The sequence below is a fragment of the Saimiri boliviensis genome, chromosome 7 (genome assembly GCF_048565385.1).
Source record: "Saimiri boliviensis isolate mSaiBol1 chromosome 7, mSaiBol1.pri, whole genome shotgun sequence".
In the NCBI taxonomy this organism is placed as follows: domain Eukaryota; kingdom Metazoa; phylum Chordata; class Mammalia; order Primates; family Cebidae; genus Saimiri; species Saimiri boliviensis.
The window spans coordinates 51,404,529-52,481,106 of NC_133455.1; the positions used below are offsets into that span (position 1 = coordinate 51,404,529).

A 1,076,578-nucleotide genomic window follows, 5' to 3' on the forward strand; every position below is an offset into this window, starting at 1 on the left:
AGAATACTTTGAACCCCTAAAGGCGGAGGTTGCAGTGAGCCAAAATCACACCACTGCACTCCAGCCTGGATGACAGTGCAAGACTCTGTCTCGAAGAATAAATAAAAATAAAAAGTTAGATAGTATTTTCATTCTAATATGTTTTCTTTATTTACATTTTATTTTATTATTTTATTAGCAGACAAACTAAAATATAGAAGGTAAGATTATATGCTATAACTTAGAAAAAATAATTCTAGGATAGTTGTTCTACATAACTGAATTAGATCATTGTCATTTTATGTCCTGAGTTTGGCTTGTACAGACAGCAAAATCATATATCTTGGTTCAAACAATTCTTCATTATTATCTTTTTTCATTTTTCCCATGAAACAATGTATAAACTAACTATTCAGCAACAGTTGATCTGTCAATGTAAACTACAGTCCAGCAATTTCATCAGCTACTTCGCTGAATGAACTGAATGAACATACATACTTCTCAAGGTGCATGTGGTCCTGATACACTTTCCAATGCAACAATTTTTGGCTCAATACTTAAAGGGATTAAAACAATGTGGGAGATTTTTTTCTTAAAGCAAATTTCAGAAAATTGAAGGGATGAAATCTCTCTTAGTTATTCAACTATCTATTCAGGTACTGAGCCACTGTGCAGTTATATTTTCTACTCTTCTAACACTCATGCACTGGCAAGACAAAATTTTCACATATTCTAATGAACCATCATTTCTCTTTTATCCCTGTCTTGTCATTTCCATTTCCCCTTATCTCTTTTTTTAAGAGGTTCTGTGTCACTTCAACCAACCCAGCTTTCCATAATATTAGATAATATTTATTGAGTGTCTATTATTTGTCAGAAACTGTTTTAAGTCTTTTACGTGTATGAACTCTTTTAATCCTGAAAATGATGATGTTACTTATGAAGGATTTTTACACTCCCTTATGTAGTAGCACACATTATTGTGAACCCTTGGGTAAGCCTACATTTTATAGCAATCTACGTTTGAAGAAGTTATTTTTATAGTTGGAATAAATCACTACAAGAATCAATATATTATTCCCTAAGATACACACACACACACACACACACACACACTCACTCACACCCCTACTATGGTATGTCTAGAGCTCTTCAACTGGTATGAATTTCCATACACAGGAGCCTCACTGTTCCTGAGTTTATACCTTCAGATTAATTTACGTACAAAGACTGCCTACCTGTCTCTGAATCACAGTTTAGAGATCCTGAAAAACATAATTTAATGTACCAGCTGAAATTAAATGTCTATGAATGACTCAGCTATACCCAAGAGGAAGAATCTCAAAATTCATAAAAAGGATAAAATATATCATAGACTTAGCAGTTTTGCTATTAGTAATAAAAGCCCCTATAAAAGGAAGCAATACTATATCAGAGCTTAGTGGGACTGGAGAGAAATGGAACATATCGAGATGGGGAGAGGCTAGACAAGGGCCGAAAAGACACTTCACAGACATTGCCCTATGGAAGTAGTCTGCCATTATACTTATTCTTTTTTTTTTTTTTCCAATATTCTTTCTATAACCAAACAAGTGAAAGAGAATGCAAATTAATAACAGCACTACTGCCAACAAAAAAACTAAGAGCTCTTATACAGATGTGCCATAATCAGTTCCCAGAACATGATATCTATAAAAATTTCTTCACATCTTTTCATAGACATTAACACGTCATATAAGTGAATTGTCTCATCAAAAGATATTCATGAGCTTCTTCCTCTAACATGTTTGATTCTTCGCTTGATTGTACTGAAGAGCACCATAGTTTCTGTTGTTAACACGAGAAAACACAATAGGTTAACTAGTTAATATCTGTAATGTCCAATGCAGATATAAACATAGAGAGAAAAGGAAAGAATAGCACTTACATTACCAACTCAAACTCCATCGCAAATCAAGAATCTGAATGAGACTTTATATTCAAGTTATTTTAGAGAAGCAAGTTGCAAAACAAACCAGTATTGTCCTAGTTTTTTTAGTTTAGTTTTTGTTTTTGTTTTTTTGTTTTGAGACAGGGTCTCAGTCTGTCCCCCAGACGGGAGTGCAGTGGCGTGATTTTGGCTCATTGCAATCTCTCCTCCCAGGCTCAAGCAATTCTCCTGTTTCAGCCTCCCAAGTAGCTGGGATTACAAGAACAAGCCATCATGCCCAGCTAATTTTTGTATTTTTAGTAGAGATGGGGTTTCACCATGTTGGCCAGGCTGGTCTCAAACTCCTGACCTCAAATGATCCACCTGCCTCAAGCCTCCCAAAGTGCTTGGATTACAAGCGTGAGCCATCGAGCCTGTCCTGTCCTTGCTGTAATTTTAACAATTCTGCATTCTGTGCAATGATATCTCATTACATCATTACACCTTTAATTTGTATTACCCTGATGACTAATGATATTGTACATGTTTTCATGTTTGTTTGTTTGTTTGTTTGTTTGTTTGTTTTGGACACCTGAACCTCCTCTTTTTTTGTAATGTCTTTGTCTTTTTCTCATTTATAAAATTGAGATCTGTCTTTCTTTATTGGCTGATTTTCTTAATCTTAATCGTATTGCCTGATTATTTATTGAATAGGATATGTATGCTGTAAATGAATTATCTGATGTATATATGTGAGGCAATTATTTTAGTCAATGGCTTATCTTTTTACTCTCATAATATTGTCTTTGGTGGAACGTATATCTTAATACCATAAAATCAGTTTATTGATGTTTTCTTTTATATGTATTTGATTCACATAAATCCTGTACATTTTCTTATAAATTTGGGTTAGGTTTGAAATCTTAAATAGTGTTTTAATTTTCTGTGGCTACACAACAAATTGCCACACGTTTAGGAAATCAAAACAACACACTCATTATCTCACAGTTTCCATAGTCAGAAATCTGGGCACAATTTACCTGTATTCTCTGTCCAGGGCTCACAAACCTTCAATCAAATTGTTGGCAGAGTCTGGGGTCTCAGTTGAGACCCACGGTCCTGCTGTTAGTGTTTGTTCCTGGAACATGTAGAACTCATGGTAACTTGCTTCTTCGCGATCAGAAGAGTCTCTGACTTCCTTCTCTGCCATCAAAACCCTCTTTAAAGGATTCAGGTTCGCCTCAGACAATCACCCTTTTGCCTAATTTAGCTTCAACTAATTTGAGATTAGTTAATTATATCTGCAAAATCGCCTCACTTTTAGCACTCAACAATGCATAATTATGTCAGTGATATCCCAACACCTTTTCCATATTCTATCAGTTAGAAGCAGGTTGAAGGCCCTGCCTGCGGTCAAGAGTAGATTATGCAAGGCTGTAAATCATTAGGGCTCATTTGAAAATTCTGCCTATAGGCTTGGCACAGTGGCTCACACCTGTAATCGCAGTGTTTTGGGAGGCCGAAGATTGCTTCAGAGCTCAGGAGCAGGTAGATTGCTGGAGCTCACCAGCCCAGGTAAAATGGTGAAAACCCGTTTCTAAAAACAAAACAAAACAAAAAACCAGAAAATTAACTGGGCATGGTAGTGCGCACCTGCAGTCCCAGGGGGTTAAATTGATCTATAGATTTAACACAATCCAAATCAAAATACCAGCAATTTTAAAGTTAAAATTCTAAAATTTATATTGTCCTTGTCAGGCTTTAGTATCAGATTTATTCTGGCCTCATAAAATGCACTGGTAAATAGTTCCTCTTCTAATATGCCCTGGAAGTATGCTTGTTTTTTTGATTGATAATTGTTTCTTCCTTATATTTTTAGAAGAATTCATCAGTGAAGGCTAGAGAGTTATTTAAAGATTCATACATATATATATATATATATATATATATATATTTTTTTTTTTTTTTTTTTTTTGAGACGGAGTTTCGCTCTTGTTGCCCAGGCTGGAGTGCAATGGCGCGATCTCGGCTCACCGCAACCTCCGCCTCCTGGGTTCAGGCAATTCTCCTGCCTCAGCCTCCCGAGTAGCTAGGATTACAGGCACACGCCGCCATGCCCAGCTAATTTTCAGTATTTTTAGTAGAGACAGGGTTTCACCATGTTGACCAGGATGGTCTCGATCTCTTGACCTCGTGATCCACCCGCCTCGGCCTCCCAAAGTGCTGGGATTACAGGCTTGAGCCACCGCGCCCGGCCTATTTATATATTTTTTAAACAGCTTTGTTGGAAGTATAACACAGAAGAAATTGCACATATTTAATGTATGCAAATTGATGAGTTTATACATATGCATGTACCCATAAAACCAACCCACACTCAACGTAATAGAATATCCATCTCTTTCAAAGTTTTCTTGTGTTCCTTTGCGTATGTGTATATGTGTGTATGTGTGTGTTGTCTATTTTGTGATAAGAACATTTAACACAAGTTCTACCATCTTAATATGAAAGATTTAAAATTAGAGATTCAGTTTCTTCAATAGATATAGGACTGCTTAGACACTTTGCTTTTTATTATATCACTTTAGGTAAATCGTATTTCTTAAGAAATTTTTCCTGTTATTTATTGTTTTCCCCCAGTATTACTTGTAATCTCTAATCTCTTTCCCAGTCGTCTGTTCTAATCTGATTAGTAATTACCTGAAAAGAGATTAGTAACCTAGAGAGGAGGTAATCACCTTTCTCTAGACTCTCAGTATTCCTATCTACCTCCCAATTACCAATGAGAAATTAAGTTAATTATGGACATAAATAATTTTGAAGATATTGAATAAATTAACGATAAATGGTTCATATATTTGACCATTTTTCATATCTTTCACAGAAGCAATCAATCATAACCAACAGTCACATAATTAAAGAGTTTTTGTTTGTCCTTTGTGTTTTTAACTAACTTCTAAGAGTTTGTTTTTATAAATTTTGCTAGTAAAATCTCGGTAACTGAAGTTAGAGAATTAGCAGAATGTTTGAAAGGATTAAAGATGCTTTTTCTCATGTTAGTCCATCCACTGTAATGTAGTCACCAATTGGTCATCTCAACATCCTTTCAACATCAGTCATCAGTGTGGTTGATTTGAATATACTTCAGAATAAAAGTAAATTGAGTTTTTCCTTGTCTTTATAATGTCAAAACATCCTAACATAACACTAAAAATTCAAATCCAGGTAACCATCCGGATTTTGGTAGCTTGTACCTAAAATATTTGGTTTTTGGTTATTTAATCCTTAATATAGTATATTTAAAGAAATTCTGAAAACACTAATATATGAGTACTAAGATGTTAGCAAATATATCTGAATTTTAGAAGAATATGGAATTTCTTACAGCATAGTTAAAAATGTTTAATGTAAATGTACAGTTTAAATATTAACAAGATATTGAAACTAATTCATAAATTGGTGAAATGGCAGGACTAAATCAGGCTTCAGGCTACCTGGTCCACTGTAACTGGTGAAGGTATTTATAATGTTGAGCCTCAATTTTCTTATCTGCAAAATGGTGTGATAGGACCAGACTAAATAAATTCCAAGATTCATTCAGATATGAATTTTTATAAGTATACAATTTATAGCTTTAGGGTAGTATTTATGAAAATAAATAATTATGCCAATTATATAATTGGAAAATTTGAAAATGTAAAATTATGTGTGATATTCAAACAACATATGCAAAGTTTAAATTATTACTGACATAATGAAAAATGTTAATGAGGAAGACTAGAATTATTTTTAAAATTATTTTTCAGTGGAACCAACAATATGATATAAAATTTTAATCATAGGATTAGTGTGGAGGTCTAAACATACTTCTTGATTTGTTAGGACTAAGGGCATATGTAGAATCATAGATGTATGTTAGGTACTTTGAACAAAGCAATGCTTTAAAATAATGATGAATATTTTAACAAGTAATCATAAAAATACCTATTCTTCAATGGTACATTCAATGATGTGTTAACCATGAAAATGAACCAGTCAGGCTCCCTTTTGTTCTCAGCCAATTTCAGAGCATGACAAGCTCACTTCAGCAAGATGATGTCTTTAGCTTAAGGATTCCCCATTAACCTAATCAAAATTTTCTTGGGACTGTGCTGCAGTTTGGGATTCTTTCAACACAATCCTTCTTCCTTCACACTCTTCTGTAGGTGTCAGACCTGAATTTTTCAGACTGAAGACTCCCCTCACCTTCTCCTACTCCTTTGTCCAATAAATCTCTTTCAGAACTAATAAGGTCTTGGTAATCTACTTCTTAAAAGATGCTACAATGTGCCAGGCACTTTCAATAACCAGCCAGGATAAGCCACACAAGAGCTGTATAGCACAAGTTAGTAGATTAGGGCGTGATGAGGTTAAGCGAGTAATTGAAGGTTATTTCATTAGCAAGTTCAGAACAGATACTCAACCAAGGTTTGTCTGATGCTAAGGCTGTGTTCTTAAATATCACACTAAACTGCTTTCTAGTGAGGTTAATATATTTTTCTAATTTTGTGCCAAAATATGTGGAAGTAACTATTTTCATTACTAATAATTTTATGGTTTTTAAAACTGTATTATTCATCTCACCTCCCCTCATATGTTACTTTCTTAATTGGTTGTGTGGTTGAATAGGTCAACAACATACAAATTAAGGAAAAATAGTTTGCAATTATATGGTTTCTACACTGAACACATAAACCATTCCATTATAAAACCATTGCTCTCAAGGCCTTCTGTAGAGCTTGTTAAACAGTTAAATAAGCTCTATCACCCTAGGTGTTTAAAAATCACTTAAAAATATTCTTGGTTTGCATGATTTTTTCTTCTTTCATTTCAGTGTTAGAAGGATCAAAGTTCACTGAATCAGAAGAGAAGGCAAGTAAGTCTATGGTATAATATTTTGATATCTGACACCTAATGTTTATGTAATACTTTTTTTTAAATTACTAAAAATCTTGGTTAGCTCTTTCTGAATTACCCATCCAAGCAACAAAAACCTGATGGGATCTTTAATTGAAAAATTATTAAGAATAAGAATTTCACTTGAAAAGACATGATTAAATTGGCAAAACTTCTTTAACATACTAGATCCTTTATCTGTCTCTGTATTATATTCATTTATCTTAACATTTCCAGTTATTTGTCATTGCTGCTGTTGTTCTAGTGGCAGGTTTTAACTAGCCAACAGTTTATTTCGTGTGGGCATACTCAGACTTCATTCTCCTATCTTTTCTTTTTCCCCATTTATTATCCTTTTGTAATATGCAAATACAGAGACAGATAGTACCAAGTGAAACTGTAACCTCTGGAAAATATTTGTGTGGTGTGTGTAAGAGAGTGAGACAGAGACAGAAAGATTAAATATTTGGAAATTTGGGCTTCTAATACTTCATTATGTCCTAGATATCTTTTACTTATTAACCAATATTTACAATTGTACTAAAATTTTTACTTACTTGAAACTAGCCTTACAAATACTTTATTGTCCTATCTAATCAACCTAAGCTATATTTGTTAAGTATTAAAAAAATGGGTTTTGGAGAGATCCAAGATGGCTGATCACTAGCAGCTCGGGATTGTAGCTCCCAGTGAAAGCGCAAAGAACGAGAGGACGCCATACCTTTACATGAATTCTTGTTGCTCACGTACCAGGAGATTCCCAGCGGAGGAGCCCCGCAGGTCGCCAGCGCGACTCTTGTGACCGGCAAGGCGGTTTTGCCGGTGCCTCGGAGCGTCGGTTCTTGGTGCAGAGTCAGAAAAGCACCATCAATCTTAACGCCGCTGATGTAGTCGGTGCAGTGGGTTGCTCAGATTTTGGCGCTGAGAATCAATAAGTCGGACGTCCACTCAGAAAACCAATTACAAAGACGGTAAATACAAAGACCACAGATGGATAAATTTATAACGAAGGGAAGAAAACAGCCAAAAAAGGCTGAGAATACCCAAGATCAGAACGCCTCTCCCTCAGCGGGGGATCACAGTTCTTCATCAGCAACGGAACAAGGCTTGATGGAAAACGAGTGTGTTCCAATTACAGAAGCAGACTTCAAAATGTGGATAATGAGAAACTTCTGTGAATTAAAAGAACTTGTTTTAAACCAATCCAAAGAAACTAAGAACTTTGAAAAAAGATTTGACGAAATGTTAACAAGAATACACAATTTAGAGAGGAATATAAGTGAATTGATGGAGCTGAAAAACACAATACGAGAACTTCGTGAAGTATGCACAAGTTTTAACAGCCGAATTGATCAAGCAGAAGAAAGGATATCAGAGGTCGAAGACCAACTCAATGAAATAAAACAAGAAGACAAGATTAGAGAAAAAAGGATAAAAAGGAACGAGCAAAGTCTCCAAGAAATATGGGACTATGTGAAAAGACCAAATCTGCGCTTGATAGGTGTACCTGAAAGTGAGGAAGAGAATGAATCCAAGCTGGAAAATACGCTTCAGGACATTATTCAGGAAAATTTTCCCAACCTAGTAAGGCAGGATAATATTCAACTCCAGGTAATACAGAGAACACCACAGAGATATTCCTCAAGAAGAGCAACTCCAAGGCACATAATCGTCAGATTCACCAGGGTTGAAATGAAGGAGAAAATACTAAGGGCAGCTAGAGAGAAAGGTCAGGTTACCCACAAAGGGAAGCCTATCAGACTTACAGCAGATCTCTCAGCAGAAACCCTACAAGCCAGAAGAGCATGGGGGCCAGTATTCAACATCCTTAAAGAAAAAACTTTCAACCCAGAATTTCACATCCAGCCAAACTAAGCTTCACAAGTGAAGGAAAAATAAAGTTTTTTGTCAATAAGCAAGCACTCAGAGATTTCATCACCACCAGGCCTGCTTTACAAGACCTTCTGAAAGAACCACTACACATAGAAAGGAACAAACAGTATCAGCCTTTCTAAAAAAATACCAAAAAAGAGCATCAATATAATGAAGAATTTACATCAACTAATGGGCAAAATAGCCAGCTAATATTAAATGGCAGTATTAAACTCACATATATTATTATTGATTCTAAATTTAAATTGACTAAATCCCCCATCCAAAGACAGACAGGCAATTTGAATAAAAAACTAAAACCTATCAGTATGCTGCATCCAGACCCATCTCACATTCAAGGATACACAAAGATTTAAAACAAGGGATGGAGAAGGATTTACCAACCAAACAGAGAGCTAAAATAAATAAATAAAAAGCAGAAGTTAAAATTAAGCAACAAAGATCAAAAGAAGCAAAGAAGGACATTATATAATGATAAAAGGATCAATGCAACAACAAGAAGAGCTAAAGATCCTAAATGTATACGCACCCAATACAGGACTACGTAGATCAGTACCACATCATATCAACTTAGAAGTTTAAACGAAATGTTCGTTGGCTCCTTGTTTGTTATTCTCTTCCTTCATTTTCTTTTATATCTCCATTATTAAGGACAATTATAGGCATACCCATATTTAGATTGCATTCTAGCCCAAGCAATAAAGCAATACTCCCATTCTCTCTCCCTCTTCCTCTTTCTCTTTCTTCCTCTTTATTCTTTTTCTTATAAAAAAATAAAAATAATAAAAGAAAAATGACACAGTGAACATGAATGTGCAGATATCTGTTCAAGATCCTGCTTTCGATTCTTTTGGATACATATCCAAAAAGGGAATGTCCGGATCACATAGTAATTCTACTTTTAATTTTTCAGAAACCACCATACTGTTTTCCGTAGGGGCTATACCATTTTATATTCCCATCAACAGTGAACAAGAGTTCCAATCCCACATCCTTGCCATCACTTGTTATTTTCTGTCAAAAAAAAAAAAAAAAAAAGAAAGCTTCATAGGCAATTTGATACATGTTCACATTGTTTTGTTTCTTAAAAAGTAACACTGAATGGATCTTTCCATTTTGAGAGAAAGCAAATAACTTTAGTAGGTGTTTGACAGAATGATTGGCACAGGAAAAAAAAAAGGGTTTTCACTTTCTGCCATTCTGTGAAGTGATAGGCAAAACAGGCAAATAAAAGTAGTCTGCCTGATTTTGTTAGTTGGTCTATTGATGATTTTGCTTTTTAGCTTTGTTTTGGGCACTACTGGAGGTGGCAGGAAGTTACTGGAGGGGTTAGTGAGGGAGTAAATGGAAAGCATGCATGCTCAGACAAGGACAGTTTTCCACAAGTGTGAGTTGAATGTGCTCAGATACGTGTTACATCTTGATAAGCATTGACAAAGTTTCGCATACCAGATGTAAAGTACTTGTGCCGAAGCTCAGCAGACGGCTGCACCTCGTGTGCATTTTGATGCTTTCTGCCTCTCTTTGCCTGGCTAGGTTCCTGCTGATGCTCACTTTAGCATGATAGATGCTTTTTCTTCTTACCAGCAAATATCCCTTGAATGGCCTCTTTCTAGATCTCAGTCACTGTTTACCCACAATTTAAAACTTGTAAACCATTGATTTTCTTATGCGAATGAAAGTATGAGTTTGCATCCAAAACCCAAAGAAGTAGAACTGTAAGAATTTAATATGAAAGTACAAGTATATGACCAGTTTTTCCTGTAAGTATCTGTTTGGTGGCCTGACATAAGAACACTTTGCTTAAATATACTACAATATTGAGATTTCTGACACCTAGGTATTCATTTCTTTTGGTCCTCCGTATTAAAAATCCATGTATTTCTCACTAGTTAGAATCATACCTGAAACTGTTGTCTGCTGCCCTGTAGAGAAGAATCAGTTGAGAACAAGACCCAGTCAGTGAGAAAAAAGAACTGCCTTGGTGAGACAAGCTATCAGGACAGTGGAAGATGGGGCCCAATATTAAATGTTAGCATTGATCTCTTCCTATAAATTCTTCACAGATTTGCTTACAGTTGATTCTGTGCAAATATTTTGTAAGTGGTGTCAAAGGAAAAACAGCAATCTTGATCAAAGTTGAAGGAGGTGTTTTTAATCCTTTGTTATAAATTATTCAAATACAGGGAAGAGTTGCATCTCCTTTCTGCTGTATTTAAATGAATTTTCAGTTAAACAAATACCTCTTATATGTGTGTAGATTTTTTTCTCCCAAATATAAGAGATGTGTACAGACCGAGGATAAAATATGAGACAATACAAAAGAAACAGAAGAAATAGACAAGGCATCTAGCTTATCTTCTGGCAAAGATAAGATTTGTGTTTTCTATTAAGCCATTGTTACAGTAGTCTCAGAATCTTTGTGAATCTAACATTAGTATCATGAAACTTGAGACCTGATAAAAACAATCTGCTCTAAACCCTTCATTGCCCAGCTGGTGAAAAAAGGTCCCTTAAATCTCAGTTTAAAGGTGATTCCAAAGCATCAACATGGTGTTGTCTCATTAATTTGTTTGAAAATCACCAATAGCAAGTAGATTCATTTTTATTTATAATTTTTTTTAGGACAGTGAACAGTGTTCAGACTAGTTGACACACTGGGATAATTTTTGAATCACTACTTTAGACACAGCACATTATGTGTTAGCAGTAATATGACATTTTGTTTAATAAATGAGTATTCTGCACAACAAAGGAAATGAGCAACAGAAAGAAAAGGTAACACATGAACTGGGAAAAATTCTTGCAAGCCACATATTTGATAAGGGGTTGATATCCTAAATTTATGAAGAACTCGTACAACTCAACAGCAGAAAAACAACCCAATTTTTAAATGGGCAAAGGATCTGAATTGACATTTCTCCAAAAAAGTTGACAAAAATAACCTAACCTACAGATATATGAAAAGGTGCTCAACATCGCTAATCAGGGAAATGCAAATTAAAACTTGTAGAATATATCACTTCACACCTACAACAATGACAATTAAAAACAAGGGATAATAAAGATTGGCAAGCTGTGAAGAAAAGGGAACTCTGGGAATGTAGATTAGTTCAGTTATAATGAAAAACAGTATGAAGGTTCCTAAAGCAATTAAAAATAAAACTGTCAGGCCGGGTGTGGTGGCTCATGCCTGTAATCCTAGCCCTTTGGGATGCTGAGACGGGTGGATATCCTGAGGTCGGGAGTTCAAGACCAGCCTGACCAACATGATGAAACCCCTTCTCTACTAAAAATATAAAATTAGCTGGGCATGGTGGTGCATGCCTGTAATTCCAGCTACTCTCCTGAGGCAGGAGAATCGCTTGAACCCGAGAGGTGAGGTCGCAGTGAGCCGAGGTTGCACCATTGCACTCTAGCCTGGGCAACAACAGAGCGAAACTCCACCTCAAAAAAAAAAAAAAAAAAAAAAAAAAGAAAGAAAGAAAATCTCTCTGGCAGGGCATGGTGGCTCACACCTGCAGTCCCAACACTTTGAGATGCCAAGACTGGAGGATAGCTTGAGCTCAGGAGTTCAAGAGTAGCCTGGGCAACACATAAAGGCCTTGTATATACTAAAAATGAAAAAAAAAAAGATTATGTAGGCATAGTGGTATATGCCTGTGGTCCCAGCTACTCAGGAAGCTGAGGTGGAAGAATCATGTGAGCCTGGGAGATAGGGGCTACAGTGAGTCTTGATCATGCCACTGCATTCCAACCTGGGTGACAGAGTCCTTGTCTCAAAAAACAAACAAACAAAAACACCTGTCATATGACCCAGTGATCTCTCTTCTTCATATATACTCAAAAGAGATGAAATTACCACCTTATATTTCACTTACGATTCATTGCAGCATTATTTGCAATAGCCAACAATCTAAATGTTCATAGATGGGGGAAACAGATACAGAAAATATGATATATATATTAAATATATATTAAATAAAATATTCAGCCTAATAAAGGAGATCCTGCCATTTGCTACAAACATGGATGGACCTGAAGCACATTATGTAAGTGAAATTAACCAGACGTGGAAAGAAAAATATTGCATAATCTAACTTAAATATGAGATAGATAGATATGGATTAGATAGATAGATATAGACATATTTTAAAATGTCAAATACACAGAGATAAAGAAGGAAATAGTGGTTACTATGAGCAGGTATGGGGGAAAAGGAAATGAAGAAATGCAGGTTAACGAATGCAAAGTAGCAGATACGTAGGATGATCAAATTTAGAGATCAAATGTACATAAAGATAGAGTTAATAAAAGTGTGTAGCATTAAGAATTGTTGTCAAATACATTGATTTTAGCAGCCCTTGTCACAAGAAAGTAACTATATGAGATGAGAGATATTAATATATCATGTATTTACTCTAGTAACTTTTATTATCCACATACGTTGTATAACATCATGTTGTCAATCTCAAGTACACATAATAAAATTTATTTTAAAAAATAAATAGATATTTTGCTTATTTTCACATTATGTTCAGGTACAAAAACAGTATTATTAGTATTAAGGGCATACCAATTAATACAAAAATATAATAAAAATTCTCCCTTAGCTAAGTGGAGTTATCATAAATAACATATACATCATTGAAATTTCCATTTGAAGGAACCGTAAACCCAGTCCTTCAAGTGAGAAATATCAGCAAACAGTTTATCTTTAGTGTTCACATTTCTTCTATTTTAAAGCATGAAACTTTACTGCATATTATTCATTTAAATTCACACTGTTTTTAATTTAATGCAGTGCTTTAACTGTTGAGTGTCCTGAAGCTCTGGTATTTTCCCATTAAATGAAATATTTTGAACAAAGAGCTGATTCTTTGAAATGTGTGTAGGTAAACAGATAACCTACAAAATGAGAGAAAGTATTTGTAAACTATACATCCAACAAAGGCCTAATATCCAGAATCTATAAGGAACTTAACAAACCAAAGAAAAGCCCATTAAAAGTGAGCAAAGAACCTGAAGGTAACTTCTCAAAAGAAGACAGACAAGCAGCCAACAAACATATTTTAAAAACGGTCAACATCACTAATCATCAGAGAAAAGCAAACCAAAATCACTATGAGATACCATCTCACACCAGTCAGAATGGCTATAATGTAAAAAAGAACAGATGCTGGCAAGGTTGTGGAGAAACTGAAACACTTATATACTGATTGTGGGAATATAAGTTAGACAGCCACTGTGGGAAGCAGTTAGAAATTTCTCAAAGAACTAAGAGTTGAAATACCATTCAACCCAGTAATCCCATTACTGGGTATATACCCGAAGGAAAATATTAATAAATCATTCTACCAAAAAGACATGCACTCATATGTTCATCATAGCACTATTCACAAAAGCAAAGACATAGAAGTAACTTAGGTGCCCATAAACGTGAACCTGGATAAAGAAAATGTGGTACATATATGCCATGGAATACCATGCAGCCATATAAAGAACAAAATTGTGTCCTTTGCAGCAACATGAACACAGCTGCAGGTAATCACTCTAAGCAAATTAACATAGGAACAGACAACCAAATGCCACATGTTCTCACTTACAAGTGGGAGCTAAACATTGGGTACACATAGACATAAAGATGGGAACAACAGACTACTGGAGTGGGGACAGGAGGAGAGGAGTTAAGAGCTGAAAAACTACATATCAGGTACTATTCTCACTGCACCTGGGTGGCAAGATCATTTGTACTGGAAATCTCAGCATGATGCAATACAGCCATGTGACAAACCTGCACACATACCCTCTGAATCTAAAATAAAAGTTGAAATTATAAACAAAATAAAATAATAAAAATAAATTTCTTTAAGCAAGTATATTAGCAATTGCTTTTTCTTCTTTAACAGATGTTTATGTATTTTGCTTATTTTTAAAATTCAGTGTTTATTATTGATCAATAAAGCTTGTTAGTCATTATAAGTGTTTTATAAGAAAATATATGCTGTTGCATTCATTAAATGAATTGTCTAAGTAAATCAAGAAAATAAAATTTAATTTTGCTGACTTAGTAGAAAATATTTTAGTGCTGTGCAACACAACGCTGAAAAAACAGATTAGTCATTTGGACTTTTACGAGTTATATTAAGTGAAATTTTCCTGTGGGAAATATTATCAGATAGAACACATACTAAGATGTTTGAAATTACTATTAGGTCTGTAAAATTAACTGATTTTTAAGAATGTTTACTTCATTAGTTGGAGACACTTTACCTTGAGCTATTTTCTCCTTTTTATCCCTACAAGTTCAGAGAGTTAGATACTATGGGAAAAATAAAGTAAATGAAAAGAATGAAATAACTGTTCTGAAAAGAAAAGATATTTATTGGAAAATAAAGCATTACAATGGAATACACATAGTAAACTATATGTTTCAGGGAAGTAGGGAAAGAGAAACGTTTTAAAGGAAAAGAAAGAGGGTTACCTTATTGTTTTAAGATCATTATCCTTGGCTACAAAAATCAATGACAAGGGTGATGCCAGTCAGAGTTTGGACAGCCAGTTGCTGGGCAGATGTCCTTGCAGAATTGTGCGCACACGCGCACGAGTGTGTGTGTGTGTGTGTGTGTGTGTGTGTGTATGTGTGTGTAGGAAGACAACAGCCTTTGTTCAAACTTACAAATTTTGCAGCCTTTTCTGATAGGTGCTGTTATCCAGCATACAAACACAAGAACACTCTTTTCACTGTCTTTCTTGAAAATAACTATTTAACAAAAATACCTGACCATTATTTTTTCAGGTTAGTTATTTTCTGGTCTTTATTTTCTATGCTCACTTAAAATTGTAAAACCACATTTGGTGAATCACTGCTTTCAACCACTTGCTCCAGTTCTACCATTTTCTTTAAATCTATTCTAATTGACTAATTTTCTAACATCTTATTTGATCATCCCGGTTGAAAGATTTTTCTCTTCTGAACTGACATAGTATTCTGATACATGGAATATATTTTTTATTATGTTATTATTTTGATCTGTATCAAATTGCCATTTGACTAGACAAAAATGCTGGTAATTTCATATTATTCAAATTAATGTATGCTAAAGTAGTTTGTGTATACTTTCAAATGTCTGATTCATTCGATTCACCCATGTACTCATTGTATGTTAGATTTTATTATATATAATTAAATACATATCATTTTCTCATCTAGTGTGTCAATTCCTGATGTAAAAGAATGTCACATTATTTTAGTTTTTAATAAGGAAGAGCACAAAAACAATTTTGTTGAAAGAATAAATGAGCAAATATGACCATAGCAGTAAAGAAGGCTTCAATTCAGTTACTACATTAACAAATAAAATTAATGTAGTTCAACCATTTTCTATTTGTAACACTTCCTAACCAGAGCTTCTACTACAAAACATAGTTAGAAAAGAGAGAAGCAATATAAAATGTTGATATATGATGTGTATTTTTAAATCCAGAAGCATATTCATTCATTCATTCAACAGTTTGTAGTTATCACCTACAAACTGTTTTAAATATATACGGCTATATATTTAAAAATTATATAGCTGTGGGAGAGACAAAAATCGTAATGTCAAATATGTATTGAGTTTTTATATGCCAAGCACCATTCTAAATGCTTTACACACTGTAACTCATTTTATCCTCACAAAAAATAAAACTACAAAATGTTAACCACAGTTAGCAAGTGGTGAAAATGGAACACAGAGAGTGTAAGTAACTTGCTCAAGGATACATACCTCAAAAATAGTAGAGATGGGCTTCAAACAATGCAATCTAATTCCAAAGTCCATTCTCATAACCCTTAACTACTAGCTAGTACTTCTTCTCAAAAAGATCTGCCTACATGATCCACTAGATTGAGATCAGAAATCATTTCTTCTTCTGCTTTTTTTTTTTTTTTTTTTTTTTTTTTGGAGAGGGGAGACAGGGTCTGGCTCTGTTACCAAGGGAGGAGTGTTGTGTTACCATCATAGCTCACTGCATCTGCCAACTCTGGCTCAAACAATACTTCCACCTCAGCCTCCCAAGTAACTGGGACTATAGGTGTGTGCCAACACATCCAAATATTTTTTTTTTCTTTCTTTTTTTTTTTTTTTTTTTTTAGAAATAGGTTCTACCAATGTTGACTAGGTTGGTCTTGAACACCTGACCTCAAATGATACCTCACTCCTCCACCACCACAGCCTCCCAATCATGCCTTGAAGTGCAGGCATAAGCAACAGTGCCCAGCCAGAATTTGTTTCTATTGTTTTCATCCCTCCATCCTGAAAACCCAGAGCCACACCAGATACATTGTACACACAGTAGTTGTTGCTGAATAAATGAATTAATGCTCACCAAAAGCACCAGAACTAATAAGATAAACTAAAACCTGTAATAAAGATATATTTTTTAAAGTATTGTGGAAGATCTCAGTGTGTAAGATTTAATTTTGATAGAATTAGGTTGAGTTTGATGAGTGAATAACATACGAATAGTGTTTGAAAGACATTAGCAACAAGAGTATCTCTCGTGTGGGAAACAGCATTGCAAAAGCTCTGAGTCTTGCAATGAGTTAGGTTCTGCTGCTGGGTAGAATATAACAGGGATGATAAAACTGTGTAAATTTCCCTGGGATGAGAATACCAAGGGTTACATATCTCAGTCTCAGGAGAATGTGTTTAATCCTATGGGCAATGGAATAGCTGCAGGCTTGCTTTCTTCCCTTCTCTCTCAGTTTGAATGCATATTTTTAAAATTTTTCAATTCATGAGTATGTGTCCCCCTTATAGCCAGTCCCCACTATATTTCAGCTAGCTTTAGCAAAAGATCAGTCACTGAAAGAATATGTTTCAGATATTAAAACAGTATAACAAATTATTAAACGAAACCTCCACAAACTCAAGGAGAGTGACTAGTAATTTAACTTAGAATAAGTTTATTTGTTAGAATACAACTAGTTTATTTGTTAAAATACAAATAAACTCTTTCAAAGGAAGAAAACAAAATGCACAGTTTCTACAACTTTGTCTCACAATGTCGAACATGGAACAAAAGGTACTAGACTTCAAAGATGCAACGAAATATGACCCATTGTCAACAAATTTTAAAATTCAACAGAAAATCCTTGGAAATGGCCAATATATTGAACATAGAAGAAAGTTTTTAAAGATGCTATAATAAATATATTTCATTGAGCTTAAAAGCAGACTGGAGGCAACAGATGGGCCCATGAACTTGAACATAGATCAACTGAAATTATACAATCTGAAGAAAGAGAAAATGATTGTAAAAAGGCGAACATAGCCTTGTGAACTAAGTGGTCAGACATACCTGTGAATGCAATTTTACAAAAAGAGGATAAGAAGAATAGGGCAGAGATAAATATTGGAGACGTTTTTCAAAATTTTCACGAATTTGGTAAAAAACAAGAAACTCATCTAACTCCACATAGAAAAATACAAAAACAGTACATCAAATCAAATTTCCAATGAATACCAATGATAAAGAGAGTATCTCAACTAGCAAGAGGGAAAATAAATATATTACATTCAAGTGAACAGCAGTATAAATTGTGTGAACTTGTTTCTCATCAGAACAAAAATGAAGAAAATAGAATTATATCGTTAACGTGCTAAAAGAAATCAGAATTCTATGTCCACTAAAAATATTCTTCAATGATAATAATAAAGTCATTTTTTTTCGGATAAGCCAAAACTGAAATAATTCACCCCAGAGATCTATACTACAAGAAATGCATGAGACTTTAGATTACAAAATGTGATTGGATAGACTGTTTTTACTGCTTTATGTATTTCTCCCATTTCACACCATAGTACCTTACACAAGGTAGGTACTCAACAAATAATTTCTCAAAATCCATATTTATAATTAATGAACAGTTTTTTACCAATGTATCTGAATGATCAATACTTCATTCTCCAACTTTACTCTCACAATTTTTGTTTTCCTAATCCAGTTCTGTTTTTTCTGAAGTTTGAAGATTTTGATTTTCTTGCACTCTATAAAAATTTTGCTCAAACTAGGTCAATATTTACCAAAGGAATGAGACTTGTGATACCTAAACAGGAATTCTGAATAACCAACACTTTTACTTGAAAGATTTACAGTTTCATTTTATTACTTCCCAAAGTGCTTATAGGATTGACTTTTGTTTAGTTACATTACACATTATCATGATATAACATTGAAATATCCCAACCTTTATATTCTAGACACAATACAATTTTAAAAGCGTCAGTGTGCATTTTGCTGGGATAGGCTTTAGATTATGGTCTGCAAGAAATAATTATGGGAAATATACTGCTGCTATGTGTTCTTTTGCCACAGCAAAAATTTATTGGTAGCTCTAAATCTTCTATTCTTTGTTTTAACTATTTTAATTTCCAAAACTAGAATACAAACTCTTTACAGATAGAATGGAATTTAGATCTTTTTGGAATCTTTTGGTACAATGTGTTCTACCTTGCAGCCGCTCAGCTGCTGGTGAATTGAAGAAAGAAATAACGAGTTTTATAACTAATAGAATCACTAGTCTAGTGCACAGTCTTTTAAATTTGTTATTCAAAAGTGGGTCCTAAAGAAATTGGATTGTTTGCCACACAATCTATTTATTTATTTATTTATTTATTTATTTATTTATTTATTTGAGACGAGTTTCGCTCTTGTTACCCAGGCCTGAGTGCAATGGCGCGATCTCGGCTCACCGCAACCTCCGCCTCCTGGGTTCGGGCAATTCTCCTGCCTCAGCCTCCTGAGTAGCTGGGATTACAGGAACGCGCCACCATGCCCAGCTAATTTTTTGTATTTTTAGTACAGACAAGGTTTCACCAGGATGGTCTCGATTTCTTGACCTCGTGATCCACCCGCCTCGGCCTCCCAAAGTGCTGGGATTACAGGTGTGTCAATCTAATTATATATGTTGTTGGTCTCATACGCAAATGCCACAAGATTTTCTGTACTTACTGACTTCCTACTCCTCATTCTTGCTTCCTGCTGCTCCCAGTATTCCATGAAACTCCATTCATCAACATCACAATGATTTCCATCTTACTGAATTAAGTGGCTTTAAAAAAAAAACTTATCATATTCCACTGGGAAGATAAGTAACCAATACCAAACCTGATATTGAAATCCTTCTTTCTTGAGCTTTCTATGATGTCACATTTGCCTAATTTTTCTCCTCGTTCATCAAGTCTAGGCATTAAACTTTATTATATGCCTTTTTGGTTATTTATTGCATCTGCTATATTTTTCCGTAATGCATTGATGATATAATAACATTTTTAAATATCAATATATTCTTGAATTACTGTGAACAGCATTGAATAACTATATGATTGTTGAAGTTTATTAGTTTATTGATATTTTTAATCACGTTCATAGACTCTTTTATTCCACGTATTCATAAGCAGTTTGCATTAATGAGAGAGAAATCTTTATTTAATCTCAGAAGTATGTTAACTTTAAAATGATAGAAAAATCTTCTATTTTTCTATTCTGTGGTAGTTTACATGACATTTGAGGTATCTAAGATATAGTTTGTGATCTCTCCATCCCCCACACCATTTTCCTTGAAGTTTTGTATGAGAGAGCAATGGGAAGATAAGTAACTAAGCCATTGGTACATTGTTTTTTTTGTTGTTGTTGTTGTTTTTTTAAACTGAGATCGTAAAATATTTATAGTGATTTAAACCTGCTATCACAGAAAGGATATTTTCTCTCTGCTAAAGTCTCTGCTCATTGAAATGTGTAAATATACTTTCTATAGCATCTCATCTCCTCTCTGCTAAAGTTAATGTTAAATTAAACGTTTTCATCAACTAATCTACTTTGAAGTTAATTAATGTTCAAGCGTCTTATGTCTATTCATTGTGTGATTAAAATTTTAAAAGTTAAATTGAGTTTATGTCTAGGGAATTGTGCTAAGAGTGATAACTGGATTACAAGACATTTTGTAGAATAATGACAAAAAAATAAAATGAATCCAAAGAAAAACGCAGCAAGCCACCTATTTGAATATCTTCAATATTTAGAAAAGTAAATCACTGAAATAGTCTCTTCCTTTTTTAAACCAAAGACTCATTAATTATTTATAAGCCTCCTGAACTTTTCTGTGACTTATTTTACAAGATTAATTCAATTAATTTGCATGGTATGATCAAATCAAAATTTGGGTCTTATACTCCTTTAGCTTTCAAATATAAAATGAAAGTCTTCCAATCAAAAAGAAAATGAGGAATAATACTAATATTTATTAATGCAAGTTAAAAAATATCTCAATAAAAAGAAGTATTATCCAGTTTCTACTTTTTATGATTTTGGCAATAGGCTTTAAATAATGATCAATACAGAAGACTCACTCTTTATCAATCTGTGGCTTTCTACATGCAAGCTTATTATTCATCATGGTTTCATAGTATCTCCTCCAGACCAAGTGCTGTGCCTCACACCTGTAATCCCAACACTTTGGGAGGGTAAGGAAGGAGGATCACTTGAGGCCAGAGGTTCAAGTCCAGCCTGAGCAGCAAGCAAGATCCTATCTGTAAAAAATAAAAATAACAAAAATTAGCCAGGTGTGGTCAGCACACCTGTAGCATTAACTACTTGGGAGGCTGAGGTGGGAAGATAGCTTGAGGCCAGATGTTTGAGGTTACAGCAAGCTGTGACCATGCCACTGCACCCCAGCCTGGGGCAACAAAGTGACACCCTGTTTCAAAAAAGTATATATATATATATATATATATATAAAATGCATATTTCAAACTATCATATATCATTACTTTTAAAGTCGCTACTTTCTGCTTGGTTAAGTTCCAACACTATATTTTGGTTGCAAGTTTCAACACACCACATTTCACAATTTTTATTCTAATCTCCCATTGCTACTTGATTAATCGTTTACAGGCACTGTGTGGAATCTGCTTCTAAGAGTAAGCTAATTATTTCTGTCAAAAGAACTACCCTGAGGTTATTGAATTAGTAACGTCTATGATGCCTATATTATGCATTTTTATGTAGTTCACCTCCAGCCACATAAACCCAGTCATCCATTTTCTTATTAATAATTTGATTGTGTATCTAAAATGTTTGATCTCTCTCTGTTTTCAGGTCTTTACTTAAATGTCACCTTCTTGGCAAGACCCTTCCTGGGCATCCTGTTTAACAGTATACCTCCAGTGTCCCCTACTCACTAGCCTGATTTATTTTAACCTATAGCATTTATCACTTTCTCATGTTTTATATTTCATTTGTTCATTTTCTGCCTCACCCCACTCAGATGTAAGTTTAATATGAGAGATATTACATGACTTTGTTAATGCTCTAACTACTGATACTAGAAGAGTTTCTGGGATGTAATAGGTTCTTAGTAAATATTTGTTGAATGACTTTTTAAAAAAATCCTCAATGATGTGGACATTATAGAAGAAGGTGTATAAAAATTTTCAGGTAAGCTTCAAGAGCACTTAACATGATTCACCAACAAAAGTAAGTTTATGAGTTTCTGGAATCCCTCATAATATGTATACAGTTCTGTAGATCACACCATTTAGCAGAATCTTGAAACAGAAAATAAGAATGAAGTCTCAGTACTTAGGATTCATGTTCACAAAGCAGATATTAAATTCAGTGAATTGATAAGGTGAACATGTGATGTATAGAGCAGCAAAATGCTAGAAGCTAGAAAACAAAATAGAATGTGCTAGTAATAGGTTGCTTCTGTTTTCCCTGAGCTCCTCTGTCTCATTCAGTCATCTTCATTCTGACTTGCTTCTCACTGCCAAGAATACTCTGCATGAAAAATATAAAGCAGTCTGTCTCTATTGATTTCCCCCTTCCCCCTCACCATCTTATGGCATGTATAATACTGTGGGAAGTAAAAACCCTAAATATAGTTGGTTGCTCTACTATTTAAAGTGCTCCTCAGTGTCTAATGAAGCAAAGTGCTCTATAACTGAATAGGTAGGGGCATCATTGCCAGAGCAGCTGGAGTCATAGCTCATTTTGGCACCAGTGACTGATGCAGGGTGAAAAAAGTAGCAATATGCCAGGTGGAGATAAGTCACTTAGATGGCTGATTACATCAAATTGCTTCCAATATAATCAGCCGGGACACATTTACAAAATTGGCATTTCAAATCATTATACGGAGGTTGAATTAATCACCTAGGTATATGGCTTAATATGAGGTGTTCAGTATGTGTTCATAGTAGGTGCTTAATACAAATGCTAATTATAATGTATGGAGGAGAAAAATAGAACAAATGAAATTGTAGCTGATTTTTTGTAAAGTTAGACTTACTTTTACATTATGACTAGAATATTGTCCTAATCAAAAACTATGCTAGCTTTAATAAATGTTTTTGATAAATCTAAAATCTGACTGTTCTAGGTTGCCATCTATTACTTCTGAGTTTTCTTAGAAATAACAGTTTTCTCAGAAATAACAGTCAGCACCTGCTTTTCATTGTGTCATTCTCCATTTAGAGTCAATCAAAATTAGATTACAACCCATTTTTAAATTTCCCTGGTTCTTCTTTGCTCTGTGTCTGCCAGCTCCTGGATCAGAATTCAGCTGTGTATGTCCTGCATACATTCCTCTTGATTAAGAGGCTCTATTGGTTGGTTGTGACAAGGTTTGACACAGTCGGTTGATCCCACAGAGTTCATTTAAACTATCTTGCCATTTTCACATTTCATTATTTAGAAAAAAATGGAATATGGGCAAGATTACAGTATAGTATACATCATTTTTTCTAACCTTCGAAATGATGACATGACAAATGGCAGTCAAAAATGTGTTTTAAATCCAAGTAGAGTGACACTGACATTAGCATAAATGTTAATTTACAGTTTAAGCAGTTCTAAGAACTAAATCATTCCTTTTCTTAGGGACTTTAAGACTGATTTCAAAATTAGAGAGTCTCTGTACAACATTGTCTCTTTAGTTAACAATGTTGTGCACTTAAAAATTTGTTAAGATGGTGAGGTTTATGTTAATTGTTCTTACCACAATTAAAAAACAAAAACTTTTTAATCTCAGTCACTGTTATTAGATTTATAGTATTATTATATTTCTATAGACTCTTCCAAGATAAAAATAGTAATGATTTTAAAAAAAGAATTGATGGAAGTGTTTTTTTGTTTGTTTGTTAGTTTGTTTTCCATTTCAAAATGATTCAAGTAGAGAAACTTCTAAAATATCACTCCTGGCGCATGTACACACACACACACACACACACACACACACACACACACAAGTGCACGCGCACGGAAAAAAAGCCACATCAAACAGTTAACCCTTGTTATTTTAGGAAAGATTATGGCTTTTAAAATTTGGCCTATTTCAAAAACGATGAGTTCACGTCCTTTGTAGGGACATGGATGAACCTGGAAACCATCATTCTCAGCAAACTGACACAAGAGCAAAAAATCAAACACCGTATATTCTCACTCATAGGTGGGTGTTGAACAATGAGAACACATGGACACAGGGAGGGGAGCACTACACACTGGGGTCCGTTGGGGGGAAATGGGGGAGGGGCGAGGGGTGGGGAGGTGGGAAGAGATAGCATGGGGAGAAATGACAGATACAGGTGAGGGGACGGAAGGCAGCAAACCACACTGCCAAGTGTGTACCTATGCAACAATCTTGCATGTTCATCACATGTACCCCAAAACCTAAAATGCAATAAAAAAAATTGGCCTATTTAAACCAGAAATACTACTTTTTGAAATGTAAAATATGTAACAATATAATTTTAATCACAAAACAAAATAAACTCTCTCTTTAAAGAAGTCAGTAGGCCCTTAGTTTTTATTGAGCACATTAGTGACACTATAAATTATTTGCCTTAAACAAGGAAATGTACTTGTTCTACTGTATTTATTTCTTGAGTGATTTTGTAGTGGAGCGTTGACTTCTTTTTCAAGTTCATATCCTACCACCCATCCTTTTTGGGAAGAATTCCCCTGATTTAAGTAATGAGAAAATTCTACCTCCTACTACAGAACTGGAAGCATCTGGATATCTCCTCTATATGACTCCCTTGGCTGCCAGGTTATGACACTTGACCCGTGAAGTGCTTCAGCTTCAACTTTGAATCTTGAAGTAGTGATGCAAAGATGCAGGTCCAATCAACTCTAGCATAGCAGTATTGAGAGAGTCTTGCAGAGGTGCAGAGAATGGTATCCTTAGCATGACCTTGGTTGTGTTCACTGATGCCTAACCTTTCAATGCATGCTTACTTTCTCAGACAGAATCTTCAGCTTTCCTATGAATTTTTTAACTGATTATTATTCATTCAGAAAAGAATTTCTGCTTAACTTCTCCAGAGTTGGTGTTGCTGCTTACTACAAAAACTCTGGTGATGAAACTGGTCTTTGAGAATAGACTGTAGGCAGTAGATACTTGAGAAATGAGGATTCTTTCCTAAAAAGTACGGAAGGAAAATAAATATCTCCTGTAATTATCAACAGTTGGAAATCTAGCTACTAAGGTAGGCAAGGCATGAAGAATTCAAGACTGTAAGACAGGTGGCTATTTATAGTCATACCAGAAAGCTTAGAAAGAGAATGAAACCCACGCTGTCCTAGCCCCTAGTCCCAAATGGCTAAATATACCAGGGATATTGAAGTGTTTAAGAATAATAAGATATAGGCCAGGCACGGTGGCTCATGCCTGTAATCCCAGCAGTTTGATAGGCCAAAAAGGGCGGATCACCTGAGGTCGGGAGTTCAAGATCAGCCTGACCAATGTGGAGAAACCCCATCTCTACTAAAAATACAAAATCGGCCAGGCGTAGTGGCACATGCCTTTAATTTCAGCTACTCGGGAGACTGAGACAGGAGAATTGCTTGAACCCGGGAGGCGGAGGTTGTGGTCTGCCAAGATCGGATCCAGCTAGGCAACAAGAGCAAAACTCTGTCTCAAAAAAAAAAAAAAAAAAAAAAAAAAAGGCCGGGTGCAGTTGGGCAGATGACGAGGTGAGGAGATCGAGACCATCCTGGTCAACATGGTGAAATCCCGTCTTTACTAAAATACCAAAAATTAGCCGGGCATGGTGGCACATGCCCGTAGTCCCAACTACTTGGGAGGCTGAGGCAGGGGAATCGCTTGAACCTGGGAGGCGGAGGTTGCAGTGAGCCAAGATCAGATCATGCCACTGCACTCCAGCCTGGTGACAGAGTGAGACTCCGTTAAAAAAGAAAGAAAGAAAAAATAATAAGATGCAAAGTCTATCATTAATAATTTTATATTGCTTGTATGTTGACATTAAAATATTTTGGATATATTTCATTAAATAAAATATAAAAGGTAATTTTTTATTTTTACTTTTTTAATTGCAGCTACTAGAAAATTTAAAATTGTGTGCAAGGCACATATTTGCAGCTCACATTGTTTCTATTAACAGCACTTTCCTAAACCATCGACGTGAGGTCCAGTCTGAAACTCTGGTACTTTATATTACTATACTTAAAAAATAAAAAATAAAGCTTAAAATATATATATTTCTCTTACAGCATTGATGCTGAACTAGCCAAACACCAAAAATTTGATTGCCAAATTATAATGTCATTGAAATCATGGTCTTGCTAATTCTCTTACATGAAATATATAGCATTAACTGAGAGAGTGAGGACACAAAAAAGATAGGTAAATGAGAGAGATTTTGGAAGATTTGAAATATCCTCATTCCTTAATCCCACTAAACTTCTATTGCTAGACAAAGAAACGCCTTCCCATTTGCTTAAAATACTGCAACTTCCTTACATGAGTGTTATCTGAAAAAATCAAGCCAGTATCTTTTATATCCAATGATGGCACATCCTTCATTGTTTCTATACTTCCAGCTGAAGTCATATCAACATGTTTTCTAAATTAAAGGCTCACAGACTCAAAGAATTTCAGAACTTTGGTTCTTATCTCTGCAAATGTGTGGAAATATTGATGAAAATAAATTCTAAAGGTATTTAACAAAGGAGGGAGTAATATTATTTAAAATTGGGCTGAAGGTATCAATATAAACATACCTCCTAGGGATTCATTATTTGGTGTGTTACCTCAAACACGGGGTCTGATTACTTGCTCCCCTAAGGTGACATTACCAGTTACCCACATTACTGTGCCTTGGGAAAGGCTGTTAATAGATTCACAATGTGAGCTGCAAATATATGCCTTGCATGTAATTTTAAATTTTCTAGCAGCCACAAAGTAAACAAATTAAATTATATTTTATATTTTATTTGATAAAATGTGTCCAAAATATCATAATTTCAACATATAAACAATGTAAAATTCTTAATGACAAATTTTACATCCTATTGTAGGATGTAATAGGAAAAAGGGATTTTCTCAGAACTTTGAAAGAATCAGTACACTGAGCCAACGTTAATTCCCATTTCCCACACTGCCATTGCAATCTGCTAGTAAGAATGAGAGTTTAGTGCAGTTAGAAGGTTGGTGGAGCTTTGGTCCAAGTCTGCCACTTGGTCAAGTCAATTGATAGGGATTTTCTTTCACAAATTCCTAAAAGGGTTCTGTTACTTTTATTTCTGCTAAAAGAAACCACAGTCCATAACTATTGCTTGTAATGGAGGGCATTCACTGGCTGATGTAAACTTACAAAACTTAGTAATGTCTTCCATTTATTGGAAAGCGTACTGTTGTTGATAATATGTAGAGCTTTAATTTCAGGTTTTTAAACTAATAACTGTATGATGTTGAGCACCTACCTTCTTCACCTATAAAAGTAAAATATTTGACTATTATTTAAATTGTCAAATATTTTAATAATATTTAAATTTATTTAATAATAAAAACTTGCTTCCAAGCTTAAAGTTTTTGATCCTTTACACCATAACTGAATCTATATGTAGCTAATGTCTCCATATTAAATTTGTTTCAACCCAATGGTTTAATACCTCCCATACCACTCTCCGATTCCTCCTCCACTCTACTTCTGTGTCAACAGAAGTCGAATTATTAATAAAGTCTTCTCTAAACCTGAGGGTATTTTTATATTTTTCTGCTCATACTTGTATCCACCAAAGTTCTAAAACATAAAGCTTCATTTACTGGTTTTCCTCCTTCAAAAAGTGTTCCCTCCTTGTCTTTTTTTTTTTTTTTTTTTCTTGTGGCTTACAGCCTTTTATTGTTAGTTTACAATTACAACAAAGCCAGCTTCTCTAATCTACAATATAACATAATCTCTAGGCAAAGGAGAAAGACAAATATAAAATGAATAGTTTTACAAATATATAACAACAAATGTGGTAAGTGCCACAAAATGTAAAAAGTGTTATGAGAACGCATGAAGCACCTGGCAGATAAGGGCCTCTGAAAGAAGGATTTTCAAAAGTGTACTAACGATGGAATCTGGATCACACTAAGACTGGTAGCTAACAGATACAGGGCGGCTTTCCAGCTGATGTGTTTAAAGCAGATCAAACTGAAGCACTGAGTAATGTGCGGTATGTCAATCTGCTGACATAAGAAGCTTTATTAATCCTCTTTTCCTCTTAAGAGTTCTGGAGCCTGAAACCTCAAAGGGCTTAGGTCCAGGTTTTCACTCCTCACCAGCCCCAATTAGGTGTTCTTATCTCTTGGGAAAGATAGTAATGAAAGGCAAATAAATGCCCTCAGGTTACTTCAAACATCAAGATATCTGCAAAACTCTGCCTTACATGTATGCAGCCTCTCCTTTTCCTGGTTAGTTCCATCTTATGTTAAACGAAGAGAATAAAAGTTTCAAACTGCAGGAAATAAACCAGAGTTTTTCTGAAGAAGCACAGAGTCCTATAAAAATCTGCTAGTCACAGAGCAGAAAGTAGATTTTCTTGTAGGCTACTGGCTTCATTTCCTTTGTCACTTTAGTTTAATTTAGGTCCTGGGCATGAGCTTGTCTTCACAAAGGTATTTATAGATAGAAGAAAAGAGAGAGAAGTTTAAATTTGAATTTTGTCAAGTGCCTTCTGAGATCAGGGCTTTTTCCAAGGAACATAAATGCATTATCTTTAGACTGGCAGCTTCCTAAACACAGTCACCTGGTGAGTGACAGGCCTGCAACAAAGAGGTGAGGTTATAATTTTTTTTTTTTTTTTTTTGAGACAGAGTTTTGCTCTTGTTACCCAGGCTGGAGTGCAATGGCGTGATCTCAGCTCACCGCAACCTCAGCCTCCTGGGTTCAGGCAATTCTCCTGCCTCAGCCTCCTGAGTAGCTGGGATTACAGGCACACGCCACCATGCCCAGCTAATTTTTTGTATTTTTAGTAGAGACGGGGTTTCACCGTGTTGACCAGGATGGTCTCGATCTCCTGACCTTGTGATCCACCCACCTCAGCCTCCCAAAGTGCTGGGATTACAGGCTTGAGCCACCGCGCCAGGTGAGGTTATAATTTTATATTGCCTTCTGCATGGACAAATCATCTACTCACCTAAGCCTCAACTTTCCAGTCTGTAAAGTGTAAGTAATAATACAATTATGGTGAAGAATGGATGAAATACATATGTGAAGTGTTTAGTACAGTATCTGATGAATATCTGCTCAATAAATGTTAGTTATTAACGTAGCCATCATCATTATTTTTTAACAGACAGCCAAAACCAGAACAGTGGTTGCAATAAGAGTGCACAAAAAGAGACAAAAAGCATATTCATGTCACACAATAAGCCTAGGAAAACATTTTAATATATGTAAGACCTATGTTCATCTGCATTATCTATTTTAATCACTTTTATTGATTGTGTAACTTTGAATTGACCCTTTAAAATTGTATTACAAAGCAGCACATTACAGTATTTAAGAGTAAGGTCTGTAGAGTGAGGATGCCTGGATGTGGATGCAGTTTCTAGCATCAAGCTATGCTATTTCAGACAAGTTCCCTCTCTAAATCTTTGGTTTTACATCCTTAAAATAGGAGTAATAATCATGCCACCTTCACTGGTTTGTTGTGAGGATCAAATAAAATAATGCACATAAAGTTCTCAGAACAAAGCCTAGCACAAGCTAGCACTCAAGAAATGCTATTTCAAAATACAGTGTGCCACTTAATGACAAGGACACATCTTGAGAAAAGCATCATTAGGCATTGACTGTGCAAAAATCATAGAGTGTAGTAGTTTGGCCTATTACTATATGCTAATATAGCCTATGGCTCCAAGGCTGCAAACCTATACAGCATTTGACTGTACTGAATACTGTGGACAATTGTAACACAATGATAAATATTTGTACATCTAAACATAGAAAGGTAATAGGCTGTATCACAACCTTAGGATGGCTACAACGTGGTAAGCAATAGGAAGTTTTCATTCCATTATAATCTTAGGGAACCACATTATATGTGCACTGTGTCATAGGTTCTACATCTTCCTCAATAATCAATCATGTTCTCTCATTACTCATCCTGTAAAGCCTGTTTAAGGATTTCGCTCAGTGTGGTAAGAGCCAACCTATTACTTCTTTGAAAAAGTGCAGGCTAAATCAAATTGTGTTGCCAAATGTCCAATTTTCAGGATTCGTTTCAGCAATGTCATGGTATTAGTCAGGGTTTGATTAGAAAAAAAATATTTAACTCTCTGATATTAGAAACAAGAATAAATTTAATACAGGGAACTCAGTGATTTAAAAATGCATAGGAAGGGCTAGAGGAGCAGCAATCATATAAAGAGCATTTGCTATTACTCCATCATAAAGATCACTCAGTTTCATCACTAGCCATGAGAGGATTAGGAAGTTACAGGAATCACAGGAAGCCCTCCACCATGCATCTCATAGCACCTGATGAATAATTTCCAGGGGATCTGGAGGAGCTGCAAAACATCACATGTGCTGAAGCCTCAGACGTCTCCCCACTGAATGAAGAATAATGCTTTCTGCTTTTCGTTGACTTTTCAGATTTTGTAACCTCTGTTTGGTGGACTTAACCAAGAAACCTGCTTGCAAGGGATACTGGGAAATGTGTTTTCTAGGTTTCTAGTCACTGTGATTTGAGGACAGCCAGTTATAGAAATAAGTGTGCATGCTGGCTGCTCTTAAAGAAATAATATGCAGCAGTTATGCCTCTGGCTATTTGGTTTCCATATAAAGCTTTCTACCTATATTTAAACTCATAAACACCAAAAAAATAGCAACGGTCTCAAGTCTAACATATTGGAATCATTTCTTATTCAGAAGAAATTTACTCTCTCTCAACACAAAGAAAAGATCACAAATTCTATATTATTTTACCCAAAGTAGCAATGTTACATATCCTTCCAGTTTAGTTGCAATCCTTTTTGATAAACTTTAGCCTAAACACTAAATTATCAGGTTATCCACTACCAAAATATTTGATATAAAAATTACGTAAATTAATATACACAAATAAATTTTTAGCAAAGCAAGCAAGAAAGCATGCCTGAGTACTATGGTGATTCCTGCCTTTAGGTATAAAGCAATAATTGATATTAATAACTTCCCTTTCTGGTAACTATTCTATGTCTTCAGCGGGCACCTAAGGTGCTGTGGTTCTTTGCTTGGTGGGATGCCCTAAACTTTAGTGATCCTTCCTGCATTCAGTCATTTGAGTTGTCCCTTAATTTCTCCCACTGTAGATGAAAGCAGTAAGAGGTTTCCATAATCTACCCCATTGTGTAGCAGTGACATTCTTTTCCCTTAATAATCAGAATCATTTACCCCAAATTGTTCAGTACACCCCTGATTTGCCTGTTAGTTCATTTATGTGACATAGTACTCTGGCAATCTCAACTTCTGGTTTCATAGAAATCAGTTGTATTCCATGGTAGAAGAATTACTCCCTTAGGAACTGGAGCCCAAAGTTGTTGGGACAGGAAGTGGGATATTAAGAGTAAGAAGATCCACTCTTATTTCTTCCATTGGCTCCAGACCCAGGTGTTCTCACTGTACCTCAAGGTATTGGGGTACCTTTTAAAATCAGCTGAGATCACACCCCTACACTGTTACTTTATCCTTTCACTAATCTCACAGCAAATGAGTTCCTTGGGCAGAAACAATATTTGGAATCCTTTGACAGTGATATGGTTTGACTCTGTGTCCCCACCCAAATCTCATGTTATAATTCCCAATGTCCAGAAAGGGACCTAGTGGGAGGTGATAAGATCATGGGTGCAGATTTATCCCTTCCTGTTCTCATGATAGTGAGTTCTCACAAGACCTGTTTGTTTAAAAATGTGTAGCATGGGTGGGCACAGTGGCTCATGCCTATAATCCCACCAGTTTGTGAGGCCAAGGCGGGCAGGTTGCTTGAGCCCAGGAGTTTGAGACCAGACTGGGCAACATAGCAAAAGCCCATTTCTACAAAAATTAGCTGGGTGTAGTAGCACCTGTCTGTAGTCCCAGCTACTGGGGAAGCTGAGGTGGAAGCATTGCTTGAGCTCAATAGATGGAGGTTGCAATGAACTGATATCACACCCCTACACTCCAGAGTGACAGAGCAAGACCCCGTCTCAACAAAAAAAAAAGTGTATAGCACTTTCCCCTTTGCTCTCTCTCTCCTGCTCCACCATGGTAAGACATGCTTGCTTCTCCTTCACCTTCTGCCATAATTGCAAGTTTCCTGAGACCTCCCAGCCATGCTTCCTGTACAGCCTGCAGAACTATGAGTCACATAAACCTCTTTTTTTCATGAATTACCCAGTGTCAGGTAGTTCTTTGTAACAGTGTGAGAACAGATTAATACAGACTGTAAGTAAAGCATTCAGTGAATCCAAAGATAATATTTCTGACAGAATATTATGGGACTGGGAAGGAAAATCCTTACCCACAGTGTTTATTTCAGTGATTTCAAATTGGTACCCTAAGTATGACATAAAAATCCAATGTAATCAGTTTGCCACCAGAAGACTGGCTGGTCCTGGGGAATGTACCATGTTGAAGACTCAGCTTTCATCTCAGCTCTTGGCAAACTCATTTCTTAGCAACTTTCCAAGCCAGGTTAACCTTGGAGAGGGTTATACTCATATGGTTTAACTCTTGCATAATTTCCATTTGATCTGCATTGAACAATTGGTTCTTGGATTTAATGAGCAAACACTGGGGTGATTGTTGAAAAAAGATTGATATTTATCAGGCATGGTGGCTCATGCCCATAATCCAGTACTTTGGGAGGCTGAGATGGGAGGACTGCTTGAAGACAGGAGTTCAAGACCAGCCTGGGCAACATGGCAAGATTTAAAAAAAAAGGGGGTCAGGCATGGTGACTCTTGTCTCTATAATCCTAGCTATTCAGGATGCTGAGGTAGGAGGATTGCTTGAGCCCAGGAGTTTGAGGCTACACTGAGCTACAATCATGCCACTGCACTTCAGCCTGGGCAGCAGAGTGAGACCCCGTCTCTAAAAACAAAAAACATTAAGACAGACTGACTTCCAACATCCACAGAGCAGGTCACCTTGTCTATGTGATTATCGAGAGACTTCTCTGCAGTATATGCCCTACTGGCAAGGCAGTGTGTATATGAGATACAAATATCTCTGCACTAAGAAATGACCCAAGAGGTGTTTTGCTGATTTCCTATTTACCTCTTCCTCTGACTTCCTTGTCACTAATCCTCAAGTCAGTTTCCTTTCATGTTTATGACTATTCAGGAAATCTACTGAGACCATTCATTAATGGGTACGTATTCATATATCTAGTCATTTCCTCTACCATTGAAGTGTACTGCTCAAGTTTCTGCCCCTACTGTCTTCTAGGAGTCCAATGAGTGGAATTGTTATGTTACAGTTGTGTAGTTCTTACTTGTTGCAAATCTATTTTTAATGTGTAAACCAGTCTTAAATTTTTTGCTTTCTACTAAAGTTGGTTATAGAAAACTTCCCATGAGATCACAGGTACAGGCTGTAGGAATGGTGGAAATGCATGTTGCCTGCAGACTGTAAAGGGGACTTTTTCTCAATGGCAGGGGTGTGTAAAGTATAGCAACTTAATTTTTACCTTGTAGAGAATGAGTTAATGTGGCATAGGCCACTGGTAACTTAGAAACTTCACCGTGGTGGCAGGTACCCAAATTTTCATGGGGAGGACTTCCCACCATCTGGCACATCATGTGTCACACCAACGCATCTGAGATATTTATTGATTCTTGCCACCAGATCCTAAAAAGTTATCATCAGTTTAGTGAACCCAAAATCCTATGGGTTGGGGAGATGATACAGTTTCCTGTAGAGAGGAAGAAAATTAAAATAACCTTGGTAGATGAAAGAAAACTGCTACTAGTAATCTCTTCTAATTGGCTTAACATCAAAGACAGGTTATAGATTTTTCATGTGTGTGAATTGGTGTTTTAAGAAAGATTTAACATTCGGTGAGAAAGAAAAATATTTTTATATCTAAAAAGCAGATTTATGAAACAAAGCAGATGAATAGAATATATAATAGGAGTATTATGCTAAAAGACACATAAAATGACAACAGGTAGCAGGATGAGATCATAGGATAGAGGAAATAAGGTGAGTTCATAGAAATAAAAATGAATTTTAGAGAAATATCATGAAAATGATGCATAAGTATAGCTAAAATAAAAAGAAGTGATGATTATATAGAATATTATGACAATCTATTCACAAGTTGCTCTATTATCACAAATTTTCTTTTTAAATTAGCAAGTATAAAAGGTAAAATATCCACTGTACTTAAAGTATTTATTACTGGTATGATAGAAAAATAACATTTTGCTACAGTACTGATGTCAAGAAAGTAATAGATCTTATTTGAAATCTAAATGTTGCCAATATTCATCTTTATCTGGATACTTAAAACTCAAATATGCCAATTCTTTATTTTTATGTTTTCTTAGTTGTATTGTTCTGAAAAAAACTTGAAATATTTCTGTTGAATAATTCAATATTATTCACTCCTAGTAATGTTTGTCATCTTCATGCACTGTTATAAATTAGAAAGATATCACTGGTTCTAAAACTATCTTTCTTCACTTAGATAAAACGTGATAAATACAAAACATATTTCCTTCCAAATTTCTTCTAATTTAACATTATTTACTAATTTCTTTAGCATCTTAAAATTTGCACTTTATTATCTTTATTGTATGGTATTACTTTATGCCTCATCTTTATTTTATTATAATGTACATGTAACAGATTTTAAAATTTTAGAATCCATTCTGAGGTCCTTGGTGAGACCTTTCAAAAAAATAGAATACATTTCCAGATTTTTAGTTTTACTAAGGCTAATTGTTAGCCATTACACATTCTTAAAATAACAATGCTAAAACTGAAAGAGAAGTATAATTAAAAATATGTATTAGCAGGGTGTGGTGACTCATGCCTGTAATTCCAACACTTTGGGAGGCCAAGGTGGATGGATCAGTTGAGCCTAGGAGTTTTGAGACTAGCCTGGGCAACATGGCAAAACCCCGTCTCTACAAATAATACAAAAATTAACTGAGCATGATGGTGAATGCCTGTGGTCCCAGCTAGTCAGGAGACTGAAGTGGGAGAATCAATGGAGATTGAGGCTGTAGAAAAACAAACTAATAAACAACAACAACAACAACCAGAAAAATGTATGTACTAGGCATTCACATTGTATTGGCACTATGTTGGTTACAGTGCAAAGCAACAATGATCATGGCCGTAGGGTAATTTATCATTTAAATCATAAACCACTCTAAATCCCTTCTCATTTCATATACCTTTAAATTTAAAATAATTGATCTCATATATTATTTTATAGTTTGTTTTTTATTTTGTATTTATAGTTTGTTTTTATTTCATAGCTTATAATAATTCTAAATAGTTGTTAACATAAAAGGTTAAATTGCTAGCATTCTCGGGGTTTTCTTTTTTTCAGATTTCAGCTCTGTTTTTTTTTTAAATTATAGCTTTTTATGAGATACAATTCACATACCATAAAATTGAGCCATTTAAAGTGTACAATTCAGTAGTTTTTAGTATATTTACCACTATCTAATTTTAGAACAGCCATTACCACCAAGTTTTAGAATATATTTATCACACCCAAAAGAAACTCCATAGTATTCACTACCCATTTCCCCTAACTCGGTCCCTAAAATGATTGCCTATTTTCTTTTCTATCATTTTACCTGTTCTGGACATGTCCCACAAATAGAATCATTCACCATATGGCCTTTTTGTCTAGTTTCATTTATTACAATGATGTTCAATATTCATTTGTATTGTAACATGTATCACTACTTGTTTTTATGGACAAATAATATTGCATAGATATATGATACTTTGCTTATCAGTTCATCAACTGATATTTGGTTTGTTTACACAACTTGACTGTTATGAATAATACTGCCATAAACACTCGCATGCAAGTTTTTGCATGGACATATGTTTTCAATTGTCTTGAGTGTATACTTAAGAGTGAAATTGCTACATCATATGGTAACTCTATAGTTAACATTTTGGGAAAATGCCAAATTTTTCCAAAATGCTTGGACCATTTTATTGTTTTTTTTTATTTTAATTTTTTTTCTTTTGAGAAGGAATTTTGCTCTTGTCACCCAGGCTGGAGATCAATGGTGCGATCTCAGCTTACCACAACCTCTGCCTCCTGGCTTCAGGCAATTCTCCTGCCCTAGCCTCCTGAGTAGCTGGAATTACAGGAACTGGCCACCACACCTGGCTAATTTTGTATTTTTAGTAGAGACAGGGTTTCACCACCTTGTCCAGGCTGGCGTGGAACTCCTGATCTCAAATGATTGCACCTCCCTAGCCTCCCAAAATGATGGGATTACAGGTGTGAACCACCACACTCTGCTGAACTTTAATCTTATCAGCAGTTTGTAAGGATTACAATTTCTCCACATACTAATCAACACTTCGAACAGATTGACTATCCCTTATCTGAAATGCTGGAGACCAGAAGTGTTTTAGATTTCGGATTTTTTCAGATTTTGAAATATTTGCATATACATAGTGAGACATCTTCAGGAGGAAACCCAAGTCACATCACAAAAATGCATTCATATGTACCTCTTGTATACATAGCCTGAAGATAATTTATACAATATTTAAAAATAATTTTATGCATGAAACTACGTTTGTGTACATTGAAACATCGGAAAGCAAAGGCATGTATCTCAGACACCCATGTAGATAAACTGTGATTGTATGGCATCACCATCATTTCTGATTCTGAATTTATATGCTACATATAAGCAATTGTTTTCTTATACTTATTCACATGTAAATACTTCATAGTAAAATTTATAACATAACATTCATACAGTGAACAAATAATGTATTCAGGGTAACTAAGCAGCACAGCAGCATTACCAGAATACCTGTCGCAGCTGTTAAAGAACAAAACAACAAACAGCAGGCTTTGAGATTCCACCTATGGTGCTGTGTTTTGATTATAAGATTATTGTAGTTTTTTTTTTTTTTTTTTTTTTTTTTTGAGACGGAGTTTCGCCCTTGTTACCCAGGCTGGAGTGCAATGGCGCGATCTCGGCTCACCACAACCTCCGCCTCCTGGGCTCAGGCAATTCTCCTGCCTCAGCCTCCTGAGTAGCTGGGATTACAGGCACGTGCCACCATGCCCAGCTAATTTTTTGCACTTTTAGTAGAGACGGGGTTTCACCATGTTGACCAGGATGGTCTCGATCTCTCGACCTCGTGATCCACCCGCCTCGGCCTCCCAAAGTGCTGGGATTACAGGCTTGAGCCACCGCGCCCGGCGCTATTGTACATTTTATTTTTAGCTGAGAACATCAGAAGCAGTTGAGGAACCAGGACGTGGGTCCTCTAGGGGTAAGGAGGCATTCTGCTGGATGGCTTTTTAGAATGTTTCTTCCAGAGTCATCTGCCTCATTAACAATAGTTTTAATCTTAGAAGTCTGTCTTTCATTTTACAAACTGGAGTTACTGTTCTGTCGTGAATGCACACTGCACTGTTTCAATACGCCTGTCATACATTTTCACCATGTTGTCTATAGGCACTTTTTTTGCAGTGTTAACATCATCTTCGTCTCTATTATCACAGTTACCTTGATTCAGAACAATTTTGGCTATTTCACTATTGGTCAATATGAACAACTGGAGCTCCATTATCAATGTTAAAAATTCTTCAATATCCACCTCTTGTAGCTTACTAATGGACTTCTAAAGGTATTTTCTTTGTATATGTAAGGTCAGACATCATTTTTCTCACTTGACATGAGCATCATCATCACTAAATGTAGCTGTAGACCAGAGACTGTGCCAGGTCTACACAACTGTGTCCTTATTCACTGTGGTCCAAGCCTTGGCAACAGGAGATATGGCATCCTTTATCCTTAATGCTTTATAAAAACCTTCCACAGCCATACTTCAGTTCACTGCTGATAACAGGCTGTTCAAGAAAGTGTTTTTATATTTAATCTAATTGATCTAAGCATACTCTGGTCACATGGCTGAATTAGGAAGTCACACTTTGGGAAAAGGACCTGGCACAAACATTACTTTGATGAGAATTTCAGCTAGAAAATGAACAGAACAGTGGTTCAGAAATAACAAAATCTTGCAGACATTATCTAGTCCAGCTTCCCCACAATCAGCTCAAGCCTCAGGTACAAAACGTCTTTCAAACTAATGAGAATAGATGTCCCTGGTGATCCAGGGACACTGTTACGCTGTTAGTGTACAGCTACACTGTTAGTGTAACAGTGGACTGATAAGACACTCACTCTTTGAAAATAGCAAAAATTTTGCCTATCACAGCAAGTTTACAAGAATGTGTGACTGCTGTGTGAGCACATCCCAGCACGGTTATTCTGTCCTTGGGATCCTTAATTCTTGTAGGGGCTGTCTTATCGCTGTAGTCAACATCATTTTGGTATAAGGAGATCAGAGCAGTGATGTGTCTTGAGCATTACAGGCTTGTTCCTGAGTCAGATTTTTTATCACTGATGACCTTGGCAAACTTGTCAATGAATTTCTCTACTGCTTTGTAATCAGCAGATGCTTTATCATCTGAAATCTTTAAAAAGGTAGTGCTGTGTCTTTTCTTAAATTTCCTCTACAAACCTGTTGAATATTCACAATTCTTTTCCATTTTCAGTTTATCACGATAGATTTTTTCTTGTTTAATGATTAGTGTATCATTACATGTGTTCACATGTCGTGGATCGACACTTCCAATATGCAATCAAGATCTTCATTTTTAGCTTTATGCATTGTTTTTCTATTTTTCATTAATGTCTGTTCATCACTTGTAACCTGGAATTTCAACAGCTTATCCTTCTCTTTCTTTAGGTCATATGGCTATGTTATATATGTCATTTCAATACCATACTCATCTGTAAGATGTTTCATACTTACACTGCTGTTCAGTTTCTCAACCAGCTTGACTTTCTGTGCTACAGATAAACATAAATACCTTCTCTTTTTCTTATCACGGTTTTCCATAGAGGTATCTTCAGGTCTTTTTGACATTTTCAACAACATCTTTATAAAACAGAGCAGAGAATATACAAAAAACCACTGTGAGTAACGCATGTAGGTCTTGGTCCCACTTGGGGAATCATAGGGAACCTGTCATTGGTTTGTTCTGCTAGCACATATGCCACTTTATTACCTTTTGTGGACATGCTTCTTAGGGAAAAGTGGGTATAGAAAAAATATACCACAGCAGAAGGCAGCTGTGAAGTTCATTTTCCTCTTGAGGATACTGAATAATCTATGTATTGTGCACTTGCATTTTGACTGCAACCAATCACATGAGGTCAGGTGTGAAATTTTTCACTGTGGTATTATGTACGTGCTCAAAAACATTTAGATTTTGAAGAATTGGTGATTTCAGATTACAGACGCCCAAACTGTATCTGTCTTTTTTATTTTAGCCATCCCAGTATATGTGATGTGGTATGTCATTGTGGTTTTGATTCAATTTCCCTCATAACTAATTTGAACCTTTTTTCATGTGTATATATTTTTATCTGTTTCTATTTTGCAGATATGTCTATTTACATCTTTTGTGTTTTAGTTGGGACTTTTACCTTTCCATTGTTGCATTATAAGTGTTCTTTAATGTTCTGGATTAAATTATTTATCAGATATATAATTTGCAAATATTTTCTCCTATTCTTTGTGTGGCCTTTTTACCTTATCAATACTGTCTTTTGAAACCAAGTTTTTATTTTGATGAGGACGGATTTGTCTACTTATTTGTGCATTTGGTGTTCTATTTAAGAAAGCATTGCCTAATCCGAAAGTCACTAAGAGTTATTCTTATGTTTTCTTCTGTTAATTTTTATAGTTTATTACATGTATGTCTCTAATCCATTTTGAATAATATTTGTATATGGTGTATGGTAGGGGTTTAACTTTATTTTTCTGCATGTGGAGATCCATTTTTTCCAGCACCATTTGTTGAAAAGACTATTCTAGTTGATATATACATTTGTTTGCATATTAATCATCTATAAAGTATGCATGTGTTTAACATAATGTGTAAACAAATATGCTGAAAGTACACATATCATTATAAATAAATTCCATGATCTGTTGACAAAAGAAACCGTTCTAGGCTAAAATTTTAATGAATGTCTTATCTTCGGTGTAATAACATACTACCAAGATTAATATAAAAGTTATTTTCCATCATTATCTCTGAGTCTTGGCAAGTTAGCACCATTTAGGGATTCTTCTATTCTGTTTTTCCTTTATCAACCAGATTGTGGCCTAGATTTACCAATGAAAGGCACTCATGTGAGAAACAGAAAGCTTAAGAGAGGCTAAAAATGTCTTATTGCTCTTGGGGCATTAGTGGAATATATGTGAGCTTCACCAGATATGAAGGTTTGAAACGGCTTCTGGGAATTCTCCCAAAAATCATCTCCCTTTGGCCTAGACGCAGCTATAAACACACACAGTGAATTCCTGTTTCCTGCAGTTGCCTGACTCTCAGAAAGCTCGCAGTGGACCTGAGAGTTACGGTGCCTTTTCTCAATCTCTGCTCTTTCAACATACCCAATGGTTTCCCAATTTTCTAGCTCCTTGTTTTAAATATTTTCCATTTTGGATCACTTAGAGAGTTTCTGTTTTTTTCTAATCAATGTGTAAATTTTATATATATGCCACATACATCTTTTTAAGTATTATAGAATCAAAATTATATCCATTCATAAAAGATATTTTGTAAAACATTAACTATTATAGGAAGCTATCCAAATTTATTTTCCTTTCTCTTACTACCATATCCCTTGTCTTGATACTGTTGTAGCTTCATCTGAGATATTTACAAAAGAGGGAAGTTTCTTCACTCTTGCTTTTTACTGATGCCACCATCTTAGGGCCTTTGACATAATGAGCTCTACTTTCTACTTCCTGAAAAAACACAGCCCATAACGTTTTCTTCTTATTTCATCAGAGTCTGTCTCCCATGTACTACGATGTGTGGGACCTTCTCTGATTCCCTCTGTGAGAACTGGGTCTTTGTAAGAGGGTATATAGAGAGAAAGATCTTGGTTCCTATTATTTACCTTGCAGAAAGAGTTCACAGAAGGTTATTTTTTGTTCTTTTTGTTTCCTGTCAGTGGTCTAATTCATTCTCTGCAATACATTTTGGTACTATAACTGAGGTATGTAGGTAAGTAGATGGATAAAGATGATGACATCTGTACACACAAAGGCTAACAATTCCCAAGAACCAACTGTGTTCTAAATACTATAGAAAGCATTTTCATAATAATAATAGCTGACTGTTTTAGTGCATGGTATGTTTAAGGCACTATGCTAAGGGATGTATAATCATTGTATTAAATCATTAAACAATTCAAATAAGGTAAGTATTGTGGTCATTTCTATTTTACTGATGGAAAAGGAATACAGATTTTTTTTAAAAGTTCAAAAATATTTGAGCAGAGTTACTATGTATTAATAGTACAACTACCTTCCAATCCCAGGTCTGTGTGGCTCTGTAAGCCATTTTTTTTTTAAATACCAGTTGATTCTGAGACCTATATTTGTGCAATATAGTTAAAGAGTCTATAGTTCCCGTCCATATATATATATATATATACACATGTATATATACATATATATATACATATATATACATATATATACATATATATACATATATATACGTATATATATACATATATATACGTATATATACGTATATATATACGTATATATACATATATATACGTATATATATACATATATACATATATATACGTATATATAAATATACGTATATATATATATATACATATATATACATATATATATATATATATACATATATATATATTTTTTTTTGAGACAGAATCTCACTGTCACCCAGGCTAGAATGCAGTGGCGTGATTTCGGCTCACTGCAACCTCCACTTCCCAGATTCAAGCAATTCTCGGGCCTCAGCCTCTCAAGTAGCTGGGACTACAAGCACCAGGCACCATGCCAGGCTAATGTTTGTACTTTTAGTAAAGGCAGGGTTTCACGATGTTGGCCAGGCTAGTCTTGAACTGCTGACCTCAAATGATGCACCCAACTTGGCCTCCCAAAGTTCTGGGGTTATAGGCATGAGCCATCACAGTTCCCTTCCATATTATTTCAATCCATCTTCCATTGCCACAGGGCATTATATTTTCATAAGCAAATAATACACAGCTACCTTTGCTCATAATTCTTCAGTAGTTCCCCATCACCTACATTATGCAATCATTATAGTTTTATGCTTGGCTCAAAAGGAACTTTGCAATTTGATCTTTTCAACCTAATGAGTCAGTTTTCTTTACTTCCTCTAAACTTCATATTATTTCAGCATGTTTTTCCCTCAGCTTACAAGGCTTATAGGATATGTAAACTCTTACTGGTTCTCAAGTTCTGCCTCAAAATCTCACATTCTCTGTAAAGTTTTATTCATTTGATTTCTCCAGGGAGATATAAACAGAACTTCACCTCTACTCTCATTACTTCTTGTGCATTTGTGTTGGCTAAATATTGCATTGAATATCAAAGAGTATAGTCCTGTCTCCAACTTTTGGTAAAGTTACTTAATTTCTCAGTTCCTCACTTGTCACTTTGGGGACAATAGCAGAACCTCTGTCATAAGTTTCTTGTGATGATTAAATAAGACTGCCTATGTAAAATATTCAACAGAATGCCTGGCATACAGGAAATGCTCATCAAAATGTTATACTTTTGTGCTTTAGTTACTAAGCATTATTCAAATATATGAAATTAACACATTGTAATTTTATTTTTTTGTTACAGCATTTCATTTTATATCATTCTACATTTTATACAATAAACTCTTTTAGATACAGCTTGTACTCATCCTGTGAATATTTTAGGCATGGCTTATAGAGGAAGATCCTGTTGATATGGTCACCAAACCCAACTTGAAAAACCTTTTAGACTAAAAAACGAAAGTAGTTTGTTATGATGATGTACATTTGAGTTTATATTTTAGTAAGTATGACTGGGAAGAAGTAAACTGAACCAGCTGAGCCTCTCTGGTGATGACAGAGAAGAACTATGTTTTCAATAGCTCAAATGCTTAAAGATAAAGGTACTGCCCCTTTTTGAGAATGGTTTGACAGAGCCACACATGCTTTTTGCCTGCTCTGTTGGCTACCATGATGAGTCAATGAATATACATCTCTTCACTGACAGGAAGAAAATGATACAATGAGAACTTACAGAATGTTGAAATACATTTCTAATTCCTGCTTCTTCTATTAGAGCAGCCCATACTCTGTACCCTGAGTGACAGCCAGCAATAAAGTGCCCTCATGTTCTTAACCTGAAAATTAGTACATGTGAATGTGCCTTGTCATTATCACCCCAAAACCTGAAAGGACCTGAGATGATAGTGGAGCCAGAACTGTGATCTGAGTAAAATCATTAGGTATTACAAATACACTATCTCTTTACCTGCAAGTTCTTAGCAATATCCTTATCCCACCTGTGTGTAAACCCAAAAGTATCTGAGACAGGTCTCAATCAATTTAGAAAGTTAATTTTGACAAAGCTGAGAACATACTCATGACGCAACCTCAAGAGGTCCTGATGACATGTCCCAAAGGTGACTGGGGTACAGCTTGCTTTTAGAGAAACATAATACATCAACCAGTACATGTAAGATTTACGTTAGTTCAATCTGGAAGGGCAGGACACCTTGAACCTGGGGGTGCTGAGGGTGAGGTCTTCCATATCATAAGTAGATTTAGAAATGTTCTGATTGGCAATTGGTTGAAAGAGTTGTTATCAATAGAAAGGAATGTCTGAGTTATAATAAAGATTTGTGGAAACCAAGGTTTTATCATGCAGATGAAACCCCTAGGCTTTGGAGAGAATAAATTGTAAATGTCTCTTATCAGATTTACTCTCTGTGTTGGTGTTAATGCTGGTTGGGTTTTCCTGAACTCCAAAAGGGAGAAGGACATAATGAGGCATGTCTGACCTCTCCTTCCCATCATGGCCTGATCTAGGTTTTTAGGTTAATTTTGGAATGCCGTTAGTTGAGAGGTGGGGTCCATTCAGATGTTTGGTCGGGGGACCTCAGCATTTTATTTGTGGCGTGCATGAGATACTGGAGGAGAGGAAAAAGGAAAGAGAAAGGAGAAATGAAAAGAAGATAAATGAAGGAAAAGGAATGGAGGTATGGAGGTGACACTGCTCCCTTTTACTGACTACACCATACCATTTTTTAAATTTTATTTTTCTGCTGCCAGTATCTCTAGATTTTCTACTAAAAAATTTTCTCTTTTTGTGTTATGACATCCTGCTGCACTCAGTTTCTATTGCAACATTTTTTTTCATACTCAGAGCTGCTGTAGCAGACATAACTAAAGCTTTATTGTATGAACAAGAAAGATACTATATTCTATTAAAGTTAAGAATACCTGTGTGACCTACACAGGTCTATTAAGTATAAGGAGCAAGGATGAGAGTCTCTTTGTCTGCTTTGAAAGAAGCATTTCAAAGGGAAGAACAAACGTTCATGCTCTCCTTCTTTGCCAAGGCAAATGGGGAGCATGTTGTTGAAATAGTGACCTTATTGATAAACTAAGGAAATTACTTTCAATTTAGAGCCTTGAGTCACCATCATGTACAGAGCTCCCAGGCTAACCCCTGGTGATGTACAACACAAGAAGTAATTATTATTTTAAAAGACTAACATTTTTGTGTTCATTACTGCAAATAACCTCCTGTATAATACTGAATATGACTATTTTGAATAATACAAACACACTTTTTCTTTAGACACATGAACCTGAAACAGACATTTGGCCTCTCAGTCCAAGAAAGAACCTATTATATCGACCTCTTTGTGATCAAAGAATACTTTTCTAGACATGTATTTCTCATCAGGCTGACTGCTTTGGCTATGCAGGTCATTGCTGCAGTGAGTTTTAGTCTGATCACACATTATTGGTCAGCTTCTCTTTCAGTATATTGACAGAAATTCTTTATCAACAACTATGCATGTGAATTACAAGAAAACGCTTTTAGGTTTCATGGCCTATATAAAAGTAATAATCTAGAACAGCAGCCCCCAACCTTTTTGGCACAAGAACCTCGTTTCAGATCTGTGGGGTTGTGGGGGCTGGTTGGGAGGTTTCAGGATGAAACTGTTCCAACTTAGATCATCAGGCATTAGTTAGATTCTGTTAAGGAGCACACAACTTAGATCCTTTGCATGGCAGTTCACAATAGCATTTGTGCATCTATGAGAATAGAATGCCCATGCTGATCTGACAAGAGGCAGAACTTGAGCAGTAATGCTTGCTGGCTCACTGCTCACCTCCTGCAAGGCAGCCGAGTTCCTAGTAGGCCATGGACTGGTACCGGTATGCAGCCTAGGGTTAGGGACCCCTGATCTAGAAGATTGTTGATTTACAGTGGATGGCAACCAATAGTAGAAAAGCCTTTATTTCTAACTATTTTAACTCTTCTCCTGATGAAAAGTAGTTTCTAATGATGGCAAAACTTTTTCCTTAGTTCAGCATCCTTCCAAAAACTAATTCTATCTCCCCAAAATAGTGCTATCAATTGCATTTTGTTTAGTTCATCATATTCTGAATTTGACTCAGTTACAGCCAAACTCCTAAAATCTGATATGCTCTAGAGTTCCATTGGCTCCAGTTTTATGGAACTAAAGATTAGCTGGAACCATTCACAGATTTTTAGGAGGCTAAGTTATTCTGCTTTTCCTTGTCTTATTTCAGGGGACACAAGGGTATGATAGGATCCGAGCTGTTACATTATTTTCCAGGGATGTGTTGACAGTTCAAAACTAAATTAAATACACCAGGCTGACAGTGGTAATTACTTTCCTGAAAAGGAAATCCTTAAAAACCTTTTTTTCTTTCTTTATTCAATAAATACTTATACTATTTCATATCTTTAATAGTTCAGGCAGTTTTATTTTCAGTTCATTTGGTTTCCTGTTTATTACCTGGTATCTCCATGATATCAGGAGATACCAGGTAATAAACAGGAAACCAAATGAACTGAAAATGTCAGGAAGTGATAATGGCAACAAGTGAAATATAATAGAAAGATGGGCTATGCAGTGCTTGGGTGGAGGGTGTCACCTTAGATTGAGTGTTCAGGGAAGACTCCTTACCTTATTAGTGTGAATTAGAAATATTAGTGGGCTTCTTCAGGTAAGTTCATACTGCAATAGGTGCCGCACAAAACAGAAACAAAAGTAGCGGAAGACAGAAAACTGCTCTCAAAGATGTTAGGGAATTTGTGGGACCAAATAGTAAGCCAAATTGACTACATACTAGCTGATCAGCTCCCTCCGGTTTTCAATGCACCCCCACCTTCCACCTCCAATATTCAAGCCTGGTCCAAATCCAATCAAAACAGTTTGCGTCAGAACAATATGAGTTCAGGAATGTGATGAATCAGGACCACCTGATTTTCTGCTTTTGGCTCTGAGTGATGCTCTGGGCATGAAAACATATAAAGCCTATTCACTGCAGATCTGAAAATGTCATCAACATTGTATTCACTAAACATCCTCATCTTACCACAGTGCTTTTATTGACAGATATGAAAAGGAGAATTTTTGTTATCAAAGCTAAATTTTAAAAAGAGTCAATGAAAAGAAGCTCAAGAGCCTTGTAGAATCAAAGACACTTTGCTCTGTGTTGACAGCAAATGAAACAGCTATTCAGAAAAACTAACAGTGTGCAGTTTAAATGGTCAACAAGCTTTAATATACAGCGAGTTTGAGCCTCTCATTGTTGGCAAGGGCAGTTCGTGAGCCTCAGCTCCCAGAAAGTTAAAAATTCTCCCTCTGTGCTTCTCACACATGCTAATACATATAACACTTCACGAGTTGGACAATGACTTGGCTGACACCTGTAATTTGAAAGAGGGAAGGAAAAGGTAACGAGGATTTATTCAGTGCTTTTGATGTGCTACTCAGGCAATGTGCTGGATACTTTACATGCATTTCCTCATTCCAGGTGCCCTTCAATTTCCAAAAGGGCATCAGTGGCTCCATGGCTGTAGATAAAGTTTATCAGTACAGGAGTGGAGTGTGCATACCCTCAGAAGAGAAGTAAATACCTGCTCCTAACGGTCTAAAGAAGCACATTGACAAGAGTCCTTTCTAGAAACTATATTCAGGAATGAAGAACCCTACATTTTCATCACAGTCAAATTATAAATACAAAACCTCTTTATTAAAAAAAAAAAGAGAGAGAGAGAGAGAAGGGAGAATGAGGAAAGAAAGCACAAAAAAAGATCCTATTACCTTGCCACCTATTTAAGAATAAAAACCCTTGTATATGTTAAGATTAGCAAAGAAAAGATAATGTAAATATTAGGAGAAGATGAAGGGAAAAGCTAACTACTGGAACATAAGTGAAAGTCTCTCTGGCATACCTCCTTAGGCTAGAACATAAATTAAACCATTCCTAAGGGTTGCCTACAAGAGCAGACAGTCTGTTAAGACAAGGTTTAGAGACTAATTTATTGTCTGTGTTTTTGTTGCCTCTTTTTGTAACTAAAATATCTTGGACTTCCCCCCACCACCCATACTTTTATTTGAACCAAGGTTATAAAAGTAATCTGAATTGTATATTAGCCGTTTTACATCCTCATGAAATCTTTCAATATGACACATTTGTAAGTGAGTGATTTTGTGAGGTATGTTTAGAATAGTAAAGCTGTACCAGGAAAAGTGAATTGCATTTTTGACATTTATCCATGAATTAATTCCTCAAGTACTTATGCATATGTAAAAATTGTTGAATTTTCTTCATCAGTTAATTATTGACCAAAATTCTATTAATATTTACTTATATTATTTAGGCATTATTTTCTTATGTGGATTATATATCAAGAAATAAAATGAACCTCTAGGGTAATTGAAAAACCTCTACATTTTACAATTATCAGATAAAATCTAAGGTGATAAATAATGCCTTTAAAACACTTGGGAAGCCATTATTTCTAAAAATAAATTGTAAACTCAGCATGATTGCATTTTGTGAGGTTTCAAAGCTATAAACCAATTTATGGTTGCCTCTATTAATTTAACCTATTGTTCCTTCACATTCCCTATTTCTAAGGAGGTGATGATAATAATAACCCCTCTGTATCTCATAGGGACTATTACGAAGATAAATTGGATAATATATGTGAACATTCTTTGAGCTACTTGAGAGTGTGTATATATATATGTGTAAATCATAGCCCACACTGTTTTTGAGGAACTGTAGAATGAACATTTTATACAATTTTTATTTTAAATACAAATAAAATTTCACTAATATGTTTTATTTAAAAAAACATTAATTTACCATACCTCTAATTTAGGTAAATCAGAATAAATACTGTCGATTTTTTTCTCTTCACTGTCCTCTTGAGTTCTTTATTTTTTAACACTCTAGTAAGTCCTCGTGGTCCAGGATTCACTGGTGTATTTTCTGAGCCATTGAGCCCAAACCCAGAAACACACCCACATGTGTTACAATTATGGACAGTTGAGTCAATGGCTGTCTGAAGTTAACAAACTGTATTCTTAGCATTAATTTCTAAAAATCATTGTATTATTATCTTCAATATTTATTGTGCTGTTTTTAATTCACCATTTTGTCCATAAGTAGAGAGGAGTGATGATGCAAGTTATCAGAAAGAACAGGTAATTCTTTGATCACTCCATCAGAATCAGCAGTTTTATATGCTAGAGATAGTTGTGGGAATTGTAAAGATGTGGCTGAAAGTGGGTTGAATTTATTTTTTTTCTATGGCTTTAGCATATTCTTAGAAGGGATTCTCATCTGGGTTCAGCTCCCAGTAGAATTGTGGTTTCATGGTTTCAAAGTCATCAATAGTCAGAAAATGAATGCAGATTAACACGGGGAACTGAATTTAATACTTATTACCCTGGAGAGATAGCACTGGGAATAGATGCTATGCCTGCTTGACTAATAGATTCTTCTTCTATTCTTCCAAGTCACCTTGTCTACAGAAATATTTTCACTTGGACAATTAAATAATCCAGATGATAACATGCATCCTTTTAAAAGACCAAAAGTATGCATTGTGTGCTTTTACTCCTAGCAACTAGAATGGTGGTGAAATGAACAAACACAGTATAAAATATGCTTATGTGAATAAATGAGCTACTTGGAAAAATATTCATTAATCACTTTAGGCATCAATTTTGAAAAATGTCCTTTGGGTATATGCCTTAATGGGATTGCTGGGTCAGATGGTATTTCTGGTTCTATATCTTTAAGGAATTGCCACATAGTCTTCCACAATGGTTGAAGTAATTTACATTCCCACCAACAGTGTAAAAGCATTCCTATTTCTCGACAACCTCACCAGCATCTTTTGTTTCTTGACTTTTTAGTAATTACCATTCTGGCTGGCATGAGATGGTGTCTCATTGCAGTTTTGATTTGCATTTCTCTAATAATCAGTGATGTCAAGATTTTTTACATGTTTGTTGGCTGCATGAATGTCTTCTTTTGAGAAGCATCTGTTCATGTCCTTTGCCCACCTTTTTAAGGGTTTTTTGATTTTTTTTTTTTTGGTACATTTTGTTTAAATTCCTTTTAAGTTCAAAGGTATATAAATCATTGTATTATAAAGATACATACACACATATGTTCATTGCAGTACTATTCACAATAGCAAAGACATGAAATCAACCCAAATTCCGTTAGTAATAAACTAAATAAAGAAAATGTGGTACATAAACACCATGGAATACTATGCGGCCATAAAAGGGAACGAGTTCATGTCCTTTTCAGGGACAAGGATGGAGCTTGAAGCCATTAACCTAAGCAAAGTAACACAGGAATGGAAACCCAAACACCACGTGTTCTCTTATAAGTGAGAGCTGAACAATGAGCACGCATGGACACAGGAAGAAGAACAACACACACTGGGGCCTTTCAAGGGGCGGGGTGGAGGGAAGGAGTGCATTAGGAAAAATAGCTAATGCATATTGGGCTTAATACCTAGGTGTTTGGTTGATGGGTGCGGCAAACCACCATGACACATGTTTACCTATGTAACAAACCTGCACGTCCTGTCCATGTACCACAAACTTAAATTTTTTTTGAAATGTCACTGTTTTTATTTTCTGAGGTCAGATAAAATTAGGAAACAGGAGCCTGGAAAGGAATTTCAGAGAAATGGTAGAATTTCAATAGTTTGCTTTGTTGGGAAAGATGGAGCATCTTATGAGGCAATTTCGTTGCACACAAATAAAGCAAGTGCTCTGCCTTTTGTTTTCTGTTCTTGAAGAAAACTGGGACACTTACTTGCTCCTTTTTAATCAGAGCTATAACAGCTCTATTTCTGAAGACTTGTTTTTTTTTTCTTTGTCAAAAATATCTCTCTCTTTCTCTCTCTCATACACACACACACACACACACACACACACACAGAGAGAGAGAGAGAGAGAGAGAGAGAGAGAGAGAGAGAGAAATGGTTCAGCAGGATGATCTGCAGTAGCAAAGTATTTGCTTTTGTAAAGATCATATATTCTTCTTTGGACAGTTACTCTGAAAATAAAAAGCAGAGCCTTTGACACTGAGGACCAGGATTATCTCAGCTTTAACCGGGAGTAAATGGTGGGTGCAGCATTTAAGACGGCTCTACATATTACAAACACTAGTCAAGCCCCAAGAAGGGCTCCTTCACATCTCTTGTCAAAACAAAGATAACTGCTGTTAGTAGGTATGGAGGCTTATGTGTTATGCTGCTGTTGAAGTTTGGACAGACTCTATTGCCAAGGGAGGAGATAATTTGAGTGGTGAAAGGAAAGAGAAAAGACAAGGTAGGTAACTTGTGGATTCCCTTTTCTTAGGCATACAGGAGTCTTGCCTAACAAGATACTATTTCTCAGGAGTGCTGAGTGTCCATTTACCTGCTTCCTGTTCCAATTTGCAGCCTTAGTAGTACTTTCAAGATGTGCAGCATTTGTGAGTCACCAATGAAGGCTAAACAACATTTTATGAGACCATTCAAATTTCTCTTAAAGTTAAATTCACGTTGGTCTGTATGTATACTCTACAATACGGTAGCTGCTAGCCAATGTGACCATTGAACACTTGAAGTGAGACTGGCCCTAAGTGCTGTAGGTGCAAAATAAATGCTGAATTCTGAAGACTTACTGTAAGAAAAAAAGAATGGCATAGATCTTAATAATATCTTATATTGAGTTTGTGTTGAAATGACATTGCTTTTAGACATGTTGACTAAAATATAATATATCATCAAAATTTTACGTCTTATTTTTATTTTTTTCATTTTTTTTTTGAAATTATGTGGCTCACATTACATATCTATGGGATAGTGCAAGAGTAGACCTAATATGGGTGAAGTATGATACCAAATCTTCACAGAGGTACTAAGCTGGACACTGAATGTTGGAAATCAAAATAGTTATATTTCATAAAAATGTTTAGTAAGATTTAATTGAAGTTTCAAAAATGATTTTTTTCCACTTGGTTGAATTAGTTAAAAAATAGTCAAGGGGAAGCTCATGAAATAGTGTTAAATGCATCTCTAAAAAATAAGTGATTATTTTTAGAATTAAAAAAAAAACAGAATCATTCTTTGTGCTACATAAGGGCTTATTTTGACCTCTTACAAAGAAATGTGGCTTCAACTATGCCAACAGTGTAAACATTTTTTGACAGATTTCATAAAATAAATACCAAATGCCACATTATAATCATTCTAAGACACACTATGGAAATATTAAGTATGTGCTGTTAAAACAAAACACACTAGAGGAATTAAGGAAAACAACAGAAAGTTCTCAAATAAGGACTGAATGGTGAAACCACCCTAAACTGAAGAAGTGCTGAGAAAAGGGTATACTTAAAGCTCTTGTCCTGTTTTGGAAGAAATTTGTGGAATTTCTGTATTTCATATGTTATCCAACTATTACACCAAACCATGATCTTGTTAAATGGAATTAGTAGTTCATACCTTGACCCAGAAAGCTTAAATTATGAAGAACCTACCTTAAGCACAGAATTCTTCCATGACAAATTTCATAGTAGGTCTGAGAATCTCATGCATTATATATAAGTATGGGATTGTGCCTTTGAAATAGTATAAAAATCGTATGGTGTTGTGGAGAAAATTTGAGGATTCAATGTTTATTAATATTTTAAATCTGCCTGTAATTTTATACAGGTGGTGCTCAAAATTGTGTATTTGCTGCATAAACTTTAATTGCAGAATATGTTTATCATGTATCAAAAATCCCCACTGGGCTTGTTATAAATAATTGGATAGGGTACTAAACACATAAAAACAATCTTTTAAATGCCAATAACAACAAAAAATAGTGAACTATGGTCTTTGAAAGACATAAAATCAGCCTTAAGTTCATACTATCTGCAGTTGTTTGGTATACATTGTTGCTTGCCATTGATAATGTCAGCAGACACTTAAAAAGGTAAGTAAATCTAAGGTTGACTACTTCAATTTTTAACAGGGTAAGATACACTATTTAAAAATTTAGGGAAAATGTTTTTTTTTTTTTTTTTTTTTTTTGAGACAGAGTTTCGCCCTTGTTACCCAGGCTGGAGTGCAATGGCGCGATCTCGGCTCACCGCAACCTCTGCCTCCTGGGGTCAGGCAATTCTCCTGCCTCAGCCTCCTGAGTAGCTGGGATTACAGGCACGTGCCACCATGCCCAGCTAATTTTTTGCACTTTTAGTAGAGACGGGGTTTCACCATGTTGACCAGGATGGTCTCGATCTCTCGACCTCGTGATCCACCCGCCTCGGCCTCCCAAAGTGCTGGGATTACAGGCTTGAGCCACCGCGCCCGGCACGGGAAAATGTTATTTTTAAACTTTTAAAATGCTTGAGAAAATTGCAACAAAACTGATTTTCTAATAAAATATGAAGAAATTAAAGAAATAAAAATATTTGTGTGATGATGAAGAAAAGGTTTCACATACAAATAAACTGAAAATGATTTCTGTAAAGCATGCTTTATAAAGCTTGCTTTACATGCTTATAAAGCATGCTTTATAAGACTATACCTTTAATTTATAAATTAAAGGTATAGTCCTAATACAGAAAGATTTGAGTCAATTAGTTCTATTTTAGATTTTCTTTATACTATTCTAGCATTGAAAAATTAGGAAGCAGAAACATGTATAGTTTTAGATTATTCATTATGAGGGTAAAAATCTTGATATAAGTAATATAAAATTGTATAATTGAATTAAATATGTGATAGTTTCTGTAAGGTGATAATTTTTCAAATGTTACTCTTATTACAATGTTTGAACATATAATTTTATAGAGCAGCTCCAAATGTAAATATTACTTTATAGCTTTATTAACAATTTCAGATACTTTTTCAAAATGAAGTTATTAAAACAAACCCTAGCACTTTGGGAGGCAGAGACGGGTGGATCACGAGGTCAAAAGATCGAGACCATCCTGGTCAACATGGTGAAACCCTGTCTCTACTAAAAATACAAAAAATTAGCTGGGCATGGTGGTGTGTGCCTGTAATCCCAGCCACTCAGGAGGCTGAGGCAGGAGAATTGCCTGAACCCAGGAGGTGGAGGTTGCGGTGAGCTGAGATTGCGCCATTGCACTCCAGCCTGGGTAACGAGAGCGAAACTCCGTCTCAAAAAAAAAAAGAAAAGAAAAGAAAAGAAAAAACAAACCCTAAGCATTTTGATGATTCAGAAAAGATTGTCTAATTTTGGCTTACTGTCAAAAGAATACAAATTATGTGAAAGCCATGATTATAACAATATATGAGTAACTTTGTTGACATGAATGCAAGAAAAACAACATATAAAATAAATACTTAAAGATTTATAAATATATATTTGTGTTTTGTTTATTAACCATACAAATACTTTACTGTTTTCAATGAAGCAGCCAAGATGGTTATAATAATTTAAATTTGGTCATTTAAAATACATTGCGACTTTAATAATGAAGAATTACTAAAGTTTAATACATATTTTTTCAATGTGTTCATTATAAAGGGATACTTGTTAAAGAAGAAGAGTATATTATACTCACGTAATAGCCTAAAATTTGGATTTCTAACTTGTACCTATTCAGTCGTATTGTATGTGAATCTACATTTGTAATGTCTCCAGGCCCAACAAATATTAGATGTAAACCTGGTGGTGATATTTGCTCAGAAGGAAGTGACCTTTTCCATTTTTATTAATCATGTGACAAAGAAAACACTGTCAAACTATAATTTTCTAAAAGATAAAAATGTAACTCAAAAAACATAAAAATAGCTCATGTTAAAACCCTTAATGAGGAATTAAACCAAAGATAAACTGGTTGAAAGGAGTACAGAAAAAAACAAAGTATGTATATTTAAAGAAAGAGAAAAAATGCCGAAATTACATTGCTAAATTAAATACAAAACTATTTAATGTGCTTCAGGACCAAAACAAGTAACCTTTAGGGTTATTTTTTTTCTGTAAGATAGAAATTATTTGCATCTTAACTAGACAAAAATCATTTGTAATTTAAGAGCCTTCTAAAGGTTAATATCTTACTGCATAGAGTCTGGTACTTTATCAATAGTAAACAGAATATCAAATGAAACTGAATAGTCTTAGAGAATTAGATAAACCCGGGACAGACCTGTTAGTGCTCTTTTAGGCCTCAAGAAGGAGATGCAGTCATCCTATTACATTCCAGATTTTAAATAATTTTTCTTACCAAGGGAAAGGAAATAAAGTCTGGGAAATTCAGTCTTAAGTTGAAGTGAGCAAGGGACTCTTCTTAACTGAGGCTCGTGTAGCAGGCCAGGGTTCTGATCATTGACAGACTTAAAAACATTCTATGTGGTAAGAGTAACCTGGCCCCAGCCACATAGAGGCGAGCCAGAAACCAGGCCAGAAGGTGCCCTGTGACTGGGACTCTTCAATAATGGGCCTGGACTGGTCCTCTCCCAAGGCAGCCTTATATCATGATAATTGTAATTTATTCTCTGTTTTGATCACCTTCCTATATCTCCAGGCGTTAGTGGAATATTGCCAAATCTTTTTTTTTTTTTTTTTTTTTTTTTTTTTTTTTTTTTGCATGAAGGCAATTTATTAACAGAAAACATTTTAAGAAGTCTTGTTCACAGACGGCGACCACGGCGACCCCCCTTCCTGCGGGTGCTTTCAGAGGGGATGGGGGCGACCTCCTCAGTCAGCCCGATCTTCATACCCAAGCGCGCAAGGGCTCTGAGGGCCGACTGGGCGCCAGGTGCAGGGGTGTTGGTCCTATTTCCTCCTGTGGCCCGGAGTTTGATGTGTAGGGCGGTGATGCCCAGCTCCTTGCCCCTCTGGGCCACATCCTGGGCAGCCAACACAGCAGCATACGGCGAGGGTTCATCTCGGTCTGCCTTCACTTTCATCCCGCCAGTCACACGGCAGATGGTTTCTTTGCGGGAAAGATCAGTGACATGGACAAAAGTGTCATTGAAGGATGAAAGACATGGCAGACACCAAATACAGTCTCGCCTTCAGCCACCTGAGGTCCAAGGCTGATGACCTGTTCTTCCTTCTTTTCATTCCCCTTTCGAGGTGCCATTTCTGCACGTCGGCTCCGGACTCCAAGTCTTGTCTTTAGCTGCGTTGTATGAAATTAAAGCAAGGATCCATTCCATGTTTAGGAGAGGCACTCACTTATGGCGTGGAGAGAAAGCGGAGAAACAGTGTTTTTCCTTACATTGAGGCCAGTGTGATAGTAGCAGCAGTCAGCAGCTTAAGGGAAGGTGACCAGGGAAGGAAATCTATATGTCCTTGGCCCAGAAGCATATATCATGAATGGTCAATAGTTATATGTACTGGTGTTTTTTCTTATTAACAACAGTTCATCGTTTGGTGCATTAAAGGTATATTTGGAGACACAGAGGTTCAGCTTGGCCAATGGGAGTGGTAAATGAAGATCAGGTCATACAAAAAATTAGAGAGGTGCTTACCAGAAATATTTCGAAGGGGACCCTGGAAAAGACTGGCTTTTCCCTTTGGAGATATGAATGAGGGCCCAGAGCACCTATGCTTGTTGAATTGTAGTACAATTGAGGTAGGAGGTGAGGCTAGAACACCAGACCAAATTGAAGACTAGATAAAACACCTCCCCATAAGACATGCCCACCGCCCTGCCATGTCGGTTCACCATTACCATGGTAGCACCCAAAACTTACCACCCCTTTCCATGGTAACGACCCCAAAACCTGAAACTTACCACCATCTTCCTAGAAATTTCTTCATAAACTACTGCTTAATTTGCCTATAATGTAAGGCAGATGCGAGTGTAAGTGCAGAACTGACTCTCCGCTGCTACTCTGGCTTCCCTGGCTGTGCAGCAGTCCTGACCAGCTGCTGATGCACTCTGATGCTTCAGTAAAAGTTCCTGTTTAATACCGCCAGGCTTGCCTTTTAATTCTTCTCTGGGTGAAGCCAAGAACACTAAGCCCCGATTTTGTGGTTTGCCTCTCTTACATCTCAATGACTGCAGGTATGAACTCTAGAATCATATGACCTGGGTTTAAATTCTAATGCCACCTTTTAATAGCTATGTCAATTTTGATCATATTACCTAGCTTCTTTATTCTTCAGTTTTCCCATCAGAAAAAGAGGAGTAAAGCCATATCTATCATACAGGGTTGTTACGAAAAGTAAATGCATGTATCTAAAATAGCATCTGTGATATTGTCTTGCTTTTTATTTTTCTCTTGGCATAGGTGCCATTTCTGACCCCCTATGTTCACTTTTGAATTGTAGGAGTGATAGTCTGTAAACTACATTTCCTTTGCTAGTTAAGTTCAGAGACCCGAAAGTAGGAGGACGAGAGATACTATTTTGCCTACCTTTGGAGATGGCCACACAGAAACAGCAGCAGTGTCGGATGAGCTTTTCAACAGCTGTGTGGCTCCCAGGTGCTCGCTAAACTGCAATACCAAGAGGAGCAGAGCCCCCAGACAAGAAGTGGCAAGGCAGGGCTACAGCCAGGAGTCATAAAAACTCCATATCCTTGAATAACCCCCTGTACTCTTTGGTTCACCCTGCCCTTCCAACCACTTTGTAACTAATTCCCTACACTAAATCCCTCTGCAGTTGACATATCCAGAGTGGTTTCTGTTTTCCTGACTGATGGACATGGCTGTTGCTATTACTAATCAGAGTACTCTTGCTATTATTGTCCTCTGAAACATTACCCAACGAACAAAAAGTCTAACAATATAACCTCCCTACCTGTTTTTCAAGTTCGCTGTTCTAATACTTTTTCCCCATAGACTTTATCATTGGCCCAGAAGTATATATAATGAACGGTCAATAGCTATATGAACTGGTGTTTCATCTAAATACTCCACTGTAGGTTTAGTTCTTTCACTGATCAATGACCTAATGGGAGGAGAGATTTAGTTCATTTGAAGCCAGTCTAAGAAAGTTCACTGGTATTTTGAAGAATAGATTTTGAACAATTATAAATGTATAATCAATAATAGGAGAGCTGTTATGTCCTACATAAAGCAAACGTGTCTCGAAATAATGTGTGATTTACCTTTAATACTTTATTTTTTTCTAGTTCTGTATTGATTACCCATGACTTATAACAGTTTGAAGGAGAAAATATATACTACACAGGTAACCTTGTTTCATAGCTGAAGCAAAGTTTATTTTCAGTAGTCGTTTTGCCTTGGTAAGTGAAACTTTGGTTAATGAATTTAGTATCCAGAACTATAAATTCACAGAAGAATTTGTGAATATGAGGACTTAAAACTGAAGAATAGTTCAAAAAATGATCCAGAAAAGACAGAACTGATATAAAGGGTATCTGGCTCAGAAATTGATGTAAATGATATAGAGATCAGTGTAAGTCACATTAGGGTTTCCTAATTTTTTGATTCTTATTCTTCTCTTCCTTTGAGGGTTTGGTTCTGTCTTTTAATTGTCATATCATCTTTTTTTATTGTCCTCCTCTTTTAGACTCTGGAGAAGACTACTGTTAAACTTGTCATCCCCGTATAGTGGCTTCTGCTGGCAAACAAAAGATTTCTCATTAAACAGTTATGCAGATTTGTAGCTTGTCGTGAACAATGTTAACTGAAAAATGTCCTTATTTTGAATGACTCTTTCCATCAGCATACTTTATCAAACGGCTTCCTTGGCTAGTTTTATTAAACTATTTTAAAAAGCCAAGGAATCTAGCTTTATTCATCTAGCTTGTGTTTATTGACAATTTATAGTACATAACTGTACAATATGTGACTAAAAATAAATAAGATCAATAAACAGGTATGACATGTAGAACTGGCATCACTGTTACAGTTGTACCACTTACAATATCTGATTAATCTACATGAGATAATCTACTATTTTCTGAAAGCTGGGAAAAATAACACAGAGAACTTCTAGAATATAATTTGAAGAGCTGTGGACTGAAAAACAGTGGAACAGAATTAAAATAGCACTAGTTTTATAATCATACCACTTAAGATCAATCCCTAACTTTTTCCTCTCTAAAGATTATTCCCCTCTCTCTCTTTCTCTTTCCTCCTCCCTAAGTCTCACCTTCATTCTCTCTTGCACTTTATCCTTCACTTACGTACTCACAAGCCACACATATACACCCTTCACTCAGGGGCAGCAAATTATGGAATGTGGACCAAACTTGGCCTATCACCTACTTCTGAAAATAGTTTTGATGAAACACAGCCACACCCATTTCTTTACATATTGTCTGTAGCTCTTTTTTACTTCAAAAGCAGTTTAGTAGTTGTAACAGTGACCATATATCTGCAAAGCCTAAAGTATTTATGTGCTCACCCTTTACAGAAAACATTTGCTGGCCTCTGCTTAAGGTTATAGTGTAAGCTCAAGAAAGATCAGTCCCCTTTCCATTAGTTTGAAAAAATACGACAGAACACTTAGTACTGTTATCTTGGTTTCTAATAACATTCTCCAGGGCTCCTTGGAAAAACAGCTGATTTTATGACTGGCACAGAAAATATACAAGATGAGCCTGGAGCATTTTGTGCAGCCAGAAAGTAAAGAAGTGCTAAGAAACAAAAACAAAACAAATAACAGAGATATGTCAACGAGGTAAAGGAGACAAATGAAAATGCTCCCAATGGCCAAGGCTAGAGCAATTCAAGTACATTAATAAATAAATAAACTAATTAAAATGGTATTGAATTATAACTTAAACTTTAAACTGATGTCCATGAGTCTATGCTGATATAAATAACTGACTGAATAAAGAAACGAGAGGGTAACAAACAAATCTCTAGTGCAGAAGAATTCCAAGTAACTTACGTAGACGCTGCCCTCAAAGAGGTGGAGAGTAGCTATCCACTCCTCAAGTGTGGGCTGTGCATTCTCATCGTCTTCCAAAGACATACCAGTGATCCTTGGAAAAATAGCTGATTTTATGAATGGGACACAAGATGAGCCTGGAACATTTTGTAGAGCCAGAAAAGAGGAAAAAAGAGTAACTTTACAGTGGAGAAACCTGACAAACACTACCTCAGCCAGGCGACCACCATTAACAACATTGTTATGTCAGACTGATAGTACGTACCCTTGATATTGTGTGATAAGACTGGTACTTTGCCTTCCTCCACAACATATGTGCTACAGGACTGATCATGAGAAAACCAATGGACAAATCTCAGCTGAGAGATATTCTACAAAATATTTGACAATCCCCAAAACTATCAAGGTTATCGAAAACTAGGAAAGTTGGAGGAACTGTCACAGCCAAGAGGAGGCTAAGCGGCCATTAACTACTAAATGTAATGTGGCTTCCTAGATGGAATCCTGGACAGAAAAAGGCTATAAGTAAAAACTAAAGAAATATGAAGAAATTATGAATTTAGTGAGTGATAATGTGCCAATATTGTTGTCATATTTATTGTAACAAAGTTATCATACTAATATATTAGTAATAGTAGAAACTAGGTATGGGATATATATGAACTCTCTGTACTATTTTTATGATTTTTTCTGTAAACCTAAAACTATTTTAAATTATAAGTTTGTTTTTATATTTGGCAGAAAACACCTGAAAAGGTACTGTATTTCACGACCATTATCTTATACATTCAGATGTAGAAATTATTTCATCATAGATCTAACAAAGCAGATTGAAATAAGTTCCAAATATATTTATTCTCTTACAGTAATATTCAGTGCTTAAGTGTTTTATTTGAAAACTTTTGAAGCTTTTGCATTTACAACTAATGGGCTCCTATCCCAGAAATGCTAGAGAAATACAAAACTCTATTTCAAGTAGAAAAGACAAAAATAGCAAGAAATAACAGTCATGCTCTGAATATAATAAAGTCATTCAGAGGTTCTATGTGATAGTAGTATAAAAAAGAAAGAAAGGCACAGTTAAAGGATAAAATCTACTGGGAACATATTTAATTCGAGTATTGTATTTTGGAAACTACCCAAAAGCAGTAAGAGAGTTAGCACGATGTCTGGGAAATTATAGTGAGCAATACAATGGCATGGCAGTTCATTTGTATATTTGGAGGAAAAAAATCAGCATAAGAAAGAAAACAATTTTTTTCTACATTTGAAAGGAAAAATAGTCTAAACTAAAAATATATTTCCTAAGAAATAGAGCTATCTCCAGGTAGCAAATATACAGCAAGGACAATTCTGTGCCAAGACTAAATCTAAAATTGGCATGCAGTTCATCCTAGACATTGCTAAACTTTGAATGGTTTAAAAAGTTAAGCAAAGAAATCTAAAACTGTCATCTGAAGCATTTTAAATCCATGACAACATACTTATTTATAAAATGACAGCTCTAAGCCAAATTAAGTCATGAGGGCAATCTTTCTAAAAGGGAAACTGATACTACAATAGAACTGTGTCAGGTCATATCAAAATAAGGTGTCATTGGCACCCTTGGCCTCTGATGCTAAAAGCAAAGTAATAAACCCCCAATCTGAACCTCAAGAAATCTCTTTTTTATATATACAAATAGAAGAAAGCACAAAGTAATAAACCCCCAATCTGAACCTCAAGAAATCTCTTTTTTATATATACAAATAGAAGAAAGCAAGTCAATCATTTAGATCAGCGGTCCCCAACCCTTTTGGCACCAAGGACTGGTTTTATGGAAGACAATTATTCCATGGATTGTATTCCACTTGTGGGATGATTTCTGGATAAAACTGTTCCACCTCAGATCACTCAGATCATTAGACATTAGTTAGATTCTCATAAGAAGCATGCCACCTATGTCCCTCACATGCACAGTTCACAATGGGGTTTGTGCTCCTATGAGAATCTAAGGCTGCCACTGATCTGACAGGGGGTGGAACTCAGGTGGTAAAGCTTTTCCACCACTTACCTCCTGCTTTGTGTCCTGGTTCCTAACAGGCCCTACCAGTTTGTGGCCTGGGGGTGAGGGACCCCTAATTTAGATGACTGATGGTATTTCCACATAAAGAAACATTTTTGTGCCTTAACGTAGAATATAGTTAACCACAGATCAATGTTATCAAAGGCTTTTCCCAATATAGTAGAAAAATATTTAAAATCCCCTTTCCTTTCCCTTGAAAATACTTTTTAAAAAACTGTTAGTCCCCAAACAACTCAAGATAATCAAGTGATTTCACTTATCTATTCCATAATGCTAGATCAGAAAATGTCTGTTATATAGAAAATATGTATTAGCTTAAAAGTGCTATATATTAATGCTGAAATATTGTGCAATTAGGAACTGAATTGTCCAAATAATTTTCAAAATGTGATTATACTGATTAAATTGAAGTATATAGATTCTTCATGTTTGCTTTAGTGTGATATCATTGTTTGGATCTTTGGGAAAAAAACAATATTTCTATCAATGAAGAGTAAAATAGTGAAGGAGAAACAAACGTAGACCAATTTCTCTGACTGCTTGATAGTTATACTGTTTAACTTCTCAGCTAAAGGGAAGGAATTGATTTTACTCATTCCATTATAGCCTTAGCACAGATCACTTATCAACATTCATTTACTTAGCAAATGTTTCTTGATTACAAAATTTGCATCAGTTATTACAATATAGCTGTGGGAATACAACTGTAAGCAAAATCAGAAAGAGTCTCTGCCTTCACAGAGCTTCTATTCTTATAGAAGAAACCATACTAATTAAATACTCACATGAACAAACATGAAATTGCTCTTGCTATAACTGCCAGGTAAAAGAGGTTAATCGTGCTATGTGATTTAGTTGGAGAATTGGAAAAATCTTCTCCTAGGGAGTCACACAAGATATAAATAAAGAGTAGGTAAAACTTTATTCAACCAAGGGCAGAGGGAAAATTTTCCAGAGAGAGGGAAGAATATATGCTAATATCTTAGGTGAAAGATAGTTTGGACCATACATGAGCTTTAAAAGTCATAGTAAGAAAGTTTATCTTTTCCTTAAGGAGGCAGAAAGGAATTTAAGAGTTTTAACCAAAAGGAAGATGACTATATTTTGCATTTTTTAAAATGTCAATGTAGTCTACAATGTGGGTAAATGATTAACAGGGCTCGTCTGGATGCAAGAAGGTTAGTTAAATGGTTATTATTATATCCTGGAGTCAGATAATAAGTAAACCATTATGTTTTCCCTGGAAATCCAAAAGGTGGATGGATTTGAGAGTTACTTTGGAAATGATATCCATTGGACTTGGTAATTGATTAAATATGGGGTAGGGGAATAAAAGAGAGAAACAGAAACAGGTGCAAAAATTAGCATCTAGGTTTCTAGCTAATGAAGTCTGATCAATATTGGGATTATTCATTGAGCTAAAATGTGGAAAAGGTGATGTAGAGTAGAATTCATCATTTTTGAGTTGTTAATAAAGCACTGAGACATTCAAGGAGAATTTGCACTTCCAGAGTAAAAAACCCTGAAAATAGGTCATAAAACAATTTTACCCATAAAAACAATGAGAAAACTGGCAGCGAGAGACAAAATCAACTGTTTAAAAACTGAAAATTAACCAAAGATCTACAATAATCACAGCTTTTATGCAAGAAAAATGACTGAATCTCAGTAAGAACAATGAATTTTGTGACATTTTAACTTGCACTACTCCCATTAACCTCTTTCCTATTCCACAGCAGCGTTGAAAACCAACAGGCTCACAACTATGTTAGTTGCCAACCAGCAGTCTACCAGCCAATGGAAGAAACAGTGCATTTGAGGCTTCCTAAAAGTGCCATCTCCTAAGAAATGTTACCATTGGACTTTCTAGCAGGTTCCATGTAAAGTGCCATTCTTACAGCCTTCACCTGACATCACTCAAAAGGCCCTCTGTGTGAGTCTTGTCTCTAGGATACTTGTGAAAACTATGGCAGTTGTTTAACATTGCAGCTGGTTGAGGGAGTGATAGCAGTTGTAGCCAGCAAGAGGCAGACTCAGAATTTTAGAAGGAAAAAAGGGAATGAGATGTCCACTGGAGGATTTGAAAAGGCCCAACATATTCTTAAAAATCTAGAAAGTCATGTTCATATGAAGGGATGTGAATGTACCTAACAATGACCTGTGAAAACCTTAATCTGTCACATTTGGCAGATGTTTATGCTCTTTCTAAACAGGAAGTAGAGACTAAGGCAGAGTTTTAAATGTGTGATGGAATATTGAAGGTGTACAAACAATACAAACAATATAGCTTGGCCAAGATTCGGAGACTTGTTGGTTCAAAGTCTCTAAGGAAATCTCTGTGTAATTATTAACTGATCATGAAGTTAACTGAGAAAAAATTTCACTGTCTGCAACAACAAAGTACAAGGACATTACAAAATTAGTCCAAAAAAATCATCAAACAAGCAATGCTCTTTGCTTTGCTAAGCATCAGTGACAAAAACAATGGCAACAGTAACAAACCCTGGGTAGTGAGGAGTTATTTATTTTCTAGAATTACAATGTTATGTTATTTTACATGTCTAGTTTTTTTAAATTAGATAAATTATAAACACACAAATAGGAAAGCAGGGCCTGAACACATAAAAAAACAGTCAGTTAAAAAGTGGCCCTAAGAAAGTCAGATGTTTGACTTACTAGACAGTGATTTCAAATCAGCTATTATAATTATGTGTGAAGAACAACAACAAAAAATCAAATAGAATATGAATGAAGAGACAGAAATTATTTAAAAGGGCCAAATAAAATTCTGGAGTTGAAAAGTACAATAACTTCTATACTAATTTTCAATAATGGATAGAACAACTAGTCAGAAAAACAAGAAAATGAAAGAGTTGAAAAACACTACAAATAAACTGGACCTAATAATCATCTACAGAACACTTAACCTAATAAAAACATAATACACACTTTTATCAAATATAAATAGAACATTCTTCAGTATAGACTATATGTTATGCCATAAAATAACTCTCGGCATATTTAAAAAAATTGGAACCACACAAAGTTTGCTTTCCAACTGTAATGAAATGGGATAACAGAAGGAAGGAAACAGAAGGAAATGTAAAATACACAAATAAAAGGAACATAAACAACACATTCCTAAGTAACCAGTGACTTAAAGAAGAAATCCAAAGGGAAATTACTTTGAGATGAATGAGAACAAAAGCACAACATACGAAAACTTACAGGATGCAGCTAACATAGTGGTTAGAGGTCCACTTATATCTGTAAGTGTCTATTTTAAAAAAAGAAAGGTCTCAAATAACCCATCTTCTCATTTTAAGAAACCAAAAAACAGAAAGTTAAACTTAAACCAAGAAGAAGGAAAAAAAAAATAGATTAAATTAGAGGCTGGGAGTGGTGGCTCATGCCTGTAATCCCAGCATTTTGGGAGGCTGAGGTGGGTGGATCACCTGAGGTCGTGAGTTTGAGACCAGCATGATCAACAAGAAGAAGCCCCATCTCTACTAAAAATACAAAATTAGCTGGGTGTGGTGGCATATGCCTACAATCCCAGCTACTCGGGAGGCTGAGTCAGGAGAATCACTTGAACCCAGGAGACAGAGGTTGTGGTGAGCCAAGATTGCACAATTACAATCCAAACTAGGCAACAAGAGCAAAACTCTGTCAAAAAACAAAAACAAACAAACAAACAAACAAACCTGATATTAGAATACAAATTAGTGAAAGAGAGAATAGAAAAACAGTCATCAAAATCAGCAAACCCAAAAATTGGTAATTTGAAAAAAAAATCAACAAAATTAATAGAAATTTTAGCTGGATTGTCTAAGAAAAAATGGGAAAAGATTTAGGTTATTATTTAATACTAAAATCAGGAATAAACAACTACCAACCTCATGGAAATAAAAAAAAAGATTAAAAAGAAATATTTCAAGAAATGGAATGCTAACAAATTAGATAACATAGATGAAATGGACAAATCCTAGAAATACAGAAACTATCAATACTAATTAAAGAAAAAAATCTGAATAGACCTAACTAGTGAAAAGATTTAATTAGTAACTAGAATATTTTCCACAAGGAAAATCCAGGCCCAAATATCTTCACTTAACTACAAATACAAAGGTATTTACCTTCAGGAATCGCAACACTTAATATTATCAAATGACAATACTTCCCAAATCGATCTATAGATTTAATGCAATTCCTATCAAAGTCTCAGCTGTCTTATTTGCAGAAACTGAGGCTCAGAAAATAATACCCTGAAATAAAGGCCTCAGCAGTGGCCTCAGAAGAATAAGTTTTTCCTTGACCTTCTCCTGCCCTCATGAGTCTCAGTCCCATCCTTCCTGAAGACTAGCCATAGAAATTAGATTGTCTCTTCCACAAAACAAACCACAAAACCTATAAATATTACTCTAATTTTTCCTCTGCTTTTCTTTGCAAAAATTGGATGCAAAGAAATTATCTGACTTACTTTGTTTGACTACATATCATAAAACTCCCATTCCAGAGAAGAATGCCCTATACTCAGAAGAAAGGAATACTTACTTAGAGAGGCCAAGGGAAGTGCAGAGAGACAGACCTTGCTGAATTTCCCCACTGCGTCTATAAAAATCAGATCAAATTCATTTTGTCCAATCACATTTCCACACAGCTGTTTATTATAGTTTGTTGAATCTAAGCATAAAAATAAACAATTTCCCCTGTATCTTTGGTTCTTTATTCTGAATGATCCCATGTATATACGTTAAGTAAATTTGTATACCTTTTCTGTTATTAATCTGCCTTTCGATAGTTGATTTTTCAGCAAAACTTCAGAGGTTTGTTGGCCCCCACAATTCTAATATTTATATTGAAATGCAAGGGATCCAGAATAGATAAAATAGTCTTGAAAAAGAATAAAGGAGGACAATGCACACTTTTCAATTTCAAAATTTACTACAAAGCCGTAATAATCAAGATGGTATGGGACTGGCATGAGAATAGAAATGTAGATAAGTGGGATAGGAACAAAATTTCAAAAATAAGCCTTTACACTTACGGTCAACTAATTTTCAACAAGGGTGCCAAGACAGTTCAATGGGAAAGAATAATTGTTCAACAAATGGTATTAGAAAAACTGGATATTCATTCTTTTGCTTCTGTAATAAATAGACAATGACAGTAACAAGTATTGGATAGGATGTGCTGAAATTGGAATCTTCTTACATTTCTGGTGAGATGTTAAAGTGGTATAGCCACTTTGGACAAAAGTTTAGCAGTTCTTTAATATATTAAACATGGAGTTCACATAAAGAATGAAGACATGCCCCTACCTCACACCATATGCAAATATTAAATGTGTATGGACACAGACCAAAATATAAGAGTTCAACCTTTAAATATTTTACAAGACAGTGTAGGGGCAAATCATTGTGACCTTGGATTAGGCAGTGCTTTTTTAGATATAAAACCAAAAGTATACACAACAAATAAAAAAATAGATAAATTGAACTACATAAAAATTAAACATTTTTTGTTTCAATGAACATCATCAAGAAAGTCAAAAGAAAACAGATTAGAAAAAATATTTGCAAATAATATATTTAAAAAGGGAATTCAAGTATATGAAGAATCCTTACAACTATAATAAAAGGCAAGTATCTATTTTTAACAAGATAAAATATTTGAATATAAATTTTTCTGAAGAAGATATATAAATAGCCAAAAAGCATAGAAAAATATACTCAACCTCATTAGCTGTTAAGAAAATACAAATTAAAACCATAGTGAGATAGCACTTCACACCTACTCCTATGGCTAAAATGAATAGACAATGACAAAAACAAGTGTTGGCTAGGTGAGAAACTGGAACACTGGGCTGGGCATGTAATCCTAGCACTTTGGGAGGCCAAGGCAGGCAGTTCACTCAAGGTCAGGAGTTTGAGACCAGTCTGGCCAACACAGTGAAACTCTCTCTACAAAAATACAAAAAATGAGCATGATGTCACATGCCTGTAGTCTCAACTACTCAGAGGCTGAGGCACAGGAATCGTTTGAACCCAGGATGCAGTGAGCCAAGATTGTGACATTGTACTCCAGCCTGGGTTACAGAGAGACTCTGTCTCAAAAAACAACAAACATCTCCCCATCCCCCGTCCCTCCCCCACTTCCCCCCAACGGACCCCAGTGTGTAGTGCTCCCCTCCCTGTGTCCATGTGTTCTCATTATTCAACACCCACTTATGAGTGAGAACATGCGGTGTTTGATTTTCTGCTCTTGTGTCAGTTTGCTGAGAATGATGGTTTCCAGGTTCATCCATGTCCCTACAAAGGACATGAACTCATCGTTTTTGATGGCTGCGTAATATTCCATGGTGTATATGTACCACATTTTCCCTATCCAGTCTATCATTGTTGGGCATTTGGGTTGGTTCCAGGTCTTTGCTATTGTAAACAGTGCTGCAATGAACATTCGTGTGCATGTGTCCTTATAGTAGAATGATTTATAATCCTTTGAATATATACCCAGTAATGGGATTGCTGGGTCAAATGGGATTTCTATTTTTAGGTCCTTGAGGAATCGCCACACTGTCTTCCACAATGGTTGAACTAATTTACACTTCCACCAACAGTGTAAATGTGTTCCTATTTGTCCACGTCCTCTCCAGCATCTGTTGTCTCCAGATTTTTTAATGATCGCCATTCTAACTGGTGTGAGATGGTATCTCAATGTGGTTTTGATTTGAATTTCTCTGATGACCAGTGCAACAATCTTGCATGTCCTTCACATGTACCCCAAAACCTAAAATGCAATAAAAAACAAACAAACAAAAAAGTGGAATTTTAGCATTAAAAAAAGAAAAAAGGAGGCCGGGCGCGGTGGCTCAAGCTTGTAATCCCAGCACTTTGGGAGGCCGAGGCGGGTGGATCACGAGGTCGAGAGATCTAGACCATCCTGGTCAACATGGTGAAACCCCGTCTCTACTAAAAATACAAAAAATTAGCTGGGCATGGTGGTGCGTGCCTGTAATCCCAGCTACTCAGGAGGCTGAGGCAGGAGAATTGCCTGAACCCAGGAGGCGGAGGTTGCGGTGAGCCGAGATCACGCCATTGCACTCCAGCCTGGGTAACAAGAGCAAAACTCCGTCTCAAAAAAAAAAAAAAAAAAAAAGAAAAAAACTAAGGTGATAATATGTTCAACATCATAAAAATAAATAAGTGTATGTAATAATATGAAATACAAAAAAACAAAAATAAAATAAAAAAACAACCAAACACACACACACACACACACACACACACACACACACACACACACAGGAAAATAAAAATAAAAGAAACTGGAACACTCATACATTGCTGGTGAGAGTGTAAAGTGGTAGTTACAGTTGGAAAACAAGTTGTACCATGAGATTCAGCAATTCCATTTTTAGGTATTTGCCCAAGAGAAGGGAACATCTATGTTCACACAGAAAGTCATGCATACGTGGAGTGTGGTAGCTCACACCTGTAATCCCACCACTTTGGGAGGCCGAGGTGGCAGTATCCCTTGAATCCATTAGTTCAAGACCAGCCTGGGCAACATAGTGAGACCTTTGTCTCTCTAGGCATGGTGGCCTTTGTGCATAGTCCCAGCTACTTAGGAGGTTGAAGTGGGGGATCACTTGAGCTCCAGACATTAAGGCTGCAGTGAGCCATGATTGTGCCACTGCACTCCAGCCTGGGTGACAGAGTGAGATCCTGTCTCAAAACAAACAAAAAAAAACAACAAAAAATACATGAATATTCTTAGCAGCATTACTTATAGTAGCAAAAAAGGTAGAAACAACCTACATACCCTCCATAAACTGAGGAATCGTTTTTAAAAATGCAAAGGAGGCTGGGCACAGTGGCTCATGCCTGTAATCCCAGCACTTTGGGATGTCGAGGCGGGTGTATCACTTGAGATCAGGTGTTTGAGGCCAGCCTGGCCGACATGGTAAAAGCCCATTTCTACCAAAAGTACAACAACAAAACGTTAACCTGGCATAGTGGCGGGTGCCTGTAATCCCATCTACTCAGGAGGCTGAGGCAGGAGAATCACTTGAACCTGGGAGGCAGAGGCTGCAGTGAACTGAGATCATGCCACTGCACTCCAGCCTGGGTGACAGAGTGAAACTCTGTCTCAAAAAATAAATAAATACATAAAATTAAATTAAAAAGGCGAAGGAATTTTGTTTGGTCATAAACAGGAATAAAGTACTGGCATATGCTACCACATGGATGAAACTTGAAAATATCACGGTAAATAAAGCAAGATGTACAAGATTACACATTGTATGATTCCATTTATATAAATGCACAAAATAGATGAATCTAGAGAGAAAATTAGTGGTTTTTAGGGGTTAGGGGAGTAGGAACAGGAAGTTACTGCTAAAGGGCACGGTATTTCTTTTTAGGATGATGAAAATATTCCAAAATTAGATACCAATTACAGTGGTAAAACTTTGTAAATATACGTAAAGCAACTCAGTTGCATACTTTAAATGGGTAAAATTTTATGGTATGTGAATTATATTTCAATAAATTTTTTTTTAAAAAAGGTTTAGGCCGGGCACAGTAGCTCATGCTTGTAATTCCATCACTTTGAGAGGCTGAGGCAATTGGATCACTTAAGCCCATGAGTTTGAGACTAGCCTGGACAACATGGTGAAATCCCATTTCTACAAAATATATGAAAAATAGTTAGGCATGGTGGCAGGAACCTGTAGTCACAGTTGAGATGTGAGGATCACTTGAGCCCCTGAGGTAAAGGATGCAGTGAGCCATGATCACGCCACTATATTGCAGCCTGGGAGACAGACTGAGACCTTGTCTCAAAATAAATAAATAAGTAAATAATAACAAAAAATTCAAGGATCGAATAATACATTTGAATTGTTTACAGGAAAGCTAATTTTGGGTGCAAGTCAGCAAATATTCTCTTAATATGTTAATAGAATGTTTCATTAATGGCATTTCAAAGTAAACTCTCTCTTAAAGAATATAAAAAATAAAGTAGGGAAGATACAGAGCTCAGGGATTATATGAAGAAATGTTTGCAGACATCTTACAGGTATGATGTAGATGTTCCTGGTTTACACTGACTTAAAGCTATCATTTTAGAAAACAAAAATTTGTTAAAAGTTACTTTAGAACAAGGCAAGAAATATTAAGATAAAAGAGCTGGGTAGGATTAAAAGCATGTGGTCTTTTGCTGTTTTCAATACTTTCTTTTCAAAGGCATTGAAATAACATAACAAAGCATAAAAACAGTGAAAACTAAAGGGAGCCATTCACAGTAATTGAAATAGCCAAATGTAAAATGCAAATAGTTTTTAAGACATTGGTTCTGGCTTTGAGAATGCTTGAAGGTTTCTCAAGAGAAGCTAAAGATAAGCATAGTTCATATAGATAAAGAAAAGAGATTTCAAAGAAAAAAAAACAACATTCCTTTCCATATACGTGGTGAATTTAAACAACTAGATAATTCTTATAGTCAATTATTTATGTCTGTGAGAAAAGCTAAAGAAACCATGTTGAGTGTGTTAATTTTTTAAATAAATACATTGTAACATAAAATAAATCTATCTCTAGCCTCATTGTCTTAATTATGGTGTCTCTATCTGCTTTGTCCATATCAGAATCTTAAAGAAGTAGTCACATATATTCAAATCCTGGCGATAAGGTAAACTGCTTACCTTTTTTAGTAAAGGTAACAATTGCCAACCTTGAATAGTAATATGGGAAATCTCAACAGGGAACAGACTGGGATGGTGATAAGTGAGTTAGCTTTTAAACAGTGAATAAAAAGCTGCTATTATCCCTGATGGGTTTCTTAATGTAGTTTTTTGAAAAAAAGAAAGTTGAGCTTTGGGATCTGGCTCATTGGAGAAAGTGATCATGTTCCTTAGCCTCTCTCTGTACTAATTCCCTTACCTGTAAATAGAAAACAATACCTTAATAAAGGTACAGGAAACATGAAATAAAATAATGTTAATAAATATCCTGTGTGTACCTGGCACATACAGTAGACCCTCAATCAATGTAGCTATCATTATTTCTGTAATTATCAAATTCTATTTTACATTACAATAATGAAAAACATCAGGGAAAAAAGTAACATTGTGTGATATTATAAAATGTTGAAATATTTATAAGTCATATGATAAGCTTTGGCCAAAACAGTTTCATGTCTTAGCAACTTGACTCATATTCAGATGAGAATGATGAAAAAATAATAATCTCTATTTAAATACAGTACAAAGGTACAGTGCTTGTGAAACAGTGTTTCCCTCATTTTCCAGTTTAAAGTAAAAAGGAAAGATTCACTTCAAAGAGATGATAAAGCAATTGGCAAAATGGGACAAATGAATGAAAAATATCAAACTCTTCCCGACCCTCTCTCCTTCACAGATGAAAAGTAAAACACAGAAAAATGGTTATCAAATGGCTATACTTGTCACTCAAATTAAAATATACATATACTTGAATGCACACAAATATTTTATATTTATGTAGAATGTACTTTGTTCTAACCATTCTGCAAAGAAATGTTAGCCGCAGAGTTGTATCAATGTCATACATTACAGCAAATATTTATTAACGTAATGTTCATTCTTCCCTGCTAGATAATAGGTATCTTAAAATCAGTGTAAGTTGTTCACCTATTCATATCTTAAGTCCACCACATAATCTCTGGCATGCTGCAATGCTGAATAAATATTGGTTAAATTAATGAGATAACTGGGCATGTTAGGAATACATCTGCCACCGCTGTTTCAGTAGGAAAGGATACAGCTTGCCCTTATTCAAGCAGAGGTAAGAACTCTGAGATGATGGTAACAAAGGGGTAAAAGTTTAAACAGGTTGCAGTAGTAAAGTTGTGTGTGTGTGTGTGTGTGTGAAAGTGGAGCTGGGGGCCTCATGGCAGAGCACCTGGAAGAACCATTCCTCTGGTGATTCAAACTGGGATTGCACATGCTGTTGAGCTGTGGCCAGGAATTATGATAGGAAAGCTTTTTGGCCAATGAGCCAAAAAGATTTGTTCAGGAGGACTAACTTGGTAGGTCTTAGCGATGAGGAGTTACACTGTCAGTATATTTAACTTCTGAGCCAGGCTTAGACTGTAACTCTCAATCTGCATTTGATGCCTAAGAGCATAAGACTCTGATTCATGTTCAGTAGGGCCTCCAAAGGCAGTGACAGACTAGAAAGATAGGAGACAGGTAGCCAAGGTAATCTTTCTATCTTTTCCAAGAGTAACACGCACATCGATCTGCTCAAGCAAGATGTAGATTAAAATCCAGTAAGCATTACCTACTGCGACATTTATCTCCTTACCTCTTCCCAGGAAACTATTTATTTATATTCATTAAGTTTACAGGCTGATTTATGAAAATAGAATGGAGTATATTCTGCAGGCAAACAAACATTTTATAATTCTTATCTATCATTTGTTCTTTATTAGGAATTTTATAGTTATCATAAAGTCAGGGGGAATAGCAAACACACCTCACTACATGCTAGACCCTATTTCAAACCATTTATACAGATGATCTCATTTGGTTATCACAACAATCTAGTCCATAGGTACAATTATAATCTGATTTTACAGATGTGAAATGGATCAAGAGATATTAAGTCATTTGGTCAAGGTCACACAGCTGCTGAGCCATAGATCTCGGATTCAGAGTCAGCACACTGATTTCAAAGCAGGGACTCTTAACCTCTAAACTATACTGTCACTGAGCAATAGCTCACTCACTCACTACCCAGAGTTTTGACTTTGTTTTGTCTTAAGTTTAGCACAGTACTTCTCTAACTTTAATGCATTTAAAAATTATGATGTAGCCGGGCGCGGTGGCTCAAGCCTGTAATCCCAGCACTTTGGGAGGCCGAGGCGGGTGGATCACGAGGTTGAGAGATCAAGACCATCCTGGTCAACATGGTGAAACCCCGTCTCTACTAAAAATACAAAAATTAGCTGGGCATGGTGGCACGTGCCTGTAATTCCAGCTACTCAGGAGGCTGAGGCAGGAGAATTGCCTCAACCCAGGAGGCGGAGGTTGCGGTGAGCTGAGATCGTACCATTGCACTCCAGCCTGGGTAACAAGAGAGCGAAACTCCGTCTCAAAAAAAAAAAAAAAAAAAAAAAAAAAATATGATTTAAAAGATAGACCTCCAAAATCAAGTTTTGTACGTAGTATAAGGGATTTCAAGGGCAATTTTTGCCTAAGTAGATAACTTGAGAGTTTAACCCTTTAGAAGTAATCTCACTGTAATTTACAAAATACCAGACAGCCTGTAAAGCAAAGGCAATGTAAGTAGAAGCCAGCCATCCCTAACAAGGTGCTTGGATATGCTAATTACAGATAACTTAGGAATGCATTTGGGCTCAGACTTTTTTAGGCAACACCGGTCGGCTTACTGTATTGCAGTTAGTATACAAAATTTAAGATATAAGATAAACAGAAATATATTTGTATTATTCATCCATTTGTCCCTTTCCTCTTTCCCTTAACTTCTTTCCGTTTATTCATTATTCATTCACCACTATGTCAGATTTGTGGACAAAACAAAACCCAAACATGGCCTTATCCATGTGCAGCTTATGGCCTTTGAGTAAGGTGCTTCCACATTTCTCAGAATTTATTTAGCTCATAGAAACGTGCCATGTATTAATCAATGGAACTGCATCTTTTGCTTAAAATTACTTAAAAATTTAACATGGAGAGAAGTATGTCTTGATTTTTATATTTTAGAACTCAGATAAAACTCTGGTACAAGGTGAAGATTATAAGAACCTAGTTTAAATTGATAAATGCACTTGTCATCATGATACTTTCCTTTTATGGCTAGATAATAGAAATAATGTGTTTAGCTCTAAAAATTTTCATCGGTGGTCAAGCTGAGGGATCAATTGCAGTTGTCTATATTCTATTTTTATACTCTAACATTTTAAATCTTCTTTAAAAGTATTCTTGAATTTTTAACATCTAAGTGTTTCAAAGATACAAATAGAATTAGGCAGTAGTTTGATAGCCAATTGTTATTGTATCCAACTGAAAACTTCTAAATCATGAGCAACACCAGAATATTACTAAATGAATTCTATAAAATATAGGGATTTCAGACCAAGAAGATACAGAAGCTCAAGAGATACCTAGCTCATTCTGAAAATAACACCTTTATAATTCCCTCAATGCAATAAGGTATTTCCCATCTGAGAAGATCTCATCTGATGGAGACAATGATGTTACCAAGTTACAGAAAGATGTTCTAATATATTTTAATTTATTTTAAATTTTAAAATGAATTTGGATTTTGTATATCTAGGAAAATGAATGAATGACTCATGGTTTCCATAGAGATAAAATAAAAATTTCTCAAAATCACCAAGAAGCCTGTGAACAAATGTAATTGTATATTCTTCTCTGCCATACAGTGTATTCACACTTATAAAAATTAAGCCAGTATTTTAAATAATTATTTTATCAAAATAGACTTTTCCCCAAAAAACTTAAATTGTTATATAAGCATTTAACAGCAATTTTAAACACATACATGATACCAAAAGCTTACTAACTTAATGTGAATGTTCATTTCACTAAAACATTCAATAAAATATGTAATCTGATGGACATTTTTTCCAGAGCTCTCTTCAGAAGGCGAAGGCACAAAGCAAAAGTAGCTTATTCCGCTTTTAAAAATGATTTTTTGCATTTAATAAACATGAAAATTTACAGTTCACAGAAATTTGTTTCATTTTTCTTTTTGCTATTAATTCCCTCAGGATTTGTGTAAATTCTTTCCAAATTTAGCAATGAAATGTCTTGGAAATTAAAAATTTGGAAAAGCAATATTATCATTGATAAAAGGAATGAAAATAAAAGCAAACATAGGTGTGGAAAATTTGAAGGTGAGCATAAAGAAAAGAATAAGTATGTAAGAAGTAAAGTTAGACCAGTAGTAAAACGCAGGTGTTATTTAATTTACATAAACATTAATTTTCTGAATCAAGAAAGAAGTAAAAAAATAGCATAGTAATTTGAAGCCTCAAATTTAAAGATAACTTCAACCTAGATTTGATGAAATGTTGGATGGTAGTACCCTTGACATGTGATTATACTGTAACTCAACTCTAAATCACATTGCAAAGATGAAGATTCATAGAGAATTGGAAAGCCAAAGTCTTGAAGCTGCACATTTGAAGTTTCAAGTTCTTTTATTACACGGAAGAAACATCTATAGTCATTGAGAGGAGTGAATCTCAAAGGGCTAGAAGACTACTAAAAAAGAAAAATGACCTGTCAGATGATAATTAAAATTACCTGCAGGCTTAGCATTGTTGGTGTACTACAATCCCAAGCATGCCACAGAGACATCTGGTAAAATACCTCTTTCCTTACAAAATCTATTTTTCAATTAGATTACTTGGTAATGTTTTTGATGGAACTATATTTTCAACTCTACATTGAAAATGAATAGATGAATGACATTTTATTTTTTAAAAGTCGATTTTATGAAATATTTTCTTCAGTAAACCAAAAAGATAGGAAGAAAAAAAATCAGACATGGGATATGAATAATAATAAGGGAAGAAAATCTAACAAGTATAGAAATGAAGGAGAATTGAAAGTCAAAAACATAAATGCTGCAATTTTATCTCCACTTTTTCTCCTGATAGATGTTGAATACAACAATTAACCTGGCACTAATCTCCACCCACTTCCCATTGACTCAGTGGGAGCTCTTGATAAAGCTGCAATTATGAGCTGCACATAACACAAAATTGTTAACCTGCTCATTTACCATCTTTCTTATTCTCTAAATATTTTATCTCATTTATTAAGTGAAACCTCCACTGACAGCAAATGTAGATACTCTGTTTCAAGAATTACATCATGTGCATACATCCCACATGATAATTGTAGATAAATCCCATGTATATGTTTAAAATTTGTCTTACACACATCTTTGTTTTATATGTCCAATTGTCTGAATCAAAATGCCAGACATTATGTACGAAAACATTATGATGCTAAAAATCTATGGGGCAATGTTATCCGCATAAAGGCCTGAGATAAGGGGGGAAACAATTCTTCCCATGTGATAATATTCTGTCATTTCTGTAGGTTCCATGATATTTCCATTTTCTGTAGGTTTTGTCTTTCATTGTAAAAGTGGGATTAATGGTAATTATAACAGAACTAACATAAATGACTCAGTATATGCACCATCATTTATATCTCCATAGCCATTCTCTCTCCTCATCTAGTTCATTGTTCTCAAAACATTTCAGCTAAATGAATATATCATCATTATTTTGGAACTCATCTAGAAATAAAGAGATCTTAATAATTCCCCCAAAGCTTCCTGGAATGAGCCTCTCATCACTGATGTAGTACCAGTATTATGTTTGTATCCTATTCAGTCAAAATCTCTCTCACTTTTTTTCATTATTTCACTGTTGTTCTTTATTTACAAGTCTGTTAATACTTAAGACACCTTGATTCTTAATTGTTACCATGTTTATTTGTCATATATATATATATATATATATATATATATATATTTTATTGCGTTTTAGGTTTTGGAGTACATGTGAAGAGCGTACGAGATTGTTGCATAGGTACATACATGGCAATGTGGTTTCCTGCCTTTCTCCCCATCCTATATCTGGTACTTCTCCCCATGTTATTCTTCCCCAATTCCACACCCCACACTATCCCTCCCCTAGTTGTCTGTGTCCTTTGTAGGGACATGGATGAAGCTGGAAACCATCATTCTCAGCAAACTGACACAAGAACAGATAATCAAACACTGCATGTTCTCACTCATGGGCAAGTGTTATCATGTTTTTATACTACCTCAGGATCAAATAAACTACTACAATTGGAATTCACAAAAGAATACAGTTATTTGGGAGTTTATATAGGAACATTTTAGGAAAAGTGTGGGACATTAAAAACATGAATTTTCAGAATTTCACACTTAGGCCACAACACACTTTTCCTTTGTATGCCATTAATTTTTCTACAGTCAGACTTACAAACCTTCAAAAAAGTAATATGTTTTTTCATTTCTGCCATAGCAAACACTGAAGAAATGGTATGGAGAGCCATCCGGCCAATGAGTCAAGCTGTAGTTTGATATGAGGGCCTGTCTCTATGACCTGTGAATGAATCTGTTCTCTTCATATTAACATAGAATATCATTAGCTGATGTGAACAATTTTGACTTTCTGTAATTATACCTCTTGAAAACTCATGATCATTTTTCTATAATAAATTTTAATACATTGTGGCAAGAAGGATCTCCTATTACCTTCCTGCTTAAAAAGCTTTAGACTGAATGAATTTTAAACTCCTTAAGGTAACTCTCAGAGCTCCCTACGGTATCTGTCATTTCCCTTTCTTGCCAGCTTCTTTCTACTTTTCACAGGTTGCCACTTTCCTTTATGCCTCCCATGTTCCAGACAAGTAGACTGCTTCAATAATAAAACACATACCATTGTTTCCTGACTCTGTCCATTTAGACATTCTATTTAGTTCAACTGAAATGTTTTTCAATCCAACCTCCACCTAAAAATTCTTCTGTTTTAAAATATCCAGCATAAATGCCACTAGGTTCATGAAGATTTCCATGTTCCATGTAATCCTTTGTTCATACGTCTTATATATGATGGTGCTTACCATGTCCTATCCTATTTTGCAGAGAATTGTGATAATTGTAAGTTCCTGTAGGGTAGGGGCCACATTTTATTTATTTTTTTCTTGTAAGTCTCCATAGAACATAGTAGATAAAACATTTTGTACAAAGTGAGCAGTTAATAACTGTCATTGAACTAATTTTCCATTTTAAAATGTATTTTAAGTGAAGATTATTTGCTAGACAGTGTGGTTCTTTTACTTGCTCTTTTACTTACATTTATTTATTTATTCAGACAGGATCTTGCTCTATTGTCCAGGTTGGAGTACAGTGATGTGATCATAGCTCACTGCAGTCTTGACTTCCTGGGTTTAAGCAATCCTTCTGCCTCAGGCCCCTACCCAAAGTAGCTGGGACTACAGGCTGCACCACCATGCCAGGCTAATTTTTGTATTTTTTTGTAGAGATGGGGTTTTGCCATGTTGTCCAGGCTGGTCTTGAACTTCTGGGCTCAAATGACCTACCTGCCTCAGCCACCCCAAGTGCTGGCATTACAGGCATGAGCCAGTGTACTGGCCTTCTAATTCTTTTATACACAAATATTTATTGGGCAACAGTTAAATACCAAGCAATGAATATGCAGTGGCAAACAAAACATTGTCTCTCTACTTGCGGAATATACAGTCTAGTGTAAGAGCACAGTGTAATATAAAGGGCACTGGACTGGTTGAAACTTGGCTTCCAGTCTGAGTCCTGTTCCTCACCAGCTAGGAATAGTGGGGCAGTTGATACAATCTCTCTGGGTCTTTTTTCCCACTGTTGGTTAAATTTGATACTCATTACCATACATTATGGCTCAAACATATTTTCATATTTTATCTTAACTCTGGAGCAACACGTTCAGATAATGCAACTTGTTCAATGATATATAGGTCAATCAGGGCTGTCTTTTTTCTTTGAGTTGTTTTCTCTCTGTGTGCACCAAAGACAGAAATAGCATTTGTGGGTGCATAGTAAGTAACATCAAACAGAAATAAAGAAGTAAAAATCAGCTTCAAATATTTTAGTAGGCCCAGCATCATATGCTAAACATTAATTGTAAAAAATATATAGAATTAGCAGTGTCTTGTTTTAGGAAAATGATGGCCATATTAAAAAATCCTGGCCAGGAAGTTTCCCAGGGTCATGAGGGTTTTCTCCATCCATGTTTATTCAGTCAGGCAGTTATGATGCAAAAGACCATCTGCTCCAAATCAGTTTAGTGCTCTATAGAGAAATTGAGGCTGCTAAGCCATAGCCAAACTATAGCATGTTATGCTTTAATTTGAGGAATACTAAAAGAAGTAATTCACAAAGCAACTTGTAGAGTCCGTATTTTGGCATTTAAGAGAATTGGGGGCCGGGCGCAGTGGCTCAAGCCTGTAATCCCAGCACTTTGGGAGGCCGAGGCAGGCGGATCACAAGCTCAAGAGATCGAAACCATCCTGGTCAACATGGGGAAACACCGTCTCTACTAAAAATACAAAAAAATTAGCTGGCATGGTGGGGCGTGCCTGTAGTCCCAGCTACTCGGGAGGCTGAGGCAGGAGGATTGCCTGAAACCAAGAGGCAGAGGTTGCAGTGAGCCGAGATCACACCATTCCAGCCATTCCAGCCTGGGTAACAAGAGTGAAACTCCATCTCAAAAAAAAAAAAAAAAAAAAAGAGAGAGAGAATTGGGAGTAGAAGAATCTATATGGCCAAGGCATTATCAATCAACTCAGGTGAAGCAGATCCTTCAAAAATTGATTAAACCTGGGCCTCAATCTACTTTTACTAACTCTATGCTCTCTCTCTCTCTCTCTCTCTCTCTCTCTCTCTCTCTATATATATATATATATATATATATATATATATATATATATCTGTGCAGTATTTTTTAATACTCTCTACCCTTCTCAGATGTACTTTGGTCTCAGTACAAGGCCTTGCTTCTTATGTCACTAAATCCAGGGTCTTTGTTCAGGTTGGCTCTTATTCTCTCAGCAGTGCTTGTGACCCATTGCCCATTTCTTTTGTATTCCCTTGCTGTGTATGCTATTAGTCTTAGTTTTCCTTCCACCTCTTGTGTCTCCCTTCCTGGATCCTTTTCCTTTATATGAACTTTAAGTGTAGGATTTTCTCTCACGACACTCTTCATTCAGTCGTCTTTGTGTAGTTTCCTGCACTCTAGTAATTTCAATTATAATTCAAATGGTTTCCAAGTTTATACCTCTAGTTCAGGACTTTTATTAGCTATGAACTCATAGTTCATCAATTATGACATAACCATTTTGATATATCAAAGGTGTCAAACTTTGGTGTCAAACTTCATAAGTTAAAAACTAACTTTATTTCCCAATATTTCCTTTAATATTTCCTACCACTATTTATCCATTCATTCATGTCAGAAGTCTAGGAGGCATTTTTAAAATATCATCTCCTTTACCACTTGCATAAAATCTTACCAAAGGCTATGGGTGTTAGCCTTCAAACAGTCCTGGGATCCATCCACTTCATTAAATTTTGATTCCATCTTTATAGTCCAAGCCACCATATTTTCTTACCTGTATTGCTGAATAGCTTCTTAAATGGTCTCTTCTAATTAATACCTGCTCCCTGCACCATGATCACTCTCCACATTGCATTCAGATAATTAAAGAAAACACAAATCTCTTTATTTCACTTATTCTGCTCTTTAAGACTACTCCCACAAGTTCCCATTTCTCTTGGGATGAAATCCAAAATCCTTCATGTGGCTTTCAAGACCAATTATTTTTACCTTAGCTTGGCAGACCCTCTGGTTCTGTTTCCTTAAGCCACACTGCCTTTCTTTCTGCTTTTCTAAAGGGCCAAGTGCTTTCATGCCTAAGGTACCCCATAGGGTACCTCATCTTGGAAGGCTCTTTACAACCCTCATCTTTCCTTGGTTAACATCTAATATTCATTCTTCACATTATGTCATAAATGGTACCACTTTGGAGATACCTTTTCTGAATCCTCAGAGTGGTTTATGTACCAGTTATAGGCTTTCTCATTGTATGATGTACTTTCCTCAATCACATTTATACCTGTTTTAATCAAGGAATAATTCCCACAAATACTGATAACTCCAGTTGGGTATTGGTGGTTTTGAAAACTGCTTAATATTTAGTGCTTAGCACAGTGTGTGGCACTTAGTATCATCTAGACATGAAATTATAGAATAAGGGAAGAATATCTTTCTCTCTCTCTCTCTCTTTCTCTCTCTCTCTCTCTCTCTCTCTCTCTCTCTCTCTTTCTCCTGAGGCAAATGTATTTCATAACCACTTCAAAATTTTTTCCTAAGCTTTAAAAAAGCACCAGTAAGATTTTTGGAGTGTTTAGAAGATGGTGCAAAAAGGAGTGTTGGAGGAAAGGAAAGAAAGATCGCAAGATGTTGGTCACTCTCCACCATGATTTGCTAAATATACACACTCACCCGCTCTGCTCCTGAGAGGCCTCCACTTGTTTTCTCCAAGACAATGAAAGCAAGAATTGTAGCTGCTATTAGTTTATGTAAGGCATAATGTTTTCAGTTTCGTTATTGTTCTACATCCATCTTTTTTATATTTTTTCTTTATTACATAATTATTTGTGATGATGTATGCCAGCAACTTATTTGCAGACTTCACTACTGACTTCAGTATAGAAGTTCAAGAATGAATACTTACGCATGCACATATATATACACACACAGCCCTAAAGGAGAAAACAAAAAGAAATTAAAATACTATTAGCCTTTAGAGACAGAAGATTTTCATGATGGTTCCCATATAACTACACATTTGACACTGATTTTATTTGCAATATAGAAGATTTTCATTATGGCTCCTATATAACTGCAGATTTAACACTGATTGTAGTTGTAATAAAGCTAAGGCCAGTAGAGAGCACTACATGCACTAGCTTTTAAAGCAGTCTTTGCATTACTAACCGCTCATAAAATTTAATGAAAAAATAGTATTTATTGTTTTAAGTTGTATTTAGCTTTTTATTCAGTTAATGATTCAACATGTCATTTTATTTTAAGTTGTATTTAGCTTTTTATTCAGTTAATGATTCAACATGTCATTTTATTTGAAAATGAAAGTACTTAAACATCTCTTTGTGTTTTCATTGTGTTCCTATATTATTCCATTTAGTGGAAATAAATGGTTCAATAAAACAATTGTGGCTCTACTGTACAGCATGACTGTAGTTGGCAATCTATATATTCTTGACATGTGTTAAGAGAGTGGATGTAAAGTGTTCTTACCACTATAATGATGATATTGTAGTTAATACACAGGTTAATTAGCTAGACGTAGTCATTCCATGATATATATACCTTTACAAAGCAGTCACAGGTATTATAATCTGGAAGCACAAAATTGAAAATGGCCACATTATTACTGGACTACACAAAATGACAAGACCATAACTGAGTGGAATTCGTGCTTATAAAGATGCTATAAACAAGACTGATTTTCATTCATAGCCCTGTTTGAGATAGCAAAAACCTAGAAACAACCTGAGAATACACCTATGAGAGAAATTTTGTGAAGTCAAGAATTATATAGATCTACATGTATTGATATGAAAATATCACTAAAATAAAATAAAGATGCAAAATATGTTGTATAGTAGAATTCTACTTAGAATTTAAAAAAGATATATGCACATATAACATACAGTATGTATATTTCATATAATATATACACACGTGGTATTAAATATACCAAAAAAAATCTTTCTTAACATTGATGACTTGTGATTGAATGGGTTTCTGCAATACCTTTTGAATTGTTTGACGTGTGCATTGTCTTATGCTTAAAATTCCAAAATGAAAACTTTTTTTAAAAAAAGAATATATAAGATATATAAAAGAGTTAATAGAATAGTTTGTTTATCTTACCTTGATAAAGATGGCAGGGATTTTCTTGCTGTCTCCACTTTGGGGGGATTTTTTTGATTTGGGGTCTAGATAAAAATTTTCATTCAGATTGGTTTACTGCAATTAATCTATGCAATATTCTGTGTAACAGGAGCCTTGAGATACTAATTTAGAATTAAAACCATGTTCAATTGTCTCATTTTCCCCCATTCTGGTTAAATCCTTAGAAGACTGCACTAAACTCACAGTTGGATTTATTAGGTGAGTAAATGCTTTAAGCAAGAAGTAAAATTAAGAAATCTTTGAAAGAGGAAGTTTCTCAGAGATACTGCATTTCAGAAAGTGGATTTGCCTTGTGTAATGGCACAGACTTGGGGAATGGCATAAGGAGATTGCAGGGTCAGCGAGGCCCACCTGAGGGGCAAGAGTGTAAGAGTCCCTCCAGGACCAGAAAGACAAGAAAACCACAGAAGCTGAGAGTAAGGAACTCAGTTTCAGAGAGCATAATTTGACCCCCCTAATTAGTTTTGAGAAAAGGGCACTTTGTGTTTTAGGCTGGGCCCAGAAAGATCATCTTTAAATATAAATTAACTAAAAATTATAATACTTTTTGCTTCAAATTAGAGCATTGGAGGATAAATGCTAGAGAGAGTTTGAAATCCTCTACTGAATGTGCTGTCCATGCTAATGGTGCATTTAGCTCTTAAACTTGCTAATTACTGACATGTATGTTTTCCAGCACACTTAGAGTAAATTCTGCAACTAGCCTCAATTACTGTACAGTGTAAGAATGTGAAAAATTTGAAGATGGCCTGTTCATCTGTTTCTTCCCAATATCCTTAATTAATTCCATAGTACCAAAATTAGAGATAAATTATGCCAGTAGAAGGAATAAGTTAAGCTATACTTAAAGGAATAGAAGTCAGATATTGAAGTGCTCATCAAGAGAAAGCCATTTAACCATGTTTTAAATAAAGCTAAAGTCCCAAACAAACAAGCCCTAGCTATCATTAATGTCCTTTCCAAGTATCAGGTGACGGTGTTGTCCCTTCACCATGTTAAGATTCCTCAGCCACATTGAGACTTTATGATAATCATCATGCCCTACCTCTTTCTTTAGTTTTTGGTGAAATTCCTTAGAAGTTCCTGATCTACTTAGCAATGTTCTGATTCAAAGTTGCAAAGAGTAGCTCTCTCTGCTCAAAGGTAAAACATTCTCCTACCTACATGCAACAAAGTAAATATTTCCAAGTTTCTTCTGGAAGGCAACATAAATTGCCTGCAGAAAGTCACCACAATCCAGACTTGCCTTTTTTGTTTCTGTATGCCTTTAACACATACAAATTTATAGTATCGTTTATTCTTGATATATCATTTTGTAGTTAATGTTATGCTTTTATTTTCTAATTATTTTGTAAACTCCATAGAAATATGAATGTCTCCTTCTAACTCCATCCCACGTCCTGTGTCTTAGTCAGTACACACATCAAGTGCAGTGCAGATTTGTTATTTTTAAAAATGTTGTATTAAATACAATGTGACTTTTTCCCTGACCACTCTAAAGTAGGCTCTTTCCCTGTTGTATATTTCATCACAGCATCCTATTTTATTTTCATCATGTACTTTGTGGTATGCTGGTAAATCGTTAGCAAGTGGCTTTCTAAAGGAAGAAAAAAAATTAGTATACAGTACCACTCCCAATGATTTAAAAACTGCCACCATGGTCAATCAGAAGATGCCAGTGTGATCTAACTGAAAGTGATGTTGAGACAAAATGCACATTATTGGGTCTCACATACAGTGTGAATAGGCTTCAGCACATTAATGTTCACGGTGCTCACCAATATCAAAGATTATCTGATTGGTTGGCTAATTTGTATTTTATCTGTTTCTTTTCATCAAAACTAAGTTCCAGGCACAGAATAGTGCCTAGCATATAGCAGGTGCTTAATTTGTCGGACAAAAGCATAACTTTTTACTCAATGTTGAATATATTTTAAATGTTTAGATGACAATGGTAATAAAGATTTTTTTTAAATTGTTAAAGTTTATGAGTTTTAATAGTTTGGAAACATCTCCTGAGCAAATGTGAGAAGAGATCCTTTCACTTTTAAAAATTAGTTTGTGTAGTATTTCATGTATTTCTAGATATTCCTAACAGATGTAAATATAAGTTTGGGATGCATAAAGAAAAAGAAAAGGCTAAGCTTTGAATTTAAATTTCATTATTAAAAGATCAGTCATAACTTCCAACTGTGAAAACAGAAAAATGTTATTTCTTTTGGAGAAAACAAAAAATAATTAGAATTTACTTTAATATTTTAGTTTCATCCTGTTTTCTAACATCCAACTCCAAATTAGTAAACTCTTTATTCTGATGCTAGTAATTCTTAATGCAGATGCTACGATGCAAATATTTTTCTTAGCAAAGATTGTATTTGAACATTTTATTATATGATTGGCACAAAGAAATTAATGAAAGTTTCATTATATTTCTGTTCACTAATTATATTATCTTCCCCCACTGAAATCTTAATAGCTCTCTTTTGGCTTGTTTTTTATATTATACTCCAAAATGAACTGCTGATTTTACCCAAATACACACTGTGCCTGCTCTCTCATCCCTGGCTTTTCTCTCCTGCTCCCTGTAAGGCCCTTCTCCCCATCTCTGTCTTTTGTAATTCTGATGTTATTCCAGGTCTAGTTTAGTCATCAATTTATTCATTCTTTGCACAATATTTAGTCACTAATTTCTCTCTTTCTTGTTTGTTTCTTTATAGGCTTTCTCTTCCTTATAGAATATAAGCCAAGAGAGAACAGAAACTTTTTCTTGTTTGCTGCAATACCCCAGTGCCTAGTATAATGCCTGGCATATAGTCAGCATATTAAGTGTTTGTTGAATGAACAGACAAATAAGTAGTTATAAAGACACATATGAAGATAAATAAATATAGTAAGACATTCTATGATGGTTTTAAAAACAAATATTTACATTTCAAAGTATTGGTTGGCACTTCATCTTAATCTAGTGCTATTTTGACAAAGCCGTGTGAATTAAGAAAGATAACATGTTATCTTGAATCAGTCAAAAACAATTTCTAACACCCAGGCTGAAAGAACTCCAGTTGAAGGTGCTATTTTCTCATATGAAACTGTGCTCATTATACTTCATTTATAATCTAACTAAACACATTTCCTTGATATGCTCATGCTCTATGCAAACCTTCTCTTGATTTTGTCATATAATTTTAAAAGATTCAATTAAGTGAAACAGACCTTAACACAGCTTTGAGTGATTTTATTAATCTGTTATTATCAAAATCAATCAAAGCTATGCTAAGGTCTGTTTGAATACTAACCTATAGGTATGTAGAATGGAACCAGAATCATACTTACTTTGTCATTTGATCTCACTTTCCTTCATCCATTCCTCCCTTTGAGTATGTCTCAAGCCAACAGACACACAAAAGAGAGAGAAAAGGGGTGTGTGTGTGTGTGTGTGTGTGTGTGTGTGTACCTGTATATATATCACATATATATAGTATACATATATAATATATATCATATATATGTATTAAATATATATAAATATATAAATATATATTTCACATATATCAAATATATTTATTGATATATTAAAATATATTCTAATATATAGGTAGATATATACATTTATATCTCTTAAAAGATATATATCTTGATATATAAATATATGTATTTATATGTTAAAGTATTTTATATACATATATATACACATTTATCTGGAATTCTGAAATAAAATCACTAAATCGTTAATAACATAGAGAGTGTGATGAGGCTGTGCATGGTAGCTCACATCTGTAATCCCAGCACTTCGGGAGGCTGAGGTGGTCGGATGACTTGAGATCAAAAGTTTGGGGCCAGCCTGACCAACATGATGAAACCCCTCCTCCACAAAAAAAACACAAAAATTATCCAGGAGTGCTGAAGGGTGCCTGTAGTCCCAGCTACTCAGGAGGCTGAGACAGAGGAATTGCTTGAACCCAGTGGGCAGAGGTTGCAGTGAGCCAAGATCATACCACTGCACTGCAACCTGGGCAACAGAGTGAGACTCCATCTCAAAAACAAAAAATGAAACACGAAACAAAACAAAAAAACAGGGCGTGATGTTTCTTAGTGGAAAGCACAGGTGATCATGAAGCCAGGTGCTGCTCTTAAGCAAGTTGAAGTTGCGTAACCTCTGTGAGCTTGTTTACTTATCTCCAAAATGGCATAAAAAAAAATACCTACTTTTCTGAGCTGGAAAGAAAGGAAAGAGAGACCCATCTAGCACCAAGTCTGGCACATAAAAAGTGCTCAATAAGTATTTATTGAATAAGTTAACTCCATCAAAATATAGTTACCACTGAACTCAATTTCTACGTATCGTTTTATGAAAGAGTAGTGATTTTGTAACCAAATAGCTAAGATAAAAGTATAATTACAAATGTTTTAACAATTCTTAGGTTAATACACAGCAAAGCAACTGGCATGTAACCAGGCAAGTATAATTGACCTTGATGAAACATTGGTTAGTACAGGAGTGACCAGGGAATTATTCATGAGATTTAAGCATAAGCACATTTACCTAAGCAAAAGAAGAGGTTAAGAAAATCTTCTTATTGTATCCCTGCATGTCTCAAAAAGAAATTCACAAATATTATAGGAGAGATATTATTTATTCATAAAAACAAATTCTAATGGACAATGAATTATTATTAATTTTCTATACCTGTGTAGATATAAACTAAAGGCAATGAACTTTCCGATACTAAAAATAAGAGATTAATATACGGTGATTTATGCTTCCCCTTAATTTTTCTTTTAATCTTTATTTAAAAACAAAACAACAACCATACAGACTCACCACAGATAAAGAATGATAGAGCAAATTTTTAAATAGAAATCTCAAGGTATAAGTCCAGAAATATGCTATGAAATTGGTCCTAAGGATACATCAGGTAACAAAAAGACAAAAAACTTGGGCTTCATTGACAACACAATCAGGGATTTATGGTGAAATAGTACAATTTATGACTTTTGGGTTGATCCATCAAGCTGCTCAAATACATATTCTGTAATAAAGGATGTTATAAAATAGCTATATTAGAAGTCAAGGGATTTGTATGTTCATTCATTCTCAGTTACTGAATGATGTTTAATAATCTTATACAAAAGCTTAGAACACACTCTGGTATCATTGAGCTCAACTCAACTTCTTTCTGTTGCTTAACTCAGGGCATGTGAATAATGGTTACAAACCAGAGTTGTTTCTTCAACCTCTGTCCTCCAAGGGCACTTCCTTTCCATAGTGTTTAGAATACTTACTGCACAGAAGTTTATGGTTTGCTAACTGTTTCCCAAGAAAGACTGGACAGAGGGGGCCATCTCATTAATCTTTGCAAGGTTAGCATCTAGTGCAGAGCTTACCACATGGTTTCATTGGATATATGCTTGCATAATTAAATTTGAATATTCTTTACCGTTTTCAAAGCACAACTTGTAGGAGTCTATCAGACCCTCACAAAGCTCAGTGAGATTGCAAGATAGAATTAGTTTCCTCATATGACAGAATCTCTATGGCATTGAATATCATTTCCACTGTATGACAAAGGAGGAAAAAGGTTCAGTGAGAGATTGTGTGACTTCCAAAGAGCATGTAACTAAGACTCAAATGTCAAGATCAGCGTTCTTTCTAAAATACTAAATAAAAAGTAGCATATCAAACTACTATTTTAGATTGTTTTTAGGGTCTATTAAGTCTATATATGGCAATCGTCTTTGACTTTTCCAATCATTGGTGAAAAGCTGCTCCTTAAAATTCAATTGTAGACTATAAAATGAAAAAGACCTTCAGAAATCACATCTGTAATCAGAAGAAAATGGCACCAATTACATGCAAATATTTTGCTATAAAACAGTAGCTGCCTTTTAGAATTTATTGCTAGCCCTAACAACTGTGCCACAGGGAACAAGATGGAGGCAGCTTTGTGATTTCCAATCCTGCACCCACAGTTGCCCCTATTCGGCTTATAGGTTTCTTTATGTTTGTTGATTTCATAATCAGGAAATGAATTCCTAATAACAAGATAGTGAAAGTAGTCTGTTTCTTGGGGCGAAGGGGTCACAACCAGTATTTGAAGGCACTGGTAATTGACTCCTGATCAACTGACTCTAACGTCAGGCTTTTAATAGCATCATCTCCTGCTGCATTACAGGCTACAGAAAATCAGAGACTAAATTGAACTCCTAAATCAAGGCGTGGCACAAGGCAATGTAACTCTTCTAACTCAATTCCTGGTATATATGTTAATACGTGATATCTCTGAACCACTGGTTAGAAAACAACATGAAAATTGATAGGTGCATATGTTTCAAACGTAGTGATATGAAACCAAAATCAGTTTGGACATTAAGAGCAAAGTTTTGTTGTTGTTGGGTGGAGGGAGGGCAGAGAGCAGGGCATGTTTACGAGGTGTGGTAGGTAAAAAATTCGGAGAAAATCTGAACATCCTACTTATTTTTGAGCTACATTTACTGAACTGGTAAAGTATTAACTTGCATGAAAAAAAAGAAAAAAGAAAACGTAGTGAGAGAAACTTACCTACTTTTTTTTAATTTTGAAACACTTTCAAGAGGTTTGCCTTTTTTTATTTTTTTCACCAGGAATATACTCAGGTCCTAAATGAACATCTACGGATAGAACGCTCGCCTTAAGTCAGTTATCTTTATATACAGTTATAGATCAACGTTCCAAAAAACTTCAACAGAAATTAACTGCAAGTGTAATTACATCCCAAACATTTCTGACAGTAGAAGCATTTTCTCTCTAAAGGGGGTGGGATTATTGGATTGGCAATTTCTCTTAATCTGAGAAAACACATCTCCTACTCCTTCCCTCATATTCCTTTCCATTCTCTCTCTTCCCCGACACACACAGGCACACACACACACAGGCACACACACACACACACACACACACACACACACACACACACACGTATATTCTGACCATTTTATTTGAGTGGAAAGTTGAAAGAGAACAGCCCGCCAGCTACACCCACCCAGCGCTCCTGGGGGTGGAATAGCAAAGTTCTAGGGCAGAGCCTTCCCTCCGATCCCCGCGACGCAGTCGCTCTCGGATACCTGCTCAGCTCCGCGCCGCAACTGAACTGCCGCCGCGGAACAGTTGCGTCTCCATCTGGCTACCAACCTACCCAAGCTTTCTTCTCCACCACCACCACCACCACCTTCCTTCCCCCTCCTCCCCCTCCTTTCCGTCTTCCCTCTCCACCCCCGCCCCCAATCTATCTCCTCCTTTTTTTCTCACTACAAGCGGTTGCTGATGCTGAAGCCGAGCGTCACTTCGGCTCCCACGGCAGACATGGCGACATTGACAGTGGTCCAGCCGCTCACCCTGGACAGAGGTAAGGAAGCGGCTCGCCCGCCAGGCCACAGTGTCCATTCTCCCCTCCGACGCCCACCCGCCCCCCGCCCCTGCCGATTCCCACCGGGACGCGGGGCGCGCTCGGGCGAGGGGAGAAGGGGAGCCAGGGCGAGCCTGGAAGGCGTTTGCGCCAGGAGCAGGACACTTTCTTCCCCTTTCCTCCCCGCCACGTCCCCGCCGCCCCTTCACACTGGACTCGCCCCGCCGAGGGGACGCCTCCTGTGGGCTCTAGGGTCCCCGCAGCCACTCCCAGCCCCTCGCCGGGTCGCCTCCGGGCCTCTGGCTTTGTTGGAGCGGCTGCGCGGGGACGGCTAGGTGCCCGGGGCTTGGGGTTGGAGAGGGGCAGGGAGCAAGCTCGCCGGCCGGAGCGAGCCCAGAGGAGACCGGCGAGGGAGCCGCCTGCCAGCCTGCGCGGCGCGGGGGCCTGGGTGGAAGGAAGTTTGTCCTGGCGCGGGAGGGCTAGGGTCCGTTCTCCCGTGGGAGTCCGGGCGGCCGCTCGGGGGGCGGGCAGGGCGCACCCCGGGGCGACCGGACGCACGGCGGCTGGGCCGCTGCAGGAGCGGAGCTGCCCTCCGCCCAAAGGGCAACGCAGAGCGCGGGGAGCCGAACCCCGGCAGCTGAGCCTCAGCAGCCGAGCCCGGCTCACCCCGGCTTCGCGTTCGAAAGCGGCGAGGGTCGCGCCTGTTCCGGCGGCCGGCAGCTCCCGGTCCGTGGCAACTCTCAGCTTCTACTGCGCCAACCTCTCTCGTCCTCTCCCAGCTCGGTGCCACCGCGGCGCCCGGGCTGCTGCGGAAGGCGCGCGGGCACAGCGCTCGTCGGGTTAAAATTCAACTTCTGACCTGCGACCCAGTACGTCCCGCTCTCTGACTTCATTTGGGAAAGTGCTGGCTTCGTCCCCAGGACCCACCCCCCGCCACAAGCTCAGGGATGGAGTCCTCTGCTGCGATCCGGGCCTCGCTGATGCACCCGTACGGGGTTATACCTGTCCCTGAGTGTGTGGGTTTCCTTCCCGGCTTCCAACGTCCAGTGATGAAGGCGCTGGAGTCCCACGGCCCTGCAGAGGAGGACACCCGCTAGTCCTTCTCCGCAGCCGCCGGATTTAGGACCCTGGGCGGCCATTTGGAAATGGTGTGCTCAGACGAAAATGATTTAGTCCCACGTACCTCTAAAAATTTTCTTTCTAGAGGATTAAACTGAACGGTGGGGCAAGCCAAAAGAGCATCCTGCTGAGAGTACAGTGACAAAGCCAGTGAACTCAGTTTGAGGTTTTTAATTTGGAGAGACTGTGGGTGACTTTAACGCAATCTGTTGGCGCCAGAACAGATGCTATGTGGTGCCCATAGCAACCTTTCTTAGGGTAAGAGTTGAAAAATAAAATGTAGCTGATTTTGTATTAGAAAATGTTGATTTGCGAGCTGGCAAAATTAATAACAGTAGTTAAAGACCTCAGAAACCAGTTGTATAATCCATGATTTTGCCCACAATATCATCATCTGCACTAAGCAGGATAAATCCATTGCCAGTAAGAACCAAACAGATGGCAAGCTATCAGAGACTATGGGCTTCCCAAGTATTTATGTTTTAATGTGATGAGCTCTTATATTGTCCCATTATAAAATCACAGTCGTTAAACATCCCAAATCAAGTGACTACGTTAGGAGCAAAAACTCCAACAAGATTGCATACCTGAGTCATTTTATATAATACTGCTACTACAAAAAAAAATTCAATGTTTGGGTTTTACCTTAGCTCTTAGGTGCCTCAGTCAGTTATTGAGAGGAGGTGCTAATTGGACTAAGATTTATTCTTAAAGTTTGTTCTTGCTCACAGCCAAACTCTACTTGTCCTTCTCAGTGTGATTACGTCCATGCAGTAGCTCAGGAGGCAAGCAGCGTTACCCTGTGAATGGGTCTGAAAAAATTCACCAGCAGCTCACACAAAATCTATAACCAAGAGATGATGGGTTATTGGCATCACCACTGAGCATAAAGTCAATGTATAAAATATTGTTCTCTGTACTTTATTAAACTATGAGTCATTAATTGGTTACCTTCATGATTAAACTGATGAAAGAAAAGTTTCTGAAAATTTTTCTTCAAAAAAGGTGCATTTTAAAAGACGCAGCCCAGTATTACATATCTGGGTCCTAGTTGCAACTCTGATATTTATTCTCAATACACCAGCCTCTTAGGACATCAGTTTCTCTCTGTGCCACATCAGGAGTTTGAATTAGATGACTCCAACACTTTGCAGCTTTAGCAGTCTATAATTCAATTAATTAGATTTAAGACTCAGTTTTTGGTCACCTACTGGGAGATTTTCCAGATCACCTCTCTCCCAGGCTGCTTTGGTACCCTTTGATGTGCTCTAAATTGACTTGCTGCTTTGGCCCCATTAAAGCATTTATCATACTCTGTTGCATTTCTCTCCCGATTGGATGGAACTCCTTGAGGGAAGAGACCATTTCTAAATTCATCTTTGAATTCTCAGTGTCTGCCATAGTCCCTGACTTACAGTACAATAAAAAATTAATGTTAAGTTAGTGTCAGTAAGCTCAGGATAGCAGTAACTTAAGCAATTTAAAATATAGTGATTTGCTAGTGAACTGAGGTGCAGTTCATAGATTCACAGTATTTTGGCTGTGCAAAGGACGATAGTGATAATACAGGCCAGAGGTTCTCAACCTAGCTTTCCCCTATACACCTGATGGATTCCCATCAGTAAGAGTACCTCACCAAAACTGTAATGTTTAACCAGGAGGAGTTGCAGCAGGTGGACAAAGGAGAGGAAGGAAAGAAGTGCTTGACAAAATCTCCCAAGGGCATCCCAGTGAATCTGAATATATAATCCATCATTTTAGAGCTGCTAGTTCTTTTTTGGTATTTTCATTTTATAAATGAAAAAGCATGGAAAAGTGGTAAGATGTTTTCAAGGTTACTCTACTATTTAGTGGAGATTTTATGTTAAAATTGAATTATTTTTGTTTGCTGCCCATTGACATCATACATGGATATAGTCTTCAGGGCAAACGTTTTAAGCAAACAAATCAAAGCTATGGATTGAAATTAAGATTTACTGCATTACAAATTTGAACGATAATCTGAAAGTAAGAAACTCAGAAGCCTGCACCTAACTTCTTGGGTCTGCTCTGGGAAGTAAGCATTTTCAAAGTCCAGGCTGGGCCCTAAAAGGATGAACAAGGTGATCTCAGATTTTCATGGCTCTGTGCCTATCCAAAAAAACTCTTTTTTACTTTGCCATTAAGACCTGAGATCAACCTTGTAAAGGCCTCTGGGTGGCTATGGTCACTGTAAATTCTTGTTGACTTTGGTCCCATCCTTGATATGCTTCACTTAATGAGTGTCTATCATAAGTCAGACCTTATTGTGGGATTGTTACACACTGGTGTGATAAAGAGACATAATTCCACTTTTTGTGGTAATTAGAACTTACTAGGAGAGGGAGATTAAAATACACACAGAGGCAATTATTAATTCATTCAGTATTCATTTATCACATATTATATGCAAGATGCTAGAGGAATACCAGAAACAAAAAGTTTCTGCTTTTATGGCCCTTACAAGTCTAATGAGAGAAATGGATGATAAGCAAGGGATTAATTAATTAATTTAACAAATAAGTATTGTGTGCCAGACTTATGCCAAACATTGTTTTATACACTGTGCCAGTGCTAATGAACAAAATAAATAAAATCTAATGGCATTTGCATGCTAATGAGAGTCACACAATGAACACATACATATACAACTACAAGTGCCAAGGAGAATAAATAAAACTGGGAAAGGGAGAGTGCCATAAATGGGGGCTGCTGTTTTAGATGTGTTAGTAAAGGAACACCCTCCTGAGTCAGTGACATTTGAGAAGAGCCCTGTAGAAATGGAGGAAGCAAAGTTGCAGATACCTGGGGGAATGTCCTTAGGAGGGGGAACTCCTGAGCACACCGTGAACATCCAGGAAGGTCAGTGGGAAAAAATGAGAGAGGGAAGAATGTGAAAAATGAGATGTATGACGTTGGTAGCCAGGGGTCGGATTATGTAACTCACAATTTCAGATTAGCTGAAAATTTGAAGTTCTCTGAAGAAAATAAACGTGATTGGAATAGAGAATAATGGAGAAGGGCCCATTTGGTTACATTGGTTGAGGAAGGCTCACCGAGAAAGCAAAATTTAAACTGTGTTTTGGTATATACATTAATAAGATCCTTAGGAAAAGCATTCTGGGAAGAGTACACATAAAAGCAGGTCCACAGTCCTTGGCTGTCATTCAGTTAATACTTCTACAATCAAGAAAGTGATCAAAAACTGAAATTACCAAGAAATAATAACACATTAATTATGCATCCTGGGGTAGAAATTTAACTATATATGCCAAGAAAATCTGTAGATCAGCTTTTTGCTTCTTTGTATTACAAGACAAAAACACCATATATTATAATTAGATTTTCAGAAATATATTGAGAACTGTAATTTATGTGTCAGTGTGCACAAATTTACATGTTGAATCCAAGTGGTCATAATAAATTTATTCATTTTCAGTCCAATATTTTATGTTAGACAGTGGTATAGAAAGTAGTATATGTAATTTGCCCTCTTGACAAAGAGAAGATACTAATAAGGAGATTAGTGTGGAATTCTTCTCTTCCAGACTTTAAAATGTTCATAGCAACTCTTCTCTACATCAGAGGTTAGTTTGCACAGATTTTAATCTGTAAAGCCAGGAATGACCTTCAGCTAAACTTAAGGGAACAAAGCAGAATGCAATCCTTGGTACTCTGACACACTGATATTAAAGAACATAGAAATACTTCGGGTATTAAAGACTGCATGGATTTAGGGACTTTCTAAAGTCCAGTAGCTCCAATTCTGCTTAGCTTTCCATCTCAAGGTCAGAGAAGATAATGCAAAAGAACTCTTTAAATTTTATTTTACTCTTTCCCTCTAGTTTTAAGCCAAATGGCTTTTGAATACTCATGGCTTATGAAAGAATAATACAAAACCAACTCTTGGAGAAAAATGAATAATTAAAACATTTCTAGTACTTTCCTTATGACATGATTAGTAGCTTCCAATCTGCATTTAAGTGCTTACATAAGATACAAGGTTGGTGTTACAATCATCTAACTTTTCTGTGAGTTAAATTCATTTTGGACAAGTTGCAAAAACGTAAATGGAAATCTTTATTTCTTGGCAACCAAAATAAATCTTAATTTAAAATATTGATTAAACAAATTCTAGTGTGCTTTCTGTTTAAAACAAATCAAACTTTTGTTCTTTAAAAAATCTGCTATAAAACCAAGAGCTTTTATTTTGTGGATTTCAACCTTATGGGGGAAAAAAACATAAGAACAAAAATTGAATGCAAATAACTATCCCATGGGTGCCACACTTTTCATAGAATTTGTGATACATTACAATTTTTCTCTTTTCCCTTTTCACTTTTCAAGTCAGGCAGAGCTTATTACTTCATGTATCTTCCAATTCAAGCCCTGGGCAGCCTATAGCTTTTCTAATCAGTTCTATTCACCAGTTTTTATAAAATCTGTATTTGCCAGAAAATTGCTTTTGCTTACATTCCAGAGGGGTTTGCCCCTTCTCTTATTCCTTTTTTTTTTTTTTTTTTTTAATTTGACATGGAGAGAGATTAAGGAAGAAGGAAAATAAAAATTAAGTTAGTATTTACATGGTTTTTAAGATATATGCCCTGGGGTTTTGATCAGGGGAGGGGAAGAAGGAGGGCTGACTATATTTTATCTTTCTTTCCCTAAATCCTACCCACAGCAGCAACCACATGTGTTTTTGTATACAAACATGTGAGTGCTTGCTTGCTCTCTCATATTTTCTCTGAACTCCAGCAAATTTTTTAAAACAACTTAACTTTTAATTTCTTTGTAAATCAATAAGTGTTTCCTTTCACACTATATAGTTACAGAACACTCCAGGAGTTTTGCTGTGTGTGTGTGTGTGTGTGTGTGTGTGTGTGACAGTCTTGTTGCCCTGGCTATGTGTATGGTGATGTAATCTCGGTTCACTGCCACCTCCATTTCCCAGATTTAAGCAATTCTCCTGCCTCAGCCTCCTGAGTAGCTGAGTAGCTGAAACTACAGGCATATGCCACCAGGCCCAGTTGATTGTTTTTTGTATTTTTTAGTAGAGATGGCCAGGCCGGTCTAGAACCTGTTGGCCAGGCCAGTCTGGAACTTCCGACCTCAGATGATCCTCCTGCCTTGGCCTCTGTGCTGCAATTACAGGAGTGAGTTTTATATATAAAGAGTTTATTTATATATAAAGAGTTTGGCTAAAAAAAAAATATTTTGTAGTTATGGAGAGTTTTGTGGATAGTTTTAACATTTAAAAAAAATCAGAAATTAATGATATAGCTTCCAGAAAAATAAAAAGAAATTTTGTGAATCCCTTCTAGTTTGGTGTGTTAGCCATCTGAGCCCTGAGATGTATTTGGTGTGCTCCTGTCAGTTATGAAATTAATGCATTTGCAGGCTGGGCGTGGTGGCTCATGCCTGTAATCCCAGCATTTTGGGAGGTGGAGGTGGGTGGATTACCTGAGGTCAGGAGTTCCAGACCAGCCTGACCAACATGGAGAAACCACATCTCTAATTAGCTGGATGTGGTGGCTCATGCCTGTAATCCCTGCTACTCAGGAGGCTGAGGCATGAGAATTGCTTGAATCCAGGAGGCAGAGGTTGCAGTGAGCCAAGATGGCACAATTGTACTACAGCCTGGGTAACAAGATCAAAACTCTATCTCAAAAACAAACAAATAAACAAGCAAATGAAATTAATGCTCTTGCTTATGAGTGTTATTTTTCAGGGATCAAAACTAAGGCCTAGCTATTTAGTAAGAAAACTAAGGCCTACCTATTTAGAAAAAAAAAAAAAAAAAAAAAAAAAAAAAAAAAAAAAAAAAAAAAAAAAAAAAAAAAAAAACATATAGGGAGTACTATCAAATAGGAAGGTGTCCTGGGTATTAAAAATGCTGTTATATGCACAATGCCATATCTCTTAGACATTTGTCTGTTAGTATATACTTTCCATCGGGTCAGAGACCATGTTGGGTTTGTTTGTGTAGAACCCAGCACATTGTGTGGCACATAGTTGGCACACTTTTCATATTTGCTGATTGACTGAGTGAATGAAGGAATCAAATTGGCTTAGCAAGACTTAGCTGTCATGGATTATTCTTAACACAACAAAACAAAACAAAACAAAAAATTTCTCTAACCTAAAATAATGCAAAAGTAGTGGCTACCTTAGGATGTCAGTTTGCCTCTTTGTGTGTATGTAGCTGGCTGCAACAAGTGTAGTGCTTCCAGGGCCAAGAAAGGATGTGAGGCATTGGTTTTGATAGTCATAGCCCTCATTCGGTTGTCTGCGTTCACCCTGCTGTTTTAACTTCTGAATTGAATCAGACAAGCTAATGTCAGAATACAACTGAAAAGGTGTTTTAAATGGACGGGGTTGCTATAGAATTGCCCTCCTCCACACGTATACATATAAGGTACACATTTTTATTTTTTAAACCATAAATAGATGAATGACAGAACTACGTCCTAATAAACAAAATGGATTTAACATGAAGTCACTCTGCACTGCCAAATGTGAAATTAACCTTAAAAATTATGTTGATTTCTTCCATGCTTTACTTCTGGTCTATTCGATGGAGAACTTTTTTTAAAAAATGGTTGAATTTTGCTAAGTAATGTACTAGCTGAATTTGAACACTTGTCCAATAAAAATAAATATACCCAAAGACCACTTGAAAAAAATTATATGGGATTGAAACTTATTTTGTAGTTATACTCAAATATCTGTCTGTCTTGGACAGAAAACTAGGGCTTCTAATTTAAATTGATAGTAATTTTCCTTATAAACACTGTAGCTAGTTCCAGTCTAATTGGTTGTGCAACTTTGGTTTACTTGTCCAGTGTGGTGATAGTTATATTTCAATATAACATCTTCTGTTTTTAAATTAATCAAAGGATTACCTTTAACTAAAAAAAGGTAGCATAATGGGAGTCACAGCACGGCCATAAGATTTAAACCCCCAAGATAGATAGAGAAAAATAGCATGAAATCACAGCTGGGTCTATTTAATAATAATTTTTAAAATGGAAAATAGTTGAGGGACTGCTAAAAGTGATTTTTGAAGAAAATTGGAGAAGAGCAGTAATTGCTGATGGACAAATAACCTGGTTTCCAAAAAGATGACAAAGATGTTTTGGGAAACTATAGGACAATCTATTTGTTGTTGCCTCCTGGACCATATATTTATTTTTAAAATATTATATATACATATATTTAATATAATATATATATTTAAATATATATATATATATATATATTTAAAAGAATCAGATATTGACACTTAGAAAAGAAAGTGGTGATCCCAGAGACTATATGGAAAATCACTAAAAGTAGATCTTGCCAAATTTCAGACGTATGCCATAGTCTCATCATATACTCATGACCCCACAACTCTTATAGACGCCTTGTGGAAATGGTGGAAATACATAAAGTGGATGATTGCACTGTTGTATTTGTAGTGGTTGAAACACTTCTCCCTCCAAGCAAGTCTGGTTCATGGTCTTGTTCAGCAGTATTACAATATTTTGGATGAACACTATAGAATATATTTTAGTCAACTTTACAGATGACTAAGCTAGGAGGAATAACAAATAATTTGGCCAACCATATGGATATTCTAAAATTATTCCCAGCTTGAATGGCAGGTTACAATACAAGAGATAAAATTTAGAGGAAATGGATATAGCTTTCATTCATTAGATTGAATCAAATTAGAATGTTGATTGCATATTGATTGTACTGGTATATGACTGGAACAATCTGGTTTAAGAGTAGTTTATTTGGAAAAGATTGAGGACTTTTATTTATGAGGTTGGTGCAAAAGTAATTGAGGTTTTTGCCATTGAAGGTAATATCAAAGACTGCAATTACTTTTGCGCCAACATGATAATAAATTCACCATAAGTAGTGTAACTATATTATCAAAATATTGTAAAAACTCTCTTGAAAATTAAATATAAAACTAGTTAATATTAATAATGTAGAAAAACACTGATACACCATACCCTAGCAGGGGTTATTTAAAAAATATTGGAATAACTGTATTGGCATATTAATCACGTTAATAAGTTTTAAAACATTTGAAAAACAAATTCACAGTTAGCAGTGTTTCTCAACTGGACACCACTGGTAGTTAGGACACTAAGTTTATTTGTCATATAAGAGGTTTAGTATCCCTAGTTTCCAGGAGCTAAATGCCAGCTTGAATCACACTGTGTTAACTGAAAATACCCAGTTAATTTCCACAATCCCTTTTTAAAGACAGTTCTATCTCATCTAGTTGAGAACCATTACTATCCAAAAAAGTAGGATAGCTCAACATTAGAAAATAGTTTACTGTAACTCTTTATACTAACAAATTAAAGGAGAAAAACCATATCATATTGATAAAGCATGTGATGAAAGGTAATGTTAATATCTGATTAAAAATCTTTTAGTAATCTCTAAGTAGAGGACTTCTTTAACTTGATAAAAACTGTGCATCAAATGCTGCCAATGTGAAATATCATATTTAGAGGTGAAAGATTGAACATTTCTGTTCACATCAAAAACAGCACAAAAATGATTTAACCAATGTTATAAAACAATAATTAATAAAATATTAAGTAGAACCTGTCAAAATAATAATTTCCAGATAGATGATTAACTACAAAACTATTAGATGATATTAGTGAATTTGCTAAGGTTATACAACCATTCATAGACACAAATCAATGATCCTATTTCCAAATAGTGTCCCCAAAAAATCAATCACTTATATTCAAATAATAAGCTAATAAATTGATGGAAAATTAATTTATAATAAAGAAGGAATTTTAAAAATAGGAATGAAAAAGCTAAAATAATACTTTGGAATGCCTGTTGTATGTCATGTTTACTCTGTGTTTAGGAAGAGAGTTACAGCAGTAAACAAGATAGACAGATTCTCTGTTAGTGATGGTGCTTATGTTCTAGTTAAGTCAACACATAAAATATTCAAATAGGTAAACACATAGTATGATTCCAGAGAGCAAAGTGCAGAGAATAAAAGTAAACTGTGGAATAGAACTGAAAATTCCACCATAAGATTCTGGAAGGGTTCTCCAAGGAGGTGACATTACAGCAGAAATAATCACGCTACGATGAAAAACAAATTCACAGTTAGCAGTGTCTCAGTTTGCCACTTTGAGAAGAGGAGAGAGCTAGTGCAAAAGATGGTCCTCTTGGAGGGTGCAAGCAATAGCAAACAGTAACTAGAACAAAGAAAATAAAGAGGAGAATGGAACAGATGGATAGAGGATGGTAGTCAGGTAGGAATGCCTATTTTACAAGATTGTCATGAGGATTAAATGAGATAATGGAAAGCAAAATAATGTGCAAACAATTAAGTGGCATTTCAATACTATTTTCTTCAAGTTTCTATTGCACTCGAAGTCATTTCTGGATATTGTATTGTTTAGGAAGTCACGTCATCCTGTGTTTAAAAACATACACTCCGGAGCCCATCCTTCCTGGGTTTGAATCTCAGCTTTTCTATTTAATAGCTCTGCAACTCCCCTCAGAGTTACTTGAATAAGCCTCAATTTTCTTACCTGTAAAATGGAAAATAGTAATAATAGCACTGACCCAATACAGTTGCTGGTTTTAAACGAATTAATGTGTATAAAGTACATAGAACAGGCCTGACATATAGCAACTACCCAACAATGAAAAGTATTTCTTTGCTGAGTCCTGAACATCATGTGCTTCCACCCTCCTGCCAAGAAGCAAGAACAGAGAACATTTGCTGCCTTCAGGCTATATGAAGAGGGAAGGGCTCAGTTTATTTTGGTATCTCCCGAAGCAGGGAGCACTTGGAGATGCCTGGAGGTCCAAATAAAAGTTGTCCTGTATACTCATCTAATTTGCCGTCCCGCTGTTTCCCCAAATCACATACTTCCTGATGCTTCAATTAACACATTTTAAATAATTCTATTAGAACATTTACCACATGAGGTTGAAATTTTCTTCCACACGGCTGTCACCCTAAAAACATGTTTTTTAAATTTATCTTTCCGTACTCTGCCTATCACAGTGCTTGAAAGATATGTGCTCAAACATTTGCTAAATAAATTAGTGGTTTGTCTTTCAATATTGCATAGTTTTAGAGGATAAAACTAGGAAAATGAGTGAAGGATATAAACTGACGTATTTATTCAAGAAAAAAGTTTCTACATTTATTCTTTTTAAAACTAGATTCAGGCAGTGCCTTCTGGGAATTAATGTTCGTTGTATTAGTGGAAATGGACAGGCAAAAGTTGAATGACAACTTGTAAAAATTGTTACAGATGAACTTTGAGATTCAGTAATAGTTTAGGACAGAAATTAGAGTTTATGTAGATGTTGAGCTGTCTTATTTTTCTAATATAAGCTAATCATATACAGATATTGAATGTGTACTAAGTAACTGACTGTGTCAATATAACCCAAGTGACTTTTAACTTTTTTTTTTTAGTTCTGTTTAATTGCAAAGCATCACATGATGCTGAGAGAGACAAACATGTAGTAATTAGGAGTGTGAGCTTTGGATCCAGATGGCTGCGTCTCAGTCCCTGTCTATCTCTGCTTCGTCCTAGCCATATAACCTTGACCTGTTACTATCCTTCCTGTACTTTAGTTTTCCTCTGTAAAACTGAAAATAAATGCAGTCTCTGCCTTATAAGGTTGCTGTAAATATCAAATGAGAGAACACACGCAAGTGCTTAGAACATGACCAGGTCCATAGTAAGTGCTCAATAAGTATTGATTATTCAACACCTGTTCTCCCCAGGGGTGTATTTTCCCCAACGCAGTAAATGAAAAGTGCATGGGCTTCAGATTTAGACACATAGGGATTTGAGTCGCAGTTTTGCCACTTACCTTCTGTGGAAGCTTAGAGCATTGCTCCTCTCTCCACACTGTAATTCTTTCATCCTTAATATAGGAATCATGACAGCCAGTTTACATGGTGATACATTTCTTTGCTTAGCCATTCAAGGTAAAGTAAATGATAGCCTAATGAGCGCCGAGTACCAAGGCAAGGGCTAAGGAAAGAGCCAATATTCTAGGGAAGAAGACAGGTATTATGCAGATAATTTGGGATAACATCATTTGAGTAGGATGACAACAGCTCACATACACTGCACGTTTACTGCATACCGGATATAGTGCTTAGCACTTTTCATGCTTCATTTTAATCTCCACAACAAACTAATAAGGCAATAAACTTTCATTTCAATTAATCTTCACAACAAACAAAATATAAAACACGACTTGCATTTCGAAGAACTGGGAATTGAGGCATAAAGAGGCTAAATAAAGAGGAATGGAGTTCAGACAGGTCGATTCTCGAGAACTTAAGCTTAACCACTATACTATACTACCAACAGCAAGTGCATAGGTCAGTAATAGAGTCTATAGCAAGCTCCGAGGAACATGAACTTGTAAGAAACAATTGAGGCACAATTGCAAAGACTTCAAAAAACAGACAGGTAGGAGGCACACCAGAAGAACATGTTGTATGAGAAAAAAAAGGACAGAACTTTGTCCAATGCTTATAAAAGGAACTTACATATCAATGTTGGTAAAGCAATTTAAGCAATTTAGTTTTAAGGTCCAGCACAATTATTGAAAAATAGCAGATGCTGAATAAATGGTTGTGCTTATTAATAGTGGTTATTAATTTCTTAGTACAAAAGACAAAAATATCCATAGACAGTATATCAGGGTTTTCCAGAGACACAGAACCAGCAAGGTATAAACTATAAATTTATGAGAGAGGATTTCTTAGAGGAATTGGCTCACACAACTATGGAAGCTGAGAAGACCCTCAGAACCAGGAAAGCCAGCGGTGTAATTCTCAGTTTGATATCAAAAGCCTGAGAACCCGAAGGGGTTGCTGGTGTAAATTTCAGAGTCCAGAAACCAGAGACACTGCAGTTTTGATGTTCAAGGACAAGAGAAGAAAGGTTTTATAGCTCTGGTAGAAAAAGCGCAAGTTCACCTTTCTTCTGCCTTTTTGTTTTATCTGGGCTAGAGTGCCCATCCACATTAGGTGAAGGTGGATCTTCTTTACTCAATTCACTGACTCAAATTCCAATCTCTTCCAGAAAAATCCTCACACACATAACAAGAAATAGTGATTTACCAACTACATTAGTGTTCCCTTTTTGCAAGGGGGTATGTGCCAAGACCCACAGGGGCTGCCTGAAGCCGAGGCTAGTAATGAACCCTCTGTATACTGTGTTTTTCTTATACAGTAATGGCAGGTAGTGTATCCAGAACAAAGGGATGATACATGTCCAGAACACAGACGGAAGGCAAAAGTTTTCATCATGCTACTCAGAGCAAAGCACAATTTAAAATAGATGAATCACTCATTTCTGGAATTTTTCATTTAACACTTTTGGACTGAGATTGACTGCAGGTAACCAAAACCACAGAAATCAAAGCTGAGGATAAGAGGGGATTACTTACTGTATCCGGGTATCTTTTAATTCAGTCAAATTGACACTTAAAATTAACTATCTCAGATAAAATTATAAGAAAGTACCAGCAATATTCTGTTCCTTCTTCCCAGTCTGTGCTAGTGAACAAAGGGATCGTGACTGTGACATTCAGGTTACCTTTCAGTGGTCTGCAATGCACAGGCAAAACTTCTTTATACGGACCTGGAATATTGACAGGCTCACAAAGGGAGTGAAAAGTGGTAATAGTGCCCCAAGTCTTTCCTTCTAGTCTTTCCTTCCAAGTGAGAGGAGAGAAAGGCATTTGGGAATGTAGCAGACCCTGAATTTCAAGCATGAAGAGAGAATTATGACATCTTTTCCCCTTTAATGTTAGCTGCAAATGTCCTGAAAGACATAAACAGAATCTTCTTATCCATCATCATTAAAATGTATACCTTGAGGTTTTAATATGGATTTCAGTGGCCCAAGTAATGCCATATTTGTCTAGTGTTCAATCTGGAAGAGATATTCTACCTAAATAAACTTACAGATAACAGATGCTTACTCCTGTAGGCCAAAACTTTTATTTTTTAACCATTTTTAACCTAAACGTAGGATTTATTTCCCTTCTTATTTCATTACAGTGTATGTTCTCTAGAAAATGGGCTTTTTGTAAAGAAAGAGTGGACGATAAAACAGATAAGACAGTAGAATTTAATGTACATTAATGAAGGAATGCTAAGAGACTTATTTCATCAACTCAAACGGAAATTTTGGATGCTTACAGCTTCTCAGACCTATTTGACCTAGCTGAGTTTGACAGATACATGCCTCTGGATGAATGAGATTTTCTGTGACCAGGCAGACATTAATTTCTTCTGATGTCACACGTTTTTCAAATATTGCCAGTTTGGCATCCAAATGGTAACTACCAATAGGAAAATGTTAAGATGGGTGTATGTTATAGGCTGGATGTTTCTGTTCCCCCAAAATGCATATTTTGAAGCCTTAACCCCCAATGTGATGGTACTTGAGGTGGGCTTTTAGAAAGCAATTAGGTTCCCATTAAGTCAGAAGGGTGGGGTCCCCATGGTATGATTATTGGCCTTCTAAGAAGAGAAAAAGAGCAGAGGATGCTCCCTCACGCCCTCTCCCACCCCGCTTCGTGCTCTTTTGCTCTCCCTCTCGCTCCTGACTTGTAAAGACAGATCCAGAAGGCTGCTGTTTGTGACCAGAAGAAGGCCCTCATCAGGCTGAATCTGCTGGCACTCTGATATTGGAAGTGCCAGCCTCCAAAACTATGAGAAATAAACATCAGTTGCTTAAGCCACTCAGTGTATGGCATTTTGTTACAGCAATCTTCCTTAGTCTATTTGGGCTGCTATATATATATATATATATATATATATATATATATATATATATAAAGAAAAACATAGACTAGGTCACTTATAAACAACACACATACATTTCTTATGGTTCTGGAGTCTGAGAATTCCAAAATCAAAGTACCAGCCTATTCCATGTCTGTCTAGGGCCTGTTTTTCCTGGTTCTTAGACATCATCTTTCTGTGTCCTCACATGCAGAAGGGGCAAGGCAGCTCTCTGAGGCCTAATGGCCAGAGCCCTCTTGACCTAATTATATCTGAGTCCTTACTTTCTAATATCATCACATTGGTGATTCAGTTGCAGCATAGGAATTTTGTAGGGACATATTCAGACCATACCTCAGCCAGTGCTCAGACAGTGTAACAATGATTACATGATCTGGGCCTCAGTGATCCTCTGTTCTAAGTAGCTGAACAGATTAGCCATGGGCCAGATAGATGTACATGGATATAAGGACTAGGTATTATTATCTGGTCAATATTACAACTTAATATTGTACGTATTAAAGTGGTCCTGTTTTTTTGCTTAGTTTTATTTATTTTTTCTTCTCCGCATTTGGAAATCTTTCATGTACTAACAAGTTTTCAAAACTGCTTCTCCTGGATCACTCTCCATTGTTTTCAGAGCTTTAAAGAATATAATGTAATTAAGCATATTTTGTAAGTTTCTCCTGAGTATGTTTCAAGATGAGATTGTCTCTTTGTAAATTATAAACTTTCCAAATGTAACAGAGCTCTAATCAATTCTCTTATATTCAAATAATAGTTTAATGATCTAATGTTGATGGGAGTCTTTGCCTATTTTGCTCTGTCTTTATTTTATTGTTCGTAATGGTGGCCGCAGTGTTTAGAGTATATGTCCTTAATTTAACACAGTCTTCCTTAAAATAATATCACTTATAACCAACAATATACTTCCCATTGCTCCCTTCCATCTTTTATGCTATTGTTGCATGTACACTGTAAACCCATAATTCTTACTACCAATTTTGCCTTAGAGGTCACAAACTACAGCCCTGATACCAAATCTATCTTGAGACTTAAAAATGGCTTTTGCATATTTAAATAATTGAGAAACATCTGAAAGAAGAATATTTTGTGACACATGGAAATCATATTAAATTCATTCAGTGTTTTTAAGTGAAGCTTATTGGAGCATAGCTGTGCTCATTTACTTACAAATTGTGGCTGCTTTCCTGCTACAACTGCAGAGTTGAATAGTTGGGATGGAGACTGATTGGTCTGTCAAGCCTAAACTATTTACTACATGAGCCTAATACTTTTTAACCTCAGCTTATAAAGCATTGAAGAAAAATAAAAAGAGGAGTTGTATTTTACATTCACTTTCAATTTAACCATTGAGGTGCTCCACTCTGAGCTTTAGATCTTCACTGTGCACCTGTGTCACACACGGATTCTGTCTCTTTGCCCTCTACCTTCCACCAGGGGTAGACTGCAGTTGCTTGTTACTTGGTACTGAATGAGCCTGGTGCTGGAGACAAAGGTGTTTCTCTGGTTATTCTCACCTAGGAGCGTAAAACGCTGTGTTTTCAGATGGGAAGACAGACTTAGAAAGCACTTTTGCAGCGTGGTGAATTTTTGGTGCTTATTTGTACGTCTCAGCAACTACCAGCATGCATTCCTTAACAATGGAAATACATTCTGAGAGAAAAGAAGCATTAGGTGATTTTTATTGTGGGAATATCATAGAGTGTATTTTTAAAAGCCTAGATAGTGTAGCCTACTACACACCCAGGCTGTATGGTATAGCCTATTGCTCCTAGGCTACAAACCTGTACAGGCTGTGACTGCACTGAATACTGTAGGCAGTTGTAACACAATCATAAGTATTTGTGTATCTTAATATAGAAAATACAGTGAAAATACAGTATCATAATCTTTTGGGATCACTGTCATATATGCAGCTCCTCATTGACTGAAATGTTGTTATGTAACTCATGACTGTATTTGATTATGCAAACTATTTTCTGTTGTTGCTCATATTTCAAATTAAAATTCAATTTTGAGATTAATTTAAGTGAGTCTGTAATATGGTAGACTGAGCTAACACAGAATCTCTTCCATTCCAAATATTGAGAAGTGCCAGATAAAATTTAACAATTAAAAAACTGTAGCTTAGATTGCAAATGAAGGAGTATATTCTCCAAGTGTCAGAAATTAAAGGAAAAGTGAAAGCTGGAATGGGAGAGGTGTGAGCTGACACTTTAGTAGAAGTAGAGGAAGGGGATGAAAAGGGCGCAAGGGGTCCCAGACAGCCCCATGCCTGGTGGCAATACAGAACTGGAGGTAAGACATAAGAGTTACATTATGCCCATAAGCCAAAATGCATTACCTAGTTTAGGATCTGAATATATGCCACCTACTTGGTTCAGGAAACCACCTTTCAAGGAATGTACATAAGACCAGCCACGGTGGCTCATGCCTGTAATCCCAATACTTTGGGGGGCCAACACTGGTAGGATTGCTGGAACTCAGGAGTTCAAGACCAGCTTGGGCAACATAGCAAGACCCCATCTCTACTAAAAATTTAAAAAAATAATAAAATAAGCCAGGCGACATGGTGGTGCATGCCTGTAGTCTCAGGTACTAGGAAGGCTGAGGTGGGAGGATCACTTATGTCTGGGAGATCAAGGATGGAGTGAGACATGATTGTGCCACTGCAGTTCAGCTTGGGTGACACAGGGAGATGATGTCTCAGAGAAAAGAAAGAAATGTACATAAAGTGAATTATAGGCCAAGGTACACAGGAGATGGTAAAATGAAAGATAGCAGTCTTAAACATTTATTTTTGCTGGTTTCCCGTAGAAGAAACAGTCCCTGCCAAAAGTGTGCTTGCAATGAAACATTTAAAACACATGAGGAGGGCCAGGTGCAGTGGCTCATACCTGTAATCCCAGCACTTTGGGAGGTCGAGCCAGGTGTGTCACCTGAGGTCACCAGGAGTTAGATACCAGCCTGATCATGGGGAAACCCCATCTGTACTAAAGAAAAAAAAAAAAAATACAAAATTAGCTAGTGTGGTGGTACATGCCTGTTAATCCCAGCTACTTGGGAAGCTGAGGCAGGAAAATCACTTGAACCTGGGAGGTGGAGGTTGTCGTGAGCCAAGATCCATTGCACTTCAGCCTGGGCAACAAGAATAAAACTCTGTCTCAAAAAAAAAAAAAAAAAATCATGAGAAACATGAGAAGAGGAGCCAAAATTTGGGGTGAATCATTGCATACAACAAAGCAACGTGTGAATGTTTGAAAAGTGGAGAGATCTTGATACAAAAGTCAAAGACTATAAAATAAGCATAGTTATAATGATTAAAAGTACGTATTGTAAAATAATGGAAGCTATAAAGTAAGAGCATAACACTGAAATAATAACAGGCAAATTAGAAAAAAGATTATTTAAAAATATAAGAATGCTGATATTTTTAAAAATAAAATGGCATCAAATTTTATGTTAAAGTTTAAAAAACATTTTTAATTATGATACCATTTTTATGTACTCACAGAATAAAATAGCAGCATTTTCATTTAAACTGATGCTATAGCCTTATTTCTGAAATGACTTACGAACTTAAAAGGAAGTTATTGCGGGTTAAGCATTGAAACAGCCAGTTTATGTTTGGCTTTTATTTTCCTGAGACATTGATCTGGCCATCCTTTGCATTCAAATCTTCAGTGGCTTCCCATTGTCGAATATTCTTAATATGGCTGGCCTGCTGGGTTTTGTGCAATTGGGTCCATGGTTCCTTTGCCTGTTTGCCCTCTCTCACTTTGTAAGTATTTTTGAATTTTTCCCATTTGTAAGCCTACCTTTCTCCTCTTGAATTTGCTGTTGTTCTGCCTGGAAATGCTTTTTTCTCAGATAATAACTTATTGTGAGCTTCATTCAGTCTCTACCCAAATGTCACCTCCCCACAATTATTATCTGTCATATCTAAATAGTCTTTTCCCTACTCCCATCATTCTTTTTTCTTTATCTCAGCTTAATTTGTCTTTATAACATTTTAATTAACTGACCATATGCCAATATTTATTTGTGTATTCCTTTCCTCTACTTATGATATCCCAAATGATAGAAAACAGCCTGCTACATTGTAGGTGTCTATCAAATATTTGTTGAATAAATAAGAATAACCTCAGAGACTTGGTGTGTTGCTCTCTCTGCAGGAAAGCTCTTCCCTTCCTCTTCGTCCCTTTTCCTGGCTAATACCTACTGTCTTCTTGGCACTCAGTTTCCAAATCCTCATGAAATCTTTTCCTAATCCCACAGCCTAGGTTAGATCCTCCTGCTTTCAGTTCTAAAGCACTTGTATACCCTTTTGTAAATGCATTCATTTATCACCCAACAAATTCTTATTGAGGGCCCAATATATTTCAGCAGCTGTTCTAGGTCTTGGTGCTGCAGCAGTGAATACAATAGACACAATCTCAACTCTCAGGAAGCTTCTATTCTAGTGAGGTGGGGACAAAGGGCTAACAAGCAGGATAATTGGAAAAGCATGGCCCAGTCAGAGGAAACAGCAAATGTAAATGTTCTGAGACAGTAATGTTCTAAAGTGTTGGAGGAACAGCTATAGCTATGAGCCCAGTATAGCTGGAGCAGAGGGAACAAGGGAAAGGACAGTAAGAAATGAATTCAAGCAGAGAGAGAAAGAAAGGGAGAGAGAGAGAGAAGGGGGGAGAGAGAGAGAGAGAGAGAGAGAGAGTAGGAGGACAGGGGGGATACATGAGGCTCAGTGCTACTATTTTAAAGACTTTGGCTTTTACTCTAAGATACTAAGCTACAGGAAGCATTTTGTGGAGTAGTGACATGATCCAACTTGTGTTTGAATAAACTCACTCAGCTATGTTGATCATAGAAAGTAAAGACTAGACAGGGAGATTAGTAAGAAAGTTATCGAAGGAATTCAGGTCAGAGGTGGTGGTGGATGGTATCAGGTTAGTAGCAGAAAATATAATGAGAAGTGGTCAAATTCTGTCTACATTTCGAAGCCTTACTAAATAGGATATTTTTTCCCCTTAACTTTTGTTTTAGAATCAGGGAGACTATGTGCAGGTTTGTTAGAAAGACATATGACTTGATGCTGAGGTTTGGAATATGAAAGAGTCCATCACCCAGGTAGTGAACATAGTAGCCAATAGGGAGTTTGTCTATTCTTGCCCCTCTTGTACTCCTAATTGTCTGTTGTTCCCATCTTTATGTCCATGTGTACTCAATATTTACCTCTCATTTATAAGTGAGAACATGTGGTATTTGGTTTTTGGTCTCTGCATTAGTTTGCTTAGGATAATGGCTTCCAGCTGCATCCATGTTGCTGTAAAGCACACAATTTTGTTCTTTTTCATGGCCACATAGTGTTCAATAGTGTATATGTACTGTATTTTCTTTATCCAATCCACCATGGATGGGCAACTCGGTTGATTCCATGTATTTCCTGGTGTGAATAGTGCTGTGGTGAACATAAGAGTGCATGTGTCTTTTTGGTAGAATGAATTATTTTCTCTTGGATATATACCCAGTAATGGGATTGCTGTGTTGAATGGTAACTCAACTCTTAGTTCTTTGAGAAGTCTCAAACTATCACCAGAACAGCTGAACTATTTTACATTTCCACTAACAGTGTATAAATGTTCCCTTTTCTCTGCAGCCTTGCCTTGCCAATATCTGTTATTATTATTATTATTATTTTACTTTTTAACAAAAGCCATTCTGACTGGTGTGAGATGGTATCTCATTGCAGTTTTGATTTGCATTTCTCTGATGATTAGTGATGATGAGCATTTTTTCATGTTCATTAGTCACTTGTATGTATTCTTTTGAGAAGTGTCTGTGTATGTCCTTTACCCAGTTTTTAATGGTGTTATTATTTTTTTTGGCTTGTTGATTTAAGTTCCTTATAGATTCTGGATATTAGACCTTTGCCAGATATACAGTTTGTAAATATTTTTTCCCTTTCTGTAAGTTGTTCATTTATTCCCTTGGTGGTTTCTCTTGCTATGCAGAAGCTCTTGAGTTTAACTAGGTTCCACTTGTCAATTTTTGGTTTTGTTGCAACAGGGTCAAGTGATTTGTCCACCTTAGCCTCCCAACTAGCTAGGACCACAAATACTTACCACCACACCCAGCTAATTTTTAAAATATTTATTTTTGTAGTTGGAGTCTCACTGTGCTGCCCAGGCTGGTCTTAAGCTACTGGGCTCAAGTGATCTGCTCACAGCCTGCTGGTGTGCTGAGATTATAGGCATGAGACACGCGCCTGGCTATTAGAAGCTATTAATAGAGATTGCCCATAGTCTCACAGTTCTGTGGGAAAAGTTAATTCATTGCTAAGTGATGGTACATATTTATTTGATATGAGTCTGGGCAATTGTAATATAATGGATGCTAAGCTTAACATCTAGGTAGCTACCAATATGAAGAAAGTCATGAAAGTTAACATGAAATATGTAGGTTGCAGATTAATAAGCTTTCTTTAATGGGAAATTGAGAGTGTTTGATAATTCTGAGTAAGGAAGTGAACTAATCTGAATGGCATATTTATTAACTAATGTGACAATTGTTTGCAAGATTGAATGTATGGGGAAGATTAATGCTTCATAAACATTACTCTGAGAGATTTTATTCAATGCTCCTTGAACAAAAGTTTCAAGGTAAAATAAATCAGAAAATAATGGGTTTCCCAAACACTGGGTTAAACAAACTTTAAGCTGTTTCTTTATTGTAGGCTGCAGTATACTTTGTGACTCTCCAAGTGGTATGAAATATGCAGACTGTGAAACTCTGTTCACAGAAGCCAATCATTCTTTGGAATAGTTTGAGGATATTGGGCTATATTATTATAGCAATCTGGATGATCTGACTTTAACTTGAGGAAGAGTTATAGGAATGAAAGGAAGAAACAGATCTTGATGCCAACTCGCTTCATTGACTAATACAAGGAGAAATTTAAGAAAAGGAAAGTCAAAGAGGAAATATGTTGGTCCAGGAAGCTGATGATTTTAGCTCAGCACTTAATGAGCTTTAAGAATGCAGGAGAAATGACCAACGATATATCAGGACTCTGATGTATGAAAAGTGGTCTAAGTTAGAGGCAAGTTTTGGCATAAACACCAAATAATATATAATGATAGAGGATAATCTCAAAGTAGAGCACAAATTAGCAACATTACGGAAGTAATTGCTATAGATTTTTTTCAGAAAAAAATACAGAATAGGACAAAAGACTATTTGAAGAAAAGCTTTGGCAACAAATACTTGAAAGTAAGTACTTTTTGTTTGACTACCATTATTTCCAGTATTCAAACTGAGAATTAAAAAGAAACCCAAATAAACTCAGCATACTTATTCACTATGGCAGTAAACTGTGATGCTTCCTTCTCAAATCCTGGCATAACTGGGGTACTTGAGCAGTCGGTGATTTTTGACAAGCCAGGAATTCCTCACTGTTTGAGCTTTCGCTTTTCTCCGGTGCGTATTGCCTCATAATCCATTGTGTACACATCAAGATCACAATCCTAGGCTCTCATTTCCTCTTTTCCACATTCTCCAACATCTACCTTCTTTCTACACCTTGTAAACCACCCTTCTAGAAGCAGCATTTGTTTCTTAGAACTGTGCTTGGCTGCACTTGCAGGTGTATCATGGAAAGTATAGAAATTTATAGAATGGCTAAAAGGCTGAAAGGCATCATCACCAGAAACAAAACTTAAAGGAAAACACACACACACACACACACACACACACACACACACACACACACAGAAAACAGACTGTAACAAAGGCAACACAATATGTCCTTTGTTGTATTATATCCTTTGCAGTTAGACCGATTTAATATCTGCATTTACGGTTAGAAGGAAAAGCATGTAGCAAAATATGTATGTAGGTGAATTTTCAAGGTCATAATATGGAGTCTAGAAGAGAAATAAGGAACAGACGGTAAGCTCATAGGAAAATTAAGTCAGCCAGCTTTCCCCAGATGGTCACCTTTATACTGTTTTTTTGTAGCTTGTGAATTAGGCACCTGGGCTTTTTTCAACTCACTCTCTGCCATGTGAATTTTTGAATTTGACATTTTAATTGCAAATAAAAACAATAAATCCTGAATGTTTTTAATAAGAAACATGAAGATTTTGTTCTTGTTTTTTATTTGAATGAAATTAATGTTTTAGAATATATAGAATTTCTTCTTGCATTTTTCTGGAGGCTGGCACAGGTAACCTTTAAGATATTTCCTATTTTCAGATATGTATAATATATATTTTCTATAGAGTGGTTTTTTTTTTTTTTTTAAGACAGACTCTCACTCTGTCACCCAGGCTGGAGTTCAGAGGCGTGATCTCAGCTCACTGCAACCTCTGCCTCGGGGGGTTCAATTTCAAGGGATTCTCTTGCCTCTGCCTCCCAAGTAGCTGGGATTACAGGCATGAGCCACCACACCCAGCTAATTTTTGTAGCTTTTGCAGCAACAGGTTTTCACCCTGTCGGCCAGGCTTGTCTTGAACTCTCTACCTCAGGTGGTCCACCCACCTTGGCCTCCCAGTGCTGGAATTACAGGCTTGAACCATAGCACCCAGTCTAGGGTGTATTTTTAAAAGGAGATCTATGATTAATGATAAGAATGGGCAAATGATTTTATATCTAATTCTTACAACTGTTTCTTGAATGTGATCATCACATTAGGTATTATAAATCTTGCTCCCCTAATTCCCATGCAGGAGAACAACATAATGCCTTTTATATAACCAATGATTTTCAGGTAAACAATGTGTTTTTCTCAGTCACTGCTTTCAAACTTCTTTGGCATTTGAATTAACATTCCATTATGAAAATGTCTGCCCCGAATCGGTGCTTGACAAACCAGCATAATAATGTCCTGTTTCACTTGCATTATGTATATGCATTAATAAGCGTTGACACTGAGATGCCCACAAAAGAGAAGGTATTCCTAAGAAAGACTTGTTAAATTTTTTTCTTATCTATTAGTATATATAACAGAAAAATATCTATGTTTAAAGCATTAATAAAATGTGATGAAGTACTTGCACCTGAGTTAAGGTATTCAGTGTCTGCATAATTAAAGAAAAGAAACAAATACTCAGTAAATTATGACAGGAATAGTTCATGTTAGTACCAATTGAAAAATAATGCCTTCCAAATTAAACTTGTTTATGTATGAGTAATTTGTCTCGCATTTTTAAAATATGAATTAAATACCGGGATCTTACTTATCTTGTTCAAAGGTTAAAACAAAGCTAAGCTTATTTAATTTTCTCTCAAATGGAACAAAACCAAACTATTTACTATAAATTCAAAACCTTGTTGAATAAGCCATTTCAAGTTTATTGCGTTTGCCTGTTTGTTTTGAGTCAGTTATATCCTAATGACCCACCAACTAGAAAAGGTACAAGTACAATTTTCAGGACATCTAGTGATCTACAGGATTAGATTTGTTTTTATTTGGCAAGAAAATTTTAAGTAACTTAATCAAATATTAAGGTTCTATATCTCTTTTCATATAATTAAATGTCTTATTTATAAATTTTAAAATTAAGCCCTCATGCTTACTGTCTACAACCCAACCTCCAAATTTTCATTTCCAAGCCAGGCCCAGTGGTGTGCACCTGCTGTCCCAGCTACCAGATACTGAAGCGGTAGTATTTCTTTAGCCTGAGTGTTCAGCCTGGGGAACTTAGTGAAACCTCATCTTCTCTCCACCAAAACTGCTACTACTACTGCTAATAATAAATGACAAAGTTGTATCTTCTAGAATCTCCTTAAAATCACATTTAACATTATTTGGATACATTTGCATATATGTAAAGATTGAATTGTGATTATAGAGTCAGTGAACACGTGTACTGAATAGCACTGAGCAAGGCAAACTTTCCCAAAAATATTTCTTCCATCTTCTGGACATGTGCTGTCACTCAACAAAGGAATAAACAGAATCTGTTTTAAAAAATTAATTTGTACTTAAACATAATTTTAAAGAGAATAATTCCTGCCTTGATGGTTGGTGAGTTCTGCCAAGCATATAAGAAAGAAATACTACCAATTCGACACAAGTTTTTCCAGAAAATACTAGAAAGGAACCACTTCTCTCATTTTAGTTGTACAGAATTACCCCAAGAAATGACCAAACCAGATAAACACAGTATAGGAAAATAAATCTAAGGTAAATATTTCTCATGAATATGAATGTACAAGTGCCTAACACAATTTTAACATCTCAAATCCAGCAAAAGATACATAGAAAGGATATACATACAAAAGATAATATATTATGATCAAGTGAGGTTTATTACCAGAAGAATGATTTAACATTTTAAGTCAATCCAAATAATTTACTGTAACAAAAATCAGTAGCATCATCTCAATAGGTGTAGAAAAAGCATTTGAGTGATTCCATATCTATTCATGATGTTAAAACACCTAGCAAAGTAAAAATGAAAGAAAGCTCTCTCAATAAAGCATTTCTGCAAGAAAGCTGTAGTAGATGTCATACTTAATGGTATGACTTTTTTCCCATTGCCTTTTTTGTGTCCTATTAATTTAATAGCACACTTGATAAATGAACTATCCTTTTAGGCAGAGCATTTATTCTTTAGAGCCAGAAAAGATAAACTAGTCCAAAAACTCATTTTAAAGATAAAGATGCTGAAGCTGAGATAAATTAAACAAATTTCAAAAATTTGGCTGGGCCTGGTAGCTCACACCTGTAATCCCAGCACTTTGGGAAGCCGAGGCAGGCAGATAATGAGGTCAAGAGATGGAGACCATTCTGGCCAACGTGGTGAAACCTCGTGTTTACTAAAAATACAAAAATTAACTGGGCGTGGTGACACATGCCTGTAGTCCCTGCTACTCAGGAGTCTGAGACAGGAGAATCGCTTGAAACTGGGTGGTGAAGGTTGTGGTGAGCCGAGAACACACTACTGCACTCCAGCCTGGGTGACACAACGGGACTCTGCCTCAAAAAAAAAAAAAAAAAGAAAAAGAAAAAAGAAAGAAAGAAAAGAAAAAAAATTACAAGTTTAAGACTAGAAACAAGGATTATTGACTTCCAAGTCCATTATTATTTCCATAATGTTATAATGCACTTCAGAGCAAGTGGATGACAATGAAAGGAAGATTTGAATCAAGATAGTACATTAAGCGTATATGTTCTATTGCCTTCCACTCTAAACATCATAGTCATCAAAAAGATATAAAGCAAATTATAAATTTTGAAAGGTGATAAGAAGGATGTTACTGAACACAAAACATTTTGAAGAATTTCTGAAAGCACACAGTAAAATCAGACTGATGAGTGAAAATGATGGTAATAATCACTCACGGTAACATTTATTAATCATTTACTGTGTGCCAGGTACAATGCTAAATATTTTCGTGTACTCTCTTATTTAATCCTCAATACACACACACACACACACACACACACACACACACACACCCCACGCACTCTGAAGTAGGATCAATTATGATCATTGTTTTATTGAAAATGAAACTTAGGTTGGTTGAATTGTCTGAAAAGACACAATTTGCAAATGCTGAATTGAAATTACTGCCAGGAAGTCTGAGGTTTGAGACTCCCTCCTGTTTGTCCTCAAAGCTTAGCTTCCCCACCTTCCCCGTTTCTAGCTCCTTTCTTTTTTGTTTTGTTTTTTTACAATTTTCATTTTAGATTCAAAGAATGCATATGCAGGTTTGTTACATGGCTACATTGCGTGTTGCTGGGGTTTGGTTTACAGATAATTTGTTCAGCCAGGTAATCAGCATAGTAACTCATAGGTGGTTTTTCAGTCCTCACGTCCTCCCACCCTGCACCCTGCGGAAGATCGTGGCGTCTAATGTTCCCTTCTCTGTGTCTGGCTGCTTTGTACTCACTATGGCATCCTGACAGAGTGATTAGAAAGGAGCCAGACATAAGGTGTGGTTCTTAGAAAAGGAACCCCAAAGCATGAATCTGAGAAAGCAAATGCAAGGCAACCCCTGCCCCCTAAAAAAGCCAGAAAAGCCATAAACTCAAAGACAGCAAACAAAAGAGTCTTGATTCAAACACTTGATAACTGAATTGGAATCACTAAGTGAATCCACTCTATCTTCTCTCACTTCTTTATATTGAGAAACAGCAGCATTTGTTCCTAAAGCCCCAGTTTTGTCTCTGAAGTAGGACATGCAAATAGTAGAGTGAGAGCTGAGATGAGAAAAGAGGCATAGCAATATCCTCAGACACTTTCCAAAGGCCGGGAGTGCCTGGGTGATAACACCCAGTAACAAACCATCTCCTCATTTTTCCTTGCAGAACACTCCATTCTTTAGCCACCTGCACACCTAGTCCTAGAAACAGCCTCTTATTATTAGAAACTGTATCTACCGATGAGAGAGAGAAAATACTAATTTTTATTATGGAGGTGTGCAACTTAATCTAAATCTTAAGTACAAATATTAAATAAAAAAAATACCAGCTCTTTGAGGACAATCATCTTTATGAAAGAACTTATCTAAAATAAATTATCCGCAAGAACATAAAATTAATAGAATGATTTGATTATACACTTTAGAAAATAAATACCAGAGAACACCAAGAAAATAAGCTGCTGTGGAAAAAAAAAAAAAGACAATCATAGAAAGATTGAAAATAAAGAGATTGAAAATGAAATACTAGGAAAGAGTTAACACAAAAATATAGCAATATAATATTCAAATATCAGTCAAAATAGGATTCAAGCCTAAATTAAATGTGACAGAGTGATATTTAACTTAGAGAAACGTTACCAAGATGCCATTACCATCCTAAACCTAGAGTCAACTGTGTACCTAGCCCCATAGCTCAGAAATATATGTATATGAGGCAAAAACTGTTAGTGGGAAAAATTAGCAATTCAACCAGTTTCTCAAAAATTGTCAGCTCAAGGAGATAAAATAAGGCTATTTGATACTTCAATAAATCATTCAACAAGCTTAAGCCTATATATCATATATGTTTATTTCTGTATTATCTATTATTTTCAAACATCTGTGGATGATTTACCATATGTAATTCCAAAAATGCTATTAAAATCCAAAATGAGAAATAACACTGGTGATTTTCTCTGACCCATATATAACAAAATTAAAATATAAAGTACAAAAGTATAATCTTCTTAAAATCATATCCTTTGAGAGGCTGAGACGGAGACAGGAGAATTGCTTTAATGTGGGAGGCAGAGGTTACAGTGAGCCAAGATTGCACCACTGCACTCCAGCCTGGGTGACAGTGATACTCTCTCTGTCTCAAAAAGAAAAAAAAATCATTGGAAATTTAAAAATTATAAATAACATTTACTTTGAAGAAGATATCAAAATTAAATGGCAGGAAGAAATTTTCTCCTCTATCAAAAGAAGCAATATGTCACATGTCACTAGATTGGAATTCTGAAGAAAATCTAGGATCAATGTAAGATCATTACACACACACACACACACACACACACACACACACACACACACAAACACACACACACCTAGTCAAACTATAAAGAATACAGGTAAAAACAAGTAATAATAAGTAAATGAACATGAAGTGATGACAAGACCATCACTACATTTTTGCTTCATGTTCATTTACTTATTATTACTTGCTTTTATCTGAATCTTTGATTTAAAAAAAAGTGAATAAAAATGTCCACACCTGATCTCATGTACACAAGCATTGTTTAATGCACAAAATTATTTAAAATATTGCATAAAATTACCCTCAGCTTCATGTATAGGTATATGTGAAACATAAATAAATTTCATGTTTAAAATTGGGTTTCACCTCCAAGACATCTCATAATGTATATGTAAATAAAAATGAAAAATACCTAAAATTTGAATCACTTCTACCCACAAGAATTTTGGATTAGGGATTTTTGACCTGTATTCCGTTGTGTATGTATACCACATTTTCATGTATTATTCAGTCTTGAAAAATAAGGAAATCCTGTCAACTGCAACAACATGATGAATCTGAAAGACATGATGTTAAGGAAATTAAGCCAGACACAGAAAAACAAATACTGCATAATCTCACTTATGTGTAGAATAAAACAAATTCAGCTCATAGTAATAGGGACTATCATGGTAGTTACTAGGAGGTGGGGGCTAGGGAGATTTTGGTCAAAGGATACAAAATTTCAGATACAAAATATAAGTTTAAGAGATGTATTGTACAACATGGTGACTTTAATTAGTAACATCATATTGTATTCTTGAAAATCACTAGGAGAGTAGATTTTAAATGTTTTCACCACAAAAACATGAGGTGATGCATGTGTTGATTGGATCAGTTTGGCCATTACATAGTATGTGCATTGTTTCATAACACCAGGTTGTATGTAATGTGTGTGTACAATTTTTATTTGTTGATTAAAAATAAATAAATTTTGTAAATATATACTCCTATTTAAGCTAAAAATTTTAATTTAGTTACATTATTTTGAGTTATCTTTATAAGTTTTTATTTTAATTTTAGAAAAAAAGTGTGGTGATGGTCTGGCCAATATAGAAAAAGGTTTAAAAGATTGTTATAAACACAGAAAAATATCTAAAGTCTAGGACTAAGATTTATACTTACTCTATAAAGTCCCAAAATGCTCAACAGCACTAATCATCAGATAAATACATATTAAAGCCACAGTGAAATATATCATATATCAATCAAAATGGCCGTTATTAAGTCAATAAATGACAGATGTTGATGAGGCTGCAGAGAAAACAGAACACCTTTACACTGTTAATGGGAATGTAACTTACTACAACTTCTTTAGAAAACAATATAGAGATTCCTCACCAAAAATAGAACTACCATTTGATTCAGAAATCCTACTACTGGTTATCTACAAATAGGAAAAAAAAATCCTTATATCAAAAAGATACCTGCAATCATATGTTTATCACACAATAGCAAAGATCAACCTGAGTGTCCATCCATGAATAAATTGGGTAAAGATAATGGGGTATATATACACCATGCAATACTATTCAGTCATAAAAAATAATGAAATCATGTCTTTTGCAGCAGAATGGATGGAACTGGAGGCCATTAAGTGAAACAACTAAGAAACAAAGTCAAATACCATATGTTCTCACTTATAAGTGGGAGTTAAATAATGTGTGCCCATGGGCATAAGTGTGGAATAATAGATACAGGCGACTTGAAAGGTTAGGCAGGTGGGTGATGAAAAATTACTTAATGGGTACAACATACATTAATCAGACAACAGCTATACTAAAAGCCCAGACTTCACCACTATTTAATATATCCATGTAAAATTGCACTTGTGCCCTTTACATTTATTTTTTTAACTCTCAGTTGTTAACTTATTTTGTTATTATAAAATAAAGTACTCCACCCAGTTTTTAATGTTTAAATGTTTTGATAATGTATAAATTTTAAATTTTATTATTTTGAGGTACATTTCTTCCATGTCTAGTCTGTTTGTCATAGATAAGCTTTTATTATTTTGAGGTATGTTTCTTCAATGTCTAGTCAACTAACATTGAAGAAGGGTACCTCAAAATAATAAAAGCTATCTAGGACAAACCCACAAACAACATTATACCGAATGGGCAAGAGTTCAAACCATTCCTGAGAACTGGAACAAGATAAGTCACCCACTCTCACTACTCCTACTCAACATAGTACTGGAAGTCCTAGCCAGAGTAGTCAGGCCAAAGAAAGAAATAAAAGGCATCCAAATAGAAAAAGAAGAAGTATCTTTACTGACAATGTGATTTTATACCTAGAAAATCCTAAAGACTGCCAAAGTCTCCTAGAGCTCATAAATGACTTAAGTAAAGTTTCAGGATACAAAGTCAATGTATAAAAATCAGTAGCTTTTCTTTTTTCTTTCTTTCTTTTTTTTTTTTTTTTTTTTTTTTTTTTTTTTTTTTTCCTGAGATGGAGTTTCACTCTTGTTACCCAGGCTGGAGTGCAACGGTGTGATCTCGGCTCACTGCAACCTCCGCCTCCTGGGTTCAAGCAATTCTGCTGCCTTAGCCTCCCAAGTAGCTGGGACTACAGGCACATGCCACCATGCCCAGCTAATTTTTGTATTTTTAGTAGAGACAGGGTTTCACCATGTTGACCAGGATGGTCTTGATCTCTTGATCTCATGATCCACCTGCCTCGACCTCCCAAAGTACTGGGATTATAGGCATGAGCCACCGCACCCGGCCAAAAAAATCAGTAGCTTTTCTACACACCAACAATGTCCAGACTGAGGGTGAAATCAAAAACACAATCCCACTTACTATAGATGCAAAGAAGATGAAATACCTAGGAATACAGCTAACCAAGGAGGTAAAAGATCTCAACAAGGAGAACTGTAAACCACTGCTGAAAGAAATCAGATATGACACTAATAAATGGAAAAGCATCCCATGCTTGTGGATTGGAAGAATCAATATCATAAAAGTGGCCATAGTATCCAAAGCAATTTACACATTCAATTCTATTTGTCTCAAACTACTAATGATATTCTTCACAGAATTAGAAAAAAAAACTATTCTCAACTTCAAATGGAGCCAAAAAAAAAATTGCCCAAATAGCCAAAGTGACAATCTTAAGCAAAAAGAATAAAGCTGGAGGTTATCACACTACCTGATTTCAAACCATACTATAAAGCCACATTAACCAAAACATTTTGGTACTGGTACTATATATATATATATATATATATATATATATATATATATATATATGCACATAGACCAATGGAACAGAATAGAAAACTCAGAGATAAAGCCATACACCTATAATCGTCTGATCTTCAACAAGGCTGACAAAAACAAGCAATGGGGGAAAGACATCCTCTTCAATAAATGGTTCTGGCATAACTGGCTAACCATATGCAGAAGATTGAAGCTGGACCCCTGCCTTTCACTATACATAAAAATTAACTATAAATAATATTTTATACTGCCTTGTAGTAATAATGTTCTCAACAAAATACATGTACTATTCACCATAACAACTTCTGCAAATATCAAGCTTCACTTTGCCCTCTAATTACCCCTTAAAGATGTAGATAGCACCACACTGACCTCATCATACAACTCCTAAAATAACTAAGAATATGGATGACAGTATGATATAGTAGTGATAAGTTAAAAGAGGAAACATTATTAAGGAGCTTCACAGCGGAATTATATATCAAAGTGTCAGTTTAGATAAAAATATTCATCCGTTTTCTAGGATAGGATGTATTTGAGGACAGGAAAAGTTAAATTTGTAGTTTCTTTATAACAAACTCTCCAAAAACAGCCAGACAACTTGATGGGGTGTCTTCTCAGCAATCTCCTGATAGGTTTTCTCTTCCAATTCCATGAACACTATAAAAGGGAACTGGGATTTACTGATAATAATTACAGGGAAAAATCTCTCAATTTTTACAATGTGCACAGGTGGAACACTGCCAATATAAAAGGTAGTTTGTTTTTTTATGTACTAAGCTATGGAAATATTACAATTGGCATATTTTTGTGCCTTGCATTTTAACATGCTAGACAATAATTATTTAACTCCTGTTGAGAGATCATTAAACGGATAAGAAATTATGGAAGAAAAGGTAAAATACATAGACTTCAAATTAAATTAAAGTTAAACTTGAAGCTCTGTCAACTGAGGTCATAGACGAAATGTAAATAATGAACAGTGTGAATGGACAGGATGGGAAGCTGTCAGTGCACTATTGAGTTATACCATATTGCTAATCTGTTACATAGTGGTTTTATTTTATTCCTACAGTGTACTTCTAGTGCACTTAATTGGGTAGTGGATAAGTGCTCATCATATTCGTTTTCTAAAAAATGTGTCTGCATGTAAACTGTTGTAGTTCAGATAATGTACTTTAAAATATCTTCCCTAGAGAGCTTAAAAAAAGACTTCCCTAAGAATTTTCATGAGTGCTGATAAAATGAACTCCAGTCTATTTTCAAATCACATCCTTTAGTTTTTTCTGCTTCACTGAGACGATTATATTTGATCATTATAAAAAGATGGGGTACAGTTCCTCAAATCCTCATCTTCTTAGAATTCCTATTTATAGGAATTCTAAATCTTGTCAAGTAGAGTTTGACATAGTATCTCTGTCGACTAGTGAATATAAATATAATATAAAAATTTTATTTAATACAATCAATTCTATTCAACAATCTTACCAGACATAACACATACTCTAAAATCAACTACACAATCAGCCATAAGAAAATCCTCAGCAAATTCAAAAAACCAGCATCATACCAACCACACTCTCAGACCACAGCACAATAAAAATAGAAATCAATACTAAGAAAATTGTTTGAAACCATAAAATTACATAGGAATTAACCTGCTCCCTAATGACTTTCAGTTAAACAGTTAAATCAAAGCAGAAATCAAGAAATTCTTTGAAACTAATGAGAACAAAGATACAACATACCAGAATCTCTAGGACACAGCTAAAGCAGTGTTAAGAGAGAATTTTATAGTGCTAAATACCCACATCAAAAAGTTAGAAAATCTCAAATTAACAGCCTAACCTCACACCTAGAGTGACTAAAGAAACAAGAGTAAACCAACCACAAAGCTAGCAGAAGACAAGAAATAACCAAATTCAGAACTGAACTGAAGGAAATTCAGACATGAAAAAACAGACAAAAGATCAACAAATTCAGCTTGTTTATTGAAGGAATGAATAAGTAGAGTACTACGTAGACCAATAAATTTAAAAAAATAATAATAATAAAAAATAAAAAACAGAGAAGATCCAAATGAACAATTAGAAATGACAAAGGGGATGTTACTACCATCTCCACAGAAATACAAAAATTCCTCAGAGACTACTATGAACACCTCTATGCACACAAACAAGAAAATCTAGAGGAAAGGGATAAATTCCTAGAAATATACAACCTCCCAAGATTGAGCCAGGAAGAAACTGAATCCCTGAACAGACCAATAGAAAGTTCTGAAGTTGAGTCAGTAATACAAAGCATACCAACCAGAAAAAGTACAAGAGCAGATGGATTCATGACCAAATTCACCCAGACACATGAAGAAGAACTGGTACCATTCCCACTGAAGTTATTCCCAAAAAAAATGAAAAGGAGGAGGCCGGGCGTGGTGGCTCAAGCCTGTAATCCCAGCACTTTGGGAGGCCGAGGCGGGTGGATCACGAGGTCAAGAGATCGAGACCATCCTGGTCAACATGGTGAAACCCCGTCTCTACTAAAAATACAAAAAAAATTAGCTGGGCATGGTGGTGTGTGCCTGTAATCCCAGCTACTCAGGAGGCTGAGGCAGGAAAATTGCCTGAACCCAGGAGGCGGAGGTTGCGGTGAGCCGAGATCGTGCCATTGCACTCCAGCCTGGGTAACAAGAGTGAAACTCTGTCTTAAAAAAAAAAAAAAAAAAAAAAAAAGAAAAGGAGGGACTCCTCCCTAATTAATTCTATGAGGGCTACGTCATTCTGATACCAAAACTTGGCAGAAACACAACAACGAAAGGGAAAACTTCAGACCAAAACCCTTGATACACATAGATGAAAAAATCCTCAACAAAATGTACACAAACTAAATCCAGTGGCACATCGAAAAACTAATCCATCAAGATCAAATAAAAGCCTGCATCCAGGCTTTATCCCTGGATGCAAGATTGGTTCAAATGTACACAAATCAATAAATGTGATTCACCACATAAACAGAACTAAAAACACAAACCATATGATCATCTCTATAGAGGAAGACAAGGCTTTTGATAAAATTAAATATCATTTCATGTTAAAAAACCTCCAACAAACTGAGCACTGAGGAAAAATACTTCAAAATAATAAGAACCATCTATGAGAAACCCATAGCCTGTATCATACTTAATAGGCAAAAGCTGGAAGCATTTCCCTTGAAAATTAGAACAAGACAAAGAGGCCCTCTCACCACTCCTGCTCAACATAGTACTGAATTAGCCAGAACAATGAGGAAAGAGAAAGAAAAGGCATACGAATTATGAAGAGAGGAAGTCAAACTATCCCTGTTTGCAGACTGTATTTTCTATACCTAGAAAACCCCTTAGTATATGTGCAAAAGCTCTTTGATCTGTTAAACAACTTCAGCAAAGTTTCAGAAAACAGAATCAATGTACAAAAATCAGTAACATTTCCATACACCAACAACATCCAAGCTAAGGGCCAAATCAGAATATCATCTCATTTACAATTGCCACAAAAAGAGTAAAATATCTAGAAATACAGCTAACTAGGGAGGCAAACAGATCTTTACAATCAGAATTACAAAATACTTCTCCAAGAAATCAGAGATGACATAAACAAATGGAAAAATATTTCATGCTCATGGATAGGAAGTTAAATATTGTGAAAATGGCCATACTGCCCAAAGCCATTTACAGATTCAATTCTATTCCTATCAAACTACCATTCTTCTCAAAATCAGTAAAGGATATTTTAAAATTCACACGGAACAAAAAAGAACCCAAATAGCCAAGGCAATACTAAGCAAAACAAAAAACGAAAAGGCCACAAAGCTGGAGGCATCACAGTACCTGACTTCAAACTATACTGCAAGGTTATCAAAACCAAAACAGCATGAGAGTGGTACAAAAACAGACACCTAGACCAATGGAACAGAATAGAGAGCCCAAAAATAATGCTACACGCCAACAACCATCTGATCTTCAACAAAGTTGACAAAAACAAGCTATAGAGAAAGGACTTTCTATTCAATAAATGGTGCTGGTGTAACTGGCTAGGCATATGCAGAAGATTGCAACTGGACCCCTTTCTTATACCATACAAAAATCAACTTAAGATGGACTAAAGACTTAGATATGAGACCTAAAACTTTAAAAACCCTGGAAGATAACCTAGAAAATAACATTCTATACATAGGCTTGGCAAAGACTTCATGATAAAGATATCAAAAGCAATTGCAACAAAACCAAAAACTGACAAATGGGACCTAATTAACCTAAAAAACTTCAGCACAGCAAAAGAAACTATCGACACAGTTAAGAGACAACCTACAGAATCGGAGAAAGTATTTGCAATATTTTGATTTTGCAAACAATAAATCAATATTTAATATTTGATTTAATACAATCAATTCTATTCAAGAAGCAATTTTTTTTTAAGACAGTATCTCTCTGTTACCCAGGCTGGAGTGCAGTGGCACAATGCAACCTCCATCTCACTGCAACTTCTACCTCCCAGGTTCAGGCAATTCTCCCTCCTTAGCCTCCTGAGTAGCTCGGATTACAGGCGCCTGCCACCATGCCGGCTAATTTTTGTATTTTTAGTAGAAAAGGGTTTTCACCATGTTGACTGGGCTGGTCTCAAACTCCTGGGCTCAAGTGATACACCCGCCTTGGCCTCCCAAACTGCTGAGATTACATGCGTGAGACACTGCATCCAACCCCTATGAACAATTTTTAAGTGTCTGCAATTGTCAGGATTCTATACTGGACACTAAAATTAGTAGGAAACAGGTGCTCTAATATTTAGCATAAAGAGGACAGGCAGTAGATTGTTCAACTTCCTTCAGACATGCAAAAACATGACAGTTTTGGAAACAGGAAAAAATAAGCCAATTTTACTGTGATTAGGAATAAGGCTATAATTGGCTGCAATGATACAAAAACTTAAGTGCAAGATTAAATAAAAAAGTGAGGTAAAAAATACAGAAGGAAAAACATCAAATATAATAAAGAGGAGAAAAAAGATAGTTGAAACAGGAGGGAACCTTAAACTTTTGATTTCATGACATCTTAGGTAGTGGTAGGCAAATCAAACTTCAGTTTTAGCTACTTGGGAAAGAAAATGAGAAGAATTTTTTTTTAATAAAAGGAAAGAAGACAAAGAACAAAATACTGAATATAGTTCTCAGAGAAACTGGGGATGCATTACGCACCTTAACCATGTAACAGCAATTGTGTTTTTTTGTTTTGTTTTGTTTTGTTTTGTTTTGTTTTGTTTTTGAGATGGAGTTTCGCTCTTGTTACCCAGGCTGGAGTGCAAAGGCGCGATCTCGACTCACCGCAACCTCCGCCTCCTGAGTTCAGGCAATTCTCCTGCCTCAGCCTCCTGAGTAGCCAGGATTACAGGCATGCGCCACCATGCCCAGATAATTTTTTGTATTTTTAGTAGAGACGGGGTTTCACCATGTTGACCAGGATGGTCTCGATCTCTTGACCTCGTGATCCACCCGCCTCGGCCTTCCAAAGTGCTGGGATTATAGGCGTGAGCCACTGCAACCGCCTGTAACAGCAATTGTTTAACAAAGAAGGCTGTATTTTAAGTTTTGTATACTTAAATATTTGTTAATTGGGTAAGTAAGCAATTGTAAATGAAATAAGTACCTTCTTTTTCAGAGAATCTCTTAAGAGCTATAGTTTTTCATTTTGTGTCATATATTGTTCCTTTCATTGCAGTGGGTTTGACAAACACTTTTAGCAATCAATGCCAGGATTTTGTCATTACATAAATTCATGACTCTAGTATTGTCAGACTTTTTTTGTGATTCACTTCAGTGTTGTTCCAAATCTCATGATCATTTAGTTTTTGATAATCAATATAAAGTTGGATTTTTTTGAATATCATTATGAGTAAATTTTTAAAATTTGAACACATTTAACTTGAACTGGTTCTTCCTTGGTTTGCCAATTAGTCTGCATTTAAGGAACATTGAAAGTTGTTGGCAGATTAAAGCAGAGATGAGTGTCAGTTGAACAGGACGCATTGATTGTCATGGCTCATTAGTGACTTCTAAATTGACAGTTTCCTTTCATATCACAGTGATAAAGTACAAAGTATTACTTACCATTTATCTTGTGTTGTTGGTACATATGCGCCGCTGTATTAGATTTTAAACTGAGCATTTTCTGATAAAATTTTTAGGCACCTCAAAAATCTAGTAATAAGTCAGCATTTCATGTGTATTATCTAAAATTCACTCTTAATGGGGACTTCTACAATACTGTGCAGGAAATACTGATCTATGGCTAGATATAGTTGTTTATATCTGTTCTACCTAAACCTTGATTCTTCAAGTATATATCTTTAAAAAGAGGACATATAGTATTGTATCAAAGGATATTTGAGTTGCATAATTTGTTTCCTAAAATTTTACAATTTTTCTTCAAACATTGCCACTAATAGAACAGGAAGTGAGGACTCATAGGAGTAAAGGTTTAGGAAAAGATACAGATCTCATAAATAGGTCATATTGGAAGCACATTATATTAAAATCTTATACTTTTTTTTTGAGACAGAGTCTTGCTCTGTTGCCTAGGCTAGAGTGCAATGGTGTAATCTCAGCTCACTGCAACCTCTGGCACCAGGTTGCAAGCAATTCTCCTGTGTCAGCCTCCCAAGTAGCTGGGACTATAGGCACATGCCACCACGCCCGGCTAATTCTTGTATTCTTACTAGAGACAGGGTTTCAGCATCTTGGCCAGGCTGGTCTTGAACTTCTGACCTTGTGATCCACCCATCTTGGCCTTCCAAAGTGCTGGGATTACAGATGTTAGCCTTTACTTATATTTTCACTTAGACCTCATAATAACTGTATAAAGTTGGTATTACCACATTTTATAGTTCCCACGTCTCTCTAACTTTCAGGTCTTTACTCATATTCTCCAACTGCTTTAGTGCACTGATAAAGCATTTCACAGAATCCCTATTGACCCAAATACAGAAAGGAAGAGAATAATGGGAAAAAAATGCCACCCTCTTATTGTTTTCCTTAAAAATAATTTTGTCTTCAGGATTCTTCTACCTCATTATTCTGGGTACTTATTAAATTTATTAACACTGTTAACTTATAGATAAGACAATAGCCACAATTAATTATGAAGCACTGCTAAGACACATGACTATATTCACTAATACATCGTTTTTCTGCCTAAAATTCATTCTGTGGACACCCTTATCATACAGCTGTGCATGACTTTACAGTATTGATTCTTCTTCCACCCACCTGCACTTTAAAGCTGTCCATGTCTTGTCATTCCCACTGCCGCCATTCCGGTCTAGGCTTCCATCATCTCCTGCCAAGGCCACTATCATAGCCTATTTTCTAAATAGTTTCCTGCATACACCGTTGGTCCATGATAATTGATATTCCAAACAACATTCATAGGGATGGTTATAAAATGTGAATCACTCACATCATTCTGCTGCTGAATACTCTTGAATGGCTTTGTCTGGCAATTCCACAAAAATCTAATCCACTAATAAAATCTTTGTCCAAAGTTTGACTCCCATTTACTTCTCACACTTTGTCCCCTATCCCACGATTTACTGGCACTGGTGTTTTCTGGCTTGTGAGAGCTGACTGCTAAATATTCAAGAGTTTTTCAAGCCATTGATATCATATCGGTAGCTTGAAATTGGCTGTGGTAGGAATATGTATACCACAGAAATCTGTAACTGCTACAAATCAGGATCGAATTTCGGTCTTTGTTTTTTTGTTTTGAAGAGCTAGTGTTATTTATTTACTAGCACACCACTGTTATTTTGCTTATTGCATTGATTACATTGTTCCTCTGACACTGGTTTTGTCTGACCTTCCACAGGTAGGCTTACTCCCGCACTTGAACATCTATCTCTGCCCTTTCTGTTCTCCTGTCTGGATGCTCCTCCTTTGGATCTTCATATGGCTGACATTTCCAGTCTCAGTCCAAAGGTCATTTCCCAGAGTGGCTTCCATGACTGTCTTAATCAAAAGATCACTGTAGGTTACTCCAGTATCTCTATAGCATCAATCTTATCCCTGAAACCTAGAAAAGCACCTTTAAAGTCACCTGCTCCCACGTCAGCTAGCTTGCATTTGGTTGAAAGCCACAGAAAACCAAAGAGCGAAGCGTACACTTTTCTCACAGACAAGAATCATGGGGTTGGACAGTTCAGGGCTAGTACAACCGCTCAGTGAGGACATTAGGCCTGAGTTCTTTCCTTCTTCCTTCTCCACCATCCTTAGCACGTGGCAGTCATCTTCATGATCACGAAATGGGAGTTTTACCACCAAGGCACTTCAAGGCATTATAACTGTCAAAAGAAAGGGGAAAGAGGAAGTACGCAAAGACAAAAATGCTGAAGGCCCATGCCAGCAGTTTGTCCATTTCAAAGGCCTTCTTGGAAGCCATTCCCAGTGACTTTACACTTAAAACAACTTGGCAAAATTGCAGTAGAATCTGGAAAAAGAAGCACATTCTCTTTTCAGTTTCTGTAGCAGAAGATGGCACAGGATTAGAGGGTTGTAGATGGCTTTGAGATCAATAATTCATATTGTTAGCTTGAGTACTCAGCACATTTTGTGGTATTAGTGAACAGTAACTTTAAATGAACCAGCTGCATCATTATCCAAGTTCCAGCTTTGGATGAGTCATAAGTCAAATTCCACAGTCTAAATGTCAATGGAGTTAATCAAAACTCATCATTAAAGCATGAAAAAATGATAATTGAACTCTTCTAGATGACAATAAGCTCATCCCTTTTAAATTCTAATATTTTTAAATTCCAATATTTTGTTCTTGTTTTGTTTATAATGTCCCAGCTATTTTGAATGAAGACTTTTGACAATGTGGCACTTTACTGTCAGGTAATTGATGATGATTTGATCATCTTTCAATGATCCAGTGTTATCAATATAAACACATTGGTAATACTATAACATAATCTGAGGCTTTCCGCAGTGATATGACTGTCTACCCAAGCTCACAATGGTCTATGTTGCTGTATTCAAAAAATATGTTTACCATATCTTTATTATTTTATTTTGAATCCCTTTTCAGTGGCAGGGTAGAGGAATAAATAAGAGCACAGGCACTGAAATCAAACACAGCTAGTTTTGGATTCTGGCCTCTCCATTTGTTAGCTATATAGCTTTGGACCAGATGATTCATCTTTCTGAGCCTTAGTTGTTTTTACTTTAACTGTGTAGTATAAATAATAGTAATATTACTCTTGATATAGTAGTAAAGATTTTACATGGTGATCTAAGTAAGACAAGTAGGCACTGAATAAATGATGGTCATTAACTCACTTTGTTCTGGACCGTGTATTAAACACTCAGTGACCTGTAGAGTGCATTTGTGAACCACTTCCTCCATCAGAATCATCTGAGGTGAGTAATGAAACACTGTCTCTATTTTTTTTTTAAAGTGTCAATGTTTAATATCCCCTTATCTGCAGTTTTGCTCTCTGCAGTTTCACTTTCCAAACTTTCAGTTACCCTCAGTCAATTGCAATCCAAAATTATTACATAGAGAATTCTAGAAATAAGCAATTCATAAATTTAAAATTGTGCACCGTTATGAGTAGTAGGATGAAAATCTTGCACCATCACACTCCAGTCTGCCTGAATCCTCCCTTTGTCTAGCATATCCGTACAGTAGCCACTTAGGAGCCTTCTCAGTTACCAGCTTGACTGTCACAGTATCACAATGCTTACGTTCAAGCAACTATTATTTTATTTAATAATGGTTGCAAAGTTCAAGAACAGTGATGCTGACAATTGGATATACCAGAGAGAACCCATGAAGTGCTTCCTTTAAGTAAAAAAGGTGAAACAGGGTGACTTAATATGGAAAGGAAAAAAAAGTCAGATGCCAAGGTCCCTAAGATCTACTGTAAGAATGCATCTTCTATCTATGAAATTGTGAAGAAGGAAAAAGAAATTCATGTCAGTTTAGCTGTTGTAACTTAAACTGCAGGTTATGGCCACAGTGCATGATAAGTGCTTAGTTACAGTGGAAAGGCATTAAAATTATGAGCAGAAAACATGAACAGAATCATATTTTGATAGATGACATTTGAGTTCAGTACTAGCTGTGAAATCTTGGAATGTACTCCCCGAGGATAAGGCAAAACTACTGGTTCACTGGTAAAGTGGTATGTTAACTAAAATTTAAGAACCTCAAGCAAGAACTTGTTGATCAGATTAGCTTAGAGAACAAGTTCCTGGAATGATTTTAAGTATTTGGATTCCTGAGCCACATCTCAAATGGACCCCAGATTCTAGAGCCGTTTTGCTTAGATTTAAATCCTAGCTCTACTACTTAACAAGTTCTTTCTTTGGAAAAGTAATTTTAACTCTGTGGATCTCAGTTTCCTTCTCTACAAAACAGGGATAATAATAGTACCTACTTTCAAGTGCTGTTAAGAAAAGTAAAATGTTTAGAACAAGGACATACTAAATGCTATATGTGACAGTAATTAGTACTAGAAGTAATGTTGTTATTAGAATTCCCAGTGTGTACCTCAGGGCTAGACATCAGTGATTCACAGCATGACTATAGATTATAATCACTGGTGCCTGAAAATCCTGATTCCTGGGTCATTCCCAGACCAAGGAAGTCAGAAATACAGGTATATATGGGGAGGTAAGATCCAAGTATCTGTGTTTTTAGGGCTTCTAGGTAATTCCACTGGGCAACGAAGGCTACGAACCACTCCAGGCTATCATTTAAAAACTCTCCAGGTGATTCTGATGATCACTGAATGCTACCTGTGAGAGTTATACTGATAAATAGAATAAAAGTGAATCTTTATTGAGGTGAGGAAGATTAAGAACTCAGCCTCCGACCAAGAAAGCCTGCAGTACAGAGCTGTGGTAAAAGTACGGAATGTCAAAGAAAAAGCTTCTAAAAGTGAAGCCATGATTGAAATAAAAATAATAGGCACAGGGTTTAGAATCACTCAAATCTAGACTCCAAACCCAGATTTCCTACTTATTAGTGAATTATTTAAACTCTAAGTCTCAATATTTCATTTGCATTATAAAGATTGTTATAAGGATAAAATGGGTTAAAAATGCAAAGCTCTTAGCATACAATGACCCCGACATCATAGATGTTCAATAAAAGTTTCCTACAGTTATTATTGCTTTTAGAAGTAAGGATTAATGGAATGGGGAATGTGAGGGAGAGTAAAAGGGCAAGTGTAATATGCAAGTATTTATTTGCCTTATGCATCGGGGGAGTGGTAATCATCAGAGTTGCAGACAATAGGAGGAGGTTCAAGGGAAAAAAATCTTTCTTGCTTTCATTATTCTTATCTGGCAGCCTCCACAGTCTTTATCTAATATTCCTCTTAATCTGAGTTATACTAGTAAACTGCAAATTCTATGTTACTAATCAAATGTGATAGAAGAGTTTCATAAAACAAGCATCAGGAGGTTCTGAACAAGAACCTTAAGGGAACTGCTATAAATAAACCACACACACTTTATTCCAACAGATTTAAGAATAAAAGTATTTTGCTGACTCAAAGCCTTCTTTGCTTCCTTCTAGAACCTGGCCTTGCAGATTTCTGATAGTCTTACAGCACTTAAGGGAATCAGAATTCTGTTTAAAACTCCAGTCTCGTGTCCATTTATTACTCCCACCTATTTGTTTCTAGAATGGCTAGGCCTGGCTAGAGGAACTTGATCTCCCCCACTTCTGGTTTTCAGACTTCCTTTGGCTTTTGTCACCTGCTGTGTATCCCTGATATTATATTGCAAGACTCCCTTGGAGGGGTACCTGCAAGATGGTTTAAGGGGTACCTGCAAGATGTCTAAGGGGTACCCCCAAGATGGTTTAAGGGGTACTCCCAAGATGCTTTAGGCTCCAGTGGGCACTGGTTTTCAGCTGTCTCCCTCCGCTCAGACAGAGAGGGCAAGTGGGTCACCAAGTTCATTGCCTATGCTACCAGGAAAGAGATGCTAGTCTCCCTTCTTTCAGGCACAGCCAGTAGCTACAACTGTTCCTGTCAGAATCTTCTTTACTTAGTTGTTGGAAGAGAAGTAAAGACCCAGTACTGTCTCAAATTAATGATGTAACAATTCTTGAATTTTCTCTCATCTCCCAGTGACCTCTTACGAGGACTGGGAAAGGTCTGTGGTGTAATAGAACAGGGTCAGCTCAGCTTTTATAAGTCTTAATGGAGACATGTCTGGTTTCCTTGATGGCTCTTTTTTTAATAATAATTTTCTCAGCTCTCGATGGTCTTAGAAATCACGTGGAAACTAAAAACAGGAAATTTAAAAACCAACAACTTGTTTAGTAGATCCTACTCCTAGAAATTTCGAGCTAATTGATCTGGGGTAGTAGTCAGGTAGAAAAACTTCAGGGGTGATTCCAATGAGCACCTTTGCTAACAACCTCCTTAACACTAATTGCTGTCATCTGTGGGCTGTTATGAATAATTCTGAAACTGCTCAAAGAATCCCATTCAGTACCATGTTATGCACCATATTAAACAGTAATAGAGAGTACAAGAGTTCCTAGAATTCTGGAATGAAAGAAACCTAAAAAAAAAAAAAAAAAAAAAAAAAAAAAAAAAAAAAAAAATTCGTTCACTTTTCTCTCTCTGGGGTCTGTAAACTAACCATTAGAAAATCACTTTGAGCATGATTTTACAAGGCATACTCCTGGGCCTCATCCTCACATCTCCTGAATTAACATTTCTCAAATGGGTTGAGGATTAGGCACCTGCATTTCAATAAGCACTTCTGGGTGATTCTTAAACACATTCATGTTTAGAACCAATAATCTGTAGCAGAGGTTCTCAAACCTGGCTTCATATTGGAATCACATAGTGGCTTTAAAAAATGCCCATGCGAACTGGAGCAGTGGTCTCAACCTGGGCTGCACTTTAGCATCACGTGAAGGACTTTAAAAAGCCACATGCTCAGCCCCACACTCTGTGCCAATCACATCAGAAACTCACCAGGTGGGACAGACGGAGGCATTTGTGTTTTTTAAAGCTCTCTGGTTAATTCTAATATGCAGTAAGGTTGAGAACCACTGTTTTGCAGATTCTGGCTTAATTTGTTTGGCATGGGTCTCAGGCATTAATAGCTTCTAAATGCACCCTAGATAATTTCAATGCACAGCCCAGATTGAGAACTACTAAATATTCAGGTTAGTGTCATTTTCAATTTTTCTGGACTTTCCCCAGTGTCATCTCTAATACTCTTCAGCCTGCAGATTTAGGCTTGCCTTTTTCTCCTAGCCCAGATCCAAGTAAGGCTTCACCAAGGCTGATCTGGACTAGATTCACGAGAAGTTATAGGTCCACACAGACACAGACATCTAACATCTGACTTCCTGAGCCAGTCTCATCAATTAATTCATCATTGATTCAAAAAATGTGCATTAAACACTTAATATTTGTTAGGTATTCTGCATTTCAGGAACAGGGATGATATGTGCCAAGACACAGAGCCATGGTATTCTGTGAATGCAGTAAGATGTTTCATTCCTGACATCTGAAGAAGTGTATACATTCGTGGACATAAAGGAGGGAGATGTGCATGCAAACAGGGGGTAGTAATTATTAAAATAGCTGGGCGAACAAAGAATTGCAGAAATGCAGACATGATAGCAACTGAAGCTGTTTCAGAGAGTCAGGAAAGACATTGTGGAGAAGATGGTTTTCAAGCCAAGTCTGCCCTTATATGGCCTTAAACACCCACCACGATGTGATTTCTCTCTCCACTTATCTCTTGCTACTCTCGCCCTGTTTTTAGCTTTCGCTATAATAAACGCCTTTCATTTCTTTGAATATCCCACACTCTCTTAGCAAGCCTTTGATCTGCATTTATTCCCTTTGTCTTGAATATTCTTTCCTCTTTCTCCACTTACACCTCCTACCTAGGACTCTGCTTAGCAGTTATTTCCACAAATAGATCCTCCCTGACTTCTTTGATGATGATAAATGTCTTTGTTTTACATCCATGGACAAGCCCGTAGTGCTTCATTTATAGAACACGCCAACTTTATTGCATGTCTGTGACCCCTTCCCCATAAGCCTGTGAGTTCCATGAAAGCAAGAGAAAGGGCTGTCTCCTGTGCACAGCCAAAGGCTAGCACTACTGTGTGAATAAATGAATTGCATTTCAGAAACAGGGGATGCTATGTGCCAAGACATAGAGGTGTGGAATTCTGTGGCATGTCCTAGAAATAGCAAAAAATTTCCATGGCCCAGCTGTAGGATGGACAGGAGGAGGTGTTCAGAGATGAGCGAGAAGTCGGCTGTTAAGGTCCTTATATGTAAACCTAAGTGCCTTGAACTTTACTCTGTAGAGAGTAGGAAGCCAGGGAAGGTTTTATGTGCAGAAAAATAATAATTAGGTTGACCGTTCAAGACCATTACTGTGGAAGCAATGTGGCAGATGGACTGAGAAAGAAGACTAATTTAAAGGAGATCCATTAGATGTTCCAGTACTGTGAGTGAGAAATGAAGAAAACTTCCCTGAGAGTGAAGGGGCTGTTTTCAAAAGGCAATTCCAATAGAGAATCTACCGCACCTGCCGACTACCTGCATGCAGGAAGGAGTGTGAAAGACACCGTAGTTTAGCTTGAGAGGATGGCTTGTCTGGGGGAAAGTAATTAAAGGAAATATGGAAAAAAAAAAAAAGGAAGAGTAGTTTTAGGGGAATTGTTATTGTTGTTGTTTTAGAGATAGGGTCTCATTTTGTCTCTTAGGCTGGAGTCCAGTGGTGTAATCATGGCTTACTACAGTCTAGGTAGAGTATTTTTTGCAGTTAGAAATGCATAAAATCTCAGTTAGGCACCTTATTGATTGTGGGAGTGCCTGGCATTGTCTGATTGACTGTGTAGACTTCCCGTTTGTGTACTGAAAGATAGACCTTGGAAACTGGAAGTGTCACATTGATTTAATGATTTATGCTACTTTGGCCCACCACTGGCAATCAAAACGACTGTTTCAAAAACAGTCTCCCTCAAAGTCACTTTTTGTTATTTTATTCAGTTAGATACATAAACCTATGCTAAGCCCACTCAGATTCTGAAGTGCTAACAATTTTATTATAGGTGGCTATGCTATTATATTTCTTTCTCATTAGATTGCAAGCTTTGAAAGGAAGTATCATATTCTTGCTAAGCTGGCACGAAGCATTTATAACAAAAACTCAAATTGCTAGATGGATGGGTGAATGGATAAATTTGTAAGCTTATGGCAGGGATGTAGGATGCTTTCTGGGGCTGGGCACCTAGGAATCAAAAACCTTACGCCCTATAACATAAATTTTTAAGTGGCTTTTCGGTGAGTTATTAATTGCAACAACAGGGGTAGAAGAGATCACCCATAAGAATTTTTAAATAGATTTTCATTGTATTATTTTCTCTTGGCAATATGAAATAATCCAGGGAATTTTAAGGTTTATGGCAATAAAGACTATACATTTCTCAATACATTAACCTTTGAAATTGTCAAGTGAAAGAGAAGTATTTAAAATAATTGCTATTGATTAGTGATGTTCTAAAGGCTGGTAGGTGGGTACATGATCAGACTTTTGTTTTAGAAAGATAATTTTGAGGACTACATGAAGAGTCTGGACGAGAAGAAATAATTCCAATTGGACGAGGAGAGATGACGAGGCTCTGGAATAATGCAATGGCAGTGAAATGGAGCGATTCCATTAATTGTATTCACTGTAATATACCATACCCTGAGAATACAATGGTGACCAAACCAGACAAGTTCTCATCCTGAAGGAGTTTATGGACAAACTGGGGAGATGCACATCAATGCATTCATCATACTAATACATGTAATGTTGCCGCTGTGACAAATCAAATGAGAAAGGAAAGGTCGACCTGAAAAGAAGCATCTCAGAGGTAAAATTGACATAATTAGTTTGGTTGTTGCAGTATCAGAATAAATAATAAACTTGTTTCCAGCTCTTCTTTACTGACATAATATTCAAACTCATTTGTATGGCACACATAACATACATGAAATCCCATCAAAAAAGAGGTATGGAGTAACAAATGTGTGGCACAAATTAAAATGACCTTTTCCAAAAAACGAGACCAATAAGCTATGAATTATAAATTCTGATTTTGCAGTTTAATTCCAACCTGCTTTTCAATGTCATCATTCAATTGGAATAATGGTACTTTGCTGATGAGATACAATGTATTCTAGGTTTCTCTATTTTGATTTTTTTTTTCATTCAGATGTTGCAAGAGCAATTGAATTACTGGAAAAACTACAGGAATCTGGAGAAGTACCAGTGCACAAGCTACAATCCCTCAAAAAAGTGCTTCAGAGTGAGTTTTGTACAGCTATTCGAGAGGTATGGCACTACAATTTTAATAACTAAATTCAGCCATATGTCTTCTGCGTAGAAAACATGTTTTTTTCTACACAAACAGTTGAAATTGTTAAGATTGGAACTACATTTTAATTTTCTGTTTTTAACTACCTTGGACAGACCATAAAATATAATTTAGTCTGCTAAATTAGATCCAGCCAGGATTTATACATTCACATAAAACCAAATGTTGATCTTCTGGTACCAGTGAAGGAACTGCCTAGCAGGTGATGGTTGCATGTGGTCTATGCTGTTTAGTGGTCACATGAAGCCACCTGGAAATTCAGGTAGAAATAGTTATCATTAATGGGGGCTGAGTTTGTCTAAGAAGAACATCCGACGAATTCTTCCCCAGGTAAATCTGAAGTAGTGACCTCCTACTGACTAAACAGTACTGTTTAAGGCAATAATGGAAAATACACAGATAGGCTGGTGTGCCTTTCTAGCAAATCTTCGTAATGCTTTCTTGACTAATGGTTTTAAGAAGACTAAGCTGAAACAAGTATGTTGAAACGACTATTTGAATTTCGTATTGACTTGTGGTAGGATTGAGCATTCAACTAATGAATTTAGTTGGTTAGAATAAGCCACTTGAGATCTATAAGCTATGTTGTTTTACTTGGTAACACATTATTCCTTCCCCATCAGGAACCAGGTAATAATTCATTAGTTAGAACCTACAGTCCGTAAATCTATTTGCCCTGTCAAAAGTCTTCAGTGATGAATTACCTACTGTTATTCTCTCCAAAGTCAGTTGAATCCAGTGACTATCTAGAGAGTTTATTGCAGCATAGGGCAGGCACCGCTCATGAACCCTTGTGTCACTCTCCCTTCTCTTTACAACTCCTCTTGTGGCTAATGTATTCTCTTCTGCCTCAACAATACCAGTTTAGTCACTGTGCAGGAAGGACCAAGGTAGAGACATGCAAAACTTCTCACTACAGATTTAAACTGGTGCCCATGCAATGCATGTAAAATTTGACCTCTGTTGGAGTTCGGTGACTTAGGCTGTGCTTGTGCTAAATTTGTCAGGTGAAGTGTTCACTATTTAATTTTTGTTCATATTGAACACAGCTTAAGTACATAACCATAATAATGTTTCGAAGTTTTAACCTATAAATTTGATTGAAGGCTGTAAGGAGATTTCTCAGCATATGGATTCTTTGCCACTAGCTTCCCCTCAGTGGGAAAGGTACAAGATATCTCAAAACCATATGAGCGTCTTCTTGGGTAGTTGTCACTCCTGTGTTCACTCTGTAGACCAAGGCCAAATTGCCTATACATTGTTTTCTTCCTTCACTGAGTGCCATTCCTCCAAAAACTGATGACTGATTTTTCTTTTTGAGACTCTACCATCTCTTCTATGTCTTAGCATTCTGCTCTCCACAGAACTAACCAAAGAATAGCATACATCAAATATATACCTCTGTTCACTGGGTATTTGGCTTATGATTAATTCAAAGTCCCTACCACCATGGAACTCACAATCTAGTGAGAGAAAACTATGATAAATAACTATACAATACAATATCAGAGTGACAAGACTGGAGAGAAATAAAGCAGGATTAGAGGGGCCAGGTTGAAGCTCTATTATTTAATGTGGTCAGGAACAAAAACTACTTAAAGTAATGGATGTCATATAAATGTCAGGAGTCATAGTGTTCCAGGCAGAAGAAATCACAAGTACAAAAACCAAAACCTACTATATGTGCAGTAGAATTAGCAAAGTAGGCTCCCTAGAGGTAGCTGGAGTACAGAACACGTAGGCCTAGCAGACCATATAGTAAGTACATTGGATTTCACTCTAAGCATGATAGGAAGACCCTGGAGAGTTCTGGCCTGATTTTATTTGGTTTTTGAAAATATCTGTCTGGATGCTGTGATGTGACTACAAGTGTGAGTACAAAAGTTGAAACAAAGAGAGACTAGTGTTAAAGTAATGAGTAGATTGAGTGAGAGATGAAATGATAGCAACTTGGACAAAAGTAGCAGCACTGCAAAATGGGAAGTTGTCTGATTCTAGATATATTTTTTGAGCACAAAGTCAGCAGAAATCGTTAATGAAATAGATGGCACAATGGGGTGTCAAAGAAAGAAAACTCTATTGAATCTTAGGCTTGGGCTTGAACACTTGAAAGAGTGATGTTATAATAAGGTGGACTAGTTTTGCAGAAGACTATCCAAGCGCTCTGTTATGGACGTAGTAAGTTGATGATGATTTTGAGATATCCAAGTAGATATTTAACAGGCATCTAAGTCTGAAGACTGGGGAAGAAGTTGAGTCTGGAAATGTAAATGTGCTATGGGTATATGTTCAAATAAACACACTAGCCTTTCGTTTTAGAGTTTGCTAAGGTAAAAGAGAATGATATTGAAAAGGAAAATAAGTATGAGGGCTTTGTATAGGCATTATAAATATATCTAACAAACTCTTCCTATGGTAAATTATATTTGCATCATTGGTAGTCCATGAACGTCTATAACTGATTTATAGACAGACATAATATTTTTACAGGAAAAGCAGAAGATGTAATTTATCTACCTTACATTTTATAAATTTGAACTAGTAATATTAATTTTATATTTATAGTAAAGTCCTTAATAATAATTTTGTTCTTAAAGGCAATGCATGTTACACAGGAATTGTAAAAGATTACTTCATCTTGCCTAACATTTCATGCCATTTGTATGATATTGTTTCTACTTGCTAAGTTTTAAATTTTCTTTATTATTTTTATTGTGTTGATTTACATTTACTGTGGGAAATATAGCAATATATAAACAACAATTCTGAATAGTATTATGAATCTCGCTAGTGAAAAGTTCTTCAATTAAAATATAAAGTACAAATGCATGTTGCCAGGCAGGTGAAACCAAATGCCAGTCAAGAATAGTGCAGCAATAAAGTATGATAATAAATGTCTCAAAATTACATTTTAGTGAGCCTAGACTACTTTCTTTCCTGGTATCTTAGGTGCTGATTGTAATACTGGCAAGAAAAAAAAAAAGGATTTTGAAGTTTTGGTTTTTTATTCAAATAATGCTCAGAATTTTTGTGGTTATCTGAGTTTCTCAGAAATATTTGCTAGTTAATACTTTTCCTTATGAAAGTTATTAACACATTGTCATGCAAAACAGAGAAAAGAACAAAAATGACAGTGGTGTCATTCTGAGTTGCACTCACCAGAGCAAAAACAGACACAGGTCACACTTTTGCCGACAAGATTGTAAAACACAAATTATGCTTAAAAAAGAAAGCAGGACAAGCTTTTGCCAAAATATTTTTATTGTATTACATAAGTGTAACAGTAGCTATTATTATATGTTGAAATAATTCCATATTTTGCTTTACATTTGGATGAAACCACTGAATCAGCTCCTGACGTATATGCAGCACCTATATGAAGAGAATAGTTTGATAAAATGTTATCTTTTAACTAAAAATAGATGGCCTTAAAAGAGATTAGAAGTTCCCTTAACTGTTTTTTTCTATAACCCATAAGAAAGCATGAAAACTATATGCTGAGATCAGTACCGAAGGAACACCATCTACATGTACAACTAAGAAAAGCATTTCTCTATCAAGAAATAACTTACACTTGAATGCAAATCCTCACACATCTTTATTCACAGAATACAGATAGTGGTAAGCAATACTTTTCTTAATTGTGTTTTATTGCTGGAGGATCTCTAAAGAGCCCTGATCAATATTTAAATTGCATCTAATCTGTGCAAGTGATTTTAGAGAACATGACAGCGAAATGGGCTGACACATGATACTACTTTTCTGTAATGAGATATGCAGGCTGATAAGGGCCTATTTACACAGGTTTTTGAATGAGAGGTGAAATAAATATTTTGTAGTACCGATATTCTCAGTAAAATAATTTCTGTAATTTCAAATGACTTTAAGCTTTAGCTTCACATTTTATTAATTAGCAGGATTAATTTAAACTTATAAATCGGGGTGAAATATGATGATTATGAAATGTTGATTTTTGAATAAGAATTCTGTAAGAGAACTGAATTGCAGTGCAAATAGCTCAATTGTCAAGAGTTAGGCTTTGCCCCTGCAAAACTTCATGTTCTTTGTGCCTCAGAGAAAAAAAAATCAATAAATGTATAAGTGATCATATTTTAAGAAGACATCTAATTTCTGCAACAGAATACAAAGAAATTCTTGTGGCAACAAAGTAATAAAAAAAAAAAAACTACCTATGTACTATCATCATCTTCCAAGGTGTAAAATTTTCATTCTCCTGCTTTTCAGGATGATGTGCTCAGTGACCTGGAGGATCATGTGCTGTTAAACAGTGGTCTGTTGTAAGGACTTACTCCCACATTTATAACTGCTATATGCAGGTTTGAAGCAAAAATACAGAACAAAATGTCATAATCACCAAAAACTGCCTTCTTTGGCCAATCACCAAATTGAATGTTAGTATTTTCTAAAGTAGTAGAACTATAGAGCAAGAAAACAAATCAACCCTACATGGAATGACTGTCATTTTGTGATAATAGGATTTCAAAATTGGGCCAGTTCTCTACTTCTTTGTACATGCTACAGTTGAATTTCTCCACCCTCTCTAAAGCTATCTGTGCTTATGATAACTGCTTTAGCAAATCACATGTGAGTGGAAGAAGCTATATGTTCCACTTCTTCGTGGAAGCCTTTGAGTAAGTAAAAGACTTCCCATGTTCTCTTCCCTTTGCTAGGCAACTAGTAATGTTTTATATGAGAAATTATCAATCAGTCTGGGTTTAAGAATAAGAAAATAAAAAAATATATAGGCTCTAGCTAACCTTTCATGAACAGGTAGTCTGAGCAAGAAATAAACCTTTGTTACTCCAAATCCCCAAGGTTTAGAGATAATTGTACCTCAGCATTACCCAGATTTCCCTGACTGATGATATACAATGATCAAACCAAATTTACTTTGGCAAAAGGTTATAAGCAGTATCAATCCTTTAATTACTATTAAACAAAATTAATGTTTTAAAAACTATGTTATATAAACTGTGATACATCGTTTAAAAATTATATGAAATCTGTAACCAATATATGGCCATTAAGCAGTTCATAGTTTTAAAAATTTTGAGAAACTTTGGTTACAAATTTTATTTGCTTCTTGATTATCTTTCGTATTCTCCTACTTTTATTATTTGATTTCTGAGGATAGAGCTCATTAACCCTCTAGCACCACTCCTGGCACCATCCCCCACCACTCCATCTAAATCTTACACCATATCTTTATAAAGGGATTTTTTTGTCTTATGAACTTAAAGATATAATCAAGATAGGAGAAATATTTGGAGTCTGTCAGTCTACTCTTCAAGTGCTCCTGGTCACCAGTGAGAAATATTGTTTTGAAGGAACTGGTAATTTTCACCACAATGCCTTCCAAGAGGGATATGTGGGAAAGGTCACCATGAGACATTCTGTCAGATCAGAGACAGAAGCAAAGTCCTTAGAGGAGTGTTGTGGCCAAATTGACTGAAGTTTGAATCCCACCTTGGCTACTTATTTTTGCCTTCTCTAAAACTGTATTTTTTTTTAGTTTAAAATAATGAACTAATACCACCAGTCTTGCACTGATCCTGCTAATTAAATATCACATATGTACAGCTACCTAGTACAGTGTGTTGTAGCCTATGAATATGCAATCAATGGATGCTATCATTATAAATGAGTAGTGTCCCAAGTTATCCCTAAGTGTAGTGTTTGGTAAGTCAGGGAATGTGTAACAGATAGAAAGAGGCATGGTCGTTTCTGTAAGCTGAATCTAAGAAAACACACAAGACTAATATATTTATATTCATTAACCCACCATCAATAATTATAATAAATAGAGCTATTTCACCCTAATTCCACAGCCATATGAGAAGTAGCATTATGACACAAGTTTTTGTTCTTGATGCTCTTCAAATTAATGTCTATCAATGCCTTAATCTACTGTGTGGATTAGTAGAAATCTCCTGTGTGGATTAGAAGGAAAACTTAACCAGCTTTATGAGAGAGGCAATGATTGGTTGGTTGACACAAAGTAGACTCAGAATTACCCTAAGAAAATACATAGTTGGCTCATTAGTGACAACATGAGATAAAATAAGGATAATAGGAGAAAGAGGAATTGGAGGAAGAAAGAATGGGTGCAAGTGAAGGTTGAAAAGAAAAGAGGAAGGGAAGAAGGAAAAAAGAGAGAGAGAGAGAAAAGAAGGAATGAAGGAAGGAGGGAGGGAGGGAAGTAAAGCTGATACTGAATCATGACTTATTGTAGTATAATGGAAAAGTGCAGAAACAATATTGACAATGGGTTGTGACAAATCTGTATTCACATCCTTGCTTGAGCACTTCATTATGTAATCTAGTGCCAAGTTACTTAATTTCTGTGATCTTGGTTTTTAAGATAAAATAAGGCAGTAATAACTTCATAGGATTGTCAGAAAGATTAAATAAAATGAGATAACACATGGCTTCAAATTTTAAGATAAATGTTAATACATTGTAGTGCTTGTAGGAAAAGACAACCAGCAGAAGAAGAGATATGGATACCTTGTCAGATGACAAGAAGTTAAGGACTTGGTGATATTTAGCCACATAAAGAGAAAAGACATGTGTATCATGAGATTTACCACCCAATAGTTGATGGGATAAAGGGCAAGGGAATTACTCATGCCAGAACACTGGATGAAAAATGGAAGAATGCAGATAACCAATGATAACTAGAAATACACAAATATTACAAATGGGCTTATTTGTAATACAGGAAACTTCCTATAGCAACAGCAGAGATTAGATGGTATATTTCAGATTACTTTAGAAAAGGGATATTTTAGTTAAAGATCATATACAGACATTATGGTGTAAGTTAAGAGCAAACACACGTATATTTAACTTAGCTTTATTTTGTTTTCTTTGCTTTTCGTGCAAAAATTATTTATGATAAAATCCTTTTTTTTGTTTTTTAATGCATTTAATCTTTTAACATTTTTAATGTTTTTTTTTTTCACTGTTCAAGGTTTATTGGGGGTTTGGTTGCTGTAACACTTGGATAGTTGGTTGCATTGTTTATATGTAGATATTTTTACATTGTATGGTAATGTACACTACTGATATATATGGTGTACAAAATAAGATCCTTTGGAACAAGACATGCGATATTGGATCTATACACTGAATGCCAAGATGTGACTGACTGGGAAAAAATATTGGACTAGGCATGTTCAGTGAAGTAGCCAGGAAGTTATATAACAAATGAACATCTCTCTGGCTCAAGGGGCAACTGCAGCATGTGCAGTATTGGCAGTGGTGCCTCAGGGGTGGCAGAACTGTTTCACACCAACCAGTTTAGGACTACACAAGATTACCACCATGCAGCATCAGGATATAGCTGTAGGACTTTACAAACCACCCCTATTTCTGACTTCTGGAATTGATGTTTTTCCCAGTCCATCTTAAAATATTGCTGTTTTAATCACAGATCAGATAAAAAGGACAACATGCACAACCTCCAGCTAAAATCCTGTTGTAGCCTAGACAGTGAAATGGTATGACATCAGAAGACTTTAAAATTGCAGCTCTTTTTGGATCCCCCAAAGTGTATCCACACTCTTCTTCAAACGGGCCTTTTCCTCAGGAGTCAGAGTCACCTTCACGACATACGAGATTCCATTCTGTCCCAAAATACAAGGAACACTAAGGAAGACATCATCCTTTATTCCATATAGAACCTTAAACATGGTGGAAATTGGGTGCACCCACCTGATTCTTCATTATAGTCTCTGCCAGATCTGCCACAGAGAGTCCAATGGCCCAGGATGTGTAGCCTTTGAGTTTGATCACCTCGTAAGCACTCTTAACCAACCTGCTTGTGAACCTCTTTCCACTGTTCCTTATCTGTATCAGTCCCTAAATCTGGGTGCAGTCTTCAGGGAGACACCAGCAACATTCACTCCACTCCATACAGGCACACTGGAATCTCCATGTTCCCCAAGGACCCACCCATGACAACTTAATGGGTGAACTCCCAGCCTTTCCCCCATCAGGTAACAGAATCAGGCTGAATCCAGTTTGCAGCTACTTCCAATAAGATGTTTTTTGGGAAAGCCACCTATCTTCCAAGCCACATAGGTCAAGATATCCACTGGATTTGAACAATAAGCAACTTGCAGTTCAGGCTGTATTTTACAACAATAGGAATGATGAATTTAAAGATGTTCATGTTACGCTGGACCAAATTAAGACGGCTTTCTCCCTCTTGCTGATGTTCCCCAGCCATAATAATGACCAGCTTGGAGTCTGCAGTTAAATTACAGTCTTTGCCAAAGACAATCTTTGGTGTTCTAAGGAAAAGGCTGCCCTGTTGGAGATCCACCGTCTCTCCCTTCAGTTTGTCTTCAGTGACATCAACAAGAGCAAGTTCATCTGCCAAGTCCTTCATTAAGATACTGATGGCACAGGCCGTGCCAGCAGCACCAACCGCAACAACTGTAATCTTATTCTGGGGAGTCTGTTCTTCCTTTAGAAGATTATGAATCAGCTGATCCTTGAGAGTTGCCATTTTGGACTTGGAACCAAAAGGAACCAGGAGTGCACATCGGGTGGGCGTCGGGGGCACACAGCAGTAGGATCCGGACTTGGCAGCAGCTGCTCCAGCAACATTTTTTATGTTTTAAAATGTGTTAATGTTTTCCTTTAAACATGGACAAGGTAGCATGTATTTTCACCCAAAGTTACTATTCTTGTACAACGACATCTAGAATGGCATTGCATTCATCAGAATTAATGAAAATGCATCTGACATTATGTTTGTGCATATCTCTTTCTGTTCACATTAAACTTAGCTTAAGTTGGCAAATGTCAGAGAAAAGAAAGCTGATGGCTCCAACATTTCCTTTGATTTTATTTGCATTGCTAAATGTGAAGGGACACAAAAGCCAGACTGTTTCTTGTGTGATAAGTTTACTGCCAATGATAGGATGAAGTCAAGAAGCTTATTTCTGAGCATCCTGAAAATAAATCACACAATATAGACTTTTTTCCCCTAGAGAAGAAGTTTAATTTTAAAAGGATGGAAATTTACCAAAACTTACATTTGCCCTAACATGAAAGTTTTGACATGTTTCCAATCAAAAGAAACCACAAATAACTGGAGAAAGCTTATCAATTCAAGTATTCTAGAAATACTTGAGCTGGTGGGTTGCTTAGAATAAAAAAAATTAAAATAGCACCTCTGTTCATTTGATAGAACCTACTCTTGAACTCCGATATTTTGCCAATATTTCCAAGCTAGTTATGGTGAAAATAACAGCTGTGTCATTACCATTTGGCATGCAAATGAGTGAGTGAAAACTATTATTGTTTCAGTAAAACTCTGAGTTTTATCTCTCACCTGAATGTTGATGTGTGTGGTGTGTGTGTGTGTGTGTGTGTGTGTGTGTTGCTTCCTCTTAGCAGTAAAGAGTTTCTTTGTCAACCAGAACTCCTAATGGAACAAAAATCTTGATACTGCAAGTACCTATGGAGTTACAGAGTTTCTGGATGTAAGATCCAGCTTGATTAATCTGGTGAAGACAGAGGTTCCACTTGTCACAGAGATATATTGGCTTCACCAGCAGCATGCATTTGTGTGAAAGACTCTAATAATTATCCTAAAAAGATGTTTTGTGGGCTCCATTAAAAGCAACCTAATAATTTCACAGCCATAGCCTGAAAGCTAGAGTTTCAAAAGTTTTTATTTGGAAATGAAGTAAAATGTTCTTTTTGTAATCAGAAGGGTTTTGGCTTTTCAAAGGATATGTTTTAATGCACTTGGCTAAACTTGGGTCAGAAATTTCATTTTATCTATTTTTTAAGTAAAGGAGAGATGAATCTTAAAACAATTTGACAAGCAAGGTTTATTCATGGAAGGACTTCCTTGTAGATGTTAGGCCAAAAAAAAAAAAAAAAAAAATGAGGTCAGTCTTTCAATTTCAGATTTTCTGGTCTAGTAGGGTGGCTCTGGAAATACCTGCCATTTCAGAGAAAGAAATTAGAAGTAAAATCTTGTGACCTTTACATTGACATGAATGTGCTGAAACAAAGACTTTAGTGAGGGCAAAGGAGTTGAAAATGAGAAAGACATGTCAGTCTATCCATGGAGAAGATCTACAAACATCTGTAAAGACTGCAAAACTCTTTTAAAGGTTACTTCTGCTTAGCTACTTAAAATCAAAAGAAGGATTCAAACATCTTCCCTTGCTGACAAAGGCTGCATTGTTGACACTAATCTTTCCAAAAATAATTTCATTTGACTTGAGGACAAAGGGTTTTGTAGAACCTGAATTCACCTTGATGTGTCTTGGAGAAAGCTCAGGTGCCTTGACAAAAGTGTACTCTGTTCTGATAGGGAATTTAATTCTGTTTTGATACTGAAAGCTATGCGAGCTGCAAGTTTTAGCACATACTGCTATTAAAACAGATGAAAAATTGTTTGGATCCTAAAAATAACACCAACATTTTCATATAAAGAAAAGATCACTCTCAATTTTAACTTCTTCCTTTTTGGGGGGGTTGTGAGAGCTGCTCCACAGAAACAGCAGGATTATCCATAGGCAGAGTGTCCCAGAGTAACCTAAATTTTAACTTCTTACTAAGCCAAATAAAATAGCCTTCTCATTGAAAACTATTTTAAGCAGACACTATTTTTCCTTTTTTAAAAATATGATTTGGTTAGTAATTTGCATTTATTGTTTTATTTAGAAAGAGGTCATCAATTTTTATAAGAAAAATGAGTCACAATTCTTTGTAATATGTAAAATAACTCAATGTCAAATGCAAAAATAAAAATAAATGGCATGAACATTTACACACACGAGTGGATTTTTCTTGGGATGACTTCACAAATTAGATTTTCTAAAGTGTCCATGATATCTCCTCTTTCTTACACCCAAATAAAGACTAATTAATAAGGGACTATGATATCAGTTGAGAAACACTGCTTCAGTAGGTAGTCTGTCCCCTGGGGTCCTTCCAGTTCTGTGAATCTGTAGTTGCAAAGCTTTTTCTGTGAAAAACACAGAAAAGCAATCTATGTTTTTCTTCATGTAGATGCAGAACTTCTATTTCTGGCACCACGGATGACAACTGTTTATTTTTTCCTCCCAGTGAACAAAGTCGTTTAACCTTTTCTTGCTTCAATGTTGCCAACATAAATGGAAAGAAGTTCATTTGTACAAGCCATCTAAAATGAATGTTAAGTTACAAATTGATGTCTTTACGCCAGTTTGCTGTTATCCCTGGGAGTAATTTGCATGTAAAAAGAAATGAACTTAGTATCATTCATAATTCAAATATATGCAAGGCGATTATTAGCTTGCTCCCTTCCTTTCTTCTCTATCTTCCTTTCTTTCTTCCCTCTCATAGGGAAATACAGATTTAGGGCTGAAAATTGACCACTATACCTTTTTTCATTATTTCCTTGCTTTTCTTTGTGTATAGGCTGATTGCAGTATATTTTTTCTAAAATACATTTATTTTAATTTTATTTCTTTAAAATGTTATAAAGAGATAACAATACTGTTGAAATATTTGGGGAATGTTCTCTTTCACTTACTATAATACTACTAAGATCCAGTAACTTTTGCATTGATGTGGTTCACTTGCTTTGGCTGCTGTGTGATATATCACTGAGTGAATATATCACAGTTTATAAAATCACTCTCTCTTATTGATGGGCATTCGAGTTATTTCCAGGTTTTTACTATTATGTTAGGTGCTACTATTAACATACATGTGTCTCTCGTAAGATGACCAAGGCTTCTCTGGGATATTTGTGTACATGTAGAATTTCTGGGTCATAAAGTGTAAAAATATTCAACTTTAAGAGATGCAAAACAGTTTTCAAAATTTATTACTCGAATTTGTACACTAACAATGTATAATTGTGGAATCCATATTACCTCCAACACTTGTATATGAGACATTTAAATTTTCACCAATGGAATCTACAATGCAGTGGGATCTCATTGCAGTTACCATTGATGTTTACTTGATCAGTCAATTGTTAAATGTATCTTCTTGGCCATATGTGTTTCTTTTTCTGTGAAACATCCATTTATGTGTTTTTCTACTAATTTTGGCTTTTACATATTCTTATATATTCTTATTAGTAGTTATTTTTGGGTGGTGTATATAGTGAATATATTCTCCTCCTTCATAACTTTTCTTTAGGGTATCTTTCATGAATAAATTTCTTAATTTTAAATGTTCACATTGATCTTGTTTAAAATATGCCTTTTGGATATCTCACTTCAGAAAACTTTCCCTATCCCAGTGTCTAAAAGATATTTACCTTTATTGCCTATTGAAGTTTGCCTGATCCGACACCTTATTATCCATCATAGTCTCCACATAGGAATCTGTTTCTGGGTTCTCATCCCTTCATTAATGCCCTGCTTAATTCATCTGGGAAAGCCAAGGGAATGAGTTTGGGGAAAAGGGGTGGCACATAGTTTTGATCCTAACTACTTGTGATTGCAGCTTTTATTTCAGTGGGAGATTTCAATCTGTTTCTGTCTCTCTCTGTCTGTCTCTCTCGCCCGCACTGTGTGTGTGTGTGTGTGTGTGTGTGTGTGTGTGTGTGTGTGTAAAAGTAGGTTAAGAAAACCAAGGCACTCATGGATCAATGTGTAGTGATGAGTATGTGCCATAAACTAAAGATTATGGTGGTTCCAATTCTATTCTTTACACCTGAGATCCAAAGGGGGAAAGAAATAATAATAATAAAATACAGCCTACTGCTCTCAAAAAAAGTTAGAACAGTTTTAAATCCTTAATTTCTGGATCTCTGTTTTTCTTATTAAAGCTAATTAAAGTTTTAAGTAATAGTCATCTACCTTCTACCTAGACTGCAAGTGGAAGATGTGTATTTTAATAATAACAGAAAATTAGCATGTTATCAGCCAAATAATGAGTATGTAATAAATATTTGTTGGTTGCATGGGGAATTCCTTAAAATGACTCATTTTTATTAGTAGATAAACACATCTCTGATTTTCATCAATCTTGAATTATCAAATGGGACTCTGAGCTCATACAAATTGCAGACAAAAAAATGCTAATATTTCTAGTTCAGAATAAGATCTTACATTAAAATGGCTTCCACCCTTGAAAAGTGATCTATAATTAGAGCCAATTTTTCAGGGTTCTTTATGTATTTGCATAAATATATATATGTTGTTATGAATGTGCAAATATGTAACATATGAGTTTTCATATAGTGTATGCATAAAAGTTGGTAATATATACAGGTTTAAAAAGAACCGTACAAAGCATCTGGTGCTGTGCTTTCTTTGCCTTTGGGATATCATGAACTTCTTTGTGGATCTGGTAAAATTATGGGCTTTTTATTCCAGAAAAAAATGCATATGTGAAAATATTTTTATTAAAAATTAAAAGAGTTGGTAAATCTGAGACTGATCCATTTGGCACCTTGATCTACTGTAAACATAACTTTATGGATGAGAAAATAAGATGCAGAAAGTTTAAGTAGTCTTTCAATGTACTTAGTGCCTGAGTTAGCACCAGAACCAAAATCTCCCAGATCCCAGTCTAGTTCTAGTTTTACTTGTTATGGATAATAGCTAAAACAGAACATTCTGGAATGTGGGAATAATGAAACATTATTTTACTGCTTGTCAGTAATGAGTTAAAATAGGAAAATTTCACCATGATTCCCATCTCCCCAATCCCTATTCATATACATTCCATTTGTACCAACAATGATTTTAAAACTATATGCCTTAGGGCCGGGCGCGGTGGCTCAAGCCTGTAATCCCAGCACTTTAGGAGGCTGAGGCGGGTGGATCACGAGGTCAAGAGATCCAGACCATCCTGGTCAACATGGTGAAATCCCGTCTCTACTAAAAATACAAAAAATTAGCTGGGCATGGTGGCGCGTACCTGTAATTCCAGCTACTTAGGAGGCTAAGGCAGGAGAATTGCCTGAACCCAGGAGGCGGAGGTTGCGGTGAGCCGAGATTGCGCCATTGCACTCTAGCCTGGGTAACAAGAGCGAAACTCCGTCTCAAAAAAAAAAAAAAAAAAAAAAAAAAAAGTATGCCTTTTTGTCCTTTCTTTGCCTCAGTTAACACAAGACAATATATTGTCTTTTAGTATTATATTTTCTCATATATTTGTTATTCAAGTTTTCAAGAAACAATGTAAAAAAATTTAGTTACTAGTCATTGTATAATTGGCATTATTTCATTAAAATGGTTATGACATTTTCAGAAAATTTCAGCTCTTTCTAGAATAATTTAGTATTTTTTAAGACCAAACTTTAGCAAATGTATTTCTGGATCTACCACAAATATGCATGTCTATTTAAATGTGCCCATAGTTCTTTTCTTAGTAAGTTAGCACTAAAGCCAGAAAAATCATTTTCAACCAATAGCCACAGAGTTAGGAAGAAAGCCTGTTTTCTTAAGTGGAGAGAAAAGAAATCTGTGACATGTAATCTTGTTATCCCAAGCTACCTTGTTTTCCCATGTCAACATGTTGATCATATAAGTGACTCCCAGGCTTTGTTAAGCCTGATACTTGGAAACTTTGAACTACATTTTCTATTTCCCGTAGATCAACAGTAGGACATCCCAGACATATCCTACTGCCTAAAGTCCAGCCCAAGAGTACTTTACTGCCTATTCCCTATTTGCTAGCACCTAGAAGTGCACCTACAGAACCCAGCCCTACCAGTTGTTAGGCAAAACAGCAGTAATTTAAAAGGCATCTTTCCTAGTGTTTCAGGGTTTCAGGGACTATTAAAAAAAAAAAAAAAAAAAAAAAACAGCAAACATAAAAATCAGATAAGTAACCAACCAAACAACAACAAAAATATAAGAAAGCATTTACCATTACCAGGTGAGAGATTCAATAACATACCCTCTTTCTCTTTTCAATCTTGATTCTGGAGAGATGGACTGGTGACCAGTGGCATCAATGACAGATAAATTATTGAGGTCTAAATAGCCAATGAAAACATAACCTTGTTGAAAATCCACAGGTGTACATTTTCTGTGTTAAATGCAAAGATATTTCTCTCTTATTTCAAATCGGAATGTTTTATTTTTACTTTTATTTATTTACTTTTTTTTTTTTTTAAGAGACAAGGTCCCCCTCCATTCCCCAGGCTGAAGTGCAATGGTGTGATTATAGCTCACTGCAGCCTCAAACCCCTGAGCTCAAGCAGTTCTCCTATCTCACTCAGCCTCCTGAGTAACTAGAACTACAGGCTTATGCCACCATGTCCCGCCTTATTTTTAAAAATTGTTTGTAAAAACAAGGTCTCACTATGCTGATGAGGCTGGTCTTGAACTCCTGGGCTCAAGTGACTCACCCACCTCTACCTCCCAAAGTGCTGACATTTCAGGTGTAAGCCACTGTGCTTGACTTGTTCCTCTGTTTTAAGGTCAGGAAAGGAGAGGGGAATTAGCCTTTCTGGAACACCCAATAGATTAGATTTTTTCCCTTTCACTGATTTCCTAACATTTTCTTTACACATCTTTCTACACAATTTTCAGGTCTTACCAATTGGGCTATCAACAGGCACACAGCCATATAAAGAGAACAGTGCCACACACATCTTTCTAAAGAATACTCAAGGATAACTGTTCTGAGAGATATAAACCCACACGGAGACAATGTGGAGAAGTTTACTGGCAGTCAAGCAAAATTAAAGAATTCTGCCTTACAGTGCATCTGATCAAAAGGATATTCTGCTAATTTTCCTCTATGACCACCTGCTTAGCTGTCAGTTATTGTTGACTCCATATTTCAGAAAGTGAATTGCAACTGGATTCAATAATTTTTTTAAATCATTTGATCTCTTCATATATGGGACAGTAATTATTTTGTGTCCAGGATAGAGCCAACTACCATAGCATGTTGAGAGAATTGAGAATGCTAGACATTAACTGAGTAAATTAGACTTTCCTAAATAAGCTATAAAATATGTCCTTTCTCCAAATGTGACAAAGATTTTTGTCAAGTATATTTCAATGAAAACTAAAAATTAAAACAGCCAAATGACAAGGTTGGAAGAAATTTAAGATCTTAGAAAATTATGAATATACTATAGTAGCTCAACAGAACTTCTCAATAACAAATATTTTAAATGTTTGAAGATAGTCCCATGAGAAGGCAGTAATTTATTAATTACTATGGTTGAAGAGTTTTCAATTACGAATGTGATTCAAATCACATTGTTTATATTTCATGAAAAATATCTTGTCAAGCATAAGCAATTATTCAAATAATAGTTAAGAGGAAGAGATTCATTTAGAATATTCATTTGCCATAATTAATTTTGGCTTATCATTATAGCCGAGGGAGGAATTTTTCAAGATCTCCATGACTTAAGGACTGCAAGTAGTAGGATCACTGAATCATGCTTTACATTCAAATTTTCGTCTTAGTAATGATAAACTTGGGTAACAAAGAGTTGACTTTAAATGTTGATTGAATCACAATGGCATAAAAATAAATGAAATTGATTATTGTTCCAATTATAGTTTTATAATACTTTCATTGCCAGGCACAAAGAAAAAAAAATGCAAGTGTCCAGTATTTGAACATGTAACTATACAAATATATTTTTCTCAATTTGAATTTCTATATAATGAAAATTGGACTCTGTTGAGCTACAGCTTTAAAAAAATTAAAACATTTATGCTATCTTTAGTTAGCTAAATAGGCATAATGATCTAGCAGTGAGAAAAATACTTTAAATATTAACTAATATTCTTATATTACATAAAATATTTCCATTTTGTAGAAGTTAAAAAGTGCTTTCCTCAGGCCGGGCGCGGTGGCTCAAGCCTGTAATCCCAGCACTTTGGGAGGCCGAGGCGGGTGGATCACGAGATCAAGAGATCAAGACCGTCCTGGTCAACATGGTGAAACCCCGTCTCTACTAAAAATACAAAAAAAAAAAGTAGCTGGGCATGGCGGCACATGCCTGTAATCCCAGCTACTCAGGAGGCTGAGGCAGGAGAATTGCCTGAACCCAGGAGGCGGAGGTTGCGGTGAGCCGAGATCGCGCCATTGCACTCCAGCCTGGGTAACAAGAGCAAAACTCCGTCTCAAAAAAAAAAAAAAAAAAAAAAAAAAGTGCTTTCCTCATTGAATTCCTAGTGATAAAAAAGTTTACATTTGTCTATTATAAGATTCTAGAAATATTTGAACATCAAAAACTTATATTTAGTTGTGAAAGCTCCTTTACAATTAATGCTTATTTCAAAATGAGTTTGCAAGCAAAATATTTATAAATTAGTCTCTATCTAGCTGTTTGGTTTATTCATTGTCAAATGTTCTGATATTTACAAGTATTTTCTTTTGATAAAGCAATATTTACAATGGTTAGAAAAACATGTTTATTGAAGTCTATTTCAGTGTGTTTGGGATTGATATACATAATGACAACTAAGAAAAAAACCGTAAGATAAGTAGGTTTCCTCAATGCAATAGCTAATTTGAATACATAACACTATTTAATTTGATTTAAAAGCAGTTGCAATACAATTAAGCTTGTTGACTTGCTTTCCTAATAGAGAAATACCTTTTACAGATACTATTTCAGACACTGCAATTTAATATACATAATTTTATTGTAATGTAACAAGCTACTTAGGAAATACACTCATTATATGTTGTATGCTAACTCCAAGGGACATTTCCTATTACCCACTCTTTTCTATTACCTCCCCTTTGACTTGGTCTTTTAAAACAAAATAACCACTGACAGATTCTCTTTCCCACCTCTCATCCCATTTTTATCTTCCAGTGTGACTGAAAGAGGAAAAAAATCTGAATTAGATTGGTGTATTTCCTGCACTGTTTTCAGCCTGAGATGTCTTAATTTTGTCTAATACTGGTTCCTTCAAAAATATAGCAATTACTACTTTTATGACCTTGGACCTTAGATCATTTCTATTTGAATAATTTTTCCATTACCACAGAATTTTGCAATGACTGAGGTCAATACAAATAATTGATGTGTATAAATTACTGGGAGAGTATTTTTCCTGAGGTATACAAATAATTCCGTAGCATCTTTGCTGTTAAAATAAGACAAATATATTATATTTAAATTTTTCACATACAAAGGTAAATTTGGCCCAAAATTTGTGTATGTGAATGTACCTACCATAGTACAACAATATATCTTTCCCTGTGTAAAAGATATACTTGTTGTACTATGGTAGGTACATTCACATATGTAAAGGGAAAGATATATTGTTGTACTATGGTAGGTACATTCACATACAATTTCAATTTCAATTTCCAGCTAGCACCTGGAGGAGCACTCTGATGTGCTTGACTCTACTATACATAATCTGGCCATAGTCTTGGCTCAACAATTTTCTCCTGTTTATAATTTCTGGTTACAAGAGACTTTGTCTACCCCTTTGTGGTCTCCCAGTAATCCATACATGAGGGTGCCAAACATAATAGATATTTGTGATGGTCGTTATGACTTAGTGTATCTTTGGAACATTTCTTCAGTCCTCCATGTTGTTATAAGAACAGAGATCGTGAGATCTCTGTGCTCCCCACTTCTGTTAATCTTCTTGTTCTCCATGCTTCTCCCAGGACATGCCCAGTATTTGTATGTCCATTAGTTCTAATCATGTGCACTGGCACAATTCACCTTTCTTGTCATTGAAAGAGAGAGTATATTGACATTAGTAATAACTGAAAAATCTCAAGGGTACCAAGTAATATTATTTAATGTACAGTTTAGGGGAGTCACTCATTTTGTATTCATCCAAGATTTAAACATTCATTATTAAATTTCCTGGCAAATGGCAGTGTTTTAACAAAGGACCAACTTTTTATAATATGCATGGAAACACTAATTGTGCTAAGTATGGGACAAGATTTCCCCTAACATATTCTTTGTCATGGTGTGCCTTTATCACAGGGAGATAGATCTGGGGCCTCTCCTAGGATCATGTGCTGACATTCTCTCCATGATCTCCAAAGTTCTTGAGAAATGCTTCCTAGAAGTATTTGACTCTATAATTTTATATTTTGTGTGATAGGTTTCCATGAAACACTGTTAAGATAAGTCATGTTCAATTACCCAATGGGCCAGAGTTAAGAGCATTCAAGTGTTGCCTTCTCAGACTAAAATGAAGACCATTTGCAAAAATGAAAAAAAAAAAAAAAGATCCGTAGGCATAATGCGGTTGAATTATGATCTCAGTAGTTACATAGACATTTAAATCTCTTGACAATAGCTATACTATTTTTGGCTGTCTACTTCTTAGAATCCTCAAAAATAAATGTTATTCCATGAAATGATTCCCAACAGTTTTTAAATTAAGTATATGTCTATCTGAGGTCTCCTGAGGTATGAGAAAAATAAAGTCAGAGGGTGCCAATGGACGTGGTTTTCTGCCCACACCTCTGCAGATCTTTGCCAAGCCTCTCCTGTGGTGCTCAGACGGAGTGCAGTGCCTTCTGCCTTAGATGAATCCACCCCCAGACAACTAAGCAATCCAACTAGGCAGTTTGAGTTAGTTAGAAGTGATAGGACATGTTCACAGGTCCATAGAACTCCCCCCACTACAGAATCCTCTAAAGGGAGCTCAAAATGCTCTTTGTGTAACCAGAGAATGTATGCATCCTAAACTATCAATGTGAGTTCCCACAAAGCGTTCATTTGAGCTGCCTAGAATTCTGCTCATTTGTCTCATGAACTACATCACACAACCTCTAAAAAATAAAAAAAAAATAAAAAATTTAAAAAGTAGATTGAGATGCTTTGGTTAAAGTGCTACATACCAATGCCTTTTCTCCACCTAACCCAAACTGAGGCCGCCTTAACTTCACCTTCTCCTTCACTTTGCAACTTCTGTTGGCAATTGTGTCATTGTTTAGATAACATATTGCCTTCTTACCCATTCTTTCTTAAGTGTCAAGCGCAGAGCAGTTGAGATGCAGTGGGTCTAGCTTTTAACACTGGAAAAGTCTCTTCTCTAGGATGTCTGCGAGGGTGATCCTGTTTTGGTGCCTGATAGTAGTCATGTTTGATAGGGGCCCCTCCTGAAACCAGCCTAGAGGCAAGTACTGGCCTTTAGTGATCTGACCTGCTAGATAGTTTATCTTCAGTTAATTGAAGCTTAGCAATGGGCTCTGCGAGCAACTGAGGAGGTAATATTCCTGGTTTCTGAATTAATTACTTCCCAAAAACTTTGACCTGAATTTTATCAAAAGACACATAACACATAGCTGTGAAGAAAAGAGTTAAGTCCTGTGGTTTCTTTCCTCTTTTACCAGCAGGACAGATGTCTCCTTATCCTTGAGTATGCAAACACCTGCATGCTGGAAGAACTTTGTGAATGATTACCTTGGTCGGGCAGATGACCTCTCATGATGATTATTACACGCTTAGGGAAGACGACTTAAACATTATCAGGAAAAAGAAGTGCTACCAAGCTGCAGTCAAGTTGCTAATCTTCCATTATTTCACTAGAGGAAGCTGAAATATCTGCTTCCAGCTTTCAGTTTGCTTTGCTATCAGTGTAACATTTCAAGAAGTATTTTCATGTGGACTCTAAACCTGAAGTATATGCAAGTGAAAATTGAAATATCAGTATATCATATTGACAAGATATAATAAATGCAGCAGAAATTTCTCTTCATATTTCTGTGTATTAAGGAGATGGGTTGCAAGTACTACTAGCAAGGCATAAGTTGAAAATACTTGATGTTTACTGATATTGGGCTCTTACCACAATAACGTTTTTTTAAGAGGGAAAAACGTTTTTTGAAGTAAACGATTGAAATTTACTATAAGACCTTAATCCCTAGAGCAGGATGCTCTAGGAATGGGGTTATATATGGTTGGCATTTCTCTGAACCCTGTTATCTTCATGATGTATCCTTAAGGAGCATGGTGTTCATATAGAAAGGATGTCAAAAGAAAATTCATAGAAGTCTTCCATAAGAGAAAACTTATCCAAGTAGATTGAAAGCTATCTGTTAGAACATGGAAAAAAAGAAATACAGCAGATACTCCAGAGTTGCTACCAACAGTCTCCTTTACTTCTCTCTTAACTGGCAGAATGATTTTGTTCAAGTTTATACCACCTCCAAGCCCCTGCCTGACTCAGGGAAAAGGTGACCCTATCTCTGGCAGGTGGATAAATCTGACTGGTTTAATCTAAAGCAGGTGTCATGGTCTCATTTCCCCTGTCAGGAGGGGGGATGTGATGCTGATCCAGCTAACGGGGCATGAGTGGAAGTCCAAGGGTGAGTTTCTGAGGAAAACATGATGGCTATTAAAAAAGACATGGGACTAGGCACAGTGGGTCTCATCTATAATCCAAACAGTTTGGGAGGCTGAAATGGCAGGATTGCTTGAGGCCAGGAGTTCAAGACCGCCTGATCAACATGGCAAGACCCTGTCTCTATAAAAAATGTAAAAATTAGCTGGGAACAGTGTTACATGCCTGTAATCCCAGCAACTTGGGGTTGAGGCAAGGGGGTGCTCAGAGCCCAGGATTTGGAAGCTACAGGGAACCATGACAGCATTGCTGTACTCCAGCCTGGGTGACAGAGTGAGATTCTGTCTCTAAAATAAAAATGAAAAAAGAAGAGAAATAGGAACCAGTAATTTTCTCTTTTCTACTGGGTGTTGTCCTGTCTGTATGTGATTTTTGAAACTGCGGCAGCCTTTGGAGGATGGTGAGGAGAACAAGCCTCCAAAGACACAGCTGGCATTCTAAGAATTTCAGAGGTGTAAAAAACCTGGTGTCTCTGATGAAAAAAAAAAAAAAAAGGTCTCTGAACTAAGTCCTTAGATTTGCTTTAGCTTGAACTTTCATGTTATTAGTTTTTCTTTCCTTTTTTTTAATTGCATTTTAGGTTTTGGGGTACATGTGAAGAACATGCAAGATTGTTGCATAGGTACATTCATGACAGTGTGGTTTGCTGCCTTCCTTCCCCTCCCTTGTATCTGTCATTTCTCCCCATGCTATCTCTTCCCACCTCCCCACCCCCCATTCCTCCCCCATTACCCCCCAACGGACCCCAGTGTGTAGTGCTCCCCTCCCTGTGTCCATGTGTTCTCATTGTTCAACACCTGCCTATGAGTGAGAACATGCGGTGTTTGATTTTCTGTTCTTGTGTCAGTTTGCTGAGAATGATGGTTTCCAGGTTCATCCATGTCCCTACAAAGGACACGAACTCATCATTTTTGATGGCTGCGTAATATTCCATGGTGTATATGTACCACATTTTCCCTATCCAGTCTATCATCATTGTTATTAGTTTTTCTCATTGTTTGAGCCAGTGGTTCCCAAACTGTGCTGCACATAAGAATCACCCAGAGTGTTTTTGAAAGTCTCAATGGCCAGCTCTCAGCCCATTGCAGTTTGATCAGAATATTGGGGTGGGAGCCAGACATGACTATATTTTAAGAATCCCCAGGTGATTTCACTATGTAGCAACATTTAGAAACCATACGGTTTGAGTGACTTTGGATTATATTTTTCTTTCTATCTGAGTTTTTCACAATTGAAACAACAAAACTTAAACTAAAAAAGAAAATCCAGACTGTAAACATTATTTGTGTAAGTAGGTACCCTGGATAATAAGACAGAAAAATATTAAGAAGAATATAATAGAGTCAACAAAAATGCTTTCAGAGTTTTCAAAACAACTCCAACGCAATCAGTTTGAACTATATTTACTTGGCAATCACTTTGAACTATATTCAAATATAATCAAGTACCAACTACTTTTGATAGAGTAGTTTCACTGATTATTTCCTTTGATAAAGCTTTGTATCCATTAAATAACCTGTAGTATAATTTATGTAAAATCATTAAAAGATACTCCTTTCATCTTTATTAAATTTACTTTGAAGAATATGTCTGCATAAGAGAAACAAATATTGGATTCTATTATATCTAATTTCAAGAGAGGAAGATTGGTTATCTTTGTCACTTGTTACAAATCCCTCCACTCACACACAACACATGCACACCCTTTTAAAAACATCACTGCTAAATCCTTGATTAAGGCCCTCTAATACCTTACCTCTTGTCAGACCTAAGAATTATAATTTAGGAAACTATCTAAGAAATTGTCCATAGTGATTTAAACTCACATAGGAGACATAGGCCACAAACCTGACAGCTTCTTGTGAATCCTGGCAAGAATTCCTTGCCTCAACCAATTTACAGAAAAAACATTCTCTATCCTCTGAAAGGCTATGTCCACTTATTTTGAGGAGGGGAACTTATCATCATCTACCTCTGCAGATCACATAGTGATGTCTTAAATTCTTTTCCTTATCTGAGATACAGAGGGAAGCTGACTGTCTTTTCTCACATAAAACACTGTTCATTGGATCCAGCATCTCGCAGAGAATATGTGTCACCTTTCAGCCCAAAGTGAATATTTTGGCACTGTAACTCCTGACCATGTTTGTGATCACACTACATTGTGATCTAATATGACAGCTGCTAGAGAAAACTACCAGCTTCAAGGAAGACTGTCTTGATTTCTCACAGCTATTGTTAATCTCATTCCTCTTCTCCATTGCTCAGTTATTAGACTTGGGCCTTGATTTCCTTCTTCATCCTTTAGTAAGATTATAAAAACTGGATGGATATTATATAAGTAGGCATCCTTATTCTTATCCAACAGCAGGATAGGCCACTCAGTTTAAAAAAACAACTTGTTTTTTTTTTTTTAAATGACAGTTGAATGGGCTTTGCCTTTCATAAGCCGTATCAGTGTAAAATTTCTTTAATTTTATAATACACAGAGATAACTTGCTTAACAGATAAGAAATATGATTACATAATCTTATTCTTTAAGTGAAAGACTTTTTAAAATATGCATTTAGGTAGGTAGTAAGAACATAAAGAAGACACCATAAACTTTGAAACAGGCATGGAATCAGAAGGTTGTTTATCCTTAATGCTGATCTATGCTGACAATTATCTCCAGTAAAAATGAATGAGTAATGTGAGTGTCTGAGAGATTCTTTGCATTTACATGAATTGATAGCATTTACCAGATTGAGGGTAAGTACCAATGAAGCACTTCAACCTAATTAAAACTTTCTGAGCTTTCCTTTCCCCGCTTTACAAACTAACTTAAATTTTTATAAGATTTAATTTGAAAGTGATGGAAATACAAAGGCAGATTTTTGTCATCCCCAAAGACAGGTTAATAATGCATTCAAATTCACATCTTCTTTCACTTTGATAAAACTGACCTACTTTCCCTTTTAGAGAGAAATGTCGTATGAAATATTTTTCACATAAAAAAATGTTGTATTTTGATACCTTTCTTTTTCCATACTGTAATTAAAGCTGGCATATCACTTCCAAAAGTTAAATGAAGTTTAGTTCATTTTCAGGTCTGGGCTTTTTAATGAGTTAGTGTCTCTGTTACTTGAGACAAGCTGCATTCACTGCTTTGCATGCCAGGGAATTTTTCTGACAGTAGTGATAATGATGCAGATGTTTCTCTTTGCAGGGATTTTCCAACAATGTTCCTAATGAAAACACATGTCTACTTCCTGGCAAACAAAAAAAATCATTTTTCAAAACAAAAATTTCAGATGCTTTTATCCTAAAATGGCAAATGTAAACAGCCATTATTTTCTCCATGTTTTTGCTGGGTTTTTTTGTTTGTTTTTCTTTTTTTTTGCATCAATAAAGTGATTCATTTCTTTTTTTTTTTTTCTCTCATTTTGATATGGAAACAACTTTCACAAAATCTTATGCAAATCCCAAGTGGAGTGGAGATGGTTAGAGGAGTAGGATTAAGCCTTGGGACTTGAGTCTCGGAATTGATTTGACATGTCATCTTAAGCCTTATGTTTGGGTCAGCTGATTTCATTTCAACACAGAAACAATTACAGTGGCTACAAGTATTATGCCCTTAAACTTCTGAATGTAACTTTGTCTTTTGAAATTTCTATAGATATAAATAACGAAATAAGATCTATATAAATGTTTTAACAAATCTTTGTATTTTAAAAACTACATGAAATTTCACTCAATTCAGTGAGATATTTGCAAAAACAAAATTCCAGATACATTTTGAGGACTGAGTGAATATTTGCTGCTGCCTTTTCTTCAAAGAAACATTTTAATGTAAACAACATTTATAAACAACAACAACAAAAAGAGTCATCATTCATCAGTTAGCTGTTAAAAAAGAGTTTCCAGCTTACATGCAAAAGAAACGTCCTTACCCTATTTTTTTTTTTTTTTTGAGATGGAGTCTTGCTCTGTAACCAGGCTGGAGTACCGTGGTGTAATCTCAGCTCACTGCAACCTCCATCTTCTGGGTTCAAGCAATTCTTCTGCCTCAGCCTCCCAAGTAGCTGGGACCTCAGGCGCATGCCAACATGCCAGGCTAACTTTTGTATTTTTAGTAGAGATGGGATTTCACCATGTTGGCCAGGGTGGTCTTGATCTCTTGACCTCGTGATCCACCAACCTTGGCCCCCAAAAGTGCTGGGATTATAGGCATGAGCCACCGCGCCCAGACACTTACCCTATTCTTAAGCATCGTAAGCCATACCACCTGATGCGGTATAGGATAGGTAAGGACCAGAGATGTCTGTTGTATCTGCTACTTGGTCATTTAAAAAATGCTTTAAAGTTACCTTTCTATATTAAAAGGACTATGTCAAAATGCCACATCATGTAGACCACATCAAGATTTTTTTTTTACATGTTACTGCCAATAAGGTCATTATGAACTTTCTTTCTCTCCTCCTTGGATGATGGTGCCATCATGTCCATTAGGATGTATAATTAAACACTCATCAGAATAGAAGGTCAAGGGGCCTGGGAAACTTGGATAACTCAGGCCAAATGAAATCTTTGGTTAAATGCAGCTTGGCTAAGTTTACATGCATCTTTGGATAGATAATTATGTGCTCTTTTTCTTTCTTCTTTAAGCTGACACGTTGACTGCCTTCTTGTAGATCAAATGTTAGAACTTGATTTAGGCTCTACCTTTATAAATAAGGTAAGTTTAATTATGCATATTTACTGGTTCAATTACCTATTTTAATCTACAAGAAAGTAGAGAACCAAATCATTATTTTTGAGTGTCTATTTAGTCCTTGAAATAATGAACTCGAAATAGAACTCTAATAGAAGTCAGCCTTAAATCAGCAGCCCTTAAAATTCCCTTCCTTTCCTTCCTCATTCTTTCTATCCAAGCTGCACATGCATAAGAGCTAGAGCCCATCTCAGGTTACAAATCAGAACCTAGTGATTGTTTTATGGTCTTGACATCCATCATTAATTATACAGACCCAAGCATGTTGCATTGACCATAAGTTGAATGCAACAGAACACATGAGAAAAGATGTAATGGAAAACTCCTCTCTGTGAAGAGGGTAGTCTGGCATTTTGTGAGTCAGGATGGTGTTAGTAAAGGTAAGCCCAATCTGGAATCCTTAATTTTATACCTTCTTTTTCTGTAGAAAAAATTGAGTCATCTAATAAATACACTCAGGTTGCCGGCTGAGGATGAACAAGGCAGTGCTCTGCCTTCCTGATACAACTGGTAATAAAGTAGGCTTTTTTTTTTTTCCGTCTATTTAGTGCCCTATTCATCACATTGTTGTGCCTTTTCTTGGTGATTTTGCTGTTTAAAATGGCCCCTTACCAGCGTGCTGAAGTGCTATCTACTGTTTGTCAGTACAAGAAGTTGGTGATGTGCCTTAGAGAGAAAATATGTGTTAAATAAGCTTCATTCAGACATGCATTATATCACTGTTGGCCTTGAGATCAACGTTAATGAACCAACAATATGTATTAAATAAGAAATCTTTAAATAAAAAACATTCATAAAAGAGTTTGAATTGATTGTTGGTGAAAATGTAACCAGAGATTCAGAGAAACCTAACGATGCATTTTCTCTAGAAGCAGTATTTCAGTATTTGCTAATTCAGTCTTTGCAGAGACTTTATACAACATTACTACAAAAAAAAATCAATAGTAGCCCTTATTTTCAATATAATCAATTCAAGAAAAGAGGTCAGATACAGTTGTATCACAGAAAAGGTTAAGATCCATAATTTTACAGGATTACTGGAAATTGTGAAATCTGATGAAACTCTTTTTGCAAGCTTTACAGATTATCAAATTGTGCCTCACTTTCCATAGGGATAGTATAAGCTGAAGGACTTGGTCATAGTTGAGATGGTTATACCTCAAGCATCTAGTAACTTCTTTGGAGAAGAACCAAATCATCTATTTCTCTATTTTGAGATCTATTTTGAAGGTCACACAACTATTACCTTAAGAGTCTTTAAATAATTCTAATATCATCACATTGATGACTGGACTTTGACATATGAAACTGGAGGGGACACAAACTTTCAGACTATGGCAATATATCCATAAAGTGCTATTCATTTTTCAATGATCTTTTCATAAATGCATTAAGGTATATTTATAAGGTGAAGTATGATGGCTCCTTTAAAATAATGTAAATGAATATTTAATTAGTGGGGAAAGTGTTCACTATATATATATATATGTAAATGATGGGTTGATGAGTGCAGCAAACCACCATGGCACATGTATACCTATGTAACAGAACTACACATTCTGCACATGTATCCCCAACTTAAAGTATAATAATAATTTTAAAAAGATATTATACCAAAGATCACTTTGGAAAAACAAAACGAAATATTAGATTATAAAAACTATGTAACGATTGGCTTGATGTAACAAAACTAATGAACAGATTAAAAGTAAATATCATAGACTGTTAATCATTTTAATTTCTTGCTTATATATATATATATATATATATGTTGTACATATTTTCTGTAGTGCATATGAATTATTATTGGTTTTTTTGAGACAGAGTTTCACTCTTGTCACCAGGCTGGAGTGCAGTGGTGCCATCTCTGCTCACTGCAACCTCCACCTCCTGGGTTCAAGCAATTCTCATGCCTCAGCCTCTTGAGTAGTTGAGGTTACAGGTGTCTGCCACCATGCCCAGCTAATTTTTCTATTTTTGGTAGAGACAAGGTTTCACCATGTTGGCTAGGCTGGTCTCAAACTCCACCAGCCCTGACCTCCCCAAGTGCTAGGATTACAGATGTCAGCCACTGTGCCTGGTCGAATTACTTTTACTTTAAAATCATTTCTTAAAAGTTTGGGGTTTTATTGTATTTCCTTTCCCCTAAATATCATCCATTTTAAAAGGAACATATGTGAGTTATTTAATATTTTTAAAGATGCCTTGGCTAAATAGGTTCAATATGATTAAGGCTGGGCTTATAAATTACATAAATAGATGTTGGAGCCCCTCAAAATCCTTTCATTTTCTCATTCTCAATTTCTCCTAGAGGATAAAGTTTACCCAAAGGCTTCCTCTGCCAATTAAAGAAATAACTCACAAATTATATTTTATAGCCTACAGTTTTCCTCTAAGCTTTAGACAAGGTGTCCCCAAACTTTTTACACAGGGGGCCAGTTCACTTCCCTCAGACCGTTGGAGGGCCACCACATACTGTGCTCCTCTCACTGACCACCAATGAAAGAGGTGCCCCTTCCTGAAGTGCGGTGGGGGACTGGATAAATGGCCTCAGGGGGTCGCATGCGGCCCTCCGGCAGTAGTTTGGGGACGTCTGCTTTAGACCTACATATTAGCTATCTACTCAACATCTCCCCCTGGAGATCACAAGATGACTCAAACAACATTGTCTGAAATCAAACTCATTAACCCACATATTTTACCATGCCATCAAACTGGACCTCTTGCTTATTTTGTCATTCTGAGCCCACCATCATCAAATTTTTTATGTTGTTTGCTCCCTAATTATACTCACTGTTGTTAACATCTCTCACTTCCCAAACTCTTAGTATTGTTTTTAACCTTAATTCATTTATGATGCAATATTAACTGTGTGTCAAATGTTATATGGAACACACTTAAGCTAGAAATTTATTCATTGTTTATCTGAAGTTCTAGTTTAATTGAGCATCTTGTATTTTCATTGCTACATCTTGTATTTACATTGCTACAATTTTAATTTGATCAACTGAATAATGAGGTTGGCTCTTATTAACTGAGTTAAATTTTTTCCTCAGCGTTCATTTGATTCATGGATATGACTCTTATGACAATGACAGTGTATCCCTAATTGTTCCTAGATGATGTATTCACCTGATAAAGACCTATTTTAAGAAGTAAAACTTATTTTACAACCCTTACAAACTTTTAAGTACACTAATAAATTTCAAGTGTTCTGAGCCAATATCTAAGCACTTTGCAATCTTTCATAAAATTTTACATCAACATAATCCAAATGGTAAAAAATAAAGTACATTTGAAGCCCCAATCCTTGCTTGAATTTTACCCAAAATAAGCAAATAAAGATAATTAAGTCACTTTGAATGGTGCTATGCTAATTGGAAATGACATCTTCCCAAAATTTTGCTCAGGCATTTCCTGACCAAGGGGACTCTTGCTGCAGAGCAAAGACAAGAAAGGGAACAGCTGCTTTAAGGGAATTCTTTTGAACAACAGCAAAAAAATAAATTTCTTCCTGGTGGCCAAGCCACCTGCCATGTGGACACTGCAGAAACACCCTGCTTTGTGATCTCATTTTTTCCTTGATGTTATTAAATGATTGTACAAATTATTTAATGTGAATTACTTTATTAAAGTTATATATGTTAAGAACCACTTGGAAATAAAAACTAATTATAAAAATCAGTAATTAAATTAAAGGTTAATAGCATAGCTTTAAAATTATAGTCATTCTTCAGTTTCATGGTTTTGCAACTAATTATTCTGCTTTTAGATAATAGAATAGTTAATAGATAATAGAAATATAGATAATAGAAACTATAAAAATGAACAAAGTATTAACTTTGGAACTATTTATTTTGGAAACTTAAGTGTGTGGCATACTCATCTTAATTCATTTAAAACAAGTGATATAAATAACTTCTGGACACTTGAAAATTAATAGAGACTTTTGAGGACTGTGCTATATTACGTACCTATAGTCCTGATGCCTCCCTACTGAGCTCCCTCAAAGCCAGAATCAAAAAGATGTGCCATTTACTGTCAGACACAAGGAGACATTTAATCCTCTCTGTTAAGTGTTTCTAGAATACCATCCTAGAGGGTCTTCCCATCCTTTACACATCATTTAAGAGATAGAGTGTTGGAGATGTTTCTCATGTGTCCTTCTCATTAAACTTAATCTATAAACATTTCAGAAAAAGTCCTAGTTTCTTTGTAACTTGGGTAGGCAGATGGTTAGATATTTAAGGCCATCACTATGTCCAAAATGCTTCTCATCTTCATCTGATCTGAGCATTGGAGATGACTTGCAACTTGAGACTACATTTTTCTTCAATCTGGTAATACCATTTTCACAGAAATTGGCTTTAAGACATGAGATTCGTCATAAATTATGAACAATTTCAATTTAACTGTTCTATATCTGAAGTCTAGTTAATGTCCTTTAAAGCAAATCATAAATGGCATGTATCACATTGAAGCAAAATGTCTGAGTCACGTAGCTGAGCTCAGAAATACGCCTGTGGGCTGTAAGAAATAGACGTGAGTTTTCAGTACTATTAAAATGGTATTCTAGTAAAGGGTCCAGCAGTGCTCAAATCCTCTTCTGCATTCTGTCCTTCCTTCTCAGGGATTATTACCAAAGGAAGCCAGGTATAAGGGCCATAATCAAATGGGAAGCAAAGCACCACTTTGTTATTATCATCATGGAAAGCACCCAGATCTTCTCTAGTGAAGCCCTTTCTAATAAAACATAGATTGGAGAATGAAACCTGGGCCCAGATGCCTAAGTAAACCATCTCTTTTACTCCTCTCTGAATCTAAGATATCTGGCTTGTCCTAGAAGGTGGAATATAAAATGAGAAGACTAGCTATATCAGCTCCAAGCAAGCATCCCCACCTAAGTTCTTGTGACATGGATGCAGAAAAAGAAGAAGGTGTATCTCACAGCAGTTAACCTTTTATAGACACTATCAATATCACTAGTAAAGCCATGACCTTGTATGGTTCCTGGGTGCTGATCAATCACATGAGCACATCTTTCTTCCATAAGGATATTGGGGCAACTAATAAGAGGGTGTGCATAGGCTAAAATGTGTGCAATTAGGCAAGAAGTTTTTAATCTGAAGTATCACATTTGCATCACATTTGTTTTCAATTTTCAAATTCAGTGAAGTTTTTTTGTTTTGTTTTTAGTTATAAGTAATGCCATCCTATGGATAACTTGGCTGTCAGATACATCTTGTCAGGATACAATTGAAGTAGTAGGTTCTAGAGGCAGGCTGATTTTGTTTCTTGAAGCCAATAGTGATACATCAACGAGTGTTACCTGAAGTTTCTTCTTCAGTGCCCAAAGGAAGCACTTTCTAGCCAAAGGCACTTTACGCTGCATCAACATGGTTTAAAATACCAATGAAAGTAATAGAGTTAACAGCCTAAACAAAGATATTTTATATCCTTTGTGACTAAAAACTGGAGAGTTCATTTGTTTTTCTTCCTTGAGGACACGAAGAGTATTTTACATGGCACAGTTACCACTGAACCTAGGAGGAATGCTTCCCCTCCAAGACCTTGACCTATTCTTAGAGTTTGTCAACTGGTAAAACCAATTTGCCACATTGATTTCACCATCAAATGTCTGCTTTAATGGTGGAATTCTCTTTTGTAACTCATTTCAGCCTAATAAAGATGTTGTCTTTTGCTTCTTCATACCTGTCAGTATTTTTTCTTATCTGACACGTGATGTGTTTTCATCAAAGTTGATGGCTGCAGAGAAATGTAGAAAGATAAGACTCTGAAAATTCTATCCTTCTTGGATTTTCACTGGATGCATTTGACCTTTGATGATCTTATTGTAGTAGACATGACTTGTAAACAGTCTGTGCCATTGCCATTTAATTTTTCTTTTTTCTTTTTTTGCAAAAAATGGCTGACCCCAGGCAGTAAATTCCATACCCTAAATTTTTTAGTTTATAGGAATTCTAACACTGCAGTTTTAAACAATATTTTCCACAGTTACAAAAGTATGTAGAAAAGATATATGAAAGATATATGGATAGCTATAGCTTTAGATATTTAAAATTTATATGTGGCTGCCAGTTTTTCAAAATGAAAGAAGAAAACTTAAGATAATAAATAGATATTTTTAAAACATCTCTTCCTTAGTAGATGAATCAGTTATTTCCACAAAACATCCCAAAATAAGCAGACGAAGTTGTTGATGACTTAAGTTCTATTTCTATTTTATTCTAGTCATATCAAGTATGCACATTCACATCAGGACACTTAATTTTGCAGGCATGGACTCCCTTCCACTGAATGCAATTAAACTTAGAGCCTTAAATGATCCACAAATTCATTTTAGATACCTCCCTTGGCCTAAAATCTGCTTTCAAAAAGGCGGCAGTATGTTTATTATTTTATGATAAATACATTATGGCTTAATAGTATGAATGTTGCCCAACTACTCGGGTAGCCTATAATTGTAAAACAATTTAGGGAGCTAAACATTTTTAATGTAATGAAGATTTTTTAAATATTTTAAAGTCGGGTACTACATCAAATTTTTCTTTATTCAACTCTTATCTGAAAAATAAATCCATTAAAAACTATAGGTAGGTATAGATATTAATCTTAATTTTTAATTTTTTTAATTAAAAAACCATTCTTACTTGCTTTATAAGATAGGTCATATGCTTTCAGCCAGAACTTCCGTCTTCCAGTAATTGACCAAAATGATGAACACAAAGGGAAAGAGTGCCCGATATATGTTCTCTAAGCCTTTTAGAAAACACGGACTTGTTCCTTTGGCCACATATATGCAAATCTATAAGAAAGGTGATATCATAAATATCAGGGGAATGGGTATTGTTCAAAAAGGGATGCCCCACAAGTGTTATCATGGGAAAGCTGGAAGAGTCTACATGTTCCCCAGCATGCTGTTGGCATTGCTGTAAACAAACAAGTTAAGGGCAAGATTTTTGCCAAGAGAATTAATGTGTGTGTTGAGCCGAGATCGCTTCCTGAAATGTGTGAAGGAAAATGATCAGAAAAAGAAAGAAGCCAAAGAGAAAGGTACTTGGGTTCAAGTGAAGCACAAGCCTCCTCCACCCAGAGAAGCACACTTTGTGAGAACCAGTGGCAAGGAGCCTGAGCTGCTGGAGTCTGTTCCCTATGAATTCATGGCCTAAAAGCTGAGAAAGAAAGAAAGAAAGAAAGAAAGAAAGAAAGAAAGAAAGAAAGAAAGAAAGAAAGAAAGAAAGAAAGAAAGAAAGAGAAAGAGAGAGAGAGAGCGAGAGAGAGAAAGAAGGAAGGAAGGAAGGAAAGAAAGAAAGAAAGAGAAAGAAAGAAAGAAAGAGGAAAAAGAAAGAAAGAAAGAAAGAAAGGGAAATAAAAAAGAAAGACATTTTCATTTTTCACAATGTTGTTGAAGGGTTTACTTTTTTTTTTTCCAGTCACTTATAGACAGGGGTTTATATGATGCTAATTGTAATTCCATTGACATTTTAGTAACCAACCCATCTATAATGAGGCTCTATAAAATCTCTGGAGCATCCTATGTTTTAAAGAGATGTTCTTATCCATTAAAATATATCTACTATTTTCCATGCTTATAAACTTTGTGGAATGAGGTTGAATGTTATCTTTTTATTGTATGAAATACATTCTTAGATATATTTTTTTTTTATGTTTCAAATCCTTACTTTTAGCTTCTGAAATCATGATTAAGTTTCTAAATATTTTTATCTCTTTAAAATATTTTCTGTGTTTCTAACCCTTAAATATATTTTCTGCTTTTTTTAACATTATACTTTAAGTCAGGGGTACCCTGAGGCTATTTATCCGGCCCCCGCTGCACTTCAGGAAGGGGCACCTCTTTCATTGGTGGTCGGTGAGAGGAGCACAGGATGCGGATGCATCCGCATCCTGTGCTCCTGAAGTACTGTATGTGGCAGCACCACAAAGCGCGGCATCGCTCACATACAGTACTACTTTTGGTGACGCGGGACGCATGCATCACAGCTCCAGAAGCACGTCATATGATGCACATCCGGTCTGCGGCTGCGGCGCCCCACATCACCGGAAACAGTGTGAAATAACAGCAGAAGTAGGAAGAAAGGCAAAGCACTATAACCATTACTACACAGTACAATGGCCCCCATACTCCCCCAAATGTACAACAACATAATGGCCCCTATAACCTCCCTTTGCCAAAATTCTCCCCCCACATTACTACACACTGTGTTTCCCCTATTATAAGACCCTGTCTTATATTAATTTTACCCCCAAAAGACGGGGGCTGTCTTATTTTTAGGAGGTATCTTATAATAGGGGAAACATGCAGCAGTGGGCTTCCCACAGAAGAGGCCCACCGCTGCTGCAGATGTCCAGGACGCTGTATACACAGTATCACAGGCTGATCACCGCCATCCCTGTAGACAGCACTGGAGGCGGTGCTGGGCCTGTGGCACTGTATACCGCTGTCTGGGATAGTGGAGGCAGCAGCCCTGGCTGTGAAAGGTGTCACACCTTGCATAGTCCGGCACTCCAATGGTCTGAAGGACAGTGAACTGGTCCCCCGTGTAAAAAGTTTGGGGACCCCTGCTTTAAGTTCTGGGGTACATGTGCAGAATGTGCAAGTCTGTTACATAGGTATACATGTGCCATGGTGGTTTGCTGTACCCATGAGCCCATCACCTACATTAGGTTTTTCTCCCAATGCTATCCCTCCCTAGTTCCCTACCCCTCAACAGTCCCCAGAGTGTGATATTCCCCTCCCTGTGTCCATGTGTTCTCATTGTTCAACTCCCACTTATGAGTGAGAACATGTGGTGTTTAGTTTTCTGTTCTTGTGTTATCTTGCTGAGAATGATGGTTTTCAGCTTCATCTATGTCCCTGAAAAGAACATTAACTCATCTGTTTTGTTTTTGTTTTTGTTTCTTGAGACTGAGTCTCTGCTCTGCTGCCAGGCTGGAGTGCAATGGCAGCAATCTCAGCTCACTGCAACCTCCGCCTCCCAGATTCATGCAGTTCTCCTGCCTCAGCCTCTGAGTAGCTGGGAGTACAGGCATGGCCACCATGCCCAGCCGATTTTTATATTTTTAGTAGAGACGGGGTTTCACCATGTTGGCCAGAATGGTCTCGATCTCTTTGCTCTTGTGATCTGCCCACCTCAGCCTCCCAAAGTGCTAGGATTACAGGTGAGAACCACCGCGCCCAGCTGAACTCATCCTTTTTAATGGCTGCATGGTATTCCATGGTGTATATGTGCCACTTTTTCTTTATCCAGTCTATCATTGATGGGCATTTGCATTGGTTCCAAGTATTTGCTATTGTGAACAGTGCTGCAATAAATATATGTGTGCATGTGTCTTTATAGTAGAATGATTTATAATCCTTTGGGTATATACCCAGCAATTTTCTGGTTCTAGATCCTTGAGGAGTTGTCACACTGTCTTCCAGAATGGTTGAACTAATGCACACTCCCAACAGTGTAAAAGTTTGTGCCAATTGTGAATAAATTTGCTACAAGTATTTCCATATTGTTTTTGTATGAATATAGCTTTTTACTTATCTTGGATACATAGCTAGAAGTGGATGACTGATCTTACAGTAAATATGGATTAAGTCTGGAAACTGTTATAGGAAATAATATAGGAAACTGTTATAATATAGGAAACTGTTATTCCATTTTCTCAAATGGCTGTACCATTTTGTATTCCCACTAGCCATGTTCAAGAGTTCTAGTTCTTCAGCAGAGCACAGTGGCTCATGTCTGTAATCCCAGCATTTTGAGAGGCCTAGGCAGTCGGATCACTTGAGGTCAGAAGTTTGAGACCAGCCTGACCAACATGGCGAACCCTGTCTCTAATAAAAATACAAAAAAAAATTAGCCTGGCATGGTAGTGGATGCCTGTAAACTACTCAGGAGTCTGAGGCAACAGAACCACTTGAATCTGGGAGGCAGAGGTTGCAGTGAGCCGATATAGTGCCAGTGCACTCCAGCCTGGGTGATAGAGTGACTCCATCTCAAAAAAAGAAAAAAAATTTTTTAGTTCTCCAACATTCTCACCTACAGTAGATATTGTCAAGTATGTCTTTTTTTTTAACCTGTGCATTCTAATTAAGTATATAGGTATATCTAAGTATGGTTTTAATTTGAATTTTCCTTAGTAACTAATGGTGTTGAGTATCTTTCCATATTTGCTACCCATACATTTTCCATAATGTACCTGTTCAAACACTTTACTCATTTTTAATTGTATTGTTTACTTATTGGCTTTTGACAGTCCTTTATAGATTCTGGATATGAGGCCTTTATCAGATACATGTTTTGCAAACATTCTCTGCCAGCAGGCTTGTCTTTTCATTTTTTAACAGTGTTTTTCAAAGAGTTTCTGTTTTTTTAAAAACTATTATTTAGGTTATCTTCTTGGTTTGTAGGCCCTCATATGAACAAATTTGCACTAAATTCTAATGAACAAAATTATAAGTTTCAGAATTGGAAGGAATTGAAGAAAAGAGACCCTAAAGACAGCATAGTTCTGTATAACACTTACTCGAGGAATATAGCAATCAGTAACTTTTTTGGCTGAAAGTAGCAGAAAGTTCAACTGTAGTGGCTTAAACAAGAATGCTTTTCTTCATTATAACAAATTCAGAGATAGGCAGCTGTATGTATGCATTTGGGAGTCCCATGTAATCAGAACTGACATCTGTACACTTCCTTGGTCCTTCTCTCTGAAGTTGAAGGTTGCAACTACAGCCGATAATATCCGCACACAAAACAAGAAGTAGAAGACAGGGAAAATTGTAGCACCATGACAGCAACACTGTCCCAGCAGCTTCTCACCTGCTTCCAATTTAATTGTCATTGGACAGAATGGGTCATATGATCAGACAATACTGGGAAGAAGGGTTTGAAACTGGGGATTGTGTGAGATGTGTCTATCTAGTGTCTGCCTCAGCAGAAAGTTTTAAATAACATCAAATACAAAAGGCAATAAACCTCTGCTATAAAACTAGAAGAGAGAACAATCAAAATCCAGCTTTAAATTCAAGGTTTTTAAAAACTTGATGCTGGCTAAGCAACTAAATTCAAAAGGCATTTTTCCAACTGTATCTTATGTATATATATATAAAATAGTAATAACAGAAATAATAGCAGCTATTAGAATAAAAGCATAATAAGAATAATGGGTTATGGTTTATGAAGCCACATACTTTAACTTCTTTGATTGCCTCTTTGAATATAGGCTTTTATATAATAGACAACTAAGGTACACAGATAGTAGGGTACTTAAAGTCACATAGAAAGGAGATCCATAATGAGAAACTCACAATATAGGTTTATTAACCCTTACCTACCTTTCTGTACCAATTAGGGTTTTCAAGATCAAGAAGAACTATACAACGTAAAGCTTATATTGTGATAATGTTTGCATGACCTGTGTTTGTAAACTTGGTAAATAAAGTGAAGCTTGTACTTCATTTATACTTATTATTCCCTCAGTGATAAAACTTACATCCAGAAAAAGTATTCTATTTTCATTTCAATATAAAGAAAAATAAAATGGAAATTACTCACTTAAAAAAACAGAACAGCCCTTCTATAGTGAAAATTAAACATTAATTAAAAACAACCATTATTTTTTATTTCATAATTTAGCCCAGGTACCTAACATATTGACTAGAATTACTCCTAAATGAATGTTAGCTGAACAAATGAATAAATTAACTTTCTGAAACAACTTACTATAATTTTATTGCTTTTTAAAGTTAATCTATCTTTTTCAATTTTCAGTAACTTGGAATAGGCTCTAAATATGCAAAATGCTATTGAATCGCTATAATTTATTCAAGGTTAGGAAATTACTGATGCTGAAATATAAGGTTAAACCCCATATGAGTGTCTATCAATTATTTGGCCTACACTAAAAACTAAACCCATTTTACCAATGAAATGTGCTTACAAATGCTATAGCTGGAGTTTGTCATACATTCTGGGACCCAAAGGATTCAGGAGACAATAAGCCCCACTTATCAGCCCCTTGTTAAAGCACATACAACTATTTTCTCTTTTCGCTTTAAGAACTTTCTCAGGGTACCTGGTAAAATACTTTGGCTTTCCACAACAATTTTTTTCAAAATTTTACAAATACTTTAAAAATTGTCCTTGAAAAGTAAGATACGCATGGATATATTTTGTGCCTTAGGAAATGAGAGGCTAAGGAAGTTCATAAGGTGACACAGCTAATGGAAACAGAATTAATATCTCCAGGATTTGACCTGACTCTGCAACCAGATCATGTCCTCTTTAACTCACTTTTGAAAACCAAATCAGAATCCATTGTGTTTTGTAGAAAAAAACAAAAGACTGGCAATAATATTGGATTCATTCCATTAAAACTTCATATATTATAATCATAAAAGAAGATTGAAATGATATTTCACTCTGGACTAATGAATTTATTGGTTTCAGGATTGTTGCATTGCATATTTGTAGCCATCACTTGTTTAATGGTAGCCACTATATAAAACCTAGATTCCTTTATTGAAAATATACAAAAATGCTTGTAACACGTTCAAGTTTTTGTGCACACTGATGCTGCCAAAATAGTAGTGATCTGATGCTGTTTTAATGTAAGAAAGTCTGATATGGTTGAAAGAGGAAAGATTTTGAAGGCAGATACAAATGAGTTGGTGTACCAAATCTGCAACAAATTAGCCACGTGGTCATCAGTGAGACTCACTGTCTTTGTGTGCAGAGTGCCCAAATCATCAGCTGGGATAATTAAATGAGCTCGTAGATAAAAAACGCTTAGTGTTACATTCAGCCCATGGTGATTCTTCATTAAATATACACAAGAATTATGGTAATTTACTCCAACAAATATTTATTGACTGCTTTACAAGAGCTCAGTGCTATACAAGTATGTTTTTACAGCTTACTAATCATTGCATTTAAGAAGAAAATATATAGCTTAATTTCTTCAATCAGGATTTCTCAGCCTCAGCACTGCTGATATTTTGGCAGATAATTCTTTGTTGTGTGAGGCTTTGCTGTGCACTGTAGTAATTTAGCAGCATACCCGGCCACCACAGGCTAGATGCAGTAGCATCCCACCCTGCCCATTTATCACAACCAAAAATGTCTCCGATGTTACCAAATGTCTCCTGGAGGGCAACATTCCCTCCATTTGAGAACTACAGCCCTTGATCAATCCTATGTAAGGAGTGTTCGAGATCTGCTCATCCTAGGAGATTCTCCCCAAAAGATCCGTGGTCAAATAAGATGAGAAACATCACATACCAACAACAGTATAACAATGATAAATGACTTTTGGAACCACACAGCACATGGCAAACTGTTCTTATCTTATTTAATCCTCAGACCTAGAAGTTACTTACTATCTTAAGGCACATTTTCAAAATGAGGAAATTGAGGATCAGAGAAATCAAGTAACTGACAAACATTATACAATTAAATGGTACAGCTAGGGTTTGCTTCCAAGCCATCTCCAAAGTCTGCAAAATTATCTACTACACAGTCTTGATCCTTGAATATCCCACTTTTTAAATTAAAATCAATTTGGGGTGTTAAGGCTAATTATCCTTATATTTGTGATGTTTATTAGGTACAGGTATTTATCTCCAGTACTTACAAAATTACCTTTTGTTTTAATCAACTGATAACAGTGTTCCAATTATTTGCTAAATGAGCATCTTCATAAACATCCTTGGATGCAGGTAAAGTCACTTTCCCTGGCAATGTTAATCAAAATAACTTCAGACAAATTCAGCTGGCCAGGAACTGTGGAAGGAGAGACTCACTCCTCACTCTGCTTGAGGGAGGTAGAAATCATTTAATAAAGGAGACAATATTTGAATTGGACCTTTTATCATCATATTAAATTTGGATGAATAAGAGCCTGCCGGGTAGAAGGTCATTCCTAGCAGATTAAACGGGATATGCAGAGACCTGGGTAACTTAGAGAGTTTGATATATTTGAGGAATGGTGGGAGTGGAAGAAAGAAAACAGGAAAATAGAACTAGAGAGAAGGCTGGGTTCTGCATTAATATCTGGGGCTTGACTCCTGTTGGTATTTGTCCTTATCACCTTTGCTGTAAGGGCAGCAGACAGCCAAGAGCACAGTAGGGACATGGTCAGATGGGTACTTGATGATCACCGAAGTGTATTTTGTTTGATGGCAGGGAGACCCAATTAAGACACTAATGCAATGCTTTCAGTGAGAGATAATGAGCTAGGGTGGAATGAAGGGTCAGATTTGAGAGAGTTTATTACAAGAGAAGCAGGGCAGGGAATATCCTCCTCTCAAATGGGCTGTTAGAGCAAATAAGTAGAATTTATTTTTGGAAAGGCTGTCTTTGTGAAACCAAAGATGCATTTCCAAGAAAATAATCTGGGAGTATGTTTAGCAGCTGTTCAGGTAACCTGGAGGATTTGCAGTAACATAGCTCAGATTCCACAAATGCTCTCCTGAAAACTTGTTCTTGTCCCCATTCAGATTTCCCATAGAAATTGAATATCTCGTGATTGTTAAGTGGAGATTCAGAGCTAAAAGTTGGATTCTGAGTTGTACTACTCCCTTTTTAGTCCAGACTATTTTGTCAATCTCCTTCTAACCATGTCACTTGGGAAAGATGAGTCAGCATTAGTGGAGATTCAACCAAATGTATTTGAGAAATGATGAGCCAGCCAAAAATGTGGGGAAGAGATTAGTTCCAGACACTCGATAAATAGTTGTTGAATTGGGTGAATTAATCAAATGTTGAATTCACTTAATTAACTTTTGGCTTAAGCATGTAAAATAAGACTAATAGAAGAAAGAAAGAAAGAGAGCAAGAAAGAGAAAGAAAGAAAGAAAGAAAGAAAGAAAGAAAGAAAGAAAGAAAGAAAGAAAGAAAGAAAGAAAGAAAATCTTTTAAAACTTCTATTGTAGTTTTCCTCTTTCCTTTTTTACTGAAATAGCTAATGGATCACTACCCGAAAATACTCTAGCATAGTACCAAATGGACTTTTAATGCTATGCATTATGCAATACATTTTTACTTTTACTATTTAAATCCAAAATGAACATATAGTCCAACACATTTAACCTTGTTACTTTTTCCAAACATCTTCCTCAAAGTGTCCTTTAAGTTTTTTTTGTCTAATTTTAGTTTGCTTAAGATGAAGCAATTTATTTTAACATGGATACAAAGATTTTATAATCCCATCCCTGGCAGTTTAGAAGAAACGATTTTTTCTACCACATTTTAATGATTTCTGTAATTGTGTCTAAATTCACAATGAGTAAAAATATCTGCTGTTTAAAGAGTGCTATTAGGTACACTCCTAATCATCAAACCTATTTCATTTTGTAATAGAGAAGTGTTTTCCCACATTGAAAATGTAATTTCATTTCTGCAATAAAAGAACTATTATTCTTAATGTTCTTACACATTCTTCTTTTTATGTGAACATTTTAGGTGTATCAATATATGCATGAAACGATAACTGTTAATGGCTGTCCCGAATTCCGTGCAAGGGCAACAGCAAAGGTAAGGCTTGAGTAACTTTAAAAATATACTTGACCCCAGTTATCTAGTAATTGATTGTGCGCGTGTGTGTTTCAGGTATTCTCGTGTGTACACTGTAAGAGAATTTAGACATCAGTGGCAGCCCAGAGTCTAGAACCAGTACTACTTCTCAGGTAAAAATCCTAATGGAAAATTGAACTTTTCTGCTGCTTCTGTAGCTTAAGAAAGGAGAATGATTTCATTAAACTCACTTAATGTCCATTTGGCACAAGCAAATCTACTGGTTCATTGTATGAAATACTATATGATTTTCTGACACATTGTTCTGATCCAAAAGAACCTGTATTGTATTCAGTGCATGAAGATTTATTTGCACCAGTCTAAAGATTTGATTTCAATTAGACAGGAAAAGAATTCCCTTGACACTCACTGATCTAGTATACTTCTCTGTATTCAGCAGAGCAGTGGAAGGGTGTAGCATTGACCTGTATGTAGAAAAGGCCTGTCACCTTTTATGGTGGTGACCACATCTGCCCTTTAAAAACTCAAATCCAGAGGTTGTAGAGACCTTACTAATAAAAGTGTTATACCAATAGGATCGTGAAATTATCAGGAAAATAGACCATTAGGAAATATCAATTTTAAACTAAAATCACTGATGCAGCTCTTCTTTTACAAACACACAAATGTTGTAACAGAAACATGACTTGCTTTTAAAAATACTTTATCTTTCTAATATTGTATAAAAAATAACCATTGAATAATAAATGATTACAATTTTCCATTTAATTCTTTTGTGTTACATCAACGCTTGTTTAGTTTCTCTCTTGATTTTTTAGTTTTTACTCTGTAACTGAACACTGTAGATTTGTAAGGTGTTTTTTTTTTTGGTAATTTTATTTTGTTTTGTTTAAACTCAGGGAAAAAAAGAGGGTGTTATTATCATTGCGTCATGCTTTGCTTGTACTGAAGTGGAACACACACAGAAAAATGATCCCTACGTGGTTTAATTAAGGGGAAAGTGAATTGTGTAGTGTTTTACCATTCTCATTTCTTATTCATGTAGAACAGCAGGATAGCAGCATAATGTTGCAATAGCACAATCTTTTCTGGTTGTTTCTGGGCTGTCTGCATTGCATCCATGTCAGCCATTAAAACCTATGCATGACAACAAGGTTTGCATGAGCAAATGCATGTAGCTAAAAACAAGCCATTGTTTTCATATCATTCACTATGTTTCACTTAAATGCAGACAGTAGCATAATGCTAAACTGATGTGATAATGCTGTGTGTGGAAAAGAATGTACAGTAGTCGGGAATAAATATTTTCACATTGTTGAATAAGTCACTTTATAGTAGGCATCTAATCAACTGTGGTCAAGGTGAATTAATAAAAATGAAAAATAGGAAGCAGGCAGAGAATCTTTTCTTGATAGAAACTACCTAAATGCTGTGATTTTAGTTCTATGAGGTTAGTGGGAACTAATGGTAAGTTGTTTTCTTGAACTTATTTAATGAAATTAGTACATGAATTTTAAAACAAATTATGTCTACATTAAATAATGTTTCATATATCTATGTATAAAACCATCGACTGTTCATGTTGCCTATTTTGTTATAATAGTTGAAATATTAATATATAATATATAGAGAAAAAATCCTGTTCCATATAAGATTTCTCAATATGAAATAATAATATGGAATATTGGCATAAACTAACAATAATCTGCTTGAATCTATTATGTTATTTTAGTTTTTATTCCTTTTAAGGCATCCTTAATTTTTTAAAAAACTTAAATTTGCTAAGCCTGTGGTTTGACAAATAGCAAGATTACATATATATTCAAAAGTATATATACATGTAAGTGCTCTTTAATTTATTAAAAAAAAAAAACTTACGAACTTTTATCTGCAAGCACCAGCATCAGATTAGACTCTGTTTCATACAAAAGAGTGCAAGACATCATCTCAGCTCTTAAGGTGCTCATAGTACATGTTATACATGTAACATATGTATAAAATAATTATAATAGTAGATAGTACACATAACAAAGTTATTTGGAATCCAGGAAAAGGAAGAATTGCATCTAACCAAGGTAACTGGAAAATATTTTTATGAAGACAGGAAAAATTTGTTATCCCAGATAAGCCCTAGGAAGCTGGAAATAGATGAGTGGGGCTTTACCAAAGAAAGAAATCATAGATGGCATCTAAATGAAGAAAGGCCTCTCTTTTTTTTGTTCTTTCTTTCACAGGAGAATACTATAAAAATAGGAAAAGTTGCCTGCGCTACCCACTGCAAAGCATATGATTGGCCTTATTTCCCTCAATTTATTACCAAAAGACCATCTTTTTTTTTTTTTTTTTTTTTTTTTTTTTTCAGGCAACAGTTGCAGCTTTTGCAGCTAGCGAAGGCCACTCCCACCCTCGGGTAGTTGAACTGCCAAAGACTGATGAAGGCCTGGGTTTTAATGTGATGGGAGGAAAGGAGCAAAATTCCCCCATTTATATCTCTCGCATCATTCCTGGAGGGGTGGCTGAAAGACACGGAGGCCTCAAAAGAGGAGATCAGCTGCTATCAGTGAACGGAGTGGTATGTTTATAAAAGAACCAGAGATTTTCTCCTTAAGCACATTCTTTCTTTTTTTTTTTTTTTTTTTCTGCCATTACCAAAGTAAATGCTGAAAGCCCAGAACAAATATTAATTTTGTGTCTAAACAGCTTTCTAAGCATTGATAGATATTAAGCCTATAAAAGCTATAATCTATTTTTTATGTTTCATTTCATTATGTTCAGTTATGATAAATATCAGTGAGTTGAAAAAACATCCCAGGAAATTAATCCAACTAGCAGAATTTCTTCCCATAATGTTCCAAGTAACATTTGCAAGAAAACAGTAATTTCAAGATACTTTTATCCTAAGTTACTATAAGCAAATACATACATTTTAAGAATAAAGATAAAACACCTAACTTTGTAATGTGTGTGGGTTTTTCATTTTAAGGGTAATTTTAGTGTTTATATAATAATAACATATATGAAAAAGGCTAATGGACTCAAAATTCTTGAAGCTGGATCTACAGCTATAGTATAATAATATAGTATAGAAGCATATATTATGAATAGGTAATTTAATTAAACTTTTTTGGGAGAGGCTAATATAAACATATTATTTATGTTATATATATGCTAATATAACATAAATAATATGTTTATATTAGCCTCTCCCAAAAAAGTTTGGTTAAATTACCTATTCATAATATATGCTTTTGTTTTTAAAGAAAATTAGAGAAAATTAAAATATGGAACAATTTAAAGTATGAAGATACAGTTTTTCATAGCTTATATTACCTAGATGCCACCACCTCCACTTGTAATAATGAGTTGGTAAAGAAATCACTTCCTATGAAATGAATAATTTTCTCCCTATAACTTCCACTTATATTAAACATAAATTATCTAAAAGCATACATTTCAGAAATATAAACAGAAACATATCAATGTTTACCTTTTTATTAACCTAAGATCTTTTTTCTAAGAACTTAAACATTTTAATATATAAATCAGATTTCAGTTATTTGGGTCCAAAATAATTTAGGCTTGGAACACAATATCCAAAATAAAATGCAATTGGAACATGATATTTTATTGGTAACTATGGAATGAAATTCTTCTGTATTCATATCTTGAATTTTGTTTATTTATTTTTTATTTTTAGACTGACTAGTAGTTTCATAAAACCCAAAACTATTCCTTCAACTCTGCTGTCCTCCAATGTATGTCAAAACTCTCACCCCATGAATATTTTATATCACTTCAGCATTCTAATTACTATGTACTTTTTTCTATGTAATAATGTTTTGAGATAAGCTTTTTATTGACCTTAGATAACTGTGACTTTTTCAAAGCATGTTTCAAGTGATAATTTCAGAGTCAAACTTTCTGGTAGAGGACTCTAGAGCTAGGTCACACAATTATGTCACTCAGAGGTTTATGCCCCAGAGTATAAACTTACAATTCCTCTAAATATACTTTATAAATCAAATAAGATATAGATTTTAAAACAGTATGAAAAGTACAGAACAACTCATAATACATTAACAGTAATTATAATTGTGTAAAGTAACAATAAATATATACATACACATATATATGCATATATATGTGTATATATATATATATATATATATATATAAAATAAATGTAGTATGTGGTTGACTTTGAACTTTCTTATAAGGGAGCTAAACAGACTTTGTTTACCATAAATATTTGCAAGGAACACACTGTAGGCATTTCATAATTAGTCACCCATTCCTTGCAATGACCTTGTGCTATACCTGGGCGGTGGCAGTTACCTTATCTAGAATCAAATATGCAAGGTTCTACCACCCAATATTCATATAATTATGGATTACTATCTCCTAAACTTGAATTTCTTTGCCTGAAAAAAGGAAATAGTACTAATTTAAAGGGCAATGATGAAGAATGAAATGAGGCAAAATGTCTTTTTATATGCCAATTGGGTCATATAAACCTTTGACGGGTAAATGTGGCTACTGGTGAAGGTTGAAGTTGGTGAAGATTAACAACCTCCCAGTGATACTGCTTTTGCTACTTAGATTAAAAGTAAGTCTTACAGCAAATTCTGCTGCATTTATAGGCATATGTTAGCAAACATTTATTAGCAAGAAGGCAGTGTTCGACACACAACTTCTTTCATAAATTTGATAAAACTCCAGGTCTCTGTCCATTTAGGTGTTCTAAACATAACCTTACATAAAGGTTCACTTGAGGCAGATGATTCACTTGAGCCAGGCCAGGATTTTGTTACCTTTATATTCAGCGTCAGACAATCAGAAATCCTGTTAAGACTGACAGCTGAAAATAAGGTAGTTTAGTAATCAAACTTTGGCCCTTCATCATATGGCGTAGGCCATGGGCCTCCCTGAGATTTTTATATCCTCTTCATGCAAAGGTGAGGAATGTCTCCAAGATTTTAATATTCCACATATATTTAAACCTTTAATTTTACCAATTAAGTTCCATTTATACATTTACCTTGCTAGCTAATGGGCCACTAAATTCACCAAAGGAAATCCATTTCTGACATATTCTTGCTAATCAGTAAAGCAGCATTTGTTCCTTGACATTAGGTACAACAAGCTGCTCGTATAGTGGCCACCTCTAGAGTATTGCCTTTCCAATATAATCCTGGCTAACTACCCTAGACTGGTTTATTAAGCTCCTAAAGTGGAAGGTTAATGTATTACACATTCACATAATCAAACTATATATTGTAAGCTACCTATTTAAAACTGTTTAAAAGTAAGTTATGTGATGTTTAACAATGCCTAATGTATACCAGGTGTTCCTCAGAAAGCAGTTTTCTGTAAATTAGAGACTTTATGACCCAATGACTTGTTCACAGTCACACAAATAATACTTAATCCAATACTAGAACTCTGGGTTTCTAACAAACACCGAGTCCAGAGGTTTTATCAGTGTAAATAATTCTAGGCAGGTAGCAATATTTAGTGAAAAAAAAAATTATTCTGTAATGGAAAGGCCAAAAAAAGAAAAGTTTAACAAATGATGGAATGATTTATATTTCTACCTTGAAATAAGTCACCATTTCAGGAGATTAAATATGGAAGATTTTTAGAGCATGCCATTCTAAACTCAGAAATTTTGAAAGGAAGTGCTTGGGAGGTCTAAAAAACCTTAACTACTTTAGTATAAGTACTCTGAAAAAAATATCTAACTGTCCTATTTAAAAAGTAAAGAAATTATTCCATGGACATTTAAACATCAGAGAAGACATCTGATGTGATGTCCTGATTATCTTTGATTGTTTGTCTCATATTATATTCTGCATTTAGAAAAAGGGTATATTATGAGTCTGCATATGCATATATATATATGCATATATATACACATATACATATATATATGCTAATACAGAGCTATTAACATCATGGAATGTTAGGTTATAAAGTGTGATGGGAAGGGAGAAAATCAATAAATAGAAATAAAGACAAAATACAGCAATGGAGCAATTGATTTTTTTCTCCCAGCTTTTTAGAAGTCAAAACAGAAGGAAACTCATGCCAGCTCAACTATCATTGGAGAGAAAATTTTTCTCTATCCCTAGGTGCCAAGAGAAATTTCCCCTGGGAATGTTACAAATGAGACATTGAATTACCTAATACAATTTCACAGAAAATACAGAGGCCTTTGTGTATGGCTACTTCTTATGTCAATCCTCAGTGAAACCTTAAAGCCGAATGCTGAATTAAAATTTAACATTAATAGGAGGTCAAAATGTTACAGTAAGAATTTACAGCTTTCTAATGATCTCCTTTTCACCCTTTTATACTCAAGTGTTTTCTCAACAATTTTAAGAAAGGACTCAAGGACTGTTTATAAAGGTTGCAGCCAATGTGGAGCCAGCAGCAACAGTAAATATATTCAGTGATCGAGTCAGGATACAAAAAGTCTCAATAGAATGGTACAATAGGCCTATTTTAATAAGAATCTTCACGAAGTCCTACTCCTGTGCCCAAAAAACTAGCTACATATATGCAGAATCAGGGAGGAATAGCTAAATATCAAAGCCTGGGGAAAAAAATCTTAGGAGATTTCAATGTTGATTTCAAGAGGAATATAACGCAAGTTGAGCAAGGGGAACAAAAAATAATGTGATTGTAGGGGCACCGATAGAAATAATCTTGCATAGAACACAGAAAGAGATTGGTCCAGCTCTTGAGTGTACTGTTTTCTTTCTTTCCTTCCTTACTTCCTTCTTTCCTCCCTTCCCTTCTTGTCCCTTCCCTTCCATTCCTTCCTTCCTTCCTCTCTTTCTTTCTCTCTCTCTTCCTTCCTTCCTTTCTCTCTTTCTTTCTTTTTTGACATGGTCTCATTCTGTCACCTAGGCTGGAACGCGGTGGTGCAATCTCAGCTCACTGTAACCTCTGCCTCCTGGGCTTAAGCTCACACCCTATTGTGCTCTAATCCTCTTGCAAAGAAAAATAGTCTTATCCAGAGATGAGCAATCTTGGATATGAGGAACACGTTAAAGAAGGACTTGGGTCGTTTAGGGTGAAGAAGAGAATATTTAGGGGAATGATGACTGTCTCCAGCTATCATCCATTGTATGTGGCACCAGATGGCAGAACCAAGACCAGTGTGTAAAAGTCATGAGGAAGTCATCTTATTATAATAAAGAGCTTTTAAACACTTAGAGCTCTTTAAATGGAGAAAGACTAAATAATAAGGTAAAAGGTGCCCATCAGTTTTAATCAAAGAGTAGGATACCACCTGATGAGAGTATTTCAAAATATGAGTACCATGGAGAGAGCTGGAACGGCTGGCCCCAAGGTCCCTGCTAAGTCTGTGACTATGTATTCCATGTCTTCCAATGGGATTTTACTGAAAGTACCATATAACCCTTCCCCCACCAACACACACACACACACACACACACACACACACACACTCATACCCCGCCTTGCACTCTGAGGTAGGTGAGTAGGCTCTACCTATGTTCTGTGTACCTATTCATAAGACATTTTTCCTGAATGGAAAGATTAGAAATCTAACACAATATATGCTTTGTTTGCTTAGTGGTTTATGGTTTTTTTATTAATGGTATGTACATTATATTCTCTCATTTGTTTCTCAGAAAAACAGTCTCATGAAAGAATAGTGCCAGGAGTGTTTCCTCCCTCTCTCTCTGTGTGTGTCTCTCTATCGCACACACAGCCCAATAGATACCCACAAAAGCACATATGGGCTCACCTCCAAATACACACGCACACACACACACACACACACACACACACACACAAAGAGACACAGAGAGACAGAGAAAGTGGATTTTAACCTTTAAAGCAATCATAACTGAAGCTCACCAAATGTAATAACTGCTTATGTTAAAAACAAATCCCAGTGGAATCTGAGTAAGCTCTCTGAATTGTACCAATTCCAACTTACTGGTTTAATATTATTTAGTAAGATGTTAATACTGGGGAAAGCTGGGTAAAGGATGCATGCAATGTCCCTATACATTACTTTTCTACTTCCTAGAAATCTATAATTATTTCATATTTCTTATAAAACAAGAAAGTCCAAAAGGTGACATTCTACTGGTTCTGATGGGAGAGAGGCAGGTGAGGAACAGGAAAGAAAAGGACAGAAATATAAAATATAAGCGCGAGGACTTAAAAAATATGTTATACTGAAAAGAAGCCATCATTCGCTTCTGAAATGCAAACATTGCCTCTGAGCCCCATTGGTGGAAAAATTGCAGCTGAATTTGCCTAGCTCTATAGTTAAGCCTAAATAAAATTGTCAATACAGTGTATACAGATTGCTAATTGATTTTTAAACATGACAGATGAATGAATAAAAGTTTAGGGATGGGACAGAATGAATTGTTGTTTTCCTATAGTCTGGCTTTTTTTTTTTTTTTTTTTTTTTCATAAATACCTATGCAAAGTTAAAGGCAAGTACTCACAGCCCAAATTACTTATGCAGAATGGCTGTCAGGTGTGGGATGAAGATGAAATAAAAATTAGAACTGTAGATTCAAGATCTGTGAAGCTATAGCATCCCAGAGGAGAAATCTATATTAAGATCTTATTTATCTGTTATCAGAACAAAGAGAAAACATAAAAATATTTTTAATTGCTATGAACTACACTGCAAGATTTAAGTTCCATAATAAAATGCATGTTCTGATGACGGCAGTAATTTGTATTCATTGCCTTATCTCCATTCTTAGAACAATCCCTGTACATAGTCAAAGCTCTATAAATATTTGTTGAATACCAGACACTGCTGTAAGCACTTTATGTAATGAATTCATTAATTACTCGTAATGATCCTCAGTGGTAGGTGTTATTATCATCAGTCCCATTTTACAAATGGAGAAACTGAGGAAGAGCTCACACGGCTACTACATGGCAGAACGGGAGATTCTAACTCAGGCAGTCTGGCCTTATTAATCATGATTTAAAGGTAAATAAATATCTTAGCCATTAATAAATTAGTACTTTCATGTATGATGTAGAACAGATCAAGGTTTCTTAGCTTTGGGGTTTCCAGAAGTAAATGTATGGTGGAGAGAGATTAGTTGTTTTTCCTAACTACTCGTAAGACTCTGACCTTTGAAAAGTTAAAAACCGCTTTTAAAGACAGCAATGTTTGGAAAAGGAATTTACCCTAATTCAATTGGGTCATTACTCTAAATTCGTCATTGGAGATGTGTGAAGAGTTTGGGTGAATGTGTTTGAATTGTTCCATACCGGCATCATTGTACTTTGCATCAGGCGCTTTGCATCCCCTGGTTGACTGAACAACCCTGTTCCATCAGCACTCTCTAAAGCCACTTGGCCCTTAGAGGGGAGAACATGCTTGCATGGAGAGGGGAAAGGCAGAACCTCAGTCTTCAGTTCCCCTATAGGCCTGGTGTAAAGATCTCCGGCTTAATTCCAGCTAAGAGGCCTCAGGTAAAGCTATTTTCACAATCTCTCTCTTCCTAGAAGTCGTTAGCAGATGCTTTACCTTTCTCTGAGTAGGGGATTGTTTGGGTTATAATTAAATAGGAGTGCAAGCTGAAATTTCAGTTAAGTGCTGAAAATTTTTGTTCTCAGCATGACATCATGTGACATTTCACTCACATTTGTGAAGGAGCCAAGAGAAGTACAATTATGTTATTTTATCCCAGTCTCTTTCAGAAGAGCACAAGCAATGAGGCATGATCTGGTATATTTTGCAACACTGAACAGGCAGTATTCTAGCCCCCTTCATTGTGAGTTGGCTCACGATAAGAGATCTTTTAATTTAAAAAGCAGAACAGGGAAATATCGTGCTATCCCAATAGCACAGGTAACAATAGCTCACAGGTTAGAACGGCTACATTCCCACCCGGTGATTTCAGCCTGTAAGAATAGGCACCAGGTCTCTCATTCCTTCATAGACCAACTTGAGCCTTGAGCATACACGAGATTGTGCTGAGAGAACTGACTGAAAGTGTATCGGTGCCAGAACACACCCACAGTTAGTCGGTGCTAAAGGACAAGCCTCTAAATGAGGGAAGCATTCTCACACAAGGGATCAGACTGACCTAAATCTCTATTTAGATTGCTGGTAATGGGTATTTGACTATTCAGTTTAGTTACTGGTGCAGTCTTTCTCATAGTTATTTTTGCCATTTGTTGTTTGTGTTTTCCTTGTGTTTATGCTGTTATTTTAGCAATGCTTTTCTTTCAACAATTATTTGTAGAGCAATTATTATGTGCCAGCTACTGAGCTAAGCCATGGATATGGAGTGGTAAACAAAACAGAAAGAGATATAATCTGGTAGAGAGTAAGGACATTATGATGAGGATGATGAGAAATACATACATATAAATGTAACATATCCACCAGTTATCCCAGCCTAAGGGAAATGCCCTCCATGATCTTGTTCAGATCCACATTGGTCACAGTAACAGGATTTTTTTACTCCAGTATGTGTGTATTAGTTTCCTATGGCTGCTATAACAAATTGCCACACACGGTGGTTTTTAAACAACAGAAATCTCACAGCCCTGGAAGCCAAAAGTCCCAAATCAGTTTCACTGGCTCCAAACCAAGGCATCGACAGGGCAGTGCTCCCTCTAGAGGTGCTGCTGGAGAATTGTTCCTTGCTTCCTCTAGCTTCTGGTGACGGCAGCATTCTTTGATTTGTGGCCACCTCACTCCCATCTCTATCTCCATGGTAACATTATTACCTTATTCTCTGTGTCAAATCTCTTACCTCCTCTATAAGGATACTTGTGAGTTATTTGGGCCCACTGAGATAATGCAGGGTAATCGCCTCATCTCAAGATCCTTAACCTAATTGTATCTGAAAAGACCCTTTTCCTATAAATGCTAATATTTACAGGTTCAGGGGATTAGGACCTGATATTAATAACTTTGGGAGTGTATCTAGCCTTCTACAATGTGTAAATATCATAAATCTAGAGTGCTTACAAGTTTACAGGTCTAAGGAATGTGACCAGTTGTCCACAGACCGTGGGCACATTGGTTTTCTATTCTCAAAACAGCACACGCTGAGTATTTTCCACTCTACTCCCGGTTCTGACAACCCAAGGCCCTTCTTCCCTTTCCATTTTGAGTCTTTTCTCCTTCTACTTCTGCCTGTCCAGTCAATGAAGCTATTCAGACTCCTTTCCCTTCGTTCCCTACCCCGCCCGCGCACTCCCATCTTGCCTGGTCTTGAATGAGAAAAAAAAAAAAAAAAAAAAAAAAAAAAAAATGTACGTCAAAACATGCAACCAAAACATTCTGCTGCATAGCAAAGACCTTCAGATATTTTTTAGTCCTTTTTTGCTCCTAAGGTGTGGGCTGAAGGAAGCAGAATGGGAGGGGAAATACACAAAGAACACAAATTAATACTTCAGAATCTAACACTGCCTCATAATTAAACACCGTGACAAGTGTTGCAGAGGAGAAAGAACAAAACAAGGAGCCATGTAATGGAGCTACTTTTCTAAAAATATATTTATTTATTTGTCTATTTATTTTTTAAGACAGGGTCTCATTCTGGGGCCCAGGCTGCAGTGAAGTGGCGTGATTTTGGCTCACTGCAACCTCTGCCTCCCAGGCCCAAGTGATCTTTCCATCTCAGCCACAGACATGTGCCACCACGCCTGGCTAATTTTTTGTATTTTTGGTAGAAAGGGGTTTTCACTATGTTGCCCAAACAGGTCTCAAACTCCTGAGCATGAGCAATCCACCAGTCTTGATCTTCCAAAGTGCTGGGTTTACAAATGTTGAGCCCCCATGCCAGGGGCTACTTTTAATAGTGTTAGAAATGGCCTCTTTGAAGGGTGACATTTAAACTGAGATTAAGGAGAAGAGTCTGTTATCATAAGAAGGAGGTAATAAGGTCTTGAGATAAGGAAGTCCACGACTTGCCATGTAGGAGTGGCTGAAAAAAACAAAGTGACTAAAGTAAAGACAGTGGGATGAGATGAGGCTGAAGAACGGATTGGGAGCCAATCAATGAAGTTTTAAAGTTGGTACTCAAAAGTTTTTATCTTACTTTTGGTGCATTAGGAATCTGAAATCAATTCTGAAATCTGATGATATGCCAAGAGTTTCTAATACATCCTGAGGCTGTTTACTATGAAATGAAATGTATTCTACTTTTTTTCTGTTAGCTTGTTATTATATTTTGTATTGAAATTCTCTTTCTATACCCTTAAATCACTTGACAAGGATATTGCATATGATAACAACTTCAGGGCAATTTTTCTTTTTTTCTGTCATTATCTTTAATGAAAATTAGAAACTTTTACTTTATTGTCAATTGATAGTTTCAACATTTCAAAAGGGACTCATTCAATTTCAAGTTCTTATGGTTTCTCAGGAGTTAAGGTTATTCTAACCATAATATGTTTATTTACTCTTTGAGACTCTATTTTGTCATATGTAAAGCAAAAACAGCAATATCTTGCTCACAGGTTTAATCCAAAGATTAAATAAGAGAAAGTACGTAAGACTGTCTGCCATTATGCTGGATACCTTCTAAATACCTAATAACTATAAATTGTTTTCCTTTAAATCAGATAAAAATCTCTTCTTATTTTATCTCCTATAGAGTTAGACTCTTTGCCCAGTTTAAGTCATTCCTTCGGCTTTTTGTTTATCTTCAAGAGACAATAAAATTCCCCCATTAAATACTCTAATTTCAGAGGCAATTGATTCCATGTCATTGCTGGGCTGATTATGGGCAAGCCATTTAGATTTTTGGTGTCTTTATATCTGCAGGACTGAAGTAACAACATCTGTCCTATCTACCTTTCCTAATAGCAATTAGATTAGGATAAAGAAGAGAAATAATAAATACAGCATTACAAAAATAAGACTTAACGTTTTCACAATTATACAGCATTGTTGCTGTATATTATTATTAAACAGTCTTTCACCAGACTTCCAGATGCATCTCTCCATGTTTTCTATTGCAACATGTTTCCTTAATTTGCAAAAGCAAAATATGTAAACCAAGTAATGATCCTTCTTCTGTTCTAGCTGAGAAATGCGTGGTTTTTCTCAAATGAATAGAGTGTTTGTCTTGAAATCCTGTGCTGGTCCAAAAAACCATTATTTATGTTTTGTGGAACTCACCAAGCCCAATTACCAGTTATTGCTTTAAACATTAGTGAAAAGCCAATGGTTCAATTTAAGCCCAACTTGGGAGGAACATTCTTCTAACTTATTTATGCTGGTCTGCAGACTGTTGGCACCAGCCTAAAGCAAGGTTGGAATGTTGTTAATATACCACAGCTACATGAGTATACCTAATGAAATGCAAGCCAAGGGTAAGACTAAGGGTTTATACAATTTTACATAATGGATTTTTATCTTTTTCTGTTTTTAATTATATCAAAAATAGAAGACACTGATACACATGGGAATCAGATAATATGTCATAAGCACATGTGATTGCTGACAGGTTCATGTGAGATAACCAATCTTTTACTCAAATGTTGGTTGCTGAGTCTCAGATATGGGAAATGCAATGTCTCAGCAATTGTGGTATTAGAACCGCACCTTTCTAAGTTCATCCAGGAGGCATGAGCTGTTTCAATAAATGTCCAAATGCATCACATTAGATCATAGGCCCTTCCTCCTTGGTTTTCTTTTTCTACTTTCACAGATAGAAAATCATTAGTTGCTAATTTTATCACAGCCAACCTTACTCTGAAATGTAAATTACTGACCTTGCCCTTCAGTGACACCAAATCACTTTTGAAGAGAAGTCATGTTTTCTATTTATAGAGGTGCCTATTATTACCAAAAACTGTGTAAATGTATAGCATACCTTAAGCTTTAAGAATACAAGTTTGGGCTGGGTGCGGCTGCTCACACCTGAAATCCCAGCACTTTGGGGGGCCGAGGCAGATGGATCACCTGAGGTCAGGAGTTCACGACCAGCCTGGCCAACATGGTGAAACCCCATCTCTACTAAAAGTACAAAAAGAATTAGCCAGGTGTGGTGGTGGTCCCCTGCAATCCCAGCTCCTAGGGAGGCTGAGGCAAGAGAAGCACTTGAACCCGGGAGTCAGAGGTTACAGTGAACTGAGATTGTGCCATTGCACTCCAGCTTGGTTGACAGAGTGGGACTCTATCTCAAAATATATATGTGTGTGTGTGTATGTGTGTGTGTGTGTGTGTGTGTGTTTATTTGAGTATGAACCCAAAGCATGAGACTTTAGATCCTGAAATCAAAGTCTGTATATGTAGTGCACAAGATTTGATCTAGCATCAGCCTGAACCTACCTTACCACTAGCATTTGCATCTCAGCTCAGCTTTTTTATACTGAGCTAATCTGTGGTAGTCCTTATGTACTCAGAAATCAGGTAAAATGTGGCATCAGAAAAGTTGAGGATTCTTGGCAGTCTCTGAACTTCTACCTCTGAAAGTCAAAGGAACATGACACTGTATTAAATTTGGTTTTGCGAAGGGCCCTCCATGAAACAGGAGTGGTTAAATTTGTCTATTATAGGGTCCAGAAGGAGATTAGATAACTGAGCAGAGATAATCAAGAAGGAACAATGGCAATCTAAAGGAGAAATGCCCCATAACAATTCTAGCCAGTTATTGCCATTTGATATTGTGGACAGCGTGGCAGATAATTCAGAATTTAAAAATAAGCAAACCAGACCTTCTGCCTTTGTAGAGGAAATCATATATAAGTAGAAGCATTTTAAAGGTTAAATTGTAGTTATCTATGGAAATGTTAGAACGAATAGTTTGATGGAGGGCATTCTAGGCAGAAGGACAACATCTACAGAAACAGAAGAGTAGGGTTGAAGAGATGGGTTGGAGCCATGTCATGGAAGACACTATAAACCATCAAAGGAGCATGGACTTACCATTTGAAGGTGGTAGGAAATGGCCAAATGACATGGATTTATATAAGTTATTCTGGCAATTGCCAACATGTGGGCATAGGGTGTGTGAAAGCATGGAGGAAAATCTGGAGGTGGAAGATGAACCAGGACATTCTTAGGAGTTCTGGAGGAACATGGTGGCGGTCTTAACTGGAAGAAGGGCAATTTGGCTGGAAAGAAAGGAAAATATTTGAAAATGACTTTGAATGTAAAGGGATTATAAACAAGAACTGGTGATTGATTGGATATGCAAGGTAAAAAATAGGGAGTTGCCAGGAACTCTCAAGTTTCTGGCAAGGATCTTGCGTCTTGTTGACATGGGAGAAAAGATGGTTCAGGTGAGAGAGTGAGGAGCTAAGTACTCGGCAGGTGTGTTGTCTGTTGGTCAGCCATGTGAATGTATAAAAGGGAATAGGTTTTAATTTAGTTTTGCCTTTTGCAAGACGTAAATTTAAAGTTAATTAACTGAGCTCTATCAAACTGAAAGCATTTCAGAGTAGAACACTTAAAAATTATATTGTGTAAACTTTTCAATTACATTTGTCAACCAGGATTTCTCACCCTTGGAATTGTTGATATTTTGAATGGGATAATTCTTTCTTGGGCTGGCTATTCTATACATTGTAGGATGTTTATCTTGGCCAGTAACACCCTCTCCTCCAGTCATGACAATAAAAAATGTCCCCAGATCTTGCCAACTGTCCCCTAACAAACAAAGTTATTCTTGGTTGAAAATCATTATCTTCAACTAAATTAGTTCATTTTCATGAGAACAGTTGCAAACTATATAGTAGCTACGATATTAAAATCTGAAAACTGTACACATTGTACACTGTACTGTGAATATGAATAGAATGGATTTCTACCAAATCATAGCATGAACATGTTTGTAGCTAAAGTGTAGAGTTGAAGGGATGGGCTGGAGCCATCTCACAGAAGCTACCATAAGCCATCATAAGGAGCCTGGACTTACCATTTGAAGGTGGTAGGAAATGGTCACCTTCAAATGGGAAATCCAGGTTCCTTCTGATTCAATAAATGAGCACCATTCTGGAAAAGAGATTTTATCTAACACTTGGTCTCAGTAGAATGTTCTGTGTGGAGGAGCACCAGAGTTGATCTTAATTACCATGGATGGCAAAGGCAAAGCAACTGACAGCTTGCCATTGTTAAATTTGTTATTAAATCTGTCTCTACAGGCAAACATTACTGTAAGAATATCACTTTAAAGTCTTCAGTCAGACTGCCCATAAGATTTATTAACCATATTATCGTGCCTGGCACTGAGAAAGGAACAGTTTAAAGAAAATATAGATCATACCCTAAGGGAGATTACTTTGATCTAATTATCCTAGAAACACCAAGTTAAGTTTTTCGTAAGTTGAAATGGATGCATCACTCATAATTGCCTTAGCTTCAGCTTTGAGTGATTTGTAGAAATATTGTGCCAATATTTCTACCTTTATAGAGTTCACATTCTAGTATCGCAGATAAGCAATATTTCATAAACAGAAATATGCCGAAGCCTCATTACTCTTCTCTTTTGCCTGAATCTAGAAGGCACAGCATCTATCTGACCACTCGGTAAAGTCTGTAACCAAAACCTGCAGGGTACCTGAATGCTATCTGTCTCTCAGTTTTACAAGGGATCTGAAATGAGGCTGGCCACCAGGCTAGAGAGTGCACAGCCACTCATCCTGAAATTCCCCTTATTTTTGTGTCCATGATCTGTTTACATTTTGAAAATCTAAATTACATGATAATTATTATTTTGCTATGCACTCTTAGGCAATGTAAGAGCAACTTTAAATATCATTGCCCATGTTATAGCAATTTAGACACAGCTAATTACCCAAGGAATCCAGGGCACACACCATTTCACGAATCCTATTTTATTAGATGAAATTGACAGGAGGGATAATGCAAAGCTGCACGATGTTGGTTATCAGACCACACATCATGTTATGGGACAGGATTTGTAATTGTTTAGAGTATATTTTCTTTCAGTTGTATTGGATATATATCTGCACATATTGGCGATGTTTCACAAAGAAGCCCATTCACTCTTAGTCTCCTTGGTCTCTAACAAATTTGTTTACTTTTCTAGAAAAAGATCAATAATTTAATTATGTGCAACTTTTTAGTATGTTTATTTTGTAAATAAAACAAATCAAATATATTCATTAAAATTCTCCTGATGCACTCTCAATTATTTATAGGAATGTGAGACCTTGGGTCAGACTTTTAGCTTTAGTCGTCTTTGTTGTGTTACTCTGCCTAGATCCAAGCACATTCATCTGCTTTCAGTAATAGATTAACTGCTCAGTTACTCCACCGAAGCCTTAGTTTGAGAGATGTTAGATAGGGGAATAAATATACAAAATATACATGAACTTGTATCTAAAGCACCTGTGCAGCCAAACAAGGTTATGTAACACTGCTTGGGCAGTCTTAATAGTCATTTGCCAGTCACTCATTAAGCATTTATTAATCATCTATCTACATTGCACAATTTGAGGCAGTCAGGATTCTTTAATGAAGAAAAGAGAGACACAAGTCCTTACCTTTATGGAGTTCACACTCTAGTATGGCAGATAAGCAATGAGCAAAATAAAAAAGTAAACTCATATAGAATTAGAGATGGCAAGTGCTAAGAAAATGAATCAGTACAGTGTAGGGAGGCTAGGGAATGCCATGGCAGGGAAAGGAGGGAGTGTGGTGCTGGTCAGAATAGCCTCAGGTAGAGGGTGATATTCAAGGTTGAGATGAAAGGAGATAAGGAAGTGAGGCACACCTAGGGAAAAACATTCAGATCATTCTCCAGTGACCATCATCAGCGCCAAGTCTTTAAGGTGGAAGGGCACTGGTATGTGAGAGAAACAGCTGAAAGCCAGTGAAACTGGAGTGGAGTGGAGAAGTGGAGGAGATGAGTTCAGGGTTAGTAGCTCACTTCTCGTTTCAATTTTTAATTTTTTTCTAATTAAAAAATTCAACTTTTAAAAAATATATCTTCTATTCCATTATATGTGCCGCCATGTTAAAATGGTAATTTTTAAATCCCTTGACATTAAGTTTAGAAATAAAGCAAGCAGCCCCAAGCTTAGTAACAACATTGGTAACAAAAGTAACAGAAAAGACTTCCTTCCAGGACTTCTAGGCCAGGCATTTGCTAAACACTCTAAATGCACTGGACCCTTTAGTTCTCAGTAAATCCCTGTGTGGAATAAACTCAGTGCATGTTGTGGAGTTTGGTGAATGGTTTGCTAACTTATCTGAACCTTAGTTTTCTCATTGCTAAATGATGGTTACATAAGAAACTACCTAGTTTTTCTATTTTGGTGTTTAAATGGCATAACACAGTTCCTAAACACGTAGTAAGTACTAAATAAATGTTAGTGCTTATAATCATTGCTAGTTCATAATCAAGGCAGAAATCCATTAATTTAAATTTAAAATTATTAGGTTTTTTAATTAAAACTGGCAGCATGTTTAATTTAAAAATATTATTGATGAACATTAACCATCATAAAGCTCAAGTATTTATTCATTAATTCATTTGACAAAATGTTATTGGGCCTGGCATTGTCTTACTCACTGGTAAAATAAAAAATAAATGCAATATCTCCTGTTTCACTTACAGATATGGGGAAGAAATAAGGAGGGAAGCAGATTATCTTTGTGACATAGGTTATTTTCTAAATAATAAGTATGGGGCTCCATGGGATAACATAAAGGTAGCATCTTACCCAAATGGGGATGGAGAGGGGTTGAGCAGAGACAGTTCTCCCATAGGCAAGTAAGTGTTGGGCAGGTGAATGGAGGCAGTGAGGAGGGTGAAAGCCATCACAAGGAAGGCCCCAGACACAAGAGAAAACTGCATGTTCTCCTGTCTGGACCTTCATAGATTAGCAGATGAGGGTGAAAATATACGCAGGGGCCAGATCATAAAGGGTGGGGTAAACTAGGCTGAAGACTTTGGCCTATATCTGCAATATGGGGACATGCAATTATTTTAAGCATGAGAGTTATACGACCAATTTGTATTTTGGAATGATTACTATGATTGCAATGTGAAGAGTGGTTTAGAAGTGGTCAGAATTAAAGACAGGGCAACCAGATGTGGATGTAGTTGATATTTAGTGAGAGAAACACAGATCTCGTTATGATTTATTATGTAGAGAATGTTGATGTTTCTTTGTTATGACACACTGTTATTTGGGGAGGTGGGAGAACATCAACAATAATTGTACCACAGAAGAAAGACAAAGCCATTTCATTTTCAGAAAAATTTCTAGGTCAACTGATTACTCTCTGTGTAATCTCACATATCAAGATTGAAATCATTGCAAGTTTGTTTGTTTGTGTGTTTGTTTTTAATCTCAGGAACCATTAGATAAAAAGCAAAATTTTAAACAAGAAGTATTTTATAATCCTTCCTCACCATTTTTCAGTTGAACATTATTCCTTGAAAACATGGATTTATAGCCTATATATTAAAACAGGAATGATCTGCCAGGCCGCATAACTGATATGCTGGCCCCGACAAATAAACAACTGGGAGGAAATATAGGAAAGGAAAACTCGGGTTTCAGCAAATTAATGATACTGGAAGAAAAACCATTCAGTCATGATTGTTCAAACAGAATCTCATTGGCATTACATTATGATTAGGGTTTTGAAACTCCCACAGGCTATACTTCTACATCTGTAATTTTTTCGGTAATTTTGCTAACATTCCTTCATTTCACCTGAATTACCCAGGCAATTGCAGTATTACAGTTATAGGGATTTTTACTTTTGTTTTGGGAGACTTATTTTGCCCAAATTACTTGAAAGCTCTGCCCAAACGTACTATTTAAACAAAATGATTCTTTGTCCCACCTTCTTCGGTTTGTTCTAGAATGACCTTTCCCCTCGTTTTCCTCACGAGATGATACTGAGCTATGGTATTAAAACATATACAAGAAATATGTAAATGCATTCTTAGAAATTTTTCAAATAATTCAGTGTAAAAAGACTAAAATCAGATTTTTTTAAAAGTCACTTTAACCATTTCCCTCAATCCATTCCAGTCCCGTCCTTTCCCCATGTGTACAAACACCAATGTAGTGAGCACTCATCTAAACATTTCTCTCTGTATTCAAGCACACACATACACTACATGCACACACACACACACATGCACCATACATTTATTTATTTACTTTTAGATACAAGTATCTGAGACAATACAGGGCTGTGACTAAGAAGTCAGCCTCCAGACACAGATATGTTACCCATTACTGTTATGGCCATGGAAACCTAACCTTTCTGTGTCTCAGTTTCCTCATTTATGAAACTGGGATGATAACATTACGTAACTCACAGTGTTGTTATAAAAATTCACTATTTTGCTATGTTTAAAGTACTTGAAAAGTGATAGTAAATACTCAATGAATATAAGCTACTATTATTTTAAGTGATTTTCTTAAATGCACAGGTATTTATATGTATATATATTTATTATCTATGACTTGCTTTCTTGGTTAATCAGTTCTTGGAGATTTTGCTTCATCAATACATAGACTTTTTTTTTTTTTTTTTTTGAGACTGAGTTTCGCCCTTGTTACCCAGGCTGGAGTGCAATGGCGCAATCTCGGCTCACCGCAACCTCCGCCTCCTGGGTTCAGGCAATTCTCCTGCCTCAGCCTCCTGAGTAGCTGGGATTACAGGCACGCGCCACCATGCCCAGCTAATTTTTTGCACTTTTAGTAGAGACGGGGTTTCACCATGTTGACCAGGATGGTCTCGATCTTTTGACCTCGTGATCCACCCGCCTCGGCCTCCCAAAGTGCTGGGATTACAGGCTTGAGCCACCGCGCCCGGCCAATACATAGACTTTTTAAATCTTCTATATAATATTCTATATATGGCTAATTTAACCATTCCTCTATTGATGGACATTTAGTTTGTTAACCAAATGGGGTTTTTTGTTTTGCTATTGTGAGCACTGCTTGAGTAAAAATCTTCATGTATATGAGTAACTATTTTTCTCAGGTAGATACTAATAAGTGCAAGCCAGGTTAGGAAGATGTGGATATACTTTAATAGATATTGCCAAATTGACTTCTAAAAAACCTGTATCAATTTATACTTCCATGTTTTATGAGGATATAAATTTCACCAAATCCTTGGTGATATATTCTTTTTTTAAACCCGTGAAGGATTTTGATCTCATTTTAGATTTAATCTGCATCTCCCTAACTGATAGTAGAGTTGAGCATCTTGTAGCTGAGAACTTTATGTGAAGAAGCTAGTCATACAAAATTCTGGCAGGAATGAACTATGTATAAGCAAGAACAACAACAGCAAAAAAGCCCAGAATGATTTGAATATGAATGATGGGGAGAGTATTAGACATAAGGTTGTACAGGCCAGCTGCAAGTGAAGAGTGAAAGTCCTTGTAAGTCATCATAAAGTACTTGCTATTTCTTCTGAGCGAGAAAGTGACATAAAAGAGAATAAGTACTATTTGAAATGGGCTTTGAATGATGGGTGGAGATTTATTAAAACAGAGTGGAGGAATGACATTCTACATTGAGAGAATAAAACTGAGAGATTATAGAAACATGAAAACACCTGCTAAAATCAAAAGCATGGTGTTGCTTCTATGTTGAATATTAATATTAGGAAATAGAATTGGACCTGCCTGTTCATAGGAAGTGCTTTGCATGATATAGAACATTTTCATTTTCATTTCTAGAAAACTAGGAAATATTTATGGGGTAATGCATTTATTGGTTACATTCTGTGAGCCAGGTTTGTACTTGGCTCTTTACATGAATAGTCCATTTAAACATAAATGACTTCTATGAAGGAGATGTTATTAATTCCATTTTGCATATATGGGAACCGAAGCTCAGGGAAGTGAAATAATCTTCTTATAGCAGTAATCTTCAACCTAAGCATTAAAGTCAGCCCTCTTCAGGTTAGCTAAACAAACATTGGATGGCTACTGTGCACTGTGCTAGGTATCAGGGATAAACCATCAATGTAGCAAGGTCCCTGCAATCAAGGACGGTGTCTATTATAGCTGTTCCCTTTCTACCCATCAATGGATTTTAAGCCAGAGCATGCAAAAACCGAGCAACTCGGCCAGGCGCGGTGGCTTATGCCTGAAATCCCAGCACTTTGGGAAACCGAGGCAGAGGATCACCTGAGGTCAGGAATTCAAGACCAGCCTGGCCAACATGGTGAAACCTCGTCTCTACTAAAAATACAAAAATTAGCCAGGCATGGTGGCACACACCAATAGTCTCAGCTACTCGGGAGGCTAAGGCAGGAGAATCACGTGAACTCAGGAGGCGGAGGTTGCAGTGAGCTGAGATCGTACCACCACACTCCAGCCTGGGCAACAGAAAGAAAACAAGACAAAGCAAAAACAAGCAACTCTGACTGAAATAGAGAGAAGCATTTAGAAAAGAGAGAAGCTGGAAGATATTTTTAAATCCAGGCAAGAAATCATAAGAAATAGAGAGAGGAGAGGATGAGATGCGATTGTGGTGATTGATGCCTGAATATCAACCACTATTGGTGGTTAATTAGATGTAGGTTGAGGGAAGATGTTCCCAGGAGAGCCTAGCTTGGGTGGCTGCATGACTAGTGATAGCAGGAACTGGAGAAGAGGGTTAGAGCCAGTTAAAGCATTTAAAATTAGCAAAAAATTTTGGTATAAATCAATGGTGACAAAAGCAAAGAATATTTTTTGGCTGTGCATTTAATTGGGAAAGACATTTATATGCACAGCTACAGCGATATTGGACAGTAAACCTGAAATAGCCTTTAAATTTTGAGTTCTCCTGCAAGAAAGCATCTGCAATGTTGAATCTCTGCAGTTAAATTAAACGTTATGGCTATTACTAATGTTTTATTATTCATGGTATACATCAACATAAATGTACGTGCCATTTTACACTTGATAAGAAACACATGTGACAGTGCCAGGCTCAGACAACTTCTGCCTAGATTTGCTGTGTTTCCCCCTATGTTTTATATTAAATTGACTGGGATTCTAGGATTATAAAACAGGCTAGATATTTAAAGTGTATCTTTCGAAGGGCTGAGTTGAATAATTTCAGCAATCTATTGTTGTCTCCATGACACCACTTGAAAAACTATGATCTCTGTGAACTCGCTAGAGTAAGACACCTAAGGGGAAAAAAAATCTATTCCGATTGACAGAATTCTAGGAGATGTCAGTGCCACATAATACTTGCTGTCATCTTGGTAGAGGAGATAGGATGATGTATTCCTTGCTTAGGGGAGTACGATTTCCCAAAAACTTCCTATTGGCTAAGCCTTTTTCTAGGTTTCAGAATCTTTTATAGAACCTGCTAGCTTTAGACCTGTTTCCATCAATGTAACAGACTACCTGTCATAAAAATCAGTGAAAACCATTTGAAGGGTGGGCCTTGTTATTTATGCTGAGGGATCTCAGTCAATATCCAGGTACACAACACTGCTTCATAAACATTTTAAAGTCTTCGCCTGATTCTGGCTACTCTTTCTAAGCTAGTTTCACATTTTAAACCAGGCTGAATCATCCCTGAGATTCTGCTGTGGCAGAACGAGAGAATGACCCATAGCACTAGGTCTGCCCTTAGGGTCTTGGCAGAATTGCAGAGTGAGCAAAAGTGACTTAACCGGCCTCAAACCTAACTCTTTCAAACCTTTCTTATAACTCACATCTCTCCTTCTTTTCCCTTTCTTCGTGCTGGCAATGATGTGTTCTCTGATAAAATTCCTTCCCTTCCTGGCTGTTGATTTAAAAAAATATATTAAAGAAATAACATATAGGGTTTTCTAGGTATACAATCATATTGTCAGCAAAGAGCAGCAGTTTGAGTTCCTCCTGACTGATTCAGACGTCCTTTCTTTCTTTCTTGTCTGATTGCTCTGGCAAGGACTTTGAATGCTATGTTGAATAGAAGTGGTGAAAGTGGGCATCCTTGTCTTTTTCCAGTTCTCAGGGGGAATGCTTTCAATTTTTTCCCATTCAGTATAATGTTGGCTGTGGGTTTGTGGTAGATGGTTTTTATTGCCTTAAAGTATGCCCCCTTCTATGCTGATTTTCCTGAGGGTTTTAATCATAAAAGGATGCTGGGTTTCAAGTGCTTTTTCTGCATCTATTGAACTGATCATGTGATTTTTGTTTTTAATTCTGTTTATGTGGTATACCATATTTATTGACATATGTTAAACCATCCCTGCATCCCTGATACAAAACCCACTTGATCATGGTGGATTATCTTTTTGAGATGTTGTTGGATTTGGCTAGCTAGTATTTTGTTAAAGATTTTTGCATTTATGTTCATCAGGAATATAGGTCTCTAGTTTTATTTTTTTGTTATGTCCTTTCCTGGTTTTGGTATTAAGGTGATACTGACTTCATAGAATGATTTAGGGAGCATGCCCTTTTTCTCTATCTTGTTGGAATAGTGTCAACAAGGTTGGTACCAATTCTTTGAATGTCTGATAGAATTCAACTGTGAATCCATCTGATCCTGGGCCTTTTTGTTGTTGTTGCTTGGAATATTCTTTTATTACCATTTCAATCTCACTGCTTGTTAGTTATTGCTCTGTTCAGAGATTCTGTATCTTCTGGATTTAATCTAGGAAAATTGTACATTTCCAGGAATTTATCCATCTCTTCTAGGTTTTCTAGTTTATGTGTGTAAAGGTGTTCATAGTAGCCTTAATCTTTTGTATTTCTGTAGCATCAGTTGTAATATCTCCTGTTTCATTTCTAATTGAGCTTATTTGGATCTTCGCTCATTTTGGTTAATCTCGCTAATGGTCTATCATTTTTATTTGTCTTTTCAAAAAACCAGGTTCTTGTTTCATTTATCTTATTTATCTTTTCTTTTTTGTTTTTGTTTTTGTTTTTGTTTTGCTTCATTTCATTTAGTTCTGCTCTGATCTTAGTCATTTATTTTCTTCTGCTGGATTTGGGTTTGGATTGTTCTTGTTTCTCCAGTTCTATGAGGTCTGGCCTTAGATTATCTGTTTGTGCTCTTTCAGACTTTTTGATGTAGGCATTCAATGCTATGAACTTTCTTCTTAGCACCACTTTTGCTGTCTACCAGAGGCTTTGATAGGTTGTGTCACTATTATTAATCAGTCCAAAGATTTTTAAATTTCCATCTTGATTTCATTGTTGACCCAACGGTCATTCAGGAGCAGGTTATTTAATTTCCATGTGCCACAGAATCCTTGGAGTGTTGCTTTTCTGGCTGGAAACCTTTGTGTCCAGTGGAGCCTTTGCCCAAATTTTGCTCAGACCTGCTGGGCTCGTTCTACCCATTCAGCCTGGCAGGTTGTGCTCAGCCTGTGCTACCAGCCTGGATCCCACGCCTACCAGGAGCAAGCCAGGCATGGAGTGGTGAGGGGTGTGTGAGCAAGCAAGCATGGAGTCCAGCCATTGCGCCGCCTCCTGCCACCATTAACCTTCCATCCATGATGCCCATTGTGCCCTGGCTCTTTGTGCTGAAGGACACCTAGAGTCCTGTGCCAAGCCACCCTTAGACCTCCTTGGCTTTCCTACCAGATATGGTTTGGCTGTGTGCCCACCCAAATCTCATCTTGAATTGTAGCTCCCATAATGCTCACTTGTTGTGGGAGGGACCCAGTGGAAGATAACTGAATCATGGGGGCACTTCCCCCATATTGTTCTTTTTTTTTTTTTTTTTTTTTTTTTTTGAGTTGGAGTTTCAATCTTTTGCCCAGGCTGGAATGAAGAGGCACGATCTCAGCTCACTGCAACCTCCACCCCCTGAGTTCAAGCAATTTTCCTGCCTCAAGCTCCTGAGTAGCTGGGATTATAGGCACCCACCACCATGCCGGGCTAATTTTTGTATTTTCAATAGAGACAGGGTTTCACTATATTGGCTAGTCTGGTCTCAAACTCTTGACCTCAAGTGATCTACCTGCCTCAGTAGATCCCAAAGTGTTGGGATTACAGACATGAGCCACTGTGCCAGACACCCCCTATTGTTCTTGTGGTAGTGAATAAGTCTCACAAGATCTCATGGTTTTATAAGTGGCTTCTCTTTTCATTTGGCTCTCATTCTCTCTTTGTCTGCTGCCATGTAGCTTTGCTCCTCCTTGCTTTGTGCTGTGATTGTGAGGCCTCCCCAGCCATGTATACCTGTGAGTCAATTAAACCTCTTTCCTTTATAGATTACCCAGTCTCGGGTATCTTTTTATTAGCAGCATGAAAATAGACTAATATTTTGGGCTCATCAGTGCCCAAAGTCCACAGGGGGCTGACGTGTCAGGGGGTTGTCTTGTCAGCACTGCCCTGAGTGCACACACGCTCGGTCAGGTTGCAACAGTGCCTGGGTTTGGCCTCAGCTTTGCTCTGAAATCGGAGCAGGCACACAGAGCTGAGAGGCCAGGCAGCAGGAGCAGGCACTTCTGAGCCTGCAGGGGGAGAGGGGATTCTCAGGTCCCTGAGAGTGCAGAGATGTCTGGGTATGCACCTGCGGCTGGGCAACTGCAGCTGAGCCCAGGAGGGTGGGGCTCCTGCCCCTCCAATTTGGAAGGGGATGGGGTTTCTGCCTGTTCCTGGCTCTCACTGGCTCCCTAAAGCCTACAGCCCTGAGGCACCTCCCACACTGTAGCTGGTGTCTTTGCAGTGGCCACTCTAGACTGGCCACAGCTGCCATCACATGTATTTGCATTGTTGTCTTATTTTAAGAAATTGCCAGTCACCCCGATCTTTAAAAACCACTACTGTGATCAGTCAGCACATAAAGACAAAACCCTCCATCAGCAAAAAGGCTATGATTTACTGATGGCTCAGATGATCATTAGCATTTTTAACAATAAAGTATTTTTAGTTGAAAAAAAGAAATAAATAAAATTTACCAGGCACCACTATGCACTGTGCACATGTGCAACATCTTGAGTCTTGGGTGACTTATTATCTTGGTTTGCCCAGGCCTGATGCATTTCCTGGGACTTTCAGTGCAAAAACTGGAATATTCCTTATCTGAGAGGGGTGAGGTAATTTCCAAAGGTCACACTGTTAATAAGAAACTTATCTAAGATTCAAGCCCAGATCCTCCTGACCCAAATCCCTGGCCTTTCTGCCTGACACTGGCTCTTTTAAGGCTTTGGTGGTTTGATTAAGAAGTCACACTAAATTTTAGTGACTAAAATGTATTTGAATTTTGTAAATGGAACTGTAATGGGGTGAGTTATTGGGGAGGTAGTTCTTGGTGGATATGTAGCAGATGGTAGTGATCACCACTTCCACAACCCTCCCCTATACCAATGCAGACCTGGAGGCAAATATTGAGAATTAGCGGTCACGACACTCTGCTTAGGAATGTTTCCATTCCTAAGACTTTGCCCATTGGGGGTGTAGTGTCACAGAGTGTCATGGGTTGGGAGAACATGGGGCTGCACAGCCTGCATCTCAGAGACAAACCAGTGTGAGTCACAGTTGAGAAATGTTATCTGTTATTTCTACTTCCTGAGTGAAACCCACCACTCAAGAATTAGCAGACTGATTTTAAAATATCATTTTTGAGGAATGTTTTCCCAGGCAGCTTTGTTCTATTTTCAGACCTTCAAAGCTCACGTTTGTATGTTTGAAGATGGTTGTGTGTGTATGAGTGTGTATGTGTGTTTAGTCTTCATTCCAACAACCATCAGGATTTTTTCCCCACTTTTGGTCCAGATGTCAAGGATGAGCAATAACTATAAAGTGCACCAGGATGTAGTAGCTGTATTTGTTTCCAGTTTTAGTCTCCAGATCTGAAAGGTGAGCTGAACTCAACCAAATGTTAGGTTTGTGAATATCTGATTTCTAGAAGATAGATCTTTTTCTAAAGCTTTTTTGCTTGTTTTCAGTTTTCTGCCCCTCAGCTTACTGATAGTGCTCTGCATTCTCCACTTTCATGCTTCAAAAATTCGTATATTTATAACTGCTCTCACAGGATAAAAACATGTATAATTATATGTACTTTTTCCCATTAACCTCCTTGCTCTTCTGTGGTTTTAGTTATTTGATGATTTTCCCCTATCAAGGTCCCTCACATTATGCATGCTCCTATCAGGTGAATCTCCTGCAGGTTCCTTCTTCACTTAACAGAGCATGACACTGTTGAGGGACTGAGAGGAACAGTTTTCATGAATAACTAATGATCATTTGTAATTAGAATATCAATTGTATGAATGGAAATGATGCCACTAAGTTACTTGAGAATGATTAGCAGCAGTGGATTTACCTAAATAGTTTTAAACATTCTTCCAGCAAGCCTCACACACTATCAATTTACTTGATAAACTTTTGATTCCCAAATAGTATAAATAAAACTTCTGCCTACACCAAAGGGAAAATTATATTGTTGCTATTGTTGTCTGTAAACATGTGAAGCCCTAAACAACACTATCACCGAGAAAATAGTTCAACAAAGAACTAACATTTGTTGGACCGTTTGGAAATTCCAGGCACTCTTCCAAATGCTTTGTGTATGTTAAATTTGATGCTCATAATAATCCTATAAACCAAGTACACTATGATGCCCAATTTATAGACAAAGGAAGTGAAGCTTTGAAATATGAAGCAGCTTGCCTGTGTTCACAGAGCTGGTAAGTGAAGAAGCTCAGATTCAAACCCAGGCAGTACTGGTTCCTTAGCCTATGACACTTCATATTTTATATTGATGTTATATCCATTGACTAAGTATTTATTGAGTTCATAATAAATGCTGGACACAGAGATAAATAAATTAGACTCATCCTGCCCTTGGACAGTCTAGTGGCAACAGAATGATGGTGAACTGATAAATTATAGTGCCCTTGTGATAGATAGCAGCATAAAGCAAGAACAAAGTACTATGGAAGAGCATTAGCATATTTTTCCAAGAGATGAATGTGATACTTTTAATACATTTTCCACTTTTCTTAATCAAAAAAGGCTATATTTAGAAGAGGAAAATTAACATATTTGAAAAAAGGGAAAGATAAAACATCATAAAATTATTTTCCGAATAATGTATATACTGTATTTTTTCTTTACTGTATATACATATTTAGAATGATTTAATTTATAAATGAGGCACAATAAGAGATAAACGACAATAATAAAACAGTTATAACAATGTACTACAATCAAAGTTATGTGAACGTGACATCTCCTCTCTCTCAAAATAACCCAATTGTGCTATCCTTACCTATTTTGGGGACTTGATTGATCATGGGTAACTGAAACTGTGGATAAGGAGGTATTACTGTATATCCCATAGCCTATTCAAAGATGTTCCTTTCTTAATTAAATACCCAATCAACATCGCTTTTCTTTAATAATCAAAAAGGCCAACTATAGAGCTACAACAAGGCAAAATCATAAGATTTCCCTCATCTAACCAACACTTGTTTCTGTAGTAAGTTTGTGGAAAAACTTTCAGATGGGATTTACTGTTTTGGTTAGTTGTATTTGGGTTTACAGTAGTGTGTCCAGACACAGATCTACATGTCAGAGACTGGCTGGCTGGATCTGAGTCTTGTATTCACATATTCCTAGGTCAGATTGCTACAGATCTTAATATGGCAAGCCTGGGAACAGCCTAGTTCTCTATATTCCTCAGTCGATTTCTATGTACATCAAGGTTTAGGAGCAACTGGCCTAAACATCTCCATGAATAAGGAAAACTGCTTATGTGATACTTACTTTTTCTTTATTATTTTGTTTAAGATTAATTATTGATAGGTAAGAGCCTAGATTCTGGAAACAGATAAAGTTCATTGCAGTTTGATCATTTCCACTTACTAACTGCAGTCCTACGACAAATTTCTTAACCTTTCATTGCCTTTTTAACAGTTATGACAAAAGGATTAGATATAATGCACAGAAAACAGCCTTTTACTTAATAAATGGTCAGTAAAAACTACAGTATACATATACACACATGCATGTTTACACACATTTATGTGTATGAACATGCACACTCTTAAAATGATAGTAAAAGACCTTCATGGAACAAAAATAAAAACTATCATAAGAAAAAATAGTCATTGTTATCTTTGTGGAAGTGGAGTAGGTTGTTACTCGATTATGCTGGGCCTTTTCAAAGTCGAGACTCATAAAAAACCCTATTCCTAGTAATAGTGAGCCCTTCAGGTAGCCCCTTGCTGCTCCTTCACTCCAGCTCATACTCTTGAGCTAGGAGATGACAGATCTTTTCCTTGCTATTGGTTCCTATTGTTTTGCGTTACACAAAAATGACACTCCATGCATTTCAGTTCTGGATTACTTAAGCTAGAAAATTAGCATGGAGTTGTTGAAAGAGCAGTCATCAAAAAAACTGAGATCTAATTCAGACCTACAAATAACAGATTTATAAAATGGAGTAAGTCATAGCCAGTCTTGGTGTCTGTTTCCTTATGTATTAAGATATAAGGACATAAATTAGATTATTTCTAAGGGTCTTTTTAGGTATAATCTTCTGTTTTTCTGAACTATCTAATTCACTAAGGTATAATTACCTAGTACTCTTGATGCCCTTTACTGCCTGATAACCTGATTTGGCCTTTATTCTAAAGGAATGACTGATGTCATTTAGGAGTCTATGCATAAACCTGGCTATAGATATGCCTTGAATAACCACAAGGTCTAGCCAACTCTTGTCCCACAAAGTGTTTAAGTAACTTACGCATCAGCAAACTGGATCAGAAATGATGTCTATGTAATTCCCACAGAGAAAAAACTGCCTAAAAACTTGGCCAGTTGATGACTGATGGTGCACAGATAGCATAATTACTTCCCAGGGCAGGCATTGCTTCCATCTGAGATGTAGCCAGGGTCAAAATTCAACTCTCTATGGAAGCGGGAGAGAGAGAAAGCACATGTCATGAGCAAATTAATATATGCAGTGCAATTCAAATTCTCCCTTATAAGGGATGATCCTTAACCAGGAAATTGAGCATACCAGAAATAAGCTGCCATTTTATCTCACAGTGTGTACAAATAGAAAAACTATTGAACGATCAGAATGTAGCCAGGTTTAAAACTTGGTCGAAGGAGAAGGAGGGTAAAAAATAAATTAAAAATTAAAATAAATTTAAAAATAAAACTTGGTTGAGTTTGGGCACAGTGGCTCATGCCTGTAAACCCAGCCCTTTGCAAGGCCAAGGCAGGAGGATCACTTGAGCCCAGGGGTTTGAGATCAGCCTGGCCAATGTGGCAAAACCCTGTCTTTACTAAAAATACAAAAAGTAGATGGGCATGGTGGCAGGCACCTGTAGTCCCAGCTACTCAGGAGGGTGAGGCACAAGAATCACTTGATCCTGGGAGGTGGTTGCAGTGAGCCAAGACTGTGCCATTGCACTCCAGGAAAACCCTGGTTCATTTACCAGCCATTGATTTGCTAAATTTCAGACAAATTAACTAACTTGAAAGCTTCCTAGAGCTTACTACCATAAGAGATTGCTGATGAAACAATATTTCTTTGCAAATCAACATTATAGGAGATCTAGTTCCTATGGCTTTATATCAGTTTAGTATTTTATTAGCTTGTATTTATGGTAATACAACTATTGTATGTAATAACTAATGTATATAATAGCGTGTGTGTATATAAATATATATATATACACATATATATATATATATATATATTTTTTTTTTTTTTTGAGACAGTCTCGCTCTGTTGCCCAGGCTAGAGTGCAATGACACAAACATGGCTCACTCTAGCTCTGACCTCCTGGATTCAAGCCATTCTCTTGGTACAGTGTCCCAAATAGTTGGGACCTCAGGCACATGCCACTCTGCCCAGCTATTTTTTTAAAAAACATTCTTTGTAGAGATGGAGTCTTGCCATGTTGCTCAGGCTAGTCTCAAACTCCTGGGCTCAGGCAATCCTCCTGCCTCAGCCTCCCAAATTGTGGGGATTACAGGCATGAGACACTGTGTCTGGCCTCATATTAATATTTATGTGTATTGCTAAAAGATTTATCAGCTAAAGATAGAAGTATTTTCAGGATGGAAATGTCCAGTCTTCCTAGTGCATTTTAATTCATTTTATGTATGCTCATGGCCAGCCTAGGCACAATTGTGAGGTAGGTAACGTTTCTCTTTAGGGGTTTTTCTGTTTTAGGTTACACTTCTCTTTGTTCAAAATATTTCCTGTGTACCTACTATACCCTCAAGCTTTTCTCATCACTTCTCACCTTTTTAATAAAATTCAATTTTACTGGATGTCCATCGCAAGGGCTTGTTAAATTAATTTATGCTAATACAATAGGTACAACAAAACTCTTAAAGCAAGGGAATAAAACTTAAAATATAGAATTTTAGGTTTTAAATAAAGGAGGGGGGTTCACTTTAAAATAAGAAGTTTTTTCAGAACTCCTAAAGTCACATAAGAACCACAATTCTCAGCCTATGTAGAAAGATGGTGCTACAAGTGTTCAGTGATTGCTCAAACTTACACTAGTTCTTATAAAAGACAACTCTGAATCAGGAGTGCTTATATACAGCTTTGATAAAAATAGCTTAACTACTTACAAACAATCTATAACATTTCAAAATGTGTCTTAAATATTTAGCTAGGTATGATGCATACCTTCATTGAGAGTGAGAAATAGACTAAATCAAAAGCAAGAATAGACACTGACCCTTCAGGGCTCAAGGGATACCTATGAAGTGCTCACACATCAACATTTATACCCTAACTGAGCAGATCTTTTGACTTCTTTTTATTCACAGAACAAGACTTTTGTGGCAAGATGGTCTGATTTCTTGTTCTTACCTTAAAAGGGAAAGTAGAAAGAAGGGAAAACTGCCTTATTCTTATTACAAAGTTATGCTGAAGGACTGAAGGCATTCCAGAGATAAATAATAGGTTAAGGAGACAAGTATATGTACTCAAAAGTATTCACAAAGTAGGCAAAACCAGTGGGAAAGAAGGCTACAAAAACAATCCTACAAGCAAGAATTAAGATATTCTTCTGAAAATAATTAAAAAGCAAAGTTGAGGAGTGTTTGAAATAATAAATTTTACAAGCATGCTTATATTTCTTAATCTCTTTCTAAAACTTCTTCTTAGCTGCCTAATTATATAATTTGCAGGATTTTAGCAAAGCATTTCAGTAGTACAAATGAGGAACTGTGACACTGCCCAGATCGCTCATAATGGCTCTGTGTCTTGGTGGGAAAGACAGTAGAGTCAAACCAAGAGACCTGTTGATTCTGTTGAGCCTTAAAGAGAATCTGAATCATTGTCTAAACTGAAAATAAAGCATGAAGGCAAAATTTCTGGAATTGAAAACTGTGGAGCCTGCTTTTGAGACATTGTTAGCTGTGTGGGAGAGGGCAGACCAGGGACTGGAAGAGGATAATCTTGGTGGTTTTGCAGGGCCTGGTATGTGGTGCACCAGCCAGACATATTTTTCTCAACTTTTCCCCACCGTGGTGAGAGCCTAATTTCCCACACAGTTAGTACCACAGTCCTCCTGTGGCAACTGAATTGTAGACACAGTGCCAAAACAGACATAATGGGCCTCTAAAGGTCGGGCCTAGAATCTCCAAGCCTATTAAATAATAGCAAATAGAGCAAACGCCACAAAGAAGTCTATCATCTGGCCTAGAAAATGGGTGAACCATTATTTTTAGTATTACTATTATTATTTTGAGATGGAGTTTTGCTCTTGTTGCCCAAGTTGGAGTGCAATGGCATGATCTCGGTTCAGTGCAACCCCTGCCTCCTGGATTCAAGCAATTCTCCTGCCTCAACCTCTCAAGTACATGGGATTACAGGCATGGGCCACCATGCCCAGCTAATTTTGTATTTGTAGTAGAAACAGGGTTTCTCAATGTTGGTCAGGCTGGTCTTGAACTCCGCACCTCCGGTGATTTACCCGTCTCAGCCTCCCAAAGTGCTGGGATTACAGGTGTGACCCACCATACCTGGCTATTATTAAAACACACAAACATGTGAATTTTAATATTAAAAAGAAATTAGAGAAGGGTGTATAGACAACCAAATGACCAGGTTTTCTTTTCAAAGGAAAATTCTATGTATTAACAAATCATCGTGGGATCAGTTATAAAGAAATTACAAACATACTGGAAATAGGGTTTATATTGTACAATGCCATCAAAGTTTACCTTTTTTTCATGTTTTCTCAAGAAATGTAGGAGACTGTAATTCATAGAATAAATGCTTAATAAACATCTTAGTTGAGTAACTAAGCTAATAATCAAATGATCTCTTAAGTCTCCAAATCTGCAGTCGAAATTGTGAATCTAAAGATATAATTCAAGTGTGCTTAAGATTTCACCGCCTTTATTTTTCTGTAACTCAATTTAATATTCATTTTGAGTTTCCCTTCTGCTTGGATTGTGAATGTAGTGTCAAGCAATTGAGGGTGGCCTTCTCTGCATCTTCAGTGTGACTCTTAGGTGTTCTTACAGTCTTTAAACTTATCTCAGCCTCCATCTATCATACTGCACAGGGATTTTTTTTTTTTTTTCTCTATACTTTACTCAAGAATCAAAGCAAAAAAGGCCTTGGCCGTTCAGTCCTATAAATGAAGGACTCTGTCATCTGCCCTGGTGACCAATTTAGAGGGGCAGGAGCCAGGGTCTCCTTATTTAGGATCCTATAGAGTCTAATTACAACTTTCTTCTTTTTTGCTTCTCCCTCATCCCAATCTGGACAATCTTCAGAGGACAGAAAAAGCAGCTTTGTGTTTACCTAGAGGAAACAGTTTCTCCAAGTATTGTCTACACCCTGATGTTCAAAAGACTATTTTGAAACTCAAGAGCCAAGAATTGATTTATTTTTTGCTTTCTATCATATCTATCTTATAAGTATGTGCATATTTTATCATATCCTTAATACATTTCTTGGAATATAAAATTATTCACTTTAATAAGGGCTTATTCAATGCATAACAATATGCCCTCCAGAAAAGTTTCACCAGTTTTTGTTAAACTATTAGCAGTCTGAGTCCAATTTTCCTACATCCTTGTCTGTACACCAAATTTAAAAATACATATTTATCACTTTTAGTTAAAAATAAAATATTTTGTGTTGGTCTATACTTCTGTGATTACTAGGGAGCCTGAACATCTTTTCTGAGGTTTATCAGCCATTTATATTTTTTATTTTTTGTCCATGCATGTCAACTGCTCATTGTGCTTAGATCTTTATTGACTTGTCAGAAGAATGAAGGGGGCAGGACAGGTGCAGTGGCTCACGCCTGTACTCTCAGCACTTTGAGAGGCTGAGGTGGGTGGATCACTTGAGGTCAGAAGTTTGAGACCAGCTTGGCCAACATGGTGAAACCCCATCTCTACTAAAAATACAAAATTAGCCAGGTGTGGTGTTGCACGCCTGTAATCGCAGCTACTTGGGAGTCTGAGGCAGGAGAATTGCCTGAATCTAGGAGGCGGAGGTCGCAGTAAGCCAAGATCATGCCATTGTACTCCAACCTGGGCAACAAGAGCAAAATTCTGTGCCCAAAAAAAAAAAAAAAAAAAAAAAAAAAAAAAAAAAAAAAAAAAAAAAAAAGAGAGAGAGAGAAGAAGAAGAAAAAGAAGGAAGAGGAGGAGGAGGAGAAGGAGGAAGGGCAAATAAACCAGAAAAAATCCCTTTTGCACTAAGTGTATGACAGTCATGTACTGAAAGCATTTTTCTGGTTTATTTGCCCTTTTTACAGTGTTGGAGACATAGAAATTTATGTTTTGCACATCTGATTTTGTGGTTATTTTTCCCATGGTATTTTTACTTAAGAATTCCTTTTCTATTGAAAAATGATGAATGTTCACCTTTCTTTCATTTTAGTTGTTTTATGTTTTTATTTTGCATTTAAATTTTTAATTAATCTGTTATATTTAGTATAGTGTATGAGATGAGGTCTCCATTATTTTGTATTATTTAATTATTATTAAATTTAGTAGATAGTCCTTTTCTCCTTTGGTCTAAAGTCCACATTTATAATAAATAAAGCTTTCCATGTGATGACTCTCCTGGATTCTGTGCTGTGTTCTACTATATATTTTATATCCATAATAAGATAGCATTTTAATCAGTATAGATTCTTAATAAATTTTAATATCTGATAGATAAATTTCCCCTTTGTTACTATGTTTTAATTTTTTTCACAATTTTGTTGACTAGTGAATTTTCTTTCAGATGAAATTTGGAAATTTTCGTTCCTAATGTTAGCATTATAATGTAGGTTTTCATTGTTTTTCTCCCTCCTGACCTGAATCCCCATGCAGTCCATTCTGTGACCTAGTGCAGCCTAACCTGTTTATAGTTTAGCCACAGTGTAACAAATACTAATGATGATGGCAAGATAACTCATTTACCATGCCTTCTTAAAATTTTTAACTTTAGGTTCTTAATACGATGCTAATTTCAAATTTGTCTCTCGGGAAAAGGAACATTGAAGCTCTTCCCTTTAAGAAGTGTCATTGTCTTTTCAGAGTGTGGAAGGAGAACACCATGAGAAAGCTGTGGAACTACTCAAGGCTGCTAAAGACAGCGTCAAGCTAGTGGTGCGATACACCCCCAAAGTTCTGGAAGAAATGGAGGCTCGCTTTGAGAAGCTACGAACAGCCAGGCGTCGGCAGCAGCAGCAACTGCTAATTCAGCAGCAGCAACAGCAGCAGCAGCAACAAACACAACAAAACCACATGTCATAGGTGAGAAGTGACTTACTATATACAAGGAGTCATATAAATATATACATTTATGTGTGTGTGTGTGTGTGTGTGTGTGTGTGTATAAATTCTAAAATATATTTTCTTAGCTGAAACTAAATTATTAGATTTAAATAATCCAAACAAAATCAAATAAAAGTCTGTGATCTAAAAATGTATAAACAAGATAATTTACGTGCCATTCAGCTATATTCTCCACAAATGTAAGATAATTTGGAAAATGACGTACTTTGGAAGGGGCAAGTACAGGCTCTGGGATGCTTTTATACAAATTAAGAAAATGCAGCCTCTGTACAAACCCAGTTCCTAAGGAGAAGAGTGTGAGCTGGATTCCAGACCTCACTCACCCTCTTGGCCAGTTGCCTTTACACAGTGTATTAACTGCACAGCCTTATAGTGCTGACTGTGAGAAGATCTCTGTTAGAATACTGAGATACAATTTATTGGAAAAATGCTCCCCTGAAAAGAATGAAGTTGAGACCTGCCACTGTTCATGCTCTAAGAGATTCTGAAGTTCTCTGTGGATGCTCCTTTAAAGTATGTCTAACATACAAATGGCCCATAGCTTTATGAAAAAATGCTCAACATCTCTAATCATCAGAGAAATGCAAATTAAAACCACAATGAGATATCACCTTATACCTTTTAAATTGGCTATTACCAAAAAGATGAAAGCTAACAAATGCTAGTGAGGATGTGGAGAAATGAGAAACCTTGTACACTGTTGGTGGAAATATAAATTGCTGCAGCCAATTGGACAAACAATATGGAGGTTCCTCCAAAAACCACAAATAGAATCACCATATTATCCAGCAATTCTTCCTCTAGGGAGATATTCAAAGGAATTGAAATCAGTATGTCAAAGAGATGTTTGCACTCTCATGTTCAGTACAGCATTATTACAATAGCCAAGATATGAAAACAACTGAAGTGCTATCAATGGATGAATTGATTTTTTAAATGTGATAAGTATGTGATAGATATCTATATCTACCTACACACACACACTCACACACACACACACACACACACGCACGTGCTAGAATGCCGTTTAATACTTAGTCTAAAAAACAGAAAATTTTGTCATTTTTGTCAGCATGGATGGACCTAGAGAACATCACGCTAAGTGAAATAAGCCAGGTATGGACAAACAAATACCACATTATCTCACCTATGTGTGGAATCAGAAAAACTTGAACTCACAGAAGTAGAGAGTAGAATCTGGTTTCCAGAGGCTGGGAGGAGGGTAGACAAAGAAAAGGGAAAAGGTGTTAGTCAAAGGGTACAGAGCTTCAGTTAGATAGAAGGTAGTTTAAGATGATCTATTATACGACTTGGTGATTATAGTTAATAATACTGTATTGCATATTTCAAAATAGCTAAGGGAATGAATTGTAAATATTGTCACCACAAAGAAACAATAAGTATTCGTGGTAAAAAATTTTGTAATTAGCCTGATTTGATCATTCCACAATGTGTACATGTATTGAAACATTACATTATAATCCATAAATATATAAAATTATTATTTCTCCATTAAAAATAAAACTTCAAGAGCTAAAAAAAATTTTAAAGTGGAAATAAAATATGTCTAAGATTCTCCTGCCTTTTTCTAAATCCCACTTTGTAACAAAGAATACTAATTCAGGTTTTGCTATATATTTTCAAGAAAATTGAAGAAAAAATGTTAAGAGACTCCATCTTTGAAGTGCCTACTGTGCCCTAAGCCCTTATCACATTTTATCCCTAATACTCAGAAAAAAAAAAACCTTCAAGGCAAGTATCAATAAAAATATTTTTAGATGAAAATATGAGGCTAAAATAGCTTCAGTGGATTTCCCACAACCACATTTACAGGAAACATAGAATTATTTTCCTTTTTACTCTACCAGGTTTGTATCTGCCAACATCAGATATTCTGAGTTATATAAATTTTCATTGCTATCCTTTGGAAAAGACAGTTCATATTGTTAGAAAGCTTTACACTATGATGTCTGCAAATGTGTATTTGAAGTGAGCTTCAAATGTTCTTGGAAAAATGATCATCAGTAATAGTGGTTTTAGATTATTCAATATTAGATTACTATTTGCACAGACAGAAACGTTGGATATAACATGAGACTTTGAATTATTTGTGATACTCGTGAAAAGAAGAAGCTACATAGAAAAGGGGGGAAAAGGTACAGGATTTGTCCTCCAACAGTCCTGAGAATACAACAATCTCTATCTTTTATAGCCTGCTATTTTTTATTAGATATACCATATTTTAGTATCTTTATCTAAAATTACATTCTATCCTAAAAATATACATTTATTGAACATTAAATATTTATTTGAATCTCTTATAAATGAGGCACTGTTTAATGAGCTGCAAAAATGCGAAGTTTTTACTCTCATGCCTACATTCTGGTTGGAGGAGATAGTTAATAAACAAATAAACAAGTAAATAAATATATCCTATTGGGACCAGTACTTCGCAGAGTAAAAAGAGGGGGTTTAAATGGAGAACGACTAGGTGGCAACTTGACTGGGTGATCAGGGATGATCTCTCAAAGGAGGTAATATTTCAGATGAGACTGAATGACAAGAAGCCAGGAAAAGAGAATAAAAAGAGAAAGAAATAGCCAATGCCGTAGCTCCATGACAGGCATGTTTGAGGAACAGAAAGAAAGCCTGGGTAGTTAGAGAACACTGAGTCAGAAGAACAGTGGTGGTGAGTATGGGGTCAGTGAGATAGCTGGAGACCAGGTCACAGAGAGCTTTGTGAGCCACTGAGGGAAGTTAGATTTTATTGCACTGGAAGCCACTTAAGGTTTTCAAGCACAGGAGTGACATAGTCTGATTTATTTAAAAGATTACTCTGGCTGCTATGAAAATAGATTATTGCAGACTGAGAGTGGAAGCAGAGACCAATTAGGAGGCTAATGTATAGTAGTCCAGGCAGGAAATGTGGTGGCTTGGTCTAGGATGATGTAGTTGAGATAGAGGGCTACAGACAGACCAAGAACAAGTCATTTTGTTCACATCCTTCTTCTCTGTTATCCATTCCAAACGTAAAGCACTTTACATTTGTACTTTTAGAATTCTTAAGGTCTTTTTTTTGTAGTAATGACAACTCATTATTCCTTAAACATTTACCCGCTTTTGCTAATTCATTTTTCTCTCATCCGTGATCATATAGACTTATACCGATTCTCCTAATTGATTTGTCACAATGGTCCATAGCAAAATTGTGCGAGTATTTTGAAAGAAATATGTTCCCATTCAGACTTCTGAGGTTTCATTAAAGGCTTCCAAGATTATGCTCATTCAATCATCTTTTAAAGTATATAACTTGGCCAGAATTATTTACTGGGCCATATACTCAATTCCATTTCTCAGTTTCATTCATCTTCAGTAAATCTCCATCTTCATTAAATGTCCTATTGTTTCATCACCACAGACTAGTATTTTTAGTAAAAAGCATTTATTATACAAACAATATTTTTTCTTGCATGAGATATAGTAGAGTTTTATTTAAGTGAACGTGAAATTTATATTTGAACCTGCCAAGATGGCACTTGGAATACACACAATCATGGCCCCTTGAGGTTAAACTGTAGTGACCATTTCAGGTACAAATAAAATATAACCAAGTCATGTCATTCATGGATTTTGTGGTGAATTTCGTCAAAGAGGCCTACATTAGCTCTTAATTACATTTTAATTAATTTGATTTTTAAAGACTAAGTGGGATTTGTCACACTCACTAACTCTTACTACAGTTGCTTCTGAGAAAAGTTTGAAGCTAATTTGAACGATTTGACTTTAAGCATCTCAGGTTTTTAAAAATTTTAACCAGTCAAGCAAAAACCAAGTAAAATCAAAATACTGGTCTGATATTATCTTACTGTTTATCAAATGAAATACAATTTTACTCTCTAAATAAGAAATAATATGTTTTTTGTCTGAGATGGTAAAAGCTATAAAGCACCTAGCAATAGTAAACAGTGAATACAAATGGAAAAAAATTTAATGCAAGTACTGTGCAGAAATTTTTTTCTTATGCCTACTTTTAATTGTAAACTCTCTTAAAGTAAAAATCAACTGTCTTTTCTCCTTCCATATTTGATAATATTGAAGGATATCAATTACATTTTCTAATATGTAAAAAAATTATTCCTGTACAATAATATGCTAGAAATGTAAACAGAGAATACAAATAAAGGTTTTATTCATGCTATACCCACTTTTTTGGAGAAACAGTTATATTAGTTTGTTTTCATGCTGCTGGTAAAGACATACCCAAAACTGGAAACAAAAAAGAGGCTTAATTGGACTTACAGTTCCACATGGCCAGGGAGGCCTCAGAATCATGGCTGAGGGGTGGGGAAAGATACTATTTTTCATTTCTTTTTTTTTTTTAATACGGAGTCTCACTCTGTTGCCCAGGCTGGAATGCAGTAGCACAATCGCACCTCACTGCAACCTCTGCCTCCTGGGTTTAAGCAATTCTCTTGCCTCAGCCTCCTGAGTAGCGGGATTACAGGTCCCTGCCACCATGTCCAGCTAATTTTTGTATTTTTAGTAGAGACTGGGTGTCACCATATTGATCAGGCTGTTCTCAAATTCCTGACCTCAGGTGATCCACCTGCCTCAACCTCTCAAAGTGCTGGGATTACAGGCATGAGCCACCACACCTGGCCAGAAAGGTGCTTCTTACATGGTCTTGGCAGGAGAAAAACGAGGAAGCAGCAAAAGGAGAACCCCCTGATAAACCCATCAAATCTTGTGAGACTTATTCACTATAACAAGAATAGCACAGGAAAGACCAGCCCCCATGATTCAATTATCTTCCCCTGGGTCCCTTTCAAAACACATGGGAATTCTGGGAGATACAATTCAAGTTGAGATTTGGGTAGGGACACAATCAAACCATATTAGAGTATTACATTTATTCAGCTTTAAGCATCTCAGTTTTTTATTGTGACTCCATGTATACCCATATGTCACCAAGATTCTCAAAAAAATAAAAATAAGAAGAAAGAGGAATATCTCTAGAGATATCATCAACATTCTGAGGAAGTCGAGACTAATATCTTGTCCCTGACCTCCATGGCTGGATCTAGGGTGAAGAATTCATTCCAGTCAAAACCAGCCTGTGTCTTATCAGATTTACAAATTTGCTGGCATTTGCCAGTAGCCTCACCAAATCTCTTTTTCCACCTAATCTAATGACCCCCCCCCCCCCGCCGTTTTCTTTATTTTGCCTACCATTGAAACCCTTCTCTACCTTCTTCTAGCATTACCACATGCATGATCCTGATGATTTAATCCGGGGAATTACTACCAAAACTATTGGCCCAGTCACTGAGAAAACCAGGTTCCAAGGGATGACTCTGATAAAACTGAATGCAAGGAACCCAGAGTTTCCAAGCAGAACACTGGACAGAAATAATCATAAAGCTGACTAGCACTTATTAAACAATTAGCATGTGCCAAGAACTCCTTTAAATGTTTCATATATATCGCTTAATCTTCATACTAGCCTTATGAGGATTAGGTACTATGTTTAATCTTGTTTTAAAGTAGTAAACTAATTGGTACAACCACTATGAAGAACAGTTTGGAGGTTCCCACTGCAGATATCTGCAATATCATGTTTGTTGCAGCTCTGTTCACATTAGCCAAGATTTAGAAGCAACCTATGAATCTGTCAGATGAATGGATTAAAAAAAAATGTGGTACTTATACACAATAGATTACTATTCAGCCATAAAAAGAGAATGAGATTCGTGCCAGGCACTGTGGCTTGCCTATAATCCCAACATTTTGGGAAGCCAAGGCGGGAGGATCATGGAGGCCAGGAGTTTGAGCCTGATCAACATGGCAAAATGCTATCTCTAGTAAAAATACACACACACACACACACACACACACACACACACACACACACACACAATTAGCCAGGGCTGGTGACACATGCCTATAATCCCAGCTACTTCAGAGACTGAGGCACAAGAATTGTTTGAACACAGGAGGCTGAGGTTGCAGTGAGCCAATTTCATGCCACTGCACTCCAGCCTGGTTGGCATATCATGACTCTGATCAGGAAAAAAAAAAAAAAAATTCAGTAATTTGCAAAAACATAGGGATCATTATATTAACTGAAATAAGCCAAGCACAGAAAGATAAACATCACATATTCTCACTTATTTGTGGGATCTAAAAATCAAAGCAATTGAACTCATGGAGATAGAGGGTAGAAGGATGGTTACCAGAGTCTAGGAAAGATAGTGGAGGGGTGGGGAGGGGGTGGGGATGATTAACAGGTATAGAAACAGAATGAATGCATAAGACCTAGTATTTGACAGCACAACAGGGTGACTATAGTCAATAGTAATTTAACTGTACATTTTAAATAACTAAACAAGTATAATTTGATTGTTTGTAACATAAAGGATACTTAAGAGGATGGATGCTCCATTTTCCATTATGTGATTATTACACATTGCATTCCTATACATCTCATGTACATAAATATATACATCATGTACTTACAAAATTAAAAATTTTTTAAATTTAAAAATAAAATTGGAAACTGAAGCATATAGGAGATTTTTTAAAATGTACATAACATTTCACAACTACTATAATAAGTAATAGGGCCATGATTCAAACCCAGGAACATGGGCTTTAAAGCCTCTTGCTCTTACTCACATTACCACACTGCCTCTTTCGTTCAGTGTAACTTGCCCTTACTTTCCCTGATGCCTCTTCATAGACCTCTTTGTGTACTGTCTGGGGATTCAGTCTCATGCAGTTATCTAAATCACCCTTATCAATTACCTTTAAAATTGTACCCCATACTTCAAAGTACTTCATTCTCAAAGATGAAGTACTTTTTTCACCTTTTTCTATGGCTACCATAAAAATTACCACAAATATAGTGGCTTAAAATAACACAAATGTATTGCCTCCTGTAGTGCTGTAGAATTCAATGCACTTACTATCAAAATTTCAATGTCATTTTTCACAGAAGTAGGGAAAGATCCCAAAATTTGTATGGAACCACAAAAGACATCAAATAGCCAAATCAACTTTGGGCATAAAGAACAAGGCTGAAGGCATTACACTACCTGACCTCAGGGTCTATTATAAAGCTATGATAATCAAAACAGCATGCTATTGACATAAAGACAGATACATAGACCTATGGAACAAGCTAGAGAATCCAGAAATAAATCCACGTATTTACAGTCAATTGATTTTTGACAAAGGTACGAAGACATGCAATGGATAAAGAAAAATCTGTTCAATCAATCGTGTTGGGAAAACTAGATATCCAAAGCAGAAGAATGAAATTAGACCCTTATCTCACCCCATAGCAAAGCCAACTTAAAAGGGACTGAAAACTGTAAGACTTGAAACTGAAACTACTAGATGAAAATAGAAGAAATGCTCCACAACACTGGTCTGGGCAAAGATTTCTTGGATACGTTCCCAAAGTCAGAGGCAACAAAAGTTAGACTCAGCCAGGTGCATGGTTCATGCCTGTAATCCCAGCACTTTGGGAGGCCAAGGCAGGTGGATCATGAGGTCAGGAGCTCAAGACCAGCCTGGCCAATATGGTGAAACCACATTTCTGCTAAAAATAAAATTAGCCAGGTGTGGTGGCTCATGCCTGTAGTCTCAGCTACTCTAGAGTCTGAGGCAGAAGAAGCCCTTGAACCTGGGAGGTGGAGGTTGCAGTGGGCTGAGATTGTGCGGACTGGGCAACAGAGCAAGACTGCCTTTCAAAAAAAAAAAAATTATACTCATAGAAGTAGAGAGTAGAATGATGATTACCAGAGGCTGGGGAAAAAGGGTGAATGGGGAAAGGAGAGAAGTTGCTCAAAAGGTATAAAGTTTCAGCTGGACAGGAGAAATAAGCTTTAGTGATCTATTGCTCAGAATCATGAGTTAAATAATAATGTCTATTTCAAAATTGTTAAAGGAATAGATTTTAAATGTTTCCACCACACACAAAAAAATAAGTACATGTGGTGATAAAATGTGCTAATTAACCTGGTTTAATCATTTCACGTTGTAAACATATCAAAACGTCACATTATACATCACAAATATATATAATTATTATTTGTCAATTAAATATAAAATTTTAAAAATATATCTTGTTATTCTGTAGGATAGAAGTTTAACACAGTTTTACTGGGCTTTAGGAGGCTCTGGAAAAGATTCATTTTGTCCTGGTTCCCTTGCTTCGTCTTCAAAACCAGCAGCAGGGCTGTATCCTTCTCACATTGATTTCTCTGACCTCTGTGTTCATCATAACACTCTTTTCTGTCCCCTCTTTCATTTTTGTTGTTGTCTTGGTGCTTGTAAAACTGTTGATTTAATTTATTTCTATTGATTTACATTCAATGTTTATCATATATGCAAGTGACACTTTTTCATTGCAAAATTTTTAGACAGTAGAGAAGTATAAAGAATAACCTTTCAGCTATAATCTCACTTCATTTTAGTACACATTGTTTGTTTTTTCTACAGACATGTTATTTCTATATATGTATGCTTATATGTATGTGTTTATATATATACATATATGCTTATTTTCACTCATATTTTGCATACTAAATTATAAACTGATTTTTAAAAATTGAATAATATGAACGATATAGTTAACATTAGTAAACTTAGGTCTACATTTTAAATATCTGTGTAAAGTTTTTCTGGCTAGGTATACAATAATCTCATGAATGGATGTTAAGATCATTAACATTTTTATATCTTTTTGGATTTGATTTGCTGACTTTTATTGATGATTTTTAAATTTATGTTCATGAAGGATATGGTCTGTAAGAGTTTTTTTGTTTTTGTTTTGTTTTGTTTTGTTTTTGAGACAGAGTCTCGCTCTGTCGCCAGGCACCAGGCTAGAGTGCAGTGGCACCATCTTGGCTCACTGCAACCTCCACCTCCCGGGTTCAAGCAATTCTCCTGCCTCAGCCTCCTGAGTAGCTGGGACTACAGGTGCCCAGCTAGTTTTTGTATTTTTTTTTAGTAGAGATGGAGTTTCACCATGTTGGTCAGGATGGTCTCGATTTCTTGACCTCGTGATCCTTCCACCTCAGCCTCCCTGCTGGGATTACAGGCATGAGCAGCTTTTTTTTTTTTTTTTTTCTTGTAGTGTCTTCATCTGGCTTTGGTATTAATGTAATACTGGCCATATAGAATGAATTAGGAAGTATTCCCTCTGCTTCTATCTTCTAAAAGCAATCATAGACAATTAGTATAACATTTATTAAATTTTGGTAGAATTTTCCAGTGAACCTATCAGGATCTGGTGCTTTCTGTTTTGGAAGGCTACTAATTATTGATTCCATTTCTTTTATAAACATAGACCTATTCAAAATTGTCTGTTTCTTCTTATGTGAGTTTTGGCAGATTGTGTCTTTCAAGGAATTGGTTCATTTCATCTAGGTTATCAAAATGGTGGATATACAGTTGTTCATAATATTTTTTGACTATCCTTTTAATGTCCATGGTATTTCTAGTGATGTGACCTTTTTCATTTCTAATATTGGTAACAATTTGTGTTCTCTCTTCCTTTTTGTTAGCCTGGCTAGAAGTTTATTGATTTTATCAGTCTCTTTATTTCTTCAAGATGGGAGTCTTACTATGTGGCCTAGGCTGGAATTAAGTTTTTGGGCTACACAATCCTTCCATCTCAGTGTCCTGAGTAGCTGGGACTACAGGCAAGCACCACCATGCTTAGTTTCTGTTGATTTTTTTTAAAGAATCAGCTTTTGATTTCATTTATTTTCTCTATTTCCTATTTCCAATTTCATTGATTTCTTCCACATTAATTTTTATTAATGAAAAATTAATTTGAATTAATTTTTATTATTTGTTTTCTTCTGCTTACTTTGGATTTAATTTGCCCTTTTTCTAGTTTCCTAAGAATGAGGCATAAATGATTGATCTTTTGGTTCCCACAACTTGTCAAGACATTTTTATTTTTTATTTTTACTTGATTCAAAATATTCTTTAAATTTCCCTTGTGATTTTTTTTCTTTGACCCATCCCTCTTCCACTTTTAATTACACTGGGTTCAACTAAGTAATCCAGGATAATTTCCCTATTTTATCATAGACTGATAAGCAAGCTTAATTTCATTTACAACCTGATTTCCCTTTTCCATGTAATCTAGCATATTTATAGGTTCTGGAGATTAGGATGTGGACTTAACATTTAGGGGATGAGGCGGTACTATTCTGCCTACCACGGTGGCTCTTTTAAGAATTAATAAAGCAGCCGGGCGTGGGTGTGGTGGTGTGTGCCTGTAGTCCCAGCTACTGGGGAGGCTGAGATGGGAGGATCGTTTGAGTGCAGGAGTTCTGGGCTGTGATACTCTATGCCGATCGGGTGTCCGCACTAAGTTCGGCATCAATATGGTGACCTCCCGGAAGTGAGGGACCACCAGGTTGCTGAAGGAGGGGTGAACCAGCCCAGGTCAGAAATGGAGCAGGTCAAAACTCCCATGCTGATCAGCAGTGGGATGGCTCCTGTGAATAGCCACTGCACTCCAGCCTGGGCAACACAGTGAGAACTTATCTCTAAAAAAAGAGAATTAGGAAGGCAATTTGATCAACAAAATTCACACTAATATGGGAAAAAATGCTTTTGTTAAAAATAAATTGCTAATGAGTTAAATTATAAAATATGACTGAGGGTAATATTAACATTTGTTGCAGCTGGTTCTTTCCAAGAGGTATGTCAGTGACCCACATGTTGAATACCTCATGCTTTCTCAGCTGCTGACACATCTCTCAGGCTGACTCTTGCCCTGGATAGATGAAGAGATCAAAGACTTACCAAATTTACCTGTTCTGAGTCCCATTTCCTCAGGACACGTAGTTATATGATCATTTAATTCATTAAGAACTCAGTCTTTAGGCTGAGTGTAGTAGCTCACGCCTGTAATCCCAGCACTTTGGGAGGCCAAAGGAGGGTAGATCACTTGAGGTCAGAAGTTCGAGACCAGACTGGCCCACATGGGGAAACTCCATCTCTACTACAAATACAAAAATTAGCCGAGGATGTTGACACACGCCTGTAGTCCCAGCTATTCAGGTGGCTGAGGTAGAAGAATTGCTTGAGCCCAGGAAGCGAAGATTTACTTCGTCTCAAAGAAAAAAAAAGAACTCAGTGTAGATCTCTGGTCACTCTTGTAGCTAAGTGACCTTTAGGAAGTTATTCAATCTAAGACTCAGTAAAATGGTCAGTTGTGGAGACTAAATATGAAAAATATTATGTAAAACTCTTACCAAAATATGTGATACTTGGTGAGCACTCAGTAAATTTTCATTAGTAGTAGGAGTAGTAGTAGGAGTGGTGATGTTGTAGTAGGTAAAATGTTCATGTCCGTGTGTTGTTATATAATATCTCGTTGATGACTGCTGAGGAAACACAACGTCTTTATGCACAGTTTTCAATCTTCTTGGTAGGCTCCAGGGGAGGTTGGGCACATCTCTATAAAGCAGAGCAGCTGGAGAGTGTTGACGCAAAGTTAAGAGAACAATTTTGTTAAAATCTGTTTTCAATATGGTGCTTGGCATTCACTGAAATAAAAATATCTGCAGCTTTGAGAACAAAGATGGAAAAATCACTGTTCTCTCTGAAAAAAATGACCCCCTAAGAGTGGAAGAGTGGCAGGTATGAGGGGAGGTATCTGGGAAGGCTGTGCCCCAAATCTGACCATATAGGTAGTTGACTATTCCGTTCCACATGGTGTCAGGCTGACCTTGTAGGAGGAGAGAGAGATTTAATGTTTGTTTCAGAGAAGGAAAATTGGTGCTTCCAGCCTAGCAGACAGAGGTTTTGCTGGCCTGTACCTCAACAAAATTGCTACTAAATGTTCTAGGAGTCATAACATAAATGTTAGTTATTCTTTGCCTTCATGAAGAAAAATAGAATCATCTGGAAATGGAAGAAAGAAATGTTTTACATTTGAAATGTTTCCAAACTGGTGTTCTTTATTTCATTTTAGGGAACAACTGTGGCTTATCCATCCTCATTTGATAATTACTTCCTTTGCAAACATCAAACGATTTTTTTCATATGTGGAAGATGGTGCATGAATGATAGCACCCAAAATAATCCTTGCTGTTCTCACATAGCATATGCTCTTTTGATATTTTTAGCATATTGTAGTTGACAAATGAATACTAATCACTGATTTCTCTTCACTCTTTTTCCCTTTCAGGCCCTTGAGGGAAAGCTACTTGATCAAACATCCGATAGTCACAAATTTGAAACCGTGCTTCAGAATCCCAGCACATAGTAAAAGACAACACTGATTATTATACCTGTCAAGAAGCTGTGAACACATGGTGTATAAATTCTTTACCAAGGCAACTCGACACCTTCTTTCTCTGGGCTTGAAACGCCACTGCTCACGTGGGCTTTACATACATCAACTTTCCATTCACTGCAGTGGGAATTCTCAGTGTGCAGAAGGAGAGGTTTTCTAGTCTGCAAACTGAAACCGTATAAGAAGAATAAAGTCTATGACTTTTAAATAAATCACCAGGGCCAAGATTAAGTGAATCTTGGATCCATAGCTTTTCCAGATATTAGCAAACCCCTCATTAGGCTGTAATTCAAACTGCATCAGTTCAAATTTTTGCCACTTAACAGAAACCTACACATTGCCCCTTACCCTGACCTGTGCCACAGTCCACAGTGCTGCGTTGTCTGAAAAATTCCGGTTAATTGCAAATTCAACCTCTGTTTTCCTCTTGAAAATTGCAAGGTATCATACTATATTTGTACTGTCTTCAGGTTCTAGAAGCTATCAGCTTTTTGTTTCCACGAATTTTATTATGCATTAATAGAATGGACCAATTTTAGCTTAACTTTTAGTTTGTTAGAAGCAAGGATAGAAACTCCAGCATGTAGTTTTTAATTTAATTGTTGCTTATATCTATTATTATTAATTTCAACAGAATATAATATATATTTATTCCACAAAGTATATATTATCAGAATACATTTGTCACAACTTAGGTTCTTTTCTTACCAAGTGCTATGAATCTGGTAAGAGAATACTAGCAAAGAAGCTAGCCCCGTGAACTGATTCTTATATGTTACATAAATAACCCCACTCTCAATATTTTTTGAGTTTTATGCTTTTTGTTTGATAAACACTGAAGAAATCCAAACTCTGCTGACACTGATGTGCTGTCATGGAAGTCTATTTCATATTTTAAAGCTTAGCTTTACAAAATGCAATTATATGTGCATATGTGTTCAAATAATTATGTCATACAAAGTTTAGATCAATTTTTCCAAATAGAAACTAGATATTTTTGGCACTCAGATAAACAAATATTATTTCTCTTATAATTGGGCAGATGGAAACCAGTAATATCAATGCTGCGTCCTCTAGAGAAATATATATATATATATATATATATATATATATATATATATATATATTCCTGTAGGTAAATAGACAATGGGATATCATTCACTGGAAAAATAATCTGTTAGAACTACCTCTGCAGGTCATTATTTTTGGTTTATGATAAATCTAGGCACCTAAGTCTGATTTTACTTATGAAATAAATAGGAAGCAATAATTATTTGGGCATTTAACTACCTTAAGCACAGAAATGTAACTGAGAAAAGAATAATTGCTTAGTTGAAACATTCAAAATAGATCAGGAAAATGGAGGCAAATATTTGAATATTCTCTTTTCTCAGACATGGAAATTGATTCCCCTAGATACAATATAATTTGACACTTCAGATAGTCCCTCAAAATACAAATATATGAAGCTACTTTAGACTGTCTTCTTAAAAATAAAACAAAACCAATCAAACCTACCCAGCACATTTTATTATGCCCTGTTGGGTGATAGTATTGTCAATACCAGGTTTTCCCTGCTCTTCAGAGTGCATCCCCCACCATAGGAAAAACAGCAAGGAAACTAGGAGGTTCGCTAATTTCAACAATGCCCCCCTGTAGTAATAGATTCCCATCCTTGAATACATATCATTTTTTACTAGAGAGAACTGGGGAGGTGGGGTGGGGCAGTGAGGACCCTGAATATTATATAAAATAGATTTACAAAAGAGACAAGCCTGATGAAAGGGAATGAATGGAGACGATGTATTATTCAGTTTGAAAAAGATAGTTCACGTTTTTATAAGAAAAATTTAATAAAACATATATTTTAGTTATCATTTAACAAAGATATATTAAAGCTGTTCAGGCAATGCCACAGAATTCTCATAAAGGGAAATCATTGAACCCTTGTAATGAGAAAATGGTCATTTCAACACATTTCAATACATTGTATAAATTTGGAGCTTAAGGTGAGTGAGTATGTTTTCACTTAGTCATAAGCATTTGGTCAATATTAAAGTTATCGTATGGTTTCACGTCAATACAAATATTGTCACGATGTTACAGAAACAACTATCAAATGGTAAGATAGTTTACATTTGTGTTTTCTAGAAGCCTTTGTATTTTATGCTTCATTTACTTAATGTTAAGTGCTGATAAACACGTGCCAGGTTGTTAAAGAGGCAATCCATCACACCTAGGACATCTAGGAACAGATTACCCATAAGAGTGATCTCATATACAAATGACCAGTTTCCTTCAGTAAAATATTTTTGGTTGAAATGTAAGCTTTTTCCTAAAGTTTTTATCAGAAGTAGCCATCACTAAGACTTAAGCTGCTTGTGGGTCTCTTAGGTTTCACTGAAGCCAGAACACGAGAGAAAAAAATACCATGATTTGTATTATACTAATGATCTTCATTATTAACGATCATATTGGAGCCACTGACATGTCCCAAATTATATTAAAATAAAAACCTGCATTCCTCTGACGTGAAGCTCAATTTAATGTAATAAACAAGTTAGGTATTAAAAGCTAAAATTTTAAAAACTGCTATGATATCACCAGAAATCCTGGTGAATTTTAGTTTTTTCCCTTTTTCAGGCCAGTGGCATAGATTTTTCTAAACTTTTTCCTGCTATGATTTTGAAGACAAATACATGGAGCACAGTTCAGTAAAAGAGTTTCCAAACCTTTTCAATGGAGCATTTACATTCTGATTCTGTTGTCATTTGAAATAGAACATCTGCAGGGAGATAATGAGCTTAAGTTACAATTGACTTTGGAAAGAATAACAGATTTTTGTGCTTCCTCAATCATGTAGTCAATAGGGAATTCTCTAGTTATGTGAACAATCACAATCTTTTAAGACAATACTAAGATCTAAATGCAAACTCTAGCATGCAGAGGCTTTTTAAGGATTTTAGACTGTCTCAGAAGAACTTGGCTCGAGATGGTTTACACAAATTTACAAATGCAGTTTTCAACTGTGACATCAAACTGATTTTATCTCATTTCCTTTTACTCAACTATGCCTGGACTCCAAGAGGTGGAATATTTTGTCTACATTATTTTAAACATCTATAGATATGTGTGGATGTGTGAATAACGCCTGAATTTCTCATCTGTTAGCTAGGTTTGCTTTTGTCATACAGACACAGCCTGTTCATAAGGCCAGCTTTAGACAACATAGAGGACTCAATGCTCTGAAGATTCAGGGAGGCCAACATGGAAAAGATCTTCCAAAATATGGGTGGTCTGACCCATCTCATCTGTCTCTAGCTGGAACACTCAATAGAGAAAGGGCTGTGACTGCCTTTACCACTACTTGGCACAACGCAGGCACTCAATATTTGTTGGATGAATAAATGACTTAATCAGTGAATAGACCAAAAAAATGGATTTTGCCTTCTGAAAATTGCACAAATTTTACCAGCTTATACTGATTGACACTATGGTTTCTAAATTTCATGGTCAGAACAATAATTGAGCCTTTATAAAAACTTTTTGGATATATGAATTTGGAATTTCATTACTTTAAAGGCTTCAAAGATTTGAGGACATTTGAACAGTGGATAAGGAACAATGTTTGGGGATACAGAGATTTTACACTGAGTTGAACCCAACCTTTCTGATTTTTTATACAAGCTTCCCGAATTACTTGGCAGGAATGATTCAAACAGAGAACCCTATTTTAAAATTTTATAAAAGATGTTTTCATTTTTCACTTAAAATGATCATCAGGCATATTATCCCCTTTGATATTTATTAACAACTGTTCTCTAAGAAATTCATAGTAATTAAAGACACCATCCCTAAATCTTTTCCTACTTTCAAAAGATCACTTATCCTTTCATATTTGATTCCTAAAATGTACTAAGCTGAAATTTAATCACTTACTTATTCAAACTTTTCCATGTGTTTACTCATTTAACAAATATTTATTGTGTACCTAGTGCATGCTAGTTTCTGGAAATGCAAGAGCAAATAAGACAGACACAATCCCTCGTGGAGCTTACTGTGAGAAATCTCCAACATTTACCCTAGCAATAACTAGAGAATTTACTTTCCACTGGGTCCTCTTCACACCTGATAGAAAAAATAAAATCCCTCGCCCCATGGAAATAATGAAATATTCGCTGCACAGATTTATGTGAGCCTGGTTTTCTAAAAACACCCCTCAAAAATGCTGCTTAGTTTATCCATAAACTGTAGTTATACCCCAGTGAGGTAGGTAAGTAATAATTTATTCATAACTAACATTTATTCAGCTCTTACTATTTTCTAGTTACTATGCTCAATGCTTTCATGGACTATCTCATTAAATCCCTTCGACAACTCTATTCAATAGGTTCCATTTTATAGATAAGAAAACTGAAGCACAGATATATTATGTGACTTGTCCACGGTCACACAGCTAGCAGGTGGAACTGGGATTTGAACTCACGCAGTCTGACACAAGAGCTCTTACGTCTATCATTATCTGTGGTTTGGGGAACACCATTATGTTAAAATGAATGAGTCACTAAGTGAGTCACTGTATATAAACGTACTTGGAAATTGTAAAGTAATATATAAAAGATATTAACAAAGTATTATTTATGGAAAACAAATCACATCAGTAGTAAAAACAGGATAAGAACTCAATCTTATGTTATAGCTTACTCTTAAGAAGAATATGTGAAGCCAGGAACACGGTTAAAGGTACAGAGGAGAAAATTTCTGACATGTGATAAATATTTCAGTGACTTCTCAGAATTATTTCTTGTTAGCTACTGTGTCTACTTGGTGCTACAAAAACTGAAAGAAACAAAATCTCTGATGTAAGGGCTTATAATAAATACACAGTTTGGAGATGAACTAAGAACATTTTACACATTTATGGGGAAGCATTGGACAATAGTATCACTTTCTCACCATTTGCATGTACATCATGTCTTTGCAATTGTTTTCATTATTTTTCTGAAAAAGCTGCAAAATTGTGCAGTGGTTCAACCTGACCAAAGTGGTATTATGCTGCTGGGAAGTAAAAGTATTAGACACCAAACCGGAATTATTGTTTTCATTATCAAGTGACTTTAAGTTATTTTAAAGCATGGATGTAAAATAATTTTTAGATGCTGAAGGTACCTGAATATTGGGATGCTAAGTTTCTTGGGTTTCTCCATTCCTGGCCACACAGTGGGGTCATTGTATTGAGGGGTTAGATTCTGTAAAGGAAAAGACAAATTGTTGTTGTTGTTGTTGTTGTTGTTGTTGTTTGGCTTTCTAGTCTCAAACTCAACATACATAGCACACTTCTGTGACCAATTGTAAAAGTTTCCCCTCCAAACAGTTTTCCAAGCAGGAATCAACTGGATGTCCTATAATTTAATTCAATTCTGAAATTATTTACTTGGAGAAGGTGTAGATTATACAGACTGAGGGCTCAGTCTCACAGCACTTAGCCTACTTCAGATGCCAATTGCAAGTAGTGGGTTGTCACCTGTCCTTCAACTGGCTGCAGAAAGAGATTCCCACAAGCCTTTCCTGGAGTTCAGTTAATTTGTTGGGACAGCTCACAAAACTGAGGAAAACACCTACTTAGTTTATTGGTTTATTATAAAAGATATCATAAAAGGAATTTTTACCCCATTCAAATTATATGGTCATAAAGTTATCAGAAACCTGTATTCAAGAGGGCTTATCAGTGTCCTTTCTATCCTTTCATGAACCTCCTTGAAAACACAATATTCAAGGATTTGGCTTGCTTGTGAAGTTTTCAGAAACTGCATCAGAATTAAGCAATTAACTGTGGAAATGACTGAAGATGGGCATAAGGACACAATCCACAGGAAAATTTGGTTATTTTTGTGGCCTACAATAATTTAACATATTAACCATAATTATGAGTGATAGTATATACTTAGACATATCAGAATTTTAGGAGACCCATACAATTTTGGAATATATATTAATTACATTTATGAAATGCAACTCAAAGAAGGTTAAACATTATTTCTTATTTGATAAGCCTTCCCATGTAATTTAACACATCAAATAATACTATTTTTCTCGCCTTTGTATGCTGTAGGGGACTTCTGTAGCATCCTAACTTTAGGGTCAAAAAAAAAAGAGACAATTCTGAAGATGAAATTTGATTTTAGGAAACCTGTCAAATATGAGATTTAAAACATTTAACCAAAATATAATCACAAGCCACTGTAAAATAATTATCATTCATGTAGCCAAAATAGTAATTCAAAGATTTCTTTAAAAAAGCAAAAACCTTTGCTCTTTGAGAAAAGAGTCAGTTTCCCAAACCAAAGACCCAAGAGAGATGGCATGAGATGGAATATGTCTCTCTCTCTCGTCTGTTTCTTATATTTTGCTTTTTACTCAAAAGGTGAACAAAAACATTTTACTGACATATTAACACCACGTAAAATTTTTGTTCAAAAGAGAAAAACAAATTTTACTTTTGAATTAGTATATTATCAACACTAAAGCCAATTTTAATAAAACCTTATAAATCTATCAGATGTCATCTTTTAGCCCCACAAGATTTTCATACACCTTTTTTGTTTTACATTTTCTTGGTCTTCCTAACTTTCTATATTCATTTAGTTTTACCTAATTTTTTATTCAATTTAAAATTTTTAAGAAATTTCTATACTAGACGAAATTATGTCAACACACATTTTTATGCCTTTACAACTTTTCTCACCAAAAGCATATCCTGCTTTTGTTTATATGTTCTGTATAAAGAACTGTGGGTTTTTTTTTTTTGCATATCTAATAGTTTTAATTACATACATTAACTACAATTTTAACTCTCAGTAACCCTAATTTCTAGTGAAAATCCTAAGAAAAACATTTGAACTGTTTTATATCAGTATTTATAGATTAAAAACAAGTTTATATTTTTTTAGACATTTTCCTAAATTATTGTTAACAGATCTAAATATATTTAGCTTTCCCATACCATATAAAAATAACATGTCAAGGTATATAGACTTAAACTAATGCCAATAACTAATATTTTAGTATTTTACCTTATATAAAAATGAATCAGGCATTTTATGACTATGACTTAACAAAATATAACTTTAAATTTTTAAATTACTGAAAAGAATTTTGAAACTATGGCCCAAATGCCCTACCTAATGTCTTTTCTAGTTACCCTAGGTTCAAATCGCTACATGGCACCTAAGAGGACTATGAAAGGCAGGGCCTGAGTCCTGTATTATATACCAGATATTGAAGTCAGCGTAAAAGACAGAGCCATGGAGAAAATGCCTGAAGGATGGAACCCCTCCCAGAATAGCCAGGAGGCAAAGCTGGGGCAGGGAAAATGAGTCTATATTGGGCCTGATTCTGTCTTGTAGCTGCTGGTCTAGGTACTGAGAACATGTCTCCATGCCTCACCACGGCCACCTACTCAGAATCTCAAATCCAGAGGCTCAACCAAAAACATAAGCTTGCAGTCAAATTAAACCAGTACTGATTTATATTTGATAATTTTGAAGCCATTCCTATTTTACCAACAATTTTTAAAACTAGCTTTTTTTTTTTTTTTACCAAATATTATCACATACACATAATGTATATGATGTATAAACACAGACAGAAGCAGATCTTATAGCTTTCATAAAGGATTCTCATTTGCCAGACTCTAAGAGGTTTCTCCACATTTAGCCTATCAATCTTCCAATTACCTGTTTCATTGTTCTGAGCAATTGTTAACTAGGCAACAAATTTGCATTTCTAAAGCTACAATTCTTACATGAAATAAGATTTTTATTTCAAAAGCACAGAACTAAAACTTTAGGCCTAAATATTGTACGATTTGCTCAAACCAAGGAAAAACTGGTGTAAGTAAAAGTTCAGTTAAGGCAAGATGTGAGAAAGCAACTTAAACAAGGTATGACTTGTTATGTAAATATAAAACAATGGTACAAGTTTCTAATGTACACAGAGCTCTTACATATGGAGATTTTCTTTATAGATATAAATTGCTTTTACAAATGTCTTTTAAGATAGTTGGTTAAGTGCCAGATAGGTGTATTTTAGTTTGATAGATGGTCTTTTTAATTTAGCTACTCTTTCTTTGCTAAAATTACTGAGTTCAGGGTGGAATGTATTAAGGAATAAGACAAAGAAAGCATTCTCTATGCCTGAACTCAGCATGAATAGATCTGAAAAGAAGCAAGTCTACTTTACAAGTGTCTTCCTTTTGTACAGACTATGTCTAGGATAGCTTTCTTTTCAACTTTGGGATGGAGTAGTCATTAGTCAGGGGTCTCTAGAGGGACAAAACTAACAGGATATATATATATATGTATGTATGTGTGTGTGTATATATGTGTGTGTGTGTGTGTATGTGTGTGTGTGTGTAAGTTTATATAGTATTAACTCATATGATCATAAGGTACCACAATAGGCTATCTGCAAGCTGAGAAGCAAGGAAAGCCAGTTCATCCCAAAACTGAAGAACTTGGAGTCCAATGTTCAAGGGCAGGAAGGGTCCAACATGGGAGAAAGATGCAGGCTGGGAGCCTAGCCCGGTCTAGTCTTTTCCCTTTTTTTCTGTCTGCTTTAAATTATAGCCATTCTGGCAGCTGATTAGATGGTGCCCACGCAGATTAAGGGTAAGTCTGCCCAGTGTCACTTTCCCAGCCCAGTGACTCAAATGTTAATCTCCTTTGGCAGCACCCTCACAGATACACTGAGGATCCCACAATCCAATCAAGTTGATACTCAGTATTAACCATCAAAATAACTAAGCCAAAATATCAGCAGTTTTCACTTTTCTTATCAATTAGTTGCTGGAGCTTTTTATTTGCCTTTAACTAAAAGTCTTTTTTTGTTAAAAAAAAAAAAAAAAGTCTCATCCCTGGATGAGACTAATTAGAGAAACTTCACTTTTAAATGCACTTCTTAAAGTACAGTGTTGTTCACTTGGAATGTTCCACTCTAATTTTAAACTATCTTTAGTAAGATTTTGCCATATCTATAAGCGTTTACTGCTTCTAGGGCCTAATACTTTTTATGTGGAAATGTAGGCGTAGCTAGAAGGTAGATTACTCAGTTCTTAAGAAATTAAGGATCCCATTTTTAATTTGAATCTTGGCTTTGACTCTCAGATCTCCTTGATCAACTTAGCCAACAATTTTTCCATACCCAAATGCCCAAGAAAAATAAAAAATCTCTGCAAACTTTTGAAAGCTGAAGTTTGCATTCCATGTAATATAGCCATTTACTTCCAGTTTCTCTCTGACCCAGCCAAACATCTAAGGCCTCCAGCTAGATCCAATCTAGTTAATTAACAGAACCAATCCAGTTCTGGGCCCAGTCCAATTTCTGTTGCAACTTCCAACCCAGTTTGGGTCAGAAATTTGCTCAAACTCAGAGAACCTCAAAACACAAGTCTATGGGGCATCAGAATTCAAGGGAGAACTAACCAATAATCCCCAGTTTGTACAAGAAAACAATGAACACGATGGGCCCAGCAGGTACCTTGCTTGGTCACCCAGAGCTCCTGGGAGTTGCTGGAAGCTTTTCTTTGGATCCAACTACTGCTACCATCTGTAAAAAGAAAAACCTTAGACAAATCAACTTTGACAGGGTTTAATTGAATAAAGAATAATTGAGGAATTGAACAGCCTCCCAAGGAAGAGGAGGCTTAGAGAGACTCCAGCACAGCTGTGTGGTGGAAGAAGATTTAGGGGCAGGAAAAGGAAAATGACATACAGAAAAAGGAAGTGAGGTACAGGAACAGCCAAATTGTGTACAGCTCAGCATTTACACTATTTGAACACAGTTTTAATAGATGGAATTTGATGATTGCCACAAGAGTAGATTACAGTGTGTTTACATATCCATCTAGGTTAGGTTACAGTTCACTGTATGGAGAAAACTCTAGGCTGAATTTTAAATTTATAAGGAGGCAGCTTTAGGCTCAACTTAACAACTAACACAGCTCTATGATACAAAATATCTACCATGACTACGTCAGATTATGAACCACTAATTTCAAAGTATTTGCTTAGAATGTGTGTGTGTGTGTGTGTGTGTGTGTGTGCGCGCGCGCGCCTGCACACACATGTGTGATGGGAAGCTGGGCAAAGTTCAGTGATAGGCTAACACGCTAACATTAGGAAGTAGTATGGTTTGAAATGTGTGTTTCCCCTCTAAATGGCACTGCTTTTCTAGCCTTATTAATCTTTCGGTCCAAGTTGACTACTACCTATTCCTGGAAACTGTCCCAAACTTTCTTTTTTCTTACATTTTGATTATTCCTGAAATGCCTCTTTTTTCCTCGGGGGGGGGAAAAGAATCCCCAACTTAAAAGGCCCATTTCAAATTCTCTTCCAATAAGATTTTTCTTATTTTTTCAGACCTCACATTATCTACTCCATTATCAAACCCCACTGTGATATTTGTTATTTGTTCCCCCTCTTTAGCATTTTTCTTAGCTTGTCATATAGTAGACCCATTTGTGTCTTTGTCATTTTAATTTCTCCTTCAGTTAGTAATTACCTGCTAAGTGGGTGCTTACTATTACTTAAAAGGAATTTTCTTGCACCTGTCAACGTTATAGAATGGCTGCTGGATTATTTGAGGTCTCAGTTCTCCGTAGCTCACTCACAAAGTTCATCTGGATTGAGAACTCAACACCACACACTTTTAAAGAAAAGAGCCTTAATTATTATTTTTTAAAAAGAAGAGATAAACAATATAAAGATAAAAGTGGTCATCCTTATCTCTTATTCTCTGATCTTATTCTTATCCTCAGGGGAATATAGAGGTTAATGCAAATATTAACCATATTAATATTAAATACCCAACATCCCCACCAAATGGCTTTACTGTAAATACATATTTGGTTGCTTATTCCATGGAAGACATTCTGAAGCATAAAGTGAGTTTTAAATCAGCAAGTTGGGGGTGGGCGCAGTGGCTCACGCCTGTAATCCAAGCACTTTGGAGGCCAAGGCGGGCTGATCACCTGAGGTCGGGATTCAAGACCAGCCTGATCAACATGGTGAAACCTCATCTTTAAAAAAAAAAAAAAAAAAATCAGCAAGATGGGCACAATAATACTACTTCCATATGCCTGAGTCTGTATTAATGGTCCTGCCTATTACCACTGCCCATCAGAACACAAGCCTCGCTTACACATTAGTTCTCCTCTGTCCCTAAGCCATTACATCAGGGATAGGGGATTGTGAGACTAATTATTGTTGTCTCAGGGATAGCCTATCTAGGAAGATAAAAGGTAATCTTTGAAATCAACATTTCATGTGACTTGTTTCGTGGGCTAAAGCTCACATTGTGTTCATTTGTGTTGCTAAAACAAAGTTTTTTCCGAGTTTTAACTTTTATATTATGTACCAAACATTTTTCAACATCTAACTTAAACATTATATTAATTTGCTCCTTCTCCCACCTCCCCCACGCCAAGTATAGAAAACATAATATCTTGAAGAAAAATTCTCATACATGAGAACTAATACCTACTTTTTTCATTCTTTAAGTTATAGTGATTACAAACACAAATTCAAGAACTATCCAACACAAACATAGCTCCAAAGAGTTTAATTGCTACCTGTCCCATAAATCTTTGCTTCCTGTGAGTTTTTGTTTGTTGGCTGTATTCTTGTACCTAATAGGGCTGTAAGAGTGAGAGACTGACCGGCTGCTACAGAGAAGGGGACCCATAGATGGTCTACATCTGGATTTTTATAACACAACAGTCCAGCACCTAGTCCTCAGCTTTGCACATCCAGCTTTTCTGATTTTTTTTTTTTTTTTTTTTTTTTTTCTGGGAAACCCAAAGAGACAGTCTCAGTTAGCACTAGTTGTTTTTTTTTTTTTTTTTTTTTTTTTTTTTTTTTTTTTTTTTTTTTTTTTTCCCAGAATAATTATTAACAGCATCCCCATTTTGCTCTCAGAAGTGTCCTAATATAGACAACACAGGGTGTGGTCAACGTATCTGTAGGTGATACAGCACTGGAGAATGGTTCATATTAACCTGCCTCAGTTCACAAGATACTTAGGATTCTTTTCTTTTTGCAAGTAACTAAAACACAACTGACTTGAGCTTGAGAAGAGAAAAAATAAAGGAGAGAGAATCAATTACTTCCAAAGCAGGACAGACCCAGGCCTCGGTATCTCAGTGTTGATAGAATTCTTACCTCTTCTTACCCCTCTGTCTTCCTCAGCACTGCTTGTTTCTCCTCTTTTTGTTCATGGTTCTTGTTGTCTCCCACTGCAGTCATTTTCTCTCCTGTGTGTGTTCCTCTCCTAGTCTCTTACAGCACCAGACCTCTATTCTTACAGCTCTTCATCTAAAAGAAAAAACAGACTCTTTCCTTCAGTGCCTATATCTTACAGGCAGTCTCTGAATGACTTGGGTCTGGTGCTCACTCCTTAAGGAGATTATTGTGGGAAATGGTAGCATAATTGACCAGGTCTTGGTAACATCCTTGTACCTCCTGGGTGTACACTGATTAGCTGTAGGGAAGGCAAGATGAGTAGGACACTAACACCTCTAATAGAAAACCAGTTAAGGAAAAAACCGAAAAGGGACACAAATATAAAAATGGGGTTCAATTATAGGGGAGATAACACATCACTTGAGGAAATTAGAAAAATCTTCTTAGAAGAAATGCCAATTGAAATGAATGCTAAAACTTAAGTGAGATTTAACAGTACAAAAAGAGTCTAGAATAGCATTGTGATAGACATCTACAAGAGGAAGATTGCTCTCCCAAATTTTGGCTTAAAATAAGAATCATTTATTTTGTTCTTCATCCTGAAGGTCACCAAATTAGACTGCGCTCAGCTGGACTAACTGGGTTTGGCTGGCTGGGCTTCCCCACGTACCTGTAATAAGTTGCCCATCAGCTGAGCAGCTCTGTTTCTGGAGTTGGCTGACTTCCAATTGAAGTGACTCAGTTTTCTTCCCCATGGTCTTTTATACTCAGTAAGTGGGTTTAGGCTTGTTTTCATGATAAAGGGAAAAAATCTCAAGAGGGAGGAAAAGTCCACAACGCCTTCTGAGAGTTAGGCTCAGACTGGCATAATGTCATTTCTATCACATTCTGTTGGCCAAAACAAGTCACAAGCCCAGCCCAGAGTCAGCAATTGGGGAAAAAGTCTCTTATCTCTTAATCATTGTAAAAGGCATTTATACACAGAGGAACAGAAAATCAGGCTGCTTTTGCAATCTACAGCAGTATTTTACTGAAATAAGATAATTAGAGAAGTATTTTGAATAGACAAAGCTATACTTAACAGCTAACATTTATTGAATTGTTGTATTTTTTCCCCTCTAATTTGATTTTCATCCTGACCTTTATCTTTTGTCAGAATACTTCTTGATCTTGTCTTATAGCCTAATGCCAAAGTGTCTTACTCAAGACCAGGTATTCTTCTCACAGGAAATTGGTTTATTCTGGCAGATGCCCTGTGACTCTCATCAGACCTGTGAATAGTTTATTCCTACACAGATAGCCACTCTGTAGGAGATCCCTGCCAGGAAAGGATGTTAGCTTTGGTATGTTGGCCATGTGAGATGCAGAAGAGGCAGCACAACAAAACATGTGGTATAGTGGTTCATTTTCACACTGCTAATAAAGACATCCCCGAGACTGGGTAATTTATGTAGGATAGATGTTTAATGCACTGACAGTTCCACATGGATGGGGAGGCATTGCAATCATGGTGGAAGGCAAGGAGGAACAAGTTATGTCCTACATGAATAGCAGCAGGCAAAGAGAGCTTCTTGTGCAGGGAAACTCCCCTTTTTAAAACCATCAGATCTCATGACACTTAATCACTATCACAAGAAGAGCATGACAAAGACCCACCCCCAAGATTCAATTACTTCCCACCAGGTCCTTCCCACAACATGGGGGAATTGTGGGAGCTACAGTTCAAGATAAGATTTGGGTAGGGACACAGCCAAACCATATCACATGTAATAATAGAGTAAGTTTTATTACTTACACATATCCTAGAGAGGAGAGAGCAGTACACTTTGCAGGACTAACAGGAAAAAGGGAATCCAGGACACACACACTCAACTGTCAAGTGGGGAGCAAGAGAGAAAGAGTGAGGGACCTGTGAGCCAAAGCCTTTATTGGGGTCCAGGCCATTTCCTAGGTGGATTTCTGGTGGGGAGTTATAATTGGTGAGTTTAAGAGCAAGTGAGCAGGAGGTCCATGCAGTCCTGCAGTGACTGAGCGGTGGTCACTATGACCTACCTACAAAGTCTGCAGCATGCGGGAGTGGGTGGAGAAATTAAAGTAGGTTGAATGTAACTATCTTATAGGGAAGTAGTAACCAGGAGGCACTTGATGAGGCAGATATCTGAATGAAACACCTTGAAAAATTAGGAAGAGGTGGAGAACTGAAAACTCTGTCAAGGGTGACTAAGCTCTGCCTCTCATATGAGAAAGCCAAATGTATTGACTCACTGAATATGGAAGGTTAACCATTTATATTCAAAATGGCTATTGAAGCAACATGCAATTATAAGAATTCAGTATATTTGTACTTACTATGTGTCAAGTACTGTTCTAAGAACTTCATATATTAACAGATTTTAATTATTGTGACATCCTTTATTTCAGAGAAAAAGACTACCTGCATAGAAAGTGCAGGCAGGGTTTCCTAATAGTAAAGGAAAACTAGATGGGTTCAAAGTTAGGACTTCCCTGTACTCTGGGCTGTTGCTCCTCATCAGAAGTTAAGCTACCCTCTAGAGTCACTGCTTGGGTTTCCAGGTGCTATGTAGAATATGACAACTAACAGGATAATTTCAACATTTTTCTTTCAATTCAAATGCAATCTACTAAGGGAAATATAATAAGATATTATATAAGATCTCATGTTTACATATGAGAGTAATATGTTTTTATTGGCCCAGAATTATAGCTAAGATTTGAAGATGAAATAGAAATTAAACATAATCTAAAGAAAGCCATTGTATTACTCTATTCTCACTCTGCCAGGAAGAAATACTTGAGGCTGGACAATTGATAAAGGGAAGACATTGAATTGTCTTATAGTTCCACATTTCTGGGAAGGCCTCAGGAAACTTAACAATCACGGAAGAAGAAAAAGGAGAAGCAGGCACCTTCTTCATAGGACATCAGGGCAGAATGAGTATGTGCAGGGGAAATGCCAGATGCTTATAAAACCATCAGCTCTCATAAGAACTCACTATTATGGGAAGAGCATGGAAGAAAACAACCCCATGATCCAATTACCTCCACCTGATCCTGTCCTTGACACATAGGGATTATGGGGATTATAATTTGAGGTAAGATTTGGGTGGGGACACAGAGTCAAACTGTATCCCTATACTATCTAAAGGTAATATCATTGGCCCCACTCAATTCAAAGCACCCTTCCTCCCCCATAATCAGATAAACAGAGAAATAAATGTGTAAGAAATGATGTTTTTGGAAGAGGTTTTACTACCTCCACATTCACTCTTATCCAGCCCAAGCCATGTGAGGGAGAGGAGCTTAAAGGTAAACAATCAGAAAAATGTAGTGGGGTTAACACTGGATCACCCAGATTCATAAACTAAATGTTACTAGATCTAAAGAGAGAGATGGATTGCAATCTAATTACAGTGGGAAATTCAGTACACCACTCTCAGCTTTAGCATTAGCATTTAGAAAGAAAATTAGCAAAGAAACATTGGATTTAAACTGAACTTTAGACCAAATGGACCTAACAGATGTTTACAGAACATTCTATCCAACAACTGAAGAATATACATTATTTTCTTTGGCACAAGGAATGTTCTCCAGGATAGACCATATGTTAGGCTACAAAATCAGTCTCAACAAATTTTAAAAATTAAAATCATGTCAAGTAACTTCTCAGATTGCAATGGAATACAACCAGAAATTAATATCAAGAGGAACTCTGGAAACTATACATATACAAGAAATTTAAGCAACATGTTCTTGAATGACAATTGGGTCAATAAAGAAATTAAGATGGAAATAAAAAAATTCCTTGAGACAAATAAAAATGGACACATAACATACCAGAATGTGTGTGGTACAGTAAAAGCAGTGCTAGTAAGAAAGGTTATAACACTAAATGTCTACATCAAAAAAGCAAAAAGATTACCAACTAACAATCTAAGAATGCACCTCAAGAAGCTAGAAATGGAAGAACTAGCCAAACCCCTAATTATCAGAAGAAAGGAAATAAGACAGATCAGAACAGAACTAAATGAAACAGAGGCTTAATACCTGCAAAGGATCAATGCAATGAAAAGTTGGTTCATTGAAAAGATAAACAAAACTGAAAAACTGCTAGTCAAACTAAACAAAAAAAAAAAAAAAAGAAGAAAGAAAGAAAGAAGAAGAAGAAAACAACCAAACAAATCAGAAATGAAAAAGGAGGCATTACAATAGATACCACAGATATATGAAAGATCATCAGAGAGTATTATGAAGAACTATATTCTGACAAACTAGAAAACATATGGGAAGTGGTTAAGTTCCTGGTAACATACAACCTACCAAGATTGAATCAGAAAGAAAAAGAAAACCCAAACAGATCAATAACAAGTAGTGAGACTGAATCAGTAATGAAGTCTCCCAATAAAGAAATGTCCAAGATCAGCTGATTCACAGCTGAAGTCTACACTACATACAAAGACAAACTAATATCAATTCTCCTGAAACTATTTCAAAAAATTGAAGAAGGAGTTCTCCCCAACTTGTTCTATGAGGCCAGCAATACCCTGATACCCAAATCAGACAAGGAAACAACCAAAAAAAAAAAAAAAAACTACAGGCCACTATCCCTGATGAACATAAAGACAAAAATTCTCAGCAAAATGCTAGCAAACCAAATCCAACAGCACACAGCACATCAAAAAGAAAATATACCACAGTTAGTTGGGATTTACACAAGAATTGTTTAATATGCGCAAGTAAGTAAATGTGATGCATCATATGATCATCTCAATAGATGCAAAAAATTTTTTTATAAAATTCAACATTTCTTCATGATAAAAGTTCTCACCAGTGTGGTGGCTCACACATGTAATCCCAGCACTTACGGAGGCTGAGAAAAGTGGATTGTTTTAACCCAGTAATTTAATTTCTACAAAAAGTACAACACAAAATTTAGCTTGGTATGTCAGAGCATGCCTGTGGTCCCGCTACTCAGGAGGCTGAGGCAGTATGATTGCTTGAGCTCAGGGAGATAGAAGCTGCAGTGAGTCATGATCACACCATTGAACTCCAGTCTGATTGACAAAACGAGACCTCGTCAAAAAAAAAAAAAAAAAAATCCTCTCACAAACTGTACATAGAAGGAACATATCTCAAATAATAAGGTTATATACAGCATCCCATCTTACCAACCAGGGAAGCTTGAAAGCCTTTTATCTAAGCACTACAACAAGATAAGGATGCCCACTTTTACCACTCCTATTCAGCATAGTACTGGAAGTCCTAAACAGAACAATCAGGAAAGAGGAAGAAATAGAAGGCATCTACATTGAAAAGAAAAAAAAAAAAAAAAAAAGAAGAAGAAGAAGTCTAATTGTCCCTCTTTGCTGATAATAAGATGATATGATCTTATAGCTAGAAAAACTTATAGACCCCACCAAAAAACGTCTTAGATTTAATAAATAAGTTCAGTAAAGTTTCAGGACATGAAATCGATAGTGTTTCTATGTACCAATAATGATCTGGCCAAGAAAGAAATCAAGAAGGCAATCCCATTTATAATAGCTACAAAAGAAAAGCACCTAGAAATACATTTAACTAAGGAAGTGAAGTATCTCTACAGAGAAAACTACAAAACATTGATGAAAAAAATTAAAGGTCACACAAACAACTGGAAAAACATCCCATGCTCATAGATTAGGAGAATTAATAACTTTGGGAGGCTGAGGTGGGTTGATCACTTGAGGCCAGGAGTTCAAGACCAGCTTGGCCAACATGGTGAAACCCCATCTCTTAAAAAAAAGAAGAATTAATGTTGTTAAAATGACCATATTGCCAAAGCAATCTACAGATTCAATGCAATCCCTATCAAAAGAACAAGGTCATCCCTCACAGAATTAGAAAAAAAATCCTAAAATTCATATGGAACTGAAAAAAACACCTGAATGGTGAAGACAATCTTGAGCAAAACCAACAAAGTGGGAGGCATCACACATTACCTGACTTTAAAATATACTACAAGTCTAGAGCAACAAAAACAGTATGATACTGGTGTAATAGATATATCAGGGGCCAGGCGTGGTGGCTCATTCCTGTAATCCCAGAATCCCAGCACTTTGGGAGGCCGAGGTGGTCTGATCATTTGAGGTTAGGAGTTCAAGAACAGCCTGGCCAACATGGTGAAACACCGTCTCTAATAAAAATACAAAAAAATTAGCTGGGTATGACGGTGCATGCCTGTAATCTCAGCTATTTGAGAGGCTGAAGCAGGAGAATCACTTGAATCCAGGAGGCAGAGTTTGCAGTGAGCCGAGATCGTGCCACTACACTCCAGGCTGGGTGACAGAATGAGACTGTCTCAACAAAACAAAACAAAACAAAACAAAACAAAACAAAAAACAACAGACACATCGACCAGTGGAACAGAACAGATAACCCAGAAATAAAGGCACATATTTACAACCAATTGATCTTTGACAAAGCTGATCAGAACTTATGTTGGGATAAACACACCCTCTTCAATAAATTCTGCTGGGAAAATTAGCAGAAGAATGAAAATTGATCCCTGTCTCTTACCATATAAAAAATTCAACATTGGCTGGGCATGGTGGCTCATGCCTGTAATCCCCACACTTTGGGAGGCCTAGGTGGGCTCATCACGAGGTCAGGAGTTTGAGACCAGCTTGGCCATCATGGTGAAACTCCATCTCTACTAAAAACACAAACAATTAGCTGAGCATGGTGGCATATGCCTGTAGTCCCAGCTACTCGGGAGGCTGAGGCAGGAGCATTGCTTGCACCTGGCAGGGGAAGGTTGCAGTGAGTCAAGTTAGTGCCATTGCATTCCACACTGGGTGACAGAGCAAGACTTGGTGGAAAAAAAAAAATCAACTCACAATGTCCTAAAAACTTAAATGTAAGACCTGAAACTATAAAAAATATTAGAAGAAAATCTAGGGAAAAATCTCCTGGACATTGGCTCAGGCAAATAATTTGTAAGACCTCAAAAGCACAGGCAATCAAAACAAAAATAAACGAGAACTAATCAAACTAAAAAGATTCTGCATAGCAAAAGAAATAATCAACACTGGAAGAGATAGCCTGTTGAATGGAAGAAAATATTTGCAAATTGTTTATCTGGCAGGGAATGATATCCAGAATACAAAAGGAACTCAAACAACTCAAGAAGAAAACAAACAATCCCATTAAAAAGTGGACAAAGGACATGAATAGATACTTCTCCAGAGAAGACATACATATAGCCAACAGGTAAATGAAAAAATATTCAATCAAGATGGCAATCCCATTTTCAATAGCTAGCAATAATTTACATGATTAATCATCAGAGAATGTACGTTAACATCACAATGAAATATAATCTTACCCCAGTCAGAATAGCTTTATTAAAAAGACAAAAATAACAGATGTTGGCAAGGATGAGTAGAAAAGAGAACTCTTTTCTTTTTTATTGTACTTTAAATTCTGAGGTACATGTGCAGTTCTTGCAGGACTGTTGCATAGGTACACAGACGCCATGGTGGTTTGCTGTCTCCATCCCCCCATCACCTACATCAGGCATTTCTCCTAGTGTTATCCCTCCCCAACCTTCCCGCCCCCCACTGTCCCTCCGCTAGCTCCCCACTCCCCAACATATCCCAGTGTATGATGTTCTCCTCCCTGTACCCATGTGTAAAAGAGAACTGTTATACACTGTTGGTGAGAATGTAAATTATTAGAGCCACTGTGGAAACCAGTATGGAAATTTCTTTTAAAAATAATAATTATCTTTTTTTTTAGACAGAGTCTTGCTCTGTTGCCCAGGCTAGAGTGCAGTGTCACAATCTTGGTTCACTGCAAGCTTCACCTCCCAAGTTCAAGTGATTATTTTGCTTTAGCCTCCTGAGTAGCCACGATTACAGGTGCATACCACCATGTAGAGCTAATTTTTTTTTTTTTTTTTTTTTTTTTTTAAGTAAAGACAAAGATTTACCATGTTGCATGTTGGCCAGGCTAGTCTGGAACTCCCAATCGCAAATGACTCACCCTCCTTGGCCTCCGAAAGTACTAGGATTATAGGCATAAGCCACAGTACTAGGTTCATAATTACCATTTAATCCAGCAATTCCACTACTGGGTGACTACTCAAAGGATAAGAAATCAATATATCAAAGGGATACTGCATATTTATTGCAGCATTATTCAAAATAGCAAAAACATGCAATCAACCATCAGCAAATAACTAGATTTAAAAAATGTGATGTATATACAAAACGGAATACTATTCAGCCATAAAAAATGTGGTAACATGGATGAGCTTGGCTAACATTATGTTAAGTAATACAAGCCAGACACAAAAACACAGAAATTGTGTGCTCTCACTTATATGTAGGAGCTAAATAATTTAAACACATAGAGGGAGGAAGTAGAAAAATAGCTAACAGAGACCAGGAAGGGTGAAGGGGGGGGTAGGGTGAAGAGCGGGGTGGGATGAAGAGAAGTAGGTTAAATGGTACAAACATATGCTAAGATGGAATAAATTCTATGTGTGATCTCACAGTAGAATGACCATACTTAGCAAAAATGTATTGTACTCAGTTGATGGACACTCTGAATACCCTGACTTTATCACTATGTATCAGATACATGTAACAAAATTTCTCATGTATCCCAGGAATATACACAAAATATATATATTTTAGATATAAATATAAAGATAAACATACACTATATATATATGATTTTTTAAATGTAGGGGTGCTATGGTTTGAATATTTGTCTCCTCCAAAGTTCATGTTGAAACTTAATCCCTAATGTAACAGTATTAAGAGGTAAGGACTAAGAGATGATTGGGTCAAAGACCCTGCTCTTGTAAATGAGTTAATCCATTCATGAATTAATAAATTAGTGGGTTAATGGATTAATGGTTTATCACGTGACTGAGTCTATTATCAAAGCCACTTTGGCTCTCCCTCATGTGCTCATCGCCACATGATGCCTTGCAAGGCGCAGAGCCTCTAGGGTTCCCACTAGCAATAAGGTTCTCACCAGATGTAGGAGGTATTCAGTCGTAGCACCAAAAATAAACCAGGACAAGAGGTGACTATAAGGAAACATCTCTGGAAACTGACTCGGCAGGTAGATGAAACAGAGCTGTAGCAATCTTGAGTTCCTCAAAGGTGCCCTTGCTTCTACAGCTGAATGTCATGAGTGAGTTTTTCAGAGAGCTTTGAGATGTACTCTTCGAAGTGTGGGGGCACACATGAACAAAGACACTAAGGGGGCACACATGAACAAAGACACCAAGCTCCTGCAGGTTCTGTACCAACAGAACTTGAAGGAAATGTGGTGCTTGGGAAAATGATAGCAATAAATGTCCACGACATCCTAATTCCTTGTGATTATCAGGATTCATAGAAGACAGTCTCAGAAGTGCCTCTGGATCCATGTGATCGGGCCTTAGAGTTTAAGAAGGGGTTTATATGGGCTTGGAAGTTACATAAAAGTCAAATTACTATAGATATATCTAAATACTTAATTTGCCTCTGACCACTAGGAATCCATTCACAGACTAAAACATTCTATGGGCAACACTGAGCAGGACTGATTTAACATGCTTGGGTTAGCAGAACTTTGGATCAATATGAAAATGTTTCAGTTTTAAATAAATAGAACTGGATTTAATTTTGAAAATCATAAGCAACCAGAAAATTATAGATGACATTGTTTAAAAGGCTCGCAAGGAGAAATTCAAGAAAATGACTGGAGAAAAACAAACAAGCAAAACATCGAAAATATTGTTTATACCCTAAAGGTGTAGAGATTCTTTAGTAAACCCATTATATATACTCATTATATTATATTCTTATTTTATATCATCTTTTTGCAAGTCCTTATATTGGAATAAAATCCAATTATAACGATGGACCGGCTTTAAAATTTAACAATTTGAGTTACCGGCCCATTTGTTTTCTTCTCTGGCAGGTACACAATGTAATGTCACACACACAAAAAATTTCCCACAAGGCATAGTCAGTTTTTCTATTAGCAGATTTACTAGACTTTCTCTTTATAATTTTTATTCAAAAATCTATTCAGTGAAATTCAGACTCTTGCCAAAATGGTTGATAAACCCAGACTGCTAGGTTTCCTCTAGAAAAGCCATGGAGAAGAAAAAAAAAAAGAAATTAAATAATAACACAATAATTCCTGTGAGAAGAAAGGCTGTCTTGGACTGGTGTGTGGACGGTGAAATGAGAAGAAAAGGCTAGCTTAGGACAAAACACACTGGGCAGTAAGAGGATACATTAGAGAAAAGCAGTTTAATTCTGCTCTTTCTTGCTACTTTCATGCCTTAATAGCGCCTAAGGGCAGCTTCCTATGCAGAGATCTGCAAGACTGCTCAGGCCCCTGGTGCAGGTATCCACAGGAGTGAGATTAAGGCGAACTAGAGCCCTGCTCAGCTATCAGCCTAGCCTCAAGCACTGAGACCTCCATTCTTTCCCTTCTAAACCCCCAGGGCTGGTGCATTATCTTGGATGATAGGTACTTCCTCCTAATACTAACTCTCCCTGGGAGTTGAAAGTAAATCAGAGTAGTAAAGTTGTTTGGTGGGAAGATTCAAATGTCAGTGATTGTAACTGTGGTTTAATAGTACCTGGGGCTCTTTCCTTTTCCTCTTCCTTGTTATCTTGGGTTCTAACAGAATAAAGTCTGGTTTTCAGTCCTCCTGAAACGGGAATTATGAATGCAACACTTTAACCTAGGTAAAGAAGAAAAGAGAATTTATGATCGGGACACAGCGGTATGTATCGGACCACAGAGACCTTCAGAACAACAGAGGGTCATCTCCACCCTATGTGCCTTCTCCCCCGTCTTCCCTCTATGTCTGCTTCATTCTTTCTTTGCCTATACTGGCTTTTTAAATGTTGTGTGTTGTGTATGGAGGATGCTCAGTCTCTAAGGAGGCTTATGATTTCTTTCAGTGAGAGTCGCAAATTGCCGGGAAGTAATTCTGATTGGCCCAGTTTAGGTCCAGTGTCCAATCCACTGTGGTCAGGAATTTGGGGTCATGTGGTACAATATAGTTGCCAGGGGTGGGAAATGGTGTGGGAGAGGTGTAATAACAAAATTAATGGCTTCATTGTGAGCCCAGCCGATACTGCCCTCCAACATCAAAAATAGACTCCTGTGTAATACTTTATTCGAGATTCAGAAAAATCTGATGAACTTTCCAAAATCAATTGCATGATTTTGGGGACTGTACTCTTCACAAATGCATCCAGCCAAGAGGGTAAATCGGAGGCTGGTTTGTTGGCCTTCGGTTGTTTATCAGTTTAAAAGATTGTTTTTTTAGATTTTCATCATTTATTTACCCAAAGAGATGCCTTTTGTAATTCATTTGCACAGAGAGTGTTTGTTGGTTAGTTGTTTGTTTGTTTGTTTTTCCAATCCATCTGCCTGGAGGCATCTTTTCACAATTCAAACAGATGTGACATTGATGACTTAGTAATTTTTACTAAATTGAATCTCTAGTTCCTAAAATATTAAGAGCTCTGAGTAAACTGTTCTTTTCTACAGTGTTAGAAACACAAAGTTTTAAATTCTATATTTCTTTGGTTTATGTTGAAAAAGAGAATCACTATATCCCTCCACTCTACCATTCATTATGGGGCCAATAAACTAACTTATGTTAAGTCACAGGCAGCCAACAATCTTGAGAAATACAGAATCTCTAAAATTGATTTTTGTAGCGTGTATATAATTTTAGTGCATTATTAACAAAGTCTTAAATCTTAGAGCATGATTTAGGACAAATTACTTAATCTTGCTAGTTAGCCAAAAGAGCAAATGATGAAAGAATGAGCCCACAAGCAAAGTATAATCGATTCATGATGAATCAGCAGTGCTTGAATGCTATGTATAAAATCCACACACACAAAAATGTGAAATATATCCTCATTTAATTATTCATCCATATCCTAGACTGAAGAAGAAAGCCAGGAGACAGCTAGAAGATGGAAACAAAGGATTACATAGAAAATCCAATTTCAAAGTAGTTCTCCTAATAATTCTGTCCTTTTTGTAAATTTAAATGTTGCTCTTCTGCAACAGCAGTATCAAATATTTGGTTATTAGTATATATTTCCTTCATTTAAAATTGATTAAGCCAATATGCTAATCCTTCTCATTGCCTGTGCAAAGAAAAGCTAGTCAATAATATGCTTCCTTGCCAGTATCAACACAAGCTCCCAACTGCAGGACATGTAGCACATCAAAGTTCTTGCAGTGTTTCCTGGGTCTGAAACTAAATCAAGTCTCCTAAGTACGCTTCTTTACCTCCTGAATTACAGACATGAATTCTATACTATTTAGATAAATACCCAATTCAGGACCGAGAGAAGCATACAAAACTCTAAGAGAAAGGTTTACTTCTTCCAGCCTTCTAAAGAAACTGGTTAGGCCAATAAATAGAGGCCTGTCGCATTTATATGTTCCGGTAAAATTTGCCTATTGTACTTAAACAAGCTTTCGGATTTACAATTCTCATTTCAAATATACTTTCAGAGCCGGGATAATACTCAACATAGCACTAGCAGAATTTTATTTCTTGTTTCATATTGGATAGACTCCTGTAGCTGTAATAGGCTCATTGCCTGCTGCATACAGCAAGTTAATACACCGAGATGCTGCTGAGTTGCAGCAGAGAAAGAGATTTAATTGTAGGATCACTGAACAAGGAGATGGGAGGGAGCCTCCAATCCATCTCCCTGAAGAATTTGAGGAAAAAAAATTTAACAGTTTTGGAGTGGACGGAAGTATGGAGATCGTTGATCGGCCGCAAAGTGCACAGTGAGGTCGTGGGGCAGGGAGATGAAGAAGCTGTATTCTCAGGCTAATCTTATTCTTCTGTGAGCATCTTCAAACTGGTTGCTGAAATTTGGGATCTGGAAAACAATCTTGAGTGAAGCAGAAGTAGGTCTTAAAGAAAAATTACAAAGATATAAATGTGAGTATTTATGTAGAATGAGAATAGAAATCACACGAAATGAAAAATATTACAAAATTTAACAAAAGCCTTAAACAAAAGCCTTATGATTCTAATGACAGAGATCCTGTCTGTAGGAACAGGGGGGATGCAAATTATTTCTTAAACAATCTATGACCCCCATGTCAGACATCCTCCCTATGGGAACAGTGGGCATGCAAATCAATTCTGAAACAGTCTATGACCCGAATGTCAGAAATTCTATCTATGAACAGTGAGCATTCAAATGGCCAGTATCTAGTGCTACATGACTTTTAACAACAAGGAAGTGGGCTAGAGTGTAGCCTGATTAATGCTTAATTATAACTATATTTCTGTCCAGAGCTCAACAGGTAATTCCTGTCAACCCTGTGGAGATGGTTTCAACACCACAATATAAAGTGTCATTATCATACCTACTCCCATTAGGAATTTCTGGACATAGAAAATAATACACGCTAGCTTTGTCACAAAATACAAATCTGTTGTGTAGAAATTAGAGAGCAGTGGCTTGCTTATCTTTCTTGTCCAATGCCTGTGGTGTTAACAGCACCTGTTTCATTTTAACAAGAAATACTTACATCTTGAAAAATACTAACATCCCATTTCAGTGCAGCCAGGGAAGCACTGTAAATTGAATGAGAATCGTCACTTAGTTACAGAAAGCTGAGGAGAGGGGTATTAGATGAAACTGAGGCTATAAGTTTGTTTAGACTTTTTTTTTTTCTTTTCCAGGATGACTGTGGTAAAGACTTAAAAAGTAACAAGTCTCCTACATTAAAGATACAGACATTAATTCATCCTGGAGATGGAGTGTTAAGAGGTGGCTTTTTAGTTAATCAAATGCAAAGCCATTACCCAGGCTTTATCCTTAGATGAGACTGAATCACAACTGAAAGTGTGTGTGTGTGTGTGTGTGTGTGTGTGTGAATGTGTATGTCTGTGACCATGCGTTGTAAGAATTGAGAAGGGATCCACAGTTGCTAAGAGTTACAGTGGAGGTGGTGGAGGTGTGTATAGGGATAGATTTTGGGTTAAAGGAGAGCTTATCTGGAGAGAGGCAGAAAAAAAGATTTTTAAGAAAAATTATGAAGATGTAAATATATTTAAAATGTGAATAGAAATAACAAGAAATTAGAAATTTTCAGAAGTTGACAAATACAAAAATCCACAATTTCACTTATTAACAACCTTAAAAATGTCATAATGCTTTTTCCTAACACATATTTTTGCTGTATACTCTAAATTGTCTCTTGATATGACATTGATTTTATAATATTTTCCATGGAGAGAATGGAAAGATAATTCAGTCTTTCTTCTAGATTGATGAATTTTCTTTAATTTGGTATTTTAGAGTAATTTATTTTAATTTAATAACTTATTATTGGGGATGTCAAATTAATTTTTCCAGATTGTGGTTGATTTGGGAAACTCTCTGTCAAGTTTTTTGTTGTTTTCGAGACAGAGTCCCGTTCTGTTGCCCAGGCTGGAGTGCAGGGGTACAGTAACAGCTCAAGGTAGGTTTACCTCCCAAGCTCAAGTGATGCTCCCACTTCAGGTCCTCACCTCAAGTAGCTGGAAGACAATAATTTAACTTAATGTGGGATCCACCTGCTTATAAAATGTGAGGTAACACACTTCCGAATCCCAATTTGAAAGATTACTTTTTTTAACGCATTGAGCCCTTGGAGGTGCAATTTTTTATCCAACCACCAGGGAGCAGACAAATGCCTTGAAAGAAAGGCTCTTCAATCAATGGAACAAGTCAAAAACCACAACAGGAAAACAAATGAAGTGCATTAATTACCGCAAATAAAATGAAAAACACAATGGTTTTTCCTTTTGAAAATAAAGAATACCAGAGGTATATGTTAAAACAAAACATTTCAGTCATTTTCCATATGACTATATTTAAATAAGGTTTTCTCATCCCTCTATCACTTGGAGGAGGCGATGTCTCCCCTCTTTGAAGGTGAGCAAGTCCTACTTAATGGAAAGATGTACCAATTTACCATCTGCTCCCTGGAATTAATTGACACATCTAAAGGAAGTAAAGGTTGCGAGTATAATGACAGTTAATCTATGAACACAGGTTTCCTTAGAAGTTCTCTTTATTCACAGCAAAGCAAGCTTTTGGAAAAAAAAACAAAAAACAAAACAAAACAAAAAAAAAACACCAAGTTGGTTTTCCCTTTAACTTAGTGTATAAATGCCAGTAAAGACTAAAGACTCAGTTTACTCACTGGCACATTTTAAAGTAAATGCCAGTCTGTCAATGATAAAATCAATAATATTGTTGCATAAAATTATCGTTTGTAGGCAATTTTAAACAAATTATTCTTAATTAAAAAGACCAACATGTTATATACTTAATTACATTTAAAGGGATCACTTTATGTTATAAAAAATCTTCCTTGGTTTTGTTTAAACAGGCCTTCCACAGAAGATAGAGTCTTCCGTAGAGTTAAGTTTGAAAATTCATCTTTGGGCTAGGCACGGTGGCTCACACCTGTAATCCCAGCACTTTCAGAGGCCAAGGTGGGCAGATCACCAGAAGTCAGGAGTTCCAGACCAGCCTGGCCAACATGGTGAAACCCCATCTCTGCTACTAATACAAAAATTAGCCAGACGTGGTGGCAGGCACCTGTAATCTCAGCCACTCAGGAGGATGGATGAGGCAGAACTGCTTGAACCCAGGAGACAGAGGTTGCAGTGAGCCAAGATCACACACATTACACTTCAGCCTGGAGTACAAGAGCAAGACTGAGTCTTAAAAAAAATAAAAGAAAAGAAAAGGAAAAAGAAAATTCGTCTTCGATATCTGAATGTTAGTAGTAATCTCTTCCGCAGTTCTTTAACTCTTGCACAGTTCTGTAATCCACCTCCGTCTTCCGGAGTGCCAAATATATGTATATGCTTGCTCCTCTCTTCCTCTCTTGTCGCCTGTTGTCACAACCACAATTGCGACATAGTAACCAGCTTTCAAACCGTCCTTTCAAGCACTGACTGCATTTTTATAGGACTTGAATACTTTAGTGAAAGGGTGAATGTCTGTTGCAGAACTTGAGGCTCAGAATGCTGGGTTTAAATCTCAGCTTTACTACTTAATTAACAAATCACTTAACCTCTCTATGATTTCTTTACCTCTTTTGTAAAATGGGGAAAATAGTTATAGTACTTAACTCATGGGGCTGTTGTGACCCTTAAATGAGATAATGAAACCGTGTGTCTGGAATGATATGATCTCTTAATGAGTGTCAGTTGTATGTCTTCATTACAAGGGAGGTTTTAGTTTTTCTATTTTTAATAGTAAAATTATTATTATTTTTTTCTGAAACAAAGTCTCATTCCTTTGCCCAAGCTAGAGTGCAGTGGCATGATCTTGGCTCCCTGCAATCTTCCCCTCCTGACTTCAAGAGATTCTCCTGCCTCAGCCTCCCCAGTAGCTGGGATTACAGGCATGAGCTACCACACCTGGCTAATTTTTGTGGTTTTAGTAGAAAGAGGGTTTCACCACTTGGGGCAGGCTGGTCTCGAACTCCTGACCTCAAGTGATCTCCCACCTTGGCCTCACAAAGTACTGGGATTACAGGCATGACCAACCCCATGCTGGTACATGGCAGGTTTTCAAAAGCCCTTTCCTGAGTGAGTGACTGGAATTATTAACCCTGGAAGGTTTTTACTTAAAAAGGACAGAGGATTCTGAACATGGCTGTGATTTAATGCCCAGACAGTACTTTACAACCATACATGGCAATTATTATGCTGTGTAGCCTTGTGCAATTCATTGAATCGTTTTTACAAATGAACTTCTTAATTTGTAAGGAAAGAATATTGATTAAGCAGACAAATACCATATTTACTGTGGTCTCCAAGCTTTCTCAACTAAAAAGTATGAAGGTACAATCTCAGCTGATGAACACACATGTAAGCCGAGTACATTCAAAACTGAACTCCTGACCACCCTGCCCCCACATTCAGAAAGCACCCCCCATTTTAATTTGTGGCCGCCACACCCTGCCCCTTGTTAAGCCGTACACAGTGGAGTGATTCCCCTACTCCGTGTTCTCTCATACTCTCATACTCACATCCAGTCTGCTAGGAAATTCTGTTGACTCAACATTCAAAGAATAAACAGCAGCTGCGCACTTTGCCCTGCTTCCGTTGCTGTCATTTCAGTCCTGGCCATCATCTCCCACCTGAGTCACCGTGATAACTTCCTGCTGGTCTTTCTGATTCCAGGTCCCCTCCCCACCATCCCACCCCAATCTGTCCTTAACACTGCAGCTGGTCTCGAACTCCTTTAAAAACATAAGTCAGACTGTGTCACTGTCACTCCTATGCTCAGAACCCTGTAATGACCCTTTAGAGCGAAAACGAAGATTTTTTTAAGAGCCATTTAAGTTCTAGCTCTCTTACTCCTCTGCTGCATGTCCTACCAGTCCACCTTAGCTCATTCCCCTCCAACCACATTGGCCTCTGAGCTGATTCTCAAGAACATTGGGTATGTCTGTCTTAGAGCATTTGAGCTAGTTCTTCTCTCTGCTTAGAATATGCTCTTCAAGACAACTGCTTGGCTAATTCTTGTAGATCTTTCAACACTGCATTTGGGTCTTGTTTTCACAGTATGACCTACTGTAACTATTTTATTTAATATTTTCCTTTGTTACTCAGTATTGATTATCTTCCAACATGCATATCTGTGTCTTTTTCTGACCCCGCACCAGCCCTTCTCTTTCTCTCTTCTGTGCTGCTTATTTTTCATTGTCTGTTTCCCTCTTCTGGATTATACATTTCACAAGGGCAGAGATTTTAATCTGCTTAATTCATTGGTGTGCTCCCACTTCCTAAAAAACTCAGTAAATACTTGCTGAAAAATTAAATGGGTGGGAAGGAGGAAAGAGTAATGTGCAGAGAGGAACTGAGAAACACTGAATATGATTTGTGCACTGTTCTTGCTTGTTTTTCCCTTTTACATAAGATTGGCAAAATGTAAACCTCGCTTTAGTCACCATTTCTTGTCTAGAAGTTACTCTTCAAATACCAGGGGTAGATGGTGAAACACAACCATCATATTATCCCTTGTGTATAACTGGGCCAGAGCAATAACAATGAAAAGAATAGGAAACAATAATAGGTAGAAAAGAAAATGGCAAATTCTTTGAATGTTGCTTCAGAGGCAAGTCGGTGCAGTTTTTCCATGCTTTGGGTTAACAGGATTCAGAAAGCACTATCCCAAAATATGCCGCTTTGGCATATTGACTATTTTAAACGGAGGAATTTGAGAAACAGCAGGTGCAGGAAGGACTCTCGCAGCTTCCCCTGAGGCAGTCATGAGACCCTCATGTGAGAGGTGCCTTCCCTGTACCTGGATGAAAGGAGCATGCTGATCTCTGAAGATGAGCTGCCAGGAGAAATCTGAAGGAGCAGACTTTCCTAAGTGTCCCCCACTTTACGACACTTAGCCCTCTCTCCTATGATATCTCCTTGTGCTATCAAATTTTCCCATGACTCTCCACTCTTCATCACACCTAGCATAAAACCATTCAAGATTAACAGTCTCTTCAGTCTTTATTTCCTTATGAAATCTTATGTGTCATGTGAAACTTATAGTAAATAAATTAATATGTTTTTCTCTTGACAAACTGTCTTTGGTCAGTGTAACTTACGAAACTCCATCCAATGAGCCTAAGATGGGTAGGAAAGAAATTTTTTTTCTTGCCCTACGAGGTCTAAAATCCAGTTCATCAAATATAAGTTCACATTTGTATTAATTCTGAGGAAAACTGATTTGGATCCAGCCTATTCAAGAATTGCCTCAGCAGAAGTTAAAATTAATAATTTAAAAGGTCAGTAATTTTAGCAAACATACACTAAGTGAGATATAAGCAGTGTGTGAGTTGTGAGTGGGAAACAAACAAAAAGTGAGGCACTCTCTTTGCCCAGTAAGTGATTATAATTGGGTAGGAGACACAAAGGTGTAACAGCAATAATTACAATCTACTGCAGAAAGTTATAAATGATATAATAAAGGTACTCAAATATATAAAACAACAATAGGATAGTTTAATTATAATACTTTGAGATATTCATTTTTAAATTTTATTTTAAATGTGTTTTTAACTCTTGCAAGATGCTCCAACTAAACTGACCTCAGTCAACTACAAAAAAATTGCTATGAGTTTTATTTTATGTTATCAAATTCTATTCTCTTCTTTTCTCACTACCTGTTTGTTTAAGCAATGCTTTGAAAAGTACACACTTCTGAACCCTAAAATTTTAAAGCATATTTTTTAATCTAGTAATTCCCTATAATCTAAAATGCTAACAAGATTCAATTCATCTTATTATCTGAGGTTGAAATTAATCAAAAAATGTACAGTGTAGATCCCATAAAACACAATTTATGCTTCTACTGAAATGTTGAATACTATTATCAGACTGAATTTCATTTAGATGAGGACAGTTACAAACATACAACCAGAACAAAAATAATGATGAAATTTCTACACAAATCTTCCCTACTTCAGTGCATAATAACATCAGAATCAGAAACGGGAATTATTTTGAAATCTTTCTTTTCTTCGTCTCATCCAATAGTCAATCAATTACACAGTCTTTCCAATAAATCCCTTGATCTCTTTACTGTTATTCTAATACAGTCTACTACCCAATCTTTGTTTTTTTAATGTAAAATTCTATTTTATTTTATTTTCAATTGTCAAATCATAATTGTATATATTGATGGGCTACAGGGTGATATTTCAAAATATATATATACATTGTGGAATGATCAAATTAGTAATTAGCACATCTGTCAATGCAAATTTATTTCTTGTGGTGAGAACATTTAACATTCTCTCTTTCAGCTATTTTTTTTTCTTTTTTTTTTTTTTTTAAGATGGAGTCTCACTCTGTCACCCAGGCTGGAGCACAGTGGTGTGATCTTGGCTCACTGCAACTTCTGTCTCTTGGGTTCAAGCAATTCTCCTGCCTCAGCCTCCTGAGTAGCTGAGATTACAGGCACGCACTGCCATTCCTGGCCAATTTTTGTATTTTTAGTAGAGATGGGCTTCATCATGTTGGTCAGGCTGATCTTGAACTCCTGACCTCGTGATCCACCCGCGTTGGCCTCCCAAAGTGCTGGAATTACTGGCGTGTGCCTCCACGCCGGACCTCTTTCAGCTATTTTGAAACATACAATACATTATTAATAACTATGGTCACCTTATCATTGAATACAATGGTAGAAATAATTCCTTCTATTTAATTGTACTATCTTACTTGTTGATCAGTGTCTCCTCTATCCCTACTTAATCCCAACCCCCCATGTCTAGTAACCATTGTTTTACGCTTTACTTCTGTGAGTTCAACTTTCTTCGATTCCTCATGTAAGTGAGACCAAGTGGTATTTGTTTCTCCATGTCTGGATTATTTCGCTTGGCATAATATCCTCTAGGTTCATCCACATTGTCACAAATGACGAAATTTTGTTTTTTTTTAAAGGCTGAATGATATTCCATTGTGTGTGTCTCTGTGTGTGTGTGTGTGTGTGTGTGTTTGTGTGTGTGTATCACATTTTTAATCTATTTATTTGTTGATGGGCATTTAGGTTGTTTCCATATCTTAGCTATTGTGAACAGTAGTGAGAATCCTTGGCCATATGGTAATTCTATTTTTCAGATTATTGAGGAATCTCCATACCATTTTTCAAAATGGCTATATGAATTTGCAATACCACCAATAGTGTACATAAGGGTTTCCTCTTCTCCACATTGCCACCAGCACTTGTTATCTTTCATCTTCTTTATAATAGCCAATCTAACCATCTGTGGTTTTATCTCATTGTGGTTTTATTTTACAAAATAAAATGAAACCACAATGACTTTGAGGACTAAAGATGTAGAGCCCTTATAAATGTCTGTTGGTCATTTCTGTGTCTTCTCTTGAAAAATATCTACTCAAGTCCTTTGTCCATTTTTAATTAGGGTTATTTGTTTTCTTATCAAATGCTTTTTCTTCATCACTTAAGATAATCATGTTTTTTTCTTTATTCTATTAATATGACGAATTGTATTTATTGATTCGTTTATGTTAAACCAACTTTTCATTCCAGGAATAAATCCCACTTGATCGTGGTGAATGACTCTTTTAATGTACTGTTGGATACAGTTATTATTAAATACTGATCATCATATACATTTCTTTTACATTAGGATCAGAGACAAGTTCTGTGTAGAAATAACTCCAAGAATGGTTTTTATATTTTATTTTCACATTGAAAATCAGTTAAATTCACTTCAGCTTCAAAGTACGTATTCATGTAAAATTAAATGAGCACTGGCAGTAAGCTGCATTTTTTTTTCTTTGTTTTTGAGACAGTCTTGTGCTGTCATCCAGGATGGAGTGCAGTGGCACAGTCTCAGCTCAGTCTCCATCTCCTGGGTCCAGGAAATTGTCCTGCCTCACCCTTCTGAGGATTGTAGGCACCCACCACCACACCCAGCTAATTTTTGTATTTTTAGTAGGTTTTACCATGTTGGTCAGGCTGGTCTCCAACTCCTGACCTCAACTGATCTGCCTGCCTAGACCTCCTAAAGTGCTGGGATTCCAGGCGTGAGCCACCATACTCGGCCCATTTTTTTTTTTTTTTTAATAAACATGAAATGAGTTAAGTAGCTTTAGCTTCTCAATTTCCCCAGCAAGCTAAAGGCTCTGTACTTATTCTGAGGGAACACACACACACACACACACACACACACACACCCCAAACCAAACCAACAAGCTAAAGAACATCTGTGAGTAAGCAAGAGCCTCAGATGGGGGCGGAAGGCATAGGCTACATATCTAGGGATTAACAGTCTCTCTCACTAGTTTAGCTACTGCTCATTACTGGTCGACACATCTCATGGTCTTACTTACAGATGTCTTTGCCAAGGTCTTCATCAAAGGTAGGAGTTGTCTATTGGTCTGCACATGGCAATATGCAACAGCTCTGCACACTCTCAAGGATGCAGAGAGTCAATGTGAACCTATATGATAATTGGGGAAACTGGGTACTCTGGAATCACCCATTCTACTGGTTTTTAATCACATCAACTCCATTCTTATTGCTTAGGCCCTAAGTTACATAAACCGTTACATTTTTTATTATGTAATATTTTTATGAGTTATATTACTCCTTATGAATATGTTTCAGAACTCCTTTACTTTTCAAAGTATAATTACATCTTTCAGGTACAGCAGGTGTTTATCTTCATTGGGTTAGGTGCCTCGTGCTTATTTAAAAGTGGAGAAAGAATGTTTACGACTTCAACCATTGAGAAAAATATGTTTACAAGCCAAAGAACACTTTAGTAGGAAAACTCGTATACTACATTTAAGCACAGCAAGCAGATTTTTATTTATTCTTATTAAAATGTAAAATAAGGCATCTTTTACAAACATTTATTTCAAATATGACTTATGCCTGACTATATTTTATTCTTCTGCTTCAGATTCTTCAAGAGATCCCTGTTAAGATAAAGACCCAAATATATAAAGTGACCACTTAAATCCTGCAAGGTTTGGCCTCAGCCCATCTCTCCAGTTTCATCTCAGGACAATCCTCCTTCATCCACACTGGTCTATTTGATTGAGCCCATGTTCAGGGAAGGAACTTTGTGTGCAATTCTCTCTGCTAGAAATTCTTTTCTCCACTCCCACTCTCCAGCTACACTCCATCCACTCAATTAATTCCCTTAAATTTCAGAGTATTTGTTTCTTTCTCAAGGAAGCCATTCTAACTCTCCAACTATATCAAGGCACCTGTCATGGGCTTGTAAGTCATTTTGTAATCATTGCATCACTGGTAATTTTACTTCTATTTGTGTAATTCTTATTTGATTAAGATCCTTCTAATTAGAGAGTAAATTTCATTGCATCCGAGAAATTAGCGCAATGCCTTATTACATAGTAGTACGTAGTAATTAAGTGAATCAACAAATCGAATAGGATGGGAAGAATTTGTCATTGGATTCTAATGGAATAAGGAAGATTTCTTAAAGTTTGTTTTTTCACTTACAAAATCTAAGTTAGAAGCAGCAAGTTGTATTGAGAAGTTCTGCATTTAATGGTTAAGTTTATCATGAAACTAGATTTTTGTCTTAATGATACAGAAGCTAGAATAATGGATATTATAATTCATGCTCAGTGATGTTTTACACAAAAAATATGATTTGCTGTTAGTCTGAGTAAAAACTATACATAGCAATTGAAAAGCACAGCTTACTAAGCAATAAATGTAAGTGGAATTTGACTCATTAAGTGTCCATGGTTTTCATAATGAATTTTGAGATGTTATAGAACATAGTCACAGTGCCTATGGGCATGAATTATAAAATGATTGAATTGAATATGCTCACATTTAAAAAGAAAAAATTCTGACAACTCTGTTGACACTTCAGTGCTTCCATTAGAAATTTTAAAAATTACAGTGTGCATTCCAGGTTAACCGCCATTCATATTTCTTGATTATTGGTTAGGTAGGCTTGCGGAATTTTGGACTTCCATTCATCTCAGCCTAGCCAATGATTTGTTAAATATATGTGTAGAAAGCATTTGCTCACTGTTATGTTTGCCATTCAGGAGAAAGACATTTTTGCCTCTGTGTATGCTAATTCCCTCACACCAATAATCCATTCTTTACATACTAAGTCCAAACAAAGCACCCCACTTTCTTCTTTATTTCCTTAAATGCTTCCTTGATCATCTGGCTAGGGAGACAAAAAGAATGCAGGCTGTTTGTTAATAGATTTGTAGTTTGATTTTAGGCCTAAATGAGTAGAAGAGGGAGTCTCGTTGAGTGTGGAGTAGAAAAGGGCAGGTGTTCTCATTGTTCAACACCCGCCTGAGTGAGAACATGCGGTGTTTGATTTTCTGCTCTTGTGTCAATTTGTTGAGAATGATGGTTTCCAGGTTCATCCATGTCCCTACAAAGGACACTAACTCACTGTTTTTGATGGCTGCATAATATTCCATGGTGTATATGTGCCACATTTTCCCTGTCCAGCATATCATTGATGGGCATTTGGGTTGGTTCCAGGTCTTTGCTATTGTAAACTGCGCTGCAATGAATATTCGTGTGCATGTGTCCTTATAGTAGAATGATTTATAATCCTTTGGATATATACCCAGTAATGGGATTGCTGGGTCAAATGGAATTTCTATTTCTAGGTCCTTGAGGAATCGCCACACTGTCTTCCACAATGGTTGAACCAATTTACACTCCCACCAATAATGTAAAAGTGTTCCCATTTCTCCACATCGTCTCCAGCATCTGTTGTCACCAGATTTTTTAATGATGGCCATTCTAACATGGACACAGGGAGGGGAGCATTACACACTGGGGTCTGTTGTGGGGAAATAGGGAAGGGACAGCGGGGGGTGGGGAGTTGGGGAGAGATAGCATGGGGAGAAATGCAAGATATAGGTGATGGGGAGGAAGGCAGCAAATCACACTGCCACGTGTGTATCTATGCAGCAATCTTTCATGTTCTTCATATGTACCCCAAAACCTGAAATGCAATTAAAAAATAAAAAATAAATAAATAGATAAATGAATAAAATGAAGGGTGAAAAAAAGAAAAAGGCAGGAAGTTCAAAGTGGGAAGGAGAAGGAACAGCAAAAGACTCAAGATTGGGCCGGGCGCGGTGGCTCAAGCCTGTAATCCCAGCACTTTGGGAGGCCAAGGCGGGTGGATCACGAGGTCAAGAGATCGAGACCATCCTGGTCAACATGGTGAAACCCCGTCTCTACTAAAAATACAAAAATTAGCTGGGCGTGGTGGCACCTGCCTGTAATCCCAGCTCGGGAGGCTGAGGCAGGAGAATTGCTTGAACCCAGGAGGCGGAGGTTGCAGTGAGCCGAGATCGCGCCATTGCACTCCAGCCTGGGTAACAAGAGCGAAACTCCGTCTCAAAAAAAAAAAAAAAAAAAAAAAAAGACTCAAGATTTTGTCCACCTGAGCACTGTGCCTTCCACAAGACAGCTCTGAGTAAACAGAAAGCTAGAGAGCTGACCAGAATCTGTTAATAAAATTTTAATGAGTTTTTGTTAAGCTAAACCCTGGAAAAGTTGTACCTATTTTCACCTTTATTCATAATCTTTCATAATACTGTTGTATTTTCATGATAGAACTAATCACTACCTAAAATGTAAAATGTATACATACCTTTATGTATGTATGCATGCATATACGTATTAATTCATAAGCTCTCTAACCCTACTCTGTAAACACAGAGACTTTGTTCATTTTTTTGTGAACTGTAATTCCACTACCTAGAAACGTATATGCCAGGGACTAGAACCTCGAAGAAATCTTTACTAAATAAAGGAATATTCAAAATCCCAACAAATATTTTTGTTTTCTCTGTAAAGTCCTTCCTCATTCCTTAGGTAATTAAGTCACTCCCTCTATATTCCATTCTGGAATATATATATATATATATATATATATATATATATATATATATATGTGTGTGTGTGTGTGTGTGTGTGTGTGTGTGAATGTTTATTAATTCCCAAAACTAGCAAGTGTCTTAATAGCACAGCCTGAAACAAATACAGTTTTATCTGTGAAACTGACTGACTTCATCCAAGGGAGTTGAACTCTGATTCTAATAGGTATTTTATTTTTGTGGGTACATGGTAGGTGTATGTATTTATGGGGTACATGGGATATTTTGATACAGACATGCAATGTGAAATAAGCATATCATGGAGAATAGGACATTCATCCCCTCAAGCATTTACCCCGTGTGTTAAAAACAATCCAATTATACCCTTTAAATTATTTTTAACTGTACAATTAAGTTATTATTGACTAAAGTTACCTTATTGTGCTATCAAATAGTAGGTCTTATTCATTCACTCTATTTTTTGTGAACCCATTAATCATCCCTACCTACCCCTCAGCCTCCCACTACCCTTCCCAGCCTCTGGTAACCATTCTTCTACAATCTATGTCCATGAGTTAAATTGTTTTGATTTTTAGATCCCACAAATAAGTGGACAATGCGATATTTGTCTTTCCGTGCCTGGCTTATTTCACTTAACGTAATGACCTCCAGTTCCATCTATGTTGTTGCAGATGACTGGATCTCATTCTTTCTTATGGCTCAATAGTACTCTATTGTGTGTGTGTGTGTGTGTGTGTGTGTGTGTGTGTGTGTGTGTGTGTATATATACACCGCATTTTCTTTATCCATTAATCTGTTTATGGACACTTAGTTTGCTTCCAAGTCTTAGCTATTATAAACAGTGCTGCAAAAAACATAGGGGTGATGATAACTCTTTCATATACTGATTTCCTTTATTTTGGGTATGTACCCAGCAGTGGGATTGCTGGATCAAATGTTAGCTCGATTTTTAGCTTTTTGAGGAAACTCCAAACTCCTCTTCATGGTGGCTGTGCAAATTTGCATTTCCACCAGCAGTGTACAAGGGTTCCCTTTCTCTACAAACTCACCAACATTTGTTATTGCCTGTCTTTTGGATATAAGCCATTGTAACTGGGGTGAGATGATACCTCATTGCAGTTTTGATTTGCATTTCTCTAATGATCAGTGATGTTGAACAGCTTTTCATATGTCTGTTTTCCATTTTTATATCTTATTTTGAGGCATGTCTCTTCAAATCTTTTGCCCATTTTTTGATTGGATTATTAGAGATTTTTCCTATAGAGTTGTTTGAGCTTCTTATATATTCATTCCAGTTATTAATCCCTTGTCAGAGAGGTAGTTTGCAAATATTTTCTCCCATTCTGTGGATTGTCTTTGAACTCTGGATTATATTTTATTCATTCATCCATCCATTTATAAATTCATTCATTCACTCTTTCATTCATTCATGCAACAAACATTCATTGAGTACGTGCACTATGCCAAGCACTGTGCAGGATATTGAGGCTATAAAACTGAATAAAACTCCACCTTCATGTTGCAATCTAGATAAAGAGATAGGAAGGCCAGAACAACGATAGAGATGTGCACAGGGTTTTATGACAGTGCATAGAAGAGTTCTTAATCTAGTCTTACAGGGTCAGGGAAAGCTTCTTAGGGAAGAAATCGTTTAAGCTGAGCTCTGAAGAATGAATAGAAGGTAATTACATTTTACAAAGAAGAAATAGCACTTATAAGGCTGAGAGGCTAAAATAGATCATGGCATATGCTGGGAACTACATTACTTACCTGGTGAATTCCAGCAAGTGAACAACACCCAGTATTTAATAAGTACTCAATACATATTTATCCCCATGGTTGTATTGTTTCTCCATTGATAAACAGCATAACCATCCATAACAAATTACTCTTTAAATTCCTTACCTTGATTTAAGACCATTATAATTTCTCTTTTCTGTTGCATTGATAGATGGCTGAAATAGTATTTATTCCTACACATATTGTATTTTTAGAACCTTAAAGGATAGACTCCATGTTTTCTATGCATACTGCACAACATTTCACATTCTAGTGTTGCAGCAACTTTGATTGTGAAAAGTAAAAGGACCTGAGTACCAACCATTTTCCCACCCTGTCCTCAGCCACTCCATGTCTGAAAGAAAATCATTGTCTACTTCTATCTTAGGAGAAAGAAACAGGTGCTTAGAATCTATCAAAAAGCTTTCACTACTCCTTGGAGAGGACAATGAACTCCATTATTCTTTCAGTATTTTGAGTCTTCCAATATATTCCATGCTAGTTAATACAAAATAACTTTGCAGGATTTCTTGGCAATCGTAATTCATGGCTGATTTCTCTGTTCTTTCTGATTTCCAGCCAACTCCCATCTGTTCTGTAGTTTCAATATAAGCCTGTCACAAAAGAGATTCACTGCCCACCTAAGGTTCAAAGTGATGGCACAAAAGCTGCAGAGATGTTTCACATCTCAATCTGTAAGACAAATGCAACTGCTAGTACCCAGGGTATTTAGAAAGCCTGTGAGCGTCAGAAAGTAGGCCAGTTACTGAGAAAATGAAAAGACATCCAAAATAGATAGCTCATTAGTTAAATCACACTAAAACAAAACTGAAAACCATCATGGAATATGACAGGGAGAGGGATTGCCAAAACAAGGTCAGCCATAACCTGCATAACATTTGACATTCTACCTTGATGCTCATTTCAGCCCCAAAGCCTTTCATAATCATTATAGTCTATCCCTTTTCTCTCTTCGCTTTGTCACTTTTCCCTTTCCCCACATTATATATCCACAATTAGGAAAGTTTAAAAAATGACCATTTTACATATAAATTGAGATTCTCAGTTTTCCTTGGAAAAAAATGAATCTAATTATTTCCTGGTGACAATTAGCTAGAGTTGATATTGCACACTCCTTGGATTCCTTTATTTGCCCCAAACCTCACTAATTAAAAAAATTCCACACAGCCTCTTTTACTTGTTTATATTACCTGTCTAGTTTCTATAGGAGTTTGAGTTTTATTCGTATGATTATATGTTTATTTATGTATATATTTATTTATGAGGTGGCGTCTTACTCTGTCACACAGGCTGGACTGCAGTGGCATGCTCACTGAAACCTCAGCCTCCCAGGTTCAAGCGATGATTCTCCTGCCTCAGCCTCCTGAATAGCTGGGACTATAGGTGTGTGCCACCATGCCCAGCCAATTTGTGTATTTTTAGTAGAGATGGGGTTTCACATGTTTTTCTAGGCTGATCTTGAACTCCTGACCTCAGATGATCCACCCATTTTGGCCTCCCAAAGTGCTAGGATTACAGGTGTTAGCCATTGCACCTGGCCTAATTTTATTTTTTATTGCATGTATTGCTTAGTGTCTGTTCTTCTAATTATTTATATACAAGTTTTTCCCCTTATTCAAACTATTGGACTGATAAGAGTCCTCTGTTTTATTTTTGAATTTCCAAAAGGCCTGTAATGGATGGTCAATAAATATTTGATGAAAGGATGGTGCAATAGATGAGACAATATCACAGAGTGGAAAAGAAATGGCCCAGGAGTTAGGATATCTGGCTTTTCTATGAACATGCATTGTGATCTTCACTCAAGATTATAGCTTGATTTTGGGGGTTTCAGTTTCTGTGTTTCTGTAAATAGGGAAGTTAGTGTGATGATCACAATTTTCTTTTTACTGTAATGTTTTATTTTTCTAGAGTTCTTTTAACTGATTTTTCTCAATTTCTATAACTTGTCAGCTGAGTCACAAAATCCCCACTCTGTTCCTTATTGAATACGAATGGGAAGTCACTCTGATTATGGTTTTTGCAAAGGCAGGCAAAAAAGTATGTCAAGGAAAATAATACCTGGCACATCAAGAATAAGATTTTAAACCAAATATTTTTAGGCTGTGTTCTTTCTTTGATGTGTCATTATCTAAACCCTCCCTGTAGGGCTCCCATTTCAGATGTGATTTAGAGTTAATAATATGGTAAGAGTCAAGCAACTCTGTTTTCCCCTGTTATGCTACACAAAAGAGGAGAATACAGGCACCAGGGAACATGTGATGAAAACTGCAGAGGCATATGCTCCTTTGCATTCTGCAAGGCAATGAGAATTCTACTGTCTCTTGAATAATAATAATTAAAAGAAATTCTTCTTTATTTTCAACAGGACTGTCAGAATTTAAATAGCACCTTTTGGCAATATTGGCAACCAGGAGACACATGCTCCCTAATGTCTTTGAGACTCAGAATCATCTCCTATGATACATTCTCTTTTACCTGACTTGAGTGAAATTCTCAAGTAAAGAAAACAATTTGCTCTTTAAATGCATCACTATAGAAATATTAATCCTTGTTTAAAAGTTAAAATACAAATACAAAAATAAATATTAGAATCAAAACATCTAAAATGCTGCCAAGTAAACAGTTACTCTTAACACTTCCAAGTACAGGAACAACACACATATACATACATTTTGAAGAGGACATTTATCATTTCGTTTTCTAGCACCTTTCCCTTCCTGTTAGCACTCACATCCTTATGGAGTATCCTCTCTACCGTCTAGCACAGGCGTCCCCAAACTACTGTCCCGGCCCCAGGGCCGCATGCGGCCCCCTGAGGCCATTTATCTGCCCCCCCCCACCGCACTTCAGGAAGGGGCACCTATTTCATTGGTGGTTAGTGAGAGGAGCACAGTATGTGGCGGCCCTCCAATGGTCTGAGGGACAGTGAACTGGCCCCCTGTGTAAAAAGTTTGGGGACGCCTGCTCTAGCATGTAGTTTTGGTGAGATGGGGAAAGTAGCTATTAGAGAGAAACACTATTTCCCAACTCTTATACAGTATTTCAATACAGCACCATGTTTCTCAGCCTTGCCACTACTGACATACTGGGTCTCATCATTCTCCTTCACTGCAGTCGCTTTGCTGTGCTTTGTAGGATGTTTAGCAGTGTTCCTGTCTCTTGCCCACTAGTTCCAGTAACACGTCTCCAATTTTGACAACAAAACTTTCTGTAGACATTGACAAATGTCTCCTGGGGGATAAAATTGTCCCTGGCTAAGAACTAGTAGTGTCATTTGACTGTCCTAGAATAAAATTCCAGGCTTCTTATAAAGAAGGAGTGGCTTACCTCTTCCATAAGGAGGAGGCAGGAACTGAGTATGTGTGGCCTAGCACATACCACTTTACCTTGGGATCAGCTTGCCTTCAGAGAATTTATTGTGGCCTACTTTTAGGCTTCTGGTAATAAATTAACTTGTAATATATTGACGTTTTGGTGGCAGCTCATTAAGTGTTTTTGTTTGTTTTGTTTTGTTTTGTTTCAGAGATGGGGTTTCATTCTGTTGCCCAGGCTGGAGTGCAGTGGATGATCATGGCTCACTGGTAGCCTCAATCGCCTTGGTGCAAGCAATTCTCCCACCACAGTCTCCAAAGTAGCTGGGGCAACAGGCACATGCCACCACTACTGGAAGCTAACTTTCTTTTTTTTTTTTTTTTTTGTTTTTTTTTTTTTTTTGTTTGTTTGTTTTTGTAGAAACAGGATCTTCTTATGTTGTCCACGCTAGTCTTGAACTCAAACTTAAGCAATCCTCCTGCCTTGGCCTCCCAAAGTTCTGGGATTACATGAGCCACCATGCCTGGCCCCAAGTGCTCAGTTTTTAAAACTAGGTAATAGTCAAAATTGTACTCCATAGCATGCTTTTTAGATTGTGTAGTTGACATTAAACTTCCATGATTTAGGATCGTGGCTTCAGGATTTGAAGTTTTGTTGAATGCAAAGCTATGAAGATTTTGACACTGGCATGTCACCACAGCTTAGGGTAGCCTTGTCCTCAGGCAATTGATTCTATCTCAGCAAAAATGGCCTGTAATGCCATAATGGCCTTGACAGATGTCGGCTGCTTGGGTTCTGCAATGCAAGCTGCTATAACTCGACTGTCAACTGCATTCTGCCTTGGCATTGCAAGTGAGACAGAAAAATTGATTCATTCGTTCTTTCTGAACATGGGTGGGAAGGAAAATATTTGCTGCTTATGCTGTGTTTTTCAGCCAAGCTTTCAGATTGGGACTTTGAACTACACAGACTGTTGTGTTTCCAAATGGACTTCACTAGTGAATTTTAAACTTTAAATTATTAGTGCCAGGCCTAAACAGAGAGTGCCAGATCAGCTGCTTGAAATTCCATGCTTCTTTATGTGGTTTTGAGCTGCATTCTTGATAAAGGAATAGCTGACATATTGGACTCATGTGCTTTGTCCATATGTTCTTACATGTACCCCTGCCTCCAGCCTACTACCATCACCATGTTGTCTCAAAATGGCTTGGCTTTGTTTACTACACAAGTTTTGACTTAAATTTTAGAGGCCTAAACTATGACTTTACTCATGCTCAAATGGTCAATTTTGGTGATTATGAAAAAGTATTATATGGTCCCTTGCTATATAAAGGATACATCTTCTTATTGGTTGGTGGTAGACAAACAACTCAATTAGACTTTTACAAAGCGAAAGGTCACGGACATAATTAAAGACATCTGTTCTGACTTGTTTCTTGGAATCACAATTAACAAGAAACCAAGAAATGGTTTGAAAAAATAGGTTTCAGTCATACATTTAGAAAGGAGCAAGGAAAGAACAAAAATAAATAAAGGAGGGTAATTAATTAAACTTGAAGAAGAGAAAAAATCTAAAATTTTTAAATCATAGAAGACATTCTAGACAGATAGAAAAGGGACAATGATATTAGATCTTCAAGGCCATGATAGATGAATACTTTTTAAAAAGCAAAAGAAATGATTCCAGATCTCCTTTCTTTTAAAAAGATTATATGAAATAGAAGAATTATTTTGATTTCACACAGGGCAGTTAGAGTCCAATAACTTCTAATAGAGGAAGAGAAGCAAGATCTTAAAGAGTAGGTCAAAATTATCCCTCCACAAAGAGCAGAATACAGGAAGTTACTGGCTTTGAACCAAACAGCGGTTCAAGGAAAGCTGCAGAGTCAAAGTGAGCACATAGGAAAACCCTTTGAAGAATAGGACAGCTATATTAATCTGTTTTAATATAGAAAATTTGCACCTATTTGAGAAAGAAAAGCCAGAAAGATAAATACAGAAACTCAAAAATTACTTGATGAACTTTCAAGGTGAAAGTTACCATTGACAGACTTGTGGGGCTTGCCTATGCCTTGAAGGCATATGTTCCAGGAAGTTTTGACATTGTGAATGCATGGAAAAGCATGGACAAAATATAACAACATACTAAGGTCAGCTGGCCAGAACAGTAATAGAGCTCTGCCTGATCTGAATGTTTGTCTGATGGACAATTACTCAACTTAGGGAAATAAAGTTGAAGACATTTGTTTGAATAGTGGGAACTTTAAGCAGTTCCATAAACCTGATGTTTCTGTCTGTGATGGACACAGACAAGACAAACTCTAAAAGAATATGCAATAAATATAATATAAAACCTGAGCCAGAAAGGAAAAGAAAAAAACAAGACACTCAAAATCACAAATACCGTTAGTTCTACCTGTACGAAGTAGGAAAGGGAGCAATTTAAGAATCAGGTAACAAGTTGGACTGAAGTTTTCTCAAAGGAGTAGGGGTATATCAAAGGGAAATAAACAAAGAATATAACAAATGTGAAGCAAAAAAGACCTTGGGAATTTAAATCCTTCAGGAAGACAAAGTCTCTGGGACATGGCAGAGGGACTGGACTTCACTGGGTCCTGGAGCTCTAGCTTCAATTTAACTGCAGTGTCAATTCATGAATTTGCTGAAGGTGATTCTGTAGCTGAACAAATGTGAAGAACATTTCAAATCGCTCATTAGCATGCTGATTTCATAACCCTGAAAAATCATACACAAAAAAGCAGGAACAGCAGCCATTATGCTTGTGCCCAGGAGAAAATGGAGGCTCTGTCAATTAGTGCAGAACCACAGCATCAAGAAGATTTTAGAGGGAGATGAAAATAAAGGAGCTTTGAATGTGCTGAATAAGAAATAATCAAACCTCATGACTGGGGATCCCACATTGCAAATTTTAAACTTTGTAAGGGAATAGCAAAATTGTAATGCGTCTAGGTAAGCAGTTGTTAGGTGGTTAAGGAAGGAATATTATTCCAGAGAGAGAATAGTGTCATCAAGACTAGGAGGGGTGAGACAAATGTTACAATTGGATGATTGCAATTAGGGATGGAATGTGGTCATGCTAAGAGTTGAAGCCAGAGACCAAGATCTTATGTATAAAGAGCTTGACCCATATAGGTAATAAATATTTGTTAGAAAAGTGTATGAAACCAAACCAAAAGAAAAAACCCAGATCTATAGATGGAAATACTTAAATCATCTTCAGAAAAGGAGCAGCTAGTAATATTGGTGGTAGGATTGATAATACTGCGCTGGGAGAGAAGGGCTGCTACTGAAAAAGACAAATAAATAACTATATACTGTATCAATCATCCTTGGCTGCATAGTGTTGTGCCCTCAAATGTAGTAGCTTAACACACCAAAGTTTAGTAGTTTACAACAGCTTTATTGTTTTTCACAATGCTGTAGGTTGGTGGGCAGCTTTTCTGCTGATTTCTCTTGAATGTCTTCCTGTGGCTGTGTTCCACCGGTTGCCAGCTGGAGCTTGTGCCCAGCTAGGGCAGCTGTGATGACTGGGCCTTTCTGTCTGTGTAGTCTTTTATCCTTAAGAAGACTTGGTTGAACTTCTTTACAGCATGATAGTCTCAGGGATACAAAGAGGAAAAGGTGACAGCTGCAAGGTTTCCTGAGTTCTAGGTTCAGAAATTTGTACAATATCATTTATACCACATTTTATTTGTCAAAGCAAGTCATAACTCCTAATCCTGTTCTCTTTCCAATGTATCATAGGGAAGAAGAATTAATCTCAAACACCTGAATTAAAATTCAAAGACAAAATCTTTGGTTAGAGCCACATGTTCTTACTTACAAGTAGGAGCTAAACAATGAGGACACATGGACATAAAGTTGGAAATAACAGACGTAATAGGCACTGGGGACTCCAAAAATGGGGGATGTGTGGCAAGGGATGAAAAATTACCTATAAGTACAATGTTCACTGTTTGGGTAATGTGTACATTAGAAGCCCAATTCCCAGCAGTACAAAATATACTCATATAACAAACATACACATGTAACTTCTTAAGCTAAAGAAAAGTCAAATTTTAGAAAAGAAAAACAAATAAAATCTACCAACTAGCCTATAATGTCAGCCCTGTCCTCAGACTCCTCCCAGTTTTTCAGTTTTGTAAGTCCTACTCAGAATGGTGGTGTAGAATATGAATTATTCTTCCTTTCCTGCACTTTCTATTTTCTGAAGAATTAATTTTTGTTGTTTGTTGTGTGGATTTTTTTTGTTCATCATTCATTTTTTCCCCTAACCCTCTCATGTTTTGTTAATGCCTTCTCAATACAGCTAAAAGCGGAATGTATTCTTTAGTTTCATCTTTCTGAAGATGTTCTTTGTGGAGAATTCTGTCTTGCTCCAGATTGTCCAACTGAACAGCCATTGCCTTGCAATCTCCATTTCCTGTGTTTGATTTAGAAAAGCTTTACGTGTGTTTGATTTCCCGTTTCATGGATTGTACAACTTGTTCTTTGTAAAACCTTCCTACTAACAAAGCACATCCTCTAGTAACTTTCTAAAAGAGAGATTGCACAGATTTAATTTTTTGAAATTGTACATATCTATTTAAAATGTCCTTATTTCACATTCACAGTTAATTGAAGAAAGTCTAGATGTGAAGTATAATTTTCACTCGCAATTCTGAGAGTGCTACTTTTCTGTCTTCTACCTTTTTGCATTATTCTTGAGATGTCTGTTGTCTTTCTGATCTTGATTATGTATATAAAATCTATGTTCTTCTCTCTGGGACATTTCAGAATCTTCTCTTTGTCCTTAATTTTCTGAAATTGCATACTGATGTTATTTGGTTTGGGTCAATATTCATGGGCATTCAATAGATTGATTTGATCTGAAGAATTCTGAATTTTTATTACTGAGGAATTTTTAATAATGTTTTTGAATTATTCCTTTCCACTGTTTTTATTTTTCTTTTTTAGAAATCCCATTACATTTATATTAAACTGCCTGGCCCAGTCCAATAAAATGTCTGATCCTTTCTCTGCTATTTTGTCTATTCTATTTTCTTTAAACTTTATTGTTCAATCCTTTTTTTGATTCATTGTTACTATATTTTTAATTTCCATGAGCTCTATTTTGTTTTCCAAATATCCCTTTATTCACAGGATTCTTTCTTCTTTTCTAATACAATAATTTCTAAGCATCACGAGGGCTGAGCTTTTTTGTCTGTTCTACTTAATGCTGAATCCCTAGTGCCTAACACATAACAGGTTATTAAGTATGTTGATTGAATCTGAGAATATTTTTGTACATTTTTGAAGTTTTCTTCTCTCTGCATAGTTCTTATGTTCTCCAAAATTTTATTTTCTGTTTGTTTTTTTTTTTTTTTCTTTTTCGCTTTTTTCATTGTACATCTGCTGACTCTTGCTTGTCTGCTCATATTTAGGAGCTTAGCTCTAAAAAGCTGATGGAAAGCACTGTATACACAGGCAGAACTTGTTGACAGTGGATTTTTGCCCGTGTATTTAAATTTAACTTTAAATATTTAAATTAAAAGTATTCAATCCCAGTTTTTAACACACAGTTAAATTTAACTACAGAGTGTTCTAAATCATGTAGGATATATTTAAATGTCTAATTTTAATACTTTCTTCCATTTTTTTTTTCATCTTCCTGAATCTCTTAATCTTTACTGTTGTGGTCTACATAGAGGATGTCCACTTCAAATGCTTTCTTTCTTAATTTTACCTTCCAAATATTTTCATATAAATATCCAAAGATACACATACAAGAATATTCATTGCAGTGCTGGTTGTAAACAAACTATATGTATGTCACTGTGGACATGTAAAATAAATGATGGTATAGTCATATGATGAAATGCTATATTATATTTTAAAAGCATTAGAGACCTATATATGCTTACATGGAAATATGTCTGTATTTTTTTTTTTCCTTTTTTTTTTTTTGAGACGGAGTTTCGCTCTTGTTACCCAGGCTGGAGTGCAATGGCGCGATCTCGGCTCACCACAACCTCCGCCTCCTGGGCTCAGGCAATTCTCCTGCCTCAGCCTCCTGAGTAGCTGGGATTACAGGCACGCGCCACCACGCCCAGCTAGTTTTTTTGTATTTTTAGTAGAGACGGGGTTTCACCATGTTGACCAGGATGGTCTTGATCTCTCGACCTCGTGATCCACCTGTCTCGGCCTCCCAAAGTGCTGGGATTACAGGCTTGAGCCACCGTGCCCGGCTGTATTTTGTTTTAAACAAGGTGCAGAACATAAAGAAAATGTGTAGTGTTCCACTTCTATAAATGAATAAGCACAGAATAAATTTCTCAGCCTCCTACAAATAAATTCTGGGTTGTTTGCAAGAAACAGATTCTGGCTTCTTTGGCAACTATTTCTAAAGATTAACAAAAATTCAGGACAGTAAAATTATTTTTATAGCATTCTTAACTAAAGGGAATTTTAAGTTATTTACTTACACATTACTAAAATGCAGGCACTCTTTTACATACATGTAGATTTCAGATACATTACATGTAGACATGTAGTAATCATAATTCTCGCAACTAAATATAGATACTATTATTATCTTTATTTTTGTTAGATTAGAACACTTAAACAGCAAAAAATAGATAATTTGCTCAAGTTTACTAGCTAAGATCTAATCTACAAAATCTGCACTTAACCACTAAGTCGTATTTATTTAACCTTTATAAGTTGAGTTTTGTTACTTTCAAATAAAAGCATTTCTACCTGATATATGATAGGAAGGACCACCTTTTACCACTAAAATTATAGTTTTAAAAATTCAAAAGAAAATAAGTTTTACACCTTTTAATCAAACTGTTATTTAGTTTAATATACACAATTACCTTCATGTTCCTTTTTATTGCATTTAGTTATTTATTCCATTTTTATAACTAATTTTTTTAACTTTTAAGTTCAGGAGTACAAGTTCAGGTTTGTTAAAAAGGTAAACTTGTGTCATGGGGGTTTGTTGTACAAATTATTTCATCACCCGGGTATTAAGCCTAGTACCCTTTAATTATTTTTCCTCATCCTCTCTTTCCTCTCACCCTCCACCCTCCAAAATGCCCCAATGTGTGTTTTTCTCCTCTATGTGCTAATGTTTTCTTTTATTAAGACTTTTCCTGGATGTCTTCCTCTTATGTAGCTAGAGACAGAGAACACACTGAAAAAATCATCATGGCATGGGCTCAGATTTAATTCAAGAAATCTATTTTTCCCATGTGCTCGGCTTGCCCTCTGAATTATGCCAAAAAGTACCTTCACTTACAGCTAATAAAATGCAATTCAATTAAATTATACTTATGTAATATCACTGGCATGCCAAAGTTATTCTATTCCTATTCTAGAAAAGAAAATGAAGCAAACTAGAATAGTAAACCCTAAACACTTTAGCTCTAGTTCTGGTTCCATATTTTTAAAAAATAACTTTATTGAGTGAAAGGGATTGGTTTTATTTTTTGAATATTCTAGAAGCCCCTGGAAATTTTCTTACCAAGCTCACTTTACCCTAACTGGCTCTTTCTATTGCAAAAACATCCTCTTGTGAGAAAATTCTCTTTTTTTTTTTTTTTTTTTTTTGAGACGGAGTTTTGCTCTTGTTACCCAGGCTGGAGTGCAATGGTGCAATCTCGGCTCACTGCAACCTCCGCCTCCTGGGTTCAGGCAATTCTCCTGCCTCAGCCTCCTGAGTAGCTGGAATTACAGGCATGCGCCACCATGCCCAGCTAATTTTTTGTATTTTTAGTAGAGACAGAGTTTCACCATGTTGACCAGGATGGTCTCAATCTCTTGACCTCTTGATCCACCTGCCTCAGCTTCCCAAAGTGCTGGGATTACAGACGTGAGCCACTGTGCCCAGCCTTGAGAAAACTCTTTTAAAGGATAGTGGATGTTTGTGTTCTGTGCAGGTCCCCTCAGACTCCTTTGATCTTTCATTTTCTGTGTGCCTATCCCCACGGTTTGTGTGTCTTATTTCTACACAGAGAAAGCTGAATTTGGCTACAGCCACTTTGTCTACAAGTTTAGAGAATAAGAAATTCCTGGGGGGGGGGTCACATCTCCCCAAGGGGTATTTTAGGCGATGATTTTGACTTGATCCTCAAACATGAAAACCCAGTTCCTTTGACCTTAGTAAGGACACATTCTGAAGTATACAGGTGACCTTTGAACAGTACGAGGATTTTTTTCAATAAAAGTTACACCAAGTGAGTGTGCCTGTCTCTCCTGCCTCCTGTTCCACCTCCTCCACCTTCTCCATCTCTGCCAACCCTGAGACAGCAAGACCAACCCCTCCCCTTTCTCCTCCTCTTCAGCCTACTTAATATGAAGATAATGAAGAAGAAGACCTTTATAATCTCACTTCCATTTACTGAATAGTAAATATATTCTATCTTCGTTATAGTTTTCTTGAAAACATTTTCTTTTTCTCTAGCTTACTTTATTGTAAGAATATGGCATCCAGTTCAGATAACATCCAAAATATGTGTTAATTGACTGTGTTATCAGTATGGCTTCCAGTCAACAGTAGGCTTTAGTAGTTATGTTGTAAAGAAGTCAAAAGTTATAGGAATTTTCAACTTCATGGAGTGGGAGGATTGGTACCCTACTTTCACATTGTTCAAGATTCAACTGTAATTTGCAGTTCCATGGGATCAGCTTGACAGTGGAGCTTAGTCTGAAATTGCACCATTGCTTGGCTGCTTCTTTTCTCTGTTCTGATTTGCACACTCCTGTATTAGATTTGTTTGGGAACACTTTACTAGACCACTTGCATATGAATCCCCACTTTGCGCTTTATCTCGAGGGGTGCTAAGTTCCTAACATAAGACGTGAAGGGATAGATTTGTATCAGTTGTTTGTAGTTTGAGTCTCCCAGTTTCAGTCCCAACTCTCCTGTCTCTGCTTTTGTATTTGCCAGATCTATTTGCTTTAGCAGGTAGGCTTTCTCTTCCCATCAAGGTAACTCACACTACTGTGGAATTTGCATGTTTGTTTCTTGGAGTTCATTTCTTAAGTTCGGTGTTCTTCTGGCTATTGAATACGGTCTCCACTGGACAGTCTTCTAAAACTTTATACTTTGCTACTGATTGCTTCTCAAGCATTAAGGTCTGGATTCCCTATTATGTATTTCAAGTTCTTAAATAATTTTATACATATATATATATACATATAATTATTATACATATGTATATTTTTGAAGCCAATGTATTTTTGAAGCCAAAGTCTTAGATATTTTCTCCTTCACCCTTACTGCCCCCAGGTTCTCAAAATGTGGATTGCTGCATCAGAATTACCTGGGTCAGGGCGATTTTTGCTGCTACTCAAATTAAAAATATTTTTACATCATGATTCAATATGCATACACAGACCCAGCCATACTCACACATAAACCCATATATATATATATATATATATATATATATATCTCAAATAACACTTTTAAGAAATAATACTTACTCTTAGTACACATCAGATGGCCTGATATTTGCATTTTGATTCCACTCAAAATGCACTAACTTTAGAACATACCCTTTTTTCCTCAAACTTATATTTCCATTTTGTTTTACCCACATTATCTTAGGCAATTTTTTATGATTCAATTTATTTTATTGATTTCACCATTGTAATTACCTGCAATAAAAGTACATATAGGCTTGGGTGCAGTGACTCACGTCTGTAATCCCAGTGCTTTGGGAGACTGAGGTAGGAGGATCACTTAAGCCCAGGAGTTTGAGACCAACCTAGGTAACACAGGAAGGCCTCATCTTTACAAACTAAAAATTTTTTTAAATCAGCCATTAAATATTTCCAAGGATGACTATTACTTTCAGCTAGAATAAGAAAAGGTCTAGATCAATTTGACATTTTTTTCCCATAAAAATAAGCACTAACAAATCTTATTCACATTATTAAATAAATATGAATGGAAGAAGATTTTTGGATTAATATCATTCAATTCATTGAACTGTTTCTGGTTTGTCATAGGTTATGTGCATCATCAAAACTACTTGTTAAGGCCAATTTATTCTCTCAAATGCTTGTGCCAGTAGCATTGTAGAAGAGTTTCCATTAGTCCACATCCTTACCAACACCTGAGGTTGTCAGGTGTTTTTATATATATATATATATAAATTTATGGGATATAAATGCAATTTTGCTGCATGCATAGATTGCCAGTCTAGTATGCATAAAATAATAACCAGTTGTAGTTTTAATTTGTAATTTCTTAATTTCAAATGAGCTTGGGAAACTTTCCTTTTTCTTCTTTCTTTTATTATTATAATATTTAGTAAATAGAGATAGGGTCTCCCTATGTTGCCCAGGCTGGTCTCAAACTCCTGGGCTCAAGCAATCCGCCCACCTCCCAGATTGCTGGGATTACAGACTTGAGCCACCACACCTGGCTAAAATTGACTAACTTTATACATATTTATTAGCCATTTAAGTTTATTCTTTTGTGATTTTCTTTGTTAAATATTTTATCTATTTTTAAATTTGTTGCCTTTCTTATTTTTGATTTGAAAAGATTATATATGTTTAATAAACATATAAAAAATACAGTCCTTTGTTGGTTATGCATTGTAAATAATCTTCTTGTTTCCTTCTTGTCACTTATATTTTGACTTTTAAAAAGTACATCTCTTAATGAACATAACTTAAAATTTATAATGTGGAATAATTTATCATCTTTTTTTTTTTTTTACTTTATGTCTTATGTAAGAATCTGTTACTACCTGAACATCACAAAGATATTCTTCTATTTTTTTCTTTTAAAAGTTTTGTTTTTCATATTTATTCTACTTGGAGGTAGAACTTTTCTTGTCTTTTCCTTCCTTCCTCCCTTTCCTTCCCTTTCTTTCAATTCCTTTCCCTTCTCCTCCCTTCCCTTCTCCTCCAATAATAAAATATCCAGGCATAATTTATTGAAGACCTATAATTTTACCATTGAACTTTAAATGCCATCATTGTAATAAAGTGTCCACATAGAAGTGGTTCTATTTATTTTTGAGGTGTTCTATTGTTTTTGTCTGCCCTACTGGTCTATTTGTCACATAACCAATGTCAAACTCTCTAATTACTATATCTTTTAATAAGTCTGGTAGAACAAGGAACCCCATCTTTTGTCTTTGACTATGATGAAATAATTCTAATATTTCATGTAAATGTTAGAGTTGGTTCATCATATTCCCTAATGAAATTGTATTGAATTTAGAGATTAAATGTGATAAAAATTGGAAACATCATTAAAATATCTCATTTTTCTTTTTCTTTTTGAGATGGGGTTTTATTCTGTTGCTCAGGCTGAAGTGTACAGGCATGATCTTTCATTGCAACCTTTGTCTCCCAGATTCAAGCGATTCTCATGCCTCAGTCTCCCTAGCAGCTGGTATTCAGGTGCTGGCCACCATACTCAGCTAATTTTTGTATTTTTAGTAGAGACAGGATTTTGCCGTGTTGGTGAGGCTGGTCTTGAATTCCTGATCCCAAGTGATCTGCCAGCCCCCAGCAAGCCACTGTGCCTAGCCTCACATTTTTCTACTTATGGATATGGTATAACTGTATTTTTATTTAGATATTCCTGAATTTCTTTCAATAAAGTTTTATAATTTTCTCCAAAAATGTCAGGAATACTTTAATTAGCTTTATTCTTAGGTGTTTTAAATTTTTTTGTTCCTCTTGTAAATGAGCATATTACATTTTTGTTGTATGCATATTAATTCTCAGATACAGAGCTGACATTTAACAAGCTGTTTAAACTCTCAGCTCTAATAATTTGGTTAACACTTAAGTTTTCTACACAGCCAAATGTATTTCTGCAAGTAATGGCCATTTTGTTTCTTGTCGAATTCTTATACCATTTATTTTCCTTACCTTGCTTCTATGGCTAGAACATTAAATACAGCTATGAATAAAATCAGTCCTGATAGATAAGCTTCTTTTTTAATATAAAAGAGAATGCTGACTGGGCGCGGTGGTGCAAGCCTGTAATCCCAGCACTTTGGGAGGCCTAGGAGAGCAAATCACCGAGATCAAGAGATCGAGACAATCCTGGCGAACACAGTGAAACCCCGTCTCTACTGAAAATACAAAAATGAGCCGGGAATGGTGGCAGGAGCTTGTAATCCCAGCTACTTGGGAGCCTGAGGCAGGAGAATCGTTTGAACTCAGGAGGCAGAGGTTGCAGTGAGCTGAGATGACACTACTGCACTCCAGCCTGGTGACAGAGCAAGACTATGACTCAAAAAAAAAGAAAAAAGAAAAAGAATGTTTCTGATAATCTGCTTGTTCTTGAGTTTTTTGTAGATACTTTTATCAGGATAAAGAAGGTGTTTTTAATGCCTGCTTTGCTAATTTTCAAATCATTTCTGTGCAAAATATTCCTCTTCACCTTTAAAAATGATCGTTTGATTTTTTCTGCTTTAATCTCTATGTATTGAATTAATAAATTTTTGTAAGTGTAAAAAAATTGCTTATTTGAGATAAATCCAACTTGAATTTAGTTTGCTAATATTTGTTTAGGATTTTATTATTATTATTATTATTATTAGAGACAGGGTTTCACCAGTTCGGTGAGGCTGGTCTTGAACTCCTGAACTTGTGATCCACCTGCCTCAGCCTCCCAAAGTACTGGGATTATAGGTGAGAGCCAGCTCACACTGCCCCTTGTTTAGGATTTTATCTCTATGTTCATAAATAAGAACAGCTTGCTGTGATTGTTTTCTTCTCTTGTAATGCTATTATCTCACAACTGCATAATACAATTAAGAATGGCCAATCTTTTGCTATTAAATAAAAGAATATATAAACTGGGCACAGTGGCTCACACCTGTAATCCCAGTACTTTGGGAAGCAGAAGCAGGTGCATCACCTGAGGTCAGAAGTTCAAGAGCAGCTTGGCCAACATGGCAAAACCCCGTCTCTACTAAAAATAGAAAAATTAGCCAGGTGTGGTGGTGCATGCCTATAATCCCAGCTACTCAAGAGGCTGAGACAGGAGAATCGCTTGAATCAGAAAGGCAGAGGTTGCAGTGAGCCGACATTACGCCACTGCAGTCCAGCCTGAAAGAGCAAGACTCTGTCACAAAAACAAAAACAAAAACAAAAAAAAATGTAGTAGTGAAGGTTTAGTAGAATTTGTCCTTAAAACTATCTGGATGTGGCACTTTATTAGGATATTTGTAACTATAGATTTAATTTTGTTAAAGATATAAAACTGTTCTTGTTTTCTAGTTCTTTTTTTTGTCTGTTTTTAAAAGTTATATTGTTTTAGGAAATTATCTTTATTGTATATAATTTTATGTTTCATGGGATTTTTTGCATATTAATCTCTTATTTTAAAAATCATAGTATATTTGAAACTGTCAGCTTTCTAATTTCTAAAATGTTTGTGACTTCTTCTGTTTTACGTTGATTAATAAAGGCTTATTTATCCTATATTTTATATTTTATTATTTTTGTTCTAAATTGTAATTTGGATTTTTCTGATTTTTTTTGTTATTTTGTTATTTTTATTATTTCTTAATTTGGATGAATAGTTAATTAAATTTTAGTATCGATTTCTAATATGGTATTTAACAGTTTGTATCTTGTAAATTTTAATATACTACAAAACATTCAGTTCTAAGGTTTTCCAATATCCATTTAAATCATTGCCTTACTTCCTAAATTACTTACACAGGTACTTTTAGTTTTATACTTAAACATGAATTTTTGTAAGTTATCATTTTTTATTTGAAATCTAAAATGATTGCAGTATAGTAACACAGCATGATCTGTTTGTTACTACTTATTTAAGATTTGTTGTGACTCCCTAATATATCTAAGGCTTGGTTTCCATAACCTGTAAAATAATGCAGGTCCAGAGATAACCTCAGTGATTGTCTCAAAGTAGATGCTTAATAAATACTTGTTATAAACACAAGGTAGTGTGGTTAAGGTCCTTCTGGCTGTAGGACCATAAATACATATCAGGAGTTGAGGGGCAACAGTTTTTCACCCCATCTTAAACTAATTGAGCCCAATTCAGAATTACTTATGAAACATCTGCGTCTAGGTGAAAGGCTTTTCACATATCCCCACTGTCTTTTTTAAGGAGCAAGACACTTGTTACCAATTTTTCCTGACTACAAAACTCAGAAGATGGATTATAGAAATAACAGTTTTCTTTTACTGAACCTAAGGTTTCTCACCAGAGTGATCCATGCTGAGCTTTAGGTCCATCTCATACACACACTGCTGAGAAGTCTGAAAAGAAGAGAACATATAAAAACAGATGAACCACTTTAAAAATTTCTTTCTGTTATGCATGGCAATTGTGGAATCAATATTCCGTTTTTGTACTCTTCAACAAAATATACTTCCAGAGTGTATATTTTCATGTTATTCTCATTTCCTCAAGAACATTTGTTCCCCAAAAAACACCAAACTGTGCATAAACTTACTTCAAACTTTAGTTTCAAAATTTGTGAGGAGGGCCCTAAGCAACTGATACCTGAAATTGGTTTCCCTTATCATTTCTTTCTTGATTCATCAGGGTAAGATTGTTTCTCACCGTACAGAAACCTAAGCTCCTCAAGGTTAGTACTGTTTTGTTGATTAATTTATCCTTCATGTAATTCTAATAAGTTCTGTACATACTGACTCAGTAAAGGCATAAATCGTTATATTTTAGGCCCATTGATTCTATACAGAGACATAAGAAGATGAAATCTGACTAAATTTAAAGTAGCCTTCTAAAGAAGGAACATTTGAGAAATATATTTGTCAAAAGGCGCTCAAGAGTATCTCTTTCTGAAAGGGTACAGAAAAAAACCCTGAAGCCAGTTGCATATCAGAAATGGCATCCATTAATCTCTCTGCCAAGCAGCATAAAATAAAAAGGCATTTGAAAGGAGTTACCCTTAAGAGTGGAGTCATGGTTTAATGCGTTTTGTTTGGAGCACCTTCCTTTTAGAAGCCAGCACCTGCAGCAGACTGACAGAGTCACTGCTTCTGGGAGTGGACTAGGTAATGATATTGATGACATTTACGATCCAACATTTCAAGAATTAATTTACAATGGAAATAGTTCTTAGTGCAGTGAATACATCATTGCAGTGAAAGATTGAATCCCAGTTTATCAGCTATAAACCATGCAGACTAGCTTAAATCCTTTAGAAGGCAAGCATTATAGGCATTATTCACAGTTATTTGGGATTCAGAATTCTCTGGGAGGATATTTGAAATATGAAGGTATATGCCACTATAATAAAAACAAGAGCAAAAACTAGAAAAGAACTTGGACGGAGAGGGAAGCAATGGAGAAATGTATTCCAGGTAAACTCTCTGTCTGTTTCTCCTCTGGCCAGATTTTCTATGGAAGCACAAAATATCATTCACACCAATTTCCTATATTATAATTTTCTAACTTAGCAGGGTTCCACCAAAATATTTTATTCACTAAGTTTTTTTTGTTTTTTTTTTAGACATGGTCTTGCTTTGTCATCCAGGCTGGGGTGCAGAAGCATGATCTCAGCTTACTCCAGCCTCAACAATCCAGGCTCAAGTGATCTTCCAGCCTCATTCTCCTGAATAGCTGGGACTACAGGTGCATGCCATCTTGCCTGGTTAATTTTTGTATTTTTTAGCGGAGAAAATGTTGCCGAGGCTGGACTCAAACTCTTGGACTCAAATAATCTGCCTGTTTTGACCTCCCAAATTGCTGTGATTACAGACATGAGCTCCCATGCCCAGCCTCAACATTTTCATTAGAAATAATTTTTCTGTAAATCCATTAGAAAAATTCACATGAAGTGTGGAACATTTTTTGTGGATATTATGAAAACTTTAGAAGTGATTCATTGCTAGCCTTCAGAAAAATACTAGTATCTTCCTAGAACTTCTGATATGTTCTCTAAATTAAGTATCCGTTTATTTTTTCAGAAGGAGACGGCTCTGTTCACTGAAAAAAACAGACTAGAAAATAATCCCATATTTAAATTTTGACTAGATTTTTGAATATATAAATGAGACATTGAATAATTGCAAAAATTTAATAAAAATTATGGAAAGAGGGTCAAAATAGGCTATTATACTGCAGTAATCTAATAGTTCCATTGGAAAGCTAGTGAGAAGCAGAGTTATTATTGTCAAAATCAGTAACTATTCTTGACCTTAAAATAGACTTGGAATAATTTCTGTGATTGAAATTAATATTTCTCTGTCTTTAATTTAGCATGGTCTTTCTCAGAGATTGTCTGATTATAAATAATATTTTCAGGGAAGAGCAAATCTACAGGGCGTGGTCTGAGTGATCGCTGGAGCAGTGGGAAAAGCGATACACTCTAATTACCTTTCACAAAGCTTTTTGCCAGAGTTCTATGTGATCTCAGTGGGATTTTAGTAAGTCTGGTAAGCATCCCAACGTCTGCCCTCTATATATCTCTTCTACCCCAGCTTATCTTTCTTTCTTTCAGTCAAATCTAATGACATTCACTGTACCCATGTGCAAACAGCAAGTGAAATATTAGGGCTGCTTTCAAAGGTTGACTAACTGAAAAGGAAATTACAGATTAGAAAATGTTGATATAAAGAGAGTTTATATGCATTTCTGTGAAGCTGTTTTGTTTCCATTATTAAAATATCCATTTAGAAAGCTTGGAAAAAACTAAAAAATAAAGAAGAGTGGGACAATTATTAACATATAATTCCCTCATCCAAATGTATTCCGTATTTCTTTGTATGTTGCTGAGAATAAATAGTACAAGTATTACCTGAGAGAATTCGTAGAGTCCTATAGAATGTCATTAGTTTTCACTGAACATTTACTGGAAGCAAATAAAGTACTAAAGAAAACCCCATAAAAATAGAAGTCTTATGTAACTTATCAGCAAGTGATGTGGCTCAGTGAGCAAACCTAGAATGGACATACCAGAGATGCTCAACCCTTTGTCAGTGTTTCCAAATGCCACAGTAAATATAACACATGAAACTTAGTAGCCACAATTTTAATAATTAACCACCGGAGAGGACTAGACTAATAATTAGAATCCTACAGATTATAGCTTCAGTGAGTGAGAAGTCTTGATGCAGTACTCTATTTTGTTACACATTGGTTTTAAAAAGGGTGGCTTTGCCTACCACACTCTAGTAAGAATTAAAAATGATCTTGTCATTTATGCTGGAGTAAACATTTGAACCTAGATAGATTGAAGAATACCATGATTAAAGAACACTTATACCAGTCACCAGTACATGATTTCAGACTATAACTTGGATATTTTTCTCTAAGAATCACTAGAAAATAATTTTAGTAATACTTAATGTATTATATGCTCCCATATTTACGAATATTTCAGAGTTTTTATTGTGAAAATATTTTAAAATTATAGAATCTTCAGTTATTAATCCAAAAAAATAAAGGCAAAAGTTCAGAAGGAAAATAAGATAAAGAAGACATAATCTCTGGTGTTAAAATAATATTTTATTAAAATTTTAAATTAGCCAAAATAAAATGAATAATGATTTTAGATAATTTAATTAACTTTAATAACAGAGCAATCTATAAATTTCCATAGAAACATTAATATCTGCTTAGAAATTCTAGAGTTTGTTAAACAGTTTGAAACCATTCACTTTTTAATTTTGGTTAAGTATTTATTGCTAGGCAGAAAAAAAAGGGAAAATTAGTATGTTTGTTTTCTCTAGTTTTGCCTCAACAACTTCTGGCTATGATAGTCTATCACCATTGCTCAAACATCAGACTATCAGTTGAGCCAACAATTTTTCAGATCCTTAGGTTAAGAATAATTTAGTATATGGGAGCATATTGTTCAGAACTTCTTCCCTCAGAATTTTATATAAATTCTGCGGATCATTAATAGATTAAAGACAATTATCTCCAAGTATGGTGTGCATTCTATGTACTAAGAACTGATTTCAGAGCTTGGACATATTATATACAACTCATCCTAAAAACATCTTGAGAAGGTGTGTATTGAGAACTCCACCTGCAGGAGAGAAAGTAGATTCGTCAATTTATAAGACAGGAACTTGTGACTTGACCAGGGTCACTCTTCGAAGCTTATTCTCTTAGCTGTCATACATATTGCCTTCTACGTTCTTTATGTTGGATCAAAAGACCCTAAAAAGCCTCCAGTGTGATATTTAAAAAACTCTTAAGTTGTCAAATCACATCCTGAATTTGATTGGCAATACTGACATGAATCCTGCAGTCATCAAGGATTCTAGGGACTTTATACCAATACAGAACAATTAACCTTCCTGTCCTGGCCAGAAATCTAATTTGAGCAGTTTTACTTTGATGCTCTATTTTTGATTAGTTAAGCCACTCATCCTGTTTGACATTGTTGTGTAGTGTTGCTATGTTTACTTTCACCAGCTGTCGCATTCCAGCCCAGAGGTGGGTGAAATGATTTTTGTTTATATGTAATTTAAAGAGGGCTTTTAGATGCTCTGAGTTGGCAATATGTCAATGTTAAAGACATTTATCCTTCCAACTTAACAAGCCTGAAGACTTTCAAAATTCCTCATGCAACTTTATCAAAACATTATCTTTGCCATTCAAATGGTAGCAAACTTTTTAATGCAACTATTTCTAACTCTGTTATTAAGCCTGTGATGGTAATGATGTTGTCCTTGTAGAAGAAACACATTTTTTAAGGTTCAATTAATTCTAAATTTGTATGGGACTACTCATATCATATATCCTGTCTCTCTAAAAGAGATTATAACAAATAAAACAGGATAGCTTTTCTGATTTATATGTAGATATGGAAAGAAATTTAAATTCTCCCATAGAGATTCTACTCATGTATATAAATTGACATGAGAATACAAAAATTTATTCAATTAACACTTATTTTGTGTCCTTTTTTGTGTCAGAATCAAGAAACGTATTAGAGTTTGAGGGAACAGATCTGCATTCAGGGAATGCATAAACAAATAGAAAAAAAGGCAAACAAATAAAAACCATACTTTTAATAGTCTTTATCCACAAACTTTATCCCTTCAAAATGTGTTACTAACTAAATTCAGTGGAGTATGGGGTTTAGTGACCCAGGAAATCATCTCAATTCTCCTTGTCACTTCCCTGTGTAGACAGCTTATCTTCCCCGTTCCGATTATCCCTATTCAAGAAATAGGGATAATAAAAGAAAAACAAAGAAATGACTCAAAAAAGTAACTTTTAAAAATCAGTAATTTCTTCAAGAAAAAAAATAATACAGTCCAAAACAGTCAATCTCTTTATCGTCATGCAAATAAAACAACCAGTTAGTTGTTTTATTTGAACTTTCACTGAAGTCAGTTTAGCATCTGGACAGAGAACTGGTTTGAATAAAAAGCATTATCTTCAATGAGAAATTAATGATCTTATTTTCAAATTTTATATACTTTAACTTGGAGATTCACTTTTTAAAAATTAAGATATTAGCTAAGCATGGTGGCATGGTCCTGTGGTCTCAGCTACTTGGGAGGCTGAGGTGGGAGGATCGCTTGAGTGCAAGAGATGGAGGCTACAGTGAGCCATGGTCACAATCCTGCACTTCAGCCTGGGCGACAGGGTGAGATCTCAACTAAATTAAAAAAAAAAAAGATATATTTATTTTACATTATCACCATTACTTGATTATAACACTATAGTTTTATCAAAATTAGGATTCTTAAGACACATTATTACATATAATATAGTTATTGAAGAGAATAATATTTACTTTTAGTGACCTCATTATGCTAGTACAGTGCTTCATTTTTTATATCACATTTTAACCGAGCACATAAAGTGCTAACAGAAGGAAAGTGTTAAGATTTAATTGTCTGTGAAATATTTTCAGAATTAGCTTTGATGTGAAAAAAAACACTAGTTACATAGAGAATTGTAATGCTGTAAGGTTGAAACACTCAACCCAATGAAAAATCATCTATAAAGAAGAGAAGCCACAATAAAGAACCTATATAATGCATTTCTAATAAGATGAAACTTTCACTTTCTTTATTATTTACATGTTCTTGCTTATTTTCATGTTTATCTGTGTGGTGGTATGTCATACCACCATTCCTTTTTTAGTGACTCATCAGCACTGGCAACCTGGTTAACCATTCCCTAGTTTTTTTAAAAAAGGAATAGTAATTGATACATGCTCAAGCTGAGTTAACTCAATACTATTCATCTGAATGAAAAGTAAAAAAAGTAGTCGATCAGTTAAAAGTTTCTAAATGTTTGATGGTGCCATATCATGTAACCTTAACATCTGGATGACTGAATTTTAAACTTTGTATCCAGATGTCTGGCATCAGGCAGACAGAGCCTCAGTGGTTCAATCAGTCATCAACTTTCACTGAGCACCCACCTTGCGTTGGACAACTCATCGAGGGATGTGGAACATCACCTTAATCATGAGCTATTACAAAATCCTCTTAATTAGTCCTTCTGACACCATCCTCTCCTCATTCCAAAATACCAGAATACTAACACACCCTTTTCAAAATCTTAGTTACTTGCTCAAAATACTTTCCTTGCCTCAGGTTTCCACTGAACTTTGGTGGCTGCATAGAGCTGTAATAGGAGAGTTTATAAGAACCCCGTTTGTAAATTGATCATGTTACACACACTCTCTATGTGTAACCTCTTGCATTGCAATAGTCTGGAGTCAGTAATACCCAATTCCTTGAGCTGTTTTTATGCTTGTTTATACATAATGCGTATCAGATCCGAAAACACTTCCAGGTATGGTAGTCACTATATGAATGGAGATAGTTTTTTAATCAACCATTGATCAAGAACTTGAAACAACTTTTTGCATAAAAAAGGAGTTCTATTCCATAAAATGTAGGCAAAAACCATAAAACCCAGGCTGATTTTATAAATGTTACAGTGTGAAAAATCATGCTTACTGAAGAAATACAGTTTTGTTTTTATTGCTACTACTACTATTACCTTTACCTTCCCTTTTGCATTATGTCCCTGGCAAATTAAATTAATTTCTTTGAGAAAAGGGAAGAATCTAAAATAATTCCAAAAATTTTATCAAATGATGCCACAAGATGAAATAAAATGTGTAGAAGAAGAAGATGAATTCAATTCTGTCCATGTTGAGATTGACATCAAGGAGATCTTTAGTTGGCCATTTAAAAATATGAATGGCCTCCTGGAGAAAAATATGCAGATTAGCATTTGGAATATGTTTTTTATATGTATATATATATATATATATATATATATACACACACACATATATATATATACACACACACACATATATACACACACACAATCTATTCTACTATAGTAGGATAATATATCCATATATGTATTATGTGTATGTATATACTGTAAATATTTCCTACTAAAATCCAGGGTACGGCAGAGTTGGGAAAGGACAGGTCTTGTTGCTCTCATAACAGAGGAAACAAATGTTAATAATCACAAAAATTAATACATAACTTCAATGATGAGACTTGACACAGAGAAAAGATACATGGTACTTTGTGAGCATAGAATAAGGGTACCTGACATTGTGAGAAAGTTCAGGGAAAACTTGCCTTAGAATTAATGCCTGAGCTGCCAGTATAAAAGTGAGTGGGAACTGACCAGGTGAAGCAGAGGAGAGAAGAGGTTGTAGACAGAGATAATTCAATGTGTAAAACCTCTTTGCCAAAAGGGAACATGATGACTGATAAAAGTCACTTCTGTGGCTGGAGTGGAGAGAGTAGAGACTTGACCAGAAAAAGGTAATGCTGGAGAGATGGATAGGAGACTGACACACAGAACTTTGAGTGTCATGTTAATGAGCCTGCTGTTTTGTTACCATGCATGCAGTAAGCTGGGAGGGAAAATGGAATGCTTGACATAATCAGCTGAATATTCTGAGACAATTCCTCTAGCTGCAATAGGCAGAAGAGATCAAAGAGTGGTATTACATAAGATTATTTCTGTTTCAGTTAAGAAAATTCCCACTCACGCTGGTTTAAGAAAAAAGACCATGTGTTGGCTCCTAAATTGTAAAGTGTCTCCAAGAGCCAATATTCAGGCATTTGGGGATCTGGATGCTCAATGATGTTTTCAGGAATATCTGCATCACAGTTCTGCTTTCTACCTCATTGCTTTATTTTTAGGCAGGATCTACTTTTTTGGGGGTGAGATGACAGCTGGCAGCCTGATATATGAGATAAAAACTCTCATACATTATCACCCCAGCAAAAAGAGAACTTCCTTTTCTCTGGTTCCAACAAATATCCCAGGACTGACACTTACTGAACAACTTGGGTCATGTGTGAATCCATGAAACAATCGTTATGGCCAAGGAAGAGAAGAATGACTTGCTCACTTCTATAGCCAGGTGGTACTGTGAATCCCACCTGAACAACATGACCTGAAAAGAGGAAAAGAACGATCTCCACAGAAAAATATGAATGTTGTCACCAGAAGTGGAAGATTTAAAGTAATTATGGAGGGACAGGTTAAGAAGATCTTATTATATCCCTGAAAAGATATAGCCACAGTTTTAATTAAGAGTAAACAGTAAATTCATAGGATTTTGTAATGAATTAGATAAGAGAGTAAGAGAGATTAAGGTATCAGGAATATGTCCCAAATTCCATGTTTAATTAACTGGTAATGTCATTCACTGAGAGAGTCAACACTGTAAGTGAGCCAGGTTTAGAAGTAGGGAGAGAAGGGAAAGATGATGAGTTTAATTTTAAATATGTTGAGTTGGAGGTACCATTGAGACTTATGAGAGACTTTAAGAAGACAGTTGGATATATAGGACTAAAGATCAAGGAAGACATCTCACCTATAGGGATAAGCTTCACCCAGGACTAGAATAGTCCACAGGTTCAAAGGTTATCAGTGATCATGGATAATTATAAAAGTGGAAGCCTGATTACAGTCAGTAGAATGGTTAAAAGGTGAGAAAATAGAGACAGCAAGTATATACTAGTCTGTGTGGTAGTATTAACTATGCATGCAAATTCACTATTTTCTTCCCTGAAAAATGGAGTTTAATTCGCTTCTTTTTTACTCTGGGCTGGCTTTAGTCACTTGCTTGACCAGAAGAATGCCGTAGGAATAATGTTCTGGCACTTCCAGTGCTACGTCACAAGAAATCTTGTAACTTCTGCCTGAGCCTTCTGGAACACATATTGTAAAGAGGCCCAAATAGTCAGCTATATGTTGGGCAAATTATTAAACTCCTTAAGCCTCAGTTTTCTCATGTGCATAATGATAAACACTCAATACTTTCCAGTTGCTGCTCTATCAGCTGTATCACTATTTTCTGATTAATCTGTAATGAAGTGAATTTGTACCATAAATAGAGATAGAATTTGGCTATTTTCCCCTTTACAAAGGGTATTTTTTTAATATTATTTTGACCCTACAATAATTTTAGTCTTCACTATTGTAATCTTATCATAAACCAACTTACCAGTCAACTGAATTATGTACAATTAAAATTCTTAAAGGAAACAAATGTGATGTCCTATGCTTTTTGTAGCAATGCAGGAACATTCAGTGGTGATATTTTCAGGAATATTTTGCCATTCAAGCAGGGTTTTTCTGAAGTTACAAAGAGACATACTCTAATATCATTCCCAGAAATACCACTTCTGCAAGTCAGAGAATTAAATTACCACTTTAATTTAGTAACTATTATACCCCTAAAGAGAGAATTTCAGAAAATACCACTCTCAGAGTAAGTATTCATAAGAATGCCACCTTAAAGGGGAATTTATGGGTATAATATGGCTACTAATTTTATCTGACTTGTATCTTTCAAAGAAGAAGAAAATAGGGACAATTGAGACACCTGGATATATATATAACTTGCCTCCACGTAACACATACAAATTTCCATAACTTCCCTGGACTTGGTTTTCATATGTAATTCAAGGAACATGCATTTTGCAGCCATGAGATGAAAGGAGGCTCTTTTGACTCTCCCTTACTGAAAATCTCTTACCCATCACACTTGTAGACAGGGAAGGGAACACTGTCCTAGTTGCTCTTAGAAATCTGACTGTTGGGGCTGGGCGCAGTGGCTCACGCCTGTAATCCCACCACTTTGGGAGGTCGAGGCGGGTGGATCACGAGGTCAAGAGATCGAGACCATTCTGGTCAACATGGTGAAACCCCATCTCTACTAAAAATACAAAAAATTAGCTGGGCATGGTGGCGTGTGCCTGTAATCCCAGCTACTCAGGAGGCTGAGGTAGGAGAATTGCCTGAACCCAGGAGGCGGAGGTTGCGGTGAGCCGAGATCACGCCATTGCACTCCAGCCTGGGTAACAAGAGCGAAACTCCACCTCAAAAAAAAAAAAAAAAAAAAAAAAAAGAAAAGAAAAGAAAAGAAATCTGACTGTTGGTTGGCTGTATGGAAAACAGCTGAGGTGAAGTGGGCTAATACAAACTCAGAGACCCAACTGTTCTCTGAAGGAGATTTATAGATGACAAAATTCCATCCTTACTTCAGTCTTTTGTGAGTTGCATTTCTTTTTTTCTCCTACTTTTTTAAAGAAAAGAAGACTTTTCTGGATCTGAACCATTGGAACACCAATTTCCAAAGTCCCTTATCTAAAAATAAGTATTTATGACTGCAAATAATGTGCTGTTCATCAGCTTTCAATGTTAGTACATCAAAAATGGGATTGAGTAACTTGGAATGAAGAATATTGTTTTAAATTGTATATTGACCACCACCTGTATTAAATCCAGGCCACTGAAAAGACTATAACTACTTTGAATTATCATTATAATATTCATAGAGAATATTAGGTGTGCTTGCAAAGTTATAAAGCAATTGGGATTTGATATGAAAAGTTTGATTTTCATTCTCTTGAACCAAAAATTTCATGTTTTGTGCTTAATTATAATATTAAATGAAATGAAAATATGTGGTAATTTGTTTAAAAATTGAAGTTTAAAAAACTAAACCCATATTTGAATATTTTTTCCAATCCTATTAAAAACAACAAATCTCCAATGTCTCCACAGAATTATCGAAAAGAGAAATAGATACTGTACCTAGCACAGTATCTAACAAAAGTGAATAACCCAGACTTATATTGGAAATATACACAAATCTCTGTCATGCCCTCTTGAAATCTCTTCATGTAAAATCCTCACACTCTCAAATCATAAGCAAAGACTTATATCTGTGTGCTAAACATCAGCATCCTCTGTCAGCCCGTGAGGCTAACAGTGTGACAGTGGCCATAATATTTTTTAACTCATCCTTTCTCCCTTCCTTATGGAATGATTCCCATTCTTTTAAGCTTCATGACTGCATAAGCATGAGTGAATCACATCAGAGAGAAAGAGAAACCCTCCTGAGAATGATAGCATTGCCAAGGTCTAGCAAAGAGTCTGTATGCTTTTTTTGATTAATATATGTAACCACAAATCCTTAGGAATTTTAAACTAATGTACATATAAGAGGATGAAACAATTATTGATGTTTTATTTTTTCTGTGAACAGCTACTTTAGATTCTTTAAGGATATCTTTTTCAAAAAGTCTCTCTCAATGGTAAACTTGGGAGAATTATCCCAGACATTGCCTCAACCTATTTTCCACTTAAGTGTTCAATTTTTTCATATCAGTTCTCTATAGAGGAAATTTAGGATGATGAATAAGAGACACATCTGTTACACACACACACACACACACACACACGATATGATTAATACCATAAAATTTAAAAGACTGTAAAAAAGAGGCTGTAAAAAGGAGGAAGACAACTCCAGTCTGTCTCATTTCAGTATAATTTGTATAAATTTTCTCATTTTGGCACTCCGGCAATATAAAAAATAATTCAGCCCAATACCTTTAAATATTTTGTTGACAATATTAGTATATAGTATCAAGATATTTTCAGACAGATAGAAAAAGTAAATATTATTTAACTCATGCCTTCTATTGTATTGTAGGTATTAAAATGATGTAATGTTGCATAGTCTTTTTTTTTTTTTTTTAAAAAGCATGTGTTGTTGTCCTGAATAACTTCTATCTTCCCTTCACACACAAATGAGTTGATAGTACATGGTACAATTCTAAGATAAAGAAATGTTTCATCTAGCAGGCTCACTTGAAATATATTTAAAATGAAAATATGACATTTTCATTTGTGACATCAACAGGACCTAAACTAGGTGTATGAAAATAGTAAAGATTCAGATTTATCTGAAAAGCCAACTGTTAAGTATTTTCAGCCCAGACACAAAGATTTCATGTCAATGAATAGTAATTCCATGAGGAGCGTTCTTTTAAAAGATCATGAGCCAAAATATTTCTTGTAGTAGAAGATTTTATTTATGGTGGAATTTCCAAAATTTCTTATATCTTGAAATTATCCACAAAGTACTATTTTGTGCTTACATTTAAAAGATGAATTTCTTACAAGAAAATATCAAAATAGATACATTAGGCAGTATTGTTATATTTTTTATTTAATACAATATAACTAAAGGATTAAAGAGAAAAGAAATAGTTAAATATATTTAAAATTCCATTTAACTGATTGTCTGTTTTAATGTTTTAAAGCAAAAATAAAGCTCTAAACACCAGGGACATTTTGATGAGCAATATTTATAATATATATACATATATATAAGTTAAGCATTGCAACAAGATACCCTCAATGAATTGCCCCCTATCAGAAATAGTATTATTGAAACTAAGTATTAATATCTAAAGCAAAGAATAATGAAGAAAAAAGTATTAATTGCAACAATGATTTTTTAGTTAAATACACTTTTTTATAAAGTGGCAAGATAGTATTTACAAATTTACAACTGAAAAGAAATTCTTTACATATATGTTGTCTTGGTTTTGGACTTTTTGAAGCCTTCTTCTTCCTGTGTTTTAGGCCCTCCTGGAAGAAGTGATATAGACCAGAAAATTAGTTCATAGCACATGATAGATAAGCCTGGAACTAGAAGCCCCTGGAGTTGCAGGCTGTGAATCGGTGCTGGCAACTGGGGAGAGAGAGGCCGGATCCTGGAGAGGCAACCCAGGTTGCTCTGAGGAGGTGATCCGGTCCACTATGTTGGATAAGCAATCCAAGCTGGATAAGGAGTTTTTATCTGTTGCATATACTAAGGATACAAGGAGAAAGCATTAAAAAATAATTAGCCCTAGATAGACAGACTTGCTTATGTTGCCCCTCAAACTGTAGGTCAGCTCCTCTGACACCCAGAGGTCAGGTGGTCACAGAAAGTCTAACTTAGAAATTTGCAGCAAATATCTTGCAATTCCTGTGGGGTGGAGGTGAGGCATGGGGAAGCCCCTTGATAATATTTCAAGAAACAGTGTGTATGCATCTGTGTGTGCGTGTGTGTGTGCATGTCTGCTAGGGGGATTTGGAGAAGAAGATGTGTTTATTTTGCTTTGTCAAAGCCTCCCTATAAGAACAATCACTTCCATTCCCTTCCCCAATATTATCAGGAAAAACAGACTTTTATAGGCTGAATTGTTAGGTTGAACTGGTCTTTAAACTCCTGTGAAGTTATCATTTCTTACCATTTGATACATCAGGACAGTAGATGCTGTCAAAAGTACTGCTCTTTCTGGACCAGACAGGACTGTTACATTCGGGCTACAATACAAGACACACAAAAAGTTTGTTTTCAGGTCTTGGCAAAAGATGTTCTGACCAACAGTAAAGCTGTGCTTACCCACCAGCTCTGTAACCAACCACTGTCAATCACCTCCACTGCCTTGATTTAGGAAGGGCTAGCCCTCTCCAAATTCCTAGGGCACTGAGGTCAATCTTTGTGCTTGAAGAAGAGGAGAACAGCAGCAAAGGGAAGAGGGGGTGGAATTCAGCAGCAACGTGCATTGGGTTAACCATGCAAAATGGATTGGAGTAGAAGAAAGCCACACTAATTCAGGGAAAGAACACTTTCCCAGGGCAAAAACACATTAAGACCTGGCAGCCTTGGAGCAAACGCCCTCTAGAAAGAATGCATCAACATATTTCAGCCAGCCTTCAGCGGAGCAGAAACTGAGGCCATGTGGGTATTTCTTTCCATTTCTTCATTAAGTTATAAACTTAATTTGCTTTTAGATATTAGTGTAGGGCATGATCCACAGAAGGCGTATTTTGAAAATAACAAATTCAGGAATGGAGGAAACATCTGAGTGATCATTCACAGCCACCTATCTCCCATGCCAACTCTCTATTACAGTGTACACCTAGAACCTGCTAGAAAGTCAAACTAAAGTCTTGTTTAGCAGCAGTTTTGGGAGTCTTTCTAAATGTGGACCCCTCTTCTTTTAAAGCAACTCAGCAACTGTCTCCACCCCACTCTCCCCGCTGCACCTGGTTTAAATGAGGTGTAAGGATTTTAGAAAAGATTAGGGCAGCCTAACAGGTACCAGATCTATTGCTTACCATGCCATCAGAGCAGTTGGAGGTGGGGCTGGTGGGCTCCGAGCAGCTCTGTCCCGGCAGGCTATAGTAGTTCTCCACCTGCTCTCTCAGCAACTCCTGCAGGCTCTCGATGTAGCGGATGGCGTTTCTGAGGATCTCCACCTTGGGCAACCTCTGGTTGGGATTGGTCGTGGTGCACCTCTTGAGGGTTTCGAAAGCCTGGTTGACCTTCTTCAGGCGCCTCCTCTCGCGCATGGTGGCTGCCTTCCTCCGATCCATGGTGGTGGACTTCCTCTTGCAGGCTTTGCAGGCCCACATGAGGCAGTGACCAGCCTGGTGGTGGCCGGTAGGCGCTCGCACGTGCTCGTCCTCGTCTGAGCCCTGCAGCTCGGCTTTGTGCGTCCCGAAGGCAGCCACTCGCGGCTCGAACTCCTCCCCAAATTCACCCTCGGGGGATGGGATGCAGGAGCCGTCGTAAAAGTACTCAGAAGGTGAGAACTGGCAGCCGTCCATCATGTCCATCCTGCAGAGACTCAGGCGGTGCACCTGGACGGCAGCGAGAGGGATGGGGAGAAACGGGAGCCTGGCGCCGCTACGGACGGACGGGCAAATCCCCGGCGGAGCTCCCTGGTCGGTTGCTCCGGTAATTAACAAGGGCACACGCCTGTTGGCCTGGGTCGGCAAGCTGGGGTTGGGGTTCTTTATATATTCTTGCGGGAGGGAGGCCGGTCCCAGTGGCCCGGCACTATTAGCATATCCCACCGCAACCCCCGCGGGGGCTGTCTGGACAAACCTCCCCCTTTTCTCTAGGGACAATTTGCTGTGTGCTGCCCCTTTTGACGCTAATGGTTTTACTGCATTTCTCCTGCGGCTGGAGCGGGTCCCCAACCTGCTCACTTGCACTCTCTAGATAAGCTAAACCAAGGGATCACTTAAGGATTGTTTCATACAGAAGTAACAAAGGCAGTCCAACTTTTTGCAATTGCATGCACATTTCAAAATAGTAATAATAAATAGAAACCCCTTTCAGCTGGTACCAAGAACTAACCTGCCTTCCCAATCCTGGGCATGAAGAATCACCTGATTTTGGAGGGTTCGTTTCTCTTTTACGTGAACTTTATCTTGAGATTTTTTTCCCAGCAATTTGATTGAATAAGGGTTGCCAAAAACTTGAAGTAACGTTTTCCGTCATGGAGTGAATCTAGGGTTTGCCTTATAAAATCTATTTTGTATAGATTCAGATGAGTACAGTTTTGCTCAGACTGTCATTTATTGTAGGCTCTACCTTATTGAGGCTAGGGAGGGAGTTTCCTTTTCCCAAGACGAGACTCACTCTGAGTTCTCCCTGTATGTCTGCTCATCTAAAAGGAGGTGGGCACAGGAGGGCCAGGTGACCAAAAACACTCCTTTCGTCCTTGCTTCTTTCCTTTTCCTTTTCTGCACGTATTTGTTGAGTGCCTTCTCCTTCTTTCCAGGACTTCTCTATATCCTGAGCAGGCCAAAAACCTGCACTGAAAGTGTCTCTAAGCTTTGCTAATGGAAGAACTCCAGTTTTAGATGGCAAACTCTCTTTCCAGGGGCGAGTCTCCTTTCTCCCTCTCTTTCTGCTCCACCCTGTCATTTCTACAGACTAAACAGCCAAGCTAGGCTTTAGGGTTGCTAATTTTCTGCTTTCAGGCAAACTAACACCGTTACAGATGCGTCCCAGCTGCCGCCACTGCAATCCTTGACTCGTGTAAAATTTCCAACTCCTCAAACCAGGAGTAACTTCACACACTTCAGTGACAAAAGCCTTCCAGAAAAGCAGGCACAGCAGGGTCTTTGGAACTTGGATGGATAGAAGGCGAGAGGGGAGGGTTGTCATTTAAGTGAGAATGAATCTATTAATCAGCTTTTACCAATCCTCCTCCACCCTTAATCCACTTTCAGATTACTTAGGTTGGGGAGGTGCTGTTTATATTTAGGAAAAGCAATTACTTAAGGTCTACACAATTAGTGTGGGGGTTTGGGCTAGGTCTTGTGGCCCCGTTAAAAGAAGCAGGAGTGTCCTCAACTCAACCTAGGGTCACCCAGTTCAATAAATATTGTGGCTCCAAAGTTATTGGGAGGAAGGAGTTTTCTTTCCTATTATTATTATTATTATTTATTTTCTTTCAGTGAATGGAACTTTGTATTATATTCTTAAAGCAACTCTGGTTCACTGATCCAGCCTCTGCAGGGGCCAGAGAAGTATTAACCGTTTCAGGGTGAGCTCTTCTCTCTAAAGTGAAGGCCTTGAAAACCAGAGACGGGAGAGTGACACTGTCAGTCAATAAGGTTTGCTAGCCACACCATTGCTGTCTCCTCTCTTCTGTCCTGTCATTCCTAAGACAAAGATCCCTCCTGAAAATCAGGCTCCCTCTCACACCAGTGGGCTGCTTAATCGTCTGACCAGTGGGAAATTCATCTGCACCTTTTTTTAGGGCTATTAACAAGTCGATGCCTTTGAAATGAATACTGTATCCAGGGCTACACCAGATAAAAAGAGGCAAGTTCAAGAAGAACCCAGGTGGAATCTAAGACACCATCCACGCTGGTGGAAATATTAAAATGCACAGCAAATGCATAGCACACTGCTACCTCTGAAATGCAATAGTGGGTAGATATTCTCCCCCAGGAATTCTCAGCCAAGTCCCACAGTTTCTATTAGCAGCAATATGACCACTTTTTAGTTTTTTTGGCTATGGAATCCACAAATTAGCTCAGACTTGTGATTTGGTCTTTAAAGTTAGAGTACTTCTGCTCTTCTTTCAGCTAATTTCTGAAAGCACTTAACAAGCTTTCTACTCAAGCCCCTCAGCGTGAGATACTTTTAACTAACAATTATTGAGATATTTTTATTTGCAGAGCACTGTTCTCAACCCATTCCATAGAGTAACTTAACAATTGATACTCCAAACCACCCTGTGGGCACTATTATTGGACCCATTGTAGAAAGAAAGTAAACCCAAGCCCCAGGGACCAGGTAATTTGCCCCAAGGTCACACAGGATTGGAAACTAGGCATCCTGTCATTACAGCTTCTATTTAGAGGTGATTTTGTTTGTTTTCTTCTTCAATTAATTTAGGCTCCGTGCACTTCCTTAGCGCTCCAGAGCAGAAACTCGCAAAAGCTAGCTACTCATCTTTTCCTGGCTCCTCAACATCTTTCTCTGGCTCCTGTGCCTGGAAAGACGCTGTCACTCAGGAACCTCTGTCAGTAAGAGTAGTTCTCAGAGGTTAGAGCTGTCTTTGGTAAGGTGATCTCAAAACAAAGTTACCGTAGTGCCGCGAGCGAGTGATACTAAAGAAGCCGAGAAAACACGAGCGCCCAGCGGCTTAATGGAACTTGCTAGCAGGGGAACAGGGTCCGGAGTTGAGGGCCCCTGGGGCGCAAGTGCTGAAAATAGGATCTCAGAGCACCAAAGTAAAAAGAAATAAGAAACTTTTTAAATGGTTCAAAAACCTTTTAAAATTTTTAAAAGAAACAACTTTTAAGATACTGTCAGGAGCGAGAGAAGAAAGAGATTTTAACAAGAATTTAAAAAAAAAATTTTTTTTTAAGCAGTATGCTAAGAAGGTAGGCAGCCAGCACCACGAAGATGATTCCGACGGTGTCCCAGCTCAGGAGCAGTCCCCTGCTCTTTTCCAAGGAGATACCTGGAAGGAGAAAATAAAGAACTGGGTGAGAAACAGAGAGAAAAATAATATTTTTTAGTGAGTTGAACAGGGAAGCATGGGAAAACTTTTTAAGACGGGTTTTAAAAAGATCTACTAATCGGGGCACCCTTTTGTATTCAGAATTGGACTAGACTGGCTTTTGCTCCTTACACAAAGAATGAAAATAAGTTTTCTACTATTTCTGAGGAGAATTGAATTTCTTGCATGCGGAGAAAACTCACATTTATTTCATATGTAAAGAGGTTGTTGGAAATGACACTCCAACCCTGTCTGCCAGAGAAGTCTAACAGTAGGTAAATGAGGGGAAGAAAACTCAGTCACCTCTGGTGCTGTAAATGGATACTCACTAAGGTTCTGTTGAAGTAGATTATTTATTTTTTTTATTTTATATTCTGAGAAAAATACATTTTATTTTCTTGCAATTTAGAATTTTAACCAGGTTCTAATAGCAATGACCTTTAAGTAACATCAACATTTTTTTTTTTAAGTGAAATCTGTTTTAGTTTAAGCATTATGGCAACACACTAGTGTTGATGGACAGATCACACTGGCAAAATGATGCTCACACCTTCCTCTTCTAGTAAATTTTGCCCACCCCCGGCATTCTGCATTATTGAAAATCCTCTGTGCTTCTCTTAGGAGATACCAAATACATATAGAAGGAAGATGCTGTCACTCAGGAGCCTCTCGGCCAGTAAGGGTAGAAGGATAAATCCATTTCAGTTCACTTCTGCCCCTACCTGCAGATCCTTCTCAACTCCTAGACTAAGGAAGTTGTTCTTGATATTTTTTGTATTATAGATGACTTCAAAATATGCTAAACAATTGCAAACTGCTATTAGCTCTGGGAATCAGGCACACCTAAGTAAACACATTAGTACCTGCCAGAGCTGCTGGAAGAATTTGTGAAGACAGCTGAGGAAGACATTGGCCTCTGCTTGAATTAGAGGACTTCCAGGAGAGATCAAAGGCCTACGTAAGGACGTTTAGCAGCCTTGAGAGTACAGAAAGTAGCCAGTTCTTACAGCGTTATCTTTGTTCCTGCACATGGCATAGCCATTCCACCTCAGACTGACTCTGAACTAGGCTTGCAAAAAAATTGCTTTTTTCAGAGTGAAACCTCTAGGATGGAGTATCATTTTTTGTAAGTTTAATCATTTAAGGGAGTGACTGGAGGGGCCTGTCAGAGAAATAGCTTCATGTTTTGGCTCTTTGAGAAAATACTATCTTATTGCTAATTTATCAATACATTGGATTAGGCAATGAGATATTCAAGGTTTAAACAAAAATGTTTTTAAAATTCCACCTATGGTGTTGTGCTAGAGTGGTTTTGAAATAAAGAAATGGGGTAAAATATTACTAGAGGAAAAACACAACTGGGTAAATTCTAACTTTAGTTTTAAAAAAAAAAAGTCTTAATAAGGATAGAGGTCACTTTCAGCATCCCAAGATTTCTCTGCTAGTTTCAAAAGTTGGGAACCCTAAATTCCAGCATTCCCTCCATCCCCAAAACATATGCAAGAGTTTGGAAAAAACAAATGAGACTGTTAGACATAAGGGGATTTCCAGTGCTCAGGCTTGGAATTCAGTGATCCAGGTATAATCATTAAAGTTAGCTTGAAAAGCTGACACTTGCTTTTCCACAAATTATTTCTATAGTAGTATAATAAAGAAAATCACTCATTATTTTTTGCTTGATAACTTTATACCTGCCTCTGGAAAGAGGCTTGAATTTAATCCCAAATTGCTTATCTTTACCAAGTTATTATGTCTTGATTTTCTGCTTCCACAGCCCTGTTTATTTTGGCTTTGGCCTCAGTAAAGATTATCATCATTAATATCAAACAAAAACATTTTAATTGCAAACACACCAAGGATTTCATTGGAAAGCCTAACATGTAATCTGTAGCAGTGGAGGTCACATCAAGTCTTTGGGAAATATTTGCTTTATTTAATGAAGAGACTTCTATAGGCAAACTTATTCCAAACAATTTCTCAAGTTACCCAGCTAAGAGAGATAGAGAGGATTTGGCTTGTAAAGACTGAATAAAATCCATCAACATGTAAAGTCCATGAATTAATAAAAGCATTCTGCTGTTGAGCCATTTGTAACACACATCTTACTGTAAATATATGCTAAATTATAAATTAAATGAGCTCACCTAATCAGTTACATTATTTTGTGTTGCATAATAAATCTGAATTTTAAAAATATGTGTGCATATATACATTTTAGGGAAAATCCCTATTGATTCTTAGGGAGAACATTATGGGTATCTGATGAGCATAATTAATGGGCATAGACACTACCCAGACATAGTCACACATGTTTTGGTTGGGTAATTTGAAATGCTTTACCACTTTTTTTTTTTTTTTACTACTGTAATTTGGAGTTCACTAGCTAGCCACTGTTAAGAAAGGGCTTTTGGAAAACAAATGTCAAGGAGAGCCAAATTATTCAACAGATCATAAAATGTTGCTCATTAACTTCTTAAGGCAACCTGGGCTCAGTGGAATGAGCCTGTAGTCCCAGCTACCTGGGAGGCTGAGGCTGGAGGATCACTTGAGCCCAGGAGTTCAAGTCTGGGCAACAGGGACACACCACCCCTTAAAAAGAAAAAAAAAAAAAAGGAGGGAAGAAAGAAATTGCCAATGTGCCGAGGAGTCTCTTTCATAGAGCATGATGGTTAAAAGCACAGGCTTGAATGCATTGATAATTGCCTGTCTCTGAATCCTGGCTCTATGCAGTACTTATCAAGTATAGGAAACTCCGTTCCAAGAATCTTCTGTAAAGTAAAAGCAACAACGGTACCTCTCTGATCTGTTGAAGGATTATGAGTTAATATTTAAATCCTAAGAATGGCTCATTTATGTTGCTTCTGTTCTCCTTGTTGTCAATACTTTCCCCAGCCAGAGCAAGCACAGGCTGAAGAAACTATGGCTTTTGATGGAAGAAAAGGGTCTCAGATTGACTAATGAAGAAGAGAGCTGGTATCTAGTGTTTATTTTGTGCTATTTTGGCTAAGCACATCACATGTGTTATCTCGGTGAATCTTCACAACCTCAGAAGGAAACGGGACTAAGAACGAGCAGTGTAGCCCTAGATAGTGGCAGGCTGGATTCCATCTAGGTAGTCAGCCCCACACAGGCTCAGCAGTTTGCATCCACTAAATCTCCCATCTGCCTCTCCCAAACCTTTAAAAGAGATTGTATATCAATGTCAGCTTTCTCTATGAATCTTTCTGCATTTTAAACGTATTTTAGAAGAAATCTGAATTTTCCATATACCCAGAAAATCGTGACTATTCACCCCAGGAAAAGGCCTTCTTTTCTGAGAGGAAAAGGGGGCAATATACAGCTCTGTACCTGCAGGGGGCGCTGTCTGTGGTGTTATCTGGAACTTAGGTGCTCATCAGGAAGGTACGGCCTTCGGAGGGTTAGGAAGCAAAGGGTGGGCTGGGAAATACTGAATCCGATTTTATTTTCATACCTGAGAACTGAAGACTAGCTGTTGGGGAGGCGGAGGAAAGGTAGAGGTTCAGGGCTGGGGGGAGGGAGTGAAGGTGCCACTTACAGAATCCAAGAGAGAAGTCGCCATTCAAAAGAAATGGCTTCGTCCTCTCCTCTGCCTCCCTTCCCACTGTGTTTCTTGGTGGTCGTTTCTTCCTGAGGTTACAGGATAAACAAACCTGGCACACGTTGTAAAATCCGCATGGTGAGGAGCTCCTGGGGCTTCAAGCCTCTCTGGGGCTTTGCTGTTTGGTCCGGCTAAGAGGTTTCATGTGTGTTGTTGTTGTCTTTTGCCCTCAACCATTGAAACCTTCCCTCACTTGAAGCAGCCCTCCCTTCAAAGCAGCCCACCCCACCTCCAGAGACAGATTGCCCATTTCTTTTATCTTCTGTATTTGGAAAACAAACCCAAGCCAAACGAGGCCTATTCCAAACGAGCATATTCCAGTCTGCTAAGGACCAGTCTAGTTCAAGAAAACTGGGGAGGAGGCCAGAGAGCCGTCCCCAGGCCAGTGCAGCCCCGGTAACTCCAGATCCACACGTCAGGACAAGAGCGACCTGGGAAGGCTAACAAGGAATGCAATTGGGGCTAAATCCTCTGAAGATCTTTTCGGGAAATGAGTAGAGTTTTGGTGTGGTGATTTCTTGCAACCAAATTTTCCTAGATTGAAAATTCCATTGTTAACTTTGGGTAAGTAAATCTCACCTGGATCTCCAGGTATAGGAATGTAAAAACAGAAGGAAAAAGATAAAAGGAAAAAGGACAGGTTTCTTCTGGGCACTATTCACTTCCAATTACAAGTGCGAGGTATACGGGAGGTAGAAAAGTATCCACTTTAACTCAGATTAAGGAAAACCAATTTTCTTCCCTTTCAATTGGCCTTAAAGAAAACACCCAAATAAATGGGCTTGTGTGGTATCTAAATTAAAATATGGCTTCTCTTTATTTTTGTACACATGCCTCCAAACATATTTTTTCCAGTTTCATCAAAATTAGGACCCAACACTGTTCATATAGAAACTTCTTTTTAATATTACAATTCCAGGATCCTCGCACATTTTATATACATCATTCCACCTTTAAAATATATTTCTTAGGTTTACATAAAAAATGAAAGTGCTAAACTATTTACAAAAATACATTAAATACCCCTAACATTAAATGCAACGTTCCCACTTTAGACAGGAATGAACTTCTTTTGAGTATGGCACAAAAGGATCACCATAATAAACGTTAATGTATTATAAAACCAAACAACAACAACAACAAAAATAATAAGGAGGCTAGACCTAAGCCACTCGCGGTTCCAAAACAATAAAAGCCCAAAGCCGAAAGGCTTTTTCATTTGAGCGTGCACAACAGTTTTTGAAACGTTTCTTTGTGAATATGTCTCCCCCCCTTTCACCAGCTTTTCGGTCTGGGTTCCTAAATGTTAATGTAACGTGACCTAATCTAAAGGATTAGGCCAGGAAGGGTGGGTAGGTGGGATCTTCCTGCTGCGTGGAGAAGGTCTCAAGCGCCGGCCCAGTTACTTCTCCACCACCTCCTCCACGCAGGGGAGTTTGCGTTCCTCCGAGGAAATACTGTCCACGATGGAAGAAAGACATCGAAGGCTACTCGAGGCTGACGAATCAGTACTTGCTCCTCCTGTGTGCAAAAAACAAACACACAAACATAGTACCCAAGGAAGGAAAACGAAGCCACTCCGCGCCCCACGCGAGGCCAATTTGGCGGCGCAGAAGGGCCTGGTCCCTGCGCGCAAAGAGCGCCCTTTGTGCAGAGTGCGTCCCATCTCTAGTTTCGAGCCCTCTCGGCCCGAGCATCCTATCCCCCTCCCGGATTTTCTCTGGTGCGGCCCAGAGCCCTTTCTTTTGCTTTACCTTCCTTAGCCGTTATCACGAGCCCCCTGGAATGATCGGAAACACTTGGCCACTGGGAGCTGCAGGTGCGCAGGAAATCCGCACCCTCAAGCTGGAGGGAAAACCAAAGGCAGCAGAAGATTAGGAAAGAAACGTCGGTTCCGGGGGTGGGGGTGGGGGGAGCTTTCCTGCTTCCTCGGGCCGGGTACGCGTTTCCTGCCTATTGCAGGCACCCGGTCTTCTTGGGTCACTGGGGGTTCATTAGAGAAGGAGCGGGAGGGGCGGGCGAGCACGGGGGAAGGGAAAAAAGACCAAGCAGCTGGAGGTTAAGGCCCGGAGGAAGGCGTTTAATCAGCCTTTGCATTTCCCTGCCCCAGCAGCATCTAGGCTTACATTTTCTTGCTTGGGTCTGTAGCTGAAGGCGTCCACCCCAAGTTCCTGCATTTTCTCCTGCTGATCCAGCCGGTGCAGCAGGTCCTGCAGCCGCTCAATGTAGCTGATGGCGCTCCGCAGAATCTCCACCTTGGGCAGCCTCTGGTTGGGGTTGGCCACAGTCCGCCGCTTCAGTGCCTCGAAGGCCTCGTTGATTTTCTTTAGCCTCCTCCTTTCGCGCAGGGTGGCGGCTTTTCGCCGGTCAGTGGGGGCAGATTTTCTCTTGCAGGTCTTGCAAGCCCAGATCAGACACTGGCCGGGGCAGTGGGGAGGCTGCAGGCCCGGGGGCGCTAGGACATGTTCCTCTCCGCTGCTGTCGCTCCCTGCTTCTGGGGGCATTTGGTCTTGGCAGGGGGACAGGGTACCATCACTCCCTGGATACAAAGGAGAGCCTTCTGCCACTTCTAATGGCTGCAGAGTAACATTTTCCCCATCCAAGTAGAAGAAATAGGAGCCAGTTTCAAAAAGGTCCATCATCATGTTCTCCTCCTTGGCCTCTGACTTGATCTGAACTGAGTGATGGACTCAAAAACCCAGAGGAACCACCCAGATGGCATTTAATTAGTCCAGTGACATAAGTCGACCCAGCTTTATATATAGTAGCTCCTGAAACTCAATCCAACTTTTAGCTGTCATGGAGCATCCGTCTCCCAATGTGATTGCAGCTAGCGCTCTCTAGAACATCTAGTTTGAAAGAAAACTGAGAAGTGTCGCCTCCCAGAATATTGTGACAATCTATGTGCAGACCGGGTTACACTGAATGAATCACATAATTTAAACAAAGGATTGAACACTTCCATTTTGGGCATTTTAGATACTAACCTGCTTACAGGACAACTTCAAAACAACTGGGGATTAACATTGCCCTATTCTCCTCCCCCTGCGCTCCTCTGAATTCTAAGTATAGACCCATGATGAAAGATTTCAAAGGCAATAGCCATTGCTCCAAAATAGCCTGGTTAATATTTGCAGAGTGGTTCAGCTCCTTTCTCTCTCCTGCCTTTCAAAAAGATGCTATTCCTGTGATTAAAACCATTACAGTCCTTCAAAGGTTATATATGACTGTCAGGCTTCAGCCTCAATAGAAGCAGGTAAATCTCTTTCCTCTCTTTTACTAAAGCTGCAAGGTGATTGGGAGCTGGAGGGGGTGGCTGAAGAGTGCTCACAGCCCATGATACTGGATGAAATGATTCTCTGGGTCCTTCCATAGAGACTGTCCTTACTATCTTTTTTATTTTTTTCCTTTGGGGAGAGGGGCAAGAAGGATCTGAATTCTGTACCCTTCCATTTGTGGAGCAGTATTACGTATGAGGTAGGGAGTGGGATAGAGGATGGGGTTGCAATACATGTAATAACTCCTCCTTAAAAATAGTTTTAGTGAAAACAAGACTCACACCATAGCTGCTTGATATTTCAGCGTTCAGTTTTGGCCCCCTCCAAGGTGGCTCTCTTATGACTCCAGTTCTGCAGACTGTGTGTTCACCACTTTTTCTATTGCATTCTCACTATGCATTGACTCCAAATAATTTGTTTGACGGGATTTAAGTGAGAAAAGTAGCAACCAAGGCACGGGCAAGGAAATAGCATTTTTTACATTACAGCTTGCCCATGATCCAGTAGACACATGTATTATTCTTTGGGATACAGTACAATACAAAGATGAAGTGCAGGGGCCCTCGATTCCAAAGAACTCTCTTCAAGTCCTACTAAGGTTAATTTCTATGTATATATCCATAGGTAAGTACTAGATCTTGAGTATTCAAGATAATAGTGGTTGCCTTATGGAGTTTTAGTGAGGATTCAATCAAGTAATACCATGCATGTGAAGTATATAGCACATAGCTGCTTGGTGACCAGTAGTTATCAATTATAGTATAAAACCATGTTAGGCCAAACACCCATTTCTATGAATGAAATAAAGCATAGCTGTTGGAGATTGCTTTTTTTCTTCCATCCCTCTGTTTTGTTGTTCTTTCCTTTCCTTTCCCTTTTTCTCCCAGAGCTCTGGAAGGACTTCCTATCTATAAGTGGCCTTTGGAATGACAGTCAACCTTGGTTTTGGTCTTTATAGTCAGTTCCTGAAAAACTACATGGAAACATGGAATCTTATTGCTCTACCCCAAGGAGTGATGATTATAAGCTGTGTTCTTTGTGACTTTATTTAAAAAAAAATGAATAGAGCAAAGATAATGCAGGAAATCAACTGTCAGATAATTTAGATAATTTTTGACTTAAGTCACCTTTTCTGGAAGATGATTCTTTTCAGTTTTTATTGAGCCACAGACTTCGGATGTTAAGTTTTGACATTTTTGGCTGTTTTTGTTTCTTAACAAGTTTAATAACCATTCTTAGATTTTTGGAATGGTAGGAAGCAGAGAGAAGAGTTATAAGAAGCCAATACATCTGTGACTTTTTTTTTTCTATTTCTTGGTTTCTTGGTTTTCTTGGTTTCTTGGTTGCTCAAGTCAGCAATCAAAACTGCAGATTGAAAGTTTCAGCAACTCAGGGTATAATCTAACATCTATTATAGAAAATCAGCTTGTGCTCTTAACCACACTTTATGCTGTCTCATAAATGTAAACTGCAGATTGAAAGTTTCAGCAACTCAGGGTATAATCTAATGTCTATTATAGAAAATTAGCTTCTGCTCTTAACCACACTTTATGCTGTCTCTTGTAAATGTGAAGACAATTTGAAAAGTGAACTAAGATTATTATGATAAAAATCATTAAGATAATGCATATGAAAATGACTATTTTTTAAATTCAGCATTTATTGGGTATCTACCAAGTGCCAGATAGTGTCCTGGGTGCTAAGGACAAAGTATTAAAAAAAAAAAAACTCTCTTCTCATGGCGTCCGAATCTAAAGTGGTGAGTTAAATTAACAGACCAAACAGGAGAAATAGCCTTGGAATTGGGTTGGAGAAGACCTAAATTATAGTCTTTTGAGGCCAGTGAGGATTTCGTCAATCCTACTATCTCAAATACTCAGATGTTTCATCCATAATATTGGTATAATGACAAAAGGCATCCATATTCACAGGATGTTATAAAAATTAAATTTTTACAAATGTGAAACCCACTTCAAAAATGTAGCATCCTCTCTAAAAGTGCTTTTATTATTGGAATTAGTATTTCAGAGGAGAAAAATATCACTACTAAGCAATTTTGAAGCCCAGGTAAGGAAATAACATTTAAGGCATAACCATTCTTAGACTCGTCACTGATTTTAAGAGGTATCAGATAGATGTTAGAAAGCCTGCACATCATAAGCCTGCTAAAAAATATGAAAGTTCACCTTTTCCTTTTTCTGTTTCTTTCAGTCAAGTGTCACCACTGGAGAGCAGCCAGTTTAGAAATGTAGAAAGAGAATTATTTTTTTTTTTAATGTACATAAAGCTTTGGGATGCTGATCAAGAGCAACTTCTTAGGCAAGGGTAGCTTTTATTGGTATAAATTCAACCTTCACCTATTGAATTGTTACTTATTAAATTATAATTCCCCTTTTCCAACATGATCTAGAACTCAGAGCAGTAAAGTTAGTATGAGTGTTCACCTTGGTTTAAACAGATTTCCCCCCCTTTTTTTGTTGTTGTTTTTAGGGTTGAGGGCAGGAGGTGGGAGGAGAAAACAAGGAAATGCAAGCTTGGGAAATAAATACCCTTTATTTGATTAGGTCAATGGGAAAATACGCACTGATTCCAAACTACTAACTAGTGAACTCTTGGAACTCAAACTGTTTACAAAATATGAGATGCCTGTAATTGCAATTATATTGCTTCTCAGTAGAACTTGGAGACACAGGCCTTGGCAAGTGGTTAAATCAGGTTTACGTAAACTGCAACTATTTAAAGCTTGGAGGCAAGCTTTAAATGGTTCAGATTTTTTTGAATTATGAAAAAAGTAAATAATAATAAGGGAATAATCATATTATCATTAATAAAATCACTTCCAAGGAAACTAGAGTTCATTCATCATAAAATCTGAAACGAGGTTAGTGACAGAATTGGAAGTTTTCATGTAGTCTATCACCCTATTGTTCTTACTTCCTGCTTAATCATCTATAAATGACTTTTCTCCCTTCATCAAAAAAAAAAAAAAAAAAGCCTGAGTGTTTCCCATTCTTTTCTGTGGAAAGAAGTGGGAGAAAAAGTATTATGGCTACCTCATATCAGCAGATTTTAGCTATGAGTCTTTGGAAGGGTTACATATATGGTAGAAAGAGAAGAGAGCTTTGGAGAAAGAATCTGTGTTCTAGCCATTCTTAAGTATGTGTTTCTAGCCATAGTTTCATTAGAGAACAAAAAGCATATACATTACATATATCATAGGCTTGCTTTTAGCACTAAATGAAATAATATATGCTGAGCCCATGGTGTGGAATATGTACTCAACAAATATTAATTCTCCTTCTTCTACTCAATTTGTAAAGCTTCTGATGGAAAGAATCACAGTGAATTCATTGAAAAACCTAGATTTGGTGAGAAAGATGTTGCTGATAAATTTGGGGATTTATTTGTGTTAAGGTAAAAACATTGAAGCTAGCTAGTCACTCTAGTAACAGAGCTTAATGTATTTATACACTCATTAAATTTCCAGTTTACTAGGGGAAAAAGATACTAACTAAAAGTCACACAAATGAATAACCTAGTTAGGATCTTTGAAAGAAAGGAATGTAGTTCTGTAAGGGTGTGTAACAATAAAGTCCCTCCTGAACAGGAAACTAGAGAAAAGGATGGTTTGGGAACAGAAGTTCCTGAGACATTGTGGTGGTATTTCTAGGGAACAAAGTTCAAGTTTTTGGAAAGCTTTTGGAAAGTATCAGGATGATGGTGAAAGTCAGAGGAAGCTCAAGGAAGAAACAGACACAAAGACACAGTTGTGCGTCAGAGACTAGTAAAGACATTTGTGTGGGTGATAGCTGGGGGATTTGGCTACATAGTCAGGTTCAAAGAAAGCAGATTGAGCCATAGCTGAAAAACCAGATCTGAGGGCCAGATCGAACATGATTATACTCTTTCAACTATGAAAATAGAAGAAAGAAAAAGGGGTAGAAGAAAGGAGAAAGAGAGATAGAAGAGAAGAAGGAGCCAAAGAGAGTGAACAGAACGCAGGCTAGCCCTCAGGGCTAAGGGTCACCTAGCAAGGGCAGAGAGTAGCCATAAAGAATAGAAGGTAAAGAAGGAGCCCGCTGACTGAAAGGCAAAACTCAGAAGAGGCAGATTAGTGCTTTCAATTTGTGACAGCTAAATGAGTAACATGAGCTTCTGCACCTGTAATTTACCTAATCGGCAGACAGTTTGTGCCCAGAGATTCCCAAACACTGTGGTAAAAATAGTTTTGCACTTAGACCAACAGAACATTTGAGTCACTTCAGAGGACCTGGGGGAGGGGCATAAACCAAGCGGAGGAAAAGGAAAGATATTAAAGGCGAATCCTCTGCAATCTTCAGTAAGTGGCCGTGAGAAGTTATGCATAGAAATGGGGTTGGACCTAGAGAAGGAAGAGCTTCGGTTTCCAGGCCCACCATGAAACACCCTTTTAAAAAGAGCACCAAGGAAATGAGTCTAGGTAGAACAAGCAAGGGAGGAACCAGCGAGGCTGCTCCTCAGATAGTTCAAGAAACACATTTTTGCTCTTTGCTCTCACTCTCGATTCCAAAAATCTGTGTTCAGTCATGTACTGAGCTGCAAAACAACACTTAAGGAGGCTGCTGTTCATTTCTTAAATCTTAGGCATAATTTACAGGGAAGGTGACAATGAATGCTTTTCTCCCCAAGAAGCATATTCCTCAGTGCAAAAAATGAAGGCTTGTTCATAATTCTGCACTTCCCTCCCCCTGCTTTTATTCAGATTTCTGAATTTAAGAGTAAAATTTGGGAACCATTCATTTTTTTTCCAGGTTAAGTATTCCTTCTGGTGAGGGGCCAACTGGCAAGGTTTGCTTAGGACTGAGCAGGTACCCAGGAGGCCAAATTTTCAGTGCTAAAACTGGGGAAACCCTGGACATGTCAGAATGAGTTAATCACTCTATTTCCCAGAAAAAGGCCATAGAAACTGGCATACGTCTATTAGTAAATAAGAACAATGTACAGAGTGCAAGATAGATACAGCATAGTTTTTTTAAAGAAATTACTGTAATTATACATATGGGGTTGGATGTTAGACAAAGTTCTGCTAGGCCCAGCTCTCATAGTTGCCAATCATTTGACATTGAACATGTTTTATGACTTTTCTAAGCTTTAATTAGTCTATAAAATGACAACACATTACTATATAACATTGCTTTAAAGATTTAAACAATGTCAATAAAATGTAATATACAGTGCCTAGCACAGGAAAAATATTCAATAAAAATTAGTATTATTTCAGCTATGATTGAAGAAAAAAAGTCATCCATCTCCTTGTCATCTCAATAAATTGAACCCTACGTTTTTGTTTTCTACTTGAACAAAATTTTACATAATATAATATCATGTAAATTTCAAGTTACATACTTTTAATTTAAATTTAAGTACAATATAACATTACATGTATATTGCCTTTTTCAATGAAAATATTACATGAACATTTTTATGATAATACATACAACTAATATTTTAAATGTCCAAAATTAATGGAATGGTTTTCCTATGATGTTTAAGCCTTTTAAAAATGAAAAGAATCATGATATTCAGATGACCCCAATTATAGCGGTGCTTGGTGTTACTAGCTTGCTAAGATAAACAAATGTCTCTAGTATAGTATGGTTAGCCAAGTATTTTGTTACTGCCCTCCAACTGGCTGGTTATGACACATTGCCCAAAATGTTTGGTGCTTTAATGCCTGTGTCAGAGTCTACCATGACAAATAGTCACCACTGTACAAACACATTTTTTCCATAAAGTTTCCCTACCAGTTTGGAAGAAAAAAGTTGTTTAATCAGATATACACACATATCTCACACTTTTTTTGAAAGTCAAGACATTTTTGTCTGTGGATAATACATGTTAGTTTTTAGGTTAGTGAGTGATAGAAGTTAAAAGTTATACTGTGTTTAAATTGCATATAATCTGGAACTTTTTAAAGTACAGGCATTACATGTTCAACATGTCACTGGTCATATAAAATTAATCATATTAAATTTTATTTTCCCTGATTTTTTTTATGATTTGGGCTAGGTGTTGTCATATTAGAAAAGACTAGCTGTGTAATTTTACAATATTAGTATGGCCTTTTCATTAAATCATTTAAATAGATTTTTTTTCACTTTCTTGTATTTCAGCATAATGCTATTGTGAGATTTAAACTGCTTCTTTTGTAGCAACATAATGTTCAAGACTTGGTACTTTCAAAGAAAAAAGAATAAAAAGTAGTAATATATATGTTTTTTATTTCGTAAAGTTGTAGCCATTATTCAACTCTGAAAAAAAAAAATAAGTTGCAGGCCCTTATATGTTGAAGTACTTTAAATAAATGATCTCATTACATCTTGACAATACTTTACCAAGTATATTATATAATTGATTTCATTTTAAAAATACAGAAAGCAAAGAAAAGTTAACCTATTTGCCCATGATCACATGCTATACACTTAAACCTGGTTCATGTGGCAGTGATTCATATAATTAAAGAGAAGCTTTTCTTCTGAATCTCCTTACAGTGATCAAAAGAATTGTCTTCCAGGAGCTACCTACCTTAGAGGAGTTTTGAGTGTTTATTTGGGAAACTTCAGGGTAACTTCTGTTTTTTTTGTTTGTTTGTTAGTTTTTCAGTCACATGTCCAAATGAGGCATGTTGGTAGCTGATGGCTGAGATTTGGACCTACGTATTTCCCCATTAGCAAATAATGACACAATGATACTTTCCATGTTCACTACTATGTACAGGCAGTCTGTCTCAGAGGTCACAAAATAGATGTTCATATGAAGATGCTCAAAACACATGGTCTGTTTCACTGTTTTAAAACACACAGTGAGAAGCAAAAGGAAAAAGATGGAATAATTTAGTGCACCATTATAGGACCATCATAAGTGAACTTGGGCTTGAAAGGGTTTTGTCTTTCTCAAAATGATGGGCACAGTTTGATCCAAGAATTACAACATAGGTTGAGGGTAGAATTCCTTTCTAAATTTGTTTCCAAGAAAATAGATGAACATTTTCCAAATACTAAGTTATGCAATGCTCTTGTGTCCTGTCTTTCTCTTTCCCCCATTTAGTGTGTTCCACTTACAGTAGTTACAAGGACTAGGATTGAAAATGACCAAGGGATCTCAGCAGGTAGAAGGTGTCTAGAACCAATACACAGATCCTCTGAACAGCTAGCCATATCTAATGCTCATTGATAGGAAAGCCTTTTCAGATTGGACATGACATGTTTTGAGGATATTATGAACACTTGAAATTATTGAGGTGTCTTAACTATTGAGAAGAATAAATGTAAATGTGGTTGATGGAGATAAAAGAGAAAAATAAAAACAAATACTGATCTTATCATTTCTACAAAGGAGCACATGGAAAAAGACATTCCAGGACCTTTTGGAAGAGCAATTTAATTTTTGTAGTCTACCATTATTTAGATTTGCTGAAATGAATTACACTTCAGTATAATTATTTTTGCTATATTTGGTTGATTAACATAATTTATATTGAAATTTAACTAATTATTTTATGTAAGCCATTTATTTATTTATTTATTTATTTATTTATTTATTTATTTATTTATTTTTGAGACGGAGTTTCGCTCTTGTTACCCAGGCTGGAGTGCAATGGCACGATCTCGGCTCACCGCAACCTCCGCCTCCTGGGTTCAGGCAATTCTCCTGCCTCAGCCTCCTGAGTAGCTGGGATTATAGGCACGCACCACCATGCCCAGCTAATTTTTTGTATTTTTAGTAGAGACGGGGTTTCACCATGTTGACCATGGTTGGTCTCGATCTCTCGACCTCGTGATCCACCCGCCAAAGTGCTGGGAATGTAAGCCATTTATAAAGAAAGCCTTTATTAAGAAATATCTTTCATATGATGTATTCCTAAGACAGAGATGGAATACACTTGAAATTTTCAATTTGTGTTAATTAAGCTTTTTTTAGTGAGATTTAATAATCAGAAATTTAAAAAACACATTTCTACTCATTTGTTAGTTGACAGAATAGAGAGAATTTAGTTTTAAATGGGATTACTACTGAAAGAGGCTGAAGCAAAACATCTTGGTTTGTTAACATATTTTAAACTCATTTAGCAATAAGTTAGCTTGGGCTTGAAAGGGTCTTTTTTTTCTCAAAATGATGGGCACAGTTTGGTCCAAGAATTACCACATAGGCTGAGGGTAAAATTCCTTTCTAAATTTGTTTCTGAGAAAATAGATGATCATATGCTGTTGGAGATCAACAAAATAAGGCGCTTACATGGCCCATAGTAAAGCATTCTGTTCTGTGAAACACTTTAATGTGAACTGTGACAAGCATGACTCCTATGATGGATATTTGGTGAGGTACGACGATCTTGTCATGCAAACAAGAGCTTATTAACATGGTTTCCTCAACTCCACTTCTCACATCCAAATCCTCTAGGAATTGACACCAACTGTCCATTTTGACACTTGTTCATTAATTTTCTTTCAATAGAACTATTCTCTGCACTCAGCTGTTGTAGCAATTTAAGATTTTACATACTTTTCTGATATGGCTCTTTGTTGGACATTCCTTCTGTGTTCAGAGGACCAAATAACACCAGAATTCTAATATATGTAAACAGAGTCCTTAGTTCAGTTTGCCACTTGTTCCATTACCCACTCTCAAAAAGGGAACTTTAGCTTGACCTCTGGAAAAGTGAAAAGAGCAAAATCAATTAGTTCTCTCTATCAAGACTTAATGGTCATGACAGCAATAAATCCTTGCCAGTGCCTCCTTTCCTGACCTGAATCTTTTCACACACCTGTCCTGAGTAAATCCAATAGATCTCTAGTTATAAACTGCTTACAGAAAATCTTTTTTTTCATTTAGCAGGCGTGTGTGCCCACCTGTGTGAGTACACTCATTTCACAGCCATGACTGAAGCACTAACAGATTGCAGGCAACAGATAATGATTATTGTATTCCTTTGTGAAATATGCTCGACTGCAAATTTTTATTCGTGATTGGAAATCACCCTTATTTTGAGGATTAAAGGGCATAAACTGAATAATATAAGGAATGGCCGCAGATGTGTCTGATATTTGTTTTGTAATAAAATAAAGTTGGACCATGCAGTGGTATGATTTTTCCATGGCACAGTATGCTCTTTTCTTGTGTGTCATTTTTTGTTTGGGGTTAGTGAGAATCATCACATCACAAAGAAAGAATGCAAGAATCAAGGGTTGCTTTGCCCTTTACCAATCTGTTGTGCTGTTCCTGGAAATGTTTATATTTGACGCTTGCCAAAAGGCAGCAATTGTTTTGTGGTTACTATGCTTAAAAATGATATAAGTGTAATAAGTGATGCTTGATTGTTTCTATATCCTTTTACTGCTTTGTTCCGATTCATTAATGTGCTTTAGTCTTTTAGATTTTTAATTATGTTATGATGCAACAGCACTAAGAACATATGCTGCCTTTTTGAAAGAACTAAGTTGTTTCCAGATATTCATTCTTTAATCTTAAGTATATGATTCTAGAATATCTAGACTTTTATGTTCCCAAACTTTATTTTTATTTCTTTGAGGATTTGGTATTCTAAATAGTTTCCTAAATCTCTAATAGCAGAAATTTTTCTTTAATCTTATCCATGTCAATTCACCAAAAAGCTTATTTTTTCCCTACTTTGAAGAAAATCCCAGACTTCTCAATGGAATAAGTTATCTTTTGAAGATCAAAGTGATGATTAAAATCAGCTTTTGGATATATGATAATACTGTAATATTGTTTTTGGTGGTGATAAGTTACTTAAAGAGTTTTATACGTACATCATCATAGCAGTAACCTCAGCCACAGGGAAAAAATGAAGCACAATCTTACAAAATCTTATAAGATTAGCATGAAATTTTTCTGAGGGTGCAATAATTTAGATCTACCTTCATAAGTGCACAGCAAGACCTTTATAAGGCTCTGAGACTCTGGGACTTTAAACAGTCTCTTAAAGACAAATAATAGAGAAAGAAACAGAATGAGAGTGATAAGGAGGAGGAAGAGGGAGAGTGTGTGCGAGAGAGGGAAAAGCTGTAAGGGGGAAAGTGGGATTGTGAAGCCCTTCTGAGTTCAGAATTGACCATTAGACTTCTATCAAAATCAACTCTTTAAGAAAAAAATCACAGGGTTTTGAAAATCAGTGCTTACTCTGGAATTATTTAAAATGCTTAATATATTGGGTTGACACAGAAGGCTTTAGGGTAAACTACATCTCCTTTTTAGTAACTTGCTTCCTTGGGAATAAAATTTGGTGGACAAAGTGCATAAGTCACAAAAAGCTTGGAAGTTCCTGATGTTGTTTCCTAAGTTCTTCTACTTCAAACTTCAGTCTGTAAGAAAATATTCATAAGGAGACTATTTGTGGAGTGTAGATCATGAAAGTGTATTCACTTTTCATAGCTTGTACTGATTGTAGTATCTGATTCTATGCTTACATCTATCCTAAAATTTATCACATTGCCTTATTGTTCATACCACTCATTACATAGGGCAGGAAATATGCAATAATCAATACAGATGACAGAAGACTATCTGTTTTAAGATAGATACTATGTAATTTTTGTGAGTGAATGAATAACAGTGATAATAAATGTCAAAACCTTTTATCATCTATGAGAAGGTTATTATTATTACTGTCTTTTGAGATGGAGTTTCACTCTTGTCACCCAGGCTGGAGTGCAATGGTGCTATCTCAGCTCACCACAACCTCTACCTCCCGGGTTCAAGTGATTCTCCTGCCTCAGCCTCCTGAGTAGCTAGGATTACAGGCACATGCCACCACACCAGACTATTTTTTTGTATTTTTAGTAGAGACAGGGTTTCTCCATGTTGGTCAGGCTGGTCTTTAACTCCTGACCTCATGTGATCCAACCACCTTGGCCTCCTAAAGTGCTGGTATTACAGGCATGAGCCATCCCACCAGGCCTGAGAATGTTTTGAAATGGCATTTTTCTTATTAGAATTTAAAATTTTTATTTGTATTTGATATTTGCTTAAATTTTATGGTGTTTTGCTCAAAAGGTGCATATTTAAATCAGTGCAAGACATAATGCTCATTTACTCTATTTGAAAGTAGTTCTGCCAAAACTTTTTTTGGGCAGAAGTTCCTGAAACCTTTATGGGACCAAAAGTTCTCTACTCAAAATACACTTTGTAACAACACTTTTTTTTCCTGCAGCTAAAATAGCTAAGCTTTAGACACAAGTCTAGCTGTCACAACCAAATTATAGTACACCAATCAGACCTTCATGCTATTGTTCTATAGTGAGTATAATTATTTATTGACTGTGTGTTTTAACAGCAGTGGTGGGCTACTTGTTCCTAGTCACCTCGCTCCTGCATACCTGGCCATCTTTGATGTCCTTGGTCTCTGTGTCAATGAGTCATTGTTTCATCTAGCTGGCCTCATAAGTGTGAGGATCTCAAGACATGTGGTTACTTTACCTTTGCTCACTCTACAAAAGAGTCATCAGAAGCTAATCTGTGTTGCTACCTTGTCACCTCCCAAACCTTGCTGATTCAGAGTTTGATGGGTACCTGAAGATAGTCAGAGCAGTATGGAACCCCACATGGAAAACTAATCCTTATCTCATCTTTTTGTATCCTTCACTATTCTTCTTTACAAAGCTTTTGATTTGTAGTAATACAAATATTTTAGTTTACCTTAAAATAATTTTGTCGAATACTTTGTAAGAAGCCTGTGAAATGATCACCTTAGACTATATGGTGCAATTGACATAATCAGGACTCAGGCTTTCGTAAGTCATAATCCTGTGATCAATTGTATCAGAATCCCTGAAGAAACTTGTTCAAATTTGAATTCCAGAGATCCACGGCAGCCCAACTGAACCAGAATATTTCTGTAGATGCTCATAGAAATTTTGATGAGATTAAATGTGTCCAGTCTAATGGTTCTTAAACCTGGCTGCACAATAGAATCACCTGGGAAACGGAAAATGATTAAAATGTACAGACACAGCTGAGAACTTTTGGCCTAGCACAATGCCCAACACCTATTTTATGTTCAATGATTGATAAATGCACTCAAGTTAGATAAAAGAAAAGCCAGCCAGTGATTAAAAACCCATCTCTAATTCTAATATATGACATGAAAGACATGAAAGGAAGATTAATAAAATTTCCAATCTAAAATTATTTTTATTTCAAACGGGAATGAACCTTGGCTATTAGTAAGGATAAATTTCTCTCAAATACACAGTTAAATGATTTTACATTAGTAGAAATAAGTATCATTTAAATTATAAATCACTTTGTCCACTCTATGTAATACAACTCCTTTTCTTACATGAAGTTCTACTTTAAAACATGGGTTCTAGCATACAATGTCAAGAAGAAATAAAACTACAATTCAATTAATGTAAAGTCCAAATTCTCATACAGTGATAGAGATGATAAACATCGGTCTATATAAGTACTAACTGTGAGCCAATTATTATTTAAAATTCTTTAGGTGTTTTAATTCTGTCCACAGTATCCCTAGGAGAGTTAATATCAGCCCCAAATCTTCATATTGTACATTTGAAGTGAAAGCAAACATACAGAAAAGAAATGCTAGGATAGGTCATTTGGCCTCACATATTGTTGTTTTATAAATAATTCTTTATTGGAATTAAATTTGCATAAACATATCTCAAATTATAATTGTATTTGCTTTAGAAGTTAACATAATGACCTTTTCTTGGTGTATTACCACCTACCTTGACATATTAAAGTATAAAGTATTCTATATCACTGTAATGTCTACTGCTAGATTACATAGCATATTGTTTAAAAATCAGGCTGGGCACCATCGCTCACGCCTGTAACCCCAGCACTTTGGGAGACTGAAGCAGACAGATCACGAGGTCAAGAGATCGAGACCATTTTGGCTATCATGGTGAAACCCCGTCTCTACTAAAAATACAAAAATTAGCTGGGCACGGCGGCGGGCGCCTGTAGTCTCAGCTACTTGCGGGCTGAGGCAGGAGAATGGTTTGAACTCAGGGGGCAGAGGTTGCAGTGAGCCGAGATCGCGCCACTGCATTCCAGCCTGGTGACAGAGAGAGATTGTTTCTCAAATTAAAAAAAGGAAAGAGAGAGAGAGAGAAGAAAGAGAGAGAAAGAAAGAAAAAGAAAGAAAGAAAAGAAAGAAAGAAAGAAAGAAAGAAAGAAAGAAAGAAAGAAAGAAAGAAAGAAAGAAAGAAAGAAAAGAAAAGAAAAGAAAGAAAGAAAGAAAGAAAAGAAAGAAAAGAAAAGAAAAAAGAAAGAAAAGAAAAGAGAAAGAAAAGAAAGAAAGGGGAAAAAAAATCAAGTAATAAGGTCCTGTTTGGTGGAGTTAGATTGTAGTCAGTATGTATACAGTTCATTAAAGTAAGTATGTAACATATTTCTTCATAGTTTACCGTAACAAATGAAGTGTATTATTTCAAAAAAATTGAGGAAATTGAAAAAAATGAGACTAATGAAACATGATTTTTAAAATAATAATTCATTTTCTTAGAAAAGAGCCCATATTCATGAAAAACTCACCAAAAAAAGCCTTTTATTTCAACTGATTTAATAATTTAGCCAATTTTTGAAAGTATTCACTTATTAAATATTTTTTATAAATTTCATTTAATTCAAGCCCAAGCCTTAAAAGCAAAATGGTCATAATCTAACCAATGCCATAAATTCCCCAATTATCTCAGTTAGGTATCTTCATGAAATCTTTCATTTCTGTTAGTGACCATGACCAGAAAGAAAAGGATTGAAAACATTACTCCAAATTGTAAAATAGCTACTCTTTGGTACTAGAATTTAATGTGATATAATTTCATTTTCCTTTTTAGATTTTTCTGTCATTTGTACAAATTGTATAATAATTTTGTATTTTGTAATGATAAAATAAAATAAATATTTAAGAAAATAAAATACAAGTAGGAGTTTAGGTACAAGTAGAAGAAGTGCATCTGGTAAATAAGACAGAATCTTAGTTTCTAGGACCGGGAAACAAGGCCTGCAGTACATTTACAGCAAGATTTTCTTGATGCTGATCTAAGAGTACTGAAGGAATATAATATTCTCCTGGATAAGGACTAAATTCTTTCCGGAGTGAGGCTGAGCTTTATGGTTAGATTGAGTTGCTTCTAAAATATAGAGATGAGGATATTGGAACAGGAAACCAAGTAGCTTGCTCTCAATAATAAGCTTCAATTACCTGGGAAATTCAGTTTTACAAATAAGGACTGTTAAAAGATAAACTGAGACACAATACAAATTTTAGAGTTTATTTGAACAATCAATGATGCATAAATTGGGGAAATACCAAATTGAAGGACGTCTTGAGCTCTACCAAAGAAATGCAAGTGGAAGGCTTTTATAGCATGAATGTGGAAACAAGAAATTGAAAATAGAGTGGTTACACTTACACAGTTGTCATATTTGGTCTATTCCATTGCTAGCAGCTTTTGACTTGTTGAACTTATTTTTTTTTAATGATTCTGGCATTTACAATAAATGCCCCAACTTGTTTTCCTTATATTTGTAGTCTAAGCAAAGTTAAGGTTACTTTCAATGCTAACTGGGTTTGTCTGCTTAGAAATTTTTCAGACCTGGTCTTCATTTTAGTTTAAGAAGTCCTTCCTAATTATAACAGATTATATTATAGGCTATTTTTGTTAAATTTGTTGTACCAGGAAGTAAGGTTACTTAAAGTAGTCCATTGTCCTAAAATTCAGGTTTAGTTTCTCTATACACATCTTTGAATTCTTATAAATTGTGGAGAAAATGTAAATGTCTAAACATTAGTGTTGGAGGATTCATCGAATATTAAACATTGATGAGCTATTATCCTGAGAAGGGTGAAATTATTTATGGACTTTAAAGGGAAACAAGGCCTTGGAACATATTAAGATTTATTTTCTCCATAATCCATTTTGGTTTCTGGTGATGAGGTTATATCTTACCTGATTCCATTGTTTTCCTTACCTGCCATCATTTTTCCATTGGTGGGTGATATTTCCTTGCTATTGAAATCTTATAACACAGATTGTGTTAGAAAAACCTGTATGTTTCATTGAGGTCTTTGTTGCTTCTCATCTCAATAACATACTTTTAACTTGTTTAGATAATAAACTATTTTAATATATTAAAGGGCAGTTTTCCTTTCGTCGTTTTAATCTTCAGAATTTTGAAACCTATTTCTCAGTTATTCATTCTTCTAGATGAACTTAACAAGTTTTTTTTTTCCAAATTTGGAGCAATTAAATGCTATTAAGATTTTTAAATTAGCACATTAAACCTATGAAGTAATTGGAGAAGAATGATGTTCTTTATAATAGGTCTCTCTTACTTAAAATAATCATATTTTTCATTTCCCTATTTTATAGTTTTCTTCAGAAAGGCACTATAAGTTTACCCTCTCAATATTTTATAATAGTTTGGACATTGTCAGTGAACTAATTTTTCCCATTATATCTTTCAATCATGTTAATTGGTTGCTTATGGTTTTTGTATATTTATTTTGCAGTCACCTGAATTAAAGAATTTCTTATTGCTTATATATTTTTTCAGTTTATTTATCTGTATCTTCTAGGTATGCATATAATGGCAATTTTGACTTCTGTTATTTTTGTTTACTTTATTACTGCTTTGGTTAGATTAGTGGTAACACATTTTTGGTATTGATTTTGATGATTCTCTACCTCTAAAATCTCTTTAGCAGCTTAAATTACTTAAAACATTAAAAAAATGCATTCACGTACTCACTCATTGAGTTACCATTTATTTAGTACTCTAAGGCACTGCAAAGGGTATTTGTGTGTGTGTGTGTGTGTGTGTGTGTGTGTGTGTGTGTGTGTGTGTGTATTTATCTCTATATTCATAATCAGGATATGAGGGGCCATTGCAACCCATCTGGGTCTCTACTTTGCATATCCCTGAGAAAGTGAGCCACCACTGAGTCTAGATGGTAAGTAGAATCTTGCTCCCTGCTGACCCGCTTCCCTGCCACTTGGACCTGCATGGTGCCAGTTCCTGGATTCTCTTTTGCCTTGCTTCACCTGCCTGTTATGATATGCTACCTCTTGCTAGTCTACTCTCATGTGTCCTAGTTGGGTTCACCACCTGTTGTTCGTTACTGTACTCTCTGGACCTGATGTCTGCCTCCATGAATGTGCACATTGGCAGCTGAGTCCTGATCTGCCTCTCCATCTCTACCACCTGTTTCAGCCCTGTGGAATATCTTGTTCCAGCTTTCTTCTGGAACTGCCTTACCTACCTTTGTAGTCTAATTAGTTTTGATGAGATCTTTTAAAAAATACACGTCAAACCCATTTCTGTCTCCTTAAACAGTAAATTAATCGAAAGAGAAAAAAAGATGTTTTCTTAAAGATGCAGAGGCTGGTGTTGCAATATTTATTTTTGTTATATCCAGTGGCTATTGAAATGTGTTGGATTTCAATAAATGGTCCCAAATTTTTAGGCTTTGAAGGTATATGTGTTGTTTATAAGAAGGGGTGTGCATGTGTGTGTGTGTGTGTGTGTCCACACATGCACAAAATAAGTATATCAGCCATCAATTTTGCTATTTCTGGATTGCCGTGACCTGGAAAAACAAGTTTGTTGAAATATCTATAAGAAAAGACTGTTGATAAACTACTTTTTAATAAGTTGTCCAATTATACAGAATTCCTTTTTGTCAGCTTCAGTTATTTAAAGGTTCTTTGCACACTATCAATTTCTTGGTTACCTTCTGGATAACTGATAATCCTGAACAAATGATACATTAATCACTGTAAGCCAGTTTTCCCTGCTATTTCGCCTTCATTTATCTTTGATCCAGAGGTGTTTGTTTGTTTCCTGACTGCAAGGATATTTTAGCATGTGTGAATTGGTAGGAAAATACACTGTCACACAGACAACATTATTTTACTTCTGCCCAGGCAAATTTTCTTTTTTTTTTAATATTTCTTTATTATTTTCTCTCTCTGTGTGTGTGTGTGTGTGTGTGTGTGTGTGTGTGTGTGTGTGTATTATTGCATTTTAGGTTTGGGGGTACATGTGAAGAACATAGGTACACACATGGCAGTGTGATTTGTTGCCTTCCTCCCCTTCACCTGTATCTGGCATTTCTCCCCTTGCTATCTCTCCCCAACTCCCCACCCCCCAATTAAACATATTTGTTTGAGTTTCTATCATGTGTAAGATGTTATCTAAGCGTTACATGGATAAAATTATAAGAAACCTAGTTCTTGTTTACAAATAGTTGACAATCTAGTAAATGGAGAATGCCAGTGGTTAAGAACCTGCAAAAACGGCTTCAGAGAGGCTCTAAGAAAGGTATTAGTTATTGAGGGAAATGTAGGAGCCAAAGCATGGTATTTGAGAATGTGTAGGATGTGTTTTAGTAAGCAACGAATATTCTAATTTGGTCTAGTTCTAGAAACAAAAGAATACTGTGGAAAGGTATTTGTAAAACATGAATTTAATTCAAAAGCCAGCGAAGGGCTACCGAACAGGTCAGTGAAATGATCATTGCTGAGATTTAGATTTAAATCTCCGAGTTTCAGAGCTTGAGATTTAAATCTGGCGACAAAGTGCAGAGTCAGAGCAAACCAACCACACAATTTGGTTTGGACCAAATGTATATTGGAGGAGGTAGTGAATCAGAGAAAGAATATAGTGCTAGATACCCAAATACAAAGGCTGCCACTACCACTGACTATGTGACATGAGTAACTGAATTTGCATAAAACAGCTATTATAGATACTATCCAGAAGCTTTTGTTCTTGAGCGAGGGCATAGAGTTAATGTGTATGCACGACATCCAAGTAGGTAAGATCAGAGATATTATCATATATCTAGTGGCTTCCTAGGCTCTTTCATTTAGTGAATGTATAATCTAGAGCAGTTTAACCTCTTTTTGCTTTGGTTTCCCTATCTGTAAAAGCCATATAGTAGCACCTACTTTCAAGAATTGTCATGAATTTAATGAATTAATATTTGTAAAGTCCTTAGAAGAGTGTCTGGCACATGGTAATGATTCAATAAAGAAGGTTATTATTAATTATAGTAAATAAAATAAAAAGTAAAATCAATTTTATGTGTGTCACAATTATTCATATCATAATTTTAAACATAATCTTTAACCCATAAGTAAATGAAACTTCTGATTTAATAGTCCAGGGAGTCAGTGCTCATCCTGTTACCATTCATCAACTTTCTGAATGTAGTACACTCAGATTGATGAAACTAACTCTGTGTTCCAGTGGCAGAGTCCAGCAAGTGAATTCATCATATCTTTCATAGCAGTTCACGAGGTTATAAACATTAAGTAAATAGGAGCATAATAAATTCTTTGGAAAGAACTTGGAGCAAGTCAAGTTTTATTTTTAATGTTTAAAAGACTGATTGCTACTGCTTTGGGTGTGGAGTAATCAAATAAGAGAAGTAAATATTTTTCTCGGTATTGTACTTATTCATACAGGAGAGCTTGGATTATTATTATTGTGAAAATAACCCGTAAACACTTTATGTCATTTATTTTAATACATTATTAAAGTTTAAAGTTTACCTGTGATTTTTAATTATAAAATTCATCAAACAAAAAAACTCTAAAGCATAATATATATATATTTTTTACTTATTATTTAATTTTAGCAAATCTGACAATGTTGACAGAAAGGCTTCAGATTTTAAAACAAGTTACAAATGCATTGGAAGCCCTTGTGTATCCCAATCTGATTCCCTCACAATCTATCTCCATACCTGCATTCCTCCCTTGCCAGGGGAAACCATGATTCTGATGTGAATTTTTTTTCTTTTTTTTTCTCTTTCGGCAAGAATCGCAATTAGATTCTGACGTGAATTTTTTATAGCTTCATTAATTCCCGTGATTTTATATCTGTACTAAAATGGATGCATTTACAAAAAAAGTACCACCTATTGTCTTTTTAAAACATTATACAAATGGCATATAAATATTTCAAGACTATTTTTTCATTATCCTTCTGTTTAGTAAATTGTATTGGTTTATAATGTACATGAAATACAACGCAATCATTGTGTGTATACAAGTGTAGGCATTTTACACATGAATATGCCTGTATGAATAGCACTCCATTCAAGATAGAGAGCACTTCCACCATTCTCAAAATGTTCCCTTTGGTCTACCAAGTCAATTCCCCACATATACCATACTCCAAGTAGTCATCATTTGTTCAATTTCTACCACTATGGATTAGTTTGAACTATTCCAGAACTTCATAGAATGGATTCTTACAGTAGGTACTCTCTTGTGTCTGTCTTCTTTCTCTTAGCATATGTTTTTTGTGAATTCTCCCTGCTCTTGTATTAGCAGTTCACTCCTATTTTATTGCCAACTTGTATTTCATTGTTCAAATAGACCACAACTTGTTTATCCACTCCTGGTGATGGTCATCTGGACCCTTATTTTTGTCTGTTATGAATAAAGCTGCTAAGAACATGAACACAACTTCTTTTCTGAAAGTGTATTTTAATTTCTCTTAGGTACATGATTAGGAATGGTACTGTTGGGTAGTATGGCAATAATGGTAATATGTTTAACTTTATGATAGACTGCCAAACTGTTTTCCACAGTGATTATATCATTTTATACTTCCAGTTCTAGCTGCTCCAAATCCTTACCAATGACTTGATATTTTGGTAATTTTAACTTTAATCATCCCACTGTGTGTGTAGTAGTATCTCATGATTTTAATTTGCATTTCCTTGATAACTAATGGTATTGAACATCTTTTGTATTGGTACTAAATATCCTTTGACATATTGGCTATCTGTGTGTGTGTGTGTGTGTGTGTGTGTGTGTGTGTGTGTGTGTGTTATACTTTGTAAATATACATATATTCCAGAGATAAGTACCAGGACTTGTATCCTATTACATGTATTGTGAATATTATCTCCTATTCTTCCAGCCTGTGGCTTGACTTTTCATTTTCCTTTTTCTTTTGTTTTTTTTTTTTTTTTTTGAAACAGAGTCTCACTCTGTTGCTCAGGCTAGAGTGCAATGGCATGATCACAGCTCACTGCAGCCTTGATTTCTTGGGCTCAAGAAGCAATCCTCCCATCTCAGCCTATCCAGTAGCTGGGACCATAGGCATGTGTCACCACAACTGGCAGTTTCTAAATTTTTTGTAGAGGGGGTTTTCCTGTGTTGCCCACACTGGTTTTGAATTTCTGGGCTCTAGTGACCCTTGCACCTTGGCCTCCCAAAGTACTTGAATTATAGGCATGAGACATCATGCCTGGCCTTATTTTCTTAATAGTGTCTTTTGAAGAACAAGAAGTTATACGTTGATGAAGGACAATTTATCAAGTTTTACCTTGATGTTTTATTTTGGTTTATATTCCAAGAAACCTTTGCTTATTGAAAGTTCATGAAGAATTTTTCTTACTTTTATCCCCATAAGCTTTATAGTTTTAGCCTTTACATTTAGGTCTGAGATCCATTTCAATTTAATCTTTGTGCATATTATATGGTATAAAGGTGAAGATTCATGATTTTTCATATAGACATCTAGTTGTTCCAATACTATTTTTGGAAAGACTATTATGTTCCCTGTTGAATTACCTTATCATCTTTGTTGAAAACCAATTTGCGATCTGTGTGCAAGTTTTTTTTTTGGACCTTTTTTTCTGTAAATGAATCTATAGATCTATAGTGTAAATCTTTCATCTGTGTTCTATTTTAAATTGCTGAATCACTCTAGTCTTTTGCATCATCTCCATATAAACTATAAAACTAGTTCATCAATTTCTTTAAAAAAGCCCTATGGACTTTTTATTGATGTTTCACTGAATCTATAAATAAATATGAAGAGAGTTAGCATCATAACAATATTGAGTTTTGAATTTATGAAAATGAATTTTCTAGAAATTTATTTGAATCTTAATTCCTGTCATGAATATTTAGTGGCTTTTAAGTATATCAATCTTGCACATATTTTGTTACATTTATCCTAAGCATTTTATGTTTGTGGATGCTATTTTTAAAATTTAATTTAGTTTTAAATTTTGGGGTATCTGTGCAGGAAATTCATGTTTGTTAAATAGGCCTGTGCCATGGTGGTTTGGTACACCTATCAATCTATCACCTAGGTATTAAGCCTCTCATCATTAGCTATTCATCCTGATGTTCTCCCTCTTCCCTGGATGTTATTGTTAACGGTATTTTTAACTACAATATTCCAGTTGTTCATTACTAGTGCGTAGAAATAGATTTTTGTATCTTGACCTTATATTCCATGACTTTTTTTGTAGTTACTCATTATATCTAGTAGCTTTTTTTGGTAGATTTTTAAAGATTTTTCTCATAAATGATGTATTTTTCTCCACTCACATCAAGTTTTATTTCTTCCTTTACAAAATATATTCCATTTATTTCTTTTTCTTGGCTTATCATAGTGGCTAGAAACACCAGGAGAATGTTAAATAAAAGTTGTGAGAGCAGGCATCCTTGCCTTTTTCTTGATGTTAGGGTGAAAGCCTTCAATATTTCACCACTGAGTATAATATTAGCTCCAGCTTTTTTGTAATTGCTTTTAGTCAGTTTGAGGAAGTGCTTTAGCACTTTGAATATGTCATTCTGTTAGTTGGTTTGCACTGTTTCTATATAGTAGCCAGAATGTATTCTTTTCTTTCATCCCCAGAACAAGTATCTCTTTACCTTGATTACCCAAGTAAGTGCTTATGATATGCCTTGGTATAGTTGTGTGTGTGTGGTGTGTGTGTGTGTGCATGCACGCACACACATGCATGCTTATGCAGAAATTATTGTGGGTACAGAATTGACAGTAATGATAGTGTGTATGCATGCTTGTGCATTAATCTGCCTAGATTTTTTTAGAGATTCTTTAATCTATAGATTTATATTTTTCAAAAATTAATATTTGGACATTATTTCTTCAAAAATTTTTTCTGCCCTCCTTTAATTCTGATCACACTTATGATAAAACTCTGTGAATTGATCTCAGAAGTCACTGAGAATCTTTGTTGTTTTTTCAGCCTGCTTTGTCTCTGTGCTTCAGTTTAGATAATTTCTATTGACTGATCTTTGAGTTTACTGATTTTTTTTTCTTCTTTAGTGTCTAATTTGCTCTTAATTGCATCCAGTAGCATTCTGACATCAGTTATTATGGGTTTTACTTTTAGAAGTTTATTTTAATTGTTTGTAGTTTCCAGTAATATTTATATTTGTTTCTCATATTAAATATTTTAATAGCTATATTAAAAGTTCTTGTCTTCCAGTTCTATCCCTTTTTATTTACATGCGTGTTTCTAATAATAGATTCTTCTCCTGGTTACAGGTTGCTTTTTCCTGCCCAGTAATTTGTAACTGAATGCCGAATATTGTGAATGTTACATTGTTAAACCAATGTACTTGGTTTAATTTTAAAAGGACTGGGTTTTTTTATTATAATATAGTATAATTTGATATTTCAAATCCTTTTTAAAAGTTTTGTTGTGGAAGTCTTGTTTACTGAAGCCTCTGTAGGGTTTCTGTTGAATTCCTAGGTGTTGTTCTCTACTCACATTTCATTTAAGAATTTTCTGAAGTTTTGAATTTAGAAATTGATTCAACCAATTTAGAAATTGATTGAATTGATAGTTTTATAGTATAGTCTTGACCCCTATTGATGTAGTCTATTTCTCTATTTAAAAATGTGTTTTTTATCTTTCAATTCCATATTTTCTCCTGCCATTGGATAACTCACACATAATGTTGTCACAAATGAGCTCTGTTGTACTTTTTCCAGCTTCTCAAGTAAATGCTTAACATGTTTATATTTGAGGATATATATTTTAGGTATCTAAGCTTCCCTTTATGTACTACTTTAGCAGAATCTCCAAAAATATTATAAAAGGTGCTTTGATGTCATTTGGTTCTGTTATGTAATTTTCATTGAGATTCTTCATATTAATCTGTGTGATATTTAGATATATATTAATTTAGTTTCAAATATAGGAGCTTAAAATTATTTTTATTATTAATGTTTTACTTAATTGTCTTGTAGTCAGATAAATGGCTATGTATGATACTGAGTCTGAAATTATTTTCAACTTTCTTTGTGACACAGGAAGTAGTCCTTTGCAACTGATCCATGAGAACTTCAAAAGAATATGTGTCTTTTTTATAGGGTATAGGAACTTTTCTCACTAGAGAAATTCTAGTTCACATGTGTAGGTTTTCTAATTCATTTATTTTCATTTTATTAATTTATCTTCTTGACCTACAACTTTTGTTATTTTAGAAGTATATTTAATTTGTAATAAATACATTTAATTTATTTGGTATATAGTTCAGTATTTTGAGGCTGTATTAATCATCTATTCAATCATTTATTTTTACCTAAAACTGTAACTATCTTTTTTTTTTAGCAAGTGATATATGGGTTTGAAATGAAAATATAGAAAAATAAACAAAATTTTACTTCATTTAAATTTCAAAGTGTTATACTTTTTTAAAAATTATTTTTACTTGAAAACAACTTTATTTGAATATAATAAAGATGAAATTTTAGAAAAATGTAGTTGAAAACAACTTTATTTGAATATTATAAAGATGAAATTTTAGAAAAATGTAGTTTATATAATAAGGAATAAGGTTAGAAATGCCTCAAAATCAATAATCATGCTTACTTTATTTTCCGTTTTTAAAGTTAAAAGAAAAATGTTAAATGTGAAATTCCACTAACTACTAAGGAATAATTCCCTCTATCACCATTAGGCTAATTTGAAGCTAATCATTACGGTAATAATTCTGTTTTATATATATATATATATATATATATATATAGAGAGAGAGAGAGAGAGAGAGAGAGAGAGAGAGAGAGAGAGAAACATATATAGAAAACAGAATCAATAGGTTATAGTTTTGGCATATTTGAATTCTTACAGAAAAAAATTATAACTACTACCATTACTGATACAGGAGTTAGAAATTATTTAGGCAGATAGGGAGGATAAAGGAGTCCTCGGCAAGGCTTCCCTTTTAATAAAAAGCAGCCCCCAAATTATTACTTTTCTAACAAAAGCAGCCTTAAAAATAATGCTGCAGACATAGATCAGCAGGTTGGAAGCTTGCACAGGTGAATTTCAGCATTTGTTCCGATAGGTGAAGTCTACCTGGGGGCCAGGCATGTTCAACAGGGAGGCTCCATCTTCCCTTTTCTTTGTAACCACATTTGCAGAAAAGAAGCAGGCAACATGATGCCAGCCAGTTAGAGAAACATCTGCATAATAAAAGATTAGAGTAGGGGTGGCCAGATTTTTATGTATTATGCAAATGGCACACCTGGTCCAACCAATCTTTTGTGCCTTGTGTAAATCAAACACCACCTCCTCAAGCTAATCTATAAAACCTCCTGCACTTCACCATAAAAGTGGCAACCCATTTTCTATCGGACCCGTCTCTGTAGCAACAAAGATTTTCTCTTTCTTTCACCTATCAAACTTCTGCCCTTAACCTCATCCTGGTGGGACAGCATCCTTGATTTCCTTGGTGTGAGACAACAGACCTTGGGTATTACTTCAGACAAATGACAGCGCTTCATTATCATGTATATTACAATCTAAACCTCATAGTGTTTACTCTGAACTAAAACTGCTCTACAAACATGTGAGGTACTTATTATAACTATCTCCATATTAGGAATGAGGAAATTGAGGTACAAACTGGTTATTGCTTTTTGCCTCAAACCACAGAATTAGTAAATACAGATGGGATACCCATCCAATCTGGCTACAGATTTTAAAAATACATGCTTATACAAATTTAACTATATCAGATGAATTAATAAGAGAAGGAAAAAGAATGAATATTAGAAAGACAAATTAATCTGAAAGTTCACCCATGTAGGCTATTTTCACATGTCCAAATTCCCTACAGACCATGTACATATTTAAAAGTTTTGAAATGGAAGTCAGCACAAACATGATTTAAAAACTGTCTTCCTGAGGCTTCTTTATTCCCAGGCTTCTGCATGCTGCTTTTCAACATAAAAAGAAGTCAGATACATACCTTGAAAGGAACTTGAACTTCAGCCAGATAGTCCTGGATTTGAATTCTATACTACCAATTACTCTATGTGAGAATTTGGGCACCCTCCTCATCCCCTCATGCTTCCATTTCCTACTCTTTTAGTGGAGTTAATCTCACAGATGAGGTTTAAATGAGATAAAATGCCAACTCAAGTCATGACTCCAGCACAGTGCCAAGCACTCCTTAAAGATTCAAATACTGAATTACAGAATATTTCTTTTATTTTCCTTTCTTTTATATCTTCTAGCTTTCTTTTTTGTCCTGTTTCTTCTACCCTTTTCTTATTATTTCCCTTTCTTTTGCTTATTAGTAGGGTAAAGTAGTTGATAGGATTTGATTATATATACATACACACATTTTATATGGAGAGAAAGAGAGAGAGAGAGAGAGAGAGAGAGAGAAATGCTATGGAGGTTTTTTGACTTTGACAACCTCTTATCTTTTTTTAGCTTTATTTTCATTATTCTATAAATTTCAATGTTTTCTCTTTCATTTTTAATATTTTAATTTTTTTGCTTCTTTTACATTTCTTCTTTAATATTATTGTATTCATCAAGATTATTTTTACTCTTTTAAATTCATTCTAAGAGCTTATTTACCTCTAAAATCATCTGTGGTTTCTGTTACTTATTTTCATATGATTAGCAGAAAATCTCTGACTGGCTAGTAGGGAATTGGGACATATGATGATTATAACCTTTCTTTATCATGAGCCTTTTACACTATTCAATGCATGTCATTTGACTTAACGGAGAGACTGACATAACATTATGGAAAGAGTACTTTCCAGGAGCCACAGAAACTCAGTTTTAATTTCAGCTTCAACTTTTACTAAGAAATGTGGTTTCAGGCACAGCAATTAAGATTTCATTATCTTTCCTGAAGTACAGGACCCTGCCGATCTTAAAAGGATTTTGTACTGATTAATAGGGATGATGGCTGTAGAAGTACTCTAAAAAGTTTATAATTTACTAAAATGACTTCCCAACCTAACAATACTTTTAGTAAAATTAAAATAATTTAAGGTTGTGACTTTAGGAACATAATCCTGTTAACAGATTAAACCTTCTATTAAGTGAGTTTTATTTTCAGAGGACAATATCGCAGATACTGATTTAGAATGTCCAGTTGAATCTTCTGAAATGAAAATTTTCTTGACTTGTTTTCCAAATTATATTTTATATTATTTGTGTACATGTCTATATATTAATTTTAATCAAAAATTCATTGAAAAAGCACTTAATTTTTTACTTAGTAAATATCAGTAGTTTTCATTACCAGAAGTCAATATAGCTGCTATAATTTTCAGTCTGTGCATGTGAAACAGACATACAAATATGACACTAATACCCACAAAGTACAATACAATCTTAAAATGGGATGCATTATCTTTTTCATAAATGTTGCACATTGACTAGTCTTGGTAAAAGATTATTCTAACTTTGTAAAGTTCACTGTACTTATCAAAACATTTTCCTATACATAATCTATTCTGTTCCTCAGAACATCTCCATGAGCTGGCAGGTGTACCAGTCCTGATTCTACATGGAAACTCTGTCCATATTTATAAAGTCATTTACCATGAAATATTGCTTGTCCTAAGAAGACAAGCTATTTTGCTAATATTCTGCTTTATAAACTTTTAAAAAATATTTTAACTTTTAAATATAATTCAGTTGAGAATTTCAAATCATTGTGTCCCAAGTTTCTCATAAAAGTTCACTGAATTTTCTAAAGGTTGGCTAATGAAAATGGACGTGATTATCAGAATAATGGCATGGACTTATAGAATACTTTGCTGCACTTAAATTTCATTTTAAAATCTAGTGTTTGGTTCAATATGTGGAATGAATCACCATCTCTTTTATGAAGAGGTCAAGGTTTAATTAGTTTTTCGGCAAAAGACTTATTATATATTTCACCTATAAACTGAAAGAAAAAAATGAGGCATTTCAAAGCAGAATGAAAGTAGAGGTGATACCCACAGCTGCTCTTGTCTCTGGCAAACCATTCTGAGAGGCTCCAGTTTCATTTGGTTCATATGAAACACATGTTGCTCATTTATTGTACATGTGCTTCAATGTATTTTGACAAATCTGATCTAAAAATGTTACAGATATTCTTCATTATTTTAATTAGCACTTAGTAGCCACCTATAGAACCTGGCTATAAATTGCTTCTTTCACAGTATCATTTAAAAAAAGTTTAGCTATCATTCATATCTGGGTTTCAGTTTAATTTTAGTTTGTGTCTTGATATAGCTAGCTATACATATTTTATAAACGGTTACAATTCTTTTTATATTGAAGTTAAATCTTTTTAAAAACATGTTTTAAATAATTTCAGGTAGATTTAAAGTTGTTCTGATCCTGACTATTGTCTTTTAGAGATTCATACATTATTCAACATATATCCTGAGATTAGGCAGCAATATTATAACTCAAGTACTTGCTAGAAATAACTCTCAGGACTATTCTATTTTTAGTGAAGCAGAATCTGCATTTTAACACAATCCCCAGGTATTCTGTGTAAACATTAAAGTTTGAGAAGCATGGTTAGAGAGATTTAGTATTCAAATTGTGTTTTATATGTACATATATGTTATGTGTATATGGGTCAAACTCTATTTTCTACACATCTGATTTATACAGATATAATAGAAAGTGGGTTGGCCTGTAGATTGAATTATGTTTTAAAATCATTTGATACATTAAAAAGTAACCACGTGTGTACCTATGCAACAATCTTGCCATGTTCTTCACATGTACCCCCAAATCTAAAATGCGATAATAAAAAAAAGTAACCTCACAATACTTCCCACAGGCTATGTTATCTGTCTTTCGTGATACAAAACCCCATACTGGCTTGCCATACATTTTCAATGACTGACATAAAAGAAACTAAAGAATGTATAACCCCAGCGTGAATATTTTAGAGTTTTTTATTACTTTCAGTTACTTTCTATAAACTTATTGGGTGGAACAGTAGTGGATTGTATTTATTTGTACTTCCTTGCCATGAAAAAAAGGGAAGCCGATTTTACACTTTTCCAGAGGCTGTGAAACTAAGGGCCTTAATTTCTTGGATAGTAAATCTCACATTAAAATTACTTACTATCTATAGATATCTTAAGAAATAATTATATGTTAGTTATTTATATTATATTACATAAATTATGTCAATATATTTTACTTATATGTAAATCTTTATTTTATATATTATATTTGAGTATTAATATAATTATGTCTTAATATGATACAAAATCAAATATTTATTTATATAGGAGGTTCTGAAATTATGCTGCTAGATAATTCATTAAAATTCAATTTTATTGGCCATCACATTTCTTAGATGTATATTCAGCAGAAATAAGCATAAGATATAATTCTTACCATAGAGAGAATAATTAACCCTATTTATTTTTATTACTGTTAATTGAAATCTATGATAAAATAACTTCACATAATTCAAAACTTAGTACATGGTCACTATTTAATAAGATAAAGGCTGAAAGATTTTCTTTAAAGAAATCTCGAATTTGCTACACATGGTTAATTTGTTTTCAGTTCCACCAAGTATACTGCTCAATAATCAACCTTGGGAAATGAAATGAAGGCCATTTAATATAATCCATTTGGAAGTCTCTGTTGGCACCACAGCAGCACATCATTGGTTTACAAGCTTGCAACACACTATGTGTTCTTAGTACTCTTTTGATGCATTTTTGCTGAAAAAAATTCTTCAGAATTGTTAATATTAGGTTGAATATATATCTAATGGGTGAATACTCTGACACATTTAACTAAATATTTGAATATACAATACAGGGATAAAACTTGTGCCTTAAAGTTTACAAATGTAGGTCAGCTAGAATGGTTCTTTGTAACTTCATGTGTGCAATTGCACTTTTAATTTTTCTTTTTAGTTTTTCAAACTGAAGATCACAATGCAAATTAAATAGCCCTAAGTGTCCCTGAAGAGCTACTGTGTGTTGTATAAAGGCTAAGTAATCCCTTCAGTGTCAGGGGGTTACTGTTCAGCTGTTCGGGATCATGAGATGATATCTCAGCACTCATAAAACAGAGGATTCAAAACACAGGGGCATACATGGAAGTACAGATCATTATGACAGTCCTGGAAATTATCCACAAGAAACGTCAACACCCTGGAAGCCAAAACAACACTACTGAATCAACATTTATAACTTTTGTTCAAAATTAAATCCAATACATAGGGAAAATTCACATTGAAACATTAATGCTTATACAATAATTTTCATTTGGCTTGTTCCAAAACATGAAGGATTTCAAAAACATATGAGATGTCTTTTCTTAAGCATTAAAAATGCATAATATTTATTCTGCAAAACAAATAATTATTCTGAATTTGCTATTTTCTAGAACTAGTCTTAAAATGTTCAATCCATTTGGAAAGGCACAGTTAGGGAAGCATCGATATTTCTTTAAGGTTGCCCATTTTAATTCAGAAGAATGAGGGGGTAACTTTGGCCCCTGGAATTTAAAAATATCTTCCAATTGTATCCTTTGATCTGAATATTTACATAGTGGTTTCTTCCCATTCGAGCTCAACATCACCTATAACAGAAAGTAACATGTTACAAGAGAGTACTGAAGTTAAAAGTTCAAAATTTAAATGTTTCATGATAAAAATATATTGCAGACAGAAAGAATATTATTGGCCCAACTTGGATTACAGAGAAGTAAAAGAAAAAAATCTGATCTGTGCACTAATCCAGTTTCTTAAATATTTTGAACATACAGTTATTTTGAAATTTATGTTCCTACTGTAGCTGGTACACTAGTAAGTTGGGTACATATTGTTGTTTCTGTTTACCTTCCATGGCGTCCAAAGAGTCCATCTTCTGAAGTGCTGAATAGTTAACAAAACAGATGGGTTGATTACTTCCCTTATTTGATAAGAGATCCAGAATGCACTGGTGTAAAAAGATATACTGTGCCTAGATACCAAAGACAGAATGGTTAAACAAATAGATGGATGAAGAGTCTTATACAGGGAGTTACACCATTAAAGCTAAAAGAAGTACTGAATTCATCAAATAAATAGCTAAGTTACCGACACAGAATTTATCGTAGTATATATATTATTTTCTACCATTTAATATGTGAGGCTTTCTAAATTCCTGTGGTCTCTTGAAGCTTCAAGTTTTTTTCTAACACTTGTCACTAAACACCAAGTGTTAATATAATCTTTCTTGCTGTGATTATAAGAAGTAGAAAACTGTATTACTTAAATTTGTTTATGAGTTTCCTTTTTCCTGTTAGATCTAATTGAGTAACTTCTACAATTTTCTTGCTAGAATGACTGTTGGAATACAAATACTAAATTTACTTTTGAAATCTGTGAGTGAGCATACCTATACACCATCAGCGCATTTAAAATATGTTTAACAAATCTGTTAGTCACCTGGATATGTGGCCTACTTAAGGTCAAGTATTTGGTACTGTTTTATAAATATAAGGCAGCGAGTCATTGAAATGCCTAAACATCCAGGTGCTGGACAAGGATTCCTAACACTGCATCTGAATGTTTGGGTTAAATTCAGTACCATTTGGATCCTTCAATTTTTTTCAATGTAATTCAGTAACCTACTAGCATCTCTGAGTTTAGACCTTACCAAAAGTAGTTAAAGCTAAAAAAAAAAAAAAAAAAAAGTATATTTTAAATCACCCTCATTTGTACATAACAGACATATCTGACTCTGAAGAAATATCACCAAATGTTTAAGACATATATTCAAATTGACAATGATTTAAATAGAACATTCTCAAACGTGATCAGCTTCAGAGGTTATATTCATATCTATTGCTACTATACCACCAAACCTTTTGGAACTCCTTTAATTGTCTTCAGAAATTGTTAGTCATGATTATGAGTATCTATTCCTTTGGGGATTACAAAATGTTTCCATGAATATCTCATTACTGGAACGTCAGTTATATGAGGGCAGAACTCTGTCATATTCACTGCTATATTCCAGTTGCCTACAATAGTGCATGGCACATAGTAGTTGCATCATAAATGCCTGTTGACTTAGCCTCATTTAATTCTCACAGCTAGGCAATCTTTACTGTTTAACAGCAGATGTAAAGAGAAAATTCAAATGTCATTAGGTGTCAATTTTGTAAATGAGGTGGATGATCAAGCTTGTAGAATTCAGTTTTGGTAAGAAATAAGGTGTTGTTATAAAGCAATAAAATTTCTATTGAAATTGCTAGAAAGTTACTTCTTAAGGTAATTCCAAGGGTGTGCTTTCAAACACACATGACACAATGAATTATATTATTGGCAGAAATATGTTGACACAATATAATCTTTTTGGAAATCATTTAAATGTATGAGTTCTAGTATTTTATTTACTTATTTTTATAAACACATTGGAATTTGAAGTCACGTTTGGTGTGTGAAACTTCTGATTGTCCTGATTTTATCTTCTCCCCTGGAAAGAATGATAGATGTAAACTTTGCCAGCAGAGCAGGCTGAGCTTCGTGAGACAGTCCTACAGATTCCAAGGTCCCTCTGCCATTATGGGTTACTGCCAAGAAAGCAGTGTACTGTTGTGAAAAAAGTTCAATCCCAGTTTCTGCCCTAGATAGCCATATTACCTTTAGAATTAAACTCTTCTGATGCACAATTTCTTCATCTGGTGGTGGAAGTGTGTGTCATAAATCCTGTGTTGTAAGATTTAAAGGATTTAACATATGTAAAATGCCTAGCATAAAACTGAGCACCCAAAATATGTTAACTTTTTTTCTTCCACTATTTGAGTTCCTATCAGTAAATTTCCACTTATGTGAGACACTAAGAATATCAGGGTATTATCTCACTATAGAGCATTCTCTCAGAAAGGCCTTTCAAATTTCCTGGGGCTACAATGCATTGTTTTTGTTGTTGTTGCTATTGTTGTTTTTTGAGACAGTCTTGCTCTGACACCGAGGCTGGAGTGCAGTGGCGCAATCTCGGCTCACTGCAAACTCTGCCTCTGGTTTCAAGTGATTCTCTTTTCTCAGCCTCTGGAGTAGATAAGATTATGGGCACATGCCACCATGCCCAGCTGATTTTTGTATTTTTAGTAGGGAAGGGGTTTTGCTATGCTGGTCAGGCTAGTCTCGAACTCCTGACCTCTGGTGATCTGCCCACTTTAGCCTCTCAAAGTGCTGGGATGACAGGCATGAGCTGCCGCACTCAGCCCCCAGTGCACTATTTTTTGAGTGAAAGAAATCAAAGCTTTCTCTTGGGTAATGGCCTTGCCCCTCAGTGCCTTTTAGTGGTATTATATTGTTGAAGTTGCTGCCTTCCCCCAGCCGCCCATGGCTGCTGTAGTATGTGCTGTAAGACAGGAACATTCTTCATAGAAACTGTAATCACGCCGGGGTGCAGGAAAGGAAAACAAGAAACTGCTCTTATGCAAGACAATGCTGGTGCATAAGGACTAGAGGCGAGATGTGATCATTTCTTTGTTATCACAGGGAAAAAACAGTAAAGAGCCTAACTTCTGGCAACTAAGACAGATAAAAAAGGGCTTCCAAGTACCTGCTTTTCAGCAAGGAGAGAATCAGAAAAATCATACTGAACATTTACTGCCTACTGGTCACCATGTTGGTGATATAAAAAACTTTCTCTTATTTAATACTGATAACAAGTTTGTGAAAAGTGTAACAGGCTATTTTACAAAAGAGAAATAGCTCAGATACGCTAATTAAACAAAGTCACAGAGCCAACAATTAGCAGAGCTATATTCTGAATTTAGTTCTGTGACTTCAAAAACCTTCTCTTTCTAATCACACCTCCCCTCAACCCCCACCACCCCAAGCTCCCATCTCCAGCTGTGACAATTCGCTATGGCTGGTTAAATAGTATAATGCATGAAGTTTATAACATATATTGACTACTAAATTGCACAAAATTATTAATAGACATTCTTGAACACACATTACAGAATTTAGTTTTACAAAGTCATAGAACATGGAAGTTTTTTCAACTTTTACTGTTTGAAGATTGACTCTAGACTATAGAAGGAAACAATCAGTTCCATCCTGTATCCTACCCAAGAGAGCCAACCCTTAATTTCATTGAGAGCACTGATCACCAGTGTATATGTGTACACCTAGGGACATGGGAGAAAAATGTTATCTTTCTATTTATCTTTATTTTTAACTAAAAATGAGAAGGAAATTGAATTTTAATAATGGTTAATAATTGGATTGATATTAGAATCTTCATAATACCCCTTAATAAAGACCAGCTATCTAATTTGTCAGCCCAACTTGGATTAGAGAGAATGCAAAATGTAAAGTCCCACTACAAAATGGAAAGTTCCTGCCTCAAAATATAATTTAAAGATTTTTCAAGATACTGACAGCAAACACCAAACCAATTTCAGGGCCATTTTAAATGTGAAGACCTGTGAAACTACCCATGTTGCATACTCATGAGGCTGGCCCTGGTTATGTGTAATATTCCATTTCTGAAGTATCCCAGGGAAAGAGTAACACTTAACTCATTTGTTAACTCAGTATATAAGGGAATGAATATGCATTATATTACCTAGTTTACCTAATTATCAAAGTAAAAAAAAAAACTGAGGAAGATTTCTATGAAGAGACTATGAATTAATGATAATATTTATCATGCAAGCCCAAATTAATGACAAAAAACTGGCAAAGCTGACACCTTCATCATGCTCCTAAAAAACTTTTGTAGTCATACTATGAGGTAAACATAACAACAATGTGATTAGACCTGACAAAACGCTAGATCTCTTTTTTAAAAAAGCATAAAAACTTAAAATACATACTTAAAACCACTATCAAAATAAAAGTTTCATCCGAAGCGTATATTTTCTTTTTTGAAAATACCTAATGATAATAAGAAGCCTGAGCAATGAGCAGGGTTTTGAAAATATTGCTTCTTTGATATTTATCTCATGTTTTTCAATTTCTTATTTATGTTTATAATTTACATAACCACAATCTACATTTAAAGATAAATATATCTGTATTAGAGTTGAAGCTCAAACATCTTTCCTAAAAGGGAAGTTTGTCTAAAAAGTTTGGATATCTCTGGTCTAGAGCAGCATCTTCCAAGAAGGATTAATGTTCCATGGCATGCTATTACAGGTCTGGATCAAAAAGGATTGAAGAGCTCTACAATCATCAAAGTTTGAGAAAAGTTGCCCATAGGGATCCGTTTTTGTAATAGTCAGTGAAATTAGCATTAAGGCCATGAAAATGTATGTATTTAAAAATCAGTTTAATTTCTTTCTCATACTTATTTTAGCAGAGAATTCATTTTCTCAAATCTTTAACTACTTTGATGCCATGTATGTTTTCTAGAATGTAACCTGGAAAATACTGTTAAAGCAGATCTGTGCATTTATTGCAAGAAAATCTCTGTTTGTGTAGCATACAAATTCCAATCCAAAGCTACAGATAGGAATATCATGTATATTGTAGTTATACAGACAAAGGTTTGAATTTGGGCTCTGGAACTTATCAGTAATATCATCTTGGAATATCATTTAACTTCTTGGAACATGTGCTTCCCTGTTTGTAAAGCAGAGCCAGTAATATTTAGTTTGTTGATTGGTTTTACTGGCCCTGCCTTACAAATAAAGAATTTAATCAAGATTAAATAAGATAATACATGTGAAGGGTCTCCTATAGCACGTGGTACCCAGTGGACACTCAGTAGAGGTTTTTAGCCACACTACCATTATACTGTGCAATTTTTAAAATTAAAATTAAATATAATTTTAAATGTTTGTGTGTATGAGCCAAAACAACAAACAAAAAATTCCCAGTTAATAGTTGACAGCATGCTACAATATTCATTATTAGTACTGGTATGCAATAGGGATAAATATAGAGAAGTAAAATCCATAGAACTTCATTATGATCAATATTTTAAACTGTTTTCCCACTTACAGCTTTTCAAAAGATATTGGTATTGAAAAGATACCGACTTGAGTTCATGTTTTGAGATCCCAAAGCTGCTAAATGATAAAGGTAAATCAATTTATAAGTTATTTCCTACATACCTATCAGTATAACGAGTTAAGATGAGACATCAGTAACAATGCTGCAGGGTGACAATGGCATGTGGGCATGAGTTCTCCTGTAATTTCTATCAGCTGCCCTCCCCAAGACTTCCCCCAAAAAGCTTATAACATAGGAAAAGAGAGTTTCCACCATGCAAATACAGCTTCAAGTCCATGTCCATCCAGACTGCTGCCACTACGACCTCCCCTGTGGAAATTCTGGAACTTTAGAAGGAGGTGCAGGTTTAGATATCTTACCAGATTCTGCACCATGCACATTCTTTCACTTCTCAGTTCAGCTACTAGTCCATATATATCCACAAAATCATGGTCATTTATATGTTGTGTTAAATGGTCCAGAGCAATAAAAACTCCAGTTCTTCCAACTCCGGCACTGCAGGAAGAGTAAAATTACATGAAAATTATTCGGCAAAGGGTTGCTCATTTTGATGGGGATAAAGATAATGAGCTATGACAGCAAAAAATTCTAACAGTTTCTTCTCCTACAGCAGACTTTCTTTGGCATTTCTTTGAATTTTTTTTTTACGGTTATGAAGACTATTTAAATAGGGCAAGATGATTATTATTAATATGCTATCAAATACTTGAGTTTCTCTTTAATCAGTAGAGCTTAACCTCTTATTTCTTAATATTTTAGGGGGTGTTGTTGGAGAATAGAGATTTTTTAAAAAATCATTGAAAATTCTTAATACCAGAGACTCTGTATTGACTAAATTTTCAGTTAGCAGCAGAAATGCTAAACATTACAAATGTTCAATATTTAGCTCATAAAGCATTTTCTTTGCATCATTTTGAAAAATATTCTTGCAAGTGTCCTTTTCACTTTCTTTCTCTAGAATTTATTTTACCTCCTATAGATAATAAAATTGAAAAACTATTTTAAGAAATTATATTAATACTCAAAGACTGGCATGTGTTCCATAGAAACTGTTAACTGATAAACCTCACAAGATTGACTCAGAAATTCCTACTGTCAGAACTTCCTGTGGTCAGAAAGATAAGATCCCTAGGAAATTAAATGGTTAATAGAGGAAATTCATCTGAAAAAAATTTGAAAGGTTATCTAGTCTTATAAATATTACTTTGAACCACATGAAACTGCCATTTTTATAGTTCTGTAGTAAGAAACATTTAAATATTGGCAATTTCCTATAATTTGACCTAAGCCTTACAACATAAAACTGATTAGAGTAACATGTATACACATATTCTGCACAGCCATTGAATTGTTAAGTATATTTTGAGTGTTAAACACTGTTCTGAGCACCTGGGGCAGAGCAGTGAACAACGCAAAGTCCCTACACTTACAGAGCTTATATTCTAGAGGAAAACAGCACATAAATTAACAGGCAAAGAACATGACTCGTGGTAAGAAGTGCCATACTGGGGAAAACAAATAAAAACAAAAACAGGTTAAGGAGATACAGGGTGATAGGGTAGGATAGAGTCAGCAGAGAAAACTTCTCTGATAATGTAATATTTAAAAAGAAACTTGCATAAGGTTAGAGAATACACCATGTGGGTATCGGGGAGAAGATTATGGTAGCCAGAAGCAAAATGCGAAGAGATCTGAGTTGGGAGCATTTTTGAATGTTCACAAATCAGGGGAGACCAGGGAGGTGAGAGTGCAGTGAAGAGGTGAGGCGTGGCCAGGGATCAGAGTATTTGCTAGTGGGTTAGTTGTGGAATGTGAGAGGAAGCAGAATCAAGGATGACTCTAGCACCTTTGGCTCTAATGAAAGGGACTTGCTATTTACCAAGATAGGAACAACTGAGCAGGGGTGAATTTGGAGATTGAGTCAAGTGTTCTGTTTTGTACACATCACATTTCTAGAACTTTTTAGTCTGAATGGCTGTCAAGTTGAACTGGAAGCCCAATGTAGAAGTCTAAAGTCAAGGTGAGAAGCTAAAGTTAGAGAGAAATATGTAGTAGACGGTTTTCAAATGATATTGAAAGATAATAAATAATATGAACATAATTTCTTCTTATCTTTTATCTATTTAAATCACAAAGGAGGAGATACTACTCTTTTTGAGGCTAAAAAGGATAAAGTACTTCTCTTCTAGGGCCCATGGAAGTGTATTTGCATGATTCAGAGAAACTGAAGGCAGCTACTGTCTATCAAAGGTTTTAATCATCAAGATGCCAGCATAAAATCAATTACTGACTGTAGAAGCAAATTTTTATACTATTTTTGGTATATACTATTATATTAAGCTTTTTACCTGTAAGGAGGGGTTTAAAATTGAGAAGGTAAAAATGAGGCTTTTACTTTTTGTTCTACGTGTTTTATAAATATAAGTGTTGTTCACATATTTTACAATTAGCAAGCATTTATGCATTAGTCTTACAATTTAAAAAATCCAGAGAATTTATGGAAAATGAATAATAATTTAAATTACATATTGGGTTTTTTAAAATAAAAGTTTAAAAATTGAAGAATTTATCTTTTCTAACATACAGTATTTAACAACATAATTATAGTATACTGTAACAAACCTGCATATTCTGCACATGTGCCCCAGAAATCAAAGTATAATAAAATTTAAAAAATTAAAAGATATTGTTACTTTAAAAAATCTTTGTATTGTGGTAAAAGATGAATAACATAATTTATCATTTCAACTATTTTACATGTACAATTCAGTGGCATTAAGTATATTCTTAATGTTGTGCAAACATCAACACTATATATTTCCAGAACTTTTCATCATCCCAAATAGAAGGTCTGCACCCATTAGATAATAATTTTTCATCTCCCTCCTCACTAGTAACCACAAGTCTATTCTCTGTCTCTATAAATTTACCTATTCTGAGTATCTCATTTAAGTAGAATTCATACTACGTTTTCCTCTAACCTCCAAACTCCAATTGTGAAAGAGACTCAAGTCAAAACTGATTTAGATCTATCATGTCAGAAAACATAAATTATCCCAATGTGTCTAGAAATGCTAAATGTGAAATCTCTGAAGATGGCAAGCTGGAAGAAATTTACATGAAGATTTTATTTTAAACAATGGAATTATAATAATAAAAAGACCAATGCATTCAAAGACCATTTCTGGCATTTAATAGATGTTTTTAAAAATATCACCTTCTTACCTGCAGTGAACAATCATAGGTGTGGTGTCATGTGCTCTGCTTGCTCGAACCAACTTCACAAAGTGAATTAGAGGGGCACTGTTCTCAGGAACCCCATGCTCTGGCCAGGCAGTAAAGTTACACTGTCGAACAGTCATGTAATCCCCATGCTATACAAAGGGACAGATTAATGAATGACAAAATTATTTAAGTCCCACAATGAAGGTTGAAGACAATTGTCTCAGTTTTTGAAGGTGTCTTTCAAAAATGACTGTTTACCACACCAAATGTTTTCATTATTTCCTGTAAGAGAGATTTTTATTGTTACAATAAAGAGAATTGCCTTTCAGTATGAATGAAAACAATTAGAAAGCTTGTAAATAAATGTTAATATAGAATATTACTTTTCAAATATAGTATATCATTTTGTAGCACTCAGTATAATAGGTTTTAAAACAATTTTGACCCAAAACTTAAATGAACACATTCACAAATTATTCCATACATACAGGTATTGAGAATCTGATATGTGAAAAGTATAAAGATCCTTATATCATCTTCTGTGTATAGGTATTTATGTAAACTGATAAAGTGAGATTCCATATGACCTTTTCTATATTAGATCTGGATTAAATAGAAAATTAAATTATTAGGACTCAGAGATGAGTGATTTGGGAAATTGCTGTCTCAAGTCAAAGATTACAGTTTCTTCATAAAATAAAATAAAGCCAGTGATCTTGTCATTTTCTCTCCTTTTTCTGCTCTTGTCAGCCTAAGAATGTGATGCTAATTGGTTAATACAGACTTTAACTAGAGTGATCTGGATCAAATACAGTGACATTGATACTAAAGGATGATATCAATTCAAAATTCTGCTTAGAAAACAATACAAAAGCATTGTTAACTATATAGGTATCCTTGAAAGGGATAGTTCTAGAAATTAATTTTATTTTAGACATTTAAATCGTTGATACTTTATACCATGTTTCCTTATCCCCCCCCCACTTTTTAAAATTTTTACCCTTTCAATTTTCAGATCTCTGATAGTCCAATTTATTTGAACATCCTCCATTAGCTTTGTAATCACTATATCTCCAAAGACGGTAACTGGCTTGTTGTCCTCTGGCCAATACTGATGGCATCTGACCTGCATTCAGAGAAAATCATCAGTCATAACAGTCATTGTTATATTGATATGTATGTATATCACAGTTATTGCGACTAAGTTAAAATTGCTTTGTGGATGTCCAGATTATTGATGAATCACAGTATTAGATAAAATATTCACACATATGTTAACACAATTGTAAAATAACATTTCTGAAAACATTTTCAAATAACTTACCCGTCCTTTTTCAAAACACTGTGTTAGCATTACTAATGTTTTTGCTCTGGTTTCCCACACCATTCTCCAAAAATCTCCAACTGTTCCTGGTAGTGGACCTTGGGTAGCAATAAATTCATTTGGACATAAATAGCCCTAAAAGATATAATTACATACAATGCATCATTATGTATGTAGATATAATGTTTTAGTTTTCAAACAATGCATGAAACATATGCTGGTTTTAAAATTACCTAATATTTAGAACATCTTAAATACTAAATAATCTTACTAAAAATTTCCAGCATCTAACGTTATCTTCACAATCTGATATACTGTACAACAAATGGTTCTAAAAATTTATGTCAAACTTTTGAACAAAACATTAAGGACTATATAACAATAGTTACAATAATAACAGAACTTAATAATATATTAAGTCAGTCTTTGTAGCAGGAAGTTTGCTAAACATATTAAATTTCTTATAAAAGCATTGTGAATTAGTACCAATATTATACTCATTTTATAGATGAAGATCTGTCTCAAATCTATTATGACATCCTTGTGAATATTTATCAGATTGCTCTGAAACTTGGTCTATTTACCTGGAACATAAAAGCATGACACTTGAGTTTATATAATTGCGAGCAGTATCTGTAGATTTCTTTTAAAGAAAGGTAATGTATAAGTTAAAAAGTAGTAATGGAATGACATCTATTTGAAATAAGAAGATACTTTAAGGATAGGAAATAAAAGGTAAAATTTACTTTTTTACATTGAAATCATCTCAGTAGTCAGAGAATAGTAATATACAAAAATAATATATGTTTAAATTTTCCAGGGACTCTAAAATCTAATCCAGCAAGTTTACTTTACTTTAAAGAATAATGAGGAGGCTTTAGGTGATTTTTCCAAACTACAGTGCAAGCCAGGAACATTTGCTTTTAGAAAATCTTGACTCTCTTAAATACCTTGTGTTCTACAGCATTTTTGTCTTTCCAGTCTCAGCTGAAAGACCTAAATATGTAGTTAAAGTGTAAGGGATCTTTTCTTATTAAAAATAATATATTTTAAATGTAGGATATTTCGAAAACTTAGAAAAATATATAATGGAAAGTAGAATTCACCCACAATCTTGCTATCCAGAGTGAAGGGCTATTAACATTTTGGTTGATTTCTTTACAGATATTTTAAATATGCACATTCTCCACTCAGTCAATATTTGTGAGTGACTATTATGTTCCAGGCACTGTTTTAGGAGCTGGGGTTTCATCACTGACCAAAGACACTAAAATTCCTACCCTCATTTATCTTACAGTTAGGAGAAACAGAAATTGTATATTAATGTCTATTAAATAAACAAATTACACAGAATTTATAAAAGTGGTTAAGGGCTATGAGAGAAAGTTTTCAGAAAATAGGTGGTTCATGAGAACATGCAGTATTTATTTTTCTCTTCCTGGCTTATTTCACTTACAATAATGTTCTCCAAGTTCATCGTCAAGTTTCACATATCACTGGTGAAATGTGAAGAAAGTGTTGAAGGAAGGAAGGAAGTGAGGCCAGCAGGATTTGGGGGAAAAGAATTGTGAGTAGAAGGAAAGTCAAGTCCAACCATCTTAAAGGAGAGGGATGTCAGGATGTTGTAAGAACAGCAGGTGGCTGGAGTAGAGTAAATGCGGGGGAAGAATAACGGAAAATGGCCAGAAAGAGCAGGCAAGATAAGTGGTGCTTTAGGTCCTAACAGGTAATTATAAGACTTTGGTTTTTACTCTGAATTAAACAGAAATTCACTGAAAGGTTTTGAACATAGTATGTGGTTTAACAGTTTCACATGGCTTCCATTGACCAACCTATGGAAATTTAAAAAGGTGAAAGGAGGGAGAATAGTTAGAGGGTTATTGTAACGATTCAGTCAAGAAATATTGGTAGCATGGGTGGTATCAATGGAGATGGTAAGAAGTGACCAGACGTGGATACATTTTGAAGGCAAAACCAACAGAATTTACTAATAGATTAGATATGAGATATGAGAGAAATAGAGAAATCAATAATGACTTCAAAGGAAGATGGGGAAGACTCCAGGATGAGCAGTTTTTAATCATCTTTTCTTATTATTTTTGACACATAATATTGTACATTTAAAAAAATAATTGTACATTTTAATGGAATACAGTGTGACTATGTTGGTACATGTTTACAATGTGTAATACTTAGGTCAGGGTAACGAGGATATCCATCTCCTCAAACATTTATCATTTCTTTGTATTGGGAACACTTGAAATCTGCTCTTCTAGCTATTTGAAACTATGAAATAAATTTTAGTTAATTATAGCCACACTAAAGAGCTATAGACACTAGAATTTATTTCTCCTATCTAGCTGTAATTTTGCACTCATTACCCAACCTCTTACTCTCTCCTCTTCCCTTTCCCAACTTTTAATTACTACTCTTTTTACTCTCTACATCTATGAGATCAACTTTTTCAGTGTGCATGAGTGAGAATATGCGGTATTTATTTTTCTGTTTCTGGCTTATTTCAATTATTATAATATTCTCAAAGCTCATCCATGTTGCCACAAATGACAGGACTTCATTCTTTTTCATGGCCAAATAGTATTCCATTGTGTATATATAGCATATTTTCTTTATTCATTCGTCCGTTGATGAATACTTAGGTTGATTCTATATCTTCGCTATTGTGAATAGTGTGGCAGCACTTATTGCATAAGCATAGACATCTCTTTGACATACTGATTTTCTTTCCTTTGGATATATACCCGGTAGTGGGATTGCTGCATCATAATGATGGTTCTATTTTAGTTTTCTGAGGAAAACTAAATAGTGTATAATAATTCCACTTTCTCTACATTCTCACTGGCATTTGTTATTTTTTTCTTCTTGAGAATAACCATTCTAAATGGGGAAAGATAATATTTCATTGGGGTTTTTATTTGTATTTCCTTGATGACTAGTGACGTCAAACATTCTTTCATAGGTCTGTTGGCCATTTGTGTGTCTTCTTTTGAGAGATATTCATTCAGCTTATTTGCCCATTTTTAAATTAGATTTTTTTTTCTGCTATTGAGCTCCTGCTGTATTTTGGATATTAATCCCTTGTTGGATAAATAGTTTGCAAATATTGTCTCCATTTTGCAGGTTGTCTCTTCATTCTCTTGATTGTTTCCTTTGCTGTGCATATGATTTTTAGTTTAGTATAATCCCATTTGTCTATTTGTGCTTTTATTGGCTGTGCTTTTGAGCTTTTAGTATGAACAGATTTATAGAGAAAATTAAAAACTCACATTGGACATTTTACATTTGAAATCACTATTAGATATTCAAGTAGAAATGCCATGAAAGCAATTAGATATATGGCTTTAGAATTCAGGAAGAAGTCCAAACTAGAGACATAAATTTGAAAGTAATCAGCTCATATCTCTTGCTTCCAGTCATGAAAATTGGATGACATCATTTTGTTGGTTAATATTGGGCATTAATTTGATTGAAGGATGCAAAGTTTTGTTTCTGGATATATCTGTGAAGGTATTGACAAAGGAGATTAACATTTGAGTCAGTGGACTGGGAGAGGCAGACCCACCTTCAATCTGGGTGGGCACCATCTAATCACCTGCCAGAGTTGCTGAAATCAAGCAGGCAGAAGAAAGTGGAAAGGGCAAATTTGAAGAGTCATCTGGCCTTCATCTTTCTCCCATGCTGGATGCTTCCTGCCCTCAAACGTCAGATTCCATGTACTCCAGCGTTTGGACTCTTGGACTTATACCAGTAATTTTCTAGGGGACTTTGGCTGAAGGCTGCACTGTCAGCTTCCCTTCTTTTGAGGTTTCAGGACTTGGACTGGCTTCCTTGTTCCTCAGCTTGCAGATGGCCTATTTTGGGACTTCACTTTGTGATCGTGTGAGTCAACACTCCTTAATAAACTCCCCTTCATATATACATCTAACCTATTAGGTCTGTCCCTCTAGAGAACACTGACCCTTACAATCACCAAGAACATGAGTTTGGAAGGAGACAGTAAATTCAAGTATAGAGCTCTAAATTATTTCAATGTCTGAAGATCTAAAAGATGAGATAGAACTGATGAGATTAAGATGAAAGAGATCTGCTGAAAGGTCAAATAAATTAGGGACTGAGACTTGAGGCTAGTTTTCTGAGTAGTTAATTGATGGCCTTGAAAATAGCTGGTTTGGTGTTGTGTTTGCTTAGTATCCAAGTCTTATTTGAGGGTGCTGAAGAGATAAGAGAAGGGAATTGAAGATAATAAGTGTTGACAATTCTTCAAGGGGCTCTGATGTAAATAAGACACAGAACAATAGAGAAATAGAGAGGGAGCTGCAATATCAAGATATATTTATGATGTAAGAAATTACAATGGATTTGTTTGGCTGCTAAAAGAGAAAAATTGATAACGCAGAAGAGAGAATTATTCAACCCATCTTCTTCAGAGAGGTCATGTAGTGCCCAAGCGGTAGAGTTGGCTGTTATCAGGGGCTAGGACAGTTCATAGGCAGCCACATTAGAAAGATTAGGAATGAGGACACAGATGCAGATAGGTAGGGGACCTTGTGGATGTTCTGTTTTAATTGCTTCAATTTTATCAGTGAAATAATAAACAAGGCCATCACATGTAGGTGAAAATGAGGAATACAGTGTTAGAGGCCAGAGGAGAAAGAAGAAATAAAAGTAGCCCAGAAGAAAGGGAGATTGAATAGATTAGGAGGCTATGTTTTTGAGGTTAGTGGCCATCAGTTTAAAGTGAGATATTTTGGTGTGATCAGGAATTTTTCTCCAAGACACATCCAATAACACAGAGAAGAATCCATGGAGGGTATTACTTAGTCAAGTTTGGGGATTTGTCAAAAGACAGACTATAAAAGATAAATTTGAGAGTTGAGAATGTATACAATAGAGGAAAGAAAACAAATAACTATGCAATTCAAACTGAGTAAGAGAAAAAATGAAGTCTCTATTGGGTCAGGAAAAATGGAAAATTTGATTTAATCAAAGGGCTGTAGGTCAGAGCAGTGTTGAAGAATTATCAAAGTCTAGTGATCTGGAAAGAAAGATTTGGACAGATAGTAAGATATCTGCAATCAATTTCACAGAGCGCTACAATTCTTGATGGTGAAAAGGTCTAGGTTGCGAACATTGGAGAAAGTGATGAGGTCAAGTGGAGGACTAGTCATTACAAGAGAAGAGGTCCAGAAAGTGATGGGCAGGCCTTTGGGTCAATATTTTACATGAATTTTGACATCATCAATAATTTGACAGAAGTGGTGACGAGAGAGGAACAGTGATCCTGAAGTGAAATCTTTAAGAAATGAGAAAAAGTGACCTAGGAGATGGTAGTTAACTTCCAAAAAGAACAATAGTGTGTCCTATGCTTGGTGACATGAAATCAGGCTGGCAATTTTAGGGCAGAGGGCTAGAGAATGATGTGGCAGTGGCACTGAAGACTGAGGCAGCTTAGCCCTTCTCTATGCTGAGTACATACAGAAGGGAGGACAGACCCATTGGTGAGCAAGGCCACAAAGGCTGTACTTGTGAGGAGGGAGTAGGTTCCACACAGGGTAATATAGACTATGTATCACATATTATATACTAAATATTATACCGTATAATATTATATATATATAAACATATATAAATAACTGGGACTATTCCTATATTACCACTTATTTAAGAAAATAAAGTGGTAAAATCTTATTACCACTTATTTACAAAACTAATCTTATATGATCTCAGTTTTCCAGGATTTGAAATATTATTTTATATTTGTTTTTAATATATATATCTATGTATCATCTGTTATTTAATTATATCTTCATATGGTCACATTTTCCCCTTGATTCTCATTAAAGAAGCTAAGACACATTTAAGTTTTCTTCCTGTAAAAGCAAATTTATTTTATAAAATGGTAAAGCACCAGGTAAAATGTTTACCCAGAGGTGTTTTGGAGATATTTTCATTACATCCTATGAAAATGAAGAAAGTATGTCAATTCTGTTTACTATTTCTGCTTCAGTCTTTGCATATGTGTGTGCAAACTTCTGACGTTTTCTGAGAGAAAACTTCTTGCCTGAACATTTGTCCTTTACTTATTTTTTTAAAGCTCTATGATAACTGGAACAAAACGTGAGTTTCATTCCACATGTCAACTTTCATTATGACTTTTACCCATGGATGGCACTTTTCATTGCAGTCCTTAAATTAACTCAGAGATTTTCCTCTGGATTATCAGCCAGGAAAATGTAGAATCTACTACCATTAAACATCAACAACAATAAAAATAACATGAATTTATCAAGTGCTTCCAATGTGTAATTCAGTGAATAATAGAAATATGATTTAGTAGCAATGAATAAAGCAGAGTTGATTATTATTTCCACTTTATCAAAGTAGAAACTTCACTCAAGTTTCAGGTCATACAGCTACAAAAATCAGAGAAGGAATTTGAACTCAGGTCCATTTGAACAGTGAAGTATATGTATTTACCCACCTAAATATAATCTTTTTATGAACTCAACAATCATTAAATACCTACTACATCTCAGGTATTGTAGAACTGCATGCCAAAAAATCAATTTAAATATTGTTTACAAATCAACGTTTTTATATTTTATCCTAATCTTATCCAGCAGTTATTCAATTATATCCAGTTAATTTGTATATGCAGATGGAATTAGTTTTAGAATAGCATATGACATGAAGGAGGTCAGACCAATGAATCCCCTTTTTCTTCCTTTGAGATTTAACTATTCTGAATGTTGGATTGTGCAAACCTAAATTATCTGCATAGCTTCTCAATAATTCTAGCATTAAGTTTAGTGAAGATAAGGTATTTCATTAAATTTGTACAGAAGAAGGCAGTAAGTATGAATAATGAAAACAATGTAGTCTAGAGACTAGGATGTAGTCTAGAGACTAAAACACTCATTTTGACTTTATTCCTTTCTAATAGTGTACCCTGTTGAGCAGGCTACTTAAATTAGCTAATCTTCAGTTTCCTAATTATAAATTAGAGATAATCATTATTTTATTGCATACCTCAGAGAGTCATTTTGAAGACTGTTTGTAAAACAAGGAATGTGAAATTGCTTTGAAAATTTTGAAGTGCTCAATAAATGTAAAGGTTTTCAAAAAATTCATATTTTTTAGATTAAAGTTTATCCATATTTATATAGGAGATAATGACATCTTAATGCCTATCAATGTCCTTGAACAAGTTTTCTTTATTTATCCATATAAGAAAGTAAGTAGGCTTAGCTTTAGGGAAAAAAATGTAAAATGTGCAGTTTATATTTACTCCAGCAAACACCCTCAATTGTTTTATTATACTAAATAAAATGTGCTGGGCATTGATGGTGATATGTTTGCATATGCCTATATGTGTATGTTTCTGTGTATGTGTACATATATGTGCATACATATACACATATGTATATGTTTATGTACAAATTTATACATATAGGCATAAACAAATATATCACTATATTCCATATTGTTTGATAATTATTCCAAAATTACAATAATATATTGGATCCTATTGCTAAAAATGTGAATAGTGGGAGAATTTATATATATATGCATATACATATCTATACACACAAGTATAAAATGTATATATGTTTATATATTTATAAATAATTTATAAATATACAGGATTATATTTAGGTGGGTAAATACATATGCTTCAGAGTTCAAATGGACCTGAGTTCAAATTCCTTCTCTGATTTTTGTAGCTGTATGGTCTGAAACTTGAGTGAAATTTCTACACTGATAAAGTAGAAATAATAATTAACCCTACTTTATTTATTGCTACTAAATCATATTTTAATTATTCACTGAATTACACATTGGATATAAACATAAACATATATACACATATACACATAAAATATAACTTTTACACATATACAAATATATTTATATATATACACACATATGTGTATATGTATATATATATTTTTTCATCTTACATGATTACAATGTCATTGAAAGCAGAGATACTTCATCTTAATATCTCCCAAACTGTCTTGAAAATCCTTATAAATAATGCATATAAATATGCATGTGTGTTTGTGTTTTTATATGAATGTGTTTTAGGGGTCCTCAATGCATACCGAAGGATTGATAATAAGATCATAAAGACAGAATCTCCATCCTACATGGTACTTAGATAAGAGGAAATATACATGCTCACCCTCATGTAATGCCCAGTACATTATGCTCTTCCTCATACAGAGAAGGCAATTAATAAATGAGATCACTACAAGTTAGAATATGACAAGGGCTATGCTAAATATACAAAGTGTGGAGGGATCAAAGAGGAGAGGACAATTCATATTAATTAATTGTTTTTGATTTATAAAATGTATCTCCCAGATATTTTTATTTCACTTTTTCAGGGACACAAAATTCTTTAGTATTATAATGCTCTATCAACGTGGGAACAAATCTAACGTTTCTGATGTTACTGCAACCATTTGCATGATAGCCTTTAATCTCTAGTTGTGTTAAAAGCTGTCATCAAGTTATAGCAGTTGCAGGCATCTCAAGCTGACAGTAGAGATAATTTGGGGGTGGGGGTCAGAGCCTTCCTCTTATACCCAAAATCATAGTATTTTCAATTTTGACTCTCTTGAAAATATTTCTAAACTCATTTGTACAATTGGTGGCAGATTATGGGGCTGCAATATCACTTCTTCCTACCTCTTTCACTGTCTATCCTTCGTCAAAAATCTTCCAGCATTCCCAAGTCCTAACTCTGGGAGCACCATTCCTGAGAATGGCCAAGGGCAGAGGAAAACACACATTGGCATGTTAACCTAGTCACAAACCCTGGGCTGGAATATCCCAGTCTTAACATACATCCCTCAGACCATCTGCTGGTCCTCCTCTGTCTCTTCCCCAGATTTCAGTTTTTCATGTTTCTATCTGAACACCAGTTATTTTGTTTCTTTCCTACCTCCTTCTATAGTTCTCTTCCCTTTGCTATAAGCTTCCAAGGAAATTGAAACCGAGAATCCATTCATAGAGGGCCTCTGTCATTTGCTCCTGGTACAAGTGTTTATGAACTTTTAGTTGGAGGTGCTGTTGAACAAAACTCGGGAGTAGGGGAAAATTGAGATATCAGACATTCTTTATGAAGTGAAGATTGTGTGAATATGGAGGTGGAAAGTAAGGGCCACTACAGTACCATTGCTGTATCTATTCTCATTTGTTCCTGAAATCCCAAGCAAAGGAGATTTCTCTGAGTGCTACAGTACACTGCCAGCCCCAATATGGAAATCTGCCTTCTTGTAAAGTACTTTCCAGCTGAGCCTGCTTGCCATGCAGCTCAGCAATAATTATGCATATCATTACATTGAGTCATAGGGACTTCGTTGTAAGATTTATTATATTACAACATCACTTGATTACAGCAGAATATATATCTTCAGGCTTCCTAGATTATTGCTCATATCACGTTATCATTTGCTCATAGCTGTCTGTTGACAATCTATAATATTTAAAGGGAACACTAGGGGGTTGTGAAAATTACTTTGCTTATATAATCTGTGTGGTTTGGCTACACCTACTAAAATTGTCTGGTTTTCTTCTTAATTATAGTCATATCCTGTACTGTCATCCCTGATGGAACATTAGACAATATGAGCTGTTGATTTGTATCTACTTATTGGTAAATAAAAAACGATATGAATCAATAGGTCACTGATACAACCAGTTGTCCTTGTTCTACTTGATGGCATTTGATTATTAGAGTAGTGATTAAATTTAAATATCTAAATGCGCATATGCATCATTTTGTAAATCCAAGTAAAACTTCAACATGCTGTTGAGTTTAGATTACAATGGAAATTAGTAAGCATAAGACTTCACCAAAATGTTTACAGAAGAATTACATTTTTAAGGGAATCAATCATTTAATAAATGAATAAAATGTTACAATGATAGTAAATGTATAAGATATACATATAACTTTAAATACATATTTAAAGTTCTATCATAAAAATAGAACGAAATTTAAAGAATACCTTAGCTTCTCCAAACTTTCCTTCACTTCTCTGATTGAAAAGTCTTAAATTCTCCCATTAGTCCCTCCTTTGACAATAGGATCCAATATATGATTGTAATTTTAGATTAATTATCAACCAATATAGAATTTAGAATGAATTCTTTTTTTTTCACCCTTGACAAAGGCTTGGAGGCACGGGGACACACCACAGGTATGTTTGATGTTGGGGAAAAGGTGAAACATCATATAACAAGAGCCTTAATAGAACTGAAGGAAATAGCAGGTATAAGTGAGAAGACCTATGAATAAGAAACAGCCTCTGGAGAGTGTGGGCAGCAGAGGGAATCTTCATCTATTTGTAGATTCACTGTAATGAAGATGGTTAAGCTTGCTATGCATTAGAATGACATCAGTGGGTAAAAAGATAAAGGACATAACTTAGTTTAAAAGAAAAAAAAACAGAAACAACAACTGTAAAACAGAGTTGCTCAGAGATAGAATCATTGTTCAGATTCTTAGGAAATGAACAATGATTCCTACACTGTTTACAAATTAGGAAAAAGTGAGTGAATCAGTGCTAAGAGAGGCTGACAGGAATAGCGTTCCAAGGTGAATGGTCAAATTAAGGGCACTTCCTTGTTTAAGATTCCATGAATGTGCAAACCAAGTGGAAGTCTTGGGTGCATACAAAATTTCAATGTAACTATGATGGTGACAGCGCTATCAACCCCTTGAAGGACTGCGAATCTAGAAGGGAAGAGCTGCATAATAAATTTTATATTACATGGACCTAACTGTCCATTTATCATTTTTAATTCACAGAGATTGGCAGACTTCATCGTGGATGGAGAATACATTAACAAAATATATGAATTCGTAGAAAAATACAGGGATATGTAGACTGAAGTTGAACATCTGCCGCAAACGGGTGAAATAATTGTTGATAAGTTAGTATTTCTATAAGGCATATCCGTATCCCCATCTGTAAGATGAGGCTAAAACATGAGGCTGTAAATAGCTAGCATATTAAGGTCCATAGGAGTTGTGATGAATTTGTTGTTTTAAGTAATTGAAAAGGTAACACAGTTTCAGTAGTTATGTTTTATACAATTATAAAATATACAAAAATATTAACTTACAGAAATGTAGCTGGCATTAATATAATCTGAACCTGGAACACCAGCATCAGCTATCAGCTTTACTCTGTTATTATTATCTAGAAGAAAATATAAGGAATCAATACTAATTGGCTTTTTACATTGTTACTAATTTTTTTTTTTTTTTTTACTATAAATGTAATACAAAGGAGTTCATAATATAACATGCCAGCTTCACAGACAGCGGTAAATTTAAAAAGTTATCTCTTCTCCCATATTTCTACTACCCAGAGACAATGACTATTAATATGTCCTTGTATATATTTCCAGAATTTTCTAAACATATTCTTTGCATTCTAATTTTCTTTAGCTACAAATGGAGTGATATACAGTCTGTTCTGCAAATAGTTTTATATATATATATATATACATATATATATATATCTTTCCATATCAGCATAAACAAAGATATGTAGCTCATTACTTTTAAAAACTATACAGTATTTCACTGTGTGAATATTTAGTAACATACTTATTTAACCCGTTATTATTTAAATGATCCACTTTGTGATTACAAAATGCTGAACAGACATAATTAAAATTTTGCATATATGTAGGAGTATATTTGTAGACTAAATTACCAGTAGTACAATTTTTAAATTATATATATGCATTCCAAATTCTGAAAAATATTTCTAAATTGTTCTCTAACTGAATTAATACTCTGAACCAAAGTGTTCGAAAAATTGTTTTCTCTTACTTTTACTATCACAAGATATTATGAAACATTTTAATTTATTATGTTCTTTTGACAGATACAAATTAATGTCTCATGACATTTATTTTGATTTCCTTAAATATAAGAGAAACTGAGCTTTTTTGCTCATGTTTATTGACCATTTTAATGGCCTTTTGGATTTTCTCATTTTTATTTTTTTAAAAAGTATGCTAAAAACAGAAGGCTTCGTAGAGCCTTCTGTCATTCATATGAATTGAAATGTTCTTTTTAGTTTGTCATTTGTCCTTGACTTTATCTATCAATTTTGCCATATAAAAATTTCTATTATTATGCAATCAAATTTCTAATTATTTTTCACTTTGGCTTCTGGATTTTGTCCCACTTGTCAAAGTTGTTTGTCATACCAAATTATTATTATTTTTACAGTCCTAGTTTCTTCTGAAAATTTCATGGATTTTTCTGGTTTTAAGTATTTCAAACTTTGGCCCATTGGGGCTATTTTTGTTATTGTTTTTGAGGAATGAGGTATAGATACATCTTTTATTGTTTATCTGTTGTCATTGGAACAACAAATAGTATCAATTTTTAAACATTTCCTCTTTTCTCCCTGATTCAAAACACCACTTTATTTTCTAGGTAGTTAGATATATCTCTAGACCATTTATATTTTTCCATTAATTTATCTGCCTATTCTTTCTTTCGGATTTCTAATTATTATTTTTAAGAATATTTTAAGACCTAGTAAAATTAGATACCTTGTACTCATTACTTTTCTTCAAAGAAAAATGTCAGAAATTATTTTTTCCTGAGAAAGTACCAAGTTGATACTGTAATTGAAACATCCAGGAATAATTTTAACTAAGCATGGAAATGACAGGAAATATCCACTACTAGTTGCTTTGACAGGTTTTTGTTTGTTTTCAAGGAAGAAAATGGGTAAAAAGGATTGGGTCTGAATTCCAGATGATCTGCCTACCATACATTTGGCCTTGGGTAAATTGCTTAGCTTCTCCGTTCCTTGGTTATCTCAGCTATAAGATGTCATTATAACATAGACTTTGTATAACCCTCTTGAAGAAAATTTACGTGAAAGCTTATAACAGGCACTCAATACATGTTCTTGGGTTCTTAAAACTTAAGCACGTAATTTGTTAAAATGAATTAGTTATATACAATTGCTTGCCCAGTGTGGTTATGGTTAGAAATGGGAATGATTAAACACATTTCTGCAAATGATTTATGTCCTGCAATTATGGAATTTTGTATGATTTATTTTAATGACATTGTAACTAGTCCTGTATCTAAGGAAGAGAATCATTATGCTTCCATTCACTAGATATATCTCATTATAACTATCTGAGTCAACAACAAGTTAAGCTTTTCTTCCTGGTGTTGGAATATTTCTGAAGGTCATAGTTGTCTGTCAAATGGAGATCTGGAAACTCTTCTGCAAGTATTTGCTCCTAATTCTAGTATCTTAAAAGTGTTATTAGCTTACGTCTTCTAAAACATACTGTGATATTTGGCATTCTACTTTCTGCATTACTTTGGGGAGAGAAACAATACACTTAATTTAGCTGGGTCAAGATAAAATTCAAATTATATTAAAATGAATTCAGTCTCTATAGGGAAAATAAATTTTCTTCAGCTTTATGGGTTCTCTGCAAGTACAATAGGAGAATCTACTTAAACATCTTATTTGCTTGTTTCTAGTGTGTGCGTGCGTGCCTGTGTGTGTGTGTTTGTGTGTGTGTTTGTGTGTGTGTGTGTGTGTGTGTGTGTGTGTGTGTGTGTGAGAGAGAGAGAGAGAGAGAGAGAGAGAGAGAGAGAGAGAGAGATGTACTTGCCCATCGAATAGATGTGGCTGTGACTTTACAGCTTGGTTTCTAACCCAGGCTAGAGACTTGGGCTTGTTATCTCCAGATAGTAGCTTAAATGCCTACGAATTAATCTTATTCACCCAGAAAGTTAGCAGCTCTTAAAAGGAAGTGATCTATTAACCAATAAGATAAGAACTAATATGTTGAATATTTCCTGTGTTCCAATACTGGACAAAGTGATCTACAGCATTATTTCATCTAATTTATGTCCAGATTATCCACTGAATAATATGTCCAGATTCACTTATGTAGTTAGTGGGGAAACAGGTTTGTAACCCAGGAAATCTTTATTAATTTGAATATGGAAAATCGGGGTAGTCATACTCCTGTCCTTTTTATTATTTTAAGATTGTTTAATCAACCACTATTATTCGCTTCTCATCCTATTTGTAATACGTTAAATTTGTAAAGTTCCATCAACCACCATTATTCTTTTCTCATCCTATTTGTAATACATTAAAATTGTCTAACATTTCTTGTACTCATAAAGGGACCCCAGATAATAATGGACTGACATCTTAATAAACAATTGAAAAGTCACACTGTAAAAAAAAACTTTCTAATATATCAAATATCACATATTTCAAATTAGACACTCCTTGGAAATAAGTTAGATGCATTTGAATTACTTTATACATACTGATATATTAGGCATTAATTCTATACAATGGAAAAAATACTACTTATTCCACAGTAACTGTCCTTCAATCAGATTATATTATTTCTTTTCACAGAATACCACCAAATAAGCATGAAGCAAATAGTTTGGATGAAATTTAGGTGCAGATAAATATAAAAATATGGGAATGGGGTTGGACGCGGTGGCTCTGGCCTGTAATCCCAGCACTTTGGGAGGCCGAGGCAGCGAATCATAAGGTCAGGAGATCGAGATCATCCTGGTCTTAGTTAAACCCCGTCTCTACTGAAATACAAAAAATTAGCCAGGTGTGGTGGCTCATGCCTGTAGTCCCAGCTACTCAGGAGGCTGAGGCAGGAGAGTCGCTTGAACCTGGAAGACAGAGGTTGCAGTGAGCTGAGATCGTGCCACTGCACTCACTCCAGCCTGGCGACATAGCAAGACTCAGGAAAAAAAAAAAAAAAAAAAAAAAGGAAATGTCCATAACTTTTAAACTTACATTGTACCCAATCTAGGGTAACTCTCTAAAATGAAGAATAAAAGGTTCTGGTCTTCGAAATTTAACCAGCCTGACCAACATGGTGAAATCCCGTCTCTACTAAGAATATAAAATTAGCCAGGCATGGTGGGGCGTGCCTGTAATCCCAGCTACTTGGGAGGCCGAGACTGGAGAATCGCTTGAACTCAGGAGGTGGGGATTGCAGTGAGCAGAGATTTTGCCACTGCACTCCAGCCTGGGCAACAAAAGCAAAACTCCAAAAAGAAAGAAAGGAAGAAAGGAAAGAAAGGAAGGGAAGGGGAGGGGAGGGGAGGGCAAAGGGGAAGGGGGAAGGGGGAAGGGCGGGCAAAGGGGAAGGGGGAGGGGAGAAGAAAGGGGAGGAGGAAAGGGGGAGAGATGGAGAGGGTAGAGGGGGAGGGGAGGGGGGCGAGAGAGAAAGAGAAGAAAGAATGAAAGAAGAAAGAGAAAGAAGAAAGAAAGAAGAAAGGAAAAGAAAGAGAAAGAAAGAAAGAAAGAAAGAAAGAAAGAAAGAAAGAAAGAAAGAAAGAAAGAGAAAGAAAGAAAGGAAGGAAGAAAGAACAGAAAGAGAGAAAGGAGAAAGGAGAGAAAGAGGAGAGAAAGAAGAGAGAAAAAGGAAAGGAGGGAGGGAGAGAAGGCAGGCAGGCAGGAAGGAAGGAAGGAAGGGAGGGAGGGAGGGAATTATGAATGCTTATTTCCTAAAACAAAATCTTATTTGTCATCTTGCTCTTAAGATCATTTATTTATGATTTGTTTTATTGCAGAAAGGATTTAGGTGGTTAAAGCTATTTGTGTTTTCATCCTATTCTAGTTCTTAGAAATTAACAGATTCTAGTAGATTACTAACCCCTATATCATGTTTTCTTAAATGTGTTTCCTTCGTGAACTTCATATTCTCTAGTTCCATAATATCGGAATTTGGTCTGTTTCTTCCTATGCATATCCTTTACAATTTGACACTCTGTGATTACATCCTTCTCTAGGTCTATGTCTTTTTGGAAAGAAGAGCTCAAGTTTTAAGAACTATAGCAATTTCCCCAATATACATTTTTAAAGGTATAGAAAACAATATATACACACAGGTGAATATTATCTTTAAAACTGGGAACATTTTAAAACTCTAGACTTTGAAAACGTGTTTCAGGACATCACAGTATCACATTTTAATTTCATAGTGTAAAATGTATTGAATCAGAATATTGATAATTGGGATATATATCTGTTCAAAAATATAATATTAAACATATACCTATTAGTAACAGAAAAATGTCATATTTTCCTTTCACATCACTGTTAATTCTTTAAAAAATAATACTTTATTTTCTTATTGACTGAAAAATGTTGGGCAGTTTCAGTTCCCCTCCACAAAAAAAAAAAAAAAAAAAAAAGAAAAATGAAGCTGTGTTTACTACAGTAAAGCACAATCCTGCTTCTGCTTCATTTGTAAAACGAATTCACGTAAGTACACATTTACTCTGATCTTCAATGAATATTTTACAATGCGTTTTTTTATGTTCCGTAGGAAACACTGCTATGCTCTTAAGGGAAACTAATGCACAAAACTAAGTGAACTAAGTGTAAATTTTCTCTTTGCATTTGATGCTAGGTCTGTAGGAAGATGTTAAACAGGTTTGTTACTTGGGTTAAATTACAAAGCTAAGAAACTATTAGGTCTACAGTTTCTTGCACCTGCATAAATGAACTTGTGTGAACAAACTGAAAATCACATAAACTAACTTTAAATAAATATGAACAAAGTGAAAGAAATATAATTTGATAGTCGCTGCCAACAGAATACATTATTATAATTCAATTAATATAAAACATATTAAGGAAACAACAAAAAAAGTTAAGATGGTAGTCATTTAAAAATACTTCCTAGCTAAACCAAAACCAACAAGTGCACATACATGGTTTTATGTTTGGGAAGCGGTTTTTTGCTCTATTCCAAGGCAGATCAGCATCAGTTGAAGAAAGATCCTGAAGAAATTTCGGTAATTCCTGTAAAATAAAGTCATTGCAAAGTTTACATTTAACAGAGGTAAACAAGAAATTTTACTAATTAAAAGAGAGTTATTTGTTCTAAACCTTAAAAAAATTAAATTAAAAGCACCTATCATAACTGTGGAAACAAGGCCAAGTTAACAGTAATGAGTTGACCTAAGCTTTCACCACAAATATCCTGAATAAAGTCGGTCAGTTGGGCTATTGGCCTTTCTGAGATAATTTCTTTGCACTTCGGGAAGGCTTAAGCTGTGGCAATCATGTTAGTGACCATTTTCCATATGTTACGAATGTTTCATTGGGTACACACTAAGGTTTAATATTTTAATGTCTACTTAGTAGGAAGAGGGATTTCAATGATTTATTTTTTGTTTTTTCTCCTCAGGCACTGTGATTTCATGCCTATTAATTGGTACAACATTGGTCAGTTTGAGAAGATGCCAGAGGTCAATTCCTGTTCTCAGTAGGCATTGTTAAATCAATAATGGAATGCAAAGGTGTGATGAAGAATTATCAGATGCAGATGAAGTGTTAAGAAGATCTATTATTGGCATTAGATGAAAAATTATGATATTATCCATCTACCTTGCTCTTGGCAAAGCAAGCATCATTAAAATTGTCTGATATAAGACAATATGTTCATTATTTTGTCGAGCTTAAAATTTACATTTATGAAATTTACAGTTTTCCATTTTAGAAATCTCAACTTACCAAATTCCATAAAAGCACTAACAATGTTTTAACAGTTTTTCAACATCAACATAAATTATTTATTTTAATTGGATAAGTTTCCCTTCCTTATTTTTCCTCAAAAATAAAATCTGGACAATTGTTTACATGTGGGTATGTATTAAGGGACAGGAATAGTATAAGATCTGAATTCTGATGTGTTGGCACCAAAGGCTTAAAAAAATTTTTTTCAACCCAATGAGGAGTCCTAGAACAGCTTCCTTTTGTCAAAGTTTTGGAAATACATAAAGAAGGGAGAAAACAAGTGAGTTTAAGTGAACTGAAAGAGCACTTATATTTTATAATTATTTCATATGAAAATTTCCATTTTTATATGAAAGCTCTGGCTTTGGTAAGCAATGCTCAAACACCAGGTTGACTGGATGGTAATAGTATACTGGGCAGTCCTATGCTTATCAGGGTGCACAAGGCCACAGATCAGATCTCCCTATTTAGCTCTTTCTCCTGTTGTTTCCTCTCTTTTTAGTGGGACCACAGATAAGTTAAGACTGCTTTTGCATTCTTATCCTTTTCTTCCCTCTGGAACACCTTTTTTCCTTTACCTTCTCATTGGATTTTTGCTCATCCTAAAGTTCATCTCAAAAGTCAGCTTTTTTATGAAGTCTTTTCTGGCTGATATACAAACAGATTTTATCCTCAATCTTTATGACTATCTTCACCATGATAAAGTATATTTGCAATTTTTATCCACATCTGCAGTTCTTACCATAATATGAACTTCTTTATGGTAGAAATTTATCATCATCACAGCTAATACTTGTGCCAGCTACCGTTCTTAGTATTGCTTATATTCAATCATTTTATAGTCATAATTTAATAAAGTAGATATTATCATTTTACAAACAAAGATATTGAGGCACAGTGAGTTTAAGTAATTTGCCCAAAGTCACTTAGCTGGTAAGTGTTGAATTAATATATATCAATGTGCCAGATACAATACCTATCATATAGCAGGAACTTATACATTTTTAAGGTGTTAATAAATATGTCCTAAGTTAAAAGGTTTATCACATATATGAAACAAAAATGTGTTTACTAGAACATAGTAATTTAATAATTTTCATTTAAAAATTCTCAAGCATTAAAAAAATACAATTTTTAAAAAGTTCTTAAGACTGTAGTCTTCAAAAAAGTTAAACTAGAAACTTTCTCATGTATATGTGAAACTGTTATTGCTAATAAAACTTTTTATCTACTCGGTCATGCATAATGTAATTATATTCGCTCTTATTCTAGTGAAATTACACTTTTGCTCCAGAAAAATTGAGCAAATGCTGTCTAAATGCTAGGAAGAATTTTATGGCACCATTGATTTTGTTAAGTCCAGACCAATATTACTTAAGAAGCATAACCAAAAGGCTGCAAGAAATGCAATTAATCTTTTCTCATTTTTGTTATTATTCCCTAAGAGACTGAAATATTATAATTCTGAATTATTTAAACTGATTTTTTATTCTTTGTTTCAGAAGTACACACAATGGGAAGTTCATGGAAAACAAAATAGAAATAATGTTTTTGGTGGCATTTAGAAATCTTTCTTTTTTAATAATAAAATCATCTAAGTTAGAAAAGATGCTTATAAGTCTTAAAGTAGTTTGCAAATTTTATATCTACCTTATGTTTTTAAATAATTTCAATTATATGGATATACAGAATGTTGAAAACAATAAGACTATTTCCAACTTTTAAGTAGATTTAAAGTGACAAATTCTTAATTTTATATATTTTCATTATATGATACAGCATTTATTCCATAGTAGTATTTAAAAGGTTCCTATAAAACATGGACATTACTTATCTATTTTATTACTTATCTCTTTTTTTTCTTAAGTTTTGGACAGTTCTAGAAATAATTTTTATTTATAGTTTCTGGAAGCCTCAAGTTCTGGTCTCACATTCATCTATATCACACATGTAAACCAAGTAGGTGAAATAATTTAGTATCTAAATGTAAAATATTACTTAAATATAAAACTACATGTATAGTCTGACCTAAACCTTGATTATAAACAAAAACTAATGAATACATCATTCTATATTTGCATCTACATCTGGATGAAAGAGCAAAGAAGAGACAAGGTCATGCTGCCAATACAGGGGAGGTCTGAAGAAGAGCACCTTTCCTGACACAGCAGGTGAATAATTCTGATCAGGTTGCACCAGAGGCTGCCCAGTATAACATTACTATCAAAACAATCAACCTGGTAATTGGGTATTGATTATCAAGGCCAGAGTCCTTCATGGCCTTGTATGCTTAAAATGGACATGAAATGTGACACATGAAACGACTGGAGGTCTTGCAATGTTGTGACAACTGCTAGTAACATACCGAAAATTCTTCTTGAAACTTTAGGTTGTTGTTTGTGCAAAGCTCTTCAACATGTTGCAGGAAGGATTTCTTGCTTATTGGCCTCCAAGTAAAGAAAGGTGTAAAATGGGGTCATGTTAGATTGTATTTGTTCCCTTTAACATTGGCACTAGCTTCACTGTTAACGAGTTAAAGAACAATGGATCTCTCAAAAACCACAAACAACACAGCCCTTTAAAGTCACTCTGTTATATTTATAAAGTTAACCTGTCCTCTTTAAGCTCACTTTCTTTGTATTCATGGTACAAAATTCCTTCAATATTTTAGTGACATTAAATGAAGGATTTAGCACTTTAATGAAGAAAGTTTTTCAGGTAAATGTAAGAGCATAAAGTTATCACTGAATCCTAAAGCACATAATACCTCTTTGTCAGACAGAAAACATTTTATACATTACAAGGTTTTAGAAGATATAAAATATTGCAGTGACCTCATTCTCATAATGACATGGTTTTTAAACCCCAAGGAGTTTAAATATCCCCGTATTACTTCCCAAGCTAAAATACAGACATGCAGGCTTCACCCCAGAGAGAGAGAAAGCATTTCTCCAGTTACCATGCAATTAGTCATGCTTTTATGATTTATATCCAGCTTGGAGGTTTTTCCAGCAAACATACAAAAGGTGAATCACACATTAAAGTTCTACTGAGTCAGTCATCTAACTTTAATATTCAAAAAGAAGAAAAAATATTAACAAACTTACTTGATGGATTTCCTATAACTAAGTAACCTGCAATAGAGATTGTGTTAAATGCATTGTGAGTCAGAATGGACGACTAATTCTGAGGGAAATGTAGATTAAAATCAGAAAATTATAATAAATAAATAATTTAAAATGTGCTTTGCCTTTAATATGTGATCATTATTTTAAATTTCATTTAATTTTTTTGAAATTATACTATTTGGACTCAAACATGGCAAATAATTTAGCTTCTTCCTCCAGCCAAAAAGGTATTATTATTATAAATGCCTGAAAATGCTAGGCACTTAGGATACTACATTAAAAATAGGTCACTTTTTAATATATTGCATGGTATTTAGTGGTCTAAAAGAGTTAATGCAGATTTAAAAAATATTTCCTCTATCTATAGAAAGTGCTGAACCAGATAGAATGAATCTATGAAAAATGACATCACATTGCCTTGGTATTGTTTAATGAGTGAGTTTGGATAAATACACAAAAACAATAAATTGTAACTATTTCCATATTTTAGACCTATTTTTGTGACAAATCGTTGGCCAAATTATTTATACTTTGAAAAAACAGAAATCTTTTTTTAACAACTAAACAGATTACACAACACTCACAAACTTAGAGATGCATGTATCATTAATAAGATTTATGTCATGCACAACAAATTAGCACTGCAAAAAACACAAAAGGCACAAAATATAATGAAAGGAAGTAAAGAACATATGACTTTTTCAAAGTTTTAAATTTAAAATACTATTAGGGATTTTACTATATTCTTTAATTGAAGAATTTTTATAAAAAGTTATGTTTTTTGAAGAATGAATAAAAGCAAATAATTGGATTGAAAAACATAGCATAATACATATAAAAATAGTCAAAAAGAGGTGTATTTGATGGAGGAAACATGAATTAAAAGGAAGTATATTTCATTACAATACCAGAATTGTTGAAATATATGGGAGTGCTGAAGCAGGTATAACAAAGCAAAATGATAGAATTCTCAATTAATGATGCGTGCCCCCAAGCAGAAGGAGATATTGTATCTTCTAGCTTCTCAGGGTAAACATAAGGTGGTAGACTATCCCATTACCAAACAGGGCATCTAAGTGACAAAGTAGCAGTGGGTAACAAAAAGTCTTGGTTAATAAGCTTAAGAGTGCCTCACAATACCCTAGAGTGATTTAAAGAAAGCAAGAAAGAATTCCTGACTAGATGGTTATGGAGATGGCTGAAAGGGCTACCAAATGAGAAGAATCTTTGATTTGAGGAAGGGAAAATAGAATGTCTGAATATTGGAGGCACTGGAAATATCTCTGACATAGTAACAGATGCAGTGGGGACTGAAGCAACAATCAATCTTGGTTGAAAATACCCCTCAGCAGAGACCAGCAAGAAAGAAAGACAACTACGGGTTACAACCACACATACTATCTAGCTCACTTAAGATAGCTTGTTGCCCAATGCTCCAATGCTATCTTTTTCTTCAGAAATAGGAAAGAATAGAGGGTTGTTTTGGGCAAATTCTGATTAACTGAACTTAAGATATAAATGACTGAGATGCTTTGATTAGCACGATCTATTTTCCTGCTAACACATGGACATAGAAACTCTTCAGCTGTGTGGAGATAACTTTCATAACAACAGAAAATAATATTCCATTGTAATTTGTAAAATTTAAGCACACTATATCTGATTTAGTGACAGGCTCGTGGTCCACCTATATAAGGACAATGAGACTGCCATCCTATAGTGGAGAGATTCCTTTTTCCTGGAGGATTAATTGAGCCGGTACTAAAAAAAAGTATTTCTACTGGGTTAACTAGAATCTAAAATAGATGTTATTTATTTCCATTCTTCAGTTCAGAGTTATGATTAATTGAATAAATATATATTTTTTGTTTTAAGTCCATGTCTATTTAGTGAAAAACTCTACCAAAAGTTGCTTTTGTTTCACTTTTCTTAATTCATTTTGCATTTAAAATCTCTCACTAACTGTATATATATATTTGCAGAAACACATCATTGCAAATTTATTAAGTGCTGTGAAACTCACATTTTTAAAAGTTCATACAGATACCATTGGTGCCTGACCCACGTCGCCTAAATACTCGACATTCCCATGCAAGGAGATGGTTTACTACTAGAAGCACCTGCCACTCTCTCCTGAGTGTTTCCTGCATGCAGGCTGGAAGCATTGGAGAGCCTCCAGAAACAGCTGTCAACCAATGACAAACCAGAGTTGGTGAATAAATACCTCAGCTCCCTTGTCCCTCAAGAGGGATAATAATGATGTGTTTTGTGATGTCCACCTAAGGATAGTTTTTTTTTTTTTTTTTTTTTAATTGCATTTTAGGTTTTGGGGTACATGTGATGAACATGCAAGATTGTTGCATAGGTACACACATGGCAGTGTGCTTTGCTGCCTTCCGTCCCCTCACCTGTATCTGTCATTTCTCCCCATGCTATCTCTTCCCACCTCCCCACCCCCCGCCCCTCCCCCATTTCCCCCCAACAGACCCCAGTGTGTAGTGCTCCCCTCCCTGTGTCCATGTGTTCTCATTGTTCAACACCCGCCTATGAGCGAGAATATACGGTGTTTGATTTTCTGCTCTTGTGTCAGTTTGCTGAGAATGATGGTTTCCAGGTTCATCCATGTCCCTATAAAGGACGTGAACTCATCGTTTTTGATGGCTGCATAATATTCCATGGTGTATATGTACCACATTTTCCCTATCCAGTCTATCATCGTTGGGCATTTGGGTTGGTTCCAGGTCTTTGCTATTGTAAACAGTGCTGCAATGAACATTCGTGTGCACGTGTCCTTGTAGTAGAATGATTTATAATCCTTTGGATATATACCCAGTAATGGGATTGCTGGGTCAAATGGGATTTCTATTTTTAGGTCCTTGAGGAATCGCCACACTGTCTTCCACAATGGTTGAATTAATTTACATTCCCACCAACAGTGTAAAAGTGTTCCTATTTCTCCACATCCTCTCCAGCATCTGTTGTTTCCCGATTTTTTAATGATCGCCATTCTAACTGGTGTGAGATGGTATCTCAATGTGGTTGATCTCAAAACAATAAAAGCTATTTACGACAAACCAACAGCCAATATCATACTGAATGGGCAAAAACTGGAAGCATTCCCTTTGAAATCTGGCACTAGACAAGGATGCCCTCTCTCACCACTCCTATTCAATATAGTACTGGAAGTTCTAGCCAGAGCAATCAGGCAAGAAAAAGAAATAAAGGGTATCCAAATTGGAAAGGAGGAAATCAAATTGTCTCTATTTGCAGATGACATGATTGTATATCTGGAAGACCCCATCATCTCAGCCCAAAATCTCCTGAAACTGATAAACAACTTCAGCAAAGTCTCAGGATACAAAATCAACGTGCAAAAATCACAAGCATTCCTATACACCAGTAATAGACTTCAAGAGAGCCAAATCAAGAACGAACTGCCATTCACAATTGCTACAAAGAGAATAAAGTACCTAGGAATACAACTAACAAGGAACGTAAAGGACCTCTTCAAGGAGAACTACAAGCCATTGCTCAACGAAATAAGAGAGGATACAAACAGATGGAGAAACATTCCATGTTCATGGTTAGGAAGAATCAACATCGTGAAAATGGCCATACTGCCCAAAGTAATTTACAGATTCAACGCTATTCCCATCAAGCTACCAATGACCTTCTTCACAGAACTGGAAAAAAACACCTTAAACTTCATATGGAACCAAAAGAGAGCCCGCATAGCCAAGTCAATTCTAAGCAAAAAGAACAAAGCGGGAGGCATCACACTACCGGACTTCAAACTATACTACAAGGCTACAGTAATCAAAACAGCATGGTACTGGTACTAAGGATAGTTTTAAACCATAACTGGCTATATTGGGTTTGGGTGGATATTTGTGAATTCTTGCCTTATTTTAAATCTGATGCCAGTATTGGTTTCAAATACCTGCTCCAACAATTACTAGTTACGTTATCATGTACAACACTTAATTTTTCTGTGCCTCAGTTTCTTAGTTTGGAAAATATATGTAAATTAAGTTCATATATGTAAAAAGATTTCAAGGTCTCTGGCTTTAGTAAGCAATACGTAAGTATTGGTTACTATCATTAGTATGATAATTACTATTTCTAGTTTATTTTGTTTAACTCAAGCTGCTCCTATCCATACTGTTCTACAATTGATAGATATAAGGAAGTGACTTTTTCCATTATTGCCAAAAGAATATTCTCTTTATTGTACTCAAAGATGGATAAACTATATTGTGCTAAAATATAGTTGTCATGAATATCTAGATTTTCAATCCAAGTCTGGATTTCTAGTTCTCAATTCAAGATTCCAAACGAATATCTAATACAATGACCATAATAACTCAGTTTTCATATAATTATGTAAAAAATTTCTAACCATGCCTACATTTCTGACATTATTCTTTGTAACTCCCCTTCATACATCCTATGTGCACTCCAGATATTCTCTAGGTATCCCTCCCCCTCAATTTTATACCATTCCAGACATCCTTCTTACAACAGAAATTTTACTTATTCAGTAACACCTGATTCAAATGTTAACTATCCTACTGATCTTACTCTGTTCTTCTAAAAAACTATTTCCTTTCTCTGTAAAATCAAATTTCCAAGGACAAATCATCTTCTATGTTATACTATGACTATATAAGTCCCTGCATTAAGGATACAAGCATTTGGGTTCATATATACTTGAGGGTTGGGGCAGGATTAACACTTGGCTTACTAGGTGTCCCTCATTACATTATTCATAGTAAACATTAAATAAATCATGTTAAATATAAAATTGTGGGTGAATTCAGATTAGCAAAATATGAATATTCTGGTTTTATTGTGAGAGAATATCTGAATTGAATACCTTTTCCCACTAAATTTTTAAGAAACAGAATTCTCAAGAGATCCTAACTCAAAGCTTTACATATATATGATCAATAGATTCATCAACAAAAAGCATATGAGTCTAAGCAAAAGCCATATTAGATCACCTAACATTATATATTAACAGGTGCACTTTGTTAGGAAGTTAGATAAATGAACAATAAAATTGCTCTTGTCTACTCAAGTAATTGATAAATAGGCACACACTTTAAGAAAGAGAGGTTGAATCTGTTTTGGTTTTATTTTCTTCTGTATCACTCTTTTTTATCTAAACCTAATCACTTTGTCAAATCTGTTCTTCACATTTATGTTTATATAACATAAGAAATAAGGCTTCTAGTAGTCCAGTTTTTATGTAATTTCTAGTCTGTACTTATGTCACAATCATTTGTAAGTTGAAATCTTGAAATACCTAATCAGGAATGCTCAAATAGAGAAGACATTTTGAGATAAATTACCTATTTCAAATAAAAATTAGATATTTCCTTCTTTGTTGTTGTCTGTAGTATACTTATCATTGCTTTGGTTCTTAGCCTCATGTTGTATAGGTGTATTTATCCCTTAGGTATTGGCTGCATTTTAAATTGTATTTTTCTTTGAGATTTTAAACTTTAATGTTTATATAGAACAAAATATGAATTTGAATAATTTATACAGAGAATTAGAAAAGAAAATGGGACATACTATAAGGAAAATGCACTAACTTATCACTTATGAGGTATAATTAAATTTCTAATGAGAAAAACTGTTTGGTTAAATTAGCATCAAAACCTCACAGAAACTGATATGCATGAAAATCAGTAACGTATTTCAGTAGAGCTAGTTTCAAATGAAGTGATCCATGGAGCTACTCAAACTCAAATAAAAAGTCTTCTATTAACATTTTTAAAACTTTTTAAAAAACTGTTAAATGGAAAACATTTTTAGACTAGTAAGATATTGTTATTCACTTATGAGAGTGAAGGTTACTGTCAGACTATATTAAGTTCATTACTGGATAAATCAATTTAGAAACTGTCCAGATTTCAATAAGATAACTGACTAATTTCCAACAGAAAGGGTTAAACACTTTTTATTACATGAATCTTAACTGTCTTAAATCCTACATATTTTGGTTGAAAAGAGTCTTATTTCACGTCTGGACTCATTTCTTTAAAGCCTATCAAAAACTTAAATTCCACTCAGATTACTCTTGATGGATCTAGAAAGGAAGCATTTATTTATGTTGGCAGTGGTGATTGAAGACCATATTGTCACAGAGACTCGGCTTTCCCTCAAGGTCAATTAGTTGAAATCTACAGGGAATTAAAATACAGTCCTAATAGAGAGCCACAGATGATAGCCTATAGCTGGGCAGCTTCAACCAGCACTACCAGTGCATGGGACAAACTGAGAACCTTTTTTTTTTTTTTTTTTTTTTAACTTAACCAGTGATATTAGGTTAAAAATTTAAAAATCTCAAATTTGTTGATTGATGTAAAAATATATATTTGTATCCCATAGCATGCACTTGCTACTTAGATTAAATTTGTGAAGAATCTAGCTCTCTGGTAGATTAACTTTTTGAAGAATCTAGCTCTCTGGTAAAATAATAATATTTCCAAGTTTTTCATGATACTGTGAGTTTTTAGTTTATGTATTTCATCAAGTCACTGATGAATCATAAATTCCTTCTACATCTATAATTATCTATCAATTATCCAAAGCATCTACTTTAATGCTTTTAAAGTTGCCTTAATTTTTGTTATTTCCTATCATTTTTCTTTATTTTGGGTTTGAAAGTAATCTTTCACATCCTTCTTTATTCTTTTACCAAATCATTGATGTTTATGTGGTGCTCGATATAAATTCAATATAAATTTAAAATATCCTAATCCATGGTTGGTACTATACAGCGGATTCTAAAACTTTATAACTTTATAAGAGAAACATCCCATTTGAACAAGTGAGTAATAGAATTTTTTTTTTTTTTTAATTGAGACGGAGTCTTGCTCTTGTTGCCCAGGCTGGACTGCAATGGTATAATTTCGGCTCATTGCAAAATCTCTGCCTCCCAGGTTCAGGTGATTCTCCCGCCTCAGCCTCCCAAGTAGCCGGGATTACAGGCACCTGCCACTATGTCCGGCTAATTTTTGTATTTTCAGTAGAGTCAGCGTATCTCCATGTTGGTTTGGCTGGTCTCAAACTCCTGACCTCAGGGGATCCACCCACCTTGGCCTCCTGAAGTGCTGGGATTACAGGCATGAGACACCATACCTGGCCATTTAATACTTTTTAAATCAGGAAAACAATAGTAAATGATATGTATTACTTTCTCAACATGTCACCTCATATGTGTAGGACAAATTGGTTTAAAAGGAACATTAAATTTGAAAGATAGCTCTTTGGAGGCAATGTCTCTTCCTTTCTGGTCACACTACTCCCAGTGTCTAAAACAGTGCCTAGCACTTGAGTGATACTCAATTGCTATTTATTTTTATTTAATCAAGATGAAATAACCTTTTAGACGAGAAGTGAATGCAACATTCTTCCTGATGTCAAAGAGCTGAGAGGTATGATCCCCAGTGCGGCAAAAGTTGAGTTTTCCTTATTGCTAAGCCTTTCCACATTAGCACATTTGAAGAAAAGTTCTTGCTGGAAGTCTTTTGTCAACCATGTATTCTAAATGAAAACCATGGAATTGTTTAGCTACATCAGGGCAACGGGGTAGAAGTTGTAAATAGAGAGGAGAGAGAGACTGATCAAAGCTGTGTGAAGAGATGAATGGGGCTCTCAGCAAGGATTCAATGAACAGGAGACAGAAGACATTACACCAGCTGAAAAGAAGGCCTTACTGCCTATCAGCCAGGGTGGCAGGCAGGTAATAACATTTCTCTGTTAGGTGTTAGAAGCAACCTCAGAAAACTAGATTTGGAACAAGACAGATATACTTTAAATGGTATGATGTATGTAGAGGTGTTCTATAAAGGTTCTGACAAAAGCAAATGATTAAGTTTTGTTCTGTCAGGATAAGGGCTCTGAACAGGGTACTATTCACTGATTATAGGAAAGAAAATTGGTGTTAGAGTGAGGGTTCTGCAAAAATAAAGGCATTTTTTTCTCTGAGATATTAATGGCATAAAGCAAGAAAGCAAAAGAAAGCAGGAAAGGAAGGAAGGAAGGAGAGGGGAGGGAGGCAAAGAGGAAGGCAGGGAAGAAGGAGAAAGAGAGAGAAGAAGAAGAAGAAATAAGTAAAGGATATTTTATGAAGATGAAGAAAGACATTCAGCAGAGTTGCTCAACCAAATTGCCTCTAAGTCTGGAATGGCCAGAGTTTAACTTTGAGTGCTGGTTGAAAATGGATATTTTATGTGTAATGTGATCAATTAAATCTTTAGTTTAACAGTATCTTACTTAGACAAATGTTTGAATCCTATCAAGCAGGTCCTCTGAAGGAAATGTATTTTCATAAAAGTATCTTAATTCTGTCAATGGGAACTTGATAACTAGTTAATCTGAAGTTAAAACAAGGTTACTTATGATTCCCAAATGCTAAATGTGATTAGAGTAGAAATAGAAATAGCTTCCTCTATTTTAATAATGCTGAGTACTATTCATGGTTGACTAGAGTATCAGGAGCCTTGGCCCCATTCAGCCTTATAGCTCATGAAGACAGACTCTTCTTTATGAAAGTGTGTGATTTTGAAATCAAATGCCTTTTTAGTTCTCTGCCTCCATTCATATTCCTTCATTCACATTCTTTGAATGAAGAGATTTATTATATTTGGGGCACTCAATCAGTTACTGGGATCCCTGCTAGTGATGATATTCTGCTATGGTACTCTTAGAATGTATCCAAAAATGTTTGTGCCAGGATACAGATGGCATTTCTGAGTATCAAGGAAGTGCCTGAAAGCATGCACAGTTGGCTCCTGACTGGACAGTGCAGAAATAAAGTTTCCATGAAATATGCCATTCTGTGTATGCACCAGAAAGTCAGAGAACAAGAGATGTCATTGTTTTGGTCCTTACAGGTTAACCACCTACAGTTGCAGAAATGAGCTTGTATGAAATGTAAATATAGTTTCCACCCTCCAGATATAGAACTCAGCTCTTGTGTCATGTTAATAACAGAACAAGAAACCTGTACAGGAATCTAGGTGAAAACTTAATTTGCTATCAATCCTAACACAACATGGGAACAGAGTAAATTCTCAGGACATGCACATTATGAGTCAATGTGCATTCTGATAAGATTAACTTTACCATTACCAATAGCATGCAATATCATAAAGGACACATTGTTAGTAGAAAGTATAGCTTTTTGGGGTAGCTTTAGAAAAAATAGCACATTAAACAACAAGATGTTCAATATTGTATATTTTAAAATATAGAGCACACCACCTGACAAGATCACAGCAGAGTTCTGCATTACCACAGTAACTTACTGGATGACAAAAATCTCCTTGCGTCTAAAGAAAAATGAAGAATATCTGGAAGTAAAGATTCATTATTTGTTTAGTATACAAACACACTGAATTAGTTTTGATTTTTTATCACAAGAACATGAACATTGAGTATCTCCAACTTCATTTTACGTGTAGAACATGTATTCTGGATTCACAAATTTTTGCCATTGTTTGCAAAGACAGCTTAAGTTTAGAACAGAAGTAAAATTAATGACCAGGTTTTATCAAAACTTAGACACTTAAAATGTAAACTATTAGAATTGCATATATCAGTCAAATATTATGAATTCTTAAAGCCAAAATAAAAATTGTACTACTAAAAGTTTTCCAGTTTCTGCAAGTTCGAGTCAACACTAAAATACTATCACTTCTTTGCTTCATATTATGAGACAACAAAGAAATTCAAAGAGTTACCTCTTTCCTTAGACTCATTTTCAACATAGAAAATGCTGCTGAGAAAGAATTCCATGGGTCTTTTTCTATTTAAGAAAGCTTACATTGATCTTCTCTAGTATGCTTTACACACACGCACACGTGCACACACACACACACACACACACACACACACACACACATATCTTGATATCTCAGAGACAGACCTGGGCTAGCTTGTAGCTCTCCTAATTAGGTGTATGACCTTATATTTACTTAAGCCTGTCCTACCATCATTTTTTAAAAATCCATCTGTAAAATGAGGATAGGAGTACCTACTACTAAGGGTTGAAAGAGTTAAGTGAAATCACTACATGCAGAGTTTAACATATAGTAGTTGCTCATAAACACTAGCCATTATTCTGTTAGCAAACTCTATATTTGAAAGTAGACTGAGACAGTATTCAATTTTACAAATATAAATCACAATAATAACAATACCAAAGGTATTCTGGTTTACAGTTTACAAAGTACATATGTAGAATTTTCTTTTAAGCAGTAAGTTTTCTGAAAACATAACCATATATTTAACAACAATTTAACATGTATACTTCTAAAGTTATTGAAGAAAGAAAATTATTGAAGAAAGTTTCTCTTAAAATAGAAATTGTTCCAACTCACTAGATTTTTTGCTCTCTTCTGTTGTGAATTTTAATTCCCAACTCACTAGATTTTTTGCTTTCTTTGGTTGTGAATTTTAATTCTATTTGTGATTATTGGATTGGGCTTTGAGGCTTAAAATAATGTGCCATTACATTCACTCAACTAAAATAGGCAGGGTAATTAGTATGAAATGGTGTGTAAAATTTTTGAAAAAAAATTGATGTCCAGATGAAACTGAGATTCTGTCAAGTCAGAATATTAGTGATGTTGATTAATGTTGTTTTACTATTCTTTTATGATTTAGTCTGCAGAGGAGACAAAACTTCCATGACTTAAATGTGGAAAAAAGATAGTAAAAAAAAAATGCTTATTTAGCAAACAGCATCCTTAGCTTATGAAAATTCTATTAGGTTATTTAATTATAAATGGTGTAACCCTCATGGGAAGGTAATTGTTTTACAGTTAAACCAGTTAAAGACAATCCACAAGGTGAGTCAGTCTCAGTGATCTTAAAGATACAGGTCTGTCTTACCTATGCATATCTGTGCCTGCTGATCTTGCCAATAAGAGCTTATAACCTTTCTAACTTCAATAGGCTACGTGGTGGTATTTTGCAGGGGCCATCACAAAATGTTGTTCTCTATGTTTATTAAATAACAAAACCCAAGGATCATTTCTTAATTTGGTAAGTGTGAAACAGATGAGCCCAAAATATTAAATATTCTTTCAAAGAAATATAGTTTTTAAAATCTAAACTTAAACATAAAATGTAAATAATTTTTGTGCATAATATAATTATCATTCTAATTGAGAATTTAAAACAATTAATTTAGTGTATCCCTGAATGTTCTCATGGAATTAAAGAGTAATACATCTTTATTTGACTTCTGCTCTCATTTGGGAAGAAATAGTACAGAGAGAAGGCATTTTCAAAAGTTTTGTGAAACAAAGTGGAACATAATTAAATAACGAGAGTTTACAAATAACAAAAATTACACAATGGGCTTTAAAAATGTAAATATACAGGCAGAGAGCATAAAATAGCTAAATAATATCTGAAATACGGAACCGCAAAACTTCAAGAGGACTTAGTACCAAACACCATGTTTGTTTTTTGTTTTACTTTTGCCTACTAGGTAACTTCCTAAAATTAATATTTTAATTATTGATTATTTAATTTAATTATTAATATATTAATTATTGATTAATTATTTGCCAAGTTGGAATTAAAAGGACATGCCTAAGAATCAAGTACAGAAAGCATAGAGAGCATATGTTAGCTGGGTAGTTGTTGTTTTTTGTTTGTTTGTTTGTTTTTTAACATGGAGTTTTGCTCTTATTGCCCAGACTGGAGTGCAATGGTGTGATCTTGGCTCACTGCAACCTCCAACCTCCTGGGTTCAAGTGATTCTCCTGCCTCATCCTCCTGAGTAGCTGGGATTATAGGCATGCACTACCACACCTGGCTAATTTTTGTATTTTTAATAGAGATGGGGTTTCACCATGTTGACCAGGCTGGTCTTGAACTCCTAACATCAGGTAATTCACCCACCTAGGCCTCCAAAAGCACTGGGATTACAGGCATGAGCCATCGTGCCTGGCCTATTAGCTGAGTAGATTGAAGAGAAATTATGGCAGTTCTTTCCTGCAGATAACAGAGACATATGGTGGAAGTCTGCCAACAATTTTGGGAGCTAACTCAAACTTCTTGATTCTCACTCCTAGAATCTACCATCAGTTCCCTGTTTAACTTTTAATGGATTTAGATCTTCAAACACCTCAAAACAGGTGAAGAGCTTTAGAACTTCACCAAAGGACAGAATCCAATCATATGTACATGCAGCTATTTATAGGACCATTAGTTAATTTTTCTAGTCTTAGTGTCTAATGTTTTAGTGACTTTATTACATAAAAATATTGCATAAATAATAAAGCTGGGAACAGACCTCTGTACTGAAGAATTAATACCCAAATCACTTAATTGTTATTTTAATCCATGTCTGTAAGAAGTCCAGCAAAGCATGTTATTATGTGACACTGGAATTACAAACAATTGTGAATATCAGAAACACAACACACAAGTGAAAAAGTGAAAAGCATGGAAACTAGCATTTCCAATTTGCTATTATTAGGGGTAATATATACTAATTCTCTGTGTGTAACAAAATAAAGATTATTTGAAACACATTATTTCACTTTTAAATTATTTTATAAATAATGCAATATGTAAATAAATAAACATAGAAGTAGAAAAATAAATAATGAGGAGTGAAAGTCAAATAAAGTAGACCCTGAATTATAAATAACCAATAGTTATCTGTGCATTCCTTGCCCACCTTCTCCATAATCTGAAACTTTTCTGTAGCTGCCATCACAGTCATTGTTAAAAAAACCAAAAACCAAACAAACAAAAAAAACTTTCTTTTTTTTTTTGAGATAGAGTCTCATTCTGTCACCCAGGCTGGAGTGCAGTGGCAAAATCTCAGCTCACTGCAACCTCCACTTGCCTGGTTCAAGCAATTCTTCTACTTTAGCCTCCTGAGTAACTGGGACTATAGGTGCATGCTACCATGCCAGCCTAATTTTATATTTTTAATAGAGATGAGATATCACCATGTTAGCCAGGCTGGTTTCAAACTCCTGACCTCAGGTTATCCACCCTCCTCGGCCTCCCAAAATGCTGGGATTGCAGGCATGAGCCACCACACCCAGCCTTTTCTAATTTTTTATAATGGCTGTATTTAGTGTTCAGAAGTAGAGAAAGGGACAAGCCGTAAAAACCTATTGCTTAGGGGATTGAACCTCACCACAGTCTGCCTAGAATGTAACCTCTTTGATAAATAATACTTTCTCCATTATTGTCTGTTTAAAAACATGACATAATAAACAGCTTTTTCACTTTATTATATTTCCTGAATATATACTTATTAAGGAATTTTCAGGGGTAACTAAGTTTTTTTTAAACAAAATTAAAATGTCCTACCAGTGTTGGGGATGGGGTTGGTCTTAGAAGTTTACATTTTAGTATGAACAGATTCAACTATATTGTTCAAATAGCTAAAATTAATTGCACTGAGAGATTTGAATTTTATCCCTTGTGCATTTTCAGGTATAGAAGAAAGGGATGAGCCACACAGGCCTGAGGAGGGGCACAAGGAACTGAGAATGGTGTGTAGAAAGGAGGGTGGGAGGATACCACTACAATTCATTTGGCCCATGGGGGAAAGGAGGAGAAACTTTCTTTGATGATACAGAATGATTCCTTAAGGACTGAGACACAGTCTAGTAGCAGCGGTGCTTGTATTTCTATGATATGGCTTTACTTAGTTGAGTTACACTGGGCAATACATAATATTTCCTTTTTTTTTTTTTTTTTTTTTTTTTTGAGACAAAGTCTCACTCTGCCGTCCAGGATGGATTGCAATGGCATGATCTTGGCTCACTGCAATCTGCAATCTCAGCCTTTCTGGTTCAAGCCATTCTCCTGCCTCAGCCTCCTGAGTAGCTGGGATTACAGGCGCCCACCACTACGCCCAGCTTATTTTTGTATTTTTAGTAGCTCTGGGTTTTGCCATGTTGGCCAGGCTGGTTTTGACCTCAGGTGATCTGCCCGCCTTGGCCTCCCAAAGTGCTAGGATTGCAGGCGTGAGCCACCTGGCCAATATTTCTTATATAGAAAACTATGTCTTGGGTAATTTACATCATCTGACACTTAAATCTTTGGAGTACTATCCATTTGTGGAAAGGACCGCTGTACTAGAGCATGAAGATCAACATCCGAATGTTTAAAAAGTCAGTTTTCATATCAAAGAAAGCACATTTCCCTGTTTAGTGATAACACTGAATAACCTTCATTTTGTAGCATTTGGAAGGACCTTGCTTATCAGATGACACTTCCCTCTATAGCACGTATTAGATATTTTTAGATAGGCTGGAAATATACTTGCAAAGTCCATCTATTAGAAAAAGTTCAACTTTAATAAGTAACAACTACAAATGAATAATTCTTTTTGAGTCCAAGAACTTTGATGCTGTATTTTCAAAATTAATATTTTTTAAAAAAATTTAACAGGGCTGTGCAAGTACCTGGTAACAAGTACTTTGTGCTTATAAGCATTATATATTATTGAATTGTATAAAAACATAAACTTGCTAAAAGAGCCTACTGGTAGTTTTTGTTAAGAATTTGATGAATTATCTTAATAGACAAAGTTTTATAATGTGTCAACATTTTGAATAATTTATAATACTTTTAAAAGAATTTATAATTATTTTTCTTAAAAATTACATACTTTAGTATTTCTAATAGGTAACAATGAAACATACTACACATGTTTTAACTTTTCCTTCTGAAGGTAACTTTTTACTCTATATTCAATTTTTAAATACAAAGCAATTTAAATCATATACAACTTAGACTTTTATGTAATTTTATACTAAAATAGTTATAAAAGGCTTTTATAAAAATAGACATAAATTATCAAGAAATTGTAAATTAAATAATTTAAACCTGTGATTGAAAATGTGGACACTTCCAGAAAAGCTAAATGTAAAAATCTATCATATGAAATGAATTATTAAACATAATGTCAAAGGTTTAATGTGGGAAAATATTTGTCTCAGGAAAATAATCCTGACTGAACATTATAGTCCGCAGTTCATATTTAACTCAAAATATTAGGAAGATTAAGTGATTCTCCGAACACCAGTGAGAAGTGTGTAGAAGACGGAGGTCACTCTTTGAAAGAAGATCTCTGTGACCTGTGTAAACTGGAGCCCCACAAACACTTCCAACAAGCATAGATCAGAATAGGGTCATGGCTCCAGGCCCTCTGGACCACAGTTCACCCAGAGGAGTGTGCTCACCGCGTTAATCTCTCGTCCTTCAGTTCCAGGTCTGCCACTGTAATGAGCTGATCCAGCTTGAATTTAGTGTCAATAATTTCTGCATCTCGAGGAGAGTATGTACCACCTTCTTTCTGCTTCTGTCGAATTCTAAAACGAATGAAGTAAAGTCCAAGAAGGGAGTATAATAGAAAGTACATAAAATTAGGTTTAGTTTTCTTTTCAAGTAAAGACATTTAGACAAATAATTTCTTGGTTAAAATCACCTCTCTGAATATGTTGCAAATTTATAGCTACTCAACATCTTTTTCTTGTTTGAATTCCATAGAACTTATTTTACTTTCTTTTTTAAATAAGTTACTGTGATAAAGTTCCAAATTCAGTAAGAATGAGTTGATAGAAGGCCTGGGCCATAGGTACATCTAAAATATAGAACCAAGAAGACTTATGCTGTGATCTTGTTTCTCTTGTCTTTAGCTATCTCACTGATTTGTCACATAAAGGAAATATGCCAAAGTGAAAACAGTTCAGTGCTATCAATACTAGTGCTGAAAGATAATGCACCATTGTTTTCACATATATGAAAATTTTTACATGCATGAAAATACGTAAAAATTGTTTTGAAACTATCTTTTTAAAAAATATTTTGAGTAGATATTATCTTTACAATCAGAAAACTCAGGTTCAAAATAAAAGTCACATGAATCTGAGAAACAAATCAGATTCTTTTCATCTTAAGCCTTTACATGCTTATTTCTCCATGACACAATAGGGTATATTACAAAGTAATGTTTAGCTATTCTATCTTTCACATTTAAAATATTTAGTATTTCTCAAGAGCTGGGTATCAAGGATGATACAGAAAGTATAAAACAAGTTCCCTACCCTCAAGCACATTACAATTTAGTTGAGAGGCAAGATTTAAATGCAGAAAAAGCATAAACAGAGAAAAATGATTCAAATTACAAATCATAAGACAGTGCCTGATTAGTTACATAAGTTAGAGTTATTATTATTTAGAGGAAGTAAAGAAGTAGAATTTGACTTGGATGTTCCAGGATAGAAGGAGGAGGAAGCACATTTCAGGTTAACTGAACAAAAGCAGAATGTATAAAAAGCCCAAGGAATGTTCAGCTGAGAACAGATCCCTTTAGCTAGTGTGTAGGGCAGTTGTAGGGAATAAGGAGGACCATTTTCTGCTCACATAAGGAGTTCATCTTGTAGAGAAATGAGAAATCAGAGAAGATTTTAGAGCAAGAAAATTATATAAATGTGGCCAGTGCATACTTCTTAGGGAAAAGGACCATATTTCATACAGTATAGCATTCAAAGTACCTAGAATAATGACTCTTTTACTGTATTCTGGCTAAATCTTGAACAGTATGTTGGTATAGAGAAAATATACTTTTTCAAGAGTCTTTCAAACCATCTATTAAAATGATGCTTTATTGGAGTCAAGATGAAACATGATACATGGCATTTAGAATACAGAACTACATTCTTTGGTTGAAATAAAAATGATCTATTGAACTATTTAGGAAATTGGTAGAAGGGTTATCTTTACAAATGTAAGGTCCTTTTAACTCAGCAATCTGACTTATGAAGCTAGATTTTGAGGTCAGAACTAAGATTTCCGATGAGGTCCTATAAATAATAAGGGAATTAGGATGCTGATGCTGAGAATGGAAAGATGTAGTTGGAAAATTCAGTACAGATATGTTCATAAAGTAAGCATAAGAAGGGGGTCTACTATATAAGGAAACTAGACATTTTACAAGTGTTGTTCTCATTGTAAAAAGATTTCTTTCTGTATAAACTTTAATATTTAGACCTGATTGAGATATTTTAAATTAAACCTATCAGAGTTATAAATTACTTTAAAAGACAGATGGCCTGAAAGCTTCTGCTTTTGTGTTTTCACTTTGTTGTCTTTTATTATCTCCAAACCTCTTTTTTTTTTTTTTTTTCCCCCTGCTCTTTGATTTTGGAGCTGGAACCCTATATTTCTCATTTGCCAGCTGGCAGAATGTTAGGCTTTGTCAATAGAGGGCACTAGAGTGACCATGTGAGAAAGAGGAAGAGGAAAACCCTGCCCTTTTGGGATCCAGTCCTGCATTATTGTTACTCATTGAAGAGTCCAGCCATTCACTTGGATGAGCTCTTGTTACCTCTGAAGTGAAAGTTCTGCCCATTCCATTGGTGAATGATTCCAAGTAGTACCAGTTCACCTACACCATTCAGCAAAAATGGGATGCTTTTATTACCAATTCCAGCCTGCCTACCATCTAATAAGGATGGGTAGCTTCTATGGAACAGCTCTAGCTCCTTCCTTCTGTCATATTTCTTTGCTAACTGATAGGTAATAGGTTGCATGTGCTCGCAGTAGTGATTCCATGTAAATCTTGGGAGACAACTTCTTTCAGTTCTTAGTTCCTTTCCTGTCCCCTTCAAATTAAAGCAAGTAGCTGCTTTGTTGTGCTTGCTACTTCTGGACTCTTAGATTTCTCTTTTACTCTGTTTAGTAGTTAGCCATTTCTCTAGTTAACAATTCTTTAAATTAAATGTCTTCTGTTCAAACGGCAGGGTTTCTTTCTTTTTTTATGGCTAGATTTAGTCAATCCACAATGCATATACACTTTAAAGTATCATATTGTACATGATAAATACATTTTTATCTGTCTATTAAAAATATAAAAAGTAAAAGTGTTTCCCATTCAAGTAACTGTTGTGGCTTCTGTCTCCAGATTGGACTGTGACTGATATAATGCCCATAACGCATCCTGGAATGTCAGCACAAATAAGTCTTACCTTGCAAACGCAAAAATAGCTGTTCCAAGGAGAATGATTGAAAGAATACACAAAGTGACGGAGAGAATGATCTCTACGGTTCTTTCTGACAGTCCTTCCCCTAGAGAAGAGGGATAACATGATAATTAAATATTAGGATGGAATACTATTTTGAATCCCAAACTACCAAAAAAAAATTCCTTGGCATAAGAAAATATTCTTTGCTGAAGAATACTAGTAAAATGTAGCAACTTCTTTGTTCCTCTTCTATATTTTTTAAGTTTGGGGCTCAGTCCTAGGTCCTCCTGTTTTTTTTATTTAAACTCACTCTCTGTGTGAGCTCATCTAGCCTCACAGTTTTAATTTCATCTATATCATGATGACTACTTAGATTTTATCTACCAAACTTCAGACTTATATATCTAACTGCCTACTAGACATCTTTATTTCAAAGTATGCTTAAAATGTTAAAATCGGTATGTCCAAAATTGAATGCGTACACTTCCCTCCTTTCAACTGTATCCTTCCACTTCTCAGTTGATGGACGGTCCCTTGCTCTAGCTGCTAAGGCCAAAAACCCTGGAGTCGTCTTTTACTCTTTCTTTCGTAGAACACATCCTAAACACACGAGGAAATTCTGTAGGCTCTATCTTCAATATATTTGTAATTTTCACCAAAGAAACCAGGGAACCTTGGAAAGATGGTAATTCCAAAGCGGGAGTAAGGAACAAAACAAATTCAAGACATATAATGGTGCTAGATATCTAGGAAGCTAACAAAAGGTTACTGGTATAAAAGCAGCAAATGATCCTACTGAAGGGGCTCCTGCTGAACAAAGAGGGAAGAATGTAAGCCTTATATTGAATAAAAATAGAAATTGATTGGAAATAAAAAATAATATTATTTAATAAAATAAAATAACAAGAGTGCTGACTTTTTTTAACTTTTGTCTTAGATTTGGAGGTCACATGTGAATATTGGTTATATAGATAAACTCATGTCATGGGGGTTTGTTGCACAGGTTATTTCATTACCCAGGTATCATGCCTAGTACCCGATAGTTAAAAAAATACTAATTTGTAAACACTGACTATAACTAGACCATCTCCTTGGTGTAAATATTCATAATTAATTTGTAATTGAAATGTATATTTTTCTGGCTTTCTTATATGAACTATATTTTAAGAATTTTAAAAAACGGCCCTAGTCAAGGAAATAAAGATCATTATTAAAAGAGGATTTTGTTGAATAAATGTTAAAGGAGTGATAAAATTAGAAATTAATAATTGGTATTTCTAGTGAAATAGTCGATTCAGTTAACACACATAAATGTATTCTAAAATGATTAGGAGGAAGGTTAATTGGTATTTGGACATTTGCAGGATGACAAAATACCACTCTATAGATTGTTTGCTGGTTATAAGTGGTAAAAACCAACTTTTCACTGAAGGATCATTCTGTTGCTGCTGCCACCAAGCCTACTGATCAATTTTAGCATCACGTGTAACAATCAGATATTCTACACTTCCTGATGGAAGTTTTTGATCTAGTCAGCAAGACCTATAAAGTACTTCTGACAAAAATGTTGACCGTGAATACTCAAATCTCTAGATCTCATTTCTAATCTATAAAAAAGTGGTGGAGGCCGGGTGCGGTGGCTCAAGCCTGCAATCCCAGCACTTTGGGAGGCCGAGGCGGGTGGATCACGAGGTCGAGAGATCGAGACCATCCTGGTTAACATGGTGAAACCCCGTCTCTACTAAAAGTGCAAAAAATCAGCTGGGCATGGTGGTGCGTGCCTGTAATCCCAGCTACTCAGGAGGCTGAGGCAGGAGAATTGCCTGAACCCAGGAGGTGGAGGTTGCAGTGAGCCGAGATCGCGCCATTGCACTCCAGCCTGGGTAACAAGGGCGAAACTCCGTCTCAAAAAAAAAAAAAAAGTGGTGGAAAGAAAAAAAAAAAACTAAAGGACATCGAGAGAAAGCATTCAGACAGAGCCAGAATATGGGGCTGCCTACATGACAACTTATCTGATTGCTTCAGTGAGTCTATGACATGGGGGAAAAGAAAGGAGAAAAGAAAATTCTTTAAAAAAAATAGCAAAGGACATGAACAGACACTTTACAAAAGAAGACATACAGGAGACCAACAAACATATGAAAAAATGCTCATCATCACTGGTCATTAGAGAAATGCAAATCAAAACTACACTGAGATACCATCTCATGCCAGTTTGAATGGCAATCATTAAAAAATCTGGAGACAACAGATGCTGGAGAGGATGTGGAGAAATAGGAACACTTTTACACTGTTGGTGGGAGTGTAAATTAGTTCAACCATTGTGGAAGACAGTGTGGCGATTCCTTAAGGACCTAGAAATAGAAATTCCATTTGACCCAGCAATCCCATTACTGGTATATATCCAAAGGATTGTAAATCATTCTACTATAAGGACACATGCACAGGAATGTTCATTGTAGCACTGTTTACAATAGCAAAGACCTGGAACCAACCCAAATGCCCATCGATGATAGACTGGACAGGGAAAATGTGGTACATACACACTATGGAATATTATGCAGCCATCAAAAACGATGAGTTCGTGTCCTTTGTAGGGACATGGATGAACCTGGACACGATCATTCTCAGCAAACTGACACAAGAGCAGAAAATCAAACACTGCATATTCTCACTCATAGGTGGGTGTTGAACAATGAGAACACAGGGAGGGGAGCACTACACACTGGGGTCTGTAGGGGAGAAATGGGGGAAGGACGGGGGTGTAGGGAGGTGGGGAGAGATAGCATGGTGAGAAATGTCAGATATAGGTTAAGGGGAGGAAGGCAGCAAGTCACACTGCCCTGTGTGTACCTTTGCAACAATCTTGCATGTACTTCACATGTACCCCAAAACATAAAATGCAATTTAAAAAAATAAAATAAAAATAAAAATAGAAGAAACAGAACAATCAAAGATAATGTGTAAATGCTTATTTGGATGCTGATTCAAATAAATTAACCATAAAAAATCAAAGGATGATCTGAGAACACATATACAAGTAGCTTAAATAATATCAATAACTTATTGTTAAGTTTAACTGCAGTGATATAATAAAAACGTACTTATTAGAGAAACATACTAAAGTATTCAGGGGTGGAATATGCTTCCTGTTTTATTTTACTTCAGAAATAAGTGAACAAATGTCTAAATAAAACAAATGTTGCAAAATACTAATTTTTATTAAATCAAGTTAGTAGGTATGTGGGGGTTCATGATATTATTTTTTCTACTTCTATATGTTCCATTCACTTTGTTCCACCTTTGCTGCTAGTACCCTGTTCCAGGCCACCATCCTGTCTTGCATGAATTATAAACTTGGCAAGTCTTCCCGTATCCACCTTTGTCCTTATTCCACCTATTTTCAACATACAAGCAAGGATAATCCTTTTAAAACATTATTTCTCTGCTTAAAATCTTCCTCATATCTCACAGAAAAAAGCCAATGTCCTTCCAATGTGTGATATGGTCCTTTATTAACTGTCTAGTCCCCTGTTACCCCTCTGATTTCCCTTCCAGTCCCCACCTTGCTTGCTCACTCCTAGAAAGCCAAATTAGATTAGCCTCTTTATTGACGAATAACACATGGCCATTCTTGACACAGCACTTTTGCAGCAGCTTCTTCCTCTGCCTGCCTTTGCATTCCTTTGTATTCCTTGATACATCTTTCTGGGTAGCCACTTCATTTCCTTTAAGGATTTGCTGAAACCCCTGTTATGGGCTGAATACATGCGTTTTCCCCAAATTAATATGTTGAAACCCTAATCTCCAGTGTGGCTGGATTTGGAGTAAGAAACTAATTAAAGTTTAATGAGGTCATAAGGGTGGGGCCCTGATCTGATACGATTAGTGACTTTATAAGAAGAGGCACGGAGAGCTTATTATCTCCCACCTCTTCTGTCACTCATTCCTTTCTCCTCTTCCTCCCCACACCATACTCTCTCCATCTTCATTCATGCACCAAGGAAAGGCCATGTGAGGACATTGCAAGAAGGTGACCAACTGTAAGCCAGAAAGAGAGCCCTCGCCTAATACCAAATGAGCAGGAACCTTGATTTTAGATTTCTAGCCTTCAGAACTGCGAGAAAATAAACTATTATATAAGACATCCAGATTATTATATTTTGTGACGGCAGCCTGAGCAGACTAACACAGTGCCCTATTTAAAATGGAAAGAGCCTTTTGGTTCTCTGAGAAGCACCATGGCGGTTGGCAAGAACAAGCGCCTTACGAAAGGTGGCAAAAAGGGAGCCAAGAAGAAAGTGGTTGATCCATTTTCTAAGAAAGATTGGTATGATGTGAAAGCACCCGCTATGTTCAATATGAGAAATATTGGAAAGACGCTAGTCACCAGGACCCAAGGAACCAAAATTGCATCCGATGGCCTCAAGGGCCGAGTGTTTGAAGTTACTCTTGCTGATTTGCAGAATGATTAAGTTGCATTTAGGAAATTCAAGCTGATTACTGAAGATGTTCAGGGCAAAAACTGCCTGACTAACTTCCATGGCATGGATCTTACCCATGACAAAATGTGTTCCATGGTCAAAAAATGGCAGACAATCATTGAAGCTCATGTTGATGTCAAGACTACCGATGGTTACTTGCTTCGTCTGTTCTGTGTTGGTTTTACTAAAAAACGCAACAATCAGATACGGAAGACCTCTTATGCTCAGCACCAACAGGTCCACCAAATCCAGAAGATGATGGAAATCATGACCCAAGAGGTGCAGACAAATGACTTGAAAGAAGTGGTCAATAAATTGATTCCAGACAGCATTGGAAAAGACATAGAAAAGGCTTGCCAATCTATTAATCCTCTCCATGATGTCTTAGTTAGAAAAGTAAAAATGCTGAAGAAGCCCAAGTTTGAATTGGGAAAACTCATGGAGCTTCATGGTTAAGGCAGTAGTTCTGGAAAAGCCACTGGGGATGAGACAGGTGCTAAAGCTGAACAAGCTGATGGATATGAACCACCAGTCCAAGAATCTGTTTAAAGTTCAGACTTACAATAGTGGCAAATAAAAAGTTATTTGTGAAAAAAAAAAAAAAAATGGAAAGAGACACAACTCCCTGCATTTTCTGCCTCTCCATCCCATATCCCACTCCTCCTTCACTGTTTTACTTTTTTTTCTCCACAACTCCTGTCCTCTTTTAACATATAATTCACTTATTTATTATTCTTATTGTTTATGCTCTGCCCCCTTGAGTACAGGGATTTTTATTTTATACAAAACTATTCCACACTCTGAGAAAAGTACTGGGGACATAGTAAATGTTAAATAAATACTTGCTAAACTTACTAATGAACAAATATATTGATTTTGAAAAAGATTAAAAGTGTTCATGGTTGAAGATCAGGCATGAACCAAATAAGAATATAAAAATTATTAATAATTTATTTTAAGCACAACATCTAATAACTGTAACCAGTTTTAAGTTACATTATTTATAATTTCACTGAAAAAAGTATTACAGTCAAGTGACAAACTAGGTTATCTATCTGTAAAACAGACAAGTATTAATGCTTCATCTTTTTGTCCTGTATTGGTACAAATAAAATATTACCAATATGAAAGGGTTCCTGTGGCTATCCTGCATGGTGGATTTGAATAAATACTGAATTTAAAACAGTTATCAACACTTGATGGTCTGCTAGAATCTCCAGCTAAATTTGAAAAACTTGAAAACAGCATGTATCACATGAAGTATTTTAGAGACACTTTTTTATACATTAAAATATAAATGGTTTGATTTATGAATTTTTACATGGTGACTCTAATTGGGTACGCTTGGGAAAGGAGGCATGAAGATGAATAAAGAATCCCTTTATCAGGTAATAATGAATCACTGGGCCTTAGAACACTGGGAAAAAAACGTTCTCATAGACCACACAGAATTTTTTTTTCAGATTAGATTACCATTTCAAAGCACTGGCCAAGTGAGGAAGTGACATATAATATATTAATAAACAATTTGTAATCCTTTGGGCACATGAATTACAAACGTGTCACTAAGAGAGGACAAAATGTTCCCTGATTATCAAGTACACTTTCTGATTCACTGCTATGCTTGGACTCACAGAGCATTCACAGTACAGAATGAAGCCACTTCTGCAAATTCTTTATTAGAAAATGGAATTCTTTTACTTAAAAATATAAACATTATTCTTTTTGTAATAGGCACAGTCATTTCTGACTAGACTTAAATCCTGTGACAAATCATGTTAAATTGTTCTGTTTGCATGATAAATTGTACTACTATAATTCGGCAAATCATAATTCTAAAGCACTAATTTTTCATAAGTATCACCTTCTGGCTGAAGTTATCATTATTTAAACTCAGCACATGTATCCAACTTTTTAAATCTGTTTTTAAGCCTATTGTCTAAGAAGAAGCTCAAATTCAATGAGATATGAAGCTCATAGTGCAATGCCTGGCTCCTGATATAGGTGCATAAAAAATGGAGACTCTTTTCTTCCTTCCTCTCCTCCTTCTTTCTCCTCCTCTTTCTCCTTCTCTTTCTTCTTCTTCTTATTATTACTATTATTACAAAAAATCAGTTCTTATAACAGGACTAAAGCATAGGGGGTTCATCTTCTCTTTCGGCCCAGTGCTAGTCACCTGGGATACTCAAACATTGCACAAAGAATTTACAAAATGTTGCTCAATTTCATAATTCAAGAAACAAAATTAGGAGGAATAAATGATAAGTATTTGAGGTGATGGATTTGTTAATTAACTTGGTTCAATCATTGCACATGGTATACATACATCATGGCATCACTCTGTTCCCCATAAACATATACATGTATAATTTGTCAACAGTCAATACAATTTTAAACATATAGATTAAAACACCCCATTGGGATGAACGTCATTTTCATCCACATAGACAGGCAAAAATTTAAAAGTAGCTAGTAAAGTGCTTACCAGGGTGTAAGAAAAGGACACATTATTCAGTGTTTAAAAAAAAAAAAAAAAAGAAACGATATCTTTGCACACAAAAACAACACATGCTCATCTGTGAATGCTAACATCAAAGGCCAAGACAAAAGTGTGAGAAAAGAGAGCAGCTAGAAATAATTAAAAATATCAAGAAGAGAAAATGGTACAGCAAAGATAGGAAGTATGTGGGAGCGGAAACATCACCCATGGTAACAAACTGGGAGCTACTTGGGCACTTAGTGATTTGCAGGCAGTGTGTGCAATGGTTACAAGTACAGCACTGACTGGGGTCACGCTGCCTGGGTCAGAGGGCTGGTTCTGCCATCACATTTGGGATGGTTAAAAACGTTGATCAAGTTGCTAAAAAATACAATGCTTCAAATTTCTTACCTAGAAATTGGGGACATATAAATAGGCGATCGTGTTACAGAGTTGCTGTGAAGATGCAAGATTTGATATGTAAAACCCCTTCAAGACTTGGTATATAAACAATGACAGGTATATTTATTAACAAACATTTCATATTCATTCATCCATTTATTCATCTAGTATAATCTCCTAGTTAGCTTCTGAAGTGGGTATTAATATTCTCATTTTAGAAATAAGATTTCAGAATTTAAAAATAATTTGTTAAGTAACTATCCCATAATCTCATAAATTTGATATACAGGAAGACTGCCTGAAATATATCCGTCTTGACTACAGAGTCTGTGAGGTTCACTACCACATTACCACTGTCTCGTCATAAAATACAATGTTCCTCTGTTCCTCTGGTGACTTCAGAAGAGTAATCCTTTGGATGGAAAAGATGCATAGCAACTCCCTATTTCTGAATCTAAGTGAGCACATTGGAACTTTTCATTGTTAGCATAGTAATTAAATGAGAAGTATTACGACAAAAGAAAACAATCGCAGGGTGCCTTTGCCATGCGGTTTAAGATTTCATCGTGTTCAGCTTTAATGAGAGCCCTGTAAGGTACAGAAACGGGTGTCTGGTTTTCAAATCACAGGATTCCTCTATAATTAAACCTTGTCATCAAAACATTGCCTACAAGCACTTTCCATAAACTGATGCGCCCAAAAAATCCAAGGAGGATTTTTTCAAAAAGTTTAAGGTTTCTTGTGAATTTTGTTAATAAAAATGCCAATACTCAATCTTGAGTAAAAACAAAATCAAGTAAGTTTAAGTTTTTATTTAGGATTAAAATAATGCATATGTTATCTTCCCTGTTTATCCCTACAGGCCATAAAGGTTTCTTTAAATGCAAACTGCTCTTCCACAGACTCATACTTATTCATCCAGTGAAGCTCTACCGAGCCCTCTCTCACTAAACTTAAACATTTTTAAGTTTATCAGTCCATGGCAATTCTTTTGCCCCTAATTTTAAACTCCAAATAATAACATATCTGAGAGGCATAATTGCTACCACAGTGGTCTGTGGAAACACAGCCTTGCAAATGCTCTTAAATCCTAAAGCTTCAACAGATAGGCAACTCCACTTAGCACTCACTGCCTGTGGTGTGCAAAATACCAGTGAATGAATGCTTATCCCCTGGTGGGTGGATGACCTTCAAGGGACCTAGACTTCTCTCTCTGTAGTCTGGGATTACATACACACATATGTCTTCAGCAGGCTTGCTAGGAATGTTTGAGTCCCTGGCCTGCTGCAAATGATTCATATATCCCAGCATATGACATATTTGAGAGAAAAAAAAGGATTCAATCACCCTTTGTCATGTTCTGATGACACCAGGGGTATTATATGAATGCACTTTATTATTTGCCTGCCTTCATTCTCACAGCCATGAAACCATTCTTGCACTGACCATTGCAGAATTGGTCAACTTTCTTTTTGAGTTCCTCTAGAGTTTCTTCCTTGGCAATGTTATTTTAATAAGAATTCTTTTGAATCTATGGCAAGCTTGTCCAATTCATAGCTCATGGGCTGTGTGTGGCCCAGTACAGCTTTGGATGTGGCCCAACACAAATTCATAAACTTTCTTAAAACATTATGATATGGTTTTATGATTTTTTTCATCAGCTATTGTTAGTGTCAGTGTATTTTATATGTAGCCCAAGACAATTCTTTTTCTTCCAGTGTGGCCCAGGAAAGCCAAAAGATTGGACACCCCGATCTATAGTCTTTTATTAATGTCAGATGGACCAGGACCACTTCTAGGGGAGTTTCTTTGTTGCCTGATCTATCAGGTTGACTCTAATCTCCATAGAATCATGATATTCAATAGTCTGGTAGAAAGCAAATGTGACAACAGTAACTGATGGTGTTAAATCCATTAACCAGAAAAATGGCTGGGCTACTTTGCTAGTCATTGAGGAATTCTGTTCCAATGGTGCATTCTCATTTCACCACAACTAATGATTACAAACTAAGCAAGCTTATCAGTCTACGGTTTTTGCCCCTAATTTTAAACTCCAAATAATAACGTCTCTGAGAGGCATAATTGTGCCTTACCTTATTGATAGACATAAATGTCTATCTAAATAGCAGAACTCCATGTGGTCAACCCAGAATAAGAATTGTAGGGCAAAGGCCAATGACAAAACTGCTATCTCTCAGGAGACAGTCCCTGGAAGATCACTCTAAGGAGCAACCCGAAAGACTGTCATTATGTCACTGGCTTATGAATAATATACTGAACTCTGAGTAATTCACTGTCACTATCCCTCAGCAGCCCAATGCCTTTCTGTATGCTGTGTTCAGTCTACATTTCACCAGTCCCTCCTTCCCTAGCCTTGGCAGGATCCTGTGCTCTGTCCTTCATTACACATCTCTTACCCACTGTAGACTCCTCCTGTTACCAGAGCACACAAAAGTTCATATCTAAATGATTGGGGCAGCAGTGGTTATAATTCCAAAGAAGGAATCAGAAAACTAACTATGTATTTCTGCTACATTCCAGAATTAATGGCTGTATTCCACCACCTTGACTGTGAGTGGAAAGAAGAAAAGAGAAGACCATCGCTGAGGAGCTCCTTGAGATTACTTATAGTGCTGGATGAGGCCATCATTGGGCAGAGAGAAGCCATTTAGCAGAATCTAGGGAATCATGTTCCTGTGCACCATGGTTCCTAATGCTTGGGGTTCCCTGCTTTTATGGCTTGTCTTTCTCATTTCTGTTACCCTGAATGTCTCAACTCTGCCTCTCAGATAACTGACTGAACATGTTGTCTTCCCATCAGTAATCTGTATGAAACCAGTAACTGATGAAAGATAACATCTCACTACACAGCAAGCCTAGCTCCTTTCAGCACTGCTCCTATAAAATATTATCTCCTGAGACACGTGAGTTATCTGTCTTGTCTAGGTTTTTTACCTTCCATTGGTAAATGCACCAGGATCACTACTTAGCTGAAGTGATGGCTTCTGAATGCTGTAACCTACAGGAAATCACATTGATGACAAGAAGACATTTATTTTACTATAGTGGCATCAGAGTGTGATGGACTCATCTATCGGATGCAGAAACGCCTGATACAATTTCAAAACCACAAGACTAATCAGCTAGCTTTAAAATGATGAAATTATTGGGTAAAGTTAATCAAACCAATGATACTAATGAAATGAAACAAATACTTTAGCCAAAGAAAGGTATTTGCTATTTCTCTACAAACATCTATGTAGCAAACTACATGCCCCTTCTTTCTTTTTTCAAGATGCAAAGTTTCCTTGACTATGTAGAGGCTGTGGAGGCTGCCTTTTTATACAATTAATATTTCTATAACCTGATGAGAATTTCTGGCTTAAAATGGTAGGACAATCTTTCTTCAGTCATAACTCACACTGAAATCTGTTAGCAGTTCAAGATCACTGAGCAACACCTCGCCAGGATCTGAGCAACACACAAAGTCTCACATTCTCAAGTGGTGCCTCAGAGGTACCCTGTTCATGTAGTTCCTTAAAGTATTACAGATGAATACATTGGGGCTTTTGAGGGCCTGGTGCAAACAATATGTAATGTTGTGATACTCTCACTGAAATTCTAGAGAAATAATTTCTCCTAAATAAGGATACTTCTAAAATATTTTATAGTAACCTATCCAAAAAAGCTACTAAACATTAAAAATTTACTAACTATAAAATATTAATATTTTTATACATGTTGTTTTATGTAAAACTTCAATGGCCCCTCATGGATGATACTTTCATCAAGATTTTCCCAACAAAGGAAACTCAGATTTATAGAAATTAAATTCTTTTCTCAAGTGGCAGAGCCAAGATTTGAACCCAGGCCTAAGTCCTGTATTTGTAATGTAGTGTTTTGAATTCCTGTTCTGTAATGTTGGAATCGTGGCCTAGACATTTAAATACTTAAAGAATCTGAGCGTTGGTTTCCTCATCTGTAAAATGGAGTGAACATTAGGGCTTAAGTCAGAGTTTCTCAACCTCAGGACCACTGACATTACGGGCTGTTTTGTGCATTGCGGAAATTTAGCAACATTCCTAATCTTTGCCACTAGATGCCAGTAGCATGCACCACCACCACCAGCACCATTCTGTTGCAGCAAACAAAAATGGATCCAGACATTGCCAAATATCCCCTAGGGTATAAAATCACTCTGAGAAGCACTGACATAGCTTAACAGATAGTTGTGATGAGTTTGCCAGTGAATATGTGCAAAGAGCTAGAAGCGTGTCAGGCACAGAATATTTAATGTTAGATATGACTACGGCAAGGGTGATAATGAGATGATGATGATGATATACATATATATATATATATCAGACTAAACTGCATTCCTGTTTTATGTAGGCCTGATTTAGATGGGTATATGTGAAAGAAAGTCATGAAAGAGTTGGTTAAAATAAATAACTATATTAAAAAGCACTTGTAAGAGTATAGTTTTTAGGGTTATTTAAGGAAATTTTCCACAAGCATAATTCTCTTTTATTAGTTTATATTTAAGATTATATATTAAAATAACCAAAGAAATATGTATATGGTATAATGTTAGCAATCTCAGCATAGAATCAATACCCTAACAAAATCTATGCCCAGATTAGAATGTATGGAACATCCATCTTTTAAAGAAAGATTACAAATACTATTAGAGTTTCTTAATCCAGCCTGTCATTAATGGGCAGTTAGGTTGATTCCATGTCTTTATTGTTGTGAACAATTCTGCAATGAACATTTGTGTGCATGTGTCTTGGTACATATACACCATGGAATATTATGCAGCCATAAAAAAGAACAAGATCATGTCTTCTGTGGGAACATGAAGTGAGCTAGAGGCTATGATCCTTAGAAAACTAATGTAGGAACACAAGACCAGATACCACACATTCTCACTTATAAATGGGAGCTAAATGATAAGCACTTAAGAATAAAAAGAAGGAAATAAGAGACACTGGGGTCTTCTTGAGGGGAGAGGGTGAAAGGAGGGAGAAGAAAGTAAAAGATAACTATTGGGTGCTGGGCTTAATACCTAGGTGATGTAATAATAAGTACAGCAAAACCCCATGACACATGTTTATCTATGTAACAAACCTCCATAGGTACCCCCACACCTAAAATAAAAATTTTAAAAACCCACAAATACTATTAGAGAGGCTAATTAACATTTAAATGAGTTTGCATTTAAGAACATCTAGACATGGATTAATATATTTACTAATAAATGGTCCAAATAAATAACATGACTAATAAATGTTCCAACTTGATAAATATGTTGAGATTATAACTACAAAACATGTCTTACCTAAAGTCTTAACAGGGTCAGAATAATCAGAGTCAGTAAATTGTCCCATAACATTTGTAGCTCTAAATTTAAATCTATAAAAGAAAAGAGAAAAAAAACAACACTTTGCATATCATATGATTTTTCCTATGAATAACTCAAGAAATAATTATAAAAACAGTATGATTTTATTTGTTATATGAAGAGTCTATTTTTAGAACAAATATACAAAATAGATAAACTGTAAGTATGAGTAAACATGATACTTGGTTAGTATATCATTTTCATAACTATCATAATCATAATAGATATTCAGGCAATAACCTAGAATTTGAACCAAAGTAATTGCATTTAATACAGATAATAAAGCATTATTTTTAGTTGCCTAATTTCTCTAATTTTTCTAATGTTAACTTGGTTTGAGACATTTGTAAAGAATTTGATAATGTTTTAACTAACAGACACAAATAAAAGCACCTGCATTTAAAAAATTGTAAGTAAAAATTATATTTTGAAAATCACACTTCGTTAAGATGATTCTTTCAAAAATTGTAGTCATCATTTAAAAATAATAAAATTGATTCAAAAGGAAAATAATCAATTTAGAAAATAATTTAATAAAGCCAAAATATCAAACTGATTTAAAATGTTAGGTTTTTAGGCGCTTCAAAAAGCTAAATATTAAAGGCAGTATTAAATATTTCTCACTCACACAGATGTTTGGTGAGATAAAAAGCAGAGAGTTATTGTTATGAGTGACCTAAAAGGAAGCCACTGTTAAATAAAAGGATAGGACAGTGTTTCTAAAATCCTGTACATCAGCATGCATGGCAAAATAATAAGTGAAAAACACATTAGTCACATTGTCTTCCACAGAAAATTAAATTCTCCTATATGCCTATGTTCACCATAGCACATGTTTCATATTGTTCTTATGTAACTTATGTCAAATCATAACTACTCTTAGGGTTACTTGCTTCCCCTATAATACTGTATGTTTATGGAATGTAAGAAGAATGCTTGATTCATCTTTCCATTCCTAGTGCCTGAAAAATCAGGTCACTCTACATGGTGGACGTCCAGTGCTTATTGAAAAGATGAAAGGATAGGCAGATGGATGGATGAAAGATACTAACTAGCTTGCTAACAGAATGCATGGTAGATACAACCTATACTTACAAGTATTGCTTTTTTGGTTTCAGTGGTCCATTGCAAATTTTGTCTTCATTGCCTGGAATCATGCACGCATTATCAGCACCTATGATGTAGATTTCTTCATTACCACTAAACTTTGTCTTTCCATCTGTACATGGAGGGTTAGGAAAGCCCTCATTTGTAAAATATGGTCTTGCTTTATTAAAATACGCATCATACCACTTTGTTACATTTCCATCATTCTGAGCTATTTTCAGAAACAAAGAGGATAATAATTACAAGTAACATATGAGCATATTTTCACATTTATGAACAGCATTTTCATAATTGTATAAGGGGAATCTGGATGCAACATCAGCCACTCTATGAATCACCAGAGATGATTCAAGTGGTCTACCTGGACAGGCAGGTAACCCTGTTCTTCTCTGTTACACGAATCTACAGGAACTATTATAAAGGATGATTTCTTGGATAGAGAAAGAACATCCCTCAATCAAGAGTAACTCACTTGTCCACACCTCCAAAGACTCTATCAAGATTGCATCTTACCAAAATCAAAATATATTTATCTACTAGTATATGAAATTAATTAATCATATATTTTAACTGTGCCTTTCCTTGCTTGGTAAATAAAAATAAACAAATAATTGATATAAATATTTATAAAAGTTTTATAAATAAAATAAATAAATGAGTTATTTATTTAGAAATAAATGATTGGTATCATTAATAATAATATTGACAACCTATTAATCTCAGGAGGTGTGTGATAACTGGGAGTCAATGTTAATTTGAAATAAATTCTTCTTAGCCCCCAGCAATTTACACTCCACAATTTAACAAGATAAATTGACATTCGATGATACCTCCTGTTTCTGCCACAAGCACTTGTACAGTTTTTATTGGTCCATGATCATCACTGTAGTAACATATTGGCATTCTGATTGTAATTGTTGTTGAAGTTACAAGCAGTTTTCCTGTGGCATCATAAATAGGGGTTGGTTTGCTTTTTGGTCGTGCTGGAGCTGTAAACGAAGAAGAAATATTGCTACAATGTTTGTTTCATCAAGAGAAGAAAAAAACTTTCTCCTTTCATGCAGATAATTTGCAGATAAAGTGATGACAAACATAAATAACAAATTATGAAGAGTTGTGTTTGGAGAGAGAAGATACTTAGCAATTATTATGTCCTGAAAGCACAATTACATATTTGAGACTTTCCTGAGATAATGGAGCCCAGGTGTGATTTTCAGGCATCTGACTCCTCTTTACATTTTAAAATTCAATTTATATATGCTCTCACTCATATATATTTTTTATAAATGCATAAATATATTTACTTCTTACTATAATATTAGTGTAGTTTCTTTTGCTTCTTTTAGTTGGTTCACTAATTTCTGTTCTAGTCATACTAGCACCTCTCCCATAGTTAACCCATGCTAAACACCTAGATGATAGCCTCCCATATTTTTTCCTATGTTCACATAATCATATAAAAATACATATCATGCACAACACACTCTTCTTACTGTTTTCTTTTTCTAATGTGGTATGTATTATAATTACCCCTCATATTGCTTTTTTGCTTAAATATAACTTGGTTAAGTGTTTCCAAGTGACCAGGTATAGCGCTAACTCATTCTTCTTAATGACTATATTATATATCATGGTGCAGCTGCATCATATTTATTCAACCATTCATCTGATGATGAGAATTCACTTTTCCTCCGGTTTTTAAATATGTGCTACAATAATTAGCCTTGTTTTACAATGGACTTTTTTTACTAATCCTTTTGTTTCTATTAAATAGATTCCTAAGAGCAGAGTTTCTAGAACAAAAGATACACATATTTTTAATCTTAAGAGATTACCAGAATAACTTTTAGAATAGCCATGATAATTCATAATTTATAATCAATGCATACAAATATCTCCAAAATATATGTATAGAAGCTCTGCTTGCTTCATTTAATCTTATAGCTCTCTCTCTCTCTCTCTGTGTGTGTGTGTGTGTGTGTGTGTGTGTGTGTGTGTGTGTGAATGCAGTGCTTGAACATCTGTAAGTTACTTAACCAAATTTTAATTTCCATATTTTTAAGAATCTTTTTTAAACGTTTCTCAATAATGCCACAGAGTTGGCAATATTGTTTTCATTTTGTAGATAAGGAAAAGAGCCTATATCACATAGTTATCAAGATAACTATCAACATTTGAATCATTTTTTTTTAACTTAGTTCTGCAGTTCACTCTTTTTCGAGCATCAGATTCAAATGCAAATTTCTTACTCAATGTATCAGTTTGGGTACTATGAGAAATAAAGGCTAAAATTAGATTGGATGTGTAAGTGGTTTTTTGGGGGAATTATCTGTGAAGAATTAAGGGACAGAGAGAAAGAGTAAGTGCCACAGATCACAAGTATTACACCTGTAAAAGGGAAGATGAAAGGCAGGATTCAGTAGGAAGAGGCTCAGGTTTCATGGAGTCCTGAGACTCTCAGTCAGGCCACTGGGGAGTCCCCAGGCAAAGGTTTCCAGTTAGAGGAACCCAGCATTGGACATTACTGTCCAACTTCATATTATCTGTCAAATGCAAATTCCATTAGACTACTACCTATTTAATATTCCACATCATTAATAAAATCATGTGCATTAATAGAGAAAAGTTAATTTCTCTAGGGTCTCACCACTAACACTATGTTCATATATCTTCTCTAGACTAGAAGTCATAAGTCTGCCTGCCTTAGGTAAGGAGTAAACGTCAAGATTAACCATCCTGGTATGGGGATGGGAAAAGCATCTGAAATGGGAAGTTTTACTAAAGCGTAAAAGTAATGCATTTATTGCTATCTGCACACCTAAATGTCTGCCACTGAATAATGAAAAGAAATTAAGATGGCATGACTCACGGTATTCTTTGTGAAGTCATTTTGTGAAGTAATTGATGTTTTTTAAGACCTTATGCATTTGTACATCCCAAAGTATGTAATTTATCAATTAAAATCAAACAATCACAAATAGGATCACAATTATATAAATACTCCATTGACAAAAAGATAAAGTTTATCAGTTTCATCCAACAGTGATTTTTAAAAAATTCTTAATAGTACAAGTTTCCAGGCTTAGGTCTTAAGGGTTTTTTTTTTTTCAGATTCTCTTTTAATCCTCACAACAAACTTTGAGATAGGAACTAGTATTATCTCCATTTTGCAGGCCTATCAAGGTTAAGAAACTTTCTCAGAGTCAAACAGATATCAAGTGGCTAATCCATGATTCAATCCAGCAGTTTGACCCTAAACCCAGCCTAATGCTGTCACTTTTAATCACTGTGCTCTTCTGTATTTGCCAAAGACTGAAAAAAGTTACTTTTTGCTTTAGAAAGAGACATATCAGGTAGAATTCTACTAAAAGTCCATCCACTTCAGTTTTAAAAACCTCTCTGAAGGTTTTATTACACATTTTTAGAGAAATGGCACAACTATTACCTGCTTGTTTTCACTCTCAGAAAGAGAGGGCACCATGATTGTCTGAATGGCCCTAAATTCCTCTTAATCACCTTTTCTGGGTTGTGTGTGTATGTGTGTGTGTGTGTGTGTGTGTGTGTATGTGTGTTTCAAAAGGGGACCCAAATTTTAGTTATATTTTCTATAAAAAAAATACCTGCCAGAATCATGAATTGATAGACTTTCCTTACAATCAGAATCATAAAGCCAACTACATGGTAGTTCAAAAAACACTATTTGATTAACTGAAATAATCTGACTTCCAAGGTAAATAGAGATCAGTCAAATGATCTAATAAGCTAATTAGACCTAGTCAAAGTCTAATGATAGGCAATTTAAACACATTTTATTTTCAGTAAAATTTAGAGAAACATAAAACAGCAGATTATAAAATTTGCCTTTAAAAAATTTAAAGTTAGAAATATAAAAGATATTAAATAAATAAAAAATAAAGACATTCTCTTTAACATGGTAATTTACAACATTATTTCAACATTTTAACTATAGCTTTAATAATAACATATTATTACTTAATCTATGTTTAATATATGCATACTTATCTCTTGAAGGCTTGTCTATATCCTATTTCAAGTATAGAATTCAAATTATAATCACAAATTGAGAGCATTTTATAGGAAGGTAGTTCATGCATGTACCTTTGATATCCATGGTTATTCTCATTGGAACTTTTGGACCTGCACCAGCACTATTGACTGCATAAACCTAAAACAGAGAAACGTATGTTACTATTTTCAAGTTATTGCTTATGTGTATATATAACCAGTTATGGTTACATGTAATTTTAAATGATTATTTAAAAACAACTGCATTTAGTCTATTAATTATATTTTCTTGCACTCAAATATAATATGTGTAGGAAGAACATTAACAATGAAGTATTTTTTAAAGTTGATTTTCTGGTACTAAATGCTGAGAACAAAGGCTGAATGATCTAAAGAGCCCTGTCACTGAGACCTGGACAGACAGCGGTTTCAGTGTGAACACAGGAAGAACAGCACTAAAGTCACTATATCTGTGCTCTCCCTTCATCTACTCCAACATCTGTTCCTTCTCTCTGTAGCTAGCTAACTCTGGCCTTCTTTAAATCCATATTCAAGATCCTCTTTTTTTTTCCCTCTGAGATGAAATCCTATTCCTTTAGCCTCCCACTTTTCCTGTATTAAATCATCCCCCTGAAAGTTGGCCTTCATGCCCTTCTTCACCCCTGCCCCAAAGTATCTGACGCTATAACCTGCATAAAACAGTATATACACATAAAACATTTCTGTTTGTATACACAGAGGGTGATTTACACAAACGTGAATCCTTTCAATTAACTTTGTGCTAAGGAAGCTGTAGACACAGAATCTTCTTTTATTCACTTTATCTTGCTATATTTAACAAAGGCTATGTTCTCGGCATATTTTATTTTACTCAATAAACCCAATTCAGTATCTAAAACATTTATTGGAATTAATTTTTTCATACATTTGTGGCCCACCCTTCCACACTCTAGATATGTTTTAAATATTTTTATTGACTTAATATTATAATATACATGATGTAGTACATATGATAAACAAACAAATACCATAAAATGTGGCTTAAAATGTCTAAAGAAAATATTTGAGTTTGCAAATTCAAAAAAAAAGAAGTGTGAAAGATAAAAAGAGATGTTATGGTATGGTCCACTATTTTTATTTCTCTATGTTACAATCCAACATTTAAGTGAAATAATAAGCAAAAAGTTTGGACAGTGCCTCTGAAATTGCAGTGTGCAAAGAAGTCATTTGCAAACCTGGTTAAATGAAAATATGCAGATTTTGATTTAGTAGGTCAGTACAGGTGCTAAAGTTACACATCCTAACAAACTTCAAGGTGTTAAGAATGTTGCAAATTGCACTCTTCAGATAGGATTTTTAAAAGTTATTAATTAGTTGTACTTTTTTGGTTCCTATTTTCTCTCTTACTATAGCCAAAATATTTATAGCACTCACTACCTACCATAACTATAAATATTTAATCCTCACAAATATCCTTTAAAGAAGTTATTATTCCTATTACCAATTTTTTTACATAAGGAAACTGGGGAACAGATTTGATAAAGCTGCCCAGGCACAGAAGCCAGGATTTCAACCCAGGTTACTTCATTCTCTTTGTCACCATCTTCCCTCTAATAGATCTTTCACAATGGTGATCCATTTAACGGTCCATGAAGAAGAATCCCAGCAAGTTTGAATTTACAAAGATATAAAGTCAAAGTGAGTGAGAGTAGTAAATATATATATATATATATTCATGTTACACATACACACATATAAATTATTACTAATGTTCTGATAATTACATTGATATTAATAAAGAGTTGGTAGGTAGATTACTAAGCTAATTGAAGATTTAAAGCAAATTCTGTTTCTTAGAAGATGATTTTTCTGAATCATATAATTTTATTTGAAAATTCCAAGATGATCTAAAAGTAGGCAAAGAATATAACAAATTGTGTGTGTATATGTCTGTGTGTATGTATAGGAACTCATGCATACATTTATGTCCAGATATAGGTAATTTAGCATTAAGATATAAAATGCTATTAACTTTTAGTAATACTTGGTTAAAATACATGAGAATTTCAAACATGTAAACAATTATTTCTGTCCTTTGCCCTTAAAATTTGCTTTTCCATTTAAATTTTACAATCACACATAGTTTTCTTTTAGGCAGCTATCTCTTTATATATCACTGTTCTTTTACTTTTTTTCTTTAACTTTTAACGTGCATTTTCTTTCTTTTATTTCTGTGTTTCTACCATTATGGTACAAACTTCTTGGTTATTTATGCATTTTAATATTAATAATATTTACATAATAGAAAATAGGCTATTTTAGTTCTCAAAATTTATTTTTGTTGATATGTTAAACAATCTCACAAAAAGATATGGGAAATGTAATGTGTACACAAACTGCAATATTTTCAAATGCCAAATTCATAAACTGATATTGTCATTTGGGTAATTAACTAAATCTACGGATGCTTACACTGATATTGTATGTATGTCCACCTTTTAGTCCTTCTAGCACTGCAGTGACAGATGTGTTGGTTTTCTGTATAATACTGAGGTTGTGAATCTGGACAGCAGTAGGATCATCTTCTCGGTAAACCAGAGCTTGATATACTTGGATATTTCCATTAGGTTGAGAAGGAGGAAGAAATGTTAATTGAAATTTTGTAACTTCATCTGGTATCTTCTGAAATGTCATGTTGTTAGGTGGGTCCTTTGGAGCTAAAATAAAATATTTAACAGTTATTATTTTTTAAATTGTGTTCCTTTTTATCTCCACATAAATTTGTTTCAAACTTCTGTTTTTAAAGAATATTCCACAAATTATTTAAACCATATAAACTATGAAAACTAGAGAAATGGCTGATACATCATAGAATCATTGACATCTGTAATTCACAGCAACCATAATAGTGATGCAGTTTGTTTATTTTGCCTTATATATGCACTTATTTTTATGCAGAATGTGTTTCTATGACATTTTAATCATTTTTTTGTTTTGTTTTTTGAGACAGGGTCTCTCTTTGTCACCCCGGTTGGAGTGCAATGGCATGATAATTTCGAGTCAGAAGAAGTGGTAAAAACAGGACATACAGTTGCATTTAACTCTCTCCCATTTTTCCCAAGTGGTAACAGCTTATGTAACTAAAGTTTAAAATCAAACCAGGAAACTGATACTGGTACAATACTGTTAATACTATAGGGCTTATCCCAATTTCACCACTTTCCATGTTTTTGTCTATGGTTTTATGCAATTTTGTTTTATGTATAAATTCCTGTAACCACCACCACAAACAAGATACTTTAAAACTATTTCATCACCCTGAAGAAACACAAGGTCAAGAGTTCGAGACCAGCCTGGCCAAAATGTTGAACCCCCGTCTCTACTAAAAATACAAAAATTAGCTGGGCACAGTGGCACGCTCCTGTAATCCCAGCTACTCAGGAGGCTGAGGCAGGCGAATCGCTTGAACCTGGGAGGCGGAGGTTGCAGTGAGCCGAGATTGTGCCATTGCACTGCAGCCTGGGTGACAGAGTGAGACTCTGTCTCAAAAAACAAACAAACAAAACCTCCCTCCTAATATCCTCTTTTATTTCCAGCATATGCTTCCTCACAACACTAATAACTCTTCCTCTGTATAATTTTGTCATTTTGAAAATGACAATAGCATAATGGCCTCGAGGATACTATATGTATCAATAGTTAATTGTGGATTAACTATTAACTATTAATAATAGTTAAAGTGGATATTATATGTATCAATAGTTAATTCTTTTTACTGCTGAGTAGAGTTCCATTTTGTAAATGTAGCATAGTTTGTTTAATCATGGAAAAACATTTGGGTTGTTTCCTGTTTTTGTTATTACTAATAAAATAGCAATCAACCTTCATGCACAGAGGTTTGTATGAACATAATGTCTCAATTCTCTGTGATCAATGCCCAAGAGTGTGATTGCTAGGTCACACAGTAAGTTTTTGTTTAGTTTTATAAGTGACTGAAAAACTATTTTCCATTGTGGCTATTCCACTTTACATTCCTACCAGCAATATATGAGAAGTCTGGTCTTTCTACATCCTTGCCAGCATTCAGTATTATCGCCATATTTTAAATTATTATCTTATCTGTCCTAGTACATAGATGGTGATATCTTATTGTGGTTTTAATTTGCATTTTGCCTAATGGCTAATCATGTTGAAAACTTATGTTGTTATGTTTTTATTTACCAACCATGTCTCCTTTGTGGTGAAATGTCTGTTCATGTCTTCTGCCAATTTTCTAATTGGATTTTTAAAAACTGCTGGGTTTGAGAGTTCTTTATATAGTATAAATATCTTAGTTTATTTTTGATAAATGAAATACTTTAACATATGAAAAGCTAAGCATCACTACATTATTAAAAATATACATGATGGTAAAGTTATTTTATGAATATAGGAGCCACTTCTTGCTGCATTACATAATTAGTGTTCCTTATATAAATGACTGACTGAATGATTATGTCCATTTTGACCAACTTGAAATAGTTATATTATTCCATACTAAGTAAAAATTTTCCATGAAGAAATGTAATATTTGGCTGTCAACAGTTCAGATATTCAAGCTTTATTATCTTGCAAAAATAAATAAATAAACATCAAAGAAAAAAGGAGAGAGAAGCAGATAAATATGCTATTGTGCCAAATATCTCATTTTAAATGGAAAAATGAAAAGGTTAATTTGGCTCAAGAGACATATTTTTGCATTTGTTACTCTACATTTTTATGTTATATCATAAACATATTTTCTTTTAATGAGATGTTTCTCTAAATTTAGGATGTGATTTTAAGTCACATAAGCAAAGGAAGTCTTTCAATGTTGTAAATGACTTCCTACCCCCCAAATTATTGGTTATACATGTAAAATTCTACTCTTTGAGATTTAGTAAAAATTTATTAAATTGTGATAGCCTTGAAAGAGATAGAACATTAAGATCTGATAATGCTTTATCGTATAAATGTGAGTACATTCATGATAACTTTGCTCACAGGTAGAAGGGATGGAGGAGAAGTAAAAAGCATAATCAGAAAACAGACATCTGTGATAGTTGGCAGCCAAATAGGAACAAATGGAATTTTAGGATGATGATAAATTTACCTTGTAATTTAGAACAATAACTTTACAGACAAAATGCATCGAGAATATAATGTAACAAAAGAACTAGCTGTAAAAAAAATTTACCTCCTATACTTACCTTACAGATAGCAACAAATAAACTATAGCAACACATCCCTTCATCTGCTCTTTCGAATGATATATCTGGTGGCAAAGAACATCAGGAGTCTGAAGGAAGATGGGGCAAGCAAGTTCTGGGATGTTGACTTTCCAAATTTAATTCTTATTGGTTACAACCTTATTATTCATTCAGACCCTGTTCATAAGAGCTTGAGGAAATCTGTGTGGATTCTGACATTTATTAAAGAGTCATATAATAAGACATATATTACTTGACTAAGTGAAGACAATAGCTATGATAAATGTGAGCTGGATTCTACTTTTGAATTCCAGATTATTTAATACTCATAGAATATTATGAGTTGAATATTCATTCAAGTAATGAGACAGAAATAATTGAAATAGAATTTTAGTTGAAGTGTTATTGTATATAGACAGTTGGAAATAGCTCTTAGGTAAGTGTACTCAATTTCTGAAACAACCTGCAGATTAAATAAGTGCAAAGAAATACAAATTACATACCTTTATTTTGTTTCTGTACGTACAAGAATTGAATATTCTACATAACTCATTGTTACCTCAGAAATGTAAATAGAAATCTTCCTTTTTGTCAATTGCAGAGAGTCATTGATTTTTTTTTTCTTTATACACTTTAAAAACTTCTCATAATATATATCCTTTTTGGGTGGAATGTGAAGAACTGTAAGAAGGCGAGCTAAGTCTCAGTCAATTTTTAGCAAGGATGAAAAATTCTCCTTACCTGATTCTAAAGTAGTAACAATCACTTCAGCACTTGACTTCCCTTCTACATATGCAGCACTTATGTTCCCAGTAAACGCAGTAATCACTACAGAATATCTTGTGAATATTTCTAAATCTTTAATTTCCATGGTTTTATTTTCTTCATTTGACTTGATGAAGGATATATTAAATTTATCATTATCTACCTATAGAAAAATATAAGTAAAAATTAAGGAAGCAGCACTTGATATCCAAATCACCAAAATATAATAATTCAAAGCTACATGAGATGTATTTATCTAGCCAAGATTTTTATTTATTTATTCATTTTGCCATCAGATTGCCCTGAGAAATCTGAAGTACTATTATAACAGTTTACTAATTATTAATTATCTTAACAGTTGAAAGTAAAAGAAAACAAACTCAAAGAGCCAACCATGATTAACCAACTCATTAAATGAATAAGCAAAAATCATCTTTGCAGTCAACGAAACGCTACTTTTGACTCCAATATTTGTAGAAGAAAGTATAGAGGTTTTGGTACCTAATCACATAGGGTTCAAATCCCAGATTGGCCGCTTATAGCTCTGTAGTATTTTGAGAAAACACCTGTATGGTCTGGTCTTTCAATGCATGTAAAATTGGGCTAATAACAACCATTTACAGTGTTCCATTGAGATTTAGAAAGGATAGGTCTAAAATAGCTGGAACATAGATTTCAATATTTTTTCACCATCATCCACAAAAGGAAACACTCTTTGTAACATAATTCAGAAGACAATACAGATAGATAGATATAGAATATATGTATACCTTATGTCTGTAATACATTTTTCAGAAATATACCAGCTTTCTGAAATAAACTTTGATCTTTTCTGCTCTTTTTAATTTTATTCCGATTCATTTAAAAATTCTAATGATGGCTGCAGTTTGAAAAACTCTGATTTAGTACTATGCATAGCACTGGATAACTCAATTAATTGTGGATGTCCTAATTATTAATGTGCATAAATGAGTGTCTTTAGGCATATGAAATGTAGCTATATGATTTATTCAAACTTAGTCTGTCCTTTATGAAGGTTCTGGCCTATTGACTCCAGATATTAAGCATAGCTGAACTTGCTAGCACTAAGTAGAAGGGCTTTTCCCAAGATAACCATGAGAAAATTCAAAATCCTATGATGCATACTACTCTCAGATAGCTGAATTGAAACACTTAAAACCAGGTTTTATACACAGTAAAGACTATTAACTTCATTTTCAACTTTACCCTCCCTCATAACTTTAAAAGATTTTTTATTTCATTGGTTCAATGTGTTCTTTTAATGCTGTTGGCTAATAACATTTTTTGTTGATAATATAGTGAAACACACTTATTGATTTGCATATGGTATACCTATATTGAAAATGTTGTCCTGGAAACTAATTTTTAGAGATGTCTTCAGAGGTAATATAAATGAAATTAACTCAAAGATTTTTTTAAAAAAGATGTTGCTATGAAAAATAAAAGAAGAAACATAGCAAGAGGCTGATATAAATAATACTATTGTTGCAAACAGTCAAATAGATTATTCCCAGTGGATGGAAATGCCCCACTTCTCTAAAATGGCAGAAAAACAAACTAGCATAGGAATCCTCTTGATCAGGAATATGTACCACTGGCAGGAAGTGTGTATTTAACTAGTTGTCAACATTTAAATATCACATAAAAATATGCCTTTTGGAATTTTCCTTAAGACCAGGCTGAATTTCATGCTGAAAAAATATTATCTAGAGATGTGGAGATGAGTAACTGTCAACCCCTGTAAAGGGGCCATGGGTCCCATTCATTGGACTCCCACTCAGTTGGCTTCACTTTGACTGCTGGTTCATGTTGCTTGTCTATTAAAGCTGTTTGAATTCTGATTTTACAGAGTTGAGGTTACTTCCTCAGGATACTTAGTAGCAGCGGTAGGATTTGAGTCCACGTCTTTCAAGAGTCCACAGCATTCTACCCTGCCACATGCTCACTGGGTTTGATCTTATAAATTGAACTATTTATAAATTATACTCTTCTAATGCCTTCCATCAAAACAATAGATAACAAATATCAAGCCATGAAAATATGACATGGTATGCATATGATATATTATATATTTACAAATACTTAACAGAATCTGAAAGGAATTCTCGGTCCTCAAATCTGGCAGTACAAAAGATCATTATCTTTCTTTATTAAACCTACTCCACCTTTGTTGTTGTTAACTATTACTTATCCACTTACCTAGGATTGAAATCAAGTCTTTTTGACTGCTCATTTTCCTTCAATCAATTCCAAATTTGTTTGCTCATATTATACTTGATAATCTATTATTATAAAATGTCTTTTATCATTTTTGAAGTGAGACTTCATATAAAGTAGCAGTAATTAGACTCTGGTTCTCCTATTCCTGCCCCACTTCCTATTTTTTCTTCTCTTCCTATCCGGTCTCCACCCTTTCCCACCTGGTGCATTCTATTCATTCGTCAAGTCCCAGAAGATATTTAACCTGCTCTGTGAAGTCTCATTTATATCCTATGTCCCCCATAACAGGAACTTTAACTACTTTGTTAGCTTGTATTTCCCACAAAACTTCATACCTCAACCTCTATAATTAGCATAATTTGCTGTTTATATTCCAGTGTGTACCACTAGGGTGTGACCTACTTGACAGCAGAGCTTTGTTTTTCATCCTTGTCTTGACATACAGAAGCTACTCAATAACAACTTGTTAAGTGAAACAATAAAAGGAACAATGAAAATGACTATAAATGCATTAATTTCCAGCAGAATCATCTAGGATGATATTTACATTTATAAAGTTTTTAAATAATATATCTTTATTAAGATTGACAATTTTTCTCTGAATTTTTAAAGTTAAGAGTTTTATCCCCTGTGGCTAATATTTTGCAGAAGACAGGCTGTACAGTAAGTCATAAGTGCAAGGAAATATATTCTTCCTTAGTCTGGGAACCAATGATTCTTGAATGTTGATAATTGCATATTAATGAAAAGAGCTGCAAACATGCTTTATCTGATTTGTTCACTTCTACAAATCCAGCATCTAGCATAGTTCTGGTACATTGGATGTATTTTAAAATGTGTGAGGAAAGAAGGAAGGAAGGAATGAAGGAAGGAAGGAAGGAAGGAAGCAAGGAAGGAAGGAAGGAGGGAAGGAGGGAAGGAAATGCCTCTACTTAGTTCCGAGAATCCTAAAGAAACTGAATTACTAGGTTCTGTCTGACTCTGTTCTTGCTATTGTCGTTCTTGCTATTTTTGATTGTTGATTTGGTGAGGTTATATTTATGTTTGCCAATTTTATTTGCTATTTACTGACCTTCCTTTTCTCCTGTTAAACCATTGCCTGTTAGTTTTAGCCAAGTCTTAGCTCTGTGAGAAGTTATTCACCTTCTCTGTGCCTCAGATTGCTTTTATGAAAACTGAAGGTAATAATGTTTATATCAAAATGTTGTTAGATAACATATAATATGATAATGCATAGGAAGAGGCAGCATGTAACTTGTATAAACTATGTAATTAACATATTCATTATCTTCCCATTCTACTCTTTCCCTTGCTCATTTTAAAACTTAGCAAGAAGACTACAAGGATGAGATTACAAAATCATTTCTTAATATGTTTTTTTTTCTTCCTTTAAGCAGAATTTCCAAGGGAGAATTATTTTCATTAATAAAGTGACTTTCATTTGACAGAGTAAAGGTTTATCATTTTATAATTTGTTTTTAATGCATATTCTCGAGGTATTCATCATTCATGCTAATTATTTTTGGCTAATTACATACTAAAATCTTCACAAATATGCTCTACAAAAAGAATAGAAAGTAAAGACTGAATGGGAGAACAAACACATCAATAATTCTTTAAATTTTATTTTAATGATGACAGGACTTTTGAGATAGAAGTATTATGTATCTATTTAAGAAATACTACAAAGACATAATAATTATAAAATTAGACAAGAGACAGAGGCAAAGAGAAAGAAAAATTCACTGTAAGTTTTCTATATAATGCATAAGATGCTACTAGAAAACCATGTTCATCAAGCCCAGCAAAACCCAAGCTGGGTGCAAAGAAAATATTTTCAATCCTTATCCTGGCTAACAGTTCTGCATTGTTGACATCATTGAGTATCCTGTCTTACATGAAGGGTTTGATTTTCATGCCTGGGTGACCATCGAATGGCTATCTACTCTCATGCAGTCTTTTCAGTGGCCTCTTATTTAAATGTTTTTATTCCCCAGGATGCTATCCTCAGGTTGTCATCTTACTTTGCACATTCCACAGTAAATCTCCTTCACTCCTATAATTTTGACTATCTTCTAAATACTAACATTACCCAAATCTGCAAATCCAGAACTTCTCTCCTGAGCTCCAGATCCATATTTAATACTGCCAGTGGGTTTATTGACCTGAAGAACTCCCAGGTACTTCAAACTCAGTGTGTCTGTTACTGAATTTACTCTTTTCCTCTACAGATCTGTTCCTCATCAAAATCTTCTGTCATATATAACGTACAATTATCCTTAATTATCCTTCTCATTCACCATCATGAGTTAGTTCATTTTCAACAAATTCTATAGATTGAGATTATTTTTCATTCTGTTCTCTTGCTACATTTCTTCTGTCCTCCTTCCTTGCCCGTTAATGGTTTCCTGTCTCCTTGCCTGATTTTGCGCTCCCCATACTGCTCCCAAACCATCCTCTACTCTGTAGCCATACCTATTCTATACAGTAGAAATCTGTATCACCAATTGGCATCCCATTGCCCTTAACATAAAACCCTAACTCTGTAACATTAGTCGGCCTCTGGATCTAGCCTCATCTCTTAGAACTTTTTTTTTTTTAATTCTATGACCCAGGATTGCCAAATAACTTGATTTTTCTTGAATGAGGCTTACTCTTTTACACCCCTATTCCCATTTCCCTTTCATGTTCTGCTTCACTTATTTTTCAAGCCTTGGCTCTGATGTTATTTTATCCGGGAGACATTTCTCCTAATGACTTCTCTTTTCTCATTTTGTATTATGAATCACTTTCCACTGTGCTGTAAAGCAGATATTTGCATTACCACCAATGTAACCATTTATATGTGTATATATACATATATATGTATATGTATATTCTATACTCCGATAACAAATATAATAATAATGTTACTAATATTTTATATTTATTGAGCATTTACCATGTGTCAGGTAATGTTCTAAGTTCTTTATGCATGCTAACTGATTCAGTCCTTATAGAATCTCTCTGTACCCTATTTACTATTATTAATATTTATTTTACAGATGTAGACATTGAAACACAAACAAGTGAAGTAATTTTCCTACTGTCTAACAGAGCCAAGATTCAAATTCAAGTACTCTGGTTCTAAAACTTGTATTCTTAACCATTTTATACCGACTCTTATAGAAGGTAAGACATGCCTTACCGATTTGACATCAATCAGATAATATGTTGGTCCAGTAATGACAGCAGGTTCACTCCAGCTTATGCTGATGCTAAAAGGTGATGTTGCTACTACATGAACATTTTCAGGAGGACCATCTGGAGCTATGACAATAGAAAATCAATTATCTTGCTACATTAGAATTAGTACTTGCTACAGTACAATAATAGAAAAGACCATGAAAAATGGATAGTCATAATGAATTAATTTTACATTAATTTATATAAATCACAAAGTGCTAAAGGTATTAGAAAATAAAAAGATCCCATTCTTTAAAATTAGTTACTCTATGTGAATGACTTCCAAATGCAAAAATAATTAATTATAATCATAACTACATTATTTTAAAAGTTAATATTTTGAAAGGAAAGTATTACCATTGCTTAAGTAAACCTTTTAAAATAAATAAATATATATATTTAAAACAGTTAACCTAGCAATGCTGTTTTAAGAAAACTCTTGCAGAAAAATATTTAACTACAGAGATACAGAGGAGCACAGCTGAAAATTAAAACTGGTATAACGAAATTACACATATATTGTCTTAAAAATGTAAATTGAGTTGAGTTTGTTTTCACTGAGGGTGGAGAATATGAAATGAGTTATTCAATTGTTCTGATCTATTATTAGAAGTATAATCTTCAAATATTTCCTGAATTCTTTATGATTCCAACTAAATTATTTGATTTGTTCTACTTTCTTAATTTGCCCTAATTTGTTATTCTATTCTAATTTATTATCCTATTTGTTATTTGTTATTGCCCTAATTTGTTCTAATTTTGTTATTCAGTAATACAAAACAAGAGACAATATCTTAAAAATGTTTCTGTTGAAAACCCTTACGTGTAGAATTTCAATTTGTGAAGCCACTAGGAATAAGGAGAGATAATAATATACAGGGAAAGATTTAGCAACAGTTAATTTCACACAGACATTAACCTAAGAACACTGCTGAACACACCTCTATTCTCCCAGGGCCCCTAGTCAATTCTAATATAAATATTGGGAGATAAGTATTTTCCAATATTTTCAATTTTTAAATACATATGGGCAAACATTACTGAATAAGTACTATCCCACAGATTCTGCAAAAATATAACCAGAAAGATAAAATATTACTTTCTTCAAATAATTCATTGTCTAGCAAGAGTAGAAGTTGTATGATCTTGGTCAAACATCAAAATGTCTGGACCTCAGTTTCCCATCATATGAATATTTGATGGTGCTTTAAAGGGGATTATGAAAACAAAATACATAAAAAGGGCTAGTTCAGTATTTGGCATATTGTTGTCAATTAATAAGATATCATAAAGGATAAAGATAAGGGATAAATGTAAATATGCAACACATAATCTACAATGAGAGAGCAAATTGATGATAGAGATGGGGCAGGGAGGCAAGGTAAAGATGCACAGTAAAGGTGGGAATTGGACTAGGCTTTGATAGATGAGAAGGATTGCATTTACCATAAAAGCAGGGTTGGAGTACTTCTATGATAAGGAAGGGTCATAGAAAAGCCACAAAAACATAAATAACAGGATGCATAGACAGAGTTACATTGCTGTAGAACTGCTTATCTTGGTAATGTTACTATTTTACAAGTAAAAAAACATATATTACCCTAGGAAGGAGTCAATAAACTTCACCAGATTTCCAAAGGGATTCATGGTATATAAAAAAAAATCAGAATCCCTAAATCTAAGAAATAGAGCTCATAGAGAGACCAGTATTTATGGAGGAATAAAAATGAACAAGCCCAAGTAGTAATTTAGGAATTAACCTAGGGAGTGCTTGATTGTTATGTTCAAGAATTTGGAGTTTATTCTTTAAATAGTGGGATTCCACTGAAGTTTTTGATAAAGGAATTATTTTTCCATTGATTTAGGTAGACAACTCAGGTAGCTATGAAAAAGGTGAGTTCTCCGAAGCACACTGAGTATAGATAAGCTCTTTCCAAAAAGCCAAGTTAGACATGAGAGCCAAAATAAGAATAGTGACAGAAGGGATAGATAGGAGGAAATGAAACCTAGACTCACTACAGAAAAATTAATAAAAAGAACTCTGGGAATAATTCAATGTGAGTGCAAAATGAGACAGAGAAAGTAGTAAAAGCTAACTCACGCATTAACGCTAGGTGAATTTTGACAGTTCACAACAGTACATTCAGGAACATACACTGATTTTGGTGGGGTAAGACTATGGTAGGAAATTATAAATTTGTATTCATATTCATTGAGTTTGAGAAACTCAAGAAGTCTGAGAAGCCTACCTGGCAACTGGAAAGATGAGCTTGGAATGAGGCGAATAGAATCAGAATGCAGAAAGTTGTTTTTGTTTTTAAATTTCAGATAATTTCTTACAAGTTGGGATGGTATAAATATGGGTAGTATATCTGGTTCAAGTGAATCATATGCTCTGAAGACAGCCAACAGGTTTATTTCAATACCAGATAGGTATAAGATGCTGCTATCATTTGAATGTGTCTCCACCAAAAAGATGTTGAAATGCAATGGCCAGTGTGCTGGTATGAAGAGGTAGGGCCTATAAGAGGTGATTACGTCATGATAATGCCTCACATGGTGAATGGGATCAAGGTCCTTCTAAGAGAGGATTCACGAAGCATTTGGATAGCCTGCCCTTCTGCTTTCCACCCTGTGAGGACATGCATTCCTCCCCTCCAGAGGGCGCAACCCTCACCAGATAACCAAACCTGTCTACACCTTCATCTTGGACCTCCGAGCTTACAGAACTATGAGAAAACAAGTCTCTTGTTACAAATTACCAAGTCTCTAATATTTTGTTATAGCAGCATAAAACAGACCAAGAGGTTAATGGTGGTGACAATCTTTAAACTATGAATAAGTAATTGATATTTAGAATATATTCCTTAGGAATATAACATTATGTCTATGGAATTTAGGTGCACAACTCAATCCAAAGAATATTTTAATGATAGCATTGACATATTTTAATAATAGTACTTGAATATAACTATACAGAAATCTAGCAAATACATATAAGGAAGTTTCAGTGAACAAATACCTTCGGAGTGACAAAGATACTCTCCCTATTTGTACTTTTGAAACTTGTGCAATAATCTGAACACTGACACCCCTTGCTCAAAGATTGAGTTTTATATTGCCAGGAAAGCATGCAGGGGAGAGGGTGAAGGAAGGATGCTCCAGGATTCAGGGATTTGATGAGCCAGGAGGTGCTAATAATGACAGAACTGGTTACACAATTTCTCCAACAACTAAGGTATCAAGGAAACATACACACACTCTGCAAAACCAGACATTTGTATTCTTTTTACTGCTAGCTTTATGGTCCTAGGAAAACCACCTCAAAATGTAGCCTAATTTATTTAGGTAATTACACATAACAGAGAGAACTATAAGAGGTCTCCTGCCATCTGCTTAATTAATTGCTTTGAAAAATGTAAATATGTTTTGTGGGTTTCAGTGACCTCTCTTCTGCCCCTGACTCTATAAAAGGGGATGGGATACGAACTACGTATAAATGTAGTAAGACTTCTTTATTATTAATGTTTTTGCAAAATTTGACTTCCAGCTCTGTAAGAAGAACCAGTGTGGAGAGGAACAATTTTCTGACAGGCCACACATTTCAAGTGGTATAAAACAAGAAAATATTTTAGAGTCTCCTTGTCTTTATTTATAACCAAATGTTTAGTTGGCTTTGAGAATAAATGTATGCCTTCGTTGAATGAATAAATATTTATTAATACTTACTATGTGCTAGGCACTAGGAAGAAAAAAGGCTCATACAAATGATCCAGGTAGCTTTGGATCCATCCATAAAGCTTCTACTCTTTAACCCTTTTCATTGAACGACAGTTTATGGAACACCTATGACATGCCAGGCACTTCGGAAGTGCTGGGAATAGAGAAGAGAACCAAAGAGACAAAGACCATGGAACTTCTATTTTAATGGAGGGAGACAAATAATATATATCAGAAAAATATAAATGAATAAATATATACTATACAAGTAAATTATATAGCATGTTAGGAAGTATTATGTACCATGGTGAAAAATGAGACAAGGTAATGGGCATGAGGATGTTTAAGGGTGCTACGATTTTAAATATAGTGGTCAGGATATGCCTCACTAAGCAGATAACATTTAAACAAATATTTGAAGGAGGTGAGGGAAAACTGTTTGGCTGTTTGGAAGAAGAGTGTCCAGGAGGAGAATGGCTAGCACGAAGACCCTGAGGCAGGATTGCATCTGGTATGTCTGAAGAGTAACCAGGACAACAGTGAAGCTGAAGCCCAGTGAGTTGGAATAAGAATCCAAGAGGAAATGAGGGCCAGATTATGTAGGGCTTTTAAGACCAACGTTAATGTCTTTCTTTGTAAGGATGGCTATTGGGAACAAAAAGATAAATGTCATGAAGTAAAAGAGGCTGTGATAGATTGTGATCCTTGGAATATAACTCATACCGGAAAGATGGGCTAAAATTAATTACATCAAAAAAGGAAAGATCATCTCCAGAATCTATTTGATTCATGTACCTCTATAACATAGACTACTTGATGCTGTTGGGACTATGCTTTTCAACCTAACTCGTTCTATTAAGAAAGTGGAGTGGCATATTATTGTTTCCCAGACATCATGAAAAATTTATTGTTAATTTTCTGTGACTTAGAAAGTTGTGAGATTTTTCTGTGGTAGCTTGTATCTGGAAATATTTCTTTTCCTTTCATTTCCTTTCTTTTCCCTTTCCCTTTTGCTTTCCCTTTCACTTTCCTTTTCTCTCTCTCCCTTTTTTTCTTTCCCTCTCTCTCTCTCCTTCCTCCCTCCCTCCTTCTCTCTCTCCCTCTCTTCCTTCCTTCCTTCTTACGGAGTTTTGCTCGTGTTGCCCAGGCTGGAGTACAATGGCACGATCTTGGCTCACTGCAACCTCCAGTTCCTGAAAGCGATTCTCCTGCTTCAGCCTCCTGAGTACCTGGGATTACAGGTGTGCACCACCAATGCCCGGCTAATTTTCTATTTTTAGTAGAGATGAAGTTTCTCCATGTTGGTCAGGCTGGTCTCGAACTCCCGTCCTCAGGTGATCCGCCCACCTTGGCCTCCTAAAGTGCTGGAATTACAGACGTGAGCCACCGCACCCGGCTGTATCTGGAAATATTTCTGTATCTCTGCTCCACAGTGCCTTTTTGGGGTCTCACTGAAGACAAAGTGCAAAACCTTTTCCCAAGGAAAACTTTGGCTTGTGAGTATGTCTGTATGCCCACTCAGAAAGCCATATAATGCTTTGCTTTAACTTATCTTCTTTCACAATAAAATGTCAACCTACAATCATTCCTTTAATACTAGCAATTAAAGCCCTCATCAGGGAGTCTCTGTGACCCCCAAGAAGAGCTAAGAGAAAGTGACATTGAAAGATTATTCATGACAACACATATAATCACCCATACTACTAAATGTTTTAAGTTTTTTGCACTGATCAGTCATTATAAAACAGCAAGGTATTTAGCCCCTTGCTGAGCTATGCTTTAATGCCATTTCTTGAGCTTTTCCCCAAATCATTTTCCCGTCCTTCTTCCTTTTTCTTAAAAAGTAACAATCACTCTAAACAATGTTTGCATTTTCAGTAAAATTCTTGATAAAATTGCCTGTCTTGTTACACAAGTTTCCTGTGTTGAATCCCTTGTCAAAAATTTCCTTTAGAATATATTTTGCCAACTTGTATTTTTGAAGGATTAGAGCTCCTAAATCCAAACTAAAAAAAAAATAAACATATATAACTGAATATATAAAAATATATAATATATATAACAATATATGTTTCACCTGTCTAGAGCAACAAAAGAGAACTATTAATTTATAGGTAATTTTAGAGAAATATTTAGAACACCAAAATGCCCATCTATTATAAAACAGCATCTAATTATTTTATTATCCAATATTATAATATACTTATATACATATAAAAATTAATTTAGGCAACTTTCTTATGAAATTTAACACAATTCCCAAAACATATAATAAAATATATCCAGTATTTTCTTTTTTGTTATAGCATATAGTAAACTATGACTAGTGTCACAGAAGGGTGGCTACAAAATTATACTCCCAACTACAAAAATAAAGGGAGCTGATGGTTGCAAAGATATGAGGAGTTGAAAATATGCCAGTTTAAAAGCTGAGTAACTTACAAGCATTTTTGGGAGACTTTGTTTGTCTCCCCATAAACTGTCACATTCTGATTTAGGATTGTTTGTGAAATGAATCTAGTCAGTAATGGGCTAAGATATCACTATACCCTTTCTCTTATAAATCACAGCAATTTACTCAGTAGGAATGATCTATCCTTATTCTCTCATTCCCCATAATCCAATCACTTCCTCTCATAAGCACTTTCCCCCTGGTTTTCACCATAATGCATTTTCTGTAACTAACAACCATCATTTCCTGATTATCATGCTTCTATCCTTGCACAGGAATGTGGGTCTTATGTGGGTCAGGGTCATCTTTCCCATCCATCTGTGTCTTGATGCTAAGTGTGTTAGCTGAAAGGTGAGTCTGGATAGACCATCATTTTGCCTAGTCCATATAAAAGTTTGAATGCCCCCGTCCATGCCACTTTGATTAAGAACCAACAAGTTTTAGTGTGTCTAATACTATACTTTTAGAATAAGCACATTCTTAGACTTATTAGTAATTTTGCCATCTGCAGATCCCTCTAAGTCTAACTTAATAGTGGAAAATATTATAGAAAATACTCTATGGTTTTTAGTGTACCTTGTTATGATGAGTTTCCTAAAAGAATAAACATAAATGAATAAATGGTTTGACAGCAACTCACAAAACAGAAAATTTCAGCTCTATATACCTGGAATTTAAATTGACTATACAAATATTTGAATTTTTTAAAATTATATTTTAAGTTCTGGGGTACATGTGCAGATTGTGCAGGATTGTTACATAGGTATGCACATCCCATGGTGGCTTGCTTCATCCATCCCCCTGTCATCTACATTAGGTCAAACCACCACATGTTCTCACTCATAAGTGGGTGTTGAACAATAAGAACACAGGAGTTTAAGTTCATTATAAAATTTATTAAAAGGGCTTACCATTCAAGGTGTTTTTGTTTCAGAATTTGGTACACTGGGCCACCAGATTTCTAGTGACTGTCATCACTAAATGAAGGGCTCTGTTGTTTCTCAGCTACACAAATATTAGCGACTTCAAGGACTACAAGTTGACTTTGATTCAGCACACCTGGACAAATTAGCACCAAGTGTTAGATGTCTCTCAGGATTTGAAGAAATCCAACTGGCCAGTGGATTCCTGTGTCTTAGACAATTCAGGACACCAAGGACCCTGAAGAAGCTCTACAATTGGATTCATCGTATTTCCACACAGCTAGAGTATCTCAGGACATATTCCTGTCACTGGTTAAAACACTTTGATAAATGGCTATCCTGTAGTTTGGATGTTCTCCTAGAGCCAGTGATTTCACTGACCAAAATGCAACACCACTGTTGGTACAGAAAACATTTTCTACCATTTTATAAGATGTTAATTGCATTTTAAAATTAGATTTCCTAACAGCAAGGTGGTGCTGCAGAGGGTATAGCACAATGGTGTTACAGATACAGCAAGTCTAAGAATTTGTCAGATTAGATTCATGAGTAATAAAATGATTCATGGATATTCACAATGTTAGACTTCATTGTATAATCATCTTATTTGATGCTTAAATGAGTTATTTTCTGACTGATTTCTGACTGGCTTAAGTTGGAAAAAAATACAAAGAAAACCTCTCAGTTTCAATACTGGCCGTGCCAGGTAAGAATGAAAATATTCTAATTACTACTATTACTTTAGAATCAGATGATACATATTTTCTGACAATAACATCATGTTTATAAAACAACTTTTTACAACAGTGGTTCTCAAAATGTGTCTCCAGACCAGCAGCATCAACATTACTAAGGAAGCCATAGAAAAGCAATTTCTGAGCCACTACCTCAGACTTACTGAATCAGAAACACTGAGTGTAGGGCTCAGCAATTAACAGTCCTCCAGCTATTGCAATGACTGTGTTCAAGTTTAAGAACTACTGCTCTATAATGTCGATATGACATTTGAAAAAATAGTGACACTGCTCTTTAGATTAGATGACCAATGATTACAACATTAGAAACAAGGGTGAGAAAGAGGATTGAATTACTCCTCCTGGAAGTCTAAAGAAGTAGATATAAAGGAAGTTTGGGAGCTAGTAATCAACATGGAGATCTGTATCAAGCCATCAAATACTCCACAGACTGGTCTCTTCCTACCTTTTATTCTATTTTAATTCTGGATAAACTACGAAGAGGGCTCTCTCTAATCACTTCCTCCCATTCCCTAAGTTTCTAGAATAATGACAGTTCAGCATGTTCCATTATTAAAGCATAAAATATCACCACTTTCATGTCACCATGAAGCTCTGCATTGGAGCATCCTGGAATAATTCAGGTAAGGCCATCACCAAAATGGAGTCTTTGGGCCAGGATAAATGATGCTATTTTATTCTCCTATCATTTACATGCAGGTATAACTAGAGTAAAAGAAATATCTAGGATGTCATTTAAGAAAAGTAAAAATCAAGGGTATCAGAAACTTTAAACGCATAATTTTGAGGCATGTATCAAAATTCTCACTCGATTTGTTTTGGAGATGATCAGACAGTTGGCTAGCTTCTCTATATGATCACAGTTAGTACCTCTCCATCTCTTGGTACTTTTCTACCACCCTGAGACTTTGCTCAAATTCTAGTCAAGATCTAAGAGTGCAGGTTCTGTGCTAGAAATGAAGACTTATGAATGAATCAGTATTTTAAGTTCTTAGAATAGTGCCAGCATATAGCAAACACCCAGTAAGGTAAGTCATTGCTAATACTCTTAGCTGTGCAGCCTAGGTGTCTCAATTCAGTTACTAGGCATGAACAAAAAGTGACCAAGACACCATACAAAGACATCCTAGGATTTTCTAGAATTTAGAATATTCATAGTTAAATCAGAATTTTCCCTGCTTCTTAGTAAATGCAGAAGAAATGGGAGCTGAAATTTTGCTGACCTAGGGCCTAATGCTGAGTTAAAACTTAGAACTGAGGTTAAAGACCAAAACTCACAATGCATTATACCTACTTCACACATCCTGTTGAATGAAGAAAAATAAGATTCTCAGAAGAGTAAAAGTTAATTCAATTCAACATGAAATCTAGTTTGAGATCTCAGAGAAAATAGGAGAATTAATTTGAAGTTTAAAAAGATAAAATGCCACTAAGCTATAAATGGGGACAAAATTCCCTCCCTTTTTCCTTTATGAAAATCAGACTTTCTAAAATATTGATTTTTTAAAAAAGTGATAATCCTTAAACTTTCCTTTTTTTGACTTTTAGTAATTTTGCTGCAACTTTCTAGTTGCTTATATAAACAGAATTTCAAGAACAATTATTTTAATTAAATTCTAGAAAATTTCCTTCATAACCTGGCATAAGGTCTTTTGGTATTAAGTATATAGTTGAATACATTATTCGATACTTAAATGTTATATGCTTTCTATCATTTCCTTTCAATTGTGATTTCAGACATATATCTCTTCTTTGTAATCACTTGGCATTCCAAATTTAAACATTGTTCTTCTCTGTTCTTTCATGGACCATCAACCTATTATAATTCTGTCTCACTATACATATTTATTACCAGCTCATGATCTCAGTTATCCATTTAGCTATTTTTAATGCTTCCTCAATCTATTCTGAAATGGGCATTTACTATTTTCCTTCACCATTTGAAATCTTTCTAAATACAATAATTCTTTCCTATATGTAATTATTCATATTTTCTATATGCAATATATGCAATAGTAATATTTCCTATATGCAATAATTCATATTTCTTATGTTAATTAATGAAAGAGAAAATCAAAAAATGATCAACAATATAAAATAGACTGGTTTTATGAAATAAAAGAAGCAGAATATGTCAAACATGAAAAGCAACTGGCCAGGAGAATTTTAATTTTGGCAATAACAATGCAAGTATTTGAAAGACAAGTTTTAAACCAAAAAAAAAAAAAACCTGAAGAAAATCAGTATGAACTATTTTAAAATATGGAGAATTTTGACCCTGAAATACTTTTACATTAAAGCCAAATGCCTTTCTTCAATATTCACAACAAATCTTAGATTAAAAGTAGGCACAGGAGACAGAAAGGTACATAAGACATGCACAGCTGGCTATTTCTGCTTTTAAAGAACTCAAAGCCCCACAAAAGAAAGAAAGACAAAAATAACCATGATGCAACATGCTCATTTGTTGAGAAACACGTTTTGGGAGGTGGGACTGGAAAGAAGGATTTCTGAAAGGTTTCTCAAAAGAGATATCTAAAAACATATCAGAAAGGTAGCTGGTCACCAAAAGAAGAGGAAAGAAAGGACAGTAAGAAAGAATAGCAAAGATCTGGACCACAAAGGAGAAAAAATAGTGCATATATGAGGAATATAAGCCAAATTATAAATGTAGCTATAGAGCTTTACTAATGGGCATGGTTTTAACATGCAGGCATATCGAAAATAATCAAAGATTTTCAGCAGAGGAACAACATGGTCAGATAGGTGTATTGAAATGCTGAGTTGAAGTGAATGGTAGAAAATGAGAGCAAAAAGACCATTTAGATCGCTTTTGTAATCAATTAGAAGATAAATGTAAAAGTCTGGACTTAGAGATACTTGTAAAGAAAAATAAATACAAGAGATATTTAGAAGGTAAATACAATAGGACTCAGATTTTGCCTCATGGGGGATGAGGGTAGGGAAAAAGAACTAAAAGTAATTTCTTGATAACTAGTTTGAACCACTATATGAATAGCGATGCAGTAAACTGAGACAGGGAACACAAGGAAAGCAAGAGGTTTGCAGGGGAAGGTGGCAATATGGAGTTTGAGATGTCTTTGGGTACCTAAGCGGTCATACCAATAACTTCAGTATACAGGCCTAGAGGACAGAGATGTTGTCTTGAATTACCCATTATGGAGTCCTGGGTAACTAATTTAGAAGACTCTCAACAGTATCTAACTAATTTTGCAGAAGTGCAACCATCATGTCTAGAATAAATGATATTTATTTTCCCTAGTGGCAGCAAGATAAAGCCTACCCTAAAACTGTACTTTGCCACCAAATGAGCATCTAAATGTCTTGAAGGATCTATTTGTTTGTGGCTAAAATCATTTCTTACCATAATTCCTTCTTATAAAAAGGATAATTTACATCTCTGTAACTATAACATTTATCACATAAGTGCATTACACAGTTTAGAAGAAACTAAGGAAAATGAATATATAGTTAACACATTAACAGTTTCTAATTTTAAATAATGTTAAAGTGTATTTTGCCCTCTATTTGGTTTTTCTTCTTTTTAGATCATAAAGTTGCATTCCTTGGAAACTTCTTTGATGAGGCATGTTTTGCTGAATTTCTTTTTAACCTAACAGATGTTTGGGTAGTTAAAATTCCTCATGAGTATGGTATCCTGTGGTTTTCACAACCTAAGTGTTACCCCAGGAATTTTCCTTTTTTCTGTCTTCCAGTCTTGGTGGTCTATAGGAGATGCATATTATGAGACTCCCATTTTGTTCCATTTTGTTCCGTACTAATTTCACACCCACACTCCTTTTAAGTTGTACATTTCCTCAGCATTAAGTATCTCTTGTGCACCACAGAGGCATTTAACAGCTTTTGACTTTACATCACCACCACATATATACACACACCACTCAAACTGCTTTTGCCTTTAAGGCTAATCGGAAAAATAGATGAGTAAAATAATTTGCAAGACTGTAATGTTTCAAGTTAAATATTTCTACCATTTTTAAAATTTTCATGCTTATATTTGTATCCATAACACTCAGCATGCAGTAGAAATATGGCTATTATATGATTATTTAAGTACAAAAGCAATTTGGCTTCAATGATCTAGGTAAGAGTATGTGAGAGAAAAACTGGTTAGCTTACATTGGTTGAATATTATTTCCCTTATTTATTCAGTTTTACAGGTATATATTCAGATTCATAGGGTAACCCAATTTAGTTCTCAGCTTGCATTCTGACTTTGCTCCCTGATTCTCAGTTTCAATGCTCTTCTTTATAGGCTCAGATAATTAATGATAACATATTTTCTGATTCTATAATCCACTCTAGAACCTTTTATAATATTTATTATTAAAACTATGTGGTCCCTTATTTGAGTTACTCACATTTTAAACAATTTAATTTCAAACTAGCCATTAATCAATAGCTCTTTATGGAGAAGCTCCAGGTTTTGACAAGATGTTATATTACTAAGTGCTTGAATACAACTTGATGTTATTAGAATAAAATGCAGTTCTCTGAAATAGTTATTTTGTACTATTTTATACTGTTGTTTAGTCTTTTCTCTAATTCAGAGAAAGAGTTGTTATCTTATCCTCTATCATGAAACAACATACCACATTTTTTTTTTTTTTTTTTTTTTTTTTTTTTTTTTTTTTTTGAGACGGAGACTGGCTTTGTCACCCAGGCTAGAGGGCCGTGGTTTAATCTCAGCTTATTGCAATCTCCACCTCCTGGGTTCAAGCGTTTCTCCTGCCTCAAAGCCTTCTAAGTAGCTGAAGTTGTAGGTATGCACCACCATGCCCAGCTAATTTGTTTTGTATTTTTAGAAGAGACAGGGTTTTACCATGTTGGCCAGGCTGGTTTCAAGTTCCTGACCTCAAACGATCTGTCCATGTCAGCCTCCCAAAGTGACCCATATCACTTTTTTGAGTCAATTATAAATAATACAAAACATTAATTTTCTTCGTCTAGATTTTTTGAGTTTGCAAAATGCCCATATTTTCAACTTTGGCATGCAGAAGCAACATCTATGAGTGCCTTATTTTTAATATGAAAAGTATTATTGCTCTTCAAGACTTTTGTTACTTAACTGTTCTAATTTCTTTTATTCTATTATGTTACTTCACCGTATATATTATGTTGCAATAATATATGCAGTGAGTTTTTGTCTTTCGCATCAAATGTAATCTCAAATTATCTCTTCCTGACTTAATATAATAAGTAGAACTTTTATTTTGATGTATAATTATGAAATGTGGAAATTCAAATGTACAATATTCATCATTCATAAAATGTCTTCTCTTCCATTGGAAGCAAAAAGTTCCTCCATTCCTGAAACTAAGAGTAACCAACTTATTGTCAAAACTTAAACAATTATCCTTATCCACATACAACATGGTTGAAAAGCTATGAATTTTGAAAATGCAATCAAATGTTATCACATAGTTGAAAAATATAAATCTTTTCACCTTTCTCTCCTAAGCACAGTAGTAGAAAGTCCATTTTCCCTGTGTTCCCTGGAAATAAAATATGGCCATAGACCTCAAAAGTGGGTAAGAAGTGAAGGAAATAGGGTGGAAAGAATGACATTCAAATGGAAAGACTTGAGAATGTAGGATTATTTAGAAATCCAACTTTTCAGTTTCATTTACCAACTTCTGAACTGATCATGTTATATGTTGTTTTATGCTAATTAAACATCTTTTATAATAGTGTCAAGTGTGCTTGCAAGAGACTATGCATTTAAAAAGTTCACTTCCTGGCTCAATGCAGTAATTAGATGCAGGTACTCCCCAAGTGAGATACTCAGAATGGGAATCCTTAGCGGCAGCAGGCACAAAGGCACAGGCATATTTTAACCAAAGGTTACAAATCAGCTGTCTACAAGCCGGCTCTAGGCTACCAATGTATTTGGTTCTAATCTCTGAGCACTTACTTATTTCTGTTTTCTAGTTATATTGGAATAGCTATTTTTTGACAAAATCTGAAGGTTCAAAATAACCATACCTATTAACTAACCCCAAAGTAAACTGAATTTTTTTCCTTATTTTTGCTTTCTTTGTTATAGCATCATCATCCTATCATCACCTGCATTAGAAAACAATCTATTTTGTCCTGCCCACTAAAACTTATTCAATCAAATTTCCCTCATTCAGGGAATGTTTTACAGAGTATCTACTAGTACTGGGAATTATTCTAGACAATAAGAAAACATGCATGGCATGGTGGCTCATACCTGTAATCTCAGCACTTTGAGAGGCCAGGGCAGGAGGATCACTTGAGCCCAAGAGTTCAAGACCAGTTTGGGCAACATAGTGAGACCTCATTTCTACAAAAAAATATTTTTAAAAAATTAGCCAGGCACAGTGGTATGTGCTTGTAGTCTCAGCTACTTGGGAGCCTGAGGTGGGAGGATTGCTTGAGCCCAGGAGGTAGAGGCCGTAGTGAACTGTGACTGTGTCCCTGCACTCCAGCCTGGGTGAAGGAGTGAGATTCTGTCACCAAAAAAAAAAAAAAAGAGAGAGAGAAAGAAAAAGAAACAAAGAAAGAAAGAAAGAAAGAGAAAGAAAAAGGAAGGAAAGAAAGAAAGAAAAAGAGAAGGAGGGAGGAAGAGAGAGTGACAGAAAGAAAAGAAAGACGAGAAGAAAGAAAGAAAGAAAGAAAGAGAGAAAGAAAGAAAGAAAGAAAGAAAGAAAGAAAGAAAGAAAGAAAGAAAGAAAGAAAGAAAGAAAGAAAGAGACAACAGCAATGATGAAGGCAGGCCCTAAATACAAGTAAATAAAAATGATCATATAATTATAAACGTTCATTAAAATAAAATAATATTGTAGAATATTACTGCAAGGCTATTTTTAGATTGAGTGGTCAGGGAAATTCATTCAGAGCAGGCATCATTTAAGTAGTGATCTATGTCATAAGAATCTGCTCATGTGAAGGAGGCAGTAGAACATATTCATCAAAAGAAACAGGGAATGGAAAGGAATACGTTCTAAGAATTTATTTTGTGTAAGCAACAAAAAAGTCTAGTATGAGTGGAAGACAATGGTAAGGCGGAAAGTGATATTAATGATGTTAAAGTTTAAGGTAAGAGCCAGGTCATATAGGGCTTGTTAACTATGTTAAGAAATGTAAAGTTTATTCTAAAAGCCATGGGAGTTCATTGGATAGCTATAAGCAAGAAAGTGTCATCTGCTTTAGGTTGAAAAAGGCCAGTATGGCAGTGTAGGAGGCTAGTTAGGCTAGTGCTGTGGGAGCAGTAATGAAGGATTGGACTAATGTAATAGTAATACAAATGGAGGAATTTGTTTAGATGGTGTGGTTGAAATGAATCATTGGCAGGACTGAGAAGAAAAGGAACAGTGACTAGATTTTCATTTTCTGTAACAGATAAATAATGATATGAGAAGGTTTGGTGTTTGGTCATGTTAATTTAGATAATTGTATACAACACACATGCCCAGTGATTAATTGATAAGGTAGATATACTGATCTGGAGTTCTAGGCAGCATTCAGGACTGGAAATAGGATTTGAGAATAATCAGGATGTAAGTAGACTTCAAAGCCATAGACCAGAATAAAGGCACTTAAGATAAAATCTCCTTGGGGTTGTATGTTGATGAAGAATAGAAAGGGCCAAGTATAGTTCTCTGGTCTCTCCAATACTTACAGTTAGAATTATTTGCTGAGAATAATTCAGCAAAGAGGACTGAGAAAAAGCTACTAAGAAGGCAAGATAAAAACCAGAAGGGCAGACCTTACAGAAACCAAGTGTCAAAGTGTCAAAGAGAGAAAGGGTTGGACAATTGTGTCACAGACTGTTGTCAGAGTTCTACCTCAAATGTTGAATTACATTAACAAACATTTATTGGACATTTACTATTACAAACATTATGCCAGATACTCTGGGAAATTGTAACAAGAGACACAATTGGTGGCCTAGAAAATAAAGCCTCTAGATCAAAATTTATTTATTTCATTGTCTGTAAGTGCCTAACATGGTATTTGTCACTGAAAATCTGTGTGTGTGTGTGTGTGTGTGTGTGTGTGTGTGTGTGTGTGTACTACTTTACTAATAAGTATCAAAAATGTTTAAGAAAATGTTATTTGGATTTGAAAGGAATCACCTTTTAAGAGTCTCAGTCAAGACAGGAAGATGATAACATAAGGTCCATATCTGAAGGGCTTATATGGGACGGGTGATCTAGCAAACCTGAAATATGCTCTGGAGGGCTGGGGCAGAAATGGCATTTCAGAGAATGCAGCCATTCCCCAGAGCTCTGGTTTGTAGGACTTGATTTGCAACTTATTTATATTGTATAGAAACCATCACAATTCTATATAGACAGAGTTCAGGATAAGGAATAGAAATTTATTTACTTAATTATGGTTACCGATACTATCTAAGCAAGCAGGGCAACCAGTTAGTTATGAACACAAAACCTAAGTTGCAAGAGCAGTCTTTATCTATACACTGAGTAGTTTGAATAGAAAAACATTTAAAGTCCTGAAAGATGTTTATATGGTAAAATAATTTTGAGTATTTGTAGTTTTCCTCTGTATTTTTTTCTTCTTCCTATCTCAAGCTGGGAGTTAAACACTTGATATTTCTTTAACTCAGGATGTTGTGCAGTTGAAAAATGCAAGCTGAAAAACTACTTGCAGGCAGATCAATCAGAGTTACCATGGTCATACATGTGTGTATATAAGTTTGAAGTCACTGAAAAGGTTGTAAAGTCAAGCTTAAAAGCTTGGAGGCTTCCAAATATGAAGGAAAAATGTGGGCATGGGTCAAAGGCATTAGATGATAATCAGTATGGCTTAATGGTAGACCATCAGAGAAGCTTTCCACAATGCAATGTTGCAACATGAGACTCTAGGACCTTGGCACAACTTTGGGAGTTTGAGAAAAGCCCTAATAATGACTAACATTGAATTTCTCATTGGGTTTCAATTAAATTAAAAATAAACATGTTATATGTGTTAGTGTCCTCAGTTATTTCTATGTCAGTGATTTTACAGATAATTGGATTAAGTATAAAGCATAATTTATAGACAGATATAGAATATAACAGAAATCAGTATGTATATGTCAGAACAATACTCACGGCCAGGCAGAGTTTGTGTAGAAATCCAATCTGAAGCATTGCCATAGCCAGCATTGGTGCTGGCAGCCACTTGGAATCTATACCATCTAAATTTCTTTAATCCAAATACTGTCTCTTCAGTTAAGTTAGCTTCATAGAGGTATTGAATTTTTTGATATTCAACACATTCTTCGGATTCCCATTCTTTGCATTTTTGAGCACGAAGTTGAGTGGTAATTTTGTAATTTTGAAAGTAGCCAAAGATAGTGTCAGGTCTTATCCATGTCAATGTTGCAGTAGTTGACTGAACATCAGAAAAAGCAATATTTGTGGGAACACCGGGAACTAAAAATTAAAGGAAAAAATTAAAAGCAGTTAGAATTACCAAACACTTTATAAACAGAAGAAAGAACAGAATTCTATTATGGAGCACCTAGTAGAAATCTGTCAAATTACTACAGCACTTAGATTAATTATCCCCACACTTAATGAGAAGAACCTTAAAGTGATGCTTCTGAGACCACCATTTTAAAAAGGTAAAGGACAAAATAATTGTAATTTATTCATTCCCAATTTTGCTCCCAAATTTAATCACAAGTGAATTACATAAACAAACTTTGGCTTCAAATAGAAATATTTAACGTTACAAAGAAAAACTGTATGTTCATATCATCCTAAGTACTTCCCTAGGTATGGTATGTGTTTGTAATATTCGGTTCCAAGGGAAGATATTTGTGTATTTAAATGTCTAAATAAACACAAGCATCTCTTATATCTAGTAAATGTTGATTATAAAACAATTTTAAATAAACAATATTACTGACAATTTTAATATATGTAATTCATCTTTTTAAAGTTTTATCTCATGTATATTTAGAATTAACACATGATCCTACTTGGAGTCATTTATTTGCTTTCATACTAACTATTAGTTAGTATTAGCTTTCATACTAACTATTAGTATGAAAGCAAATAAATGACTCCAAGTAGGATCATGTGTTAATTCTAAATATACCTGAGATAAAACTTTAAAAAGATGAATTACATATATTAAAATTGTCAGTAATATCAGGCTCTGAGCCTGGTGGTAGGAATTCATGTTCTGTTTTCAAGAGACAGTTTATTGGGTAAGTAATATAAGCATGTTATGGTTAGAAATATGAAAGAGCAATGAAATAAGTGGTATTGGAACTTTTCTCAACCATGCCTTTCTTTGTCTATCTTCAAGGACCCTTTTTTTAAATATCATTTAATTATATATAAGTATTATATTTGAATTATGTAAATTACACTTTATAACCACATTGGTATGTTGACCAAGGACCCTTGTTAAGAAGATGCAGATAAAGAGAATCAAAATGATGACATGTGAAAATTACATAATTAAAGGAAACTGTATGTTAATATTCACATTTAAAAATAAGAAAATTAATAAATATTTAGAAAACTCATTGATCTCTACAGATACATTAATTCGACATTCAATAAATATCTAAGAACATCATATATGTACAGGTGAGATTGTAGGTGCTGAAAATACAATGAACAACACAGACAAAAATTCCTGCCTCTAAGAGATTTACATTCAGGGGAGCTATAAACAATAACAGTATAAATAAGTATTGTACATAGTCACCTTTGGTATCTGCAGGAGACTGGTTCCCAGAACTTCCACAGAGAACAAAATCAGAAGATGTTAAAGTTCCTTATGTAAAATGGTATAGTGTTTACATATAAATTATGTACATCTCATGTAATTCAAATAATCTCTAGGCTATTTATAATACCTAACACAAGGTAAATGCTCTATAAATAGTTGTTGTACTGTTTAGGGATTAATGCCAAGAAATAAATGTGTGGACATGTTGGGTACAGATACATTTTGGTTTTGTATATTTTTCATCAGTAGTGGATTGAATGTATGGGTGCAGAACACATGAATTTGGAGGGCCAACTATGTAGTGTTTTGAATGATGATCAGTGTTATGGAGGAAAAAAAGAATGGGAATAAGGAGAGTTTCGGGGATATTAAAAATTTAAATTAGGTAGTCAGAGAAGAAATTAGAAGATACTCAGTTCCATATGTAGGTAGGGAACCTACTCATGTGAATATTTCAGAAAGAGAAATCTGTAGCAGAGGAAACTGTACAGTTGGAGGCATGCCTGGTATATTTGGAGAATAACAGGAAGGCCTGAGTGCTGGTAGAAGCTACCAGTATATGACACTAGAGGACATTGTCATGGCTTTAATTTGACCAGAGAAGTGACAGGCTCTCTCTTTCATGGAATCACTCTAGCTACTGTGTTTGGAACAGACTGAAAGGTAACAAGGCTGGAGACAAGGAGAGTAATTAGCAGGCAACTGCAATGTCAACACAAGAGATCAGGGTGGCCTGGGCCTGGTCCAAGGTGGTAGCGGCAGAAGGGAAGAGAAACATTCAAATCCTGAATATAAAGTGGAGGAGAGCTGGCAGGGTTTGCTGATGTGTGGTATGTAAAATAACAGAGAAAGACAGGGATAAAAAATGCCCTAAGGTTTTTGGATTGAGCAAATAAAAAGATGAAGTCACTGTTAACCAAGATACTGGTGATTGTGAGAAAGATAAGCTTTGGGGAGGAAGATTAACAGTTTCTTTTGAGTAGGTTAAGTTTGAAATTCCTCTCAGACACCCAGAAGGAGATCTCAAATACTAGATAGGTGCTCGAGTCTGGATTCTGTAGAGAGGTCTGGACTTCAGTTATAATTTTGGATTTCATCTTAAATTTCTATCTATTTATATATCTACTGCTTATATACTACATATATATATATATATTTAACCAAAACATAAGAGAAGTTATAAAGCAATGCAAGACAGTTATTAAAGTCTTATGATAAGATTCAATTACTTTGTTTTTAAATATTAATATTTATTATCAAATCTTACTACATTTAATTGAACATTAACATTAAAAGTAGTAGTAAGACAGAGCATTTGTCATACTATTTACAACACATTCTGTTTTGCTTTTACCTATCATGAAGAAAAGCAATTAGATAAAACACTATCTTTAGAAAAAATGTACATTTATAGAGGAAGAAGTTTTAGAGTTGGCTAAAAAGTCGAATTTTCATAATTTTTTTAAATCCCTCAGTCACTATATTTGAACTCGGATCATCTGAACATAAGATACATTTTCAAAATATTCAAACATAAATCAGATACGTTTGATTGACTTGGGTGTGCAGAAAATGTCTTTAGAGAAGAGATGGTATGTGAGATGGAATTTCACTGATTGTAAAAGTGGAGATCATAGAAGAGAGGGTGAGCTAAGACAAGTTTAATTGCAGCTTATAATTCATGCTGGCAATAACAGAAAGGCTGCACAATAGTTTGGGGACTTACTGTGTCAGAAGACACTATAGATAGCTTGTCAGGCAATGGAAAGCTATAAAAAAGTCACAGTATGTCCAGGGGTACATTTTAACAAGTCCAGTCTGGTAATTGCAAAACAAGAAAAGGGAGAAATTCAGAGACTACTTGATTTGTCCAGGAAAGATGAAATTAGATGATAGCAACAGAACAGAAGTTTTAAAGATATATTTTGGCAATTGAATCCATAAGAACAGGCAAATAAATGAGAAAATCACAGACTCTCAGAATTTGAAATTGAGATATCATCTTGGTCAGCTTGTCTCTTTGTCTGATCTTCGTGTCTGCAGATACCCCTCAAGATTCTCGGTCCCTATACAAACAGATTCTTTCACTTACCCAACCAAACCCTGATCTAGGTACAGATGGAAAGCTATGTTGCTGCTGTAACTAAGAATGGTAATCAGTGTACTTTAAAATACAGAACTACATTTTCCCTATCCAGTCTATCATCGTTGGGCATTTGGGTTGGTTCCAGGTCTTTGCTATTGTAAACAGTGCTGCAATGAACATTTGTGTGCACGTGTCCTTGTAGTAGAATGATTTATAATCCTTTGGATATATACCCAGTAATGGGATTGCTGGGTCAAATGGGCGCCATGTGTGTACCTATGCAACAATCTTGCATGTTCATCACATGTACCCCAAAACCTAAAATGCAATTAAAAAAAAAAAATACAGAACTATTCCATGGACCTGACCTTATAACCTGAGCCCTCTAAAAGCAGAATAGTATTTTTGGCTGTTTGCAGAAAAGGAAGTCAAAGATTTAAAGAGATGGATTCAATGTACAAAAATTTCTCCATTGCTGGCTTTGAAGAAGGAGGGATAGTAAAGACCACTGACATCCTTAGGAGCTGAGAGCAGCCGTTAGCTAAAAGCCAGCCAGGAAAGAGGCTCTCAGTCCAATGACTGCAAGAAACTAAATTCTGCCATAACCATGCGAACTTGGGAGAGGACTCTAAGTTACACAAGAAAATGTTGACTAACAACTTGACTTTAGCTTGTGAGACTAAGTTAAGAACCTAGGCACAGCATGCCCTGGACTTCTGACCTATACAACTATGAGCTAATAAATTGGTATTGTTTGAAGCCGCGAAGTTTGTGAAAATTCGTTACACAGCAATAGAAGACCAATACAACCTCCCCCTACAAAATGAGCTATCACTATTTACCCAGCCTCTGTTTATATAGAGAGAGCAAGGAGAAACTTAACACCTCAAGGGGAGTTTATTTTAAAATTTATTTTCAGATAGCTCTATTTGTTTGTACAGCCTGCATTATTTTGAACTGATATTTACTTTCCTATAAATCTTAGTTTTGCACTGAAAACCCACCCCAAAGTAGCCTAATCCACTTTCACCTCCACATCACCCCGATATTCAATATAAAAGATTGAGAAAGGTTTTGCTTCTGCATCCATCTCAATAAAAATATTTTAAAATTATCCAAAATATGTTTATTTATAGGTTATATACATATAAAATATCAAGGTACATATCAGATTGTGTCTCTCAGAGTCCAGACTACTGCATGAAACAAAATAGTGATTCAATAAATATTTTTTGAATGTGAGCAAATGAATCAAGGTTGTAACAGGGGACTTTATTTAGCTTTCCTGATGAAGGATAATTTAATTAGAGATCTGAAGTATAAGAAGAAGCTTCACAGATAAAAAGTATCAGGATATGTGAAGATGTTAAGACCTTGAAGAAGAAGAGAGCATCACACAATGAAAACATTTAATGAAGGCTGCTGAACCTACAAGGAGACAAATGGGAAGAAAGAAAGTAGGTGATGTAGGTGGAATCACATCACACTGAGCCTTTAAATCAAATGTATGATTTTTAGCTTTATCTGAAGTACAGTGGGATACTTTTTTTTCCAGACAAGGTCTCACTCTGTTGCCCAGGCTGGAGTGCAGCCTTCCCTTTCTCTTCATCTAAACTCATATTTCACTCCCTTCCTCATGCCAGTCCCTTCCCTTACTTCCAAAGAGTATACCTAGAGTGACTGTCTTGGTTAGTTTGGGCTGTTGTAGCAAGTTACTATAGACTGAGTGATTTGCAAACAATAGAAATTTATTTCTCATCCTTCTGAAACTGAAAGTCAGAGATCAGGGTGCCAGCATGGTGGAGTTCAGGTAAGAACTACCCTCCTGGATCCAGACTTCTGGCTTCTTGCTGTGTCCTTGTATAGCAGAAAGAAGGCAAAAGAGCTCTCTGCAGTCTTTTTATAAGGGCATTAATCCCATTCATGAGGGCTCTACCCTCATGACCTAATTACCTCTCAAAGGCCTTACCTTCCAATACCATCACACAGATAGTTAGGATCTCAATATATAAATTTTGTAAGGGATATAAACATTCACTCCATTGCAGCAAATCATTTGTTATACAGACAGGTTCAATGTCTATTGGACGGAATGCCAGGACAACAAGCATAAACCCAGACTGTCCTGGAAACTGGGATTTAGGGTCACTATATACATGCTTTGGATATGTTTTGCCTTTTTCTTTAGTGTTTTGAGTTGCATGGTGTAAGCACACTGAAATGGATATATCAAATTTGATTTTATCAGGCCCTATGAAAGAATATTAAGCTGTGTCCAATATGTGCAATAAACAAGCTGTAATGTATAAGCCTATGCTTTCATATTCCACAGGTATATGTGAGTAAATCTGTGGGATAATCGTTGTCGGTAAAACATATGCTACATCACACTCCAAAAAGGTTGTACCAATACCTATCCTGTCAACATGCATGAGAGTGCCTGTTCCCAACACACTTGCCAACAGAGTATGCAGTAAAAGTTTCAGAGGCGAAAATTATATTTAAATGTGAAGCTTATTTGTACTTCTTTTGCTTTAATTTACTTTTCTATAAACTATCATTTGTATTCTTTACTACTTTTTTTCTATTGGGTAGATGGCTTTGTTATTTCTTTATTTATGCCTTTAATATAACCTTTTTGTGATACTTGAGGAAGATATATTTTCCAAATCTGTTATTTGCCTTTTTATTTTGCTGACAATAGTTTTTGCTATGTAGAAATTTTTACCCTTTTTTTTTTCTTGAGACAGAGTCTCACTCTGTTGCTAAGGCTGGAGTGCAGTGGCACAATCATAGCTCATTGCAACCTCAACTTCCCAGGCTCATGTGATCCTCCCAACCCAGATTCTTGGGTAGCTGGAACCACAGGTGTGTGCCATCACACTCAACCGATTTTGTGCTTTTTGTAGAGATGGCGTTTCGCCATGTTACTCAGGCTGGTCTTCAACTCCTGGGCTCAACTGATCCAACTGCCTCAGTCTCCCAGAGTGCTGGGATCACAGGCACGCTGCATAGGGCCTGGCCTAGAAAAGTTTTATATTTCATTAAAATCTTACACTCTGCTCTTTCCCCATGAGAATCAGGAAGTATGGTTCAACTACTTTCCTTCTTTTATTTATTTATTTATTTTTTGATCTACCACTGGTCACCTTTCCCATGTTTCAATTTTCTTTCCCTAGAGTTTGCTAAACCCCTGGAAGTGGGAGGAAAATATTCACTAGCTATTGAACTACAGAAGGCAGAGGAGGTTGCCCTTTCCTAATCCCAACTGGAGGAATGACTACAACCAACTATTTTTTCCTCCGATGTTCAGATTTTAGGATAGCTAGTGTTTGTTACTAACAAATTTTGCTACATAATAAAAATTTTCAGCAGATTAATGTTAATTTGCAGACTCTAGTATTCTCCAATTAAGTTTTCAGAGAAAAAAAGGTATTGAAAAGAAAACCATAAAAATCCCAGCAAGCGTTATTTGCAACCTGGCTATGGGAAGCATAACGACACTTTCAGCCTCCTAGTACATGACAGGCCCAGTGATGGAACGCTAGAACATACTGTCACTAAGTGTTTGTTGACTGTGGAAATAAGTGATGGTTCATTGAAACAGCCTTCTGTTTCCACGTGGTACAATATCTAGTCCACATTTTTACTCAAATGTATTTAGAAAGATAAACCAGAAATGAATCTGATCTGAGGCCAAATATATTGTATAACTTATAGACAAATTTTTAAACAAGGCTACCTCAGAAGTATTCATAAGTGACCAGTAGTAACCCTCATTTATATCCAGTATCTTCTCTTTGATGAACTGTGTGTTGAACTAGACTATTTCAAGGCAACTGCCCTATTGAATTACAGATACAAAAAGGATTACACTCATTTCAGCATGGAGAATCAGATTTCCATTCTTTAAGAATGACTAAAAACCTCAAACTTTTTCTGTCCACAGATGGTACTAATTTGAACACATCATTCCATGCTTCCTGGAGTAATCACACAGCTTGCTTAGATTTTCTAAACATGACTGAACTGTGATGAAGCGATCAACATTAACTGCCAAGGTACTCAGTAAATTACATTTTTATTCATAAATTATTCTTATTAATGAAATACTTTCATCACAGTTGAAATTAGGGCTTGTAGATCTAAATAAGCAATATTTGTTATAGGTTTAAATGCATGAGAGTTTTTAGTGACTAGTAAATTCTACTTAGAAGATGAAAATGTGTATAAAATTTAACTCTGCAAACTTCTGAATATCAATTATTAGAAACTGCCAAATTCTCCTGATAGGATTGTGAAGGTAGTTTGTATTGACTTCTCATTGACCTGGATAAGTACACTAACTTGGATGACCAAGTTTAAGTTCTTTATTTATGACTATATATTTTTATTCTCAGGAACAGATGTACTCACTTTTAAGCAAAACAGATATCTGAAAAGTTGTATTTATGAATTATATTTATAAAACATATAAAATTATCAATCCAATCTTCTTCAGAGGTTGTAAGTATACAGTTCTGTTCATCTCTGTCTGGGAGCCTGGCTTAATCCAGAGAAATTATGAAGTATTTATCAAGTGATGAAACACAAACATGATTTTCAGTGCTACTACAAAGCTGAGAATGTGAACTGACACATTCACACTAATGTGCCAAATTAAATAATCTTACAATATAAATGTATTCGATTTGCATGAAATAGGAGTAACATATTTTAAAATTGTTTTGTATCTGTTCCAATGCATGTATAGTTGGACAATTCGGGCCCAACATTCTATAAACCATAGCTGTAATAATTTTAGTCTTTAAACCATGTATTGTTAAACACTTACCTTTAAAAAATAGTTCAATAAAACTTCTGAAGAAAAAGTCATTTTTTAAAGACCATTACAAAGAAAACAATTTATATATATATATATATATAAAAACTCTGTTTGGAGGCTACTATGGTTTGGCTGTGTCCCCAGCCAAATCTCATCCTGAACTGTAATTCCCATAATCCCATGTGTTGTGGGGAGGACCAAGTAGAGATAATTGAACCATGGGGGTGGTTCACCCATCCTGTTCTCATGTTAGTGAGTTAGTTCTCATGAGATATGATGGTTTTATAAGGGGCTTCCCCCTTCACTGGGCATTTATACTTCTCCTTGCTGCTGCCATGTGAAGAAGGAGGTATTTGCTTCCCTTTCTGCCATGATTGTAAGTTTCCTGAGGCCTCCCTAGCCATGCTGAACTGTGAGTCAATTAAACCTCTTTCCTTTATAAATTACCCCGTCTCAGGTATTTCTTCATAGCAGTGTGAGGACAGACTAACACAAAGGCAAAATTAGTTGGCTTGATTTATAGATTCATTAGTTTTGACAGCTGCATACGGTAAGTCATCTCATGAGAATATCTATAAAAAATAACAACTTTAATTTTACATCGTTTATCTGAAACATTTCTTAGATGAGTAATTCAAAAGCAGACTTAATTATCTATTAAGATCACTCCTATAACACCTGGAGACTAAATTGACCCATTGAGAGTGACGAAGAAATTAGAAAGACATACTAGTTTGTGAAGATTTACTCACGGATGAGTATGAGGAAATAAAATGTTAGTTTCATATCTTGTTAGCAGGATAAATAGAGTTATCACAGGAGAGGTTTGTGTTAGCATAACAGGTCAGGTGAAATGAATTTGGGAGAATATCTGTATCTATAAGTAATTGAAATCATGAGAGTGAATGAATATTTGAAAGGAGTACTCACATTATCAAAACACCAGAGATGACGAATTGAGTCTATGTCAATAGTTAATGTACAGTGAAGTAGAATAGGAAAAGAAGGTCAGAAGAAACAGGTAAGCATATAATGCCTGGCACACATTGATATTTGCTTAGCAAAAATGTGAGTAAGTGAACAAATCAATGGATGGATGGATAGATGGACAGATTTCAAAAACACAAGTTTCACCAAATGTTGAATATAATTGAATGTTACTTACAACGACTTTTTTCTCTTCTAAAAATGGTGGCAAGCTAAATGCAGTAGCTCATGCCTCTATAATCCTAACACTTTGGGAGGCCAAAGCAGGTGGATCTACTGAGGTCAGGAGTTCAAGACCAGCCTACCCAACATGGTGAAATCCTGTCTCTATTAAAAATATAAAAATTAGCTGGGCATGGTGGTGGCCCCCTGTAGTTCTTCCTTCACTGGGTACTCAGGAGGCTGAGGCAGGAGAATCGCTTGAACCCAGGAGGAGGAGGTTGCAGTGAGCTGAGAATGTGCCACTACACTCCCCAGCCTGGGTGACAAAGCAAGACTCCATCAAAAAAAACAAAAAAAAAAACAAAAAAAAAAACAAAAACTGTGGCTGTAAATAAAAACTTATCAATTAAAATATACATGAGGACTGCTGAATCTAAGCTTTGAGAAAATACCCGGAAGAATAAAGAATTGGGATTTTTCAGGGATCCCATGTGAGAAAGTGAGAGAGAAGGAAGAAATGGAAGAGGAAACAATCAATAGAGAAGAAAGGTTCAAAGAATAGTGTGAAGTTGGGAACATGGGCTTCAATGGTATAAAGAAACCAAAAAAAAAAAACCTCTCTGATTGGCAAAGTTTTTTTTTTTCTTTTTTTTTTTTTTTAAGACAGAGTTTCACTTTCGTCGCCCAGGCTGGAGTACAATGGTGTGATCTCAACTCACTACAACTTCTGCCTCTTGGTTTCATGCAATTCTCCTGCCTCAGCCTCCTGAGTAGCTGGAATTACAGGTGCCCACCGCCATGCCTGGCTAATTTTATATGTTTAGTAGAGACAGGGTTTCACTATGTTGGCCAGGCTGTTCTCAAACTCCTTACCTCATGATCCACCCACCTCAGCCTTTCAAAGTTCTGGGATTACAGGTGTGAGGGCGCCATTCTGTTCTCCAGACTGGAGTGCAATGGTGCCATCATAGCTCGTTGTAATGTTAAACATCTGGGCTTAAGCAATCCTTTGCCTCAGCCTCCTGAGTAGCTGGGACTACAGGCACACACCACCACTCTAGGCTAATCTTTTAAAATGTTTTGTACTAATGAGATCTCACTATGTTGCCAAGGCTGTTCACTAACTCCTGGGCTCAAGTAATCCTCCCACATCAGCCTTCAAGGCTCTTGATTACAGGTGTGAGCCACTACACCTGGCCCAAAAGATTTTTAAGAATAAAAATGTCTAATAATCAATTTGAAGCCATGTATATTATTGCAATATAAACTCCTCTTCTGTGTACCCATCACCAAGTGTCATTAAGGCTATTATACACTAAAGTGTTCAGTGTGACTAGTTACCTTTATAATAATCATGAAAGGAGCTCAGATTCACATTTTGGGCAAAAATTTTGCAAAAGCAGCTAAGAATTTGTAACAAACATTCCAGTTTGGGGAACTCTGACTTGGTGATAGCTTATATCAAACTATGCAGCAGATAACATGTATGAACTTGGAAAAGACAAACAAAAAAAAACATAGCTATTGGCTCGAAGTGTCAGAGAAAATAAAGTATGAGGCTGCTAAAGTAGTTGGAAACAGAAAACTTAGACCCAAAGTTTGGGACTAAATTCCCCTGAAATCCTTGCCTAACATTTTAATTATGTGTATATGACAGAGAACACAAGAAGCACAGTAGAAAGCAACAGCTGAAAACCGAGTGTACGCACCACACACACACACACACACACCACACACACACACATACCACACACACACACACAGACACACACAGACACACCACACACACACGCACACACACGCACACACGCACACACATGCACAGACACACACACACACGCACAGACACACACTAATATATATAGCTGTCAGGTTGTTAAGTACTTATAACTTGTACTTTGTGTTAAGTACTTATAATGTTTGTACTTACTTAGAACAGTAAGTACAACAAATATAACAATAATGGCACAAACTACAGAGAAGTATATGGGAATACTTTTGCAAAGTTCAAGTATTTTATCCTCAGTTACATAAATTAAGCAGTTATAATAAGCCAAGGAATCATATTGCAGTCCCTTGTACAAAGAAACATTGCTAAAAGTCCAATAGAGGAATTAAAATATAATGCTAAAAATAAATAGTTAACTCAGTAGAATGGAAGAAAGAAAGCAAGAACAGAGGAAATAAAAATAAGAGACAGGATGTACAGAAAACAAAAAGAAAATGGTAGATTCAAAGTCAATCAAATTAATGACTTTAAATCTAAATGAATTAAATGATCCATTTAAAAATCAGAGGTTGTCAGACAGGATTAAAGACCTGATCATACGTTGTTCACAAGAGATGCACTTTGTGTCCACCAGACACAGTTTAAATACAATACAAATAATTCAAAAATAAGGATAGAAAAAGATACATGATGCAAACCAAAAACAAAAGAACATATGCTGTATTAATAACAGACAAAAAAGCTTTAATACAAGGAGTGTCCCCAAAGATAAAAGGGGTAGTTTATAATGTAGTGATTAAGGGATTAGTTAATTAGGAAAATATAACATTCACAAATATGCATGTTTTTAGTAAAAATCTTTTTCTTTTTTTTTACTGAAAGTACGTGAAGCAAATTGGACAGAATTGAAAGAAATGAACCCTCAATCATAGTTAAATATTTTATCATTTCCTTCTCAATAACTGTCAGAATGATTAGGCTGAAAAGTGGTAATGATACAGATGTTCTGATATTAATCACATGGAACTAATACATAGAACATTATGGCAACATATTTAGAAGCAAGAAAATCTTAATGATCAGAAATTGATGTAATACAAAACAAACAATAGAGAACATTAACCAATATAAAAGTTGGTTATATAAATACTTATTAAGATATAAAAAAGAAAGAAAACATAATTCACATCATGAATAAAACAAAGAATATCACTGCAGATTCCAAAAAATGTTGAGCCAATTAATTCAACATTTTAAATAAAATGGTCAAGTTTCTTGGAAACACAACTTACATAAAATGATATAGAAAGTATAGGAAGTATGATATAGAACGGTGCAGCAAACCACTATGGCACATATATACCTATGTAACAAACCTGCACATTCTGCACATGTATCCTAAAACTTAAAGTAAAAATATTTTTAAAAAAGAAAGTATGAATAGTTCTGTATTTATTAAAGAAGTCAAAGTAATAAAAAATCTGCTATAATAGAAAACTCCAGGTTCAGATGGTTTCACTAGTGAATTCTATCAAATAGTTTAAGATGAAATAATAACTGTGAAAATAAAGAAGGAAAGAGCATTCCACAACTACTTATATTAGAGTGGTATAACTTTGATGTAAATATCTGAGAAAAAATATTTTAATGAAAGAAAATTATAGACCAATACCTATCCTGAACAAAAATACAACAATCCTAAGCAAAATGTTTCTAAATAAAATCCAGCCATATATAGTAGAATAATGCATCTCATCAAGTGTGTTTTAATCAGGAATGTAAATTTAATTTAACATTCAAAAATAAACTAAGTAACTTGTCACAGTAAGATAATAAAAGAGAAAAAGGAAATAATTACCTTAAATTCAGAATCAAGTGGCAAAATTTAACAACCATTCACAATAAATACTCATAGCAAACTACAAATGAAAGAATTTTCTCAATTTAATAAAGGATATTTACAGAAAGTCTACAGATAATATCATGTAAAATGGTGAAAAACTAATCCTTCTCCCTGAAATTGGGAACAACACAGGATATTGGCTTTTATCACTTCTGTTTAACACTGTACTGGAGAGTCTAGCCAATGCCATGAGGCAAAACAAACAAAAAAGTAATTGAATTAAGAAAGAGATAAAAATGCCTTTAATATTGAAAGACAATACTTTTAATATAGAACATTCTTTAAAAATTTTTAACCTTCTAGAATTAAGAAGTAAATTTAGCAAAGTCATAGGATAAAATGTCAAAATGAACATTTACTCTATTTCCATATTTTGCATCAAACTAATGATTAAAATCAATTCTATTTAGATTAACATTAAAAAATTACATACTTGCAAATAATTTTGACAAAAGGTATGCAAAATCCATTTACTTAAAACTACAAAACATTGCTGTAAGAAATAAATAATTTTAAAAATGAAGAAATAATAACATATTCATTAATAAATCATTGATAAGATGTCAGTTCTCCCAAACCTATGTATAGATCTGATGCAATCCCAATAAAAATGCCACAGGCATTTTTGTAAAAATTAATAAGATCATTATAATTTAAAAGTTTATATGGACATGTAAAGACAAAAAGTAGCCAAAACAATTTTGAAAAAAGAACACATTTGTAGAACTTACACAAACTGATTTCAAGACTTATAATAAAGCTACAGTTATCAACACAGTGTGGTTTTATTATAATCACCAATAAATAAATAAATGGGAGAAAATATATTCTGAAAATAGATTCAAGCTCATAGGGTCAAGTGACCGACAAAACTATCAAGCAATTCAAATGAGGAAATAAAAGTATTTTAAAAACAGTTATTAAATGTTTTGATAAATGTATGAAAAAATGAACTTTGAATCACTTCTCATACTACACACCCACAATTCAAGATGAATCAAAAATACAAATATATAAGCTAAAACTGTAGCATTACTAGAATAAAAAACAGACAATTCTTCATGATCTCAAGTTAGGGTACAAAATGTACAAAATGAGCTTAAAAGTTGCTAATTTAGATTTCATCAAAATTAAAATCATCTGCTTATGTATAGGTGTCATTAAGAAAACAGAAAGTCAAGCTATTGACTGGAAGATAATAATTGTTATACATGTCTCTAATAAAGTATAGTAGGCCAGGCATGGTGGCTCATGCCTGTAATCCAAGCACGTTGGGAGCTGAGGCAAGTGGATCATGAGGTCAGGAGTTCAAGACCAGCCTGACCAACATGGTGAAACCCTGGCTATACTAAAAACACAAAAATTAGCCAGTTGTGGTGGCGTGCACCTATAATTCCAGCTACTCAGGAGGCTGAGGCAGGAAAATTGCTTGAACCCGGGAGGTAGAGGTTGCAGTGAGCTCAGATCATGCCATTGCACTCCAGCCTGGGTGACAGAGCAAGATTCTGTAATTTATAGATTCATTGCTATACCCTATCAAGCTACCATTGACTTTCTTTACAGAATTAGGGAAAAACTACCTTAAATTTCATATGGAACCAAAAAAGACCCATATAGCCAAGAAAATCTTAAGTAAAAAGAATAAAGTTGACATCATGCTACCTGACTTGAAACTATACTGCAAGACTACAGTAACCAAAACAGCATGGTACTGGCGCCAAGACAGATATAGAACAATGGACCAGAACAGAGGCATCAGAAATAATGGCACACATCTACAACCATCTGATCTTTGACAAACATGACAAAAACAAGCAATGGGGAAAGGATTCCCTGTTTAATAAGTGGGGTTGGGAAAACGAGCTAGCCATATACAGAAAACTGAAACGGGACCACTTCCTTACACTTTACACAAAAATTAACTCAAGATGGATTAAATACTTAAACTTAAGACCTAAAACCATAAAAACTCTAGAAGAAAACCTATGCAATAACATTCAGGACATAGGCATGGGCAAACATTTCATGACTATAACACCAAAAGCAATGGCAACAAAAGGCAAAATTGACAAATGGGATCTAATTAAACTAAACAGCTTCTGCACAGCAGAAGAAAGTGTCTTCAGAGTGAACAGGCAACCTACAGAATGAGAGAAAATTTTTGCAATCCATCCATCAGACAAAAGGCTAATATCCAGAATCCACAAGGAACTTAAATTTACAAGAAAAGCAACCCCATCAAAAAGTGGGTAAATGATATGAATAGACACTTCTCAAAAGGAGACATTTATCTGGCCAACAAACACATATTAGAGAAATGCAAATCGAAACCACAATGAGATACCATCTCACACCAGTTAGAATGGCAATCATTAAAAAGTCAGGAAACAACAGATGCTGGAGAAGATGTGAAGAAATAGGAACACTTACACTGTTGGTGGGAGTGTAAATTAGTTCAACAAGTGTGGAAGACAGTGTGGAAATTCCTCAAGGATCTAGAACCAGAAATACCATTTGAGCCAGAAATCTCATTACTGGGTATATACCCAAAGGATTACAAATCATTCTACTAAAAAGACACATGCACATATATGTTTACTGCAGCACTATTCACAATAGCAAAGACTTGGAACCAACCCAAATGCCCATCAATGATAGACTGAATAAACAAAATGTGACACATATACACCATGGAATACTATGCAGCCATTAAAAAGGATGAACTTATGTCACCCTTATAGATGAAGCTGGAAACTATAATTCTCAGTAAACTAACACAAGAACAGAAAACCAAACACTGCATGTTCTCACTCATAAGTGGGAGCTGAATGTGAGACACATGGACACAGGAAGGGGAACATCACACACTGGGCCTGTCAGGGGGTGGGAGGGGAGGGGAGGGATAGCATTAGGAGAAATACCTAATGTAGATGATGGGTTGATGGGTACAGTAAACTACCATGGCACATGTATACCTATGTAACAAATTTGCACGTTCTGCACATGTATCACAGAACTTAAAGTATACTAAAAAAATCAAATTTTCTAAAAAGTAAAAAAGAATTGTTTCCAAAATACATAAAGAACTACTATTACTCAATATTAAAATGCAAACAATTCAAGAGAGAAATGCAGCAAATTTTTGCATTTTTGTTACTATGGTTTTGTTCCTAGCGGTTAGTTATTGAATTTTTGTCACTATGGTTTAGTTAAATAACACCTGTCTTCTTAAAACAGAGTTTGAATTGTAACAAATTCAAGAAATTTTGAGAAATTTTATAATTTATATGCGAAATTTTATATGAAAAATTTGCTTCTAGCTCTTTCATCCATAAAATCATTACACAAATAACATATGCACGTTATAATCAGTGACACATCACATCACCTTGTTCAAGTCTGCCATTGATCATTGTGCATTTGTTATTCAGTTCTTGCACAGGCAGAAAATTGTGTAACTATGTGCCTCCTTGTCACCCAGCAATGAACTCATGTGACACATATTGGCTAAAAAAGATGGTAGCAGAGCAACAGAAGTGAGAGTGCCGGAAATGAAATTTGAAGCTAACGTAAACTGAGTTTTAGAACAAACGGCTGACCATGGGAATGTTGACACTACTGTTCAAGAAACTGTAGATACGCAGCCAGGACAACTTAGTGAACACCATCATGGACAGAAATTAGAACAAGTAGTTCTGATGAATTGGATGAAGGATGAAGTCCTGAAGGAAGTAAAAATCAGCAGCAACAACAACAACAAAAAATCACATTATGAGAACTCTTGCAGATATGCCAGAATATTGAAAGTGCAAAGAATAAAATATTGGAAACGGATCTAAACCTTGAAGGAATGTAACAATTCACTGAAACACAGAAAAGATGCCTCTCTATAACATAAGCTAAACAGTGGAAAAAAAAATTCTTGATAAGTTTTTGCACAAAATTATCTGTTTCTAATGTTTTAAATCAGTATACTAAATAACTATTGATTTTTATAGTTTTTCATTTTTACATACATTTATAATTGACAGTAAGAGTTTTGGATTTTGTAACAAAAATTTTTGAAGGTCACAGAACAATCATAATTTTCCACATTGATTATTAAGATTACTTTGCACAAATTCAGTTTCTTAATTGTTTTTAGTCCTATACTACTATGTGAAGCAAGGACTGCCTGTATATGAATGGCCAATAATCATATGAAAGTATCCAACATAATGAATCATCAGAAAAGTGCAAATTAAAACCCCAATAAACTGTATACTTTTTTTATGTCACCTAGAAAGACTAATGTTATAACACCAAATTCTGCTGAGAATGAGATGTAATTAGAACTCTCATTCAGTGCTGTTGGGTATGTATTTCATATAGTACAACTACTTTAGAAAATCATCAGTTTCTTGAACAATTAAACACATACCTAACCTATGACCCAGTAATTACAGAAAAAAGATTTGTACAAAAATATCTATAGCAGTTTCATTCGTAATAGTTAGAAACAATACATATGTCCATCAAAAGAAAACAGACACACTAATAATAGTATATTCATGTGATGGAAAATGACTCAATACTAACAGAACAAATTAATAAAACTGTAGCAACAGCTATGCTGAGAGAAATGAGCCACATAGCATAAGAGAAGCATATAGCTTAAGAAAGTGAAACTAATCTATGTTGATTGAAATCAGGGCAGCAGTTGCTTTGGGGAATGGATGTAAAAGGGAACTTTCTATGGGGGATGGAAATGCTCTATATGTTGACTGAATGGTGGTTACATGAGTGTATGTCCTTCCCAAAACTCAATGAATTGTACACAAGTTCTGTACATGTTACTGTATATACATTTCCCATCAGTAGAAAATATTAAATACATGAAAAATGCTTACCCATAAAAATGTACCAATAATACTCAAAATAAGTCACCACAAGTTATACATGTATACAGAAATTAAAAGTAATAGACTTAAGTATTTTCTAGATAGTATTTTATAAATCTAGAGTTTTAATAGAAAAACAATTATGAACTTTGCTGTATTTCTTATATATCCGTACTAGAAAGGATGCATTAGCAATGATTAGCCCAAGTATGTCACCAACTACTTTCAACTATTGTTTGGTACCTGTTTAATCTGCAGACAAAATTCCTAGTAGTGCTTCTGACAATAGCATCCTATTTAGCTTTTAAGGTACACACACAGCTTTCAAGATGTTTTACACAGCTAACCATTTCTTTGATAACAACCTAAATACGAATTTTGTTTTTTGTTTTTTGGCTTTTTTTGAGATGGAGTCTCACTCTGCTGCTCAAGCCGGAGTGCAGTGGTGTGGTCTCAGCTCACTGCAATCTCTGCCTCCAGGGTTCTAGTGATTCTCCTGCCTCAGGCTCCCGAGTAGCTGCAACTACAGGCGTGCATCACCACACCCAGCTAATTTTTGTATTTTTAGTAGAGAAAGGGCTTCACCATCTTGGCCAGGATGGTCTCTATCTCCTAACCTCATGATCCACTTGCCTCGGCCTCCCAAAGTGCTGGGATTACAGGCATGAGCCACAGTGCCCAACCAAATTTTGTTTTAGATTTCAAAACCAAATTTTAAACATGCTAGACCTCTCATGCACAACAAATATCATTAAGGTAGTGTGTTTTAAGAAAATTACAAAAATGCAATCTGGATTTTTTAAAAATATTAAAGTAGGCCAGTCACAGTGGCTCATGCCTATAATCTCAGCACTTTGTGAGGCCAAGGCAAGAGGATTGCTTGAGCTGAGGGGTTTGAGACCAGCCTAGGCAACATAGTGAGATCTTGTTTCAACAAAAATTCAAAAAATTAGCCAGGCATGGTGGCATATGCCTATAGTCCCAGCTATTCTGGAGACTGAGACAGGAGGATCACTTGAACCTAGAAGGTTGAAGCTGCAGTGAGCTGTGATCATGTCACTGCATATCCAGCCTGCATAACAGAGTGATATCCTGTCTCAAAAAAATAAAAATAAAAAATAAAAATGCTAAAGTAGTGTTAATTGAATTAGTAATGAACCTATTGGGCTACTATTATATATATGTATGTATGTATGTATGTATATATATATATATATATATATATATATATATATATATATGGTTTTCTTTCTTTCTTTCTTTTTTAACGTGGAGTCTCGCTTTATCAGCCAGGCTGGAGTGCAATGGTGTGATCTCAGTTCACTGCAACCTCTGCCTCCTAGGTTCAAGCAATTCTCCTGTCTCAGCCTCCCAAGTAGATGGGACTACAGGCACCTGCCACTACACCTGGCTAACTTTTGTATTTTTAGTAGAAATGGGGTTTTTCCATGTTGGCCAGGCTGGTCTCAAACTCCTGACCTCAAGTGATCAGCCTGCCTTGCCCTCCCAAAGTGCTGGGATTACAGGCTTGAGCTAACATGCCCAGCCTGGGCTATAAATTTTTAATGTATCTTTTAATTAGTATAGATTTTATTATTGCATTCATATGGAATAGGATTTATTATATTTCTAATATAATTTTCTTTTAAAATAGTAATTCTTCACAAAAAGATATCTAGGCATAGAACCAATGGGTGATTTATAGAAGGTTGTAGTGAGTAGGTAGTAAAAATTCAAAGTGAAATAACTTATTAATATACTAAAAAATGTTACTTTTACCTTTGAGTTTTGAAAGTATTTAATCTTATAGTGGCTGCAACTTATGCATGACTTATATTTATAAAATAGCTCTCTCCTCAAACTTGTATTTTCATATGCCACAAAACTTGTAGTCTTTGAAATTCACTAAGTTGAGGTTAATAATATTTTTTACAGTCTTCTATCTGTTCAAATCTTTTTATTTGTATTAACATTGCATTGTTTTAAATTAAGTCTAAATTAATTTCTTAAATGCAACATTTGAGAAATTTTGCTATTAAAATTTATGTATTCTACATTTCTGAATGTTTACAGCATTAGTAAAAGTTTTTCCCTGACATTTATAATCTCAGACAAACAACAGGCACATTCCTGAAGCTTTCAAGTAATATGGTTACCAGAAAGAAGAGGGCTTTTGCATGCACACACATGCTTAATTTACTTAAAAAGGGAAGCAAAAGAGAATAAGAAAAAAGTTGGGAAGGAGGTTGATATGTAAAGGCTGTTATGAAAAGTATCAACTACAGCTGCATAGAACAGGAATGGAAAATAGGGTAATAAGATATGCACCAGTTCCTAAATAAGTTAATAAAAACACTGCTCAAAGAACAGCTGGCTTTAGCTGGAGCCTGGATGAAGCAAAGAGTGGCAGCCTGGAGTCCACTTAATGAGAGGTATTAAAGCATCAATGGGGTCAAGGAGAATTATGCAGAGTAACCTAAATTCATTTTTTATAAAAGGAATTACATTTAAAGAACTTTTAAATTTATAATTTGGAATTTGATACCTAAGACAATTTCAAAATAGCAAACATTACACTTTTGGAACTGATCCAAGATAAAAAATGTGATATGAGTCTAGGAGCTTTAAACATTCCCCAGAATGGCCTCAGTATTTTACAGATCTTATTACATTAACTCACAATATTTTTAGTTTTATAGACTAAGCACAAATTTGATCATGGAAATTTAGTTTTCCTGAATTTTAAATCAATTTTTGGACAAAAGTATGTATATACTCACATTATAAATGTATTTATACATGTTAATGAAGAAATTCTTATAATGAAAGTACATTTCTTCACTTCACAATGTCTCTACTTAGACATTATGAAATAATGGAAGAAACTTCTGTAATTCCAATGAACACAATGATGTATTGAATTTTTAAGGTGAAGGAACAATATAGTAGAAAGAATTCTGGACTAATAATAGTTTTGCAAACAACTAATTATAGAAAACTCAATAAATAAGCTGTGTGCTTCATTTCTGATGTCTGCAAAATGAAATGACTAAATGAAGTTATCTGTGAGATTCAATGAAAGTCTAAAATTATATAATTCTAAACTTTAATAGCAGAAGAAATATATTCACCTCATCACAGTCATCTCAATAGTTTCTACCATAGTGCTTAATATGTGCTTAATACTTGATCTTGAATAGATGGGTGAAGTGTCATGCTTAATATTAAAAATAAACCCATGGATGAACTTTTGCTTCAAGGAAGATGAAGTAGATGTACTCTTCCCACCCCTCTCATTATGTACTTAAAAACCATGGACATTAAATTCACAATTAAATGAAAGGAGATTGAAAGGCAGAGTTAAGAAGGCAGGCCAGCTAGAGAGGCCAGAACTCAAAATATAACATAGTGGTGAATTCCTTGGGTTTTCTTTTTGGCTCATATATCCCAGAAACCAGCAACCTGGAAATACCAACCAACTGACCAAAAAGAGCCCCGTAAAAATCTGATCTAACTAAAATTAAAAATTTTTAAAAAGCATAAAACGGTTCAGTCTATCAAGAGAGAACATTTTCAGACAATAACTGCTACAGCCTACTAAAAAAAAAGTACACCAATTAAAAAAAAGTATGATCTCATTCTTTTCCATACTGATGAATACAGAACGTAGTCTTCTTCCCTCTCTAAGTAGTAATGAGGTATCCAACCATACAAGACACCGTGATAGGAGAGGGCAAAATAAGGAGCCAAGATTTTCACCCACTTCAGCAGTAATAAGACCCTTACACCATAATATCAGTGGAAAACATGTGGAGAGCAGTGATAAGGTATCACTCCTCCTCCCAATCAGGGTGATCCCAGTGGAGGCTTAGTGGGGAGCCAAAACTCCCCAGCTAACCCAGCAGCAATGAGAAGTCCTGTCCTTGGGTATAACAAAGCCCAAGTGAGAAACCCAAATTTCTACCCCTACCTGGCAATAACAGAGATGTACTTTTCCCTTTCTCTGCTAGAGTGGTACAAAAGGAAACTGCTATGGTCTGAATATTTGCATCACCCCCAAATTCAGGTGTTGAAACCTAAATGCTGGTGTGATGATATTAGGATATGGGGTCTTTGGCAGGTAATTAGGTTATAAGGGTTCTGCTGTCATGAGTAGGATTAGGGCCTTATGAAAGAGACTGCAGAGAGCTGCCTTATCCCTTCTACCATATGAGGACACAGCAAGAAAGAAGCATCTATGGACCCAAAAATGGGCCCTAACCAAGCACTGAATATGCTAGTGCCCTGATATTGGACTTCCCAGCTCCTAGACTGTGAGAAATAAATTTTTGTTGTTTATAGGTCATCCAGTTTATGGTATTATAGCAGCCCAAAGAAAGAAACTATTATAAACCTAATGTCTTTAATACATATAGTATTAATTTTATTCAACTATTCAAAACATTCAAATTACCTATTTCACATCAGGGTATGTAGTACAGTAGTCGTGTTTTTTGAAAAATCAGTACATTTTTTGAAGAATCAGTAAATTTATAAGTACATGTACTTTTAAATTTAACTTATAGAGTTGTTTGCTGTATTTTCTTATCTGTTTCTTGTGTCTGCAGTGTCTGCACTTGTTTCATTCTTGAATGTTCTCTTTTTTTCTTTGTCAGGCTTTCTAGAGATTTGTCAATTTTATTTAGTTTTTCAAGGAACAAGCTTCTTGTTTCATTGATTTTTCCTATTGTTTTTCTGTTTTACATTTCATTGATTTCTGCTTTTTATTATTTCTTTCCTTCTGCATGGTCTGGATTCTCTTTTCTTTCTCTAGGCTTTTTTTGTGAATGGAACTTAGATTATTGATCTATTTTCTCTTTTTTAATATATGCACTTAGTGCTGTACATTTCTGTGTTTTCACTGAGTCTCACAAATTTTGATATGTTGAATTTTCATTTTGATTCAATATATTTTAGCATATTCAGTTTGATGTATTTAAAAAATTCTTGAAAGACTTCCTTTTCAACCTGTATTATCTAGAAGTGATACTTTTTCTAAGTTGTTTGATAGTACAGTTCAGCTCCAATTTTGCATCCTGAGAGCATATAAATGTAATTTTAAAATTCTCCAAAAAGAGATCTCTAAGCTCAGATAGTTTCACTGGAAAATACTCCCAACTGTTTAAAGAATAATGAATACCATTTCTATACAATCTGTTCCAGAAATTAGAAGAGTTTCAATTCACAAAGATAGTATTACTCTTAAACAGTAACTAGATAAAGGCACTGCAAAAAAAGCAAACTACAGACCAATATTTTTCATAAATATAGATGCAGAAATCCTTAACAAAATATAATCAAATAGAAATCACATGCACATACATCAACACCCATGGGATGGGAACATACACATCATGGCCAAGTAGTGTAAGAACCTCAAGGCTGGTTCAATATTAGAAAATCAATCCATGTAATTCACCTTATTAACAAGCCAAAGATGAAAAACTGCATGAATGTTATCAATCAATGCAAAAAAAAAGCATTTAACAAAATTTAACAGTCATTGAAGATAAAAATTCTCAGAAAAATAGAAATAACGAGTAATTTCCTCAACTTGATAAAGAGGAACGTATAGCTAACAGCACAAGCAATGGTGAAAGAATTGAATGCTTTCCTCCAAGATCAGGAACAAGGAAAGGGTGTCCCCTTTCACTGCTCTTATTCAACATTGAGCTAAAGTTCTAGTCAGTACAGTAAGACAGGAGAAAGAAAGAAAAGGCATACAGATGAGAAAGGAAGAAATAAAACTGTCCCTTTTTACAAATGACATGACTGTCTATGTAGAAAATCTAAAGCAATCTCTAAAAAGTTCCATAACCTCAATGAGCTGGATGCCTCCAGCTTTGTTTTTATTTTTATTTATTTATTTATTTATTTTTTGCTTAGGATTGTTTTGGCTATGCAGGCTCTTTTGTGGTTTCATATGAAGTTTAAGGTGTGGCGATTCCTCAAGGATCTAAAAATAGAAATTCCATTTGACCCAGCAATCCCATTACTGCATATATACCCAAAGGATTATAAATCATTCTATATAAAGACACATGCACACATATGTTTATTGCAGCACTGTTCACAATTGCAAAAACTTGGAACCAACCCAAATGCCCATCAATGATAGACTGGATAAAGAAAATGTGGCACATATACACCATGGAATACTATGCAGCCATAAAAAAAAAGGATGACTTCATGTCCTTTGCAGGGACATGGATAAAGCTGGAAATCATCATTCTCAGCAAACTGACACAAGAACAGAAAACCAAACACCACATGTTCTCACTCATAAGTAGGTGTTGAACAATGAGAACACATGGACACAGGGAGGGGAACATCACACACTGGGGCCTGTTGTGGGGTAGGGGGTTAGGAGAGGGATAGCATTAGGAGAAATACCTAATGTAGATGACAGGGTGAAGGATGAAGCAAACCACCATGGCACATGTATACCTATGTAACAAACCTGCACATTCTGCACATGTACCCCAGAACTTAAAGTATAATAACTCAATGAGGTATGGGAAAATGGCTTGGCTTTTGAGGCTCACTGAGAAGCCGGTGGTTGTGCGGGCAGCCATCTCAGTGTCTGCTCCAGGTCTCTGCCCCTCAACAGCGTGGCATGACCAGTGGGTGACCCCGGAGTGAACCATGGAGATGGAGGTGCCACTGCTAAGCCATGGTTTTCCAAAGCTACAGTGCTGTGCCTTCTACCTGGCCCTAGTCTTGGCTACTCTGCCGCCTGTGCTTCAGATACAGACCCCACCTTCTCTACTGAAGCCCATCCCACCTGGCAGTGAACAGCACCTTCCAGTGGGAGCAGATTTTTCAGAGCATAAAAGAAGATAATCATTACCAGCAGCAGAGACCACTATAAGTTGTTCTTAATTAGAACAAAGTTAGTACTTTGGAAGATCAGCCTCACTCTGCAGTACTCACAATACCTAATTTTTCAGGTCTCTCCTGGATAAAGAAGAACCCAGCTCAAATTTCCTCTCTGACAAGTTGGGATACTATGTGTCTCTTAAGGGACCAAGAAGATAAAATTAGGGAGGATTATGAGCAAATCCTCAACATCAAACTAGCAAAGAAATATGAATCTTTTTTGAAACTTACACGTGATCAGAACATACAGTCATGTAGCAGAAGGTCAACCAGCAATGTTTCTTGAAGCTTTTCTGCATTTCAGGTACCAGATTTGACCTCAAGAGATAGCTGCGGTACACTTTTTGCAATGGCTTGATATAATATGTTAGCTCCAACTTTGCATCCTCAGAACAATTAACCATATTTAAAGGTCCATTTTTATACAACTTGAAAGCCCTTGAAATTTTTTGGTTATCAAAACATATTTTTCTTTTCTCTCATGTAACAAACAGGGTATCCTATAGTGATATATTTTACAAAGAAAAAACACCTGGGGTATCCTATAATGATATGTTTTCTAAAGAAAAACAATCTGGAGCAACTGTTTAGCAAAATATAACTTTTGTGGTTCTTAACAAATGAAGAATTTCACCAAACACAATTCCGTAAAAAGTGTGTGTAAGAGTATCCAGGTTGTGTATATGTGTGTCTTAAACTATTGTCCAAATTTTTTTATTGAGGGGGTTCTGGGTGAGAATTTCTGTGCAACAACTATAGTTAAAAATGTTTTCTTGGTCTTCAGAAGATCATTAATATTTTGTGCCCATATAACAGTGGATTGTTTTACATGCAGGTATTATTGTTAAACACAGAGACTATTTCCAGGCACAGAAAATGAATCAGAAGTTAGCATAGGTAGTAGGTGTTATTATGATTAAATAATGAAGGTTTGCCATGTTAGGTCTACAAATGATATGAAGAAACTAGAAACAGATCATTTGATACATGGACTTTGCTCAACAGTGTCAGAAAAATAGCTAGACTCCAAGTCTTGAAATATCCACAGGGAATCTCTGCTCATTTCTTCGACAAAATCAAAGAGTTCCCAAGACACTGAACCTCCAAAGGAAAAAGGCCTTTCCTGGAGCAGAGTATGGGGGTTTTCTGGGAAGCAAGGCTTAGGTAAGCATGTGGCTGGGCCACATCCCAATGGCACTCTTACTTGGGAAGAGTCGCTTGACCTTTGTATTAGTCACTAAAAATCAAACCTGGCTTCTTTGTTCTTGTTTCCTAAAATTCTTTTAAGAGGTGTCCACATGCAGCTGCTTGAATCTTGTTTTGGCAACCCCCTGCCCAAAATTGTTTATGAACTGTTCTTCACCTTGTTTCCAAGGTTGAGGAACAGAAAGTAGCCTCTGATTGGAGGAAGCGGAAGTTAAGTGTGTATTTACTTTTATATTGTGACTTACTCAGGACCACATTTTACAAAATGTGGAGAGGAAAGGAGAGGAGAGAGGAAGGAAGGGGAGAGGAGAGGGGAGTGTTAAATATTTTTTAGTTTCAAGATAGAATATATTTTTCATATTAGGAGTTATTTTGAAAAATTGAATTTAATTCAAATGTATATCAATACCTTCTAAAGTAAGGTAATATTCACTGATGGTTGTTTCAGTCAGAAAGCTAAGAAATATTTGGGAATATTTAAATCTGAAGAGTTTTTATCAATGAACATAATTAACTTAAATATAAAGTAATCTAACTTAAATTACAACATTATTCTTTGTACATTTTCATTATGCAGTATTAACAAGCATAGTTTCAAGCAACATACTAAGCTTCAAAAGGAAAAGGAATTCAATGGAGGAAAGATAGCTCCTTCAACAAGTGGTGGTACAGCAATTAGACATCCATAGTCACAATTTTTTTAAAAGAAAAATTGATAAATAGGACTTCATCAAAATTAAAAAGTTTTTCTCTGTAAAAGACCCTACTAGAAGGATGAAAAGATAAGCTACAGCTTAGGAGAAAACATTTGCAAACCATATATCTAACAAAAATAAGCAGCTAGAATAGATTAAAAATTTCCCCAAACTCAACAATAAAACAATCCAATGAGGAAATGGGCAAAAGTAATGAATAACCATTTCATGGAAGAGGATATATAGATGGTTAATAAGCACATGAAAAAATACATTCGATTAGCTATTGAATGTTAGCCATCAGGGAAACACAAATTATAACCACAATGATATATATCATTACACACCTATGTGTGAGACCGGATAGCTCATACATTGTTGGTGTGACTTTAAAAGGGTACAACTTGTTTGGAAAACAGGTTGTCAGTTTCTTAAAAAAACGTAACATGCAGCTGCCATATGACCCAGCAATGTGCTCCTCAGTATATATCCTTGACATAGGAAAATTTATGTTCCTACAAAAACTGTGCACATGTGTTTATAGAAGCTTTATTTCTAATAGCCACAAAATGAACACAACCCACATGTCCTTCCACCAGTGAATGATTAAGGGAACTGTGGTACATCCATACCAAAAAAAAAAAAAAAAAAAAAATCCCGGTGCAGTGGCTCACCCCTATAATCCCAGCACTTTGGGAGGCCGAGGTAGGCAGATTTTCTGAGTTCAGGAGTTCCAAACTGACCTGGCCAACATGGTGAAACTTCATCTCTACTAAAAATACAAAAATTAGCTGGACCTGGTGGTATGTGCCTGTAGTCCCAGCTACTTGGGAGGCTGAGGGAGGAGAATCACTTGAACCTGGGAGGTGGAGGTTTTAGAGAGCCAAGATTGCACCACTGCGCTCCAGACTGGATGACAGAGCAAGACTTAAAGATTGCTACACACAAAAAAAAAAACTTGGTTGAATGTCCTGTTATCCTGTTAATTTTTCTGGGTAAAAAAGGTTATATATTTTATAATTCTGCTTAAAAAACATTGTTAAAATGACAAAATTATAGAAAATGGAGAATAGATCAGTGGTATCCAAGGGGTCAGAATGAGGAGAGTTGCCAGGATGGTGAGCAGGAATTGGGTCTACGAGAAGGCAACAGGAATAAATATTCTGATGGAAATGTTCTCTATCTGATATACTAGTTGTGTACAGTTTTGCAAGATGTCACTACTTGAGAGATGTTACCACTGGAAGAAAATGGATAAAGGATACACAGGATTTTTCTGTATTATTTCTCATAACTACATTTGAATCTATAGCTATCTTTACAAGTTTAATTAGAAAATATATTCTTCAAGACATGCCTTTCTCATGTTTTAATATATAATTGTTAAAAAATATTTTGTGACTGCAGGTTTCTACTTAAGACATCCAGCATTTGCATACTTGGTGTTTGCTGTATGCCTATCATTCTTCTCGGACTGTACATTGATTGATTCATTCATTTATAATAATATACTTATTATCACTGTATGTTAGATACTTTTCTGGGCACTGGAAATAGTTTTGAACAAAGAAACATCTCTGTCCCCATGCAGCATATATTGTAGTGAGAACAAACCCACAGATAATGGTACATATAATATATCCAACAGAGAAAAGTAAAGCAGAAAAGAAGGATGGAAAATTCTAGCTGAGAGGAAGGATGTTGAATTGCAAATTAGAAGATGTAGCATTTGAGGATAAATTTCAAGATAAGAGAAGTGACATAACTAGGGAAGAAAATACTGGATTGAAAAGAAGGACCATTGAAATGACTGGAGATTTTATTCTTTATGACTTAGGAGGCTCAGTAAATATGTAATGAACAAATTCTTCTCCATCTAAAGACACTTCTGCAGTGTTCAGGAAAATGGCCAAAAACAATCACTGTTTTAGAATTACTTATGTTGTTTTCTTCTCTAAATTTAGCACAAGTTCCTGATTTTCTATTATAACAGATTCAAACTTCTGGGACAGTCATGCCAAACTAAGAGCAGAGAAAGTGGGGTCTACTTCAATTATTCAACTTTCCCGCCTACACTCTTTGTAATAAAATACCTTCCTCTCTAGTCAAGCTTCTATCTCGGCCTGACCCCTTGTACTTCCTTTCTCTACTACGTGTTTTCTCTTGTTGTATCTTGAAATTCCTATTTATTCTCCTCTATCTACTAATCTATTTTCATGAATAGTGAGGGTATCACAGGGTGGCTTGCCATGAGTACTTTAGCCAACCCATAATCTCCTCTGATATCCTTAACCTCACCATCCAAGTTATTTCCAATAAAAGAGGAATGTTCTTTGATATGTACAATTGGCATTTTTTTCATAGTATACTGAGGATAAACCAAAAAAAAAAAAAATTTAGAAACTTGACTTTTATTGCTATATATCAGATTATCTAAGTAAACATTAGTGTACTTTTCTATGAAATTCAAGGTTCAAGACAAATATGTGCTATATCATCCTCTTTCAATTAGATTATTGGTTTATAACTTCTAATAGAAAGCAATTTTGAAAGCTATCAATAAGCAACATCCAATTCATATTTCACCCTTCAAAAAAGCCTCAATAAAATCTTTTTCTTCTGAATTTTTATTTAATTAAATCTTCAAGGCCAGACGTGGTGGCTCATGCCTGCAATCCCAGCACTTTAGGAGGCTGAGGTGGGGAGATCACCTGAGGTCAGGAGTTTGAGATCAGCTTGGCCAAAATGGCAAAACCCTGTATCTACCAAAAATACAGTTAGCTCAGTGTGGTGGCACAGGCCTGTAGCCCTAGCTACTCAAGAGGCTGAGGCATGAGAATCACTTGAACCCAGGAGGCGGAGGTTGCAGTGAACCAAGATTGTGCCACTGCACTCCAGCCTGGACAACAGAATGAGACTTTGTCTCAAAAAAAAAAAAAAAAAAAAAATCTTCAAGCCACAAAATTGACCAATATATTACGTAGGTTTGTGTTTAATTGTTTTATGCATATTGTATATATTTTTATTATAATAATGGAGTTATTTGGATGTGTAGGGCAGAGATCCTCAATGCCACCTGGCACTCAAACTTGGGTCTTGAACCCTAACCCCAGAACCTGAACATAGCAAGCAGTGAATAATTATATATTGGTCAACTGTCCACTGCACTACAAGAAGTGTAAAAAAAATATTCCTCATCTGATGTTCACTCTTAAGAAAAATATTATATTTAATAATTAAGTCTATAGAAAAGATATTTTATATGACACCTGAATTTCAATTAGATATACTAATAGTTATTTCCTTCTGATTTGTGACAGGCAACTATAATACTTTTTGTGCTTTTATTGATTACCCACTGGTAAATTGAATGTTTTAATTCACTTGCTTAAGAGCAACCAGAATCATGCAATTTTTCCTGCATCTTTTACTTCAAATTTTAATTCAGGAGATGGGTGAGGAAAGCTATGCAAATAGGATACAAACGAAAAGTGAACTTCTGATTTAGTGCAGTAATTTGTAGCCATGGAAGGGCAACACTTTTACTGCCCACATTCAATCTATTAAATGGTATATAATAATTTTATAAATTCTTATAAAATATATAAATATTTTATTTAACAAATAAACTAGGTTGGCTGCTGTGGCTCATGCCTGTAATCCCAACACTTTGGGAGGCTGAAGCAGAAGGAGGAAATTGAGACCAGCCTGTGCAATATAGTGAGACTATATCTACAAAAATAAATAAAAAATTAGCTGGGCAGGCTGGGAGTGGTGGCTCATGCTTGTAATCCCAGCACTTTGGGAGGTTGAGGCAAAAGATCACATGAAGTCAGGAGTTCCAGACACAGCCTATCCAACATGGCAAAACCCTGTCTCTACTAAAAATGCAAAAATTAGCCAGGTGTGGTGGCACATACCTATGACCACAAATACTTGGGAGGCTGAGGCATGAGAATTGCTTGAACCTGGGAAATGGAGGCCGCAATGAGCCAAGATAGTGCCACTTCACTCCAGCCGGGCAAGAGAGTGGGACCCTGTCTCAAACAAACAAAAAAATTAGCTGGGCATGGTGGTGTACACCTGTAGTCCTAGCTACTTAGGAAGCTGAGGTAGGAGGATCACTTGAGCCCAAAAGATTGAAGCTGCAGTGGGCTGAGATAATGCCACTGCCCTACAGCCTGGGTGATACAGTGAGATCTTATCTCCAAAATAATGATGATGATGATGATGATATTAAGAATTAAATTGAATACAATCCAGGTAAATTATAATGTAGCATTAATATATTTGCAAGCTTAGTGGATTTCCAGTGGATCACTTTATATGCCTGATACCTTCCATTGGAGAAAAAGCTAATAAAGAAATCAATGCAGAAAAGAACACCCCTAAAAACCACAAATGCACATTTTACTTTTCCTAAATTAATTTTTTGCATCTAAAGTGCAAAAATAAGGAAGTACTTTATTTTTCTCTTTTGATTCTAAATTATGGAACTTGGAAGAGCTCTGAATTAACCCAAACTATAAACTTGTCTTCCACAAAAGACCAAGTTTTTAAAACCAAATATTCAATCCAAACATTTACTAGATTTAACTGTTTTTTAATTTTAAATTTTAAACTTTTATGGGTACATAGTAGGTATAGATATTTACAGAGTACATAAGATATTTTGATCCAGGAATACAATGCATGATAATCACATCAGGGTAAATGAGGTATCCGTCACTTCAAGCATTTATCATTTCCTTGTTTCACAAAAATTTTAATCAGTTTTTTAGTTATTTTTTAATGTAAAAGAAATTATTGACTAGTCACCCTGCTGTGCTATCAAACACTAGACCCTATTCATTCTATCTGTGTTTTTGTACCCTTAATCATCCCCACTTTTCCTACCCTCCTGGACCCTCCTACCTTTTCCAGTCTCTGGTAACCATCATTCTACACTCTATCTCCATGAGTTCAATTGTTTTAGTTTTTAGCTGCCACAAATGAGTGAGAATCTGTGAAGTTTGTCTTTCAGTACCTGGCTTATTTCATTTAACATACTGTCCTCCAAGTCCATCCATGTTATGCTAAGTTTTGATAATAATATGGATAAGTGCATTTTGAATCAATTCAAGATCCAAAATTTAAGTACTTCATGCACATGGACTTGCTGTATTATTTTTATTGGTATATATGATACATTTGGGCATAAAATGCTGTTAAAATATAGAATCAAGTTTGGAGGCCTTCAGCTTTACTGCCCTGTTTCAACATGTCTGACTGTGACAATGGAACCAGCTTAGACACCAAACACTAATCTCCTCATAAATTCAATTGTCACGATACATGTTTAGCTGCATCCAGATATGACCAAGTTTACATTGAAAAAAAATGCCCAATAGTCCCTGGAAGGAATGTTAAGGTCAGACACTAGGCAGTGAGAGAATGAGCCAAATTTGATTTCACTTTATGTCAAAAATAAGTACAGAGTCAGTGACTCAGAGCTGGCTATACACTGTGACTAATCTTAGACCACATAAATTAGAAGTATGCAACAGGCTGTAAAACTGTTTCCAATCTGAACAATAAATTCCCAGTTCTTACAAACCTCTTATCAACAAACAATTCATGTGAACCCATATAAAATGAAATTAATTACCTAATAAATATTGTAATAAAAATAATTACATACTAAATGCAAAACAATTTTAAAGATAAAAATCAAAATATTTTTGAAGCAGCAATTAATACTCATGTTTTATATAAATGATTCTCCTTAATTTAAATTTAATATTTTATATAAATATTTTATATAAAAATAAATTAATACTCATGTTTTATATAAATGACTCTCCTTAATTTTTATATTTACACAAGGGAAAGTATTTATAATTTTGCCTAATGGGAATGTGGAAATAATATATTGCAATGGAGTAAAAACCCCTATGAAAAATAATGAATTTTAGAAGAAAACAATTCATTTCTTTCTTCTACAAACATTTGAATGCCTACGACGCCCAAGGCTTTCTGCTAGAAACTGTGAGTAAAACAAAGACAAATAAGACATGGTTCCTACAAGCAAAGAGTTTACAATGAAAATGAGTGGTTCCCAAATTCAGCACTGTAATATTCACATGTCTTGTTTCAACGAAGATCTAATTCCCAAATTCTGATTCCATAAGTCTAAAACAGTGCCATAATGCCGCACATTCTGATGCAGAATTCAAGCTTTGAGAAGTAATGGTCCTCAGTCATAGGAAAGTACATATTTCATAGTACAATATGTTTAGTAACTGTCTAATTCTCTGATTTAGAATCCCTTCAGTCTACACATATGTAGCCTTTTAATCCTGAGTTAAGATAGAATTCAATTTTCCAATTAGATTTTTTTTTTCTTTTTAGCAAAGACCTGGACCTTAAATTCAGGTGGCTCTATATTAGGTGCACATTGCTATTTGAATCGTGTATCTCAGTTCTATTAACTGAATTCCTGCTTCATTCCTGTGTCTAAGCTGCCACATTGAGTACCAGTGTACTCGATGTTCCGTTCAATGGCAAAAAACACAGTAAGTTTTGCACCAACCTAATATCTTCTGCCTTTTTCCTGAATCTCTCATTTATTTCAGATACATTGTCTTGTATTTTATTTGCCAGTTCTCAAAGACTCAGCTCCTGTCCAATGATCCAAGAGCACTTTACCTGGTGCTAGACCACCCTGATGCAGACCACCTGCCTCATTTGAACATTTTTTCTTCTCACAGACTACACATAGCAATGATGTGCTGGCCACCCACAGGGAAAACACCTGTCACCCCTTGATGGACCTTTCTGACAGTGTTTTCTTGTCCTCAAAAGTTCCTGGTAATCTACTTCAGTACTCTCCAATACGTACAGAATATCAGAATTATCTAGAGAGATTCTGAAGTATATGAATTCTTAAGCTTCACTCATTGAGGCTATGAGTCAGCAAGTCTGGGATGAAGTCCAGAAATGCCATTAAAGGCTTTAATAAAGAAGGCACATTTAAGCTGGGCTTTTAAAAATGAGTAAGATTTTATGTGTCATAGAAAGGGAAAATAATAATACAGCTAAGAGAAGCAAAGCAAGCTCATGATGAAACAGGGTTGAATATGTTTAAAGAAGAGAATCTAGTCAATTATTAGTTCATACTAGATACTTCATAAATGTTTTCTGAGTTGAAATACTGAAATAGTGAAATCATGTGCTAAATAAATGAAGGTTAGCTGGAGACATCAGCTATATGAAAAGGAGAAGATACAATAAAAGTATATAAGAATAAAAAAGTTAGAGAGAAACCAAATTCTAATTAGTGATGAATTCTAGGATATTTTCTAGACAATGAGAATGAGTAAAACATTTGGAGTATTCTAGCCCATCTCCTCCACATGACTTTCATTATTACTTCTGCGCTTCAGGTATCCAACTTGACATGTCTAACCTTTATTGTTCAGATAACTGCCAATGCATAAATGGTCTAATTCAATTAAGTGAGTAGGTGGAAAGATGAGACTTATGACTAGGCTACAGTAGTGTGGATGATAAGGCTAGTTAGGATGTTATTACAGGAAGCAACAAGGTTCCTAATATACACTGGTAGTGGACATGGTGGAGAAGGGGCAAATTGCAGAGCCATGTTGAAAATTCAATTGATAAGACCTGATTGTATGTAGAAGAAATGAAGTAAGGAATTATATAAAACTATGAGGGTTTGGGTCCAATGGATTGTCAAGAAGAGGCATAGAAAACTGAGAAAAAGGCAGCGATTTCATGTAACACAAATTCCATTGATACTCCAACCAGGTCTTCAGTTGAAATTTTTCAACAATTTGGCCGGGTACGCTGCCTCACACCTGTAATCCCAGCACTTTGGGAGGCCAAGACAGGTAGATCATAAGGCCAAGAGATCGAGACCATCCAGGCCAACATGGTGGAACTCTGTCTCTACTAAAAATACAAAAAAATTAGCTGGGTGTGGTGGTGTGCACCTGTAGTCCCAGCTCCTGGGCTGAGGCAGGAGAATCGCTTGAACCCGGGAGGCAGAGGTTGCAGAGATTGCAGTGAGCTGAGATTGCACCACTGCATTCCAGCCCAGTGACAGAGCAAGACTGTCTCAAAATAAAAATTAAACAATTTGAGTGGATGTGCAAGAAAAAGAGGACAAATGAAGGAGAGATTAAAATAAATTGATAGAGTAATGTTCTAGAGACAACATAATATTAAAATGAAAATGAACAGCTAGATCCTGAAAGAGTAAGGCAAAGACATCTTAAGAGAAGATATGTGGAGGGCATGAATAAAGACATGGGTAAAATTTTTGATGGAAGGAGGGCATATCAATATAGCTGATATTATTAGTAAAATAACAATAAATATGGATGATGGGGGAACAGACTAGGTTCAGAAAGAGAACAATTTTCATATGGAATGGAGAGTATTCCTATGAACCTATTTCCTATGGTGTAAAAATAACAGATACATAGAAGACTGTGGAGTAGCTGGGACAATTAAGGATGATGAATTTATAGACAAACAAAGTAGAATCATTTCTATTTTTTTCTTAGAAATATTTAGCAGCCAGCATCTTGGGTCGGGTGGGGGGGGGGAAACAACGTGGTCTTCTCAGAGTGAGGACTCTTCCTGGAGGATACGTCACAATGACAAGGTATGAGATCTAAGGAGCATGAGATGGTGGTGTTGAAATGTAACTGCTCCATTCTGGAAAGAGAAAGACTATAGTCTGAAAAAATGTTGCACTGGAAGAATGAGAAGGAAAGGATGCTGAGTTAGATGCTGAAATCAGAAAGAAGGCAGACTATGTCTTGATGTTCTAGGTATACAGCCTCCAGGATAAAAACATGAAGTAAAATTAGGCTATGAGGATTTCCAAGGGAGAGACAGGTTGAAAGACGTTTCCAAGATAAAGAATTTGAATGTGCCAGAAGTTAACAATTATGCCAATATCCACAGTGCCCGTTAGAACATGCATCCAGGAAAGTGGTGTTATAAGGAAATAATCAGGTTTTAATTTACATAAGCAGGTAGAATATGGAAGAAAATAGGATGAAGGATATTATGACGTAGGATAGAGCACTTCTTAGGGAAGGTGAGAGTTTCTTCTTGTGAACTAAAGCTTAAAGACCTGGATATTTTATTCAACTAGCATGAAAAATAAAGGCTGGTATAAAGGGGAAAATACATGGAAATGAGTCTGATATACTTCAACCATATAGTTCAGGGAAACATCTAGATTTCCATAAAAACAATTAAGACAAAACAAGATATACATGAACGGTTTACATGTTTATTCCTTCTTTCAAATCATGGTAAAGTATAATTTAGCAAGTCAAGGTTTTATATTTGTGGAAATACACTAAAGCAGATTTTCTCTCTTTTTTTCCTCCCTCAATCTCCCAATGTTTTGGAGAAGGGTTAAGGTTGTACACAGCTGGCACTTAAGCAACACATGGGATAAAAAAGTCTGTGTCATATTTTTAAATTGTAGTTTATATCTTTAGATAAATATGCTATACAGTTTGCAGGTGGTATTGACCCAATCCCCAAATAATTAAAGGTTTCACATTAGTTACCTGTTTCACGTTAGTTACCTGTTTCAGGTAGTGTGCTGACATTGCATGTTCTTTCATCACCTTCACCAGCTGAGGTTGAAGCTCTTACTTTAAAGACATATGAGGTATCAGCAAGAAGTTTTATGAAAGTATAAACGTGGTCTTGGGGAGAGACTTTTGTAGAATTTCTTTCAGCTGTTATCATATAATGGGTAATTATTCCATTTGCCTTTTTGGGTGGATCCCATTTCACTAAAACTGACTGCCAGCTAGTTGCCATACACTGCATATTCTGCACAACATCTGGAACTTAAGAAATAAACATAAGCCCAAAGTTAAAACGTATACACATGTAAGTAGGTAATTGATTAAATTATGTGATAACTAGATAAAATTCTGTTTAGAAGAACTAGAAAAATATTTAATATATCAATTTTTCAATGTGTGCTTAAAAAGTCATTAACATAGACTGAGTCAAAAGGCTGTTGACTTGTTTTTTATGCTATTTTATTAATCCTTACAATATTGAACCAGTCACTGAATATCTTCCAGGTCCAAGCACCAATCACATCCTCAAAAGCTCAGAAGCAAATGTGTAGCCTCAAGCCCAGGCCCAGGCAGTGTTTGATAACTGCTCTCTTAATCGGAAAGAAACAACCTTAGCAATACTGTGGAACATTTTTATACAAAACATACATGCAGGTGCCTCCCTAATATGACAAATCTGAGCTTCACAGAACTTGGAAACCCCTAACTAATTTAAAGGTAATGATTTTTTACTGGGATGGCTTCTTTCATGAAGATCTCATCTTTAAGTACCTTTCATAGACATCATTGGAAGGAAGACTTAAGGAGTCTCAGCCTTATTTTCTGGAGCCTCTCTGAATTTACTTGAAAGTAACCCAGTTTTTCAGAGATCCGTTATATCTGGTAGACCTGGTTAAAGAACAGCATCTCAGCCCACCAAAGTGACGTGCACATTAGAGATCTGAGACTGATTACTTCCCACGAAATGTCCAATTAGCCAATGTCCCCTAAAGTTGGTATTACTAGAATAACTTTTCTTGTCAGAGTAAAAGATAACGGTAGAAGAAAAATTGGGACACAGTCAATTTGTGGATTACAAACAATGAAAATTGAAATAAAATAACTTGCTGCCGTTATGTAAAACATAATGCCTTAAAGAATACTCAGGTGGTCTCTCACCTGCCTATACTGCTTTACCTGGGTCTAAACTGAGCTGTTATAAACTTTTCTTCTTCTGTAAGATAAAGACACCAGTACTAAAGGGGAATACTTAGGGAAGGTGTTGCATTTAAAATTTTTTAAAAGGTAATTTCTGGGCTGATCAAGGGATCTAGCAATTAAGTATTATTAACTATTCACTTCCTTGTTTTCAAAATCATAAACAACATTTTAATAAAATAAGTTACAAGACAGATGACAATTTGCTGAACTTTAGCTTATAAATCCAGCTTTTATGAATATCTATTTTCCTGATTTTGTGAACCTCAAAACAAAAAATTAGTCAGTAATATTATAACACTTAAAGGTGAAAATTTTATTTATTTAACTAATCAGAGTATAGAATGTTGTGGTACAATTTTATCTTACTGACAAAAATATTTATTGGTTAACAGAGCACTTTCTACAAGATTAGCCTTGATTCTTATTACCCACATATAAAAATATTGTTAATTTTTTTTGATTTATGGGTTGAACATTTTTATATCCTATCACTCATTTACAACCTGCATTTCCTATAGTCATGTCCACTCTTCACTAGAAGTCAGAAGGCCAATGTTCTAGTCAGGTTCTTCACCAATGTTCTCAAGGTCTTTTTCATCTAATCTGCCTGAATCATGGCTTCTTCATCTGTAACATGGGAATGTTGGCAATAGTAATATTTAGGGGGCATTTACTGTGTATCTAATACTCTATGAAGTGCTTTACATGGATCTTTTCAAATATTTTTGACAACTACCTTATGAAATGGCTACTGCTAATGTGTGTCTCTTTTCACTTAAGGATACAGAGGCTCAGAGAGCCATGAGCCTTTGCCAAGATTGTACAACTAGTAGGTCATGGGGCTCAAATTCAAACCCAGACAATCACTGCATGTACTTTTATCCACTATAAATGCTATTTATTTTGCCTCTCTTGCAGGAATGCTATGGGAAAAAAGTCTCAGGTAGTCATAAATTAATGCAAAAGTGGTTAATTTAGCAGTCAGTGGTCTACAATCTCAATTTTGAAATTCACTAAAATACCAGGAAGTGCATCCAGAGCTGCTAAGAAGAATGACTAGAATGGGATCTTGTGCTCATTCAGTAAACATTGACAGAAGTAAAAAAAAAAAAAAAAAAAAAAAAATTAAGAAGAGGTATCTTTAAATGTATGGTCCAGTTGAGAAAAAGAGAAGTACATATCTAAGCCAACATTAAATAAGTCATAAATAAAAACTATTCCGTGTACACACAAAGGCAAGGTATGTCATGTATACATGTGTGACACAGCAGGTAAGCTATTGATGAATTAGGTCAGTGTTATTTAACAGTGCCCTCCACATGGTAAAGACGAGATGATGGGAGCATAGGCGGTTTATGCAATGGCTCTTGCTCTCCAAATGTCACAACTCATCTTCTTAAAAGGAAATTATATATATATTGTTTCTTAAGAATATAAATCAGCCTGTTAAAAGTGACTGTTCATTCATTGTCCCCTTTTCCCCCAGCTGTCTCAAATAGTTCTAAGAATTAGATAATTTTCACAGATATCTAGAAGGCTATTTTGTTCCTAAACTACTTTTTAATTTCAACTTCTTCAGTTCAAAAGGAAAAACAATGTGTAAATATATATGTACAAACACACATACAGCATATTATTTCAAACGTAAAACACTGAAATGCAATTTCCCTTTGAATAGACTCTTAAATAATGATACTTTATCATCTAAACTAAGAAAAAAAAGAGAAAGGTGTTAAAAATATAAAATGAAATATTTTAGGCTCAAAACTGCTTCTAACCTGATTCTTGGGTTGTGAATTTTACTACATTACTAAATTGATTGCCATTTCCAACTTTGGTGAAGGCAGATACACTGATAGAGTAGGTGCTGACTGGTTCCAGTCCAACAAGTTTGGCTTCAGTTTGAAAACCTGATATATTCTGAAAAGCAGAAAAAAAAATTATTAGTCCCAATGCATTGTCAAAAATTTGTTCATCATTGGAATATCTTCATTGCAGTTATTCCTTCTCTATTTAACAAATAATTTAATAAGCACGGATATTTTAAATTAAAATAAATACTAGCATTTTTTTAATGCTATAGAGTGTGCTCAGCTTAAGATGTAAGGACGAATTGGGCACCCTCTTTGCCCTGAAGAACCTCATCATTGCCTTTTTTACACCTTTTTTTTCGTTTTTTTTGAACCGAAGCCTTGCTTTGTTCCCTAGGCTAGAGTGCAGTGGCACGATCTCCTCTCACTGCAACCTTCACCTCCCAGGTTCAAGCAGTTCTCCCTGCCTCAGCCTCCTGAGTAGCTGTGATTATAGGTGCCTGCCACCATGCCTGGCTAATTTTTGTAATTTTTAGTAGAGACAAGGTTTAGCCATGTTGGCCAGGCTGGTCTTGAACTCCTGACCTCAGGTGATTCGCCAGCCTCAGCCTCCTAAAATCTAGGATTACAAGTGTGAGCTACCATGCCTGGCCTACAATTGCCTTTTTTTAAAAAACAGTGTTTTGTTTTCACTTGTTTTCCTGATTTTTACTTGGAATTATATAATCTTTTTTTTTTTTTCAGTCTGCTATAATTACAGTTTGCAATTTAAATCCAACTTGTGGATGGTCAAAGATACTTGATTTTTCTGAACTCATCTAAATTTATTTTTAATACCCACAGCATTCCTGTGTAAATTAAATTTATTCTTCAGCTATTTTATGTAGACACTGTGAGTAAAGCAGTGAATAATAAGCTTAAAATATCTAGCTTCCATGAAACTTAAATTGGGAGTTTTCCCATGCAATTCCTAAGTTTCTAATTTGACACAATTTTTTAGAGAAATGAGAAAAGGAACAAAAGAATATCATAGTTGCTTAAGGAGAAATATGATTTCTCATAGAAAAAAAACTCATTAAGTACAGTTTTCATTCAAAGATAATTGTCCCAACCAAGAAAGCAGTTAAGATTAATCAATTATCATTATGGACAGAGAAGATAATCTCCTATCTGGTATAAGTGTAAGAATCTTACATTATATCTGACAAGTATAAGCCATATTGATTATTTATTAAACATTTCAGTAACAGAAATTTAATAAGAATATTAACTCTTGGGGAATTTACAATTAGGATCCTATTTTAAAATAATCTCTAGGAATTCATTGACTTACTGGGGCTTACTGAATCTCTTTATTTCATCATTCTTTTCTGCTTACTATTTACAAATCATACTATAAGATAATCTGGAGATTATAGATATGTATAAGTCATGGTCCTGCCATCAAGGAATTTTTATGTTAACTAGAGAAATCTACAATTACTGAATGAGAAAAAAATTAAACACAAAACAAGCAAACTATGATTTTGGTTAGAAAGGGCTAATAACCAGAGAAACAACTGAACCCGAGAGATCATAATAATCAAAGAGTAATTTATGGGAGAGTGAAAAAATTTACACAAGAGTGTGTTGTCAGAAAGGGAGACATGAGTGATGAATATTTAAAAACCTATTTTAATAGAACTTTGTACTAAATAATTTTTTTCAGTATGTGTGAGTGACTCATTACCTATTGATTTCACTATCTGTGGACCACAGTGGATTGACTGGGATTGCAGTAACATTTGAAGTGGTTCTACCATTATTGTATCTCCACAAATGCACATCTAATTTGAAAGAAGAAAAAGAATATAAAAACAGACAAAATAATACAAATTGTCAGGATATCAGGTAGATGAAAAAGAAAGGAAAATAAAACACAATAGGGGAGAAAGCTAAACAGAAAGAGGAAAGCAAATATAGTAACCAGATGCTGAGAAAGGGAAGAGAGTACATTTAAAGCAGGTGTCCCCAAACTACGGCCCGGCCCCGAGGGCCGCATGCGGCCCCCTGAGGCCATTTATCCGGACCCCAGTCGCACTTCAGGAAGGGGCACCTCTTTCATTGGTGGTCAGTGAGAGGAGCACAGTATGTGGTGGCCCTCCAACGGTCTGAGGGACAGTGAACTGCCCCCCTGTGTAAAAAGTTTGGGGACGCTTGATTTAAAGGAATTTGAAAGAAAATAAGATTATGAAAATTGATGAAAGACAAAGCAGATGTAAAAAGGAGTTAACATGAGGAAGTGATTTTAAAACATAAAACTGCCCATCTCAAATGATATATTTAATACTGAATGGCATAAAGATTGCATTTTTGCTACTAGTGAAATATTAAAGATGTGCTTCTATAGAGAAAATCTGTTTACAAAACTTAGAATATAAGCTATTCTCATATTCACATAATGACACATTGTCATTTAATGCTTAGTGCTATTAAAATGTTGGACAGATTTTTTTTGTTCTTTTAAAAACTATGTACAACTACAGCAACAATAGCTAACATGTTTATCACATGCTTGGAATTGTTCAAAATGCTCTATGTAGATTTTCCTTTATAATCCTCATTTTCAAATGTATACATCTTTGTAACTCCCGTTTTGCATTAAGAAGTAAGCAATGTCTCTACTGAAACACAGTAAGTTTCAAAGGCAGAATCTGAGTCAGGTAATTTGAAGTCAGAGCCCTTGCTTCACCACTATGCTAAGAGAGTTAGAGATTACCATTCTGAGGAGATAAGATCATATATAGACATTCACACTCTAATATACATACGCAATAATCCAGGGAATGCAATTATTCTAAGAAAAGGATTATTTTTTCCCTTTTGATATCTATCTCCCAGTGATCCATACAGACAAAGCAAATGAAAAATGAAAATCTGTTCAGATTAAACCAGGGGTAGATATTAAAGGGCAAGAGGCTTCATGTCATTTAATATAATTTCACACTTCTTGGAAACAAATTCCACATTTATGGAATAATATGATTCAAATTATACTCAGACTATCAGATTTTAAAGCAATATCTTGGTTTCCAGAAAGAGATTCATTGTTTCTGATGATATAAAGTTAATGTCTACTTTCGATTTTTACTATTCAATTTGTAAGCTACACATGCTATAACAATGATTTACCATAGTCATAAATTGTAATACTCATAATATTGAGTAAAACATTTACTGCAGATTTTTTGTGCTCTTCTTGCTGTAACTAAATAAGAACATTCCAGGACTTCATTTGCCTTTCGGAAAGAAATAAGAAAATTTTCTTAAACAAATGCTTGTTAATTACATTTTGGCAATTAAATGCTAGAAATCACAGATATATATTTGAGACTCTGTTACATCAGTTTTGTGAATATTTTTCATTAATTCTGGATTCCAAAAATGGAGGAAGGAAAATGTAGTTAGTGTTGCAAATGTATTACTCTTGAAAATTAAAAAAAAAATAAGTATAAGGATATATCTTAGAAGACCAATTATTGTAGGATCATATGCTATCGGGAAAGATGACCAGAAATCCAGTATGAATATTAATACTTTTTAAAAGGTTAAAAAGATTTTCTTGGTACTGCTGGTAAGAATAGATAGATAGAAATACATTTTATAACAGATTTGTAAGCCAGAAAGAAATTACTGTACCCTTTCCGGCACTAACAAACGATGCAATTGTTTCTTAAATTGTAGATATCTAGAAGTTACAAATCTAAGTACATTGCTCTACGAAGAATTCAGCTTATATATCTGGCAAACGCTTTCTTGTGTTTTCCATAGCATCCTTAAATTGTAGGAAATAAGGAAGTTTTTTTAAAAAATAGTCATTGTTTAATTTAGTAGGCCATTTTCTTCCTACATGGCAAAAGATTTTAATTCCATTTCTAAATTTTTTAAATAAACATATACTGTTATAATCAACCTACCTTAAAAAATATAGTGTCTGTTTCATGTTCATGAATTTTAAAACTATATACTTTAACAATACCGCCTGGAAGAGGACTTGGGCTCCATTTCAGCCATACAAAATCTGAAGTATAGTTGATTAGAGTCAAATTTTGTGGAGGTGCTAAAGGCACTGCAGGAAAACATACGATGAAACTAACATTCATAAAACTTTTAACATAACAATAGCACCATGAATTACTTTCTTGAAGACACTAGTTGAAAAAGATTAATAAAATGATCATATTTTAATTTCAGAAGTAAATATCATAACTAATTATAATTTGTATTTGGACACAGTAGTTCCAAAGTAGCTTTAAACAGAACAGAAAATTCTGAAGCTCAAATTGAAAACAAAAAAAATAGATTCAAGAAAGTAAATATAATGATAAGGTTGTTACAAATAAACAATCAGATATCCTTTCATTTTCCATGCTGTTCCTTAAAAAGAAAATGCAGGTGCTGCAACAGTGAAATTGTTTGAAGAAATGTGGATTCCGGCTTACCTGACTCATCTGTGTAAAAGAAAAGAATACTGGAAGGACCAAGTCCTTTTATAGTTCTTGCAGCAGCAGAAAAGCTATATAATGTAAATGGTGAAAGCTCTTCCAGTATTATGTAATTATCAGAAGCAATGAAAGAATAATTTTCATTTGGTCCTTGTAAAGTTAAATCATAACTTATTATTGCACCATTTGGCTTTACTGGGGGATCCCATGATAAGAGAACTGAGGTAGAGGAAAGGTTTTTAAAAGTGTTGATTATTGGTGAAGTTTCTGGGACTATAAAAGAAAAAGAGAATATTAAATGAAACAAAAGTGAATCCGCATTTAAAAAAGAAGCTTCAATCACAATGGGATTTGATTTTCTTAGCAGATTATTTTAAGAAACATTGTATTTATGGAAAGGCTAATTACTTGAGATCAAACAGAATCAATATAATTGAATACTGTTTCCTATCAGAAAGCAATGTAAATGATAAGAACAAGAACAATCCGCTTAATAGGCAATAAAAGTGTCTAGCCTACCATCTTCTTCAGTTTTGATGTATAGCTGGGCAGTATAGGTATCAGAGAATCCCTTTTCTGTTGATGGAGTAATTTTTAATATATAATCAGTGTATTTTTCCAGATGATCAAAATATATGCTTCTCTCATATGTAACTAGAGGTGGTCTCACATGGCGAGGAGTCTGCTGTAAGCTCAGTGAAACATAGTAGAAGACTAGACCGTTTGGTTGAGCCGGTGAGACCCAGCTTACATTTATTGCAGTTGATGAAATGGATTCATAAGTTAGGTTTCCAACAAGCCCTTCAGGTACTATGGTAGGTAATGGGCAAAATACAAAAATCATCAGTTACCCTCAACAGAATCTAAATTCACAAACTGAGTTACTAATTGTTGAAATGGCATCTATTACATCATCAGTGCCCAAATTATTTAAATACAGATGTGGCAAGCATTCACCTATTATAGAATACCTTCTAAATAATTACTTTTAAAATCATTCAAAATAAACTCTGTCATCTTTAATATGTATGGAAATTATTTCTATAATATTCTCTTGGCTTTTTTCCCTACTACATGGAGATTGTGTGTGTGTGTGCATGTGTGTGCATCTCGTGTGTATGTGTTTGCATAATTTGTGTATGTATACTGTTTTAAATATTTTGATAATTTATATTATCTCAACCATATTTTAAGTTTATTTCTTCTAAATATTACCCTTGTTGCACATGAGGAAACGAAATCTCAGAGCCATGAAGTGACTTAAGATCATGTGGGTAGCCAGAAGAATTAACACGAAAAGCTTTCCCAATATCTAGTCTCAAAATTTCTCCAGTCATCAAACTACCAACTCACATTTGTATATTAAACAGTTACTCTAGTTACATAAGTGCTAACTCTCAGATATAAGTTGTATTATGATATTAAACTCTATTAATATAAATTTGACATCCACCTTTGTAGTAGTACATAGTAAGTGCTTATTACTCATGATGTGGAAATTGTAACTGATAAAATGTTATAGGTTGATAAAAACCCTGGGAAAGATCTGCATTTAAAAATGCCTGAAATGGTATTGATCATATATTACACTATCTGACTCTCAAAATACATATTTCCACACATTTATCATATCTTTTTATGTTGACCAACTTGTCAACAATTTGAAAGATTGTTCCAACAACAAAGCAAGCATTCACTTCTCATGCTTAAAGAATCTATTTATGGCTTTCAGAAAATAAACATGGAGTTTTACTCCAGAAGTTTAGGTCACACCATTTCTCAATATCAGGGACTAGTCTTTGAAAATAAACAAGCAAATGGATGACAAAAACAACTACAAGAAAAATAGGCAATGATCCGCTTATCATTGTATTCTGAAAGTTGAAACCTAAAAAAACATCAAGAGCTTCAATCATTACAGTTTTCTGAATACTCAACACAAATAGGATTCTTCAGAAGATGCATGCAAGAAACTTCTGGAGTTAAAATATATATATATTCTGGATATATTAGTCACAAATACAGTAAGAACAGAAGTGCTGCAGAGTCCTATGTAGATTCAAAGTCTGAAAAGAAAACAAGTTGCTAGAGAGTTTAAGTCCTTAAAGAAAATGGATAAGTAAATTAACTATTAATCCATGTATGCAGTACTTTCTGTGCCCATAACTGGATGGCCATGACATCTTTTGAAGCAATAAAAATAATAGAACTTTCATGAACAGATGTTAGCAGTTTTCTTGAACAGAAGAGGCTATTACTGTAATGGTGTTATAAGGATAGTAAGTGAATTTTCAAACTCCTATAATGAATGTGTCTAAATAAAAGATTTTATTACAAATTCAAACAAATAGAAAAAGTTCCTAAAATAATAAGTTTTAAATTAATCATATTAAAGATTAATAAGTGTTTTTTGTTTACATACTGTCTTGATCTGTGTATACTTCAACTATGTCACTGCTTTTATTCCCATTTCCAACGGAAGTACTTGCTGTTAACCAAAATGTATAGTAGCTGAATATTGCCAGTTTATCTATTATTGCAGATACAGTCATACTGTCAAAGTCATTGGTTACTTCATGGAGTGTAAAATTCTGAAAAATAAACATATCGCTTTCATTGTTCAGAATGTATTTTTTTAGTATGCATGAACATTTCAAAATAATTTATCCATGAATTGATTGTCTCATTATTTCAATATGTTAATTGTTTTAGGGAAATCAACATAGAATATTTTTTATTGCAATAATTAAACTGGAAATACTTTTGTACTAAAAGAGAAATAATGGTAGTTTTTACTGCAAAACCAGTACATAAAAAAGCAAAGAGTAAAAACTCCATGCTAACAAAGAAGAAGGTCAAGTGGCCAAATGGAAATGCTACAACTGTGCTGATCAGTGTCACTTTTTCTTATAAAAACATACAAGTATTTTTCAAACCATTGGCTAATTTTAAACAAGTTTGGGAGTATTATAAAATTTTAGTTTTGTTTCTTTCCACTTATGATGAAGGAATTATGAATGTATTTACCTCTTTATGAACTCGAATAGCTATTATTATTTACATTTAGTGGGGTTTTTTTTCTTTCTTTTTTTTTTTTTTTTTTGCTACAGCTGTGAGAAGCAAAGGGATGGCAGATTGATGTACTCTCTGACGTACAGAGTAAGAGAAAGTTTTAAATTTTCTGGCCTGACTCCTAATTACATTTTTTTCTCAAGGCTTTAAATTATTAGTGCATTTATACAATCATTTTCTTTCCTACTAAATTTTAAAAATAAAACACATAGTCAAATTAAACTAATTCTAAAATAAAAGGAGATTTAAACATATAGGTAAACAGTATGAATAATTTTATAATTTCCATCTGCACAGAATAATCTGAATCATTCCAATCCACATGAAGCCTTTTAAGTCCTATAGACCTGAATTCAAATTTTGGCAGGGTATCCCTGGATAAATCATCTAATCTCAAAGCTGCTCTTCCCTCAACTGTAAAATGGAAATAATCATCTCCACTTCATAGACAACTTTTGAGGATTAGATGACATGAAGCACATAAAGCCATTAATACCATGTCCAGCAAACAATAAAAAAATGGTAATTAGTTTCATTTAAATGAATAACAGGATAAGTAATTTGACTAAATTTATAGTAAGAATGGTCCTAAAATTTATCAACAAATACTTCAGCAAAATTTTACAGTTCTTTTGCCAGTATTCAGAGGAAAAATACAGTGCAATAAAAGATTTACTTCAATTTTGCAGTGATTAACATAAGAATACCCAAGTTAAAGTAATATAACAATCTCACACAAAATATGATCCATTCACTTTTGTACTTTTCAATACATCTGCTTTACACATGGAACAATTGGCTTATACAAAGCAACACTTAAAAGTACTAATGTAGGTTTTTGATGTAAATTTTAATTTTTGTTATAGAATTTATTCTGATTACCTATGAACTTGATGACTAATACATAACAAATTATCTAAATCACCCAGAAGTCATTCCTGCTGAGTGGGTGACTTAATGTGCATAGACATCTAACAAATTTGTAACATTATATCAATTATCCAGATGATTCTTTTATTCATCTGTTTATTTTTGCAGAAAAAAAATGCTTTTGGCACAAATTATCTAATTAAGGCTTATTCTTTTGTTTATATAAATATAGTCAGAATGTATGTAGTAAAACCTTTTCAAATTTGACCAATCACCTAATATTCACTTAGCACTTTTTAAAATAGAAAACATTATGCCAGGCACACTAAGGAAACATAAATGAATAAAAATTAAAAGGTAGAAAAGTTAATATGCTGTACAAAATACAATGTGCAACAACTGAAGGAAGAACAATATGGTTTGCCAAGCAGTAGCAAAGAGGTTATATCTCCAAGATAAGAAGAAAGAAAGATGACTTTGCTACATACTCAGGTGCTCCAAAATTATGACTATGTACTAAAAGTGATATTGGCCTATTATAATTTTTTTAAATAATATTTCAATTAAAACATTTATTGAGCATTAAACCTATGTATGATATAGTTCTAGGGGACTTTAAGAGATGAAAAGATAAATGTTACACAATTATGTCTCTTCAAGATGCTTTTGGCATTAAGAGAACTAAAAGAAGCAGCAGTTACCTGGAATAGGGGACAGAACATGATATACTATGCATGACGTATTCTACAAAGTTCTGTAGGAAGGAGAAAGACGATAAGGAATGAATAAAAGGCTATACACCTATTCTGGTATATAATTATCCTTTTGAGGATTTCTTCTACTAATTTGAAATAGAAAATTAGGTAGTGAAGATATTGATGCTATTTTTAACATTAACTTTAGGAATAAGTTAAAGCACGGATAAACTTCAAGCAATATGAGACTATACTTCTGAAATGTTTTAACATCATTAGCCTGTGCCCTCTTGCAGCTGTCACACTTAAAAGCATTCTTAAGATTATTTAATAAAAGATAACGTTCTAAGACAGACGAATTGCAAATTGGATCATATGACATACCCAGATTTGAATAAGTAGGTTTAGAAGATCATGTTGGAAGCAAAGTTTGATACTTATGCTTTATTATTTAGATATGGACAAAGAGAACCAAAATATAAATCACATATACGCCATAAGTAAATTGTACAGAGACAAAATCATTGCTAAAGTTTAGAACTACTGGAACAATTGTACAAATACTTTTAAAATGTATAAAAGGTAAAATCTCCAATTTGAATATCTTCTATTGATATAGTGACTATTGCTACAATTGTAAACAACATTTTGGTAAAAAATAAACTGCCTCTCTAGGCCCCATTTCTCTTTCCCAAAGAGAACAAAACAAAAAGTAAAAACTGTGTGACGTGCAGAGTAGAAAACTAGACCGTCCTTTCTCCTTCTGCTCTTAAGGCATTTGTTGAGAAATCTTGAATTATAATTATATCTATAACTATGTCTACATGTCTTTTAATACATCTATAACCATATCTACATGTCTTTTATAAAGTAATTTCCTTGTTGCATCAAGTTTAAATAAACATATACAACCCTACTCTTCTAGGACAGAATGTAAACACTAAATCACCTTCTGGACTTTGTCTTTCTGTCTTCTACGTTAGTCCTGAGATAGCTTACAAAGTTCTGCTCTTGCCCTCTTCAATAGCCTACATTGCATTATAGCTGCACTAAAGTCTTAATCCCAGAGGTTGTTACTCGGGAAAACTAACTAGTGACTAGATTTGGGTTGTCAGTAACAAATGGGTTTAGGCAACTCAAAGTTTGAATGACTTATCTTTCTTCTTCTTTTACTTAAAAGGATGTAAAGAATTAACAATCACCTCGTCACAAATACGCAGTCAATCATTTTTACCACTAAAGGATATATTCTGTATATTCTGTACATTGCAGCACTTCTAAATTCCTGTTTTTCAAATTATATTCTAGCTCTCTGTATCTTTCATTCAATCATAATTCCTCCAATTATCCCCTTTTTGGAAAAACAATATAACTCTGCTAAAAAATGCAAACTGTTTCTTCAAAGTAAATGCATTTTAGCTATTTTCATAGCTATCATCATTCACATCCTAGAGAGTGCCTATCTACGAACTGTGCAAGCCTACACCTGTATCTATGACAAGTTAAATAACAACATTCTCAGTGGTCTTCATTACATCTGATATTAAACAATAGCTACTATTATACTGTTGTTATAGTAACTCCTCCAATTAACAATCAAAAACTTTTTTAAAATTAAATAAAAATATCCAAACACATCTAAACACTAAATTTATTTATATTGTATACAAGCAAATGTAAAAAAATTAGCTAATAACTTTCAGGATAAATGATACCATCAACACTTTACAGAACACTTCTCGTAGGAAGTATAATTGAGGGCCATCTTTATGAACAGAATTTTAAGTAGCTGGCAGATTCAGATTCACTGTTGTTAATACATGCGAAGCTTATATAGAAATGTGTGTGTGTGTAAGGAGAGATTAAATGTATCTGACATTTCTATACCACATTTTTCTATGTCAGTGGGAGTTATATAAAATAAATCTGTACATAATTATCACTGTAAGGTAAATAATTTGTTTTACTGTGACAAGTCGGTATTATTAATAAAACTTAAGGATATTAATAAAGAACTAGGAGAAAATTTAATTCTTACCTGCATGAAAGTACATGAAGTATTTCTGTAATAAACAGAGTAATATTGTATAATCCCATTAGGTTTTGAAGGAGGTGTCCAGAAAAGAATTATTGATGAAGAACTGAGGTTTACATAATAAACATCTTTGGGAGGATCACTTGGTGCTATAAAACAAATAATTGAACAAATTACTATATTTGTGGCTACAAGTAATGTCTGAAATGTCCTGAATTTTACTTACAGTTTATAAATTAAAGTGATAAAAATTGTTTTACAAAAAAGCTTGAATTAGAAATGACATCTATTTAGATGTCAGAAACAAAATCCATAAAATTGGGTCAGCCCTCTAATACTTTATTATAAGCATATTCAAGCTGAAGACAGATGGATTTTTTACTCACAAAATACTATCTCTGTTCTAAAACCTGTCCACTGCTCTGGATACAAGAACAATATTATAACAGTTTTCCAAAATAAAGTACACAATTTGAAATTCTAATATAGCTTTGAATTTTTACATGGAATAATAAGGGTCATAGACAAATGATTCATGCATTTTATGTTGTTTCATTTAATAAACACATAAAATTCCATGTGTCAAGTAAGTTCTATGCTAAGTGCATTTAAAAATATAAACGTATGTAATCTTCAGAAGAACCCTGTAGAACGATACTGTTTCCACATTACCAATAGGAAATTGAGGCACACAGAGATTAATTTTCCCAACATCTCACAGCTAAAAAGTGATCAAAATGCAATTTTTCATCTAACTGATGATGAATATTAGGCTTAATCATACATTTTTATATTTGTGTTTTTGGGGGGCAGGATACTCTTTTTTAATAAAACAAAAAAACATTATTTTAATATATCAGTATATATCTTTTGCTCACCTCCCTCTGGTGTTCGAAAGTTAATGACACTGCTTCTTGTTTTCCCAGCACCAAATCTGGTGCTAGCTGTTACATAGGCACTGTATTCAACATTATAATCCAAATCTGATAACTCCAATGATGTTTCAGTTGCATTAATAGTTTTTAATGATGATTCATTCCTGAGATAAAAAAGAATATTATCTGTATAATTGAATTCTAAAATTTAACATATACTTTTTGAGCATACTAACATTAAACAACATTAATATATCAAAATTTATCCATCTAGATTAATAGAATAAAGACATTGGTTGTCCTGAAACACTGAAAAGAGTAAATTTCAGAATACTTTAGTGAATTAACTTATTTTGCTTTTAATTATATTCAGGAATTAGATCAAATGTTAATATGATGTTCATAATTAGAGTTCCCTTGGACCGATTTTAATGGATATCCAGGAATATTATGTACTAAAGTAATTATGATATTCCCTTTCCTACTGATATTTTAGTTGTCCAAATATTTGTTCATTTCAAATGCTTGCAAAATCTTATTTAAACTACTAATTTATAAAATAAACCTATCTTTCAAATATTGTACAAAAGTAACATTTACTTCAGGCCAACACAAAGAAATACATACCAAATATTTAAATAGTGATATGTAAAATAACAAGGCTGTGGGCTCCCCTGTACTTATTTAATAGAAATGAGATTGAAAACAATGTATGTATATTATCCAGGAAAGAAGAAAATATAGCTTATACCTCATTCAATGAAAATCTTTAAAGTATTTAAAATATCACTCAAGAAAAAAAAAATCAAATCAATATTGACACAGAACTCTCCAACTAAGTACCAAAATCGCAAAAGGGGAATAAAAGAGTCTAAAGAACGAAATATAACACAATTTTATTACAGTCATGTTCAGTTTTCACAGTTTGAATTGGATATAGATTAATATTTAAACCCAAAAAATGAACATGTATATCATGGTGTTGAAAAATGTACATTGTTTTAAAATTTAGATTTTAGGAACAATAAAATTAAAGATTTAGATAAGAGAATATGATCAGTAATACAGAAAAAGTATATGTCTCCTGTAATCTCATATTTTTCTTCCTTAGACACACAAGGCACTGAAGAAGTAAATGAATATTCCCCCTGAATAGAAAATCTCTTTCTTTACCATTGAAACATTTGAAGCCTTTAATCATTAGGAGGAATGATAGATTTTAAGTGAATTAAAGATATCTATAGAGATACATTTCAGTCATGGTTTTACTACCACAGAAGCACCAATTTATTCCAAATATAAGTACTGTTATCTGAAAAAGAGTTGGAAAGCTTACCACAGTGAGAAAGATATGGATTCAGAGTATGCGACTGGAGACAGGCAGGATTAGCCAGGCTATTCAGCAATTTGAAACAGTTTCATTTGACATCCTTTTTCAGAAGCAGTCAGGAGAGCTTTCTTTGACTTCATTGAGACCAGAGTAGACGGGCTTTTACAACTCTTAATATTGTGGCTATTAGTTGCCAAAAAGATGCCTTGTCATAGAAATTACCCATATTCTTATCATTGGTCACAGGTCATCAGGACACTACAGAAGAGCTAATTCAATGTGGATCTCTAAAACTATGAAATTAGGCTGAGTGTGGTGGCTCATTCCTGTAATGCCAGCATTTGGTGAGGCTTGGGAGGCCGACGCAGGCAGATCACTTGAGACCAGGAATTTGAGGCCAGCCTGGGCAACATGGCGAAACCCCATCTCCACTAAAAATATAAAAATTAGCCCTGCATGGTGGGCACACTGGTGCATGCAGCTTTCAGGAGGCTGAGGCACGAGAATCACTTGAGCCCAGGAGACGGAGGCTGCAATGAGCTGAGATCATCCCATAGCACTCCAGCCTGGGCAACAGAGCAAGACTGTGTCTCAAAAAAACAAAAATAAAATAAAGTTTTGCAATTAGCTAAAGTAATCTAATTGCATTATATCAATTTTAAAAATTATTTTCAATAACGTATTTCAATGTTATCTGCTACCCTGCATCACTACCTTCTTGACCTGATTTTCACACCCAAATCTTGCACCTAAGTATCTACCAACTATAAAAAAACTCAGACTGTTCCATAGATAATAACAGAATCAAGGCAATTACCTGGAAACGCATATCAAAAATAAATTTTATCTCAAATAGTTTAGTAAAAAGAAGCTAGTTGTTATAAATTATATTAATAAAAAATGTAATAGTTCACTTCAGTTTGCATATATAGATTTAGTTTCTACATCTAGCCTGGTTTACTCTCAGAGACAAAATTGAGCTAACAAAAATTTTTTCAGATGTCTCGTCTGCTTGGGGTTTATTTTTCTTTTTGAAATTTAGGATTGTGGCTGATATTTTAATGAATAAATTAGAAAAATATGGTAGCATGAATATTAATTAAAACAATTCCAAATATATGAGGTATGTAAGAGATGATTTGTTATAAAACTGACAACTAAAAGAAAAAGAAAGGAGACAGAAGTTAACTGTAACCAAGCCTCTAACTCCATTTTCCTTGCTCTTAGTAGCTGTTACTGAATTGGAGATAATACATAAATCTCTGTGCTGAGGTGTGAGCTCTCCAATCTCAAAGAAGCAATCTTCAGAGCAATCCTGAAGCTCCAAGTGTTCACTCCCACCCATTTGTAGGAAATTCATCTTTGACACTGCTAAAAGTTGTTACTCTTGCTTTTAGCTGGCTTAGTTTTAAAACCTTTTTTATTCTTATTAGCTTAAAAATATAATAGAATTATCATGTATTCCATTATAATATTTGATTTTCATTTATGAAAGCATATGTTCTATATCTTGATTTTTTCTTTTATCATATTAACACCAATGATCTATAACATGTTTTCACAGTTGCATAATTTGGATATATCATAGCTATCTAGTCATTCTATGAATTAATTTTTAGGTTGTTTCTCTATTTCTTTAGCTATTGCTAACAATGATGCTGTAGTTATCCTTAAAGAAGTATTTTTTCATAGTAGTACTTTCATTTCTACCCATTAAATTGTGTGATTCTTGTTTAAATTGTTTTAATTAATTTTTTTTTTTTTTAGAGACAAGGTCTTGTTATGTTGCGCAGGCTAGACTTCAATCCTGGGCTCAAAGTATCCCACCACCACATCCTTCTTTCAGAGTAGCTGAGACTACAGACATGCAACACTACACTGGGATACAAACTGTGTCTTTCTTGATTCAAATGGTTTGAATGCTTTGTAAAATTTTAAGATTACTACTCCAAAATGATTACTGTATCAAATTTTAAGTTATGATAATTATAATTATTTAGAATTGTACCAACAGTATATAAGAGTACTAATTTTGACAAACTTACATAAATCTCGGATATTATTAATATAGGTAGATTTTAGCAGATTTTTAGTTCGATCTTAGTTAGCCATTCCTGGGCTGTGAGACAGAATGTCTTCTTGCATGTTTGTTGGTCATTTATGATCCATCAAAACAAACAAACAAAAAAACTTATTTATGGGTTTTTAACTATTTTATTTTAGTCTTTTAAATAAAAACATTATTAGTCTGAGTTCTTTAGACACCATTCTTTAGACTGTACAAGCAAAGATAACTTTCCCACTCTCTTTGAATTTAGAGATGATATGTATAAAATCAATATTTAACAAAATCCAACAAAATTTAATTAGCATCTACTTTGTCTCAGGCACTACTTCAGGCATCATATGAGAAAGATACAGCCCCTATCCTCAAAATAGAGATAAAGCAGTAAATAATTCTAAAGCAATTCACTAAGAACAGTGTGACTTCCTTAAGAACAAGAATAATAACCTTTTCCCTTAGTAGCAAAAAGTAAACAACAACGAGACCAATGAGCAAAGAAATTAGTTGTGACCAAAGTATAAAAAAAGGAGAATAAGGCATGGCCCCAAAGATTCAGGAATTGTTCACTAGAAAGCTAGTTTGTAAACGTTGAGAGTAGGATAGGGAGTTGAGAGAGGTGGGAGAAGGAGAGAAGAGGTGTGAATATGTACGGTTCTCTAGGCAAAGGTTTGAGGCCCTTTGAAAAGTCTGAGTTTTAATTTTAATCTTCATTGTTTGATATTTTATTCCATGTGATAATCTACCCTGATGATACATCATCCCTGTTCATTTTTGTGACTTGACTTTATTTTCAAAACTTTAATCAGTTATTATCTAAATATTCTAGATTATTCCTTTTACTCACTAAATGGAACTTTCAAAATGAAGAATGTGAACATTCACTTACTTGACTCTTTATTAGGTTATTTTTTTCCTCATATGAACCAGTGATATTCACTAATTTTCCCATTATATGTGGAAACTATTCTTCTATATTGTACTTTAGCATAATTACTCTACACAACTTGATAGCATCAGTTGTTGGTGATTATGTATTAAATTACCCCAAACTAGCAAGGCATAAACACTTGCACATTCCTAAAGCTGTTCTAGAATCTCAGAGATAGTCTGAGTCAAAGTAGTGTATTCATTTGTTGTTACTGTTCTTATTGTCATCATATGGTTGACTGGCTAAGTTAGTTTGGTTTGGTTCGGCTTTGTTTTGCTTGTTTGCCTTTGGTAGGAAAGACAAATTTAAAAGATTAAAGGAAAAAGCCACTCAAGAGAATGAGTTAGAAGCTGAGGAAGCATACACTAATAATCCATAGATAGCTTTAGAGCAGACCCAACGAATTAAGATCCAGAGGCAGGGGGAGGGATTGCACTTGAACTGAAAAAGAGAGATTTCATCCTCTGAGAATGGATGTGAGTGAGCTGATGGATTCTGGAAGCAAGAATTTGAAGTAGTCAAATTTTTGAGATAGTCTCCTCAATTTTAAGTTTAGAATGGAAGCTGGGTTTGTCTGCTTTGAATGAGGTGAGTGACGTTTAGCAAAGGGTTTGAAAATAGAGATGATTTGTGAAAATTTCCCAGGACAACAGGAAAGGAAACTGATCAAAAACATGTAAAATGATCTCCCAGGAGTGCTCAAAGATTAGTGAGATTAGAAAAACAAGACTTTTAACTGAACATTTTTTCTTCCTTTCATTACTTCAACAAATATTTATTGAGGGTCTAAAATATAAGTTATTACACTCTGTGATGATATATGAAGGTGAAAAAGATGTAACCTCTGGCTTCCAAGGGTTTATAGCCACATAGTTATCATCCCTTTAGGGCTCCAAAATTTGAGTAAAATACTTCAGAAAATGGGCTATTAGAGGAACATGCAATTATTAATTACTCATTTCTCTCTTTTAAAGCTTATAAAATATTCAGATATTTTTATTACAAAGTATATGTTACATCTTACCAGAAGTTTATGATTTCATCTGTTTGAAATTTATTGTCATAAGTTTATTTTAAATATCCTATTATCTATCTATCTATCTATCTATCTATCTATCTATCTATCTATCTGTCTTTTTTTGAGACAGGGTTTCACTCTGTCACCCAGGCTGAGTACAGTGGTGTGATCACAGCTCACTGCAGCCTCGATGGCCCCAACCCTGGGCTTGAATGATCCTCCCATTTCAGCCTCCTGAATAGCTGTGACTACAGGCATACGTTACCACATCTGGTTATTTTTTGTATTTTTTCTAGAAATAGGTCTCACTATGGTGCCCGGGCTGGACTCAAACTCCTGGGTTCAGGCCATCTGCCCACCTTGGCCTAACAAAGTGCTGGAATTACAGATTTTATTTCTTATTTTAGGTATCTGTAGTTTTGGTGCCCACACTGGTCTCAAACTTCTGGGATCAAGCCATCTGTCCATCTTGACCTCCTGAAGTGCTGGGATTACAGGTATCTCTTAATTTTTAAATATTTGTAGTTATGTTTCCTTTTTCATTCCTAACATTAGATTAAATGTGGTTTTTCTCCTTTTTCTGGATCAATCTCCCCATTTCTTTTCTAACTCTATATTTTAAATTACTTACTTTAATTTTCTGTTTTGTAAATTTTAATTTAGTTTCTATATGTATGGAATTTATGAAATATACGTAATTATTAATGATAATAAGAGAATAATTATTCATGTTTTCTTCCCTGTCTGCTTGAGTACTTATCAATTTTGCACAAAGAGATGGCAAAGCATAATATTTAATACATTAAAGCATCATGAATTAAATATCGGTACACAATTTTTATTTTCAAAGAGTCAATTTCTATGAATAATAACAGTATAGCATAATAATGAATCAAATAACTTTGGCCTAAATTAAATTGTGCGTAAATGAATGCAAAGTTAAAAATTACTTGACAGAGTTTAGATAGTATAATATTTTCAAAACATTTTCTACTGCAAAATTTAAAGGGTTATAGGTTCTATAAATATAACCATAAAATTAATCTTACAAATGAAAGTGTCTTTTAACACATTTAGTCAAGAAATAAGAAAGATGGCATTTCTACTGAAAGTTTGCCAAGTGTAGTAGAAATAAAAATGATTTTTTTAAAAAAAGCTAAGGTGATACAAAGTGATTAATCTATAGCAAGCTTTAAAATATAATCAGTGGTGGACTGACTTTTAGTAAAGCCTTTTAATTTATAATCATAAAGCTGGAAAGGTTGTAGAAAAACACTTAAATAATTTTTTTTTAGTAAATCAGTGCCATTCCACTTTATTAAAGCCATTTTCTTTCATTTTTTCTTCAATAGTTCCAAATACCTGATCACCACATTAATTTCTCATAATAAGGGTTTAAAAAAAAAAAGTTCATTACTTCTCATTTCTTAGAGAAAGTCCTGGTTAGAAATCTTAAATATAAGCAAATAGTATTAACATTAGCCCCTCTTTTAAAAAAATTTTAAACACATGGTACTTGTCTTACCGCAAGTTTAGAATATGGTTACTCTTGGCCCTCCGCAAAGAACATAATTTCAAACTGTCTGTTCTTCAGTTACTCTAAAAAGCTGTGGAAAGTGTTGCTTATGGAAGACTTGAAGGACTGGCAAACCTCTAAATTTACTATTCTTGTCTTTAATCAAGCAGAAGCTACAGAAAGCCATATACATTATACATTTGATCTTAATTTTCTGTGAAATCACCTTCACTTTACTAAATTTTTGGGGGGGAAAATTCATATTACTTTCCAATTCTATACCTACATAATTCTATTTACCATTCAAAAACCACACTAATAGTCTTTGGACTAATATGTCCAGTTGAACCTTCTGAAAGTTTCTGGAATTCCAATGTACGGAACTAGTTATCCAACTTAGTTTCCTCCAACCAACCAAAGCTTTAGCTTCCAAATCTAGCCCCTCTGCAATCATCCTTTCCTTAAACAACTGCTTCTCTGAGAGGGACAATTCTGGGTTCCAATTCATACCCTCTCTCCATAATTTTTATTCTCATGTGAAGATCCATATACAAGAGAAAGCACAGATAGGATGGGGCCTAGAATTGTGGGAATCTATAGCATTAGAAAAGTTATATTAAAAGTGCAATTTTAAACATTATAAAATATTATAAAATATGTCCATTTGGTTTCTCCTCTAGAATGTTCATGCTGTCTTTTAAAACTTGTTTAGAATGCTTACTATATGCCAGGCACTGAGTTACTGACTTGTGATAAAGTACAGTTCCTACATTGCTAGACCTGACCAAAAGGCAGGAAGATCCTTATTAAACAAGAAAATACAAATGTTATGAGATTTATAGAAAGGGAACTGAACTTTTCAGTGGGTCTAGTATTTATTATCATAATAACCAGTAGTATACTCCCACTGTTTTTTTATCACATCCACATTATTTAGGAAGGGAGAACTAAAGCAATTCAATAATAAATGTACTTCTTATAAATAGAAACACACACACACACACACACACACACACACACACACGCACGCACATGGAGAGAGAGCCGAGAGTGAGAGAAAGAGAGAGAATATGGCTGTTAGTATTCCATAGAATTATAAAATTTTATTTAAACCATGTACCCAAAGATGCATGATCACACTCCTGGAGAAAACATTCCATGGCTTTCCACTGCACTCGCAATAAAATTCTAACTTCTTATTCTGGCTTCAGGACTCAATGTATATGGCCTAACCACCTCTCCATCTTTATCTACTCTCACTTTTCTCCTGTGCCATTACACGCAAGATGCAAAGGCCATCTCATTGTTGACCACGCCAAGCCGCTTGCTGTTAACCACACCTGATAAAATTATTTGAACTCTCACATCCAGCTAGTATATGCTTGGACATTTCAGCTACATGTATCAATATACACGTATTTCCACTTTTGCTTAAGCCAATTTAGGATGAGTCCAGTACTTGAAACTAAAATAATCCTGACTATTACTAATCTTGACCTGTTCCCTTCTTTCAATAGTTCCTCATATGTCTTGATTCTGAGGATTTCCACCATCCTCATCACTTCTTCCTGAACAAGCTCTACTCTGTCCATATGTTATTCAAACTGCACTAACCACTAATACAACTGGTTTGACTCATGAAACAGTGTAGTTAGCATTCTGTCATAACAGATACAGTCCATCAATGAACACAGACCAATATTAAGCCAATGATTTTTTTTTTTGGTAGAAATATCCCATATGAGTTGATGCAACAAGCTTACTTTTGTTATAACTCCCTAAATCCTTTTTACACATGCTGTTATCAAATTCAGACTTCTATAATCCTGTAAATGCACTGTTTTTAGACCACAGGCTAATTAATTATAACACATATTCCTACTGGTTTGGTAAAATCATAATTTGAGAGTAACACAGATGGTGTGAATTCTGAATCTGTCATCCTTAGCTCTGTAATCTTACCTTCGTCTTTAATCTCATCAAGAATGTTTCCACAACAATAAAATGGGGATAATATTCTTTGCTTTGTAGTATTTTTGAAAAAAGAAAAAGTATATAAAAAACATTTGTCTCAAAATGGCAACCAATAAACTGTAAACTAAAAATAAAATCCTAAACCTGTCAACCAACTGAACCTTAAAAAAACAATGCAGTTTCTGGCCATGACACACTTCAATATACCACCAACCATTTACTGTTAGACACAACAACTGACCTATATTAATGCTAAAATTGTGCATTAGTCCATTTTTCACACTGCTGATAAAGACATACCCAAGGTTTAATGGACTCACAGTTCCCTGTGGCTGAGGAAGCCTCACAATAATGGCAGAAAGTGAAAGGCATGTATTAATGGTGTCAGGCAAGAGAGGATGAAAGCCAAGCCAATGGGGAAAACCCTTATAAAACCATCAGATCTGGTTAGACTTATTCACTACCACAAGAACAGTATGGGTGAAAGCACCCTCCCAGTACAATTATCTCCTACCTGTCCCTCCTACAACATAGGGGAATTGTGGGAGCTACAATTCAAGATGAGATGAGATTTGGGTGGGGACACAGGCAAACCATATCAAATAGAGACCATGAGACTGAAGAACAGACTCTTTGTGGCAATAAGATACTAAATTATAAACACAACATATGGCCATGTCAGGCACGGGTTAAGTCATGCACCCAACCATCCCTCCCCTGCCCAAAATATATACTTAAACTATATTCTAACTTCCATAGGTTTTTATTTTCCTCTAGCAGTTAAACAAGCATTGGCCTGAAGATAAGCATATTAAAACAATTGTAGCTTACCACCAGACAGTGACTAACTGACCCCCTGTTTCACAAACCATAATTACAGCTTTAACTGGACAAGAGACTGATTTCAATAACTTTTTCCTGGTAAGACCACTGACCATGTACTGGTTCTGGCTAATTTAGAGGCTATGCATTTGAATGACTTTGTGTCCTGAAAAAAGCACTTTGATGTATAGGACCTCACTGTAAACAGTTAAATGTGAAGTCTCCACCCCAAAGTGAACATGGATCATTTGCTACATACATGCTTTTTCAATACACATGTGTCAGTACCACCTTCCTGAATATTCATAGCTCCTCCTGTAGCAGGTTGAATATGTATGCTTAGCTAACCCTTTGAGCATAAAGCTCCTACCCTGATCTCTCCTCCTTCAAAGAGCCCATTTCTAGTCTTTGCTGGAGGTGCACTTCCTAACCTGAGAAATGGCCACCTTGCAGACTGTGATGCTTTATTACAAATAAAGTCTCCTTTCTAAAATTTTATATTGTGTGATTTTTTAAGTTAGTAGCACTGTTCTTGATTTATTTTCTTCAGGTTTCTGAGACATTTTGTTCCCCAAGTCTGTAATGCAAATAAATCAAAATCTCTCCCAGCTCTCTGCATTTCAAAAACTTGATGAGAAGATTCCCTAAATCACCAGTTAATAACTCAATATTCAGATAGATAAAATAAATTACTAAAAAGTTTGGTTTAAAATAGGGTTTAGTGGCAAGAAGTAAAAGTTCCCTATAATAAAAACTACAAAACATAAATGAAAAAGAAGTGAAGAGGACACCAAAAAATGAAAAATTATTCGATGTTCATGGGGTAGAAAACTCAATATTGTTAAAATATCCATACAACTCAAAGCAATCTACAGATGTAATGCAATCTCTTATAAAATACCAAAGACATTCTTCATAGAAATAGAAAAAAAGTTCCTAAAATTTATATGGAACCATGAAATACCAAGAATAGCCAAAGCTATCCTAAGCAAAAAGAACAAAACTGGAGGAATAACATTACCTGTCTTCAAACTACACTATGTAGTTACAGTGAACAAAACAGTATGGTACTGGCATAAAAACAGACACATACACCAGTGGAACAGAATAAAGAACCCAGAAACAAGTCCACATACCTACAATGAACTCATTCTCAGCAAAGATGCCAAGAACATACACTGGAGAAAGGAAAGTCTCTTCAATAAATGGTGCTGGGAAAACTGGATATCCATATACAGAAGAATGAAACTTGACCACCATCTTTCACCATATATAAAAATTAAATCAAAATAGATTAAAGACTTAAATATAAGAGCTCAAACTATAAAAATATTGCAGGAAAACTCTATCTCCAGAATATTGGTCTGGGTAAAACTTTCTTGAGTAATACTCCACAAACATAGTCAACCAGAGCAAAAATGGACAAATGAGATCACATCAAGTTAAAGAGCTTCTCTACAGCAAAGGAAACAATCAACAAAGAGAAGAGAAAACCCACAGAATAAGAGAAAATATTAGCAAATTATAAATCTGACATGGGATTAATAACCAGAATGCATAAGGAGCTCAAACAACTCTACAGGAAAGAAACTAATAATCCAATCAAAAATGGACAAAATATTTGAATAGATATTTCTCAAAAGATGACATACAATTGTCAAATATGCATATGAAAAGATGCTCAGAATCACTGATCATCAGAGAAACGCAAGTCAAAACTACAGTGAGATTCCATCTCACTGTAGCTCTTATCCAAAAGACAAGCAATAACAAATGCTGGAGAGAAAGTGGAGAAAAGGGAACCCTTGTACACTGTTGGTGGGAATGTAAATTAGTAAAATCACTATGAAGAACAGTTTGGAGGTTTCTCTAAAAACCAAAAATGAGGCGAATCTAGCAATCCTGCTATTGGTTATATACCCAAAAGAAAGGAAATAAGTATATGGAAGAGATATCTGCACTCCCATGTTTGCTGCAGTGCTCTTCACAATAGGCAAGATTTGGAACCTAAATGACCATCAGCAGATGACTTGATAAAGAAAATGTGGTACATTTATACACAATGGAGCACTATGCAGCAATAAAAAAGAATGAGATGCCATCATGGTCATTGTGTTAAGTGAAATAAGTAAGGCACAAAAAGACAAACTTCAGTATTCTCACTTATTTGTGGATGCTAAACATCAAAACAATTAAACTTATGGAGATAGAGAGTAGAAGGATGGTTACCAGAGGCTAGGAAGGGTAGTGAGGAGGGGTGGGGAAAGTGGATATGGGTAATGCAAAAAAAAAAAAAAAAAATAGAAAGAATGAATATGATCTAGTATTTGATAGTGCAACAGGGTGACTATAATAAAAATTTAGTTGTACATTATAAAATAACTAAAAGAGTGTAATTGGATACAAGTCTTTGCTATTGTGAACAGTGCCACAATAAACATACGTGTGCATGTGTCTTTATAACAGAACGATTTATAATCCTTTGGGTATATACCAAGTAATGGAATTGCTGGGTCAAATGGTATTTCTATTTCTAGATCCTTGAGGAATAGTCACACTGTCTTCCACAATGCTTGAATTAATTTATACTCCCACCAATAGAAACCAAGCCAAATGCCCATCAATGATAGACTGGATAAAGAAAATGTAGCACATGTACAGCATGGAATACTATGTAGCTATAAAAAAAGGATGGGTTCATGTCTTTTGCAGGGACATGGATAAAGCTGGAAACCATCATTCTCAGCAAACTGACACAAGAACAGAAAACCAAACACCACATGCTCTCACTTATAAGTGGGTGTTGAACAATGAGAACACATGGACACAGGGAGGCGAACACCACACATCGAGGCCTGGGGGATGGGGGGCTAGGGGAGAAATAGCAAGGGCTGGAAAGATTGCGGAGGAATAGCATTAGGAAAAATACCTAATGTAGATGATGGAGCAATGGATGCATCAACCACCACCATGGCACGTGTATACCTATGTAACAAACCTGTACGATGTGCACATGTACCGCAGAACTCAAAGTATAATGAATAATAAATAAATAAATAAACAGATAAGAGTATAATTGGATTGTTTATAACATTAAGGACAAATGCTTGAGGGGATGGATACCCCATTTCCATAATGTTATCATTACTTGTTACAAGCCTGTACCAACGTATGTCATGTACTCTATAAATAAATAAACCTACTGTGTACCTACAAAATTTTCTTTAAATTAAAATAAAATAATAGGTTGTGGTGGGAACCACAGTAAACGACAAAGCAAATGCTTCAAATAAAAGATAGCCATCACTCAACTCTGATGATTTTTGGCACAGGAAATATGGCAAAAGTGTTCTGATTTTTATAAGAAACAGGAAACTGAAGTTTTATGAGATATCTACTCACTTTTTTTTAACACTGACAATTCTTAATTGATGACCCATTTGCAAAGCATGAGCAATCGTGGGGAGAACTAGTTGTAACCTTGGCACTCAAGATTCAGAGTGATTCAGAAAAATGACTATCAGGAAACAGCTGAGACAGAACACTGGTAAGAACATTGGTCATCCCACTAGAAACCTCATATTAAGCCCTAAAGAGCATTCATGTGCTCTACCGCGCCATCTATCTGTATTTCTTTCTTTCATCTTCCCAACCTAGGCTCAGTATTCCATGCCTATAACGCTACTTGTCAAACTCTTGACAGTCATTCCTGCTGCCTTCATACACTGCCTCCACTGAAATGCTCTCCTAACTCACAGATCTATCTTTACCACTTTCATTCCAAAATGAGACATAACTACAGAAAATCTGAAATGGCCCCCTTTGCATTCTGATTATTAATCTATATTATAGGCAGTAGCCATGAGGTCATTTTTAACATGGTGAAAATCTTTTAGAAAACTTGAAGAAACTACAGTAGGTATACTTTTTTTAGGATTCAGAAGGTCATTTACAAAGGTAAGCTTTTATGTTTCTGGGGGAATTATTTGAACAGTGAGACTTAGTGAAGAGCTGCATTAGAATTATTTTAACTTCCTAATATATTATTTGGCAAGTGTTACTACTAACAAAATTGAGAAACATTTCAGAGTCAAGATCTGGAATTTTCAGCATCACTTTCAGTCCTCAGTCTTTTAGCCGTAGTCTATAGGGTATATTCTCTTAGAAGTTTCCGAAACAAAGAAGAAAACTACTATTAAATTTCATTGACATATATAGAAGCAAAAGTACTAAACAGTTTCAAGTTGAATTCAAGAATATAGTAAATAAGTTCTACTAGAACATCACGCCTCAACTTAAAATGCATGAAAAGAATAAGCTTTCAGTGCCAGTGCTCCCATAGAAATCCATTTATTTAATGGTGGTTGCCCTAGGAATTCAAGGACTGTGTATCATTTGAAAAATATATGTTATTTATCAATAACTGAGGGGGGAAATGCTAGTTTACCATCTTGACAGATGATAAAAGTTATTTTGCAAAGTAAACTTCAGAAGGAAAAATCATTTTAAAATGCAATGGATTAAAACATATTTCTGAACATACCATCTATAAACCAAATGTGAGTAATACAATAATGGATATAAAACGGTTACACATTAACCCTCATTAATCCTCATGAGCTATTTTGTCAAGAAATATTCATGATAAAGAAAAAAATCACCCAATATAACAAATATAATAGTAAGCCTGCATTTTGAAGACACTAAAAAAAGGAAATATTCGGCCAGGTACAGTGGCTCACAACTGTAATCCCAGCACTTTGGAAGGCCAAGGTGGGAAAATCACCTGGGGTCAGGAGTTCAAGACCAGCCTGGCCAACATGGCAAAACCCTGTATCTAGCAAAAAATACAAAAGACAAAACAAACAAACAAAACTAGAGTCAGGCATGGTGATGGGTGCCTGTAATCCCAGCTACTCAGAAGGTTGAGGAAGGAGAATCACTTGAACCCAGAAGGCGGAGGTTGCAGTGAGCCAAAATGGTGCCATTGCACTCCAGCCTGGGCAACAGAGTTAGATCCCTTCTCAAAAAAAAAAAAAAAAAAAAAAAAGGATATACTTAAATAAATGTTTTATAAGAATTTGGGAGCAGCTGAAATAATGGCAACTGAGAATTATGAACTATGGACTCCTGAAACAGGAATCCTGCTAATAATGATAGCTACCATTTATTTATTTTATTTTTTTATTTTATTTATTTTTATTTTTTTAAATTTTTTTATTGCATTTTAGGTTTTGGGGTACATGTGAAGAACATGCAAGATTGTTGCATAGGTACACACATGGCAGTGTGATTTGCTGCCTTCCTTCCCTTCACCTATATCTGTATGGATACCATTTATTAAGAACTTTACAGGAGCCAAAGATAACTCAGTGACAGTGCCAAGATTCAAACCCATGTCTCATTTAAAAACCCATATGTATTACATTATGATACCTGCCTCTTCTCCCCATAATAAACCTGATTATGGTAACAGTTCCCCAAAAAGATTAGTGATCACTAATGAGGGAATCCAGAATTATGACCATTCCCTTAGCTACACTTACTATACCTTACAGGGCTATTTCCAACTGAGTAGCTTAGTAAGATACTAAAGCCTAAAGCTTCCACCAAGTATCTTAGTAAGACGATGCTGAAATTTAAATATGTATTTGTGTATATTTCCTTATCGTATACACACACACACACACACACACACACACACACACACACACATATATTACGGATAATATTCTTGAATATGTAAAGTTCTTTCTCCTTTTTTGTTGTATATTTATGTAATCTTATTCTAATCCACTGAGTTATTTATATCTGAAAAAGCATCATTATTCTTATGGCAGAAATGCAATGAGAAAAAATACATATATATAATAATTATTATATAGTATTATATAGTATTATTAATAAGTATTATATAGTATATATATAGTATATAATAATTATATATTTTATATTAAAGTACATATAACATATTATATATTATATATCATATTATATATAAATATATAATAGATATATTTTAAATATAATATATAACATATACTTTTTTATATAGTATATATTAAATATATTGTTTTATGTATGATGTGTTTTATATATATGTAAAATATTTTTATGTAAGTATATAATTTACATATTCATAAAATATATATGTTATATGATATATAAAACACATATTATACATAAAAATATTATATATTTTGTATAATATATATTATACATAATATATAATCATATATTATACATAATATATAATTTATATAATTATATAATATATATTTTATATAATATACAATAATTTTTATTAATATACAATAATTTTAATATAATATACAATATTTCATATATATTACATATATTTTATGTTAATTATAAAGATATTTATGTATTATATATTTTATATGTAATGTATAGATATAATACATATTTTAATGTATATTTATATATTTTATATAACATCCGTTTTTATATTTTATATATTTTATATATATAAAAATATATATCATACCTTTTATATATAATATATAAATATATAATATATAAACATATTTTGTTTATTATAATAATATATGTAATTTATTATATATATTTATATATTATATATTGTTTATATAAAATACACAATATTTATATATTATACATTAAAATATTATATGTATGATATAAAATATATATATAATGTATATTTCCATCAGTGAAAAAACAAATATATATTATATATATTTTTATGTATAATACGTATTTTATCCATCTATCTCTCTATACAGTTTCTAATTTAAAATATACTCTTCATTCATTCATCCTGTCAACAAATATTAATTAAGTTCCAATTATGTGTCAAGCAACCGTCTCTTCTAAATACAGCAATGAACAAAGTAGATCTTAAAGCAGAGAGAGAGAGTGTGTGTGTGTGTGTGTGTGTGTGTGTGTGTAAAATAAAGCCAAGTTTTAGTGAGGGAAAAGTGTTTTGTACATTCCATTTACACATCAAGAGTCAATCCTGGATTATTTGAGACCACGGAGTTTTATAATTAAGTTGTTTCCATTAAATTAAGACCCTTGAGGTGTAGAAAGGAAAGATTATACGGGAGAAGGAAATTTCCATCAGTCAAAAAAAAAAAAAAAAAGAAAAGAAAAGAAATTTGCACTACGAAGAAAGAGTGAGAGAAACAAAAGGGCAAAGTTATCACACTGGAGTGTCCCAAGAACTTAGGGTAAGGTTTGAGTGGTGAAAACACCCGAATAGATTTGGGAGGGAAATCCTAGTGTAAAAAAGATTTTTTTTTCTCAGGATGGAGATAAATACAACAAGCCATTTAGAAAACCTTTGTTTCCAGCAAGATATAAGGGCTCCACTAGCAGATCATCCAGGGCTAGAGACGGGGGTGGAAATACGTTTCTCAAATCCCTCACACTGCAGATTGGTGCCGAGAAATCAAATGGGAGTATCTAGCTACCTGAGGGTCAAGACAGACATGCTAAGGGAACCAGGGGACTAGAATAAGCCTTGAGTTGAACCAAGGATAAAACAGAAAATAGGAACCTTGAAGCTAGCAGCTGTGACTGCAAGTTTGTGCCAGAATGATTCCAAAAGAAGGTCAGGTGAGGTGTTTCACAATATTGACATGGGAGGGGGCAGGGAAGTGCTGGGTGGAGAAGGACGGGGTCACTGGCTAAGGCTCCACCCCCAGGCCTGTGCCCACGGACCTAGGTGAGGACAGGCATTTCAGTTTTGCTGCCTAAATGTTGCATTTCCGAACACCACCCTGGCCCACCACACCCCCATCCTGTGCCTATAAAAACCCCAAGACCCTCCGGGCACACATAGAAGCGGCTGGAGATGGACAGGAACACGCAGGCGGAGGAAGACACCGCGCAGCAGCTGGACGTCGAGAGGAGCGCACACTGACAGGCGCCGCAGGCCCGCAGGCCATCAGCCAGCGGAGAGAGGCAGGGTTTGGCCTGGGAGGACGGAGGAGAGAGCCCGCTGCTGAGTGGCCCGACTCCAGGGAAAACCGAGTTACTTCCACTTAATAAAACGGTACACTCATTCTCCAAGCTCACAGTGTGATCCAATTCTTCTGGAACTCCAAGGCAAGACACCCCAAGATACAGAAAGCTCTCTGTTCTTGCGATAAGACGGGGGTCTAATTGAGCTAACACAAGCTGCCTAGGGATGGCTAAACTGAAAGAGCATCATCCTGTAACACATCCGACTGGGGCTTCAAGTGTAAACATTCACCCCTAGACACTGCCGTGGGGTGGGAGCCCCACAACCTGCCCGTCTGCCCGCTCCCCCTAGAGGTGTGAGCCTCAGGGCACCAGAGAAGCCAGCCACACCCCCATCACACGCCCTCTGCCAGCAACACAAGGGAATTTTCCTGTTTCAATATCACAGATCTGAGATTCCCTCACCCCAACTTTCATTGGGCTTCCCCTCTACCCAGACTACCTCAGAAAATGAGAGATAAGGATACATCTTGAAGGATGAAAGAAAAAGTACAACTGAAGAATTAAACTTTGAATTGATTGAATATTTACCCAAAAGAGACTGAATAAAACCTAGAGGAAATGAGAAATGAATGGGTTACCTCAAATCAGTGCTCTCATCTACTCCAGCATCATTGCAAAAAGCAAAAAGAACCAGTTACAGAAAATAAAAGGTCATGTTCTATAAGACATCAGAATTACAGCATATAAAATTTGAGCCATGCTATATTCTTAAGAGGTGGTGTTATTGTTATTGCTTATTCCTAACGAATCCTGGTACCTTTAGACAGACAACTAAAGTTATAGCTAAAAAAAAGTTCCTAGAATAGGAGGCTGCCATGGACATGTGGGTCCATACACACAAAGAAAAACTGGGTAAACAGCATCTCTTAAAATGCTATCCAACCACATGTGTTTCTGTCTACGTGTGCTATGCATTATGCTAGAAATACAAGGAAGCTCTAGGAAGGGAAGCATGATCATTGTATAGAAGAACACAATTATTCTCATAATGCAGTGCTGAAAATCTCAGCCAGAAAAATCTTGATTCTCAACCTGTTTCATTTATTTTTTTTCTAACTTAGTAAATGGCATCAAAATCTAGTAGTAATCACCTTTTATTCAAAAATCTAGAAGTCATCTTTGATTTCTCTCTTTTTCTTATCCACACAGCCAATCCATCATTAAGGCCTGTTAGTTTTTCTTCCAAAATGTAGCTCAAAGCTGCCCACTTCTCCTCTCCATTGCCACTATTATCTCTTTCTCAAGCTATTAAAATAGCCTAGTATCCTTGCTAACACTTTTGTCCCTGACAATTCATTCTCTGTAGGGAATCTGAAGTGCTTCACATTATCTATGAACTCCCATTATAATTAAAATGAAAACAAAATCCTTACCATGGCTTGACTCCTGAGCTTTATGTTCTGCCCTCACTGTTCCCCTCCTCTGGTTCTCTAATCCCCAGCAACATTGACCTCCTCTCTAGTCTTTAAGGTAACAAGTGTTTCCCCACAGAGCCTGTGCAGTTGATATTCCCTCCTTCATGAAAGTTCTGCCCTGCAGATGTTTACATGGCAAGAAGCTCTTTCTTGTCAACTGGATCACAGCTCAAAACCACTTCTTCAAAGAGAACTTCCTGAAGCATCCCATCGAAAGTAGACCTCCTTCCCCTGATGTTTCCTTATTTGCTTGTTTATGGGTACATAATCCAGTTATATCCTTGGAGTGTAGGAGATACAAGACTCTTGAGTGCAAGGGTATTATGTGGGTCTCATGTAAGTCTTGCTCATGAGTATATAGGTACTCTATCAATATTGTTCAATGAATGAATGAGTGAATAAATAAATAGGGTAATGAAAAGGAATGGTTACCTTCTTCCCACTGCTTCCTTTTCACTAACTGGAAGTCATGACACTCCCAGTTTCATCATGACTAGGTGAAGTGACTAGGAATCAGGCAACGAAGAACACAAAAAGTATAGTCTTAAAGAGAAATATGCAAAGAGATTAAAGGGGAATTAGTAAAAGAAAAATCTTAATTTAAGAAAGAGAAGAAGAGTAGACTTCTTTAAAACATCGTAGCCTCTTCCTCAATGCTGGCCCTTCCAATTCAGAAATATAAAAGGAAATGGCTACATTTTATAAAATATTGTGTAAATTGTATTTTCTGAGGTGAATTATATGAAATACACTAGATAATGTGTTACCTAATTGATGAAAATCTCTAAAGAGGATTTACATTACAGCAAAGTGAAGATTTCAGTCTACATAGTTCTCATGAAGTAGATAGGTATGTTAACTAACATGATATGCATTGTAATATTTCATCTTTTTTACGATTGAAGGATAAACAGGTTATCAGGGTAACGGTGATTAGAAACAAAATACATTGTTTACATTTCAAGGAAAAATTCACTTTAAATAACAGGTTTCTTTAAAAGTATCTATTTTAAATGTTTCTTAAAATTACTCTGCTCAAGGGACACTTAAAAAGACAGTGAAATTAGAGTACTGTGTAAAACTTCAGAAGTTTAAAACTGTATGCTTACATTCATACAAGTTGATTTGTCAATGACTTTTAAGAGTGGAAATTTAGTATAATTATGCATAACATATAATTTTTTTGTTTTAATTGCAAAATTATTTCATCTGACGATGACTGAACCACTACATAGTATGGGAAAAACTTGTTTCTTAATAAAAACATATTAACTAGCCTATTAACAATCAGGTTCCTAATGTAGCACCACATTCTGAAATTTTAAAACTACATTCCTATTATGTTACAGATTAATATCTGTTCTCAGAACTATTTCCAAAAAAAAAATTATTACCAGACATAAACTGTGTAATAAAGGATAATTCCATTTGGCTCCAGAGGTGGTTGCCATGACAACTTCACCGTGACACCAGACAACTGTTTTACAGAGAAGTCTTGAGGGGGAGAATCAGGAGCTGAAAAGTTAGGGTATAGAATAATGCATTTTATTAAACATATGTAAGAAAAAGTTAACATGGAAATGCAAACAATTTTTATTATAAACTTTCTCGTAAAGGAATTAGGTTCAGTGCTTTTCTCCAGAAGCACAAGAGAATGTTTACTTTCAAAATGAGATGATAAAGGAAGATTTTGCATGGTGGTGTTAGAACATCTGTTTCTGTGATTCAGTGGAAACAAACATTCCATGAGAAAGTAGAACAAGGAGTATGTCACAGTGACTTACCTACTGTTCAAGTACATCTTGGTCAACTGTCATCCTCTAATAAAAATAAAAACTTTATTGGGGTGAATAAATATACAGTAAAAGAGATCCCTAGACAATAAAAAGAGGTGGGAAAAAAAATCATACATCTAAGAAGTTGGGCAAGTGATAAGCATAACATTGGGAAAGCAGTTAAAATGACTGACCTCGCAAATGAAAACTACATTCCTCAATCTCCGTTGTGTCATTAAAGAGTAAAATAATATCAAACTTTGTTCACTCAGCCTTCAAAATTGAATGGTTTACAAAGGAAATACCAATGTAGCACATAAATAAGAAAATAGTTTGGAATCTACTTGTAACTCTGCTGTAATAGCATAAAGTACAAATACATTTGCTATTCTGCATTTAATAAGCCGTAAAAACATTACTGCAAACTAGTTAGCCAACTTCATATTTCCATTGAGGTAAAATATTTAGAATGGCATTTCTCAGCTGCTGTGTAACAGCACAGTAATGTCTTAGAATAATTGAATATAATTTTTTTACATGAAAAAAGTAAAACACTAAAATTTGGTTCATTGTTATAGTTATGCATGGAATGTGAACTCACAGTAGCAAATAGAAATTCTGAGAATTTGTTTACATCTTTAAACAATGTCAATGGATATATAGTTCATGTACAAATCACTATTTCCAATAATTTGGCAGAATGCTACCTGAATTTCTTCCATTTCTTTTTGATTCTCTGAATAATCTCAGCTATAATTGTATGTGTTCCCATGTGTGCATGTTTTCATTACTTTACTAACAATAATTTTCCAAAAAAATTATTGAGCAGAAAAAGTTTATGAGACAAGTTATAAGGAAAAATAATAACAGCTTTATTTGGTATTTTCGTTTTGTTATTTTCACTGGCACTATAATAAAAATGCTATCAAATATTGATTATCATAGGAATGTATACATCAATTACAGATGTCTGTTTCCCAAGATAAAAACTATCTGTGAAAATTCTCTTTCATTTGTCAAAGCAAAACCTATAAATATTTTTCCCAACGTCTTTGTAAAATCTGTTTATTGTTTACGAAAAGGACTTCAATCAAAAATAGCACTAAGAAACTAATATATTGCAACTAACTATTTCTACTTTATAACATGCTTTAAGATGCTTCCATGAAATATCAGATAAAGCTCGGTGTTTTTCAAAGCTAACCTGCAGTAGATCCCTGAATATTTTCTTTTTTAAGTAAAACGTTTTACTGCTAAGTAAATTGTCTACCTGAAAAAAAAAAAAAAAAAAAAAAAAAAAAAAAAAAAAAAAAAAAAAAAAACACTGCACATCCACTGTAACAGACTAAGTTTTAATCATTTTGGCACATGAATTCTAAAATATTTTGGCATACATATTCTAAAATATGATCTAACAAAATTGAAACTGGGAAAATTAGAACTTTTGCAATGCATTGAATTTGTCATCTCAGAGCATCTCAAGGTAGCTGAGAATGAACTTCATAAATCTCTCACTTCTCTGCCTGACCTCATCTTTCCTGTCTCTCACCCTCCCTCTTTATTCATTTTCAGGTCACAGCTTTGACACAACTTCCACAGCTATGCTTGACCTCATACCCCAGAGTAGCTAAGGTCCTTCTTTTGTGCTGGTGAATAATTTGGGGAATCATTTATACTACTAATTAAAATCATAAAAATTATTTGTCCACACATTTGTTAAATTTAAGTATCTGTACTAACTGCAAGCTTCATGAGGGCAAGGAGTTCCTAATTCCCAATTACACAAATTTTCACAGTTCTTCATCCATTCTCAATTCTCTGTAATTTTTCAACAAGGGAGTCTTGTTCTTTACCCTGTTCCTTAGAAATTATATGACTTGGCCAAGAATTTAGATGAAACTTTACCTTGAGGAAGCATATTTTTAACAGACCCTGGTAATTCAGATGCACAACATGCCTTGAAATTCTTAACTTAAGTGGTAAAAGTTCTGCCTGCTCAAAATATATGTTCATTACTTGTATGATTTCATCACATAAGATCTCAAATTCTCATCATTAGGACTTTTGATTAGACTAATTATAAAGAAATGGGTACTATTTTCAGAAAGGCATTGCTATTTTTACTACATATCATCTTAGACGTTATATAAGATAGAAAGGAACACTAACCTGCTTTCCTAGTTTTTAATCATTGAGCCATTTGGAAGAATTTATTTAAATTAAGATAATTTTCACTTTGAGAGAAAAGAGAATATATTTATGAAAAATATGAGATTTTGGACAGGTAAGTTTGATGGAATTTGATAGGTAAGTTTAAAAGCAAGCATAGTGAGTAGATGCAATGACTAAGGAAGACTAACCCACGGAGGCATCACACTTAGAAACTGGGGCAACCCAAAGAACCCTAGCCAAGATCTTTCGGTAAAATTCCTTGGTAGAGGTAAAAACAAGGAGAGAGGAGGGATTTGAAGACTTTATTATTTTGAATAGAAAGAGAGCAGCACAGAGAAAAGTCTCCCCTCCTAGCAGTGTCTAATGCACATTCTGCCCTGGTGAATGATTCCAGATGCTTAACATTCACAGGCTGTGGCCTAGCTTGAAGATGGGGAAGAAAGGAAAGGGAAAGAGAAAGGGAAAGGGAAAAAGAAAAGGAATGGAACTCCACAAACATTTATGATATTTCCAGGCCTACCCTTCATGGAAATAGAAATTCCTTTTACATAAAAAAACAATTTTCTCAAAATATGCAAGGTATAAAACATAAAATGGAAATCCTAATCCCAAATATATCATTTAAAAATTATTTTCTTAGCATAATATATGCCTAACTTGGTAAGGTACCAGTGTAAAGTGGTCTCAGTAGTAAAGGTGATTTTTTTGGGGTTTGGGGAAAGGTATGTTTAAATATTCAATACAAAAGCTGTTAACATTGGGGAATAGCATCCTGTCCAATTAAGCAGAAAACCTGTACAATAGCCTGATCTCATTAACAAGTTAATCCTTAATATCATTTTAAAAAGTGCTGAACATTGACATAAACATAATCTACTTCAAAGCTCATGTAATGGCTATTTTTAGAAATGTAAAAGTTGAAAAACACAATCATGACATATATCAGTTAATGTTCAAATCATTCGAATAAAATTTTTAGCCTTAAAAATTCCCTTGGAAAAACATGATTTTTTTTTTTTTTTTTTTTTTACAGAGGACAGATGACTTTAGAAAAATAAAAAGCATTTTTGCCTGATTTTACTGATTGTAAATCTGATGTCGCTAGCTTCTTTTACACCATGACAATGAAATTTCTGTATAATGCTGGCATGGTACACAACTGATACCCATGACTAGATAAGTTTTTACATTGTTTCATTCTATATGTATATTTCTTGAAATGTTATAGAATCAAAGTATATCAATATCCACTATTGTATTTACCATCTTCCTCAGTCAATATACTTATGGGTGCACTCCGAACTCCTTCACCTTTGAGTGTACTAGCAGACACCTCAATGGTATATCGGCTATATTTCTTCAGTCCTAAATTGAAATAAAATTGGTAAGTTGAAACTTAAAAAATATCCTTTAATAATATGCGAGAGGCAAACTATGAAATGGTTCTCAATACAACAATCTTCCAAAAATAAAAAATAAGTGAAAATGTCATTCTTTGGCAACAGTAGCTCCTATTCATGAAGACAAAATGATTTAGGATAACGGGGAAAAGTATGGACCTACAATATTCTTTCATGTGACTTATTATAAACTCCTAGTTTATTTAACCAAAAAGACAAAACTGTAATACCCTGCATGAAAATAATATCAAACTATTGACATGAAGCTAATATGTGTGGCTACTCTGTTATTAGAAATGCAAGTATACAATATTAGATTTGTTCTTTTACCTTTAATGTTTTGGGTTAAAGAGGTTGTATTTATAGTTCTTTCTTCATTTCCATTACTTCTCTTGAGATAAATTGTATATTTTTGTATGATTCCATTGGGACTACTTGGGGGAAGGAATGAAAGCTCAATCTCTCCAGAAGAAATATTTTTGTAAGTGATATTTTCTGGTGCACTATCAGGCACTGAAAGAAACAAAAACATAGATACATAAAACAATTTTATTCCAAAGATCTATGAAATTGTCATTGAAGTACACTACATTATTTACATGTGAACATTCATGGGAATATAATTGTAATAAACATCCTAAATGAAATAAGGTGTAGATAAATTATAGTACTTACAGCTGTATAAGAAACATTGTCATTCAAAAAAAAAACGCTACTATGATTCCACAAAATAAGTAAGATGATATGTTTACTAAAATACTTGGGACTATATGAATCTATCTTGCACTGCAGAACACACAAATGCAAGAAAGAGAATTTTAAAACACTTAAAACTTTATTTTGGCCCTCATTAATAATAGTAAGAAAAAAGATCAGTAGGTTAGTGTTGGTTGACAATAAGGTCCATGACAAGACAAGGAGCCCCTCCTAGATGTGAGGTTGCATATTATGACCTGGCAGCAAAACCGACTCCCAGGAATACGGGATATCATTAACTGAAACACTTCTTTTCTGTATCTAACAACATTTTTATATTGAATATATTATGTGTAAAATAGTTTTCTATGTACCTCTGAGTACAAAACCATATATGAGATTCGAATTCTGGTAAAATATTGGAACAGATACCCTAAACTGAGTGAATATCTTACTTAAAATAATGAACACTCTGTATAACGTTAAAATAAATTTTCTTTAAGAAATTGAGGTGCTGACAAGAAAGTTATAATTCAGTGATGGCTGGCCAGAAAAAGTCATAGTAAAACAAACATGCAAACAAAATGTAAGACAGAAATAGTAAGAAGGAAAAAACTAAAGCCAGTTTTGCCTTGTAGTAGATTGATTAATCCTGGTGTATAGTGTGCCAGAGAAAGACTATAAACCCCTGGGGCCAGCTGAAGGATGAGTGATATATCCCTGCAGAAGGACCTGAAACCCCAAAAGAATGCAACTTTAACCAGGGTTATTATATTGAACAATCTAGGGGATACTTTAGATTCTTCTATATGTGCCATAGAAGTCTATGTGAGTGGTAACTCCTGGTCTTGTGCAATGTGGTGCATTCATTCTCAGGGAATGAGGAGAGAGAAATAAACTCACCATGCGGAGAGGACAGAAAGGAAACTTTTCTCTCTCTCTCTTGCCACTCCTCTGGGTGGAGAGGTAGAAAAGAAATAAAAATTATGCTGTTTTGGAATTATAAGCCTATCCCCATGAGCATATGTGGACTAAATCCATGACACCTATGCATACCCTGGAGAAACCTCCACTTCAGAATTTAAGGTAAAATAAAACTGTAGTCCTGAGCTGCTATTGATCTTAAGCAACTAGAAGAAGTAAATATAAATCCTCAATGGAGGAACTCAACTTCAACATAAACCACATACATTTCTCACAGCTAAAGTTTCAAAGAATATGAGCTCACTGATAAAATAACTAAACATACAAGCAAATCAGATATCAGTAGTGAAAGTCAGCAAAGAAAAGGGAAACACACACACACACACACACACACACACACACACTCACACACTCACACATACACAGTAGCCAGATTTTGAGAATCCAGATATTAACATAGAAATGTTTAATATGTTTCAAGAAATCAGACATACTTTAAAATATGGACAAATAATTATTTAAATAATGGTAAATAATATTAAATAACCACGCAAGTTTTAAAGAGAACAAGATAGACCTTCTGGAACAGAACAAAATAAATAAAATTAAAATTATCTTGAGGTATTAAAGAGCAGATTAGATAGAGAAGAAGAGAACTTTAGTGAAAATGATGATAGTATTGAAGAAATTATCAAGAATGCAGCTCAAAGAAGACAGTTATGGAAAAGATAAAATGGCAGTTGACAGATGATATCTATCTGGAAGGGGGTCTAAAATAATAGAGAAAACAAAGAAATATTTAAAGAGATAATCGCTGAGGCTCATCAAAATTATTCAAAGATATCAAACATCAAATCAAAGAATTTCAGTAAATCCCAAGCAGAAATTTTGTTAAACCATATTTAGATATATCATTGTGAAAATACAGAATACCAAAGAAGAAACCATCTTGACAGTAGTACCAGAAAGAAAACAAATTATCTACATAGGAACGACAATTAGACTGACAATCAACATCAACTCAAAACAACCTGAATTCCATACCCAGAAAAATAACGGTAGAAAACCAAAAATATTCAGGCAATAAGAAAAACTGAGGGATAATGCCATCAACACACCCTAAATAAATGAAATTGTAGACAATGCACTTCAGGTAGAAAACTATTTACCACAGATGAAAGATCAGAGTAGTCAAGATAATGGTTTAAAAATTGAGTACATAAGCCGGGCGGGGTGGCTCAAGCCTGTAATCCCAGCACTTTGGGAGGCTGAGGCGGGTGGATCACGAGGTTAAGAGATCAAGACCATCCTGGTCAACATGGTGAAACCCCGTCTCTACTAAAAATACAAAGATTAGCTGGGCATGGTGGTGCATGCCTGTAGTCCCAGCTACTCGGGAGGCTGAGGCAGGAGAATTGCTTGAACCCAGGAGGCGGAGGTTGCGGTGAGCCGAGATCGCGCCATTGCACTCCAGCCTGGATAACAAGAGTGAAACTCCGTCTCAAAAAAAAAAAAAAAAAATTGAGTACATAGAACAATAACATAAATAATTAACCTGAGTGTTAAACAATATAAACTAAATATGTAAATATTACTGCCATTCAAGAGTCCTGTTACGAATCTTTTATTTCAAATGAAAGAAATTAAACTTTTTAATTAATATTCTAAATGGAATGGATATAAAAACTACTACTAATAAATTTAGTAGAGAAATAAAATTCAGAAACCTTAGAAGTGTAGACATAATGTCCCTCCCCTCGATTGTTACCAGTTATTGGGCTATTGTGCCAAGGCATACTTAATAGGAAAAACTAATTGAAAAATATTCATACTTTTAATACTTTGAGAGTATTGCAATTCAATGCATACTTCGATGTAGCAATATAATTCCACGATCCTTTCTATCCTAAATACCCTAAATCTTCTCTAGTGTTTTCCCAGGCCAACCTATTACATTGAAAAAAATCCTCAAAAACTACCCTGAATGCTTTATTAACTTTCTGGCTTTAAGTGACATCTTGGACCTGCTGATCAATTACTACAGTTTAGCCTTCTTGGGTATCATGTTTGTTTTTCTCCCATAATCCCACTAACCATAGTGCCTAGGAGTTGGATAGTTGCATTTCTTACTCCTTTTTTCTTCCTCAAGAACCACAGATCCTTTGAAGCCCCATTCCATTAAATGCCATCACATCCTACCCCTCTTTAAGACAGACAACTGGTAATAACTCTGTCACTTCTTTGAACATCTTAAAGATGCTATCTAACATTTTGATGATTGACTTCTTCCCTACCCCTCAGAAATGTCAAGATCCATGCAAATGATCTATCCAGTTCCCTGGACTCTATATTCTTTTATCTCTATAATTCCAATAATCTTTTCTCCAACCTTACTTTACCCCACCTTATTTCACTGGCTTTCGTGGCAACACCTAAGACTTTGTCATTATCAATAACTGCCATTATTCCTTTCCTTGACAACCAACACCTATTTTTCCAGCTTACAGACCCTTATACTTTGAATCCAACAATTCTTTGACCCTCATCAAATCTTCACTGTGCATCAACTTTCTTATGTCTTCATTTCCCTACATACTCAGGCTAGAGTCCACAGTCACTGTAATCACTGCCTAACAGTATCCATCAATTCCTATTGTTTCTATTTAACTTTCCTGGCAAAGTTACAATTGGAGTTAAACAAAACTCTGCTGGCTTCACATACCCAGTGCAATAGCTGAATAAAACACCATTCCATGCTAACTGGTCCCACTTAAATTTATAATCTCAAATCTCAAATGGATCCTTTTCATTTCCTGATAGTCAATGTTTTTATTTTAGTTAATTCAGTCTGCCACTCTTTAAAGTGTGTTTCCATCATCTTCTCTTTTCACGTACTCTGAGATGCCCTCCCACTCTTTATTTGAAGCTAATAAACTTGCTTCTCATTACATTGCAAAAATAAAAACACTGAGAAAAGAACTACATTATCATTCAACCTCAATTTTTTTCAAATGCTTTCCCTCTTTCTTCCTTTCCAAGCTCTATCCTCCCAGGTCTGCACTAGATTTTATTCCTTCTGCCTGTTCAGAGACTTTATACTTAAAGCTGGACAGCGATACATGTGAACACACATACACTGTAATATACATTATGGGTTTTTTTTCGTTTTTGTTTTGTTTTTTTTTTTTTTTTTTGAGACAGAGTTTCGCTCTCGTTACCCAGGCTGGAGTGCAATGGCGCGATCTCGGCTCACCGCAACCTCTGCCTCCTGGGTTCAGGCAATTCTCCTGCCTCAGCCTCCTGAGTAGCTGGGATTACAGGCATGTGCCACCATGCCCAGCTAATTTTTTGTATTTTTAGTAGAGATGGGGTTTCACCATGTTGACCAGGATGGTCTCGATCTCTTAACCTTGTGATCCACCCGCCTCGGCCTCCCAAAGTGCTGGGATTACAGGCTTGAGCCACTGCGCCCAGCCTACATTATGGTTTTTATAAAGTCTTCTTTTGATGGCACTTGCTCCTTCAGCTATTACTCAAGTCTACTCTCCACTTCATATCAAAATTCCTCAAAATTTGCCATTCCTCGTTTCCTGCAATTGTATTGCCTATCATACTCTATTAATTTCACTTCATTTTTCTCCATTTTTTTTCTGTTAAACCTACTCCTGTAAAGTCACCAGTGATCTTCATTCTTGCTAAAGCACTAATCAATTGTATGCTCCATCTTACTTTACTTTTCAGTAGCATTTGACACAGGGAATAAATTGCTTCTATTTGAAAATCTTTATTCACTTAGCTTTGAAAACATTATACACCATGGAATATTATGCAGCCATCAAAAACGATGTTTGTGTCCTCTGTAGGGACATGGATGAACCTGGAAACCATCATTCTCAGCAAACTGACACAAGAGCAGAAAATCAAACACCACATGTTCTCACTCATAGGTGAGTGTTGAACAATGAGAACACGTGGACACAAGGAGGGGAGCACTACACATGGGGGTCTGTCGGGGGGAAATAGGGGAGGGACAGTGGGAGTTGGGGAGAGATAGCATGGGGAGAAATGCCAGATATAGGTGATGGGGAGGAAGGCAGCAAATCACACTGCCACGTGTGCACCTATGCAACAATCTTGCATGTTTTTCATATGTACCCCAAAACCTAAAATGCAATAAAATAAATAAAAATTAAAAAAATAAAAAAAGGAAAACATTATAGTTTTCCTTCTACATCTGGTGACTTCGCTTTGTCCTTGATTGGTTCTTCTCAAAGTCTATGTGTCATGTTACCCACGACATAGCTGTAGGCTTCTTAACATCTCCATCTATTCTCCAGTGATCTGACTATATCCTCATCCCTTGGCTGAATACCAAAGACATGGTGAGGCTCCAAATTATAAATTCAGCTCTGGATCTTTTCCCTGAGCTTTAAACATATTTATTTAATTGCCTTCATAATGGCACTTGGATATTTCAAATATGTTCCAAACAGAACTCCTGGAGGTTCTCCATATTGACCCCTTACTTGAAATTCCCCATCTAAATAAATGGTACCACCACTCACCCAGAGGCTCAGACCAAAAATCTAGTAGTTTATCTTGATTGTTCTCTTTACTTCAACATCCAACATATTCAGCAGCAATCTCCTAAAATTGTAAATCATATAATGTTCCCATTTCATAACTCTCCAAAAGCTCCTCATTAAAATTAAACTCCAAAGTTCCTAGAATGGCACCCAAGAATCTCATGATCCACCTCTGCTCTTTCCTCATCTGCAAATTCTCTACCCCAACTCACACTGTTCAAGTGACAAAAATGCCCTGCTCTGCTCCAACTCCACAGTTTTTTTCCTGTACAAGAAGTTGGCAATTGCTATTCTTCCTCTGGAACACTTTTCATCCTTATTCTCATCTTATTTAATCCTGTACCTCATTAATATCTCTGGGCAAATATAACCTCTCAGTGTGGCTTTTCCTCAGTTCTCCATATCAAATAGCCCACTCACTACTCTAACTTTCTCTCTTCTATCCTTGATATTTTTCACTTAGTAGAGCTTATGACTACCAAAAATCACAAGTTGTTTACTGATTTATTTTCTAATTTCTAATCTTCTAATTGTCTGGTGTCAACTTTCACTAGACAATTCACTAGGTAGAGATTGATTGTGTCTTGTTTACTGCTATAGCTATACTGTCTGGTACAGTGGTAGAACATGATATGGAATCCAAAAAATCTGTTCAGTGAATGAATATACTTAATATAATACAGAGTATATTAAAAACAAGAAAGAAACAGATATAAGATTGAGTTGAAAATCTCTTTAATTACAAAAGGATAATTCATGATGCTATGCTTGAATTTTATAGCTCAATGTAATTTCTGAGTTTGAAAATTTCCCATTAGATTTAAGTTTTCCCTCTGGAGTTGTCTGCCTACCACCAGTAGTCAGTGTGTAAATATACATTCCTCACTCAAAGCTGATATTCTTTGCATTTTTATCCATTTATCTTAGGGAATAACTATTGCTGGATCATCAGGTAGATAAAGCAAGACAGGCTCAATGACTTACTGATTTTGAAGAGTGATGATGCACTTAGAATTTTCTGAAATGGCATAGAGTGTACCCCAATTGTAGAAATATTTTATAAAGTAAACAACTGAGATTATAATCAGTTGGAATAAGCTGAACCTATTAAAATTCTAAAACAAAAAAAAATACATAGTCCATGATGATAGTAAAAAGGGAAGTTATCTTGAATCTGCAAAAGCCTATTGTTTGGCATATATGGCTTTAATCTATGCAGACACATTTTAAAATGTTATTCATTAATACAAATAAATGTATGGGGTTCTACACAGAATTTTGGTCAACATCTAAGTTATTATTCACTCATGGTTGTTGCACTGGATCAGACAAAGTGTTAAAGGCTTATTTAAAGATAGTTACGTCTTAAAAAGGAAAGAGAATCTATATACATCATCAAAAAAGTAATCTGTATGGGAAATTCTCAAAGTTGTATTTACGATTATTGCACTCTACGTATGAGAAAATAAAAACGAATCTTAAGTTTGTTGGAAAACTGCACATTCTATGTTTAAAACACACACAGAGATATACACACACACATACACAGAATTAATCTTACATTGATCTTTCCTGCTTGAACACAAGAATGGTTTACTTCCAAGCATTAGCAAACTCTTTCTCTTAAAAAAGTAAAGCATTTAACCAAATAATTTACTCCTATTTGTAATTAGCAACATTAACACATCACTGAGTTAACACATCACTCAATTTCTCATGAAACAATATTGAAGAGTGATCCATATTTTTTACATGAATAGAAGTTATAATTACTGTATTTAATAAGATTATTTTGAGCCTAAACACAGAAAAATAGTTGCTCTTGAGCTCAGCTTGCTTCAAATAACACTTGAGAACCAATTTAACATTCTAGTTTCCTCTTTTGCCAAAGGAGCTAAAGTTGGTGGTTTAATAGTAACAAACATAATCTAGGAAAACTCACTAATGTAGAATCCGCTGTCTTCCATTTTCATCCAGGTGGAAAGTGCACAGACCTTGAGACTATCTTAACTTAGGGCAGAAAGCCAGATATTAGGAAGATGGGCATTAAACCCTATATTCTTTTTTCCCTCCTCAAGACAGAATCTTGCTCTGTCACCAGGCTGGGATGCAGTGGTGCAATCTAGGCTCACTGCAACCTCTGCTTCCCAGGTTCAAGCAATTCTCTGCCTCAGTCTCCCAAGTAACTGGGATTACAGGCACCTGCCACCATGCCCAGCTATTTTTTTGTATTTTTAAGAGACAGGGTTTCACCATCTTGGCCAGGCTGGTCTTGAACCCCCGAGCTCATGATCTACCTGCCTTAGCCTCCCAAAGTGCTGGGATTACAAGCATGAGCCACTGCGCCCAGCCCTAAATCCTATTCTCTTATTGTTAGGCCTGGCTACAGAATCATGGGATAAGTTGTTTTCCCCTTCTCTTTACTTTCTTAGCCATCTCAGAGGCCTATTAAATTAGACTAATAATGGGGGCCAGAAGTCCTTTAGCCCCATCTTTATTTCTTATGTCCTATGATTTATGAGTCCTTTTACCCAAAAGGTCTTAGGTCTCCTCACCTAAAAAATAAAGGGTTCTGCATGTTTTCTAAGATACTTTCCAAAATTAAAATTTGCATTTTAAACTAAATCTAAAAATTTATATTCACTTAAAGCTGATTGTCCCTTCCTTGGAATTAAATGCATACAAACAGATAATACAACAGAAACTAAGATTACATTTTCCATACTAAGTAAAAAATTACACACATGTAATAATCAGAAAGCAAAAAAAAAATCCTTTATCATTCATTATTAAAATAAGGTGTTCTTGATGCTGTGGCCAGTTAAACAAAATACTTGATAAGCATTCATAAAAATGGCTATTCTTTCATATCACAATAGAATCTTTCAAAGTTATTACTTTCCTTCCCATGCTGGGCAGAAGCCTAACAACACAATATCACTGTAACAATGAAAAGAAAGATCTTAGATATAGTTTACAATTTACCAGCTTTATTGATTACTTCCAAAACAGCATGTACTGTGAAAGGAAAATGGATTTTACAGTCAGATAGGTTTGGATTCTAATTACAGCTCATCACTTTCCAGCTGGTGACATTAGGCAAATTAAACACCCACCAACTAATAAAACTTGAGGAGGAAAGGAAATCCTCCTTTTCTTCTTATCCCAGTAGAGCCTGGCATATTTTTTGAATGAATGAACCTCTCAAACACTCAGTTTTTCATTAGACTCAGTTTTCTGTGAAGATAGCAATATTGTATTGCTTTGGTTTAGAATTTTAAAAAGACAGTTTGTGTGAAACCCATTAGCAGAGCCCATGACACTTAATAGGTGCTGAAAATATCCAAGTTTTATTTCCTTGACCCACTGCAAAATAAAACTGAGTCATTAAAGAGCAGGTATTTTTCTCAAAAATACTTATTTTAGGTACAATACCTATAAAAGCAAGGAAACATGGCAATATATGTTTTAATACCAATTAAGTGTCATTTTAAGGCTCTTGATCATGTAAAATTACTTTCTTCTTCCTGCAATTTCAAATATTGCCATTATCTATGGGCTCTTTTATATCATCCCATGGTATTCATTTCTGTGAATAGTCTCAACAGGATACTTTCTTTCAAAAGTAAGCTACTTTACTAGATTTCTAGATCCTCAAGGTCAAGACAGACATTCATGTATAATATCTGACTGAACCATATGAAATTGCTGATATTTAGCCATTTGTGACCTGTAAAAATGGTAATTTCATGTGGTTCCACCAGTAGCTAGTCAGTAAATATTTATCCTTTTAAATGTACAAATACAATGTTAACTTTACTTTTAGTTATCAATTCTCAAAATACACTGTAGAATTGGCCTAACAGTTATGCTACCTATATATAATTTTAACACAATATAAACAATAAAATAAGATTATCAGACAAACTGTCTTATTCTAGTTTCACTGAAACTAAAACACAAGTAATTCCTTGCTTGTATTATTTCCTTTAGATGGGATATCCTCTCCCAACCCATCCAGCAACCTCTATAACAGGGGTTCCCAATCCCAGGGTCACGAACTAGAACCAGCCAGTGGCCTGTTAGGAACTGTGCCGCACAGCAGGAGTTGAGAGGCATAAAGCTTCTGTATTTACAGTCACTACCTATCGCTTACATTACTGCCTGAGCTCTGCCTCCTGTCAGATGAGTGTCGACATTAGATGTTCATAGGAATACAAATCCTATTGTGAATTGCCCATGCAAGGGATCTAGGCTGTGTGCTTCTTATGAGAATTTAATGCTGGATGATCTGTCATTGTCTCCCATCACCCCCCAGATGGGATCATCTAGCTGCAGGAAAACAAGCTCAGGGCTCCCACTGATTCTACATTACGGTGAATTGTATTTCATTATATAGTACAATGTAATAATAATAGAAATAGAGTGCACAATAAATGTAATATAATTGAATCATCCCAAAACCATCCCCGCTTCTCTCCCCAGTCCAGGGAAAAACTGTCTTCCATGAAACTTGTCCCCAGTGCCAAAAAGGTTGGGGACCCCTGCTCTATAACATCTTTCTGCCCAACCCACCATCCTCATTAAGATCCAAGCCAAATGCTGTCTCCTCCATAAGTCTTCTCCAGGCATACCATTTTTGTGCTCCTACTCTATATAGATACATCATTAGAATCTAAGAATCTATTCCTATGTCTCTGCTTTTACCTCATTTGAAAGCAAGTAGCCATTCAACCTAAAATTTATAGGTACATTGAAAGAATCCTTGGTTTCTCAAGGTATTTTCATTTGAAAATTCACAGATTTTAATTAAGCATTCCCTTATATAAATCAGACTTTAAAAATTTGTACAATAACCTTTACCTGCGCTTTTGCCAGGAAAAGAAAATTAATTTCTGGATTATACAAAACAAAATAATGAGGGATTTTAGGTTATGTATACAACATGGCAATTGTCAGCTATGCTCACTATATTACTATGTACTATTAAACAAAGCAAAACAAAAACTCACCAGTCTCTGAAGTCCTTACAGAAAGTAAAGAAGATAACTGATTGCCATGACCAAATCTGGTATAAGACCTTACAGAAATGTTATAGAGGGTGTAAGGTCTTAAGTTTCTTAAAATTATGCCTGTTGTTGATGTGTTCTTCATATATAAAGTATCTATATTTTTATATAGCACCTCATAAGCAATAATGATTCCATTGGGCTTTTCAGGTGGTGACCACTTCAACCTTATTTCATTTGCGGTAATGTCAATTACTTCAATATCTTGAGGTGATGATTCCGGTTCTGGGGGAAGAAAAGAAGATTTTCAGTATATATATGTATATATACACTCAGCCACCCAAGTAGCTGGGATTACAGGCACATGACATTAAGCCTGGCTAATTTTCATATTTTTGTAGAGATAGAGTTTTACCATGTTTGCCAGGCTGGTCTTGAACTCCTGATTTCAGGTGATCTGCCCAGCTCAACTTCCCACAGAGCTGAGATTACAGGCATGAGCCACCACACCCAGCCCAGTACCTATATTTTTATTCATGCTTGTTGCTTTAGATCCTAGAGATGGCATGAATTAAAGCAGTGAGCATGTATAACCACTTTTTAAAAAAAAATTAAAACTGTAACTGATATCCTTACCATCTTCAGGAGTTATCACAAATATGTCATTTTCTTCAGACAAAGAACTTTCTCCAACATGGGTTGAGGCTGCCACTCTCATTTTGTATTTTGTGTATTTCTTTAACCCTATGAGAACAATAGACAGACTGTTTACTGTCCTTAAAATAATATTCTTGAGATCGGTGCCATTTAATATAAGGCCAGTGAGAATAATTTATTTGAGGTACTAGATATCTATATCAGCTTCCGAGTAGCTGCAGTCTCCCGAAATTCTTGGGCTTATAGGACTTTCCATGTTGGTGATTTCAAGTTCTTTCCTAAAATATTAAGGCAATAATTTAAAGGTGAAAAGTAACTTTTTGGCACACTGCAGGGGGTTGAGTTGACTTGGCACAAATACCATGTCAGCTGAATTACTTCAGCTGATGTTTATATTCATTCATTCTACTCTTCGATAGTGAGTTATCTTGATTTACCAAATATAGTATTCCTTGAGTTAAGTAAATTTCTATGCAACTTGTGATCTGATACTTTCTACTTATCTGTGGGTAAATATAGTTAAAGTAAAACACATTTAATCAAGTTACGTATGCAAGTATGTTAAAAAGATATTCATGGTGGCACAAAACAACAAAATATAAAATGACATAGCATGTGTTCTGTAGCATTTAAAGCATGGGGAGATGAATATTTTCCATCAGAATAGAAATGTAAAACAAACAGTAACAACAACCAAAAAAAAAAAAAAAGTTGTTTTCTACCTGTTATGAGAAAGCTGTTATCTATAGTGGTTATCTGGAATGCTCTATTGGTATCCAGTTCCATTGCATAAATCGTATAGTGAGTTATCTTTCCATTGGGATATTCTGGAGGATCCCAATATAACAAAATAGATGAAGAACTAATATTTTTATAGTTTACAATTTTAATGGAGCTTGGCACTTAAAAAAGAAGAATGAACATATGAATGAAAAGATAAAGTATCACAGTGTACAACAGAAATATTTGCAGGTAATTGTTTCAAAGGAAATACATCCTTACCTTGTTCACGTGTCCTAACATTGAGAACTGTTGGTGGTCCTTCTCCCATGATGGTGAAAGCAGATACACTAATCATGTGCTCAGTGAAAGGTACAAGTCTCCTGATAACATAAGACAGCTGTTCAGCAGCAATGTCAGTAACATACTGATTCCTTGTAGTTACTATTTGAATTCAGTAAAAAGAGAAAAAAAAACAAAGGTGTTTGGCTTGGCAATCAAAATTATTTTTTCCTTAGACAGAAAAATCTGAAACCTGATTTCTCCTTATTAATTAATTTCTCCATATAAACCTATATTAAAGGTAGATGTGTAAAAATAGTAAACATAAAGGCATTAATTTCAGAGATTATATTAAGTATTATTATGAATTTCTGAGTACCTCCCAATAATATCCATAAACATTTTGTGCTCATAATATAATTTTGCTAGTTTTTATACATTACTCTGAAACATGACATTAGTGTTTTTAAGAAAGCATGACTTAAAGAACTTGTTAGGAATGTTTTCTAAAAAGAAAGAGAAGGCAATAATATATAATTAAATATTATAAATCAATACCAGGTTTTAGTACAAGAGTTAAAGAAATAAAGAGTTTTATTTGATCTCAGATTTCACCATCCATTCATACATTCATTAAACCAAATAATTCTCTAAAGGAAGTATGCTTGGGTAACTGAAAAATAAATATCCCAGAAGAAGGATTTCAAACGTTAAATTTTCACTTTATTTAGAACTTGTGTTTCCAAAACTCTTAAGTAGCAATTAGGCCAAACTTGAAGTATTTAAGGGAACATCTACATCAGGAATCATGGGCCTCTTAATTTTCAGTGTTGCCCTCCAGTCATCTTTGCACAAGAAAAATGGATCCATAAATGAAATATAAACATATATTGAATGTAATGTGATTTTTTTTTACTAATTCTACCATAAATAGAATAACATAACACTTTTAATTTGGAATGGGACAAATACCAAATTAGAGAAAAGGTAATAAAATAAAATGTTCTTCTCATTTAACATTTTAGAAAAACTAGAGAGATAATATGTGTCACCTGAGTATTTTTAATTTGCCATGTATGGCATTCTCCTTTTAGAAACTGTAATAGTCACTGACACTGAAGAGCAAGTGTATACACTAATGACATCACCACATCGTTGGGGTCACCTACACCTGTTTATCACACAGTGCACTAGAGTTGTAACTTTCTGACCTATTTACCTTTAGTGACATTTGAAAACCTATTAGTCAAAAGCTGTAGAGTGTGAGGCCTGTAAATGATTTGAAGATATGTTAATCCCTTCCCATCACACCTGCTTTGGCAACTGTAATAACTGATTGTCTATGCAGCTTGGCTAGAGACTCTAGGGTGCTACTTTCTCCAGGAAGAAGGTCAAATGGGTTAGGAGGGGCCAGCTTCTGCCTGTGTGGCATTTCCATTTGTTGGCATGAGGTTTTCCGACAGCTAAAAAAAATTCGACTCCAGCCCATGGACCATTAATAATACGTCTGAACTCTAAGCTAAGGTTCATTTCTGTGCTAGCTAGCACTGGTGGTTTGAATGCACATTATAGAAAATCAAAATTCTACCTACCAACTGGTGAATTCTGGTCTTCAGCTCTATTCCTTGCAGGAAAGTTATTATCTGGATGATTGTTATATATAAATGTAGCAAGTGAGTGAAGGTCAGACGACATCTCTGCTGAACCCTCATATAATCCTACCATTGGCTCTACTATGTTCACAATTTCTGGAGCCATAGGGTCACTTATATACTGTAATTAAAAGTAGATATTTTAAAAAGACTGTGACAGTTACACTTCATGACGTAAATCAAATATTAGTTTAAAAAAATTTATAACTTTGGAATCATATTGTTATAAAAGATAACATATTTCCATGACCACTGTCTTCTTTAGATTCCAAAATTTCATTATCCAGTTACCAATACCCTGCATCATTGTAACACATTGTGATCACTGTATTTCCTAAGAGAACAATACTGTATTCTGGAAATAAAAAGATTTTGTTTCTGACTTGAATCAGTTTCTTTTTGGTAAGATAAGACATCTTCATGCAAAGGTTTCATGACTGAAATATTGTAACTGCTCACCCTCAATGGTAAGTGTTCTAGGCATACTGATGTATTAGATGTATTTTGCTTCTCTAATTACCTGACCTCACTTGTATACCATGTGTGAGAGGTCTACATGCCTGCTTGATATACATCAATGATAGTAGTTTATAATAGAGTGAAGTTACATACCAGAATAAAACTACATGGTAATATTAATAGTTTTCACACCAGATTCATGGCATACCTGTCCAAGACTCTGGACCTAAGAAATATTTAAAGTAACTGCAATTGTTCCTATATCCTATAATGTAATTCACACATGTCAAGTTCACCAAAATGGCAAATACTGAGGAGAAAACATCAGGAACAGATTATGGATGAATACAGTAGAGGTTTTTGTTGAGCTAGCAAGATGATTCTCCGTTCTCCATTCCTACTAGCATAATTGATTGAAATAAAATGGGGAAAAGGTGTTTTGACCAAATTATATTGGATATTTGTATAGAATGTTGACTTTGGAAATGCATGTTAATCAAAGAAAATGTTGCTTTAAGAAACTTAACAGACAAGTACAATGTGTGAACTTTGGAGTCTAATTAGAATATACCTAGTCAATATAGGATTTGAAGATAATCAAAGAAATCTGAGTGTAGTCTAGGTGTTAAATGATACCAGGATGATATTAGTAATTTTGTTCATTGCGGTCATGGCATTATTTTGTGGATGGAAATGTGCACGATTTTTTAGAGATTTGTGCTTAGGTATATAGGAACAAAATGATGTTAAGTCTGAAATTTATATAAAAATTTGAGGCAAGAATGGTAGCTTATTGATGATTACTGAATCCAGGTGGTAGGTATATGGAGGCTTATTAGACTCTTTCTATTTTGAAACCTGTGTGAAATTTTCCAAAATAACATAATTTTGGAAAAAGAACATACTGAAAAATCTACTCTCTTTTACTAATTATTTTTCAAGTTCTGCTTCAAAACTTACCACCAAACCCCTTTTTTTAAAAAAATAATTCTATTCATTATCAATTTCATGCTTTTTTACCCTGAGTTCATAATTAATTCATAATATAGGTTTCAGTTGTTTGTAAGATTTGGCTTATCTGCCTTTTAATTATCTTAGATGTTTTGGAGTTGTCTTCACTCAGAGAGCCAAAAACAGGTTTTCTAAGCCTTAGGAACATCAAAGCACTTAGAATTTATTAAAAAAAAAAAAAAAAGAAAAAAAAGAAAGAAACGTAGATGTTCAGAAGTAAGTTCAGTAAAGCAAGAAATTTTATGGGAGTTCAGTTAACTATCTACAAAGGCAAATTACTTAAATACTAACTCTTCTGAAAAATAAAAGAATAGAGAAATGAAGTCAAAAATATCTTCAGTCCTCCCAATATTTACAAAACGCAATTGTCTGAATCTTGTTGCAACTCTAGCCAGAAAAGTGTTGTCAAGAAAAGCAGCAGGTTTCCCATAAAAACTACTTTTTAAAAGTTGTGATAAAGAACTATGGATAGGGAACTCTATATGGGTTTGTTCCTATGTCCTTGTATGGGACAAAGTAAAGGTCTTCTATTTTACAACAGCTCACTTCAGTGCTGCCTCCACAGGGAAATTAGGGAGGGCAGGAATCACAAGCACATAACTCAGAGAAGCTCTGGTGTGCAGTCAATACTCTATGCCCAAACCACACAGCTGTTTCCACTATCAATCAGTCACCCTTTGAAAATCTACTGTGCACAAAGCACTGTAGAATGAACTATAGAGAGGTAGTACAAAGAAATTCCCCCTGAACTATGGCTTTGCATTAAATCTCTCAATATTTTCTATCACATGTCAGACAAATTATTGAGAGTTAAACCATAGCATCCCATCAATTACATGTGTTAAGCATCTCTGCTGACAAACTGCCATTTCAAGGTGAGAGTTGACCTGAATGCTTTTAACTATGTGAATGGTTCCCAAATTCTGGTATTCTGACATTAGAAAAACCCTCCACGACTAGGGCAATAATTTGAACATTAGCTTTGTAACAACCCAGAATGTTATTGCTAAGTGTATCGTGTCGTGAATATTTCTCAAACTTAACCTCTAAAGAAAAGACATTAGATTAGACGTTAATTAGGTTTTTCTAATGGAAAAAAAAGTAATAATATTAAAAGCAAAAATGATAGGAAAGAATTTGGATTTTAAGAGAGTAATGGGAAGGGGCAGAGAGAAGCAGTAGTAGAAATGAAAGAAATAGGAGATAAAAAAGTCCATTGCAACACATACAAATTATCGACTCACTGACTTAATACAAGGTTCTCTATCTCAGCACTACTGACATTCTGAATTAGATAATTTTCTGTTGTGAGGACTGTCCCATACACTGTAGGATGTTTAGCAGCTTCCCTGGTCCCCAACTACCTCAGTTGTGACAATGAAAATGTCTTCAGAGATTAACAAATGTCTCTTGGAGAGCAGAATTGCCCCTGGTTGAGAACTATTGAGTTAGAGAATGTCACAATTTGTCAACATGAAAGGCCTTGCATATGCTGCCCAGGAATTCTTGGAATTTATGTGAAAGAATTAGGAGTCTCAGAGTTAAATTCCTAATCCACCTGAATAAACCAACTTGATTTTACATGTAATAATCTTCATTATAGCAAATGTGACTTTATTTTCTTAAAAACCCTATTATATCTATCAGTTTAGGCTCACTGGAGGCCTGCTGAGTCATATTAATGAAATGTTTGATTTATTCTTAAGAAATGCTCTGTATTTTAATATAGACTACTGTGTTGGTCTAGAGAGGAGAGTTAGGAGCACCTGATGAACACTAGTACACAAATATTTCAGTTCAAAATAAAGAACAGTGTAGTTTTTTATTCATCTGTAGATTTCTGTGCCTAACAGAGCACCTAAAATTTCATGGTTACTTAAGAAATAGATGCTTCCGGGGCCATAACAAAGAATACTACAAAGCTTATAGGATAGGAGCTACTTTTGCAGTGGTAGCTATCTTAGAGTAGTTGATCAAAGATCTCAGCTAAGGTTGGATTCACATCATTTATTAGGAATGAGGTTCATATATATATGTGTATATATATATGTATATATATATATGAAATAAAAGAGTTCAAACCTTGAGTCTCAATTTGCTAATGTATTTTTCAAATATTTATTTAAATATTGAAAGTAAAATCTTATACACATTTTGGCTTGTTTAAATAATCCATATTTATTCAGAAACAAATAGATCATAGGAGCCACTTGAAAAAAATTTTAGTAAGGGTAATGAGATAAAATAATGCCTAACATAGAAGGGTTATATTATAATATATTTTTAAGTTTAATCATCATGATATATGTACATGGCTACAAAAAATGATGGTGAATGGTTTATAGTGAAAATAACAATTCCCTGTTTATGCCCCTCCTTACTTCTTACTTCCCGAAAGCAACACTTTAAACCACACCTGTTTTCAGTTCTTACAGTGTTTACTTCTAAAACACTAAATAATACACTTATACGACTCTGTTAACATTTATTTTAGAATCTATTGATTTTCTGCAATGATAGTGAAGAGCTAGGTTACTTAAATACATACACATCTTTGTCATCTGTTATCAATTCTTATTAGGTTACTTTCATAATGTAAATAATATACTTAAATCTGGAAGGATTGTTCTAATAGATGTTTGAAATATAAAATAGTAGGCTGGGGGAGCATATTGCAGAATCTCTCAGGTAGATACCCACTATCCCCACCTCCTGTTGTTCCTACTTTGTAAAAATCTCCTCTTGAGTTAGTTGAGACCCATGATTTGTATCTAACCAATAGAATAAGGCAAAGGGAATAGTATGTCTCTCCCATGATCACATTATATAGACCCTACTTACTGGATTGATGAAGTAAATGGCCTTGTTGAAAAAGGCCACATGGGAAAAAACTGTGAGGTGCTTGTCTCCAGCTAAGAGCCACCAAGAATCCAGGGCACTCAGTTCCACAGTCAAAAGGAAATAAAATCTGCCAAAAAACTTAGTGAGGCTGGAAATGGATTCTTCTCTAGTCAAGCCTCCAAAGGAGAACACAGCTCAGCTAGTCCCTTAACTGCAGGCTTATGAGATTCATTGCAGGCTTATGAGACTCTAAGAGGAGACCCCATCTAAACTGTATCTAGATTTCTGACCCAAAGAAACTGTGAGATAATAAGTATTTATTGTTCTAAGCTGTTAAGTTTGTGGAAAATTGTTATAGAACAATGGAAAACTAATATAGTGAGATAACAGTAGCCCAGGGGGATCCTGAGCTGAAGTGGGAGATACAGGAATAAAAGAAAGACAGGCAAGTCACATTCCAGATGTAGAAATAACTGACCTTAACATTAAGTGGCTATTGAATGCTAAGTAGGATCTAAGTCAGAAGTGACTCCAAGGTTTCAAGCCTTCAGGACAGAGAGAATAATGGTTCCACTATCCAAAAAGACAAACCAGATATATATATCAACACCACAATGCTCACTTTCAAAGCCTTCTAGACCATGGTTTCTTAGACAATGACCTTCATGTTGGAGATCTGTGTTACATCCAGTCAGAGGGATTCGAAAATTCGAAACCCAGATACTGAGACCTCAAGTCAGTTTCTCTTTAGGCCTTACTTTGGACACACTGAAGCTAGTGATTGTCTGGACAGACCTTCCTGTGTGTCCTGTGGGAGCCTGCACAGGTCACTATCACTGTCCCAAGATCTCTGCCCTCATTCCATTGTCACATCTTCCTTCCCATCATGAACCAGGTCCTATTAGCTCAGAGAAGATTTCTGTTTTGTTTTATGGGGAGAAGTTAATTTAGATGTAATGAGCCCTGGCAGAACCTTCCCACAAATGGCTGCAATTAGGAATCCAGAGTGTCAGAGAGAAGCATCAGAGTAGAAAGCAATGCAGAAAAGTCAGACAAATAGGAAGCAGTGATTGAAACTGTGAGGTAATCAAAAGAAAATGTTATGAGAAAGCTGAAACCAAAGCTCTGTGGAACATCTTTACTAAAAAGTTAGAAAATAGAGAGTTAGCTTTTTAAACTTTCTCCATTTTTAATTGTACAAAGCCAAAAGATTGCAATGTCACAGTATATAAAAGTGCAGAAAGTATTAAGGAACAAATAGTGTCAAAAGCTGAAAAGTGGGGGACATAGGGATAGATATTGAAACAGATAAGAACACAAGGGTGATTAAAAATATTTAATCTGGCTGAGCCCAGTGGCTCACACCTGCAATCCCAGCACTTTGGGAGGCTGAGGCAGGTGGATTGCCTTAGCTTAGGAGTTCACGACCAGCCTGGGCAACATGGTGAAACCCCATCTCTACTAAAATACAAAAAATTAGCCAGGTGTGGCAGCATGTACTCGTAGTCCCAGCTACTTGGGAGGCTGAGGCAGAAGAATTGCTTGAACCCAGGAGGTGAAGGTTGCAGTGACCTGAGATTGTGCCACTGCACTCCAGCCTGGATGACAGAGGGGGACTCCATCTCCAAAAAGAAAGTGTTAAGTGTTAATTAATCCTTGTATTGGACACTGGGGAGGTCACTGGTGACTTCTAACAAGATTTCAAGGATTTTAAGAGTTATTGAGATGGGGAATGGAGTCTACGTTTTCAGAAGATCAATTGAAATGGGAAAAGAGAGTCCTTATCCTGAGAGAGGTACCAAGGTCAAAGAAAGGAATAACAAATAAAGAACACACTAAACCACAAGTTGTCTTTCTTATGTAATTTACTCCCAACCCTATAAGGTGGCTATATAAGCCCTATTATAAAAATGAAGGCACCAAATCTCCAAAAGTTGGTTTGTACAAAGCCATAGACCTAGAACATGGCAGAGCCAGGCCAGGAACCCAGGACCATTTGGATTTTAAGCTTCTGTCATATTGGTCTCCCCACATCAATCTCCTGAAAGGTAAACCCAAACACCAATTACATGGGGAAGCAGAAATATCAGAAATGAGTCTGATCTAATAAAGATATAATCAGAAAAAGAAGCATAATGCCTCCTTTTATTGAGAGAGGATAAGAGAAGAAATATTGGGTGGCAATTAAGGTGGATGATCCTATGCCAAGATTAATTATCACAATAGATCACAACTATCTAGTGCAGCACTCACTATATGCCAGGTGCAGTTCTAAGCTCTTTACACACATTAATCCATTAAATCCTCATTATTAACCCTTTGTTATAGGGACTTATAATCACTATCTTAAAGAAGAAGAAACTGATGTTCAAAGAGGTCAGGCCAACTTTCACAGGGTTAAACAGGTAGCAATGGCAGAACCAGAGTTTAAACCTGGTTTATACTCTTAACCACTTGCTGTATAGCCCAGTGACAGATAAAATCATAATTTAAATCCGAATTTGTATTTCTCCAAAGCTCATGTTCTATCTACTGTGTGACCAGAATTCCAGACCAGATAGAGACAGAATCAAAAAAACAAAAACAAAAAAAAAAGTTTTTCTAGAACCTCTTAACCTCATAGAAAAACAGGTGTGGCTGCCCATTCAATAGATGTCATTAGCAGAAGTAGAAAACCTGTCATCTAGTCTTAAGAAAGCTCAGTATCTAATTTAAGACCTTCTCAGCAGGAGCAAAGGGTTAAGCGTTTGCCCTTTGCCTGAGTTGTCAACTAGAGTATCACAGAAAGCATAATTCAACATCTTTTGTACTGAGGAAAGGAATCAACATAGGATTAAAATTTAACCCTGGGCTGAAGATGGTAAGCAACTTGGAGTGATAAGTCCTGGGTGGCCAGAGTGCATTGAGCACATGGTAAGGTCAACTGTCATGTACAGGTAAGTGGCAGAAATAGAGGAGGGCTGGGACCAGAAATAGAGAGACAGCATTGTGGGAAAAAATAACAGCACAGGTAAAAGCAGCAGCAATTCTGAAACAAAACAGCAGACGTCAGGTGCTGAATAACTATCACGTTTGTCTTTAAGGCCCAGTGATTGCTGCACTGGTCCTAAGGATGTTTATTCTTTGAGTGCCCCAGGGAGCAGCCAGTATCTGGACATGACTAACCTGGAGGCTGAAAAGGTGTCACAGGTGGACAGTTGATGAGGTGAGGTGAACAAAGACAGTGAAAAAAAAAATCAGTGCTGCCTGTACTTCCTAACAGAAACAAAAGGGAAAAAATAAGACTTTCAGTATGAACAGAAGCAAGCACATTGCCTAAAGATCCTGGTCCTCCACAGGGAGGGGAGCACTACACACTGGGGTCTCTTGGGGGGAAATAGGGGAGGGACAGCGGCGGGTGGGAAGTTGGGGAGAGATAGCATGGGGAGAAATGCCAGATATAGGTGAAGGGGAGGAAGGCAGCAAATCACACTGCCACGTGTGTACTTATGCAAAAATCTTGCATGTTCTTCACATGTACCCCAAAACCTAAAATGCAATTTAAAAAAAAGATCCTCGTCCTCTTACTTTAAACCTATGAAATAACTTAAATTTCTTTTATTTAGTAATGTGATTTCTTAATCAAATGTACTTTAAAAAAAAAAAAAAAAAAAAGGCAGCTCTGAAATTTAGCTTCCCAAGACCAAATAGAACAGAAAATTTGTCAACAACAGCTACTGAAATTACTGTGCCTTTCACTGGCAACTGTTCTAAATTGCAAGTACAGCCTTTGAAGGAGTATTTAAATCATAACAAGTGTTTCCAAATAATTCATTAACTAATTTAGAATAGCAATATTAATTTATGAAAATACCTTTAGTCCTGTTTAATTGCACAATTAACATTTTTCATATGGTGAAAAGAATAATAGCACTTAACTAATAATATAAGACCTAAAATGAAACATGATCTAGCTAGATTATCAACATGCCCCAAATTTACTTTACTTTGTATTAGTAAGTTGTCAAATATTTTACGTGTGAGTGCTAGCAAATCTTCCAAACTATCAGAGCCAGAACCGAACCAAGCAGAAAGGGCTCACCAATAAGTGAAATAAAAATGCAATACCTCATTTTTCTTTCCTGTGAGCAAGGTATTTTCCAATATTATTCCTGTCTCTGGAACTAGCACTTTCACTCGGTATTGGTTAATAATTCCATTTGGTTGTTGTGGTTTCTTCCAAGTAATTCTTACTTGTGTGGCTTCTACCTCTGCAAGTTGTAAATCTAACACTGCCCCTGGAACTAAAGAAAGAAAAGAATAAAGGAGGAATTGAAAAATATTTTTTCAAGTGAAAAAGTGCCTAAATTCTTAGCTCATAATTTAAGATATATAAACAATTCTATAGAAAATAGACGAGGCTGGGAGTGGTGGTTCATGCCTGTAATCTCAGCACTTTGGGAGGCCAAGGAGGGCAGATCATGTGAGATCAGGAGTTTGAGACCAGCATGACCAACATGGTGAAACCCCATCTCTACTAAAAATACAAGAATTAGCCGAGCATGTTGGTGTGTCCCTGTAATCCCAGCTACTGGGGAGGCTGAGGCAGGAGAATTGCTTGAACCCAGGAGGTGGAGGTTGCAGTGAGTGGAGATAGCACCACTGCACTCCAGCCTGGAGAATGGGAGAAAGAGTGAGATTCCATCCCAGAGAGAGAGAGAGAGAGAGAGAGAGAGAGAGAGAGAAAGAAAATAGACATAAACAATTTATTTTACTAAAAAATTAAATGTCTTTAAATACGTGGATATTTAAATTTCTAAACATCCTCAAAATGTAAATAAGGAACACAATAACAGAATAATTTTCCAAAATAAAAGTCATAACGTTTGTTTGAAACAAATTAATTAACAAAAATAATTTCCTTGAGAATCTGCCTATTTGGAGATGATTAATACCCAATTGAAATCTTGATGGTTTCATAAAAATTATAATAACAGACTGAAAAATAATATCCTGAAGACTCTGAATGCAATGAAATGTAGTTGGTAAGTTAAATTAGACTGTGTTTTAATTTATTACATGAAATTGAAGAGTTGATTTTTTTCTGATATTTTAAAAATAATCATGTTATTTTCAAATTTCAGGTGCCCTCACTCATTGCAATGGTAAAGAAAAATAGGAACAAACTAACAATTGGTTTAAAATAAAGCACCAAGAACTGAAAGCAACATCAGCTATAAAGTCACCAAGAGTGACATCTAGGGAACTTCCCAGTTTCACAGGAGTAATGGGCCAAAAGTAAACACGCCCTGGCCTTTTGACCATTTTTATTTACAGTTCAACATTTGTTTATGAAAAGTTAATTCATCCCTCCAATCCTTATTTTCCTTATCTATAAAATGAGTGTAATTATAGCTTTCCTATTACTCTACAGGTTGCTATAAGAAACAAAACGTTCAAGAAAATTTCTAAAACTTTTAAGAAAGAGAAAATGACATAAAATTATGATCTCTTATGATCAGATTGTCGTTACACTTCAAATTAATTTCCCTAAGGTATCTGGCAGTGGTATAGGTTTGGCAAATTCTAATTAGAAGATAGGCATATAGTCTCAAAAGAGAACAAAGAAAAATGGCCTCCTTTTTAAGACAAAAGAAAGGAATTGAAAAATAATTTTACAACTCCTATATATGTTATTTATAATGAGCAAACATAATTATGCTTAAGTTGGCTTTATAGTAAACTATAACTGTATGAAGTTTTCATCCAATAGATTAGCGTTTCCTTTGTCTTCATGAAGTAACCTGTAAAGACTCTCTATATATTGTGACAATTGTTGAGTCATTCATTCATCATTCAACACAGTGAGCATTCTTCATATGATCGCTGTTCTAGTCACTTGAGGACAGAGAAAGAAATTAAAAGAGATAAAACCTTTGCACAGGTTGCCTCTTGTATGAGTTTTCTTTCATTAAAATATATTGTAACTAGAGTTAATGTTTATATTATTATATTTACCAATATGCATTTTTCAAGGGTGGAGAAACTTTCCAATTAATTGTGTGGTATAAAATAACATGGCTATTTAAATAGCAAAGCTCCTATTCCATCTTTCTTTAAATGTTATTTTACAGTCTCTATGCAGACAAAATATTAATCTGAATTGCACAATGTAAGTCACAGAAGAGATCTGGCATTTTTTCCATTAATTTAAACTGATGTAGAATCTGAACTGAAAAAAAAACAGCTTAATGATTACACTGGTCATATAAATCAGGAAACTAAACCCTGCCTATTGAAAAATAAGTGAGATGATCAGTTCAAGTCAATGCAACACATAAATATGTTAGATGTCAAATATTATGCAGGACAGTAGAAAAATATATATATTTTACTGTCTCTTGTTTTCTAGTAAAACCCAAGAGTAGTAGCAGACACTATTTATCTTTTAAGTAGAATATATTTTTCAATATAACTTAGTAAGTATTGACCCATGATACTTAATGCCAAAAATTACAATCCAGGTAGAGATTAAGTTGTTCTATATTACCTTTAAAATGTATTTCAAACTTGCATAAAAATAATGACTATACACATTATTTATTCCCCATTTATAAAAAGCTTGGGTGATAAAGGAAATGGAGTAGACAGCATTATATCTTGTCTTTAAAAAGATACTTGGTCTGTTAGGCCACAAATTCTTATGAGGAAACTAGAGAAGACTCTGTTAATATTGATACAAAATTAACTAAAGAAAATCAAACACGCAAAGTAATCATATGATTCAGCATCAGTTTTGAAGGTGTTGTCCACAGGGACTACCTAAGAGTCATTTTCAACTCAATACATTTACAAATTTTACTAATAAATGAGAAATGTTAGACATTTGGTTAAAAAAATCACATATTTTCTTTACCTCAATGTCATTTGTTTCCAACTTCAAAATTAATGCTCAATGGTGAATTTTCTAGATAATGCCAAAATAATTTTAATTTTGAAGGTATTACATACATGGACTACCTAAGAATCACTCTCGGGTTTAAATTTTACTAATACATTAGAAATACAGTAGCATATGATTTACTAAAATATATTCCAAATGGTTTGAGGTATTTAAATGAAAAACTATGAGAAGAAATAAAATAGAGACAAACAGTGTGGAGGTAAAAGAAAATACATTAAGATCATTTTTGCCACTATCTAGCAAATTAAACTTTCTTCAGAAGTACATTTTGAAAAGCCTATATTAAAAATTAAAGCCATTGCAAATCCTGAAAACACAAAGTTGGCAGGTTCTCGGTGATTTTCTTACAAAGATTTTACTACTATTTGCAGAGAGTAACAAGTTTAAATCACTTAGGACAAATGTCTTCACTCCCATGTCTTTTCAGAGAGAGTAAACAAGAGCCTCGGAAATTTGTCTGCTTTTAAGAAATTGCCATGCTAAACTACCCTGACAGAAAAGTTATTAGACGATATTGAAGCATTAAAGTTTGCTTTCTTTTTTTTTAACCCCTCACACAAATTAGAAGCATGCCTATGTTGCATTCATCAGTATTATCTGATTTTGGAATAGGCAATTCTATGAAATTTTATAGCCTTGGAGATTATTATCTTTTTTTTTTTCCAAAATCATCTATTTTCATGCCATGTAGAAATCTACTCATCAAAATACTAAGGGACATATAGATGTCTTAGGAAATATAGAATATAACTGCTAAAAGAATAGGATGCTGATTTTCTTTCAAAGTAGACTATGGACCATAACATCTCTAGTGGTAATGAAATCAACTCCACTGTAATGTAACAGCACAAAACATTCTCCATAAGAGGTCAGTGTAACATTCTCCTGTGAGTATCTGAAGATTTATAAGAGCACCAATTGTTTTAAAAGGTAATTTAAAAGAAGTAAGCTAGTCCTAATTATTTATTAAATAGACAATAGACTGCCTTTAAATATGGAGAGGAAAATAAATTAAGTAACTTTAATTGGAATACTAAGAACCCTGTTGTATTAATAAATTAAAAGGATAAACTAAAATTAAGAAACCATTTTTAATTGAAAGTAGATAGTTCTAATGAGTTATTAGTTTGTTCTTAGTTTAAAGATCCATTTATTTCAAAGTTTTAAAAAGTGGGACCAGGAATAAGTAGTGGTATCAGAAGGAGAAAGCTACATTTACTGCATTTGCCAGAGTATTCCATTGAAGCAGCTTCTGAGGCTGAACTATCCCCAGAGAACTCCATGGACAAAGGCTGACATAAGGATATAAGAACCATGTCAACCCTGCCTTTGGTGGAGCCCACCAGTTGCCAGGACGCCCCTCTAAGAGCCACCAGGGTGTGGTCTATAGAGGGAGTGGCTCAGGAAAATAAAAGAATGAAACTCAGGACAAATTGCCTTTTATACAGGGCAAATGGAGTCATCTACTTGAAATGATTTGGTGTGAAAAACAGGCCTTGTGAAATATATTGAACGATGACCATAAAATTCTACTTCTGTGGATAAAAAACTGTAGAAATTAAGGCAAATAAAATTTAAAATTTATCCAAGACAAATAACATGGCATTGTACATGGTATATGCATTGTCTATTTCTCTATTTTTGTCAAATGCCATAGTCCAATAATGATTACAATAAAAAAATTATTTATTGAGTTGTGGATTCTATTTAGAAGCCCCAAAATCAGCTGGTCTTGAAAGAGGACAAATTTTCAGAATTTATTTAATTGTAGAAAAAGAATAGAAATCAGTGGTTACATTGAGTTGGCTGAGAAAACTCTATTAAGACCAAAATCAAGGACTCTCCTTTATTTGAAAGTATCCATAAATCTTCTTAGCTTCCTAGGAAATGTTCAAGAGCGGTTTTTATGGGGAAGATGGAAGAAAATTTAAGATTTAAGGGAGAAGCTATACAATGCTAAGATTCTTCTGATAGAAACAAAATGGTAGAATTTTAATACAAAAAAAGACCATTTTCCTTATGAGTATGTATAACTTTTTTATATGTATACTGAAACTATATATATGTTAGGATTTTCATCTGAAATAGATAAAACATAACCATCATTTTCTTCCGACAAAATATCAATGGTTGTCTCTTTAAAGGGGAGAAGTACAAAATTTCCTAATACTTACTGCCCTCTAATGGTCAAATACTTGAATGACCAGTATGTCTCCGTGTGTGTGTGTGTGTGTGTGTGTGTGCACGCGCGCGTGCCTGTGTGTGCATGTGTGCGTACACATGTGTATATTTCATTTATAAGTTACTGTATGTTAGCTACCACACAAATTAAGGCTGGAAACTTTTCCAAATGTTAATGTGTTATAAGAAATTACTGTTAATTTTTGTCCATAATTACAATCCCTAAGTAGAAATGAAGATATTTAGCAAATTCAGTGTAGGCCAGAAAAATACGTTGTGAAATAGCATGGAAACTTTTTTTTTAAGTATAGTTCACCTAAAACAATGATATTTAATGAATACATATAAGGAAGTTTACTGAAGAAAAATACTATTTTCACAATTTCAGTACATGCTGGTAAATCTGTATCATGCATCCACTCAGAATCTTCACTTGCTTAGAATATCGTTTTGATTATAAACATATTTTGTTGTAAGCATTGGGAATATAGAAATTCTTCTGCATAATAGTTTGTGAGAAAAAAATAGATTCCACATTTAAAAATGTAGTTAAACAATACTAAACGTGTTTATCTTACAACTTCTTGAGGTTATGCTAAATTTTATTGTGTATCTCTAACAGGCCAATACTATACATGATATTTCCTAACCTTGCCTGATCTTGGGTCCCTATTATTATGAAGCATGCTATGAGTTTAATGTTCTGGAGAACACATGTTCAGAATGAATTAAGTAGTAATTTAATAAGGAAATAACATGATTTAAGCAAATATAAAACAAATTGCTTCTAATATCATGTTTTACTATTCAATGACATTCATAAGCATACCAAAAATATTTCATTCATTCCCTATGTTCTTACCATCTGGTGGAGTGAATACTGAAAGATTTGACTTGGGTCCAATTCCTGCACTGGTTTCAGCCGCAATGTAGATGTCATACATTGTAAATGGTGTTAGGTTAGTGAATGCATACTTAAGGTCCTTTGTGCTGTTATCCAAAATGCGACCTATACAAGTAGAAGATACCTATGGATTATTTTTTTATCAAGCATGCAATCATTTTCACATTTAAGTATGGAACCAAGACAACAATTCAAGTGTTAAGTGGTGCACGGAAATTTGTTATTATAATATCAAAACTGGATATGTTTTAGACATGTGGCTTAGTAGTACACAGATATCAATTTAATGAAAACAAATGAAAGAACATAAAAATGTTCCAGTGCTTAAAATTATTCTTATTTAATCAAAGAGCCCTTTTGAATTACCATGTTATTTTTGACATATTGAAAGGGAAAACATCAAATTGTATCAATTCCCAAAGTGACCAGATTTCATACTCAAATTTATTCGATTAAAATGCTAAATAATGTCATTATCTTCTTAAGAGGATATTTTTAGAAAATATTTCTAGTTTAGCTTCTGAACAAAATTCCTTAGTCTGTCACCACAATTCTTTAAATCTTCAGCTTTGCTTTGAATGTTTCCCTTACCGTCTTGCTCTAACTGCAAACTGGCTCTTTCCTAAGAACACTGCTTTTGTTCCCCTACAGCCACCTCAAATGGTGGCAGTCTATTTTTGCCACACAGCTCTCAAGTAACCAGGCCTTTCAGTGTGGCAGGTGTTGTCCTTGCTCCTCATTGCTTCATTTTATTCACTGATCTCCCTCCTTCCTTATAAAAGCCCACAGCTTTAAATTCTATGTTACCAATGACATCCACTAGCCCTCACAGTTGTAATCTACTAACCCAAGGGTCATTTACTCCCATGCTTTAGCTTTTGGTTGAAGGCTACCATCTTAATTTGTGCTGATTTTAATATCCTGAGAGATAACCCTTAAATTACTTAGCTATTTCCTTAAATAATCTAGTTTTCTAAAATTTCAGCCACTCCCTCAAGATCATAGCTTAATTACTAACATCACTTACGGCATATCATTAAGAACATCAGTTTCATGCACCTTTTTAGAACCACTTTTTCCTATGTCCTTCACATTTCCTCTAGAATCCTAAACTGATAATTCTTTAAATTCACTGAAATCCATTTATTTAATCACCTATTTTATTTTTGTTTTATTCGACCCCTCACCACTTGATTTCCATGCTTGATCCAGCTTTGGTGTTGATTTCAATTATAATCACTGCCTTACACAGGCCTCCAACCCTTTGCCCTTCTCTTTGTGAAGGGAGCTGGAGAACCTCACAAAACCATTAACTGATACCACTTTATCTGTAGCCAAACCTCAAACAAGCCCTACCTGGTGCCTGGAATCTTACTCAACTTACACAGTCAATGGTCCAATCACTCTACTCTTCTGGATGATTATTTTACACTTACTCTTCTCTGCTCAGACCTCTAATATCTTCTGCCCTGTCTTCACTCCCAGCTAATGATCTTGCTTCCCATTACACTAAAAAAGGTAAACCAATTAGCAAATATTTGCCACAGGCTCCCACCAACACAACTATATATTTACCGCATCTATAGCCATATACTCTGCCTTACAATGTATAAGAACAAATTATGGACGAATTATCTGTTACTGTGGACAAATTATCTGTATTTTTATCTCAAGCCAATCGCTACATTTGAACAAAAGATCTCACCTTCTGCCTACACACACACTTTTCCAGTAATTCTTTTTCTTACATCATTAACATTTTCCTTTATTTTCCTCATTTCCATCAGCAAACAAACATGCTTTATATGTTCTTACTGAAAAGAAACCTGTTGACTCCACTTATCCCCACCCTTACCCTCTATTCTCTGCTTTGCTTTGCAGCTAAACTCAAATGAGTTTCTACACCCACTGTTCCAGCAATCTTCTCCCATTTACTCTTAAACTAATTCAATTAGTTATTTACCCTACATGCTCCGCCATATTGGAAGCATGTGATCACTCCCATGTTGCTAAATGTAATCGTTGCTAAATGCCTCTCACTTGATTTATCAGCCAGCCTCACAAATGAAAGAGTACCTTAGATAAGTACTGAACAATAATATTGGATAGAAAAGATGTGGCTGTGTATCCATGTCTGTTTCTGTGTACTGGATGGGTGAGTGGAGGCAATTATCTTTTTTAGGAAGTGAAAAAAAAAAAAACTCATAATTTTAAGAGCATGTTACTTAGGGATGAAAGGCAAAGGTTACTCATGATGGTGATGAGTGATTCACACCACAGAAATTGCAAAATAAAATAGTTGGAACTTTGTATCTTTTTTGATGCTCCCAAATAAATGATACTATGTGGCTCTATGTTATTTAATCATTGTTAGAATAAAATTTCTTTCGTAGAACCATAGGATCTCAATCAGGAGAGAATCTTAGACTTTACATAATTCACATAAATATTATATTAGACTTTACATAAAATATTATTATATTACATAAAAATATAATATATGAACCTCTCAAAATATCTCTGACAAGTGGATGCCCAGGTCCTGCTTCCTTACAAAGATGGAGACTTGCCACTTCATAAAGCTGCCCCAAAATTTTAATATGTTTTCTTTTTTAAAGCAGTTTTAGGTCCACAGCAAATACAGCAGAAGACACAGAGATTTTCCATGTTATTTTTAGAGAGCTCTTTATAATTATTTTTTAAAAATGGGTTCCTAGCAGTAAATAGAAACCTGATTTAATACAGTCAGAGTCCATTGTTCTTGATGGACGTAAGCCAAGGTCTTCTTGTTCAAATATTTGAAGATGTGTATCTCCACTAACACTTTTGTCCTGAGGAGTTATCACAGTTTTTTCATGTACTTCACATGAAATATGGAAACATGAATAATGTTTTGTCATTCTTATACTCATTTATTATTTTAAATTAAAAAATCAAAGAATCTCACCTTCCTTATGACTTTCCTTTCGTTTGCTTCAATCTTAGGGTCTTTTAAAAAGAGTCTGATATTTTTAAAAAGAGTTTGATATTGGTAACATATTTTATGATTCTTACTCCAAAAGGCAAACATAAAACCAATTAAGACTTACCTGAAGGTCCATATAGTTCAACTCTATAACTAAATTTCCCTGTTACTATATTTGGTGGGTCCCACAAAATTGAAAAGGACTTTCCTGTGATGTTGCCTGTTACACAGTTTTCTGGTGGTCCTTCAGGTACTAAAATGAGTATAGAAAATAAATACATAATATATTTTAAATGAAAGAGCACCCTATTAAATACACATAATAAAACACAAAGTCAGAGAAAGAAAATAAAAGCAGAGTTTTTTAACTTAAAAAAGAAAAAAAAATGGAATATAATTGAAACTTGTGAATAACACAAGCTGGATTATCAGATTAATTTATTTGTAACAATTACTGATTTTATTTAATGCTCTATATTATTGCACTGTGCAAGTTTCATGCTAATATTCATTGTAATATATATATATATATATATATATATATATATATATATTTTTTTTTTTTTTTTTTTGAGACGGAGTTTCGCTCTTGTTACCCAGGCTGGAGTGCAATGGCGCGATCTCGGCTCACCGCAACCTCCGCCTCCTGGGTTCAGGCAATTCTCCTGCCTCAGCCTCCTGAGTAGCTGGGATTACAGGCACGAGCCACCATGCCCAACTAATTTTTTGTATTTTTAGTAGAGACGGGGTTTCACCATGTTGACCAGGATGGTCTCGATCTCTCGACCTTGTGATCCACCCGCCTTGGCCTCCCAAAGTGCTGGGGCTACAGGCGTGAGCCACCGCGCCCGGCCCATTGTAATATATTTATTGTCAAGTTACATTGTCCTGAAACATTTAATACCTGCATTTATATATACACATACATATATTGCAACAAAGACTGGATATCTGGCTTGATAAACACCTTCTCTCTTATTAACGCAGGTAGAAATTTCAAGAAAATAGCTCTCAAAAATTGACAATAATTTTTACTTTTTGTATCAATATTTGTATTTTGTTCTAAGAAGAAATTTATAACCTACAGTTGGAGGATTCAAATGTAGTATTGGTAACATATAAAAATAATAATGACATTTTAAATTAGTCAGTTTTTCATAGAAGTTTATTCTTTCTTTTAATTGAAATAAAACAATTCTAAATATCTTTCAAAATAAAATTACTGTCTACTAAGTATCACCTTGTATGACCCTCATGAAATTATTTTTTTATTATATAAGGAGTATGGAAGAAGAAAATGATATAATTCAAAGATGATATTTAAATTAACAAAACACTTCAACCTTATATGAAATGAAAAATGAAGCAAACAGCTTTGTTATTAGAAAAAAACATGCTTTAGTGAAATTAACCTATCAACAATTTTCAATAACTTCAGAAATTAGCAATTACAACCTAATGCCTGATATTATGTTATGATATATCTAATATCAGTTATGTATCATGCATATAATACATACCTATATATAATGGGACTACTGTATATCAATAGTCATGAAATTTTATAAATATATAAATACATATATTTACATGAATACTGATATAGTACCATAATTAAATATATGAATACCTTACCTGAAAACATGTTCTCATAAAATTTAGTAGTAATAATAATATCTAATTATTCTCATTTAAACACTGCCATCATAAGGAAGGTACTATTACTGTCTCTATTTTTCAGATGAGGAAACTGCAGTGCAAATAGGATCCAAATAGGTATATATTTTAGCTACTGCTTGTATCTGATACTGCAATGTTAATCACATGCTCGTTCTGCTACTGCAGGTATCTTCACTTTTGATAATGGCAATAACAGTTAGAGAAAGGTGTAGACAATTATCAATGATTTAGAACAGCAAAGATGATTACAAAAAATTGCTGAGATTATAAATGATAAAAGCTTGTATTAGGACCATGGTCAGTAGCTCAAAAATTGTTTCTTTCAAATCTTCTTTATCCTTTTAAATACTTATTTGTACTATAATATAAAAGAGTATAGAAATTTGAAGGAACCCCAGATGGGATGCCTATGGTATATTATTAAGGAAAAAAATTACTGAAAGTTAAGGAAGATTAAAAATAAATATCTATATGAATAAAATAAAACATTATTCTCTAAATAATTTAAATATTTTTATATACAAAGCATGAACCATACCTGATTCTGGTGTTCTGACAATCGTACTATCAATATAACCTGCTTCAGTTGTAACTGCTGAAACTTCAAAAAGATATGTCGTATAAGGTCTCAAGTGTGTCACTACAAAACTGATAGGCTCTTTCCACACAGAGCTGATCTTATTCTGTGCCATCATGCTTGATGAATACGTGGTACGCAATGGAGGTATAACTCTACCAACGGTTGGAGAAGGGCTGGCTGTACTCCATAAAAAAGATTCACTATTCTCCTAGTAAGTAAAATAATATCAATGAAGAAATTATGTTGTATTTCTTGGTGAACATGAGAATGAGAACATATCATTCATTGCTTTTTGTTTTATGCTATGTATACACATATAACATGCAAGTTATGGACAAATTGGCTAGATGTTAATTGTACCCATTATGTCTGCAGTTTTAGAAGAGAATACATTTATTGTATTCCTTGTACCTTAGTCTTTATGAATAGAATTTCAAGTGGCTTAAAATAAAGGTAAAACTATAGCAAAATTATTGGTAAGAATTTTTAAGCTATCTGTTAACAGTGCTAGAGCCAAAGAGCTGAAATAATTTTACTTTTGTGAATGTTCAAGTATATGCCACTTTCTTACTGTTAATGATCGTTCTTTCTCATAAGTACTCTAGAGTACTAACATGCCACTAGCTCACGTGTTAGGTGTGTGCTTGTGTTAGAAATATATCCTAATCTGAAAAATATTTTTAGACTTTTATAAAGTATTTACAACAAAAATAACGGACAGTTTTTCCATTAATAACAACACAAAGATTGCAAAAATGATTTTAGGAAAAGCATTATGCTTATCATATAATAAATTTTGATGCTTATTATATAGTAAAGCATTATTATTATGAGGTTTATTATCAATGACCAGAGTAATAACAAATCCTTTACCAAAGATATGTGCAACAAAAACAATCTACCTCTGCAAATTTGACCTCGACTATTACCCTACATGTACTCTTCCCTCCTGTCATGTGGAAGTAAAGTATTTTCTCCAATTATATCTTATACTTTTCCACCTAAGGGCTTTATAAAGTCTCCTCCACCTGGAATGCCCCCATCACACTATCTCTTTCTGTCCCTGCTCCACAGTGTATCACAAATGCTACTCCTTTTATGAAGTCTTTTTAGAACTCCCTAATGATTTTAATCTCTCACTCCTGAATTCTCAAACCTTTCCTATATTCTACGTGAATAAGGCCAATTGTGTATAGCATAATACTGTAAGTAATCAAATAATTAATAAAACTTTGTGTATAACATGATACCATAAGTAATCAAATAACTAATAAAACTTGGGTAAAAATACAGTATCTAGATGCTAGAAGTATGAAAATATGTTTATCTAAGATTTTCAAGACATAGAAAGTGTTGTGTGATACTTACATTGCATTCTGGCAATTTCCCAGTCAAAATGTCCTCTACTCTGATTGAGACATCTTTCACTACTATTCCACTTCTGGCATGCTTGACACTAATCTTGAAGCTGGTAATTTTGCCATTTGGTTGCCGAGGTAAATACCAAATCAGATTTACTGCTGAAGAGTTGTAGGCCTCAACTGTGAGATTCACCACTTTTCCTGGAGCTGGGGAAGAGAAGGATTGAGAAGGAAAAAATCTTGTTATAAAACTTAGAATTGCATTTATATGATTTCATGGTATATAAAATTAAATATACAATACACTGCATAAAATCTATTTGTGTAAGCCTTTTATAAATATATTTAATTGACTTTTGCCTAAAATGAAAAACTGGAGTTGGGGCAAATCAACTTTACTTTAGGATAACTGGGCTAATACATGCATTGATGAAATGCTTCAAGTAAGTATGAAAAAAAAATTCAATCAATAGTTGTTTGTGAATACACAAAAAAGCTGGGATAAGTTTTTTATTTCCTTAAATATTTTGGAATAATGCTGTTTCATTAGATGTGAAAAAAGTAGCAAATTGAATCAATTATCCAACCATTTTCACCAAAAAGCACATTTCTGGAATGTTTTTACATGCCTAGGGCCTAATAACAAGTGATACTCTCCAACTGATTGTTATTATTGTATTTAAAATTTTTTAAACCCGCAAAATCAACTTTTTTTAGAATTTAATTATGCTTTTCTGTAACTTATTGATTATATAGAGTAATAAAAATAATAATCTGAGTTCTGTTTTAGTTGGCATGAAACCAATACAAAGCTCAAATTAGGAGAAATTATGCCCGTTAACTTCATGGTAATGTATGTAAAACTGATTGAGTAAAACACCAAGATCCTTCAGAATATAAAATAAATGTGGCAAGTCACTTTTGAAAGAAATCAAAACAAAACAAAATATCTGAGATTAAAAAAAAAAGTGATAATAAAGATGCCTAATATTAAGATGCCAAACAACTAGCATTTCAGTTTACACTGTACAGAAAAATGTTAAAATATAATTTATAAATAATAGTCATATAAATTACATAAGAAAGATCTTTGGAAGGAGGTCTATGTATCAATGATATAAGGTAGGAATTAAGGGAGTTCAGGACAGCTGCATTCTAATAAAAATAAAACAAAATGGAACTATTATTAGGAATAATGTTGGATAGGATATTAGCAATCAGGGTGAGATTCAAAATACACTTTGATGATTGTGCTGGTAAGATTTACTAACAGATTAGATGTGTGCTGCGAGAGAAGAGAGCCACAGGTGACATGAAGATTTTTCCTCTATGCCACTGGAAGAATGGAGGTATCTTAAATTGGTTTGGTAATGACTAAATGTTATGGAATAATATAATAACCATTAAAATCCATGTTTCCAAAAGTCTATGTCATAACATGCTTATGGCTTAATGTTAAAAGGAAAAGGCAGGATATAAACTTGCATACATAGCACAAGCTAATTTTTGTAAATGTGTAGTCTCATAGATATATATTAATGGGGGTAATAGACCAGCCAGAAATGCATGAAAATGATAAAAGAGTTTTTCATAAGTCTATGGATAATTTTCATTTTGTTTTTTTATTCTTGTTTTTTCAAAGTTTTGTAAGATAACATTTACTACTCTTATAATCAGAAAGAATAATACATATTTCAACGAATAAGTTAGCTATACCAAAGAACTCTAAAACTAATTGAGTGGTCATGCTATGAGAATTGTATGTATTTTAGTGTCAGTTTCTATGTACACATACACACACACACACACACACACATTTTTTTTTGACAAAGTCTCAGTCTGTCGCCAGGCTGGAGTGCCGTGGCATAATCTTGGCTCACTGCAACCTCTGCCTCCCAGTTTTAAGTGATTATCCTGCCTCAGCCTCTCAAGTAGGTGGGACTACAGGAGCGTGCCACCACGCCCAGCTAACTTTTGTATTTTTAGTACAGACGAGTTTTCACCATGTTGTTCAGGATGGTCTCCATCTCTTGACCTCGTGATCCGCCCACCTCGGCCTGGGATTACAGGCCTGAGCCACTGCACCCAGCCTATATTCTTATTTATTTTAAATGACAGAAACTCATGACTAGGTTGATTTAAAATAAATGACAGGAAAATTACCACTTTCTGCAGTTTGGAAGAGAAATGGATCACTAAACACTCCGATACCAGCACTGTTTTCAGCAGCAACCTAGAACAAACCAAAATGATTGTGTTCAAATGTTTTACTCCCTGAAAAAAGAGAATCTAAAATTTAAAAAAAACAACTTTGACTTACCCATAAGATAAACGCCAAAGATACTTTTGTAATACTCTCATGAAACAAGGTAAATACGGAGCTATCCATATAATTAACTTATAAAGTATTATTGTCAAAATTTTATAGATGAGAAAACTGGCGGAGAGAGGTCAAATATCTTGCCCAAGTTCACAAAGGAATAAATGGTAAAACAAGAATCTAGTCGCACTTGGGTTTATTTCAAAAGCTCAGGCTTCCTCTACTATATCCACTACATAGAAGATGCTACAGTTATTTCTGTAACAAATGCAAGAGACTATGTATACAGTACCTTAATTTAGAGTTCACATCTAATCAGGCAAATAAATACTCAAAAACCTGTTTTAAAAATAAGTAGATTTAATTAATAATTTAAACTAAAAATTCTAGAATTTTAAAGATAAAAAAATTTGATTTCAATAATCTCTTTCAACAGATTAGAACAGACAGAGAAAATGTCATAAATGAAATTAAGACTCAAGCTTTTGTAAATGCCATGACTGGAATCATTACTTAGCTTAACTGTAGCTCCACCAATTCCCAGATAAGTAGCTTCAGGCAATTAACTTAACTGTTGTAAGTAACATTTTTCTTGTCTTTAAAATGGGAATAGTAACATATCTATGTTATAGGATTATGCTGAGGAGTAAATGAAATAGCATATGTAAAATACTTAACAGGATTTTCCCCATAGCATGACTTATACTGAAGATATCAAATGTACCATGCCAAAAATCCTTTGGAATTCTGCAATAGCTAACATTTATTTGAACAGAGTAAAGGTCACACAATGATTTATAAAATGTGGGATGAAACAGAGACTAAGGGCTTCCCAATAGACCTTAAATAAGAGAATTCAAAGGAATAAAAATTCAAGCTCCATAAAAATAGATCTAAACAGAACTAAGCTGACTAAATCATCTTCCTATCAGCAATAGTTTCTTATAGCACATTAAAAATTTTTATCCCCAATAGCATATATTGACATATTAATAATCTGAATATGTGCATAGGTATTTTGTGTTGACACAAAATACCTATATCATATGATACTCAGATGTCAGAAAAAGGTTGCCTATTCTTTAAGCTATGTTTTCTTCATAAAATTGTCATCAATTGTCTATTTTGACTTCTACATGGGTCAGAATTTGTTTCTTTTCTCACAGTGGGAATCATACTATTAGTATTTGCTTTCTAGTTCTGACCATTTTCTTAATTCTGCAAAGAGACATAGTTCCAGTAAGGAAAAACTTCCTGGCAAAATCTCTCCCAGTATTTCTTATCCTCTAGGAAGAACATCTCAGTTATATAAAATCCCATATTTACACAGGTTTTGTATATTTTCTTCTCCATATTTAATTATTTTCAAGGCCTAAAGAAGATATTAATGTTATGTTGAGGGAGGACCTAGAAGATATTTGTATTCTTTATTATCCCTTGGAAATGTCATAGATATCCGTTAACTGGAAGCATTTTCCTATGACCTAACTAATTTAGCCCTGCTTTTTATAAGCTTTCTGTAGTATTCAAATAAGATGATGTTAAATTTTGTATATTAATTACATAAAGGACTAAACATTTTTATACATGCAAAAGACATAGTAAATGTCCAAGAACTATTTGTTGAAAGTAACTACATTGAGCTCACGATTCTTAGCAAGAGAGGCTCTTTAGAAATGTTCAAACCAATATCCAAAATGTCTACAACAGATATGTATATACAACAATGTTGGAAGAAAAATAAAAAGTTAACTACAAGCTTAATTTAAAGATGAAATATTTTCACTTATAAAGGCAAAACTGTTTAATTTAAACAATTTATTTTTGAAAAAAGTCAATAAGCTAAAGTTTTTCAAAATAATTGACCAAGTTGTCTATTTCATAAAGTATCAAAGATAAGTTATAAAGACACTCTATAAAGTACAATGTGCAGAGATAGCAAAAACTGTTTTTAAAAGCTTTAGCTTAGTGACTTTTCAGAAAATAAATTAAGTTTAAATTAAGTAATTTAGCCTTTATGAGTTTTGTAAGTAAAAATATTCTACTTTTTTATTAAACTTAAAGTTTTTTTCAGTATTTTTCTCCCAACCCTGTTAGTTATATGATTATCTCAACGGATGCAGAAAAAGCATTCGATAAAATCCAATATCCTTTCATGATAAAAACCCTCAACAAACTAGGCATCAAAGGAACATATGTCAAAATAATAAGAGTGATAATACGACAAAACCACAGCCAACATGATACTGAATGGAGAAAGTTGAAAGCATTCCCCCTAAGAAATGGAACAAAAGTAGGATGTTTACTCTCACTGCTCCTATTCAACACAGTACTGGAAGGCCTATCCAGAGCAATCAAGCAAGAGAAAGAAATAAAAGGCATCCAAATTGAAAAGCACGAAGCCATACTACCTTTGCTCACTGATGACATAATTGTATACCTAGAAAACCCCAACGACGGCTTCAAAATAATAATCATAGACTTGATAAACAACTTCCAGTGAAGTTTCGGGATATAAATTCAGTGTACAAAAATAAGTAGCATTTCTATACACCAGTAACATTCAGACTGAGAATGAAATCAAGAATTAAATCCATTTACAATAGCCACACACAAAAAAATAAAAGATCTAGGAATACATTTTACCAAGGAGGTGAAAATCTCTACAAAGAGAACTACAAAGCACTCATGAAATAAATTATAGATGACACAAACAAATGGAAAAACATCCCGTGATCATGGATTGGAAGAATTAACACACCATACCACCCAAAGCAGTCTACAGATTCAACACAATTCTTATGAAATTACCAATGTCATTCTTCACAGAATTAGAACAGCGATACTGAAGTTCATATGAAACCAAAAAAGAGCCCAATTATAAAAACAATGTTAAGCAAAAGAACAAATCTGGAGCCATCACATTATGTGACTTCAAATTATACTGCAAAGCTATAGTAACTAAAATAGCACAGTACTGGTAGAAAAATGCACATATAAATTAATGGAAGAGAATAGAGAACTCAGAAATAAAACCACATACGTATATCCAACTGATCTTCAACAAAGTTGACAAAAATAAAAAATGGGGAAAGGATATCTGTTCAATAAAAGGTGCTGGGGAACCTGGCTGGCCGTATCCAAAAGAATAAAACTGGATCCCTATATCTTACGATACACAAAAATTAACTCATGCTGGATTAAGGACTTAAATATAAAACCTGAAACTATAAAAATCCTAGAAGAAAAACTAGGTGAATCTCTTCTGGACATTGGACTAGACAATTTATGACTGAGACATCAACAACAAATGCAACAAAAACTAAAATAGACTTAAATGGGACTTAATTAAACTAAAAAGCTTCTGCACAGCAAAGGAAATAACTAACAGAGTAAACAGAGAATCTACAGAATGGGAGAAAATATTTGCAAATTATGCCTTCAACAAAGGACAGATATCCAGAATCTATAAGGAATGCAAACAATACAACTAAGAGAAAAATCCCATTAAAAAGTGGGCCAAAAACATAAACACACATTTCTCAAAAGAAGACACACAAGTGACCAACAAGTATATACTTTACAAAAGAAGACATACAGGAGGCCAACAAACATATGAAAAAATGCTCATCATCACTGGTCATCAGAGAAATGCAAATCAAAACCACATTGAGATACCATCTCACACCAGTTAGAATGGCGATCATTAAAAAATCTGAAGACAACAGATGCTGGAGAGGATGTGGAGAAATAGGAACACTTTTACACTGTTGGTGGGAATGTAAATTAATTCAACCATTGTGGAAGACAGTGTGGCGATTCCTCAAGGACCTAAAAATAGAAATCCCATTTGACCCAGCAATCCCATTACTGGGTATATATCCAAAGGATTATAAATCATTCTACTACAAGGACACGTGCACACGAATGTTCATTGCAGCACTGTTTACAATAGCAAAGACCTGGAACCAACCCAAATGCCCAACGATGATAGACTGGATAGGGAAAATGTGGTACATATACACCATGGAATATTATGCAGCCATCAAAAACGATGAGTTCACGTCCTTTGTAGGGACATGGATGAACCTGGAAACCATCATTCTCAGCAAACTGACACAAGAGCAGAAAATCAAACACCGTATATTCTCGCTCATAGGCGGGTGTTGAACAATGAGAACACATGGACACAGGGAGGGAAGCACTACACACTGGGGTCCGTTGGGGGGAAATGGGGGAGGGGCGGGGGGGTGGGGAGGTGGGAAGAGATAGCATGGGGAGAAATGACAGATACAGGTGAGGGGACGGAAGGCAGCAAAGCACACTGCCATGTGTGTACCTATGCAACAATCTTGCATGTTCATCACATGTACCCCAAAACCTAAAATGCAATAAAAAAAAATGCTCAACATTAAGAATTATCAAAGAAATCTAAATTAAAACCATAATGAGACATAATTATATACCAGTCAGAATGGCTATTAGTAAAAAGTAAAAAACAGATGGCAGTGTGGATGATGCAGAGAAAAGGAAACACTAATACGCTGTTGCTGGAAATGTAACCTCTATGAGAAACGGTATGGAGATTTCTCAAAGACCTAAAACTAGACCTACCATTCAACCCAGCAATCCCACTACTATGTATCTATCCAAAGGAAAGGTAAACATGGTAAAAATACAAAAAATTAGCAGGGCATGGTGGCAAGTGCCTGTAATCCCAACTACTCGGGAGATTGAGACAGGAGAATCTCTTGAACCTCGAAGGCAGAGGTTGCAGTGAGCTGAGATTGTGCCACTGCACTCCACCCTGGGTGACAGAGTGAGACTCTGTTAAAAAAAAAAAAAAGAAATAAAACATGGTATCACAAAGACACCATCACTCATGTTTATCACAGCACTATTCACAATAGCAAGGTCATGGAATCAATCTAAGTATCCATCAATGTTTGATTGGATAAAGAAAGTGGGATGTATATACACCATAGTATACTATGCAGGTAAAAAAATAAAATAAAATCATGTTCTTTTCAGCAACATGGATGGAGCTGGAGAATATGTCCTAAGTGAAATAACTCAAAAACAGAAAATCAAATAACATACATTCTCACAAGTGGGAGCTAAAAATGAGTACACATGGGCATAATAATGGAAATAATAAACACTGGAGATTTCAAAAATGGGGAGGATGGGAGAGGGTGAAGATTGAAAAATTACCTATTGGGCACAATGATTTCTATTTAAGTGACAGGTACACTAGAAGCCCAAACCCCACCATTACACCATAACCTATGTAGCAAACCTGTACGCATACCTCCAAATCAAAAATATATTAAAAAAAAAAAACAAGATATTTCTTTGGAGTCTAAATTTTATATATAGATCAAGGCCATGTTCTTAGACCATAATATCTCAACACCTGACAAAATTATTTTTACTGTTTGTTTTTATTATTTTACCCTTAGCTGTTATGGAAAGAAGTTTACAAAATCCAGTCCTGCAGCTATTAATCCTTCAACAAAGACTTTCTTTCCAATCTAAAGCACCAAAAAAAAAAAAAAAAAGAAAGAAAGAAAGAAAAGAAAAGAAAATACTTGAGCTCCCCAATGCAATTATTATAAAATTTTCATACATAAATAGTATAACAGATTTATTTCCCTTTTTACTTTGGTTCCTAGGAAGTCGGAGAATAAAATTCGCAAGTCAATTTTTAATAACTGTGTAGCACCCTATGGTTTACGTATCTACATTCAAACTATCCTGGCCTGTTGTTTGCATTTAACATTTCCTTCTTTAACTTTACATAATTTTTATTTTCTAGAGTATTATATTATATTCACACATGTATATATATATATATAAAAATACAAAAATATTCATAGAAAAATAAAATACATAACATATAAATATACATAAAAATTAAAATGAAAAGAGACAATAACATTTCACCAAATTTTAAAATCCCAGGTGGGTGTGAGGCCATGACTCTGACCATTGTTCATCAGTCATGGACTGTATTTAGCTGTAAAGCCTTGCCAAGTCGGGAAAAACCTCTTATGCTTTTAAAATGAATGAAATGTTTCAATACTAAGTAGTCATACACAAAATAATTACCTTAATTTCATACGTTGTTCCAGGATTAAGATTAGTAAGAAGAACTTCCAGACTGTCTGGCTTTGCTCTAACTTGTGTATATACTGTTTGCATCCATGGACAAACTTCCTTATATTTGACAATGTAGGATATAATTCTTCCATTTGGATTAGGTGGTGTATTCCAAGACAGAAGAATCCCAGCAGATCCGACTCTTTCCCCGGCTAGGAAGACTGGAGGCCCTGGTTCTATTTTTTAAAAACTCATTTTGTTAAAAGCTCAAATAATTATGGCATTTTCACAAAAAAAATATGTAATAATAGTATTTACAAATGTAAAATTTGAAGTTTCCAAAGAGCAATATGAGTTTATACTCCCTAGAGCTCTGCTGCTTTAAAAAAAATGCTATGGGGAATACCAAAAACATTCTTTTATAAGAATGTAAAATGATGGAATGCTACTAAATACTACATGCCAAACACACTTTTTATGCCAAATCATTTTTAAAAGAAATTCACTTAACTCAAGGCTTACACAGAAAAACTAACAAGAACAATCTTACAAATGGAATGATCCTTCCTGAGGAAATGTAGCCAGTTTATTTTCATGGTTCTCTATTATTTAAATGTTAGCATTAACAGTCTCTCTGATCTATTTCCCAAACAAGTATAGAGTAATTATCTTTGCGCTTTGAAAGTAAAGGAAGCAGAAGAAACAGCAGAATGCAGGTTCTAGGCAGATCACGTTCTTAAGTTTCCACTTTGCCTTAATTATTCTACACTGTTTTCATGAATTTAATGTACATGTTGCCAGTATACATATTTCTATCCAGTAGAATTATGCTGACTCTAAATACTATACTTAAAAACTAATTTAAAACATATACTTACTTGTTACATTTGTTGTCACTGTTCTGCTAACAGGTGAGCTATATGTTGTAGCAGAAATTGAAGAGATGGTTATACCGTACCTAGTCCCAGGAACAACATTGAAAACATCAACCTATAACACCACAAACAAATAATTACATTAAAATTCTTTCTGGAAAGCAAGAGAGCTAAAATAAATTTAACACTATAAAAAAATTAACACTTCACTATGTAACTCGCACTGTTTATAACATCACAATGTTTCATATTATTGTAAAATACAGATTTTTTATGTAACTACTTACCAAATAACTTTACAATAAAAACGTATAAAACATACTGTGTTATCACAGCCTAAGTCAGCATTTCTATCTATCCTAGTTCACTGTCACAAGGAACAAATTCAAGTCTTGAGAAATCAACAGCCCATGGCTTAACACTTGCTTTTAAAGAGTATATACGAAATACCTGTGTCTCTGAAGTCCCAATAAAAAGTAAAAGTAAAATGATAAGAAAATCCATCTTTATTACATTTTTCAGGCAGTAGAATCACACTGATGGCTCTAGAGAGAAATGTTGCCTGCATTAATGATTTAAAGACAGATCCTTCTGGCAAGTACACAATTAATGAGCCCGTATTACTCAATAGTTCTGCCTTTTCTTTGTTAAACTATTCATGAACCCTTGGATGACTGGCTGTAGGTTCAGGGTGAACTTAAAAAAAAAAAAAAAGGAGCATAGATGTTGCTAAGGTAACAGTCCACCGATGCTGAAACTTACTCTCATCTATTTGACATCAATGTTTTTGTCTTCAATTTATGCTTTCAAAAACCCAACAAGAAGTAAGTTTTTGTAGTGGATTTTCATAAAGAACTTTTCTATCAGAACCAAAATATAAATACAAGTGGGCTCAGCAGTACGATAATGAAAACTATACCTGATATTCTCCACCTCCAAGATATCCGATAGTAACAAAGCCACTGTCAGCAATAAGATCCACTTGGTATCTTTCCACATGACCAGAGGGTAGTCTCCAGTGCAGAGAAAGGGAATGTGTGGAAATATTGAAGGCTTTAAGTTTCCTAGGTTGTTCTGGTTCTGATATTGAAAAACAGAGGTTTAAAATAAAGTTATTCTCCTAAAGTTTCAAAAAAAATAGAAAAGAAAATCAATAATATAGGGTTTGAGTTCCAAAATAATCATGTTGTTAAAAATCACTGAGTACAATAAATGATCTTTAGCAATACTTGGGTGTTAGGCATGTAAATGTTTAACAATATCTAGTTTTTAGGTGTAACCATCAGAAATAATGTCACAATTAATTTTTTGTTTCTGGAATATTTCTTATATGCCAAAATCTGTTGGTTGACTAGATTGCTTTTGAAAGCTTTAAAACTGTTATTCTCAGCAAACTGACACAAGAACAGAAAATCAAACACTGCATGTTCTCACTCATAAGTGGGTGTTGAACAATGAGAACACATGGACACAGTGAAGGGAGCATCACACACTGGGGTCTGTTTTGGGGACTAGAGGGAGGACAGCAGGGGGTAGGGGAGGGATAACATAGGGAGAAATGCCAGATATAGTGACGGGGGGATGGAGGCAGCAAACCACATTGCCATGTGTGTACTTATGCAACAATCCTGCATGATCTGCACATGTACCCCAGAACCTAAAGTACAATAAAATTTTTTAATCATTTTAAAACTAAGTAAATATAAACGATTTATCCAATTACTTGGAAATTTACCAAACAGAAGACAATTGGAGAAATATATAAGCAATATCTTCCAGATTTTTTTAAGGGAGAGTATTTCTGATAAATATTTTTATCTTTTTAAAATTTTTAATGTCTTTTTCCCTTCCTATAGTGCTGATCTGATAAATATTTGGTTAGATGCTTCTCTAAAGAAAAGCTGTCATATCAGAAATGAAATATAGTTATAAAATAAGTATCAATTGTTTTAGCCATTTCAACCATATTTTTCTGTTTGCTTCTACTTTTCCAAAAGTTTTGTTTATGCTGCCTGTATCTCCTTGAAGGGAGTTTTCACATAAAGTTCTTCAGATTGGTTGCCAATGAGTCAAGTTAGCACTCTGCCTTATCTTTAGTGCAGATTCCAGACAAATAATATAGGGAGAGGAAGAGAGATTATGAAGCCAAGCATGTAAAAACATACCTGATGCAGATTCAATCTAACACTGTTTCTAAGAGAAAGGAGGCTGGAATTAATTTTGAACTTTATTTATCATTTTAAAACCCCACTGCCAGAGATGATTTGAAAATGGATATAAGAAAATAAAATGTATATTTTCTAACAAAATTGATAGAGCACATAACATATAACAGAAATCTTAACATAATAGGTTACTTTCTTGGTGTTTCAAGGGAGAATGTTTTTGAAATAGTTTTTCTTTATCTCCTTTGAAAGTTCTTCTAATGACTATAACATAACATTGTCTGCCATACCCAAAGCTTATATCAGCTGATTAATGTTTACTCCAACATTCTCAAAGTTCCAAGCATTCTCTTGGTATCACCTGCAAATTCTCCACTACAGTTTTCTGGTAACTCTGGGAATACTGTAAACCCAAGGCAAAAGCTCAGAGAAATACCCAGGTTGTGATGGGTAGAATTTATTTGTCAGACTTATGCCCTTGATATTCTCAAGACCGAGAGAAAAGAGCTTAATTCTCCTTATCCGCTACATTAAAATAGACAAAAATTTACCATGACTGATCAGTCTAACTAACTACTACTCATATTTACTGATTTGTGTGAAGGTTAATATTATTTCTTCAGGGACCCCAGAGAGTAAGTAGTGTCTATGAAGTCTTAGGCAAGAAACTAATGAAGACATGGAATAAGACTTTGGAAGGAAAAGGAAGACATGAGAAGTGGAAGTGAAGCACTAGTTACTGGGATGGTGGCAAAACAGGATGTGGTTTCCTGGACTGTGGTTTAATATTACATACTGAATGACTCTTGGCTAGGAATGAAATGTGTCTCCCTAAGAGAAGGAAGAATATATTGGTCTGGACAATTACCAATCTGATCAAGAGGGAAGGCCTGGAATCTTCACAAGAGTTTGCTAAAGGCCTTTCCAAATAGCAGAGTGTATGGAAGTCCCGGAACTGAAAAAAAATTGGAGTAACCGAGGAAAGCCAGACTGAGTTCCTGGGATCAAATAAGAAAGGGGAACAGACTGATGGTCATGTAGATCATACTAGAGATTTTAAGGTTTTTATTACCTAAATTCAATGGGAAGCCACTGAAGAATTTTAAGCAGGAAAGCATAAAGCAACAGGGCTTGATTTTTTTTTTTAAATATCATTTCGAAATGTGGTATGTAAATTGGAGTGAGGTAAAAATGGCAGTAGGAAGCTAATTAGTAAAAAATCATGGTAGTCTGGGCCAAAAGGAGGGAAGCTTGGCTCAGAAAAAGGTAGAGGAGCCACAACAATGCTTAAATCATTATGGAAGAGTGCAGCTTTCTGGTTAAGAGCTAGAAGATTCAATTAACTGAAAATAGACTCCATAATAAATACATAATTTATTTTCCATGGAATTTAATCTCTCAAAAGATAGGAAACTAAAAAACAAAAATACTGTTCTCGACCTAATTCTTACTAACCAGTAAAAATCACATCATGAAGTGGAAATGTCTGGAGTTTTAAGAGGAAAAAAAAAATTACTTCATATTCAATTTAATTAGGGCTAGCAAAAAGAATTCTAGGTTTAATTAGATGTTTCTTCCAGACAGTAATTTTCTAAAAATTAATCCTCAGAACCCTGTATCATTAGAGCTTAATAGATGTTCTGTAATCAAAACACTTTGTCAAATAAGTTCTTCTTAAGCAGCTTTCTTTATTGCAGGGTATTTTGAAGCCTCAGATATGCTAATATATCTTGTAATTCTCTAAAGCACCACTGTGCAATAAAACCATAAAGTCAGCCCACAATGTAATTTTGAATTTTCTAGTAGCCACATTTAAAAAGTAAAAAGGAACATGTAAGAATTGTAATAATATATTTTATTTAACCCAATATATCAAAAGCATTATTACCATGTAATTACCATAAAATTATTGAGGTGGTTACATTAATTTTTTCATAGTAACTCTTCAAAATTTCACACATATTTTAAACAGTACCTCTGAATTTGGACTCGGCATGTTCCCAGGTTAAATAGTCACATACTGTTAATCACTACATGTTAGACAGCACAGCTCTCACTATAGCATCTCTTAAATTTTCCCTTGGCATTTCAGTGAATTTACCTAAAATTTCCTTTGACATTTCAGTGAGTTCACCTAAATTTTATTCTGAGAAGCTGAGAAATATGATCCTATGGTCTGTGTCTACACAGAAAACAGCTTAATAGAGTTGGGAAGACATCCAATATATACAAAATCTTACATATCTCCGAACATTCAAAAAGAGTCAGACCTATCAAAATGATATCAAGAAAGCAAGACTACAGTGGGCAGATATTTTTGAATAAAATGCTAAGATTTTAAAAGCTTTATCACCATCATTAACTTTATATTTTCTCTGCACTAACACTGTATCTGACAAGTTGGGAATCTCACATTTTAATTTTTCTGTGATTAAATTATAGGTTGGACATAATATATACTATGACAGATAATAAGATATTCAAGCAGCAGACATACAAAATTTAAAAAACTAAATCCTAGTAAGTTTATGATATACTACGCACTGTGCCTAGCACTTTCATATATTGTTTTATGTAACACTTGCAACAACACTGTAAATACTACTATCGACATTTAAAAATGAGAAAACTGAGGAAGAAAGAATTTAAATAACTCCACCAAGTCTCATAGCTAAAAGGTAAATGGTAGAGGCAGGATTTAGACCCAAGGGCAAAGTCTTCAAGTTTTAATCACTATGGTAACCGTGTGCTCCTCTAACTTTCACACAGTGGCTTACAAGTAACAGCAGGTTTTAAAATCCTAAATTAATGAATTAGTATTTTAGAATATATTCAAATACAAAATTGGATGATCTATAATTTTCTTTCAAGCCTAAGATTATTATTTAAAGTGACCTCTAATTTAGGTTTAAGGGATTCAGTCTAAGTATGTCCAATGCCAAGACAATACATATTTGTCAAGTGCCTGTAGCTTCCTCATATTTTAGAAATAGGCTAGAAATAAACTATAAATAAAATAAACATTCTCCAAAAAGTCAGCATTATACTGGATGCTACCAGGGCATAAAAATCTATTTTTAACACAGACACTGGGCACAGGCCCTAGAGTTGTATTACTGGGTTCAAATCCTGACTCGGCCATATAAACAAGACTTTAGGCGAAATAGTTAACATCTCTGTACCTCACTGGCCTCATCTATATAAAATTTTAGGTAAAAAAAAATTTTTTTAATTAACATTAATTTTATTAGCTCTTCTCATTTACTTGAATTAAGTCAGATAAGCAAGTAGTATCAATATATAAAAAATGTTCACACTTTGGATCCATCTACATACAAAACAAGGAAATGAAATGCTGCTATATGCCTATCCAAATGTACACAGTATTTTCTCATTATTGTAGTTACCACTTTTTATTACACACTTAAAGATTTCTGGCATACAACTGACCTAATTCTTCCAACCCAGAATATCAATTCCCATATGCTTCCGTATTCTTTCCATTACTATACAGTTTTTCTTGGCTACAACACCTCCCACGTTGTTGTGAGAATAAAATAATACATGTGAAGTGCTTAGAAGACTGACTTGAACATAATAAGAAGTAAGTACTAAATGTAAGTTATGCTTAATAGTCTATTGCTATTTCCACTATTTTTCTATAAAAGTTCTGGTCATCTCTTAGTCAAGCCATCTTGTTAACCTGTTTTTTATTTCTTAGCATAGCCCCTTTCTCATATCTACTCAATCAGTGCTTTGCTCAAAATGGATCCCCAAGTATTGCTCCATCATCAACACTCTTCTCTTTATAAAAACTAAAACAGCAAGATGTTTTTCTGCTCTGGAGACCTCCACGAGGGAACTTGGATTACCGTCTTTTCCCATTTCCTTTTATTATACTCATCTCTCAAGTCAGTGTGCTATTCTAACAGGGACTTCAATTACTTACCTATAATCTCTCAAAACCATCACCTAAACCACACTAGGCAACCAGAACATCAAGTTCTTACTATTTCATAAGTGCTCTTTAAGTAAAATGAAAACAAATATTCTGTATCTTTTATGAAACTTTCCTGATATTGATACCACCTTGGTCGCTTTTTCTTCTGACAAAATTTTCTAAGTGAGCAAATCCTGCCATCACACTAACCATACTCTTTGCTTTGCCTGTGTATAAACAAAATAATTTTTTATATTTTTCCTTCAATCTTTGCTCAATGATCTATTTGATCTTTGTATCTAACCAAGTATATCTGCGTTTACGACTAGTTGTAATTTGGAGGACCTGTAACAATTTTCTAACAAAATTTGGGGGGGGGGGCTGTAGCAATTTTCTTTTTTTGTTTTTGTTTTTGTTTTGACTTTTTTTCTTAGTTGTACTTTAGGTTCTAGGGTACATGTGCAGATCACGCAGGATTGTTGCATAGGTACACACATGGCAATGTGGTTTGCTGCCTCCATCCCCACCGTCACCTACATCTGGCATTTATCCCCATGTTATCCCTCCCCAACCTCCCCACCTATCCAATGTCCCTCCTTTGCCCCCCCTCCAGAAGACCCCAGTGTGTGATGCTCCCCTCCCTGTGTTCTCATTGTTCAACGCCTACTTATGAGTGAGAACATGCGGTGTTTGATTTTATGTTCTTGTGTCAGTTTGCTGAGAATGATGGTTTCCAGATTTATCCATGCCCCTACAAAGGAAATGAACTCATCATTTTTTATGGCTGCATAGTATTCTATGGTGTATATGTGCCACATTTTCCTTGTCCAGTCTATCATCAACAGGTATTTGGGTTGCAATTTTCTAAAAAAAGTTTTGATTGGCTCAATTGGGAGGATCCTACCAGCATCTAGTGAGTTGAGGCCAGGGATGCTGCTAAACATCCTACAATTAACAAGACATATTCTCACAATGGAGAATCCCTCAGCCCAAAATGTCAATAGTGGTGAGATTGAGAAACCCTGCCACAGACTAAAACTTCTAGAATGGGTCGCATTTTAATGTGTTTGATCATATACTTTACCTTTCGTAATACTCTATAGAAAAAGACATTTGACACATGGTTTAACATATTTGCTTTTTAGGAATAGGTGAGATGTATAATATCTATTTAATATAGACAGATGTTCCTCAACTTACAATGGGGTTATATCCCCATCAAAATAAGTACATTTTCTACTTACGATGGGTTTATCGGATGTAACTCCAATATAAGTTGAGGAGCGTACTGAATACATATTGTGTTGCATCATTGTAAAGTAGAAAAATAATAAGTTAAAGCATTGTAAGTCATAGGTTATCTGTATAAATAGAACAAAAATGTGCAAAATGTTAATAGAATGTTTAAGAACCAAAAAGAATCTTGAAGGTCATCTAATTTAAATTTCCAGAAACTCAATACCCAAAGACGAGGTTACTTACCCAGTGAGGTAAGTTAATCAGTGTCAAATCATGGAGTAAAGCTGGCATATGAATTCTAAACTCATTCCTTATTTTGCATTATCACATATATATCACATTTAGGAGAATAATAGTGTACGTGTTAAGCAGAATAATGCCAAATCCCACAAAAGATGCCCAAATGCTAAACCCTGGGACTGTGACTATGTTGTGTTACATAGCAAAAGGCACTTTGCAGATGGAATTAAGATTTACAAACATAAATAGAGATCAACCTCGATTATCCAGATAGGCCCAATCTCGTCATGCCAGCCCAGAAAAGTAAAAGAGGAAGGCAGAAGAGTCACATATGATGTGGGGAAAGACAGGGAATTTGAAGCCTGAGTGGCAGTCAACCCTCCTTTGCTGGAGGCAGGAGAAGGATCACAAATTAAGGAATGAGGCATCATCTAAAAACTAGAAACAACTGTCAGCTAACAGCCACCATGGAAATAATTACCTCATTCTACAACCACAAAGAATTGAATTCTGTAAACTACTTGAATAAGCAAGGAAATTATTCTCTCCTAGAGCCTATAAAAAGAAACACAGCCCTACTAGTAACTTGATTCAACCAGAGAGAAGTAAGTTGGACTTATGACCTACAGAACTATGAGATAATAAAATTGAGTTGTTTTAAGCTACTATCTTGTGATAATTTGCTACAGCAAAAACAGGAAACTAAGAAAGTGTTGATAGCCAAATAATAAATACCCATACCCTGAGTTATCACCATATGTCTGGGATCTTTGGGTCGTTTGTCTAATCCATAGCCCTAAAGATCACTTAAGAGTAATTCCCATGTGTTACTCTTGCAGTCTTGTTCTTTTTTGAAAAATTTAAAACATTCATAGGCTTCACAGCTTTCTTTGAATTTAAAAATTACTCTCTAAATTATTCAAGATAGGATTTTATTCTCTTTATATATTAAAAGAACAACAAACTCTTTCAATATTGAATTGCTTATAGTTCTAAAAATATACCATATTCATTTACACATCCATAATTTTGCATGGGCTGTTCCCTACCTCTGTGAGTCCTCCCTTCCATGCACCCCATATGCTCTCAATCTGATTAGCAAATTCCTAATCCTTTTACAGATGTTACAAGCCCCAAAGAGCTTTCTCCTCTGAGGCCATAGAGCTAATCTTTTTCTCTTCTATGCAACCACAATAACTTTGGACATCCATTGCTTAACCTGTCACATTGACTTATACTACATGTGTTTCCATGCTTGTATTCTTTACTATCCTGTGGATATCACAGACTGTGCTTTTTCATGTGTATAACACATATTGGAATGTAAAAGACAAAGAACAAATTTTTAGGAGAACAGATGATCCCCAAATATACCATATAATTCCACTAGCTATCTCTAATTCGATGTGAAACTGAATATAATACTAACTTCATTTATTGATTACTGTGTGTCAGATAATGTTTATCCTATTTATATTTCACGTTATCTCAAAAATCTGCAGAACCAGCCAGGTGCAGTGGCTCATGCCTGTAATCCCAGCACTTTGGAAGGCTGAAGCGGGTGGATCACCTGAGGTCAGGAGTTCGATACCAGCCTGACCAACATGGTGAAACCCCATCTCTACTAAAAATACAAAAATTAGCCCAGTGTCATGGTGTGCACCTGTAATCTCAGCTACTCAGGAGCCTGAGACAAAAGAATCGCTTGAATCCAGGAGACAGAGGTTGCAGTGAGCCGAGGTCATGTCACTGCACTCCAGCCTGGACAACAAGAGCGAAACTTCATCTTGAAAAAAAAAGAGTCTGCAGAACAGCCCACAAAAATGAGCACTTTTATCCTCTGAAATAGTCTATGGAGTGTAAGTTTTCAAATTTCAAAAAACTCTATTGAAATTTTATCTTGAACAATACAACATATAACAGAAATGTGAATATCTTAAACACTAAAGAGAATTTGCATACCTGCAACAACCCTGGTAAATGTGCCAGATCTTCCAAGTTTGTTTCTTATTCTGTGTACCACGTTGTTATATATTCCAAGAGGAGTCGCATCTGTAACTGTGTGTTCAGTCACCATTTCCCAAATAAGATAATCTTTTGCAAATGTTCTATTTGATATAAAAACCTTATAATGAGTAAAGTTGGTCTCTGTTGTATTCCACATTAAATTTGAAGAAGTATATGCAGCTCTCAAGGTTAAGCCATAAATCCTAGATAGTTCTGATGAAAAGGCAAATTATAAGTAAATAGAAATTATACATCTATTAGTAAAAAAAAAAAAAGATTAATATTATAATTTAAATATCTATGTAACAGTCCTTTAATTTACTCATGTATAACATTCTATATGTTTATCTCTGCGAACAGAGAAATAAGACATTACATATGGGTTTCAATCTAAGTGGAACAACAATATTCTCCCTAGTTCCCAAATATCTTTCCTTAGTCAATCATAAATGACTTGTAATAAAGTCATTCCTTTAGATTTGTGCCTCTTGAGAGCTTGTAGCCATACATATCCTTATATGACATAATCAGAATTGTGTTAGCTACCACCAAGCAGATAGCTAGATGCTAAATGAAGATGAAAGAGAGTAAGTTAGAGAGGGAGCGAGGGCTAGGAATAAGGGCACTTCCAAACACGGTTTTTCTTGTTACATCAGTTTTTACCATTCCTATATTGCTGAATTTTCAATCTGTTCATCAGTGGAACTAATGCTGCTACTTGCATTATCATTTAGTCTCCACAGAGAGGCAACCTTACAAATTTTCATGAGAACTGTTGATAACTAATACTATTACTTCACTGCACCCAAAAACATTACAAAACCAATTTACAATAAATTTACAAACTTCGGGAAAGAGAAAATAGAAGTACTCTGTTTATCAACCCTAAAGTCAGTAGAAAATGAATTGTGTTTTCTTATTATTATGGCATAATATATACATGTGTACACATATGAATTCCATGTATGTAACAAATATGACAATATGTACATAAACACATATATGCATACTTTGGCTTCAGATTATTTTTTGAAACTCTGTGTAGCTCTCAATATATCTAGATATACAAATACTTTTTAAATTTTACATATTTTTTGAGTTCTCTTAATCACAGATCATCATCATTTATCAGGTTTTATGTCTTAAAACATCTATAATCATGTTTAGTCAAGACACTTTCAAGTGCAACAGAACTATAAAACTAACACTATTTATGATCTTTCCTTACTTGTAGGCACTTTTTTCGTTACAGATACACTGTAATCTTTGTTTTCAACTGTCTTCACTTGAAACGTGTAGTACACACCCAGAGTCAAATTTTTTACTTTGGCTTTGTTACCATGAACAATGACCTTAATCAGCTTTTCCTTTCTGGGTGGCAGGCAGTAGGATATCTAGAGAAAGAGAAAGGTAAATTTATATTTTCCAAAGTTTAAAAAGCACTAACTCTGTAATAATCATATGTACAGTAATTACTACTGCAAGGTAGATGTTATGATCCTTCCTATGTTCACTAAAGAGTAATTATGGGCTAGTAGAGGAAGAATAACTAAGTGAAGTTCACAGAGTAATAAGCATAGTGGATTGTCTTAGAAGTTTATTCACTAAAAGACCAGTAGTCTCCAAGTGCTTTTAAATTTCATATACATCTCTCTCTCTCTCTCTCTCTCTCTCTCTCTCTCTCTCTCTCTCTTTCTCTCTCTCTCTCTCTATATATATATGCACACACACATACAAACAGAAATACTGATTTTAAATGTATATACATATAATAGATATACTACAAAATGAGGACTTACTCTTCTGCACATCTGAAACAAAAAAATTATATAAAAATGTTTTAGAGATAGTTAATCATTATGGTAGTACTTACTATGCACTCTCTCAACTCCATGTAAACAGAAGACTATAGGAAGAGAAAGAAAAAAAAAATCAATGGAGTCCCAGGTTTCTGGCCTAGCAGACAATATCATGGCTTTTCTTTGGCTGCCCAGAGAATGGGAAATAAGGTGCTTCTGCACACATTCTGACTCCAGCTAAATGAGGAGGGCCCCATGTGTATCACTACCATAAATCTAGAGTGCCTGCTAAAGGGATTGACATCTCTCAATTGGACAGGTACTTAGGCAGATTTCCTGCTCTGCCCCTATTCCTTACTAAGAAAAAGGAAAGTACAAACAGAAAGCAGAACAAAGTGTTTCTGTGGAGCAATTTGTACAACTACCTTCGCCTGAACAAAAATGCCAGAGTCTCCCACAGGTCAAGTATAACCGCAGAGAGTGATCAAGCTTGGATCATCTTACCATTACCCCACCCAAGAAGGCTAGTCACTGTGCAAGCAGACCTAGCTGCAAAACTCAGTAAGATACGATGGCAGAGGAAAGAGCTAATAGGAGTTACAAATGTTGATCCAGAGCTGGGTCTGCCACGTCAAGGAAACAGGCGATAGAAATAACCCCAACATCCTCCAGAGAACTCACATATGTGACACAGGAGAGAGCTAGTGTTTGAGGAACTGTTAAACAGATGTCAGCGAAAGCCAGTCAGTATCGTCAGGGGAGTGGTAAAAAACAACATGAGAGAGAGAACTGCAATAATAGACACCTGGAATAGAAATGACACTCCAAGTTCTTGTGGCATAAATTAGTGAATAAATGATAAATTCACACTTCTTCTGGCCCATCTTTCATCATAACCTAGGCCAAGTCTATGAATTATTCATTAAAGCTCTGAGAGTGAGCATTGCCTTTAGAAATTTTCAGTGGAGTAATCTGATCATTCCAATACCCTGGAGATTTTTTTAATCCATTAAAAGCTACTTATAACAATCTTTATTCTTCTTCACTCCATATTTCAGGTTTGTAGAATGGAAAGAAAGATACATCAATTTTATAAGTTATTTTAACTTTATTATGTTTTGAAAAACAGCTATTATATGGTAGAAATGAAACAAATTTCCTAAGCAGACATAGCTATCACTGTCCTGTGGGAAAAGCGCTTCATTAATGAAGATGATAACCCTGAGGTCTAGAAGCATACCATTGCTTACTGATTCATAAGGTGTCACTGATAATTACCTTCCTTGTCTGACACACGGAGTGTGTAGAATGCTGAGAACTTCTGATATGACACAGGATGGTAGGAGAAAATACCATGTAATCATAGTAGAATATAATCTTAATGAAGTGCTAAATTCAGGCATAGTCACATTAAGACATTACTGAAGGATAGAAGGAAAAGAAACTGTAGTGATCTAATGATTGAAGTATTTGACTAAATTTTTTAAAGTGCAATTCAAAAAAATAGAGGATTATCCCCTCCAAAAATTACATAGAATACACATGCCTAATAGAAATGTAATTTTTGCTTTATTTCTACTTTTAAAGCAGAGTTTAGAGGCATGTGATGATGAATTTTAAATGATTAGAGAAATGATCCCAATTATGCAAGTGCACTTTGCTAAGCAACCAGGATACTGTTGCCTAATTCATTAAAGTTTAACAAATAATCTCATTGGCCGAGAAAGACTCAGATAACCATTAGTGATATAATGTGGTCAATAATAATATTTTCAACCTTAAATGTTAATATGTTTCCTTAAAATCAGTTTCACTTAGTAACATACATATTTGCATCTCTCAAAAAATATGCTCATATACAGTTTAAAAGTAATTGTGTGGCTATATATTTAACTGACAACAAATGATTTTATGGCCTCAGTTAACCCCATAGAAGATCATTTCATTTGGCATTTGCCTCAAACTATAAGAATTAGAACAGACAGGCAAGGTTAAGAAATGTAAATTTTTTACAATTAATATTAAAAATGCTTAGGCTTTTCACTACGGAATACCTATACTGAATATAGGAATGAATTGAATCATTCTGGAAAGGATGAAATTTTTCATGAGTGATTTATTATTCAGAATGCACCTATCATTGAATGACATTTACAAATGACAAATAGGATACTAATTCCTGACTTTGCGACCTTGCTAGTGTAGAATATCCTCACCTCTTTTCCATGAACATGAATAATACCTGTTATTAAAAGGTCATCTCAAGTTCCACTCTTTTCTGATAACTATATTCAGTATTGATATGTTCTCTCTATAATCACTCCAAGCATATATGGAAACACCAGGTATAAAAAGTATTATTTACTCATCATTTACTGAACATCTATTAAAGGGAGTTAGCATTACTTTGGTACTAGGGATATTGTGTAAACAATACAGAAAGGGCTTCTGATTGTAGGAAACTTACCTTCCTCCTGTGGCACCCGATAACAAGCAACTAAATAAACAAATGAATGTGATAACTCAGCTAAATAATAGAGTGACTACTAAGAGGGGTTTTATTTAGATTTGGTAATCAGGGAAGGATATGAGGAGATGATATTCGAGCTGAGAACTCAATGCCAGAAAAAGGTTAACCAAAACTGGAGGCAAGATGCCCATGTAAAGTGAATATCAAGCATAAAAACCCTGTAGTGGGGATGTGCTTGCCATGTATGAGGAGGAGAGAGATAGATATGACTGAGATATAGTAACTGAGTGAGTTGGATAGTTAGATAAAAATCCAATCAGGTGAGGTCTTGGAAACTATGGCAAGTATAGATTTTATTTGAAAAGCAATGAAAATCCTTACACGAATTGTAAGGAAATCACGAATGGAAACAGAGAAACCAGTTAAGAGGGGAAATGCTATCATCCATCATCTAGGCTGCTGATCTTGGTAAGAAAGGATAGTGACCATGACAAGAGGAGTGCAGAGGAGATGCAGAAAAGTGAACACTTTCAGAAGCTGTTTCAGAGGTAGACATGGCCAAAATGCTGACAGATTGATGGGTAAGTGAATAGGAAGAATCAAAGACAGCTGAGCAAGTGATTGAAGAACAAAGGAAAGCTAAAAATTCAACATTTTATTCACCAAAATATTTATTGATTCCTTCTATCCATTACACACTGGTCTCAGTAATAGTATGTAACAATGATCAAAGTAGACAAAACATCTGACGACATGGAATTCGCATGTCAGAGTGTTTGCCAAGTGCATTATCTTACCAAATTCTCACAGTAATTTTGTTGAATAATAAAAACAATCTTCATTTGACAGATGAAGGACTAAAACCAAAGAGGATAAAAATTTGCCCAAGGTCTCAGAATAGGGAGTGAAGACAGAATTCAAAGCAAGGAATTCAAAGGCCATTATACTATACTGCCTACCACACCTTGTAAAATAATCGATAAACTGAACGTACACATGCATATAAGATTGCATAGAAGGCTACCATATGAGGTCTGGAAGGAAGAAGCTGTGAACAAACAAAAGTAAATACTACTTTATTCAGTATATAGTATAGTAACTTTGGAACTCCACTCTTAAGAAAAACTAAAAGATTCCTCAAGGACATGGCATAGGGATGCTGGCACTTGTGCATCAATAATAACAATCAAAGACAGCATGTTAAAAGTAACACAGAAACGATGAGTTCATGTCCTTTGTAGGGACATGGAAGAACCTGGAAACCATCATTCTCAGCAAACTGACACAAGAGCAGAAAATCAAACACCGCATGTTCTCACTCATAGGCAGGTGTTGAACAATGAGAACACATGGACACAGGGAGGGGAGCACTACACACTGGGGTCCGTTGGGGGGAAATGGGGGAGGGACGGGGGGTGGGGAGGTGGGAAGAGATAGCATGGGGAGAAATGACAGATACAGGCGAGGGGACGGAAGGCAGAAAACCACACTGCCATGTGTGTACCTATGCAACAATTTTGCATGTTCTTCACATGTACCCCAAAACCTAAAATGCAAATTAAAAAAAAAGTAACACAGAAAAAGTTAAAGGGAAGTTTCATAAAAATCTCTGTGTATGAAAATGTCATTCTCTGCAGATGGGATCAGAGAGGCATCTACGAGGAAGTGGGATTTGAGCTGGACACTGATGGGCCCATTTTTACCATTCTTCTGATTTATCATTTAATCCAGATGACAATAGTCACTATCTGTAACTGTGCTGTTCAATATGATAGTCACTTGCCACCTGTGTCTATTGAGTATTTAAAATGTGTTTAGTCTCAATTGAGATGTGTTCTAAGCATAAAACAGACACTAGATTTTGGAGACTTAGTATGAAAAACTGATATTAAAATATCTCATTAATGCTTTTTATACTGCTTACATGTTAATATTTTGAATATATTGAGGTAAATAAAATATACTACTATAATTAATTTCACTTTCTCACTTTTTAAAATATTTCTACTAGAAATTTTAATTTGTACCTATGAGTCACTTTTATGGTTCACTTAATACTGTATTTCTATTGGACAGTGCTGCTTATAATAAAACATATTCAGGGTTCATAAAAAACAGCTGAAAGGTATAAAAAAAGGAATGGCAAAATTACATAAATATTCTATGTCAACTACCTAATATTTTCTAAATTCACAATGAGTTCTTTTAGCTCTTAAATATGCAAGCCAATGTTTATCTTCATGCTAGGAATAGACTACACCTTCAGTTCTGTTACAGTTCTGAGATTCTTTTTTTTTTTTTTTTTTGAGACAGAGTTTTGCTCTTGATTCCCAGGCCCAGGCTGCAGTGCAGTGGCACGATCTCGGTTCACTGCAACCTCCACCTCCTGGGTTCGAGTGATTCTCCTGCCGAAGCCTCCTGAGAAGCTGGGATTATGGGTGCCCACCACCACACCAAGTTAATTTTTTTTCTGTATTTTTAGTAGAGATGGGGTTTCGCCAGGTTACCCAGGCTAGTTTCAAACTCCTGACCTCAGGTGATCTGCCTGCCTCAGCCTCCCAAAGTGTAGGTATTACAGGCATGAGCCACTGCCCCCAGCCAGTTCTGAGCTTCTTTTGAAGGATATAAATCTCTTTGTACTCCCATCACTCATGAAAAGAAAACCAGCAATCTAATACTTTCAGAGAATTACTCATTAGAACAAATATTTGGTGTTCAAATGAATTTCACAGTTTGTCCATACTAATAAATGTGCCTTATCTTTTGAACTCTCAGAATGCTGGGCAAAACAAATAGGATTTCTGTTTTATAAAAAACAAAACAAAACAAAAAAAACTCATATTATCAAATTTATTACCAGAATATTGCATGCAAGTATATCACTGAGCTAAATTCTTCTGAAAACAAAAATTGATTGAAGTTAATATATGTGAATTTAGTAAAAATTTAAGATATATGTGTCCTTATGTTCTCTATAATATAGACTTTAATGGTCTTACATGCTAAACAGACCCCATTATTTTATACTGTTAGAGAATTTTTCCAGAGTTTGGTGTTCTGAGGACCCTGCAGAGCCAAATGAAATTTACACTGAAGTAGCAGAATTGATAATACTTGGTGACTGAAGACTGTATTTGTTTAAGATTGTTCCCTTTTGAAATTTACACTGATGAATCATTCAGATCTTAAACACATAGTACTCCCTTTTTTTGGTTTTAGGGAAAGAGAGTTATCTGCTCTTCCCAAGAATAAAGATACTTAGAAGTATGATCTAACTAACCTCTTCTAGTTCTCTAGAATATAAGCCCCATGAGGACAAGAAATTGTTGAAGGAGTGAATTTTTTTAACTTGAATGTTGAATTTGTTGAATTAATTTGTTTCATTCTCAAAATCATTCAACTAAGTGTAAAGGCATACATATTACCCTCATTCATTAAAAGAAAAAAGGCTTCAGCTACTAATTTCTTCAAATCTTAAATGCTAAACATGATAATAAACTGGCCAGCTTCATTTGTTTTGTTTCACTGAATCTGGATTGGCTTTCTACTCCAACCTGAGATAATCACATTCCATTTTCTTCTTTGGGAACTTAGGGAGAAATTATCTTTCCTGGTGCCCGTTTGTGCTTGGGAGTTGTGTATGGGATTCTTCTACTCACCACATGGATTGCTCAGCAGAGAAAGTTGGTCTTCAGAAAAAAAATAAATAAATAAGGCCAATAAGCAGAAAGAAGTAAACAGACAAAAAGAAAATAATCCCTGGGATCTCAATAACCTTAAAATAGCTGATTCCAATTCTTTCTAACATCCAGTTATGTTCTTGCTCTTGGTCTTCATAAGGGACTCTTGTATAAATATTTTTTTCTTTATTGCTTAAACCATTTTAGGTTGTTTTCTGCTATTTGCAACCAAAGTTACCATCTCCTATCAATAGAAACATTGATTAACCCCATAGACTACCAAGCAATAATATTATACTAGAAGCATTTCCATTTGCAAACCATAAGATGCAGAGTGGGCATAGTTCGTCCTCATGTGCAGTGCCAGCTTACATCATTAACAAAAAAGCAATGAAAATGTACATATTTACCGATGAATAACAGGCACGGTTGCAAAGTGGCTCCTCTACATCTTACCCTCCTGCTATCTAGACTGAAAGTCTCCATCCAATTAAATCTCTAGGATTGGACTGAGAGAGTGCATGACACATCACTCAGCTGTGACTTCTGGAATCTTTGTGCCAGCCAGTGCTGTCACAGGAGCATTATCCTCCAGTACCACCACTCTTTTATTCACTTGCTTGGTACTACATATGTACTTGTTTATGTCCACCAAAAACTGAGACTCCTTGAAAATCAGGTATCAGTTTTACACATACTTAAAAACTTTTGATAACAACTCTGTACTTTTAAAGAAGTACACACAAGAATAACTTGGGGGAGAAATCCTACATTAACGAAGTGGCACAATACTTTCTAAAACCATTAATGTAAAATGAAAGACAAAAAGGAGTGAAATGAAGACCTGAATAAACATCAAGATGGTATGAGAGCAGCAATGTTCTTTACCTGAAACTTTTCAAAGCCTCCTTGCGGTAATTTCCAAGACAAATATGTCGTGTTTTCTTCTTGCCCCAAAATAAACAAATCTGATGGGTCTGGATCTAAAGAAATGAAATAAGACACTGGGACTCTTTTAAAAGACCTTTCTACCATTATGTTATCTAGGCTGAACCAATAACCTTGACTTTGAAGAGTACTACCTATGAGACATAAAACCTAGGCATCTCCAGTCAATTTTAGCTCTGTGACCATGTGCAAGCTATTTATTCCAAGTCTAGGCTTTCTACTTCTACAAGGAAAGAGAAAACAGAATTTTCTGGAAAGCTTCTTCCAATAATAAAATTATGGATTTTTGCATTTATTTTTCTTATAGCAGAATCCAATTTTAAGTTCTTATAACTGGTATTGTTTCTTTATTATTTATATACTGCATAAAGAAAAAAATATTTCCCCCTCCTTAAGTTCACATTCCTTTGCCCTGTAACCACTTTACCTGAGATGGTTCTAGAAACTTATTTTCCTAATTGGTAACATGTCTCTATTTCAAACCTATATTTCAAATTAAACTATTGTATTGCTTTCCTCAACTAGAAGAAATGTAATATGAACATCTTATTAAAATAATTTCACCTTTAAAATTCAAATTTTGAATGGGATGTTTTTGTCCCTACTTATATATTAATTTAAATTTGTTAGAATTCATCCCTGTGGCAGATTTAAAACTGAGTCACTGACTCATACTCCTTTATATTTGATTTTTCTATAATGCACATTCCCTTCCAGCTGGAATTTATTATTCCATAATATATTTAACTCTATTTTGTACATTTATTAATGTTTCATTTACTGCCAAATTGACTTGAGGGGGCTTGCAAATAAGTGAAGGTAACTAAGAAGACAAAAATATTAATAATATATAATAGAAGACAAAAGACAGATTGCAATATGGGAAACATTAAAAAAAGTTACCAACCTTGTTTAATAACAACGTAGTTAAAAAGGCAACAACATTACAAACTATGGAAGGTATTAGTATTAGCCCCAGGTTACAAATAAGAAACTTGCAGTGCAAACAAGATGATTTTCACAAAGTCACACAGCTAGAATGGGTAGAGTTAAGTCATTTCTATAACATAGTGGCCTTTCCACTGAAGCACAATGGTTTCAAGGTCAGAATTTGATTTCAGAGAAATGTGAGTTCAAATTTCTGCCATCTTGTATAAGTGACTAAAATTCTCTAAGCCTTGTTTCATTTGAAAAACATGAAAAGAGTATACATCTCATTCTGATTGGTAGAATAAGGTTTGCCATTCTGAATTAAGTGATATAAAACATAGAAAATGCTTAGCAGAGTACCCCTCTTAATGTGATGCAATCAATGTGATGGTGACAATGGTGATGATGTTGGTGACAGTGAGAATGACAACACCCAAATCTAAGCAGAAACTAAGCTTTCACTGATAGATAATTATGAGCTATCCTTTTTTTTTTTTAATTAAAATTTTTCTCATCTATTTTTGATGTTTCTTTGAATGGTCTTTATGAGTGGGAGAAGGGTCCTATCAGCTTCAGATACCTGGGTTAAAATCTCACCTTCAAGAATGAGTTATGGACACCTCTGAGTCTTAAACTAATTTTGGGTAGCATGCAGAGATTTGATACAGTGACTGAGGTACATAATACCACACTTGTGTATAATCATCCCTCAAATTTTTTAGTTTATTTTCAAAGAATTGATTTGACCATTGCTGTATTTTAAGTGCCTCCCTTCCTTCACAAGGCAACTTCTGAGATGAAGTCTCCTCTCATAACTAAGAGGATCTTGGTATTGAGCACACTTTCATGTAACTGGGCCCCACAAGTAAAAGGACTCTCTGAAATAGCCACATATGTTCAGAGCAAGCATATATGTCAAGTTATACTAATAAGGTCAGAAAAGGCAAACAGAACCCAAATAATTCAATCAAAAGACAGTATTTTTAATTTAAAAATTCAAAAAGAGTCTTTTTCATACCCCAAGTTTATTTTCATAAAATGGTAATAGAGTCCACATACTAGAAAAATATTATTTCATGACAATTAAACCTTAGGGCTTTAGAGTACTTTACACTTTCATGAAGAGTTTCACGTTTCATTTTAGCAACAGGTTATTTAACCTAGGTAGTAATAATTATTCTCATTTCCTAAGTAAGAACATAGTTGTTTTGCCTAAGGTAACATAATTAATAAGTGATCAAGACAGGAATATATCTCAGACATTCTCCCTGTAAATGCAGTGCTCCTTCTCTTCCAGCATATCATAAGCCACTTTCTAGTCATTAATTTCTAATTAGGCATTGGCCTTAAATACAACTATTTCTTTCCTCTTTTTGCCCATGAAAAGTTAATTAAATATAAAATGAACTTACAATTGCTAACCATGAGGACAGTAGGATGGCTTCTTTTCAGTCCCTTGTTAGACATAATGCTAATTAAAGCGTTGGTCCCTGGAGAAAGGCTATTAAATGTGAATGTTCTACAAGTTAAAGTGACACATTAAAACATTTAGCTCAGACACATGTGGAGAACTCCATTTTCTCACCTGCAGAAAAATTTTTATGTTTCATTTTAGAAATATCTATCATGGAAATAATTTGCTATGCTTAAGTGCAAATGGTTAGTTAAAAATCATGTATTTCTTCACAGAGAAATTTTAAGTCAAAAAAGTGTATATCATGCATACAATATTCTGAATTCATTATTATTTATTTTCAGAAATAATTTGTTACAATGTGTCAGACTTAGTTATTCCAATCACACTGGAGTCCAAAACTTGTCTTATAAAATTTTCTAATTTCTGTTTATATTGACCCATTAAGACAGTCTTCTAAAACATATATAAAATGCTAATTTTGTGTTCCATATAACTTGACATAATTTCTTTTCAATATTTTCATACCTTTTAGTGGAAGGCAGAATTTCTTCTTTCATTAAGTTTTCACTAGATATTGAAATAATGTACCCAACCAGAAGACTTCTAGCTGAAGGCCAGCTAACAGTTACCGCATTTGGGTCTCTGCTGTGCTTCATAAATTCAGCGGCACTTGGGGCTATACCATTTAAAACAGACAGTAAGATAACATTTTCTATAGCACAAAGTAAGTACCTGCCAGCACTGAACCACTCTCAGGAATTTAGTCTGTGCAAACCCTGAGGATAACCAAGGCACTTCTTTTTTCAAAATACTGTATTTTAAGTTCCGGGATACATGTGCAGTACGTGAAGGTTTGTTACACAGGTAAACATGTGCCATGGTGGTTTGCTGCATCTCTCAATCCATCACCTAGGTATTCAGCCCCACAAGTATTAGTTATATATCCTGATACTCTCTCTCCCACTGTCCCCTTGGCAGGCCCAGTGTGTGTTGTTCGCTTCCCTGTGTCCACGTGTTCTCATTGGTCAGCTCCCACTTATAAGTGAGAACATGAAGTGTTTGGTTTTCTGTTCCTGTGTTAGTTTGCTGAGGATAATGACCTCCTTTTATTCTACCTGACAGATATGAGAAGTTAAAAGTACTGTTTAAAAACAGCCAGAATTATTTTAAACTTTGAAATAAAATATATGTGTGCATTAAGGGTACAAAATGTGTCCAAGTAGTATTGTACTCAGAATGTGTCTGGCCTCTAAAACGCAGGAAGTAGATCGTATATTAGCCTTGTATAACCACTGATTTCAGAAATATTTAATTATTTTTAGGACTCATCCTAATTAAATACCAAAGAGTGCTGAGGTTAGTTAGTAGAAAAGTTAATTCCAATCTAACTAAGACATGCTTCCCTTCTTTCCTGAGGAAAAAAGTTAAATAGTGTATAATGGGCATATTGTTTCCTCTTTAAAATTCTTCCATATATGAGAAAGGAATAAAATTGTGAACATATTCTTTCTCAATCTCATTCTTTGCTATTACAGTAAAAGAATATCAGACATGGCCAGGTTCTAAACATATAAACCAATATACCCATTGCATCAGTGTGAAGAATACTAAAATAGTTTAGTAGAATAGTTGACAATTTTACTTTACTAGATATGACAGCTTATATATTTGCACACTTATTTTCCAGTCATCCTTTATTTCACATGACTACCATGAGAATAAACTGTTTGTCCTGGCAAGGTGGCACTTTGTTGTCGGCCTAACGGAAAAATGGGGACATTAAATCACAAATGGAAACTCTGGCCAGACCGTAAGCAGTTAGCAATGCTACCACCTAACAATACATACTAAAAGGATGTTGTGATAACATATACTAAGGTAAAAAATAAAAGATACAAGAGACACTACCCATAAAGAAAACCTGAAAAGAATAAACTACTTACTAAATTTTCCCTTAAAGGACCAAGGACATGTTTGAACATGAAAGAAATGCCTCCAGTGCTACATAGGCTGTACCTGTCTGTATTTCTTTTCTGTTAGAAGTTCTGTCCTTAAAACCTTCTTTTTCAGTCTGAATTGAAAAGGTGTACACTGTGGCAGGATCCAGGTTAGAGAATGTTGCTGTTTCTGGAACTACCTTCTGAACCTATCAATCCAAAAGAATACATTATCATGTACGTATTTAAGAAAAGCGCCACAATTGAACACAATTGGGAATTATTTAGTTTCACTACTATCCAGTGTAAAAATGCAGTGATGTTGGTTTCAGCATGAAAAATTCAAGTTTAATTCCTCCAAGAACCATTTATAACATACCATGAAAGCAGCAGCACAGTTTATGCATGTGATCTCATAATGCTGAAAATTCCCATCAGCTTGATTCCAGAGAATTTCTATAGAAGAGTCTATAACTTTGCCTTCATGGATATTCAGTGGTGCTTCCAGACCTACCCAAACATACAATACACTTAAATTCCTCTTGAAAATTTCCTAATTGGGTTTTTAACTTATTCCTTAAAAGGGAATAAAAAGCACAATGTCAAAAAGAACAATCATTTATTAATTAACCTATGCTTCTATTCTAATTAAAAATAGTTATTTACACATAAAATGACAGTTTTTAAAATATGGTAATGAGTTCCAATACTGAAAGCCATTGTAAACACCATCACATACAGCTAATTTTGATTCTGCAGCAAAAAAATTACATAGGAACAAATTCACTAAAGAAAACACACAATATGCAAAGAAGAAAAACAGATTAAAACTTCCCAAACTATTACTATTAGCATAAGCTGAAAACACAACAGAGAAAGAAATAGAAATTAAGACAAGGAAGTGAAAGAATTCCCTTTATATCAAATATTTGCTGAAGCTAACAATAAATTGTATCTGATGAATGTTAATGTTTATTTTTCCCATTTTAAAGATTTAATCTAGCATAAGAAAAACATTATTTCAGAAAGTGGGGAAAATGGCAGCTTTAAACTATCATCTTATATATTGATTTATTTTACTGATTGATATCACAATATTGATGTTTTTAGATAATGTAGTAATTTTGTTTAAAGACAAGAACTGGAAAATATAAAGACTGCAGCCCATAATGGCTTAAAAAGTAAGGAAGAGAGGAAGAGAATACAGACATTAAAAGTACATAGAAATTGAAAGCAAAAAAAAAAACAAGTATTGAAAAGATTATAAATATGCTAAAATGCTATCAAAATAATGTGATTTCTGACATCAGTTTGGGAATACTTTATAGACAAGTTGAATTTAAACAGAAATGGAAAGGTTACAACTTGTGGGAAAAAAGATAGATGGTAGCCTAATGATGTAGGTGGATATATAGAGAGACAGAAAAAGCAAATAATGAGAAAACTGGACATGTTATAAGTCAGAATTACGTTTTTAGGACTCCATGTGATTTTCGTTTGTATGGCATTTACTACCTTTCATTATTTATTTCTCCATACACCAGATGGACATTTTAGAGAAATTGTTTGTGTTCCAAATGTTCAATGTTAATATATGCAGAATTTTTAAGTGACTTAAAGAGAAAATAAATCAATATGACTCTAAAAATGCAACTATTTATATAAACAAATACATAGCACATATATAGAGTAACAAGAATTAATTTTAAATATTCAAAAAGCTTAGGAAAATATCCAGTTTTTCTTCCAGACAAATGTTAGTATGGGAATAGCAAGCACAGCCAGATCATGTGTTCTAAGATATTATCAGCTCTCCTAGATTGAAAAAATATAATCTTGTTCTCATAATTGGCTTAAAATTAGTCACATTCCTCACTCTTCAATAAAGTCATTTAAAGTTTTAGTTAAAATGCAAGCATTTCTTTCTATAAAAGGACAGATTTAAAAAAATTCTTCACAGAGTTTTAACTTCACATAGAATTAGCTCTACCTGTACACAAGCAGTGAAATATCTGGTTCAATATTGAGGCATTTAAAATTATCTTAAAAGATCTTTGAAAACTATTGCATTAAACTAAGTATAGACTACTCATTTGAAATAATACACAAAATTGAAATCAAGAAAAAGTTTTGCAAGTCTTAAAATACTTACATGTTTTTACTGCAGGGACATAATACATTTCACTTAATTTAGTCCCACTGATAATGAAAACAAAGAAATTACATTCTGTGCCTAGGGTTAAACTGTCAACAGTTGCTTTATTATCATGGTGTAAAGGTATGGTGACATTTGGCCCTCCTTCAATTACAAGATGTATGCCATCAAACATTCCAACATTGGACATTTGAACAAATAAGATCACAGAGGTACTATGACTTTCATAGGGGATAACAATCCAGACTGGTTTTGGCTCTGAAATATAAAAACAAGATTTAAAATTAGTACTTTTAAAATGTCAGTCATATTTCTCTGCATTTTATCTAGCACATTCCAGAATTTGTACAAATATTAAATGTTTAAACTTATGTTTACTATACTAGCATTAGATAGAGAAATAAGGTAGATATTCTGACAGACAATACATACATATATACTAGAAGCACATAATTAACTTTCATTTATTGATTCTCAATAAAAATCTCAAGAAACACCAATCTGAGATTTTTTCATTATTTTTTACCTTTTACTCTATTCATTCAGTAAATGTTTTTGAGAACCTATATACAAGGATTAGTGCTCAAATAAAGTAAATAAGGCCAGGTTCTTGCTTTCAAAGACTTCTCAATCTCAGGAAAGAGATTCATAGATTATTAACTAGAATCTCAAATAGTCAGAGCTGAGCTAGCGACATGAATAAAAAGTCACTTAGAACAGAGAAGGAAATCACCAATTTTAGCAGAGACCTTTGGGGAAGGCTTTCCAAAGTTGCAGATATTTTATCTGACTCTTGAAAGTACAAGATTACCAGAAATAGTATGTGTGAAGAGGAAAAGGAGTAATGAATGAATTCCAGGAATAAAGAAAATCATGGACAAGGCACAGAAACCAAAACGGACATTGCCATGTGTTCAAGAAATACCAAGTTCTTTTAACTCTTTAATAGCACGGTTTTCTTTGGCAAGTTACTTAGCCACTCTGTGCCTTGGTCTTCTCTACAATGGTAAGGAGACTAGCATCTATGTTGCAGAATCACTGTGCTGATTACATAAGAAATTGCATTCATAGGCCAGGCGCAGTGGCTCACATCTGTAATCCCAGCACTTTGGGAGGCCAAGACAGGTGGATCACAAGGTCAGGAGATTGAGACCATCCTAGCTAACATGGTGAAACCTCATCTCTACTAAAAATACAAAAATTAGCTGAGTGTGGTAGCAACTCCGGTAATCCCAGCTACTCGGGAGCTGAGACAGGAGAATCTCTTGAACCCAGGAAGGCGGGGATTGCAGTGAGGTGAGACTGCACCACTGCACTCCAGCCTGGAGATAAGTAAGAATTTGTCTTAAGAAAATAAAAATAAAAATTTAAATTTAAAAAATTGCATTCATATATAAAGTACTTAGCATAGTGTCAAGCATGCAGCAGGCACTCTGGGTGGTTAAAAGACGGGCTGTGTGGGAGGAATGAGACTGGGCATGCAAGGGCTGAACACTGTCTGTAAGGGGCTTGGCATGCCATGCTATGGAGGTCAGACTGTATCCTGGAGGCAACACGGATTTTCATCAGGCATGTAATTTCATTTTTAGAAACACATTTTTGGCAACAGTTTGGAGGAAAGATTTATTTACATTTTACACTCTCCTTGACCTCTGCTAAAGATTTTGATTGTACCTCAGTTTTCCACTGTGATATTTAAAGCCGATTTAAAATTTGAGATAATTTCTAGTCACATTATTTCTGCCTCAGGTCAATTTTAATTTCAATTCTATTTGCGGATTATTGGGCTAGCATCCAGTATTTCCTTAAGCCTGCATTTCTCCCAAGCAGATATCTTTTGCTAAAATATACATTCTGAAAAAGATTTTTTTTTCCCTACAGAGCATAATTAGATGGCCTTTCTTTTTCAGTTTTATTTGTGACATCTGGTTTGATGCAATGGAAGTTGTTCCAAGTTACTGTAAAAATACTTGATAATGTTGTTCTGCTACTTTTCCCAGATCCAGTACTTTATGAAATAATGTCCACATGCACCTATAATGAGAATTGTAGAATATAAGATCAATACAATAGCTCCACAAATCTTTCTGAGCTGTAACTTGCAACTTTTTGCCTTTTTCATTCTTGCTGGTGGTGAGGAAATGTTCAATAAATGAATCATAACCAATTCCATGTGGTGTACTACTGAGTTTCAATGCACTTTTATCATAGTTTTCCTTCTCCAGTTATATGATTTTAACTTTTATTTTTCCATCATCACCACTATTTTCTGTGGGTTTTCTCTTTAAATTCTGCACAGCAAATTGCTTCAGTCTCTGAGGCTACCATTAAATAAATAAAGCACACCAAAATCTACTTCGGTTACAAAAGTCAAGTTACTCTTGACTTTTCCAAAACAAGAGTAACATCCCACACACAACTAATACATTTGAATTTGTCTGCAATGATCTATGAAAGCTTCCATGTGTGGCTTGAGCAGGAATTAAAAGGTCTTGGGATGAGAAATGAATGATGAGTATAATCACAGAACCAATTCACTTCCATGCTCTTGGACACTAAAGACATTTTCTAAAATGAGAAGAGACTTTAAATAGGCATGGTCTAATGTAGGTTCCAGAAGTCTATAAAATGAATGTCACCCCCTCTAGCAGGTAAGCATGGGGTTTTCCATCAATTCCACCTGTCCAGGAAATAAGCTAAACTGGGTAGCACATGAGACTATAGAGAGTCATGAAGGCTGGAAAGGTGTAGGAGAGGACAGAATTTCGTCTTGTCTTAAAAAAATATGTCCTGATCTGGAAGAAAATAACATGAGAAAAGATTTCAGAAAACAAAAGAATAAAAGAAACATATTGCCACATATTGGGGACTTTCTGCAGGTTTCTGCCTCTGGACTATGACGTCTATCCTTATTCCTTGTCCTGCAAAAGCTTTATCAAAAGAAGTGGTAAGATCAGGGGCTATATAAGGGTTGTTTTCAATATGAAATGAACCGAACTGGGCCAAATTCAAAGGCTTTTATTATAGGCAAGGTAGAAGGAAGTCTGAGGGATGCTCCTATCATACAATTTATTCTCCTATAGCAAGAGGAAAAAAGGGAACTCAAACACCAGCTCTCCAACATTTCTTTTTCCCTCCAGAAAACCTGGGTATAGTTAATTCCTCCAACAAAGAGAGATCACACAGACTGCTGAAATGGCTTTACTTCCACTATTCATGGCCATCGCTCCCCAAGGCCACCACTCCATTCCTACTGAGAAATAAAAATCACAACAAACACTCTCATAGTGCTCATTTGGTTACATTACCTTCACAAAACAGATAGGATTATTATTATTCCCATTTTAGAGAGAAAGAAGCTGAGGACCAAAGAGCTTGAGTGACTTTGCAAAGGATGTAAGAAGCTGCTATATCATGGAGCTGGAATTTAAACCCAGGCAATTTTGTTCCATGGTCCATGCTTATAAGCACTGCCCTCTTCCCAAGGGCACATTTTATGGTTCAAGTGCACAGTCATAGCTAAAGATCAAGTTCTGCTGGTTATGTTCAGGACAAATTAGAAAGAGGCACAGACAGATAAGTTTCAAAGGGGAATGGGAAGAAAATGTATGTGTAAATTTTATTGTCTTCTACATGCTCATAAAAGGCAAATGCGTCTCTTGCTTGACTATTTCAAAGTATAAGGCAGAGAAATACAATGTGGTAAATTATGTTTATCAATAAATACCTGCTGAATTAATACATGCAAAAAACTTGTTCCTATGCACCTTGGGACAGATTAATATTTGCTTTAGGATTTTGAGGCAATAAAAATACTGCCTGATACATAATCTGGTCATGCTAAATCTGATCGCCAGCCTAGGAATTGAATAGAACACCCATGAGAAACAGTAGAGTGTTTGAAGGAACTAAAGATAATTACCCAGAAGGAAAGAAAATATAGGAACCAGGAACACCTTGTGGATGTCTCTAAACATTTGCAGCCTGCCATGTGAACCATAGAGTGGACTTGCTTTGTCATATTCTAGAGAGCAGACTAGGTCCATGACAGGGAAAATTGGAAACGAATTACAGAGCCCTGAATGACCTGAGATACCATGCTGGGAATTATATATCCCATGAGAGCATTGGCAAGATCTCTGTCCTAACTACAAACCCCAAAATGCTATTATTCTTCATAGAATTTGCATCCATGTTAAATAAAAATATGAAAAACAAATAGTTGAATTACATAGAGCTAGGAACTCTATTTAGGCTGCAGATATGGAGCTGAACAAGATTTCACAAGAGCTCTAAAAAGAGACATAAAACAAGTTTATATTTTAGATGGCAGATGGATTGAAATATGCTAAGTATCCTAGAGGCAAAGAATTATAAGGCTTTTGATTTTTATCAGGAAAGAAATTTAGAAATAATGTATTCAATTCCTCAAAATTTTTGAGAGATAAAACAGACCCCGGGATGATACGGGGATATTCTCTAACCTCAGACTGCTAAAAAATGAGCTAAGAAGAAAAATCGTTTTCCATCTTCACAGTTTACTCTTTCTGCTATGACAATAAGTATTTAGAGGGTTGTTTTATGGGCATGAAATAATTCTTCATGGTAATATCTCTTTCTTAGTCTTCTCTTTTATAACTATTTCATATTATAATTATCTTTAGGTAGCTTTTCTTAGAAATTTCAGCATGGAAGTTCCACATGTACCTTTTAGTTTTAGTCTTTGGATGGTTAAATAGGAAGACATAGTGCTGGTTGAGTGTGGATATTATCAGTGCATACTTTTTTGGACCAAACCTTATTTTCTCAATCACACTGCTTTTATTGTCAGCTAGAATGCCTGTAAGATCCAACAACGTTCTCTGCCTCAATGTCATTGCCAGACACCCAAACTGCTCAAGTCAAAAGCCTAAGTTTCTCCCCTTCTTCATGCATCCAAAGCAGCCCGTTTTGGACTTCCTACTTCCACCCAATAAAATATGTCTCCTCCTTTCCTTCTGCATTGTCCCTACCCTTGACTACCATAATCTTTTGCCTGGGTTTCTGTAATATCATCCTACCTAGTTCCTCAGCTTTCAGCCTTGCTGCTTTACAATTCATTCTTTATATATGACAAGAGGGAAATTTTTGAAACATAGGTCAGATTGTCACTCTCCTGCATAAGACCTTTATGGCTCCCATTTCCCTGAGAACAAACTCGAAAGCATAGCCTACCGGGTCTATGTGATCTCACTCCTGGGTGCCTTTCCAAGATCATTTATTTCTACTTTTCTCCCTCCTGATTAGATGCACCACATACACTCCTCTTTTGTTCTTAAATGCACTAAGCTCTTTTCCTGTCTTGCATTCTTCATGCTTGTGCTCATGCCTGGAGTACCCTTTCCCTATCCTGCCCCATGCCAGCTCCTTCTTATCCTTTGGCCTCCATTCAAATTTAACTTCCTTCCATTGCAGCCCATTTACAGTAGAACCCACCATCCATTTTCAGCTACTCTCTATTGTATCACTTTCCTTTTCTCCTCCTAGTATTTATCACAATCTACAAATATTTATTGTATTTATGTATTCAATTTACAATATTATTTTTTCTCCCTCCCTAGTAACTGCTTAATGATTACTTGACTTAATTAATAATATTTAAAAAAAAACATGGAAACATTATTTATTTATTTATGACAGAGTTTCACTCTGTCACCCAGGCTGGAGTGCAATGGCGCAATCTCGGCTCACTGCAATTTCTACCTCCCAGGTTCAAAAGATTTTCCTGCTTCTGACTCCTGAGTAGCTAGGATTACAGATGTACACCACCACACCAGGCTAATTTTTGGATTTTTAGTAGAAACAGATTTTACCATGTTGGCCAGGCTGTTCTCGAACTCCCAACCTCAGGTGATCCACCTGTCTTGGCCTCCCAAAGTGCTGAGATTACAGGCGTGAGCTACCACAGCCAACCAGAAACATTTTTTTAGTTTCATTCCAAGCCTTTTATAATATTAATATTTTTTTCAATGTGCTATAATATAAAGACATGTCTTTGTGAATATAATAATTATATGCATATAAGTAGGTGTATGGCACTATTCTCAGTCCTTACATTTATCGCATTAGCTATTCTTAGAATAATCCCATGAAATACATACTATTATTTTCTTAATTTCACAAATACAGAAAAGAAGGCATAAACAGGTTGAATTCATTGCCCAGAGTTACTCAAACAGTGGGACCAAGATTCAAACCTATGCTCTGTGGCTCAGAAGTCAAATTCTTAATCACAAGGCAATGCTGCCTTCAGACAAGCATGAAGCATTTTCAGGAAAAACAAAAGGATGCAAATTGCTTCAGGTTTTGAGGCTATCATTAAATAAAGCACACCAAAATCTACTTAAAAAGATGCAACCAGCTACTGGAGGGGTGTATCAGGGAACATTTTACAATATCCTCAATTCAGTAAATATCTCATAAGAACAAAAAGTATCTGATTCTCACTTAGAGTTTGTTGAATAGTTACCAGCTCACTCAAGTTTCCATTAATCACTGTGGCCACTCCAATGCCATATGTCCTTCCAGGGATTAAATGATCAATCTTGACTCCATTAGCATTCTTTATAAAAAACTTCATGTCTTCACTTGGATCCGATATGGATTTAATTTGAATGTAGATCTCACAGTCATCTTGTGAAGCTTCCCACTGAAGAATTATACTGTCTTCTCCCACATCTTCAGGTTTTACATAAACTTTCTTAGGTGGATTAATACCTTAAGTAAACAAATAAATAGATACACACATCTTAGCTTATTAGTTAGCATTATTCATATTACTGAATAAAAATAATTCAATATTAGTGTTCAAAGTAAATTGTACAATTTCTTATGTCACCATGTCTTGAAAAGCAGCCACATTTAGAGACAAGTGTATCTTATTACTATGCACAATTTATTAAAATGATTGAAAATAAACATTACAAATCAAGGGAAAACAGAAACATAATCCTCAAGTGTTGGACAAATTCTTCATATTTTTTAGAGTGCCATCAGAGTCATGTTCCCATTATTGAGACTATTCATGTTTTACCAAGTGCCAGGCACTCTTCAAGGTATGTAGAGTACATCAGTAAAATCAGCAAAAAGTAAAGATCCTTGTCCTTATGGAGTCCATATTCTAATAGGTGAAATAGATAATAACAATACATAAAATACGTACATCTGTCATAGAGAACTTTAGAAGTCATAAGTGCTACAGAAAAAATAAAAAGTAAACCGGGATGAGGGAGATGGAGATTGTGGTGGCTTTAAGGAGGAAGTTGTGGTATTAGGTAGGGATTTCAGGGCAGATGTTTTTCAAAAGATGGGGTTTTCAGCAAAAAGTTGAAGGAGTTCTTAAAGTTAGACATATGGATTTCTGGAAGAAAAGTATTAAAGCTGAATAAACAGCTAAGTAAAATCCCTAAAGTTCTAGCTTACCCGATGTGTTCAGGGGCAAAAGGAAAGCTAGAATGAATGAAGGAGAGAATAAGATGAGGTCAGAGGTAAATAGAAAGGCAGTTCGTGCAAGGCCTCAAAGGCTTTTGCTCCAAGTAAAATGGGTAGCAACTATTGAACTATATGCAAAGACGTGATCATTCCCAATTTTTAAGACTCACTTGGGACTGGGCACAGTAGCTCACGCCTGTAATCCCAGCACTTTAGGAGGCTGAGGGGGGCTGAGGGATCACGAAGTCAAGAGATCAAGACCAATCTGGCCAACATGGTGAAACCCCATCTCTACCAAAAAAAAAAAAAAATAGCTGGGCATGGTGGCATGTGCCTGTAGTCCCAGATATTCGAGAGGCTGAGGCAGAAGAATCGCTTGAACCCAGGAGGCAGATGTTGCAGTGAGGTGAGATCATGCCACTGTACTCCAGCCTGGCAACAGAGCAAGACTCTGTCACACAAAGAAAGAAAGAAAGAAAGAAAGAAAAGAAGAAAGAAAGAAAGAAAGAAAGAAAGAAAGAAAGAAAGAAAGAAAGAAAGAAAGAAAGAAACAAAGAAACAAACAAACAAACAAAACTCACTTGGGCGGCAACATTAATAACAGATTACATGGAGGGCCAGTGGTAGAAACAGGGAGCAGGAGATGGGAGATGTAGTGTGAGTCTGGATTTATTTGAAGATATAACCAACAAGATTTCCTGACAGGTTGGGAATGAAACAGGTTGGGTTGTGAGAGAAACAGAAGAGTCAAGAACAACTGCAAGGCTTTGGACTAAACAACTAGATGAATAAAATTACCATGAATTGATAAGGGCTGTGGATAAAGCAGATTTGGGTGGAAACACCAGAATGTCAGTTTTGGACATGTTAAATTTAAAACATCTCATAGTTATCCAAATAAGCAATAAGGCATACACAGATGTTTGAATGTGGAGTTTGAGACAAAGGTCTAGGCTTTATATAAAGTTATATAGATATACAACTTTTTGAGTCATTGACATATAGATGTCTTTAAAATTTCAGAACTGGTATTTATTATAAAATATTTGAAACTTTAAATGATATTACTTTTCTGATTTTTTAAAGGTATGATATTTACTAGAAATAGGAAATTACAAGTTATGCTCACTGTTCATGCATAATATCATTGGAGAATGTTCTTGATACTCTATAATAATAACTGAAGATGATACCTCAGCTTGTCACCTTACACAGCTTATTTATTGAATATCAAGACCTCTGATTTTATACTACCATACAGTTTTCTAAAAATTGTAAATGCTTTTCTTATAGTCTTGTTTGTCTATTGTGTTTTTCCTGATCTTTTAAAAGTTCTCAGCTATAATAATCATTAGTTCATGTCTCTAAGGATAATTACATAATTTTAAACTTTTTAGTTGTTTTACTTAAAAAATCTTTAAAGTATTCTCTAATTTTTATACTTTGCAGAAACTATAATTTGAACTTTTATTTGTTTTAAAGTTGACTTCTTTATCAGCACAATTTAGTATCACATTTTAACTTCTCAGGAGGGTACTCTGTGTGGAACCCTCAGTCTGTTCATCCCATAACTTAATTTCAAAAAATTATAGCTGATGTTTAAATTAATTATTTATGTGAAATTATCAGAAAATGCAGGAGAAATCTAATTAGAAAAACTACCCAATAAGATACTGGGTGAAACAACTTCAGAAAATTATTCTTATATACTTGCAAAACCTAAATACCGATTTAAACATTTACTACAATGGAGGACTTAGATGTCATCTACTGAATGCCACATATAAGCAGAGACTCCAGGAAATGCTGGGATTTGGTGGGTCTATGATAGTGCTAAATTTGCTTACAGAATTGTCTGTGCATACATTTGCATTTTTATAAGAAAGAGTTAAATTATTTTACATTCTCAAAAGGATCCATGACCCCCAAAAGGTTCAGTGTTACCAAATAATATACACTCCAGAGTATGTATCAAGGGTATTTGTATTCTGTGCCTAGCTTACATTTTCTAGCCTCTCTGTTCTCCAGCCATTCCTAATGTTCAAATGTCAGTGTCTAGAGTGATCTGGCAACCAACAGAATGGGACAAAAGTTTTGCAATCTACCCATCTGACAAAGGGCTAATATCCAGAATCTACAGAGAACTTAAAAACAAATTTACAATAAAAAAACAAACCACCCCATCAAAAAGTGGGCAAAGGATATAAACAGACACTTTTCAAAAGAAGACACTTATGCAGCCAACAAACATGTAAAAAAGCTCATTATCATTACTCATTAGAGAAATGCAAATCAAAGCCACATTGCGATACCACCTCACACCAGTTAGAATGGCAATCATTAAAAAATCAGAAGATAATAGATGCTGGAGAGGACGTGGAGAAATAGGAATGCTTTTACACTGTTGATGGGAGCGTAAATTAGTTCAATCATTATAGAAGACAGTGTGGCAATTCCTCAAGGATCTAGAAATAGAAATACCATTTGACCCAGCAATCCTATTACTGGGTATATACTCAAAGGATTATAAATCATTCTATTATAAAGACACATGCACATTTATGTTTATTTTAGCACTGCTCACAATAGCAAAGACTTGGAACCAACCCAAATGTCCATCAGTGACAGACTGGATTAAAAAAAAAATGTGACACATATAGACCATGGAATACTATGCAGCCATACAAAAGGATGAGTTCATGTCCTTTGCAGGGACATGGATGAAACTGGAAACCATCATTCTCAGCAAACTGACACAAGAATAGAAAACCAAACGCTGCATGCTCTCACTCATAAGTGAGTGTTGAACAATGAGAACACACGGACACAGGGAAGGGAGCATCACACACCAGGGCCTGTGGCCAGGGAAGGAATAGCAGGGGGTGGGGGTCTTGGGGAGGGATAGCATTCAGAGAACTATCTAATGTAGATGATGGGGCTATGGATGCAGGTAACCACCACCACGGCACATGTATACTTATGTAACAAACCTGTATGATCTGCACAAGTACCCCAGAGCTTAAAGTATAATAAATAAATTTAAAAAGAAAAATGCCTACTCTAGCTTTTCTAGGTCTGCTTAGAAATGCTTTTCCTCTGGCCTTTGCCTAGGCACATTCCATTTGTTCAAATTGCAGCATCCTTCTGCCTCCCTACTGCCACCTGCTGGCTAATTTCTACTCCTTTATGATTAAGCACATCACTTACCCATGACAATCTGCACCCTGAGTTTGGGCTAATTGATTCCTCTCTACGTTCCTATAGTATCCAGAGCATAACTGCTATAATGGCAATTATAATGCAGCACTATCACTGTTAACTTATTTGTCTCATTTCATTAGTGCATAATCTACTGAGACTAGGTCTTCATCATTGTATCTCTAGTGCCTACCTCAATTCTTAATACTGAAAAATTATTCATTGAGTGAATAAAGAATGGAAAAAAGAATATTGCCTCAAGCTTAAGAGAGTAAAGGAACACTGGATTACTAAATCCTGGACATGCACTGGTTTATCAGCTTACAGTAAATGACCCAAAAAATTAATAGTGCAGACTCACATTGTACCTTTTATGAAATAAATAGGTATATGTCCTAGAAGATTTTAAGTCGACTTCAAAATTAATAGATATGTGAAAAATCCTCCTAGTCCAACTGTCAATTAAAAATGAAAGTGCCTTCCTAAAGTGTGAATGACCCAACTAAACAAGCATTTGCCAATGGAAAGACACTTTGTCTGAGCTTGGAGAAGAGAAAACATCTGCTACCTAGTATCCAATTGGAAAAATATTTTTGCTAGAATTTGCAATACTGAATACTTGTATGTTAAGCGCTGGCTTTTAGTAAGCATTAAATTGTATCTATTATTGTTATTATTTTCAAAGAATCTTAAATATTCCCAGTAAGTATAGGAAGGTTAATTAATCTATGGCTGTGCATATGAAGATTTTCCCTTCTACCTACCTCAGCCCTAGAGTGTTTTAATTTTGGCTGTTGAAATTCCAAAGAACTTTGCAACAGCATGACAAATACACAGACACAAACAACACCCACTGCACTTACAAGGATGTACTGCCAAAATGTGCTTAGCTTTGCATTGTTTTGTAAGAAAATGTTTTATCTTTTAAAAAGATACTTTTATATTTTAGGGAATAAATAGAATTATTAATTAAACAATCGATTACTTTAATGATTATGTTCTAGACAAGGATTCAAAAACTGTTCTGTGGAGGTTCAGAGGAGGGTAGAAATACATTTGTCAAAAATGCTAGGATGAGACTGCCCCCTAGAGGTCAACACATTACACTTTGCGAGAAAATAAAGAACCAAGTCCAACTGATTAAAATACGCAGACCTGTTCGTTGGGTCTAGTGTTACTAAAAAGAACTTGGTGAACTAATATTCATATGATAATTTGTTTATCTTATAATAAATAAAGATAAATTTATTTTCCACCTAATGCTATGACAAAGAATATGTCTTCTGGGACTTTGGTATAAAAAATGCAGATTGGAATAATTAAAGAATTCATGTAAATCTAAATAAATTTAGTATGTTGAATACATGCTTAGAATTGTGATTCAACATTCAAAAACATTTTCAACTTTATTTGTACTTGTGAAGAATTAACATAGTAAAATATCAGCAAAATTGTATTTTGAAATATGCAGTTTATACTATTTCTTTTTATTATCATTTTAGATTTTGGGGTAAGTGTGTAAGTTTGTTATATGGAAATATTGCATAACAGTGAAATAGAAACAGAAACTATCAGTTTATATTTTTTTGAGTAAAAGGCAACATGCAGCCATGCTTACCTGTAATGACTGAAAGTGGTTTTTCCAAGCAACTTAAAGTTCCTCTTTCTGCTACACTGAATAAATATACTAGATAATGATGAAAAGGCTTGAGATCTCCAATTATTGTTGCTGTGTTGTGTTTCTCAACAAACACCTCTTCTGATGTATTGTTTTCAACATCCGAAATAGTAACAAGGTAATGATGGAAAAATACAGGCTCTGGAGGATCCCAGTGTAAAAATATTTCTGTTGGGGTAACACGTGTAACTCTGAAATTTTGGGCTGACAAAGGGCCTGGGAGATAAAAACATCCAAAAAATACATTGTATTAGTGATATGATTTGGCAGAATAATCTCTCAATTTTCAGTATTTCCAAATACTCTAGCTTGGAAAGGAAACAAAAATTGGATTTCAGTCCTGGCTCTTCCACTTTCAAGTTTCACTCCCTGAGAAAATTACTTAACTTCTTTGACTGTAAAATAGGAATTATCTCAGTAGGTACCTCATAAAGCTTTCGTGAAGATTAAATGAGATGAAGAATGTAAAACACTCAGCACAGTGTCTGACGCGTGCTGTTGTTCAATAATTACATTACTATCCTTACCACCAAAACCGCATGTATGGTATTCAGTGATCATACATTACATTACCTCTTCTGCCTTGTCAGATTAGAGGGCAGAGACTTAATGTTATTCACCCTTCATTCTCATTATCACTGCTACACAGGCACTCATCCTCTTACAGAAATGTTTCCCTACTCTAACCATTTTATCCAGTGCCATTGATTGTCCTAATGAATGTCTCCAGATTACTTTTCTTAATATAATATCTGCACATGGCCTCAAACCTATAATCATCCCCCATTCCTCAATATATATGTACTAACACATTATTGATTCTTTCTCTAGGAGCAACAGCTCAAGAGCTACAATAAGACGATCTGGGGTCTTGTGTGGCTTGGTTGCTTAACAAAGCATGTAACTCTAGTCAGTTTACTTAACATTCTGGAAGTTTAGTTTTCTCATCTCTAAATAACTGCTCCCAGGGTTGAGGCAAGGACTGAATGAGAGAATCCATTGAAAGTGCTTTGTAAAATGTAAAACAAATGTTAGAAATTATCATCTCAATGGATTTCCATTGCTTCTAAGGTCAAATCCAAGTATCTGAGACAGACACCTCTGGCATTCCCAAATCTGGCACCATCTACCTCCCACACTGATTTTACCCTCACACCCAAGTAAATTTTCTTGTCAATCTGCACAAGTCTTCTTCCACAAATTCTTATCTCTGCACTTCTGCTCACAACATGCTTTTTATTCCTTCAAGTTTGACTCTAAGCCTCTCCTTGCCATGAGTCTTCTCCTGTCATCTACTGTATGAATCCAAGTCAGTATTTATTAAATGCACTACTGGTTGGATATTTAGTTTATTATTTTGCTGCATAGTTTTATTTACTTTTATTTTTATTACCAATTCTCTCCAGTGTGAACCTATTAAAGACAGGGATACATAGCTGTTCCTTTCCTGGTCTCAGCTCCATAAAATTAAAAATTCCATTAATATTGGAAATTCAGTTCCATAAAAATTTATTGATCATCTCCTATGAGGTAGCCACTAGTCTAGCTGGTACTATAAAATAAATAAGGCATAGTTTCTTTCCTCCTGGGGTTTGTAGCTTAACAGATAAACCAACACATAAACAGATTCATTGTAAATTAATTTTTTTTTTAAGACAGAGTCTTGCTCTGTCACCCACGCTGGAGTGCAGTAGTGCAATCTTGGCTCACTGCAACCTCTGCCTCCTGGTTCAGCCTCCCAAGTAGCTGGGTCTACAGGCATGCACCACCACCCCTGGCTAATTTTTGTATTTTTAGTAGAGACAGGGTTTCACCACGTCAGGCAGGTTGGTCTCAAACGCCTGACCTCAGGCAATCCACCGCCTCAGTCTCCTGAAGTACTGGCATGAGCCATCACACCCAGCTTAAAATCATCAAATATAGAAGTAGGTTCAGAGTTATATGAGAAAATACCAGACCCTTATAAAATATCTGCCAATGACAGTATTAAAATTTTTAAAAATTATGTTTTCAGATGTCTTGTTACTTACGTGTTTCTACAGTGAATATTGGACTCAAAGTAGTCTTTGCCTCCCATTCATTTATTGCAAAGAGTAAAAATCTATAAATGTGACCAGGGAACAGTTGAGTAATTGTTTTTTCTGTAGTATTTGGGGGCATGCTTTCAAAATGTTGTTCTCTTGTATAATCTAAAGAATATTTAATGATAATCTTATATCCCAACTTCACCCACTTATTCAAATTATTCCAAAAATTCAAATTATTCCAACTAAATACAACTTCTGTTGTTCCGACATCCTTTAGATAAAACAAAAAGCTTTCTTGCAGAGAAGGTACTGAAAAAATAGAAGAGAGAATGATTTTTAATTAGAAATTATAATTTCATAATGAAATAAATATTAAATAATACAAAGATACATGAATATAAGAAAGTAATAAAAATTACATTCATATTCACAAATATATGGCAATGGAACATGACAGAAAAATCTCGTAAAGAAATACTTTGATCCAGTTGGATTTTGCTGTAAAATGTAGCAATGTGTTTCATTCTTGGCTAGCAATGAAAAAGAAAAGATTTCATTTTTCTTAAGGCCAAAAGATGATCCATCTGCCCATGTAAGAAGACCTTCTTTCTGTAATAAAATGAAAAAATTAAGCCAACTAAAAGGAAAAGTACGTTATCTTCAATCACTGCATTTTATGAGTATTTGAACATTTTAATTAGTCATAACTTTGTTATAAAATTTTCTAAGATTTTAAAATCATCAACCCCTTAATATTTTTATGTAGATTTCCTTCATGATAAAGTAGCTGAAGCCAGGCTAGTGGCTCATGCCTGTAATCCCAACTACTTGGGAGGCTGAGACAGAAAGATTACTTAAGCCCAGGAGTTTAAGGCTGCAGTGATCTCTGCTTCAGCCACTGCACTTCAGCCTAGGGGGCAGAGCAAGACTCATGTCAAAAAAAAAATTAAAAAGAAAAAAGAAGAAGAAACTAGAGACAGAGTTCACTTTCATTCACTCATTAGCCATATATCTTCAGGCAAATTGCAAATCTCACAGTAAGCCTCTATTTTCTCATCTGTAAAATGAGTATAGTAACAGAACCTACATCTTATGGTTGTTGTAATGATTAAAGAGGCAGTACATTCAAAGGCTCAACACAATAAGGCACAGAGAAATTATTCATTAAATGTTAGTTATTTCATTTGAAATCATCAAATAAATTACATGCATCAGGAGAGGTTGTTGATACCTTCCTGCTAAAGGATGTCCTTGGTGAATGTCACCAACCCAATTTTCACAAGTAATAAATCCTCTCTAGATAGTCACATATCTACCCTCCTTGAAAGGGGTAGTGAAAAAGAAAAGTATAAGCTTTGACCCAATTCTCCTGCATCCTAATGATATTTCTGCCACTTATTATCTACTCTTGGGCAACTACTAATCTTAGAAACTAAACTTTCTCATCTGTGCAATGGAAATAATCATGACTACTTTACATCATTTTCAATAGGTTTAGAGTGTATGTTTGTAATACACCAAACACATAACAGCTCCTTAAAAAATAAATATAGTACTTATAGAGATAATGAACACTATGAAAACAGATACTATGTCTATATTTTGGTTATGATACCGTCCCCAAAAAAATCAGGCAGCACCAACCTAGCTGTATGGGTGAGAATTAGAGACCTTTTTTCTCTGGACATTTCAAAGAGCTTTTAAAATGGTACATTCAAATTCCACCTAGCACAATGAAGAAATGCCATAAAAGTCTGCTTTATTGCATATGTATTGCTACAGTTTAAAAATACGCATAGGATCAGAGACAGTATTTCAAATGATTAGGGCATGAGAGTTGGTCAGATACAGGTTCAAGGCCTGGAATGGGCATTGATAAGTTATGTGCCCCAGGATCTCTCTAAGATCTATTTTCCTTGTATAAAATGGGAATACTGATAGCATCTTACAACTATAAGGTTGTGAGAACTAAATAAACGTTACCTATGCAGGCCTCCCAAAATGGAAGAAAGAGACTATTAATCTTTCATTCATTAGGTTCTTGCTAAGTACCAAATTCCAACTTGAAACTAGGAATGGAATGCTGAATAAGACACACTCTTTATCCTTGAAGTCCAGTAACAAATTTGCACTTACTCAGCACAGATTTACTTAAAGGATTGATTATTTTCTGAACCTACCATGGGGATTATGACGTAGCAGGTAACTTTGATGTCAACCTCAAAATATTGTGGTTATAAGGGTAGCATCTGATGCATGTTGATATAGGCAACTGAATCTCTCTGTGCCCCACTTTCCTGATATATTAGGCTAACAGTAGGAAACACTATATACACATTAAGGGGTGTACTTACAAAAGAGACTGACATATTGAGAGAGAGAGTCTGAGATGTCTAAGATGAATTGGACTTCAAAGGATCTTTATTAGAACTTTATTCATTGCCTATTAAAAGATAAAGAAAACTCAAAAGAATAACTTTTAAATGGAGTTAAAGATTCCTAGAGGTTTTCCCAAGCTTATGAAAAGCTCCACGGGAAAGTTGATATCAAATTGGTAGGATCTGCCTGAGATCACTTTAGATAAGGATATCTCATAGAGAATAGATTTATCTTTGAGTTCCAGGAAATAAAAGCCAATGGATCATCAAGAAGAAAACACAGACTAGACAGAGATGATTATGTTAGGTCTTGGGTTTTTCTATATGCTGACCAAATGAAGTTTCATGAGACATTCCAAAGTGTTATTTCACTAGTGTTAAATAAAATCACCAGATCTTTCTGTATTGCTTTTAGTAAATTGAGCTTCACTAGTCTTATGTATGGAGTAAAAAGAAGAAAATGGAAAACACTTTTTCGTGTTTTGGGGGTTCATATAATTGTACTATTTGCAGAGGTGAAAAATAAAGGAAGTGAAACAGGTTTGATTGGAGGGAGAACACAAGTTCAGTCTTGGCAATGTTACAGTGTCTGCAAGAAGTACCAGAGGAATAATCAGAAGAAAATTAGATAGATGCCTGGACTCATAAAAGAAAAGTCGACTAGATAAAGAATTTAGGAATCATTGGTTTGGGTGGTAAATTGAGTGAAGAAATGGATGAGATCATTCAAATGAACTAGATATGGTCTGGGGAATACCAAAATTAAAACAAAATTAGGTTTTAAAAAAGATGCCTATAAAATATATTAAAATGGAGTACCTATAGAAAGGGAAACTGTATGGAATTAATAAAGGGAGAAATTAATGAATAAACAATGCATGAATGAATATAGATAATAAAGTTTCATTCATCACAATATATGTATTTCTTTATATTTACTGACCTTCATATAATTAAGACCAGTCCATATTATTACTTGATTGTTTGACCTGAGATATGAAAATATAAATTTTTTTTCCTCTTTATTTTTTATATCCACAAGGTGTGCAGAACTTAAGGATAACTCACAATGTTGCTGGGCTATATTCCATGGCTTTCTTTCCTTGCTAATTCTATAACAGTTATTTTTTAACGCTGCCCATCCTTGTGAACATGATCCTACCAAAAGAAAAACATCCCGTTAAAGATGAATTCAGTAATATAACATTTCATAATTATATTTATTAACATGTATACAAATTAATTATGAAAATCTCATAGTATTAAGTCTACACCTTCCCTATACTACTCTCAAGCCAATAAAAATACTAAACCTGTGTTTATTAACCAAGTAGCAAATGAATTACCACCAATTAATAGTTTTTAAAATAGCTTTAAGAATTACACAGGATTATTGTCCAATTATAACTTCATCAAAAATTTTTAAAAACACAGATGTTTTTCTAAGAAAAACCTTACTTTACGTTGTCTTTCCTTTCCCTTACTTTTGTACTGGTAGCAAACTTTTTATCATATTTCAGGTTTCTTTTTATTTTGGAGTACTAGACACAATGCCTGCCCATTTTAATATCCTGATACTTGACTTTGAAAGTGTTTACCTTCTAGAAAAAGCTGGAATGCTACTTAGCTTTCATGCACCACAGATTATGCACCGCAGAAAGACTGGAGAAAACAGCAGCCTGTTCAGAGAAGATACTGTGCATCGATTCACGATAATACTCTACCAGTGCCTCAACCCAACATAGTTGGAATATGTGAGAAGGATCTTCTGAAGATCTTCATCTTTTTTTACCCCCACAGGAGACAGGATGCTTAATTACCTTATTGTGTTTTTTCTTACTATTTGAGTGTTTCTATACTTCACTTGTACAATATATTGTGCCTTTTTTATTATTCCTGTAGGGGATATTAAAAATGGGACTCCCAGACTGTCACAAAGAGTGTCTTGCCCTCATCAGCTATCTGATTCTGTCCCCTTCTACCTGTTCTCACCTGTGGAGAAAAGACATGAAACTAGGAAGACCCACAAAATGGAACACATTCACCTTTCCCTGAAACTTTTCCTAATTTTGCTCAGGTCTGATCATAGAGAGTAATAAAAAAGCTTTAAATGGGATGAAAGATCAGTGTGTTTGCAATATATTGTTATGGATCTTTTAATACCTGAAAATCCTACTGTTTGTTGATTCATTAAAGTAACCTAAATGCTATGGAATTTGTATGACCCATTGTCAGAGTTAAGAAAAAGAGACCCACTTGGTACAGTTTAAAGGAAGTGCTGGGAAGAAAATAAAGTTGGTAAGTTGGTTTCTACCATTACTCTTCTAAGTCCAGCTTGTTCGGTAATCAGTCAGATACCAGAAAGATACAGTCAAAAAAGGGAGACTATGCTAATTTTGTTTACAAGCAGTCTGCAGTGATTAATCACTTTCAAAAAGAAAAATACAACTGCCAACTTATCTACAAAATACATAATAAATATATAATTAATGATGAACCAAATGTAACTATACCTGTTTCAATGTGAACATCCAGTCTCTGAAATATGTTTATGAAATCCAAGTGTAACTGTTTGAATTCAAATGTGAAAGCATATAAAGATGCAGGTTTTAAATTACCCCACTCATAAACTATAACATTATTTTGCATAACTTGTGAAGAATTATTAAAAGATATTGACACCGATATATCTTTGGAAAAGGGCATGCTCCAGTTAAAAGAAACACTTGTACTTGTTGCTATTGTTTTAATATTGCTAGTTGAGATTCCACCTAAAAAGTCAGGGAGAATAATTAGTACAGATTCAAATAAAATTGAATGAAACACAGTTACAAGATTACAAGATGGGAAAACATATTATCTACCCATAAAATATTTTCTAGACTATATGGGAGTTTCTTCTACTCTATATAGAATGAATGAATGAGATTACAGAACCACATTACATTTTTTACATAATCTGGATAACACTTAAAATCTCCGCTATACCTATCCATTCATACTAGTACACATAAAATACCAACATTGAAAACTAATTTCTTAAACTTTGTTTATAATTCTTTTAAATTCTGAGATTTATATTATATAAAAATAATACTATTCTAATTTTATGGTACCATTATATACCTGTTAAATACTGTAAAATTCAAATTATCTGGTAATGAAAATTTTACCTTTTATAATAGATAATACAGTTGACACAATTGATCAATATATATATTACTTACGAGTTTGAAATGACTTTTCACTTAAAATTTGTCCATATTTCATGGACTGTAAAATGATGTGATAGTCTTCATTTTCCTCTACCGTTATTAATTTTTGACGCCTTTGTGAGTCTGTGAGAATACTTTTTACACTCTGTAAATAATCAGATTCATCTGCTTAAAAAATGTTTATTGAACATTATCTCTATGCCACTCACATTAATTAAAAATTTGACTTCTGTATATCTCCTTCATAAGAAGCAGTTTTTCAGTACAGAATATAAACATATACATGAAATGTTTATTTCTATATAAAAGACATTATTTTTTAAATAATTACTCTCCTTTGGTATATAAAGTCTAAAAAGACATTCCTATAAAAAAGTTAAATATTAGTTTGATCAACTACTTATTGAAGATATTTCATAAAATGCTAGCATTTTATATATTAATGAAATAAGAAACCCTGATAACTATTAGGATCCTATTTACCATGTGGCATCTGGTAACAACAGATTTACATTACGCTTACTTGTTATCAAGATCAAGAAAAGATTTCTTACTTTTTGAGCAAAATCATTAACAAGTTGATATTTTAAAAAATAAAATTCAGGATTTCCTCCTTTAGGAAATTCGTCCCACTCAATAAAAACTTCTGTTGTTTGCTTATTCATCGGTATATAATGAAAATTTTTTGAGATCTAAAATGGAAATGAGAAGAAACTGTAAAAAGCAGTAAATATGTATTCCTCATTGTTCTTTTATAAATGAATTTATTAAAATGACACCTAAAATACACCAAATTATAATTTTAAAACATTTCAGTGGTGTCAGTGTCTACACATGAATTACTCTGTCAGTTACTCTATTTATAATTATAACTTTGAAAATGTAAAGCAAATAAAATAAGAGCATGGAAATTTAAGATCCATGTCTCTCTAACTAGGAAACATGTGTCCCTGGGGTCAGGGAAGGGGAAGAGACTCAAAGTCACAGGAAAAACACAGCAAATCCTCCTGGAATTCCAATTGTGAACATTGGTGACAATGTCTACAAAATGGAATTATTTTGCAGACATTCTTGACAACACATTTGCAATGAAAACACATGTGGGTACAAAATGTTTGACACTGAGTCATTTTAGACCCTTATTTCATTTATATGTAATGAAAATATTAGCAAACAAAGTAAGATAGACCACAGGTTCAGGGACCCTTAATGCTCCCTCAATGACAAAAAAGACTTCAACTCTCAGGAGATATCTATCTATCTATCTATCTATCTATCTATCTATCTATATCTACCAAAAACAACCCTGAAATGCACTATTATACCGCTTTTTTTCTAGATTCTGACTTATCTCTATGACCATCCCAGACACAATTTTTAAGCAATAAAAATACATATGTGAGTGACACCTAGCAAAGAAAATACTTTGCTTTCTGTATCTGATATTTAGCATTATTTCAATTCAATATACTCCTCATTTTCCAGAATGATAGACTCAATGCAATCACATCCTGCCCATTAGCTCATTATTCCAAAGAGGGTGCACTAAAAAATGTCTTACCTTAACAACATATTGTAACCAGAGCAGTAGAATAATTAATTTCTCCATCTGGAAAGTAAAGTGTATTCAGTTCAGTTGAATATGTATATTTTTAACTTCAAAACTAAACTATTGGACATTCTTTAAATAGAGTGTAGGTATACCATTTTAATGTCACGTCTTTTCAATTTCGAGTGACTCCACATCCAATTAACTGTTAAGGCATTAATAAGTGAGTGCTGCATAATTTTTCCACTAAATAAAATTGGAAACATTGGTACTTTCCAACAAATAACAACTTGTTTCTAGAAACTGCTTTAATTAAGTATAAAGGAGGTGTTAGAAATAAAATGAATTACCAGGCAATTAGACAAAATTACATCTCATTGTGTGAAAGTATTTAACCTCAATTAGTGGAAATCTAGAACACCTACGCAACTGCTGCTGCTTTGGAACTAATTCCTCACATTTTAAAATTACACCATCATAATGAAAAATATTTCAAAATACTGCTGATGAAACTGAAACTTAAATAGAAAAAACATTCAATATTCATTTTAACTCAATTTTTTTTTTAAATATATTCCTCTAAAAAGCTTGCCTAGTATTTCATAGGAACGTGGAGACCCAAGGACCTAAAAACTTTTATATTCAACTTAAGATACAAAGAAAAAAAGAATACTCCTGTATTTTATATATGTTTTTAAAACTGAAAATACCATTTTAATAGTAAACAGGTCCCCAGGATCAATTTCAAAGCTCCTTAAAGCTCACTCTAAATCAAGTTTCTTCCTATAGAATCCTCTTTAGTTCTTATTAAGCAGGTGTTCGACTCAGATAAAATGCAATCCTGTTAAAAATAAATGCCTAATAATTAAACCCAGACTTTTCCACAAAACTACAAAGCTTTAACCTTGCCCATTTTGCCAAGCAGCCTGAGGTAAGTGTTCTATCCCTAGGGCTGTGATACTAATTTCCTCCTTAAACCTAAGCTTAAACTAGAATTTTGAAGGCTGTTTGCCATAATAAAAATGCGAAAGTGGAAAGCTCCTGAATGCCTGCTCTTTAAGTCCAAACCCCACTCAAATTCAATTCTGAGTCACCGCGTTTGCCCTGGGTGTGCGTAAAGACTCCCTGCCCTAACGCGCACTGTTTTAGAGTCAAAAAGCACCAACTTTTGAAATGGGGAGAGGGAGGCAGAGGATAAACCAAAGGAGGTTTAAACAATAATTAGACTGGTGGAGAAAGAAGGAAAGAGCAGACACCTGGAAGAAGTCAAAGTGCAGAGGATGCCCGGCTGAGAAGCCTCAGGTGCCGCGGAGCTCCTGCAACCCGCCCTGACCCACGTCTGGCCCCAGCCCTCGACCTGCAGGCGCCCGGGCCTGTACTTTGTGAGTTTCGCGTGCAGGGGCAACGGGTCCGGGAGGTGCTGGCGCTGCTTGGGGTGCGGCGGCCCAAGCTGCCCAGGATTCCTGCCTGCGCTACAGCCCACCTCGCAGCCTGCCTCCTTTTAGCCTCCTTCTCTCTCGCTGCTCCAGCTCTCGCTGCAGCTGCTCTGGCGGCTTTCATTGGGGCCAGCGATGCCCTCTCCCTGCGTTGGGTTAATTAAGCAATGGTTTCCATGGAGACAGACAGGCGCCTTGGGAAGGGAGAGGAGTGAGAGGCAAGTTCCCAAACATTGAAATGTGGAGGAGAATTGCATTCTGCACGAAAGAAGGGAGGAAAGGGAAGGGCGATGAAGGAGAACGCGAGTGGGAAACATTGGCATCTCATTTAAAAACAAAACAAAACAAAATAAAAAGCAGAAGTCGACTATATGGCTGTGAATAGCCTAGTTTTGGCTTAAGATAAAATGTGTCTTTGTATGATGCCCCGCTCCTTATTAACGTGTGTGTGTGTGTGTGTGTGTGTGTGTGTGTGTGTGTGTGTTCTGCAGCATTTGACAATGTTGACTGGACCCGGAGATCTCAGCTTCCCTGACATCTCCCTTCCCTGGTGCTTTCATTTGCTTAGTCTGCGTCACTGTGTCCTCTGCCAGCTTAAAAACTGAGTTGACCCATGATGCCTTCCTTAACTGTAGGCTCTTTCATTCACTTTAGTGATTTCAACCAAATTCCAGATTTCCAGTCATTCCGTCTTGGATTTCATGTCTTTCCAGGGCTTCAGAGAAGTATTTATAGCTCCAAAATGGATATCTCCATCTGGATGTCCCTACAAGTGATTTAAAACCATATTTTCAAACCTAAATTTGTAACTTCCTTTTCCAGCCCATTTCCTGAGGAAAGGATCCTTCACCCAAACAATCAAATGAAAATTGCCACCCCTTCATTCTCAAAGCCTTTTCTCACCACCCAGTGTCACTTTATCCTCCAAATCTCTTTGATTCCACTTATAAACTGCCTCTTAGGCTGATTAATTCTTCATTATTACTACTGTCACAGACTTAATTGAAAACTTGAAATCTCTCTCTCTCTCTCTCTCTCTCTCTCTCTCTCTCTCTCACACACACACACACACACACACACACATGCACCTGTGCTCTTGCTCTCTCTGTCTAGAAAACATGTGTCATGTTTAGGAGTTTGTACCTCAGTGCAGATCCTGTGGCTCCCTTTATGAGGTAAGCAACTCTTTGGAAATTTTGTTGTGATGAAGACTAAGCTTGAAGAGTGCTTAGTAGAGCATAAATACTTAACTGAAAGACAACCATCATTGGTTCACTGCAGCTACTGCTAATACACTAACACTTGGATTATGTCTCCTTTTTTGATACTCCCAGTCTCTCTTACACACTGCTAGCCAGTGTGATCTTTCTGAAATACACACATGATACTATCCAATCATGCATGGAGTTGTGAATCTTTGTTGTCTATAATGTACCTCTTACCAAATTCACTTTTCAACCTCATCTCTCTCCTCTCCTCCTTGGCACCCTGACTTATATGTACTCTCAATGAAGTAACGGGCCATAAACATTTACATCTCTGTAGATCTTTGTTTATATTGCAGCGTACAAATTTACTTTTTATACATTTATGTCCTCAGCTAGATTAGGAACTCCATGATAGCAAGGACCATTATAAATTCAAGCACAGTTATAGATGTGAACTATGTATGTTTTATTTTCATTCCTGGGGATTCTGCATATCTTTTGGGCCTTTACAAGTAGAAGGTATTGGCCAAGCATGGTGCCTTGTGCCTGTAATCCCAGCACTTTAGGAGGCCAAGACAGGTGGATCAGATCACCTGAGCCCAGGAGTTGGAGACCAACCCGGGTAACATGGTGAAACCCCATCTCTACAAACTCATCTCTGTAATTTTAAAAGATAAAATGGTGGTGTGTGCCTGTGGTCCCAACTACTTGGGAGGCTGGGAGGGGAGGATCACTTGAGCCCAGGAGGTTGAAGCTATTGTGAGCCATGATCATGCCACTGCACTCCAGCTGGGGTGACAGAGTAAGATCCTGTCTCAAAAAATAAAAATAGAAATAAAATGAGTAGAAGATGTCAAGGCAATTATACCACAAAATGATCTTATCACCACTGAATTTGCTTCTAGGCTTTGAGAAATATGATCAAATTCAAAATCCATCAAGTAGATTGGATAATGGGTACATATTTTCAATATGGCCTTCTACCTCTCATTTGCTCTGTAAACAATGTTATTTTAAATATGTAGCCTTCATAACATTATCATCAACTGTTGTTTACATCAGTCTCTCTATTAGGTCAATAAAGTAGGTAGCAAGCTAATCAATAGGGTTTCCTGCAAAATGTTTTCCTTGCTGAAGAGATGTCCTTTGAAATAATGTGGATTTGTTCCTGTCTTACCCTTGTATTAGGCCCTAATAAATTAAGTATAGAGAAATTAAGTGAAAAATTTAAGATAATTATGGGTTTTCACATTCAAGAGGAAAAAAAAGTATATATTTAATGATATTTCAACATGTTTATTCCTAAGGAAAATAATTTATTTGCCAGATGGAGAAGCATAGATAAAAGCCATTTAGGCAATTAATGGAGGCAACCACTATCCTATGATGTGAACTCTCTATTATTAAATATGTTGTTTGGAATCTCAATTATATATCTTTTATTACATAAATAAAGCCCACATCGTCACCAGCTGTTGGGTGGATATGTCTTTAAAACCACATTGCTGGTAGAAATGTGACAAATATACAAGTAAGTACAATACCTACCTCTTTTCTCATATTCAACTTCCCGTCATTTATTCATTCAAAAATATTAATTAATTTGAGAGAGGAGACCAAGCAAAATGGTCAAATAGAAGCCTCCACTGATCATCCTCCCAACGGGAATACCAAATTTAACAACTATCTGAATAAAAAGCACCTTCATAAGAACGAAAAATCAGCTTAGATATCAGCTCAGCTACAGTCAAGAAGAGCACTGGAATCTCCAATTCCAAGCCTTGGCCTTTTTTTTTTTTTTTGAGGTGGAGTTTCACTCTTGTTGCCTAGACTAGGGTGCAATGGCATGATCTCAACTCACTGCAACCTTCGCCTCCTGAGTTCAAGCAATTCTCCTGCCTCAGCCTTCTGAATAGCTGGGATTATAGTCATCTACCACCGGCTAAAATACATGGCTAATTTATATATTTTTGGTGGAGATGGAGTTTCACTATGTTGGCCAGGCTAGTATCGAACTCCTGACTTCACGTGATCCACCCACCTCGGCCTCCCGAAGTGCTAGAATTACAGGCATAAGCCACCACACCCGGCCTAAGGCTTGGCTTTTGGATGGCATCTCTGGAAACTTCTCTGACCAGAGGGGAGCCCACTGCCCTGAATGGTGAGTCCTAGGCCTGTCAGCATTCACCATAAGCTGACTGAGGAGCCCTTGGGCCTTAAGTGAACACTGGTGGTAACCCTGATAGTATTTCCCATGGGCCTGTGGTAGTAGTGGACAAGGAGAGAAATTCTTCTGCCTAAGGAAAGGGTGAGGAAAGAGTGAGAACAATTTCGTCTTGTAGTTTCAGTGCCAGCTCAGCTGCAGTAGAATGACCACCAGGGGGATTTTCCAACTTCAGGCCCTATTTTCTAGTCAGTATCTCTGGACCTGTCTGGGGCCCAGGGGAACTCACCACCCTTAAGAGAAGGTTACAAACCTGGCTGGCTTTGTGCCTGCTGAGAGAACATAGGCAGTGGCCAGGTAGTGGTTACAGAGGGCCTTGGGCAAGACTCAGTGCTACGCTGGCTTCAGGTCTTACCCAGAGTAGTCCCAGTTGTGATGACAACAGGGGTGCTTGTGTCTTCCCGCCCCCAGCTCCAGGCAGCTCAGTACAGAGAGAGAAAGGTTCTATTTGGAAGAAAGTAAGGTAAAAGAGCAAGAGTCTCCACCTGATAATCCAGAAAATTCTTCTGGATCTTATCCAAGATCACCAAGTGGTATCTCTATGAGTGTCTAAGAACCACAGTGTTACAGGGCTTACAGTAACCCCTAATCCAGATGTGGTTGCAATGGCCAACAACTTAGATCATAACACTCAAGTCTCTTTGAATACCTGGAAAGCCTTTCCAAGAAGGACAGGTACAAATAAGTCCAGACTGTGAAGACTACAATACACACCTAACTCTCCTAACACCCACAAGCATTAAAACCATGCAGAAGAACATGACCTCACTAAATGAACTACATAAGGCACCAGGCCCAATCCCAGAGAAACAGAGATATGTGACCTTGCAGACAGATAATTAAAAATAGATGTTTTGAGTATACTCAAAGAAATTTAAAATAACACAAAGACAGAATTCAGAATCATATCAGATAACTTTAACAAAGACATTTAAATAATGATAAAGAATCAAGCAGAAATTCTTGAGTTGAAAAATATAATGATATACTGAAGAGTTCATCAGAGTCTTGCACCAGTGAAATTGATAAGGCAGAATTAGTGAGCTTGAAGACAGGCTTTTTGAAAATACACAGAGGAGACAAAAGTAAAAAGAATTAAAAACAATTAAACATGCCTGCTGGATCTAGAAAATATCCTGGAAAGGGAAATCTAAAACTTAAATGGCCTTAAAGTAAAATAAGAATTATTGGACTTAAATAGTATGTAGAGAGAGAAACAGGAGTAAAACATTTATTCAAAGGGATAACAGAGAACTTCCCAAACCTAGTTAAAGATACAAATATTCAAGTATAAGAATATTATTGCACGCCAAGCAGATTTAACACAAAGAAGACTACCTCAAAGTATTTAATAGTTTAATGATGACCTTTGGGAGTTCAACTTACAAATAATCAAACTCCCAAAGATAAAGGATGAAGAAAGGATCCTAAAAGCAGCAAAAGAAAAGAAACAACATACAATGGAACTCTGATATATTTAGCAGGAGACTTTTCAGCAGAAACCTTACAGGTCAAGAGAGAGTGACACGAAATGTTCAAAGTGCTGAAGAAAAAAACTTTTACCCTAGGATAGTATATCTAGTGAAAATATCTTTCAGGTCTGAGGGAAATAAAAGTACCTTCCCAGATAAACAAAAGCTGAGGAATTTCATCAGCGCTAGACCTGTTTGCATTTATAAGAAATGCTAAAGGGAGTTCTTCAATATTAAAAAAAGAGGATGTTAATGAGCAATAAGAAATCATCCAAAGGTGGGCAGGTTGGGGAGGGATAACATGGGGAGAAATGCTAGATATAGATGATGGAGAGATGGCAGCAGCAAACCACTTTGCCATGTATGTACCTATGCAACAATCCTGCATGATTTGCACATGTACCCCAGAACCTAAAGTAAAATAAATGAAACAAAAAAAAAAAAAGAAAAAGAAATCATCCAAAGGAACCAAACTCACTAGTAAGTACACAGAAAAACACAGATCATTATAACAGTATAATTGTGATTTGTAAATACTCGTCTTAAGGAGAAAGAAAAAAAGATGAATGGATCAAAAATAGTAACTACAATAACTTTTCAAGACATAGACAATACAATTAAGATATAAATAGAAACAACAAAAAGTTAAAAAGCAGGGAGACAAAATTAAGGTGTAGAGTTTTTACTGGCTTCTTTTTGCTTATTTGTTAGTGTGTTTAACCAATCAGTGTTAAGCTGTTGTGATGGTTAATACTATCAATCTGATTGGATTGAAGAATACAAAGTATTAATCCTGGGTGTGTCTGTGAGGGTGTTGTCAAAAGAGATCAACATTTGAGTCAGTGGGCTGGGGAAGGAAGATCCACCCTTAAACTGGTGGGCATAATATAATCAGCTGCTAACGAATATAAAGCTGGCAGAAATATGTGAAAAGGAGATGACGAGCCTAGCCTCCCAGCTATGTCTTTCTCCTGTGCTGGATGCTTCCTACCCTCAAACATCAGACTCCAAGTTCTTCAGTTTTGGGACTCAGACTGGCTCTCTTTCCTCCTCAGCTTGCATGTAGCCTATTTTGGGACCTTGTGATCATGTGAGTTAATACTTAATAAACTTCCCTTTATACAAAAATAGCCAGATGTGGTGGTGGGCATCTGTAGTTGCAGCTACTTGGGAGGCTGAGGCAGGAGAATCACTTGAACCTGGGAGGCACAGGTTGCAGAGAGCCGAGATCATGCCACAGACTCCAGTCTGGGTAACAGAGCAAGACTCCATCTAAAATAAAATAAAATAAAAAACTAGAAAAGGAAGAGCAAACCAAACCAAAAGTTAGTAGAAGAAAATAAATAATAAAGATCAGAGCAGGAATAAATGAAATGAAGAAAACAATACAAAAGATCCACAAAATGAGAAGTTGGTTTTTTGAAAAGATAAATGAAATTGACACACCTTTAGCCAGACTAAAAAATATAAAAAACAGAAGAAAATGCAGACACTACAACCAATACCACAGAAATCAAAGGATCATTAGAGGCTACTATGAATAACTACATGCTAATATATTAGAAAACCTAGAAAAAAATTGATGAATTCTTAGACACATACAATTTACCAAGATTGAAACATGAAGAAATCCAAAATCTGAATAGGCCAGTAACAAGTAATTACATTGAAGCTGTAATAAAATGTCTCTTGACAAAGAAAAGCCCATGAATGGATAGCTTCACTGCTAACTTTTACCAAACATTTAAAGAACTAACACCAATCCTACTCAAACTCTTCTGAAAAACATAGGAAAGGAATTCTTCCAAATTCATTCTACAAGGCCAGTACTACACTGATACCAAAATCAGACAAAGATGTATTTGAAAAAGAAAACTGGGCCAGGTGCAGAAGCTCATGCTTGTAATCCCAGCACCTTGAGAGGCCAAGGTAGATGGATCCCTCGAGGTCAGGAGTTTGAGACCAGCCTGGCCAACATGGGGAAATACCATCTCTACTAAAAATACAAAAATTAGCCAGGTGTGGTGGTGTGCATCTGTAATCCCAGCTACTAGGGAGGCTGTGCAGTAGAATTATATGAACCCAGGAGGCAGAGGTTGCAGTGAGCTGAGATATCACCACTACTCCAGCCTGGGAAACAGCAAGACTCTGTCTTGAAAAACATAAAAGTAAAAATGAAAAATAAAAGAAAAAAGAAAACGATCGGTCAATATTCCTGATAAACACTGATGCAAAAATCCTCAACAAAATACTAGCAAACTGAATTCAACAACACATTAAAATGATTATTCATCATGAACAAGAGGGATTTATCCCATGGATGATGGCACAAAATATGCAAACCAATCAGTGTGATACATCATATCAACAGAATGAAAGACAAAAACCATAAGATCATTTTAATTGATACTGAAAAACCGATGATAAAATTTAACATCTCTTTATGATAAAAACCCTCAATAAACTGGAGATAGAAGGAACATACTTCAACATAATAAATTTTTATTATGTTGAACATACTTCAATATCTTACAAGTAGGCACTTAATGGATGTTTCTAGAATACTTGATGAAGATATATTATAAAACTGTCCATCTCCTTGTTTTTAGGTGCCATTGGGACTTAAACCTTTGCAAAATATTTAAAATGTTTTTGGAAAAGCAAATATAAACTTTAACATAAGTCATATCACTCTGAAAAAAAACTCATCCATGATTTACAAGATTACTGTAACCTGCCATTATCAAGTATGGTTTTGCTTTGAACACAGAGTCCTTTTCAGAATTCTTGGCAATATCCATAAGAATTTTTCTTTCTTGATGCTTCACTCTTTAGAGAAGCCAAGATCCATCACATTCTGGAGTGTGGAAAACTGACCTTTTGTAAGGTTAAAATGAAATCATACTTAAGAATGGAAGACTAGCATTGAAACATCCTTCTTTAAACCTGGAAAAAAGCAATGATACAGCTTTTTGTCTTTCCTGGTCTCATGGTACTTCTTGTTCTTGCAAGTCTTTTTTACTGTCCTCCTTTAAAGAAAACATTTTACTCAAAAATTTGTCACAAAAATAATACTTTCATAATCTGTAATACATTTCAAAATTAGCCAGATTTCTATCACTATTTAAAAAAAAGCCACTGTTGCTATAAAATTCATAAGCTTTATTTTGGTGGCATGAACTATAAGAGAAAGAAAATGAAAGATGGGTTAGCAGCATTATTCATCCATATTTGGTTTCTTAAACATGATGTCAAAAGGTTTATTTATTTATTTATTTTAGTTCTATAACTAGGCTTGGCCTTTTCTACAATGTAAAATTTCCTAAAAATTTATGGTATTATTTTTCTAGCATGTTCATTTGCACAGTATAAAAATAGTTATTGCAACAGATCTTTTATGAAAAGATATTCAACCAAATAAACCAAATTAATTTACTTTGAGTGGATATGGTATATTTAACCAAGTGGCTTTACTTCAAAATCCAAGATAAATATTCAGACTTTTCTATATTCATTGTCGTAAATTAAAATTCAAATATCATGTTAAAAATTGGGACTAAACAAAAAGAGTTTTTATGTCTAAGTTGGTGCTTGTGAAGTAATTCAGAGCTCTCGTTCATTTATAGCTTTCCTGATAGATTTTTTTAAGGCATATGCCAGGACAGGTGGAAATTTATTTCTGAAAGAGGTTATCAGCACATTTAACATGTGTAATTAATGAATTCAGTTCAGCAAACACTGAGAAATTCTGATGAAGAAGGTATCTTGGATGCAGGAACAGGGAAGAAAAGACAGCAAAACCCTGATTGCAAAGGCTTTATATCCAGGGGAGAAGATCCATTATCCTTACACTTTGAAATGTCAGAGAAAAAGAAGAGAAGAGTAGAGGATAAGTGAGCTCAGTGAAGTTACAGGAATGGGCAATGACTCTGACTTGTCCAAGAGCAAATCTCTAGCCCCAGTGATAAGCAAAAATCTAGGATGACACCTAAGATTCCCACCCTCTGGTACTCACACTCTATATAATTCTTTTCCTGTGAGGGTGGGTGAGACCAATGAATTTGATGGAATAGTCGCTTCCATGATTATGTTACGTTATATAAGACTTCATTGCAGCAGAACAAGAGAGGGGTTTTTCTGCTGACTTTGGAGAAGTCAGTTGCCAAGATGTCAGAGGGCCAAGTGGTTAGCACATGAACATGGCCTCCAGTAGCTGAGAGTGTGCCCCAGCTGACAGCCATCACAAAAAATGGGGATCTCACTCCTACATTTGCAAGGAACTTAATTCTGCCAACAACATGAATGAGCCTGGAAGAGGAAGATTCCAAATCTCAGATGAAACTACAGAACGAGCCAACAACTCTGTTTCAGCCTGTAAGACAGACCATGAGCAGAGAACCCAGCTAACCTGCATTCAAACTCCTAAGCCCCAGAAACTGAGATCATACATGTGTTTTGTTTTAAGCAACTAAATTTGTGGTAACTGGTTTCACAGCAATGAAAAACTAATACACACTCACAGTTACTGTGATTGGCCAGTCATTGCACTGGATTTTTTTAAATAGAGCTCAGAGATAGATGTTCTCTTCTTTTTGTTGGCAAATACATAAAGGTTGCTGCCTCAAAGGTAAAGGGCCGTGTGCAAAGTTTCAGTTGCTCATGGAGCAGCCTGCTATGTGGTGGGAAAGAACGAAACTGGCAGAGCAAGAGAAACAGAGATTAATGCATGCAAGTCCCCACATTTCATTCTCTCCTGCCTATCTTACGTTTGGTTATTGTTAGAAGGAAATAATTATCTCAAAGTCTTTGAAGGACATCTCTTGGAGTGAATTCATGCTACAACTACTACCTACCTCCCCTGGGTAAGTAAGTATGACATCATAGGGATTTGAACTCAGTCTACTTCTAGAGACTGGTCTCCTTACATCTAATCACATGAAAAGCAATAGAATCTCTCCTTACTGATTAAGTAATTAATTTCTTCTTCTTTGATGTAATTAAACCAGCTGCTGTTGGAACAAGGAAATGAATATAACTATAATTAGATGTATTCTGGCACTACTTTTAGCATAACACTTTAATATGTATATAGCCTATGTACTCATTCTACAGTTAGAAATAATTTCCTAATTCTTGATTTTGTCAGGCGTGGTGGCTCACACCTGTAGTCCCAAAACTTTGGGGGGCTGAGGTGGGCAGATCACTTGAGCCCAGGAGTTTGAGACCAGTCTGGGAAATATGGCAAAACCTCATCTCTATAAAAAAATTAGCTGGGCATGGTAGCATGTGCCTGTGGTCCCAGCTGCTCAGGAGGCTGAGGTGGGAGGACTGCTTGAACCTGAGAGGTCAAGGCTGCAGTGGGCCATGCAGGCTGAACTCCAGCCTGAGTGACAATAAGAGACCTTGTCTCAAAAAAACAAGTATATTATACATAGATATAGATATAGATAGATATAGATATAGATTTTAATACACTAATTTAATATCAAATAATTCTCATGTATTTGTTTACACATGTATTATCCTAATATTATAGATCAGCTTATTTCCTTAAGACTCCTTTGCACAATTTTATGGATCTTTTGTACAATGTTGATATTTGATTTTCAGAATTTGTGCCATTCTAAAACAAAACAAGTGATAAGACTTGGAGTGCAAAAAAGTATACTATATTAATTACAAATCATATAGTTCTTCTCTTGAAAATAAAGAACTAAAAAATAAATTGTTCATCACAGATGACGAGAAAGCACAATGTTCTATTTCAACTTGGCATGCCACATAGATGTGCAGACCATGCATGTTATTTTAGCCAAAATCAAATTGCTGAATATGCTCAGATTTATGCCATGACAGATATAAACAGTGACCTTTTCCAATATTATCTTATTCTTAAGTCAAGCAAAACAATTATGATCTTGGCAGATTTTAAAGGGGAAGTGGGAGTTTCTCTTTTAAATACAAACAAACATTATTATCTTCAAATATGAGTTACAAATTCCACATAAATTACAATTCGGCCTCCTCTGCTAAAGCTAGCCAATTTTTTTCTCTTCTGAAAAATGTTAGAAATATTTGTTTGAAGTTGGTATTACTCAAAATGGCTAATACTAAAAAATTTTTTTAATCAGAATTGTTTATGTATTGCTTAAATAGTAAAATATATGCCTTGAAGTAATTTTGGCTTTTTAACCTTCGGCCAAAATCACTATTTTCTAAGAACCTCACTATCTCTTTACAAATAAAACAAAGCATAACAAAACCTAATTTTCTTAGATTCAAGATAAATACTTGCTTATTGAAGATAATTTTGAATATATATACAAGTAAAAAATATAGAAATTCACCCAAAATACCACCAGCCCAAGATAGCCAATATTGAACATATTCACATATTTCTTCCCAAGATATTTTCTGTGCAATGTAATACATATCTTATTTTTAACAAGACTGGAATAATCCAATTATATATATCTTGTTTTTTTATAAAACATTTTGTGTCAGTAAAGAATTTTTTTAAATATGATTTTAAATTAAGTATAATAATCCAAGTTATAAATGTCACAATTTATATAACAATAACCAAAAAATAGAATTGTGGAATATTTGTTTCCAAATTTTTGATATCAGAAAAATGTTCAGACACGTCTTCAAGTGTGCATGACAGTACTCCTTAATGTATACCTAACTAATGTTTCTTTAAACATTGAAGAAAAAGAAAAATAGAAAAAAACAAAAACAAAAACAAAATCACAACTACAATTGTGCAACAGAATAAAACTGAGTTCAGAAGAAAATCTGTAAAATAGAAAAAAAGTCAACTAACAAAAGTGAAAAGAGATAGCTAACATATCTTACATTTCCAATCCTTGAACTCAGAGTTTTGAGATCTATACCTACCAGAAACTGATCAGGGACCACATTGTTACACAACTTTATGTCTAAAAGTAGTTAAAGCTTCTCTCACTCCAACTATCTCCCTGGCTTTCTATTTTTATTCAGATAACAGCTCCCAGAAAACAACAGATTCTAGCCCACTATATTTTATAGTTGGTGACCATGAGACAAACATGGTAGATTAGAAAGAATCAGGAATAACAAAAACCAAAAACAGTAGTTGTGCATAATGGAAACTGGAACTTCCCCTCTATTTTGATAATTCAGGATATTGGAGAAGCATGAATAGAGTTTGGAAAAGTGGCCACCTCTGTATAAAAGAGATATGCTAGCTAAAACATGGAAATTAAATAGAAATCAACTATCATCCTGCCCTATACTTGGAGATGTGAGAATAAAATTCAAAATTCTTCAAGTGGTAATAGAGTATAACCAAGGGTAACCCATATACCCTAATCATTAATAAACAGCCATAATGACATGAAAGTAAGCCATATAACCTATGGAATATGACTGCAAAGAAAAGGAAAGAGAATAGCATCCTAAAACTTCAGAGGAATAACAGACAAATTAGCATAAGTACCATGTTGGAAAATTTGGGAACAAAATGCAGGAGAGTTTGGTTTTCTCTACAGGGTGCAAAAGACATGTAGAAAAATATTTAGAGGAAACGGCAGTTTGGTATAGATATAAAGCAACCTGAGGTTACAAAATTCAATGATATAAAAATGACATCAGATAAAAAACTAATGCCAGTAAACTAAAAATTCTGCATTCACAGAATTATAATCTATGCTAACTGAAGTAGAGTAAATATGAATAGGTATTATGGGAGGAAAACTTGAAAACCTCTACAATTAGACAGAACAAAAAGACAGATGAAATATGAGAAAATGTCAAAGGTATGAAAGATAAACAACATACATATAATATTCCTGGATATAAAATGAGATAACTGAAATGAAAGCATATCAAATAAAACATCCTAGTAATATAATACATTTTATGTATTTAGAAAAAGACTGCATGAAGACTGAAAGACTTCAAATGTCTTAAGGAATATCAATGGATAGAGAATTATAAACATACATATTTTCACAATATCGTTGAATTCAAACCTTGAAGGAAATTTTTAATAAGCAACAATTTAGGAGACAAAGTAAAATATTTATGATGGAACCAAATATCAGCTAGAACCAGACTTTTATTTTGCAATACTAAATGCCCAAACACAGTGAAGCAATGTCTACTTTTTTGAAAGTAACTATGACCTCAAATTTTTATAACCAGCTATATATATATAACAAAAGAGAATATATATATCAAGTTCTTTCTATGTGCTTAAAGTTCTACTAAATGCTTTACATATGTTATTTTCATTAGCCTGACACTATTTCTATAGGACATTTGAAAAAACATGAAGTGTAAAATTGTTCAGTTTATTTAGAGTCACAAATAATTGTATAAAGATTTGATGTTGTACCTATTTGATCTCAGAACCTCACACCTTAGCTGTCATGCTATACTATGAATAAAACCTTAGAATATACAATCCATGTGCCTTTCCAGAGAAAAATTACTTGATGTTACATATCAAGCAACCAAAAAACAAAACAAACATAACAATTCAGAAATGGTAACATTAGCCTGACAGTAAGGGTTATAGCTAATTCACATGTAGAACTATTACGTTGGGTTACAAAACTGAGCCTATTCATGTGTTTGTATGTTTAGGTGCATGCATATATGGCTTTTAATAGAAAATATTAATATAGATATATAATTAAATATGGATATAAAATACATATGGTTATAAAGGCAGAAAAATTTAAATTACATATTCTTTAATTAAAAACATGGTTTCCTATACTTTTATCTATCCCTAAATTTCTGTAAATGCTGTATTTTTTAAATAGATGACATTTTTTGTAATATAATAAAATTTTATCTTTAGCTAGACATTTAAAACTTTCTCATTAGCAGCTGTTAGTGAATAAATTCTGAGAAGTTTCTTCCCCGTGACAAAGATGCAATGAAAAGACAAGGTTCCAAGAGCTACAGCCATTTATAAGACTTTATTAGAAAACTATGAAGGCTAGTAACACAACAGTAGCTAACTTTTGTATGAATTACCACATGGTGCCTTCTCATGGCAGATATCTTAGGAAAACGCATAGTGTCTGGTGGGTGACAGGAAAAGCCTCCTGCTTCTAACCGCAGAAATTATAAAAAACAGGCTCCTCCCTCTGGGAAGATATAGCCCCAAACAAGAGGACCATGACTTCATCTTTATGCAAAGGAAAAAAGACTTTCCTTCCTTTGAGTAGAAACAGCCCCTTGTCAAGGCACATGTCTTGGCTTGAGGAGCCTGATCTATAATTCAGCACTACCTTTCTTCTGTAAGATAAGCACTTTTATACAATGCCCAAACTGTACAACCATTCACAGCAATCCTGTCTGGGAATATTAGCACAAATGTAAATCCTAACCCATTTGAGTTTGGTCAATGGTACTTATTCTATATTTTGAAATTATCTGAGTCTATATGTTGTATAACAAAAATAAAATCCTAAGGCACCCCTAAAACAACTGAACAGATCCCCTCTGGGCAAAGGGGACTGCAGAGAAACCTAAAAAACTGAATTCCTGGCCACAATGTGAAAGGAGGTCATGCAAGTCTCATTATACCTTCTGCCTTTTGGACTTTAGGTACAACTGACCAGCATTAACATTGAAATGAAGACCATAAGACTGACAAAACAGACCCTGTGTGGCAATAAAATACCAAATTCCAATCTTAGTCTGGTATAGCATCACATGACAAATCGCATACCCTAAAGGAAATAAAAGTAAATCTTACCCCAAAATATATGTCTTTGACATATTGTGAAATGGTCCTGCAGTCTTCTCTTGTGGGGCAAGTTTGCATCTATAGAGAATCTCCTTCTCTTTCTATGTCTTTCCCAGATCTAGGAGAGATTAAATGAGAGTCTAACATTTTTTTTTAAGATGGTGTCTTGTTCTGTTGCCCAGGCTAGAGTACAGTGAGTGGCACAATCTGAGCTCACTGCAACCTCTGCCTCCCAGGTTCAAGCAATTATCCTACCTCAGCCTCCTGAGTAGGCTGGATTCCAGGCATGCACCACCATGCCCAGCTAATTTTTGTATTTTTAGTAGAGACAGGGTTTCACCATATTGGCCAGGATGGTCTCAATCTCTTAACCTTGCTATCCACTCGCCTTGGCCTCCCAAAGTGCTGGGATAACAGGCATGAGTCACCACACCTGGCCCTGACATTTTTTTAAGGTCTGAAAGAAGACATTTATTATCTACTGTCTCTGAAAGCTATAACCTGGAGGCTTCATCTACATAACAAGGACTTGGTCTCTACAACTGCCATTATTTTAACTCAAGCATTTTTTTCTACTGACTTCAAATCTTTAGACAGAACTTAACTCTTTCAATTAACTGCCAATCAGAAAATCTTTGAATTTACCTATGATTTGTAAGACCCACACCTTCACTATATCCTGCCTCTTTAGGCCAAACCAATGTATATATTCCATGTATTAATTTATGTCTTTGCTTGTGTCTCCCTAAAAGGTATCAAATCAAACTATAACCTGACTATGTTAGGCACACTTTCTTAGGACCTCTGGAGACTATTCTTTGGGCCATAGTCAATTGGCTCAAGACAAAGAGAATAAACCTATTTAAACATTTCACAGAGTTTTGCTGGTTTTGGTCAACAATATCATAACCACAAATCTTCATAATATATCAATTTTAATTAGTTGATATATCTGGATTTTAAATATTTACTGTTATTTTCTGTGTAATGTGAACATTAAGCATAAAACTTAACACGGTAATTGTCTAAAAAAAAAACCCTCAAAAACCTTACAGTTCCTATTAAGAGCCTCTTTTCTCCTGTTAGGCATAGCAACTCAAGAGACTGCCTTTCTCTTCTCCTTTTCAGCTTTATTGAATTGATAAATTAGTAATTAATTTGGATTCACCTCTTAAAACTAACATGAATGACAGGTTTTATTTTGTTAATAATTTAACTTCTAAAAATAGAATCAAAATTCCTAGGTTACATTCATTGTAATATAACCTTTAAAAGGTAGTGTTAGGTAAGTTAAAGTTTCCAAAATTGTTTGTTCTTCTAGGGCATAGCTTAAAATTACCAAGTAAGAAAATAAAGAAAGGAAAAATAGACAAAAGAACAACTACAGTAAGTATGTAAAAAGGTTTCAATTCAATGGCAAGCTCAGATACATATACTAATATCATATGAGCTGACATTTTTTGCTTATCATATCAGTGAGTTCATCTCTTACTATATAATATTGATGATGATAAGGGATAAAGGAAACAAACTCATAAATAGTGTTTGTGGGAGCAAAAGTTGATTCACCAGTTATGGAAGACAAATTTGGCAATAGGAAAAGAAATTCTTCACATGTTAATACCATTCGATCCTTAAATTCCACTTTACACTTAAGGATTTATAAAATGAAAAAATAGAAAAAAATTAAATATCCATTATTAGACTGGCTAAATCAATTGTGATATTCGCTTAATGGATTACTATATAGCATATAAAATTTCTGCTGCAGAAAAGTGCACAAGAATATAAGAATTTTAACAAATTTAAAAATTAAAGAAATATATGTTCAATATCAGGAGAGGCAGCGAGAAAGGAAAAAATAAATAACCAAATATTCAAAATAAATTATTTGTGTGGCTATTTTGTTTTTACTTTCTACAATCAATACATGAGTCTGTTTTTTAACTATTCTCCCTCCCAACATGACAGAATATACAGTTAAAAGTCTTTATTGATTTAATAAGCAAACATTTGCATCTTGTAGTTTAAATGTTTATTTCCGAGCCTATCAGGAAGTATATACGTATGTATATGTACACACAACACACACACATGCAGTGTTAAGAGCTGTGAATGGCCAGGAAAACTGAGAAAGAATGGTTATAGAGGTTGAAATAGAGCCTGAGTTGGGGAAGACTGGGAGGAAGTAACTTAAGGAAAGCGAGATGAGGCAGGAGAGGATCAAAAGCAAGTACAAGGCAGATTGTTAGACAGCAGGCACAACTCACACAGACGTACCTGGAAAGGCCAAATGGAATCCCTACATCTTGGAAAGATTGCTGGGAGTGAGGAACGATGGTGAGCAATTCACTGGCTGACTTCTGGGCTGTCACGCCTCGGTCAGAGTTGACCCCATAGGGTATTATTAACTCCTCTGCTCTTTCCAGCTGCATTATCCAGCTCATCAAGGCATTCATGAGGGTATGTGAGTTTTTACAGAAGTGGTGGTGGAAGCCAGAGCTCCCATGACATACACTAGGCAGGCATAGAGTCCTTCCTCCACAGAAGTAGATTGAGCAGTGATCAGAGGAAGATGAGCAGGCCCACGGTGGGGACCGGGTCAGCTACACATGTGCCGTGCTGTTCCTGTGTCCATAGTCTGGTGGGAAGAATCTTCCATGAAGGTGAAAGCAGAAGCGGATCCAGCACCACCAACTGCAGAAACATGAGCATGAGCCAATTTCTGCATGAGCAGAAGTGGAGGGGTGCATGCATCAAGAGCAATTTATCACCTAACAATCTCCTTTCAACCCACTTCACTATGCTTTTGTCCATAAGAAACACCAATTCTTCATTCATAAATTCAGTGGCTCATCATTTGACAGGCTGTAACTACAGACCATTGTATAGCCCTATATTCCCTTGGCTCTATGACCTCCATCAAGGTTCCAGACTTTATTTCAACATCTATGGCCATTCTTTCTCAGTTCTTTTCCCTGGCCATTCTTTTTCTATATGAGTCCTTAGATGTAAGAGGTCTTCAAGACTCAATGTTAAATCGTGTTTTCCTCTCATTGCATACTCTTGCCCTAGCTAACTTTGTCTATTCTCATAGTTTCATACAATTTATATGTTAACAAATCCTAAAAATACTTCAACAAAGATGTTTTTTGAGCACCAAACCAACAGAAATAGCCACGTTCTGATAACAGCACTCAGTTGTCTAATCAGCCATATCAACATGCTCAGAATTGGATTCTAAATGTTCCCCATCCCACCCCTAAAATTCACCTTTCTGTTCAAGGTGTATTCATTCAGCTGCTGATCAAACTCAGAAACATTCTCAAAACACTTTTCTGTATCATAACAATTACCGAGTCCTTGACTTATATCTTATATAGTACGTTTCTCCCTCTGAAATATATCTTGTATAGTACGTTTCTCCCTCTGAAATGTATCTTGTATAGTACATTTCTCCCATCTGCACTGTCACTGCCATTTCTCACCTATTCTATAGCAATAGCATCATATCAGCCTTTTTGTTTATTGCTTGGCTTCCCAGTTCATCTCACCAGCCTCATTCTATATCACACTCCCCATTACTCAAAACAAACAGACAAAATTCTGTCTATCAGTTCCCTGATCAGCCTTTGTCCTTTCTTCTCAAAATACCTTAATATGTGCTGCTCTCTTCTCTTGGAAATGCTTTATTGGTTGACTCACACTCGTCCTTCAGGTCTCAACTTACACATCAATTTCTCAGAGGCCTCCCTTTACTTTTCACCCAATCTCTGGCGTGTGCTGCATCCCACGCTGCACAAGGGTTCAAAGACATAAGAGGGAACGGCAGGGGATAAAGAAAGATATATAGACAGATAAATAAAGGTGGGCCAGGTGGTCCAAAAAGCTGATAGTGTCAGTCTCTTCGGCCCCGTCCTGCCTCAGAGTACTTTATTTTATATGTACACAAAGCACATAGCAGAGGGAGGGTGCAGTTATCCGGAACAGCCTGTGATTATAATTCTCATACTTCAGTTAACATACCTCAGCTAACAACTGTCTTGCAGCAAGGTCAGTGAAAGCTGGTTATCTTTTGCTAGGCCCAGCTGCTCTTCTCCAAGACATACACATTCCCCAATTATGGTTTCACTTCTCTGGAGTTCAAAGTTCACAGCAGCCTTGCTGATGATCCTCCTAGAGGGGATGGGCTACTCTGGCTCTCTGCACCAACCCAAATTAGATTTTGCTATGTCACTGTCCTAGCAACCTCTACTCTTCCCTTGCAGCATATATCATGACTTAGAAGTGTTCATTTATTTATATTAGTATATATTTGTATCTGATTTAAATATTTGAAATGCAAGACATTCATAATTCAAAAATCAAAATGTATATTTAGAAATATATGGAAAAGTCTCATTTCCATCCCAATCTTCATCTACCCTGATGCACCTCCACCACTGGTTTGTGCCATTTTATTAGCTCATTGTTTACTTCCTATGTAAAAATGATTATATTTTCTTATTTGAGCCCTTTTTAATTTACAACATCTAGCATTTTAATATGCTGTTCTAGATTTCAATACTTTATTCAATTTAAAAACATGTTTTAGAAATCATCCCACACCAAATATATATTTCTTTTTCATTCTTTCTTCACAGATGTATAGTATTACATATGTGGATTAACATACCTTATTCAACTATTGTTGGCTCTTTTCTATTACAAACAATGCTTCACAAATACCATTATGTATTTGTACAGAGGTGTTTGTATAGGATATATATTCTAGAGAGTTTGATCAAACCAAAAAGCATTGCAAGGTTTTCCCTAGGATTTCTACAATTTTGTGTTATCATCAAGGACATGTGAGAATGCCTATCTTCCCAGAGCCTTAAAAAATAAAAATATTAAACTTCAGAATTTTTACCAGTCTGGTAGGTGAGAAATTGAATTTTGGTGTATATTGAATGTGAAATATTTTATTAATTAAAAGTGTGCTCAGTTATCTTTTTCGTTAAAGAATCCACTAGTCTAACTTCTTTTTCTTTCAACTATCAGTTTGTATCTATGGCTCATTTTTTCAATTAGTTTGGTAATTTTTTTCCTTTTGTGATTTTTTTTTTCAGGAGCGCTTTATATACAAGATTAGACTATGTCAGTGATATGCCACAAATATTTGGTTTTACCTTTTTTTGACTTTTGTTTTCTAAGCAGAATTTGTCTGCTTTCAGTTTTCTTACTGTTAAATTTATCAATCATTTATTTGGGGTATCTGGATAATGAGTCACAATTAGAATGGCTCTCCCCAGTCTAAGATTTCTTCCCTATTTCCTTTTATAATTCCTATGTTGTTTTCTTTTGTTTTTGAACAATTAAAACTCTGATTCATTTGGAGGTTATCCTACTGTCAATGGATGTATGAATTCAAATTTTCTTTGTCTAAGTAACCATTCAATTATCCAAGCACCATTTATTGAGAACCAATTTGTACCCCTCTGCTGATTTCAGGGCCATCTTTATCATATGCCACATTCTAATAAGTTTTGGGATCTCTTTCTGTAATTTCTCATATGTATGGCTGTTTAAGGCCTGCTGTCTTACTAGACTCTATGTAACATGGGGGTTAGGACTGTGTCTGTTTAGTTCTGCCTGTGTCCCTAGAGTTTATAATAGTGCCTGGCATATGTAGGCCCTAAATGCATATTTGCTGTATTTGTTGAATGTTTATAAAGTTCTAGGAGAATGTTTCCCCTTTATCCACAAATGGGTTTAAAGATTACTTAATATTTTTAATGTAATAACAAATATTTTACAGAAAATGAAAATAAAAATGGGCAATAGACAATATACAACATTAGGTACTTCTATTTGAGATATATGACATTTTCTCTTAAGTGAAATATTATTTTTACAAAATCATTTAATTATATATATGTTAACAGGAATCAGAAAAGATTGAAATGTTAACATTTCATGAACATCTATATTAAGCACAAGCAAGATAAATCAATTTCATATGCAGTAAACACTGGGATTTGCAGATGCAACGTTAATTTTTTCACACACATTTAAATAACCCTAGGGATCCAAAATATTTAGTAAGTTGCAATATTTTGGAGAAGCATGATTTTGAAAAGAAAATATTAGTATGTGAAAGCCCCCATCACGTATCTCAAGCCTAAGCCCACCCTTAAGGCTCAGTATCTGAGTTGCAATGCGACTTTACTGTTCTCTTATTGATGGTTGACTTCACTTGATGCAGGGCATTCATTCCTTTATACCAAGGAGAAAATTTGGACAATTTTTAATTATAGGTGGCAAAGAATCTGGGGATTCCCAAAGATCTCAAGACATCCTTCTTGCAAATGTCAATAATCTACCATATTTTAAAAGTGTAGCATTCTATTTTAAAGTTATTAATACATTCAGATAAATTTATTTCATTCTTCATAGGCAGAGCAGCAGCATTAATAGCAAAATAGCACTCAATTTCAACAGTATGTAAGTACATCTTCAAGATTAAATGTTAATAGAAAGTAACTAAATGTTAAATACTGACAACACTTTTAACAGCAGTTTTAATAATATAAAAAATAAAAGTTCAAGATCTCTGTTCTCTACTTAGCAAATGATGCTATATTTTCCTTTTCCTTACTAGTAGAATAACAGTGTATGGGGGGCATTTTTCAACATGTTGAACTTAAAATACTTAATTCTATACAATGCAAACTCTTTAAGAATGAAGTATTCTGTGATATACTCTTATCATACACTGTTGAGGATTTTAAAAGTGACACAGTACTGGAATAAGAGAGACCTAGAATGTAATCCAACTGTTAATATGAATTTACTATATTATTACACTGAATAAATTGGTACGAGTCACACAGCTACTCTAGTTACCTGTTACAGCTGCAAAATGAGGGGAATTTATAATGACTTCCCTAATAACCATTCAGGTTTTAAATAATCTATTATCTGTCTCTAGGCATATCATTTTTTATTGCTATCTATATGCCAATTTTAACTGATCATATTTACCAGACTAAGGAGTACAGACTAAAGGGCATCTTAATCTGGATAGCTATGGCAGACTTTGAAAATTAAGAAAAAAAGAGCTATTGAGTGAAATTGAAGGAATTTTTCAAAATAACCTTCCAATTGATGAGAATATACCGTATCTGCACCAGGTTGCAATTAAATACCTAACAGCATTTCAGCTGAACAACTTAGTCATTTGATTTTCTAAAATAGAGTAAAGCAATGAATCTAATTTTGTTATTGAAACTGTGTATATATTTTGTACCATTTGCTAAATTTCCACATTCCAAGTCTGAAAAATACAGTATTCTTAAACAGCATAAATCTGCCACATGCCTAAGTAATAGTGATAAAAGTTAACTCTATTTGACATTATGACATTGTATAGAGTTCTTGGAACCCAAGAGTTTAATTCCACTGGCAGGTACAGTCTATGGGTTCCTGGAGAGTGTACATGATTTCAGTGCCATTTCCTGAGCAATACAGAGGCACAGTCAAGTTTCGTATTCCATTTTCACGACAACACTTGCAGAATCTTAGGTGACTTTCAATATTGATGTTATATATGGTAGCTGATGGACATTTGCCATCACAAGATGCAACATTTATCTGCAAGAAGTGACAATGAGAAAAAAGTCTTAAACTTTTAAAAGTACTGGTTTTATTTGATTCCACTAATAAAATCAGATGAAAAGCTTTCTTCCTCATCACTCTAACCCTCAAGCTTCTGCATGTTGGAAGATTGTGAAAAACAATAAATGAAATATCATTCATACAAGTCAAAGGAATATTCCATGGCAATGCTCAACAAAGCAGTGTTGACATAACTCCACGTTAAGTGTGTACACATAACTCGACATACACACACACACACACACACACACACACACACACACATATCGAATATGTTAATCACGATATAGTTAATCTATTGTAACCTGTGTTATATCACGGCTCAAGTAGACTGTAGAATTGAGCAGGTCATATTAAAAGAGGCAGAGTTAGAAGCAGGATTCATTTTGCTGAGTAAAATTGCAGAGTGAAGACAACATGTAATCAAATACACTTAGATTCAATTTCTATCCCTCCCAATTGCAATTATCATTCAGAACTGTTGATTATGCTAAGAATAATTTATACTTCTTCATAAACAGAAAACTGTAATATTAGAATGTAGGAATAATTTCAGTTAAATATTGTAGGTGGTGGCACTTTGTTGGCTTACAAACTTATTCGTTCTGTAACACATATACTTTAAGATGTGTACCATTTATGTAGCAAAATGACATTTTTCCACTTACAGGGCTTTGGCTCATACAGTCCTGTTTCCTTATGATTGATTTAATTATCACCCTCTGGCATATTCTTTCTTCTCGCTTGCCTGATAAAATATAAAATGTATTTATTCATCAAAAGGCCCATGTTAAATTGTTTCTTAATTAAACATATGAATATATTTATAGTTAAAATTTCCCTCTTACATTTTTATATGCAATATTTATTTTTGCCTTCTAAATCTTAAATTTTACCTTTTAAGTCATATTTTCTGGATTTACACTTACTGATTTCCACTTTTCATCTTCTTGTCTTAGAATAACTATCATAATTAGAAATCAGAAATATTCCACACATGTAATAATGCTAACATCAACCTCTGTGTGGCATATGTGTTTAAAATAATTTTTGAAATGAACCATCTTTACTATGACCTATAACATGCCTCACCCTCTTCTTTCTATCACCTTCCTCCTCTTACTTTCTGTGCAATAGCCACATTTTACTATTTCCTCCACTTTGAACACTCTTCACTGTCTGGGTGGCTTCCCAAGGACACTCACTCTCTACTCAAATGACAACTCATCACCAAGGCATTTTCTAAGCTGCCACTTAAGTTAGCAATCCAACTCCTCTCATTCTCCATTCCTTTCATTCTACATTATTTTTCTTCATACCACTCATCACTGCCTGACATATTAGAATATGTTTATGAGTTCGTTGTTTCTTTCCCTTCCTGATAATGAACATTCTCCATGCACATATTGCTTCATTCACTACAATGGTCCCAGTAGCTAAAAAGATCTTCATGATGTAGGCACTCAATAAAAACCCAACAAGTTAATTCATTCAGTAAATGAAACTGGGACAGCATTAATTTATTGTTAGCTGGTACCAAGAGGCACTTCTAATTCATTTCTCAAAAACTTTATTGTAACAGATTTTATTCAACACTGAGCCTGTGATCATATCCAACCTCCACAATCTCTACAACATAGGCTAGTCTTCAGATAGCAAAGGCAGCAGAAAAGAGTTTTCTAATATGCCAGCAGGAACTACATTACGAGTCATTTCACGTTAGATGAGAGAAACTGAAGTGGCTTGTTATTATTCTGCAACTTCAAATAACTTAGCAGAGTTGAAAGATCCTGGGCCCAGACACTGGACCGGCCTAAATTTATTATTGACCAGTGTGATCAGCTTCTCTCTGAACCTTCTAGTTCTCATCTGTAGGGAAAACATACTGCCTCCCAGAACTGTTGTGAGGATTAGTTGTGTTCCTGTCAACAATGTGCTTAATAGAGTATCAATGTGTGGCAGGCAATAGTGGTCATTCATATGATCAGTCACAAAGCTGCTTCCCTGTCTGCCCTGAGATAACATAAATGTACTCACTTATCTAATAATTAACACGGGGATACAGAAACCAGGACCTTAACATTGCCATGTGACTCTATTCCTGTATCTCTTACTTAAGGAAGAGTCTAGACTCTGAAGAAGAAGATGGAAAAAAAAGGGAAATCTTAAATTTCCTGATAATCTAAAGGTAAATTGTATTCTTTGAGTCCCTGATACAACGACTATTTGATACATCTTAGTTTATATTTGATTTAGACAATATGAATGAAAACTTGCTTATTTCTAATGAACATTTTTAATCAATGTATATCTAATTAAAGCCTTAGTAATTAAAAACATATGGGTGATATTATACTATCCCCCAAAGTCTTAGCCATGTAATTATCATGGGTGGAATTGTGTCTTTTAAAAATGCCTGTGTACCTTAGAATGTGATGTTATTTGGACACAAGATCTTTGCAGGGATAATTGAGTCAAAATGAGATCATTAGGGGGCTTTAATTCAATATTCCTGATGTTCATGTAAAAAGGGGAAATTTGGAGGTAGACACAATAAAGAGAAAACACCATGTGAGCATGAAGATGGCCATCTACATGCCAAGGAAAGAGGTTTGGAGTGGATCTCTTTTACAGTCTCTCCAATCCTGCTGACATCTTGGTTTTGGAGTTCTAATCTCCATAACTGTGAAACAATAAATTTCGATTTCCAACCAATTTTTGGTTTGTTACAGCAGCCCTGCAAACTAATACAACAACAAATTAGATGTCAGGCCATTCTATGTTGGATTTGTTTGCTTGTTGTAAGTGTGTATGTGTGCAGTGAATTTGACTTTTTACACATTATGTAGATAAGAGTTCAGTCATTCTAGCCCTGCCACCTCAACAGAGCTCCTCCTTCATCCTCTGCCCTTTCCTAAAACTTGTCCTGGTAATGTTTCAGAATACCACAAAGTGTTAAGAAGCAGGATGTGAAATCAGGCCCGCAGTAGATTTCCAGCCTTACCACTCATAAGACGTATGACTTAGACAAATTATTTAACCACACTAAGCTGAAAATCAAGATAATATCAGAACCTATTTCATTGGATTTGGGGGAGAATAAATCATAATATATTACATATTATATATTGTATATAGATAGTATATAGTACAGCATATTGTGTTAATATTTTAATACATTCTAATATTCGGTTCAATATGACTCTATGGATCTAAAAACATAAGACTACTCTTACATATGTATAGGATTTAGTCCTACATTAAATAAATTCAGAAATCTCCCTCAGGAGGCATGCCCATTCGTATCTAAGAACCTGACCCAATAGCATGGTATTATTAAATTGAATTTTGTTGCTCCCCTTTCCTAAAGCCTTCTCTAAATTTTAAAATTACTGTCTATGCCAATTTTCTCAAAATTCCTATTGAGATAAACTCATAAACACTTTAGAAAGAAAAAGCAAATATGGTTTCATGGATAACCCTCTATTCTATTTCATGTTTAAAAATTATTCAAAAGTATTATGAAATAGTAATCCCAGCACTTTGGGAGGCTGAGGCAGGCAGATCACCTGAGGCCAGGAGTCTGAGACCATCCTGGCCAACATAGAAACCCCATGTCTACTAAAAATATGAAAATTAGCAGGTGTGGTGTTGTGTACCTATTATCCCAGCTACTCAGGAGGCTGAGGCATGAAAATTCCTTGAACCCAGGAAGCAGATGTTGTAGTAGGCTGAGATTGTGCCACTACATACCAGCCTGGGCAATAGGGCAAGACTCAATCTCAAAATAATAATAATAATAATAATAATAATAATAATAATTGGCCGGGCATGGTGGCTCATGCCTGCAATCTCAGCACCTTGGGAAGCCAAGGTGGGCAGATCATGAGGTCAAGTGATCGATACGATCCTGGTCAATATGGTAAAACCCCATCTCTACTAAAAATATAAAAAATTAGCTGGGTATGGTGGTGCGCACCTGTAGTTCTAGCTACTCTGAAGGCTGAGGCAGAAGAACTGTTTGAACCCAGGAGACAGAGGAGGCAGTAAGCCGAGATTGCACTGCTGCACTCCAGCCTGGTGACAGAGAGAGACTCTGTCTCAAAAAAAAAAAAAAAAAAAAAAAAAAATACTATCAGATAGACCTTATAATTCAAGCTAATAAAAAATATATTGCATTCAGATAACTTTAATTATGAAAATAATTACGGGAATTTTTATGAAAAAGATAAAAATACAATTTACTAAAATGATATTATCCCAAGTTCATTGTACAAAGCTATACACTTGTTCAAACAGGTTTGAAAAATACTGCACCCCATATGTTGTCTTTGGAGTCACAATGCTATTCTAACTATAATCTACTTGTTGGTGTAAGTTCACCATGGTTCAAACAAATATGTCACAAGACACTTTTAAATTTTAAATATATTGAAATCTAATGAAATACCTTTCGGGATATGCCACAATAAAAGAATTAACATTTAAATCAAAATTAATCTAAACAAAAACACTTAATTTACACTCCAGAAGTTAAAGATTAAATCACAAAATCATTAACCAAAAGATTCAAAAACCTTTAAGTAATATATTTTATAAAATTTGTTTTTCTCTTTGCATCACAGGAATTGAATTTTGTGAGGAAAAACAGTAATCACTATGAGCAATTAAAACTAATCTATGAAGTAAATGCATGGAATATGCTGTCACTTACAGATCTTGCAGCAGCCTTCATTATAAAGCTTCACAATCCCTTCATTCTAGAAAGAGAAAAAAGGAATAAAGTCAAAGAATATGGAGTTCATCCGTGTTCTCTTATACTAGGAAAGAAAACTAACTTTTCTAAAACTTTTATCAAATATCACAAAGCCTTTATAGAAAAATAACTGGAATTTAACTATTACTAATAAGAATTTCTTTGTTTATAAAATCTGGACTAGACATTTTGTTTAAAATTACATTATTTATACATTGGTACTATGGAAAATAGTGTAAAAGAATTATTTTAATTAAAAGAACACTTTAAATGTCACAAAATATTTTTACTAAAACAAAATAATAACAGCTATTCTAACTAATGACCATTATATATTTTCAACTTCTTGAAATAACCCAAACTAATTCGATTTGACTTGAGTTTCTGAATATAACTGAATGTTAAAATGGCACATCTTTTTCTTTAATATTTTATTATTTACAAATATTTTCTTCCTCAGAGGACACTTGTCTAAGACTAAATTCTTATAAGAATTGCTAATTGCTTTAGCAATCTGTTAAGTGCAATTTGATTTACTCTATAAATATTAGTCTGTTAAATATGATGATGGCCAAGTTTTTTCCAGAGCTAAAATTTTGTGACTTTAGTACATGTTATAATATCTAGCTAGTCAGCCATCCATCATCATTGGAAAGGTAAGTCCTGAAAAAAAAAATTCAGTGAGACTAGACTATACTATTTCTCTATATGACAGAAAAAATAAAACTTACTTTTATTAGGAATTATTATTGTGTAAATAAATAAAGCTACAAAAATCGTGAAAACTAAAAACTATCTCATGTTCACAAATCTACTCTCCCAGTAAACTCTCTTCTGAGAGAATAGGAAAATTGATAGAGCAAAACTTAAGAATAGGCAATATTGTGACTTATACTAAATATTTCGGTGGACTGTGACCAGAAAAGCTAAGGCAAACGTAATATAGGCCAGCACACATTAAACTTGAATGACATCATAAATCTTGCTGTTTAAGAAAGAAAACTGGCCAAGCTCTGATTCCTTAGCTTATTGATCCATATTAAAGGAAGGCCAAGACTGCTGACCAAATGATTTTTCAATAATCTTTGGATCTATACATTAAAACCCAACAATTGCAAAGTATTCAAAGACAGTCAAAATTATCTGGAACACCACATATAACTCAAAATTTCAAACTCAAAAAAATAGAACAGAGCTTTTATTTAGTCATGAAAATAACATATTCACCACAATGTAAACATGACTTTAGAAAACATTAATGTATATTTTCTAAAATATGTAATACTAAATTTTCTTAGACATAACAAAGTACAAACCATTTTGCATTCAGTCTCATTAAAAGGGGGACAGACCATAGTGTAGTTCAGAATTATTGCCCCTTCATCAGTTTTAATACATTCATATGTGGTGCAATTGTAGTGCCAGGTACTCCCTTCCTAAAAATCAAAAAGCAGGTTACTGTTTAGCATATTAAAATCTGCTGTATTTCTTAAGTACAATATATTCTACTCTACTGAATAAAAAGTCAAATCAAGATGCAGAGGCTTCTTGTGACACAAAATGTTCCATCTGAAAATGACCCTAAATTTATCTAAAATGATTAAAAATACATATACACGTTTGGTGTGTACTTACCTAAAATGATAAAAATACACACACATATATGGTGTTTTTGTATATGCTAGGTTTCACAGTAGAACTGAGAGGTAAATGTGAAACAACATAATAGAGAGTGAAGAAGCAAATAGGTATCTGTTTCTACTACAAAATTATCTAATTTAACTAAGTGTCAAAGGTCTTGCTTTAATATTTCCTCACTAATTATAAAACAACAAATCATATTACTTATATGCCTCCTTTCTTGAGATGTGTTTATTCTTCCTGCTACTCCCTTATTGCCAAAAAGTTTAAAGACATATTTAAATGACAGTATTTATTGGTTTGTGAATCTAATTGTGCATACCTTACAACATTTTAAAATTTATCCGTATTCTTTCAAGAAATATTTAAATATAGTAACTGTTTCACTTCTGATTTCAGAATTTCTATTTAAAAGTAAAGTCAGATGAAATAATTGTTAATCTACATTTTTATTTTATAACTCACATCTAAAAAATAATAGTAGTTAATGTTAGCATTACTTAGGCGAAAAGGAAAATTTGATGGAAAATATGTCTCTTTTGCATTTTATTCTACTTTAAGATGGTTAGCCAGGGTCGGGGGCGTGTTGTTCTAGGCCTTCTCAATTTATCATAGATTTTACCATAAACTAATTAAGGCCATTCTTTTGACAAATTGGGACATCAGACCAGGTCGCCAGCTATGATGAAGAAGGCTACATTTTTTGAATCTCAAGTAACTTTCTGTGCTGCTGGGCAAATTGACTTAATTCTGTACAGACAAACACTTTGAATCGTAAGCCTTTTTATTGTCACTCCATCCTTGCTACTATTCATGATTCAAACATCTACCCCTATTCTGAATCGGGGTGTTGACACTTTATGGTTATTTTCAAATGAACAGTAACTGCTACACTCTTGAAAGCACTTAAAGAAAGTGTAAGCATGTTCTGAATAGTCAACCATTAACCTGGTAAAACATGGACTTTTCTGTTTACTCAAGTATTAGACCAATATGTAGATATAATCTTAAAAGATTTTAAGCAGTGATGAAGAAAGTTTGGGAAAGGAGAAGGCACTTTAGGGACATGAAACCTTACATTACATGCTCTTGGTTATAATTTTTTTTTTTACAGCGTCTCCCTCTGTCACCAGGGTGGAGTGCAGTGGCGTGATCTCGGCTCAGGCTCACTGCAACCTCCGACTCCCTGGCTCAAATGATTCTCCTGCCTCATCCTCCTGAGTGGCTGGGATTACAGACATATGCCACCATGCTTGGCTATTTTTTGTATTTTTAGTAGAGATGGGGCATCACCATGTTGACCAGGATGATCTCAATTTCTTGACCTCATGATCCACCTGTCTCGGCCTCCCAAAGTGCTGGGATTACACGCGTGAGTCACCAAACTCAGCTGCTCTTGGATACTTTTAAACATAAGTTCAATGCATTCAGGTATTTTTTCCTTTGCATTTTTAAAAATGTGTATTTCTAATTTGTTTGCATATTTAATTTTGTCGAAACTGAGAAATTCATGAGTTGAATTTATAAATCAACTCTTCATTTGCAGCCAAATGAAGTATTTATTTTTAAAAAGAAAGGGTGAAGAAACCAATACTGATTTGTATATGTGTGTGTTTACATACATACACATATTTTTTTCCTTGACTACATGCTCACCATATCAAGTACAAATATATATTTTTGTACATAATATATAATGGCTAGAAAAATGTCAATTGTCTATTCAAAGAATTCTACCTGTGTGATAGATTACATTTATTCTAATCTGTTGATACCTCTGTTAATTTGCTTTAAGAGATAAAATTTTATTTTTGGAATTTGTAAAACAAAATAACAGTCATAGTCAAACTTTGGCTTGAAGATATCTTACAGATCAGTAAAGAATTGTAATGAACCTACTTTCTTTTCTCTACATTCTAATTTTTTGTATAGCTTAAGGTCTTCTATGAACTTCAATTAGAAAAGATCTATACATATTCAAATTCAAGGAATAGTAATATTTAATTTATCTGAAAACAAAAATTGCTGTCACATAAAAACATTAATTGTTCCTTCCCTTCACAATCAGAATTTCTCAAAGCATATTTCTTACATCTATAAAAAAAGAAATAAAGATCTATGATACAATAAGTTTGAGACATAAGTGAAGCATTTTTCTTTATAACATAAATTATCAGACACTTTACAATGTAACAAATGTAACTGTGTCTTGTGTGCTGTAAGTGTACTGTGTTTATTGTATGCAGTGCAGTGTGTGTGTGTGTGTGTGTGTGTGTGTATGTATGACATTTTCTAAACTTATTACTCAAGAACACCTCCTTCAAGAAATAGCACAGTGTTACTTTCCATGAAACATACCGCATATATAACTGATGTTCCATTTTCCATATGAAATTTACAGGATAAATTTCTGCAGGTACCACAACAATCATAATCACTTTGGGATGGAGTGTATACCTGGTGCTGCATATAATAATGATATATTAGATTAGCGACACCATATCAATATTTTTAATGAATCACTTGGGGAGAATTATTTCTTCCAAACATAACTAGAAGCTCTCTCCAGACAACTGTAAGAATTTCTAAGGCTGAATATGAGAAACTTCCAATAATAATTGACTTTATATGGTTATATTAGAAGTGAGATAGATGTTAACCTTTACTTCTGACAGCCAAATTCATCAAGCAGGTCTAACAACCTCAGGTAAGGCAATATGGCAAGCTGTAGATAATAAGACTCCTGAAGTTCAAGGTCACACACAGGAAAGTGAAAGTATATGTTTTATAGATATATTACAAAATAGTAGACTATTAAAGAACTATACAGTGTCTATTTTCAATTAATGGAGTATTCACTGCTTTATTCTATAGTTCTGCCATTATTTAATACATTAACTCTCACCAGATTGACTTATAAAGAATACTTACAACATCACATTTTTTTGAACAATTCACCAGTGTAAAATTCAGAGTGTGAAAGCCTGTATGGTTATCTTTTTCTTCCAGACACTCTATTGTATAACAAAAGTCCCCTTCCAAATACTTTATCATGGATTGTCCAGGATTCAATACTGATACTTCTTGAAATACACACACATCATCCTTTTCTAAGAATAGAAAAAATGGTCAATAAGAAAATATACTATTAAATTTTTCACCAATCCACCATTGGAACTTATATTTGAGTCTATGTTTATGTTGTGATGTGCCAATTTTTCAAAACTAATGAAGATCTTCACATTTACATATTGTTAATAACCCAATAGTTTACTTCATAATTAATGTAGTACACTATTCCTTAACATAAAATAAAAGTTTATCTGTAAAAGCAACTGCTGTTTACTGATTGAACTTCCTCCAAAAGCTATATTTTATAGGAGTTTGGAATATGAGCTCTTGGCCAGGCATAGTGGCTCATACCTATAATCCCAGCACTTTGTGAGGCTGAGGCAAGAGGATTGCTAGAGACCAGAAGTTTCAGACCAGCCTAGGGAACATAGCAAGACCTCAACTCTCAGGAAAAAAAAAAAAAAAAAAAAACGCTGAATGTGGTTGGTGCACCTCTGTAGTACCAGCTGAGGTGGAAGTATTGCTTGAGGCCAGAAGTTCAAGGCTGCAGTGGGCTAGACAGGGTCACTGCACTCCAGCCTGGGTGACAAAGCAAGACCCTGTCTTAATAAAAATAAATTAATAATAATAACATAATGGACATAACTTCATACTCTTTAGATGTCTATATTTTAATTAAATATGGACATATTTAAAAGAGCCTAATACCAACTTTAAAGTAATCCGAGGCTTCTGAAAAAATATTTATGTTTCTGTCCTGTTATTCAGGTCTCAGAACATTTAGAGATACTACAAAAGAGGAAATCAAAACATAAAATACATTTTAATACCCAAATACTGGCAAATGGCTTAAAATGTATAGTATGCGTCTCAAAAAATGAGATTTCTAACTTATTAATAATGAAAAACAGATGCCAATAATATTTATTTACAATTTAAAAGTTATAAAAGACATAGTTACCACAGAGATACTGTATGCATCCACAATCACTCTGGAAGTTATGGTCTATTGTAGGAAATTCTCCCTATTGGAAATATATGACTATTACTTATCATTTAGCTTATTATATAACAATTCTTACATATATATACATGTATATATACACACATACACATACATACTCAGTGATAACATCTAATAAGTTCCTTATCACACAGCCAGATACTTTAGAATCAGATTGTTTTATTCTGAGCTTCTGTAGGGCAATCAAAGATAACATTTGCCAACCCTGGGAACTTTGCTTTTATAGTTTTATAGATATATAAACGAAATGTTCTCAATCTTCTCTATGGAGGTAGCTCAGGGATCTGATGTCTGCATCTGCACAATGCTGCTATAGCATATACAGCAGCAATGAATGAGTATAGTATAGTGGTTAATATCAGTCTTACAAATGGAACTGCCTTTGCTCCAGTCCTGGCTCCATAACTTACTTTTTTATTTAGGGCACATGACTTAATCAGACTGCTCCTCACTTCCCACATCTGCAATATGGAGATAATAATACTGCCTACCTCTTAAGATTGTTGAGATAAATAAATGGATCAATATATGTAAAGAGTTTGGAATAGGGCTGACACACAGAAAGTGTTATAGAGCCTTTTGCTGTTAGTATATTGTTACTATGACAGATGCTCAAACTTTGCCCTATCAGGACTGACAGAGATTCTTCCTACCAAATACAGGACCAGGTTTAAAGTTTCAAGAATGGTATTTAAAGCATCAACTTTTTTTGGATGCATTTAATTTTCACATGACATTAGTAATAAAATAAATTTGATTCTTGACACAAATGATTCCAATACATTCATTAAAAAGGCACTTTTCCTCATAAGCTAATAATTTCTTGCTTTTCATTTGCCTTATAAGTTGTAAAGTAGTTTTATGAACATTAATTCATTTGATGTTTCAGGACTTTAGTCATTAGACAATACCAATGGGACTTGAAATAAATGTTAGAATAATGTAGTTAAAAAATAAATCAAATTCTCCCAGTGCATGACTACTCTAAAGATTTTAAAAAGATGGCATTAGGCTCACATTAACTCTTTTAGGTAACATATATACCTGTTTTTTAATAGTTAAAGCCATAATGTGAACTCTGTTTCCCTGAGCTTAGGCTTAAATCTATCCTTTAATACTCATATCCTTTGAGGCCTTATCCATGTATTCAATTACACTTTTATTCTAAGTAGCCAATTTGACCAAGAGGAAATGCCTCTTTGATTGCTCTACCAATATTAAATATTACCTGAAAAAATATGGTAATTTTTACTCCCAAATGATCATCCCTCTCCTTTAAAGTCTGCAGCAAAATCACTTTAGGCTGCTTCCACTTTGGGCTATCATGAAGACTGCTGCTATGAACATTGAAATATAAGTTTTTATGTGGACATATGTTTTCATTTCTCATAAGTATATATTTAGGAGTGAAATTGTTGGGTTACACAGTAATTCTACATTTACCTATCCAAGTAATAGCCAAGGTGGTTTCCAAAGCAGCTGCACCATTTCACATTGCCATCCGTAGTGTATAAGGGTTTCCATTTCTCCACATCCTTGCAAATGTCTTTTTTTGGTCTTTTTAGTGGGTTAATATAATGGGTTAATATACATGGAGGGTTATGTATATTTGGGCAAGATGTGGAGTGATATCTCACTATAGTCCTGATTTGAATTTAAGTGATATTTAACGATGTTATACATCTTCTCATGTGCTATTGGTCATCTGTATATTTTATTTGGATAAACGTCAAGGTATATCCATATGATGGACTATTATTAGCAATAAAAAGAAATGAAGTCATGATACATGCAACAACATGGATTAACTTTGAAAACATGCTAAGTAAAAAGAGTCAGACACAAAAGATCACATATATGATGATTATTATTTTTTTAATTTAATTTAATTTTATTTTCTTTTCTTTTTTCTTTTTTTTTATTGCATTTTAGGTTTTGGGGTACATGTGATGAACATGCAAGATTGTTGCATAGGTACACACATGGCAGCGTGGTTTGCTGCCTTCCGTCCCCTCACCTGTATCTGTCATTTCTCCCCATGCTATCTCTTCCCACCTCCCCACCCCAGGCCCTCCCCCATTTCCCCCCAACGGACCCCAGTGTGTAGTGTTCCCCTCCCTGTGTCCATGTGTTCTCATTGTTCAACACCCGCCTATGAGTGAGAATATACGGTGTTTGATTTTCTGCTCTTGTGGTACATATACACCATGGAATATTATGCAGCCATCAAAAACAATGAGTTCACGTCCTTTGTAGGGACATGGATGAACCTGGAAACCATCATTCTCAGCAATATGATTATCTTTATAGGAAATACCAAGAACGGAAATACACAAAGAGACAGAAAATAGAGTAGAGACGGCAGGAGAGTTTGGAGAAAAATGAGGAATGACTACTGATAGGTACAAGGTTTCTTTTTTAACTGGTGAAATTCTTCTAAAGTTGATTGTGTTGATGGTTGAGCAACTCAGCGAATATACTAAAAGCCATTGAATTGTACACTTTAAATGGCTGTATTGTATGTTAGGTGAATTTGTTTCAGTAAAGCTATTATTTTTAAAAAATTGTAAAGGCCTAAAATATTCTTTTTAGGTTGAGATACATTTCTCTATGTGAATAAACTAATGTGATATTTTTAAAAATCACCTTAGTCACTGAAACAACATTAACCATTATTCAGAGTGAGTACCAGGAACAATGAGTCAGATAAATGCTTGTGTAGAACCATGAGTGTTAAAACTAAATCATCATGGATAGAGGGTTATATATATTTGCATAAGATGTTCAAAGATATTCAAGCTATCAGTTATGTTCCGTGTGTCTAGCACAGTGCTAACAATATAATAATCATTAAATAAATGCTTGGAATAGTGAATGTCAAAATATGATTCACAATTAATATTCAGACATTGAGAGCTGGACTGGAAATAAGCTAGATGGGCCAGCATATAGAACAAGTGCTGGGGAAGGAAAACACAAGGAAAGACAAAGTGGAGAATGGTAGAAATCCACTAAGAAAAAAAAATACGGAGTTAAGGTCACAATGAGACCAAGGTTAACGAATGAACATAGAGACCTCTACCCCAAAAAACTTCAAAGGATCTAGAACAAAGGAAGTATAAAATCCCATAGGAAGAAAGGCCAGGATTTTCTTGTTACATTTGAAGTTATTGAAATGACTCAAGATACTATGTCACTTTTTCCAGGCCAAAAAAAGGAGCTCTGAATGAGGTTGATTACAAGTCAAATACCAGGACATCTACTCTCAGCTGCTTCTCTGGCCATTGCAATGTTTGTCCAAGGACCTAGTAATCATGGACTGTTGGTGTGCAAGGATTGAAACCTTAAAGTTTTTTAAGATCTCTCTCTGTCTCCCCCTCCCTCTCTCTCTAGCCTCCTATCCTTCTCTCTCTCTCTCTTCCCTCTTTCCTCCTCAACACATTTGTTCAATGTTACAAATGGTCAACGTCTTTCATTTTGCCCTCCTAAATTAACACCGACTTCACAATACCCAAGATGTTTATACATGAATGGCTATACCAGCATATTTGCTGATATCCTGCCCTCTAATGTTTTATTGCTCATATCCTGCTATGCACTAATAGAAAAATCTCCCTCAAATACCATTTTCATCATAATTTTCATCCTATGCATGACTCTTTCCTCTTCTATCACACAAAATTTGCACGGAGCTCCTCAGGGTAGGATTGTTCTTTTTCAAGTGTCTAGTATGATGACTGCCCATAATTGATCATCAACAAATGTTGATTGAATAAACAAAAATAATAAATGAATAAATCAAATTTGAATTCCTCAGCCTTGCCTTTAAGGCCCTCCTAGCCAAGGGCAGTGACTCATACCTGTAATACCAGCACTTTGGGAGTCCAAGGCAATAGAATCACCTGAGCCCAGAAGTTCAAGGCTGCAGTGAGCTGTGATTGTGCCACTGTATTTCAGCCTAAGCAACAGAGCCAGACTCTGTCTCTAGAAAATAAAAAAAAAATAATAACACTCTCCCCAAATATAAGAATTTGTATAGATTTTTATCTCTCATTCTTACTTCAGTTAGCTCTTTCTGCATACATCTATTACCTCATACCTTTGTGAATTTACTTCTGTTTCTATTAGCCCCTGCCTGGAATCATTCAACTGCTTTCATCCATTATTTTTACCCTATCACATTCTTCCAAGCTTTTCTTGATGGTCACCATCTCTAGAAACTTCTTCACAATGATCTCTATAATGTGATTAACATTCTGAGCATCATGTATAATTTGTAACAAATTATAACAAAGTAATTTAAGAAATTAAATTTTAATTTTTGAAAAAAATTAAATTGAATTTTTTTTGAAAAAAAATTGAAAAAAAAACAACAACAAATTTTATTGTTAAGATATCTATACTACCCAAATTGCTCTACACATTCAATACAAACCTTGTCAAAATTCTGGTGACATTTTTTTACAGAAATAGATAAAGCAATCCTCAAAATTGCTTGAAACCATAAAAGACCCCAAATAGCCAAAGCAATTTTGAGCGAAAGGAGCACAGCTGGCAGCATCATACTACCTGACTTCAAAATGTACTACAAAGCTACAGTAATCAAAACAGCATGGTACCAATGTAAAAACAGACATATAGACCAATAAAACAGAATAGGGAACCCAGAAATTGATCCATCCATTACAGCCAATTAATTTTTGGCAAAGTTACCAAGAATGAACAGTAGGAAAAGGATAGTCTGTTTAATAAATGATGTTGGAAAAACTGAATATCCATGTTCAGACAAATTATATTAGACCCTTATCTCACACAACATACAAAATCAACATACAAAAATCAGCTCCAAGAGGATTAAAGACTTAAGTGTAATGCTTGAAACTATAAAACCACTAGAAGAAAATACAGAGAAAAAGCTCCAGGATATTGGTCTCAGCAATGATTTTTTGGATATGAACCCAAATGTAAAGACAACAAAAGAAAAATAGACAAATGGGAGTATAGCAAGCTGAAAAGCTTCTGCACAGCAAAGGAAATAATCAACAGCAAGAAGAGATAACCTACAGAGTAAGATAATATATTGCAAACTGTACTTCTAAAATGGGTTAATATCCAAAATACATAAAGAACTCAAACACATTAATATAAAAAAAAACCAAATAACCTGATTTTTAAAATAGGCAAAGGCTTGAATAGGCATTTTACAAAACATATAAATGGCCAACAAGTATATTTTAAAATGCTTAATATTAATAGTCTGGGAAACGCAAATTAAAAACACAATGAAGTATCACCTCACATCTGTTAGAATGGTTATTATCAAAAAGACAAAAGATAGCAAGTGTTGGTGAAGATGCAGATAAAGCACCCCTGCACGCTGTTGGTGGGAATGTAAATTAGTATAGTCATTATGAAAAATAGTATGTATGCTCCTCAAAAAATTAAAAATAGAATTACTATATCATCTAGCAATTCCACTACTGGGTATGTATCCAAAGGAAATAGAATGACTATATTGTAGAGATACCTGCACTCTCATGTTTACTGCAGCACTATTCACAATAGCCAACATATGGAATCAACCCAAGTGTCCATCACAGAATGAATAGATAAAGAAAATGTGGTATATATACACAATGCAGTATCATATAGCCTTAAGAAAAGAAGAAATTCTTGTCATTTGAGACGACATGGATGAACCTGGAGGACATTATGTTAAATGAAATTAGTCAAGCACAGAAAGACAAAGAACACATGATCTCATTTATATGCAGAATCTTAAAAAGTTGAACTCATAGAAGTTAGGGAATAGAATGGTGGTTACCAGGCCTGCAGGTAGGGGAGTAAGGTTAGAGGACATGTTGCCCAAAGGATGCAAAATTTCAGTTAGATAGGAGAAATAAGTTCAAGAAATCTATTATAAACATAATGACTAATCATTAGTAACAATGTATTGTATTCTTAAAAACTGATAAGGGAAAGGCTTCTGTGTTCTCACCACAAAAATAAAATGATGTTGTGAGGTAATACATGTGTTAATTAACCCAATTTAGGTATTCCATAATGTATACATATTTAAAAATAACATGTCGTATATAATAAATATATGCAATCTTTGTTTCTTAATCTTAAAAATAGGCAAATAAATGAAATGAAATGAAATTAAACACAAAGATTGTACAGTGCTTTCAGTTTGCCTTTAGAAAACCTATGTGTCCTAGAAAAGACAGAAAGTAGAAAAGGGATAGGTCTAACTTAAAAAGGGGAAAAAAATAGAGAAATTTAAGTTTTAATGTGCCAAAAAATAATACTTATAACTAATACTGATTGAGCCCTTCTTATATGTCAGACACTAAGTATTCAAATTATATTAATTTATTTACTGCCTATGATAAGGTATTGCTATTATTTTTATGTTTCAAATGAGACAAGTGAGCCACAGCTAGAGAAAGGCAGAAACAAGGCAGTCTCACATTCTCTTTCATTCTTGTTTCAAGTTGTGCCTTGGCTACATTTTCTAAGGGAAATGAAAGAGTTAAGACAGAGCAGAAAGAATAAAGAATACACAAACATGCACACACAAAAAGCAATCCTTGGTTGGAATACTAAAAATCTCAGTCAATAATTTATTCTCTGGGACCTCAACTTTCTCACTTATAAAATGAGCTAAAATACTGACTTGGTAAAGATTCAATAAGATAGTATACTGCATATGCTACGTAACTGTGAAGAACTAGAGAAATACATGGCATTATAATTCTACTCTTGTGTAGATGCATATACAGTGTCCTCACGAAATAATCAAATGAGAGAATTATTATGAGAGTTATTTGTAAAGTTTAAACATCCTCTGTAAATCATAGATGAGAGCATCATTAAAGAAAATGTTGGATTAATGCTTTTTAAATAAAACAGTGGCATCCTAGGAGGGGTTCTGTTACTTTAAAAAGTACCTCATTTGTTCTTCATAACATAGCTTTGAACTGGAGATTCTGAATAAATTCTCTAAGTGTACATATTGTTTGAGAAGGAAAACAAAGTAAAATGTCTTTGCAAAATAAAACCTGTCTTCTCTAATACATAAGGCCAGGAATATATTATCTTTCTGAAGCCTTATCGGCATATCATGAATATAAATATTTAAAAAAACAAAGACTTGTAAAGCACCACAGGATACATTTAGTGATTAAATAAGTGATACCAGAGTTATTCTTGTTATTTCTAAAAATTAAATCTTTGAAATTTCTATAAGGTTTACATGTTTGTAGATAACTGTTAAGAAGACACAGGCAGTTCTGTTTATATTCCCTTCTCCTCTACAACAGATGAGGAGTGCACTTTCTTAAAAAATCATTAGAGACAACATTCAATATTAAGATAACTTTTTTTCAATATTTTGCTTCAGTTTAATACCAGTGAACTTAAATAGATATAAGACTAGTAGATTCTATTACCAGTTAAAAAAAATAACATATTGTATTTTCCTATCTCAAGTAAAATGTAAATTATTGGCTATTTCCTAATATCAGAGCACATTATTTTAATCTACTTGAGTACAATTTGATATGGATAATTTTATTAACTCTGAGAAGAATTTAGAAATGAGAGAGATAAAGGAATAATAGACAGATTTAAATAAATATGACAAGTCAATCAAAATATGTGTTCTTACCACTTCACAAGTTGGCATAACAAGGTTTTCACAGCTACATTCTAAAAGGCAAAAATCAACATATTTACATTCCTCAAAATAATTAACTTATTATAATAAAACCTTAAAATATGAAAATTAGTTACCACAATGCCATGTTGGGCAACATTGACCAGATACATTTTCTTTCACAAGATTCATATCTTCTCCACAGCTGAGTAATGGCACAGGACAAAGGTTTGGTTCACATACTAAAAATAAAAATTACATGGGTAAAGATAAATTTTATAGAATTGCCATTTCTCATTACCTACCATGTAGTTCACTGCCATTAATGCATGGATTAAGATTTCCCAAGTGCTACCTCTCCCACCACCAGATTGCCTTGTGTTGGTGAAGATAAAACAATTGACACATAAACATGTACAAAAAGAGTACTGGTGCCAGGATAGCTCATCAAGTGAAAAACTTTCAAAATGGGAATGTAACAGTCAACTAAGATGCACTGGGCTTCTTAAACATTGGACATATGGAAATATTTTTAAATAGTTAATATACACTTACCACAGTAATACTGAGGACAACAGAAGTGTGTGCTATTAAGATCTACTGTAAGAAATTCCCCATCATTACAGATTGGAACAGGTTCAGTGCAAGATTCACAAACTAAGGTGAAACAAAAAGCCAACAGTCAAAGCTGAGCTAAAACTGATGAATTATAATATGAGTTTAAATTATCACACACAAATCAAATCAAATCAATTTTGCTTAAGAAAATAGTAAAAGAAAAATAAGGTGTATCTCCTTATTTGGTCACAAAAATGATAATATTAGCTGAGTATATTGCACTATGCTTTCCAAGCACAGTGACATATAGAACACCATCTTACCAGAAAGGTAGAACATTAAGATTTCCTAGGTAATTTGTCCTTATTATGATCAAAATTTTATTTATATATTTATTTATGTTTTCTTAATCACTCTCATTGATTACTTGCATTTAGGAATGAAAATGTAGTAGGTATTTATTCTTTTGGGCTGTTTCAGCATGCCATTTCAATTTTGATAACTGTTCTCTGAATGACCTTGAAGAAATGCACCACCCACATGGTTTTGGAGTGACTATCTTTAAAGATGCCTCACATCATGAGGCCACTCTGTAGAAACATAGAAGTAATCAGAATCCCTTTGGATGGAATTTGAGTCATACATCGAGACACATCAACTGAAGAAAAAAATGAAGTTGGCTCAATCGTTAGTTATCTCTACCTAGAGCAGCTGATTTCTCTCCTTCCTGGGGCTTGACTGCTCTGCTTTGTTTTGATCCTACTTCCCCAGATTCTTCCAATAACAGGTTGTGCTAAAGCTACCCAGAATCAATCGGTTTTTGCCACTTGCAGTCAATGAATCTTAACTGATACAAAGAAAGTGCTTTGATTACTTCTGAAACCTATATTAATTATCAAGCAATCTTTGATATAATAAGTCATTTGAAAAAAGAAAACTGGAGAATTCTTTCTATTTCAATGTTCAGCTTGCCAGGCAGAATATTTAGCTCCAGTCATTTTCCAGACACTGTTTCTACTATTCTTTTTTGAGGTCATGATAGCTCATACATGATATACAGGACATAAAGTTTTAAAGATGTCCTATAAAGTCTTAGCAGAGCCCATTATTCAAGTTGGTTCTTCAAGGAAAGCCAGTGCTAAATTTTTCTTCAAAAAAATTAGGTATTGACCTTATTATGAAAAAAAAACTTGATTCAAATATCTTGGTTATATCTGGACTGAGAGATATAGTTTTTGTTGATGGGGAAGGTATTTATCATAATTGTCTAGTCATTTAAAATGTCATACTTTATGACAGTTCTCATTCAGTTGAATTCCTATAACATCAGAACATTGGTTACCATCAGTCCCATAAAATTCACGTTAAATGAGAGCTTTTTCCCTAGATCGTCTCCCTTCTTCCAAGAAATTGTCTCTAGAATACTTACCACAAAGAGGGGAAAAACAACAAGGTTCTTCCTGTTGAACTTGAATCATGAATTGGTCTTCTCTGCATTCTGGTGTTGAAATACTGGGGCATTTCAATGGGTCACATTCTGCAGAAACACAATGATATTAGAAAATTTGTAGAGCCTGAGATGATAAAATAATCACATCGTGTTTACTCCTCTTTGAATTTAGTAACAAATAACTTATTTTAAAGTTATTAAGCATATATACATACATATATATGATATGTAGCAGGTTTAAAAAATTAGCAAGACAGCTCTACAATCTTTTATAATAAATCATTGTCTTGGAGACACAAAGAATGAGAATCTAATTCACTGTTCCAAATAAACAGTGAACCTCATTCTTAATTTTCTATATTGATTACTTACCACACTTGTACTGTGGACAGCAAGAAAGAGGACTGTGGCCAACAATCAATTTTTGACTATTCGTACATGTTGGGATGGTAGTTTCACACAAAGTCATATCACATCCTATAAATAAGAAAAACTGTTAAAATATTAGTGAACACAACTAAAATCTGCCAATTGAAAACAGAGAAATGACTGCCAACTCAAAGCAGGGAACTCAAAGCAGAGATATGACTCTCATTCTGCATGTTTTTACACTGCAGTTAACCCATTCAGCTAACAAAATGGACCATATGTGAAAATGCAGCAGTTTTGAGGTTTTTCAATTATCTTTCACCCTTGACTCATAGATCAACAATTTCAAGATCTTTCCTCTTCTCATGTTTTGTTGAGTATTATTAACTGTGAATAGCCAGTTTTTCATGTTTATTTGACAAAATTGTAATGAAACAAAACTTACATTGAGAAAATGACATTTATGGCACATTTTAAAAATACAAATCATTATATACGCTCTGCTTTTTCACAAAGAATATCAACATATTTTGTGGAATCAATTGACTATAAGGCTTCTGCATACATACCACAAACTCCCTTTGAACAGCAGGTCCATTTATCAATGATGCCCATGACAACTTCAGCTTCTCGTTCACAAACTGGAGTAGGCTCTTCATCACAGTCAGGTTCTATAGGAATAATGCTTCCATTCTCCAAACATTTGTATAGAGCACATTCATCAATGCCGCCATTCCAAATCTCCCCAGCAGTGCGGGGGTGGTCTTCACTATCAGTGCATGCTTTAAAAAGATCAACAGTATTATAACGCTCATGACCTAGGCACTAAAATAAATCATGCCACCATGTTTTCGTTTCAGACTGTGACATGACCCAGTAACATAGATGATGTGTCACAAGTCTGTTGTTTTTCTCAGGTTTCTCTTTCATCATCCACTGACTTACATTTTTCTTTAATGAAAGTTTATACTTAGTCCATAGAAAATATTTTTTTCTCCCGGCTGCGTGCAGTGGCTCATGCCTATAGTCCCAGAACTTTGGGAGGCTAAGGAGGAAGGAATGTTTCAGGCCAGGAGTTTGAGACCAGCCCTGGCAACATAGAAAGACCTTGTCTCTACCAAAAACAAAAATAATTAGCTAAGTATAGAGGCATGCCTGTAGTACCAGCTACTCAGGAAGCTAAGGCCAGAGGATCACTTTGAGGTCTCAGTGAGCTATGACCACTTACTTAAGCCTGTGCAACAGAGTAGACCCTGTCAAGAGAAAGAAAGAAAGAAAAAAGAAAGAAAGAAAGAACGAAAGAAAGAAAGAAAAGAATTTTTTCCTTTTACAACCACCTGTAAATTTGTATGTCTTCTATAAATAAAATGATCCATTATTTTTGATACATTTTAAGTCCTGTTAATATAATTTATTTAGCCCAATCAAATTCAATAATATAAATTTAAATTAATTTGAAAATAGTAACTGTTAAAAATGAGTGGGATTAGAAAACAAGGTAGTCCCTATCTCCTATAACATTTATATCATATGAAAATTCAAAATATTTCTACTTTAAAATCTAAAAGTAGAAAGTAGACAATTAAGAAAAGTATTATTTAGTGACTATTATTTTTATGTAAAAGTTTTGTTTGATGATAAATATGACCACCTAGTAGTTCTTTCAAGGAATAATAATGATAAATGTTAATGATCTTATCCCCCCAAATCATAAATGATCAACCATATCCCCAGCTTCCAGTTAGCTCTTATCCTATTTACTATAAAACTAAATCTCATAGATCTCTAAAGAACAAATATAAGCACACCTATACATCCTCAGAGTATTCCACAGATACTTTCTATACTGGCAAACACAAGCTTATTTCTAAAACTATATATGCATTTCACTTCTCCTTGCCTTTTTCTTCAATAATTAGTCAATTCATTTTCTTTTGACCATAATAAAGAGGCCTATGACTCACAAGTCCTGTGCTGCAATTGTCTCAGTCTTGCACTTTTTCATCTGCCACCACCATGGAGACAATGATCAAAATAAAATTGTTTGAAAATAAAATTAGAAATACCAAGTAAGTTCTCCCAGTGTCTTAGTCCATTTTGTGTTGCTCTAAGAAAATACCTGATAGTGAGTAATATATAAAGAAAAGAGGTTCATTTAGTCACACTTCTGCTGGCTGGGAAGTTCTAGGGCATTGCACTAGCGTCTACTTAGCTTCTGGTGAGGGCTTTTCTCCTGCCTTGTACTATAGTAGAAGGCCAAAGGAGAAGTGGACAGATGTGAAGAGGAATCAGACATGAGGAAGAAGCTCCCTTTAAGACATTCTGCACTTGAGGGAAAGATTCCATTTCTTCTAGAACTAATCCAGTCTCACAAAAGCAATAACTCATTCACAACCTTGAGAAGGAATTAATCTATTGATGAGGGCAGTGCCTCCAGGACCCAGACACCTCCCACTAGGCCACACCTCCCAGCACTGCCACACAAGGGGTTCAAGCCTCAGCACGAGTTTTGATGGGGACAAACCACATCTAAATCATAACGCCCAGAGAACAATATGTAATCTGCCATTTCTTACATGCTTACTTTCTCAAGGCACCATGTTAAATGCAAAATGCTTTTTACTAAATTATGTAACCCCACACTAACCTTATGAAATAAGTACTATTATTTTCCTCACTTTCCAGATGCATGACCTGAGACTCACAGAAGTAAAAGTAAACCACTAATCCATGAAATAACTTGAATTTGAGTTCAGTCCATAATCTACTCTTAATTCTTGATTTGCCATGCTCTTTCCCAGTTATTACAGGCAGAAGTAAAGATTAAAACACATTACCACTGATACTTTTATAACAATTAACTTCTCTTGAAATAATATTAAAATCAAAGAAACAAATTCCTTTCCTTTCCAACATTTAGGCTGTCTTTGATAAATCTTTGTTAGCACATCTCTCCAAAGTCTCAAAAAAATTTTTTGTTTGTTTTCCAGATCCCTAAGAAGTCATTTTGTACTCTGCGTCTTACCACACTCTTTCTCTGGAATGCACTCGGTTGAATGTGGCCTGTGAAGAATAGTTCCATCTTTGCACACACAGTCTTCTCTTAAATTCAAACAGGAAGAGTGTCCATAGAACCATTGGTTCAGGCATGTTCTTGCTTCACAAGGTCGCACACAGGGTTGATATTCCTTCCCTTCTGGACAACTCAGGGCTTTGAAGAATAGAGGACAAAATTTGCTAATGGTAAAAGCAACCTATTTAAATTTCTAGTAACAGAAAAAAATGTCAAATTTCTTTTAGAAAATAAATTTTGCAAATTTCAGTCTCTTCAAATTCCATTTTTCATTTATTCTGTAACCATAAATCAGAAATAAAGGCATTGATGTGTATGTTTTTTGCATATTTTTGCAATTTTTAAGCATCTCTAAGGGTCTACTGTTATTAGCTATTATGGTGGGAAACACTTATCAGATGTACAACAAATAAATATGACCAACAGGCAGCCCAAGTCTGGTTGGAATAAACATACGATCAACTATTATGAAATTATTGCTTTGTGCAGTGAGAAGAGATAACAACAGTTTACTCAGAATTAAAACGGAAAGACATTTTCAGTATATAACTCAACCAAATCATAAAAAATAAAAATGCCGTACGTTTAGGTTTGATCCTTCGCTGTCAAAAGAAATTACTATTGCTAAGCAGTTTATAAATGATGCTTTAGAAAATCCTTATGGACTGTCAATGATTGTAAAAAGTCATACTATTAAAAATTGAATGCTCAACAAGTGGGATTATAAATTGGTACAATCTCAGTGGAGAACAATTTGACTGTGTCTAGTGAAATTGGAAATGACACGCAATCCCAGTGAATCAGCGATGCCCATCCTGAATAGTGATTACCTCTCAGGGAAAAAAGAGAGGAAAGGGTTGGAAAAGGCACACAGGGAGCTTCATGTGTGACTGTTTTATTTCTGAAATTGAATGATGTAACTTGTATTTGTGATATACTAGCTTCGTCTTTGCATTTTATGCTTACTAAATTAGTTTGTGGTAAAAATATAAAGGAGGGAAAGAAGTGATTGCAAACATGAAATGTATTTTTAATTGAAAAATATTATACAGTTAACAGTTACTTACAGCAGTAATCAGGTGTTCGCCACTGAATACAGATATCAAACTTGTTGCACAGAGCCACATATGCAGAAAGTGCATCACATTCATAGTTCCAAAAATAGGTATAATTAATCCACATCTTTTCACAAAAGTCTTTTGGTGAAACCTAGAGAAACATTTTGCCTTGAAATGAGTTATGTAGTTTTATTTCCCTGAAAGCCCTAAACTAGACTATGACTATTTGGAAACTCAAAGGGTAGCAAGTTAATATTCATTATACTTCATCACAGACCTTACATTTTCAAAAATTCTTAATATTAAATATCACTCTAAACACATTTAAGTAAGATAATACTATCTGCACTAATCTACACAAATCTGTCTTATAAAGATGGAAAAGAAAATAGAGTATGTGGACCCAAGCAAAAATTTATTTCTAATATCCACTGTGGGCTACAATTGACTTTTCTATATATTGAATAAGAGTTTGAACAATTATAGATTAAATTGGAAGCTCCCAAAGCATTCTATAATGGTATACAGCATTGCTTATTAAATCGTTATATATGTTCTCAAAATTTGTATTAATATTTAAGGTTAGTTACATAATTTGTAAAATTTGGCACACTTCAATCTAATTAGAGACTCAATTTTTTCCTATAGAATATGTTCCATTTTGTTATAGAGACACCTAAAATATAAATAGTTTGTGACAATATTCCATTTTTCTCTCAACTCATTATTCAGCAGGCACATGTTAAGTGTCTAAATTTAGATGCCAAATTCTGATACAGGCCAAAGTAGCCAATAAAAATAATTAGCATTTTTCATAGCCCATCTTCTTTTCTCAGGGTCTGTAACTATAAAAACCAATGTCATGAAAACAGACATATAGACCAATGGGACATAGCAGAGACCCAGAAATAAATCCACATATTTACAGCCAGCCAACTGATTTTTGACAAAGGTGCCAAGAGCACACAATGGAGAAAGAAAAGTCTCTCCAATAAATAGCGCTGGGAAAACTGGATATCCACCTCCAGTTGAATGGCATTAGATCCTTAACTCACATAATATCCAAAAAATCCACTCAAAAGAGACATGACTTAACTGTAAGACCTAAAACTACAAAACCACTAGAAGAAAACAGAGGAAAAGCTCTAGGACACCAGTCTGAGTAATAATTTTCTTCATATGAATCCCAAAGTACAGTCCACAAAAGAAAAAATAGACACATGGGATTGCATCAAACTAAAAGTTTCTGCACAGCAAAGCAAACAGTCAACACAATAAAGAGATGACCTACAGAATGGGAGAAAATATTTGCAAACTAAACATCTAATAATGGGTTAATATCCAAAATACATAAGGAATTCAAAAAACTTAACAACAAGAAAACCAATAACCCAATTTAAAAATGATCAAAGAACCTGCATAGATCTTTCTTAAAGAAAATGTGCAAATGTCCTGCAAGTACATGAAAAAATGTTTATTATCATTCATCATCAGAAAAATACAACTTAAAACAACAATGAGATATTACCTCACACTTGTTTAGAATGGCTATTACCAAAAACACACACACAAAAAAAACTCTTTGAAGAGGATGTAGAAAAAAGGTAACCCCTGCACACTGTTGGTGGGAATGTAAATTAGTACAGCCATTGTGGAAAACAATATGGAGGTTTCTCAAAAAATTAAAGATAGTACTATCATATAATCAAGCTACCCTACTACTAGGTACATACCCAAAAAAAAAAAAAATGAAATCAGTATGTCACGGAGATGTCCGCACATCCATGTTTACTGTAGCATTATTTGCAATAGCCAAAATATAAAATCAACCTACGGATCTGACAATGGATGAATGAAGAGAGAAAATTTGGTAAATATACACAGTGGAATATTATTTATCCTTTAAAAAGAATGAAATCCTGCCATTTGTGACGACAGGAGTGAAACCAAATAACATGATGTTAAGTGAAATAAGCAAGGCACAGGAAGACAATACCACATGAACTCACTCAAATGTGAAAACTAAAAAAGTTGATCTTGTAGAATCAACCAAGGAATTATGGTTACTAGGGGCTGAAGTGGTTGGGAAGATGTTAAAGGGCACAGAATTTCAGTTAGATGGGCAGAAGTCCAAGAGATCTATTGTATAACATGGTGACCCTAATAAATAATGTATTATCGAAAAATGCTGAGAGTGGATATAGTGTTATCACCATACAACTGATAATTACATGACGTAATGCATTTGTTAATTAGCTAGATTTCATCATTCTACAACGTACATATACTTCAAAATATCACGTTGTACACAGCAAACACATACATTTTTATCTATCAATATAAAAATAATATTAACATGTTTTTAAAGATGCAGAAAATCCCTAAGATTCGACTTTCTTTTTAGTGTTCTTTGTGAAATCTTCTCCGTTTCCAATCACCTTACTTTGCACAGAATACTTGCTTTAGTCATTAATAGGCTCCTTTTAATCAAATGCAATGAAACTGATATTCTAAATCCTTCCTGACCTCAGAAGCCTATATTACCATTAGGATGTCCACTTGCTTAAAGTGTTGTCTCCTTTAACTTCAAAGGTACCACACTCCGTTGCCTTTACTTGCCTCTCATTCTGTTTTACTACAGCCTATCCTCAATGGTAATGTCCAAGCTCATCTGTTCCCATGGTTTCTATCACCATTTGAGAAATTTAAACTTTTTGTCTTGGTTTCTTCATGTGTGAAATAGAATTAATAGTAACAACTACTACTACCTAAGATCGATGTGAAAATTAAATAAGCTACTATATGGAAAATGTACAGAAAAAACCCTGGTACATCATAAATTATCATTATTTTTAAAAATTCATATACTAATAGCTCTTCAAACCTGATCTCTGGCCTCAACTTATCTCCTCTGAGCTCCCAAATTATGAATTATGCTCCAGAGTTTCTGCTGGATGTTTCTACTTTGATAATGCACATGACTTCATCTGCCCAAAATAAAAAATTGTGTCCCTTCTTTACTTAGCCCATAAAAGCTGATTCTTCTGTATTCTCCACTTACCTATTAATTGATGCACATTTTTATCATTTATTGAGTACCTAACTACATATCAGGCACTGTGCTATGCATAAGAATAAAGGTAAATAAAACAGACCTGATCTTTGCTTAAGGATCTCAACAACAACAAAAACAAAGCCTTTGAGTAAGGTGAAGAGAAGCCACCACGCTAAAAAGGATTTAAGGAAAGAAGTATTCCAGCAGGGGAAACAGCAAGAAGACTAGCCTTTTGACAGAAAAAAAAATTCTTTGACTATTAAGAGAGGTGAGAGGAGGCAAAAATGGTTGGAGCTTAGCAAACAAGAAGAGCTTAGCACAGGATGTGGCTGGAGAAGTAGGTGGGCCACATCATAGAGGACATTGTCAGCCCTGGTAAGAACTTTGGAACGTACTCTAAGTGAAAGACATTGAAAGATTTTAGGTAGAGAAATCACAAAATTCTGTTAATTTTAAGAGATCATTCTGCCGGCTTTGTAGAGATTTGCAAATGACGATGAAAGTCAGTGGTAGAAAAATCGAATTATAAGTCTTTGTCACTGGATCAGGCAAGATATGATAGTTGTCTAGATTCAAATAGTGGTGGGAAGAAATGCATGGATATTGAAATATTTTGGGAGTGGACCCCATAAGAGTTGGTGATAGCCTGGATGGCACAGATTGAGACTCAACAAAGCATGAAGAATTTCTTTATCTTGATATGTTACTCTGTTTAAGCTAGAAAGTTGAAGTCATCTATAAATGCTCACCCTCCCTTAGCACTAACATGTAATTGGTCCTTAAATCCTCCCCATTCCATGTCCCAAATGTCTCCCAAATGCCATCTTTCCTTTTTGAACATGCAGCTATCCTCACTTGCTTCTTCCTGACCAACAGAGTCCATCATTTTCCCAAAGTAGATTTGCTTTAAAATAATTCAACAGGGGCGGGGCGTGAACAGAAGAAGTGAGGAAGACAGGCAGAAAAAAGAGAGGCAATTTTTTAAATAATTTTTTAAATCTGGGTGATGGACACCTAAAGTTTCTTATATTGTTCCCACCACTTCTGTGAATGTGTAAATATTACCACAATAAAAGCTTACAATAAGCAAATAAAAACTACTCAAAGACCTTTTAATTAGCTCCCTTGCTATACCTGTCTAGCCCATCTGCTTCAGGCCTTCATACAAATCTACTGAGCAAAATGTCATGATCCTCCCATTTTTTTAGTTCTTAACTTTCTTTTTCTTTTTCTTGCAACAGGACTTTAATGAAAGTGACTCTTAGAAGCAGAAGGTAGAGAAACGGAAACTTTACCTCAAGGTTGATTAGAGTTCAGCCCAAAGTAGTCTCTATAAACTCAAAATTTCTTTGAAGTATCTTTTTTGAAGTCATGCAAGTTTTACATTCTAGTGCTTAATAGTCTGTGTCTTTTAAATAAAAACAATGTCTTGAGGCTTGAGATTTTGAGAGAAAAATAAAAGAAATACACCCTGCCTATCTCATGGATTAACGGACACTTTGGTATTGCATTCGATCCCTAAATATTCACTCAATAAATCTGCAGTGAATTGAGATCTGATGCCAAATATCAAGTTCAGCATGATGGCAATACTGTGCCTTCTCTGCCTCAGTTTTGCAATATCCAAGAACTATGTGAGTAAAAAGAAAATGCATTTCCACTATTGTATGCACTGTGCCAGAGTTATCACTGAATCATGATGACCAGAATGCAGGTAAAGATGTTGTCTGAAGACACAGGGTACTGTGTGTAGAATCCTCATAAGCTTTATGAGTCTCTTTTAGTTTCTCAAGGAAACACATCCAGAGGCTTTGAGTACCTGAGAGTCTGAAAGTGCTAGTAGTTCCTATAGTCACTTATTTTTATCTTATTCTCAAATTTCTTTTATAGTATTTTAACTTGGTCACACTTGAAAGAAAATCTGCTAAATAAGCCAAGTTTGTAAGCTCTTCTTTACCATTACAGTTAAAATAATCCATTTACATTATTTAGGTTTTACTTTGTATATTTTCTTTCCATGATGAAAAATTACATTTTCAACTCTAACTGTAAAAATATTACAGCCATGGCCAGGTGTGGCAGTTCATACATGTAATGCCAACACTTTGGGAGATCGAGGCAGGTGGATCACTTAAGGTCAGGACTTTGAGACCAGCTCGGCCAATGTGGTGAAACCCCATCTCTACTAAAAATTCAAAAAATTATCCAGGCTTGGTGGCATGTGCTTGTAATTCTAGCTACTAAAGAGGCTGAGGCAGAAGAGTCACTTGAATCAGAGAGGTGGAGGCTGCAGTGAGCTGAGATCACACCACTGCACTCCAGCCTGGACAACAGAGCAAGACTCCTCAAAAAATTTTTTTTTAATTTTATATATATATAAAATTATATTGGCTATATATATATATTTAGCCAATACCTTCTTTAGTTATATTAATTTATATCTCCATAGCACATAAAATGGCAAATTAACTTTCTTTTGTCGAAAAAGAAATTAAAACTATAACACTTAAAAAAATTGTAAAAACTTATCCCATCATCTTTGAACAGCCTAAGAAAATATAAAAGCAAGATATTCCTTGTGAAGAGAGTGTTGGATTTAATGAGGATCTTGATGGACAAGCCTGACCTTCCAAATGATTCTAAAACTAGTTCTGGGAATGCTGGGAAGATGGCCGCCTAAGAACAGCTCAGGACTTCAGCTCCCAGTGAAAGTGCAGCGGGTGAGTGGACGCCGCATTTCCAGACGAACTCTTATTGCCCACAGACCAGGAGATACCCAGGCAGAGGGGTCGCCAGCGTCGCAGTCCCAGCCGGTGCGGCTGTTTTGGCCCCCGCGGGGCTGATTCCGCCCGTGCGGCTGCTGTGACCACTCCCTGTTGCTGCGGTTCTCCGTACAAAAGCCACTGGTCTGGGAGCCCTCTTAGCTGGCGAGCAGAGCCCTGAGACGGCAGAATAGCCCATTCATCTGAAATAGCGAGTCAGGCCAGGAGATTCCTAGGCAAAAAATCCGCCAGGAGCCGGCGCCGCAGTTCGAGCCGACTCCGTGAGTCGCAGCACGGGAGATCCCGGCGCCTTTTCAACAAGCTACCGGAACGCGGGGTCGTTCAACTTAAAAGAAAAGACTCTGAGTCAGGGAGCCAGGTGATCAGGCTCGGTTGGTCCCACCCCTCCACCCCCAACAACACCCTTCAAACCAAGCACAGCTGAACCGGGACGGTCCGGCTCCGTGGGGGAGGGGTTTCCGCCATTACTGAGACTCTCCACCGCTAGGGAGGCAGGCCGCTGTTGCCCGAGGCAACCCGCCGTTGCCGAGGCAACCTGCCACAACAGAGAGAGTCCGCCATAACAGAGGCGGGGCCACCATTGCCGAGACAGTTCTAACTACGCCCTTATAAAAAGGACTACAGGGAAGAGCCCAGGGCAGCTGGGCGGAGCCCACAGCAGCTCAGCAAAGCCCCTGCGGGCAGGCAGTGGCTAGGCGTGCTGCTAGCTGGGTGGCTCCGACCTGAAAGAAAAATCAAAAAAGGCAGTAGTGCAAGGGAAACTCATAAAGCTCCAACTCCCTGGGACAGAGACAGACAACAGGTGGATAAACCCACAAAAATGGGAAGAACCCAGCGCAAAAAGGATGAAACTCCCGAAACCAGAACACCTCTCCTCCTAAAAGGGATCACAACTCCTCACCAGCAAGGGAACCAGACCGGATGGAGAAGGAGGGTGATGAAATGACAGAATCAGACTTCAGAAGGTGGGTAGTAAGAAACTACAATGAACTAAAAGAACATGTTCTAACCCATCGCAAAGAAAATAGGAACCTTGAAAAAAGATTGGATGAACTGCTGACGAGAATGGACAGCATAGAGAGGAGTATAAATGAATTGATGGAGCTGAAAAACGCAACACGAGAACTTCGTGAAGCATGCACAAGCTTCAACAGCCGAATTGACCAAGCAGAAGAAAGGATATCAGAGGTCGAAGATCAACTCAATGAAATAAAAAGAGAAGGCAAGAACAGAGAAAAAAGCGCAAAAAGGAATGAACAAAATCTTCAAGAAATGTGGGACTATGTGAAAAGACCTAATCTACGTCTGATAGGTGTACCTGAATGTGATGAAGAGAATGAATCCAAGCTGGAAAATACTCTTCAGGATATTATCCAGGAAAACTTCCCTAACCTAGCAAGGCAGACCAATATTCAAATCCAGGAAATACAGAGAACACCACAAAGATATTCCTCAAGAAGAGCAACCCCAAGGCACATAATCGTCAGATTCACCAGGGTTGAAATGAAAGAGAAAATCCTAAGGGCAGCCAGAGAGAAAGGTCGGGTTACCCACAAAGGGAAGCCCATTAGACTCACAGCAGATCTCTCAGCAGAAACCCTACAAGCCAGAAGAGATTGGGGGCCAATATTCAACACCCTCAAAGAAAAGAACTTTCAACCCAGAATCTCCTATCCAGCCAAACTAAGCTTCATCAGTGAAGGAAAAATAAAATCCTTTGTGAACAAGCAAGCACTCAGAGATTTCATCACCACCAAACCTGCTCTACAAGAACTCCTGAAAGAGGCTCTACACATGTAAAGGAACAACCAGTACCAGCCACTCCAAAAACACACCAAATGGTAAAAAAGCATCAATACAATCAAGAATCTGCATCAACTAACCAACAAAACAGCCAGGTAGCATCAAAATGACAGCATCAAATTCACACATAACAATACTATCCCTAAATGTCAATGGACTAAATGCCCCAATCAAAAGACACAGACTGGCAAATTGGATAAAAAGCAAAAACACATCAGTGTGCTGTATCCAGGAAACCCATCTTACATGCAAGGATACACAAAGGCTCAAAATAAAGGGATGGAGGAAGATCTACCAAGCAAATGGAGAGCAAAAAAAGGCAGGAGTTGCAATTCTCATCTCTGATAAAATAGACTTTAAAGCAACAAAGATAAAAAGAGACAAAGAAGGACATTACATAATGGTAAAAGGATCAATGCAACAAGAAGAGCTAACGATCCTAAATATATACGCACCCAATACAGGAGCACCCAGATACATAAGGCAAGTTCTTAATGACTTACAAAGAGACTTAGACTCCCACACAATAATAGTGGGAGACTTTAACACCCCATTGTCAATATTAGACAGATCAACCAGACAGAAAATCAACAAGGATATCCAGGACCTGAATACAGACCTGGAACAAGCAAACCTAATAGACATTTACAGAACTCTCCACCCCAAATCCACAGAATATACATTCTTCTCAGCACCACATCACACCTACTCTAAAATTGACCACATAATTGGCAATAAATCACTCCTCAGCAAATGCAAAAGAACAGAAATCATAACAAACAGTATCTCAGACCACAGTGCAATCGAGTTAGAACTCAGAATGCAGAAACTAACTCAGAACCGCACAGCTTCATGGAAACTGAACAACTTGCTCTTGAATGTTGACTGGATAAACAATGAAATGAAGGCAGAAATAAAGATGTTCTTCGAAACCAATGAGAACGAAGACACAACATACCAGAATCTCTGGAACACATTTAAAGCAGTCTCCAGAGGAAAATATATAGCAATGAGTGCCCACATGAGAAGAAAGGAGAGATCTAAAATTGACACCCTATCATCAAAATTGAAAGAGCTAGAGGAGCAAGATCAAAAAAACTCAAAACCTAGCAGAAGACAGGAAATAACTAAGATCAGGGCAGAACTGAAGGAAATAGAGACACAAAAAAACTCTTCAAAAAATCAATAAATCCAGGAGCTGGTTTTTTGAAAAGATCAACAAAATAGACAGACCACTAGCCAGATTAATAAAAAAGAAAAGAGAGAATAACCAAATTGATGCAATAAAAAACGATAAAGGTGATATCACCACAGATTCCACAGAAATCCAAACCATCATCAGAGATTATTACAAACAACTCTATGCACATAAACTAGTAAACCTGGAAGAAATGGATAAATTCCTGGACACCCGCAACCTCCCAAGCCTAAACCTGGAAGAAGCCGAAACCCTGAATAGACCAATAACATGGTCTGAAGTCGAGGCAGCAATAAAGAGCCTACCACCCAAAAAAAGCCCAGGTCCAGATGGGTTCACAGCTGAATTCTACCAGACATACAAGGAGGAGCTGGTACCATTCCTTCTGAAACTATTCCAGACAATCCAAAAAGAGGGAATCCTTCCCAAATCATTTTACGAGACAAACATCATACTGATACCAAAACCCGGCAGAGACTCAACAAGAAAAGAAAACTTCAGGCCAATATCCATGATGAACATAGATGCAAAAATCTTCAATAAAATACTGGCAAACCGATTGCAACAGCATATCAAAAAGCTCATCCACCATGATCAAGTAGGATTCATCCCGGGGATGCAAGGCTGGTTCAACATACGCAAGTCCATAAACGTAATCCACCACATAAACAGAACCAAAGACAAAAACCACATGATTATCTCGATTGATGCAGAGAAGGCTTTTGACAAAACTCAACAACCCTTTATGCTAAAAACCCTCAATAAACTAGGTATTGACGGAACGTATCTCAAAACAATAAAAGCTATTTACGACAAACCAACAGCCAATATCATACTGAATGGGCAAAAACTGGAAGCATTCCCTTTGAAATCTGGCACTAGACAAGGATGCCCTCTCTCACCACTCCTATTCAATATAGTACTGGAAGTTTTAGCCAGAGCAATCAGGCAAGAAAAAGAAATAAAGGGTATCCAAATTGGAAAAAAGGAAATCAAATTGTCTCTATTTGCAGATGACATGATTGTATATCTGGAAGACCCCATCATCTCAGCCCAAAATCTCCTGAAACTGATAAACAACTTCAGCAAAGTCTCAGGATACAAAATCAACGTGCAAAAATCACAAGCATTCCTATACACCAGTAATAAACTTCAAGAGAGCCAAATCAAGAACGAACTGCCATTCACAATTGCTACAAAGAGAATAAAGTACCTAGGAATACAACTAACAAGGAACGTAAAGGACCTCTTCAAGGAGAACTACAAGCCACTGCTCAACGAAATAAGAGAGGATACAAACAGATGGAGAAACATTCCATGTTCATGGTTAGGAAGAATCAACATCGTGAAAATGGCCATACTGCCCAAAGTAATTTACAGATTCAACGCTATTCCCATCAAGCTACCAATGACCTTCTTCACAGAACTGGAAAAAAACACCTTAAACTTCATATGGAACCAAAAGAGAGCCCGCATAGCCAAGTCAATTCTAAGCAAAAAGAACAAAGCAGGAGGCATCACACTACCGGACTTCAAACTATACTACAAGGCTACAGTAATCAAAACAGCATGGTACTGGTACCAAAACAGAGATATAGACCAATGGAACAGAACAGAGGCCTCAGAGGAAATACAACATACCGACAACCATCTGATCTTCGACAAACCTGACAAAAACAAGCAATGGGGAAAGGACTCCCTGTTTAATAAATGGTGTTGGGAAAACTGGCTAGCCATGTGCAGAAAGCAGAAACAGGACCCCTTCCTGACACCTTACACCAAAATTAACTCCAGATGGATTAAAGACTTAAACATCAGACCTAATACCATAAAAACCTTAGAAGAAAATCTAGGCAAAACCATTCAGGACATAGGTGTAGGCAAGGACTTCATGATCAAAACGCCAAAAGCAATGGCAACAAAAGCCAAAATAGACAAATGGGACCTAATCAAACTCCACAGCTTCTGCACGGCAAAAGAAACAGTCAGCAGAGTGAATCGGCAACCAACAGAATGGGAAAAAATTTTTGCAGCCTACCCATCTGACAAGGGGCTGATATCCAGAATTTACAAAGAACTAAAGCAGATCTACAAGAAAAAAGCAAACAAGCCCATTCAAAAATGGGCAAAGGATATGAACAGATACTTTACAAAAGAAGACATACGGGAGGCCAACAAACATATGAAAAAATGCTCATCATCACTGGTCATCAGAGAAATGCAAATCAAAACCACATTGAGATACCATCTCACACCAGTTAGAATGGCGATCATTAAAAAATCGGGAAACAACAGATGCTGGAGAGGATGTGGAGAAATAGGAACACTTTTACACTGTTGGTGGGAATGTAAATTAATTCAACCATTGTGGAAGACAGTGTGGCGATTCCTCAAGGACCTAAAAATAGAAATCCCATTTGACCCAGCAATCCCATTACTGGGTATATATCCAAAGGATTATAAATCATTCTACTACAAGGACACATGCACACGAATGTTCATTGCAGCACTGTTTACAATAGCAAAGACCTGGAACCAACCCAAATGCCCAACGATGATAGACTGGATAGGGAAAATGTGGTACATATACACCATGGAATATTATGCAGCCATCAAAAACGATGAGTTCACGTCGTTTGTAGGGACATGGATGAACCTGGAAACCATTATTCTCAGCAAACTGACACAAGAGCAGAAAATCAAACACCGTATATTCTCCCTCATAGGCGGGTGTTGAACAATGAGAACACATGGACACAGGGAGGGGAGCACTACACACTGGGATCCGTTGGGGGGAAATGGGGGAGGGGCGGGGGGGAAGAGAGGTGGGAAAAGATAGCATGGGGAGAAATGACAGACACAGGTGAGGGGACGGAAGGAAGCAAAGCACACTGCCATGTGTGTACCTATGCAACAATCTTGCATGTTCATCACATGTACCCCAAAACCTAAAATGCAATAAAAAAATAAAAATTAAAATTAAAAAAAAAAAAAAAAACTAGTTCTGAAGTTTTGAGCCAAGATTACTTGTTATTTGTAAAATAAACAATCAAGCAATATATTCTAGTAATTGTCCTTAAATTCTACATGATTGGTTTTTAGATGTTACCTTAGGAATAATTTTGTAGTTGTTGATTTTGATTTTCCAGCATAAAACACAACATAACTTGATGTTCATTTTATATCTCTACAATAAACAAAACCCACTCTTTAAGTAAGCATTAAGCTATCTATTTTAATTGTTAGATTAGCCACATATGCTAGTGTCCAATTCCTCATGTATATTTGGATTTTAAATATTTTTGCTGTCAATTTTACTGGAGGATTTTGTTTTATTTTTTGTTTTTGAGATGGAGTTTTGCTCTTGTTGCCCAGTCTAGAGTGCAATGACATGATCTCGGCTCACTGCAGCCTTCACCTCCCAGATTCAAGGGATTCTCCAACCCGTTTCCCAAATAGCTAGGATAATAGATGTGTGCCACCACGCCCGGCTAACTGTTACATACTGGAGAATTTTAAAGGAAAAGTAGAAACTATCACAGACTAAATGGTATCCTATGTTTCTTCATTATGTCTTGAATAGTCAAGCTGAAAGTTTCCTGATATAATCAACCTTTCAAGTTCCAAGTTAAAAATGCAATTTTAAAAAATCATGATGCTTTAAAAAAACAGACAAAAGTGGCACTGAAATGAGTTTTAAAGTATTTGCTATTTCTTCATGTTTACGTGTACGCATTTTTAAAATGTGAACATTTAAAACTTATTTTCATCCAAATCTCCATGTAAAACTGAAACTCCATAAAGATATGCCATTTTTATCCCATGACTTCATACGTTTGTGTTTTACCTCAGGGAATGTGTAGGGCAGCATCAAAGGTTATTCATAGTGAGTTCATTCCTGACTTGACAATTCCCTTGCTTCTCTCCTAGACTCTTCTATTCATAGATATTGCACCAAACTCTTTCAATATTTTCTTCACATGGCCTTTAAACCAAACTTTCTCTTGCATATACAGTCAGCCCTCCTTACCCAGGGGTTCCACATCCATATATTCAATCAACCATGGATGAAAATTATTCAGAAAAACCAATGTGAGAGCGATCTGGCTGCAACATGTCACCCTATTGACTGCCAGGATTGATTCAGCTGATCTGGCTGGCTAGGCAAGTGTCCCATTACTCCCTCACCACTCCAAGTGCATCCCTCCCAAAGATGTGCATTCGGTTGAAGAGGATGCCTATTCCTTCAGCCAAGGGTATACAAGTCTTCAGCCAAGGTTATACAAGTAGCTGCAGTCCCCTGCTAGAACCTCCAAACAAGCTCTCAAAAATATTCATAAAAAGAAATAAAAATTAATACAAGAATTAAAATAATAAAAATGTAAAAACCAATACAGTATAAAAACTATGCACATAGCATTTATATTATATTAGGTATTATATGTAATCTAGAGATTACTTAACATATATGGGAAAATTGTGTAGATTATATGCAAATACTATACCATATTTTATAAAGGGACTTGGGTGTCCATGGATTTTGGTATCTGCGGGGGTTGTGGAACCAACCTCCCACAGATAATGAAGGACCATTGCATTGATAGCTCTGCCTGGAACTCCATCTCTCCCTCTTCTTTCCTGGCAAACTCATACTTCTAAACAATTCAAAGATCTAAAACTCCATGAAGTCTTCTCTAAACCTGTGCTCCTATGTACCTCCATAATGTATATTTTAATGTATCTGCTCACAGACTTGCCTTCCTACTAGGCTCCTTGAGGGCAAGGAAAGTGTCCTATTCATTTTTTATCAAAGGAATCTAACAAAGTGATTTTGTGTGCTAGATGATCACTAAATTTTAGTTAAATGACACATGAAATACTGTATTTGTCCTTTGTCTTTAGTAATGGATCTTTTTTTTAACAATATAGATTATTTAAAATTCCTACCTATCACTTAAACTCAGAAAGTTGGAGACTAATGAAGATGAAGTAAATTGAGTAAGTGACAGATTCTATTTCAAGTATATGCCTAAGAGGCCAGGATTATAAGGAACTGATTAAAGCCTCACTATCTTGGTTTTGATACTGTTATCAAATGTCATTGATCTCTGTCTCCTAGAGACATTTTTCCATAGGACAAACTTTCATTTTTTTTTAAAAGCTGTAGATATAATTCTAACAAAACATAAAGAAAAGAAATAAAATTATCCTTCTTGTGTTTATAAGCCTGTAAACAACAAATGATTTTGAATTCCAAAACATACTGACGGAAGCTTGGGGGTTTTGTTCTTAGTACAAGAACATCATAGCAAGAACAGTAATGTGTTGGCCTTTACTCTCAAGATATATAACATGAAAGTATAATTTATGGTTGCTTCCAACTTACTTTATCATGACATGGAATGAAAATTCTTCTATTTAATAACTCAATGCAGTGGCTGCAATCATGCTCAGTACAGTTCCTAACAGGTCTTCTCATTGTTACTTCAAATGATTTCTCAATTTCCCAGCTCTCAATAAATAATCCTATGTCTTCCATATTTGTAATAATTGTGCCATTTTGCATCCTTAGATCATCATCTGGATCTTCATTGCAAATTCCTTGAAAGAATATGTGACAGAAGGAAAAAACTTCATTTAAACCAGTGTAGAGAGCACAAAAAAATCAGCTAAATAATTGATTTTAAAAGAATGAATGATTTACTGAATGAGATGCCAAGTTTATGTATCCTTGAACTTTTACATTGATAGAACTTTTAAAATTATGTTCTGATTTTTTGATAAAATAGTGCAGAACTGCCTTAACTCAATAAGAAATAAATCAAAGGCCTAGAAATCAAGATGTAAGAAGAGATCAGAGAAGATTAAGAAAGAAGATATTGATTCTGGTCCTATATTCTTTCATTGCTACTACCATATTCTAACCTAGTAACTAGTTTTTGAGCCTGACAAGGTACTTTCTACAAGAATGGACATTTGGTGATTGGCTCCCAGGCTTCTGCTTCCCCATGAAAACTCTGTCTGAAAATATTAAATATTTTTTCTTTCAGGAACTATCAGTGCTCCATCACCTAGTGCATGACATCATTCCAGGTGAGGGCTCTCATTGGCATAAAGGTAAACTTCACTCCCTTGCATTAGCAACTGTTCCACATAATCCAGGCAAAAACCAGCAAGCCTGTAGCAGTCACCTAGGCACATCGATTTATTCAACATTGGGACAACTATTGTCAAGCTCAGGACTTGACCTGGGAAATCTAGGACACAGGCAATTTCCCTTCCTTGGGATGACATGACCTCTTGATGGCTTTAATGGTTTGACCTGCTGCAGCCTCTATCTTCCTTGAGAAAATATAAACTGAAGATGAGCTTACTCATCATTAAATGCAGTGCAGAGCCAAGTAAAATAATAATACCAGATCTATAATCATACCTTATCCGAATCCCACCCTACTTTAAGACATAATTTTTCTTAATTCCCAAGACCCTGGTCTATAAAATATTTTCTTCGAATATCAAATTTTAATCCCCAAAGAAATATATCAGGATTAATAAAGGTTGCAATATCTCACCTTTGTAAATACACAGGGTACTCCGTGCAATTAAACATTAAAAAAAAAAAAAAAAAAAAAAAAAAAAAAAAAAAACAACTCAAGTGCACTACATTGTAAAATAGCTACTATTTTTTAAGTCTAAACTTTCCTGGAAAAAGGTAATTGCTAGTAAAAATATGTTTTCACTGCAACTTCAGTCACCACTCCAGACTTCATAGTGCTGTGCAGAATGAGATGTCAGTATAGGCCTCTCAGTGCTCAGCCTCTGGGTAACAGTCTTACTATAAGTTCTTCAGCCAACACCTAGCCTAGTGTTCCTGGCACCCAGATTTCCCTTTAATGAAGCATATTGCTCTCATCGTGGAGATATAGGAATTTAGGGCATGAACCCTGGTTAGCAAAAAGGTAATCCTAGCCCTCTCTCTGCAGTGTTTAATAAGAATCTAGCTAGCAGAGTGGCTGTCTCATAAAGCAAGAGTAATAGTAAAGAAGGATAAAAAACCATAAAAATCAAACTGAAATAATACCCTTCAAAAATGATAAGTTTTAGGTGAAAACATGCATTTCCAGTCTCAGTAATTACTTAATAATAAGTTTGAATTTAGTATATGTACTCAATAATGGCTATTTCCAAATAATAATCTTAAGTCATCACAGAAATGTATGCTATGTTTAGCATACTCTGAACAAGTGAGGAACTATAAAAACCACTTAAGCAAAAATTTCCAATAAATCTTTACATTTTTAAACAGGAAATTTGAATATGTTATGTAATTTGTTGAGGTCAAGGACTTACTTATTTCTGAGTTGTTAGCATTAAGCATAATGTGATCCATAAACTTTTACCTATGGAAGCAGAAGGTGATCCATAAACTTTTACTCAGTTAATATTTACTGAGATTAAAAATCAATACATTTGTACTAAATCAGCACTTATTGACTGTGTGTATTTATGTGTTGTGTTTATATTAACTTTCACATGTAATTCAAACAATCTTGAAAGTAGATATTACTGTCCCCTTTTAAAGATGAGGAAACTGAGGTTCTCTTAAGAGCACACAGCTGTAAAAAAAATAACTCGTGTTCAACTTTCTAGCAGACACCAGAGCCAGTGTTCTATTTCATTATATACCTACAAATATTTCTAATTTGTTTCCTTTGACTTAAAACTCTTTATATACCTGTGTAATATATTGTAATATTAAACCTAGATGTAACAGTACATCTAAGCTTTACATTTCATAATAAAACTAGGACAAATATTCTGAACGTTGTGTTATTTCAAGATAAGTGAGTTTTCCCTGATTTCAAGCTTTTAAAAAAAAATTAAGAGGAAACAAAGACATGTAAGCCTTTCAAGTTTCTATGCCTCATTTGTATCACTTATAAATTGAGATAACACTAGTATCTACTTACTAGATCTTAAAATTAAGTGAGTTAAAATATGTAAAATAATGCCTGATGCTTCATTAATGCCTAATAAAGAGGAGCTAGTGGAAATACAAACAGCATTGTAGTAATAGCAGTAAGCATACATTTTCATAAAATACCCAAATTGAAGTGTTACTTCCTGCATCTTAGCACATTTATAGAAAATTCATTGCTTCCTTCAGTGTTTACATAGGAACTGAAAGTTAATATCATTATCTCACATATGAAAAATGGGGCAACAGTGTCCAAAATGTCCAAAAATGGGGCAACGGGGTCTATAATGTGAATAGAAAAAAAAGATAGACAAAATAAAGATTTCAAAGGCAGCACTCACCGCACAGTCCTTCTGTGTAGGATGACAAGTTAAATTGGGAGCTAAAATGAATGTCTATGATTCCTGTAAGATGAGACCACTTTATGATTAGTCCAGCTGGAGTAGTAATTACATACATTGAACCAGAATCCTCTATGGACAGTTCCTGATTTGAAAAGGGCAAAGGCACCACAATGGAATCCACTTCCACCTGGAATAACATAAATATACCTGTTAAGAAATGCTCACTTAAATGTACAAATTAGGAGAATACAGATTATTCCATTTATTCTTATTTAATGTAAACTATTTTTAATATTTTTTAAATGTATTTCTTACTGTTGCCACAGCTTCTCAGAACCTTTATGCTCTTTTATTATTCCTTTGCTGCACCTTGCTCTAGTCAATATTTGTTCTAACCTCATTGCTTTTCATTTTCCTCAAAATTTAACTTTCTTCCATGTTATGTACAGTTTTATGTCTGTTTCCTTCAATCTATGTTTATATTGATAACACCATCCTTCTAATATGAATTTAAGATAATGTTATTTTCCAGATGTTTTCCTTAATCTGGATTCTTTCTTTGATCTTCTAAATCATTGTTTACTTAACTACAATGCTCATAACAATAATCTGTTAAACTTGTTAAAGATCAAGATTTCCAGTGATTCTAATTTCTAGGTTTGCATTGGAGTATACACTATATTTTTAGCATGTACTAAATATATATATACAGTCTATACAGGTATTTGATAATACTAATACAGGCAGTCCAAGGATTACACTTTGAAAAACAGTGCTTTAAATAATTGCAATGACATGAAACCATGAGCTGTAACCAGCAGCAAATTTCTTGAAGTTATGCCTCACCAACCATTCAATGTCTCATCTTTATATTTTGTTCACATTGCTGTCCTTGAACTGAAACGTACTTTCTTTCTCTTCCCTCTTTCTACTTATTTTTTTTTATTGCATTTTAGGTTTTGGGGTACATGTGAAGAACATGCAAGATTGCTGCATAGGTACACATATGGCAGTGTGGTTTGCTGCCTTCCGTCCCCTCACCTGTATCTGTCATTTCTCCCCATGCTACCTCTTCCCACCTCCCCACCCCCCTGTCCCTCCCCCATTTCCCCCCAATGGACCCCAGTGTGTAGTGCTGCCCTCCCTGTTTCCATGTGTTCTCATTGTTCAACACCCGCCTATGAGTGAGAACATGTGGTGTTTGATTTTCTGCTCTTGTGTCAGTTTGCTGAGAATGATGGTTTCCAGGTTCAACCATGTCCCTACAAAGGACGCAAACTCATCGTTTTTGATGGCTGCGTAATATTCCATGGTGTATATGTACCACATTTTCCCTATCCAGTCTATCATCGTTGGGCATTTGGGTTGGTTCCAGGTCTTTGCTATTGTAAACAGTGCTGCAATGAACATTCGTGTGCATGTGTCCTTATAGTAGAATGACTTATAATCCTTTGGATATATACCCAGTAATGGAATTGCTGGGTCAAATGGGATTTCTATTTTTAGGTCCTTGAGGAATCGCCACACTGTCTTCCACAATGGTTGAATTAATTTACACTCCCACCAACAGTGTAAAAGTGTTCCTATTTCTCCACATCCTCTCCAGCATCTGTTGTCTTCAGATTTTTTAATGATCGCCATTCTAACTGGTGTGAGATGGTATCTCAATGTGGTTTTGATTTGCATTTCTCTAATGACCAGTGATGACGAGCATTTTTTCATATGTTTGTTGGTCTCCTGTACGTCTTCTTTTGTAAAGTGTCTGTTCATATCCTTCGCCCATTTTTGAATGGGCTTGTTTGTTTTTTTCTTGTAGATCTGTTTTATTTCTTTATAAATTCTGGATATCTGCCCCTTGTCAGATGGGTAGACTGCAAAAATTTTTTCCCATTCTGTTGGTTGCCGATTCACTCTACTGACTGTTTCTTTTGCCGTGCAGAAGCTGTGGAGTTTGAATAGGTCCCATTTGTCTATTTTGGCTTTTGTTGCCATTGCTTTTGCTGTTTTGGTCATGAAGTCCTTGCCTACGCCTATGTCCTGAATGGTTTTGCCTAGATTTTCTTCTAGGGTTTTTATGGTGTTAGGTCTGATGTTTAAGTCTTTAATCTATCTGGAGTTAATTTTGGTGTAAGGTGTCAGGAAGGGGTCCAGTTTCTGCTTTCTGCACATGGCTAGCCAGTTTTCCCAACACCATTTATTAAACAGGGAGTCCTTTCCCCATTGCTTGTTTTTGTCAGGTTTGTCAAAGATCAGATGGTTGCAGATACGTTGTATTTCCTCTGAGGCCTCTGTTCTGTTCCATTGGTCTATATCTCTGGTACCAGTACTGGCCAAAGTAATTTACAAATTCAACACTATTCCCATCAAGCTACCAACGACCTTCACAGAACTGGAAAAAACCACCTTAAACTTCATATGGAACCAAAAGAGAGCCCGCATAGCCAAGTCAATTCTAAGCAAAAAGAACAAAGCAGGAGGCATCACACTACCGGACTTCAAACTATACTACAAGGCTACAGTAATCTACTTATTCTTTAAGATTTGTGACTTTCTCCAATAAAGACCTGTTTGACCTGCCTATAAACTATAAAACATTAAATTATTCTTCTCTTTATTTCTATGATATCTTGGTCATAATTCTATCACTGTACCTCCTATTGCTTTCTAATCAGCAGATAATTACATCACACAAATTATGCACAAGTATAAGTTACTTGAGATCAGGACCTATGTTGTTTATCATGTTAACTCTCACTAAGTGATTTTCAAAAATAACTCGTCATTAGCTGAATACAGTGCCTGACCAGTGAAGGACCAATGATGAGTTCATCTGGGGCCAAAAAATAAGTCCTTTCACCCAAATGCTCCAAATAATGACATTGATCAGCTTTTTGTTTATTTCCCATCCACCTGCTGTAAGAATATCAACCTCATCAAACTCAAAGGTCTACGCAAATGCTATTATTCAAAAAAAAGTGCCTCACTGATATATTTTGTTTTACTTAATTAAATCTTTTAAATATCTTCTGACATTTATTTGGCTCATTTTAATATATTATTTTCAGTCTAGAATCTAAGAACCTATGCTAACAGGTGGAATTATTTCCAGAAAGCACATAGTACCTCAGTCATTTTAAGAAAAACCTTTACACATCACATTTTTTATAAATATATATATTTTAGAGAGAACAACTTAGAACTGAGTGAAGTAGTTCATAACACACTCCTGTTTGGCAAACATATAGTCCTCGGGAAAAGTAGTTTTCCTGCAAAACCAAATGGCTCCTTTCAAACTTTTTTATGATGTATTGTTCTTCCTTAATTTATTTCAAAAAAGTTAAATTTTTTTTTCATATTTTTCTTATTTTAGCTATCATTTATTCACCAAAAAATTAGTGGTGTCAACACTTCAAATCCACTCCTTCCAACTGTTTTTCTCTTAATGGTCTTTATTCTGGTGTTCCTGGCTACTAAAATTTTCAACATTAGCATCCTCTCCTTCCTATCATTTCCACTCTGTCTGATTTTAAACATGATATTAACTCTGACACAAAGAAGACTGGCTAATCACATTAAATCAGAGGTCGATAGCAAATCTAACATGGTCCATGCAGTTAACCTCACAGGAGAAAATATTTACAGTAACTGGCACATTATTGAGAGAGAAATATAATATTAAGAAACATTTTTATATTGTCTATGAAATGATTATTATATATAATAATCAAATTCCACTGATAATACTTAATTTTTCCTCTTATTGGAAAAAAATGAGAAAAAATTTAACTTTGTGTTCTTACCTTTCTTGCTATCCGATTGACAATTATTTTATGTATAGATGTTGTCATATTTAACTTTTTAAAACAAAGTCCAGAAATTCTTCCAGAGGAAGCCTTAATTTGAAAAAAAATAAAATTTCTTGGAGTTAAACATAATTGTAGAGATAAACAAAATGAATGTACTAAACATTTTACAAATACTCACTAGCTTTTTTAATGAGTTTCCATTCTGGAAAAAAATAAAGAAATAATTTTAAGTGCATTATTTGACTTTTTAAAACATCATTTGAATTAATATTATATGCCTGTAAATAGATTCATATGAAAGATTTTCAGAAATGTTTCTGAAACATTATCATAAAACCGATCTCAGTGAATTCTTGAGCTCCTTCCTCCTATGAGAATCCCTGATGTTGCAATAGACATCAGCTATAGATTTATGACAAAGTGACTGTAAAAATGAATTATGACCCACCTGATTCATGGAACATTTTTCTATATGAGCAATTATAATTTCACCAGGAATTCTTACTAAGATATAAGAAGCCATGCTATATAATGCTGCATTATTTCCATCAAATGTGATAATGCTCAGTTCCGACAACATGGAACATCGACCTAAAAAAATGGTAGAAAGTGGATTTAGTCTATTAACTATTTCTATTTTTAGTAATAATTGCTTTTCAAAAAAATCTGTTAAATTAACTTTATTATGTTTGACAGGAAGCAACTCTAAAAGTCATATACTGTGAACCAAAAGCATAGTGTATACAAAATCAAAATATTTTGAGAAAACTCAACATTGGATTGATGAGGTGAAAGGTTAAAAAAGTAACAATCTCTCCAGATCAAACCAACAAACAAAAAGATCGCCACTTAGAAAATGCAGACTTACAAGGACATTCCCACTCAGGGCAGCAGATATCACTGTTCACTTGAACTGGCCTTCCTCGGAAACCACAGTCAGGCATTTCCACATCCTTTGGGCAATTAAGAGACCAGTTGTATAACTGCCATTCCATATTAAGGCATATGTATTGGCTACAATTATAAACAGGATCAAATTGCTGAGGCTGTTAATGAAAAATAAAAATTAGTGGTTTTTTTTCCATTCTCAACTAATGTTTTTAATTGATTTTTAAATTTCAGATTCATATTGCCCGTGGTATACATTTATTAAATACAAAAACTTTTGAAAGATAAAGAACTAAAATTTCACTACAACTTTTTGTTGATGTACCCCCTTCCTATAATATTCAATACGTATTTAATTTAAGCTTTACCTGCATACTTATTGGCTATTAGATTGTCCATATATTCAAACATCTGAAGAAAACAATGTTCTCCTAAATTCCCTAGATTAGCTTTTTGCAAGCAAATTTATGCAATGACAGCTAACATTGCACATTATGTTGTATAAAGCCAGTATATGAATATAACTTCAATTAATGTCAACTTAAAAATTACAACTTAATGCTATCTAAATACTATCGAAACTTTTAGTAATACTATCTAAATATTATCTAAACAATACTATCTAAACTTTTATGAAAAATTATTAAATAACATCAGTTTGACAGTACCTAGAGTATATAATTATAAATTAATTTTTACATGTAACTCAAAATGTCTAGGTAAAAAAATAATAAATAAGTGGTAGATTTTTCAAAGTTTATAAATCAGATTCCATTTAAATTATGGTAACAATTATAGCAATGCTAAACTAGACATTATTCTAATTAACCCATTTCATTCTCATAACACTCTGAGGTAGATACTATTATTTTATATTTATTTTATAGATGAGTAAACAGGATAGGAGTTAAAGTAATCTGCCCACGGTCCCACAGCTAGAAGGTAGTAGAGTCAGCATCTAAGTCCAGGCATTGCTACTCAGGAATCTGTCCTCTTGACTGCTACTCTCTACTGCATGTCTGGGGATTTCGGAATAAATGTTAACAACTATTTAGCAACTATTACATACCATACACTAATAAAATATCTTCTTTCATTTGCTTCTCCCTAAATCTTTTGGATCAGTTTCTATCATTCCAATATAATACATGATTTTAAAATAAAGTTAAGACAAATTAGTAATTTTTTAAATAGTAAGACTCTTAAGTGAGACTTCAAAATTTAGGAGTCCAATTTTCCAAAATTTTCTGTGTAAAATTTTTACGAATTTTCAGATATTGACCTTACTTTTCATTTAACAAGAAAAATAAAAGCAATTAGAAGAGAACTATGGCCCTCACAGACATCTAAACCATCTAAAAGATTTTAAACCTACCACTCTATTGAAACTCTTTTTAATAAGATCATGAACAACTCACATTGCTAAATCCAATGATCAATTCTCAGGGCTCATCTCAGACCTATTAATATATTCAGTATAGGTTATTACTCCAAATATTACTTTATAATTTTTTTCCCTTGGATTTCAGATCACCTGCAGCCTCCTATATTTTCTCCTATTTCTCTGGTTAACATTATTTGCATGTCTGTCATCTTCTCTCAGCCTATGAAAGTTGTAGTGACCCTTTTCACTTCTCTATCTGTACTTGCTCCCTTTATAATCTCACTCAGTCTCATACCATTTATCCACTGAGAATTCCCAAAATTTTTTCTCAGCAAGACCTATATATACTCCATATACGTCCTCCAAATCTGTAGGTCCACAGCTTTTGGCTGTCAGTGAGGAATCTCAAGCTTCACATGGCAAAACTGAACTAGTGATTATACCCACCCCGGATATTCATTCCTCATGATTTCTCCATCCTGGTTGACATCAACCCTTTAGTTGCTCAAGGCAAAAGTTTTAGAATCTTTGTTGATTTCCCTTCATTCATACTTCACATATAATCTTTCAGTAAGTTCTGTGGCCTCTACCTTCAAAATATATCCAGGATACAGGCACTTTTCACCATCGTCACTGCTATCACCTGAGCCAGGCCATCATCATTTCTGGCCTAAGTTCCTGCAATAGCCTCCTAATCAGTTCTACTGTCTCCTTATACCTAATCCACAATACAGCAGCCAAAATGATCTTGAAACTACTCAGATAGTGTAATTCCTTGACTCAAAAATATACAGCATCTTCCCATGTCATTTAGAACAAAAGCCACAGTTTTTACAATACAAGGTCTAACATAACCTACTTTATTGTCTACTATTTTATTCCTTTCTTACTTACTGGTCTCCTTGTCATTCTTTTAACATGTGAGGTAGATTCTTGCCTCAAGGCCCTTGCACTTGCTGGTCCCTCTGCCTGGAACATTGGTGCCCCGGTCCTCTACATTGTTCACTTTCTCAACATTTGCAGACCTTTTCCTTAGAAGTCACCTTACCAGTGAAGATTTCCTGGCCATTTTATTAAAAATAGTATTATTTTTCTCCTGACCAGCACCTTCTGTCATTTTATATAACATCATTTATTTCGCTTATTGGCTATCTCAGAAACTCCAATAGAACATAAACTCTGGAGAAGCAGAAATGTTTGCCTACTTTTATATTTCTTCCATAGGATCTGAATAGTGAATAATGCCTGGCCAGAAATGGTGCTGAATAAATATTGGTTGAATAAATAACTTGTTTATCAGAGCAAATGGTATATTTGAAATAAGAAGATCTCTGCCCAAGTCTTGGCAGAGAAAACTACTAGCTCTAGAGGCCAATGGCTTTTACCTTTTTCGCTTACCAGTGTATGTTTAACATCTTGCACGGTGACTGACATTGAGTAGATGCTTACTATTTTATGAATGCCTGATTCACAGAGAAATCCATACTAGATAACTTTTTATTAAGAAATCACACTTAAGATCTTTTTTCAATTTTGTTTTTCTTAATGTGACTAGAAGCTAATTAATAAGAAATATCTGAAAAAGTTAAGAAAATACAATTGTTCCAATAAAATGCATATTTCTTATCATCTTTTAGCAAGGATAGACTAGAGAACATACCAAAAATCTTTAGTAGCATTTGAATATTGACACAGAAATTTAAGAGAATGATATATGGAAATGACAAAGAACTAGAAGATATTGTCCAGTCATACCTCACATTCCAAGCCTGTGGTTGGTGTTAGCATATCAAACACAGTGATGTCTGATGGAGTAATCATTTCCAAAACTGTCAGAAATGAAAATGTAATCCTCATTAGTGGAATCATTTACCATGTATGGAATTGACATGTGACAGAAACTGTGCTAAGAAATTTTATATAGATTATTTCACATATTCCTTTCTAAAATCCTGTGATGTTGGTAATAATAGTATTGATATTTTACAGATGAAGAAACTAAGCTGCAGAGAAGTAAGGCTGTTAAGCGGCAGAGGCAGAATCTGGACTCGGAAATGAATTCTGATTCTAGAAATTTGACTTTTAATCACCATTCTATAAACACCTTCACCTTCTTAATGGTGCCAACAGAATTGTTGAACAGGTTACAGATAAATTAATATATCACTAACCATTCCTCAGGAGTTAAAAAATTCGTTGCATTTTGAAAATACATAATAGGGTTGACTCCTTTATTTTGGTGAACCTTGAGAATGTGTTCTTTGTAAGCAGAACAGATGTTGCTGTGGACCATGTGGAGACCCTAGCTGATGGGTGTGGTTTAGGGGTTACCCATGGAAAAGGGAGATGTGATTGGTAAATACATTTGTGAGGCACCTTCTAAAGGTGCCAATATTAGAGGTATCTCTAAAATATTCAGTCTGAAAGATTACAGAAGAGCCACAATGAATGGCTGAAATTATTCTCAGCTATAATTGCAGTGCCCACAATTGATAACGTTTAAAAATAACCTCATTAGTTTCCTGTTGCAGCTATAACAAATTACCACAAATTTAGTGGCTTAAAACAACACCAATGTATTAGCTGTTCTGGATCTCAATGTAGATATTTCTCAATGTATACATATTTCAAAATAACAGGTACACAATAAATATATACAATCTTTGTCAATTTTTAAACTTAATTAATTTGTAAACGAAAAAAGTCCTAAAATCAAGCTATCAGTTGGACTGCATTCCTTCTGGGGGCTCTAAGGAGACTGTTTCCTGGTCTCTTCCAAATTCTGTGAACGACCTGTACTTGACTCATTGTACCTTCCTTTACCTTCGAAACCACAGCACAATAGATTCAAATCAATCTCTCTCTCTTCCCCTTCTTCCTTCCCTTTCACTCCTCTTCTTTCCTCTAATTCTGCTGTCACATCACCTTCTTTGACTCTAACTCTCTTGCCTCTCTCTTATAAGGACATCTGTGATTACACTGGCATCACATGAATATTCCAGGATATTTCCCCATCTCATGATCCAGACATAAGCCAGTCAGCATCTTAATTTAGCCATATCTACAGCCATATAAGTTCATATATTCATAAAATCTGGGAACTAAGATATGAACATTTTTGGAGAACCATTTTTCAGCATACCACAATGACATTTTATAAACTTGTACTTTTTCTGGCTTTGTGCAGTGGCTCTCACCTGTAATTCCAGCACTTTGGGGAGCCAAGACAGGTAGATCACTTGATGCTAGGAGTTTGAGACCAGGCTGGCCAACATGGCAAAACCCCATCTCTATTAAAAAGACAAAAATTAGCCAGGCATGGTGATGCCCTGTAGTCCCAGCTACTTGGGAGGATGAGGCAGGAGAATCGCTTGAACCCAGGAGGCAGAGGGTACAGTGAGCAGAGATTGTGCCACTGTACTCCAGCCTTGGTAACAGAGTGAGACTCCATCTCAAAAAATAAATAAATAAAAACAGAAACTTTTTTTAGCTAAATAAATTCTATAAATTACCCTCATTTTATACTTATTTTATAGTTTATAACTTGCAGTACAGGTAAAGTAGAACAAAAATTTCGACTCTTTTGTCCTATGTGCAATGTTTGTGATATCTTAGATCTTGTATCATCTAAAGAATGTGGTATTTAATACAGTCTTAAATATCTTTATTCCATCATTATAAACATTTAGGCAAAGGAAAAGAAAGCAACATTCTAGTCTAATCCAAGGACATAGTCACAAAAAAATTCTAATGACTGGGGCCAGGCATGGTGGCTCATGCCTGTAAACCCAGCATTTGTGGGGGCTGAGGCAGGTGGATCACCTGATGTCAGGAGTTTGAGACCAGTCTAACCAGCATGGTGAAACCCCATCTCTACTAAAAATACAAAAACTAGCCAGGCGTGTTGGTGGGCACCTGTAATCCCAGCTACTCAGAAGGCTGAGGCAGGAGAATCACTTGAACCCAGTGCAGTGTGGCTCACGCCTGTAACCCCAGCACTTTGGGGGGCTCAGGCAGAAGAATCCTTTAAGGCCAGAAGTTCTAGAAAACATGGCATGCTGAGCCAATGAATGAGCTTAATGAATAAAAGTGACTGTTGGGTTTCCAAGCCCATAGGATAATATTAATAATAGCAGCTGTGATAAATGTACCAACACTCAAATTACATAATGCTACTTTTGTTGTCAAAAATTATAACAATACCTGTAAACATAGGTACAGTTGGCTTGGCTGGTGGTATTAATGCTGGTTCTGTGGTAATCACAGGTATGCCTAAAAAGAAACAAAGATGCTCTTTTTAAACCTATATTTGCTTAAAATGAGATCCACATATTTCATAGAGGGCTGTTTAGCTTCAAGGAAAATGTTTTGGGAAAAAGAATGTAAGAGAGATGTTAGTAGAAGATCTACATGATTTAAAAAGTAATTAGAAAAAAACTGCTATGTAAGGGATATTGAAGAAGAATCTTGATTATCTGTCTAAAACTTCTGTTTACAACCAATTGCCTCAGAGAGAAAATATGCAAGCATATAATTTTTCAGAGCAAATTAAGCAAGTTTCACACTTACAGTCTCCTGGATAAACACACTTGAGGGTGACCTCATCAAGGATCATATGTTTAGGGCAGTAGGGCAAGCATCCTTCAACGCTTTACATGAAAAAAAGAGTAAATCTAAGTGAAAAAAAGTTCGAAATACCAAGTAAGGACTACATTTAACATATGCAACTAAGATACATTCTTCCTAAAATGCTTCTATATACCCTTGTCAAGCACCAAGAACTGCTCCATATGCTACCAATCCATCATACTTCATTTTATAAAATCACAAGCTAGAGGATAAGAGAACAGTATTAAGATTAAGGCAGAACTTGAACACAGAATATTCAAACCATATACTTATGTTTGGGACACGCTAAGGCCATGTTGCATAAGTCAGTAGAATGTGGAAGAATAATTTATTAATATTATGTTGTTGTTGTTAAGAATAATTTATTAAGATTATGTTGTTGTTGCTGCTGCTGCTGCTGCTGGTGGTGGCGGTGGTGGTGACAGGGTCTTATTCTGTCACCCAGACTGCAGTGTAATGATGTGACCTTGGCTCACTGCAGCCTCATCCTCCTGGGCCCAGGTGATCTTCCCCCCTTAGCCTCCTGAGTAGCTGGGACTACAGGCATGTGCCACCATGCCTGGCTAATTTTTTTTCTACTTTTTTGTAGAAATGGAGTTTCGTAATGTTGCTCAGGCTCCTCTTGAATTCCTGGGCTCAAGCAATCAGCCCGTCTTGGCCTCCCAAAGTGTTAGGATTACAGGCATGACGCCATCACCTGGCCATTTTATTGAGATTTTAATCTGTATTGATTGCACTGTTGCTTTCCACTCTTATACTCCCCTCATATCCAAGCAGACTGGCGTACTCTTTGACACTACCCTTGCCTTGACAGTGTTTGTAGAACAAATAGAGCATCTTCAGTGGCTCTCCCTGCATTATTAAACCCTAAACTCACTGAAAACATATTAGTGCTCTCTAGGTAGAAGGGCTGAACACGGTTGCAGTTCTTTTGAGAACAGGGAGAGGAAGGAGCAGAAGCTATAGTTTTCAAGAATATTACGGCCTGTGCCCAAATCTGGGGCAGTGCCCTGAAAGAACATGGTTGTATAGGAGCCTGAAAAGATTCAGTTTCAATCCCTAGGATGTCTGGCCTTGGTAAGAATCCCCAGTCCTTGTTTGGAGCACAGAAGCCAAGCGAGAGTCTCAAATTTCAAGAGGCCATGTTGTAGGCCAAAGATAGGAGGGAACATGAGAACACTTTTCTTCTAAAGGAATGGAGACAAAATAATGACTGAGAGTACATTTTCTTCATGTCCAATTAAGGCTCAATTTATTCTAAATCAAAAGAAAAAATATAATCCTTCAGGTGCAACCAACTCTAGTTATTATACCACAGAGAATTCATGCAGATATTATTATAAAAAGGCTTGCTCATCTGCCTCTAGAATATTCTAGCAGTTTTTAATGATATATTTAAATATTTTTAAAACATTTCCATTGCCTCATCTGTAAAGAATTTGAACTAAGAGTGTTGAAGGCTTTATCTCATTCCAGATGGAAACAAACTAACTCAACACTAATGGTAAATGCTGCCCAGAAGACCCTTGTTCTTGTAGGCAAATCCAGGCAACACTTTTTAAAGATCAAGGAAAGTTAACTTCTGTCTTAATGAGGTTTAATGAAACATATTTAGCATCTTTTAGATACCTCCTTCACTATCTTTTTTTAAAAAACACAAACAGCTCAGCTTATATAGCTAACTTTATTTCATAAAATGAAGTTGAGTAATAAAACTTCAGCTAGCATATGATATTCTTATTCTCTCCTAAACTTTGTGAAGTGGAAGAAAACAGAAAAAGGAAAGTTACTAGATCACTGAAAGCAAGGACTGGTTATTCATTATTTAATTGGATCAAAATCAATTTTTATGGAACTCAATTATTTTGCAGCTGTTTTATGCAAGTCGAAACCACAGCCATCGTTGTACAATACTTTTCAAAAAACCATTAACTTGTTCCTTAAAATGCTTTATTGTCAACATAGCAGGTTTGCTTTCTTTTACCATACAATTGGTATTCTATTCAATTTCTAACTGATAAGTTTAATGCCTCAGATGCAGAATGGTTCTTATAATAGGTATATTAGATAACAGGAATAATGGTGTTTATGTATGTGCCCTATGTATACTATTTGGCAACTTTTCTTATAAAAGCTGTAATTTTTCAATGAAACATCTTTATTCTAAACCTGCTATGTGCCAGAAACTGCAATCACCTAGGACAAGGGTGCTGGTTCTGTAGCGGACTTGGAGTAGGAAGCACAAGTGCTCGTTAAAGCCCCAGCTTAGTACTTGAGATCCCCCTCAAGTACTGCAGGTATGAGGTGTAATAATTAGCCACCTTGGCACAGAGAAAGTACAAGGAAAAAGAAATGAAGGTAGAGATGAGAATCAGTTGGACAAGGGCAAAGTTTCATCCTGAGTCTCTTCTCTGCACCCTAGCCATACAGAAAGAGAAACTTATGGACAGCTACAGACCAATACACTGGAAGCATTAAGGATCACGGTTCTACCACCTCAGAGACTGGTCATGCCACAGAAGTCATAGAAGTCATAAACTAGCCAAATGCCAATTGAAAATATAGCTCAATGTCCTCCCCAGTGCCTGGCCAGCTGTGCCTGCTGCTGTGTTCCTCCCTTCGCCACATGCCCTCCCCATTGCTTAGCCTCACCCCAGGGCCACTGTTGCATGCTCTCATCCTGATGGTTACCAGAAAAGGCAGGAAATAGATTTGTGAGTGAGAGAAGTTTAAATGAATGATGAAGACTTCAGATGAAAATAAGTGACTGTTTTCATTTTTAAGAAACTAAACAGAAATATCACGTTCCTTCCTCTGATCCCACAGCACTTCACATACAACAGAGTGTAGCAGTCCAAACCCTGGCATTACTGCTTACAAACTGTGTGACCAGGGAGCCACAGTGGCTCAGGCCACTTGTCTTGGCAATTGAGGAGATGAGGCTGTGGGTTCGAGGCCAGACTGGGCAACTTAAGAACATCTCAGGGATTAAAAAAAAAAGTATGTGACCAGGGCAAATTGTGTTGCTTCTCTGTGCCTCAGATGGTTTCTCCTCTAGGAATGGGAATAAGGAGATTACCCATTGTACAGCACTTGGCACATAGTTCATGTTTACTGTAAATACCTAAATGAGCTACCTGTTGTAGTTACCCTCAAGGCCTCCCTAGGCCTCTTTCCATTGCATTGTCATTGTTTTCTTGTGTTTCTGTCTTCTTCCAAAGCTTGTGAGCTCCTTGAGAGAGGGGCTGGATCTTACAGAGGGGCTAGATCTTACCTATTGGCAATATTTGCCATAGAATAGAAGCTCATAATTGTTCAATGTAAAATGATTCTCCTAAAAATATTCCCTCCTACTACTGATCCATATCTCCTTTATGAAAAATTATTATATTTTTAAAAAGCTGTTTACACTCTGTCACTGTTTTGTCTCTTCCTAATTTTCTGACTTGCTAAATCCAATGAACAATTTTCTGTATCAAACCCTATATGCTCAAAATCAAATTCCTAACCTTTCCTTCTAACTGTTTCCTCTAACATCTTCTTTATCTCAGTAAATGGCAATGCAGTCCTTCTATTAGATCAAATCATTTGAAATTATTGCTATTTGACCAATTTGGCTACCAAAAATGGCAAAACTTCATATTTCACCTAATAACTGCTGAGGCCAAAACTTGATTTTTTAACTCCTCTTTCTCTCATAAGTGATATTAACTCTTGTTTGTTCCTCATAACCTTCAGGGCCACCAACCTAGTCAAATCCCCTTCATTTCTGTCTGTCTCACTGATCAATTCTGCCCTGTCCTCCCCTTCTCCAAAAGCCCATTCTCAATACGACAGCCAAAGTACACTTTTTAAAACATAAATCTGATCATGCCACTCCGCTGCCTAACAGGCTATAAAGCCTTATATGATTTGTCCATTGCTATTGTCCTCTCATCTCCCACTTCTTTCCATTTTGCTCACTTTGTTCTAACTTACGGCCTCCTTGCTGATCCTCAAACACATCAAACACATTCCCACTTTAGGACCTTTGCAGTATTCTCAGATTAAAGACTCTTCCTCAGATAACCACCTGGCCAGTCCCTTCACTACATTTAGATATCTGACCAGATGTCACCTTGTCAGGGTGCTCTTACCTGACCACCAATATTAATTGGCACACACACACACACATACACACACACACTCCTTATGCTCTCTGTCTCCCTTACCTTCCTTTATCTTTCTCTGTGACACATTTCTGCCATAACCATATGGTGCATTATATATTTACATTTTTGTTTGGTTATTTTCTGCTCAATCCAACAATATGTAAGCTTCATGAAAGCAAATACTTGTCTATTTTGTTCAGTATGGTCTCCCCAGCAGCAAGATTGCCTGCCACATAGTAGACTCTCAATAACTACTTCTTGATTTAAGTGAAATTAATATGAAAGAATATATAGCATATACAACTTGAGAATGGCTGTTTTTAAATCTTGAAACAATTCACCGAAAACAGAATTTGCTAAGGCTGGACTTTGATCATTTATTGGTAAACATTACTTACGGTGGAAGAAATTTACATGCTAGTGCTTCAGGGTCACTACAGGTTTTAAAACAGGGAGTAGCACAAGGTTCATATCTCCATTCACACATCCTCCTGTAAGGCACTGCTGTCTGGATTTCTGGGAAAAAATAAAATTTAGATTGTGTGCATATTTAATACATAGCTTGAAAAACTAACAATTTCCTTTTTTTTCTTTTGAGACAGAGTCTTGCTCTGTCGTCCAGGCTGGTGTGCAGTGGCGCCATCTCAGCTCATCACAACCTCCCCCTATCAGGTTCAAGTGATTCTCGTGCCTCAGCCTCCCAAGTAGCAAGAACCACAGGCACATGCTACCACGCCTGGATAATTTTTATATTTTTAATAGAGACAAGGTTTCACATGTTGACCAGGCCAATCTCGAATTCCTGGTTTCAGGTGATCCACCCGCCTTGGCCTCCCAAAGTGCTGGGATTATGGGTGTGAGCCACTGTGCCTGGCTGAAAACTAATAATTTCTTATATGAATCCTCCTAGGGTTTGACCCCTCTTTGACTACAATGCTACAGGAAAGACAGACCTAAAGAAAAAAAACACTGTAATTGCTTGGTGACCAAAGCATTTCATGCTCAGATTAAATATCTACATGTTCATGTATCTTCCAGAGATTTAAGAAACTAAAGGGGGCCAGGCATGGTGGCTCACACTTGTAATCCCAGCACTTTGAGAGTCCAAGGCAGGCAGATCACAAGATCAGGAGTTTGAGACCAGCCTGGCCAATATGGTGAAACCCCGTCTCTACTAAAAATATAAAAATTAGCCAGGCATGGTTGTGGGTGCCTGTAGTCCCAGCTACTTGGGAGGTTCCAATAGCCTCCGGGAGTTTCCTAGGTTTCTGAAGACTACAAAGATCAGCTTCTGATTTTCTGATGATGTCATGTGCTATAGTTCTCTAAGCCTCAAACGGAGCTACTAGATCTGGTTCTAAGAGTATATATTTCTAGAGCAGAGGGGAAATAAAGATCTGTAAAGGTCAACTTTGGGTAAATTCAAGTAAGCAAATCATAAGCAACTCACACCCACTCTATGGACTGCTACACAGATGTGTCAGTGGTTCTTTTTCTCAAATGCACAGCACAGGAGGACAGGTCTATCCTTGGTTCTCCTTGCTTTCTCTCTCCCATGTGCACTTCTCAAAGTAGCTATAAAAAGTTGTGAGAATTATCCCGAGGTAAGGGGAAATCCAGGCTCTGTTGCCATTCCCAACAGGATGTCCTGCAAAAGTGTGTGCTCAGTGATTCCAGTTGCACCTGAAGCATCAAATCCAGAACAGAGTGCTTCAGGGTACCTCAGCTGCAGTGCAACATGGGGCGTGTGCAGACAAGATTCAGTTCACCCTGGGCTTTTCTGAGTCTTAGAGAACTGGCTCACCATGAATCCTAGGCATCTGTTGATTCTTGCTGTCTATCTGCAAGTAAATAAAATTCCTTTGCCTGACTTGTTCTGTGAGTATCTCACCACACTAAACCTAGGAATGCAAATAGTAGAGATATTAGAGCTTCTGTTGCTTTGTTCCAAGCTCATTGACAGAGTATGAACCCTTGAAGAATTCTGTTATTCTGGTTTGCACAAAACCTCTTGCCAGATTTAGGAAATTTTGAACACAGGCACTTTATACAAAAGGTCAAATTCTGAGGCTCAATTTACACTTTTAAAAATCCATTACTGGAAGGGCTTGCAGAAATATATTCTCAACAGAAAAGACAAATCATTTGTTCTGTTGAACTGCTTTAGGAGGGTTCACTAGGATGAAACAATTTCTTGGGGAGACTCAAGATAGATATGAAGCTACTGGATTTTGAAAACAAAGCATGACTACTTTAAACATTCCATAAAGAAGTAAAGATTGCTTCAGAAAATTCAAAACTATAGACCTCAAACTCTCTCGAAAAGTAAGATTAGGTTTCTGCTGAACTAGATAAATCTTCTAGAGGTCAATGGAAACAGACACACCCTATATCCAAAGGACAGAGATAAACATATTGTCCTTATCACCAAGAATCGGATTAATCAAAAGTTGCCTTCTAGGAAAGAAAAAGTAGATATAAACATTAGACAACCATGCCACATGAGTAGGCTCTGATTCCAATGTCCAGACAGCACAGGTAGTAACAATTGGGGTAAAAATAAAAAAAAATCAGGTTATTTAGGATTGTTCTAAGCAATTTACACCAACTTATTCAATACTCACAATAACTCTATAAAGTGGGTATTATTATTTCTCCAATTTTACAGATGAGTAAACTAGGGGGTATAGAGGTTGTGAAACTTACTTAAAGTCATACAACTCTATCTGCTTATACACAGTAAGAATGACTTTTAAATTAAAGACATAAATATTCTGCATAATATAAATACCTATTTGTTCTCTTTTTTGGAGATCTCAGAAAACATACCTTCTATGCTGAAGCTACTTGAATGTTTAAATTCTTCAGAATCGTCGTATTTTGATGCTTTGACACTAGAATCTGTGAATATGATGAAAAAGCCTTTCTTGCTGTATAATTCAAACGCACTGTAACCAGGAATCCACAGGCCCTGATGGTGGAAGAATGTTGCTCTCTGATGAAAGGCTGAATTCGCCTCCCACAGCTCTAAGCTAAGAGTGTCACTGTCATGGACATAGAGAAAGTAGTTTGGCCTTTCAGCAGATTCCAATGAAACAAGTGCCAACGCTGTAAAACACACAGCAGAGCAGATTCTCAGGAGAAGGAAGATCATCAACATTGGCATCACAAAGTGTACTTATAAAGTAAACAAAAACAGTACCACACAATTGGCAAATATAATTAGTGCCAATCACCAAGATTTCAGAAATAAATTAGGAGATGTCTGAAAGACGACAAAAAGTAGTACTTTAAATTTAGTGAATAACAGTGACATCACTAAAAAAAAAAAAAATCAGTCTTCGATGGCTTCTATTTTTTTAAATAATTTATTTTGTCCTTGGGGTGAAAAAGAAATGCCAATAAGGACTCCAGAATATACAATTTCATACAAGGAACTGAAAGATTAATTGGACATATATTTGTGTTTACAAGCTTTAACATTTGCAAATGCACAAAATCTACAAGCGGCTAAACTGGATGATAGAAAAAAATAGAGAAATAGATCAATTTAGGGATATAATTGTATTTCAGTATCATGGACTCTTTTAATAATGAGCAAATGTTCTCACGGATTTTACTGCACCAAAAAATGACTATTTATCCAACATTATTGTCTATTTCCCAGAAGATGATCTATCAAGTGGCTAATGAGCAACTGGGCTTTACAAAGCATTGAAGAAGTCGTACCGTTTTTTGCTAGGTGCTTTGAAAATTTACCTTATATTGGTAAAATTTATGATATGAAAGTTTTTAAGCCGGGCGCGGTGGCTCAAGCCTGTAATCCCAGCACTTTGGGAGGCCGAGGCGGGTGGATCACGAGGTCAAGAGATCGAGACCATCCTGGTCAACATGGTGAAACCCCGTCTCTACTAAAAATACAAAAAATTAGCTGGGCATGGTGGCACATGCCTGTAATCCCAGCTACTCAGGAGGCTGAGGCAGGAGAATTGCCTGAAGCCAGGAGGCAGAGGTTGAGGTGAGCCGAGATCGCGCCATTGCACTCCAGCCTGGGTAATAAGAGCGAAACTCCATCTCAAAAAAAAAAAAAAAAAAAGAAAGAAAGTTTTTAAATTGAGATGATTTTAGGTTGATTTTCTTAAATAAACATTATTTGGATTTTTTTTCTATTAAAATCATTAGTTATTACAAATTGCAAAATGAAGAGTTCTCTCAAATTTAATATGATGTCAAAGACATTTATCATGTTGTAAAATTCAAGTTCCTCTGCTGAGCACCAAAAGATGAAAAGAATAATAAAATAAATTTTTATATGAGAAAAAAAGTAACCAACATCGTTTAGAACTTGATGGTGATAGGTGTTTTCAGAACTAAGAGAGTTCTCTTTACAGGAAAGAAATAATTTATTCTAACTGGAGAATTGTGAGAGTTCTCGGAAGAAGTGAAAGTTAAGTCTGATTGATTCAATTCAACAAATGAATTCCTAAGCTTATAAGCATGCCATGCATGGTTCCAGGTAGATGTATGTAGACACAGGTAGCCTGGACATCATTGAATCAGAAGGGAAACTACCACCAATCAAAACAGGTGCCAGGTGGATACAACCAATACAGACCTGCAGGTGCAAACCAGTAAATGTTAAGGCTGGGTTCAGGACACTGAGGACATGTCCAGGAACAAAGACAGACAAGACAGGTAAGGATAACAGACTGTCACAATGACTGTCTATTTATACTCTGATTTATGCTCTTAATGCATAACTTATTTGGTATCAATTCACAATTTATTTTTACTTTTCTGGGCATTAAAATCTTTTAAATGTTAAGAATCAGTGGATGGTTTTCAAAAAAATGTCAAATTAAGTTTTGTGACTAATACTATGAAAATTTTAGATATATTTTATTTAACACCAAAAACTCAAACAATTGCAATTCTAACTAATATATATATGCCAATAAATAAACAAAGAAATGATTTTGTTTACAAAGAGAAAGCTGGTTCATGTGCCAATGTTACATTTCATCTCACATCCTTTAGGGCACTTTAAAAAATAACATAAGCATATTAGATTCTCAATTAACATTTACTGGGTGACTAAATTTTAAAATTTAAATGGAAAGCTAAATTTGTTTTCAATTATACTTACATGATACCTTTTCTTTAAAAAGGCCTGGAGTGATCATAAAATAAAAAAATAAATTGGGATGAACACTGCTTCTTGGCAAAGAGAAAATGCTTCTGCTGGTCATATTGGCCCCGAGAACAAGGCCAGTCTGCCCATAGCTTGCCAGCATATATGGTCCTTCTCCAAGTCCTAGTTAAATACAAATAAGAGAGCGATAAATTGGCATAGATTTTTAAATTTTCAATCTGTCATTTTAAAGAAATGTTTTAATAACAAAATACTTCAAAAAATTGAGCAATTAAAAACTTATCACTAATAAAATAGCTAAACTCTCTAAAATAATAATTTATATATACAATGATGTCTATGTATATGTTTGTGTTGTAGGTTATATAAAATGTTGATATACATGTGATCGGTTGTTTCATAAAAGTTTAACATTATTGCTCTCAGTGTATTTCACTTTCCCTCTCCTCTCAATTTTCTCAGCACACACTGAAGAAGAATTCAAACAATAAAAGGGCAAGATACTTCCTCTGAAGGACTTAAGACCAGGCCTGAATAGAGGGGAAAGGATAATTGGATTGGAGAAATGAGAAGCCTTCCAATTAGAAAAGGGGAAGGAGAACCAAAATTTCCATCATGAGGACCAGGAGAACAGAAAGACTGAGAGGATACGTTATTTTCCAGTGGAGTCTCCTCACTGACCCATCATCTAGGACACATCACCATTGAGCAGCTGGGGACTCTTATAAACCATGAGGAAAAGTGCTTCACTAGGGGCTTTGATACCTTGTATAGAGATAGAAACTTGAAATGGCTTTTCCCCCACATCAAGGTGGAGCTGAGCAGAAACAGCAGAGAATTTTTCTTAGCCTGGCTGCAGTAGACTCACCACTGCTGTCACAAATGTTATAGATGCACAGTGTTTCTCCATGAGCCAAAATACATGAGGAAAAAAGAAAATTATAGCAATAGTCTGTACCAGGTAATGGCTCATTTTCTAGCAGGGACAAGAGGAAAGTGATGGGCCCAATATTCAACATCCTTAAAGAAAAGAACTTTCAACCTAGAATTTTATATCCAGTCAAACTAAGCTTCATAAGCGAAGGAGAAAGAAAATCCGTTATGGACAAGCAATTGCTGAGAGATTTTATCACCATCAGGCCTGCCTTACAAGAGCTCCTGAAAGAAGCACTAAACAAGGAAAGGAACAACCAGCACCAGCCACTCCAAAAAATTACCAAATGGTAAAGACCATTGACACAATGAAAAAAATGCGTCAACTAACAAGCAAAACGTCCAGCTAGCATCAAAATGGCTGGATCAAATTCACACATAACAATATTAACCTTAAATGTAAATGGGCCAAATGCCCCAGTCAAAAGACAAAGATGGGCAAATTGGATAAAAAGTCAAGATCCATCGATGTGCTGTATTCAGGAAACCCATCTTACATGCAAGGACACACATAGGCTCAAAATAAAGGGATGGAGGCAGATTTATCAAGCACATGGAGAGCAAAAAAAAAGCAGGAGTTACAATCCTAGTCTCCAATAAAATGGACTTTAAACCAACAAAAATCAAAGGAGACAAAGAAGCACATTACATAATAGTAAAAGGATCAATGCATCAAGAAGAGCTAATGATCCTAAATATATACACACCCAAGACAGGAATACACAGGTACATAAAGCAAGTTCTTAAGTTCTTAACGGCCTACAAAGAGACTTAGACTCCCACACAACAATAATGGGAGACTTTAACACTCCACTGTCAATATTAGACAGATTAACGAGTCAGAAAATTAACAAGGATATCCAGGACTTGAACTCAGATCTGGACCAAGTGGACCTAATAGACATCTACAGAAATCTCCACCCGATATCCACAGAATATACGTTCTTCTCAGCACCGCATTGCACCTACTCTAAAATTAACCACATAATTGGAAATAAATCACTCCTCAGTAAATGTAAAACAATGGAATCATAACATCAGTCTCTCAGACCACAGGGCAAATAGAACTTAGAATTAAGAAACTAACTCAGACCCCAATCCCACCCTGACCCTGACCACTCCAGCCTCCCTCTGCCCCAGCCCCTTGGCTGAGTCATCTGACCCTTCTGCACACAGGCTTCATCGCCTCGGACATGACCTCCCAGAACTGCACAGCTTCATGGACGCTGAACAGCTGGCTCCTGAATGTTGACTGAATAAACAACGAAATGAAGGCAGAAATAAAGATCGTCTTTGATACTAATGAGAACGAAGACACAACATGCCAGAATCTCTGGGACACATTTAAAGCAGTGTCTAGAGGGAAATTTATAGCTATAAATGCCCACATGAGAAATGAGGAAAGATTGAAAATCAACACCCTATCATCAAAATTGAAAGAGCTAGAGGAGCAAGACAAAAAAAAAAAAAAAAAAAAACTCATAAGCCAGCAAAAGACAAGAAATAACAGATCAGAGCAGAACTGAAAGAGATAGAGACACAAAAAAAAAACCTTCAAAAAATCAATAAATCCAGGAGCTGTCTTTTTGAAAAGATCAACAAAGTAGAGCACTAATCAGATTAATAAAAAACAGAAGGGAAAAGATTCAAATATATGCAATAAAAAAATGATAAAGGGGATATCACCACTGATTCCACAGAAACGAAAACTACGACCAGAGATTACTACAAACAACTCTATGCACATAAACCAGTAACCCTGGAAGAACTGGATAAATTCCTGGACACTTGCACCCTCCCAAGCCTAAACCAGGAAGAAGTTGAAACCTTGAATAGACCAATAACAAGGGTTGAAGTTGAGGCAGCAATTAATAGCCTACCAACAAAAAAAAAGTCCAGATCCAGACAGCTTCACAGCTGAATTCTACCAGATGTATGAAGAGGAGCTGGTACCATTCCTTCTGAAATTATTCCAAACAATACAAAAAGAGGGAATCCTTCCCAAATTATTTTATGAGACCAATATCATCCTGATACCGAAACCCAACAGAGACTCAACAAGAAAAGAAAACTTCAGGCCAATATCCATGATGAACATAGATGCAAAAATCTTCAATAAAATACTGGCAAATCAATTGCAACACCACATCATAAAGCTTATCCATCACGATCAAGTAGGCTTCATTCCAGGGATGCAAGGCTGGTTCAACATATGCAAGTCTATAAACGTAATCCACCACATAAACAGAACCAAAGACAAAAACAACATGATTATCTCAATAGATGCACAGAAGGCCTTTGACAAAATTCAAAAGTCTTTATTATGCTAAAAATTCTCAATAAACTAGGTATCGAAGAAACATATTTCAAAATAATAAAAGCTATTTACGACAAACCTACAGCCAATATCATACTGAATGGGCAAAAACTGGAAGCATTCCCTTTGAAATCCAGCACTAGACAAAGATGCCCTCTCTCACCACTCCTATTCAATATAGTACTGGAAGTTCTAGCCAGAGCAATTAGGCAAGAAAAAAAGAATAAAGGGTATTCAATTAGAAAAAGAGAAAGTCAAATTATCTCTATTTGTAGACGACATGATTGTATATTTAGAAGACCCTATCATCTCAGCCCAAAATCTACTTAAACTGATAAGCAACTTCAGCAAATCAATGTGCAGAAATCACACACATTTCTATACACCAATAACAGACTAACAGAGAGTCAAATCATGAGCAAACTCCCATTCACAATTGCTACAAAGATAATAAAATACCCAGTGTAAAGGACCTCTTCAAGGAGAACTACAAACCACTGCTCAAGGAAATAAGAGAGGGCACAAACAGATGGTCTAACACCATAAAAACACTAGAAGAAAATCTAGGCAAAACCATTCAGGACATAAGCATAGGCAAGGACTTCATGACTAAAACACCAAAAGCAATGGCAACAAAAGCCAAAACAGACAAATGGAACCTAAATAAACTCCAGAGCTTCTGTACAGCAAAAGAAATAATCATTAGAATGAATGAGCAACCAACAGAATGGGAAAAAAATTTTGCAGTCTACCCATCTGACAAAGGGCTGATATCCAGAATCTACAAAGAACTAAAACAAATTTACAAGAAAAAAACAAATAAGCCCATTCAAAAGTGGGCAAAGGACATGAACAGACACTTTACAAAAGAAGACATACATGAAGCCAACAAACATATGAAAAAATGCTCATCATCACTGGTCATTAGAGAAATGCAGATCAAAACTATGTTGAGATACCACTTCATGCCAGTTAGAATGGCAATCATTAAAAAATCTGAAGACAACAGACGCTGGAGAGGATGTGGAGAAATAGGAACACTTTTACACTGTTGGTGGGAGTGTAAACTAGTTCAACCATTGTGGGAGATAGTGTGGCAATTTCTCAAGGGCCTAGAAATAGAAATTCCATTTGACCCAGCAATCCCATTACTGGGTGTATACCCAAAGGATTATAAATCATTCTATTATAAAGACACATGCACAAGTATATTCACAGCAGCACTGTTTACAACAGCAAAGACCTGGAACCAACCCAAATACCCATCAATGATAGACTGCACAAAGAAAATGTGGCACATATACACCATGGAATACTATGCAGCCATAAAAAAGGATGAGTTTGTGCCATTTGTAGAAATATGGATGAATCTGGAAACCATAATTCTCAGCAAACTGACCCAAGAACAGAGAACCAAACACCACATGTTCTCACTCACAGGCAGGTGTTGAACAATGAGAACACATGGACACAGGGAGGGAAGCATCACACACTGGGGTGTTTTGGGGGGTGCCATGGGAGGGACAGTGGGAGGTGGCAAGGTCTGAGAGGGATAACATGGAGAGAAATGCCAGATGTAGGTGATGGGGCGATGGAGGCAGCAAACCACACTGCCATGTGTGTACCTATGCAACAATCCTGCATGATCTGCACATATACCCCAGAACTTAAAGTACAATAAAAAAATAAATAAATAAGAAAGTGACACAAACCTCCAAGATGCAAATATGCTTCAAAGTATAAATATGTAGATTTGTATACATAGGGAAATAATACACAAATAATAAGATAATTACAATGAGATACAATTCAAAATGAAAAAGATGTGTATATAACTACAACTTGAGGGCTTGAAGCACCCTCATGAATATTCAACGTAAGAATGAGAAAGGCGATGGACAGTGAAACAAAATCTCTCCCCTGCTGCACACATACAGCAACCTGAAAAGACAATTGCCATCTGAGAAATCTGCTTGTACAAAAACCTAAAGCTTTTGAATTGACTCTCAGTTAATTGGCAGTTTGATTCTCGACTATTTTTGCCAGCAACTGAGAGACAAAAGTCATTGATCTTATCATTAATTTTCTGCAGGGAGAAGTGTAATTTCACCTTCTACTGAAAGCAATCATTTCCTGCAGTGATTCTTTAAAAATAGAAATAAGCATATCCTATCTAATAAAATTACTCTGAACTTAAAAATCACATAAAAATTTTTAGTAGGAAATTGAAGTTCTCCCTCATCTACAGAAATAGCATTTCAAATGCAAGCTTTACGTTTTTAAAGTCATATAAATGAATGCAAAGATATTATATAGAATCATTGTACTAAGGATTATCGAAATAATCTCAACAATAACCTTTGAATTCTCCTAATACTTTTAAATATTCTTCCTACAGAATCACAATTATTTATTTATGTATGTGCTTTAAGTATTATAAGTATCTTAATAACATAGTGTCTGGCATGTAGTAAATAAAGAAAGAGGCAATATTCCAGCTATAAATGCCCAAAAAGGACTAGGTAAATTTACAATAGCATGAAACAAATTAAGAATAATCATTTAAAATCATTTTCTTTTTATTATTACTTTCCACAATCATCAACATTTTATATTCTCCTTCAATCATTGTTCCATTGCTTTTACAAATTCTGACTTCCCTTGGCACATTAATGCCTTTCCCTATTACTTTGATCATAGGAAATTTATTCTCCTGCCACTCTACTGAGCCTATTAGAGTCTCGTGAAGGCCAAATGCCCCATGTTCACTCTCTGATATTATCAATACAGTATTACAAATGAAACTAGAAGAACAGGTTTGAAGGATTCTGTAGCACATTAGAAGAAAGAACTGCACATCACTAGAAGTACAGCAGACTTGTTAACAGAGAGCAAAATGTAGCAAGAGGTAGAGTGATTCAATATGTATAGAAAATTCTGCTTCTAGGTCCACAAGTCTGCAGAATAAATGCCAGAAAGTACAAAGGCACAGATGGAGATTGTCATAGCAGAACTGGGTGAATCAGGAATTTTTTTCAGTGAGGAAGTTATTGGAGCACTTTCTCAGATTGTTGTCTGTGTACTATGTAGAACCTGTGATAACAATGTGTGGTGATCATCCCTACACTAGGATGTATTAACCATACATTAGGCCATGTAGCATGAAATTCATGCTCACTGGCCCTGAAGTCAAACTGTTTACAAATCCCAGTTTGCCATATTTTGGCTAAGTGAATTTGGCAAAGCTATTTGATCTCTTCTCTCTGCTTCAATTTCTTCTGTAAAGTGTTGATAATAGTAAAATGCTGACAATAAAACAAAATAACATATTTTGATGTTTAAATTATATAATACAGAGAAAGCAGTTAACACAAGAAAAGCTACTGTTATTATTAGACAATAAATTGCATTTTAATTATGGAATCCAATAATGTGGAGTGTGTGTTTGTGTGTGTATGTGTATGCATGCATGTGTGTGGCAGTCTCTTTAAAATCTTGAACAGGAAAATATTGTTACTTAGATTTTCTTTAACTACCATAGATATTTTTAAATGTTGAATTTGTCTCCTCTATCAAACACCCACAAATAAAACAAATATAACTAAAATCAAAAATTCTCATTTTCTTTTTAATTCATATTTCTCTATTTCTCTAAAATTATCTAGCTGTCAAATTTATTCCTAGTCTAATAAGCCACCTGAAGTCCCTCAGATTGGTTGCTTGGCCCAGATTTCCTGTAACTATTATTCTAACTGACACATCCATCATAGGTCCAGGGTTCGCCCAGTTACTGACTAAATGAATACTTCCCTAGATCACCTTACTTGTCTGAATTAGGTTTTGATGCCTGTGCCTTCCTCATTAAACAGATTTGAGAAAAAGACTCCCAATTCTGCCAAATTCAAGCATTTTCCTTAAGGATGTAATTCTCTATCTTTTCTTACATCTATGCCTTAGTTTTAGACAGCAGCACCTCTCAGATTTCTTATTGCAAATCTGGATGTTTGCTGAGACCAGGAGATCTTCATTATTATTTTATCAGTAAGTTCTCATTCCAGTAAAATGTAAAGAATGATTATTGCCTATAATGATGTCAAAATAAAATCCTTATGTTATTTCTTACATAATTACTTTTATACTTTGTTTCTTTGATTTCCACAACATAAGAAAAATGTGACTAGAGTCACCATGTTGTGCAATAGATAAGAGAACTTATCCCTCCCATCTATTTGAAACTTTTTGTCCTTTGACCAACATCCAGCCTTTCCCTGTCCTCTATTCCACCACCAGCCTCCAGTAACACCATTCTACTCTCTATTTCTAAAAATTCAACTTTTTTGGATTTTGCAAGTAAGTGAAATCACATCATATTTGTCTCACTGTGCCTGACTTACTTCACTTAGCACAATGTTTTCAAGGTTCATCCATGTTGCAAATGATAGAATTTCTTGATTTTTAAAGAATGAATAACTAAAAGAAAGAAATTTAAATGTTCTCACCACAAAGAAATGGTAAATATTTGAGGTGATTGATATGCTAATTAGTCAGATTTGATCATTCCACAATGTGTACATGTATCAAAACACTACATTGTACCCCATAAATATATACAATTATATGTGTCAATTTAAAAATAAAATTAAAAAATTTAAAACATTTGAACAATGTTTACATTTATTAAGTAATGGTAAAGGTATGCTTTTGTTATAGGCCTTTCATCCTTTTGATCTAAAAAATTAACTAACTTCACCCATCCATTCATTCATGTCATTCTGAAACTATACTGAGGGCTCTTAAATGCTGAGAACTTAAGATACACATTATTTTAGTTTTTGGGAAATAAATCTTAGCACAAATACTTTGAAATTTTTTTAAATTTTAAAAATGAAAAGCTTTTATGGAGTTATGTACCAAGTTATAAACAATTTATAGTTTGTTCACGGCACAAATTGTTTAAAACCTTTAAATCTGAAAATACACTCAGTAGAATACTATAGTGATATTTTTAATTTGAATGTCACATACCTTCATTGTAGTATTCACAATCAAGTGCTAAAAGAAAAAAAGAATAAATATTAAACTACGTAAGAAGCCAATCACTTACCTTATTGTAGGCTAGATATAGCCACATATTTGTCAATAACTATGTGAAAGAATATAGAAGGGTATTACTTATGAACTTTTTCTGAGAAAAAGAGATTCTTTAAGTGACGTAGTATAATTAATTAAATTAATTAAATTAAAACATATAATTGTTTTAAGGTAGGAAAATGTATCTGCCAATTTAGAAAGGTCAATTGAAAGTGTGCAAATTTTAAGTTTGTTCAGATGTTTTACCACCTACACAACTAAATTAAAAGTTTAGTCAAATCTTGAAGCAAATTCAAGGTGATTTTTTAAAAACATGTTCCTTATCATCAGAACAATGAAACTTCATAGGCATAAAAGAATTAAAGTCATAAACAATTTCTCTAAGGATGGTGTATAATTTATATTTCAAATGGTATAATGACAGTAATCAAATATAGAACAAAATATTATAATTTCTTTTTATAAGTCTTTTGGTATTCTATAATTTATGATTGTCAAAGGAATATAAAATTTAGTAATTTTGATTTAATTCTATTTCCATGAGTTTTCTGGCAATTATTTCTACGATAAATCAACAATTAATATGTATTTCTATATCAAGTCTTTACATAATGATGGTCTAAGTAGGATACTCACAACAAACAGTAGATGATCTCCAATGAATTGATATTCCTTCCTGACAACACTTGTATGCATATGCAGCTATACTAGTGCACAGACACTCACAGTCCCCACCAAGATTACAGTTACATGTGTCTTCATGACAATTTTTGGCAAAAGAAGTAACATCAATCTGAAAAATGAGGTGAAAGATTACTTAATTTCAATAGATACTGATTAAGATTTAAGTCAGCCCTCTAAAAGAAAACTATGCGTTTTCAAAATTTATATTATCAGCTGAACACTGCCACCTAGAGAATTCTATTTCAAACCTTTTTATTGCCCAAAGGAGAAAGAAATGTATTAGGAAAATGTAACATCAAAGAATTAGCAAAAGAAATAATAAGACTAATAAATACATGTAACTTCAACATCTGCAACATAAGAGATTACTTTTTGGAAGCTTCTTTCATTACTAGTATATTCACATGGCATTAAAAGAAGGGCATCTTCTTCTTCCAATTATAATTTTATGTAATTTTCTATCTTCCTTCCTTCTTTACTTTCTTTATTGTCCCTATTCTAATTGCTATTAATGGTAACAGCAGTCTTTTTTTAAAAAAACTTATCCTATATACTTAATCTATTTATTTTATTTACATTATAGTTAAGTAGCTGACAAATTTTAATATATTGACAATGTGTTAGAAAAAAAAAAAAAGAAGAAGAAGAACCAAGGGACCAGGTGCTGTGACTCATGCCTGTAATCCCTGCACTTTGGGAGGATGAGGTAGGTGGATCACTTGAGGTCAGGAGTTCGAGACAAGCCTGGTCAACATGGTGAAACCCCATCTTTACTAAAAATACAAAAATTAGCTGAGCATGGTGGCACATGCCTGTAGTACCAGCTGCGGGACACTGAAGCAGAATTACTTGACCCTGAAAGGTGGAGGTTGCAGTGAGCCACCATCAAGTCACTGCCTACACCATCTCAAAGAAAAGAAAAAAGAAAAGAAAAGAAGAAGCAGGTTTTTGTGCCACTGAGCTGTATTTTATTTTGTAGGTCAGTTCATGGGTTAATTTTTTCTTTTCATGTGGAAAAGAACCAGCAGGCTCTGTGGTTCAGGACTTGACACAATATTACTTGTCAAGCAACTGTGGTCCTTGGAAACTGATAAGTCTCAAAAGTAACCCTTGTTTAGACAAGACTTTAGTTTACCTACATGCCTCTAATATTGCAGTCTTCAAACTTTTCTGTCTCAGAATCCCTTTACACTCTAAAAAAAATCACTGAGATCCCCAAAGAGGTTTTGTTTGTGGGATTATATCTACCAATATTTACTCTATTCGACATTTAAAATGAAACCTTTAAAAAAAATAACAGCACTAAACTCATTACATGTTAACATAAATAACATGGTTTTAGTGTTATCATCCCAAAAAATAGTGAGAAGAGTGCACTGTTTTGCAATTTTTGCAAATCTCTTTAATGTGTGGCTTAATCGCACACAGCTAAATTCTCATATCTGCTTCTTCATCTGGTCTATCATAATGTCTTTGTCTTGATTGGATCTTGGTTGAAGTAGGTGAAGAAAATTCAGTTCCACACATATATTTAGTTGGAAAGAAAGGAGTACTTTAATATCTTTTTCAGGTAATTGTGATATTCTTTGATACTATATCAAAACTTAAAAAATATTGTTTTCTTAAAAGTTTACTGTAATGTGAAGTCTAAAACCATATTAATAAACTTTATACTTTGCTGTACTAAAATCGTTTATTTGAATGGATCTTTTACTTCTGCATGATTTTGTAACATCATGCAGTAGTCATGTAGAAAATTTATGGACCTATGCAGATCTTTGAAATGTTGACATATTTAATTATATACAATAGCTACAAGTCACATTTGTTAATATTATCATCTAGATCATCAAAAAACTCCTTAAGTATAAAAAACCTCATAAGGTAGCAAGAATGGATCTAACTTTTACAAAACTCTAATTTTTCTTTGAAAGTAAATTTTATCAAAGACAACAGACACCATCTGGTGTTTCCTTAAAGCCACAGACTCATTTCACTCATTTTAAGAAAGTATCAGCCTGGCGCAGTGGCTCACGGCTGTAATCCCAGTATTTTGGGAGGCCAAGGTGGGCAGATTATCTGAGGTCAGGAGTTCCAGACCAGTCTGGTCAACATGGTAAGACCCAACCTCTAATAAAAATACAAAAAATAGCTGAGCATAGTGGCTAATTTCTGTATTTTTAGTAGAGGCTGAGTTTTACCATGATCATGTAATCCCAGCTACCTGGGAGGCTGAGGCAGGAAAACTGCTTGAACCAGGGAGGCAGAGGTTGTAGTGAGCTGAACTGAGATCATGCCACTGCACTCCAGCCTGGATGACAGAGCGAGACAAAAAAAAAAGGAAAAGTAAGACAGAAAGAAGGAAGGAAGGAAGGAAGGAAGAAAGGAAGGAAGGAAGGAGGGAGGGAGGGAGGGAGGGAAGGAGGGAGGCAGGGAGGGAGGGAAGGAACAAAGGAAGGAAGGAAGGGAGGAAGGAAGGAACAAAGGAAGGAAGGAAGGGAGGAAGGAAGGAAAGAGGGAGGGAGGGAGGGAAGGAAAGAAGAAAGGGAGGGAGGGAGGAAGTAAGGAACAAAGGAAGGAAGGAAAGAGGGAGGAAGGAACAAAGGAAAGGAAGAAAAGGAGGGAAGGAGGGAAGAAAGGAAGGAAGGGAGGGAGGGAGGAAGGAAGGAAGGAAGCAAGGAAGGAAGGAAGGGAGGGAGGGAGGGAGGGATAAAGGGAGAAAAAATATCTGTCAAGTACCCCCATCTGAATGTCTGAAAAACCACATGTCATTTTATTCTTTGAAATAGAATGGTATTCCAAGAAAAACAACCACCTTAGCTCACAACTCAAACAATCACACAAGTGATTTCCCTCAAGACCTAGCTTTGTATGCAGCAGAAATATTACTTAATTTTTACCAGTACATTGAAATATTGTTTAAACTTCTATTGGGACCTAAAATAATCATACTAGGAAGGAGTTTTAGAAGTAAAATTTCTATATAAGTTACATTCCATCTTAGGATGCGTTTCTAAAACCATTTCAAATGTTCTACAAGCAATACTTTTAAACTATACGTTGAGTCGAGAAGAATGCTCATTTGGCAGTGTTCTCTAAAGAAAAATAAACATTTATACTCAATCATAAAATGATATATGTAAATAATGTTCCATAAACTAGAACAAATTATTACAAATATATACAAAGGTACACTGTTAAATTAGATGGAGGGAGAAAGTAAATCAACTAAATGCACCACTTCTACAGAAAAACAAACCAACACTTATGTCTCCCTGACAATAGCTAGGTGGTAGTGTAAAAACTATTCATTTACCACATTGCGACAAGAAGCAAAAACATCGCTGTACAAAATGGAGCATTCTTTCTTGGCATAAGGAAATTTGTTTTGATGTGCCTCACAGGGTTTAATTGTTTCTTCTGGATTTTCACACTGTTGAAAAAATTTGAGAGAGAAAAGAAGTTTTTAAAGGGATAATTTCTCAAGCAGAGTAACCTACCCAACTTCACTCATTACCATTGCACCTAATATATTCTCATTCTTTTAGATAGGATTTGCGTAAAGCACCTGCTCACATTCAATTTAATGTTAATTGCATGTATTATTTTTGAAAGCAACTAAACAGAATAATAAAGTCATGGCAATATTAGAGATAGAGTGGTGATAAGTGATTTTTAAATTCTCTTAAACACAACATTTGCATGCCTTGAAAATTACATGAGCATGACCTCTTTCATTTTCATCTCCTTCATTTCTGTCACAAATCGTCTAAGAGGTTGTATGTACTCAAATCTCTGCAGACTCAATTCCCATATATGCAGCAGTTTGGCCTCTTCCTCCCCTAATCCACTTCCCTGACACTGCCCTGAAATATATCATATATGACCTTTTCATTACTAAATATAAAGGCAATTTTTCAGTCTTCCATATTGCTTGGCTTTTGCTGCCTTTGATTCTATTTAATACTTTACCTTCTTAAAAGTCTCTCCTCATTTGGTTTTAGTGACACAATTTTCTGCTGGGTTTCCTTACATTGGCTGTTGTTCCCTAATTTCTTTCTCCTTCCTTTCTTTGCAAAGCTTAATCCTCAAATCTCTATTTTTCTCATTCTGTACATGTGTCCTGGCTTCAATGCTCTGAATATATTAGTAACTGCAAAATCCCTATGTCCATCCAAGATCTCCTTCCTGAATTTCAGAACTGGACACTTCCACCTAAATATCTCTGTCCTTCTCTCTCAGCAGATCCTAACTATCCCTACCTACACCATTGTCCTTCCCCGACTATCCACATTCATTGCCTCCTCTTTGCCCTGCCTCGGAGAGAAACTGCAGCATCTTCCTAGTAAGCCAGGAAAGTCAGAGACTTCTTGAAACCTCCAAATTCATCCTTCCTAATACAATCTTTCAGCAGATGCTATGACTTTTATCATTAATGCTTCCCAAATTTATACAGTTTTCTAAATCTCTACTGACTTAATATTTCTAGCTGGATTATAAGAGCCTCTTGGCTCTTGTATCTTGCAGATCTATAATTTGCACTTCAGCTATTATCTATTTCAAACCTTACACCACATCCAAAATGAACTTCTTGAAATTCACTTTATGTACCACACTCTCTCCAGCCTGACACCTTCTAGGTGGCTGCTCCCTCCTTTGCCTGTTATATACTTTCCCATAAATTTTACTTTCTTAGCTCCTATAAATCTTATAAGATTCATCTCCAGGGTACCTTCTCCAGGAACCTTTCTTGGACCAACACAATCCCACTTTGTGTGCACTTCTATCAAAGCAACTATCTTACTATGTCTAAAGGTAAAAAATATATATAAGATAGCCACAATTAAAAGGATTTTGTCTCTCTCAATATAGTAGATATTTTAGATATTAAAAAGTACAATTTTGTACTCTTAAGCTTAGACCACATTCAAATATTACCGAATGGAATAAATGTTTTACTCCATCCTCTCTTTATTCTTTAAAGAGATTTAGACATATTAGTAAACTAGGCAAAATACAGAAGTAACTAACCAAATGGTAACCAATCAGGAAACTGCGGTTTCAAACATTCCTATCAATTAAAAAGAACAATAGGCTAAAAAGAACATAGAAGAAAGAATAGAACCAATTTCCAATTTGACATTGTTTTCTCAGTTAGCTCATCATTTTTCAAAATGTGTTTCACATAACACTATTTCCTTGAGAATTAATAAATAAAATATAAATTGTCAGTAAGTTTGCAAGATCCTTCAAACATGTCTCTCCTTTATAGACTTATGATGCCTTAAGAAACCCTTTAAAAGATAAATATGTCAAAATTAATTTATCTAACTGCTGCCAAAGGCAGTTGACCACAACCTACACACACACACACACACACACACACACACACACACACACGTATCCTTCATTTCAGGTAATACTAATAACATGACTGTTAAGAAATTCTGCCTTTATTTATTTCTTTGAACTGGCAAAAGTTCCATAGTTCCATCATCCTTTAAAATGCAGATACATTGATAACACAATTTGCTATGGTGAGGAAAACATGAGGGAGAAGAGATTAATTTGAATGTCATGTCTGCTACTTTCTGGCCATATAATATTAGACAAGGCCTTTAACTTCCCTGATCCTCAATTTCTTCAGCTATGATAAGGAGACAACATCCTCTATATGATAAGGTTATCAGAAAAATTACATGAGAAGATAAATATGAAAGTTTATAAGCTATAAATTACTATGAAAATAGTATGTAAAATAATATTATCTAAATAAGAATAAAATGTTCTACTGAAAAAATATTCTTAAAAATTTTTGTTGACTTCTAAAATACATTTATGTAACTTACCTGTCCTAATGCCCAACTATCTCCAAATACCTGAGCATTTCTCACTTCCAAGTTATTAGATGTGGTCATATCATTTGAAGTACATTTATCAAAGTTTCCACACAACCCTGATAGCTTGTTCTAAAGTAAGAGAAAATCACCAGGAAATATTCTATAATCACTGTAACATTTAAGGACTCATATTCATTAAAATTTTTGAGACATTTCAAATATACATTTAAGAATATTTAGATCAATTATTTTTAAAAATTAACTTGAACAAAGTGGATTTTCTTATGCCAATTTAATTATATTTCGTGATTATTTTAAATTTACAGAAATATTTTACCGAATTTCAAGTCCTATTTATCCACACTTACCAATGTCTTAGCATTAATACAACTAATAACATAAATAACTTGGAAAAGTTTAATTCAAATAATACAGTACATATGAAAGTGTATGTGTATATGTGTGTTTACACATAATTCATGTGTATATATATATAACTCATAATTATATACATTCCCATCCTTGTTGGAAACAGGATATAGAATGAAGATTGGCAGATATATTCCCTACTTGCTGGAATATATCATATTGCCTACTTGTTGAAAACAAGCTAACCATTTGTTTTCCACATCCCCCTTCCTGATGCCTCAGCTTTAGGATAACTACTGTTAGTGGCCACTGGCTTTGAACAGATGTGATCTCTGAAAACAGAGGCCCATGGAAATAAGTGATTATAGCAGATGTAATTCTATGATTGTTGCCTGCTTTGCCAGAGACATAGGCAGCCTACTTCACCAATAAGGGAATGCATTCTATTCTTCAGTATTGAAGAGAGCATTCAGCATGTTTAAATTCAAGGTTTTAAGGAGTAATTCTATTGTTTTTAGGAAATATCACTGCAAGTTTTCCTCCTTCATCTACTAATAAAAGATATTCTTATTCCTGTTGGAAACAAGGATATAGGATGAACAGTGGAGAATATTAGTTGAAGAAAGACAGCAATGACTAAAGGTTATTTCAGATTCATCAAAGAAATGCAAGATGCTACCACACCTAAGAATAGATCTTCGGGCTTTATTCTTCTTAACATTGAAAGACTATAACTTTAATATACAACCATATCTTACATTTACAACATATCAAAATCTTTTTTAAATTTATCTTTTCTGTATTTTTGAGAAGATACTGTTGCTATTCTAATTTTTCTCTAATTTGACAAAAATCATATCCATGAGTCTCAGTCTCAATTTCAGACAAACTAGAGTTTAAAAAATACATCAATATTGTGAAAACAACTTAATATATGAATTTAAAATATTCAAATAAATATTCAAAATATTTAATCAAATTTTAAATATTTTAAATAGTGAACTACTTAACAATATTTAATAAAAATATGCAACAGGGAATAGTATATAAAATAATTTAAAATATAAATTGCCAAAAATTGTAAGCAACTCAGATTGGATATTCAACCATGAATGGATAAATAAACTGTGTGGTACATCCATACAACAGAATACTACTCAGCAGTATAAAATTCATAAAACAACTTATATGAATCTTAAATATACTTTGCCAAGTCAAAGAAGCCAGACCCAAAAGACAACAGATTGTGCAATTCCATTTATATGATGTCAGATAAAGGCAAAACCATAGCAGTGGAAAATATAATCAGTGGTTGTCTGAGGTTAGAAGGTAAAGATAGGGGTTGACAATAAAGAAGCAACATGAAGTAAATTTGCAGGTTGATAGGCATGTTCTATGTAGAACAGTTGTGGTGGATACAAGACTCCATGTATAATATGGTTTGGCTCTGTGCCCCTATTCAAATCTCATCTCGAATTACAATCCCCATAGGTCAAGGGAAGGACATGGTGAGAGGTGACTGAATCATAGGGGTGGTTTCCCCCAAGCAGTTATTGTGATAGTGAGGGATTTCTCACAAGACCTGAGGGTATAAAAGTGTGACGTTTCCTTCTCACTTTCTCTCTTTCCTGACACCTTGTGAAGAAGGTGCTTGCTTTCTCTTTGCCTTCTATCGTGATTGTAAGTTCCCTGAGGCCTCCCCAGTTATGCAGAACTGTGAATCAATTAAACCTCTTTTCTTTATAAATTACTCAGTGTCAGGTAGTTCTTTATAGCAGTGTGAAAATGTACTAACACAATGCATTTGTAGACCTGGACACAATAAGAGTAAATTTTTTTTACATTTAAAAAATAATTTTACTGCATGTAAACTTAAAAAGAATATCCAGAATGTAGAGGAAAACATGGAATGCAAATTGTAAGAATGGAATCTAGTTGCATCACGAACAGATCACATAATCAAGCTGAAGATAGAGAGAAAAAGAAAGCTGGCCTATGTGCCTTGGAAAACTGGAAACTGCAAGGTTAAAGTCAAAAAGAACTGTACGCAAATGCTGTATTTAGTTGGTAAAGTTCTTTTTCACAAGGGTATGAGTTAGTAATTCTGAAAATATAATCTACTTCTTAAAGGAAAACATTAATCATTTTATTTTCATCACACATCAAAAAGTAAACATGATTTTATTCATTGTATCTCATCTGGAGCTTAGGTTGACCTACCTTCCACTGTGGCCCAACTTTGATATGAATAGTTGTCTTCCTATCCCAAAGAATAGTGATATCTTTCTCTGGGAAGTACACTACAATATAGTAACCAGCCTTCCAAAGCTGGTAGGTAGGTTTGTTTTCCAGAAAAAAACCTGATCGTTTCTTAAAAAAAAAAAAAAGAAAGAAACAAAATGAGTAGCATGTTCTCTAATCAAAATATATCAAATTAATTTAGTTAATATTTACCAACAACTATCTATGTACTAATATTGTTATTTGGTCATGTCTTTTCTGAATTCTGTAAAAAAAGACAAAGCAATTGCACAAAATAGGAAATACATAAAAATTGATAACCAGACACAAACTAGCAGATGAACTCCATATAGATAAATGGGCAAAGGGAAAAGGTATTTCAGTTACATGTGAGGAAGAACAAAACAAGGGAACGGACACAGAATACATTAAGTGATATCCCTGCTGAATTGGAAATTCTACATCTGTGATGAATAAATATTACAGAATGAAAAAAGGTATGTCCTTGCCTGCAAAAGTGAGAAATTTGGTCCTGCTCATGTTTCTGAGGAGTTAATGAGAGCATGGAAATAGTCTACTGACTTCATTAAATATTTACGGAAAATCAGAATTATTAAGTTTGGTAGGAGACATAGCCTTCCCAACTCAGACAAAAAGAAGCTGTGAAATGCTTCCTTTAGGTGAAAAGGTGAAAGTTCTCTACTTAATGAGAAAGAAAAAAAATTCCATGCTGAAGTTTCTAAGCATACAATTTCTAAGATCTATGGTAAGAATGAATCTTCTACCTGTGAAATTGTGAAGGAAAAAAAATTCATGCTAGTTTTGCTGCTGCACATTAAACTGCAAAATTGACAACCACGGTGCATGGTAAGTGCTTAGTTAAGATGGAAAAGGCATTAAATTTGTGGGTAGAAGACATGAACAGAAAAGTGTTCTGATTGATGGCAACTTGGTCTGCTACTATCTGTGGTTTCAGGCATCCACTGGAGGTCTTGGAACCTAATGCTCACAGATAAGGGGGAACTACTGTATGTGTGTACTGGGGTGGGAAGGGTTGAATTACCATCAGAGGGACTCAGGAAGGCTCCTTGCAAAGAGTGGATGTGAACTAATCTGCAAGAGATTATGCATAGCAAGCTATAGGGGTTTGGGAATGAGAATGGAGAAGAAATCCTTCCAAACAAAAGAAATGGCTTGAATCAAGACATGGGGACAAGAAAGTCAAAGATTTATTCATAACTAAGGAGAGTACCAAAAGGTTAGAGCATGAATTACATGATGTATCATAGCCTGAGACCTTTTGCAACCAAGTGACCCATACAAAGTAATTATCACATGTGCAAAATGTAGTCAATAAAGGCTTTCAAACAGGGAAGTGGCAGACCATGGTTGGTCTATTAAAAGAAGATAATTTACGCAGTAGAAAGGATAAAGCAGAAAGAAACGAGAGATGGAACACACCGGGAAATGTTAGAATACTTTTATCATAAATTAAGAATACACAATATTCTTTATGAGCAAGGGCTATACATGGTTATATTGAATCTGACCTTGAAATTAACTCATATAATAACTTCAAAAATGCACAGTTAACATCAAAGTAAGACAAATTTGGCCAGAAACAAAAAATTAGGAAAAAGATAGAAAATTCTTTGGTTACTTTTCTCCTTCAAATAATAACAAAAGCATAGTTTGAAAATACTGCACTACAGTAGACTTTTTAATAAATATTTCAAAGGGAAAATGAAATAAATTTTGTCATATCCGTAAGAAGTTTTCAGTCTCCTAGACCAAGGTCATACTTAAAACAGGTGCACAATATATTATACAGAACAGTATATATTGTATACAACCATATGCTTTGTTAACTGGCTCTCCCTGATTTCATATCCTTCAACTTCCCAATCCCCACACTCACTGACTAGGCTTCAGCTATGCTGACCCTCTTTCTGTTCTTCAAATTTACTTATTACCCATCTCAAGTGTGCTCTTGGCGTTCCTCCTGCTAGGAACTCTGTTCTCCCAGATCTTGGTGTCATGGCCTCATTCCCAGCAGTTGTGATCCATTTGCTCCCTCCTCTGTGAGGCCTCCCCTGATTGCCCCAACAGAACTTTCATCCTCAAGACAGGCTGGATTGGTAGACATTTGGACAGTGCAATGCTCTTCTGAGTACGGGTTGTCCCTTGCTCAGAAGTGGACCCCCCCACTTGGGGTTTCATATTCTGTAACTGCCAACTTGAAATTCTAATTTTAGCTGTGAATTAGTGTTTTGTCAGTGAAGTTCAATGAGACAAAGAATTATGAGTCTGGGCCTTGAAGCCATGTCTCACATCTCCTGCTATCCTCCCAACCTCCCCAGGATTGGTTCTCAGGTCCCTGCTTCTCTGCAGCCACCCAGAGACCACTGCTTCACTCCACTGACAGCACAGAGGCAGGATTAGGTGGACTTAGGTATGCACATCTAAGTGCCAAGTTGGAATTACAAGGCAAGGAGGGTGCTCAGCACTGACAGGGTGTGCACTCACTTCAGAACTATCCCTATGCTTGAGTGAGCATGGTATTCAATGATGATTCTTTAAAAAACACCATGACATATCGAGAAAGAACAAGAAACAAGAAAATAAAACTTTTTCCCTGTTTTGAACAAATTGTGTAGCTTGCCCTGCCCCAAAGTTAGTCTCTGCCACAAAACCTACTTCTGTTGTTTCCACTGCACTTTTTAGTATCTTTCTATCATCTTGTCTTTGACTTTATTGTTTCTCTTTTGCTCAATTTAGTTTTGCATTAGTTATCCTGACACAAATGTACATCTTTTCTATTTGGCTTTAGACATAAAATCCTTCATTTTCATTAGCTAGGGCAGTTTACTGCAAGAAAATCCTCTTCAGTCAAAGGGAGTTGCCATATGTCTTACTTTTCAGATTCGTAAGTAATATGTCTCATTAGAAAAGTGAGGTATTATGAATTGTCCAAAATAGAGGTCTTCACTTCAGATGAGAATTAGAGCACTTTAAACAAACTCTAACGATGTTAGTAAGGCAAGTTAGAAATATGGAGAATTAAAATATTTAAAATATGGCTTAAATAAATCAAAATATTTATATCTTATACATTTGATAAAATTAGAATTGTACATTTACATATGAAAAATAATAGAGCTTTTTTTTTTCTTCCCCTGGATGGGTGATTCATCTACCATAAAATAAATAGCCCTTATTTTTCACTTTTCATGTTTGAGAAAAAAAATATTGCGGGGGATTTCTTTAGAGTCAAACTATCTTTATGCCTTTTCATAAAAAGATTAACTTATGTCATACAGCCTATATAAAGGCGATCCATTAACACCTTCATACAAGTGAAAATTGGAAATTGAAAGTTATGTGGAGTTGTAATCACCACCAAATGTGTGACCAAATGTGTTAAACTGTCTTTATAAGACCCTTTACTATTTTCTCATTTCTTTTTATAACATCCTTGTTTTCAGAAAAAAACCTTCAGTTATAAATGCAACCAGATAGTCATCAGGTTGGTGGTTATGATAAACTGCTGTAATTACTTTAAAAACATGTCAACATGACTGTAGAAACTGTTTTGTCCAAAGTTTGATTGCTGCCAATTAGTTTCAATGTTTCTGACTGAAAGATGAGTTACGTTTTAAGGTAATTGTTCTCAAACTTTAGTGTGCCCAAGAATTTCAGGTACCACCAACAATGTCAATTTTGTTTTCAACATCAGCCATTCCAATTACTGAAATAGGGCTCAGAAACCAGGACTTACAAGAAAAATTTCAGACGATTTTAATGAAGATTTGTAGACCAAACTGAGAGAAAACACTGTTCTAAAAAAATCTCAGAATATAGGTCAGTTTTTAAAGGCCATTTGTCAAATCAAGTACTTTCTAGCTGTAAAATTTCTTGTCTATAAAATAAGGCTCAAATATCTTGTACCATTCAAGAGCTTCCATAGTCTGGACTCAGCCCCCTCAATCCATTGCCTTTACCCCATGCCCCCTGAAAGGCAGATGATCAGGAAACTCCTCAATGAATCTCTTTGCCACTCTCTCCATACACTGTCCTATATCGTGTGCTTCCACCAATCTAAACAACCTGCAGTTAGCCAAACATGCCATTTCATCTCTCAGCTCTGCTCCATTGAGTGGATTTATTCCTCTGTACTGATTGCCACCCTACTCCCTCTCTTCAGTCAGCTAATGCTGTCTCATCCTTTAAGACTCAGTGCAAATCATTTCCTCCAGAGCATGTCATCTGAGCCTTCGAAAATAGGGAGGATAAAGGAGATCAGAAGAATCATTTCTTCAAATCCATTAATTTATATTTTCATTTCAATCCTCACACGAACTAAAGAAACAGATCCTAAAATCTTCCCAAATTTACAGATGGGAAAGCTGCAGCTTGGAGAGGTTAAGTAAACTTGTCCAAAGTTACACAGCAAGTAGGTGATGGAGCAGAGGTTCCAAGTTGGTACTGAGTGACTCTAAAGTCTATGCTCTTAACAACCACCCTAAGTGCCCCGGGTTGCTTTACATGTTCTTCCCAGGAGTTCCCAAATTATCCTACATAAATGCCTGCCAGAGGACACCATGCTGCACATCCTTATTTACCTGACTGTATGCCTCACTTGAGCAGAAACTTCTTAAAGGCAAGCACAGTATTATTTCACCATTGTAGCCCCAATAATTAGCAAGTTTTGATATTCAGTAAACATTATAAAAGAATGTATGGGCCGGGCACGGTCCGTAATCCCAGCACTTTGGGAGGTCGAGGCGGGTGGATCACGAGGTCAAGAGATCGAGACCATCCTGGTCAACATGGTGAAACCCCGTCTCTACTAAAAATACCAGAAAAAAATTAGCTGGGCATGGTGGCGCGTGCCTGTAATCCCAGCTACTCAGGAGGCTGAGGCAGGAGAATTGCCTGAACCCAGGAGGCAGAGGTTGCGGTGAGCCGAGATTGCACCATTGCACTCCAGCCTAGGTAACAAGAGCGAAACTCCGTCTCAAAAAAAAAAAAAAAAAAAAAAATGTATGACATGAATGAATGAATGAATGAATGAATGAAATTTATTCATTCTTTTAAATTGGGCAGGTTCCAAGAATACAAGAAACAAGAACTTGGAAACAATTGGGCAAGATAACCTCACAAGCAGTTTGATTAAAGTATGATACACGTTCTAATAGGGTGCTTGAGGATATGAGGTGGAGCTCCCTGGAGGAGGTATGATAAGACATATTGCATAAGAATAAGTTAAATAAAAAGACAGATGCTGGAAGGAGTAATAATTTTAATGAAGGACAAATAAGATGCTCCACCTTCTTGAATATGGGCTTAAAGCAGAAAGCGGTGAAAGAGCAGGCTGGAGAGGTGGGTAACAGCCAGATTGGCAAGGCCTTGGAGCAGTGGGAAGGCATCTGAAAGTCTTGAAGAACCAAAGTGACATATTAGATTTCCATTAAAAATGTACATGTGCAAGGCCAGGCACAGTGGCTCACACCTGTAATTCCAGCACTCTGGGAGAGGATGAGGCAGGTGAATCACTTGAGGTCAGAAGTGCGAGACCAACTTAACAACATGGTAAAATCCTGTCTACTAAAAACACCAAAATTAGCCTGGCGTGGTGGCACACATCTGTAATCCCAGCTACTTGGGAGGCTGAGGCAGAAGAATTGCTTGAACCCAGGAGGCAGAGGTTGCAGTAAGCCAAGATCATACCACCGCACTCCAGCCTGGGCAACAGATTGAGACTCAGTCTCAAAAAAAAAAAAAAAAAAAAAAGTACATATACAAATAAAACTACCCATGCAAGGATGGATTAGAGGTGAAAGACTAAAACTAGAAGCTAGGAGTCTAATCTGGAAGCCATTGAACTAATCTGAACTAATTAAGGCAATAGATGAGGATTACAAGGACCCAAATGGAGACTATAGGAATGAAAACAAGAGGGAAGAATTGGAATATGGAGAAAGAAAGTAAAAAGTAAGGCGAGAAGTCAAGCATAATTTACTGAAGCCACACAAAATGAAAAAGAAAAAACAACGTAGATCTCTTAACCATTTACAGAGAGAAGTAGCCCAAATCATTTCTATTCTATTTTCAGTATCCTCAGGACAAGTTCAAATGATCCTGAAAGAAATAATTCACTAACCTGTTTGTAAGGAGTATCATTCAGGTAAATTTCAGTGTCCCCAACTGAAATCAAAACACTTTTAGAACAAACAATATCGTTGTCAAAGCATTTCTTGTTCTGAGCAATGACAGATATATCTGAATCATCTGTACTCTGAAATGTTAAAAATATTTTATTAATATAAATATATACAATCTATATTATTGTTATTTTTATTAAGAAGTCTTAAAGATCAATATTGACAATGGATTGCATCAGAATTGAAAAACAACTTACCTCTAAAATAAAAAGTCATTTTAAACTAATAATGTGAAGAAGTTTATAGAAATATGGTAGGATAGCTCAGTCTTTAGACACCTAAAATATCTTTGTTAAAATTTTGTTGTTCCAGCCAAGTTTTTTACCATTTAATTACTATAACTCAAATGTATAAACCAATTTCATTTTCTTTATCAATAAATAATCAACAAACAATCGGTCACTTAGGGAAGTCTTTAAAAAAATATTCATTTGAAACATGTCTTTTGTTTTATCTTAAGCATATTTCTGGATGAATAATTCTGTGTCTACAAATTAGAATTCAAATTTGTATTCAAAGATATAAAACTTTGGTATTTGTTAGTAAATAAAATAATGTGTATTATTTGAGAGCTTGCTTTGAATTTTACATATATTATCCAATTTAATTCTTATGAAAACTTTCTGAATTAGGTATTAGTTCCATTTTACAGAAGAGAAAACTGAGGCTAATGGGGATTAATTGATTATCTAAGGTCGCATAGCTAAATAGGTGCAGGGTCAGCTTTCAAATCCCTGATTGTTTTGTCTTGTCTTGATGCCACTTGTCAAGAAATTAGGAAGGGTGTAGCAATGGTTGAGAAGAAAAGACAATTTTAGGTTATAGGGAATCCCTAACTTCAAGGAACATTATTTATTCTCTCTACTCTAAATGAAACATTTCACCTCCAGTTACACCCCTTTCTTGGGCAATTCCCCAGTCCATCCACTAAATCACTCTTTAGAATCAAAGTTTCTAATTTTCTCTCCCAGTTTAATGGATAGGTTTCTTCAATTGTACTGACTCTGGAAATTTTATTATAAAATATTTTTAGTATTGGTTCTTTAAAAGTTTTAATTGGCAAATTATACTTGTATATATTTATGAGATACAAGGAGATGTTAAATGTATATAATGTGAAATAATTAAATAAAACTAACATATTCATCAACTCATATACTTACCATTTTTCTAGGAAGAAAGTACATGCTTCTTGTCAAATTTTCAAAGTGGTCCTAATCTCCCCCAAAGTTAAAAGCTACTGCTCTAAGGGCCCTTTCACTAACTCTGGATAGTAGAGATTTCATTAAAAGGCAAGGAAGAAATGTGACATTTCTCTTTGGATTCAATGTCTAGTTTTCAAAGGCCCACACACATTTCCTGAATCTTTTCCATTTTGAGACATATGAGTCAGTGTTTATTTTCATAGTAAGAAAAAGTCATTAAATGTTTGGCCAGAGAATCACTTGAACCTGGGAGGTGGAAGTTGCAGTGAGCCAAGATCACACCACTGCACTCTAGGACTCCAGCCTGGGTGACAGAGTGAGACTCTATCTTAAAGGAAAAAAACTGTTTGGCAATCATTCATAGTGGTCTTTTTTTTTTTTAAGAGAGATGGGGTCTTGCCGTGTCACCCAGTGCTGGAGTGCAGTGGCATGATCATGGCTCATTGCAGCCTCAACTTTCCAGGCTCAAACAATTCTTCCACCTTATACTCCTGAGTACCTGGGAGACTACAGGTATATGCTACCACAACTGGCCAATTTTTAAAACTTTTTGTAGAGTCAAGGTGTCACTATGTCACCCAGGCTGGTCTCAAACTACTAGGCTCAAGTGATCCATTCACTTCAGCCTCCCAAAATGCTGTGTTTAGAGGTGTAAGTCACCTTGTCTGATGATCATACAGGTCTAATGTAAATTCTCCACACCTAGTTTTTCACAACTGGCAATATAAACACTAGCTCAATACATCTCTTATTTTGGCTAATATCTTTCCGTCTTGTTAATAAATATTATAGCATAGTGCCTAGAGGATAGGTTTTTAATGAATGATATTGATGGAGTAATTAATGTGTCCCTCTGTAACCCATTTTTCCTTCATAAATGCTGGGAGCTATTGCTTCTTTTTAAACAATCCTTTTGCAAAGCATTGCCTAAATTTTGAAAAGTGGAATAATAAGGGTCATTAAGATGATTATGTCATTGTACTACTCAAAAAAAAATGTTATATCTTTCTGCCTTTCTGAATAATTTCAAAGAAGAAAAAATACATAATTCAGGGTTTTGTTTTGCTTTTCCTTTTGGGAAAAGTTATTTAGATTAGGGATGTGAAAAGCTGATTGAAAGGCTATCTGTTGCCTTATATTTTATTACTATTAATTAAAGTGCCTCAATGTTAGTTTTATCCTTTATATTAAATCTGAAATGTCAAGAAATATTCTATCTTGTATGGTTTGTCTTATAATATCATGTTATGCTGACAGTAATTTGAAACAATAGCAATATACCTAACAGTCACATTTCTATACTTTCCATTTCTAATGTATTTCAAGTTAATATTAGGTTTAGAAATAATGCTTGAGTTGCTAAGCAACACAGTAATAATGGTAACACAGCTGGAGAAAAAAGGTCAACACCAATGTACCACATGGACTCCTCAAAACCCTTTATTCTCAGACACTAAAAGCTTTAATACAGAATATGCCCCAAAATGATTCTGAAATGGAAACTGTCAGCACCTTTCAAGGTAGAATATAATTATACTTGATATGTCAGTATCAGCACCTGTCATAGCCCCAGCCCCTTTTAAGGGTAATTATCCCACACAAAGTCCCTGCTGATACCATAGCCTCAGGCAGCCATTGCTTATGTTCCAAAGCAGCACATTCATTGATAGGCAAGGCACTTCAAAGCTGGCAGAAAAAAAACAAACATACACTATTCAATTATCTCTCAAATTTGAACCAGAAAATACTGATTCTTTTTAATGTTTTGCAGAAAGATCTGAGGGTGAATAAACACAGAAATAATATAAGGTAGAGTAAGAGCTGAACAGTTGAAAACAAGCTGAACATATGAGGAAGTAGAAATGATGACTGAGTTAAAGAAAAAGTAGAGAAAAGACACATGAAAGTTAGATATGCAAGCCTGAGTAAGCAGAAAATAGAGGAGTCACACAAAGATTGTCCAAGTTGCAAGAATGACATCAGGTCATCCATGAATCTTTGTTGCCTGGGGCCAAAACCACCGTTCAGTTGACACCCTCATGAGGTTCTTGTTGGAAGACATACAAAGTTGGAAAAAAGAATAGGAAATATTGTAAGAGGTTACAAAAGGTTTTCAAAAATCTTACCTTGTGATCAAACTAATTAAAAGTGGTTGGATTTCTTTTTTTTTTAATTGCATTTTAGGTTTGGGGGTACATGTGAAGAACATGCAAGATTGTTGCATTGGTACACACATGGTAGTGTGGTTTGCTGCCTTCCTTCCCCTCACCTGTATCTGTCATTTCTCCCCATGCTATCTCTCCCCACCTCCCCACCCCCCATCCCTCCCCCATATTCCCCCAATGGACCCCAGTGTGTAGTGCTCCCCTCCCCATGTCCAGGTGTTCTCATTGTTCAACACTCACCTATGAGTGAGAACATGTGGTGTTTATTTTCTGTTCTTGTGTCAGTTTGCTGAGAATGATGGTTTCCAGGTTCATCCATGTCCCTACAAAGGATGCAAACTCATCGTTTTTGATGGCTGCGTAATATTCCATGGTGTATGGGAGGCCAACAAACATATGAAAAAATGCTCATCATCACTGGTCATTAGAGAAATGCAAATCAAAACCACATTGAGATACCATCTCACACCAGTTAGAATGGCGATCATTAAAAAATCTGGAGACAACAGATGCTGGAGAGGATGTGGACAAATAGGAACACTTTTACACTGTTGGTGGGAGTGTAAATTAATTCAACCATTGTGGAAGACAGTGTGGCGATTCCTCAAGGACCTAAAAATAGAAATCCCATTTGACCCAGCAATCCCATTACTGGGTATATATCCAAAGGATTATAAATCATTCTACTATAAGGACACATGCACACAAGTGTTCACTGCAGCACTGTTTACAATAGCAAAGACCTGGAACCAACCCAAATGCCCAACGATGATAGACTGGATAGGGAAAATGTGGTACAAAAGTGGATGGATTTCTTAATATTAACTTTCATGTTAATAATACACAATGCAAAGGTAAAATTTGGTTTTCGCTTTGAACCAGCTTTTTGTATTATGTTTTTGGACTTTTTTTTTTAAATTGTACTTTAGATACTGGGGTACATGTGCAGATCATGCAGGATTATTGTACATACACAGCAAGGTGGTTTGCTGCCTCCATCCTCCTGTCACCTATATCTGGCATCCTCCCCATGCTATCCCTCCGCAACCTCCCTATCCCCAACTGTCCTTTCCCTAGTCCCCCCAAACAGACCTCACTGTGTGATGCTCCCCTGCCTGTGTCCATGTGTTCCCATTGTTCCCACCTATGAGTAAGAACATGCAGTGTTTGATTTTCTGTTCTTATGTCAGTTTGCTGAGAATGATTGTTTCCAGATTCATCCATGTCTCTACAAAGGACACAAACTCATCATTTTTTATGGCTGCATAGTATTTTATGGTGTATAGTGCCACATTTTCCTTGTCCAGTCTATCATTGATGGGCATTTGGGTTGGTTCCAGGTCTTTGCTATTGTAAATAGTGCCGCAATGAACATTCAAGTGCATGTGTCTTTATAGTAGAATGATTTATAATCCTTTGGATATATACTCACTAATGGGATTGCTGGGTCAAATGGAATTTCTATTTCTAGGTCCTTGAGGAATCACCACACTGTCTTCCACAATGGTTGAACTAATTTCCTCTCCCACCAACAGTGTAAAAGTGTTCCTATTTCTCCACATCCTCTCCAGCATCTGTTCTAAGATTTTTATTTACCTTGAGTATACAACAAAAAAAAGGAAGAGAGAAACAGATTAAATTTACCTTTTTAGCTGTCTTTATTAAGTTTTAAGATTATTTGTGAAACTAAATCTCCTCTCTACCAAAGAGTAAAGGTTTTTGCTTTTCAAAATATTTGAATGGTCACTTTGATTAAATAAATGACTTATTTTACAGTTATCTGTGACTCTAGTTTATGATATCAAGTGTTTTAAGCCTTCGATATTTGATACCTTTCCAAATTCTTAATTTATTCTTTTGGCCTCAAGCTAACTTTTTGGATATTAGGGCTACTAAAGTCCAAGACAGACATATTCATCTTCATTGGTATGTTAAAATCATACCAGAATAATTGTTAAATGTGAAATGGTGTTTAACTTTCTTTGGGTTATATTTATGTGTATGTGTCATTAATATATGTTCCAAAATTATATGAAATTCACATAATTCTGGTATGTCTTAATAGATGTTATCAGAAATAATTATGACTATTACGTTAAATTATTGTATTCCACAGAAATAATCTTCCTTGTGAATTGTGTCTTTAGCAGCTATGGCTATTCCAAGACTTTTGTCACTCACAGACAATTACTGTTTTACTTTGATTCTTCTCAAATTTATAATCAGCTGCAATCCACATCTTGCTTCCTTAAGGAAGTTTATGGAAATAACTCTGACAGGTGCTCTTGAATGCAGGTTTATAACTTTCGAGATTGTGCCATTGGACTAGAGAGAAAACTTCTGGGATTCTCATTGGAGAGCAGATGTGTTTGTGAGGATTGCTGGCCCAATACTGGGTAAAACGGGAGTTAACTGCATGGGACTGAACTAATAGAAGGCTGAAATAATTTTTTATGACTTGTTTGAAATTTTGGGATTCTTTTTGTTTTTTTTTTTTTTGTTTTTTTTTTTCTAGAGTCAATTATACATTTCTTTCTTTTGAGCTGTTTATAGCTTACAACAATTTGAGTGAGGTATGCTCTTGTGAGCAAAATTTGAGGCATATTTCTTCCTCTCTGATTTCTCCAGAATTTGAAAACCATTTGTGAGTATTCTTAAATTACGGCAATATAGTTATTTGCATAAGTTCAATTAGAATCTGTTTTCTTTTGTAGCAGGACACAGTTAGAGATGCTGGTTATTTTACCAAGGCTTTGACTAGGATGGAATATTTTCAGATATGATTGGACTGCTTTGGGGAATTTAAGCTGACTTTGTAGAGGTGACCAAAGCCTATTGTATATGAATTTTGTGAAGGAGTAAGACATGGAAATACAGAAACTGTATTTATTTATGCAATTCCTTTTACAATGTTCATGACCTGTCATAAGTAAAGCACCTCACTTTCTGACAGGCCTAGGAACCCCAAGTTATTTTTGAACCTCAAGTAGAGAGAAAATAACCCAATTCATACAGGTATTTGCAGGCACAGATAAATCCTTAGCTTTGCTAACTGCAAGAGGCTTTTAAAAGGTCTAACCTGAGGTTATAAAAAAGTTAAAACAAAACCAATGTAAAAGAACCTATATGAACAATAATTATTCTTGCTGTATTTTGTGCAACTAATCAGGCCAAATATACTAAGATTAAAACTTATTTTGCAAATAAATTGGTCCTATTATGATTTGTTTTTCATAGAAATGAGGAACTAGAGAGAGGGAAAAATATTGTTTAAGAATTAACTATTGTACATCTTTTATTAGATTCTAGCCTTGTCCACTATTTCTTAGTTGTTATTATTTGTCTACAATTCAGATTAAATCCTGAATTCTCTATTATCTACAAGCCTCCAAACTAACATTTTCACTTTTTTCTCACATTTTTCTGACTTGAAATCACTAGAAACTGAAACTGCCTTTGTGCCTGCCTACTGATATATAGACTTTTCAGAAAGTTTACTTCAACATCTGATTGAAACTGCAACACAGAAAAATCTGTCAGACTGCTGCTAAAATTTGAAAATGCTTCAGCTGAAAAAACGAGTCTATCAACTGCTCCAGATATACAACAGAGTCAACATAGAACTAAGTGATTAAAATGATGATTGCCCAAAGAATTGCTCTGAATGAGGAGGTGGTAGCATAACCTAAATCTGTTTCCAGAATTGCTTTCCCTTTGTTGTTAAAATTTGGCCTTGATCTCCTTTTTTTCTCCATGTTTTCCTTCCTCCCTCCATTCTTCTCTGTGAGACATAAGACATCATGACCTCCTTGGGATGAACCTTTCCTAGCCTTAAGCAATCAGACCAAATCCATGACCTAGAGACTCATTTTCTTCTTTAAAGTTTTCTCTGAAAGATTTTGAGGATGGGGAGAATGTGAAAGAAAACAGAATCACAGGATTCTAAGCTCACTATGCCAAAGGGAAAGTTAAGCTTGGGAACTGAGTCACACTATACTGCCTTCTTTTTGTTCTCAAACATATAGCTGTAATTTCACAACCCTTTGTCATAGCTTCATCCATAAGTCAGTTTCCCACAATGACAGGAGGCCACATACTTCCCCATATGGCCTCTCTCACAAATTACTCACAGGGAAATATCTTGTGAGCCCCTAAATCTTTCAGGATACATATTCTTTCTATAAACTAGTTCTAAAATCTAGTTTTGTTGAATCTCACACTGACAATATCCATTACCAGCTTAACTTCACAGGTTTAAGACAAGGACAAGACCAGAAATCATTCCTCTGCCTACCCTGTTATGAATGCATAATCGATCTTTTCCTCTACTCCCTCTTTTCACATGTAAAATGTAGATTTACTGAGGCTAATCAGAACCTCACAAGAAGGCTCTGATGAGTCTTACTTGCCTCACTTCCTATTGTGCCTCCTTTTTGTCTCTCCTGCTTGCTCTTTCCCCTTTAAATACTGAAATTCCCAAAACCCTCTTCGGAAAAAGCACAGGTCACAGATATTCCTGTGACTTTTGTTTGTGTTTGTTTATTTGTTTTTCCACCCCAGGTACATCCTTAATATCCTTAACGTTGGCTAGATAATCTCTATTGATTGAGACCTGACTCAGTCACTTTTTGGTTAATAAGATGATTGGCTTCAAGCATTTTAATACTTATAAATGCTTCTTACATGGTAAAATTTTTAAATTGGAATCTTCTGAGTCTAAACCTTTGAGTTGGTTTCAAAATAAATTTTCTTTTATGGGACTAAGATAGAAAAAAGGTTTGAAGACAGAATTGTTAAACAAGAAGTCAGATAAAAATATCAAAAGTTTTTTTAAAGGGGAGTGACTTCTCCAGTCACATTCAAGATGGGCTAAGGAAGAGAAGGTAATAAAAAATAGTATCTTTATCATTTTTATCATTTTACATAAGAAATACCGATGTATAAATGCTATAATGATTTTAGGGCTTCAATTTATTCCTTACTTCTACAACTTCCTTTTACATTTAATTTCTTAATTGATTGATTTTATTATATCTTGCAAAACTTCTCTAAGGCAGAAGATATTCTTACTTTATGGGGAGTAAATTTTATTCAGAAAGGAATTTTCATTTGAGTTTTACATACCATGTCTTTCTCACTATTTCCCCTTCCTTCCTTTATCCTTCCTTTCTTTCCTTTCTCCCTTTCTTTTTATTTTCCTTCCTCTCTTCCTTCTTCCATTTCTTTTTCTTTCTTCTTTCAGAAGTGCTATGCCTTTTGAAATGACCTTGCTATTAATTTGCATTTTACTCTCATTTAACAGAAATAGCTCTATCTAATTTCATTTAGCTCTTTATATTTGCCAACAGCATAATGATTTCCCTTGACTTTTTTCTTTATCTATTTTAATTCTCTGTGTCTTAATTAATTAATTAATTAATTAATTTTAAAACCAAGGTCTGTACCTTCAAGGTATTATAGGTTCACAGACAACTAAAAGCTTTGTGAAGGAGTAAGACATGGAAATACAGAAACTGAGGCCCAATGTTTTAAGATACTCTGGGAGACAGCAGCCGCCACAAGAGACTGAGTTGTGATCAAAGACAAAAGGTCAGAATCAGTAGAATTACAGAAGACAAGACAAAAGCGACTCCAAGAAAAAAAGAAGATAAAAATTTTAAAAGTATAACTGGATTTTGCATTTAGGTCATGGTTGATGTTTATAGTTGCAATTTTAAATAAATTTTGTAATTAAATAACTCTCCTCCACCTGCCTAAGGTACAAATGAAATAAGGCCTATGTTTATTTTTGCTTATCATTGTATCTTCACTTCTCAGTATAGGGTCTGATATATAGAAAGCACACAAGAAATACCAATGTGAAAAAATCAGGCCAGGTATAGGAATTTGAGAGTGATAAAATTAGAAGGTTTTCAGAGGCTTAAGGAGACAGTGAACATTTGAAATATTATCTTAAGACAATGTTAAAAAACCTAATCTAGAACAAATCATAGGAAGAAACCAGCAGCGATTGGAGTTTGTCACAGATTCATGGAACTAGAGTTTGGCTCTGAAATCTGGGTTTTGAAATATTATATTTCCCATTTTTGCTGAAGATAATCTAGTTTCTTTATGTTTATAGCACAGGTCATAATGCTGTTCAGTTTTTCATCTTTTTTTTTTTCTCCTAAACTGAGCCTTTACCTCAAGAAATTTACCTCAGGAAATACAATTATTACCTTGGTTCTAAATTTGTGAAAATATGCTTTAAACATAATGTGCTATACCATGTGCTATTTATAATAAAGAGCAAACAGATTCCAAAGTGAATAAAATATCAGAAAACCTAAATTTTCAAAGTTTAGTAAGTATGATTCAACCAAGTTATGGTAAGTACTTACTCTGTATCTAGACCTGGGTTACATTTAAAACCACACAATACAGAGATAAGAAAACAAACTTTAATATCTGTTTAAATATAAGGGTCAAGTTACACAATATTTTAAAAAATCAAACTGAGTAGGTGTTAATTTTTTAAAATCCAATTGGAAAATAGAGAAATTTTTAGGAAGTAGATTAATAGATCCTTCTCAGGACCCAAAGAAATTGAAAATAAGTTTCACCAGAGGAAAGGTGTTACAAATAACAAAGATAAAGCCTGGAATTTGTAATCAACACAGGAGGAAAGAGAGCTAGTTGTCAAGGAAGAATGAATTAAATCTGCTATTCACAGAGTTAGTTCCTGCCACTAAGAAAGCAACAAGTAAATGAATGGTGCTGGCAGTCATCCTATCCTTCTCAGAAGAAATACTGATTCTTCTAGAAAAGGAAGGCTCGGTCAAGGAAAATCTTAGCAGACAGAGTAAGCAAAATATTACTAAAGAAAAACTGAAGCAGAAAAAAAATTCAAGCACTGAAAAATTTACTGCCTAGCATGATTATACTTCAAGATAATGGAAATTATGTTGCACTAGCAAATCACTAGTTTATCTTTGATATGCAATAATGATCTGTTTCAAAGTCAAATAAAATGTTTTCCCACTTATCATATGTGTTGCATTCAATTTGTCATTAAACATTTTCGGGGCCTAATTCTAGCTTTATTAATTTTAATAAGATTACCCATTACAATATCAAAAATGTACTAGTATAATTGTAATTAATTATTAATGTAAGCTTTCTTCAAGTTCCAAATAAAATTCAATAAAAGTCTAGTTCTGAAGTCTACTGATTGCAAACAAAGTTTCTTTTTAAAATAACACTATAAAATAATGAAATATTTCTAAAATATTCAAAAAAGGCATATGCAATTCTAGAACTTCAAAATTTAGAATCTTAATACTCTTTGTGTCTTATGCTTACTAAATTATCCCTGATGATAGATTTTCATCCAGATACTGAACTCATGATCCAAATTTCATTGCTGTTAAAAAATTCGAATAACATTTCCTGTGACATGTTTCCTTATATACATGTAGGTAATCTACTTAAAATTTGAAACTGAACATGATGGATTTATTTTAGCAGAAGAATATACTTACAAATTAAGATGAATACAGGAATTCAGGTTACATAGGCTAAATGCCACACCATAACACTCTTACCTATCAAATGGACTGGCATCATTAGATTGCAGCAATAAAGAAATATTGCTATAATCACTCAGCATCAAATACAAGAATATACTTTCTGCTTGCCAGGACTCAGAGTTAAGACAAATACTCTACTTGAAATATTTTCTGCACAATTACTATTTGAAACTACAATGATGAATACTACATTTTCTCTACTATAAAAGAAAATGAGGGTAACAGAAGAAAATACTAGTAAGTAGTTATCGAGTTCACCAAATGCCCAGCATTCTACAAAATGACAAGAATGACAAGAAATATAAGGCATTGTCCCTTCCACCAAAACCTTAGAATTTTCTTAGTTAAATCTCTCTTAACATGAAGTATATTTAGTAGATATGTCTTTACTGGCATGCTTTATATTTAATAGGCCCCTAAAATTGTTTTATTAAATAAATGTAATAATGTGAATGAAGATCACCACCATACACCGGAAAACATTTGTAGACATGATGATACACAAAGTTTTTGGGCTTTTTTTTTTTTTCTCTGAAACGCTGCTGATCTATAACCTGGGTCACTGTATTTAGTTTAGCATCTCTGTTCTTACAAAAGTGGGTTGTTTCAGTTTTTTTCCTTGTCATAAATTATACTGTGAAGAGAGTTACATAAATGTGACTTTCTGGTTTCTTTGTGATATTTTTCTTTTTCTAGAAGGGGAATTGTTGGGTCACGGCAACAGAAGAGAGTGTTCATGGTAAGCATGGCCAAATTGCTTTCCACTGATGTAGAGCTGATGCACACCTCCACCAGCCACCCCCAGAAGGGCTGCGCCACTGCACTGTCACCAGCACTAACCACCACCACAAAAGTGGACTTGTGCTGATTTGATGGGTGAAAACTGGTACTTTCATACTTTTTTTATTAATTTGTGCATTGTGGTGCACCCTGAGGCTCAGCATGTTCCTCAAGTGCACAAGGTGGTCCAAATTTGCTTTCTTGTTTTGACTGTTTGTATCCCTTCTATTTGGTTTTCACGTTAAAAAAATAATAATAAAATAAAAATAAAAACAAGGTTTTAAATGCTTTTGGTAGAAATGTGAAAATATTTTTTCCATATACAAAATGAAAAATAAAGTTTTGCAGAATCTCTTACTACTTAAATGATACCATAAACAAACATCTTTAACAGAAATGACATATTCAATGGGAACATGTCATGTTTTACATGATCTTGTCAGAGAAACTTATTTTTTTCCAAATGTGACTTAAATTTGACTATGCAGAAGAAGAGAATAATTTCAAAAATAATGAAATCATGTTTTTTTAGAAAGTAAAATGTTCTACATCCTTACTACTTAACATATGGTTTGTAGACATGGAGCATCAGCACTATCTAGTAGCTTATTGAAGAGACAGAACCCAGGAGATTTGGCAAGATGGCCAAATAGGAACAGCTCTGGTCTGCAGCTCCCAGTGAGACCACACAGAAGGTGGCCGATTTCTGCATTTCTAACCTAGGTACTTGGTTCATCTCATTAGGACTTGTTAGACAGTGAGTACAGCCCACAGAGGGCAAGCAGAAGCAGGGTAGGGCATCATCTCACCCAGGAAATGCAAAAGGCCAGGGAACTCCCTCCCTTAGCCAAGGGAAGGCATGAGGAACTGTCCTATCCAGCTAAGATACTATGTTTTTCCCACAGTTTTTATAACCTGCAGACCAGGAGATTCCCTTGTGTGCCTATGACACCAGGGCCCTGGGTTTCAAGCTAAACTGGATGGCAGTTTGGGCAGACTCTGAGCTATCTGCAGGAGGTTTTTTTTTGTACCCCAGAGGTGCCTGTAACCTCAGAGAGACAAAACTGTCCACTTCCCTGGAAAGGGAGCTGAAGCCAGGGAGCCAAGTTGTCTCACTCAGTGGGTCCCACTACCATGGAGCCCAGCAAGCTAAGAACCACTGGCTTGAAATTGTCACTGCCAGCACAGCAGTCTGAAGTCCTCGTGGGATGATTGAGCTTGGTGTGGGGAGGGGCATCTGACATTACTGAGGCTTGAGTAGACAGTTTTCCCCTTACAGTGTTAAGGAAGCCACTGGAAAGTTTGGACTGGGTGGAACTCACTGCAGTGTAGCAAAGCAGCTGTGGTTAGACTACCTCTCTCGATTCCTCCTCACTGGGCATAACATCTCTGAAAGAAAGGCAGCATTCCAGTAAGGGGCTTACGAATAAAACTCCCATCTCTGTGGAATAGAGTACCTGGGGGAAGGGGCAGTTGTGGGCACAGCTTCAGCAGACTTAAACATTCCTGCCTGCTGGCTCTGTAAGCAAGCAACAGATCTCCCAGCACAGTGCTCAAGCTCAGCTAAGGAACAGACTGCCTTTTAAAATGGGTCCCTGACCCCTGTGCCTCCTGACTGGCGGCACACCCCAGCAGGGGTTGACAGACACCTCATACAGGAGAGCTCCAGTTGGCATCTGGTGGGTGACCCTCTTTAATGAAGCTTCCATAGGAAGGAGCAGGCAGTAATATTTGCTGTTCTGCAGCCTTCGCTGGTGATACATGGGCAAGCAGTGTCTGGAATGGACCTCCAGCAAACTCCAGCAGACTTACAGAAGAGAGGCCTGATTTTTAGAAAGAAAACTAGCAAAAAGAAAGCAATAACATCAACATTAACAAAAAGGATGCCCACACAAAAACCCCTTCCAAAGGCCATCAGCATCAAAGATCAAAGGTAGATAAATCCATGAAGCTCAGGAAAAACCAGCACAAAAATGCCGAAAATTCCAAAAGCCAGAATGTCTATTCTCCTCCAAATGATCTAAACTCCTTTCAGATAAGGGCACAAAACTGGACAGAGAATGAGTTTGACAAACTCGATAGAAGTAGGCTTCAGAAGGTGGGTAATGACAAACTCTTCTGAGCTAGAGGAATATGTTTAACCCAAAGCAAGGAAGCTCAGAAATCTTGATAAAAGGTTACAGAAACTGCTAACTAGAATAAACATTTTAGAGAAGAACGTAAATGACCTGATGAAGCTGAAAAACACAGCACGAGAACTTTGTGAAGCATACACAAATATCAATAGCCAAATCAATCAAGCAGAAGAAAGGATATGAGATTAAAGATCAACTTAATGAAATAAAGTGTGAAGCCAAGATAAGAGAAAAAAGAATGAAAAGGAACAAACGAGGCCTCTAAGAAATATGAGACTATGTGAAAAGATCAAACCTATGATTGATTGCTGTAGCTGAAAGTGACAGGGAGAATGAAACTAAGTTGGAAAATGCACTTCAGGATATTATCCAGGAGAACTTCCCCAATCTATCAAGACAAGCCAACATTCAAATTCAGGAAATACACAGAACACCAACCACTAAGATTGTTCTCGAGAAGGGCAACCCTAAGACACATAATCATCAGATTCCCCAAGGTTGAAACAAAGGAAAAAATGTTAAGGGCAGCCAATGAGAAAGATCAGGTTACCTACAAAGGGAAGCCCATTAGACTAACAGTGGATTTCTCTGCAGAAACCCTGCAAGCCAGCAGAGAGTGAGGGCCAAAATTCAACATTCTAAAAGAAAAGAATTTTCAACCTAGACTTCCATATTCAGCCAAACTAAGCTTTATAAGCGAAACAGAAATAATATCCTTTATAGACAAGCAAATGCTGATGGATTTTGTCACCACCAGGCCTGCCTTACAAGAGCTCCTGAAGGAAGCACTAAATATGGAAAGGAAAAACTGGTATTAGCCACTGCAAAAACATACCAAAATATAAAGACCAATGACACATGAAGAAACTGCATCAACTAATGTGCAAAATAACCAGCTACAATCATGATGACAGGATCGAATTCACACATAACAATATTAACCTTAAATGTAAATAGGCTAAATGCCCCAATTAAAAAAAAAACAGACTGGCAAATTGGATAAAGGGTCAAGACCCATCATGTGCTGTATTCAGGAGACCCATATCATGTGCAAAGACACACACAGGCTCAAAACAAAGGGAGGAGGAAGATTTACCAAGCAAATGGAAAGCAAAATAAGAAAAAATAAAATTAAAAAAAAGCAGAGATTGCAATCCTAGTCTCTGATAAAACAGACTTTAAACCAATAATCAAAAAAGACAAAGAAGGGTATTACATAAATGGTAAACAGATTAATGCAAGAAAAAGAGCTAACTCTCCTAAATATATATGCACCTAACACAGAAGCACCCAGATTCATAAAGCAAGTTCTTAGAGACCTGCAAAGAGACTTAGACTCCCACATAATAATAATAGGAGACTTTAACACCCCACTGTCAATATTAATGACAGATCAACAAAACAGAAAATTAATAAGGATATTCAGGACTTGAAGTCAGCTCTGGACCAAGCAGATCTAACAGATATCTATAGAACTCTCCACCCCAAATCAATAAATATCCATTCTCCTCAGCACCACATAGCACTTATTCTAAAATCAACCACATAAGTGGAAGTAAAACACTCCTCAACAGATGCAAAAGAACGAAAATCATAACAAATACTCTCTCGGATCACAGTGCAATCAAATTAGAGCTCAGGATTAAGAAACTCTTTCAAAACTGTACAACTACATAGAAACTGAACAAACTACTCCTGAATGACTACTGGGTAAATAATGAAATGAAGGCAGAAATAATGAAGTTCTTTGAAACCAATGAAAATAAAGACACAACATACCAGAATCTCTGGGACATAGCTAAAGCAGTGTTTAAAGGAAAATTTATAGCACTAAATACCCAAATAAGAAAGTGGTGAAGATCTAAAACTGACACCCTGACATGACAATTAAAAGAACTAGAGAAGCAAGACCAAACAAATTCAAAAGCTAGCAGAAGACAAGAAATAACCAAAATCAGAGCAGAACTGAGGGAGATAGAGACACAAAAAAATCCTTCAAAAAATCAATGAATCCAGGAGGTGGTTTTTGAAAAGATTGACAAAGTAGATAGATCACTAGCCAGCCTAATAAAAAAGAAAAGAGAGAAGAATCAAATAGACACAATAAAAAAACGATACAGGGAACATCATTACTGATCCCACAGAAATACAAACTACCATCAGAGAACACTTTAAACACCTCTGCGTAAATAAACCAGAGAACCTAGAAGCAATGGATAAATTCTTGAACACATACACCCTCCCAAGGCTAAACCACAAAGAAGTTGAATCCCTGAATAAACAAATAACAATATCTGAAATTAAGGTAGTAATTAATAGCCAATCAACAACAACAAAAAAAGCCCAGGACCAGATAGATTCACAGCTGAATTCCAGCAGAGGTACAAAGAAGAGCTGGTACCATTCCTTCTGAAACTATCCCAAACAATAGAAAAAAAGGGACTCCTCCCTAACTCATTTTATAAGGACAGCATCATCCTGATTCCAAAACCTGGCAGAGAAAAAACAAAATAAGAAAATTTCAGGTCAGTATTCCTGATGAACATTGGTGCAAACTCCTCAATAAAATATTGGCAAATCGAATCAAGCAGCACATCAAAAAGCTCATCCACCACCAAGTCAGCTTCATCCCTGGGATGCAAGGCTGGCTCACCATATGCAAATCAGTAAATGTAATCTATTCGCATAAAAAGAACCAATGAAAAAAACCACATGATTATCTCAAGAGATGCAGAAAAGACCTTCAATAAAATCCAACACCTTTCATGCTAAAAACACTCAATAAACTAGGTATTAATGAAACATCTCTCAAAATAATAAGACCTATTTTAGCAAACACAGCCAGTATTATACTGAATGGACAAAAGCTGGAAGAATTCTCTTTGAAAACTGGCACAAGACAAGGATGACCTCTCTCACCGCTTCTATTTATCATAGTATTGGAAGTTCTGGACAGGACAATCAGGCAAGAGAAAGAAAATAAATGTATTCAAATAGGAAGAGAGGAAGTCAAATTGTCTCTGTTTGCAGATGACAATTGTATATTTAGAAAACTCCATCCTTTCAGCCCAAAAAATTCTTAAGCTGATAAGCAACTTTAGCAAAGTCTCAGGATACAAAATCAATGTGCAAAAATCACAAGCATTCCTACACACCAATAATAGACAAACAGAGAGCCAAATCATGAGCGAACTCCTGTTCACAATTGCTTCAAAGAAAATAAAATGCCTAGGAATACAACTTACAAGGGATATGAAGAGCCTCTTCAAGGAGAACTACAAACCACTGCTCAAGGAAATCAGAGAGGACCCAGACAAATGGAAAAACATTCCATGCTCATGGATAGAAAGAATCAATATCATGAAAATGGTCATATCCCTGAAGTAATTTATAGATTCAGTGCTATCCCCATCAAGCTACCACTGACTTTCTTCAAAGAATTAGAAAAAACTACTTTAAATTTCATATGGAATCAAAAAAAGAGCCCGTATAGCGAAGACAATCCTAAGCAAAAAGAAGAAAGCTGGAGGCATCATGCTACCTGACTTCAAACTATACTACAAGGCTGCTACAGCAACCAGAACAGCATGGCACTGATACCAAAACAGATACATAGACCAATGGAACAGAACAGATGACTCAGAAATAACACCACACATCTACAACCATTTGATCTTTGACAAATCTGACAAAAACAAGCAACAAGTAATGGGGAAAGGATTCCCTATTTAATAAATGGTGTTGGGAAAACTGACTAGCCATGTGCTGAAAACTGAAACTGGACCCTTTTCTTACACCTTATACAAAAATCAACCCAAGCTAGATTGAAGACTTAAACATATTACCTAAAACCATCAAAACCATAGAAGAAAACCTAGGCAATACTATTCAGGACATAGCCATGGGCAAAGACTTCATGACTAAAACACCAAAAGCAATTGCAACAAAAGCCAAAGTTGACAAATGGGATCTAATTAAACTAAAGAGCTCAAACTAGCATCAGAGTGAATAGGCAACCTACAGAATGGGAGAAAAATTTTGCAATCTATCCATCTGGCAAAAGGCTAATATCCAGAATGTACAAAGAACTTAAACAAATATACAAGAAAAAAACAACCCCATCAAAAAGTGGGCAAAGGATATAAACAGACACTTTTCAAAAGAAGACATTTATCTTCCCAACAAACATGACAAAATGCTCATCATCACTGGTCATTTGAGAAATGCAAATCAAAACCACAATAAAAAGTCAAGAAACAACAGATGATGGAGAGGATGTGGAGAAATAGGAATGCTTTTACACTGTTTCGTGGGAATTAAATTAGTACAACCATTGTGGAAGACACTGTGGTGATTCCTCAAGGATCTAGAATGAGAAATACCATTTGACCCAGCAATCCCATTACTACATATATACTCAAAGGATTATAAATAATTCTACTATAAAGACATGCACACATATGTTTACTGTAGCACTATTCACAATAGTGAATAGATTTGAACCCAACCCAAATGTCTTTCAATGATAGACTGGATAAAGCAAATGTGGTACATATACACCATAAAATACTATGCAGCCATAAAAAAGAGTGAGTTTTTATTTTTTGCAGGAAAATGGATGAAGCTGGATACCATCATTCTCAACAAATTAATGCAGGAACTGAAAACCAAACACTGCATGTTCTGACTCATAAATGAGAGATGACCAGTGAGAACACATGGACACAGGGAAAGGAACATCATCAAACACTGGGGCCTGTCAGGGGTGGGGGTAAAGGGGAAGGAGATCATTAGAACAAATACCTAATGCATGTGGGCTTAAAACTTATATGACAGGTTGATGAGTGCAGCAAACCACCATGGCACATGTATACCTATGCAACAAACCTGCATGTTTTGCGCAAGTATCTCAGAACTTAAAGTATAATTTTAAAAAAAGAAAAGGCAGAATCCAAAACGCTACTGCAATTCTATGAAAACAATTTATATTTTAACAATTTCCCTAGGTGATACACATGCACACTAAGGTTTAAGAAGTGCTGCTCTAAATACTAGACATTGAAAGGTGGTATATGCATTTATCAAAAGTGTTAGATTGCTAGAACTAAAAAATTACATTTAAGCTTGTGGTCTCTATTCTCTAGTGAAGACTGTTGAAAATTTTAAACAAGTAATTTTTTAACTTGATAATTCAGCCAAAATTGTGCTAGCTCCTATGAGGAACTCAGAATAAGTGTACCACATAGTTCTGACATAAAATGATATACAATCTAGATGAATACAGAAGAATAATCAGAATATAATGAGCTGCTTAATTTTGACATGATTACTATAAACACAATGGGATATAAGAACAGGACAGATCACTGTGAGCTGAAAATATGACTTTGAGGGAGCAGAGGAAATCAGATACAGAGAGCACAATGAGAAAAGACATAAATGAGGTATGGAGTTGATAGAACCCTTTGAAAGACTAGCATAAGAGGTTTCACTTTATGAGGCTATTGGAAGCTATAGGAAGACATTGGAAATCCCTGTAATTCTTAATAAGCAATGACATGATAACAATCTGAGTCTTAAAAAGATAAATAGAAAGAAATAGTATGTTACTGTGAGGATGAACTTGAATCACAAATATAGTCAAGAAATTGAGGCTCAGAGCTGTACAAATCAATTTGGACTCATCAGTGTGTAGGTGTGGCTAAGACTTTAGAAGTTGATGAACACACCAAGCACTAGGAGAAAGGGGTAGAATGCCACAAAAAGGTGTCCAGTTCAGTTAACATTCAGTGAAAAACTATGTTCCCAGTATGAAACAATAATGAGAAAGACTTGGTCCTTGCTCTAAAGGAGCCAACTCGGTCATCTCTGGGTAGGGGCTTATGCGAGAGGAAAAGGCAACACAAGACAAAGACAAAACCAGAAAGAGACTGAAAGACTCATAATATCCAGAAAGTCAAGGGTGGAGGTAATTTAAAGGAGTGTCACAGGCACATAAATATCAAGGAAAATGAGGATTTGATATAAAATCAAATCTGATACATTTTGGGAATGAAGATTTTTTTTATGTTTTCAAATTCCTAAATTGTTATCTACTTTTCTAAGCCTCTAAATTTATATTCTAAACCTCAGGGGATGAAAGCATTCTAATATAAAATTGTTTGCTAAAACAGGCTTATTCAAAGAAGATACTCAGAGAATGTATATTCATTAGTGTGCCTTCTTTAAGCTCCAAAAATAATCCAGACAACACAAGACAAAAAAAAAAAAAAAACTACCCTATAGGCAACTTGACATCCACTATGATTATATGACTGTCAAATACATTCTCAGGTATTGATTTTTCAAGAAAATTAAAATCATTCATAAAGGAAGCCAAGACAAGTACCAACAGGAAAATGCAATGATGTAAAATATAAGAAAGAGCCTTGCTTCAGTTTAAATGGCTATAGATTTTACTATTCATTTTTTATATAACAGAACTAATATAAATGGAAGGTAGTCTATTTTCTTGACTTAGACTTAAATAACAAAATCACACACAAACTTCTAATAATATAAAAGTCATATCCAGAAAAAAAAGCATTAATCATAGGTTAGTTTGCTGGAGGAAAAATATGTTATTTTGTTTATTCTTGTGTGACTTCTTTCTAAAGCTCACATTTTTTTATTTAGAAATGTAATTCTGTGATCATTAATGTCTAAAATTTAAATATACAGGTAATTGAAATGCATTCAATGTAAGAAATTTTAAGGATTTTATCAGATATATAAAGCCTGGAGTTTACCAAAGCATATCATCAAAATAGCATTTCTAGAATTGAGCATATCTTTTTATTGTCAAACCATAAAAAATGTACAACTCAATTATAGTTTAATGTGTTACATTTATATTCACCAAACCAAGTTAATAACAATAAAAATAGCTGACATTTATTGAACATTCACTTTATACCAAACACTGTCTAAGCCTTTTATGTATATTTATCTTATTTAATCCTCAGAACTATTTCACAATTACTTTTCAAATCTTATAGATGAGAAAACAGAGGCACGAAAGTTTAAGAACTAGCCCATTACTTATAAATAAAAGTTAAGAATGAGTTAAGGAAATACCAAAACCTGGCAGAGACACAGTGAAGAAAGAAAACTTCAGGCCAATATTCCTGATTAACATAGACACAAAAATCCTCAACAAAATACTAGCAAAGTGGATCTAGCAGCACATCAAAAAACTAATCCACCATAATCAAGTAGACTTTACTTCTGGAATGATAGGTTAGTTCAACGTACACAAATGAATAAATGTGATTCATCACATAAACAGAACTTAAAAACAAAAACTACACGATCATCTCAACAAATGCAGGAAAAAGTTTTTGATAAAATCCAACATCCCTTCATATTAAAAACCCTCTAAAAATTGGGCATCAGAGGAACATATCTCAAAATATTAATAGCCATCTATGATAAACCCACAGCCAACATCATTCCAAATGGGCAAAAGCTGGACCCAATCCCATTGAGAAGTGGAACAAGACAAGGATGCCCACTGTCATCACTCTTATTCAACACAGCACTGGAAGTCTTAGCCAAAGCAATCAGGCAAAAGAAAGGGCATTCAAATAAAAACAGGAAGTCAAAATACCTCTCTTCACAGACAATATGATTCTACACCTGGAAAATTCCATAGCCTCTGCCCTAAGGCTCCTGTAACTGATAAACAACTTCTGTTCAGTTTCAGGAGACAAAACCAATGTATAAAAATAAGCAGAATTTCTTTTCTTTTTTTTTTTAAATTGTACTTTAAGTTCTGGGGTACATGTGCAGATCTTGCAGAATTGTTGCATAGGTACACACATGTCACGGTGGTTTGCTGTCTCCATCCCCCCATCACCTACATCAGGCATTTCTCCCAGTGTTATCCCTCCCCAACCTCCCTGCTCCCCGCTGTCCCTCCTCTGGCCCCCCACCCCCCAACAAACCCCAGTGTGTGATGTTCCCCTCCCTGTGCCTATGTGTTCTCTTGTTCAACACTTGCCTATGAGTGAGAACATGTGGTGTTTGTTTTTCTGTTCTTGTGTACATTTGCTGAGAATGATGGTATCCAGATTCATCCATGTCCCTACAAAGTACACAAACTCATCATTTTTTATGACTGCATAGTATTCAATGGTGTATAGATGCCACATTTTCTTTGTCCAGTCTATGATTGGGCATTTGAATTGGTTCCAGGTCTTTGCTATTGTAAACAGTGCCACAGTGAACATACATGAGCATGTGACTATAATAGAACAATTCATAATCCTTCGGGTACATACCCAGTAATGAGATTGCTAGATCAAATGGAATTTCTATTTCTAGATCCTTGATGAATCACCACATTGTCTTCCACAATGGTTGAACTAATTTACACTCCCACTAACAGTGTAAAAGTGTTTCTATTTCTCCACATCCTCTCCAGCATTTGTTGTCTCCAGATTTTTTAATGATCGCCATTCTAACTGGCATGAAATGGTATCTCAGTGTGGTTTTGATTTGCATTTATTTAATGACCAGTCGTGATGAGCATTTTTTCATATGTTTGTTGGCCTCATATATGTCTTGTTTTGAAAAATGTCTGTTCATATCCTTTGCCCAATTTTGAATGGGTTTGTTTTTTTCTTGTAAATCTGCTTTAGTTCTTTATAGATTATGGATATTAGCCCTTTGTCAGATGGGTAGATTGCAAAATATTTTTCCCATTTTGTTGGCTGCCAGTTCACTCTAACGATTGTTTTTTTTGTTGCGTAAAAACTCTTAAGTTTAATGAGATTTCATTTGTCTATTTTGGCTTTTGCTGCCATTGCTTTTGGTGTTTTAGTCATAAAGTCCTTGCCTATGCCTATGTCCTGAATGGTATTGCCTAGGTTTTCTTCTAGGGTTTTTATGGTGTTAGGGCTTATGTTTAAATCTTTAATCCATCTAGAGTTAATTTTAGTGTAAGTGTGAGGAAGGGGTCCAGCTTCAGCTTTCTGCACACGGCTAGCCAGTTTTCCCAACACCATTTATTATACAGGGAATTCTTTCACTGTTTCTTGTTTTTGTCAGGTTTGTCAAAGATCAGATGGTTGTAGATGTGTGGCATTGCTTCTGAGACCTCTGTTCTGTTGGTTTATATGTCTGTTTTGGTACCAGTACCATGCTGTTTTGATTACTGTAGTCTTGTAGTATAGTTTGAAGTCAGGTAGCATCATGCCTCCAGCTTTGTTCTTTTTGCTTATGTGGGCTCTCTTTTGGTTCCATATGAAGTTTAAGGTGGTTTTTTCCAGTTCTGTGAAGAGGGTCATAGGCAGCTTGATGGAGATAGTGCTGAATCTATAAATTACTTTGATCAGTTTGGCAATTTTCATATCGATTCCTTCTAACCATGAGCATGGAATGTTTTTCCATCTGTTTGTATCCTCTCTTATTTCCTTGATCAGTGGTTTGTAGTTCTCCTTGACAAGGTCCTTTACATCCTTTCTTAGTTATATTTCTAGGTATTTTATTCTCTTTGTAGCAATTGTCAGTGGGAGTTCACCCATGATTTGGCTCCCTGTTAGTCTGTTATTGGTGTGTAGGAATGCTTGTGATTTCTGCACATTGATTTTGTATCCTGAGACTTTGCTGAAGTTACTTATCAGTTTAAGTAGATCTTGGGCTGAGATGATGGGGTCTTCTAAATATACAATCATGTTGTCTGCAAATAGAGACAATTTGACTTCCTCTTTTCCTAACCCAATATCCTTTATTTCTTTTTCTTGCCTAAAAATTAGCAGCATTTAATACACCAATAATATTCAAACTGAGAGCAAAATCAAGATTGCAATTCCATTCACAATAGTCATATACACACAAAAAAATACCTAGGTATACAACTAAACAGGAAAGTGAAAGATCTCTACGACAAGAATTACAAAACACTGCTGAAAGAAATCAAGACAACACAAAAAAATGAAAATACATTTCATGCTCATGGATAGGAAGAATTGATATTGTTAAAATGGTCATACTTCCCAAAGCGATCTACAAATTCAATGCCATTCCTAAAAAATGACCAATGTCATTTTTCACAGAATTAGAAAAAAACTATTCTAAAATTCATATGGAATCCAAAAAGAGTTGTACTAACCAAAGCAATCCTAAGAAAAAAAAAAAAAGCTGGAAGCATCAAACTACCCAATTTCAAACTAAACTACGAGGCTACAACAACCAAAACAACATGGTACTGGCACAAAAATGACATAATGGAACAGGTTACAGAACCCAGAAATACAGCCACATATCTACAACCATCTGATGTTTGACATAATCAACAATAATAAGCAGTGAGGAAAGAACTCCCCATTCAATAAATGCTGCTGGGATAACTGGCTAGCCCTATGCTGAAGATTGAAACTGGAACATTTCCTTTCATTAAATACAAAAGTCAACCAAACATGGATTAAAGACTTAAATGTAAGATCTAAAATCATAAAATCCTAGAAGAAAACCTAGAGAATACTATTCTGGATGTAGGCCTTCTCAAAGATTCTATAACAAAGACACCTAAAGCAATTACAACAAAAACAACAATTTACAAGTGGGGCCTAATCAAACTAAAGAGCTTCAGTACAGCCAAAGAAATATCAACAAAGTAAACAGAAAACCTACATAATGGGAGAAAATATTTGCAAATCATGCACCCTACAAATGCCTAATAACCAGAATCTCTAAGGGACTTATTAAGCACAAAACAACTTCATTAGAAATTGACAAAGGACATGAACAGACACATCTCAAAAGAACACATACCTGCAGCCAATGAGCATATGAAAAAACGTTCAACATCATTAATCATTAAAGAAATGCAAATCAAAACCACAATGAGATATCATCTTACACCAGTCAAAATGGCTACTATTAAAAAATAAAAAAAACAACAGATGTTGGTAAGGTTGCAAAGAAAAGGAAACACTTATATACTGCTGGTGAGAAGGTAAATTAGTTTAGGCACTGTAGAAAGCAGGTGGCAATTTCTCAAAGAGCTTAAAACTGAATTATCATTCAACCCAGAAATTCCATTATTGTGTATGCCCCCAAAAGAATATAAATTGTTCTACCATAAAGACATATGCACATGTACATTTATTGCAGCACTATTCACAATAGCAAACACATGGAATCAACCTAGATGCCCATCAATAGTGGAATGCATAAAGAAAATGTGGTACATATACAGTATGGAGTACCATGCAGCCCTAAGAAAGAAATGTCTTTTGCAGCAAAATGGATGCAGCTGGAGACCACTATCCTAAGTGAATTAACACAGGAACAGAAAACCAAATATCACATGTTCTCACTTATAAGTGGGGGCTAAACATTGACTACATCTGGACACAAAGAAGGGAACAATAGACACTGGGGCCTACTTAAGGGTGGAGGGTGGGAGGTGGGTACCAGGATGATGAAATATTTTGTACACCAAACCCCAGCAACACAGTAACAAATTTACCCACAATAACAAATCTTCACATTTACTTCCTGAACCTAAAATACAAGTTGAAAATATACATTATTGTTTTATAGGTTTTATAAATAGCACATGAATTCAATGTATCAGGGACCAGCATACATGTTTTTGCATTAAGTCTTTACACAAATGCGAATAAAAACGTCTAACTGCAACCTACCTTTATCAAAAATACCTGGCAATCACTGATATAGTCATATTCTAGTCCATCAAAAGAATAATAATGCCGGTCCCCATATATTGTACACACTGCTGGGCATGGATAATATGTGCAATTGAACATTCCTCGTCGACAAACACTATTGAAAAATAATACAAGTTACCTTTCTAAAGAAACTTGACCTTAACTAGTGATTTCAAGTGACAATAATAATGGAATGTTTGTATTCAAGAGAATTCATGAGCAAATATTCCTTATGAATATTTCCAATTCATTCTGATACCACGTCTTACATTGACAAAGAAGGCACAAATTTATCACTTTGTTTAAATAAATTATCAGATACCAAAACCAACTCTAGGAATTGTGCATATGTCACACAGAAAATAGATGATGGAATGAAAAATTGAACACAGATCTGCTGGTAGCTGAAAGAGCACAATGCCATCTCCCATACTTGAGTAAATTTAAATGTATTAGACATGACATTGATCATGAATTTAGAACTTTTGTCCATATTTTAGGGAAATTATATTGCAAATTTTATTTTATGTTATTCTTTTGACTTATCTTGAAACTTGAAACCTTCCATTAAATATGGTCTTTTCTTTGTAACATTTAGCACTTTCTTGTAAACATGATTTTTTCCTATTAAAATTTTAGGTTGTTGTATTTCACACTTTGCTTCTGAGTTGAACAAATATGCATAAAGATAATGGTTCCCTGTAGATAGTAACTGTCCACCAACTCCTACAGGCCTTTAAAATCTTATTTGCTTAGGCTTGATTTACTTTTTGCTGATGTCAGTCTCAACAAATAAATACGAGATGATTGAAATTAACACAATTACTTAGGAAAATATTTGTGAAATAAATGGATCTCCTTACCAGGTGTAACACGGTGTAGCAATCACTTCTCCTGAGAGATACTCCCAGTCTTTCCAGATACACGGGCAGCTTTCAGGAACATAACACTTTCCTTTGTGCTCTGCCATTCTTCCAAATGAAGAAGTAAAATGCTATTTAGTATGAACTACCAATTTCAGTTTTAAAATACCAGTAATCTTAGCATATTAAAACGATCATCTATATTTATTAGACCTGTCTAAGGCACTCTATCTGACCTGTCGAGGAGCTGAGTCCAGTCTCCCTCCCTGTTTTTCCACGCAATACCTTACATATCACAGTACTAAATGCCAGGCAAATGACTAGCTGTGGTATCTGTACCTTTTTGTTATTCACTAAGTGTATAAGAAGAAGACAGAAGCCTAATACAGTGAGTCATTCCAGAAAAAAAAAAATTGTAGAGGAAGTGAGAGTCCCTTTCTTTAATATCTGCTGCTTGAAAGAGTCTGTGGGATCTAACAACTTTTTTATGAAATAGTAAATTATCAAATGGTTAACATTTTTATTACAAGATGTAGAGAGTAATCATAAGATGCTTTCTGAGTGCTTAAAGTTGAAATCAGGATAGTTTAGATGTGTGTGGAACTGCAAACATTATAATAAGTGTTTCACATTATTTCTTATTTACTTTTTATTTCACTCAAGGAGTGTTTAATAACTTGAATGCTAGGAATTACAAGCAATTCTCAAAAGAATAAACTCATATTCATAAAACTTTATACATCATTTGAACTAAAAGACATTTACACTACTAAAATCAAACATTCATCCCCTTCAAACATTCTTATATCATGATTTTTACATATTATATTAGTTAACACTATTCCTCATTGTTACGTAAATTTTATCACACAGTTTCACCATTCTTCTTGGATTTTTTATCTTTGTCTTCATTCTTTACATTATCCTTCCTGAGAGCAGTGTGGATTTCATCCATTGCCTTAGATACATTTCTGATTGTCTTATTCAGTTGGTTTTCAAATTGTAAATTCATGTTTTCTGAAATCTTTACGTTTTCTTGTAACTGACTAAGGTCCTTTTTAACTTCTTTGAGTTCACTACAGAGGCTTTTGTTGCAAATCTCCAAATTTAATGTGGTTTTTTCATCTTCATCTGTTTTTTCCTCCCAGTAACTGCAGCTTCTGTTCTACCTCAGTGTTTCTTATTTATTTAATGTAATAACTTTTGAATGTTGGTTTCAAGTGTTATTTTCTTCTTGAAAGATTGTTTCCTGAAATAGTGTCTAAAAATGTCTATGACTATAAAAGTTAAAATATACAAATGTTATATTTTAATATACAATTTAAATATAAATATAAAATTATAAAATTTTAATATAAAAATTGAACTAATCTCAGGGAAGAATAAATTTTGGTGTGTTATTTAAATATTTGGTATGAAGATTAAATATATATTACATATAACATCAAATCCTTTAATATAAATAAATGTATATTTCAATATTCTTAAAATTTTTTCTAAAAGTTTTAATAAATAACTTAATGATAATTAAATAATATAATAATTTTGTTAGTAATAAATTATAAATTTAATAATTATATAAAATAGCAATAAGGATAAAAATAACATTAAATTTAAATCAGTTGTAATTTAAATAATTTATTATGAATTAATCTATACTTTAATTTATATAAATAACAATAAATTACTAAAAATAAAAATCTCCTAAAATAGATAAGATGTAAAACTTTTTTACATTTTGTTTAAAATGTAAAAATTTAATATTATAAAAATTAACATGGAATTCAGGAACCCAGAGTTATTTCCTCTTCTCTAAAACAGAAATAATTCTTCATGTTGTTTTAGCACTCTGCTTTCTCTCTCATTACTCTTTGTACACAGTCTTGTAATTTCTTATTCAATGGACAGCATATGCTACCCACTACACTTTCAGCTTCACTCAACAGGACCATAAATATCTTGTTAATGTTCATGTCACAATGCATAGTGCATAGAAGACAACTGTTGAGTAAAGGTGAATAAAATTATTTATATAAATGATACATTATCTCATTTAGATTTCTTTCAGACCAACAATGCCCCAGATCCCTCACCTCGGCCCTCCCAAACTTCTAGTCACTCATCCTGGGCTTTGAATTTTTCTTCTGCCTGGAAAATTCTTTTCCCATGTTCCGTCTGGCAAACTTACCACTTAAGACTCAATTCGGTGCAATCTTTATGTCCCTAATTCCCTCACATACTCTGTATACTTGGTAATCTTATAAACTTTTATTGGAGGATTTATCACAAGAAACTGTTAAATATGTCATTAAATATCTTATAATGATAATAAGAATAATAACAAAACTCATATTTTTTAATGCTTGCTATGGCAAGGCACTATCCTAACCATTTTAACTATGCCACTAACTGATCTTATCCTAGTGACAATCCCCTAAGGTAGATTCTATTATTATCTAATAAATGTATTTTACTACTCCCCATTCCTATAGCTTAACACAATGCCTCAAACATTAGATGCATCATAAACTTTAATTGTTCAGTTGTTTAAGTGAGGGAAACCTCACCAAAATGAGTCACAATTCTTATATCTCCAGACAAAGTCATGGTTTTAACTGACTTTGCTAATGACTGATGAGTTTTTCATAACTACTCAAAACTGGAAGAAGGAAAGGGAAAACTTTAAATCACTGTAAATTATAGGTGTATTGCCAATTTGGTTCAAGACCATAGCAATAAAGTTAATATCATTAAAAAGCAAATCACACAGATTTGTTTCATTTCCTAGTGCATATAAAAGTTACATTTATATTATAGTCTATTAAATGCATAATAGCTTTATATCTAAAAATAAACAAAAAAATCTTAATTTAAAAATACTTTATTGCTAAAAAAAGAAGTTAAGGATCATCTGAGCCTTCAGGGAGTCATAATCTTTTTGCTGAAGGCTGGGGTGGCTGTGGCAATTTCTTGAAATAAGACACAGTGAAGTTTGCCATACTGATTGACTCTCCCTTTCACAAAAGATTTTTCTGCAGCATGCAATGCATTTGATAGTATTTTATCTAAAAAATTCTTTCAAAATTAGAGTCAGTCCTCTGAAACCCTATCACTGCTTTATCAACTAACTTTATGTAACAATCTGAATCCTTTATTATCATTCCAACATGTTCACAGCATCTTCACCATGTATAGATCCCATCTCAAGAAACCACTTTTTTTGCTCATCTGTAAGAAGCAACTTTCAAGCGACATTCAAGTTTTATCATGAGATTGAAGCAAATCAGTCACATCTTCAAACTTCACTTCTAATTCTAGTTCTCTTGCTATTTTCTTCACATCTGCAATTACTTCCTCCACTGACGTCTCAAAACCATCCAAGTTATCCATGGGAGTTGGAATAAACATCTTTCAAACTGCTGTGCATGTTGATATTTTGACCTCTGCCCATGAATCACTAATGTTCTTAATGGTATTTAGAATAGTGAATACTTTCCAAAATATTTTCAATTTTCTTTTCACAGATCCATCAGAGAAATTACTATCTATGGCAGGTATAGACCTGTGAAATGTATTTCTTAAATAATAAGATTTTAAAGTTGAAATTACTCCTTGATCAATGGCTGCAGAATAAATGTTAGCAAGCATGAAAACAAAATTAATAGATACTTCTGCATCTCCACTGGAGCTCCCAGGTGACCAGGTGCACTGCCAATAAGTAGTAATATTTTTAATGGAATCTTTTTTTTCCTAGGTATCAGGTCTCAACAGTGGGCTCAAAATATTCAGTAAACCATGCTGTAAACAAACATGCTACCATCCAGGCTTTGTTGTTCCATTTACAGAGCACAGGTAGAGTAGATTTAGCATAATTCTTAAGGTCCCTATGATTTTTTAAATGGCAAATGAGCATTGACTTCAACTTAAAGCCACCATCTGCATTAACTCCTAACAAGAGAGTAAGCCTGTCCGTGGAAGCTTTGAAGCCAAGCACTGCCTTCTCTCTAGCTATGAAAGTCCTAAATGGTACCTTATTCCTATATAAATCTGTTTTATCTACATTGAAAACATATTGTTTAGGGTAGCCACCTTCATCAGTTATCTTTGTTACATCCTCTGGATAACTGACTATAGCTTCTTCATCAGCATTTGCACTTTTATGTTATGGAGATCGTTTCTTTTCTTAAACCCCATGAGCCAACCTCTGTTGACTTCAAACTTTTCTTCTACAGCTTTCTCCCCTCTCCCAGCCATTATAGAATTGAAAGAGTTAAAATTTTGCTCTGGATTAAGCCTTTGCATAAGGGAATGTTGCAGCTGGTTTGATCTATCCAGAGTACTAAAACTTTATCCGTATCGGCGATAAGGCTGCTTTGCTTTCTTATCATTTGTGAGTTCACTGGAATAGTAGCACTTTTCATTCCTTTCATGAACTTCTTTGCATTCACAATTTGGCTAACTGCTGCAAAAGAGCTAGCTTGTGGACTCTCTTAGCTTTCGATATGCCTTCCTCACTAAATCTAATCATTTCTAGCTTTCGATTTAAGGTAACAGACGTGTGATTCTTCCTTTCTCTTGAACTTTTGGTGACCATTGTAGAGTTATTAATTGGCCTAATTTCAATATTGTTGTGTCTGAGGTAATAGAAAAACAAGAGAAGAAGGAGAGAGATGGGGAAATGGCCCATACATGGAGCAATGGGAACACACACAACATTCATCAATTAATTTTTCCATCTTATATGGGCATAGTTTGTGGTACCCTGAAGTAATTACATAGTAATCAAAGTTCACTGTTTACAGATTACCATAACAGATATAATGATAATGAAAAAGTTCTGAAATTTTCCAAAAAAAAAAAAACCAAAATATGGCACAGAGACACCAAGTAAGCACATGCTGTTGGAAAATCGCACCAACAGATTTGCTTGATGCAGGGTTGCCGCCAACCTTCAATTTGTAAAAAAAAAAAAAAAAAAAAAAAAAGCAACACTTTTGTAGTGCAATAAATCAAAACACGATGAAACAAGGTATGCCTGTATCTGCTTTAAGCAGGTTTGGGCAGTGGGATAAGAAATAAACATTTACTGAGTACTTACTACATAACTGGTGTGCAGCATATACTCAGTCATCCAAGAAGTAAATATATTGTTATATCCACTTTAAAAAGAGAAACTTGAGATTTCAAATGGTTTATTAACTTGCCATGAGGTACTTCAGCTAATAAGGAAGCCCAGCATAGAAGATATTTCTATCTGACCTTTCCAATATACTACTTTCCATTTCTTCAACCCACAGTGATTTCTCAATTAGGGTTCTGTGGTCCTTTTATAGTCAATAAACTGCTAGTACTGTTAGGAGCCACATGAAAACAAGTCACACTGGACTACTGTGCCAAAATGAGCCAGACAAGGTCACATGGAAGACATGGCAAATCATATTACCATAAACAATGTTGTAAGAGAAAGTTATCTTAACAAAATATTTCCAAATCTGTCAGACACCTCAAAGTCAATTCCAACCACATTTATTTCAATACAGTCAGAGAAGGTAGGGTCGGAGGAAATCTCCTCAACATTTTATAATGAGATTTAGCCAGTAAATATGTAAATCATTGTCCAACTAAACATCAAAGGTGACAGTAAATATATTTTAAAAGATAATACCTCAAGCACAGCATATAAAACAAAATTAGGAAATGGCTTTAATTAGCCATGCATTCCCAAGAGTCACAATCAAATCAAATAAATCATGCAATGTGGTGGATTTTAATTATTCTACCATAATAAAGGTTTTATTTCCCTTCTCCTTTTTATTAAAATGTCTTCCTTGCTTATCTGCTCTATGGCCTAATTTCTACCTGTCTTTATTTTCCCAGGCACAGGCACTTGTTCTTTTGTGACCTTTTTTCTCTGCCTCCTGTGCCCTCTCTTTCTAAAGAGATTAATACCAGTCCCAAGTTACTTGGCTCTTCAACCTATTCCAGATGGGGGCCATTTAGACAAATGCGATTCTCCTGGGAAACAAACCACAAGACCTCGCTCTTCTTTGCTCCTGGTTTATATGAGCTGATCCCAGGAATCCCTTTGTGTGAATACGTTCATTGAGGAAGAATGGGTGACCTGTTTGCCTTAGATGGCACTCCCTCTGCACTGCCTCTATTTCATTAGCAGAAGAGGGAGAGCCAGGGAGGCCAGATTATATGTGCGCCTGTGAGGAAGCCATTCTGTGTTTGTCTTTCACATGTACTAGGTATTTCTGCAATGGAAGAAAATTCATGAAGATAAGAGTAGAATATGCTGCCACAAAATAGTGGCTCATATTTATTAAATACACAGACACACACACACACACACACACACACACACACACACACACACACAAACACCACATCTCAAAATGCCTAACTGAGGCTTAAAAGGAACTTGCAGAAAAATCACTTCACTAACAGCGTCAGAGCTGGGATTTGAGCAGTGATGTGTCTGAAGCCAGACCTCCCACTCTTACCCATGCCCTTTGTAGCCTTGATACACTATTTTCTTTAAGATAAAACAGTTGGCATCACTAGTACAACTTTATATCAACACCAGTAACTGCACAATACAATATTTTAAAATGTATTTGAAGAATGTTTTGAATGAAGAGTGATGTGTCACCTTTCCCAAAATTGCAGTTTAATCAGGGGAGAAATTCCAGGTTCATCCAGAAATGAGTTTTCTCCTCAATTCAGTATATTACATTAATAATATTTCACAATTTTATGTGAGCCAAGCAAAATAATTACAATAGTCTAGCTACCAACCCAGTTAACCACTAGTCAGAACAACAATTCTGGCTATTTCTGTAAATAATATTTTCAAGAGATTTTGCTTTCAGTCAAATCCTGAATGTTCTGTATTATGAAGAAGAGGCTTACCCTGGTGCACAAACACAGCCACTTATACAGGGCGAGGATGGGGCACAAGTGAAGTTCATGGCTAGGTTTGCACATGTAGTCTCACAGTTAATACCACCCGCTGGTAATTCCGGGTCAGGAAACCTGCAGTCGAAATACTCTTTTCCCACTGGGCAGACGTGAACTTCAGATATAAGCACAGACAAAATGTCCTTAACTTGTATCTGCTCCATAGACAGATAATCATACTGGCATGTACTTGTCATCAAAACAAAATTCACCATAAAATATTTTAAGAATTATGATTAGATAATGCTGTTACTCTTGATTTTTAGTTGACGAGCTTATAAATATTCCTTAGCCAAATTCCCTTTAGTCACTAAATAGCTTTATTCCAAACCTAATTAGAGTTTGAAAATGTTAGCTGCCTTCCATAAGATAGTAACTAACTAGAATGTAATTTTCTGAAGTCAAGAAACAGGATATTTTTATTAATTCATATATATATAATCAATTTTAAGAATATATTATCAATTTTTATGCATAACATAAAAGCATTGTGGCTTTATAAAGCCACAATGAACACAGGATTCTTCTAAATCTTGCTTCAACTCGAGTCATTGTTTATATCAGTTCTCACTATACCACAGAAGTGCAGAAGTAGACATAATTATAGTCAAGACAGGGGCACCATATTCTTCTAGAAAGCTTCTGGGTTCTTACAGATCAAATACATTTCCTCATGTGGGGCCAGAGGGTTCAAATCCTGTGGGTTCCTCTGTGAGAAGGCTAGCCACCTGGGCTTCCCTTCATTGACCGTGAGTCACCCTGAATCAACTGGGACAGAGTAAGGATGGCTACTGAGTGTGTGTAGTTCATAAACATGTCTTGTAAAGAAACCCTAGGCTTGTCTGAATCCTTGTAAAGTAAATTCAGGACATGTACTTCAAAGCTCTTTAATAATAATATATACCAGGCCATTGAAATACAGAACAAAGCAGTAATAGCTCATAATTACTTTTATCAGCCTACACTCTTCCTGCCCATTAAAATGTATGAAAGCAAGTGTTGTTTATTATGTGCCTAGAATTTGCCCATGGTAACTAGGAATTTAAGGCTCTTTAAATATGAAAATGAGTAATATATATGGTTCTAATATATAAGATCTTCGGAAAGATATTTAAGTATAAAATGACATTCTGAAGGGATGACAGTAGATGTCATTTTACATACCATGTTAAATTTATTGCTACTAGTCCCAGAGTCTTGCTACTCATAATGCAGCCCAGGAACCAGAAGTATTAATGTTATCTTGACCACTGATAGAAATGTAGGATCTCAGGTGTCACCCCTGACCTAATGAAGCAGAATCTGCATTTTAATAAGATCCCCACATGTGCACACTAAAATCTGAGAAGTGATAGTTTAGAGTTTCCCAATTTCTTTCCCACAAATGGGTTATGACAGGTGCCTAGATACATATCCCTAAAGTCCTTCAGGTGTCTGAGGTGCTCTTGTGGAAGGCAGCATCTAGGCAGCATCCCTGGGTTGATTTGCTCCACCCCTTAGCTGACTTACATGTTCAAAGAAAACTATCCCAAAAATATTACAATTTTAAAGGTGGATAAAGTCGAGAAGCCCTGGAATGCCATGTTGAAAAACATTCCCAAGGCTATAACCATGCACATTGGGAAGGAGGGCTGTGAATGACTGATAACATATGCCAGGAGCAGAGGCGGAATCAGAGGTGCATCCTCCTTCAGGAAAACATCTTTTGAGATCTTACCAGCAGAGGGCGTTGCTAATTCATCACATTGCACAGTCCCATTCGAACACTGGCTAGAAGTAAATAAATAGTTAATTTATGGAATCAAATCCGTTTTTTTTTTTTCCTGAATTTCAACAACAATCTAATGTACAAGAATTGATTGAGTACATTATACAAATGTTATTTTTCCCACAGAATTTTTTTTACAAGTTATTAGCTTAGGTCCGATTTCAGGACCATTTCAACACAACATGTTTTTATCAAACATCTGTAAGTGTAGAGCATTGGGATAGGCATGGGAGATACGAACACCAAAATTCACAGTCTTTACCACAATTTGTCTCATATGAGGGGAAGAAGCACAAATACATACTGTATGCAGAGTGACATGCAACATAGAAATATGTTAAGAGATAGAAGTAAAACAAAGAAAAATGTTTTTAAAATCTGTTGGCAACCAACATCAGGGAGTCAAAAGAAGTAAAATCTGAACAGTTTTGAAGAGTGGATGGAGGTCATAGCACACTTAAGGTAGGAAGGCTGTAACATTCAGTGGAAACACACAAACCATGAAGAAGTAAAGCAGCATTCTACATAGCAAAGGGCAATGCAGGAAGGGACAGGCAGTGAGAATGGCAAAAGAGGCAAAGGCTAGCTCCTAGAAGTTGCTAAGTAAGATTTTGCCCCTGAGGTGAGCCATTGAAGACCTTAAGCAGAAAAGTGATATGGTTGCTTTGAATCATTCTGGCAGTAGCACTGAAGATAGGGTGGAGTCACAGCTTCCTTGCAACTTAGATTCTAAAGTCAGGGTAAAAGGCAAGAGCCACATATAGGCAAGATTAACTTTGACAATTCCTGAAGATAACATGACAGGAAACAACACATCAGTTCTCAATAACTCCAATACAGTTTTCCTTCAGCTTTGGACCAGATTATATGTCCTATATTTAAGCCCAGATGAAGAAGCTGACTCACATGTACAGGCCACATCACATGAAAAATATACTATGCACACTTGAACACTAGAATGACACTCAAAGTGTAATTCAACACTGAGTCACCTCTGATCGAATTTGCTCACACTTTGAATGGCACAGAAGAACTGACACATACAGGTCTCAGATCACACACCCAGGTCTTCCATATCATATTTATTCTTGGACAAAGGCTTTTAAAAAGGAATGGCAAACAAAGTCACTATATTAAGTGAATTTTTCTTTTTTTCATTGAGGAGGGATGGGTTACTTTGTTTTTGCTAAGTTTACATAGATTAATTATGTTAAATCCAAAAAGATATGACACCTTGACAGAATGAAAGAGAGGAAACACTAGAGGCAAGAACCCCAGAGAGGAAGGTCCAGGGAAGAGAGAGTGAGACACACTAACTGCCAAAGCAATGAAGATGGAAAAGAAGAAATGACTTTTGACTACACGTAGAAAGTAAAAACAAGTAAAATCCAAAGTTGTTAGGTATTTATTGATTAGGTGTTTTGGGCAGAAGGAAAGAGTAAAAAATGACTCCCAGAGCTCTGGCTTAGAAATCTATGTGAATAGTAATACTGCCTACCACAAAAAGATCCAAGAGCTAGTTGCCATTGTGTCTTGATGTGGAGTGAGAGGAAGGGAGGTAGAGATAAAGATAAAGGTAATTGAGCATAATCTATATTCTGCTCTAAATACAAAATCAGCTGCAGGGCAAAGTAGGCAGAAGACAAGCACTGCAGAGCCAGGTTGACTGGGATTAACTTCCAGCTTTAGTATCAGGTTCCTTAGCCACCTGTATCCCATTTTCTTCACCTGTAAATCAGGATAAAGCAACATCGCCTATCTCTTAGGGTTATGGTAGTAAGTATTTTACTAATAAATATTAAACACTTAGAATGGTGCCAGCACAAAAAAAGGTACACGGTAATGGTTAGATATTATTATTGTTGTTGTTGTTATTATCTACTATCTATTATTATCTGTGGGCACCTATGGGGCAACTGAAAAAGGGAGGTTAGGAATTACATGTAAGTATGGACTGCTGCATGGACGTGCCTAGATTTTCAACAGAAAAGTTACAACCAGAATGAGTGTTATCCTGTGATTAAGTGTTATCTTTCTAGTATTGATGGCCCTGGGGAGGAGGCACATTAACTCTTATGCAGGATATTTTTCAAATCTATTTTGAAATTGCTTTTTTTGAGCTCACTCAGCAATACTGTAATATTTAAACACCTACTTCACCCCTAACTTCTAAGAACGAAAAATGATCAGACTTTCATTTCACTGTGAAATACTTAAATTCATAACTCCCTTCTGCAGTTATGAGTACAAAACTTGGTTATTTCACTTTGAAATGTCATATATGCATGCATTATGTATACATGTGTTTGTACATATGTATACAATCATATATATGATTATAACATACTTAAAGATTACATTGTTACCTTTGTTATTTAATTACAGAGGTCATATTTCAACTTACGGTTTGGGTTAAGAAATTATATTAACATGTACATCGTTTGTGAAATATAATCCCCATCATCGAAACCTACCATAAGCCCGAGGGTGTGGGGATGAGCTCTCCAGGTTGATAAACACTGCCCCTATAATGACACCGGCAGTGGAATCTATAAGAAAAAAAAGTAAATTAAATGGGATATAATTTTTTTCAAAAGCCACTAAAATTCAATCCGATCCTATGCTCTACATTGGTCATTGTAAGACACACTCTGAGTAAGGCATGATTCTCCGAGACTGCATGCAGTCCTGTTACATAAATGGCAGAGCTGCTTAGACATGGAGTTTTGTATGGCTTCAGGTTTTGTTTTCTAAAATACAACTCAGGAAACAATGTTGTTTTTACTCACAAGAAAAATCACTGAATGCAATTCAGAGAAACATAACTGATAGATCATTTAACACTATGTATAAGACAAAAAGCTTTACCTCGTGTGTAAATTGAGAAATTTGTGAGTGCTATGATATTAAAGTCCTGTTACTGAAGTTTGCCATGTGACAATGAAACATAAATCTTGTTATTAATATGACTGTGGTAAAAACAAGCAGGAATACACTTCAAGATCAACCATCAGAGATTCCTTCACTCTTTCTGTAGCTACTGATGAACATGTACAGGATTTTTTTTTTAAAAAAAAGTAAAAACAGTAAGAAACATTTTTTCAAAAACTTCCCTGAAAGCTCATTTAGCCCATAAGAAGAAAAAGCAATTGAAACAGGATGCTGCCAACCTGTTTCTGTGACTTACATGGGTACACAAAAGCTAAGAGTATCTTCATAGAATTTGCCTTCTGGACAGTTACAGCCTTCAGCACAGTCATCATTACACTGCTCTGGGGAGGAGACAGAAATGCAGGAACGGAGGCAGAGCGAGGAACAGTGATGGTACAGCATGCCCTTCTGGCACACCACAGCTAAGGACAAAGGAGCATTGTTTGAGAAAGATTTCCACAGCACATAGAAACATTTTATGCCTGCTTAAGAGTCTAGGATAGAAAATGAAAGCTGGTCCATTACAAGCCAAGGAATTGGGAGAAGCTTAACTTGGATGCTCAAAGAGCAATATCCTCTGTTGAAATGAAAGACTAAAGCAGGGGTTGGAAAACTCTTTCTGCAAAAGGCCAAATGGTAAATATTTTCAGCTGTGCAGATCACACAGTCTCTGTCACAGCTACTCAACTCTGACCTTGTAGCACAGAAGCAGCCAGAGATGACACACACACAAATGGACATGACTGTATTTCAATAAATTTTATTCACAAAAATGCAGGAGGCCCAATGGTTGAAGTTTGCCAACACCCAAACTGGAAGGAATTGGCTCATAGTATAGGAAGATGATAGAAAAAGTTCTCTAACTGCTGGGTCTGTGATTTAAAAGTTACCTCTAATAAATCAAAATCCAAAGACTGGCATCCTGCACAGATTTGGCACATGAATGTACATTACTTTTATATTTACATTATTTTTATCTTAGAAAGCTAAAATTGAGCAGTTAACATCAATACCAGCCAATGATACCCCTGAAATAACTGGAAAAAGCTTTGTGAACCTGAGGGAGTGAGGAGGTGGAGAGAGCGGTACCCCAAGATGGGGGTGGAGGAGGTGCTGGTAAAAATTAGCTAATAAAAAAAATTATAAAACACACAAGGAAACAATCTACCATGAACAAAATGGCAGACAAGATAAGCATGAACATTAAAGCCCCCAAAATTTGATAATAATTGCCTGTTGCATAACATCTATTTAAGTACAAATCAACTATATTACCATATTCCACAATCTTTTTAATACTTTCCAATATTTAGATATGATATTTCCATAAGAATTTTTCGAATGTTTTAAATTATTTCTGTTGCGTATTTCAAAACAGTTAACAATAATTTCATTTATTACAAAACTAGTCAAAAGTTATTGGTCTTATCCAACATATCTCCCATCTTAAAAAATTCAGTATTTCATTTGTTTTTCATGTTTGTACATTATGAAAATATTTCAAATAACAAAAAAACATGCAATATTAACATTTCATTTAAAAAATAAAAGCAGTCATTATAAACACAGAGGTCTCTAAGGTATTATCTGATAGTCTTTAGCTGTGGCATTGTACTCACCACAGAAAGAAATCTGAGCTCTGAAATCAATGGGAACACCACGCTGGCTGCAGAGGTACGCGTAATGGGCAAGAGCATTACACAGGCAGGAGCTTCCACACTTGCATGCATCATGGCGGCATAGCTGATAGTACAGCCCAGGGCTAATATAGATGTGGCAAGGAGCAAAGAGGTCCTGGTGGATGACATCACAGTGTGCTGCATACCCAACTAACAGACAAAGAGCCTCATTAGCATCTTATTTAACAGTTCAGATCTTAGGCTTAAGTATCAAGTTCCAGAATATCAAAGCATTTCACATTCTTAGAAATATACTGTAGTGCATATTGCTTTTAATACAACAGTGAACAATTTCACCTTATACAGTTTTTGTTTGTTTTTTATCATATTGGTAACAGCACTTAATCCATATTCAACAGTCTTTTAGGGAAAAAAAATACCATATTGTACCTGAATAGCGTGAGTAACAGAAGGATTGATAGAAGCAGTGGCCTCAATCATCCCATTGCATGAGAATCATCTAAGAAACCTACTATAAAGAATTGGGGATTATTGGGAGGCTTATTTCCAAACATCCACACATAATAAAGTGGTTCCAGATTGTGGAAGGCAACTCTGTGTAATACACAATTGTCTAGGAAGAATGGGGAATCATCTCATTACAATGGAGTCTCTGAAATGAATGGTAATGTGTCCAATGTCACATAGTCATTGAACTCAATGTCTGCGCAATGCATAGTGTATAATGTCCAGCGAGATATTAGGAGCTCAACAATGTTTGATACATAAATCTACAAATCCATGAATAAGTGAATAATTAATAGAAATTGGGGATTGGGGTATATGCTAAAGGCCATAAGATATAACTATAAAATCACCTGGGAGGGGAGGGAATCTGTGTAATCATTTTGTTGATTTTTCTCTTGAGAATGACTGATCAGATATAATCCTTTATCGAAGTAACCAAGTTTGACAAAACAATTGGATTCCATCTTTCTGAAAGAGGGTAGGTTTGTGGGTTCTTGATGTAGTGGACCTAGTTTGCATTGCTTTCTTAACAGATAAAATTAATCAATCTTTCATCGTCATTGTCTTTGAGAGACCAGATAAGCTGTGGGAGATCAGTTTTTTCACTACTAAGGAGTTACACAGAACTTACTTTGTTGAGTATATTACATACACTTATTATTGATAAGAAAACATAATTGCTCAAGTATATTTTTGCATTCAGTATGTATATGTATATAAAAACAAATGGCTGAAGCTATAGGAGTATACTGCTTACATATATATTCTTAATGCCAAAGATCCTGAAAGAGCAAAGTAATACACCAAAGAGGCCTAATAATTTGTAGACCAAAGTATATTCCCACTGACATTAAGTTAAGGGTAACTAAAGAAGATCCTCATGAAAAAATATCCTTTAGAATCTAGATCAAAATTATTGACTTTTGTTTATTTATTTTCCTTTCTTTGGGGATCTTCCTGAATTTACCCATTTGAAATTTTTTTTAAATTACAGCTGATGGCAAAGCTAAAAGGAAAAAGCTAATATTTTACATATATATATGTGTATATATATATATAAAGTATATATATGTGTATATATATATATATATATATATATATATATATATATAAAGTATATAGCATGTGTGTGGTTTAGGGTGCATGTGGGGAAGTTAATGTGGGTAGTTCCCATGATTATTTCCAAAGTAAAGGCAAATATCTCAAAATATAAATAGTCTATATATCCAGTTCAATATTTCAATTTCCATTATAAGATCATCACATATATATAGAAGACATGGGGCATGGGGAGAAAAGTGATAGAAAATAGAGCAAAATGGCATATAATAAAGGAGACAACTAAAGAAATGATCACAGGGAAACTGATATATCAATTGAGCTCTACTTCAACTTTCACGTTATTAAAAAATAAAGTTGCTGCAATGTAGAGGAGGAAACCAAGAAAGAAACAAACCAAACAAGAGTAGTTGAAGGAGGAGGCATAAATTAGTTGAAAGTTGGGGACACAATAGAGGAAGGTATCGTTAAATGGGAGTAAGATTAAAAGTAATCATTCATGAAACTAAAAAACTTTAGTCTTTTCTTGTTATTATAGATAAGAAAAATGATCAAAGAGGTTAACAGTCTTCTTCAAGTTTAAAAGCTGACTTAGATTTAAAAAAAAAAAGAAAAAAAAGCACCAAGAGCATCTTGTGCTTTTTCCAGTATACAAGAATTCTATGTTAATACTAAAAACAATATGTCAATCAGCCCAGTCCTCCCAACAACAACCACATAATCCGTAAACTGTGCTGGCTTCTTATGAATGCTTAACCAATATGAGTAAAATATTTTTAAAAACTACATCAAAATACCAAACTAGCCAAGATGATTAAAGAAAAAAATAGTTATAAGAATATTTAAGCATGCATATTAATTTTTTCACAATTATATATATATGTCTTGTATCTAAATATATACATGTATATCTTTTTTATTGTGAAGTGAACTAGGTTTTAATATGATTTGCTGGGGCTTCAGTTTTTTTAAAAAAGGCAACCAAAAAGTGTTAGCATGTGAGTTGTCCTAGCATTGCAAATTGGAACTCTGGAGCATGCCTATCTCAAATTGTTGCTGACTCAAAGGCACAAAGCCTATTTGGATCACTGGCTTCCTGCTTATAAATATGTGCTATGAGTAGGGACTTGTAATGAGATGGTAATAACTGACATCAAACATCTCTGGACTATCACCACATTCTCAGAGGATCCCTAGAGGCTTTTCTTTAGCATTTAAAGACTCTAAAAACTCCCAAATGCTAGTCCACAGAGATTTCTTTCTTTTTTTCTTTTTTTTTTTTTTTGTACTTTAGGTTCTGGGGTACATGTGCAGATCATGCAGGATTGTTGCATAGGTTCTCATATAGCAATGTGGTTTGCTGCCTCCATCCCCCCATCACCTACATTTGGCATTTCTCCCTATACTATCCCTCTCCAACCTCCCCACCTCCCCCCACTGTTCCCTCCCTTGCCCCCCCACAACAGACCCCAGTGTGTGATGCTCCCCTCCCGTCCACAGGGATTTCTAAAGACCTAAGAGAAGAAAAATTATGAATGCAAAGTAGAAAATAAAAGTTTGGAAACAGGGATTTCTAAACACCTAAAACAAGAAAATTTATGAATACAAAGTAGAAAATAAAAATCATTCTCAAGTTTTTAAAAAACAATGTAGATTACATGAAAAGGCATATGTAAAGGCATAAATCATATTAAGTAAAGAAAAATACATGAGGAATGACATTGATTTTACCATAATGGAGAAAATCAGAATTTAATATCACTATCTAATTTTACAAAATTATGGTAATACATAGAACTTTTCCCTAAGTTTACGTGCTGAAAAGAAGACTTACTGTTTTGTTGATTGATGTTACAGGGATCCACCATTGGGACATGAACAGGTGCAAAACAAGTAGAAGAAACTCTCCACGCATTTGCATGAAGTTGTGGTGTACCTTCTATCATGCCCGACGGAGAACTAGAAAGCAAAGATAATGCTTATCTGCATGTATCTCTCATTCACTTGTTCATATCCTTCAAATACTTATTTGAGAATACTATTTTTCACAATGCCCAAGGAAATCTTAGAGCTCGAAATTTTCTTCTACCAGTTTAAAAAAAAAAGTACGATGGCAGTAAGCTTCCCATTACTGACATTTTACAATGTACCAAATTGTAGACATACATGATTTTATTTAATCTTCATCTCAGCCTTATAAGAAAAACATCATTTATCACCATTTTACAGCGAAAGCAAAGGAGAAGTTCAGACAAATGTTAAATTACACTAAGCTGATAAGTATCAAAGCCACGATTCAAACCCAGTTCTCCCTGACTTAACCATACACACATAACCAAAACTTTAGCACGTGTGTGGTTTAGGGTGCATGTGGGAAAGTTAGTGTGGGGTAGTTCACATGATCCTTTTCAAATTAAAGACAAATATCTCAAAATATAAGTAGCCTATATATCCCATTCAATATTTCAGTTCCATTATGATCTGAAAGATCAAGATTCCATCATGAAGCTGGCAAACCATATGAAAAAAAATCTATCTTAAAAACTGTAACAGTGTTTAGGAGACAAACACTGCGATTCCACCCCCCACAGCCATTCAGTTGTATTGATTCATCAGCCCACATTTATTAAGTGACAACTCCTCTTGGACAGTGTGCAGGACACTGTCAAAACTACTTAGTGATTCAGGCTGAACTAGGTCTCCTGCAGAAAGTTTTGACCACACCACAACCCTGACTGTGTTCATTGCTCCCATATAGCCAAGCAGAAAAGTAGGCATCTCAGCTTTCTCTAGTGTCCTTATAGATTAACTATTTTCATTGGAGCTGCTTACCAGTAGCTGAGAGAGGACAAAGAAAGGAGCACAGCAAGCCATTTCCTTGTCCCTCCCCTTTCGTCCTTTTCTTCTTTTCCTGTTCCTCAAAATCAACTAGTCCAGGACTGTAAAGAACTACAACAAATACCCTAGAGCAAAATCTCATTGTGTTTATTTAAGAACACAGAGACTCAAAGTAATTGCATGATTTGTGCTAGCTCATTTCTTCTCATTCTTTCCCCTCCCCTCTCTCTCCACTCCTCATGAGGACAACAACACAGGTCAGGGTGATACGTGTAGTCAAGGTTTTCAGTTCAAGGTGGAACTGACTTAGAGCTTTGTTCTTTCATTTTAGTTTACCTTAAAACAATAAATTTTAAAAATACGAGCTAAAATGTGGACCTATTTATTGTCTTTCATTTTATAAAATAACCCTTCAGCTCATCATAGTCAACTTACTGTAATAACGCATATAAAATATATTTTCAAGTAATTAATATTTTCTATTCCATTATGTCTGCATATTCACATTAACCTTCATGAAGAAAGAATTTTAACTACTTAAGTTGGAAAGCTAAACACTGTTCACAAGTTATCTCTGACTCTGAAAGATCATCCTGCACTCTTATCACGCCTAAATGTTTATACATGGAGGAGACTGCTGCCTTAAAAAGAGGCAGCCAGATCTGCCATCTCTTAAACATTGACTGCTGACCCATTCTGACAAACAAAGAAGAGAAAGGGGGATTAATGTCTTTTCTGAACGTCATAGCCAAACCACTTAATATAGTTTCTGTTTCTCAAATGTGGTGAAGACATCAATATTTTGACCTACAAATAAATAAAACAAAAAACTGAATCACCTAAAAAAAAAAAAAAGCACAGGAAGACAAGGAGACAAGATACAAGAAATTAAAATTTTTTAAATTTTAAATGCCAGTTCCTTTTGCCCATCCAAACTATCTTCCTGATGCCCCATTAAACATTCCACCTCAGTTCAATTAACTGTCTATTCTGTGTAAGGTTCTATGCTAGTTCCTAAGAATACAAAAGCAAAGGCACAGGACATGACTTTTAGTCTCAAAGCCCTCACAGATAAACAAGACAAGAAACCAGACAGATAAACAATAAATTTTCATAGATAAGGCATTGTAAGATTTAACTTTGTGTGTGTGAGATATGAATCAGCTTTTTGGGGCAAATAATGTATGAATTGGGATAAACAAAAATGGGAAGTCACAAGAAAGATGAGGAGCAGGATTCTGAGAAGCCAAGCAGGAAGAAGAATATGTGCAAGAATGTTTTTTAAAAAGCACATATGTTTATTGCAGCACTATTTACAATAGCAAAGACTTGGAACCAACCCAAATGGCCATCAATGATAGACTGGATAAAGAAAATGTAGCACATATACAACATGGAATACTATGCAGCCATAAAAAAGAATAAATTCATACCTTTTGCAGGGACATGTATGAAGCTGAAAACCATCATCCTCAGCAAACTAATTCAGGAATGGAAAACTAAACACCTCATGTTCTTACTCATAAGCAGGAGTTGAACAATGAGAATACATGGACACAGGGAGGGGAATATCACACAACAGGGCCTATCAGGTGGTGGGGGGATAGGGGAGTAAGAGCATTGGGACAAATACGTAATACATGTGGGGCTTAAAACCTAGATGGTGGGTGGATAGGTACAGCAAACCACCATGGCACATGTATACCTATGTAACAAACATGCATGTTCAGCACATGTATCCCAGAACTTAACGCAAAATTAAAAAATAATAATAAAAATAAATTTAATTTAATTTAAAAAAGAAAGAAAACAGTATTTCCAGAGTGGCTTCTCCACAAAATGTCCTCTGGCTGCCCAGCCCACAATGACCTGCTCTAATCCTCTATCGTTCTTCTAGCCATAACAACAAAGCCCAACATTTAATTTTTAGAATCACCACTCTCTCTCCTCTCTCTCTCTCTCTCTATATATATATATATGTATATATATATATACATATATATGTGTGTGTGTGTGTGTGTGTGTGTGTGTGTGTGTGTAGTTGATTGATCCTTGCCTAACACTAAATATTCATTTTTAAACTATCTTTAAAATTAAGGTACAGTTAACAAAAATTGAATGTATTTACAGAGTATAATATGATGTTCTGAGGTACACATTGTGAAATGGTTAAATCAAGCTAATGAACATGTCTTTTGCCTCACATTCTTATTTTTTGTTATGAGAGCATTTCATATCTATTCTCCTAGCAATTTTCAAGTACACATTACATCAATTATAGTCATCATATAATTAATTGATCTCAAACGATCTCTCAAATTTACATATTCTGTCTAGCTGATACTTTGTACCCTTTGACCAATATCTTCCCACACTCCCACCCCAACTCTATGTCCTGGCAAACACCATTTTATAATACTTTGCTTCTGTATTTGCCAGTGGTGCAGGCAGCCCAGTCTCCTGGCAGCTACGTGTTCTCCCTGGGAGGCGGGTATGCTGTCTCACAGCTGAGTTGAGTCTGTTTTGTATTTTTTTTTTAATGAGGTGGGAAAAAAAGGGGGCCCTTTATTTTTCTATCTCAAGAGTCTAAGTAAACACCCTTACATTTACATTTGTTTTCTTTTACCGTCATTTTAATATATCAATTTTTACACTGTCTGATGCTGTAAAGGACTAAATTATCGACTAAATTATCAATGACTAAAATCTCGATGTCTTCTTATCTCTGTCTCCAGGTATCTGCCATCAGTTCTCAACAATGGACTACATTTTTAAAATTATTTCTAACTTATAGTTTTTTTTTTTAATTTTTGAAATTGCATGTTAGGTTTTGGGGTACCTGTGAAAAACAGGCAAGATTGTTGCATAGGTACACACATGGCAGTGTGATTTGCTGCCTTCCTCCCCTTCACCTATATCTGGCATTTCTCCCCGTGCTATCTCTCCCCACCTCCCCACCCCCTATCCCTCCCCCATTTCCCCCCCATGGACCCCAGTGTGTAGTGCTCCCCTCCCTGTGTCCATGTGTTCTCATTGTTCAACACCCGCCTATGAGTGAGAACATGCGGTGTTTGATTTTCTGCTCTTGTGTCAGTTTGCTGAGATTTTAGATTGCACATATTTCTTAAAGGCTGTTATGTCCTCTCCCGATCTGCGACACAAAGCTCTGTGAGCATGAGAACCACAGCCTGCTGCTTAAATTGCTCCCAGTGTGCTTTTAGCATGATATCAAGTGCACAAAGCATTTACACTAAATCATAAACTGCTTCTTTTCACACGTAGGTGAAAAGTACCTGGTCAATGTGAGGGGTACAAATATAGTCACTGCTTCGTTTACAGTGAAACACCAACAATCACAAAATCTAACAAGATAACAAAATGTTGCTTTAGAGGTATTATTGATACCAAATGATATCAATATTTAGAGAGTATCATTTACTAAGACTAATACATAATGATATTGAGGTTTATTTTTTAGGCAGCAGTATTTCAAAAATAAAATATTATTAAGGTTGATAGGTGGCAGAGAAGAGAATAGCAGGGAGCAGTGAGCATAGCTGAGCCACACTGCTGAAATCCAAAACCCAGCTCCACTCCATGTGAGCTAAGAGACCTTGAATGATTTATTTGACACTTTGAGGCCTTGGTTAGTTTCCTTATCTATAGAATAAACATTAATATGTTTATTTTATTATTATTTATATATTTATTTATAATTTATTAATATTTTTATAATTAAATTATATATATATTATATTTATGATTTATTAATATTTATATAATAATAAACATTAATACGTTTATTAATGAGAGACTGCTTTATATTTTAAACGTGATGATCCATGTAAATCTCTTGGAATAATGACAACTAAGCTATTATTAGTTAAGTAAACACTTTAATGAATTTATATCCTTTAAATGACCAGTCATTAAGTTATATTAACTATGCAGAAATCATACTTACAGAAAGTCATCCCTTATGTTCCCATTAAAAGTACCACACAGACCTAATGTTCTTCTTTTCCATGCGCTAGTGAGCTGAATATAAATTCTTTCCCCATCTATAGCAAACAGAATCTTTAAACCAAATGTGGTTCTTAGAAGTATAAATAAGGATGACAGAGTTTGAATTTCAACAATACCTGCAGGAAAAGAACATATGTAAATCAGCTTTGGCATTCCTAGACGGTGTTCTGAAAGAGCACACCACCAGGACTCTCCTCCCCAGACAAAAGGGAAGCAGCGGAGGCAGACTAGCAGTTCCTGCCTATGCTTCAGGGCCAACTTTTGCCACCTATGGCTGCTTTTTTTTTCTCCTATTCCTCTGCTTTTCTCCCTCCTTCCGGGTCTTCAGCAAACATTTTTAATAGTTTTTCAGGTCAACACATAATTTCAGTTTACAAGTATCTCACAAGTAAGGAGGCAGTCCTCAGACACTTGAAATCCAATTCATTACCAAGTTCAGACTTTTGTTCTAAATGCTTTTTCAATCTGTCTTCTTCTCTTGACCTCTATCATCACTGCCTTAAGTTGCCTCCTCCTCATTCCTCACGTGCCCTACTTTTATGGTATCCTAACTGTTGTACATGTTTCCTATCTAGCATCTCTCAAAGTCACTTCTACACTGTTGTCATAATGATCTACCAAAAGAAAAATCTCCTTAAAACTCACCATTTATTTGGTTGAACCATATGAGATTGCCCTCTTTGTACATAAAAATGATCAAATATGACAATTTCATATTTGTTTTGTATCAAATTCAACTTCCTAGCTGGACACTTGAGTAGCATGAGCATGCAGTCTGTAAGATAAATCAGGACGTTTCTGAGAGTGAGAGTGTTACTAACAGTCATGCTGGAATGCAGGCATGAACAGGACCTGCCCCAGAAATCCACAATGTAAAATGCCTCCTACATAAGCCCTTCTCATCCTTACCCATGTTCAGACATTCTCCTTTAACCTCTCTGTGCTGTAGCAATACCAATCTAGTTCTAGTTCCCTCAAACTATGCTGCAAAATTCAACACCACCTTGATCTGCATGAAACATGTTCCCTATCCCCTTCAACCCGGCAATTCCTCACTCTTAAATGCTCAGTGAGACAATAATTGTACAATCACCTCTTTCAGGAAACATTCCTGACCATTTCAGTACATCCCTTTCCAGGGCTGAGTGAGCTGCACCTCATTTAGACTCCCAAAGTCTTCCTGTGTATCTTCGAGTTTATCACATTTTATTGTAAGTGGCTGTCTATTGCTTGTCTCTCTTCCCTTCCAAAGTCTAGGTCACTTGAGGTAAACACTAGGTCATTATAAACATCATTATCTTCACTATCTGTAGTTGATGACTGGTGACACATAGGAACTCAGTAAGTGTAGGTAGTCAGCCTAACATTAGAAGATCCCATTTTGTTTGTGTGTGTTGTTGGGTGTTTTTTGTTTGTTTGTTTTAGTAATCTAAAGAAAGTACACCATTAGCATTGTTTCTTACCATTCAGGTTGAAGCCTTGGTTAGGACTAGTAAGAATTTGTCCTCCCCTACCGAGGGTCACTTGTTTGTTAAAATCATCCTCCAGAATCAGAGTTATAGACTGAAGGCAGACTAAGCCAAGATTCTGCATAAAAATCAAATTGCCAATGAAAGGAATGGAAGAGAGACAGAGCCATAGAAAGACATAGGAAGATAGAGAGGGAGATGGGAGAAAGGGAGAAAGAGAGAGGAGAGAAAAAAGAAAGTGCATGTAAATTAGAATTTCTGATATATAAAAGGCTTGAGTATAAGTAATGTAATAAAGTAGTTGTTACATAACCCATTTTATGTAGCCCCATTCCTAATAAAATATAACTCAATATAGTACGTTAAATATATCACGTATATACATACATTTTACTTAGAACATTAAATTAAAGTGTTTCAGTAAAGTACCAATAATTATGTTTTCCACGGCATATAACGTACCTCTCTAAATTCATTTAACTGGCATATTAGACATAAAAAGTCAACAAAGCAAAGAACAAAGAGAATTAGAATTCTACATAGAAAGCTAATTCAGATTCTAATATATTACAAAGAAAAAATAAAACTGGAAAAAAAAGCATATAAAGCTGTTCAGAATTTTCACTGGAAATAATTATTTTCTATTAGAATAAAACTAGAAAATTAACTATTTTTGCGAAATTTTGACTGCTTAACAGATATGAATGAAAGATTAGGATTTCTTTATTTAGAAATTATTTGTGAGTTTATAATTTCAAGAAAAGATCTAAATAAATAAATATTCCAATATGTTAAGAAATTCATTATATATGTTTAAAATGCTATGAAACCAGTTCAAAACTGTCAAAAATAATCTCTTTAAAATAGCTAGGTTGAAGTAAACAAGAAACTTAGTTCATTATACAACCATGCATAAAATGTTCAAAAACCTATATCTACAAACACTTTTTAAAAAAGAAAATGCAATTAAATATAAGTATTTAGACTAAGACATACTTGCTTTCACAATTTAATATCTCTGAAATTAAGATGCCTCATGTAACCAATGGTATGTCATAGAATAATTATCAACACTTCTTTCTGATATGTAGAATAATGATGTATCTTAATAATCAATGTTGTCTTAATTTTAAAGAAAATAGCTATATCCATTCATGTTACCATTCTTAGTCTGAAAAGAAGTTTAAGTAAAAATCAATGAGTCCATATTCCTCTGATCATTTTGAAATGTTCTTACCTGCTCACAGGGAGCTTTCTGTAAAGTAATTGTGAATTTATCTTTTCCAGTTCCTTTCACGAGGATGTATTGGCACATGCCAATGAAAGAATAATGTCGACCATCAAAAGTTGTAAAGTGAGAATCACCTACAACTGAACATTGAACTACCAAAAAAGAAAAAAAAAAAAGAAGAAGGAGGAGGAGGAGGAGAGGAGGAAGAGCAGGAGGAAGAGGAAGAAGGAAGAAAGAACAAGAAGAGAAAATGAAGTTAGAGGAGGAGAGGGAGGAGGATGATACAATTAGGTTAATCCTTTAAAAGCAGGAGATCAACTTATGGTAAATAATCATGAATCAAAAATTTGAACATCTGCGTTGTGTTTAAAATTTACTGGTTTGACAAACTTTCTAGACTAAATTACATTACTTCATTTAATTTAATGCTTATAAAGTGATATTTATCCACATACTTTTTAAGATTTTATAATATTTATACTATTTTAATAAAGTTTTACCAAAGTTTCCCACTCAACACTATCACTTATTCAATTTTCCTTGTATCCTCTGAGTAACTGCTTTTACAGATTATTATAGCCCTTGGTATACATGAGATGTCTTCATAAAAATCAGTGCTATCCTTCTCCCCAATCTAAAGAAATTTGAAACATGCCCTATAAAAACATTTTAAAAGATTACCTGGACAGTCATGCTCGGTGCAGTTCCAAACTCCACCAAAACACACACTAAAAGAAATTATAAAAATATTGATCCATTGGCATAAAAAGTCTGTAGTAATGTTTGTATCAATGTATTGATGAATGTACTAAAATATATCATGTTTTCAGGTTCAGAATAATCTGACTTAAAAAAAAATCTCTGCAAAAGTTCTAATGAACTGGTAATTTTGGGCTGGTTAGCACCTAAACTATTATCTTGTAAGTCATATGTAAAATTCACTGACTTTGATGAAGATCAATAGATATTATAAAAAGAGAAGAGATGTCCTGTTATGTAAGATAAATTCTACCTTCCACCCTCACAAAGGTGTGAGTTTTAGAGGACAAAAGTAGAGTCCCTGTAAAACGGAAACAGAATCAGCATCTGAGAACATGGTTAGTTATCCCATTACATTTTAGTTATATACACTGCCACCAAAGGGGAAAGTGTCTGATGTTATTTAGACTTCTGTTTTTTTTTGTTTTGTTTTGTTTTGTTTTTTTAGGACTATCCTGCAGGGATTTCATGTTTGCCAATGGTGTTAGTTAGCAAATTTAATATGGAATTCTAAATATTTCTAATCATGGACCAAAAATTGGTCATCTGGGGAGTCATGTGTTACAGTATGTAATAGAGAAACCAGAAGCACCATTAAGTTCTAAAAGTCTATGCAAATTAGTGATTACAAATGATTTTTTTAAAAAAGCAACAGACTCATCATATGGATATAAGATACTATAGAATTACCAAGGTAACTGATAAGAATTATATCATAAAACGAAATATAGATGTCCCTTTCCTAAAGAGTTTAAATAAAATGCAAGTTTTGTGTTGGAATTTGGGGAAGCAAATTAGTAATGAGTATATTCCTTTAAACATCTGTCATGGTAAAGTTATCAACTAGCCAAGTAGCAAGAAGTCATTGGCTGTACATTGATCACATACCATTCAGTACATTCATGTTCAATTTTTGAACCAACTGAATAAGCTAATCCATGAAAACCACATGGGCAATTTTCCAAGGAGATGCAAGTCCCATTCTCCATTATGAGGCCTGTTTGAGAAGAAATAAAGATCAAAAATTCAAAATAAATATTTATGGGGCTAACAAACATATAAAAAAATGCTCATCATCACTGATTATTAGAGAAATGCAAATCAAAACCACATTGAGATACCACCTCACGCCAGTTAGAATGGCAATCATTAAAAACTCTTGAGACAACAGATGCTGGAGGGGATGTGAAGAAATAGGAACACTTTTACACTGTTGGTGGGAGTGCAAATTAATCCAACCTTTGTGGAAGACAGTGTGGTGATTCCTCAAGGACCTAGAAATAGAAATTCCATATGACCCAGCAATCCCATTACTGGGTATATACCCAAAGGATTACAAATTGTTCTGTTATAGACACATGCACACGTATATTCATTGCAGCACTTTTTATAATAGCAAAGACCTGGAACTAATCCAAATGCCCATTGATGATAGAATGGACAAGAAAATGTGGCACATATACACCACAGAATACTATGCAGCCATAAAAAATGATGAGTTCGTGTCCTTGTAGGTACATATATGAATCTGGAAACCATCATTCTCAGCAAACTGACACAAGAACAGAAAATCAAACACCACATGTTCTCACTCATAGGTGGGTGCTGAACAATGAGAACACATGGACACAGGGAGGGGAGCATCACACACTAGGGTCTGTTGGGGGAAACTAGGGACTAGGCGAGGAACAGCAGGGGTTGGGGAGGCTGGGGAGAAATAACATGGGGAGAAATGCCAGATATAGGTGATGGGGGGGAATGGAGGAAGCAAATCACATTGCCATGTATGTACCTATGCAACAAGCCTGCAAGATCTGCACATGTACCCCAGAAAACTTAAAATACAATTGAAAAACAAAGTGAAGATATACAAATTTTTAAATACCATTCAATATTAATAGAACAAAAAAATTCTCATGGCTAACTTCAGGACTGTAGATTTCAAACTTCCTGGGAACTTTACAAAGTAATGAACCTTGTATCAGTGAAAAGTAGCCATTCCTCCTTCTCACTTCAAGGACCAAATTCTACAAGAAGAGAAAATTGCAATCGGACTAATATGATCTTTAGGTCACGAGGTACTAGCTTCCATGAGTGCAGACATGGTTTCTTCATGAAGCACTTACCATCTGGGCAGTAACATCCATCAAGACAATGAAGATTGCTCCCAAGACATTGCTTCTCAAATGTGCAGGTTGGTGGACAACAACTGATACAATCCCGATGGACAAAGCTATCATCACATTTATCAGCTAAAATGGGTAAACAGGGGAGCTTAAGTCAATTTTATTAGCCTCTATTTCTTTTAAAAAGTTATTTTATTTTTTACAAAAAAAATTTGCAAAAAATAACTTTCAACTGCTAAAAAAAGTGTGTATTTGTTTCAAAAGCATGCAAGCTCACATATATAATTATATCAATAACAAATCTTTGCAATTCATTAGTATTAAGTAGTACAGTAAGTTTTTAGTTCTAAGGTTATTCCAAAATTGGCAAAAGTACACAGGGCTTGAGAAATAACAAAACATACTGCAAGCTGGAAAGTCATCTCTCCAGTCTTGAATAGGGTAGCCAGCATGAGAACAGGCTCTAGCATATTCAGTGGCTGCTCGACAATAGGTTTCATCATCATCAGTTCTAGAAAGTGAAAAGACAGAGCCAGAATCACATAGGAAATACTGACAGAAACCATGCCATTGAGGTCCTGATCCCTAGAAATGCTGAGTGCATGATTATTCCAATGTGAATCAATGTCAGCATATGTATCTCTCATAATATATCTTACTAAGTACAACAATGAGAAAACACATGAACATGGGTCCTCAGCTAATTATCAGCTAATTAGGCCTAAATAAATAATCTTCATCAAAGCATTTTAATAATTTCATCACTATTCTTTTGAGTCAAAGGAATACTATAATGAAAAAGATTTATATTTTAATTATAACATTTTCCCCATAATTTGTGTTATGTATTTTTTCACTCCTACACTAAACATTCCAGATCTTTTAGAATTTAATAAGTCCCATTAAAACAGATAAAATTCTATCACAACGAAAACAATAAATATGAAAGCTGTTTCCAAAAGATCATACTCTGGATTGTCCACATACTAGAATAAAAACAATACTAATAATCTATAGTATTCAAAAATATTTCAATGGTTTCTCAGCTATCTTTGCAAAAATATTTCAAAACATAGTATTCCATGGTGTATATATGCCACGTTTTCTTTACCCAGTCTATCATTGATAGGCATTTGGTGGGTTGCTTGAAAGAGTGATTAAATGGCATTTAAGATTTAAAAGTGGATTTTGAATTATTTCAAGTTTTGATTACTAAAGCTAATTATTTTTATAACATTGCCAAGACTAAATAATCTTTAATTGTTTTCTTATAATCTCTTCAGGAGCTTCCCCCCAAAATAATTTCTTATTAGAGCTCTGCCAATTCCCAAAGCAGATTAAAAAGGCACTCATCAAGTAAGCAGACCAAGGTAAAGGGCTTGTTTTTCAACCCAATTCAAACTCAAAATTGAATAGTTAAATATCTTGGAAGATAATGATCTTAAGAATGCTGCATTTTGTGAGCCTTAACATTTTCAGTGTCACATTGTAAAAGCCACCATCTCAAATTACCCTTATCCTGTGTTACTGTAATGGGAGTCATGCAGCTTATCTAGTCCAATTAACTGAGCTTTAGAAGGACTGAGCATATAAACTCCAGAGGCTCAGAAAATATTCTAAACCTACAAACAAGAAAAGTCTTTTCAAGAAACAGTATAGGCTAAAATTGCTGAATTCCTGGAAAGACATTACGTTTATGATTTACCTTCTAATATGTGCATTCTTTCCTACATTAATGGTGGTTTTAAAAATTAGCAAAGCAACTGAATATTGGTTTTCCAACCCAATGCAACTATTATTACAATACTCACCATTTATTATTTATGTTATTCTAGGAACCATGATAGGCACATTAATGTGTGGCACCTCACAAAAATTCACAAGAATTGGGCAAGAAAGAAATTATTATCAAGAAATAAATTATAATTTGCTAGGGGGAAAATAAGTTTATTTTTTCCATCTTGAATGATAACTTTAACAGAAAAATGGGCATTAAAGAATCATGGTTTTCACGTCAATTTGCTTTGGCATGACAAAATTAAAACCATTTCCTTGATGCTGGATTTGGCATTCTTAGAAGCAGAAACAGGAGGGCATAATTCAAGGACTGATAGAATATCATGCAACTTCTAAGTCAAATGTCATCTCTTCCAGGTAGCCTTTGTAGGCACTCTCTGATAAAGTCAATAGTTCTGTCCTCATCCAAAGCACTTTGCAGTTAGGGCATTGTGTCATTGTTACAGACTTGTTTCCCTGCCCTATTCGAATATGAGTTCCTAGGACAGAGATCAAGTCTGCATTTTTTCTGTTTCTCCAGGAGATGGCAAAATACTCAGCTCAGAATAGATACTCAAAATACGTGTGCTGAATTGAATTCAATATACTATCATAATCCAAGCAGGAAATTAATCTGTGTTCAACCAATTTACATTTTCATTCTCATGGTAGACGACCTTTCTGATGAACTCCTCTGATACCGGAAATGAAGAGAATTATTCATTTCCTACAGAACAGAAGAAAGAATGTAAGTAGGTCTAGTCCTGAATGAAATATTGAGGGGATTGAAGAAAGGCTGGCTCTGGCAGCTTCTCACTTCCATTTTATCAATGTCCACTTAATTATAATGTCCTTCTTTTGATATTACTTGTCTGCTTTGCCCATAAACCCAGCCTCTCTACCACAAAGGTAGCTCTTAAGGTGTCAGCTGATTTCATCCAGTACAAGTTGTTTCTCTGTCCTGCTATTTTTGTTTTCCCTGGAGAAAGCATCAAAGTTTCAAAAGTCAAAAGTCTAAAAACTATCCAAATTTCAAAAGACAAAAATGCTAATTTCTCAATGATAAAATTTCAGTTGAAGTCGGTGTGGCAGAGACTGAGTTAGTCTCAAGTTTCCCCTTCTTCTTTTTAGTATTAGAACACCCAAGTTTTTGCCAAGTAGATGGCTGCCAGCCAAAGACAACATTTATAGTTTCTCTTGCACCTAAGTGTGGCCATGTATCCAAGTTCTGACCAAAAGGTTAAAAGTGGAAGCATGTATGAAACTTCCACATCAAAAATCCCAGCCCTTTTGTTTTTCTTCTCTTTTAAGGACTAAAATGTGGACATGGTATTGGTGATGCAGTTTGGGACATGAAATTGAAAATAATACCCTAGACAAAAGGAAAAATGTAGTAACAAGATCACTCAGTCTCTGGAATATTCATGGAGCAGAGCCATGATGCCAATCCAAGACCACTAACCAGCATGGATTTTCATGTGAGAAATATAAACATTCCATGTAATTTAAGTCACAGTCATTTTAGCAATTAAGGCAGCTAAACAATATCCCAAACTAAAAAATGAAGAATGACTTTCCTGGACCTAAAAACAATATTTTATCTCAGACTACTTGACAAATGGGTGCTAAAGATATTAAAGATACGACGATTGAAAAGATGACTGGAGAACAGTCCAAGACTGAGTCACTGTGGAATAAGAGCAATTTTTAATTCCATATATATGGCAAAATGAGGACTATGGCCTACCTACAGGGATCCTTAAAAAAGAGAGTGAGAAAGAACAAAGAGATATAGCAAGTAGCTCTTAAATTAAAAATGAAAGCCGGGCACGGTGGCTCAAGCCTGTAATCCCAGCACTTTGGGAGGCCGAGGCGGGTGGATCACGAGGTCAAGAGATCGAGACCATCCTGGTCAACATGGTGAAACCCCGTCTCTACTAAAAATACAAAAAATTAGCTGGGCATGGTGGCGTGTGCCTGTAATCCCAGCTACTCAGGAGGCTGAGGCAGGAGAATTGCTTGAATCCAGGAGGCGGAGGCTGCGGTGAGCCGAGGTCGCGCCATTGCACTCCAGCCTGGGTAACGAGCGAAACTCCGCCTCAAAAAAAAAAAAAAAAAAAGAAACCAAATAGGGAACATAATTTTTTAAAATATGTAGTTAGGTCACTAGCCAGTATTTTCGGCAGAGGGGGAGCTCTTTCAAAGCTCCTGCATTAGTTTAGAAATCCTTGAAATTTAGAGACTATACATATAAATCTAGGCTATAACTGTGCTTTGTTCAAAAGTAAGAGATGTCACAAGCTTGTTTTAATATCTGGGAAATAGTATATTCATTACTTTTGTAATAATTTCAATTTAACTAAAGAGGAGTAGTTATAAATAACACAATTCCCTACTACCTCAACCTTTCTTCTTTCTCACCTTTGATAAACCTTTTAGAGCTACTCAAGATGACATTTAAGTGGTTTTACTAAACTAAAAACTAGTATTTTTTTTTATTTTAAAAGTTTCTATGCATCACTTATACTTCTTGGGACTCACAAAATATACAGACATATTACAATTTCTTTAGATAGTCCTAAACGTTCAAGATGAGTAATCACCTATACTTGGCAATGTTTTGAAAGAAAAATAATCTTAAAAAATTTTAATAATGGGTAATTTATGGTAGGTTCTACAATGAACTACCATATATGAACATAGTATGGTGAGTCTCACTGAATTTGCCACTTATCCAACTACCTATCCTAGATGTTCCTAACCTCAGATAGAATGCAGGGATCTGTGACCTTAGGTAGAAAAAAAATTACATGTTTATTTTCACTAATTTCCATTGGAAACTTAGCATTTCCTTCAATTATGCCTATAGGCAACACATCACAATGTTCTTAGTGATATCTGTAACTTTGTCACCAACATGTCTCAAATCTTTTTTCATACTTTTATATTTTTATTTTCCATTGTTTCAGACTCACAAAGCACTGTTTACACCAATCACTAAGTCAAATTTTAGCAGTTATTAGATTTGAAATGTGTATTAAAAGCATATATATCAGAAATACTTTTTTATTATTTTGATAACTATTTTATTAGAATTAGTTTCCTTTGGTATCTTATGTGTTTTATTTTGTGCACTTCAGACAAAAGGGTCTATAGATTTTTCTAGACTCCCAAAAGGGATTCATAGCATAAAAAGGCTTAAGAGCCACTGTATTTTGTTCATGCTGGTTACATAAAACATTTAGAACTACCATTCATATATAATCTAGCAGTTCCGCTAAAGAGTATATATCCCAAAAATGAAATCAACATATGGAAGAGATATCTCCACTCCTGTGTTTATTGTAGGAGTATTCACAATAGTCAAAATATATAATCAATCTGTGTCCATCAGAGGATGAATGGATAAAGAAATTGTGGTATATATACACAATGGAATATTATTCATCCATAAAAAGAATGAAATCCTGTAATTTGCAACAACATGGATGAAACTAGAGGTCATTATGTTAAGTGAAATAAGCCAAACAGAAAGACAAATATCACACATTCTCACCCATATGAGGGAACTAAAACAGTGAATCTCATGAAGACAGAGTGTAGATTGATGGTTACCAGAGTCCAGGAAGGGTAGGAGAGAGGTGGGAAACAAAGAGAGATTAATTATGGGTACAATGACATGTAGAAGAAATAAGACCTGGTGCTGGATAGATAAGTAAGGGGGCTATAGTTAACATCAATCAATTGTATATTTCAAAATAGTAAGAGGATAATAATTTGAATGTTTCTAGTATAAAGAAAGATAACCAAGGTGACAGATACTCAATTCCCTTTATTTGATTACATGAATGTATGAAATTATCACATGTACCCTGAAAATATGTACATCTACTATATATCAATTTAAAAACTTTAGACTGTGCCTGTTATATAGCAAACTTTTAATAGCTCTTTGTAGTTTACATTTTATATTTCCCATAATATTTTGTGAACAGCTGAAATAGTTAAATAACATAAGTAGTTGTGGGTCTTCCTTTTACATAAAGAAAATTTTATTATAAGTACAAATCATTTCACTTACTTGCAAAGATCATTAACACAGCTGGCGATATACAAATATGGATCAATATACTCATGGCAGCTCAGAAAAGGAAACTGCAACAGTATCTGACACTTGAAGAATATTGCCTGTGCAAAAAAAGATGCCAGTCACTAGTTTCATGGTATGTATATAGTCTTATATTATTTTTATAGATCTATTTGCAGGATTTTCAGTTCTCACAAGGAAAAAGGTGGTACTTTATAAATTTTAACCAACATTTTTCTAACTACAGATTTTCATGAGTACTGCATTTATGAAATTCCCTACATTTACTATTTCAGAAATTAAAGCGATTCCCTATTGCAATTATGTTTCCAGGATATAATATTTTTAAATTAAGTTGTGTTTGCACTTAAGAATACTTAGGTAAATATATAAATAAGACATATGTGTATTCTGTCCAACATGCTCACATTTCTCACATCAAATTTACCTCAAATGCTGGCATTCCACTGGAGCATGGATTTGGAAAATCTGAGGGTGTGAGTACACATTTGGCGTCATCTGGAGTTTGCACCGACCAACTATTTGCAAACATAGCGATGTCTTCTGTGTAGTCCTCTATTTCACACAAGCACACATACACACAAATTGGTGTAATCATAGCATTTTCCACAAACATAGACATGGTTCTTCAACACAAACTTCCTGGTCAAAACTCTAAACTCAATAACATTATAATTAATATGTGATATTGGATAATAACATTATTTTAGCATAATAAAAGCAAATTGAACAAATTGTGACTACCAAATAAAAGTTAGTTACACTGGAGATAAAAAGCAAACTACATTTAAGCAACATGGGGAAGGATGAAGGACAGTGAGTACAACGTACACATCACTGAATAATTAATCACCAATGTTCAATCTGTGCTATTGAGAGGAGAAAAAAATGCACAAAATGAAAAAAACACACAGATAAAAGTTTAGTGTAAAAATTATCAGACAACTCTCTCATTATATTTAATATTAGTAAGAAACTTATTAAAATTGCAGTTCCATTTGGTGGGGACGGTCCACACAAAAAAAATCTTGTCAAATTCTTGGGGACACTTCAGAGGACAGTCACATAGACAATGAAAGATTAGAAAATACGTCTATAGAAGAGAAGACAAAGAAGTGAATCTATTTCATCTAAATATGATGAACAGTGTTTAGAAACATGCTCAGGAAAGACATCCCGATTGAGAACCCTGAAGCTAATCCAGCATTAATCTCAGGCAAAGTTCAGGGGTTAATACGTTGGCAGCAGCAAAGTCCAGTGCTCTAGATTCTTCATTCCAAAGCAAGGTTTTTATTTTATTTATTTATTTATTTTGAGATGGATTCTCACTCTGTCACCCAGGCTGGAGTGCAGTAGCATGATCCTGGCTCACTGCAATCTCCACCTCCTGGGTTCAAGCAGTTCTCCTGCCTCAGCCTCCCAAGTAGCTGGGATTACAGGCACCTGCCACTGCATCTGACTAATTTTTATATTTTTAGTAGAGATGGGGTTCCATCATTTTGGTCAGGCTGGTCTTGAACTCCCAACCCTGTAATCCACTCGCTTCAGCCTTCCAAAGTGCTGGAATTACAGGTGTAAGCCACCGTGCCAGGCCCCAAATCAAGTTTTTAAGTTATCTTTCTACCTGATCTGAGAACAAGTTCATGGAACAATACAAAAATTAATCCTTCCCCTCCTCCATTCAGACAAAGGCTGAATGTCAAAGCTTGAAGACTGGGCAGGACCAAACAAGGTGACATCTCAAAGTTCCATGTAAGATAGTTAGACTTCAGATCTGAGGCTGGAGTTCTCTACCACCCAGATTTGCATGGTCAGAAGTCTACCACTGATGACAATCTATTGCACCACTAGAGTCAGAAATCTCGAACCAAATGTTTACCAATTTCTCTGAATATCTTCAAAGTAGAAAAATAATGTGTGTATGCCACTACCAAACACTGGGAAGATGAGGGACTTTATTATCTGTAAGAATGCTTTGCACTCTTGGTGTAAAATACTAAAGTTTATCATAGCCTAGAAGACTTTGCATGAGCTGGCCCTGCTCTCCTCTTACTCCCACCCCATCCTGCCCCTCCTATATCTTCTGCATCTATTCTTGCTCAACCTACTCCAGTCATATTGACTTTGTGCTGTTCTTCAAACACTCAAACTTATTCCCACCCCAGAACACTTGGTCTTGTTCTTCCCTCTTCAACACCACTCTTTCCTGAAATCTTTTCTCTGTTACTTCCCTTACTTCATGTAGGCCTCTGTTTAATATACTCCTCAGAGAGCCCTTCTCTGCCATGTGATCTAGACTAGCATCAATCGCAGACTTACTCCATCATTCTTTACCTTCTTTCTCCACCTTTATTCTTTCATGGCTGCTATTGCTCACAAAAATTATATTTCACTGTGTTTATCTTGTTTTCCATTACAGTATGTACTACATGAAGGCCGAAAGCTTGTCTCAGCTATTCTATTGCTGCATTCCCAGTTTAGCATCTGGCATATAGCAGGTATTCAAAATATATTTGCTGAATAGTGAGTGAATAAATATAGGGGAATTTGTGAACTTTATTGAAAAGATACTAGAATCCAGCTTTCAGCCTGGATGTGGTGACTCACACCCGTAATCCAAGCACTCTGGGAGACTGCGGTGAGTGGCTCACATGAGGCCAGGAGTGTGAGACTAGCCTGGCCAACACGGCAAAACCTGATCTCTACTAAGAATACAAACATTAGCCGGGCATGATGGTTCATGCCTCTAATCCCAGCTACTCGGGAGGCTGTGGCACGAGACTCACTTGAACCTGGGAGGAAGAGGTTGCAATGAGCAAAGATCACGCCACTGCACTCCAGCCTGGGCAACAGAGTGAGACCCTGTCTCAAAAACAAAGCAAACAACAACAACAAAGAATCCTTTGTCTCTGATATCATTGAAATGTTGCACACCTAAGAAAGTATGGGCCTGCTGTAATATACTTTTTAAAAATGGAAAGACTGATGTCTCTTTTAAGTACATGTATAGTTAAATTTCCTTTCAAAACACCGTTTTTTAAAGGTCTGAAGAAACAAAAATATTTCCATAAAACCCACTTATTTCAATACTATGCAAGAATTTTAATGTTACTAAACAACCTGGCCAATTCCTTAGAGTTCACTTTAATTGCAGCTTTGAACCATGTATTTAGCTATGTTATATTGCATCAACAAAAGAGTCATAAAAGTTGTTTATCATGAGATTTTAAATCCATATCTAATGGTGGAATGGGAACACACTAAGCTAAAATTAAAATGTTTTGTATAAAATATGCTCTAAGTAGAGTAATTTATTGTCAATATTGGGACATTTTTGCTAGTGAAAAGGATGCATTATTAATTATTATGCTGGGAAAAAAGAAAGTAAACCAGACTTATATGTTGGTGTATAGCTAGCTGTAGACATGAATTATGGAAACCGAATTCTCAGACAACAAATTAAAATCCTCCTATGTGTACAGAAATTCTGACAAGTCTCATTTCTTTGTGAAATCATCCCTGAAGGATGAGTTGGAATGCAGAGAGAAATGCAATTTTAATCACCATTAAGAAACTATGCATTCAGGGGCATTCAATCAAACTCACTCTCTCTAAAGATTTTTCTAATCAGCAAAATACAGGTTGAGTTTCAAGAAAATATCAGGCTTCTTAAAGCTAAAGGTAATACTGCTCATCTGTAAACATTTTCTTGCATTAGTATACCATGGGAGGAAATAGAAAGGCAGCTCCTTATCAAAGTTGTTATAAGTTAGGTTTTTAAAAAAATTACTCTGCCTTATACTGTGAAGCAAATAACATTGTGAAGAAGATGAAATATCTCCTTATCTCTTTCCCATGTACTTTCTGGAATCCTTCTTGCCTTCTACCAGTTCAGTCATAATTGAGTTCCATTGCCTTCTACCAGTCTTCACCCACTTCTATTCCACTAACATCCTTGTGCATGCTGCCCCAGTTGGTTCACTGTGAACAACCATTTCATGCTCCAGGTTATCTTGAACATGTAAGTCTGTCTGTGCCTTAACTCAAATCTAAGTCTTCCTACCTCTAACATGAGCAGATGCTACTTTCTATCTTGACCTCCACACCATGTTCCCTGGACATCCCAGGGGAAGTTGCCCAAAGCAGCCTTTTTTTTTTCTTTCTTCCTTTCTTTCTTTCTTTTCTTTTTTTTTTCTTTTTCTTTTTTTTTGGGGGGGACAGAGTCTTGCTCTGTTATGCAGAGGCATGATCTTGGCTCACTGCAGCCTCCATCTCCCGGCTTCAAGCAATTCTTCTGCCTCAGCCTCCCCAGTAACTGCGATTACAGGTGTCCGCCATCACACCCCACTAATTCTTGTATTTTTAGTAGAGATGGGGTATCACCATGTTGGCCAGGCTGGTCTTGAATTCCTGACCTCAGCTGATCCACTTGCCTCATCCTTCCAAAGTGCTGGGATTACAGGGGTGAGCCACCATGCCCAGTCTACCCCAAAGCAGTCTTTTCTAACTCTAACACGAAGAACTGGACTAAGGATTTTTTTTTCATGAAGATTTGATACAGAAGAAAAAGAAATTAGCAATTACCATCTGATTCATTCTGCTTGCATCCAAAACCCTACTTCCTAATACAATCTCAAGAGTCCAACTTTGTGACCCCTCTCATTACAAATGCCAAATGTATGCAAAACACCATTTCAGGATGATCCCAGTACTATACATTTGTATTGTGCTCAGAGACTTTTAAACATTTTTATTTACATTTTCTCATTCAATATTCACTGGCTGGGAAGCTTCCAGAGTCATTATCATTATCTCTATTTTACATATGAGGAAATTGACTTTTTGGAGCCCTGCTTTCTACTCTAGCTGCTAGTAAACTAATCCTGATGATGCATCATCTATCTTGCGCAAAACATTTGCATTTTAATAAGGGTTTCTCAAAGCAATGTAAAGATATTTCAAATGCTTTTATTCCAGCCCCATTATAAGCTTATGGAGAAATACTTGGAGATGGCTATAAATTAAATTAAATGTATTGAGTATTATCTATGTGCTTAGGTACTGTACTGTTTTACACTGATTGTCTCATTTAATCCTTGCAACCCTTATGAAGCATATGCTCTTATTATATCATTAAACTTACAAACTTTAATAAGGATAAAGGAGAATTTGAATCACACAGTCTGATGCCAGAGCCCACACTCTAAGCAGTCCCTTCACCATCCTTTAAAACACAACACAAGGCCGGGCGCAGTGGCAAACGCCTATAATCCCGGCACTCTGGGAGGCCAAGGCGAGTGGATCACGAGGTCAAGAGATTGAGACCATCCTGGTCAACATGGTGAAACCCCATCTCTACTAAAAATACAAAAAATTAGCTGGGTATGGTGGCGCGTGCCTGTAATCCCAGCTACTCGGGAGGCTGAGGCAGGAGAATTGCTTGAATGCAGGAGGCGGAGGTTGCGGTGAGCCGAGATCGTGCCATTGCACTCCAGCCTGGGTAACAAGAGCAAAATTCCATCTCAAAAAACAAAAACAAAACAAAACAAAAAACCCCACAACATAGGGGCAATTCATCTCTGTTAATTTTATAATATAAAACAAAAGTATTATATAACATTTACAGCTTCAATGGCAAGTGCTCAAGCACTTATCTAAGCACAGTATTGGGAGCCTCTCAGGTCTGTAATCCAACCCTGAAAGTATCAATTACAAGCTATGTTACACTGGACACATCACCTTGTGTTCTCATCATAAAATTAAGAAAATAATATTGTCTGGGTGCAATGGTGCACCAGTAGTCCCAGCTACCTGAGAGGCTGAGACCAGAGGATTACTTGAGCCAGGAGTTCAAGATCAGCATGGGCAACATAGCAAGATCCCATCTTAATGAAAAGAAATAGCAAGACCTCATCTTGAAAAGAAGAAAAGAAAAGAAAGGAGAGGAAAAGAAAACACTACTCACCTTACAGGATGTTGTGAGGGTTGGACATAATATAGCTATGTGCTTAAACTAACTATTGCTATAAATATTAGCAAGGTATATTATTATTATTACTGACTACTCTGTGAGTTCCAAATTATTATAGTCCTATTTTCCAGCTAAAGAAATGGAGCATAAGAATGGTTAAATGAGTGTTCTCAATTACAGAACTTATAAAAGTTGAAATGAGATTCAAAGCCAAGTTCACTGGTACTAAGAACAGTATTCTTTTTTTATTGCACTTCTATGTGTGGACCTAAATCAGGATTACGGTTGATTCTCTTATTCTATTGCCATTGCACACTAGTATCTGAAATGATACAGAACCCATTTCTAATAACTCAGTTTTAGTTTCATAACTTAGATTAAACAGATGATCTGGTAGGTATATAAAACCTTTCAAAGTTACTATTCAACTTTCCCACTCACATTTTATTATTTTTGAAAAACTATTATTTGTCAGTTATTCAATTTATTCCTATCAAGAAGGGATGCAAAAATAGTTTTTGTCTTAACAAAGACACATTTGAGCCAAATGGATTTGAATCACTAGACTATAAACTTCAAGAAGTGAAAGGTTTGTTCACTGGTGTATTCCAGTTAATACATCAGTGAATACAGAGGTATCCCTCCAAAAGCAGTGGATACAGAGGTATCCCAAGCTTCTGACACAAAACAAATGCTCTGTTCAAATGTGTTATACGTGCTTCATGCTAATTTAGCAAAGGAAACTAGTTCATGGTTTTCAAGAATTACACCAAAATATGTTTTCTATTCAATTGTTACTTAAAATCACTAAAGCAGGCAATGACAGCCACAAATTTTCCCCCCAATCTATGACAAGTCTTCTGGGTACAAAACAACTTGGTCAGGGGAAAAAAGAAGACTTTAGAAAATATACACACATTTCTTCTGCTTCACTTACCTTGCAGAATTATGAAATCATCAGACTGAATGCCATTGTAGTTTCCACATAGGCCACATGATTTCCCCTTATGGTCCTCAGACAGCTTGAGGTAGATCCCAGATATCCCATCCCAAGCCAATGAAAAGCCAAAGGTTGTTTTCACGAGAATGTAGTCAGCTAGCTTCTCGATGAAAATCTGTCCAATTGTCTGAGGCAAGGTTAAACTTGAAAAATAGAATAAAAGCTATCTAAGAATGATGATAAGGGCTCAATTACAGATAACATGTTTTTTAAGTGACTGAGATATAATTAAAAGAAAATGATCACTCAAAATTATTGAATAAACTGTGCAGCAAGATGTCCAAAGCAAACATCCTCTGGAAAATCTCAACATTTTTGAAAACTTCAGTATTGAAATAAAATACAACAAAAATGATACTGTTTTCTTATACAGATTTAGATTTTGTACTTTTAATTAGATGCTTCTTTGAACCAACCAAAATCACACGGCTGCTAAATACTGGTGATTTCTTAAACCTGGAAAATAACCTTGCCTATTTAGAATAGTTAGAGCTTAAATATGTTTATTATTATCCAAAGAGTTAAAGTGATCTAGAAATGCTGCTTAACAATTTTGAAGTAAGGACAAACAATAGTCAACATATATAAATATGATGCTTGAGTTCTGATTTTGCTTAATTTTATTTTAAACATGGCTATAAGAAAATAGGAGTTTCTATCTTTAGAATGATACTTTGATATAAGTCATTGTTTTCTAAAAAATATCAAAGGATGATGAATTATAACTTAGATTTTTAATGCTACAAAGTACAATATTAGGAATATAATACACTTTGTCATACTGTATTATATAGGGGTAATACTCAAAATTTTTAAATTGGATACAATTTCACCTAAACAAGTGTCACATAAAATATTTAAGCTCCTGATACAATGTCTAATTTTTCCATTTTTCAGAAGCATATGCACATATAAAGGAAGTGGGTGGTTGGCCAGGCGCGGTGGCTCAAGCCTGTAATCCCAGCACTTTGGGAGGCTGAGGCGGGTGGATCACGAGGTCAAGAGATCGAGACCATCCTGGTCAACATGGTGAAACCCTGTCTCTACTAAAAAATACAAAACATTAGCTGGGCATGGTGGCATGTGCCTGTAATCCCAGCTACTCAGGAGGCTGAGGCAGGAGAATTTCCTGAACCCAGGAGGCGGAGGTTGCGGTGAGCCGAGATTGTGCCATTGCACTCCAGCCTGGGTAACAAGAGCAAAACTTTGTCTCAAAAAAAAAGGAAGTGGGTGGCATAAGGTGACTGAAGGGAACTAAACAGTTGAATATTTTGAAAGCACCTAGGACACTTTTGAAAGAACACAGTTATCCTTCCATCCATCAGTATTGCCAAAAAGAACAAGTGCTGATAATTAAATAAATTGGAAAAACCTCATTTATATTAAGATAGCCATGTCAAATAAAAATTATATGTAATTATATATAATGTGAATAATATGGGTAGTTAATAGGTATATTCATATATTTCTCTCAAAATTTTCAAATTAGTGAGTTCCTTTCCAGGAAGAGCATGGCTTGATGAACCAAAACCTACAAAACTGAACAGACTAGTTCACAAAGAGATAATCCCATAAGAAACAATTAAAAAGATCTATAGCCATTTGCACACAAAAAAATTTTTACAGATACTTATTCACAGAAAATTATTTACAAAAATAGAATACTAACTAAAAGTTTAAACTGGAGAATAGATAAAAAAAAGACTCTAGCTAACTACTGTAATAATACATTCTTATTAAAAATTATAAATATGAGGAATTCATGGTAAAAGTCGACATGAAATAACATTAAGGAAATGTCACTTATTTTAAATTTGTAAGTTTATATAAACTATATTTGAAAGAAGTAAGTCACATTTACAAATACATTTCACAGTAATAGCTAAACTTATGGAAGTATAATTGTACTGTTAGGCATACTTTTTGTTTGGTCATTTGGTCTCCTTAATAGTAAATTTAATTAAATAATCAGTTTTTGAAAATAAAAGTGGATAACTGTGATTATCCTGAAGTTTATAACATAGGATGCTAGTGGAGTTGGGAGATAATAGTTTAAACTAGACAATATCCAATAGGTCAAAGAAAAACATGAAACCTAGGCAGGAAACATTAAAATATAAACCTAAATGAATGTAGAACTGAATGCTGAAAAGTATTCAGGGATTCATTTGTATCAATACCCCTTATTTTCACAGGTGAAAGAAATGAAATCCAGAGAAGCTTTACACACAGAGCCACACGTTTGATTTTATTTTGGCAAATATTTCTGTACAATTTGCTATGAGTTAGGCCCCAAGTCAGGAACAGCATTTTTGAAAGCAATATTGCTGAATAATAAGAAAACCATCCTTTTTCTATCACATAATCTGAAATCCTCATAGAAATGCTTTTGTGAGTTAAAATTAAATATGTTTCTGCTTTAATAAAGAAATAATATTCTTGAAAAAATCAATCTGAATGGTAAGTCTGTTTTACTAAACACAATAATTGTTTAAATGCCCATTTTATTATCCAAAATTCCATATAGAGAATCCTAAATGACTCTTTGAATTCAACTCTAGGCAATACACATGGAAATGCATTATCTTCTTACTCAATTGCCTAAACTTTCTTTTATGAGAAAATGAGAAGTCACATAAAATATTTAAGCTCCTTATTTTCTTGGAAAATAAGCCTCAGACAGCGGGAAGAGCTGTTCTAGATTGGCTGTTTCAAGGCTCCTTCGGTGCTGTGTCCACTGCCCTTTCTGCTACCACCTGCTACCACTGCTGCCTTTTGAGGAATCTAAACCCAGAAAAAGCAACATGGGTTGATAAAACCATTGTGCTGGAAAGTATTTCTACAGTTCAAACACTTGCTAGTGAATTCTGAATGATGAATAGAATTGTTTCAGCCCACAATTTCCTTGATTCGGCATAATCCAGCCTGGAAATATTTAAAATTGAGTCTGTCTATAATTATTTAGATTGGAAGGCAGATTATTCCACAGTATTTCTAGTTTAAAATGTTAAAAAAAAAAAAAAACACCCCATTTGCCAAATACATAAACATCCCCTGCTCCAAAATTCTCATGTCATATTCTTGGCAGATAGGAAACCGGAAGTGGACTCCTCTCTGATCTATCTGAGGTCAGTCATTTGTTAACTCTCAGTCAGAACTTCCATGGAAAAATCTCAAGTAACACCCAAACTCCATTCAAACAAACTTGGAAAGAACTTCCAGAATCCTTTCCAAAATAAAAGAAAATAATTTTTAGGTTTCTGCTTTAAAGAAACAAGAAAATATTTAAGAAAGAGGGCAAAAAAAAAAAAATCAAGAATTAAACTCTTAAGGTATTTCTTGAATCTCTCATTAAAAAAAAAGAGAGACAGAGATTCTCATCTCCACCCATGTAAACATATTATATTTATATTCTGCACACGAGCATCAGGAAGGGTAAACTGGTTATACTCCTGACTGCCTGGATGGCCTCAGCGCCTACTAAAGTTTTGATGTCTGTAAGTTATACCTTGAGAGAGTATTGCTAAGGGAGAAATTCTCTCTTCCTACTCTCCACAGTTCACTTCCAGCATGCGATGTTTGGATTTTCTATTAATTTGTGGTGTTATTGACATTTTACTGTTTCCCATATCCTACCTGATTCCATTCTTTTTTATTTCATGACCATAAATTCGAATTTCCTCTTGGTTTGAAAAAAACAAGCTGATTGACCGATAACAAGAATACACCGAACCAAGGCATTTAGGGCTGTTATGAACCTTAAGGGGAGAAAAACAAAAAGAAAGCATAGGAACAAACAACAAATTTGAGTTACTAAAACCACAGTGTATGTTTACAATTATACTGCTTTATTAGTCCCATGGCACTTTACAATGTTATAACTACATTTGGGATTTCTGAGAGAAAATAAATATTTACCTCAGAAATTGGACAACAAAATTAACTTCCTAAAATACAAGTTAATCAGCATATTTTTTGAATGGTTTAAATCTTCACATGTTGGATGTTAATATTCTCAAGCTACATGGTATGCACTGGGAGAAATTAGTTCTGATAGTAAAACTGTAGAGCACCACAAAGATGCACATTTGTCATTTTTACGTCTGTATTTTTTACCTGTTACAGAATCATAAAACGGAGCTTTGAATGGAACTCTACATAAGTAATATTTAAAGGCTGAAAAGTGACCATGAACTCACTAAAAATAAAGTTGATTTCATTTTTATTTCTTCCCAGACACTGTAGGGAAGACAGAGATTATTTTACAAAAAAAAAAAAAGGGAAAATTCGTTTAAGAAAAAGAATGCAAGGAAGAAATGAAGAAAGGAAGAAAAGAGAAAAGGAAGCTTAGATTCTTTTACCCTATAGCAAAATTAAGAGATTACAATTAGAGGTGGAAAAGAACTTTCTAAGCCTCAAAGTGATTTTAAAAATTATCAATAGTATAGGCTTTTAAAAAAATTGTTTGTTTTTAGGGTGTTTTGTTTTGTTTTGTTTTTGAGATAGAGTCCCTCTCTGTTGTCCAGGCTGGAGTGCAGTGGTGTGATCTTGGTTCTCTGCAACCTCTGCCTCTCAGGTTCAAGTGATTCTCATGCCTCAGCCTCCCAAGTAGCTGGGGCTATAGGTGTGTACCACCAAACTGGTTAATTTTGTATTTTTTTCGGTAGAGACGGGGTTTCACTATGTTGGCCAGGCTCGTCTCCAATTGCTGACTTCCAGTGATCCACCTACCTTGGCCTCTCAAGGTGCTGGGATTACAGGTGTGAGTCACCATGCATGGCCTCAATCATATAGTTTTAATATTGTAGTGATTTAATGTATATTAATTTTATCCTTGATCAGCAAATTTTATTGATCATTTATATGTACCAGGCACTGTTCTAGGTTCTGGGGATACAGCAGCCAACAAAGCTGACAAAAATATCTTCCATCATGAAACTTGTATTCTATTAGAGGAAAACAGCTAATAGAAAAGACAGTTATGTGAAGCTAAAAGATACACTATGTAGGATGACATTAAGGAGAAATATTAAGCAGGGAAATGAGTTGGGTGTGTATGTGCCAGGGTCTGGGGGAATTTTCAGAGTGAGTGGCCAAGAAAGGTAGTGCTGAAAAGATGAAATTCTAGTAAAGATGTAGCATGAGAGAGAGAACAAGCCCTATGGGATATCTAGAAGACCATTCTAGGCAAAGGAAATAGCAAGTACAAAAGCCTGAGGTAGGAGTAGGCTTAAAATGTTCTTATGATCCAGGAATCCAAGCATCTGACCACAGACTAGATATTGGAAGATTTTTCTCTGAATAAACGAAATGGACAAAAAAGACATATAGATGCTAATATTTGGGGGCTTATTTAATGAAAGCAGCAGATCCTTGCTCAGTCTCACACTAGTCCAACAAGCCCCAGAGTTTCCAATTTGCTTTTAGAGCCTTATTTTCTAATGTGAGCAAATATTCATGAATCATTAGTCATTTGATGAAAGTCTGTGACATGAAAGACAGGCATCAAATAAACAAACAAAAGAGGAAATCAAAGAAATCAAAAACAATTCAGAAAAATTCAAAACCTTCTAAAAATACATAGTTGATATCTTCTGAGAGACAAAATGATATATGTCATCCTTTATAATAAAATGCTGCTAAAAATGAAATTCAAAGAATAAAAACAAATAATTGAAGACTGACAATATAAAAGGAGTAATGTATAACTGAAGTAGAAAGGTAGAAAGATAAACTGAGAATTGGACAGAAATATCCCAAAATGTAAAACAAAAAAGTAAAAAGCTAGAAGATAGTCAAGAATCAATAAGAAAATTAAAGCATCACTCCACTCCAGAGCTCCTATATATGAGCTCCAATATAAAAGCCCATCAAGTGCCGAGCACAAAAAAAAAGAAATGGGAAAAGAAATTCACATAATTACAAAATCTCAGAACACTGGGAATTAAAAGATCTAAAAGTTTCTGGAGTTCAGGTAAGGTTATATGCAAAATGATCAGAAATCAGAGTGAATTTAAATTTAAAATTCTGAAAGTAATATTTAAATTAAAATCAAGGCTTCAAAAATTCTCTTCCAATGCACACTTTCCAGGAAAGTATCTTCCCTTTCCAGAAACCAACTTAGTCAGTTAAAATAAGTGAGAACAAAGAGGAATGAGTCCCTGCTTAAGCACCACTATAAATACTGGCCACATATTCAGAGCATCCAATGAGCTTTTCAGAGCCTATCTCTTCAGTATGAACAAAGTTAAAGGACCACTAGACATTGATGGGAACCAAGGAAGAGGAAAACTGATGAGAGAGAAAATAAAATTCTCCAGTAGGATGATGAAAAGAAATCCCAAGTGACAGGTGTGCAGTAGACTTCAAAAGCAACCCATCTCAATTGAAAGATGGGAAGGAAAAACTGAGGAAAGGATGTCTCATGAGGGGAAAGAGAAGCTGATAGATTGCTTAATGCATCTGACCAGTTGAAAAGAGTTTTATAGAGGTAGAGCGTTAGAAAAAATATTTGTGACTGGAGTAAAGAGGTTATGATATGGGTTTCTTGGGTCTGATGTACAGTGTGAATAAATGCTTGCAGCTCTTAGTCCTTTTTTGATCAATGAAGTACTTTTTTATTAATATTTTCCTTTGTTAAAGGAGGAACTATAACTCTCTGTAGCTGAACATATAACCCTTTTCTCCTAAAGAGGAGTCAGTCAATGCTCCTATATTTTTAATTTTTTTGTCAAAGCAAAAAGTAACTACTTTAGAATTGTTAAACATATAAATAAAGTGAATAAAGTTGAAAAAAATAGAACTTTTATATTAGTATTTCCATATCCTGATTTTCTCTTTCCTCCTTTCAGTACTCTAGACTCGCACAATTTAGCCCTCTCAAAATCTGAAAATTGGAAAGCAACAGTGGAATCTGCAGAAAGTTCTCTTGAACACTTGATAACTCATTTACTGGAACTGGAAAGATTACAACATACGACTATTCGAAAAGAGAGGCCCAGACTACAAACTACTCTCTGTATTCCAGCAGTTACTGAACGACCCTTTTCCTCCAAAATTACACTAAAAGTGAGACAGCCAAAACCTTGTGACTCTTTGAGTCTTCAGATACCTTGTGTAGATAAAAGTCAAGAAAAAAGAAAAAACAATTCTGGTTCTTGCAAACTTGAGCGAAATTCTTTAAAATGGAATTGGAGCAATGCTGGCAAACAGATGGAATTCTAGACCGTCATCTCTAAAAAGTTCTTCCACCACAAAACAATTGATTGCAACTTATGATGAAAAGAATCCCAAAAGTTCTATTTTAAATCCATGCCAAGAACTCTCATCCAAGCCTACTGCTGGCCAGACAACTCAATCACTGGTTAAAATGGTCTCCACAAGATGTCTGCCATCGAGGTCTCCAATGCCAGTTTCACCTATACTTCTGTCTTTTCCCGAAAATCAGAAGGAAATTAAGGCACTGAAGAGAAACTTTGGAACCAAAAAGAAACGTTACCGACAAAATGTAGTGTTGAATAGACCATTCTATATTCAGAAGCTAAACTGTTTGTCGCCTTCCTTTATTGCTAAGGATAAGTGCTCACCCACTGACCAAAAATAACTCTTTTCTTTCATACATCTCAATGTGAACAGATCTATTCTAAGAAGCCCAACTAAGATATGGTTAATTAATGCAAGACACAGGTATTATAGAAAAAACACATCAAGGCCGGGCGCGGTGGCTCAAGCCTGTAATCCCAGCACTTTGGGAGGCCGAGGCGGGTGGATCATGAAGTCAAAAGATCGAGACCATCCTGGTCAACATGGTGAAAGCCCGTTTCTACTAAAAATACAAAACATTAGCTGGGCATGGTGGCACGTGCCTGTAATCCCTGCTACTCAGGAGGCTGAGGCAGGAGAATTGCCTGAACCCAGGAGGCAGAGGTTGCGGTGAGCCGAGATTGTGCCATTGCACTCCAGCCTGGGTAACAAGAGCGAAACTCCATCTCAAAAAAAAAAAAAAAAATACATCCAATAGTTGCTTGATGTGATATGGAGTGTAACTTGTGAAAAGTACTGCTGGGACGTCTATATATAAACCCACAGGTTTCTATACTGATACATTTGACAATCTTTTTCAATTTGTGTTTCAAAGAAATGGTTCATTTAGTAGACTATTCTATTCAAAAGGCTATTTTTTTTTCAGTGATCGTTTTCCAGTATAATTCCATCAATAAATAGTATAATTGAAAAAAAAAATTCTAATATACTTGTATATTAAAAAATATACAAGTAGAGACATAAAATCATCATAACCTATTAAAATCAGCTCTAAACAATATTTACATAGTGACAATAATATATAAAAAAAAAAGACATATTGATTTAACCAAAAAATGGTGACATAACTGTTAAGAGCAGTGAAAGGAAGTGCGTGTGTGTGTGTGTGTGTGTGTGTGTATGTTAGGGGCAGGAAGTGTGGTATAACTAAGATAATTTCTCAGTTTCCATAACAGGAAGTGAACGAATAAGGCCTAACTTTGAAAACTAAAGAGATAATGGTATATTTTGACGTGTAAGATAAAAACCAGAAGAAACAGCTAAATTAGTTGAAGTAATTGCCACTGGAGAGCCAGACTTCTGCTAGAGTAGAGAATAAAGGAAAACAGAGGCTATTTTTACTGTATATTCTGGGATGAAATCTTTCACTATGCACATATATTATTTTCACAAAAATAAAATTTATAGAAGAAAAAAATAATAGGGATACAAATAAAGGTATATGTATAATAATGTCTATCAATATATAATTTGAAATTCTAATTTTAAAAACCTACATTTCCAATATAAGGCATCATTAAATTATTTAAGTGTTACAGAGTTAGAAAAAATACAGTTCATAGGATTGGATTTATCAAGAATATTTGACATTGAAGGAAGTTGAAGACATAATATTAATTGAAAGTATAGAACAGAAAACTATACACAGATGATTTAAATTTTATAAATACTTATAAAATTCAGAGGAAAAATGTTAAGAAGGAAGTAGATGAAGCTGTTAACAAACGGTAACTCTTCAGTGATAATTCTAACATTTTTCAGACTTCTCTGAATTTTCCAAATTTTCTACAAAAGAAGTAAACTGCTTTTATAATCAAGGGGAAAGATGACATTTCAAGTTATTGGTTTATTTATTTGAAAGCAAATTTTACCATTCAAAACCAGGCCGAGTAGAAACAACATCTACTAACTCCAGAGGCATAGTTCAGCCTTGTGTGCTACTATCAAAGGACAGGTTATCTCGTTGACACCTCAATCCTGAAAAGAGTGAGACACTGAACAAGAACATTTTAAAGAGCGGGTCAAAGAGTATTCAAGTTATAAAACAAGTGAGGGGGTCGCAGAGTAGTGGAAAATGAGAGAACTGAGAACAGGAGACCTGCAAGCACAGAAGATACATTTCACCAACTTCCCTATGTAAATAGACCTCTAAATTTTTATTCTTATGCCCCATAAGTTAATTTTCAATATATCTCATTTCTTTTCTTTTAACTTTTAAATACATTTGTTATTTTGTTTATTTCTTTTTTAATTTTTGTGGTTACATAGTGTGTGTGTGTGTGGTACAGGAGATGTTTCGATATAGGCATATAATGTTATATATTAACATCATGGAGAAAGAGGTATGCATCCCCTCAAGCATTTATCCTTTGTGTTACAAACAATCCATTACACTTTGTAAGTTATTTAAAAATGTACAATTAAGTTATTATTGACTATTGTCACCCATTTGTGCTTCTTTTCTGAGTCACAAAGATTTGTAGCCTTAAAAAGTTTCAGGGTCTAAAAGTTTCAGGACACAGAATTAATCTACACAAATCAGTAGTCCTACTATACATATCAACAGTGACCAAGCTGAGAACCAAATCAATTCAACCCCTTTTACAATAGCTATAAAAAAATTAAAATACTTAGGAATATACTTAACCAAGAAGGTGAAAGACCTCTACAAGGAAAACTATAAAACAGTGCTGAAAAAATCATAGACATCAAAAACAAATAGAAACACATCCTAAGTGCATGGATGGGTGGAATTAATATTGTGAAAATGACCATACTGCCAAAAGCAATCTACAAATTCAATGCAATTCCCATCAAAACACCAACATCATTTTTTACAGAACTAGAAAAAACAATCCTAAAATTCATATGAAACCAAAAAAGAGTCCACATAGCCAAAGCAAGACTAAGCAGAAAGAACAAATTGTGAGGCATTACATTACCTGACTTCAAACTGCAGTATAAGACCATAGTCACCAAAACAGCATGGTATTGGTATAAAAACAGACATATAGACCAATAGAGAATCCAGAAATAAAGCCAAATACTTACAGCCAACTGATTTTTGACAAAGCAAACAAAAACATAAAATGGGGAAAGGACACCCTATTCAACAAATAGTGCTGGGAATAATTGGCTAGCCACATGTAGAAGAATAAAACTGGACCCTTATCTATCACCTTATACAAAAATCAAATCAAGATGGATTAAAGATTTAAATCTAGGCCTGAAACCATAAAAATTCTAGAGGATAACATTGGAAAAATCTTTTAGACATTGGCTTAATTAAAGCCTTCATGACCAAGAACCCAAAAGCAAAAACAACAAAAACAAAGATAAATAGATAGGACTTAATTAAACTAAAAAGCTTCTATGAAGTAAAAGAAATAAGCAACAAAGTAAACAGACAACTCACAGAGTGAAAGAAAACCTTTGCAATCTATACATACAACATCAGACTAATATCCGGAATCTACAAGGAACTCAAACAAAGTAGCAAGAAAAAACAAACACTCCCATCAAAAAGTGAGCTAAGGACATGAATAGACAACTTTCAAAACAAGATATACAAATGACCAACAAACTTATGAAAAAAATGCTCAACATTGCTAATTATTAGGGAAATGCAAATCAAAACCACAATGCGATACCACTTTACACCTGCAGGAATGACCATAATTGAAAAATAAAAAAATAATAGATGTTGGTGTGTATGTGGTAAAAAGGGAACACTTTTACACTGTTGGTTGGAATGTAAACTACTACAACTACTATGAGAAACAGTGTAGAGATTCCTTAAAGAACTAAAAATAGATCTACCATTTGATCTAGCAATCCTACTCCTCGTTATCTATCCAGAGGAAAAGAAGTCATTATACAAAAAAGATACGTGCACACGCATGGTTATAGCAGCACAATTCATAATTGCAAAAACATGGAACCAGCCCAAATGCCCATCAATCAATGAGTTTTATATATATACATATATATATATATATATATATATACACATATAACATTTTCTTTAGAAATGAAATAGAAAATACATATATTTTCTATTTTTCTATTGATTATTATTGACATGGAGTCCTATCTTAGACACTGTGGATAAAAGTTTTATTTAAAAAAAAAAGTCCCTGCCTTTAAAGAAGTCTCAATACTATTTTTTTTTTACATACAGAATGTACAATTAATTAAATGTCCAAAAGGATGACTGGCTCCAAATATATATATAAATAGAAAATATATATATACAAATAGAAAATTGTCTATTCATGTCCAAACACACACACACACACACACACACACACACACACACACACACACACACCATGGAATACTACTCAGCCATAAAGAGGAATAAAATAATGGCATTTTCAACAACCTAGATGGAACTGGAGAGCGTTAGTCTAAATGAAGTAACTCAGAATGCAAAGGCATAAGAATTATATGACAGACATTGGGGATGAAGGGAAAAGGCAAGGGGGTGGTGAGGGATAAAAGACTACACATTGGGTACAATGGACACTGCTCAGGTGATGGGTGCACCAAAATCTCAGAAATCACCACTAAAGAACTTATTCATGTAACTAAACACCACCTGCTCCCCCAAAAACTTATGAAACAAAAAACAAGTTTCAGGGCCTACTTTTAATATTTGCATCACCGAGGAGAGGAGGAGAATGTAAGCAGCTCCAACATCTGTAAATAGGGAAGTCATAACAGAGGTTCAAATATGTTTTGGCTGTGGAGATTTGTAGCTTTTAAATGGAACAACATAGCAGTTTACTGGTAATGATTGAAATACCTAGAAATTCAGAAGATGGTGGCAGGGAAAGAGGTCCCTGATTTCCTTATTCATCTAGGGCCACTCTGCAGCTTATATTTTTGAGAGGTCTCCTAAGAATTCATTTGAATCTAGAATTCTGCAACTAAGAATTAATTCTCTGAGCTCAGTGATATAGTATCAAACTACCTAGCAATTAGCTGTCAGTCTTCACATCCTATAGCCTATGCTTCTGAAACTCATATACTCCATTTTATAAATGTTAGCCTCAGGTTATACTGACAGCGTCATTTAAAAAAACTAAACCAGCTGGACATACCTCACTGGAAGTATCATGAAGGAAGAAAGCATGAGTAATATGGTTGGTACATGAACCCAGGCCCTCTTCAAAATAAGTATTCAATCTATGATTAGTATATATTTTGCATCATTTGTCCAGTACTTTTAAAATACATGCTTTTTCCAGAGATAATATTTTTAAGTTAACCATGTCCTAGGATCACCTACCCATACAGTGTACCGAGGTTCCAAATCACCACAGTCCTTTGCAAAAATATAAGAACAGTTTCCTGGGAAGTAATAGTAGATGCCATCAAATGTTTCAAAATGATACTGTCCCCAGGTTTTGCAAATCCCATCTCTGCCGTTGCCCATGTTTGGGACTGAAAAGAAACAGGATAATATTTTGTAGACAAAATAAATTACACCTTTCTAGCAATGTTCAGTCATGGTAAATGATTCTAATCTTCATTCAAATTTCCTTCCTTGGTGGTCTGTATTGATATAACTAACATAAAATTACCATTTGCTCTCAAAACTTCCAAACTCCCCTGAAGAAAAACAGGGTCTCCAAGTAGTTGCAAAGAAAAGATATATGTTAGAAAGTTCCTTAATTTTTGTTCGCAAAGAAAGACTCCAGAAGGAAAAAGTATGGAAAATGATATAGTAAAAGGTCATAGCAATAAAGCAAGTAAGATGGCTCAGAAAAGAGAGAAATGTCATCACTGAGTGTCTTAAAGATTAACATAGGCAGCATCAGAGTGTTCTAGTCTTTCCAAAACATTCTTTTATGATATCCACAGAGAAAAATAACCACTGAGAAAAAAATCATGTTTATGTGTCTGGGACCTAGATGTGGGGAGCATTAGTCATTGAAAGTATGCTGGAATTTGGCCACAGTGGTGGCTTGTGCCTGTAATCCTAGCACTTTGGGAGGCCAAGGTGGGTGGATTGCCTGAACTCAGAAGTTTAAGACCAGCCTGGGCAACACAGTGAAACTCCATATCTATGAAAATATAAAAAATTAACCAGCATGGTAGGGTGGCACGCATCTGTAAATCCCGGCTATGCAGGAGGCTGAGACACAAGAATTGCTTGAACCCGGGAGGCAGAGGTTGCAGTGAGCCAAGACTGAGCCACTGCATTCCAGCCTGGGTGACAAAGTAAAACTATGTCTTTAAAAAAGAAAAAAAGGAAGAAAAAAAAAAGGCATACTGGAATTTAACAATTCATGACCTCAAACTGGCCAAATTTCAAGCAACATTTATCTTAAATCATATAACTGTATCTCCTGTTGTCATGCTTTTTTTCCCTACCCTTGTAGATAGTCTTCTCTTCAATTTTTGTTTTCTAAACTCTTCTCTTTGGAATAGTATGAAAATCAGTAACGTTCACTGGCACTCAATGTAAAACATTTTGATACACTCTAGGGGGAGCATAAAGATAAGGGTGACTCGCTACATGTTGTATTTTTGTGATTCTCACCTAAATTTATTAGCCTTGGCCAATTGTGGCCTTTTCAGTAAAAAAAAACACAGAATGATTGATTATTCAGGCAGTCTTCCCTAACAGTATGGGTCACTTCTGCCTCATATTTTTCACAGCATCCTGTACTTTCCTTTACAGCACCTGTCACAAGTGTAATTATTGTGTATCGGTTGTGTATTTATCCCCTTCCCTAGACTTCAGCCTCCAGGAGGACAGGAACATGTTTGTATTTTTCACCGTCGTATCCCCAATGCCTAGCCTGGAATCTAGATGCCAGTAACTATCGATTAAACAAATGAATATTTATTGATTATTATTATTTATTGACATAGAGTCCTATCTTAGACACTGTGGATAAAAGGTTTATTTTAAAAAATAAAAAAAAAAACCCTGACTTTGAAGAAGTCTCAATACTATTTTTATCATAAAAAATGTCCAATTAATTAAAGGTCCAAAAGAATGACTGGCTCCAAATAACAAATCTATTTTATAAAGCAAAAGAGTGATGAATGAGAACCTGGTTTTAACAGGCTATTACTATAGAAAGTGGGAAAAAAATACTTGAAGAAATAGGAGAGCTCAATGAGAAGAAAAAGTCGGCCTATCCACTTTTGTTTTACATTGTTTCTAAATTACATCAAATTACTGAGAATGAATTGTGGGCTCCCTAGTTAATATATAACTCCCAGTGGATGAACATTATTATAGCAAATTATGCTTTAATTTTCTCTTTGATATCTCATAATTCTCTGATAAGCATCCCTGAAACTTACTGATCTGGCATCTTGTCCCAAGGGCCTGAAATATTTGACAGTCACATGTTCCAGTCTTAGAACAGAAAGCTCCATTAAGGCATTCATAAGGACAAGAACCTGAGGGGGGAAAAACAATTACCTTCTGGCAAGCATAAGATGTCAACATACAGCTTGGACAAATTATAATCACTATTAAACTTAAACGGAACTCTGGGCCTCTTGCTTTGCTAAGCTAAAGAACTAAACCCATCAAGACTCTATCTAGTTCATTTCATTGTATATGCTGTGAAGCAAGAAAGACAGGCTTTCACATCTCAAACTACCCTGAGAGCAAAGGTTAGGCCCTTTCAAGCAATTCAAAGGTCAAGTTCCCATGTAAGGAATCTCTGTCCCAGATGATGAGAACCAGAAATACTCAAGCTGCAGATGATTCCGTTAACGGAGTTTGGCACTGGCTGCACATCCCATCAGCTCCTCTTCCAGGAGCAAACGCTGTATTAAAGAATGGGGTCTCTCACATCTGCAATCCTGTCACTTTGGGAAGCCAAGGCAGGCCGATCATTTAAGATCAGGGGTTCAGATCATCCTGGCCAATATGGTGAAACCCCATCTCTATTAAAAATACAAAAATTAGCTATATATGGTGGTGCATGCCTGCAGTCCCAGCTACTCGGGAGGCTGAGACAGGAGACTCACTTGAACCCAGGTGGTGGAGGTTGCAGTGAGCCGAGATTGCACCACTGCACTCCAGAATGGGGGACAGAGCTAGACTCTATCTCAAAAACAACCAAAAAAGAATAGGATCTATCATTAACTTCAGGGATAAGGCAAAGCAAAAAAACTCAAAGGGAAACTCCTGCTTTTGAAGAGAATGATTAAACATTTCATTTGAAGTTTGTGTATTAATCCTCAGGCTCAATTACAAATGACACATTCTTTGAAACCTATGCTGCTGGGCATGGTGGCACACGTTTGTAATCCCAGCTACTCAGGAGGCTAAGGCAAGAGAGTCGCTTGAACCTGGGAGATGGAGGTTGCAATGAGCCAAGATCATGCCACTGAACTCCAACCTGGTCGACAGAGCAAGACTCTGCCAAAAAAAGAAAAGAAACCTATGCTTAATTTTGATGAGGCAGAAGCCAAAGTCACTGCTGTCACCAAAAATATTCTTTCTTTCATGGAAAGAAAAATTATAAAATTTTCCCTAAGAATTATGTTAAAAAGAGGAAACAAGTAACTGTGAGCTCTAACCCTAATTTTACCATCATCTCCTGAGTGAATTTTAAAAATGCAAATGAATCAGCGAAAAAAAATTTCCTCTAATAAGGAGAGGACAAGAAGTAACTGGCAAAACTCAAGCAGGAAGAATTTAAGTTAACAAAGCAGGAGAACTAGAGAACATCTTAATTCCTGGAAGATAGTTATCTAACTGATCATTTAACCACAGTTCTGCCAAAGGCAAGAATTTAAAATCCCTTATGATTCATTCCCACCTTAAGATCCATTGATTTAAAATGCCTCTTTACTTTTAAAAATGCACAAATCTCCAAGTATATCTTGAGGAAAAAATATGCTGTTTTAACCTAGTTTGTAAGTACGGGTAAAAAAAATAATGTTTTTAATAAACTTAAATGCAGTTTTTCCCCGTAGGGGTGCATGTATATTTACAGTTTATCTTAGATCACAGTGTTACATTTTTCTGATGAAGAGATGTTAAATATTTAGATAAATAAATGTATTGCCTTAAATATATTTTCAGTCCTGTTTATTCTCCTGAAAACAAATACCAAAGGAAAACTGGTGAGGATCACTGTTATTTTAAAGACAACAATGAAATTTTCTATTTCATAGTTACCACTCAAATTAAATTTCAAACTACCATCAGCAGTCTGCTTAATGGAAATGGAGGATTTGTAACAAAAAAATAGAGATCAAGAGGCAAATAAATGATTCACAATAAAATAGTTTCTGACATCCAGTGACATCTTCCTTGGTTATGCAGTTATCGGCTTTGTCTAAATGTTTGGCTCTGGTTATTCTCAGAAACAATTCGAATTTCTCTAAGATGTGAACTTAAATGATTACTAAGTCTTATTACCATCCTGGCTCACTTTCCTTCATGTCATATGTGGAAACAATAAAGACTTGATTCAATATATCCCCCAAAAGGGATTTTCTGAGAAAGCAAATACGAAAACATAGGTATAAACACTGACCTTTTATTTTGCTCTCACCCCAATTAATAGCATCATGGAAAAAATATCTCGGAGAAGTAGCTTCAAACTTTGAAAGAAAGAAATGAGAATACAAGACAGTTAAACTATTCAATTCAAGCCAAACATGCAAACTGGCAAATCTAGAAAATAGCTACAAATACAGAAATGATAAAGTGCTGACTTTAAATTTTCTGGGGTTGTTGAAGTTTGTCTTCTCCATGAGGCAGAAACGGTTCCTCTGAGGTTGTGGTTAGAGGAACTCATTCAGTCTTGGTTTTGCCTCTTACATGACTTTGACAAGTCATTCACTTTGTCTGCTCTCTGTTCTGTTCTCACTTCCCATTCTCCCCTCCCCTTCCCATCATCCACTCTTTCTCCCAACGCCCCATCCTCCAACCACCTCGAAACCTCCTGAAAGGAGCCTGACTGGAGTCTAACCTTTGGAATAATTGACTGCTTTGCCTGCAGAAATAGCAATTCTCTGACACTTCCAGGTGCAGATAGGTTTCGGAAAAAAATATACGGGTTGACAGACCAACAGATGGTGATGTCCTGCCTGCCTGCACACCAACTGGTAAAGAAAACATCCACAGAAGCATCTGCTGTTTTGGTACCAGAGTGTGTCACCTTCAGCCTCCAAAGACCTGACTGACACTTTAAAGTTCCTAGAACATTTAAATGTATCTTTTTACAGAGTCCAGAGTAGTTCAGAGTAGTGGTAAAGGGCATGAATTTTAATCAAACAGAGTTGGATTAAAGTCCTGACTGTCATTACTTACCCTTAAGCAAGTTTCCTAACCTCTTAGTGCCTCCATTTACTCATCTATAAAATAGGAACAATAATGGCACTTCTCTTGTTACATAGTTATGATAATGAATTAAAGCCATGTACGTAAAGCTTCATACATAGTGTATCACACAAAAAAATTAGCAGTAAAGGGATTTATATCAATCAATCTAAGCAATCCAGATGAAATCATAAGGTTTTTAAAAGATCTATATGGCTTAATAGCAAATAGTTCTGACTTACTAAAACTAATCAATCATGGACTATTATTCCAACTCCATACCAATTGAGGGTATGATCTAGGGCAATATTCTTTCCAGTAGCACTTACATTTCACCAGAATAAACACACCCAAAACTTGCCAAATAATCGTCAAATTAAATAGCAGATGGTATTAGAAAAACTGAAGAAAAAATAAGGAGCATGGGAAAATGAGGCCTGTGACTTCAGGAGCAAAGTTCTTTCTCAGCAGATTCTGGTGTCCCTTATGTGAAATTCTATTTTGACATTTTCCATCTCAATATTTTTCCTCTTAACAAGAAAATGTACAAAACAAGAGAGGGTCTCACTGTGTTTCCTGGGCTGGGCTCTAACTCCTAAACTCACTGTGTTTCCTGGGCTGAGTTCTAACTCCTGGACTCAAGTTGGGACTGCAGGCACATGCCATCATGCTCAGCTCATGCTATATAAAAGACACACTCTCACTATTTGAAGATTTCGTTCTAAACTTTTTGCACCGCATCATGGTTTCAGGTTCATTGTCTCCTGTTCTCAATACTGCCAGGTTTTATCCTCACTATTCAATCTCACCTTTTTGTCCTTGCCTCTGCCTTCAAACTAAGTTAGACTCAACAACGATCTATGACCTCGATTCCCTGAAGACAGCAAGTCTTATTCTCTCTGCAGCCACATTGCTTCTGGATGCCTAAATCTAACACAGCCCCAGATATTACTGGACACCAAAACCTTCCTCCTTTGGCTCCAAAATGGTTTATGCCAATCCTTTTAATGAAAGCCAATCATCTCTGATACTCACAAAAAGTATATGAAGACTTCAACTCTACCTCACAGGGCCTATCACCTTGAACAAATTATTCAAACAGGTCAGCCTCAGTTTCCCAGTCTATAAAATGGAATAAAACTACCTGCCTCTCAGAATTGTGAGGATTCAGTGAAATGATGTAAGCAATGCAGCAAGAATAGTGCCAGGCACATAATAAGAGTTGTAAAGATACAGACCATGCACAGTAGCTCAAACCTGTAATCCCAGCACTTTGGGAGGCCAAAGCAGCTGGATCTCCTGAGGTCAGGAGTTTGAGACCAGCCTGACCAACATGGTGAACCCCCATCTCTACTAAAAATACAAAAAATTGGCCGGGCGCTGTGGCTCACGCCTGTAATCCCAGCTCTTAGGGAGGCAGAGGCGGGAGGATAGCTTGAGCCCAGGAGTTCGAGACCTGCCTGGGCAATATAGCGAGACCCCGTTCTCCACAAAAAGGAAAAAAACAAAAAGACAAAAAAAAAAAAAAAGTGTAAAAAAAAAATACAAAAAATTAGCTGGGCTTGATGGTGTTCACCTGTAATCCCAGCTACTCAGGAGGCTAAGGCAGGAGAATCTCTTAAACCCAGGAAGCAGAGGTTGCAATGAGCCGAGATCACCCCATTGCACTCCAACCTGGGCAACAAGAGCAAAACTTTGTCTCAAAAAAAAAAAAAAGAGTTGTAAACATGCTACCTGTTTTTATTATTAGGTAAAAACTGAAAACATTGGATAACACTAGAGCAAGATAAAAATAGATAATTTGTTTTTTGCTCCATATCCTTTAGCCCAACTCAATCCACATCTCCTTTATGTAAATTAGAATGACTCCCTAGCATACCACCGTTCTGGCTACCACAACATCCTATTTACCCAGCATCCCATACATCATAATACATTTCATAATATATGTCACTAAGATGTGACATGCAGATTTCATTAATTTATTTATTTATTGACACATTTGAACTCAGAATGGCATCTTACATTTATAATTGGGAGCATATTTACTTTTCATGTCACATGAATAATGGCAAATGATTGAGGTTGCTTTGGATTGAATAAACCCATTACAAATAAATGACTTCTTTATAAGCCTACCTTCATAACAGATGGGGTTTCTAGATAACAGGCATTGCTATTCCCGTTTAGATCTCTAGCACTGTTCTTGGTATGTCATCAACAAATACCAACTGAACTGAAGAAAGACATGGTTCGAATGGGAATCTGTCTCCCAAGGGTGTTTAGAGCTGTGACTGCAGCTGACTTTGTTGATACCTCTCCCTTCATCCTCTCAGCCCATCTCTGAATTCATCTTGGAATTCATCTGGATTTCTGTGCACACTGAAAACCTCCAACTTTCTGTCTTTGCCTGAGGACAAAGTCCAAGCAGAAAAGACTATAGAAGGTGTCTTAATGGGGATTTTAGGCTCTCCAGAGGTTTCCCTCAACCTAGAAATGAGTCCAGGACACATTCTACATGGTTCTTCGGAAAATCTCCAGTAAGACTGAGCTCCAGCTGCCTACAGCAGAAAGCCCCTCATTAACATACCCCATATTTTATTTTCTTCCTCCACATATTTTTTTTCTCCTTTCTTTGGGCACTTCCCAAATAAATGACCTATGTAGTACGTCTCTTAGAGCCTACTTTCAGGAAAGGAATTTTTGGAATGTAATGCAAATGCAAAAACGTCCCAGGCAGCAGGTGCATATATTGATGCAATTGATAAAAGAGAAGGGCCCATCCTTCCTCCTTCCTGATTACATCTCAACAGGACAGGGAGAGGCACAGGGAAATACTGTCTCTAGATGGGAAATCACTGCAGGGCACAAATGCGCTATTTATAGAAGTATGTGTCTACCCTTTCTTGCTCACCTCATTGCCAAAGTAGTTCTGAGTCCTTATTTGCATACTTATCTACCCATCAGTGCTCTGTTTGGGGGGGAGTGAATAATCTATGGATAAGAATGGCGTTGTAACACATGAAATTCCAATTCTGAACAATGCAGTGTAAGTTTATGACCTCATTAACCACTGTTGAAACTCCTTTTAAAAATTGTTTAGATAATAAATGATCTTGACACATGTTTTCTAGCCTTAGGAAGCAGAAGTACAAGTCTCCTGCTCTTCATTCTCCCTAAAAGGGAGTAAAGTATACAAATTCTAAAAACATCTAAATGCACAACAGTATAACCCCATCCATTGGGCACTTAATGTGACATCTTTGGGGCATATTTCACAGATTCTTCAATCTAGTGGGTTCACCAGAATGCAGTTTTTCTCAAAATCTGATTTTCTCCTGAGTCATGCATAAGTCCTTTTGTGGGTAATATGGTCTACTGGCAAATATACACTTAAAATTTCTCAGAGAAAAATCATTTTAACCACTTTACATGATACTAAAGTACTTTAGTACACAAAACACTCTTTTTAAGAAAAATAAAATGTGTTTCTATTCCACAGACAATCCTTTGCCTATTCTGGTATCAGAGGTGCTCCAACCAGAGTGGTTCCATCTTGAATAGGGGGTGGATAAAATGAGTCTGAGATCTGCTGGGCTACATTCCCAAGAGGTTAGACATTCTTAGTTACAGGAGGAGATAAGAGGTCACCAGGACTACTATCACAAGATACAGGTCATAAAGATCCTGGAGGAAAGAAGCTGGCCCAATCCTGCCAAAACCAAGATGGCAATGAAAGTAACTTCTGGTTGTTCTCACTGCTCATTATACTCTAATTATAATCCATTAACAGGCTAAAAGACACTCCGACCAGTGCCATGACAGTTTACAAATGCCATGGCAATGTCCAGAAGTTATCCTATATGGTCTAAAAGGAAAAGGAACCCTTATTTGTAGGAAATTCCTGCCCCTTTCCTGGAAAAGTAATGAATAATCGACCTCTTGTTTAGCATATGATCAAGAGTAACTACAAATATACTCAGTCAAGCCCCTCATGCTGCTTCTCTGCCTGTGAAGTAGCCATTCTTTTATTCCTTTACCTTCTTTTTTTTTTTTTTTTTTGAGATGGAGTTTCGCTCTTGTTACCCAGGCTGGAGTGCAATGGCGCAATCTCGGCTCACCGCAACCTCCGCCTCCTGGGTTCAGGCAATTCTCCTGCCTCAGCCCCCCGAGTAGCTGGGTCCTTTACCTTCTTAATAAACTTGCTTTCACTTTACTCTATGGACTTCCCCAAATTCTTTCTTGCATGAGAACCAAGAACCCTCTGTTGCGGTCTGGATCAGGACCCCTTTCCAGTAACACTGGTACAAAAAAGGTCTCTACTCTTGGTAAGAATAAATCAGTTCTGTCTTCTAACCAGACACGACAGTATATCAGATCTGTCTTCCATATAACCACTAATTCTCTTTAATTAATACTACATAATATACAAATGCAGATATCTATCACAAAATGCAAATAAAAACTATTTGCAATTTAATATTTAACAAAGGCTTCCTTGAATATTTAATCTGTTTGCTACATAAATACTCAAATCATATTCCTTTTCAAAGAAATGCCTTTAGTAAGTTAGGATTCTGTATTTTACCATCCATCCTTCAGAGAAAGGTTTTTTAAACCCATCCACTTGAGCATTCCAACCAGTTTGAAGAAATTGCAATTATCCAATATCCTTCATATAAAGGCACCCAGGCAAGAAGTTCTCCTCAAATGCAGTGCTATGCTGGCCCTCCAAAAAACAGGTTACTTATTCATAGATATCCACAATTTAAATTTATCATACATTATAAAAACTTTCTGTCAAAACATCAGGACGTATCTGACGCTCTTTTTGCAGTATTTAACTCATATCATTTACACCTTTTTTGGCCCCTTTTTGCATGTATTTTTACTGTTGTCATTGTCCTAACTGATATTGTGCTTAATTTTTAAAGTACTTCTAATTTTCTGGCAAGTGCATGGGATTAAATGCCTCAAGCCTATTAGTAGGTAACTGAGCTAAATAACAACAATAACAAAAAAATGTATCTTATTCCAAACAAGTTGATGTGACCTGAGCATCAATTCGATGGTCGTAGAAAAGCAACAGAGAAGTTACTTTGCTTCTTCCTCCTCCTTCTTATCTTGTTCTTAGATTTTATTCCCCTCCACAAAGGTCTCATTGTTGAAGTGACAGCAAAGTCCAAAACAGAATGGATTACTTCTCTGCCTCTCTCTCCATCTGAGGCATAACCTACCTGTGCTGCTAAAAGAGCTCTTTTCTGTCGATTTTCATTAAACCCGTTTCTGGAAGAAAACAAAAAGAACTTGTATAGTCAAAGGCCCCTAGGCAACCTGAACAAGCTTTTCCCAAGAGAGAGCTGGTGTTTTCCTCCTGATTTCCATCACTTTATCAAAGAGGTCTTTCTTGGGTTAACATTTAAAAGGTCCCCCCTCCCTGTTCTGGAGGGGTTAGATTTGGGTGGTGTTGCTGTCTCATTTTACAAAATTCAGGAATGTCCCAAATTTCTCCAGTCTTCGATATAAACTGAATTTTAGGAAGGAACTTTGGGATGGAAAAATAAACAAAATAGTGAAACACTGTAGCACCAACCCTGGCAATATTTTCTCCACAAGACTTTGCAAATCTCAAACATAGTACTTAATTCTCTCCTGTGCTATGTCATAAAGGGCAAGTTAACATTAATGTAAGAACATCAAATTGCAATTTATCAAAATTAAATGGCTAATAATTCACTAAAGCATATATCTTGTTTATAATGTTTTCTGTTTTGTGTTATATTTATCAATAAACATTTTATTTTAAAAAACTCAAATGGTAAATAGAATTCTGCTTTTCATTAAGCAGTCAGTTTAGTCCAAAAACTGATTTTAATTATTTACTGCTAAAACAATTTTTCTTTTTATCATTAAAAACTGTGTTACTCTGTTAAAAATACCGATAAGACATTTGTTAGCAATAATGCATATTAATAATGTAAAGAATAACATTATAGAATATGACTTTTTTAACAAACCTTTGAAGTCAAAGTAGTATCTTTTTAGTATCTACAGTCACCAAGGACTCTTGTGATTAAAATGAAAGGAATTATTTTGTAATTAAAATGAAAGGAAATATTTTCATAAATAAGGAAATGAATGCTTGATCATTTTAATATGTAGAAATTTTTAAAGTATATTTTATGCTTTTTTGTAAAATATTTCACTTATTTTTTTCAAAAACAGATATAGTTGCCTGCTGAGGTTTGCTCATTCCCATTAACTTTATGTTTTAAAAGACACGAAGGACAAGAAATACTCACTTTGACGGTCCCGTCAGTAGACATGATGCACAAATATATTCTGCCAGAGACAAATATATAAGCATGAAAAAAAATTAGCCAAATATGTTGGCTACATGTTCTAGTTGTTTAAAAGAACATTTTAACCTAAATTCTAAAATTTTGATTGAAGTTTGCTGTTATTTTTGCATTTTTAGAGGAATTTGACCAGCAAATTTCTTGTGAGACAATGAGTGACTGAGAAGCTAAAAATAATGGGTTAGTGTACATGGATTTACACAGAGACACAATGCAATTGAACAGATACTAGACTTGGAATCATAGATCCAAGTTTTTGTTCTAGTCCTACCACTTAGTATATTCCAAGCTTAAACAAAATACCAAGCACACCATTAAATGATGGTGTTGGACAGTTATCTGCAAAGTCTCCTCAGCTCTGAAGATTCTGTGACATTTTTCTCCTTGAGGTTTCAGTCACAACTGGAATTGGAAACTTTGACCTCTGTAGTCTTTTATACTTAAGTAAATTCTCCAATTTCCCCTACAAGCTTTAAAGCATACAGACCTTTACAGGGATTAAAAATTAACAATCGAAAGTAAATAAATCCTTTCCCCATTTTGTTAGGTGTGATAAAGTGCTTACCTATGAAAATATAGTATGTATTTCACAAATTTAAAATACTCCAAGAAAATGTGTAACAGGGTAAAACTAGTTCCACAAAATGCCCATAGTATGGAACCTGGGTGAAGGCACATGGAGGTGTGTTATGTCATTTTAATTTTGTGTATGCTTCTAAGTTTTCCAAAATAAAAAAAACAAATAGCAAAAAAAGTTATTAATAAAATTACCAAAAAAATAATTAAAATCAATTTTTATCCCCAGATGTTAGACAGTCTTAAAACTTTTTTTTTTACTATTCTTTAGGTTTTTTACTATTCTTTAGGCATGAAGAAAGTTTGAGTACTCAATTGCTCTTAGTTTATTATAAAATTTCAAATGTTTAAATTGCAGATAGACAATTATTTTAAATCATCGTTTAGTAGAGAAAGTTAGAATCAGAGCTTCTTCTAATAACAATTGCGTATCATGATAAAAGCATGATTTTTTAACCAGTCATTTAAAAAAGCTTCAAGAAATGAAAACTAAAAGGTTCTAGTGCAATTGCATATCATAATAAAAGCATGATTTTTAACTAGTCATTTTAAAAAGACTCACAAAATGAAAACTAAAAGGTCTAAATTATCTACATTATTAAAAATTTTTTAATGTGGTCTTAGTATTATTTAGTACCATTCATCCTAATAACTTCAAAGTGCTTTATACAAGAAAACTATTTGTATAAACTGTAAGAAAGACAAAAATACAGTAAATTAACATAAACATTTAATCTAAGTTCTTACCTTGTAATGAAAACAGCAGTATGTGAAGCAACAATATACTCCAAGGTATCATTAAATTGAGTTTTCTTACAACGTTCATCTCAGTGTAGCCTTTCTCCCTGAAATGTAACCAAATTGTTGGTCTTTATTATGATGGCATATTAGAAGTATGCGTATTTGTAGTGTACTCAAATTCTAATAAATATAGCTATATAATAAAGTAATTCAAAAAGGAATTCTAGGCTTTCCAACGACATACAGCATCTGAAGCTTTAGAACTTGCAGGCAGTCCTTTGGCTGAGTCTCTCATTAGTGATGCATGGCAGCTTCTTACCTGAGCCCGTGTTAGTTACAGCCACACCTGCACATCATAGGCCTTTTTAGCCTATATCAACCTTTTATACCTTCTCAAGACAGCAGCATTAAAATAACAAGAAACACCTCTTGGTATTTCCTGACTCTATAAGAGGTAACTGTTATTCCTAATTGTTGATCTAATCTTCGCATTTTAGAATTTTATTCATAAAATAATTACTATTCTTTGAAAAAGAGTAAAATAAAACCCTGTCAATATTTCCTAAAATGTCTACATGTTCTTTAAGAATTAAAATTTTTCTTTAGGAATTAAAAAGTACACTAAAACAATGTGCATATATTTTCAAGTCCCATTACAGTGTAGTTTAAGTTGACATGTTCATGGACCCATAGATATTTCTGTTAAACATTCTGCAACAAAAGTTGCACATTTTTAAAAAAGATAATATTCTATATTTGACTTTAAAAAGAAAATAAAATAACTCACTCAGCCCTAAAAACCTTCCCTTCACAACCTGTTTTTCCAACCTTTGTGACAAATACCCAATTAAACAACAGACTTCTTATTTCAGCAGTAGGAACATTCTTCTTTAAAAGGGACTGACTGCCTACACTGGCATGAGAAAAGAGCTCTAACATGTCATAATGAACTTTATAGATCTGAGCCCCATGCATTAGTGAAAACCATCCTTATATAGTGGGTGAACATTTCTACACCAGATCCCATGAGTTACCTGCACTATTATCAAAGTCATTTAACAGACAGTATGCAATAGTAAAGAATGGCTAATGACACTGGAGTACCTTATGAAACAAAAAGCCACAGCAGTTCTTAACATCCTGTTTCCACATAACTCTTCTGCAATGACTTCTGAGTCTTTTCTATTCAGTATCCTTGACATCCTAACATCATACATAGTCTAATATTCCTTGTAGAAACAGTCTCCTGTTTGTGTTCCAAATCCAATAATCATTTACTCTTGCTCTAGATGATCTTAATTCCTTTCTTTATAATAGCTAATTCCGTGAGCTAACAGATGTTTGTCTATAAAGGAAAAAGCTTAACCATGAAAGAACAAACAAATTTCACTAAAATTACAAAGTAGCTATGTGCCTTTCCACTCCCAGCACACACACATGTATGCATACATACATATAGGTATAAGTAATTATAGTGTTTAATATTATTTATTGAAAGGTTACTAGTCTATTACTCTTGAACTAATTAGAAAGTCATATAAATCTAACATAATTAACTTACGTATAGTTACATTCTAAATATTAGTCCAAAAATACATATTTACTCAATAAGCAAAACCATAAAATATTTTAGATTCTTAAGAAGATGTGACTATAAAATAAATTAAAAGGCTAATATTGAAATCTATTTAGAAGACAATAATTTTCCTCAACAAAATATTTTTAATTAAGGGAATTAAGTTTGTTTATGAAGAATGTTTATAGACTCTTTCTGGAAAAGGTTAAGATATATATAACCATATGCATCTCATTATTTTATATAACCATCTAAGTCCCCTCCTTATTTTGCAATAGTTGCTTTTACTTCAGGATTATTTTTCCTAATCTAGTAACTGCTTGACTTTTTTGCTTGAACTTAAAATTTTCCAAAATTAACAGCCATATGGAAAGATCTCAAGCATAAAACAAAGTTAAATTTTACAGTTCAACAAAATAAACATTTTAATAATTACAGTTATTTCTAACACTACTAGAACTTGGTAAGAAAAAGTTAGTAAGCAGCAACATAAAGTCATGTGAAAATCATGTGTTTCTGATACAAACTTTGGTATTTTTATGTACTTAATTAAAAAGTAGTAACTCAACTTTTCATCTCAAATTTCATACAGTATATTTAAAGTTTTTATTCAAAAGCATCACAGCCTTTTCACTGAATAAACTTGAAAATTTCAAGCCTGTATTACTTGACGTTTTTATGAATGCTTTTCTGTTTCGAACTAAATGTATTTAAAAACTGTAAGTGGTTTTGTCTGGGAGAATTTGGCCAGGCATGGTGTCTCACGCCTGTAGTCCTAGCACTTTGGGAGGCTGTGTTTGAGCTCAGAAATTTATGACTAGCCTGGACAACATGATGAAATTCTGCCTCAGAAAAAAAAAAAAAAAAAAAAAAAAACAATTAGCTGGGCATGGTAGCATGCTCCTGTAGTCTCAGCTACTATGGAGGCTAAGGTGGGAGAATTGTTTGAGCCCAGGAGGTCGAGGTTGCTGAGGTCACACCACTGCACTTCAGCCTGGGAAACAGGGCAAGACCCTGTCTCAAAAAAGAAAGAAGAAAAAAATAGTAGAATTTGTAAGAGGAAGCCTCAGAGTTGGTTGGCATTCTTTTATAGATAGAGCTTTGCTGTATGTCTTCTCTCTGCTCCTCTTCCATCCAGGCTCATAGTAGAAAAAAAGTTAGAAAAGGAGAATAAACAATGGCAAAGAGAGAATAACAAAAATCCCAAGGCGTTTTTCAACTAACTGCATTATGAACTCATTACATGAAATGGTAATCTGCATGAAAATAAGCAAAATAGACTTTCATGAATAGCTACAATAGAAGAAAGTTTAGATGAAAGATTAGACTCAGAGCCACAAAAAAAATGGAATTTATGACTGTTGCTACATGTATTACTGTCAAAATGTAATTGACAGCTTTTATATTTCATTCCACCCTGACAAAGGAACTTTGACAAAAAGTAAGTCAGCCACCAGCTTGCAAAGCGATACTAAGTTCATAAGAAGTCTGAGACAACTACATAATGCGAGCAATAAACAGTTCCCTTTCTGCTACAAAAGCACTGCACATTTTCCCACATGGAATATGATCTTTAGAAAGTTGACACCTGACAGCCTGTTGGCCTCAACCCAACATATTGAAACAACTGGCAAGAATGGGAAAATTTTGATCGGATAGTCAAGGATAATAAAGGGATATGTTCAATGAAGCTCATCATCTTTGAAGAAAGTTAATTTCTTTGGTGATTTACATAACACTCATTCTTCATCAATTGACAACAAATCTAATGTAGATAACATTTGACTCCTGTAATGTCTCATTCTGCTAGTGAAATGCAAATACTCTTCACTTGTGTTACTAAACCTAACACATTTCAAGTTCAGAGATTTTATCCAGAATTTATGTTATGATTGAGCCAGCAAATAGAATCTTATATCTTTAAGATGATGTCTGCTACTCTGAATCTAACTGTCTTATTACATGATGATTTGCAGTATTCTATTTATGCTTTCTGGATGTGTGTTGCTTGGCAATTTCTGGGATGTTTAATATAATTTTAGAAGTGGCATCTATCTTAGCTTTTCTGAATAAGGATATGATTATATTTCATAAGCAGTATCTGCGTTGGTCATGATTTCAATTTAACACTCACTCCCATAAGTTAATGTGTTAGGTTTTACAGCAACATTTGTTGTTCAACTTGCTGTGATGCCATTGATTTGCAGTATCTAATTGATAACCTTGAAAGAAGTAACGTTTCTCCAACTAAAGTTTTCCCTTGTCAACATTTTAGCATCAAGTTCAAGATATAATACCAGCCGGGCGCGGTGGCTCAAGCCTGTAATCCCAGCACTTTGGGAGGCCGAGGCGGGTGGATCACGAGGTCGAGAGATCGAGACCATCCTGGTGGTGAAACCCCGTCTCTATTAAAAATACAAAAAATTAGCTGGGCATGGTGGTGCATGCCTGTAGTCCCAGCTACTCAGGAGGCTGAGGCAGGAGAATCACTTGAACCCAGGAGGCAGAGGTTGCGGTGAGCCGAGATCGCGCCATTGCACTCCAGCCTGGGTAACAAGAGCAACACTCTGTCTCAAAAAAAAAAAAAAGATATAATACCAATAATTTCTGTAGCTGTCTTCATTCTCTGAACTACTATAACACTTTGCACTTGTAACATATAGTGAAAATATTAATGTAAGGCACTATGTAATAACATAAAGTTGGCTTCTCATGCTTTGAATTCCATTTTATATCTTCAATAATTTTTACATATTTATTTTAGAGTTGTTGAGAAAGAATGTTATTTCAGATTTTTTGTGGGGGTAGGGGTGATTCTAATCTTGTTATTTGTTTTTCTCACTTAGATGGCTTCACAGATTTTGTAATTTTGAATTTGGGGTCCATGTCTGGCAGGGCATTTTTTTTTATATTGCATCTATGGGAATCCTTTACCACCAAAGTTAAGGATGTTCCCATCCAAAAAAGATTTTGTACCAACTTCTGCCAAGTGCTCCAGAGAACTTCATGATAATTTCTCAGCTTAAGGGTTCACAGGCCACAGAATATAAATTCAAATCCCAAACATAAAGTGAAGGAAAACTAAGTCTAGTTTCTGTTTTGTTTTTGGTCTCTGGTAATGTCCCTTCCATCCTAGTGAACTCACTCAACCATTTACATGTGACTATTTTATTCAATTCAGTACTTCCAACTACTTTATACTTGAGAGATTTTTAAATCATGTAATCTGCCATATTATTAAAACCAAACCATCAGCATCAAAAATTACATGTTTTTTTCCCTAGATTACTCTATATATTTTCTTTCTTACTTTTTCAGCTTAATTACAACTTATTTTCTTAGCTTACTTGCAAACAAAAGTTCTTGAAAACAAATAACTATAAATTTGAAAAGAAGGCATGTTATACTTGGATTCAATTATTTAAACTGTAAAACAAAACCTGTCAAATCCCAAAATGTCATGATTGAATGACTTCAAACAACACCATAGTTCCAAATCAGACACCTGGCAACCTGATTTATGACAACAGCCATTGGAGTGTCAAGCGTCAGCCTATCATCTTCTGCTTTCTTGATATTGGCAAGACTGATGTGGAAAACTGCCTTTGGAGATATGGCATTACTGTGATATTCGAAACAACACAAATCAGTATGAAAACGTAACTTAGAAGGAACTATGCCCTTCATTGTGATTTGAGAGTTAAATAAAGCTTGATCAGTCCAAAAAAAAGGTTTCCCCTTTATCTTAACATGACCTCTTCCTGTACCCCCAGGCTGAATAGAGTCTTACTGAGTTACATGCAAAACTGCTATAATTATCTCCCAAAAGCTGCAGTGAAAATACACTAGTTCCCTTGGAAGGTTTTCTTCAGTCTTCTCTTCTAACAAGATAAGCTTATCAGCTTTACTTAGAATACAGAGGTAGTTCTTAAACTTTGGTGTATGCAAGAATTACCTAGTGAACCTATTAGAAGCACAGATTCCCAAACCATCCTTCACAACATCTCATATTTTCTCATCAAGCCTAAGGGGATTAGGCATCTGTATTATGATAAAGAGAGAATCCAGCTTTGAGAAAATTAAATACTAGTTCATGCTAGTAAGAAAAAGAAATGCAGGCAGATTACAAATGTGAGATTGCTGACAGATTCTACTGGAGGGGAAAGAAACAGAGGTTGGAAAAATCTCACTACTAAGCAGTTTCTGTTCAGGAAAACAAAGTAGATATGTTATTTAATTTTCCTACTCTTACCTCACTCTTTATGAAAAACTCCTCCCACTCACAGCCTTGGTGTCACTGGCAACACATCTTTATGACCCTCACTATGATTGGTGTTCCCCTCCAGCCTCTCAACAAAGATGTCTGTCTTAATTTCCAGAACTTGTGAATTTTACTTTACATAACAAAACAGCCTTTGCAGATATGATTAAGGATTTCTAGATGAGGAGATAATTCTAGATTATAAATGTGGGCCAAATATAATCACGAGAGTCCTTACAAGTGGAAAAAAAAAAAGATCTGATGATGGAAAAAGCAGTCAGAAATGAAGCAGGCAGCTTCTGGAAGCTAGAAAAGGCAAAAACGGATTCTCCTCTAGAGCTTCCAGATAGATACAGTCCTGCCAATGTCTTGATGTTAGCCCAGTGAAACCTATTTCAGCCTTCTGATATCCAGATCTATAAGATAAATTTCCATTGTTTTAAGCTACTAAACTTGTGGTAATTTGTTACAGCAGCAATAGAAAATAAATGCATTCACACTCTGGCCACCAGGAATACGCACTTTATGCTAAGCAAAATAAGGTCATGTTATTAGTTAGGACTACATTGGTAGTCCTAACACTGATCTAATTCTCATTCTCAGGAATTGAAATGTAAATCACAGAGATAAAAGTCATGTGTTGACATAAGGTTGTGGGCCCTGGAGCTTTGTGGTCCAGCAGAAGTGGTGATGGCAACTATTTTTTAGTCATGTGCATGCTATTGAATAACCAAAAAAAAAGAGCTATTCTGCAAAAAGAAGTAGGAGAACGGAGCAGATGTTCAGAAGGAAGCAAAGAAACAAGCAGTGGTTTCTGTGATTACTTCTTTCCAGTAACTCTTGGTTCTTTTTCTCTGGAGAACCCTGACTAATAACATGGCCTTCTCCTGAGGGGTATTAGGAATTATATGGGGGTCTTCTAGTACTCCAAGGTCCCCAAATCATCCATTTAGACAAAGAAAAAAAATGGAGAATTGGAATGTATACATGCAAAAAGATAAAGGTACATATTGCCAGAAAAATCTCCTTGAAAGATACTAGCCAGACTCGGTGCAGTGGTTCACGTCTGTAATCCCAGCACTTTGGGAGGCCTAGGCAGGTGGATCACCTGATGTCAAAGCGTTCAAGACCAGGTTGGCCAACATGGTGAAACCCCCCTCTCTACTTAAAATACAAAATTTAGCTGGGCATGGTGGCATGAGCCTGTAATCCCAGCTACTCAGGAGGCTGAGGCATGAGAACTGCTTGAACCTATGAGGCGTAAGTTGCAGTGAGCTGAGATCACGCCACTCTGTTGCCTAGGCAACAGAGTGAGACTCTGTCTCCAAAAAAAAAAAAAAAAAAAAATTCTTTAAAAAGATACTAGACAGGAGGGCAGATAGATGTTGTGAGTGAGAACCAGAACAGGAACAGAAATGAAGTGCTGTAAATGATCTCAGTACCATGAAGCCTTCTGCTGAGTCCAGCTCACTCTTCTGCTACCAGGAGTCAGAACCAAGAGAACCTGTGAGTTCGATTTCTATTAAGTACTCCATTGATGGGAGTCAGGGAAACTTCAACAACACAGGGAAGTTCTGACAAGATTGGAGATCTGTCAGGCTCTTTTTGGCACTGAATGGCTTCAGGATAAAAGCATTCATTTAAGAATTGCATGGTGAAATGCAGACAGCAGAGGGCAGGAATGCTCTTGGATAGATTAGGTTGTTATTCCCGGTTCTTCATTCACGGCTTCCCTGACATAGAATTACAGATATGCCTGTGCTTTTCTACCAGCACTTTTATTATACCTCCCATTGAGGTAGAAAAATTATATTTTCCCTGCTCATTGATGTCTGAATTGGCCAACTGACTTTCTCTGGCTAGTGTAATGATAGCAGGCATAACATCTATGTGATTGAGAGTTTTAGATGGTTCTCTTTCATTTGTGATATCCATTAGAAATATATGTTCTGGCCGGGCGCGGTTGCTCAAGCCTGTAATCCCAGCACTTTGGGAGGCCGAGGCGGGCGGATCACGAGGTCAAGAGATCGAGACTATCCTGGTCAACATGGTGAAACCCCGTCTCTATTAAAAATACAAAAAATTAGCTGGGCATGGTGGCACGTGCCTGTGATCCCATCTACTCAGGAGGCTAAGGCAGGAGAATTGCCTGAACCCAGGAGGCGGAGGTTGTGGTGAGCCGAGATCGCGCCATTGCACTCCAGCCTGGGTAACAAGAGCGAAACTCCGTCTCAAAAAAAAAAGAAATATATGTTCTGGGTAGCCATTCATCCAAAGAGAATCAGAAAACATGTAGCAAGGACTCTGATGGGTTTGGATGTATGTCCCCTCCAAATCTCACGTTAAAATGTGACCTCCAATGTTGGATATAGGGCCTCATCAGAGTTGTTTAGGTCATGGGGAACAGACCCTTCATGAATCACTTGGTGCCCTCCCTTTGGTAATGAGATGCCATGAGATCTGGTTGCTAAAAAAAAAAAAAAAGGTTTCAGATCTCCCCACCTTGTCTTTTGCTCTCTCATTTTGTGGCACTTCTGCTTCCCCTGCACCTTCCACCATGATTAGAAGCTTCCTGAGGCCCTCACCAGAAGGAGATACTGGCACCATACTTCTTGTGCAGTCTGAAGAACCATGAGCAAAATAAGCCTCTTTTCTTTATAAATGACCCAGTCTCAGGTATTCCTTTATAGCAAAACAGACCAACACTGACTCCAACCAGAAACACTCTAAGAGGTTTCTTTAGCATGGAAAATAATTCACCAGGCCTAGAAGAAAGCATTCTACTCTCCTTCATAGGTTATGCCTAAGGGCTACTAACTCTGAGAAAATAGATAGGAGGTGCCACAGGGCTGTGGCACCTCTATAGGCAAAGGAGCACTAATATCTACTGTACTTTTCCATGAGAGCAAAGCTACTTCTTTCTTCTCTTCTAGATTAAATTGAAACATTATCCTTTCAGTGTAGCCTTCCCCCCTTGTCAAGGTGTTCAACCTTCTCTGTGATACATATCATTCATACCATTGCCATTTTTCTCATCACAGATATATTTATTTCTGTATGAGTCTGTCTTACCTGCTATGAATTTTCTAGGGCATGAGACACATTATAATATCTTCTTTTCCTCATTGCTGAAGGCAGTATTTAAAAAAATATTTGTTGACTGACTGAATTAATGTATGCCTCTGCTATAAGACCCTGGGGAAAGCAGAGTTATCAAAGCCTCTTCTTGCTCAGTGCTTTTGTGCATGGCCTCAATCCAATAGACAAGGCTAACTCCTCCATGTGGATGAATCTAAGCATTGCCCTCCACAGATCAAGCTAATATATTTGAGCTTGTAAAATGACATCTCCCCAGTTCACAAGCCAAGTCCGCAAGGAGTCTTGGATGAGGGCTCTCACTCATTGAAAAATATCTATTCATTTGTATTATGAATTCAGGTTGCAGTTACAATAGTTCTGAAAATGAGGAAGAAGGAGGAGTACAAAAGCAATGGATGAACCACAGGCATTCTCTTCATAGATAAAAGTGGAACATTAAATATCCCCTCCTTACCTTTCCTTGTTTCTTCACAGTCACATTTATTTGTGGACACATAAACATAAGGCAGAGCGCCATTTCACATCTCAGGAAATTGTGCTACCACTCTTAACTACTCTTTGACACTTACAATTTAATTAATTTATATTTCTATTTATCTTTCATGTGTATGTCTGAAACTAATATTAGGTTTATAGGTGATTGAGCTGGGATCTTGATTTATGCATCTTTGTATGTTCCCGCAGGCTCACACGCAGTGTTTGACGTAGATTAATGTTTAGTAAATGTTAGTGGCAATGATGATAACGATGATGCTAATGGTCATCTGCTTTTCCTGATGTGCTTACAGAGCTTGGTGGGAAGGACTGGAGCATGGGGTGAAGTGTGACGGGAAATGAGATTAGAAAGTAAGGAAAAGTTCAGATGCTACAAAGCCCTATGTTTCAACTAATTTATATGGACTTGATCCTGTAAACAATTGAGGTTCATTAAGTTTCCAATGTCATTTTATTTAAAGCTATCTGATAGTAATGTGCTGCAATTCAGAATCCAACATCTGGCTTGCCTCCTGGTTTGAGCTACATTGCATGCAGCCTCACACAAATATCTCACAAAGATCTCTTTTCATATAGACAAGAGAAGAGACTCCTAGAACCAGGCAAACAGAAACAGACAAGAGATCATGAAAATTATTAATAATTTTTAATATAAGTTCTAGGATATTAGATGGTATGAATTCTATAAAAATAAAACTTATACAAATCATCTATTAAGCTAATTCAATAGGCACTATTATTCTATTGATAGGCAGAATAAATAGATAAATGAGTAAGATTGCCTCTCTCTTCAAAGATTACAATTCAGTGAGAAAAACAACATTAAAATCATTATAAAAATAATAATTCAACTGTAATTGTGTGCTATTAAAGAAAAATACAAGATGCCCTGAAAGTGTTTTGCAGGAAAGGGGAGGATCTAGAAGGTCTTCTAGGAAAGGGTTTTAAACTGAGAACTGGAGTTAGCCAGAAAATCAAGATTCTACCAAGCAGAGAAAATAGCTTATGTCAATGTTTTCATAAGGAAAAGCCCTGATAGGTTTGAGGAAATAAAAGATCTAGTATGGCTAGAGCACAGTAAAGTAGGGAGAAAATGGTGCAAGGCTGGGACGTGGGTGTGGCAAAGTGAGGTCATTCAAGTGCTTTGGACCATTGTAAGATTTTGAAACTCATCCCAATAACAGAAGCTAAAGGAAAGTTTGAAGCAAAGGAGTGTTGTAAAGAGTATTACATACATGCACATATGTACGCATATACAAATATGTTGCACATAAATATGCACACACATACTTAAGACACGTTATATATATTGTGATTTCAAGATCATTCTGTATTCAGGGAGAACAAAGCTAAATGGAGGAAAACAGCCACAGGAAACCACTGTAGTCCACGAGAGATTATAGCTATTTCATCCAAAATGGAAGATGTGGAATTAAGAAAAGAGACTAATTCAAAACAGATTTCAGAAACAGAGTAATATAATTTGCTAGTTAATCAGACATGGAGCATGAGATGAAAGAAGATGTGAAGGATAATGTTGTCTGGCACAATTAATTAAGTTGATGATGATGTCTTTTACTGATACAGGAAACATTAAAGCAGATTCAGGTTTGGACAGATGTGAAGTCCATGGAGAGCTGTTTTGTTTGTTTATTTAGAGGGAAACTGGTAATTTTTTTCAATATTCCTTTTTTTCTATTATTATACTTTAAGTTCTGTAAAATCTGTGCAGAACGTGCAGGTTTGTTATATAGGTACACACGTGCCAAGGTGGCTTCCTGAACCTGTCAACCCATCATCTACATTAGATATTTCTCCTAATGCTCTCCCTCCCCTAGGCCCCTACCTCCAACAGGCCCCAGTGTGTGATGTTTCCTCCCTGTGTTCATGTGTTCTCATTGTTCAACTCCTACTTATGAGTGAAAACATGCAGTGTTTGGTTTTCTGTTCTTGTGTTAGTTTGTTGAGAATGATGGTTTCCAGCTTCATCCATGTCCCTACAAAGGACATGAACTCCTTTTTTATGGCTGCACAGTATTCCATGGTGTATATATGTCACAGTTTCTTTATCCAGTCTATTATTGATGGGCATTTGGGTTGGTTTCAAGTCTTACTTATTGTGAATAGTGCTGTAGTAAACATATGTGTGCATGTGTCTTTATAGTAGAATGATTTATAATCCTTTGGGTATATACCCAGTAATGGGATTACTGGGTCAAATGGTATTTCTGGTTCTAGATCCCTGAGGAATCACCACACTGTCTTCCACAATGGTTGAACTAATTTACATTCCCACCAACAGTGTAAAAGCATTCCTATTTCTCCATATCCTTTCCATCAGCTGTTGTTTCCCGACTTTTTAATGATCGCCATTCTAACTGGTATAAGGTGGTATCTCACTGTGGTTTTGATTTGTATTTCTTTAATGACCAGTGATGATGAGTTTTTTTTCATCTGTTTCTTGGCTGCATAAATGTCTTCTTTTGAAAAGTGTCTGTTCATATCCTCGGCCCACTTTTGTATGAAGTTGTTTTTTTTTTTTTCCTTGTAAATTTGTCTAAGTTCTTTGTAGATTCTGGATATTAGCCCTTTGTCAGATGGACAGATTGCAAAATTTTTCTCCCATTCAATACAGGTAATTATTTTTAAACTAATAGGAAGCCTACCACAGATAGGCAGATATTGAAGGCACAGATGAAAGAGGATACTCAAAAGAGAACAGTTCTTGAACAGCAGAAGGGCCTTCTCTCAAAAAGCTTCTACTCCAAGGGTTGAGAGAAGTTAAGTGTATGTAAAAAGGAAAACATTTTAAGTGCATCAATGTGTCCTTCTCTTTTGCAATTTCATGTTGCCTGTTTCCACACATGTGCCTTGGGGATTTAGATTATTTCAGCCATAAACAAAGAGGAAGAAAAGAAAATACAATATTCAGCTTTAAACCTACAACAAGGAGTATTTTATCTGACAAAAAATAATAAGTTTGAAAGCCAGAGAAAGAAAGAAATTTATATACAACTTATGCCTCCCTTGTACATATTAAGAGGAAAGATTGAGGGACTGGATCTTAGAGTTTCATTATGTTAGAGTCCCGAATGAGGAAAGAGGAGGAATGAATTCAACTCCATCGCTCACATCCAGAGGGACTGTGGGAAGGAGAAAGATCCCACCACATGCCTCTGACAGCTGCCCTGGAGAGCTGAACTAGACTCATCTCTTCATTTAACCATACTTTGTTTCTGCCATTGGAATGCCTTTTGTGGAGTCAGCTTTCCTGCCTCTGTGCTTCAGAGTTTCAAAAAGGCCTCTGAATTAAGAAAGAAACACCTCAGAAGCAGAAGTCTGCAGGCTAAACAGCATGGCCAGGGATTTATAGACAGACTTCAGTGGCGTTGACAAAAATCATCAAACTCTGTAAAATATTTTATAAGATTTATTCTGGCTGGTGGTGGTGGCTCACGCCTGTAATCCCAGCCCTTTGAGAGGCTGAGGCAGGTGGATTACTTGAGGTCACGAGTTCAGAACCAGCCCGGCCAACAGGGTACAACCCTGTCTCTACTAAAAATGCAAAAGTTAGCCAGGCATGGTGGCAGACGCCTGTAGTCCCACCTACTTGGGACCTGAGACAGGAGAATCACATGAACTCAAGAGTTCAAGAGGCAGAAATTATAGTGAGCCAAGATCAGGCCCTGCACTCCAGCCTGGGCTACAGAGACTCTGTATCAAAAAAAAAAAAAAAAGATTTATTCTAAGCCAAATATGAGTGGCCATGGCCATGACACAGCCCTCAGGAGACCCTGAGAACATGTGTCCAAGGTAGCTGAGACAAAGCTTTGTTTTATTCATTTTCAGGAGACATGAGCCATCAATCAAATACATTTAAGATATACACTGGTGCAGTCCAGAAAGGTGGGACAACGCAGAGTTAGGGGCTTCCAGGTTGTAGGTAGATTTAAAAATTTTCTGATTGGCAGAATTATTATCAACAGAAAGGAATGTCTGGGTTATATAAAAGCTTGTGGACACCAAAGGTTTATCCTGCCAGTGAAGCCTCTAGGTAACAGGCTTCAGAGAAAATAGATTATAAATGTTTCTTATCAGACTTAAGGTGTACATTAATGTTAAATACTGGTCGGCTTTTCCTGAGTTCTAAAAGGGAGGCAGGCATAATGAGGCATTTCTGACCACCTGCTTCCCTTCATGGCCTTAACCAGTCTTTCAGGTTACATTTGGAGGATCCTGGCCTAGAGGAGGAAGTCCAGTTAGACTTCTCGCAAAGCCAGTAAGAGCTTATATAAAGCCCCAAATCATCAGAGAAAACAGCTGGAACAAAGCAGGAGTGACAGCAGCTCCCATCTGTAGACATCAGCAGAGCCCTAGGGAGAAGACCATTTGTATAGCAGAAGTCCTATACAAATATATACAGACAATGCCCTATCATGGCTCTTTTTCTACGTATCTATATATATGTAGAAGCCTGGAGCAGACATCCGCAACAGAGAACCACATTCCTCTGAAAAATGACGTCCAGTTGTAAGAACCAGTCTTGCTAAGATAGGCAAGGACAAGTGAAACCCCCTCCACTTCCCATATCTAGGGGTCAGCAGGCAAGGGTCTGGAATTCTGAAAGACATCTACCTAAGTCATCCAAATAGAGCAGTGAATGACAATCATAAGGTCAGCTACAGAAAAATAACAATAAAAACCTAATTGTTCATTGTACATCTTAGTGTAGTATTAATAAGTCTGAGACCCTATCAACATTTATAAATAACAATATTATTACATCAACAATGATGGATGTCATGTGAGATACATAGTTGAAAGGCTATAGATAGGATAACCGTCCCTGGGAAAAATTGCATTGACTACATTTTAAACAGAGGGTTTAAATTAAGCCATAGAGAAAAGGAAGGGGACTGTAGCTCACTGTTCATGGATATACCAAGGCTCACAGATACACCAGGATACTCCCCATCTCCTCCACCTGCACACCAAACACCAGTGGCTCCAGAATCTACCTCCAGACCCCACTCATTTATTAATAGAAAAAAAGCTAGATTGAACTCCCAATATTTGAAAGATGAAATTAAAACTTTCAAGGATGATTTTTTGCATACCAGCTGGTCTGGACAAGGCAGGTATGAACAGGCAGGAGAATGTATTCATGATTTTAGGTGACACAGTTCTCAAGAAAATTCCCTCTTATGTTCACTGATAGTCTGGCAACCGTTTAACAAATTTGTAGTGTTTGCACTACAAATGTCCATGGTATAAATACTCCCACTATTGCCAAATTTGAGCTACTAATGTGGTTTCACCTGGCTCACAAAATTTCTTCAAATGCAATAATCGGCATTCAGAAGCCACCAGGGGCTAGTTATAGCACATCACTGTGACCCAGTTAAAGAGCCATGATAGGGCGCTGTTAATATCAGAATCTAATTTGAGTGGGTCCCACAAACTGCTAAGATTTTACCTGCACTTTTACCTAAGTAATACACATTGTGATCTTCAAAAAGGTAAGTCAAATATTAGGTTGAATTAAATCATATAAGCTTCATTCTACTAAACAACCCATCTATCTTATGTAAGTCCTTGTCTGTCTTCATTCTACTAACCAGCCTATTTTATTTTTATTTAACTTGTGTATAGGAAATTGATTTCCCTTTAACACGACCTTATATTTCATAAAGTAGTCATTCTTCAACTGTGCTAGGAATCTGCCATTAAAAAGTTGCTTGTTTCAAGTACAGAAAAGCCCTCTGCTGGCTCACTATTGAACACCAGTGTGCATGCTCTCAGGCTGTTTAAGCATTCTTTCCCTGCCTTGCAAAGCTGAGCCAAACTGCAAATTCTGTGGTAAAATGCCATTAAGATAAGAGTGGCCTGTTTCTAGTAGATTTCATTGTTGATATATGAGATTTGTCAGTTTATAAGTCATATAATGTTGAATCATTCCAAATATTAGTTACAATAGCCTAAAGAAACTTATAAACATCAAGCTCCCTTTTAAAAATTGTATTCTGAGATATTAAAAAGGGAGAGAGGGTGGGAGGGTCCACTTGCTTGGGTACATTAAAAGGAATTACATTTTTGAAAAATGAGGTTTTTGCAACACTTTTTCGAAATACGAGGGTTAAGTCAAATGCTTTTTGAGAAGGAGTTTGAAAAGAAAAAAAATGTAAAGACCTGATTATTTCACTGTTATTTCAGTCTGATTCAAATATCATATGGCTTGTTGCTTGTATAGTTTTGCTATTTTTCTCATTTCTAATAGGAAAACAAGCAAAAGTTTATCTTTTTAAAGTTTTTAATATTTAAGATAAACCTTGGTGAAATAAATTGGCATTACTTTCATAATCAGAAAAAATACATGTAAGTGCTACATTAAAATATTATTTTAGAGTGCTCTCTAGTATAATGTTATATAATGGAAAACTTTTTCTCATTCAGTCAACAAATTTTTATTACAGCATATTGTCAGATTATTCTTACTATAATTGAAAATTTGTCATGACTCAGAAGATCTAGAACATAATATTCTGATTATGATTTTGGTTGGGGAATTAGAAGGAGTGTTTTTATTCTCCCTATATGAATAAGTCTTAAATCACTCCTGGTGACTTGTGGTGATTCTTTTGGGTGATATACATTTGTAATTAGAAGGTTTTGCTTCATTGATGGGCTATGGAGTTAGTCAAGGTTCCTTGAAGAAACTAACTCTGCCCAAGAGTTAAGAAAAATGGGGAATTATTGGGTTATTGGAGACCCACAGAACTAGTAGGAAAGTTGAAGAATTATACTTAGTAAAATGAATGGTAGGCTATCATCTGAAATAAATGAATTACAACTGTTTCTTATTTCCTTATAAAAACTCTGCTGAAGATTTGAAGTCCCTTGAGTGCCTGACTGGGTCACATGCCTAACCTTTGACTATACAGGAGTTTCTAGGGACCCCTAGCCCTCCTTTATTAGCTTTCCAAGATTCCATACAGTTGGAGGAGTATAATTCCCAAAAGAAAATCAGTGTCGTTAGTAAGAGGCAGCTAAAAAAACAAAGGTCCACTACACTGCTTATCCAGTTTCGTTCTGTGCCATCACTTACTCCACTGATGCAAGAGAATGACAGCTACCTCTCTGGGTCTTGGCATCTTCTTTTGTAAAATGAGGAGGATGTGTCAGATGACTTCAAGCTTTCTATATTTCACATTCACAAATACAATTTAGGCAGACACTGAAACTATCTTTGGAAAATGCCTCCATCTAAACAAAAGGATTTTCCTAACCCTTGTCATTCTCACTCCTCATTATTCCTCCTTTTCAGTTATACTCACATCTTTAGAGAACATCTGTAACTTCCTGGCTCTTGCACATGTACAGCAAGCCTCCAGAACTCAGTGGGTCTTACTTGGAGAATTTTTAAATTAAATGTATTTTACTCCAGCATATATGAGGATAAGCTACTTTGTCTGAAATATAACATTTCCTTCATCAAAGAGTAGATATTCCCAATAACATAAGCTAAGCTTATTCTTTTTTTTTTTTTTTTTTTTTTTTGAGATGAAGTCTCACTCTGTCACCCAGGCTGGAGTACAGTACAGTGGCATGATCTTGACTCACTGCTTCCCAGGTTCAAGCAATTCTCCTGCCCCAGCCTCCCAAGTAGCTGAGACTACAGGTGTACACCATCACACTCAGCTAATTTTTGTATTTTTAGTAGAGATGGGGTTTCAACCATGTTAACCAGGCTGGTCTCAAACTCCTGACCTCATGATCTGCCCACCTTGGCTTCCCAAAGTGCTGGGATTACAGGCATGAGCTACCGCGCCTGGCCCGCTAACCTTATTCTTAAGAATAAACTTCTTTAAATTATTTTCTGTTTAAAATGAAGTTCTGAAGTTCCTTTCACAAAAATAAGAATTCTTTGTCTTAACAAAGAAAAAGCCTGCTGCTCCATCTAGAGGACATTTTATATTTTCCAATTTAAGGGGCTTATGGAGCCTATTCTAAATGTTCAATGTTCCAAATCTTGCTAAAAAATTTCACAGTTTTCTCAAATTCAACTGATTTTTTTAAAAAATATTTTGAATGAGCCCATACTGTGTAAGAATGAAGAGGACATTTCCCTCATCTCCCAGTTTCAATCAAAGATTTTCTAAGTAGTAACTTTTTTTGTTCATGAAATATTTGGGCACACACTATGTACTCACTGTACTTACGGTATTTTTGTGGTTTAAAAAATGATTTCCAACAACTACTTACTGGGTCATAATCATTTCATCAATTATTAGAAGGTTTTTTTTGGCAGGTATTTCCTTTAGTTTAAATATATTAAGACATTGGACAAAAATACTCATGTTCTTTTTCATTTAGAATTACACAGCATTTTTCTCCAAAAAGACTTGCCTGTTAAGAGAGTATGCTATTTTTATTTTTAGTGACCAGAGTGGCAGTTGAGTAATGCTTCACAGCACCTTGGAGAAACTTCCAAACTTCCTTTTTTTCTGTAAAATCTAGGACCTTATTTTAGTGAAGCAATGTTTCCAACATGGAAATTCACTTTTAACCACATGGAGGGCAAACATAGCCTCTATTTTCCCACAAAGTTCTGTGAGAAAGTCAGATCACATGGTGAGAGCAATGAAGGGGGGTTAGGAGTAAGAAGCTGGGAGAGAATTCCATAGGGGAGGTGGGGTCCCTGGGTGATCTTAGACTATGGCCATCTCAGTCAGGGCAGGGTAGCTGACCATGACCAGACCAGCAGGCAGGAGACCTCCTGGCACTGCAGGTTTTATCAGAGGTAGAAAATCAACCCCACAGCAAAGTGTATGAGAACAGAAACAACTGCTGAGCAGAAAGTTTTGCTCTGAGGTCTGACTTGTCCTATTGAGCTCATCAAAAAGTTTGCCATATGTCCTGTGGGTATTCAAGAGTGACAAAATAATGTATCCAAACATGCAAGTTACACAAGCCAGGGAAGTCAATTTTTCTCATAGACGGAAAGAAGCGGAGGAAAACAACAGCAACAGTGGTTAGAGTCCGTCTTGATACCTCTTTTTTTTTTTTTTTTTTTTTTTTTTTTTTTAGCTGGGATTGCAGGCACGCGCCACCATGCCCAGCTAATTTTTTGTCTTTTTAGTAGAGATGGGGTTTCACCATGTTGACCAGGATGGTCTCAATCTCTCGACCTCGTGATCCACCCGCCTCGGCCTCCCAAAGTGCTGGGATTACAGGCTTGAGCCACCGCGCCCGGCGCGATACCTCTTTCACAAACAACGTTCTACATACTCTTGAGAAGAATTCTAAGTGTTATCACTTGGAATCATTCAAGCGATTCTCCTGCCTCAGACTCCTGAGTAGGTAGGATTACAGCTGCCTTAGAATTCTAGGTGATATTTCAGTAAGATGTAAATTTCGTCTAATGGCCTACAGTATTTAAAGCTGGTACAGCGGTCTCTACTTCCTCTCTTGCCATTCACAAGGGATCCAGATAATTTGTCCAAAGTTAGTGAGCTAGTGAGCTGCAAAGCTGAGCCCAGGACTCCCTTACACTTGCTGATCCCCAGCCATCATTCTTTCTATTGCAATGTAATTTGTATAACACTTATTTAACACCACGAGTTGTCAATAAATTCTCAACATTCTGTCCCAGTAAGAGGCCAACTGTTTAAATGTTGCATTCTTATTTTGAAGGACAAATAACAAACAGAACAAAACTTTATAAAATGTAACCATATTTGGTTCTTTTGAGTAAATGTGAATATATTAAGAAACACATTATATGGTTTATAAAAATTCACTTAGCTCTTCTCTGCCTTGTTCCAAAACAGTATCTGGACAGTATCCAATAATTTATTTATTTACTTACTTTTTTGAGACAGAGTCTTACTCTGTTGCCCAGGCTACAATGTAGTGGCACGATCTGGACTCACTGCAACCTCCACCTCCTGAGTTCAAGCGATTCTCCTGCCTCAGCCTCCTGAGTAGCTGGGATTACAGCTGCCTGCTATTATGCCTAGCTAATTTTTTTAATTTTTAGTAAAGACAGGGTTTCATCATATTGGCCAGGCAGGTCTCCAACTCCTGACTTCAGGTGATCCACCTGCCTCAGCCTCCCAAAATGCTGGGATTACAGGCATGAGCCACCACTCCCAGCCAGTATCCAATAATTTTAAAGCCACGATATGAAAAACAAACTTGAAGATGTTTTATAGCCAGGTTTGATCTATCCTAGAAGGTAAAGGAAAGGTGGTCTAAGGCCAACGGGTTACACTACTTCTGTCTATTCCCAGCCCACTCTCCTGCAATAACAAAAAGCCTAAATAGTGAATTGGCCTGCCTGAGGTGGAGAGGCTGGCCTTTTTCCCTGTTAGCTACAACATTACTTAGATTCCTTCGTACCACTCTGGGAAAGGAATGAACTACAAACTAAAGGAAGAACTATTTTGAAAAAGGAACCATTAAGGATGTTACCATGAAACAAAACTTGGATTCACTCTCAAACTAAGAAGTCAGTGTTCACTTTGCCCACGGTTTTGGCAAAAGATAAAGTTGTGAATAGATTCTTCCCAAATGGCAAACAGTGATTTGATACCAGTGATACTTTGGTGTCCAAAAGAAAAAGCAGACATCAGCTTTAATTATTTTGTTGTGCTTTTTGAATTCATTTTATAGCTTCTAAGCATTAAAATACTTTAAAATCATACTAATTGAAATCTGCATTTTACCGGACTGGGGGAGCTCTTTCATATATCAGTTAAGATGCACAGCCCATCTCATTCCCAAACAAATGACTCAGCAAATATCAGTGATATGCATACATAAAGCAGCCTAAAAGTCACATCCAAATACAATTTGCTATTAATGCCATCATGTGGCAAAATAAATTATAAAAACAACTACATTGCTATGTATCCTAATTAAAATGCAGAATCTATACTATTTCAGCTGGTTACAAAAATGGTGCCAGAGATGCTATGCTCAGGGTCGGGAGACCCTGTCAACCTATGTCTCCCACTTCCAGTCACCTAAGCTACCATGGAGGTCTAGTCAAGTCTCACAAAGTAGAAACCAGTTTGCGGTGAGTCTTTCTAATACATCCAGCTGTTTTCTATCCCTCCAGAGCTTCTTCCCATATAGCTAACTGATTTCTTGGTTTCACTTCAAATTATTCCTGAGCAAAGAAGCCCACCATAGGAGAAAGATGAGAATCTGTAGACCCGCTGTCCTTGTGAATGATATGCTCCAGGTGCATCAAACAGTTGTTCTCAAACCTAGGAGACATAGGTTGACAGGGTCTCCTGACCCTGACCACAGCATCTCTGGCACCATTTTTGTAGCCAGCTGAAATAGTATAGATTCTGCATTTTAATTAGGACATTTAGATTTATCTAGGAGAGCCCTATCTAGACCAGTGAAATTCTACTTTCTAGGTGTGGGGCTCAGGCATTAGTGCTTTGTTTTATAAGCTGCCCCAACATTCAGTAATATGAGTTTTGCAATCTATCTCTTTTGGTCTTTTATAACTATATTGTCATTTCAGAAGCTTCCTAGAAATTCACCTCTTCCAAGAAATAAATAAGTACTAAACAATTTTTGCTAAAGGGGGCAGGAGAGGTTAAAGGAAAAAAAAAATCCAGTCTCATTCTTATGAGACTTGATCAACTTCCCAGCTGCTGGGTCTTGTTTGGTCAATTGGTCAAAAACTGAATTTTCTTTGTTTTACTCAAGAGGCATGTTTGCTATCCATGCTTAAAAGAAAATAAACATTAAGTTAAAAACAATGTTGAGTAAAAGATTATTCAACTGGGATTCACAAAATCTGGATTATGTTTAGCAGTTAATAGTTGTGGGACATGGGACCTTGAACTTAGCTCTCAATGTTTTATTTTCCCACCAGAAAAATGGAATCCTATACTTCCTTCTTCCAAACTCTCTATTAATCTGAATATCTATTTATGATTCATTAATCAAGAAGCCTTAAAGGATGCACTGTTCTTCACATTGCCAAAAATGGTGGGGTAGACTTTCTCCCTATGTACTCACACAAAGACATTAGATTAGGGAGTCCAAATTATAAAATCCTTGCAAGATTAAAAACAGAGAAAATAAAGCAGAGCTGTGGGAAAGCTTTACTCAAACTAAAATACTGAAAGGTCTATGGAAGATCGATTGTTTATGATGCTATTCTCTAGAGACTGAAATTCTTTGTCTATACCGGATGGTTTTATTTATATAACAAAAGTTCAGCTCTAGTAAGGTGCTGCTTGCAAATTCACACGCAAATAAAAGAAACTGTATTTATGTTTGTACATATCCTTGCTCACAAGAAGGAGTTTCCTCTGTTTTTTATGGACATTTGAACACAATTTGTATTTATAATGCTAAAGAGAAGACTCACCTCTTTTTATTTTTTATTTATTTTATTTTATTTTTTGAGACAGAGTCTTGCCCTGTCACCCAGGCTGGAATGCAGTGGTGCGATCTCAGCTCACTGCAACCTTTGCTTCCTGGGTTTAAGCAATTCTTCTGTCTCAGCCTCCTAAGTAGCTGGAATTACAGGCACGTGCCACCACGCCTGGCTAATTTTTGTATTTTTAATAGAGATGGGGTTTCACCATGTTGGTCAGCTGGTCTCAAACTCCTGACCTCAAGATTCGCCTGCCTCATCCTCTCAAAGCACTGGGATTACAGTCATGAGCCACCACTCACCTCTTTTTCAAAAGGAACAGCAGCCTCCCAGTATAACCAAGTAATCCCCAGAATATAAAATTTAACAGAAAAGTTTCTGACTTTTATGGATCCCCTCTATCCAAGTGCATGACAAATATGTTAATTCAGTCTTCAATGTTCATATTCAATTCTATCTCTTCAAATAGCATCAGTGAAAATTAAAAAGAAATCTCAACCCTCTCTCCAAGCGAATGTTTCAAGCTGCATCCTGTGTCAACTCCTGGCACTGAGTCAGTTTTGTCAGCCCAATTTAGAGCACATGGCAGTAATCCAACTCATTGTGGCTGTTTGAGGCTCCCAGATCAGGTTTCAAAAAAGAAGGGGCAGCAATCCGGTGACCTTCTCAAGATAGTAGAGAACAACTCTGGTCATGACTGACACCTGATCTTTCTGCTAACATTAGCTCCTAACCAAAGAAGGTGCCAAGCTTGTATCTGACGCCAGCCCACAAACCTTTCTGCTTTCTGTCCTTCTCCAAGATATGTGGGCATCCTATCACCCACTGAGTTTCAGTTTTGGAATGACTATCCCTTTTAGATCCAAGGAAGTTTGGTTGTATTGACATTTGAGATAAAGCTCAAGGCCTGTATTAATGGAGCTTTCCAGTTATTTATAATGCATACATATTTACTATTCATTGCCTTTATACTTAGTGAGGTTCAATGTGATTCATAATAAAGACATGGTTACAACGTTCTAAAATTAACAACCCCAGAATATTCATATTATAATCAGAAGACGGCATTCACTTGAAAGCTTTTTTTCTGGGGATCTCTCATCCTGTCATCATTTCTTAAAAATGTATTACTCTTCCTGGGCTTCATGTCATCCTTCCTCCATACTTCCACTGGATCTTCAGGACTGGCTCAGGCATGGCCACAAATTGGCCCCAGTAGGGTCTGCAGAAGTAAACTTCACCTTCTAGGCCAGGCCCTATTTTTCTTATTTGACCAAATACTAAGTATCAGTATAAAAACAAAACAAAACAAAACAAAACAAAAAAATGACCTGGCCACTTGCCTAAATTGTCCCTAAATCAGGAAGCTATTTTTAATGTGAAGAGGCCTTTAGGGAACTCTGTTGTTTTCTCATCCCTTACCTCTTATATAGAAGTCCATGTTGAGGCCTGAAGATTCTTGGAGCTCTGGATGTGTTCAAAGTAACTATTGGCTTTGCCCCAGCTCTGAGTTTACACATAATATATTATTTGAATTAGTCGAGTTCCAAGTTTTCTATACAAAATTTTATCTTCTTTTTATCTCCATAAACAAACAATCTTTGAAGCTAGATAAAACGAGAAAAGAGGATGGAATTATTTCACCCTGCCTTGTTTGTTTCCATGAAGATTCTAACCAAAAGGAAAAGATGAGTCATTCAGCATCATTTCCTATGTGGTGGTTCAGACTCTGTGCTATCTTAGCCAAAAGAGGGCAGCACTCCATGGGTTTTGAATTCGCAGGAAGCAAAACTTCAGTTTTTAATTGAACTCCTAAGCAAGGCATTGTACTCTATTACATGGGATAACAGAGATGAATAAGACTGCCTCAAACAAGCAGGAGCAGGAAAGAACAGTTGGGGAAAGCAGTTAAAACATTGCCATGTGTTTGGGAGTGCTAGCATACGTCTGAAAATAAAGAATGGATGAGATTGTGAGGGTTCCTTGACGATCGGGCATTTATTCTTTATTTGAAATGAAATAGGGAGCCTCTCAAGGTTTTTGAACAAGTTAATAATATGATTAGAATTCTGTTTGGGGAAGATATGTGTGTTAGGGATGTATTAGAGAGGTTGAATCAGGGTGAGGCCAAGGAGCAGAGGGAAATATGGATAGGAAAATAATAGCAGAGACATCCGAGAAGTGACGAAGATCTAAACCAGAGGGGTGGCAGAGAGAAGGCGAAGTCAGCAACTGCTGCGAGAGACCGGCTAAGTAGGAAAGACGGACTTTAATGGACTTGATATAGGGAGAAAGGGACCAAGATAAACCCAGAGTTTTATATCTGAGACCTGGGAATATGGTAGAGCCTTTAACCAAATTAGGAAGAAAGAAAAAAAAAACAACTGTTTGGAAGCAAACATAGCGAATTTGGTTCTGAACACATTTTCCCTTCAATGAGAGTGAGCTATGACTAAGTTGCAAAGATATAAGGGGTACAAGATCAAAATATAAGAAGGATATGACTCTAAGGACTACCTTGGAAAGAAGTAGCTCCAAATGCTTACCTGAAAGCCCAGTGCTGATATATGATCCACTGGCAGGTGCAGTGCTGGGCTGTAGTGGCCTGTGTTTCTAAGTCTTCTTGATGTCATCTAACTCTCCTTATTGGTTCCTTTGTTCTAATACTTTTATACTTGTATCTTATGGTAGTGCCACCTCAAATCCTTTTGTGAATAAATTGGAATAAGCAGCAATTAATCAATCCTAATTATTACATTTTTCTATATAGACTTTAAGATACAGCCATCTTCAGTAAGCACATAGGACTCATATGTAAAATGCAGATTACTAATATTTACTGAAAACTAATATTCTAGGCAGTAAACTAAAAGTTTTATACACATCATTTCATTTTATATTATGATTAACAAAACAAGATTATGAAGTAATTGTATCATTATCCCTTTTTGCAGATGAGGACATTGAAACACAATGAGATTAATACTTATTTGGCCAGGCACAGTGGCTCACACCAGTAATCCCAGTACTTTGGGAGGCCAAGGTGGGCAGATCACTTGAGATCAGGAGTTCAAGACTTGTCTGGCCAACAAGCTGAAACCCTGTATCTACTAAAAACACAATAATTAGCCAGGCATGGTGGTACACACCTGTGATCTCAGCTACTTGGTAGACTGAGGTAGGGGAATCAGAATCGCTTGAACACAGGAGGCAGAGGTTGCAGTGAGCTCAGATTGCACCACTGCACTCCAGCCTGGGTGACAGAGGAAGACTCCGTCTCAAAATAAAAAATAAAAAATAAAAAAACATTGGCCAGGCACAGTGGCTCATGCCTGTACTCCCAGCACTTTGGGAGGCTGAGGCAGGCAGATCATGAGGTTAGGAGATCAAGACTATCCTGGCTGACATGGCAAAACCCCATCTCTACTAAAAATACAAGAATTTGCCAGGTGTGGTGGGACACACCTGTAGTCCCAGCTACTCAGGAGGCTGAGGCAGGAGAATTGCTTGAACCTGGGAGGTAGAGGTTGCAGTGAACCAAGATCACGCCACTGCACTCCAGACAGGGTGACAGAACAAGAGTCCATCTCAAAAAAAAAAAATAATTTGTAATATAGTAGAACTTACATTATAACCCAAGCACTCTGACCTCAGAGCCAGTGTACCTAACCACTAGGCCTACTTCCTCTCTGTCCACATTGTCTGTCTCATTATACCACCACATTTTCCTGATTCCTCTCTATATGTCTCATGCTCCACTTTAGGATGCAATTTACGCATGTTAATAGAACATTGGCTGCTGGGGACGTGTGTTGCCTCCATATACAGAGGATAAATTAGTAGGTTTAAGAAAAGGGACGCCACTTCATTTTTCTAAAATTAAATCAAACCTACCTCTGGACTCCTACACATCAGGGTAGATGAGTGACAGTGCAATACTGGTCATATGGGAGACTCAGTTCCTCCTCCCATGACATCATCCAAGAATGCTGGACTTAGAAGATGCCAAGAAACAAATGGGAGGGAGAAGCCAAGGAGCCACGTTTACCCTTTTTGTCATCCAATTTGCCTGATAGTAGGTAGCCTCAGAAGGGCTCCTCAATAGTGTTCTTTTGTCTGTTCATTAACTCAACCACTGAAGTCCTCATCACTGATTCAGTGGCACAGTTCTTGGAGTCCAGTCTTCCCGTACACTCAAGTATTACATGACTCTGGCACTATTGGAGACGGAGGCCCACTCAGATTATCTCAATTTTAGGGATGCTCATTACTCTCTCCCTAGATAAGGCCATTCTCCTCCTCCTCTCAGCCTTGAGAATCTTCCCTTTCCTAAAAAGTCTGGCTTCAGACTTTAGAAAACAATTTTTGTCTATTAAATTGTCATTGAGGTTAATGAAACCCAGATCTCTAAGACACAAAATCTTCTCATTATGGGATAGAAAAAAAAAAAAATAGCTCTTTTACTATCGACTCCTTTACATAAGCTGGAATAAAAAATATCGATATATATTATTCTGTCACTTAACTATAGTGGAAAAAGAAAAATTAAAGTGATTAATTAATACTAAAAGTGTCTTGTCTTCTTTTGTAGTCAGAAGTTAATCCTAGTGTGGCTAATATATTTCATCTAACCTGATGACTCATTGCTTAGTAGAATCTGCCTGAAATAGAGCATTGAGAAATAGTTTAAGGTCTTGACTGGGTTTGACAGAAAGGGACTTGCCATTAGTACAGGCAAGGGAAATGCAGGGCAACATCCTACATATCTTCCATTCTAGTTTAAACATAAACTACTTTGCTTACTAAGCAAACTGATCTAGTCCCAAGTACCATAACTATGGGGAAAAGGGACCTATTTGAAAAAAGAAACACTCTAATATACATAATAATCGCCTACAAAGAGTTTCTGTAAAACAGTCCCATACCCAGGTAGTATAGTCCAACAGCTCTAATAGCTAGGAATATATACTATTAATAAAATGTCCTTGGGAAATCATGTCACCACTTGTCTAATAACTACAATTTGAGAAACATTCCTATGGAGAAAGGGTCCTATTTGTTCATCTCCATCTGCCCTATTGCTTTTTAAGAGCCAGCTGAAGACCTCCAACCTAAGCTCATTCATCCCTGGGCCTATCCTAACCTATTTAATAAATAGGAGGGTGCCAAGCCTCAATCTTGATGTTCTAAAGCTAAAACTCATAGAATGTCATACATTCCTGTGTCTTTTACAACCATCAATGCATTAGTGATTTGAAGTCTATGGCTTTAGCCCATGCTGTTTCTTGAGAACCAGATCAACATATTTAAGCCTATAGGTAAGTCCACAAAGACTACAAATTTAACATGTCAGAATCTAAACGGAACTCATCATTTCCTAATATACCCTCCCAAACAACATCCTGATTCTTTCTTTACTATCCATTTTAGTAAGTGACATAATTATTAACCTGATTTCTCAAGACCAAAAGAAATAAAAAAGCAGAACTTGGAGTCCTACTACTTCGAATCTTACACCTAGGGTTTCAAATCTGAGGAAACATAGATCACAAACCCTTGAATTATTGCTGCTGTTCGCTGAGAGAGAGACAGAGAGAGAGAGAGAGAGAGAGAGACGATATACGACCTCAGTAGGACTGTCATCTCCAATCTAAGCTGTTGCGGTAATTACCTAGTTGGTCTCCACAAGGCAATGATACATGTTTATGCAGTGCATGCTCTACATAGTCCCTACACTTGTCTTTGTTGATGACGTAAGCATTAAAGATAATTATATTTTTATAAAAATTTTCTCACTTTTCAGTAAAATGTCTGTTGCAATTATTGATACAAATATTTTCCAAAAAATGAAAAAGCAACTTAAGAGGGTACCCTTCTCTGATTCATACAGAAGTTCTACATGGGCTATCAGCAGCCTTGGGTTTCCCTGATTCTAGACTTTCTCTCTAAGCTATTCATGCATTTCTGCCATAATGATCTTTCCAAGTGCAAACTGTATTGTGATTTTTCTTCAGTAAAGTACAAAGATCTGCATATCTGCTGCAGCCTACCTGCTGATGTGAAATCCCTATGCTTCAGCCATCCGGAACTTCTCAAATTACTCATATGTATCATTGCACATATTCAACACTTGCAATTCTCTCAGCTATTCATTCCAATCTACTTCATCCCCACTGCATTCTATCTGAAAAATTTCTAATCTTCCTTCTAGACTAGCACAAGTGTTTCCTTCTTTGAGGGCTCTTTGCTCCCTCCTTCTCTGCCCTAGAAAAGGCAATTCTCTTTTGTGCCTTCAGTCAACCTCTCTTTTGTGACTTCAGTCAACCTCTGTGTTAATTAATCATACTGCATTACAATTTTTTGTTTTTTAATTGATCTCTTATAGCAAGCCAGGAGCTCCTTGCTTTAGTATAATCATGTACTATTTAACTTTTCGTTTCCTATGGTGATGCAAATTGGTATAAATATTTTAAAGGGAACTTACTGGGTCAGTTGGATCTTACTAGCTCTATTGCCTGCTGTCTAACATGTTCTTTCAGTTATGTTTCTTCCTGATGGCAACTTTTTACTCTGAGCTGTGATGCTTTCTGCTGCATTTACTGAGTCCTACCAAGCCTCTGTTGTAGATTTCACTGACATGAGTAGGAAGTTTTGATAACATTTAGGGACAAGAATACATGATTGGGGCCATGTTTACAGTATATGTCTCCTTTTTTAAATTTTCTTTTTATCCCTCTGTTGCCCAGGCTGGAGTGAAGTGGTGTGATCACAGGTCACTGTAGTCTCAACCTCCTGGGCTCACGAATCTTCCTGCTTTAGCCTCCTGAATAGCTGGGACTACAGGTGCATTGCCACCACACCTGACTACTTGTTTATTTTTAAATTTTTTGTACTCTACAATGTCTCACTATGTTGCCCAAGCTGGTTGTTAATTCCTGGACTCATGCAATGCTTCTGTCTTGGCCTCTCAAAATGCTAGAATTACAGATGTCAGCTACCACACTCAGCCTACATAAAGTATATGTCTCAATCAGGCATTGGCCTCTATTCTATAGAGTGCTCAGGAGAAAGATAACCTGTGATGTATGCAAGCCTACTTACACTGTATACAAACTGTTTGTAGTTGGTCAGTTATGCAAGAAAGAGTAGTCATGTGGCATGCTGCAGCCACACTCCTAAAGCAGACAGGCTTTCTAGGACCCTACGAAATGACTTTGCTGATGTTGTTGCCTATGACTTTATGGCCAAAAAAGATCCTGATCCTCAGGGTTATATAGAAAACATCCATGATTCTCCCATGGTACAACCAAGGCATTAATTCAAACCTGACTTAAACCTGGAGTCTCTAAACTCTATAAAGCACACATTGTCATGCAGGAGGCCCCTAATCCTGATGACAATGATTGGAGACTTTCTGGGGGAAGACACTTAAAATATGAGCATAATAGAAAAGAGAACATCTCACTCCCACCAAAGTATATTAAAAAACCACCAAAGATTGGGGGTGGGGGGCAGTCTGCTGTAAGGTAATTATTACAGAGAGAGAGAGAGAGAGAGAGAGAGAGAGAGAGAGACAAGTAAATTTAAAAAGAAAAATCTAAACACAAGGACAGGGGAGGAAACAAAAAACTGAAACACAGGGCCACAATTGGACCCAATCGGAAATTGAAACCCCAAATGAAAAGGATTTATATAATCAATAAAAAGATAAAAGGATGCTAATTGGTTTTTATGCCTCTACAACAAAGCATCTAAGCCAATTATAATATCTTCTGATATGTACCAACTGGCAAACTTTCATGATTATAATAATGGAGCTCAAACTAGTTATACCTGGGCATACTGCTAAATTTGAACAAGATAACCTCCCTGCCCTAAGGGAAGCTACTGACCATGGACCAGTGGTCAAACCCATGTGCTTCACCTTAACCATCAGAACTACTGTCTCGTCTAATTTCCCCATAGTTATAGCACACTGATGAACTCCTCTTCCAAGGGAACTCATTTCATATGCTCATTAAGGAAATACAGATCCTCACAAAGAGGCTCACAAAAAGGGGTTGGATTATTGACCCATACCTTGCACGAGGTGATGGCACCTTGGTTGAATTCCTGAAAATTATTTGGTAGACCACCCCATCCTTGACATCATCAGAGCCACTCCATCCCTGATGCTGGCAAAAAGCATTATTGGCCCTCTCAGTACCCACAACACTAAAACAAGCTAAACACCTTTTATGTCTTCAGGATTTTGACGGAAATATATTCCTCATTTTAAAATTTAAGCCCATGTATGGGATTTCTCACAAATTGACCCACCTTAAATGGGGCTTCCACAACAAAAGGCTCTTTTCTGTGTTCAAGTACAATAGCACTGCCCTTAGTGTTCCCCCAGAGACTCCATCACTGCCAAGTCCTTTGCAAACTCCTCTCATACCTGTTAGAGTTTATGGACTACATATGACATGATGGCCATAAGTTGCCCGGGAGCTTTCAGTGTTAAAAACTGCTCTCCTCAGCTACATGCTCAATACCACTGGAGGGAAAGTCACTTGCCACACACTAGGTCATCCTAGGCCCAGAGCCTATGACCCTCTACATCCAGATGCCCATTGTGCCTTGGAATATGAAAGTAGCAACCTGCAGGTTCATTATGGCCACCAAGGCCTTCTTGCTAAAATAGTAATAGCACTTGTAGGATAAAGCCGAATCTTGATAGACCCAAATCTATATCTTCTGGCATATCCCACCTGCAGGATACAGAGGCTTCTTTTGTCTTCCATCTTTGTCAAACACCACAGTTCTGGAGGAGGTCACGCCTCCTTTCACAGAATGCTTGACTACCTATGAGTCCCCTTGAGAACAAGTGAGTGAACAGCAAAAGGAGTTTGTATATTTCCTGGACAGTAGCACCATCAATACATGATGGATGCTCCTGGATAGCTGCTGCTTCAATCAAGATGTCCCCAGGCAAGGATGGGCAAAATTGTCCAAGAGTGAGCAAACTTGGCCAAACTTCATGCAGTCATCTAAGCTCTGAATGATGTGGCCACATTTTTTCAGGGTCTTGAGCCAGTGCCAATGGTCTTTCCATTTTGTCTATCAATGATTCCTTATTCAAAGATGCCTCCATTAGAGTAAAGAATCCTGGGAATCTCTTCCCTCATAGGTCTTGCACGTCTCTGCACATAGTAAAGCCATGACACAAGGCCTCATTATAACACTTCTTATCCCCTCCGAAGTTCAAAACATTACTTAAAGTGACCAAAGCATTTATTTTTAGGTTCCTTTTTTTTTAAGGCATTTAATGAGTTTTCACCTCCATTAGTGTCCACAGGCTACAGGCCTTGTAGAAAGCCATAATGACTGATTTATACAGGCTCAAATTCATTTTAATGAGACATGGCCCATTTTCTTTCATCAGTCATCAGGAGTGCGTTACAATTAAGAGACTGACTCTATGTCTGATATTTGCCCACTGACTTTCAAGTGTCACCATTTGCCCTTCTCCTGTCCCACATGTGAGTACACTAATAAGAAAGCTCTTTCAGCCCCAGCAGGAAATTCAGACCACATAAGCCTGCTTCAACGAGTGTCACTTTGCCTCCCCTCATCACAATAGAAACCAAGCCAATCTCCTTTTCCGTCCTTTTGCAAACTATTTTCAGACCTGCCTGGGAGCCTGCCCTACTCTCCTTAGAAAGCTTCATTGTGCTAGTAATAAACCTTTTCACATCCACAATATTATATTCCAATTTAATATCAACATTAAATTCAATATTATATTCCAATTCTTTACTGAGTTTCAGTGATATCAGTATCAATATTATATTCCAATTCTTTACTGAGCTTGGAGTATTACCTAAAACTTCTACCTCAATAGCAATAGTTAAAATAAAAGAGTCATTAATTTCCACACTAGGTAGAGAGAAGTAGCCTTCAAAATACAAATGTACAAATGCAAAAAGATAAGGATAAAAGAAAGATATATAAAGTTAAATATTACTTCTGGCTCTGGCAGTTAGAGTACCAGAGATCAGATTTAACTCCCTAACTGAAACAACTAAAAACCTATACAAAATATATGAAACATATTCAGATACTGTACATCAGGCAACACAGGACAGTGATAACTGAGAGAGGACAAACTGTGATAAGCATTTTGGTTGTCCCAGCTTACTGCTTGTGTAGGGAGAGAGCACCCAGGTGAAGCCCATGCTCTTTCTAAGTTGAGGACACAGGACTGAGAGGCAGGGAAGGCCAAGGCAGCTAGAGTTTATATGGAAGAATAAAAATAGAGAGCTAAAAAACAGAGAACTGCAGAGAGATCTGCAAAAGGTCCTTCCTGAGTATTCAGTTGAGTATTGATTTGTGCATGTATGGAATACATACTACCAGAGGTAGGCCAAAACAAAAGCAAAAACAAAAATACCAGAAAAGAGGCTGGGCACTGTGGCTCACGCCTGTAATCCCAGCACTTTGGGAGGCTGAGGCAGGCAGATCATTTGAGGTCAGGAGTTTGAGACCAGCCTGGCCAACATAGTAAAATCCTGTCTCTACTACAAATACAAAAATTAGTCAAGCATGGTGTCAGGTGCCTGTAATACTTGGGAGGCTGAGGCAGGAGAATCTTTTGAACCCAGGAGGCAGAGGCTGCAGTGAGCTAAGATGGTGCCATTGCACTCCTGCCTAGTTGACAGAGGGATACTCTGAAAAAAAAGAAGAAAGATTAAAGAGAGAGAGAGAAAGAAAGGAAGAAAGGAAGGAAGGAAAAGAAAGAAAGAGAAAGGAAGGAAGGAGAGAGAGAAAGAGAAGGAAGGAAGCCAGGAAGGAAGGAAGGAAGGAAGGAAGGAAGGAAGGAAGAAAGAAAGAAAGAAAGAAAGAAAGAAAGAAAGAAAGAAAGAAAGAGGGCCGGGCGCGGTGGCTCATGCCTATAATCCCAGCACTTTGGGAGGCCGAGGCGGGTGGATCACGAGGTCAAGAGATCGAGACCATCCTGGTCAACATGGTGAAACCCCGTCTCTACCAAAAATACACACAAAAAAAATTAGCTGGGCGTGGTGATGCATGCCTGTAATCCCAGCTACTCAGGAGGCTGAGGCAGGAGAATTGCCTGAACCCAGGAGGCGGAGGTTGCGGTGAGCCGAGATCGCGCCATTGCACTCCAGCCTGGCTAACAAGAGCGAAACTCCGTCTAAAAAAAAAAAAAAGAAAAAAAGAAAGAAAGAAAGAAAGGAAAGAGAGAGAGAGAAAGGAAGGAAGGAGAGAGAGAAAGAGAAGGAAAGAAGGAAGGAGAGAGAGAAAGGGAAGGAAAGAAGGAAGGAGAGAGAGAAAGGGAAGGAAAGAAGGAAGGAGAGAGAGAAAGAGAAGGAAGGAAGGAAGGAAGGAAGGAAGGAAACTAAAATAATTAAGAGAATAATCTCCAAAACTCGTGTAAGTCTACAAATAGTTTATCTTTCTGTAAAATACAATGAAATATCTTGTAATTTATAGGGCATAAGCTGGAATATCAGAAGGGTATTACTGCAGTAGTAGAGCAAAATTAGCCCTAGACCAAAAGTTGCTCTGATTCATCCTAACAAAGCTTAAAAGCAACCTCAAAAGGACAAATGTAATATATGTAAGACCTACACACTAAAAACTTCAATACATTGTTGCAAAAAACTTAAAGACCTTAAGAAATGGAGATATGTAACTGTTGTTGGATCAGAAGACTCAATATTGTTTTATATATTTTCCCCCAAAATTAATCCATAGATTAAATGTCATCTCGAACAAAATCTTACTGGCTTTTTTGTAGAAATTCAAAGGATGTGATATCACCAAAACAACTTTCATTAAAAAAAAAAAAAGAAGAAGAAAGTTGGAAGATTTGCCATCTTGATTTCAAGATTTATTATAAAGTTAAAATAATTTGCACAGTATGGTATTTGTGTTAAGGCAGACAATGATATCAATGAAATGAAATAAAGAAGCCAAAGACAGATCATACATATATGATCTATTAGTTTTCAACAAAGAGGCCGAGGCAATTCAATGTAGCAAGGATAATCTCTTTACCAAATGGTATTGTAGCAACTGGATAGCCATATGATTAAGAAATGAACAACCATTCCCTCACAACATACACAAATGTTAACATGAAGCAAGTCATGGACATTAAATTAAGAGCTAAAATTACTAGAACACTCAGGAGAAAATCTGCATTCCCTTGGTTTTTGCAAAGATTTCTTAAATATAATAAAAAAGACATGAAATATAAAATCATTATATTTTATTTCATCAAATTTTAATGCTCTTTTAAAAACATTGAGAGGAAACATTTAAAAAACATTTCTGAAAAAGGACTTTGAACTAGAATATATAAACAATTTTTACAACTCAATGATAAGATAAACAACTCAGTTTTTAAAATGGGAAAAACAAAAAAAGAGATAAACATATGGCACATAAGCACATGAACAGATGCTCAACACCGTTAGTCATTAGAAAAATATGGATTAAAATCAAAATTACTGCTCATATGAATTGTTGGCAATTATGGAGAACAACAGGAATTCTCATATAGTGCTTATGATAATGTAAAACAGTACAACTACTTTGGAAAACATTGACAATTAAAAAAAAAAATTAAGCATGCCCTTACTATATGACTCAGTGATTCTATACCCAAGTTTTTACCCAAGAGAAATCAAAGCACCTATCTACCCAAAATATATATATGGATGTTGATAGAAGCTTTATTGCAATAGTCAGAAAACAACTCAAATGTCCAAATATGTGACTGGATCAACAAATTGAAGTATATCCATACAATGGATTACTGCTTAGCAGTAAAAAAGTAATTGGTACATGCAAGAATATGGGTAGATCTCAGTAATCAAAACAGCATGGTACTGGTGCCAAAACAGAGATATAGACCAATGGAATAGAACAGAGGCCTCAGAGGAAATACAACATACCCACAACCATCTGATCTTTGACAAACCTGACAAAAACAAGCAATGGGGAAAGGACTCCCTGTTTAATAAATGGTGTTGGGAAAACTGGCTAGCCATGTGCAGAAAGCAGAAACTGGACCCCTTCCTGACACCTTATATTAAAATTAACTCCAGATGGGTTAAAGACTTAAACATCAGACCTAACACCATAAAAACCCTAGAAGAAAATCTAGGCAAAACCATTCAGGACATAGGCGTAGGCAAGGACTTCATGACCAAAATGCCAAAAGCAATGGCAACAAAAGCCAAAATAGACAAATGGGACCTAATCAAACTCCACAGCTTCTGCACGGCAAAACAAACAGTCAGTAGAGTGAATCGGCAACCAACAGAATGGGAAAAAAATTTTGCAGTCTACCCATCTGACAAGGGGCTGATATCCAGAATTTACAAAGAACTAAAACAGATCTACAAGAAAAAAACAAACAAGCCCATTCAAAAATGGGTGAAGGATATGAACAGATACTTTACAAAAGAAGACATACAGGAGGCCAACAAACATATGAAAAAATGCTCATCATCACTGGTCATTAGAGAAATGCAAATCAAAACCACATTGAGATACCATCTCACACCAGTTAGAATGGCGATCATTAAAAAATCTGGAGACAACAGATGCTGGAGAGGATGTAGAGAAATAGGAACACTTTTACACTGTTGGTGGGAATGTAAATTAATTCAACCATTGTGGAAGACAGTGTGGCGATTCCTCAAGGACCTAAAAATAGAAATCCCATTTGACCCAGCAATCCCATTACTGGGTATATATCCAAAGGATTATAAATCATTCTACTACAAGGACATGTGCACACGAATGTTCATTTCAGCACTGTTTACAATAGCAAAGACCTGGAACCAACCCAAATGCCCAACGATGATAGACTGGATAGGGAAAATGTGGTACATATACTCCATGGAATATTACGCAGCCATCAAAAACGATGAGTTCACATCCTTTGTAGGGACATGGATGAACCTGGAAACCATCATTCTCAGCAAACTGACACAAGAGCAGAAAATCAAACACCGCATATTCTCACTCATAGGTGGATGTTGAACAATGAGAACACATGGACACAGGGAGGGGAGCACTACACACTGGGGTCCGTTGGGGGGAAATGGGGGAGGGACAGGGGGTGGGGAGGTGTGAAGAGATAGCATGGGGAGAAATGACAGATACAGGTGAGGGGACAGAAGGCAGCAAACCACACTGCCATGTGTGTAACTATGCAACAATCTTGCATGTTCTTCACATGTACCCCAAAACCTAAAATGCAATAATAATAAAAAAAAAGAATATGGGTAGATCTCAAAAAATATGCTGAGTAAAAGAAGTAAGACAAAAAATGAGAACACATTGCATATATTACATTTTTATAAAATCCTAGAATATGCAAACTCATCTATAGCCACAGAAAGTAGATCCGTGGTTGCTTAGGGAGAAAGGATTTTCTAAAGGGAATGGGAAATAAATTACAAAGAGACACAAGAAAACATACAGAAATGAAGAAAATGTTCATTATTTTGTTTGTGGTGATGGCTTAATAAGTTTATACAGATGTTAAAACTGTACACATTAAATACACACAGTTTAACATACGTAAATTACATCTTAATAAAACGTTTAAAAAAATAAGACCAGAGTTTGGCAGGAAATATTGTACATGTGAAATGGACTTCAGCAAATGCAGTAACACCTGAAAACTTCCGTGACTAGAACTCTTTGAATATTACTATTAGAGGATGAATACTAGCTGTTCAACTTGGGCAAAAATTACAGCAGAGTAGCAAACTGGGACTGCTACATCTTTGCTAGCCATCCATAGCTGAAATGGTTTTATCTCCTCTAACAAAGAGTAGTTAGTGATTAGATTTTGTGATCAGTCACTGACATGCCTATATTTACTGTTTAAAAACCTAACCCATCTGTATGTCAGTAATAGCTTTGTTTTCTGTCTTCAAGTCAACTTCAGTTCTTCCAAAGTCTCATTTTAAGGAAGTTCATTCAGCCATTGTTCAAATAGATGCCTAAATCTAAAGAGTCACATTGAAACCTCAATCTTCATATTCGTATAAACAAGAGCTACTCCTAAGTGAATCAGGCAGATGCCAGTAACTCTGATACTGGTTTCATCACCCTGATACAAGGCCCCAGACAAGAACTACACTTGAAGTGCACAGAGTTGCCAAGTCAGGTTACCAAAAGAAAAAAAAGAGCTCAGTGTGGGAAAAGCCTATATATAGAGAACCTGAGGATGCATGAAGAGAAGAATTTGCTTTCCTAGATAAAAGAACACACATTCCCTTGTATAAAAAAGTGAGTCATGCTTATTCCTTTTATGCTCTGTAATCTCTAAGAGTCTTTATCTGAAAGGTTTCTCATAGATCAAGGCAATGCTGTAAGTCACTTCAGTATATTTTCTTGGACCAACACTGATTCACCCTTAGAAACACAGTTCAGCACATTTTTCAGAATAAGAAGATTTTGGTTTATATTATATGATTTTGAGTCATCTTAATATGTCACTGTTATTTTCAATGTGTGTTCATCTGAAATCTTCACACCTAAGGATGAGAAATTTGTACCAAACTCTTTGATGATAGGGGTAATTTAAAAGCCTTAACTTTTATAAATAGATACTAAATTAAGCACTACATTATTTAATTCTAAATGGATGACTCAGACACTTCCTTGTTTTTGTTTTCATTAAGAATGTATTTAGGGAATAAATAATAGACTTATCAGCTCTGTGGAAAACTGTACTATTGTGCTTTTGTGTGTTCTACGCTTTTGCAGCCAAATTTGTGTTTTTAATAAGACACAGTTCGGCATTCTTTGGCTCTCAGATTAGCAAATACTGATTAAACTTCTTTATTTTAAAAACTTTTCCAGGTATTTTGCTTGCTTTTTTTTTTGTTGTTTACTATTTTTAGCCCTTGCCATTTATAGAAGATAAACTAAATGTTCAGCACCTTGATGGTAACAATAAGTGGGCAACACATGTATTAAAAAGATTAATTAAGCCACACCTTCAAGGAATATTCTAATCTAAATGCAATAAATAATATCATTTGTGGTGAGGTACCTTTTCTTCTGCTCACTGGGGAGGAGAATAACAAGGACAATTTTCAAAAAGTTTATTAGATATGATATCTTCCAAGATGAAGCTAATACCATTGGGAGATATATAAAACAAAGTAATAATATTCCTCTAACTTTAGCCAATATGTTCACATACAGAATTTATTTTACAATATTAAATTTCACAAATCTTCCACATCTGCTTAAACCTTCAGATTTATTCTAACTTAAAACAATCTTTTAACCCTCTAAAATAGTTTAATCAAAGCCAATTTTAAAAAGAACCTATGTCACAAAAAATTGTTCTTGCTGCCCTTTACACAAATAATTAGGCCAAGTATAGGACTAAAGTTTGTTTTTGCAAACAAATCAGTCCTATTATGATTTGTCTTTAGTAAAAATGGAAGACTAGATAAATTCTGTTTCAAAAACTATGGTATATCTATTATTAGATTCTAATCATAAGTTGTTTTTGAGATTTCTTTCCTGTAATTTAGACTAACCCTGCTTATTTCTGGAAATCAACCAATGAATCTCTGATGGCAGCTCAGAAAAACAAGAGGGATGGGTAATGTAAAAATCTGGATCGGTATTATAATTCTGGGCACATAGTGGAATCAGCCAGCGACTCCAAATCAGCGTGGTTTCAAAAATTGCCCAGTTCATGGAAAGCCTTCTAATTTGTTTACTTGGGATAATTTTGCTTATTTTGCTTTACTGTTGTGGAATATAATGCTGTTGTACTCTTTACATAGGAATGAAGGGTGAGCTTTCCTGATATTTTCTTAAATTGAACACTTAGTAATCTTCCAAATATCACCTTTTGTTGGAACTCAGAGTTATAAATGGCCCTTGGCATACTGACACTTTCTGACTGAGTTCCTCTTTACCCTGGATACAAGATGCCCTAATAGTTAGGCAGGAATATCATCGCCCTTATTCAGGCTGAAGAAGTTACAGAAAATGGATCTTCATTCCTCCACAATCCTTAGGATTAAGGGTTACTTTGTGAAACAGAGGGGGGAAATATGTCAAAGGTATTTTAACCAGAGCAACTCCATCTTGAAGAGACTGAGTAAAATAAGGCTGAGACCTACTGGGCTGCATTCCCAGAGGGTCAGGCATTCTTAGTCAAGGGATGAGATGGGATGACAGTACAATTTACAGGTCACAAAGACCCTGCTGATAAAACAGAATGAGGAAAGAAGCTGGCGAAAACCTACCAAAACCAAGATGGTGATGAAAGTGACCTCTGGTCATCCTCACTGCTCATTATAAGCTGATTACTAATATAAGCATTAGCATGCTAAGATACTCTCATCAATGCCATGGCAGTTTACGAATGCCATGCAACATCAGGAAGTTACCCTTTATGGTCTAAAAAGGGGAGGAACCCTCAGTTCTGGGAATTGCCTATCCTTTTCCTAGAAAACTCATGAATAATCCATCCCTTGTTTAGCTTATAATCAAGAAATACCTGTAAGTATATTCAGTTGAGCAGCCCATGCCACCGCTCCCTCTGTAGAGCAGCCATTCTTTTATTTCCTCACTTTCTTAGTATACTTGCTTTCCCTTTATAAAACAAAAACAAAGCCTATGAATCTTATAAGGTGAATATTGATAGGAGCTTAACCAGGACAGTATAACATAACTGACTTTTTCTCCCCCAACTTTTATTTTAAGTTCAGGGGTACATGTTCAGAATGTGCAGGTTTGTTACACAGGTAAATGTGTACCATGTTGGTTTGCTGCACAGATCATTCTATCACCTAGGTATTAAGCCCAGCATCTGTTAGCTATTCTTCCTGATATGCTCCCTCTTCCTACACCCCCAAAACAGGCCCCAGTGTGTGTTGTTCTCCACCATGTGTCCATGTGTTCTCATCATTCAGCTCCCACTTATAAGTAAGAACATGCAGTGTTTGGTTTTTTGTTCCTGTATTAATTAGCTGAAGATGATGGCTTCCAGCTTCATCCATCTCTCTGCAAAGGACATGATCTCATTCCTTTTTATGGCTGCATAGTATTCCATGGTGTATATGCACCACATTTTCTTTATCCAGATGACACTCTTTTAAATACATAGAAAATATAAGATAGAAAAAATCAGATAGAAAAAGGAAAGCAAGACAATTGTAGGAGGCAATCCTGAAATTTTTCCCCACTTCCTTCCTGACCTGCAGGACCTGACACTTGACTCATGTGATTTACAAAACATAAGGCAAGGGCCTTGTTAACTGCTAGGAGACGAGCTGTGATTTGGGGCAGGAGGGACATCAAGGACTTAGAGCTGGAACAACAGAAGTAATGAAATGACGTAAGAGAAGTATAACATACTTTGGGGGCTCAAGGAAAGAGGTATCACTTCCTATTACAATAATCAGGAAAAGCTTCACAAAGAATACGACATCTGAGGAGGGTCCAACTGATAGATTAAGCTAGGAAGAAAGGCATTTCAAGTAAAGAAAACAGCAAAAGAAAAAGAACAAAAGCAGGAAATCATACAAGTATGGCTAGAACACAGAGCACATAAAGAAAATATTTAAAGATAAGACTGCAAAGGGAGACTGGATTAGAAAATATTTTTCACTAAATAAAAATAAAAATATCCAAATTTGTGAGAAGCAACCAGAGCAGAACCTAAATAAAAACTTCCAGCATTATGTGTCTATCTTGGAATAGAAAAGGTCTAATTTTCATCTTAAGATACTGGAAGAGCAAGCTAAATCCAAAGCAAACGGAAAACCAAAAACAATACAGATTAAAACAGAAAGCAATGAAGCTGAGAAAAGAATAAAGAATATTTACAGAATCAAAAGATAGTTATTTGAAAAGATCTATAAAATTGAGGAGATTTAGTGTTTATGGACTGGAAAGTGAATATTACTAACATATCAATTCTCCCCAAATTGATCTAGATTTAATCAACTCCCAATCAAAAATCCAGGAGAAGTTCACAGATATAAACAAGCTAAAATTTATACAGAAAAGTAAAACTACTAGAACAGCCAAAACAATTCAAAACCAAAGGAAGATGAAATCTGGAGGGTTCACAGAAGGTAATTTTTTAAATGTACTGTAAAACTACAGTGATCAAAGCAGTATATTATAGTGAAAAGATAAACTCACTTAAAAACACACAACCACATGGAAACTGAACAACCTGCTCCTAAATGACTACTGGATAAATAGCGAAATGAAGGCAGAAATGAAGATGTTCTTTGAAACCAATGAGAATGAAGACACAATGTACCGGGATCTCTGGGATACATTTAAAGCAATGTCTAGAGGGAAATATATAGCACTAAATGCCCATATGAGAAGTGAGGAATGAGCTAAAATTGATACCCTAACATCATGATTAAAAGAACTAGAGGAGCAAGATCAAACAAACTCAAAAGCTAGCAGAAGACAAGAAATGAGTAAGATCAGAGCAGAACTGAGGAGATAGAGACACACAAAAAACCCTTCAAAAAACCAATAAATCGAGGAGCTGGTTTTTTGAAAAGATCAACGAAATAAATAAACCGCTAGCCAGACTAATAAAAAAGAAGAAAGAGAAGACTCAAATAGATGCAATAAAAAATGATAAAGGGGATATCACCACTGATTCTACAGAAATACAAACTACCATCAGAGATTACAACAAATGCCTCTATGCACATAAACCAGTAAATCAAGAAGAAATGGATACATTCTGAAACACTTACACCCTCTGAAGACTAAACCAGGAAGAAGCTGAATCCATTAATAGACCAATAACAAGGTCTGAAGTTGAGGAAGCAATTAATAGTCTACAAACCAAAAAAAGTCCAGGACCAGACAGGTTCCCAGCTGAACTCTACCAGAGGTACAAAGAGGAGCTGGTACCAATCCTTCTGAAACTATTCCAAACAACACAAAAAGAGGGAATCCTCCCCAACTCATTTTATAAGACCAACATCAACCTGCCAGAGACACAACTAAAAAAGAAAATTTCAGGCCAATATCTATGATGAACATTGACGCAAAAATCCCCAATAAAATACTGGCAAACCGAATCCAACAGCACATCAAAAAGTTTATCCATCACAATCAAGTCGGCTTCATCCCTGGGATCAAGGCTAGTTCAACGTCCACAAATCTATAAATATAATCCATCACATAAACAGAATCAAAGACAAAGACCACATGATTCTCTCAATAGATAAAGACAAGGCCTTCAACAAAATTCAAGGGCCCTTTCTGCTAAATACTCTCAATAATCTAGGTATTGATGGAACATATCTCAAAATAATAAAAGCTATTTGTGACAAACCCACAGCCAATATCATACTGAATGGGCAAAAACTGGAAGCATTCTCTTTGAAATCTGGCACTAGACAAGGATGCCCTCTCTCACCACTCCTATTCAATAGACTATTGGAAGTTCTAGTCAGAGCAATCAGGCAAGAGAAAGAAATAAAGAGTATGCAATTAGGAATACAGGAAGCCAAACTGTCTCTATTTGCAGATGACATGATTGTTTATTTAGAAGACCCCATCGTCTCAGCCCAAAATCTCCTGAAACTGATAAGCAACTTCAGCAAAGTCTCAGCATACAAGATCAATGTGTAGAAATCACAAGCATTTCTATACAACAATAACAGACAAACAGAGAGCCAAATCAAAAGTGAACTCCCATTCAAAATTGCTACAGAGAGAATAAAATACCAAAGAATACAACTAACAAACGATGTAAAGGACCTCTTAAAGGAGAACTACAAACCATTGCTCAATGAAATAAGAGAGGACACAAACAGATGGAAAAATATTCCATGCTCATGGTTAGGAAGAATCAATATCATGAAAATGGCCACACTGCCAAAAGTAATTTATAGATTCAGTGCTATGCCCAGCAAGCTACCTATGACCCTCTTCACAGAACTGGAAAAAACCCACTTTAAACTTCAAATGGAACCCAAAGAGATCCTACATAGGCAAGACAATCCTAAAGAAAAAAAAAAAAAAAAAAAAGCTAGAAGCTACCTGACTTCAAACTGTACTACAAGGCTACAGTAATCAAAACAGCATGGTACTGGTACAAAAACAGAGATATAGACCAATGGAACAGAACAGAGGCCTCAGAAGTAATGCCACACATCTAGAACCATCTGATCTTTGACAACCCTGACAAAAACAAGCAATGGGGAAAGGATTCCCTATTTCATAAATGGTGTTGGGTACACTGGCTAGCCATATCCAGAAAGCTGAAACTGGATCCCTTCCTAACACTTTATACAAAAATTAACTCCAGATGGCTTAAAGACTCCAGATGAATTAAAAACATAAGACCTAATACCATAAAAACCTTAGAAGAAAACCTAGTCAATACTATTCAGAACATAGCCATGGGCAAAGACTTCATGACTAAAACACCAAAAGCAACGGTTAAAAGTGAAAATTGACAAATGGGATCTAATTAAACTAAAGAACTTCTGCATATCAAAAGAAACTATCATTAGAGTGAACCAGCAACCAACAGAATGGGAAAAAAATTTTGCAGTCTACCCATCTGACAAAGGGCTAATAACCTGAATCTACAAAGAACTTAAACAAATTAACAAGAAAAAAACAACCCCATCAAAAAGTGGGCAAAGAATATGAACAGACACTTCTCAAAAGAAGACATTTATGCAGTCAACAAACATATGAAAAAAAGCTCATCATCACTGGTCATTAGAGAAATGCAAATAAAACCACACGGAGACACCATTTCATACCAGTCAGAATGATGATCATTTTAAAAATCAGAAGACAACAGATGCTGGAGAGGATGTGGAGAAACAGGAACACCTTTACACTGTTGGTGAGAGTGTAAATTAGTTCAACCATTGTGGAAGATTCCTCAATGATCCAGAAATAGAAATATCATTTGACCCAGCAATTCCATTACTGGGTATATACCCATAGGATTATAAATCATTCTGTTATAAAGACACATGCATACATATGTTTATTGCAGCACTGTTTACAATAGCAAAGACTTGGAACCAACCCAAATGCCCATCAATGGAAAAGAAAATTTACCACTAAATAAAGAAAATGTGGCACATATAAACCATGGAATACTATGCAGCCATAAAAAGGATGAGTTCATGTCCTTTGCAGGGACATGGATGAAGCTGGAAATCATCATTCTCAAGCAAACTGATACAAGAACAGAAAACCAAACACCACATGTTCTCACTCATAAGTGGGTGCTGAACAATGTGAACACATGAACACAGGGAGGGGAAAATCACACACCAGGGGCTGTCGGAGGTTGGGGGGCTAGGGGAGGGATAGCAGGGGTCAGGGGACTGTGGAGAGATAACATTAGGAGAAATATCTAATGTAGATGACAGGGGGATGGATGCAGCAAACCACCATGGCACGTGTATACCTATGTAACAAACCTGCATGATCTGCACATGTACCCCAGAACTTAAAGTCTAATAAAAGAAAAAGAAAACATAAAAAGATAAATATCAATGAAACAAAAAATCAAAAAGAACATCAACACAAACATAGTCAATTGATATTTTGCAGTGGTGCAAATGCTGTTCAACTGAGAAAGGACTTCCTTTCAACAAATGGTGATAGGACAACTGGACTTCCACATGCAAAACAAAAACAAACAAACAAACAAAGAACCTTGTCCAGGGGTGGTAGCCCATGCCTGTAATCCCAGAACTTTGGGAGGCTGAGGTTGAAGGATTTTTTGAGGCCAGGAGCTTGAGACCAGCCTGGGCAACATAGTAAAACACCATCTTTACAAAAAAAAAAAAAAAAAATTAGCTGGTCATGGTGGTGCATTCTTATAGTCCCTGCGACTTGAGAGACTGAGGTGGGAGGATCACTTCAGCCAGGAGCTCAAGAAGACTGCAGTGAGCTCTGATCATGCCCTGCACTGATTCAAAAACAGAAATTAACCCTAACCTATGACTCACAGTTTACACACACATGCGTGCATACACACATACACACACACACACACACACACACACACACATACACACACACACACAATGGATTACAGACCTAAATTTAAGATGTGAAACTATAAAAATTGTAGAAGAAAACAAGAGATAAAATCTCCATGCATATGTATTAGGCAGAGAAATCTGAGGTATGTCACCAAATGCATGATCAGTAAAAGAAAAATTGATAAATTAAACTTCAGCTAAATTAAAATATTTTGTTCTATAAAAGATATTGTTCAGAGAATAAAAGGACAAGCTTTTGACTGGAAGAAAATATATATATAACTGACAGAAGACTTGTATACAAAATAAAAAAGAAACTCTCAAATCTCAGCAATAAGAAAAGAAGTCTGGATGCAGTGGCTCAAAATTAGCTGAGGGTGGTGGTAGGTGCCTGTAATCTCAGCTACTGAGGAGGCTGTGGCACAAGGATTACTTGAACCTGGGAGGCAGAGGTTGCAGTGAGCCAAGATCCTGTCACTGCACTCCATCCTGGGTGACAGAGCAAGACTCCATGAAAGAAAGAAGAGAAGAGGAGAGGAGGGGAGAGAAGGGGAGGAGGAGAGGAAAGAAGGAAAGAAGGAAGAAAGGAAGGAAGGAGGGAAGGAAGGAGGGAAGGAAGGAAGGAAGGAAGGAAGGAAGGAAGGAAGGGAGGAAAGAAGGCAACAAACTATGAGCAGAAAATATGGAGACACTGCACCAAAAAATATACCAATGGCACATAATCACATAAAAATATTTTCAACATCAATAGTCATTAGAGCAATGGAAACTAAGGTCACAAGGAGATATCAGTATACATGGACTAGAATAGCTAGAAAACAGAACACACACACACACACACACACACACACACACCAACCTGATAAAGTGAGAACTGATAAGGATGCAGAGCAACTGGAACACTCATACATTGCTGTTGGAAATGTAATGGTATAACCACTCTGGAGAATTGTTTGACAGTTCCTTATAAAGATAAACATCCACCTACCACATGACCCACTCATTTACTCCTATTTACTCAAAAGAAATGAAAGGATATATTCACATAAAAACCCACATGTGAATGTTGATAGTAACATTATTCATTATTTTCCCAAACTGCCAATAACTCAAATGTTCTTTAATGATTGAATGGATAAGAAAATTTTGGTGATCCACGCAATGGAATACTACTCAGCAATTTAAAGGAATGAGCTGTCAATATATGCAATAACAAGGATGAATCTCAGATGTGTCATGCTAAGTGATAGAATCCAGATCCAAATCTTACATACTGCATGATTGCATGTAGGTCAGGTTCTGGAAAAGGCAAAACTATAAGGACAGAAAAAAGATCAATGATGGCCAAGGCTCAGGGATGGAAGAAGATCTTGACTACAAAGGAACATCAAAAGGAAAGATTTGTGTGTGTGCGGGGGGTGACAAAACCTATTTATTGTGATTGTGGTGACGGTGACATGACACTATTCATTCTCACAACTCACAGAACTGCATAGCAAAAAATTAAATGTCATACTACAAAAATTTAAAAATAAAAACAAAAGTTAAATGCAATTAAATAAAGATCGGTTAGGACTATGGAATGTTTGACCTTAATTAGTAAACAAGAAGATGCAAACAATGATTTCTGAGCAGAATAGTGATACAATCAATCTCAAAGTTCAAATTCCTGGAATAAATTAGAGTTTGGAGGAGAGGGTACAAGAATGCTAAACACAAAGGAAGGAAGACCAGGCAGCAGCTACTGTGATGGTCTAGTCATGTGGTAATGAATGACATACTGTGAGGGTGGAAATGGAGGGAGGAAGAGGAGGTGTTGACAGTATCAAAAGACATGGTTCTAGGAAAAGGAAAAAATTAAAGGTTATTCACAGGCTTCAAAGCTAGTTGACTGAGCCAATAGTAGCATCATTTGCAAAAGCAGGGCAATCTGAAATATTACACTGTTTGGGTGCACAGAAACTGAGCTTTTCTAAGAAGAAAAAACCTAGAAGGCAAACAAGACTATAGCTCTAGATATACGAAGTACAGAATGAGTTAAGGAGATTGGGTCACCAATCTAGAGAGGATATGTGAAACTTTGGGGATGAATAAATGGCCAAGTTCACAGAAAGAAAGAGAATGGAAATAAAGGAGAAGCAAGGAAACAGAAGGATGATTACAAATGTTAATTACATTTGCTGCAGATACATGCTCATTTTCCTAATTCCTTAGATAAGATTCTGTTCACCAAATAGAAACTAGTTTCGCAACTCCTATTTCTCTGACCCCTGAAAGAAGATATCATAACTTCCAAGATAAGACACTTGGTATTGAGGTTCATGACGAAGATGTCCTATTAGGAAAACAGTCAGAAAAATCTATTAAACAATATATTCCAAGTCTGTCAAGAGTGACTGCCAAAATAAAGTTATTTATTTCTTTCCTAAGTAATTCATATATTTCCAGGACAAACTTACTAGAGCCTTTGCTCCATTCTAACTTCATACTTTTGTAGCTATGATTCTTGCTGATGGTATGTTGCAAAGTGATTAGGAACATGAAATCCATCATCAGTTGGCCTTTATCATTTTCATATCTTAATTCCCCAGTATAGTTATTCTGTGACCCTCACAAAAAATAGAGCATGATTTAAATAATGAAATATGGCATAACCCTGGTTGAACTATATGTGGACAAATTCTCCTCTTATAGGCTACATTTCTAAAAACAAAGTATCTTATAGAGTGAAAGAATGTTGCCAGGTAAACAAATGAAAAAATATTAGGATGAGTTGACCACTTATGTAGTAGAGGAACTTTCTCCTTACTAGGTTTGCAAAAGTTTGTAGCCTGAAATCCCAGAACTTTGGAAGGCTGAGGCAGGCAGACCACTTGAGCTCAGGAGTTCAAGACCAGCCTGGGGAACATGGCAAAACACCATCTCTACAAAAAATACAAAAAGTAGCTGAGTGTGGTGGTGTATACCTGTAGTCTTAGCTACTTGGGAGGCTGATATGGGAGCATCGCTTGAGTCTGGGAGGTCGAGGCTGCAGTGAGCCGAGATTGTATCACTACATTCCAACCTGGGTGACAGAACCAGATCCTGTCACCAAAAAAAAAAAAAAAAAAAAAAAAAAAAGAAGAAGAAGAAGAAAGAAAGAAAAGAGTTTATAAAGGATTACAAGAGCTAATTCTCTAGTGACTAGAGTGTACTTTCAACTGCTCAGGCTTTTTGCACTTATTTTGCTTTCCTTTTCAATAGGTGGTGAGAGGCTAAACAAAATCAACTCTGAGGTTTCCTGCTGTTGATTTTCTTGAGAACAAGAAAAGCCATGTTTATCAGATAAAGTAAAGGTGTGAAGTTATGCTTCACCATTATTTTATAGCTTAACTAGAGACAAGTAAAATATTAAAAGGTAGCAAATCAGATAATGACATTTTCAAAATAATTCTTGGCCAGATGAACATTCCTAGAAGAAAAAAATTAAAATTCTATAATTAGCATAAAGTATTTTAAATTAATTATAAGATTATATTACCCAAATTAATATCTATCTTTATTGCTTTTATTTAGGTTCTCAATAGTTCTTATTTTGGGTAATCAAACTGACTCAGTTTATTGTCTTGCTTCAAGTCTTGCTCTGATTCACCCAGTCCTCTACGAAGGATTCTTCTAAAAATAAAATCTGATTATATTATTCTTGATTTTTTAAAAAAGTCTTCCAATTACTCTTTTAAAAAATCAAAATCAAAAATTTTAGTCTCTTGCACAGCCACCTCACAATCCAGCTCATGACTATCTTTGAAGAATCTTCACTTATCCACCACTCTCACAGACTTGCACCCTTCACTCTACTAAGGCTGAATTGCTCACTATCCGCTGGTAAAGCTCTTTCTTTTCCAACTCCGTGACTGTTCCCAGGGAAAAAATTAGAGTTGGAAGAACAGGGCATTTGCTTCTGGCAAAAAGTTTAAAGGGATGCCAAAAAAACTTAGTAATCAAGGTAAACATTTTACTGCAATATTTTTAAAAATCAAAATCCATGTAAAAATTATAAAATCTTGAAATTTAAAATAAAGGCAGTATCAGTTATTCCTGCATGAAATTCATTCTGCCTGAGAAAGTCTTACTTAAATTTGAAGACTTGACTTAAATATTTCTTCTCTGAGGAAACTCTACTACCTTCCCAGTGCATAGCATTTTTTTCTGCCCTCTGACTCTGTCACCATTTAAGTCTCCAATTCATATTTTATTTATCTCACCTTGTACTCTTCTGAACTGTGAGACTTTTTAAACCATCTCTGCATCCCAGTGATTGACATACATTAGGAATTCCACTACTATCTGCTATTATATATTAACAAATAGACAGGTGAGATACATAATTTGCAATCAGAAACAGAAATTCCAATTCCTTATCTACGATTTATATATTTGTCAATTTTATAGAGCTGAGTACATCTCTGAACCTGTTTATCTCTGGAATGGAAATGAACTTACTTCTTCAGGGCTTTCAGACGTTAGGTATTTATCACATTTTTTGACAGGTCAAATAGAGTGGACATTTATTTGTTCATGTGAATTCCAGTGAAGAAGATGAGGAGAGAGAAAGGACAATGTGGTTTACTGAGCAAAAAGAGCCACATCTCTGAAAAATAGAAGCAGAAAAAGCACTGGAGACACTGCTTAGGAAACTGCAAGTGCTTCAGCTAGCTGCATGTAAACAATGACAGATCCATCCGAGGATTAGACAGGAAACAAAAGGAGACAGAGCCTGGACCATGGATGACACTCATCTAAGGGGTCTTAACTCCATCCAAGAACGTGTGGTAAAACTCAGTGAACTTTGAATTAACAAGAATGAGTTACTGCCAAATTGTAAATGAGGTTCACAAGTTATGCTGAATTTGACAATAAACAGAAAATTAAGACATCACACATTAAAGTTTGCAAACTTACCTATTTCAAAAACATCATAGAACAAATCTATAAAAATAAATTATAGTAGGAATAGAAAAAAAAATTCTTGACACATTGGTAAGTTAGGATATATAAGATTTGGCAACAGATTGCAAGGGTGCAGGTATATTATTGAGATAAAGTATTTAGAAGTATAAGGCATGAGGAAGTACAACACATGAATAAAAATACAGCATTTTATTGTTTTCATATAAAATGGGCACCAAATTTTCTGGCCTTAATGCTAATATCTTTTCTCAGAGAACCAGTCCTATTGCTTTGTCCAAACATTGATTAGATCGCAGAGGTTGCCTTCTTGTTCTTCCTGCACACAGCAGTTAAGAAGAACGAACGACAAATGGGGGTAGACATAAACATTTTTTTCACAAAAAATAAGTACTGATGTAATTCAGTAAAGAGATGCAAAGGCTGTTCAAAGACTGTGAAGGAACCTGTTCTCCAGTCCCTGGAGCTAAGGCAAGATAGTGTTCAATGTTTAAAGGCTGATAGAAATGGCAGATGAGAAAAACAGACAGAAAAATAGAGGAGGGGTTTTGAAATGAAAACATCATGGGAGATGGAAATAAGACTAACTTTTGTTCCAATTGTGGTTATGCAACTTAACTGCTATTTAACCTTGAGCTACTTATTTAATCTTTGTATTTTCTCAGATGTTAAATGAATTAAATAATATCAATTAGTTGTGAGGATGAAATATAATATGTCATACTCTGCATAGTGCCTTTTTACACATAGGGATAATAATATAAAGTGGTTACCACCACTTTATATTATTTTGCATTTTATTACTTAGATTACACAAATGAAAATAATTTGCAAAAAATCAGCATTTGGAGGAAGAGCTTGTCTAATAATGTAGAAGGTGAGTTTTAAATACGTATGCATGTGTATGTATATATAGTCATATTTAAAATAAAATATGAATATGTAGAAACAAAGAAAGAATGAAAGAAAGAAGAGAGGGAGGAAAGAGACGAAGAAGGAAGGGAGGGAAGAAAGAGGGAGAGAGAGGAAGAAGGGTGGGAGGAAGGAAAGGAAAAGCTACTATACTACTCTGTACGTGCTATCTTAATATCTCAGAGAAGACAAATAGCAACAATAAAAAGCATCTTCCAAACAAAAAGGAAACTATATGAAAAAATACATTAAAAAATTGGCTATCACTAATCTAGCAAATCTGGCATTCAGAAGGAAAGCACATTACCACCATCTGTCTTTCGATTCACATATTGGCTTTACAGTAGGAAAGTGTATCAGCCAGGGTCCTGACAGAACACAGATAGCAAAATCAGAAGGAGTAATTAATGAAGTTTTGTGAAGGGATTATCTACAAATGTATAGGTGATATGAAGGGAAACCAGCAACTATTGATGAAGCACCTCAGGACTGGCAACAGTAGAAGCTATTACTAGCTCTAGGCCTAAAGGGGTAAGAGAAGGAGCAGTTACCAGAACTCAGGGGAAGCTGTAGCTGTAGCTCTAGGAAAGGTCTGGGTGCTGGATGGGATCTGTGACTTATATGAATGCAGCCACTGCCAAACCTCAGGCCTGCAGGGCAGGAATCAAACTCTCTTCCCCCTTGCTGGTGCATCCAATCAACTGAACTCAAATGGAAGCCAGAAGAAACAGAACTCAGCTGATCCTTTTCATAGAGGTCTGCCTGAGACAAAAAGCAAGGTAGACAGTGCAAGAAAGAAGAATGTATATTACTGGGGGTAGGCAGAAGGAATAAATGGAGAATATCCAGTTTCCAGACAGCATAAATCTTTGTCATATATCTCTGTATATACACCCACCACCACTAACTCATGACCTCAATTCACATCAGATATAATACATTGCACATAGTTGGCCTTGATTAATGCTTAATGAATAAAGAACACAATGGTATATACACCCACAGCAAAGATTAGAATAAACGGAAAAGATCAGAAAATAGAAGAGAAGCAAAGCACATGTTATCTCAATCTCTTTGGTTCTTCTTTCCAGTTTTACAAATCTGCAAAGAATCCTAGGAGAAGGAAAAGTACTGGACAGAGACATAAGACAAGAAATATATTTCAGATTTTTTTCAAGGCCCACGTGGCACTGGCCTCCTGTTCTAGTATCCCACACAGGGAGAAAGCACTATCATGAGACAATTTTCTGAATTTATTTATTTCAACACTATGTCCTCATTTTATTTTATGCCAATCCTCCTCTATCCTTGGAATACCCTCTCTATTCCTAACCATTAATCTTTGTTGAATATCCTCTTCATGCCAAGAAATTTTCCCCTTATTTTTTCCTCCTCTACCTTAACGCACAATCAGTAATTCACAATAAATTATTATGTGTATATTGCTTTTTGCTTTGTAACGGGCTTCTAGTTTTTTAGGTATGTGCACCATGAAACAGTGCCCTGAAGGAGAAGAGGAAAGGAATCTAACAAATTCAAAATATGCTACATGATGAAGTTTTATAAACAACATCTCCATATTCTTCACAACTATACAGCAATATAGATATTGTTAACCTCTGCTTATAGATGAAGAAATTGAAGATAGCCACTTTTCACAAAGTTACACAGTATTGCTGAGATTTTGAACACTGTATTCTTGGTGGGGAAAGGACACATCTTATAAATTCCCACCTTCTATCTCTCAGTCCCCATCTTTCATCGCCTGTGGTAGATCATTGGCCCCAATTCTTCATACCCTCCCCTTTTGTCCATGGCCTTTGTCATGTGATTTCATTGTTTCTCCCATTGATGAATGAGAGAATATCCCTCTCCTTTACCTTGGGCTCAGCCCTTTGACTTTACCAATGGAATATTAGCAACATAACATAACCAAAAGCTTAGAAAATGCTTGCAACAATTGGGCTTGCTCTCTTGCTCCTCTGTCATTGTCATGAAAACATATCCAATTTGGCCCACTGACCCCAAAAGGAAAATGAAAATGAAGAACAAAGCCAAATCATGCCAGCCAAGCCCAGCCTAGATCAGCTGAGAGCACATGAGAGAGCCTAGATTACAGCACCCAGCTGAGCCCAGCTGAGATCAACCAATCCTTAATTGACCTGCAGATCTAAATAATGACTGTATAGAAAACAGCAGCAACAAAATCTCTGATTTCAAAGTGCCTCCACTATATCATATTATTCTTAAGCCTGATACTAACTACCCCTATGATCTCAGAAACACTGATCTCTTTGAACATCAATTCTCCATTGCAAAAGGAGAGACTGAATTTCTCTTACAATGGTCTCCAATTTCTAATATTCTATATTTTTATCTTTATTTTATTTGGAGACAATTCTGTCATTCCATTATTTGCTTACTTTTTCTTCTTTCCAAATGATAATGCAATGGTATATAACAGAATCTCATAAACTATTTGTTCATTAGTTCATTCATTTAATAAACTTACATGTTGGGCATGAGAACAACCATATGTTGGGCATAAGACAATGCCCTATCACCAGAAACTTATAATTAAGTTAAATAAAAGCTAATTATAACAAATAAAATAAGAACAACTGTCCTAAAAATTTTTTTAAACTAAGTAATTGTTTTCACTAAGAGATAATTATGATGTGTCCAAGCTATATTTTTTGGAAAGAATATATTTAGTCTAATAGTAAAGAGGACCCAGTGAACAAATAATCAACTTTCCATTGATTATTAAGTTTCCTCCTTGAAAGAGCTGTCTGTGTCAGCCTACCACCCAGGAGTTCCATCCCACATGCGTGGCAGCTAGCTTTATGCACTTCTCAAAACACTCAACAGCCTCCTTTCTCCTTGATGTAGTGGGGGCATAGGATGTATCAGTCATATGCACGCACCTATGATGATTGTGTCCACACCTTCAAAAAAAAACCCACATTGGAGTTCTACCCAAAGTACCTCAGAATGTAACATTATTTGAAACTATAGTCTTTACAGAGCTGATTAAATTAAAAGGGGATGATGAGGGTGGGCTCTAATCCAATATGATTGTGTCCTCATAAAAGGGGAAATTTGGACAGAGACAGACACGTACGCAGGGATGACTAAGTGAAGAGATAGGGAGATGACAGCCATCTACAAGGCAAGCAGAGAGGCCTGGAACAAATCCTACCCCCACAGCCCTCAAAAGAAACCCACCCTGCTGACATCTTGCTTTCAAGCTTCTAGCCTCCAAACACAGACAATACATTTCTGTTGTTTAAGCCACACAGTTTGTGGTATTTTCTTAAGGCAGTCCTCATGAACTAATACAGGTGTCCTTCTGTATACTTATGACAGTTAATTTCACTGTAGCCACAGGAGATCCACTTAATAAAAAGGAACTAGTTGTACATTTGAAAACTGCATTTGCCTATAAACAAAGTCACTGTCTCTATAATTAGAGGAGTTCATCTGTTTCTATGACACTGCAGTTTCCATAGTACTTAAATAATGACAAAACTATGGTTGTGGTTTTGTGATTGACATTTCTCAAAGGAAAGGGATAGATGTCTATTTAATAAACGACTTTTGAGGAATAAGAATTTTCAGATCACCTTAGAATGATAATTTAAAACTCACAAGGAATCAAAACCATAAAATTATTTAGAAATTTCTTTTCATAACTGTGTATTCATTCAAATTGTAATTCTGGAACTGTGGCATATGTGCTGGGGAAGTGAATTTGTTAGTATGAAAATAGGAGTTTCTGTTCTTAGTTATGGGAATTTATCTAAATTCAGACATTGGCAAAGCTTTTGTTTTGAAGAACTTTATGAAAGCAAATCTATCAGTTTTGAAGTCTGATGTCTATATGCTAATTTCAAATGAAGAACATACTTGGAAATGCTTTTCTCACAACCTTATGACTCCATAAATGGCTATAAGAAAGCAGATATTTACATGCCATCTTCATAACACTCCATCATTTCCAGATGGCTTTAATATTTGAGCTCCCACATATGTCCTAGCTTAAACATGTCCTCTTCCCCCAAACCTTGCTCCTCCCACTATCTTGTATATTTCTACTAATGGTAGCACTGTTCTTTCAGTGGCATTAAGTGAGAACTTACTTATCCAAGATACCCTTCTCTTCCCCTATATTCAGTTAATTACCAAATCCTATAGATTCTTTATTTGCACTTTGTTTGTCATACCACCAACTCATTTCAATTTTACTTGTCCATCCTATTAGGCAGCCTGTTGAACGTATCCCATCTCCAAAATTTGTCTTACTAAGGCAGCCTACTTAGTTTAATGTTCCTTTAGTACAATGTCAGTTAGGTTACTCTTCTACTCAAAATTCTTGAAAGGTTCTCAATTTATTATCAATATTATCCAACATTAGATAATTTTTTTATTGCATTTTAGGTTTTGGGGTACATGTGATGAACATGCAAGATTGTTGCATAGGTACACACATAGCAGTGTGGTTTGCTGCCTTCCGTCCCCTCACCTGTATCTGTCATTTCTCCCCATGCTATCTCTTAACACCTCCCCACCCCCCCACCCCTCCCCCATTTCCCCCCAACAGACCCCAGTGTGTAGTGCTCCCCTCCCTGTGTCCATATGTTCTTATTGTTCAACACCCGCCTATGAGTGAGAATATACGGTGTTTGATTTTCTGCTCTGTGTCAGTTTGCTGAGAATGATGGTTTCCAGGTTCATCCATGTCCCTACAAAGGACGTGAACTCATCGTTTTTGATGGCTGCGTAATATTCCATGGTGTATATGTACCACATTTTCCCTATCCAGTCTATCATTGTTGGGCATTTGGGTTGGTTCCAGGTCTTTGCTATTGTAAACAGTGCTGCAATGAACATTCGTGTGCACGTGTCCTTGTAGTAGAATGATTTATAATCCTTTGGATATATACCCAGTAATGGGATTGCTGGGTCAAATGGGATTTCTATTTTTAGGTCCTTGAGGAATCGCCACACTGTCTTCCACAATGGTTGAATTAATTTACATTCCCACCAACAGTGTAAAAGTGTTCCTATTTCTCCACATCCTCTCCAGCATCTGTTGTTTCCCGATTTTTTAATGATCGCCATTCTAACTGGTGTGAGATGGTATCTCAATGTGGTTTTGATTTGCATTTCTCTGATGACCAGTGATGATGAGCATTTTTTCATATGTTTGTTGGCCTCCCGTATGTCTTCTTTTGTAAAGTATCTGTTCATATCCTTCACCCATTTTTGAATGGGCTTGTTTGTTTTTTTCTTGTAGATCTGCTTTAGTTCTTTGTAAATTCTGGATATCAGCCCCTTGTCAGATGGGTAGGCTGCAAAATTTTTTTCCCATTCTGTTGGTTGCCGATTCACTCTACTGACTGTTTCTTTTGCCGTGCAGAAGCTGCCCAAAGTAATTTACAGATTCAACGCTATTCCCATCAAGCTACCAATGACCTTCTTCACAGAACTGGAAAAAAACACCTTAAACTTCATATGGAACCAAAAGAGAGCCCGCATAGCCAAGTCAATTCTAAGCAAAAAGAACAAAGCAGGAGGCATCACACTACCGGACTTCAAACTATACTACAAGGCTACAGTAATCAAAACAGCATGGTACTGGTACTAAAACAGAGATATAGACCAATGGAACAGAACAGAGGCCTCAGAGGAAATACAACATACCCACAACCATCTGATCTTCGACAAACCTGACAAAAACAAGCAATGGGGAAAGGACTCCCTGTTTAATAAATGGTGTTGGGAAAACTGGCTAGCCATGTGCAGAAAGCAGAAACAGGACCCCTTCCTGACACCTTACACCAAAATTAACTCCAGATGGATTAAAGATAATTTTTAATAATTTATATCCTACTTATTCTCATTTATCTCCTCCTCCTATTTACAATTTTTCCACATGTCTCTCATTTTTCCCTTTTTCACACTTTTATTTATAACTTTCTCTTTTTAAAATTTTTTTATTTTTATAGATTTTGGGGAACAGGTAGTATTTGGTTACATGACTAAGTTCTTTAGCGATGATTTGTGAGATTCTGGTGTACCCATCACCTGAGCAGTATACCCTGAACCCAATTTGTAGTCTTTTAACTCTCACTCCCCTCCCAGCCTTTCCCCTGAGTCCCCAAAGTCCATTGTTCCATTCTTATGCCCATGAATCTTCATAGCTGAACTCCCACTTATGAGTAAGAACATACAATGTTTGGTTTTCCATTCCTGAGTTATTTCACTTAGAATAATAGCCTCCAGTTTATCCACATTGCTGCAAATGCCATTAATTTGTTCCTTCTTATGGCCGAGCACTATTCCACCATATATATACCACAACTTCTTTGTCCACTAGTTGATTGTTCCACTAGCATTTGGGCTGGTTCCATACTTTTGTAATTATCTGCTATAAACATGCATGTACTAGTATATTTTTCATATCATGACTTCTTTTCCTATGGGTAAATATTCAGTAGTGAGATTGCTGGATCAAATGGTAGTTCTACTTTCAGTGCGTGAAGGAATCTCCACACTGTTTTCCATAGTGGTTGTACTACTTTACATTCCCACCAGCAGTATAGAAGTGTTCCCTTTTCATCATATCCACATCAACATCTGTTTTTTTTTAATTTTTTTATTTTTGATTATGGCCAATTCTTGTAGGAGTAAGGTGTTATTGCATTGTGGTTTTGATTTGCATTTTCCTGGGAATTAGTGATGTTGAGCTTTTTTTTTTTCATTTTTTTATTGCATTTTAGGTTTGGGGTACATGTGAAGAACATGCAAGATTGTTGCATAGGTACACACATGGCAGTGTGATGTGCTGTCTTCCTCCCCATCTCCTATATATGGCATTTCTCCCCATGCTATCTCTCCCCAACTCCCCAGCCCCCACGGTCCCTCCCCTATTTCCCCTCTACATACCCCAGTGTGTGATGCTCCACTCCTGTGTCCATGTGTTCCCATTATTCAACACCCACCTATGAGTGAGAACATGCAGTGTTTGATTTTCTGTTCTAGTGTCAGTTTGCTAAGAATGATGGTTTCCAGGTTTATCCATGTCCCTACAAAGGACACGGACTCATCATTTTTGATAGCTGCATAGTATTCCATGGTATATATGTACCACATTTTCCCTGTCCAGTCTATCATTGATGGGCATTTGGGTTGGTTCCAGGTCTTTGCTATTGTAAACAGTGCTGCAATGAACATTCATGTGCATGTGTCCTTATAGTAGAACAATTTATCATCCTTTGGATATATAACCAGTAATGGGATTGTTGGGTCAAAGGGAATTTCTATTTCTAGGTCCTTGAGGAATCGCCACACTGTCTTCCACAATGGTTGAACTAGTTTACACTCCCACAAACAGTGTAAAAGTGTTCCTATTTCTCCACATCCTCTCCAGCATCTGTTGTTTCCAGATTTTTTAATGATCGCCATTCTAACTGGTGTGAGGTGGTATCTCAACATAGTTTTGATTTGCATTTCTCTAATGACAAGTGATGATGAGCATTTTTTTCATATGTTTGTTGGCCTCATGTATGTCTTCTTTTGTAAAGTGTCTGTTCATGTCCTTTGCTCACTTTTGAATGGGCTTGTTTGTTTTTTTCTTGTAAATCTGTTTTAGTTCTTTATAGATTCTGGATATCAGCCCTTTGTCAGATGGGTAGACTGCAAAAATTTTTTCCCATTCTATTGGTTGCTGATTCACTGTAACGACTGTTTCTTTTGCTGTGCAGAAGCTGTGGAGTTTGACTGGGTCCCATTTGTCTATTTTGGCTTTTGTTGCTAATGCTTTTGGTGTTTTAGTCAGGAAGTCCTTGCCTACGCCTATGTCCTGAATGGTTTTACCTATGTTTTCTTCCAGGGTTTTTATGGTGTTAGGTTTTATGTTTAAGTCTTTAATCCATCTGGAGCTAATTTTAGTGTAAGGTGTCAGGAAGGGGTCCTGTTTCTGCTTTCTGCACATGGCTAGCCAGTTTTCCCAACACCACTTATTAAACAGCGACTCCTTTCCCCATTGCTTGTTTTGTCAGGTTTGTCAAAGACCAGATGGTTATAGATGTCTGGTGTTGCCTCCGAGGCCTCTGCTCTGTTCCATTGGTCTGTATGCTGTTTTGATTACTGTAGCCTTGTAGTATAGTTTGAAGTCCAGTAGTGTGATGCGTCCTGCTTTGTTGTTTTTTTTTTGTTTGTTTGTTTGTTTGTTTGTTTGTTTGTTTGTTTTGTTTAGAATTGACTTGGCTATGCAGACTCTCTTTTGGTTCCATATGAAGTTTAAGGTGTTTTTTTCCAATTCTGTGAAGAAGGTCATTGGTAGCTTGATGGGAATAGCGTTGAATCTGTAAATCACTTTGGGCAGTATGGCCATTTTCACGATATTGATTCTTCCTAACCATGAACGTGGAATGTTTCTCCATCTGTTTGTGTCCTCTCTTATTTCGTTGAGCAGTGGTTTGTAGCTCTCCTTGAAGAGGTGCTTTACATCCTTTGTTAGTTGTATTCTCAGGTATTTTTCTCTCTTTGTAGCAATTGTGAATGGCAGTTCATTCTTGATGTGGCTCTCTTTAAGTCCGTTATTGGTGTATAGGAATGCTTGTGATTTTTGCACATTGATTTTGTATCCTGAGACTTTGCTGAAGTTGCTTATCAGTTTCAGGAGATTTGGGGCTGAGACGATGGGGTCTTCTAGAGCATTTTTATTATGTTTGTTGGCCATTTGTATATTTTCTTTTGAGAATTGTCTATTTATGTCCTTAGTCCATTTTTTTGACCAAATTGTTTTGTTCTTGCTAATTTGTCTGTGTTCCTTATTGAGTCTGGATATTAGTCCTTTGTCGAATGTATAAACTATGGAAATTTTCTCCCACTCTGTGGGTTGTCTGTTTACTCTGTCTGTTCCTTTTGCTCTGCAGAAACTCTTTAGTTTAATTAAGTCCCACCTATTTACTTTGCTTTTGTTGCATTTGCTTTGGGTTCTTGGTCTTTGCCTAAGCCAATGTCTAGAAGGGTTTTCTGATGTAATCTTCTAGAATCGTTATATTTTAAGATCTTAGATTTAAGTCCCAGATCCATCTTAAGTTGATTTTTGTATAAAATGAGAGATGAGACTCTAGTTTCATTCTCTTATATGTGGCTTGCTAATTATCCCAGCACTGCTTGAATAGGGTGTCCTTTCCCACTTAATGTTGTTTGCTTTGTCAAAAATCAATTGGCTGTAAATATTTGACTTTATTTCTGGGTTCTCTATTCTATTCCATTGGTTTATGTGCCATTTTAATATGAGTTTCATGCTGTTCTGGTGACTACGGTCTTATAGTATAGTTTGAAATCAAGTAATGTGATGCCTCCAGGTTTGTTCTTTTTGCTTAGTCTTCCTTTGGCCTGTGGGCTCCTTTTTGGTTCCATATGAATTTTAGGATTTTTTTTTCTATTTCTGTGAAGAATTATGGTGGCAATTTTATGGACATTGCTTTGAATTTGAAGATTGCTTTTGGCATTATTGTCATTTTCACAATATTGATTCCTCCCATCCATGAGCATGGAATGTGTTTCTATTTGTTTGTGTCATCTATGATTTCCTTCAGCAGTGTTTTGTAGTTTTTCTTATAGAAGTCTCTCACCTCCTTGGTTAGGTATATTCCATGAACAGACCAGTAACAAGCAGTAAGATTGAAATGGTCATAAAAAATTATGAACAGAAAGAAATTCAGGACCAGACGTATTTACAGATTAATTCTATCAGACATTCAAAGAAAATTGGTACCAGTCCTATTGACACTATTCCACAAGATAAAGAGCAAATCCTCCCTAAACCATTCTATGAAGCTAGTATCACTCCAATATCAAAACCAGGAAAGAATATAACAACAACGACAACAAAACTACAGACCAATATCCCTGAAGAACATAGATGCAAAAATTCTTTTTTTTTTTTTTTTTTTTTGAGATGGAGTTTCGCTCTTGTTACCCAGGCTGGAGTGCAATGGCGCAATCTCGGCTCAGCGCAACCTCCGCCTCCTGGGTTCAGGCAATTATCCTGCCTCAGCCTCCTGAGTAGCTGGGATTACAGGCACGCGCCACCATGCCCAGCTAATTTTTTTTTTATTATTATTTTTAGTAGAGACGGGGTTTCACCATGTTGACCAGGATGGTCTCTATCTCTCGACCTCATGATCCACCCGCCTCGGCCTCCCAAAGTGCTGGGATTACAGGCTTGAGCCACCATGCCCAGCAAAAATTCTTAACAAAATACTAGCTAACCAAATCCAACAGCATATTAAAAAGATAATCTACCATGACCAAGTGGGTTTCATACTAGTGTTTCAGGAATGGTTTAACATACACAAGTCAATAAATGTGATACGCCACATAAACAGAATTAAAAACAAAAATCACATGACCATCTCAATAGCTGCAGAAAAAGCATATGACAAAATCTAGCATTACTTTATGATTAAACTCTCAGCAAAATAAGCATACAAGAGACATACCTTTATGTAATAAAAGCCATCTATGACAAACACACAGCTAACATAATACTGGACAGGGAAAAGTTGAAAGCATTCCCTCTGAGAACTCGAACAAGACAAGGATTCCCACTCTCACCCCATCTATTCAACATACTACTGGAAATCCTAGCCAGAGCAATCAGACTAGAGAAAGAAATAAAGGGACTCCAAATCAGTAAATAGGAAGCAAAATTGTCACTGTTTGCTGATGATATGATCATATACGTAGAAAACCCGAAAGATTCCTCTGAAAAGCTTCTAGAACTGATAAATGAATTCAGAAAAGCTTCAGGATACAAAACTTATGTGCACAAATCAGCATCTCTGGTATACATTAACAGCGACCAAGCTGAGAATCAAATCAAGAACTCGATCTCTTTTACAATAGCTGCAAAACACACACACACACATATATATACATATATATACACACATATAATATATATAACTTTATTTATACTCAAAATGCCCTTACCTCCTATCTCTGCCATTCTACCAATTCTCCATAGACCATTTCAGAGATAACCTTTTTCCTTTTCTGAAATATGTATAACCACAAATCCCTTGCTCTAAACCCTTGGGTATGATGGATTTCTAAATTCAAAATCTTTTGGAATTTATATATGCATATTTCATTTATTACATAACATCCCCAGTGGAGCCTGATAGTCTCCTGGAGTCAAATACATTACATTTTCTACAATGAAACTTATAAATAAAGTCACACTGAATGAGGTATATAAATACTATAAATAGCTTGATGTCAGTTCAAGTCAGAATTTGCAATCAAACGAGTTTGCCACAAACTGTTTTTTAAAACCTGTTGTTCTTTTTTTAAAAAAAATTCAGTTTTCAGAGCTTTGTATATTTTAGAACTGTGAATAAAGGTTTGCAAGCTCATGGTATTTTTCTCATACTTAAAATGCTTAATATTTACTAACATACTAAGTTTATATATATTTATACCCACCATATCAGAAGAAATTACAACTAACCAGGTAGTAGATTGAAAATTTTATATACATACATCAATAAGAAACCACCAGGAAAATAGAAACCACTTCAGGAATTTACAACAGAAATTAATTCAAGGAATTGGTCACACAAGTGACTGGAAGAACCGAGAGCCAACATAGAAACATGACGTAAGCCAGAGAGAGCAGCAGTAGCAAGAAGCCACTGCCACCCTTATGATACACAGACACACAGATCAATAGGACAGAATAGAGAATCCAGAAACAAATCCACACACATTACAGTGAACTCATTTTTCACAAAGGTGCCAAGAACATCTACTGAAAAAATAAATGGTCTCTTCCATAAATGATGCTGGGAATACTGGCTATTCATATGAAGAAGAATGAAACTAAACTCCTATCTCTCGCCATATACAAAAATAAAATCAAAATAGATTTAACACTTAAATCTAAGATCTCAAACTATTAAACTATACAAGAAAACACTGGGGAAACTCTCCAGGACATTGGTCTGGGTAAAAATTTCTTGAGTAGTACTCTATAAGTACAGGTGACCAAAGAAAAAGTGGACAAATGGGATCACCTTGAGTTAAAAACCTTCTGCACAGCAAAGAAACAATCAACAAAGTGAAGAGACAACCCATAGAAAATATTTGCAAATCACTCATTTGACAAGGGACTAAAAACCAGAATATATAAGGATCTCAAACAAACTCTATGGGGTAAAAAAATCCAGTAATCTGATTTAAAATGGGCAAAAGATTTGAATAGATATTTCTCAAAAGAAGACATACAAATGGCAAGCAGACATATGAAAGGGTGTTCAATATCGTTGATCATCAGAGGAATGCAAATCAAAACTACAAGGAGATATCACCTTACCCCAATTAAATGGCTTATATTCAAAAAACAGGCAATAACAAATGATGGCAAGGATGTGTATAAAAGGGAACCCTCACACATTGATGGTGGGAATTGAAATTAGTACAACCACTATGGAGAACAGTTTCAAGTCTCCTCAAAAAACTAAAAATTGAGTTACCATATGATCTAGCAATTCCACTGCTGGGTATATATCCAAAATAAAGGAAATCAGTATATGGAAGAGATATCTGTACTTCCATAATTTTTGCAGCACTATTCACAATAGCCAAGATTTGGATGCAATCCAAGGGTCTGTATTAGGCCATTTCATGCTGCTGATAGAGACATACCCAAGACTGGGCAATTTACAAAAGAAAGAGATTTATTGGACTTCACAGTTCCACATTGCTGAGGAGGCCTCACGATCCTGGAGGAAGGCAAGGAGGAACAAGTGACATCTTACATGGATAGCAGCAGGCAAAAGAGGGAATTTGTGTAGGGGAACTCCTCTTTATAAAACGAACAGATCTCATGAGACTTGCTCACTATCATAAGAACAGCATGGGAAAGAATTCCCCCATAATTCAATTATCTCCCACCAGGTCAAGAGATTGAGACCATCCAGGCCAACATGGTGAAACCCTGTCTCTATTAAAAAATACAAAAAATTAGCTGGGTGTTTGGCACGTGCCTGTACTTCCAGCTACTCAGGAGGCTGAGGCAGGAGAATTGTTTGAACCCGGGTGGTGGAGGTTGCAGTGAGCCAAGAGCACACCACTGCACTCCAGCCTGGAGCCTGGTGACAGAATAAGACTGTCTCAAAAAAAAAAAAAAAAAAAAAAAATTAAAACTTCTACTCTATGAAAGACAAGGTCAAGAGAATGAGAAGACAAACCACACACTAAGAGGAAATCATTGCAAAAGACCTAGCTGATAAAGAATTGTTATCCAAAATATACAAAGAACTCTTAAAACTCAACAACAAGAAAACAAACAACTCAATTATAAATAGGCCCAAAACCTTAAGGAACACCTCACCAAAGAAGATATACAGATGGAAAATAAGCATATGAAAAAGATGCTCCACATGCTACATCATCAGGAAAATGCCAATTAAAACAATAATATGATACCACTACATATGTATTAAAATGGTCAAAATCCAAAACACAAAAAACATCAAATGCTGGCAAGGATGTGTAGCAGTAGGAACTTTTATTCACTGCTGGTGGGAATGCAAAATGGTACAGCCATTTGCAAGACAGTTTGGCAGTTTCTTACAAAACAAAACATATTCTTATTATATGATCCAGTAATCACACTCCTTAGCACTTTACTATAGGAATTGAAAACTTCTGTTTACACAACCACTTCTACACAGATGTTTAGAGAAGCTTTATTTTTGCTAAAACCTGGAAGCAATTAAGATATTCTTCAGTAGGTGAATGAATTAATATAGTATATCCAGACAATGGAATATCATTCAACATTGTTAAAAGATAAATTGAAGCACAATTAACTTTTTAAAAATTTACTTGAAGGCTGGGCGTGGTGGCTCAAGCCTGTAATCCCAGCACTTTGGGAGGCCGAGGCGGGTGGATCACGAGGTCAAGAGATCGAGACCAACCTGGTCAACATGGTGAAACCCTGTCTCTACTAAAAATACAAAAAATTAGCTGGGCATGGCGGTGTGTGCCTGTAATCCCAGCTACTCAGGAGGCTGAGGCAAGAGAATTGCCTGAACTCAGGAGGCGGAGGTTGCGGTGAGCCGGGATCGCGCCATTGCACTCCAGCCTGGGTAACAAGAGCGAAACTCTGTCTCAAAAAAAAAAAAAAAAAAAAAAAATTTACTTGAGCAAACAATGACTCATGAATTGGTCAGCTCCAAATTAGTAGTTTGGGGGCTTCAAAGAGGGAGTGGAACGGAGTGGTATTAAATGACAAACATGGAAGTAAAGCAAAGAAAATATTTGATTGATTAGAGCTATATAGTTGCTTTATTTTGTGTATGTTTCTGGAAAGTCGCTAGTTATTCAACTATAACTGTTGGTGGTTTCTGATTAGTTGAGCTTAAGTTTTTGTTTTCTTTAATATGGGCATTTACAAGAAATAGTCCAAGTTAAGTTTTGGGGGTTGTTTTTTGTTTTTTGGGTTGGTTGGTTGGTTGCTTTTTGAGATGAAGTCTTGCTCTGTCACCCTGGCTGGAGTGCGGTGGTGTGATCTCAGCTCACTGTACCTCTGCCTCCTAGGTTCAACTGATTCTCCTGTCCCAGCCTCCTGAGTAGCTGGGACTACAGGCATGAGCCACCATGCTCAGCTAATTTTTGTATTTTTAGTAGAGACGGGGTTTTGCCATGTTGGCCAGGCTGGTCTTGAACTCCTTACTTCAAGTGATCACCACCTCGGCCCCCTAAAGTGCTGGGATTACAAGTGTAAGCCACTGTGCCCAGCCTCAAATTAAGTTTTGATTATGTTTGCAAATCAAACAAGGTTAAAGTCACATATGACACCTAACTGACTTTGTCCGCTTACAGATTCTTCAGCCCTGGTCTCCATTTTACTTCAGTTTAACAGCATTAAGAAGAAATGATCTATCAAGACATTAAAAGATATTGAGGAAATTTAAATACATATTACTAAGTGAAAAAATATCTGAAATGTCTACATATGTACAATTTCAACTATGTGATATTCTGGTAAAGGCAACACTATGGAGACAATAAAAAATATCTATGGTTGCCAGGAATTGGAGGGATGTATAGGTAGAACACAGAGGATTTGTAGGGCAGTGACAATACTTTATATGATATTACAATGGTGAAAATATATCATTATATATTTTAAGTACAAACTCATAAAGTATATAACACCAAGAATGAACTCTAATGTAAATTACAGACTGTGTGATTATAATGTGTCAAGGCAGGTTCATTAGTTTTAACAAATGTGCCACTCTGGTAGGGGATGTTGATAATGAGAGAGGGTATACATGTGCAAAGATAGAGATGGTATAGAGTAAATGTGTCCCCCTCAAATTCTTATGTTGAAATCTTAACTCACAATGTGATGGTATCAGGAGGTGGAGCCTCTGAGGGGTTGATTAGGACATGAAGCTGGAACCCTCATGAATGGAATTAATGTCCTTATAAAAGAGATCCCAGAGTACTCCCTTGCTCCTTCTGCCATGTGAGCACATAATGAGAAGATAGCTATGAACCAGAAAATGTGCGCTCATCAGACATCAAATCTGCTGCTCTGTCACTCTTGAACCTCCCAACTTCCAGAATGTTAAGAAATAAATTTTCATTGTTGATAAGGCCACACTATGGGACTTTGTTATGGTAGTCCAAAAGGATTAATACAGGAAATACATGAAAAATCTTTCTAACTTCCTTTCAATTTTGCTGTAAAACTAAAATTGCTGTTTAAAAAATAAAGTACTTATTTCATTTAAAAAACAGATGACATGGTTGAGTGTGGTTTCTCATGCCTGTAATCCCGGCACTTTGGGAGACAGAGGCAGGTGGACCACCTGAGATTACAGTTTGAGAAGAGCCTGGCCAACATGGTGAAATCCCATCTCTACTAAAAATACAAATATTAGCCAAGCATGGTGGTGCACACCTGTAATCCCAGCTACTCAGGAGGCTGAAGCAGGAGAATCATTTGAAACTGGAAGGTAGAGGTTGCAGTGAGCCAAGACTGTAGCACTACACTCAAGTCTGGGCAACAGAGTGAGGCTCTGTCTCAAAAAAATAATAATAAAAAATAAAAATAGATAAAATTAAAAATTGATGACAAAGGCTAAATTTTTGCAACAGGTAATTGGATTTGTTACCCATCCTCAAATTCTAGGAATACTCAAAGGTCATGGGTGAGTAAATTGTCTTACATTCATGGACTGTTTTACTCTGGAGTTCCTACAGCACTCTGGGATGAGTATCCTCCAGTTCCAAGTTATTTATTTGCATCCACTTTGTCATTAGGTTTACAACATACCATGTCTTTGTCACTATTAGCTCTAGTACCTCTGATCTTTCACTTTGAGCTGGAATTTGAGAGGGAAGATCTCAGCATCTTCCTTAGCAAAGAATGAAGCATAAAAATGGATTGGGCCTCTGCTTTCTCTTCTCATGCCTAAAACCTCTTTCCATATATATATATATATATATATATATATATATATATATATATATATATATATATATGTGTGTGTGTGTGTGTGTGTGTGTGTGTGTGTGTGTGTGTACATATATATACATATATGTATATATTTTTAAAATTGTACTTTAGGTTCTGGAATACATGTGCAGATCATGCAGGATTGTGGCATAGGTACATACATGGCAATATGGTTTGCTGCCTCCATCCCCCCATCACCTATATCTGGCATGTCTCCCCATGTTATTACTCCCCAACCTGGACTGTCCCATTGTCCCTCCCCTAATGACCCCCAACAGACCCCAGTGTGTGATGCTCCACTCCCTGTGTCCATGTGTTCTCATTGTTCAACACCCGCCTGTGAGTGAGAACATGTGGTGTTTGATTTTCTGTTCTTGTGTCAGTTTACTGAGAATAATGGTTTCCAGATTCATCCATGTCCCTACAAAGGACACAAGCTCATCGTTTTTTATGGCTATATAGTATTCCATGGTGTGTATGTGCTACATTTTACTTGTCCAGTCTATCATCCGTGGGCATTTGGGTTTGTTCCAGGTCTTTGCTATTGCAAACAGTGCTGCAATGAATATATGTGTGCATCTGTCTTTATAATAGAATAATTTATAATCATCAGGTATATACCCAGTTATGGGATTGCTGGGTCAAATGGAATTTCTATTTCTAGGTCCTTGAGGAGTCACCACCCTGTCTTCCACAATGGTTGAACTAGTTTACACTCCCACCAACAGTGTAAAAGTGTTCCTATTTCTCCACATCCTCTCCAGCATCGGTTGTTTCCAGATTTTTTAATGATCGACATTCTAACTGGTGTGAGATGGTATCTCAATGTGGTTTTGATTTGCATTTCTCTAATGACCAGTGATGATGAGCATTTTTTCATGTTTGTTGGCCTCATGTATGTCTTCTTTTGTAAAGTGTCTGTTCATGTCCTTTGCCCACTTTTGAATGGGCTTGTTTTTTTCTTGTAAATCTGTTTTAGTTATTTGTAGATGCTGGATATTAGCCCTTTGTCAAATGGGTAGATTGCAAAAATTTTTTCCCATTCTGTTGGTTGCCAGTTCACTCTAATGATTGTTTCTTTTGCTGTACAGAAGCTCTGGAGTTTAATTAGATCCAATTTGTTGAATAGGAACAGCTCTGGAGTGCAATTCCCAGTGAGAGCAATGCAGAGGGTGAGTGATCACTGCATTTCAAAACAAGTTTTTACTGCCCACAGACCAGGAGATTCCCAGGCTGAAAAGTGCCACAAGTTTCCAGTATGTCTGTTTCAGCTAGCACTGCAGGTCTCTTCACAATAACTCACACAAATCTGGGTGGCCATTTCAACTGGCACCTAGAACATGTGGGAGACAGAGCAGTCCATTAAACTGAAAAAAAGTGGGCTGAAACAGGGAGCCAGGTGATCTGGCTCAGCAGGTCCCACCCCTACAAAGACCAGCAATCTGAAATGCTCTGGATTGAGAGTTTCACAGCAAGCACAGTTGGACCTGGGATGGTTGAGCTTAGTGGGGGGAAGGGCATCAGCCATTACCAAGCCAGTCCACCACTACTGAGGCAATCCGCCATTACTGAGGCAGTCCACCACTACTGAGGCAGTCTGCCACACTGAGGCAGTTCTAACTATACCTCTGTAAACAAAACTGCAAGGAAGTTCACATAGCTGGGTAGAGCCCACGGCAGCTCAGCAATGCCTCTGCTGACAAACTTGGCCTAGACTACCTCCTTTCTGGACAGGGCATCTCTGAAAAAAGGCAGCAGCATGTCAGGAACTCATAAATAAAGCCCCACCTTCCCAAGACAGAGCACTTGGGGAAAAAGGCAGTTATGAGTTCCACTGCAGCAGACTTAAATATACCTGCCCAGCAGATCTGAATGGAACTACGGAGCTCCCAGCTCAGCACTTGAGCTCCTATGAGGGACATACTTTCTCCTCAAGCAGCTCCCCCACCCCTGTATATCCAAAGAGACACCTCATAAAGGAGAGCTCAGGCTGACATCTGGTGGGTACCCTTTTGGGATAAAGATAGCAGCAGAAGAAACTGGCAGCAACCCTTACTGTTCTGCAGCCACTGCAGGTGATCCCCAGGCAAGTAGGGTCTGGAGTGGACCTCCAGAAGTCCTACAGCAGAGGGGCCTGACAGTTAGAAGGAAAACTAAAAAATAGAAAGAACTTAAATATCAACAAAAAGGATGTCCACTCAGAGACCCCATCTGAAAGTCACCAACTGCAAAGATCACAGGTAGATAAATCCACATAGATGGGAAGAAAGCACAAAAAGGATGAAAATACCAAAAACCAGAATGCCTGTCCTCCTCCAAGGGATCATAACTCCTCACCAGCAAGGGAACCAGGCTGGATGGAGAATGAGTCTGATGAACTGACAGAAACAGGCTTCAGAAGGTGGATAATAACAAACTTCTCTGAGCTAAAAGAACATATTCTAACCCAACGCCAAGAAACTAAGAATGTTGAAAAAGGTTAGATGAGATGCTAACTAGAATAAACAGCTTAGAGAAGAATATAAATGACTTGATGGAGCTGAAAAACACAACACAAGAACTTCACGAACCATACACAAGTTTCAATAGCCTCATCAACCAAGCAGAAGAAAGGATATCAGAGACTGAAGATAACTCAATGAAATAAAGCAACAAGGCAAGATTAGAGAAACAAAGAGTGAAAAGAAATGAACAAAGCCTCCAAGAAATATGGGAGTATGTGAAAAGACCTAATCTATGTTTGATAGGTGTACCTGAAAGACCTCTTTCAACTCATCCAACAGTGCTAATTTGGATTGGATTCCAAAAGAACTGAAAAGTAAGAGATCTGTTTTTTTCTGTTCTTCACTATTAACCCCCCAACCACCAAGAGCTACTACTTTATCACACCCCACCTTTCAGTGCTCCTCTCAGACATGGAGCCTAACATGCTCAGGTTACCCTGTTCCATCTTGCCCTAGGAGAAACCAGTCTAATTTCACAAATTCTCACTGATAGTGCCAGATGACTCTAACATAAAATGTACTATTCTCAACTGAGTAAAAAGAAGTCCCAGATCATCACAACTTAAATTTTGGGGGCAATTATTTGACTTCTCTGACCTTAATTTCCTTGTCCAAAAAATAATAATGGTAAAACTAAATACCATACATAGCTGTAAAGAGACTCAACTGACAATGTCTGTAAAGTGAACTGCAAAGCACACACAAGTGAATGATTAGACACTATTGTTAGAGTCTATAAGGCACAGAAGTCGATGCTTCTTATAATTCATGGTAATTTTTAAATGTCTTCTAAGTTAGAGAGCCATTCACATTCACAGTAACATTAGTTGACTAGTCTACTAGTGACTAGAGACTCTTCAGTAACTAGTTGAGTCTTCTCTTGCCTCTCACCATCATCATTCCCTCTGTTCTAGAGCATTTACAGCCCACAAGGGGTCTATCTAAAGGAGACACCTAATAGCTAAAGGTATAATTCTATGCTCCAAAGTAGCAACACTAATTCAAGTATGAATAAAATGTCCCTATTCCCACAGATCGCTTTTTTTTTGTACAGAATTCTGCTTTTAATGTCTCCAGATGAACTGATAATTTTATTTCATTTTTGATTTTTTTTAGAGAGCTTACATTTTAATAGAGGAAGTAGACAGTGAGCTTGTAAATATGTGACTAAGCAAAATAATTTCAGAATATTTTAAGTGCTAAGAAAGAAATAAGCAGGTAATGGGTTGAAAAGTAATTTGAAATTACTTTAGATTGTGTGGTTAGGGCATACCTCTTTGACAAGTTGTGACTCTGCTGCTAACCATGGGATACTTTAGGCTCATCTTGCCTTTTTAAATTTCTATCAAATCTTAGATTGCCTCTTAGTCTCTGTCTCCCATCCTAGATCTTATTATTCCTTTGAATTTAGAGTTGCTTTTTGTTCATGTTGGATTAACTATGTAGGCTGGTTTATTCAATTAGAAACCATCCTAAATTCCTGGCTCTAGGCATTTGGCCAAATTTCCACCTAGGAAAATTTTTGATTCGGGAAAACCATCCATAAACTGACATTTTAGACTTTAGAGAAATCTTAAAAGGTTTATTTTCACCTACCCTTTTCTCACAACCATTTTCAAATTAATTTTATTGTGATTCCTATTATATCATTTCTGCCATGAACAGTTCAAAGATCAAATGATTAAATATGATTTTATCTTTTTTCATTGTAATTTCTTTAAAATATAAATACAAGCATAATTTTTCAGAAATTGCTTTTAAAAGTAAAAATAAACAGCATCTATTTCCACTTGTTTTCTATGCCTTTCTTTTTCTAGATTTACAGTAGAGTACAGACATGAGCTTCAGAGAATCTGCACACTTCCATAAATTATATTTAACAGTTACGGGTACATGCATCTTACTGGGGAAAGGGCTCTTGCTCTTCAGTCATGAACCATGAGTCACCAAAGGTGAACAATAACTATAAGGCCCCTTGCTGAGATAATCACAATGAGTATCTGTGAACTTAAGACCTACTTTTGAGTTTTCTTTGCTCTACTCCAAGGCTGCAGGTTTTCCCTTTTCCAGTAATTGTATATTTGTTCACTGTCTTGGAAACAGCAAAAATCCAATGACTGGCACATCACTCACCTAGATGAAAGATAAATGCAGATGGATGAATCCTTAACATTCCCCTTTGATCTCCCAGACTACTGAGGTAAATCTCTGGAGTTTCCTTTGCAGGTCAGTTTGGAAGTTTCCTTTGAACAGCTTTATCTTTTCATTTTTATTAGATAAGAAATCACTCTACATTCTGTTCAGTAAGAAACACATTATTCTGTTGTAGCTGCATAGAAAGAGAACCATTTTCAAAATGAATATCACATAGAGGACAAATACAATTCTTGAAAAAAGTTTCACTCAATGAGGTAAACAGAAAAAAATATTGTAGAGAGATTTGTAGGGAACAAGGACCTTTGGTCACACAGTACTCTATTTGAGAGAGAGCAAACTCCTGTCTATAATTATTGACATTCATTTCTTTGGTTTGCATCAGATGTTATATTAAGAAAAGTGCAAAATGGCAGAGCATTTTGGATGCCTTTGAATACACAGAGGAAATATACATTTATCTCTCTGGCCAAATAAGTTATTTTCTGAGTGTAAACCAGTCCCTCTTAGAGTACCTCTTTTAACATGGAAGAACTAGATAGATATAAAAATAGTACACCTGAATAACATACTACATGAGCAGTTTATCGGTCCAATAAGATCGAAATCACTGTTCTATAAACAAAATAGTGACTGATGCAATGTTGAGCACATTATTTACTGCCCACGTTCTGTTAGTTGCTCTTGACGGCCTCCTTTATGCCATCATGAGCAAACAACACTTTGTCAAATGCAATGGGCATGTGTCAAACCTCTTCTTCTGCTCCAAAACAAACCCCTCTGAAGGGAACCTCTAACTTGAGTGTACCATAGCCTGGGGCTCGAGTTTCTCCTGACCACTCAGCAGTGCAAGAATTTAGTGCAGGGAACTATACACAATTCCACAGGGACGTAGAAAAAAACAAAACATGAAAAATGGGAGAAATGAAGGCTGTCAAGGGAAAGAGAGGAAGAATACTTTTCAATTAATGGGAGAGAAGGTTTATCAGCAGAGATCACTTTGAACACACACAGATCAAGCAGTGACCTTTAAGCTGTGATTTGAGGGGTTCAAAAAGCTTTTCCTGTTCATCCCCATCTCCTTACCAAATTCAGATCCATAGTCCATTATTGGAAACTCAAGAAGTCAGCTGTAAATTTGGAATTCTAAACTTTAGGGACTTCAGAAAGTCAACACGGTGCATATACTTTTTATTATGTAACATCCCATAGCAGGGTATGGGGTAGCACCCCATTATTATATACATTAATATTTCTCCTACAAAATGTATGAATATTTCCATTAAACATGACAATAAAGACTATAAAAAGCCTCATGTCAATTCACGATAGGTTTGAACCTAATTAGGTTAGGTCAGCCTTTGTCACTCAACTATTTTCCCTGAATATTGCTGTTACTTCAGCCCAGCCTGTCTTTCCCATCTCTTGCACATATGCCTTTCCATAAAAATTGCTAGTTGCCTAAGTGGTCCCAAGTTCTCCAGATTTAATTTTATGTTTACATAAAAAGGAGTCCAGTTCTCGTCCAATGTAGCGTGGGAAAGCCCCTCTTCTGCCACCCTTGCTGTGTCTCTATGTCTTCCCTGACTCATCCTTTCTGCTGGATTCCCCTCCTCACTCATCTCTAGATTCTGGTGGCTGTTTCATTTTCTCTGCTTCATATTGCCCACCTACAGAACACAATCTCTTTTCCTGCGATTGTCTAATGCAACCAAAGCAGTGGGTATAGAGAGAAGGAAACAGACACAGGAGGTGTTAAGGGGCCATCAAATGAGTAAGAGTTGGCTTTCCTAGGCTGCAGGAAGTGAGGGACAGACGTTATCTCCTGGGATAGGGAGAGTGGTGGAGGAATAGTAGTAGTTGTTGTCAATACAGATGCAAAGTAGTTCCACCAAAGATATCTTGCATTAAATAACAGAATTTTAGTGAAGATACAGAGAAAACGGGAAGGAGGTTATATCTTGACACAACACAGAAAATGAATGAAAACTTTTAATTGAAGAATTTGCCTCCATTCCCACCACTCAGAACTTTCACTATGTTTCCTTCAAAGGACTCCAAGTTCTGGCCATGATGCTGGGCTCCTTTCTATATACCTATGTCGTCCAGTACTATAACCACTAGACACGTGACCACTGAGTGCTTGAAATTTAGCTAGTCCAAATCAGGATGTGCTGTCAATGTAAAATATATTACTAAAAGTAATTTTACCTGTTATAGTTTGTTTTAACTAGAAAACTTAAAATTAAATATGACTCACAGTATGTTTTTATTGGACAGTGCTGATCTAAGTTTTTCCCTAACCTTCTCCTTCTCAAGAGTCTCTCTCTTCCTCTCTCTGTCTTCTTTCAGAAATTCAAAAGTTCTCCCATTCAGTACACTAAGCATGCAATACAGCTCCCTCCTGATCTGGGTCTATCTTATCTGGGCCAAGCCCAGAAGGAAGGGGAAGGAAGGCTGAGAAGGGAGTGTAGGGATCAGTTTCTCTCCCATTTCATTCTCAGGGTGGCCATTAGGGTCCTCTCTTAAACAGTCTCTCCTCTCCCAAAAATGAATTCTGCTGCTGATTTTAAAATATAAAAATACTTTTTCTACTACATACATATATAGAAAATCATACTTATCAATCATGAACTTTGCAGACTCCCTGTAAAATATAAGGAACCTGAAATTCTTGACTCATGACTTTTTGTTGAACTGACACAAAAAAATCTTGAATGGTGCCTGGCTCTTTGTTGGAGTCTCAGAGATCCCAGGAACAAGACTGGGAAGGAAAGCAAAAGGAGGCTGACGCCCTTTAGGGAGATTTTAATCAAGATATAGCAAGGGCTAACAAAACAAATCTGCCTGTTGTTAGAGAACACCTCTTTATTTACTCATTGCGTGTGTATTGAGCCCTTCCAGCACTGAGCGGCATGGTGCTGAACAGTAAGTGCTCAGAATACTCAAGTTCTCTGGAGGCAGCATCCATAGAGTGTGTTTGTTGCTCATGATAGCCAAGAAATAAAAGTGCCTGCTTTCTTATATTTCCTAACTGAAAATTGTCACCTTCTGGTGATATATCTTGATGATTGAAAAATGAGTCTTATTAATAGTCGCCTTTCAATTAGAAGAGAAAAATAAAGACAAGACGCTGCCGATATTAAAGTTACACAAATAAGGCTAAAAGAGAAGAAAAACAGAAAGATAATGCCATGGCTTACTTTTATCTCTAGAGCTAATAAAAAATATCTTGCCTTTTTCCCTTGAAATCACCTCCCCACTTTATGTAACTTAAGAATTTGGGAAATGTGACAGAGTATAATTACCAGCTCTTTCTTTTAAAAATAAAGATACAGAATAAAAAGATCACCATGCCTCAATAAACACCTGCAAAAGCTACAGAAATATCATTAGTTCTTTATAAGACTTGTGAAGCAAACTATTTTTAACAATATCAAGATTTAATTTAATCTTCGTACACTATTTTTCTGAAGGTAAATTTAATAAATTAGCTGAACATAAAGAAGTTATTCTATGTCTACTTATTTCATAGATGTGGGAAAAATCACTTACTAAAATTAGTGATGTCTATTATATTTACAAAGATACCAGTTCTTCTCTCTTAGTCAGAATTTCACATCATTTAATACTTAAAATGATCAAGTTGATATTACATAAATAGTAATGATACTAACTGACACTACATATTTTCTATGAGCTAGATGCCATTCTAAGGACTTTACATATGCTGACATTCAATTCTTACCATAATAGTAAGAGGTAGGTATACTTCTTAGCCACATTTTATATATGAGGAGACTAAAGCATAGAGAGATGAAGTAACTTCCCCAAGATCATCAGGTAGTTAATGGCAGACCCATGGGGATCCTAACCCAGTATATTAATACTAAAACTAATTTTACCTGTTTATAGTTTTTTTTTAACATTGAACCCTCACTTTTTAACATTGTGCTCTTCTTCTTAATGAAGTAATAAAGAAATTAATAACATTTGATGTATTCCTTTGTTTACTTAATGATGGTAATACTGTCTGAAATCTTACATCTTCTGATAAAGCTGAACACAAATAGTTAACAAAGCAAACATCTAAAGAAATCTGTTTCAAAACTAAACTCCAGGTACAGTCACTCAGGACCCAAAGAAACCAGTAATTTACCTCTGAACATCATATCCAGTTGTATTGACCCTAAAGTTGAAATAAAGACAATTGTTGGTAAAATGAAAAACTACTCAAACAATGTAATAAACATGCTCCCAGAAGACATCTATCGTATGAAGGAGATCAGTGCTAGAATCCACATGACAAATGAGGTACACTCAAAATGACATCGCTAGAGAGAACAAGGTAAAGAAGAGAGGCAAGGCAGGTGGAACCTGAGTGAATGGGACTTGATTATTTGTTGAATGTAATAAGAGAAGAATACAGTAGTTGGGATTCTTGCCCAGAGCTTAAATAACATGGTAAGAGAATGACGATGTCTGGCATCCACTCATAGGAAGCTGGAAAGGAAAGGAAAGTCTGAGGACATAGGTCATGAAATCAGTTTAGGGAATGTTCAGTGTAGGATGTTAGTAGAACATTCAGATGGAAATATTTTAGAAGTAGTGGGAAGAGATTGAGCAGTTACATGTATATTATAGTTTAAACTATAGGCATACTACTCCTAGGCATGTTTTTAAAGGCAGCCTTCCTAAAGTGATTTTGTTGGATTTAAATTCCTCTAATATTCATTAAGCATATACTATCTTTATGGCACTCTGATAAGCACAGTGGGACTTCAAAAAGGCTTTAAGTATATTTTAATTTTATACTTCCTCAAAGAGCTTGCATTTGAATAAAGTATGAGTAACTTGAAGTCAAAGCAGAATATGACAAAAACCATAAAACAAACAAACAACAACAAAACTCTAGTGGATCAGAGAAAAGAGAGTGCATATTAGCTGGAGAAATCAGGCAATATTTAACGAGGGAAGTGGCATTTGGCCAATATGAGATACAAAAAAAGATGCAAAAGACGAAGTTGTGCCATGGAATTTCAACACTGAAAATTCTTACTTGGAGGAACCAATGTGTGAGTTAAGGCTCAGTTATAAAGGACAAAAGTTATATTGACTTATTTAAATAAAAAGGGATTGCTACAGTTTCCAGGCATTAAAAAGGAGAGCTAATTTAGTAATTAGGAGAGTAATCAGGAGAACTAACTTAGTAAACTCTGTGCCAAGATCGTACCGCAAAAATGCACTTCCAAGGCAGCTGCTTCACCTGGCATGATCAAAGAGCTGCCATTTCCAAGGTCAGCCTAGGATGCCATCCTCCCCATCAGCAATCTGAACCAGCAAAATGAATATTTCTTATTCTTTCTCTCTTCAATGCATAATTCAAATCCTATGTGAATTCATCTGACTGGCCATATCCAGGACCCTTGCTATAAAGGAGTGTAGGAGACTGAAGTTTAGCTTCCCAGTCTCTGCAGTACAAAAGGACACACTAAAAGGTAGTTGGAAATGACAGTGGGTAAGAGTCTAAATATTTACCACACTGGACATATTCAGAGACTTTTGCTTAGGATAGGAACCAACCATCCATCCACCAATTCATTTAATCATTCAATCAAAAAACATTTTAGTTGTTAAAGATGTATGAGTAATCAATATTAATTTTACACTTCTGACTTTCACTTATATTCTCTGAAAACACATTGATTCGCTATGCAGCTATACTTTGTTATTATAGTCTTGCCATTTTTTAATAAAAAAATAGACTTTATATTTTCTTGACATTGGCTTTTTTTGCTTCAAAATGCTAATACAGCTACTGGTTTTCAGTGTTGGAATCATTTGACTACTAAAGTAATTGATGTTCTCATCTTGCAACTAGCAGTAAAAGCTCTCGTAACCAGTCTTTCAAATACAAGGGCTAAAAAATATCCCTCACTCTTTCCATTCCTATTCATCTGGAGAACACATGTTCTCATCGTCATTTACTAATGATAATAATAAGACAGAGGAAGAAGAGCGATAACACTGATATTATGTTGCACTTACCATGTGCCAAGAACTGTACTAAAATCAGCTTAGATTATTCCATTTAATTCTTACGACAGCTTCATTAGAGATATTATGATCACTATTTTATAGATGAGGAAACTAAGAATATGAAAGAATAAGAAAATAATCTTATCAACCCATTGGCACTTTTTACCAAATATAATTATACTTCTAAGCTTTTCTTTCTAACCGAAAGGAGCCTTTCCCCTAAGGCAAGATTCAGTAAGAATCACCTATACCCTGTTAGAAACTCATTCACTCTGATTCACAAGCTACTCCACATCTGTGTAATTGCATGTGTGACTGCCCAATAAAATGACATCTAACTTAATTATATCGTCTCTGAGAAGGAAACTCTAACCCCAGATTTATTTATAGACCGTAATACTACTTTGTACTAACATCAGAATATATGGAAATCTTAATTTTTCTGTTAAATCTATTATTTTAGCTCCTCTATCTGAAAGGTTGGGAGTCACCAAAGTGATGCTTCTTCCTGAAGAACAGAAACACAGGTTAGAGCTCCATTTTTACCAACATGAACCAGGTCTCATTTGAGGCTGTGAATTCTAATGGGGAAGTCTCTAGTCATCATAGCAGCACCCTAAAAGATCAGTTATGTTCCCCAAGACTGGTTCCCAGTAATTATCCTGGCATGAGAACATGACACTAATAAACTTAGAAACATGAGGCAAGAGTGCCTTACATAGAGTTCCAGCTTGCTGTTAATTTGTGATGGGGCTTTAAATAAGCCATTTAACTTCTTCCCATTTGCTTCCTCATCTGTAAAATCAGGATTAAAAATAAATTCTTAGAATTTGGTCAGCATTAATTATTGTTTTGAAAGCATGTTAAGGTCTGGGCACTGAGCAGAAAAATGATAAAACATCCAAATTAGTGTTCTGATTTGTCTTGGGTCAAATATCTAATTTGGCAAGAGGTTTTAGTCAATTCCATTTCTCAGCAAGTTCATGAAAGTACTGTCTATGCAGGTTAAAGTGATCCTTTTGAAACACCATACCAATGTCTTTTATTGTAAACAGAAAATAAGTGTTCACAATGGATTGTGCCAGAAGTTTAGACAACTGGATAACTGAATATTCACTAAAATAGCAGTTCAGTACATGTTTTTTTTTTCTTTGCTACCTAGATACTATTATATAACATGAAATTATAGTAACCACTGGCATTTTAGTACAAATATCACATAGAGCTTTTGGATAGCTACAATTGACTTAATAGAATAAAATTTGAGAGATTAAATATTTCCTGTTGATTATATTTTAAACAAGTCAATATTGTCATTGGAGAGGAAAATAGCCTTTCTACATTAGTAAAATATCATTTCTGAAACTGATAAGAAAATATGCACTTTTTTTTCTGTGACTGACAGCATTAATCTAGCTAACAAATATTTATTTAACACTATCATGTGCAAGTAATATTCTAGTTATGGGGAGCACCATAGCAAACAAAATAGACCAAAACTTCTACCCTTGTGGAGTTTACATTCTAGTGGAATGGGAAGAGTGACTGAACTCCAAGAAATAAATATAAATAAATAAAGTACATAATATATCAGATGCTGACAAATACCATTTTTTTAAAAAATCAGAGAAAAATTGAGAATGAAGAGATAGCTGGAAGGGTAGGAATAGGATGAAGATAGCAATTTAGACAAGGTGATCAGAAAAGCCCTCCCTGGTAGGAGACATTTGAAAAAGACCTATAATATTGTTTGTAGCTACCTAGAGAAACTATGTTCCAGGTAGAAGGAAGAGCGAGTCCAAAATCCTGAGGCATTCCTGGAAGGTTTGAAAACCAGCAAAGAAGCTAGGGTGGTAAGAACAGAGAGAACTAGGAACAGAGTAGTGCAAGAGGTGAAAATATATCATGAGGTATACTTCATGAAGTCAAAAAGGTATCATATTACTACATGGAGAGTAAATTCTATGAGGACCCAGGGATGGCAGGCAGACCGGGCAAGATGCTATTTTACTAATTGACGTGAAAGGTGATGCCAGCTGTGACCAGAATAGCGGTAGCAAAGGTGGTTGGACTCTCAATATAGTTTCAATCAGTAAAATGAGGACTGAGAATTAAAGAATTGAATTTAGCTGTGGGTAGATCACTAGAGAACTTGAGAAGGGTAGTTTTGATGAAATGGTAAGAGTGAAAGCCTGATTCTAGTGGGACCAAGAGAGAATAAGGGAGAGAAGTTGAAGACAGTGAGTAGAGACATTTCTACAAAAAAAAGCAAGTCCAGGAACTATGAGAATCAGAAGGATATGGTATTCGTCAGGGTTTTCCAGAGAAACAAAGCCAATATGAAAAAGACAGACATTAATAGACAGACATGAAGAGGTTTATTATAAGGAATTGGTTCACATAATTATGAAGGTTGGCAAGCCCAAAATCTACAGAGCCAATATCCCAGTTTGGGTCCAAAGACCAGCAGTCTGCTATAGAACCATAAAGAGCCAATGTCCCAGTTCAAAGGACAGCAGGCAGGAGAATTCTCTCTCACTCAGGTGAGAGTTGACCTTGCTGTTCTATTCAGACCTTCAACTGATTGGATGAGATCCACCCTCCTTGCGGAAAGCAATATGCTTTACCTAAGTCTACCAGTTTAAATATCAATCTCATCTAAGAACATCCTCACAAAAACACCAAGAATACTTGACCAGTTATATGGACATCCCATGGCCCAGTCAAGTTGACAAATAAAATTAACCATTGCAGATATTGAAATAGAAGATATTAAAATCACCAAGACTTCTTATTATTGCTAAAGAGTATGACTGTCATTCAGAAATGAAAGTCTTCAATAGATCAGGCATGATGGCTCATACCTGTAATCCCAGCACTATGGGAGGCCGAGGCAGGCAAATCATCACCTGAGGGCAGGAGTTTAAGACCAGCCTGGCCAACATGGTAAAACCCCATCTCTACTAAAAACACAAAAATTAGCTGGGTGTGGTGGCAGGCTGAGGCAGGAGAATTGCTTGATCCTGGGAGGCACAGGTTGCAGTGAGCTGAGATCACACCACTGCACTCCCGCCTGGGTGATAGAGCAAGACTCTGTCTCAGAAAAACAAAGAGAAGAGAAGGGGAAGGGTAGAGGGAGGAGGAGGGGGAGGAGGAGGGGGAGGGGAGGGGAGGAGGGGGAGGGGGAGGAGAAAAGGAGGGGAAGGGGATGGGAGGGGATGGGAGGGGAGAAGAAGGGAGAGGGGAGGGGAGAGGAGTATAGAGAGACCAAGTACAGGTAATCAGAGTTTCTGGGCAGTGCCATTAATTTTCAAGTAAATTTCATATATAAGCATCTCTAATATGTATCTCAAAAAATTAAGAAGTTCAGGAGAGATAAAATAATTGTTCATTGATTTAGAAGACACTTTCTTTCAATCCTGTATTCAATAACCATTGACTAAACAAACACTGCCTAAATAAATGCTAGCATAGGCAATTAATATTACAAAATAATAAGGTAATGAGCTTCTTTTTATCAAGGAAATTTTAAATACAGAAGCAAAATCCTAGTGATAAACACTCAGATTGTTTTCCTTAAAGATACAAGAGGAAGTAACTAGAACCTAATCTAGGCAATTAAAAATAATTAAATTTACTTACTTCATTTGTATTTTAAACTTAAAAATTAAATTAATTGAATTAAAGAGTTAAGTAAAATGCACTTTTTAAATAACTATAACAGGAGAGATGTTTAAGGAAAGGAAAGCTAACAATTCGTCTTGCCCTTCCCAACTCATGTCCCTGTTGAAAATGAGGGACGACATTCATAAATTCTACCATTATTTTCAAAACCACCTTCATAATGTTCAACGTGCTTGACATGCAGGTGAGAGGAACAGGGCAGGGAACCTTCATTCATTCGGAATACATTATCTGGTCTTGAAAAGTGTTGTAGCCCAGTGATCAGCGGACAATCTTCACATTTTAGAGCACAGACAATGAATATTTAATTTGTAAGTGGTCAAATCTTGATTATCTGGGCAGATTCTCAATGAATCCAAGGCAAATTTTATAAAATATATAATCATAATTAATAGTTTGACACCCTTATTGAGACTCCAGCAGGAGATGAAAGAGAAGGCAATGTAAAGTTACTGTCTAAAAGCTGGGAAAGGGTATGAAGCAGCAGAGATGAGTCTTGGCTGCATGGATTTTCATTTCTCTTTCTGTTCTCCTCCCAGCAGATAAAACATGCTCAGAGAAAAGAAAGAAAAATAGCTCAGTACACTAGGCAAATACACATGAAGCCTACATGTGCATTCCACATATATTTTTACATTTTTCTCATATATGTGAGACTTCAGTAAGAGCAGCCTACAAGACTGTATCTGGATAAATTCAAAATAAAAATTGTAAAATAAAAAAATACAAATAAAGTTTAAATGATGGCATACAAAAGAATACAACAATCAGACCATAAAGGTTTAGCACAACTTATATAGGTGTGGTGCTACATAAAGATACAAAGAGTGAGAAGGTATGTAGGTCAGTACTTCTCAAAATCACAGTGTACATTAGGCTTACCTGGAAAGTGTGCCAAAAGATAGATTTCGGGGCCCAACCTCCAGTTTCTGATTTAGTAGGTCTGTTGGGGGGCAGAAAATGTACATTTCAAATAAGTTCCCTGCTGATACTTACTGGAGTACTTAATGATGAAGGACATGAAATATTTATTGATATTGTATGTTCTTCCAAACTCTATTCTTGCTACTTGAGCAGTACAAAATGTTAAAAGTGCTTTGGAATCAGACAAAAATAGTTTTGAGCTGCTTCTCCATATTATCTTCTGTGAAACTTTGGGAAAGTTACTAAATTCTCTAGCCAATAGTACTCATATCTGCCAAAAAAAAAAAAAAGAGACCTATCTTGAATAATTGTTATGAGGATTAAATAACTAATGTATCTAAATCAATGAGTTTCATACATAAGCTACATTAACAATAATAAAGCTAAATAAATGCCAGTTCTTACTGTTATCATTATTATTACAAGAGAAAGTAGTCTGTATGGTACCTAAAGTAAGTATGCAGTAAATGTCAGTTGCCCTCCTCTGATTCATCCTAGCTTAAACTAAATAAAACATGCAGGTGATTTTCATAGGACATAATCCACCAAAAATGAAACAGTAGGTCAATATCATCTTTCAAAAAAGTATTTATTACAGGTTGTGTGCAGAGTCCTTTTTTGAGTATTAGAATACAAAAATAAAGTTCCTACCCTCAGGGCCTCTGACCCTCCTTTTCCTAACAAAATTCTATTCTCCCTTTTGGGAAAGGCCCCAGCATCTATACTCTTGGTTGGAGCTATTGTTCTCTATGCACTATGGAAGCAGGGATCTCTTCCACCAACTGGACCAGACAAGGGATGGACATGTGACTTAATTTGGGCCAACTGGATTTTCTATGGGTAGGACTTTGAATTAGAGGAGGATGCAAGGACAGGGGATAGTTGGAGGTCAAGGTCATGGCAGGGGTAATGGTAGTGACCAAGTCCTTACCAAGCTCTTCTTTCCATGAGACTCTTGCTGTGCCTCCTGCTTCTTAAGCTTCCAGAGCTTCCTTGGTTCCAAGTACCTTAACCCTGATCTGCTAGCCTTCTGTGGATTATGTGAGTCCTTCCCATAAACTCTGACTCCCCAAACCCTCTCGGGGAAATGAATAGGTAAGGGCAGATTAAGTTAGCCAGTGTTTGCTTCCATTGCTTTGAACCAAAAACTACATGGTGCATATAGAATATAAGCTGGATTTTAAAAGACAGGTAGAGTTCACGAAAGCAGAGAAGAAAGATAATAGCATGATAGACAGGAAATATGGCAGATATGTGGAATGGGTTAGAGAAAAACTGTTAGATTCACGTGAGGAAAACAACAAGGTCATATAAAGGAATTCATGGAAGAACCACTCTCTGGAAAATCAGCCTAGAAAATCCTTTGCCTCCCTCTTTGGTGTTCCTAAGTTCAATCAGCACACCTTTATTCCTGAGCCAAAAATAACAGCATATACTATAGAACTCAGCTTCACCACTCCCTTCTCATCCCCACATTCTCTCTAGTAATTTATCAACCGAAATTTGCTCACCCTAGTCCCCTGACTTCCATTTCCTTTGATAACTTGTATAATCTTCCCTCATCTGTTCTCACACTGACCTGCTCTTTCTGGTTTAGAGCCTCTTATACTCTTCGGCACATTCTTTCTCTGGCTCCATTCCAACTTCCAACTCTTCAAGTTGTCATTGAAAGCAAAGTTCTGACCTTTAGCTCATGCAATCTAACCAACATTTCAGATTAAATTGGCCTCAGCACCTATAACCAAGATGAATGCTGATGTGTTTTCTCTGAATCTTTGCTGGAACAATTTGTCTGTCTAATTTAGGGGAAATATATCATCAGAACAGTTGCATTCCCAACTGGCTTGAATCCAGCCTCTTCCAAACACAGAGCATGATGGAATGACTTGTTCAATAAAAACTGTTTTGGGGAAAAAATTGGCAGTAGTTTTGTAATGATCGGAATGAGGAAAAAATGGAATACAAAGAAATCAGTTAAGAAGAACAAGTATGACGTAGACTTGGACAAGGGTGGAAATAGGAGATTTGGGTAGAAAAGAGATAGAAAATTACAGAGGAAGAATAGACAAGACTTGGGAGGAAAGAAATAGAGATAAATCAGAAATAAGTTCATGGTTTTCAGCCATGACCAAAATAGAGAAATTGAAAGGATATGCTGCTGGTTGCGAGAATTTGTTTTATACAGGGTCATGGAAGTTAAGGGACCAAAGAAAAGTTTCAAAGAAATGAGGGCAGTCAATGAAGCAAATGCTATGAAGAGGTCAAAAAAATGAGTCAGTTAAAAAAGTTTTTAGATTTGTTTTCTAAAACGTCACTGGTGACGATGAAGAAAATTTCAGCAAAGTGATGGGGCTAAATTCAGACCACAGGGAAATTAAAAATTAGTAGGCAGCAAGGAAATAGAAGTAACAAAGTATTTTCAGAAAGTTCAGAAGTTAAGAAAATGTAAAATTTTAAAAAATGAGACAGTGATTCAGGGTGTCAAGAGGAGGGCCATACCACCCTCATCATAAAGCAACAAGTAAACTGTAAAATGGTGTTTCTTCCTAGTAATATTAGTTGATATTTTTGACATTAAAAGCCAATGTATTGTAAAAGAGACTGGCTACCACCAGTTGGCTTCTCAAGTTATGACATAATAGTTGATTAGATAGATGCTGTCTCATAAACATAGAAAAATATGACTAAAACACAAAAAGCCAAGGTATTGACAAGTCTTATTCACACCTTTCTACTTTCTAAAAGAACTTGGTTTTGTTCAATATGGAAGCAAGATACAGAGAAAAGGATTTCTAATTCAAAGCTTACACCCTCTCTTCCAAGACCATATTTAAAACTAATTGCTTTATAAAATCCAGAGTGCATGCAGGGACTCAAATTGCAGAGCAACTGCATAGATTTCTGCATTTGGAAAGTTGGTCTTTCCAGTCATAGAAATGAAAACAAAGCATATATGAAAAATGACTATCCTGCTGTTATTTGAGTGTTTGCATACTGTTTCCATAAAGAAGCAGAAACCCAGTGTCAGACTTGTGCATACTCAGAAAGGTAAAAGATGGCATCTTGAGAACGACACTAAAGAAATGTGACTCATTTCTTTTGCTCCTTGCCGAGCTTACCTTGACATTTACTTCTATAAACATTGTTAGCAAAGACTACACAAAGAAATTATCTTCTGAATTTACATCTGGATTTTTTCTTAGCTGCAACATCTTAACCACCTAAGAGAGTTTTCCTCTTAATTTCTATAATAATACTAATAATTAGTAACACAAAGTATCTTGTATTGCATCTTATTCCTAACTTCTTCCCTGACCCCTAGCCTCATTTTCTTTTTGCCATAGCACTGTTAAATGAAAAAGAACAATTATTTTTACCTTTCATTGATTATTTCAGTATGTCATGATGGTTGTACAATGGAAACACAGGGACATTTGAAATTATTTTGATCTTGATGTGACAGTGTATTCATTTCTTTTTTCATTTATATATTGGAATTTTATCCTAGAGCTAAGTTCAGAAGGTAGAAGTATATATGTATATTAATTCTGTGATCTCAAATACTTTTTTTTTTCTTTTTAAACAACTCAAAGTTTTGAAAAGGATGGATCTGGCAATTGTTCATTTTTTATAGTATTTTTTCTTAATCAATCCAAAATTATTCAAAGGAGACAGTTTGAGCCTCAGATGGATTTGGGGCTTGAGTTATTTATACTGGCCATATGATGATTTTGTACTCAGCTCTTTCTTGTGTTTACAAAATCATGTTCTGAAACAAAGTACAATTATATGTCACTGTGCATTTCTCTTGTGTATTTCTTGCATTCTTACTCCTCAGCAACTCAGGCACACCTCCAATTACTGGAACTCAATACAAATTGTTCCTGCTTAAGATTACTAAAGGATAAAAGGATTGACCACTAGTGCCACATAAACTCACAGAGAACCTCCCATTATGGGTTTATATGATCCTATCGTCCTCATAATGTCAGTTAAGCTGCCTTAGCCTAAATATTACATTATAATTTTAGACAATTTACATGATACAAAGTGAAGAGTTTTAGTGTCAACTTTTCTATTTACTTGGCCAATTAGAAAACCAAACAAGATAATTAAAGCTGCTATTATGATTTGTCTGTTTTGTTTTGTTGGCTGGTCAGTTTTTGTCTAGTTTGGACTGTATGAATCCAGTTTGTGTTATATAGATTCTCTGCTCTAGGAAGTGATTAGAGACTTCTATATAATGGTGTCTAAGGATGAGGAAGTTGTTGCAGATACTTAATGTCTACACTTGCAGTGTGTTAGAATCAAAAGTTCTTGTGTTTTGTGTTTTTTTTTTCTCCAGAATATTTGAAGGAGGAGCTGAAGAGGCAACAGTCTGCTTGAGAGGTAGACTCTGTAGTCTTGTCTTAAGCTGCATACATAAAGATATTATTTTGTTTTTATTTAAGTGTTTCCTTGAGGTGGCTTTGGAGATTGTCATGAGTCTCCTGATTCCTAGCCAGATATTCACATACAGTTGGTTGGTTGTGAAGTGTTCTCAGCCATAATGCTTGTGAGGGAGTGAGGAAAGCAGGACAGGGAGAGAGAGAGGTTGACCTGCAAGGTAGTTGTAGCAGAGGCCTTCAGCCCTTCTCGCAGGGTTCTCTGAGGCTTGAATATCCCCTCAGACTTGAGCTGAATTGAAACAAAGAGCTGGGCCTTTGTCCCCCCTCACACTCCCACCCCAAACACCTAGTCATAGGAAATATGCTGTCTCCAAGAATGGGATATAAACTTGCTTAGCCAAAAGAATTTCTTGGGGAAGGAATTCAGCTGTGAACTCTCAGCAGTTGACACTTCTAGTCCTCAGGGGAATGAGGGTCTTGGTTCTGAAGGCAAGATCTGGACTATGCTCCATAGTGTCTACTACAGGGGTAAAGATAGTCCCTTGGTTCTGTCACTGCCTAGGAACCCAAGTCTGCAGACAAATTTGTGAAGAGGTGAGATTTGTATGGTTTGTGTTTTCATGTTGAGGCAATCTTTTAACAAGTCATCTTACCCCATTACAAATCTAAAACTTCTCTTTCGTAGCGTAATTCATATTGAAAGACATTTCCATAGAATAAAACTTTAATTTCTTAAATCAGTATTTCTCAAAATGAGATTTTTGGAGAGATCCTCCAAGGAGAGAGAACGCTTAGGATTTTTTTTTTCTCAAGGAGTTTGCACATTATTTAAGTATAAGAAATACTGGAAGTAGTGGCAAAATCTGGGCTCAAGAATCAGAAAGAGAGTTGAGTTTAAATCATTCATGTGTTGCTGCTTGATAACAACAGGTATGTAACTTTTTAAAAAATCTTTTATGCCGTCATTCACAAAGTGAATGTGATGAAGATTAAATAAAATAATCCAGCTAGGATTCAGCATAGTGCCTGTCATACTTAGAAACACTAAATAAATGATATATGTTGTCAATATGTCACTAAGTCTTGCAGTTGCTTTGATATAACTTGGCACACATCTTTTTGCAATACCTGCAAAAAGGCATTAAGAAGAAGAAAATTAGAAATCTATCACCCCAGCTACCCCATCCTATGACTGGCCAAATGCTGTGGTAAAATAGTCAAGCTAAAGACACAAGCTCAAAGACAACCAGCATGTTCAAAATCTTCTACTCCAGAAAACAAAAAAATGGGTAAAACGTCTAATGAGCTTCATTTAACAAGATCAAAAGAATTAACTCTTGCTTTCTAAGAGAAAATAAACTATTTTTAAAGGAAAGCAAAAAAGAAACTCCACAAATTAACTTCAGTCTCTAAAGACAACTGATGAAAAAAATTGTTAATTCTAAAAAATTATGAATCTAAGAAAGTTTTCAAAACATAATAGGCATTCAATAGATAGTCCCTGAATTGAATTACATCATGTGAATAGAGTGAAAATAATCTAGTTTACTAAGTAGCATTTTAAAATTGAAAATTTTAATGAATATCTGCCATGTACAAAAAACTGTATTAAAAGATGAAAGTACAAAGATAAATATGACATAGTTTCAGCCTTTATGAAACTCACTGGGTAGGTGTGAGAATGCCATGTCAGCAAATCAGCACAATACAGTAACAGAGTACATGGGGGAAGGGGCCATTAACTCTGATGTGAAGGGTCAAGTTAAGGGTATTAGATATTTTCCTATAGTCAACAGCAAGACAACAAAGGTTTATAAGCAAAGGGGTAACATTATTGCACCCTGTGGTCTGCTGCTACTGTTGTAATCACAGTGGCAGAGATTGTATTATATTATATACAATCTCTATTATGGATAATCTCTGCCATTGCAATTATAATGCAAGTAGCAGACTGCGGGGTGAAATGAACCCAAGTTGAATCTAGTGGCAAGGAGACCAGCTAGGAAGCTGTGCTATTTACCCTTCTGACTGTGAACCATTGACTGCTTCTGACTGTGATTACAGAGTAAGAAGTAGGAGAAATGATAAAGAGACCAGGTTCAAGAGATGGTCAAGAGAGAGTCCTGCGTTCTTCATAGAACTCAGAATCATATTTCCCTGGCCTTAGGAAGATATATTCACAATGCCCTGCAATTCTAATTCGAAAATCTTGGATTCGGTGGCTATCAGCTGGATCAAAAGGTCAGCCCCTTGATGCTGTTTCCTCTCTTCTTCCCACTGTCTTTTCTAAAATATAAACAATCACGCTCCTCAAATTCCCATCAGATAGAAAATTACGATCCCAGGGAAACGGGCCAAAATTAGCCAGCTTCCTCTCTAAGAGCAGGCCTCCTCTCAATAAATAAAATCCTATTTACTTTGAAACCAGAAACCTTGTTTAATATCCAATATCAATATCAAAGAGCAATTCTTTTCCTTCTTAAAATGACCAAAAAAAAAATCACATCTAAGATTAAATACTTCTTAAGACAAGAGTTTTAAGACCTCTCTCAGAATATGCTTGATAAAAATGACTTTTCCAGGATACTATTTTTAGCTTTTAGCTTTTTCCTACCAAAATATATTCTCACTGGTACAAAATGTTAGCTTACATGCAATAAGAGTCATTTTTCTCCAATTCTGTTATTAGTAGGAAAAAAAAAACTCTGCCCAGATAAAGCAAATGCTGTTTGAAATAGTGTCAATTAAATCATATTTCACACTATCCTAGAGGATAATTATATCAAATGACTGTGGTAGAGATTTACTGCTTCAGTTATTGTTTACTACATTTTTGTAAAGGTATTGAATTTAGAGCTCATTTACAAGTAAACACTTTGTGTACATAAGAGTCAGTGTCTACTTCACTTTCCTAATCTAACAGGAAAGAGAAGAAAACATTACATTCCTCCTATCCCCCTCCTAGCTCTGTGAGCTCATTCAAATTAGAAAATACTGTAGTTACCCATCACTGCAAAATCAACCAGCTTCTATCTCAGGCACCCTTCACAGCCGATAGCAGCTGAAACAAAACCTTTCCATAGATTCGTATGATCAAAGGCTCAATCTAGAAGTACAAAGCATGGTTATCTTGGCAGCATAATTTCCTCCAATTTCCCTCATCCAAGGCTGCCAAACTCATCTCTTCCCTACATTGGGCCAAGCTCCTAAACTAGACAGCGACTTGGGGTATTCTCCTATAGCTCTGAGAATAGAGAAGCTGCTTGAACCCCTACCTCTTTAAGGGAAGGTTAAAAAATAGCCTACATTAGAAGCAAAGACACTCAGGCCAGAAACTCATCACTGGCAGTGTTGAGACAAAGTCTTGATGGGATGATCCAGGCTTCCTGGAGACAGTTTTAAAGATGTGCTTTGAAGAAAGGAGAATATGTGATTTTGATGAAGAAGCATATGCAGGAAGGGCAATTTAAGATGTGGTTTTGAAGAAGAAGAAAGCAGTAGCAGAAAGGGCATTTTAAGATTGCAGGAAAATATAAATAAGAAATAAAGTTAAGAAAACAAAGTTTGTATCCAAGGAAACCTGTGAAATCCAATTTGGCTGCAATTAGGTACGCAGATGCTAAGAAAACAGAACTCGGTGGAAAAGGCAGGTTTAATTGATTCAAGGATTCTTCTAGGTCCTAGATAATGAAGGTTAGATTTAATTTAGTAGACTCTTGGAAGCAAATGATGTTTTGAAAAAGAAAAATAGGATCAGATGCTTTATGGAGATTATTCTGGCAAGAGAAGGGAGAGGCAGGAGGTACGGAAAACATCAGGTGGCTATTTCAGGCAAAATGTACTCAAAGCCTGAGTTAAAGTGATGAAAATGAGAAAGAAATTAGCCAGAAGGTTCAAGTGGCATTGTGGAGCTAGGTTCTACATGTCTAGGCTTCTGACTGTGATTGCAGAGTAACAAGTAGGAGTCGAAGTTTACTCCAAGATCTCTAACTTAAATGAATTAAATAATTGCTGCCATTAATGAAAAATATTAATGCAATTAATGAAAAAAGCAGAATAAAAAAGAATCTTGTTTTAAAGAACATATGATGAGTTCCATTTCATATATATATATATATATATATATATATATATATATATATATACCTATATACATATTTTTTTAAATCACCCAGAGATAGTTTATTGCCTCTATTTTATGGATGGTAGTTAACATAGTAACTAAGATTCAAAGGTAAAAGTGATTATGTCAGACATCTCTTAAGTGTCACCTCAGATACTCTGGGTCCCATTTGTCTCTGGAGCCATTGTCCAATTGGGCCACTAGAACCTTTACTTTGATGACCAACTCCATATGGGCTCCAGTAGGCTTTCCCAACAGCACAGACTTCATGCCAATGGATCACCTTGCATCTTCTGTCCCATGGCTTTCCTGTTGCCACTGAGGCACAGAACCCCACTTCGCTTGCTCACAATGTACACAAGCACAAGGAAAACACAACCGAAGTTCAAGGAAGCTGACATACCTTATGGAATTCTTTGAGCAATGAAAGATGAAGGTTCATAGATAAATTCTTTTTCCAGAGATGTGGTAGTAGTTTAATATGCTTTCTTGGAAGGAGATGCTTAAGAGTGAGTAATCAGTTGCATTTGATACCAGCTGGTTTCAAGATTTGCTCAGAATATATCCTATTTGGCATACAGAATATATCCCCTTCTTCCTCATCACATTCTCCTTTTACTCACACCAGCTTTCCTTGGATTGCATTCCATAATAAAAAAATTCACCTATGCTTTTACCTCATTCTTTGTTTTCCGGGGGACCTGGACTAAGAGAGTAATTAAAGCCTCAACAAAGATTGGTTGTAAATTTTATAAGTATTATTGGTCATTAAGACTAATGTGGTGGATGACTGAGGCAATACGGCCCAAATAGGAACAGCTCCAGTATGCAGCTCCCAGCGAGACTAATGCAGAAGTCAGGTGATTTCTACATTTCTAACTGAGATAGCCAGCTCATCTCACTGGGACTGGTTAGACAGTGGGTGCAGCCCACAGAGGGCAAGCAGAAATAGAGTGGGGCATCACCTCACCCAGAAAGTGCAAGGGGTCAGGGAACTCCCTCCCCTAGTCAAGGGAAGCCCTGAGGGACTGTGCTGTGAGGGACAGTACATTCCAGCTGAGATACTATGCTTTTCCCATGGTCTTAGCAACCTACAGACCAGGAGATTCCCTCAGATACCTACACCACCAGGGCGCTGGGTTTCAAGCACAAAACTGGGCTGCTGTTTGGATAGACATTGAGCTAGTGACAGGAGTTTTCTTCTTACCCCAGTGGCACCTTGATGTCAGCAAGTCAGAACCAGTCACTCCCTTGGAAAGGGGGCTGAAGCCAGGGAGTCAAGTGGTCTTGCTCAGCAAATCCCACCCCCGCAAAGCCCAGAAAGCTAAGATCCATTGGCTTGAAATTCTTACTGACAACATAGCAGTCTGAAGTCGACCTGTGAAGCTCGAGTCTGCTGGGGGGAGGGGCATTCACCATTACTGAGGCTTGAGTAGGTGATTTTCCCCTCACAGTATAAACAAAGTCGCAGAGAAGTTCAAACAGGGTAGAGCCCACTGCACCTCCACAAAGCCACTGAAGCCAGACTTTCTCTCTAGATTCCTCTTCTCTGGGCAGGGCATCTCAGAAAGAAAGGCAGCAGTTCCAGTCACGGGCTTATAGATAGCCAGGGGCTCCCATCTCCCTGAGACAGAGCACCTGGAAGAAGGGGCAGCTGAGGGTGCAGCTTCAGCAGACTTAAAACGTTCCTGCCTGCTGGTTCTGAAGAGAGCAGTGAATCCCTCAGCATAGCACTTGAGTTCTGCTAAGGGACAGACTACCTCCTCAAGTGGGTCCCTGACCCTGTGCCTCCTGAGAGGGAGATACCTCCCAGAAGGGATCGACAGACACCTCATACAGGAGAGCTCCGGCTGGCATCTGGCGGGTGCCCCTCTGGGACAAAGCTTCAATCTGGCAGGTGCCCCTCTGGGACTAGGCAGCAATCTTTGCTGTTCTGCAGCCTCCACTGGTAATACCCAGGCAAACAGGGTCTGGAGTGGACCTCCAGCAAACTCCAGCAGAAGAGGAGTCTGACTGTTAGAAGGAAAACTAACAAACAGAAAGGAAAAGCATCAACATCAACAAAAAGGACATCCATGCAAAAACTCCATCTAAAGGTCACCCATAGCAAAGACGAAGGGTAAATACATCTGTGAAGATAAGAAAAAAACAGCGCAAAAAGGTTGAAAATTCCAAAAACTAGAATGCCTCTACTCTTCCAAAGGATCACAACTCCTTGTCAGCAAAGGAACAAAACTGAACAGAGAATGAGTTTGACAAATTGACAGAAGTAGGCTTCAGAAGGTGGGTAATAACAAACTCCTCTGAGCTAAAGGAGCATGTTCTAACCCAATGCAAGAAGGCCAAGAACCTTGGTAGAAGGTTAGAGGAGTTGCTAACTAGAATAATCAGTGTAGAGAAGAACATATATGACCTGATGGAGCTGAAAAACAAGAACTTCATGAAGCATACACAAGTATCAATAGCCAAATCAATCAAATGAAAGAAAGGAAATCAGAGATTGAAGATCAACTTAACATAATAAAGAGTGAAGACAAGATTAAAGAAAAAAGAATGAAAAGGTATGAACAAAGCCTCCAAGAAATATGAAACTATGTGAAAAGACCAAATCTACGTTTGATTGGTGTACCTGAAAATGACGGGGAGATTGGAACCAAGTTGGAAAACACACTTCAGGATATTATCCAGGAGAACTTCCCCAACCTAGCCAGACCAGCCCAACATTGAAATTCAGGAAATACACAGAACGCCACAAAAGTACTCCTTGAGAAGAGCAATCCCAAGACACATACTTGCCATATTCACCAAGGCCAAAATGAAGAACAAAATGTTAAGGGCAGCCGGAAAGAAAGGTTGGGTTACCCAAAAAGGGAAGCTCATCAGACTCACAGTGGATCTCTTGGCCAGACCCCAACAAGCCAGAAAAGAGTGGGGGCCAGTATTCAACATTTTTAAAGAAAAGCATTTTCAACCCAGAATTTCATATCCAGCCAAACAAAGTTTCACAAGTGAAGGAGAAATAAAATCCTTTACAGACAAGCAAGTGCTGAGGGCTTACAGGCCTGCCTTATAAGAGCTCCTGAAGGAAGCACTAAATATGGAATGGAAAAACTGGTAACAGCGACCACAAAAACAAACCAAAATGTAAAGGACATCAACCCTATGAAGAAACTGCATCAACTAATGGGTAAAATAACCAGCTAGCATCAAAATAACAGGAACTAGTTCACACATAACAATATTAACCTTAATTGTAAATAGGCTCAATGCCACAATTAAAAGGTATACACCAGCAAATTGGATAGAGTCAACACCCTTCAGTGTGCTGTATTCAGGAGACCCATCTCACCTGCAAAGACACACATAGGTTCAAAATAAAGTGATGAAGGAAGATTTGCCAAGCAAATGAGAGAAAAAAAAAGCAGGGGTTGCAATCCTCATCTTGGATAAAACAGACTTTAAACCAACTATAATCAAAAAAGACAAAGAAGGGCATTACATAATGGTAAAGGGATCAATGCAACTATCCTTAATGTATAGGCACCCAATACAGGAGCACCCAAATTCATAAAGCAAGTTCTTAGAGACCTAGAAAGAGACTTAAGATTTCCATGAAATAATAGTGGGAGACCTTAACACTCCACTGTCAATATTAGATAGATCAAGAAGGCAGAAAATTAGTAAGGATATTAAGGACTTGAACTCAGCTCTGGACCAGGCAGACCTAATAGACATCTATAGAACTCTCCACCCCAAATCAACAGAATATACATTCTTCTCAGCACCACATCATGCTTATTCTAAAATCGACTAAGCAGACCTAATAGACATCTACAGAACTCTCCACCCCAAATCAACAGAATATACATTCTTCTTAGCACCACATCACACTTATTCTAAAATTAACCACACAATTGGAAGTAAAACACTCCTCAGCAAATGCAAAAGAATGGAAATCATAACTAGCAGTCTCTCAGACCACAGTGCATTCTAATTAGAACTCAAGACTAAGAAACTCACTCAAAATTGCACAACTACTGAACAACTTGCTCCTGAATAACTACTGGGCAAATAACAAAATTAAGGCAGAAATAAATAAGTTCTTTGAAACCAATAAGAACAAAGACACGACATACCAGAATCTCTGGGACACAACTAAAGCAGTGTTTAGAGGGAAATTTACAGCACTAAATGCCCACATCAGAAAGCTGGAAAGATCTAAAATCAACACCCTAACATCAGAATTAAAAGAAGCAGAGAAGTGAGAGCAAATTCAAAAGCTAGCAGAAGACAAGAAATAAATAAGATCAGAGCAGAAATGAAGGAAATAGAGACATGAAAAATCCTTCAAAATTTCAATGATTCCTGGAGCTGGTTTTTTGAAAAGATTAGCAAAATAGATAGACCACTAGCCAGACTAATAAAAGAGAGAAGAAAAAGTAGACACAATTAAAAAAAAAAAAAAAAAGATAAAGGGGATATCACAACTGATTCCACAGAAATATAAACTACCATCAGAAAACATTATAAACACCTCTATGTAAACAAACTTGAAAATCTAGAAGAAATGGATAAATTCCTGGACACACACATTCTCTCAAGACTAAACCAGAAAGAAGTCAAATCTCTGAATAGACCAATAACAAGTTCTGAAATTGAGGCAGTAATTAACAGCCTATCAAACAAAAAAATTCCAGGACCAGACAGATTCACAGCCAATTTCTACCACAGGTACAAAATGGAGCTGGTACCATTCCTTCTGAAATTATTCCAATCATCCTGATACCAAAACATGCCAAAGACACACACACAAAAAAGAAAATTTCAGGCCAATATCCATGATGAATATCAATGCAAAAATCTTCAATAAAACACCGGCAAATTGAATCCAGCAGCACATTAAAAAGTTTATCCATCATGGTCAAGTCAGCCTCATCCCTGGATGCAAGGCTGGCTCAACATATGCAAATTAATAAATGTAATCCATCACATAAACAGATCCAATGACAAAAACCACATGATTATATCAATGGATGCATAAAAGGCCTTCAATAAAAATCAGTATCCCTTCATGCTAAAAATACTCAATAAATTAGGTACCGATGGAAAATATTTCAAAATAATAAGAGCTATTTATGACAAACCCACAGCCAATATTATACTGAATGGGCAAAAGCTGGAAGAATTCCCTTTGAAAACTGGCACAAGACAAGGATGCCCTCTCTCACCACTCCTATTCAACTTAGTAGTGGAAGTTCTGGCCAGGGCAATCAGGCAAGAGAAAGAAATAAAGATATTCAAATAGGAAGAGAGAAAGTCAAATTATCTCTATTTCAGATGACATGATTGTATATTTAGAAAACCCCATTGTCTCAGCCCAAAAATTCCTTAATCTGATAAGCAACTTCAGCAAAGTCTCTGGATACATAATCAATGTGCAAAAATCACAAGCATTCCTATGCACCTATAAGAGACAGAGAGCCAAATCATAAGCAAATGCCCATTTACAATTGCTACAAAGAGAATAAAATACCTAGTAATACAACTTACAAGGGATGGGAAGGACCTCTTCAAGGAGAACTATAAACCACTGCTCAAGGAAATCAGAGAGGATACAAACAAATGGAAAAACATTCCATGCTCATGGATAGGTAGAATCAATATCATGAAAATGGCCATATCCCTGAAGTAATCTATAGATTCAGTGCTATCCCCATCAAGCTACCACTGACTTTCTTCAAAGAATTAGAAAAAGCTACTTTAAATTTCATATGAAATCAAAAAAAGAGCCTGTATAGCCAAGACAATCCTAAGCAAAAAGAAGAAAGCTAGAGGCATCATGCTACCTGACTTCAAACTACACTACAAGGATACAGCAACCAAAACAGCATGGTGCTGATACCAAAACAGATACATAGACCAAGGAACAGAACAGATGCCTCAGAAATAACACCACACATCTACAACCATCTGACCTTCAAAAAACCTGACAAAAACAAGCAACAAGCAATGGGGAAATAATTATCTATTTAATAAATGGTGTTGGGAAAACTGGCTAGCCATATGCAGAAAACTGAAGCTGGCTGGACCCCTTCCTCTCACCTTATACAAAAATCAACTCAAGCCGGATTAAAGATTTAAATGTAAGACCTAAAACCATAAAAACCCTAGAAGAAAACCTAGTCAATACTATTCAGGACATAGCCATGGGCAAAGACTTCATGACTAAAACACCAAAAGCAATGGCAACAAAAGCCAAAATTGACAAATGGGATCTAATTAAACTAAAGAACTTCTGCACAGTAAAAGAAACTATCATCAGAGTGAACAGGCAACCTACACAATGGGAGAAAATTTTTGCAATCTATCCATCTGACAAAGGGATAATATCTAGAATCTACGAAGAACTTAAACAAATTTACAAGGAAAAAAAAAACCCACCAAAAAGTGGGCAAAGGATATGAACAGATATTTTTCAAAAGAAGACATTTACACAGCCAACAAACATATGGGGGGAAAAAGCTCATTATCACTGTCATTAGAGAAATGCAAATTAAACCTACAATAAGATACCATCTCATGCCAGTTAGAATGGTGATCATTAAAATGTCGGGAAACAACAGATACTGGAGAGGATATGGAGAAATAGGAACACTTTTACACTGCTGGTGGGAGTGTAAATTAGTTCAACCATTGTGGAAGACAGCATAGCAATTCCTCAAGGATCTAGAGCTAGAAATACCATTTGACCCAGCAGTCCCATTACTGGGTAGATACATACACATGATGAGAATGATGGTTTCCAGATTCATCCATGTCCCTACAAAGGACACAACCTCATCTTTTTTATGGCTGCATAATATTCCATGGTGTATATGTGCCACATTTTCCTTGTCCAGTCTATCATCAATGGGCATTAAGTTGGTTCCAGGTCTTTGCTATTGTAAACAGTGCTGCTATGAACATACATGTGCATGTGTCTTTATAATAGAATGATTTATAATCCATCGGGTATATACCCAGTAGTGGGATTGCAGGGTCAAATGGAATTTCTATTTCTAGGTCCTTGAGGAATTGCCACACTGTCTTCACAATGGTGGAACTAGTTTACACTCCCATCAACAGTGTAAAAGTGTTCCTATTTCTCCACATCCTCTCCAGCATCTGTTGTCTCCAGATTTTTTAATTGCCATTCTAACTGGCATGAAATGGTATCTCAATGTGGTTTTGATTTGCATTTCTCTAATAAACAGTGATGATGAGCATTTTTTCATATGTTTGTTGGCCTCATATATGTCTTCTTTTGAAAAGTGTCTGTTCATATCCTTCTCCGACTTTTGGATGGGTTTGCTTGTTTTTTTCTTGTAAATCTGTTTTAGTTTGTTGTAGATTCTGGATATCAGCCCTTTGTCAGATGGGTAGATTGCAAACATTTTTTCTCATTTTGTTGGTTGCTGGTTCACTCTAATGATTGTTTCTTTTGCTGTACAGAAGCTCTGGAGTTTAATTAGGTCCAATTTGTCAATTTTGGCTTTTGCTGCCAATGCTTTTGGTGTTTTAGTCATGAAGTCTTTGCCTATGCCTATGTCCTGAATGGTTTTGCCTAGGTTTTCTTCTAGGGTTTTTATGGTGTTAGATCTTATGTTTAAGTCTTATGTTTAATCCATCTGGGGTTAATTTTAGTGTAAGGTGTCAGGAAGGGGTACAGTTTCTGCTTTCTGCACACTGCTTGCCAGTTTTCCAAACACCATTTATTAAACAGGGAATCCTTCCTCTGTTGCTTGTTTTTGTCAGGTTTGTCAAAGATCAGATTGTTGTAGACATGTGGCATTGCCTCCAAGGCCTCTGCTCTGTTCCATTGATCTATATCTATAGCTCATCAGTACTATTTAAAATCTGATTGATTTTTTGTGGCCGGGGGTTTTAAAATGTAATTTATTTCATGCAGAAAATAACTTGCTCCTTTCCATGTTGACTTAATCCAAACACCTATGGAAGTTGGGCTGTGAAGATTGGAATTCCCAAAATTCATTTCTATTTTAATCTGAAGATGATTAACAAAGCATGAAGGTGTTAAGCCATGTGCTAGATGCTGTAAGGGATATAGTGATATATGAAGCAAGGGACCTACTCTGAAAGCAACTTACAAACTAGTATAGAAGATGGGATAAGCATCTGAATATCCAAATCCAAAATGCAGTAGACTTGTGATGGGGCCAAGATCCAGTGAGAAACATCCGAATCTCTTATCTCGTCCATATCCAGATTGTTGGGAAGGTGAATGCGTAGGAAAACCACGAACCTCAAGCTTTTCCCCTTTTCAACCCTACTGCTCATTAGAACCACTGGGGGAGCTTTAAAAAATGGTACTTAGGCCCTGCCTCAGACCAATTAACTTTCCAAGAGAGGCATGTTCTCACCCGTGTATAGTAGCTAGCACTTACCTAACTTGGAGAAGGACCCAACTCACTCAGCTAGCTAGTGTCAAGGATACATTTAATAGTTGAGTAGACACAATACCCTAGTTCTTCACTGCCTTCCTTATTTCCTCAAGAAGGCATGCCTTGAGGGGTGAGAGCATGTCGGCGGGTGATAGCACTGTTGTAGGGGTGGGAGAGAGCTGCCTGGTTGGGCACATTTTAAGTGCAAGTCATTATTGTGTCTATAGGTTGTCATACAAAAGATTTAGTAATGATTGTGTATCATCAGTCTTTTAAAGGAATCTGGTAAATTTGTAATTTTTATTATGAACCAGAACATACTAGAAAATAAAAACTGAAATTAAGAAAGCATGCTGGGAAAAAAAAGTCATGACTAAATTAGCAATTTCCTGTCTTTGGATAAAATTTATTTAAAACTATTCTAAGAACATAAGCAATAGAAGTAAGTATGGGTTTAAAACATGTGGAGAGAAAGTCACATAAAAATAAATGCAATTATAACTCAATTATAAAATGCTACAGGTAGAAGAGGTCCTATGGTTCATTCTTTATTTTAAAATTAAGGTCCAGAGGAGTTAGATTACTTGCCTGTGGTCACACAGCAAACTATTTTGGGAAAGTTTCTCATATCCTAGCTATATTTCTGAAATAAGTGGAAATAGCGATATCAATTTAGAAGATGTTATTTCAGGATAACCCACAGATTTTATCTTTGCACCACATATTATTATTGTTTTGGGGCAGTATCTAAATTGCTCTAATTAAGACTCTCTTCACCCAAAGAGTAAAAATGATTGATGCTTTTATCCCAGTCTATATATGTATTTAAATATATATCAAGAGTTACAAATATCATAAACTGTGATGTTAATATAATATAATTTTCCTCCCTACTTCCCAAATCTTGTCTTTCCCCATCATAATCCCCTTTACCCACTCAGACTTTATGATTATGGATAAGAAGTGATAAATTGCTATCCCTGGCATGACTGCATTTAAATAACTATATTTGAAGATCATTTTATGGAAAAGTTTACAAAGCACTGGAACTCTGCTGTCAATACCTGACAGTGTACCCACTGGAAATCATCAAAGGCTTCATTTCAAAACATACTGGGAAAAAACATCAACCATTTGCAGATAAAATCATTTCCATAAAAACATGAACAACCTATTTTTTGGATCTGTTCAGAATTGTTTGTGAGACTAAATATCATATGACATCATTAAAAACAAAAAGGAGGCCAGGCGCGGTGGCTCATGCCTGTAATCCCAGCACTTTGGGAGGCCGAGGCAGACGGATCACGAGGTCAAGAGATCAAGACCGTCCTGGCCAACATGGTGAAACGCTGTCTCTATTAAAAAATACAAAAAATTAGCTGGACATGGTGGCATGTGCCTGTAGTCCCAGCTACTTGGGAGGCTGAGTCAGAAGAATTGCTTGAAATGGGAGGCGGAGGTTGCAGTGAGCTGAGATTGCACCACTGCACTCCAGCCTGGCGCCTGGTGACAAATTGAGACTGTCTCAAAAAAAAAAAAAAAAAAAAGAAAAGAAAAGAAAAAAGGCAGGGGAATAGTTCCAAGATCCACAAGTATGAGTTGGCACAAATCATAACTGCTGCAGTATATTGACTAAAACATTTGTTGACTCCAAAGCCATTGTGCCCTATTTGAATATTATACTCAGATGGTACCATTCAGTATTTGTGTGTGGACACATTTATGTATGAAATGATAGAGGAAGATTCTTCAGCTCTTAGTAGCTTTATCTTCTCAAGAAGTCATTTTTTCCTTCCTTTATTTGGAAGAGGGTGGCTTTTACACTACCAGGAACCACCTCATGCTGATGCTGTTGTATTTCAGCCTTCACAGACTACGTCCAGGGTCCCAAGTCATTAGACTAGTAATCTGGTTTAGGTTACTTCTTAATGGATTGACAGTCACCTGTATATGTTTTTTTTTTTTTTAATCTCTCCAGAGATTGAATATCCACTTTTCTTGTTTCTTGTTCCTCTTCTTTTCTTGATATACTTTTTGGTAATTCTTTTTCTTCTCCATATGTTTCCTAAACTGATTCTTAGATTTTCAGGCAACTGACACATATTATAACAGGAGTTGAAGACTTTTGCAGCTACCTCGTGAAATACACACATGTGTGCACATGCACACAATCCTATATCCCATGCCTCACTAATACTCATGATTTATGATTCTCTGGATTGCATTATTCTATACTTTATAACCGCTTCAGCTATATTTAATTAATTATACCATACAGAAGGCAATGCAACAGTGGGCATTACATTCTTTTATTTGCTATGCCTATCCTACTTAGTTTTATCAATTCAGCAGTAAAATGCATGACAACATTTCTTGGTACTCTGTTTTTTCTTTTTTAAATTAGCACTATCTTTAAAACTTTTTTTTACTTTGGTTGATTTGCTGAAGATTTTAATAAATTACCAATTTGAAAAATTTACAAAGAATTTATATGTACCCAAAATGTGTGCCTTCTAACTCTATAAATGTTTTAGAAATTTATATTGAATAGGATGATTTATCATCTGCCTTATAGTGGCTGGGCTTGCTCAGAGGTCTGGGATCAGCTAGCAGATTAGTTGTAAACTGGTCTAGAATGGCTATATTAGTTTCCTGTTTCTGCTGTAACAAATTATCTCACACTTAATGAAATGTTATTCAAAGAGTTAAGAGCAACAAGCCTTTTGGAACTTAAACAAATTTACAAGCAAAAAACAACCCCATCAAAAGGCGGGCAAAGGACATAATAGACACTTTCCAAAAGAAGACACACATGTGGGCTACAAAGATATGAAAAAATGCTCAACATGACTAATCATTAAAGAAATACAAATCAAAACCACAATAGGATACTATCTCACAGCAGTCAGAATTTTTGGCTGTTATTAAAAAGTGAAAAAATAACAGATGCTAGTGAGGTTGCAGAGAAAAGGAAATGCTTATACACTGCTGGTGGGAATATAAATTAGTTCAGTCACTGTAGAAAGCATTGTGGTGATTTCTCAAATAACTTAAAACAGAATTACCATTTGACCCAGCAAGCCCCTTATTGGTTATAAACCCAAAAGAATACAAATCATTCTGCCATAAAGACTCATGCATGCATATGTTCACTGTAGCACTGTTTACAATAGCAAAGACATGGAATTAACCTAAAGGCTCATCAATGGTAGACTGGATAAAGAAAATATGATACCTATACACCACGGAATACTACATAGCTATAAAAAAGCAAGATCATACCCTTTGTAGCAATATGGACGGAGCTGGAGGCCATTATCCTAAACAATCTAATGCAAGAACAGAAAACCAAGTACCACATATTCTCATTTGAGAGTGAAGTAACGAGACTACGTGGACACGAAGAGGGAAATAACAGACATTGGGGCCTATTTGAGAGTAGAGGGTAGGAGGAGGGAGAGGATCAAAAAACTATCTATTGGGTACTATACCTATTAACTGAGTGATAAAAATAATCTGTACAGCAATCCCCATGATACACAGTTTACCTGTGTAACAAACCTGCACATGTACTCCTGAACCTAAAGTAAAAGTAAAAAACAAAAAACAAAAAAACTCAAGCCCTTTGCAAATTGCTAATATCAGGAAGTTGGCAAATAGATTTATTTTTAAATTTAGTTATTTATCTAATTGATTTTCAGTGAACTGGCTTTAGAACATTGGATTTTTGTCATATTGACTTGCTTCCCTTTCAAATGAATTATGTCATTTGAATTTTGCAGTAATTCTGATTAATTATTCTGCAGTAATTCTGAAAAATTGTTCTTTCTGTAGTGGCAAGTGGGTGGAATGCATTTTTAGGGTTTTGTTTGTTTGTTTTTTGTTTTTTAACACAAACGATGCTAACCACTGTGAATCATATCAAGAGGCATTTGTCCCAATTTGGTGATGTGAAATTTGATTACTTGACTAAAGTGACATTTGCTAGATATTTTCATTGTTACTTTTTTTTTCTTTGTAATTCATAGCAATCTATGTGGGATACACTTTGAGAATGTGTCAGTATCCTGTATCTTAGATTTTTACCTAATGGTTTTAGCATTCATTGATGATTTTTGCTTGAATCGATTATTAAATTGGTTTACTAATTCTAACGTTTATTAGCTGACACTCTTCTGTAAAGACATTTCCTCCCACCTCCTTTCTTTAGTATCACTTTGGACACGTGGATTCTTTTTTTTTTTTTTTAAATATATATACATATATAATTTACTGTTACCATTATCCTTTGCTCAAATCATTCCAGATTTGGCTTTAAGACAGCTCTTGTATCTTTCTGACTCATCTCCATCAGTCTTTAAGCTCTTTTCTCTTTTATGACATACAGAAAAAAAAATGCTCTGGGCTCATCTTGTGCTCCTTATGGCCCAATTTAAGAATCATTAATTTCTTTAAGAAGACTGAGTGTGGACTGGTATTTAGAAACAAAAATCTAAAACTAAATGTTTTCATTGCTACTAAGCTATGGTTACTTCCAGGCCCTTGCAGAGGTCAGAGATGAGTTTGTATTGATATGAACTCTATTTTAAATGAAACAACACACATTTTTTCTCTATTTGTTATTTGTATCTTGTTTTTCATTCAGTGAGAAAACTGGTTTCCCAAACATTAATATCTTTACTCATTTACTTTATCATGCCATTTGAAACTCATAGTATCTTCTTTTACTTTGTCTCTGAGTTATGCTGTAACCATGGATTGTGAGAATTTTTCTCTGCCATTGTTGTTGATCTATGTGATTTGTTTGAAGGGTAATTATACAGGTTTGGATGAAAGATGTCATTGTTGAGAGGGGACACGGAACACTTTAACACTAGCTTTCAAAGTTTTTAAGCTCCAAAAAACCCATGTCTCTTCAATTTATATTTCGTTATTGGCCAGAGCAACACCTAATTGGCCACATCCAATATCAAAGGATGAAAGAAGTGCACATTTACCACATGGCTGGGAGGATAACTGAAATAGCACTGATGACCACCACATTAGTCTTTATTCTTTTTTTTTTAATTAAAAAAATAAATATTTAAAGCTAAAGTCCACAAGACTTGGTAATCCAGTGCACATGGGGGATAAAGGAGAAAAAGGAATAAAAGCTGATCCCCAGTCCTCTGGCTTGGACTACTGGGCAATTGCATGCTGGTGCAGTTCACACAAGAAACACATGAAAGGGTCTACCGTTGGGAGAAAAGTAATAAGGACATTTGACTGATAATATGCAGCAATGGCTCTGTTCCTGGCACTGTTCTAGATGCAATGGATAGATAGATAAATAAGCTGATGGATAGATCATAGCAACTCTGTGAGATAGAGTCTATACATTGCCCAGTTTACTGATGAGGAAACAGAGTCCCAGGGAGTTAGGTAAGTTGCTCAGTCACACAGTCAGTAAGCACACAGTCCCCCAACCATTATATTCAGCATCCTACTTGTATTGAGTTTGAGTGGATTTATCAGCTAGTGGATTCATAGGTCTGGAATTAATAGAGGCCTGGATTAGAAAAATTGTTGCATAAGAGAACATAAGGTTACATATCAGAATTAAGAACATTACTTGATTCAATTGATCCTTGGAGACCAAACGCTCTTTCTCCAGAATAAAAAATGTGAAATGGAGCAGATTAATGTTGGAGCTCTTCCCAAAGGATTTTCTGTTTAATTACAACGAGGACAACAATACCACAACATTTCACCTACAGCAGTTCCCCACTCTGCAAGTATGGTGTGGGCTCAGGTAAACAGATCCCAATCTCAAGGTTCTCTTACAATTAGTTCTGTGCCTTTGGAAAAGTTGCTTTAGCAGTGTGAGACTCAGTTTTTCATCTATTAAATGAAGATTTAAAAACTGCTTTTACACTTATGATGATTATATGATATAACATAGACACTGGACTAGGCACTATATTTTAAAACTGTTCTTGACTATGCTATTGCTCTACATGATGAATATGTTATAAAAAGGCTATAATTGTCTTATTTTACATTAATTGAATTATAATGCAGTTGTAATAGAACATAGAGTAAAAAGAGGAGAGAGAACAGTCTTCAGTCAGCCTTCCATTTTTGGCACCTATCCAAGAGCCTTAACACCAGAAAGGAGGGTGTTGGGGAGAATGGGGAAGTATGTGTGAATACCTTAACTCTTACACTCACATATCCAGGGCATTTAAAATCCTTTGTGTTAAAAAACTGGATACGTATTCCACCCACTTACCACCACAAAAAGAACTTAGAGCCATGAGGCCTGTACTAACTTGTACCACAGCATTTTATTTGAACTCTTGTGGTAACATCAACCTTTCACGTAGGAAGAGCAAGCAAGATTTGTTCAAGAGAAAAAGCAAGAGATTCTGCAGTAGCTTCTTAAGTGCTTTTAAAGCAAACATTTGAATCACAGCAACAGAAGCTCACTTTTTTAAAGTAAGGGTTTTCATTTTAGCTTTCATTGTATGTTTATTCACCAGCATGCTAGAATTACAAAATTTTCAAGTTCTTATTTAAATGCTCGATTAGTACCAGTGATATAAGAATAGAGACTTTTACAAAATAGAATAAATTCCTTGGTATACTAAGCTTTGACAACTGAAAAGAATTTTGTTACAATGTACTAGCATTTTCTCCATTTGAAATGGGAAGCACATGGGGAAAAAACGGGAAAGTAGAAGAACTGGAAAAACAAAAGTTGGAAAGGATTTATTCATTATGATGAATAAATCTTAGCGCAACGACTACAGCCAGTCTGAATCATTCTTCCTTTGCATAAACATTCTAGAGTTGTAATAATGGTTCCCACCCCCAATACCAGCTTGAAGGAAACAGAAAAGAAATTAATTTCTATAAAGTATTGAGCTTGTGGACAGTTTCCCATAATACCTAAACACAGGTTAACAGAGTGAATTCATGCAATACTTTTTAGCAGTTTGAAAAGCAATGTGTTTTATAACATTGAAATCAATTATATGGGTTTATATGGGCCTCCACTATTAATAAGCTTTGAATAAACTATATATTTTTAAAATGTTTAAGTTCTATTATGGATATATAATAGTTACACATATTTATGGGGTACAAATGATATTTAGATACAAAGATATGTATAATGATCAAATCAAAGTTATTAGGGTATCCACCACTTCAAGCATTTATCATTTTTTTTTTTTTGAGTTAGGAGAAGTAAGGTCTATTGTTTGGAGGCTTAATAGGGCAACTATATTTAACAATAATTTCTTGTATATTTTAAAATAACTGAAGAGTAGAATTGAAATAAACTACACTTTGAAGTAACAATACTTGCTACTAGTTGGGCAACTAAAAGTCTTGAGTTCTTGAACAAATTTTCATTGTCTGAAACCATAGGTTTCAACATATGAAACCTGACAATTACAGGTAGAAGGGCTTTCTGCCTTCCAGACCACGAGGAAGCAGGAGAACTTAGCCCAAGAGAAACAGAAAATGGGCAGGAGCCTGTGTGTAATTGATCCTTTTAGGGCTGACTTTCAGTTAATGAATTATTCCCATTAATGTGAAGCAACAGTAGTAACAGCCGCAGATCACAGGCCCAGGAGAGGAACCATCCAAATCTCCTCTCTGCAAAGTGATTGGAACTAAACCATTGATCCTTCCAAATGAGTGAACATGCAGGGGTTCTTAGATTTATCAAAGGGAGGATTATGCTACAGGGAGAAAATAAAGGTCATTCTTGAGCTGTTTAATTTTAATTATAATTTTTAAATGTTTTCTATACCAACCTTGTATTGCAGGTTATACCGTAAATGCCTCATCAACCTCTCATTTTCATTAAACCATTTTCAGTAGAACAGCCAACTGCCATTACTTCTCGGTTTGCTTTCTTATGACTGCTGCCACTTCCATCCCCCAAATCTTATCAGGGAATCAGTGGCTATGGCTTTATTCTTTATGGGTTGTATTTCGGGAGCTCCTTTATCTGAAGGTCTGAAAGCCCTACCAGAAAAATATCCTTATATACTTTCTACAGAAAAGGAAAAGAGCAGTGGTGAAGCACTTAAAATATCAAACAGTGGGTATAAATCAGTCAGTACCTCATCCCCTTTTTGCTGATGTAAAGTCCATATCCATGGCAACAGGGATTAGAAATAGCAACCTATGAAAAACACTGAGTTTATTGGAGCACATGGAAGTTTTAGTTTGGTTTTCAGCCAAATCTTGAAAAAACAAATCTTTGACTAATACCTAAATGCTATTTTTATCACTTTTGAGAAGTAATGTTTAAATTATGGATTAAGGGGAAATCATTTTTTTCAACTTAATAAAGATAATCAAAAACATCATAAGCTAATATTTTGGGTAGTGAACGTTAAAAGGCTCTCCTTGTTTGAACTCCCAATCTTCTATCTCTACTCTGCCTAATGTAGGTGTTTGACAACAAAATAATGTCAATTATCTGCCCTGATTTGTAGATTTAGTTGCACATCAAACTCTGGTTTTTTAATTGATATCTCTCTCCAACAAGACATTTCCAGACGTTTTTTATTCACGGACAAAAGAAGTTTGCCTTAGATATGAAGAGAGGCCTAATGATAATTTATTCTGCAAATTAGATGCTTCCCTATGTTTGACTATTAAGCTCCTTCTTTAATAAGCAGTAAATTGGAAAGCTCAAGGATACAGCTTCAAAGGCAGTATGGTATACTGGAGGAAGAAAGGATCTGTAATCAGGAAGATGTCAGAGTGATGTGACTGGAACCCATTAGGGGCTGACATCTCTCCCCACCCATCATCATTTCCATCTTCATTTACTCATCCTTCAAGGCCTCAGTCAAAACCCATCTCTTCTATGAAGCCCTCCAGGTTTACACTTTACAGTCTATCCTCATCATTTACAGATTCAGTATGTACAAATTCACTTAGCAGCTAACATTTATTTGTAACCCCATAATCAATACTCACTATGCTTCTTAGGTTATTCACAGAAATGTGCACACTGGCACATTGCCAGCTGAAGTCAAACAAGGCAGCATTGCCTTCTTGTTTTAGCTCACATATTATGAACAAGTACCCTTTTTGTGATCTATGTAATGGCATGTTGTTTGCATGTGTGTCCTTTTGTTGGTGATTCTGTTGTTTAAAGGAACCCAAGGAGCAGTACAGAAGTGCTATCTAATGATCCTAACCACAAGGAAGCTGTGATGTGCCTTACAGGGAAAATATGTGTTCAATAAACTCCAGACATGAGTTGCAGTGCTGCTGGCTATGAGTGCAACATTAATGAATCTACAATGTATACTAAATATGGTGTCTTTAAACAGAAACACACATAGAACAAGATTATTAATTGATCAGTTGACAAAAATGTCATAACCAGAGAATGACAGAAACCTAACCCTGTATTTCCCCTAGGAGCAATGCTTAATTGCTAAAGCGATTAGCTTCAGTATTCCCTAATTCATTGATTCTGTCTACTTTGTACAACAGAACTACTGAGAATAACAAGAATCAACCGTGGCTTACACTTAGATTGTTCTCATTTAAAACTTGCCTCCACTTCCTAATTAGTCCCTTATTAGGCATAGCTTTATATTCTAACTGTTGATGTTACACTGCCTAGCTCTATATTATGTGCTTTTTATTTTTATTTTTTTAAAACAGAGTCTCACTCTGTCACCCAGGCTGGAGTGCAATGGCGCCATCTGGGTTCACTGCAACCTCCACCTCCCAAGTTCAAGCAATTCTCCTGCCTCAGCCTCCCGAGTAGCTGGGATTACAGGCAGCCAGCACCATACTCAGCTAATTTTTGTATTTTTAGGATAGATGTGATTTCGCCATGTTGACCAGACTGGTCTCGAACTCCTGACCTCAAGTGATCTGCTCACCTTGCCCTCCCAAAGTGCTAGGATTACAGGCATGAGCTGTACACCCAGCCTGTTATGTGCTTTTTAAATAAAAAATAAAATAATAATAATAACAGCTCTTGGTGTTTGAGCTCCCACTATGTCAGGGTACTGAGAGCTTTATAAACATGTCATTTGTGGCTGATTCATCTCCCAAATTAAATGGCAAGCTCCTTTTCTTCAGGGACCTCATCATTTTTTAATGCATAATATTGTCTAGCACAGAGGCAGGCCCATAAAACTTGCTGAAAAATTGCAGTGGTTTTGTTGGTTTCATTCTTGTCACACATTTCATTAGGTCAGTATTTCTAAAAAGTGACATTATCCAAGTACATTTTCCATCATGGTTAATGATTAAACTGATCATCGTATTTCTCATCCCTATTACGTATTGACCACTTACAATTTTTAAAGTGTTTAGTGCTTTATATACAGAATTTCATTTTAATCATTAAAACCACACTATTAAAATCTGATACACAGAAAGTTTAAGTAGCTCTCTAAAGTCATAGCTCCTGACTGATAAAACTGGAATTGAATGCAGAGGTCCTTACTCATTTCAAGTAAGGACCCTCTTAAAAAGGTTTCTTAAATTTCCTGTAAAAAGACCATTTATAATAATAATTAAAACTTAAAGTACTTACTCTTGGCCAAGTGCTATCTAAGCAACTTTCATAGATCAATTTATTTAATCTTCACAACAGCTTACAAAATCGATAGTATTACTATCTTCCTTTTAAAGGTAAAGACCCTGAACCCTGAAAAATTTAAGTTTGCTCAAAGTCACACAGCTAGACAGTAAATAGCAAAGCCAGGATTCAAACACAAAGTATTCTGTCTCCAGAATCTGGCCCTTAACTTTTTCACAACACTGCTTTCAACCCATGGATATACTTTCTGAATCTGTTACCATATAATGACAAAAATCAGCTCTAAATTTATTAAATATATCAGGTAAATTTACATCTCATTAACCATAAAAGCAACCATATATGTTTGAAATATAGGAGTAAGTGAATATGAGAGAGTTGTTTATTCTACAGTCTATGATTGGCAGACCTGTGATTAAACATGGTTTGGGTCCCTCTACCATTGGGAGAGGTGTGCATCCAACTGAACACAACCTCTCAGCAACAGATCTGCTGGCCATGGTTATCGCCACTTTCACAATTCTGAGGTTAGACATGCCCAAACTGTACTTAACTCCATCATTTACTGCTATTGGATGCTAGGCAACTAGCTCACCTTCTGAAGTCTCATTTTTCCATCTCTCTCTTCAAAATGACATAATACTATCCAGCTCATAGACTTATGAGAAATAAGATAATATATATAAAGAACCTAGCACAATTAATAGTAAACAAACAATAAACATAGGTTCTGACCCCAAGAAACACTTACTCCTCCTCCACCAGATTATGGCACTTGGAGATCAAGATTAACTCAAATCAAAGAGAAGCTCACCCTTCGAACCCTGAGATTTGAACTGCTAGCTGCTGACATACTTCCACAAAAACAGCTCCTGTCCAACTAGAGAAAGAAAGCACTACCCAGAAAACCAGGACAAATAAACCAATGAAGTAGCATATTGTGGTGGTTAACCATCTAATTTTGGAATTGAAACAGCTGAGTTTTCATCTAAGCCATGATTCTAGCTGCTTTATGGCCTTCTGTAAATTACATAATTCATCTAATCCTTGTGTTGTTTTTCTTTTTTTGTCTGTAAAACAGAGTTCGTGTCATGATTATCAAGCTAATATTTCTACAATCCTGGGACATAGTCGGTGGTCATGTTGAGTAAGCGGGGCTGTATGTCTGCCATTGTCTGTATTCTGTCCACTTTCACCTTGAACAGGGAGCTAGGTTCCCCCTTTGCACCTACAACTACCGCATGCACCTGAATCCCCCATCCTCTCAGGACTGTTGGATGATAGGATGTTCACAGGTGATCTATGCTTGATGAAAGCAGTACTCTGTGTCCCTTCCCCATCTGTTTCCAGTCTTCAGCTGCCATGAGAATTCCTTCTTCCCCTTCCTATATTTATAATTCCACTTCCTTTACACTTCCCTCTCTCCAGCTTCTTCTGCATGCCTCCATTCCCTTCCCCCAGGCTCCAGTCTAATGTTTGGACAAGAAATTATGATCTTGCAAAGAGGCAGCAAAATCTTTGTGTCACTTAGGCTAGACATTTTTTTGAGCATTTGTTTCGGCTTCCAATGTATATTAAGGGTATTCCTGGGGTACCAATAACAGAGTAAAAATAAATCAACAGAAAACAAACAGATATATCCCTGCCTCCCACGCATATATATAGCTGTAGGGTAAATGCATCTAATAACAATAACTTAAGCATATCCTGAGCATACCTTGTATGTTTAAGCATACTTTGTATGGCAGATGCACCTGAATGTGTTTTAAGCTAAGGAATTCAGGAGTAGCCAATCCAGAGATTCATTATTTGTCTATGAGGAACATCTGAGCCCCAGCCCACCCTGTAAACACCAGCAATTCGAGGCCAGAGTTTTGGGTTGACTTAAGGTTGTCAGGTGAAGGTTAGGGAAAGGCTACCACCACTAGACTCTCTCCACTGTATGGAAGTCTCCAATAAAATCCCATGACTCATGTACTGGCTCTGGGTCTCTTCTGTCTGTTGAACCTAGTGCCATCTCCACTGGAGTCAATAGGATTTTGGCATGATGATATCCAATCACATATATTCTATAAGAGCCTGCTACATGCCAGCTGCAATTCTAAATGCTGGAATATAGTCCCCACCCTCAAAGAGCTTATATTATTATTTTTTTCCTTTTTCCTTTTTTTTTTTTTTTTTTTTAAGCGATAAGGTATTACTCTGTTCATTCCGGCTGGAGTGCAGTTGTATAATCATAGCTCACTGCAGCCTCAAACTTCTAGGCACAAGTGATTCTCCTGCCTCAGCCTTCTGTAGCTAGGACTAATGGCATGTTCCATCACACCCAGCTAATTAAAAAAAAAATGTAGAGACAGGTTCTGGTGATATTGCCCAGACTTGTTTTGAACTCCTGGCCTCAAGCAATCCTCCTGTGTCGGCCTCCCAAAGTGTTAGGATTACAAGCATGAACCACCAAACCCACCAAGTCACCAACCCCACGAATAGGCAATAAACAGGAAAACAATTTAATGCATTTATTTACCCGTTGGTTGTTCCTCATTCCTCTTCCCTACCAAAATAAATAATGTAACATGTAGATAACATACAAGTTACTTCTATAGAGATAATATGACCATTTCCCCCAACAAAAAAATAACAGCTAATACTTTTACAGTGCTAACTACAGTACTCAGCACTGTTTTAAGTACTTTATATGCATTAATTTAGTATTCACAGTGACTCTCTGAAGTAGGTATTATTCTTCACAACTTACATATGAGTAAACTGTAGAGAGTTTATAAGACTTGCCCATGGGATTAATAGATCATGTTCCCCAGTTCCTGATACTGGCTAGATACTCTTCCCCTGGATTTGTGTTGATCTGCTCCAACTGAGATACCACATCTGGCAAAGCAGCAGCAATTGGAGCTACTTCTTGGTTGGGTTTGCAGGAATTCAGAGTCATCTTCCAGAATCCATCTGATTTTTGTAGGGTGCAGACTCATGATTTAAATGAAGACATGATGGAGATGAAGATCTCTGCATCTTTTAGGTCTTTAAGAATGGTTTTAATCTCTGCCATCCTCTCTCCCCGTGATTCTACAATATTATTTTATATTTGCTATTTGGCCAGGGTGGAGGGGTGATTTCATAGGCTTCCATATGGACTTCCTCAAATCAAGGATCAATGTGTGCCTTCTGCCAATTTTCAAGCATGTACAATCCAGTTATACATTTAACTATCAGAGAAATGACTAGCAAATGAGTTTGTGGATATAGTGGATTCATTGTGAACTGAATCTGAGTGACAGTTGCATTTATTATCTGCTCCCTATATACTCCACTCCAACAGGGAGCCCAGGATAATTCTTCAGGTCCATAAGTATCAACGTCAACTCAGATCTATATTTAATAATCCAGTAACCTTCAAAATGTTTGGAGTATTCTTCTATTACCAGTGTAGGGTTATTACCCAAATACGTGGTCTTAGGTCTTTTCAGGGATAAATTGGAAGAAATTTTACTGGATACAATTGCTATAGGGTATAGAATCCATTCTTGTGAAAGACCCAGACTCTCCTTCAGTCAAGGGGTTGCAGATATGCAAATTGGGTCAGATTCGGAAATTGACTTTTTATTGGGGCAGTTTTTCTCTGTCTTTAGACCATTTATCCTTGATTGTATAGATTGGGGAATACTCTTGTTGGATGTCTACCTGTCTTTCCCCTAAGGATGTCCTATCCTATTAGTCATCTCCATAGTTCTTCATGAGCCTGGATCTCATTATTGCCATTCCAAAATCTTATTGCTCATTATGGTAATTAATCCTGTCTTGCATCTGGCAGTTAAATGATACCACCTGGCCTCTATTAGTTTGGCGTTTTCTTATGCCAACTGCTATCAGTGAGATAGAACAGCCTCTCCTATGGTCAGCATCTCCTGGAGTAAAGAAGAGAACCACCAGTGAGCTTCTCAGTGGCATGGGCGCCCCACTCACTAGCACATTTCTCATCCCATTTGTAAACATAAAGATGCTTCTGCAGAAAAATGTCAGCTGGTGTGTTTTCCAGACCTATTCAGTATCATTCCCTATAATATGCTTATTTATCCAAGCCTTTTGATCTCTACTTCATATTCTGCCATGGCAGTTCCAACGTTTCTACTTCACTTAGTGTTGACCACTGCTTTTTCTAAGAAAACAGTGTTTGACATAATCTCCCTGGATTCTTGCCAAGGCATAAAATCCAGTATCACAGAATGGTACTACTCTCATATAATAAAACCTTAAATGTTCTTTCCCAGCCTTTCTAGATTTATGCAGTATTCATGATCATGTGACTAGTATTTCTCTCTTTTCGTACGTAGCTCTTTTCCTCCCTTAGCAGGTCCAGTACTTTCCCAGCTGCATTATCTTTTAAGTTGATTCTAGTTATCAGTTTGGAGGTCAGGAGGGAGGTGAGAATTGACCAGGGGAGGGGAAGGGAGCGTAACATATTACATGGGCAGAAATTTCTGCATCATCTTCTAGTTGGGCAGGGGACAAAAGTCAGGGGGAAAGATAACAGCTTCTAACAAGGAAAAGTGAGTCACTTCCCCAGGACCACAGGGTTCAAGATGATCTGGGCTTTAAAGAATTTCAAGTGCTTCCGCTTGTCTCAGAGTCTCATTCCTTCCCAACCAGAGCCCTAACTCTGGCATCACAGATTTGCTGGAGGAAGGTTATTATGGAAATGTAGATTGTAACCAGACTACCACTGGCCTTGCAGATGACAGTACAAAATTTTGACTCAGTTCTAAGAGCAATAGGAAACTGTCAAATGATTTTATTTGGGGAGGGAGGGAGGTTGTTTTTATTTTTATTTCATTTTTACATATTTAGGGAGTACAAGTGCTGATTTCTTACATGCATACATTGCATCATGATGAAGACTTGGCTTTTAGTGTAACTATCACCTGAACAGTGAGCATTGTACTCAATAAGTACTCTTTCAATCCTCACCCTCTTCCCACCCTCCTACCCTTCGTATTCTCTAATGTCTGTTACTATACTCTGTATGTTCATGTGTAACCATTATCTAGCTCCCACTTATAAGTGAGAATATGTGGTATTTTTCTGTTTCTGAGTTGTTTCACTTAAAATAATAGCTTCCAGTTCCATCTATATAGTTGCAAAAGATAGGACTTTATTCTTTTCTTAAATGGCTGAGTAGTATTCCATTGTATATATTTATGACATTTTCTTTATCCAGTCATCCACTAATAGACACTTGAGTTGATTCCTTATCTTTGCTATTGTGAACAGTGCTGTGATAAGCATTATGAGTGCAGATATCTTTTTTATATAATGATTTCTTTCCCTTTTGGTATATCACCAGTAGCAGGATTGCTGGATTGAATGATAGTTCTCCTTTTCATTCTTTGAGAACTCTCCATACTGTTTTCCATAAAGATTATACTAATTTACATTCCCACCAACAGTATACAAGCATTAGCTCTCACCACAGCCTCACCAACATCTGGCTGGTTTTAGATATTTTAATAATAAAAAATTAAAAACCTGACGAGTGTAAAATTATCTCATTGTGGTTTTCATTTCCATTTCTCTAATTAATGATGTTGAGTATTCTTTCATATGATTGTTGGCTCTGTGTATGCCTTCTGAAAACTGTTAATGTCCTTTGCCCACTTTTTAATGGGTTTGCTTTTTCTTTTTTGAATTGATCCTTGTAGATTCTGCATATTAGCTCTTTGTCAGATACATAGTTTGCAAATATTTTTTCTCATTCTGTAGGTTGTCTGCTTACTCTATTAATTGTTTCTTTTGCTGTGCAGATGCTTTTTAGTTTAAGTCCCATTTGTCTATTTTTGTTTTTGTCATGTTTACTTCTAAGAACTTGGTCATAAATTCTTTGCCTAAGCCAAAGTCCAGAAGAATTTTTCCTTGGTTTTCCTCTAGTATTTTTATGGTTTCAGGTTTTTACGCTTAGGTCTTAATCCATCTTGAGTTGATCTTTATATATGGTAAGAAGTATGCGTGAGACCAGTTTCATCCTCCTGCATATGGCAATTCAATTTTTCTAGCACCATTTATTGAAAAGGGGGTCCTTTCCACAGTGTATATTCTTGTTGACTTTTCAAAGTTGAGTTGGCTAGAGATATGTGTCTTTATTTCTGGGTCCTCTATTCTGTTCTACTGATCTGTATTTCTATTTTTATTCCAGTATCTGCTATCCTGGTTACTATAGCTTTGTAGTGTAATTTGAAGCCAGGAAATGTGATGCCTCCAGTTTTGTTCTTTTTGCTTAGGATTGGTTAGGCTATTCAGGCTCTTTTTTTTTTTTTTTTTTTTTTTTTTTAAAAAGACATTTATTCAGCGTCACGATCAGACTATTACATTTAGCAATCAACAGCATGGATGCAAAAAAAAAAAAAAAAGAAAAAAAGATAAAGAAAAAAATCTACATTAAAACCCTTTGTTGGAATGCTTTACACTTTCCACAGAACAGAAACTAAAATAACCTGTTATACAATTAGTCACAAATACAGTCCTCGAGTTTTTTGCCCATACACATGAGTATTTGTCTAAATCATGTCTTCTTTGTAGCAGCTAGGCCCTGCCACCACTGTGCTTGGCTGAGTTCACAAATCTGTTGTAACCTGTAGCTTCCCTGTCACTTCTCTGGCTCTCCTCTCCTGCTAAGCTTTGTTTCCTAATTAAAATCTTCTGCCACTGCCATAGCTACTGCTGCTACTGGAACCGCCATAGCCACCTTGGTTTCGTGGTTTGGCAAAGTATTGGCCGCCACCACCATAGGGGCCAGAGCTTCTGCCTCCAAAGTTTCCTCCCTTCATGGGTCCAAAATTTGAAGACTGATTGTTGTAACTGCCAAAATCATTGTAGCTTCCACCACCTCCAAAATTGCCTCCATCATTACCAAATCCGTTATAGCCATCCCCACTGCCACCATATCCACCACCACCACGGCTGCCACCAAAGCCACCACGACCACTGAAGTTTCCTCCACGACCAAAGTTGTCATTCCCACCGAAACCACCTCCACGACCACCACCAAAGTTTCCAGAACCACTTCGACCTCTTTGGCTGGATGAAGCACTAGCCATCTCTTGCTTTGACAGAGCTTTCCTAACTTCACAGTTGTGTCCATTCACAGTATGGTATTTCTGAATGACAATCTTATCCACGGAGTCATGGTCATCAAAGGTTACAAAGGCACTTTTTTTATGCTATGTGAATTGTTTTTTCTAATTCTGTGGAAAAAATGGCATTGGTATTTTGATGAAAATTGCATTGAATCTATAGATTTCTTTTGGAAATATGGTCATGTTAGCAATATTGATTCCATATTGATTCTTCCAATCCATAAGCATGGGATGTTTTTCCATTGGTTTGTGTCATCTACAATTTCTTTCATCAGTGTTTTGCAGAGTTCCTTGTAGAGATCTTTTACCTTCCTACATGCTTTTATTTATTTATTGTAGCTATTGTAATGGGATTTCCTTCTTGATTTGGTCCTTGGCTAGATTGTGATTGACATACAGAAGCACTACTCATTTCTGTATGTTAATTTTATATTCCAAAACTTTACTGAATTCATTTATCAAATCTAAGTTTTTTGGTGGAATCTTTCGGGTTTTCTAGATCTAAGATTATATCAGTGAACAGAGATAATTTGACATCCTCTTATCAATTTGCATGCCTTTTTTTTTTCTCTCTTGTCTGATTGCTCTGGCTAAGACTTCTAGTACTATGTTGAATAGGAGTGGTGTAAGCACTCTTGTCTTGTTTTAGTTCTTGGAATGATTTCAACTTTTCCCCATTAAATATGATGTTGGCTGTGAGTTTGTCACATACGGCCTTTGTTATTTTGAGGTATGTTCCTTATACGCCTACTTTGTTGAGAATTTTTATCATGAAGGGATGCTGAATTTCATTGAGGGCTTTTTTTGTATCTATTGATATAACCATATGGTTTTTAAAATTCTGTTTGTAACATATCAAGTTATTGGTTTGCATATATCAAACCATTCTTACATCCCTGGGATAAATTTCATCTGATTATGGTGTATTATCTTTTTGCTGTGCTAGTATTTTGTTGAGGATTTTTGCATCTATGTTTGCCAGGGATATTAGTCTATAATTTTCTCTTTTTGAAAACCATTGAATAGTTTTAAACAAGAAATAGGAGTGAATCCTTTTAACTAGGGCTACAGTATGAGTAATACATTGGAGAGAGCCAGAGTAACTGAAGGCAGAGCAATTAAGAAATCCTAACATAAATCCAGGATGTAGGTGAGGCCAGCTTAAGCTAGGGTAGTGACATTAATATATAGAAAAAAAATAAACACTTTTAAGAGATATTTAGTAGGTAAGATTTACAAGACTTGATGAGGACTGGTTATAGAAAGTAAGGGAAGAGAAGTAAGCCAAGAATGATGCCGAGATTTCTGACTTGCCTAACTTGAACTCAGCTCTGGTCCAAGTGGACCTAATAGACATCTACAGAACTCTCCACCCCAAATCAACAGAATATACATTCTTCTCAGCATACATTCTAAAACTGACCACATGATTGGAAATAAAACACTCCTCAGCAAATGCAAAAGAATGGAAATCATAACAAATAGTCTCTCAGACCACAGTGCAATCAAATTAGAACTCAGGATTAACAAACACACTGAAAACTGCACAACCACATGGAAACTGAACAACGTGCTCCTGAATGACTACTGGGTAAATAATGAAATTAAAACCCAAATAAATACATTCTTTGAAACCAGTGAGAACAAAGACACAATGTACCAGAATCTCTGGGACTCAGTTAAAGCAGTGTTTAGAGGGAAATTTATACATGCCCATAGGAGAAGGCAAGAAAGATCTAATATTGACACCCTAACATCACAATTAAAAGAACTAGAGAAGCAAGAGCAAACAAATTCAACAGTTAGCAGAAGACAAGAAATAACTAAGATCAGAGCAGAACTGAAGAAGATAGAGACATGTAAAAATGTTCCAAAAAATCAGTCAATCCAGGGCTAGTTTTTTGAAAAGATTAACAAACTAGATAGATCATTACCAGACTAACAAAGAAAATAAATAAAAATCAAGTAGACACAATAAATAATGATAAAGGGAGTATCACCACTGATCCCACAGAAATGCAAACTACCGTCAGAGAATACTATAAACACCTCTATGAAAATAAACTAAAAAATCTAGAAGAAATTGATAAATTCCTGGACACATACACTTTCCCAAGATGAAACCAGGAAGAAGTCAAATCCCTAAATAGACCAATAACAAGTTCTGAAATTGAGACAGTAATTAACAGCCTACCAACCCAAAGAAAGCCCAGGACAAGATGAATTGACAGCCAAATTCTACCAGAGGTACAAAGAGGAGCTGGTACCATTCCTTCTGAAACATTCCAAACAATATAATAAAAGGGACTCCTCTCTAACTCATTTTATGAGGCCAACATCATCCTTATACCAAAATCTGGCAGAGACACAACAAAAAAAGAAAATTTCAGGTCAATATCCTGATGAACATCAATGCAAAAATCCTCAATAAAATCCTGGCAAACCAAATCCAGCAGCAAATTAAAAAGCTTACCCACCACAATCAAGTCAGCTTCATCACTGGGATGAAAGGCTGGTTCAATATATGTAAATCAATAAATGTAATCCATCACATAAACAGAACCAATGACAAAAAAATTGATTATCTCAATAGATGTAGAAAAAACTTTCAATTAAATTCACACCCCTTCATGCTAAAAACTCTCAATAAAATAGATATTGATGGACTATATCTCAAAATAAGAAGAGCTATTTATGACAAACTAACAGCCAATATCATACTCATGGACAAAAACTGGAAGCATTCACTTTGAAAACCAACACATGACAAGAATGCCCTTTCTCACCACTCCTATTCGACATAGTATTGGAAGTTCTGGTCAGGGCAATCAGGCAAAAGAAATAAATAAAGGGTATTAAAATAGGAAGAGAGGAAGTCAAATTGTCTCTGTTCACAGATGACATGACTGCATATTTAGAAAACCCTATCATCTCAGACCAAAATCTCCTTAAGCTGATAAGCAACTTTAGCAAAGTCTCAGGATACAAAATCAATGTGCATTTCTATACACCTATAATAGACAAATAGAGAACCAAATCATGAGTGAACTTTCATTTGCAATTGCTGCAAGAGAATAAAATACCTAGGAATACAACTTACAAGGGATGTGAAGGACCTCTTCAAGGAGAACTACAAACCACTACTCAAGGAAATCAGAGAGGACACAAACAAATGGAAAAGCATTCCATGCTCATGAATAGGAAGAATCAATATCATGAAAATGGCCATACTCCCCAAAGTAATTTATAGATTCAGTGCTATCCCCATCAAGCTGCCACTGACTTTCTTCAGAGAATTAGAAAAAACTACTTTAAATTTCATATGGAACCAAAAATCGCCTGTATAGCAAAGACAATCCTAAACAAAAAGAACGAAGCTGGAGGCATTATGCTATGTGACTTCAAACTATACTACAAGTCTACAGTAACCAAAACAGCATGGTACTTTTACCAAAACAGATATATTGACCAATGGAACAGAACAGAGGCCTCAGAAATAACAATCAATGGAGAAAGGATTCCCTATTTAATAAATGATGCTGGGAAAACTGGTTAGCCATATGTATAAAACTGAAACTGGACCCCTTCATTATACATTACACAAAAATTAACTCAAGATGGGTTAAAGGCTTAAACATAAGACCTAAAACCATAAAAACCCTAGAAGAACGCCTAGGTCAGGGGTCCCCAAACTACGGCCCGCGGGCCGCATGCGGCCCCCTGAGGCCATTTATCCAGCCCCTGCTGCACTTCAGGAAGGGGAACCTCTTTCATTGGTGGTCAGTGAGAGGAGCACAATATGTGGCGGTAGCACAAAGCACAGCAGTGCTCATGTACAGTACTACTTCCGGTGATGCGGGATGCACGTGTCATGGCTCCAGAAGCACGTCATATGACGCACATCCGGTCTGCAGCTGCGGCGCCCCACATCACCGGAAGCAGTGCGAAATAACAGCAGAAGTAGGAAGAAAGGCAAAGGACTATAACCATTACTACACAGTACGATGGCCCCCATACTCTCCCAAATGTACAACAACATAATGGCCCCTATAACCTCCCTTTGCCCAAAAGTCTCCCCCCACATTACTATACACCATGTTTCCCCTATTATAAGACCCTGTCTTATATTAATTTTACCCCCAAAAGACGGGGGCTGTCTTATTTTTAGGAGGTGTCTTATAATAGGGGAAACATGCAGCAGTGGGCTTCCCACAGAAGAGGCCCACCACTGCTGCAGATGTCCAGGACGCTGTATATACAGTATCACAGGCTGATCACCGCCATCCCTGTATACAGCACTGGAGGCGGTGCTGGGCCTGTGACACTGTATACCGCTGTCTGGGATAGTGGAGGCAGCAGCGCTGGCTGTGAAGGGTGTCACACCTTGCATAGTCAGGCCCTCCAATGGTCTGACAGTGAACTGGTCTGACAGAGAACAGGGACAGTGAACTGGCCCCCTGTGTAAAAAGTTTGGGGACCCCTGACCTAGGTAATACCATTCAGGACATAGGCATAGGCAAAGACTTCATGACTAAAACATCAAAAGCAATGTCAACAAAAGCTGAAATTGACAATTGGGATCTAACTAAACTAAAGAATCCTTCTGCACAGCAAAAGAAACTATCATCAGAGTGAACAGGCAACCTACAGAATGGGAGAAAAATTTTGCAATCTATCCATCTAACAAAGGGCTAATATCTAGAATCTACAAGGAACTTAAACAAATTTACAAGGAAAAAAACATCAAAAAGTAGGCAAAGGACATGAACAGACACTTCTCAAAAGAAGACATTTATGTGGCCAACAAAAATATGAAAAAAAGCTTATCCTCACTGGTTATTAGAGAAATGCAAATCAAAACCACAGTGAGATACCACCTCATGCTAGTTAGAATGGCGATCATTAAAAAGGCAGGAGACAACAGATGCTGGAGAGGATGTGGAGAAATAGATATGCTTTTACACTGTTGGTGGGAGTGTAAATTAGTTCAACCATTGTGGAAGACAGTGTGGCAATTCCTCAAGGATCTAGAACCAGAAATATCATTTGACCCAGCAATCCCATTACTGGGTATATGCTCAAAGGATTATAAATCATTCTACTATAAAGGCGCATGCATCCTATGTTTATTGCAGCACTGTCCACAATAGCAAAGACTTGGAACCAACTGAAATGCTCATCAATGATACACTGGATAAAGAAACTGTGGCACATATGCACCATGGAATACTGTGTAGCCATATATAAGAATGAGTTCATGTCCATTGCAGGGTCATGGATGAAGCTGGAAACCATCATCCTCAGCAAACTAATGCAGGAACAGAAAACCAAACACTGCATGTCTCAATCATAAGTGGGAGCTGAACAATGAGAACACATGGACACAGGGAGGGGAACACCACACACTGAGTCCTCTCAGGGGCTGGGGTCTTGTGGAGGGATAGCATTAGGAGAAATACCTAATGTCGATGACCAGGCGATGGATGCAGCACACAACCACCATAGCATATGTATATCTGTGTAACAAACCTGCATGTTCTGCACATGTATCCTGCAACTTAAAGTATAATTTAAGAAAAAAAAAGTAAGAACAAAAAGAAAACTCATACAAACTAGAAATAGGGGGGAACTTCCTGAATTTGATAAAGAGCATGTAATACACACGAATATACGTTATATTTAAGGTTGATAAATGAATAAAAATTAGTATTCTCAGTAACTGTAAATTTAATAATTGGAAGATATTAATGACTTTTTATGCTTTATTTGCAATGACATTTTCAGTAGTTCAATATAAACATTAATATGTGGAGGCATTATTGTTTAAGCTAGTAACTGTATGAGAAGTTCATATTGAGAAGGCGGTTATTAATGGAACATAAAAAAATATTTTACTTGTACATAGCAGTCTGATCAGCAAACTATTTTAGGAAACTTCTCCTTCTATAGTCACATAAACAGGCTCAGTAGTCAGGTTGCCCAGGTTCAAATTTCAGCTGTGCCATTCACTGGTCATGCAACTTCAGGTGGGCTACTCTACTTATTTAACTGCAAAATGGGTGTAATAGTACCTAATCACAAAGTTATTGTGAGGATTAGATTAGAAAACCCAGATAGAGCAACTAACATGGTGTGTGTCATTTGGCAGGAACCCAATAAATGTTAGCTACTGTCATAGTACTATTGACAGCGACATTGATCATTGATATCAAAGTTACTACTCATTTGTTTTGTTGTATGTGGAACTTTACTTTTTTGAGACAGGGTCTTTCACTCTATTGCACAGGCTGGAGAACAGTGGTGCGACCACAGCTCACTGTAGCCTTGACCTCCCAGGCTCAATTGATCTCTGACCTCAGCCTCCTAAAGTGCTAGGATTACAGGTATGAGTCACTGCACCTGTCCTGTATGTGGAACTTTTTTTATTAGATGTTATTAGAAATACTTCTCTTAATGGTAATGTCCATATAGCAATAAACTCTTTAAAATAAAAATTAAAAGCCTAATTTTCTGATCAAATTTCCATTTTTCCAGTTTTCCCACTTAGGTGAGTAATGTACAATGATTTTAATGGAAAATCAAGACATTAACATCTTGCTGAGTATTTGAAAGACAGTGCTAAAAATTCATTTTTCTGAGTAAATTTGAGTTTACTCTTAGTTTACTGTAGAAATGCAACAACATAGATCAAAATTGAACGAGATAAATCAGAACTTTAATATGTTTTTAAATTTTTAAGCATTACAGTGTTTGTGCTGCTGTGATATATCTATCATCTCCTTTTTATTGTTATTTATTGGTTTTTGTTTTTTGTGTGTGTGATTTTATTTTATTTTATTTTATTGTTTTGTTTTGTTTTGTTTTGTTTTGAGACAATCTCCCTCTGTCACTCTGGCTAGAATGCAATGGTGTGATCTCAGCTCACAGCAACCTCCACTTCCCAGGCTCAGGTGATCTTCCTGCCTCAGCCTCCCAGTAGCTGGGACTAAGGCATGCCCCCCCAGTCACGCCCAGCTAATTTTTGTATTTTTTGTAGAGACAAGGTTTCACCATGTTTCCCAGGCTGCTCTCAAACTCCTGGGGTCAAGTGATCTGCCCACCTTGGCCTCCTAAAGTGCTGGGATTACTGGTGTGAGCCACTGTGCCCAGGCTCAGCTCATTTTTAAATTATCACAGTATTATATCATTAGTTAAAAGTAATTCCTATGGGTGAGTTGTGGTGTCCCTCACCTGTAATCCCAGCTCTTTGGGAGGCTGAGGCAAGAGGATTGCTTGAAGCAATTTGAAGTATTTGAAACCAGTCTGGCCAACTTAGTGAGAACCAATCCCTATAAAAATAAAAAGTAAATAAAAAATTTTTAAAAATTAGTATGATTTAGAAAATTACATTATTTATAAGGTGTAAATAATGTTCCATATAGCATTGTTTCCCAGAAATCCATTTAACACATTTTTTTTGTTCTTTAAGGATTCATTCTTTACCTGTCTCCTATCTTCATGACCATCAAATACGTTTTCATTCGAATTTTACTACTGTTAGTTTAACGAATATCTACAGTCTCTGAGGGGAAAATTTCATACTGTAAATCATTGTTTCTCAAACTGCTCTTTGGAAATTTTTCAGGGATCTGAAAGTTCTCTATGGATTCTTTTTTAGTGTCATATGTTTACTCGTGTAAAATAATATAATTTAAAAAGAGACTTGGGCTTATTTGAATGATCTTATAACTGAATACTACCACTCAGATTTTCTGCCTGGGTTTGTGCATATATTTATGATTACACTGTCAGCAAGGAGTACTGCTTTGTCATTGCCTGATGAGAAAGAAATGGAAATGTACTGAATACCAAAATGATGAATCTGGGCCAAGTAAAGACAAAAATGGCATCATGGCAGGTTGTACAAAGATTTCCTTATTATCCAACCTTTTAAAAAGTGGTAAAATTGAGCCATTATAAGATTTTATAGGTACATCAAACCCAAATAAGTCTATACTATAATAGAATCCATAACAGCAATAATTTCCTTTCAGCCACATATATATTACATTAAATAAATGTCCCTAGTTTACATTTTATTGGTTTGTAGTTTTGTACATTTGTGTTCATTTTATGGTCATATAGCAAACATAAGCATTGGAAGTTTAAAACTAACTTAATATTTATAGATATTTGAACAATACCATAATAAAAAGTCAAAACTGAGCAGTCTTTAGAACTTTTTTTGAAATGCTATTATAAAACATTCTAATTTCTATAGCTGCATACTTTTTCATTATTTCATTTGGATTGGATTTTAAAACGTCTTCTTAAACCTATTTTTTATACTGCTTATTATATGTCAAGCACTGTTCTAATTGCTTTTCGTGTATTAATTTGTTTATTTATCACAATACCATCCTTGGACGGAAGTTAATACCATTGTGTAGATGAAGAATCTGAACTACTGTAAAAATAAGTATTCTCAGCAAATTGACACAAGAACAGAAAACCAAACACCACATGTTCTCTCTCATAGGTGGGTGTTGAACAATGAGAACACATGGACACAGCAAGAGGAACATCACACACCAGGGCCTGTCAGAGGGTGGGGGGTTAGAAGAGGAATAGTAGGGGGTCGGGGAATAAGAGAGGGATAGCATTAGGAGAAATACCAAATGTAGATGATGGGCTGATGGATGCAGCAAACCACCATGGCACATGTGTACCTATATAACAAACCTGCATGTTCTGCACATGTACCCCAGAACTTAAAGTATAATAATAATAAATAAATAAAATAAAAATAAAATAAGTAACAACAACAAAAAAGAATAAGCCTGCCCAAGGTAGGTCAACCAACAAGTAAATGGCAGAGTACACATTCAAATCCAGGTATTCTGTCTCCAGGGCACATATGCTTAACCTCTAAAGTATACTGCCCCTATCATTTATGTGACATTTATGACCTATAATTCCCCTGAAGTTATTCAAATACTGAAAATGACTTTCTCAAAATCTTATCCTTTGTGGTATTTAAGGTAAAAGAATGTTTGATTGTTCCTTTAAAAAGTCCATTAATCTGTACCCCAAAACCTAAAATGCAATTAAAAAAAAAAAGTCCATTAGTCTTACTTTTCACAAATGATTTTTCCCCAGCTTCCTAACATTTCCTAAAATTGGTCCCTGGAAGTAAAAGTACTGCTTCTTTTTGTAATGACCGTTTATTTGAGTATTTCCTTGCTCCAACAATGTCTACCCATTGTGTTCTCGGATGTTACCCAAACTACTTTGAAAACAAACATAATTTTAAGGGGATTTAAGAGTCAATCATATTAACAGTTTAATTAAAAGTGGGATAGAATGGAGGGAAAGTGTAAGCACTAAGTATATTAGATACCTAATGTGTTACAGCTCTTTCAGAATTTGTCTAGCAGGCTTTCCAGTTTTTGCCCTCCAAAAAAGATACCTAATAAATACACACTTTCATAAATTTTCATTGGTTTGGAGTAATTTATGGTGACAAGTAAATTCAAAATCATTACAGTGAAGACTGGCAGAGGCATGTAGCTAATATGGCAACTGGGTCAGGATCACATTAGGAAATGGAAATCACACCCAAATTAGGCATTTTCTCTTAATCAAGGGATTCCTTCCAAGGGAGTGGGTGGGGTCTAGGGAAATTACACCAGTACTACTAACAGGACAGTATCTTTACCATTCTAAGCCTGAAGGGGATGGAAGGGAAGAGTCATGAGAAACAGAAGGATAGAGTCCTGTGGAGGGAGCCACCTGACTGAAATCACAACCTTTGGTAGAAAGAATCAACCAGCCAGTGGAGACTCCCTCAGGGAGATGGTAAGGAAATAAACACCTGCAGTCTCTCTCCTCCTTTCCTTCAGCTCTTGCTGGGACTCACAATGGCAACCCAAACCAGCAGCCAGAGGCCAAGATGGCTCACTGAAGTAGCACATACTTCCAAAGCTTCTGGGGCACAGGGGAGCATAAAGAACAGCAGATGGGGGATTGGAGAGGCAAGCAGAAAATATCTAGGATCAGCACTGTGGTTGCTGTTCATATTTTATGTTTAATCATCGACCCAAGCTGCTTTATCACTAAATAGTTTCCCCCCCACCCCCTGCTAAAGGGCTCTGTACCTAGAAATATTCTTTCATTTCACATAGCAGAGAAACTTCTTTTTCACTAATTCCTTATGTACCCCAGTCACCCTTCCAGTGAAAGTTTCCAGGCCACCCTACCTAAAATTGTAAACCCTCAATAAGTTTTATTCCCTTCTATTCTATTCACTTCTGCATCCCTGGTGCTTAGGATAGGCCTGGCACAAAGAGGTTTCCCAAATGTTTTAGTAATTAATTAGTAATTAATTGCTTACTAGCTGTGTGAACTTGGAAAAGCTACTTAATTAAGCTTTCTGTGCATTAATTTTCTCATCTTAAAAGTAGGAATAATTAATAACTACCCCATAGGTTGGTGATGAGGATTAAATGAATTAAAATGTGGTAAGTGATTAGAACAGGGCCTGACAAATCAAAAACACATGAATGTTAACAACTGTTTTACTGAAAACCCTTGAATTCTAATTTTTTATTTATGTTTTAGGATAAAGTACTAGTAGTTAATTTGTCTCAAAGAATACGAAAACTTAAGTTGTACCAACTCTAATCTTTTTCTTCCTGATAGTTTAGTTGTATCTAACTTTAAAATACATATATAAGGTACTCACAGCACCATAAACCAATTTGATTTATGCATTTTAGCATGTGCGTACAAATTTGTAAATTTTTTTTTGCCAAGGTTGAAACTAATAAATAAAGCACACAGTAAAAACATCTGTCTTTCTCTTTCTTTGCAGGCATACTGAAAGCAGAAATTTGTCAAGTAGAATCAGTATATAGCAATTATAATTGTTTAAGCAAATTTCATTTTTGATAACATTCTCTTCCACTATTTAAAAGCAAGTGATGATGACCATACTGTTATATGTTTTCCTTTATTTATTTTTGCTTAGAATTAAACTTTCTTTATACTAAATAAAAACCTCACAAAATTTGGGATGCAATTTAAAAAATAGTTTTACAGAAATTATCTAATTTTCTCAGCAAAAAAAAAAAAAAAAAAAAAAAAAAAAATGTAGCATTAGCCAAACTTAATACAGGCTAACATTCAAGAAAATGTTTTAACCACCCAAGGACTCTTAAGAAATTTAATATGGAGACTATGCTTATTTTAATGCTGAGGTCTTATCTTTTTGTCTTCTGTATGAACAACTTACAGATAATTAACATACATGAACTAAGAAAAGCACAAATAAATTATCTATTTTTCAATTGTTCAATAATTTTTCCTGTTGAATTACATATATCTATAAAAGCTGACTTGTTATCCTGAACTATTAATAATAAAATGCATTCTTTAATTAAATGAGTTATTTGATTATTATCAGCCAAGGAAAACAAAACAGCTATTAAGCTAGAATTACTATTTTATAAAGCACTATTGTTCTTAGAAGTATTCATGTGAATATATACACTTCAATGGAGTGAATCTTCTTGTAGAAAGATGAATTGACCAAAAATTTTACAGTAACATTATTTCTGATATTCATTCAAAAAAATTCATTTGAAATAGCTGCAGATTTACAAAATTTCTGAAGACAGAATAGTTATCATTTCTTAAATCCAGGAACCCATCAATGTTCATTCTTTTGACTATGAGAAATTTACAACTACTTAACATCTTTTTGTGGGTTTCTTTTCCTGTCCTTTCTTTTTATTCTTTTTTAATCTCTTTTTTTAGTAGACATAATTACAACTAATAAACTGACAAAATTATTATTATAATAACGTTTTTAAGAACTTTCTCTCATAGCCTATTTTTATTTCTCCTAATCCTACAACTCTTTCTCAAATTTATTGTCACTCTAGAAACATTAAGGACCATTAATTGAATCAGGACATTCATGATACTCCTAAAGCACTTTGAACCCTTATGTAGGGTTTCTATCAATTGTATCCAATTTAATGCTGCCTTAAGATGACTCTTCCTGCATGCAAACATTCATCCATTTAAAGCACTGCTCTAGGTATGGGAGGGATATCTGCAATGAATATGATAGACATCTTACCTCCTATGCTCACCTACATGCCTTATTCCTTCCTTGCTGGCTCAATGAAAATGATCATAATCACCATTTATTGAGCACTTATTAGGTAAATTCACTGTTGTGATGTGCGCTTAACAGAATTATCTATTTAATTCTCACAAGCTAACCTGGTTAGGAGATAGTTCAGTGCACTCCAGTTCATCTCCTGGCTCTGCCATTTACTAGCTGTGTTCCTTGGGCAAGTAATCTCACCTTCCTGGACCTCCATTCTTTATCCATAAAATTGAAATAATAATAGTTATCTTCTGTTTCTAAATCAGGGAGAATCATACCTACCACAGGGATTCTTGTGAATATTAAATTAGTTGTGTAAATAAAGTGCTTAGACTAGTTCCTGGCTCGGTAAACATGAGCCATTATTATAGGTGTTGTTTTATCAATTAAAATACTGATACATTTTAGTAACCAAGCAACCAAGAGCATTGGGCGAGGATCTCTAAACCCAGGTCTCACTCCATGAATGTCCAAGTGAGGTGTTAACTGTACCAACTACCAATTTACAACAGATTTTGCCCTTCCAGAAAAATAAAAACATAAAAAGAAAAAAATATTGCTCTCTGAATGAAGCTAAAGAAGCTCTCTAAACAGTCAAGTTTGCTTGAATATAATAGTGAAGGGAAATATTAAAGATTTTCAAATACTTATTGAAAGAAAAAGAGGGAAGAAAAATGACAGAGTATTTAGAGTTATAGCAGATATGCACAATATGGTAGCAGGAAATTCCTCTTATTTGCTATTTAATCATCCTTTGTAACATACGTATTATTAGACACGTATCACAACATGCAAAAGGAAAAGAGAAAAAAACTTGTTGGGATTGAACATCAGGCACAAGTAATTCAAACTAGACTAAAAAAGCATCGTCAAAGCATAACTCTTGCATTTTTTTTGCCAGTCCTGGCTGTCTTGAGCCAGTATTTTCACATTTAAAGAATATTAATCAGTCACATTTAAAATTGATTTATGAGATTTCTTATTTCTTACCAGTTTGTAGATCACAGTAGATGTGAGTAATTATGCTCAGTTTTAAAAGGTGAAAAGTGATTTCACTTCAAGTCATATTTTCCACATTACTTCTGTAGAAAAATAATTTATGGAACTCTGAATGTCAGCCACCACTGTATTATACTACAATGCCCCTATATTAAATTAAAGCATTCATTCTCAACAAAAGGTTTTTTTCTAACGGTTTGAAGATCATAATCTGTGTATTTCCAGAGCATGTACTAATAAACTGCTTAATATTACATATATTTAGAAAACAGTATTTCATGGAAGAAGAACAAAATATAGATTATTTTGTTCTCTTCATTGATAAGTATTAACAGTGGGAATGGATGACAGGGTAAGTATTATCTCCAGTTGATAAGATGGTAGAAAAGATAGCTAGAGCATATGAGTGATATAATCAAGAAGCAAATATAAGTCAGTCAAACACATGAGGACATTATTTGGAGACTTTTTGCTTGCATATGTTCACATAACATTTCAGCTGGGTAATGCAAGACTTTAACTTATGCATATCTCTGGAATAGAGGAATCTCTCAAAGAATGAAGAGAGACATTATTCAAAAGTGTACAGTGGAAAATTAGTCCTCACAATGGGCTTCCTTTACAGAAAACCACTGGGTTGGCAGTATGTATTCTATCATGCATGGTTTTCTAGGGTTTGAGTCAGCTGGTCCAAACAGGAATAACAATTACAACACTGTGCAACAGTAATTGCTTGCTGTAGCAATATTGAAGCAAAGTCGTGTGTCTCCCTCCCACCCCAAGAAAAAAATTTTAACAAAAGAATGTGACTATGACATCTTTGACTACCATATCAATGTTCATGAACAATGTTTCAGCATAGATTATGAAAGGCAGTCACATAAAGAGCAACTTAACAATGTAAGAACTTCTAACAGATGTGTCCATGACATTTGGATAAAGAAAAAAGAGAATAAAGCACACTTGAAAAGAATTTTACTCCAGTCAAGATTCTATTTTTGGAGTAAATGAAGGAGTAAAGATTTTAATCAATATAATAATAAATGTTGAATATGAAATGAATAAAAGTATCCTCTATACATATAAAAGTAAATTTTGGATGAAGAGCACAGGTGGGAGATCTAATCAATAAAAAAGAGAAACCTTTTTATTCTACTGAGGAGATAATGGGTTTATTCTGTGTATATAATATCTAAAGTATTCAATCCTTAGGACAAAATCGATTATGTAAATCATTTGGCAGCATCTTCTAAAACCAATATAGGCATGACTCATGACCCAGCAACTCCACTCATACAATGTTCATATAAAATGTGTACAAGAATATTTGTAGCACTATTTGCAGTAGAAAAAATACAGGAAACAACCCAAACCTCAATTCAAGAACAGAATGGATAAACAGTGGTATATCCACACAATGATGTCCTAAAATATAATAACAACAAATGAGCTTTTCTTTTCACCACTAGACGAATTAATCTTACATATATGCTGCATGATTTTATGATCCTATTTATATAAAGTTGAAAACAGGCAAAGTTAATCTGCATTGTTAGGATCTGAATATTGATTGCTCTTTTGTGAAGTGCCGTGATGATATTAGGGGGTTTCTGGAGAGCTGAGAACATTCTGCTCCTCCATCTGCATATAGGTTATACAAGTGTGTTTGCTTTGTGAAGGTTCATCAGGTTCTTTATCCAGCATTTGTCCACTTTTCTGTTTGTACATCATATTTTCACTACTTTAAGTCATATAAAGCAGACTCTGGATTCCAGCCCGACTCCATGTCTTACTAGCTGCAAAGCCCTCAGTAAATTAAATAGCCTTTCTTAGCCTTAACTTTCCAATTTGCAAACAAAGATAATTATAGCACCTACCTCAAAGAGTTGTAATTACATAAGCCAATGGGCGTGGCACAACATCAGCATTCAATAAATATGAGTTATTATTATTAGTTAGTGCAAGTCATGAGACAGAATAAGTTTCACTGGTGATCTGTAAAATGAAACAACCTGAAAGCTAGAGTAGAAAGGTCACCAGAGGGAAGGCTCATGGCAAATCACATAAGGAAGAAGACCATTTCAAAGCAAAGGCCATTAACAATGTCAAGTGTTGAAGAGGTGGCAATGAAGTTCAGAGAAAAAGATCTGGCAGTGTAGAAGCCACTGGTGAGCTTTGCTGAGCAGATCAATTTGAGTTAGCGGCAGAAGTCAAGCTGTAGCAAGTTAAGGTGTGAATGAGAAATGAGGAAATCAAGATATTTTTCAAGAGATTGATAATGCAGAAGAAAAGCAGATTGACAAAGCAAGGTCCACAAGGAGGTGAAGGAAAAGAAAACCAAAACGCAAGACAGAGTTGTCTTGAGAAGGGAGAAGAACATGTCTTCTTGTGTGCCTGGAAGAAAAGAAGAGAGGATGAGTGCAGATGCTGAGCCATCAGTAGGCAGGTAGAAAGGATTTTGCAGGGCCCTCTATTTGAAGCGGAGTTTCGCTCTTGTTACCCACGCTAGAGTGCAACAGCACAATCTCGGCTCACCGCAACCTCCACCTCCTTGGTTCAGGCAATTCTCCTGCCTCAGGCTCCTGAGTAGCTGGGATTACAGGCACGCGCCACCATGCCCAGCTAATTTTTTGTATTTTTAGTAGAGATGGGGTTTCATCATGTTGACCAGGATGGTCTCGATCTCTTGACCTCGTGATCCACCCACCTCGGCCTCCCAAAGTGCTAGGATTACAAGCGTGAGCCACCGCGCCTGGCCCTTGCAGGGCACTCTTGAAAGACGGTTTCAGTTTTCTCACGGAAGAAAAAGGCAGCATCATCTACTAAAAGTGAAGACAGACTTGGCAGGATAGAGGGCATAATGAGATTTTTATAAAATAGAAAAATACTGAGGGAACGGGAGAGACCCTAACCAGAAAACAAAACATATTGCCAATGTCTGCCCTCCATGTTCCTTGCAGCATTGTTCATAATGGCCAAGATACGGAATCAATCTAGGATGAATCAATCAATGGATGAATGAATACAGAAAATGTGGTATGTGTACACAATACAATTCAGCTTTAAAAAAGAAGGAAATCCTGCATTTTCAACAGCATGGATGAACCTGAAGGATATTATGATAAGTGAAATAAACCAGGCACAAGAGATACAAATGCCACATGATCTCCCTTATATGTGGAATCTAAGAAAATTGAACTTACAGAAGTAGAGAAGCAGAGTGGAATGGTGGTTGCCAGTGGCTGGGAAAGGTAAGGTGATTGGGGAGATGCCAGTCAAAGAATAAAACTTCAGATGGGAGGAATACACTCAAGAAAAATATTGTACAATATGGTGACTACAGTTAAATAACAATGTATTATATTCTTAAAAATTGCTGGGAGTAGATTTTAAGTGTTCCCACTACAAAACAAAATAAGGTAATGCATATGCTAATTAGCTTAATTAACCATTAGCATCAGCATACAAATTTTAAAACATCTTGCTCACGATATACACAATTTTTCTCTGTCAATTAAAAATAGGTATGTAAATAAATAAATATTGTCAAGCATTTTTGAGGTCCCAACTGTGCTGTGAACCGTGACTGTGTCATAGTACCAACCTACAAGCTTATGTGATCTCCAGCAGAACTTTGCATCTCTGAACTATTCTATTTGGGGTGGAGCAGGGGACAGAGTCTCGCTCTGTCGCCCAGGCTGGAGAACAGTGGTGCGATCGCGACTGACTGCAACCTCCACCTTCCAGGATCAAGCAATTCTCTGCTTCAGCCTCCAGAGTAACTGGGACTACAGGTGCCAGCTACCACACCTGGCTAATTTTTGTATTTTTAGTAGAGACGGGGTTTCACCATATTGGCCAGGCTGGTCTTGAACTCCTGACATTGTGATCCACCCACCTCAGCCTCCCAAAGTGCTGGGATTACAGCACTTTGTAATTTGGGCTGAGCCACCATGCCAGGCCTGAGATATTCTTGAATATATAAATATATAGCCTGAGCTACTTTTTATAAGTATTTTTAAGATCCCAGGTGTCAAGATCAGACAGACAGTTAAACTGATCTGGGATACGTTTTTTGCACCTTTGGTGCAAAGAAAGGATTCATAACTTCCTATGACAGAAACCCAACTTAATCCAGCTTAAACACACAAGAAAATTGATTGGGCTACATAATAGGAAATTTCCATATGTAGCTGATTCCAAAAAGTTAACTTTTGTCATTGGCAATCTGTCTTCATTTCTTGACTCAGCTTTCTTCTCTATTGGCTTCTTTTTCAGGCAAGTCCTTCCTTATCTGTGGCAAAGGAGTACACTTGAATCTTAATCCATTGTTACAATAGCTATTCCTCGCCCCACCCCTCCACCCCCAAAAAGCAGAACACATCTTTCTCACTATCTTCAGTACAAGAATGACTCCGATGATGCCTTCTCAGATCACAGACTCTTCGCTAAGCCATTGTGCCCAGAAAATAGAGTACTCTGATTGGCCACTCCTGGGATGGTAGGTGGGGTCAGTCTCACTGAAACCGCAGGGAAGGACTAACAGTGTAGAAGGGGTTCTGTCCAAAGGGAAGAGATGCAGAGCTGGTAAAACGTATAAAAAAGAAAAGCTCAAAAGCTTATCATTTGTCCTCATTCATCTTACTTTTCAATAGCTCCTTTGCATTCATTCAGATTAAACATTCTCATTTAATACTCAGACCTGACCTTATACTTTTTATATTTTTTAATACCCAAACTTAACCTTATACTGTTCACTTTCTTATCTACATATCCCCATCATTTCATTTCTGGTTTCATATCCTCTTTTCATTTAAACTGATATCATTATTAGTCCTCATCTTTCTCAGATAATTTAGTGATCAAGATTGTTTCAATACTTAAAAAGCAAAGCTGTTTTAAGATTTCAATAAATTCAATTGTATTAATGTATTAATCATTCTCAAAATGGTGGTGAAGAGGGCATCTAACTTCATTTTCAAAATATCTCAAATGTAAGATATAACATAAAGTAAAATATGCAGCTATCCTGAATTCAGTTTATTATTCCATACATGTTTTAGCAAATATATATTGGCAATCTAAATGGAACTGACATTGATCTTAGGGGTTAATACACATCGGACCTTGGTACCTTCTGCTTAGAACTCTTTAATGTTTTCTGTTGTTCTGAAGGAAAAGACCAAACACCTTAACATGACACACAGAGCCCAGCCTGGTACCCCCTTTCTTGTCATACCCTCCCATGAGCCCTCTCCACTGCAGCCTTGCTGGCCTTCCTTCAATTCTCCCTACATGCCAGACAACCTCTCTTCACAGAGATAGCACATAGGCTCTCATCTTTGCCAGGTAATTATTTTTTCCCTATCCTGCTCAAAGTTCCCATTTTAAGAGAAGCCCTCCCTCACCTGTTTCATCACATCAACCTACCCATTAGATTGATTTTTTTATCTTCAAATCACTGCACTAAGTAATTATCCTTGATATGCCTTGCCACTGCTGTGGCTTTACAGTTGTTTGTGTCATTACTTAATTATAGCCTGTCATACTCACTGCATTATAAATGCCAAGACAAGGACTGTGTCTAAGTTTTGCTCACTGTTGTAGCCCTAATACCCAGCACATTGCCTTGCACATTGTGGGTGCCCAATAAAATGATTATTACAGTGAACAAATCGATTTATTCTTGACATAAAAAAGAAACTATTTTTGGTGGCTCCCTTAGCTTCCCAAGAAACAAAAATATAAGAGAAACTACAAGGATATTTTTAGTGAAAGTTGAATTCAGGATTTCACTTTGAGAATAAGAAAAATTATAACTATATACTTATTAACATTTATTTTCTAAACACTGGTTGTTTGTACGTTTGACTAGATTTTTTCCCAAACCATTTTTTTGGGAGACAACATGCTAAGTGATGTTTATCTTCTATCTACTTATACTAGAGAGCTATTCACAACACAAAAATAAAAAATTCATGCATAATGAAAATTCTAGACCTTGGCCACTGCTTAGCACTGCTTAATTGTATGCAGTGCTAAGCAGTGATAGCAGATGCTGTATGTATCTTGGCATCAATATTATTGTTTATGTATTACTGATTCTCCATGAAAAACATCTCTTCACTTTGTATCCCGGGACTCATTATCTCTCCAAGGACAGATGGAGATTTATATATAAAAATTGGTAATGACCCTTTTTGCAAAATTAAAGATGTTGGCCAACTCTTTCTTTGGCAGCTGTCCAATTTGCTTAATTGCATATGCCTTTCTAAATTTCCCCTGAAGCTCCAGTTGAATAAGGTGTTCCTTTGCATTTGCATGTTGAAAGGCTTAATTGTGCTGCATTAAACAGCTGCCCCCAGCTGCAGCCTCAGATCTGACTGGTATTGGTGAACTTCCTGCGTGTTGGCAAATCACTTTGAGAATTTTCCAATCAAAGCAAAGCGATTAGTATTCATGAGCTTATATGAACAAAGTGTTTAGATTTTGTGCAACATCAGTTAGCTGTAGTGAACATTCCTAAGGTAACTTTCCTGCAACTCTACTCAGTTAGAGTTAACAGCACATTTGATAGGGCTTGCCTACTAAGAATTTTGCTTATAATGGCATTACACATAATAATCAGAGAAGCACAGTGTGAGTAGGTTTTATTTCTCTTAGATCTACCAAAGATTCAAATGGAATGTTAGTTAATCTCTAATGTAAATAAACGAGAGGGCTGAAGTGGAGAAGAGTCTCTTGTTCTCCAAGGTCTGTTATGCCAATAGGCACCTTCTGAGAAAGCAACTAGAAGAAGATTGGCTGAGGTTAGTACATGGAATCAGACTACCCAGACTTCAACCAATCTCTTCCCCAGAGCCTTTTAAGTAGCCTAGAAAAAAAGTTTAGCACCAAGAACTGCATATTGGCTGGTGGCTAACAACCTTATCAGTTATCTGGTTAGGAGATTTTCATTCATTCAACAAACATGTACTGTATTAAGGGCCTACTCTCGGTAAAGCAATGTGCCAAGTTCTGAAACATTGTAAAGGGACAGTAGTGTCCTGTATTCTTAGAGATTACAAGTTGGGAAGTCAAAAATTAGTCAAATAATCACATAAATGAGAATACATTTACATTCTAACCTATGTGCTATGAAGAAATAAAACAGAATGCTATAAGAGCCTCACCAAATATGAGAGACTTAAGAAAGCTTACCTGAACAAACGAGGCTTGAGCTGAGAACTGGAGGAGAAGTAATAGCTAACAAGCTGAAGAATGAAGGAAGAATATGTCTAGTAGAGAAAACAGTGCTATGAGACTCTGTGAGTCTATTAGGAAAACTGAGAAAAAAAAAATCAATGTCACTGGATGTAGGAATTGAGGAAAAAAGTAGAGTAGAGTAAAGGTAGGGGGAGACATAGGTAGAAGCCAAACCATAGGAGCCCCTGAAGGCTGTTTTCATAATTTTGGCTTCTATCTAAAACAGCAATGAGAAGTCCCTGAAGTGATAGGAGTGGGGCATAGAGAGGAATTAATACACTCAAACTTGCATTTGAAAATATTGCTGGCTTCAATATAATAAATGGATGAAAGGAGGAGTGGATATAGGAAAATCAAATAGAATGACTTTGCAGGAGCCTACTATAGGTAGAAGAGTAACAGCAGAGAAGGAGAGAAGTGAATGGATTCACAGATATTTAGGATATAAATCTGACAAGATTTATTGATAGATGGGGTTTAGGCAAGTTAAACTTGAGATCTTTTTGAGACACCTAAGTAAAAATATTCAATAGGCAGTTGAGTGTTAGGGTAAGGAACTCAGAGGTCTGGTCTGAAGGTATAAATTTGGGAATCATTAGCCAATTGCTGAAAATTAAGGCATGGATATCAAAAATACTATCTAGAAGACAGAATATGTAATAAATACAGAAATACACCACTTATATCTCCCTCCAACAAAGGATTTGATGCCCAAATTGACAGAGAATTTGATGCCCAGATTGACAGAGAAAATCAGCAGACATCCTCCATTTCTTAGCTCTTTCAGGATATACCTTAGCTGGGAAAAGCTCCACACAGGACCTCATTTCTTTTCTGGGGACAACCACATATAATGAATGAGTATGGCAGGTATATGAAGGGCTGGCCACTTCACTCAAATGTGAGATGAACTCATGAACCAGAATGTCCCATTAATGGCCAAAATTTTGCTAGGCCTGCATCAAATTGCAACTCCTTTCTCATCTCTATGTCTTCCTTCCATAGGTATTGATTCATAACAACCATCTTGCACTCTAAGTTCTATCCTAACGACATTTTACCTAGAGAAGTTAACCTTACAACAGAGCATAAAATGGAAAGAAGCAGTAGCTTACAGCCACCTGCAAAGTAAAAGAGAATAAAATGCTAGAAAGTAAGAAGGAAAACCTGGATAGCATGGTGTATTGAAGCCAAAATAAACACATCTCAACAAAACAAAGAGTGCTGGGAGATTAGAAGAAAAATACTGGAAAATGTCCATTGGACTTAAATCATGGAGGTCATTGGTGACCTTAGCCAAAGTTGTTTTGGTGCAGTGCCAGGAACAACTGCCAAATTAAGGAGGATTGAAGAGGGAGTTTGAGGTGAGAAAATAGACTCACCAAACAATGAGACCTCTTTAAAAAAATTTATATTGAAAGAAATGGGAAAGATAGGAGTTGAAAGATAGATGCACAGAAAGAAGTTGGAAAACAAGGAAGGTCGTTTTTAAGATGGAAGAGGCATGAGAAGGTTTCAATGCAATTGGAAATAATCCAGTTGAGAAGGGTATGTTGAATAAATAGAATGGAGGCAGGGTGGGAGAAGAAATTGACAGTGTAAGGTTGATAATGTAGTGAGAAGGCATGAGCAGACAGTTTCTAAAATACAGGTGAAAGGAGTGGGCCTAAATGAGAAGGATACTCCCTAGACTAAAATAGGAAGAAAAGAGAATAACATGAGTCCAGATGGAATGGTATGGATTTGCTAACAGGAAGCTGAGGGAGTTCCCATCTGATGCCTTCTATTTTCTTCGGGAAGTAGGAGGTGAAGTCATCTGCTGAAAATGAGGAGAAGTTAAGAATATTGGAGGTTTGAATAGAATGTAGAATGTTTAAAACAATTCTTGTAGACAGAAGAAGAGAATTTACCAGGGACACATGGAAGAACTGGCAGGCTGAACAGGCCCCATGAATCGGCACCAATCTGCCTGTATCTGCACCACTGTAGGGAGACTTTATGTGGCAGTGCAAGGCTATTCAAGTGTAGGCATAGAGAAGGCATACAGAGGCATTCATCCAGGTTTGGACATTTGTCAGATAAAGTTAAAAAAAAAAATGTAAGGCAACAGAACTGGAGAGTTGAGAATATTGGTGAGAATGTTATGCAAATAATGGACTGTGGGATCTAAACAAATAATAATAATGAAAAGATCAATGGGGATAAAAAGATGAAAACTGATGGACTTGAGGAAAATAAAGAGGCCAGCATATAAGAGCAATACTTTTCAAGATTTGGGGATCATGTCAATATGCAGAATATGATTCAGGTCTGGAGGTGGCAGCTGAGATTCCACATTTTTAACAATTTCCAAGGTAATCCTAATAGTCATTAGAACTTCAATATGATCAAAAGTAGTTTTGAATTTGAGAGAGAGAGAGAGATCCAAAGCTGCTATTACCTCACTAAAGTGGTAGCAACTGAACTCAGAGCAACGATGATTAAGATTCCATGAAGGACACTCTATAGTTACTAACAAGCCTCCTCTGATGCTGCTCCTCTCCTCACTTCTTTGCAAAATACATCCATATACAAAGTTACCTGAGTGACTCTCTGTCTTGCTTCCCTAAACAAATCTAAATAAAGGTAAGGCCTTGCTGGTCCTGGTCAGCTGGACTGTGGTTCAGTAACAGCGATAGCAATAATTTACCCCATCACTAGGGACTGAGAAAAGGCTAGACTCGTTTTTAAAAATAACTCAATTGAAATTAGAATTTCAAGATGAACTTCCAACACATCTCAGGAGCCCCAACTGGTAGGGTAGGCCAATCTGCAAGGTAGTTTTTTTAAAATGAGCATTTTGAGTGTTAGGTATATGTGAAGAGTAAGGAGGAGAAATGTAAAATGTTGGAACTTCTGGAAAGAAAGACCCTGCTCTGACTTAACAAAAACTCAAGTCTAGATGGTTCAGAAGGAATTATCCCACCTCTGAGTAAGATGATATGGATGGGCCCACAAAAGTTCATTTTTCTGTTACTTACTATAAACCAAATCTTCTCAGGAAATTGTAACTTGACTTGCAATTCCTAAGTAAGCAGCTAAAGACTTTTTCTTTTGAAAAGAGATCAAATGCTGAGTGAAAAAAACCATTGGTCTTATTATTTAAGCAACAACAAAATAATAAATGAAAACAATGTTTGCAACTCAAGGTGAGTTGATTCAACTCAAACTTAGAAGAAAAAACAAGGTTATATTAAACCAAGATAATAACATCTAATTTTACTGTTAAACTTTAATTGTGCCTGATGTTTGATACTCTTTCAATCTTGTCCCATATAATGACTTTTTCTTGGAAATATAGTAACTAAATAATAGTAGATACTTGTTTTGAAGAAAGAGTCCTAACTTTTATGGGAGAGAAATAACAATTGAATAGAAAAACAGGCTATAACCACACCTTCAAAAATGAAACTTTCTGGATCATCAATAAGCCCCCTTACCTAGGCACAGTAAGTATACATAATTAGTAAGTCATAGTGTAGTAAGTTTTCTGGCAAAGTGTTCCGGAAGCAGCATTGTATAAATGGCCCTTTCAACCCTAAAATCTTTAATGAAGTGACAAACGGCACAAATATAGGAGGATTTACTTGCTAATCAATAATAGTTTCATTGTGTTAATCTGAATAAATAAGAAATATAGTTGCTTCTGGCACAGCGACCCACTAGCAAGGCAAACAGAGAGAGCAATAGGTTTTCCTGATGCTCCACAAGTCACACGAAGTATGCAAATCTCTATTCCTTGCATAGTCTTGCAAAGCCTGTACTTTTTTGGATGGAAGTCACTATTCAATATAAATCAGACATTTAGACTTCAAGGAGTGTAGGAATTCCTTAAACTGACCACAGGTTGTTCTGGGAAGAGTATCTGTGGTGGACAAGCAAAAGGAGATGATTACCCAGATTCTTGTATGAGTAAAAAAATCTGATTCTCTTAACTAGACAGTTCAGTTTCAGAAGAAAAGCTTGTCGGTATCAAATGAGTTAGTTCTTTCTTGATAAATTAGAGCAATCTTACCTTGACAGAAGAGTAGACACATTATATTCTCAGTTATGTATTACTCATTGTGTAATGGTATCATGGATTCCAGGGCATTCCCTGATAGAAAGTTTTATATTTTTTTATTTTATATTTTTAATTTCAGTATTTTCACATGGGAAAAAATCCTTAGGGCTTGTTCACCTAAAAGGGAAAAGTTGCAGTTTGGTAGGTTTGGAAGCTTTGTGACCATGGAGCTAGAATTAAAAACTTGCACTAAGGAGAGAAAGTCTATAAAATATGCTTTCTTTCTTTCTTTCTCTCTCTCTCTCTCTCCACCACCCCCCCATATACTATATAAAGTAAGGACTCTGTTTTTGGTTTTGGTGTTTTTATTTTCTAACCTCTTAATAAATTACCTGATGCTTTAGCTCAGATGGTTCTCAAAATAGGGATCACAAATTAAAATACCTACAAAAGTTAGGCAGATAAAGCAAAAGAGTGAAGTCATTTCTGTCAAGTTTAACAAAATGTGCTGCGGGGAGGACTTGGCAGCTTGTAGAGCACATGACCCATTGAAGGGTCTTAGCCTGTACTCACCTCCGGTCAGTTGTCAAATACAGAAATGCAGGCCTAGTGTTGCCAGATATACAAAATTTCAAGATAAACCATAAATCTGAATTTTTATGTACTGTCTCCTGGATTTTAAATTTGGCAACATTTCAAACATTGTTTGGAAATGTGTTGGGACTTCTAATCAAGATGGTTTAGTGAGTTCGTAAATTACCACACCTTCTCTGTTCTAAACATTCAACCATGATTGGAAATATATAAAAAGATAAAAGCGTTATGACATTAGCTGGGTACAAAATCAAGATAAACATCTCCATGGACCAGAAACAGAACAGAAAGCCAACGCAGTGAGCAAGGCTCAGAGAGATGACTGGCCAGAACTGGGCACTCTGCCTGAAGCTGCAGCTGGGTTGGGACTTCCAAAAACACGTAGGCAGTTTAAAAAACAATTCGCTTGCTGTTAGGAACTGTGGCTTGCTGGTACTCATTGGACCTGAGAAAGTGGGAGAAAAAAGACACTGTTTTGAAACCAGGAACCACGATTCCCAAATATAGATCAGGAACCCAGAACAACTAGATTTTGTAGATATTGCTTACCAAATTTGTAGGATAATACCTTAACAATAACTTTTCATTCATCTACTCAATCAGGTATTCAACAACTATTTCTTGAGCAGCTACTAAATGTGGGCAGTGTTCTACGTGCTGAAGAAAAGTGAGTGAACAAAACAAAGTCCTTATCCTATTGAGTTCGCACTCTAGTTGAGGGAAAGGGGCCAGTGTGGGAAACAGATCACAAATAAACAAGTGAATATATATTATGTCCAAGGGTAGAACTGCTAGGAAGAGAAAATAAACTAAGGTAAAGACAGAAGAAAAGCAGCAAAGAGGGAAGGAAGGATATTATTTTATGAAGAGAGCTAGAGAAGATCTAGTGAGAATGTGAGCCAGTTACAATGACATGGGGGACAAGTGTCTCAGGCTTTAAGGCAGATACATGCAGGGTAGGCTCAAGGAATAGCAAGGAGATTGGTGTAATAAGAAAGGAGTGAGCAAGAACAGTGGTAGGAGCAAAAGTTAGAATTGGAGCAGAAGGCCAGATCACATGACCTTCAAGGCCATTTCCGTGTTTGTGACTTTTTATTCCCAGTGAGATAAGAGGCCTCTGTGGGGGTTAGAGGCAAAGAGAAACATAATGTAACTTATGTATTAAATAGATCACTAGGATAGCCTTGATGAGAAAATACTGGAATGAAGGGTAAGGAGTATGGTAAGGAGTAAGAGGCAAGGAGACAAATTATTACAAGAACCCTAAAAATATGTATAAATTTTGTTTATCAATTAAAAATCAGCCTATCAATAATCATTAAAAAAGAGAGATGGAGTCTTAATAGGTTGCCCATGCTGAAAATATTCAAGCTCAGTCATAGCACACTACAGCTTCAAACTCCTAGGCTCTAGCAATTCTCCACCTCAGCTTCCCAAGTAGCTGGGACTACAGGCAAGTGCTACCACACTTGGCTGCAACTCCAGACTCTTTGGCCTGTGCAGCTGGAAGACTGATATTGCCATTTTCTGAGATTGGAAAGTATGAAGAAGGGTAAGGTTTGAGGTTGGAAGTTGGATAAGAATCTGAGTTGAAGGTGTGGACTTGTGAAGTTTGTGGTATATAGAATATATCTAAGTGAAAATTCCAGTAGGAATCTCAAGGGAGAGATCCAGGCTATGGGATAAAATGTAGGAGTCATCAGTAGAATAATGGAATTTAAATATATGAGACTAAATGAGATCAGAAAGGGAGAGCATGTATATTTATGAGTAAGTACAAGTAGCACACTCTAATCATGCAATTTGAGAAGACTTTAACAAAGGGTCTATTTAAATAGTGTGGCAGAATTTAAGATAAAGAATAAAGAATGATGTTGCTAGGCATGGTGGCTCACACCTGTAATCCCAGCACTTTGGGAGGCCAAGGTGGGCAGATCACCTGAGGTTGAGAGTTCAAGACCAGCCTGACCAACACAGAGAAACCCCATCTCTACTAAAAATACAAAGCCAGGTGTGGTGGCACATGCAGGTAATCCCAGCTACTCAGGAGGCTGATGCAGGAGAATCACTTGAACACTGGAGGTGGAGCTTGTGGTGGGCGGAGATCGCACCATTGCATTCCACCCTGGGCAACAAGAGCGAAATTCCAACTCAAAAAAAGAATGAATAAAGGATGATGTATTATCCCAATAGTAGGAAGCCTAATGGGTCCACCGGAAGGAGGAATTACTGGAAACCGAAGAGGTGGCTGGATAGAAATGCTCCCCTTGACAAGAGCTGTAACCTTTAGTCAAGGGAGGCAACCCAGAAATAAGGAGGCCAGAGGAAGCGACACTCTACCCCACTCACCTCCCAACCTCCAACCAAAAGTCAAGGGCAAAGAAGCTGTTGATATTGTGTGCTCAAATCCCTTCTTAGAACACAAACCAAAGAAGAGGAGGGGAGAAAGCAAATGCAGGGAGGCAAATGGAAGAGATCCAGCACAATACATGAAGAGACTCAAGAACTGAGCCCTCGAGAATGCCAGTTTTAAAGGTCAAACAGATGAGGACTGTGGTAGGAAGAAGTGTAAGATGGCCCCTAGGATTTCTACCCTTTGTTGTTGATGCCTTGTATGATCCAGCTCCTTGAGTGCAGCAGGACCTGTGACTTGCTTCTAGACAACAAGGTACGGCAATGTTGAAGGGATTTCCAGATGTAATTAAGATCCAATTCAATTTTTTTGAGTTAATGAAAAGGGAGATTTTCTTGGTGGGTTTTACTTAACCACGGCAAAAGGTCTTAAAAGGGGGATGAGGAGGGGACTAGGTTACCCTTGAGGTAAGAGACTCTCTTTGTGGTCTTGAAGTATGCAGCCATGCTGGAAAAGTCAATGTAGCAAGGAATTATGTGTGATCTCTAGGACCAAGAGTGGTCTTCAGCCAACAGCCTCCAAAGAGCCAGGCCCTCAGTCATTCATTCACAAGAAAATGATTTTGCCAATGACCTGGGTGAATTCAAAACCAGAATTACCTCCAGTTGAGCCTCCATGTAAAAATGCAGTCCAGCCATCCCCTTGATTACAGTCTTGTACGACCTTGATCGAAAGGCCCAGTTAGACTATGCCCTGACTCCTGACTCACAGAAACTGTTAGATATTGTATCTGTTTAATGCCACTAAATTTGTAGTAATTCCTTACATAACAAGAGAAAACTAATATAAGAAGAAACCAACAAAAAAGACTGAGAACAACAACCAGGGAACAGGAGAACCAAGAAAGTGTCATCCCAGAAACTAAATTAAAGAAAGTATTTCAAGAAGAGAGTTACAGTTGTGGCAAATGCTTCTGAGAGTTCAAGTCAGATGATAACAGAGAATTGATTATTAGAACTTAGTTGTAAGAAATTAACTGGCAGTTTTAACAGATAGATGAGGAAAAAAGCCTGATTAAAGTGGATCCAAGAGAGAATGGAGAAGAAAAAAAAAGTAAGCTGCTGACTATAAATTTTTCAGTAAGTTTTGCTATCATAGAGAAATGTAGCAACAGCTGTAGGAGAATGTGGAGTCGAGGGAGGGTTCCTTCACAATAAGAGATATTGTACTGTTTTTGAAAGCTCATTGCAATTACCAAATAGAAATGAGAAAAAAATGATATAGGAAAAAGAGGCAGAATTTGTTGAAGTTATGTACTTGCATAGGCAAGAGGGCATACAGGAGTTAGTGCAAAGGTGGAATTAGACCTGGACAGTTGAGAAATAACATTCAGAGAGAAGTCAGATTCCTTGAGTCCAGATACCAAAATGAAATAAAAAAAGTATAAGAATAGAAAAGTAAATAACAATCTCACTTATAAACATACACACACACACACACACACACACACACACACATATATATGTATATATTAAATTAAATAGCACATAGTAGAAAGCTAAATTCACCAATTTTTTTTTAGCATTTTAGGGGAGATGCAATTGACACATCATAAAATTCACCCCGAAGTGTAGTATTCAATGGGTTTTAATATAGTCACAAAATTTAGTATAGCAACAATCATTACAACTTCCAGAACATTTTTGTCACCCCAATAGGAAATCCCATATCCATTAGCCATAACTCCCAGTCCCTACTCCCAGCCCCTAGAAACCACTGATCTACTTTCTGTCTTCATGGATCTTCCTATTCTGGAAATTTAATATAAGTGAAATCATATGTGACCTTTTGTGCCTGGCTTCTTTCATTTAGAATAACATTTATGAGGTTCATCTCCATTGTAGCAAGCATCAGTCATTCATTTCTTTTTGTTGCTGGATGACATTCCATTGCAGGGATACACTACATTTTGTTTAGTCATTTATCAATCAATGAACATTTGGGTTGTTTTCACTTTGGGGCTACTATGAATAATGCTGCTATGAACATTAATGTACAAGTTTTTGTGTAGGAAATAATTTTAATTTTCTTGATAGACATCTAGGGGTAAAATTGTTGGATCATATGGAAACCCTATGTGAAATTTTTTGAAAAACTGCCAAACTCATATACAAGGAGGCTACACCATTTTATGTTCCTACTAGAAGTGAATGAGGATTCAAATTTCTCCACATTCTCATCAACATTTGTTACTGCCTGTCTTTTTTACTAGAGCCATCCTAATGAATGTGAAGTGATATCTCATTTTGGTTTTGATTTGCATTTCCCTCTTTAGGGAATGATTTTGAGCATCTTTCCCTGTGTTTATTGGCCCTTAGTATATCTTCTTTAGAGAAATGTCTATTCAAATTCCTTGCCCAGGGTTTTTAAATTGAATTATTTCTTTTTATTGTTGAGGTACAAGGGTTCTTCATGTATTCTTGATACTGGTACCTTATGAAGTATATTATTTGCAAATATTTTCATCCATTCTGTGGTTTGTCTTATCAGTTTCTTGATAATGTCCTTTGAAACTCAAAAGTTTTTAAATTTGATGCAGTCCAATTCTTTTTCTTCTGGTGCTTATGTGCTTTTGGTGTCATATCTAAGAAAACATTGCCTCATCCAAGTTCACAAGGATTTACTTTTATGATTTTTTTCCTAGAGTTTGAAGGTTTTTGCTCTAGTATTTAGGTTGTTGACCCATTTTTGAGTTAATATTTGTATATGTTGTAACTCAATTCCAATGTCGTTCTTTTACACATGGGTATCCAGTTGTCACATCAGCATTTATTGAAAAGACTATTCTTAATCAAGTTATTTTGGCACTCTTGTTAAAAATAAATTGACCTTAAATGCAAGGGTTTATTTCTGGACTCTATGTTCTATTCCCTTGATCTTATGTCTATCCTTATACCAGTGCCACAATGCCTTGATTACTGTAGCTTTCTAGTAACTTTTGAAATCAGAAATTTTAGAATCAGTTTATTTCTTCAAAAAAAAAAGAAAAAAGCAGATAGAATTTTGGTGGTGATTGTGTTGCTACAGATCAGTTTGGGGAGTATGTCTACCTTAAGATTAATTCCTCTGATCCACAAGCAAGAGATATCTTTCCATTTATTTAGCTATTACTCAATTTCTTTAAAAATGCTGTATCGAAATGATACTTTTTTGTTCCCTTTATTCTTAAACATATTATTATTCTTGATGTTACTATCAGTGGAACTGTTTTGCTAACTTCCTTTTTGAATGTTTATTGCTAGTATATAGAAATACAACTCATTTTTGTATATTAATCTTGTACTCTGCAACCTTGCTAAATGTGCTTATTAGCTCTGATAGTTTTGTGGATGTTTTATGATTTCTGAGTACAACATCATGCCATCGGTGCATACAGTTTTATCTCTTTTTTTCTGATCTGTGTGCCTTTTATTACTTTTTCTTGCTTAATTGTACTGACTAGAACCTCCAGTACAATATTGACTAGAAATGAACTATGTATTTTTTAAATTCATAATTCTATATGGCTGACTCCAAGAATTTAAAAGCTATTCAATATAATAATATCAATTAAAGTAGTATATTAAATGGGAAATTTCAAATGATTACCTCAATATATTTATATAAGAAACACTTATACCATGCTGGTATGTGCCAGATAGTTTTAAGCACTTTGTAAGTATTATCTCATTGAATTATCTTTACAATAATTCAATGATTTAGATGCTATAATTCCCCATATTACACATGAGGAAACCAAGCCAGAGTTAATTTATCCAATGTAACACTGCAGCTAAGTAGCAGAGCTAGAATTTAAACCCAGCCAGATTGGTCCAGAGTTGTAGCTCTTAACCATTCAACATGCTGACTCACATATATGTCATTATTAACCAAGTAGCCTAATGATATTAGAAAAGCATTCCTTTACATGTCATTAAAAAGACAAGGTTGTCAACTACTGCTACTTCTATTGAACATTTTAGTGTAAGTTCTAGTAAATGCAAGCCAATGAATTTTTTGGTACAATAATTGGAAAAACAGAGACCTAACTATCATTATTTGTTAAACATATGATCTGTCCACACAGAAAATTCAATAGCTTCTATATTCAGCCATTAGAATTTGAAAAGAATCTATAGATTCACGGGTAAAACAGCTACATACAAAATTTGGAGGCACATTCCTAAGCGCCAGTCACAATCCACTGGATAATATAACAGAGAAAATATTTCAATACTGTATGATATCTAGGAGTAAATCTAACAAAAGATACACAAGTGGAGAACCAAGTATTTGAGAAAATAAAGGAGACTAGTGTGACCATAGCATAGAGTTTACACAGGGGGGAATTCAGAAAAAAAGGGGTTTGGCCAGATTAAAGAGGCTTGATGTGTATTCTATAGAGAGTTTTTGAGCAAGGAAGTAGAAAAATTAATTTAATAGTTAGAGAAATTTAATCTGAGACTAACTCAATGGAATCCATTAGTCTAAGGAGTTCAGAAATGCAGTGGTAGGATTCAGTCGTAACTACCTCCTCGTGTAGAGATTTTTACAACCAGTCCATTTGCAGTAAAGGGCAATGTACTGCCTGCCACATACTCAAATAAAAGAAAAATCAATATTTTAGATTATTGTTTTTCTGTACAGTAAAAATGAAAAGCAGAAAGCAGTGCTGCTTGTCAGACTCTGTTTGGCCTTCATATTTTCAATATGAGGTCAAACGACGGAATCTTGAGTCATCCACTGGCCTGGTTGATGACCAGTTCTTCTATCTAATGACTAATTTTGGCATTAGAAAAAGGCTAAAAATATGCCTGTGATCATAGGCAGAATGCAGTTATTATTTTTTTTAAAAAAGACTTTGGGGTCAGTTTCACAAAATTATAATGAAACCATTGTCATAACAGGCAATTGCTGTAAGGGTTAAATCATAAATTAAGAATATTTTAACATCAAGTTCTGACGTTAGTATGGCACTGTATAGGGAGGTCTAAGTCCCCAACTGACCTATTTTTGTCAAACATAAATAAACATATTCAGGCCCTTATCTTTCCAACTTCTCTTTGGCATTTTCGTTTGCCAAATATTTACTGGGCACCTGCTATATATCAGGCACTGTGCTAAGTCCAGAGGATTCAGCAGAGAACAAAGTAAATGCAGCACCCGCCATCTCAAAGTTTACATTCCTGCTTGAAGTCTGCAGTATGGCAAACTTCTCCTAGGCTTCCAGGACACCACTCTGGAGTTTTTCCCCTGCCTTCCTCGTCACTCTGTCTCCTTCACTGGTTCCTTTTCTTTTGCTTTTTTTTTTTAAACATTGGTTGCCCCAATTCTCAGCCCTCTTCTCTTCTCTCTCAGTATTCTCCCAGAGAAGTTTTCCATTTATTCTCATTTTTAAATTTCATTTATATAGTAAAATTACACTTAGATCTAGATAGATATATAGATTACTATGTGCCAAGATCTGTTATAACCGCATTACAAATATTAACTCATTTAATCCTTGTAACAATCATTTGAGATGGATATTCTTATTTTACCTGTTTTCAGATGAGAGCACTGAGTAACAAATTAGTTAATAAAGTGGCAGAACTAGAGTTTAAATCAAGACAGACCATTACATAAACTAGTATGCTATGCATACTCCTGTATCTTCAACCTATCACCTATGTGTGGATGCCTCCCCAATGCGGATCATTAAATTGTAATTTTCTATATTCAGTCTCATATTTTCTAATAGCTGCTAGATATCAATAACTGAACTTTCTACACATAACTTAGAAACAATGTGCTTTCTAGTCTGAATGGTCATGTCTTCCCAAAATTCTTGTGTTGAAATCCTAACCCCAAGGTAATGGTATTCGAAAGTGAGGCCTTCTGCTCAAAACTGCTACAGATTTCCAGCTTCTGGTGTTAGTGCTGGCAAATGGCCCTTCTTGCCTTGATCCACAGGGATCAGAAAGGGTATGTCATTAAAGTTTTGTTAGCTAATACTGATTAATTAATAAAAAAAAAGTGAGGCCTTCTGGAAGGTGATTAAGTCATGAGAGTGAGTCCTCATTAATGGGATTTGTGCCCTTATAGAAGAGACCCCAGAGAGCTGCCTTGCCCTTCTACATAACTTTGGGAACCAATATTTTCCAAATGACCAGTGCATTTTGTTACAAAATCATGCTTAGGTAAATGCTTCATTCAAAACTCAATATAGACCAATGGATTTTAATGCATTATAGTAACAAATATGTTTTCAGATTCTACATTGCAACTAAGCATTATGAAACTGCCACTACTGTATTTTGATTTATTAGCAAAGAATATCAGATACTCTAAACTTGGAGTTCCTCAGCTATCACACAAACCCACTGCATGCAACCAACTGGGCCCCTTAGTGTCCCCCTCCATGGGACTTGGAGAGCAAAGGTAACCAGTGCAAACATGAAGCTCATACTGATTGCTGCACCATGAGTAATGACTCAGGAATTCTGTGTCTAATGCTAGCAACGTGAAACTGTAGAAAGCTAATTTCTTAGCTTATAAATGAGGTAAAATCTCAGACTGTTCACAGTTCTTGACAGATAATGAATGATGAGAAAATTGTTTAACTAAATGAAGTGGTTATGTGAGGCAATCCTGGGAAACAGACTAGAATGATTAGGATAGAGATGACCTAAGGAGTTCTATTATCTACAGGTGATAGGCAGCTACTGAAGGTGTTTTAGTACACAACAGCAAAAGTGTTACCTTAATAAAATTAATCAGAGTGACAGGCTAACTGCCAATGCAGAGCTAGACAGAGCATTTACAGTGAAGAAGGCATTGTGATAAGGCTTCTATTTAATCTCTGTTACAATTGAATAATGTAATTATAATAATTATTAACATTTATATATAGTACTTGTTATGTGAACAGTTAAATACATTAACTCACTAAACTAGTATACAATTTTATAAGGTAAATGCTATTACTGCCTATTTTCGTTCCTGTAGCTATAACAGAGTGCCACAGGCTGGCTGGCTTTAACATCAAATATTTATTGCTCACAGTTCTGGAGACAGAAGTCCAAGGTGAAGGCATCAGCCAACTCAGTGTCTAATGAGGACACCCTTATTCATTTGTAGACAGTCGTGTTCTCCTTGTATCCTCACATGGCCTAAAGAGTGAGCTTTAGTCTCTTTCTCTTATAAGGATACTAATCATATTATTGGGGCACCACTCTCATGACCTCATCTAAACCTAATTAACTCCCAAAGGCCCCACCTCTAATACAATCCCACTGGGGGTTAGGATTTTAAAATATGAAATTTGGGAAAACATATGCCTGTAGTCCACAATATCATCATTTTACAAGTAAAAAAACCAAGGAATCTAAAGATAAGTCTCTTGTTCAAGTTGACAACAAACCAAAAACAAGTAAATGAAAGAAGTAGGATTTGACTCTACGAAGTCTTTCTCCCAAAGACTATGTTCTCAACCATTATCCTATAATGCATTACTCTTGGGTAAGACATATATATTCATTATACCCATTTTATAGCTATGCAAAAAAAGTGTAGAAAAATTAGGTCACTTACCCTAAGTCATAAATCCAGTAAGTGTTAAAACTAGGACTATACTGCTAAATATAAAAAAGGAGAATATTATATAGTCAATTATATAAATTCAATTAGTATGCTTATTTTCATTCTTTTCAACTATTCCTTTCGTGGTCTGAGGTAAAGGGATTCCTTTGGAGATTGTTACATGAGCAGCGTGACTCAGACTCCATGGGACTTGCGGTCATAATCCTGATGACCGAAATAGGAAAATGAGGTAAGCAATGCCTTATAGGATGGAACCACTTAACTTCAAACCGTGAATGAGAACAACAGAAACCCAACTCAAAACCCAACGTCAGCAACAGCTGGAACCATGGCCTCACTTCTCTCTCTCTCTGCCATCTCTGCTTCTCTCTGTCCGTTGACATCCTTCTTACAGATTTGTTCATAAAGCTGAAACTATATCTATCATTATCCTAGACTCACATCTTACTAGCTTCACCACCAACAGGAGGAAAAAAAATCTTTCCCTGATTCCAGGTCAACAATACCCAGGAAAGGATGCTGTTTGGCTTGACTTGAATCATTCCCTCATTTTATGACCAATCCCTGTGTGCAGTAAGGTAATCCACTAGTATAATTCAGGTATCTTTTCTACCCCTGGATAGGGACAAGCCTGAGGAGTGTATAAAGAACAAGTCAGGAAACAATGATTGATAGTCCCTTCTACAACCACGATATTGTAATTGGAAAAAAGCTGTTCCCCCTGCCCCCCAAAAAAAGCTGAGAGAGAAGGGGGACAGTGATCTCAGGCAAACAGAAGGAATAGAGCTTCACAATATCTGACCAGAGACTCTTTCTAATTGGCTTTGGCATCCTTTACATTGGAAGCACATTTTGGAATTCAGCACATAATTCAGTTCAGTACAAGGCTGGGTTTCTCTGCTTTACTTATTGATATCTTGAGTTCCCTCACTGAGTAACTCAATCAGACAATAATTTCCTTAGGGATGAGGACGGAATTCATATATTTTCTAGGTATTTTTGTACACTTTGTAAATTCCCATTGAAAAAAGTCCAGCCAACTTTCCTTGCCATGCTATAAATGTAAAAATGTTTGGTTTATGGCAGTAAACTTCATAGTATTATGAAGACAAAACCGTATGGGGACCAACAGCTCACTGTTGAATCAAACAGGGCCAGCCTCAGCCAGAAAAAAAAAAAAAAAAAGATAGATGAGAGAGCAATAGTCTCCTACAAGCTGAGCCTGAGTCTTGGAGATGTATTATACTAACAGTGGACATTTAATTCAGCTACCCTGAGCTGTCAAGAATCATGGGCAAATGTGTGTTCCCATGATATAGAAATGATTTTCTGCATTGAGCTGAATTAAATATCCATTGAGTTCTGACTTTGTGATGGTACTTAATATATTCCAGAATTTTTTTTCTCACTCTGTCGCGAGACTCGAGTGCAGTGGTACGATCTCAACTCACTTCAACCTCTGCCTCCCAGGTTCAAGCAATTCTCCTGCCTCAGCCTCCCAAGTAACTGGGACTATAGGTGAGCATCACCACACCCAGCTAATTTTTGGTTTTTTAGTAGAGATGGGATTTCACCATGTTGGCCAGGATGGTTTCAATCTCTTGACCTCGTGATCCACCTGCCTCAGCCTCCCAAAGTGCTGGGATTACAGGCATGAACGGCCGCACCCAGCCTTCAGATTTTTTAGTATTTATGTTATATTCTTACCATGGCCATTTTTTAAACTTAAAATAATGTGTACTATTTTTTAACTACTTGGTTAGGTGTTTCTATATGTCTTAGCTAATTCAACAAAATTAAAGGTAGCATTTATACACACACACATACATATACATGCATACACACACACACATACACACACAATTAATGATTAAAGAAGATGAGGTCTAGAGAGATTAAGGGTTATACCTAAACTCATGATCCTTCTATGTTGTGAAGCCAGAGTTTCCAACCAGGTCTGTCTGACTTCCAAAACTGCCTTATGGCACTATTTGGCTAGAAAAATCATATCCTAATTGCATTTCTAACTATTGTATAGTTAATATTTCATTTGCAAGACACTGGTGCACATTCAGTCCAAGCAGAAATATTCACCTCCTAACATAGTGACACTTTCTCCTCCACACATCCAGCATGGAATTTCCAAACATTCAAAATCATCTTCACAGTAAGCCACTTGTTTAGAGAAGTCCCCATCTTGAACACTTTGAGCTGTCAAGAACCAGGTGCAAGTGTGTGTTCCCACGATATAGAAATGATTTTCTAAAATTATCTTCAGTAGCAAAATCATAACAAAAATTTTGGATGGTGAGGGGAGAAACTTTTTTTTTTTTTTTCATTTTGCTTCACTTTCTGAAAAGATTTTCCTCAAATGTTCTAAAAATCTCATTTGGGATAGAAATCAAACAGAACCAGACTCAGCCAGAAAAAAAAAAAAAAGACAGATGTGAGAGTCACAGTCTCCTGCAAGCTGGGCCTTGGAGATGTCAGCTATGTGTCAACACCTCTCCTCTGGTAGCAATGTCAGTACCATCACCAAGAAAGGCAAAAGAAAAAATCTTCACTCAGCAGCATGAGCCCAGAAGAGACAACCAAAGAGAATGGCAAAATAGTGTCAGTAAGCAGAATAACTGTGGGTAAAAAGGGAGTAGTGTGGTCTAAACACAAGGTTCTGCTTCTATTTCATTATAATGACTATGGAATCCTGTTAGATAAAACACATTTGTTAAAAAGGGAAGATGTGTTCCCTTTCTTAAGCTGAGTAAACATGGTCTACATTCAAGATCATATCACGGAGAGAAATTATTCTTCCTTCCCAGATTTTCTTCTGGGACCAAGGAGCCAAAGGAGTTTGAACAGTACATTTTTCAGTTTTTGTTTGTTTCTTTTCTGAAAGAAGTTAGACTGTATCAGCTGATGTCACTAACATACCTTGATACTCCTGAGGAAAAGGAGATAGAAACAAAAGTGAAGAACATAAACTTAAATTAGCATGCTCTTAACTTTACCAGCTGGCTGAAAGAGCATTTTTCCTAATGAATTGGAAACAATTCACAGCCTAACTGTAAATGGAAGGAAGGCCCTGGGATGGCTTAACAAAATGTACAAAAATTAATATATGCATAATGATTTTCTTATTTTTGCTTCTTACATATTTGTTTATCTGAATATTCAATTCTGAAGAATAACAGGTGGTCTGCCTTATGCTATGTATAAACATAGATAGATAGATAGATAGATAGAGAGATAGATGATAGATTAGACATAAAACCCTAAGAGTTTTAGGTTTTTTGGAGGGAGAGAACTTACTTATTTTAAATATGGTTTGGGGTTTGGGTATATGTGTGTGTGTATTTGTAAGCCATTTAAAAAAAAAATATATATATATATATATATATATATATATATATATATATATTCATGTACCCACACATTAGGAAATATAATGAAAAAAATCTGACAAAAATTCCAAGTAATAAATATAACAGAATTTGCAAAATGTATATGAAGACTTTTTTTAAGATTTATTTTTATTTGTATAAATATATGGGGTAAACATGTAATTTTGTTACATTGATGTACTGTACAGTGGTGAAGTCAGGGCTTTCAGCATATCCATCAGTGGAGTAGCATACATTTTACCCATTTCTGATCATCCACTCCACTCTCACCCCACCCAAGAGTGCCCAACATCTAACATTCCACACTCTACTTGCATGTGTACACATTATTTAGCTCCCACTTATAAGTGGGAACATGTAGTATTTATCTTTCTGTTGAAGACATTTTTTAAAACACTGAGAAAGGGAACCAAAGAAGACTTAGACAAGTGGAAAGGTATACCACGTTCTTGGATAAGAAGGCACAGTATAATAAAAATGCCAATTTTCTCTACCATAATTTATACAAGTAACATGATATTATTAAAATAACTATAGGATTTTTTTCAACTGAGCAAGCTACTCAAAGTTTTTATATAAATTGAACATACAAAACAGGAGAATTCTGAAAAAGAGGTATAAAGTGGAGGAACTAGACTTACTAGGTATTTAAAATATATAATAAAGCTATAATATTTAAAACAATCTGTACCTGCACTTTACTAAACACAGAAATCAATGGAACACTATGGAAGCCGAGAATTAGATGTAAATACCTAACAGTATTTAGTATATAATAAAATTGCATTAGAAATTGTGAGGAGAAAATGGATTTATAAATGATGTTGGGAAACTGGGCAGTCATCTAAAGAACAAGTTTATTCTATATACGTAGCACCTTTGCGCTTAATTAATTTTGATGGATTAATTACAAAAATGTAAGAAATAAAATTTAAAAGTTACAGAAGAAACCATTATGGGTTTCTTAAAAATGTAATCTGACAGTGTAAGATACTTTGTACACATGATTCAAAATACAAAAGCATAATAGGACAAGTAAACACAACAATAAGAAACTAAAGATGGCCAGGAACAGTGGCTCACACCTGTAATCCCAGCACTTTGGAAGGCTAAGGCAGGCAGATTGCTTGAGCCCAGGAGTTCAAGACCAGCCTGGGCAACATAGGGAAGCCCTGTCTCTACAAAAAAATACAAAAAATTACCTGGATGTGGTGGCACACGCCTGCAGTGCCAGCTACCCAGAAGGCTGGGGTAGGAGGATCAACTCAGCCCAAGAGTTTGAGGTATCACAAAAGGGATATATTAAGGATTCAAATAAATAAATAGTAAAGCCATCCACCAAATAGAAAAAAAAAAATAGAAAAGAGTACAAATAGATAGTTTATAGAAAAGGAAATTAAAATGAGAAACACAAATAAATTTCACATTAAAATATCATTTTTCAACTATCAGGAAGCTAAAGATCTAAAACTTTTATTGCATACGCTGTTGGCAAGTCTATTGGGAATGGGCACTCTCACTCATGCTGACGGGAATAGGTGTTGGTAAAACCCTCTCGGAGTGTGATTTAGCAATGTATACCAAAGCTATAAATATGCATACTTTTTACCTAGCAAAGGTTATCTGACAGATTTACTATGCATATGTGTGAAATATGAAAGCACAAGGTTATACATTACAGTTTTTTTTTAATTGTAAATATTGGACACAGCTTAATATCCTTGCATAGGAGCTGATAAAATCAAATTTGGTACATCCATTTCAACGTGCTTACTCCATACAACTCCAAACACTAAAGAAAAGGACAAAACAAATCCAAAGCATATACATGGTAATCCTAAATCCCTGTTTCCAGGGCAGTCTGGGTTTATGCTTGTTGTCCTGGAGTTCCATCCAGTTGACATTGTCTTGTACTCTCCAAAGTGATCTATTTAACAAATAATTTGGTTGCTGTAACGGAGTAATTGTTTATACCCCCCCTCCCCACCGACAAATTCATATGTTAAGTCCTAACTCCTTATGTGATAGTATTAGGAGGTGAGGCCTTTTAGAGGTAATTAAGTCATGAGGGTAGAGCCCTCATGAATGGGATCAGTCTTATAAAAAGACTCCAGGGAGCTCTTTTGCCCTCTTTCTACTATTTGAGAATACAACAATCTGGAACCAGGAAGCTGGTTCGCACCAGAACCCAGCCTTGCTGGCACCACGATCTCTAACTTCCAGCTCCAGAATGATGAGAAATAAATTTCTATTGTTTGTTAGTCAATCAGTCTATAGTCTTAGATTGGTGCAAAAGCTATCACACAATTACTTTTGCACCAACTAATAATTGCAAAAATCACAATTACTTTTGTACCAACCTAACAACTTGCTCCAGAAGCCCAAACTAAGACAGTCACTCTAGGTGTACTTTGCTTTGGAAGTGAGAGAAGGGATTGGGGTGAGGCAGGGAGTGGGATATGAGGTTAGACGAAGAGAAAGGGAAGGGAAAGACAACTTGATGCATCCCGGCCAACTTGGTACAATTCAATTCTTCTCTTTTTGACCATCTTGAAGCTGTAAGCTATATATGGTACGTTTCTGGAGTCAAGAGAGCCTAGGTTCAAATCCTGGCCATATAATTTACAATCTATATGACCTTGGCCAATTCCTTAACCTCTCTTTGCCTCAGGTTTCTCATCTATAAAACTGAGATACTAACACCTATCTCATTAAGGTTATTGAGAGGATTTGATGAACTAATGTATGTGAAGCACTTAAAACAGAGTCTGACACCTATGAAGCCCTATAGATGCATTAACAATTACTGTGATTCATGGTGCTCTTAGTGTGGCTACCTCATCCAGGCCTTGACAAAGTCAATACATACTGAAAGGCTGAACTACTGAAATAAATTACAACTAAGATCTACATATAAACTGCATTCACTCATCCAGCATATTTTTCATGAACATTTATATTTAAGGCTCTGTACTAGACTCTTGAAGAGTAAAATTTATATAAAGCATGGTAGGAAAATAAGATGAATTGGTATAAAGCCCACACGCATAAGATGAAACTATTATAAAATGTGTTGATTATGAATTTCTAAAACTTGATTAAATTAAGCAAAAGCAGTCTAGTTACCAGGAAGTTCATTAATCTTTTGATTATCTGATAATCTTAATAAAACTTCAAAACAGGATAAACATTATTAATATAGGCCAGTTTTAGCTAATACTGAATAAAGGAGTACTTAATCGCACTTTCTTGGTCAAGAACAAGAACTTTGGAACCAGTATAGGCTCAGGTTTGAAACTAGCTCTGCCACTTTCCTTGTGTACCTTGAGCAAGATACCTAAACTTTCTCTCCATTAATTCTTCATACATAAAATAAGCAGCACTAGCTACCAGTTGATATGGTGTTATGAGGATTAAAGGCAATTACCTTGTGTTTAGCCCATAATAAATGCCCAGTAAATACTTGCTACTTGCAAGCATCATAATTATTATTTATCTGAATTTAAACAAGTAGTACCTATATCTCTATTCAAGTTATCTTCTCCACCTGATTTGCCTTGATTTTTCTCTGTGTAAATGAGATTAAACATAATTCATTATGGGTAAAATATTGAATATTTTTAAAAATGTATTTCCAAAAAACAGTGACTTGGTGATATTTCTCATAGCAAGAGTATAAACTAACACCCCTTGAGGGAGTGACATAGCCATCTCTTTGTTTAGGTGATTTCTAGACTTCCTATTTAGGCAAGGCTCTGATCTAGAAGACATAACTTTTTATAATCCAGCTCTGATGACACAGCATGAGTGATGGAGCTATAAACAGACTCCCTCCACCTCCCCCACAAACCATGTTTCTGTAGGATGAGGGCCCAGTCAGTGGGAATTCACTTGTAAAAGACTTGGAAATACTTTCTTCAACACACAGCTGAGCACCAAAACTTTTCAGCTATACACCATCTCTCTTAAAATTATGTTCTAAGCCAAGAGAAAAGTCTTGCTAAGTCATTTATGTTTAGAGTCATTTGATTTCTCATTTTAAAGTACAAATATTACAAGTAACTTAAATAGCAGGCACAGTCTAAAGATTTAAAAGGAAGAAAAACTTGACGAATTGCTGATATACTTACTAAAGTGAATATTAGGAATTTTAATGTCACATGTTCTAATGGGAGAAAAACATGTTTGAGAACTAAAGAGATTAGCTGAGAACTGAACTCTAAGGCAGGTATTTTTAGGAATCTTTGGTAGTGTTTTAATGTCAGTTAGCTTAAGAAACAAAGTAAAGTATTTGTGTCTCATAGTTGCTAGGCAACATATTGGATTTGATTTGGTTTCCAGTCATTTAAAAAAAAATAGTGCTATGATTATAATAGCAATAAAACAATATTATCCTTTTCTCAATTCAATATTAAAATACTTAAGAACAGTTGGCTTTGATGGGGTCATTATTACTTAACTTTTATTTTTTTCATTGTTTCCATATCCTTGTTCAAGAATCCTGGAACCATGCACTGTACTCTTAAAAGAATAACTTAAGTCTTAATTGTGCATTATACTGTTTTACTATTTTAGGTTAGATACTTACAGAAAATTCAAGATACTGAACTTTGTAGCCTTTTTTCTGAGTTTCTCCACAGTTTGATCATCATATTCCTGAATCATTAATATATTTTCGTTTTAAGAAGGCAAGGGAGTAGTATGTACCTGGGAGAGATTTTCACTTCAAATAATCACAGTATTGCTATTGAAAGTGATAAGCTTCAGATATTTTAAAAAAATATTTACACAAAAACCGAACTCCCCAATCAAGCCAGAAAGATTAAGTATTATTAGTATTTATGCATTTCTGTGAATTTTTAACATAGACTATTTTTGTTTTCTTATAAAGTTAACATATACGTTTTAATTTTTTTAAGTCAGGTACTACAAAGCAGTACAAAATAAAAAGTAACATCCCTCTTCCTACTCCTTCTTGAAGTTACTTCAATCATATGCCCCAGAAATAATCATAGCTAACACTTTCTTACGACTCTACGTATTTTTAAATTCTGCTTGGAAACATGTACTAGATTTTGACACAACTCATTTATTGTTAGAGCTTGAGTGCATTCTTTGTTACCACCCAACCAAGAGTAAAAAAAAAAAAAAAAAAAAAAAATTTTCAGGAAAAAAAAAGGAATCTCTGGACCCAAACATTTCCCTTCCAACTCTTTTCTGGTAGTAACTCTCTTCCCCTTCCATTTCTGGCCAACACAAATGCACAATCCAATGATACAGCTAACTGACCATATTGGATGGGAATTTCTGGATGGAAGTTTTTTAAAGGTTAATGTATCTGAAGCAATTTCCCAGTTCTTAGTTTAGTCTAAGTTTAATGTACCAAACAGTTACTATCTTTCTTTTATCTGTCATTTATTTCTATAAACTTTCTTTTTTTATTATTGTTTACTCTCATTTTATTGTTTACGTAAAAGTTTGAAGGGCTAGAATGATCTGGGCCTCTTGAAGGTACAAGAAGCCCACTCTAGGTACATGTACAAGCTAAAGCTGCACCAAGAAATTGTCACTAAGAGCTCTCTCTCTCTCTCTCTCTCACAAACACACACACACACACACACACACACACACACACACACCTTAAATCAGAAGGCTTTTCTGCTAGATCCTGTCCTTCTCCAGGATACAGTTTTCTGGATAGTCCAAACAATTTCCATCCTACAGCCCTAGGAGAAGCTACTGTTTGCATCCATTTTTGGTATCTGGAAGATTAGTTTCCTTCCTGTTTAGGCCTGGTTTCTATAACACACATTCTGTTCTCTCTTGCCAGATTCTCTACCCCCATTACCCACGCACACATGCACACACACACACACACACACACACACACACACACACACACAATCTTTGCCATAGGGATTTTTTCCAAACTGTTCTTCAGCAGCCACACGCTGAACTAAAGCTGTCCTAGGTATTTGGCTTATTGCTTGTCATCAATAATTTTAGGGTGCCTACCCAGCTCATGCCCTCTTCTCTGAGAGCTGTCTCTTCACACTACAGTCCCAGCTGTTTGTATCACATGACCTCCTTCCTCCTTGGCTATGAGCTGATTGGATCACAGGTGGACATCTGCCCCTTTTGCTGGTCCCATCAGATCCACTCACTTGAGAACTTAAACTAAGAATCCCAGAACTAGGAGTCAGCAACAGCTAAAAAGATACTGACATGTTAGGAACTAGGGTGGCAATTTGGGTGTAATCATGCTGATGAAGAAGCAGAAAGAATCAGACTTCAGACAGAAGAAAGCAAATTAACAGACATTCAGAAGCAATTAGAAACATGAGACCATGTGAAGAGAAAAAGCAAAAACCAGAACAAAAACATAAGAGAGAACAAATACTAATTACTGACAACTTTCCATTTTTTCATGAAGCACATTCACATTTTCTGACCCTAAATCCTTTTTAATAGTTGAGAGTTTTTTTTAATAAACTCACCTTGGTTTAAGCTATCTTGATTGGACTTTAACGTCTTACAACCAAAAAAATCCCTATCATCTTTCTTACTCTCTTATCTTCTTCCTATTTTTTGTTTCCTTTTCCTCCCTGGATTTCTCTGCCCCAAAAGATAATCCTATCTGGATATTTTCTCTTAATCTCTGAATCATGCCCAGAAATTTTATGGCATATAATCAATAAATATTGATAAATTTTTGTAGCATCAGAACACAAATAATAGGTTCAATTGCATAATGTAATATACAAGCTTTCATTTTTTCAGTGCTAAATTTGAGGCACTACCCCAGGGACTTTACAGTTATTGTCTTTTTTCTTACAGAAGTCATCCAAAGTGAGAGCTATTTTTGGTCTGTTTTATAGAGGAGAAAATAGTCTGAGAACTATGTAGAATAATACTGCCTAAAGACACATAGCTAACAAGTAGAAGAGTCAGGGTTATAATCCCAGTTTATCTGGTTCACAAATAAATTCTCTAGTATTCAAAGTCCATGTATTTCAATATCAAGTCCATGTTCAATATCATTCATTTTATAATACAATATAAACACTCTTAGAGAAGTCCAGTCTCCTAGTGCATCTCTCTCACACACACACACAATGTGCAAGAAATGACAAAAATGAGAAGACTTCATCCTTCACACGTGCCTCTGGAGCCAAAGAGGCAATATTGCAACACAGTAACAAGAATTAAGGAATGAATGAGTTCTGTGCAGTGAAGGAGACAATGGGCATCTCTTTGCTCTCACCTCTATGCCAAAACAGAGTATGAAACTTTCTCCCACCTCATTAACATGTCAGAGAACTTGCAGAACAAGGAGGCTGGGCAAGGAGAAATGCACCTCAGGTATCCCTGGAGAAAGGAACAACGGTAACAGGCATTTTACAGAGTCTGTCTACTCTGAAAGCTCCATGAGAGCAGGAACTCTGTACTGCAGCACCTGGCACATATGAGGAGCTCAATAAATACTGGTGAGTGAATAAATTCCAACTCTCTAAGTTTCAGCAACTGTATAAATTCTGACAATCCTAAATGGGAAGAGAGATGAAAAAATACAATTGATGCTGATTACAATTGAAAGTAAGTTCTAATGGAAATACTGATAATCCTCTGCGGGGGTGGGAAGGAGGTGGAGATATTCCTGACAATGCAAAGTAACCACTCAGACACAAACAGTAAGGAAGGTGATTAGCACAGAACATAGAGGAGAGTCAGTGAATGACAAAGAATTAGGGGAATACATTTAAAAAGAAAAGAAAAAAATCAATATTTTATTAAAATCTGAGAGCATGTACTGTTTATTAACTGACCAGGTTAGAAAAATAATTACGGAACACACCTTAGTTCATTCTAAACACACCTGTTGATCTGGTCCTACCTGTTGCCAGCATCTTCACCTTTTACAAAATGGGTGGTCTTTTTCTTCATTTTACCTTGTGGAGAGGATGATTTGAAGGGATACAGGAAGGTATTTGCTTCTTTGAAGCATTTTCCAACAGTATAGATCCCATGAATCAGATCGTCCATGCAGATGATTCCATATTTATCAAGAGATCCAGCAATCAAAGTGTTATCTGTCAAAGGAATTTGCTCCTTATTGATTTTGCCATAACCACACTGGTAGAGTAGTTCATTTACTAATTTCAGATTTGGGTACCCCCATGCAATATATGGATCTACAATCCTCAACACGTTAATTGAAGCCTTTCGAGCTTCACAAAGTTTCCATTGAAGATTTGATGAAGGCGAAGAAGTTGCAACACCTTTCGGACCTTTGGGCTCACACCATTGATACCTCTGATCCTGACGACAAATGCCAATTTGGATTCTGCAAGTACATAGAAATTGCCAGCTTGTCTTGCCATCTAAGCCATTTGAATGTAAGTTCTGTACATCTGCCTATATTCCTTGTGATAATGCTTCACTTTTTCATAGATAAGCTTCCTCCTTGCCTTTCAAAGCATCTTTTGGGCAAACTTCTTTCTCAGGTGCTTGATCTTCAGCTCTATGAAATTCCTTTGCTATTTCTTAAAGGTTTCTGGCACAGCAGGAACCTTCTTTTTCTCTTTAACACTCTCCATGGTTCCAGCCGGAAAAGAGGCAAAAATCAATACATTTCACTTAATGACAACTATATACAGATTTTTCCAATATTCTAGTAGGAAGGGTTGGAAATTAATCCTGTGAATATATAGAATATCACATAATAATGATGATAATGATATAATAATATTACTGTAAGTAAATTTTATTGAGGATTTACTAAAATATTTAAAGTAAATTCACTCATTGAAACTTTGAATCCTCACAATAACCCTATTAGATGGCTACTACAGATAAAGAAACAGATATTCAAAGAGGCAAAGCAATTTTCTTAAGGTGAAAAGATTAGTAAGTGATAAAACCAAGTTTCTGGTTTGAGCTACAGGACTTCAGGGTCCATGTTCACAATCACTCTACTATATCACTCTTAGTCTATATAAACTGTACATAATCTATTCTTCACTGTGATTTCATCTGCTTTTAATCCATTATATTATTATTATAAAGATCTGAGTTTAAAATAATGAATCTCTTTCAGGTGTTGCTATGTATCCAATCTGGATCCAGTAGGTCCCACTTTACAGCTGTATAGCAAGTTAGTAGCCAGAACTTCTATCCATTCCTTACCTTTAACTACTAAAAACTTGTCTCTCATATATGACTGCAGGGCCTGAATATAAACCAGAGGCAAGAATTTATTGCATTTCAAGTTATTACCTTTAATGTGCCTTTAAAATTATTCTAGACCTGCTTCTGATCTCTCATTGTCGGTGATGACTATACTTTATTTTCAATTCATGCCTATTTAAACCTTTCTAAGCTCATGAAGTTTTTAAAAAATAGATACAGAGATATGTAACAACCTGTCTAAGTTTTGGATCATTTTCTGTGCTTTGGCAACCAGACTTTTGGCTCATGGACTTCAGTTAGCAGTTAAGTTCCAATTCTATTCATTTGTCTAGTTTTGTTATAAACATGAACTTTATGTGTTTTGGAGAGCTTGATTTTTTGGGGGGAGGAGGTGGTTGTTTGGTTTAATTTTATTTTGCCATACTTCCTGCTCACATATGACCCATTCCTCCATTTAGGCAACAGTTTAGGCAATTTAAGACAAAGAATAAAAATGTCAATAATTTTGACTTTTGAGTTTCTAAGAGCTGAGATCTAGAACTTCAAAAGCAAACTTTAAAAAGGAGCTCAGGAAATAATGTCAGCAAGATGGCAGAATAAGAGGTCCCCACTGATATCCCCCCACAGTAGCAATAATTTGATAGCCATTCATGTTCAAAAGTATCTCGGTGGGAACTGTGGAACCCAAGTAGGATACTGCAGAGCCCTGATATAGCTAAAGATCAAGGAGGGCTGTTTTGAGAATGCAGACTCATGCCAGTTAGGCTCACTGACCATGGTCCTAACTACAAACCCAGAAATAGCCCTATGCCCCTTTGGCCTCAGCCCTAGCCCTACTTGGACATACTCTTGCAACTGGCACCATCTGCCAAGGGAAAGAGGAAAAGCCATGTCTCTCCATGTCCTCAATAATAGGCCCACCAACTGTGTACACAACTGCATATCCCAAAATGGCCCTGTGGCCCTTATGCAGCCCTGACCTACCACCAGTCCAGAATTATTCCTGCTCCCACAGAGCCCAAGAAGGAGCCACATGAAGATCCCATGAGCCATGGACCTGACTGCAAATCCTGAAGCAGTTCTGTGACCTGACTCCAGCCTTCCTCTCAGTTCTGCCCACCCAGGATCCCAGCAATGCTCATTCATGCCCTGGTAGGAGGTACAATTACCTCAGTACCAGCTGTGAACCCTGAAATAGTCCTGATACTCAGTTGTAGCCCCACTCTGCTATGGTCCTGGGGCAGTTCTGCCCAATCAGAGAACTAGCAGTAGACATGCCCATCTGACCCCCCCAGTGGCAGTCCCAGTAATCTCAGTCTTGACTGCAGACCTTGTAGTAGCCCTGTAACCTTGCTCCAGTCCCACTTTACTATAGTCACACAAGCAGTCCTGCCCACCAAAACATCTGCACAAGGACCCAGGGAAAGCCACATACATCCACATCCCTGGTAAATGACTCATTGCCTACAGACTGAATTAAAGACCCATCATAACCCAAGTGACTCCAGCCCAGCTCAATGATGGTACCAGAGATAGTTCTGCCCCTTGGATATTTGGCAAAAACCACCCTGCTCACACATCTAGTAACAAGCCTACCAACAATGGGCCCAACTATAGACCTAGCTACAGCCACATAACTTGGGTCCAGCCACAATCAACTAAAATCCTAGAGGCAATACCATCGGTCTGAGGACCAAGGAGGAGAAAGTCTTTAATCACTGAAACCAATCTATAAAAACAGGAAGGGGTATTGGTTCCTTCAAATGCATAAAGATTAATGCTAGACTACATGAATCAATAAGAATCAGGAAAGTATACCACCACCAAATGAAACTGACAAAACTTTAGCAATTGACAGTGAGGAAATGGAAATCTACAAACTGCCTGGAAAAAAACTCAAAATAATTGTCTTAAGGAAGCTCAGTGAGCTCCTGAAGAACACAGGTAGGCAACTCCACAATATCAGAAAAAGAATACCTGAACAAAACAGTAAGTTCAACAAAGACATAAATCATGCATACAAAAAGAAGCAATAGAAATGTGAAGCTGAATTACACAATCAATTGAATGAAAAATGCAATAGAATGCATCAATAATGGATGTTATTAAGCAGAAGAAAGAATCTACAAACTCAGGCAGGTCAGTTGAAATTATAAAGTCAAAGTAGAAAAAAGGAAAAAAATATGAAAAGAAATGACAAAAACTAATGGGATTTTGTGGGACATAATTGAGAGAACTATTATGTTCATTATAGGAATGTAAGACAGAGAACAGAGAGAGAAAAGGAGAGAAGTGGACATGCAGGTACATGAAGCTGAAAAGTTCCCAAATACGTGCAACCAAAAGAGGACTTCACCAAGACACATTATAATCAAACTGTCAAAAATCAGTCAAATAGAGAATTATGGAAGCCAGAAAACAAAACAAAACAAAACAAAACTGAATCTTCAATATACAAGAGAACACCCACAAGACTGTTGATGGATATCTCGGATAAAATTTTGCAGGCCAGAAGAAATCTGAACAATGTATTCAAAGTGCTGAAAATAAAAATAAATACCAGCCAAAATTACCTTACCTGTCCTTCAGAAATAAGGGAAAGTTAAAGACTTTTCAAAGAAGGTAAAAGCTGAGGGAGTTTACCACCATTAGATTTGCATTATAAAAAAATGCTAAAGGAAGTGCCTCAAGCTGAAATGAACAGATACTAATTAGTAATATGAAAATTTATGAAAGCATAAAACTCACTGGCAAACGTTAATGTACAGTCAAATTCAGAATACTCTTTAATACTGTAATGGTGATATGTAAATGACTTGTAACTCTAAAATAATGCTTAAAAGACAAAAGTATTAAAAATGTAGCTATAATATTTTGTTAATTAATAGAAAACATTTAAAATATATAAACTGTGACATCAAAAACATAAAATGAGGGAGGAAAGCTACAGTGTAGAGTTTATGTATGGAGTCAAAGTTAAATTGTTAGCTTAAAATAAACTTTTATAACATAAGATGTTTTACATAAGCCTTGTGGTAACCACAAAGCATAAACCTATAGTAAATACACAAAAGATAAAAAGAAGAGAATCAAAACATGCTACTATACTACAAAAAAAAAAAATCACAAAGGAAGACAGCACGAGAGGAAGGAAGGAACAAAGAAACTCCTAAACAGCTAGAAAATAATTATTAAAATGTTAAAAAATAAAAGTTTATATATCAATAATTACTTTATATATAAATTAATCAAATTCTCCAAACAAAAAATGAAGTTATTGAGTGGACTGAAAAAAAAAAGACCTAATTATATGCTGCCTACAAGAAACTCACTTTATCTTTAAGAACACATAGGTTGAAAAGGAAGGAATGAAAGAAGATACTTCATGCAAATGGCAAGCAAAAAACTGCAGGGGTAGCTATTCTTATATCAGACGAAATCAAAATTGTAAAAAGAGAAAAAGAAAGCTATTATATAATAACAAAAAGATCAATTCATCAAAGGATATAACAATTGTAAGTATATAAGCACCTGATTACAAAGCCTCTACATATAAAGCAAGTATTAACAGATCTAAAGAGAGAAATAGATAGCAATACAGCAGTAATAAGGGACTTCAATATCCAACTTTCAACCATGAATAGATTATGCAGAGAGAAAACTAATAAGGAAACATTAGACTTAAACTATACTTGTCACCAAATGGACCTAAGAGACATACACAGAATATTCTATCTAACAACACCATAATACACATTCTTCTCAAGTACAAACAAAATATTCTTTAGGATAAATTCTATATTAGGTCACAAAACAAGTTTTAACACACTTAAAAAGACTGAAGTCATATCAAGTATCTTTTCTGAACACAATATTATGAAACTATAATTCACTAACAGGAGGAAAGTTAGAAAGTCCACAAATAGAGATTGAGAAACCTTTATCCAAAAATGCTTGGGAATAAAAGTGTTTCAGATTTCAGATTTGGGGATATTTGCATTATACTTACCAACTCAACATCCCTAATCTGAAAACTGAACACAAAAGAAACCAATGAGTATTTCCTTTGAACTCATCCATAATTTTGGGGCACTTCATACTTTGAGTTTTTGAATTAGGAATATTCTGCCTTTATGTAGAAATTAAACAATGTGCTCTTGAACAACCAATGGGTCAAAGAAGAAATTAAAAGGTAAATAAAAATACTTTTATACAAATGAAAATGTAAACACAAAATATCAAAATTTATGGAAGGCAGCAAAAGCAGTTCTAATAGGGACTTTTATGGTAATAATGTCCAATATTAAGAAAAAAGAAAGATATCAAATAAATAACATCACAATATACTAAAAAAAGAACTAAGTTAGCAAAAGGAAGTGAATAACAAAGTTCAGAACATAAATAAATGAAATAGAAACAAAAATATAGAAAAGGTCAATAAAACTACATTTTTTTTAAAGATAAACAAAATCAAAATTATCTAGACTGGCTATGATAAAAAGAGATAAGATACTCAAATACATAAAATCAGAAGTGAAGGAAGAGACATTACAATTGATACCACAGTAACAGAGGAATATGAAGGATCACAAGAAAACACTATGAACAAAAATGCCAAAAAACTGGATAACCTAGAAGAAATGAATACATTTCTAGACACATACAACTGACCAAGACTGAATTATGAGGAAATAGAAAATCTGAACAGAAAAATAATTCATAAGAAAAATTGAATTACCAATAAAAAGTTTTCCCGTCAAAGAAAAGCTGGCTTCATAGTTTAATTCTACCAAATATTTAAAGAACTAGAAATGACCCTTCTCAAACTCTTCAAAAAATCAAAGAAATGGGCATTCTTTCAAACTCATTTTATAAGGGCAGCATTACCTGGATACTAAAGAGATCAGGTCACTACAGGAAAAGAAAATTACAGACCAATATCCCTGATGACCACAGATGCAAAAATCCTCAACAAAATACTACCAAACCAAATTCAACAGTGCACTGAAATGACAATACACCATGACCAAGTTGAATTTATCCCTGGGATGCAAGAATGATTCAATACACACAAATCAATAGATGTGATAACTTGTCTTAATGAAATGAAGGATAAAAATCATATGACCATCTCAATAGATGCATAAAAAGCATTTGACAAAATTATTTCATGATAAAACCCTCAATAAATTAAGTACATATTATGGTGTGAATAATTACATTTCCCCCAAATTTATTTATTGAAATCCTTACCCTCAAGGTGATGGTATTGGAGGAGGGGACTTTGGGAGGTAGTTAAATCACTAGGACAGAGACTTCATGAATGGAATTAGTACCTTGTAAAAAGAAACCCAAAGAGATACTCACCTTTTCCACTATGTGAAGATATAGTAAGAAGGTGCCATCTATGAACTAGAAAGCAAATCCTCACCATATGCAAAATCTGCCAGTGCCTTTATCTTAAACTTTCCAACCTCCATTGCTGTCAAAAATAAATGTTCATTGCTGATAACTTACCCAGTTTGTGATATTTTGTGAAAGCAGCTGTGAGCTGTGATAGCAGCTCAAAAAGATAAAAATCAAAAGGACTAAGATAAGAGGAATGTACCACAACAAAGACCATATATGAAAAGTTCACAGTTAACAAAATGCTCAACAGTGAAAAACTAAAAGCTGCCCTTTAATGTTAGGAACAAGACCAGAATACTCACTCTCACCACTTCCACCTAGGACTAGGACTTTTCTGCAAGTCCTAGCCAGAGCAATTGGGTAAGAAAAAGAAATGAAAGCCATCCAAATGAGAAAGGAAGAAGTAAAATGGTCTCTGTTTACAGATGACATCCTGCAACTTTACTGAAATTCCTTATTAGTTCTAACAGAAAAACCTAAAGGCTCCATCGGAAAACTGTTAGAACTAATAAACAAATTCAGTAAAGTTGCAAGATATAAAATCAACATACAAAAATTAGTAGCATTTCTATACACTAACAACAAACTATCCAAAAAAGAAATTAAGGAAACAATCTCATTCACAATAACATCAAAAAGAATAAAATATTTAGGATAAATTAACCAAGAATATAAAAAAAACTGTACATCCACAACTATAAAACATAAAAGAAATGTGAAAAGACACAAATAAATGGAAAAATATCCCATGATTCTTGAATTGGAAGAATTGATATCAAAATGTCCATACAACCCAAGCCATCTACAGATTCACTGTAATTCTTATAAAAATAACAATAGCATTTTTCAAAGAAATTGAAAATATAATCCTACAATTTGTATGAAACCACAAGACTCTGACTAGCTAAAAAAATTTCAAGCAAGAAAACACATCTGGAGGCACCATATTTCTGATTTCAAATTATTTTTAAAATTAAAATAATTATGACAGTATGATATTGTCACAAAAACAGTACTCGGCATCACCAATAATCAGGGAAATGCAAATCAAAACTATAATGAGACATCACCTCATACGCTGGTGGTTATCATAAAAACAAAAGATAAGTGATAGGGGTGATGTGGACAAAGAAGAAAATGTGCACTATTGGTGAGAATATAAATTGTTACAGTCATTGTGGAAAAACGCAGAGGTCCTCAAAAACTTAAAAATAGAACTACCATACGATCCAGCCATCCCACTTTCGGGTATGTATTCAAAGGAAGTAAAATCCCATCTCAAAGAGGTATCTGCACTTCAGTGTTTTTCATTGCAGTACTATTCACAATAGCCAAGATATGGAAACCACCTAAGTGTCTATCAGTGAATGAATAGGAATAAAGAAAATGTTGCATCATATATATTATATACACGCATATAATATATAGACCATTTTTCAGATTTTAAAAAGAAGAAAATTCTGCCATTTACAAAAACATGAGTGAACCTGGACAAAATTATAGACATTTTGCTAAGTGAAATAAGCCAGACACAGAACAACAAATACTGCATGATTTCATTTATACATGGAATCTTAAAAAAAGTTGAACTCGGACTTTCAAGATGGCTGCCTAAGAACAGCTCAGGACTTCAGCTCCCAGTGAAAGTGCAGAGGGTGAGTGGACGCCGCATTTCTAGACGAACTCTTATTGCCCACAGACCAGGAGATACCCAGGCAGAGGGGTCGCCAGCGTCGCAGTCCCAGCCGGTGCGGCTGTTTTGGCCCCCGCGGGGCTGATTCCGCCCGCGCGGCTGCTGTGACCACTCCCTGTTGCTGCGGTTCTCCGTACAAAAGCCACAGGTCTGGGAGCCCTCTTAGCTGGCGAGCAGAGCCTTGAGACGGCAGAATAGCCCATTCATCTGAAATAGCGAGCCAGGCCAGGAGATTCCTAGGCAAAAAATCCGCCAGGAGCCGCGCCGCGGTTCGAGCCGACTCCGTGAGTCGCAGCACGGGAGATCCCGGCGCCTTTTCAACAAGCGACCGGAACGCGGGGTCGTTCAACTTAAAAGAAAAGACTCTGAGTCAGGGAGCCAGGTGATCAGGCTCGGTTGGTCCCACCCCTCCACCCCCAACAACAACGAAAACAAAAACAGTAATTGGAAACCCTCTGGGTTGAGCCCTTCAAACCAAGCACAGCTGAACCCGGACGGTCCGGCTCCGTGGGGGAGGGGCTTCCGCCATTACGGAGACTCTCCACCGCTACGGAGGCAGGCTGCCGTTGCCGAGGCAACCTGCCATTGCCGAGGCAACCTGCCACAACAGAGAGAGTCTGCCATAACAGAGGCGGGGCCACAATTGCCCAGACAGTTCTAACTACGCCCATATAAAAAGGACTACAGGGAAGAGCTCAGGGCAGCTGGGCGGAGCCCACAGCAGCTCAGCAAAGCCCCTGCGGGCAGGCAGAGGCTAGGCGTGCTGCTAGCTGGGCGGGTCCGACCTGAAAAAAAAAAAAATCAAAAAAGGCAGTAGTGCAACGGAAACTCATAAAGCTCCAACTCCCTGGGACAGAGACAGACAACAGGTGGATAAACCCACAAAAATGGGTAGAAACCAGCGTAAAAAGGATGAAAACTCCCGAAACCAGAACACCTCTCCTCCTAAAAGTGATCACAACTCCTCACCAGCAAGGGAACCAGACCGGATGGAGAAGGAGGGTGATGAAATGACAGAATCAGACTTCAGAAGATGGGTAGTAAGAAACTACAATGAGCTAAAAGAACATGTTCTAACCCATCGCAAAGAAAATAGGAACCTTGAAAAAAGATTGGACGAACTGCTGACGAGAATGGACAGCATAGAGAGGAGAATAAGTGAATTGATGGAGCTGAAAAACGCAACACGAGAACTTCGTGAAGCATGCACAAGCTTCAACAGCCGAATTGACCAAGCAGAAGAAAGGATATCAGAGGTCGAAGACCAACTCAATGAAATAAAAAGAGAAGGCAAGAACAGAGAAAAAAGCGCAAAAAGGAATGAACAAAATCTTCAAGAAATGTGGGACTATGTGAAAAGACCTAATCTACGTCTGATAGGTGTACCTGAATGTGATGAAGAGAATGAATCCAAGCTGGAAAATACTCTTCAGGATATTATCCAGGAAAACTTCCCCAACCTAGCAAGGCAGACCAATATTCAAATCCAGGAAATACAGAGAACACCACAGAGATATTCCTCAAGAAGAGCAACCCCAAGGCACATAATCGTCAGATTCACCAGGGTTGAAATGAAAGAGAAAATGCTAAGGGCAGCCAGAGAGAAAGGTCAGGTTACCCACAAAGGGAAGCCCATTAGACTCACAGCAGATCTCTCAGCAGAAACCCTACAAGCCAGAAGAGACTGGGGGCCAATATTCAACATCCTTAAAGAAAAGAACTTTCAACCCAGAATCTCCTATCCAGCCAAACTCAGCTTCATAAGTGAAGGAAAAATAAAATCCTTTGTGAACAAGCAAGCACTCAGAGATTTCATCACCACCAAACCTGCTCTACAAGAACTCCTGAAAGAGGCTCTACACATATAAAGGAACAACCAGTACCAGCCACTCCAAAAACACACCAAATGGTAAAAAAGCAGCAACACAATCAAGAATCTGCATCAACTAACCAACAAAACAGCCAGGTAGCATCAAAATGACAGCATCAAATTCACACATAACAATACTATCCCTAAATGTCAATGGACTAAATGCCCCAATCAAAAGACACAGACTGGCAAATTGGATAAAAAGCCAAAACCCATCAGTGTGCTGTATCCAGGAAACCCATCTTACATGCAGGGATACACAAAGGCTCAAAATAAAGGGATGGAGGAAGATCTACCAAGCAAATGGAGAGCAAAAAAAGGCAGGAGTTGCAATTCTCATCTCTGATAAAATAGACTTTAAAGCAACAAAGATCAAAAGAGACAAAGAAGGACATTACATAATGGTAAAAGGATCACTGCAACAAGAAGAGCTAACGATCCTAAATATATATGCACCCAATACAGGAGCACCCAGATACATAAGGCAAGTTCTTAATGACTTACAAAGAGACTTAGACTCCCACACAATAATAGTGGGAGACTTTAACACCCCATTGTCAATATTAGACAGATCAACCAGACAGAAAATCAACAAGGATATCCAGGACCTGAACACAGACCTGGAACGAGCAAACCTAATAGACATTTACAGAACTCTCCACCCCAAATCCACAGAATATACATTCTTCTCAGCACCACATCACACCTACTCTAAAATTGACCACATAATTGGCAATAAATCACTCCTCAGCAAATGCAAAAGAACAGAAATCATAACAAACAGTCTCTCAGACCACAGTGCAATCGAGGTAGAACTCAGAATGCAGAAACTAACTCAGAACCGCACAGCTTCATGGAAACTGAACAACTTGCTCTTGAATGTTGACTGGATAAACAATGAAATGAAGGCAGAAATAAAGATGTTCTTCGAAACCAATGAGAACGAAGACACAACATACCAGAATCTCTGGGACACATTTAAAGCAGTCTCTAGAGGAAAATATATAGCAATGAGTGCCCACATGAGAAGAAAGGAGAGATCTAAAATTGACACCCTATCATCAAAATTGAAAGAGCTAGAGGAGCAAGATCAAAAAAACTCAAAACCTAGCAGAAGACAGGAAATAACTAAGATCAGAGCAGAACTGAAGGAAATAGAGACACAAAAAACTCTTCAAAAAATCAATAAATGCAGGAGCTGGTTTTTTGAAAAGATCAACAAAATAGACAGACCACTAGCCAGATTAATAAAAAAGAAAAGAGAGAATAACCAAATTGATGCAATAAAAAACGATAAAGGGGATATCACCACAGATTCCACAGAAATCCAAACCATCATCAGAGATTATTACAAACAACTCTATGCACATAAACTAGTAAACCTGGAAGAAATGGATAAATTCCTGGACACCTGCAACCTCCCAAGCCTAAACCTGGAAGAAGCCGAAACCCTGAATAGACCAATAACATGGTCTGAAGTCGAGGCAGCAATAAAGAGCCTACCACCCAAAAAAAGCCCAGGTCCAGATGGGTTCACAGCTGAATTCTACCAGACATACAAGGAGGAGCTGATACCATTCCTTCTGAAACTATTCCAGACAATCCAAAAAGAGGGAATCCTTCCCAAATCATTTTACGAGACAAACATCATCCTGATACCAAAACCCGGCAGAGACTCAACAAGAAAAGAAAATTTCAGGCCAATATCCATGATGAACATAGATGCAAAAATCTTCAATAAAATACTGGCAAACCGATTGCAACAGCATATCAAAAAGCTCCTCCACCATGATCAAGTAGGATTCATCCCGGGGATGCAAGGCTGGTTCAACATACGCAAGTCCATAAACGTAATCCACCACATAAACAGAACCAAAGACAAAAACCACATGATTATCTCAATTGATGCAGAGAAGGCTTTTGACAAAATTCAACAACCCTTTATGCTAAAAACCCTCAATAAACTAGGTATTGACGGAACGTATCTCAAAACAATAAAAGCTGTTTACGACAAACCAACAGCCAATATCATACTGAATGGGCAAAAACTGGAAGCATTCCCTTTGAAATCTGGCACTAGACAAGGATGCCCTCTCTCACCACTCCTATTCAATATAGTACTGGAAGTTCTAGCCAGAGCAATCAGGCAAGAAAAAGAAATAAAGGGTATCCAAATTGGAAAGGAGGAAATCAAATTGTCTCTATTTGCAGATGACATGATTGTATATCTGGAAGACCCCATCATCTCAGCCCAAAATCTCCTGAAACTGATAAACAACTTCAGCAAAGTCTCAGGATACAAAATCAACGTGCAAAAATCACAAGCATTCCTATACACCAGTAATAGACTTCAAGAGAGCCAAATCAAGAACGAACTGCCATTCACAATTGCTACAAAGAGAATAAAGTACCTAGGAATACAACTAACAAGGAACGTAAAGGACCTCTTCAAGGAGAACTACAAGCCATTGCTCAACGAAATAAGAGAGGATACAAACAGATGGAGAAACATTCCATGTTCATGGTTAGGAAGAATCAACATCGTGAAAATGGCCATACTGCCCAAAGTAATTTACAGATTCAATGCTATTCCCATCAAGCTACCAACGACCTTCTTCACAGAACTGGAAAAAAACACCTTAAACTTCATATGGAACCAAAAGAGAGCCCGCATAGCCAAGTCAATTCTGGGCAAAAAGAACAAAGCGGGAGGCATCACACTACCGGACTTCAAACTATACCACAAGTCTACAGTAATCAAAACAGCATGGTACTGGTACCAAAACAGAGATATAGACCAATGGAACAGAACAGAGGCCTCACAGGAAATACAACATACCCACAACCATCTGATCTTCGACAAACCTGACAAAAACAAGCAATGGGGAAAGGACTCCCTGTTTAATAAATGGTGTTGGGAAAACTGGCTAGCCATGTGCAGAAAGCAGAAACAGGACCCCTTCCTGACACCTTACACCAAAATTAACTCCAGATGGATTAAAGACTTAAACATCAGACCTAATACCATAAAAACCTTAGAAGAAAATCTAGGCAAAACCATTCAGGACATAGGTGTAGGCAAGGACTTCATGACCAAAACGCCAAAAGCAATGGCAACAAAAGCCAAAATAGACAAATGGGACCTAATCAAACTCCACAGCTTCTGCACGGCAAAAGAAACAGTCAGTAGAGTGAATCGGCAACCAACAGAATGGGAAAAAATTTTTGCAGTCTACCCATCTGACAAGGGGCTGATATCCAGAATTTACAAAGAACTAAAGCAGATCTACAAGAAAAAAACAAACAAGCCCATTCAAAAATGGGCAAAGGATATGAACAGATACTTTACAAAAGAAGACATACAGGAGGCCAACAAACATATGAAAAAATGCTCATCATCACTGGTCATCAGAGAAATGCAAATCAAAACCACATTGAGATACCATCTCACACCAGTTAGAATGGCGATCATTAAAAAATCGGGAAACAACAGATGCTGGAGAGGATGTGGAGAAATAGGAACACTTTTACACTGTTGGTGGGAATGTAAATTAATTCAACCATTGTGGAAGACAGTGTGGCGATTCCTCAAGGACCTAAAAATAGAAATCCCATTTGACCCAGCAATCCCATTACTGGGTATATATCCAAAGGATTATAAATCATTCTACTACAAGGACACGTGCACACGAATGTTCATTGCAGCACTGTTTACAATAGCAAAGACCTGGAACCAACCCAAATGCCCAACGATGATAGACTGGATAGGGAAAATGTGGTACATATACACCATGGAATATTATGCAGCCATTAAAAACGATGAGTTCACGTCCTTTATAGGGACATGGATGAACCTGGAAACCATCATTCTCAGCAAACTGACACAAGAGCAGAAAATCAAACACCATATATTCTCGCTCATAGGCGGGTGTTGAACAATGAGAACACATGGACACAGGGAGGGGAGCACTACACACTGGGGTCTGTTGGGGGGAAATGGGGGAGGGGCGGGGGGTGGGGAGGTGGGAAGAGATAGCATGGGGAGAAACGACAGATACAGGTGAGGGGACGGAAGGCAGCAAAGCACACTGCCATGTGTGTACCTATGCAACAATCTTGCATGTTCATCACATGTACCCCAAAACCTAAAATGCAATAAAAAAAAAAAAAAAAAAAAAAAAAAAAGTTGAACTCACAGAAGCAGAGACTAGACAAGGCAGTCATAAAAACAAATAGGTTCTGGACACCTAATATACAGTATAATGACTATAGTTAACAATAATGTATTATATACCTGAAATTTGCTAAGAGTATATAGATATTAAGGGTCCTCCACAGGGGGAAAATGGTAACTACGCAAGGTAATACATATATTAATTAATTTGATTGTGGTAGTTGTTTTATAACATTATATAATACAATTTTTATCTGACAATCACACCTTATTAAATCTGGGGCTGAGGAAAATAACTTGAGGTATTAATAAATGCTACTAACAATATCTTTATGAGCTCATATTATTAGTTGGGCAGTGTTTATGGCTCTCACTGGAAATCATATCTGAGAATAGCAATGGCTGGGGGAAAGAGACTCAGAAAATGCAAGAAAAGGACTTGGACTCTGGGCCCCTAGAGGAGTCCAATGCCTGACATCACCCACAATGAAGGAGAAATGGAAGGACAGTGAGAGAAATAGAGAATGAGAGTGGTGGAGTTCATTTTCTCAGATAATACTCATGAAAATAGGGTCTAAGCTTCTGGGGCTCAGTGAAGTACAGGATCTGTGTAGTCATATTGGCTACAGAGTACATATACGCAGAGAGAAGGTAAGACCGCTCATAGAGATCCTATAGCCCCTAATGGGGAAGACTAGCAACAAAACATTTATCCTTCTCCAAAGACCAACAGACAGTTCAGTAGCAACCTCCAGAGATTGATAAACAAGAACCAGATAATGTCCATCTCAGTACATTCCTGGATGAATTGGTCAAAACAAACGAGGCCAGATGTAAAAAGGTGCTTGACATTGGCCATAAGCTTGGAAAAATGGATGGTGAAATCCTGAATTGACTAAGAGCACATTTCAGTCACTCGGTGTAATAGGTGCTCAAAATGGATATTAATTTCAATCATAGAAATGTGTTATACAAGTTTATGTTCCTTACATGTACACATTTGTGAACTGATTCTGCTATAACTTAGCTCTTCAATTCCTGCCTTTGTGAACTGTGATTACTTTGGGAGATTGTTCCTTCCACCTAACTCCTGCTTGGCTGATGAGTCATCTTGTTTTATTAAAGGACCACCCCATCGACTTCTAGACTTCTGATGTGTGGATTAGGAAGATGAATTTGGTGTGTGTGCTTGAATGTAATTCCAACTATAGGTAATTTTCCTGCTTTTTATAATCCAGTCTTCCCCCAACAGCCTTTTCAAGGCCATCCTAATGCCCCTAGCCTGCTCCAGACATATGCTACTTTCTGATTTCATCTTCTATATAGTAAGATGAGATCACTTTCTCCAGAATGCTGCCTGAATCGGGCTTCCTCCTGCCACACTTCCCCAAAAATAAATCTTAAAATAAGAAAAAGTCTTCATCTTACTAAAGGTTTTGACCTACGTAACCAAAGAAAACTTTAACATCTGTATATTTTCCTTTCTATACCTTTAAAATGCAAATAATGGCTACCCCTCCATGATGCCAAAATATGCAAATATTTTTAATGTTTTACAGTTAAATAAAAGCCAATTTCTTCCTATTTTTTCTTCAGGACATCTTAATATTAAAACTGGTATAGGATAGGTGGACATTTTTTGATACTAGATTATCAGAAAGACTCACATATTTAAGATCAAAAGTATTGATTGGTTTCTCTTAGAATTGTGGTAAAACAGTTAATGTTTTTTCTATATCAGTGGCCTGAAAATCTGGCTTCCTGACCTCTTCATCCTAACATTTTCAATGAAAACTACACTGGGATTTGTCAAGTAAAACAAAGCAAAGAGCCTAACTAAAAATGCATTGATTTCCCCTATGACACTTCATTTTCTTCTCTATAGAGATCTCCTGGTTCTGGGAAAAGGTAAAGCATTATTCTGTCTTGTATTAGTTTGGTAGAGCTTCCATAATAAATTACTACAGGCTGGGTGGCTTAAACAACAATTTATTTTCTCAGAGTTCTGGAGCCATGAAGTCCAAGTTTGCCGGGCGCGGTGGCTCAAGCCTGTAATCCCAGCACTTTGGGAGGCCGAGGCGGGTGGATCACGAGGTCAAGAGATCAAGACCATCCTGGCCAACATGGTGAAACCCCGTCTCTACTAAAAATACAAAAAATTAGCTGGGCATAGTGGTGCGTGCCTGTAATCTCAGCTACTCAGGAGGCTGAGGCAAGAGAATTGCCTGAACCCAGGAGGTGGAGGTTGCGGTGAGCCGAGACCGTGCCATTGCACTTCAGCCTGGGTAACAAGAGTGAAACTCCATCTCATAAAAAAAAAAAAAAAAAAAAAAAAAAAAAAAAAAAAGAATTCCAAGATTAAGGTGTCGGCAGGTTTGGTTCCTTCTGAGGCCTCTCTCCTTGGCTTGCAGATGGTTGCCTTCTTCCATTTCCTCACGTGGTTTTTTTCTCTGAGCACACACATTTCTAGTTTCCTTGTATTCAAAATTTCCTCTTCTTATTAGGACACCAGGCAGATTGAATTAGGACCTGCCCCAGAAGCCTCATTTTAACTCAAATACCTCTTTAAAGGCCTTATCTCCAAATAGTCAAATTCTAAGGTACTCAGGCTTACGGCTTCAACATATGAATTTGGAAGGGACACAATTTAGCCTATAATACTTATCTTTCCTAAAATTAGACTAAAAGCAATAATCACACACAAAAAAATAGTCTTTTAAGAAACAGTCCTCTAGGGTTGATAAAGTATTTTAGGAAGCTGTACAGAATTGTTTAGATTAATGATTTCCTATAGAATACACAGAAACATTATATCATGTTATCTAAACTATAAGAGTCTGTGTAGCCTCCTAAAAACTCTTAGAACCACAGAATGCCTTATATCTTGGGAACATCTGTATGATTTAAAATCATGTTTCCTTTGAACATTGTATGTTATAGAATCCAGTATGCACTTTATAATATTAACTCTCCTTAGACTCATTTTGTTTCTCAAGCTAATTTTATACTCTTTCATTCACTTTTGTCCTGAGCTCCAATTCCTAGGAGTGGAAACTACTTATTCTAAAATGTGTACAGTCTTCCTGGGGATTACTACTGGTTCATTGATAGAAAATGTATCCTTTCAGATTCTCTGCTTGCTTGTCAATTCATGATTTCTTCAAAGCCAAATTCTTGTTGCTGACCTCACTTCAATGAAGACATGCCTCAGGGAGAGATTCTACATATTTAGCGAGGTCAGGACCAGACTGTGGCATCCACATTCACCTCTCTTCGTTTAGAACAATGTATTGTGCCACAGGGCACCAGTATAACCAAACCTTTGTTAGACAACAGATTCATTTCTGTGTAAAACCATTCACTGGAGAGTAACATTTCACTTTTTTCTCCTTCAGAAATTTTTTTCTCAATGCTTCTGATACAAAATCAGCTAAATCATTATTTTTAAAATTCTTATTGCCCCACTCTGTGTTTCATGCTATTAAATTACTATAATTTCTTCAGATTACATACTGACATTGTACACAAAATCCATATACTGAGGGCATAGTTGTTTAAAATACAAATAGATAAAAGATTTACCAGGTATCTGAGTTTCCACACAGTGAATGGAAACTTTGCTTTGTAATTCTCAGAAGCCTCTATATTTTTCACAAATGACTTAATAAATTTAATTTACTTTTCTCCTTCTTAGCCATCTGTTAGAAGAGTGGACTTTGGGAATATGATACTAATATATTTTGGGCACTGACAAAACTGCTACAAGGGAACAATACTGTACATATTTAAGGCCAGTATCCAAATATTCTGGAAAGCTGAACCACATAAATATAGAACAGCCTCACACTTTACACGAGTCACTACATAGTTGGGAAACTATGCATCAGTTAAACAAAGAAATCAAACACATAGGGCCTGCTACATTTAAATATTTAAGTGCAACATTTTAAACGAATCATATCATTGTAGTCCAGAGGATTTCCAAGGCAAAAAGTAAAGTCTGAACTTTTTATAAAACACCTTTTTTTTTTTTTGAGAGTTTGAACTTCACACAATAATGCTTTTCATTTCTGTACTTTCTCCAAATGTTTCTGACTTCTTAGAGGCTACATTGTTTTGGAAGAATAAACTGTGGATTTTCCAAAGAGACTCTCTCTCTCCCCCTCAGCTGCCCCGAGGGAGTTAGAGCCTCTGCACACAACTTATTTTCATTTCCTTCCCCCAAAATGATCAAATAAGGACTGTTTCCCAACCAACATTTCTAGGGCAGAAGGCTCTGACAAGTGCAACCTGTATTACCACAAATATCTTTTTCTCTGTCCTGCTCTGGCATGTCCAAAGAAAAAGATTATTTAACACACACCAACCATGCTAGAATCAGGATTCCAATGATTAGAAAGATACACAAAGTGAGTACACAATTATAAGTTGGAAAGTGGATACACTGACTGTGTCTGGAACTCTGTCACTCACACTTGGGAAAGCTCAACAAAAGCTAAAGAATCAGAACAATCTCTTTTCACAATAAGCTCCTTCTTGCCATCAAAATAGACGTTTGTTGCCTGCATGATTCTTAGCATCCTGGTTCAAATAAGGATACTACATGTTACATATTCTTTACTATTTTGGAGTTGCCATGGCAGAGAAGAGAAGAGATATTTTTGTTGATGGAATGTCTCTTAACAGAGCTCCTTATTTTGGCCTTCCTGACTTTCCGATGCAGTTTTCAGATCTCCTTTAAAATAACTTCCATGACTTTATTTTTTTTTAATTATTTGAAGTGATCAACATTTCAGCATCCCAGAAACAGTAAAAGATAACAGTATTAAAGGTGTAAAGTGGCAGGTGGTTAGGATTTACAGATATGGAGTTCAGATGCAAAGAAAGAATGATCTGTAAAAATTGTAATGAGCTGTTTAACTTTCAGTTCAAACTCCCCTTGTTTTTTTCTCAGCATCCCTTTCTTTTTCCCTTTCCCTTAACCTTTGTCTTCTAGTTATTCATTGCTGCATTATCATTTAAAAACAAAATTAGTGTATTAGATTGGCCTAGGTTATGCTGTAATTTTTTAAATTAGTGACTTAAATAACAAGTTTCCTTTTTTTTTTTTTTTTTTACACAAATCGGATATTCTCTGTGGGTGAGTAGGGGCTTTGTTCTATGTTATCCTCCCTCTTGGAATGAGGGTTTTCAAGTACTGTCTATCAAGAAAGGGGCTGACACACTATGGCCTGTCGACCAAATATAGCCTGCTGCCTAATTTTGTATGACACAGGAGCTAAAACCATTTTTTTAAATGATATTTTGTGGCATGTGAAAATTATAAGAAATTCAAATTTCAGTGTCTATAAATGAAATGTTATTACAACATGGCCATGCTTATTTATTAATGTACTGCCTATGGCTATTTTTGTACTGCAATGGCAGAGCTGAGTAGTTGCAACTGAGACCATAGGGCATACAATGCCTAAAATATTTATTTTCTGGTCCTTTGCAGAAGTTTGTCAATCCTTCAGTTAGAGCATGCTTAATCACCGTGGCAAATAGTAAAAGAAAAAATGCCAAATTATGCCTGGGCTGTATGGGCTTCCAGAGAAGGTGACACATAAACTTCTGCTCACTGTTCATTGTGCAAAGCAAGTCATATGGCTACACTGAATTTCAGCAAAAGTATAAGGAAATACAATCCTACCATGTATTCAGAATAAAAGCAAAAAAAAAAAATTGATAGCCAGCACTGATAACTATCAGAAAATCTTAATTATAGTACAAGATTTTCTATTTTATAAATAATCTAGTCTTTTTCCAGAAAAGAGGGCAAATTAGCAAAGCCTCCACCACCCCCCAAAACTAAACTCTGAAAATGTCACAGAAATGACATAGAAATTAAGGAATCCCAGAACTTTGCACCAAAAAAGTATGAGAAGCTCTTAGGGAGAGAAGCTGAGGTCAGGGTCTGGTATAACTGAGGGAAGGATATTGAGGGTATATGGAAACCTAATGTAGAAGAAGACTGAGAGGCAATAACAGGGAAAGAACTTGGTATTGATGCCCACTTATTTCCACAACACTACCCTAGGATGTCATTGCTCATCTGTCTGCAAAATTGAAACAAAGCCAGCCTAGAACCAATAGGGGGAAAATGACATCCAAGTAGCACAGGAGCTCAGCAAGAGTTAGGATGAAAAACTCTAAGAGCAAGGACACATGCACACGAATGTTCACTGCAGCACTGTTTACAATAGCAAAGACCTGGAACCAACCCAAATGGCCATCGATGATAGACTGGACAGGGAAAATGTGGCACATATACACCATGGAATATTACGCAGCCATCAAAAACGATGAGTTCATGTCCTTTGTAGGGACATGGATGAACCTGGAAACCATCATTCTCAGCAAACTGACACAAGAACAGAAAATCAAACACCGTATGTTCTCACTCATAGGTGGGTGTTGAACAATGAGAACACATGGACACAGGGACGGGAGCATCACACACTGGGGTCTGCCAGGGGAAAATAGTGGAGGGACAGTGCGGGGTAGGGAGCTGGGGAGAGATAGCATGGGGAGAAATGCCAGATATAGGTGATGGGGAAGAAGGCAGCAAATCATACTTCCATGTGAGTACCTATGCAACAATCTTGCATGTTCTTCACATGTACCCAAAAACCTAAAATGCAATAAAAAAAAAATAAATAAAATTAAAAAAAAAAAAGAGCAGGCAGGCTGGAAAAAAAATGCTGAAAAAAATGATAATTTTAGTAGATTTTTTTAAAGACTTATTTTTTTTAATTGCATTTTAGGTTTTGGGGTACATGTGAAGAACATGCAAGACTGTTGCATAGGTACACACATGGCAGTGTGGTTTCTGCCTTCCGTCCCCTCACCTGTATCTGTCATTTCTCCCCATGCTATCTCTTTCCACCTCCCCACCGATTATTTTTTAAAAATTAGTAGACCTTTTTAAAAAGGTTTTTTTTTTTTTGGTCTTTTTTTCCAAGATGGCAGATTAGAGCCTTTTCCAGCACACTTCACCCACTTGGAAGAAACAAAATACTGCATAGAGATTCATGTTTTAAAGTTTTGTCCCAGAAAGAACATGAGAGTTCAACAGAAAAGTGAAAGAAAGACACAAAATAGTATACAGAGATTCACACTTTGAAATTTTATCCAAGAAATACATGAAAATTCAACAGAAAAGTGAAAGAAAGCTTCAGATACTGAAAAAGAGAAGGTAGGTAGGTAGCCTACATGGCCAGGTCCAGCTGAAAACCGTAAGTGAATCCCCAATACAGGACAGGCTGAGTGAGTGTCTCTCCATGATCCAACTTTTCAGTGATGAGTTGTGCAATCCAGGTCACAGGAGAGCACCTTGACCCTCCCAAGCCCTGAATCTAACTTGGGAACAGCTAGGAGACTGTGTGAAGGAATGTCTCCAGGAAGTGTCCCACACACTTTCCCAGACCTAGACACTAATAGAAGATGTCATTCTTGATCTTAGCTCCTACCAAGCTGTGCAGGATCCTGCAAGCTTGCAGCAGCGGTAGCCATCTTGGCATTACAGAAACTTGAACTGGGGATTGGAGATCTGGGACTTTAGCAGATTAGGGGCTCCAGAGCCAGAAGTGAGAAATAACTGTAGTGTGTGCACAAGCTGCTGGCACTGGAACCAGACTCCTGTCCTTCATAGGAAGGAAGCAGGAGGAGAGTTGCTCAGTCAACACAGTTTTGACTGAGCAGTGAGTTTTATAGCCTAGGGAAGCTTCACTGACTGGAAGCAAACCTCAGTCACTAAGTAAGTGTCCCAAGTAGCTGCCACAGTGGGGATGAGGGTGTTGCCTTGCTGGGTCTGGATCATAAGAGGAAAGAAGGTCCCACTTCCACTTGCTAGGCTGTGGCACTAGAAGCACTCTTTCTTCCCTGTGCTGAGACCTCAGCACAGCATTAGCCACTATGTTCCTCACCCAAGCATTTCTCCAGGCCACTAAGGACTGCCCCCTAACCCCTGTCAGGGCTGATGCTTATATTGGTGGGGAGGGAGGGGTGGGGAGAAGCCCAATTTCAGGCCCTGTTCCAGTTCCACTTAGCTTTGCCCCATCCCCTAAGACAGAGTGCAGGACCCAGACCATGGAGCATCCCACAGCCCAACTCATCACCTGAGACACCCGAAAACTACACATGTTAATAGAGGTCAAGAATAAACCCTATTGCTACCACTGCAGCAGGCTCTTACCTGAAAGCATCATCTACTGGCCAGGAGGTTGGCCCACATGGCCCATTACAACATCTGCTGATACAAGTACACCATGTTCAAAAACAAAATAATCCTCTTGCAACCTATGCTACCACCATTGTCTACAAATCCTGGCCACTCAGCAGGTCATGAGCCTGCTCATTGATCCAGTATACTACTACTATAGCTGACATTTGAGAAAACACAAAGACTCTTTATAACCAAGGAAGTCTTACAGGGTCTTCACCATTGAGCACATCCAGAAGCAAAGTCAAATGGTCCTAGCTGACTTACATTATACTCATATCCTTAAGACAAAAAAAAAAAAAAAAAAAAAAAAAAGTCTTTCCCCAAAGAAAGTAAATTCAAAAACAAGAAGTTATTAATTTCTCCAGTCATGCTGAAAGCAGAATAATAATACAGAAAGCACAAAAAAGCAAGGTATTATGACACCCTCCCTCCCAAAGGAACACAGTAATTCTCTAGCAATGGATCCTAACAAAAAAAAAAATTCTCAAAATGCTAGATTGAAAACCTCAAAATATTAATTTTTTTAAAAGCTTGAAAACAAATAGAAATCTAAAAACAATTCAGGATATAAACAAAAGATTTATCGATGATATAGATTATCTTTAAAAAGAAACTGAAAAGAAGTTCTAGAAATTTTTTTTAAAGTATTAAAAAAATTACAAAATAGTTTTGAAAACCTCAAGAATAGACTAGATCAGGGAGAAGAAGGAATCTTAGAACTTTTTTTTTTTTTTTTTTTTGAGACGGAGTTACCCCGGCTGGAGTGCAATGGCGCAATCTCGGCTCACCGCAACCTCTGCCTCCTGGGTTCAGGCAATTCTCCTGCCTCAGCCTCCTGAGTAGCTGGGATTACAGGCACGCACCACCATGCCCAGCTAATTTTTTGTATTTTTAGTAGAGATGGGGTTTCACCATGTTAACCAGGATGGTCTCGATCTCCTGACCTGGTGATCCACCCACCTCGGCCTCCCAAAGTGCTGGGATTACAGGCTTGAGCCACCGCACCTGGCTGGAATCTTAAAAAACTTGATGACAGATGTTTTGAAATAATCCAGTCAAACAAAAATAAAGAAAAAAGAATTTTAAAAAATTAACAAAGACTTCAAGATAAATAGGACTATATAAACAACATAACTTATGAAATATTGGTATTTCCAAGGGGGAACAAAACCCCCAAAACTTCAGAAAACCTATTTAAGGTAATAATTGATGAAAATGTCCCTAGTCTATCAAGTGATTTAGACATTCAGATATAGGAGGCCCAAAAATCCCCAGGCAAATACGTTGCAAAATGGACTTCATGATAACATAAAGTCATTGGTCTATCAAAAGTCAAAATGAAAGAAAAGGATTCTAAAATCAGGAAGATAAAAGTGTCATCACCTATAAGAGGAATCCATCAGACTAACAATGGACTTCTCAGCAGGAATCTTACAAGCCAGAAGAGAATGGGAAGGGATTTTCAAATTGATGAAAGAAAAAAACTGCCAATCACAAATTTTATATCCAGCAAGATTAAATGAAAGAGAAATAGTCTTTCCCAGACAAGCAAATAATAAAAAAATTTGTCACCACTAAACCAGCCCTACAAGAAATTCTCAAAAGAATCCTAAATATGGAAACAAAAGGTCTATATTTACCATCATAAAAACACACAAAAGCATAAAACTCACTGTCAAATAAAACAATTACACAGTGGAGAAATGGATAGGAATCAAATGTCAACAAAGCAGAATTCCACCAAACCACAAAGACAGACAGAGAAAAAGAAATCAGTGATTTATAAAACAAGTAGATAACAATTAATATGTCAAAAACAAAACCTCACATAATAATATTAATCTTGAACATAAGTGGATTAAATGTTCCACTTAAAAGCTACAGATTGGCAGAATGGATAAAAAAGAAACATGATCCAATATGTTTCTTATAACATGCTGCTTATAAGAAACTCACGATATTTAGTAAACACATTTAGACTGAATTAAACAGTTGGAAAAAGATATTTCATCCAAATAGAAACCAAAAGCAAGCAGGAATAGCTATACTTATCATCATCAACAACAACAACAACAAAACAGACTTTAAATCAAAAACAGTAAAAAAAAAAAAAAAGACAAAAAAGTATATTCTCTTCAACAAGAGAATATAACAACCTTAAATATATATGTACCCAAAAGTGGATCAGCCAGATTCAGAAAACAAATATTACTAGACCTAAGGAAAGAGATAGATGGCAATACAATAATAGAAAATACCACCATCCAACTCACAGCACCAGATGGATCACTGAGACAGAAAATCAACAAACATTGGGCTTAAATTGGACTTTACAGTAAGTGAATCTAGCAGACACATATGGAACACTCTACCCAACAACTGCAGAATATAAATTCTACTCAGCAGCATATAGAGTATTTGCCAGAATAGACCATATATGAGGTCACAAAACAAGTCTCAAAAAATTTTTAAAACTCAAAATCACATCAAGTATCTTCTCAGACCACAGCGAAATAAACCTAAAAATCAATATTAAGGAGAACCTCAGAAACTGTACAAAAACATGGAAATTAAACAACGTGCTCCTAAACACTTACTGCATCAATAAAGAAATTAAAACAGAAGTTTAAAAATTTGTTGAAATGAATGGAAATAGAAACACAACATACCAAAACCTCTGGGATACAGTAAAAGCAGTGCTGAGAAAATTTCATAGCATTAAATGCCTACTACATCAAAAAAATAGAAAAATAACAAATTAACAACCCAATGTCTCACCTCAAAGAAGCAGAGAAACAAGAACAAACCAAACCCATAGATAGCTACCAGAAGAAAAAACAAAAATCACAGCAAAACTGAATCAAATAGAGACCCAAAAACAAAAACAAAGGATCAACAAAATGGAAAGTTGGTTTTTGAAAACAGAAGCAAAATTGATAAATTGCTAGCTAATCTAAGCAACAAAAGAGAAGATTCAAATAAAAACAATCAGAAATGGAAAAGGAAACATTGTAACTGATACCACAGAAATACAAAAGATCATCAGAAACTATTATGAAGAACTAAAGGCTCATAAACTAGGAAACTTAGAGCAAATAGATAAATGTCTGGAAATGTACAACCTCTCAAGATTGAACTAGGAAGAAATATGAATTCTAAACAGACCAATAATTAGTAGTGAGATTGAATCTGCAATCTTAAAAAGTCTCCCGACCAGACACAGTGGCTTACACCTATAATCCCAGAGCTTTGGGAGGCCAAGGTGGGCAGATTGTTTGAACTCAGATATTCAACAACAGACTGAGCAGCATGGTGAAACCCCATCTCAACAAAAAATACAAAAATTAGCCAGGCATGGTGACATGTGCCTATAGTCTGAGCTACTTGGAGGGCTGAGGAAGGAGGATAGCTTGAGCCCAGAAGATCAAGGCTGCAGTTAGCCATGACTGTGCTATTGCACTCTAGCCAGGGCAACAGACAGAGACCCTGTCTCAAAGTAAGTAAGTAAATAAAGAAAGCATCTTCTAACAATGACAACAAAAAGCCCAGGACCAGATTCGCACCCAAATTGTACCAAATGTACAAGGAAGAACTGGGACTAATCCTTTTGAAACTATTTCAAAAAATCAAGAGGAAGAAATGTATCCTAACATATTCTACATAACCAATATCACCCCTGATGCCAAAATCAGACAAAAACACAACAAAGAAGGAAAACTAGAGAGCAGTATCTCTGATAAACAAAGAGGCAAAAATCCTCAACAAAATACTAGTAAACTGAATCTGACACCACATCAAAAAGATTATATGGCCGAGTGTGGTGGCTCACACCTGTAACCCCAGCACTTTGAGAGGGCAAAGTGGGGGAATCATTTGAGTCCAGGAGTTTGACCCCAGCCTGGGCCACATAGTAAAACCCCTCTTCAAAAAATACAAAAATTGGCTGAGTGTGGTGGCTCATGCCTGTAGTCCCAGCTACTCGGGAGGTAGAGGTGGGAAGATCACTTAAGCCTGGGAGACGGTGGCTGCAGTGAGCCAAGATTGTGCCACTTCATCCCAGCCTGTGTGACAGACCAAGACCCTTCCTCAACCAATAAGATAGTACACTATGATCAAGTAGGGATACAAGAATGGTTCAATATACACAAATCAATAAATTTAATCCATCATATAAATAGAATTAAGGACAAAAACCATATGATCATCTAAAAGATATGGAACCAAAGATATGGAATCAACTTAAATGTCCACCAATGGAGGATTGGGAAAAGAAAATATGGCATATATACACAATGCAATAATATTCAACCATTTTATAAAAAAGAATAAAATCATGTCTTTTGCAACAACATGAATGGAACTGGAAGTCATTATTTTAAGTGAAACAACTCTGAAACAGCCAAATAATACATGTTCTCAGTTATGAGTAGAAGCTACATAATGTGTACACATGGACATAAAGTGTGGAATGACAGATATTGGAGGCTTAAGAGTGTAGGGTGCTGGGAGGGAGGTGGATGATGAGAAATTACTTAATGGGTACTATATACATTATTCAGGTGATGGATACACTAAAAGCTCAGATTTCATCACTTCACTATTTGTCCATGTAACAAAATTGCACTTGAACTCCTTAAAATCTATACAAATTAAAAATAAAAATTAAAAGTATGTAAACCATTTGATAAATTTAACACAAATACAGAAAAGGCTAAGAACACTGGGAATAGAACCTCATTACTTTGACAAAGACACAAAGACTATCTACACAATAACTAGAACACACATTTCAATTAATGGTGAAAACTTACGTACATTTTTTAGGATCCAGAATAAGACAAGGGACAGTGCTGTCACTGCTATCATTTAATACAGTACAAATAGTCCCCTTCTTGCAATGGTTTGACTTACAATGTTTTTGACCTTATTATGGTGTGAAAGTAATATTTATTCCACAGAAACCATATTTCAGATATCCACACCATTCTATTTTTCATTTTCATTATAGTATCAAATAAAATACATGAGCCATTCAACACATAAAACGGGCTTTGTGTTAGGTGATCTTTATCTAACTGTAGGCTAATTAAGTGTTCTGAGTATGTTAAAAGTAGGCTAGGCAAAGCTATTATGTTCAGTAGATCAGGTGTATTGAATGCATTTTCAACTTATGATGGGTTTATTGAGTTGTAACCCCATCATAAGTCAAGAAGCATCTGCACTGAAGTTCCTTAAGACAAGAAAAAATAGAAATGAAGATTATAAAAGAAGGAAAAGATTGTTAGAATGGATAAAAAAGCAAAATCCAACTATGTGCTGCCTACAAAAGACATCTTGAAATATATATACATAGTACGAAAGCAATTGGATAGAAAAAGATATGCCATGTATCTAGTAAGCATAAGAAGATTAGAAGGCCATTTTAATATCTGTTAAATAAACTTCAAGATAAAGACCATTACCAGAAATAGAGATTATAATTATTAAAAGCTCATTTTATCAGCAATACATCATAATTAATAAATGTATGTGGACCTAATAACAGAATTTCAAAATTCATAATACAAAAATTGACAAAACTGAGTGGAAATGTAAGCAAAGCCATAATTGGAGATTTTAACATTCTTTTCTCAGCAATTGATATAACAACTACATGAACTCAGCAAAAATGTAGGATTGAAAAACAGTATCAACCTACATGATGTGAAGATACTTACAGAATACTACATCCAGAAAGAGCAGAAAACACAATCTTTTCAAGTGCACATGGAATATTGGCTAAGATAGAGCATATTGTGGGCTCTAAAACAAGTATTAATAAATATCAAATAAATATCAAATAAATGTAAAGGATTGAAATTGTAATCTGATGTTGTCCTCTGATCATAAGGGAAGTAATTTATCATTTGATAAATGTATCATTTGATAAATTACTTGATAAATCAGCAAAAATAAAATATTAAAATATAATATTTAGAAATTAAATAGCATAAATTAAATAGCATGTGTCAAAGGAGAAATAACGAGGGAAATTAGAAAACATCTCAAAAATAATGACAATTACAGTACATTTCAAAAGTAGAATTTTAAGCTGAATATCAAGGAAAACATATCAAAATTTATACTTAGAGGAACATTTACAGCTTTAAATTCTTATGTTAAAAAATAAGGTATATATAAAATCACCTTAGGAAATTATAAAAAGAAGTCCAAAAAAGAAAACTCAAAAAAGTAAAAGAAGAAAATAATAAAGAGATTAGATCACTGAAACAGAAAACAATAGAGAAAAATAATAAAGCCTGAAGTGAATTATTTGTAAAGACTGACAAATTGATAAACTCAGTTAGACTGATAAAGAAATACAAAAAAATGACACAAATTATAAATATTAGAAAGTAAAGTGGGTATATCACGATAAATCCTATAAATATTAAAAGAATAAGAAGAAATGTTATGAGCAATTTTATGCCAATGAATTGAATAAATGTGATGAACAAGTCTCTTTAATACACCTTAACAATACTGACACAAGATGAAATAATACATATGGATAATCTTATAGCTATTAAAGGAATTAAATTCCTTTCAATAAACCTTTCCATAAGGAAAGCCTCAGTTTTACTAGTGAATTCTACCAAATATATGAAAATGAAAAAAAGAAAAAGAAAATCTTGTAGACTCTCGAAATTGTTGAGATCAAGGCATGTATTGTAGGTGGGGTGGGTGGGGAAGCCCGCAGGTTGCATATATAAGTCTTTCTCAAGAACCTAAAATATATTTGGCCCAAACACCTCACACCAGAGAGCCACACAGGACTAGCAGATATGCAGTGAATATGGAGAAGAGAAATTGAAATTCTGAAGTGTAGTGAGATCCATGGAATATTGAACTTGCTAAAACAGGCTTCCCTAAAAGGAAAGAACCCTGCATGGAATGGGACATGGGTGCGAATGTCTGAAAACAACCTGTTAAACTGGAAGATGACCTCACAGCCTGCATAGAAGGCAATGTCAAAGTAACACACTGGTGAAATCTGCAACTTATATGGTAGGACATGTCAGAATTAAAGAGTTAGATATTAGTACTAGTAAAAATAAAAAGAAAGGCATCCTTGAATGTCTGGCAAAACTTTCAGGTGGAGTAACCGCACTGAAGTTTGGTGGGACATGTGATGCAGAATAATTTTTTTAAGACAGAATTACAGATTTCTAAATGCTGCATAAACTACCATTAAAGAGCTGAATAGAAAGAAGGACCAACCTTTTTAAATGCAGCTAACTCTTCCTGTTGCACACCTAGTAGAACAGAGGCTGGCCTGTCCCAGCTGGACGTCAGGTTTGGCTGTGTGCAGTTCCTATGAACTGAAAGTTTTGTGCAGTTCCTAAGAACTGAAAGTTTTGTGCAGTTCCTAAGAACTGAAAGTTTTGCTTTGGCACATTCCAGATTGGGATTCACTAATTCCAGCTGATGAAATTTTTAAAATTCATATAGAAATAATTAATAGAAATGCATAATTATTACAATGAATCTTGCTAAGAACACAAGTGTTGAAATTTAATTAATAGTTATGAAAGTTAAGAAAATGTGCAAAGTTTCTCAGAAGTCCACTGTGATGCTCTGGTTGAGGATTCTGTGAATATGGTTTTAAAAAAAAATCACTGATATCCAGGTGTGGTTGTGGGCTCTGTAATCCCCTCTACTCAGGAGGCTGAAGCAGGAGAATCACTTGAGCCCCAGGAGGTGGAGGTTGAAGTAAGCCAAGATTGCACCACTGTGCTCTAGCCTGGTGACAGAGCAAGACTCATCTCAAAATAAATAAATAAGAATAATTGAGCCAATTGTGATTGTAAGAACAGCTCTGACTGATATTGCTAGAGTGGCTTCTTTGTAATCCACAGCAGAATTTGCAATCACTGTAATTCCTAAAGAAAACAAAAAAATTGCCATGGACAGAATGGGTATAAGAGGTGATGAGGGCATGGGAGGTGGCCTTTTCAATTCTGAAAATGTGCTTTATGACAATTAAAGAACTATGATGGAAAATCATAACACTCTTCCCCAATAACTTACACGAAGTCAGTTGAACATAATGAAAAATATGGTGATGTTTATCAGCTTCAGTTGGGAATATACGTAATAGCTGAGTACTGTCTTTGTCCATTCCCAGAAATAATTTGTTTTGTGTGTTTTGATAAAGATATATTTGTGCATTTATATTACTAAGTGCAAGAGATATGTACCTTATTTTGCTTTATGTGACACATTCATGTAATGACTTTTTAATTGTAAAAATACATTTTTCCTATATCTCTTCATCAAAAAGTCTTAGAAGCAATATCATCCTAGTACTTGGCCTCTAGGCTATTATTATTTGACATCATAAAGAACTAGAACACCTTCCAAAAGTAGTTGGTTTCACATCTGAGGCAGGAAAAGTACAATATGGATATGCCAGAAAGGAAAAACGTTATCAAAGGGTAATCAGGTCATGTCTCAGGAACACAGAGCATGCTTGAAGAAGTTCCCACTAACTAAAGATGAGACAATTTAAGCATCAAAAAAATAAAGATGCAATTTAGTAAAACATATGAACATAGAAGAATTAATCATGAGTTAATCAGTTTTAAAAGTGTGGCACATATACACCATGGAATAATATGCAGCCATTAAAAAAGGATGAGCTCATGTCCTTTGCAAGGACATGAATAAAGCTGGAAACCATCATTCTCAGCAAACTAACACAAGAACAGAATACCAAACACCGCATGTTCTCATTCATAAGTGGGTATTGAACAATGAGAACACATGGACACAGGGAGGGGAACATCACATACTGGGATCTATCAGGGGGTCGGGAGTGAGGGGAGGGATAGTAGGGGTTGTGGGGATAGGGGATGGTTAGCATTAGGAGAAATACCTAATGTAGATGATAGGTGATGGATGCAGCAAACGACCATGGCACATGTATACCTATGTAACAAACCTGCACTTTCTGCACATGTACCCCAGAACTTAAAGTATAATAATAATTTTTTTAAGTATGAAGAGAAAAAATTTTTTTAAAGTGTGGCAGATGGAGCTCCAAACAAAACTCATTAAATACCATGGAAAGTTGCTAGGGAACTAAATCATTATTCTGTAAATTAATAGTAAAAGAAAAAGAATTAAGTATTTATTCTTCCTTTCTTGTATAAACTGTATTTCAGGGTAACCAAATATCCTTGATATATGAGAACTGTAATTCTATTCATCAAACATACCAGCTAATAAATGCAAGTGAAATGATAAAATTATCATTTCCATTTACAAACCCTTGTCAATCTAAATCATAAACAGGGAGGGAGACTCTAAAAGAAAATGATGTTTATTTGGGAAAAGGGATTGCAATGGGGATACAATGGATAATAAACTAATGAGCACATTCAGAGGATAAAAGAAGACAAAGATTTCTTTTTAAAAAAATGAGAAAGTTTACATAATTGTTTGGGGATAATTATCCTTGGCTATAAAGATCAGTAACAAGGATGATGCCAGTCAGTTCAAAGTTGGATAGATAGTGACTGGGCAGATGTCCTCACATAAATATTTTTTGTGAGTACAGTTACAATGACCTTCATGCAAGATCATGATTTTTGCAGTTTTTGTGATAGCTCTTGTTATCAGGTGTTTGTGCATAAGAACCCTCCCTAGATGGTCTTCTGATATGGTTTGGCTCTGTGTCCCCACCCAAATATCATCTCAAATTGTAATCCTCACATGTCGAGGGAGGGGCCTGGTAGGAAGTGACTGGATCACTGGGGCAGTTTCTCCCATGCTGTTCTCATGATAGTGAATGAGTTCTCATGAAATTTGGTGGTTCAAAAGTGTGTGTCACTTCCCCCACCCCTCTCTCTCCTGCCACCTTGTGAAGAAGGTGCTTGCTTCCCCTTTGCCTTCTGCCATGATTGTAAGTTTCCTGAGGCCTCCCCAACCATGTGGAACTGTGACTCAATTAAACCTCTTTTTTTCATAAATTACCCCATCTCAGATAGTTCTTAATAGCAGTGTGAAAATGGACTAAAAGATAATTGGTACCAGAAGTGGGGTACTACTAAAAAGATACCTAGAAATCTAGAAGCAACTTTTGAACTGGGTAATGGGTAGAGGTTGGAACAGTTTGGAGGGCTCAGAAGAAGACAGGAAATTGTGGGAATGTTGGAACTTCCTAGAGATTTATTAAATGGTCTTGACCAAAATGTTGATATGGACAATGAAGTGCAGACTGAAGTAGTCTCAGATGGAGATGAAGAACTTGGGAACTGGAGCAAAGGTCACTGTTGCTATCCTTTAGCAAAGAGATGGCATTTTGCCCCTGCCCTAGAGAACTGTGGAATTTTAAACTTGACAGAGATGATTTTAGGGTATCTGGCAGAAGAAATTTCTAAACAACAAAGTATTCAAGAGGTGACCTGGTTTTTCCTGAAAGTGTACAGTTAAATGTACTCACAAAGAGATGGTTTGAAATTGAAACTTACGTTTAAAAGAGAAGCAGAGCATAAAGGTTTGAAGAATTTGAAGCCTGTCCATGTGATAGAATAGAAAAACCCATTTTCTGGGGAGGAATTCAAGCCGGTTGCAGAAATTTACATAAGTAACAAGGAGTTGAATATTAATAGCTAAGATAATGGGAAAAATGTCTCTAGAGCATATCAGAGACTTTCACAGCAGCCCTTCCCATCATAGACCTGGAGGCCTAGAGAGGGAAACATAGCTTCATGGGTCAAGCCCAGTGCCCCACTGCTCTGTGCACCTTTGGGACTTGGTGCCCTGCATCTCAGCTGTGCCAACTCCAGCCATGGCTAAAAGGGGCCAGGGTACAGCTAGGGCCTGAGTTTCAGAGGGTGCATACCCCAAGCCTTTGTGGCTTACACAGGGTATTGGGCCTGCGATGTGCAAAAGGCAAGAGATGAGCTATGGGAGCCTCTACCTAGATTTCAGAGGGTGTATAAAATCTCCTGGATGTTCAGGCAGTCTGCTGCAAGGGTGGAACTCTCCTGAAGAAGCTCTGCAACCTCTGCTAGGCAGTGCAGAAGAGAAATATGAGGTTGGAACCCTCATACAGAGTCCCCACTGGGGCACTGCCTAGTGGAGCTGTGAGAAGAGGGCCACCATCCTCCAGATCCCAGAATAGTAGACTGACAGCTTGCACTGTATGCTTGGAAAAGTTGTAAGCACTCCATGCCAGTCTCTGAAAGCAGCCACAGGGGCTGTACCCTGCAGAGCCACAGAGGTGGGGTTGCACAAGGCCCTGGGAGCCCACCACTTGCATCAGCATGCCCTGGATGTGAGACATGTAGTCAAAGAAAATCATTTCAGAGCTTTAAGATTTAATGACTGCCCTGCTGGGTTTTGGACTTGCATAGGGTCTGTGACCCCCTTGTTTTGGCAAATTTCTCCTATTTGGAATGGGAGCATTTACCCAATGCCTGTACCTTCATTGTATCTTGGAAGTAACTAACTTGCGTTTGAGTTTACAAGCTAATAGGAAGAAGAAACCTGCCTTATCTCAGCTGAGACTTTGGATTTGGACCTTCACGTTAATGCTGAAATGAGTTATGACTTCAGAAAACTGTTGGGAATGCATGATTGGTTTTGAAATGTGAAAAGGACATGAGATTTAGGAGTTGTCAGGGGTAAAATGATATGGTTTGGCTCTGTGTCCCCATCCAAATCTCATCTCAAATTTGAATTGTAATCCCCATGTGTTGAAGAAGGACCTGGTGGGAGGCGATTGGATCATGGGGGTGGTTTCCCTCACACTCTTCTTGTGATAGTGAAGGAGTTCTCCCAAGACCTGATGGTTTAAAAGTGGCAGTTTCCCTTGAGCTCTCTCTTTCTCTCCTCTCACCTTGTGATGAAGCCTTGTGCCATTATTGTAAGTTTCTTGAGGCCTCCCCAGCCACGTGGAGCAGTGAGAGAATTTAACCTCTTTTGTTTATAAATTACCCAGTCTCAGATAGCATTGTTATAGCAGTGTGAAAATAAAAAAAAATACACCGTAATGATTGTGGTATATTAGTTAGCTTGAAGGACACACACACACACACACACACACACACACACACACACACACGCCATTCCTTGGGTTGCTCAAAAGGCTATTAACTACCAGCAGACTTATTCTCTGTGCATCTGCCCAGAAAAATGAAACAAGGCAGATTGTCAAAACCAGAGAAGAGTGCCCTGCCCACATTCCACACCTTGGTTTTCATTTTGTAACCAGAGATAGTACCAGCTACCTGTAGAATCCCTGCATACCCCAGTTAGAGATTTAATCCCTGCATACCCCAGTTAGAGATTTAATACCTCCCAAATTCAAATTGACTCTGGAAAAAGTTCTTTTGGGTTTACATCTTGCACACCCACACTTAGAAATTATACTTTTGGCTTAGCACCTGGTACAGGCCACCAAATGAAAGGACATTGCCAACTGAATTCTCTGATTCTTTCCATTTGCATTTTTTTTAGACAAGATCTCACTCTATCACCTAGGCTGGCATGCAGTGGCATAATCAGAGTTCATTGAAGCCTTGACCTCTCTAAGCTTAGGTGATCCTCCCACCTCAGCTTCCAGAGTAGCCAGGAATACAGGTGTCCACCACTATGCCTGGCTAAATTTTGTATTTTTTGTAAAGATGGGGTTTCATTATGTTGTCCAGACTCTTCTTAAACTCCTGGGCTCAAACCGTAATTCCAGCACTCTGGGAGCCACCACACCCAACTACTATTTGTATGATGTTTGTCTATTTTTCAAACACGATATTTTTGTCTATTTTTATTCTTAATAGTTTTTGTGAGAAGAGATGCCTTCCTATTAACATGCACTTTGCTTTACTGTTAGCACCTACTGATTACTTTCTTAAGCATATCAATATCTTAAAAAAAAAAAAAAAAAAGATCCACAAGAAATCTTGTTTGGCAGCTTGAACAAGTTAGTTGAGCTTCCATTTCTACATCTGCAAAGGGGAGAGATTCTTATCTCATAGGGTACTGTGGGAATTATAAACTGAAAATGAAAATCACTTTGTACACTAAAAGCATCATAAATATATAAATTCAGGTAATAAAATTCTAATTGGATCAGAAATTCAAAGTCTCCTAGTTGGGCATCCTGATTTTGTAAGGTTTCATTTTTTACAACTAATATAAACCACATCAGACTAGCTTAAGAGAAAGGAAGACATGTTGTCTAAAAATGCCATGGTGTCTTTAAAAAATTAGCAGAAAAACAGCAGAGCTATGAAAGAGGGCCTTTAGAGGGCCCCACTCTTTCCCTTCCTATCTGTGCCCTTCCAGAGCCTACATAGTCCCTTCTACAACATGATATGGGCACTTAAGTCACCAGAATTTTCTTCCCCTATTGTACTTGAGTTTATTTCCAGGGCCTTCCCTAGCCAATTCCCTGGGTCTGTCTTCCCAGGAGCAGACTGTTCCATCAGTGTGACCCTCTGGTCCCAAAGCATAGTCAAGGGGCAGCTGTATGTGGAGATGGTGGATGTTGGTTGGATAGGATCCTGAGGTGTTCATGTACATTAAATGTGTGACCCTTAGTGGTACTTCATGGAAAAAGGAAAAGACCATATGGCATCTCTCCCCGAAAAGTCACTTTCCATTGTAGAATTCCAAGGGGTCACAGAGTTTCAAATGTTGAAATCTCACCTCCTAGGCGGTTATGAAATCTGTTTGTCAAGATATAAAGAAGATAGAAAAGATCTTATTTTGGACTGGGTGCAGTGGTTCATGCCTGTAATCCTAGCGTATTGGGAGGCCAAGGCAGGTGGATCACCTAAGATCAGGAGTTCAAAACCAGCCTGACCAACATGGCAAAACCCTGTCTCCACAAAAATTATGAAAATTAGCCAGGCGTGGTAGCAGGTTCCTGTAGTGCCAGCTAGTCAGGAGGCTGGAGCACAAGAATCACTTGAACCCGGGAGGCAGAGGTTGCAGTGTACCAAGAACATGCCACCGCACTCCAGCCTAGGCAAGAGAGCGAGTGAGACCCCATCTCAAAAAAAAAAAATCTTATTTTGTAATTTGTTTTCTTAATTTATGCCTTCCAAATATTTAAACACAGTTGTGACAGCCATGATTTGTACTCTTGCTCCTGGTTCCATTAATGTTAGGGACCAAACATCTTTTCTTTTGCAAAGGCAAGCTATGTCTCCAGCTTCAAGACAACAAGCAAAAGGCCCAATCACAGGTAGAGAACAAATTCCAGTCTCTGAGCCTTGCTGCTAAATCCCTGTAAGGGAGTCAGATTGGCTTAGCTCAGGTTGAGAAGGGGAGGAGAGCTCCAATCCTGGGTCCAGTCAATTTAGTACTCTGGAAGTGGGTCTTTTCATAGAAATAAGACTATTAGGAGAAGGAGATATTCCTGCTTTAGAATGAGCAGTTCCCAGAGAAATATGGTTGGATAGAGTCCCTACTGAATATCCCACTTCAAAGGTAGAGTAAATACAATACTTATTTCAATGGAAAAAATTATTATTTCAATGGAAAAAATTGGTAAAACATAGAAAATCAATATATTACAGTTAGAAGACAAATTACAACATGCTTTGTCAGTCTTTTATAGTTGGCTTTAATACAAACTATAGTGAAGAGGAAATTTCTTCTGTTAAAGAGAAATTAACATTTTATTAATATGATACTCAATCCTTATCTTGATATATTTTAAGAATTGATCAGTGTGCTAATACAGGTATAATAATTTTTTTTCCTTATTAGAAAATCAGGCTAAAGTGTTTATAAAACATTCCATTGACTTGTTCTTCCAAATCTTCATTGTTAAAGAAAAAAAAAAAAGTAACAAGCCTAATAAGGTATACAATGTTCCGTTATAAAACACTTGCCAAGCCTTCTAGCTATAGCAGAATGAATGCAGTTCATAATTGAGAACTCTAACAGTCCTATTTGAAAAATACAAAGGTCTGGAAACTAGTATTTGCTTTGGATACAAGAAAAACACGTAGAGTAACATTGTTTCACCAAGATTATCTCCAAATGACAGTATCAAATATGGAAGGACTGAAGAAAGTTGTATTTTCAACTTTTCTGAAAGAAAAAGCCTCATAAAAAGAAGAAAGCCAAACATTGTTACCATTTCCATGTATGTTTCTTCACCTCAAATAACCTACTGTTACTGTTTATACTTAAACTGAAAGGCCCATCTATTATACTCAAGTGTAAAGCTTAACCTCCTCTATACTTCATGCAGACAAAACTTCTGCTGATCTCATTTGGCTCCTTAGACAATATACAACTATCCAGGAGTCATCAGCAATTCTAAACAAAGGATTATTCACTCAGGAGCAAACAGGGTCCATCATTCCAAATCTACAAGGGGCTTATTGGGGGTAATTTAGTTGTAATGGGGAACAGAAATGTGGTCTTAAAACATTTTTGCTTGAATATACAATTAAAGAATATTTAGATGCTATGAAGTCCCTCAAACATTTTAAAATCTAAATATAAAAATGTTCTCCTCATAATTCTAACCACTAGGAGCAAAAGAGGTAATTCCAACATATTATATATATTGACATTTTAAAAATAAAATGTTATATTACATAAATAATGTAAATAATATAGTGATTTAACACTACCATCATTCATTGTTCTAAATGTCAATAAGTTTTTATTTAATAGTTCCTTTTGTACCTTGAATTCCTGTTTCCTTTTCACTCCCTCACAGAATTGTACATTAATATATTTTTGTGCTTACATGCTCCTTTATATTTCTGTACAATGAAAGTATGTGTATAAATTGAAATTATGTAAATGGGTTTTTCCCCTATGATCACAATGGTCTAAGTGTTTCATTAAAAATCACCTGGTTATTATATGTATTAGCCATAAATCACAACAAATATCATAGTATTATATATTTAGAGTATTATAAGATTGGATATGGGAGAGAGGTAGTAGACCTTTTGAAGCGGGACAAGGGCAATTGTCAAAGGGGAAACAATAAAGAAGTACAGTGGCTGTTGACCAAGAGGAAATTCTCAGGTAGATCAATTTTCTGAAATAATAAACATGAAAGTTAAAGCTATATGTGTCCAAGCACTCCCCTGGGAATTCTTCTTGTAACCTAAGAATGTACGTATTTTGGTCTGAAGATCGGGGCTGGCTGAATTTACTTAAGGCTCTATTTGAATAATTAGAACATTCCTTTTATTTAAATTGTTTGGTCCAATAAAAAAAATTGTAAAAGATGTCTTATTGAACACTTATGAAAATCTATTTGAAAACATTATTATTTTTATTTGGACTTGCTAGGGAGGGAGCTCGTAGCAAAGAGGAACTGAAACTATCTTCCTGCCACATTTACTCCTCATAGCCACTGCTTGTCATTACTTTCATTTGTACTGCAGAAGCAATTGGTTCTTTCGACCTTCTGGGGCCCTAAATTCCCAATGATTAGTATTCTCTTAGGAAAGTCGTATTCTCTTTCACCTTTGTTTGCAACTAGACTCAACCCATATCTGTTTTGAAACTTTACTGAAAGAAGTAAAGAAGCATCCAATATGTTTCAACATCTTGAATTTTTTTTAACCTTTTCTTTTAAAGCTATGGCTTCCATGAGCATTTGGTCTGCTTTCCAATTTATTGTGGACGACAGCTTTCCAAATATTTTTCTACCATATAATAAATGTGTACAGCCTTCCAGATGGTATGAATTGTGTTATTGTACCCACTGCCTGGCCACTCAGCCAGTGCCCACTTTTAGGTTACCAAAAACCTGTCATTTTCAGGATACAGGTTCATTTGCTATAATAAAACTCCAAAATAACAGTTTAAGCAAAATAGTTTATTTTCATGTAACAATCCAGGTTTAAGCAAAACTGGGCTAGAAGAGCAGCTCCTTGATATTGCAAGCCAGGCTTCTGTCATCTTGCTGTTTTGCTGTCCTAAGTAGTTGCCCATGTCAAAACATGTTCAGCATCACATCCACATCCCGAGTAACAGCAAGAAGAAAAGATGAAGGAAAGGATGTATCTCTCCCTTTTAAAGACATGACTAGGGCCGGGTGTGGTGGCTCATGCCTATAATCCCAGCACTTTGGGAGGCTGAGGCAGGTGGATCACCTGAGGTCAGGCGTTCGAGACAGCCTGGCCAACATGGTGAAACCCCATCTCTACTAAACATACAAATATTACCCAGGCATGATGGCAATTACACCTGTAATCCCAGCTACTCAGAAGGCTGAGTCAGGAGAATCACTTGAACCCGGGAGGTGGAGGTTGCAATGAGCTGAGATGGCACCATTGCACTGCAGCCTGGGAGACAGAGCAAGACTGTTTTGGGAAAAACAGAAAACAAAAAACCATGACCAGAAGTTGCATACATTACTTATGTTCATATCCATTTGCAAATGTTTGATCATATAGCCACACCTACCTACAAAGGAGACTGAGAAATGGCATTTGGTAGGTGGCCATGTGTTTCAGCTAAAACTTTGACTACACGAAAAGGGAGAGGGATTGGATATTGTAGGACAAATAGCTGACTCTATTTGCTACAATGTCTGTCAGACAAAGGTGTAATATGCAGAATCTACAAGGAACTTAAGCAAATTTACAAGAAGAAAACAAACAACCCCATTAAAAAGTAGGTGAATGACATGTGCAGACAATTTTCAAAAGAAGACATACATGTGGCCCACAAACATATGAAAAAAAGCTCACCACCACTGATTATTAGAGAAATGCAAATCAAAACCATAATGAGATACCATCTCACATTGGCCAGAATGGCAATTATTAAAAGTCAAGAAACAATAGATGCTGGCAAGGTTGTGGAGGATTAGGAATGCTTTTACACTGTTGATGGGAATGTATATTAGTTCAAACATTGTGAAAGACAGTGTGGCAATTCCTCAAAGATTAAGAACCGGAAATACCGTCTGACCCAGCAATCTCATTACTGAGTATATACACAAAGGAATAATAATAATTCTATTATGAAGATATATGCACACATATGCTCACTGCAGCACTATTCACAATAGCAAAGACTTGGAACCAACCCAAATGCCCATCAATGATAGACCAGATAAAGAAAATGTGGCATATATACACCATGGAATACTACGCAGCTATAAAAAGGAATGAGATCATGTCCTTTGCTGGGACACAGATGAAGCTGGAAATGATTATCCTCATCAAACTAACACAGGAGCAGAAGACCAAACATGGCTTTTTCTCATTTATAAGTGGGAGCTGAACAATTAGAACACATGGACACAGGTAGGAGAACAACACACACTGGGGCCTGTTGGGGGAGGGTGGGAAAGGAGATGGAGAGCATTAGGAAAAGGAACTAATGCATGCCAGGCTTAATACCTAGGTGATGGGTTGATAGGTGCAGCAAACCACCATGGCATACGTTTACCTATGTAACAGAGCTACATACCCTGCACATGTATCTGGGAACTTAAAAATAAAATAAAATAAAACAACAACAACAAAAAAAAACGTCTTCCAGAAAAGTTGTATATTTTACCTACATAATGCCAAAAACAAACAAACAAACAAACAAACAAAACCTACACATTTGGACTTGTCTAAATTACTGCAATCACAATAGCTATCACTTTTTAGGGGCTTGTGATATTAACTGTTCAGTGTTTTTTTTTTTGTTTTTGTTTTTGTTTTGTTTTGTTTTTTCTGACAAGGCTGACTGATAATTACTCCTCAAATAATAATTCAGTACAGTTTGAGGTGGTTATACATCATATCAAAAGAACTGCTGAAAGTAGGTAGATCATTATTGTCTCAAAATAGGCATGGTGGCTCATACCTATAATCCCAGCACTTTGGGAGGCAGAGGCAGGTGGCTGACCGGAGGTCAGGAGTTCGAGACAGCATGGCCAACATGGCAAAACCCCATCTCTACTGAAAATACAAATATTACCCAGGCATGATGGCACACACCTGTAATCCCAGCTACTCATGACTTGCTTAAAAGGACACTGAAAGAATACCCATTTTTCTCAAGCTTCTCTTTAAATCAGACTGTTATATCCAGAAAGCTATTTTTCTCTCCCACTTCCTTCTTTTTTTCTTTTTCTCCTGATTCTCCTTCCTAGATTCATATCTAACAAACAGTTATAAAGTACCTTATTTGTGCCAGGAACTTTCAAATACTATCCCACTGAAGCCATATAGCAAACATATGAGGCAGAAATGATTATCCCCAATCTACAGATGAGGAAATTGAGACTTAGCCCCAATCTACAGATAAAGAAATTGAGACTTAGAGCTTACTGAAAAGCTCAAGATCACATCGGTAAATTATACAGCTACAATACTATTCCAATATACTACATGGTGTATTTGCCCACATGGTAATGGCTTGTTAGAAACTCCTAGGAAGCCCTGTATCTCTGCTCCAGCCTAAAACAGGTGATGTGCGTGATGAAGTAGCTTTCTGTGGGAGTGTCAAACATTGCAATCCAATAAATCAAGAAATGGCTAAGTGTAGCAGGGTTGATTCAGTATAGACCATATGGTAGGTACTGCTTGCTGTCATCTAATATAAATGCATTCCTTCTTCCTTAGTAACAGATCCTTTGATTTAGCTGGGCACAAATCTGACCAACTCATTTATACCTATGCAGGGCCTGTATAAGCAGAAATTTTCTGTACACTGTATATAATAGAAAGTATTCTTAAGGGAAAGAGGCATGATCTCCTATTTATGAAAGTTGGAATGTAAACACGATTTTGAAACCTGTTTTGGGTTAAATTGTTACAACTTCCTCTTTCCCTCATGCCAAAAAACGCTGAAATCCTAATCCCCAATATCTGTAAATGTGACCTTATTTGAAAATCAGTCTTTGCAGTTTAACCAACTTAAGAAGAGGTCATTATATTTCCAGAAAAAGAAATGTAACAAGAGGAAAATTGAAACACACAGAGAGGGAGAATGTCACATGAAGACACAGAGGCAGGCACAGAGGGCAGATGATATAGAGATACAAGAGGGAACATAGTCATGTGATGACTGAGGCAGAAATAAAAGTGAATGATCTGCCAGCCAAGAAAATCAAGGAATGTCAGCAAAGGGCATAAGCTAGAAGAGACAAAGAAATAATATCTCCCACATTCTTCAGAGAAACCTTGGTGATGCCAAGCCCTTACTATTGAACTTTCAGCCTCCAGATCTACATTCTATTATTCTAAACCACCTAGTTTGTAGTACTTTACTTATTTATTTATTTATTTATTTATTTGTAGTCAGGGTTCACTCTGTCACCTAGGCTGGAGCACAGTGGCATGATCATAGCTCACTGTAGCCTCAATCTCCCAGGCTCAAGTGATCCTCCCACCTCAGCCTCCTGAGTAGCTGGGACCACAGGTGTGTACTACCATGCCTGACTAATTAAATATATACATATTTAACATATATAATATATATCATACTATATATTATACTATATATGTGTTTAATATATACTATGTGGTATTATACATAATTATATAATATATAAATATATATTTGTATTTATATATTTATATATGTATACCTATATATTATAGATAGATAGATATGAATATATATATATATATATTTTTTTTTTTTTAAATAGAGATGGGGTCTCACTATGTTGACCAGGTAGGTCTCAAAGTCCTGGCCTCAAGCAGTCCTCCCATCTTGGCATCCCAAAATGCTGAGATTACAGAGATTACCATGCTTGGCCTAAAAATATTTTTTTGTAGAGATGGGAGCCACCCTAGGTTGCCCAGGCTGTTTTCAAACTCCTGGGCTCGAGAAGTACTGTGATGTGATTATGTGTGTGAGCCACTACACCTGGACTGTAGTACTTTATTACAGCATCCCTGAGAAATGAATACAGTGCCCAATTAGTCATCTTGGTTTATGAGATGTCTTGCTACTGATGTCAGAACACAAGATAGGGGCCTTGGTGACTTCCTGGAATAAACAGTTCTGGATAAGCTATGTGTCTGGGGAGTTTTACATAATGAAGAAACAAGTTTGAATCTTGAAGCAAGTGTCATTTAGGGTTTCTATTACTCACAGATAAACCTCATTCTGATACAAGCCATAAGCCTCCCGCACTAGGTACTACCAAAGGCTGTAGTATCTAATTCTAGTCTGTATTGACTAGCCTGGTTCTCCACATATTTTCAAATGGAAGTTGTTACAAATTTAATAAAGTTAATTCTATGTTTTAGCCTTGCCAAGGAAGAAAGTTAAATTAAGATTGCTAGAAATTAGAAGCAAATGCCTCCAGGGTTGAAATCATTGGTTATTACGATTAAAAATGATACTTGCATAGCACAATGGACTGTGGAATCAATAACCCTCGAAACCAATTCCAACGTTATGCCTTACTAGCCAGCTAACTGATTTTGAATAAGTTATTTCACATCTCTACTCCTCGGGTTTCTCATCTATAAAATAGATGATAAAAAGGGCATATTAAGGACTGCTTAATTTATAATGAAAAGCATGAGTGAGGTGATGATAATGACTTTATAGATTGTAGAGGGTATTAAAGGAGAAATATACATAAAGTGTTTAACAGTTATAGACACATAGTAAGTTTTTTCCTGTCACTGGCAGAGGGTTGTGACTGCAAGTTGTCCCGGTTCTTGGTTTTTTGACAAAAAATTGGACAAAATGCCCAGCAAAGCAAAGAAAGAATGAAGCGACAAAAGAGCGAAAGCAGGGATGTATTGAAAATGAAAGTGACATACCATATTGGAATGCTGCGAAGATGGCCGCCTAAGAACAGCTCAGGACTTCAGCTCCCAATCAAAGTGCAGAGGGTGAGTGGACGCCGCATTTCCAGACGAATTTTTATTGCCCACAGACCAGGAAATACCCAGGCAGAGGGGTCGCCAGCACCGCAGTCCCGGCCAGTGCGGCTGTTTTGGCCCCCGCGGGGCTGATTTGGCCCGCGCGGCTGCTTTGACCATGCCTTGTTGCGGCGGTTCTCCGTACAAAAGCCCCTGGTCGGGGAGTCCTCGATCGGAGCCCTGAGACGGCAGAGTTGCCCATTCATCTGAAATAGCGAGCCAGGCCAGGAGATTACTAGGCAAAAAATCCGCCAGGAGCCAGCTTCACTGTTTGAGCCGACTCAGTGAGTCACAGCACGGGAGATCCCGGTGCCTTATCAACAAGTGACTGGAACGCGGGGTTGTTCAACTTAAAAAATAAAAGACTCTGAGTCAGGGAGCCAGGTGATCATGCTCGGTTGGTCCCACCCCCCACCCCCCACCCACAACAACGATGAGAACAAAAACAGTAATTGAAAACCCTCTGGGTTGAGCCCTTCACACCAGGTACAGCTGAACCTAGGAGGGTCTGGCTCCGTGGGGGAGGGACGTCGGCCATTACTGAGACTCTCCACTGCTACGGAGGCAGGCCGCCGTCACCAAGGCAACCTGCCACAACAGAGAGAGTCCGCCATAACAGAGGTGAGGCCACCGTTGCTGAGACAGTTCTAACTATGCCCATATAAACAGGACTGCAGGGAAGAGCACAGGGCAGCTGGGCGGAGCCCACAGCAGCTCAGCAAAGCCTCTGCGGGCAGGCAGTGGCTAGGTGGGCTGCCAGCTGGGCGGGGCAGGCCTGAAAGAAAAAGCAAGGACAGCAGCACAACGGAAACTCATAAAGCCCTAACTCCCTGGGACAGAGCCCCTGGGAACAAAAAGTGCTTTATGAGTTCAGCTGCAGCAGACCTAAACGTACCTGCCCAGCAGCTCTGAACGAACAACGGAGCTCACAGCTCAGGACTTAAGGACCAATAAAAGATAGACTGTCTCCTCAAGTAGCTCCCTGACCCCCATAGATCCAAAGACTCACCTCATAAAGGAGAGAATGGACTGACAGTTGGCGAGCATCCTTCTGGGACAAAGATAGTGGAAGAGGAAACTGGTAGCAACCCTTACTGTTCTGCAGCTGCTGCAGGTGAACCTCAGGCAAGCAAGGCCCGGAGAGGACCTCAGCAGTCCTACAGCAGAGGGGCCAGACTGTTAGAAGGAAAGCTTAAGAGAAAAAAAAAAAGAAGAAGAAGAAGAAGTAACTTCAGCATCCACGAACTAGAAGCTCACTCAGAGACCCAATCTGAAAGACAGTAACTACAAAGACAACAGGTGGATAAACCCACAAAAATGGGAAGAAACCAGCACAAAAAGGATGAAAACTCCTGAAACCAGAACACTTCTCCTCCTAAAAGGGATCAAAACTCTTCACCAGCAAGGGAACCAGACCGGATGGAGGAGGGTGATGAAATAACAGAATCAGACTTCAGAAGGTGGGTAGTAAGAAACTACAATGAGCTAAAAGAACATGTTCTAACCCAATGCAAAGAAAATAGGAACTTTGAAAAAAGATTGGACAAAATGCTCATGAGAATGGACAACATAGACAGGAATATAAGTGAATTGATGGAGCTGAAAAACATAACACGAGAACTTCGTGAAGCATGCACAAGCTTCAACAACCGAATTGACCAAGCAGAAGAAAGGATATCAGAGGTCGAAGATCAACTCAATGAAATAAAAAGAGAAGGCAAGAACAGAGAAAAAAGCGCAAAAAGGAATGAACAAAATCTTCAAGAAATGTGGGACTATGTGAAAAGACCTAATCTACGTTTGATAGGTGTACCTGAATGTGATGAAGAGAATGAATCCAAGCTGGAAAATACTCTTCAGGATATTATCCAGGAAAACTTTCCCAGCCTAGGAAGGCAGGCCAATATTCAAATACAGGAAATACAGAGAACACCACAAAGATATTCCTCAAGAAGAGCAACCCCAAGGCACATAATCGTCAGATTCACCAGGGTTGAAATGGAAGAGAAAATGCTAAGGGCAGCCAGAGAGAAAGGTCGGATTACCCACAAAGGGGAAGCCCATTCGACTCACAGCAGATATCTCAGCAGAAACCCTACAAGCCAGAAGAGATTGGGGGCCAATATTCAACATCCTTAAAGAAAAGAACTTTCAACCCAGAATCTCCTATCCAGCCAAACTAAGCTTCATAAGTGAAGGAAAAATAAAATCCTTTGTGAACAAGCAAGTACTCAGAGATTTCATCACCACCAAACCTGCTCTACAAGAACTCCTGAAAGAGGCTCTACACATATAAAGGAACAACCAGTACCAGCCACTCCAAAAACACACCAAATGGTAAAAGAGCATCAACACAATCAAGAATCTGCATCAACTAACCAACAAAACAGCCAGGTAGCATCAAAATGACAGTATCAAATTCACACATAACAATACTATCCCTAAATGTAAATGGACTAAATGCCCCAATCAAAAGACACAGACTGGCAAATTGGATAAAAAGCCAAAACACATCAGTGTGCTGTATCCAGGAAACTCATCTTACATGCAAGGATACACAAAGGCTCAAAATAAAGGGATGGAGGAAGATCTACCAAGCAAATGGAGAGCATAAAAAAGCAGGAGTTGCAATTCTCATCTCTGATAAAATAGACTTTAAAGCAACAAAGATAAAAAGAGACAAAGAAGGACATGACATAATGGTAAAAGGATCACTGCCACAAGAAGAGCTAACGATCCTAAATATATACGCACCCAATACAGGAGCACCCAGATACATAAGGCAAGTTCTTAATGACTTACAAAGAGACTTAGACTCCCACACAATAATAGTGGGAGACTTTAACGCCCCATTGTCAATATTAGACAGATCAACCAGACAGAAAATCAACAAGGATATCCAGGACCTGAACTCAGACCTGGAACAAGCAAACCTAATAGACATTTACAGAACTCTCCACCCCAAATCCACAGAATATACATTCTTCTCAGCACCACATCACACCTACTCTAAAATTGACCACATAATTGGCAATAAATCACTCCTCAGCAAATGCAAAAGAATGGAAATCATAACAGTCTCTCAGACCACAGTGCAATCGAGTTAGAACTCAGAATGCAGAAACTAACTCAGAACCGCACAGCTTCAATGGAAACTGAACAACTTGCTCTTGAATGTTGACTGGATAAACAATGAAATGAAGGCAGAAATAAAGATGTTCTTCAAAACCAATGAGAACAAAGACACAACATACCAGAATCTCTTGGACACATTTAAAGAAGTCTCTAGAGGAAAATATATAGCAATGAGTGCCCACATGAGAAGAAAGGAGAGATCTAAAATTGGCACCCTATCATCAAAATTGAAAGAGCTAGAGGAGCAAGATCAAAAAAACTCAAAACCTAGCAGAAGACAGGAAATAACCAAGATCAGAGCAGAACTGAAGGAAATAGAGACACAAAAAACTCTTCAAAAAATCAATAAATCCAGGAGCTGGTTTTTCAAAAAAATCAACAAAATAGACCAATAGCCAGATTAATAAAAAAGAAAAGAGAGAATAACCAAACTGATGCAATAAAAAACGATAAAGGGGATATCACCACAGATTCCACAGAAATCCAAACCATCATCAGAGATTATTACAAACAACTCTATGCTCATAAACTAGTAAACCTGGAAGAAATGGATAAATTCCTGGACACCTGCATCCTCCCAAGCCTAAACCCAGAAGAAGCCGAAACCTTGAATAGACCAATAACAAGGTCTGAAGTCGAGGCAGCAATAAAGAGCCTACCACCCAAAAAAAGCCCAGGTCCAGATGGGTTCACAGCTGAATTCTACCAGACATACAAAGAGGAGCTGATACCATTCCTTCTGAAACTATTCCAGACAATCCAAAAAGAGGGAATCCTTCCCAAATCATTTTATGAGACAAACATCATCCTGATACCAAAACCCGGCAGAGACTCAACGAGAAAAGAAAATTTCAGGCCAATATCCATGATGAACATAGATGCAAAAATCTTCAGTAAAATACTGGCAAACCAATTGCAACAGCATATCAAAAAGCTCATCCACCATGATCAAGTAGGATTCATCCCGGGGATGCAAGGCTGGTTCAATATACAGAAGTCCATAAACGTAATTCACCACATAAACAGAACCAAAGACAAAAACCACATGATTATCTCAATTGATGCAGAGAAGGCCTTTGACAAAATTCAACAGCCCTTTATGCTAAAAACCCTCAATAAACTAGGTATTGATGGAACGTATCTCAAAACAATAAAAGCTATTTATGACAAACCAACAGCCAATATCATACTGAATGGGCAAAAACTGGAAGCATTCCCTTTGAAATCTGGCACTAGACAAGGATGCCCTCTCTCACCACTCCTATTCAATATAGTACTGGAAGTTCTAGCCAGAACAATCAGGCAAGAAAAAGAAATAAAGGGTATCCAAATTGGAAAGGAGGAAATCAAGTTGTCTCTATTTGCAGATGACATGATTGTATATCTAGAAGACCCCATCATCTCAGCCCAAAATCTCCTGAAACTGATAAACAACTTCAGCAAAGTCTCAGGATACAAAATCAATGTGCAAAAATCACAAGCATTCCTATACACCAGTAACAGACTTAAAGAGAGCCAAATCAAGAATGAACTGCCAATCACAATTGCTACAAAGAGTATAAAATACCTAGGAATATAACTAAAAAGGAATGTAAAGGACCTCTTCAAGGAGAACTACAAGCCACTGCTCAATGAAATAAGAGAGGACACAAACAGATGGAGAAACATTCCATGTTCATGGTTAGGAAGAATTAACATCATGAAAATGGCCATACTGCCCAAAGTAATTTACAAATTCAATGCTATTCCCATCAAGCTACCAATGACCTTCTTCACAGAACTGGAAAAAAACACATTAAACTTCATATGGAACCAAAAGAGAGCCCGCATAGCCAAGTCAATTCTAAGCAAAAAGAACAAAGCAGGAGGCATCACACTACTGGACTTCAAACTATACTACAAGGCTACAGTAATCAAAACAGCATGGTACTGGTACCAAAACAGAAATATAGACCAATGGAACAGAACAGAGGCCTCAGAGGAAATATAACATACCCACAACCATCTGATCTTCGACAAACCTGACACAAACAAGCAGTGGGGAAAGGATTCCCTGTTTAATAAATGGTGTTGGGAAAACTGGCTAGCCGTGTGCAGAAAGCAGAAACAGGACCCCTTCCTGACACCTTACACCAAAATTAACTCCAGATGGATTAAAGACTTAAACATCAGACCTAACACCATTAAAACCCTAGAAGAAAATCTAGGCAAAAACATTCAGGACATAGGCATAGGCAAGGACTTCATGACCAAAACGCCAAAAGCAATGGCAACAAAAGCCAAAATAGAGAAATGGGACCTAATCAAACTCCACAGCTTCTGCATGACAAAAGAAACAGTCAGTAGAGTGAATCGGCAACCAACAGAATGGGAAAAAATTTTTGCAGTCTACCCATCTGACAAGGGGCTGATATCCAGAATTTACAAAGAACTAAAGCAGATCTACAAGAAAAAAGCAAACAAGCCCATTCAAAAATGGGCAAAGGATATGAACAGATACTTTACAAAAGAAGACATACAGGAGGCCAACAAACATACGAAAATATGCTCATCATCATTGGTCATTAGGAAAATGCAAATCAAAACCACATTGAGATACCATCTCACACCAGTTAGAATGGCGATCATTAAAAAATCTGGAAACAACAGATGCTAGAAAGGAGAAATAGGAGAAAGTGGAGAAATAGGAACACTTTTACAGTGTTGGTGGGAGTGTAAATTAGTTCAACCACTGTGGAAGACAGTGTGGCGATTCCTCAATGACCTAAAAATAGAAATCCCATTTGACCCCGCAATCCCATTACTGGGTATATATCCAAAGGATTATAAATCATTCTACTATAAGGACACATGTACATGAATGTTCATTGCAGCACTGTTTACAATAGCAAAGACCTGGAACCAACCCAAATGCCCAACGATGATAGACTGGATAGGGAAAATGTGGTACATATACACCATGGAATATTAGGCAGCCATCAAAAACGATGAGTTCACATCCTTTGTAGGGACATGGATGAACCTGGAAACCATCATTCTCAGCAAACTGACACAAGAGCAGAAAATCAAACACCGCGTGTTCTCACTAATAGGCAGGTATTGAACAATGAGAACACATGGACACAGGGAGGGGAGCACTAAACACTGGGGTCCGTTGGGGGAAAATGGGGGAGGGACGGGGGGTGGGGAGGTGGGAAGAGATAGCATGGGGAGAAATGACAGATACAGGCGAGGGGACAGAAGGCAGAAAACCACACTGCCATGTGTGTACCTATGCAACAATCTTGCATGTTCTTCACATGTACCCCAAAACCTAAAATGCAATACAAAAAAAAGAAGAAAAAGAAAAAAAAAAAAAACTGAGGCAAAGTCAGAAACCGACTTAGAAACAAAAATCATGATGCTGCATCAAAGAATGCTTTAGACGACTCTTGCCTCTCTTCAACATTAGGCCTGAAGGCTGCAGTGAGGTTGAGTGTGCCTTGGGATTCAAGTGCAATGAGAGTGGGTTTCAGAGAGGGAGAAGACAGTGGGAGAGTGGGTGTATTGCAAAATCAGCAATCAGTTCTGAGAATTGGTCCCTATCCTCATTATTTATACTGCAAGACTGAAAGGGGGAAGAGGTAGATGATACTCAAGAGGAAATATAAATTACTGTTTTGCCAGAGTAAGACTTCATGGTTATTCAGTTGGCAAGGACAAAAGCTGTCCCCTATAGTGAGTTTCAACACATTGTTATTGCCTAAGGGATAGAGAGTAATACAGAGCAAAAAAATGATGGTATGTATTCTGAGACATTTAAGCTATAGATCTATTCAAAATAATTAACTTACATGGAATTTATGTGGACTTCAATGTATTGGACAAGATTAAAGCCTTCACAGTTTCATTGAAAGTTCTAAGTGAACTTTGGACTGATAATTGAGTCCCATGTACAAATTTAGTAATGAATTTTGCTCTCAATTCCCCCTATGCCTAATGAAACCTAAAGTATAAAGCTATAAGCAAATATTTATGGCTCATAGTATACAGCAAGCACTGCAAGAACGTGTAACCTATTTTTGCTAGTCTGCAAGGCCAGTTAAGCTAATCACTGGCACCAAGAATACAGACATATTTGTGGTCAAATTTATGGCCATTGGCCATCAGGTCCAGGAGTAGAGAATGGATTCATTCCATGATAGCAACCACCATAGCCTAGGACTCTGATCCCAAACTAATCCCCACCTTCTCTTTACAGCCATTACAGATTTCATCATTAGCTAATAGCTTAAATTTTAGTTCTCAATCCAAAGTATTCTTTTTTCAAAATCATACCTTCTTTTCTCTGAGTTGAGACCCAGAAGTAGGTTATAAAATCATTTCAGTGGATTGAGACCAGAAGTTTTAATTAAACAGAAGAGAATAAAATAGAACTCAAGAACAGAGAAGAATGAAACTTTTGTTTCATGTATGTGTGCTAGGTCTTGATATCAAATATGTTTCTTTCTGTGAATTGCAGTTAAAATATAAGTAAGATGACATACCTAGACAAATGTAGACACAGATATAGACATGGATTTACAAAATAAATGGCTAGCTAATTCTCCCCAGAGGGCTATGACCAACCCCATGGGAGATACCCTCCTCTGGACTTTTGTGCATCTAGAGAAATATAATCACAATAAAAATGACTACCTTTAACAGCAGAGATAGCTAAAAGTTAAAATAGATTGAACAGGTTACCTAAAATTTTCATGCAAAGTTTGAAAGACAAACTTCAAACTTAAGCCAAACTTTTTCAAACTTAATTTTCTCATGTTAAAAAGTCAGGATAATTTAAAAGAATATCTAAGTTCTCAAGATACTTGATTCTGTTCTATTCTATTCTTCTCTTCTGCCAACCCCAAACTTGAGTATGTCATTCACTTGCAACCAATTCTAAAATAGATGTTTTGATACAAAATATTTACAAATGTCTTTTTCATTTTAACAAAATTTCTTTTTCTGCCATAGAATGAAGTACCATTCAACAAAGAAAATATGGAAGAAAGAAAAATCACTCTTAATTCTACCATTTAAAGAAAATAGGGAATATTTTTCTATGTAGAATAAATTATTTAATATTTTCCAAAATATTAACTTATTAGGACAACTTAAGAGATCACAGTAAATATGGTCTTCTGTTTGACTTTACATCTTTTAGTTATAGAACTATACTTTCTGTTAAAATGAAGAACAAATCAGTATAGCATTGCAGTGTCAACCTTTGTGTTGGCAGAAATAGCCACTGATAATTTCAGAGTGGGGGTGAATGCGAGAATTCCTTTTAAATAGAGTATCAGCTGCATAATTCTCTTCTGATCTCACACCCACTTGTGCCGATCTTCCATTTTCCCTGCCCAGGCACACAGTGGAAAGAGATCAGAAGAGAATTCTCACAAGGAGTCAATTTGAGCCTGCACTCCCATTCTGCTCAAACTCCCATTTAAAGATAGAAATGAAATCTAAGCAGGGTGTGGTTCCACTGTGGGATGTGAGCTTGGCCAGAGCCTTAGCATTGTTATCTCATCTGTTTAACCCACTCCCTGAGCTCTCAAAGTCCTATCTCTGATTCATTCTTTCTCAGCCCTCTGAACCTTGAACAGAAAGAGCTGGCATTTTAGAACTGGATCAGAGTAGCAAGTACCACCTAAATCCATAGTCTTTGTTGTGGTCCATAAGCTCCTACATCCTCAGGCCTCTGTCTGTCCCTGTGACTTCCTCTCCTACCAGCCTCACCTTTCATACACTGCCCCTCTTGTGGACTTCAAACAGATCCAGCATGCTCCTGTGGCACATGTCGTCCCCTCTGCCGGCAAAGCTTGTCCCTTAGGTTTCTGCATGGCCTAATTCAGATCTTGCCTTATTTGTCTTCATAGCACTTATCATTATTTCTGCGGTTATTTCTATTTTTTAATTTATCTCTGTCTCTGAATACATAGAACGTAAGCTCTATGAAGGCAGCAATTTTGTTTGGTTCACTGCTACAACTCCAGCAACTAACATAGCTCAAAGGAGGGTCCAGATATTATTATCAGGACATAGTCTCTTCATTTTTTTCTTTGAATGACTTCATTCTCAGATCACCAGTACCTCCCAGGGCTACATGCTTTTTCAGTCACATCCGGCAGAAAAAGGGAGAAATTATCCATACACACGAATTAGGGAAGGGGAAGCATATTGCATTGCCTCTGCTTGGAATATGTACTATTTTTGAACCAATCACTGGAGTTATGATAAGGTAAAGTACTAATTGTCTGAAGACTCTTAGAGAGTGGCTTGGGGTCAGCTTTACAGTAACCAACTGTGCCATGGGGGAAGGGAGAAATTCACCAAAGGGAAATCTTTTGATTATTTTTAATCAAGCTTGAGACTCTTATATTAAATTGAGTGTTGGAAGTATCTATAAAGGTATGCCACAAGTACCCCAACTTCTAACTCCTTACCCCAACCAATAACATACTTCCTCCAAACTTGATTTTTCTCCTGTCTTGCCAGTCTCAATTAATAGCACCTTCATCAAAGCCTGTTCATCATCTTTTTTCTCTGTTCAGCATCTTTCTCTTTCTGTCTCTATTTCTCCTTTCATCTAATCAATCATTAAATCCTTCCTCTTATACCTCCTATGTATTGCTTGACTCCATCCTCTTCCCTCAGACTATTGCCCTGATTCAGGCCGTCATTATCTTTTGTACTTAAATTTTCCTCAAACTGGATTCCCTACCTGGAGATGCGCACTTGTGAAAACCATAGTCCACATAGTTCTTCTGTTTCCATAGCATTCTGTGTCTGCTTCCTACTTTACATCTGCAATATCATATTGCAATTATGGGTTTATGTGTCTGTCCCACTAATACTGAGTTTCTCAAAGGTGAAAATTCATCTTTGAATCCTTAGTACCTAACACAGTGTCCATTGAGTGAACAAAATCATCCAGTGCTTACACACATAAAGGCAAGACTGTATCAATAAATACTTTCAACTCTCTGGTTAGTCATATAACCATACACAAAACGTCCTTATCAGTGCCTTGCTCTGGGAGTATTACATGAAGAATTTTGTCTACGTACTTAGAATACAGTAGATCAGACTTTTTCTGAATTATAAATAAATTCAGAATTTCATAAATTAGAATAAATTACATTAGACTGGTGTGGTGACGCATACCTGTGGCCCCAGCTACTTGGAAGACTGGGGCAGGAGGATTGCTTGAGCCTGGGAGGCAGGGGTTGCAGTGAGCCAAGATCGTGCCACCGCACTCCAGCCTTGAGTAACAGAGTGAGACTCTGTCTCAAAAAAAAAAAAAAAAGAAAGAAAAAGAATAAGAATGAATTATATAGATAAATCAGAATAAAGTATGTAAATAAATTTAAATAAAGCAGAGAAAATTCTATCTTACTGGAATCTTTTACTGGAGTATTTTTTTGTTTGAAAGGGAGTCTCACTCTTGTTGTCCAGGCTAGAGTACAATGGTATGATCTCAGCTCACTGCAACCTCTACCTACCTGTTTCAAGCTGGGATTACAGGTATCTGCCACCACACCCAGCTAATTTTTGTATTTTTAGTAGAGATGGGGTTTCACCACATTGGTCAGGCTGGTCTCAAACTCCCCGGTGATCCACTTGCCTCGGCCTCCCAAAGTGCTGAGATTACTGGTGTGAGCCACCGAGCTGGCCTGAGCCACTACGTCCGGCCGATACACTTTCAATAGTAATTTACTGATGCAATGGCCTGTGGTTCTGTAATATGCACATTACTATTTGCGATGATCAAAGAAAACATTCCAAATTTGGGCTGTCTCCCTCAAGTATAATTATCAGTAGCCTACTTTGCACCATCACTTGGGAGAAGATCCAGAGAATCTCTGGGTGTCCGTTTATAACGCTACCATCATAGTCTAACTTCATGTAAGTCATCAATCAAAAATCCAAGTAGACCCAGTAGCATTCTTATCATAAGCAGAAAATGAACTTTCTTCTGAATTTTTTGATTAATAGTCTTAGGTACATGCAATCATTTTGGCTCACCTACTTAAATGACACTCTGATTATGTAAGATAGAGAAATATTAAAACATGTTACTAGGTTACCACATATGTTTATCATAGTTTTGATTGTGATATGTGACCTGCTTTATTCGAACAGGAGATATTACATAATATGTTTATAGGTATATGATTTATAGTAAAATTGCTCAGATGAATCTAATGATAGGTTCTAATTTTAATAATAAATTTTTCTGAATATGCTGCCTTCTTCCTCTCCTTTGCAGAAAAGTTAACTTGAAAATACAGAAATTTGGGCTGGGCACGGGGGCTCATGCCTGTAATCCCAGCACTTTGGGAAGTCAAGGCAGGAGGATCGCTTGCAGCCAGGAGTTTGAGGCCAGCCTTGGCAATGTAAAGAGACTTACGTCTCTACCAAACAACAACAACAATAAAGAAATTTAATTGGCCGGGTGTGGTGGCTCAATCCTGTAATCCCAGCACTTTGGGAGGCTGAGGCGGGTGGATCACGAGGTCGAGAGATCGAAACCATCCTGGTCAACATGGTGAAACCCCGTCTCTACTAAAGATACAAAAAATTAGCTGGGCATGGTGGCATGTGCCTGTAATCCCAGCTACTCGGGAGGCTGAGGCAGGAGAATTGCCTGAACCCAGGAGGCGGAGGTTGCGGTGAGCCGAGATCGTGCCATTGCACTCCAGCCTGGGTAACAAGAGTGAAACTCTGTCTCAAAAAAAAAAAAAAAAAAAAAAAAAGAAAAGAAATTTAATTAGCCAGGCATGGTGGTGCACACCTATAGTCTCGGCTACCTTTGGGGCTGAGGTGGGAGGATCCTTGAACCCAGGAGTTCCAGGCTGCACTCCAGCCTGGGTTACAGAGCAAAACCCTACTTCAAAAAAGAGAAAGAAAGAAACAAAGAGAGAAAGGGAGGAAGGGAGGAAGGAAAGGAAAGAAGGAAGGAAGGAAGGAAGAAAGGAAGGAGGGAGGGAGGGAAGGAGAATTTGCTCAAGATACAGCCTTGGTGTTGCATGATGAAAAGACTCTAGGTGATGAATGCTTTACAGAAATAGATGATCCAAAGTTTAACCAAAGGGTCGTCAGAAACAGAAAAAAAAGGGAAAGAAATAAAACTGCGCAAGTTAGAGATAATGTTGTTTTGAGACATATATTTTGGAAATAACCAAATATGCAAAATGTACTATGAAGTCACTTCAAAAGATTTCAAGCTTGGTTCTCTAAAAATAATACAAAGCCTTGTATATTATTTTGTTTGCTTTCTCTAAAGTAGACACAAATACTTGGTGCATTATTTTGTGTTTACTTTCTTTAAAGTGAACATAAAATATGTTTACTTTGTAAAACTTTATTAATCTGTTTACTGATGTATGCACTTTCCCATATGTATGTTATACTTACATTTTAAAAGCTTATTTTAAAAATGCACACCCTCTAACACATTTAATATGCACCTGAAATAATAATTCTAAACTATCAATGCAAAAAACTCACTAGTCCTTATCTTTTTCTTAGCATGGATCTCTTTAATTCATAAAAAAAGCTCATTCATTCACAGCAAGAACTGACCATTTCTATTAATGATCCATACTGTGTCTGCATGTGTTAGAAGTTAAATGAAGATAAGAATTATAAAGACAAGACCTCTGTCACTTTCAAACAGTATGCTCTAATAATTCCTGGAAACTCTATTTAATGTTTACACATACTTTACTAGACACCCAACCTATATGAGGTTGAAGATATATTAGAGCTTAATGTGTAAAGATACAGACTTTAGCCTTTCAGATGTGCTATTGTACGTGTAACTCCTACTGATGTTACATGGTGTGCGTGTGTGTGTGTGTGCATGTGTGTGTGTGTCAGAGAAAGAGGTCTCTCTCTCTCTGGCTTTTTCTTTCTCCAGTGAGTCAGTGGTGTTAAGCCAATAAAATTAACATTCCTATTTCACTCATTCTGTGGAAACAAGTTCATGTGCCAATGGGTGTGCCTGCTAATACTGGTGAGGACTTCACCTTCCCCAAAATGCAAATTGTATTAATTTTCCCAAAAGTGTTTAACAAATATTCAATGATAGTGAGTCTTTTCCTCTTCTTTTTATAGAAAAGGGGTTTCATTGTGTTGCCCAGGCTGACTTGAATTCCTGGGCTCCCCACACGTGTACCACCAAGCCTGGCTATTTCCTCACTTACGTTTTATAATAGCTTGAGATTATCTATATCTAATATTAAGCATTTTATATGCCAGAGAAAGACAGATGAGAATACTTCAATTCTGAGTTAAAATGAAAGGTCATAAACTGGTAGATCACAGAGCAAATTATATCCAGCAGGTATATTTTGTTTAAAAAACACAACGTTTTTAAAACTTACTTAATTCCCAGAATTAAATGAGTTAACAGTTGCATTTTTTTTTTAAGTCTAGATTTGGGCCATGCCTGTAATCTGAACACTTTGGGAGGCTCAGGCAGGCAGATCACTTGAGGTGAGAGATTATGTTGTCAGGAGTTTGAGACCAGCCTGGCCAACATACATGATGAAACCCCATCTCTACTAAAAATACAACAGTGAGCCAGGTATGATGGCAGGCACCTGTCGTCCCAGCTACTAGGGCAGCTGAGGCAGAAGAATTGCTTGAACCTGGAAGGCAGAGTTGCAGTGAGCAGAGATTGTGCCATTGCATTTCAGACTGGGAGACAGAGAGGGACTCTGTAAAGAAAAAAATAAAAACAAAAAAAATCTAGATTTGGAGTTTCTTTTGAAATCAAAAGATCTAGAAATATTGTACTTGTATAACTATATGAACTGAGCAGAGTCCTGCTACCTGCTACTTCCTCTAGGCTGACTAAACTCTTTAGTTCAGTAATTTTCTCTGTGCAACGTACAGCCTACTTCATCATGTATATTACCTGCCTGACTCCTAAAGACATTTCATGTTGTAATCCCTGGTTATCATAGTGAGTATAATTTAATTATCTGGTGAATTGTTCAATTAAAATTTTATTTTCCTCTCCTATTATAGAGGATATTTATATTTTAACTAATGTATTCTGTTTATTGCTTTTAAAATGAACATTTGAAGTGCTGTATGACCCCTTAAACAAAAAGAAAACAAAATCCTTTTTATTGGTTGCTTTTAAACTAGAAAATCAAGTTTAAATAATCAATGTATTATCAGCTGCTTTTTAAAAATATATTTTTGTAAGGTCAAATTTCCATAGTTATTAATCCCTGTATTAGAAAAACAGACTTAATGGTAGCTGACAAATCGCATGCTCATATACAACGCATGGCACATTTCCATGAATACAGCCCAAGATCTAGGCACCTGGCTATTAATTTATGAATGTATTTATGTGTATATAGATATCCTACCTTTTATTTCTTTAAAAGTTATTTAAAAAAAAAAAAAAGCAATCTTTTGGGTTTTCCCTTGAAGCATGTAGGAAGGTCTCCTGGTGTTAAATGATGGGGAAATATAAAGAAAACTTTCTCTTTTTTCACTGATATTCAGCACTATCATTACATCCACTATAAACTTTTCTGACATATTCAAGTATTACACATAGGGAAAAACTGGGCAAATGAATATTCCATTATATGTCCATCTTTTATGATAACTTGGTACTCAGAAACTTTGTAAAACAATCTGCTGAGAACAGATATTATGCTGAAGTTGTACCTTGTGGCACTTCCCTAAGGCTTAGTTAGGAACAAGATTTTGCATGGAAACATTGAGGCATCCATAGCTAATGTTAGTGGATTCAGCCTACTATATTTAAGAGTGAGGTATTTAATTTTTGTCTCCTTATAAGGATGCAAGAGCTTAACCTCTAATTTTTTAATATCGTCAAGATTTATTTACCGTGCATAAGAGAGCTACATGCTTATATGCTAATATAAATATTTTTGCCAAATGAAACATTTTACTAGTTATATAACATAAAAATTATCATAGTCAGCCGGTCGCGGTGGCTCACGCCTGTAATCCCAGCACTTTGGGAGGCCGAGGCGGGTGGATCACAAGGTCAAGAGATCGAGACCATCCTGGCCAACATGGTGAAACCCCGTCTCTACTAAAAATACAAAAAATTAGCTGGGCATGGTGGCGTGCGCCTGTAATCCCAGCTACTCAGGAGGCTGAGGCAGGAGAATTACCTGAACCCAGGAGGCGGAGGTTGCAGCGAGCCGAGATCGCACCATTGCACTCCAGCCTGGGTAACAAGAGCGAAATTTCATCTAAAAATAAATAAATAAATAAATAAAAATTTTTAAAAAATTATCATAGTCACACAAATTATACATGACAAACTTTCCTTGAGAAATTGTGTTCCTTCTTCAAAAAGGTAAATTTACCTTAAAAAAAATTCTTTATACCAATGAAAACATTGAGAAAGAACTTGAGAACTTTACAATTTATTATCTACTACCTCCTACAAAGATGGTACTACCACCTACCTTCAGTAGCTTTCAGTCATTCACCCTGGAAGAGGGATGAGTGTGTTAATGATTTACTTCCTTCACCCATTCCTCTTTCCATCTGTATTTGATATCTTGGATTGTGAGGTGGGTTGTAGATTGTAGTCAGAGAATGAAAATAATTCATCCATTCTCAGTAGGGAATTGAATCTGTGACTTAGAACTCTAATCAGCTGAGTCAACAGGCTAAGATAATGCTATTTACATAGAGAGTGCATAATTTAAATTTCCTTTCAAGCTAAATTATCCTAGCCTTCCTATCATCTCTCCCACCATTTTTCAATGCTCCTGACTAGCTATTCTTTCTCAATATAGAATAGAAACAAATCTTCTTTTAATATTCTCAGAGTCTGAAACTTGATGTGCTCAAACACATCCAGAGCTTTTTTTTCTACAAATACATATGTTAATTTTGCCTCCCCCACCATTGGTTAGTATGGTTTATCCACTCTTATGTACAGACCCTAACCTGGGAACACCCAGAAGTAGAGAAAACAGATAATCAGAAGTGCCTGTTATAGCTTTTTATGTAAACTCTGTTCTCCCTACATACCATATTACCACTCTAAGGATAGAGATTGTTATATTATTTCTTTATGGATCTTAGTGCATAGAACATGCCTAAACATGTTTGTTGACTTAATAAAGGAATATAGGGAATCTCATGGAATAGAGTAGTTCCAAAATTTTAGTGTGCAAAAGGAATCAACTAGAGGGTTTTTCTGGTCTCAAACCTCAGTTTCTGATTCAGAAAGTTAGTTGATGCCCCAAAATTGGCATTTTTAACCTGTACCCAGATGATGCTGATGCTGTAAATCCAGGAACTGAGTACACTGAGAACTACAAGCTTAGACCAAAACTGTGAATTCTTGTTAAGACTATAAGGTACTCTATTCACATATGCAGTAAACATGTTTCTCTACCTTTAGCCTAGTTCTTGTACCCACGTATAAAAGATAGAAATGCTACCTAAGATTTAATGTGAATGTAGCAAGACTATAAAATAAATTGGTTTCTTCAAACTGTATAAGAAAATCTACTTTGTTATTATTTAACAGCAACAATTCTGCTAACCAGTGGCAGAGGAAAATGATAGTTTAAAGGAAGGGAAACAGGAGGGTGTTTCTGGGAACAGCAAGGGTGGAGTTGCCAGTGGCAAAAACAGGGCAGTTTTGCTCAGAAGCTTTGCTGCCTGGCAGCTCTAAAAGTGTGAGCCTGAATTTTCTCCTCTCTCAAAACAAGACACAGCTGCTCTGCCATCTCCCCGACTTTCTCTCCTCCAAACTGAAGACAGCCCTTAGTTTAAGCTCTCTTCATTTTGTAGGAAAGGAACAAAGCATATGCTTCTCTGCTATTTCGCTTAAGCTTAAATGTAATTTAAGAAAGGTGATTTTTAATGTCATTTGCTAAATCCAAAATGCCACAGCAATGTAACAGCATCAATGACAAGTGATCCAGTTAGAAGTCCAAAGAACATTTTAAAAATCAATGTTAAAGATTAAATTACTTTCATGACAAGGCAAGTGCATATCCAATGAGAATTTAATGTAGCAAGCAGCTAAAAGGGATCAGTGGAATCAAGCAATCAAAATGCCCGTATTTAGACAAGAACAGTTTCTTCTTTTATTAAAAAAAAAAGGTGGGGGGGCATCAGTTCTAGGTACAGCTCAATGTTTCTCAAATTTAAATTGCTTTTTTTACATTGATATTGGAATTGTTTTACTAATATAAGAATATTCCTTTACAGTTGGACATAATGCCCAGACCAGCAGTAGCAGCAGCAGCAACGTATTATCTTTATGAAGCAGCAACATATTATCTTCCTTCAGCAAAAGCAGAAGGAAGCAATACCTGTGTATCTACCTTCAGAGTTAAAAGGTCCTTCAGGCTTCTTTGATTAAACTCTTTGCTAGCTATACAAAAAAACTCCTTTTTGGCAATTTGACCTGTTTCCTCCTGGTGTCATTTAGCTGGTTCCTTTTTATCCTTCTTTTTCCTGTAAACTGGGAATTGGGTCTAAGAGCTTGATTAGATTTAGATTAAGCTTTGGCCACAGATACTTCATACTGATGCTATAATTGAATGATCACATCAGGAGTCACATAGCTTCAACTTGTCTGTCAGTAACACTAGGTTTGATCACTATGTTAAGTGATTAGTATCTCCACTGTAAAGGCAAGGTTTTTCACCCCCTCTGCAATTAACAGGTTAAGTGAGGTGATACTTGGACATACTATGTGAGTATCCTCCTCTCCATCAGCTTCTCACCTAATGATTCTTGCTTCTTTGCCTGAATCAATATTTCATTAGAGATTCCAAAATGATGATTTTTCTAATTATATTATTTATTGAATATTAAAAAGCTGACATTCTTTTGTAAAAAAAAGAGGTTGCACACATTAACTGGTTTCAACAGTACTTTCAAAAAATGACATGGTAAATAATTTCTTACCTATTTCCAGAATAAGATGCTGATATAAATGTCTCCTCCACTTGTAGCAAATGAGTTTCTCTCCCTCTTTCTCTTCTCAGAACTCATGGATTTTTATTTATTCAATGTTTTATAATCATTTAGTTATTCTTTAGAGATTCTTAATTTGTTCCAAATTTGGTCAATGGAAGCTCCTTCAAGCTAGCTCCTATGTTTTAAGACTTCCTTGCTTCCTGGCACAAGACACTGCAGGCTCTATTTTTACCTAACTGCCTCAGACTTTGAATTAGCCATTTCTTTAAGGGAACCTAATTCCTTCAGAGGTATTTCCAATTCAAACGCAACATTACATGCTTTTTTGTAAGTTATTTGATTTCACACTTACTATTACTATTTCTTACACTGAAAATCTTGTCTCCTTAAATATTTATGTATTTTTTTCCAAAAAATATGCAATAATGGTTTAAAAATTGTAATACCAATATTATACTAACAATAAAAATCAGAGAGATGCTTATGGTTTTTTTTCATTTCTTTAAGGTTTTTACTTATTAGAGTATATCTTACTAATACTAGGATGCACAGAGTATGACATTCACTGGAAATATATATTTTTTCTATGTGTGTGGTTATGTTTGCAATATGACATATAGCACGACATATTTGTTTATCTTTTCAGTTTTAGAGATTCTTGGTTTGAAATTAATCATCTATTATTTAATATACAAAATATTTACCTGATTCAAAATCAAGACTATATAAAAAGGCATACATTGATTTATTTTTATTTGTTTATTTTTTGAGACAGAATCCCCCTCTGTCCCCCAGCCTGGAGTACAGTGGCATGATCTGAGCTTACTGCAGCCTCTACTTTCTGGGTTCAAGCTGCCTCGGCCTGCAGAGTAGCAGAGACTACAGGTGCCCACCTCCACGCCCAGCTAATTTTTTGTATTTTAGTAAAGACAGGGTTTCACCATATTGCCCAGGGTTGTCTCAAACTCCTGAGCCCAGGCAATCTGCCTGCCTCAGCCTCCCAAAGTGCTGGGATTACAAGCATATACTTCTGCGCCCGGTCTGATTTCTAAATCTCACATAATACCCTTTCCCTTTCACTCCATTTCAAAAATCACCCCATAGATAACCTTTTTTTTTTTTTAGTTCCCTGTTATACTTCCAGTGTTTCTTTGTGCAAAAGTAAACAGAACATATGCACCTTGATTTTTTTTTAACTGAGCCATATATCTTGGAGATGTTCCTCATTTTTTAAATAACTGCAAAATAATTTAAAATTTGGCAATATCACCGTTTATTCAACCAACTAGTCCCCAGAACTGATTTCTAGAATTAGGATTGCTGGATCAAAAGACAAATAAAATTGTAATTTTTCTGAATAAGATTCTGTATTTTTTTAGGTTTTCCAGAAAATTCCAATAATCAGCCAAAGTTGGTAACCAATAACCCATATTTTGATAGCCATAGTATACTGATTTATCAAAGCCCCAAGTTTTAATTGAGCCACTATCTTGAGCTAGGTATTATGGGAGAATATAAAAAGCTATATTCTCCTCCTGCCCTCAGTGAGTTACTAAATGGAGCTGTCCTGCCCTAATTTCCTGAAGGAGGCAAGATTAATCTGCAAAGAAAACAAATATTTAAATGTAGCCATTTCTCTTACTACCACCAGAGTTTTCGTAACAGAAACTGGATATGCAGTACTTGGTAAATTTTATACTTTACATCACTCAGAGTGCTAAGGGCTATAATGCAATTATGATCTTGAACCAATGATCTTTTACTCTTACGGAGAAAAAGTTGTTTTCTACAGCAAAGATTTTTAACTTGGACAGGCCCCATTAGTGGGCTGTGAAATCAATTTGGCATGTAGTAAACAACATGAAATACAATAGAATAAAAAGTATCAGAGTGCATTATAAGTAGTAAAGGTTTGTATTATTTCATGCAAATATTTATATCTATAAACACACATACACATTTGTTAAGAATAACTAAATATGACATAAAATTAATTTCCTAAGGTATACTGATCAAAAACTTTGAGAAGCACTACTCTACAGGAAAGAAACAATTATTTTGTTTGAGTAATGGCTACTCAATTTTTACATTTAACATTATTGGTCATATACTGCTGCAATTTAATTTCCAGCCTAGACATATGCTTATTTGGGTCCGGTATTATGTAATAAATTTGGCTCAATGATTTTTTTCAGTTTTGATTTCTAATATTACTCTTTTTAGCTTATAAAATAAAATATAGTAAAAGCATAAATGACAAACTGGGAGCAAAACTTGCTCAGTAGCGAATTTGGGACCAAAATAATGTGTTTGTTTGTTCAGTCATTTTATTTTGTTTTATTTAGGCAATATAGTCAGCGCTTCATATCTGCAGGTTCAAATTCATGACCAAAAATATTCAGAAAAAAACAAAAACAACATTATAACAATAAAAAATAATACAAATTAAAAACCAATAAAATGTATAATAACTATATAATATTTACTTTGTACTTCTTATTACAAGTAACTGGAGATTATTTAAAGTATATGAGAGGATGTGCATAGATTATAGGCAAATACTACATCATTTTATATATGAGACTTGAGCATCTGGAAGATTTTGGGTATCTGCTGGGGTCCTAGAACCAACTCCCTTGAGGGATTAAATTTTAAGTTCAAACACAAAAATGAGAAATTTTCACATAAAAATTGGGGAGACTGGGTGCAGTGGCTCACACCTGTAATCCCAACATTTTGGGAGGCCAAGGTGGGTGGATCATTTGAGGTTGGGAGTTTGAGGCCAGCCCAGCCAACATGGCGAAACCCCATCTCTACTAAAAAATACAAAAAAAAAAAAAAAAAAAAAAATTAGCTGAGCATTGTGGTGCACACCCATAGTCCTACCCACTCAGGAGGCTGAGGCAGAAGAAACACTTGAACCCAGGAGGCAGGGATTGCAGTGAGCCGAGATCATGCCACTGCACTTCAGCCCGGGAGAAAGAGTGAGACTCTGTATCAAAAAAAAAAAAAAAAAAAAAAATTGAATTTTCATTTTCTCTTTTAATTTGAACTTGGGGCGGGGGGGGATCCCAACATGGCCGAATAAGAGGCAGCTCTGGAAGGCAGCTCCCAGCAAGAGAGACGCAGAAGCCTAGTGGTCTCCAAAATTCCAAATAAAAACAGGAGATCTTCGCCAGGCTGAAAAGCCCCAGCAAGCTGCCTGAATACAGTAGAACAGCAACTTTGGCTGGCGTTCGGGCTGTCAACATAGATCTAGGCAGAAGCACTGGCTGACGCTGAGAATGCCAAAAAGCTAGTGAGATGGAGCTACCTGCCCCCCAGAAAGAGGTGGAACTGCAGTAAGAAGGGGAACTGAACACAGAGAAGCAGCCCAAGTGGCAGGATGGGTCCTCCCCCACCCCTACAAAGCCTAGAAGGCTAAAAAACTCCCACTCCAGAGTTATGCACCCAGAACATCAGTTAAAGAGTGACCAGGAACGACCAAGCTTGGTGGGGGGAAGGGAAGGTGCCATTGCAGAAGCTGGCCTAATTTTCCTGAGTAAATAAAAGATGCAGCAGTTCCACTGAATCTGTGGTAGCCCAGCAGCACCTCTGTAGGCAGACAAAGGAAAGGCCACGTCCCCAAGCAGCTACCTGCGAACAAAACTATATAAATCCAACGAGATGGGAAGAAATCAGCACAAGAAGAAAGAAACCATCAAAAACCGGAACATCTCTCCCGCACCAAGAGATCACAACTCTTCACCAGCAAAGGACAAAGCAGGACGGAGAACAAATTTGACAAATTGACAGAAGCGGGCTTCAGAAGGTGGATCATAACAAACTTCTCTGAATTAAAGGAACATGTTCTATCCCAATGCAGAGAAACCAAAAACCTTGAAAAAAAGGTTAGATGAAATGCTAACTAGAAAAACCAGCTTAGAGAAGAACATAAACGACTTGATGGAGCTGAAAAACAGAGCACAAGAACTTCATGGAGCATACACACATTTCGATAGCTGACAGATTAAACAGAAGAAAGGATATCAGAGATTGAAGATCAGCTCAATGAAATGAGAAGGCAAGAAAAGAGAATAAAGAGTGAAAAGAAATGAACAAAGCCTTCAAGAAATATGGGATTACGTGAAAAGGCCTAATCTACACCTGACTGGCGTACCAGAAGATGACGGAGAGAATGGAATGAAGTTGGAAAACACTCTTCAGGATATTATCAAGGAGAACTTCCCCAACCTAGCAAGGCAGGCCAATATTCAAGTCCAGGAAATACACAGAATACCACAAAGATATTCCTCTAGAAGAGCAACCCCAAGGCACATAATCGTCCGGTTCACCAGGGTTGAAATGAAGGAAAAAATACTAAGGGCAGCGAGACAGAAAGGTCGAGTCACCCACATAGGGAACTACAGCAGACTCACAGTGGCTCAGCAGAAACTCTACAAACCAGAAGAGAGTGGGGGCCGATATTCAACATCCTTAAAGAAAAGAACTTTCAACCCAGAATTTCATATCCAGCCAAACTAAGCTTCATAAGTGATGGAGAAATGAAATCCTTTACAGACAAGCAATTGCTGAGAGATTTTGTCACTACCAGACTTGCCCTACAAGAGCTCCTGAAGGAAGCACTAAACATGAAAAGGAAAAACCAGTACCAGCCACTGCAAAAAAGAACCAAATTGTAAAGACTCATGACACAATGAAGAAATTACACCAACCAAAGGACAAAACAACCAACCAGTAATAAAACGGCAGGATCAAACTCATACATAACAATATTAACATTAAATGTAAGCACTCTAAATGCCCTAATCAAAAGACACAGACTGGCAAATTGGATAAAAAGCCAAGAACCATAACTGTGCTGTATTCAGGAGATCCATCTCACATGCAAAGGCACACATAGACTCAAAATAAAGGGATGAAAGAAGATTTACCAAGCAAATGGAGAGCAAAAAAAGAAGGGCTGGCAATCCTATTTTCTGATAAAACAGACTTTAAACCAATAAAAATGAAAAGAGAAAAAGGCATTACATAATGGTAAAAGGATCAATACAATGAGAAGAGCTATCTAAATATATATGCACCCAGATACATAAAGCAGGTCCTTAATGACCTATAAAGAGACTTAGACTCCCGCATAATAACAGTGGGAGCCTTTAACACTCCACTGTCAATATTAGACAGATCAACAAGATAGAAAATCAACAAGGAAATCCAGGACTTGAATGCAGAGTTGGACTGAGTAAACTTAATAGACATTTACAGAACTCTTAACCCCAAATCCAAAGAATATACATTCTTCTCAGCGCCACATTGCACTTACTCTAAAATCGACCACATTATTGGAAGTAAATCACTCCTCAGCAAATGCAAAAGAATGGAAATCATAACAAACAGTCTCTCAGACCACAGTGCATTCAAATTATAACTCAGGATTAAGAAACTAACTCAAAACGGCACAACTTCATGGAAAATGAACAACTGGCTCCTGAATGTAGACTGAATAAATAATGAAATGAAGGCAGAAATAAAGATGTTCTTTGAAACCAATGAGAACAAAGACACAACATACCAGAATCTCTGGGACACATTTAAAGCAGTGTCTAGAGGAAAATTCATAGCAATAAATGCCCACATGAGGAGTAAGGAAAGGTCTAAAATCGACACCTTATCATCAAAATTGAAACGGTTAGAGGAGCAAGATAAAAAAAAAAAATTCAAAAGCTAGAAGAAAACAAGAAGTAACTAAAATATGGGCAGAACTGAAGGAGACAGACATACAAAAAACCCTTCAAAGAAATCAACAAATCCAGGAGGTGGTTTTTTGAAAAGATCAACAAAATAGATAGACTGCTAGCCAGACTAATAAAAAAGAAAAAAGAGAAGAATCAAATAGATGCAATTAAAAAACGATAAAGAGGACATCACCACTGATTCCACAGAAACACTACCATCAGAGATCACTACAAACAACTCTATGAACAAAACCCACTAAATCTGGAAGAAATTGATAAATTCGTGGACCCTTGCACTCTCCCAAGACTAACCCAGGAAGAAGTTGAATCCCTAAAAAGACCAATAACAAGGGCTGAAGTTGAGGCAGCAATTAATAGCCTACCAACTAAAAAAAGGCCAGGTCCAGATGGGTTTACAGCCAAATTCTACCAGACATACAAAGAGAAGCTGGTACCATTCTTTCTGAAACTATTCCAAACAATACAAAAAGAGGGAATCCACCCCAACTCATTTTATGAGACCAACATCATCCTAATACCAAAACTGGGCAGAGACACAACTAAAAAAGAAAACTTCAGGCCAATATCCATGATGAACATTGATGCAAAAATCTTCAACAAAATACTGGCAAACAGAATGGAACAGCAAATCAAAAAGCTTATTCATCATGATCAAGTAGACTTCATCTCAGGGATGCAAGGCTGGTTCAACATATGCAAGTCTATAAATATATTCTATCACATAAACAGAACCAAAGACAGAAGCCACATGATTATCTCGATAGATGCATAGAAGGCCTTCAACAAAACTCAACAATGCTTTATGCTAAAAACCCTCAACAAACTAGGTATCAATGGTACATATCACAAAACAATAAAAGCTATTTACGACAAACTGACAGCCAATATCATATTGAATGGGCAAAAACTGGAAGCATTCTCTTTGAAATCTGGCACTAGACAAGGATGCCCTCTCTCACTACTCCTATTCAATAGACTATTGGAAGTTCTAGCCAGAGCAATCAGGCAAGAAAAAGAAATAATGAATATTCAATTAGGAATAGAGGAAGCCAAACTGTCTCTATTTGCAGATGACATGATTGTATATTTAAAAGACCCCATCGTCTCAGCCCAAAATCTCCTGAAACTGATAAGCAACTTCAGCAAAGTCTCAGGATACAAGATCAATGTGTAGAAATCACAAGCATTTCTATACAACAATAACAGACAGAGAGTCAAATCAAAAGTGAACTGCCATTCAAAATTGCTACAGAGAGAATAAAATACCAAAGAATACAACTAACAAAGGATATAAAGGACCTCTTAAAGGAGAACTACAGACCACTGCTCAGTGAAATAAGAGAGGACACAAACAGATGGAAAAGTATTCCATGCTCATGGTTGAGAAGAACCAACATTGTGAAATGGCCATACTGCCCAAAGCAATTTATAGATTCAACACTATCCCCATCAAGCTACCAATGACCTTCTTCACAGAACTGGGAAAAAAACACTTCAAACTTCATATGGAACCAAAAGAGAGTCTGCATAGCCAAAACAATTCTAAGCAAAAATAACAAAGCTGGAGGCATCATGTTGCCTGACCTCAAACTATACTACAAGGCCACAGTAATCAAAACAGCATGGTACTGGTACCAAAACAGAGACATAGACCAATGGAACAGAACAGAGGCCTCAGAATCAAAACCACACATTGACAATCATCTGATCTTTGACAAACTGAAAAAAACAAGCAATGGGGAAAGGATCCCCTGTTTAATAAATGGTGTTGAGAAAACTGGCTAGCAATGTGCAGAAAGCAGAAACTGGACCCCTTCCTGACACCTTACACTAAAATTAACTCCAAATGGATTAAACGTAAGACTTAAACATAAGACCTAACACCATAAAAACCCTGGAAGAAAACCTAGGCAAAACCATTCAGGACATAGGCATAGGCAAGGACTTCATGACTAAAACACCAAAAGCAATGGCAATCAAAGCCAAAATAGACAAATGGGATCTAATTAAACTCCAGAGCTTCTGTCCAGCAAAGGAAACAATCATTAGAGCGAACTGGCAACCAACAGAATAGGAAAATAAAATTGGTAATCTACCCATCTGATAAAGGGCTAATATCCAGAATCTGCAAAGAACTAAAACAGATTTATAAGAAAAAAACAAACCCATTCAAACGTGGGCAAAGGATATGAACAGACACTTTACAAAAGAAGACATATATGAGGCCAACAAATATATGAAAAAATGCTCATCATCACTGGTCATTAGAGAAATGCAAATCAAAACCACACTGAGATACCATCTCACACCAGTTAGAACGGCGATCATTAAAAAATCTGAAGACAACAGATGCTGGAGAGGATGTGGAGAAATAGGAACACTTTTACACTGTTGGTGGGATTGCAAATTAGTGCAACCATTGTGGAAGACAGTGTGGCAATTCCTCAAGGACCTAGAAATAGAAATACCATTTGACCCAGCAATCCCATTACTGGTATATACCCAAAGAATTATAAATTGTTCTATTATAAAGACACAAGTATGTTCATTGTGGCACTGTTTACAATAGCAAAGACCTGGAACCAACCCAAATACCCATCGATGATAGACTGGATAAAGAAAATGTGGCACATATACACCATGGAATACTACACAGCAATAAAAAATGATGAGTTCATGTCCTTCATAGGGACATGAATGAATCTGGAAACCATCATTCTCAGCAAACTAACACAAGAACAGAAAACCAAACACCACGTTATCACTCATAGACAGGTGTTGAACAATTAGAACACGTGGACACAGGGAGGGGAGCACCACAGTTTGTGGTCAGTCGGGGGGCTAGTGGAGGGACAGCAGGGGTGGGGAGGGTGGGGAGGGATAATGAGGAGAGAAGTATCAGATATAGGTGATGGGGGGACAAAGGCAGCAAACCACCTTGTCATGTATGTACCTATGTAACAATCCTGCATGATCTGCACAGGTACCCCAGAACCTAAAGTACAATTAAAAAAATAGTTCGAACCATCTAGAAAGTGTTGGAGACAGGTCTTATGCTCCCCAGTTTTCCAGTCTCCCTGTTACATCCCAGCTCTAAGGCTGTCACTTGCTCTGACTGCCTTGCTCTTGGCCTATCCCAGTCATTTATTTTATGTAGTCTGACAGGCACTTGGGTTTATCACATCTGACTAGCTTCTACTTTAAAATTGGAGATAATAGCTGTACTCACCTCATTAAATTGTGAAAAATAAATACTTTAATTCATGTACAGGGTTAAGAACAGTACTATGAATATTATCTATTATTACTGGGGTAAGATTGCAAACATATGAAAATTCCAAAATTGATAATTTAGCCAAAGGGTTCTTAGACTATGACAATAATGTAAGTAAAGTCTAAAGTTAGGATACAACATCAAGCTTAATGTAATTAACCTCTTACATATTTATTATATAAATATAATTTATATTTAATAAATATTTATATTTATATTATATATATTTATATTTTATACATATATTTTATTTTTAAATATTTAAAATTTTTAAATATTTAAAAATATAAAAAATTTATATTATATATATAAATATAAATATATTTATATTATATAAATATATATTAAATTTATATTTAATAAATATAAATTATATTTATATAATAAATATGTAGGAGGTTCTTTTCCAGATGCAGGCCTGAAAACCATGGGTAAAACAACTCAGAGTTCTTTGTAGTACATTACTAACATCTGCTGCTATGCATTCATAAAGCAATATGTCTCCCTGGTCATCACATGTTACATCATTTACGCATCCAACTCTTCCCTCACTGTCACATTTGTTCAACTCTCTATTTGCTTGGTGATCACATTCCTACTTTCTCCTTGCCATACAATTTCTGGACCACCTGCTCCATCAGCCTGAAACCATCTTCACTTGAGCTCCAAGAATACTGAGGAAACAGTGTATTCATCTCTCTATATCTAGCACTGAGGTGTTTATCTGTGGATAGGAGATACTTTATAAATGTTGCTCAAATTGAATTGGATTCATTTAAAGAAAATATTGCCTAACCTATTGGAAATTTTGTAGCAAAAATTGCTTCCAGCCTCAACTTCCACAAACTTCTGATAATCTTCCTTCTGTTTCTATGTGAGATTAAATCCCTATGATATGGTAGCTCAGTTGCCAGATATAGCATATAAAAATGCAGTAGTACATCTAGTTAAACTGGAATTTCAGATAAATAACAAGTCTTTTTAGTATATGTCCCATTAAATACTTGAGAAATATTTACGCTAAAAAGTTTATTTTTTGTCTTAAAATTACATTGAATGGGGGTGTCCTGTATTGCAACTGGCAACCCTACAGAAAAGACATTTTATTTTTGCTTACCCTTAATGTTTACTAATTTATGTCATTTATACATGTTTACTGTTGTTTTAAGTTGTATTTGTTCTCACACTGCTAATAAAGACATACCTGAGGCTGGGTAATTTATAAAGAAAAGAGGATTAATTAACTCACAGTTCCACATGGCTAAGGAGGCCTCACGATCATGGCAGAAGGCAAATGAGGAGCAAAGTCTTATCTTACATGGCAGCAGGCAAGAGAGCTTGTATAGCGAACTTCCATTTATAAAACCATCAGATCTTAAATGAGATTTATTCACAACCAAGAGAACAGTATGGGAGAAACTGCCCCCAGGATTTAATTATCTCCACCTGGCCCCACCCTTGACACATGTGGATTACTACAATTCAAGGTGAGTTTTGGGTGGGGACACAGCCAAACCATATCATAAGTGTTTGTCTGCAGGAAGTTTTAATAAGTGCTTTTTATAGTGATAATCAGCAGGCTTTCCTGACTTACATATGATCTAAGCAAAACTAAACATGCCGATAAAATGGAGGTAATAAAACCTTATCATGTAGTTTATTTGCATTCATGGAAGATTTATGTGCAAATTTAGTAATTATTTTTATCTCGGCCTTTCCAATAAAGATTATTGATGGGCTGTGAAGTTTATTATTCTTAGAACATGTCCCTATCTTTCAAATACAAGTTTTATTCCCTGTTGAGATACAGAGGTAATTCTGTTCTTTTTTTATTATTATTATACTTTAAGTTCTGGCATACATGTGCAGAATGTACAGGTTTGTTACATAGGTATATATGTTTCATAGTGGTTTGCTGCACCTATCAACCTGTCATCTAGGTTTTAAGCCCCACACGTATTAGGTACTGTCTAATGCTCTCCCTCCCCTCAGCCCCCACCCCCTGACAGGCCCTGGTGTGTAATGTTCCTCTCCCTGTGTCCATGTGTTCTGATTGTTCATCTCCTACTTATGAGTGAGAACATGTGGTATTTGGTTTTCTGTTCCTGTGTTAGTTTGATGCAAATGATGGTTTCAAACTTCATCCATGTCCCCGCAAAGGACACAAACAAATATTTTTTATGGCTGCATAGTATTCCATGGTGTATATGTGCCACATTTTCTTTAGCCAGTCTATCACCTGATGGGCATTTGGGTTGGTTCCTAGTCTGCTATTGTAAATAGTGCTGCAATAAACACATATGTGCATGTGTCTTTATAGTAGAATGATTTCTAATCCTTTGAATATATATGCAGCAATGGGATTGCTAGATCAAATGGTATTTCTGGTTCTAGATCCTTGAGGAATTGCCACATTGCCTTCCATAATGGTTGATCTAATTAACACTCCCACCAGCAGTGTAAAAGCATTCCTGTTTCTCCACATCCTCTCCAGCACCTGTTGTTTCCTGATTTTTTTAATGATCACCATTCTAACTTGAAATGGTTTCTCATTGTGGTTTTGATTTGCATTTCTCTAATGACCAGGGATGATGAGCTTTTTTCCATGTTTGTTGGCTGCATAAAGGTCTTCTTTTGATAAATGTCTGTTCATATCCTTCACCCACTTTTTGATGCAATTGTTTGTTTTTCGCTTGTAAATTTGTTTAAGTTCCTTGTAGATTCTGGATATTATCCTTTTGTCAGATGGATAGATGGCAAAAATTTTCTCCCATTCTGTAGGCTGCATGTTCACTCTGATGATAGTTTTCTTTTGCTGTGCAGAAGTCTTCTTTAGTTTCATTAGATCCCATTTGTCAATTTTGGCATTTGCTGCAATCGCTTATGGTGTTTTATTCATGAAGTCTTTGGCCATGCCTATGTCCTGAATGGTATTGCCTAGGTTTTCTACAACCATCTGATCTTTGACAAACCTGACAAAAAGAAATAATAGGGAAAGGGTTCCCTACTTAATAACTGATGCTGAGAAAACTGGCTAGCCATATGCAGAAAACTGAAACTGGACCTCTTCCTTACACCTTATACAAAAATTAATTCAAGTTGGATTAAAGACTTAAACAAAAACCTGAAACCATAGGAACCCTAAAGGGAATTCTGTTCTAAGATACACTGGGAGACTCAATCAGATCCAGAGCTTCAAATCTGCCACTGTCCTGCCTTGCCAGGACAGGGAATAGTAAGAGACAGAAGTAAACATGCAACTGGTCTATTCTGGGAACATGGTCCCATTTCTTTCACACAAATGATTTGGCTCCTGGCTACTTCATCAACTAGCACTACATAAATGGGCACATATTTTCAGGCTTTTGAGAAAGAAATATGTTTATAGTTGCATCTACAGAATCCATTTAATCAGACATTTCACATATTTTCTAAAAAATTAACAAATTTAATCAAGCTTTCCATAAAATATAAGATACCACTCTCTTTATTATAAATTGCATGCTTGGAATACTGACTGTGAATCACTGAATGTCATTTAGATCATTTGGACAATAGCAAATTCAGTCATTCAAAACTCAGTAATGTGATTACAAATCAGGTTTCCATCAAGCTACACATACACAGAGAGGTTGTTTACATTATACAGTGGATGCCTCTAGGTTTGTCTCCTCAATCTCTTGTGTTTCTTTTCATAATAGCACCCCGAATTTCCCTTCTTGTATTGTCAGTCCATGAATCTCCCCCAATTATCAGTTCCGGGGATGGACAACTTACCTAGAACTGGCCAGAGAACAGCATTCTCCTGTTTATCACAATCTGTTTGGGAGTAGGCTTGTGACCCAAGCCAGGCCAGTGAGACTGAAATATTCACAAAGTACTCAGTTCAGTGGGACACCCATTGGACATCCATCATGACATAACATCATCACATTTTAGAATACTAAGAAAAAGAAAAGGTTCTGGAGGAAAATATCTGATCAGAAACAAAGAATCAAGAAACAGAATGGCTTTGAACCTCATAGCAAACTGAAAGCCAAAAGACATTACAGCAGTGCCTTCAAAATTCTGAAGAAAATTACTTTTAACATAGAATGATATACAATGCCAAAAACTGTGAAGGCTGAATAAAAATGTTTTAAATAGCCAAGGTCTGAAAACGTTACCTTTAATTTACTCTTTCTCAGGAAGCTATCGGAAGATGTAATCCTCCAAAATGAGGGAATAAACTGAAAAATAAAAAGCCATAGAATATAAGAAACAGATCTCTGGGATGCTAACACGTAAGAAGGAACCCTAGGATGATGATTGTGTCCCTTCTGGCAACCAGTTCAGATAGGAGCCAGTCAGAAGGCTCCAGGAGCCTTCTTCAGGAAGATGAAAATGAAAAAAAAAACTTGATTCCTCAGAAGGCATCAATAAATTGAAAGTGATGTAACATTTCATCTAAAAGTATTGAGATATGTGGGTAACTAGGAGAGAATTGAGTGTCAATTAATAAAAAGAACATGCCAGTTTGAACCACATAATGCCAATATTCAATAATTTTGTCTTATAAAACTATCAATTTCATATTGTTCAATTTAGTAGATAGTTAAGGAATCAAAACAATCATAAAAATATAAAACTATCAATTTCATATTGTTCAATTTAGTAGATAGTTAAGGAACCAAAACAATCATAAAAATTATCTTCGGGGAAAAATATACAGAAAAGGAAATAAAATAATAGGTATTAACTATAGCTCAGTTGGTGATTAGCATTTTCATTGTCATAATAGTATAAACACTGACTATTGACCTAATAACAATAAAAGTATAATTATATTGTTTGAGTGCTCAAAAATAATTCCCATATATAGTAAATATAGGGGAGATAAATATAGGGCAAAATTTTTTATCTTTAAAAGTGGCAAATCAAAAACAAGCAATGGGGAAAGGATTCCCTGTTTAATAAATGGTGTTGGGAAAACTGGCTAGCCATGTGCAGAAAGCAGAAACAGGACCCCTTCCTGACACCTTACACCAAAATTAACTCCAGATGGATTAAAGACTTAAACATCAGACCTAACACCATAAAAACCCTAGAAGAAAATCTAGGCAAAACCATTCAGGACATAGGCGTAGGCAAGGACTTCATGACCAAAACGCCAAAAGCAATGGCAACAAAAGCCAAAATAGACAAATGGGACCTAATCAAACTCCACAGCTTCTGCACGGCAAAACAAACAGTCAGTAGAGTGAATCGGCAACCAACAGAATGGGAAAAAAATTTTGCAGTCTACCCATCTGACAAGGGGCTGATATCCAGAATTTACAAAGAACTAAAACAGATCTACAGGAAAAAAAACAAACAAGCCCATTCAAAAGTGGGCAAAGGACATGAACAGACACTTTACAAAAGAAGACATACATGAGGCCAACAAACATGAAAAAATGCTCATCATCACTGGTCATTAGAGAAATGCAAATCAAAACCACATTGAGATACCATCTCACACCAGTTAGAATGGCGATCATTAAAAAAATCTGGAAACAACCGATGCTGGAGAGGATGTGGAGAAATAGGAACACTTTTACACTGTTGGTGGGAATGTAAATTAATTCAATCATTGTGGAAGACAGTGTGGCGAGTCCTCAATGACCTAAAAATAGAAATCCCGTTTGACCCAGCAATCCTATTACTGGGTATATATCCAAAGGATTATAAATCATTCTACTATAAGGACACATGCACACGAATGTTCATTGCAGCACTGTTTACAATAGCAAAGACCTGGAACCAACCCAAATGCCCAACGATGATAGACTGGATAGGGAAAATGTGGTACATATACACCATGGAATATTACGCAGCCATCAAAAACGATGACTTCACGTCCTTTGCAGGGACATGGATGAACCTGGAAACCATCATTCTCAGCAAACTGACACAAGAGCAGAAAATCAAACACCGCGTGTTCTCACTCATAGGCGGGTGTTGAACAATGAGAACACATGGACACAGGGAGGGGAGCACTACACACTGGGGTCCGTTGGGGGGAAATGGGGGCAGGACAGGGGGTAGGGAGGTGGGAAGAGATAGCATGGGGAGAAATGACAGATACAGGCGAGGGGATGGAAGGCAGAATACCACACTGCCATGTGTGTACCTAGGCAACAATCTTGCTTGTTCTTCACATGTACCCCAAAACCTAAAATGCAATTTAAAAAAAATGGCAAATCAATAAATAAAGCCTAAATCAGAAAAATCAGAAAGTAACGAATAAATGTGTTATTAAGATATAAAGCCTGATACCCAAAGAATTAACTGAAAGAATTTAAAGTAGTTACCTCCAGGCTGGCAATTGTCATAATTCAAGCAAGAGATAATGAATAAGGGTCCTAAAACAATAGCAAAGGGGATGGAGAAAAAGGAATCAGAGAGATTAAGAGGATTGTACAGATAGTTGCTGGTGATTAGTTAGAACCCCCAATTTCTGGGTTGGGCCTTCAGATAGATGATGCTGTTATTCACCAAGTCAGGTAAAAAAAGATGAATCAATATAAGAGTAAGAAGTACAACACTGGACATGTTACACTCGAGGTGCATGGCGGGCAAGAAATAAGAATACAAAAAAAGTAGTTGAATATGTGGGTCTGGAGCTTAGGAGTAAGCCAAAATTTGGAGTAACAGATATGACTCCACTATACTGTGGCTGGTTTGAAGGTAGGAAGAAACCCAATCTTACTAACATGTATCCCAGTGTCTACCACAAATAATGCGTGGAATATTCATTTATGCATGCATTTGTTCAAGAAAAGCTACCACCAGTATATGTTAGGTTTGGTTCTAGGCACTGATATTTGGTAGATGCTCAAGAAACATTTGCTAAATATATTATAAAAAACCACAGATTAGATGAAATTGCCCAGAGATTGTAGAATAAGAAAAAGCTGCGATCAGAGCTCTGGGGCAAACCAATGTGAAGGGGCAGGCCATGTAAGAAAAATAAACAAAGGAAAATGAAAAGTTCATGTCAGAAAAACACCAAGAAAACCAAAAGTGTGTCATACCAAGAAAGACCAGGAAGGAAACCGCTTCAAGAAACGTAGAATTGCCAATACCCAGAGAGGTTTAACAAGATACAATTGACTTGTCAATAAAGAGATCGTTGGTGGTCACATCAGTTCAAGTTTCAGAGCCAGAGAGGTTATTGCAGTGGAGGGGAAAACAGATTTAAGGAAGTGAAAACCAGAGTAGTAGGTGTCATTTACTAAGAATAAAATTTAGGAGGAAAGGGAGGGAAGGTGAGGGAATTGAGATTTAGAAATTGCATTTCAGACACTAGGGAACATCCAGGTTCAGATTTCTAGTAGGCATCATTTGGAAGTCAATCTTCTGTGGGTAGTAGCAAAAGCCACAGAAGTGGATGCAAAAAACGTGAGGCAGAACATGTGAAGCAATAATTGTCAACTGGTTAGGAAAGGACTCTGGGACATTCTCTTCTGGTATCTCTGGGATACATTGTCCCTGCCCATGTGAAAATGCCTGTCATATAGAACCAAAAACAAAAAGAGAGAGACAGAGAAACTCTACTAGATCTAAGAACAGTAGTCCTCAAACTTCAAAGTACAAGTGAATCACCTAGAGAATCTTATTAAAAATGCTTATTCTGATTCATTAGGTCTGGGTAGAATCTGGGACTCTGCATTCTAATGCAACCCCCAGGTAATACAATCTTGCTGGTTCTGGAACCATACTGAGTAGCAAGGGCCTAGAAGACAGGAAAACCTTATTAGACAGGACTTTTTTTTTCAAGACCCATCAGTGTGCTGTATTCAGGAGACCCATCTCACATGCAAAGGACACATATAGGCTCAAAATAAAGGGATGGAGAAAGATTTACCAAGCAAATTGAAAGCAGTAAAAGCAGAGGTTGCAATCCTAGTCTCTGATAAAACAAACTTTAAACCAACAAAGATCAAAAAAGACAAAGAGCATTACATAATGGTAAAGGGATCAATGCAGCAAGAAGAGCTAACTATCTTAAATATGTATGCACCCAATACAGGAGCATCCAGATTCATAAAGCAAATTCTTAGAGACCTACAAAAAGACTTAGACTCCCATACAGTAATAGTAGGATAGTTTAACACTCCACTGTCAATATTAGACAGATCAATGAGAAGAGAAAATTAACAAGAATATTCAGGACTTGAATTCAGCCCTGGACCAAGCATACTGTCAAAATCTTCAATAAAATACTGGCAAACTGATCCAGCAGCACATCAAAAAGCTTATCTACCACGATCAAGTTCAATTCATCCCTGAGATGCAAGACTGTTTCAACATATGCAAATCAATAAATGTAATCCATCACATAAACAGAATCAATGACAAAAAAAAATGATCATCTCTATAGACGTAGAAAAGGCCTTTGATTAAATTCAACACTCTATCATGCTAAAAACTCTCAATAAACAAGGTATTGATGGAATGTATCTCAAAATAATAAGAGCTGTTTATGACAATCCTATAGCCAATATCATACTGAATGAGCAAAAGCTGGAAGCATTTTCTTTGAAAACCGGCACAAGGCACAGATGCCCTGTCTCACCACTCCTATTGAACATATTACTGGAAGTTCTGGTCAGGGCAGTCAGGCAAGAGAAAGGAATAAAGGGTTTTCAAAAGGAAGAGAGGAAGTCAAATTGTCTCTGTTTGCAGATGACATGATTGTATATTTAGAAAACTCCATCATCTCAGCCCCGAATCTCATTAAGCTGATAAGCAACTTTAGCAAAGTCTCAAGATACAAAATCAATGTGCGAAAATCACAAGCATTCCTATCCACCAATAATAGACAAATGGAAAACCAAATCATGAGTGAACTCCCATTCACAATTACTACAAAGAGAATAAAATATCTAGGAATGGAACTTACAAGGGATGTGAAGGACTTCTTCAAGGACAACTACAAACCACTGCTCAAGGAAATAAGAGAGGACACAAACAAATGGAAAAACATTCCATGCTCATGGATAGGAAGAATCAGTATCTTGAAAATGGCCATATTGCCCAAAATAATTTTTAGATTCAATGCAATTCCCATCAGCTACCATTGACTTCTTTCACAGAATTAGAAAAAAAACTACTTAAAATTTCATATGGAACCAAAAAGCCCATATAGCCCAGAGAATCCTAAGCAAAAAGAACAAAGCTAGAGGCATTACATTATACTACCTGACTTCAAACTATATACTAGTACCAAACTATATACTAGCTACAGTAACCAAAACAGCATCAGACTGGTACCAAAATAGATATGTAGACCAATGGAACAGAAAAGAGGCCTCAGAAGTAACACCACACATCTACAACGACTAATCTTTGACAAATCTGACAAAAACAAGGAAGGCTTCCCTATTTAATAAATGATGTTGGGAAAACTGTCTAGCCATGTGTAGAAAACAGAAACTGGTCTCCTTCCTTACACCTTACACAAAGATTAACTCAAGTTGGATTAAAGACTTAAACATAAGACCTAAAACCATAAAAACCCTTGAAGAAAACCTAGGCAATACCATTCAGGACATAGGCCTGGGCAAAGACTTCATGACTAAGACATCAAAAGCCATGACAACAAAAGCTAAAATTGACAAATGGGATCTAATTAAACTAAAGAGCTTCTGTACTATCATCAGAGTGAACAGGCAACCTACAGAATGGGAGAAAACGTTTGCAATCCATCTGACAAAGGGCTAATATCCAGAATCTACAAAGAACTTAAACAAATTCACAAGAAAAAAAAAGAAAACTCCACCAAAAAGTGGGCAAAGGATATGAACAGACACTTCTCAAAAGAAGACATTTATGCAACCAACAAACATATAGCAAAAAGCTCATCATCCCTGGTCATTAGAGAAATGTAAATCAAAACCAAAATGAGATACCATCTCAAGCCAGTTAGAACAGCAATCATTAAAAAGTGAAGAAATGACAGATGCTAGAGAGGATGTGGAGAAACAGGATCGCTTTTACACTGTTGGTGAGAGTGTAAATTAGTTCAACCATTGTGGAAGACAGGGATGAATTGCCTTTCTTCAAGGATCTAGAACCAGAAATACAATTTGACCCAGCAATCCCATTACTGGGTAAATACCCAAAGGATTATAAATCATTCTACTATAAAGACACATGCACATGTATGCTTATTGCAGCATCTTTCACAATAGGAAAGACTTGGAACCAACCCAAATGCCCATCAATGATAGACTGGATAAAGAAAATGCAGCACACATACACCATGAAATACTATGCAGCCATAAAAAAAGATGACTTCATGTCCTTTGTAGGAACATTAATGAAGCTGGAAACCATCATTCTGAGCAAACTAACACAAGAACAGAAAGCCAAACACTACACGTTCTCACTCAGAAATGAAACCAAACACTACATGTTCTTACTAAGAAATGGGAGTTGAACAGTGAGAATACATGAAATGGGAGTTGAACAGTGAGAATACATATAGGGAGGGGAATATCACACACTGGAGCCTGTCAGGGAGTGGGGGTTGGGGACTAGGAAAGGAATAGTATTAGGAGAAATACCTAATGTAGGTGACAGGTTGATGGATGCAGCAAACCACCAGGCACATGTATACCTATGTAACAAAACTGCATGTTCTTCCCATGTATCCTAGAACTTAAAGTATAATACTAATAAAAAAGCAAACACCTTGATTTATAGATTGCTCAGATCATATTTATGGAGAAGGAAGATTAAAAGAAAAGCTTTTAAGAAGGAAGTTGCCATGTTGTTGCTTTCTGATGTATACAGCTGTACTTCCTCATGAGATAATCATCAGATTCCGTCAGATTTTCCATTTCTTGTGTAATGCTAATGTTAACTCAGCAAATAAGTTTAAAAAGTAAAAATCATTTCATAGTAGAATCGTAGAGCTATAATCATTCAAAACATTTGCTTTATGTCTTACGGCCCATCTAAAAATACTTAAAGCTTTAAGTGAATGATCAGCTCTTCTGTTAAAATTTTTAACTTCTTAATTAACTCAAGGAGAGTAAACAAGAGTATCCATTGTTTTTATGTGCACCTCACAGGGTGGCCAGTTACATTTAGGCTGGGTATAACAGATGATAGGATATAATGAAAAGGACTGATCCAAATTTGGCGTCATAAAAAAGAGTGGTTTTGGCCAGGCACGGTGGCTCATGTCTGTAATCCCAGCACTTTGAGAGGCCGAGGCAGCTGAATCACTTAAGGTCAGGAGTTGGAGACCAGCCTTGCCAACATGGTGATACCCCTTCTCTATTAAAAATACAAATATTAGCTGGGTGTGGTTATGCACACCAGTAATCAGCTACCCAGGAGGCTGAGGCAGGAGAATCGCTTGAACCTGGGAGGCAGACACTACAGTGAGCAGAGATTGTGCCACTGCATTCCAGTCTGGGCAACAAAGTGAGACTCCATCTTGAGGAAAAAAAAAAAAAAGAAAGAAAATAAAGAATGATTTTTTAAAAATAAAATTTAAGTGAAGTTTTCAAGGAGATTATCTGGTATTAAAAAAGGAAACAAAACAAAACAGAATACTCTAGGGAAGAAATGTCTTATGAAAGGGAACCAAACAGTCAAAGTAGAGAGGAGGTGCTTATTGAATTTAAAGTCACTGATAAGGCCACATTTGTTAGTGGTGGGATTTCCAAGTGCAGCAAGGGCTCTCTGTGATTCTTTCAGGCCATCAGAGCATTAAGAGTGGGGCTGGCCCAGAATGGCAGAGGCTGAATCAGCCCACCTTTTCTCACAGACTTATGTTTGTTACATGCACCAGAATAAGATATAAAATGTAGGTTTGAATGTTACATGGTGCTTTCACCAGGTCATTTAAACCCAACTAGACTAAAGTAATGGCTGCTCCCCTAAAACTATCCTATTTCTCTGCATTGAGATTTGGAGTCAAAGTGCTAACTTTGCTTTGCTTTGCCATTGTTTCTTTTGCAAATTTATGCCACAGGAACTCTATAGAGAGGTGTTGAAGAAAGATCTGGGTATTTGTGTCCTGGCCAAAACACTCTCGCTGTTAACAAAATTTTAACAAATAATGATGAAAAAGAAAACAAAATTGGAATGCATTTTCCTAGGCATTGGTTTTAGCTATGTAATGTTATGAAATTATCTCTTCATAGGTTTATTTCCTTCACTACACTATCAGTTTTTTAAAGACAAGGATTGTTTGGGGTCTACTTTATATTCCTAAGGTATAACACAGAACCAGGCACATAGCTCTCAAATGTTTGTTGAGAGGTACTATTTGTCCAGTGCCAGTTGTATAATTAGAATTTCTTTCATTCTTCCAGATTTAGGAACAAAGCTGCAGTGACTAGCTGCTATTTTGAGATGCTGACTATCACGGAAATTTTCACGACCTGCTTTGTTGGGATAGCCCAGCCACATGAGCTCTAGCCAATGTAAAAACTGTATCTTTTGTAAAACCTTGGAGCAGTGAGTGTGAGGCGATGCAAGGAATACCAAACTGGAAGTGTTCTAACCTTGGCTCTACTACTTATCTACTTACTGTGAAAAAGCCACTTCATCTCCCAGGACCTTTAATTTCCTCCTCTGTCTATTCAGGGGTTTGTATTAAATTATTCTTAAAGTCTCTCCCAGCATTACCATCCAAATTAATTTTGTCTTTGTATTCCCAACACAGTGCTGAACTCATAATATGTGCCCAATATTTATTAGTTGAATTAGATTGAACTTGCCCCAGGATCTCTAATACATTGCTTTACAATGTTTCACTTCAAATTGAACATTGCTTTCCATGTGAGGTTTAAAATTAAAATTTAAACAGTCTCAAAGAAAAGACAGCTTTTTTCCCATTTTTCTTTCATCCAGCTTATATAAAAACAGACACACTAAGAAAATCACATTAAGTCAACCTACAGTTTAAAGAATCTGGGTTGATAAATTTTGTCTTTAATTGTGAGTAAAAGATTCTCTAAGAGAATGAGATTTCAGAGGGAAAAGGGGTTTCTTTGGATTTTGTTTTGTTTTGTTTTGTTTTGTTTTTTGAGACAGAGTCTTACTCTGTCAGCAGTTTGGAGTTCAGTGGTGTAATCTGGGCTCACTGCAACTTCAAACTCCCAGGTTCAAGGAATCCTCCCACCTCAGCCTCCCAAGTAGATGGGACTACAGGCATGTGCTAACATGCTCAACTAATTAAAAGAAAAACTTTTTTGTAAAGACAGGGGTCTCACTATGCTACACAGGCTACTCTTGAACCCCTGATCCCAACCAATCCTCCCACCTCAGCTTCCTAAAGTGCTGAAATTGCAGATGTGAGCCATCACACCTGGCTAAAAAGAGGGTTTTAAATCATTTGTGCATGCTGTGCAGATATCTCAAAAAGTTTTAGTTACATATAATAACTTACTTATAACTGATAAGCTAAAAAAAAAAGTATTACTTATACAACTAATATATTCTCCCAAAGAATTTATTGATTTTTTTCTTTTAGATTACTTATAGTTATTAGATTAATTTAAAAGAAATACAACTGTTCTTATTGTTAAAAAACATCTGTAATAATACTTTTAAATAGTATCTTTCTTCTAACAAGCAATAAAATTAGTATAGCTTTATGTAATCATTTGATTACATATAAACACATACAAAACTCTATCTGAACATGAAATTAAGTTTAATGGTTATTGTTAATATGTTATGGTTGAACACTCCAGTATCTCCACAGCACTAATGAGTAACTAACTGCTAGGTGTAGGGCATCATTAGGAATGTAAGAAAGTAGGACAGATATTTTTTACCTGCTTACCACTGACAAGTACCTTGCATTAACTCACTCAACCCTCTCAACAACTCTGAGATTATCATCTTTATTTTAAATTTTTTTAAATCATTGGTAAGGGACACTATTAATGAATAATACTGCTGCTAATATCAACCACAAGAAAAACTGAAGTTTGATATTTCCCCATGGTAAATATTGCTATCAATATTTGATAGTTAACAGTGTTATTTTTTTGTTGCTTTTTTTTTTTTTTAAATGGGGTCTCACTCTGTCACTCAGGCAGAAGTTCAGTGGTGGAATCTTGGCTCAATGCAACCTCTGCCCCCTGAGCTCAATCAATCCTCCCTCCTCAGCCTCCAAAGTACTAGAATCACAGATGCATGCCAGCGTACCCAGCTAAGTTTTTGTATTTTTGGTAGAGATGGGATTTCATCAAGTTGCCCAGGCTGGTTTTGAACTCCTGAGCTCAACTGATCTGCCTGCCTAGGCCTCCCAAATTGTTGGAATTACAAGTTAACAGTATATTGAGTCTCTCCAAACCAGGCGTCCCCAAACTATGGCCCGCGGGCCGCATGCGGCCCCCTGAGGCCATTTATCCAGCCCCCCCCCCGCACTTCAGGAAGGGGCACCTCTTTCATTGGTGGTCAGTGAGAGGAGCACAGTATGTGGCGGCCCTCCAATGGTCTGAGGGACAGTGAACTGGCCTCCTGTGTAAAAAGTCTGGGGACGCCTGCACCAAACCTTTAGACCACAAAGATTCTCTCTGAATAAGCATTTCAAAGTATTTGTCAGTGAAGCTGTTAGAAAGACGTCAAAAATATACTTTTATAGACCAGCTACAGTGACTAATGCCTGTAATCCCAGCACTTTGGGAGGCTGAGGCAGGTAAACCATTTGAGCTCAGGAGTGTGAGACCAGGCAAGCACATGGCAAAACTTTTGTCTCTAAAAAAAATAGAAAAATTAGCCAGGTACAGTGGTGTATGACTGTAGTCCCAGTTACTACACACTATATAAATTTTTATAATATACCTTCATATGTCTAAAAGATTAACCATTCCAAATGAGTTAAAGAATATTTGGTCCCCATTATCAATCATATAGTTCATTATCAATCAATATCAATCATGATTATTCAACAAGTATTTATTGATCTCATACTTGGAGGTTGAACTTCTGTTATGCAATCCTGTTTTTAGAAATTTTTTTTCAAAAGAAAGGTAAAATCAATGATATTCAACTATACATTGTTTATAACTGAAAAAAAGGTAAAATGTCTTAAAATCAACAAAAGAGGCTTGATTAAATAAAATACAGAACATGGAACAATATTTATGTATTGTAGCCCTATATTTATTGACATAGAAAGGTGTCCATGATATGTAGCTAAATAGAAAAGACAGTTATAAAACTGTAGGTATACAGTAATCTCATTTTTGTATTTTAAACATGTATGCCAAGAGATAAAGACAGCTGACAGAATAGGAGATCCGGTTATGTCCACCCTCCACACAAAGAGAAACAATAGTTTGGCAGTCATCCACGGACAAAAGTGCCTGTGGGAAAACTTTAGGATCCTAGCAGAAGTTTACAAAGCATTGGTGGGCCCCAAGACCAAGAGGGCTGTTGTGAGGAAACAGGCTCACACTCCAGTGGCAGGCTCAGTGACCATGGTCCTGGATACAGACAAGAAGCAGCCCTGTATCCCTGTGGACTTGGCTCCAGCCTCACTTGTCCACAGTCCTGCCACTAGCCCCTTCCACCAAGGTACAATCAAGGGGGCAGCCACACTCATCTGTGCTCCTTGTAAAAGTCCAGCCAAGCACAGAACCAACTATATTGTGAAGTAGCCCTGTGATCTAGCTCCAACTCTGTACTGCAGTCCCAGACCAGTCCTGTCAACTCAGCAACCCATCTAGAACCCAACAGGAGCTCACTCAGAGACCCAGCAGGAGCCACAACCATCTGTGACCCTGGTAGAGTCTTGCCATCTGCAGCTCCAACTGAAGACTAGAAGTGGCCTTATGACCTGGCTCCAGCCCTGCTTGATGATGGTTTCAGAGGCAGGCCCATCCACCCAGGATCCACACCTGCCTATGTCCCCAATATCAGGCTCACCAATGGCAGACCTAACTGCAGACCCAGCAGCAATGACATGACAAAACTCCAGCCTCAGTAAACCATGATCCCAAGAGACAATCCCATCACTCAAAGACCACAGCAGAAGGAGGTCTTCCAAACCAGCCTGTAAAGACTGGAAAGGGTGTTTACTCCTTCAAATTCACAGGCACGAACTCAAGGCTACATGGATCATGAAGAATCAAACAAATATAATACCAGCAAAGCAAACTAATAAGCTTCAGTAACTGGCCCTAAAGAAATGGAGATTTATTAACTGTTTGACAAATAATTCAAAATAATTTTCTTAAAGAAGCTCAGTGAGCTACAAAAGAAGACAGATAAACAACTAAATTAATTGGGGAAAACAACATATGAACAAAACAAGAAGTGCAACAAAGATAACAGAAACCATTAAAAAAAGAACCAAATAGAAATCCTGGAGTGAAAAGAATGCGGTGACTAATCTGAAAGCTCAATAAAAAGCTTAACAACAGACTCAATCATGCAGAAGAAAAAGTCCATGAACTCAAAGACTAATTTGAATGTATCTAGTTACAGGAACAAAAGGAAAAAAAAGAAAAAGTATAGAACTAATGGGAGACACCATCAAGTGGACAAATATACACATTATGGCTTTATCAGAAGAAGAGAGAGAAAAAGAGAAAGAGACAGAAAGCTTATTTAAAGAAATAACAGCTAAAAACTTACCAAACCTGGAGAGTGGAATGAACATCCTGATTCATGAAGCCCCAAGATCCCTAAACAGAGTTAAGCCAATGAGGTCTACAATGAGACATTATAACTAAATTGTCACAGGCCAAAGACAAAAAAAAAGAATTCTTAAAGCAACAAGACAAAAGTGACTTATGATATAGAAAAGAACCCACAAAAGACTTCTCAGAAGAAACATTGTAGATCAGCAAAGTTCTCAGCAGAAACATTACAGATCAAGAAAGAGTTGGATTATATGTTAAAAGTGCTGAAACAAATAGAAAAACCTGCCAACCAAGAAGACTTTATCTGGTAAAATTGTTTTTTAATAAAGAAAGAAGGATAAAGACTTTCCCAGACAAACAAAAACTAAGTGAATTTGTCATCACTAGACCTGCCTTATAAAAAGTGCTAAAGGAAGTTCTTCAAGTTGAAATAAAAAGACATTAAACAATAGCATGAAAGTATAAGTCACATGTATAAAGGTAAATATAACACAAACATATAATATTATGATACTATAACTGTGGCAAGAAAATTACTCTCAACATTCATATATAAATTAGAATACAAAACTAGTCAGAATAACTATAACCACAGAAATTTGTAATGAAAACACAATATAGAAAGAGGCAAAATCTGACATCAATTCCGTAAAGTGTGGGGAGGGGAAATAAAATATACAGTATGTGTGTATGTGATTGAAGTTAAGTGGCTATCAGCCTAAAACAGATTTCTGTAACTAGAAAAGGTTTAATGTAAACTCTATAGTAACCATGAAAATAAGTACAATGGATAGATAAAAAATACGGAGAAAACAATCAAAGCATACCTTCACAAAAATGTTATCAAACCACAAGAGAAGAAAGACAACAAGAGAAAAGAGGAAGAAGAGAACTACAAAACAGGCAGAAAACAATTAACAAAATGGCAAGAGTAAGTTTTTACCTACCAAAAATTACTATAAAGGCCAGTGGGCTAAACTCCCCCAATCAAAAGACATGGAGTGACTAAATGGATTTAGAAACCAAAACAAAAGCAAGACCTAACTATATGATGTCCATAAAAGATTCACTTTAGATTTAATGACACACAGGCTGAAGGTGAAGAGGTGCAGAAAGATATCTCATGTAAATGGTAACCAAAAGAAAATTGTCATACCAGCATCACCATGATACCAAAACCATGATACCAGACAAAGACTCTAAGAAAATGAAACAATAGGTCAATATCCCCCAATGAACACAAATGTAAAAATCCTCAGTAAAATACTACCAAACCAAATTCCATAGCAACTGAAAGGATTATACACCATGATCAAGTGGGATTTCTCTCTGAGATGCAAGGATAGTTCAGATATTTGTTTTGCATATAACAATCAATGTCATATACCACATTAGCAGAAGAAAACATAAAAACCACATGATCATCTCAATATAGAAAAAGCATGTGACATATTTCAACATCTATTCATAATAAAAAATAAACTCTCAATAAAATAGGCATAGAAGCAACTTATCTCAACACAATAAGGATCATATATGAAAAGCCTACAGCAAACACTATAATAAATGGGGAAAAACTGAAAGCTTTCCCTCAAGATCCAGTACAAGGAGAGAACGCCCACTCTTACTATTTCTAGTCTGCATATACTAGTCATAGCCAGAGCAACAAGGAAGAAAGAAAGAAAAGAAAAGAAAAGAAAGAAAGAAAGAAAGAAAGAAAGAAAGAAAGAAAGAAAGAAGGAAGGAAGGAAGGAAGGGAGGAAGGAAGGAAAGAAGAAAGGGAGAGAGGGAGGGGGAGGGGGAGGAAATGGGGGGAGGGAGGGGGAGAGGGAGAGGAAAAAGAAAATACATCCAAATAGGAAAGGCAGAAGAAAAATTATCATTGTTTGCAGATAACATGATCATATATGCAGAAAACACTAAAGACTAAGCAAAAACCATTAAAACAAATTTAAATAAGTTGTAGGATATAAAATTAACAGAAAAATCAGTAGCAATTCTATACACAAATAATGAACTATCTAAAAGGAAATCAAGAAAATAATTCCATTTTCAGTAACAATAACAAAATATTTGCAAACCAAATATCTGATAAGGGCACAATATCCAAAATATGTAAGGAACTCAGCTAGGCACAGTGGCTCAGACCTTTAATCCTAGTACTTTGAAAGGCTGAGATGGGATCACTTGAGCCCAGGAGTTCGAGACCAATCTTGTCAACAAAGTGAGATCCTGTCTCTATTTAAAAACAATTTTTTTAATTTTTAATTAAAAAAAATTTAAACAAAATATATAAAGAACTAAAAAAGCTCAATATCAAAAAAAGACAAGTAATGTGATTGAATAATGAATTATTTTTAATAAGATCGCACTTGAAAACTATAGTATCAGTCTTAATTTTGTCTTAATCTATTTGAATAAGAAAACACCACAGGCTGAGTATTTTATTAACAGTAGAAATTTATTTCTCATGGTTCTGGAAGCTAGGAAATCTAAGATTAAAGTATTAGCATGATTGGTGTTTGGTGAGGATTGTTCTCTGCTTCTAGGATGGCACCTTGTTGCTACATCCTCCAGAGAAGAGAATTGCTGTGCCTTCATGTAGCAGAAGGGACAGAAGGGCAAGAGAATACTCCCTTCAACTTCCAACCCTTTTGTAAGGATGCCAATCCTATTCACTAGGTCAAAGCCCTCATAAATTAATCATCTCCCAAAAGTCATATTTCTTAATTCCACAACAATGGGGATTACATTTCAATGAATGAATTTGGGGAGACATTTCAGATCACAGCATATCCAAAAGAAGAAAGATCAGTAACTCCAGGAGATATTTGCACTTGTATGCTGATTGTAGCATTATTCATAATACCTAAGATAGAAACAACCTAAGTGTCCATGCAAAGATGAATGAATAAGGAAAATGTGGAATGTATATAATGGAATATTGCGAAGCCTTAGAAAGGAAGGAAATCCTCTCATACGGGACAACATGAATGAACATGGAGAACGTTATGCTGAATGGCATGAGCTAACACAGAAAGACAAATACTACATGATCTTAACTTAAATGTGGAATCTAAAATAGTGAAATTTACAGAAGCAGAGAGTAGAACAGTGGTTGCCAGGGTATGGAAGGTGGGGAAAATGGAGAGATACTGGTCAAAGAGTTACAAAGTTTCAGTAACACAAAATGAATAAGTTCTGGAGATCTAATGCACAGCATGGTGACTGAAGTTAACAAAACCATATTGTATACTTGAAATTGACTGAGAGAGTAGTGCTCTCACCCCACACACACATAAAATGTAACTGTGAGGTGATGGATTAACTAATTTGATTGCGATCTTTTCACAGTGAATACATATATCAAAACATCAAGTTATATGCCTTCAATATGTATAATTTCTATTTGTCAATTATATCCAAGTAAAGATGAAAAATTTTTAAAAATTAGCTGTGCATGTATTTACAAATGTTTTCAAAGAAAAAAATTAGTAAATCTCTGGGTAATGATACTACAAGTGATATAACTCTTCTTTATATTTTTTATTTCCTGATAATTTTGCAAAGATAATGAATTAGCTTTATAATTTAAAAAAACTATTAAAATTTAATTGGATATTTAGGGGAGTATAATTTATGATTCCTGCCCAAAGAAATGGTTGCAATGTACATGTATGCAGCGCATTTGAAAAGAATTATGTTTGATAGAGACCCACTTACGAACTACAGTATCAGTCAGCTAAATAATTATAAGCATTTGTTGAGCATACACCATGTGAAAAATATGATGCTTCACAATATAGGAGGACAGAAGAAATTTGAGTCTGCCGTAAAGGATTGTTGAACTAAATGGAGAATAACAAATCCACTTAATTCATTCTTACAAGTAACTAGTTAGGAATATAAGAATTTGCTAATTTATAGCCGGGCGTGGTGGTGCACGCCTGTAGTCCCAGCTACTCGGTCGGGAGGGAATGAGGTAGGAGGATCACTTGAGCCTAGGAGATTGAGGTTACAGTGAGCAGAGACGGTGTTACTGTACTCCAGCATGGGCGACAGAGTGAGACCTTGCCCCTGTATCCTCCCTGCCCCTGAAAAAAGAACTTGCTAATTTAAGTTCATGGACAAAAGGAAGTTTGACTTTTAGCTACTTATTGAAACAGTTTCATGCTTGTGTATAGGATGATGTTCATGCTGACCTCCAATACTTTTTGTATCATTTAAAACTCTAATTTTAAAGGCTTAAGTGTCTTAGCATGTATTGGACTTTACCATATCAAAAACTAGTGCATCTTATATTTATGTTTGGGCATCTTATATTTATGTTTATTCTAAAACAAAGAAAGTTAACAACTTAGTCAGACACAGTGATTCATGGCTATAATCACAGCACTTTGGGAGGCTAAGGCAGGCTGATCACGCAAGGTCAGGAGTTTGAGAACAGCCCAGCCAACATGGCGAAACCCCATCTCTACTAAAAAAAAAAAAACAAAAACAAAAACAAAAAAATTAGTTGGGCATAGTGGTGGGCACCTGTAATCCCAGCTACTTGGGAGGCTGAGGCAGGAGAATCACTCAAACCCGAAAGGCAGAAATTGCGGTGAGCTGAGATCACGCCACTGCACTCCAGCTTGGGTGCAAGTTAACGATTCCACCTTATTTAATATAACTACCTTTTCATTAAAATTCCCTGAAAATGTGACTTTCCTCATATCCAAATTTTCTACATGGCTAGAGCTCATGTTTTAAGCATCTTTTAAAATATTTTATGAAAATATTTATAAAGAATGTTTCTGACTTCTGAAATACCTGAATAAAGTTTGATTTTTTTCTTCATAATTTATTACAATGAACATCCACTTTGAGACTAATCTGTAATATGCAAACATAGGTTCCGGACTATTGAAGTGTAGAAAAGTGTTTTGTTTGAGCCAACCTGTACTTCTTTTATATTTTAAATTTATAACCAACAATTAAAGCCAGAAGAATCAGAGACGGAATCAAGCAAAACACATTTGTAAGCCAAATTCAGCTATGGATGGCCACTTTGCAATTTATCCTATAAACATAGTAGGCCTGAAGCTGTAAGGGCCACTTAGAACTGGGTCCAGAGTTGATAACAGGCCAAGAGAGAAGTTAGGGGGCAAAAGTAGGCAACCTTCAGAAGAGAAGAAGAAAAAATATACACAGAAAGAACGATAAGAGATTATGGAGAAATAGAAAAAGAAAGGGAAAAATATAAAAAAAGGAGGAGAAAAGGGGAGAGGAAAAGAAGGAAAGACAAAAAGGAGGCAAAAGGAGACAAGGAGATGAAGGATGAAGAGAGCACAAGGAAAGCTGGAATGCTGTAGAGAGGAAGTAGGACAGAGGGAAGGAGGAGAGGAGGGATGAATAGAGGAGAACAAGAAAAGAGGAGTAGAGAAAATTAAAGCAGGCAGGAGAAGAACAGACATGGAGAGAATGACAGAGAAAGAGAAGAGATGCAAGGGAAAGGAGGTAAAGAAACAGAAGCACAGAAACAGAAAAATAATAGAGAGGGAAAATGGAAGAGATGGAGGGAGAAGAGAGATACCACCTGACAAATTTCCAATTCCCAAGAACTCAGCTATTTCTATTCTGGTAAGGTTTTATCCTTGCAATATATCCTGTTTTTACTTAAGCTACTTTGATTAGGTTTCACTTCCTTGCAAATAAACAGACACTGGCCAAAAAAAAAAAAAAATCCCCAACTATCACTTCTTTACCATCTTCTTTGTACTAGAAGTTAGACTCAATGTGTTGTCTACATATTTCAGTATTCTCATTTTATTAATTAATATCATAGAGATTAAAATTTCAGCAAATGGTATTCTGTGTCAATGTAGCTGATCCTAGAATACATGAGTTTGAATGTTTCAGCAAAATAAAATACCAGTGTATTTATTGTCTTTTGCTATATAACAAAAATATTCCCCAAACTTAGCAGCTTAAAACAACAATAAGCATTTATTATTTCACAGTGTTTATGGTCAGGAATTTGAGAGTGGCATAGCTCTAGGTCTCTCATAAGGTGGTATTTAAGATATCAGGCGGCCTGGCGCGGTGGCTCATGACTGTAATTGCAGCACTTTTGAGGCCGATGGGGGCAGATCACCATTGGTCCGGCGCTCAAGACCAGCCTGGCTAACATGGTGAAACCCTGTCTCTACTAAAATTATAAAAATTAGCCGGGCGTGGTGGCAGGTGCCTGTAATACCAGCTACTCGGGAGGTTGAGGCAGGAGAATCACTTGAACCTGGGAGGCAGAGATTGCAGTAAGCCGAGATCATGCCACTGCACTCCCACAGAGGTATGAGACTGGCTTAAAAAAAAAAAGACATCAGTCACGTGAAGGATTTACTCGGGCTTGAGGATGCCCTTCTAAGATGGCTTCCTCACAAGAAACAGTTCCTTGTTCTGTGGACATCTCTATAGGGCTGCCTGAGTATCCTTACAAGGCAGCTGACCTCCTCCACATTGAGTATGTTACCCTGAGAGAGCAATGCAGAAACTTTTAATGCTTTCATGGTCTAGGCTGAGAAGTCACACTGCCAATTCTTCAATATCCTGTTCCTTACATAGATCAGCCCCTTTCACTGTGGAAGTGATCTACCCAGGGGTGTGAACACCCCAAGACAAGATGCACCCTGGGCCATCCTGGAGGCTGTCCATCAACCACACTTACTTAACCAGTTTAGTACTGTTAACTTACATTTAAATGTAAACTTCTGAAAAACCAATGATTAGCATGTAAATGGCTTTTGAGAACCTATTTTCTTTCAAAGTTTTGAAGATGAAAGTACATAAGCTAAAACTGAATAATATAGAGGTCCTATCAGTAATATTTACTATATTAACAGGAAAATTTTCATCTGAATATGATTAAGACATTTGAACATGGCATAGGAGTTTTTCCTGGCTGTGACTGACAGACTTAGTGAGGGAATGTGTTCTCTTTCCAGGTCCACAATTGAGCATAGTTAGGGCAAGAAATTCCCAGCGCCATGCCTTCCTCCCATCTCTTTCCATCTGGGAGATTTAATGGTCTCTGAATTTTCATGTGCGAAGGAAGAATAAAAAAGTCAATCACTCCAGGGGAAGTTCTAAGTAACTCTTTTCACTGACCAGAGGTCTCAGAGAAGGTGAGGGTTCCTCCCAGGTTAAAAGTCCCCTTCTTCCACACCCCTTCGGATTCCATGTTTGGATCCCCTTCCACCCTCGTTGAAGCTGTCTTCCTCTCTCCTGGATTTTCCCTCTGGAATCCCCTTCCACACTCTCTCATGGAAGCCTGTCTTCCCCTCCTAAACTCCATCTCTCTCTCTATTCCCTTCCACTCAGTGTAGAAGCTGCTTTCCTCTCCTGGATTCCATCTGTCTGGATTCTCTCACTCAGTGTGAGAGTTAGCTGTTTCGTTCTCTCTCCTTCTCCTGTTTCTCTTATTCTACTTAAATAAATCACTTTCTACAAACACTTTTGAGTCTGGCATTTACAGCACACTGCACCGTGGCCTCCTCTCCCATTCTTGGGGAAGTGAGAGACCAAGAACCTAGAGAAACTTCATCTCAGGGGAACTGAGGGCTCCCTGAACCCCAAAACCCAGAAACATTAGGACTTAAGTTCTCTCTGTCTTTTTAGTGAAACATAATTTACCCACAGAAAGCTTCAGCTTTTTTTGTGTGTAGTTCTGTGAGGTTTGACAAATGTAACTTTTATATAAATGTCACCATAATCAATTACTAAAACAGCTTCATCATGCCAAAATATTCTTTCCTCTTTTCTTCTTATAGTTCTCTTGTCTTCAGAATTAAGTCAATAGCATACCAGAAACCTTTACAATTGAGAAAACTACACTAATGTCAACTTTTGGGTTGACCTATAATAGGAATGTGGAGATAAAGGAAACCAGAGAGAGTGCCACAGTAAAAACACAAGAATAGCCATAAAAGTACAAGAACACTTCTACTGAGACAGGTTTTCAAGCTTTCATTTCAAATCTCAACTAATCTGATGCCATATAAACATTTCCTATTTCTGGGAGATTAGAATATTGCAATGAATTTTATGAAAATGAACAGAAGAATGGCTTTCTTAGCCACTCTTAAGATTTTTTTTTAACCTATGCTAAAGAAAAGTGAAAATTACTTTCTCAGACACAAAGATTTTAGCTATTTGCCTGCTTGGATGCAATTAAAAATAAAGTCATTCTCATTTACACTTTCAACTCATTCATGTCTTACAAATCTATATGTATGTGGAAAAATATAACCCTCATTCATCTCAGTATGTTTTTCATATCTTGTTTTACTATCATAAGTGTGAATGAAACATATACAAGCTTCTTTATTTTTATGTCTATTATGTATATTATATGTATGTTATATAATTACTGGAGTAACTACATAATAGGGTATAAAAAAGATATGAAAATAATGTCATAGTTATAGAATTTTATCTATAATAAAAGATTTAAGGATAAAATTCAAAAGGATAAATTAGAAAATAATAAAAAATGAAAGTAAAATAAAAATTATTTATAATATAGAATATATATATGCATATAGTGTGTGTGTATACACATGTGTGTATGAGACATGAGAGAGACTATGAGCCAGAGAGGTAAAGTTATACACAATGGGTATGACAATTTTGAGGATTTAAATAAAAGTCATATAGTTTGGGAAAACTAGAAATATCTAAAGTTCAATAGGTAGAAGAAAACACTGTCATTCAATTAGTGACTGAAAACCAAATGAAATAATAAAAAATGGAAAGTAAAATTGAAAAAGAGAAACTAGGATAATGTGGAGAATCGTTTGGAAAAATGGAAAGCTGATATAGTATGAGAAATAATGTTTTGAGGTTAAGAAATGCAATGACTACCATGTACCTATCAAGACAAAGCAATTTAGAGAAGTTTTATAAATTGTGCCTACTCTCTCATACTCTACAACTATATGATCCTGACTTAGCCCAGCATTCTTAACAAAACAAACACTCAAGCAATGAAATTAAGAGCGAGCCTAATTTAGCATGGCTCATTTCTCAAAAAACCTTTAACTGTTGCTAGTGATCGTTAACGTCTTAAAATTTCCATTCATTTTGCATTTAATTATCTTTCCTAGAGTTTTACTCAGAAATGATGTATAATAGACTGATTTATAGTTACAAAGCATATGTGAAAATAGATCTGGTAAGCTAATTTGTTCAATTAATATAGAAGATGTTTTTTGTTAAGTAGCGTGATAAATGAGGATTTTTAGCACCTCATTCTCTATCATTCACTTGGAAATTATTTTACATTCCTTCCAGTTTTTACGTGCCACATACAATCAATCATTAAGCTTTATTGATTCCTAGCCCCTCCTCTCCATCTGTACTGTCATTGCTCTAGCTGAGGCCATCTTCAACTGTCACCTTATTACTACATGAGTCTTGTCTCCTTTGAGCCACCCAGAGGTTTAGGAGGGTAAATGGTGTCTGAGCCAAGGTGATGTGTTTGTTCTCCCTCTGTCCACTGTTGCTCTAGAATTTGCATTAATTTCTGTAGGGCACTCTTCCCTATGCCCCAGCCCCTGTCCTCTATTTTACTTCCAGAATGACCTTTCTGACCCAAATATTGAATCAAGAGAGTATCTTGCTTCAATAAGTTCTCATCATCTGAAGCTCAAGTAGCTACTACCAAAGCTCTCAGGGGCCAGGCAGGTGGCAGAAATGACAATTGACTAAAGCAGATCAGATGGGGACTATTGTATAGTAGTGACATTAGAGACTCTCAAATGTGGCCAGAACATCCAGTTCTTCAAAACAGAGTTGAAATCCAGATTTTATATGAAATGGTTTAGCTTCTAAATGTCAGCAAATAATTTAACACCTTGTAATGCATGGTATAAGCCAAAAAACTACTTGTATAGTCTGTTAACAATCAACCTGTGAACTCTGACCTGATAGGATAAGATCCAGACTCCTTCGAATAGCATAAAAGATTCTTCATGATCTATTTTCTGCCTAACTTACCAACCATATCTCTTGCCCATTCTTCCTGCCAAAAAAACATGTACACTTCATCAATTCTGACTCTTCATTTTCAGAAAAAAAAGTGTAGTGTCATTTTCCTTTCTGCTTTTGCCTCTGTTCCTGTACATGGGGTGTCCTCCCTAATTCACATTGCATCACTTCCAAACACCTCATTCAATTATCCCCTGATTAGCCATCTCTTTCCCTACCACTCTCCTCCGCTGCCATTTGGAATCCACGTCTCTCTGATATGTCCCTAAACCATTATGTATATCCTAGTCATTAGCTGAAAAAAAGACTATAAAAGAAGCAATTGTATGTGGGAAAGATATTAAGTTCCATTTCTGGTGTATTAGGCTTGAAGATTTCATGTCGGTAGGCAGTTGTATAAATAGGTATGGGACTTAGGTGCAATATTCGGCCTTCAGGTTGGGATCTGAGAAAAATTAAATAGAAAAGAGAGTTAAAGATGAAATCCTGTGAAATAAGATGTAGACAGAGAAAAATGGGGCTTATAAGAGGAGTCTGAACAATAATTAGAGAGTTAGGAAAAGCCAGAAGAAATTAGTGTCATGGAAGACAAGGGGAAAATTTCCAGAGGGAGGAAATATTAGCCATGGTCAAATACTGTAAAACATCCTTTGGATTTAGCAATTACATCAGTGCTAATCCAAATAAAAACCAGTTTTAAGGAAGGTGGTTGTTATACCAAACTTGAGTGGACTGAGGAATGAATTAAAAACGTGAGTATGGAAACCATGAATATAGATTACTTTATCAGGAGTATTTTTTTGTGAACTGGAGAAGAAACATTAGACTTTTATATAAGGTCAAGGAAATATTTTTTGTATGATCTATTTATTCGTTTAATTTTAGCATTTCTCAACAGGCAGTTAATAGCATTTTGGGAAGGGTACTTAGTTGTTGTTTGGAAAATTCCCACACATTGCAAGTTATTTAGTTATTACTTTCTTCCTCACTAAACCACAGTAGTGTTCCACAATCATTTTGATAATCAAAAATACCTCTACCCACGTATCCAAATACCTCTGGGGTAATTACATCGACTCTATTAGAGAATCACAACACAGTCTCCCCACAATCTATTCTTTTTCTCCCTCATATTTTTATTGCAAAAAATATCAAACAGCGCCGGGCGCGGTGGCTCACGCCTGTAATCCCAGCACTTTGGGAGGCCAAGGCGGGTGGATCACGAGGTCAAGAGATTGAGACCATCCTGGTCAACATGGTGAAACCCTGTCTCTACTAAAAATACAAAAAAGTAGCTGGGCATGGTGGCGCATGCCTGTAATCCCAGCTACTCAAGAGGCTGAGGCAGGAGAATTGCCTGAACCCGGGAGGCGGAGGTTGCGGTGAGCCGAGATCGTGTCATTGCACTCCAGCCTGGGTAACAAAAGTGAAACTCCATCTCGGGAAAAAAAAAAAATCAAACAGCAAAGTTAAAAAATTAGTAAAAGACATTTGGATATCTGTTACCTAAATTCAGAAATTAAAATCTTGCATTATCTACTTATACAAATGCATTTGTATTTGTTTTTTATTTCGTGGAATCGTTTGAAAGTAAGTTGTCAATATCATGACATTTAACATACTCATCTCCTTAAATTAAGGATACATTCCTACATAACCACATTATTACATCTCAGCACAGAAATAACAAAAATTCCTTAATATCATCTAAAACACAATCACTGTTCAATTTTTCCAATAATCAATATAACTTTTTTCCAAATCAGAACCTAATCAAAATTTACATGTTTAATTGGTTGTCATAGTTTTTGGTGTCTTTTAATTTAGAACATTTTTACTTAAATTTTTTTCTTTTTTTTTCTGAGACAGTCTTGCTCTGTCACCAGGCGCTAGGCTTGAGTACAGTGGTGCGATTTTGGCTCACTGCAACCTCCACCTCCTGGGTTCAAGCAATTATCCTGCCTCAGCCTCCCGAGTAGCTGGGACTACAGGTGCACACCACCACACCCAGCTAATTTTTGTATTTCTTTTTCCAAAAGCACTGTTTTTATTTATATAGAGTCCTAACCACTTCGGCGGTAGGAGGAGTGGGAGAGGCTCCTTTTTCAATCCAGGGACCTCCGTAATGTTGGTTTGTTGTTACCAAACACACAGGTAAGTAACATCATGGATCTGGTAAACTAATGACAATGTTTAGTCTCTCTCTGCTAGAGCAACAAGGTGAGCATTAAACTCTGCTTCTGTAAGAATTGTGAATTTAGGATTTTCAACTGTCACTACTCCAACTTCTATGTCTGAAGGTTTGAAATCAATTGATAGAACAGTAGACAAGCATGTAATTGCAGTTTCCACTGTCTGTTCAAATGTCCAATCAAATTTCTTCTTCACTTTTTTTTCAAGGAAGCTGGTTGACTCAGTCTGTTTAACTCCTGCTGCAGTGGCTTTAAACCCACAGTAGTAACCTGCAGGATCACACTTAAATACCTAACGGCCTTACTCTTCATCTACACCAATTAAAATCATGCAACAACCAAGAGGCCTCATTTCGGCATTCTGTGTATAGACCTGAGAAATCTCAGCAATTCTTTTACACAGCATGTTCACAGGAATCTCACAGCCATACTTGTATTTCCAGTTAGCTGCCTCATAGCATGCCCTCTGCACCTGGGATCTGCTGTCAGCTGTCATTCCAGTCATCACACAACCAATGTTTTCAGTTATCTTGAATAAGTGAGTCATTGTGCTGGAATCCAATAATTTGTCAGGTACTTTCTTCTGTGTGACAATTACTGTACAGTCTTTTCCTCTGATAGCTACTGATGTAGGGCTATCCTGGTTAAGCCTTAAAAGCATATTCTACTTGGTAGAGCCAACCCTCAGGTGAAAAAATGCTAATGTGGCGGTCAAAACCGGCTCTGGAACCACAGGACAAGTTGGTAGAACCACTACTTAAACACAATCTCTGAGCCCTGCAGCTCCCGCATCAGGTGTACAAGCCCCTCCCAGAAGTTGCAGCCAATTCTTGTATTTTTTAGTAGAGATAGGATTCACTATGTCGGCCAGGATGCTCTGGATCTCTTGACCTCGTGATCTGCCCGCCTCAGCCTCTGAAAGTGCTGGGATTACAAGCGTGAGCCACCAGGCCCGGCCTATTTAAAATTTTTTACAACACTGACTTTTTAAAAGAGACGAGGCCACTGTCCTAGAGATTATCTTATATTTCAGATTTGTCTGATTAAGTATGTGTGGTATCATCTAATATGCTCTTCTATCTCTTATGTTTCTAGTAAAGTGATAGTTGATCTAAAAGGCCTGGTTAAACTCTCAGGCTAAAATTTAGGTAATGCTGAGGCACCTAACAGAGGCTGCTCTACTATTAATGGTGCTATGCTTGATCATAGAATTGAATCTTTGGTCATTATATATTGTTGATTGCAGGGAATGAGTGTTTACATTGTTATAGTTTTAGCACTAACACAGGGCTTAGTACATACAGAGTACCAATAGGGTACTCATAAATATCGGCTTAATAATGGTGAATAAATGAATGATTTAAACTGATGTTAAGTGATAGCTAACAAAATAGAGAGTTGGGTTTGACACACATGTTCTAAAATCCTTGGTTATATGTCTAGCAGAGGAAACAAATTCAGTGTTTATACACTCAATTACTGTTATTTATTTATTTATTTATTTGAGACAGATTCTTGTTCTGTTGCCAGGCTGGAGTGCAATGGTGCAATCTCGGCTCATTGCAACCTCCACCTCCTGGGTTCAAATGATTCTCCTGCCTCAGCATCCCAAGTAGCTGGGACTACAGACTCACGCCACCACACCTAGCCAATTTTTTTTTTTTTTACTTTTAGTAGAGACAGGGTTTTGCCACGTTGCCCAGGCTGATCTTGAACTCCTGAGCTCAGGCAGCCTGCCATCTTGGCTTCCCAAAGTGCTAGGATTACAGGCATGAGCCACTGTACTCAGCCTTATGTATGGTAATTTGTTATACAACAGTAGAAAATGAATACATACAGGCAGTGTGCATTTCCATTATTTGCACTAAAGAACCCTAACTGGTTCATGTATCTACTGCTGGCTAGGGAACCTTGATGGGGAGTGCCGAGATAATAAATGGAATTATTACACTCTGTCCCATTCTATTACTACTATATATAATTTTCTGAGACGGAGTTGCTCTCTGTTGCCAGGATGGAGTACAATGGCATGATCTCAGCTCACTGCAACCTCCGCCTCCTGGGTTCAAGTGATTCTCCTGCCTCAGCCTCCTGTGTAGCTGGGACTACAGGTGTGCACCATCAGGCCTGCCTAATTTTCGTATTTTTTTTTTAGTAGAGACCGAGTTTCACCATGTTTGCCAGAATGGTCTCGATCTCTCGACCTCATGATCCACCCGCCTCGGCCTCCCAAAGTGTTGGGATTACAGGCGAGAATCACTGGGCCCAGCCATTACTACTATTAATAGAAGAGGGGAGGGATGCTGGACAGGTGACATTAAAACAAACCAAAAACAGAAATCTACTACATGGCATTAATCTTCTAAAATTTAGAAGTTAACTGTTATTTATATAATAGTTTCTACCTACTTTCCCATTATCCCATTTTGTTTTAGTAACAATTTTTAACCACAAGCTCCATTATCTTAATGGTAGTATTCCAAGCCTTCATTTATTCATTACCTTTAAATTATGATGGTGAGGGTAGAAACACATGTTCTTTTTAAGTTCTCAAGACACTATGGGGTCATTTAGCCTAGCCAGACTACTTGACTGATTCATAATGAGAACAACCAAGTAGAATATGAGTACACCAAGATGCTATCAAAATGGACAGATGAGCATAGGGAAAAATTAGCAGAACATTCCTCATCATCCCATTATCTTCCCTCTACAACTCCAGCTGCCATCTAAGCTAGATTTACAAACAGAAAAATACATCATTCATTCCAGTTTTAAAATCTGAAGGTTTCAACAGCTTGCCATTGCACTGATGACTTTTCAGTCTCTTAAGAATTTTAAAATGAGGTAAGTCCTATTTTAAGCCTTATTAACATCTTAATTCTCAGTTTATGCCAAGGATTAACTGTTTGCTACTAGCAAGAATAGGTCACAGGATAAACGCTTTGGGAGGAGAGAAAAGTTTTGAAAATAAAGCATTCTTTACATTTTACCGAGGGGTATCTGAGCTATTTCAAATAATTCTTTGTTACACTTTTTAAAATCCTTCAATTATCCTTCTCATTTTTATAATAAACATATTCACTAATTTGTATAGACTTTCCATGATTAGGTTACTATTTCTCCAGCTCTGTGTCCTGTTACGACTTTCTTGTTGCTTTGTGTTCTGATACTACTATAACTGTTCCTCTTTCTGCCTTTATACATATAAAATTGCACTCCCACCTTTACACATACATCATGTTTATGCCTAGCCAATTCCTACCCTTCCTTAACGATGATGAGTTCATGTATCACTACCTTCTCAGAGATTTCCCTTAGAGGCCCTCAATCTGCCCCTTCCTTCAGCACCCCAAAGTACATTCTTCTGTGCTTCAACAGCACATCCTACATTCTTTTTATCTATCTCCCTTCCCTTATCCTGTAGGGTAATATATACAAACAGTGCTTATAACAGGAATGGGTATTTAATAAATTATGTGTAAGTATTAGCTTTTATATTACATTAAAATTATGTTTCAATATCAGCTTCCTCCATTAAACTGTGAACTCCTTAACCTATAGCACAATGTTTTATTCACCTCTTTGACTGACTTATTGGATTACAGTAGGTAATCAAGGAATGTTTGTTGAAGTGTAAGATGGAAAGAAACTATTATTGATTGAGCCCTGTATCAGGCAAGAGTTCTAAAATATATTTCCTCAAAGATGTCCCTTTTAATCCCTGGAACCTGTAAATATGATAAGCTATCACTCATGTGATTAATTCCTGTTAGACAGTCAATGAACTTTAAGAGATTATCTAAATTCATTAGCTTTTAAAGGCAGACATGTTTCTCAGGTTGGTGGCAGAGGGGAAGTCAGAGAGATTAGAAACAAAGACTGAGAAAGATTATACACAATGTGACAGGCTTTGAAGATGGAGGGGGCCATGTGTAAAAAATGGGGAGAGGCCTCCAGTGACCCACAGCAGACAGCCAGGAGACAACAGAGAACTACTCTTACAACTGCAAGGAACTGAATTCTGTCAACAACCTGAATGGGACTGGATGCAGATTCTTACCCAAAGCCTCCAGAGAAGAGGCCAGCCCAGCTGACATCTTATTTTTGGCCTTCTGAGATCCTGAGCATAGAACCCAGCTGAGCCCACCCAGACTTCTGACCTACAGAACTATGAGATAATAAGTGGATGTTGTTTTAGTATGCTTACAGCAGTAACAGAAAATGAACCCAAGCCCCTACTACATGCTGAATATATGCAAGGCTCTTTATCTATGTATCAGGAAAGAATCTCACTTAGACTCCTCAAGATCGTCTTTCCTGATTTTCCGCAAAGAACTAGGTCTCAACTTTACCACCTCAACAGTAGGGAATGCACTATCAGTCATTCTTGGTCTTTTACCTCCACCAGGGTTATATGTCAAGTTCCTGAGATTATACATACGCAGTGCTCCTGTGGTCATGTGTTGTGTCTACGTAATTAGTTAATACTGAAGCATCTATCCTAGCCTGGTCTCTTTAGGTGTCTTCTCCATCCTTTAAGTCAGCCAAGGGCAGAGACTCTAGGGTCTCCCACTTGAGTGGACCCCTTCCAAGGCCTTGAACTTAATTATTTGTAATTTTAAATCCTTTTTCTTAAAGAGAAATATCTAAACTGTAATAATATCAGGTCCCGGAAAACCTGGATATACCCTCAGCTCGGATCTTTCCTGGTTAAATCAGTCTCTTCTCTTCCCCACACCTCCACATCTCTTACTGCTAGTAAATTCAGAAATTGTCTTTTCCTCTCTTTAGTCCAATGTTTTTCTTCAGTACATTTAGTGGTATCTGAATTTATTCATTTAAAATGTATTCATTATCTGGTCCTCCTTACTAGAATGTAAGCTTATTGATGGCAGGTACTTCATTTGTTTCATTCACTCCTGTAACCCCAGAACCCAGAATAATGATTGACAAAAAATAGATGCCAATCAATACATATTCACTGACTGACCTCAGATCCACCAAACTGCTACATTTCAGCCATGTTTGTGGTACAGCTATGTTTGACTAGTGTGAGACCCAGGCCTACGTTCCAGCTTCTATGAAGCAGTCATTCATTTTGAGATCCTGTCACATTCTGGGGCTACTTCCAGAGATCTGTGAGCAAATCCCTGTGGTTCAACAGACAAACAGACTTCTCTCTCATTCTTTTGAGCCTTTGTGTCACTTATTATTCTCAGTGAAATCTTTCTTTCCCATGGAAGCACACAAGGATGGCTTGAGTGAACCCCTCTGCTTGGTTCCCCCCTAAGTAAAAATAACATTCCAGGATAGTATGGTCAAAATTTTGGTAAAGCGAAAATAAAGGCAAATTTAGGCAAGTGAAAATAAAGGCAAATAAAAAATGATGCTATTTTTATTGATTTATAATGCTATGCATACTAGCAACCTCATATACTAATTCCAATCAGATCATGAGCCCTGAACTATTATTAAATAGAAATTGGTGGGTGGCCATTTCAAGTTAGGAGGGAAAATGTTTTGAAAGCAACTTGTGCTTTCTTCCTTGCCACAAACCTGCCCTGACGCAAGGAAGCGGAGTTGCTATCAGCTTAAATGAGGGAAGGAAAAGGCAAATACAAGAACACAAACAAAATCTCAAATTTTCTTCTCTCTCATATACGTTATTCATTTAATCTTTAAGACAACCACATGAAGCTGATACTATTCCCCCTTGCCAAAACTGGGCACGGTCAGCATCATTATCAGTGATGCTGTGCCTGTTATGACCGCATGTTTTGGCTCTCAATATTACCTTACTTTGTTTTTGCACTGTTGTCTGTGAAGGAATTTAAAAGCTTTTCCCAGGATTTGATTTGAAGGACAGTTGGATTCTTCAGCTAAATACTAGTGATACAAGATAGAACTCATGCACCTAAACTTGCTTTCCAGATACTGAAGACACCTTGTTTTGTAATTTATTCTTGTAATTTTAGTGCTATGGAGCATGACTCTTATTTCTGAAATTCCTTCAGCACAGAGATATTTTAATACAAACTGGCCTTCCTACCAATGCCTTGCCTTCATACCTTGAGTTGGGTGTGCCACTAAGGCCCATCCTGTAACCTTCACTGAATTAATCATAATTATTATTACATATACTAATTAAAGTCAGCCAGTTTCCTAAAGTGTAGTACATGTAGACTGGTGGTACATGAGGTAATGTTATAATAGGTAGATGTAACATTAAAATAACAGTGAATCATTTAACACAATATTCTTTTTTCACTATCTTTTAATCTTTCTGATTACGCTAAATTGAAAAATCTTAGGTTGATGCTCATATGCCCAACCCTTACCAATATCCCTTTTTTAAAAAATTGAGAGCACAGCTTAGGCTCAGACCCTTGAAACAAAACTTAACTAATGTTTTGTTTTCATTTTATTTGCTTTATAACAGTCTTCTTTATGTCAAGTGGAAATGTTTTTCACTTACCAAAGCCATATAATATTGCTTTAAAATAATTTTAAAATAAATTTATTTGTTTTAAAAAAGTTAAAGAAAATATTAAGCAAATACAACTATTTGTGGTTCTTGGATCTGGCAACATGATTGTGATAAAGGTTGGGAAACATTAATTCATATGAAGGGGCATGTGATGTTCTGACACAACATGATACAGATTGGTAATGATGTGCAATGGAGGTGAGTTACCATCTCTTTAGCAGTATGACTGCACTTTGGATTGTTGCCAGACACTCATCTGATTCCTAGTTTTGGGGGACCAAAGAAGCTTCATGGGCATATCGGCCACTTCTTGTACTGTGCTAGGGTTAGTTTCTTGAAATAAAGTCACATGTGGCAGAAAATTTACCCTAAAGTAAATTAGAAACTCACCTTATAATCCAGAGACAAGGCAAAGCATTAGATGCTATGATCTAGAAATCAGGATTGGTCTGGAAATTGGTCTGGAAATGGAGTCTGAAGCAAGTTACGGTCATTCCATGTTGGTTCTGGTCAACTTCCTGGGTGGAATTAAATAAATTATAATGTGAACGGACTGTAAACTTTTTGGCAGGTTTTATTTTTTTTAAACAGTCTTGCTCTGTTGCCCAGGCTGGAATGCAGTAGTGTGATCTCAGCTCACTGCAACCTCCACCTTCTGGGTTCAAGCAATTCTCCTGTCAGCCTCCTGAGTAATTGGGATTAAAGACACGTGCCACCACACCCAGCTAATTTTTGTATTTTTAGTAGAGACGAGGTTTCACCACGTTGGTCAGGCTGGTCTTGAACTCCTGACCTCAGGTGATCCACCTGCCTCGGCCTCCCAAAGTGTTGGCATTACAGGCGTGAGCCACTGCGCCCAGCTTTTCTTCAGGTTCTTAAATAAAACATTGGAAAGAAATTATTATGCAACCGAAGAGAGTTTGGACCAGGTGTAGAACACAGGAGATAAGACTAAAGGTCCTTGTTGACTGTTCTATTCTCAAGTATGTAAATGTAAACTAGTATCTCAGGTTTAAATCAGAGGAACATAAATATATCAGTTAAAAGTATTAATATAACTACATTTTTAACAAAGGGCTTAGAGCAGAAAAAAATCTAAGCTGTGCATGTCAGCATTTCAAATATGTCTATAAATTGTTTAACTTGATCATAATTAACAAGCAAATTAATGGTTAGTAAGGAATGTCTGTAGTGTGATTTGAAAAAGATATATACAGATCTTATTGTGACATAAAACCCCCAGCTAGGCGCAGTGGCTCACAGCTGTAATCCCAACACATTAGGAAGCCAAGGCAGAGAATCACTTGAGCTCAGAGTTTGAGACCAGTCTGGGCAACATAGGGAGAGCCTATCTTTACAAAAAATAAAAAATAAATTAGCTAAGTATGGTGTTGCACGCAGCTGTAGTCTCAGCTACTTGGGGTGCCGAGATCATGCCTCTGCATTGCACCCTGGGTGACAGAGT

At 35.8% G+C, this 1,076,578-nt stretch overlaps 7 protein-coding genes, 1 long non-coding RNA gene and 7 pseudogenes across 20 annotated transcripts; 5 read left to right on the forward strand and 10 right to left on the reverse strand.

The window, feature by feature from the left end:
* Nucleotides 1–55,187: 55,187 nt before the first annotated feature.
* LOC101043541 (small ribosomal subunit protein uS11-like) lies at nucleotides 55,188–55,971 on the reverse strand (annotated as a pseudogene).
* A 34,198-nt stretch (nucleotides 55,972–90,169) lies between these two features.
* Nucleotides 90,170–234,431, forward strand: LIN7A (lin-7 homolog A, crumbs cell polarity complex component). Of its 4 annotated transcripts, none has more exons than XM_003927835.3 (6): nucleotides 90,177–90,580; nucleotides 138,556–138,674; nucleotides 180,273–180,344; nucleotides 182,707–182,916; nucleotides 216,757–216,975; nucleotides 229,238–234,431. In XM_003927835.3, exons 1-5 carry the CDS (start codon nucleotides 90,499–90,501, stop codon nucleotides 216,973–216,975), a joined length of 702 nt encoding a protein of 233 aa, XP_003927884.1. In that variant the 5' UTR covers nucleotides 90,177–90,498; the 3' UTR covers nucleotides 229,238–234,431. The 4 variants fall into 4 exon arrangements, with proteins under 4 accessions (XP_074258603.1, XP_003927884.1, XP_039328355.1 ...); XM_039472420.2 differs by lacking the exon at nucleotides 90,177–90,580 and adding an exon at nucleotides 164,673–164,742 and having other exon boundaries at nucleotides 138,591–138,674; XM_074402502.1 differs by lacking the exon at nucleotides 182,707–182,916 and having other exon boundaries at nucleotides 90,170–90,580.
* LOC101037486 (L-lactate dehydrogenase A chain-like) lies at nucleotides 146,123–147,320 on the reverse strand (annotated as a pseudogene).
* Nucleotides 234,432–298,863: 64,432 nt separating the features above from the next.
* MYF5 (myogenic factor 5) lies at nucleotides 298,864–301,242 on the reverse strand. Its single transcript, XM_003927834.4, has 3 exons — nucleotides 300,606–301,242; nucleotides 299,732–299,807; nucleotides 298,864–299,307 (listed from the first exon to the last, which is right to left on the reverse strand). The coding sequence occupies exons 1-3, from the start codon at nucleotides 301,104–301,106 to the stop codon at nucleotides 299,117–299,119; spliced, it is 768 nt and encodes a 255-aa protein (XP_003927883.1). The 5' UTR covers nucleotides 301,107–301,242; the 3' UTR covers nucleotides 298,864–299,116.
* A 7,559-nt stretch (nucleotides 301,243–308,801) lies between these two features.
* On the reverse strand, nucleotides 308,802–310,673 carry MYF6 (myogenic factor 6). The gene is made up of 3 exons (XM_003927833.4): nucleotides 310,046–310,673; nucleotides 309,674–309,764; nucleotides 308,802–309,440 (listed from the first exon to the last, which is right to left on the reverse strand). The coding sequence occupies exons 1-3, from the start codon at nucleotides 310,562–310,564 to the stop codon at nucleotides 309,322–309,324; spliced, it is 729 nt and encodes a 242-aa protein (XP_003927882.1). The 5' UTR covers nucleotides 310,565–310,673; the 3' UTR covers nucleotides 308,802–309,321.
* Nucleotides 310,674–311,057: 384 nt separating this feature from the next.
* On the forward strand, nucleotides 311,058–370,795 carry LOC141585100 (uncharacterized). Of its 3 annotated transcripts, XR_012518407.1 has the most exons (5): nucleotides 311,058–311,175; nucleotides 332,900–332,929; nucleotides 346,260–346,338; nucleotides 368,096–368,207; nucleotides 370,523–370,795. It is a non-coding gene; the product is annotated as an uncharacterized LOC141585100 (long non-coding RNA). The 3 variants fall into 3 exon arrangements; XR_012518406.1 differs by lacking the exon at nucleotides 370,523–370,795 and having other exon boundaries at nucleotides 368,096–370,159; XR_012518408.1 differs by lacking the exons at nucleotides 346,260–346,338; nucleotides 370,523–370,795 and having other exon boundaries at nucleotides 368,096–370,159.
* On the reverse strand, nucleotides 339,548–577,693 carry PTPRQ (protein tyrosine phosphatase receptor type Q). Of its 3 annotated transcripts, XM_074402503.1 has the most exons (48): nucleotides 577,619–577,693; nucleotides 575,217–575,311; nucleotides 568,253–568,285; nucleotides 567,608–567,773; nucleotides 566,335–566,592; nucleotides 557,708–557,868; nucleotides 556,792–556,903; nucleotides 555,923–556,149; nucleotides 549,655–549,724; nucleotides 547,499–547,698; nucleotides 546,089–546,338; nucleotides 543,995–544,123; nucleotides 540,864–541,010; nucleotides 534,985–535,160; nucleotides 526,507–526,687; nucleotides 524,915–525,076; nucleotides 524,635–524,814; nucleotides 523,892–523,999; nucleotides 523,259–523,540; nucleotides 512,371–512,553; nucleotides 511,904–512,005; nucleotides 508,088–508,208; nucleotides 487,616–487,776; nucleotides 486,741–486,886; nucleotides 482,488–482,656; nucleotides 480,585–480,875; nucleotides 480,063–480,338; nucleotides 479,538–479,689; nucleotides 475,549–475,690; nucleotides 472,562–472,831; nucleotides 435,918–436,241; nucleotides 418,905–419,026; nucleotides 413,453–413,639; nucleotides 409,956–410,200; nucleotides 407,577–407,643; nucleotides 404,288–404,446; nucleotides 403,446–403,668; nucleotides 402,288–402,361; nucleotides 389,585–389,684; nucleotides 386,798–386,926; nucleotides 370,790–370,871; nucleotides 367,617–367,707; nucleotides 361,976–362,052; nucleotides 350,819–350,953; nucleotides 350,495–350,620; nucleotides 349,495–349,643; nucleotides 346,629–346,764; nucleotides 339,548–341,269 (listed from the first exon to the last, which is right to left on the reverse strand). In XM_074402503.1, the coding sequence occupies exons 1-48, from the start codon at nucleotides 577,671–577,673 to the stop codon at nucleotides 341,093–341,095; spliced, it is 7,608 nt and encodes a 2,535-aa protein (XP_074258604.1). In that variant the 5' UTR covers nucleotides 577,674–577,693; the 3' UTR covers nucleotides 339,548–341,092. The 3 variants fall into 3 exon arrangements, with proteins under 3 accessions (XP_074258604.1, XP_074258605.1, XP_074258606.1); XM_074402505.1 differs by lacking the exons at nucleotides 557,708–557,868; nucleotides 566,335–566,592; nucleotides 567,608–567,773; ... (1 more) ...; nucleotides 575,217–575,311; nucleotides 577,619–577,693 and adding an exon at nucleotides 557,239–557,686 and having other exon boundaries at nucleotides 339,550–340,886; nucleotides 341,146–341,269; XM_074402504.1 differs by lacking the exons at nucleotides 557,708–557,868; nucleotides 566,335–566,592; nucleotides 567,608–567,773; ... (1 more) ...; nucleotides 575,217–575,311; nucleotides 577,619–577,693 and adding an exon at nucleotides 557,239–557,686.
* Nucleotides 393,815–394,629, forward strand: LOC101036208 (small ribosomal subunit protein eS1-like; annotated as a pseudogene).
* A 15-nt stretch (nucleotides 577,694–577,708) lies between the features above and the next one.
* On the reverse strand, nucleotides 577,709–621,685 carry LOC141585098 (fibronectin-like). 2 transcript variants are annotated; one of them, XM_074402515.1, is made up of 16 exons: nucleotides 621,599–621,685; nucleotides 619,328–619,436; nucleotides 603,243–603,290; nucleotides 602,236–602,373; nucleotides 601,694–601,826; nucleotides 600,980–601,237; nucleotides 599,410–599,624; nucleotides 596,508–596,697; nucleotides 596,092–596,397; nucleotides 594,002–594,277; nucleotides 588,202–588,471; nucleotides 581,713–581,973; nucleotides 579,940–580,070; nucleotides 579,640–579,769; nucleotides 578,149–578,299; nucleotides 577,709–577,791 (listed from the first exon to the last, which is right to left on the reverse strand). In XM_074402515.1, the coding sequence occupies exons 2-16, from the start codon at nucleotides 619,394–619,396 to the stop codon at nucleotides 577,788–577,790; spliced, it is 2,580 nt and encodes an 859-aa protein (XP_074258616.1). In that variant the 5' UTR covers nucleotides 619,397–619,436; nucleotides 621,599–621,685; the 3' UTR covers nucleotides 577,709–577,787. The 2 variants fall into 2 exon arrangements, with proteins under 2 accessions (XP_074258616.1, XP_074258615.1); XM_074402514.1 differs by lacking the exon at nucleotides 577,709–577,791 and having other exon boundaries at nucleotides 578,055–578,299.
* A 246-nt stretch (nucleotides 621,686–621,931) lies between these two features.
* On the reverse strand, nucleotides 621,932–968,174 carry OTOGL (otogelin like). Of its 5 annotated transcripts, XR_012518405.1 has the most exons (63): nucleotides 968,092–968,174; nucleotides 887,020–887,332; nucleotides 828,811–828,969; nucleotides 827,687–827,871; nucleotides 804,431–804,528; nucleotides 803,051–803,090; nucleotides 801,986–802,034; nucleotides 795,961–796,027; nucleotides 793,763–793,861; nucleotides 791,730–791,884; nucleotides 782,750–782,871; nucleotides 779,051–779,256; nucleotides 772,570–772,697; nucleotides 772,116–772,222; nucleotides 766,663–766,769; nucleotides 766,259–766,384; nucleotides 765,021–765,129; nucleotides 764,055–764,101; nucleotides 763,380–763,525; nucleotides 762,137–762,260; nucleotides 760,612–760,789; nucleotides 755,644–755,768; nucleotides 752,223–752,432; nucleotides 750,860–751,025; nucleotides 750,147–750,221; nucleotides 747,622–747,674; nucleotides 745,857–746,019; nucleotides 738,942–739,049; nucleotides 738,055–738,193; nucleotides 712,448–712,582; nucleotides 706,264–706,413; nucleotides 703,684–703,803; nucleotides 701,151–701,267; nucleotides 697,787–697,943; nucleotides 697,085–697,111; nucleotides 688,804–688,971; nucleotides 686,487–686,765; nucleotides 684,056–684,173; nucleotides 679,447–679,526; nucleotides 679,081–679,149; nucleotides 676,633–676,706; nucleotides 673,474–673,651; nucleotides 673,054–673,196; nucleotides 672,784–672,807; nucleotides 672,600–672,692; nucleotides 668,797–668,986; nucleotides 665,864–666,078; nucleotides 651,648–651,789; nucleotides 650,533–650,718; nucleotides 648,077–648,289; nucleotides 647,511–647,615; nucleotides 647,118–647,225; nucleotides 645,686–645,787; nucleotides 645,268–645,372; nucleotides 645,143–645,183; nucleotides 637,408–637,471; nucleotides 636,306–636,484; nucleotides 635,733–635,837; nucleotides 633,050–633,169; nucleotides 631,692–631,737; nucleotides 627,646–627,725; nucleotides 622,973–623,113; nucleotides 621,932–622,015 (listed from the first exon to the last, which is right to left on the reverse strand). XR_012518405.1 is itself a non-coding variant. In XM_074402509.1 (62 exons), the coding sequence occupies exons 4-62, from the start codon at nucleotides 827,782–827,784 to the stop codon at nucleotides 623,081–623,083; spliced, it is 7,011 nt and encodes a 2,336-aa protein (XP_074258610.1). In that variant the 5' UTR covers nucleotides 827,785–827,871; nucleotides 828,811–828,969; nucleotides 887,020–887,332; nucleotides 968,092–968,174; the 3' UTR covers nucleotides 622,799–623,080. The 5 variants fall into 5 exon arrangements, 4 of the variants coding, with proteins under 4 accessions (XP_074258610.1, XP_074258608.1, XP_074258609.1 ...); XM_074402509.1 differs by lacking the exon at nucleotides 621,932–622,015 and having other exon boundaries at nucleotides 622,799–623,113; XM_074402507.1 differs by lacking the exons at nucleotides 621,932–622,015; nucleotides 622,973–623,113 and adding an exon at nucleotides 623,308–626,953.
* LOC104651371 (protein FAM217A-like) lies at nucleotides 785,267–786,716 on the forward strand (annotated as a pseudogene).
* LOC101042894 (heterogeneous nuclear ribonucleoprotein A1-like) lies at nucleotides 920,934–925,604 on the reverse strand. The gene is made up of 2 exons (XM_003927898.4): nucleotides 925,569–925,604; nucleotides 920,934–921,815 (listed from the first exon to the last, which is right to left on the reverse strand). The coding sequence occupies exons 1-2, from the start codon at nucleotides 925,602–925,604 to the stop codon at nucleotides 921,285–921,287; spliced, it is 567 nt and encodes a 188-aa protein (XP_003927947.3). The 3' UTR covers nucleotides 920,934–921,284.
* LOC120365174 (U7 small nuclear RNA) lies at nucleotides 931,114–931,167 on the forward strand (annotated as a pseudogene).
* LOC141585099 (large ribosomal subunit protein uL30 pseudogene) lies at nucleotides 961,899–968,808 on the reverse strand (annotated as a pseudogene).
* Nucleotides 968,809–1,068,446: 99,638 nt separating this feature from the next.
* On the reverse strand, nucleotides 1,068,447–1,070,325 carry LOC101042270 (proteasome subunit alpha type-6 pseudogene; annotated as a pseudogene).
* Nucleotides 1,070,326–1,076,578: the final 6,253 nt, after the last annotated feature.

Coding starts and splice junctions, on each gene's coding strand:
- LIN7A (XM_003927835.3), top strand. CDS start 90,499: ATGCTGAAGCCGAGCGTCACTTCGGCTCCCACGGCAGACATGGCGACA. Junction 90,581..138,555: donor GCCGCTCACCCTGGACAGAG/GTAAGGAAGCGG, acceptor TTTTTCATTCAG/ATGTTGCAAGAGCAATTGAA. Junction 182,917..216,756: donor TGCTATCAGTGAACGGAGTG/GTATGTTTATAA, acceptor TTGTCTTTTCAG/AGTGTGGAAGGAGAACACCA.
- MYF5 (XM_003927834.4), bottom strand. CDS start 301,106: ATGGACATGATGGACGGCTGCCAGTTCTCACCTTCTGAGTACTTTTAC. Junction 299,808..300,605: donor CCAACTGCTCTGATGGCATG/GTAAGCAATAGA, acceptor CTTGTATTGTAG/CCCGAATGTAACAGTCCTGT. Junction 299,308..299,731: donor CTGTCCTGATGTATCAAATG/GTAAGAAATGAT, acceptor TTGTATCCTTAG/TATATGCAACAGATAAAAAC.
- MYF6 (XM_003927833.4), bottom strand. CDS start 310,564: ATGATGATGGACCTTTTTGAAACTGGCTCCTATTTCTTCTACTTGGAT. Junction 309,765..310,045: donor ACAGACCCAAGCAAGAAAAT/GTAAGCCTAGAT, acceptor TTTTCCCTCCAG/CTTGAGGGTGCGGATTTCCT. Junction 309,441..309,673: donor CGTGATAACGGCTAAGGAAG/GTAAAGCAAAAG, acceptor TTTTGCACACAG/GAGGAGCAAGTACTGATTCG.
- PTPRQ (XM_074402503.1), bottom strand. CDS start 577,673: ATGTCTAACAAGGGACTGAAAAGAAGCCATCCTACTGTCCTCATGGTT. Junction 475,691..479,537: donor CAGACACTATATTTTTTAAG/GTAGGTTGATTA, acceptor TCTGCTTTTCAG/AATATATCAGGTTTTCAAAC. Junction 350,621..350,818: donor AGTGTTTTGAAAAAGGACGG/GTAAGTTATTTG, acceptor CTCTGAATGCAG/GTCAGATGCCATCAGTATTG.
- LOC141585098 (XM_074402514.1), bottom strand. CDS start 619,396: ATGCAAACTTGCCCCACAAGAGAAGACTGCAGGACCATTTCACAATAT. Junction 601,238..601,693: donor TGAAAAGTCATTTCAAACTC/GTAAGTAATATA, acceptor CTGACTTTTTAG/GTGGAATCTCAACTAGCAAT. Junction 580,071..581,712: donor TGTCCCTGCAGTAAAAACAT/GTAAGTATTTTA, acceptor ATGTTTGGGTAG/GTCTGGAAGCACCACTGAAT.
- OTOGL (XM_074402507.1), bottom strand. CDS start 827,784: ATGTGTAAACTCAGAGCTGGGGCAAAGCCAATAGTTACTTTGAACACA. Junction 796,028..801,985: donor GAGCTCTTTTAGCAGCACAG/GTAGGTTATGCC, acceptor TTTCTTTCAAAG/TTTGAAGCTACTTCTCCGAG. Junction 636,485..637,407: donor ATGCATACAGTATCTCTGTG/GTAACTATGTCT, acceptor TTCTATTCTTAG/AAAAGGATGATGTGTGTGTA.
- LOC101042894 (XM_003927898.4), bottom strand. CDS start 925,604: ATGACACGTGCATCCCGCATCACCGGAAGTAGTACT. Junction 921,816..925,568: donor GCATCACCGGAAGTAGTACT/GTACATGAGCAC, acceptor CAATTCACATAG/CATAAAAAAAGTGCCTTTGT.